This window comes from Loxodonta africana, chromosome 26 (genome assembly GCF_030014295.1).
Source record: "Loxodonta africana isolate mLoxAfr1 chromosome 26, mLoxAfr1.hap2, whole genome shotgun sequence".
In the NCBI taxonomy this organism is placed as follows: Eukaryota; Metazoa; Chordata; class Mammalia; order Proboscidea; family Elephantidae; genus Loxodonta; species Loxodonta africana.
In genome coordinates, this window is record NC_087367.1 from 15,604,482 (window position 1) to 16,551,646 (window position 947,165).

General features: G+C 44.4%; 3 protein-coding genes, 1 long non-coding RNA gene and 2 other non-coding genes across 8 annotated transcripts; 1 reads left to right on the top strand and 5 right to left on the bottom strand.

Annotated features, from left to right (window-relative positions):
* Positions 1-35,416: 35,416 nt before the first annotated feature.
* Positions 35,417-142,878, bottom strand: EPAS1 (endothelial PAS domain protein 1). 2 transcript variants are annotated; one of them, XM_010597282.3, is made up of 16 exons: positions 142,321-142,878; positions 85,522-85,712; positions 75,187-75,338; positions 74,690-74,774; positions 71,769-71,887; positions 71,453-71,658; positions 57,947-58,053; positions 49,783-49,930; positions 48,911-49,125; positions 45,700-45,890; positions 45,008-45,118; positions 42,730-43,220; positions 41,350-41,476; positions 40,946-41,060; positions 40,404-40,577; positions 35,417-37,391 (listed from the first exon to the last, which is right to left on the bottom strand). In XM_010597282.3, exons 1-16 carry the CDS (start codon positions 142,344-142,346, stop codon positions 37,240-37,242), a joined length of 2,610 nt encoding a protein of 869 aa, XP_010595584.1. In that variant the 5' UTR covers positions 142,347-142,878; the 3' UTR covers positions 35,417-37,239. The 2 variants fall into 2 exon arrangements, with proteins under 2 accessions (XP_010595584.1, XP_010595583.1); XM_010597281.3 differs by having other exon boundaries at positions 41,323-41,476.
* Positions 142,879-260,699: 117,821 nt separating this feature from the next.
* Positions 260,700-889,134, bottom strand: PRKCE (protein kinase C epsilon). 2 transcript variants are annotated; one of them, XM_064277139.1, is made up of 15 exons: positions 888,054-889,134; positions 651,139-651,202; positions 489,605-489,764; positions 487,247-487,281; positions 485,931-486,016; positions 483,520-483,649; positions 472,377-472,519; positions 467,897-467,993; positions 465,331-465,530; positions 461,895-462,068; positions 368,399-368,553; positions 305,186-305,324; positions 298,133-298,321; positions 292,353-292,499; positions 260,700-263,679 (listed from the first exon to the last, which is right to left on the bottom strand). In XM_064277139.1, exons 1-15 carry the CDS (start codon positions 888,399-888,401, stop codon positions 263,533-263,535), a joined length of 2,214 nt encoding a protein of 737 aa, XP_064133209.1. In that variant the 5' UTR covers positions 888,402-889,134; the 3' UTR covers positions 260,700-263,532. The 2 variants fall into 2 exon arrangements, with proteins under 2 accessions (XP_064133209.1, XP_064133210.1); XM_064277140.1 differs by lacking the exon at positions 888,054-889,134 and adding an exon at positions 656,307-656,393.
* LOC111752695 (small nucleolar RNA SNORA13) lies at positions 309,712-309,843 on the bottom strand. Its single transcript, XR_002787573.1, has one exon. It is a non-coding gene; the product is annotated as a small nucleolar RNA SNORA13 (small nucleolar RNA).
* Positions 531,663-601,272, bottom strand: LOC135228697 (uncharacterized). The gene is made up of 2 exons (XM_064277141.1): positions 589,611-601,272; positions 531,663-581,087 (listed from the first exon to the last, which is right to left on the bottom strand). Exon 2 carries the CDS (start codon positions 543,461-543,463, stop codon positions 542,585-542,587), a length of 879 nt encoding a protein of 292 aa, XP_064133211.1. The 5' UTR covers positions 543,464-581,087; positions 589,611-601,272; the 3' UTR covers positions 531,663-542,584.
* Positions 714,413-714,483, bottom strand: TRNAG-CCC (transfer RNA glycine (anticodon CCC)). The gene has a single exon. It is a non-coding gene; the product is annotated as a tRNA-Gly (tRNA).
* A 215-nt stretch (positions 889,135-889,349) lies between the features above and the next one.
* Positions 889,350-890,090, top strand: LOC135228698 (uncharacterized). Its single transcript, XR_010319477.1, has 2 exons — positions 889,350-889,894; positions 890,009-890,090. It is a non-coding gene; the product is annotated as an uncharacterized LOC135228698 (long non-coding RNA).
* The last annotated feature ends 57,075 nt before the right edge of the window (positions 890,091-947,165 follow it).

Consider the following 947,165-nt stretch of genomic DNA (forward strand, 5'->3'; position numbering starts at 1 on the left):
TCCAGTCCAATTGAGCTGACCTTCCATGTATTGAGTGTTGTCTTTCCCTTCACCTAAAGCAGTTCTTGTCTACTGATTAATCAATAAAAAAACCCTCTCCCACCCTCCCTCCCTCCCCCCCTCGTAACCACAAAAGTATGTGTTCTTCTCAGGTTTACTATTACTCAAGATCTTATAATAGTGGTCTTATACAATATTTGTCCTTTTGCCTCTGACTCATTTCGCTCAGCATAATGCCTTCCAGGTTCCTCCATGTTATGAAATGTTTCAGAGATTCGTCACTGTTCTTTATCGATGCGTAGTATTCCATTGTGTGAATATACCACAATTTATTTAACCATTCATCCGTTGATGGACACCTTGGTTGCTTCCAACTTTTTGCTATTGTAAACAGAGCTGCAATAAACATGGGTGTGCATATATCTGTTTGTATGAAGGCTCTTGTATCTCTAGGGTATATTCCTAGGAGTGGGATTTCTGGGTTGTATGGTAGTTCTATTTCTAACTGTTTAAGATAATGCCAGATAGATTTCCAAAGTGGTTGTACCATTTTACATTCCCACCAGCAGTGTATGAGAGTTCCAATCTCTCTGCAGCCTCTCCAACATTTATTATTTTGTGTTTTTTGGATTAATGCCAGCCTTGCTGGTGTGAGATGGAATCTCATCGTAGTTTTAATTTGCATTTCTCTAATGGCTAATGATCGAGAGCATTTTCTCATGTATCTGTTGGCTGCTTGAATATCTTCTTTAGAGAAATGTGTGTTCATATCCTTTGCCCACTTCTTGATTGGGTTGTTTGTCTTTTTGTGGTTGAGTTTTGACAGAATCATGTAGATTTTAGAGATCAGGCGCTGGTCGGAGATGTCATAGCTGAAAATTCTTTCCCAGTCTGTAGGTGGTCTTTTTACTCTTTTGGAGAAGTCTTTAGATGAGCATAGGTGTTTGATTTTTAGGAGCTCCCAGTTATCGGGTTTCTCTTCATCATTTTTGGTAATGTTTTGTATTCTGTTTATACCTTGTATTAGGGCTCCTAGGGTTGTCCCAATTTTTTCTTCCATGATCTTTATCGTTTTAGTCTTTATGTTTAGGTCTTTGATCCACTTGGAGTTAGTTTTTGTGCATGGTGTGAGGTATGGGTCCTGTTTCATTTTTTTGCAAATGGATATCCAGTTATGTCAGCACCATTTGTTAAAAAGGCTATCTTTTCCCCAGTTAATTGACACTGGTCCTTTGTCAAATATCAGCTGCTCATACGTGGATGGATCTACGTCTGGGTTCTCAATTCTGTTCCATTGGTCTATGTGTCTGTTGTTGTACCAATACCAGGCTGTTTTGACTACTGTGGCTGTATAATAGGTTCTGAAGTCGGGTAAGGTGAGGCCTCCCACTTTCTTCTTCTTTTTCAGTAGTGCTTTGCTTATCTGGGGCTTCTTTCCCTTCCATATGAAATTGGTGATTTGTTTCTCTATCCCCTTAAAATATGACATTGGAATTTGGATCGGAAGTGCGTTAAATGTATAGATGGCTTTTGGTAGAATAGACATTTTTACTATGTTAAGTCTTCCTATCCATGAGCAGGGTATGTTTTTCCACTTAAGTATGTCCTTTTGAATTTCTTGTAGTAGAGCTTTGTAGTTTTCTTTGTATAGGTCTTTTACATCCTTGGTAAGATTTATTCCTAAATATCTTATCTTCTTGGGGGCTACTGTGAATGGTATTGATTTGGTGATTTCCTCTTCAGTGTTCTTTTTGTTGATGTAGAGGAGTCCAAGTGATTTTTGTATGTTTATTTTATAACCTGAGACTCTGCCAAACTCTTCTATTAGTTTCAGTAGTTTTCTGGAGGATTCCTTAGGGTTTTCTGTGTATATAATCATGTCATCTGCAAATAGTGATAACTTTACTTCTTCCTTGCCAATCCGGATACCTTTTATTTCTTTGTCTAGCCTAATTGCCCTGGCTAAGACTTCCAACATGATGTTGAATAAGAGCGGTGATAAAGGGCATCCTTGTCTGGTTCCTGTTCTCAAGGGAAATGCTTTCAGGTTCTCTCCATTTAGAGTGATATTGGCTGTTGGCTTTGCATAGATGCCCTTTATTATGTTGAGGAATTTTCCTTCAATTCCTATTTTGGTAGGAGTTTTTATCATAAATGGGTGTTGGACTTTGTCAAATGCCTTTTCTGCATCAATTGATAAGATCATGTGGTTTTTGTCTTTTGTTTTATTTATGTGATGGATTACATTAATGGTTTTTCTGATATTAAACCAGCCTTGCATACCTGGTATAAATCCCACTTGATCAGGGTGAATTATTTTTTTGAAGTGTTGTTGGATTCTATTGGCTAGAATTTTGTTGAGGATTTTTGCATCAATGTTCATGAGGGATATAGGTCTATAATTTTCTTTTTTTGTAATGTCTTTACCTGGTTTTGGGATCAGGGAGATGGTGGCTTCATAGAATGAGTTGGGTAGTATTCCGTCATTTTCTATGCTTTGGAATACCTTTAGTAGTAGTGGTGTTAACTCTTCTCTGAAAGTTTGGTAGAACTCTGCAGTGAAGCCGTCTGGGCCAGGGCTTTTTTTTGTTGGGAGTTTTTTGATTACCGTTTCAATCTCTTTTTTTGTTATGGGTCTATTTAGTTGTTCTACTTCTGAATGTGTTAGTTTAGGTAGGTAGTGTTTTTCCAGGAATTCATCCATTTCTTCTAGGTTTTCAAATTTGTTAGAGTACAATTTTTCATAATAATCTGAAATGATTCTTTTAATTTCATTTGGTTCTGTTGTGATGTGGTCCTTCTCATTTCTTATTCGGGTTATTTGTTTCCTTTCCTGTATTTCTTTAGTCAGTCTAGCCAATGGTTTATCAATTTTGTTAATTTTTTCAAAGAACCAGCTTTTGGCTTTGTTAATTCTTTCACTTGTTTTTCTGTTCTCTAATTCATTTAGTTCAGCTCTAATTTTTATTATTTGTTTTCTTCTGGTGCCTGATGGATTCTTTTGTTGCTCAGTTTCTATTTGTTCAAGTTGTAGGGACAGTTCTCTGCTTTTGGCTCTTTCTTCTTTTTGTATGTGTGCATTTATTGATATAAATTGGCCTCTGAGCACTGCTTTTGCTGTGTCCCAGAGGTTTTGATAGGAAGTATTTTCATTCTCATTGCTTTCTATGAATTTCCTTATTCCCTCCTTAATGTCTTCTATAACCCAGTCTTTTTTCAGAAGGGTGTTGTTCATTTTCCAAGTATTTGATTTCTTTTCCCTAGTTTTTCTGTTATTGATCTCTAGTTTTATTGCCTTGTGGTCTGAGAAGATGCTTTGTAATATTTCGATGTTTTGGACTCTGCAAAGGTTTGTTTTATGACCTAATATGTGGTCTCTTCTAGAGAATGTTCCATGTGCGCTAGAAAAAAAAGTATATTTTGCAGCAGTTGGGTGGAGAGCTCTGAATAAGTCAATGAGGTCAAGTTGGTTGATTGTTGTAATTAGATCTTCCGTGTCTCTGTTGAGCTTCTTACTGGATGTCCTGTCCTTCTCCGAAAGTGGTGTGTTGAAGTCTCCTACTATAATTGTGGAGGTATCTATCTCGCTTTTCAATTCTGTTAAAATTTGATTTATGTATCTTGCAGCCCTGTCATTGGGTGCATAAATATTTAATATGGTTATGTCTTCCTGTTCAATTGTCCCTTTTATCATTATATAGTGTCCTTCTTTATCCTTTGTGGTGGATTTAAGTCTAAAGTCTATTTTGTCAGAAATTAATATTGCTACTCCTCTTCTTTTTTGCTTATTGTTTGCTTGATATACTTTTTTCCATCCTTTGAGTTTTAGTTTGTTTGTGTCTCTAAGTCTAAGGTGTGTCTCTTGTAGGCAGCATATAGATGGATCGTGTTTCTTTATCCAGTCCGTGACTCTCTGTCTCTTTATTGGTGCATTTAGTCCATTTACATTCAGGGTAATTATAGATAAATAAGTTTTTAGTGCTGTCATTTTGATGCCTTTTTATGTGTGTTGTTGACAATTTCATTTTTCCACCTACTTTTTTGTGCTGAGGCGTTTTTCTTAGTAAATTGTGAGATCCTCATTTTCATAGTGCTTGACTTTATGTTAGTTGAGTCGTTACGTTTTTCTTGGTTTTTATCTTGAGTTATACAGTTGTTATACCTTTTTGTGGTTACCTTATTGTTTACCCCTATTTTTCTACGTAAAAACCTAACTTGTATTGTTCTATATCGCCTTGTATCACTCTCCATATGGCAGTTCTATGCCTCCTGTATTTAGTCCCTCTTTTTGATTATTGTGATCTTTTACCTATTGACTTCCATGATTCCCTGTTACGTGTATTTTTTTTTTTAATTAATCTTAATTTGTTTTTGTGATTTCCCTATTTGAGTTGATATCAGGGCGTTCTGTTTTGTGACCTTGTGTTGTGCTGATATCTGATATTATTGGTTCTCTGACCAAACAATATCCTTTAGTATTTCTTGTAGCTTTGGTTTGGTTTTTGCAAATTCTCTAAACTTGTGTTTGTCTGTAAATATCTTAATTTCGCCTTCATATTTCAGAGAGAGTTTTGCTGGATATATGATCCGTGGCTGGCAGTTTTTCTCCTTCAGTGTTCTGTATATGTCATCCCATTCCCTTCTTGCCTGCATGGTTTCTGCTGAGTAGTCTGAACTTATTCTTATTGATTCTCCCTTGAAGGAAACCTTTCTTTTCTCCCTGGCTGCTTTTAAAATTTTCTGTTTATCTTTGGTTTTGGTGAGTTTGATGATAATATGTCTTGGTGTTTTTCTTTTTGGATCAATCTTAAATGGGGTTCGATGAGCATCTTGGATAGATATCCTTTCGTCTTTCATGATGTCAGGGAAGTTTTCTGTCAGGAGTTCTTCAACTATTTTCTCTGTGTTTTCTGTCCCCCCTCCCTGTTCTGGGACTCCAATCACCCGCAGGTTATCCTTCTTGATAGAGTTCCGCATAATTCTTAGGGTTTCTTCATTTTTTTTAATTCTTTTATCCGATTTTTTTTCAGCTATGTTGGTGTCGATTCCCTGGTCCTCCAGATGTCCCAGTCTGCATTCTAATTGCTCGAGTCTGCTCCTCTGACTTCCTAGTGCGTTGTCTAATTCTGTTATTTTATTGTTAATCTTTTGGATTTCTACATGTTGTCTCTCTATGGATTCTTGCAACTTATTAATTTTTCCAGTATGTTCTTGAATAATCTTTTTGAGTTCTTCAACAGTTTTATCAGTGTGTCCCTTGGCTTTTTCTGCAGTTATCCTAATTTCATTTGTGATATCATTAAGCATTCTGTAAATTAGTTTTTTATATTCTGTATCTGATAATTCCAAGATTGTATCTTCATTTGGGAAAGATTTTGATTCTTTTGTTTGGGGGGTTGGAGAAGCTGTCATGGTCTGCTTCTTTAAGTGGTTTGATATGGATTGTTGTCTCCGAGCCATCACTGGGAAACTAGTTTTTCCAGAAAATCCGATAAAAAAAAAATGCAGTCAGATCCCTATCAGAGTTCTCCCTCTGGCTCAGGCTATTCAGATGTTAATGAAGCCGCCTGGGGAGGGTGGGGGAGGGAACAGAGAGATAGGAGAGTAGCACCTCAGAATATAGCCAGAGTTGCTTGTCCTGCTTGGAATGACTATTATATCTGAGACTCCCGCGGGGCGCGTCGCCTATGTGTGCTGGCTGTGTGGAGATTGCCCCCGGGGGGTCTGGCCCGCTGGAGTCACGCTCAGATCCTCTGCTTCCAGCCCCACGCCCAGCGTCGAGGCTCCCCTACTGGGACGGTGCACTCTCGACTCCAAAATCAGTCGCTGCCTCCCGGGGACTTCTCGTTCCTCCAGCCACGTGGCCCTGCCGCCCCCGAGAACCAGTTGGGCCTCCTCCCGGGGTTAGTTCAGATGGGTGGAGCAGGTCCCCGTGCTTGTGCCGTGACCGAGTGTCCCGGCTGGGACGCTGTTCTCCCCGCTCCAATACCAGCCGCTGCCTCCCAGGGACTTCTCCTACCGGCTGCGTCCCACGCCGCCCACGCGACCCGGCTGGTCCCCTTCCCGGGGTTAGTTCAGGGGGGTGGAGCAACTCTCCATGTTTATGCCCTACCTGCGTCCAGTCCAAATCCCTGCGGGACGGTTCCCTGGCTCGGACGCTGCTCTTTCTGCTCCAAGACCAGTCACTGCCTCCCAGGGACTTCTCCTACCGGCTGCGTCCCACGCCGCCAGTGGAACCGGCTGGTCCCCCTCCCGGGGTTAGTTCAGGGGGGTGGAGCCGCTCTCTGTGCTTGTGCCGTACCTGACTGGTACGCTGGCTCCAGGCTCTGGAAACAATCGCTGCTTCCCCGTATTAGTTCGTTCTCCGTCTTTAAATCTGTGTTTGTTGTTCAGGGTTCGTAGATTGTTATGTATGTGATCGATTCACTTGTTTTTCTGTGTCTTTGTTGTAAGAGGGATCCGAGGTAGCGCCTGCCTAGTCCGCCATCTTGGCTGCGCCCCCAGCACTGTGTCCTTTTGTCGAAACATCTCAATTGGTATTATGTCAATTCCTGGAGTCTTGTTTTTTGCCAATGCCTTCAGTGAAGCTTGGACGTCTTCTTTCAGTACCATCAGTTTTTGATCATATGCTACCTCCTGAAATGGTTGGATGTTGACCAATTCTTTTGGGTAGAATGACTGTGTGTATTCCTTCCATCTTTTTTTGGATGCTTCTTGCATTGTTCAATATTTTCCCTGTAGAATTCTTCAATATTGCAACTGGAGGCTTGAACTTTTTCTTTAGTTCTTTCAGCTTGAGAAAGGCCAAGCATGTTCTTCCCTTTTGGTTTTCTATCTCGAGGTCTTTGCATATTTAATTATAATTCTTTACTTTGTCTTCTAGAGCCACCCTTTTACTCATAGTTAGGAGGAGGCTAGAAGTCTGAATATAGGGTGCTGGCTCTAGAGGAAGGCTTTCTCTCTCTGCTCTGGAGTAAGGTCCTTGTCTCTATGAACTTCTGCTCATAAGTGATTTTCATGTGGCTTGGAATCTCTCTTCCCCCATCTCTGATTCTCCTACTCACTTGCATTGAAAATTGATGTAAGAAGCCCAATGTTAATCCTATCTCATTAACATAACAAAGAAAATCCATTCCCAAATGAAATTATAACTACAAACGTAGGAGTTAGGATTTACGACACATATTTTTGGGGGGCGCTATTCAATCCAAAACACTACTTTAGAAAATCTGAATGCGTGGTCACTCTGGCCATCTGGGAATTAATTTATGGGCAGAAGGGCAGTTAAACAGCGCTATAATCTCTTCTGGAAAGCAGCAGCCATCTTTGATTCCTCCAGGTGTCATGCCTAGTCCCTATTTAACAAAGCCCAGGTTACCATCTCTGACCTAAGGCCAGCCAATCTGGGCAGTGACCTGGGTGGTGACTCCAACTCTAGGATGAGGTCAGCACAGTTTGTTGGTGTGATATTGGCCAATGGGGGAAGGGCCCCATCTTGTATCTTGGCAGTATTACTGTTTGGGAGTAAAGGAGGCTCTGGCTGTTGGGGAGGTTAACAGCCCTGCTTTTTTTTTTTTTTTTTTTGCCCCTCACTTAAAGCCTGTGCTGGGCCTCCTTTGGGTCATATTCCATTGTATTTCAGTTACCCTTTACCTGCTGGCCTTTCCTGAAGAATGTGCTCTCCTTGAAAACAGAAACTGTATCTCTGTATCTCCAGTACCTTCATCGGTGGCTGGTTGAATAAACATATTTGAACGCACCAATGAATGCATCACTTTTTCTGTATCTCTACCATGTTTGAACAGCCCTTGTAACAGGGACTCCTGAGTCAGCATATTCCACGTGTTTGAAAATTCTTCTTTAAGTTGCCTAGTCACCAACCTCATCCTCTTCAATGGTGACCTTCATCTTTTGGGAAAAGCAGGTTCTCTCATGCACTGTTTCTTTTTTTTTACTTTTTTTCTTTTATTTATTTAACTTGTGAATCAGATTCACTAATTTTCTTTAAAAAATTTTTTTAAAATCATGCTTTAGGTGAAACTTTACAGAGCAAACCAGTGTCCCATTAGATAGTTTGTACATAAAGTGTTCCAGACATTGGCTGCATTCCCCACAATGTGTCAGCAGTCTCCCCATTTCCGCCCTGGGTTCCCCATTTCCTTTCATCAGAATTTTCTACCACTTCCTGCCTTCTCATCTTTGCTTTTGGGCAAATGTTGCCCTTTTGATCTAATATATCTGATTGTTCTAAGGAACATGTTCTTCTTGGGCGTTATTGTTTAATTTATGGGTTTGTCTATTTTTTGGCTGAAAAATGATCCCCAGGAATGGCTTCAGTTCCAGTTCAGAAGGGTGTCTTAGGGCCGTAGTCTTGGAGATTCGTCCAGTCTCTATCAGACCAATAAATCTGTTCTTTTTTGTGAATTTGATTTTTTGTTCTACGTTTTTCTCCTGCTCTGTCCAGAACCCTCTGTTGTGATCCCAGTCAGAGCGGTAGGTAGAGATACCCAGGTACCATCTAGTTCTTTTGGGCTCAGGCTTGTGGAAGCTGTGGTTCATGTGGTCTAATAGTCCTTTGGACTAATCGCTCCCTTGAGTCTTTAGTTTTCTTAACTCTCCTTTGCTCTGGATGGGAAGACACTAACAGTTGTATCTTGGATGGCCACACGCAAGCTTTTAAGACCCCAGATGCTAGTCACCAAAATAGGATGAAGAACGTTGTCTTTATGAACTGTGTTGTGCCAATTGATGTAGATGTCCCCCAACTCTACGGTCTTTTGCCTTCCAGCCTAGGAACTTCATCCTGTGAGGTGTCTGGTTATATCTAAGAGGTTTCCATGACTGTGTCTCTGCGTGCTCTATTGTCTTTACTAATATACATGTGGAAACCCTGGTGGCATGGCGGTTAAGTGCTACAGCTGCTAACCAAAGGGTGGGCAGTTCGGATCCATCAGGCGCTCCTTGGAAATTCTATGGGGGCAGTTCTATTCTGTCCTGTAGGGTTGCTATGAGTTGGAATTGACTCGACGGAACTGGGTTTTTTTTTTTTGTAATATACATGTAACACCTACAATTATGTATGTAGAAATATCCACAACCAAACCTATATCTGCAGTAAGTATGCTCTCTTACACCCTTCTACATCTCTTTAGCATGTCTATCTACCTACGTATCTGTCGTGGATTGAATTGTGTCCCCCCAAAAATATGTGTATCAACTTGGTTAGGCCATGATTCCCAGTATTGTGTGGTTGTCCTCCATTTTTTAATTGTAATTTTATGTTGGGAGGATTTGGGTGGCATTGTAACACCACCCTTACTCAGGTCATCTCCCTGATCCAAGTTAAGGGGAGTTTCCCTGAGGTGTGGCCGGTACCACCCTTTAGCTCGTAAGAGATAAAAGGAAAGGGAAGGGGGGCAAGATGGCTGACTAGGTAGAAGCTACCTTGGATCCCTTTTGCAACAAAGACTTGGAAAAACAAGTGAATCGATCACATACATGACAATCTACAAACCCTGACCATCAAACACAGATCTAAAGAGTTGACCTGAGTGACAGAGACTGAGAACGAACAACCACGGGGAAGCAGTGACTGTTTTCGGAGCCTGGAGCCAGTGTCCCAGTCAGGAAACCTTGGCGCCGGGCTTTGGACTGGGCGCAGGGTGAGCATGGCATCCTGTGACGGCACAAACACGGGACACAGCCCTAGCCCCCAGAAGTGACTTTGGGGGAAGCCCAGCCAGTGCACGAAGGCAGCACAGCAACATGGCTGACAGGAGGGGAAATCACCGGGAGACAGCGACTGGCTTTGGAGCTGGGAGTGCGGCAACCCAGCCGGGGAACCTTGGCGCTGGGCTTTGGACTGGGAGTGGAGGAACTAACCACGGCTTCTGTGACAGTGCAAGCACGGGACACTGGCCTGACCCTCAGGGGCAATCTCTACCCAGCCAGCACACACAGTCAACGTGCCCCTCGGGAATCTCAGATAAAACAGTCATCCCAAGCAAGATAAGTAACTTTGTCTATATTCTGGGGTGCTACTCTCTCCTATTTATCTGAACCCTCCCCTCCCCTTCTCAGCCGGCTTCATTAACATTGGAATTTCCTGAGCCAGAGAGTGAAGTGCTCTGTGGTTTTTCCTTCTTTTTTGGTCTTTTCCTAACCCATTCTCCTGGCCTGAGAGAAGCAGCTACAAAAAACCCAGGGACCAAAAATCCTTCCCTAATTGGACTAAAAATACAGAACCAGCTCCAGCCAAACATATGTGATCCACAGTCTTGGGCTTTCATCCCTACAGGGAACAAGGTGGCTATTATAATGCACAGGCAATTCTGATAGGGATCTGACTGTAATTGTTTTAGCAGATTACTGGAAAGACAAGTTTCCCAGGTCTGATATCTCTGCATATTCAACAGAGCCCTCACTGACCCACAACAGGGAACTGAGGGCTGAAGCTCCCCCCAGACCACCTAGCCTCCTGCCTAGGAATCTAAGGAGGGTGACACCTACCAGTCTGTAGAGGTACTTGCATTGGGGGCCTAAGGTACAGCTGCAGAGCCCACCCACCAAAGTGCTTTAGGAATAGAGACACACCTAGCTCATTGGCACTTGGGGGAAATATTGACCCCCCTGGAGAGTGAACCCCTGTTGCTACTAGAATCTGGTGCACACAACTATCACCACTACCTCTCTAGGTGGATAGGTGACAGTCTGCACCACACACTTGATGACCCAAAATCAGATTCTACTCAAGAATAGTGAATGGACTCTTAGGCTTATATATCCGGTAACAGCTCAAATCAGCTGGTAATAGGACAAAAGTGATTCAAGGGCTACAACGATCAAGACAGTGCAATCTAGTAGCCCATTTACATATATTGAAAGAAAACAAAACAAGATAAGACTCAGTGAGCAAATATAGAATAAATCACTACAATATCTTAGTGATGGCTCAGAGACAGCACAAACCACATAAAGAAGCAGACCATGATTGCTTCTGCAACTCCCCAAACTAAAGAATCAAAATCTTTCCCAAATGAAGATACAATCCTGGAATTGCCAGATGCAGAATATAAAAAACTAATTTACAGAATGCTTCAAGACATCAGGGATGACTTCAGAAATGAAATAAGGCAATCTACAGAAAAAGCCAAGGAACACACTGATAAAACAGTTGAAGAACTCAAAAAGTTTATTCAAGAACATAGTGGAAAAATTAATAAGCTGCAAGAATCCATAGAGAGACAGCATTCAGAAATCCAAAAGATTAACAGTAAAATTACAGAATTAGACAACTCAATAGGAAGTCAGAGGAGCAGACTCGAGAAATTGGAATGCAGGGTAGGGGATCTGGAGGACCAGGGAATTGACACCAATATAGCTGGAAAAAAATCAGATAAAAGAATTAAAAAAAAATGAAGAAACCCTGAGAATCATGTGGGACTCTATCAAGAAGAATAACTTGTGTGTGATTGGAGTCCCAGAACAGGGAGGGATAACAGAGAATACAGAGAGAGTAGTTGAAGATCTGTGGGCAGAAAATTTCCCTGACATCATGAAAGACGAAAGGATATCTATCCAAGATGCTCATCGAACCCCATATAAGATTGATCCAAAAAGAAAATCACCAAGACATATTATCATCAAATTTGCCAAAACCAAAGATAAAGAGAAAATTTTAAAAGCAGCCAGGGATAAAAGAAAGGTCTCCTACAAAGGAGAATCAATAAGTTCAGACTACTCAGCAGAAACCATGCAGTCAAGAAGGCAATGGTATGACACACACAGAGCACTGAAGGAGAAAAACTGCCAGCCAAGGATCATTTATCCAGCAAAACTCTCTCTCAAATATGAAGGCGAAATTAAAACATTTACAGATAAACACAAGCTTAGAGAATTTGCAAAAACCAAACCAAAGCTACAAGAAATACTAAAGGAAATTGGTCAGAAAACCAATAATATCAGATACCAGCACAACACAAGGTCACAGAACAGAACATCCTGATATCAACTCAAATAGGGAAATCACAAAAACAAATTAAGATTAATTTTAAAAAGAAAAAAACACTCAAAACAGAGAATCATTGAAGTCAATATGTAAAAGATCATAATAATCAAAAAGAGGGACTAAATACAGGAGGCATAGAACTGCCATATGGAGAGGGAAACAAGGCGATATAGGACAATACAAGTTAGGTTTTTACTTAGAAAAATAGGGGTAAATATTAAGGTAACCACAAAGAGGTATAACAACTCCATAACTCAAAATAAAAACCAAGAAAAAAGACTTATACAGAACACTCCACCCAACAGCTGCAAAGTATACTTTTTTTTTCTAGCGCACATGGAATATTCTCTAGAATAGACCACATATTAGGTCATAAAACAAACCTTTGCAGAATCCAAAACATCGAAATATTACAAAGCATATTCTCAGACCACAAGGCCATAAAAGTGGAAATCAATAACAGAAAAATTAGGGAAAAGAAATCAAATACTTGGAAACTGAACAATACCCTGCTGAAAAAAGACTGGGTTATAGAAGACATTAAGGAGGGAATAAAGAAATTCATAGAATGCAACAAGAATGAAAACACTTCCTATCAAAACCTCTGGGACACAGCAAAAGCAGTGCTCAGAGGTCAATATATATCGATAAATGCACACAAACATAAAGAAGAAAGAGCCAAAATCAGAGAACTGTCCCTACAACTTAAACAAATAGAAAGTGAGCGACAAAAGAATCCATCAGGTACCAGAAGAAAACAAATAATAAAAATTAGAGCTGAACTAAATGAATTAGAGAACAGAAAAACAATTGAAAGAATTAACAAAACCAAAAGCTGGTTCTTGGAAAAAATTAACAAAATTGATAAACCATTGGCCAGACTGACTAAAGAAATACAGGAAAGGAAACAAATAACCCAAATAAGAAACGAGAAGGGCCACATCACAACAGACCCAACTGAAATTAAAAGAATCATATCAGATTATTACAAAAAATTGTACTCTAACAAATTTGCAAACCTAGAAGAAATGGATGAATTCCTAGAAAAACACTACCTACCTCAACTAACACAATCAGAAGTAGAACAACTAAATAGACCCATAACAAAAAAACGGATTGAAAAGGTAATCAAAAAACTCCCAACAAAAAAAAGCCCTGGCCCGGACGGCTTTACTGCAGAGTTCCACCAAAGTTTCAGAGAAGAGTTAATACCACTACTACTAAAGGTATTTCAAAGCATAGAAAACGACGGAATACTACCTAACTTGTTCTATGAAGCCACCATATCCCTGATACCAAAACCAGGTAAAGACATCACAAAAAAAGAAAATTACAGACCTATATCCCTCATGAACGCAGATGCAAAAATCCTCAACAAAATTCTAGCCAATAGAATTCAACAACATATCAAAAAAATAATCCACCACGACCAAGTGGGATTTATACGAGGTATGCAAGGCTGGTTTAATATTAGAAAAACCATTCATGTAATCCACCATATAAATAAAACAAAAGACAAAAACCACATGATCTTATCAATTGATGCAGAAAAGGCATTTGACAAAGTCCAACACCCATTTATGATAAAAACTCCTACCAAAATAGGAATTGAAGGAAAATTCCTCAACATAATAAAGGGCATCTATGCAAAGCCAACAGCCAATATCACTCTAAATGGAGAGAACCTGAAAGCATTTCCCTTGAGAACAGGAACCAGACAAGGATGCCCTTTATCACCGCTCTTATTCAACATCATGTTGGAAGTCTTAGCCAGGGCAATTAGGCTAGACAAAGAAATAAAAGGTATCCGGATTGGCAAGGAAGAAGTAAAGTTATCACTATTTGCAGATGACATGATTATATACACAGAAAACCCTACGGAATCCTCCAGAAAACTACTGAAACTAATAGAAGAGTTTGGCAGAGTCTCAGGTTATAAACATACAAAAATCACTTGGGTTCCTCTACATCAACAAAAAGAACACCGAAGAGGAAATCACCAAATCAATACCATTCACAGTAGCCCCCAAGAAGATAAAATACTTAGGAATAAACCTTACCAAAGATGTAAAAGACCTATACAAAGTACTAGTGCAAGAAAGTAAAAAGGACCTACATAAGTGGAAAAACATACCTTGCTCATGGATAGGAAGACTTAAGTGTAGTGTGAGACTTAACATAGTAAAAATGTCTATTCTACCAAAAGCCATCTACACATACAATGCACTTCTGATCCAAATTCCAATGACATTTTTTAATGTGATGGAGAAACAAATCACCAACTTCATATGGAAGGGATAGAAGCCCTGGATAAGTAAAGCATTACTGAAAAAGAAGAAGAAAGTGGGAGGCCTCACTCTACCTGATTTTAGAACCTATTATACAGCCACAGTAATCAAAACAGCCTGGTACTGGTACAACAACAGGCACATAGACCAATGGAACAGAATTGAGAACCCAGATATAAATCCATTCACGTATAAGCAGCTGATATTTGACAAAGGACCAGTGTCAGTTAATTGGGGAAAAGATAGTCTTTTTAACAAATGGTGCTGGTATAACTGGATATCCATTTGAAAAAAATGAAACAGGACCCATACCTCACACCATGCACAAAAACTAACTCCAAGTAGATCAAAGACCTAAACATAAAGACTAAAATGATAAAGATCATGGAAGAAAAAATAGGGACAACGTTAGGAGCCCTAATACAAGGCATAAATAGAATACAAAACATTACCAAATATGATGAAGAGAAACTAGATAACTGGGAGCTCCTAAAAATCAAACACCTATGCTCATCTAAAGACTTCACCAAAAGAGTAAAAAGACCACCTACAGATTGGGAAAGAATTTTCAGCTCTGAGATCTCTGACCGGCGCCTGATCTCTAAAATCTATATGATTCTGTTAATACTCAACCACAAAAAGACAAACAACCCAATCAAAAAGTGGGAAAGGATATGAACACGCGCTTCACTAAAGAAGATATTCAGGCAGCTGACAGATACGTGAGAAAATGCTCTCAATCATTAGCTATTAGAGAAATGCAAATTAAAACTGCAATGAGATTCTATCTCACTCCAACAAGGCTGGCAGTAATCCAAAAAACACAAAATAATAAATGCTGGAGAGGCTGCGGAGAGATTGGAACTCTTATACACTGCTGGTGGGAATGTAAAATGGTACAGCCACTTTGGAAATCTATCTGGCGTTTTCTGAAAAAGTTAGAAATAGAACTACCATACAACCAGTAATCCCACTCCTCAGAATATACCCTAGAGAAATAAGAGCCTTTACATGAACAGATACATGCACACCCATGTTTATTGAAGCTCTGTTTACAATAGCAAAAAGCTGGAAGCAACCAAGGTGTCCATCAACGGATGAATGGTTAAATAAATTGTGGTATATTCACACAATGGAATACTACTCATCGATAAAGAACAGTGACGAATCTGTGAAACATTTCATAACATGGAGGAACCTGGAAGGCATTATGCTGAGTGAAATTAGTCAGAGGCAAAAGGACAAATATTGTATAAGACCACTATTATAAGATCTTGAGAAATAGTATAAACTGAGAAGAACACATACTTTTGTGGTTACGAGGCGGGGGAGGGAGGGAGGGAAAGGGTTTTTTACTGATTAATTAGTAGATAAGAACTGCCTTAGGTGAAGGGAAGGACAACACTCAATACATGGAAGGTCAGCTCAATTGGAGTGGACCAAAAGCAAAGAAGTTTCCGGGATAAAATGAATGCTTCAAAGGTCAGCGGAGCAAGGGCGGGGGTTTGGGGACCATGGTTTAAGGGGACTTCTAAGTCAATTGGCAAAATAATTCTATTATGAAAACATTCTGCATCCCACTTTGAAATGTGGCATCGGAGGTCTTAAATGCTAACAAGCGGCCATCTAAGATGCGTCAATTGGTCTCAACCCACCTGGATCAAAGGAGAATGAAGAACACCAAGGTCACAGGATAACTATGAGCCCAAGAGACAGAAAGGGCCACATGAACCAGAGACTTACATCATCCTGAGACCAGAAGAACTAGATGGTGCCCGGCCACAACTGATGACTGCCCTGACAGGGAGCACAACAGAGAACCCCTGAGGGAGCAGGAGATCAGTGGGATGCAGACCCCAAATTCTCATAAAAAGACCAGACTTAATGGTCTGACTGAGACTAGAGGAATCCTGGCGGTCATGGTCCCCAAACCTTCTGTTGGCCCAGGACAGGAACCATTCCCGAAGACAACTCATCAGACATGGAAGGGACTGGACAATGGGTTGGTGAGAGATGCTGATGAGGAGTGAGCTACTTGTATCAGGTGGACACTTGAGACAGAGTTGGCATCTCCTATCTGGAGATGCTTAGAAACTGGCAAAATCATCACGAAAGGATAGACTGGAAGGAGGGAGCGGGCTGACTCATTAGGGGGAGAATAAGTGGGAGTATGGAGTAAGGTGTATATAAGCTTATATGTGACAGACTGACTTGATTTGTAAACTTTCACTTAAAGTGCAATAAAAATTATTAAAAAAAAAAAGGAAAGGGAAGCAAGCAGAGAGTTGGGAACCTCATGCCACCAAGAAAGCAGCACCAGGAGCACAGCACATCCTTTGGACCCAGGGTCCCTGTTCCTGAGAAGCTTCTTGACCATGGGAAGATTGAAGATAAGGACATTCGTCCAGACCCGACAGACAGAGAAAGCTTTTCTTTGGAGCTGACGCCTTGAATCTGGACTTGTAGCCTGTTTTACTGTGGGGAAATAAATTTCTCTTTGTTAAAGCCATCCACTTGTAGTATTTCTGTTATGGCAGCACTAGATGACTAAGACAGTATCCATTCATAAATTATTGTTCATTAATAATATTGTTGTAGGATTGTCTATGTTGTAGTAATTACCGTAAAAGTTATCCTTTAGTGTTGTGTTCCTCTCAGTGTCTTCCTTTGCCTTGGTCATGTCGTCATTCACTGCTTCTTGATATCCCACATTCCTCCCTCTTGCTCAAAATACCCGCTGGCTCATCCTTGTGCTGGTCCCAGCCAGGAGCTTCAGGGCTTACGTTCTTCCAGAAGCTGCTACAGTTGACCTGGCCTCAACAGAAGGGTGATATCAGCAAGGTAACCCCACTCTTCACTGGTCTGCCCCTAGTTCACCACTTTCCCACCAATCCAGGGTGTAAAGGACTGTACTGAAGGGCTAAGGAAGGCTAGAGGGGAAAAAATGTAGGAGAAAACTCAAAACTGAGTGATAAGTATGATTGTTTCCAGAATCTAAGGGAAGGAACGAACAGACGAGTTGTTCACAAGGTAGGGACCCCTTGTTCTGGGGCTATTTCCATCTCATCATCCCCCTGCATCTCTCTGAGGGAGAACTTGTTCAGTCCTGTCCGGAGCAAATCTCCACTCCTCCATAGGAAAACGTAAGTCCCTGGCCTCAAGAGTTGGTTTCACCTAAGTATCCAACCCTTTCTCAATCAGGAAAGTTATTGGATCCGACTAGCCCAGAACAGTACCTTTTCAGGTTAGAGTATGCATAGCAGTTTAGAAGATGCCGTGGAGAGCTTCACAGAAGAACCCTGGATGGGCCTGGCCTTTGTGTAGCCTTTTGTATAGGTGTAAGGTATAGATATAGATGGAGTCCCTGCGTGGTGCAAACAGTTAACATACTCAGTTGCTAACCAAAAGGTTGTAGATTCAACTCCACCCAGAGGCGTCTCCCAAAAATCAACCGTTGAAAACTCCATGGAGCACAGTTCTACTCTGACACACTTGGGTTCACCGTGAGTTGGAGTCAAGTCAATGGCAACTGGTTTGGTTTTTTTTTTTAAAGGTATAGCTGTCCCTCCCCATTTTCCTGCCTACACACAAAGAGTGGAGTCAAATTGTAAATGAATTTAACTCACACAAATTCTGCTGTTCCTGCTGAGGGACAGACAGCCAGGCAGATAGACATACAGAGATAGAGGCAGAAAAACACAGCAGAGACAGAGCAGAGAGCAAGTGAGAACTATTTTAATTATAAGGGGATGACACACCTGTACAGGCCCTGTCCAAAGCACTGTGCCTAATTTTGTATTAGGAATTTGTGTTCTTTGTTGTAAAGAAACCATTTGCCATCGAATCGATTACAACTCACAGCGATCCTATAGGACAGAATAGAACTGCCCCACAGGGTCTCCAAGGCTGTCAATCTTTACAGGGGGAGACTGCCACGTCTTTCTCCCATAGAGCGGCTGGTGCATTCAAACTTCCGACCTTTTGCTTAGCCATCGAGCACTTTAACCACGCTCAGTTGTTCACCTCAAAATCTGGGTCCACCCCTGAATGTGAATGCTCATAGACTGACGAAATGACCACCTATCCCTGAGAAGGTTGAGAAATGCGCTGTGGGTCAGATGCGTCCTCGGGAAGTCTCAGCCACCACACGCAAAGTCTAAGCATCTTGGTGGGCTGAGCCCAGTTGTGTTTAAAGACCTGCATTTTCTTCACAGCATGGTCCCTAGATGTAGGCCAACTATTTTATCTGGTGTTCATTCAAAGGAATTACAATCATTCTGACGCTGGAGGACGAGCGGACGTGCTGGACTGACTGAGAGGTGGGGGCGGGTTTCCACCATGTTCCCTCCTTCCTGAGACGTTTCCAAGAGTAACTTGACTCGAGTAATTTTTGCTCTAATCACTGGCTTTGGATGTGAGTCCCCAGTGTTTCCCAAGGAGAAACAGTAATTCCTAGAGACCATCTGGTCTAAGTTCATATAAAAGAAGAGAAACATTTTAAATCTAAATTCAACATAAACTGCATTTTCTTCTGTTCACACAGAAGATAAACACATCAGGGCCAGGCCAAATCTCCTTTGTTCACCCCGGTTTCCAGACCTCGCTGTTTTCTCTGGCTTTTCAAACAATGGGGCCAGCTCTCTCTGATGGCCAAGCTTTATCTGCAAAGAAAGCTATCTACACAAAGATGTGAGTGAAGCTTTGAAATGATAGTTTTTCTTTACCTTTGCCAGATACTCAAGCTATCCTCTAAACAGCTTTCTTTAGTGATCAGAATAAAGATTCAATCTCCTTGTCGTACTAAGCAAGACCTAAACTTCGGGGTGGGGGGTTGGGTTTTGCTCTTCTGAGTACACTTACATTGAGTTGTACTCTCTTTCCTTCCACCTATGGGCCTAGTTCTGTTCCGGGGGTGGGGAAGGGACACAAAAAAATTCCTCACACTACAGTTTCTCCGCATACTTGAAGGTGGGCTTTCGTGCTCCCCCAAATCTTATGTTCTCTAGGACAAGATGGCTCCACTTCTCCAGACAGCTGTTGTGACATGGTTGAGAGTCCGATCACCATTTTAGTCATTGTTCTTTGTATAAATTCCTGTTAACTATAGTCCGTTAAAGTATGGTGCCCAGAGAGGGACATACTGTATCTAGGCGGCTTCCCAAACCATAGTATTGTAGGCCTATCAATTCCTTTTTCCTGGGTATTGGTCTTCTGTTAATGCAGTTTAGGGTCACATTGTTATTATTTTATTACATGTGTGAGTACCAGCCTGTAAGATATTTTTCTCTGACTTACAACCTATTTGAGTTATAATGAGCTGCATTTAGGACCTTTTTTTTGTACCTGTTATCGTTTGTAATACGTACAGAGTTGCAGTTCGTAATTTGCTGATGTTATCATTCTCAGATGTTCACTTGCAAATGTTCAGTTTTATGATTTACTGTTCAAAACACTGTCATATAGATTTAGCTTTCTAAACCTATTGCTCAAAAACATGGACTCAAATGCTGATGGCTTCACTAAAGCTGATAGGCAGATTTGGGAAGCAGTGATGTGTTACAGCAAAATATGTGAAGAAAAAAAGAAAAGGACCATACAGACAACTTTCACTAAATTTTCTGTCTAGAAATGCCATCCCTATTCCCAGGGATAATCCAGAGGATGTAGAACCTTCCACAAATTACCACAACTCACAAAATGCCAGTGTCGTCCAACTCTTCTTCATCCTCGAAGGAAATTTTTATGATTTGTGTACTTTTTATGTATGTAAGTTTATGTGTAATGTTTCCAACCCCCAAAGACAAATAAAGATTGGATTTATAAAAAGTCAATAATAATGAAAACTAAAAAATAAATAAATAAGATATTTGACTTATGTCAGAACTGACTTCCAGCAGAGTTGTCAGAATGGAACCCTGTCAAAAGTTGGGGACTACCTGTATTCAGAAACTCCAAAACTCTTTACAAAGATACTTCCTTTGTGGAGTGACTGTATTGCTCCATGCCTCAATTTCTTCATCTCTAAATGGGAATCATTATAATCCTGAGTTCACAGGATTATTGTGAGGAATACACGAGGTAACTGGTAAAGCTCAGCATAGTAACTACTCAATAAAGTTAGCTGCTATGGCCTACTGCTGCTAGTATTTCTACTTTCACCTCCACCGAGTAGACCCCTACTACTACTTGGTGGTACACCCCTATGTTTGCAGTGATGCAAGGCACAGATTTTTGTGAGAGGGGTGAGTCTACCTGGAAAAGTTTCAGGAACACCAAGAAGATCCCTCTACCCATCTCCTGCTTGGAAATATGCTCTCTACTAGCTTGATAGGGAGTCCCTGAGTGGCATAAACGGCTAAGTGTTAGTGAAAGATTGGTGGCTTGAGTCCACCCAGAGCTGCCTTGAAAGAAAGGCCTAGCAATCTACTTCTGAAAAAACCAGCCACTGGAAATGCTATGGAGCACAGTTCTAGTCCGACACCTTGCGGATCACCATGAGTCGGAGTAGCCTGGACGGCAACTGGATTTTTGTTGTTGCTGTTTTTAGCCTGATAGGATGCCTAGAGTTCTACCCTTCATCCATGATGAGTTCATTATGGGACCACAGGAATTCAAAGATCAATCTATCCCACAGCCCCATGAGGCCTGGAGAGCTGCCCATGCTGACCCACAGCTGGTTAAAGGAGCCTCGAACTGAGACCAGGTCTTCTATAGCTTTTGTTACCATTGGGTTAATGGTATACCAGCCACTTTTTAATACCTGTGGACCTCAGAGGTGAGGCATTATTCTGGTCCTAATGCATTTAGCATCCAGATGGATCTCTTTTGAAATGCATGAAGCTCAGCAGACAAGAGCCAGAGCCTCACTGTCCTGTAGGCTGAGCACTCTATTAGGTGATGTTTCCTGGACGTGTTAGTTTTGTAAACTTTTGCCTTTTCCCCCCTTTATTTCTGTAAGATAAGGCTTGCAAGCATAATTATGGCTTTCCTGTGTGAGAGTTAGGAAGCCCTGGTGGATTCGTTTTGGTTTTTCTGTGTCATATTTGGAAAACCAGAGGTTCCCTGTGTAACATAATGGGAAAATGCAAGAAATAAATGGCTTAGCTCTCATTGGTTCATTGTCATCCATAGATCAGTAGTGCCACAGTGCCACTGGCCTCATTGGTGGCTTGTATTACCAGATCGTGTTTCTCAAAATCCGTATTACCAACTAAAAATTTAAATACACTCAATTAGTAAGCATGCACTCCAATACTGAAAACACATGGCATTAAAAACAAAAATTAAGGAGAAAAAATGTAGCGATAAAAGGGCTAGCCTCTTTGAGAAGTTCTCTCCCACGAGGGTGTGAGTGACTGGGGGAACGGGATTGGGGGGTTGCTGCGAGGAGCTCAGAGGGCAATTTCCCACCAGCTTTGCAGTTTTCTCCTGGTAGCAAGTGGGCCATCCCACAGCTGGTCTCGGGGCCTGAGCACAATCCAGCAAGGCTCAGCTTTGGGACCTAGCCTGCTGGGCCTGGATATGTGGGGTGGTGGGCATAACCCACCCTCCCAGCAGAACCCAACTTGGCTGGTGGAGCTGTGTCTCTACATTTTAAGCAGTAGCAGGGGCAAACATATACATCCTGAATTTCCTAAACCGGCCAAGGTCAGCCTACCTCCGTCTGAGTCACCTCTCTCGTCTAGACTCTAGTTGGAGCCCTGCCTTGGCCTTTTAGTGAGGCCCCAAAACGGTCTTAGTGTTCATGCTCAGCTGCCCTGGCCTCACTCAGGCTAATGAGGATGGGGAAATGTCCTCAAACTGCAGGTGCTTCCCTTCGTTCTTGCAACATTGGGCCTGCCCTTGGAGCAGGCTGGGCCAGGACGTAAAGCCAAACACAGTGTTATACACTGAATTCTGTCCCCACAAAATGTGTTGGAATCCTAACTCCTATACCTGTGGATATAAGGGTAGAGTTTTCTTTGTTATGTTAATAAGACCATACCAGTGTAGGGTGGGTCCTAAACCTCACCACTTGAGTTATAAGGAGCAAAGTAGACAGAGACAAGCAAGCACAAATGGCAGGAAGATAGATACCACGTGATGATCCCCAAGGAACCAAACAATGCCAAGAGACAAGGATATTCTCCCAGAGCCCGCAGAGAGAGAGCCTTTCCCTATAGCTTGTGCTCTGAATTCAGACTTCTAGCCTCCTAAACTATAAGAAAATAAATTTGTTTTGTAATGCCATCCACTCATCCACTTGTGGTATTTCTGTTTCAGCAACACTAGGGAATGAAGACGTTGAGATGGCCTGGCCACCCTCACACCTGCTTTTAAAAAGCAACACACACGTACAAAGCCACTTGGACAACAGGTGCACGTGTGCGCTGGTCCCTAGGTGCTGCAGGTAGAAGGAGGGCCTAGGAAGCTCCACTGACATGCCAGAGTAGCACACGTGCCTCCCTGATAGGCCATGACCCTGCACGCTGTGGGCAGGGTCAGCAGCCTTGAACCAGCCTCTCACCTGCCTACCTCTAAGAGACCCTCAAGATAATACAGCATCTCTCCTAGCTCTGCCTCAGTCACCAGCAGTAGACTGAGCCTTCCAGGTCATCTGGCCCCACCTGGCCCTTGTTCCTGGACAGTTCTGCCTATCCACTCATCTTCTCCCACATCCACCCCTCCCCACCTTGCAGATCCTTCCACTGCACTCTCTGGAATGCTCTTTGACATCAGTAAGCCTCTTAGAGCCTCCCCTCTTTCTGAGCGTCCTTCACCTTCTTCTTTAGCTGAACCTGGCTCTCTCCTGGGGGTCCTGCTCCTGGCAGCCCTCTCAGGGAGAGGCTAGTTTCTCTCTCCTATCAGGCAGTGATCAGGCAGGGCCTGGAGGTGGAGTGGAGTCCTCCTTGCTTTCCATTGCTGCTTCCAAATCACCTCTGTTCCCTTCTCCCTTCCAGGCATGTCATCAGTTTCCTTATGGCTATCAACTATGGCCTCGGTTACTCCTCCTCCTTTGGTGGAGATTCAGAACCCAGCTCCTACCTTCTCTTCCAACTCCGAGCCTGTTGACTTTAACACCCACCTGGTCAACCCTGACAACATACTCCCCTTGGTTCCTCAAACCCCTTCTCTTGCTCAGACTTCTCCTTCATTTCACTTCAGCCACCATTCCAGAGCCATCACCAATATCCCCACCACCTCTGAAATCTCCATGTTTGCTTTTATTTAGATGTTAAAAAAAATTTATATACACTAAAATTCTCTTTTTTCCTGTGCACAGTTCTAGGAGTTTTACCCGTGCATAGATTCCTGTAACCAACACCACAGATAAGACACAGAACAATCCCAACACCCCAAAGAGCTCCCCTATGCTGTCCCTTTATGTTCAGACCGTCTTCCCACCCCCAGCCCCTGCCAATCGATGATCTGTTGTCCCTATATTTTTGCCATTCCCAGAATGTCATATAAATGAAATTATACAGAACGTACTTTTTGCTACTGTCTTCTTCTATCCAACATAATGCAATTGAGATCCAGCCATGTTGTTTTGATGTACCTCCCTGCCCCCTCCCTTTTTTTAATTCATACCCCTTTTGAAGGACATTTGGGTTATTTCCAGTTTGGGGCAATTACGGATAATGCTGCTATGACATTTCTATGCAGATTTTGTGTGAATTTAAACTTCACTTCTTTAAGATAAATACTCAGAAGTGGTATTGCTGGATCATATGGTAAGTATATGTGAAATCTCAAAGTTAACTTTCTTCTCCTCTGACAACGATTCCTTATCCTCATGGTTCCTGTCCTCTTATACCTCACTCTGATATTCATTAACCCCACTGAGACCTGAAGTTCACTGAGCCCAGCATTTTTTCATTGCACATCAACCTCTTCATTTTTTTTTCTTTCCTTCTCACACAGCTTAGTTTGTAGGTTCATAATAATAATCACTGTCTTGAAAACGTTCCTAATTCCCTCTAACAGACCCTCTGGGCTGAACCCTAATCTGGTAAACTCAACTGTCCACCCATTCAAATAGAAAAATGTGGTTGGAGAAAAGCACACAACTGTGCCAATGGCCAGTTTATGACCATAAATCTCATTTGAGCATCCAACACTGTCCATCAATCAACCTTCTAAAATGACAATGTACTTCAAACTTCTCTCTCCTCAAGCATCTGGCAGCCCCTCCCTTTCTCTCAGCTGATGGTCTTGTCTTATATATTACTGAACAAATAGAAGCAATCAGATTGAAAGTAGCTAATGGTTTTCCCATCACCCATTTAACCATCCTGACTGCATCTGTACTGCACTCTCTGGCTTCCCTCCTTTAAAACAATGGCCTGTCTATGCTCCTATCCATGGCCAACCCATCTATTGTGCACTGGATTCCGTCCTTGCCCATCCCAAATATTCATCGACTTTACTGCGCAATTATCCCTTCCCTTTCTTGCCTTCATCAGTTTTTTTTCCTTGTGCTTTATATGAAGGTCTACAGAGCAAATTAGTTTCTTATTAAACAATTAATATACATACTGTTTGGTGACATTGATTGCCAACCCCTCAACATGTCAACACTCTTGCCTTCTTAACCTTGAGTTCCTTATTTCCATTTGTCCAGCTTTCCTGTCCCCTCCTGTCTTCTCATCCTTGGCCCTTGACTGGTGTGCCCAGTTAGTCTCCTATACGGGGTTGTGCCACTTGTATTATTATTTGTTTTATGGGCCTGTCTAATCTTTGGCTGAAAGGTGAACCTCAGGAGTGACTTCAGTACTGAGTTACAAAGGTGTCCGGGGGCCGTACTCTCAGAGTTTCCCCAGTCTCTGTCAGACCAGCAAGTCCGGTCTTTTTTTGTGAGTTAGAATTTTGTTCTACATTTTTCTCCAGTTCTGTCTGGGACCCTCTATTGTCATCCCTGTCAGAGCAGTTGGTGGTGGTAGCCAGGCACCACCTAGTCATGTTGGACTCAGTCAAGTGGAGGCTGTGGTAGTTGTGGTCCATTATTCCTTTGGACTAATCTTTCCCTTGTGTCTTTGGTTTTCTTCATTCTCCCTTGCTCCAGAGAGGATGGTACCAGTGGAGTATCTTAGATGGCTGCTCAGAAGCTTTTAAGACCCCAGATGCTACTCCCCAAAGTAGGATGTAGAACATTTTCTTTATAAACTATGGTATGCCAGTTGAGCTAATTGTCCCCAAGACCATGATCCCCACAGCCCTCAGCCCAGTAATTCAATCCCTTAGGGAGTCTGGATGCATCTATGAAGCGTCCATGACTTTGCCTTGGTCAAGTTGTGCTGACTTCCCCAGTATTGTATACTGTCTTACCCTTCACCAAAGTTAACACTTTGTTGTTGTTAGGTGCCATCGAGTCAGTTCCGACTCATAGCAAGCCCTATGCACAACAGAACAAAACACTGTCTGGTCCTGAGCCATCCGTACAATCGTCGTTTGCTTGAGCTCATTGTTACAGCCACTGTGTCAATCCACCTTGTTGAGGGTGTTCCTCTTTTCCACTGACCCTGTACTCTGCCAAGCATGATGTCCTTCTCCAGGGACTGATCCCTCCTGACAACATATCCAAAGTATGTAAGATGCAGTCTCACCATCCTTGCTTCTAAGGAGCCTTCTGGTTGTGCTTCCTCTAAGACAGATTGTTCTTTCTTTTGGCAGTCCATGGTATATTCAATATTCTTTGCCAACACCACAATTCAAAGGCTTCAGTTCTTCTTCGGTCTTCCTTATTCATTGTCCAGCTTTCACATGCATGTGATGCAATTGAAAATACCATGGCTTGGGTCAGGCGCACCTTAGTCTTCAAGGTGACATCTTTGCTCTTCAACACTTTAAAGAGGTCCTTTGCAGCACATTTACCCAATGCAATGCGTCTTTTGATTTCTTGACTGCTGCTTCCATGGCTGTTGATTGTGGTTCCAAGTAAAATGAAATCCTTGACAACTTCAATCTTTTCTCCGTTTATCATGATGTTGCTCGTTGGTCCAGTTGTAAGGATTTTTGTTTTCTTCATGTTGAAGTGCAATCCATACTGAAGGCTGTGGCCTTTGATCTTCATTAGTAAGTGCTTCAAGTCCTCTTCACTTTCAGCAAGCAAGGTTGTGTCATCTGCATAACACAGGTTGTTAACGAGTCTTCCTCCAATCCTGATGCCCCGTTCTTCATGTAGTCCAGCTTCTCATATTATTTGCTCAGCATACAGATTGAATAAGCATGGTGAAAGAATATAACCCTGATGCACAGCTTTCCTGACTTTAAACCAATCAGTATCCCCTTGTTCTGTCCGAACAACCGCCTCTTGATCTATGTAAAGGTTCTTCATGAGCACAATTAAGTGTTCTGGAATTCCCATTCTTCCCAACGTTATCCATAATTTGTTATGATCCACACAGTTGAATGCCTTCGAGTAGTAAATAAAACACATGTAAACATCCTTCCGGTATTCTCTGCTTTCAGCCAGGATCCATCTGACATCAGCAATGACATCCCTGGTTCCACGTCCTCTTCTGAAACCGGCCTGAATTTCTGGCAGTTCCCTGTCGATACACTGCTGCAGCCGTTTTTGAATGATCTTCAGCAAAATTTTGCTTGCTTGTGATATTAATGATATTGTTCTATAATTTCCACATTCGGTTGGATCACCTTTCTTGGGAATAGGCAAAAATATGGATGTCTTCCAGTCAGTTGGCCAGGAAGCTGTTTTCCTTATCTATTGTTTAGTTAATGTTTTTCCCTTCCCACCCATCAAAGATTGTTTCTTTCTGTGTGTAAACATTTTCATGAGTTTTTATAGTAGTGATCTCACGCAGTATTTGCCCTTTTGTGATTGACTTATTTCACTCAGCATAATGCCCTCTAGCTTCATGTTGTTTTTCAGATTCATCATCATTGTTCTTTATTGTTGCATAGTATTACACTGTGTGTATGTACCATGGTTTGTTTATTCATTCATCTGTTGGTAGGCACTTAGGTTGTTTCCATCTTCTTGCTATTGTGAAAATGCTGCAGTGAACATTGGCGTGCATATGTCTATTCATGCGATGGCTCTTATTTCTCTAGGATATATTCCTAGGAGTGAGATTGCTGGATTGTATGGTATTTCTATTTCTAGTTTTTTAAGGAAATGCCATATCATTTTCCAAAACGGCTGTACCAGTTTACATTCTCACCAGCAGTGCATAAGAGTTCTAAGCTCCCCGCAACATCTCCAGCATAACGTTTGTTATTTTGTTTCTTTTTTTTTTTTTTTCGATTTGTGCCAGTGATGTCAGGGTGAGATGGTATCTCATTGTAGTTTTGATTTGCATTTCTCTAATGGCTAGTGATCTTGAACATTTCCTCACGTGTCTGTTAGCTGCCTGAATGTCTTCTTTGGTGAAGTGTCTGTTCATATCCTTTGCCCATTTTTTAATGGGATTATTTGTCTTTTTGTTGTAGAGGTGTTGTATTTTCCTATAGATTTTCAGGATTAGAACTCTGTTGGATTTGTCCTAGCCAAAATTTTTTTTCCCAGTCTGTGAATTCTTTTTACTCTTTCAATGAAGTCTTTTGATGAGCCTAAGTGTTCAGTTTTTAGAAGATTCCATTTATGTAGCTTATCTTCTGGTGTTTGAATATTATTGGTTATGGTTTGTATCCTATTTATGCCATGTATTAGGGCCTCTAGTGTAGACCCTATTTTTTCTTCTATGATCTTTATAGTTTTTGGTTTTATATTTTGGTCTTTGATACATTTTGAATTAGTTTTTGTGTATGGTGTGAAGTATGGGTCCTGTTTCAATTTTTACAAATGGACATCCAGTTTTGCCAGCAGCATTTGTTAAAAAGACTGTCTTCTCCCCTTTTAATGGATTTTGGGACTTTGTCAAAAATAAGGTGACCATAGGGCTGGATTTACATCTGAATTCTCGATCCTGTTCCATCGGTCAGTGTGTCTGTCGTTGTACCAATAGCATGGCCTTCGTCAATTTCTCCTTCTGCTGAATCCTTGCCATCATCATATAAACATTTTTTAATATAGCCCATCTTCAAAAATAACTTTTCCTAAAAGAGCTCTAAGTTCATAGCGGAGAAACTCAGCCAGGTGGTCAAGGTCAATCTGAACAGTGATAAATTATGTTGGTAGCATGAACCCTTGATATGATGTGATAAGAATGACACTTCATCTCTGAGGTCTTCCTCCAAAAATCCTGTAACCTCTATCTAACCATGAGAAAAACATCAGACAAATCCAAATTGAAGGATGTTGTACAAAACACCTGACCAGTATTCCTCAAAACTGTCAAGGTCATCGAAAACATGGAAAACCTGAGAAACTGTCACAGTCTAGAGAAGTCTAAAAGACATGAATATTAAATGTCATGTGGTATCCTGGATGGCATCCAGAATAGAATAAAAGGACATTAGGTAAAAATTATGGCTGCCAGCATGGGTGGTACAAATGGAACATAGTTCTACTCTGACACACCTGGGGTCACTATGAGTTGGGGTCAACTCAAAGGCAACTGGTTTTTGTTTTGATTTTTTAGGTAAAAACTAAGAAAATCTGAATAAAGTATGGACTTTAATAATAATGTACCATATTGGTTCATTAGTTGTGATATATGTACCATAGTTACATTAACAGTTCGGGAAAGTAGGCACAGGGTACAAAGGGACTCTATAATCTTGCAATTTTCTGTACATGTGAAATGATTCCAAAATTTAAAGTTTATTCAAATTGTAAATAATAATAATTTCCCCTGATTCATGTCCCCCTCCATCTTCCCGGCATCTTCTAGCTTCTCTTTAGGGAGAAACTTCTGCAAGAGTTGTGTATTGCTGTGGTCTCCATCCCCCAGCTCTTCCAGCTCTTCCAGCTCATTCCCCAATTCACTCCACTCAAGCTACTGTCCTTACCTCTCAACCCAAATAGATTTTGTTAAGATCAATGATGCCCTCTATGTTGCCAGGACTCATAGTCAATTTTTTGCCCTCACCTTACTTGACCTTTCAGTTCAGTATTTGACCCAGGTTAACTGTTCCCTCTTTTCTAAAACACCCTTCTCTTGGCTTTGGGGATAATAACCTCTCCTGTTTTTTTTGCCTGCTTGTTAGTGGCTCCATTGCAGTCTTGTGGCTGGCTCTTTCTCCTCTGTCTAAAAGTACTGAAGTGGCCTCGGGCTCTGTCTTAGGCCTTCTACTCTTCTTTTCTATGCTCTTATCTCATCAATATGTTGCACCAAATCTCATGACTAAACACAACTTACCTGCTGTTGACTCCCAAATTTATACCACCAGCATTACCCCTATGCTGTATGGGCTATTACTGTGCCTGTTTTACAAATAAGCAAACACAGGCTTTCAGACATTAGGGGCCTACCCAAGGTTTGAACCCAGGTCTGTCTGATTCTAAGCCTATGCTGTGAGTTGCCAGGCTGCCTGCCACCCTTTCCCTCCATCCCAGACCCTGTCCTGCCTACTCCCAGGGTCTCCTACGTATGCTGCTCATTCTGGTCTCATGCTTTTGTCCACCTGGTCCACTTCTCCTGGAGTGGCCTCATTTCATCTCCCTATTCCATCCCAGCTACGGTGGGGAGATTCTTCTTCCTGAGGTGCAGGTCACTCTCTTCCAGACGACCCTGAACAAGAGCTGGAGTCCAACCCTAAATCAACTTAGAGCTCATTTATATCTCATTATCATACTTTCTGAATCCACGGTGGGTGCCCTTGGCCCACAAGTATAACTGCACACTTGGGGATGCTGAAACAGATTATCTGATGCTGAGACTGTTGGGGACATGTGGGCCTTGTGCCTCCATCATTATGCACCATCTCCCACGGTGGTCTGTGTTACCCAGGGTGGCTTTGATTTCTCTACTGAGAGAGGGACTTAATAAATGTATTTTAAAAATCTGTGTATTAGGTGAGGTTAAGGGAATACTTCAAAACTCTTTTCTCCTGGGTCTTGGGAGGCCAAGGGAAGTTCAATCTGGAAGTCAAGGAATTATTTAGAATTCACTGTAGTCACAGAGAGGTCAAGCAGTTCCCATAGGGGCCACCGAGTTCAAAGGAATGTACTGAAGGAAGGGGGTAAGGCTGCAATCATGATCATTCTGGAAGAACTGAAAGTTCCCAGAGGGAAGTAACAAGGAAGAGGCTGGAGACCTGTTAGGTGGCGGTGGGGGAAAGGCCCATCTGTGGCAAGGCTTGTATATTGGTTGAGAAAGAGAGAACTGATACCATGGCCCCAGGAAAAACATTTGGGACTGGGACGTCGGGTCTTTTTCACTTACAGTGAGTTCATCGTTAGTCCCCATGATGCTGGTCTGGCTCTGCCCCCATCCCTGCTAACTTGTGTGACTACGGTCAAGTCAATTTGTTTTCCTGGCCTCAGTTTTCTCATCTCTAACTTGAGGAGGTTGACACATAAATGGTGGGGTTGGGCTAAATGGTTCTAAGTGCCTTTCAGCATCCTGAGTCAATCTGAGGCCATACATCCATTATTTTCTTACTGAGCCTGGGCCACCCCTGCCTCAGGAAAGAGCCAGAGTGATCTGAGCACTCTTATACAGGCCTCTCAACAAAAGCTCTTTTCCACAGAAAGCAGAGGATGGGCAGGGGCCCAGGAAAGGAGGGCTGTAGATGGTTGTGTCTTGCTTGCTGTGGAGGAAATGAGGCTGCATTGTATCTTCAGAACAGTCTATCCCCAACCTCCAAGTTGAAATTAGCATCAGTTTCAGAGTTGGCAGAAGCCATGTCTCTGGTTGTCTGCTCAGCTCATGCCTTGGGAGGAAGTAAAAGTTTGTGTGGGTTTTGTGTGTGTGTGTGTGTGTGTGTGGTAAAAACACATATACCAAAGCATTTGCCATTTCACCCTTTTTTTGTATGTAGTTTGGTGACATTAATTATGTTCACCATGTTGTATAACCACTACCACTATCCGTTTCCAATTTTTTTCATCTCTAATAGAAACTCAGTGCCCCTTAATTACTCCCCTTTTCCCCTTCCACCAGTCTCTGCCCCTAAAAGACTTTGATCTCTATGCATTTGCTTGTTCTAGATACTTCATAAAAGTGGGATCATACAATATTTTGTCCTTATGTCTGCTTATTTCATTCAGCATAATGTTTTCAAGGTTTACCCATGTCATAGCATATATCAGAATTCCATTTCTCTTTATGGCTGAATATTATTCCATTGTATGTATAGATCACCTTTTGTTTATCCATTCATCTGTTGATGAACACTTAGGTTGTTTCCACCTTTCGACTATTGTGAATCACGCTGCAATGAACACTGGTGTACAAGTCTCTGTTTGAGTCCTTGCTTTCAAGTCCTTTGAGTATATACCTAGGAGTGGAATTGCTGGGTCATATGGTAATTCTAGGAGCCCTGGCGGCATAGTGGTTAAGAGTTTGGCTGCTAACCAAAAGGCCAGCAGGTCGAATCTACCAGCTGCTCCTTGGAAACCTTGTGGGGGCAGTTCTACTTTGTCCTGTGGGGTCACTATGAGTCGGAATCAACTTGATGGCAATGGTTTTTTTTTTTTTTGTAATGGCAATTCTATGTTCAACTTTTTTGAGGAACCATCAAGATGTTTTCCACAGTGACTACACCATTTTAAAATCCCACTAACAATAAAGATTCCAATTTCTCCGCATCCTCACCACCACTTATTTTCTTTCTTTTTTTTTTTTGATAATAGCCATCTTTGTGGGTGTGAAGTGGTATCTCATTATGGTTTTGATTTATATTTCCAGGAGGGGGTAGAGGGTGCCAAGCCTGGCCCTTCTCTACCAGGTGGGGCCACCTCCTGCTCTAGCATTTGCTTTGAGTTCCTCTCCTCGAGAGACTTATCGGGAAGTTGCTAACCAAGGCGAGCGCTGAGAGACATTAGACCCCACCAGGGTTTGCATGCCTGAAGAACATATCTAGAGTCAGAGGAACCCCAGTGGCTGAGTGATTGCTAATTTTGTGCCCTTCCTCTGCCCCACACACCTCACCATGCAGGTACATACCTACTCATAAGTTCTTTGCATTTTGAGAAAGAAAATATAAAGTCAGGAGCATTTAAGTCAGAGTCTTCACTGGGTTGCTTGAGATAAACCATGAAACAGTGCTGGCTTGTGTGGGTCCTGTGTCTGGTGCTTGAGTGCCCTAGAGAAACTGAGCTCCTCTAATCCATGAGAACAATGGCCTTCTTGTGCTCCCCCATTGCTTGCTTGCTGGACTTGGAAGCAAGAGGAGATTGGAACTTCCCTCTACTCCAGGGACTGGAGGACACAATCATGGCCTTTGGAATGGTACAACCAAAGACTTTAGCCAAGGAAAGCATTGTAGACCACATGGTGCCATGGAATTTGTTGGGGTGTTGGGATTGCACCCATCCAAGTCCGAGTCCTGAACTTGCCAAGGATCTGAGGCAACTCTGTCCCTGAAGGATGGGCTGAGCTGTGTCATCCCGAGAAGAGCCTCAGAAAAAGGCAGATGATGTTTTCATGAAGTCAAAGACAGTAGGTAAAGGTGGGTGGGGCTTGGCTTAGTCCAGAAAATCCAGTCTGAAGGCTGTCATGGATTGAATTATGTCCCCCACAAAACTATGTGTATCGGTTTGGCTGGGCCATGATTCCCAGTATTGTGTGATATTCTTCTATGTTGTAAATCCCGTCTCTTATTTTTTGGTGGGTTTATGATGTTAATAAGGGAGGATGGGTGGCAGTTGTGTTAGCGAGGCAGAACTCAATCTAGAAGACTGGATTGTGTCTTGAGGCAATCTCTTGAGATATAAAAGAAAGAAGTGAACAGAGAGACAGGGGGACCTCATACCACCAAGAAAGGAGCACCAGGAGCAGAGCCCATTCTTTGGACCTGAGGTTCCTGCGCAGAGAAGCTTCTAATCCAGGGGAAGATTGACGAGAAGGACCTTCCCCAAGAGCTGACAGGGAAAGAAAGCCTTCCCCTAGAGGCGATGCCCTAAATTTGGACTTCTAGGCTACTAGACTGTGAGAAAATAAATTTCTCTTTGTTAAACCCACCCAATTGTAGTATTTCTGTTATAGCAGCACTAGATAACTAAGACAAAGTTCCAGGCACCAAGTTTGGGAAGAAAACAGATGAGAATGGAAAGCAAAGAACCAGAAAGAAGTGTAAAGGTTAAAAGTAATAAAGACAGGAATTTTAGATTTGAAAATGGAAACAGGGACTTATAAAATATACCTCCCAGCCAGCACAGAGGGTTTGGAAGGAGAGAAGCATTGGCCAAGAAGGCTTTGTTTTTTCCATAAACAACCTGTGACTTGCATTAAAAAACAAAACAAAACAAAAACCATTGCCATCGATTCCTACTCACAGTGACTCTATAGGACAGAGTAGAAGTGTCCCATACAGTTTTCAAGGGGTGGCTGGTGGATTCGAACTGTCAACCTTTCAGTTAGCAGCCATAGCTCTTAACCACTGTCACTTAAAATAGTTCTCAGTTTCATCTGCAAAATGGGTATAATACCTGCTCACAGGTGTGCTCAAAGGAAATCACAAGGTAACATGTGAGATCACAGTATGTGGACTGAACTTTCAGACAGAGTGCATGATGTTGGAACCACCAGTGCTAGGACTGACAACTGGAGCAGAAGCTGCTGCTAGCCTCTCCCCTTCTCCCCCACCCAAATCCCACCATGGAGAGAGCTGCCTGTTCATAACCAGGGCCCAATTTGGAAAAGTGAGATTTGAATGAGGGAACCCATCACGCCCGTGACCCATTCTGCTCTGCCTCCGGCCTAGGTCATTCTCGTTCTTCCCAGCCACATTCTACCCAGGATGATCCCTGCTCAAGCAGTGCCACCTCAAAACTAAAGTTGTGTCTGACTGCTAGAGCCAGGCTGCCCCTCACACCTCCATCTCCATGTGCAGAGTGTGACACACCTAGGCGGTCACGGCTGCTGCATATTTTTCCAAAGGCGGGAACCATGATTTCTTTCCTTGGTGTTACAGACTGAATTGTGTCCCCCTGGAATGTGTCAACTTGGCTAGGCCACGATTCCCAGTATTATGTGGTTGTCCACCATTTTGTGATCTGATGTGATTATCCTATGTGTTGTAAATCCTGATCTCTGTGTGTGGTTAATGGAGCAAGATTAGGTTATGTTAAAAAGGATTAGGGCAAGATATAACACCCTTACTCAGGTCACAGCCCTGATCTGATGAAAGTGGAATTTCCTGGGGTATGGCCTGATCACCTTTTATTTTATAAGAGATAAAAGGGGAGAGAAGCAAGCAGAGAGACAGGAACCTCATGCCCCCAAGAAAGAAGTGCCAGGAGCAGAGTATGTCCTTTGGCCCTAGGGTCCCTGTGCTGAGAAGCTCCTAGACCAAGGGATGATTGATAACAAGTACCTTTCCCTGGAACTGAGAAAGGCCTTCCCGAGACCTGGTGCCCTGAATTCGGACTTCTAGCCTCCTAGACTGTGAGAGAATAAATTTGTTTGTTAAAGCCATCCACTTGTGGTATTTCTGTTACAGTAGCACTAGACAGCTAAGACACTGGGATCCCCCATATGACACACACACACACACACACACAAAGGTCTTGTGACATATATAAAATGCCTACAGAAATACAGAAGACCCAAAATGGCTTCTTGGTAGAAGGCAACTCCCAAATATTAGTAATAGTTCACTGGTCTTCACATTGGCTGGCCTCAGTTGTCTCTTAGAGATCAGTACCAAAGTATCTTCTGTAAATTATTTAATAAAGATTTCACTTTACATAAGTATAGCCCATGATACATCCACAGGAAACAAGAGCCACCAGCAGAGGTAGGATCAGAATACTTTAATAAGATATCAGTGTCAAAATACATTTCCTTATAAAGTTAAGCTCCCATATAGTTATAATGTCAGTAGGAATTCAACAATATAATAATATTCATGAAGTCATTACATTGACAGGTAAGGTTAATACGAAGCTTGGAATATTTTTCAGAGTGTTTTAGTAAAACTGCAAGGGTAAAATGCCCTTAATGCTGAAGCCACACACACAGGAAATCAAACCCCAGCGTCTACACGTCAGTAACCCTTCAAGTTCTGCCGCCGTGTGTCCGGCAAAGCTGCGGTGCTGAAGTATGATCTAGACAACACAGTGACTAGGTACTTTTTCTTCATTTAACTTAGATTACTTTTAAAAGTTTTTTTTTTTTTTTGGCAATACATTCCTCTGGGCTTACGAAATTCTTGTCCTGCTGTGTTTTGTGTGTGTGCTTTTAGAAACGTCTTCATTGTACCCATGACAAAGAAAGTTCCATTTGATTGGTATTTAAAAACCAAAAGGCATCATCCCTCTTACCCAGTGAGTTGCAAAGTGCTCTGGGAACACCCTATTTTCAGTGCTTCCTACCTAAACACGTCACTTCAAGTGACGGAGACCTAAAAAGAGGGCCTGAGGGGCCCCATCTCTGGAGGACCGCCTGCTGCTCGCCAGCAGGGGGCGCTGCCCCTTGGACTCACAGGGCAATCCGATTGCAGGCAGAGGAAGGGGCTGGGATTGGGGCTGGTCAGGACCAGCTGCCGTCCCTATCTGCACCCTCTCTCATTTCAGCTCCACTTGCTCCAAGGTGGTGAGCCAGGAAGATGTGGACTTGATAACTACAACGTTTCTGAAGCCTCACTTTCTTTCCTGAATTCCCATCTAAACCATTTTATGGTAGTTCTGGAAATATCCAAATGTGCCACGTGAAAGTTGACCGTTAGAGTCACATAGCTCAGTGCACTTGAAGGGCTAGCAACAAAACCTTAAGAAAAGTTAAAGCACTTCCCTCCCCTTAGCATTCTTCCCCGGCCCACCCCCTACCCCGTGACGTGCCGTCAGACCCTCTTGGCAGCAATAATAATAATACATACAAACATAATACACAGAGACACGAGGAGAAGACAGTGCGCAATGCTCCCACGTAATGATTCCACTTCTCGGATTGTTTTTCACGCTTATGGCATATCACAGAAGCAAAAAAAGAAAAAGCCAACAGAAGAAAAGTCTTGAGCAGGGTTAGTACAGGCCCATGGGATACTGTACAATTCTGCAGGAACAATGAAATTAACAGCTTACAAATGGTCTTAAAGTGATTTTGTGAGCAAGATTCCATTTCTAAGTTTTTAGATATTACAAAGTACCCATATATGTGATAAACACTTAACCCAGATATAAATTTTCTTAAAAAAAAAAAAAAAAACAACAAAAACTCCGTTGTATTTTTTAGTTAAAAAAAAAAAAAATCTACCGAATGAGAGGTTAAACACCAAACAGTTTAGGAAAAGCCACAAGGTGCAGCTTTCACGGACAACTGCAAACACTGGAGTTCACCCGTGTAATTTCTCCTTTTTCTCCCCTCAAAAGTCGGTATCAAAATTAGAGCAAAGAGTTGGCTTTAAAACAGAAAAGACTGAAATTTACACTATGACGATTAGTTTTTAAAAAAGAAAAGTGAAGGGATTTGGGAGGGAAAGGCCACACAAATCAAGCTTGGAAGGCAGAATCATTGTTTGTTTCTCTTTGGCAACAACAAACAACAACGACGACGACAACATCTTTTGAGTTAAATGAAGCCAAAGCTTTCCTGACGGAAGAGTAAACATACACCAAACCTGTTAGTACGGATACTGCGGGAGTCGGGGAGACCTACAGATAATATAAATTAGAAGTCATTGAAGGTAGGGAAAGAAAATTCTTACAAAATTTAAGAACATATTCACCGAAAGAGCAAAACGTAGCGGGTCAAACGATTGTGTATTTTTAAAACACGGATAATAAAGTGAGCATCTTCAGAAAAAGGCCGCTATTCGGTGACCTGGGCGAGTCTGCCAGGTAAGTACATCTTGTAAAAAGTGTGTTGGTGTTAGAAATACCTAGTTGCAAAAACAGACTTAGAGAGTGAAGCTGGCGGGCGGCGTGGCGGGGGCCTGCCCGGGGGAGGCCCTGGCTCAGGTGGCCTGGTCCAAGGCTCTGAGGAGCTCCCCTCCTTGCAGAAGCGTGGAGCTTCCGGGCACAGGAACGTTCACCTCACAGTCGTATCTGGTCAGTTCGGGCAGCAGATAGGGCTCAAACGAAGGCCCGAGCAGACGGCTGGCCATGCCTGAAAAAAGGAAGTTGGCGCCATGTTTTAAAAGCTCCAACTGGAACATTCGGGGAGGTGTCTATTCCACAAGAGGCTAACAGGGAAGAGGTGGCACAGGGGAGGGAAAGAGGCACTTCCTGTCTCGGTGATAGGGGAGTATGGGTGCGACAGCCCTAATTTCACTGTGTTCCCGAGTGACCTACTCCGTGCCCAGAGGTGGGTGCTGAGACCCAAGTGGGGGAGGAAGTGTGTGGTGTGGATAGCAGTAGAGGCAGAATTCACAAGAGGGAGGCTGGTGGGGAACGAAGCCCTCATGACAGCTTCCTGGCCTGGGAGGGTGGGGCATCCCAAGAGTCGGGGCGAGGCTGGGGTGGCTGACCCCGTGCACACCCATGTACTGGCAGCGGGGAGACATGCTGAGTAGAGACAGTGAAATCTCAACTATCACACACACACACACGCACATGTGTGCACACAAACACACACACATGTGCTCACACACAGACACGTGCAGATACATGCGCCTGTGTCCTTCTCCATGATTCATGGCCGTGATAATCCAGTTTCAGCACTGCTATCCTTGGCAGCTCCTCCTCCTCACCCCTGGACCATTCTAGCCCCTGGACCATTCTAGCCACTGAGGAGGAGGCACCAAACCAAACCAGACCTGTTGCCTTTGAGACAATTCCGACTCATAGCGACCCTATAGCGACCCCACAGGACAGAGCAGAACTGCCCCACAGAGTTTCCAAGGAGTGCCAACTGCAGACCTTTTGGTTAGCTGCCGTAGCTCTTAACCATTTTGCCACCAGCGTTTCCCTAAGGAGGCACAGGGAGGGGCAAAAGGGAAACTCACACCCCTCAAACCTGCCACTTCCCAGGAGGCCTCAGCCTGTAGACACCTGCCCCACCAGACCTTCTCCTGGAGGAAAACGGACGGCCTGGAGGCTCGTCATCTTTGCTCCTCTAACTTGAGGGGCTGTTCTCCTTTCCTTTCGTATGCAGAGCCTCATCCCCCAGTGTCCTCTCCCTCCCAGCCCTCCTGACCCGTGCCCTTGCCTAGGCCTACTCCTGCCTGCTTCCCTTAGCCACACTCCCTGAGGGCCCAGAGTGGTCTCATGCCTCTGAAGTCCCCATGGTATCACAGATACCACCCCTTTCTCCTTGTCCCCCTTTTACTGTGGGTCAGAAATGGGTTGAATTGAAAGGATTCGATTTTCCCTTGATTTCAATGGCTCAAGGAAATCATGGGGCTCATGACAGGAATACGTCACCAAACTCAACGTTTCACACGCAAATCTCTCAGTTAAGCTGACTGACTTGCTCAGGCTTCTAGTTAGTAAGTAGCAGAGCTACAGTTTAAACTCAGGGCTGCCTGCTGGCTCTAAACCTGGACTCTTAACCACCGGACTGTCACTTGCCCCAAACAACATTGCTGAGGAAATCATTGTATCCTCAGCAATGTTGTTTGGGGCAAGTGACGAATTACGTTCATGCCAAACAGAAACCTTTCCGTGAAGACATCTGTGTGCGGCAAGATGGTGAGAGAGGAAGGATAGGGGCGGGGAGCCAGGGATCAGGTGGCTGCAGCTCAATCCTCCATAAAAGAGGCTCATGGGGTAGCCCACCAGCCAAGAGCTCATCAGGCCACCCTCATAGCCCTGTGTTCTCTGTGAATGTCCTGAGCTCAGAGTGATGTCCCAAGTATGTTCATGGGACCCTGGCATATGGCAAGATGAAGAACTGAGTCAAAGACACAGGCTCCTGGACCTGAGGGTGGAGGGAGCCCTGGACGTCACCTGATCAGCGGAGAGCTTCGGCAGACGGCATGCCAGCCTCTGCTGCAGTACTTCCAGGGGAGGCGAGCTTGCCCAGCCCAAGGTGGGCCCCTTTCCCTGGCAGCAAGCTCTTCCTTGTACTGAGTCTGGTGGTGTCCCTCTCCTGGCCCTTGCCCCCTCCCGCCTCACACCCTCCTTAACCCTCTCTTCTCCTTCAAGCATCCCCACACTCCAGCCTTCAGTCAACAGCCTTCAGTCAATGGTTTCCAGAAGAGGACAGCGTTCTCAACGTGGCCGAGCCAGTCCCCAGTTCTCTACTTCTCTAGTCTGAGTTTGTGTTGTGTTTTTTTATAGCTATGTCCTGACCTCCCCCCCAAGGGGGTCCTGATCACTGAGGGGTCATCAGGACCTTGTAGGGCTACTGGATGATTTGATGATGAAGAAACCGAAGGTGAAAAGCAGTTGCCATCGAATCGATCCTGACTCATGGCGACCCCATGTATCAGAGAAGAACTGTGCTCCATAGGCTTTTCAGTGGCCGATTTTTCAGAAGTAGATTGCCAGGCCTTTCTTTCTGAGGCACCTCTGGGTGGGCTTAACCTTTCCGTTGGCAGCCAAGTGTGTTAGTTGTTCGCAGTACCCAAGGACTCCAAAAAACCAAACCAAATCAAATCAAAACTAAAAACAATTAGGTCTACTGAATTTTCATTTTAGTAGTGGGCCTGAGCCCTGGGAAATCGGCTTTTTTCCCAAGTCATTGCCCAGTGCTTCCCTGTACCAGGCTCTGTACAGGAGGGGCGAGAAGGGGCTGGGCCACCAAGCAGCCTAGAACCACTGCAGCAGTGGGCCCTAGTGCAGCGCCTGAGCGCAGCCGGGGCTCAATGAAGGCAATTTTTAAAGTCTCTGATGGTTTTCTTAGTGCTTAGTGGGGAGCCCTGGTGGCGTGGTGGTTAAGAGCTCAGCTGCTAACCAAAAGGCCGGCAGTTTGAATCCCAAACAGCCGCTCCTTGGAAACCCTATGGAGCAGTTCTACTCTCTCTTACAGGGTTGCTATGAGTTGGAATGGACTTGATGGCAATGGGTTTGGTTTGGTTTTGTGGGCAGTTTTTCTTTCAAGCCAAATCAGGCAATGTTACCAAACTCCCTCTAGGTGAGGGTGTGAGGGAGGCTGGCCTCTCCCGTGTCCCCACCCCTCAGGGCTCCCACACTCATCAGACCCTGGGGTAGGGCTCCAGTTCCCGAGCACACCCACCTGACACCTTGTGAGCCGACGGCAGGCTGTAGTCCTGGTACTGTGAGGTGTAACACTGTGAGGGGAACCCACTTTTGGCGTTTTCCCCAGAGCTCAAGGCTGATGGTGGCTGTGGTGGCGGCAGGTGTCTCAGAGGCTGGTTCAGGCCCCTCATGGGGTTTTGGGCAAATTCATCTGAAAAACCAAAGCCAGAAAGTGAGGGTGGTCCCGGCACTGCCCAGTCTGAGGGAGGGGAGAAACTGGGAAGCACCCAGTACCCTCTTCCTTCTCAAATGGCCTTCAGAGCCATCAGAACTAGGGCCAGGCCCCGGGACCTCAGAGCCCAGAGATTTCTGACAGCATCATCCAAACCAGAAAGGGGGCAGCTGGGGTGTGGAAGGTGAGGCAGAGAACACCATCCCTTTGTGATAAGGGAGAAACCAAGGCTCAGAGAGGTGGGAAGGCAGTAGTGAGGGAAGAGAATGACTAGCATGCACCCCTGCACCCCCATCCCTTCACCTGCACCCCCAGGAGGGAGGCCCAGGCCCACTCCTGCTGCTCACCATTGGGAACATTCGCGCTCAGTGGCTTGTTTGACATCAAGGGGCAGTTCCCTCCCCTGAGGCTCTTCATCCGTTTCCACATCAAATGTGAGGCGCTGCTGTCTGGTGGGTCCCCCTGGTGTGGAAAAGGGAGATGTAGAGGGGAGAGGGCCAGAGAACCAGGTCCTCATGCTGAGCGGGGCTGGGGGACACAGAGCACCCCTGCCTGGAGTGAGGCTGGCTGCTCGCTCCTCTCAAAGGGCTACACTCTGCCCTCCCTGCTGCCCTAGGCGGCCATGCTCAGGTCCTCACGCCAGTATTAGCGTATCCCATGGGCCTGGATCTCTGGTCTCAGCTGACTCCGCCCAGCCTGCCCCAAGGGCTGTGAGGGAACTCACTGCGGTGTCAGTCAGGAGGTGGCTCACCCTGCTCATGTCTTGAAAGGCTTGCTCCTCATACTCCAGCTGTCGCTTCAGCTTCAGCTTGTTGGAGAGGGCTACCATGGCCGGGCTCATCACGTCTGGGCCCCGAGGCCCAAACCCCTTTGCAGACCTGCCGAGCCCAAGAGAGCGGGCTGTGAGGGAGTCTGGAGACCATACCACCCCATGCCTTCCTCAGATCTCAGGGGGCCCTTCCTGATACTGACGGCTCTGGTGCCTCTGAGACCACAGGGCAGGATCTCAGAGGAGGGGTGCTGGTCCTGTGGGCTTGAGCTGTACCTGTGCCCCCTTGCTCAGTTTCTTCCACTCGATGAGATGCTGAACAATTCGTCACCTGCACGGCCCACCCTGCCCACACAGGCTTCGGTTTTGGCCATACCCGTGGCTGCCCAACCCAAAAAACCAAACCCATTACTGTTGAGTTGATTCCGACTCACAGCGACCCCATAGGACAGAGTAGAACTGCCCGGTAGGGTTTCCAAGGAGTGGCTGGCGGATTCGAATTATCAACCTTTTGGTTAGCAGCCAAGCTCTTAACCACTGTGCCACAAGGCTCCACGTGAGGTGATTTCAGTCTTTAGGAGGGTTTCTCCTGCCCCCACTCTCTCCTCTGCCCTGAACCATTCCCCTTTCCTTTCCTCCTCTGTTGATAATTGTACTTGAAGACCAGTTACTGTTCTCTTTAAGGGCAAGTGCCCCAGAGAAAAATAACCAATGACCCTGGGAGCTAGAATTCATATGCCATTATGGCTGCCCAGCAACTCCAAGCTAACACCAACTCTTGGCTGATCAAAATGGATCTTTTTGGGGGGACTTGAAGGAGTCAAGGGAAGGCAGTAAGGGGAAGGCAGTTTGGGAGCCTGGGTGCTTTGTGTTGGGGATCCTGGGCAGTCAAAGGGCAAGGAGACGGGTGTGCGTGTTTTCACTTTTCTCATCCAAGGCTCCATGAGAGAACTGGGGAAACAGTCACACAAATACTTTTCTGTGTTCTGTGGTTCAGTTGATGAACCCTGGACAAGAAAGGCACTCAAAGGGGTTGCCTGAGTGGAGATGTTAGTGCTCAAGGCCCTCGACAAGACACTTCCCCACTTCTCCCCTACTCAGTCTCCCCTTGATCTCCTCTGGCCCTGAAGCACACTGGTTCTGCTCTAGGCCTCGTATACTTTGAGGTGATGTCCCTAAGCCCCAGCTCTCAGCATGGAGAGAAGGACAAAACGGAGACTCTGACAGCTATGGAGTGGGGAGGAGGAAATGGGTACAGGGGGCCTTTCTTGGGCCCCAGAAACCCCACCCTGGGTGTCTGTCTGTCCCCTCCCTGTTCAGTACAGCTCCCTACGGAGGCAACCAAGTATCTGCATCACTCACCTTTTCTTGAACATGGAGAGATGGGGCGAGGTGACAGGGGGCCCCAGTGGCGACGTCCCCAAAGACTCAGTGTGCTGATCCCCAACAGGCCACTTTGTGGGCCCAAAGTGTAATGGCGGGTCAGGGGGCCACTGTATATTGGATCTGCCCCCCATGGAGGAGAGAGGGGTGCTGGCCTGGCCACAGCACGGTGGCAGGGACGCCTTGCTTCCGCCATTAAAGAAGATGGAGGACATGGGCCGGTGCTCGGGCTCTGTCTTCTTGCTTTCCAGCTGCTGCTGATACTTGTCCAGGAGGAAGGGGCTTTGAGAGGCCACTGGGGCCAGGGGCTGGAAGATGTTTGTCATGGTGCTGAAGCAGTGCTGGGGGTTGGACTGGGGGTTCTCCGGCAGGAGCCGCTCCTCTGGACAGATGGGGCTTAGCTGGAAGTCTTCCCCATCCATGGGGATGTAGGGGGCCAGAGTCTCCAAGTCCAGCTCGTTGAAATCAGTCTGAGCAAGGAGAGACAAAGCAAAGGGGTGGTGGTTGGTGCCTCCTCACGAACCGTATTCCACCTCAGCCCCTCGGCCCTTCAGCCCAGTGCCAGAGTCATGCATCCCAATCACCGCTTCAACAGTGTCACTCCCTAGCTCAAAGACCTTCACTGGCTCCCTAAACCAAACCAAAACCAAACTGTCTAGGTGACTCTGGCTCATGGCAAACTCCTGTGTTACAGAGTAGAGCTGCTTCATAGAGTCGTCTTGGCTATACAATCTTCACCGAAACGGATCACCAGGGACTTCTTCTGCAGCCCAATGGGTGGGTCTGAACTGCGAACCCTGAGGTTAGTAGTCAAGTGCAAATTCACCAAGGTACCAGTCCATGGCTCCTTACAGCCTGCCAAAAAGCTCAGGCTTGTCCACCTAGTGTGCAAAGTTTTCCATCATGTGACACTATCCTTCCCACGCACTTTCCACCGTGTGCTACGGATCTCCACGCTCCCCTCAATCATCCCCTCCACTCACCACACTGGGGTACCCACCCCCCGGTGAGCCTGAAAGGCTCTCCTCCCTCCTAACTGCCCAAACCCCGTCATCTCTCACAGCCCGGCAAGCCGCGCTCTCCAGAAGCCAGCCAGGCCTACTTCCACTCCTTCCCCTGTCTGTCCCAGCACTCTGGCCTGCGGTCCACACTCTGGCTCTGTGGGAGCAAAGTCCCTTTCCTCCTCTCCTTCATCTCCCCTGGCACAGACCTAAGCACACAGCAAGTGCCCAGGGTGTGTCTGTGGACTGTGTGGGGGACAGCAGCCCAGCCACCACGGTAGAGGGACTTTTGGCGGGTTGCCTGCTAGGTTCCCGGTACCTGCTGGGCCCTACGGGGAATATTTACATGCAGAAGCAGAAAAAACAGTTTCTACCTTCAGAGAACTACAGCCTCACTGGGGGTAGGAGGGGAGTGGTACAGCTTATTAAAGATGAGAAGCACAGGAAAAGCTTACAGGGCAGCAGCAGATGGTTACGATAAAGTACTTTTTATTTTTTAATATAGCCAGTAAGAGTTCCGATATGGAAGGAGATGTGAAGGGCTGAAATAGGGAAAGTTGTGCAGAATTAGCTAGAAACTCCTGCCAGGCAGGAGAAAGGCACAGGCTGAGGAGCCAGGGGGGAAATGTGGGGGAATAACCAGACTAAAAGGAATGGAGGATTTATGACGTCTCCCTGGGCTTTGTGAGACACACACCCAATCACCACCGCATCCCTGTTACATAGCTCTTGCAAGAACACTTGGCCTATGCAATACGCTTCTGAAAATCTGTACATACGTGAGAATTTGTCAATGAGATGTCATTTTAAAAAACTTTTACACTAAAATGATTGTTTCAAAGAATCTTCAGATAAATGTTTGTGAGAGGAGTAATTGCCCTGTCTTTTATATCTAGACGTTTTTCTTTCCTTAATGTAGGGCTTCCTTAAAGAAAGGTTCTGCCATGGTTTGGGTTTTCAAGCGCACTAAGAAAGCTGTGCAAGTAAGCAGCAGATAAATAAGCGGAGGGGTGAGAATGGACGTACTGGATGTGACCTGGGTAAAGCAGACAGTGGAGGGCGGAGGTGGGAGAAGGGCGTGCCCACAGGCTCCATGTCCCTGCATCCTCTCCCAGCTGAGAAACCAGGGCCTTGGCCAAGCATCCCCACCGGTTTCTATAACAAAGAGATGAGGCTGCAAGAATGGATGTGAGCCTTCATCACCCGCCAGGTGGCAGGCACCCCACACCACCCCGCGCTTCTCCACGGCCACCCACCTGGGTGTTGCACTGGTCCTTCGCCTCCGTGTCCATGGCGAAGAGCTTCTCAATCACGCCAACCTTCAGATCATCATTCAGGGACGTGTAATAGTCTCCAGGGCTGCTGGGCTGGGGCCGGGAAGGAGGGGGACCAAGTCAAGGATATGGCACTGGTCTCCCCAGAAGGCCAACGTGGAAGGATCCCATAGATTAGATTCCATCCCCCTGAACAAGTATTTGTAGAGGGGCCACTGTGCATAAGCTGTGTGATTTAGGCCAATTCCTCAACCTCTCTGAACCTCCATTTCCTCATAAAATGAGGCCAATGCTACCTTCACAGGTTGTCTCAAGGAGCAAATGAGCTAAAGGCTGGAAACCATATAGCTCTGTGCCCTGTGCGGGTGGGGTGCTGCTGCGCACAATGACTGAGCTAGGGGCTCAAAGCTGTGGGGGACTTAGCCCCTGTGTCTCCAAGGAACTTACCATTTAGATGGGGATGGGGGATGGAAAATAAAAGCAAGCAAACAGCTCTAACACCAGGCAAGGGTCACCGTCAGCCTAGGTGTGGCCTGTGATGGCTTGATGTGGCCAAAGAGGGCAGGATTTCTGTCTGGGCTGTCCCCTCAGCCACCCAACAGAAGCCAGGAGAAGGCTGCCCTCTCCTGGTCCCCACCCAGGGCACTGGCCTGCCTGACGGGGCAGAGGCTCACCGTGGAGCAGCCGCTGCTGCTGGCGGCACTGGGGGTGGTGCTGCCCGGGGCAGCCGCCTGGGGCACAGTGAAGGCAGGCAGGCTCCCAGCCTCGCTCTGGGCACAGCGGCTCCTCAACTCCTCAGCCCACGGCTGGCTCGGGGGCACAATGGCCTTGCTGTAGGCTGAGGACTCCTCAAAGTTCTGGTTCCCTGTGGAGAAAAGGGCCTGACTTGGTTAACACCTACAACCACTGGGCTTACCCCATGGCAGAGGGAGCCCAAAGGGTGCACAGAAGGCCCTAGAAGGGCTAGACCCTCACACTCTGAGGCTTAGCTGGGACTAGAGTCCATTAACCGGGGCTAAAATTCCATTTGAAGTACCTGGTAGTACAGACAGTTAATACACTCGGCTGCTAACTGAAAGGTTGGAGGTTCGAGTCTACCCAGAGGTACCTCAGAAGAAAAGCCTAGTGATCTATGTCCAAAAAATCAGCCACCAAAACCCCTATGGAGCACAGTTCTACTCTGACCCTCATGGGGCTGCCCTAAGTAGAAGTCAGCGTGACAGCAACCGGTTACTGGTGGCATAAGTATACTTACAGGCTCCCTTTGAAGGGAGCACCTTCCTGGAGCATTTAACTTGCAGAGACTAAGCGCACCAGGAGCTGCTCTTCCTTGACAGGCAATCCAAAACGTGGAGGAGAAGGTTATGAGAGGAGAACTGGGCAAGTGACCTCAGTGCTACTGCAAAACAGGCAAGTTGTAAGATGTCTTACCTAAGGGCCCTTTGCCCTTTAGGCACCCTGGTGGCGCAGTGGTTAAGAGCTATGGCTGCTGACCATAGCAGTTGGCAGTTCGAATCCACCAGCTGCTCCTTTGGGATTCCTATGGGGCAGTTCTACTCTGCCCTACAGGGTTGCTATGAGTCGGAATCGACTCAACGGCAATGGGTAAAGTTGTGATGGAGGAGCCCTGGTGGTGCAGTAGTTAAAGCGCTTGGCTGCTAACCAAAAGCTCGGTGGTTCGAACCCACTAGCTGCTCCACTGGAGAAAGATGTAGCAGTCTGCTCCCATGAAGGTTTACAGCCTTGGAAACCCTATGGGGCAGTTCTACTCTGTCCTTTGGGTTGCTATGAGTCAGAATTGACTGGAGAGCAGTGGGTTTGGGTTTAGTTTAAAGTTGTGATTCTCACATGGCCTCCGCAAGGACACAAGTAAAAGGGCTGAGACGCAGTTCTGTGGGTCAGCCCTAGGGGACGTAGTTCTTGCTCCAGCAACCCCTGCAAGGCTGGTGGAGGGGCGGTGTGGAGGGGGCTTCCCCAAGCACACACCAGGATGGGAGAAGAGCTGACAAACTCTGCCTCGGGCCCCAGTGACCAGCTTCTCCAGAGGGGTTGGCACATGTCTTACGGGAGCAGTGTACTGAGAGGGCATTCGGGAGCCTGAATCTCTTCTCTATTCACACTATTGGAACGATTCCTCCTGGCATTATTTCAGCTTACCCCTCTGCCTAAAAAAAACCCATTTCTCCTTCAGGACCCAGATGGAGCTCTGCCCTCTCTCTGTGAAAGCATCCCAGTGGCTTCGGACCAGGTCTTGACCCCCTCCCCGCCTGGCATCTCAGCTCTCACTGCCTGTGGTAGAGAATTAGCTCCTCAGGACACTTTTCTCTCACAACCCACGTGGGTCAGCACATTGGGGGTCAGACAGAACAGTCTTATTCAGTGACACTGGGGGTCAGACAGAGAACTGTCTTACTCAGTGACACTGGGAGTCAGACAGAGAACTGTCTTACTCAGTGACACTGGGGGTCAGACAGAGAACAGTCTTACTCAGTGACACTGGGGGTCAGACAGAGAACAGTCTTACTCAGTGACACTGGGGGTCAGACAGAGAACAGTCTTACTCAGTGACACTGGGGGTCAGACAGAGAACAGTCTTACTCAGTGACACTGGGGGTCAGACAGAGAACAGTCTTACTCAGTGACACTGGGGGTCAGACAGAGAACTGTCTTACTCAGTGACACTGGGAGTCAGACAGAGAACTGTCTTACTCAGTGACACTGGGGGTCAGACAGAGAACAGTCTTACTCAGTGACACTGGGGGTCAGACAGAGAACAGTCTTAGTGACACTGGGGGTCAGACAGAGAACTGTCTTACTCAGTGACACTGGGAGTCAGACAGAGAACTGTCTTACTCAGTGACACTGGGGGTCAGACAGAGAACAGTCTTACTCAGTGACACTGGGGGTCAGACTGAGAACTGTCTTACTCAGTGACACTGGGGGTCAGACAGAGAACAGTCTTACTCAGTGACACCGGGGGTCAGACAGAGAACTGTCTTACTCAGTGACACTGGGGGTCAGACAGAGAACAGTCTTACTCAGTGACACTGGGGGTCAGACTGAGAACTGTCTTACTCAGTGACACTGGGGGTCAGACAGAGAACAGTCTTACTCAGTGACACTGGGGGTCAGACAGAGAACAGTCTTACTCAGTGACACTGGGGGTCAGACAGAGAACAGTCTTACTCAGTGACACCGGGGGTCAGACAGAGAACTGTCTTACTCAGTGACACTGGGGGTCAGACAGAGAACAGTCTTACTCAGTGACACCGGGGGTCAGACAGAGAACAGTCTTACTCAGTGACACTGGGGGTCAGACTGAGAACTGTCTTACTCAGTGACACTGGGGGTCAGACAGAGAACAGTCTTACTCAGTGACACCGGGGGTCAGACAGAGAACAGTCTTACTCAGTGACACTGGGGGTCAGACTGAGAACTGTCTTACTCAGTGACACTGGGGGTCAGACAGAGAACAGTCTTACTCAGTGACACCGGGGGTCAGACAGAGAACTGTCTTACTCAGTGGCAGTTACCTGTGATGCTCTTTTTTGCCCAGCCCAGTCTGGCCACTAACAGATGATTAACAAGGCTTGGGGAAGGAGTAGCTCTGGTTAAGGAAAAGCTGTAGCAAGAGGCCTGTTAGAATAAGAACCTCCTCTACCCCAACAGGAGCCCTGGTGGCACAGTGGTTTAGAGCTCAGCCGCTAACCAAAAGATCAGCAGTTCGAATCTACTGGTGGCTCCTTGGAAAGTATACAGGGCAGTTCTTCTCTGTCGTATAGGGTCGCTATGAGCTGGAGACGACCTGACAGCAATGAGTTTAGTTTTTTGGTTTTCCACCCCAAGAGGGTGACATGGGCCCCAGCTCAGGTAAGAGTCACCTACCGAAATCCAGAGAAATGATGGCATCTCCCGCGGTGGGGGCCAGCTGGGCCAGCTCCTCGGGTTCCTCCTTCAGCTTTGTGAACAGGAAGTTACTCTTCTCAGACACAGGCACCTCACCGCTGTTGTCAAAGATGCTGCTCATGGCCATCAGGTGGGGCTTGAACAAGGATTCAGTCTGGTCCATGGAGAACACCACGTCGTTCTTCTCGATGTCACTGATGGGACAAGAGGACACTTGAGACCTTCCACATTTCCCAAAAAATCCTGTCGCTCCCCTAGACTCAGGGAAAACCTGACGGATAAGCCTCTCAGCTGAAAAGATGGGTAGGGACGCCATGTGTCTGTGTTTTGTAAAGAGTTATACAGTAAGTTGGTCAGTCGTGTAGGTAGCGATGACTTGAGTACCCCCTGAATGCGAATCTGCTTGGATGGGGTTTTATTACTGTATTTGAGACCGGGGTGTACAAGAAGCAGGAATGCTTTGGTCTCACCGTAGCAAAGACTTTCCCTCACTTTCTTCCCAGGTGCTTTCTAGTAAAGATGTCTCATCTTCTTTTGCCAGGAAGCATGAGCAATTCCCTCCCTTTTTCTTCCCAGTTCAGAAAGTATTTATGGACTGCTGTGTGCTGTCTTCCCATCTGGGGCAGAGGCATGACATAAACGACAGGCAATGGGAAGGACAGGGAAAACACCGTGAAGGGAAATTCCAAGTATCGCACTGTTCCCAAGACAACCATGAAAGGTCCTCTGAGTCAGGCCGATCAGCAGTGGAGAGCTCCGAGATGGGGAGGTACCCGGAGCTTGGAGAGGCTGCTTCCCTTCACCTTCACCTGGGAAGCTGGGGCCCCTCACTGCCCCCTCCCTGTGCTTACCTCAGGACGTAGTTGACGCAGGTGATGCACTGAGGTTGCAGGTTGCGGGGGTTATAGATGACTGTCCCCTGGGTCTCCAGCCACACATAGCCCCCGTGCTTGGCAAGCATCCGGTACTGGCCGCTTACCACTTGACCCTTGGTGCACACTATGGGGGGAGAAATGGAGCCAGAGGTCAGGAAGGTGGGTGAGCAGGGCAGGGAGACCCTGTGGGGAGGGCAGTCTTGGGGAAGACTGCCAGGACTGGGCACCAGGACCCTGAGGATCTGGGAAAGTGAGCTGGAAGGGAGCTGAGAGATCACTCACCTAATCCTTCACTTCAAATACAGGAAAAGGGGGTCCAGAGAGGGGAAATGGCTTTGCCCAAGGCTGCCCGGTGAGGGAGGGACCCGCTACACTATGCAGCTTTGCTGCTGACCCATCACCAATCCCCTGGCAAGTCTTCGCCACCAGCTTAGCTGTAAGCAGGACTAAGAGCAGGCCCTGCCCTGCACCCCCCGCCCCCAGGGTTCAGTGACAGAAAGCCCCTCTGCAGTGTGCCATCTGGACCCAGAGGAGCATGCTGGACGAGGGAGCACCTCCTCTGGCAAATGCTCCAGGGGGTGGACACTTGCAAGCAGCTTGGGGAAGGCCTGCCCTCAGGGCAGCTACCGTCCTTTGCAGAAGACCCACCACAAATACCCTCCTTGTCAATAAAACCTTTTTTTTTTCCTCTTTTAAATTGATATTCCTGATTTTTCCAGGTCATCTGTCAGGCCTGACACCTTCGGGGCCACAGAAGGTTTGTGACTCACAGCAAAGACAGAGGCAACCCCCATCTCCCAGCTGGGGTTGGGAAAGGGCTGGGGCCCCAGCACCTTACACACTGCCTCTTCATAAGCTTGACAGGCCCTTCACACTCCTTCTCTCAGCTTCCAACTAGGCTACCAGCTTACGACTTCTTTTCCCTTCCAGATTGTTCCAAATGTTCACCCATCGGGGAAGGGGGTCTCCCATTCTAGACTGCCCTCTTCCTCAGCCCAGAATACTCCATCTGCTCCCACTCAACACAAATCAGTAAGCTCCCCTAAAGCCTACTCATGTTAGAATTTCTGGTTGTTTTCTGATCTGACCATTTACTTTCATTCCATGACCACTTCTTTCCTCAGAAGTCTGGCTCAGAAGCCCTGTAATCACAGAGAACTGGGAAGTGGTGTGGTGGAAAGATAGGGACTCTTGCTAGCTTGGGGACTTTGGGAAAGGAACAATCCCTCTTGGTTTTGGTCTTCTCATTGCAAAATGGGATGGTGATAGTAACCCCAGTAGTGATAACAATTATTATTAGCTATCCAACATACTGGAAACCCTGGTGGTGTAGTGGTTAAGAGCTACAGCTGCTAACCAAAGGCTCGGCAGTTTGAATCCACCAGGCGCTCCTTGGAAACTCTATGGGGCAGCTCTACTCTGTCCTATAGGGTCGCTATGAGTCAGAATCGACTCGATGGCACTGGGTTTCATTTCTGGTTTTTATCCAATATACTACGTAGTGTGTAGTGAGGATTCAATGTGCCTGCTTGGCTCGTCAGGCACACAGACATTGACTAAATGTCACTGATGAATGGTGCTGAGGAAAAGCCTTTTTTTTTCTTCAAAGCTTCTAATACAGTATACTGCCCAGGCCTTCCCATGGACAGTATTTACGTGGCTGTAGTTAATGGTGTGAGGGGCCTTTGGGATAACGTCCATGTTCTCTGTAAATCCAGAGGGTCTTCCCAGTTCCCCTGGTAGGCTCTAGGGCCACAACCCCTCCGCCACCTGTGTGTGGCCAAGGAATGCAGCTTGGTTCACACTCATGTGGTTTGTAATCCTTTACTTGTTTGCGTGGTACATTTAGCCTCTCCCCAGATTTAACAAGCACCTCCAAGGTGTGGGAACTACTGTAACGTACATTTATATAATGCTCTGAAGTGTTCACAACCGTCTCATTGAAGTCATTTCCATAAAGCAATTAGAACTGGCTGGCACATAAAAACACTCAGTAACAATTAGTATTATCATACCTCATTTAACATGTAACTATCCATTATTAACCTCATTTTATATTTGAAGAAACTGAGGCTTAAAACTATTAGTGATTTGCTGCGAGACCCCTTCAGTGAAAATAATAGATAAGATTATAGTCCAAATTAAAGACTCTGGTCTAAGGTTTTTTTTGTTGGCTTGGTTGTTTTTCATTATTAAAAAAAAAACTTTACATAATGAAGATATTAGTCCAAAGGACTAACGGACCATATGAACCACAGTTTCCAGCAGCCGGAGCCCAGAAGAACTAGATGGTACCCGGCTACTACCACTGACCGCTCTGACAGGGATCACAATAGAGGATTCCACACAGAGTGGGAGAAAAATGTAGAACAAAATTCAAATTCACACACACACAAAAAGACCAGACTAACCAGTCTGACAGAGACTGGAGGAACCCCTGAGACTATGGCCCCCGGACACCCTGCTAACTCACAACTGAAGCCACTCCTGAAGTCCACCTTTCAGACAATGATTACCCTACCTACTTCTTGCTGTCTAGTCGATTCTGACTCAGTGATCCTACGGGACAGAGTAGAACTGCCCCATAGGGTTTCTAAGGAGCAGCTGGTGGATTCGAACTGTCGATCTTTTGGCTAGCAGCCTGAGCTCTTAACTACTGTGCCAAAGATTAGACAGGCCTATATAGGGTTGCTATGAGTCAGAATCAACCTGATGGCAACAGGTTTTGGTTTTTTATAAAACAAATAACACACGTTAAGAATGTACTTCTTAGTTCAATCAAGTATGTAAGACCAAATGGGCAACACCTTCCCAAAAGCAAGTTGAGAAGGCAGGAAGGGACAGGAAAACTGTATTAATGGACATGGCGAGTCCAGATGGAAAGGGGCGGAGTGCTGACACATTGCAGGGATTGCAACCCATGTCACTAAGCAACCTGTGCGTGAATTTTTGAATGAGAAATTTGCTCTGTAAACTTTCACCTAAAGAGCACTGCATATGCACATACACACACAAAAAAAACCCAACTTAATTGAGGTCTCATTTATATTCAGAGCCCTGGTGGCACAGTGGTTAAAGCAAATGGCTGCTAACTGAAAGGATGGCAGTTCGAAACCACCAGCAGCTCCAGGGGAGAAAGATGTGGCAGTTTGCTTCCATAGAGATTTATAGCCTTGGAAACCCTAAAGGGTTGCTATGAGTTGGAATTGACTCAATGGCAGCAGGTTTGGTTTGGTTACGTTCAATAAAAATGCAATCATTTTAAGAATACAGGTCAATGAGCTTTGACAAATGTATGTACCCATGTCACTATCACCACAGTCAAGATACAGAACTTCTCCATCACCCCCAAAATTCCTTATGCCTCTTCCTAGTCCATCGCCATCCCCACCCCTGGCCCCAGCTCATCTGTTTTCTGTCACCATATCTTGAAAGTGTCTTTTCTAGGTTTTTGTTAAGTTGAATCATACACCACGTACCCTTTTGTGCTTGCCTTCTTTTCACTCAGCATCATGTTTTTGATGTGTTTGTATCTGTTTAACACTGAAATGACTGGGAAAGCTCAGTCCTCAAACCAGACTTGGTTAATTGAAAGCCATCATTCCCAGATGGATTAGTTATTTATGCAGTGTTACTTTCATGGGGTGGGGGTCGTATCTGTGTGCAGTTTGTTCCTCTTTATTTTACCGAGCAGTATTTCATTATATGAATATACTAGGATTAGTTTATCCGTTCACCTGTTGATGGATACTTGAGTTGTTACCATTTTGGGTTACTATGAATCAAGCTGCTATGAACATTTGAGCATAAGTCTTTGTATGGACACACTTTTCCATTTCTCTTGGATACACTTAGGAGTGTAACTGCTTGGTTGTAGGCTAAGTACATGTTTATAAGAAGTTGCCAAATTATCTTCCAAAGTGGTTGTACAATATAAGGCCGTTGCTGTTGTTAGGTGCCGTCAAATCGGTTCCAACTCCTAGCCACCCCAGTCTAATCTTTTTAGCAAAATCCTACACCACAGGGAGCAGAAGATATTATCTTCTTTTACCATGAGGAAACTAAGGTCAGAGGGGTTGCAACTTGCTTAACACCTCACAGGACAACAGTGACAGAGTCTGGGCCAGACGACAGGTCTGGTCCCTCCCAGGATGGTGCTCGCTTACTACACTCACCTGAGCCACAAGTCACTGGGAAGACTCAACTTGCTGTTGCCACTGTCCTAGACAATGATGCACACCTCGGCCAAGAGAAATACCTCTTGTCCTCTCTGCTCTCCCTTTATCGGGCCTGTCGAGGTGCCCTTGCCGCAGTGAAACGATTCTTGCACAATTTCAAGTGCCTGGAGTTAACTTATCTAGACGGTTCTAATGCAGACCAAATTCAGGGCTCTAATCCTCAGTGATTAAACAGGGAGTGAGCAAAGGTTTTAACTGTATTTCTCGCACTCACAGGCGAGGGTCTGCTCTGCCAGTGGAATATAATTACGCCAGCTTTCTAATCATCTGCTCATTAACGCCAGCCTTGGTGAGGGGCCTGCTATTTCGTAGATAGGCTTTTTATGGCCTTTAATCTTGTTTTCCTAAAAGCACATAATGTCCTCATACAACAAAGAGAAACTGAGCACGCCCACCCCAGGAGAGCAACAATGCATAAATAACTAATCCATTTGGGAATGATGGCTTTCAATTAACCAAGTCTGGTTTGAGGACTGAGCTTCCCCAGTCATTTCAATGTTAAACCTCTAGAGGCTGAGACACACACGTGCGTGTGTGAATTCAGGACACCCCCACGTAGATCTGGACCAGCCCTAAGCCTGGGCCTCCAGTGATTCTCCAGCATGAGTGTTAGTCTGTGTGCAACTTTATGTGCACAAATCCAAGACAGAGAAAGAAATAGAGATAAGTGTTTCTGTTTCCACTGACATTAACCCAATTTCCAACTCATGCGGGCTTATCCAACCTCTGCTGCACTTTTCTGACTAGGGGCTGGGCTCTGAGTTCAAGACCAGCTTTACCTGGCTCCATCACGAAGCCCTGGTGACGTAGGCCTAACCAAAATGTCGGGAGTACGAATCCACCAGCCGCTCCTTGGAAACCTTATGGGGCAGTTCTACTCTGTCCTATAGGGTCGCTATGAGTTGGAATCAACTCGATGTCAATGGGTTTTGGTTATCAGGGGAGGAAGAGAGCCTGTGATTTCTATTTGTGTTGTGAGTCACCTTTAAGTGTGTCTAATGATTAAATAGGAGCTCTGGTGGCACCGTGGTTACATACTCAACTGCTAACTGATAGGTTTGAATAGTTAGTGGGAGAAAAGACCTGTTGATCTGCTCCCGGAAAGATTACAACCTTGGAAACCCTATGGAGCAGTTCTACTCTGTCATGTAGGACGCTATGAGTCAAAATTGACTTAATAGCACACAGTAACAACGACAATGATTAAACAGTCCCTGGGTGGCATAAACAGTTGACACACTTGGCTGCTAACCTAAAGGCTGGAGGTTTGAGTCTGCCCAGAGGTGCCATGGAAGAAAGGCTTGGCGATCTACTTCCAAAAAATCAGCCACTGAAAATCCTACGGAGCACAGCTCTACTCTGACACACATGGGGTCACCGTGAGTCAAAACTGCCTCAACAGCAATTGGTTTGGGTTTTAATGCTGTATTTTTCTGCAAATAACATGCACCTTCTGTGTTTCTTTGCCGATTGTGTCCTTCCCCCGCAAGGTAATTTCACAAGCGTCACTAAGTTTTTTTTTTTTTTTAACATGGAGGTGTAAAAAAAAATTAGCACAGTGCACTTAGGAAAACACCTTGTGGGGGGAGGGATGGCTGGCATACAAAGGTAGAAGGTGCGTATTCTGTAAAAATACGGTACATGGATTTGGTAGAAAACACCATATTTTCCCTGGAGTCAGAACACATTTTTATTCCAGTTGTTTTTATGCATCAAAGATTTTCTAAGAAGAACGAAAAAAATTCTTTTTCCATGCCTAATAAGAAGTCATAAGTTTTGTTTCCTTGATGAGTTTCCCTTCCTCCCCATGAAAAAAAAAAGGCAGACTATAATACTGTCCTTTAGGAATTCCCAGGAAGCTTTCCATTTATTTGTCCCCTGCTTCAGCTTCACCCTTGGCTTGGAAGGAAAGTTGGTTTTTCCTTAGTTTTATGGCTAAAGGAAGACCCAGAAAGCCAGGCCCTGGGGAACCAGTGGGTCAGCTGGGCCAGGGGCCGAGGCCCCTGAGTGCCATGCCTGGGTGACTCTGTCAACCCACCTCTGGGAGCAGGAGACCCTCAGGACCAGGAAAGCATGGAGACCTCAGAGTGAAGGCTGGAACCAGACCCTACAACTTCAAAGCTGGGGCAGGCCAGGGCTAGGTCACGTTCATGGGCTCACGAGAGTGCCTCCACCCTCCTCCTGCCCTATCCCTGGATCCCTAAATGGGGTGGAATTGAGATTTTTTGTTTGTTTACTAGTTTTTTTGCCCCAGAGAGAACAGTGAGAAACTTCTCTGTGATGCCGCAAAGGGCCCTGTTGCACTGTCAGATCAAACTCAAAAGCCATGGGGAAGAAGCAGAGGAACCGATAAGATGATCTTGCTCCTTATAAGAGTGGTAATTGTGCTCCCATACACACAGCTTATGGGGTTGTTAATGTTATCTATTCTGAACTTCAGCTGTCCTTGACCTCGGGACAGATGGATGGATGTAGGAACACTGCACAAATAGATGCCCTTCCATTTTCTTCGTTGCCACTCTAGGATACAACTAATCCTGGAGGACGAAGGCCAGCAGGGCCTCTGGGGATCTTCTCAGACTTAACTTACCCATTTTCAATCCTTCTATAATCTTCTCAGCACCTCCATCTGTGCCCCTGTGGGCACCTGTTTTGAAGCATGCTTTTTCTAATACTTTTTTGACACATAGTTTTTCATTCATTTAACATCTGTTCTGTACCAGATACCACGCTGTATATTGAGGCTAATGGTGTGAGCCAGTCTGCACCCAAGAGCCCACAGTCTTCCTTTTTCTACTTAGAAGTAAGATCCCTAAGGACAGAGATTAATCCTACCAATTTCTATTTCCCTCAGTGGGCCAAGTACAGGGTTGTAGGTCTGGAGTCTTTGCATGTCAATGGGCTATAGAGATTAAATGACATTGTCCTGGGTCACCTGCAAAGGGGAAGCCTGAAATGGGAACACGCCCAAGTGAATACTGTAGAACAACCACCCTCCCCAATATGGCAGCCACCAGCCACATGTGGCTATTTAAATTCAATTAAAGTTAAAAAAAATTCAGTTCCTCTGTTGTACTAGTCACATTTCAAGTACTTGATGGCCACAAGCAGATAACAAAGATACAGAACATTTCCATCATTGCTGAAAGTTCTATGAGACAGCACTGTTCTAGAACTCTTTTATATCTTGGTTTCTTTCAAGCTGAAAAGCACAGCTTCCATGTGCTATCACTGGTTGCCTGGAAAGCCTCCTTCAACTCAGTTCTCTTGACCCAGCAAATAAGCTCTTAGAGAACCATGGCCCACCTCTAACACAGAGCACTAAATATCAACATATCTATTCCTCCCATCAACTTGAATACTAAATTGGTGACATACTACCTTCTCCTTTGCCTAGCTCAGTCCTACCCCATCCTTTAAGGTTCAAATCAAGTGTCCTGTTCTCTCCTTTCCTTAACTCTTCCAGTCCTCATCTTCTCTGAGCGGATGCACTTACATCTATAGCACATAACCCAAGCCCACTAGAGGCTGGCTGGCTTGCATTGCTCTCTCCCGCGCTGTTCCACACAGTTGAGTGCAGGCTGTTAACTACACGAAAGTGGTCAGTGGAGGTGCTACATGGAAATTGAGATTCAGCCCAACTATTCTCCAAGCCGTGTGCTTTGATGTGGGTGTCTGTGTAGAGGAATGGGTTCTTGTTCTAATTTGCATGAAGGTGTCAGAAGAGCTGGTGGCGGCCCTAGTTCTCTAGCCATCTTGAGGGTATGAGTCTTGTCTGCCATGCAAGATGGGGTCTCTGTAAAGGAAATGACCAGGTCTTCTCCTGTTTCACCAATAACACCTCACTAAGGCCCAGATTCCACGTACGCGAGGAAGCCACATGGAACACCCCTAGAACTTACAGTTCTGGTGACTTTTGGTCATGTTCTCTGAATCCAGTGCATGGTAGAACTCATAGGCTGAGCGGCCGAGCAGCTCCTCGGGGTGGTAACCAATCAGCTCTGTGATTCTGAATTAAAAAAGTTATTTAAATCACAAGCGGAGAAGAGAGATCATATTAACTTGGACAGGGATGTGGGCAGGGACTCAAGGAGCTAACCCCAGAGGGTAAATCAAATGCACACATTCAGATGAACACACTCCAGAGTTCTGATTGGGCCATTCATGCAAACAAAATCAACTTCATGGTCAACCTGCAGCTGTGTGCTCCACCCAAGCCCCCACTGTTCCTGACCTTCCTGAAGTCATACATGGGGAGGAAGGAAAAGCACTTATTCAGGGGACTTCCTTTTCCCCCGTTGATATATGCCTATTCTCCAACAGCCATTGGAAAGGGCCTTAAAAATCACCTCTCTGCTTTTTGCAGACAAAGGAGTAGAGATCTAGGGAGCGCAAACAATTTGCTTGATGTTCACACAAGTGGCCAAGGGCAGGGCAAGAATGAAGACTGGGTCTTCCTGCTTATTGTATCAAGTAGAAGGCGATATAAATGAAAAGCGAAAATTATGTGGCCCCAAATGGGGAAAACACGTGGAGGTGGCCCTTTGTCTCTATGTTAACCACAGACTGAGCAGAAGCCCTGGGCAGGGAGGACTCCATCTGTGCTTACTAATTTGCTCACCTGAATGCTTCCCTCAGATCCTGCCTGTGACCTCAGATACCTCCAGGGCTTCTCTTACCTGTCTCTCCCTATCTCCAGGAAAGGGGGAACGGCAGGGGGTGCTGAGAATCGGAACTATAAAATCATAGTCACATAAATGTGTCTCCGCATTACAAGTAAAAAACCAGCTTGTCATCAAGTCGATTCTGACTCATGGTGATCCTATGTATGTCAGGGTAGAACTGTGCTCTAATAGAGTTTTCGACGACTGATTTTCTGGAAGTAGATTTCCAGGTCTTTCTTCCCAAGTGCCTCTGGGTAGGCTTGAAACCCCAACCTTATGGTTAGTAGTTGAGTTCATTAACCATTTACACCACCTAGGGACTCCTCATTACACCCTCTGATAAACAGGCAGCTCTGGAATAAGTGACTTGGCTGTCCCCAATGCAGGCAATCATGAAAAATCACTTAATACTCTCAGGACCATGTGCTTTATGCTAGAATCATTAAAATAAACAAAGCCCTGCCCATGAACCACTACGTCATACCTAAGGATTATTTCTCCAAATCTTTGTTATCTGACACATTTTTTTCTAATGGGTTCATTGTTTTGTTAACTTTGCCTATCACAAGTTAGAAGTAATACTCTCTTCTCGTTATTACCAGCTCTATTTGAGAATGCATGACTTTTGGGCATGGACCTGTCATTTAACACATTTGGGGATTATCTAATAAACAGTAGGGGGAGGAAAGCAGAAGCAGAAAGCACCAGTAAGGGCTCGTGGTTTCCTGTCTCCACTCCTTCTCCCTCCTAACTGGTTAACTTGTAGCTGTCTGCCAGGTTATCTCATTCTAATATATCACTTCCATCCTGCTCCTCCTCTATGGAAGAATCTACAGCTTCTCTTATCGCCAATCACATCAAGAGTGAAGTCTGCCTAACTTCTAAATCCCCCCAGGATCTAGCCTCTATCTTCCAAGAAATCTGATTTTCCTCTAATCTGCAGGCAGACACCTCTCCTCCCAGTTCCCCAAACCTGGCAAACCCATTATCGCTGCAGAGCCTTTGTGCCTTCTCGCTTCCCCTCTTCTCCCAGCCCTGATACTGTAGGGCTAGCTCCAGCCCTCACCTTCTCCCCAGAGCCTTCTCCGATTCCTCCAGGTCGTGCCACTGTCTCCTTCTCGTGAAGTTCTAATGAGTGTCACAACGTCACAGAGTTATGCATTTGTTTCTTCACTTCCTAGGCTGTGAACCCCTGAACCCAGGGGCTACTTTCTCCCTTTGTCTCCCCTACACTAGGTGCTCTGCAAATACTTGAATAGCTGAGAGGTGGGCTGATTTTCTCTTTGGATCCAAGGCACAGAGTCCTGTCTATCCCAGCGCTGCCAAAGGATAAGTTTGGGGCCCTGATGAGCTACTTTTCTTCCTAGGACATGAAGCTATCTCAGTGCACGCTCACTCACACACACACACAGCCTTCAGCAGAAACCTTTCACCATATTCAATTTGTCCTGTCTTCATTCTGTAAGATGTCTGGTTTTGATGGGAAGTGGACAGAGGAAAGGTAAGTTCTTGGCCTGGGTGAGACTCAGGGTTAAAGCCTTTGTCACACAATGGGCAGCGCACCAGGGCTGAGCAACTGAAGCCTCAGCTGATTTAGCCCCGCAGAGATGTCTCCAGCAAGATTCCAGCAGGATCCCAGCCCAGCTCTCACCCCACCAGCCAGCCCAACTCTGACTGGGAGAATGTGTCTCCTTACCCAGTCCTGAGAAGTGATGTCTCTGAACTCATCATCAGCAGACATGCCCCAGCAACCTGGCCTGGAGCAGACCCTCAATGGTGTCTTAGTTAAGGTGGAGATTGGGGGAGAACGAAGAGAGAAGGACAGTGCTGGCCCTTCCTTCCCTACAGCTCTATTTCTTCTCTGCTGAGTCAATGCCTTTCAAACTTGGGCTGGGCATCAGAAGCGTACTGGTGGGGCCTGCTGACTATCAGCCAGCCATTTACAGGCTCACCGATTTGCTAGACAAGCAGCTTCTGTTTCTGGGCTGGTCTAGAATTTTGTAGAGACCCTCAAAATGAAGCTATGGGGATTCTAGGAAAGAGTTGATTCTACCCTCTGAAGAAATGAACTTTTCTTTCAAGATGAGTATGCGTAAGTAAAAATGTTCCAAGTAAATATTTATTACAATCGGCCTGATAATACGATATTCTTTATCTAATTAAGGGACCATTCATTCAAAGACACACAATAGGCATGTTTTGGCAGTGGACAAACAAATCTAGTTTTCAGATTATCTTCCTAGTAGCAACTTTCATTTATCTTGTCAACTAAAATAAACACTTAATGTCTCTTTCTTCATTTCGTTAAACAGACTACTATAAAAACTGGAAAATACACATACCCCGAACACAATTGAAGAACATGTGAGTTGTCAGACTTCACAAAGCCAGGAAACCCCAACTTAAAGCTAATGGTCATTCGCCTCTATCTCCAGGCACGCAGACGCCAGTGAGGAGGTTAATGAACCCAGCTTGTTTATAGGGTCAGGTACTACAGTGCAGAAGGGCCTTCCCAGCTGATTTCCCTCCAGAGCTGGGTTGTGATAACGCAATTTCATATGCTCTCTCCATTAGGGGTAGGGGAACTTTTTTTTCTTTTCTTTCTTTCTAATTAAGGGCCGCTGACATACTGGGAAAAAAAAAATCAGTTTGGGGTAACCCATAAATTTAAAAATCAATCAGTAGGACTGTTTAGTGTTTAGGGAAGAGTAAAGAGTAAAAAGGATTTAATTCATCAGATTTCAAAAATGAGAACAGAAGATGCTCTTTAATAATGAAATGGAAAGACGCAGACCAAGGATGAAGTTAGGAGAGAGATGCAGACAAAGAAAGGAGAAGAAGGAAGAAAGAAGAAAGAAGAAAAGAAAGAGAATACAGAGGAAAAAGCGTTAAATCCTGAAGTCAGCGTTCATACAAGTAAGTATGTGAGTCAGACAGCTGGGCTTTGAACTTCAGAGCCAGATAAGCTTTCAACATGTAAAACGACAGCTATTCATTGCTCTTCAGTTGCTCTTTATCCATGAAAATGTTCAGAGGCTCTGTTCAAATGGACTACCTATAGCAGAGCACTAGAAACAAACTGAGTCTTTTGGCTACTGTGTCAGGGCCATCATTTCAAGAGGCAGAAGAAGTCCAGCCTCAGACCTAAGATAGCCCACTCCTGTTCCCAGTGTGTACCCATGAAGGCCACCTGGGACACGGCCATCAAACCCCATGACTTCAGAGGCCCCTGCCTGGAGTCAAACGAGGTCTGGCTGTAGTTAACTATGTCAGTAAAGGATTTGTTTAGTAAATTAATCATGTAAACAATATGGTGAGAGAGTAAATTCTCTCAAACTAAGAGGATAAAAGTTTTAAGTACTTTGTACCCACCTATTTGTTTTTCAAAGACTGTGTTTGTTAATAAAGCAGACTCAGAATAAAGTCTGCTCTCTTCCCCTCCACCCTTTTGGCAATGGATTCTCCTAGGCAACGCTTGATTCACCTCATTTTGGTTTCTACATGTGCTTATAAGCACTGCAATTGTTTCCTTAATAATATTCAGGCTACTCACTAACTCAGATTCCAATGCCTCCTATTAGTTTTAATATATTTTAATCCAGATTTTGCTTGCTTTAAACAATGTTACTTAAGCCTTGTGTTTTCTTCAAATACTACATGGTTATATAAAACCTATACAACCATCTCTGCAGTTAATACAAAGTCAATTTCCATCCTGAAAGTGTGGTATGTTGCGAGGCTGCCTATGGGGTGAATTTATACATAGGAAGGTAGCCCTGGCTCAGTCCTGGCATGACCATCCTTGGATGGCCACCAAATACCACAGCTGCCTTTCATTACCCTGAAATTCACAAGCAGTAGGAGAAAATCTGCCTTGAGTTGTAGCAAGACAGAAGCAGATTGTATAGAAGGAATAATTTTTGAATAGTGAAGTCTATTATGGATTGAATTGTGTCACCCCAAAATGTGTATCAACTTGGCTAGGCCATGATTCCCAGTATCATGTGGTTGTCTGCCATTTTGAGATCTGATAATCCTGTGTGTTATAAACTTAACCTCTATTATGTTAATAGGGTAGGATTAGAGGCACTTGTGTTAATGAGGTAGGACACAGTCTACAGGATTAGGTTGTATCTTGAGTCAATCTCCTTGAGAAATAAAAGAGAGAATGAGTAGAGAAGAGAGGGACCTTATCAGCACCACGCAAGAAGAACTAGGAGTGGAGCGTGTCCTTTGGACCCAGGGTTCCTGTGCTGAGAAGCTCCTAGACCCGGGCAAGATTGATGACAACAACCTTCCCCCAGAGCCGACAGAGAAAGAAAGCCTTCCCCTGGAGCTGGCACCCTGAATTTGGACTTCCAGCCTCCTGAACTAAGCAGAATAAACTTCTGTTGGTTAGAGCCATCCACTTGTGGTATTTCTGTTATAGCAGCACTAGATAACTAAGACAAGGTCTACTGAACTTCGAAGGAGCTCTGGTGACGTAGCAGTTAAGTGCTTGGCTGCTGACTGAAAGGTCGGCAGTTCAAACCTACCAGCGGCTCTGTAGGAGAAAGACATGGAGATCTGCTGTCATAAAGATTACAGCCTAGGAAACCCTATGGGACAGTTCTACTCTGTCTGTAGGGTTGCTATGAGTTGGAACTGACTCGACAGCATAGAACAACAATATTGAACTTTGAAACAAATTCCAAAGAGAATTTGTAGAGCTACCACTTATGGGGGTATTTCAGGCAGACAGGATAAAATATGAGCATTTCTTACATTCTTAAACTGTTAGAATGATTTGAAAACACTTACTTGGAGCGGGCACAGATGCACAAGGAAAGCATTTAACGTTTCTTAGAGATTTAAAGAAACACTACACTCGCTTACATAAAATGTGTAAAGGTGAATGTGTATGTCTGCAAAAATATTTAGAATACATTATATATGAAATTAAAATACAACATGAAATGAACTAATCTGAAAGACTGCCTTGAATTTAAAATACCTATCCTCTAAAAAAGTAATTATATTACATGTTTCTCAATATGCAAAGAATGTACATAAATTTTTATTATTAGTTTTACTGAAGTCAGCCTATTTTTTCTCAGACTTCAATACTATTGCCTTCCAAGTGGATTGGTGTGTGCGTGTGTGTGTTTTACAACTCATGGCTCTTTATGATTTCTTTCCTGACATTCTCTTTATGACCTTCAACTTGCCCCTCACGTTTCTTATCTTTATTATTCCTGACTTCTTTGAACATAAAGAATTCAGCATCAATTTAGTCCACCAAATTTGAAATGCAGCCATCTTAATTTATTAAGTAGTACCTCCTACTATTATGATGTCCTATGTTTTTTAATGCAATAGCAAAACGGGGTTGCCCTCAAATCCTTACGTTCTCTGTAAAGAGTCCCTGACACCCTCTTTGTTAGTGTGGATTTTTTTGATATCTTTATCCCCAGTGATATCGCTCTTCTCCACATAATTTGCTTTTACAATTTATTTATAAGATACAGGAAGACTCATAAAACTGACAAAATCATAGTGGGAGTATATATGCGTTAGAAGAACTTTGCCCCACCCTCCTTGATGGCGTGGCTTCTTTCACAGATATTTTCTTCTGCCACTAGATGGCATCTCCCCATGAATTTCAGAAACCCATTTTAAAGTTAAACTACTTGGGAATCAGTATTGTCTTCCTTTTGGGTAAATGGGATGCTCTATTTTCTACCATTCACCGCTGTACAAATTGCTCGTGTCTCAAACTATAAACTCTTGGAGAGCAGGAATCACCTCATCTACTTCTTCGATTTTATAGTCTCTGGCAATTGGTTAGATAAATAAATAGAAGATGTTCAATAAATAACAGTTCATTAATTACAGGCATACCTCATTTTACTACGCTTTATTACACTTTGCAGATATTGCGTTTTTTACAAATGGAAGGTTTGTGGCAACCCCGCATCGGGCTAGGCTATTGGCACCATTTTCCAACAGCACGTGCTCACTTAGTGTCTGTGTCACATTTTGGTAATTCTCTCAATATTTCAAATTTTTTCATTACTATTATATCTGTTATGATGATCTGAGATCAGCGATCTTCGACGTTACGATTTTAATTGTTTTGCAGTGCCATGAACTATGCCCATGTAAGATGCCAAACTTAATCGATAAAGGTTGTGTGTGTCCTGACTGCTCCACCGACCAGCTGTTTCCCCATCTCTCCCTTTCCTTGGGCCTCCCTGTTCCCTGAGACACAACAATATTGAAATTAGGCCAATTAATATCCCTAAGATGGCTTCTAAGTGTTTAAGTGAAAGGAAGAGGTGCTCGTCTCTCACTTAAAATCAAAAGCTAGAAATGATTAAGTTTAGTGAGGAAGGCATCTCAAAATCCAAGACAGACTGAAAGCTAGGCCTCTTGTGCCAAATAGTTAGCTAGGTTGTGAATGCAAAGGAAAAGTTCTTGAAGGAAATTAAAAGTGCTATTCCAGTGAACACATGAATGATAAGAAACCAAAACCCTTATTACTGATATGGAGAAAGTTCTAGTGGTATGGAGAGAAGACCAACCCAGCCACAACATTCGCTTAAGACAAAGCCTAATCCAGAGCAAGGCCCTAACTCTCTTCAATTCTATGAAGGCTGAGAGAGGTGAGGAAGCTGCAGAAGAAAAGTTTGAAGCTAGCAGAGGTCGGTTCATGAGAAGGAAAGGAAAGAAGCCACTTCCATAACGAAGTGCAAGGTGAAGCAGCAGCTGATGAGAGAGAAGCGGCAGGAAGTGATCCGGAAGATCCAGCTAAGGTAACGGATGAAGGTGGCCACCCTCAACAACAGGTTTGCTCTGTAGACAGAAGAGCCTTACGTTGGAAGAAGATGCCATGTAGGACTTTCATAGCTAGAGAGGGGAAGTCAATGCCTGGCTTCAAAGGACAGGCTGACTCCCTTTTTAGGGGTTAATGCAGCTGGTGACTTTAAGTTGAAGCCAGTGCTCATTTATCATTCTGAAAACCCTAGGGCCCTAAAGAATTAGCTACATCTACTCTGTCCTGTCCTCTATAAACGCAACAACAAAGACGGGATGCCCTGGTGGTATAGTGGTTAAGAATTTGGCTCCTAATCAAAAGGTTGGGAGTTCGAATCTACCAGCCGCTCCTTGGAAACCCTGTGGGGGCAGTTCTGCTCTGTCCTATAGGGTCACTATGAGTCAGAATTGACTCAATGGCAACAGGTTTGGTTTTGGTTTGGTTGAGACCTACTGCTCAGAAAAAAAAGATTCCTTTCAAAACAGTACTGCTCATTGACAACGCACCTGGTTACCCAAGAGCTCTGATGGAGATGTACAAGGAGGTTAATGTTTTCGTGACTGCTAACACGACATCCATTCTGCAGGCCGTGGATCAAGGAGTAATTTCAACTTTTAAGTCTTACTTAAGAAATATATTTCATAAGGCTAGAGCTGCTCTGATGGATCTGGGAAAAGTAAATTGAAAACCTTCTGGAAAGGAGTCACCATTCTAGATGCCATCAAGAACATTTGTGATTCATGGGAGGAGGTCAAAATCTCAACATTAACAGGGGAGTTTGGAAGCAGTTGATTTGAAACCCTTATGGGTGACTCTGAGAGTTTCAAGACTGCAGCGGAGGAAGTAACTGCAGGTGTGGTGGAAAGAGCAAGAGAACTAGAATTAGAAGTGGGAGCCTGAAGATGTGACTGAATGGCTGAAATCTCAGGATAAAGCTTTAACAGATGAGGAGTTGCTCCTTACGGATGAGTGAAGAAAGTGGTTTCTTGAGATGGAATTTACTCCTGGTGAAGATGCTATGAACACTGATGAAATGAAAACAAAAGATTGAGAATATTCCATAAACTTAGTTGGCAAAGCAGTGGCTTGAGAGGATTGATTCCAATTTTGAAAGAAGTTCTACTGAGGGTAAAATGCTATTAAATGACATCACAGGCTACAGAGAAATCTTTAGCAACCAGCACCCTGACCAGTATGCAGCCATCAACATGGAGGAAAGACCCTTCAGCAGCAAAAAGATTTCAACTCGCTGAAGGCTCAGATGATGGCTAGCATTTTTTAGCAATAAAGTATTTTTTAGTAAAGGTATGTACATTGTTTTTCTAGACATAATGCTATTGCATACTGAATAGACTACAGTATAGTGTAAACATAACTTTTATATGCACTGGGAAGCCAAAAAAATTCACGTGACTCGTTTTATTGCAATGGTCTGGACCTGAACCTCCAATATCTCCGAGGCATGCCTGTAATTGCTCTGTATTTTAGGACACAAAATATAAGGTCTATGTATCAGCATAAATGGACAAGAGATAAGCAATTACACTAATAACCAAGATTTCTTTTTTAACCTTGCCACTCTCCTTTACTCCCATCTAAATATGTTAATAAGACCGATACATAAATTATTATAGAATTCACTTTTCAAAATGTTTACTGCTTCAAATTATTAGTACAGGACTTAGTACAGTCCTCGGACCCTTTACTAAAAGGAAAAGGACAAACGCACTCCCTTAGCTCAGGTGCCTCAGAACACATTGTTTTGGGCATCAGTTGAACAAAAGACTGGGGTCCCCTTTTTACCTCTTCTTTATATTTTATTTCTCTTCCCTCTTTCCTCTGTTCTTGCTTCTCTGTTTCTCCATGAGCCTTTTATTCTTTTTCGTTTGCTTGTGTCTGTGGTGTCAACACATCTCACGAAAAGTTCCCATCTACCTCAAAAAGTGATTTTGTGGATTCTAATTGCCTTGCGTTCTCTTCAGATTCTTTCTAATCTTCCTTATGGGAAAACAATCCCCTTTGTGGGAAACCACAGCCTCTCATGTGTGTCTGACATGAATTACACCTGGTGTATTTCCTGATTAAAATGGAGAGGTCCCCTCCCCCATTGGCTATCATATGTAGGTTGGTGGTTTTGAAACATTTATCTCAGAGGGTATTAAGGAGAAGACTATGTCAGTGTGTGAGTGTGAGTGTGAACGTCAGTGTGTCTGCCATTCCCCATCCCAACACAAAGAGTGAAAACAAAACCAGCTACCAAAATGAAATCCCAGCTCTCATCAAAGCAATTTAGAAATAATAATTAGGGATTTAGGACTTAAATAGTCACTTCTATAAACGGTGCAAGCCATGTATGTGCCCTTGATAATTAATCTGCTAATCAGTTAGATGCAACTTTTGTGTGACACAGCACAGCGCGTCTTTAAATGTCCCTACATTCATCTCTCCGGCATCACTGAGTTCAGAGTTTGGATAACATAATTCAGTTTCCTGAAAGGCAAGACTTTGATGAAAATGCGGTACGTCCAGCAGAATTTATAAGCAATATCACCCCCTACATTATGAATCACAAAGCCCTAAAACAGCCCACTATCTGCTCTGCCTACCAGCCCTGACCCAAACTAAGAAGTCAGCACAGGGCCTTTCCCCTTTCTGTGTACGTTTCCTCTTCAAGCACTTTCGAGGGCCCCTAGCTCATGCCTTTCCCCTTCTTCTTTTCTGTAAGGGTTAGTTGCCTTTAGGCTATGACCTGAAAGTCATTAAAAACAAGATAATGAATGAATGATAACTTAGAATGACCCTTTACGTAGCATTTTTTTTTTCCACTTTAACAAAGACCAAAGTCTTAAGTTAAAAAAAAAATCCCTCTTGTCAGATATTATCCAGAAATGGCAGGTCATTTTCTAGGAGAGCGGGATTTCCCAATGGTCATGGAGTCAAATTATGGACATGCTTCACCCACAGGGCTACACATAGCTTCCATGGTTCACAGCACTAAGGCTGCTCCCAGGCTTTGGGTTACAGTGTTCTGACATCAACCCCCTTAAGCCTGAGACATGTGGGCCATACCTTGGGAATATGGCTCAGACAATGAGAAGCCCTGAGTGGCAGCCAAACTAACCATCACGGTCACTTCAAGGGAATTCCCCTGTTATCTCAGAATGCCCAGAATGTTCACTTGAATACTAAGACTGCATTTGATAAATAACCTTGCTCATAACATGCATTCCGCTGGTGCCTGCCTTTGGAGCACGCTCTCTAATCATCATCATTACCATCACAACAATACTAATAACTATAATAAAGGCCTGACTGTGTCAAGGTTCTGGGACAAAAGGCTTCATATGTGACATTTTCTCCTTCTGAGGCTGGGGCACTTCTTTCTACGTATATACCTACCCACCACTTCCAACAGCCTTGAGTCCTGGTACTGTGTGGTCAAAACTGGGGGGCAGGAATGACTCAAGGATACTTTTCCAAAAGTGCTTAATTGTGCTGGTAGTCAGTTCTAAGAAGGGGTCACCAACCAATACCAGGTGTGATGGTTAAGGTTGTGTGTCAATTTGCTGGGCCATGAGTCTCAGTGGTTTGGCAACTATGAAATGATACAGTTTGGTGGTTATGTAATGATGCAATTTGGCAGTTAGGTAATGATGTAGTCATCTTCCATGATGTGATCAGATGTGATCAGTCAATCAGTTGTAAGGGGAGTTTCCTCGGTGGTGTGGCCTGCATCCAATATATATATGGACATTCTGGCAAAGTTTGCTTCCTTGCTCTAGATTCTGCATCTGGTTCGTCATCATCTGACCGCCAGTTCTGAGGACTTGAGCCAATGGCCTGCCATCTTGCCTGCTGATCTTGGGATTCATCGGCCTCCTCAACCTGTGAGCCAGTAGCCTGCTATCTAACCTGCTGATCTTGGGTTTGTCAGCCCCTGCAGCTACATGAGTCAGGAGAAGCCTTCGGCCTGACGCCTAACCTGTGGACTTGGGACTTTCCAGCTTCTGCAACAGTGTGAGCCATTTCCTGGAAATAAATCTTTCTCTCTATATATCTTCACTGGTTTTGCTTCTCTCAAGAACCCAGTCTGAGATACCAGGTCAGTCTAGAATCAGGGGAGAGAAAACTCAGCCTTAACCTTGGAAGTAGGGCCCCACACCCATGAAAAAACTCCAAATACCCCTGAGCTGTCCAGCTGAGAAAAGTAGGTGGGCCTGGGAGAGGTGTGCAGGAGCTCTCCTCCTGGAGCTTGGTGTTTCCTGCTGGTGGGGAAGGCAAGGCAGTTTCTTGTTAGCGGTTAATTCTTCCTCTTCTACAGCGCCAGTTGCTAAATGCCTTTGAAAGTGATCTTGGCTTCTTGAGTTTAGTGGGGAGATTTGCTTTGGGGAAGAGCAAGGGCAGGGAGTAAGATATAAGCAATAACAAGAAGCCTCACATGTGTTAGTGTTTGGATTTCTGAAAGTGCTTTTGTAGCCATTATCTCATCTTACGGTGACCCTGTGAAAAAGGTTGAGAAAGTAGTATCATTCCCATTTTAGAGATGGGAAAACTGAGATCTTAGGGTTTCCTGAGGAGAAACTGTAGAAGATGAGAGGGGAATGACTGGAGTGGCAAAGACCTGCACCAGAACTGTGATTCTGGGGAAAAATGGTGACTCTGGATACTGCAGAAAGCTGAGATCAGGTTGGGGGGTCCCTGCCCAGAAGGGCATAGCCAGGGATGCCTAGCCATCAAGCTGGGGTGGCATTTACTTGGCCAGGCCAACCTGGGCCCTGTCCTCCTCAGCCAGCACCTTCTCCTGGCTTTTCCTTCACTCCCTAGTGGTGGTCATTACTCACCCCATCTGTTCTCCCCTACCTGCCCCCTTCTACTTCCCGATCAGGCCACAGGTCAGGCAAGTGAGAGAGTTAGGAGCCATGGCGAGGCTTTAATGCTGCATCCCACTACAACCTAAGCCACTTGCCCACCTGTTTCAACTCTCAAGTTGATCTGAAAAACTTGAGGTGACATGGCTTACCTCTGCAGTCTTAGATGCTCTTTCAACAACTTTAATAAAGATACAATGTGGGTGAAAATAATAGCTAATACTGAACATTTATTATTGGATTTGAACCCACGTCATCTAGCCCCAGAGTCCCATGCTCTTAACCACTACACTATACCACAACGGGATTTCCATTTGGGCCTGGCTTTGGGGGTTAGGAGGTCCCTGGGTGGCAGAAATGGTTAAACACTTGACTACTAATTGAAAGGTTGGTGGTTCTAACCCACTCAAAGGTGCCTTGGAAGAAAAGCCTGGAGATCTGTTTCTGAAAGGTTACAGCCATTGAAAACCCTATGGAGCACAGTTCTACTCTGAAACGGATGGGGTCACCATGAGTCGGTGTCAACTTCATGGTAAATGGCTTATCGGCCCTCATGTAAAATCCTTCCAAACTTGGCTAGGCGATAGTTGGGATGGAGTTGTACCCAGGAGGTGCAAAAGCGGAGGGGAAAGCACAGTGATGGAAGAGAATAAGGGGAAGCCATCTATCTGTGGGTCAGTTTCTAGGCCACAAGCCGAAGCTGGCCTCTAAATTGGGAGTACCAATGGAAATCTCTAGACCCTCATCTCTGGGGGGAGGGAGACTGTCCTGGAAATTCCCTCAGTTGCCTGATACATACGTGGACAGATATGTTTACACCACAAAGAAACAAGAAGGTCACACACCAGAACCGCTCTGCAGACAGACTCTGATGATGCTTCAATGGAGAGACCACCAAATATGCTATTAGGAACCTCTTAGCTGCACTGATGGAATTAAACAGTGAGACAGGCTCATGAACTTACACCTAGCGATACCACGTTTATGCCCCAGGCCCAGACCTAATTTACCTCAGGCACAACCATACGCACAAGCGGGTAAGGCCCATCCCGACATGGCACACGCACCCTGGGCCCCCACCTGTCGTCGCAGTAGGTGAACTTCATGTCCATGCTGTGGCGGCTCAGGAAGGTCTTGCTGTCCAGGGGGATGTCCATGTGTGACGGGTGCTGGATGGGTTCGCACATGATGATGAGGCAGGAGAGCAGGGGCTCCTTGTAGCCACAGAGACTACTGTGAGGGGGGCAGTTGTTGTAGACCTTCATCTGGCCAGTGCAGTGCAAGACCTGGAAACCAGCAATGGAGGGTCAGACGCTGGCTGAGGCCCTGGGGGCAGGGCTCCTGGGGGCCCACTGTCCCACATCCGGACTCCAACCCAGGCCTGAGGCTATCCTACCTTCCAGGTAGCTGACTTGAGGTTGACGGTTCGGCCTCTGTTGGTGACTGTGCACTTCATTCTCATGAAGAAGTCCCGCTCTGTGGACATGTCTTTGCTCTTCTTCCCAAAACCAGAGCCTGGATAAAGATGGTGGGGAGGACAGTTGAATTCAGTTTTTATCATTTATATTCAGAATAGGGGCTCCGTTTCAGTTGTCCTGGGAAACTTACTGTTTGTATTTCCCAATCAAAATGCCCCCTCCCCATTCACCCGCAACCACCACCTTCTTGCTCTCTGAGCACCTGTAGGCTACCATACACACGCAGCAGAATCCTGGTCTGTGGGCTAATGTTTCTCATCTACAGCGTGTCTCTTCAACCGGGATATACGCTCCTGAAGGTAGGGGCTGGGCCATCGTTTTATTCCCCATTGTACATAGCACATGGGCAGCCCTCAATCCGGTGACTATTACACATGATCTCAGCAAATCTTCCCTGAGGCAGGCCTGGGCTTTCTAATGGGAATTCCAAGCGACCACAGTTACTCCAGGGGAATAAGCCTCTCAGGTTGGAGACGTCCTTCAGACACACTATCCTTTTATTCATAACCTGTCCTTCAGGAATGTGAACCTGACCATACCCTGGTGGCATAGAGGTTAAGAGCTATGGCTGCTAAGCAAAAGGTCGGCAGTTTGAATCCACCAGGTGCTCCTTGGAAACTCTCTGGGGCAGTTCTACTCTGTCCTATAGGGTCGCTATGAGTCAGAACCGACTCGACAGCAACGACTTTGGTTTGGTTTTTTTGGTACTCTATTTGCAATCTGCATGGCTGCTTTTAAGACAATGTGCCATCCATTTCCTGTGTAAAATGACATGCGTCAAGACTCAAGACAGCCCTCTGGTCCGAGTCTCCTGGGATTTGGTGATCAAGTCCACTTTGAGAAATAACTCAACATGGATCATGTCTTCTCTCAGCCAGAATTAAATAAATCACCATGACCAACAACATAGCTTGCTGCCTTCTTATAGTCTCCAGATAGCCTGTCCATTCAGAACTTCTTCTACCTTTCATGATATAAAGCAGTGGCTGCAGCAAGTGCCAGCTGAGTCTGTCTTGTCCATGTCTAAATTCTGGCTCCACCACCATCCCTATCCTGAGCCTTCCAAGCTACCTCCCTGTCCTCTGCCCCCATCACAGAACAATCCAGAGCCACACTCCTCCCTCCAGGCACAGCCACCAGTTTCTGCTCCTAAAGGTGCAGAAGACCTTGATTCACTCGACACTCACGTCCCTGAAGAGCCATGTCAAATGAAGTGCAGCAGCCTTGAATCTATCTCAGACATTCTTAGGAGAACTCACCAAGGAAGAGATTGAATGGTGACTCTTTTTATACTTTTAAGGGAGAATAGTCCTCCATCATGATTATAATACTACCTCTCCTCTCTCTCCTATCCTTAATCATGTTTATTATAATTGTAATTTTCATGGGGTGGGGGGGTTGTATATAATGAGCTACACCAGTAAGCTGTGGTCTGGACCCAGTAGAACCAGCCTTGGTGTGGAGAGAGGGTAGCTGGAGGGACTCACTTGTGGCTATTTTCTTGGGTTATTAATGTGGCTTCCTAATAGCTTAACCTCTAGATTCTCCCCCATTCTGTCATTTGATTAATCTTTCTAAACATAGCTCCAATCAGATCACAGGCTCCTGCTCGAAAACCTTCAACAGCTTCCCATTCTCCACAGGATAAAGTTTGAAGTCTTCTGCCTGACCTTCAAGGGCTTCTAAGGGCTGCCTCTCGGCCTTATCTTCCTCTAGGAGCTCACACTGGCTCTGCTTCCAGATTGTGAACCCACTACAGGCCCACACCGTCAATAAGGATTTGCTGGCACCCTGATTTTTGACTGACTCCCAAATCCAGTACACGGATCAAGGGATCTAAAGTTCTACTCAGATAAACAGGGCTCACTTGGGTGTGAATCATGGCATTTGAGAGCTGGAAGGTCCTAGGCTTTGCCTGGTCCAATACCATCATTGGAAAAGAAAGACCCCAAGGAACAGAGAGGTGAAGTGACTTGGCTCAGGTTGCACAGTTGAGCTGAGATTAGGGTCAGTGGTCAAACTGCGACCGAGAACCCAGGGGCCAAGGGATTTCAAGGACAAAGAAGAAATGAGAGACTTTTTGCTTTTCTCAGGCTTTGAGCATCTGCTTTAGAAATGGATTCAGGACTTAGCCATGGGAAGGACTGGAAGATTCTACTTTTATGCTTTTGAGAACCCTGTCATGTAAGAAGTCTGGCTACCCTGCAGACACCACGTGGAGAGGAAGAGCCTCTGAGACTCCAAAGAGTGAGAGATAGGCCCAGCCACCCCAGCACCCCTGATGAACGCAGACCTTTAGCCATCCGCCACAAATGCACCAGATACTTGAGTGAGCCATCTTGGTCAGCCCAGTTAAGCCCCCAGATGAATGCTGTCCAGATGACATTCATGGAGCAAAGGAACTGCCCACAGAACATGCGAGATAATAAAATGGTTGTTGTTTAAGCTACTACACGTTGAGGCGGTTTGTTACATAGCATCAGGCGACTGCAACTGCTCCCATGAAGTGTGTTGGTTTGGGGGAGATGCTAAACTCTTGCACTTAGCAGAGATGCTGGACTCTCAGGTGATAAAACCTCCTGGCTTAACAGTGTGGTATTAGGCACCATATGAGTCCAGTAGCAGATAACTCTGAGTGTTGGGTTCTACTGGTGCCTCAGTCACATCTCACAGCCCACAGAGAGGGCCGGCCCTGCTGGATTTTTTATGGATGTCAGTTTTTTCTGGATCATGATGGCCATGGGCTGTCTCTCCTATACTTGTGGACAAAAGGAATGCAGATCTCCTCCCGGGGCGGGAGGAGGGGTGGAGAAAGAAGGAAACACACAATGTACTTTACCATTTTTGAGACTCAGGTTCTCACGGATCTCCTCATGGTCACAGGGATGAGTGAAGTCAAAGATACTGTGTCCTGTTAGCTCCACCTGTTTCAAAAACAAGTTTGGGCTTTATTCTCCCTAATATTGAAGTAGAAGGCTTCAATAGGAAGTGAAGTCACTCTGCAGGTTTGGGGAAAGGGAGGACATTGAACCAGGTCTCCTCATGTTCCCAATCTAGTATTTGGGCCCACTGAGGATGTGACAGAGAGCTGCCTCACAAAGATTGGCCAGTTAATCTAGTCAGCAGAGAGCTGTCCACCAGGACGGTCATCAGCGATGCTAAACACAGTGCCAGGGAGTGTGACCCTGTCTGAGGCTGGCGGCCTGAGATCACTGAGGGTCAGAGTGGGTATAGCCAGGGAAGGGTCGGGAGGGATTGTGACCAGCACCTTTCACTAATTTCTATCCACAGAGGGAAACTTTTTCCCTTTTTGAAAGAGACAGAGGAAGCTGTCACCTGTGTGAGTCCCATGAACTTGCTGATGTTTTCCGACAGAAAGATCATGTCGCCATCTTGGGTCACCACGGCAATGAAACCCTCCAAGGCTTTCAGGTACAAGTTGTCCATCTGCTGGTCAGCCTCAGCTTCAGACTCATTTTCAGAGCAAACTGGAAAGAGAGAGGTGGTTGAATGGCTTGCATGAATGTGATATTAAGAATGTGACATGACTGGCATGGATGGATGGCCTCCAGAGATGGGTCAAAGGCATCAGTGGCCTTTTCTGGAAATGCACACTGCCAACCATCCAAGTATCTGCCACATGGCAGAGCGGTGGGCATTTGGTGAGCACCACTGTATAGAGGATACCATGGGGTGGCTTTTCAGGCAGTCTGGTGCCAATGGCCGCAGTACTTACAGTGCTATTGCAGTAACAGTGACAGTCATAGATATAACAGTAGTCATAGTAGTGGCAGGAACAGTAATTTTAACTGCTAATGTATCCTGACCAATTACTACACTCCAGGCACTGTACTAAGCACATCACATAGTCTTCACAACAACCTCTGAGGTGGGTACTACTCTTAGTCTCATTTTACAGACAAGGTTTAGGAGGTTAAGTCACTGGCACAAGACAGTAAAGCTTGTGAGCTGCCTTTTTTTTTTTTTTTAAATTGTACTTTAGATGAAGGTCTACAGAGCAAATGAGTTTCTCATTAAACACTTAATACACAAATTGTTTTGTGACACTGGTTGCCAATCCCATGACATGTCAACACTATCTCCCTCTCGACCTCAGGTTCCCTGTTACCAGCTTTCCTGTCCCCTCCTGCCTTTTCATCCTTGCCGTTGGGGGTGGTGTGCCCCTTCAGTCTTATTTTGTTTTACCGGCCTGTCCAATCTTTGGCTGAAGGGTGAACGTCAGCAGTGACTTCAGTATTGAGTTAGAACGGTGTTCGCGGGCCATACTCTTGGGGTTTCTTCAGTCTCTGTCAGGCCAGTAAGTCTGGTTTCTCCTTTTTTTTGTGTGTGTGTGTGAGCTAGAATTTTGTTCTACATTTTTCTCATGAGCCACATTTTGAACCCAGGCAGCTGAACCCAGAAGCCATACCTTTAACTGTGTATATATAGGCTTTGGAGTCAAACAGCTTCTACTCCTAGCTCTGCCTCTTATTAGGCTATGACTTCAGACTCAGGGTTCAGAGGAAGGGGGTTTGCTTTTGGGGTGGTCAGAGACAACTGTTCCAAGGAAAGGGATTTGAGGAAACTCATGAAAGACGGGATTTCACCCTGCAGAAAGAAAGGAGGAGGGCGTTCCTGGCCAGATGGGGTTGGGTAGTAGAAAATACACAGACAAGGTAGAGTCTGGAGCAAACTCCCTCCTGGACACTGAGAAGAGACCTATCTGGCTGCTGTCCTGGGGGCATCACGCATTCCAGACAAAGGAGTCTAGGAGGCTTCTGAGTAGAGGAGTGGCATCTCAAAGCATCATTTTGGGGAGATTAATCCGGCAGTAGCACACAGAATGGTTTGGAGGGGTGAAAGCCAAAGGTGCAGGACAGAGAGAAAAGAGGCAACTGCGTTGGTTGGCAGCATGGAGAGGTGGTTGCTAGGGGCAACCTGGGAAAACTCCACCCCGCAACCAAGCACTTTGAGCAGCCCCGGCCAGTCAAGTCTACCTCTAAATCAAAAACCCAAACCTGCTGCCGTCGAGTCGATTCCGACTCATAGCGACCCTATACTATCTGCAAAATGTGAAGACTCAGCTATTGTCCCAGACAAACAAACCTTTCAGGCTCAGGCCCTGGGCCCTTACCTCAGATCACAGACTTTGTTTCAGTGACCCATGGCGCCGGCTCATTATTTAACCACAAGCATGCATTTAGTTATATAAAAATTGTATTCATCCAGTACAAACATCAATCCAGGTATGCCTCCTTCAATTTACAGAACAAAGAAATTACAGAGTAATTTTTCACTTATAAAAGTTACTACTCACTTAACTGAAGTGAGTCTTTTGAATTGAGACTATTCTAGGGCATGTAACGTGCAATTAGCTTTATGGGCCGCTTGGCAAGGAACACATCAATACTGTGAAATGGGGGTCAAGGGCCTTTCTGGAACAGCCCTGGATTTACTGAATTCTTTTTTGCCTTGAGCCCCCAAACTGAAGCTCTGGGCTCTATGCCATTATTATCCCCCAAGAAGAACAAATCCAAATTAGGAGATCTTCCTCCCACCAAAGGGCTTCAATGGTGCCACCAGGGGCCACCCATCTTTCAGGACACAGGATCAGCAAATGTGCTGGAGTCCCAGATGGGGCTATTTCTGCAGAGGAACAGAGTGGGGCCTCTCCAGGGCCAGGCCAGCCTTCGGAGCCAAAAACTGGGTTGTAGAGAGTCATATCCTGGTGGCTTCCCCTCTGTTTATTATATTTTATGGGAATGGCCTTATAACACACACATTCCCACACTTGACTCCTGCTTAGGGACTCTGTGGATGTACCTGTTCTTTGCCAACTGACTAGTCAGCTGAACTGATGATAATGAACCAATGTTCCAGGTGTGGGTGGTGTTGCTGCTCATGTCAGCTCTCCAGGTCAACATCTGCATTTAAACAGGGGCTGCAGGTGAGACAGTGACTTAACTCAGTGACTTCAAACTTGAGCGCACATCAGAATCACCTGGAGGGCTAGCTAAACAGAGGTGTCTGGCTCCAGGACCGGCTACACAATTTGTGGGGCCCAGTGCAAAGTAAAAAAGCAGGAACCTCACTCAAAAATGAAACCTCACTCAAAAATGAAACCACTCACTGGGTCGTCCTGAGTGGGGAGCCCTGTGTGACTGAACAGGTCACACCCCTGGAAGCTGGCCCTGGAACAGTTCTGCCCCGAGAAGCCTGTTTCAGTAGTTCTGGGGTAAACCAAAAGTCAAACCCATTGCCATCGAGTCGATTCTGACTCATAGTGACCCTACCGGCAAGAGCAGAACTTCCCCATAGGTCTAGGGTGGGGACCAAGAATTTGCTTTTCTAACAAGTTCCCAGATGATGATGTTGCTGCTGGTCCTAGGACCACACCTGAGAACCACTGTCTTAACTCAAGGTCTAACGAGTGACCCTAATGCTGGAAGAATCAGCCCTTTTGGCAGCCCTTTTGTCATGTTAAATGACACCTTATTTAAATGACACCAGACAGGTGAGCACTTTCTCCTGACAAGCAGAAGGCGGGCCCTGTGGTTTCTGGTCTACTGAGAAGATATTTTCTCTCCAGTTTCTTTGATCTCAGCAGCAAGACTGACTTCAGAATCTGGAGTCATCCCAAGACATCGCTGTTTGGGTTAACTAGGTCCAGAGGAAATGCTTCTGCTTAAAATTTCCTGTTTTTAACAATTCCAACACAGCCAAACTGGTTTCCATCCATGCCCAGTGCACTTGCTTCCAGGAGGTGGCGAAATTTTCTGCTGCAGCAGGGCCTCTGGGAGGGACGGAGAGGGGTACTCTGGGGCCGCAGTGGAAACAGAATGTCTTGGAACTGAAGTCACAATGGCTGGAGGACCAGGAAGCCAGCAGGCTTCTCACAGGAGCCCTGGGACAGCAGGGCTTGGGTGGGGCCTCTTCCTTCTGTGGGACCCCTTGCTCCTGCAGCACCTGCTTTTCCTTCTAGAAGCTTCTGAGAACACCTTGCCAGGTCAGTCTCATCCTGCTTGGAGGGGATGGTGAAAGCTGCCAAGCTGGCGGGGTGGGCCCTCATTCAAGGGCCCAGAGGCTCAGCTCCCATTATCTCCCCCTAAACACTACCCTGCCTTTCCCCTGCTCTTCGTATGGACATCATGTCTTCCCTGATGTATCATCAATGTCCAGCCCAGTGTTAGGCATAAGGAAAACCCATTCACTGGGCAATTCTTACGGAGGCATTGGTGCTTTGGGGTAGAATTCTCGCCTTCCGTGCGAGAGACCCAGGATCGATTTCTGGCCAATGCACCTCATGCACGGCCACCATCCATTTGTCAGTGGAGGCCTGCCTGTTGCTATGATAATGAACGTATTTCAGTGGAGCTTCCAGACTAAGACTAGGAAGAAAGGCCTGGCAACTTACTTCTGAAAATCAGCCTGTGAAAACCCTAGGGATCCCTTCTGATCACAACAGTCTGATCCCCCCATGAGTTGGGGGCCAACTTGACGGCAGCTAACAACAACAGCAAAGCACTTATTAAGCTCCTACTATGTGCCTGCACTGGATAAGGCACAAAGAGAGAAATCAGTCAGGCCCTCAGCCAACAAATGTCACTTGTGACGTGATCACCCCCGTACTAGGGAGCCTCAGGAATATGGAGAAGTATAAGGGCAATCTCTTCCCTCAAAGAATCTACAGGCAGGTCGTGAAGACAAAGATAAACTGCTGTGAGATCCCACAACAATTGAGAATAAACCTTGCTGCAGATTAAAGTGAGGGACCCACATTGGGTGCTCAGTAGACTGTCACCTGGGTCTTTCAATCCTTGGGCCCTAATCCTTAGTAACTTGCTACCCAGGACTCTTAGGCTCCGACCCCAAAGAAGTGAGATGGGGCATTAGAATCAGAGGCACTCTGCTGCGATGGTGCATGCGCGGCCTGGGGAGCACAACAAGAGTCTTTAATGCTAAAAATAGCCCAGTAAACAGGCTTTGATGACTCCCCACAGCCAGGATATGCACTGGCTGAGGTTTCGGAGCACTTTTTCCGGAGCACCGTTCATTTCCTTCAGGCAGCACCACCCGTGTGGGGCGGGATCCCATGGCAGCAGGGAGCTGGACATCTGGGGTGAGCAGCCAGTGGGGCAGAGCAGACCCCTCCTGACAGGGTCTATGAGACCAGGCTGTCACAGGGTCCTGCTGGTCAGGAGGCTGGCTACCATTGTATTCCAGCAGGGCCCTTTTCCTCCTCGTTTCCTACTCTGAGAAGTCTCACGGCTGCTTGGACTGTTCTTAAAACCAAGCTGATGTGGTCTTGCTGGTTCAGATGTGCCTTGCAGACAGTCACCTCTTAGTTGCCACACAGGGGCTTTTCCTTAAGGGCTTTGCCTAAATTGCTTCCTCCTTCCTAGCCTTCCCTCCACTAACCCCAGTCTCAGGTGTGCTGATCAAAGAGCAGCCCCAGTCAAGCCAAGAAGAAACGATTTTTGGACACTTACTGCATCATTATCTATACCTTTAAATGCCACCATTAGCAGATAGTAGGCAATGGGCTATTCTCACACCTTTGGCAGAAGGCACTGTGTCCATCCTGGTCTTATTTGCTTCCTAGGGAGTCGTGAAAGTCCACCATTAGAGATTCATTCCTTTGTTCTTTACATATCTCATTGTCTTATCCCACCTCTCTGTACTACTCTTCACATGATGGTAGCACAGGGTTGGGATCAGCAGGTATCTGCCAACTGGCTCGACTTTTTTTGTTACAAGTTAAGAGAATAATCTTCTGGACAAGATCAGCGTCTCTGAATAGACTGTACATTAGCTGCTCTCAGCCATTAACATCCTCGTATGAATCAGATAAAAGGAGCCCTGGTAACAGAGTGGTTAAGTGCTTAGCTGTTAACTTAAACGTCAGTGGTTCAAACCCACCAGCCTCTCCACACAGGAGAAAGATGTAGCAGTCTGCTTCCATAAAGATTACAGCCTTGGAAACCCTGTAGGGCAGTTCTACTCTGTCCTATAGGGTCTCCTATGAGCCAGAATCAACTCAATGGCAATGGGTATAAATTAGTTTATTGACTCCTTTCCTAACAGGACAGAAAACGGCCTTGGTTTGGAGTGTGGGTAGGGTGAGGGAGTAAGACAGTAAAAAAAAAAAAAAAAAAAGTAGGGGCAGGGGAGGAGAGACAGGCCTAGGAAAAGAAGTCTGAATATGGGGCATGAGAGGGCACCAGAAACCATGCCTGTCTCCCCAGTTTTGCTCTCTTTGGTCCCATCTTTCCACGGTAGAAACTTTAAAATTACTAGTCTCACATTTCTGTGTCCTTCCCCGAGTGAGCTAGGGAAATCAGGAAATCATAATCTCTATAAAGACTAAGGAAATCCTGGTGTAGCGGTTAAGTGCTATGGCTGCTAATCACAAGGTCAGCAGTTCGAATCCACCAGGCGCTCCCTGGAAATTCTATGGGGCAGTTCTAGTCTGTTCTGTGGGATCGCTATGAATCGAAATCAACTCAATGGCAATGGGTATAAAGACCAATGTCTTCACTAAGCGAATGCCAGTGAATCAAAAATAAACCTGACATTCCTGTTCAGAGACCTTGCTTCATGTGAGTGCATAGCTCTTGTGTAAAATAAATCTGATTTTATCATGTAAGAGTTTGGGGAAGCCCCAAATCAATTTGATACTGAAAGCAAATATTGCATAGTTACTGCTGTTTCATGCCCCGAGAACACAGAAGTGACTCTTGTTCAGCTACAGTTCGTGGGGCTCATCTTGAAAGCGGCTTCTAGACAATCAAGCTGTATTTCCACTGATGTTCCCGTCAGAGTGTGTTCTGTTCTCGGCCCAGCGTGGAAGCTAATATCATAAAGCCATTGTTTCAGTTTGCTTCCTGTGATACGAATCTCAATTGGCGGCCCAGACCCACAGCCTGAATTTCTCAACATTGAGGTTTCCTCTCCAACATTCCCACACAGAACAGCCTACTGTGAAAATCAAAGGGAAGCGTGTTACTAAGTAAAGCAGCAACTTTTCTAAAGCAAAGCCTGGCAGTTTTTAGCCTTTTGAACTCTGAGGTATGCAACCAGCTATTTCCTCCCATAAAGTGAGCCAACGCTGGTGGCTCACCTTTGTTAGAAATGCTTAGATAATGAATTTGTGGTTTGTTTTGACTTGGAAAAGCTGGGCAACTCTGCATTTGGATAGAAATTGCTGAGAGGTGGGTAATGAGGATAGTAAGGGTTTCCATTGGGTTTTCCTTTATATGGTTCCTCCAGGAGCCTAAAGCCAAGAAAGCAAACCCGTTGCCATCGAGTCAATTCTGACTCACAGCAACCCTATAGGACAGAGTAGAACTGCCCCATATGGCTTCCAAGGAGCATATGGTGGACTCGAAAGCTGACCTTTTGGTTAGCAGCCGTGACTCGTAACCACTACACCACCAGGGTACTTGTTAAATCATTTTTTATCTTTAAGCTACAACTTACTGAGAGCTTAATACATGGCGGGCAATGAGATAAGTCCTCTTATATCCCATTATCTCAGTCCTCAAACTCCAATGCATAAGTATTTATTATCTCCTTTGTGCAGATGAGGAAACTAAGGCTCAAAGACAGTAAAGAGAGTTTCCTAAGTTGCACGGAAAAAGGTCAGCCAGACTGAGATCCCCACGCAAGTCTACCTGACCACACATCCTGTATGTATTCCTCCCACTGCATTACGCTACGTGTTCTGCCAAAGCAAAACGCAATTCGAAAAGAAAAAGCTTCTGTCTCACATACAATTCCTGAAAACCATTTCCAAGCAATGTCTGTTCCAGAGACTGCGCGACACAGCCTGGAAGAGCAGTTAGAGGAAGGGGAGGCTGAAGAGCTGCCTTCTCCTCCCCCGCGCTATGCTCCTTCAAGGACATCAGAGCAGATGGCCAAATGTAGCAACTTTTGATACGTTTTCATCATTTCTTTCCTCAGGACAGAAAGAACCAGAGCTGGCATGCTCCAGAGGGCAGGCAGTGTGTGCCCACAACTTGGAACAGCTCCTGAGCTGGGACACGTGATGTCCTCCTGTGATACACTCTGGTCCTATCTCCATGGGTGCATCTAGCACACAGGCTCAAGCCAGCACACACACAGGCAGACGTGCTCAGGTGGCTCAGCCGTCAGCTCGTGGTCCTCTCCAAGCCAACCTCTGAACCACTGAGAAGGATGACCAGACTACTGTGTGCAGACCATGGACAATAAAGACATGCACCGAGAGAAAGGACAGGAACGACACAGCGAACGCCCGAGGACCCCCTCCCTACCCTACCGCCCAGGGCTCGTGCCTCAGGTTAACTCTGGCATCCTTGCCTTTTCTTTCCCCTTTCCCCATCAAATCCTGGACAACATCTTCACCGAACCAAGTTTGCAGAAAGCACCTGCCATCTTACGTCTGTCTTTTCCAGGGATCGAGATTCAGGGGAACGTGCATTCCAGGTGCAGATCCACCACATGCTGAATGTGTGGCTTTGAACAACCTTAACCTTTCTGTGCCTCACTTCTCATCATCTATGAAACGAGGAGGTCCACCTGACAGGCTCTGGGGTCTCAGACATTCTGCAGGTCCAAATCCAGTCAGAGAGGTGCCCCAGGACGAATGTATTACAGTAAAACCTGCAAAAGCCGGAACCTGTGTAAGGCGGAAACCTGTCAAAGAAGGAAAACTCAAATATTTTCCACTAAAACGAGTGATGGAAAAGTGGTAACACTGCATCTGTCAAAGTTGGAAAACTTGCAAGACCCGAAAAAACAAGGCAGTCCCATCAAGCCCTGGCTCTCACAGGTTTCAGTAGCCCTCCTGGGGCTACTGTTGGGGGTAAAAGGGGCCTGAAGGTGGGAAGAAGCAATGGTCACTCCAAAGGAACTACTTTCTAATAGTAAAATTTCAAATACCATAACAGAGAAGTAGAAGAGATATTTCTGGGGGCGGAGAAGGGGTTCTCCCTGTAGTCACCCTAAATAGGCAACTGTCCTGGGTGTATGTAAAGATGATGTCAACACTGCCAACCTTTACTTTCATCTGTGCAGGAAGGCAAGCCAAGGTGATTAAAGGAAGAGGTACACACGTGCCAGGCCTTTCTTATAGGCAGTGGTCGCAGGCTTTATAGGATGTCAGTCCATTGCTCCCGTCTTTCTGTACCATCTACGACTATGCATCTGCCAATGCTTTGGGTTGTTTCTTTGAAAATATTTATAGACCTTGACTTTGCCCTTGGTCCCCCACTCCTGCCTGCTCTTTTCCGAGCCTCTGCACGATTGGCTCCTTTAGATTTGAAAATTCCTCAGTCCTCCAACTCTTGGCCCACTGAGCTGTCGTCCTATTTTCTGAGTCTTTCCCCCATATCCTTCCTGAGCTGCATGGCCCAGAATAGCACAAGCTGGCCTGGCCTCCCAGCCTCACACTAGATTCCTTCTGCTCAGGGTCCCTTCCCAGAATAGCCAGTTCATAACAGGATGGTGGAATCAACTCGTCTCCAAGGCACCATGCTCACTCAGGAAAACTGAAAACCAACCACAAAGAACTTTGCCCTTTCTGGCCACCTCCCTCACACTCACCACCTCGGATGCCGCCCACCTGTAGTGGCCAGACTGGGTGGGAGGGGCATTACATGCAGCCCCGTTTCCTTACAAAACTGACAGTCTAGATGGGATTTTCATAGCATTTGAAGCAGGAAAATTCCTCAGGCCATCTCTTTCTGGTCAGGACTAACAGGAAATGGTTTTTGAAGAATAGGAACTCTGAGGAAAAAAAAAAAAGTTTTGTGAACTTGAGAGCTGCAGAGCCAAAAGGGAGGGTGAGAACTAGCAGGTTCCTCTGGGAGGGGCCATGCTTTGGGTTGTTACCCTCAAGGACTCCCCTGCGTAACTGACTATGAATGACTGTGGCTGCTTTACCGGCATCTCAGTTAATTCACACACACACCCTACGATCTAGGTATTTTTAACCCCGTTTTACAGACAAGGAAACCAATATTCAGTGAGACCAAACCATTTGTTTGGCATAACTGGCTAGTAAGAGGGAATAAGTCGTATGGGCATACATTGTCTGGCATTCTGGAGAAGCTTAAGTGGGAAGATAAGAACCAATGACTGGAGCCAGTGTGGAGTATGGGTCTCAGAGCCAGATGGTAACTCAACTGGGGAGTCAGCAAGGGCTTTTGGTTCTCTCAGCCCCCTTTGTCCTCCTTAGTTTCCAGGTCCCCATGCTCTCCCTGGTCCTGTAGTGGTTCCTCATTCCAGGCTTGCATTCAGCATAAGGGAAACCCTGGTGGTGTAGTGGTTATGAGCTATGGCTGCTAACCAAAAGGCCAGCAGTTCAAATCCACTAGGCGCTCCTTGGAAACCCTATAGGGCAGTTCTACTCTGTACTATAGGGTTGCTATGCATCGGAATTGACTCGATAGCAATGGGTTTGATTTTTTTTTAATTCAGTGTAAAGGTCATTGCTAGAAAGATGTTTAACCTGAAGGAATTATTCAAAGTGCTCATGATGGCATAGGTGAAAGTTTTGTAGAGTGGGGGTTCCTGAGGAAGGCAACCTTCCTGGTGGGCTTCAAACTCTGGCACAACAGGGCCCCCCTGCATGTAGGGACATGCTGGTAGGCCTGTGTGTGCCCGTCTGGGGGAGTGTGCCAGCCTCACCTGAGGATAGGAGCTTGTGTGTCCGCAGGAAGCTGATGGCCAGCCGCATGATGGAGGCCTTGTCCAGGTGGGAGCTCACACTGTGAGGCAGCGGCAGCTCGTGCGCAAGCTCGTAGAAGACCTCCGTCTCCTTGCTTCGCCTGCACCTCGCAGCATCTCGGGACTTCTCCTTCCTCCTCTCTGAGCTGCTCCTAAAATTGAGAAAGAAGGGGTTAGTCACCGTCAACCTATTACAGTGAAACCCGTGAGAGCTGAAACTCAACATGGCTGCCTTGTTTTTCCAGGTCTCGCAAGTTTTTCGCCTTTGAGAGGGTGCAGTCTTACCACTTTCCTATCACCCGTTTTAGTGGGAAGTATTTGAATTCTCCTTCTCTGACAGGTTTCCACCTTACAAAGGTTCTGGCTTTTGCAGGTTTTACTGTAATACGTCAGTCCTGGAACACCTCTCTGACTGGATTTGGACCTGACACAGGTTCTGGCTTTCACAGGTTTTACAGTGCATCCCTGAACAAGACATCCTCACGGTCCCCCAAACCATGATGCAGCCAACTCTTCCACTAACTGGGTTCACACCAGTGGTCCAAGCCACACGCAGGCTGCTTTATAGTTATGTTTTCAAATGGGCTGATGTCTTCTCCACTGTTTTCCTCCTGTTTTATTCCCATGGTGTCTCCAGATCAGGGCTTCCCATGAATGGGGTTTCAGCTAAGACTTGGTGATTAACTGGTGATGTCTCAGACCTCGTCCCGGACTGTCTGGGGACTGGGGTGAACACCCAGGGAGGGGAAGGGTTAGGAAGCTATGGCCAGCAGCCCAGATGGCTGGGCCAAAAAGGCTCTGGAGAACAAGACGAAACACTGCTTCAAGATTGTCTTTTTCTGGGTGAAATGTGCCAGTGGCAGAACTAGGGAGGTGCAGGAGGTGCGGATTGTACCCCTGACATTGTCAGAGGGGGGTGACACCAAAATGACCCCAGGGTCTTAGGAGGTGGCAGGCAGGCTGGCACTGCTGGGGGAGGGGCTGCTAAGGCAGAGGCGTCACTAGCTTTGGTGGTGTCTCCACCCCCACCCCCCCCACCCATCAGCTACCAATCAGGGAGCAGGTGGACTCCTCCTTGGCCGGAAGGGGTGGGGCTGCACTGGGCTCTGGGCCCTGTGCAGGGGTGGCATCGGCCAGGATGCTCTGCCCATGGGGCGTGTCCTGGTGGCCCTGTCCACCGCTGGCTAGGTCAAGGAGTTGGGGAGTGATACCATGAGTTATGGCACTGGGTGACACCAACTCTAGAGATGCCACTGGGACGCATTCAGAAAAAATTAAGTCTAGCTCTGGACCTTAGATCACATTTGATATCAGAGTTAGTTCTACTATGGAAATTAAAAGTGCCATTGAAGTCTGACAAAAACAGTCAGCCTGGTGCCCTAAAGATATGCTGACAACAGGCACAAACAGGTTCTCTCTCCAAACTCGGTCGTCGTATGTTACCAGCCTCTCTCAAGCTCATTTGCCTCTTCTTTGCAAGCCAGAAGAAAAGACAATGCGCCCCTAAAGAAATCCTGGATCTCTTTTAAAGCCCATGTCAGAAATAAAGACCTCGTGATGGCATTTCTGTAGGTGAAGGTGGGCTTCAAACTCTGGCACAACAGGGGTAAACCTAGAAGTCAGATTGCCTGGGGTGCAATTCTAACTTCTCTGCTTGCTAGTTCTGTAAACTTAAATTATTTACCTAAACCTCTTAGCCTCAGTTTCCTCATCTGTAAAATGGTGATAATAGTACTTACCCCACAGTTATTGTGAGGATTAAATGAGATAACTTATGTAAAATCCTTAGCACTGGGCCTATCCTAACTGTAAGCAATTAATCGGAGTCGACTCGACGGCACCAGGGTTTTTTTTTTTTTTTAATAATCACAAAAAAATCCGCCCATGAAAAGATCATGAGAGTTAAAAAATTACAAAACAGGACCATACAATCCTATTGTCATAAAAATGTATATTTCATACATAATACTTCCTATACAGTATATGAGTACAAGTCTAGAAATATATTAGTATTATAATACATAATCAATAATAATGCTAATTAAAGCCCACTGCCATGAATTCAGTTTTGACTCACAGCGACCTTACAAAACATTGTAGACTGCCCCATAGGGTTTCCAAGGCTGTGATCTTCAAGGAAGCAGGCTCCCACATCTTTCTCCTTGGGAGCAAGCAACCGGTGGGTTTGACCCACTGACCTCTCTCTCGGTAGCAGCCATGTGCTTAACCACTGTGCCACCAGGGCACCTAAAAATGATAATTATCACATAGTATATTCCGTACTGTTTTAAGCACTATAGATACATCTACTTCTTTAATTTCCATAGCTACCTTTGGAAGTAGGTATTGTGATTATCCCCAATTTGCAGATGAGGAAATGGGCCCATTGAGGCCAAATCCTTCACTTAAGGTCTCTCAGCAGGGAAGTGGGGAAGCTGGGACTTGTGGCCAAGCTGCTGGGCTCCAGGATGCAGGCTCTTAACCAACCATTTCTCTCCTGTCTCTCTATCCCCCAAAATGTAAACAGTCTCAGGGTGGTGAGGTTAGGGGTGATTTTTTTTTTCTTAGTGCTTATCTGTATATCTTTACGTTTCTACAAATAACCTATATGAATTGATTAATAAAGAAACAAGTTTGTTTTTAATTTAAAAAAAAATGTGTCCAACGCAGCTCCTGGTACTCAAGGTGTCAGTCCGACCAGTTCCTTCCCACTCACTGTCTACTCCTGAGGTTTCCAGGATCAGGGGCTCCATCTCCTTTGGTTTGGCCTTTACAGCCTGTTATCTGGACAGAAAATCCGGTATTTTGGAATCCACGGAATGTTGACACAACTCTCAAACCTTTCAAGACTTGGAGCAAAAGCACTGTTTTGACTTTTTGTAGGCATCAGCATTCAATATTCTCCCGTGTCCCAATAAAAGCCATTGCTCATTGAGTTGATTCCGACTCATAGCGACCCTATAGGACAGAGTAGAACTGCCCCGTAGGGTTTTCACGGAATGGCCAGTGGATTTGAACTGCTGACCTTTTGGTTGGCAGCCGAGCTCTTAACCACTGTATCACCAGGGCTTCAACATCCCAATAAGTTTAATTTTAAAAACAGAACATACAGTTTCCCGGATGGATTAAGTATCCTGCACTCAGACTACAGAGCTCTGGGGGCAAAGTGGTTAAGAGTTTGCTATTAATGAAAAGGTGGGTAGTTTGAATCTGCCAGCTGCTCCTTGGAAACCCGATGGGGCAGTTCTACGCTGTCCTACAGGGTTGCTATGACTTGGAATCGACTTGACGTCAACGGGACTTGGACTACAGGAAGAGCTCTCCAACAGCTGTTGACGGTCAGCCAAAACCTTGAGAACGACTGTGAAATGGGTGAAATTGTTTTTCTTGCCTCATCTCTCTTCTCTGTTTCCTCTGCTTCCTCCTCTCCCCTGACTTCCAACTCCCAGGACTCTCAGCCCTTGTACCCCCAACCCTACCCTCTCAGAACCTGCCCTTAGGACGATTTTGCTACCAACCAGACCTTTATCCTTTAATCACAGTTTGTATGTTAATCCTGACCTCTGATGGGATAACAAAAAAAGTTGGTTCAAGTTTGTAGGCATGCTGGTAGAGGTAGGAGGGGTGAGGAGGGAACAGGACGTCCAGACTGTACACATTGTGCCTCTGGATTGCATGAGCCAAGTAAGGGAGCCAGGTAAAGGGCAACCAGCACCTGTAAGATGCTGGGCTCCACTCTCCAGCACCAACCCTTACACTCCCTGACAAAAGCATCCTCAACACATAAGCCATCCATTAGGAGCATCAAGAGAAGCCATCACAGGAGCAGGAGAGATGCTCAACACAGGCTGAAAGGTTAATGCTGACATCTGCACAAAGCTTCCTTTCAGCGTTGCCTCTTCCCGAGAGCAGAAGAGCCGACAAGGCAGAGAGAAAGAGCCTGGTAGGGAAAAGGCAATCTGGAGGTGGTGCTCTCTCTGCCTGGCAATGGCATTTGAGATTTGAGTCTGGCCATGATCCCTCAACCACTCGATCACTTATGGATACCTACTTTAGTGCCAATCACTGCATGGAGAACTCTACTTTTGTTACCTCATTATGAAGCTCATAACAACACAATAGGGTAGGTTCTGTTTGCACAATTCACAGATGTGGAAACTGAAACTCAGACATAACTTGTCTTTTGCCTAAGGTCACACAGCAAATGCCTATGTAAGCCCTTGAAGGGTTTACAGTATCTAGAGGAACAGATACATGGGTACCCCAGGTCTAATTTCATCCTCACCACCTACCTGTGAGGTAGGCAAGACAGGCATTGTTGTCCCTATTTCACAGATCTGTAAACCAAGGTCCAACCAGGTTACTTTACTTGTCTAGTGCATCTCAATTAATTAGCGGCAGAGCTAGGTCTAAGTACTAGGCCAATACTCTCTTCACCACATTAACTATAGGAGGGTGGCTTAGCAAGAAATAAAGAGCAACATTTTAACACCTAGAAAAAGAAACACTGAGAATCTCACACAGAGTCTTGGTTAAAAAGCCATCCTCTCCATTTTAGCTGCCTTGTTTTTACAACTACACTCTAGGGCTAGTATGACTTGAATTAGATTATCCACTTAACCTTGACAGAGTCCAGAGATGCCTGTCTAATGTTGACTTTTGGAAGAACAGACAAAAATTGGCAACACTGCCATCATTTAATTAGCAACACCGAAGAGTAAAAATAATTCACATCAAGTGTGAAGGTACCAAAAAACCAAAATCGAACCGACTGCCACTGTGTCGATTCTGATTCATAGCAACCCTACAGGACAGAGTGGAACTGCCCCATAGGGTTCCCAAGAGTGGCTGGTGGATTCCAACTGTCTACCTTTTGGTTGGTGGCCGAACTCTTAAACACTGCACGACCAGTGTGAGGGTGAGACCTCCCTAAACTCAGCTGGGGCTTATACAGTCTTGTTCCTCACACGATTTATCACAGGTTGTACCTCTTAGCCAGGGCTTTGAACTGGTTCGTACTCCTACTGAGAATTAGCATTTCCACCCCAGATACACTGAATCAGAATCTACAGTTTACCAAGATTCCCAGGCGATTCTTATGTATAATAAATTTTGAGAACAACAGCTCTACTAGTGGTTCTCGGAATTGGTTCCTAGCCAGCATAACAGCATCACCTGGGAACTTGTTGGGGCCCTGGTGGCACAGTGGTCGAATGTTAAGGCTGCTAACCAAAAGGTCAGCAGTTAGAAATGCAAATTCTTAGCAGGGGTTCGAACAGGAAGGACCTGTTTGAAGCCCTGCTCTTGGCAAATAGAACACGACTGGATGTTAACAGAGCCGGTGCTTTAATATACCGGCCATGATACTGCCCAGATGTGTGATCCTAGACAAGAAAATACATTGGCTGTGCCTTGATACCCTCCTCTGTAAAACAGAGAAATCTCATGCCTTATTTTGTCAGAATCAAATGAGAGAACAGCGAAAGGTTTGGAAGTACTAGAAAGCTGTCTTCAAAGGAAAGCTATGATGATGGATAATAATGGCCCCATTATCTGGCTAATCTCGGCATTAGTCACATTCAGACTTTGGCCCTGACAGCTGTACTTCATCACCAAATGAACGCAGTCTTGGGGCTGGAGGTGAATTCCTCAGTCAGGCTGACCAGTTCTTTGTGCCCATGTTGCTGAGCCTTCTTAGGTCAATAAAGTTCAATTTCCTAAATACTTGGACTTTATTTTCTCTTTTAAGATGTCCCTCCAATTAACTGCAATAAATCCAAAACCCATTCCCGTTGAGTCGATTCCAACTCATAAGTGACCCTATGGGACAGAGCAGAACTGCCCCATAGGGTTTCCAAGGAGCGGCTGGTGGATTCAAGAATGGCTGACCTTTTAGTTAGCAGCTGAGCTCTCAATCACTGCGCCATCAGGGCTCCAATTAACTGCAATAGATGTATTAAATGACAATTCCAGAATTTGCATGTTAAATTCAATGCGTCCTCATTTAGTACAATTCCCTGGTTTTCCTGAAAAGGAGATTTCATCCTAAATTTCCTAACTCTTCAGAAAGCCTCCAAAATTGATTTCTTACTCCAGTTTTCTTTTTCACGAAGTTCCTGCTTCTGTCTCTCCTGGCAGCATCCCTGCTTCCATGGGGTGCCCCACACAACACTTGGCATTGGGGCACACACCACGAACACGGACCTGGAGTACCATGTCCTCATGCACACCCAAAAGTGCCTGTGGGGCTCTGGGCTGGATAGTGTAGCACTTGTTCTCAAGGAATGTGCCATCTCGGTATGGAGCCAACAATCTGAGACATCCCGATGAACCACACAAATAAGCAGTACAGGTAATAAACACTGTGGGGATTAAGATAAGAAACAAGATAGTGTGAACAAACAACAGCAGGGAAGGCTATTCAGGAAGGCAGGATTTCGGCTAAACCTAACCATCCAACCCATTGCTGAGTTGTCGATTCTGACTCATAGAGACCCTATAGACTAGCAGGACAACCAACCATACCCTTGCAGGGTTTCAGGGATCCAGAAAGTGATATTATCTCATTCAATTCTCACAACAACCCTAAGAAATAGAAACTATCATCTCTATTTAATAGATGAGGATGTGGAAATTCTGAACAATTAAGTAACTTGCTGAAATAAAAGCCACTGGCTCAGATCCAGCTTTCCTGGGTCCAAAGTCAATGGTTTTTCCATTGGCAGCCAGGAAACTAATATTTATCACACACCTTTGAAGTGCCCAGTGCTGTGTTACTTTCCCAAAGACTGGGTGTTCGTATGCACTGTGGGAAGAAAAGGAGGGCTAAGATTTGGAAAAAAAACAGTGACATCAAGATTCCATGGGGGATGGGGGGCTGTCCTTAAGTGACCACCCACCTTAGGGACAAGACCTGGTAACTTAGGAGCAGGATTGAGAACCGATGTTGTTGTTAGCTGCCGTCAAGCCACCCTCAATGCGTCCTGACTCCATGTATAACAGGACTGAACTGTTGTGATCCACAGGGTTTTCTCAAGCAGCTCGCCAGGCCTTTTCTTCTAGTCTTAGTCTGGAAGCTCCGCTGAAACCTGTCCAGCATCATAGCAACACACAGACCTCCCCTAACAGAGGAATGGTGCCTGTGTTTGAGGTACACTGGCCAGGAATCAAACCCAGGTCTTCTGCATAGAAGGTGAGAATTCTACCACTGAACCACCACTGCCCTCTAAAAACAAAGAGCTGAGCTCAAATAAGGGCTGAGGCGGAAGAAGGGGAACCAATGCGGTTGGACTTAGCAGGAGGCAGCTTGGTGGATTTAGGGCTGGGCATGTGGTATGGTTTTATCAGAGGTGGCTTCGTAGTGCTTACATAAAAGCTGCAGGTCCAACCCTGCCGCAGTATCTCTCCACATTGCTATGGAGAACGAGCAGTTTCTGAAATTTTATTTTTTGACATTGTAATATATACAAATTTACATTGACTCTCCCCATGCTAGAAACCCCAATTCTGAGACATTTGATCCTGGGTAAGGAAAATGAGCACTTAAGGACCAGGCAGCCAGCCAAAGGATACAAACAAAATGGACTGTCCTAACGCTTCAGCAGATATATGCCACAACTAGGAAAAGCCTCTTTCTCCAGAACTTTATTTTCATAAAAATGCCTCCTTCATTTAGGACCTTAAATGCTAGTAAGTGGCCATCTAAGATGCGTCAATTGGTCTCAACCCACCTGGAGCAAAGGAGAATGAAGAACACCAAGGACACAAGGTAATTAATTATGAACCCAAGAGACAGAAAGGGCCACATAAACCAGAGACTACATCAGCCTGAGACCAGAAGAACTAGACGGTGCCCAGCTACAACAGATGACTACCCTGATGGTGAACACAACAGAGGACCCCTGATGGAGCAGGAGAGCAGTGGGATGCAGACCCCAAATTCTCATAAAAAGATCAGACTTAATGGTCTGACTGAGACTAGAATGACCCTGGTGATCATGGCCCCCAGACCTTCTGTTAGCCCAGGACAGGAACCATGCCCAAAGCCAATTCTTTAGACAGAGATTGGACTGGACAATGGGATAGAAAAAGATGCTGGTGAAGAATGAGCTTCTTGGATCAAGGAGACACTTGAGACTATGTTGGCATCTCCTGTCTAGAGAGGAGACGAGAGGGCAGAGGGGGTTAGAAGCTTGTGGACACGAAAAGAGAGTGGAGGGAAGGAATGGGCTGTCTCATTAGGGGGGGAGCGATTAGGAGTATATAGCAAGGTGTACATAAACTTTTGTATGAAAGACTGACTAGACTTGTAAACTTTCACTTAAAAAAAAAAAATTAAAAAAAAAGCCTCCTTAACTTTTAGGTCCCAGCCTAGCTGAGGGATCCCTATTTAAGTCGATAATCAAACCGCTGTCTGCTCTCAGTCAAGAGATAATTCTGGTTTCTTCCAGGTGAACATAAGCCCAGAGTGGGGCCTCAAGACGTCACCAGCTGTACCAATGGAGTTGGTCACTACTCTGTCCTGTAGAGTCACTACGTATTGGAATCGACTTGACGGGCAGGTTTGGTTTGGTGTTTAGTCCTGAGCTTTCGAGTGATTAGGACTCACTTGCCTATAAGGCTAAATGGCTGAGATGCAGAATGGATTTCAGCAAATTACAGAGAAAGAGTCTGAAGCTGATTAAGCCAGCTTGGATCAGTCTGTTCGTTGGTGGTGAAATTCTGAGCTGGTGCCAATTCACAGGAGCTTGTGTATGGAGGAAATGAAGGTCAAATGCAATTGGAAGGGATCTAGTGGCCCTTCAATGAGGCTGTGTGGTTGCTGCTAAGGGCTCCTGATGGGTGAAACACGCCCAGCTTCAGGTCCCAGAGATTAGAATAAACCCCTCCAGCTCCCACATTTAAGAATTGCCTGCTTCACAAATTAAATCAGAGAAGAACCAAAACCCGAGATTAAATCAGAGAAGAACCAAAACCCGAGGTTCTCAACCTTGGCTGCTCACTGGCAGCATCAAAGGAGCCCTAAAAAGCTAATCTTCCCCTTAAGCTTGATGTAATTGGTCTGAGGTGCAGCCTGGGCATGGGGAGTTTTAAAGCCAGGGCTGAGAACCACTGTTCCAATGCAGTCATTCAAAAGGTGTTATTTTGGTGAAATTTGGAGTTAAATGCCTTTGGAGATTCCAACAGCTGTGCTACCTTCTTTCTCTAAGATATAGGAGGAAAAGAACACTGACGTTTATTGAGCACTGGGGCTAGATGAGTTTCATAAACAATCTCATTTGATCTTCACGTAAATTAAGCAGTGCTTTAAGTAGAAATCGGCTCTACGGCAACGGGTTTAATTAGCCTCCTTTTTGTAGAGCAGTACCAGAACCATAGGCTTGATTCCAACTCATGGTGACCCCAAGTGTGTCAGAATAGAACTGCACCCCACAGGGTTATAGGGGCTGATTTTTTCAGAAGTAGGTCACAGGCCTTTCTTCCCAGGCATCTCTGGGTGGACTCGAACTTCTGCCTTTTTGTTTAGCAGCCAATCACATTAACAGTTTGCACCACAAACTTTTGCCTGTGTCCGAATCACCTCATTGTTATTGCTTGTTGTCGTCAGGTCAATTCCAATTCATAGCGACTTCATGGCATACAGAGTAGAACTGCCCCATAGGGTTTTCAAGGCTGTGATCTTTTGGTAGTAGATCACCAACCCTGTCTTCGGAGGTACCTCTGGGTGAATCTGGACTGCCAACCTTTTGGCTAGCAGCTGAGTGTTTAATCGTTTGTGCCATACCTGTAGGGACCATTATAGGGCAGGTGGGGTGGGCTCTAGTCATTGCTGTCAGGTCCAAATGCAGGCCAGGCCCCCTGCTCCAGGAAACCCACCATCACAGGGGGTCAGGGGGCTAGAAGGTTAGCCCCAGATGAAGGGTGGCTGAGAGGCTGAGGCTAAGGAAACACAGATTTCTGGGCTCAAAGTCACAGGTCTAATGGGGACTCAACCCTAAGTCTACTTCTAAAACTCTACCGTGCTCTTTCCCTCTACCACGCGTTGTGTCCACACTGATTATGTCCAGCAAATGTGGAGTTAAACCAGACAGTTATTTATCTAGGAGCTGGTGTGACCATCACTGTACCAGGCGATGACAGAAAGGGGGAGGTGAAAATAATGAGGCAGAGACTTGAAATAGATACCACATTTAAATAACAACAACAAAACTACTCTTCAGAGTAGCTACCTCAGGAGAAGGTGGCCACTGCTCTACGTATTTTGGGGGATGGGGTGTCATGGATTGAACTGTGTCCTCCGAATATATGTGTCAACTTGATTAGGCCATGATTCCCAGTATTGTGTGGTTGTCCTCTATTTTGAATTGTAATTTTACGTTGAAGAGGATTAGGGTGGGATTGTAACACTCTTACTGAGGTCACATCCCTGATCCAATATAAAGGGAGCTTCCATGGGGTGTGGTCTGCACCCCTTTATCTTACAAGAGAAAAAAGTAAGGAAGCAAGAGAGTTGGGGACCTCATATCACCAAGAAAGCAGCTCCAAGAGCAGAGAGGATCCTTTGGACCTGGGGTCCCTGCACGGGGAAGCCCCTAGTCTGGGGGAAGACTGATGAGAAGGCTGACAGAGAAAGAAAGCCTTCCCCTGGAGCTGATGCCCTGAATTTGAACTGTCTGATTCACCTCGTTTCTCCTGAATTCGCTAATTTAATATCTTCTAGGTTAAGGCTGATCCCTTTTCCTTCCCCATGTAATAGATTCCCCTGCTAATCAATGCTGCCTCCAGACAAACACCAGAACACACGCAGAAAGGTGGCCACTGGAACACTGCCCTCATCTCAAAAACTTTTGGCCACTCTTTTGGAATTGCCTTCAGAGGCAAAGACCATTCTTTTGAATACCTTCAATTGTAGCAAAGCCTTATCTTTTGAGAGCACATTGTATTCTTTCAAACAACCAAGATCCATCCACAGCCAAATCCGGTGACTAAAGTGGGTGGGTAAACTGGATAATATTGTTTGAGACTTAACATGAAGTATGTTCTCAGAAAAAGACCAGGCTTACTGGTCTGACAGAGACTGGAGGAACCCCCAAGACTGTGGCCACTGGACACGCTACAAACTCAGAAATGAAGCCACTCCTGAAGTCCACCTTTCAGCCAAAGATTAGACAGGCCTGTAAAAGAAACAACACTCATGAGGAACGTGCTTCCATCACATATACAGGACCAAATGGGCAACACCTGCCCAAAAGCAAAGACAAGAGGGCAAGAAAGGACAGGAAAACTGGACAAATGGACACAGGGAACTCGGGGTGGAAAGGGGGAGAGTGCTGATATATTGCAACCAATGTCACAACACCAGTTATGTATAAATTTTTGAATGAGAAACCAATTTGCCGCTATAAACTTTCACCTAAAGCACAGTAAAAAAAAAAAAAAAAGTACTATGAACATTTACATGCAAAAAAAAAAAAAAAAAGAAGTGTGTTCTATAGGTGTTATGACTCATTTTCTTGTGTGGCTCTGAAATTAATCTAAACTCCCCATCTTAGTCATCTAGTGCTGCTATTACAGAAGTACCCCAAGCAGATGGCTTTAATAAAGAGAAATTTCTTTTCTCACAGTCTAGTAGGCTAGTCGATTCCAAATGAAGAAGTATGTAAAAACACTTTAATATACTTACTTCATGAGGCGGGCATGGAGCCCTGGTCGTACAGTGGTTAAGAGCTCAGCTGCTAACCACAAGGTCAGCAGTTCAAATCCACCAGCTGCTCCCTGGAAACCCTATGGGGCAGTTCTACTTTGTCCTATAGGGTTGCTGTGAGTCAGAATCGACTCGATGGCAATGGATTTGGTTTGGTTTATTTTTATGTTTTTTTTTGGGGGGGGGGGTGATGGTCTCTGACCAGAAAACGACCACAGCCCAAATGGGAGATAGGGCTAACAATACAGACTAGCAAATAAGAAAGTCCCAAAGTGGACAGTACAAAGAAGCGAGAATGTGAGTGATGGCTGGAGAGGCTAGAACTGATGGGTTCACCTCTTCCCTCCCTGAAGGAGAAATCCTGGAAAGTGGCTCATACCTCAGCCTCCCAGCCCCCAGCCTCTCCTCCTCTGGGGCTGAACCCCCAGCCCCCTGACCCACTCTGACATGGTGGGTGCCCTGGAGCAGAGGGTCTGGCCTGCATTCAGAGCTGACAGTGATGTCTGGAGCCCACCCAACCTGGCCTCTAATGGTCCATTCAGCTTGGGGCCGACTGGAGATGCTTATCTGATAGCTTTCTCTGCTCTGGGCAGCCTTAGGGAAGAGCGTGGCTAATTCAATTATTGAGCAGCCCCGTAGGCACAGCCCATCTGGGGCTCCAGATAACCCAGCTCCTTACGTCATCAGAGGACATGTGGAGTCCTCAGCCAGCTGGGAAAAGTTCTCCATCTTCAGGAGTAACAGTGACGAACCGTCCCTATGCTTAGCTTCACCAAGCTCAAGCCTTGGCTAAGCACTCTTTAGACAACATATTAGCTGATACATTTGTATCACCCGTTAGTTTACAAAGCACTTTCACATGATGCAAGATGCATTTAGTCTACACAGAGGCCATGCGGGACTGACAGAGCAGGTATCATTATTCCCATTTTATAGATGAGGAAAACTGAGACTCAGAAAGCTAATGGCTACATGTGGAACTGGAACAACTCCCCTCCCCCAAACTCTAACTCCTAATCCAGTGCTCTTTCCAGGACACCACTCTGGCTCTATGTAGGTAACTGTACTTTAAGGAGAGCCCTGGAAGGAAGCTACTGCACTGTTTCCTCCAGGATGAGGGATGCTCTCTCCTGGCCCATTTCTGTCTGCATCAGGCATGCAGACACAGCCCAGGTGTGGAAGGAAGGCTGAGGGTTGGCAGTGCACGTGGCAGCTGGTGGCAGCCTCCTGGAAGCTTGCGGGCACTTCTTTTGGGCTCCCCACTCAGGCCAGCAGCGTCTTACCTCACAGCAGATGCCACCCAACAATGTCTACTCCTCACTCAGGACAGAAAAAGACCCTGAGACTGGCACATGGTACAGACTCCTAGGAGCTAGAATAAGAAATCCCTCTAGAAGCCTCTGGGGTAGGCATTGCCAGTGCTCACCAACACTTGCGCTTCTCCCTTCCTCTGGGGACACTTCCACATCCCCTGGAGTTAGGGACGATCATGTGCAACCTGAGCCAAGGCAGCATGTGCACATGCAGCAGAAGCATGTAGGAAACCGCGCCCGACCCTCCACACTCCTGCCTCTGCTGTGGTTTCAGCCTGAAAGCCCAGGCTGAGATGACGGCATCTAAAATGATGGCCCCTCCACATAAGCCAGAGACTCCATCAGCCTGAGACCGGAAGAACTAGATGGTGCCCCGCTACTACCAATGACCACCCTGACAGGGAACACAACAGAGAATCCCTGATGGAGCAGGAGAAAAGTGGGATGCAGACCTAAAATTCTCGTAAAAAGACCGGACTTAATGGTCTGACTGAGACTGGAGGAACCCCAGAGGTCATGGCCCCCAGACTCTCTGTCAGCCCAAAACTAAAACCATTCCCGAAGCCAACTCTTCAGACAGAGATTAGATGGGACTATAAGACATAAAATGATTCTGGTGAGGAGTGTGCTTCTTAGCTCAAGTAAACACATGAGGCTATGTGGGCAGCTCCTGTCTGGAGGTGAGATGAGAGGGCAGAGGGGGACAGGAGCTGGCTGAATGGACACAGGAAAGACAGGGTGGACAGAAGGAGCATGCTGTCACATTGTACCTAGGGCCACATAACAATGTGTGAGAAACGGACTTGAATTGTAAACTTTCACTTAGAGCACAATAAAAAATAAAATGTGAATTAGTATACCCCCCGCCAAAAAAAAAGATGGCCCCTGAAGCAACTATGAGGAATAGAGCCCGCTGTCAACCAGTACTGCACAGGTCCCAGGACTGGAAATAAACCTTGTTGATATGTTGCCACTGCATAACCTAGCTTGCCTAACAGACCATTTCTTTGTAAAAAAAATGCTTTGGTGGAGATAAGGGTTGTTGTTGTTAGGTGCTGTTGAATTGATTTTTGACTCATAGTAACCCCATGTGACAGAATAGAACTCTCCCAGAGTGGTCTTCTAGGCTGTCATCTTTATGGGAACGGGTCACCAGGTTTTTCTCCCACAGACCCACTAAACTCACTCATGCTGTTGAGTTGATTCCGACTCACAGTGACCCTATAGGGCAGAGCAGAACTGCCACATAGGGTTTCCAAAGAGTGGCTGGTGGGGTCGAACTGCAGCTGTAGCTCTTAACCACTGTGCCACCAGGGATCCACAGAGCCACTGAGTGAATTCAAACTGCCAATCCTTCAGTTAGCAGCTGAGCTCTTAACTCTTACGCCACCAGGGATCCTCAGAGATAAGGGTAATAACGCATACTTATTGTAGGCAACCTTGGAAATACAGAAAGGGATGGAACCCGTTGCCGTCAAGTTGATTGCGACTCATGATGTCCCCGTGTGGGTCCGAGTAGGGCTGTACTCCATAGGGTTTTCAATGGCTGATTTTTTTGGAAGTAGATCCCCAGGCCTTTCTTCCGAGGCATCTCTGGGTAGACTGGAAGCACAAACCTTTCAGTTAGCAGCCAAGTGTGTTAACCATTTGTACCAACCAGGGGTCCCACAGGAAGGTATAAAGAAAGCAAACTGAGATCTCATTGGACTTTTGGCTTTGTAACCTTGCTCTTAACATTATGTCACAATAAAAATTAAAAAAAAAAAAATTTCTTAACAGCCAACAGTGTAATATTGTGTGGCTGGATCACAGGGCTCTTCACCATTCTCCTATGGTTGTTGAGTTACGGTTTCTAAATTTTAGCTGTGGTAAGTAACACTATGATGACTGTCTTCATACCAGGTGCCGCTTTTTAATTTATTTTTCATAATAAAAGAGGACACGTATCCAGCTGGCTGCCAGCTCCCCACATCACAACCCCCTGTCAAAGCTGAGCAGGTGGATTTGGCAACATCAGCATCTTCAGGACGAAGGCCACCATCTCTGAATGCAGAGCCCTGGGAGATGTGCCAGAGGAAGATTCCAGAGAGAAGGAAAACAGCATGTACACCAGGCTCAGCCTTGGACTGGGCTCACCCTGCCCGGACACCCACCGTCTTAGCGTCCTCTCTCCCTGGTACCATATCCAGGTTAAGCTAGCTCAGGAGAGATAGCAAATGATACTGCAAGTGAGGTGTTTTTTTTTTTTCCAGCTTTAACCTATTTCCGGGAGCCCTTGCGGTGCAGTGGTTAAGGGCTCAGCTGCTAACGAAAAAAGGTCAGCAGTTCAAATCCACTAGCTGCTCCTTGAAAACCCTATGGTACAGTTCTGCTCTGTCCTATAGGGTCTACAGAGGGTCACTGAATTGGAATTGACTCCATGGCAATGGGTTTAGTTCTTTTTTTTAAGCCTATTTCTGATCAGGAGGTCCCCCTTGTTGGTCAGCAGAAGCTCTCTGCCAACAGTGTAAAAATGCAGTGTTCTACCCACCTATACCCACTCCTGTCTGTATCCAGTGTGCTAACACTTAGAGAATACTTGGTGGCGTCTGCAGCTGTGGGAAGGAGAGGAAGCAGGCAGCATCAGGGGTATGTGCCTGGCCTCCAGTTGCTCCATAGGGCCTGATGCCTGCTACTGCCCTAAGCCTGATACCTTGCAGACTCCAGCTGAGAAACTAGTTCCCTCAGCAAGCTGAGACGCTGCGCTGCTGCTACAACTAGGAATCAACCTGTATACGATGCTTTCAGTTTACCAATGAACTCTGATCAGATGGCCTCTGACTGAGCTCTGATTTTTTTTCCCTCCTCCATGGTGCTACCTGCCTGCATTACTCATTGGCCCTTATTATAGGCCTCCCTGTCTGGTGGACTTTTCTCTGCAAATGTCCTGCTATAACTGAACTTGTAAGTACCTCGGGTGGGGAGGGCAGAGACGCAACATCTGTGTATCCCTCCCAGGGGAAACAAACGGGGTAAATATTTGCTAATTGATTGTAAAGACAATTCAACTGTGCCCCTCTCTCTCTCAGGGAGAGAAGGAGAAGCATCGCAGCTGCCTTGGCCTCTATCCTCAGCCTTGCTCCTCTCTCAGGAGCTGCAGCTGGGCCAGCTTAGCTTTGACTCAGCTCTCTGCAGCTCCTGTCTCCTTCAGTGAAGAGTTAAAGAGTTGAGAAGGCTGCTTCCCACTTGGAAATCTCCATTTCCTCATGCAGTGTGAACAAGAGAACATCTATGGACAGAGGCTGAGCGAGCCAACCATGCAGGGAGTCAGCTGGCTCTGAAAGAGGCTGTTCTAACTCCCGCCAAGTCAAGTCATTAAGATGCCATCCCTGAGGTGCAGCCCCCAGCGTCACCTCTAGATACCCCCTCGAGCCCTTCCAGCAAAAAGGATGAATGGGGAGCACAGAGCTTAGTGAAAGCAAACCCTTTCATAAGCAGGGTGGTGAGAGGACGGTCTTCATTTGCAGGAAAGTGGGCTGGGATGCTGCAGAGGGGGCAACAGAAGTCATTCGTCCTTGTCTCTGATTCCCTCCTCACCACATAGGACTAGAATTAATCCTCTAATCTACACGGAGATGCCAAAACAATTGCTCCTCAAAAGGTCACCAAGAGGGGAAGAAAAGGTAATAACATTAGAGAAAACATGTGCAGTGCCAAAAATAATCACTGTATCACGAGAAAACAGAGCTGGGCTGCCTCAGGGGCCAGCGCTGGACACTTTCAGGAAGGTTGTTGTTAGGTGCTGTGGAGTAGTTTCTGAACTCATAGCGACCCGAGGTACACAACAGAGGGAAGCCCTGCCGGGTCCTGGGCCATCCTCACCATCGTTGCTGTGTTTGAGCCCATTGTTGCTGCCACTGTGTCAATCCATCTCACTGAGGATGGTCCTCTTTTTCAGTGACCCTTTACTTCATCAAGCATAATGTCCGTCTCCAGGGACTGGTCCCTCCATATAACAGGTCTAAAGTAGGTGTGACGAAGTCTCATCATTCTTGCTTCTAAGCAGCATTCTGGCTGTACTTCTTCCAAGGCAGATTTATTCGTTCTTCTGGCAGTCCATGGTATATTCAATATTTTTCGCCAACACCATAATTCAAAGGCATCAATTCTTCGATCTTCCTTCCTCATTGTCCAGCTTTCACATGCGTATGTGGTGATTGAAAATACCATGGCTTGAGTCAGGTGCACGTTAGTCCTCAAAGTGACATCTTTGCTTTTTAACACTTCCGAGAGGTCTTTTGCGGCGGATTTCCCCCAAAGCAGTGTTGTCATTTGATTTCTTAACTGCTGCTTCCATGGGCGTCGACTGTGTATCCAAGTAAAATGAAATCCTTTACAACTTGAATATTTCCTCCATCTATCATAATGTTACTTACTGGTCCAGTTGTAAGGACTTTTGTTTTCTTTACGTGGAGGTGCAATCCATCCTGAAGGCTGTGGTCTTTGATCTTCATCAGTAAGTGTTTCAAGTCTTCACTTTCAGCAAACAAGGTTGTGTCATCTGCATAATGCAGGTTGTTAATGAGTCTTCCTTCAATCCTGATGCCCCGTTCTTCATACAGTCCAGCGTCTTGGATTATTTGCTCAGCATACAGATCAAACTAATACAGTGAAAGGATACAACACTGACGCACACCTTTCCTGGCTTTAAATCACACAGTATCCCCTTGTTCTGTTTGAATGACTGTCTCTTGGCAGGTTCCTCATGAGCACAATCAAGTGTTCTGGAATTCCCATTCTTCACAATGTTATCCATAATTTGTTATGATTCACACAGTCAAATGCCTTCGTAGAGTCAATAAAACACAGGTAAACATCTTTCTGGTATTCTCAGCTTTCAGCCAAGATCCATCTAACATCAGCAATGATGTCTCTCGTTTCCTGTCCTCTTTCAAATTTGGGTTGAATTTCTGGCAGTGCCCTGTAGGTGTACTGCTGCAATCGTTTTTTTAATTATCTTCAGCAAAATTTTACTTGCGTGTGATATTAATGATATTGTTGGATAATTTCTGCATTCTGTTAGATCGCCTTTCTTTGGAATGGGCACAAATATGGATCTTTTCTGGTCGGTTGGCCAGTTAACAGTCTTCCAAATGTCTAGGCATAGACGAGTGAGCTCTTCAAGCGTTGCATCAGTTTGTTGAAACATCTCAATTGGTATTCCATCAATTCCTGAAGCCTTGTTTTTCGCCAATGCCTGCAGTGCACCTTGGACTTCTTCCTTCAATACCATTGGTTCTGGATCACATGCTACCTCCTGAAATGGTTTAACATCAACCAATTCTTTTCAGTACAGGGACTCTGTGTATTCTTTCCATCTTCTTCTGATGTTTCCTGCATGGTTCAATATTTTGCCCATAGAATCCTTCAATAATTGCAACTGGAGGCTAGAAGTTTTTCCTTAGTTCTTTCAGCTTCAGAAATGCCAAGGCTGTTCTTCCCTTTCGGTTTTCTACCTCCAGGTCTTTACAAATTTCATTATAATTCTTCTTCTCGAGCTGCCCTTTGAAATCTTCTATTTAGCTCTTTTACTTCAACATTTCTTCCATATACTTTAGCTACTCTATGTTCGAGAGCAAGATTCACAGTCTCCTCTGATATCCATTTTGGCCTTTTCTTTCTTTCTTTCTTGTCTTTTTAATGACCTTTGGCTTTCTTCATGTATGATGTCCTTGCTGTCATCCCACCACTTGTCTGGTCTTTGGGCACTAGTATTCATTGTGTCAAATCTATTCTTGAGATGGTCTCTAAATTCAGGAGGGATATACTCAAGGTTGTACTTTGGCTCTCATGGACTTGTTTTAATTTTCTTCAGCTTCAACTTGAAGTTGCATATGAACAGTTGATGGTCTGTTCCATAGTCAGCCCCTGGTCTTGTTACGACTGATGATATTCAGTTTCTCCATCATCTCTTTCTATAGATATAGTCGATTTGATTCCTGTGTATTCCCTCCGGTGAGGTCCACGTGTATAGTTGCCATTTATGTTGTTGAAAAAAGGTATTTCCATTGAATACGTCATTGGTCTTGCAAAATTCTAACATGCAATCTCCCTCATAGTTTCTATCACCATGGCCATAATTTATTCAGGAAGGAGGGGGCAGAAATTACCCTGGCAATGTCATCAGACATTCTGAGTGAAAACAAACAACAATAACAAAAAGGCCATAGCTAGAATAGACAGTGGTCAGAAAGAACTTTTTTTTTCATGTACAACATATGATTTTAAGGGTCTGTTCTCTCTTCTTTATTTTAGAAACTTAATTTCAAGAAAAATATCATTTGTTTAGTCTTGTAATCGGGACTGAAGCTGGATCACACGCTAATAGGAAAATACCTTGGGATCTGCCTTACTAATCCCAATCTGACGCTAGAACTTCTGGTGCCTGGTACTTAAAGTATTTTGAAACAGGAAGAAAAAAAACGGGGGGGAGGGGCCCAGGAACTCCGATCTCTTGTCACCTCATTCCATAGCCCCTTCTCGCTTCCCTAAAAAAAGGAAAGACCTGGTAAGAACCTCAGAGATCCCTTCTCTCCTGGGCTTCCTTTAGAACCCCATTTCTGTTTGTTTACATGGTCACAAGTCTAGTGTTTGGGATCTGAGTCACGGTCACAGTGCAAGCTCTAGCTGTCTCCTGGCTCTGTCCTCTCCTCCCCCACTGTGATGAGAAATGAGATGCTCACGCACACCCAGGGAGCTATTCTCCAACCCTTTGTGAGACGCCACCAAAAGCCACAGGGGAAATGCCAGAAGTCTTCCAGAGGTTCTTATCAGACTCTCAAATGACAATGTTGAGCAATGTGGGAAAGAAGGTGGTTTTTCCCCAGCAGTAGCTTATTCTCTCCACTCATTCATTCACAGAGACTCATTAATCCTTCTTCCCATGCTGGGGCTAGGAGCAACAGAGTGAGACGTGGAACACTATTCCTGACCTCAGGGAGCTTCCAGAGGCTGGGAGTCCAGTGGCCTATAGTCAGTCAAGGTTACAGGAAGGGGTCTGACAGGAGAAAGTATGCAAGGCTTGATGAGACAAGGAGAGCTCCCATTGGAGGTGGAGTTTGAAGGAGGAGCAGGATATGGGAGGCACTCTGGAGGGCGGAAGGGATGATATGGACAAGGCAATGCCTCAGGCATGAGCAGGGCAGCCAGTGGTCAAGAGACAGGCTAGAGAGCAGTTGGGAGCCAGAAAGTCAGAGTGCCAAGCACAGAGGAGTCCTCGAGACAATAGAAGGACAGGTAAGTAAAGTCAGGTGATCAGATAACTCTCTAACCCACTGATTAACTAGGGGCTGGGGTTATGGGTATTGCAAGAACCCAGCCTCAACCCCTCTTTTGCTGGCCATGCTTTTGTCACTTTGGCCAGCAAGTATGCGAACTCCTCTTTCTTGGCACCAAAGCCAGGGAAAACTAATCCCTTTGGTAGGAGCTCTCAGTATGGCTGCAGTCATTGGGCTACCCCAAGCTAGAGCCTGGGCTCAGTCCACCGACTTCCGCAAGGCATTCTTGCTGCACAGTAATCAATGCTACCCGTGGGATGAAAAACAAACTCCACCAAGTATGCCTGCCTCCTCTGGCTCTGTGGTATTTCCTTTCAAAGATTCTAACTCCCATCTCCTAGCTGTTGCCCTGTGTCCCTGATCCAGAAGAATATAATTCCAAGGGCCAATCAGTCCTCAGGGAGAAGAGCCCATCAGTCCCCATCCTTTCCCCACACCCTCTCAGCACGTCACTCCCCTATTTAAGAGTTGAAGTGGCTCCCACTGCCCTCATGATGAAGTCCACACCCTGGGTGCCTCCTGAGGTCTACCAGTTGTAACTCTGCTTTCCAGACTTAGCTCCCTCAAGTCTGCTACACCACCTCTGCTCCAGCCAGAGCACATTCTGAGTGGCCACCCTCCAGCCCACCATTCTGCCTAGCCATGACTTCAGCTATTTTTCTACCTGAAATACTCTCCTTCATTCTGACCTCCCAAGCCCTATACTTACAGAACCATCATAGGCCTGCCTCCTCCACAGAGATTTTTCTGACCTGTCTACCCAGCCCATACTAATCTCTGTTTTCCAACCTCCCACCCTGAATACCGATTGGGTGTCGTTGAGTTGATTCTGACTCATTGAGACCCTACAGGATGGAATAGAACTGCCCTATAGGGTTTATGGAAGCAAATCACCAAGTTTCTTCTCCCGTAGAGCGGCTGGTGGGTTCAAACTGCCGACCTTTCGGTTAGCAGCCTAGCACTTAACCATGGTGCCACCAGGGCTCCCTTACCTAGAGGATTAGTCTGCACCATTTAACTGCAAAAGTCTCTGGGCACAAACAGACTGAACTTGGCTGGTAAATGAATGGTTGGCATGGCAGTTCGAGTCCACCTAGCGGTACCACAGAAGAAAAGACCTGGCAATCTGCCTCTGTAAAGATTACAGCCAAGCAGAAAACCCTACGGAGCAGCTCTACCCTGTAGCACATGGGATCTCCATGAGTTGGAATGGACTGGAGGGTATAAAACGACAACAGCAATTAACTCCAGTGTATCATCCACTTATTGTAACTTATCTTGAAGGCTTTCTCTGAGGGCAGAGGCAAAACCTTAAACACTCAGAGGGCCTGGCGTTGTATCTTCCCTTCCCAGGAGTAGCTTCCTCTGACTTTTTCAGGTGGGGTCCGGTTCCAGCCACAGCGACCACGAAGCATCACCGCCATAGGGTTAGTACAGCACTCGTGGTGTTTTTGTGCTTTCCCAGTAGGAAGGGCCAATGGTGGCTGCGTTCATCACTAGTCTACTGAACATGGCACGCTGATTCCCCATTGCCTACAGGAAGCAGACCCCGTACCCTGAGGATGTTTTCACACGGAAGTCGCTGGCTGCGCCTACTATCGACATCACAGGTGGCATTCCGTGAGCTAGGTGCTAGTCAGCTTCCATTGGCAGGGAGCAAGCCCCGACAGGGCTGCCCCCTCCCCTGCCTTCCCCTCAGGATGAGGCTAGGGAGGCTTCTGCCTCTGATCTCACAAGACACAAGAGAACAATCTGTTGCCCAACACCACCCATCGCAAAGCCCTCACGTCACATGTAGGCACCTCCTTGGAGGCAGATTTCTGGCAGGGCAGATGCCAAGGCTTGGCCAGGGCTGCACGCCTTTGGTGAGGTAACATGGTGATATAAAAATGGGCCAAGCCAAGCCCCCAAAGCAGATCTACTAAACACAAAAATCCTAAGAAACAAAACGAAACAAAAGCAAATAAATAAAAAAATGAGTGACAACCAGCCCGTGTGTGGGGAGACCCGAGCCAAGGGCAGCTGGGTAACCCCAGTGGCTCTCCTGTCTCCTGGCTGTGTCTGCTACTGGTGGGCAGCAGGAAAAGGTTCATTTCTCTAGAATCAACTCAGAAATGCTCTTTTCTACTTTCCCGCTTAGCTGGTTCCCTGGATTATTTTTAAAATGCCAGGTGAAATGAAGATGAACAAGTGCTGCTAGAGAACGTCACAGACTTTGGAATAAATACTCCCCAATCGGCTCAAACGTCAGTCCTTAAAGCCTCTCCTCCCCACCCCCTTCAGCCCACACCCCACACACACACCAGACCAGCAGCAGGTTAGCAGAACCCAGCTGCTCTCTTATCTGGCTAACCTGCTAATGGCAAATCTCTGCTACTGAGGTTCTATCAATGATTTCCATAAATCTCTTTTATTAAAGCTAATGTCATTTTTACTTCATTATCCAGCCCAGCAATCAAAGAGAAAGCAAGTTGATATTTTTTTCTGTGACACATCCTTTCTGTCCATTAATGCTGACAGATGACAGGGAACTAAAACTTGGGCCCCGCTTTTCAAGAGATTTTGGTCAAGAGATTCGGTACTTAACCCTCAGTTTCCTGGCTAAGCAGACCACATCTGGCAGCCCATCACTGAGGACTCTAAACTGATGGGTGGCTTCTATGATGCCTGCTGCCCTCACTGCTTAAAAGGGGCCCGTGGCCACGCAGCACAGTCCTGCCCGCTGGGTTCTACCAGGCAGATGAAGCAGTTGTATAACGTCCAGGCGGGCGAGCACAGTAGCACTGTTAATTCTTCCTTGTGGAAAGCAATAATTAACATGTGAGTCAGCGGGAGTAAAAGACTTTAAGCCCAGAGAAAAAAAAACAGCCCCAAAGTCCCGAAGCTTCAGAGGCAGCGCTGTGTTCGATTAAACAATTTAGAAGATTAGCCCGTGTGTGGGGACACCCGAGCCGAGGGCAGCTGGGTAACCCCAGTGGCTGTCCTATCTCCTGGCTGTTTCTGCCGCCTGTGGGCAGCAGGAAAAGGTTCATTTCTCTGGAATCAACTCAGAAATGCTCTTTTCTACTTTCCCGCTTAGCTGGTTCCCTGGATTATTTTTAAAATGCCAGATGTAGCTTTGGCTTCCTTGGAGTGACTTCTGATTGGCTTAGAGATTCTGACAAGCCCACTCATCCCTTGTCCACCACATCTGCCAAACCCCACAACTGTCCACTGCAGTCATCCACCACCTGGAAGAAAGTTCCAAGGCCGCCTGAGTTCTAAAAAGCCGTCCTGGCTGAGCTAAAAAAGCAAGGCCCTCTTCGCGTTTTCACAAGAAGTGTGGCTCTTTGGCCTTTGAATCCCAGCTGATGTTTACGTTTGGTGAGCTTGGATTTCATGAATTGAAATTTACGGAGTGCTTACTATGAACCAGACGCTGAGGATACAGAATGGAAGACGTGTCCCTGTCTTCAACCAGCTCACACCTAGTAAAGCAGACAGACAGGCAGCGCCACAGCACGGGGCGAGTGCCAGGCGGCCAGCAGCCGGGCTGCCTGCGCTCGATGGCTCGGACACGTACTCCATGACCTTGGACGAGTGACTTAAAGTTTTCTAAACCTCAGGGTCTTTTTCTATAAAACAGTTACTCTAAAAGTACCTGCCTTATACAGCTCTTGCGGTGAACAAATGATATGTACGTGGAGCCTGTTTAAAACAGTGCCTTTTTTAACAGATACCATGCACCCAGTAAACGTTGAAGCTGTCTCTGCTGTGACAGCAGGAATCAGAAGTGAGCGGTCTGGGAGACCCCAACCCAACCCAAATCAACCCGTTGTTGTCGAGTCCATTCAGACTCATAGTGACCATATAGGACAGAGCAGAACTGCCCCATAGGGTTTTCAAGGATTGGCTGGTGGATTCCAACTGCCAACCTTTTTGGTTAGCAGCCGAGCTCTTAGTCGCTGCACCACCAGGGCTGCCTGGGAGCATCAGGGGTGCCATAACCCAAAGCAGACCCCCTAGAAGGCTTCCTCATTTGGGATTTTAAGGACAAAGGGGAGTTAGACAAGATGAGGAGGTGGGGAAGAAGTCCTGAGAAGATGGAGCCAGAATCAGGCAGTGTGAGGGCTGAGGAAGAGGCACTTGGCTCAGGTTTTATGGGCATGGACCTCAGGTTTTATGGGCATGGACACATCCTCCCAAGGTGTCCCAAGGTGCCCTCAGCCGGAAGCAGAATCCTAGGTTAGCTGAAGCATGGGGCAACCCCACATGTGGCATTTCTTCTATTTTTGCATTCCTTGTGCTTTGACAATGAAATGATTGTGTGGATATTACAAGAGGTGATTATCTCCATGGGCACTGAGCCTGTTTTAGTGCAAAGACCACGCTTTGGCAGAGCCAAGACTTCTGAGGTCACAGCTGAGTTGCCAATTCTAGAGAACCTCCAACAAACGCCAAGGCCACCAGAACCTACTCTTTTTAGGTTGGCTTATTTCTAAAGATAAGCTGCACTAAATAGGTCCTGGGCAGCTTCACTTCTGGGGCTGTGTACTCAACAGCTGTGTGTACCTAATTTTGTGTGCAGGGATTCGAGGCAAGAGGAACAGCAGACTCCTATGAAGAGGTAACAGCTCAGAAGGATCGACCATATTTCTGGATTCCTCCAGAGGTTTCTGTTTTCTTTTATCCCAGCTTTCTGCCAGAATGGGAGTGCCTGGTGAAGCTCATGCCATCTGCAGAAGCAGGCAGGGGCCAGGGATAGGGACAGAGCTTGCCGGATTCTGTGACGATTAAAAGCAATACGATGAAAACCCGAAGGAAAAGCTTCAAGAAAGGGGAAATAATTAAAATCCTGCTAATTGGTCTGTGTGTTACAACAGACACAGGGCCTCAGGAATGTTCTGGAACCCCAATCAGAATGCGTTCACCAGTTAGTTACACATTCTTAGTTGGATAGGTCATCCCGCAAGTGATTCATCTCAGTGGCTATAGGCAAACTTCCTGGATGTGAGGGGACAGCTAAGGAAATTAAAACGTGTAATATTCCATACGAAGCAGGCAAAGCCTATAGAGGCAGCCAGTGGTGTGTTTGTCTTTAAGAAAGTCTTTTTTTTTTTCTAAATAGAAACCTTACAGAGATTAGCACAGGCCAATGAATGAATGGGCAAGACAGGAGAAGGTACACGGGAAGCTTGGCCTGAAGGTAGGACTCCTCGGTCCTCATACCTTTTAGCTATCAGCTTCCCTTGAGCATCTCCCTGTTCCTTTCTGGGTCTCCTTTTACCTCACACTAAGAGAGCCTACATCACCTCCTTCCCCACAAGGACCATCAGGGTGGCGGCTGAATCCTAGGAAAGTAAGGGCATTGTAGAAATGGCACCTGCTGCCCTGTTGTTAGGAGTCCTTGGGTGGCACAAATGTTAAGGGCTCGGCTACTAACCTAAAAGTTGGCGGTTCAAATCCACCTGGAGGTGCCTCGGAAGAAAGGCCTGACAATCTATTTCTGAAAAATCAGCCATTGAAAACCCTCTGCATTTCTATTCTGAAACACATGGGGTCGCCATGAATTGGAACTGACTCATCAGCAACTGGTTTGGTTTTTGGTTTTGGCCCTGTTGTTGCCTAGCACCCAGATGACCATCCCCGAACCAGAGTTAGTAACCAATCATAGGGCTCCAGTTTTGGACATCCAGAAAAGATTTCTGGACCTGCCCTTATTAACCCAACGCCCCTCCCCCCCCAAAATGTACTATGTAAGCCAACTTAAAACAAACATAAAAAAACAAAACAAAAAAAAAACACTCCAGGAAGCACTAACATTCTATCAAGTTCTTAAGACTTTTTTCTTTCCTCCATAATCTTTGCCCAAGTTCAAAGGTGTGCACTTTCCCAGAGGCTCATTAGGGATGATGTTTATTTCATATATTTGGAGGTTGCAAAGTTTGATTCCATCTTGTTTATTGGGAATTTTTCTTTTTTAATGAAAGGAAAGGCAGAGAATGGTGGAATGAAACAAGGGTAAAATTTGGAGAAACAAACGGTGCTCAGAATACTGTCCTGAACGTCTGTGACCCCGTCAGTCCTCCCTGGGGTGGTGCACGCTGTGTGAAGGTGTATTTTCATGGCAAATAGGATATGTACTTACGCTTTCACACAAGAGCGCTACAGAACTAAAATACATGGATCTGTATGGCCAGAGTTTCTGGGTTTTTTGCTGGGAAGGAAATTGAGCAGAAAGCTCTGTGACCGTCTGTGTTCTGCTCATCTGAAGCCAGACATCACGAACTGGCCCATCAAGCCAGGTCGTCGCAACTGCTTGGGTGAGGAGCAGGAATTCCTGGTGACTGGTTGGGGCCCAGGAGTTCACACTTGCTCCTCATCAGTCATTTCCACCTCATTTCCTCCCTCCAGAATAGAGCATCAGGTCTAAATGGACCTGCTATCTCCCATGTTTGGTTAGTGAAGAGTGGTGTGGGGGACACTGGGAGGCTGGAAGGAAGATGGGGGAGTACTTAATGGCTCCCCCGTCTTGTCTGCCCATGTGATCTTGAGTCATTCTTCAAGGCTCACTCAGGACCCTAGCTCACCCCCTCTACTGACTTGTCCCCAATTCCCTGGCCATGTGACCTCACTTCCTGTCTACACCACTCTTCTGTCGCTTAGCAGTCTCTGCCAGGCATTGTCAAATCTCTTCTCACCTATGTAACCCAGGGTCACTAATGGCCCAATTTGTATATCTACCTTGACAAGCTTAGGTGGGAAGGCAGGCTGCAGGAGGAAATGTGAGGCTGTTGCCAAGTGTTCTTAAAACCTAAGTTCTAAGCCTGCTGGGGAAGAAGGGCCTATAGCCCCTAAAGTGGAAAACCTTAGGGAGTAAGGGAAATCATCCCGGACAAAGGGGGCTCAAGGGATGTGAGGCAATACAAAGTTCTGACAAAGCCGGGCTCTGCTGGGCCTCCTCTGTGACTGCCCTTTAGAGGTGGGCCTGAAAACGCCACTTGGATGCACACAGCTATTTAAAGCAGGGGTCCAGAGTACTGGGTTTTTCCACAAGCCATTCAAGAGATTGATTTTCGTGTGCCTACTGTGTGCCAGGCACTATGCTCTAAGGGAACGATCATCCGAGAATTTACGGAAAATCCATTTGAGACTCTTTATAGTTTCAGTCCATACTACTGCTTTGGGAAGGAGTTTTATAAACCTTGTCCCACCTAAATCCTGAATAGGTAACTGTAGTTTTTCTCCAGTGCAACTTTAACTTAAGCATTAACGCCAATGTTCCAAGCTTTTCAGAATTCTGGGATCTGGTAAACAAGTCTGATCTCCTGTCTATAGTCTTTGTGGTTTTATATATTGGATTTAAAAGTTGAGAAGCCCTGGTGGTGCAATGGTCAAGCACTCGGCTGCCAACTGAAAGGTCCAAGATTCCAACCCACCAGTGGCTCCAAGGGAGACATGACCTGATGGTCTGCTTCCATATAAAGATTACGGCCTAGAAAACTCTATGGAGCAGTTCTACTGTCATATAGGGTCTCTATGAGTCAGAACTGACTTGACAGCACCTAACAACAACAATTACAATTTCCTCCCAGCTCTCTACACTCTTTATCTCTATTTTCTTATCACCCACGCCACCAAGTTGAGCATTTAATTTCTAACACATTCCTGTATATTAATGTTCTCTCCTCAGTTAGAGTCCCTTGAGGGCAAGGACCACATAGTCTACTTTTTCTCTTGTCTTTCAGGCCCAGTACAGTACTGGGCACACAGTAGGCATTTAACATACACTCAATCACAGAATCATAGCGTTTTAGAAAAAACAAAATGTTAGTATCTATCCAGTCCAATCTCTTTAATACCCAGATGAAGAAACTGAGGCCTGGAAACAGAAAGGCACTAACTCAAGGTCAGCACAGCTCTCCTTACTGGCCTTGGATCTAAGACCAAACTTTATGAACATGATCGCTATTACCCTCTGACATCGGTACTATGACGGCCTCCATTTTGCAGTCGAGGAAACAGAGGTAGAGTGTTTAAGTGACTTATCCAAGATGCCACGGATGATAAGTGGTCAAGCCAGAGCTTGAACTCAGGCCATCTGGCTCCAGAGCCTGCACTCTGACCACCACGCTACCCTGTTTCTCCTCTCCAGAGTCTGTCCATCCATTTCCCCCATTTCCTTCTTATGCATTTACCATCTCCTGCCTTGATTCTCTCCCCATCTTCCCCATCCCAGTAGAATGTAGCTCCTGTGGGAAGAAACAAAGGTGTCTTCATCTCCTTTAATCTTCTGGAAATCTCCAGCCCAGCACCTTCCCTACAGTGGGTGCTGGTTGAATAAAACAAGAAGGCACCAATGGAGTGTGTTAGGCTAGGGAAGGCAATAGGGTTCTTCCTCCTAAAACACTGTGCAGAGCTTTTAATATTTGTTTGTCCCCATTGGAGACACAGGAATCTATTAGGAGGGCAAATGACTTTGCCAAGGTCTCTCCGCCCTGGCCAAATGTTGCCCAATTCTTGCACAACCCTGAAGTCACATGGGACACTCATCCCCCAGGTAGGAGATCCAGCCACTCCTTTCCACACCCCATTCACAGTCTGTACCCCCTTATTTTTTCACTCTGTATGGAAGACTTCATCCTGTCCCCATACTTAAACCACTCTAAGAAGTCTTATTGCCTTTGATAACAGGGAGCCGGGGCTGGAAGTTTAAAACCAAAAGCAGATTCCTCTTCCTTTCCTAGCTTCTCCCAGGAGCAGAAGTTGATACCTGCTGGTAGGAGAGTCAGGGATGACTGCAGGACTGAAGAGTTTCTCAAACCCACACAGAAGAGGAAGCTGGGTTCTCCTATTCCCCCAGGGGCAACCAATGCCTGACGGGGACTGCCCCAATCCTGGCACCACAGAGTCATTTCCATTTTGTGTTGAATGTCACTCTTTTCTCAAATATTCAAAATAGCACCCATGCTATTCCAAGGCTGCCCCTATGAAGACTAACTGGGCCCCATAATTATAGTTTCCTTTGCAGGAAGCAATCTCTATGGTTCAGCTATTTTCTCTCTTCAAAATTTCAATGGGGTGGAGGTGGGGGGGGGCTTTTACTCACTTTGTTTATAGCTGTTTTCTGCTGCTTCTCTATTTAGTGTCTTTGTTCTAAAAGCAAAAAGCCATCACGCAAACTCTGAAAATGATCATGGTCACAGGATTTCAAGTTTCTCGCCAAATTTTTCCATCCATGCAGCCACTAGGGAGGGATGTAAAATATCCAGGAAATGGGGGTACATACCCTGATGCAGTTTTTCTAGAACAGCTGGCAGGAACAGAGAAAATGGTTTTAGAGCTCACTCCTCCAACACCTGCCTGGCTCCATGACCGCATAGCTCAGAGTCCACCTGCCGAGCCGTGGAAAGGTTGACTAGCTACAGCACAGGACCCTCTACTGATCTGAGGCACCTGGGTTCTCAGCTGAACGACAAGGAGGTCACCACCAATCCTAGGTTTCCTGAGTGAATCATGCTGGCCTTCACTTGCCCACAGGACAAGCAGACAGTGACACTATTAGGGCTTTTACCTTGAATGAAGCACACCTTTGGTGCCTCTCCCGGGAAACACCCACCCTCATGGGTAGAATTTGTCTTTATGCTCTCTTTCATATGCTTCTTTCTCATCTCCAAATGGATAGGGAAAAACAGAAACTGTCTAAAAAGTAACAATGTGAAATGTTTCATGGGACAGTAATATTCTAATGTAAAAATGATTTGTAAAACCCTTTATCATCCAAGCCTATGACCTAGAACATCCAGAACCATGGTGTACTGGAGGGCAGTGGGTCAAACAGGCCCCCAGGGAGCCTCCCTCTCTGTGCTTTTATGGAGGGGGGTGGGCTCTTCCCAGAGCCTGTCCATAAGGGATTTCCCTGTTCCACTTGGAACCCTGGACCACCCTAAAGATAAAATGGATTTTTTTCTTCTCTTTTGATGTTAAAACAGCTATAAAACATACCTAAATATTAAACAACCTCTCTGACAATGGGGAAATGCTCAATCCAACAGGAGGGCAAAAGCCTGTACCTGAGCTACGTGGAAGGGGAAGCCTGGGGCCGGCTGTGAGTCTCTGGCTCCAGCCGAATCCGTTTTTCAGTTTGAGGCAGTGACAGTAACTAGCTCTGGCTTTCCCTCCCCTTGACATTTAACAAACCAGGCTCCAAATGGAGGACTCTGTCTCTCCTGTTAGGCCTTTTATAAGGTGTAGTTGGTTTCCCACTTACGTAACTGCTTTTAATACATGGCTGTAAAACTTATATTGTGGAAAGAACTTGGCCTCTGGGAGCTGCCTAAGGATGACCAATTTTCATTCTAACCATTCACTGCGGTCTTGCCCACTGTGGGGCACCATTACAGCCACAGTGGGCAGAAACGATGCCATGTCTTTTCTTGGCCTCCCAGACACACAACACCTCCGTGCTATTCCCAGACCAAGTTGGATTTCTCAAAGCCTGTTTGCTATTAAGCCAGGACAGGAGACGTCATGAAGGGACCTTTTTTTTTTTTTTCTCTAGAGGCCCAATGTACAAGTTTTTCACCATAGAATAACTGTGGTTATTGAGCTCCTTCATGTGGCCTGCATGGCCATGGTGGCTTTCAATGGTCAATTGGGTGGGTCTCCACAAGGCTGACTTCCAAGCCTATAAATGGTTTCACCAAAGACCCATGCAGCACCTTGGGGCACTTTCTTGTCTCCAGACTATGTTGGGTGAGGATTTTCCTCCTTTTGCCAGTTAGGCTATGCAGAGGTTTGGTAAAAATAAAAATAAAGATACATGACTACAAACACTCACACAGGAGCCCGGGCATTGGGAATGGGAAAGAAAGTTGAGCTTTTTACACACAGGGAGTCCCTGAAGTGCCTGTGGTCAATACCACACAGTCTTTCCTCCCGAAACAATCAAGGAAGCAAAACTCAACGTGGTGATATCAATCCTCCCTGAGACAGCCCTGGGCCAGCTTGCTCTCAGGGGCTACCTTTCCCTACCTCCAACATACTCCATCGCTATTGATGCTATTTGCAACTCCAGCACAGACGACCTCAGCTCCAATCTTCCCTCCCAACCCCATTACATGCCCAAAGCAGATCTGAAATGCAAAGTCACCTACCACTTAAAAATTACACACAAACACACCCCACACATATGCTCAGTCTCATACCAGATATATAGGGTAATGTATACACACAAACATGTCTTACATGTATGTTTATGACCATTGTTTATTCTTCCCAAAGTTTTTTTTTTTTTAACGTTCATATTTTTAGTTAATGGATATTTATTGAGCATCTGCTATACATCCTGTGGTGCTGGCAAAGAATATTGAATAGACCATGGACTGCCAAAAGAATGAACAAATCTATCTTGGAAGAAGTACCAGAATGCTCCTTAGAAGCAAGGATGGCGAGACTTCATCTTATATACTTTGGACATGTTATCGGGAGGGATCAGTCCCTAGAGAAGGACATTACGCTTGGTAAAGTACAGAGTCAGCGAAAAAGAGGAAGACCCTTGATGAGATGGATGGACACAGTCGCTGCAACAATGGGCTCAAGCATAATAACGATTGTAAGGATGGCACAGGACCGGACAGTGTTTCGTTCTGTGGTACATAGATAGGGTTGCTATGAGTTGGAACCAACTCAGTGGCACCTAACACCAACAACAACTATACATCCAAATCCATTGCTGTCGAGTTGATTCCAACTTATAGTGACCCTATAGGACAGGGTAGAGCTACCCGGCAGGGTTTCTAAAGAGCGGCTGGTGGATTCGAACTCCTGACCTTTTGGTTAGCAGTCATAGCTCTTAACCACTGAGTCACCAGGGCTTCTCGGTCTTGCTAAGCACTTTGGGGAAACTGAGACATATGAGGACATGTCTCGTCCTGTCCTTGCTGTTAAGCTGCTTACAAACATCCAATGAGATGAGTAATTTTCCTATATACACAGTAGCCATAGACTAAATATTTGCTGTTGGTCGTGATGAGGGCCAGATATTGTGTGAGCTGACAGAAACACTGAAAGGTACTGGTGGGTTAATTCAGAAGACAGGAGAATCACACCTGATACGGTTTCCTTTGATCACTCACATATAGTCATGAGAAGAGTCTTGATTTTTGTAAAACTCTGCTTTGGCTTCCATTAGCTCCTTTTTGGAAAATATATAAGCAAAACAGTGGCCATATCTGATACAATTCACAGTTTTTTCAGAGGAAAATAATATGAGTTATTCCCTTGGTAAGTTTTCTACCAGCCTCTCATTTTATAAGAACAGGGAGAAAACATAAATTTGTGCACGGCTTTGGGACTCTGAGGTGCTATGTAAATTCAAGATGTTGCCCTTCAGTCAATCTTGTTTATTCTTCCTGTTCATTTGTTAAAAGACTTCATTCAAGTGTGGACAGGACACAGGTGCCACCAGTGTCTGTGATATGTTTACCTTTCTTAACACATTTATTAAGCACTAATTATCTATCCATCCCGAGTTTAGAGCTAAATAATGGAATAAACAATTTTTAGAATAAACTGTAACAGACAGAAATTAGACAAAATATGGCCACTTTAGAAAAAAACCCATATTTTTAAACTTTTAAAACTTTTTAAGGCTAAGGGCCCCAAAACCAAGGCCCTCCGTTGCCTGGGTGCTGAATGAAGGTTTTAGTTGATTATCCACGAGGTCTCGGCACAATGTGGGGATGCTGCGTTCCGCCACTTTCACTCCCCCAATTCACCAACCACTTCCTTCCTATGCAGAGAAGACTGAAGCTCAGGCTAGGGGCTTCTTTTAGATGTTGACAGCTTTCTTGGTAATGTCGGTATTTTTGAGGGGCTGTATAAGTTGGTCTGCTAGCTACTCCTTGGAAGCCCTGTGGGGCAGTTCTACCCTGTCCTATAGGGTCTCTATGAGTTGGAATCAACTCAATATCAGCAGATTTAGGGTTTTTTGTTGTTATTGTTGTTTTGGTTCTGTATAGGTTGGTACAAGGATAACAAATTTCGACTTGGGTGCCAACTCCCACCAATTGGTATGGCTGGAGAGCAGCTTGTGGAGGCCTCCAAGGTTACCACTGGGCTCAGAGAGAAAGTATGCTATGATCGATTAGTAATGTCTGTCCTGGGGGTGGACTAGATGATGGAAGCTCAAATCCTGTATACCTGCTATTCCTGGTATAAGGGAAACAGCAGAGGCTCTGGAGTAAGGACCTTCAGTTTCAAATCTGGGCTTGGCACTCGAGGTCTGTGTGATCTGGGGCAAGTCATTTGGCTCTCTGTGTCTCGGTTCATCTACAAATGGGAATAATGCCTATTTCACAGGGCTGATGTAAAGCAATGGTTCTCAGAGTGTGATCCCTGGATCACCGACATCAGCATCACTTGGGAATTTGTTAGAAAAGAAACGCAAACTCGTAGGCCTTAGGCCAGACCTGTGACTCTAAAATTCTAAGGATGATGGCAGCAATCTGAGTTTTAATAAGCCCGGGAGGTGACTCTGATGCATGCCAAAGTTTAAGAAGCACTGTTGTCTAGAGTCACACATTAAATGTTAAGTCTTTATGTCCTTATTTTAACGGTGTAACTCATGTTTTTTCATCTGGTATTCAGTGACTAGTGCCAGGCTTATAACAGGTGCTCAATAAATTCTAACTTCTTTTCTTGTCAAAAAGCAAGTTGCCAACACAAGAACCTAGAAAGCAAAGAAGAGGAGGGTTTTATATTGTTTCGGGTGAAGAAATGAGATAGCTGAGTAGCTGAAAGATCTAGGAAAACCCTTAGTAAGACATCTGGGGGAAAAACAGACCTACTAGACTGGTTGCAACTGGAGGACTCCCAGAGACTATTGCCTCGAGATGCTATTCAAACCTTGAACCGAAACTAACCCTTGAGGTCGCCTTGTAGGTAAATAACAAACTGGTTCAAAAAAACAATGAATATCACCCGTAAGTACTGTGCTCCTTTTCAAAATCACCTGTATGAGACCAGATGGTAAAAAATTCCATTAAAACAAAGATAAGAATGTGAGGGGGCAGGGAAACTAGATTAACGGAAACAAAACAACCAGAATAGAAACAATGAGACTATTCTTGCATTGTGAAGAATGCAACCAATGTCACTGAACAACCTGTGCAGAAACTGTCGCTGGGAACCTAAACTGCTGTGTAAACCTTCTCCGAAAACACAATAAAATATTATTTAAAAAAAAGACATCTAGGGTATTTCCTCCCCAGGGAGAAGAAAGAGAATGGGTTCAAACTTCTGTAGCTGATAAAAACAATGATTCTTCTCAGGGAAGAGGGATACTGATGCCTACCGAACTCGTCAGCATGAAGTCGAGTCCAAGTCATAGCGACCCAAAATCCCCCTAAATCAGGAAAGATCACATAGGATAGATCCAGCCCTCAGTAGGCCTGCCTTAATTAAATCTCCTCCAAAGAGGTTCAGTTACTTAAATCCCAAAGTCCTCTATTTTAAAATAGTTCCACTTGGTCCAAAACCAGACCTTTAAGCTTTGAAGGCAGGTACACCGAAGTGCCCGTATGTGGTGCCTTCTTCCCTTCCACCTTTCATGCCTGCACCGGACCCACTGCTGTCGAATCGATCCCAACTCACTGGGACCCTATAGGACAGAGTACAGCTGTCCCATAAGGTTTCCAAAGCTGTAATCTTTATGGAAGCAGACTGCCACATCTACCTCCTGTGGAGTGCCTGGTGGGTTCAAACCACCGACCTTTTGGTTAGCAGTCGAGTGCTTAACCACTGTGCCACCAGGGCTCCCTTCATTGCCAACAAATATCACTATACTGATATTCTAACTTACCTCACAGGTATAAACAAGAGGCACTGACTTCCGTTCCCACATCAGTTATAAGTACAGATACATGTTTAAAAAAAGACAAATAAGACTAGCTGACCACCTCCCCCCTCCAAAGGAAAAAGACAACACAAACCACCTATACTTTTCCTAAACTGAACTCCGACACAAAGTAAATGCCTTGAATAAAAAGGACTCTAAAACATTTCCATGCTTGGAATCTAAAATGACAATGGCAGGTACGCTCTTTGAAGGCAAGCAGTATCCCTAATTCACTTCTGCTTGCTACCCCATAAGCGTGGCTGAGGTTAAAAAAAGACACTCGGCTGAACATGGAGATTTGGCTTGGCTCTTGAGCGTGTTCACCCGGTGGTTTCAAAATCCCCATCCTTCTTTCCGTTAACCAAGGTTTGCTTCGACCTTTCCATTAGCCCACAAACTACTATTAAAAAAGCCATTTATCAGATTAACACTGAGTACTGCAAAAGTCATCTGCAGGCGGCGTGCACTTTTCCACGTAGGGGTTGCCATGCCAACGGCTGCTCCATGTTCATTGTACAGAAGTATCAATTTCCACAAAGTCCTGTTTCATAATTCTGAGGACGATTTAGCTGTTTTCCCTCCCGGCTCCCCAAATGTGCACGCACGGCAAAGACTTGACCCAAATCAGGTAATGACCAAGAAAAAGAGCTACTGCAGACTCGGCTTGCTACATTTCTAGCCGCGGAAAACTGAAAAGCAGGCAAGGGTTATCATTTCCTCTCTTTAGCTCCTGTCTTCATCCCCATTCCTCTGGAGCACAGAGTTAAGGCATTTGATGGAATAACGGTCTGGCCAGTAATTCTAGAAAGAGGGGTCCGAGATGAATAAATTGAAGGAGAGACTGTAATTATGCAAATTGCTGTCATAGATCATTGGCCCGGGGAGCAGACGGCTACACACGAAATGAGGTAAAATACTTGGATTCGGCTGCTGCCAAATTTTCTTGCAAATTTTCCTTCTGAGAAGATGGCTGGGGGCTTGCAAATAATTGTGTTTAAACTGAACTTGCATTATCATCCTTTTCAATCATAAAGAAAAAGCTGGAACAGGCAGCTCTAGCGAATAATTTGTCTGGACTCAAAAATAAACTGAACAAGCCATTCCCAACCACAAGCAAATTATCCCCAACCACATATTAAAACTTCTGATTAAGTCAAAGAAACACTCAGTCCAGCTTAAAACGCACCAAGGAGAACAAGCAGACACTGTAGATACCTGACTCACAGGTGAGCAGCCATCTTCATGGTGAAATTGACTGTAAATCTACGTCACGCGTCAACCACAACCGGTGATGGGAGAGAAAAAAGCTCATGACAACCCTTCAAAAATACACAGCTTTCCAAATGATGAGGTAGAAACATGGTATCGATATCTTTTTCAGTTAAAAAAAAAATTTTTTTTTTTTAAATCTAACTGTATTTTTTTTTTTTTGTAAGCAAATATGAACCACACCATCTATGCTTTCAAAGTTTTCATCATCATGAAAACACTTCGGTGTTAAAAAGAAAGGGTGTCTGTTTAAAGATAAAGACTGTGTCACCAAATTTCAGGCAGGCAATGACCAATTAAAACTTAAAATGGAGCTTATTAGAAATCTTGGGCACAGGAACGTCACTGAAGAAAAACTCGTTTGACGAGCTCACGGCTTCTGGCTCCAAGCTCACACACAGGCCACATCGCGAGCTCAGGGACCCAGCCTGAAGCCTGGCCCTCGCAGCTCTTCGCTGGAGCTCTTCCTATGTAATCATGCGAATTATTCTAGGCCTAGAGAAAGGCCTCCATGCACCCAGAACCTTTTATTTTGTGGTTATTTCTGGGACACCAGGGCGAACACATTGGCCAGGGATCTAGGAGAGATGCTGCTTTTCAGGCTTGAGATTAACCTCTGGGCTGGTTATGGCTTGTTTTCGGAGCCTGGGCACGTCAATGAACAGGTTTCATTACGATAAGCAGCTAGAGATGGAACACCATACAGCTATTTATTAAATCTCTGCATCTCGATAGAGAGAAAGAGCTCTGATACAGGGCTGTGTGGAAATCGCACTTTTATAACAGTGTACGCAGGATAATATTTCTGTAATCATATGTCAGTATTTATTATAACGGAGAAGTACGCTCACCCAGGTGTTAACAGTAGCTATCTCTGGGAAGAGGAATTTGGGTGATTTTTATTTTTATCTTGATACCTTCCTGGACTATACATTTTTATAAGGAACATGCACATTTTTTGTAATCAGAAGAAAATAACTCACTTTGAAAATTTAAAAGGAGAGACAGCTCATAGAGATAGGGATGCATGTGAGCGCACCCGCTCTCCCTAACTCCCCTCATGCTAAATCTTCCACCCAACACTTCGTGGAGCCCTGCCCCTCCTGCCCTTGACCCCCAGGGCCCAGTGAACCCCTGGGTGACGTTCGCACGTCCCTGTCCTCCTTCCACATCCTGCTGTCCATCCAGCAGCATCGGCGAGCTGCCCCCGCACTGGGGCAGCCATTCAAGAGGCAAGGAAATATTATGCAAGAGCACAGGAAGCCAGAGGAGACAGGATTCTGGGCAGGCCTGGCAAGGAGTCTGTGTGAACTCCAGAGGACTCTGCTCGGCAGGGCAGAAGCCAGCAGAAAGCCTTCCCAGGGAGGCAAAGGAGAGCCTTCCACCCCATGTCTCCGGCCAGTGGGCGGCCATCCAGACCTAGACGTATCTGATGTAAGGCAGATGAACCCAAGTCCCAATATTTTTACTTTTTTGGCCCAGGTTCAAGGTGACTCCCCAACACTTACGTCCTGTGACTCAACTCTGTCCCCACCATCGCGCATGACTTCATTCAGTAATTTTCAAGTCTGGTCCTTTCGTGGCCATTGGTTTTCTAGCTCAGTCCTCTCTCTCATTGCTTCAAAGGATATAGTACTTTCAGGTTGCTTGTGTAAATCATCTCACCTCAGTACCAACCCTGAGCACCCCAGATATGTGTGTGTGTATTCACTCAGGTAAGAGTTATAGTGGTAATCACCCCTTCTTTGTAATAGTGTTTATATTTCCCAAGCTCCAATCTGATTGGCCGAGCAGAGATCCTAACACCCATCTGGCAGATGTAGAAACTGAGGCTCAGAGGGAATCAGTGACTTGTGAGATTGCAGTGTGATGGCATCAGAGTTGGTCCCCAGGTGTCCTAGTTAAGGGACAGACTGCCTAATTCTTCCCTGGCATCAGGAAATGGGAGACACTGCCCACCACCCCGTTAGCTGTCCCTTTGTGTAGAAACCCCCAGGCAGTCACACCTTGGCCCACTTCCTTTCCAGGGTGACTGCACTGCTGTCGTGGAAGTGAATTGGCCCCTTCTCTCTGAGCTTGGCACCATGGCCATGCCTAACAGTGACCCCCAAGTCTCTGTCCCCCTCCACTTTAACAGGTCCTCCTCTTGGAGAGATGGGAGATACAGAGGAGATGCTTCCTCCAAACCCCCACTGATCATCTTTGACTTCCTGTCTCCCTTCCCTAAGGGAACACTGCTGTGGATTGAATGGTACCCCCCAAAATGTGTACCAACTTGGCTAGGCATGAGTCCCAGTATTGTGTGGTTGTCCACCATTCTGTGATCTGATGTAATTTTCCTATGCGTTGTAAATCCTAACCTCTTTGATGTGAATGAAGCAGGATTAGAGGCAGTTATGCTAATGAGGCAGGACTCAATCTACAGGATTAGGTTCTATCTTGAATCACTCTCTTTTGGGATTTGAAAGAGAGAATCAAGCAGAGGGAAAGGGACCTCATACCGCCAAGAAAGAAACACCAGGAGTGTAGTGCATCCTTTGGACCCAGGGTCCCTGAGCTGAGAAGCTCCCAGACCAGGAGAAGACTGATGACAAGGACTTTCCTCTAGAGCCGACAGAGAGAGAGAAGGGTTTCCCCTGTAGCCAGTGTGTTGAATTTGGACTTATACCTTCCTGAACTGTGAGAGAATAAAATTCTGTTTGTTAAAGCCACCCGCTTGTGGCACTTCTGTTACAATGGTACTAGATGACTAAGATAAGCACCTACAAACAGGAATCAGGGCCAGACACCACCGAGCACCTGAAATCTACTTCACAGAGTTGGAACCCTACAAGAGATCTTTGAGCCCATCCTGTCTGGTTCCCACCTGTTAATCCATTTTACAGATGGAGAAACTAAGGCCCAGAAAGATTGCCCAGCTGATTAGACCTCTTCTTTCCTTCCCATCAAGCCACTGGCTCCCACCTCACATTCCAAAACCAAGGAATGCCACTAGACACAGAACAGTATACTTCCAGAGTAGAAAAGGCCTAGATGTGAGCGGAGGGATAGAAAGGGCCAGGCAGATGTGGGGCCGTGGTCCCAGGATCCCCGCTTTGCCCCTGGGGAGACAGGCAGCAGTCAGTCAGAAGCAGACAATGGTGTTTCAACATGCAGAGCCAGCCACGTAGGGAACAGCACCCACCCATCACTGCCTGGCCTGACGACTGGTAATTATGGCAAGACCTGCAGTGGCACTCTCCTGGGACTCTGTTGTGTATTTCCAGACGTCACCATACACAATGGCCCCTACTCGTCCGGTGTAAACACTGCCAAGTAAGACAAACAGTAACAGCGCCACAACAGAAAAATAAGGTGCCAAGAGAGACAGTGTGGGTCAGTGGATAAAGTCTGGGGATGGGAGTCTCTTAGCCTTGGCTCTGATGTACTCTGGCTTTGGGATCACAGTTTTGTGCCTCAGTTGTTTCATTTATAGGATGAAAATGACAACTGCTTTAATCCACTTCAAGAACGCTGGGAAGAAAATGAAGTACTGAACTTATATTCTTATATTAATATTCTCACAAGAATATTAATATAAGAAATGATGACTTTGAGGACAAAGACCTAGGAAACCTGAATATATTATACAATATAATACTATATTCTTACATTAATAAGAAATGACAACTTTGAGGACAAAGACCTAGCAACCCTGGATTAATTACTTCACTTAAATATTTAAGAAGCACCTAACATGTGCCAAGGAGCCCTGGTGTCACAGTGGTTAAAGCGATCAACTGCTAACCAAGTCAGCAATTTGAAACCACCAGCGGCTCCGTGGGAGAAAGACATGGCAGTCCGCTTCCATAAAGATTTACAGCCTTGGAAACCCTATGGAGTCACTATGATTTGGAATCGACTCATCAACAGTGGGTTTGGTTTTTGGTTTCTAATATGTGCCAGGCACAAAACACTGGGGATATGGTGGAGAACAAGTCATACAAGGTCTCTGCCCTCTTGGAGTACACTCACTAGAGGGAGAGGCAGAAAATAAGCAAAAAATAAATCACAACATGTGGGAAGTGTTGTTGAAAAAAAAAAAAAGGGAGACCAGGGATGGAGGTTAACTGAGGGAAGCCAGAAAAGGCTTCCCTGAGGTGACATTTAAGCTGAGACAATAAGGACAAGTCAGCTGGCCAGCCGTGGGGGTGTGGCTGAGGGAAGAGCAAGCTTAGGCACAAGAGGCATTAGGTGCCCCAGTGTCACAGATGATGATCTCAGGCCCACAGAAGTCCCGCAACCTGCCAAGGTCTTGCCATCAGCACATGGCAGAGCCAGGCTCTGAGCACCCAAAGCACCTTCCCATTGGTAGTAACACCAGGAGACCAGGCTATCTTCTAGGCGTCAGTATGCCCTCCTGTTTCCAGAGCCCCCAATATGCTGTCTGGTCCTTTAAAGGGTAAGTGATTTGCTCTGTGACCTTGGGCAGGTCACTTAGGCTTTTTGGGAGCCCACTATTAGATCTCGTTCTCACGAGGCAGCGAGCAGGACCTGAGCAGACGGAGTATAGAAACAGCCCTTTAGTTCCAGGGATTTGGGAGTCCTCAGTCCAAGGGTGAATTTCCATTCTTAACAGCACTGCAGCTGGCCTGAACCCTCTCCATCCCCATGGGTGAAGGACAAGCAGACCAGACATGAAAAGGGGCATATTAGAGGTCAGACCATTTATCAGGAGTCCTAGAAACCCTGGTGGTGTACTGGTTAAGGGCTACGGCTGCTAACCAAAAGGTCGGCAGTTCGAATCCACCAGGCACTCTACGGGGCCATTCTACTCTGTCCTATAGGGTCACTATGAGCTGGAATTGACTTGACAGCAGTGGGTTTTATTTTTTATTTTTTTGGTTTTGGAGGCTTCTTGGTTTATTGGTGTGACCAGATTTCCTCACATCTCAGGGTATGGCAAAACATAAGTCATACCCTAAAATCCTCGTTAGCAACAGCCCATAATCCTGAAGAGCCCAGGCAGGAGGAAATTTAAAGGCCTGAAAGCAAGTGTCTCCTTTTAGAGTCTTCTAAGGCTCCCTTCCAATTGTAGTCGAATCAGCTCGAGAGGTAATAATGGGCCTAATGGTTATATTACTAAGCTTGTTAACAGTGCCTTGAACATCTGTACTTTATACTTTTCAAAGGTCTCTCTTTTGAGATAATGGTTGCAAAAATAATTTTTAAAGTGTAATATGCTTTAAAAATGCATGGTTGCTGTCATGGATTGAAGTGTATTCCCCAAAAATATCTGTCACCTTTGGCTAGGCCATGATTCCCGGTATTGTGTGATTGTCCACCATTTTGTCATCTGATGTGATTTTCCTATCTCTATGATGTTAATGAAATGGGATTAGCAGCAGTTATGTTAATGAGGCAGGGCTCGATCTACAAGATTAGGTTGTGTTTTAAGCCAATCTCCTTGGAGATATAAAAGAGAGAAGTGAGCAGAGGGACATGGGGACCTCATACCACCAAGAAAGCAGCACCAGGAGCAGAGCACGTCCTTTGGACCCAGGGTTCCTGCACTGAGAAGCTCCTAGACCAGGGGAAGATTGATGACAAGGACCTTCCTCCAGGTCCAACAAAGAGAGAAAGGCTTCCCTGGAGCTGACTTCCCGAATTCGGACTTCTAGCCTCCTAGACTGTGAGAGAATAAACTTCTGTTTGTTGTAGCCACTTACTTGAGGTATTTCTGTTATAGCAGCACTAGATAACATAGACAGTTGTATTGAAACCCTGGCTCATTTCAACCTTATAGCAGTTAGTGTTTAGCCCCCTTTTAGCGATTGGAAGCATACAGAGAGGTGACATTACTTGCCCTAGGTCAGAGAAGAACCTGTAACAGTTTTTCAGACTCCTAGAAATCTTTGAGGGCTCCTCTGAGCCTCATGTGGAGGCAGGCTTTGCCAGGGACACAGAAGAATCTGGAAGCATTTACAATCTGCTTGGCAAGTCAAAGGCTAAAAACCATAGAACCCTTATGGTTATCCCCAACACTAATTTTGGAGGCAAAGGAATTCAAGTGGGTGAAAGTCCATCCCTCGCCAGAATAAACATGTGCTCTGCCTTGGCCTTTAGGACCTAACTCCAGGAGAATTAAGTTGCAGTTGTCACCCTTGTAATATTCTGGACCCATACAAGGAGCTATAGGTGGCCCAGAATCACAGGCTTATGAGGACCTGGTTATGGAAAATTGCTCCAAACATGCTCAGAAGGGAACGGCTCAGGAAAGAAGCAATCAACACTCACTGTCATCTCAGGCTCTTTCCACTTGGGTTCTCTGGTCACTGTGATTTCCCCAGGTCCTGAGCTGACCAGTAGTGACCACACGACTGCCAGTGTGCACAGGTCCCATCACCTCACTGACCAAGATGGGGAAAACAGTTTGTCCTAGGAGTTCAGCAGAGGCAACGCTAGAATTTTTCAAAAGGGCCTTTGACTTTGGAAAGGAAGAGAAAAGAAAATAACTACAAAGGAATGGGCATGGCTAAGTTCACAGGTCTAGTCAATGCCCAATGGCTGTCTAGTCACATACTAGCTTGGTTAGGACACCTTCCTGCTCCTCAATGAGCTCACCTGGTGTCATGAGGAGGTAGATGCTAGACTGAAATTTCTGGTCTCAGCTAGATTTGGGTAAACACCACTCTGTGGTGGAGAGAGTTTCTTAGGATGTCTCTGAGGTAGCTTCTCAGGGTTTGCCCAAGGCTGCAGACAATCCCTAGGTTTGAGCTGGGCTGCACTGGCTCTGTAGCTCTCTGGAGCCTGCAGTCCACATGAGGAAGGCTACCCTCCACTTGGCTCTGGAAAGCCCTTCCAGGCCTCAGGCCCTATGCTCAGAGTCGGCATTTAAATGATCGCTAGTCCCTGGGTCCCTGGGTCCCTGGGTGGTGCAAACGGTTAAATGCTTGACTACTAGCAGTTAGATCCCACCCAGAGGTGCCTTGGAAAACAGGCCTGGCAATCTGCTTTTGAAAAGGCACAGTCTTGAAAGCCTAAAGAGGCAGCTCCTGATAGTGCCCTTGTAAGCGACTGCTGAGTGAACCACTGAATAAACCAATCGCGTCTGGGCTGGGCAGCAGTTTCTCATTCCTGCAGCCATTTACTAATTACTGAAGGGATGCAAAAGGAGTAAGAGACAAGGCATGCAGCTGTCATCACGAGGTTAAGTTTCAAGCCAAGCACTTCCAGAATATGCAGGCTCCATTGAGGTGCCCCTGGACAGGAGAAGCTGAAACGACTTGGACGAGACTAGCTTGGCCCTTGCAGGTCCCTCATAAGGGATCTTCTCCAGTGATTCAGGATCTGTGGCCAATGCCCTGCCCACAAGTATTCAGCCATGACCTTCAGTGTTTCTAAATACCTCCAAGGGAAAGGTTAGACCTGCTGGGGAGGAAAAAACCATGAGATTCCTCCTGCCCCAGCTTCTGTACCTGGGTGACTCCAGAAATACAGCTCCTTTCTTTTCTCTTCTGGCAGCATCCACCCAAGAACATCAGAACTAGGGTGAGGGATGTCGTGGCAGCATCACAGGAAGGGGCAGAGTCAAGGAACAGCTCAGCTACAGCGCTCTCTGCAGGGCATGCATCGACAGCTATTGGTAGAGACTGACAACAGGGATGGACTTACTGGATTTCAGTGCCTCCTTCCCTACCGATAGTGAGGTATTGATGTGATTGTCCTGTCTTTCTACAATGATCAGGCTCAAAAATCTAGAATCTGGAATGAGAATGGGCAAGGAGGAATAGAATTAAAGACCTTATCAAACCATCAAGGGGGACAAACACTTTGCCACCAAAAGCAGAGCATGGGGATGAAGGTCACTGAAGAACCTGAAGGAAGCAATTTTAGGATATACAGGCTGCCCCCTAACAGCTCCCACTCTGCAAACAGGGAGGTTCTTATACGGTATTGATTACCCTGACAGGTGGTACAGGCCAAAAACAAATGCATTCCAGAGCGATCTGTACACATACACTGATGGCTGATCTCCTACAGGATATGTGGGGACATTTCAGCCTTTGAGACCATTATGGAAGACAATCATGGCCTCCCCTAACCATCCGTCAGTGCTCACACTCAAGATAAACTCATGGTTGGAGGGATGATGAAGATGGCCTGAGCCGACCCTTCATGCCACACGAATTCCCAAGAGAGGCATGCTCTGTCGATGTGGCCCCAAGGCAGCTGAAGATTACATCATAACATGACTCAGGGAGGACTGTCTCTAAACTTCCCAATGCCAGCCCAGACCTGGTCCTCATCTCCCATCTGCTATCAGAGCTCTGGTTCAGCTCTGGAAGGAGCCAGCTCACTAGCCCTGGCCTGCATATCCTAGTGTTTCCTGATTCATGTTTTACTCATGTGTTACCCTCACCTGGAATGCCCCAGACCTACCTGCCTAGCCAAGTTCTACCTAATCTTCAAGACCTAGATTTTTATGCTCCTCCGTAGTATCTCCCTCTAATCTATGCTTATTGCTTTCCTTTCTAACTATCCACAACGTGCAGGATCTATTTACCCTTATTCACTCTCACACTTCATTACTAATAATTTTCTACTGTTTTCTCAATGTTTGATGTGAGCTAATTTTAACTTCCTAACAAGATGACAACATCTTAAAGACAGGGCTAGGACATCCACTAACATAAACATCTTACACTGCATAAACAAAATCATTTTTGGAATGCCTTGACTCTCTGATTAGACTTTAAGCCCCCTGAGAACGGGATCTATCCAACGCCTCTTTGTAACCTCACTGCCTAGCAATGGTGCCTGAATTTAGTAGGTAACTGAGAAATGTTCACACATAGTGATGATGCCGGCATACCTGCAAGCCTCACTAGATGCCTGGTGGAACTCCAATGAAGATAGGTTACGTTGATCTGAGCAAAAGGTTTCTGCCTTTGTCTTCAACCCTTCGACACTAAGCTCCCAGTTCCTAGTGCTGACAGAATTACTCAATCTATAAGCTTGAGCGCCTCAGTGTGGACCTCTGTTCTGGGTGCCGTGGGAAAAGAGAAGATGACTTGGTCTCTGTTCTTAAAGGGCTTGCCACCTAAGTGGTGATCAGGGACAAGCACACACACACACACTCAAAATCTAACTGTAGAATCACCATACAAATAATATAGCACAGACTGAAGACCGGGGCTGATCAGTGTGCAAATAATCAGAGAAGTCTACCCAGGGAAGAGGGCTTCTGAGCTGAGAGCTGGTACCCCTGGCACTCAACTTTCCCACCTGGATTTTTAAATTTTGGATTAAGCTGGGGTATTCTGTTATGTAGCTGGGATTGCTTCATGCAGGGCTGACTTAGTATTACTCTGCTGTTTTACATTTGACACAAAATCATACATCAACAAGACCTACCTGTGGTACCCCTAATTTTTTCCTTTTTTTTTTTTTTTTTTAAAGAAAGTGATTAACAGGCTCCAATCTACTTGAATGTGAAAAGTGGAACCAAAGAGGCAGATTTTCCACGTGATCCAAACGACATCTTCAAAGCTGTATGATTTTTTTTTTCAAACTACATAAGCATGATTTCAGAGCCCAAAACAATAGAAGGTATTACACGCATATCATAAAATTAGATATCCCTGCCCCTGAGCAACATGTAATCGTGTTGAGAAGACAAGAAGACATAAAAAGTCATTAGATAACAAGGAAATATAATCAGGCTCTTTGGCAAACATACCCAAGAGTTAGAAATGACTGGAGGGGGAGGTGCCAGCATGGGAATTACTACGGAGGCCTTGTACAAGCTGGGGAGCGTAGGCTCATGCTAGGGAAGTGGGAGATATTTGAGCCGGAAAAAGGGGAAAGAACATTCAAGGTGGAGGGAGTAGCCTGAGCACGCCTGTTTTTGATAGTTGCCGTTGAGTTGGCTCTGACTCATGGCGACTTTATGTGTAACAGAATAAAACATTGCCTGGTCTTGTGACTATGAACATGGAAATGGATCCTGGGACACTGGGTAAGCAACGCTTTGTAGCAGAGGAGTGGGTTTGCATATTTGGAGCTCATGGGGTATGTTGGATGACAGCAAATGGGGTGGAGTCCCTTGTGATCGGTGAAGTTTACCCCTACTGCCACGCTGGCTACCCTCAAATGCTGCAAAGCCCTGGCTTGGGAAGAGAATTGGGCCAAGAATCCATGTCTTCATTCAGGTTCTGAGAGTGCGTAGCCGATCCTTAAGCGAAATACCCAAATTCACACACAAGCAAAAACATTCCCCCCTCTGAAGACTTTCCTGCCCCACAGACAAGGCAACCCTGCCAAGGATGTCTAAACTAGGGGCAGTATCAGCACCACGCAAAGCCTCTTCTGAGACTGTAGGAAGGCTATTTTAGCAACCAAGGCTGCTTCCCAGTGAGGCAGACAGCAGGGAACTGGGCCCGTGCACTGATTTCTTAGAACGCCAGAAGACTCAGGACAGTGGGGGGCTCCCACAGTGGACTAGGTTTTCCCCCTGACTTCTTCACCACGCCAAAGGACCTCCCCAAATGAAAGGGGCATATCAGCTGGGCCAGCACATGCAGGGTGACAGAAAAGAAGCCAAAAAAACCAGGGAGGGCCTCAGCTCCCATGCCCCAGCCCCCAAGAGCACCCCCAAGTTCCTGGTTTAGAAGAAAAGAGGCTCCAACTAGCAGGGCGATATGGTTACATTTATAGAAGCTCCCTTGTCCCCAGCAAAATGTGACCTTCATACTTTCCTTATCTTCATATCTGGGTAAACATTTGTTATGCAAGCACACAAATAAAGTTCTAAAGGTGAAATGTGGTGTGTCCGGTAACACCATGCTGCTCCCAGCCCAGGCACCAGAAGGCCCTCTTGGCTCTGCCGTTGACTCTTCGCTCCCTTTACCCTGGGCACCAAAATTAGCTTCATCGACCTCAGCCAGTGCTGGGGGGGACGCTGCCATTCTAAAATAGCATCTGAGAGCTCTTGGAAACACAGGAGAGAAATACAAGGGTACAGTGATTTTCAGAAACTCACAACAAAAGCAATTTATGTTACTATAAATCACATATACATGAAATGAGCATTATCAAGATTCCCTGTGGAGTCTTTAGATATTCTTCTAGCTCCCTGAATTCCCCCACAGGGCATATTTTACATATTCAAGTTTATTCTATAAAGCACAACTGCTTTTATTCAGAAGAAGGCGTGTACAGGTCATACGTTCTTCATAAGAAGAGTAGGTACTGAACGGCCTGTGCCTTAAACCCAAATGTCACCTTATAACTTGCACAGCGCTGCTGTTTCTAGAATACTCTCTAAAAACGCCATTTGTCCCATGTCCCCATATACTCGACCATCCAGATTTGACTTTTTTTTTAATTCACTTTGAAATTCAGAAACAAAGATTTTCAAACAGCCTCTTACGAGCATACTTTTCTGTCTTTTCCACATGGAATTCATAAACAACGCCAAGCAGCAACTGATTTGTGTGTGTGTGTGTGTGCATGCGTACACGTGTGCTTAAAAAGCCACTCTTTCTTGCAATTGTGCGGGATGTGTTTTTCCAGAACAATCTTTCTCAATATTCCAAAGTGCCCCAGCAGCAGGAAGTGGTAAAGGTAGGAAAGAGGCCTGTAATATTTGCAGTAATTACTCATTAGTGATGCGAACAGCTAACACTGACGTTTGAGTCACTGTCTTTGTATTCTTGGCTCATTACCTTGTCCCAGAAGCCTAGGTGGTACATAGGGTCTGGGTCCACTTCTCTGGTTTCACTTTGGACACTGTGGTTTGCTCCTTTCAGCAAATCAATTTCCCAAACGTAAAATTAGGATCATGTGTTGCCCTCTTCCCCCACCACCACCTGAGCAGTCAGGATAAAGCTTACACAACAGGGTGACAGCATGAAAACTTTCTATCAAGTGTAAAATACACATAGCTGTTAACACAAATACAACTTCGAGAGACAGGAGTGGGAGGACCAGGGAGCATCGTCTGGCTAGACACCTAGTGCAATGCTTCAAACGATTATTGCCAGAAACAAATCATACACTTTAACTGCTATGTTTTAAACGCTTTCTAAAATGCTTCTCAACTTGCTCCGATTGAGCTCACGTGCCCTCTTAGCAAACTACCGAATCCCCGCAGCCATATGTCAACATTTGAGACCTTGGACTAGAAATTAGAGCAAAAGAACCGACTAAAGTTGTTAGAAAGTTGATTAACTTCTAAGGAGAATGATATGGCCTGTACCCCAGTATTTGCGGGCAGCCAACATTTTTTTTTTTTTTTAGTGGGGGGTTACCTCTAACACCGAAATCATGAGCGCGAATAATACTTCCATTTTCCCACCCATGTGTTTTATCACTCATCTGTTCTGATTCCCAGCACCTAACCCTAGGTTTGACTTTTCTTAATTGGAGGGAGTTCTGGGGATGGGACGCAGGAAGTTGCTGGGCCAGATGAGAGTCCTATCGGTCCACCTGAATAATAGGTAAGGCTTTCCAGAACCCGGAAAATGTCTGGCAGGTGCAGGGCAACTGAATATTTTTAAAATGGAGTCATTTTCTTTACTGACAATCTGAGTGTTTCTTTCTGACATATCACGCCGCAAAAGAAAAGGGTCTGCTTTCCAGCACCACTCTCTTGCACAGAAATGACTTGTAACTTTAAAACTGAAGAATCTTTCCAAGGGGTGGATAGCAACAGGTGAAGCTCTGGGTGGTGATGTTATATAATAAGCGTTTTGCGTATGAGTAGCCTCTAGAAACAGCCTAGGGCAGTCAAGCAAACCAGTATTTCTTGAGAAATTAGAAAAAAACAAGGCCACTTAGGAGCAGATAACATTCTGGTCCGTTCCTCACCTGATGCCTCAGCTCCAGTGATCTCAAAGGGCCCTACCCTCTTCTTGACTTCATGCTTTCAGATCAGTTCTGTGGATTTCAACAGCAGGACCAGACAACTGGCGCCAAATTACACCCAACCTCTGCTTGAAAACTGCAAATGCTGTAAGTGGCAAGTACCCATGGATGGCCACCACAGGTACAGGGACATGCAACTGCCAACATGGCTGGCTTTCCTCTGTGCTATGCGTTGGTACAATTACGCCTTGCAGCACTGGGGACACTCAAGCAGCCCCTTGAGGTGCCCAGTGCAGAGGCCAATGGTACGGTGGTCGTGAAAGCCCAGGACTCATCAGGGAAAGGGTTCTATAAAAATGCAACATATTTTTATTGCAACGATCATGGCTGTTCTTCATCCCCCCATTCATTCTTTCCTTCCTGTGCTCGCAATTTCAAAAGATCAAAAGAGCCAAAGGAAGTCCTGTGCATCTTGATTTGGGGACGGTCCTTCAGGAGCCACAGAGGAAGAGCTTATAAGAGCTTCTTCTGTACAATGGAATATGAAGGCTAATGTAACTATTGAAGTTTTCCCAGTAGTTAAGGGTGGGAGGTGGAGCACCTTGAACTTCTGGGGCCGGTAAAGCACTGCCTCCTGTCAGTTGAGGAAAATCCGTGAAAAATAAATTCCAGGACCTCCAAATCCACCCTTCAGATCTTGAATCCCTGTCTGCTGGTGAGGTTTAATACAAGTGATGAGTCACACAAGAGAAAAGTAATCACAATCAGTATAAATACAACAAGAACAAAAGCAATTATCATTTATATGGTGCTTACCACGAGTCAGGCATGGCATTAAATGCTTTACAGACATCCTAGATCAGGTAGGTGGTATATGGAACAATGGATACGAAGATTTACGCTAGAGACACTTGGCCCAGTTTGAATCCCAGCTCTGCCCACGCCACCTACTCTATGACCTTGGACAGTTAACCTTTCTGTATTTCACCTTTCCCATGAGTGAAATGGGGATGATAGCAGGGCTTATCTCACAGGATTGCAGAGGACTAAAAGACCAGAAGAACTAGATGGTGCCCAGCTACCACTACCAACCGCTCTGATTGAGATCACAGTAGCAGGTCCCGGACACGGTGAGAGAAAATTGTAGAACAAAATTCAAATTCATAAAAAGGACCACACTTACTGGTCTGATAGAAACTGGCGGAATTCCTGAGACCATGGTCCTTAGACACCCTTCAAACCTGGAACTGAACCCACTCCCAGAGATCACTTTTCAACCAAACAATAGGCAGGCCTATGAACTGAACAATAACTCTCGTAAGGAATGTGCTCCTTGGAACGATCAACCATACGTGACCAAAAGGGGAGCTTTTGCCCCAAAACAAGATTTAGAAGGCAGGAGTGTCAGGAAAGACGGGCAAATGGAAACAGGGAACCCAGGGAGGAAGTGGGTAGAGTGCTGTCACATTGAGGGGATTGCGCACTAACGTCCCAAAACAAACCGTGTATAAACTGTTGAATGGAAAACTAATTTGCTCTGCAAACCTGCACCCAAACCACAATACAATGTTCGAAAAAAGAACAAAAAAGAACGAGGTACTCCATGTAAAATTCTGAGAACAGTGCTGGCACGTGATGAGATGAAGTGTTCAGTTTTTTGGTTTTTGCCCCACTTTGTATACGATTTCTATTAAGGACACACACATTCCCAGTGCATAAAAGGACCTCCAAAGAACTGTTGGAAGATGAGGGAAAATGTGAAAACATTTTCACAGCTGCTTTAAGACATTAACAAATACGAATCATACCAGAACTAATCCTGGGCAGGTCTCTCGGTCCCCATTCCTTCCACCGCTGAGGGCAGACAGGTGGACAGACAGGCCTGCCAGGTACAGGTTAAGGCTAAGCTGCACCAAAGAATCTTTGCTGGATGTTCATACCAACCTCCTCCCACCATTTTAAGACAGCCAAGTGCTGACCCTTGACAGCAAAATGCAGGAACTGCCTGGGACCTGAACGGACACAAGAATCCTGAGACGTAAGGCAGTCACAGAATCAAACAAAGAGCAAGGGCTCACCTTTTCCAGATTCCAGGACCTCTGAAAGCCTATTGAGAGCTGAATAGACTTTCGTCAGAAAAAACGCCTCTGGACACAACACCTTGCACCCAGCTTCAGAGGCTCACAGACCATGCCCTGGCTCCCGCCTTCATCAGCCCCAGGTTGAGAAGTCCAATCTCCACTCTTGGCCTTCCTGGAGTCAGAGCCCTCTCCACTGTCCTCAGTGGGACCAGAAACCCCTTTATATCCATCACTCATGGAGGCCTATTAGACTCCTTCCTTCATGGCCCTCCCCTAAAGTGAGTGTGCAGAGAAAACATTCAACCTTTCTGCCTATGGGGCCAAAGTTCCCAACAGGGAATATTCCTGAACTCTCCACTTTTTCTTTACTCTCATTGCCCACCCAAATACTGACGACCCCATTTGACCTGCCCCTGGAGCCCGTCTTTAGGCTGGTGGTCAGTGCCTACCCTCTGATTCCAGGGACATGAACCGATTCTCCACCTGCAAACACACACAGGCTCTTAAATACTTGTGTGTATGCCTTTATGGCCTGAAATGTCACTCCAATCTTCAGCTTCAGAGGATCTGGTCCCTACAGAAGAGTCACATGTGAGCTGCCAGCTATCTACAACTTTAATAAGCTTCCATATGTGTCCATTTTTTCCCAGTCTCACTAAACAATTAAAAACAAGAACCACACTTTCCATCTTAGTCTCCACATCAGCATTTATCCAAAGCAGGTAGTAGGAGCTCAACACACATTTGTTGGCGAGTCGATTTACATCCTGGTGTGACTATCTGAGAGGTGGTTTTCATCATGAGAATAAGCCCCATGGCATGGAGGGGGAGGGGCATAAAGAGTATCAATCAGGAGGCCTGGGAGCAAACATTGCTAATGTTACATTGGCCGACAACTGATGTGTTACAACCTACTAGTGATGGCCAGTCCTAAAAGCCACCTGGCAGATTCAGTAGGCTATAATGAAGAGAAACAGAACTGGGGAAGATACAAAAAAAAAATGCAAATATTACAAGATGGAATAGATTTTTCTGGCAAGTGGGAAAGCCTAAATCTTGAGATAATTAGTGACACCAAGTATTTTCAAATGTATTGGGATAAAATCCTGGAGTAGTACGAATTACCAAATGGGTTCCTTCCATTTCTAAGCACTTTACACAATAGATTGATTCCTACAAGGCTGGGAATCACTCCCCACATTCTCAAGTAGATAAACTGCTTTGGTCTCACAGTTTTCCCTCCTAGTGAAAATGCCCATTCACCCCAGTACAGGAGGAATCCGTCTGGTAGCTGCTTGAATGACTCTGCTGACGGGGAGTTCTCTACTTCACAAAGCAATCTGCTCCACTGGGGAACAGTCCTTGTATTGGTTTTGCTTAATGACGTCCACCTATATATGTAATTTTTTTTTTCTAAATGAAATCACACTTCCCAAAATTTACAGGCATTGGGGCCAGCACCAACTTGGCTTCCTTTTTGCCAGAACAAGCAGAATCACTCCTACTGCTACCTGGAGTCTTTTATAATTATCGAAAAACCAAATCCTTTTCTACAAGGTTCAATGGTTTGGGGGCAGCTTTAACCCTCTAAAAATCATCCTCCCTGTGTAGAGGCATTTTAGGACTGGGGGTACTATTTTGTGAATGATAGGAAAAGGCATACCTAATGGAAAGTAATGAAGGAGCGAGGTTTGGATTCTAACCAGCCACTAGCTTCCCTTGTGACTGGAGAAGTCACTTAACCTCTTATCCGCAAAGAGAGGCGTTGGGAGAGACTACTTCTACCGTTCCTTATAAACTAATTCTAAGCTCTCCATCAGCAATGTGGGGCGGCGGGGGCAGGGGAGGGTGTGGGGAACAAAACAAAAAACTGAAGCCACAGTGTTTTTCTGAACTTCATGGAAGCTGGATGGATTGAATTTTAAATACTGGAGCCTATATTACATCAATTCCGTATCATCCCGTATAGTAATGCAATGCAAACAGGTTGCACTGAAGAAATATTTATAGAAAATACGTTTACACTGAGAAAACACTGTGCAGTAATGTCCTCCCCTTCAGAACTGGAAAAGAGACGGACCTTGGTTTTATTTTCGCAGAGGAATCACGAAGCCCAGCAGGCAGGGGGAAAGAGAGACAGTTTCAAAACGTCAGATCCAGATGTCCCCAACTCCCCTTCCACAGTTGGCCCAGCACTAAGCAGTATAGGCCTTCCTGAAAGTGCTCCGAGCTGTCTGGCTTTGGGATGGACTTTGATCCCTGATTACGGAAGACCTCATTTACATTTACAGGAATATTCCGGAGCACCTGAGAACTTCCAGACTCTTTCATGCCCTTGGGAAGGACTGAGAAATTGTTTTATCAGGTGAGTCACCAGACACTTTCTAGCTGTTTGCAGAATCAGAACCCTGCCTGATTAGATGCTTCCACTTCACTCCTGATAGATCCATGCAGAAGGCGAGTGAAAGTCCTTCAAATTCTAACCACTGCGGATGTGATAAAGAACGCCCACGATCACCAAAACAGCATGTTGTGGTACCCTCCATCCAGGAAAGCCTGGCGGGGTAGTGATTAAGAACTACGGATGCTAACCTGGTGGTAGGGTGGTTAAGAGCTACCAGTTGCTCCTTGGAAACCCTATGGAGCATTTTTACTCTGTCCTATGGGGTCAGCTATGAGTCGGAGTTGACTCGATTGCAACGGGTTTGGTTTGGTTTGGATCAAGGCCAGCCAGCGTTTAGAAAGCAAGCTCTGTATTATTAAACATTAACATAGTTGGAATCGACCCTGCAGCAATGGGCTAGGGCTATCAGCACATGAACACTTTAGAACAAAATAATCCTGCCTGCTCTTATGGGCAATTAGAAGAAGTACTGCAAATGTTACTTGTATTTTAAATTTTGGGGAGAAATGGCCCTGTGGCCCAGAGGCAGAACCAGAATATAAATCTTTAAGAATGGGAGCATGTAATCAACAGGGAAGTGACACGGCACTTGTGAGACACTCCAGGAGAGCTAAGGACAACCACTTACACCACCCAGGAACCAAGGTATTAGTTCTCAGATTTTAATTACATCTCGGTCCCTCAAGGAGCCTGCAGCCAGTAAACAGAGCCAGACGCCAACAGTAAATCTCAAAACAATGAGCCCAACAGGAGCTGGACAACCCCACATGGGACTCTGGATGGTGAAGGGCACGCTGTTTGCCCTGCCATTCTGTGGCACCAAAATCTAGGCAAGTTGCTGAGACCATACTGTGTTGCCACCACCAGCTGGGCAGCACATACAGCTGCCTCATAGGCAACTTCGTGCAGTTCTTCCAGTGGTTCTTAAAGTGGCCACTGTCGAATAATTGGGAGTCAAATTACACAACCTTCTTCCTGCCCCCATTCCAGGTACCCCTACCTCTCTGCCTGTCTTCTAAATGAGGAGGCACTGCAGCTGGGTGTGTTGAAGTCAGCCCCCCACCCCCAGTTTTTTGCAACCATGCATATACAAAATAGCACAGAGCCCAGCTCTGAGCCTTGGGGGAGAAGCTGACATTTCACACATTTGTCAAGATTACCATCAGGCCCCGCTCTGAGATTGCGACATTAACCGATAGGCATCCCTGTTGTAAAATGTACAGTAAGTTCCCTCGCTGGCCCGGAGCCGAGAGTGCTGGCAGATGAGCTGACTATAACTTTTCTTTTTTGATTGTTCCTGTCATTATTACCGGCATTATTATGCTGGTGATATTGGTTTTACAAAATGCGTTGGAATCTTAAAGTCTCCTCCTTGCTTTGCTGCTCTCAAAAAGCACAGGACGCAGGGCTGCTCCGAGCACCTTGGGGTCACATCAACTGCCGCTTCAGGGCCCAGGGCGGCCGAGCCAGGAATCCCTCGACCGGCTCTGGTCTGGGGGCGCGGGAGTGACGCGAGAGAAGAAGGGAAGGGGATCAGCAGCCAGGAAGTGCGAGCTGGACTCAGATCCTTCCCTCTGGCGACCCAGGGGTGAAGGGCCCAGGCGCCCGGCCAGGAAGGGAGCGATTCGCTCCCGTTTGTCAAGTCCTTATCGGTGCCCCGAGGTGGGAACCACGGCTTTCGACCAGAGGATACACGGTTTCTGGCTCCGGTCCCGAAGTGGAAGTCGGAACAAGAGCAAATCAACTCAGGGACCGAGCACTCCGGGCCCCGTCTCAGGGTCAGCCACCCCGTCCCTTGGCGACTCAGCCCTTCCCATCTCTGCTCAACCTCGTGGGCGCCCTGGCCTCTGGTCCCCCGCGGCTCAGTCGGTTCTGCTCGCCGCGCGTTCGATTCCAGTCCACTGCAACCAAAGCCTAACAAGCGGCCGCCTAGTGTGCGTCTGGAAGCTTCAGCCCACCGGGGGTAGCACCAACGGAGACAGAAGTGGGAGACCAGGCGGCAACTCCGAGCTGCGCCCAAAGGCGCGCACGCATGCAGGCGAGGCCGTACCCAGTTGCGCGGCCCCGCCGAGCGCTCCTACCCTCGTCCGCAGAGGGCCGGACCGGGCCGGAAGCGGCCGGGAGGGGCGGGAGGGCAGCGATAGTTGGCCTGAGTTGCCTCTCACCCAGTGCCGAGAGTCTCCCGAGTCAGGCGGACGGATTGTAGCTGCCCTTCTCTGCCCTCTTGGGAAAGGGACAGCGGGACCTGCCGGGGGCGCCCAGGGTCGCCATCCCTTCCCTGTACACCAAGATACCTGCCCCCCGCGGGACAACACTGGCCACTACCCACTCTGGCGGAGTCAAGGTGTGGGGTGGGGGAAGGGGCTTCGCCAAGCTTCTGCGAGGTCTGAAGCCCCGGTGCGGGGGTCTTTGCTGCGTCCCTGCCTCTCCGAGGGGGCGCGTCCAGCGCCGCGCTCCGCCTCCGGCCCCTTGCCAATTTAGGGCGCAGCGTGGGCATAGGAGCTCATTTAGAGGGACCCAAAGGGTCCCGAGAAACAGAAAGGAGTGGATGCTGCCCGCGACTGCGAGATGTGGGCAAGTCGAGGGCACCAACTCATAAAAACCTTTCTACATGCCGGCCGCGGTGGTTTAGTGCGGGGGACCAGGAGACTTTGGAGGGCACCGCAGGAGTGCCTCTGTCCTTCAGGGCCTCCTCCCTCGGCTTCCTGGCCTTTTTGCATGCCTGGACCCCCGGTTCCTCCGGGCCCCAGAACTCTCCACGGCGAAGCCTCAGCTCCGCATACCCAGACAGGGCACCTGCTCTCCCCCTCCAAACCCTCCAAACTAATCCCTGGGCCGCGAAGACCTCGCCACACTCCTCTCCCAACCTCGCTCGGTCGCGCCGGCCTCGCGCAGCCCGGCCGTCCCCACGAACCAGCTCCCTCGGTGGCTTGGACGTCCGTTTACCTTTTCTTTTCCTTGTCAGCTGTCATTGTCGCTGTGGCCCCTTGAGACGCCGAGCACCTGGGTCACTCCGCTGCTGGCGGCTGCAGCCGCTGCCTGCGCTGTGGCTCTCGCTCGCTTCCTGAGGCCCGGGCGGGGGGAAAAAGTCCTAAGTGCTCGCAGGTCCCGAGCGCCCCGCACAGTCAGGTGGCAGTTTGCGGCCGGCTGGCTAGGTGCGGGGGTGGGGGGTGGAGAAAGGTGACGCGGAGGAACCTGCAAGGGGAGGCGGGGTCGGGGAAAGGAGTAGGAGGAGGTTGTCAAAGGCGAAAGGAGAGCCGCGAGAGGGGAACCAAAGTTCCTTTTTCCCTTGAAGAGGAGTCACTTTTCTAGGTTTTCAAAAAAAAGAAGTCGCTCGAACGACGAGAGTCCGAAGGAGTCCGGGTCGGGCGGGCGCGGCTGCTGAGATGACCATACAGTCTCAGGACACTGCCGAGGATTGTACGGCCGCCTCAGAGAGCTGGGCGGGAGCGCGGCGGGCGCCGGAGCTGTGCAGCGGGCCGCTCCCGAATGTCCGGCTCCGCGGGCTGCCCGCCCACTTTAAAAACTCCGGCGGCCGGCGCGGGGGAGGGCGCCGGGGCGCGGGCGCGGGGCCGGGGGCGGTGCGCGCCACCAGGCCCCGCCCCGCCGGCCGCCCGCGCCGCGCACCGGGCAGCCCACTGCGTCCGGGCCAATGGGGACGCGCGGCCGCAGCCTCTGCCCTGACCTCGGCCCGCCCCCTGCCCCGGCGCTGCGCTCCGCTCCGGCCCGCGGGGCCGCCCCGGCTTCCCGGTGGCCCTCGGCGTTCCCAGGGCTTGTTCATGGGGTCGGCGGCTAGCGCGCGGCGGTAGCGGGGCGGCACTCTGCGCCCCTGGAGGCGCGGGTCGTGCGGGGCTTAGCGGAGGCCAGGAGCGGTCTCCGGGGGTGCTGCGGGGCGCGAGAGCGCCCACTGCCCCGGTGTCCTCCCACCCCTGCCATGCCCTTGGAGCGAGGACAGGGCCGCGTGCGCCGAGGGCCCCGCTCCCGGCCGCTCCACGACGCAGCGCTCCCGCAACCCTCGGCCGGCTCTGAGTGGCCCCTCGGGCCTGGTGGGGACAGTTCCTAGAGCCCCAGCGGCCGCGCTCCGGGCCTGGGAGATGCGCTCTTGCTGGCAGATGCAGCTGATTTTGCAGTCTGGGAGGAGAGGCAGGGAGACGGATCACCTGCTGCCGGCCTGAGAGAAACCGTGCAGTCTAAATGGAGCTAAGGCAGTGCCTGGTCTCCCCTCGTCTCGTCAGTCTGTGGCGGGCTTAGGCTGGGCGGTTTGGTTTTGGCGGGGATGCGGGAGTAGAGGACCATCGAGCAGTCCGACCTGCTGCCGCCGACTCCCTAGAGCCCGCCACCACCGCACCGGTCGGGGCAAGTTCAGGGAACAGTCAGTGTGGCTCCCCAGTGTGATTTTGGGGTAACGGAATTAGCAGCCTGGCCCCAAATCGCAGGATCAAGGGCCTGCTCTCTGTGTTTCCAGGGTCCCATTGAAGTCCAAGGAACACGAAGCTGCGGGTGTTAGGTGTGCGGAGATCGGGACCTACGGCTCAGGCCGTTAGAGCTCAAGGATTTTCCCAGCTGCGCTTTAAATGCTGTGGCGAACCTCGTAGGCCCCTGTGCACCTCTCTCCCGCGCTGCTCGACTTTCCCGGGAATCTCACCTCATTCCCTATCCAAGTCGTGAACCGGCAGGGACATCTCGGGAAGGGACTGGGAAGGCCAGAGAATCCTACAGGTGTGAGCTGAAGAGAGGAGAACGCAAGAGCCCCAGAACTGGACTGTCTTGGGAGGGTTCACCTCTTTAGCCTCGCCACATTTTGTATTAAAATAACCTACATAAGCCAAAATTTTGTAAATTTGTAATCATTGCCATAGTAGGAAATCAAACGTATTTTTTCTCTTGTACACCGTCAAAGGGACGGGGGTATTTTTCAGGAGCCTTTGGAAAGAAAGCACAGAAGGTAGGGTGGGGGACGACAGGGAAAAACCTAGGAGAAGATTTTCTCATTTCCCATTTTCCTAGAGACACTGAGCCCTGTGTATTTTCTGAAATTAAACATCACAGTCCAAGAGCCATGGGATTCAAACAAAGATTGCGAATGTCTCCTGGGAGCCATTTCATGGGGCTAGGACAGTAGTTCTGTCCTTTCAGGGGATTTTATACTGCGCTTGTCCAGCCAGCCAATTGTAGACATTTACTTATCTTAGCGGGGCCTGCTGATCGGTAGAAACAGTTGTTCCTTATTCAACCATAAATTTACTTATGTCTCTGAGAAGGAGGTGGGGAGAAAACAGGTCCCTTGGTGGTTTCCAAGGCCTCAGAGCCCTCCACCACCAGAGCAGGACAGGCCTCTGCCTCCTGGGCTGTGCTCAGCAAGTCACGAAGCAATGCCCACAACCCATAAAGGATATTCCAGTAGGGTTGAGGCTGTGAAATGAGCTTTTTAGATGTTTAAAAATAGAGGAAAGGTGAAGGGTTACTCAAGAGCATACCCACTCAGATAGGAAACGTGGGGGCAGTGAGTTCCTATTAAATGTGGAGGAACAAGTTCGAAAAGGAGGGTGAGAACGATGTACAACTTGAAGACATGTAATCAACACCACTGAACTGAACATGCAGAAACTGTTGAATTGCTTCATGTTCTATGTATATTCTCCACAACAAGAATAAGGTAAATTAAAAATTTTAAAAAGAGAGAACACATCAGCCATATATTTAAAAAAAAGCTGCTTCCCCATGGCCAGCCAGCCCATCTTTCTAATTGAGATTTCATCCTATAAGTGAAAGGTCCCCTAGCTAAGATAAACAACTGGATAGATTTTGAGGAAATCCCAGCGAGTAACTTTGAAGAGTCTGGGATTTTGCCAGTGTCTGAGAGATTCACCAAAGCCTTATATAATTCCCAGAAGGACTGGGCCCAGTCTTGCTTAGAGCATAGACAGGGGCCCACTGACCTTTGAAGAATTTTCTTCCCGGATTCAGTTCAACAACCTTAGCAGAAAGTAGCTGAGTGTGGAAGTAAACCAGATGCAGACTTCTGGCTGGAATGTCTCCTGTTTTAGTTTTTAGAGCGCATGAAGAACTAAAAGAGAAAAACTTTGAAATACGGTGTTGGAGGTGGGCTGGAGAGGGGAGTTGGGTCTCAGGATTTAAAGTGTCTCTAGAGACAGTGATGTTTAGGACTCAGACGGCAATAGAGCCACCACTAAGCAAAGCTCCCAAATGGAGCAAACTCCCCATCTCCCAGTAAATCTCCCCACTGATCTTCCCAACTTTGGACTGAGCTGCTTGAGAACAGGCTGTGGCACCAGGGGAATACCCACTTGTTTTAATAAGGATGGAACTGTGTCTCTAGATTCCTCTTCGTACGGCATACCCTTGGGATATGGCAGAGAGAAGGGGTTAACTTACAAACTTAGAAAGCAGGCACCTGGAATGCAAAGGGCAGGTAGAAGAAAGAGGCCTCAGTAATTCTATCACTGCAACAGACAGTATGGTCTAGGATGTGGTTAGAAGTTAGGTTGGAATGGGTGAGATCTATCAGGGAAGAGATCTGGTAAGGCTGGGCTACTTCATTAGTACTGGTTACAACTTTCGATGTATTGTCACATATGAGGGCTAGGACTAGGGTGAGGCAAGAGAGGCACCCAGGGTGCAGAATTGAAGGAGGCATTCACTCTGAGGGTGGTGCAAGTGTCCCGGCCCTACACACGTGTCGTCTCATTTAATATCCATCTGGCCCTCATCTGGCCATTGAGTTGATTTTGGAGTGAGGAGAGCGCGCAGCCTAGGGAGTGGAGAGGGCCTCTGGCAGAGAACACGCTCTTCTACTGAAAAACCTTTACTGGGTCACTTCTTCCCTCACACTTGCACGTTACTTCATCCCCCCCAAAATCATCCCCTAAATTGGACTTGGCAACATCTCTTCTCACACTCCCTATTACTGTGCTCCAGAAGCCTTGCCTACTGTGTTTGGAGTCAGAAGGCCAAAGCCCTGAAATGTTGCATGCAGACGCATGAAGCAACAATGGTTAAACACTGTGACTTTTGACCTCACAAATCAAGAGCTCGTCATCTTACATGAAGAGTTCTGTAATTTTTAAGGAGGAACAGGGTCAAACTTTTTTTTTTTTCTCTACTCGAATTTTAAGTGCTTACTGATAAGAAGAATCCAGTTTTAAAGAACAGTTTCCCCCACCCCTCACACCTAGGGTCAATGACTTAAAGACAAATGTCTTCCATTTCTAGGTCTACTGATGGGGTTTTTGTCCACGAAGGAGCTTTTATGTTTCTCATTTGGCCTTTCAACAGATAGCGAAGGAGCAGTTGGTCCGTGGCCACTGTGCTGTATTGCTTCTGGGAAAACACCAGGCACCCGTTTGGTGGGAGCGTGAACTGGTAGCATCTTTCCCTCCAGGATAAGACAGAGCTGTTGTACAGATGCTGTGTTTCCCAGACTATGAGATACACAATGACTCACATTTTACATTTTCTGAAATTAATAAGCACCGTTTAAGGTAGTTAACGTTTCCTTTTTTCTTCTCGAAACTGTTTTTAAATTGATAAGCTAAAGCCAAAACTGTTGCTGTCAAGTCGATTCCGACTCATAGCGTTCCTATAGGGACAGAGTAGAACTGCCTCATAGGGTCTCCAAGGAGCAGCTAGTAGGCTTGAACTGCTGACCTTTTAGTTAGCAGCCATAGCTCAGTGTAGTTCTTAAACGCTGTGTCACCAAGTCTCCAATATATATGTAAGTAAGTGATACGCTTTTAAAATTTTTAATATAAAAATCAAGAGCTAAATCATGTAGTCTAAACTATAGGTTTTATCCACCACCTGTCTGTCAGTTTGTTGTATTGTGGTGGCTTGCTTGTTGCTACGATACTAGAAGCTATGCAACCAGTATTTCAAATACCAGCAGCGTCACCCATGGCTTCAGCAGAGCTTTCAGGTATTAGTGGAACTTTCAGACTAAGACAAAGAAAAATGCTCTGAAGATTTACTTCCAGAAATTAGTCAGTGAAAACCCTATGGATTCCAGCAGAATATTGTCCAATAGAAGATGAGCCGCCTAGGTTGGAAGGTACTCAAAATACACAGTGGTTATAACAAATGGACTCCAGCATACCAATGATCCTGAAGATGGCACAGGACCAGGCAACGTTTCATTCTGTTGTACATGAGGTTGCCATGAGTTAGAGGCGACTCGAAGGCATAGGTGGTATAAGAATTTGGTGGTGATGGGCAGAAGGTGGAAAGAGTGAATGAACAAGCAGAAACAACCTGGGGTCCCAGCTCTGCTAGGACCCAGAGAAGTCTAGCTTGGACCAGCCCTTCTTCCAGGCTGGTGGGTGGGACCACCCCCCCCCCCCCGGCCAGGGTGGTAAACAAACGCAGATGTAGGAGGAATGGGCGATTGGAAGGACATGCCAGCCACAACTTAGAAAGCACCACAAGTAGAAATGAAGGTGCTACTGTCACTAAAAATGATGATATTGGGTCCCAAACAATGCTGACCTTGAGCCTGGATTACTAAAGGTGACACTTCAGTGGTGTGGCTTCTGCCTTTAATAGGATGTTGAAACGTGACTCTTTCTATCTCAATTTCAACGGAAGCACCGAGACAATAGGTACCAACTACTTCTACTTCCAAAACGCAGAACACAAGAGAGAGCTTTTTGAAAATGATCTCCCGTCTTTTAGTCAATGCCCAGAGTCCCTGGGTGGTGCAAACAATTAATGTGCCCAGCTGCTAACTGAAATATTGGGGGGTTGAGTCTACCAGAGGCACCTTGGAAGAAAGGCCTGGTGATCTATTTCTGAAAAATCAGCCACTAAAAACCCGCTGCAGACCAGTTCTACTCTGAAACACATAGGGTTGCCATGAGCTGGTGTGGACTTCACGGTAACTGGTTAGCTAATGGCCCCCTTAAGGACATACATGGATTGATATAGGAGAGACCTGGAAGTCAGAAATTAGAGGATTTTTCTAATTCAGTGTGGTGTGCATTCCCCTCCCCACACCATGGAGGAAGGGAAGACACTCCTTTTCCCTCTCTCCAAGTCCAGTGACTGGGGCTTACAAGAGACCTCATGGAGAGCTTGATACCTATCCCTTGGAGCTTCAGGGACACAGGAGATTGCGCACTGGTGAAAAGCTAGGTGAAGAGGTCCCTTGCAGCCAAGTAGAGGGCTGACTTTGGAAGTTACTCGCTCTAACCGACATCATGGCATGGTGCATGTTGGATTCCCTATATGCAGATTCTAGGGTGGAGATTTGCATGTAGACTCATTAGGGAGTCTCTTGGGAGCAACGTCTGTGGGAGAGGGGGACAGAAGCAGGAATAGGCAGAGGAAGAAGCTGAATTTTGAGGCAGTCTCAACAAAAGACTTATCCAACCTCCCAGGGAGATCTGAAACTGGAATGGCCCTCTAGAGTTGCCCTGAGATGAGGTGAAGGGCCCAGACCTCCATATCCAAGGCTGCTCTCTTCAGCAGAGGCAATTCCCTGAGAACACTGAGACAGCGCCTGGGAACGTGTGTCCTCATTCCTGAAGGGGGACCTGGGCAGTGCATCAGAGTGTCCAGTGTGGTACATGATGTCCAGGGACCAGATGAGCAACCCAGAAGAGGAATACTGACCTAGGATTTTTGAGGGTGTCCTGCCAAAGTGAGCTTCTGTGAAGGGACCTCACTAGAAAAAGGTGGAGATGCTACTGGAGGCAAGAGCTGAGGAAACATCAAAAGCTAAAGGAGAGACTCTTTTGGAGCTGTGAGGGCTGCTTTTGGACTGGACCAGCAAGGGTGTAGCCAACAAGTCCAACAGTGTGTTCAAGAGGGAAACAGTTACCACGATCAGAGGAAACCAAGCAGAAATTATAGCCAAGCTAGCAGGGGAAAAAAAAAAAAGACCTTTCTTGCTCCTTACTTTTTGTCCCTCCTACTTTAGAAGGAGGAGCCCTAACGGTGCAGTGGTTAAGCACTCGACTGCTAATCGAAAGGTTGGTGGTTCAAACCCACCAGTTGCTCCATGGGAGAAAGATGTGGCAGTCTGTTTCTGCATAGATTAGAGCGTTGCAAACCCTATGGAGCAGTTCTACTTTGTCCTGTAGGGTCCGTATAAGTTAGAACAAGCTCAATGGCAATGGGTACTAATGGGTATTTTAGCGGGGCTAAGGCAGCCTGGTAGGGGGATAACGGTAGAGATGTGTTATATCAAGGTCTCTCTAGTGAATATCAACCTCATCATCAATTATGCAAACCAGTTCAGGAAGTCTAAGATCACCCACTTCTGATGCCAAATTGTGGGGTAGTTTACAAATCTCACTCTACACACCAGCTACACCCTAAGAAAGTCTTAGGTCTCTGTTTAGTTCAGATCCCAGCTGCCCACACAGCCCTTTGCTCTCACTTGAGGCTGGTTCAGTGGGTACCTACCTCAAGCATGGGAGCCCACCTGACCCCCTCCACTTCAGAAGAGCCAGCACCAAATTGGGGATTTTCCTCTACTCCCTCAGGGTACTATCTATAAGCCTAGGAGTCCATATGACTCCCTCCACTTCAGACCAGCCAGCTACCTTTGCTTCTTTGGGTCCAATGATTCTCTGGAATAACTCGCAGAGTTCACAGGAGACACCATACCTGCGATAACAGTTCTATGTATGTATATATATGTATAGGATACAAATGAAGAGATGCATATAGTGAGGCCTAGGAGGTGTCACAGTGAGGAGTTTCTATGTACCAAAGAGGGACACACTACCCTCTTCATTGCATGGTCACCAACCAGGAAGCTCCATCTGAGCCTTAGGGCCCAGGGTTCTTGTTAGCCTTACCACTTGGCCATGGTAAATAAGTTTATGCCTCTTGAGGCTTAGTAGGCATTGAGCCCCCAAGTGGTCCCTCTTGGTCTGGTCAGCCCCCATTCATTAACTTCAGGTGTGGGTCTGATTAGAAAGAACAAAGGCCAAATGGCTTTCTGCAAGGTGATTCCACACCTTTCAAGGTATTGCGTGTGAAAATATCTTGGTATCCTCAATGCCTTGCAGAGTGCCTGGCATTAAACATGGCATAAATGGTGATCAAGTGAATATATGAATCACTGAATAGATGAACATATCAGTTAAGGTTGTTGGTTGTAAGCAGCAGACACCATCTCCCCTATTGTCTACCTAGGCTTCCAGTCTGAAGGAGGCCTAAGTTGGGGAGGGCAAACCTTTAACCTGGGATGAAGCTTGGAGTTTTTGTTATTATACTAGACTGGGGCTTTTATTTAGTAGGAACAAAGGAAATTTGTTTTTGCTATTTAAGAGTAATTAGAAAAGTCTCAGAACCTAAGTGAGGTTTACTCAAAGTGGGAAAAAATAATCCACCAAATGTATTTAAAAGTTTAATAGAAGAAAAGAATAATGTTGCTTTCTAATTGTACCCTACAAATCCCACATGTTCAACACAGCTAGTTTAGGAGACTTTAGGCCTTTCAGGAACCCTGGTGTTGCAGTGGTTACGAGCTTGGCTGCTAAAGAAAATGTTGGCAGTTTGAATCCACCAACCACTCCTTGGAAATCCTATGGGGCAGTTCTACTCTGCCCTATGGGGTCGCTATGAGTCAGAATTGACTTGATGGCAGCAGGTTTGTTTTTTTTAGTTTTGGGGTCCCTTCTAGACTGGGCATGGGGATGATGTCAGAAGTCACAACAATGTACTGCACATTGGAATAGACTTAAGAGTGGGTTCAGGAAGCAGTGACAAGGGGACTGATCCCGTTTTGAAAAAAGCCTCAGTTGTGGTCATGAAGGGAAGTGCTGGAGAAGGCCAGGAAGAAACAGGCAGCTACAGACTGAACCTGTGAAAAACGCTCCAGTGACTCCCAGAAATAAGTGATGGGGAGTTTGCAAGTGGCAGGGAGAGGGCATCCTGCAATAGCCTTTAGGGGCGAGAGACAGCCAAATGCACAATGCCTTTGCATCCTGAACCATCCATTTATTAACTCCATGATAATGGATATTTTTCTTTCTTCTTAGCCTCTTCACCGAGGGCCCAGACCCCCAGCCAGGACAGGCGTGATTTGCTTCCATTTATCAAATCCTTATTGGTCCCCCATCTATGTTTGGGGAGTTTCCCACCCTATGAAGTAAGCCTATTCTCTCTCAAGAAGCTAAAAATGCCAGATATTCTTTGCATCCCTGGGGCCCAGGGCATGGACATGTGAGGCTCTGTAAATCAGACTTTAAATCAGAAGATAGCCACGGGGGAAGTAGGCGCCTTGCAGAGAGAGCACTGTCTTGGTGAAAATGGGAGGCTATGGCTGCGGTTTGGGCATCAGTATCCAGAACCCCGAGTTGGCAGCTTGAGCATGCACCTTGCAGTCATCTGTCTTCACACTGGCAGCTGTGGTGTTCTTATGGTTCTAGTTTTGGTCTCATTCTTGGTTGCCGACCATCTAAGCCTGGCTCCCCAGACCCCAGAGATTCTATGAAGTGCTCAGAATCTTTTAAATGAACCCATTTTTTCTTTGAAATAGGTAGAGATAACTTTTATTATGTAAGCTAAGAATCTGGACTGATACATTCATTAGTTCACATGCATTTGGTCAGCATCTATTGAATGCCCATCCTAGGCCAGCCACCTTGCTAGGCATCAGTGATACCAAGATCAACGAGGCATGTTCCATTGCTCAGATAACTCAGAGTCAGGTATGAGTTCCTTGAACAACTCATATTCTATCTCCAGGTCTGTTTCTTTTTATTTAAATGGAGACAGCTGCATCTTCAGTATTCCTTTAAGCTCTGACATTCGAAAGGTCTATGCATCTTTGAATTAAATGTGTGGCCTCTGCCCCGTTAGCCTAGGCTGACAGAGATATGAGGCCATCTGTGGACTGCTTAGGGTCAGGTCATGTACTGTGTCTCTAGGGCTTCCATTTCCTTCATGGGAAACTAACCACACTAGGCATCTTGTCTCGGTAGGTGGTCTGCTAAAATGTGACTCCAAAGGAGTTGGTCTCCGGCATCTTCTTGCCTTGGTTTCTCTTGAGCTCCCATTCATTTAGACTGGTTCTCATGCCAGCCTCAGACCACTCCTGTGGAAGGCAGGAGGGTCCCTAGGAATGTCTTGTTAGGGAGCTTAAGTACTGAGAGAAAATCATTGTAGTCATGTCTGGCCTACTCTTCAGGTTTAAATCTTAGATGCTCCGATAGAAGTGAAGAGAAAAGGAAAATGGGAGGAAAGGCTTATGACCTCAACAAACATTCTTCCCCCAAGTCATCAAGTCTTCTTGGCAAACCCCCCGAAGGTACAAAGAAGTGGTCAGAGGTGGCCAGCTGCAAGTGTGAGGCTTTGGACATGTTAACAGAGAAGGATAGTTCTATGGCATTGAAGAGATCTGGAGGCTACAGAAGTCTGGTTATAAAACTAAATTACTATACCAAGAATAAGGAAAGTGTTGGCCCTTTTGTCTGTGATTTCCAATGGGGACGTAAGGGTTTTTGTTTGTTTGTTTTTTTAATATCTTCATCGTTCCAAGGACTGAAGTTGAGTTCCCCTAAAGTGTTGGTTTAGCTGCGAGGGGTATAGGGGAAGAGAACCTTCTAAACCACACATTAACATACCTGAAAATAACAACTTCTAAAACCACATTAACATATCCCAAGGTGCACTTACCTATACACACGTACACATACACATGTACCCCCCCAGGTGCTAAGCCAAGAGGCAAGTTCCCAGGCAAGCTTCATTTAAACTCTTCACTCCTCTCAAGTACATACCTCTGTCTTTGCCCTTTGAAGAAAACCAGGGATGCAATGAATGTGACTGTAAATACTTAAGATTTTAAATTCCAAGGATATTCTCTTGGTCTCCCTCCGTGTGTTGTAGTCTGTGCTGCATGAATCCCAGGGTTCAAAGCTCAGAGTTGTCTAGCTCTCCGTGTTCTATCTCAATGGGAGGAGATGAGGCACAGATATTTTGATTCCTTTAGGCATGGGCCTTGGCACGCCCTATCCTAATGTTATATCACAGCAGATTAGCCCTCCTAATTACTTCTATTTAGGCTACATTAAAATGCAAAATAATTTATGGTGGAGAGAGGCCTTCTGGACTAAAAACACACTGGTGGTAAATCTCTGAGTCGTCTCCTAGGCAGACGGCCCAGTGTTCATTGTGTATCAGAGTATTACAAAGTGAAGCTCATATGCCCAAGGTTTTAACCAAAAATTATCACAAGAATACTAGAAAGACCCCAGAAAATTCTAAGCTAACTTTACAGAAAGCTCATCTTAAAAGTAATCGAATGATAGTTTCCAGAATGAACTTTCAGATTCCCTCTTCAAACTCCATTGAGCTAGAGGCGTTCCTTTTAGGCATGAATTCTGAACTTGATTTACTTAATGAATCTCATCCATTCATTCTTCTATTTTTCAGCATTTATTGAGTGTTCAGCACATACTCATTAAACTGGTTGGAACTCAACTTAGAAAGATGAATAAAACGCAGCCCTATTCTCTACGTCTGAGTCAACTGTTGGAGACAGACTCGTACACAGATAAAACACTGCACCTCAGAGGTTAAAACCATTTTCCTGGGTGTTCAGAATGGGGAATGATTCCATCTGGTTGGGGACAGGGGGAGCTAGGGGTGGCTTCCAGAAAAGGTGATATTTTAGCTGGATCTTGAAAGATGACCAGGAGTTTGTTAGTCAAAGAAGGGGAAGAAAAGCTTTCTGGGCCAAGGGTAGGAACTGAGCCTTCTCTTAGAGCTTTCAAAGCAAAGGAAAGGTCATAGGGATGTTATTCAATGCTAATACTTTGTGGAGGTTTAGTTATCATTGTCCACCTTAGATCATCAGCTGTTATTGGCTTTGTACAGTAGTTAGAATACAAGAATTAGTGCTTGTTATGGATTGAATTTAAAAAAAACCAAACCTGTTGCTGTTGAGTCGATTCTTACTCATAGTGACCCCATAAGACAGAGTAGAATTGCCCCATAGGCTTTCCAAGGATCCCCTGGTAGATATGAACTACGGATTGAATTGTGTCCCCTCAAAATGTGTGTCAGTTTGGCTAGGCCATGATTCCCAGTATTGTGTGGTTGTCCACCATTTTGATGACTGGACTTTGCACAACCACGATCACCACACAGATAAGGCAGCCATTTCCATTGCTGCCTCTGCAGAAGAGACAGCAGAATTGATGAGGCTCCTCTCCACAGGCCTGGCTGGACTGTTTGTGAGGAACAGGGGGGAAAGACAGGTAGGAGGTTGTGCTCCAGTTGGCTTCTGTGGCTTTAAATCACTCAGGCCTGTAAGGAAGAACCCAGCACTGTGGTGAGAGCTGGAGGCACTGGGCCTCTGATGCTATGCTAGCCAGGTGTGGTGGGGAGCGCTCCAGGGAAGGGTCAGGAATGAATGGATCTCATTTCCCACTTGTCCTAAGTTAATATTTCTGTCAGACAGAACCAGTCCTATCTTCCTCACAAGATGGAGGAGTAAAGGAGATATCACATGGGAAAAGCCTAAACCAACCGACCAGCCAACCAACCAAACCCATTGCTGTTGAGTTGATTCCAATTCATACCGACTCTATAGGACAGAGTCGAACTGCCCCACGGGTTTTCCAAGGAGTGACTGTTGGTTTTGAACTGTCGACCTTCGGGTTAACAGCTGAGCTCTCCTGTATAAATACAAGGGGTTGAACCCAACTGAGCTGGGTCTGTGTGGGCTAAAGTGTTCTGGGTTGGGTTGGAGCTGGGAGACAGTTTAAATGTTGTCCTTTCCTCCTTTGGGCTTAGAAGTTAGTGTCTAAGAGTCCTGCTGAGCCCACTGGGTGCGGCAGAGTGTGGCTTAGAGTCAGAAGCCTGGAGCCCGGGTCCGCATCTTTGCTTCTAAGTCAGGTACCATCGGCTACTTCAACATCTCTGAGTCCCAGCTTTCTTACTTGCAAGATGGGAAGAACACAGCACTGTGGTCAAAAACATTTATACAGTTTATAAAGTTATAAACTATAATATAAAAGCTGGCTACTCTAATATTATATCATTAATATCATAGTGCTGCTTATACCATAATAGACTTCCATAGGGAGCTTTAGCAAAACCAAATAGTCCTTGCAGGAACTAAACAAACAAACAAAAAACCCACCTTGGGCACTTAAGATAATACAAATTCAGTACATTTTATTTTATTCTAATAGTTCATTGTGTTTTAGGTGAAAGTTTACATAGCGAACTAGGTTCCCATTTAAAACAGTACACAAACTGTTCCAGGTCATTTGTTACATTTTTCACAATGCGTCAACATTTTCGTTATTTCCGTTCTGTTTGCTCTGTTTCCATTAATCTAGCTTCCCTGCCTCTCCTTAACTTCTTCATTTTAGGGCAAATGTTGACCGTTTGGTCTCTTATAGTTGATTGTTTAATACAGCGCAGTACTCATGGTGGTGTTTATTTTATAAGCCAACCTATCCTTTGGATGAAAGGTGACCACAAGCAGTGGCTTTAAATTCATTACATTTTTAAAACTTAGTTTTTATTTAGAAGGATTTTAAATAGATCAGTTTATATTAAAATTAAGAATCACCTTTTAAGTGTCAGGGAAGACCCCTCTTCCTTAGTCTTTGCCATGGATGTTAGCATCTTCTGGAGGGGGTCCCACTTTTCACCCTCCCACCCACTAGGAGGTAGACTCCCTCCCCTTCTCCCTGAGTAGATGGGTGGGGGTACATGAAGCCTCTGGTTACATTTTTAAAATAGTGTTGCCAGAGAGGAAGGTGGGGAGGAAGGCAGGGAGGCCCACCTGACAGGAAGGGCAGGTTTTTCCACCCTCCCTCCCTCCCTGCCTGTGGTCTTAGGGGCACGTCCAATGGCTAAGCCCCACACCCTGTCACCTGTCACCCCAGAGCACCTGTGGGCCCAGGCCCCACACACCACAGGGTGCTGACTACCTGGCCCCACACGGCCTTTCCACAAGGATCTGGGCTTCCCATTGCGTGTCCCTTTTCCCCAGGAGCCTCCCCTTCTCCTAGCTCAGCTCCTGCAGCCTCGGCCACTTACCCAGTCATCAGCTAGGAGCTGGCAATGCGGAAAGGAGGGGGTCTATAGAGGAAACAGACATCGGAACCAGGGCAGAGTCTGTGCCTGGGTCATCTTGGCAAGCCCGAGACGTGGGTACGGGCTGTGCTTGGCACTCCCATCAATCCTCCCATGCTCCAGAAGGGCTCTGAGTCCCACGTCCCAGGAAGGGAAGCAGTCAGGCCCTCTGGCTTTCTCACGGTGGAGCCTGAACCTTCCAGCCTATCAGCACTGTCCTCTTCCCCTTCCCTGGATCCCTTGACTCCGGCTTATCCTTATCCCCTAGCTGGCTTCCCCAGAGGCTGGCACTACCCCTCCACGGTGTGCAGACACAGCTACATCTTGTTTCTGAATTAGTCTTGAGTACGCATGCCTTCTGCCTGCCAGACCTCAGCTAGGCCCTCAATGAATATTTGTTGGCTGATTGTCTTTTGATGGACTGGATGACAAGCTAGGCCCAAGAGATCTGAGCTTGTCCTCAATCATCTTTGGCCTGAGGGGTTTCCAGGATGTTTAGAGCACTGGGCTTCATGGAAAGAGAAATGGAGAGGTCTGTCAACTGATGAATGGATAAACAAAACATGCTACACTTATACAATGGAATATTAAATCAAAACCAAACCAGTTGCCATGGAGTCAATTCTAACTCGTGGTGACCCTATGTGTGTCAGAGTAGAACTGCGTTCCATAGGGTTTCCAGTGGCTGATTTTTGGAAGCAGATCAGGTCTTTCTTCCAAGGCACCAAGTGTGTTAAGTGTTTGTACCACTCAGGAACTCCGAAGAAATATTACTTAGCCATTAAAAGGAAAGTGGTACTGATACACGCTGCCACATGAATGAACTTTGAAAACGTTACGCTGAGTGAAAGAAGCCAGACACTAAAGGCCACATACTGTATGGTTCCATTCACAGGAACTGTACAGAATAGGCAAATTCAGAGACAGAAGGTAGATGTGTGGTGGCCAGAGCTGGAGGGAGCGGGTGATGGGGAGTGAATGCTAATGGATACCAGGTTGCCATTTAGGGTGATGAAGACGTCCTGGAAGTACATAGTGGTTAACTGGTGTCTGACATTGTGAATGTACCTAATGTCACTGAGTCGTACACTTTAAAATGGTCAAAACGGTAATATTTATGTTATGTGGAATTTATCATCTTTTTTTTTTTTAAAGCGAAATACTTTGATGGTTATGAGCGGGGTGGGGGTGGAAAAACACTTAATAGGAGACTGATAAGTGAAAACTTTGGTGAAGGAAAAGACAATACACGATACGGGGGAAGCCAGCATAACCTGTGCAAAGCAAGATCATGGCAGCTCCATAAAAAAAAAAATTTTATTTTTTTAATTTTTTTTTTAGCTCCATAGACACATCCAAATCCCCTAAGGGTCCGAATTGCTGGGATGAGGGCTGTTAGGACCATGATCTCGTGGAATATCTAGCTCAACTGGCATAACATAGTTTGTAAAGAATATGTTCTACATTCTACTTTGATGAGTAGTGTCTGGGGTCTTAAAAGCCTGTGAGCAGCCATCTAGGATACTCCACTGGTCTCTTTGGGAGCAAGGAAGAGTGAAGAAAACTAAAAACATAAGGGTAAGATTCGTCCAAAGGACTAATGGACCACATCTACCACGGCTTCCACCAGACTGAGTCCAGTACAACTAGATGGTGCCTGGTTACCACCACTGACTGCTCTGACAGGGATCACAATAGAGGGTCCCAGAAAGAGCTGGAGAAAAATGTAGAGCAAAATTCTAACTCAGAAAGACCAGACTTAATGGCCTGACAGAGCCTGAAGAAACCCTGAGAGTATGGTCTCTGGACACCCTTTTGGCTCAGTAATGAGGTCACTCCTGAGGTTCTCCCTTCAGCCAAAGACTGAACAGACCCACGGAATAAAACAAGACTAAAGGGGAGCACCAGCCCTAGGGCAGAGACTGGAAGGCAGGAGGGAACACGAAAGCTGGTAATAGGGAACCCAGGGTTGAGGAGGGAGAGTGTTGACATGTCGTGGGGCTGTTAACCAATGTCATAGAACAATGTGTGTACTGTTTGAGGAGAAACTAGTTTATTCTATAAACCTTCATCTAAAGTACAATAATAAAAATAACAATAGTAAAAAGAGAGAAATAGAGTGGTCATACGAGTGCATCAGGACCGTGAGCATGAGGACTGGAGAGCACCCAGGCTTTGGAATCAGATGGACCTGGGCTGATTCCAGCTCTGTGATTCATCTTCTAGCCTTGGACACATCCCTGAACCTCTGTGAGCACAGGTTCCTTATCTGTAGAATGGGGATGACAATAACTTCAGAGGGATGCTGTGAGGGTTGAGTTTTAAAAGAACATACAGTGCTTAGGCACTGCTATGGAGTGAATTGTGTCCCTCCAAAATGCGTGTCAACTTGGCTAGGCCATGATTCTCAGTATTGTGTGATTGTCCACCATTTTGTCATCTGTTGTGATTTTCCTATGTGTTGTAAATCCTACCTCTACGATGTTAACGAGAAAGGATTAGAGGCAGTTATGTTGATGAGGCAGGACCCAGTCTACAAGATTAGACTGTATCTTGAGTTAGTCTTTGAGACATAAAAAAGAGAAGCAAGCAGAGAGACAGGGACCTCATACCACCAAGAGTGAAGAACAAGGAAGGGAGTGTATCATTTGGACCCAGGGTCCCTATTCTGAGAAGCTCCTAGACCACAGGAAGATTGATGACAAGGACCTTCCCCCAGAACGGACACAGAAAGAAAGACTTCCCCTGGAACTGGCACCCTGAATTAGGACTTCTAGCCTCCTAGACTGTGAGAGAATAAATTTATCTTTGTTAAAGCCATCCACTTGTGGTATTTCTGTTATAGCAGCACTAGATAACTAACACAGGCACCAAAGTCATCTATAATGCCACCCAAAGTGTACGTGGAGATGGTGTCTGGCTTCTTGCATTGTATGTTTAAACACAATGTCCTTCCATTGAAACTGGGCTTGTAGGGCTGGGGCTGGAGGAGCACTAAACCCTTTTTTAAAGTATCACAGGCTTTACTTCCCAATCCACTGACAGCGAGAACAGTTTCCTCAGCAAAAACAAAGACTCAACCAACAATTGAACACCTCCCCAGGGCTTTCTGTGGAGCCCACATTCCCCTATGAGGAAGCCGGGACAAAGTTCTTATCCCTATTTACTTAAGAGGAAATTGCCTCTGAGAAGTGAGGCAACTCAGTAGTGAGGCCTAGCGATCGCAGATGTTGTTCTCCCACCCCTGCACAGGGGCTGCCTCGGCAGTGGGGAAGGGCCACAGGGAAAGCGCCCCACTCTCTCAATGGTGGTCAGTGACATCCAATTACACGCTGTCTGACCAGAGCCTTAATCATAGCCTGGGAATGGAGTGAAAGAATCTGGTTGGCACTGGGCTTTCTTGGTTGAGTTTGGTCTCAACCAAATTAGCTAGCCAGCCACTGTGCAAGTTATGTCTCAGAAGCTACAAAGTTCATGGAGGACGTTAACTCAAATGATTATTATACAGGCCCAACTTAATCGACTGAATTTGGCAAGTGTCCAGTATACTGGAAAAAAAAGTATACTGAGGAGGTGGGAAAACAACCACAGGCTTTCCTTTTGTATAGCCCTTTGTTCTTTAAAAGTAACTTTTTTTTAACCATCTGTTACTGATTTCCACCATGTCTCTATGACATAAAGCATAGATGTTCCTCTTGGCATTTTTCAGACAGATAACACACAAGAGAGGCTCAGGGTCTTACCCTAGATCACACAGCACATTGAGGTGGGTCAGGGACTAGAATCCAGAGACTAAAATCCTATCTCTTGGTCCGGTTTTTAATTTTGATTGGTTTTCTCTCATCATGACTACACCTTGTTCACACAGCAGCCAGGGTCACCTTTTAAACCTCAGATGAGACCATGTCACTCCGTTGCTTACACTCTCAATAGTTTCCCATTAGAAGTAGACAATAATCCAGGTGCGTTACCTGGCCCAGCAGGTCCCACCTGACCCAACCGCTGCTCCTTCTCCCAGCTCATCCCCTACCCATCTCTCACGCTGCTGCCTTCATGCTGCCCCATCTCCAGGCCACGCTTCTCCTTCTCGCCAATCTCAGCAGCCTCCCAGATCTCCAGGGTCCCTCCGTCCCGCTGGTCTATTCTTTGCCCTTTGAAATGATTTTGTTTGTGTGTTTTCTGTCTCCCACCACCAGAACATCAGCGCCATGGGGTCCCGGATTTTGTCTTGTTCACACAGCATCCCTAGCACTGAGGGTGGTGCTTGACACATACATAGCAGGTGATCAGTAAAGGTTTTTTGAATGAATGAATGAATGAAAAAGTCCTAGGAGAGTGAAGAAGAAGAGGTTGTTTATGATGCCTTAATGATTAACAACCTCTTGTTTAATTAACTTAAACAATATGCCTAACGTATGGGAACAGCTGCTGTGACAGAGTGCACGGATTTAGCCCATTCCCACCCAGTCTAACCCTCCTGAGCCCCAGGCCCACTCTCAGCCTGCAGATCTACCCAACAAACTAAAGCTAGCTTTAACCCCAAAGCGGACTCTGACCCTAAATCAGGCCTTAACCCTAGACCTATTGGTAGAACTAACATCTTCCTAACCTTTACCCTGCTCATCATTATCACCTTAACTTGTTATTCTATTTGTAATGGAAAACCCAAATGCATAACCACAGTCCCTTTCAATTGTTGGGCCAACAACAGACCCACGCACCAGCAGACTCCACTGTCATTCCAATTCTGCCATAATCTGCCAAGTAGCTCGGGCAGTTTCCTTACTTGGAAACTGAGAATGGGGGCTGTGGACTAAAGTAAAAGACACTGCAAGCAAGAAAAGACCTTAGAGACATGTAACCTAATCTCTTCCTTTTTACGGAAAAACTGTAATAATGAATATTATCATTTACTTCCCATTTGTCCCATCAGTTCTTCGTTCCTTTTCTTGCCTTTTTTTGGATCAATCAGGCATTACCTAGTATTCCATATTACCTTCTCTGGTTGGCAGTTTGAATCCACCAGCTGCTCCTTGGAAGCCCTATAGGGCAGTTTTACTCTGTCCTGTAGGGTTGCTGTGAGTCAGAATCTACTAGACGGCAATGGGTTTCATCTTTGGTTTATTGGCCTTTAAGCTGAACTTCTTTAATTTTTAAGTGTTTGTTCTAAGGATTACAATGACCCGTAACCCATTTCCATCGAGTTGATTCTAACTCATAGCAACCTCATAGGGATTACGCTATGTATTCTTAATTTATCACAGTCTACCTTGAATTCACATATAAGAACTTAAACCAATATAATTCTTTTTACTCCCCCCTTCCTTTGTTCTACTGTTGTTATATATTTTATTTCTGAGTATGTTATAACCCCCAAGTTACATTATTACTATTGCTTCAGGCAATTCTTTCAAACAAATTAAGAACTGAAAAATTTATGCTTTTAACACCACCAATATAATTACAATTTCTTGTGCCCTTCATTCTTTTCTGTGGATCAAAATTCCATTGGAAATTATTTCCCTTCAACCTGCAGGACTTTGCAATTCTCCTCCTGCCCCCATGGACACTGTGGCCTCTTTATCCTTCTCTCCCTGCTTCCACAAAGACTCCAAAATCTGCAAGTTTACATCCATTTCCCACAGTGCAGTCAACTGCCAAGATAAATTTATAGGCGTTTCCAAACTCCCTAAGGACACGTCCAGATGGAGCCATGAGAGAAAGGAGAGGGCAAGTGACCTGGAGCCTGCTCCTCTTCCTCCTTCTTATGACACCTCCCCCTTCCCTGCCTCTAAAAAAGCCAGATTCTGACACATGGTGACCCCATGCGTGCCAGAGTAGAACTGTGCTCCATAGGGTTCTCTTTTTTTCCTAAATTTTATTTATTTTGTTGTTGTCGTTGAGAATATACACAGCAAAACATACACCGATTCAACTGTCCCCACATGTACAATCTAGTGACATTGATTACATTCTTCCAGTTGTGCAACCATTCTCACCCTCCTTTTCTGAGTTGTTTCTCCCCCATTAACATAAACTCACTGCCCCCTATGGTTCCAATCTAATCTTTCCAGTTGCTATAGTCAATTTGACCCCGTATAGATAGATCCTAAAAGAGTGTAATGCTCAAGACAGACCTTTTTGTTACTAGTTAAGCTAAACAATCAGTCAGTTTTAAGATGACTTCAGGGAATATTTTTGGCTTAAAGTTTAAAGATTATCTCAGGGCAATAGTTTCAGGGGTTCATCCAACTTTCATGGCTCCAGGAATTCTGGAGTCTATGGGAATTTAAATTGTCTTCTGCATTTTCCCCCTATTGATCAGGATTCTTCTACAAAATCTTTGATCAAATGTTCAGTAACGGCAGCCGGGCACCGTCCAGTTCTTCTGGTCTCATGGCCAAGGAGGCAGTTGTTCATGGAGGCAGTTAGCCACACATTCCATATCCTCCTCCTATTCCTGACTCTCCTTCTCCCTCTCTTGCTCCAGGATACTGGAGGCCAAATGTTGTGCCTTGGATGGCTGCTTGCAAGCTTTGAAGACCCCGGGTACTATGCAATGAACTAGGAGGTAGGACAGAAGCACTAAACACAGTATCTCCACAGGGTTTTCTATGGCTGATTTTTTAAAAAGTAGATTGCCAGGCCTTTCTTCAGAGGCTCTTCTACTCTCCCTTTAAAAATTCTGATTCCCAGACTGCAAGATTAAACTACTTTTTTTTTTTTTAATACATCTTTTTCTTCCAGATGGGAGGGGAGTACAAAGCCCTTTTCAACAGCAGCCTGGCCCCTTCAGTCATCTGCAAATCTTTATTGAGCCCTCACATGGTACGGACCCGGCGCCAGGCGAAGAGAAAGGTGGAGTTGGAAAAGCCAAGGAGCTTATAGACTAGTTGGGAGGCCACATGCAGCCATCGTAAGGAAATCAGCAATCCAGTCCCCTCCCCTTCTCTTCTCCTTCCTCCTCATCCCCCCCTCCTTTCCTGCCAACTAGCAAGAATCCACAGAACTAGTGGAACATTTTGCTTATCGAAAGCTACTATAGTTTTTATCTATAATAATCAGTATTGGCAAGAGGGTGGTGGAATGGACAGTCTCTATTTGGTTATCAGTACTTTTTGGAACATAATTTGGCAATATGTACCAAGAGCTTTAACAATGTTCGTACGCTTTGACCTAGCAATTTCACTTCTAGGAATCCGTTGGAAGGGCATAATCAGAAATGAGGTCAAAGATTAATACTCACAGATGTTCACCACAGAGTTATTCATAGAAAAAAATGTGAAATTAAATGGCCATGAGTAACAGAATGCTTAAATTAGTTACAGTACACCCTTAAAGTGGAATGACACAGCTATTCAAAACCGTATTTTCAAAGATAATTAACAATATGATTATGCATGGTATAATGCATATTTAATGCTTTCTGATGAGTGGGATACATAAACCCAATTTTGTGCAGCTACATTTATTTACATATATATGTATGCCACTGGAAACCCTGGTGGTGTAGTGGTTAAGTGCTACGGCTGCTAACCAAAGGGTTGGCAGTTTGAATCCGCCAGGCACTCCTTGGAAACTCTATGGGGCAGTTCTACTCTGTCCTATAGGGTTGCTATGAGTCGGAATCAACTCGACGGCACTGGGTACATATGCCATTAGAACAAAGGCTGTGAAATAAACACCCCTCAATGTTAATAATAGTCATTTGAAGAATTGTGAATAACTTTATTTCCTTTTATTTATTTTCTAAATATTTCACAAGAAAATAAAACTTGTATTTAAAAATCACATTGACACTGTTTGACCCAATCATTCCTCTTCTTCAAATCTATCTTAAGAAAATAACCAGAAATTCAGAAGATGTTTGTCCAAATATGTTATTGCATCATTATTTATGATTTCAAAAGACAGAGAAACAGAGTCCAGCAGTTGGGGAATGGGGAGTTGGAATCAACTCAATGGCAATGGGTTTGGTTTTCATTTTTTTTAATATACTTTTATATTATTTTCATACACCATGTCTCTACTGAACACCAATTGCTTTATGATTGGGGTTGGGGGGAACAGGAAGAAGAACAACGGAGAAAGGGTGTGAGAGGAAATAAACTTCTGTGCTGGGGAATTGAGCTAACAACAATTATTTCACAAGATCATTGGGAAGGTTAGAGGTGGTAACACACGCAACTGTGACTAGCACAGAGCCTGGCACACAATATGTGCTCAGTAAGTGCAGGTTCACCCCACCCTCCCACTCCCTCTAGCCCCACATCCATCTTTCCCATTCTGGACCCTACACCACTGGCAATCTGTCCCACTCTCCTTCACTCAAGAAGCGTTGGTCTCTCCAGTGGGTCTGTTGGCCCAAAGGACTGAACAAGCTCTTCCTTTATGACAAAGTGGCAGGAGTTTGGGGCAGTATCACTGACCAGGGACAGAGGAATCGGGTTGACTTTGCCCCAATAACCCACGCACAGGTTTCTTCTTAGATGACATCTAAGGGGTGGTTGCAGGGAGTGACGGCATGAGAGATGTGTCTCCTTGTAAATGGGGTAAATGGGTGATCCCTTTCTCCTCTTTCTATCCTTCAGTCTAGAGCTGGAAGAACACCCCAGCAAGGAAGGCAGGGAAAACAGGGTATGATTTGAATGATTCCAAGAAAGCCTCCCATTCTAACCATTCCTCCCTCACTGATGACGGGCATTCCACCACGAAAAAGCTTCATGATGGTTAAGTAATGCTCTTTCTAGGCATCTCTTAACAATGCGGACTCCTTTTGGAAGACAAACATATTAAGTCTCTGATCCCTTAATATGCATGTATTTCTGAGCTCTCCTTCTGAAGGCATGTGGCTGCCCCAGCCATATGGGCGCTGAACGGGGATGCACATACTTGGGGATGGAGGCCAGAATCTTACCATCAGCAAATCTGCACTGAGTCTCCACCATATGCCAGCCACTAGGATATTATACAGTGAAACCTGTGAGAGCTGGAACTTGACAGGCCTGCCTTGTTCTTCTGGGTCTTGAAAGTTTTCCGCCTTTGACAGGATGCAGTCTTACCACTTTTCTATTGCTTGTCTTAGTGGAAAATATTTGAGTTTTCCTTCTTGGACAGGTTTCTGCCTTACACAGGTTCTGACTTTCGCAGTTTTGCTGTAGAAGATGCAGACTGATTCAAGGCAAGGGCCGGTGCTTAAGTCTCTTATACTATCAATAGAGAATTAAGACGAACTTGTGAAAAAAAAATGACAGCAAAAACACATGGTCAGGATAGAACTTCAGGATTGAAGGGACCTTAATATCTTTCAATTGTCTAATTAGTTATTAAATGACTGTTATAGGTAACAAGGAGTCCCTGGGTGGTACAAGGAGCCCTGGTGGTGCAGTGGTTAAGAGCTTGACTGCTAACCAAAAGGTCAGCAGTTTGAATCTACCACCCACTTCTTAGAAACCCTATGGGGCAGTTCTACTCTGTCCTATAGTGTCATTATGAGTCAGAATCGACTCGAGGGCAATGGGTTTTTTTTCGGGGGTGGGGCTGGGGTGGTGCAAATGGTTAAGCATTCATCTATGAGCTAGAAGGTTGGCAGTTCGAATCCACCCAGAGACACCTTAGAAGACAGACCTGGAGATCTGCTTTGAAAAGGTCACAGCCTTGAAAACCCTGTGGAGCAGTTCTACTCTGCACACATGGGGTCGCCATGAGTGGGAATTGACTCAATGGCAACTAACAACAACAACAACAACAATAACACAGGTAATAAACATGACCACTGGCAACAAAAACATAGGTAATAAACAGGGCTCAGAGCCAGGGTGAACCAGCGATGTCTGGGAAGGCTTCATAGGTAGAAGGATTTGGCAGATTTGGCTAAGCAGATAGGAGTGGGAATGGCCTTCAGGACAGGTACAGAACAGAGCTGGGACAATATGTGAGGAAGAGAGGGTAGACTGTTGGAAGGAAGTTGGTGATGAGGAGGAGTAAAAAAAAAAAAAATGCACACAAGGGAGTTCGGGTCAATTTTCAGAGGATCCAAGACACCAGGTTTATATGTCTGGACTTTGGACAATGAGAGGCCCTCACAGATTCTCAAGCAAAGAGGTGACTTAGAAAAAAAAAGTTTCTGAAGATTATTCTAACAATGGCAGGAGACGTGGGAGCCGATATGGGATGGAAACAAGGAGGTGTCAGAAGACATTCAGCCCCATCCCAGGTGAGACGGCAGGGACATGGAGCAGGGGATTTTCAAGGGAAGACGGGGCAGGTCTCAGGGGCTGAGGGAGGCTCAGGACTGCTGGGCCCCGCTGCCCCAGGAGTGTTCAGAGTCCCCTGGGGGAAGAAAAGGAAGTATACTTCTGACCAGGGTTTCCAGGAGTTGTACAGCTGGCCACAGACTGGCACCCAAGGCAGGGGTGGGGTCAGGGAGTGGGGCGGTCTCTCCTATTCTCTAGAACAACAATGTCCCTTGAGCCAGCCATTTTCTGTGGTTAAAATGAGGACTTTTCTCCCCATCAGTCCCTCAGCCACAGGAAATCCGCGTCCCTGGAGTTCACAGCTGTGAACACAGCCTGTTAAAATGGCTAAGGGCAGTCCAGGGCTGCCTGGCTCAGGCCCCTCTCGGGAAACTGAAGCAGCCAAGCACTGCTTCCTCAGTCATTCAGTGTGGCTTTACTGAGCACCTACTCTCTGCCAGGCAGGTGCTGGGCACACAGAGGTGAGGGAGACAGAACCACAGCCCGGCAGGGTCATGGACAAGCCGACACCAAAGCCTGTGCAAGGTGTCATGTAAGCAGAGGATGGAGCCAGAACATTCAGGGGGAAGCAAAAAAAAAAAAAAAAAAAACCTTCATGGAGAAGGTGATGAATCTTGATAGTAGAGAAAGGGCTTGACAGGTAGACACAGGTAGGAGGAAAGGGAACTAACTGCATTCCAGGAGACACCAGTACCAAAGCCGGAAGCAGCAGAGTGCACCTGGTGAACCCAGTCATGGTGTCAGGCTGGAGAAGACGGTACAAGCAGAAAACGGTAGACTGGAGAGAGACCCAAGCTCCAGATAACGGGGATACCTGTGGGCATCCAAAAGAGTATTCGTTTTATCCTGCAAATAACGGGGAGCCATTGGCACAGAGACATGGCTACTCACGGTGGGGTCTGCCTCAGACATATTTCTTTCCTCTCAGCTGAGCTCTGGGAATCCAAGTGAGGCCCTCGAGGCTGCAGTAGAAAACCATCTCTTCACAAACCCACTCTGCCAGGTTCACTCCCACTTCTGAACTTTGCACTGTCTATCCCCTCCACCTAGAATATCCTCTTCTCTACATATCTGTTTGGTAACTCCCTCAGCACTCCGCCTCCTCTATTATTTCCCTGCCCCACCCTTTACCTTGTTCTACCTTCTTCTTTCATAGCACTTAGCGTCTACTGCATAATGTTGTTGTTGGCTGCCCTGGATTGACTGGGCCTCATAGTGACCCCAGGTGACAGAGGAGAATTGCCCCATAGGATTTCCTTGGCTGGAGTCTTTATGGGAGCAGATCGCCAGGTCTTTTTCCTGCTGAGCTGCTGAGTAGGCTCCAACCATCAACCTTTCAGTTAGCAGGCAAGTGCTTAACCAGTGCGCCACCAAGGCTCCTTTCTGTGTAATATACTTACATGTCTATGAGCCCTGGTGGCTCAGTGGTTAAAGGGCTCAGCTGCTAATCGAAAGCTTGATGGTTTGAAACCACCTGCCACTCTGCGGAAGAAAGATGTGGCACTGGGCTTCTGTGAAGATTTACAGCCTTGAAAACTCCATGGGGGAGTTCTACTCTGTCCTATAGGGTCGCTATGAGTCACCACCGGCAATGGGTTTAGTCGTTAAGTCTGTTATTCATTGTCTGTCTCCACCTGCTAGAATGGTAGCTCCACGGGACAAGGATCTTTATTTTGTTCTCCCGCTGTAACCCCAGCACCTAGTACAGTGCCTGGCACCCATCGACTCAATAACTATGTGTGGAATGAATGATGGCAGGAACTCTCCGTAACTCCAGTGCCCAACACAGAGCCTGGCTCCCGGGAAGCGCTAACGTCGTTAGGGGAACGAAGGAAGCCCAGTGGATGCGCCGGCAAAAGCGAGTCCCACCGCAACCCCGAAGGCCTGCTTTTGCCCCCCACTTGGCGCAGGTACCCCTCGGCTCACTGCCGCCCAGCGGGGCAGTTGGCAGCGCCCGAGGCGAACGTGCCACTCGGGGAATAAAGCGCTTCCTCCGAGGGACCGCCCTGCCAGGCTGCCTGGGCCGCGCGTCCCGGAAACGCCTGGGCTACAAGGCCGGGCCCAGCGCGATCCTCCCAGCCCGGCACAATGGTTCTCAGGAAAGGCCGCGCAGTCGCGGAAGCCTGGGCGGGGTTTTCAAGGAAGCCGGCCTTGCCTTGCCTTCCCCCGCTGGAGAAGCAGAAGGCAAAGTGGGGTCGTCCACCCCAACTGGCCCCTGGGCGCGAGCCGGAGCGGGCAGGCACCCCTCCCCAGCGCGATATGTACCTCCCGGGCCCCGAAGACCCCTAAACCGTGCCCCCTTTAAGCCTTTGGGACTCTAAGCACGGAAAATGCCAAAACATTACAAATCGCATTTGTAATTTTAAGTGAAAAGAACAAACAAACAGAAGTGTAAGAATAGGATTGGGACATGAATACAAGGGCACTTAGCTCTACCCAAAATGTTTATTTCTTTAAAAATAAAAATGACTGGAAGCAAATATGAGAACCATCATCAGAGCTTAAATTTTAGTTGGTGAAAATGTGGGTGCTGGTCATATTATTCTTTTCACTTTACTGTAACTTTAAACTATCTCAAGGTTAAAAATAAACTAAAATAAACATAAGGGATATGGACAAGATTCGTTTATTTTTTCAGTGATGACTACTTGAAGGTTTGCTGAATTATTGAATGCCCTGGATTCCAGCCTTGGCATTGTTGTTTAACCAGTGGGGAGACCAGGCACCATGACAGTTTGCTGGGGCGGAGGATATTCGCAGTGTTAAGAGGTCAGGGGAGGGCGTAAAGTAGGGATGGAGGGTGGGAGGCAAAGCAACTTTCTGAGGGTCTGTCAAGTCTGCCATGCAGAGCCACCTTCTCTTCCCATACAAAGGGCTGGCCCCACGCCCTTGGCTTCTTACATGCTTTTTTTCTCTGAGTTAGACCTCAATTGTTTCCACATGAATTATAGGGTGGTGGCACTGGATAAACAGAAAAAAACCTGAGAGGTGGTCTCTGGCAGGTAGGAGCCCAGCCACTGTCTTCCCCTGGTAACTCTGGACCCTATCCATCAGTGTAATCTCCAAGTGACTGGGGGATTTATGAGGATGCTCATGGGCTTGTAGGAACAATGAAATCCAGCTCCTGGAGACTCAGCGCAGCCCTAAGTAGCTGCCCCCGATCCCGGGAAAACACATAAAAAATGAGCAGATTCCTTTTTATCATGGTTGAAACCAGAGGAATTTTTTTTCCTGTATTTTGTGAGGAGGTAAAGGAGAAATATTCTTTCTTTCTTTCTCTCTCTCTCTCCCTTCCTTACTTTTTTCTTCCTTCCTTCTTTCCTCCCTTCCTCTCTCTTTCTTTTGGTATTACATCACGTAAGGTTGCTGTAGACTCAGTTTCAGCTTTTGGACCTCCATGAAATCAATGACTCTTAGGTGGGAAGTGTCTTGGGAGCCAACCCTCATGGGATGACATAAACATTCCCCTCTGAACATCCTGATTGACGCATGTGCAGTCCCTCTTTGAACTTCCTAGTGGCAGGAAGCTCACTCCTTCCATCCACTGGGTTGTACTAAATCTGTCTGGCCCATATCTGTAGATCCTCCCTCCCCACGTTTGTAGACTGAGGCTTCCTTTCTCCCGACTCCTTCCATAGATCTCCTATTCTCTGACTGAACAGGTCTACACAGTGGGAATGATGTTCCCAAGAGTACTTTAAAATCCTGAGTGATCCTGAAATATCTCTGACATATCAGAGAAAGATTGGTTAGGTTTGCTTGAAGAACTGTTCTTCAAACATTGGGAAATGATCAACGCATTAGCCATGGAAATGGCAACTTGAGGTCAGCCAAGCTACAGAACCACCCAGAGCTATCTACTTCCAGGTCAGCTGGGTCATAGAAATGGTTGAAGATCAAGTGACCTCCTAACATTGTTTAATTTGGGACCCACATTGGGCTTAGAAATTTCAGGACGATCTTACAAGAATATTAATCCAGTTAGTGTGCCATTAAAGTTTTCAAATCTCATCTCCTCAGGAAAATATAATGCTAAAGAATCATCAACAATTGATTCAGAAAATAAACAAATTCAACATTTAGCCTGACCCCAAATTCTTAAAATACATGTTTTGCTTAGGCCTCATGGGCCAGCCTATGTACTCATTTCCTCATTTCATGGGTTGGGCACAGAACTCAGCTACAGCAAATGTTTTCTCTGATCAGGGGGTGTTGGCCAATACTCCTGATCTCTAGGGAACCAGACCAGGGAAGACAGCTGGATACAGTAGGGGATCTAACTGAAATGGTAGAATGGGGGTTGGGGTGGTTTCTGACTTTCTTCCTGAGATAAGTCATCATCCTTTCTGCCTTACCCAGAATCCAGCTCCCTGCTGGCTCCTTACAACTCCTGGAGATTTCCTTTAGGAGTCTGTGGGCATGGTGAGTGAGGGCCTGAGTCAGGAGCCACAGTTTTTAATCTGGTGCCTGCTGACTCATTTGACCTTGGGTAATCGCACTGGGCTGGGCACAGTGTTTAAGTCAACACTCTGCAGCTCCCAGGACCCAGCCAGACGCCCATACATGTCAGAAGGCCCTAGGGGGAGAGAGCAACAAGGAGCAGATTTAGAGAGCCAGACTTGGGGCAGCAGGCCCTGGGCACCTGACTTCCCATGTGCCTCTTAGGCACAAGACAGTCTTGTAAATGCCTCTGTGTTTTCTGCTTGGGGCTATCAGGGCTTGAGGAGATCAATATATAACACCGTGATTTCCCCACCCAAGTTCTGACATACATGGACCAGCAAGTGGAGGTACAAATATCATCTTCATTAAGGGCAGATCTGATGAAGAACACAGGGCTTCCAAGTGGAACCATTAATAAGCTCAATTTAGGCAGACCCCTGCCCAGCTAGGCCTCCCTGTGGGGGCGGGGCTCTTACTGCTCAACTGGCCAGAGCAGCTTGGAGTAGAAGCTTTCTGCGGTCAGGCTGTCCTGATCAGGCCCTGTCCCCTCCCAAAGCCATCATTTAGTTAGCTCACCTCGGTAACGAAAACCCAAACCAAATCTGTTGCCATCGAGTCCAGTTGATTCCAGCTCATCTCGACCCCGATCCAGAAGCAGACCACGAGGGCTTTCTTCCATGGTGCTGCTGGGTGGGTTGGAACTGCCAACTTTTAGGTTAGTGAAAACCAAACCTGTTGCCATCGAGTTGATTCTGATTCATAGCAACCCTATAGGACGGAGTAGAACCGCCCTATAGGGTTTCCAAAGAGCAGCTGGTGGATTTGAACTGCTGACCTTTTGGTTAGCAGCCGAGCTCTTACCCACTGCGTCACCAGGGCTCCTTTAGGTTAATAGTGGAGCGTAAACTGTCTAGGACACCCAGGGGCTTCAGTTAACTGAGTTCACCTCTTTGCAGAGAGGTAGTGGGTGGAATTAGCAGCCAGGAAGCTACAGAGGATTCCTTCCTCATGGAAACCAGGAGAGTGGGAAGAAGCCTTCCCCATCTAGTAATTTATTTCTGAGGAAAAAAACGTTGAGGTTCGGGATGAAGGATTTGGGTTAGGAACTGGCTGGGGAAAGTGGTGATGTAGGTTGGAAAGGAGTCACCAAAGAAGACCATGGAAATCTCAGGAATGGGAGGGAGACAGTCTGTATTAGTTCAACCCCACAACCCTTTTTGGACACCCACTTGGTGACGGGCACTGAGCTAGGGTCTGGAAATACAAAGAGACATGCAAGACCCCAGCCTTGTACACTGCCAGCTCTCATGGGGCCATATTGTGCTGGGTCTGGAATTGAGGTTTGAATAAAATGCAGAAAGAGAGGAGGGAGCAAGCCTTCTGCAGGGGGACTTTGTAAAGAAGGTAAGCAGATCTAGGGCAGCCCTGATGGAGGGGAAAAACACAGAGGCCTAAAAAGTCACATGGCTTAGATGACAGAGTCCCAGGGTGGTGCAAAAAGCTAATGCATATGGCTGCTAAACAAAAGATTGGAGGTTCAAATCCACCCAGAGGCTCTTGGAAGAAAGACCTGGCTACTTCCGAAAAATCAGCCGTTGGAAACCCTATGGAGCACGGTTCTATGCTGACCCACATGGGCTCTCCATGAGTTGGAATTGACTCCATGGTAACGGGTTTTTACTGGTTTTTACCTTAAATGGCATTCTTCCAGAGACAGGGGGCTGTGTTTGTGAGATCACCTTTTAAATCCCAAAATGCAGCTGCAGGGGTGCTTATGCTTAGAGCAATAATCCCTTCAAGAGAAGAACAGCAGCAGTGCCCACAAATAAATAAATCCCAACTCAGCCAGCTTGCCTGACCTAGCACCTCTGCTCTGACCGTGGCTGTTTCTGCCAAGCTGTGGGGGCCTATTGGCACCCCACTCGAGTGTGTATGCACCCTCAACTAGCTTTCTAAGACGGCCTTCTCCCCAAGTGTTTTTGCAGACACTTGGGGGGACCTCAGATCAGCTTCCAAGGAGCCATGGTGTCTTCTAGCCCCTTTTTAAAGCTGCTCCAGAGAAAAGGCCTTACCAGCAAGTGGCAGGTCAGGGTTGGAGGAATTTCTCAATGTATCGGCTTTGGTGTTCGCCCCACGAATATTAGCATGGTCTGTCCTTTGGGGAAGCATTTGTTTTAGCCGTGAGGAAGCGACCACCATTTTCCAATAGCCTTTCTTAGTCACGACAGCCAGTTCCACCTGCTGACAGTGTGACTGACCAGCTCTTGCAGGTCCAGACAAATTGCTCCAGGCTACCGGTGCTGCCACCATGCCCAAGCAAACAAAGGTGCTGGCTTCTGGGTCCAAAACACAGTTATGCTCAGCCCTGCACTACCTTACCAGCCCATGCCAATTAAGGTCCACCCTGATTTAGTAAGATATTAATTCTGAGCAACAACAAAGGATTAATTTAAACAGAGAAACCTGAGCTTAGGTGCTTCATACACTGAACTGATTTGCCTCATTTGGGGTCACAGTCTGTTCCTTTGGCAGGGCAGGGTCCTGGGAGTACATTGGGTTGGCGGAGAGTGGGGTCTGCCAATGTGGTCTGCCAATGGTGACTTCCAAGGGGAGAGCACCGGGGAGAGAAGGGTTGGAGATGTTTGCGGGGCAAGGGCGGCCTCAGCAGCTTTTTTCGGCTGGAGGGATTTGTCCAGTGGAATAAGTCTGGAGTGGGACACCAGGGGGCTTCGGCCAGGGACTGGCTATGTGGGTTAGGACAAGAGGATCAATGTTTCTAAGCCTACTTTCTGAGCTGGTCTGTGGGCGGGAAAACATCTCTCAAGGATGCCATGTCAATGAAATATGATCATTCAGCTACACTGTAAACGCCTAGCAGAGAAGGTATTGTTGTTGTTGGGTGCCATCCAGTCAATTCCGACTCACAGCGACCCTATTATAGGACAGAGTAGCACTGCCCCACAGGGTTTCCTAGGCTGTAAATTCTGCAGGATTAGATCAGCAGATCTTTTCTCCTGCAGAGCAGCTGGTGGGTTCCAACTGCCAACATTTTGGTTAACAGCCGAGTGTTTATCCACTGCGCCACCAGGGCTCCTCAGCAGGGTAAAGGGTTCTAATCTTTCCTTGCCTCTTCCGCAGTTCTTAGCAGAGGGTTCAGCACTTAGGAGCCACTCGGCAAAACAAGTATTTATTGAACAAGTGAATGAACCTGTTTCCGCCCTGCCAGGAATCCCCTATCTGAAAAGGGAAGCAAGTTTGGAGTGAGTCACAAATATCCCAATTGTTGTATCCAATATCCTCCGTTTTCACATTGTCTACAGTTCTAGAAATGGGCTGAGAAACATCAACCCAGTAAGGCTTTGCTTTTTTGAAGGAACAATGCTCCTGACAAGTAGGGTATGAATCAGATTTTTGTAAAACAATTTCGTATTTAAATGCACAATGGGAACTGCCTATTTTAAGAACGCTGTGAATGTCTACTGAAAGCACATAATCCAGTAAAACAGCGTAAGGTGAAATCCACCTGAATCACAGAAAATATGCACACGCACCGATATGTAGCCCCGACATCCGCCCTCACCTGTCTTTATCTGTTGCTAAGGGACCAATCTTACATAGAGATTACACGGCCTATTTAAAAGGAAAAAAGAAAACTTGTGCTGTGGCCCCTAAAAATGCAAGTAGCTGATAGCAATTCTCCTAATCTCCCAGGATTGCAGCTACTGATTCTGGAAAGGGCCAGAGGGAAAAATAGGCTGGCCCATCACTAATCCCCAGCTGTTGATTAGCTTCTGGGAAGCCCGGTGAGTCACATGGCGGCCCCTGTGGGCAGCCCCTGTTCAGTGCTGGTCAACGACCACGGGTCGGCTCCCAGAAGGAGCTGGGCAGACCCCACCAGCAGTGTGTGAATGGGATAGGGAATGAGCAAACACTGAGGGAAGTGACAGAACTCTCTAAACCCAAAACAAATTCTCCTCACTGGGCTTTGAGGCCACACTCCCAGGAGGCAGAGACGTCAAGGGCTTTTGCAGTGGAGAGCGTAGGTGGAGTGTGGGGACGTGGGGGTAGCATTCTCTTCAGCTCCCAAATTTATTTCCCCAGGGGCGAGGGAAGTATTTGGGTCTGGGCCAGTGTGATGTACTGTTGACCCATAGCCGGTGTTCTCCCAGCAAGAGATTATAATTTCCCCCCTATTTAGTCATACCTGACCAATGAAATGTAAGCCAAGTGAGCTGGGTCACTTCCAGGCAGAGGCTGCAAACATCAGCACCCAAGGTCACATTTTCCGGATGGTGGCTGCAGCATCAGCCTGGATCCTAGAGTGATCACATGGAGCAGAACCCCCAGACTACCGGTAGAAGACACGTAGAATAACCAAGAAATAAGCCTCTGATGTTTTAAAACACTGAGAATTTGGGATGGCCTGTTACCACAACATAATCTTGCCTGTACAGATTGTTGATGTTTGGGGCATAAGCATGAATCCTGTAGGATGATCTCATAGTATCAAGGAGCACGCAGAACCTAGGCCGAGTCCCCTCTGGAAGGAAGGTGGAGTGTGCTCGGACAGCCCAGGGTAGGCCTGAGCCTCGTGTCACCAGGCCTCAAAGATCTGAGAGAAGGCATGCCTTGTCTTTGGGAGATTAAGATAACCTTCAATGAAACCTTGGTATTTGTTTCCCCTGAATGACCAGAGTTTTCCTTTCCAACTCTGAACTTTCCCATCTCCCATCTGATTACTAAGCAAGAGCTTATACCCTGCCCTGTGGCTCAGCCTTCACAGAGCAAAATTTGCTCTGGACCCCAGATCACATAAAGTCTTGTTGGGAAGAAAAATCTAACCCAACACAGAAGCGAGAGAGGGCAGAACTGAGTGATCGACTCTGCAGTGCTTTTCTCTTGTGCTGAGGGACGTTCTTGTTGGTTGCTGTCAAGGCGATTCTGACTCACGGTACCCCATATCTGTACAGTAGAACTGCTCTATAGGGTTTTCAGGACTGTGACTTTTGGAAAGCAGATCGCCAGGCCTGTCTTCTGAGGTGCCTCTGGGCATGTTCAAAACGCCAGCCTTTCGGCTAGAAGTCAAGCGTTTAACCGTTGGTTTTTTTACCGCTAAAGGTTTCTGTGCTGAAGAATAGTGCCCTCTGCATATCTTTTAAATCGGGAAGTCCCATCAGTTAAATATATTTGCATACACACCACAAATGTATCTACAATTATTAATTTATAAACTGATATGTTTATACCACCATGCTAATATACTCTTTATATTTGAAAGCATACAGAGAGTAATAAAGCTTTTATTCCTTCTTATTACCTTTTTTAACTTTCGTTTTGAAATAATTTTGTTGTTCTTATTGTTGTTAGGTGCCATTGAGTTGGTTCTGACTCGTAGTGACCCTATGTACAACAGAACAAAACACTGCCTGGTCCTGTGCCATCCTCATGATCTTTGTTATACTTGAACCCATTGTTGCAGCCACTGTGTCAATCGATCTCGTTGAGCGTCTTCGACTTTTTTGCTGACCCTCACTTTGTCAAGCATGGTGTCCTTCTCCAGGGACTGATCCCTACTGATAACATGTCCAAAGTACATGAGACAAAGTCTTGCCGTCCTCGCTTCTAAGGAACATTCTGGCTGTACTTTTTCAAGACAGATTTGTTCATTCTTCTGGCAGTCCATGATATACTCAATATTCTTCTCCAATACTGTAACTCAAAGCCATCAATTCTTCTTCAGTCTTCCTTATTCATTGTCCGGCTTTCACACACATATGAGCAATTGAAAACATCACGGCTTGGGTCAGGGGCACCTTAATCCTTAAAGTGGTATCTTTGCTCTTTAACACTTTACGTAAGTCTTTTGCAGCAGATTTGCCAAATGCAATTATGCATTGCCATTGAGTCAATTCCGGCTCATAGCAACCCTATAGGACAGAGTAGAACTGCCCCATAGGGTTTCCAAGGAGCAGCTGGTGGATTTGAACTGCTGACCTTTTGGTTAGCAGTTGAATACTTAACCACTGTGCAACCAGGGCTCATTGCTTGATTTCTTGACTGCTGCTCCCACGGTTGTCGATTGTGGATCCAAGTAAAATGAAATCCTTGACAATTTCAATCTTTTTTCCATTTACCATGATATTGCTTATTTGCCCAGTTGTCAAGATTTTTGTTTTCTTTATGTTGAGGTGTAATCCATACTGATGGCTATAGTCTTTGATCTTCATCAGTAAGTGCTTCAAGTCCTCTTCACTTTCAGCAAGCAAGGTTGTGTCATCTGCATAACATGGGTTGTTAATGAGTCTTCCTCCAATCCTGATGCCAGGCTCTTCTTCATATAGTCCAGCTTCTCAGATTATTTACTCAGCATACAGATTGAATAAGCATGGTGAAAGGATACAACCCTGACGCACACCTTTCCTGTGCCTCTTTGTGTACAGGTTCATCATGAGCACAATTAAGTGTTGTGGAGTTCCCATTTCTTACAATGTTATCCATAATTTGTTATGATCCACACAGTCGAATGCCTTTATAATTTTAGATTTACAGAAAAGTTGTAAAAATAGTACATAGTTCCCACATACCCTTCTCTGAGTTTCTCCTGATGGGAATATCTTATATAACTAAAAAGTAACATTGCTATAATACTATTACCCAAACTACAGATTTTATTTGGGTTTCCGCCGGGTTTTCCACTCACATACCTTTTTTCTGCTCTGGCTTACAATCTAGAATTCCACGTTTCATTTAGCCTCCTTCAGTGTGTTACAGTTTCTCAGTCTTTTCTTGTCTTTCATGACTGTGACATTGTATAGACTGTCCCTCAGTTTGGTTTATATGATGTTTTCTGATATTTAGATTGTAGTTATGCATTTTGGGCAATAATGTGTATGATACCAACATATGCATCATATCAGGGGTTCCTGGTGTTGATATGTTTTTTCGTGGATTGAATTGTGTCCCTCCCAAAATACCTGCCAACTTGGCTAGGTCGTGATTCCCTTGTATGATTGTCTACCAATTTATCATCTTATGTGATTTCCCTGTGTGTTGAAATCCCATCACTATGATGTGATAAGATGGATTAGCGGCAGTTATATTGATGAGGTCTACAAGAGTAGATAGTGTCTTGAGCCAATCTCTTTTGAGGTGTAAAAGAAGTGAGCGGAAAGACATGGGGACCTCATAACACCAAGAAAGCCACACCGGAAGCAGAGCTCATCCTTTGGACCTGAGGTTCCTGCACTGAGATGCTCCCAGACCAAGGGAAGACTGATAACAAGGACCTTCCTCCAGAGCTGACACAGAGAGAAAGCCTTCTCCTGGAGCCAGTGCCCTGAATTTGGACTCTAGCCTACGGAGGAAAAAAAAAATCACTTCTCTTTGTTAAAGCCATTCACTTGTGGTGTTTCTGTTCCAGAAGAACTAGATGACTAAGACAGTCTTATTACTGGTGCTGTTAACTTTGATCATTGGTTAACGTAGTGCTTACCGGGTTTCTGCCCTGTAAAGCTACCACTTTTTCCTTTGCAGTTGACAAATATTTGGGGGGAGATATTTTGAGACTATGCAAATATCCTCTTTCTCCTCAAACTTTTGTCCACTAATTTTAGCATCCATTGTGGATCTTGCCTTAACGATTACTACTGTCAAGTCCCAGCGGTGATTTTTCTATTTCCCTCCTTCCTTCTGTTTCTTAATTGACGTTCTTCTGAAAGGAAGAGCTGTTCTTTCTCCTCAATCATTCATTCATGTTTATAAGCATGAATTAATTTATTCTATGAGTTATCATCTAAAAAAAATATTTTATTTCTCAAATTTTCTAGCTGTGACTATTGGGAGCTCCTTTAGGTTGGCTCCTGTGCCCTTTCAAGATATGTTCATCTTTTTATGAGCACTCTCTTACTTTCTAGCATCTCAAGGTGCTTCAGTCTCACCTTGCATTTTCCCTGCCCCAGCACTGAAATCAACCACTTCTCCAAAGAGCCCTAGTTCCTTTTATTGCAGAAAGGTATTTAAAAACCAAGATCTGGGTGCTACTTTGTGCTCATTGCTTCTAGGCTTTTTCAGTAGACAGAGTTAGGAAATATATGTATGTAGTAACACATGAATACACATGCATCTATATTGCTGCATCTATATATATTGTAAAAAATAATGAGCTCATAATGGCACCTTTGAATCCAACGTAACGTCACAGAATCCATTTTTAGCCTTTTACCTTTCCTTACTTGTAATTCCTTTCTCTGAGAGTGAAGTAACCCAACTTTGCTCACCTGTGATATACCTACTTGTTTCTTCAACTCAAGCATATCCATTTTCAGAATTGCTAATGCAGATCTCTGCGAGACACATACTTGTTAATATGGCATTTGTGTGCACTTCTTTTTTTTTCTTTAATCTTAAAATACCCAGTCAAGATCATGCCTTCCAAAGTTACGCAGGTTAGTTCTTTTCTTCCCCACCGCCTCCAGTGTGGTTTTGTTATTAATTTGTAATGCAGTTGTGTTCATTTGCTATAGTTTGTATTTTATTTTGGGTTCCCCCCAGATCCTGGTTTTTATTTAATTTACATCCTGAGTTTTTAAAAATTTACACACTGTAACATTTGTTCTTTGTGATGTATAAAAAACCAAAAACTCGTTGCTGTCGAGTTGATCCCAACTCATAGCGACTCTATAGGACAGAGCAGAACTGCCCCATAGGGTTTCCAAGGAGTGGATGGTGGATTTGAACTGCTGACCTTCTGGTTAGCAGCCAAACTCTTAACCACTACGCCACCAAGGTTTCCTTGTGATGTATAGTTTATGGGTTTTGACAAATGCGTGGAATAATGTATTCACCATCGCAGACATCATATAGATGAGTTCCATTATCCCCCAAGTTCCCTCATGCTGCGTCTTTGTAGTCAATGCCTTCCAACCCCTGGTAGCCACTAGTTTGTTCTTTGCCTCTTTAGTTTTGCCTTTTCCAGAATGTGACATAAATGGAATCATACAATATGGAGCCTCTTGGCCTCTGGCTTCTTTCACTTACAAAATACATTTAAGATTGATTCATGTTGTTGTTTGAATCAATACTTTTAACTGCTAAGAAGTATTCCCTCCATTGTGTGCATGTACCACTGGTTGAAGGATATCTGGCTGTTTCCAGTTTGGGGCCATAATGAATAAACCTGTTGCCATCGAGTCAGTCGATTCTGACTCATAACGACCCTGTAAAGCTGCTATAAATATCTACACACAGATTTTTGTGTTGACATAGTTTCCATTTCTCTTGATAAATACCTAAGAGTAGGATTGCTGTATCACATGGTAAGTGTATATTTAACTTTATATGATATTGCCAAACTGTTTTCCAATGTGGCCTTGCCATTTGCATTCCCACCAGAAATCTGAGCATTCTAGTTTCTCCAAATCCTTGTCAGCACTTGATATTGTCAGGCATTTTGCTTGGTTTTTGTTCTTTTTAAGCCATCCTCATGGGTGTGTAGGAGTCCCTGGGTGGTCCAAATTGTTAAGCACTTTGCTACTACCTGAAAGCTTGGCAGTTCAAATCTACCTAGAAGTGCCTCAGAAGAAAGGCCAGGTGATCTGCTTCCAAAAGCTCACAGCCTTGAAAATCCTATAGAGCAGTTCTACTCTAACACATGGCATCACCATGAGTTGGAATTGATTCGATAGCAACTAGTTTGTCTTAGTAGTTTCCTACTGTGGTTTTAATTTACATGCTCCTCATGACTGATGATGTGAAGTATTTTTCTTTCTTTATTTTTTAAGATAAAAACAAATATGAGGAAATGCTGTAGTATTTTCTAGAGTTACCTCAATAGTATATAAACTATTGGCACTTTGGAGGTCATTGCTATAGGAAGAAGAGGAAGGAGAGCTCAACCTGGGCTAAAATGGTCTAGAAAAGTGCTTGGGCAGTAGGGTGTTAAACTGCATTTTGGCAGTGGGAAGGGTCTGACCAGCCACTGCGTCCTGAATCCCAATCTCCAGGTGCCTATGGGATTCAAAGCCCAGGAGAAGAATGTGTGTCTTTACCAATTCCTGCCTGATTCTCACAATTAATCGCTCCCATTTATAAGTTTGTATAGTGAGCACACTCATGATCCCCTTGAATCATCATAAGTACCCATTCAGGTAGTTGCTGAGCTAACTCCCATTTTAAAGATGAGAAAATAAGCTTAGAGAGGCTAAGTAACTTGGCCAAGATTACCCAGTTATAACCAGCAGAACCAGGGCTCATGTCTAGGCCAGCTCAATCTAGATCTTGTGTTTTGCCATTTTCCATGCGTATGAGGGTGGGGGGTTGCCATTGTTTTCACAACTTAACTAATCCTGACTTTATTTTCACAGACAGATATACTTGTGTGTATTTGAGAGTTTCATGGAGGAGGTAGAATTACAACGATTTGAGGAGGAAAGAACTTATTTTGTAAAACACTTACTTTTTTTTTTGCTACATCTTCCCAACCCTTTGCTTGTTTTGAAGTACTTAAGGTTAGGATTTAGAAACAATAATTTTAAACTGCAGCTTCTCTCAACAGAAGTGTGTGCCTACACATTAAAAAAAAAACAATTAGTCTCAACAACGACAAAAAAAAATTAGTAAAGCACGTCTGCTTTGAACATTGCGCTCTTTTGAAGAATTATCTATATGGGATCAAATTGACAACAGCAACTCGAAAGGTTAGATGAGAAGCTTAGGGGGCAGTGAGTGTATGTTAATGGTGTAATCAATTGTACATGTAGACATTGCTGAAATGGCGTATCTTTCGCTGTTTACAGTCTCACTAAAAAAAAAGGAAAAATTAGATTAAAAAACGGTTCTTAAAAAAAGGTGGCTGATTTCAAACAATGCCCTTTTCCCCTTTTTCACTGCCTCAGGAAGCCTCCCCTCTTGTACCCTCCTAGCAGGGTGGGCTAGTTGAGGAATACATTCCCTCTGTTCCCTCAGCACTGGTGCTTCCCCAGCCCCACACTGACCACTGGCTTTCTAGTTTATTTCTTGCCTGTTTTCTTCTCATTGGTAGTGCTTTGGGGATTCGAGAGTCTTTATTTTATAGCTGTCTCTAGAGCCTAGGACAGTTCCTGGCATTTTCCAAATGTTAACCACACCTGATTTCACGTGGTTGAGAAAGTGAAGCGGCAGTTGGCTACTGCACCTTCTTTAACCTATTGTTTTCAAACCTGAACCCAGTCGGTTGGAATTTTGTACCTAAATGGAACACCAAGGCCTTCTTGCTTCCTTCTTTCCCACACCAAAGAAATTTAAAACAAACCTAAAGAGTAAGGTTGGGCAGCTCTATGGGGAAACTTTTTCCATTTCACTGGTGAATCCAAGAGCATTGGCTTTGGAGACCCTTACTACCAGGTGGCAGGTGAGGTGTGGGTTTTTCAGCCGTACCCGGTTGATGCACGTCATGTGCAGCCACCACCATCTGTCAGTGGAGAGTTGCATGTTGCATTGATACTGAACAAGTTTCAGTGGAGCTTCCAGACTAGGAAAGGCTAGGAAGAAAGACCTGGCGACCTCCTTCTGAGAATCGGCCAATGAAAACCACATGGATCATAAAGGTCTGATCCCATTGTGTGTGGAGTAGCCATGAGTTGGCGACTGACTCAACAGCAGCTAACAACAACGCCTGGCTATAGACTGCTATTAACACATTCTACATTGTACATCTGGCTCCCACACCACTGGATGTAAGAGAGAAGGCTGCCCATACCAGAAGTTCTTCCACACAACAGAGTCAAAGGCCTCTCTCCTTCAGCCCCAAGCCCAGGCCCTTCCCCTCTGTACCCTGCTCCATCCTGCTGCAGAGAGCTGAGCTGCTGGCACCCATCCTGACTCCCTGGCTTCCCAACAGAGCCTTCCTCAGACCAGGCTCCACCCACATCCCTGAGTCACTCACTCATTCATTCAACAAACTTGTGCATGCTCCTACTTGGTGCCAGGCCCTGGGCAGAGCCCGGTGCTGCAGAGTCAGATAAGGCCCATGCTTGCTTTTGTGGGAGTCCTTTGGCTTGAGAGTCCAGACCTCACCTGTACATGGTTGGGGCCCAAGGCTTCAAACAAAGCCTTTCCCTGGAAGTTCCAGGAACTCTATGATGAAGTGAAGGAAATTTTGGAGCAAGGAGGGATAAAGGCAGAAAAAAAAAAGACTAGATGACCTTGAAGAAAGGAAGAGAGCTCTAGGAGGAAAACCTATGCTACATTCCCCAAATAGTAAATCAATAGCATTTCAATAAGTCTTACTGTTTTTCAAAACCTTCCCACATATCACCTTATTGTCTCATCACGATATTCCTGTGAAGCAGGCCAGGCAGGGACAATTATCTCCACTTAATCAATGAGGCATTTGAAGGCTCAGATGGATTAGTGCCTCACCCAACCTCACAGAGTGAGTCAGTGGTGAACCTGCGACCAGGACTGGAATATTCTTGCCCCACCACCAAGTGTTAAGGACATTATCCTATTGCGATGATGTCATGTGAGGCATATGTACATGTCTCCTAATTAGATTCATCTGAGCCAATTAAGTGTCATCATTTGCTGTGAGAATGTGAGGCGTCCCTCTTGCCCCAGCCATCTTTGACTTGTGATTGGCTGACCCAGACGTTGGGCATTATGGCGATGGGTGGGCCACCAAAAGCCCATGGGCTCCAGAGCTAAATATTTGTTAGGAGTAGTCATCATGGATATTGGTGTGATTGAGAGTCCTAAAATGTTAATTGGGTGTGTGTCGCCAATGCCGTGTGCCCTAGCAAACACCTTTTTCTGGAAATAACACGAGAGCAGAAACCAACAGTCTCTGCTCTGAGGAAGCCCCTCGTCTGGTGAGGTCAGGGCTCTGAGGGTGCTGCAGTCCTCAGTGACCTGCCTGGCTGGGACAGTGGTGTGGTCATGCTCTTCTGACCCTCCTGGTGTGGTTAATTGTGTTGGCAACTCAACCTGCTCTGTAAGTGTCTGGGGGCTTTTGGTCCAGGGCACTTTCCTCCCTGATGTGGGGATTGATGTTCAAATTTTCCATCATTGAGGTTTTCCTGGCCAAAGGGGCTGACGCCAGTGGGTATAAGAGCATAATCTTGCATCCTAGGAGAGGTGTGGACCCTCCAATCTGAAGGAGACCGCTCGGCAGCACCAGCTGTTGGCCTGCCGGAAATGTCCGCTTAAAGTGGCCAGATACGCTAGTTTCTTTAAAGAAACTGGAAGCGAGCTTTTCAACAGAAATTCCTCAGTGTTTTAATATTGGCTCAAAAAAGTTTTAAACACTGTAAAGTTCGACTAGTACATTTCCATAAACTAGGTTCAATTTTTTTTTCCTCACAACTCTTTTTAAGTTGAAAAACTTTCAAACCCAGGAAAGTTGAAGAAGAGCAAAATGAACACTTGTATTCCCTTCACCTAGATTCACCTATTGTTAGCATTCTGCCACACGGGCTTTATTTATCTCTCTTTTTACACACACACACACAAATTTTTTTTTTGCTAGATGATCTGAGAATAGATTACAGACATCATGCCATTTCACCCCTAAGTACTTCAGCATGTAGTTCCCTAAGAGCAAGGACATATTCCTGCATGACCACAATACAATAATTAATTCAAGAAATTAAACATAACATAATATTATCTACTATATAGTCCACTGTATATTGGCCATTTTGACTGGTATTGGTCACTTTGACTCAAACAATTACATCGTCTATTATGCCAGGAACGACAACTTGAAGAGGAATGGCGTTGCATTCATCGTCAAAAAGAACATTTCAGGATCTATCCTGAAGTACAACGCTGTCAGTGATAGGATAATATCCAAAAGGAAGATGAGTTAATACAACTATTATTCAAATTTATGTACTAACCAAAGATAAAGAAATTGAAGATTTTTATCATCTTCTCCAGTCCGAAATTGATCAAACATGCAATCGGGATGCACTGATAATTACTGGTGATTGGAATGTGGAAGTTGGAAACAAAGCAGGATCAGTAGTTGGAAAATATGGCCTTGGTCATAGAAACGATGCTAGAGATTGCGTGACTGAATTTTGCAAGACCAATGACTTCTCATTGCAAATACCTTTTGTTTACCAACTTAAGTGGTGGCTATACATGGACCTTGCCAGAGGGAATACACAGGAATTGAATTGACTGTATCTGTGGAAAGAGACGATGGAAAAGCTCAATATCATCAGTCAGAACAAGGCCAGAGGCCAACTGGGAATCAGACCATCAGTTACTCATATGCAAATTCAAGGTGAAGCAGAAGAAAATCTGAACAAGTCCACGAGATCCAAAGTAGGACCTTGAGTATATCCCACCTGAGTTTAGAGACCATCTCAAGAATAGATTTGACACATTGAACACTAATGACCTAAGGCCAGACGAGTTGTGGAATGACATCAAGGACATTATACATGAAGAAAGCAAGAGGTCATTAAAAAGGCAGGAGAGAAAGAAAAGACCTGAACGGATGTCAGAAGAGACTCTGAAACTTGCTTTTGAATTTTGAGTAGCTAATTTTTTTTTTTTTTTAATTTTAAAGCAAAAGGAAAAAATGACGAAGTAAAAGAGCTGAAGATTGGACAATGGGTTGGAGAAGGATGCTGGTGAGGAGTGAGCTTCTTGGATCAGGTGGACACTTGAGTCTAGGTTGGCATCGCCTGCCTGTAGGGGAAATGAGAGGGTGGAGGGGGTTAGAAGCTGGTGAAAAGGACATGAAAAGAGAGAGTGGAGGGAGAGAGCGGGCTGTTTCATTAGGGGGAGAATAATTGGGAGTGTGTAGCAAGGTGTATATGGGTTTTTGTGTGAGAGACTGACTTGATTTGTAAACTTTTGCTTAAAGCACAATAAAAATTATTTTAAAAAAAAAGATCTATATGGGATCAAACCGACAACAGCAACTCAAAAGTTTAGATAGGAACTTTAGGGGGCAGTGAATTTATGTCAATGGGGAAGAACAACTCAGAAAAGGAGGGTAAGAATGGTTGTACACCTCACAGGATGTAATCAATGTCACTAAATTGTGTATGTAAAAACTCTTGGAAAAAAAAAAAGAGCTGAAGAAAAGATTCCAAAGGGTGGCTCAAGAAGACAAAGTAAAGTATTACAATGACATGTACAAAGACCTGGAGATAGAAAACCAAAAGGGAAGAACACGCTCGGCATTTCTCAAGCTGAAATAACTGAAGAAAAGATTCAAGCCTCGAGTTGCGATTCTGAAGGATTCTAGGGGGAAAATATTTAAATGACACAGAAAACATCAAAAGAAGGTGGAAGAAATACACAGAGTCACTATACCAAAAAAGATTGGTTGACGTTCAACCATTTCAGGAGGTAACATATGATCAAGAACCTGTCTTACTGAAGGAAGAAGTCCAAGCTGCACTGAAGGCCTTGGTAAAAAACAAGGCTCTGGGAACTGATGGAATACCAACTGAGACGTTTCAACAAATGGATGCGGCGTTGGAAGTGCTCACTCATCTATGCCAAAAAATTTGGAAGACAGCTACCTGGCCAACTGACTGGAAGAGATCCGTATTTATGCCTATTCTCAAGAAAGGTGATCCAACTGAACGTGGAAATTCTCAAACAATATCATTAATATTACATGCAAGCAAAATTTTGCTGAAGATCATTCAAAAGTGGCTGCAGCAGTATGTTGACAGGGAACAGCCAGAAATTCAAGGTGGATTTGGAAGAGGACGTGGAACCAGGGATATCACTGCTGATGTCAGATGGATCCTGGCTGAAAGCAGAGAATACCAAAAAGATGTTTACCTGTGAATTATTGACTATGCTAAGGTATTCAACTGTGTGGATCATAACAAATTATGGATAACATTGTGGAGAATGGGACTTCTGGAACACTTAACTGCGTCATGAAGAATCCGTACATGGATCAGGAGGCAGTTGTACGAACAGAACAAGGGGACACTGCATGGTTTAAAGTCAGGAAAGGTGTGCGTCAGGGTTGTATTCTTTCACCACACCTATTCAATCTGTATGCTTAGCAAATAATCCCAGAAGCTGGACTATATGAAGAAGAATGGGGCATCAGGATTGGAGGAAGACTCATGAACAACCTGGGTTATGCAGATGACACAACTTTGCTTGGTGAAAGTGAAGAGGACTTGAAGCACATACTGATGAAGGTCAAAGACCACAGCCTTCAGTATGGATTACACTTCAACATAAAGAAAACAAAAATCCTCACAACTGGACCAATAAGCAACAACATGATAAACAGAGAAAAGATTGAGATTGTCAAGAATTTTATTTTACTTGGATCCATGATCAACACCCATGGAAGCAGCAGCCAAGAAATCAAAAGATGCATTGCATTGGGCAAAGCAGCTGCAAAAGACGGCTTTAAAGTGTTAAAAAAACAAAGATGTCACCCTGAAGACTAAGGTGTACCTGACCCAAGCCATGGTTTTTTCAATTGCCTCATATGCATGTGAAAGCTGGGCAATGAATAAGGAAGACGGAAGAAGAGTTGACGCCTTTGAATTGTGGTGTTGGTGAAGATTATTGAATATACTGTGGACTGCCAAAAGAACAAAGAAATCTGTCTTGAAAGAAGTACAACCAGAATGCTCCTTAGAGGCAAGGTTGGCAAGACTTCGTCTCATGTACTTTGGACACTTTATCAGGAGGAATCAGTCCCTGGAGAAGGAGATCATGCTTGGTAAAGCAGAGAGTTAGTGAAAAAGAGGAAGACTCTCAAGGAGATGGATTGACACAGTGGCTGCAACAATGGGCTCAAGCGTAGCAACAATTGTGAGGATGGTTCAGGACTGGGCAGTGTTTCATTCTGTTGTGCATAGGGTTGCTATGAGTCAGAGCCTAACAACAACAACAACAACAACAACAACAAATAGTCCATTATCTACTACACAGTAGTATTGGAGCCCAGGTGACACAGTGGTTAAGCGTTTGCTAACCAACTGGTTGGCTGTTTGAACCCACCAGCCACTCCTTGGAAACCCCCTATGGGGCAGTTCTGCTCTGTCCTATAGGATCCCTATGAGTCAGAATTGACTTGATGGCCAACAGGTTTGGTTTTTATTTATTTATTTTAATACAGTCTATATTCTAATTTCACTCATTTTTTTTTTTTTAAATGCCGTCTGTATTCTAATTTATATTCACTTTCCTTTGTGCCTGGCTCCAACCTGGGATCACACATTGTGCCCTTTTAACCTGTTGAATTTCCCCTGCCTCCTATGTCTTTCATGACACTGACAATTTAGGAGAGCCCAGGCTAGTTGTTTGGAAACGGTCCGACATTCTGGATTTGTCTGATTAAGCATCCCTATGAGAATAAAGTCAAACATTTTTGGCAAGAATACTATATAGGTGATGTTGTATCCATCAGGAGGCACCATTACCAGTAATGCCAAGATCGACCACTTAGTTACAGTGGTTGCCACCAGCTTTCTCCATTGTAACTTTGGTCTTTTTCCTTTGCAATTAATAAGTAATCTGTGGAGTAGTATTTTGAACTGTGTCACCTCTGGTTTATTTAGCACCCTTGCAGGGGTTTTGGGGACACAAAAAGAAACAAATGTTAGAACAGTAACCAGGTGCCTGGGTTCCCAAACACTAATCTGAGGCCAGCTACATTAGAAACCCAACCCAACATTGGAAACCCAGTGCTGCCGAACGCTGCTTGTCTCTGGGCCCAAAGACTGTCTGTAATCACAGAAAGTGAGAACTGTATCTTTCACAAAAAAGTGGAGAATTGTCAGTCCAAAACACCCATGCAAACTAGTGTAGACATAAGCCTGAGTGCGGCTACATTGCAGTGTACCTGCACACATTGATTATAACTGTATACTTTGGACTTGCATGCAAACCAAAAAACCAAACCCATTGCCACTGAGTCAACTCCAACTCATGAACTGAGTGCAGCTACACTGGGAGGAGCCCAGTGACTTTCTCCCTCTGGGTCTCAAGTTTCCTCATTGGTAATATGAGTGGGTTATATTACGTATTTCCTGAAGCCATTCCAGCTGTAATATTTCTATTTTTAAAATTATCGAGCATCTACCTTGTGCTGTACATTTTCCCATACTGTATCTCGTTTAAGTTGTGAAGAACTCAGTTTTCACACGTGAGAATTCTGAGGCTGAAGGAGGTAAAGTAACTTACCTGCAGTCACAAGCCTAGTCAGTAGGCGAATCAGGATTTGAGTCATGGTATTTCTGAATACATAGGTGCTCTGGTGGTACAGTGGTTAGAGCCTTTGGCTGCTTACTGAAGGGTCAGCAGTTTGAATCCACCAGCCTCTCCGTGGGAGAAGGATGTGGCAGTCTGCGTCCGAAAAGATTAAGCCTTGGAAACTCTACGGGGCAGTTCTATGCTGTTCTGTAGGGTTGCTATGAGTTGGAATTGACTCAACAGCAGTGGGTTTTTTTTGTTTTTTTAATTTCTGAGTACAAGAATAGTGTGCTTTTTTCCGCTATCATATTGACTTTCTGGTCAAAGATTAAAGTAAAAATTACCAAGAAATGTATGCAGATTTGTGGACAAACACTAGTTCCATTACCTTCCATAAAAACGAAAACTTGGAAATAACCTGAATATCCAACAATAGGAAATTCGTTGAATAAATTTTGAGAGAGCCAATGAGGAAATATTATGGAGCCATTCCAAATTATGTTTTAAAAGGACTTTTTAATGACATAGGAATGCATTCATGATAGAATGTCACAGGAAAAAGAACAGGATGCAAGACTATATAATTATGTACAGAGCATGTGTGTGTACTTAGAATAGAGACCTCTATGGACATATGCCAAACTCTTAATACTGGATATCTCTGAGTTATGGAATTACGGATGATTCGTTTTCTTCTCTATTTTTTTTTTTTTTGCATATTTCAAGTTTTCTTTAGTAAGCATCTGTTACTTTTACAATAACAAAGAAGTAAAGTAAAAGTTATTAAAATAAATTTAGCCAAGTGTTCCCCGTGCTCTCTCTGGCTCTGGGCAGAGTTCTCAGGACCTCTCCTCTCCCCGCACACTCTGCCCAGATAAATAACAACTAGAGAAATATTTCAAAAGGTCTTGATCTCAGATGCTGTTTGATCCCAGCAGCAAATTAAAGGGACATGGCCCTGTCACAGCCCAGAGCTGGCAATGGCCCTGGAATACTCTAAAGTTCCCCTCAGGATTCTGGGCAGGTCTTACAGGAGGCAGAAGGGCTGGTCACCTCTGGGATAGGTGGGAGGGGTATGGATGCAGAAGGCCCCCACTGGTCCTCTGTTCAGGGAGAGGAATGTCCTGTGAAAAGGCCAGCCGCCCTATCTGAGGTGCTAACGTATTAAGTCTTATCATCATCAACACCTCAGTGTGGCTGCGTTTGTCAGTTTCCTGAGAATGGGTTGATAAAAAGAGGGGGGAGTCACACCTCCAGAAATAATGCAATCCAACTTGAATGTCTTTGGCTCCTTGGACACTGACTCTGAGAAGTGACTTTCATAAGTTTACAAAATTAGCAAGGACGGAGGTCTTTTCAGGCAAACCCTGGTGGCGTAGTGGCGGCGTAGTGCTACGACTGCTAACCAAGAGGTCAGCAGTTTGAATCTGCCAAGCGCTCCGTGGAAGCTCTATGGGGCAGTTGTACTCTGTTCTATAGGGTCGCTATGAGTCAGAATCGACTCTGTGGCAGTGGGTTTGTTGGGTGAGAGGTCTTTCAGAGGCAGGGACTCTCAGCCCCTGCTGCACACTGGGAACAACTGGGAAGCTTTTAAAAAATGCCAGCACCTAGCACCACCTCCATAGATTCTGAGATGTTTGGACTCAGGTGGGGCCTGATCACCAGTACTTTTTAAACTCCCCCTAGGGGTTCCTGGGTGGAGCAAAGTAGTTGACGAAAGGTTGGGGCTTCAAACCCACTGAGAGAAGCCTTAAAATAAAGTCCTGGCAATCTGCTTCTAAATGGTCAGCTGATCTTCTTCTAAAAGGCCGTGAAAACCCGAGGGAGCACAGATCTCTTCAGTACACATGGGGTCGCCATGAATTGGAATCTAAAAAATGGTTTGGTTTGGCTTTGGTTTAAGAGATTCTAATGCCCTGCCAGGGCTGAGAACCAGTGGATATATGTGTCTTCTTCCAACAGCTCTTTGCTGTTAAAAATAATTTAAAGAGTGTTAGTAATAAAAAGCATTCTTAAGCACTTGGTAATAAGTGAGCCCCTCTTTTCTGAGGGATAATTTAGAATCGAAAAAAGAAAACCTTATTTTACATTTGGGTATAATCAGGATTCGTAGCCTTAGGACCCAATCCTTCTACAGCTAGAAAGAGATTCAAAGGAAACGATCAGAGATACAAAGGAAGATTTATTTGAAATGATGTTATCTATAACATGAAAAATTTTGAGACGTTGTTGTCCAACAATAGAGAACTGGTTAAATAATTATTTATGGTGGGCTACAATGGAGCAATTAAAAATAATATTTACGAGTGATGTTCTGAAATGTTGAAGATGTATACCCTTTTAAAATTTTAAATTGTAGGAACAGTAAGTAGAGCCTCAATTATGTAATATATCTTCATTCCTTAATCCGTTATAACAATATTTATTGTGTGACTATCATGCATCAGGCCATCCATGTGTCTGTATCTAGCATTGCTCGCCTCGAACCTGGTAATCATCTGTTGTTTTTGATTCCCTCAAATTTGGAACAAGTTGAGATTGGTCAAGAAAAGCCAGGAAAACAAGGAGGTAAATAATGTCAAACATAAAATTAAATTTTAAATTTAGACATGAGGACAGCTCTATACCGTCCTCGTGAGTCAGGTCCTTCCGTCTGCAAGCAGAAGAGACACGTTCAGGGTAACTCGATCAATGAGATCCTTCTGAAAAGGTAAAGAGAAGAGAAGGCAACCACCTTGCATGCACTGAACAACCAGGTCTCAGGGAGTCTGGACCAACAGGTGGAAAATATTTGTTTTGTTTAGGATACAACACAGCTGTAGTGACATGATTATTTTGTCCTCCCCCTAAAAACAGATGCTGAAGTTCCTTCTGTCAAACTCTACCGACATGGTGATCAGGCCACTCTCTGTCTGCTGGCTCTACCACAACTGACTTTCTGAGACTGTCTAGAGCAGACTTTCAGGAAGAAAGCTCATTGGTTCTAAGAATGTCTTAATTACTAATTCTACAAATATTTATTGAATTTCTACTACTCATCTGGCTCTTTTCTAAGAGCTAGAGATATGGCATTAGGCAAAACACACAAGCCCCTGCTTTCAGGGTGCTTACATTTCTCTGGAGGAAGAAAACAAAATTACACACAGACACATATGTATGTGTGTGATCATTGTCAGGTGGTGCTACATGCTAAGGAGAATAAAGTATCATAAAGGGAGAGAAAGAGGAAGTGCTTGCTTCATAGGGCAGTAAGAGAGGGCTTCTCTGACAAGATGACCTTCAGAGTGAGATCTGAAGACAGCAAGGGTACAAGGAAGCAGCCATGGAGACATCTGAAGAGCTTTCCAGGTAGTGGGAATGGTACAGTACCTGGGCTGGGAAGGCAGAGCAAAGGGGTCAGAGTAGCTGGAGTGTGGTGAGGATGAGGAAGACACTGACGGATGAAGCCCTAGACTCCAGAGGTGATAGGAGGCCACACCGCCGGCAGCCTCGTAGGGCTTTGGTTTTTTTCTTCTAGCTGGAATGGAAGATCCTGGAAGATTTGAGTAGAGGAATGGTATCTTCTGCTTTTTTTTAATATCATGAAAGAATCACTCTGGTGCTGTAAGTTGGGGTCCGAGACAAGGAAAGAAGTGGGGAGGCTGTTGTAGTTCGCCAGGTAGATGTGATGTGGGTCAGGGTGGTGGCCATAGAAGGGATGGTGCAAAGTGGTCAGGTAAAGCTGACAGGATTTGCTGATGGATTATACGTGGAGAATGAGAGAGAGAAGAATCAAGGAGGACTCAAGGTTTTGGTCTCAAGTAATTGGAAAATTTGCCATCTGCTAAGGGAAATATTGGAGAAGAGGAGGTAGGACATGTCAGAAGTTTGGCTTTGAACAGATTTAGTTTGAGATAATCATCCAAGTGGACATTTTGAATGGGAATACAATATATGAGTCTGGACTGCAGTATAAATTTGGGATTATCAGCACATTCATGGTTAAATATGGGACTGGAGGAGTTCAGCTAGAGAGGGGGTATAAATGGTGAAGAGAAAGAGTTGAGGACTAAACCCCTGGATCCTCCAACATTCAAAGATCAGGAAGATGAAGTGGATGCTACAAAGGAGACTGAGAAGGAGCAACCAGTGAAGTTGGGGAGGAGCCAAGAAAGAGCAGTCTTGGGCATCAGAAGAAGCAAGTGCCTCTTGGAAAAGAGAGTGATCAACTATGTCAAATGCTGCTAGTTGAGGAAAACAAAGACTGAGAAATGACCACCGATTTTGCAACATGGTGGTCATTGGTGGCTCTGGAGAGAGTTGTTTTGGTGGAGGAGCGGGGACAGAAGCCTAACTGGAATGAGTTCAAGAAACAAGGAGAGGAGAGAGAGAGCTCCTCCCTGCTGGAGACAGCGAGTGTAGACAAGTCTTTCAGGAGTTTTGAAATAGAGTGGAGCAAAGGAATGAGGCCGTGGCTGTAAGGGGCTCTGGTAGGGGGGGTGGTGGGGTGGTGGGAAGGACTTTAGGATGGGAGCTGGTACTAGGATGGAGGATGGTTCACCAGGTGTCGTGAATCACTCAGTCAGCATCCAGCAGAGCCCACGCCTGGGGACAGAGGTCTCGTATCTGCCACCTTGCCAGCCTAGGGTTGCTCACACTCATCCTTTCCCGTCAGCTGCGGTCAGAGAGCAGAAGTCATGTGGCACAAAGCCTAGTGACACCCATCTCCCAGAGTGTGGGCATGGCATCATGGAGGCTGCCCAACAGGGGGCAGTGTTTCTGATGCACCTTGTATGGCCAGTCTGGGGTTATCCCTTTCTTTAACAACCAAAGACAAGCCCACTGCCATCAAGTCCAATTCTCCTCACTCTTATACTCTGAAGTTTCTCAAAGTCTTGCTAGCAGTGGTGACAAGATCTTGGCCATTTTTTGATTCTTTAGGCTCTGCCATTATCTCAGGCCTAGAATCCCACTCTGGGGAGGCTTCCCCCTAACATGGCTCCAGGCCTCCTTGGCACTCTATGGTAGGCGAAGCTGACTCCTGGCATTACAGCTAACCTCCCTCTCCTTCCTGGGCCCTTTCAACTCACTTCTCAGGCCTGGAAAAGAGCAGCTTTTAAGACAGTGAGGCCTAACAGCTTTTCCTCCTGGGAAAAATCAGGACTTAAAAAGAAGAAAACTCCGAACATCCCCTTTAATTTCAATGAGGGCATTTTGGGTAGCTTCCCAGGGGACTCTTGGGGGCTGTGGGGCTTCACAGTTTCCAGTGGGCCTCAGACTCTGCCTGGGCCCATCTCATGTGCACTGAACTCTCCTCTTCAGCTGCCCACTCGGCCTTCATCAGCTTGGTGTCTCTCTCTTTCTTCTCCTGGCACACCACCATCGCACAGGCTGAGTCAGTTGGAAAATCTGAGAAATCATTTAATAAAGAACTGCCCTGGGGAAATGGACAGGTAGAAGGCTTCAAATAAATGATTTCATCTCATGCTTAATTTAATAAGAACTATGCCCACAGTATCTCCACCTTAGGAAGATAGACAGCAGATAAGTGGACGAGATGAACACACTGTCAGTGCTGGAGCATGTAATCTCTGTGAGTTTCCTTCTCCGGATGCAGATGGGGCTGAGCCAAGGAAAGCAGCTCTCTGCCTTGTCCTGTGGAGAGGAGCAGGGCCTGGGAATTAGGCCAACCTGCTGTCAATCCCAGATCCAGCCCTGACTAGCTGTGCGATTTTGGTGGGAGTGATGATACCTACTCAACTTTACCCACTCCGTATATATTTACTAAGTGCCATGCTACGTATTAAAACCCATTGCTGTTGAGTTGATTCCGACTCATAACAACTCTACAGGACAGAGTATAACTGCCCCATAGGGTTTCCAAGGAGCTGCCGGGGGATTCGAACTGCCAACATTTTGGTTAGCAGCCAAGCTCTTAACCACTGCCACCAGGGCTCCGTGCTAAGTATTTGGACGTAAAACAAGAACCAGTATGTCAGGATGATCACAGGCTGAGGAAAAATGGCATGGAGACTGGAATGTTCAGGCAGGAGTCAGTGCCCAGCGCCTGGTAAACCTTTGAATACCATTGAGTACCAAGAGGTGTTATTGACATTTGATGGGATTGTGGTCACAAATCTTGGAAAGTCAGACTCCTGCCCTGCTTATCACTGCTTCTCTCCTCCCCTCAGCCCAAGAAAGTTCTCAGGGGAAGGACTGAGAGTGAATGAGGAATCAAATTTACACTTATTTGCGTGAGCATTTGAAGCTCCAGGGCAGGCCTTGCGCAAAAAGCTGGGTTGAAGCATGAGGCTTAAACTCTAGGAGGAATAAAACTTCTCATTTCCCCCCAGGCCCAAATCCAAAATTTGTGAATTCACCAACTTCTGGCTGTGGCTTCATGAAAGAAGTCAAGGATGAAGAGGAGTAACAGAACCAGGACTGTAGAGCAGGATATGGTCCAATGTAACCACCCAACCCTGTGATTGAAGGAGCCATCAAGCCCCAAGTCGACTTCCCAGCCAGCTGGATGGAGAAAGATGTGTGGATGCACGTGACCAATTACCGCATAGCGCCTCTACCACTACTCCGTGGGGCCACATCAGCAGTCCTCCATTTTGAGAATTCAGATTAGTAACATTCTTTGGGGGAGAGCTAGGAAGAAGTAGCAAATATGAACCTGGGATAGGGTAGCAGCCAGTGTTATAATGAATTCTCCTTTCCCCTAAATGAGTCAGGTTAAGATTTCAGAAGCCCAAAGGGAAGCCACTGAAGGCTATTTAGCTAAGCGAGTGACAAAAGAGATTTGCACTTTTAAAATAGTTTATTTTACTTTGCCATTGTTGAGAATATACAGCAGAACATATACTAATTCAACTATTTCTACATGTACAATTCAGTGACATTGATCCCGTTTTTCAAGTTGTACGACAATCCTTACTCTCCTTTTCCAAATTGTTCCTCTCCAATTTACATAAGGTCATTATTCCCTAAGGTTCCTATCTAATTCCTTGAGTTGCTGTGGATCCCATATGGAGAGATCTTAAAAGAGTGCAATGCTCAAGGCAGACATTCTTTACTAGTTAAGCTAAACTATTGTTTGATTTTAAGAAGACTTCAGAGGATATTTTTGGTTTAAAGCTTAAAGATTACCTCAGGGCAATTGTTTCAGGGGTTCATTTAGTTTCCATTGCTCCAGAAAGACTAGATCATATGAGAACTTGAAATTCTGTTCTTCATTTTCTCCCTTTTGATCAGGATTCTTCTATAGGATCTTGGATCAAAACATTCAATAATGGTAGCCAGGCACCATGCTGTTCTTTTGTCTCATGGCAAAGAAGGCAGTTGTCCATGGAGGCAATTAGCCACACATTTCATTTCTTCCTCTCCTTCCTTCTCTGTTGCTCCAGGCAAACAGAGACCAATTGCTCTACCTTGGATGGCCACTTGCAAGCTTTTATGACCCCAGGCCCCCAGGCAATATGCACCTGAGTAGGAGGTAAAACAGAAGCATCGAACACAATATTAGGCCAATTAACTGGGATGTCCCATGAAACCTTGATGCTAAACTTCCAAACCAAGAAACCAAATCCCATGAGGTGTTTGGTTGTATGTAAGCAGCCTCACAGCTGCTTCTTTTTTTTTTTTTTTTGTAAATATATCTATCATAAGATTTTAATTTTAATGAACACAGCTGCCTGCTTTCTTTTCCTAAGGTCAACTCTGGTGGAAATAGCGAAAGCTATGAGAACCCCCTGGGATGAACAGGTGCTGTTTTGATTTGGCTGGGGGTGTGGAGGCTGGTTTTGGTCTGAGACTAGAAGCACTCTAGCACTGAGGATAAAACAGGAAGGGTACTCTTGACATTCTGCTCTTGTTTTCCCCCTACCATTACCTCGGATCACAGAGCCTGTTCCCATACCTACTGGTGCCTCAGAAGTGATATCAGGACAGTGCAGTAGTCTTGTACTCATGAAAAGTTGACAAAAACAGGTGGGGACCACCTGACTTTGCACATGCCAACTCCTTCCAAACTCCAAGGGTGGGAAATGATATTCTGAAAGATGTCTCCTCCTTACGGCTTCTCCTGGGGGATGAGAGAGGGGGTAAGGCCTGAAGACCTGAGATGAGAACAGTTTTGTAGAGCGAGCAGTGACTGACTATTGTTATGGGATAGAGACAGAGCTGCGTCATGACTTTAGCGGGCTCTGGGGATCCTTCCTCTACAAAAGATGTTAAAAACTATATTTTACGATTGTGTTGATATAAAGATTAACGTAATCCAGGCTGGATTAATTAGTACATATTCATTATTATTATTTCCTGAGGCATGAGTGATTCAGTGGTAGGATTCTCACCTTCCATGCTAGAGATCTGGGTTCGATTCCTGTCCAGTGCACCTCGTGTGCAGCCACCACCTATCTGTCAGTGGACGTTTGTGTGTTGCTAGGAGGCTGATGGAAACCCGGATGGCGTAGTGGTTAAGTGCTACGGCTGCTAACCAAGAGTTGGCAGTTCAAATCCACTAGGTGCTCCTTGGAGACTCTATGGGGGCAGTTCTACTCTGTTCTATAGGGTGGCTATGAGTTGGAATCGACTCGATGGCAATGGGGAATGAGGCTGAAGCAGGTTTCAACGGAGCATGCAGACTAGGAAGAAAGGCCTGGCTATTTACTTGTGAAAATCAGCCAATGAAAACTGTACGGATTACTTTACCACAGGACTGGGTAGCATTTTGTTCCACTGAGTGTGGGGTCATCCTAAGTCAGGGCTGTTGTGATGGCAGCTAACAACAACTGTTATTACTGTATTCATTTTTTTCTTCTGATGTTAAAATAAATCAGAAATGAAACATTTCCTTGGTACCCTAAAAGTATCATGGTCCCAGGCATTGTGTCTGAGGCTAATAGATTAGCTCTGCCTGGGGACTATGATTTTCTGATGCCTAAGACTCTTTCCATCTTAAGGTTTATTCATTCCCCATCCCTTAAGCCTTCTGGAATTTTCATGAACTAGGGTCTGTTCCCCTACACGTTGTTATTGTCTGAGAGAATAGCCAACACTTCTAGGAGAAAATGAGCGTCCAGTCAAAGTAACAGGTCATTTGAAGAGCTCATGAAAAAGAACCAAGCAGAGGTCTTAGGTGTGAACGTACAATGTTTGAAATAAGAAACTCAGTAGACAGATAAATAGCAGAATGGTTACAGCTGAGAAAATGAATTCACAAACCAGAATATGAAATTGAGAAAAAAAACCAGAAGGAAAAAAGGAAAGAAATAGAAAATATAAAAGAAGTTAGGAGATATGGGCTTTAAAGGTAGAAATGCTAATATCTGGATAATAGGAAATACCTGTAAGAGAGAGAGGAATAAAAGGGAAAAGAGAAAACATTTTATGAAATAATACCGACATATTTTTTGGGATTTAAAAACAACACGAGTGACTTTAGATTGAGTGCCAGATTTCCAGGAATAATGATAACTAAAAAAAAATAATAATGCTGAACAACTTCAGACTGAATGCTGAGGAAGATTAAAAAGGAAAAACACAGACCTGTCCACAGCGCAGCGAAACCTAAGACCATCAAAGACAAAACTTCTAAAAGCTTAGAAAGTTCAGCGAAGTGCCTGGTTATGAAGTTAGTATTCCAAAGTCAGTTAAGTTTCTACATACCATCATTTGCAACAACATTAAAGAATGTCGAGTACACAGGAATAGATAACAGATGTTGAAGACCAGGGAAAGTTTTATTAAGAGATATCCAAAAGGTATAAATAAATGAAAAAAAATTATATTTATGAACAGGAAAGCTGATTATTGGCATAAAGATACCAATTCTTCCCAATCTGATCTATAGATTAAATGCAATTTCACTGAAAACCCATTAGATTTTTATGGACCTTTAGAAAATGATTCTAAAATTTATTTGGAAAAATACAGAACCAAGAATAGCCAAGGTACTTCTGAAGAAATTGAGCAGCGAGGGAAATTGCCCTAGTAGATTTCAGGACTTATTTTAAAGCTATTGCAGTTAAAACAGTGTGTTTCCCCTGTGCAGTGCAGGGACAGCCATTGGCCAGTACGATTGAGGCGACCTGACCTCAGAAACAGATTCACACATGCTTGGGGCTCTGGTGTATGGCAGATGTCACAAATCCAACCAATGGGGGGAGAGGGATTATTCAGTAAATACAACTGGGGAAAAAAAACATTACTGTGGTGAAATGAGTTCCTTTATGTGGCCTTTTGCCTTGGTTCTGTGAAAAATAAAACAAAACAAAAAAACAGCTTGGGATATTTTTTGTCCCTAAGACCTGAGTTGTTACAGTTGCCCTAGTTCTTTGGAGAAGCTTGTTACTTTTGCCCAGGGAAGAAGCCAGTCCCTGCTGGCAGAAAATGTCAGTTATTATGCAAATAGATGGAGCCACTTGTGGTCCAGTGAGGGGATTGGACAGTCTAGACCAGCATGTGGATTGGTCAATGATTATGTAAATAATAGTGCCTTGAAAATCTGCCCAACAGGGTTGAGCCATTTGCCTGTATAAGGAGCCAACCCCGCAGAAATGGTCAAAGGCAAGGAGAGAAGAGAAAAGAGAAGAAGCAGAGAGAGAGAGAGCTGAGTGTCTTCAGGCAGAAGGCTTGCCAACGGAGCTAAAAGTGCAGTAATACGGCTTGAAGATGGCTACAGGCCTAAGAGAGAAAGCCCAGTGGCATGCACAGCTGAGAGGAGACAAGGACGGTCATCGAGAGGAGGCTTGTCCTGAGAGGACCGGAAGGGAAGCCTGTCCTGATCTCTTCTTCATAACTACATGTGGATTAAGGACTTAAGTGTCAAAAAGAAAATGCTAATATTCTTAGCAGAAAATATGTGCAAATATCTTTCATATCTGGAGATAGGGAAAGATTTCTTAAACTAAACACACACACACACACACACAAACCCCAAACCCATTGCTGTAGAGTTGATTCTGCCTCATAGCGACCCTATAGACAGAGTAGAACTGCCCCATAGGGTTTCCAAGGAGCACCTGGTGGATTCAAACTGTGAACATTGTGATTAGCAGCCGTAGCTCTTAACAACTATGCCACCTGGGTTTCCAAACACGGAAAGTGTTGATTAAAATAGAAAAGACAAATACACTTGACTACATTAAAGTTAAGAATTTGTTTCAAGAGACAACTGGAGTCTAAAAATTCAAGCTGTACATTGGGAGAAGATATTTGCAATATATACAACTGACAACGATTATGAAACATGAAGAATAGATTCATCTATATAACAACAATCATTTCAAATCAGAAGATGGTTATAAGAAACTCAACAGAAAGGTGGGCGAGAGTCATGACCAGGAGTTTCACAGGACAGGCGGCACATGTGGCCAATAGATGTATGGAAAAGTTCAACTTCATTGTTGACCACAAAACACAAATCAAGATTTTAACGAGACACCATTTTACGTCCATTCAGTTGGCAGCATTTTTAAAAGCCTGGAGTATGTGGACCCATATCCACTGGATTTCTTATACTTTGCTGGTTGGAATATAAACTGGTGGAACCATTTTGAAAAAACAGTTTTGTGTTCTTTCCTAAGGGAGAGGGAGAGTGGTTCTTAACATAACCTGTACCCCAGCTTTTCATTCACTCGTGTGTACTCAGGAAACACGTGCCAGAGTATTTATAGTAGCACTGCTCACAATAGCAAAAACCTGGAAACAAGCCAAATGTCCGTTACAAACAGTGGACAAATATACTGTGGTATAGTCTCACAGAGGAGTTAAAATAAATAAACTGTAGTAATAAATAGTAATATGAAAAACCTCCACAATGTAATATTAAGTGAAAAAATTAAAATAAAACCCAAAAAACCCCAAAGTCAATGATTCCATTCCGACTCATAGCGACCCTATACGATGGAGTAGAATTGCCCCATTGGGTTTCCAAGACTGTAAATCTTTATGGGAGCAGACTGCCGTATCTTTCTCCTGCTGAGCAGCCCATGGCTTCGAACCGCCAACCTTTTGGTTAGCAGCCAAGTGCTTTAACTACTGAGCTATCAGTGCATTCTTATAAAGTTACAAATAGGTGAAGTGTTTAAAATAACATTTTAGGAATACATGTAGTTGCAATAAAGGTATATAAAAGGAATACAAGGGAATAACAAACACAGGATTCAGGACTATTATTACCTAAAGTGGGGAGTGGGGAGCCCTGGTGACGCAGTGGTTAAGATTTCTGCTGCTAACCAAAAGGTTGGTAGTTCGAATCCACCAGCTGCTCCTTGGGACAGTTCTACTTTGTCCTCTAGCATCGCTATGAGTCAGAATCGAATCAACTGAATAACAATGGGTTTAGTTTTCTTTTTAAGGTATGGTGAGGGGTGCCCTGGTGGCACTAACAGTTAAGGTCTAACAGAAAGGTCAGTAGTTCAAACCCATCTAGCCACTTCATGGGCGAAAGATCTGGTGATCTGCTTCAGAAAAGATTACAGCCAAGGAAACCCTATGAAGTAGCTCTACTCTGTCACATGGAGTCACTATAAGTTGGAATCAATGCGACGGTACACAACAACAACAAAGTTGGGGGAAGCAGGGGAAGGTTAGTTGTAAGCGGAACGATATCATTGGATGTCATTGATTGTCAATATCCTAGCTTTTTTTTTTTAGGTAGTGAGTTTATGGGTAGTTATTTTATAATTTAAAGCAATGGACTAAATAACCAAATAATTAAAGGAAGGCCATCAGTGGACCAAAGATGAGAGTGTTCATGAGCAAGAATTATGATTAATCCAATTCTGTGCATATAAGGTCTAAAAAACTTTTGTAGGGAAAAATAATTTAGTGGAACAAAAAGTAAGGAAAGAAAGGAAAAAGAAAGAGCCTTATGGTTGCCATGGAGAGAATGGATTGGGAAGGAGCAAGACCAGATAAAGGAAGATCAGAAACGAGGCTTACTATGCAGCAGAGAAAATCGTCACCCTGAGAGGTCAACTTCAAAAAGTTGAAGTCGCCAAAGATAAGATGACATGGGAAGACTTTCAGTCCAATGTCCAGCATATAGTCTGTGATCAGTAAATGTGTTTGTTTCTCTGTTCATTAAGGGAAACGCTCAGTGTTTATGTTTTCTGTAAGCCATGTATTACTCAAGATAGGCCAGGCTATGCTGTAATAACAAACTCTGAAGTCTTAGTGGCTTAATTTCCTGCTCCTACAAAATCTGGGTGTCTCCTCCATCTTGTAGCTAAGACGCCTGGAAAACGCAACCCCTAAGATCTTCACAACAAGGGAAGAGAGGGCTGAAGGATTGTGCAGGTGGTTTTAACGGTCAGACCTGGAAGAGGTTTCTGATCTGTTTGCTTCCAGTGATTTCCACGTGCCAGGAAACACACCCACTGTTCTTAGACATAGTTCTTGGTAGCTGCCATTGCAGCTGACTCTTTACTGGCACTATTTTTTTTGCTTACTAACCCCACTGCCTGTCTTCCTTATTCAGTGATGGCTGCTCTGTGGTTATCAGGCTCGTATGGGAAGGCCACACTCTACATTTTATCTCTCGGGCCTGAACCACTTTGTCCAACTGAGAAGATTTACTAAGCCTTTGTCTATCACAGCTTTTAAAAATCCCAGTTATCTGCCTTCCCAAACCTTCAAGGACACACAAATTCTGCAGGCTCTGTTCCTTTTCGTTTCTGCTTGCAAATTCTTCCATGAGCTCATCTCTGTCTAGTGTTGTTGTTGTTGTTAGGTGCCGTCGAGTCAGTTCTGACTCATAGAGACCCTATAAAACAAAAAAAACCAAACCCGGTGCCGTCAAGTCGATTCCAACTCATAGCGACCCTATAGGACAGAATAGAACTGCCCCATAGAGTTTTCAAGGAGTGCCTGGCGGATTTGAACTGCCGACCCTTTGGTTAGCAGCTGTAGCACTTAACCACTACGCCACCAGGGTTTCCAGAGACCCTATAGGTTAGGGTATAACTGCCCCATAGGGTTTCCAAGGAGTGGCTGGTGGGTTTGAACTGCTGACCTGGTTAGCAGCCGAGCTCTTTACTATGCCACCAGGGCTCCCTCTTTCTAGCAGTGCCATCTAAACCAGCAACTGAGTAGCTGAAACATGCTACTAACGTTCTGTTTTCCAACCTTTTTCTCTAGGAAGACTAGCTTAGTAAGTCTATGGTCTGCCTCCCAAGTTACCTCAGGCATTTATTTTATAAAACGTTTTAGAGCTGCACAGCATGGATCTCTACCTTTCCAACCTCTGGTGTCAGTTTCCTCACCTAGTACCTAACTACTGTATCAGTGCTGAATATTTCAGGGTCCTTATTGCGGTAGCACCCCACTTCAGGTACCATATTGGGTAGGATAGGCTGTGCTGGGGTAAAAATTATACATCGAGATGTTAATGGCTCAACACAGTCAAGGTTTATTTCTCTTTCATACAAATCCCAGTGCAGGTCAGTCAACCCTCCTCTGTCCTGTAGGTACGCCATCTTGAAAACATGACTTCCAAGGCTTCTATAGCAAGAAAAGAGAAGGCCAAAGCATTATGCAGATTGATTTTAAGGGAAAACTTGGATGTGGCTTTGATCACCTCTGCCCGCAGAACCCAGTCACATGGCCTTAACCTAAGTACAAGGAGGGCTGGGAAATATGAGGAACATTTGGATATTTGGTAGAACCAACGTCTCTTTCATAAGTAGTAAACTGTGTAATTGCTGAGGGCTACAGAAGGAAGGGAGCCAATAAAACACAGAATTTTAGTCTGCCCTGTTTGAAGGAGGTAAAAACGGGCCTCAGAATTAGCTCGTATAGAAAAATCTCATAGAAGATATTCCCCCCTTCCTTCCAAAGTCATCAGTGTCAGCTCTTGCTGTATCTCTGCCATTCTTTGACTATTCATGTTAGTTATGACACTATCAGGTCTTTCTAAATGTTTATACCTAAGTAATTTGGTCTTTCCTCTCAGTTTTCATATTTTTTCCAACAACAGATTAACCAAGTCTCCATGACTGGTGAAAAAAAGTGCCAAGGGTTAATAATGTCCCAGTTTATTATTCAATGCCAACATCCCATAGATTCTCAATTAAGGCTTTGGAGGAAATTCCATCTCTCTCTCCATCCATCAATCCACCCATTCGTCATAAGTATTTACATTATGTGAACATGTTTATCTGCCTAGCATCCTTCTGGGTGGGGTACTTGTTGTGTGAGTGGGAATACAGATGAAATAAAATTGGGCTGAACTGACAAAGCTAACCAATGGTGATCAGGGTTAGCAGGATGGTTACTTCGGGGTGGAGCAGAGGTATTAACTGGGAAAAGGCACAAGGAAACCTTGAGTGGTGCTAGAAATGTTCTATATCATAACCCAGGTAGTGATTATGTGGTTGTGGACATATGAAAGATTTCATCAAACTGTACACTTAAGAAAGCTGAGAGTAGGGGGAGCCCAAAGCAGTTAGTGTCCACAGGGCGGAGTACTGGAAAGGAGGGAACTAAAAAAGTACAGACCTCCAGAAATCTGCAGATGGCCTCCTTGGGTCTTCAGGTAAGGAATGATCGATACGCATGCGTGAGGAAATTTTCTGAGACCAGGGCAAGAACCACGGGAAAAGATTAGTCATAACAGCATCCAGCACTCTCACAGAATGAGAATAGTGCCTGTTCCTACCAGCCACGCTGTATAACCTCTTACTTGATGAGGTGTTGTGTAAAGTACCCAGGTGGGTGTTGCTAATTTAGTAGTGGAGCAAAACCAATGCTAGACTAAATGGTGTTTTCCTCCTGCCTAAAAAAGCTTTTTTTTTTTAAAAAAGTAAGACCTGAGAAGATCAAAGTCTTTCAAATTAATTTAACCACATCCCAGAACAGAGCTCAAGAATATTTATAAAAATACAAAGATATCTAGCACCTAACAAGGTAAAACTCACAGTCTGGCACCTAATAAAAAATAACTGGGTGTACAAAGACCTAGGAATATATGACCTATAATGAGAACAAAAATAAATCAATTGAAACTGAGCCAGAAATGACACAGATGATAGAATTACTAAACAAGGACATTACAACAATTATTATAATTGCATTCCAGGTGTTGAAAAACTAGAGGGAAAATTGAACATGTTAAGTAGAGACGTAAAAGATAAAAAGAATCAAATCAAACTTCTACAATATCTGAGATTAGAAATACACTTGATGACATAGATCAAACAAAACAGAATAGAGAAACTAGAAATAGATTCACAGAATTACGCCTAATTAGTTTTTGACAAAGAAGCAAAAACAACTCAATGGAGGAAGAATAGAGTTTCCAATAAATGGTGCTAGACCAATTGGACACCCACTGGCAAAAAAAAAAAAAAAAAAAGGAATAAATCTCATCCTAAACCTCATGTCTTATACAAAAATTAACTCAAAATGGAGCATGGACTTAAATGTAAAACATAAAACTATAAAACTTCCAAAAAATATATAGGAAAAAATATTCAGAACACTCGACTCAATAAAGAGTTCTTAAATTTGGCACCAGAAGCATAATCCATAAGAGGAAAAATTTCAAAATCAGACCTCATCAACATGAAATACTTTTACTCTGTAAAAGACTGTGTAAAGGATAAAGAAAACAAATGATAGACCGGGAGAAAGTATTTGCAAACCACATATCCAAAAAAACAAAAAACTATTGTATCTAGAATATATAAAGAACTCTCAAAATTCATCATTAAAAAAAAAAATCCAATTAGAAAACGGTATTTTAGTTTCCTAAGGCTGCTGTGACAAAGTACCATAAACTGGGTGGCTTATAAGAACAGAAATTTATTGTCTCGCTGTTCTTGAGTTATGAGTCTGAAATTAGGGTACAGGCCGTGTTGACTCTAAAGGGAACTCTGTCCCATGCCTCTCTCGCAGCCTCTAGTGACCGCTGGCAGTCCGTGAAGTTCCCTGGCTTGCAGATGCATCACTCCAAATCTCTGTCTTCATCTTTACATGGATGTCTTCCCTCTGTGTCTCTTTTCCTCTTTTATAAGAATATTGGATTACAGCTCACTCTACTCCAGTATGACCTTGTGTTAATTTAACTGATCACGCCTTCAAAGAACTTATTTCCAAACAAGGTCATGTTTACGGGCACCAAGGGTTAGGACTTTGACATATCTTCTGGGGGACACAAATTAATCCATAACAATGGGCAACAGGCATACAAGACATTTCACTGAAGAAGATATACAGGTGACAAATACATAAAGATACGTTCAACATCATTGGCCATTAGAGAAATTCAAATTAAAACTACAATGAGAAACAAGAGAAGAATGCTCACTCTTACCACTTCTACTCAGTGTTGTGCTGGAGATTCTAGCCAGAGAAATTAGGCATGAAAAGGAAGCAAAAACATCCAGATTGGAAAACTATCTCTACTTGCAGATAACATGATCTTGTATGTAGAAAACTCTAAGGAATACACACACACACACACACACACACACATACACACACATACACACACAAAATATTAGAGCTAAAAAATAAGTTCAATAAAATTTCAGGATAAGCACCCAATATTTTATATGTATTTTATATGCTTGCAATGAACAATCAAAAATGAAATTAAGTAAACAATTCCATTTATGACAACACCAAAAAGAACAAAATACTGAGGAATAAATTTAACAAAAGAAGTGCAAAACTTATTCTTTGAAAACTACAATATATTGTTGAAAGAAAATAAAGGAGTCCTAAATAAATGATAAAACATCACATGTTCATGAACTGGAAGACATATTATTGTTAAGATAGCAATACTTCCCAAAGTGATCTACAGAGTCAAGGTAATCCCTATGAAAATTCCAGCTGGCCCCCTCCCTTTTTGCAGAAATTGGCAAACTGATCCTGAAATTCACGTGGAAATGAAAGGGATCCGAAATAGCCAAAACAACCTTGAAAAAGAAGAACAAAGGTGGAAGACTTACATTTTCTGATTTCAAAACTTACTACAAAGCTATAGTAATCAAAACAGTATGCTGTTGGCATAAAGATAAACATATAGATCAGTGGATAGAATTGAGAATCTAGAAATAAACCTTTACATACATGGGAAATTGATATTCTACAGGAGTGCCAAGATCATTCAACAGGGAAAGAATAGTCTTTTCAACAAATCATGCTGGGTCAAGCAGATATCTACATGCAAAAGAATGAATTTGGACTTCTATCTCACACCATATATAAAAATTGACCCAAAGACCTGAATATAAGAGCTAAAACTATAAAACACTTAGATGTAAATCTACACAACCTTGGATCAGGCAGTGTTTTCTTACCTATGACACCAAAAGCCAAAGCAATCAAAGAAAAAATAAGTAAATTGGACTTCATCAAATTGTGCTTCAAAGGATATATCAAGAAGTGAAAAAGACAACTCACAAAATTAGAGAAAATATTTGCAAATCATATATCTGATTAAGATCTAGTATCCAGAATATATGTTTAGAAAAAAAAAAAAAAAACTCTTAGCTCAACAATTAAAAGACAGCTCAATGTCAAAAGGGGCAAGGGATTTGAATAAACATTTTTCCAAAAAAAATCTACAAACAACCAGAAAGGATATCAAAAGATACTTTTTAATATCATCAGTCATTAGGGAAATACAAATCAAAACCACAAACAAATTCCCCAGTTGCCACAGTGTGAAGGTGGGTTGGGGTGAGAAGTAGGAAAGGAAGGGGGTTCAAATGAGGACAAGGAAACTTTTGGTGGTGAGAAATATGCTCATTATCTTGATCGTTCCATGGGCGTAAACACAGTAAAAACATAAAGAATTGTGTACTTTAAATATGCATAATTTATTGTACATCAGTTATACCTCAGTAAAACTAATAAAGACATCAGTCTGTGTTCATAATTGTGGAAGATGGGTGATGAGTATATGGGAGTTCATATTCTCTCTACTTTTACGTATGCTTAAAATTTTCTCTGATAAAAGTTCAAAAAAAAGGAACCTGGGTGGTACAATGGTTAAGCACTTGGCTACTAACAAAAAGGTTGGCGGTTTGAACCCATTCGTGGCTCTGCAGGAGAAAGACCTGGCAATCTGCTCCCATAAAAATTCTGCTCCTTCACATGGGGTCACTAAGAGTCAGAAATGACTTAACGGCACCTAAAAACAACAAAAAGTAAAAACAAAACAAAAAGCATAACTGTGATGGTTTTAAGATATATCCACAAATTCTTTGATATTCCTCTCTTCCAGAGGTTGAGTCTAATCCTCTACCCTTGTGCGTGGGTACTTAGTGACTGACTTCTAAAGAATAGAACTTAGTGGAATGATGGTGTGTGACTTCAGAGTCTAGGTCATAAATGGCAATGTAGCTTTCTCCTTGCTCTCTCCTTTGATCGGTCACTATGGGGAAGCCAACTACCATGGCATGATGACAGTCAAACAGGGGCCCACGTGGCAAGGAATTGAGGACTTAGGCTGACAGCCAATGCCGAACTGAGTCTTTATGGGAATGAGCTTAGAAGGAAGCGAATCCTCCAACCCAGTGAAGACTTCAGAAGATTGCATCTTGACTGCAACCTCATGAGAGACCCTAAGCCAAAACCACCCATCTAAGCGACTCCACAATTCCTGACTCACAGAAACTGTGAAATGATAAATGTTGTTTTAAGTGATTACATTTTGGCATTATTTGTTGGGCTTCAAATAGATAACAAATATACTAACATTAAAACAATCAAAAGGATTGGACATCTTAACAAAATAAAAAATTCCCATTCAAGTACCAGACTCTATAGCAAGTGTGACCCGGCACCTCCTTTTATAAGTCACTCCAGACCCTGCTGTCTGGTCCATGCAGTTGGTCCACATTGCTTTATTTCATGCCAAGTCACAAGCTTTTCTCCCCAGGGCCAATCTTGTAACCAAGGCCAACCTTATCTGTCCAGGAAGGCCTGAAGCTCCCCAAGGCCTTCCCCAGCTTCCCCCATGACACACAACACAAGGCAAAGCTCATGGAAATAAATGTTTTTTGATGAATACAAGTCAGGGAATCCAAATAGTTTCATTCTTAAGACATCTCATCCATATTAGGAAAAGAGGAGAAGGTTCTCTCGAGAGCATTCTCTCTCTCCAAAGAACGATGATACCAAAAGTAAACCACCTTCAGAGTTAAGTATTATTATCTCCATTTTACAGATGAGGAAACTGAGCCACAGAAAGGTTAAGTAACTGTCCCAGGTGTGCACATCTAGAAAGTGGTAGTGTCAATAGTAGAAGTCAAGTCTGGCTTGATGGGATAGCAGTGTGCTCAAGAGCTCATACCAGGGCCCATCCTCTCTCCACTATCAAAGAAGGTCAGTATCAACAGGTCGTGAAATCGTGTGTGCATTACCATCACCTTCCTCACGCTGGTCCTCCCTCCAAGGATCACCTTCGAGATCCTCTGAGACTTCTCCTTGGTGGACTACCAACTCTACTTCTTTTGTTGGTACTCAGTGTGATTTTCTGAATAGATCACCCATTTCTTTGTGTGAGCAGATTGGGATTATCTAGCTTATCTATCTCTGGGGCAGGACATGCATCTCACTGTGAGTTTCCCCCTCACAGTCCCTGGCGCTTTGTATATCCTTGATTATTTGACGATGTTTTCGAAACACTAGTCCCTGTTCTGGAGCAGAGGTCATTCAATGGTAGAATTCTTGCCTTTCATGTGGGATACGCCAGCTCAATTCCCAGTACCACCCATCTGTCAGTGGAGGCTTTCATATTGCTATGATGCTAAACACGGTTCAGTGGAGGGAGCTTCCAGGCAAAGACAGACAAGGAGGAAGGGCCTGGTGATCTACTGCCGAAAATCAGCCAATGAAAACCCTGTGGATCACAATAGCCCAATCCTACTGTGCATGGGGTTGCCATGAGTTGGAGGCCAACCCAAGCACAGCTAACACGGGCGATAACAGATGCACAGTTCCCACCCCTGAGCCTCCGAGATGCTAGGACTCCAGCCAGCTATGATTTCAGGTGAGCTGAGGCTTGACTGCCTAGACCCTGAGGCTGCTGTCAGGCACCTCTAAGGTGGCTGCCAGGCCCAGACCATTTGGCTAAGCTGCCCTCAGGGGGTCACCTCCACCTGGTCCAGGCCTCTGTGGGAATGGGATTTCTGAACATACTGGAGAGACCACATAGTTTTGTGCTACAGCCGCAGAGGCGGCAGTGGAGAGGCCCTCCTTCCCACGTCCGCCACACTGACAGGCCCACACAGCCCAGTGCCTTGGGGGTCAGAGGCTGGCAGAATGCAGGCTGGGAGTGGGGGAGGGTAGATTCAGAGGCCTCTTGGGGAAAGCCAGGTCAGAGGGCCACCACTGCCCAGCACTCCTCCTCCCAACCAGAAAACTCCCAGAGACAAGACACCACTCCTCCCAGTCACTGTGTGTCTGAGACCACATAAAGCCACCACCATGGCCTCACGGCCCAGGAGACAGTCGGGGAGGCAGCCGAGAACAGGGAAATCCACCTTCATCATCATCAAACATTCACAGAACACCTTTTCGGCAGGAGGATCTGAGAAACAAAGGGCTAAAAGATGCAGTTCTACTCCCCAAAATGTACGAGCTGGTCAGGGAGATAAGCACAACATTAAAATGTGTATGTTCTTAAGACAAGGGCTGGGGGCACTGGGTTCAGCTAGCTGTGGCCCACACCAGGACAACAGGCATTCAAAGCAGGGAAAGCTCACTGCAGGCTGCCCAGGCCAGCGGCTGAGCTGAGATTATGAGCCTGGGAGCCAGGCCCAGCAGAGTCTCATCTCGCCTTACTGCCGGTAAGACAATGTGACCTTACCCAAGTTCTCGAATATCTCTGCACCTTGGTTTCCTCCTCTCTAAAACTGGGATGACAATAACACCTCTCTCATAACGTTGTCCTGAGGATTGAATGAGATTGTGCATAAAATGCACATTTGTACACATCTGTGTGATGAAGAACACATTTCATGGACCCCTGGGGCACAGTAGAGGTAGCTGCCACTGATTATAGAGGAGGTGGCCCTTAGTTCTGAAGGATTGCAGGACATGCCACAAGGGTAACAACCTGAGCAAAGGTGCAGAGATAAGACTGGGAAGAATGTATTTAGCAAAAAACAAACAAGAAAGAAACTGAAGAAAAAATTCTAGCCTAGAGTTGCAATATCGAAGGTTTCTATGGACAAAATATTGAATGACTCAGGAAGGAGCCAAAGAAGATGGAAGGAATACACAGAGTTACTGCACCAAAAAGAATAGTCGATGTTCAACGATTTCAGGAGGCAGGATATGATCAAGAGCCGATCGTACTGAAGGAAGAAGTCCAAGCTGCACTGAAGGCATTGGTGAAAAACAAGGCTCCAGGAATTGATGGAATACCAACTGAGATGTTTCAGCTGATGACCGTAACTCTAGAAGCACTCACTCATTTATGCCAAAACATTTGGAAGACAGCTACTTGGCCAACCGACTGGAAGAGATCCATATTCGTGCCCATTCCAAAGAACAGTGATCCAACAGATTGCAGACCTTATCAAACAGTATCATTAATATCACACCCAAGTAAAATTTTTCCGAAGATCATTCAAAATCAGTTGCAGCAGTACATCAACAGGGAATTGCCAGAAATTCAAGCCAGATTCAAAAGAGGATGTGGAACAAGGGATATCTTTGCTGATGTTTGATGGTTGAAAGCAGAGAACACCAGAAAGATGTTTACCTGTGTTTTCTTGACAATGCAAAGGCATTTGGCTGTGTGGATCATAACAAATTATGGAAAACATGGTGAAGACTGGGAATTCCAGAACATTAATTGTGCTCAGAACAAGAGGCAGTCATTCGAATGGAACAAGGGGATACTCCCTAGATTAAAATCAGGAAAGGTGTGTGTCAAGGTTGTATCCTTTCATCACACTTACTCAATTTGTGGAGCTCTTGTGGTGCAGAGGTTAAGGGCTCAGCTGCTAACCAAAAGGTCAGCAGTTCGAATCCACCAGCTGCTCCTTGGAATCCTATGGGACAGTTCTACCCTGTTTCATATGGTAGCTATGAGTCAGAATTGACTTGACAGCAACAAGTTTGGTTTATTTAATCTGTATGCTGAGCAAATAATCCGAGAAGCCAGACTATATGAAGAAGAACTCGACATCAGGATTGAAAGAAGACACATCAACAGCCTTCAGTATGCAGATGACACAACCTTGTTTACTGATGAAGATCAAAGACCACAGCCTTCAGTATGGATTACACCTCAACACAAAGAAAACAAAAATCCTCACAACTGGGCCAATGAGCAACATCATGACAAACGGAGAAAAGACTGAAGTCAAGGATTTCATTTTACTTGGATCCACGATCAACAGCCATGGAAGCAGCAGTGGAGAAATCAAACGACACATTGCATTGGGTAAATCTGCTGCAAAAAACCTCTTTAAAGCATTCAAAAGCAAAAACGTCCCTTTGAGGACTAAGGTGCCTCTGACCCAAGCCATGGTATTTTCAATAGTCTCATACGCTGGACAATGAATAAGGAAGATGGAAGAAGAATTCTGTGTTGGTGAAGAATATTGAAATACTATGGACTGCCAAAAGAAAGAACGCGTCTGTCTTGGAAGAAGTACAACCAGAATGCTCTCATATACTTTGGACGTGTTATAAGGAGGAACCAGTCCCTGGAGAAGGACATCATGCTTGGTAAAGTACAGGGTCAGCAATAAAGAAGACAACCCTCAAGGAGAGGGATTGACACAGTGGCTGCAACAATGGGCTTAAGCATAGCAACGATTGTGAGGATGGCACAGGACTCGGCAGTATTTCATTTTGTTGAACACAGGGTCGCTACAAGAGTTGGAACCAACTTGATGGCACCTAGCAACAACACAAACAAATTCAGAGTGCTCCACATGGGTAAGAGGTTAAGAGGGGTTAGGGAACTGGCGGGGGCTCCCAGAGACCCCAAGGCAGCAAAGACCTCGACCCTCCTTGCAATGGCTGTGCATTTTCCCCTGGCAAGTGCTGCTGCCAAAGATGACTCAGGCCTTCCTTGCAGAGAAGGAAGCAGAAGCAGCAGAATGGGGCAGAAGGCTATAAGGAGGGGTGAGCCCAGGGTTGGTCCCGCTCACCCCTGCAGTGCAGCTCTGCTCACTGTGCTGAGCCCAGGGCTGTGGGGTGTGGTAGGAGGCATGGCAGGAAAGGCATCGCGGAGCACGGGGTTCAGCTGGGGAAGCTGGGAATGGCTCCCCAGAAGAGACACACAGGGCAATGAGGAAATGGCGGTCAGTGCTGCGTGTGCACACATAGGTACCCCCCCACCCCACTCGCACACAGACATGAGCATGTGGAGGTGCACCAGAGGCAGGGAGGTGTGCAGAGGGCCACAGACATCACACCCACAGGCAGTGCAGAGGTGCCCAGACACACCAGAGCTGGAGTGCCACTGCCAAGGGCAGAAGACTTCCTGAACTGCTGTCTCAAGATATGTGTTTTGTTCATTGCAAGAAGGCGCCTGGCTTAAGCAAGGGGGTGAGTGGGGCTGAAGTGCAGCCTCCGCCTCCAATTCCCAAGCTGTGTGTCTTGATTTAGGGCTTTGCCAGGAGGAAGAGGCTTCTTTTCCTGTGTACAAAAACATCATTTGTTCACCAAGACGTAGACACACGGGACTGCATCCAACCATAAACTGGTTGTTTTCGAGTCGATTTCAACTTATGACGAAACCATGTGCTTCAGAGTAGAACTGTGCTCCACAAAGTTTTCAAGGCTGTGACCTTCCAGAAATAGATCATCAGGGCTCTCTTCCAAGGAGCCTCTGGGTAGATTTGAACCACCAAATTTATGGTAGTCTAGCTCTTAACTGTTTGCACCAGGGATTCCTGCATCTAGCCATAACCCACCCAAACCCACTGCCTTCGAGTTGATGCATCCAGCCATAACCAACCCAAAACCAACCTGTTGCCATCCAGTTGATTCCAATTCATAGTGACCCTACAGGACGGAATAGAACTGCTTTACAGGGTTTCCAAGGGGCAGCTGGTGGATTCAAACTGCTGACCTTTCGGTTAGCAACCATAGCTCTTAACCACTACACCAACACGGTTTCATTTTTCTGATTAGCACAAAGATGCCCGGTGGGCTAGTGATGGCCCTGCCTCTGCTTTGTTCACAGCTGAATCCCCAGTACCCGGCACTATGCTGATATACAGTAGGTGTTCAATTAATATTTGTCGAATGAATTAAAGTACATTTAGAGGGCAGCCCCAGGTGCATACACAGACGCGGACAGCATGAGAATCCATGCAGACAGGGATTCTCAGGGAAGCAGAGACAGAGAAGGAGAGTTGGCAGGTGGTGTGAGACAAAGAGGAGCACAGGTGGAGGGGGACTGAATTGAAAAGCATGGGCAGTGGTTGAATATTCAGAGGAGTGGAGGGGGGCATGCCGACAGTAGCGGGAGGAAAGGCACAGAGGGGGTATGAAGCCCAAATCCTGGAGGCAGGAAGAAAGATCCATCCTGGGTGTGTCATGCTTTCCAGATGGCAAGCTACTTTCATAGCTCATGTTGCTTTTGAGAGAATGGAGCTCAGAGGTGAAGCGACAAGCCCAAAGTCACCTAGCTAGGAAGTGGCAGGCTCTTCTGCCTATGCTAAGAGTAGAAACTTGTGCTGGGAGGCATATCTGTGCCAGGCTGTGGAGGATGCTGACTGCCAGGCTAAGATGTCTGTGTTGAGGAACAGGGAGCCATTGATGTTTGGAAGCCCTTGTGAACACACCACCCACACTCCATAACACAGTCATCATGTTTCAGATGCCTGGAGAGACCTACTGCTGTTGAGTTGATTTTGACTCATGGCGGCCCTATGTGTTACAGAGTAGAGCTGCTCCATAGGGTTTTCTTGGTTCTAATCTTTAAGGAAGCAGATCGCCAGGCTTTTCTTTCATGGCACTCCTCGTGGGTTTGAACCACCAACCTTTCAGTTAGTAGCTGAGTGCAGAGCATTTGTGATACCCAGGGACCTCCACCTAGAGACAAAGGTATCCTATTTCCTTTTAACATACAAAATTCCCTAACTGTTTTGTAAAAAAACATGAGTTCCAAGCCATGGACCCACAGACAGCAGAGAGATCCATACAAGCCCACACAGCATAACACCCACCTGCTCACACACAGTAGGCGCAGAGAAAACAAAAACCAAACCCATTGCCATCGAGTTGATGCCAACTCATAGCGACCCTATAGGACAGAGTAGAACTGCTCCACAGTTTCCAAGGAGCGCCTGGTGGATTCAAACCGCTGAGCTTTTGGTTAGCAGCGATAGCACTTAGCCACTACGCCAAAAGAGTTTCCATAGAGAGCCATCTGCAATCACAGAGAGTCCTTCGCTGGCACACAGACAGACCCACATGCAGCAGAGGCTTATGCTGTCTGGTTTGGGGTTGAGTGTGGCGGTTTTCTATCTGTCCTTCATAAAAGTCTTGGTCAATGCAGGGGTCCAAGGGAAGCCTTGACACGCAGTCAGCATGCTTAGCCGTTGACCCTGGGCCCCCTTAGGTGAATCAGGGCCCTTCTCTGCACCATGGTGTTCACCAAAAAATCTCTTGGGCTGAATTTCAGGGCTTGCCTTGCCAAGTCCTTTCCCTACTTGGTATCATCTGAGCCTCTGAGCACGCCCTGGGAGCAGCAAACCTTATCTTCATTGGCAGGGGCGGAAGAAGAGCACTCACCCACCAAAGTCAAGCTTGAGCTGACAGGTTTCTCTCCTGGCACTAAACTCCTCAGGGAAGGCTTCTGTTGCTGGCTGGCTCCACTAGACCCCCTGCCTTCCTTCCTCCCCAAACCCTCCCTCTCCAAGCCTTGTAGTCATGCCACAGAATGTGGGGCTAAGTCTGTAGTGGGTGGAGGAGTCCCAGGAGAAAGGAGCCAGACACAGGGGTCAGTGTGGGAGCTGAGAAGAGCAGATGAGGCAACGCAGACACTCTCTCTCAGCCCGCTCTCCCCAGGCCCCAGGGAATGACCCCAGAGAAGCCCTAGGATGTATGTGCTTAGGGCTGGGAGGGCTGCCATGATGGCCAGGGCCCCTCAAGTCTCTTTCCGCATTTGGAGTGCTCTGGTGTGCAGTGGTTAGGAGCTATGGCTGCTAACCAAAAGGTCAGCCGTTCAAACCCACTAGCCACTCTGAGGCAGAGAGATGTGGCGGTCTGTTTCTGTAAAAATTCCAGCCTTGGGAACCCTGTGGGGTGGTTCTACGCTGCCCTATAGGGTCACTATGAGTTGGACTTGACTTGATGGCGATGGGTTTACAGGTAGGGCAGAAAACAGATTAGAGCCCTTGTTAATCATCGTCTGCATAAAGTCAATGGAGAACAGGGTGCTGACTATACCACAGCAAGCAACAACGGCGGTTACGTATTGTCTTGGTCATCTAGTGCTGCTGTAACAGAAATACAAGGGGATGGTTTTAACGAAGAGAAGTTTATTCTCTCACAGTCCAGTGGGCTAGACGTCTGAATTCAGGGTGCCGGCTCCAGGGTAAGACTTTCTCTCTCTGTCTGCTCAGGAGGAAAGCCCTTGTCATCAGTCTTCCCTTGGCCTGGGAGCAACTCAGCACAGAGACCCCAAGTCCAAAGGACGTGCTCTGCCCCTGGTGCTGCTTTCTTGGTGGTATGAGGTCCCCAACTCTCTGCTTTCTTCCCTTTCGTTTTATCTCTTGTAAGATGAAAGGTGGTGCAGGTCACACCTCAGGGAAACTCCCTTTATGTTGGATCAGGGAGGTGACCTGGTTAAGGGTGTTACGATGACACCCTAATCCTCTTTAACATAAAATTACAATCACAAATTAGTGGACAACCACACAATGCTGGGAACCATGGCCCAGGCAATTTGATACACACATTTTGGGGGGGACATAATTCAGTCCATGACAGATATGAAGAACTTTTGGCCTCTGAAGCTGAAATTCATTCCTCTGTGGGTCCAAGGAGAGAGGTTGCAGTTATGATTCTGAAATTTATTAGGACCAGCCGGTCCGGGTGGGGAGGGCTGCTGTGTCATCCGGATCTTCTCTACCTCTCAAAACCTATTGATAGAAATAATGACAAGTAGCATTTGCGTCCTAGATATTTGTTTACAAGCTGTGGTCAGCTATAGTTGATTTTCACTAATCCAGGTGTTCATTTGGGGGCAGAATGTCATTGTGATCAAGAGCGCGAGCCTTGGAGTCTGGCCGCCTCGATTTCAGCACTAACTCCCTCACATACTAACTGTCTGATTTGGGGCGAGTCTTTTAAATTTGCTGAGCTCCAGTTTCCTCATATGTAGAATGGGGATAAGTAATAGTACCTGCCCCCTTACTGAGGATTTAAGGAAGCTGTTAACATAGTGCCTGGCTCCTGGGGAGAACTCGGTAAATGTTAGCTGTTTGTTTTCATTAGTTGATTGATGTCTAGCCTCCAACCACAAAGGACTAAAAACCCATTGCCCTCGAGTCGATTCCAACTCACAGCGACCCTATAGGACAGGCTAGAACTGTCCCATAGGGTTTCCAAGGAGCGGCTGGCAGATTCAAATTGTTGACCTTCTGGTTAGCAGCCGAGCTCTTAACCACTGTGCCACCAGGGCTTCACCAAGGACTAAAGTCACTGCAATGTCAGCCTTAATTTCCCCAGCTGCCCTAGGGGTGACTGTCATTGTCCTCAGTGTACAGCTAAGAACACAAAGCCTTGGAAATATCCAGGGCCTTGGCCCTGTGTAAACCCAGGATCCTCAACAAGTCCCCTGGCTCCCAATCTCCTGTTCTTTCATGGACTGTTGATTGATGCTGCTGTCATATCCTGCAGAACCTGGAGTGGGGACGGTGAGAGGTGGAGAAGCAGTGCCTCTCGGCTTGAGAACAGGGTGCTCCTTGGCAGTCTCTGTGATCCCATGGCAAAGTCTGGGGATATCTACTCTGATGAAGCTCTTAAAGGCTTTTAAACAAAACTATTTGTGGTTTGGAGCCCCTGTTGCTGTTAGGTGCCGTCGAGTCAGTTCTGACCTATAGTGACCCTATGTACCATAGAATGGAACACTGCCCAGTCCTGTGCCATCCTTACAATCGTTGTCATGCTTGAGCCCATTGTTGCAGCCACTGTGTCAATCCATCTCGTTGAGGCCCCAGATAGTGCAAATGATTAATATACTCAGCTGCTAAGTGAAAGGTTGGAGGTTCGAGTCCACCCAAAGACACCTAGAAAGAAAGGCCTGGCAATCTACTTCTGAAAAACCAGCCATTGAAAACATTATGGAGCAGAGTTCTACCCTGACACACATGGGGTTGCCATGAATTTGAGTTGACTTGATGGCAACTCGTTTGATCTCTGGTGACATAAATTAGATGGAGTTGACTGGAAAGGAGCCTGAGGGACCTTTCTGGGGAGATGAAAATATTCTATTTCTTGGTTGGGTGTTGCACCCAAATTTTCAAAAATTATCTAACTGATATGCTCATCGTATTGTATGGTGTTGTTGTTAGGTGCCATCGAGTCGGTTCCAACTCATAGAGACCCTGTAGGACAGAGTAGAACTGCCCCATTGGGTTTCCAAGGACCAGCTGGTGGATTTGAACTGCAAACTTTTAGGTTAGCAGCCAAGCTCTTAACTACTAGGCCACCAGGGCTCCCCTTATTGTATGGTAGTTATGCTAAATGATATCAAATTGTTATAGGATTATGTCAATTATGTGTCAGAATAAGTTCAATCTTACATTTGGGGGCTCTTTGAGCTCAACAAGGTCTCAACTCCCTCTGTAGCTCTGTTTGTAGCAGCCCTAGATGGAGGGTGCAGGGACCCCAAGCGGAGGTTTCGCCTGTGTCCACTATCAGGAGTGCGTGCCCTCACATACACCCTCACACACACGCTTAAACCTGGATGTGGGGAAAGAGATAGGGAGGGGTGAGGCCGGGGAGCACAGGCCACTAGCAGCTGAGTTCCCAAGGAGTGTTCAAGTCCCTGTGGGCTCAGTAGAGCTGGGCGCTGTTAAGGACAGCAGAAGGTGGGGTGGGGGATGGAGAAGAACATGCCCTGGGGTGCAGCTGGAGTCATCACAGCTTCTCTGGCCCCTGGCCATTTTCCAGGCTTCCCCCTCCTGGAAGCCCTCCAGAAACCCCGCTGGGCTGAATCAGCTCTCTGTCCTAGGACCAGGGCATTCATCCACAAATTGAGATGCTGGAGCTGAGTCAGAGGACAGGGGAAGTTTCAAGGACGTGAGGGAGAGCACGCTGGAGCTCTCCCACCCCCAGACCCCAGCAGCAGTCTGGTGGAAACCCAGCTCCACACAGGGTCCCACGCTGTTCCCTCAGCAGGCGACCCCCCAGGACCAAGGAAAGGACCCTGGACCTGGCTGAGGAGGAGCTGGTGCAGGGTGAGATGGAGAGGAGGGGATTTTGAGCTCTCAGGGTATTAAAGAAAAATTGTAAGATGCACCTAAGAGAAAAGAAGAAATAATTTTGGGATTGTCTCCTGTGCTGATTGATCCAGACCATTTATTCATTTATTAATCCAACAAAATATTTAATAGAAGTTCATTACAGGAAGTGCTGTGTGTTGGGTACTTGGACCACATAGCCTCCGTCTTCACGGCGTTTACTACTCAGTTAGGGATACGGACGAGTAACAACTCACAATAATCAAAGTGTATTCATTTCCCAGGGTTGCCATAAGAAAATACCGCAGAGTGGATGACTTTAAGTGATATATGTTTATTGTGTCACAATTCTGGAGGCTAGAAATGCAGGCAGCGCTATGCTCTCTCTGCTCTAAGGGAAGATCCTCCCTTGTCTTTTCCAGCTCTGGCAGCCCCAGGCATCCTTGGCATGTAGATGTATCTTCCCACGACCATCTCTTGTCTGTCTGTGTGTGTCTCTTCTACTCTTCATAGGACACCATTAGATGGGATTAGGACTCATCCTACTCTGGTATGACCTCCTGTTATCCTGATGGATAATATCTTCGAAGACCAATTTCCAAACAAGGTCATGTTCATAGGTTCAAGACTTTAACATATATTTTTAAGGACACAATTCGATTTGTAACAAAGAGAAAGAAGGAAATCTGTGCTTTCAAAAGTTTTAAGCAGCTAGCCATTGGAGCCCAGAATGGTGGGTTCATTCCAGCAGGAGCGGTCTAGGAAAGGCTTCCTGAAAGGGAAGGGGAATGCATAGCATTTATCTGAGCCTTGAAAGCTGAGTGTGCCTAGTGAAGGAAAAGCATAAGCACAGGTGAGGAGGTTGGAATAGCATGGCGCCTTGTGAAGTAGTGGCCCTTTGGAGATAGTGGTTTGGGGGCCTAGCGAATGACTGGGAAAGAGGAGATCAGCTCCAGAAACCCAAAGGTCTCACCTCCCTGGTCTCAGTTGATTGGGTCAGTCTGGGCACCTCCTCCAAGTCCCATCACAAGGAGGCCTGGCAAGAATGCTCCACCCAAAGAAATATGGGAAAAAAATTGGTCAACAGATCTCCCCTCAGGGGATTTTTTTTTCCTTTTTTTTTTTTTTATTGTGCTTTAGATGAAGGTTTACAGAGCAAATTATTTTCTCAGTAAACAATTAATACACATATTGTTTTGTGACATTGGCTGTCAACCCCGCGACATGTCAACACTTCCCTTCTTGAGCTTGGGTTCCCCATTTCTATTCGTCCAGCGTTCCTGTCCCCTCCTGCCTTCTCGTCCTTGACCCTGGGTTGGTGTGCCCATTTATTCTCACATACGTGTTTGAACTATGTGTATTATTATTTGTCTTATGGGCCTGTCTAATCTTTGGCTGAAGGGTGCCTCAGGAGTGACTTCAGTACTGAGTTAAAAAGGTGTCCAGGGGCCATACTCTCAGGATTTCTCCAGTCTCTGTCAGACCAGTAGTCTGGTCTTTTGTGTGTGTGTGTGTGTGAGTTAGAATTTTGTTCTACATTTCCCTTGGGGGATTTTGAAGTAGAAATAGAAAAAGAAAAGCAGTTGGCTGGTGGTGAGAGAAGGAAAAAGATATAGAGAGAAGCAGAAAAAGAAGGCATAGCCCTCTGTGATTAAAAAAAAAAAAAAAAAAAATTACTGTCCAGTCAGTTCTGACTCATGGCACCCTATGTGTGTCAAAGTAGAAATGTGCTCTATAGGGTTTTCAATGCTGGTTTTTCAGAAGTAGATAGCTAGGTGCCTCTGGCTGGACTCGAACCACCAACTTTTTCATTAGTAGCCAAGCCCATTAACTGTTTTCACCACCCAGGGACTCCTTTCTGTGAGTAGCAGAGCACAAAGGCCGAGGAGTTAATGAGGTGGCCGAGGCTCTGAGTCCCTGAACTGCACACCTGTCTCCAGGAGCACCGACTATGCTGTTCACCTTGATTTTCTTGGTTTTTGCCAGAAGGTCTAGCCACACAGTTGAGTTCCCCTGTGCATCCTTACCTGACCTCCTCACCCTGTCTATAGGAGGCAACCTGATCTTTACAATGAACATCGTAATGAAACCAGTGCCTGGAAGGGCAGGCTGAGAAGCTGGAGTTACAGTTCATGGGCAGTGGAGCCTTGGGAGAGGCAGACAGCTGTTTGGGAAGATGTTCTGGCAGCTGTATGGAGAACAGGAAAGAGCGGAGCAAGCCTGGGGGGCAGGGACAGCTGGCAGGAGGCTCTCCTAGACCCCAGCAGAACAGAGGTGGAACTGGGGCAGCAGTTGTGGGCTGGAAAGAAAGGGGTGATCTCAGAGAAGGAAGTAGAATGCGGGCAGTCGTGGCTCAGTGGTAGAACTCTCACCTTCCATTCGGGAGACCCAGGCTCCATTCCCAGCCAAGGTACCTCATGTGCAGCCTCCACCCATCCGTCAGCGGAGGCTTGCATGTTGCTATAATGCTGAACAGGTTTCAGAGGAGCTTCCAGACTAAGACTGACTGGGAAGAAGGGCCTGGTAATCTACTTCCAAAAGTCAGCCAGTGAAAACACTATGGATCACAACAATCAGATCCCCAACCGATCATGGGGATGGCACAGAACCAAGCAGCATTTTGTTCCACTGTGCATGGGATCCCCATGAGTGGGGGGCTGACTTGACAGCAGTTAACAGTAAAAACGAGGAGGTAGGATAAACCAGAATCAGCGATAGGTGGATGAAGAACCACTTACCTTTAGGTTAGTGGTCAAGCACAAAGCATTTATACCATCCATAGGACTTGTTCTATCACACAGTTGTCTTTTTAAAAGGGAGATTATCCAGGTGGTGGTGGTTAAGGGTTTAAGTGCTTGACTGCTAACCGAAAGGTTGGTGGTTCGAACTCACCAGATACTCCTCCAGAGAAAGATATGGCAGTCTGCTTCTGTAAAGGTTTACAGCCTTGGAAACCCTATGGGGCAGTTCTACTCTGTCCTATAGGGTCGCTATGAGTTGGAATTGACTTGAAGGCCATGGGTTTGTTTGGGTTTATCCAGGTGTGCCTGACTCAATCACACGAGCAGAGAGCTTTCTTTGGCTGGGAGCAGAAGAGGGAGTCAGAGAGATTCAAGGCGTGAGAGGGATTAAATGCAAGAAAGGTCTCCACTGCTAAGATGGAGGGGACCTCAGGGCAAGGATTTAAGAGAGGCCCCTAGGAGCTGACAGCTGGCCAACAATCAGCAAGAAAACAAAGACTTTAGGTGGGCAACTGCAAGGAACTGAAATCTCCCAGCAACAGGCACGAACTTAAAAGAGGACCTGAGCTTCAGGGGAGAATGCAGCCGGCTGACTCCTTAATTTCAGCTTGAGCAGAGAGCCTAGCCATGCCACGTTGGTTGTCTGCCCTACAGGTCTATGAGACAGTAAATGGCTGTTGTTATGTTTGTGGTAATTTGTTACACAGCAATAGAGAGTGAATACACATAATAAATTGTCAACGGGTGGCCATTATTGTGTTTTCTCAATCCTAAATTGTACTTAAAAAAAGATAACACGTTAATGTTCTTGAAGCACATTAATGTTCTTGAAGCATCTTACAAAAGATGTACACTTTTAATGTATTTTACCTTCAAAACTGTTATTAAATCCTACAATTAGTGGTCCAAAAAAAAAAACTCAACCCACTGCCATTGAGTCGATTTCGACTCATGGTGACGCTATAGAACAGAGAAGAACTGCCCCATTGGGTTTCCAAGGAGCAGCTGGTGGATTTGAACTGCTGACCTTTTGGTTAGCAGCTGAATGCTTAACCACTGAACCACCAGGGCTCCGTAATTAGTGGTAAACCCGAAACCAAACCCGTTGTCATCGGGTCAATTCTCACTCATAACAACCCTATAGGACAGAGTAGAACTGACCCATAGAGTTTCCAAGGAGCACCTGGTGGATTTGAACTGCCAACCTTTTGGTTAGCAGCTTAGGCTCTTAACCGCTATGCCACCAGGGTTTCCATAATTAGTGGTAGGTTAGAAGAAAGAAAATATTATGTAATAGTAGTAAGTTATTATGAGCATTGTTATTGTCATTATGAGTTGGAGTTGACTCGATGGCAACGAGTTTTGTTTTTTTATTGTTGTTGTACGAGCCTTTGGGTCCTGCATTCCTGACTAACTGCGTAACTTCACCTCTCAGAACCTCAGTTTGCTCACCTATAAAGACTCAATGGAACCTCCTCTACTAGGTTGCTCTGAGGTGAAAACATTATGTAACTTGAAATGCCCATTCAAATGTTAGCCTGATAAATTTAACAGTGTGGGCTGGGCACTAGCCTGACAACTTGGCCTGGGCTGTGGGGTGGGGATGACAAAGGTGACAAGCTGAGAAGGGGTCCCACCTCAGGAAGGGAGGGGACAGCCATCCAGTACCAGTCATGGCCCCCAGGGCCAGGTGGGCAGAGCTCTTTCTGTGTTACCCTCAGCTCCCTCAGGCCTCAGGGCTAGCCACGGCCTTGGCTAGAAGGCCTGGCTAGGCACTTGGCACCGGCTCTGCGGTTCTGCACTGGGTAACAGGATTCTGGCCCCCGCAGCCATGCCTGCCAACTGCTGGCTTGCCACTCGGGAAGGGCAGTGTGTGGGCCAGAGACAGGGAGACTTATTTTTGCTCCAGTCACAGGCCTACAGCCAAAAAAAAGGTTAAATTAAGATGATTTTGTTTTTGCTTAGTATGTAATGAGTTCAACGCATCTGCTTTTTAACAGAAGAAGTTTAGTCAGAACAATGAATCCTAAATGACTGCAGGTCTGCAATGAGGCTGCAAAGTAGGGGCTGCAGTAGTGGTTTGAAGACTGAAAAAGAAGAGGGGGGAAAGGGAAGGGAGAAGGAAAGGGGAAGAAAGAGCTGGAGGGAGAAAGACAGAAGGAGCAAGATGGAAAGGAAAAAGGGCGGGAGGAAGCGAAAGCCAGTATAGATTCATGTAGATATGCCTAAGGGCATATGAGAGAAAGAGCCAGAGAAAGAGAGAGAGATACCAAGAGAGCTGGATGGACAGAGAAAGAGAAGAGACTCAGTGGGTTCTGAGGGGTGCATGGAACGAGGTCATGAGGTGATGTGTATTTGGTCGTGGCACCCTCCTGGTTACCCGGTTATTCAAGCTCTTCAATTATTCCACTCCTGGAACCCACAGAGGGCCCATTCTCAATAGACAAAGCCACGTTCTTAGTAAAAGAGAAAATTATTCTCTATCACTTTTTTTTTTCTATCACACTATCTTAAGCCAAGGGGGCATATCTCCTTATGTGTCTCTGTCCTCTCCTTGAACAAGGGCAGAACAGGGTTAACCTGGAGCAGACCCTGGTATGCAGCATCCATCCAGCTCCTGGTCAGGATACCTTTCCGGAACAGCACAGTCCTAGGCCCAGCCAGGGCAGGCCTAAGACTGGGGCTCAGTGGGCAGCTGCTTCACAAAATGAGATTTGAGAAGCACCAGGGAGACAGCCCTGGCCCAAAATCTCTCCCCCTACTGCCTGTCAGGGCTTTGACCTCCACCTCAAAGGTAACAGTCTCAACTGAGGCCGGAGTGAGGAAGCCTTGCTGGGGGTACTCGCCAAAACTCTTCAAGCCCCAGACTTCCTATCTATAAATGGAGATAATGTTCCTTGCCTGCCCCATTTCACAGGGTTGATGTGAAGACCAACAAGACCATAGATATGTCAGATCATGGCCCAGGTTAGAATCCTGGCTCTGCCACTTACTGTCTGGTTGATTTGGGCCCTGTGTTCCATCCACTGGGAAACCCTGGTGGTGTAATGGTTAAGTGCTATGGCTGCTAATCAAAAGATCGGGAGTTTGAATCTACCAGGCGCTCCTTGGAAACTATGGGGTAGTTCTGCTCTGTCCTATAGGGTTGCTATGAGTTGGAATCAACTCAACGGCAACAGGTTTTTGGTTTTTTGTTTCTATCCACTACCACATGAGAATGAAGAAATGTAATGTTTGTAATGATCTCATACCTACCTGGTGGTCAATACAAAGTACTTACGTACTTTCCTAATATAAGCTGTAAAACAAACAAAAAATGATTGCTACACCTTTGAGTGTAGGGTCCGCCCTCTGGCCCCAAATGCGCATTCCTGGGAAGGAGACACACCTAAAGTTGTTCACATCTTTTGCAAGTATTTTCCGATAGGACAGGGAGCTGCGAGCATGTTTCTGGTGGTCCACTACAACACAGAACAGGCAAGGCTGGATAAAGAAAGATAGGTGAGAAATTAGTCCAAAGTTGGGGCAATCAGTTGATTCTCCATTTGGCAAATCTGACATGTTCCTTTAGGCTCAACCCAGATGTCCCTTTCTCAGTAATACCTTCCCTAAACAGAGAGAGTTGCTCCTTTGGGTCCCACCACTCTTTGTCCGTAATCTTTCTATTGCATTTCTCACATTTTATTGAAATTATTGGATGCTCTCTACCAGATTGAATTCTTTGAGAGAAGAGACTACATCGAATTCAACTCTGGATCACCAACAGCAGCCTAGTGCCTGGCCTGGAAAGGCAATCAACATTTATTGAATAAATGTCCAGTCTTGTCCTAGGCTCTGGGGAGATCAGAAAACAGAAATATTTAACCCCCAAAAGAATTATCTTCATCATCAAATTATGAAAATTAACAGTCCACCATACCCTGTACCAATTCTTGCTCCCCAGAGGCAATCAGTGTCAACATCTTTAGTTGATTCTCTTGGTTATTGACTTCTATATCTCTAAATATCATACTTACATTGCTATTTATCAGTTTTTTAGTTCTAGATATTGTCTATTGATTTCTCATTATGGAAGATGAGGATTTAGCTCTCTTTTAACACTCTTTTAACCAATCACATACATGGCCACTTTTCATTCCTCCATCCTCCCAATATAGTTACATGATAATTTAGTTAGATCAGTATTTTGTGTTTACATTTTTACAACTTCGTAAATGCCAATTCTATCTGGGAGTCCCTGGGTGCTGCAAATGGTTAACACGTTCAGCTGCTAAACAAAAGGTTAGAGGTTTGAGTCCACATAGAGGCACCTCGGATGAAAGTCCTGGTAATTTACTTTGGAAAAATCAGCTGTTGAAAACCCCTGTGGAGCACAGTTCTACTCTGACACACATGGGTTTGCCATGAGTCAGAATTAACTTGATGGCAACTAGTAATTCCAGCTGAGCCATATATTAAACTAGGATTGCCTTTCTTTTCTTTTCCTGCACAGTATTTTGTTTTCTCTATAATTAATACCTGTTTTGTTTTTCAACTTATTTTTTAAAAGAACTCATCACTAATTCAACTTCAAACTCTCTCCCAGTTGTGTAAATCTCCTCTCAATATGTTCAAACGCATTAGGTGTTTTATCAATTTAATCTTCTTGTGGAATAATCTTGAAAATCTTCTGACCTGCTCAAATCTGTTGTTTGCTGTCTGTACTTGGCACACAGCTGTTGTCTTAGGAAATCTTTCTCTGTCATTCTGGGGATTTCCTTCTCTTCTTCCTTGTACTGAATCCCTTGTTTCCTGGATTCACTATTTTCCCGAGGTTTCTAAGAAAGGGTGAGTAGGCCACTGACTGCTCTGACAGGGATCATAATAGAGGGTCCCAGACAGAGCTGGAGAAAAATGTAGAACAAAATTCTAACTCAAAAAGAAAGACCAGACTTACTGGCCTGACAGAGACTGGAGAGATCCTGAGAGTATGGCACAGACTCCCTTTCAGCTCAGTAATGAAGTCACTCCCAAGGTTCACCCTTCAGCCAAAGATTAGACAGGCCCATAAAGCAAAATGAGGCTAAAGTGGCACACGAGTCCAGGGGCAAAGACTAGAAGGCATGAGAGAACAGGAAAGCTGGCAACAGGGAACCCAAGGTTAAGAAGGAAGACTGTTGACATGTTGTGGGGCTGTTAAGCAAAGTTATAAAACATTGTGTGTACTGTTTAATGAGAAACTCGTAGGTTCTGTAAACCTTCATCTAAAGTACAATAAAAACAAACAAAAAAAGGAAACAGTGTGTAGGAAATAAGTTTTGAAGCTTGCATGTCTAAACATGTCTTTATTCCACACCAAAACTTTACTGACGATTTACCTTGGATATAAAATTATAGTTTAAAATTTTTTTCCCTCAGAATGTTAAAGATATTGCTTCATTATGGTCTGTCTTACAATGTTGCTGTCAGGAAATCTGAAACCTTTCTGATTCTAAACATGTGTATGTGAATTTTTTTTTCTTCCTCCTTGAAATTTTGTGAGATTTTCTTTTTGACTCCAGTGTTCTGAAATTTCACAACAATATGAATTGTATGGGATCTATTTTAATCCATTGTGCTTGAAACTCAAAAGGCCTTTTTTCTGGAAACTTATAACCTTCTCATCTAGGAAAATTTCTCTTATTATATCCTTGATTATTTTTTGCCCCTCTCCAGTGGTCCTTAGTATTCCTAGTATCTCCTAGTATTCATGCTCTGTTGTAGTCCTATCTGACATTGAAAGAAAGGACCTGTGTGATCATTAGCATGACACTTAAGACTAATCATAAAAGACATTGCAGGTTTTTCCTTTGTCCCTTAGACACTTGCTCTGGAGGAATCTAGCTGACATATTATAAAGATGTCCAAGCTGCCCTATGGAGGGGAACTGAGATCTCCCACCAAAAAACAATGCCTACTTGCTAACCATGTGAGTGTGCCACCTTAAAAGCAGATCCTCCAGCTCTAGCCAAGCCTTAAGAAAACTGCAGCCCTGGCCAACATCCAGTTGAATCTCATGAGAAACCCTGAGTCAAAACCACTTAGCTAAGTCACTCCTGAATTCCTGGCCACAGAAACTGTGAGAGATATGAATGTTTATTATTGGCTTAAGCCACTAAGTTTTATGGTAATTGTAAGCATCAATAGGCAATTAATACATATGCTCGCATTCTGGAACCTTCTATTTTTGGGACGTTGTATCTTCTGAAATTGTTCTCTAATTTTCTAATCTTTGCACTCTTGTTTTTCATCTCAATGTCTCTTCAATCTACTTTCCTGGAGATTTCCTCAACTTTACCCTTCAATATTTTTATTTAAGGCCACGATGGAGTAATTGGCATCAGATTAACCTGCATGCCACAAAAGCAAAAACAGAACAAACAAAAAATCAAACCCTAAAAGTTATAAAATATGAGAACCAATGTTTGTTAGTACGAACACTGAGAAAAAAAGGCAAGCTTGCAAAACAAGCCCCACACTTACTCTGCCTTTTTCCCTGGGTACATTTTCCAAACCGTGGAGCAAAGAAGTAGAACACAAGCAGAGATGAAGTCTTGTTGGTTGAGTAAATAGATGTCAAAGTTTGGGGTTGCTAGCATGACTAGGATTTGGAGGGACATGATGCTGGAGACAAGGAAACCACAGAGAAGGAGCCTCAAAAACCTGTGTAGGGGTTTCCTTGAATCCTTAGGCTAATCCCAATATGCACGTGTACAAGCTGAGACTCCAAGAAGTCTAAAAGAGAACAGGTGAGAGATGGAGCCTAGCAGCTGAACACAGATTTTAGATTGTTCAGAATTGGGAAGACATTGGAGTTTCCACCTAGATAGAGTGGAGGAGCTTTGATAAACATCTTGGGCATTCAATAAAGAACATGGAAAAGCCATGTCCTGGGAGTAAGATCTATACACTAAAAAGCAAAACTGAAGTAAATATGCCCTTAACAAAGCCTAGAACCAAGTCTCAGCAGGATCAAGGTGATCTACAGTAATTTAACTGCCTTTCAGAATAAAACTCAATACTCTTTACACCAAAAGTTGGTAAATATTTTCTGTAAAAAGCCAGAGAATAAATATTTTGGGCTTCTGGGTCTCTGTTACAACTACTCAACTCTGCCATTTAACATGAAAGCAGTCACAGAATATATATGAGTGACCATAGCTGTATTCTAATATAACTCTGTTTATAAAATCAGGCAGCAGTCTGGTTTTGGCCTGTGGGCTGTTGTTTGATGACCCCAATTTTAGGGAAAGATTGCGTAATCCAGGGCTCCCAAAATGCATCACACACAACATCCAACTTGCAATGAAAACTTACTAATCATGCAAAAAAGGAATGGAAAAAAGAGATCAATGATCAAGAAATAAAAGATTCATTATAAGTCTATACAATAGACCCAGAGATGATACAGTTACTGGAATTAGTAGATAAGAATTTCAAAATACCCGTGATTCACATAGTAAAGAATCTAGAAATAATATGGATATAATGGATGAATGGAGTGTTTTAGCAGAGAATTAGACTCCCTAAAAAAAAGAATCAATAGACTGTTTAAAAACTGCACAATATTGAAATTAATCCTGAAATTAAGACCTCATTGAACTGGATTATCAAAGGAAGATGCCCTCACTCACGATCTGAAACAAAATGCTGGCATTTTGCTTTTCAGGTAAGGAATAGTTATGCTTATAAGACACAGTATCTCTGAGTAAAGCATAAAGATCTTCTGGAATAGGAATTTGAGAAGAGTGAGTTCAAGGACTGGCAGATTTTCAGAAGTAGACATATTTAGGAAATGGTTGATCTTTATTTTTAGAATAACGAATTTTCAAGTGAGGCTGCTGATAATTGACTGACTTTCAAAAACATGGGGCCATTACTGATTGGTTGATATCAGAGGCATGGTTACTGAAGCAAGTTGTAATTGATCAATTAGAATGTATGAAACTAGTTCTGGTGGTTTCTTGCGGCTGGGGTTGTAGTCTTTTTCAATTCCTCAAGTTGAACAGCAGACTGGACATAGCACAAGACAGGATTATGAAACAGACAGGTCAAGAAAAAATATCCAAACTGAAGAAAAAAAAAGTATGGTAAAAAAACAGAACAGAGCTTAAAAGAAATGTGGATACAGTAAGAAATATCCAACATGCATGTAATTGGAGTCCCAGAAAGAGAAGGGAGATAGAATGGCTGAAAAAAAGCAATATTTGAAGAAATAATGGTCAAGAATTTTCACATCATTTGATTGAGCTTTTCCTCTCTGCTAGGGTTTTTAAAAATTTCTCAGAGCCTCTTTTTGCTGTTTTCTGAATAGCCCTTGTTCCCTTTAAGAAAGAAAATCATCATTCTTTTTTGTTTTATAATTGCAGAAAAAGATAGTATTTTGTTGCTTTTGTGGCATTTTCTTCTCCCTCCAAATGCTTTTTTTTTCCTATTAGTTTTCTAAAACAATCCGATAAGCACTTTATAATAAGTACTTCTGGGGGCTCAAAGAGCTAAATAAAGAAATTACTTCTACTAACATAGAAGAGCTATAAGCAAAAATAAAACGGTTACAGGCTTATATATAAAAGGCAACAAAAGTCCACAATCCCTTATTCACAACTCTGAAACCCCAAAACTCTGAACATCAAAACTCTCTTCATAACTCATTTAGTAGTAAAATGTGACCTGAACTGAACTGAAAAATAAAAAAAAAAATTTTTTTTTTTTTTTATCTGGCATAAAATTCTTCTTTATTTTTATTATTGTACTTTAGATGAAGGTTTACAAAACAGGCTAGTTTCTCATTAAACAGCACACATATTGTTTTGTGACAAAGATTACCAACCCCACAACATGTCAACACTCTCCCTTCTTGACCTTGGGTTCTCTATTACCAGCTTTCCTGTCCACTCCTGCCATCCAGTCCTTGCTTCTGGGCTGCTGTGCCCCTTTAGTCTCATTTATAGTCTTTTTTTCCCTTACCTGGTATGAATATTTATATGTTTTGCTATAAATGTGTTAATATGATTAATTAAGAAGTGCCACCAGACCCTGCTGAAGGTGTTATATAATATATGGTATATGCACTATTATAATTTTAGAAAGTACTTTCTAAAATGTGAAAGTTTCTCAAACTTATCTGGCAACACAAGTTTCAAATAAGCTATCGTGGACCCACATTAGGAATATTGAAAATGAAGAAAATGGACAATCAAATAAAAAATTAATAAAGAAAACAAATTTTAGAGTGGACATAGCCAAGGAGAGAATTCGTGGATTGGAAGAAAGTAGTGAGAAATCAATTGAGATTGCAGTGCAAAAAGACAAAGAGATAAAAAGTATTAAAGAGCAATTAAGAGATATGAGGAAATAGATTAAGAAGCCTCCAAAATAATCCTAAAATAATTTAGGAAAGATGAAATAGAGAGGACACAATATTGGAGGGATAGCAGTGGAGAGTTTTTCAGAAATGAAGAAAGACAAAAGTCCTCAGTTCAAAAATGCATTCTAAACATAGAGCAGGTTAAAACAAAAACAAAAGCATGTGCCTAGACATGTTGTAAATTTGCAGAATGTAAACAATAAAGAGACGTATTACAAGATGTAAGATAGATAAAACAAATTAGCACAAAGGAATGATGATGAGACTAACAGAGTTGGTAAGCAAAAATGGACATCAAGAAACAATGGAGAAAAAACATAAAAAATAAATTAAAATCAACAAGAATGTGGTAGGAATCCAAACTGCAATGTAAACAATAAAAAATGAACCCAACCATATTACAAATCGATAACATAATCATGCTAAATGGAATGGAGAAGAAAAGAACTACTTGAATGACTTTGGAAAACCGTATTTTAATTGGATACTGTAAGACTAAAGAAAAAAAAAAAAAGAACTGTATATAAATAGTAAATCTGTTTCCCACAGGGTATGGATTAGCAATTCTGAAACTACTTTTTGCCTGTGCTTGAGATGAACAAATACGTGAATATATTCTTGTGGTTTGCAGAATAATTTCTCCCCAAGGATGTCCACATTCTATTCACAAGAACCAGGGAATTTGTTATGTTACATGGCGAAGAGGAATTAAGGATGACGATGGAGTGATGGAGTGATACGATGTGAGAAGGACTCAACCCACTATTGCTGGATTTGAAGATGGATGAGGCCATGACGGAATGCAGGAGCCTCTAGAAGCTGGAAAAGGCAATGCTATTTCAGAGATATTTTGAAATCCTATCCCTGTACATGTGAATGTGACCCTGTTTGGAAATACAGCCTTTGAAGATGTTATCAGTTAGAGTTACATGAGGTCATACCAGAGTAGCATGGGTCCTAATAAAAGAGAAGACACAAAACAGAGAGACAAAAGACAGAGAAAGGACACCATTGCTACAAGACAAGGAATTCCTGAAGCTGTCAGAAGCAAGAGAGAGGCATGAAACAGATTTTCGCTCAAGTCTCAGAAAGAATCAACTTGGTTAAAATAAAATGCATCATGAAAAAAAAAAAAATTCCAACCAAAGGAAGTTGATAAAACTATATCAATATAAGATAAGGTAGAATTTGAGGAAAATTATTAACAAGGATGAGGAAAAAAAGTATATAATAATAAATTAGCAATCTACTAATAATGTAACAGTTAAAATTTTTGAATATAAAAAATACGAAATGCAAGAACTAACAGAATTATAAGGAGTCTTGACAAATCTATAATCATAGTGAGAGATTTCAATGTATCTGTTTTGGAAACTGGTAGTTCAGCTAGGCAAAAAATTAGGAAGTACATAGAGGTTTTAAACAAGAAAATAGATATATGTATACATGCACAGAACAAAAAAATATACAGACTAGGTCACAAATAAAGTTCTAAAAATTTTCAAAGAATTGATATCTCTATATCTCCATATCTATCTGTCTTAGTCATCTAGTGCTGCCGTAACAGAAATACCACAAGTGGATAACTTTAACAAAGAGAAATTTATTTCCTCATGGTAAAGTAGGCTAAAAGTCCAAATTCAAGGCATCAGCTCCAAGGGAAGGCTTTCTCTCTCTGTGGGCTCTGGAGGAAGGTCCTTATCCTCAATCTTCCCATGGTCAAGGAGTTTCTCAGGCGCAGGGACCCCGGGTCCAAGGACGTGCTCTGCTCCTGGTGCTGCTTTCTTGGTGGTATGAGGTTCCCCAACTCTCTGCTTACTTCCCTTTCCTTTTCTCTTAAGAGATAAAAGGTGGTGCAGGCCACACCCCAGGGAAACTCCCTTTACTTTGGATCAGGGATGTGACACGGGGAAGGGTATTACAACCTCACCCTAATCCTCTTTAACATAAAATTACAATCACAAAATGGAGGATAACCACACAATACTGGGCATCATGGCCCAGCCAAATTGATACACACATTTTGGGGGGGGAACATAATTCAATTCATGACACTTATGTGGGTATTTAGTAGAAGAAAAAGGAAATTGTTGTCTCATGCTACCATGCTCCTACCAGAAGTCCCTCTTTAATTTAAAAACAAAACAAAACAATTCTAAGAACTATAGATTTTTTAACCTAACATTTGATTTTACTTTTTTTTCTTGTTTCTGCATTACTCTGGCTAGAGACATTTCTGTTTTATTAATTTTTTGTAAAACAGTTTTTGGTTTTGCTGACCCTCTTTAGCAATTCTTTCTTTCTTGTTTCATTAATTGCTATTATTATCTGCATTTTTTCTATAATCCTAGTTTCATGCATTTTATTCTGTTGTTTTCATTTTAGTTTCTTGGGTTGAATGTTAATTACTTTCAATGTTTGTTTCATAATAAATGCATTTACAGATAAACTGTACCCCTAAATAATGTTTTAGCTAAGTCTTACAAGTTTTGGAATGTGTATTTCTTTGCCATTCATTTCTAAATATTTTGAAATTTCCTGTGAGATTCATGTGTTATTTAAAAGTTCGTATTTAAATTTACTTTTAAAAAAAATATCTTTTTATTATTGGTTTTAATTTATTTTGTCATAGTTAGAGAATGTGTAGATAGATAGTGTGGTGGATTGAATTATGTCTCCCCCAAAATGTGTGTATCAACTTGGTTATGCCACGATTTCCAGTATCCTGTGGTTGTCCTCCATTTTGTAATTGTAATTTTATGTTAAAAAGGATTAGGGTGGGATTGTAACACCACTCTTACTCAGGTCACCTCCCTGATCCAAGGTAAAGGGAGTTTCCCTGGGACGTGGCCTGTACCATCTTTATCTCCCAAGAGATAAAAAGAAAGGGAAGCAGAGAGTTGGGGACCACATACCACCAAGAAAGCAGCACCAAGAGCAGAGCACATCTTTTGGACCCAGGGTCCCTGAGTCTGAGAATCTCCTTGACCATGAAAAGATTGAGGATAAGGACCTTCTTCCAAAGCCAACAGAAAGAAAAAGGGAAACAAGCAGAGAGTTGGGGGGACATCATACCACCAAGAAATCAGTGCAGGGAGAAGAACACATCCTTTGGACCCAGCGTCCCTGCACGGAGAAGCTCCTAGTCTGGGGGAAGATTAATGAGAAGGCTGCCAGAGAGAAAGATTTCCCTGGAACTGACACCCTGAATTTGGACTTCTAGCCTACTAAACTGTGAGAAAATAAACTTCTCTTTGTTGAAGCCATCCACTTGTGGTATTTCTGTTATAGTAACCCTAGATAACCAAGACAATAAGCAACAGGTGAATGGGAAAAAAATCCTTCAAACTCTATTTTCCACAAAATTAGGAAAAAGATGTATGACCATGTATGTGATGTCAAATGCAGGTAATATCCGTGTAGAAGTTATGACAGTGAATGTCACGGTAGATCTGGAGGAGGAAAGTTGGCTAAACAATCTCAGATATAGAAAATGCCAACAAAAACAGGAGAAGGTCTCACCCAAAGTAAGAAACCTTTACTCCTTGTGTAGAGAAAGATCTATAGGATTGGAAGTGAGGAGATCAATAGAAATCCTGTGATGGAAAGTGTAAAATTGGCTTCCAGAAAATACCCAGACAACTCAGAGGCAGCAGGTCTCCAAGAATTCTGGCAAAAAACATACTCTTGGTAATAAGGGTCCCACCCTGGAGTGATAAACACGAATCCCTTACATACATCAGGAATTTCGAGATCTGAGATGGAGAGGGCAGAAATGAAACAGAAGTCATGGGGGAAGAGGTGTGAGGCATGAGAGAAGTGCAACAAAGATTGCAAAGGATATAAACAGACTCGGGGCAGCAGATCTAGAAAATAGCAAAAATAACTCTGTGGAACTACCTCCTTCAAATGGCTGGGCCAGGAAAAGACCACTCATTTGGGGAAGAGAAGCAGCAGTTACTAGATGCAGAACACTCAGAAAAATGTTGCCAATGGGAGAAATGAAAATTCTGTCAAAACATTTCACTATGATCTAAAAAATTAAAACCTAACAAAGTAATAGTTTCTATAAAAAAAGACCACAAAGAAGAAACATAAAAACTCAGAGAAGAGACAATAAAAAATTGAGAGTTGCTATGGTGCCACAGTGGTTAAGAGTTCAGCTGCTAACAAAAAGGTTGGCAGTTTGAATTCACCGGCTGCTCCCTGAGAACCCTATGGGGCAGTTCTACTCTGTCAGAATGGACTCATTGGCAATGGGTTTGGTTTGCTTTTTGAAATAATAGAGAAAATCAAACAGGAGCAAGTAATGCTCAAGAAAACCATCATAGAAACAAAGGTGAAATGAAAAGGAAGATAAGGAAAAAATGCATGTGGCAGAAAATCAGTAAGCAATATGGTTGTCAGAAATTTTAAAAATGTGACCAAAGTGAAACATAAAAAAAGTTTTCAAGGGATTAGAGGAAAAAGTATACAGAAAGCAAAGGAGACCAACATATGTATAACTGGAGTCATTGACAATAAAAAGGGAAAAAAAAAAAAAACAGGGCAGAACAGATATTTAAACAGTCTAAAGATAAAGCAGAATTCAGGAAAATTTCTTGAAATAAAAGATGGCTTTTTAAAAAATAATAATTTTTATTGTGCTTTAAGTGAAAGTTTATAAATCAAGTCAGTCTCTCACACAAAAACCCATATACATCTTGCTACACACTCCCAATTACTCTCCACCTAATGAGACAGTCTGCTCTCTCCCTCCACTCTCTCTTTTCGTGTCCTTTTCGCCAGCTTCTAACCCCCTCCACCTTCTCATCTCCTCTCCAGGCAGGAGATGCCAACATAGTCTCAAGTGTCCACCTGATCCAAGAAGCTCACTCCTCACCAGCATCCCTCTCCAACCCATTGTCCAGTACAATCCATGTCTGAAGAGTTGGCTTTGGGAATGGTTCCTGTCCTGGGGCAACAGATCTGGAGGCCATGACCACCAGGGTCCTTCTAGTCTCAGTCAGACCATTAAGTCTGGTCTTATTTTTTTTTATGAGAATCTGGGGTCTGCATCCCACTGCTCTCCTGTACCCTCAGGGGTTCTCTGTTGTGTTCCCTGTCAGGGCAGTCATCGGTTGTAGCCGGGCACCATCTAGTTCTTCTGGTCTCAGGATGATGTAGTTGCTGGTTCATGTGGCCCTTTCTGTCTCTTGGGCTTTTTTAACTGAGAGTAGATAAACTCTTTCTGGATGTTGTACTTCAAGAGTACAGAGTGAAGCCATTCCTATATTGTTTACCAGAGAAAATCAGGTGAGGAGGGCTGCTTTCCTTCCATGTCTTGGATTTTGGCTTTGAAATTCTTCATAGCGCTTCTGGTCTATAGTAAGGGAGAGTGGTGGTGGTGGTGATGGTCTTGTCCATCAAGCTGTTCTAGAAAATCTGTCTTTGCAATGCCGCATCTGGCTCTTGCCTGCCTCTCTTGTTGAATGCTTTTTTATCATAACTGGTTGTTTTTCAACAAACTTCTTTTTTTCCTGCATCTATTGAAATTATCATATGATTTTTGGCTTGCAAGTATTAATACAGTAAATCACATTGTTTGATTTTCTAATGTTAAGTGGTGGTTGTCAACCAGGAGCAATTTTGCCCCCACAGGGACATGTCAAAACATATGGAGACATTTTTGGTTGTTGCAACTGGTGGGGGGTGGGGGGTGGAGGGTGCTACTGTTATCTAGTGGGTAGAGGCCAAAAATGCTGCAAAACACTATACTGGATAGTCCCCCACAACAAAGATTATTCAGCCCCACATGTCAGTAGCGCCCAGACTGAGGAACACTATTTTAAGCCAACTTTGCATTATTAGTATAAATCCAACTTGATTATGATATTTTTATTTATCGTCTACATGCCTGGATTCAGTTTGCTACTATTTTCTTCAGGACTTTTGCACCTGTACCTCTTGACTGAGATAGGCTTCTAATTGCCCTTCTCCTACAATCTTTGTCTTATTTTGATGTCAAGATTTTGTTTGCCTTATAAACTGAGGTGTACACTTCCTTTTCCTAAAATTATTCATTCATTACATGTTTCAGGGGGTGTCTTATTTATCCCATGGTATTGAATCAATAAGCAACATGACGTTAAATGGAGAAAAGATCGAAGTCAAGGATTTCATCTTACTTGGATCCACAATCAACACCCATGGAAGCAGCAGTCAAGAATTCAAAAGACTCATTGCATAGGGCAAATCTGCTACAAAAGACTTTTTTTTTTTAAATTGAACTTTAGATGAAGGTTTACAGAACAAACTAGTTTCTCATCAAACAGTTAGTACACACTTTTAAATGGTATTGTTTTCTTGATTTCCTTTTCATCGTTCTCTTTATTGGTGTATAGGAATCCAACTGATTTCTGTATGCTGATCTTGTATCCTGCTACTTTGCTGAATCTTTCTATTAGTTCCAGTAGTTTTCTGGTGGAGTCTTTTGGATTTTCTTAGTATCATATCGTCCGCAAATAGGGACAGTTTAACTTCTTCATTACCAATTTGGATGCCTTTTATTTCTGTTTCTTGCCTTATTGCTCCAGCTAAGACTTCCATCACAATGTTAAATAGGAATGATGATAAAGGGCAACGTTGTCTTGTTACTGTTCTCAGGGAGAATGTTCTCATCCTCTCTCCATTGAGAACGATGTTGGCCATTGGTTTTGCATAGATGCCCCTTTATTATGTTGAGAAATTTCCCTTCTATACCTATTTTATTGAGAGTTTTTATCAGGAATGGGTGTTGGACTTTGTCGAATGCCTTTTCTGCATCGATTGAGATGACCGTGTGATTCTTTTCTTTCCTATTTATGTGGTGGATTATGTTGATTGATTTTCTAGTGTTGAATCCTCCTCGCAATAACTGGTATGAATCCTACTTGGTCATGGTGTATTTTTTTTTTTTCGATATGATGCTAGATTCTATTGGTTAGAATTTTGTTGAGAATTTTTGCATCTATATTCATGAGAGATATTGGTCCATTCTTTTTTTTTTTTTCGGTGATGTTTTTGCCTGGTTTTCATATCAGGGTTGTGCTGGCTTTGCAGAATGAATTCAGAAGTATCACCTCCTTTTCTATGTTCTGAAATAGTTTGAGTAGTACTGGTGTAAGCTCTTTTCTGAATGTTTGGTAGAATTCTCCAGTGAAGCCATCTGGGCCAGGGCTTTTTTTGGTTGGGAGTTTTTTTGTTTTGTTTTACCTTTTCAATCTCTTCTCTTGTTATGGGTCTGTTTAGATTTTCAACTTCATTTTGTGTTAGTTTGAGAAGGTAGTGTGTCTCTAGAAATTTGTCCATTTCCTCTAGGTTTTCAAATTTGTAGGAGTATAGTTTTTCATAATACTCTGTTATGATCCTTTTTATTTCAGTTGGGTCTTTTTTAATGTCCCCCATTTCATTTCTTATTTGGGTTATTTGCGTTCTCTCCAGTTTTTCTTTTGTCAATTTGGCCAATGGTTTGTTGATTTTGCTGATCCTTTCAAAGAACCAACTTTTGGATTTGTTGATCCTTTGTATTGTTTTTCTATTCTCTATTTCATTGCTTTTTGCTCTGATCTTAATTATTTCCTTTATTGTGGTGGCTGTGGGCTTCTTTTGCTGTCTCTATTTGTTTAAGTTGCATAACTAATGTTTTGATTTTGCCCCTTTCTTCTTTTTTGGTGTGTGTATCTAGTGCTATAAACTGACCTCTGAGGACTGCCTTTGCTGTGTCCCAAAGGTTTTGGTATGATGTGTTTTCATTCTTGTTTAATTCTAGGAACTTTTTTATTCCGTCTTTGATTTCTTCTATTACCCAGTGGTTTTTAAGCAGGGTGTTATTCAGATTCTGTGTAATCGATTTTTTTCATCGCTCTTTCTGTTGTTAATTTCTACTTTGATGGCATTGTGGTCAGAGAAGGTACTTTGTATCATCACAATGTTTTGGATTTTGTTGAGGGTTGCTCTGTGGCCTAAGATGTGGTCTGTTTGGAGAACGTCCCGTGTGCATTGGAAAGGAATGTGTACTTTGCAGCTGTTGGATGGAGTGTTCTGTATATGTCTATGAGGTCAAGTTGACTGATTGTGCTCTTTAGCTCCTCTGTACCTCTGTTGAGTTTCTTTCTAGATGTTCTGTCCTTTCCTGAGAGCAGCACATTGAAGTTTCCTACTATTATTGTGGAACTGTCAATTCTGTCTTCAGTGCCGTTAGAGTTTGTTTTGTGTATTTTTGAGCCTTGTCATTGGGTGTGTAGATGTTTATTATGGTTGAGTCTTCATGATGGATCATCCCTTTAATCATTATATAGTGCCCTTCTTTGTCTTTTATGATGGATTTTGTCTCAAAGTCTATTTTATCTGAGATTAGTATTGCCACTCCTGCTCTTTTTTGGTAGTTATTTGCTTGGGGATATACTTTTTTCCATCCTTTGATTTTTAATAAATTTACACCTTTGTTTCTAAGGTGTATCTCTTGTAGACAGCATATTGATGGATCCTGTTTTTTTTTTTTTTTAACCCATTCTGTCACTCTTTGTCTCTTTACGGGTGCATTTAGGCCTTTTACGTTCAGCGTGAGTATTGATAGATGTGAGTTTATTGCTGTCATTTCGTAGTGCTCTTACTCTCCTGTGCTGACTTCCTTTTGTTTGTGGAAGTTTCTTTTTCAATTCTTTTGTTTTTGTAGATTTTGTTTTTATTGAGACTTTATGTTTTTCTTCTTTATTTTGATGAGTAGATTTGTTAACTTTCTTTGTGGTTACCTTGAAATTTACCCTTATCTTCCTACGTTTGAACCAGCCTATTATTACTTGGTATCGTCTTGCCTTCTTCTCCATTAGAAAGTTCTATACCATACAGTTTAGTACCTCTTTTATTGTTCTGACATTGTTGTCGTTTACAGATTAACCTCTCTGGTTCCCTGTTGTAATTGTTTTGGTTTTGGATAGTCCCTGGGAGTTCATTTCCTCGGTTGGTATCTGCCTGGTACAATCTTGCCTCCTAGATTCAGACCGTGGTCTGATGTTGTTTGCTCTCAGACCAAAGGACTCCCTTTAATAATTCTTGTTATTTTGGTTTTTACACATTCCATTAATTTCTGTTTTTCTGGAAATGTCCTAATTTAACCATCATATTTGAAAGAAAGTTTTGCAGGATATATTATTCTTGGTTGACAATTTTTTTCTTTCAAGGTTTTATATATGTCATCCCATTGCCTTCTTGCCTGCTAAGATTGGGGAAGTAGCTGCCAGGCTGCTCAGTATAGCCTGGCTCGGAGGGGAGGGGTATAGATGTCACATAGCACCAGGTATTCAGGAGACAGGAAAAAAAGATAAATGTAGAGAGATGAGAAGTGAGAAATGAGGAAAGAAAGAAAAGGAAAAAGAGAGAGAAAAGAAAAACAGGAAAGAAAGAAAGAATGCCCCATGAGGTTCTCCCTTTTCCAACTATGTACCTGTGTGATGCTGGATTTTCGCTGTATACTTCAAACAAAACATTTCCATAAGAGATTGAATACAGAAGCAGTTATAAGAATCCTGCTGTCTTCTTTTAAGCTGCATATCAAAGAGATTGGTTGAAATGCAAAAGAGCCACTATGTCAATAGACAAAACCACAGAAACGGAAGCTCTTTGGAGTCCTCATAATTTTTAAGAGCAGAAAGGGGCCCTGAGACCAAAAAGTTTGAGAGCTGCATGTCCGGAGAGAAAGAGCTCAGGAGACTTCCAATGAGGGCTGCCCTGGCAGGCCTTCCTGGGAGAAGTCTTACACCATGGAGGCTTTCTGAGAGCCTTGGGTCCCTGAGAAAGAGGTCATCAAATACAGCAAGTGAAAAGTAGGGCCTAGATTCCAAATTTCCCTTTTTTTTTAAGGATGCATTTTTTTTTCCTAAATTTTATTTAGCTTGTTGTTGAGAATGTACACAGCAAAATATGCACCGTTTCAACAGTTTCTACATGTACAATTTAATGACATTGATTACAGTTGAGTCGGGCAACCATTCTCACCCCCCTTTTCTGAGTTGTTCCTCCCTCATTAACATAAACTCAGTGCCCCCAAGGGTCCTATCTAATCTTTCGAGTTGCTGTTGTCAGTTTGACCCCATAAAGAACATTCTTAAAAGAGCATAATGCTCAAGGCACACCTTTTTTACTAGTTCAGCTGAACAATTGTTTGGTTTTAAGATGACTTCAGGGGCCAACTTTCGATTTCTTTACAGTTTTGTACACATTGCGTCTCTGAGTGTTTGCCTTTCCTGCATTTGTGCGCATATAGGTTCACTATGCACACACGTTTATCGCCATTAACGTGTGTGCATATGCAGGCAAGTGTGTATCTGTGCAAATGTGTGCAAAAGTTGTCGTGTGTGTGCATTGATGTGTGTGCATGTGCCTGTTTGAGTACATGTATTCCTGGAGCCCTGGGAACGGGCAGGGCTGGCCCTGGGGTGCCCTGCTAAGAGAAAGGGGTGGTTGAGGATTGGTGGCATGGACCGTCGCCATGGCTGCATATCCCTGAAATCCCCTCTGCCCTCAGCCCTCTGCTCTCAGCAGGACTCTCAAATATTTTCATCTCCTATGGGAACTTCCTGTTCAGCTTCCTGTTGTTCTTGGACTTTTCATTCTTAGTTTCTTTTTTTAAAAAGTTTGAAATTCTTTAATCTGCCTTTTTATTTTGCCCAGAGAGGCACTGTGGTCCCCAGTCACCACTGGGAGAGGAAGAAAAAAAATCTTGCCAGAGCAGGCCAGGTCCCTCCTTGCCCAGCTGGAGTTGGACTCTCGGGATTTGAGCACAGACCAAAAACTCCTCTTTCCATCAAGAGGAACTAAGTCTGTATTTTGTAGATATCCAAGCACTTCTGCCTGCTGTGTGCCAGTGCAGAGGGGACTGGGAGTGAAACAGAGGCCAGGCCAGGGGGCTCAGGCAGTGGAGGAGCAGACAAGGCAGCCCTCTAGGACCTGGCTAAGGGCAGGACCCAGGGGTTAGCAGGCATGGTGATGACGCCTCCGTTCTGCCCTTCCTCCCTCCTTTCCTCCGAGAGCAGCCAAGAAAGGGTTCCAATACCTTCATCTGCCTGTGCCCACTCAACTTGGCCCAGCAAACCCCCTAGCCGCCCCCACCCCCGCCACCATGTAATTCCTCCTTGAGGACTGTGCTTGTGCCCTTGCTGTGCCCTGTACTTGCCACGTCCTTCATTTTCCACCCACCCCTTCTCCATGTGGGTATTCCTACTGCCCCCTTAAACACCTCAAGGAAGACTTCCCTGGTGCTTCCATGCCTCAGGGAATGCTTTGTCTATGGTGTTCTCTCCTCAGTGCTCCCTCCCCAATGCTCCCTCTCTGGTACTCCCTCTCCAGTGCCCTCTCCCCAATACTTCTTCTCTGGTGTTCCCTCCCTAGTGCTCCCTATCTTGTGTTCCCTCCCTGGTACTCCCTCTCTGGAGCTCTCTCTTATGCTCCCTCTCTGGTGCTCCCTCCCCCATGCTCCTTCTCAGATGCTCCCTCCCCAGTGCTCCCTCTCTGGTTTTTCCTTCCTAGTGCTCCCACCACCTGCCCCTCTATCTGGTCCTGTGGGTTAACTGTCCTTATTCTGTAACCTCTGTCTCCCACCTTTTTTTTTTAGTGCCCCCAACACCTGCCCCTCTATCTGGTCCTGTGGGTGAACTGTCCTTATTCTGTAACCTCTGTCTCCCACCAGGCTGTGAGTTTTGGGTTTCCTGGCATCCTCCAGCAGGTCCCAGATGCCTGTAGACCCACCCTAGGCCTACCCTCTGCAGTGGTATCCTGGGCTCTGAACTTGTTCTCGCCTTTTCCCTCTAGATGCTCCCAGAGGGCAGGCCCCTGTCTGTTTTTCTCACTGTTAATTGCCTGGGTCTGTCGGTCCTGAATAAATATGTGTTATTTCTCTTTTTTAATCTCCCAGTGCATTGCCAGGACAAACTCATCTGTGTTTAACCATTAATGATTGACCCCTATTTTGCTCTTAGAGGGGTTTTCGTTTTAGCAGGACACAAACTCTTTTTTGTGTATTCCTTTTTAACCCAAAGGACGGGTGGAATTTGGCAGCATCCTGGAGGAGATGCGGAACAGCGGTATGCAAAGGAGCTTCAAATGCATCCCCAGTTTCTAGCTGAGTGACTGGCCACGGTCACTACTGTTGTTGTTAAAAGGTATCGTCAAATTGGTTCTGACTCATAGCAACTCTATAGGACAGAGTAGAACTGCTCCATAGAGTTTCCAAGGAGTGCCTGGTGGATTCGAACTGCCGATCTTTTGGTTAGCAACCATAGTTCTTAACAACTACGCCACCAGAGTTTCCCCATAAATGTTTGAACAGTGGGGTGAATGAGAGACAGGGAGATATAGTGCAAGGACCACGGCTCTGGGGTCTAAGAGAGCTGTAACTTTCTGTGGGACACTGGACAATTTTCTTGCATTGGCCAAGTAGACACTCAGCCCTGCCTTGCAGGGTTGTTGGGAGGAGGGCAATACCAAACGCTCAGAGCTAGCCCCTCGCAGGACGCAGGACAGTGCCCAGTAAGGATGTGAGTGAGAAACCTCTCAGCCAGTTCTCCGGAACTAAGGGAGGGCCAGCACCAGCCGTTCCCTGGGGCCTTTCCTCTTCCTCCCTGGCCTGAGGGGGCTCCTTGGACTCAGTGTTTATATGACTGGATTGTTCCTCTGGGCCCAGCCCATGCAAACAGCATTCCTGGAATCTGTTGTTTATTAGCAGGGATGAGAGGCGGGACACCACTTGCTGGGTAAATCATCCCTCTAAACCTTATCTCTGCCCAGCACCTTTAACAACAGCCTTTGCCCACAGCTGCCCCCTGGAGCTGCTGCAGCCTAATGGGGTGAGTTTGGGCTGTGAGCCTGTCATCCACACCCACCTCCAAGGAATGCTCCTTCCTCTCCTTCTAGTGCCCCCTTTATAAACCTTCCCTCAGGACCAAGGAGGGAGCCTGACAAAACCAGTTCGACCTTGCCATCCAACTCCGTTTGTATTGAGAAAGCCCACATCACTCCAGACTCCCAACCTCCCAAGCAGGGATTTAAGATGGACCCTTTAAAACGTTTCCTCCTCCTCTGACACCGGACTAACTAATCCCTGTTACTTCAGCCCTCACCAGACTTCCAGTGTCCTCACAGTCTCATGCCCATACGGTTTGATCATTCCTGGGCTGAGTTTTATCAATCTTCTGCCTTTTCCCTCCTCCTCAAAGCCTCGCATTGGGTCTCTGTCACCTCATACCTACCATCAGCAGCCTCCATGAGATGCCCTCAACCTCCTTTTTCCTTTAGGTCTTCACTGACACCTGCCTGTTCCCTGCAACCCTCTCATGTGCAGGCAGCTTTCTTCTGGGTCTGGAAGTAGGGTAGAGGTTTTCCTTGTCCTCCACTGATACTCTGAAGCCATTTTTACTCATTCCTTCAAAAATGCAAAACAAACCACTTCCTTCAAGTTGACTCCGACTCATAGCAACATTGTAGGTCAGGGTAGAGCTGCCCCACAGTGTTTCCAAGGCCGTAATCTTTATGGAAACAGACTGCCACATTTTTCTGCAGCAGAGTGGCTGATGTGTTCGAACCACTGACTTTTTGATTAGCAGCCTATCCCTTAACCACTGTACCACCAGAGCTCCTTGAATTTCTATTGATTTCCAAGAAGAGTTACATGTCCACTGCATTTTGTGGTCATGAAACCTATGAACTAGACCTGTGGTTTTTTCAATTAATGTTCAGCAACTTAGGGGTTACCCCATTGCCATTGAGTCAGTTCCGACTCATAGCTCCCTATAGGACGAAGTAGAACTGCCCTGTAAGGTTTTCAAGGAGTGGCTAGTGGATTTGAACTGATGACCTTTTGGTTAGCGGCTGAATTCTTCACCACTGGGCCATCAGGGCTCCAGTATAGAGGTTGTTGTTGCTGTTTTTAGATGTCATCAAGTCAGTTCCGACTCACGGTGACTTTATGTACCACAGAACGAAACACTTCCCAGTCCTGCGCCATCCTTACAATCATTATGCTTGAGCCCATTATTGCAGCCACTGTGTCAATCCATCTCGTTGAGGGGCTTTCTCTTTTCCACTGACCCTGTACTTTACCAAGCATGATATCCTTCTCCAGGGACTGATTCCTCCTGAAAACACGTTCAAAGTATGTAAGATGCAGTCTCACCATCCTTGCTTCTAAGAAGCATTCTGGTTGTACTTCTTCCAAGACAGATTTGTTCACTCTTTTGGCAGTCCATGGTATGTTCAATATTCTTTGCCAACACCACAATTCAAAGGTGTCAATTCTTCTTCAGTCTTCCTTATTCGCCGTCCAGCTTTCGCATGCATATGAGGTGATTAAAAAACACTGTGGCTTGGGTCGGGCACACCTTAGTCTTTAAGGTGACATCTTTGCTTTTCAACACTTTAAGGAGGTCCTATGCAGCAGATTTGCCCCATGCAATGTGTCTTTTGATGTCTTGACTGCTGCTTCCATGGATGTTGATCATGGATCCAAGTAAAATGAATTTCTTGACAACCTCAGTCTTCTCTCTGTTTATCATGATGTGGTTTATTGGTCCAGTTGTGAGGATTTTTTTTTTTTTTTTTTTATGTTGAGGTGTAATCCATACTGAAGGCTGTGGTCTTTGAGCTTCATCAGCAAGTGCTTCAAGTCCTCTTCACTTTCAGCAAGCAAGGTTGTGTCATCTGCATAATGCAGGTTGTTAATGAGCCTTCCTCCAATCCTGTTCTTCATCATATAGTCCAGCTTCTCAGATTATTTGTTCACCCTACAGATTGAATAGATATAGTGAAAGGGTACAACCCTGATGCACACTTGTCCTGACATTAAACCATGTAGTATCCACTTGTTCTGTCTGAACAACAGCCTCTTGATCTATGTACAGGTTCCTCATGAGCACAATTAAGTGTCCTGGAATTCCATTCTAGCTTAGAGGTAGGCACAGTGAAAACTGTTGGATTTAGCCAAGTTTGAGATTTTGTCAGGCAAGTAATGCCAAGTTCCAAGGAAGCTGAACATGTTTGAAACATAGTAATTATAGTGAAGATGGAATCTAAGCTGGGTAAAAAGGATCGTGAAGACAAAAGCAGGATAGTCGGAGAAAAGGTGATGTGATCGATGGATTGGAACTTTGTCAGTGGATGATCTTCAGGTGGACACAAAAGTAAGTGCACCTGGAGGCTAGAAGGTTGTGGTGGGAGAGCGAGAAGCTGGTGGCTGAGTCTCGGGGTGGTACAGTTATTGATGTTATTTAGGAATGGGGAGTCTGTAGGGGAGAGGCTGAGTTGGGGTAGGAAAAAGTTGGAGGCCAGGAAACTGGGAGATCAGGGTATGAGAAGGGGCAGCCACATGGATGTTAAAGCCTTAAGAATGAAGTCAGGGGACAGAAACATGACTCAGGAACGACAGTCTTCAATAAACAAGGGGAAGAGCTGGGAGGTCAATAAAGTTATAGCAATCACAGATGATATGGTTAGATTGATTGTGAATCAAAGAGCTCTGGTGGTGCGGTGGTTTAGTGATAGGCTGCTAACTGGCCTCCTGAATGGCTCTTGGGATCCCAGAAATCCTCAGTCCTCACTTTGAAAACTCCTACTCCATCCCTGTCTTCAACAGCTTTAGCAGATTTTACGGTGGTATCTGCTTCTTCTGTCAGTGCCTCAGTTGATACAGGAGAAGAGGGTTGGGAAAGAAATGAGCCGTATGCAGGTAAAGTCGTGTTTTACACTCCCAGCAACAGGGTATGCCTGCACCCCAAGTTGCTGCTCCCTGATGGTGGACTTCTGGGCAGTTGTTAGGTGCCGGGACGGCACCGACTCATAGTGACCCTATGCACAACAGAACGAAGCACTGCCTGGTCCTATGCCATCCTCACAACTGTTGCTATGCTTGGGCCTATTGTTGCAGCCACTGAGTCAATCCATCTTATTGAGGGTCTTCTTCTTATTCCCTGACCCTCTACTTTACCAAGCATGATGTCCTTCTTCAGGGACTGATCCCTCCTGATGACATGTCCAAAGTATGTGAGACATAGTCTTGCTATCATTCCTTCCAAGGAGCATTCTCGTTGTACTTTTTCCAAGACAGATAAGTTCGTTCTTTTGGCAGTCCATGGTATATTCAATATTCTTCGCCAACGCCACAATTCAAAGGCGTCAATTCTTCTTCGGTCTTCCTTATTCATTGTCCAGCTTTCGCATGCACATGAGGCAATTGAAAACACCGTGCCTTGGGTCAGGCGCACCTTAGTCTTCAAGGTGACATGTTTGCTTTTCAACACTTTAAAATGGTCTTTTGCAGCAGATTTGCCCAATACAATGCATGTTTTGCTTTCTTGACTGCTGTTTCCATGGGTGTCGATTGTGGATCCAAGTGAAATGAAATCCTTGATAACGTCGGTCTTTTCTCCGTTTATCATGATATTGCTTATTGGTCCAGTTGTGAGGATTTTTGTTTTCTCTATGTTGAGCAGAAATCCATACTAAAGACTGTAGTCTTTGATCTTCATCAGTAAGTGCTTCAAGTCCTCTTCACTTTCAGTAAGCAAGGTTTTGTCATCTGCATAACCCAGGTTGTTAATGAATCTTCCTCCAATCCTGATGCCCCATTCTTCTTCACATAGTTGAGTTTCTGGGATTATTTGCTCAGCATACAGACTGAATAAGTATGATGAAAGGATACAACTCTGACACACACCTTTCCTGACTTCAACCCATGCAGTGCCCCCTTGTTCTGTCTGAACAACTGCCTCTTGATGCACGTATAGATCTCTCATGAGCACAATTCTTTCGGAATTCCCTTTCCTCGCAATGTTATCCATAATTTGTTATGATCTGCACAGTCGAATATCTTAGCGTTAGTCTAATATCTCAGGCAGAGTGGTAGTTAATAAGGGATATGATGGCAGGGCAGGGACAGGTTTCCAGGTAGTAGTCCGTTCTCTTCACAACCTATCCACGCTCTGCCCTGGTGCTCTTTGGGGACTCAAATTGTAACCTCATACCTCACAGCGCCTGCTCTGGGCATCAAGTGGTCTAAACTGCAAATCATTCTATTTCCACTACCTTTTGGGTAAACCAAGGCTTCAAACCAGTTTGTATGGATTCAAATCCCAGCTGAGAATTTTTAACATTTCTGACAAGCTCGCAGGCGATGTTAACGCTGCTGGTTAGGGACCAATCCTGACAACCACTAGTAAAGCGGTGGCTCTCAAAATTTGTTAAACATAAGAATCACCTGGGGATCTTGTTCAACTGTGGAGTCCAATTCAGTATATTTGAGCTTGAAGCTCTGGGGTAAACACACAGACAGGCAGAATCTAACATTGTCTTTTAGTCAATGAGAAGTCTTCCAATGGAATTGTCACACGTTCATACAGGCCCATCGTCTGCCCTCCAAAGCCCCTGAACTGCGTGTGTCACAGGCTTTTGGCAGAGAGAGAAGCTGAGGTGGAAGGAGGAATGGGTGGTAACCAGTCTTGGCCACCAGCCTGTTGCGGAGCCAGGAAAACAACTTTCAAAAGAGGGTTTCTTTTCACCTCATCTACCACTCTGAAGCTGCAGTGCTTTCTACTCCCAAGAGTAGCACAAATACCCATCATCATCACATCTCTCATCCGGGACCACTTCAGGCTTCCCCCACAGGCATATGCCACTGTGGATAGGGATCTTGGAGGCCACCTGGGAACATTGTCGCAGTGCAAAGCAACACACTGAGACCTGGGCCCAGGAGGTAATGTGACCAACCCAAGGTCACCCAGCCAGTTGGAGACCGTGTTGGGCCTGGAGCCCAGTGATCAGGGTCTCAGGTAACACTCCTAACCGCTCCCCCCCACCCCACACTCACAATCTGCCTAGATTATAGCTTCATGTGTTGGACTTGCCTCCGCTCCCAAATTGCAGGTCCAAGAAGGCTGTGCTGGCTCACAGGACCTGGTGCTCAGAAGAAGTTCAATAAATAACTGTGAATGGGCTGGGGAGGCTGGCAAGGGTTCCAGTTCAGTGAGTGGCCAGGGTTAGGGAGCTACGGAACTGTGGTTAGTATTAAAGATTAATTTCTGATAAGGTCAAGGTCAGAAGGCCAGTCTATAGCCTGGATGGGGAAGTCAACCTTTGGAAGGCACAAGGAAATCAGTCCTTGATCAGGGCTAGGGATGAGTGTCTCGCTGAGGTTGAAGGTCAGCCAGTCTCTGGCTGGGGTGAGAGGCCAGTCTGGCTGAGGTCAGCCCTTGGCCTGGGTGAGGTCTGGGTGCCTGGTCAGTATCTTCTCCTTGCAAAGCAAATTGGCCTCTCTGGTGCTCCACCCAGCACCCCTGGCATCCTGAGCGCTCTTGCCCTGGTCCAGAATGTCCAGTGTTCCCAGTAGAGATGAAGGAGTAGGCTCCAGCTCTAAGAGTAAGGTACTCATGAGAGGCACTGAAGGTCACTGAGTTGGGTGCCCTTGCTTCTAGGGCTATCCTCAGCAGCTGGTTTGGAACGCAGACCCTGTATGAAGGACGCAGAGACTAAAAAGCCTTCAGACCGTTGTAGGCATTTCCTGTTTTCCTGTGAACTAAAAACTCAGCTTCCTGCTTGGAAGAGTCCATAGGGACGGTTTCTTTTTTTGGTGGTGGGGAGGAGTGTCTGGGGTGGAGGATGCAGGCTTTGTTGGATTTCAGGACTAGCTCTCAGGGTCCCATTAGGAGGTGGCAGGGGAAGAAGGGTGGGAAAGGAGAGAAAGAGCCCCCAGACATCTCTGCCTCATTTCCTGGCTGGGCTTTTGTGTTCGTATCCACAGCTTTTAGAGAGAGCAACATGTCTAGTTCTGTCAAACAATTACAAGTGTTTCAAACAAAGGTGAGATTTCCCTGGAAAGAAAGCAAAAAAGACGCAGGACTGTGTTGGAACAGTACCCAGGAGCAGTGTAGAGAGAACTGGGTCTGTTCAGATGTGAATCCAGATCGAGGTTCAAATCACAGGCACGAGCCTTGGATCTTCCTTCCTGCTGGCAGTGTTGCTTGAACAATTTACTGAGCCTCTCTGAGCCCCAGGGCACTCATTTCTGAAACGGGGTCTTAATTGCCACCTCGCAGGTAGCTGCCAATGGACGGGAAGGAGAAAATAGTGCCCGCCTGTTATTGAAACCAGTCTCCTTGCCTTTAGCTGGGCACCAAGGGGAAAGGGGTACATGGGCAAGAGAATAGAAGCACATCTGATCCAGAAACAAACTAGTCAGCTCCACTTCTGCCAAAGTTACACTTCTAGTCCCAGGCCCCCTTCCCTCCCAGCCTCCTTTGCAGCCCCTACAGGCTCCTTCTCCTTCTCTACCCTCCTCCCCCCATCCCCTCCAGCTCCGGCTGCTTTTATTGTCTCATTGGGTGGTAGCTTAGGAAGGGCACATGGGGCAGTCAGTCAGAGAGCAGAATTTCCTGCTTGGCCCCACCCACCTCCCCTTTGGTTGCATTTCTCCTCACCAGGCTAGACTCTGTCTGCTTCTCTTCCCCTGCCAGGGGTCTCCCAGGGAATTCCACCCCGTCAATGTCCCTGAAGAACACAGATTTATACATCCTCATACAGGCTCCCAGATGGTGCAATTTGCATTGGGCTGCTCACCAAAAGATTGAGGGTTCAAACCCACCCAGTGGCACTAAGAAAGAAAGACCTGGTGATCTGCTTTTGTAAAGACTACAGCCAAGAAAATCCTACGGAGCTGTTCTACTCTAGCACATGGGGTCACCATGAGTCGGAATTGACTCAACAGAAACGGGTTATGGTCTGAGGCATGTTGCTTAATTGCACTGAGCCTCTATGTGCATCACTAGCTATAAAATATGACAAAATACACGCCCCCATGCTCAGCTGGGATGGATGGAACAGAAAGCAGGGCCATTTAAGGAAGGCCAAGATCTGTGAGAAGATGTTGGCCAGGACTGGCCCACTGGTCCCATTCCCACGGCAGGACCAGGACCGAGCTCCAGAGAGGCTGACCTTGGCTAAGTGGGTGGGCTGAGAGTGAAGGGGGGCAGGCATCCAATCCAGCGATGCTCTGATTTCATCTGGCCCTTGGCGTGCTGTCTTTGCTGTAACTACCCTTGGCCTCCATGGACAGTGCTTGGTGGATGGGTCCTCACCTTTCCCCTTCCTGGTGGAGCCTCCTGAGAGCAGCTGAACAGCTGGAGGCACAGCATCAGTTACTACCATTTCACAGCCAGTGGCCATGCTGACACCTACAGCTCTCCTGAGCAGTAAAGGTCCTCCTCGTCTTTCTCCTCCTTTATCCCAGCCTGAGCATCTCTCTTAATCTCTCCTCCTCCTTCTCCTCCTTATTCTCCCACCTTGTTTCTCAGGACAATAATGTGAAAGTGAGGTTGTGGTTGTTAGTTGCCCTCAAGTCGGCTTCAACTCAAGACAACCCAATGTACAACAATATGAAACATGGCCCAGTCCTGCACCATCCTCCCCACGTTTGGTGTGCTTGAGTCCTTCGTTGTGGCCACCTAGGGGGCTCATCTATTGTACAACATTCTGTTATGATCCATAGGATCTTCACTGGCTGATTTTCAGAAGTAGATCACCAGTCCTTTCTTCCTAGTCTTTCTTAGTCTGGGAGCTCTGCTGAAACCTGTCCACCATGGGTGACCCTACTGGTGTTTAAAATATCAGTAGCATAGCTTCAGGTATCACAGTAACATGTAAGCCACCACAGTATGACAAACGGACAGTGAGGTTGGTTTAGTATATCTGGTGATAACACAAAGGACTTCTATGTGCACATTTTGTAACCCAAGAAGCAGACGATTGGATCTTCTCTCTCTCACTCTATAGCTAAATCTATCTATTCTTGGGTTGAGGCAGAGCCCAGCCCTGATGGCCCTGGATTAATACATTCTCCCAGAGAGGAGCCCTTAAAAAGCCTAGTTCCCCAGGACTGGTACAACCTCATAGCTGGGGGCTGCAATCATTGCATAATCACAACATTGTTCTTCTCCCAGGAAAAACACCAACCCAACCAGCTGCTGTGTTTCGGGATCAAAATCCCAAAAGAAGGCCTCCAGTACCTTGATTTGGCCTCTCCAATGGGAAAGTGAAGGCTTAGTGAACTCTCAGCACACTTTTGTTTCTTCTGAGGGAGCCCCCCACCTCCTACACCTCATCCTGCCAGTCCGCCCTCTGGGATGCTTCTGAGACCGGGAATGAGTGCTCACTGGTTCCTTCATTCATTCTCTGAAATACATATGAATACAGTTCAGTTTCACTGAAGATCACAGCTGCTTCATCCCACACTCGAGTCTCCCTTGGCCTGGCTTTATTTCTTCTCGTCATGGCACGTGTCGCTTTAGTGTGGTCCTAGATCCAGGCAGATAGGACTCTCGCCCTGGCCCTGTGATTTAGGTGGCTTGCCCTCGCCCTTGTCCAGCTGCTCCCTTTCCAAAGGTCAAGGAGTCAGCTGGCCCTCTTCTAGACCACCCTCTGTGTGTTCAGGGTGCTAGAAGCCCTGCCCTGGTGGCCCAGAGCCCACGTCGCACCACCTAGTCCGTGGGTCCATCCTCCCAGGGTGAAACCCCTCTCCTAGCATGGACATCTCAGACGGAGGGCATGGATGGAACCTGGACAAGAGGGCTTGGTGTTCACACAGGAAAAGCCAAGACACTAGGGATGTGAGACACAGCTTAGAGAGGAAAGAGAAGTCTGTTGGTTGGGGCCAGCTCTCCCCAGGCGACTGAGTCCCAGGGAGAAGCTTCAAGGAGTCTGAGAATTCTAAAGTCAAAGCAGGTTGTTGTGAAGGTATGTTCGTCAAGGGATGAGGATAGAACATACTTTATTTAACAATAGTTTGATTTATAGCTTAAAAGATATCAAGCCATGTGGTATGTGGGTCTCCACTGCACTCTTGCTTCAAATGTCAGGGCAGTCTGGATCTTCGAAAGCATTACGTAATCCATTTAATGGTGATGCTGACTGCTTGCTGTGGAAGTTCTGCAAGGGCAGGGATTTGGGTTGGTTTTGTTCACTGATGTCTCTCTAGTGTCTAGAGGAGCAGCTGTCACATAGCGGAAACTCCATAAAAATTGTGAAACAAGTGAGTGTGCTCTGTTGTCCTCTGTCCTGTCTGTAAGTACTTTCTGTACGGCTTCTGGGGTCAGCCAGACCTAACCTGTCACTGCCTTCACAGCCTGGGCAACCTTCGGTTCTTTTATTTGTAGAATGGGCATAAGAATACAACATTTCATGGAGTCCTAAGGACTAAAGCTATCTTAGCCGCAATTTCCTCATCTATAAAATGGAGATAATTAGAGTGTCTATAAGGATTCTGGAAACTCTAGTAGTGTGGTGGTTAAGAGCTATAGCTGCTAACCAAAAGGTCGATGGTTCAAATCTACCAGGCACTCCTTGGAAACCATATGGGGCAGTTCTACTTTGTCCTATAGGTCACTGTGAGTTGGGATCGACTCAATGGCAACAGGTTTGGTTTTATAAGGATCCCTGGAGCCCTCGTGGCATGGTGGTTAAGAGCTCTCCTACTAACCCAAATGTCAGCAGTTCAGATCCAACAGCCACTTCCTGGAAACCCTACAGGACAGTTCTACTCTGTCCTATAGGGTCACTATGAGTTGGAATCCACTTGAGAGCAATGGTTATTTTTAATTTTTTTTGGTATAAGGAACCCTGGTGGCACAACAGTTAAGTACTTGGCTACTAATGGAAACATTGGCTGTCAAACCCAACCAGAGGCTCCATAGGGAGAAAACCCTATGGGGCAGCTCTACTCTGTCACATGAGGTTGCTATGAGTCAAAATTGACTCAATGGCACCTAACAATAACAACAACAGTATTTTTGTCATACAATTTCTGTGAGGATTTAAAGATGAACTGCTGAGCACAATGTCTGGCACAAAGGGAACAACAAAATAAATTATTAATAAGCTAAAGAATAAAACATGTATGGTGGATTGCAGGTATTAGTGTTCAGGAAGGGGTCCTTTCAGAGGCCCCCACTGCAGCCAGTGGGTGACTGCCTGCTCCAATGTGCACAAGGACTGAAAAGAAGTGATGTGTCTATCTGTTCCCTGCATCTGGGTCCCAGGACTGAGGCTGAGCTGATCTCAGCTCTCAGACAGCATTTACACGATCCCATGGGGGAGATGAGACAGTGATACATGAAACCTCCCATCACACACAACTCCCAGGTACCTGTATTGAAGGGTAGGTGGGCTGGGCTCTGGCAGAGATTTGTCCCAACCGCAAAGACTGTTGTATTGGTTTCTGTCTTAGTCTGGGTTCTCTAGAGAAGCAAAACCAGTAAAGTGTATAAATATACATATGTAGAGATTTATATCAAAGAAACAGTTCGCACGATTGTAGAGGCTGGAGTGTCCGAAGTCCGTGGATAAGGATAGAGGTTTTTCTCGATTCACACAGCCACAGGGACTGGTGAATCCAAGATCAGCAGGTTGGAGAGCAGGGCTCCTGTTCTCAGGCTGTAAAGATTGATAAATCCCCAAATCTGCAGATGAGGTGATAGCTCAAGTCCCAAGAGCCAGAGGTCAGACAAACAGGAGGCAGCTGCAGGATCCTTGAGCAAAAAAGCCAGAACATCTAATTATATTTGGATGCAGGCCACACCCTCAAGGAAACTCCCTGTCAACTGATTGGCTACTCACAACAAATTCGATCATGGGAGTGATCACATATAAACACTGAGAATCAGGGCCCAGCCAAGCTGACACACAATCTTAACCATCACAGTTTCTTAGGGCTACCGTGACAAAATACCATAAATTGAAAGGTTTATAAGAACAGAAATGTCTTTTGTTTACAGTTCTGGAGGTTAGGAGTCCTAAATCAGAGCGTTAGCCATGTTGATTCCTTCTAAAGGCCCTGAGGGAAAATCTGTTTCTTGCTTCTTTCTTAGCTTCTGGTGATGGCCAGCAAGCCTTGGCATTCCTTGGCTTGCTGATGCATCTTCACTTGGCCTTTGTTTCTCTCTGTCTCCTGGTGTCTCGTCTCTTTTATAAGAGCATCGCTCAGATTGGATTAGAACCCACACTGCTCTGGTATGATCTCCTGGTATTTTAACTAATAATGTCTTCAGTGATTCTGTTTCTAAACAAGCTCATTTTCACAGGTGCCAGGACATCCTTTTGGGGGACCGCAATTCAATCCATAACAATCATGAAAACATTTTAAATAAATTGAAATGATTCCTGTGATTTTGCTAATCGCATGTTGAGAAATGAAAGAGGAAGCTGCCCCAGCTCCCCAAACCTTTTCTGCGCTGCTTAAAGACAAATGGCCACCTGGAAGCCCTTCCCTGCCCTTTGCCTGTCTATACCCTCTTCACCTTTCAGGGCCCTCACCGCTGCCTCCTCCCGGAAGACTGCCTTGATAACACACACCTAACTCCTTTGTTTGGACTTTCCTGGTGTTATCTGCAGGCCTCCTGTGTTTCTCCTGTCTGCTTTACACTGACCATCTGTCTTGTCTCCTGTTATTTGTATGTTCACTGAGTGCCAGGACCTTGTCTTTGCTGCTTGTGCTCCCTTCCTGCCCCAGAGAGGGTCCTTCAGTGGTGGGTGAGGTCTGTCAGGTGCCCTTGGGAGTGCTGATGGGCAAGGCATCTGGAGGATGAGGGAGAACAAACCAGAGAGGGAAGAGAGAGTGACCTCCTTAGGCCAAGTCCCTCTTCCCATGATGTAGGCTGAATGCTGATAAAGAAGGAAGTCCCTTACAGAGGAGAAAAAACAGACACTGTGCATTGTGCTTTACAAGCTTTTATCACACTGATATTTCACAACAGGCATTTGAGAGAGGAGGTCTGATGATGACCATTTAAAAAATGAGGAAACAGGCTTAGAAAGGTACAGTTACTTGCCCAAAGCGCAAGAGCTAAAGCCAAACCTTAGTTGCTGTGGACTTACTAAGCCCATTTTGTGATGCACACCCTTGCCTTCTTTTTGGTAGATCTCGGTAGCTGTGAGGGTGGAGGGCTAGCTACTCCCCAGTGGTCCCTCAGACGACATTCTGAGACACATCACCACACACACACACCCATTGCCCTAGAGTCAATTTTGACTCATGGTGACCCTGTGTGTTACAGAGTAGAACTGCTCCATAGGCTTTTCTTGGCTTTAAGCTTTATGGAAACAGATTACCAGGTCTTTCTTCCATGGCATTGCTGGCTGGGCTCAAACTGCCAGTCTTTTAGTTTGGTAGCTGAGTACAAACTGCTTTGGACACCCAGGTCCCCTTTGAGACACATGCAGACATTTTATTAACACGAAGGTGCAGAAAGAGTCTTGTGGCCATCCTGGAAGCTCCATGAATAATACAGCTCTCTGTCCTGTTGGGTGTTTCCAACAGTGCCTTGCAGGAAGGGTCCTCCTGAGGCAAACACAACCCTTTTCCAGTGGTAAGACCAGGCTATCTAAGGGAGTTAGGGAACCAAGACCCCATCAAGACAGTAGGGAGACACAGGGCAGTTTAGGGATCCAGCCTAGGGTGCCATCCCACAGGGTGAAAGACAAAGGTCATCCTAGATTTTTTTATTTTTTTGTAATTTTTTATTGGCATACATAGAGGGATGTGCACAGGTCATAAGGTACAACTCAATGAATTATCACAAAATGTGCATACCTGTTGGCTGCTCCCAGCTCAGGAAACAAACCTTAACCAGCACCCCAGAAGTTTTCTCATCCCCCTCCCATCCTTCACCCGTTATTGTGTGTAGTTGGAAATCATTCATTCTCATTGCTACAGAGCGTGCCATTGCGTGAATGTACTACAGTTAATTTACCCGTTAAAAGTGGATAGGCTTCTCTGTTGAGACAAGGGCGTACAGTTATAGATCTGGCTTTACTAGATCCTGCCAAAGTCTTCCAAAGTGCTTGTACCATTTTATACATCACTAGGGCTCCTTCAAGCAAGATGCACTTGTAGGCACTTTGAATACACACCATTTAGTCAACCAGCTATCCATTTCAAGAGGGTGTATTCCCGATAGCGCCAAGCTAACTAAAAATGTAAAATGTAAAAATGTACAGCATAAAATGAACTACCACACTGGTAATATCACTGTCTATGCAACCATGTTTTAAAGTAAAAAACAGACTTTATTATGTGGGTTTGGTGCCTTCTTTGCACCACCTTTCTCTACCACTCCAAGCACTATGACAACACATGCCTGGTGGTTCAGCCATGTTATTACCTGTGGATTCTGGGTGCTGGTGACAGTGCAGGACTATACAAAGGTACAAGAAAATAAAGAAAAGACAATCTTTCCATAGATTGCCTCTGCAAGGGATCTATTAGACTGGCTGCTTCTCAGTTCAGGAGCATGGCCACACAGACAGGTTGTCCTGAGCAGCTCTGGAGCCATCCAATCCTCGTCAGGGACCAGTGGCCACAGCTTCCCTGGAACAGGCCTGCCAGTGCCTGGCTTTCTCACCTGGTTGGTAGTGGTGGTGGGGGGGATAGGGTGGTGAGTTTCCAGACCAGGGACACTGATTCATAATTGACCTTTCTCATAGCTTCAATGTGGTTTGTCTCTGGAGCACACAGATTTGAGAAGATGAGTTTCCTAACATTTCTCTTCTGGGCCACAAGCTTAGGGAAGTGTAGAGACTGGTCGTATTTCACTTGGTGAGATGCTTGGAGATGTATTCTGAGCTTCCTAGAACCCGTTAAAAAATCCATTGCTGTTGAGTTGATTCTGAGTTATGACGACCCCATGTGTTGCAGAGTAGAACTGCTTCATAGGGTTTGCTTTGGCTGTAAACTTTATGGATTCAAATTGCCAGGCCTTTCTTCCACGGTGCTGATGGGTGGGTTCGAACTGCCAACCTTTAGGTTCCAGATGAGCACAAACCACTTGCTTTACTCAAGGATCTCATTCATTTTTCATGGTTTTTATTTAAAGTCATGGCAAGACAGACCAGCTGGTGGGAAGCTTGGTTCTCCTTGGGTTACTTACCTAGCGACAGCTGCCTGCATCAGAGAGGGAAATATGTGATAAACATACCCTTATTCTTGGGGTAAGGTGCCCTGGTGGTACAATGGTTAAGCACTCAGATGCTAAGTGAAAGTTGGCGGTTCGAACCCACCCAATGGTTCCAGAAGAGACGAACCTGGCAATCTGTGCCAATAAAGACCACAGCCTAGAAAACCGTATGGGGCAGTTTTACTCTGTCACATGGGGGCACTATGAGTCAGAATTTATTTGACAGCACCTGCAACAATATGAATCCCTGGTGGCACAGTAGTTAAGAGCTTGGCAGCTAGTCAAAAGGTCAGCAGTTTGAATCCTCCAGCCGCACATTGGAAACCCTTTGGGGCAGTTCTACTCTGTCCTATAGGGCTGCTATGAGTCAGAATCGACCAGAAGGCAATAGGTTAACAACAGCATGGATCTGGAGAGCTATCTTCTACCTTCAGGCAGATGGGCTGCGTGGCTGAGAGAAAATAGTGAGTACTTTCAAGACAACACATCAAAGTCATTATGAAGAAATGATTTGGGGGATTGAAAAAGTGACAAGTTAAGCCATCTTTTCACCTAAGGATGACAAATTAAGCAAGACTTCAGCCAGTTCCATAACCTTTAAGGGATAGGGAGTTTCGGCTAACTGAAATTTCTGATGTGCTCAAGAGTGTGCTCTTGGAATTTCACACATTCTTGAAAAATCAGTATTGGAGAAAGAAGATGAGGAGGCTCACATAACCCGGGCAATATGAGGGGAGTGGCGGGAAGGAGACCAGGCTGAAGAAGGAACCTGGAGAACCCAGAGTCCCCTCGATGGCCACAAACGATGGCTGGGCAAAGGAGGTGGTGCCAGCTGAACATGGCCTCACTGGCCAGTCTAGGCTCTAGGCCAGCCTGCAAGGGGCTTCCAGTCTAGCAGGAACTTCTTGAACTCCAAAGGCCTGATGTTCTGAGCAGCACGTCAGAAATCAAGTCCTGAGAGGGTTTGCTTGGCTGAGAGGTTCGAATGGGTCCTGGTTGCAAGGAGGCCCAGCAATTGCTTCTCTAGAGAGACAAAAGTGAGAACACAGTGGTGCCTGTTCTGCTCGCTCACCAAGGCAGAGAAGACAGCTCCTGAAAAAGGCAGCTGAGAGCCACATCCAGTCTGCACCAAATCAAAACCAAACCCATGGCTGTCGAGTAGATTCTGATTCATGGCGGCCCCATGTGTTACAGAGTACAACTGCTCTATAGGGTTTTCTTGGCTGTAATCTTTGTGGAAGTAGATTGCCAGGCCTTTCTTCCATGGCGCTGCTGGGTGGGTTCAAACTGCCAACCTTTCAGTTAGAAGTCGAGTGAAAACTGCTATGGCCACTCAGTCTCTTTCTCCAGTCTGCACAGGCCCCCTGTATCCCTTTGGCTGGCAGCCCCAGGAGCACAGAGGCAGAGAGTATGCGTTTGCATCCTTTCTGGATCTTCCAAAGAGAACAGGAAAGCAGAAACTTATGTCTAGGAATTTGGTAATTTCGAATTGTATGAAAGGCAAGAATCTTCATTAGCACCACTTTGCCACTCACAAAGGAGATAAAAATGCTCACTGGGGTTGAAAAATAAGATTTAACATCATTGTATTTATTAGGTTCTGAAACAATACACATTCACATCCTTCTGAATACAGTACATTTGGCACAATAATGTTTACAATGAAATAACACTAATGAATGGCAAGAGATTAAAATTACATCCTGAAAGAAAAAAAAATACAAATAAAGCATCACAATACCAAAAAAAAAAAAAATCCCTAAAGTTGAATATATTTTATATTTAGCCAGAATTATTTTGCACATAATTTAAAAAGAGTTTTTTTTTGTTGTTGTTTTTTTTAAGCAAGAATGCATTTCTTTTTTTTCCACCTTTGGAGAAAGTAATTGTTTCCACTTCACAAAGTCCATAATGAGAAAACACAGGAGAACAGCTATCCTTCATATATTTTTTGGCATATTTTTGCAGTCCACTTTTTTTTTTTCTTTGAGAGCGAGCCAGGGAGAGAGAGGGAAAGCTGGAAAGATTAGAAAGAATCCGCAGAAATGTAACAGTGTGCCCGTTTCCAAGCTCTTGTGAAAACTAAAATGGAACAATGGATACTCAAGGAACAGGCAAGCCTTTTTTCTGCAGACCTGCGCTGGATTTAAACCTCCTTACGTGAGAACTTCATCAGCTCCAGCCCCACGCTGGAGACATCCCAGCCAGCCCTGCTGTGGGTGCTGAAGGGAGCCTTGCTGGGGCAGGCTAGCCACTGACAGACTGCCTGGAGCTGCTGGGTGGAATGTATTATTTGACTTCCCAGCAAAAATGCCAGTTGTCCAGTAGAAAGGGCCCAAGCCCCGCTGGCACGCGACTCCACCAAGCCCTGTGGACAAGGCCATTTTGCATTGCAGTTAGGTCTTGCCTGGTCGTCCAAAGTTCATAACGGCGAGGGAAGCAGGAGAGAAGCAGACAGCAGTAGTGACATATGGATATGATGGGCAGCATTGTCATGTCTTCCTAAAAAATGAGATGATGCCACCGTGAAGACCGTTTCTGTGCTTGTACTCATCTCCAGAAGATAGCCTCTCCCCAGTAGGTCAAGTTACCGAAGATAAATTAAATTAATCTACTGTTCTTCATGACTTCACTGGTATACCAAACACATGAATCGCTCTAGCATAATATTTCATATTTGAAAATTATCCAAAGAAGAGATAATAATTACACCTGAGTTTTTAAAAAATAAAAACAAAAAGACAACTGAATGTCATCATTGGTAACAAAGGCTATGACCAGCCAGCTGTAAATATGGACACAAACTCTCTATGGGCTCAAGATAGTCACTGTCCAAGCTTTGAAACCATCATCAAAAACATTGTTTTCTCTTTCCCCTCTCTATCAGGGCAAAATAGAGCACAGGAGAACTATACACGAGATTTAATATAGCTTAATATATGTTTACATCTTTTAAAATAAACCAAAATGAAATAAACAATACAAAGGACCCCCCCCCCAAAAAAAAAAAACAACGCATCTTATCTCTCGGTAACTTAAACCAATACACTTACAGAGTATTGCACCTGGACACTGTTATAATTATTCTTTCATAGACTAAAGTTTTAGAATAGGTCTGATCATGCAGCAGTTGACACCTCTATATTCAATGAATTAATTCCACAGGCCTTGCAGCAAACACTATATACAAAAAAGTCTCAAATGTACAAAAGGCAAAAAAGCTTCATTAGTGCGACTTTGCCACTCACAAGTATATATATTTAGGGGCAGCTGGGAAATCCACGTGCAACGGTTGGAATGGATCCCATTCTCTGCTAAATCAGTTCATTAAAATAGGTTATCCATGACCTCCGGGGAACATCTCCACAAAGCCACGGAGAACCCTTGGAAATCAAAGAACATAACACTGTTAGCCTATCTACAGGAGGTAACATCGCATCCGTTAAATAGTGTCCACATGAGTTACTGCTTCATGTCATACACCAGCAAAACTCCCAGGACATCTTGCCACATTGTCAGTTTTCCTACAAGTTGCTCTTCAGTCTCCTGATACCATCAGCCTAACTCATGTTTAGCCACATTCTGCTTGTCCCCAAAGCAGATATTTCATATTTAACTTCACATGTTTAATTGTTAAAAACCACGACACAGTAGTACTACCATTTTGCAGAAGTGTGTGAAAATAACACATGGCGGCAGAAAATAAATAAGAGTTTATGCTGGGAACTTAGGGCAAAAGTGGAAAGAGAAATTGGGGGCCGAGTTTTTCTAGAATCCTAGTGTCTTGGCCACCACTGCAGTGGTCTTTGTGTCCAGGGAGAACTTTAATAACAAGGAGCACTACTGGCTTCCTTCTCTCTGAACTCGGATAGCCCTCATTGCCACTGAGGCATTCATAACATAAACCTTGGACAACTGGTTACTCACTGTACATTAGCCCTTTAATATCTACCTGTATTAGCTGGAATTTATATCTTTTGGCCAATTAGGAAGTGCATTTTACATGTTCCAAGGGTTAACAGAGTTCAAGATCCTTTTTTTTTCCCCATTAAAAGAGTGATTTCTTCCACGAGATAACAGACTTACAAGACTTTGGCATGCCCAACAGCTAACACCAAAGCAAGCAAGAATTAGCCATTCCAGAGCAAACTGACACAACTAGCCACCTGCGTCCCTCCCAGCCTCCCTCCCCTCTTAGGGCACACCCTGAAGGCACCCAGCCCTATGCTGAAGGAGCATCTGTCTCTTCTCCTGGACAGAAGGGCAGGGAGTGGCAGGCCGGACACAGGAGGGATGAGAAGCGAGGGTGGTCAGGCCCTCTATGTCCAATAGCAGAGCCAGAGCGTTCTTGCTTGCTTTTTTTTTTTTTTTTGCAGTTAAAGGACTAGAAGTTGCTTCATTGCCAGGTGACCCTGAGGAGTGAAACCAGGCTTGCCAACAGTCCAAGCATGGCAGTGTGTACAGCTGACTTCTGACCCAACATGGTTCTGCATTACTGGCAAGGCAGGAACCAAGAGTGCCTTTTGGTCACCAGGTAGAAGGAGAGGGGAGCTGGCCTGGGTATGGGGGTGCAATAAATAGATAGCGTAAATGGGATTGGGGCTCCGGGGAGAAATAATTCATAACCTTCTGAGCCTTTAGAAAGCAGGAATTTTCTCGGCACCCCTTCTTGCAGCATCGAGAACCTCCACCTGGAGCGGCCTCTCACGGCATCAGGTCTTCACCAAAGTAGGAAAAGCCTTTGAATTCCTCCTGGTTGATCTGCTTCACAATCGCTTCATCCACGAGCGTGAGTACCGGCTCTTCCCGGGTAAAGTCTTGGTCAAAGTTATTGACGTCTCTTTTGGTTTTCTGTGGGAAAAAAAGAGAAAGCACTGACTCAAGGCTGACCTTCTCCTCCAGAGCCCCCCAGAGGGAGTATCGAACTGACCATCCTCATGGCAAAGCAGGCCACTAGCTACTGAGAGCAGACCGGGCTGTTCCAATGACGTAAGGATGGATGGCCCCAGGACCAGGAGGTGACAGAGGAGAAGAAGAATGAGTCAAGGTGAGAAGGAAGAGGGGTGAGAGGGTGTGATGGAAAAGCAGGGAAGTGGGATGCCCACAGACACTGTGTGTGTGTGTTTGTGTGTGTGTTTAATGAGAGTGGGATGCAAAGCTCCTCTTTCATACTTCCTCTTCCGGAATCTGCCATAATCCTTTGGCTCCACTGAGGAGCCGGAGACCCAGGGAACAAACGTGAATTCTCCCTCCATATAGTCTCCATAGGTCTTTCTTCCTTCTAGGTAAACCAGCTGCCTTTAAAAAGATTCTGGCCCATGGCCATTCCATGTGTGTCAGAGCAGAACTGTGCTCCATAGGATTTTCAATGGCTGATTTTTTGGAAGTCGATGAGTAGGACTTTCTTTTGAGATGCCTCTGGTGGACCGCCAAATTTTAAATTAGCAACCCAGTGTATCAACCATTTGCGCGACCCAAGGACTCCTTCCGTGTAGGTAGATCCCCATAAACTGGCCATGTCTGCTCCAAATGACGTCCTCTTTGTAAGCAGGAGGGTGGGTGGGAGCAGAACCTTCATCTGAGAAGCCTTCCTTGATCCCCACATGCTCTCGCCATAAACCCTATTCTAAGTTCCCACGTTATTTCTAGTATTATACTCAACACACTGACTTGCAATGACGTGTTTATGTTTTTTTGTCTAGACCAAGAGGTCCTTAAAGGTAGGACCTTGTCTTACTCAATCTGCATCTTTTGAATGCATAAAACTCCCAGCAAACTGATACTGACTATCCAGCTCAGAAGGACTCATACCCAGCTGGAGGTTCAAGTTGCCTAAAAAAGGGCTGCATGGCTTGCGGTCCTTAGGGGCTGGAGATAAAGGGCAGCAATTAATCAATACACAAACAAATCCTAGGTTTTGGAAGAAACTGGGAAGTGTAAATAATGCTGTCTGCCTTTAGAAGGTTTACAATCTAGCTGGGTAGCCAGGAGTCCTGTCTTGAACACATTGTACTGGCTAGAAAAACCTGCGTTGAAAAGTCAGGGCTTGGGCTCAGGCTTGAGAAATGGGTTACAATTGTGTTGGTAGAGCCAGGGGAGGAAGGCACCTTGGCAGGGAGAAAGATGGGAACGGGGTTGGGGGTGGGCAAGAACACAGAAGGTGTGCACATAGGACAGTCATTATGCCCAGTTACCTGGGGCAGAGTCCAGTGTGGAGATGGTGGGAGGGAAGGGTGGACTGCAGAGGCCTTCAATGCCAAGTCCCCTTTTCCCTCAGTACATTGTACAATGTTGAGCAGATTGAAGGAGCTCAGGCAATCCTTTTTTGGACACATTAATTAGCATTACCCAGCATTGGGGACGAAATAAGTCTTGTGGACAGATTAGCATTATTATTTATGAAGAATAATATTAATATACGCTAAATTCTGTGGAAGCCAGTCACCTAGAAGATGTTAATATGCAGTCCATGAAACAATTGGTTCTCAGACAAAAGTTATATTTTGTACCCTACTTATGGAGATTTGCAATGTCCATTGGCAAATGAAAGGCTAGGGGAAGTCCTATAGTAAAGAAGTTTGGTTCATTTTGTTTAGGCCAGCCTTTCCCAATCTTGACCCCAAACTTTATTTTTCTTCCTTTTAAGACCCTATTAGCATCTTTTGGGAAGTGCTGCTTTATAATTTCTAAAGCACCTTCACACTTGCTCATTTGATTCTTGGTAGTATTATCCTGATTTTACAGGTCAGAAACTGTGGCTCAGAAAGGTTTGCTGACTTGCCCAGAACCACCCAACTAGTCAACAGCAGAAAAAAAAAAGTCAACAGCAGAGCCAGTCTCAAATCCCCGTCTCATCATAGTGCCTCCCATGGCATGAAGGTCTGGAAATATGGACACAGGAGGAATGGGAAGACATAGGGAGAGTCCAGCTCAACCAGGAGGCATTTAGGTAAAGACGCCAGGCTAAAAACAAAGCTGGAAAGGCTTGCTAGTAGGCAGGCATGGAGGAAGGAGGGCTGTAGGTCAGGGGCAGGGGAGCCCATTTTCTGACTGCCCCAGATTCCCAGCAGAATCAGGGAAACAGCATGGAGCAGGATGAATCCATGTTTCTAATTGTTCAGCATCCCTCTATCCTGCTTGGGCTCTTCTCTCTGAGTTAGAGCTGCATAGTTCAGTCGGTATCAGGGTGCTTGGAGGGGAGGCAGAGGCACAGAAAACCCAAGCAATAGAAACTAGGACCTGTAGGAGAGGATGTCCTTTGTTGCCCCTTAAAATGAGAAAGCCAAGGAGTGGTTTAGTCATGTCAGCCAGGAGGACCCGGCCCAGAGCAAGAGGACCATCTGTTCTCCTTCTCCAGTGTGTACAGAGAAATTAAAGGGTGGTGGGGTGGGGTGGTGGGGGGCGGGAAGGGGGGAGCCTGTGCAGAGAGGGCCGACAGCAAAAGCCATCAGAAAGGAAGAACAAAAACCATCCCCCCAGTGACACGTGCTGGACTTGGCTGGGTGAATGCCTGGGGAAAGGGTGTGGTGACTCCTCTTCTAAAGATCTCTATCGAAAGAGGGATGGGTTATCCATCCTTGTGGAGCAGGGGTCAGCAAGGAAGGGCCCTATATCTGCAGAGTATGGGCCTGGGGTGCTGTGCAAAACCGAGTGCACAGATGGAAGAGTGGGGCAATGACTTGGGAAGTACTGTCATCTCTGAAAGCAACAAAGGGTCAGCCTTACTGGGGGCCGGAGGGAAAGGGCAGTAGGAAGAAGTAGGCATGGAAGACGATGAAGAGAGGCAAGGAATGGGGCAGATTATTGTTGTTAGGTGCTGTCCAGTCTGTTCCAACTCATAGTGACCCTACGTAAAACAACAAGAACAAAAACTGCCGGGTCCTGTGTCGTCCTCATAATGGTTGCTATGTTTGAGCCCATTGTTGCAGCCACTGTGTCAGTTCATCTCATTGAAGGTCTTCCTCTTTTTTGCTGATCCTCTACTTTACCAGGCATAATGTCCTTCTCCAGGGACTGATCCCTCCTGATAGCACGTTCAAAGTAGGTGAGATGAAATCTCGATATCCTTGCTTCTAAAGAGATTCCGGCTGTACTTCTTCCAAGACAGATGTGTCCATTTTTCTGGCAATCCACAGTATATTCAATGTTTTTCGCCAAAACCATAATTCAAAATCATCAGTTCTTCTTTGGTCTTCCTTATTCATTGTCCATGTCATGCATAATCCCAAACCAAAAAACCAAACCCAGTGACGTCATGTCGATTCCGAGTCATAGGGACCCTATAAGACAGAGTAGAACTGCCCCCACAGAGTTTCCAAGGAGCACCTGGCAGATTCGAACTGCCGACCCTTTGGTTAGCAGCCGTAGCACTTAACCACTATGGCATAATAAAAAAAAAAAAAAATTAATAGGCGACTGAAAATACCATGGCTTGGATTAGGTGCACCTTTGTCTTCAAAGTAACATCTTACTTTTTAAAGAGGCCTTTTACAGCAGATTTGCCGAGCGCAATGCGTCATTTGATTTTGGGTCTGTTGCCTCCATGGGTGTTGATTGTGGACCCAAGTAAAATGAAATTCTTGACAACCTCAATATTTTCTCTGTTTATCACGATGTTGCTTATTGGTCCAGTTGTGAGAATTTTTGTTTTCCTTATGTTGAGGTGTAATCCATACTGAAGGCTGTGGCCTTTGATCTTTATCAGAAAGTGCTTCAAGTCCTCTCAGCAAGAAAGCTTGTGTCATCTGCATATTGCAGGTTGTTAACTGATGTTGCTTTCTTCTTCATATAGCCTGGCTTCTCAGGTTATTTGCTCAGCATACAGATTGAGTAAGTATGGTGAAGGGATACAACCCTGACACACACCTTTCTTAATTTTAAACCACACAGTATCCCCTTGTTCTGTTTGAATAACTGTGTATGTACAGGTTCCTCATGAGCACAATTAACTGTTCTGGAATTCCCATTCTTCACAATGTTATCTATAATTTGGTATGATCCACATAGTCAAATGCCTTCTCAGAGTCAATAAAACACAGGTAAACATCTTTCTGGTATTCTCTGCTTTCAACCAAGATCCGTCTGACATCAGCAATGATATCCCTTGTTTCACGTCCTCCTCTGAATCTGGCTTGAATTTCTGGCACTTCCATGTTGATGTACTTCTGCAACCATTTTTGAATTATCTTTTCAGCAAAATTTTACTTGCATGTGTTATCAATGATATTGTTCGATAATGTCCTCATTCTGTTGGATCATCTTTCTTGGGAATAGGCACAAATATGGATCTCTTCCAGTTCGTTGGCCAGAAGGTGTCTTTCAAATTTCTTGGCATAGACAAGTGAGCTCTTCCAGCATCACATCTGTTTGTTGAAACATCTCAGTTGGTATTCCATCAGTTCCTGGAGCCTTGTTTTTCGTCAATACCTTCAGTGCAGCTTGGAGTTCTTCCTTCAGTGCCATCAGTTCTTGATGATATGCTACCTCCTGAAATAGTTGAATGTCGACCAATTTTTTAAAACTGCACTTTAAATGAAGGTTTACAGAACAAACTAGTTTCTCATTAAATAGTACACATATTGTTTTATGACATTGGTTAACAACTCCTCGACATCTCAACACTCTCCCTTCTTGATCTTGGGTTCCCCATTACCAGCTTTCCTGTCCCCTTCTGCCTTCTGCCTTCTAGTCCTTGCCCTGGGCTGGTGTGCACCTTTAGACTCGTTTTGTTTTATGGACCTGTACAATCTTTTAGACCAATTCTTTTTGGTACAGTGACTCTCTGTATTCCTTCCACCTTATTTTGATGCTTCCTGTGTTGTTTTTGCCCACAGAATCCTTCAATATTGCAATTTGAGGGTTGACTTTTTCTTCAGTTCTTTCACCTTGAGAAATGTCAAACGTGTTCTTCCTTTTTGTTTTTCTAACTCTAGATCTTTGCACATTTCATTATAATACTTTACTTTATCTTCTCAAACCACCCTTTGAAATCTTCTGTTCAGCTCTTTTACTTTATCATATCTTTTGTTTGCTTTAGCTACTCTATGTTGAAAAGCAAGTTTCAGAGTCTCTCCTGACATCCATTTTGGTCTTTTCTTTCTTTCTTGTCTTTTTAATGACCTCTTGCTTTCTTCATGTAAGATGTCCTTGATATCTTCCTACAGTTTGTCTGGTTTTCAGTCATTAATGTTCAGTGCGTCAAATTTGTTCTTGGGATGGTCTCTAAATTCAGATGGGATATAGTTAAGGTCATACTTTGGCTCTCATGGAAGTGTTTTAATTTTCCTTAGCTCCAACTTGAACTTGCACATGAGCAATTGATGGTCTGTTCCTCAGTCAGCTCCTGGCCTTGTCCTGACTGATGATATTGAGCTTCTCCATCTTCCCTTTCCACAAATATAGTGTATTTGATTCCTGTGTATTCCATAGGGTGAGGTTCATGTGTACAGTCACCACTTACGTTGTTGAAAAAAGGTATTTGCAATGAAGATGTCATTTGTCTTGAAAAATTACGTCATGTGATCCTTAGCGTTGTTTCTATCACGAAGGCCATATTTTTGAAATACTAATCCTTCTTGTTTCCAACTTTTGCATTACAATCACTAGTAATTATCAATGCATCCTGATTGCATGTTTGATAAATTTCAGACCGCAGAAATTCATAAAAATATTTAATTTCTTCATCTTTGGCATTAGTGGTTGATGTGTGTTTAAGTAATAATTATATAACTAGTCTTCCTTGTAGACATGTAGATATTATCCTATCACTCACAGTGTTGTACTTCAGGATAGATCTTGAAATGTTCTTTTTGATGGTGAATATGATGCCATTCCTCTTCAATTTGTCATTCCTGGCATAGTAGGCCGTATGATTATCCTATTTAAAATGGCCAATACCAGTCCATTTCAGCTCACTAAGGCCTAGTATACTCATCTTTAGGTGTTCCATTTCATTTTTGATGACTTCCAATTTTCCTAGGTTCATATTTTGTACATTTCACATTTTGATTATTAATGGATGTTTGTAGCTGTTTCTTCTCATTTTGAGTCAAACCACATCAGCAAAGGAAGGTCCCAAAAGCTTTACTCCACCCACATTATTACGGTCAACTCTACTTTGAGGAAGCAACTCTTCCCCAACTGTATTTTGAGTGCCTGCCACATGAGAAGCTCATCTTCTGACACTATATCAGACAATGTTCTGCAGTTATTCATAAGGTTTTCACTGGCCAATTTTTTTAGAAGTAGATTACGAGGTCCTTCTTCCTAGTCTGTGCTAGTCTGTAAGCTCTGCTGAAACCTGTCCACCATGGGTGGCCCTGCTGGTATTTGAAATACCAATGGCATAGTTCCCAGCATCACAGCAATATGCAAGCCACCACAGTATGATAAATAGACAGATGGGCAGGAGGAAAACCCAGTTTGGAACATTGCCAAGAATGGGCTGTGCCCAGGTCTCCTGTATCCCCAGGGTCAGGCCCGCCTCTTCCTAGGTTCCCTCTTATCTGTATGTTAGTAAAGGGGGATATGTATACGAAGGACCTGGGCCAACCTGTGAATTCTCTGGCTTTGGCTTTCCCAGTTTACCTAATCATGTGTCCTTTATCTATCACTCATTAGTGTCCGTTAGTCACAGAACTGATTTCATTTCCTAAGGACAACTGAGTGTATTAATGGGACTAGATTCCACAGAATGTCCAAATTCCACAAGTCTCTGACCATATACCAGGGAGCCAGGGTAAATCAATACAGCTAGGGGCGTTATTACAGGGGACCTCTAGCTCCATGGTGGGCGAGCTTGGAGAACCACCTGGCTCAGCTCTAGGCTTCTCAGTGTTCCAGAATCATCTGTGGCTCTCGAGTAAATGTATCATTCTTCATGACCTCTGTAGAAAAACATACTTGGCTCACTCGCCTCCTTAAGCAACCTGACCCAGGCCCTATTTTCCTTGGAGACATTTTAGGTGTGGGTCAGTTACCCATTTCCAGTTCAAATAACCAACTATGTGTAAATCCTGGCTTTTAACCTTAGAGACTCACAAAGTTTCCCAAAGCAAATATTTCTGGGAAACTCCACCCCCTGTTTATGGCATGTAGGTAGCACAGCACACTCAAATTTGGAGAGGACCAGGTGTTGTATTCTTTACTCACTGATCTCAGTCTTTGAAAAGCTGTTGCCTTCCTAGCAGAGCAGGCACCAGACTCCAAGATTCTCAGCGGGCAAACTCCCAGCGACACTCCCTGTCTAGCCTGAGCCTCAGTTATTACACATGCCTCCCCTGAAGCCTAAATGCCAGGCTCAACCCACACTGCACCACCTGAGAGGTTACACCGGGACACAAGGAACAACATTCTAAGTCTTCAGACCCTACCTCCTCTGGGAAGCCTTTCCCCATCCTGTGCCCACACTTAGGGGAGGCTGTATGGAGTGGGAGAAAGAGCACTGGCTGAATTCTCATCCTGGTACTGCCCCTTCCTGGTTATGCGGCACTGTGTGAAGTTAATTTCTCTGAGCCTTGGTCTTTTTGTCTATAAAGTAAGGTAGTAAAAAGCTCCCCACAGGTTGCTTTGAAGAGCCCTGGTGGTGCAATGATTAAGTGCTTGGTTGCTAACTGAAAGGTCAGCATTTTGAGCCCACCAGCTGCTCCATGGAAGAAAGATGTGGCAGTCCGCTCCGGTAAAGATTACAGCCTTGGAAACCCTATGGGGCAGTTCTGCTCTGTTCGACAGGGTTGCTATGATTTGTAATTGACTTGACGGCAGTGGGTTTGGTTTTAGTTTTGAGGCTGCTTTGAGAACAAAATGAGATGCCGGATGTTAGGTGCTCTGGTGCAGATCCTGAGACACCCTGCTGCCACCGAGTTGCTTCACTCACTACAACCCCATAGGATGGAACAGAACTGCCCTGTAGGGTTTCCATCTTTACGGGAGCAGATTGCCACATCTTTCTCCCATGGAGCAGCTGGTGGGTTCGAAACACTGACCTTTCTGTTGGCCTTGAGTACTTAGCCACGACGCCACTAGGGTTCCTCTGACACGTACTTCTTGTTGTTGTTAGGTGCCATCGAGTCAGTTCCGACTCACAGTGATCCTATGTACATCAGAATGACACACTGCCTAGTCCTATGCCACCCTCACAATCATTGTTATGCTTGAGCCCAATGTTGTAGCCACTGTGTCAATCCATCTCATTGAGTGGGCACCTAATAATGTGAGTTCCTGTCCTGCCTCTGAATCCTAGCACGTGTGTGTGTAGACAGGCATTGTGCACAGTCTGGCTGTGTGACTGACTGGCTTTTCAGTCATCTGCCTGTCAACGCTATGAGCTTCTTAAAAGTAGAGACTGAGCCTTACATTTTTCTATATGTCTCAGATCCTGAACTAGCATGAGTCGGGCCTGCCTGAACCTTTTGGTACTTCCTAGTACTGGGAGTCTTCAGGAGTGCCCCATTGCCACGCTCTTACTCTCCCCTCCCTCTAAGGCATCTTGCCCCTACTAACTTCTTCAGCTTCATCTCTCTGGCCTTGCGAACCAGGAAGCTCCCGGACTCATGGCTTCCTCCTGCCCCCAAGCCTTTGCACATACTTGGAACACTGTCCCCTCCTTACCTTCTGTCCCCATGTCCTTGTCACCTAGCTGACCTCCACTCACCTTTCTGATCTCAGCTTAGATGTCTCCTCCTTTAGGAAGCCTTCCTTTTCCCTCCAAGACTGGCTCCAACGAATCCTCTTTTGGGCACCTCCATCAGCTTTCCTTTTCTTATCTCAGCACTTCTCACCCTGCATGGCCTCCTCTTGATACTTTTCAACTCATCTGTGAGCTCCTTGTGGGTGGGGACTGGGTTGAAGTCACCGTGTCATCCCCAGCCTAGTGCAATGCCTGCCATGTAGTGAGGGCTCAGTAAACACCTGCTGAACGAACAATGAAGGAATGCACCTCTTTTGTTGCTATTTACTGAGAGCCAGGAAAGTGATCTGGGGCCAGGATCAGTGGCAGCTTTCCTGTCAAAGGAGCTTTTCATTTTGGGAAGTGGAGGCTGAGAGGGGAGAAGGTCAAGGCTTTACTAACGAAGGAAATGGAAAGACGCAGCCCAGACCTTCATCAAGCCCTGAGGGCACAGGAAATCAGGCGCCTTGGTTAAGAGCTCAGGCTGCCAACTAAAAAGCTGACGGTTTGAATTCACCAGCTGCTTCTTGGAAACCCTCTGGGGCAGTTCTCTGTCCTCTAGGATCACTGTAAGTCGGAATCGACTCAATGGCAATGGGCTTGGCTTTTTGGTAGGTGTAACTAGGTTCCTGGGTAGCACAAGTGGTTTGTGATCAGCTGCTAAGTGAAAGGTTGGCAGTTTGAACCCACCCAACAGTGCTGCAGAAGAAATACCTTACTTCTGTAAAGGTTACAGCCAAGACGGAGCTCAGTTCTACTCCATAAAGCATGGGATTGCCATGAGTCGGAACTGACTTGATGGCAGTGGATTTGGTTTTTGGCTTAGGTGTAATCGATGGGGTTTCCTCACTCAGAACCATAAGCTTGGGGTGCTAGGGCTCCCTATTTCTGGTTCAGGATAGGAACAGAAAGAGGTTCAACCAGGGTTTGGGAGAATTTCATCAGGACAGATGGGCTAAGGGGAGTTTCGGGACTTGGTAGGTATGGCCCTAACTTTTGTGTTGGTGTTGGGGGTAAACAATGTTCCTATTCTCTTTGGAATGCCTTAGAGATAGAAGGTCTTAGATTTGAGAGATCTGGCACAGACGTTGGGGAAAGGATACATTTTTTGCGTCTGCAGTTGGGGTGGGAGCGCAGACCTTAGGGAAGTAGAGTTATGAGCACACCAGATCCCCCTGAGAAACTGCGTCTCAGACACAAAGGCACGGGGCTTGCTTTAAAGGTCACCCCCAGGCAACCAAGGTTAGGGTGCTCAGCCACCTGGGGTGGTGTTTGGGTCCCAGCAGTGAGATGGGCAGGTGGCCTGAATGCTTGCTTCCTGTCTGGCTAGTGCAATTCTCACATGGCCCGCACTGTGCTGAAATCACAAACACAGCTTTCGGAAGAGTCAGCCATTTCTGCTTCTGTCTTCCTCTGATTACCAGGAAGGAGGTCAGCAGATGAAACTCCCCAATCTTACAGACTGGGGCATGGGGCTGCTTCCACGTGGCTGCCTTGCAGTCCTCTGCCCTCCTCTTAACCTTGGCTTGGCATCGCAGCAAGAGCAGAAGTAGCAGAGTGACCCTAAACCACAGGCTCCCTAGCCCATGGGTGCAGCCAAAACCTGTGCTGGGGAGACATGCCGTCTCCACATCACCTCCAGGCGCCAGTCTTCCTCTAGGTCCCATGTCAGGTTCCAACTCCCTCGTAAGTTCTCCCTGCTGCCACCCTCTCCCCCACCTCGTCCCCCTCCCAGCTCCCACGGCACTGTCTGAATCACTCATTTGGGGGCTGGGGAGTACTTCGGGTATTCTGTTTTACTCTTGCATCCCTCAAGGTGCCTATCCAGAGCAAGGTACACAGCCATTCGCTGTTGAGTCAACTCCAGCTCATGTAACAACCCCATGTGTGCAGGGCAGAACTGTGCTCCGTAGGGTTTTCAATGGCTGATTTTTTGGAATTTGATTGCTAGGCTTTTCTTCTCGGGCACCTCTGGGTGGACTTAAACCTCCAACCTTTTGGTTAGCAGCCAAGCACGTTAACTGTTTGCACCACCCAGGGGCTCCAGAGTATACAGCAGACACAATATTCACCTGCTAGAAATAATTTCATTCACTTTGACAGTCAAACCCCCCAATTCCTCCTAACTTTGAAATGTCAATATTCTCGTCTAAGCTCCATTTTCCTCTTTTAAATAATATTTTCTAAAAGAAAAAGCAAGACCCAAAAAGAATTAGGTCTCAACATCAATTAACTGGATCTTTACTCATGATACCCATACATTCTAATTAATGGAGCATATGTATTTACACACACAGCCACGTGCATGAAGTTAATGAAATAGGGAGGGCAGAACTTAATAGTGCCTTGCCTGGCCAAAAAAGAAAAAAAAATGAGAGAGAGCTGGAATGGAAATTCAAGTTAACTCTCACTTACCTAGAAATTTCTCTAAACTTAATCTCCCCTGTTTTAATTTTATTAAGAATTGGGTCCTACTTTTGGATTTTCTTTTTAGAAAACAGGGTGACATGTTCATTGCGGTATTGTTCACAATAGTGAAAAGATAGAAACAACCTAGATGCCCGTCAACAGATGAATGGATAAACAAACTGGTACATGCACACAATGGAGTATTACTCAACTATAAAGAACAATGAAGAATCTGCGAAGCATCTCATAACATGGATGAATCTGGGGGGCATTATGCTGAGTGAGATCGGTCAATCACGAAAGGACAAATATTGTATGGGACCACTACTGTGAAAACTCACGAAAAGGTTCACACACAAAAAGAAACAATCTTTGATGGTTATGAGGGAGGGGAGGGATGGGAACAGAAAAACACTAAATAGACAAGAGATAAGTGGTAACTTTGATAAAGGGTAAGAGAGTACACATAACACTGGAGAAGCCAGCACAGCCTGTACAAGGCAAGGTCATGGTAGCTCCGAAGACACATCCAAGCTCCCTGAGGGACCAAACTGCTGGGCTGAGGGCTGTGGGGACCATGGTCTCAGGGAAGATCTAGCTCAATTGGCATAACAGAGTTTATAAAAAAAATGTTCTACGTTCTACTTTGGCGAGTAGCACCTCGGGTCTTAAAAGCCTATGGGCAGCCATCTAGAATACTCCACTGGTCTAATCCCTTCAGGAGCAAGGAAGAATGAAGAACACTAAAGACACAGGGAAAAATTAGTCCAAAGGACTAATGGACTACATCTACCATGACCTCCACCAGACTAAGTCCAGTACAACTAGATGGTGCCTGGTTACCACTACTAACTGCTCTGACAGGGATACAATAGAGGGTCCTAGACAGAGCTGGAGAAAAATGTAGAACAAAATTCTAACTCAAAAAGAAAGACCAGACTTACTGGCCTGACAGAGACTGGAGAAACCCTGAGAGTATGGCCCTGGACACCCTTTCAGCTCAGTAACGAGGTCACTCCTGAGGTTCACCCTTCAGCCAAAGTCTGAACAGGCCAATGGAACAAAACAAGACTAAAGGGACGCACCAGCTCTGGGGCAGGGACTGGAAAGCAGGCAGAAACAGAAAAGCTGGTAATAGGGAACCCAGGATTGAGAAGGGAGAGTGTTGACACGTCATGGGGTTGTTAGCCAATGTCATACAACAATGTGTGCACTAATTGTTTGATGAGAAACTAGTTTGTTCTGTAAACCTTCATCTAAAGTTCAATTAAAAAAAAAAAGAAAACAGGTTGAAAAGAGCCAAGAGTTGGTCTGGTACTGGGCTACCTATGAAATCTTTGAAAGTACCCATCTTCTCACTGGCCCTTGGTGGTTCCCTGCTGTTTTTTGTTTTCAATCCATCACCTTCCAAAGGGGTGGCCAGGGTTGACTGCTCAATTCCAGACCTCATGGTCTGAGCAATGCCAAGTGCAGTGTGTTACCTGTACTTGGTTGTTGTTGTTGTTGTTAGGTGCCGTCGAGTCAGTTCCGACTCATAGCAACCCTATGCACAACAGAACCAAACACTGCCCGGTCCTGAGCCATCCTTACAATCGTTGTTATGCTTGAGCTCATTGTTGCAGCCACTGTGTCAATCCGCCTCGTTGAGGGTCTTCCACTTTTCCGCTGACCCTGTACTCTGCCAAGCATGATGTCCTTCTCCAGGGGCTGATCCCTCCTGACAACATGTCCAAAGTATATAAGATGCAGGCTTGCCATGCTCGCCTCTAAGGAATATTCTGGCTGCACTTCTTCCGAGACAGATTTGTTTGTTCTTTTGGCAGTCCATGGTATATTCGGTAGAGACTCTCACACTGATGTTGTCAAAGACAGCGTCAATGTTTTATCAACTCTTAAGTAACTGTGATAAAGCACTGATACTATCTTAGTTAATCAATCCAATGAACCCAAACCTTGTTTTCTTGAGACTGATTTTTTTTTTAACTCAAATGTAATCCTTTATATTTAATCTTGATTTCTTGTTTATTCTGGTACGTTTTTCTAGCCTTTCAAGATTACCATAAATATTGATTCTGTAACTTGCCTCTCTGAGTCTTAGTTTATTTACCTAGAAAGTGAGGATGATAAAGTATTCCTAGCTTGTTGAGTGCTATATGAGAAAATATCAGGGAAGCCCAGGTAAGCTCTAAAATTTTATGCAAATGTCATTTTAATGCTGTCATCCATCATAACTGCTATACCCTTTAGCTTTTTTTATCATGAAATTTAATTGGCATGCCTTCAGTCTATCAAGAAAGAGGCAGGGTCACAGCCCTTTGACGTCGCCTCTATAAATGTCGTTGTTAGTTGCTGTTGAGTTGATTCTAACTCAGGGCGACCCCATGTGTGCAGAGTAGAACTGGGCTCCATAGGGTTTTCAAGGCTGTGACCTTTCGGAAGCATATTGCCAGGCCTGTCTTCTGAGGCATCTCTGGGCAGGTGTGAACCGCCAACCTTTTGGTTAGTAGTCTAGCATTTAACCATTTGTACCACCCAGGGACTCAGCCCTCTCCTGTCACAAAGTTGACATCAAATTCCATCAGCACTCTTTGAGGGTATGGTTGATAAATCAATTGTGAATAACCAGCCATAGTCACTTTTTTCATCTTGTTCATAAGATAATGAGAGCTCTTTCAATTGCTTTTCCGGAATAAAGATACATAATGCCTGCAGGATTACCCTGGTTTATTAGTCTAGAAATAAAGTTAATTGGCTCCATTGATTATCATTTTCTTCCCTAAGTGTCCACAAACTATCTTCTCATGAAAACATCTAAAAGCTTCTGGTAACATCTGCCTTAAACCTGTTGTCATTGAGTCAATTCCAATTCATAGCCACCTTATAGGACAGGGTAGAACTGCCCCATGGGGCTTCCAAGGCTGTAATCTTTGTGGAAGCAGACTGCTACATCTTTCTCCTGTGGAGCGGCTGGTGGATTTGAACAGCTGACCTTACCGTTAGCAGTGGAATGCTTAACCACTGTACCACCAGGGCTCCTTGGGCCTGACCTTGACCTACAGAATTGGAACTGGAATCTCCAGGTGTGGGCCCAAGCCTCTGTAGTTTTTAAAGCTCCCTGAGTGATTCTGGTATGCAGCCTGGTTGAGTCCCTCTGTGTGAAGGAGCAGGAGGTCTCTTTCTTCTTCTTCTTCTCAATGGTTTCAAAAGGTCTTTATGTGGTCTAAAAGTCTCCTTAGGACCCTAAGGTTACTCCGGCTTTAGCCTCCTCTCAAGTTCATGCCGTATATGGGCATTCCTTCTCATTTTCATGCCCCTCCTTACATATTTTATATTGGTCTTTTTAAAAAAAAATTTAATTTTGTGGAAAATATACACAGCAGGACATATACCCATTCATCAGTTTCTATAGGTACAATTCAATAACATTGTTTACATTCTCCACGTTGTGTCACCATTCTTGCTATCTCTACCCATAGTGTTCCACCACCATTGACGTAGACTCACTACCCCCTAAACTTCTCATCTCTGCTTTAGAGTTACTGTTGACAATTTGATCTCAGATAAACAATTCTTTAAAAGAGCACACTGCTCGTGGTGAACATTCTTTACTAATCTAGCTGAATATATATTGGTCTTTATAAAACTGGGCCAGTTGAAGAATTCATGGAGAATCATACTGGTGAATTGCACTGGCTTCTTTAGATGTCCCCCTACCATACTTCCTGAGAGGCAGGGTAGCTCAGTAGAACAGTGTGCTCTGTAGATGGCCTGGGCTCCATTCGTGGTTCTGCCACTTACTAAACTTTGTGGCCTTGAGGAAATTATGTAGTTTCTCTATGCCTCAGCTTCCTCACCCATAAAATGGGGCAAATAGTAGTCCTCCCCATATATCTGCTGTAAGGATTAAATGAAATAATACATTTAAGTGGTGAGAACAGTGCGTGGCATAGAGTAAGTGTAAATTATCAGTATGGCACCTTCATCAATATTTATCACAGTTGTACAGTTAGAACAAATAGCTTTGTCTTTGGGATGATCCTTGGGAGACATTTCTATTTGGTCCTTGTCCATGGCGTAATCATTGTTTCACCCAGGCAACTGGTATACCTTTACCTCCCTTGCACTCTAAATCTAGAACTAAGCTTTCATCTTCACGCAAAAGCTAAGAGCCAAATGTTTTGGCCCACCCCAAAGAATGGTCCACATATTCATTCTGGATTCTTTTTGCTTTCCTACCCTTGTTTTTTTTTCTATTTCCACTGACATTAAATTTATATTTTGTAATTTGTATATTCTGGTAGGCCTCTTTAAACTTTCTGGAACAGGCAGGTAGGAAAAAAAAAAAAAAGAAGGAAGAAAGAAAGATGGATTTTACTGTTATCAGTGCTGGCTGTACCTCCGATCTCCTTTTCTCTGTAGTGGGTGGCGTGTGTGTGCCTGTGCGTGCATGTGTGTGCATGTGCGTGCATGTACGTGTATGCATGCACAAACTCCAATGCCTGTCGGGCAGACAAGGTCAAAAAGTGAAGGAGACAGTGTGGGAGGCAACAGGAGATTGTGGAGATTGGGCAGACTGGGGACGGCATGCCCCCACCCCAGCTGACACTGCCTTTCAGAAACACAGGCGTCCCAGGTCTTCTGAATTTCTAAGAAATGCCTCAATCTGCACTTTCATGTTAAATCTCCTAATTTTTAAATATTGCCGACTAGTTCAATTTTTAAATAAATGGTATGTTGGCTGGACGTGTCACACAATCCTTCGGTTTGTTGGTTAGTAAAGTCGCTTCCACCTTTTGGGGGCTGGTGGGGGTGGTGGGATGGGACAACACACATTTGCCTTTTTTTAAGGACCATGATTAGCTTCATGGCATTTAAAAATGGAAATTCACTTGGTTCCTGGCCATTCCCTTGCCAAAGAGAGGGTCAGGTCAGCCCCCCAGGCTCTCTTGCTGGTAGGCAGAGATGGAGAGCCACCCAAGCCTTAGGCTGCGACCTGGAGCACCCCCCTCCACACAGCCATGATCTGCTCCATCTACTCCTCTCTGAGCCCCTTCTGAGGAAAAGTGGCTTCAGTCCTTCTGGGGCGGTGTCTGTATACACGGACACATTTTTAAAAAATGGACCAAGTTCCCTCCGACAACCAGGGATGCTTAACAACCACGTTAGAATTCTGTCAAGCCAGGTGTTTGATGGAATTCAACCATTTCCTTTCCCTCCCTCCCTTGACTTGTTACTGTTTGTGAGACTATAATATATATTTAATATATATAAAAATATATATATAAATTCTATTTGAAGAGTTACTTTGGGAAAAGAAAAAAACTCGGCTTCTAGTTATTAGCTAACACCAACCTCTTCCCTCGCATCCAGCAGACATTTCGGTGCTCAAAGGAGTCTGACCAGTTAAAATTTGTCTGTGTATTAGCTGGTGTCTACCTGGGGTTACCATGATTGGAATTGACTCAACGGCGACAGGTTTACAGACACAGCCCTCAGGGGTCTCCATTATTGGGTGCGGTGGTCATCCCTGTCATGAAGAAGTTGTTACCAAGCTTCCCAACACTTGTTATAGGTGCTTTTGAAACAAAACTTCAGGGCAACAATCGAAAGTTCTTTTGGAAGGCAGTGATGATTTAGAAGCTACGGAAAGAAAGGAGCGCTCAAGACGCAACTCCCCAAAGTCTCCTGTTCCCACAGAAGCGAGAAGCATACCCCTTTTCTGCCCTTGGTGAAGTGAGGAGCTTTTCAAGGTGACTATCAAAGCCATTTCTACCTCTAAATTCTATAGCCCAATCATTTTAAGCAATAGTAAGTAATTTAAAACAAGCATTCTTAACCTGGATTCCCAACTGTAGAGCAGGGGTCAGCAAACTTTTTCTGTAAAGGACCAGGCAGTAAATATTTCAGGCTTTGTGGGCCACACCATCTTGGTTGTAACTACTGCACTCCACTGTGTTGCTGTGCCGTAAAGGCAACATGGATGATACGTAGATGAATGAGCATGGTGTGTTTCAATAAAACTTTATTTATAGGCACTCACATTCAAATTTCATATACTTTTCATATGTTATGCAATATTATTCTTCAACCATTTAAAAATGTAAAAACCATTCTTAGCTCGTGGGCTGTACAAAATCTGGTGGCGGGCTGAGTTTGGCCCGTGGACCGTAGTTTTCTGACCCCTGCCCTAGAGGGTCCATGGAGGGCTTCCATGAGCCTTGCGAACTATGGTATGGGTTGTGTGTACGGGCACATCTGAACTTTCCTGGAGAAAGAGTTCATTGTATCAGGTGTCCAAAGGAGGTGGTGACCCCACTGCTAAGTTAAGAACACTGAGGTAAAAATTTCTCCTTATAAAAAATTTGAATTTCTCAGTGGTCTGATAATTCTCTCTGAGGAATCCACATAGAAGAGAAAACCCTGGGTATTCTCAGGGCCTAGAATGTCCCCTTTTGCTTAAACCCCTGAAAGCACAGAGGACCCAGCATGGATATTACTTCTGGACTCAGTGACCACACAGTGCTCTGTGGGAAGGCTGATGCATCTCCTGTGAGAGTGGTTGGGAAGGCCCCCCAGACACACACTCTGTGTCTAAGAGTCTAACCAGAGGGGCCTTCTATGACCAGGCGAAGTCATTTGTATCAAAGTATTAGCTCTACCTGTACCAACTGCTGTGGAGTTGACTCTGACGCACGGCAACCCCATGTGTGCCAGAGTAGGTCTGTGCTCCACGGTTTTCAAGGGCAGATTGTTGGGAAGTAGATGACCAGGCCTTTCTTCTGAGGTGTCTCTGGGTGGACTCAAACCTCCAACCTTTCATTTAGCAGCTGAGTGTGTCAACCATGTACACCTCCCAGAGACTACATTAGCACCGCAGATACATTCATTTCTTCATCCCGTTTAGGGCAGGAGGCATTTCTAGGCAATTCTGAAGGGTGTATCTGCCTTGTATCTGCCTCCTCAAACCCTCCCAGGCCTGTCAGGTCCTCATAAATGCACACCTATGGCTCTGACCATTTGGCTCTAAAATTTAATAACAAAAGTATAAACAAAAATTCCAGTAGGGGCCATTTTGGGCCACATGATTAGGGACGAGTCTTTGCCTTTTGCATAGTGCACGCTGGCCCTTGGTGATACTCAGTTTGAATTCATGAATCGCCTAGTGGTGTCTCTAAGTGACCGTGACTCGGCTCCCTGGCCAGGCAGTGTCTCCAGGTGAGGCGGGCCTGCTGCGTCTTCTTCTGGGACTGGCAGCCCCAGGTTACAGCTGGCGCCTTGCAAGCTCCTGGCTGATGAAATCAATCCTGCAGAGCCCACAGTGAACAATAGAGAGCAACGGCCTTCCTTATGCAGTTGAACCCACCACTGTTCCAAGGACAAAAATGAGAGTCATGTCCCTGGTGGTGCAAATAATTAACACACTCAGCTGCTAACGGGAAGGTTGGAGGTTCAAGTCCACCCAGAGGTACCTCACAAGAAAGGCCTGGCATCTATATCCCGAAAAATCACCCATTGAAAACCTTTTGGAGCACAGTTCTACTCTGACACACATGGGGTTGCTGTGAGTGGGAATCGTACTTGATGGCAGCTGTTTGTTTTTGTCACTCCCCTCACAAATGCTGCAAATTGGCTCTGAAACTGTTGCACGAAGCCTCCATGCTGCCACTACAGGGCAGAGTCTGGAGCTTCCATGTGGGGAAGGACTCGCCCCTTCCTGGAGGAACCATTCCCCGTGCGGGTTAGGGCTCCATCGTGTGCTCTGCTCTGTGTTTTTCCTTCCCCGTGCTGTGGTTACAACATGGCCTATTCAGTAAGACTACTCATTTACCAGACCGGAAGCTCCACGCGGGTGTATTTCTTGCACCAGCACAGCACCTGCCACAGCCTCCCTTTCTTCACATGAAAAAGAAAAAAATAAAGGCTAATGGTTGAGAATTTTCAAGGTGCCAGCCTTGCACTGAGTACATTACGTCCCTGGCTCATTAATCGCTCACACCCACCCTGTGAGGTAAGTACTGCCACAAGCCCTATTTTAAAGACGAGGAAACCAAGGACCAGAGGCCTTGAACAGCTTGCTCCAGGAGCACAGCTGGCTGGGCTGGAGCCAGGGCTATTCAGCTTGTTCTGACCCCGAGGCCTATGTCCCTGGCGTGTGCCATCCTGCCTTCCACTGTGAACTGCTGTGAGGTGTAAATGAGGTAATCTGCTCAAAGTGCTGAGTGCTATGCCCAGCACAAGGTACCAGTCCAATGGTTTCTGCCAGCAGTGTTGTTGCTGTGCTAAAAAAAACCACACACACACACAAAGAAACTGCATTTTCCCATTGCCCTCACAGTGCTGAGGCCACCACCCCGCTAAGCCTTCTGGGGTTGTTTCTTAGATATCAGGGGTGAAGAGGGGCATAGCCCTTCAAAAGTTTATATTATGATTCACAGTAAGAAATGCATTTTAGATATGACCTAGTGCACACCACCCATCTCATCACCCCCAGAAAAGATACAGCAAGCTATTTTTTATTCATTTCTATTCTATTCGATTTTACAACCCACTACTGGGTAGACCTGAAGTAGGGTAAAGGAGCTCCAGGGGCTGCCTGGGATGAATGTGATATAGAAAGCCCTGCATGGATATCCAGGAATAAAAAGCCCCCAGAGGGGCCTGGACCCTGCCTGCTGTGGCGTGCCTGGGCCCCAGTGCTCCCTGAGCCCAGCTTGGCAGTGGATGAGGCTGGACCTGCAGCGGCTGGTCCTGGGGAGGTGGGAGGAGCCACTCTCCAGCTGGAAGCAGCAGGTACGTGGCAGCAGCAAGGCTGGCCTCGCTCTGCTTCTAACCGGGGGGCCCTCTTTCATTTGTCATTTACTTTTCCAAGCAATGTCACCAGCGAGAGCTATTGGGGTGAGCTATTCCAGAGATATTTTGGGTGCCCAAGGAAGAAACCTTCCAGTCTGGTTCTGGTTGCTGCACTCACCAGTTCCCCCCATCATGAAAACGTTCTAGACAAGGATCACCTCTCTTGGCCCAGGATGGATTATTCCTCTGCCTGCCGGCTTTGGAACGGGAGCTGTAAACCTTCTAGCAGATGCCACTCAAGTCAAGATGAGGTCGCCTGCCTTCTCCTGCCACCCAACAGCCACTTCAGGCTTCCTAATGCACGATCTTATCACCCCGAATCCCCGGGAGAATACTTGAATAGATCTTGGGCCATAAAAGGTGAGAAGAGAATTTAGAAATGGAACGTTCTGTGGGAAAACACCATGGACCTACAGAATCCTCTCATTCCACACATATAGACTGAGAGCCTACAATGTGCCAGGAATTGTTCTCATTGCTCAGCATATAGCCGTGCACAAAACCGGTAACAATCCCTCCTTCAACAGATGAGCCAGAGGTTGCCAATTGCTGACATCGCATACAGCGGGATTCGTAATATGATTCTATGTTGGTACCTGTTTGAAATTTCTCATAGTGAAAAGTTCACGGTATAAATTCCGAATCTTAAAAACATGAAGCTGAGTGAAAGAAGCCAGGACTCGAGAGAGTACATATTGCATGACTCCATTTATATGAAACTCGAGAAAAGATGAATCTCATCTCTTGTGACAGAAAGCAGATCAGGGCACCAGGGAGCTTTCGGGGAGGGTGAGGATGCTCTCTGTATTGTCCTTGAGGTGGTGGCTCCACAGGTGTCCGCATTTGTTAAAACTCATCAAAACGCACACTTTACAGGGATGCATTTTTTCTACATAAATTTCACTGCAATAAAATTGAGTTTAAAAAAATACATAAATCCCTGCCCTCAGGGAGCTTCCTTTCAGTGGCTGGAGCTTGAAGAAAACAGGAAAACAAACAAAAAAAAAACAGTTGCCACCCGCTGACTCTGACCCAGGGTACCCCCACGTGTGTCCGAGTAGAACTGTGCTTCACAGGGTTTTCAGTGGCTGATAGTTTTTGGATGTAGATCACCAACCCTTTCTTCTGAGGCACCTCTGGGTGGAAATGAACTTCTAATCTGTCAATTAGCACCCGATTATCTTAACCGTTTGCACCACCCAGGGACTCTGAGCGAAAGCTTAGGCATTGCTTAAGTCCCTCATTTTACTGGAAGGCAGGAGAGATTTGGCGGCTTGTTTAGGGCTCAGGGGTGGTAACAGAAGGGACTGGCAGCCAGCTGTTTTTGGTGATTTCCCCTTAGCTCATGGCCTGTGATAGTGTGGGTGCTGACTTCAGAGTCCCTGTATTCTGAATGATTTGGTGGAACACCCCAGTCCAGCTACCTGGGTACCTGTGCCTGAGTCTGCCATCCCTCCCCAGGGAGACCCCAGATTCTACTGCTGCCAAATACTAGGTGACAGGCAGCTGCTGTGGGGAGGAGGGAGGAATCTGGCTGAGACCCAAGTCAAGGTCTGGTTTATTTTTCTAAGTCATCTCAATTGAGAAGCTTCACTCTGGAGGGCTTATCATCCCATCTTCCTACTTAAGGCAAGTATTGTATTTCACCTTTCCTGCCATTCCCCACCCTCCTCCACATCTGTCTGGGTTAATACACCTGAAATGCTCTGTACTGCTGAGAAAACCCTGCCAATAACATAGAGTGTTGATGGGCTGCAGGTACCTGGGCCAGGCCTTCTCAGTTTGAAGAGATCGAGGCTGATACGGAAGCTTACAGAACCATCACAAAACTAACATGTATTTGCCAAATGGCAGAATTCTGGAATGAAGGCCCTGTTTGAGGGTTAAGTTTAGCCCAGATAAAATTCTGTTACCACCGCCCTCCTCAGCACAAACCACGGAGAGTACACAGGGAACCAATCCTGCCGGATGTAGACCTGGGTGACCGATGTGCCTGTGAGGATTCAGGGCCCTGGACTCGGAGGCTGACATGGGCGGGGGCGGGGGGAATCCTGTCAACTTGCAAATGTCCCTTAGTGCCTGCATCCTTCAAAGAGCAAATGCTGGCTTGAGGGCTGAAGAACCGGGCGCCTCTCTGGGAAAGGTTTGGGGCTCTTTCCGCTTTTACTTCGATGCAGGTTATATGGAGGGCACGTTAACCAGCCTCTGACCACTGCCCTCTGCCCCTGGCTGCTGGACCACCCTTTAGACCTGTCCTCAGAGACGGGCAGGAGGGCACTGCTCGCCCAGTACACAGCCCCACCTGGACAGGCGCTTCTACAAGACCAAGGGTGGATACAGCCAACCCAGGCTCCCGTGATCCATGGAGGCTCTGCCTCCCAGCCTGTATGGGGAGGAAGGCATTCTTCATTCCATCTCTTGCCCTCTGGTCCTCTAGCTTCGACAGGCAAAGCTCAAAACTTCTCTCCCAAACACACATCGGGTTATGAGCCCAGAGCTGGATTGCACCTGGATTGCAGCTGGTTTCCTGACCAGATGGAGTCCATTCCCTCCTCTGAACTCCTGACCCCTCAGCCCCTTTGGGACAGGAGTCTCTGGCTTTTGATGTCTCTCTGACTTCAAAGCCAGCACCCTGTCTACCACAGCACACCATCACTTAGACCAACTACCAAAAACAGGCTCCTGGACTGTTCCCATGCCCTCCAACCCTGAGCCAGAGTCCCAGCTCCTCGGAGCAACCTTCTAGCCTTGTGAGTGCTATGGGTCTTCCTACACCATGCACAAGTCCAGGGGAATTGTCCTCACTGGTGGCCGCAGAACCAGCTAGCTCGCACATCTACTCAGCCAGGACTGGGGGGAGGACGGCATCTAAAGAGTCCTCCGGCCTCTATCTTCATGGTCCCAGTTCCCAGTGGCCTCTGGGCAGGTGGGCTGGCTTAGGGAAAGGGGCTGCCTGCTGGGCGGGGCGCCTCCTCAGGCGGCTGAGTTGGTGAGGTGCGAGGGTCTCAAGCCCACTTCCCAGGTTTCCTGTCAGCACAGCCCAGTCATGCAGGAGCATGCAGAGGGGCTGCCCTTGGGGTCCCGCCATGCACCGCGGATGGCTGGATGGAAACGGATCATGAGGTTGGAAGGGGCCTCCATGTTGTCAGGCCTGAGGGGTCACCTACCTGGAGAGACTCCCCACTCTGGAGGCCTTACCTTAAAGAGGGACATTCACACTGAAGCAAACTTGAAAAGAGAGAACATGTATACAAAGAGAAGTTTACTTGGCCGGTATTTCCCTCTTGGCCGTTGGCTTTCACTGAGGAGAGCTAGGCTTCTGGGGAGGCAATCACACCCTTCTGTGTTGGCTTCCCCCATTCCAGTGCTGAAGCCCTGGCAACTGTAACTTCAGAGCCTAACGCTATTTTTGAGGAAGGGAGAGATACATAGGAGGGAAGCCAGGAGTGAGCAAAACACCCCCAAGATCTGCATGGTCAGGTGATGCCCTTCAACCATACGAAGCACATTGCTCTACATTTTACGGTCCTGACAGAAGGAAGGCCCACCAGTGACACAAAAGCTAAAGGAGCTACTTTTACTAATGATTAGACAATACCAGCATCTTGGAACTGAGGGGTCAGACCAGTGAATTCTGTGTGGAGATTCTCTCCACTCTCAAAGGTTTTGGCTCTGGGTTTGCTGGCTTTTTTATTCCCCCAGGTACTTCTGGGGAAACTGCCACCAAACAAGCCCCATGGATTGCCCTTGCTCTGACATAAGCAACCCCCAGAAAACTGATTTGAGTATGATGGCCGAGTCTGGTTTGGCGTTGATACATTGTCTGTGTGAAATCCATCCAGCATGTGGGAGGGCAGAGGGTGGACGTGAAGGAAGGAGGATACACATAAGATAGCTGGGAGAGGAAACAAGAGAAAAGGAGAGGAAAATCTCTGCCTTGAAGCAGAGGCCACTGAGAAATGGACTGGGGTGGGGGTAGGTGCAAAGGGGCCTAACTGAAGGCTGGAAGCCCCATTGGACTAATGGCAGCTGGTGAGTTAGGGGAGGGTTAGACAGGGAGGCTCAGGCGCCAAGGAAGCAGCAACTTCAGCTTAGAAAACATCTCAAGAAGGCAAAGAAAGGCCTGGAGGGGACAGCAGCCCATTGAGGTATGCGATGGAACGGGACCAGAGGCCAAATTCCAGCTATGAAATCTGAACCATCTCCTTGGTGATATCTTCAGAGGGGCAAAGCTTCCTGTGGAGGGTATGGACGTTCAGGCCTGGGAGCTATTCTCCTGACACATCCTCAGACCTTGTGGGGGTGACCTAGAGACTGCCAGCCCCCAGCTGAGACAGCTTGGGCAGAGTGTAGGCTTCCTGGGCCTGGCAGGTTCTGCCGAAGAGGGGCTGTGTCTGCATAGTGGGAGTGGGGTGATCAGGAGCCATGGAAAACATGCAGCTCAGTCTTGGGTCTTCTTAGTCCCGGATTCCGTGACAGGACCTTCAGCACCTACCAGCCAACAAAACCAATTCCTTCCTGAATAAAACAGGTAGGACATCTCCCAGCATGCTCAGATTCAGTATGGACAGCTGAGGAATGGGGCGATGGTGGTCCAGCAGGTTTCTGGGATTGGTGGCGTTCTGGTGTGATGTCAATGAGGCATGGCTAGGGAGCAGGTGGAGCTAGCCCAGGCACAGAAAACTGGGACTCTCACACAGCCTCCAGGCCCTTGCCCCAGCCCTCCCTGGGGTTCTTTGGCCTTGGGAGATTAGGGAAGTTTGTGCAACTGGTTTCCTTGCTTGTTTCAACACCTGCCCAGTGTCTTCTGGAGGCCACCAGGGCGATGTTTGCTCACAAAATTGTCCCCTTCCCTTCTCTCAGTGTCTTTCGTTTGACTCGGAATCTGTCCCCCAGTGCCAGGGTCTGAGAGCCTCACTCTGTCCCTGGCTGCCTGTGATCCACTGTCCTGGCCACTTCTTCCCAATGTAAGGCTCTAAGCCAGTGCTCTTCACAGAGGGCTTCTGTGAGGACATACCTCAGCTTTCCTGTGTTTCTGCAGTTGCCTCTTGTGGGTGGGCATCTATTTTGCCTATGGGCAATGGTGACCCTGCTGACTGTACACAGAGCTACCTCCTTGCTGGTATTTGGGCCAGGCAGGCACCCACACCAACCCTGACTTGGTTAGAGATGGGTAATGGCTAATAAATGCCTTGTGCGAGTTTTCATTGTTTCTGCAAGGCCTTCAGAGATGGGAAATACAGTACAATCATCACGGCAGTGGGTTTTAACTCAACTCAACATTTGTTTTTGCTGCAAACAAACCTACAGATGACTTGGGGTAGTGCCACAGTCAGTTTTTAGGGAAGAGCTCCAATTTAGGGATAGATTTGGGATACCTTTCTAACCTGGTAAACAGACTTTGACTGTTCTTTTCTTCTCCTAATTTTGATATTTCTCCCGAGAGAAATCTCTAGCCTCAAGGACGCAAATGGGATCAGATGTTTAAATACAGGTCTTTAAAGACCTGTAGCTAAGAATCCTCCAAGGGTTGATATTACTTGGCTCAAAATGTGACCAGAAACACCTCTTGTACAACTTAAGTTTTCAGTTTTCTTCTTCTTTCCTCCAGATGTTCTAATGTCCTCCTCCAAGCCAATTCAAACCAGCCTAATAAACGCCCTGACCCTTGGCCCCCAGCAACTTCAAGGATGACTCTGGAGGTCCATGGGAGCAGAGCAGGATATGCTCAGAGAGGATGAAGTCAGGTTTTAGGAAGTCCAACTAAGACTAAGTTTTGAAATTTGTGGGAGCTCCTGGAAGGCACCTCCCCTTTCTCTTTGCCATCCCCCCAGTGGGTGGTGAGACCATTGGAAGCCTACTTGAGCCCCAGCAAAGGAAGCAGTGTCCTGCCCTCTGGTCCTCACTGGGAGCTCTCAAGAGCTCAAGGGAAGAGAAACACTGGCTCCAGGCGGAGATGCTGTCCCTCTGCCCCAACATGGTCTGACTCTTTCCCTTCTCATAGTGTCTTTCGCTTGTCTTGGAGTATGTCGCCCAAAGTAGATCCTTCTCCTCTGCCGGGGATGCACCCTTACTGTAATGTCTGGAGCCCCACTCATACCCCTGACCCCAGGAACACCTTCACTCCTGGCCAGATAACTCTTTACAGGGGATCCCTGCTTGTCTGAGCCAAGGTGGAGCCTGCACATTAGTGTGAAGCCTCCCCCTTGGTTCTTGACTCCCTTTCCCTTCCCTGTTCGTCTAGGTTCCTCCCCACTTCCCGAGAACCCACAGTAACCTCACACCTGTTCTTCTTACCCCTTCCCTCACTCTACAGGAAAGCCAGGTACAGCTCAAAGTGCGACTCCCCCCAGAAAGTCTGCACTCTGGTTTAGCTCAAAGTCTCAAGTTACAGGTTGGAGGTCCCAGTGAGGAATTCCTGGTACCCCTAGAGTATGGAGAAGGGCTTGTAGAGACTGGAGCTTCTCCATCCCATTGCCAGGGATCCATAAATCTCAGAGCAATCTCCTCCCTGGCTGTGAATAAAACTCCTGTGAAAGGCCTCTGGCAATCAATGTTACGTCATCCGTCAAACCCAAGCCAGAGACTATCCCCACTAAAGCATAGTTTAAACCTTCCATTGTGCCTTCTATGATCAAAGATCTTCCCTAACTTCTCCCTTCTATGTAGTCTCTCAATAAAGGCCTTCTCCTTGGCTCCCTCTGGCAGATACTAGGCCCTCTCCACCCTTCACACCCTGCTGATGGTTCCCCAGGGCTTACCCAGTCCCCTCCACACCCACTGAGTAGGAGGGCAGCTGTTCCTCCAGCCCGGTTCAGCCCAGCTGGGCCCAGTGCTCCCTGAGCCTAACTATAAGTCTCTTTGTTGACCTAGAGTCCAGATTTAAGTTTAAGTCATTTTGTAGAGCTATACTGAAGTCTGACCAGCCCCTGATCTTGTCCAGGGTTCCTGTTTGCTGGGTCTGGATTCTTTACTTGGCTCTATGTCCCATTTTCCTTTGGGCTTACTACCTTAGATTAAATCTAAATTAAAATCTAACTCTCAGACTGGAGCTTTTCATTTTTCCTTCTTCTCTGCCAGCCCTCTGGTCTCCTTCCAGTTTGTCAGAGGCACAGTTAACTTTGCCCTTAGGCCACTTGCAGAGATGCCCAGACTCCAGCCATTGGGCAGGCTGGCATGTGAGTGAGGCCCAGGAGTTCGTACTCCAAACCCTCCCTCTGCTCTACCACATCTACAGCCCAGCTCAGCACAGTGGGCCCAAGAGCTGTGGAGGTGACAGGCAGGAGTGGACATGATGTCAACAAAGAAAGGAAGGGAACTTAAATCCCGCCTGTGTGCTACCTAACAGAAACCAGAAAACCACAGGAGGAAGCAAACGAGGACTGCTGACAGGGATGGCCAAGGTCCTGTGCTCTGGTGTGGCTGAGGCCTGCTGTGCTGTCCACAAGAGTTACCCACACACCGTTCGTGCTCAGGAACTCAGTGCTATCAGTAAGGCTCACCTAAAACCTGCCTGGACACAATGGGATTGTTCCCTGATCCTTCACAAAGCATAGGAGGGTCTTTTCCTTACTTGGAGGGAGAGAAGGGAGGGCTCATCTGACAGAATGCGGGGTGGCAGAGGGTCCTCCTTCCCTGGGATCCGAGCCTCACCACTCTGGGGCCCCGGCCCAATAACCTCTGATCTTACAGCCACCTAGCCAGTCAGCCAGCCAGCCAGCCAGCCAACTCACCACCCAAATTCTCAGTCTGAACGAGCATCTCACTGCGCTAAAAACAACAGAATTAAAATATTCTCCGTCCCTCCTTTTCTGACACGCACTCTCCCAATCCCCTTCCAGTGGAAGGCACTGTCAGGACGTGGTCTCTGCTGTCCCAGTCGGGCCCAGCTCCTAGTTCTGTTCCTGTCCAGCCTCTGAGCTCCAAGTACCCTCTGACTGGCCCCACCCAGCAGGCCTGAGAATCTGGATGGAAACACGTGCTAAGGCTGGAGAGAAGGCAGCGGGGAGTGGGGCAGGGCAGTGAGGGGAGCTCTGAGATGGGAAAGGTCTGTGATTTTCTAAAGAATTGGCCTCTTACAGATTAGGCCTCTCCATTGGCTCCCACCAGGACGGTCTTTCTCAAATGTCCAGACTTCAGGTTCTGTGTCATTGCCATGTAAGGGCTAGGACTATTATTTTGTTAATATGTTTCTTTCAATGGACTCACTTAAAAAACTTAAACCCATTTATAGATAAAGAAACCTTATGTCACTACCATACACGGAAAGTTAGGATCCTTTGTCATTTTTGAGGAAATAAACAAACCTCCATTAAAATAAAGTGCCCTGCTGTGTTCCGTATATATTACCATCTTGGTTACAGCCAGAGGTGACATCTTTCTGGCAGTAAACACTTAGGGCCTGAGAGACACCCTCTTGGGGAGAGTCTCGGCTACCTCCTGCCCCTGTCATTTTGGCTCTGAAGCGTGTCCCCCAACCATCCTTTTTGGGGATGCCTTCCCTCCCTCCCTCTGCGTCTGGGCACCCACTGCCCACCGTGCAGGTTCCTGGCCCCACCTAGTGTCTGCTCCGGATCCTGCCACTCCCAGCCCAACTTACGATTCGAGGCTTGAAGGGCGGCTTGATCTTCTTCTGCTCCAGAAGCACCCAGTCGATCTCCTTGAAGAAAGGGTGCTGCTTGATGGCGTCCTCCCCATTCTGTGCTGCCACACAGCCCAGGCGCTTGTGTGGGTTCTTGGTCATAAACTGCAGGCATGGGGAGAGATGGAATTAGTGCCAGAGCCTGGCAGGCACAGGCTGGGAGGGACAGATGCTAAGTCAGCCAAGGCAGCACCTTCAGTATCACCTTCCAAGTCTGCTCTCCGTACTTCCAGAGGTTTTGCCCTGAGGGTCTCCTTTACCTCTCATCTCGGACTTACTTAAGAGCTACTGCTGCTAACCAAAAGGTTGGCAGTTGGAATCCACCAGTCACTCACTGGCAACTGTATGAGGCAGTTCTACTTTGTCCTATAAAGTCAGAATCCACTCAACAGCAATGGGGTCAAATGATTTAATCACCGTTCTAAGCACTTTATATATATTAACTTATTTCATCCTCACATAACCCTATGGGGTAGTCCCTATTATTATCCCTATTCTATGAGTGAGGTACTTGAGGCACAGAGAGTTAATTGACTTGCCCAGGGTCACACAGCTAGGAAAGTACAAATGTGGGATCGGGAACTCAAGCTCTTACTAACTCACCGAAAACCTTCAGTTTCTCAAATCTTCTTGAGAGAGAAGGACACTAGGGTTTGATAAACTCATTCACACTGATGGGTCGAAAGCCCTTTTTGTGGCAAGGGAAGAGGATCAGGTGTTCATGTGGAGTGAATTACCAAATGCACCCCCTACCCTACCTTTATTCCTGGACCTGTATTTGCAATCTCTGGCACAAAATGTACATGTAGGTCAAAGGGTAAAAACAAAACGAACCAAAACAAAAAGAAAAGTTGATTGTCTTTCAATGCTTATATTTAAAAAATCACACTGATGTGCTTTATATTTTTTGAGTGGTGTCTCGTGGCCCTGCCCACCCAAGCAAACTTACTGTTCTAAATTAAACGAGTCAATCCTGATGGTAAACATTAATTTAATTGAGCAGATACATTTCCATATAATCTTGAAAAAAAAGAAGTGCCATAGGTAGAAATATTTCTGACAGCCACTCAAAATAAAGGGGTGTGTGTGTGTGTATTAGAGACGACATGTTCTATGTCATGGGGTAAAAACTGAGTGTCTGCATTTTATCAAAGGAACTTGACAGTAGAAAATCTAATCCAAAGGAATAAATCCATAATGGTGGAATTTCAGACTTCATCAGCAAGGGAGAATTTTTTGTCTCTTGCCTGGTGCCCGTGAAACTGAAGCACATAGACACGAGCTAAATGCCATTACAGGGGTGAGAGCCACAGATGAGAGAGCAAGGGTGGTGGGTAAACACGAGCCAGAAGCAGTACCAACGTACTCCATCTTTCCACTCTACAAGTTGGTGTCGGTCAACCCTGCTCAAACACCTCAGATGGCTTCTTCATGCCCACAGGATAGAGTTCACACTCCTAACATGGCACGTGGGAACTTCTTAGTCTAACCCCAATCTACCTCACTGGACTTTCGCATCCTTTATTGTCTCTGGCTGGAATGCCACTCTCCAGTTCCTGCGTATCCTCCAAGAACCAGTTAAAATGCTCCTTCTGTAAAAAGCATCTCCAGGTTTCTCCCCTGCTGATACCTGGGAGCCCAGGTTCCTTGTTTATTTAAATTATAACTTGTCTTAACATCTCTTTCCCTAAGTGGATGGTGAGCTCTATGACACAGGAAGCAGTCCTATCATCCCAGCCTCCTTGGTGCCCAGCTCCTTTTGGGAACTCAGTAAATTTTAATGACTGAGTAGCGTGCTGAAGGCTGGGTTTCCAGGCACAGTGCTGAGGGAGGAAGGCATCAGGACTGCCATTTACTGTTGCACAGGTTGTGCATTGCACAACTCTGGGATGCAAATGGCCCCCTCTAGGGTTCTGCATCACCTACACATAGGCAGCAGCCTGAGAGACCAGCTCAGGGGCCAGAGCCCTGGAAAACCCAGCCTGGCCCTAGCATCAACTGCATGACAATGTGAGGAAGTGAAGTGTTCCAAAGCCCAGGGAGTGGAAGACTCCTCCTTACTTCCTCAGCTCTTCCTGCCCTCCCTCTTCTGGCGGGGGGTGGGGGTGGGAATTACCAGAGCTAGGATATACACAGACAGGTTTTAATATCTCAGGAAGCCGCCCCCACCCCAGCCAGATGCTCTTCTCACAGGGTGCCTTCATCCCCCTCAACCCCATCCTCTAAATTTTTGAATCTCTGCAGGTCAGAGGGTCTCAGCCTCGGTGCTACTGACATTTTAGACAGGATAATTCTTTGTCGTGGGGAGTTGCCCTGTGCGTTATAGGATATAGAACAGCATCCAGGGCTCTGATCACTAGATGCCAGTAACAGCTCCCTCCCTGCCACACCCCCCCCAGAGTTGTAACAACCAAAAATGTCTCCAGAAATTGCCAAATGTCTCTTGCGGTGGGAGCAAACTGGCCTGTATTTAACAATCAGTGATCTACGTCATCGTCCAAACACAAAACGGCTCAGCTGGCATGCTGACAGGGGGACTCGCAGGAAGGTGTTCAGGGCCAGGAACAAGTGAGCGGCTCTGCCATTCCCATTGTTCTGACTGCCTCAACAGGTTTTTCCTCAGCTGTTCAACTAGGCAGTTCGAACACCTGACTTGGGAAAAGATGGGGCTCAGGAAATAAAGGAGGCAAAGGCCCCCATCCCCAGCCCAATTCAATTATCAGTGAGGGTCCTCTGCTGTCTTTTCAGAGATGCCCCCACAATGCAGCTCCGAAGTGTAAGAAGAGATAGAACAAATGAACACAAGTCCTATCTGACCCTCTGGGCTATCTAGCTGTCAGCCAGAATCGAACCCATCTTCTTGGAATTCACATGACTGAAACCTCCCCTCAGTCAGGTTTCTGCTTCAATGTCACCTTATTGGAGAGGGCTTCCTTGAAACAATCACACTCCTCTCCCTCCCCTGCATGGGGAGGGTGTGGAGTGAGAGGTATCATTGCCCTTGTCAGATGGATCTTGGTTGAAAGCAGAGAAGACCAGAAGGAAGCTTATCTGTGTTTTATTGACTATGCAAAGGCATTCAACTCTGTGGATCATAACCAATTATGAATAACATTGCGAAGAATGAGAATTCCAGAATAAATTATTCACAGCGGAACCCATAAGAGGATCAAGAGGCAGTTGTTCAAACAGAACAAGGGGATATTGTGTGGCTCCAAATTAGAAAAGGTGTGTGACAGGGTCATATTCTTTCACCTTATTCTATCCGTATGCAGAAAAAATAATACAGGAAGCCGGACTAGATGAAGAACAATGCAGTATCAGTTTTGGAGGGAGACTCATTAATAACCTGTGATACGAAGATGATACAACCTTGTTTGCTGAAAATGAGACAACTGGAAGCACTTACTGATGAAGGTCAAAGACTACAGCCTTCAGTATGGCTTACACCTGAATGTGAAGAAAACGAAAATCCTTGCAACTGAATTGATAAACAACATTATGGTGAATAGAGAAGAAACGGAAGTTGTCAATGATTTCGTTTTGCTTGGATCAATAATCAACACTCATGGAAGCAGCAGTCAAGAAATCAAAAGACCTACTGCATTGGCCAAATTTGCTACAAAAGGCCTCCTTAAAATTTCAGAAAGCAAAGATGTCGCTTTGATGACTAAAGTGCACCTGATTTGAGCCATGGTCTTTTCAATCACTTCACATGTATGAGAAAGTTGGATAATGACAAATGAAGACAGAAGATTACTTTTGAACTGTGATGTTGGTAAAGAATACTGAATAGACCATGGACTGCCAAAAGAACGAATAAATCTGTCTTAGAAGAAATACAACCAGAATGCTCCTTAGAAGCAAGGATAGTGGTTACTTTGGACATGTCATCAGGAAAGACCAATCTCTAGAAGAAGACATTATGTTTAGTAAAGGAAAGGGTCAGCAAAAACAAGGGGAATCCTCAATGAGAGGGACTGACACAATTCTGCAACAATGGGCTCGTACATACCAACTACCATGAAGATAGTGCAGACCCGGACAACATTTCGTTCCAATATACACAAGGTTGCTATGAGTTGGATCTGACTTGATGGCAGTTAACAAAAACAACTTCCCCCCATCCACCGCCCTGTCACTCTTTGTCCCGTTATCCCACCTCATGTTTCTTTTTAGCACTCATTATCACTTAGTACAATATACAGTTTTTTTTGTCTATTCATTTATTCACTAGGCTGTAGGCATCACAAAAGCTTGGACTTTGTGTACTACATTGCCAATACCTGGCTTAGTACCTGGCACATACTAGATGCTCAGTAAATATTTGTTGAATAAATGAATGAGTGAATAAACACAGTCTATTTGCTTCCTTCACTGCACTATGTATGGATGTATTATTTATTTATTGGCCTTCTCTCACCGGATTATCGCTCCACACGTTAAGGGACCACGGCTGTTATATTTACCAATACTTAGCATCTAGCACAACACGGGTCCATCGGAAACGATAAATAGTAGTTCACAGAACTAATGAAAGGGAGAAAGAGAAAGGGAGAGAGAGAGAAAGAGAAGTAGATGAGAAAGAAAAAGAGGGAATGAGGTAATGGACAGACGAAAGGAAGGAGAAAAAAAAAAGAACCACAGAAAAGAGTAAGATGTTCTCATATGTCATTTTCTAAAATGTGGTATGTGTGCCACCAGGTATCTACAAAAGGAGTTTAGGTCATTAAAACATCTTCATATGATGGGTGATGTTAATTAGTTATGGCAAGTGATACAGATTTTCTAGCTTCAATAGTGACAAAAAGTTCCTTGTAAAGTACATATTATTAGGTAAATATCGAGAGTCGATTCAAAAATAAGAAAAGTAAATAATGATGCAAAGGGTACTTGAAAATGACAAATTTTGTGAATGTGGCATGCAAACTACTGAAGCCTAGGGAATTCTGGTGGGTGAAAGAAGCCAGGACTGGAAGTCAAGGTTTCTGGTTGTCACCTGGTCCCGCCTCAACCTAGTGGGGAGGCCTTGGACAAACTAGTCTATTTCCTTCTTTGTCCCTTGCCTTCCACATCTTTCAAAAGGGGAGAGATAACATCATTTACTTGACACAGTTGGTGCCAGCACATTGTAGAAACAGCTGTGTTTGGAAAGATTAAGCATTTTCACATGTGGGGGATTATTAGTAAGGGCAGTGTCTATCAAATGTCTGAGTAAAGCATGGCTGCTTGTATTTTGAGTGGACACCTCCTTTCTGATCAGCTGTTCAGCCACAGCGATGCTATTGTGGACACAGAGCCCTCCCCTCCCATCACCGGTGCTAGAGTAAAGACAGGCCACTGGGTGACAAGGAAAGAGGCCTAGCCCCAGAGCATCAGTGGCAGGGTGATGACAACGCCATTTGGGTGGGTTCTGCTTCTTCTAGACACAGGAAGACACAGACCTACACGTGCCCTGTTCCAGGAACCACAAACATGCCATCCCTCTCCCACAAGAAGAGCAGTTGATCCCAGGCCCCATTCTCTTGGAAGCAGCCTTCTGAACTACATCTGGATGCCCAGGGTGACTGCCCTTGACTCCTCACATTCAGCAGTCAGGAGAGCACAACAGTGAGAACAGGGAAAAAGAGCACTGGAGAGAGAAAGGAGAAAGGATGAGTGTGGAAGGAGAGAGAGGGAAGAGGGAGGGACAGTAGATCAAGAAAGAGACACACATACTGGAGGGCTAGGGGACTCACCGCTTTCAAGATGCTGACAGCCTCCTTGCTGAGCCAGACCGGGTACAGCACGTCATCATGAAGGATGGACTCAAAGAGGTCGTCCTCATTGTCAGCCTCAAACGGGGGCTGCCCAGCCATCATCTCATACATCAGTACCCCCAGGGCCCACCAGTCCACCGAAGGGCCATACTCCAACTCCTGTAGGATCTGTTCAGGAAACAGCACAGTCAGAGGAGGCAAAGCCTGGGGAAAGGCCAGCAGTGTGTGTGAGGGCCCACCAAAGACTCCACCATAGGCCCTACCATAGACCCCACCACAGACCCTCTACCATAGATCCTCCACCACAGACCCCAAAAAGGCCCCACTATAGACCCCACCAGAGAACCCACCAAAGATCCCACCACAGACCCTCCACCATAGAACCTCTACCACAGACCCCCAAAAGACCCCACCAAAGACCCCAAAAAGACCCCACCAAAGACCCCGCATAGACCCCACCAAAGATCCACAAAAGATACCACATAGACACCACCATGTTGTTGTTGTGCACCGTCGAGACAATTCCAACTCACAGTGACCCTATAGGACAAGTAGAACTGCCCCATAGGGTTTTCAAGGATCAACTGGTAGATTCGAACCACCGACTTTTTGGTTAGCAGCCTGAGCTCTTAACTACTTTACCACAAGGGCTCCACAGACCCCACCATAGACCCTCCACCACAGACCCTGATAAAGATCCCACTATAGACCCCCATCAAAGACACCACCATAGACCCCCCACCATAGACTCCACCATAGACCCCAACACCAGCAATGCCTGAGCCAAGTAGCCATGGAAGGAGCTGCAACTGCCCAATTCTCCGCCCCTCCAAGTTGCTGTTATAGAACAGGTTCTATATCAGCAAACCCAGTGAAAATTAACTTGAGGAGGCACTACATTGGTGTCAAATCCAGTAAGTCAACCACCTGTCCTACAGCGGGAAGAAATAGCCGTTTCTTTATATAAGCATCAGATGAAGTTCCTGACTTGCATTTAGGGCCAAGTTAAACAATGCATTTTTTTTTTTTTTTAACACTAAAATCAGAGTCAGGGAAGCAAGACACAGAAGGGAGACACAAGCAGGCAGAAAGTGAAGGAGGGTGAAGCAGGTTCTGCTCTTCCGTCTCCCGTTCAGGCCGGGGCATGCTTGCTGAGTGGAAAGAAGGGCAGAATTGCAGCCTTATTTAAACGATGACCATAGTGAACTTTACTTAAGCCCTCGCTCCTGGAAAAAAATGTTGGTTACGAACCCCCCGCTTCCTTTTCTGTTCTCACCACAAGAGACCACTATGCTCTTGCCCGTGGGATACGACCCAGGTCTACTCTTCCTCAATGTCTCAGAGAGAAGACCCATCCCCATTGTTCATCATGACTCTGCTACAGCTCCCTGTTTACCTCCTCTACAAAACCCCTGACCCCCTTCCTTCCTTTGAGACGTTCCTCATTAATGAACATTCTCCCTACTGCAATAGTCCTGCATAAAACCATCTCCTTAATTGTTCTGCGCATTTTGTCTTTGACAATGGTCACTTCTCTTATCCATGCTCTTTTTCTCTCTCTCTCTTTTCTCCCTCTGGTTGAATACATAGAGTTGAATTTACTTAAATACGTGTATGACATCTTGGTACTGATAATGTATGCCATGAGCTTCCTGCAGAATGGACAGAAGTTTTACAAACTGAATCATAGTTTTAATGGATGAGAGGAATTCTATGTGAAGTGATGATGCTGCGGAACCTTCTGAAAAGGAAGGAACTGCCCCCCATTCTAACTTTTCTGGAGCACGCACTGGTCATAGGTTAGAGCAGAAGGAGGTAGAAGATCAGCCAAGGTATTTACATTCCATCCCACATCTGATGCTTAATTTTCTGAGTGAGCTTAAGCTAGTCATTGACTTACTCATTTATCACATGGGACTCAGATTCTCAATTTAACCTCACAAGATTCATCAGGGTGGAAGGTTTTAAAAAATACTGCAAAATGCAAAGCTCCATATTATTGGAAGGTGGTATTAAATCTAAGCTTTCTTCTGTTAGGTCTAGTGTCCATGTATATACAATATGCAGCAGGCCAATGATGTATGTTTGGCTCAGAAGAGAAATAAATGCTGAGCTGTCTCCATGGCTAAGAAAGGTATAATGAAGTTCCCATCCCATGATCTCTTCTTATCGGTCAGAGCGGGTTTAGGCATGGTCCTGCCCAGAAACAGGGGGGTATCTGAGATGACCTCTCTAGGTTGCTCCCAGCTCCGTACACCTATAAAGAGTTCCATAAAGTGAGAGTGTAATGGAGAAGCAAGGCTGCAGGGCATGTCCTAAAAGTGGGTACACTCCAAGGACCACCCCCCCCAACAAAAAAGGGAAAAGGCTACGTCTGACCATTCTAGCTCCCATAGAACACCTCAGTCAGGATAACTTCTCAGGGCCAAGAGAAGGATCCAGTTCAGTTCTCAAATTTCAATACGGTCAGAGAAGAGGACGTTGGCCTTGAGGATCTGGTCTTTCTGTTGTTTACTCAAAACATCTTTCTAGAGATTAAAAATTGCTTGGGGTAAATAAAAAGACTTCGGTAGAAGCATCTTGAAAACAGTGAAAACAATACATGTTTTGGGAATCTTCCAAATTCGGAATGAAAAGGAATGTGAGAAAATACAGCAAAAGACCTCTTTAAAGTGTTAAAAAGCAAAGATGTCACCCTGAGGACTAAGGTGTGCCTGACCTAATCCATGGTATTTTCAATCGCCTCATATGCATGCGGAAGCGGGTCAATGAATAAGGAAGACTGAAGAAGTATTGATACCTTTGAATTATGGATGTTGGTGAAGAATATTGAATATACCATGGGCTTCTAGAGGAATGAACACATCTGTCTTGGAAGAAGTACAGCCACAATGCTCCTTAGAAGCAGGGATGGGAAGAATTCGGCTCACTTACTTTGGACATGTTATCAGGAGGGACCAGTCCCTGGAGAAGGACATCATGCTTAGTAAAGTAGCAGGTCAGCAAAAAACAGGAAGGCCCTCAACGAAATGGATTGACACGGTAACAGCAACAATGGGCTCAAACATAACAACAATTGTGAGAATGGCACGGGTTTGCAGCAGTTTGCTCTATTGTTCATGGGGTAGCTATGTGTCGGAATGGACTTGACAATAGCTAACAATAACAATCTGTTTGGTTAGTACCAATGTTCTCAGCCCAGTGGTGAGCACATAATGTCTGAAAGGTCAAGGCTATAGGCTGCATTATCCCAAGACATCAGTAATTCTTCTCTATTCCAAAGTTAAAGCCAGTTCCTCCTTCAAACTTGAAAGATCTAGCGCTCCAACCTGTATGAGCATGGTTACCATTAGTTTCCATCCTTCAAGGTCCTGGTTATGACCCATCTCTTCCAGAAAGTTTCATAGATTTCATCAGCCATGGTACTTTTTCTCCTATCCTCTGAAATCTTAGGACCTTGCCTGTTCCTAAGATTTGTGGGTGCTTTCCACATACTACCATGTTTTTAGTTGTCTTTTCATGTTCACCTGACTCCTCAGACTATCTATAAACCACCAGAGGGTAGGGGCTATAGCATTCTTCTGAACCTACCAGTGAGCCAAACCCAATTGCAAACATTCAGGAGGCAGCTAACCTTTTGTGACTGGCTGGCATGTGCACATATGTCTCACTGAGCATGTTCCCTTCCCTCTTGGGCTCAGGAGGTGCTGGGCACTAAGGTGGCCACCCTCCATCTTGGGCAGGTGGGACATCCTGGGTTCTGTGTCTCCATGCAGTGGGAGTAGAGTGGCCTCCAGGTGGCCTTGTGTGTGCTGGATAGCGCTATGTAAACCGCAGAGCGGCCCTGCCCACCTTCCCCCAGTCTCCCTCTTAAGCCTTCTGGTTTTGGGCGGCATCTTTTGTCAACTTCCTTTTAGGCTTGGCCCTAATTATCTGCTTCCTAATCACCTCTCCAGTGATGGAGCAGCTGAGAAGGGCAAGGCTTTGCACACCATGGGAGGGCACCTGCTGTGGCAGCCAACACCTCGAGAGGGTCAGAGCCAGGCTAAGAGAGAAGCAGCAGACATTGGGCCTGATGACACAGGGCCAGGTCACATCCTGGGAACAGGGTATGGGTGTGGAGGAAGGAGAGGGGTGCTATGGGGGCTGGCCAGAGGGCATACGGTGGGAAGAGAAGCACTGGGGCAGAGTTAATGCCTCAGAAGTTGTCTCTGGTTTCAGGGTTAATCGTTGCCTTACCACCCCTTGTATTTGAAAAGAAGGTTATGCTTTTTGAAGCATTTCCATGCTATAATCTCATTAGATTCTCAAAACAGCTTGATGTGTGGATAGGGCAAGAAGTTATTATTCCTATTCAAAAGAAGCTCAAAAATGTTCCATGACTTGATCAAGGTCCCATGGAGACATTTGGGGCCAAGTGTGACCTTATCTCAACTCTCAGGACTGTGCTTCTCCCCACTGCACAGCCTAACATCTATGATGGGGATGACGAGAGCCACAGTTACCCAGCACTTGATGTAGGCCCGGTGCTGTGTTCAGTGCGTTAGGTGCAGAATTTCATTTGATCTTCCCAGTGGCCCTTGACAAAGGTAACAACACCTTTGTCAGCTGTGATTTGCCTACAGTATGACCAGAAATGGTTTGCCATTTCAAGTGTAGTGGTCATTCCACGCAGTGGACATGGAGGATAAGGTGGCAACGGGAGAGCGACTGCATCTAGGCGTAAACAGAAATCACAGTTGTTCATCATGAGTCTCACCAGTGGGTTGCCATTCATCAAAGTTGTATGGGTGGGGTTTTGTTCGTCATAAAGCGAATGTTTGCCTTGGGCTGGGTCTTTAACAACTACACTGGACTGTCAACCTCGTGACAGCTCACGTAGGGGCCAGAGCCGAGAGTTCTGGTAATAAAAATGAATGAGGGGGATAGTGAGCAAAACAGGTCCCAATGGAGAGGCCTAGCTTTCATTTTGTTTTCCTTGAATTCCCAGCATTCTTGCTAAAGGAATACACTAGTAGAGATGGATTCAAGTCACTACAGACTTCTTTGAAGATAAAGTTTCTAAAGGGAAGTTGCCTATTACTCAGGATGTCCACTGCTACCATCCTCCTAGCACCTTCCCATGCCTCATCTGCTCTGTGAACCGACTCAACTAGCCTCCCTCCCCTAATTCTCTGCCTTCCCTGCCACAGTGCGTTGCTGTTGCCTGTCTTATTCCTGGGGCAGGTCCGACTATGTCTCTCTTCCACTGAGACACCCTTAGTGGGTCCACAGTTCCCACAGGATGAAGGTGTCATTCTTTGGGGGAGGCTCTCCTTGATCCTAATCTCATTCATTCTTTGAGCACAGTCGTTGCCACTGAGTCAGCTCTGATTCCTGGTGACGCATGTACCACAGAAGGAAACATTGCCCTGTCCTGTGCCATTCCCATAATCTTGGTATGTTGGAATTCATTGTTGTAGATATTGTATAGTACCTTCCAAACTAGAAGTCTCATCTTCCAACACTGTATCAGACAATATTCTGCCATGATCCATAGGGTTTTCATTGACTAATTTTAGGAAGCAGATCACCAGGCCTTTTTTCCAGTCTGTCTTAGTCTGGAAGCTCCACTGAAACCTTTCCACCATGGGTGACTCAGTAGTTGAAATACCCAGCAGCAGAGCTTCCAGTATCATAGCAACACGCAAGCCACCACAGTACAACAAACCCCTATATTCTAACTACACTATTTACCTTCCCTGAAAAGGGTCCCAAATTCTTCTCTCCTTGGTCTTTGCTCATGTTGGAGTCTCACAGAGTTCTCATTCATTCATTCAGCAAGTTATTACGAAGAGCCTGACTCCTGTGCTGGACCTTGGCAGTGCCCAGATTAGAAGCACAGGCCCTGCCCACAAAGGATTCAGAGCCCAGGGATTCTGGACCTCCTTCCCCCTCCCATACCCACTCCAATCCTCCCTGTGTTGTTTCAAAAATGTCTTCTCCACTTCTCTCACCAATGGAAATCCTGCTTATTTACAACTCAGTTCACCCACCAGGCACTCCAAGAAGTCTTCCCTGATCCCTGGGAGTACCATCTTGTTTTGTACACTTAGTTATTCTGCTTAATTAGTTGTTTGTTCATCTGTCACTCCCTCTAAACCAAAAGTTCCTTTAAAAGTTCCTGGAACCGGTGTCTTAGTCAAGTCTTTACCTACCACATTGCTTTGTGTCTAGCAGGTGCTCGAACAATGCCCAATGAAAGAAAATTAAATGTGATTGTGCTAACACCCATCCACCATGGGCAGTATCTAACAGAGATTGTTACTTCTGTTCCAGTTTACTACGTGTCAGAACCCTCAAGACCATTTTTACTAGGTATCTATCATAGACCATGCCTTAAATCTGAATCATATCATATTAGGTATTGCTCAGTTTGGGCAAGATTGGCCTGGAGAAGCCCAAGGCAAACAAACAATTTATAATGAGCAAAAGGTCCACACAACTTTGATGAAAGGTAAGCCACTGGCAAGATTCACAATGAACATCTCTGGTCTTTGTTTATGATGAGACACAGTCACTCTCCTATTCCTACCCCATCCTTTATGCCCACTGTGTGGAATTGCCATGACATTCAAAATGACAGATCATCCGAGGTCTTATTGTAGGCAAATTACAGTTGATAAAACTAAGTTCTGCCTTTACAGTGGCACTCGTTTATTCTGCTTATTGAGAAGCGAAAACAATACAAGTCAACAAATGTCTCTTGGTCCCAGTTTCATTGTTGGTTCTGGACTAGTACAGGAGAGCAATGTTCAGTGACGACCTGGCCAGATTTGGCTTGTTACTCCCAGTTCACCCATCACCACCACTACCACTTCCTTATGGAGAAATCAGCAGCCCTCTTGCCTTTCCTCTTCTCTCTCCTCCCCAGAATCCACCCTGGTTTTCCAGAGCCTTCTGCAAGTACCACTAGACACTCCAATGCAGGTAGATGGACCCATACATCAGCCCTGGCACCAGTAGGAGGTGGCCCTTGGCTCCAGGTCTTACCTCGGGGGCTATGTAGTCAGGAGTCCCACAGAACGTGGTGGTTGTCACACCGTTCAGAATCCCTTCCTTGCACATTCCAAAGTCAGCCAGCTTGCAGTGACCTTCCGCATCTAGTAGGATGTTGTCCAGTTTCAAATCCCTGCAAGACAGGCCAGAAGCGTATGGTTAATGCCCCACTCACCCCAATACGGTTTCCTTGAGTTGGAGAAATATGCACGTTCCAGGCAATCTGCTCCAGAGAAGGAAGTCCTTGAGGAGACTCTAAACCTCCAGCAACCAACCTAAGTCCAGGAGATTTCTCCCATGCTGGCCAACCCCCAAGAATGGCTCCATTCTCCCCAGCATGAGGGAGGAGCTTCAGTAATCCCAGGAATCTATCCAGACTGCTGTTGTTTAATAAAGTCAGTAGCTATTTATTGAGACCTTGCTTTTCTATACATTAATGTACTGGAATTCATATTAATTAGACCCTGATGTGAGAGAAGGAAGCAACCTATCCCCTCCCTACTTTCATGAGTTAAGAGTGGCGATCATCTGAGGGGACAAGACTGACACATTTAACATCAATGAATCAGATAAAGCCACATAAGGGTCAGGCGCTAGTTTGTTGGACACCAAGGATGAGAGCCGTTGCATTTCAGTAAGGGAGACCACTGATGTCTGGTGCAAGCAGTGTGGGCTCCCAGGAAACATTGACTCTCAAGGGAAGCTTGGCGAGAGGGTGAAGATTAGATAGGCTAAAAAGTAAGAGGGTGGAAGGCAAGACAGTAGATGCAAAAGAGACCAGTGAATCAGATCCCACTGAACAAGGAGGCAAGAGAGGTGCTGAAACAATAAAGAGCCCAAAATGCTAAGGTGAAACCCCAAAACCAAGCCTGTTGCTGCTGAGTCGATTCTGACTCAATAGTGACCCTATAGGACAGGGTAGAACTGCCCCACGGGGTTTCCAAGGAACAGCTGGTAGATTCAAACTGTTAACTTTTTGGTTAGCAGCCAAGCACTTAACCACTACGCCACCAGAGCTACCAGAATGCCAAAGTGAGGTGTTAGGAATTCATGCTGAGGGAAGTGGGAGCCCTGCTTGCCTGAGCACAATTAGTTTGGAACCTAAGTCTACAAGGGGCCAGCAGGCTGGGTGCAGAAAAGGTCTTGTGGCAGGAAGGAAGATACTTTGGTTACAATAACCTGGACCTGCAGAGCCCTGATAGCTCTGTGTAGTACCCGAGGGTTGTGGGACTCCCTGGCCTCAACCAATACAGCTCCGCTGTGGCCTGTTTTGCAGTTTGGGGGCCTGCATAAGATCTTGTGTAAAATCTGGGGTTCTGGATAAGAATTCCCCTACCAACCGAGTCTGGACACCCCAGATCTGGCCCTGCAGAAGGACCCAGACTGTGTGGCTGGAGGTCCCCTGTCTGGGCCTGCTTCTCCCTCAGCAGCCACTCCAGGCTGGAGGGCCTTGCAAAGAAGGCCTCATTCCCCTGCGCTCAGAAGAATGAGCCTTTCTCACAAGCCTGCTGGCGTCTGGACTTGAAATCCAGCTACCATTAGGACTCCAGGCCCAAGTGCAAAGGTGGGGCAGGAAGCACTTTAGGACCTGACCGCCTTGCACCTGTGACCTCGCTTCTGCTTACAGCTGGGACTTCTTGAGAAAAAGAACAGTGCACCCAACCAAGCCCAGGGCCCTGGGACCAGGGCTCCCCAATTCCCAGCTCTGGCCACTGTGTGTGGTCAAGGCTCAGCTCTGGCTAGGGTGGGACAGCCAGGAGATGACACAGGAGGCTGGGTGTCAATAACTAGTTGTGGCCCTGGTGAAGTCACGGTGCTGGTCTCAGTTACCGAATCTGTCAAACCAGGATCATGATACATTCCTGCTCATAGCTTTTTTTTTTTTTTTTTTTGTGCTTTAGGTGAAGCTTTACAGAGCAAAATAGATTCGCATTCACTAGTTTATACACAAGTTGTTCTGTGACATTAGTTGCAATCCCTGCAATGTGTCAGCAGTCTCCCCGTTACCCCAAGTTGCCCATTTCCATTCATCTGGTTTTCCTGCCCCTTCCTGCCTTCTCATCCTTGTTTTTGGGTAGGTGTTATCTTTTTGGTTTCATATAGTTGATAGTTTTAAGAAGCACATTCCTCACAGGTGTTGTTTATTTTGTAGGCCTATTATTTGGCAGAAATGTGATCTCCGGGAGTGGTTTCAGTTCCAAGTTAGAACGGTGTCTAAGTCTCGGGGGTTCCTCCAGTCTCTCCCAGACCTGAAAATCTGGTCTTTTTTATGAATTTGAGTTTTGTTCTACCTTTTTTTCCCCACTCTAACAGGGACCTTCTATTGTGATCCTGGTCAGAGTAGTTGGCAGTGATAGCCGGGCACCATTTAGTTCTTCTGGTCTCAGGCTAATGAAGGCTATGGTTTCTGTGGTCCGTTAGTCCTTTGGACTAATTGTATCCTTGAGTCTTTGATCTTCTTCACTTTCCTTTGCTCTGGATGGAAAGAGGCCAATACTTGTATCTAAGATGGCCACTAGGCTTCTTTTAAGGGTTAATGAGACAGCATGTGTATAAAAGTGGGAGGTCTTTAATATTGTTATGCCCACTTTCTTCATGCGGAAACTGACTTAGGGGGAACTGGGTGGCCTGTCTGCCTACTTACAAATGCTCTGGTCAGTGGGAAGCTGACCATGTGGGCCCTGCTGAGTCATGCTCCCCTTCACGCTCTAGCATTTGGACTTGCCTTTCCATGGCCCAGACAGCGTGCACAATAACTGGCAATAATATTTGCAACCCCACAGTTTACAATGCACATTCATGTTCTGAAGGACACTGTTAGTTCAGAAGAGCAGGCTCTCATGTGACCAGTGCAGAAATAAGGAAATGAAGGCCTGAAGAAGGTAAGTCATTTCTTTAAGGCAACAAAGGGAGTTGGTGGAACCAGGACCAGAACTCAGGTCTCTTGGTCTGAAAGCTGGTGTTCTTGCCTCTATATGCCACATTGTCTCTGCCTTCCTGGCTTAATGTTGGGTGACGTCTTTCAATGACAGCCACCAACCCCAACTTTACAAAGACCCCAAATATCGCCCCTCAAACCATGCCTTTTTAAAGCCCTTGTTATGTCATGGGAAGAATTGTTTTACTTATCTTTTGCAAAAATCTTCTAGTTTTTGTGAATGGAGTCGATTCAGAAGATTCCGAGGCCAGCCTGAACCTTGCCCCTGTCTGAAAACTACAAGTCTTGGCGTTTCTGGGCACATCGGTGCAGCCTTTCCCTCAGCTCAGGGCTCCTACTCTTTCCAGGATGGGATCAGAAAAGGTGGGATGTCTTATTCCCCCCACCCCCTGCCTCTATACCTGTCCTGGCACTGGCCCCAGGTGCACACCAACCCTTTGCCTCCTGCCCTCTTTTCCCTTCCTGTGGGCAGAAGCCACCCTACACTGCAGGTAGCATACAGGCAGCCGATGGACCATCATCTGTTGCTTCCTCAGGTACCCCTCTGCTGTCTGTGTTTAAAACTCTAACTCTCCTCATGAAACCAACTCACAACACCACCAGTTGGTGACTGATGTTCCTTCCCTTCGTGACAGGGAAGACTGGACAGCTTGAAAGATCCCTGGGGTCCAGAAAGGTCAGTTTTTGTTGTCAGCTCCGACTCAGAAAATAAACGTTGCGGTCCTGCGCCATATTCACTATCGTTGGTAGACTAGAGTCCATTGTTGCAGCCAACCTAGGGGCTCTTCTTCCAGCGCTGTATCGATAATGTTCTGCTGTGACTTAGACTTTTCATTGGCTGCTTTTCAGAAGTAGATCACCAGGCCCTTCTTCCCAGACTGTCTTAGTCTGAAAGCTCCACTGAAGCCTGTCCATCATGGATGATCCTGGTGGCATTTGAAATACCGGTGGGATAGCTTCCAGCATCATGGTAACATGCAACAAACATAGTACAACAGACTGATAGATGGGTGGTGGAGAAAGGCCATTACTAGAACTTTGTTCTTCTGGAGGTCTTTAGACTTACTAAAAAGAAAAATACTCATATCCCTGGCACCAAACTTGGCTGGTCCTAGGCCCCTCTGTGTGAAACAGTTCATGAATGGGTTTCAGTGAATGGGAGGGCCCAGGGGAGCCCAGGGCCATGTATGCTGGAGCAAAGACAGAGAGAGACAGAGGGGAAGAAGAAGAAACTGGGAGAGGGAGACTGTGCGTGTGCGTGTGTGTGTGTACGCTTGTGTGTGTATCTGATGGAGGCTGCTGAAAGAGAAAGGTGGTACCACGGACACTCTGCGTGCTCCCTAGCTGGCTGAGAACTCTGCAATGCTGTTCCCTTGCCTTCCCTCCCTTCCTTCTAGCACTGTCATCCAGGGCCCTGGCTTTCCACTTCCTATTCCTGCCCCAGGATCCTTCCACCTGTTGGCTTCTATTATCCTTTTTTTTAACAAAAATTAGTTAAAACTGGTTAAGAGAAGTCAGACTTTTAATTTTGGTAGACTGAAATTCAGCCGTGTAAACAAACGACTGTAAGGTAACTATGGTGAACTGTAACTCATGCAGTTCCTACATCAAAGATATCAAGTTCAAGGGCCGGAAATGGCTGCAAAGAATTTAATTGATGCCTTTTGACACCACATTCACTGGTTTCTGCAAGCGAATGGGCAACCCACAGGTCTACACTTGTTGGCTTTCAGTGTTGCTTTTTCAGCAGTGATGGCCAGGCCTCCCCAGGGAAGGGGTAAGGAGTAATTGTTTCCAGTCTCCCCTGCTCCACGGCAGGGCTTGGAGGGCATGGTCGGCGGTCTTTTCCCCTAAGAAAATATTGGAAGAAGCCTAAATGTCCCTCAATAAATATGGTAGAGTGTTATGCATCCTTAAAAAAGAAACAGGAGGCTCTTTGTGTGCTAAGACAGAAGGAACTCCATATGTATTAAGTGAAAAAGGTAAAAATTTACTCCTTCTTTTAAGTTCCCGTGGTGCCCAAAGCATGGCTGAGGACATAGTAGGTATTCATCACACTTGTTGACTGACAGCATTGCCAAGAGGGACTTCTGTTGAGAAATATTAGTCCCTATATATTCAGTCCCGAAATACAAGGCCAGGCACTTTTGAGGATGGGAACATTTTTAAGGAGTGGGGTAATTTTTTTTAAAAGAAGGAAAAAAAAAATCCAGCAAAATACCTATTCCTGTATGTAAGTCAACGCGACTAGCCTTTACTTACTCAATCTATCTATTGATAGTTATATTAAAAATTTTTTAAAATAGGTAATATATTCATGTGTCCAAGAAACCCAAAAGTATGAAAAGGCATGCCATAAAAAGTCTCGCTCCTGTACCTGTCTCCCAGACACCCTGTTTTTCTCCCTACATACAATTGCTTTTGATTCATTCCTTGTGTATCCTCCGGGATCCCTAACACAGTGGTTAAGACCTCGGCTGCTAACCAAAAGGTCAGCAGTCTGAAACCACCAGCCACTCCTTGGAAACCCTATGGGGCAGCTCAACTCTGTCCTATAGGCTTGCTATGAGTCTGGAATCCCTAGGCAGTAGAAATTGTTAATATTTTCAGCTGCTAACTGAAACATTGGAGGTTTGAGTCCACCCAGAGGCACCTCGGAGAAAAGGCTTGGTGATCTACTTCTGAAAAATCAACCACTGAAAACCCAGTGGAGCACAGCTCTATTCTGACACACATGGGGTTCGCCATGAATCAGAGTTAGCTCCACAGGAAGTGGTGTATCTTCTTGGTTCTACTTCACATGTAAACAAGAAAATGTGAAAATATATTCATTTTTCCCCTTTTAACTAAGTGGGAGCACACTACATGTGTACTCTTCTGCACTTTGTCTTTTCCACTTAATATATATTGGAGATCTTTCTGCCCTGGCACATAAAAAAAAAAAAAAAAAATAGCCCCTTAATTCTAAGGATGCATAATACTCCACCATATTTATTAGGGAATATTCAGGCTCCTCCCAATATTTGCTATTTCAAACAGTGCTGCTGTGAATAACCTTGAAAATGACATTTTGCACATATGAGACATTAACTGTGCATTTCCTAGAAATGAGATTTCTAACTCAGACTTCAAGAATGTAAATTTTGATGGAATGTCACCAAATTGCCTCCTTCAGAGGTTGAACAATTTACACTTCCAATCAGCAACATATGCTAGTGCTGGCTTTCTCCCACTATTGCCAACATGGTATGTTATCAAGTTTTCGATAGTCTGATAGGTAAAAACAGCATTGCAGTATATTCTCAAGTTTGTAAGTTGGAATATCTTTTCATAAGTTTAAAAACAATCTTTTTTTTGTGTGTGTGTGTGTTTCTGTGACCTTTTTTCTGTTGTCCATTTTTCTTTTGTGGTATTTGGTTTTTTTTATTGATTTTTAGCAGCTCTTTATATATGAGGAAAATAAACTTTGTGTGGACAAATTTTGCAAATACTTTTCCCAATCTGTTGTTTGGCTTCTTACTTTGTTTATGGTGGTTTGCCATGTTGAAATTATTTGTTTTTAGATAAAACAAAGATGTTTTATTTTATGGTTTTGGGGTTTCATGTAATAATTTGAAAGGCTGTATCCATTCCAAGGAAACCCTGGTGGCGTAGTGGGTAAGTGCTACGGCTGCTAACCAAAAGGTTGGCGGTTCAAATCCACCAGGCGCTCCTTGGAAACTCTATAGCGCAGTTCTACTCTGTCCTATAGGGTCGCTATAAGTTGGAATTGACTCGATGGCAACAGGTTTTATATCCATTCCAAAGTTATAAAATCATTTGCCCAAGGTTTCTCCTAGTACTTTTATGATTTCATCTTATAAACTTAAATCTTTGACATTCATCCTGATGTGAGGTACGGATCCAACTTTGTTTCCAGACGTCTCTTCAGTTGTCCCAATATTATATGTTGAATAGCTCATCTTTTCTTCACTGACTGGAAATGCCACCTTTATCAAATACTGGTATTATATTTTCATATATATTTGGATTTATTTCTGTACTCTTTATTTCATAACACTGAATGATATCACACTCTTAATTATTGAAGGGTTATAATATATTTTAACATCTAGTATGGCGGGTCCCTTATTATTCTTCTTTTTCAATTTCCTGGCTAATCTTGCCAGTTAATTTTTCTATATGAAATTTAGACTCATGTGTGAAGTTAAAAAAATTCTCATTTTTATTGGGAACATATTTAAAGTTATAAATTAACTCAGTGAGAATTCATATCTTCATGATGTTGTGTTTTCCTACCCAGTAATACTGCTTTTCTTTCTGTTTGTTCAAGTCTCTTCTGTGTCTACCAGGAGCATCTTAAAGTTCTCTCATACAAATCTTGTACATTTCTTGTTACATTTTATGGCAGACTGCTGGTCGTCTCCCCACATCCCAATATTCATTCTCCCTTTCTTCCTTAGTAAGAACACTGCTTTTTTTTTTTTTTTTAAGCCATGCAGCTAAAAAACTACAATTCACAGCCTCCATTAGAGCTAGGTGTGGTTATGTGTGGTTATGTGTGGTTATAAGTTCTAGCCAATAAGACATGTGGAAGTCTCCTTAGAAGGAAAAGCCTTACCCCCTTTCTTCTTTCTTTTCTCTATGCTGCTACCTGGACATGGATTTAATGCCTGGAGTTCTATCAGCCATCTCAGACCATATAGACAAGGAGTAAGCCCCAGGAAAGCAGCCTTGGTGGCACAACAGTTAAGCACTCAGCTGCAACTGAAAGATGGGCAGTTCAAACCCACCCATCAGCTCTGCAGGAGAAAGACCTTGTGTTCTGCTAAACCCCATGGGGTGATACTACTCCGTAGCACGGAGTAGCTATGAGTCGGAATCCACTCAACGGAACCTAACAGCAATGACAAGCCCTACGATGGTTGCTGGGCTGTCCACTTCCAATCAACTTTTACATAAAAAAGAAAGAAACTTGTGTCTTATTTGAATCTACCAAACTGTAACTGAATCTACTTCTAAATAATCCAAGCTCTTATTTTATATTTTTAGGTCCTATTTTAAAGGGGGTCTTTTCTTCCATTGTATCTTCTATCTGATTAAATTTGTATATGTTAGCTCTTGATTTCTGCTTATCATTTCCTACCCTGTCATGATACCGAATTCTATTTATTTTTGTAAAGGTGTTTTCTAGTTAATTCTCTTGGGTTTTTTTAAATCATCTGAAATTAAGTGATAATTTTACCTCCTCCTTTGCTATATTTAGTTTGGCTGCTAACCAAAAGGTCGGCAGTTGGAATCCACCAGCCGTTCTTTGGAAACCCGGTGGGGTAATTCTACTCTGCCCTAGAGGATTGCTATGAGTCAGAATTGACTCGATGGCAATGGATTTTTTTATTGTTCGCAATATTTATATTTCTAATTTATTTCTCTTGTCTAATTGTGTTGACCAGAACCTCAGGAACCATGCTAAATAGTAATGGTGATAAGAACCTTCTTTGGTAATTTCTGGTTTTAGGCAGGGCCACTCCCAGCATCTCCCCATCAGGCAGAATGCCTTTATTAAAGCCCCGTCACTTGGCACCAGGGTTGATGGCTACCTTATTGTGTTCTGTGCTAGATGAGAACTCATGAGTACTTCCATGGAACCTTACTTCCTGTCCTGGCTGCTGGAGGGCCACATGAGATATGAGTTATGGGGAAGAGGACAAAGAGGAGGACATTCAATGTTCCTCTAGTCCCGTGTTTCTCAAGCGCAGCACTATTGACATTTGGGTCCAGATAATTCTTTGTTGTGGGAGTTGTCCTGTGCATTATAGGATGTTTAGCAGCGCCCCTGGTCTCTGCCCACTAGATGCCAGTAGCACCCCCTCCCCGAGTTGTGATAACCGAAAATATTTCCAGACATTGCCAAATGTCCCTAAGGGCCTCCACTGGGCAACCACTGCTCTAATCTAATCTTAAGCAGCCATCGGGCTCCAGGAAGATCTGGGCCAGATCATTAAGCCAAACAGGGATTTGGGGCAATGCTCTGGCTACAAGGAAGGGTGTATTCATCTGGACTGTCCTCTGTTATTTATCTGTTGGAGACAGGAATCCTGCCCACACCGACCCCTTTAATACTTGGCATCATCAATGGATCTGTTTAAATGTATGAGGAAACTGAAGCTCAGAAAAGGTAACTAACTTGCCCGACGTCACCCGGCTGATAAAAGGCTGTGGTGCCTGTGACCACCTTTCAGATAAAATGTAAGACATGGAATTTGAAAATCTCTGATGACTGAACCCTAATTTCCTTTGCACTGGCTCCTGGGAAAAGAAGACTTTGTGGTGAGAAGGGAATACAGAGGCCAAGAGGTCCCAGGCACTGACAGAGAAGGACTGATTTACAGCTGAGATGGTACAACCAATGCTCCCTGGGGTAGAGCAGAGCTCTTCCAGAAAATCAAAAGACGTCAAGAAAGAACATTCCCTAAACGAGTTTTTTTTTTTTTTTTTAATTCTATAAAATCTATTTGAGGAAAAAAATGTAAGACCTAGTAGTTAATTTTAGGGGAAAAAAGAAAACGCTAGCCTTCTAACGCCAACTGTGCTAATTACTGGGGTGGAAAGAGGGGAAAGGATCTCTGCAGAGAAATGGCCTAATATTAGGGAAGAACTAAAAAAAAAAAAAAAAAAAAAAATTTTTTTTTTTTTTTTTTTTATGTGTAAAGAAGGTCTTACCATCAGGGTCATCTCTTATAGATGAGGTGTGATCAGTGGCAGGTCAGGTTATATTTTTGCTTTTAATAAACTATAATAAATCACACTTTTAATATGACAAGGAACCAACTGTTGATATCTCTAGCAATGTGTTCAGAACAATTGAGATACATATTTTGGCTTCTAAGAATCTTCTCCACTGCCCCCCCCCCCACCCTGCCACCAGGATGGCTACCTATGCGTCTAATTCTGTGTATAAATATTTTTGTATAAGAAGTTGTCAGTGCCCACATGTTGTGATATGAGATGCTAGGTGAGTCCCCCAACTTCTCTCTTCTTTCTGTCCAGATAGAAAGAGAGGCAGTTCTGAATCTGAATCCTTACTCTGCTACGTACTAGCTGGGTGATATTGGGCTGGTCTAAAATCTCTTTCAGACTCAGCTTCCTTATCTTAAAATGGGGATATTACTGTGATTGAATGATGTAACCTATGTGAAAGTTACCCCAGAAATGCTGCTCTCACCTTCAGGGAGCTAAAACACTCATCTTATAAAATACACACCCTCCTTGAGGGCTAGGTGCTAAATTCCTGACAATGTTTCTGCGGTTGATAGATACTCATTGTCATAAAAAAAAAAAAAAAACCATAGGGGCAGATTAATCAGTAAACACGGTATGCATTGGTTTACAGTAAGCAAGGTATGCACGGGCTTAATTGTGCTTACTTACTAATCTGTAGTGCACAATTTCACCATTGTGCACTTCAGGTTCATAAGTAAGCACAATGAAGCCTGTGTGTACCTTGCTTACTGGGTAATCCATTCTTGCATATTGACCTTCTATTGTGTATAAACCATCAGGACAGACATGGTGGAATGAAAAGTATAAAGCATAGGCAACTGTACCATGTGTGAGAAAGTGACACCAAACCAAACCAAACCCAGCTGGCTGCCACAGAGTCCATTCTGACTCATAGCGACCCTACAGAACAGAACAGAACTGCCCCATACGGTTTCCAAGGCTGTAACCATTATAGAAGCAGACTGCCACATCTTTCTCCCGCCAAGCATGGTGGGTTCGAACCCCTGACCTTTCAGTTAGCAGCCAAGTGCTTAACTACTATGCTACCAGGGCTCCTTGAGGAAGTGACAAGTGATATTTAAATGGGACAGAAAAGAGGAGAGGAGATCAGAGCCAGGGCAGGGGAGGAGAGGGAGAGGAGAAGAGGGGAAAAAAAAGAGAGGAACTTCCAGCTTGGGACTGGAGGAATGACTCCGTGCAGGGGAATATAAAGTGCCCCAGGTAAGAAAGCAATGAGGGGCATGGGTGGGGCCACACAGGATTCAGGTGTGGGATTCTAGCCTTTTCACAAACTTCTCAGGACCTGGGATCTCCACCCTGGGAGAGTGCCCATCTGCAGACTCCTGAGTCCTGCTGTTGCTTGCAGCATTCATCTGTAGGCAGCTCTGTGGTGCTCTACTGCCCCTCACCACAACTGCCTGGGCTGTAGGATCATCATCTCCACCTTATAAAGAACTTGGGGATGGGGATAAGCAAAGGCTAGTGAGGTACTGGGACCTGAACTTCAGATGTTCAGAGTCCTGTGTTTCTTACCCTGCCCCTCAGCTGCCTCACCTGAAAAAAATTTTTTCCCATACGTAAAATTGTATTTTCCCAACTTGAAGGTAGACACCCCAAAAATAAGGGCCAGAAAAGTCCCCCTCCATAAACTATACGGCATTTAGCAAAGAGTTGGCATACAAGGTCCTTATCACATCAGAAAAAAATTTGAAAACAATTTTTTTTTTTGCTTGATTAGAAACTCATCATGGAGGAAGGACCCAAATGCCCCTGTATCCTCACCCAAGACTCATTTCGTATTGCCACAGGGGTGACTTTCAGTCCCTCTCGATCTCCTGGCTTGCCAATCCCACAGAGCCCAGGCCTGAGTGCCACACCAATCACAGCAAACTCCTCCAGTAATGTGGAGATGAGAGATTAGAAACATTACTTCACCAATGCCAAGTATTTGGATCATCAGAGAGCAGGCCCTCGAGGGAGGTTATGAAGAAACTCTGCTTGTTTTTTGGACAAAAAGCAGAGACTCGTGAATGACCGGTTTATCAGACTGGAATACAGCTTCTGACAGATGTTACCATATGCCTTCGTAAATTTAACAATACACTCAAAATCCCCTCTCAACACTGTGGCAAACGTCAGTCCCTGGCTGGCGTCTTCCTTCCCAGCATCCTCTGGGGCAGCCAACTCCTATCCCTCGCGGGAACGCCACGCCTCCAAAGTACACCCAAGGCCAAACAGAAAGAAGCCTAGGAAAGTAAATCTATGGCTTCTCCATCAAAAAGAAAAGCATAAATTTCTTCAAAGCCCAAGATAAATGACTTTTTAATTATCCACAGCAGTGCCAATAACTGAGGGTCAATGGCACTATTTCATTCGGAGTCAATCTGCAGGGAAAATCTTTTTCTACACCCTTTGATAGGAAAAGCTCAATCATTTAGCAACAAAAATGATAACTATCATTTTTTCAAGGGCTTTTATATGCCCGGCTCAGTGGTAAGTGTTTTACATGTACTATCTCACTCAATCCCACAAATACCCTACAAGTCTGGTAGGACTTTCATTCCCTTGATTTTAAAGATGAGAAAAAGGGATCTGAGGGGTTATTTAATTTACCCAGGACACAGGTGCTGAAAATGACAGATGCCGAATTTCATGCTCTTAACCACTTTGCTGTATTGCTTGAGGGGAAAATAAATATCGTATCCACACTCGCATCATGTTGTTTGCTGTCATGGTGGTGGTTGTTTTAGACCCATGGCAACATGGTTATAAGGTATAACTGATGAGCTAGATGACGCTGTTTTGGCCAAACAGACGACCCCTTGTGTGAAGAGGTCAGACTTGTAGTCACTACCCTGCCAGCTGGAAATCTGAGGTGGGAAAGTACATTCCCGTTTACAGCCAAAATAAATCACCTAGGATGGTCCCTGGGCATTAAGACTCAGAATCACTGCAAAGTAACGTAACTCATCGCATGATTATTCAATTATTTTTTATCAAAAGTAACGAAAGCATATTCTTATCCTTAATGTTCATATACCCTGACCCCACTGATGGGAACCAGGCACGGAGCTGTGTCCCCAGCAGGCGGAATGGGCTGCTCTGACCGCTGTGGCACTCAGACCTGGTCCCTACTTCCCCTTCAGACCATCAATCAATGCACACTTCGAAATGGCTATTTGGGGTTCAGCGTAGAGACTGGGGCCAAGGACAGAGGGGGCCTCAAGCAAGTCACTTCTTTGGGCTTTACTGTTCTCAATCACTTAGGAACAAAAATAATACAAGGAAAGACAGCTGGAGGGGTTAATCCCCAAGGGCCCTCCAGTCTAAGATCCTGGGAGGCAGAGGCAGGTGGAGCCCATGAAGTGTGAGCTTGCAATCCTGGCTGTCACATACAACATGTTTCCCTTTAAACTTTACAGCAAGCCTTTGCCAGCAGGCATTTGTATACAAAACATAAATTATACCATGCTCAAAAAAAAAAAAAAAATTTTTTTTTTTCCTCCTCCTGCCTGCCTCTTTCAGTGGCACCCCATGAACCTGTCCCCCTAGTGGGGTGGGAGGCCCTTTGTGATCAGCACCATCCTGGCCACCTAACTAACCTCATACCTCACCATCACCTCACAATGCAAACCTAGGGTCTGTGGGCCTTCCCGTGGTTTCCACATGTGTGTGGCAGTCCCCTACCTCAGTGTCCCAGCACTGGCCCCACTATGCGTGTCTGTCTTCCACATGGACCGTTCCATGAGGGCAGGACCTTGGAATTCCCACAGTGCCTGCTGCATCCTAGCCTCTCAATTAAAAACAAAAAACAGTTGTGGTTGGGTCTATTTGGACTCATGGTGACCCTATGTGTCTCCAAGTAGAACTGCACTCTGGAGGGTTCTCAATGGCTGATTTTTGGAATTAGATTGCCATACCTTTCTTCTGAGGTGCCTCATGGTTTGGGTGGACTCAAACCTCTAACCTTTTGGTTGGTGGGTGAGCGCATTAACAGTCTCACCACCCAGGGACTCCACACCTGTTATTAGGTGGATGAAGGAATGCATGAGTAAAGAACTGAATTTGTGGATCGTGGCTCCAGGCAGTCAGATGACCCAAACAAAGACTTCCAGATAACATTATTAAAAATGGAAGCCAAACACCATCAGAGGAAGCTGAATCTGACATTCTCTTGTGCCCTCCAATCCATTCACACCATTATACTCAAAGAGCCTCTAAACAATCAGGAATCCTCTGCTTAAAGCCCAGTAGCTTCCATGGCAGTCAGAGTGGAACCCAAGCTTCTTACTGTGGTTCCAGAGGCCTGCCTTCCTCTTCCCTTGGTTTGGTGCCGTTTTCTCCCTCCATCTGGCCACACAGGTTCTGATAGTTCCTCAAGCTCCTTCCTGCCTTGGGGCTTTGCCACACTGCTGTTCCCTGTCCCCGGAGAGCAGAGGCCTTCTTGTCACTCATTCTCTGCCTCTTTCCTGCATTCTCAAAGAGAACCTTCTTGGCCATCCTGTAAAGAACAACTCACCCTGCCCTCCCCTGGCCCTCACTTCAATCCTAGTCACAGCAGCTTGGTCATTTCTTTCCCAGTAATGGCCACAATTGACAATTATTTTGCTTGTTTGTTTTCTTATGTATTATTGGTTTCCCTCACCAAAAGCTCCATGAGAATGGAATGTGTCTTTGTGTTCCCAGCTGGGTGCCCAGAGCCCTGAAAACTGCCTAGTACTTAAGGCCTGTTGGCTGTCTGGATGGGTTAACGGGCAGGGCCTGTATTACTGAGTCTGTTTTAACAACTGTCTAGTGAATGGCAGGATTACAACAACTAATACATGCCTTGTCTACTTAGCGCTAAACAAACAACAGACTAGCTGCTGTCTAGTCAACCAACTCATAGTAACCCTACTGTGCTCCATAGGGTTTTTAACAGCTGATTTTTTGGAAGTAGATCACCAGGTCTTTCTCTCAAAGCACCTCTGGGTGGACTCCGATCCACCAACGATTTAGCAGTCGAGCACGTTAACTGGTTTTACCACCCGGGGATTCCGCTATGTAATAATTCCATAATATTGACTCAGTTTCTACTCAGAGTCAGGTTTTTGCTAGGCCTGAAGACACCGAAGAACGTTCAAGGAGAGGCCTGGAGGGAGAGAGAAACATAAGGCCAGGACATTCCGCCACTAAGCGCTATGCAGAGGGACACATGGGCTGTTATCCCGCCTTTTTTGGGGCCTGGCGACTTGTGGCTCCAAGTCTAACCAGCATTCCATCAGCACAGCTGAAGGACCAAGAGTAACCTTTATGGGGGTGCGGCTGCAGGCTGGCGGCCGTGGAGTCTAGAACCCTCCGCTGGGCCCATCATTGCAGGACAGAAAGCCAGATCACTGCTCTTCAAGCGCTTTTTTCTGGATGAGAAGCTGCCAGAACTAGTAAGTGTAGGTCTTCCATGTCCAGCCACACCAGGAGCCACGTGCTAGGAGAGTGGTCAGCCCCACTCAGGTCAGCCCAGCCAGATAAAGTGCTGAGGGAACACAAATGTAGCTCTCCACAAGTTGAGGGGGGATGTAGGGGAAGCACGTCTTCCTGCAAAGTGGGGGTCACCCAAGTTACTTGGCTCTCAGAGGCCTCGTGCAAGGCCAGGCGACTAAAAATGGAGTGACCTCTGAAGGGAAAGAAAACAGATTTTATTATTCTGAAAAACGAAGTCTTACATTTGGATTTGTTTAATTTGGCCATGGAAGGTATTTGCTTTAAGAACGTGTGGTGCTTTTCAGCTGATCAGAAATGTTGTGTGTGTGCGCGCAGGCGTGTGCGTGCGTGTATATGCCGATAAGCAACTGCAATGCGTTGATGCCCACATGTGTTGATGGGCTTAGGCCTATATGCTGATGGGCCGGTAGGCACGTTTAAGTTCACGGGGACGAGGCAGGAGGGTGCCATCTCGTTGGGCTTACAAAACAAAGACAATGAGAGCTAAAGACAGCCTCCATGGCTCCAATGATGAGCGTTCATTGAGCACCTACTATGTACCAGGGAGGTCCGGGTTTTGAGTCTGAGGTGCCTCAGAGACATCTGGACATGCTGTGTAGGCAGACAGATACGGAGTCTGAGCTGGAGAAATAATGATGGGTAAGATTTTCTGAAAAGAGGGTACGGTGTGAGTTGAGAACAGCTCTGTGAGGAAGCCCAAGGTTTAATGGCCAGGTAAAGAGAGAGGCCCCAGTCAAGGAGACTTGAGATGGAGCACCCAGAGAGGCAACTCAGGAGACTATAGGGTTCCAGAAGCCCAAGGAAGAGGAAGAATCTTAACCACAGGGCCTGACCAAACCCGTTGCCCTCGAGTCGATTCTGACTCATAGCAACCCTCGCGTCAAATGCCGCTAAGGAATCAAGTTTGGTGACTCGGCAGCTCCACAAATCTTTTTATTTCTGTTAAAAACTGAGGTGCCGGGAGATCAAGTAACTTGCCCTTATTTATTTACATTTTCTCTTTATGCTTTGAGACTCTAATTTAGGAATAATAATGACTAATAGTAGTAGTTGTTGTTATACTTTTTGAGAAAAGGCCTTCCAGACTAATATAGGCACCACGTACCACAGTCGGCTCAGTGAAAACTTTAGTAAAGAAAAGAACTGTCAACCTCAAAGCTGCCAGTGGGAAAGAGGGAGGAGGCTTCCGGAATTCCACTCAGGCAACAACTTTGCAAGTGACAGCGGGAGACTGTTCATTCCCTGACTTTGCTAGCAATTGCCGCAGAATTTATCCTCACTCACTCTAGTGCAGGCTGTTTGACCACACATGTGGATGTTGTTGTTATTAGGTGCCACTGAGTCTATTCCAACTTGTAGCGACCCTATAGTACAGAGTAGAACTGCCCCATAGGGTTTTCTAGGCTGTAATCTTCACAGGAGCAGATCTCCAGGTCTTTCTCCTGTGACCGCTGGGTGGGTCTGAACCTCCAAGCATTAGGTTAGCAGCAAAGCACTTAACTGTTGCACCACCAAACTAAAAAAACCAAACCCATTGCCATCGAGTCGATTCTGACTCATAGCGACCCTATAGGACAGAGTAGAACTGCCCGATAGAGTTTCCAAGGAGTGGCTGGTAAATTCGAAGTGCTGACCTTTTGGTTAAAAGCCATAGCACTTAACCGCTGTGCCACCAGGGCTCCATGGCACCACCAGGCCTCCTTAAATATGGATATTAGGAAATTTATTTTCAATGGAGAGAGGTACTTCTAAAAGGGTAAACCATCTCTGCCTTGGGGGGAGAGAGAGACACAGCTTTTTAGAACACTCCTTCAATGATAATCCAAGTCGTGGACGCGTGCTGAGAGCAGTGTGGGCACACGGAGCTTTGAGGGCTGTGAGGGCTGTGTGTGCGTGCATAGCACAGCAGCCCCTGGGACTTAGTGTGTATGGTTTCAGCCATTCTTTAGCTACCTGACGGTCCATGACAAGCAGCAATTTCCAGCTGTGTGGAGCATATATTTTAATTTGATGGTTAATAAGGCCAGTGTGTGGCGCACGTCACCTGCCAGCGAATGAGCCTGACCAGTGACAAGGTGACGAGGTCTATGAAAGGGAGAGTTCTCCGAAAGAAAGCAAATGCTTCGACCAGATTAAACACAGGATGTTGAATTTGTTGGTGATTCTGATCTATGACAAATAAATCTTCCAAATATTCTATTTTGAAATAAAGAAATCATAATTTGTGAATTTATTTTAGCAAGGGCTATGGCAGAAACGGAAACTTTCGTGAAAACTGGAAAGGTGGTTAACGTGGGCTGTGAGGATGTACCAGGCCATTCGTAACTCTCAACTCTCTCTATACTATATATTAATCATGTTATACCAAAACCCAAACCCACTGCTGCTGAGTTGATTCCGACTCATAGCAACCCTGTAGGACAGAGTAGAACTGCCCCGTAGAGTTTCCAAGGAGCGCCTGGCGGATTCGAACTGTGGACCTTTTGGTTAGCTGCTGTAGCACCTAACCACTACACCACCAGGGTTTCCAATCATACTATACCCTTATTAAGTGTATATAATAAGGTATATATAATGCATAATTAAAAAAACCTGTAAGAAATTATATAGCACCACTAATATGTAGACAAAGACTAGGAAGAGAGGCCTGGTGATCTACTTCTAAAAAAGCGGCCAGCGAAAACCTTTTGGATCACAATGGTCCAGTCCCACTGTGCATGAGGACAGCTAACAACAACAACAATCTCTATGTCCTAGATCTTTTAACCGATTCTCCAGAGCCCCCAAATCCAAGTCTCTGGTTGATCTTTAATTAAAAATGAGATTGATAAGCTAACAAAAATGTCCTTATTGAGAAGAAGTCAGGGCTAAATAACCACATACCTGAAGACTTTCTGGACTGGAAAATTGGGTGATCCCAAAGTGAGACCACCAGAGAACGACCAAGCAGTCAGTATTTATAGAGTGTTTTCTGGCACATGGCACTGGAGCAGGGACTGTGGGCCTGGGGAGAATATAGGTGGTGTACCAGTTCTCAGGAGCTCCTTCAGTACAGCACACCTTTCCCATCCAGTCTAGACACAGTGGAACGTGTGATCACGAGCTTGCTCTGTGGGGTTCATATCTTAGCTCCTCATCCCAGCCCTTGCTGCATGTTTCTGGGCAAGGTATTCACGCTCTTTAAGTCTCAGTTTTGTCATCTCTGAAATGGGAATGAAAATAGTACCCACTTCGGAGAGTGGTTGGGAGGCTTTAATGACATCATCCCACGAGGCCCACCAGTAAATGTTCACCAAATGCTATCATTTAGCATGGTGTCGCTGTGGTTTTCTCCTTGTTCACATGTAGAGGGCAGAAGCCAAGGCTTAGAATTCTGTCTCCTGCAAGTCATCTCACTAAGGCCAAGGCACATGGAAGGTGCTCAACAAATATTTGTCCATAGTCAAATTCCAGTGGAACCCAGACTTTCTGGAGCCATGGAGGCTGGATGAACCCTTGAAACTATTGCCCTGAGATAATTTTTAAACCTTAAACCAAAAATATCCCCTGAAGTCTTCTTAAAACCAAACAGCAGTTTAGCTTACCTAGTGAAGAATGTCTACTTGGAGCACTGTGCTCTTTTAAGAACTATCTATACAGGATCAGACTGACAACAGCAACTCGAAAGATTAGATATGAATCTTAGGGTGGTTTTATGTTAAGGCAGGAGGAACACCTTGGAAAAGGAGGGTGAGAATGGTTGCACAACTTGAAGAGTGTAATCAATGTCAGTGAATTGTACATGTAGAAACTGTTGAAACGGTGTATGTCCTGCTGTGTATATTCTTGACAACAACAAAAATAAAATAAATTACTTAAATTTGTTGATAGATGGAAAAGGAACAAGGGAACAGACCAGAGTTAATCCTCTCCTAAATATTTATAGCCAAGAGGTTGGTGGTTCGAACTCATCCAGAGGTGACTTGGAAGACAGGCCTGGCGATCTGCTTGCAAAAGGTCACAGCTTGAAAACCCTACTCTGCACACAAAGGGTTGCCATGAGCCGGAATAGACTTGATGGCAACTAGCAACAATAACAACAAATATTCAGAGCATTTTCATTCCTCAACACTATACTGTTTATTTATTGTTACATCAGTTGATTGTCTCTCTTGCCCCCTCTGAAATGTAAGCTCCATGAAGGTAGGAAATTTGTTTCCTTGGTGCCAGGAACGGTGTACACAATAGTGGCTCAATATTTGAATGCATGCCTTAATGATTTTTCTATGAAAAGGAAAGAACAATGAGACAAGAATTTTTCAGAAGTAGATAGCCAGGCTTTTCTTCCTAGGTGCCTCTGGGTGAACTCCGCCAACCTTGTGGTTAGCAGCTGAGCTTGTTAACCTCTTCCCTGGGAGCTCCTGAGCTGCCCTCTTGGCTGTCCCACCAGGATTCCTGCCAGCCTCTGCTTCTCACTGAGGCCACCCAGGAAGCGCCCCTGCCTGTCGCTCACCCAGCTCCAGCCAACTCACCTGCAGGGCCCAGGGCAGAGCTTCTCAGATTGGCAGTTGCTCAGTAGATGTTGCAAGACTCTCTGGAATTGCTGCCATTCGGATTTATGATTTTAATTGTTTTATAGTTTATACTTGTGCCCTGCAGTGATTTTCCATGAAGATGGAAAACATATGTTTCAGAAAAGAGCAGGTACGGTTGTGGGTATATATCTTAACAGCTCATCTCTGGCAGTAAAAACTGTTTGACAGTCATCAACAGATGAGGAAATTAGCATTTGCTTAATTAACCTCCATTTTTTTAGGGACTGTTAGCATGTGAAATCAGTGATTTTTTTTTAGCCGAGTGGGATGATAAACTTTGGTTTTATATACGGTTATGGCTTCAAGAGTAAGTGTCGCTGTTTGCGTATTAGCATAAATCATTAGGTCGGTAAAAATAAATTTCAAAATTGGGATGAAGACAGGAACACCAAGCATAATATAATAAATCACTTACAATTTTACTTCTATTGATTTCAGGTACTGCGTATTCTATATATATATATACATATTAATTACATAAATATAAATACATGTATATAAATAATTTTACTAAGTGTTATATATATTAGTCAGTCTATATACTTTAATACATATATGCTTTATTGTGTGCATACCTATGTGCATGTATATACACGTACATATAGACATACATACGCATGTATATATGTATGTATATATACACATATATATACGTGTGTGTGTGTGCGTACATATCAAACCGGTTGCTGTTGAGTCGATTCTGATATATATCAGAGTAGAACTGTGCTTCACAGGGTTTCCAAATTTCTTTTTCAGAAGATCACCAGGCTTTTCTTCTGAGGTGTCTCTGGATGGATTTGAACCTGTAAACTTTCAGTTAGCAGCTGAGCGTGTTAACTCTTTATACCACCTAGGGATTCCTCTATCTATCTATATGTATGTATATAAATGTGGGGCCCTGGTGGTGCAGTGGTTAAGCTCTTGGCTGCTAATTGAAAGCTCAGCAGTTCAAACTCACTAGTCACTCTGCGGAAGAAAGATGTGGCATTCTGCTTCCATAAAGATTACAGCCTTGGAAACCCTATCAGGCAGTTCTGCTGTGTCCTATAAGGTCGCTGAGCCAGAATCTGACTTGACAGTAATGGGTTGCAACACCTAACTCCCAACTGCTCTCTCTCTCTCTATAGTATATATTAATCATATAATATACTTCATTGCGTATGTGTACTTTATTACATCGTGTGTAATGTGTGTACTTTATTACTTATATGTACTTTATGACACATAATAAAGTACATAGTATAACATATGTGAGAGAGAGACTGAGAGTTATATGTTGCCTGGCACCTTCTCACACCACATGTTAAATACCATGAGCTGACCAGGCTGTGGTTTCCCATGGTCATGTCTAAGAGTCCTGGCTGTGTCCAGCTTCCCTGGTCCCCAACTGTTCATCCATTGATTTTCTAGCTTGCCTGTCATATCTGTGAGATATCCCATCTCCTTCTAGTGAATTCCCTTCCTGTGTTACCCAGAGCTGTGCTTACTATTAAGAACCTGACCACACTACCCAGTCCCAGACCAGTCTAAAAATGCCTTGTTCCCCAGTGGTTGCAGGTTCTCCGTGATGAGAGCCACTCCCTCTCAAAGGCTGACTGACTTGGAACCTTCTCAGTGCCAGGTCAGCGTATTTGGAGAGTGGAAAGGCTCTGCAGGCTGTCATATGCTCACCACAAGCACCTGTTGACCACCTACTATGTGCACCGCACTAGTTGGGTACAGATGCCAGTACTATGTAAGTCTTTGGCACGACCAGTGTTGCTAAATGCTTCAGGCTTCCATGCTCTAGGAGACAGCTGGGGCACATATTAGCCACCCAGTGTATGTTTTCACGACCCACAAATACCCGGAAGCTGAGACATTAGCATCAGATGCTGGTCAAGGGCTCTTTTTATTTATTTATTTTTTTAAATAGTCTCTACAGCTGTTTCTGCTCCAAGTTCAAAATAAGAGAAAACATTAAGCACGTTATTAAAACCTGGAGGAATCATTCTGGGGCACTCTATTAAAAGGATTCTAAGAATCCAGGGTTTTAGTGATAGGCGAAGGAAATAGCCATGATGAATTGTTTGAGGGCAAGGGTCAACGATTTGGAACTGAACAAACCCGGAAGCTAAATGAATCGAAACTCAAGCAGCAGAGCTAACGGGGAAGGCCCAGTTTTGGAGGCTTTCTGGACCCTCAAGCCTTTCTCTTTCTGCACCATGGCCCTCAGCTCCTAGGGCTAAGGATCTGACATCAAGGAGGCTTAGATAGCACACGTGGAATGATTTTCGGAGCTCAACAACAGCCCTCATATTACAAAGGAGCTCATCTAAGCTAAGTCTGCTCATGCTGGCCCTTAAGAAAGCTGCCAGTCAGTGGATTGCATCCTCAGTATCCTTGGCCATTCCTCATCACACCCTGCCTTTCCTCAATGGTGTCCACTTTCCCTGTCCCAGGTGCCTGCTTTCCTGCTCTCACCCCACCCACTCACAGCAAAGATTGTGATTCCAGTATTTCTCCTCTGGTGGGAATGTTGGGGCCCTGGTGGCACAGTACATAAGAAACTTGGCTGCTAACCAAAAGGTCAGAGGTTTAAATCTACCAGCCTTTCCTTGGAAACCCTATGGGGCAGTTCTATTCTGTCTTGTAGGGTTGCTATGCGTCAGAACCAACTCGTGGCACACAACAATAACTGACTGAAGGAGTACCTGGGTGGTGGGAAGAGTTAAGTGCTCAGCTGCTGACCAAAAGATTGGTTTTTTGAATTCACCAAGAGGCACGTTGGAAGATGGGCTTGGCAATCTACTTTTGAAAATCAGCCACTAAACACCCTGTGGAGCACAGTTGTATTCTGACATACATGGGGTTTGCCATGAATCAGAATTGACTTCATGGCAACTGGTTTAACTGACTAAAAGGTTGAATAAACAAATGAGGGCTGAAGAGGAGACCCAGAGAGATCTTTGTGGGTTTGAAGGGGTCGGCTTCCAAGAGAGTAGGTACCTTGGGGTACTTATTAAAGGAAGATTCATTAAGTAATTTTTTTTTTTTTCTGGAAACTTACTGTTGCCTGTGCCACAGCTTGGATGCCAAGGTCATAAAACAACACTGCCTAAACCCACTTTACAAGAACCAACCTGTTGGGTTATTAGTAGTACCCTGGCTTGGCAGTGCCAACCCTGCTGCTTATATCTGGCGAGATGTTTGCACAGATTAACTTGCTTTAAATCATTTTATGCAGGTACTTCACTTCGACGCAATGAAGACATGTACAGCTTGATTTTGATTCACACTCCATTTTGTTATGGTTGCAATCATGTATAGAAAGGACTTTGATTTTCATGCTTATTTAGAATGAATTAAAATCCTAGTGTGAATTAAGAACAACTCACTGTCATATCCTGAAAATTTGTTTTCCTCAGAGGGTCCTCACTTATGTGTCTACCAAATGTCTCTTTTCTGTTCATGTTTTTTATGTTCATATTTTATTGGCATGTGAAAATTTAAGAGAAGGGAATTATTCAAAGACATGGAAAAGTGGAAAAATTCCATCAGTCAGTTGTGCTTAGACAGATAAAGCCAATGGGTAATTCATTTCCCTCGTGATAATATATAACCATATCCATATCTCTGCCCCCTTTTTTAAGCCTTGCGTGGTAACAGTCAAACTCTGATACAGTATATGATTTCAGAAAAGAGTTCTCTTTTCCAGATAAATTCATTTCCATAAATATAAATTTTATTTTAAACCTAAAATGTCTAAAAAAATTCACTGATATGTTCACTTATCATCTGGTCCCAAAGAACTTTCTAGAAGAGCAGAGCACATCAGAAACCAAACAATCTTCTTTATCAACGACATGAGCACCATGCCTATTTTTCCTTTCTGTCAGAATATAAACTTGCTCAGATGCAAATTCAACTTGAAGCTAAAAAAAATGAGAATAAGTCCAGGAGAGCCAAAATACAACCTTGAGTCTATCCCACCTGAATTTGGAGACCATCTCAAGAATAGATTTGATGCATTGAACACTAATGACTGAAGATGAGATGAGTTGTGGAATGACATCAGGACATGATACATAAAGAGAGCAAAAGATCATTAAAAAGACAGAAAAGAAAGAAAAGACCAAAATGGATGTCAGAAGAGACTCTAAAACTTGCTCTTGAACACAAAGTAGCTAATGGGAGAAATGATAAATTAAAAGAGCTGAACAGAAGATTTTAAATGGTGACTGCACAAGACAAAGTATTGTAATGAAATATACAAAGACCTGGAGTTATAAAAACAAAAGGGAAGAACACACTCAGCATTTCTCAAGCTGAAAGAACTGAAGAAAAAAGTCAAGCCTTGAGTTGCAATATTGAAGGATTCTATGGGGAAAATATTGAATGACGCAGGAAGCATAGAAAGAAGATGGAAAGAATACAAAGAGTCACTATACCCAAAGGAATTGGTCAAAATTCAACCATTTCAGGAGGTAGCATATGATCAAGAACCAATGGTACTGAAGGAAGAAGCCCAAGCTGCACTGAAGGCATTGGCGAAAAACAAGGGCCCAGGAATTAATGGAATGCCAATTGATGGTCACTATGAGTCAGAATTGACTTGATGGCAACGGGTTTGGTTTGGACATTACATAAATATATACCACCATCCTCTTCATTCTCCACACCGACTGCATAAAGATCTTTGCTAGGTGTAATGGAAGATCAGAGAGATATAAAACTTGTTCCCTGCCCTCAAAGAATTTGTAGTTTGTCAAACGTTAGATCAATGATGAAGTGTTGGGTATAATAAATATGTTCTCTTTGCTTTACCCGGAAGCCCTAACATAAATGCAGAGCCGTGGATTGGCATGGTCCGTTTTAACATAAATAAGTATCTCCCACTGGAAAGTGAACATAAAGTTATAGCGCAGTGCCAAGGGTACTAGTCAAATAAGGTTTCATAGAGAAGGAAAGACTTGACTAAATTAATGTGAGTTAATAGTAAACTATTTTTTAAAAGGAGATTCTCTTTAGGTAGTTGTTTATTCATATTCCTTATTATGTCTCAGGAGGCAACAAACAACATTAAAATTAGGAATAAGAATAGTGTCCATCTGTCAAAACTAACACCACTTCATTTAACAAGCAAATATTTAAAAACAACTACTCAAACTAGCATAAAGAATTTTTTTTTTTTTTTTTATAGTTTGCTTGGTAAAAGTGCATGACAACTAACTAGCAGGTATGCCCTAGCTTTGCCTTGAGTTTTTTTTTCTCTATTCGTCAGCCATGTGATCTGTTATGTACCTAATAAACATTATTTTCTTCATTCATCTTTGGCAACGTGATTTCTTTGTGCTTGGAAAGGCATTACTCCCAGCAACACATAGGAGGGCCAAAGAAAGAATAAGGTGCAATATAACACTAAAAACATCACATTTGGATTTGGCCTATGTAATATAAGACAGTTTTCTTAAGGATTCTAAGAGTGACGAGGCCAAATAATTTATTCTCCCAACAATTGGTCTCCATTCACCTAAGTCAACAGAGAAAGAAGGTAAGTCAGGAATTGGAGGAGAAAATCAAACGTGTGTCTGATTGCCTCCATGAACAACTGCCTCCTTTGCCATGGGAACAGTAGAACTAGATGGTGCCTGGCTACCATTACTGAATGTTTTGATTTTACAATTTTATAGAAGAATACTAATCAAAAGGGGGAAAATGTGAAACAGAGTTTGAAATTAAAATTAGGATCCAGACTTTATGTAGCCATTGAGGCTGGATGAACCCCCAGAAATATTATTGTGAGATAATCTTTAAACTTTAAAGCCATCCCCTGAAGTCTTCTTTGAACCAAAGAATAAAAAAAAAAAAAATTACATCTACTTTGTGCATTGTGCTCTCTTAAAGAATTATCTATGTGGAATCAAATTGACAGTGGCAACTCGAAAGGTTGGATGAGAAGCTTAGGTTGCATTGAGTTTAGTAAAATTGTGGAGGAATAATTTGAAAAAGAATAGTGACGATGGTAGCACAACTTGAAGAATATGATCAATGCCTCTGAATTGTACATGTAGAGATTGCTGGAATGGTCTATCTTTGCTGTGTATACTTTCACCAAAATAATAATTCTTTCCTTTTGTGTAGTGCTCTTGACTTCTCTCAAGTTCTTTTATCCTCATTATCTCACTGAACCTCATTTCAGCCTCACTACTTCTCAGTTTCTGCCTCACAATTGGAGGTGATAATTTAAGACATGAAAGTGTGTGATTTGCTTATCTTTTTACTCTGAGTTTTCTTTAAGCAGGGTATAGACCAAAAAAAAAAAAGGGCTCACAGTGTTTTCCTTTGTAAAGCTTTTCCTTTCCTTGTATTTGCACATTTTTATTTATTTATTTTTTTGCTAGTGAACTTTGAGTAAACTGTCTTCTTAAAAGTTTAAACATACATTACAGAGACAGGTTTCAAAAACCATTGCCACTGGGCAGTAATACTGCCACAATGACCAATGGCAAGGTGGTGTGGTAAAGTTTTCTACAGTCTCTTCTCAAGCTTTACTACTGAGGACTGAACTCAATTTTATTTGAAAAATAATTTGGCTTTGCTAAGACTCTTCTAATGATAGTGGAGTCAAACAGTTGTTGGCACAGTGTTAAAGCAAACCGACTTGTGTCAGCTAGAGCTAGGTTTCAACACTGCTCCACTACTGGGACCTTTTTGCTTCATGTTATATTCATAGCGGAAGCCCTGGTGGCATAGTGTTTAAGTGCTATGGCTACTAACCAAAAGGTCGGCAGTTGGAATCCAGCAGGTGCTCCTTGGAAACCCTATGGTGCTGTTCTACTCTATAAGGGTCACTATAAGTTGGAATTCACTCAACGGTAATGGGTTTGGTATATTCATAGTGACCCTATAGGACAGGGTTGAACTGCCCCATACGATTTCCAAGGAGCGCCTGGTGGATTTGAACTGCCGACCTTTTGGTTAGCAGCTGTAGCTCTTAACCACTACGCCACCAGGGTTTCCATATCTTTAAGCCCCAGTTTATCTGTAAAATGGGAATAATCCTATCTACTTCACAAAACGTGTTCCTGAGGGTTAAATGACAGAAAGTGTGAACACTTATCGCCAGGCACAATTTATTATTAATTACATTATTTTTACTATCATTATCAATAATTGTTAAAAACCATTATTAGTAATTTTCAAAGTGAGGAGCTTCACATAGCAACCCAGACCTGAGCAAGGTCAGAGGGATGGGATTAGAGCTATTTGGGGCATCTTGCCACTAAGGTCAGTTTTAAAGAGGTCTAAATTTAAAACTTACTTACGGCCAGAATGGTGGTTACTTCTCCTGGGGGCAAGAATGGTGGTATTGATTGGAAGGGGCATGGGATGGCCTGCTGAAGCTGGAAATATTCTATAGCTTGAGCTGGGTGACATAGGTGTACACTCGTAAAAATTGTGTAACACTTAAGAACAGGGTACTTTTCTGTAGACCTATTATACCTCAATAAGTGGGGGGGAGAACGAATGAAAAAGAGGGAGAGAGGGAGGGAGGAAAGAAAAGTAAAAGAAAAAGGGGTGGCATAAATGATTTTCCCCTTGGCCTAATTTGCTGCTTCTTCTAAGTTACCCATAAACCCAGTTCAGGAGAGGCCCACTCAGTGAGTGAGCTGATTGGCCAGAAAGAACAGTGCTGTATGATTCTTGTACCCAGCTTGACCATCAACCCAGAATTTCCCATCAATCAGTTGGTCAACATTTTCTAGCTATCTCCTACAAGCCAGCACCATGATAAACCCATTGCCGTCGAGTCGATTCTGAGTCTCAGGATAAAAAAAAAGGTGCTGTAAATTCCTGTGGTACCTCCAACACCTATAATCCTAAGGTGTTGTGCTGTAGAGCCTGGGCAGGTACTTGTACATACTCACCTGTGGGTGTCAAGGATGGGAAGTGAACACACTGGGAACCCTGGTTCAGAGAGAACAGAATCAGGAGACTTCTCTCATTGGGCAGGGTGGAGCCTGTCTAAGGGCATGGAGACGGTGCCTCCACAGACTAATCTCATGCCATAAAACGTTTAAGGCAGTCTGACCCTAAGAGGCCATAAACAACGCAATGTTTACTTTATAATGGGTGCACCGAGGTGGAAAACAAAAGTGTCTACCCATGTAGTCTTAATCCTTTTAACCCCGCAAACACCAAACCATTACTGGCATAAACCTCACCATAAAAGATGCTGAAAAGGTGGGGTGATGTTAGATCTAGTTGTGATGGTAAAATGACTTTGGGAAAAACCGTATTGTTTGAAACAAAATGTATCTGGCGAGAAATGGTATGCGTTTGGGAAGGGATCCAAGCAGTTCAAAAGGACCATGCGTTCTTAGACAAGGAATTCTAGAACTCTGACTGAGCTGGTTATTTTTTAATCGTCTTTCTGATCATGTAGCATGTCACATATTCATGTTAGACATACTCAAGGGCCATAATGTTAACTGACCTTAACACAATAAGAAGAGAGGATTGGATTTGGACCATCCCAGTTTTTACAGTATGAAAAGATTAAGTATCTTTCTTGACTTCATATTTACATTAAAAACAAAACCTTTGGTTTTGCAAACATGAGTGCTATCCTTTGAAAAAGACTTCAGTACAATCTGAGAAGTCAAACTGTAGAAACTTGTTGAGTAGAGAAAGGAAAGAAAATGACAAATGGAAGTCTCTCCTTCATGCCCCCCGCCATCTTCAAAAGGATTAAAAAAGCCTCCACCATCTTGACCTGATTTCTTCAGGGTCTGAAAAATCTGCAAATCTGGCTGGACTGCACACAAAGACCATGGGCAAATTTGCATAAACCTTCTAGCAAAAGCAAGGAACTTTTTAACTCACAGTCTCCCTAAATCCAATTGCTATCAAGTCTCCTCTGATTCATGGCAGCGCCACGTGTGTTGGACTAGAACTGTGCTCCACAGGGTTTTCAATGGCTGGTTTTTCAGACGTAGATCACCAGGCCTTTTTTTCTGAGGCACCTCTGGGTGAACTCAAACCTCCAACCTTTGGGTTAGCCATTTGCATCACCCAGGAACTTCCCCCAGTCTTTACAGTTACATACTTTGATACCTTTAGATCTAGAGCAGGGTTTTTCAACCTTGGCACTACTGATATTTTGGGCTGGATAATTCTTTGCTGTGGGGGCTGCCCTGTGCAGTGTAGGGTATTTAGCTGCATCCCTGGTCTGTATCTAAATGTAACACTGCCTAGTTTTGACAACCAAACACGTCTCCAGACATTGCCAAATGTCCCTTGGGGGCAAAATTGCCACCAGTTGAGAACCACTGTGCTAGAGGAAAATCAAGAACCACCTGGTCCCATCTCACTGAAGAGGTGAAGAAACTACCCCCAATGAGGCTGTTCTGAAGCCCAGATTGGTGTTCTCCCCACTGCACAGTGCTGCCGCTGAAGAACTGAATTGCATTTTCTACCTGATCTCCGTGCTGGGAAATTGAGTTTCCCAAGTCTATCGTCCAGAAAGACAACCCCTCCTGGAGCGTCATGAACAAAGGAGACTTGTGGCTTAAAAGGCAGAGCACAGCATTTCCTGAGTGGGGTCCATGTGGCCTCCCATCTGCAACTTCCCAGGGTACTCACGACCGAAAGCAGGAGGATCGAACAAATGCCCAGGGGACACTTTTAAAGACATATTGCAACTACAGACTTCAAAGGTTCTATCCAAATTCCAGCAACAGGAATTGAGAATCAAAAGGCCCAAATTGAGATATGGTAAATGAAAACCATTAACAGACTGTCTGGGTGGGTTGTTCCTGGCTAGCTCTGGTTTGGTGAGAATCTAGCTCTCTTTTGGAAAGTGTATGTCTGTCAAGCCATTGGCTTTGCAGGAGGATCTTCACTCACTGAGCGGTGATGGTTTCTGGGAAAAGAAATCCCTGGAAACAGTCTGTTACTTCCTCTGGCATGAATGTAAGCCACACTGCGAAATGAGGCATCATACTAAAAACTCAATTCATCCTGGTTCCGTCTAGAGAGATTAGAAGTTGGAGGAATTCAGAAAACATGAGTCCCCAGGGCCAATAAACCATACTTAGAACTATCTGAATGTATTTTATACTCATGGGAATTTTATTTCTTATAAGAATTTGAATGACTTTTCCCCTGCCCCCTTACTTATAAAGATTAAGTGACATCATTCAGCAAAAGAATGCCCTAAAAAGAACTAACAGGCCAAGTGGTTTCTACCATTTAAGAAAGAAAGAAAAAAAAAAAAAACTTACAGACCCATTTTTTTTTTTCTTTCACAAAAATAACAGAAGGAAAGCTGCTACTGTAATCAGCAGTGATTGCAGGCATTTCCTGTATTTTTATATCAAGCTGGTTGTTGTTTTTCCATTACATACCCAGTGAACTCCAGTTAGGTCAAGACTAGAGAAAAACAGGACCAATTATGCCTCCAAACCCACAAATCTGCCTACTTAGCTCTGCTAATTTTATCATATTAACTTCATGGTTTCTCAGGGGCCAGAGAGAGGAAAACCTCCATGCGCCATTTTCTCTCCTCCCGGAGGAGCTGCACGCCCCCCACTATCCCTGCCACATGTAGTCTTGAGCACCCCAAGGTGGAGGTTTTGGTCCGCCTGTGTCACGTTGAGATCCCATAGTCAGGTTGTTTGAATGAGAAGGGTGTAAAACTTACCTACTGTTTGGTGGTTTGGGGTCAAGTATTTGCTTTCTCAGAAGTTCCCCGGCCCCCTGGGGTCAAAACTCCAGCCCTGCCTTTGCAAAGGTCACTGCCTAAACCTCCTGGACCCATAGTTCCTCTTGTCCCTCACTGTTGTTGTTGTTAGCTGCCACGGAGTTGGCTGTTCATATCATAGCAATGCTCTGACAGATGGGTGGCGGCTTCCTATGGGGAGCATTGGCCAGGAATCGAACCCTTGTCTCCTGCATAGGAGGCCAAGAATTCTACCACTGAAACACCACCATTGCCCTCTATCCATCACTAGAGATCTTCATTCTTACGTTTTTACTCCCAAGAAAAGAAAGAAGGTCTTCTTCCTTATGCCTCACCTTCCATCTCTTTGGCTTTAAGTCAATTTCTTCTTGCTTTATCTTCTGTGGTTACAAAGGGCATTAGGGACCTCCTTATTTAAGTCACTTACTATGCAGTGATAACCAAATAGCCTCCTCTCCATTTTTATTTTTTGTTACTTCAACGCTTTCCATGAAAGGTGTACTCGACTGTGTCTCTGCATTTTTTTCCTAATTTTTAATATCTTCCTTATAATATCATGCCACAGTGATTTTTCCAGTCAACTCAGTGTTTTCACAGCCGCCAGTATCGATTCTCTCTTTCAAGCTTTCCGTAAAACTTTGGAAACCTTCTTTACAAATTTGAGATCATTACAAAGACATGTAAGATGACAAGATCTTTGGCCAACCCTGGGCAGTTTCTTTTTTCCACCCTGTCCCACAGCCACCAAAGAGCCCTCTTTTGTTTGAGGAATCTCAGGTAGGGTTTCTCCTTGGTGATGCCTCTCATAGCCAAGTTAAACAAATGACCTCATTGCTTTCAACCACGAGACCACGGAAGAGTCTTTCCAGTTGACAATTCCACAATCCTGTCCTAAGGTGATTGCTCAGGATGTCGTCCCCTAAGCTGCACCTATTGAGTTACTTGAGTCTCTGACAACTTATTCTTCAATTATCCATGCTACTTAACATTTTTTCTCATTTGTTCATTTTGATTCCATTGTTTTATATAACACGGCATCACAATTTCATAGCCTATTAGAGTCGAGGTAGACCTTAAAGGTACATAAATGCCATCCTGGAATAGTCTTACATGACTGGGGATTAGAAATGTTTTCCCAGTCCTTCTGCAGTTACCTCAGATAACCCTACTCTTCAAATACAGGTGTATGGTCAAGTCAAAACCTGACAGCTTCAGTATCAACCTCATACTCAGTCAACTATTATAGTAAAATCTGCGAAAGTCAGAAACCAGGGTTTTGAACCAGCTCTTCTCAGTTAAGTCATGGTCGACGAGGCGAAACCAGAAAGGACCCAGATTTGTAAAATGTGGGTGGACCAGGATGATAATCAGAATGGGAAAAATTACAGGTCAACACCCTGTTAGAAACGTAAATCTTTCTCTTAGAAAACAAGGGCAGCACGTGCAATGCATAGCAACCAAATCTCTTGGCCGCCTGAGTTGGAAACAGTGGTGCCAGGCTCAAAGATGGTGGGCAACAGCCTGCTTTGACTGTGTGTTCCTCTCCACAGTCCTGGCAATAATACACATCGGGCTCTTGAAAGGACTCACTACGTCTCTTCTGAGTCTCCCATTCCAGGGCTTCGACACGTAATTTTTCCCATTCTGGTTACTGTTCCAGTTCACTTAAATTTTAAAAATTCAGGTCTGTTCTGATTTTGCTTCATCGCCTATGACTAAACCAGTTCGAAATGGTTCGAAGCCCTCGCAGAAACCTGTCAGAGAAGGAAAACTCAAATATTTTCCTCTAAAATGGAGCTCTGGTGGCGCCAGGGGTTATGCATTCGGCTGCTAACAAAAAGGTCATCAGTTCAAATCCACCAGCTACTCCTTGGAAACCCTATGGGGCAGTTCTACTCTGTCCTATAGGGTTGCTATGAGTTAGCACCTTTTTTTTTTTTTTTTAATAGAGAGCAATAGAAAAATGGTAAGACTGCACCCTGTCAAAGGCAGAAAACTTGTGAGATCTGGAAAAACAAGGCAGTCCCTTTGACTTTGGGGTCTCACAGGTTTTACTGTACTTAGTATTACCTATCACATACCTGGCTTCACTAAGGTAGTGTAGGGGAATAATAATAATCAATCACTGAGCCCTTCCTATGCATTTCTTACGTTTTTCAAGCATTACTTTTTGGTTAGCGTAATATTCACAATAATCACAGGTGGTAGGTACCATTACTCTCCTGGTTTTCCAATGAGAAAAATGAGAGTCGGAAGGGAGAAATAACCACCCTCAGGAGAAATAACTGACCTAAGATCCCCCAGCTAACGTGGGTGAAGCCAGGATTCCATCCCAGGTGTGTTAGCCTCACATGACAGGTATGTAACCTCTGAGCCAGACTGACACATGCAGGCTCAGAAGTTACTGTGGAAAGCGTTGAGGCCAGTGCTTGTGCCCACGTTGTGTCTGAACCTCATGGAGAGTTTCTTTCAGCTTCTATCACTTAAAAGCCACTCAGAAAAATCACCGTCCTTCCTTTACATGCACTTATTTAAAAAAATATATTTTTATACATCCTGTTATTATAAGAAGGCTTTTACATCAGTAGGTCACAATGTAATATTAGCCGTGTCGAGAAATGCTGGAATATATCTATGAGAGACTAATCCATTGGCAGAAAGGAACACAAATTGCACAATGAAATGCAATCAGATTTACCCTCCAAGGAGGACTGTTAGTTACAAAAGAGACTGTTAAAATAAAACCTATAGACCAAGGCAAACCCATTGCCATCGACTCGATGCTGATTCATTGCAACCCTTTAGGACAGAGCAGAATTGCCCCATAGGGTTTCCAAGGCTGTAATCGGTACGGAAGCAGACTACCACATCTTTCTCCTGTGAAACAGCTGGTGCGTTTGAACTGCTGACCTTTCAGTTAGCAGCCAAGTGCTTTAACCACCGCGCCACCAGGGCTCCCTTAAGGCAAAACCTACAGGGGAGTGTAAAAGTATTCAAAGTAAGAGCAGTATTTTTGCCTAGAGAGCAAAGTCTTCCAAAAAGATTCTTTTTTTAAAGGAGATGACAATACTCTTTTGGTGTTGTAAACTCTGGTATGTTTGCTTAAAAAAAAAAAAAAAAAAAATCAGCCTATTTCCTTATGGCAAAATTTAGAAACTTTCAGCCCCCTGGTGCCCTCACATGCTTTCTGGAAGAGCTAATTTGGCAAGATCTCTACAGTACGTTTGCTCGTCAATTGTTTTCTTCACTTTCCTTCAAACATTAAATTGGGGCACTGGGTTTTTTTTAGCTCTTAAAGATAAAATCTTTTGTTTCACGTTCCTTCTTACATGAAACCTGACCTATAATATTCTTTACTGCTGGCTTCCTTTTAAACAATAGCAAGAAACCTGACAGTCTTAGTTGTGTTTTCCCCGTTTTCAAACCTAACCACAGAAGGGCATTCTCATTTGCTACTCTTTCTCCTTCCCCTAGTGCCAGTCTAGGATGTTTTTACTTCTCATTAGCCGGGCTTTCAAGGCACTTTTTTCCTTTTATAGACATCCTTCTCAGAAACAGGAATATTTGTGATTATTCAATTATTGGCTCTGGCCAGCCACAGTGGAGGGTGGGGACAATCCTATGGAGCATAAACTTGGCTAAGGAGCAAATGAAGACTGTGGGGTTAGTATTGTTGGCAGCACAGACCAACTCTATCAATTAAATGCCTCACTTGGTTGCAGTCAAGGGCAGTTGGTAGGGGTCGAGGGAGAAGGAACATATGCTCAGGGTAACCTATCTTTCTTATTTTATAGTTGTTCCAAGGTGTCAACATACCAGGTTCCCCTCAGCAGCTCTCCAGCTCCTTCCACATTTTTCTTAATCATCTTAATCTGAAACTAAGATGAAAGCAAACAGGTCTTAGTTGCTTATTAGTCATGGAGATGTTTTAGATTAGACTCCTGAAGCTTATCACCTGTGGGTTATAGCTGTCAGGTAGCTCGTGCCCTCCTGTGCACATTGCTTTCTGAAAAGTTCTAAAAAGCACCTCTCATGTGACATTCCCCATCACAGAGGAATGAGTCTGTCTGTTGATCAGGGATGTCCTCCCTGAAGTAGGTTTTCCTCGTACATAGCCTTACACTGGGCACCTTGAAGGACCCGAGAGAAGGAGAGGTCACGGTTCCTGCCCTCCGAGGGCTTACAATCTAGTTGGGACGACAAGACAAACAAAAGCTAAACCTTTAGAGACTAGACAGGCACAACACCCTGACCCACACTCCAAAATCCATCAGCCACTGGGCAAAAGCTCATTCACCTTTTGGGGAAATCTTACCCCAATGCACCTATCCCTCTAACATCATGAAGCAGGCTTTTCCTCTCTGTAATGGTATTAGGACCTGAGGTGAGTAGGAACCACAGGTTCCTAATAGTAAGGAATTTTGTTTGCTTGTTTTATACTGAAAAGAAAAACAAAGACTAAGAGCCATATACAAAGATAAAAGAAAAGAAGGCAAATTATGGGAACGCTCTTTGAGCTGAACTCCCCAGGGTGCTCTCTGTGATGGGGTGATGATTACAGAGGGGGAAAGAAGCCTGTGTCTGGTTCCAAGCAGGTTCTAATTATAGCTTGCTTCCATCTAAAACACTGATTTATAATTCAGACAAACACACACAGAAGGACTTGGTGGCTTGGAAGTGAGCCGTGATATACATACAGATATTTCCACAATCTCGCCTGAGGCACACAAAGACATGTCTCTCACTGGTGACCAGATACTGTGCTGTACACACACCAGGGTGTCCTTAGACAATAAAGGAGTCGCTACGGGACAGCCTGTAGAGCCTGCAGAGAATGGGGGCTTCTGACTGGGTTCCTTACAGCCCTCGGCTTGTTTTTCTAGCCTTGTGCTCAGTGGCTCCAATCCCTGCACAGGACAGATTGGGTGGAATATTTTCCACTGGGGCTTTAGGTTTTATGAGACGTTCATTTCTTTGGGCAAAAAATGAGTTGGGTTTTCAGATTCTTACCAATAGCAATCACCTCCATTACCTCACACAAACCCAGAAAGGATGGTCAGGCATCCAGAGTCCAAGGTAACAGGCTGAATTTAGAGCTTACGGCCTTCGTTCTCCTGGACACAGTTGATAACTTGTGAAATTATACTTCTTTACTTTATCTAAATATAACCTTCCAGCACCCACGAATGAGGCTCGAGCCACGTTGTGGTCAGGGGGAAACAACAGATGGAGAAATTCTCCGGGAAGGTGATTCACTGGGAGGGCCACTCGGGACTGGCTGGAAGCCTCGAGGCACTGTCCTGGCATTTCTTCCGTGACCCAGGCCAACGCAATAGGATTTCCCGGGATCTTGTCAAACACATTATCTCGAGAATGAGGCATTCCTAATTATACGTTATGAAGGTCCCAAATCACTTTTCTCCAACTCCTGGCTTTTTCTTGGCTTAAGTAGTCCAGATAATTGCTCGAATTCATTTTTTTTTTTTAAAAGAAAAAAAAAAAACAATGTCAGAGGATCACTGAATCATAAGGCATGGCAAAGGGACTCTTGAAAGAAAAGGCTTTAGTTTCTCCCAGGAGTCTTGTAAATGGTTAAGTGATCGACTACTAGCCAAAAGGTTGGTGGTTCGAACTCACTAGAGGTGGCTTGGAAGACAGGCCTGGTGATCTGCTTCTGAAAAGTCACAGGCTTGAAAACCCTATGGAGCCCAGTTCTACTCCGCACACATGGGGTCACCATGAGCTGGAATTGACGTGTTGGCAACTAACAATAACAACAACAGGAAGCCTTGGCCTCTAGGAGGGCAGTATTATTTCCAATCATTAGCCAGGCAATGCCTAGTCTCTGAAAAGGCTACAACCTTGACTCAGAAAAATCATGAACAAAGCCCCCTGACCATAGGAAACAAAGACGCAGGAATTTCTCCTTAGGGTAGCCTCAGCTCTGCTCCTGTTTAGTTATATGCCATTTGACATCCCCGCCACCACTGTGAAATGGAGCCAAGCATGACAGAATTCTTCTGTGAAGGTACTTCTTCCTGCTCATCTGGGTCCCATGGCCCAGTATGGTATTTGCTCAGTGTGAAGAGAGAGGCAGTGAACCAGTCTCATTAAGCCAAAACTACAGATTCAGGAAACAAAAATGTATGAGAAAAATAGAGAAGTAAAGGAAAATTAATAATTAGTTTCCAGAATGCTCTTCAGGAGAAAACTGAAGCCCTGGGGTCCCCACAGCAGCCAGGTCTGAGACTTATACTTGACTACTAGCCTAAAGGGTGGTGCTTTGAACCCGTCTAGTGGCACTGCAGAAGAAAGGCCTGGCGATCTGCTTTCATAAAGATTACAGCCAAGAAAGCCCTATGGAGCAGTTCTACTCTATGACCATGGGGTTGCCATGAAGCAGAATCGACTTGACGGCAACAGGTTTGGTTTTGGTAGCCTTCCTTCAGGATTCACTGCTTCAAGATGGGTGTGAAGGGGTGGTTACTGTGACGCTGTCCCTCTTTCCTTCATCACCCAGGAGTCTCTTTCTGCCTAGAGCTGACCCCATCCAGGGTGGAGGGAGCACCCTACTCGAGGCATGCTGGGAAATAGCCCTACCTCTCTCCCCACTGCCAAATCAGTGATTGAAACTACCTGTAGAGATTTATCTCTTTGGTTCCAGGCATTTCCCTGCTAATGTTTAAATCCTTGTAAACAGCCTCTGGCTCCAGCAGGCCCACACTAGTATCCAGCTTCTCGTTTAAAAAGGGAGAACCAGTCATAGATAGCACCTTACTCAGAGGAAGAGATAAGATGACAATGGAGAACAGTAACAATCATAGTACCTCTGACTGGGCAACTGCCATGTCCTGACTGCACTCTCAGATGGGTATTAATAGACATTTATTACAGGTAATAAAGCTGAAACTCAGAGAGGTTAAGAAACCTCTCCAAGGACATATACCTTAAGTGACAAGTCTGGGATTCAAACACAGGACTGTCTGACTTCAGAGTTCTGCCTTTACATGTGCACTATGGAACAAACGTGCAAAGAGAACATACAGTGAATGACCACAAGAAATGAAAAGAAAGCCCAGCACTATTCCCGTGTATTTACGGTAATGGTTCTCAGCCTTGGGGCAGGGATGGCAGTGGACTAAATCAGCTGTGAGGTCTGTACTAATGCAGTAATTATAGTACAGTTACTGTTTAGTACACGTTGCCAAACCAGAAACGGTGCTAAATCCCCTGCACTCACTGTCCTATTTAATCTTTAACTACCTTCCTGTGAGGAAGATACCATGCCCTTATTTTATCCATTCTAGAGTACAAATTTTTCTCCGTATGTTAACAATTTTGAAATTAAGATGTATCTTACAATTAAAATTGGTAGTTTTCTCTCTCTCTTTTTTTTTATTAGAGAGAATAACAAAAAAGAGGAGGAGTGAGGGGGGGAGGAAACAAAGAACAAATGACACGAATAAAAAACGTTACAAACGTGGTAGCTATTAAGCTAATTAGATCAATAACCCCATTGCCGTTGAGTCGATTCCGACTCATAGCGACCCTATAGGACAGAGTAGAACTGCCCCATAGAGTTTCCAAGGAATGCCTAGTGGATTCAAACTGCCAACCTTTTGGTTAACAGCCTTAGCTGTTAACCACTATGCCACCAAGGTTTTCAACTATATCAGTAGTCATTTTAAATGTGGATAGTCTAAAGAGACCAATTAAAAGGCAGAGCTTATTAGAGTGCATTAAAAAAAAAATCCAACTATATGTTGTGAACAAGAAAAAAAAAATATAGAGACTGAGAAAGGTTGAAAGTAAAGGAATAGAGAAAGAAATACCATGCTAACACTAATCATAAGAAAGCTGGAGTAGCTATATTAATTTCAGATGACACTGACTTAGAACAAGGATAATTATCAGAGGTAAACACAGGCATTATATAATGATAAAGGGGTCAATTCTTCAAGAAGACTTAACAATCCTAAATGAATATGCACCTAAACTGATAGAACTGAAAACCACGATGAGATACCACTTTACACTCACTTGGATGGCTGTGATAAAAAAGAGAGACAATAACAAGTGGTGGCAAGAATGTGGAGAAAATGGAATCCTCATAGTTTGCTAGTGGAAATGTAAATGAGGCAGCCACTTTAGAAAACAGTCTGGCAGTTTCTCAAACAGTTAAACATAGCATTACTGTTTGACACAGCAATTCTACTTCTTGGTAAAAACCCAAGAGAAATGAAAACATGTATCCGAGCAAAAATATGTGCATGAATGTTTATAGCAGCAGGATGAACCAACCCGCCCTCAACTAATGAATGAATAAACAAAATGTGATGTATTGATATAATGGAATATCCATCCATCAAAAGGAATGAAGTACTGATGCATGCTAGGACACGGATGACCCTTGAAAACACTCTAAGTAAAAGAAGTCAGGCAAAAAAAGCCACATATTGTACGATTCCATTTACTTGAAATATCCAGAATTGGCAAATCCAGAGAGATAGAAAATAGATTAGTGGTTGCCTACAGCTGAGTGTGGGGGTGGGGGTAGAAGGGATGGACTTTTTTTGGAGGAGTAATAAAAATGTCTAAAATTAATTGTTGTGATGGTTGTACAGCTCTGTGAATATACTAAAAACTATTGATTTGTACATTTGTACTTTTTAAATGGATGAATTGTATGGTATATGAATTATATCTCAATAAACCCAGTGCTGTTGAGTTGATGCCAACTCATAGCGACCCTACAGGATGGAGTAGAACTGCCCCATAGAGTTTCCAAGGAGCGCCTGGATAAAGCGGTTATGAAATACTGATAGCTGTTATAAAAAACTGATAGAATGAAAATGGACAAATCCATTATTTTAGATGAAGACTTCAACACCCGTTTTTCAGTATTTGATAGATCAAGTGGGTAGAAAATCAATAAGGATATAGTTGACCTGACCAGTACTATCAATCCACTTGATCTAATTGACATAGAATACTCTATCTAACAACAGTAGAATATATATTTCCCTCAAGGTCACATGGAACATTCACCAGGACAGACCACACCCTTGGCCATAAAACACACCTTAAATATTTTAAAAGAATAGGAATCATACAAGATTTTCTCAGACCATAATGGAAGTAAACTTGAAATCAATAGCAGAAAAATAGCTAGAATATCCACAAATATTTGGAGATTAAACAACACACTTTTAAATAACACATGGTCAAAGAAGTCTCAAGAAAAAATTTAAAAATATTTTGAACTAAAGAGAATAAAAATAAAATCATTAAAATTTGTGGGATGCAGTATAAGTAGTGCTTAGAAATTTATAGCATTAAATATACACGTTAGAAAAATTATCTAAAATTACTAATTTAAGCTTCCATCTTAGGAAACTAGAGAAAGAAGAGCAACTTAAGTCTGCCAGCCCCCCTCCCCTCCCTGCAGTCACTATATACAGATAAAAGATCTGTTTGGGTCACTCTCAAAGCCACCTGGAAGAGGCCATTGGGCCGTTTGTGGCCTGAGCTCCAGAGGCAGTGCTGGGCCCATCACCCCTTGGCATCAGGTCCTCTGGGAACAAGGGCTTCAGTGTGGATGCTGAGGAAGCTGGCCTGACAGGAGACACCAGGCCCAGAGAGTTTTACTGGTGAATTCTACCAGACATTTAACAAAGAAATGATCTAAGATCCCCATAATCTGTTCCAGAAAATAGAAGCAGAGGGAACATTTCCTTGAGGCCAACATTATCTGGCTAAAGACACCAAATTTAGATTAATAGCAAAACTATATTAAGACATACAAGAAAGGAAAAATACAGACTAATATCTCTTATGAACATAGATGCAAAAATTTTCAACAAATATTAGCATATCCAACAATGTATAAAAGGATTTATATACCATGACCAAGTGTGATTTATTCCAGGTATGCAAAGCTGGTTCAACATTCGAAAATCACCGAACCAATAGGCTAAAGAAGAAAAATCATATAATTGTATCAATTGAAGCAGAAAAAGCATTTGATAAAATTCAACACCCATTCATGATAAAAAGTTCTCAGCAAACTAAGAATAGGGAGGAACTTCCTTAACTTGATAAAAAACATCTACAAAAACCCTATAGCTAATATCATACTTAATTGTGGGAAACAAATGTTTTTGTTCCTAAGATTGGGAAAAAGGCAAGGATGTCCTCTCTCACCACTCTTACTCAGTATTGTATTGGAAGGCCTAGCTAGTGTGGTAAGACAAGAAAAGATCTATAGACTGGGAAGGAAGAAATATAACCATCTTTGCTCACAGATGACATAACTGTCTATACAGAAAATTCCAGAGATGAAATTTACAAAATCAACTACTTTCCTACATACCAACAATGAACAATTGGAATTTGAAACTGAAAACATAACACCATTTGCATTAGCACACAAAAAATGAATAGGTATAAATCCTACAAAATATGGACAAGTTCTATATGAGGAAAACAACAAAACTCTGATGAAAGAGATTAAAAAATAGATATAAATAAATGCAGAAATATTCCATGTTCATGGATATTGTCAGCTGCCGTTGAGTCAGCTCTCAACTCATGGCGGCCCCATATGTGCAGAGTAGAACTGCTCCGTAGGGTTTTCAAAGCTGTGACCTTTTGGAAGCAGATGGACTTTCTTCTTGGGCATCTCTGTGTAGATTTGAACTGCCAACTCAGCTAGTAGTTGAGTGTTTAACTGTCTGAGTCACCCAGGAACTAATAGGCTTACCATATAATGCAGCAATTGTTTTCCTAGGCAATTTTCCCAATAGATTTGAAAACAGCCACATAAAAACCTGCATGTGAGTATGTAGGTGAATGGATAAACAAAAATGGATAACTAAAAGGTTGGTAGTTCGAATCCAATAGTTACTCCTTGGAAATCCTATGGGGCAGCTCTGCTCTGTCCTATAGGGTCACTATGAGTAGAATCAACTTCTATATAGTGGGATATTATTCATTGGTAAAAAGAAATGAGCCATCAAACTACAAGAAGACATGATGAGTCTTAAATGCATATTGCTAAGCGAAAGAAGCCAGTCTGAAAAGGTTGCATATTGTATGACTTCAACCATATGACATCCTGGAAAAAAGGCAAAGCTATAGTGATGATAAAAAGATCAGTGGTTATCAACGGCTTGGTAAGGAGGAGGGGAGAACTGGTGTAGCACAGGGCATTTTTAGGGTGCTGAAACTATTTTGTATGATACTGTAATGGTGGACACATGACATCATGCATTTGTCCATATTCATAGAACTTTACCACTCAAAGAATTGAACCTTAACATATGCAAGTTTAAAAAAATTATTTAGGAGGTTGGAAGATCCTAGAAAAGAATGTAACATAACTGTATCTGGGGGATACAACATCATGGGGGAGGTATGTGATGACCTAAGTAACTTTGGAAATGAGTGGAACTTCTAAAATTACAAAAGAAACTGTACATAAGCACTGTATTCCATTTGATAAAGTTGTTTCCCATGGGAGTATGGATTAACACTTCTAATATCACTATGCATGTATACTGGGATTGAACAATTAAGTAAATGGATGGCAGAAGGTGTGTCTTACCTGTTGGAGTGGTAGTTCACAGATAAGCAAAGAGAGGAGGCTAGAAATGAACCATGTGGTAATGCATTAGAGTTGGAGACATCAGTATGAACTCATGTTTAGCTTGATATAGACACAGTTCTACTCTGTCCTATAGGGTCACTATGAGTTGAATCAACTTAAAGGCAAACGTATGTATATACACATGGGTTAGTGCACACGTATTTCCTTGCTCTGCCAGCTGAGAGGGCCTAAAGGAAATGACACACCAAAGCAATGGGCACGAAGTAGCACCAGATCTTGGTTTCTAATAATACTCTCCAATAAAAGGAATCAAGGTTCCCAGGAAAAATGGCGATTCTAGGACTGGGGCAGGAAATACTCAAGATGAGCCTGAAACGTCTTGTAGTGCTAGAAAGTAAGGAAGTGTTGAAAATAATAAACCTATTGCTGTCAAGTTGATTCCAATTCATAGCAACCCTACAGGACAGAGTAGAACTGCCCCACAGGGTTTCCAAGGCTGTAAATCTTTATGGAAGCAGACTGCCACATCTTTCTCCTGTGGAGTAGCTGGTGGGTTTGAACCACTTACCTTTTGGTAAGCAGCCAAGTGCTTAACTACCGTGCAACCTACAATGATGGGGATATGTTAAAACGACAGAGAATCAACTTAAAGAGCTGCCAATGACCAAAGCTAGAACAATTTGAGCAATAAAACAAATAAATTAGGGATAAACTTTGGGATCATAACCCAAAGTATAAAATAAATATCCATGAGCCCATAGTATAAGTAAATTATTGAATAGATAGATAGATAAATAGGGGTAGAACTGCCTCCAGGGAGCAGCTTGTGGATTCAAACTGCCAACCTTTTGGTTAGCTGCCAAATGCTTAACCCCTGCATCACCAGGGCCCCAATAAATACGGGACAAAAGTCAAATCTCCCATGCATATGAATTCCAGATAATTTATGTAGGCATTCTGCACTCAAGGAGGTTGAGTATAATTCCCCACTCCTCAAGTGTGGGCTTCACATAGTGACTTCCTTCCCAAGAATATAGTATGGAAAAGGGGGAGGGGCAAGGGTAACTTTATAGTGGAGAAACCTGTCAAACACTGCCTCAGCTAGGCGATCAAGGTAAATATCAACAGTGATAAGTCATGTTGAGAGTATGTAGCTCTGATATGATAGGATGAAAATGGTACTTTGCCTCTGTGGTCTTCCTCTCTAAAACCTGTAACTCCAGTCTAAGCATGAGAAAAACATCAGACAAATTTCAAGTGAGGAACATTCTATGAAATGCCTCTTCCTCTGGCCAACTCCAACTTATCCATTGGGTCTCCCTGGGAGAGGTCGCTTCCTACAGAAAGCCTTCCTTGACTTTCCCCAGACTAGCTGAGATTTCCCTGCTAGGTGTTTCCCCAGAACCGTATGCTTTCCCTATCATCACCGTAATCAGTTTTTATGGTTATTGCTGTTTTATTGCCTGCTGTCTCCACCTTTGGTTCCAACAGAGCAGACACTGTGTCTCTTTTCCTGATCACATGTCTCCAAGGCCTCCACATGACACACCAAGGGGGCTCACTAACAGTTATTGACTGACTAAATGAATGTCTCCTTAAACACAGTGCTTTCCAAACAAAAGAAACTTTCTCTTGGCCACTCCTCAAGACAATGATATAATCCCAAACAGAAGACTCCTTCAGATGAATGGCTTTTTATTAGCAGATTTCCAACAGGTGAAAGCACGTTGTGCTGGTGGTGACTGTTGATGTACAGACTCTAGGTAATAAATTCACATTGTGCATGTAGTGTTAAAGAGGTCTGTCAATGAGTACACCTGTGAGGCTCAAGAAGTGACTCAAGGGGGAGTATGGCAAGAGAAGCACTTGGGAAGTTAGGAAGGGGCCATATTGTGGAGTAGGAAGAGATCTGTGTGCAAATTTTAGAGATAAAGCTAGTGAGGGGTGAGCTTGTGGAGGGCTCTGAGAGATGGAGAGTAACAGAATGGATAAAAAACAAGGCCTATCAATGTGCTGTCTGCAAGAGATACACCTTAGACACAAAGATATAATAAACTAAAGCTTAAAGGATGAAAAAGGATATATCAAGCAAACAATAGCCAAAAAAGAGCAGGAGTGGCAATATTAATCTCTGATAAAATAGATTTTAAAGCAAAATCCACTATAAAAGACAAAGAAGGGCATTATATAATGATTAAAGGGTCAATCCACCAAGAGGACATACCATAAGAAATATACACGCACCCAACAACAGAGCTCCAAAATACATAAAACAACTCTAACAGCACTGAAAAGAGAAATACACTTCTACAGTAATACTAGAAGACCTTAACACATCACTCTTGGTGAAGGATAGAACAACTAGAAAGAAACTCAGCAAAGACACAGAAGATCCAAATACCACAATCAACCAACTTAACCTCACAGACATATACAGAGCATCCAACAGTGGCAAAATACATATTCCTCTCTAATGCTCACGGATCATTCTCCAGAATACACCACATTTTGGGCCACAAAGCAAGCCTCAACAAATTCAAAAACATCAAAATATGCAAAGCATCTTCTCTGATCACAATGGTATAAAAGTAGAAATCAACAACAGGAAGAGCAAGGAAAAAAATCTAATAACACCCTGCTTAAAAACTAGTGGGTAATAGAAGAAGTCAAAGATGGAATTTGAAATTCCTAGAATCAAAATCTTTGGGACACAGCAAAAGTAGTGCTCAAAGGTCAATTTATAGCAATAAACACACACATCAAAAAAGATGGACAAAAATGAAAACATTAACCCTACAACTAAAACAATTAGAGAGCAGCAAAAGAAGCCTACAGTCACCAGAAGAAACAAAATAATAAAAATTAGAGCAGAAATAAATGAAACAGAAAAACAATAGAAAGAATCAACAAGACTAGAAGCTGTTTGTTTTTAATGGATTAATAAAATTGACAAACTACTGGCCAAATTGACAAAAGAAAAACAGGAAAAGATGCAAATAATCTGAATAAGAAATGAGATAGATGACATTACTATAGAACCCACTGAAATAAGAAGTATCATAACAGAGTAGTATAAAAAATTGTACTCCAACAAATTTGAAAACCTAGAGAAAATGGACAAATTTCTAGAACCACACCATCTACCTAAACTAACACAAACCGAGAAGGGATTGAAAAGGTTAAAAAAAAAAAAAAAAAACTCCCAACAAGGAAAAGCCCTGGTCCAGACAGCGCCACTGGATAATTCTACCAAACATTCAGAGACGAGTTGACACCAATTATAGTCAAACTATTCCAGAATATAGAAAAGGAAGGAATATTCCCTAATTCATTCTGTGAAACCAGTATAACCCTAATACCAAAGCCAAACAAAGATATCACTAAAAAAGAAAACTACAGACCAATATCCATCATGAATAAAAAGCGGATATAGGTGCAAAAATTCTCACCAAAATCCTACCCATTGTTGTTGAGTCATCAGCATATCAAAAAAATAAAACATCACAACCAAGTGGGACTCAATCCGGGCATGCAAGGTTGACTCAACATTAGAAAATCATTCAATGTAATCCACCGCATAAATAAAAGAAAGGAAAAGAATCACACGATCATATCAATTGATGCAGAGAAGGCATTTTATAAAGTCCAACACTCATTCCTGATAAAATCCCTCAGAAAAATAGGAATAGAAAGGAAATTCCTCAACATAATAAAGGGAATTTATACAAAACCAACAGCCAACATTATCCTCAATGGAGAGAGGCTAAAAGCATTTCCCTTGAGAATGGGAATGAGACAAGGATGCCCTTTATCATCACTCTTATTTAACATTGTATTGCAAGTCCTAGCAAAAGCAATAAGGCAAGGAAAAGAAATAAAGGGCACCCATATTGGTAGGGAAGAAGTAAAACTATCCCTATTCGCAGATAATATGATTCAATACATAGAAAATCATAAGGACTCCACAAGAAAGCTATTGGAACTAATAGAAGCATTCAGCAAAATGGCAGAATACAAGATCAACTTAAAAAAATCAGTTGGATTCCTCTATATCGACAAAGAGAACTGTGAAAAGGAAATTAGGAAAAGAAATACCATTTACAATAGCCCCCCAAAAGATAAAATTCTTAGGAATATATATAACCAGGGATGTAAAAGCCTTATACAAAGAAAACTACAAAACACTACTGCAAAAAACAAAAAGAGACCTACATAAATAGAAAAACATACCATGCTCATGCATAGGAAAACTTGACACTGTGAAAATATCAATACTGCCCAAACTGATACTTAGATATAATGCAATCCCGATCCAAATCCCAACTGCATTCTTCGAGGAGTTGGAAAAACTAATCACTAACTTTATATGAGAGGGAAATAGTCCCAGGATAGGTAAAGCTGTATTAAAAAGAACAAATTAGGAAATCTTACACTACCTGAGCTTAGAACCTACCTACTTTCCAGCCACGGTAGTCAAAACAGCCTGGTACTGGTACAACAACAGACACATAGACCGATAGAACAGAATTCAGAACCCAGACATAAATTTATAGAAAACATCAACACCTCAACAACAACAAAAATAAGTAATCCAATTAAAAAATGGGCAAAGGATATGAACAGGCACTTCACCAAAGAAGACATTCAAGCTGCTAACATGAAGAAATGCTCATGATCATTAGCCATTAGAGAGATGCACATCAAAACTGCAATGAAATACCATCTCACTCTGGCACTACGAGCACTAATTAAAAAAAAAAAAAGAAAAGAACAAATGTTGGCAAGGTTTTGGGGAGATTGGAGCTTTTATACACTGCTGGTGGGAATGTAGTGAAATGGTACAACCGCTATGGAAAACGGTACGGTGCTTCCTCAAAAAGCTAGAAATAGAAATACCATACGATGCAGGAATCCCACTTCTAGGTATACACCCTAAAGAAATTCAGCATGCTAGTCCGTTTTCCCATTACTGTCTATTCTGTAATATTCTTTAGACTCAGGCAGACACAGCTGTGGCAGCATGCTTGTCTGTTTTCTCACTTTTGTCTAATCTGTAATTTCCATGGACTCGGGCAGACATTAGCTCTGACAGCATGCTTGTCTGCTTCCCATTTTTGACTTTTTGAATATAGGTCGAATACGACTTTCTTTTTGCATTAAAACAAAAAGAGCCATAATATGACTAAACCCAACCCAGTGCCGTCAAGCCAATTCCAACTCATAGCGACCCTACAGGACAGAATAGAACTGCCCCATAGAGTTTCCAAGGAGCGCCTGGCGGATTTGAACTGCTGACCCATTAGTTAGCAGCGGTATCACTTAACCACTACACCACCAGGGTTTCCATAATATGAATAGACATGTGTATATCCACGTTCATCGTAGCATTATTCACAACAGCAAAAAAAAGGTGGAAGCAACCTAAGTTCCCATCAGCAGATGAATGGATTGACAAACTGTGGTACATACACACAATGGAATATTATGCAACAATAAAGAATAATGACGAGACCGGAAAACATCTCACAACACAGATAAATCTGAAGGGCATTATGCTGAGTGAGGTAAGTCAATTGCAAAAGGACAAATATTGAATGAGACTGCTATCATAAAGTCGCAATGAAAGGTTTACACACTGAGAAATAAAAAAACAACAACAACTCTTTGATGGTTACCAGAGATGGGAGGAAGGTGGAGGGCAAATTACCAAAGTGATAGTAGACACTGTTAATACTGGTGAAACGAAAGGCAATACACAATATAGGAGAAGTCAGCACTAACATGACCAAACAAGAGATGACAATGAGAGGAATGCAGGAATAAAGGACAACTATGGTAACTACTATTGTACAGACAATGCAGTGACAACAGAATTAACAAACAATAATCTACAAAAGGATACACAGAAGATATGCCAAGAGGTGAGGGAGGACACTTACCGGCAGATACAGGTCTGGTGGTAGGAATTTCTAAATAATGACTGCACTAATGTAGACAATAGAGCACACAAGTGGCACAGTCAGGGAAACCTCTTAGACATAGTAAAACACCTCGTGAAATTAAGTTCCCAGGCTCGAAGGCAAAGGACCATAGACCCTGGGGACATCTGTGGCAGTTGGTACAACATAGGTCTTAAAGACAATGTTTTACATCCTGCTTTGGTGAGTGGCATTTGGGGTCTTAAAAGCTTGCAAGCAGCCATCTAAGATACAACTATGGATCTCTTCTAGCCCAGAGCAAAGGAGATTGAAACAACCTAAAGACTCAAGGAAGCAATTAGTCCAAAGGACTAATGGACCACATGACCCACAGTCTACACAACACCAAGACCAGAAGAGCTAGATGGTGCCCAGCTACCACTACTGACCACTCTGACTGGGATTACAATAGAGGGTCCTGGGCAGAGCTGGAGAAAATCATCGAACAAAAGATCAAATTCGCAAAAAAAGACCAGACTTACTGGCCTGACAGAGACTGGAGGAAACTCTGAGACTATGGCCCCCGACACCCTTCTAACTCCGAACTGAAGCCACTCCCAAAGTCCACCTTTCAGCCAAAGATTAGGTAGGCCTATGAAACAAACAATAACACATCTGAGGAATGTGCTTCTTAGATCAGTCAAGTATATGAGAACAAAGGGGCAAAACCTGGTCAAAAGCAAAGATGAGAAGGCGGGGAGGGACAGGAAAACTGGATGAGTGGAACCAGGGAATCCAGCGTGGAAAGGGAAAGGGGGAGAGTGCTGACACATTGCAGGGACTGTACCACCACTGTCACGAAACAATTTGTGTATAAAGTTTTGAATGAGGAACTAATTTGCTCTGCAAACTTTCACCTAAAGCACAATTGGAAAAAAAAAATAGTGCCCCCAATTCTTTGTTTTATGAGAATTAATCTGCTAGGAATGGTGGGAGAAGAGACCCAGAAACAGGGAGAGAGAAGGTGATGACAACAACCAGTATGACTTCTTTAGCCTATTACCAGGACCAGAGAGGGAAACAGAGACAATAAAGTGTGGCCTCTACTCCTCCAAGTCCTGTGGTCCCCCTACCTGTCCCATCCCACCCAGCCTGAGTCACCTCAGAACAAAGCCAACCGAGAGGCGTGCAGGCCTCTACGGGAAGAGCCGACAGAGACCATAGGGAACCAACCCCAGAAGTTCACAAAGGACTCTGTTTACCACACAGCAAAGCCACCAACTGTTTGCTAAAGCAATTCTCATTTTTAGTAGTTCAATCATTAGCCAAGAGCACTGAAGAAACGAAATCATATGACTAAACCTAGGAGCTGTTGAATACACAGCAGGAATACATGTTACAAGATTTTACTTTCAGTAGAACACTGCGTGGTCACAAAAGAAAAATGAAGCTAATATATAGATATAACATTCCCTTCATATGACAGTTTCCGACTCCTACAGCATCCTTTGTTTGGAAGACTATAAGCTGAAAAGGAGTTTTTATCAATTTACCAACTGGCAGGATACATTCATGGTGAAATTTTTCAAGGTGGACAAAGTGAATCCTTTTGACTGCCAACTCAGCCACTTGTGAGATAAAATAATGACAGTAATGACAGCAGCCACCACTGAGTGCTTACTCTGTACCAAACACGACTATAACTGCTTTACTTGTATTAACTCATTTGATGCACGCATCTCTGTGAGGTGAGTAATATCCCCGTTTTACAGATGAGGAAACTGAGGTTTACAGAAGAGTTAAGTTCCTTGCCCATAATCTAATGAGCATAGAGGCAGAGTTTGAACTGACGTGTCCCAGGGCTGTGTCCTCATCCGCTATACGGGGTTCTTAGTTCCATGGTAAGTACCAGTGGAGACATAAAAATAGGAGATGACAGGGTCCCTGATAATTTTTTCTTTGAACATACACCATTAGCTGAAACACTCAAACAAATTTAATCAGGAATTTCCCTCTGGTTTTAAACTTCCTGTTTGCTCTGAAGCTCCCATGTCAATGAAAGTCAAAATTTGACTTCCAATCTGGTCAGCAATAGCGTGGCTTCCTCAGAGGAATGTAAACTTGGCTTGCTTCCCAACCAGTTCAGTCTCTGTCTGTTCCCTCCTTCCTGCGCCCCTCATTGGGTCACAGTGACTGCACCCCCGCACTGCTGCCAGCAGGTAACACTGCCCTCATCAGTTTGGGGAGTAAAGAGGGTCTCACTCTCAAGTAAATCTGGACCCACAAAAAAGTGATTACTCCTGAAAAATCCATGCCAATACTTAGCATTCCTTTATCAGAGTTTGGACAAAGCCTTCAATTATACAACATGGAGGACGGATAGAATGACGGTCATCAAACTAAAAATGCACATTTCTAAAGGCAGGCTCTCTTCCGAGGTAAGTTACATAGGGACTGGATGGCAGGGGTGGGTTGGGGTGGGGTAGGAGCTCATGAAGATGGTTGGGAGCAAAGCGAACCCAACAGGGAGGTCAAGGCACCAAACTCAGACTTTATAGCTTTCAACCCAAGTACATCTATGACCAGTGTCAGCCCATTGGTGACTGTCATGTGCATTTATCAGCACTCACTGATCCTGTCCCAGAGTCCCAAAATGTCCTCAGAAATGGAACATCACCAAAGGGAACATTCTCTGTTTGCTAGAATATCGCCTGGTTCTAAGATCAGGGCTCTGCCCTTCATGGGCCCTTAACCTCCACTAAGGACAAAGACTCACATATTCACCAACCTGCTTCCCCCAAACAGGGACATTGCTGCACTGTCACCATCTCTGTTGCGTCTGCACCTCCTCAGACACTGGCTGCAACTCAAACCCACCTTGAGATAAATTCTTAATCCTCACTACCTTATTTAAGTCTTACACTGTATGCCAACCAAGTCTGCAGGTCAGAACCCATTCTTATTATTAGTGTCAAACTAACAGATGAGACAACTGTGGCTCAGAGAGAGAATTTGCCCAGGGCTGTATGATTAGTGGAAACCCTGGTGGCGCAGTGGTTAAGTGCTACAGCTGCTAACCAAAGGGTCAGCAGTCCAAATCCACCAGGCACTCCCTGGAAACTCTGTGGGGCAGTTCTACTCTGTCCTATAGGGCCGCTATGAGTCGAAATCGACTCGACAGCAGTGGGTTTGGTTTGGTTTTGGTTTATATGATTAGTGGAGCCCTGGTGGCACAGTGATTAAGAGTTCGGCTGCTAACCAAAAGGTTGGCAGTTCGAATCCACCAACTACTCCTCGGAAACCCTATGGGTCAGTTCTACTCTGTCCTGTAGGGTCGCTATGACTAGGAAACGACTCAACGGCAACGGGTTTTGATATAATTAGTTGCCCTGGTGGAGCAGTGGTTAAAGCAACCAACTGCTAACCGAAAGGTCAGGGGTTTGAAACCACCAGTGGCTCCAGGGGAGAAGAAAGATGTGGCAGTCTGCTTCCATAGAGATTTACAGTCTTAGAAACCCTATAGGGTCGCTATGAGTTGGAATCGACTCGACAGCAGTAGTTTTATTTTATTTTTTAAAATATAATTAGTAAGTGGCAATGCTAGGACTTGAACCTAGATCCTCTGACTCTGTAACCATATGCTGCCCGTTCATCCAACAAGTATTTACTGAGCCTACTAGGTGCCAAACATTGCGCTTGGTACTTCTGCAAATGAGTTCTCATTTACATTTCAAAACAGTCCAGGGAAGTTTGTGTTATGATTCTCGTGGTAAAATGAGGAAACTACAAGTCAAACAGTTTAAGTATTTTGTCCAGGAAAACCCAGTTAAGACAAGACAGACCCAGCATTCAACTGTAGTCCTCTGACTCCAAACTCTGTCTTCAACACACAACATTTAGCATGCAACTTGGCTTCTCTCACAAAATTGCAGCAGCAACAGGGACAGTCTGATCTGACGGTGACAGTGATATGGTGGTATCTGACAGGATCTTCTTTGGACAGGTCATAGGTCCTGTGAGTAATTACTGTATCTAACTCCTAGGGTTCCCGTGAGGATTAAATGAGCGAGTATGTGTAAAGTGCTTATTGTTGTTAGGTGTCGTCGAGTCGCTTCTGACTCATAGTGACCTTACGCAAACAGAAGGAAACACTGCCCGGTCCTGCACCATCTTTACAATCATTGTTATGCTTGAGCTCACTGTTGCAGCCACTATGTCAGCCCACCTCATTGAGAGTCTTCCTCTTTTCCACCGACCCTGTAGTTTACCAAGCATGATGTCCTTCTCCAGGGACTGATCCCTCCTGACAACATGTCCAAAGTATGTAAGATGCAGTCTCGCCATCCTTGCTTCTGGCTGTACTTCTTCCAAGACAGATTTGTTCGAACAAATCTATCTTGGAAGAAAGTACTCATAATAGGCTAAATAAATATTTTTGTTACGGTTGTTGCTGTTGTTATCCTTACTATTGAATCCTGGATAAAAAATGTAGTTTAAAGACCCACGACTATTTTTCTCACCTTCCCAAAATTATATATAAAGGTCAAAACACACTAAGATGGGGAGAACAAGAGAAGAAACAACACAACACAATTTTGGAAGCTTGAGAACAAATGGATAAGTGCTTACTGACTTAGTAGACCTGAGAAAGCTGAATCCTGAACCAACAAGGAGGAAAGTCAAGAACAATCAAATTTATGCTGCAGAATTTCCCTGCTGTCTATCCCCTGCAAAGCTCAGCAACTAATAGTAATGGTGACCTCTGGAGATGAGGCTGATGTGAAGAAAGATAAAATAAAGAGATTTGGTTGAAAAGCAGCTAGAAACCCAGATATTCTTCTTCACACTGCACAGCCTCTTCCCCACCCACAGAGGGTTATTCTCTGGAGAAGGGAATCAGGGGGTCTCTAGACTTGGAAGCACCAGGATAAGTACTGCAAAAAGGAGAATTAATATGTGTGTTCTGCAAGTTGGGCCCTCCAATTCTCTTCCCTCACTTGGCTCCTATGGGGTGCCGGTCCCTATTCCTTTAGGAAGGATTTTGGGAGAATCTTCCCAGGGTAATCTGAGAACTCCAAAAAGAAAGATCTAAAAATACTGACAATCAAGGGTTCCCTAAGTGGCCAAGACAGACTAGTCTACAATAAACTCCCAGTTGACCAATCTGAAATCCAACTGACCATTCCAGAAAGAGAGAACAGAGGAAAAGGAATCATTAAGGAAATAAACATGACATTTTCTAGAACTGAAGGACATAATTTTCTAAATTGTTAAGGTCCACTCAGGGCCTAGTGGAATGGATGAAAATAAACCTACACCACATCATTCAGTAATTTTAGAATAATGAGGACAGAAAGATTTAACATGCTTCCATACAAAGGATCAAATATCAAAATGGCTTCAGACTTCTTAATAGCAACACTAAAAGCTAGAAAACGATGGAACAATATTTCACATGTTGAGTAAAAATCATGTTCAAGCTAGAATAATATACCCAGCCAAACTATCCATCAGTTTGCATGTAAAAGAAAGCCGATTTGGGATCTTTTTAAAATGTCTCAAAAATTTACATCCCATACCATTTCTCAGAAAACAGTTGGAGGATGTTTACCAAATTGATGGTGTATTTCAAGAAAGAAGACGACATGGGTTAAAAAGAAAAAAGCACAAGCTTCAACATAGGAGAAAGGCAAAAGGAATCTTCAGGATAATAGTGAAGAGGGCTCCCAATGACAGCTGTGCAGTAGGCATAAAGGACAACTATCCAGACCAGAGCAGTTTAGAAGGTTCTGGGAGAAATTTATCTAAGAATACATAATCAATGTAATACCTAATGTATCTGGACGTTTTGAAAGGAGATGTGAACAATTTGTAGAGGTTTGTGGTTGAATTATTAAGTGTAGAGAAAACAAAGAAATAATTATCAACTGCAGAAAAGACAAACAAGTGAACAAACGTATAGGAAAGGAAATGTAATTATAGCTTACAGTATGGTTTGGCTCCAAACAGTATTTCGCAGTAATAATAACGTAAACAATATATATTCATTTAACCAAAATTATAATAAACTATTCTGAGAGGATATATGTATGTGAGGAAGCAATGGGGGTGGGTGGTAGGTGGAGAAGAGAACTAAATCCCCATCTTCCATAGAGAAAAGTCAATAGATGATGACTAAAATTAAAAAAAAAAACAAAAAACTGGAAGTAACAGTAAAAGAGCGTTATTTAGAAATAAAGATGTCCATACCAAAAGAGTCAGAGAAAGGAGTTGAAACAGGTTGTGTCTGTGAAAGGGGAATGGGTGGGGAGGGCAGAAAACTGCTTTTTATTTCTTTAAACACCCTGTGGAATTATTGGTCTCTTAATAACATCTGAGGTTTATACTACCTCGTGTAAACTTGAGTGAGTCACCGCCCGATGTTGTTTGCAAGTTCCTCATCGATAAAAAGAAAGCGTTGGATTAGATAGTCTCTGAGGCCCTCCTCAAGCTAACATTCACTCATTATTCCTGCCATAGTAGCTGATATCCTTCCACTAGAGATTCAGCCCTTAGATGTTTAGGAACTTTCTATTAAATTGCCATTTTCTGTGATGGTAATGTCGTGGTTAAGTGCTATAGCTGCTAACCAAAAGGTTGGCAGTTTGAATGCACCAACTGCTCCTTGGAAACCTTTTGGAGCAGTTCCACTCTGTCCGATAGGGTCTCTATGAGTCTCAATGGACTCAACAAAAATGATTTTTTTTTTTTTTTGGTATGATGGGTGGGGGAATGCTGAAAACTGACAACAATATTCTGTGGGGAAAAAGGATCTCCAAGTACCCTCAGTGGCCTTCTAAGGGCCAAGTCCTAGAAGAATGAGAAGGCAAAAGAAAGGGACTGTCCCGCCTCATCCTCCTCCCCTGCTTCATATTAGCATTAAATATATTGAAAATGTATTACAAAGAGAGGAGACCTTTTCAATTATTAGCACCGGCTTTAACGAAAAAGGCCTTCATTAAGTTAGGAAATCCCTAACTGTGCCAATGATAGGAGAAGGCACAGGTCAGCCTACCATGCCCCAAACCAAGTGCACTTCCCCCCCTGTGACTAGCAGGAAAGGAAGACTAAAGTTCTATCACAATTCTGCATGCTTTTCGGGAGAGGCCTGGCTTAGACAGCACAGCTAGCAACCTCAAGATATACTCTGCTCCTTCTGGGGACACCCCTCCTGAGCCCCTTCTTTTGAATTTGCCCATCCGCCAACCCTGGAGAGGAAAAGACATTTTAGGATTTAAGGGTCAGGTTTATCAGTGTTCTATGGTTTTGATGAAATCTTTGTTCCCCTGAACTTAATTCTTATTTGGCTTTTTATAAACATCATCACTGTCAACATGAAAAGCCTTTTCTAAGCACCTCCTGAGTACAGAGCAATCTAGACTGGGCCAAGGCAGGGGACCCTTCTCCCTCTGCTTGCCTCTGCATTGCCCAGTTCTGGCACCAGGGAGATGATAGACACCTAAGGAAGGCTGGCTGTGGGGGAGTGATGACAACAGCTTGTGAAAGACTGAAGTCTTGGAGAATTTGAGGAGCAGGAGAGCTTTCTAACTTACAAACCTCTTCCTCTAGTGGATAAAGGCCAAATTTCAGTGCTAGAAATGACAAATGTTCTTCATGAATGATAACTTTATGTAAACAAAATGCCTTGTCATTTCCCACCTGCTTTCATACCCTCTACCAGAGTCTGCCTTTCAGTAACCTCTCCCAACCACCTTATGAAGTAGACAAGGCAGGCATTGTCTGAATTTCACAAATGGAAACCAGTCACAAAGAGGTTCCATAACACATTCAAGGAGATTTCTGGAAGGATTCTCTAGAAATGGTTAAACTGTTCTACTCTTGGGTAAAACACAGGTCAGAGAAGGGGGAACTGATTTCTTACCTTTCTTTACTACTTATATTTTTATTTTTATTATGATTACTATTTTTATAATTAAGAAAAATGAGTTCAATTTTATAAAAAGGAAGCAAGGAGAGAAGAAAGGAAGGAAGGCGGGAGGGAGGAAAGAAAGAAGCAAAGAGTTCATTCTTCTAATGCAATTCAAAGAATCCTTTTGGAGCCTGGGCTAAATAAAAGATCACCGAGAATCTTAATAAAAATAAATTTGAGATATAATAATACTGTTGTTGTTAGGTGTTGTTGCATCAGTTCTGACTCAGAGGAACCCTATGTACACTTCCCAGTCCTGCCCCATCCTCACAATCGTCGTTATGCTTGAGCGCATTGTTGCAGCCACTGTGTCCATCTATCTTGTCTGAGGGTCTTCCTCTTTTTCGCTGACCCTCTAGTCTACCAAACATGATTTCCTTCTCCAGGGCATGGTTCCTCCTGATAACATGTCCAGAGTATGTGAGACAAAGTCTTGCCATCTTCGCTTCTAATGAACATTCTGGCTGTACTTCTTCCAAGACAGATGTGCTCTTTCTTCTGGTAGTCCATGGCATATTGAATAATAATATTAGCTAACATTTATTGGTGGCCTACTGTATGGTAGGCACAATTAAAAATTCTTTAGATCTATTAGCTCACTTAATCCCCATAACCTCGTGCGATAGGCACAACTATTATCCCCACTTTATAGAGGGGAACACTGAAGCATAAAGCATTAGGACACTTGGCCAAGGCTGCAGAGGCTTCATTTTTCACCATCCTCTGCTGGGGACAGTGCTCCTGGCCTGTACTAGGTCATTCTGGACTGTAGAAGAGTAAGAAGAAGTATTCCTGTCCACCAAGTCTTAGGTTCTAATCCCAGGGTCCCCAGTCCCCTTTTCCGAGGCAGATCACAAAAGCCCTCACGTTCATGCGTCCCGGACAGAGAAGCACTCCCTGAGAGTCAGCTGCTGTGCTTGAGCAGCTCGGAGAATAACTGGTGTGAGTACTGCACACAACGTACAGAAGGAGAAAGTTACCTGAATAAACTTGGGCAGAAGGCTCACCCTGTCAAAACCTCCACCTCTCACTGTGTATGAGTGTAAGAGGGAAAAGAGAGACTTTTGAAAGACACTGTTGGGAAGAGTGGAGCCAAAGCGATCCAGCGTATTCTTCCACCATAGTACAGAAAGGAGGCACAGCAATGCTAGACAGGGGCTCACAGAGCCAGTGCCTTGTACTGCCTGGGATGGGAGTCTGACCTGGAGAAGGGCCAGAGGAAAATGGGCTGTGCATGCCTATCAGCTTGGACTCTCAAGTGTGAGCCACCGTCCAGAGAAATGTCTTCTTCCCTTAGTTCTTGAACACTGGCCAGTTAGCCACTAATTAGTTCGTGTACAAATTCCAGCGGGTAGGGCTAGAAAATGCAATCTGAGCGTCAGCACTGAAGTTTATCCTCCAGAGTCTGGTCCTGTCAATCTTCCAAACAGATCCTTGGTGGATACCTGCATCATACAAATATGGTCTCCATCTGACTTTGAAACAGCCAGAAGCAAATAGTCAGGGACAAACGCTCATAGCCGCTCTAGCTAGCCTCAGACTGACTACCCTGCACAGCCCTACAGCCACCAGCTTGAAACAAAGGCAATGTGGGACAAAGAGATGAGACGGTTCTCATTAGCCCATAAAATAAGATATATGAAGGAATGGGGGCGGGGGTGCCTTTTGGGGTCAAGAGAAAATTGTGTGTTGTGTGTTAGGGTGCTTCAAACACAGAGGGCCACATCTATGGGGTAGCAACCTGCTGGGCTGGAGGACTCCAGACCATTACACATCAGAAGAACAAATACTTATTGAGCACCTTCTGTAAGCAGGGGCCATAGAGAGTGAAAGGTAAGCACCCTTATGTGGAACTCTGAGTCACAGAATAGGTATCACAAGAATATTGATATCATAGAATAGAGGTACCAATAGGTATCATAAGTAAAAACAAATACAAGGTTGGCAAAGGGACCTGCCCAATGTATGGTACAGATAAGCGCTAGGTCTGGGAGGGATGATCACCAATACGGGCTGGATGGAGAGGTGGATTACCCAATAAGCAACGTAAGCACAGGCTTACTTGTGCTTACTTTCTAATCTGTAGTGAACAATTTCACATGGTTTTCACCACATGGTTTTCACCACATATTTAGTAGGTCCCTTTAACAGGCTTGTATTTGTTTTTACTTATGATACCTATTGATACCTCTATTCTGTGGTATCAATATTCTTGTGATACCTATTCTGTGACTCATAGTTCCACACAAGAGTGCTTACTTTTCACTCTCTATGGCCTGGGATAGCCCCTGCTTGTAGTAGGTGCTCAATAAGTATTTTCACCACAGGATGTGGTGAAAAACGTGAAATTGTTCACTACAGATTAGGAAGTAAGCACAAGTAAGCCCGTGCTTACCTTGCTCACTGGATAATCTGTCCCCGTCAGGGACTGTAAATTTGGAAAGAGGCTTTGATTCTGTGGGAAGGTGCTGTGCAGTTGGGAGAGAGAACAGACGCCAGCCATACCTTGACGCAGAATCTTAAATGTGGTGAAAAAATGTGAAATTGTTCACTACAGATGATCTGGTAAGCAAGGTAAGCACTGTGCTTACCTTGCCTATTGTGTAATCTGCCCCTGGCTGGGTGGTCAGGGAAGGTTTCATGGAGGAGGTTCACTTGACATAGTCCTGAGGGCAGAATGGTATATTTCTCTAGACCTGTGGTCCCCAAATTGCCTGGGAAGCTTTGAAAAAAAAATATACAAATTCTAGAACTTCATACCAGGTCTACTGAATCAAAAGTTCCAAGAGTGTTACCTTACAATCTGTATTCTTTTTTAAAATTACTATTACTATTACTATTATGACAAATTTAAAACAAACACAAGAGTAGACAGAATAGTGAATTCCCAAGTCCCCATCACCCTACTTCAACAAGGATCAGCTCCTGGCCAATTGGTTTTCATCTATGTACCTGTCTACTTCCCCTCCTCCCGTATTATGCAATCTTATTGTTTATTAAATGACGGACTCTGAGGCAGTCAGACAACAACTGTGAATGGGGAACCACTGACCCAGACACAGACCGAGAGCAAGGGAATCCCAGGAACAGCAGGGACAAAAGGCACAGAGAAAGGAGAGAGAATGGTATTTGGGGGAGAAAGGCAAGTAATGTGGAGTACCTAAAAAAACAAACCAAACCCATTGCTGTTGAGTCGATCCCAACTCATAGCGATCCTAACGTGACCAGGAGTAGTGGTGATAAGGGTCGCAAGTTCATTGGAGGCTGCCAGGGCCCTGTTAGCACACATGGTGCCTTTGTAAGATACACATAAAGGCATCATCTCCTCTGGGTAGACAAACTTTCAGAGCACTCCTTTTTGGAGCTGAAGCCACCCACACAGGGCCCTAGGCCTGGTAAGTGGATCCTTGGCTGGGTGTCAACCCCTACTCTCTGCCTCTGCCCTTTGCTTCATACTGGGCCTACCACACAGCTGCCTACAGCAGCCCTGGGCCAGGTGGTGAGGGAATCTGGAGGCCTGTAATGGCATTGGAACTTTATTGTGTAAAGGTTGAAGGGTGCTAAGAAGAGGACTGTGTGACAATCAGGCTGTCCCTTAGAGAGAGTGTTGGGCAGCAATGGAGGGAGATGAGGGCAGACTGCAGGGCAGAAACCTGAGGGGCCATGAGTAGAATCAGTAAGAAATTGCAAACCAGCCAGGGGAGAAGGGAAGAGTCCTTGAGGATCAAGTCCTGAGAGAGAGAGGTTCAGAAGATGGACTTGATGGAATCTAACCAAATGAAGGTTGGAAGAAGGAGTAGTCCAGGCCAACACCTAAACTCCTTGCTTGGGGCACTGAGTGAGTGGAGCCTTCAATAACCAAGAGAAGGATAAGGGAGAGAGTTTGCTTTGTTTTGTTTTGAGGTGGGAGAATAGTAATGCGAATAAGTTTTGAGTAAACACGCTTAATTTGAGATTGGAGGAAAGTCCAGAAGGTGTTGGAAGTTTCGTTTGGGGTTTTGGAGATGGTGGGGCTCTGGATATAGCTATATGGGAGTCACTGGCATATAGGAGTCATTCAGAGACATGGGAAGGTCGAAATTGCCCAGGTAGAGCATAGGCTCAAAGAGTAGAAACAAAGAGGGGTGAAGGTCCTGGGAAAAACCAGCATTTAGAGAATGGGGGAGTGGGCAGGGAGGGAAAAGAGCCGTTGTTGTCGTTGTTAGGTGCCATGGAGTTGGTTCCGACTCATTACGTACTACAGAACGAAACACTGCCCAGTCCTGCACCATGCTCACAATCATTGTTATGCTTGAGCCCATTGTTGTAGCCACTGTGTCAGTCCATCTCATTGAAGGTCTCCTTTTCTGCTGACCCTCTACTTTACTAAGCATGATGTCCTTCTCCAGGGACTGATCCCTCCTGGTAACATGTTCAAAGTACATAAGACATCTCACCATCCTTGCTTCTAAGGAGCATTCTGGAGATGGAGAAGAAATGGTCAGGGAGGTGGGACTGAGAGAGAGAGAGAGAGAGAGAGCAGGGCTCATAGAAACCAACAGAGCAAAAGTGGTCACAGGTGTGGTGAGAGGGAAGCATTCATTTAGGAAAGCAAAGAAGAAAATCAGAAATGTAAGGGAGGACCAAGTGTTGCAGTACCTGGAATGACAAGCTAAAGAGTCTGAACTTTGGACTTGAAAAGGCAGGGTACCAAGTGTCAAGATTGAACTTGTTGGTCAGTCAAACCCAAGACTGCAAACTTACTAAGTTACATTACCTAAATCCTGTCACTTACCTTGGGCAAATTACCTAAGGCAAGTCTCAGAATCCCTGCTAATTAAATGTGGGTCATAATGTGGCTTTCATAGAGATGTTATCTGGATGATATCCCAAGGGGCAGCAGCTCTTATCACTGGAATATAACAATGCACTGCCTTGTAACATGGATTATCTTTTCACGTATCTGTCCCCTGCGGCTCTAACTAGCTTGTTAACTGCTTTGAGTGCAGGGATTAGGGGTTGTGAACTAATTGAAATCAAATGGCTATTTATTATGTGTAAATTGAGAAGAATATACAGAAAACTAAGAAAACTACTGAAGAATTAAATAAAAAGGTCCACATAGATGCTTGCCCCTAACACAAGGTAAACAGTGGTAGGTGCAGCAATGAAGGTCTAAAGAACGTATGTGGGGGATAGAAAGACTTGCTCCAGCCGGTGGGACCAGGTGGGTGCAGGCAGGCAGTGTCTCAGTAAGGTTTCTAGGCTGCTCAGTGTGGTACAGAGGATGGCGCAAGCACAGCAAAGTGGGAAATTGACAGGTGAGTTTGAGGAATGCTAAGAACTTTGGTGGGTTCAAAATGAGGTGCTGTGGGAAGTAGGGAGAGAGAGTGTGTTTGGCTATGTGAATGGAATTAGTCACATCCTCGTATAATCCTATAATCCCCTTCTCTTCAGTATCACGAAATCTGTGACTTGCCTGTAGCCAATAGAATATGGCAAAGGTGATGTGTTATCACTCCCAAGATTATTCTGCATTATAGGGCAAAGGTGAAGGGATTTTGCAGATTTATTTTAGGTCCCTAATCATTTGACTTTGAGTTAATCAAAAGGGTAGGCTTTTAACCTGGGTGGGCCTGATCTTATAACGTAAATCCTTTAAAAGTGGGTCCAGAGCCTTCAAGCAGGAAAGGCTTTCTCTCCCGCTGGTCTTGAAGAAGCAGGCTGTGTGAGTTCTAAAGCTTCAAGAAAATGGATTCTGCCAATAACCACGTGAGCTTGGAAGAGGACCCCGAAATCTAGATGAGAATGCAGCCTGGTTGACACCTTGATTGTAGGCTTGTGAGACCCTGAGCCGAGGATCCAGCTAAGCCATGCCTAAAATGAGCTGCTAAGTTTGTGGTAATGTGTTCCCCAGCAATGGGAAACTAATCCAGGGACTCACATTGTGAAGATCCACGAGTACCAAAACCTGTCGCCGTCAAGTCTGACTCATAGTGACCCTATAGGACAGAGTAGAACTTCCCCATAGGGTTTCCAAGGAGCGCTTGGTGGATTCGAACTCCCGACCTTTTGGTTAGCAGCGGTAGCACTTAACCTCTACACCACCAGGGTTTCCAAGCCATGGGTACCAAAAACCAAAACCAAACCCAGTGCCGTTGAGTCGACCCGGCCACGAGGGTTTCCAATCCATGAGGAGCAGGCTAAAATGTATGGGCTTCCTTAAGTGGGTCATAAGGAGCTATTGACTATTTTTGAGCAGAGACAGGCATGCTTCAGGGAGCTAAGAGATGGCAGGGGGAAAGAAAGCCTGGAATGGTGATGGTCAGAGCCACTGAAGGGCATTTAGTTAGGGCTTTGTTCCCAGAAATGGGCCAGTGACTAAGTTCTGGGTTAAACCAAGATTATAGCCAGCCTCTCTTCTACCAATTAAAAAAAAAAAAAAGAGGAGGAAGCAAAGACCAAGTAAAAAATTGACAGTCATTGAAAAAAAACTTAAGGAACCTTAGTGTCCCTGTTGCTAATTATAAATATTTACTCCTCCCAGAATTCCTGACCTCACAGAAGAGCCTGCGTAAATAGTCCTGCTCTCTTACTGGAAAATTTGTATCTGTGTGTCTGTGTGTGCGCATGCGTACATGGGCGCAAAGCTCTACGTTTTCTTGGAAGAGAGACAGGGCAGTAAGAAGGGACTGGATGATCTGCAAAGAGTCACTTCCTGTTGGATATTGGCAACTTCCCTTCTCCCTGCCCCAGATCATAAACCCTGAGACCCCCGAGCAAATCCTCCTTCCCTGATTCTATCTGCAGGGGACAACAGAACCAAACAAACTCAGGAAGTGGCAAGAGGTTGGGAAGGGGAGGAAGTTCATGGCACAGAAGGAAAAAGGAAAGAGAATACCCTCTTGTTCAAGGAAGAGGGTGGGGGAGAGACAGAAATGAAGGTCGCCACAAGGCCACTTGGCGCCACATCTTTAAAATGTCAGGCTTGAGCATTAAATCAAAACTGGCACAAACAGTGGGGCAGATCTCCTGGGGCCATTCAAATATTAACATTCACAATGATAAACAGCCCCCAAAAAAGTTCTCTGTAAGCAAATTGGAACAAACAAGTAATCTAAAGCTGGTTGCTAAGAGACCAGTTGGGTGGGAGCCAAAGTCAGTTCAAGTGTCCAGAGAAGTCTTTATTTTTTTTTACTTTAAAACCAGAGAGGAGGCAATAAGAGGCTACCTGTAGATGACTCCATGTTGGTGGAGGAACATGAGGGCCGAGGTGACCTCTGCAGCATAGAACCGTGAGCGGGGCTCATCAAATTTTCGGGAGCGCTGAATCTGAAACATGAGGTCTCCACCATTGACATATTCCATGACGAAAAAGAGGCGGTCCTGAAAGGAGGGAGAAAAATGTCATTTAGCTCCTGTCACCTCAGCTGTCCATGCAGGCAAGAGTATTTCAAGAACTAGTACCTGAGGGAGGAAAAGGAGCAAAAGTGGATGGACACTGTTAGCACACAAGCCAAAAAAAAAAAAACACAAGCGAATGAAGGACATGACTCTCTTTCCCTGTCTTACTTTTTGAGGAGAAACATGGGCATCAGCTCGGCCTAGTGGCTGAAGCCCACCATTGACTGGAAAGAGACCTGGGTCCTTGTCTGATTTCTGTCACTAACTTGAGGTATGGCCCTGGACAAGCCTCTGTCCCTGTGGAGGCTCCAAAACCGAAACCAGATTCAACCTGTTGCCATTAAGATGATTCCAACTCATAGGACAGAGTCGAACTAACCCCACAGAATTTCCAAGGAGTGGCTGGTGGATTTGAACTGCCGACCTTTTGGTTAGCAGCCTGAGCTCTTAACCATTGTGCCACCAGGGCTCCATGGAGGCTCCAGTTACGTTTATATGTGTGGTAGGTTGAAGAATGCCCCCTCCCACTCTCAACCAACAGATATCCAAATCCTGATCTCTGGAATCTGAGAATGTTACCTTATATGGCAAAAAGAAAAAAGGAAAAAAAGACTGCAGTATAAATAAAAAATTTCGAGGTAAAGAGATTATGCAGGATTATCAGGGTGGTCCTTAAATAATCACAAGTATCCATATAAGAGGGAGGCAGAGGGAGATCTGACCATGCACAGAAGAGAAGAAGGCAATGTGACCATGGAGACAGAGTGGACTGAGGAGTCCACAAGCCAAGGAATGCCAGCACCATCAAAAGGTGGAAGAGACAAAGAGCGGATTCTCCCCTGGAGCCTCCAAGAGGAGTGTAGTCCTGCTGACCCTTTGATGTGGCCTGTGAAACTGAATTTGGACTTCTGGCTTCCAGAACTGCAGGAGAATAAACACCTATTTTAAGCCACCACATTCGTGGTAATTTGTTATAGCGGCCACAGGAAACTAATACCGTATGTAACATGCAGCTAACGAGGCTGCAAGAGCCCTTCTCTGTGAGTGCCACTCTTCACTTTGGAAAGCCTGCCTTCTGGGATTCTCAGCTCGGCAGGCTTCCTTTGAGCTCTTCCTTCCACACAGCCTTCAGGATGACTAAACCACAGTCAAACCTCATGGGGGTGGGGATGGGGCGCGCCTTTTTTATCTGTAATCCATGGTAGAGGATAGACTTTTGCAGAGTTTCTTCATTAATATTTTCTAAGCCTAGATTGGGAGCACTGTGCTAGGTGGGAGGCAAAGAATTATAAGCCATCAATGCCCTTGGGTGCTTACAATCCCGGATGGAGTTGAGAACTGGGCAGGATGACAGAAACCAAATGGGAGCAGAACACATTAAAGGCATTGAGTGCTGAAGGAGGCTCTCTGGAGGCCATGGAAGGTTCCAGAGGGAGCTGGGGCTTGAAAGAAAGAATAGAGGGTAAACTGACCAGATCAGTTTGGTAGAAAGCCTCACCAAGCAAACAGTGAGTGGGGAGGTTTGAGAGGCCAGAGGGGCAGAGTAAATTCTCAACACGTAGACACAGCATAGGTGAAGTTTCCAGATACATATTAGCATGCTGGTAGATATCATTTCCATTAAGATGAAATATAAATAACTCAGTAAAAAATTACTTTATTATTGGCATCTCTTTGAAAATAGTTTCATAATTAAGAATAGTTACTAATTTAGACTAGCTTCCCCCCACCCCCACCACAGTATCCAGAATTATTCAAGCTTTACTGGTACTCGCAAAGGGCCCTAAAGGTCTAGCTTCTCTTTCGTTTGTCTTGCTCTTCCCCTTCAAGGCCTGCCTCCTTTTCTCTCAGAGGTACAATTTTGCACTCAAAAATTCATGGGCTGCTTCGCTGTCCGTCCGTCTGTCCATCCATCCATGCATTCATTCAATCATCCATTTCTCATTCATATCCTCATTTCAAAAACTCAATGTTCAGGCCAAGCCCAGCCCAATTAAACCAGAGTCTCTGAGAGTGACAATCAGGCACCTTAATGTTCTCCAGTTGATTCCAATGTGCAGCTGGGCTGAGAACTGCTGACTTTATCCCATCTAGTTTCTGCCAAGGTGTTTTGCATCTGTGAGATGGATTGATTTTAAGTCCATCCAGTGCAAGGACCCCCATTTTTTCCTTTCAAGGACACCCCTAGACCAGCATTCTCAAACTTTGCTGTGCATCAGAACTACCTGGAGACTTGCTGGAACATGGATTCCTGGGCCCCACCAGAGTGCCTGCTTCAGAGTTCCAAGGACCCTGAGCATTTGTGTCTCTAAAAATTCCCGGATGATGCTGATGCTGCCGGTCAAGGGACCACACTTTGAGAATGTCTGCCCTGAAGCACTTGGGGCAAGCCTATGGCAAGTATAGCCATGTCATTTATTTAACACTGTGCTACTCTAGTGAGTGAGAGTGCTGCTGGTTCAGTGGTAGAATTTCTGCTTTCCATGCGGGAGACCCTAGTTCAATTCCTGGCCAGTGTACCTCAAGCGCAGCCATCACCTGTCTGTCAGTTGAGGCTTGCACGTTGACACGACACTGAACACCTTTCAACAAGCTTCAGTGGAGCTTCCAGACTAAGACAGACTAGGAAGAAAGGCCTGGCAATCAATTTCTGAAATTCAGCCAATGAAAACCCTACGGATCACAAGGATCCTATCTGCAGCAGATTATGGGGATGGTGCAGGACTGGGCAGCGTTTTGTTCTGTAGCCCGTGGGGTCCCCACAAGTCAGGGCTGACTTGACGGCAGCCAACAACAAGCAACAACATTCTAGCTGAACTCTACAATTAGAAACGGTGCTGCCGCCTTCACGTTGAAGACTCCCACCTGGGACTTGGGTTTTAGTAAAAACGGGTGACTTCCTTGGCTGCGTTTTAAAGAATCCAAATCTCTGAAGAGGAAAAACCTTCACTCCTGTGGCTGATTCTTCTTCTGTGAGTGTTGGATGGGACTTTGGAGTGAGGAAGAAAGCCTCCCTCCTGACTCCATCACTCACTGGCCATGTGACCTCAGGGAAATGGCGTCATCTCTGTGCTCAGTTTTCTCATCTGTAACAATGAGGATGGTAATAGGACCTGGTTTACAGACTTTGTATGAGGATTAAATTATACGTTAAAGTGCCCAGGTCATAACTCGTGTTCTGTGAAGATTAGGTATTAATACAGTTAGTGACAGTGTTATAACTGTTTATTATCATTATCAAGTCTTTGTTTTTCCTGCCCTCTCAGCACCATTCTTTGCTGACCACTTCCTCCTCATACAAAAACTTGTTTTCCTTGGCTTTCAAGCTACCTGCTTCTCCTCGTTATCTCCTTATGTTCCTGGCAGAGTTTTTTCTGCCTCCTCTTTAGGCTTCTCCTCTCCCAGGCCATTCAGTGTTGGAATCCCACAAGGCTGGGTTCTAGGCCCTCCCCTTTCCCTACTCTGAGTGATCTTATCCACACCCAGTGTCTAACACACCTCTCTACTCACAACATCTCCCTTCATCCAGATGTCTCCTCCAAGCTCCAGCCCCATTTACCCAACTGCCCCTCTCACATCTCTTCCTAGACGCCTCAAAGGCACTTGAACCCAACAAGTTCAAAACCGAATTCATTATCTTTCCCTGACAAATTGGTCCTTATCCAGGGTTGCCTGTCTCAGTGAAGGGCTTCATTATTCAGCCAGTTTTACACGTCAGAAGCCTCGAAGTCATTCCTCACCCCTCCCTCTCCCTCGTCTCTCGCATCCTTCACCAAGCCCTGCTGCTTGGTACCTATTGGACCTATTCCATTTCTCTACTTCTCTCCATCTCTGCTACCAGCATGACCACTACTCTGGCCCAACCCACTACCATCTCTTGTCTAGATTCTTGCAAGCATCTTCTTAACAGGCCTCCCCACATTTACTCAGCCCCACTCTAATGCTGATCCCACCATAGGCAGAGTGATCTTACCGAAATGTAAATTTGATTGTAACCCACTGCCCTTCTTCCCCTCATTCTGCTACTTAATTCTTCTAAAGGACTCTTGATGCTCTTGGAATAAATGGAAAACTCCTTGACATACCTCAAGTCCTATACCATCTGGCCCTACTTAGCTCTCCTGAGTGATCATCTTTCAAGCTGTCCCTTGTTCCCTCTGCCCCAGGAGCAAACTTCCTTTTGTCCCAGGGCTTTTCTTGGCTCATGCTGTTCCCTCTGCTTAAAATATTTTACCCACCCCCATTGCCTGGTTAATCCCTCCTCACCCTTCAGATTTCAATGCAAAGACAGACTAGGAAGAAAGACATGGCAATCTCCTTCTGAAAAATTAGCCAATGAAAACCCTATGTATCTGCAGCTGATCATGGGGATGGCACACGCCTGGATGGCATTTTGTTACATTGCGCGTGGGGTCGCCATGAGTCTATGGCAGCTAACCACAACATCTTGTCTTCAAGGAAGCTGATCCTGATCTCTGACGAGGTCAAATCCCCAGTATTGTGTGCTATACTCTGTTGTAGCATTCAGCACAATGGAGGCTTTATTTGTGTAAGTAATTTATGTCTTTCTCTCCCAGTAGTCTGTATGCTTCCTGAGGGAAGGAACTGTTGGCAGTTCTGGCTTGCTGATTTTTAAGGGAATTAGACTAACCTGAAATAGAAGCTTCTATAATTTTTTTTTATAATTACCTTTTAAAACAAGCATTGTATGGATTAAAAAACCCCAAGCCCATTGTCATTGATTCCGACACTCATGGCGACCCTATGTGTTATAGAGCAGAATTACTCCACGGGGTTTCCTTGGGTGTAATCTTTGTGGGAACAGATCGTGTGGTCTTTCTTCTGTGGTCCCACTGGGTGGGTTCAAACCACCAACATTTAGGTTGGCTATCAAGCACAAACCATTTGCACCACAAGGGACAGAAAAAAAGGTCAGAGGCCTGTAAGAGCAACATAGAACCAAAGGGTGCTCCAACATTTGCATCTGTAACTTCTTATGGCTTAGGGAGTTAAAGATAAAAGCTTACAAAAGTGGGCCTCTTGCCTGCAGAATTGGGAGATGGTGCCTGCTCTGACCATCTCAGCCCACAAGAGGCCTGTCTGCATCAACTACCCAGTATTGGGTTACAACTTTGAAGAGTTCTTTTGCCCCATGGACAAATGTCTTCTCTTCCCAGAGAGATTATCTGTCCTTTGAGGAACACACCCGATCAACACTAGCTGAGAACTGCAACTAAGGAGGTGCTCAGTAAACATGCACTCATCCAGCATTCACTCTGTGTGAGGGCAGGAGGGGAAGGGTTTTTATTGGTTTAGTTCCTTACTAAACCCAAGAACCAAACCCACTGCCGTTGAGTCGATTCCGACTCATAGCGACCCTATAGGACAGAGTAGAACTGCCTGATAGAGTTTCCAAGGAGCACTTGGCATATTCGAACAGCCGATCTCTTGGTTAGCAGCCGTAGCACTTAACCACTACACCACCAGGGTTTCCCAATTAGAACTGAACCTGGTACGTAACCTGTACCCGTTGCTGTCGAGTTGATTCCAACATGGCGACCCCATGTGTGTCAGAGTGGAACTGTGCTCCATAGGTTTTCGGTGGCTGATTTTTCAGAAGTAGGTCATGAGGCCTTTCTCCTGAGAAGCCTCTGGGTGGACTTGAGCCTCCGAACTTTTAGTTAGCAGCCGAGTGTGTTAACTGCTTGCACCACCCAGAGACTCGAACCTGGCACATAATGGGTTGATAGTACGTCTTTGTTGAATTCATGAATCTTGAACATCCATCATGGACAAGGCTCTAAAAAAGGCTCTAGTTGATGGAAATTCTATTGTTAACCTCATTTGAAATTCTTTTACCTTTAGTCCATTTTGAACTTTAGTTTTAACCTACTTTCTAGCCAGTCTTCAATGTGCATGGCCCCAAAGCATGCTCAACCCTTTTTATACAGGGATATTTAAAAGCAAGATACCTTTTTCATTTCCCTTCCCCCTGTTTAATGAGTTTGCATGGTTTCTGGCCTCCACATCTAACACCTTTGAGAAGCATGTTTTGAAGCAGAGTGAGAACATCAAGTCATTCTGGGAACCACTTCATTACATAAACTGAAATCAAAAGAAAGCTGGCAAACCCAGCAGCTACTCGTTAATCCCCTCTTGGCATAGGTAGAAAACAAAGCAAAACAAAACCCCAACTTCCTGGTAAAAGTAAGCAAATATGTTTTCCGAGGTAATCAAAGATTTTAAAAGCCTTATTCCACCACCTCCTCCCTTAATCTCACCTGAATGTCTAAAAAGTTACCGTCTTGTGATAGCAAGTAAAATAATAAAATTAGGAAAGAGAGATTATGTGTCATGGGCATTTAGTGTAAGAATAGTTAATAGTAATGACCTTCAAGCCGGAAGGGCCTCATCTTGTGTTTGAAATTCCCATTGGGTTCCGTTTCCCAGAGCGCTAACCTTTCCTGCCTTTGAAGGGAACACTTGGCCCGCCCTGTTCATCTTTCAAGGTGTGATAGATAGCCAGAGGCTTCCTTCCAGCAGCACTGCGTGTCTTTCCACTTGGGTTTGTTTGGACACACATTCTCCATCATTTGTTAGCTGTTTATACGTGCAAAGATTCTATCGCTTTTGAATCAAATTCAAAAGTGTCCAACAAAAGACTGGACGTGGACCAGTTCGCCTTTGATGTGCTGGTGGCAGCTTGAGTGATTCCTCCAGCGTACCACCAAAGGGGATCATGAGTCCTCGTTTCACACCCTGTACCATCTCCTTTCCCCCCCGTATCTATGTTATTTAACCTATTAATGCAACAGGTCTTTTCTAGGTGTTTTTTTTTTCAGTCCTGAGCTGGGTACTTGGGGGACAAGGAAGATGACAGGAGCCATGGCTTCAGTTTCCAAGACCTTGGAGTTGAACACAAGAAGCCATACAGGGCGACACAGATTGTTACAGCACTATGGGTTAACCCCTTCTGTATCAAGTCAGATTGTGAAACCTATGTATCTAGATCATATCTTTTTAGCCCCAGTGGCGAAGTGGTTAACCGAAAGGTAGGCAGTTCAAATCCACCAGCCGCTCCTTGAGAACCCTATGGGACAGTTCTGCTCTGTGCTATAGTGTTGCTATGAGTCAGACTCGACTCCACAGCAATGGAGCAATGGGTTTGTTTTGGTTTGGTTTTTAGAGAATAATCAGGAGTCCTTTGGTGGTGCAAACAATTAATGCACTCAGCTGCTAACTGAAAGGTTCCATCTCAGGGTTGTCCACCCAGAGGCTCCTCAGAAGAATGGCCAAGAGGTCTACTTCTGATAAACCAGCCATCGAAAACACTACGGAGCACAATTCTACTCTGATATACATGGGGTCTCCATGAGCTGGCATCGACTCGACGGCAACTGGTTAGAGAATAATCATCTATGATCCATCCAGGCCTTACCACTTACAGAGATCCTGATAAGAAACAGCTGTAGGAAAACCCATTCTATGCTTTCCGTAACACTACCGGTACTGAACCCCCATGGGGCAACTCTACTCTGTCCTATAGAGTTGCTGTGAGTCAGAATGCCTCAATGGCAGTGGGTATGACTGGTCCTGATGGAACTGGCCATTGCTATAGGAATTTGGCTGAGATAAATCTGAGTTCGGGGAAAGACTTTACAAGGTCATTACACTTAAGTAAGGTCTTGTACCATGTGAAGTGGGAGGAGAAGAAGGTCTGGCAAGTTAGGAGCACAGCCCTGAAGGAACTGAAAATGAACACTGCATGTGGACATGAGAAGGGTTGAGTGAGCCAGTGAAAAAAACTCACTATCTAGGAAGCAGTGCATAAAGCCTGGATGTAGGTAGACGCATATAGGAAGAAAGGAGCTAGATGGGAAGATGCAGTTCTGAAAATATAAGTGGGCAGTAAAAAACCCTGGAAATTGTTTGAGTTGTAAAATGGCACAAATAAGGCTGATTTTAAGAAAAACTATTCTGGAAGCAGAGTTCAGGATGGATTGGAAGAAGGTAGCTTGAAGTTATTCCATCTCTTTCTTATTTCCACCATTCTAAATGTTTTATTATCTTTAAAAAATAAGCCACCCTCCCTCCTTTCCATTACCCTCCCTTGGTAGAACCAAAGGAAAGATCCAACCACTCTGGGCAGCTTAACTGAATCAATTTAATTTGCCCATTTCTGAAGGTTAAGCCACAAAGAAAGCACAGACATCATTACAGTAAACAAAAAATAATAAATAATGAATGGGACTTTCCGACTCTTAGACATGCCGTGGACTATCCCTAGAGCCTGGTTTAATCGGCATTTACAGATGGGCATATCCTTTGAGAACAATCTCAGGCATACACCTGGCAGCCTAAAGGCTGGATAGGGTTGTTCACCTGAACCTTTCTACCTTTATTTTATGCCTCTCTTGATTTACAAGACTATTTTCAGAGCCCTTCCTTTTCTACTGCAAACTCTTTGCCATATTGTATGCATCTCAAGGGCAGAGAGCTTGAGTGAACCACCTCATAACTCCACAGTTTAAGTTGTTGTTGTGTGCCGTCAAGTTGCTTCCAACTCAGCAGCCTTACTGGATAGAGTAGTACTGCCCTGTAGGGTTTTCTAGGCTGTAATCAGATCACCAGTTCTTTCCTCCCAAGAGCGGCTGCTGGCTTTGAACCACCGACTTTTCAACTAGCAGTCAAGCGCTTTAACCACTGCGCCACCAGAGCTCCTTCCACAGTTCATACGGGTCCCTAATGCATGCTGTTTAACTGAATTTTCTGGTGTGATTAGAATGTTTACAGAAGACTAGGAAATGGGTACAGACCTTACTACATCTGGGAATAAACACGAAAGACACACATCACTCAGTGAAGCACTGAGGCTTTAAGCTGTGATAGTCTCATGGGTAGTTTCTAATAACTGGGCCATTAGTTGGACTCTTGAGTTATGAGGAACTTCCAAGCCTCCCTCAGTCATGCCTTTCCAAATGGCACCATTTAGACCAAATCATTCAAAGGGTGGCACCCATTTGTGGATGACTGGGCTTTAGCCTGCAGAGAACTCTTGCCCCAGGGGCCTAAGTTTGCATATGAAAGTCAGCCAGGGTCTGACCACCACGCTTTTTTTCTCTTAGGCATAATTGTTACCCCAGCTGACTATGTGTTGTTAGAAAGGAGGAATGGATAATAGAGAAAGGATCTTTTTCCTTACTGGATATTTACCTATCAGTTAACAGAGAATAAAAGGGTCTGTTTGAATAATAATTATTAGTGACGTAAATTTTTCTATGCAAAATAACAATACCTATTATTATGACTTTGGAGCCCTGGTGGTACAGTGGTTAAGAGCTACAGCTGCTAACCAAAAGCTCGGCAGTTCGAAACCACCAGCCACTCCTTGGAAACCCTGTGGGTAGTTCTACTTTGTCCTGTAGGGTTGCTCTGAGTCGGAATCACTTGATGGCACACGACCACCACATTATTATGACCTTAGTAATACTGTTTTAACTGTGCTCCAAAAGGTTTTTAATGGCAGATTTTTTGGAAGTGGATCACCAGACCTTTGTTCTGAGATGCCTTTGGATGGAACCAGGCATGTCAATCATTTGCACCACTCAGGGACACATATGGGGTCTTCATGAGTTAGAATCAACTCCATGACAACTGGTTACTGATTAATGTTATTTTAAAAAAAGGACAACAAAACAATCATTTTCTCACCTTCTTGGGAATCACAAAGAGGCTGGAAATGCCAAAGCCATAGAAGGTAGAGTCTACCCCGCTTTTGGTACAAAGGGAGATACCTGTTGTTCTGTGGCCAAATAAAAATTTCCACACATGGTCTGCTGGTTGAGAAGTATAAACTTCATTCCACGTACATCGGATTTTTGTTTCTAACCACTTAAAACTAGGATGATTTAATTTGACTTCAACAGCATGCCCCAGGTTTAAAGTGACCCAACGCTGCATCAGACTGACTCAGCCATTAAAGCTCAAATAAACACTTCCCTGCCCCTGATCAGAGCCGCACTTAGCTCAGGCAACCACCTTCAAATGACTGCCAAACTGCCCCTCACACTTCCATCTGTGTGTGAAAGCCAGGGGGAAGGGGAGGAGTTTTGATTCAGTCAACTAGAGAACACTTTCCTGTTATAGGGTCATCGGCACCTTAGGAAAAAAATACGTTTACTTCACATGATATGACAGAACGAATGGAACAGCTCCAAAACAGGCGACGTATCTCGGCACTGCTGACCACAAGAGCGACGTTCCATGAATGTCAGCAGCAGGCAAAGTGATGCAGGAATGGCTTGTCATTGGTTTCCTCTTTGGAAATGACAGAATCAAGAGGGTTTGGATGGGGACATGACCAGTGAAAAGTACAGCAGTGCTGTAGGCCTCTTTCTTTTCCTCTACTGCTTTACTGCCATCATGTCTAGGCTGAGCTGTCCCTTCCCAGTTTCCTGGCTTTCTCCTGGCTTCACTCCAGTGGCTGCTTTCCCCATCAAGGGCCACTGGGACATGGCATCTGGCTGTTTTCCTCTGTCCCTGGCTGATCACCTGGACTCTGGAAAAGTTAGCAAGGCTTCCGGAACCTTGCGCCTTGGTCATCTGCCCAACGCAGTGTCCTAGCCGTCCAACAGAGGTTTCCTGCCCTGTGGTGAGGCTGTGGCCCTCCCAGAACCTGGTTGGCCAGTTCCAGGCAAGATGACAGAGGCTGAATCTGTCTTTGGTGCTACCAAGAGATTACCGAAACAGAAAAACTGGTTGCTCATTGAGACCCAGTGGCAGCAATAGTCAGGCTATTTGAAGCCTAAGTTAAGGACTTACAGAATGCTTCCTGTAAGTGTGTTTAAGCATGGGAATAAGAGTATTCCATGAAGATGGTTACAATTTACAAAAAAAAAAAAAAAAGAAAGGAACAGCCTCTGTGGAACACAGTTTGGGGGTTTCTCAAAGAGTTAAACATAGAATTACCACAGGATCTAGTATTTCCCCTCTTAAGTGTACACTCAAAAGAATTGAGGGACACAGACAGAAGCCAGTGCTCATTGCAGCACTGTTCACAACAGCCAAAAGGCAAAAACAGCCTAAATGTCCATCAACAGATGAACAGCTGAACAAAATGTGGTACAAACACACAACACTGCTGTTGTCACTTGCCGTCAAATGGATTTTGACTCATGATACTCACCCATAAAGAGAAATGAAGTCTCGATACATGCTACGACATGAATAAACCTTGAAAACATGCTGAGTGAAATAAGTCAGTCACAAAAGGACACAATAGTGTATGATCCCACTTATATGAAATATCTAGAATAGGCAAATATATAGATACTGTCACGGACTGAATTGTGTCCCCCCAAAATATCTGTCAACCTGGCTGGGCCATGATTCCCAGTATTGTGTGATTGTCCACCATTTTGTCATCTGATGTGATTTTTATACGTGTTGTAAATCCTATCTCTATGATGTTGAGGAGATGGGATTAGTGGCAGTTATGTTAATGAGGCAGGACTCAATCTACAAGATTGGGTTTTGTCTTGAGCCAATCTCTTTTGAAATATAAAAGAGAGACGCGAGCAGAGGGATAGGGGGACCTCATATCACCAAGAAACAAGAGCCAGGAGAATAGTTCATTCCAGGGTCCCTGTGCTGAGAAGCTCCTCAACCAGAGCAAGACTGATTACAACAACCTTCCTCCAGAGCCGACAGAGAGAGAAAGGCTTCCCCTGAAGCTGACACTCTGAATTTGGAACTGTAGCTTACTAGACTGTGAGAGAAAAAATATCTCCTTATTAAAGGTAACCACTTGTGGCATTTCTGTTGTAGCGGCACTAGATGACTAAGACAGAGACCAAAGTAGATTAGTGGGACAGAGTAGAACTGTCCTGTAGAGTTTCCAAGGAGCACCTGGTAGATTCGAACTGCCGGCCTTTTGGTTAGCAGCTGCAGTGCTTAATCACTACACCACCAGGGATTCCCAGGGCTGGGAGGAGGGGGAAAGAGGGACTTGCTTAGGGGACACTGAGTTTCTGTTAAGGGTGACGGAAAAATCTGTAAACTGATAGAGGTAATGATAGAACAGCATGATGTACTTATTAATGATACTGAATTGTACACATAAGGATGTTGAAATGACGAATATTTTGTTGACGTGCGTTTACCAGAAAAAAAAAAAAAAGAATGTTCTGTGTTCTAGATCTAATCCCACTTCTCCAGATGAGCAAGGAACCACATGACAGTCTTGTCCTTTACCGATGCTCTTCCCCTGAACTCAGACTGTTCCTCATAACACGGTGTGCAGACAGCACCAAACTCTGATTGTTTTTCATGTGTACACCTTCCTGTGTCCCCAGCAGGAAGTAAACAAACACAGAGAAGAACAAAACAGCAGGAACTGCAGCAGCAGCAGTGATAGGACTGGCTTAACACAGGACTGCAGGCTTTACGTACAACAGTGTTAGGCATGTGATGGTCCTGGAAGTCAGAGCTCAAGCATGACCGCAAGGTGCTTCTTTTTCTGTGGGGCACATGAAATGACAAGGTGACATCTGAGTTTCTGGGAATCAGAGTAGCAGACAGGATAGAGAAGAGATGCTGCCTATGAGGAGCAGCTGATGGAGTTGGCAATGGTCAGCATCACTGAGTCCCATCTTAGAGGAGAGTGATAGCCCTAACTGAATGAATGGGCCATCAAACAAAGGGATGAACTGAACAGGAACTCTCCTTTTCTTTTTTTCCGTTTCTTCACTAGGTTTTTTTTAAGTTGTACTTTAGATGAAGGTTTACAGAACAAACTAGCTTCTCATTAAACAGTACACATATTGTTTTGTGACATTGGTTAACTAGCCCACGACATGTCAACACTCTCCCTTCTCGACTTTGGCTTCCCCATTACCAGCTTTCCTGTCCCTTCTTGCTTTCTTGTTCTTGCACCTGGGGTGGTGTGCCCCTCTAGACTCATTTTGTTTTATGGGCCTGTCTAATCTTGGAATGAAGGGTGAACCTCAGGAGTGACTTCAAGTACTGAGCTAAATGGGGGTCCAGGGGCCACACTCTTGGAGTTTCTCCAGTCTCTGTCAGGTCAGTAATTCTGGTCATTTTTATGAGTTAGAACATCGTTCTACATTTTTCTCCAGCTCTGTCTGGGACCCTCTGTTGTGATCCCTGTCAGAGCAGTCAGTGGTAGCAGGGCACCATCTAGTTGCGCTGGACTCAGTCTGATGGAGGCTGTGGTCCATTAATCCTTTGGACTAATCTTTCCTTTGTATTTTTAGTTTTCTTCATTCTCCCTTGCCCCCAAAGGGATGAGACCAGTGGAGTATCTTAGATGGCCACTCATAGGCTTTTAGGACTCCAGATGCTACTCACCAAAGTAGAATGTAGAAGATTGTCTTTATAAACTATGTTATGCCAATTGAGCTAGCTGTTCCCTGAGACCATGGTCGCCACAGCCTGAAGAGAAGCTCTCTTAAAAGATCTGAAGGATTGCCTCATGGAAGGAGTTTTGACCTATAGAGGGTCCAACTAAGACCAATGGGTAGAAGATATAATGAGGGCATTTTTTTACAATCTTGGAAAGACTTCCAACAGCTCCAACCCTTTGTCCAACACTGGTTCCTGCTGCCTTGTTCTGTTGTGAGTTCTCTCCAACCTGAGGGGTGCCAGCATTGGTTGGGTGAACAATTTGCAGAATTGTGAATAGAAAGTCACTTTGTTTGTTGAGAGAGGCTGGTCCCCAAAGTTGGCAGAGCATCAGAAACCCCTGGGAATATATTAAAGCATACAGATTCCTGGGCCCCTCTGTCAGAGCTTCTGACTCCCAGCACCCACACTGGGAATGTGTAGTTTTCAATTCCCCAGGTGGCTCCTGACGATCAGTGAAGTCTGAAAGCCACTAGACGAGGTAAGTGCTGAGGTGCTTTGTAACATCAAGATTTGGTGATTCTGTAGCATTTTCTTTGGCTTCTTGCCTGATAATTTCATGTGTGTAAATTCGACTAGAGTGTAAATTCTTGAACCAGTGGTTTCTACCCTCTTCCAGCACAGCACATTGACAGAAAAGGTGCATCACCACCCAAATCATAGCTCTCCACAACCAGGATTCTCTCGTGGAGTTACTAGGCCCTGTCTTCTGCCTCTGGCTTTGTTTCCTGCAATGTTAACACCATGCTGAGCTAATCCAAGCCATTCCAGTAATGCAACAATAAAGCACTTAACTGTGTAGTTGATACTATGCCTTATTGTGTTTTTGCAACTGTAGGGCCAGATGAAATCACGTCAAGGGCCTGAAGTTCTCACCTGTGGGTACATAGCTGTGTTTTCACTACATAATTGTGTTTCTTGTCTTTCTCTTTCTATCAACCCCATTTGGTTGGCTTTTAGTCCTACTGACGTGTTGTTAGCTTCACATGGTTGACTGCCTCAAACCAAATAAGCGCTTCAGGATGGAAAGAAAGCATGATTGACATCTGTGCTGTGCTAAATTCCATTTCATGCTCTGACTCCTTTAATAAAGCTGAAATGAGAATGTGCTAATCTGGGGGAAACTGGCAACTTGGCAATAATACACTAAAGTAGACATACAACTTGATCCTGTGGATTCTGAAGACTTGATCACATTGTTTTCAATCTTAAGTGGCATGGCTGGTGGTGGCAGGATACGCTGAAAAGGATTTCCCTATCACTTCACTAATACTTTCATCTGATGACAGATGGAGCGTGAAATGGGGTTTTGGACGATTAAATTCTTTGATCTCCATCTTTCCACTCAGTATTACTCTACACATTGAGCAGTGTGGTGAGATAAGCTTACAAATATTTGCAATAAAAGCACAGGGTCCTCTGCAAGGAATTGTGAAACCACTCTTGTACTGTTGTAAGAAGGTGCTAGATTCCGGCATGTGATCTTTTTTTAAACATAGGAGCACAGACTCCAAACAACACCATCAATCCATACTAACCAGACATGTAGAAACAGAACAAAACCAGTCTGTGTTTAATCTGTTCACAAACCTATTGTTCTGAACTACCTGGAAAGGTGGTGATGTAGACATAGCAAATGAAAGTTTCACGACAGAGTCAGAGCTCTGGAACTGACTCAGGGCCAACAGTTCACAGAGGACACTGTTTCCCTAAATGCAGAAGCCCATTATGTAAATGGAATTTTTAATGCCATGAGTGAAAAAAAAAAAAAAAAAAGACTTGGCAGTGCAGGAACCTGAATTGAAATAGTTTGTGACTTCATTGTACTCAATTCTTGTTGATAGGTCTCTTTTAGTGGGGTGTTTTTAAGTGTTGTGGTAGCTTTTCCCATCCTCATCCTCACCTGCATTGTGGGGCAGTCTAAAGCTCAGCTTCTGGACCCAGATTCTAGCTCAGCTGCTTACTGGCTGTGTAACCTTGGACGGACTGATGGATTGTTTCCCCATCTGTAAAATCAAGATTCAGTAGTAGCTACTTCATGGGTCTGTATGAATGTTAAAACAGATGATCCTCATTGAGGTGCCTGGCCCATTATAACTGCTCAGGAAAATATTAGTTCTAATGTTTCATTCATGAGCCTCTATTTGGTAGTTGCATATGGCTCTGTGGTGGACAAATTTTAAACCAGTCTATCAGTTTGCATTTATAGAGAACATTCAAGGAGGCTACAATCTAGTTGGAAAAAAACTCCAATGAAATAATTATTAACACCATAAGATGGCATTTTGTTATTCATGGACTTGTTATGAAGAAATAATGAAAGAGGTCTTCATAGAAAAGCTAATATTTGTGGTGGTGGTGGGGGGTGGGCATCAAAATAAGTAGGGTTTGGGCATTCTAGGTGCAGGAAAACCATGAAGGCATAAATAGAGGAACACATTTAACAATAACTTAAGGAACAGTGAGGAGACCCAGTTGTTTGAAGAAAATCATCTCCATCTTGCCTTTTTCTCCCCTAGAAAATTACAATCTAAAGCAAATGTGAGAACACAATTAACAAGTAAAGATTAATAATGGCTGCCATATATCAAATACCTACTCTATGTCAAATATTAGCTACTTTGACACTGATGTATGTGCCAATTTTTAGAGGTGGAAACAGAGGTTCAGGGGGTCCAGTTGACTTTTCCAAGGCAACAGACCTAGTCAGTAGTTCAGCCAGAATCTGAACCCAAGTCCATTTGTCCCAAAGCCAAACCTCTTTCCATTATACCAAGGGTCACCCTCAGCTCATACAATGAAGCTAACAATCAGGCTCACTTTTTTTTTTGATTGTACTTTAGATGAAGGTTTACAGAACAAACTAGATTCTCATTAAACAGTTAGTACACATATTGTTCTATGGCATTGATTAACAACCCAATGACATGTCAACACTCTCCGTTCTTGATCTCGGGCTCCTTATTATCAGCTTTCCTGTCCCCTCCTGCCTTCTAGTCCTTGCCCCTGGGGTGGTGTGTACCTTTAGTCTCATTTTGTTTTATGGGCCTGTCTAATCTTTGATTGAAGGGTGAACCTCAGGACTGAATTCATTACTGAACTAAAAGGGTGTCCGGAGGCCATATTCTTAGGGTTTCTCTAGTCTCTGTCAGACCAGTAAGTCTGATCTTTTTTTGTGAGTTAGAATTTTGTTCTAAATTTTTCTCCAGCTCTGTCTGGGACCCTCTATTGTGATCCCTGTTGGAGCAGTCAGTGGTGGTAGCCGGGCACGATCTAGTTTATTGAACTCAGACAGATGGAGGCCGTGGTAGTTGTGGTCCATTAGTCCTTTGGACTAATTTTTCCCTTATGTCTTTAGTTTTCTTCATTCTCCCTTGCTCCTGAAGGGGTGAGACCAGCGGAGTATCTTAAATCGTTGCTCACAGGCTTTTAAGACCCCAGACACTACTCACTGAAGTAGTACATTTTCTTTATAAACTTTATAAACTATGTTATGCCACCTGAGCTAGCTGTTCCCCTGAGACCATGGTCCCCACATTGACATTTAGCCTCTGCTTAGGTTGTATTTGTAAAGGTGGTCTCGACTGTCTAGGAAACAAACTTTGCTGCTTTTTGAACGGATGTGACAGGGATTTTTTCTTCTCTGTGTGACCACAGGACCCTTGCCTTCTCTAGAGTGTAAATATAATGTCATGTCTTTCATACAGTGGTCTGCTTTCTAGCAAAATCCATCATCTGGACCACCACTATGAATCTGTACAAGAGAAAAGATCCTCTGAGTGAGGAGGGAAACAGCGCCAAGACCCATGTAATATGTCATAATAGAAGCAAACACCACTCCCAAGTCCATTGGCCAAGAAGTGCTTTGTGGTATTGTACGGAAAACTGAAGTCAGAATTTTAACCTTAGGGAAACTCCATTCTTCCTAGCTTATTAGGGCAGCAAGGTGACAAATAAGAATAGAAGTGATTATCAGAACTGAAAAAAAAAAAAAATTGCCAATCTGGGGCCATTGAAAATAGGAACTACATTTCTAACTTTTTATACCTCTGAAGGCATTTATTATTATGCCAAAGCCACCAAATAAAACTAAAATAATATTCAAAATTCTGTTTAGCAAGACTTAAACATATGAGCTAAGTTTACTATTACAATTGTAATGCTATTGGTATTAATGGTTATGCAATGATATAATTTGGAACATGTTTCCCATCAAAATGGTTTACTAGTTTACAAGAATCCCTGTCAACTCTTGTAATGTGGAAATCTGAATTTCCTGATAAATGCCAGATAAATGAACCAATTCAAAATTGTGAGAACAGATTTTTCAAACAGTCAGAAAATATACGTATGAAATTTATGTTTTAAACTATAAAGTGCCTACTGGTATTCATTCTTGTTGATTTAAATTTTTTTTTTTTTTTGCAAAGCACACACTTAAAAAAATCCCCAGTTAGAAATATACTAGAGATGCCTGCCCCCACCATTAGATAGGACCTATCCTCAGCCTTCAGAAAGTACTTCAGAGAACAGTTTTAAGGCTTTGACTTCAACAGTTATGTGCCTGGCAATTTCATCATGCAGATGGGTGGGGGGGCAGCTGGCAAGTGAGAATATTGCAGAAGCTACCATGTAAAAGACAACCTCCAAAGTGCCCTGGCTTGACTGTTCACTAAAGAACATGCCACTTCTCTGCTCAGAATGCTTCTAAGGGCCTCCATTGGCATTTGGAACAAAGCACAAATTATCAGCACCAGAGCTTTTCATACTTTAGCGTTCATACAATCAACTGGGCATCTTTTAAAAACACAGATTTCTGGACCCCACACCCCATAATTCTGAATTCCTGCATCTGGGTGGGGCCTGAGATTCTGCATTTCTAACAAGCATCCAGGTGATGCAATGCTGCTGGTCTGGGAATTACACTTTGAAGAACATGGGTTAGACCTTTTGCTGTCTGGTGGTGATCTAGATAGCAACCTGATATCTTACTTCTCCCTTCTTAAGCTAATTTCATATCATAACCACTTATTGCCCTTGGTTACTTCTGAAACTATCCAGGTAACTCTGCTCAAGGTCGCTCCTCTCTACATAACAAACACTTTCTATTCTCTTCCTCTTTCCTGGTGTCACATTTTCAAATAAAGACAACCCTTCAAGAACTCTTCTGAATTTCTGGCAGTACTTATACCACCCATCTGATGATTACTATATCCTACACATTAAAATCTTATATCATTACCTTATATTGGTAAACTAGAGAGGATTATTTAACCTGGCCTTATTTTTCTACCCTGCTTCTACAAATGGGCTTTCTCAGTCCTTGAGAGCAGGAATCATGCCTTGAATTTCTTTGTTTTGCACTTAAGAGTCAATCAACAAATAATTACTGCTTAATTAGACTTATCAATCAATATAAAACCAAACCCATGGCCACTGAATTGATTCCAACTCATAGCGACCCTATAGGACAGAGTAGAACTGCCTGATAGGGTTTCCAAGGAGCAAATGGTGAATTTGAACTGTAGCTCTTAACCACTGTGCTACCAGGGCTCCATCAATCAATACAGTTTAATATAATTTCCATTTTGCTCAGCTAAGATTTTTCTGAATTACCAAGATAAGGGGAGCACCATTACTCAAAAAAAAAAAAAAAAAGTGGATTCCAACTGATAGCGACCCTATATCACAGAGTAGTAGAACTGCCCTACAGGATTTCCAAGGAGCAGCTGGTGGATTCATACTGCTGACCTTTTGACCATTACTCTAGGCCACCCAGTTCAACACTGTCTCATGGTCTTCATTTCCAGCCATCCCCTGAGGTCTATGAGTCGTATACCAGACCCAGCAGAGTATATAAGTTAGATGACTGATTACTTAAGCAGCTCACCCAAATAGATTGCTTCTCTTCATCCTGGAAACAGAACAGTTAAAGTTTAGACTCATTCATGACCCTCATTTTCAGAATTCCAAAGGGAAATTTTACCCACCAATGAGGTAAAAGAGCAGGCGAACCACCAGCATCTGTCTTTAACAATGAAAACAAAAGATTCTTCACTTGTCTTCTGAGTAATGCCTCAGTTAGTGAGATAATAAGTAAACCAGTGAGGAAACCCTGCTTTTAACCACAGTATTATGTAAAAAATGTTCATTCTCTTGCAATACTGACCTACAAACAATCCAATGCCAGGAAACTCAACAAATGCCAGGAAAACTGGTATATTTCCGGATTCACATGACTTCTACCGTACCCCGACCTTGCGTCAGATTCTTGGTTTGCCAAGTTAGATGGAGAGCTAAGTCATTATTATCCAGTGAATTTGCTTCATAAAGATGGGCAATCCCTCAAATATGGGCCTCCAGGCTCTGCTTTAAAGTAACTGGAACTTTTCAGCATTCATTTCAAGAATGCAAATGAACCTTTAACAGATATTTTTAGAGCACCAACTATATGCAAAATATTGTGCCTCCAACACATACAGTACTCATTCTTTATCCCTTTCTGAGAACTTCAAGACATGTCTACCCTGAACATTGTACTTGATGCTTCATTTTGTACCAGGTAGGCTGAATATGCACTGGACATACTGAAGAGACAAGCAAGATTGCAAGGGCACAAAGGGGGGGCCACAGCACAAAGCTCTGCCTCCAATAAGGGCAATTTTAATGAGCACATTTGCTAAGTAGACACTGTTGTTGATGTGCTTAAAAATTTATGCTCTTAGATAAGGTGCAGTACTCACCTCAGCCTCCCATGCAGGACTCTGCCTTTCAGATGCATCTCAGGCTTTCAATCATTGCCTTAAGTGCCTACCATTCTCTTTCCACCAAACTAAACTGTTTGAACCAAATTATTTTGATGGACAACTCAATATACAGAGTACTTCATTTTTTTGCCACCTGTGCAAATAGGATATTGTGATATCTTGAATAGGACCAGGCTCAAAACTTATACTTGCTCTATTAAAAAATGCATTGCTAGGTCAATTAATAGCCAATTCAAATGCAAGAAGAGCTTTTTACCTTATCTAGGAGTATAAATTTTTAAGCACATCAACAACAGTGTCTACTCAGCAAATGTGCTTCTTAAAATTGCCCTTATAGGGAGGCAGAGCCAACATGGCGCTATAGACAGAAGCACCATGCCGTACCTCTGCAGAAAAAACCTGAAAAACTAAGTGAAACAGATACAAATGTCAATCTTGGAACCCTAAGCGTCAAATGAAGGGATTCAGAACTTGATCAAACACTGAATGGAATAAGAAATTGACAGAGAACAGAGAACAAGGAGAGCTACGGAGTGGAGGTCCCCTACCAGCTAATGCTGCATGGATTCTCCATCCTGGACCTCAGCCACCAAGGACCCAGGACAGGGAGTACAGGAAGGCAACTTCATGGATCTCCCAACAGGAGACAGAGCACCTGGGAACGAGTGATACACACTTTACCACCTCCACCCTTCTTCCCTGTATGCAGCCTGAGCCACTTTCCAGTGAACTACAGTAGCTCAGCTGGAGAGACATCAACTCACTGCCACCCAGGTCTACTCTGCCCTCAATGGCTGGTTTTCCCAGCACCATTTTTAAATTTTTTTGTTATTCTTTTTTTGTTTGTTCTTTCTCTCTCGCCTTTCCTTCCTTTCTTTTCTCCCACCCAGCTAGCCCCATGTGCTGTTCCTGCCCCTTTTCGATGGCCTGTGCCACACTGCTTGGCTAGAAAGCCAACAGCATGGCCTCCCCAGTTCCGTGCCGCCCCCACTGGCAGGTTCCCTCGGTGCTATTGTTTTTCCGTTTCTTTTCCCTCTCTCCTTTCCTTCCTTTCCTTTCTCCTGCCCAGCTAGCACCACCCCACACACTGTCCCCACCCCTTCTTGATGGACTGTGCTGCACTGCTCAGCTAGAGAACCACCAGCATGACCTCCCTGGTTCCATGTTGTCCCCACTGGTAGGCTCCCTCGGTGCCATTTTTTTCTCTCTTTTTTTCTTCTCTATGTTTCCTTTCCCTTCTTTCTTTTCTCCCACATACTTTTCAATGATCTGTGCCACACCACTTAGCTAGACAGCCACTGAAACATGGCCTTCCTCGGCCTGTGCCACCCCCATTGGTCAGCTCCTTCAGTGCCATATTTTTTGTTTTTGTTTGTTTCTTCTCTCTCTATCCCTTCCTTTCCTTTCTCCAAACCAACCTAGCCCTGTGTGCTGCCCCTGCCCCTTCTTGACAGACTGTTGCTGCACTGCTCAGCTAGAGAGCCACTAGCACACGACCTCCCCAGGTCCGTGCAGCCCCCACTGGCCAGCTTCTTTAGTGCCACATTATTATTTGTTTCTCCTCTCATTATCCCTTCCTTTCTCCCAACCACCTAGCCCCATGTGCCATCATCACCCTTTCTTGACAGGCTGTGCTGCGCTGCTTGGCTAGAGAGGCACCAGCACATGGCCTCCCCAAGTTTGGCTGCCCCCACTGGCTGGCTCCCTCAGTGCCATGTTTTTTTAGTTTGTTTGCTTTGTTCTTTTCTTTTTTCTGTTTCTTCTCTCTCTCTCTTCCATCTTTTCCTTTCTCCCACCCACCTAGCCCTGCATGCCCCCCCCTGCCCATTTTGAAGGGCCACGATGCACCGCTCACCTAGAGAACCACTGGCACACAGCACCCCCAGATCTGCACTGCCCAAATAGGCCAGCTCCCTCAGCACCATATGTTTTAATTTTCTTTATCTTTCATCATCTCCCTCTTTCTTCTCGCTCCCACCTAGGCCTTGCACTGCCTTTGCCCCATCCTGAGGGGTCATGCTGCACTGCTCAGCAAGAGAGTTGGCAGCTTGCTGTCACCCCAATTGTGCCCCTTCCCCAATGGTTGGCTCCCTCAGGAACATATTTATTTATTTTTGTTGTTGCTTTTTTTGTTTGTTTGTTTCTTCTCTCTCTTTCCCTTCTTTCCTTTCCTTTTTTCCCACCCACCAAGGCCCACACAGTGCACTCCCCACACCACTTCTTAACAGGCTGAGCTGCACTGCTTGGTTAGACAGCCACCAGCACATAGCCTCCTTGGGTCTGCCCTTCATCCACCTGCCCAATCCCATGGCATCACCATTTTATTTACTTTTTCTCTTCTTTCACTTTTTTCTTTTTTTTTAATGCTTTTTTTGCTTCTGTTTCTCTCTCTTCTTTCTCTCACCCACTTATCTCTGCACATGATATCCTCTTTCTTCCCTCCTGCCTATCTGCATTGCATGCCAAGTGCCACACCACCAAGTGGCATTGGTGCAGACCCCCAGACCCTGCCCCACATTGCCCCCCAGCCATTCCCTGCTGGCCCCAGTTCATGTCACAAGTGCCCCATCCTCACCCACCCTGCAATGGGACTGCCCTGCTGCACCATAGCTGAGCAATAGCCCTGTTTACCTCGACAAGGTGGTAAGAAGTATCATGTCACAAACGAGCAAGCAACAAAACATGCCCAGCCCACCTGCCCAGACATAACCAAATAAAGCAAAAAAGCAGGATGAAATAAACAAAGCTATAATCAATAAATGAAGAAAATAACTCCTGAATGTCCCAGAGACAGCAGACAATATCAAAACATATTAAAAAAAAAAGGACAATAGGCTCCAGTAAGTGACCAAAATAAAATACCAGATGACCTTCTGGCAGAAGAAAAGGCAATGGAACTACCGGATAGGTAATACAAAAGTCTAATATTCAGGGCTTTCCAAGAGATTAGGAAAGGGATGAAGGAAAACACAGACAAAGACAATGAAAAAAATAGACAAAATCCTAGAAAATAAAGATAAAAGAAGAGAAAACACAGACAAAGCAATGGAAGAATTCAGGAAAATAATACAGGAAAAAATGTCAAAATAGATAAACAGCTAGAAATCATACAAAAACAGTAATTAGAAATCCAAAAGGTAAACAACAAAATTTCAGAAATGGACAGTGTCATAGAAGGTTTTAGGAGCAAATCCGAAACAATGGAAGACAGGATCAGCAAAATTGAAGACAAATCCTTGGATATCACTTTGAGGAAAAATCAGAGAAAAGAATGGAGAAACATGAAGAAAACCTGAGAACGATGTGGGGTACAATCAAGAGCAAAAATTTGTGCATGACCACAGTTCCAGAACAGCAGGAGAAAATAGAAACACAGAGAGAATCATTGAAGATTTGCTGACAGAAAACTTCCCTAATACCACGGAAGATGAAAAGCTGACCATCCAAGAAGTTCAGTGAACCCCACAGAGGACAGACCACAAAAGAAAGTCACCAAGACATCATAATCACACTTGCCAAAACCAAAGTCAAAGAATCCTGAGAGCAGCTCAAGAAAAATGAGCACATACAAAGGGGAAACAATAAGCCTAAGCTCTGAGGATTTGGCAGAAAACATGCAGGCAAGAAGGCAATGGAATGACATATATAAAACCTTGAAAGAAAAAAACTGCCAACCAAGAATAACATACTAAAACTCTTGCTCAGATATGATGTTGAAGTTAGGAAATTTCCAGATAAACAGAAATTAAGAGATTATGTAAAAACAAAACCAAACTTACAAGACTTATTAAAGGGAGTCCTTCAGTTAGACAACAAACAACATCAGATAACAACTTGGATCTAGGACACAGGACAGCATCAGCCAGAAACCAGCCTAGGTCATGAACTCTCAAGGATAAAACCAAACTAAAAGATTTACAACAGGGAACCAGTGACCTCAATCTTTAAATGACAACAATGTCAGAACAATAAAAGATGGAATAAATGGTATAAGTATAGATCTTTCAAATGGAGAGGAAGTCAAGGCAATATCAAGTAATAAAATATTGGATTAAACTTAGGAAGATATGCGTAAATTTCAAGGTAGCTACAGAGAAAGTTAACAAACCTTCTCATCAAAATAAAGGAGAAAGATATAAAGTCTCAGTAAACACAAAATCTACAAAATGAAAGAAAGAAACAAAAAATCCACAAACAAAAGGAATTCAGCACAGGAGAGTAAGATGAAAAAAGAAAACATCAGCACCACAAAACCAATACAAAATGACAGCAATAAACACACCTATCGATAGTCACACAGAACGGAAATGGCTTATGTTCCCTGATAAAGAGATATAGACTGACAGAACGGATAAAAAAAAAAAAAAGTACCCATCAATATGCTCTACAAGAGACTTGTCTGAGAGACAAAGACATAAATATATTAAGAATCAAAGGATGGAAAAAAATATATCAAGCAAACAGCAACCAAAAAGAGCAGAAGTGGTAATAATAATCACAGATAAAATAGACTTTAAGACGAAATCCACCATAAAAGACAAGGAAGGACATTATATAATGATTAAAGGGACAATCCACCACAACCGTAATAAATATCTATGCACCCAGTGACAGGGCTCCAACATACATAAAACAAACTGTAACAGCACTGAAAAGAGCAATTGACAGTTCCACAATAATAGTAGGAGCCTTCAACACACCACTCTCTGTAAAGGACAGAACATCTTAAAAAAAACTCCACAAAGGTACAAAAGACCTAAAGGCCACAATCAACCAACTTGACCTCACAGACATATATAGAACACTCCACCCAACAGCAGCAAAGTATACATTCTTTTCCAATGCACGTGGAATGTTCTCCAGAATAAACCACATCTTAGGCCACAAAGCAACCCAGAAAATAAACCCAAAACATTGAGATAATATAAAGCATCTTTTCTGGTCACAATGCCATAAAAGTAGAAATTAAAAGCAGGAAGATCAAGGAAAAAAAATTAAATATATGGAAACTTAATAACACCTTGCTTAAAACCCACTGGGCAATAGAAGAAATCAAAGATGGAATAAAAAAAAAATTCCTAGAATCAAACGAGAATGAAAACACATCATATCAAAACCTTTGAGACACAGCAAAGGCAGTGCACAGAGGTCAATTTATAGCAATAGATGCACACATCAAAAAAGAAGAAAGGGACGAAATCAAAACATTAGCTACACAACTTGAACAAATAGAAACAGAACAGAAAAGCCCACAGCCAGCAGAAGAAAGGAAATAATAAAAATCAAAGCAGAAGTAAATGAAGTAGAGAATAGAAAAACAACACAGAGCATCAACAAAACCAAAAGTTGGTTCTTTGAAAGGATCAACAAAATTGGCAAACCATTGGCCAAAATGACAAACAAAAAACAGGAGAGGAAGCAAATAACCCAAATAAGAAATGAAATGAGGGAAATTACAACAGATCCAACTAAAATAAAAAGGATCATAACAGAGTAGAACTATCTTCCAACAAATTTGAAAACCTAAAGGAAATGGACAAATTTCTAGAAACATACTACCTACCTAAACTAACACAAACTGAGGTAGAAAATCTGAACAGACTCATAACAAAAGAGACTGAAAAGGTGATTAAAAACAACAACAACAACAAAAAACCTCTCAACAAAAAAAAGTCCTAACCCAGATGTCTTCACTGTAGAATTCTACCAAACATTCAGAGAAGAGCTCACACCAGTACTGCTCAAACAATTTCAGAACATAGAAAAGGAAAGGATACTTCCAAATTCATTCTATGAAGCCAGCATAACCCTGATACCAAAACTATGCAAAGACACCACAAAAGAAGAAAATTACAGACCAGTATCTCTCATGAATATAGATGCAAAAATTCTCAAGAAATTCTAGCCAGTGGAATTCAGCAACATATTAAAAAAAAAAAAATACACCCAACCAAATGGGATATATTAGGTATGCAAGGATGGTTCAACATTAGAAAATCAATCAATGTAATTGACCACATAAATAGAATAAAAGAATCACATGGTAATCCCAGTCTATGCAGAAAAGCATTCGATAAAGTCCAACACCCATTCCTGATAAAAACTCTCAATAAAATAGGAATAGAAGGGAAATTCCTCAACATAATAAAGGGCATTTATACAAAACCAACAGCCAACATCATTTTCAACAGAGAGGCTGAAAACATTCCCCCTGAGAACAGGAACAAGACAACCAAAACCCAACAAGACAAGGACGCCCTCTATCACCACTGCTATTTAACATTGTGCTCCATCTGGAGCAAGGGAGAATGAAGAAAACCAAAGACACAAGGGAAAGACTAGTCCAAAGGACAAATGGGCCACAACTACTACAGCTTCCACCAGACTGGGTTCAGCACAACTAGATGGTTCCCAGCTGCCACCACCAACTGCCCTGACAGGGATCACTATAGAGGGTCCCAGACAGAGCTGGAGAAAAATGTAGAACAAAATTCTAACTCACAAAAAAAGACCAGACTTACTGGCCTGACAGAGACTGGAGAAACCCCAAGAGTATGGCCCCTGGACACCCTTTTAGCTCAGTACTGAAGTCACTCCTGAGGTTCATCTTTCCACCAAAGATTAGACAGGCCCATAAAACAAACAACAATACATGTAGCTCAACCATGTATAGAAGAGAAGGAGAAGGCAGGAGGGGACAGGAAAGCTGGACGAATGGAAATGGGAAACCCAAGGTTGAGAAGGGGAGAGAGGTGACACATCGTGGGGTTGGCAATCAGTGCCACAAAACAATATGTGTATCGTTTAATTAGAAACTAATTTGCTCTGTAAACCTTCATCTAAAGCACAAGAAAGTAAATAAAATTGCCCTTTTTTTTAAAAAGTTTATTTTAACATTAGAGTTTTTAAATTTTATTTATTTTGTTGTTGAGAATATACACAGCAAAATATATACCAATTGAACAGTTTCTACATGTACCATTCAGTGACATTGATTACAGTCCTCGCGCTGGGTAAACATTCCCACCCTCCTTAGTTGTTCCTCCCCCATTAACATAAACTCACTGCCCCCTAAGGTTCCCATCTACTCTTTCCAGTTGCTGTTGTCAATTTGATGCCCTTATCTTTTTATTACAGTAGGTTCAGCAGAACCTCTCTGCCTGGCAACAATGGGTTAGCAGTTCAAATTCCTGTCCTTGCACACACAAGTTATATAACGTCATCTCTTTGAAAATAGTCCATATAGTTCAGATTTGACACCAACCCTAACTGTCCAAATTAGTTGTCTTTTTTTTGTGTACCTCTGTTTGAATAAGATAAAATTCTGTCAACTTGGTTAACACAGAAGCACTGAAAAAAAGAATACTTAGCAAGAGCTCTGCACCAGCCCAAAGACAGGGCTCACTCTTCACCTCCTCCTCCTCTGTGCACCGCCCTGGACAAAGTTCCCACGTACTTACAACCAAGGGTCAGCCAGTGACAACAGTTGCCTCTAGCCTGACAGCACAGCGAGAAACTTCTCCTCCTCTCTGATCATCCAAATGGAAACTTTACGAGATACAGACAGATCCGTTCACAGACTATGCTCCAAGCACTAGAAGTAACTTTTTTTTTTCACATTTTACTTGAACAAAATGTACTGGGTAATGTAAAATTACCAAGTAAATTTAAGTGTAGGGTTTCCAACTGCAGCAGTTGGTTCTCCACTTGGAGATCAAAAAAAAAAAAATCAAGATGCAATGTATATCTTTAGCCAATTCAATCTCTATTCCATTCCATTCATAGATTTGGGGGAAACGAAAGGAAGAGAAGGAAAGTGAGGTCTAAATAAAGGTAAGTTGTTCCTATTACTTTAATCCTTTCTTTGAAGTGGCTTTAGCTGATCCAGCACAAGAATGGAAGCAGAGGGGAAAACAGATACAACAAAACAGAAAGTTTAGAAATGCTTCCTCTTCACCGATATTGTCTGGAGCTCTCTCCCTGCCCTGCAGCCCCCTGAAGCTCCTCACCACTTCCATGCCCTCCCTTAGGGCACAGCCTGCCGTTCCCAGACTCTCTCAAGGGAAGCACCAAGTTTAAAATGGCGGCTGGGCTCTCACTGTGCAGCTCTTTGGAATGTCTGCGAAACAGCGACCTCTAGAGGGATGCTGGATCTTTGCAAACTGGCTGTCTGGAGCCAGTTCAGTCTCAGAAGAGATAGTTAAGACAAATTAAGCAGCAGCATTCCACCAGCCCCACATGCATAAGGCAAGGATGCCTCAGCTTCCTTCTCAGGAGACAAGGCTATCAGCTAAAGCATGAATCAACTGATCCATTTTATTTTTCTAAACTTGCACAAACACTTTTCTGGAATCAGTAATATGACTCAAAGCACCTGTGATCATTTATGATTTTGGAAATGTAATAAAGATATTTTAGGATAATTTTCTAATTGGAAATATTTTTTAAATTGTCCTTTTTTACACACATTTCTAGCCTCTGGGAACATCAGATCTTGATCATGAAAGTAAACACAAAGACATGTCAGGGTATCTAATACAAGGACAGGAGATTTTTGTAAAGAGGATTCTGCTGACATGTGAAAAGTCAGTTCTCCAGATTTAGTTACAACAGATCTCATCTGCACTGTGGTCCTCACACAGACCTCCTATCTGGCTATTCAGATGAGAAGAACAACCAATCATTTATCAAAATGGCTCTTTTTGTTTGTTGTTGTTTTAATTCTAAATTTTAACCAGAAAGACGAGAAGATGGAAGTACTATTGGTGGAGTCAGAAAAAGCCTTTGCATGAGATAAGGTTTTCTTTTACCTCTTGGGAAGTAGACCATTTCAAGAGGCTCCTAGAAACTGTGACAAACCCAAAACCAGGCCTCTCACTGGAATTCTTGGAGGAGCTGCCTAGTTCACCCACAGACACTTTCTCTGTCCCTTGGATACCAGATAAACAGCATTCTTTCAAGGTGCAATTCCTAAACAGTCATTTCCCCCTTTTTCTCTTTTTTCAATAGGAGGCTTTTAGGTTTAAATAACCCGGGAACTTTATCAACTCCTGACTCCTTTACCTTTTCGAATAAAAGAAGCTTGGAGAATTATTTTCATACAACCTACAATCCCTCTGAATTCCAGTCTATAGCTCTGCAGTGTGAAAGAATTTAAATAAAATATTTTGAAAGGGTCAAGAATGTACAAGGGCCAAATAACTTAAGAGCATGATCTTGTAAGCTAGAAAGTCAACATTTTCGCCTTCATACTCCAGTCAAAACTGAAGAGCAACATCTGCGGAAATCTTAAGCTCACTGTTAAGCAACAATGCTACCCCCAAAGGGAGACAGATTCCACAGGCTATGGACGTAGACAATCAGAGAGAGACCAGTGAGTGTAAAGTAACAAAATTCTACAATACTAGGAACCCAAAAACCAAAAAAAAAAAAAAAACCCAAACCCATTGCCGTTGAGTCAATTCTGACTCATGGCGACCCTATGGGACAGAGTAGAACTGCCCCATAGAGTTTCCAAGGAGTGTCTGGCAGATTTGAATGGCTGACCCTTTGGTCAGCACCCATAGCACTTAGCCACTACACCACCAGTGTCTCCAAGGAGAGGCTACAAATTCTATAAACGTAACTCGGCAACCACAGTGCTTTGCCATAACCTTACCAGTTTTAGGCCCTTGAGGCTATTTCCAATCACCATAGCTTTCACTCTCGCCCAAGTCAGGGTATCTCCATCTTTAGACAATGTACCCTTGTATACCCCTAATTCTTCTATCTAATCTAGAAAAGAGATAGCATTCAATAAGAATTTGCTTCTGGTGCAAGCTGTGATGGTAATCTAAATCTCCTAGGCTGTAGTTCAAGCGTTTGTGGCTAACACTCCTTTTCCATTATAATCTAATACCACTTATTAAAGAAACCACTAGTATAAGGAAATTTGATTAGTTTGGGTCATTTATTAGTCAGTATTGAGAAACGCCTCAGTAATCGAAATTCATGTGACGTTCCTTTGTAAATATATTTAGATTAATTCAGGGTGTCAAAGGAATAAGACTGTATTTAAAGGGCAGTTAACCATTTTTTACATGGGGCAAAACATTAGCCAATGAAACTTAAAGACTGCAAAGTCATTATAGTCAACAACGCTTGGGGTACAGAGAGGAACTGGGCTCTGTAAAGTCATTAGAAATGAATACTCCACCCACTTGCCAGGTTATTTGATAATTTAGATCTTAAATGAGTTTGATAGGGAAATGCTACTCTGGTGTATACAGAAGTCACTAATAAGGATTTTTATCGCAGAAGGAAATGGGAATGTGGCTTTGTCTAGGAAAATACTATGTAAATCCTTTCAAGATGGTCACAGTTGCAGAATTCTCTGTCCTGAGAGCAGGCATGGCTTTCATTTTCCAATGCAGAGAAAAACAAACGAACTTGAGTTGCTTCACAAAGCCTCAAATAGCTTTTTCCAAAGACGGGTCCCCTCCCTCATCAGGTGGGTTTTTGAGGGCCCAGACCACAGAGGCACATCTGGGAGTCTGTGCTCAAGAGTCCAGAACAATCCAGAAATTATTTCAGCTGTTCTCATTTTAGAAGTAAAACAAAAACACCAAATAGGAACAAACAAACACATGCTTCCATGTGTCTATTTTTAAAAGAAAAGCACAGCTCTGCCCCTGAATTTTTGCCTTTTTCTCTATTAAACCTCAGGATCTTGCCCATAAAAGAATGTTTACTGCAATCCTGGAAACAATGGCAGTTCCAGAATTTCTCCTCTTAGAAAATCACAAATTTCCTCATCTGGCTGAGCCTAAAACATTATAGGCCTTCAGTCACCTCTTCCAGGTCCTGGACTAACCGGCTGTCCTTTTATTTCGATCCCCTGGTTCAATATTGATCCACTCAGCTCTGTCTTTCCAAATATGATCGCCCTCTGGTGGCGAAAGCCGTTAACTGCAAACTTCAGGAATGACTGGAGAGGAAAATGGGATCAACTTTTCCTGGTTACGCTTTCTGATGTGATTCCAAGAATGCATTTTGTAAAATGAGAGAACTCTTTGAGGATCTGTGTGCTATTGTTGTACATGTAGGAAAAGTAGATATTAATAATCTGAGCTTTCGTCTGTCCACTCCTAATTAAAGAATATTGGTGGTAAAGGGTTGAGGGAGGTGTGGTCATCCAAAAATAAAGAAATCAGAATGTTATGCAGAGAAACTCAGACAGCATTCTGTCCGCCTTCCCTATATACCTCTTGGTCCCCGAAGTTTGTGTCTAATTCCCAGGGATGGCTTTAGAATCACAGTGGGGCTTTCTTGGCACACTCAGGAGGCTTCTCTTGGCCTCCTATGGGCAATGCTATGCATAAAGAGGCCGACTGGGTCAGGTGAGATCCATCTGCCCAGGGAGCACCTACAGGGGTGACCTGTCAGCAGAGGACACAGACTAGCCCACACACCAGGCCAGGCTTTGGTCCTGAAAGTCTAAAACCCTGAATCCTCAGCAAGAGGATAGGGGCCATGTCTGTCTTATCTACTGCCATGTCGCCAGGGTCTTACAGAGTGTGTTACGTCCAGCAGGAAAGCAATACGTATTTAGCTTAAGCTTGAATGAGAGCAGGATGCTAAAAGATGCTCAGGAAAGGAAGCACAATGCTAGTCTCCAGGACACTCTGATTTCCAATCTGGATTTCTGTCCAGCAACTGAAAGACGGAATTTAAAACTCTACTCCAAGAGTCCTTATGGATATCAAGGAGCGGCCTCAGGAGCCACCAGGCAGCTGAGTCCCCCACCTCACTTCAATGAAAAGGGGATTCCTCTTTTATAATTGTATACAGTGAGCTTCTTTAAGGAAGGATAGGATTCTATGACCGTAAACAGCCTGAAAAACCACTGCACTAGGACATTAGATAGAGATAGACAGCTGCTGTCAGTCGACTGCAACTTGACTCCAACTCGTGGCAACCTTACGTACAACAGAGTGAAATGTTGCCTGGTCCTGCATCATCCTCACGGCTGCTGGTGTGTTTGAGTCTGCTGTGGTCTCTGTGCCAATCCATTTCACCAAGACGGCCCTCTCCTTCACCAGACGCGCTGTCTCCCTCCAGAGATTGATCCCTCCTGATGATGCGGATCATCTTCTATTGTGATCCGTGACTCAATGCTTATTTTTAATTAAGTCCTTTAAAACTTTTTCTTTTGTTTGGTTTTTATCTTTATGTGGTAATAATGAAAACACATGACCTTGAGGATAAAGCAATTTAAAAAATGACAAAAGAACAATAAGAAACATCCATGGTTATAACCTCTAAAATGTTCGACATCTCTTGAATTTTAGTTCAGTAGAAAAATGACTCAAATATTTTCTTAAAAGAGTAAATTCCAGCAGCAAGCAGATGGCTCAAACCAAGCCCTGGGTTTTGAGAATGTTGAGATCGACAGACATTGTAGGGAATAACCAAAGTGACAGACTGCCTCTCAAGTCTGCTTGAAAAGATGAGCAAAACCATTTATCTCTGCACAAGCAAGACAAATCCCAATGGCCGTGAAGGTGAATTTTTCAGAATCAAATTCTGGGAAGGGAGTGGAGAAGATCTCCCACTAAGTGGTGACCAATCGCTCATGGTCATGCTTGTTACTCAAAGGAGTTGAGAGACAAGAATCATCCCTGGTTGGATGCAATGTGGCTGAGGCCACTCCGTATTCAAGCAGTTCCAGCAAAGAACTTTTCCAGCCAAAGGAGAACGATGCAAGGGCAGGTAAGTAGGCATTAATGTGATTTTATTTCATTTCAAAGTGTCATCTTAAGTAAGAGAATAAACGATGATTCAGCGTGGCCGAACCTACAGCATTTGGTGAACCTGGAACATCTCGAAAACTGGAAGTATCTGGGTCTGTCCTGCTTTGGCCCGTGATCCCACCCTCCCGCCACCAGGCCAGATGCAGAAAGTATCTTGCATGAACAGCTTTACCACAATTTTCTGATTGGAAACAACTCTCATCTTCCTTTCCCTACTGCCTATTCCCTCCAAGCCGGGGTTTTGTGGGATTGAAAATTCAGGTTTCTTGGCTTTGTTTAGTTGGAGTTTGGTTGAATCAAATAAATATTTAACATAGTGAACAATGAGCCAGTTCCTCTGGAAACATTTCATTCCATCCCCACACAATGAACATCTGGACCTCAGCCAGTTCCGTTCCAGACTTCCAGAGACGGGATAAATCCCATGGCCAGCTGACCTCCTCCTGTCCTGACCTGCCCTGGCCACTAAACCCAGGACATTTGGGTCCTGCCAGGACAGGAGAGAAGGTTAAGGTCGGCTGTCTCTCCTGCAGCCCTATCTACCATCTGTGTGAGCGTGAGCAGCCACTTCACCTGGTGGGACTGAACGAGATCTTCTCTAAGGCCCTTTCCAGCTCCATCTACAAAGGGCTGACAGAGGCATGAATTAGTCTGTTACTTGACTGTTGCAGATTGAAAAGTGAGGGCAAAGACAGGGCAGAGGAAAGGGAAATGGCTTAGAACATAGCCACTGAGGCCTGAATCTAAATCTTGCATTTCATTTGTCACAGGCTCAGGAGTGGACTTTTGTCTCTTCTATGTTTTGGCTTCTGTAAGAAGCAGCTACCATGCTGTGAGGAAGTCCCCAAATTAGCCCATGAAAAGAGACCTCATGGAGAGGCCCCGGGACCAGTGAAGGGAGACAGATGCCCAGCCAGCCCCCAGCTGCTTCAGCTGCCCAAGCTTCAATGCTCCAGTTCCAACCGCCATTTGACTGTGACGGCCTGAGAGACCCTGAGCCAGAACCAGCTAGCTGAGCCGTTCCAGGATCCCTGACTCATAGAAACCACGAGCGAAAACGGCGTGGTAGCTGATGTTTCAAACGTCTAACTTTTGGACTGATTTCTTGTGCTGCAGTAACGGCTCCAAGTCTCACCTTTCACTCAGAGCAGGGGTGCTTTCCTCCGTTTTATGTACTGGGATTTTCTCATTATATATTATTAGAACCATAAATTCTGCCATTTTAAGAAAAAAAAAGTTTGAAAGCTACCTTTAAAAACTAGAGACAGTAATTTCAGCCTCAGTCACTACTCCTTGGAAGGGTGGTGTGGTGAAGACAGAAACAGAACTCCAGGCTTGACTGGTATCCATTATTTAGGTTTAGATCAAGAAATAGTTACCCAGAATGCATAGTAAAGCTTTTAGTGAATAGCAATCCATTAGGAAAAGATCTAAAATCTGGAAATGCCAAGATTCACAACTTGCTGCCAATTTTGTCTTGATCAACACAACACCTTTTGGGAAAGCATTTGGGGAAAGCATCATGAAATCCTCTGAGGACATATATGAAATGAATAGTCTTATCAGAAGGCAGCTAACTCTGAAAGCCTCTATTTGGAAAAATGAAGCCTATGCATAAGTTAAGGAGCCCTGGTGGGGAAGTGGTTTAAGTGTTCTGCTGCTCCACGGGAGAAAGATGTGGCAGTCTGCTTCTATAAAGATTTACAGACTTGGAAACGCTACGGGGCAGTTCTACTCTGTCCTAGAGGGTTGCTACGGACGGCAGTGGGTTTGGTTTTGGTTTACGCTTGTGACTACATCCTCAGCTCGCCAGGGGGCCTGGTCAAATGGATCGGCAGGTACTGCACTCGTTTCTGGCTTCTGCCTTTGGGGACAGATTTGAGGACAAAGAGCATCCAGAGGGGAGAAATCTAAAGGTGCCGGGCCTGGAAATTCTGAGACATAAGGAAGAGGTGAAAACCCTAGGGATATAAATAGTGAAGAAGTAAGATCAAGATGGAATGTACTAATTATTTTCAAATATGGTAACAGCAAAACCCAAAACCGAACCTGTTGCCTTTAAGTCAATCCTGGCTCCTAGCAACCGCATAGGACAGAGTAGAACGGCCCCATAGAGTTTTTAAGGAGTGCCCGGTGGATTCGAACTGCTGACCTTTTGGTTAGCAGCTGAACTCTTAACCACTACGCCACCAGGGCTTCCGTGGTAACACTAACAGCTACTTTGTGGCAAACCAAAACCAAAACCCATTGCCATCAAGTCGATTCCAACTCATAGCGACCCAGTAGGTCAGAGTAGAACTACCCCATACAGTTTCCAAGGAATGGCTGGTGGATTCGAACTGCCAACTTCTTGGGGAGGGGGCTGGGAGAGCATAAGAAACACTAGATAAGGTGTCAGGTGACTCCAGCTCTGACACTAACCTGCAGTGTTTGCCTGAAGGAAGCCCTCACTGTCCTTACTTCATTTTCCTCGAGGGTCAAATGCAGATAAGAGGCAGTGCGGTAAGCGGTGGAGAGGGGTGTCCTCTTGCCAGACTGCCTGGAGCTGTGTCCCAGCTCTGCTTCTTACTAGTCTCGTGACCTTGGGCAAGTCCCCAAACCACCTCTCCCCTCAATTTCCTCATCTGTAAGATAGGAATAATAACAGTGGCCACCTCATAGGGCTGTTGTGAGGATTCAATGGGTGGGTAAAGAGCTTGAAACAGAGGCTGGCACTTCACAAGTGCAAAATAAGTGTTGGTTAGAACGAGAGACCGTGGTGACTCTCTTCCTGTCTCACCTGGGGGCTGTGAAAGCTGGGTAAAAAGCTCCATGTACGAGTAGGTTACTTTGAAATAAGAAACAGCTGTTTATATTGAACAGTAAGCTCTTATTATATAGGAAGGTCCCCGGTTAGGTCCAGATTTCTTAGGCTATAAATTACTAGTGGAATCCAAACAGTAAAAGAATAACGTCTGATAGAAAAATTGGGGAACAGATGAGAGTAATGGTTGAACAACATGATGAACAGAAATTAACGTTACTGAACTTACATACGAAGCATGTCGAAATGGCAAACGTTTAACATATATATTTACCACAATTAAAAAAAAAAAAAGGAATGATGCTTCTTCCTCAGGGCAGGCATTTTCACCAAGTTTAGACAGATCTTTCTCTCACATCTAGTTATTTCTTTGAAATCACTGAAGTCCTCGACAAAATGATAAGCTGACACCTGTTTGTACCTCTTCTGCCAGTGCTCTCAGCCTTTGACATTCTTGTCTTTGTAATTTCACAGGAAGTTGTATGATCAGCTCTTACATTTAGGTTTATAATCTACTTTAAGTTAATTTTCGTTTGTGTTGTGAAAAAACAAAAACAAAAAACCAAACCCGTTGCTGTTGAGTCGATTCCAATTCATAGCAACCTTATAGGACAGAGTAGAACTGCCCCATACGGGGTTTCCAAGGAGCAGCTTGTGGATTCAAACTGCCGACCTTCTGGTTAGCTCCGAACCACCTGCTGTGCCACCAGGGTGTGAAGGAAGGGTTTAAGATCTAATCATTCCAGCACCATATGTTGAAAAGACTGTCCTTTCCACTCTGGCATACTTGTCAAAAAATCAATTGACCATAAACAGAAGAGCTTATTTCTGGATTCTCTGTTCTACTCCACTGGCCTATGTGTCTATCACTATGCCAATGCCATACTGTTTTGATGATTGTAGCTTTATAGTAAGTTTTGAAATTGAGAGCTGTTTATCAGTTTTGTTCTTATAGTTTCATTCTTTTTCAAGATTATTTTGATTATTCTGGGTCTTTGGCATTTCCATATCAATTTTATGATCAGCTTGTGGATTTTTGTAAAGAAGCCTGCTGGGGTCTTGATAAGGGCTGCAGTAAATCTATAGATCAATTTGGGAAGAATAGCCATCTTAATAATATTGAGTCTTCTAATCCATAAACATGGAATATCTCTCCATTTATTTAGATTGTCTTTAATTTCTCTCAGCAATGCTTTGTATTTTTCAGCATTTTGATAAACAAGTTCATTTCTTTTATTAAATTTATTCCTGACCACTTATTCTTTTTGGTGCTTTTGTGAATGGAGCTATTTTCTCCCATTGGATGCTTCATTGCTAGCATATAGAAATGCAGTTGGTTTTTGTATATTGATCTTATAGCCTGTGGCCTTCCTCTATTCATTTATTAGTTCTAGTAGGTTATGTGTTTCTGTGCTGTGATATTCTACACATAGGATCCTGTCATCTGCACACAGTGCCTTTTGAAAGAGGCTCTAACCTCAGATACACTTAACTACCAGAGAGAAGAGGGATGGTGTTGAAAGTGACATAGCTTTAGCTTATGTGGCTTTTCCTTTCCCTTCCCATGCACCGAAGAGTACCACTGTTTATTTCTTACTCTATTCACATGGAAACCCTGGTGGTGCAGTGCTTAAGAGCTATGGCTGCTAACCAAAATATCAGCAGTTCAAATCCACCAGGTGCTCCTTGGAAACTCTGTGGGGGCAGTTCTACTCTGTCCTACAGGGTTGCTAGGAGTCGGTAATTGACTTGACAGCATGGGGTTTGGTTTTTTTTTTTTGGTCTTGTTTTATTTCAGTGAAAACTTAAAACAAACAAATACATAAAAACAAAAAGGGAAGCAATGCCTACAGGGGAAAATGTCTGGGGTGAGGGGGAACCGTAACAAACAGATATAAAACAAGCCTTCAAAGCACGTGCTAGATCCTGGAAATATCTCTCAGCTCCTCCAAAAGGATCAAAGCCACCTTGAAATCAGCAGTGGGTGAGCAGAGGGGCAAGGGGACTGACTGCCTCGCATTCAGGGGATTGGGCTGTGCCACGGGCCACGTAACTTCTCTGAACCTCAGTCTCTTCATCTGTAAAAGTAAGATAATGACATCCACCCTGCTCATGGCTTCCCAGCCTTTACAGGTCATGGCTTAGACAGAAAATGCCAATGACAGCACAGGTATGGCACACTGAGGCAGGTGCACAGAGCTCCTTGCCACCAGAAACCACCAGCTCAACCTTAGGCTACCTAAGGGCTGCCTTCACCGCTGAGAGGAAGGTAGCTATCTCAGCCCATCCACAAGCCACTCATAGCACTCTGCTTGGGAAAGTCAGATTTGAGCATCAAATGAAATGAGCTGAGAGTGTTTTGAGAGCTATAATAGAAACAGAGTTCATCCTTAGCCTAGTTCCTGAAGTCATCTCAGTGCTTATGAGTGAGCTTGCCTAAGATAGCAGTGTCCGGGCTGAGGTTTTTCTCAACCAGAGATGATGGTCATATTGCCCTCCCCTTCGCTGCCCTGTCCCATTGGGCCTGGATGGATGTGAGGTGAGGTGAGGTGAGGTGAGGTGAGGTGAGACACGAGTGCGGCCACTGAGCACCTGGGCCTTCATGTGTCTTCTTAGATGATGGTAGAGGAGAAGTCTCTCCCCGTGGCGGCACTGAGAAAAATCACTGGAATTTTTCTCCTGGAAATCACGGGGCTTTGACCAAAAGGAAGAGACATAGGAGATGACTCATCCAAAATATGCCAGTCTGCTCCCAAATTACTCCCAGGCCATAGCTGGAAAAATCAAAGGTCTACCAAGCCGTGTTCCTCCCAGGCCAAGGGGGGCAGTGTCCTGAAATTGTCCCCAGTTGCCTTTGGAACCTCGTCAAGGGCCAGTGCTGGGGGGAGAGGGAGAGAGGAGGAAAACAAAAGCCTTTCTTCCTTCCCAACCCACAAGGTCACACCTAATATTTGATAATCCATTCAGCTCACAAGGGAGGGGCCAGGAGAAAGAAGAGGTGGGAAAAGGAGGAAAGAAAACCAAACGACTAGAAATAATGTTTTCTCGTCACTGCAACCCACATGGTTTAAACCCATTAAGCTCTGAAGTGATTACAGAAATTAGACACCTTTTAAGGAGTGAGCAGAACATCAGAGCCTAGGTGTGCCACAGGACAGGCATGCCAGGACGGCTCGGCAAATAAACCCTCAGACAGCTTCTCACGGCTCGGGGATTAGAAGGAATACTGTTTACTTAAATTTCATAAACTTGTCGATCACATAGGGCTCAGAAGAAATTACCCATGCTTGAGTCTTGGTGGCAGCACTTCTGGTAAGCTTTTCTGTTTTGGCTCCTTTTCTTGTGAAAGGTAAACATGATTTAAAGGAAATGACTTCGTAGAGCTGGAGATATGAGCTCACCTAAGCTGCCCTGTGAACTGGGCAGCTGAATGAGCAGTGGGAAGCCAATGGAGGAAAGGCTTCAAGACTACAGAGCCCTCAGTTTCCCCACCAACCAATGGGGCAGCTCTTACACTCCAGCCTTGGGCACTGGCTGTGAGTCTAGCTCCTCTTAGAGTGGCCAGCACTGGGTTGGATTCGGTAGACAGAAGGACCTGGTCTTTGCATTGAAAGATCTTATAGTCACGATGTGAATAGAAGCAAAAAGACAGAAGGACCTGGTCTTTGCATTGAAAGATCTTATAGTCACGATGTGAATACAAGCATAGCATGAGAATTAACCTCAGAACATCAAATGGTCTTCAATCAAGAGTTAAGTTGGTGCAAAGCACGAAGAGTTGGGCACAGGGAAACCAGTGGGGGAGAAGATGAAGGTGGGGTTCTTGGAGAAGGTGGGTCTTAAGAGAGTTCATAGCAGAAAAGCAGAGGTGAAGTCCCTCAACCCTTGGCAACCTGTATGGAATTAAGTGAGGATCCTTTCCCCCAGCTACAGGGAAACCAGAAGATAATTCCTGCAAAAGGTAAACACTTGTGAATGCTTCCCCCGACCAGAGTATTTCTCAGAAACAATTCAGGTATAAACCAGCTTGGCTGTCCAAGGGCTGGACTCTGGTCTGGGCTCAGAGTTAATTGCAAAATATGTGTGTAAAGAGCTTTGCCCAAATCTGGTGAAGGCTGGCCCATCTCCAGCTGCTCTATCTCAGGCCACTTTAAGTCAACAGAGGCTTAAAGGATCTATAGGCCTGAGGGAGGACGGCACTGTGTGCATTGTCAGGACTGGAGAGAAACCAGTGCAGAATCAATCCTGTGAGGTGGGGGTCTCCCATCATGCTCCAAGTCCATTGCTTCCGGGGTCTGGTTGGGAAGCTTCCAAACAGAAATCTTGAGGTCTCTGAAGACCACCAAATAAGGTAAGGGGTGGGGTAAGTAAAAGTTCAGAAAGGGTGAGTATGGACAGACAATCCTGCCCCAAGCTCACTAGAAGAGGAAAGAAGGCCTTGTCTCTTCCTCCTCCCCTTCCAATTCTGACTATTAAGGCCAGAGTCCTCCATCGTGGGGCTCCAAGGAAGGACCCAGGACTCTAGACCTCAGGAAAGGGCCCACCTAAATTGTCTATAGGACCTTTATTGAGTTCCTTCTATTATATGTCAGACCACAGCCTTCAGTATGGATCATACCTCAACATAAAGAAAACAAAAGTCCTCACAACTGGACCAATAAGCAACATCATGATAAATAAAGACTGAAGATGTCAAGGATATCATTTTACTTTGATCCACAATCAACACCCATGGAAGCAGCAATCAAGAAATCAAATGACGTATTACATTGGGCAAATCTGCTGCAAAACCCCTCTTTCAAGTGTTAAAAAGCAAACAAACGTGTGCCTGACCCAAGCCATGGTATTTTCAATTGCTTCATACATATATGTGAAAGCTGGACAATGAATAAGGAAGACCAGAGAAGAATCAATGCCTTTGGAATTACAGTGTTGGTGAAGAATGTTGAATATACCATGGACTGCTAGAAGAATGAACAAATCCATCTTGGAAGAAGTACAGCCAGAATGCTCCTTAGAAGTGAAAATGGCGAGACTTCATCTCAAATACTTTGGACCCGTTATTAGGAGGGACCAGACCCTGGAGAAGGACATCATGCTTGGTAAAGAAAAGGGTCAGTGAAAAAGACGAAGACCCACAACAAGATGGATTGACACAGTGGCTGCAACAATGGGCTCAAACATAGCACCGGTTGTGAGGATGGCACAGGACCAGACAGTGTTTCCTTCTGCTGTACAAAGAGGTGCTATGAGTCAGAACTGACTGAATGGCATCTAACAATAGAGTTTTGCAGGTGACAAGTCCCTTTCTTGTTAGAATGTGGAATTGTGGCCGGAAAGAGAGGACGAGACCCAGCCTTGACTTGAATTTAATCGTAATCCCAACTGGTCCCGGTGAAACCAAAAGAGAGAACTGCATTTGAAAAACAAGTTCAATTTTCCAGAATTTGGTCCATACTTGACAGAAAACTTCCTGTTGGTAGGTCAAAGATTGGGATCAAAATGGAAATGTTCTGGTGGGATTTTTTTAGGTCAAGGTATCCTCTCTCTTAAATAAAATATATTTATTTTACAAGATTTTGGTTTTGAATCATTTTGCATTCTCACTAAAAAAAAAAGAAAAGAATAAGTAAATAAATTAAATAAAGATGTAAATGAGGGGAAAAGAAAGGGGACTGCTTTGATTTGATGCTTTGAGCAAGTGAAAGAATTGCCATTGTCCATAATCTGTCCTTATTGACTTCAGCGGTTTGAAAAGAGGAGGAGGCCCTACTCCAAACACATGCAAGTACACAGTCTCTCAAACATATAATATCTGAAATGTGATTAAGAGGCCTGAGCTATGACTACCACATCCCTGGCAGCATAGTGATCTCTAGCTCTACAAGTTAGCGAGGATGTGCCAACTAAAGCCCCCTTCTGTTAACCACACAGCACTGTGGGAGCTCAGAGATCTACCACATGGGATTTTTCTTTCTCTTGTTGCAGCCCCATGTCTTCATTTCTCTACACAAGATTACCTGCATCATCTAGGTATCAGTTGTACTTCTCCAACCCAAGTGAGGAGTCCCTTGGTGGTACAAAACAGTTAAGCACTTGACTACTAACTCTAAGGCTGGTGGTTTGAACCCATGCAGAAGTCCCTTGGAAGAAAGGCCTGGTGATTTACTTCCAAAAGGTCACAGTCATTGAAAACCTTATGGAGCAATTCTACTATGCACACACGGGGTTGCCATGAGTTGGAGTTGAGTCAGTGGCAACTGATTGGGTTTTTTGGTTTTCTGGGAGTGAAGTCTTGTCAAGTTCAAATACCTGGGGTTCCCTTGACCAACTGGGGATGAGATTTCTGTACTTTTTTTACCCGATGAGTTTTTAGAAAATAGCCAGGAGTTAGCAGTCAAGTGACAGCTCTGTAAGAGTCCTTAGCCACTGGCTGGCCAAGCCTGGAAACTTCTCTAGCTAGGGATAAACACAGTCAGGCCGGCTAGGTCTTTAGGAACAAAATACCATAGGATTTCTCCCTCCAGTAACTCTTGGATATCAGACACATCTTTCCTAACCTAAAAGGAATTCACTTCAAGGGAAGGCACAGAGAACAAGGGTGAGGACAGCCTTTCCATCCTGAGTTGAGGAAAGTGGGGGAAGCAGGGTGTCAGGCATGTGGAGAGCTGCTTAAGTGGTAGATGAATGGAAACAGAGCTATTCTAACAATGTTTACTCAATTACTGGATTAGAAATAAACAGACAATGTGGAGCCCCTCTTGGATCTCATCCAAGAGGACCTTGGCTATTAAAATGCTCCGAGTCCTTGTTTATAAGATGGCTTTATCAAGAGGGTTCCTGAAGGGGAACATGCACATGATATTGACCCCAAGAGAGACGCTATAGTGTTGCCGCTTCAGCTAAACTATCTACTTCTCTCCCTTTTACCTTTTCAACCAGTTATGTAAACTTTGATCAAGAAAAGGAAAAATCCAAAATTAAGACATTTAAAAAATGGTTTTACTTACAAAATTTTACAAACCTACTTGCCTATGTTTTCCCATCCTTCACTGTGATAAAAACCACCAAACCCAGTGCTGTCGAGTCGATTCCGACTCATAGTGGCCCTACAGGACAGAGTAGAACTGCCCCATAGAGCTTCCGAGAACCGTCTCGTGGATTTGAACTGCTGACCCTTTGGTTAGCAGCCATAGCACTTAACCACTACGCCACCAGGGTTTCCTTCACTGTGGTATGTATATTAAAAAAAAAAAAAAATCCTATTTAAGCTGAGACTGTCAAACTTTAAGGTGCAGAGGAATCCCCTGGAGGGTTTGTTAAAAATCACCTGGGCCTCACCTCAGAGTTTCCGCTTCAGCAGACAATTTTGATGTGAGGCGAGTGGTCTGTGGGCCACTCTCTAAGGAACACTGCAGTGTGGAGATAAGTGTCATCACATATTTCTGGGAAGTCACCTCTAGCCCCAGAGGTGAGGCAAGCCCCAGGGCCACACCCGAGTGCTGGGGAATGCCAAGCCAGGCTGGAGACAGGAGGCTGGCTGGGTGACCAGGATTTGAACAGCTGGTTTGCTCTGAGCAAGGTACAGTGGTCTATCCTTTTGGAATTGAGTCTGCCCTGTGGTTTTCACCCCAGAACTTCCATCAGGAAGGGACCCCAGAAATACCATGGTGGAAGAGTAGGCACACTGATCTCTCTAGAAGAAGGGGAGGCATCTCATTTACCATCAGACACCATCTCCCCATGACAGCTCAGGATGTCCTCTGTGATTCAGGCCTCCTTCTGGGTGTCATCTTTGCCCTCGAGGGACACTATTCTTTTCTCTCACCTGCTGACTGAGTTCTGTCTGTCAGGACCCAACGCAGCCATAGGTTAAGGTCTACAGTCTAATATGCTCCATTTTCTGCAGTTGAGTGAAGGAAGCAGGAATAAAACAACATGCAGACCCTACTCATCAGTGGTTGAAAAGCCCCCTCCTTTATTACTAGTGTAAACATTTCTACGAACTAGTGAACACGGTGACAGCCTATCTTAGCGGGAGTGAAGCATAAGTCAGCACATAAGGCAAGATCATGTATGTCAAACAGCATGGTCAAAATTGCTTTGACTATCCCTTAAATCAATGTTTTCGGGGTTTTAAGCCACAACGCAGTACTAGTGACTCACTAAATACATATGTGTAGAAGCACACTTGGCCAACCAATTCACACGTAGACAATGTGTGTGCGTATCTGTGTGCATACACGTATACATACACACATGTGCAAATAACTGAAATAAAAAGTTTCCTGATAATAATTCTTATCTTTACTATATGCAGACATATGGGTGCACTCTCATATTTTCTATTCTGTTACATTTCATTAAAAAGAAAATGCTCATCAACACACACAGAATTAATTTTATGACTTGCTAATCAGACACAACCTGGAGTTTGAGAAACACTATTTTAACTCATCTGAAGAGCACAGGATATGTGCTTTTGTGTATACGGCTCTGTAAAATAAAATGTAGGTACAAATATATATAACACCCACAATAAGGTACAATATATAATGATAAGGTATAAACATGATACCATATACACTAGAGCATGTTCAGTGTGGAGTGAGGCCCTTCCTCTGAGGATATTCTCCTGTTTGGAGAGGCTCTGGAGGAGCTGAGAGACCCTCAGAGCTGAGTAGATTCAGCTCCAATATTGTGCTCACTCCAGGGCAGAGTGGAAAGTACCACACTTCCCCTGCTTTATTTATTCATTTGCCAACCACCTATTTAACTTAGCATTCATTAAAGGTTCATGTGTGGTGAGCCCAGAGCATCCCTATTGCTGTCAGGAGCTGTTCGGCATTCCACGTTTCTAGAGACTTTGCATTGAAAATGTTAAATGAGACACAGCATAACATGGACAGCAGCAGACTAAATTGGCAACCTCCTAACCTCAAGCACAATGGAGAGAGAATTCTGAGAATTGGCACAAAAAATGGGACCATGTAACAGCTAAATACAACCATATTTATCATACAAATCTCTCCAGCCCAAAATGAAGCTATTACACTTCAATCAAAGCCCCCAGAGAGCCCAGTGAGCTCAGTGAAGGCCACCTGTGGTCTTGTCTGGAAGCATAAGAGTGGTTTTCGGATACAATGAATGCCAGGTGGAGACCCGACTAAGTCAGTGACCTGAGTGTAGTTTCAGTAAAAGTACTTGAACCAAGAGACACACCTTAGACTTAGAGACACACACAAAAAAACTAAAACTCAAAGGATGGAAAAAAATATATCAAGCAAACAACAATCAAAAAAGAGCAGGAGAGGTAATATTAATTTCTGACAAAATAGACTTTAAAGTTAAATCCACCACAAAGGATAAAGAAGGACACTACATAATGATTAAAGGGACAATTTACCAGGAAGGTATAACCATATTAAATATTTATGCACCCAATGACAGGCCTGCAAGATACATAAAACAAACTTTAACAGAATTGAAAAGTGAGATAGACACCTCCACAGTTATAGTAGGAGACTTCAACACACCACTTTCGGAGAAAGATAGGACTTCCAGTAAGAAGCTCAATAGAGACATGGAAGATCTAATTGCAACAATCAACCAACTTGACCTCATAGACTTATGCAGAATACGCCACCCAACTTTTTTTTCTAGTGCACATGGAACATTCTCTAGAATGGATCACATATTAGGTCATAAAACACACCTTTGCAGAATTCATAACATCAGAATATTACAAAGCATCTTCTTAGACCATAAGGCCATAAAAGTAGAAATCAATAACAGAAAAATCAGGGAAAAGAAATCAGATACTTGGAAACTGAACAATACCCTGCTCAAAAAAGACTGGGTTATAGAAGACATTAAGGAGGGAATAAAGAAATTCATAGAATGCAACGAGACTGAAAACACTTCATATCAAAACCTCTGGGACACAGCGAAAGCAGTGCTCAGAGGTCAATTTATATTGATAAATGCACACATATACAAAGAAGAAAGAGCCAAAATCAGAGAACTGTCCCTACAACTTGAACAAATAGAAAGCGAGCAACAAGAGAATCCATCAGGCACCAGAAGAAAACAAAGAATAAAAATTAGAGCTGAACTAAATGAATTAGAGAACAGAAAAACAATTGAAAGAATTAACAAAGCCAAAAGCTGGTTCTTTGAAAAAACTAACAAAATTGATAAACCATTGGCCAGACTGACTCAAGAAATATAGAAAAGGAAACAAATGATGCAAATAAGAAATGAGATGGGAGATATTACAACAGACCCAAATGAAATTAAAAGAATCATATCAGATTACTATGAAAAATTGTACTCTAACAAATTTGCAAACCTAGAAGAAATGGATGAATTCCTAGAAACACACTACCTACCTCAACTAACACAGTCAGAAGTAGAACAACTAAATAGACCCATAACAAAAAAAGAGATTTTTGATTGAGGTAATCAAAAAACTCCCAACAAAAAAAAGCCCTGGCCCGGACGGCTTCACTGCAGAGTTCTACCAAACTTTCAGAGAAGAGTTAACACGACTACTACTAAAGGCATTTCGAAGTATACAAAAGGGTGGAATACTCCCAAACTCGTTCTATGAAGCCAGCATATCCCTGATACCAAAACCAGGTAAAGACACCACAAAAAAAGAAAATTCCAGACCTATATCCCTCATGAACATAGATCAAAAATCCTCAACAAAATTCTAGCCAATAGAATTCAACAACATATCAAAAAAATCATCCACCATGACCAAGTGGGATTTACACCAGGTATGCAAGGTTGCTTCAATATCAGAAAAGCAATTAATGTAATCCACCATATAAATAAAACAAAAGACAAAAACTACATGATCTTATCAATTCATGCAGAAAAGGCATTTGACAAAGTCCAACACCCATTCATGATAAAAACTCTCAGCAAAATAGGAACTGAAGGAAAATTCCTCAACATAATAAAGGGCATTTATACAAAGCTAACAGCCAACATCACCCTAAATGGAGAGAGCCTGAAAGCATTTCCCTTGAGAATGGGAACCAGACAAGGATGCCCTTTATCGCCGCTCTTATTCAACATTGTACTGGAGGTCCTAGCCAGAGCAATTAGGCTAGACAAAGAAAAAAAGGGCATCCAGATTGGCAAGGAAGAAGTCAAAGTATCTCTATTTGCAGATGACATGATCTTATACACAGAAAACCCTAAGGAATCCTCCAGAAAACTACTGAAACTAATAGAAGAGTTCGGCAGAGTTTCAGGTTACAAGATAAACATACAAAAATCAGTTGGATTCCTCTACATCAACAAAAAGAACATCGAAGAGGAAATCACCAAATCAATACCATTCACAGTAGCCCCCAAGAAGATAAAATACTTAGGAAAAAATCTTACCAAAGATGCAAAAGACCTGTACAAAGAAAACTACAAGGTACTACTGCACGAAACTGAAAGGAACCTACATAAGTGGAAAAACATACCTTGCTCATGGATAGGAAGACTTAACATAGCAAAAATGTCTATTCTACCAAAAGCCATCTATATATATAATGCACTTCCGATCCAAATTCCAACAACATTTTTCAATGTGATGGAGAAACAAATCGCCAACTTCATATGGAAGGGAAAGAAGCCCCGGATAAGTAAAGCATTATTGAAAAAGAAGAACAAAGTGGGAGGCCTCACTCTACCTGATTTTAGAACCTATTATACAGCCACAGTAGTCAAAACAGCCTGGTACTGGTACAACAACAGGCACATAGACCAATGGAACAGAATTGAGAACCCAGATATAAATCCATCCACATATGAGCAGCTGATATTTGACAAAGGCCTAGTGTCAGTTAATCGGGGAAAAGATAGTCTTTTTAACAAATGGTGCTGGCATAACTGGATATCCATCTGCAAAAAAAATGAAACAGGACCCATACCTCACACCATGCACAAAAACTAACTACAAATGGATCAAAGACCTAAACATAAAGTCTAAAACAATAAAGATCATGGAAGAAAAAATAGGGACAATGTTAGGAGCCCTACTACAAGGCATAAACAGAATACAAAACATTATTAAAAATGACGAAGAGAAACCAGATAAGTGGGAGCTCCTAAAAATCAAACACCTATCCTCCTCTAAAGACTTCACCAAAAGAGTAAAAAGACCACCTACAGACTGGGAAAAAATTTTCAGCTATGACATCTCCGACCAGCGCCTGATCTCTAAAATCTACATGATTCTGCTAAAACTCAACCACAAAAAGACAAACAACCCAATTAAAAATTGGGCAAAGGATATGAACACGCACTTCACTAAAGAAGATATTGAGGCAGCTAACAGATACATGATGAAATGCTCTTGATCATTAGCCATTAGAGAAATGCAAATTAAAACTATGATGAGATTCCATCTCACTCCAACAAGGCTGGCTTTAATCCAAAAAACACAAAATAGTAAATGTTGGAGAGGCTGTGAAGAAATTGGAACACTTGTACACTGCTGGTGGGAATGTCAAATGGTACAACCACTTTGGAAATCGATGTGGCATTTCCTTAAAAAGCTAGAAATAGAACTACCATACGATCCAGAAATCCCACTCCTCGGAATATATCCTAGAGAAATAAGAGCCTTTACACGAACAGATATATGCACGCAGCACTGTTTACAATAGCAAAAAGATGGAAGCAACCAAGGTGTCCATCAAGGGATGAATGGATAAATAAATTATGGTATATTCACACAATGGAATACTACACATCGATAAAGAACAGTGAGGCATCTGTGAAACATTTCATAACATGGAGGAACCTGGAAGGCATCATCCTGAGTGAAATTAGATCCAAAAGGACAAATATTGTATAAGACCACTATTATAAGATCTTGAGAAATAGTTTAAACTGAGGGGAACACATTCTTTTGTGGTCATGAATGGGGGCGGGGGGAGGGAGGGAGGGTGGGAGAGGGTTATTTACTGATTAGATAGTAGATAAGAACTACTTTAGGTGAAGGGAAGGACAACAGTCAATACAGGGGAGGTCAGCACAACTGGACTGGACCAAAAGCAAAGAAGTTTCCTGAATAAACTGAATGCTTCGAAGGTCAGCGGAGCAGGGGCGGGGGTTTGGGGACTATGGCTTCAGGGGACATCTAAGTCAATTGGCAAAATAAATTCTATTAAGAAAACACTCTTTATCCCACTTTGAAGTGTGGCGTCTGGGGTCTTAAACGCTAGCAAGCGGCCATCTCAGATGCATGAGTCTCAACCCACCTGGATCAAAGGAGAATGAAAAACACTAAGATCACAAGGTAATTATGAGCCCAAGAGACTGAAAGGGCTACATGAACTAGAGACTACATCATCCTGAGACCAGAAGAACTAGATGGTGCCTGGCTACAACCGATGACTGCCCGGACAGGGAGCACAACAGAGAACCCCTGAGGGAGCAGGAGATCAGTGGGATGCAGACCCCAAATTCTCACAAAAAGACCGTACTTAATGGTCTGACTGAGACTAGAGGAATCCCGGCAGTAATGGTCCCCAAACCTTCTGTTGGCTCAGGGCAGGAATCATTCCCGAAGCGAATTCATCAGACATGAATTGGACTGGACAATGGGTTGGAGAGAGATGCTGATGAGGAGCGAGCTACTTGCATCAGGTGGACACTTGAGACTATGTTGGCATCTCCTCTCTGGAGGGGAGATGGGAGGGCAGAGGGGATTAGAAACTGGCAAAACAGTCACGAAAGGAGAGACTGGAAGGAGGGAGCGGGCTGACTCATTAGGGCGAGAGTAAGTGGGAGTATGTAGTAAGGTGTATATAAGTTTATATGTGAGAGACTGACTTGATTTGTAAACTTTCACTTAAAGCACAATAAAAAGTATTTTAAAAAAATAAAAAAGAAACTGGAAAAAAAAAAGTATTTGAACCACTCTTCCGAGAATGACAAAGCCTGAAGTGTTGCCATATGCCCGTCAGTATACACAGCTGTGGTGCCATGCCTCACATCAGAGATGGGGTTCTGGATCTGCTGACTGAGTTGACTGGGTGACGCTTGCTCTTCCAGCCACAGGAGTCAGGTTAGCCTATAATATTCCTGCTCTCTCACATGCCATCCAAGGATGGGGCAGCCTTTCCTCACAGTGGGATCCACAGCCTTCCATTAACTTTATCATTGGGCCTCAACCTACCTACCCAAACCTTTCTTCTTTGCTCCCCTCTTCTGGTCACATGAATGTCCCATCCCCACTGTCTTACCTAATCCCAAATATACCCCATCAAATATGAATTCCCTCATTGTCTCCCTTTCCGTCGCTCCTTCTCTTTCTGTCTCTCTCTGCTTATACCTGCCTTCAAGACTTTATTTATGCTGTTCCCTGCTCTGTGATGTTCCCCCATGGCTCACCTCTGAGAATGAAATTTTTAGTCATTCCTTCAGCCAAGTCAAATCCACCTCCTTCATAAATGCCTTTTCTGACTGTCCAAAGCTATATTCCATTGGTGTCTCCTTTCTCTAACAAATCATATTATGAAATTGGGACTTAAAACTATCCTTTAATTATTCCATGTGGCTAAATCTTCCTTACTAAATAAGAATGTAAGTACTTTATGGGCCAGGCCCAGACTTTATTCATTTATTCATTCATTTAACCAGTACTTACAGAGCACACTCTAAGCATCAGAGTGCTCTCTCTACATTCTTCTTAATCTCTACATCAGAGGTTCGCACAAACAGTTTCTAGTTTATACTTATTGAACCTAATTGAATTTAATTCTCACAATTGATAATGAGGGATTAGAAGCATACTTTGGCCTCAGATCCAAAGTGGCTGGTGTGAAATCTCAGAAAGAACATAGTTCATGAAGTGACCCATCACTGCTACACCCAGGACACTCAAGTCAATGAGCCTAGACACTCTTGACCCTTGCTATACAGGAAAGTCTTCCCCTTCAGAATTCTGTGTCTGCTTTGAGATGGTTGCCCCAAGAATAAATGAGAGGCTCCTACTTAACAACCCACATTTTCAGAACAAATTGATAAGGGTTGTAATAACTCATGGGCCTAGAGAGGCAAATTTCTTTCTGAGGTTTCCATCTGGAGTTCCAGAATGGAGATTTAGGGGAACAATCAGAAGTAACAGCACCCTAAGCCCCTCTCTCATTTAACTTTCTCTGATATGTCATCTCAGTTGTCAAAAGCCATAGCCATGCTTCCCGCCTCTACCACATCCCCGCCACCCGTGCACACAACCAAGGACTCTACATTTTTGCCTCTAATGAGCAAGGTTGGTAGAAGTTTCCATTATTTACCCTAGTAGCTTACACGCAACAATGGTATCTAGGGCTATGTTATGTAACTGCTCTTTGAGTTAAAATTTGTCAATGTAATTTATTAAAAAGATGTCAACTGGATATTTCTCATGTTTACTTCCAGAAAAAAAAAAAAAACGAAACTAGAATCGTTATTGCATGTATGACTCTTACCCTCCACTGTTGGACTGAAAGTTGTTTTTCTTGCTATATAAGCATGTCTATAAGATGTTCAAACAAGCTCTGAGTTATATAACATATTGCACATTGTTGGGGGCTGTAATTAGAGTGATAAGATTATGGCAGTGATCCTAGAACAGATTAAGGACATAATTGTGATGAAAGCGGGCTTTGGGTTAGTAGAAGTACAAATGTGAAACTGTTTTATTTAACATGATTTGGCACAAGGAGCCGTCATAATCCCCTAGTTACTGAACACCTTTAAAAAACGATTTTTTTCCGAAGGCCCCACAAAGTTTTCCCACTTCAAATGTTTAGTTTGGAAGGAAGTTGCCTTGTAAGTTTAGATTGAAGTTATAAAATGAAGAAGGCCTTTGAGGAAACCACCACCATTTGAAAAGGGCTTGAAAAGACAGGCGTTACAGACAGGCCAATAGAGTTGCTGAAACTTGACTGTGTTCTTCTTGTATTAGAAATGCTACACAAAACAGCAGAGTGTTGGTACAGGGGATGTCTGAAAGTCAAGATGCTGACTTGGGCAGTGCCTGGGAAGAAGACATCCATGAGGAAGCCCACCAGCAGATGACAGTCACCATGACTGGCTAATCTGGTAGAAGGAGAGGGTCTCCATAGCTAGTCCCTTATCCCTTTTGGAAAAATGATCCCTGGTACTTCATAGGATGGTTAGAAAACTTCCATGGAGAAGGCCTGGGCAAGATATCTTCTCTCATAAGTTACTGTCGTGGGTTGAATTGTGTGCCCCCAAATATATGTGTCAACTTGGTTAGGCCATGATTCCCAGTATTGCGTGGTTGTCCTCCATTTTGTGATTGTAATTTTATGTTGAGAGGATTAGGGTGGGATTGTAACACCACCCTTACTCAGGTCACCTCCCTGATCCAAGGTAAACGGAGTTTCCCCGGGGTGTGGCCTGCACCACCCTTTATCTCTCAAGAGATGAAAGAGAAGCAAGCAGAGAGTTGGGGACCTCGTACCACCAAGAAAGCGGCACCAGGAGCAGAGTGTGTCCTTTGGACATGGGGCTCCTGTGCCTGAGAAGCTCCTCAACCAGGGGAAGCCTTCCTTCAGAGCCGACAGAGAGAAAGCCTTTTCCTGGAGCTGACGCCCTGAATTTGGACTTGTAGACTACTAGACTGTAAGAAAATAAATTTCTCTTTGTTAAAGCCGTCAACCTGTGGTATTTCTGTTAGGCAGCACTAGATGACTAAGACACCATCCTTTCTAAAGGTATACTGTTGAAGTAAAAAGAAGGACCAAGAGAGGGATATGCCGTAGGTTGAGAGGTGGGCTTTAGCTATGGTTCTCTAGAGGCAAGGGGGAAAGAACTTCCAGCTGACATGTCTCGTAAGCCAGGCTGGCCCATCCACCCTGTGGCTAGATCTTACTTAAATTTGGAACAGAATGTTGGACTCTAACCTCTCCTGTTTACTTTTGTTTGTTTTCCTTTCTTTCCAATGTTCCCTTTGAAAACCTCCAACGGATCTAGGCAGTAAGAAAACAGGGAAAACTTTTCCTCACTTCGTCAAGAATAAAAAGCGGCAACAGTCTTTGGGGTCTGGGGACATCGGGAGAACGGGTGATTGGGAAGGCGGAACTCACGAGAGACAGAATTTGCGTCAGCCATGGAAGCTACTGCCCTTCTTGGCTGAGGGAATTGATAAAACTCACACACTACAAATACCAGCAAGCTTTGGTCCTTAGCAAACTGCTAATTGAACAATTTTGCCTATTCCTTTTCACATTAGCTTACTCTTTTCAATAATGCTAATAGTAACTGGATGGTATTCCCAGTAGTCAACATTTGGAGTTCAGCTATAACTCACATATTAAAAAATATGTGAGTTATAGCTGGGAACTGCCATATCAAATTACAGCCTGTGATATAAAAGTCATACATTCTGATAATTTAAAATAAACCACTAAAAATGAAAAACTTATACTATTTTTTCAAGTTGAAATGTTAAAATGGAGCCTGAATTTTTTAACATCAAATTGCTGGCAGTGCAGGGCCGTTTTAGGACAAAGTCCTTCAGGTCAAAGAATTTTAAATTTAACCAAACGATGTGACATAAACTGATCTAGAATTTGTCACGATGCATACGGAAAGGTATTCGCAAGGAAACATTCAGTACTACGCTGTTCCTTCTGTATTAAGTGAAAAAGCTATTATTGTGACTTGGCATTTAACTGGGTAGACAAACCCAAAGTCGCTGCCTTCACGGTTACTTGGCTGATACTTGTGAAATCTAAGATGAGGAGCTGAGATTCCCACAGTTTCTCCAAATGTTGCAACTTGCTGCACTGTTAATTTTCCTGTCTTTCTTCTAGAAGCCAGTATAGATGTGACCTGCACTGGTCTGAGTGAGGGAAGGTGTTGGGAGAAATAAGCCTATGTGTTTTTCTCTCTTAAACCCAATGTATTCTCAAGGGGGAACAAGTATATAGGACTCTGTAAGTATCGCTGACTTGTTGCTGTTGTTGTTAGGTGCCATTGAGTCGATTCGGACTCACAGCAACCCCATGTGAAAGAGTAGAACTGTCCCATAGGGTGTTTTTGGCTGTAGTCTTTATAGAAACACATTGCCAGGTCTTTCTCCCGCAGAGCTGCTGGGTAGGTTTGAACCGTCAGCTTTTTGGTTAGCGGTCGAGTGCTTAACAGTTTGTACCACCAGGGCATCAGGTAATGACTTAGAGAAGGAAAGAATAATGAGCCAATCTGTACATGAATAGCATTTTGTTTCGATTTAATACTCCTTTAGAATTGTTACATCAGACATCAAACCAAAAAAAACGAAACCCGTTACTGTCAAGTTGATTCCAGCTCATAGTAACACTATAGGACAAAGTGGAACTGCCCTTGAGGGTTTCCAAGGCTGAGTTCTTCATGAAGCAGACGGCCACGTCTTTCTCCCATGGAGCAGCTGGTGGGTTTGAACCACTGGCCTTTCGGTTAGCAGCAGAGTGCTTTAACCACTATGCCACCAGGGCTCCACATCAGAAGTGGATGTCCTCGAAAGTCTATGATCAGGGGTAATTAGTTGTTAGTTTAAGTCCTATGGCTTATAAAAACCAGTTACTGTTGATTCGATTCCAATTCATGGTGACCCCATGTGTGCCAGAGTAGAACTGTGCTCCGTAGGTTTTCAATGACTGAATTTCAGAAGTAAATCATCAGGTCTTTCTTCCCAGGTGCCTCTGGGTGGACTCGAATGGCCAACCTTTCAGTCAGCAGATGGGCACATTTTTTTTTTTTACTGCCCGGGGACTCCATGGCTTAATTACTGGCACCAATATAAGAAAATGCTTGAGACTGTGTCCCTTCCGAGAACTTTATGATATGTGAAACAGAAATCTACTTATGAAATGAATACCTGCTGTCATTTACTCTTGGACAGAAGCCAACTTTGAAAAGTCGCGAATATGATGGTTAAACTGAGTGACTTAGTTTGAATACTGGAAATGTAAACAGTACCCTAGTTAATTTGCTAACTTTTCAATCGAGGTATATACATGGCGGCTTTAGCTGTGACCTAGATACTGGGTAGAGTGTGAACTACATCTGAAATTGAGATTAGTCAGTTTCAGGAAATCAGCAATTTTCAGAGTGCGAGGGTTAAAATTAAGGGTAAGGATGGGGGTAATGAAGTCTTAGTATATCTTTAGTATGCTCACTCCCATTGTTATTAGCCCTTGTTATTGATTCTGTGTTATAACTAGATCTACTGTGATTTTACCCAACTCTTTCTAGGTTCACACTAAAACTCTAAACTCTAATTTGGAAGACAGGTTATACTATCTCCTCAAGGTCATTAGCAATTTACAATAAAAAAGACTTCTTGAACAATAGATAAGTGGTAAGACAGTACACAATATTGGGGATGCCAGCATACTTTGTACAAGGCAAGGTCACGGAAGCTCCATAGACACATCCAAACTCCCTGAGGGACCGAATTGCTGGGCTGAGGGGCTGTGGGAACTGTGGTCTCCAGGAACATCTAGCTCAATTGGCATAACATAGCTTATAAGGAAAATGTTCTACCTCCTATTTTGGTGAGTAGCATCTCACCTCTTAAAAGCCTGCGAGCGGCCATCTAGAATACTCCACCAATCTTACCCTTCTGGGAGCAAGGAAGGATAAAGGAAACTAAAGACACAAGGGAAAGACTGGCCCAAAGGACTAATGGACCACATCTACCATGGCCTTCACCAGACCGAGTCCAGTACAACTAGATGGTGCCTGGTTACCACTACTGATTGCTCTGACAGGGATCACAACAGAGGGTCCCGGACAGAACTGGAGAAAAATGTAGAACAAAATTCTAACTCGAAAAGAAAGACGAGGCCTGCTGGCTTGACAGAGACTGGAGAAAACTGAGAATATGCCCCCCGGACACTCTTTCAGCTCAGTAATGAAGTCACTCCTGAGGTTCACCCTTCAGCCAAAGATTAGACAGGCCATAAAACAAAATGAGACTAAAGGGGCACACCAGCTCTGGGACAAGGACTAGAAGGCAGGAGTGGACAGGAAAACTGGTAATAGGGAATCCAAGGTTGAGAAGGAAGAGTGTTGACATGCTGTGGGGTTGTTAACCAATGTCATAAAACAATATGTGTACTAACTGCTTAATGAGAAACTAGTTTGTTCTGTAAACTTTCATCTAAAGTACAATAAAAAAAGGCTTCTTGGTGTGGGACTCTATCCACACCCCACATATTATCCCTAGGAGTCATCCGCACTGCCCCTAAGTCGCTAGTTTTCAACCCTCACTGAGGCCCCACCTGCAAGGACACGGTTCCAACTGAACTAGGGTGGCGCCAGAAGGAGGTATATTTTTTAAGTTGCTCAAGCGATTCTCACCCGAAGGCAGGGTAGAGACACTGTCCTGGGGCATTCAAGGCTCTCCAGCCTCTGTCCTCCAGTTACTCTTGCACGTGGTGAAATTTCAGCCTAGGTGATGTTCATGCTTGACAATCCCTGCTTCCCTTCTGTCTCCTTCTTGTGGATCCTCTCCCTGAGTTCCACCAGTTCTGCCAGCTGAAATCCTAGTCATTCCAGAAGGCCCAGTTGAGCTCACCTTAGTTAACATTCCCTAGGGACCTACTGTGACACCATGCTCAGCTCTGGGAATGCAAAGACGAACAAGACATAGGAACCTGCTTTCAGAAAACTTCCAGCCATGGTTAACAAACATGTTGACCAGGCTGAGAAGTCAAAATTTTCTAAGGTATTAGCCCAAATCAAAAGTTCTCCCTCAGAAGGTAAAAATAGTAATTCCGGAAAGAGCAGAGGCCTGCAAGCATAGAGGCCCACAAGTACAACCACAATCAATTCAAGGAGAGAATGAGTAAGTCTAGGATGCTGCGGTGACCCACAAAGAGCCCCAACGAGAGCAGACTGTGGTGTGACCCCAGACATCCTTTTCTCCTTGATCTGAGGTCCACGTGAGCTGTAGATAGAACTAGCAAGCTGTAGAAGGAACTAGCAAGCTGTAGAAGGAACTAGCAAGCTGAGACTTTGATCTAACTGATGAGCTTCTTAGGGGCCTCAGCCTCCTATGGACCAAATGCCAAATTTGTCATCCTTAAGCATTTCTTGAATAAACAACAAATAAGACTAAAAATGCTTTAAAAGGATATTAGCAGGCCTGTAGAAGAGGAAGGCTCAGCCTATCCAGAGATCTAACTCAGAGCTGGGGAGCAAAGATACATTTTTATAACATGAGCCAATAATGCAACCACAAAAACATGGCCGGTGGAGAAGGAAGGGACAGGTCTGGGTCGAGGTTTATTTAACAACAATTTTTTTGGAACATTAGTGTGGGGACCCAAAGCTCTGATGGGTCAACTGCAACCGTGAAAAGAAAATGGCGGCTAAACAGCAGGAAGGTGTGAGGTAGTGAAACTGAGCAGGAGGCAGGTAAGCAAGAGATGGCAAGTTTGAAGAGAATAATAATAAAAATTCTTGCAAATTATGTGCGTGGGTACTTTTCTAAACACATTCTATTCACTCATTTAATTTTTGAAATTAGCCTATGAATGCATCACTGCTATTATCTTCAATTTACAGGCTAAGAAACTGAAGTGCAGAGAAGATAAGTAGCTTGACCAAAAGCACACAAGCTGGGATTAAACTCAGGCCATTAAGCTAAAGTACTTTCAATCAGTGGATTTGATGCCTAAGGAACTAGGTCCCAAACCCAAAACCAAAGCAGTTGTCATCGAGTTGATTCTGACTCATGGCAACCCCATGTATTTCAGAGTAGAACTGTGTTCCACAGGGCCCTCATGGCTGTGACCATTTGGAAGCGGATTGCCAGGCCTTTCTTCCAAGGTGCTTCTGGGAAGGTTCGAATGGCCAACCTTTCGGTTAGTAGCCAAGCGCTCTGTTATGCTTAAAAAAACATTTTCTGAATGTGGGCACTTCAGATGTCAATTAGTAAGACTGGGTCCCTAATTTGAAGATGTTCTTATCTGCTATAGAAAAAAAAAAGTAGGAAAACTCAAAGTAAATCAGCATTTTTAAAAAAAATCAAAAGAAATCTCGTATTTCTGTCATGCCACTGTTTGGAGTTGGTAGAGGTGCTCTGTTTTAATGTTACAAATGGCTAAGTCCAGAAGCTGGATGTAGTGGGACAAGACCGTTTCACACAAGGAAATGTCTGGAAAAAGTACATCTGTGTGTTAGAACGTATATTTGGGAGGGAGGTTGTCATCTCCACGCCTTCATTTGGTGTTTCCAGATGATGAATACCTTATTGCCAAGAACTACGGTAAGTATTGGGGAACATTCCGGAGGCAGGCAAGAGCATTTGTGGGTCAAAGTCTTTCTCGAGCCTCTTCTGAAACCAGTTCATTTTCAGTTCACACATCACTTGGAAGCTAACGGTAGCTTGAACTTTTAGCCTGTGAGATATCCTGCCCATTAGTAAGTAAACATGCGGTGGGGACAAACAGTTTTTATACAACTCTTCATTGTAGGCTGATAAGATCTGGGGAAACTTTTTTTTTCTCTAGTTTAAATGTCTTTCTTCAAAAATCACACTGAGAAAATTCCCCAGCCTGCTTTGCCAAGACGCAATCCGACATTCGCTCCCTTGTCTGGGAACTTCAGTAATTTGGCGTTTACTGCCAGTGTGTTATTTAAAAGAATTTTAGATGCTATGTAGCCTCTTGACTTTTTTTTTTCCGCAATATTATACCAAGAGTATAAATGGATTATGAAGAATTCGAATACAGAGGAAGCGCCTCCAGCCAGCGCAGTACCACGCTCAAATGCTCTCCTTTTTTCTCCAGCTGGTGCTAGATAGCAAACAGCTGGTGCTAGATAGCAAAGAAGGAACCTATTTCTATAAAGTCACTGCGTTAGGCACTTTCACATACCCAATCTCATCCAAACCTTTAAACAATCCTATTAAAAAAAACAAAACAAAAAAACAAAACACAGTTGCTGTCAATTCCGACTCGTGGCAATCTCACGTGTCAGAGAACTGTGCTCCATAGAATTTTCAATGGCTGTGAACTTCAGGAAGTAGATGGCCAGGCCTTTCTTCTGAGGTGCTTCTGGATGGACTTGACCCTCCAACCTTTTGGTTTTCAGCCGAGCACATAACCGTTTACACCATCCAGGGACTCCATCACCCCACTCCCACTTAGGTTTTTAAGATGAGGAAACTAAGATTAGGAAAGTGTCAGTAATTTGCTCAAAGTCAACCAGCCCCCCAAACAGAGGACACCCAGTGTGTCTGGCTTTGAAGCCAGTGATCTTTTTATCCTCACCGGAGCCAGGCTGCCATCTTTAAGACTTTCTCCCCGAAGACTCCCAAATGCCTCCTAAGATCCCCTGGAATCTGTCTATAACCCAGGCCAGTTTCTGTAGGCTGAAGGTGGCCTGAAAGGGAACAATGGTCCCACAACATCCTTCCCTCAGAAGATAAGCCTTGGGACTTGTGGCTGTTTCCTCCAGAAGTCTTACTATTATGCTGAATAATGGTTTGGGGTTTTTCTTCCCCGTCTTTTGAAAAATGGCAAGTAAAACAATACTCCGCTATAGTGTTACCAACCCAGAGACGTAAGCATTAGCCTGGGGGATATTTGAACTCCTCCGGAGTGTTTTATGTAACAATGCGTCACTAAACCAAATGGCCTTAGCCAGGTAATCTCTTTTTGCATTGTCAAATAGCAACAATGCCTGCCTGCGTTTCTCACACAGGGATAATTACTGAGGGGAGGGAAGAGAGACGCCAAGTCCTAGTGTTTGCTTGCAGAGAAGCCTGGCTTTGAGCTGGGGATCCTTATTTCCAGCTCTTAAATACCTTATTAGTCTGGAAACTGAGGAATACTTTTCGTAAGAATAGCTCCCCCCATCCCCCACCTGGGGGATTCCCGTCATTCCAGAGAGGTGGAAAGAACAGTGATTGGTGGCCAGGGAGGGTGCTTGTGGCTGGGGGGAAGGCGGGCCTGGTCTGTGCCTCTGGCAGAGAGATACTCCTTCTGGAAGGGGTACAGGAAAGTCTGAATCAGCAAGTGGAGGAGTTGAACCCCCCGTGCCCTGGGCCACAGCTGCGAGGAGGCAGGCGGGGCAAAGGGGCCAGGACAGGGCAGGGTTTGGGAAGCTTCAAGAGCTGGCCTCTCAACCAGCCTGGGCCAAGTCGCCTGCTTGGAGGCACACGGGACAGTTAGTTTCCAGTGGTTTTTTATAACTTCTGCTGTCTGCCACTGAGGCCTCTAAACACAGCCCTGATCTCCTGGCTCAGCTTCACCTTTCACTAGAAGTCTCTGAGTGGTACAAATGGTTAGTGCATATGGCTGCTAGCCTAAAGGTAGATGGTTCAAGTCCACCAGAGCTGTCTCAGAAGAACGTCCTGTGATCTACTTCCGAAAAATTGGCCATTGAAAACCTAACAGAGCACAGTTCTACTCTGACACTCGTGGAGTCGCTGTGAGGTGGTATTGACTTGACGGCCACTGGTTTAGACCCCGAAGCTAACTCTCCTCAGAGCTTCCCTGGCATTTCTCCTGCCATGAGCACCCTCAAGCCTCCATCTGGCTAAACCATCCTTTCTTCTGGTCAATTCAAGTGTTATCTCATGCAGGAGGCCTTCCTTGACTGGCCTCAGCCCTGAGAGGACACTCCCTCCTCTGATTTTAACACTGACCGTGTCCCTTTGCAAGTGCTCCCCATGTCCTACTGTCTAGTTACTTCAGTTTTAATGCGATTATGTCCTTTCCTCATAGGATGGTCAGGTGAGTACCTCCTTTCCCTCCGACCCCATTTCCTCCCACCCTCCCCTTAGTTCACTCTGCTCCAGCCACGCCAACCTCCTCATGTTCCTCAGACCTGCCAGACACACTCTCGCCTCAGGGCTTTGCTCTTCTGCTCCCTCTTCCCCCAGGTATCTGAATGGTTCCTTCCCTCACTTCCTCATACCAAAATGCAAACTGTTTCTGTCAGGCAATTCCAACTCATAGCGACCCTATATGACAGAGTAGAACTGTCCCATAGAACTTCCAAGGAGCAGCTGGTGGATTCGAACTACCGACCTTTTGGTTAGCAGCCGAGCTCTTAACCACTGCACCACCAGGGCTTCTCATTTCCTCATGGCAGTGCTCAAATGTTACCCTAATTTATCACGGAGGTTTCTCTGACTACCCTGGGCCCTAGATTAAAGCAGACAAACAAACAAAGAAAACAAAGACCCTTTCTCGGCACAGCCTTCCACCTTTTCCTGCTTGGTTGCTCTCATTTCTTATCACCATCTGATGTGATGGAGTTTTTTTTTTTTTTAAATCTGTTTATTGTCTCTCTCCCCCTCATGAATGTAAGCTCTCTGAGGGCAGGGAGTTCATCCGTTTTGTTCAATGCTGGATCCCAGCATTTAGGACAGTGCCTTGCATGTAGTTGACACAGACTGGACAAAGGATGAATGAATATCTCTATTATTCTAGCCCCTTTGCCCAGTCCACATATATGGTAAATGTCCAATAGCTGTTCATTATGCATGACAATATTATTCTCTCCTTGAGCTTAGACCCCTATTGGTCTATGCATGTCCTACGCTCCTCCCCAAGGCTGGGAGGGCACTCGTGGGTTAAGAGGGAGGTATGGGATAGCCTTGGCCAACTGACTGGAAGAGATCCATATTTATGCCAATTCCCAAGAAAGGTGATCCAACCAATGTGGAAATTTTAGAACAATATCATTAATATCACACACAACCAAATTTTGCTGAAGATCATTTAAAAATGGCTGCAGCAGTATATCAACAGGGAACTGACAGAAATTCAGGCTGGTTTCAGAAGAGGACATGGAACCAGGGATGTCATTGCTGATGTCAGATGGATCCTGGCTGAAAGCAGAGAATACCAGAAGGATGTTTACCTGTGTTTTATTGACTATGCAAAGGCATTTGACTGTGTGGATCATAACAAATTACGGAGAACATTGCGAAGAATGGGAATTCCAGAACACTTAATTGTGCTCATGAAGAGCCTTTACATAGATCAAGAGGCAGTTGTTCAGACAGAACAAGGGGATACTGATTGGTTTAAAGTCAGGAAAGGTGCGTGTCAGGGTTGTATTCTTTCACCATACCTATTCAATCTGTGCGTTGAGCAAATAATCTGAGAAGCTGGACTATACGAAGAAGAACGGGGCATCAAGATTGGAGGACGACTCATTAACAACCTGCGTTAAGCAGGTGACACAACCTTGCTTGCTGAAAGTGAAGAGGACTTGAAGCACTTACTAATGAAGATCAAAGACCACAGCCTTCACTATGGATTGCACCTCAACATAAAGAAAACAAAAATCCTCACAACTGGACCAATGAGCAACATCATGATAAACAGAGAAAAGATTGAAGTTGTCAAGGATTTCATTTTACTTGGATCCACAATCAACAGCCATGGAAGCAGCAGTCAAGAAATCCAAAGACGTGTTGCATTGGGTAAATCTGCTGCAAAGGACCTCTTTAAAGTGTTGAAGAGCAAAGATGTCACCTTGAAGACTAAGGTGCGCCTGACCCAAGCCATGGTATTTTCAATCACATCATATGCATGTGAAAGCTGGACAATGAATAAGGAAGACCGAAGAAGAGTTGACGCCTTTGAATTGTGATGTTGGTGAAGAATATTGAATATACCAAGGACTGCTGGAGGAACAAACAAATCTGTCTTGGAAGAAGACAGCCAGGATGCTCCTTAGAAGCAAGGATGGCGAGACTGTATCTTATATACTTTGGACATGTTGTCAGGAAGGATCAGTCCCTGGAGAAGGACATCATGCTTGACAAAGTACAGGGTCAGCGGAAAAGAGGAAGACCCTCAACGAGGTGGACTGACACAGTGGCTGCAACAATGAACTCGAGCATAACAACGATTGTAAGGATGGCGCAGGACCAGGCAGTGTTTCGTTCTGTTGTGCACAGGGTCGCTATGAGTTAGAACTGACTCGACGACACCTAACAGCAACATGGGACAGAGGGTGCAGCAGTCAGGGGCTGGAGAGGACAAAGGGTCCTGTTGTCACATTAACTCTTATATTACAACCTCACAGCCAGGCTGGGCCTGTGCTCACAAGAGAACTCTTAGAGCCCGAGCTTTTATCGTATCGCCCACTTGACATCTGCTTCAAGGATAAATTTCTGGCTGGTAGCCCTAAGAAGCCCAGGGAACCTGCCTGAGGCCTCGAGGCTGGGCATGGTTGGGTGTATAGAGCCCTAGTCCTCTGTGTTTCCCACCCATACAGGAGCTGAGGTCATTAGGCCCTCAGGGAAGGTTCTGAGCCTTCAGCCTAGTTTCATCATGACATTCTCACAGAAGTACCAAATACACCCCAAGTGTAACCTCATGAGCCTGCTGAGCACAGGCCTTCTGGTGGGTAGGGGACCTAGTGTGGCTGGCTACTGAAGGCTGTGAAAATTCTCTGTCAAAAAGCCTTAAGATTCTGATTTTGTTGAGCCAGGGTAAAAGAGACTGTTTGTAGACAAGAGGATAGGTGATGCCTTCAGCTACTGTCCTCCAGGCTCAGCTGTGTCCCACCTCCCAGGCTAGGTCCACCTGCCTCTCCCGCCCTCTTGGAACTCCTCTGACAGGCCAGAGACTTCTGTGAAAACCACACTGTGGAAGTGGGGATGAATATTTAAATGGACTTTCCTTAAATGGAAACCCTGGTGGCGAAGAGTCTTTGAGAGCTAGGGCTGCTAACCAAAAGGTCGGCAGTTCGAATCCACTAGGCGCTCTTTGGAAACTCTATGCGGGCAGCTCTACTTTGTCCTATAGGGTCGCTATGAGTCAGTACCAACTCAATGGCAACGGGTTTGATCATCTATTTCTCCTGTTATGATCCAAAATAGCATTTAAGGAAAACCAAAATCCAAATCCGTTGCTGTCAAGTCGATTCCGACTCATAGTGATCCTAAATTTTGATTTTTATTTGAGATGAATGAATCACTCATGAAAGGAGTTTTGCAAATAGACCAAAACAGCTTTCCCAATTCTGCCATCCTATTCTGAGACCTTGGGATTGGTGTGAAACTCCATTTCACACGCAGAACTCTTGGGGATAAGGCTGATTGCATACGGATCTTTTTCCGAATCCCAGCTGGCCTAGGATGGTTACTTGCTGACTGACTTTAAAGCCAACTGTCATGAGTAGTAGATGGCTATGCCATTCTCAGGCAGTGTTTCTCAAAAGTGTGGTCAATGACCACCTTGCATTAAAAAATATATAAATTCTTTAGGCGGCAGTGAGTTTCTGTTAACGGGGGAGGAGTTTGGAAAAGGAGAGTGAGAATGATGGCACCACTTGAAGAATGTGACCAGTGTCACTGAATTGTATGTGGAGAAATTGTTGAATTGGCGCATGTTCTTCTGTGTATATTCTCAGCAAGGACAAAAAATAAAATCAATAATAATAATAAATAAATAAAGCCAGTTCTAGAACCCTCGTGGAACTCTAGGCATGGGACTGAAGTTTGCCGCTTAACCAGCTCCTTGGTGAGTCCATGCACACAAATGTTTGAGCACCCTGACATAAATAAGGGACGATGCAAAACTCAGCTCAGACAGCAAGATCCAGGTCCAAGGGTGGTTAGAGGACAGGGTCTCGCCTGTGCCGTGGACACCAAGGAGACCTCCCACTTCGGTGGGACTTCCCACCACCATGTCTGGTGAAGAAGATGAGGGAGCAATTGCTACCTGGCCCCTCTCTTGCCTCCCAACGATGAAGTGTTGTCACTGCTGTAAATGACAATGATACCACGAAGTCCATAGCCAATGTCTGCTTCACCTTTTCTCCCCTCTAATCCTCCCAGAACTAACTGACCTTTGTAAATACTATGAGTTGATTCCTGGCCATTACATCATGTGTGGAGGCCACTCGATCCATATTTCTACACCTTTTCACACTGATTACAGAGGACAGCAGACCTTTCTCCTCCAACCGGATGGCTCCAGTTCTATAAATGCAACACTGACCTTTTGAGGCGGCACTGATGATAGCTACTTCATTTTCCATACTTTCCTGTCTCTAGGACATGCTGAATTCTTGGCAAGGAGCTCTTTTCTCACAGCTGAAAATGCTGGCAGGCCGCAGATGTGAAAGTCGAGGCTGGGAAACATGAAATTTTACTGATATCCAAAACACACACACCTTGGAAGACCAACTTTACCCATGACTAATTAGAGTCATGATTAACGAGGAAATTATGCAAAGGATTAAAATCCTCCGTCCCTGTTCTCTTGGCCACCCTATTAGGAGCTTCTAGGGTTACAAGACTTTTCATAAATCACAGCCAATTTGATTCCCAGCATCAACACACATTGCCGCCGGGGCATTTTTCAGACCAGCCAATAAAAACTCCCAGTCATCCTGGAACTTTCTGGGATAACTGAGATGCAAGAAAAATACATGGTAACCTTTAACAAATCCTACAACTGGAGGCGGGCAAGGGGAAGGCTCCAGAAAGCTGGGGGTGAGGAGGCGGCTGACCATAATTGAAGGCAAGTCCTGCCAGAACATTCATGCCCATTTTCAGAGAAGGCTGGAGGATTCCTCGGGCAGAAGCCAGGCTCTGGGGCTAACTCCACTGGTGAAGGGGCCTTCCCATCTGAAATGGATGTAGCCGGGAAGTAGAGGAGTCTGGAAAAGATCTTCATTCCAATCTCGGCTCTACATGAATCATGGGCCCTTGAGCAAGTCCGCTCACTGATTTGTGTCTGGTTCATCTTCTGTCAAAGAAAAATACCCCACCACCCTGCCTATCTCATAGGGGCTGTGAAGATAAGGCCAGGTGATAATGTACAAGGAACTCTAAAAAGTAGTTTACAGCTTGCACGTGTGCTATGTGTCAGGCACTGTACTAAAGGCCATATATGTTATCCCTGAATTCTCATGGCGGCCCTTCCAGGCAAGTATTATCATCTCCACTTTATGGAGAAGGAAACCAAGGTCTTACAGGCATTCTTAACATTGCTGGGAATTAAAAAAAAAAAAAAAGACAAAACAATAGGCCTCTAAAGCTAAGCACCTGTTCACAATGAGATAGCCTATTTCTAAGGAGATGGGAGGTGAATTTGTCTAAGTTGGGGAGGGAAGGTGAAAAAGTTTGGCTTCTCTCCCGCACTAATGGCAATCCATTAGTATCCGCTGTGCAGAGCAATGTGCTCTATCCAGGATTCTACAGCCACAGGGGATAGAGCGAGAATGATGGAGTAGCAGCAAGGCCAAAACAAAACAAAACAAAATCAACCCCCTGCCGTCCAGTCCATTCCGACTCATGGCAACCCTATGTGTTAAAGAGTAGAACTACTCCATAGAATTTTCTTGGCTGTAAACTTTACGGAAGTAGATCACCAGGTCTTCCTTCCAAGGCCACTGGATGGGTTCAAAACACCAACTTTTAGGTTAGTAGCTGCTTGCAAACTGCTTGTGGCACTCGTGGACCAGGAGCAACGCAGTAGCTGTTAAGTCAGCTGACTTTATTTCCAGAAATGATGCTGCTGGAAATAGCCTTCACTGCCATCATCACCACAGGATATGACTGAGCACTAACTCTGGGTACGTGGGCTTTTCCTACACAGAGACACACACACACACAAGGGTACAAAGAAGTGGATAAGTTATGTCTGCCTTTGGAGGCTTATCATTGGTTTGGGAGATCAAACGTTTCTAAATACAAATCTAAACAGCTAGTCATGCTGGTATAAAGGAGCTCAGATAAGCAGAGGATCCCTGAAGAGGCAGGAGTGAGCAGAGCAATGGAAGTTCTGGCTAACCAGAGCTGCGTGGCTGGGTCATCCCAGGCGATGGGGACAGGCAGGAAGGCAGGAATTCACATGGCAGAGTGTCCATAAAGCAGGCAATAAGACTGAAGAGGGCAGGCTGAGCTCCGCACGAAGGAAGGAGGACAGACTGACATTTTATTTTATAGGTCATGGGCGATGCCCAAGGTCTCAGAATAGGATGGCAAAATTGGGCAACTTCTTTGGGTCTATTTGTAAAACTCCTTTCATGAGTGATTCAGTCCTTTCAAGTACAAATCAAAAAGGCTCTCCCACTATAATCTGTTTCTCCTGTTATTACCCAAAATAGTATTTACGGAAAGTCCGTTTAAATATTCACCCTATTTTCACTGAGTTCACTGCCTTATCCCCAAGGAAGTTTTTAAAATAGGATGCCCTATAGGTAACAAGGAGCTCTGGCAGGGCAGAGGTTAAGACCTATGGTTGCTAACAAAAAGGTCAGCAGTTCAAATCCACCAGTCACTCCTTGGAAACCCTATGGGGCAGTTCTACCCTGTCCTATAGGGTTGTTATGAGTTGGAATCAACTCAAGGGCAACTTTTCTGTTTTTTTGGCTGGGGGGGGGGCGGGGGGGTACAGGTAACAAATGATCCAAACAGGGCTTATGCAAGACATACACCCCAGAGAAGTTCTTGCCAAATGTCATAGATTGAATTATACCCCCCCAAAATGTATTTATCAACTTGGTTAGGCCATGATTCCTAGTATTCTGTGGTTGTCTTTCATTTTGAGATTGTAATTTTATGTTAAAGAGGGCTAGAGTAGGATTGTAACACCCTCACCAGCTCACATCCCTGATCCAATGTAAAGGGAGTTGCCCTGGGGTATGGCCTGCACCACCTTTTACCTCTCAAGACATAAAAGGAAAGGGAAGCAAGCAGAAAGTTGGGGACCTCACACCACCAAGAAAGCAGTGCTGGGATCAGAGCATGTCCTTTGGACCCGGGAGCCCTGTGCAGAGAAGCTCCTAGTCTAGGGGAAGATTGATGAGAAGGCCGACAGAGAGAGAAAGCCTTCTCGTGGAGCTGATGCCTTGAGTTTGGACTTTTAGCCTACTTTGCTGTGAGAGAATAAACTTCTCTTTGTTAAAGCCACCCACTTGTGACATTTCTGTTACAGCAGCACTAGATGACTAAGACACCAACCAAAAAATGAAGCACGAAATGAAAGCTACTATTGTCAGGGAGAAGAAATTTACTTGTTCTATGGTTGACAAAAATGACAAGGATCCTGGAGTTTGCGGGGCAGTAAGACAGGGACTATCCCCCATCGTGCGGGGCCAGGAGACAAATGGTGGATTGGGGGGAAAAGGGGACAAAATTGTTCAAAGAGATAATTCCTTTTTGCCAGGACAGAGTTACAATTTACTGTAGGAAAGTCTTGAGAGTCCCTGAGAGGTAGAAATGGTTAACACGCTTGGCTGTTAGCCGAAAGGTTGGAGGTTCAAGTTCACCCAAAGGTGCCTTTGAAGGAAGGCCTGGCAATCTACTTCTGAAAAATCAGTCACTAAAAACCTTATTACGCACAGTTCTTTTACTCTAACACACATGGAGTCACCATGAATCAGAGTCTACGGCAGCTGTTTTTTTTTTTTTTAAACAGGAAAATGTTCCCATAACAGTAACCCTAAACCACCCCACCTCCAAAAAAAAAAAAAAAAAAAACAAGCCCATTGCCCTCAAGTCGATTCCAACTCACAGTGACCCTTTAGGACAGAGTAGAGCTGCCCCATACGGTTTTCAGGGAGCGCCTCGTGGATTTGAACCGCTGAACTTTTGGTTAGCAGCCATAGCTCTTTTTTTTAATTTTTATTGTGCTTTAAGCGAAAGTTTATAAATCAAGTCAGTCTCTCACACAAAAACTTATATACACCTTGCTACATGCTCCCATTGCTCTCCTCTTAATGAGACAGCCCGCTCCCTGCCTCTACTCCCTCTTTTCGTGTCCATTCCGCCAGCTTCTAACCCCCTCCACCCTCTCATCTCCCCTCCAGGCAAGAGATGCCAACATAGTCTCAAGTGTCCACCTGATCCAAGAAGCTCACTCCTCACCAGCATCCCTCTCTATCCCACTGTCCAGTCCAATCCCTGTCTGAAGAGTTGGCTTTGGGAATGGTTCCTGTCCTGGGCCAAAAGAAGGTCTGGGGGCCATGACCACCAGGGTCCTTCTAGTCTCAGTCAGACCATTAAGTTCGGTCTTTTTACGAGAATTTGGGGTCTGCATCCCACTGTTCTCCTGCTCTCTCAGGGGTTCTCTGTTGTGTTCCCTGTCAGGGCAGTCATCAGTTGTAGGTGGGCACCATCTAGTTCTTCTGGTCTCAGGCTGATGTAGTCTCTGGTTTAAGTGGCCCTTTCTGTCTCTTGGGGTCGTAATTGCCTTGTGTCCTTGGTGTTCTTCATTCTCCTTTGATCCAGGTGGGTTGAGACCAATTGATTCATCTTAGATGGCTGCTTGTTAGCATTTAAGACCCGAGAAGCCACTCTTCAAAGTGGGACGCAGAATGTTTTCTTAATAGATTTTATTGTGCCAATTGACTTAGATGTTCCCTGAAACCATGGTCCCCAAACCCCTGCCCCTGGTTTGCTGGCCTTTGAAGTATTCAGTTTATTCAGGAAACTTCTTTGCTTTTGGTTTAGTCCAATTGTGCTGACCTCGCCTGTATTGTGTGTTGTCTTTCCCTTCACCTAAAGTAGTTCTTATCTACTATCTAATTAGTGAATACCCCTCTCCCACCCTCCCTCCCCCTTCTCATAACCACAAAAGAATGTGTTCTTCTCAGTTTAAACTATTTCTCAAGATCTTATAATAGTGGTCTTATACAATATTTGTCCTTTTGGATCTAATTTCACTCAGCATAATGCCTTCCAGGTTCCTTCATGTTATGAAATGCTTCACAGATTCATCACTGTTCCTTACTGATGCGTAGTATCCCACTGTGTGAATATACCATAATTTATTTATCCATTCATCCGTTGATGGACACCTTGGTTGCTTCCATCTTTTTGCTGTTCTAAACAGTGCTGCAATGAACATGGGTGTGCATATACCTGTTCGTGTAAAGGCTCTTATTTCTCCAGGATATATTCCAAGGTGTGGGATTGCTGGATCGTATGGTAGTTCTAGCTTTTTAAGGAAGCGCCAAATCGATTTCCAAAGTGGTTGTACCATTTGACATTCCTACCAGCAGTGTATAAGTGTTCCAGTCTCTCCACAACCTCTCCAACACTTATTATTTTGTGTTTTTTGGATTAATGCCAGCCTTGTTGGAGTGAGATGGAATCTCACCGTTATTTTGATTGCATTTCTCTCATAGCTAATGATCATTAGCATTTCCTCATGTATCTGTTAGCTACCTGAATGTCTTCTTTAGTGAAGTGTCTGTTCATATCTTTTGCCCATTTTTTAATTGGGTTGTCTTTTTGCAGTATCACGTAGATGCAGCCATAGCTCTTAACCACTGCGCCACCAGGGTTTCCAGCAACCATAAGGAGGAACTAATTTCAGAGACCCTAAAGACAGCAGCTCCCGCTCTTATGCATCCTCCAATCACACCTGAAAGATGTAATCGTTTTTCAGAAGTAGATAGTGATGTTGGACAAGAGGTGGTACTTCAGAATCGCCAGGGTAGCATTCATGGCTGGAAAAAGCCCACAGGTGATTCTGAAAATTGTGTCTTCCACGCCCCCTAGTCACCTCTACCACCTCCCACCCCATACTGCCAGATACCTCTGTCCTGAGGTATTCTGGGATGGTGGGAAAAGCTTAAACCTGGTGACCAGGAAAAATTTCCAGGACCTCTCTAGCTTTAAGCCCCATTGTGGGCTTAAGGACACAGACATTAGTCAAGGAGGTTTATGTCTGGTGTGCTAGTGGGAAAATAAGCTTGTTTTCCTGCAGGTCGGCTGTAAGTCCGAGTGTATCCTTATCCGGAAGGTTCTCCAGTGCTGTCTTCTCCATGTGCAAGGCAGATGACTAGAACGTTGCCCACATTCTTAGACAACAGAGACAGAAATGGACATGCTGCATCCCCAGATTGTGAAGGCCACGGGGAGCTGTCTCCCCAGTTGCTCCATTCACGCCACCCAATCATTTTTCAAGCGAAGACTTTTCATCCCTCCCTAATGGTAAGTAACTTGACTTCCTAATGAATTCACAAAACTTCTAGCCATGTTTTGTGGGTGGATGTTCCTCCTTACGTCATAGCGAGGGCATTTGCAAGAAAGTACAGTATGGGAAACATTTACTCAACTATGAAGCTTAGGGACGGAATCATAATTCCTGGAGCCTTCTATTACAAGGACCCCGACAAATCCCCTCTAAACATCATTTCCTCCACTTACATTAAAAAAAAAAAAAGAGCGAGAAGTTTGATATTTTCTTACAGTTTCCTTTTTCCTGACTCTCCCTGTACAGGATGATGTAGTTGTTTACTTTAAGGCCCAGAAGTCAGCCAGCATTGTACGACAAGCTTTCCCACATAAACCATAATAAGACGAACTCGTTTCCATGATGCTTAAGCAATTAGCAACACAGGATCAGGCTTGCCCTGCGCTCACTTTAAGATGTGATCCTTCCTCCTATCTGGGGAGCCAATTACCCTGGGTTTGGAGGGCACAAGCAGCCTTTTCGTTTCATGGGTGGGCGGAGTGGAGGGCAATGAATGGAGTCTCCATTGTTCCTAGCTTTAAACCACTTTTACGGCTCCCTGTGCTGTTAAACCCTGCGTGAAATGAAATTCTGCACCTCAACATCCTTCCTTATCCATAAAATGGGGTTAACAGGACTGCCAGAGATGTGGTAAAGGTTAAGTCATGCATATTACCTGAGACAGCACAGTGGAACGGTGAGCCTGAGAACAACAAAGACTGCCTCATTTCAAATTCCAGTTCTACTATTTGATTAGCTGTGTGATGTTTGGGAAGTTGTTTAACCTCTCTGTGTCTCAGCATACCTACCTCATAGGGCTGTTGTGGAGGATTAAATTGATTCACATTATGTAAAGAGCTTTAAAAAGACTATAAAAATGTTAGCTGCTATTAGTTTTGGCTTGTAGAGAACGTTTCTATAAATGTTAGTTGCTAGCAGTGCCACCAAGGAAAGCAGTTATTTTCAGTTGGTGGCAGGAGTGGTGGTGGGGGAGCAGCACAGTAAGGGGCATGTCCCCACCGAGGAGAAGCCAGAATGTGGAAAGAACAAGTACGTATTCAGCTGAAAAGCATATTAGATTTATAATTTTATAGATGGAAAATGGAAAGATGCCTGTGGTTTTCGTCATACAAATTGCCAAAACAAATGTTTTCTTTTGGCTATAAAAAAACATCTTCCTGGCTAAAAGCGTGGTTAAAAAAAAAAAAAATGCTGAGAAACACCAAAGTTGTGGAAATTTAGAAAGATTTCTTCCCTAATCAGAGCTGCAGACTGAAAGAGCGAGGCTAGGCTTGTAAGGTTATTTCTTACAAGTTCTCATGCTATAAGAGGGAGGCCCTGGGTAGGTCAGACTGGGCTGGTGTTTCTGTGAGTAACTCCTAGTCTTCAGCTCATCTTGGTCTGTTGTTGTGTGCCATCGAATTAATTTTGACTCACAGTGACCCAACGTGACAGAGTAGAATTGCCCCATAGGGTTTCCTAGGCTGTGATCTTTCTGAGAGCAGATCACCAGGTCTTTTCTTCTGCAGAGCTGCTGGGTGGGTTTGAACCACCTACCTTTTGGTTAACAGCCAAACACCCATTCCTCCACCAGTGCTCATGGCCTTGGTCTAGGGGAGGACATAGGGATTATGCCTGATCCTTCCAGCTTAAGAGGCCATGTGACCAGTCACCACATTCCTGTCCCTCAGAAAGACCTCACTGCCAAAGACAACAGGAAAATCAAGACTTTGGAGGCAAAATAATGATATGTAGAAATTGTCCTCAGGCTCAGTTTTTACTAAAGTTAGAATTAGTTTGGAGAGCATGTCATCATTTAAAATATTAATGACTAAGATAGCCTGGATACATCCATGTTGAATACTTCTTCTCCTCCTTTTTTATTGAAAAATATACCTACAGGAGAATATGTGAAATATACTCAGATACTTTAAAGAACAATCAAATAAAACAAACTCCCTTTAAGCCCTGACCCATTTTGACAGATAGAATATTGTTGCTGTCCTCAGGAGACCCTTTCAGCCTGATGGTACCCCATTCTCTATACCCTCTCAGGAGTAATCACCATTTGGATTTTCCTGGTAATCATTGCCTTGTTATTCTTTATAGTTTCATCAGCTACGTATTTATCTCTAAACAATATATTGTTTAGTGTTGCCTATTTGAGGACTTACAATACATGGAATCATGCTGTAACTATCTTTCTGGGATTTGTTCTTTTGTTCAACCATTCACCTGTGTATCTGCCTTTTTAAGTACCAGCTCTTAGGTCTCAGGTCTCTGTTGTTCAGGGTCCTCGCTCTTTCTTTTTTAAAATCATCATTTAAAAACTTCCCTCAACAAGCAGCCAACGAACACATGAAAAGATGCTCTCAACTATGAGCCCTTAAAAAAACTCGTTGCCGTTGAGTCAATTCTGACTCATAGCCATTTGAGAAATGCAAATCAAAACTACAAAGAGATATCATCTTACCCCTCCAAAAATGGTACTGATCAAACAAACAGAAAACAAATGCTGGCAAGGTTGTGGGGAGGTTGGAACCCTTATCTGCTACTGGTGGGATTGTAAAATAGTATAACCACTATGGAAAGCGGTATGGCGCTTCCTCAAAAAACTAGAAATGGAAATACCTTATGATCTAAGAGCCCCACTCCCAGGTATGTACACTAGAGATCTAAGAGCAGTGACATGAATAGACATAGGTACACCTCTGTTCATTGAAGCATTATTCACAATAGACAAAAGATGGAAATAACTTAAGTGTCCATCAATGGATGTGGTACATACATACAATGGAATACTACACAGCTATAAAGAATAATGATGAATTCTCAAAGCGTCTTATAACATGGATGAATCTGGAGGACATTACGCTGACTGAAATAAGTCAATCACAAAAAGACAAATATAATCTCACTTTTATAAAAAGATAAGAAATACACACAGAAAGCAAAGTTCTTTGGTGGTTACCAGGGCTGGGAGGGGGAATCATTTTCTAGATAGTAGACACTTGTTATTTCCGATGATGGGAAAGGCCATATGGAATGCGGGTAAAGTCTGTACAAGTTAACCAAGGTAAATGATGACACTGAGAAGTACACACGAATAAGAGACATCTTCGGTAAATGCTGTAACATACAATTTCGCAACAGCAGCAGTAACAACCAAAAAATAAGTGTGTGGTTACATAGATAGATATGTATGCATATACGTGTCTAGGAAGTCTCATGAGTATATGTGTGCTCATGCATAGATGTATCTGTAGGCATGTGTATATACACGTTTGTGTGTGCTGCATATATATTCATATATGTAACCAAGCCCATAGAGGGCACCATTATGGATACTTCTTAGGCATAACCAAATACCTCACAGGATTGGTTTACTGGGTTTGAAGTCTTGTGGGACAATCAGTCAACTGGCATAACAAAGCTCATGAAGTTTATGCTCTACATCCTGGTTTGCTGAGTAGCAGTCTGGGGTCTTAAAATCTTACAAGCAATCATCTAAGATACAATCATTGGTTTCTACTCACCTAGAGCAAAAGAGAAAGAAGAAAACTAAAGACTTGAAGAAGAAACAATCCCATAGGACTAACACCCAACACTAACCATGACCTCATCTCTCCTGAGACCAGAAGAACTAGATGGTGCCCCGCTACCTCTACCAACAGTTTAGACCAGGGGCATAATTGATGATCCCAGATTGAATGGGAGAAAAATGTAGAGCAAAACTCAAATTCTTAAAGAAGTCCAGACTTACTGGACCAGTAGTGACTAGAGGAACTGCCAAGACTGTCGCCCTGAGATACCCTTTAAACTTTGAATTAAAACCACTCCTGAAGATCACCTTTCGGCTAAATAACAGATTGGCTCATAAAATAAACAATATCATCAGTGAGTACTGGCCTCTTTTAAAATATTGTCTATACGAGACCAAACAGTCAGTATTTACCCTAAAGTAAAGATGAGAAAGTTGGGGGCGGGGGTGGGCAGGCAAGCTAGATGAATGGAAATGGAGCAACAAGAAAGGAAATAATGAGAATGTTGACACATTGCGAAAATGTAACCAATGTCACTGAACAATATGTATTGTAATTGTTAAATGGGTACTTAATTTGCTGTGTAAACTTTCACCCAAAACACAATAAAGTATCCCCCCCAAAAAAACTTGTCTCAAACATTCTCCTGAAAATATTGCGTAAATTGTAAGCTATGGCCAGTTACTCACCTTTTCAATCTAAATATGGTTTTTTTTACATCAAAGTGATGTTTTAGGCAGATTTAGTGATCAAAGGGCGTCCCTGGGTGGCACGAACGGTTAACGAGCTCAGCCGCTAACTGAAAGGTCAGAGGTTTACGTCCACCCAGAGGCACCTCAGAAGAAAGGCCTGGCAAGCTACTTTCAAAAAGTCAGCCGTCGAAAACCCTATGGAGCACAGTTCTACCCTGACAAGCGTAGGGTTGCCATAAGTCAGAATCAACTCAACGGCAGCTGGTTTTAAAGACAAAAGAAATGCATTCATTCACACCTTCCAAATGCTAACATCTTCCAAAAGGTGACATTTTTTTCCAAGTACCATTTTGTTCTTGGTTTTGCAGTCTTCTATGCTTCTTTCTAGTTTTTTCCAACTGCTCACACTGTTGGCTGTTCTTGTCCTTCCTTACCAATGAAGTCTAAATATCCCTTTTAATGGAGTTGAGATTTTAAGTTTCACAACTTGATCTTAACTTTGCCTGGTCAGTTTGGTCATAGCTTTTCACATAACCCTCTAACTTTGTATTCCCCACCCCCCCACCGCGCACATAAATATCACTTTGTTTGGATCAAGTGGGCTTTTTACTCCCATAATCATGTAAGCAGGAGGTCTGGTGGTACAATGGTTAGGCACTTGGCTGCTAGTGAGAAAGCTGGCGGTTCAGACCTACTTAGCAGCTCCGTGGTAGAAAGATGTGACAATCTGATTCTATACAGATTACAGCCTAGAATACCCTACTGTCACACGGGTCCCTATGAGTCAGAATTGACTCCATGGTACCTAACAACAACAAAAATTCTGCAAACTGTTAGAACCATGTAGCACTGGTGAACAAGGAGCATCTAAATGTCTGCATGTTATGTTAACTTAGTGTCTTCAAAATTCGGGAATTAACAATTAATTCCTCAAAGAGCCAAACAGAATCCACCCTTTTTAGGATACAGATGCATAGAACTCACACAATTTTTGAGCTGGAAGTATCTATCCGTCACTTGCCTATGGTGTCTACAACTGACTTCCTGTGTTTACCCAGGGTCGCTATGAATCAGAATCAACTTGATGGCAATAAGTTTAGTTTGGGGGTAGGATGGTAGACTCTCTGAGGTTTCCATGGCAATGGGCTGTTTTTCCAGGTTAATGTGGTTTAAAGCTCTCAGGAGGGACTGGTCCCTGAAGAAGGACATCATGCTTGGTAAAGTAGAGGGTCAGCGAAAAAGAGGAAGACTCTTAACGAAGTGAATCGACACAGTGGCTACAACAATGGGTTCAAGCATAACAACGATTGTGAGGATGGTGTAGGACCGGGCAGTGTTTCGTTCTGTTGTACATAGGGCGGCTATGAGTCAGAACCGACTCAATGGCACCTAACAACAACTACAAAGCTGCAGAGATCACCACTGGACCAGACTGCCAGATGGAAGAGTCTGTAATCACATAAACATCCAGCTCTGTCTCGGACATGGTTTGTTTTTTCCCTTGCAGTGATGTGACCTCACGGGCCAATCTCATTGACCCAGAGGGGCTGTCACCACTGTGCTCCTGAAAGGTTGTTGGGACCCAAGGTTATTATGCTGTGACGAAGTCCTTCATTTATGAGAAAAGAACGTCCCTGGGGAAGCGTCACAAAGCTTACGCCTGGCTTTCTCTGAGTGGTAGGTGTCTGCTCACCACTCCGGCTCACTCATCTGTTCCCTCTCTGACCTTCTACGATACTTAATTTCTCCACCATTTGTTTTTGCACAGAATCACAGTCAATTCTGTGGTTCACCTTTGTTAGTTTTACCTCCCTAGATAGGCTAGACTAGAAGTTCTTTGGAAAAGAATTGTGTCTTTTTCTGTCTCTAGAATACCTGGTACTGAAAAACAACGTAATAATAATAATACTGGTTGTCTATGGCCCATTGCTGGAGAAGAACATGTTTGGTGAACACAGAGAGGGTCAGTGAAAAAGAGGAAAGCCCTCAATGAGACGGAGACACAACAATGGACTCAAACACACCAACGATCATGAAGATGGCACGAGGCCAGGCAACGTTTCATTCTGTTGTACATAAGGTCGCTGTAACTCTGAGCCAACCCAACGGCACCTAACAGCAGCAACAACAATGCGTACTAGACCAGAACACTTTCTCTCTGACTGTGTTCCGGATGTCCCCAGGACTGCTCCTCCACTGCTGTTGTTTTTAACTCTTCAGGTGTCATTTCCTCTGCCTAACACCTCTATACCTCGGCCACTCCGTCTGCTAATCCAAATGGATCCTGCCAAGCCAGGGACTGTTCTAGTGAATTCTCTGGTAAGCATTTTAGAAAAGAAGTCGACTTTTGTGAGCCGAATAGTCATACCTAAATCTATTTGTTTTCTTAAGGTCAGATTTTATTTTCCAGTTTGCTTCCGGGGGAGCCCACTTACACGTCTTTCTGAAGTTCCCCTCCAAGTTATGTATATGAAAAAATCCTTCCCATATCACTAACCAACTCCCCCTTCAAAATACAACTCCTGGTGGATTAAACTGTGGAAAGTGTTTCAACATTATTGGCACTCTGTTTCACTTGGCTGTGTTTGTGTATTTTTAGTGTTAACACCGGCGAATCTAGAAAGTCTTCATAAATGAGGGCTTGAGAAAGGAGGTTGGACGAAAAAAAGGCAGTGGGGTTGCATAGGCTGTATAAGTGGTAGAAGAAACACCGAGAACAAAGACATCATTTTCGGCAACAACTCCAGTCCTCTGGCTCTTTCTGGACTGTTCTTCCCACGCTCCTTTTGGAGGACAAGAGAGGGATTCAAGCCTTGTCTCCATCGTTAGTCACCGTTAGTCTGTCAAGGCCCAATTCCAGCCTTAGAGCGGTGGGCTCAGCTCTAAGATCTACAGCTGGGTAATGAGCTTAGCTGCCTAGCAACCTGTGCACGAGTATTCCTGATAAAAAGGATTACAAGCTGCTGCTGAATCCCAAGTGAGTATCATATTGACCCAACAAAGCAGTTAAACTGTCCCTCCTGCCATGCCACAAGGGCAGGCTGAGAGAGTGCTTTTTCCCTGCAATCCCTCCTGGCATTTTCCCGGGAACTTCATGGTAAAAACAAATTGCTCCGATGGGGCTATCTGTGGATGTCTCAACGCCCTATTGCCTCTGCAATAAATGTTCTCATGACAGGAAGCAGAGGGTCTGTTTTTCCTTTGATTACTTTCCCAATACAACTGACTGCTTAAGATGCCACCCCAATGAGTTATTCCAGGGTGCCTTGGCCAACAGACGTAAGTAGTCTGGTCACTCTCACTACCGAGGAATGACTTGCCGTTTTATTTACACCTTTGTCTCTTGCGAGTTTGGTTTGTGTTGCATCAGACCTCAGGAGCCAAACCTCCCTGGGCGTTCAGACTAAATGCAGTTTCTGGAAGTAGACAAACTGAGTTTGAATCCAGGCTCTGACACTTCCAGGTGAGTGACCTCTCTTTGGGATACTAGTCCTACCTCATAGGGTTGATGTGAAGACTAAATAAGTTAATACATGTAAAATGTCTGAAATTCAGCCTGGCATATAACAAGTACTACCTAAGTTTTTGGGATCCCTAGGTGGTACAGACAGTTAAGTTCTTGTCTGTTAACTGAAAGGTTGTCAGTTTGAACCCAGCCAGAAGCACCTCAGAAGAAAGACCTGTTGATCTGCTTCTCAAGAGTTACAGCCTCGAAAACTCATGGGGTAGTTCTACTCCGCACACTTGGGGTCACCATGAGTTGGAATCAACCTGATGGCAACTGAATTCTGGTTTATATAAGGTTTTGCTACTGTTGTTATTTTTGACCCAAGGATGACCCTGGAATAGAAGGTGGTGACTAGCCCATGTAGATGACCCCCCTTTCTCCTTTCTCAAACCACAACGATACCCCCATACCCACTGCCGCCAAGTTGATTCCAACTCATAGCGACCATATAGGATGGAATAGAACTGCCCAATAGGGTTTCCAAGGCTGTAAATCTTTACAGAAGCAGGCTGCCACATCTTTCTCCCACAGAGAGGCTGGTGGGTTCGAACCACCCACCTTTCGGTTAGCAGTTGAGTACCTAACCAGTGCACCACCAGAGCCCCTCAAATCACAACTCGCTACAAACCTCAGTGCCGTCGACACAACAGTGGCCTCTAAAGACACACCACCAGGGGAAGCAGTTTTGTCCACTGTGTTCTTCATTGGAACCAGTAACCGCCTCCTCCCACCTTGGGTAGCCAGCGCCAACGTGTGACCCCTCAGCAGTAGGAAGGAGACGAAAGGTCCAGCAGGAGTTCACTGTCACCTTGTGGGTGAATACAAGCATTCAGAGCAGCCATGCAGACGCCACTGTTACGGCGACCTACTTGTGCTAGATGTGGTTCAAGGTATGGGCCAGGCAGTCAGAAGGACATGCAGCCTGACTCCTAGGGACATGCAGCCTGACTCCTAGGGACACACAACCAAAGTGTGTCTCTAGATGTGTCCCTCACGTTAACCAGGCACAGTTTTAAATGCATGGATAGATTTCATACTTAAGAAACAGAAACAATATACCAAGGTGGTTGTCTTCCCACTGGGCATGGGCTTTTTCTAGAAGGGATGCCTCTCCACTCATCTCTTGCTTGATGCCCTCCTGATCAAGCACTTGTGAGATGACAGGTTAAGGGTTGGTCCATAGGTATACTCAAGGACAATCTGGGGTCAGGTTAGGGGACAGGTAATATAATTTTTTTTTTTTTTTTTAATGAAGTTAGTGTGAAGATTTGACCATGTGTCATTGTCAAATTTACTAATGATGGCTTCCCAATTATGTTTCATGAACAGTTGGCCAACTATTAAGAATAGCCCATCATTAAAGACAAACAGAAAAATGGCAAACCTCTCAGTCCAGCTTCGGGTCCATCTACATACAGGATATTGAAACTGTTAACTGGCTAAGACAGAAGCTAAAATTTATTGTGCCTGCCACGTTCTAGAAACTGTGCTGGGCTTTAATGCGACAACTAATTTTAATACCTCCTGTGAGATCTTGTGATGTAGGACCATGAGTCGTTGAAAGTGTGTTTGAATTTGGAACCCTGATGTAGAATGAAAGCCTTGTGAGCATGAAGGCTTTCTTTGATCAAGGTAGGAGAATTTCCTGAATTGAGCTTTGAAAAGGCAACATTAAATAGGAGCACTGTTCCATTGACTGTACGATTGCTCACCTCTCACTCACACTTAGCAGTGTGAGATAAGCCTGTAGGGTCCCATGCGCAGTTCTCAATGTGTTGCATTTTCATAGATCTTTAGAATTAGATCTTGAGGGGGCCTTATAGGCCATGTATATTTTATTATGGGTGAGGAAATAAATGTCTGTAGAAATATCTCAGAGCAAGCCTCGGTGGCTGAAGCCAGGGCTAGAACTTGAATTTCTTGAGACTTGAAGCCCTGCCTCTTTCCTGTATCCTGTGCACCCTACAAATCAATAGGGAACACATGAACGCAAACAGCCAATTGGATGTACTGACCACCTGGCAAGATCTTCAAAGTCAAAGCATGAAGGGGCAGCTGGGTTATCTGAATTATCTGAGAATACCGGTACAAAAAGTTCAGGTTATACAAGGAAAGTCCATTGCTTTGTGCTGAGTAATCTCAATAGGCTGGCCGGAAGTTTCTACAAAATGCCCCATGTGACTTTCTTTTCCTGTGGAAAACAACATCAGTCCACTATCAAAATTCAACTTGAATCTAAATAAAGACACACTAAAAAAGGGTAAATCCTAAAATCTAATAGATGGCATTCGGGCACACAACGTGATGAAAAACGTGAAATTGTTCACGAAAGATTAGAGAGTAAGCACAAGTCAACCTGTGCTTACCCTGCTCACTGGGTAATGCATCCCTGTCAGGGACTGTAAACGTGAAAAGAGGCTTTGATTCTGTAGGACGGTGATGTGGGTTTGGGAGAGAGACAGATGCTACCCATACCTAGAAGCAGAATCTGTGATGTGGGGAAGAAATGTGAAATTGGGCTTACCTTGCCCATTGGACAATCTGCCCTGAGCTGGAGGAAGATGGGAGGTCTTCCACCAACCAATGAGGAAACTGGTTTTGTTTGGTGAAAGGGTTACATAACTTGAAGCTCTAGTTTTAGATTTCAAGATGAATCTTTTTCTTTAATTTGGATCATTACACCCATTGAACTGTGGGCAAACTAATACCTTACAAGTGTGTAGGTAACTTAACACAATTGGCAGTAGTCCAAGCTCTTATTTCTAATCAGTCCAGGCTATACAATTGAAATTTTCTAGAGTATTAACGGGAATACTGTGCTTTCATCACAAGTAGGCCGGCCTTTCCAGAAGCTGAGGGGAATTGCCTAGGTCATTTCTTCCTTCAGTTCTCCCTCACTGCCTTTGGGCTCCTGGATTACTAAATAGCTTCCTCGCTGGTACCTCTGCTTTTTGCTTTCTGCTTTAATCCACATCACACAGAGCTGCTGAGCTGTGCTTCCTAAGTCATCGCTCCCTGTAATATCTTCAAGAAGTCTTTCTTTACTTCCAGAATGAGTCCAAACTCCTTGCCTGGCATTGTAAGAACGCCACAAGTTGGCCAGAATCTCCTTAGAACTTTGTCTTTCTTACAACTTCCAACGTAAGTCCACTGCTTCAGCATGTCATGCCACCCTCCCTACCTTTTGGGTCCATTGTTGCAAATCTACTCCCTCCGTGAAACTTGTCTTACCCTGCTCCTCACCTTCCACCTAACAACTCCCCTGCAGAGCACACCCCACATCCAACCTGGTCCACAGTAGCCCCTTCTACCCCATGGGAGACAAGGGTTGGGGACTGTAGGTCTGAACCCGAGCTCTGTCACTTAACTGTCGATGTAACCCTAAGCAAGTTGCTAGGCCTCCCTGAGTCTCAGTGTCCTCGTCTGTCTAAATAAGTGACAATAATACCTACACCCCATGGGACTTGTATAAGATTTATGAAATTAGCCTTGCACAAGACTTGTCACATAACAACCACCTAAAAACCAGTTGCCCTCAAGTCAGCTCTGACTCATGGTGACCCCACGCACGTCAGAGTAGAACTGGGATCCATAGGATTTTCAGGGGCTGATTTTTCTGCAATAGATCACCAGGCCTTTCTTCTGAGGCATCACTGGGCGGACTCGAACCTCCAGTCTTTCAGTTAGCAGCAGAGTGCATTAATCATTTGCACTATCCATGGATCTGCTTCCAAAAACTCAGCCATTGAAAACCCTATGGTGCATAGTTCTACTCTGCCGCACATGGGGTCGCCATGATTGGAACCGGCTCGACAGCCATATAATCTAATAGGCGCTCAATAAATATAAATTCCTCCTTCCTCTTTATCATATGTTCCCTTTATTCTTAGTTACTGCTTGATGTATATTATGTCATCTCTACATAAGGAAAGAGTCCCAGTCCATGGTGTCTCCCAATGGCACCTAATAAGGTTCTAGCACAGAGCAGGTGCTCATGATCAACTTGCTCATCAGTGGGGTAGTGTCATATCCCAGTCACATTCTCTCCATCATAGGCCTCTACACCTGTCAGCAGCTGGTGGGAAACCTTCCCCCCTATGACCCAAGGTAGTTTCAACTCAGGCTTGTGGGTATTGCTTTCTAGAGGCGCTTCTACCAGCGATCCAACAGAAATAAGGCAGCACTCTCATGGAATACGACAAATTTAAGTCTTGAATCTGCTTCCAAAATTCAATCTCAGTCCAAATCTCAGGGATGTTCCCGTTTTAATCAGGGAAGGAACCCCTGTAACTGAAATCTTCAAGAAATGGCACCTGCATATACATATCAAGTTATATACGGATAAGAAGCAACACACAACAAGACTCACTCCAAATGCTACGGTAGAATTTGCAGTGGTTTAAAACTTTTTTTTGGAAGTGAAATCCATTCCTCACGTGGGATCTTACTTGGAATACTAATACATGAAGGAGTTGAAAGTGGGGTTGCTCTGTGGAGCAGGACAAAGAGTTGGAGGCTCTCTCAAGACAGCACACATGGGGTCTGTGTGTCCACACATGTGCCACCCCCCCACCCCCCCCCCCACATACACACTATAGCTCCCGAGGCACCTCCATGAAACCTAACTTGAAGCCACCGCTTTAGAAGAAGCAGCAAATAGTTTAGGAGAATGAATAAATATATCTCTTAGGGGTGAAAAAAAAATATCCATTAGACAAATACATATGCATGTATTTGTAACATTAAACCAGGGATATGATTGCTGATGTCAGATGGATCCTGGCTGAAAGCAGAGAATACCAGGAAGATGTTTACTAGTGTTTTGTCGACTATGCAAAGGCATTCAATTGTGTGGATCACAACAAATTAAGGATAACATTGTCAAGGATGAGAATTTTGGAACACTTAATTGTGCTCATGGGGAACCTGAAAATAGATCACGAGGCAGTCATTTGAACAGAACAAGGGAATACCGTGTGGTGTAAAGTCAGAAAAGTGTGCATCGGGGTTATATCCTTTCACCATACTTATTCCGTCTGTATGCTGAGCAAATAATCCAAGAAGGTGGACTATATGAAGAAGAACGGGGCATCAGGATTGAGGAAGACTCATTAACAACCTGTGTTACACAGTTGACACAACCTTGCTTGCTGAAAGTGAAGAGGACTTGGAGCACTTACTGATGAAGACCAAAGACCACAGCCTTCAGTATGGATTACATCTCAACATAAAGAAAACAAAAATCCTCACGACTGGACAATAAGCAACATCATGATAAACGGAGAAAAGACTGAAGTTGTCAAGGATTTCATTTTACTTGGATCCACAATCAACACCCATGGAAGCGGCATCAAGAAATCAAACGATGCATTGTGTTGGGCAAATCTGCTGCAAAAGACCCCTTTAAAGTGTTAAAATGCAAAGATGTCACCTGACCCAACCCATGGTGTTTTCAATTGCCTCCTATGCACGTGAAAGCTGGATGATGAATATGGAAGACTGAAGAAGAATTGATGCCCTTGAATTGTGGTGTTGGAAAGAATATTGAATATACCGTGGACTGCCAGAAGAATGAAGAAACCTGTCACGGAAGAAGTACAGCCAGAATGCTCCTTAGAAGCCAGGGTAGTGAAACTACGTCTCACATACTTTGGACATGTTATCAGGAAGGATCAGTCCCTGGAGGAGGACATCATGTTTAGTAAAGTAGAGGGTCATCGAAAAAGAGGAAGACCGTCAACAAAACAGACTGACATAGTGAAGGCAACAATGGGCTCAAGCATAACAACAATTGTGAGAATGTCGCAGGACCGGGCAATGTTTCATTTTGTTGTACGTAGGGTTGCTATGAGTCGGAATCGACTTGATGGCACCTAACAACAATAACAACACCATGATATCAGAGAAATTTCAATCTTGTTCTTCAATATATCAAAGTCAAACAGATTACTTACAAATTGTACTCAAGTTTATGTTAGGGAAAGAGAGAAATATAAATAGGAGGAGCCGGTTCTGCTGCAGAGAGGCACCATGGGGCCACGCTAGTGCACTCTGAGCCATTCTCTGCTGACATCAGTGCGACAGGAAGCGAAGCCTTTATCAGCCGCCTGCAACCCCCAAATGCTGAGTCCCTCTACAATAGGTCATGAAATATTGTATAACCTTAGAAACCATTTGGTTGAATAATACTTAATGGCAATGGAAACAGTCACACTATCATTAGGTGAACAAATTTACCATGGAGTCTATGAACAAATATATACTTTTTAAAAGCCGGAAATATACACATCAGAATGGCAGTAGTGGTCATTTGAATCCTTTTTTGTTTGTCCTTTTCTGAACTTTCCACAATTTTCTACAGTTAAAAACTATTCTTTGTAGTAAGAAATTAAATATTTATTTTTCAAAAAGACTAGGCCAGCAGTTTCTGAAGGAGAACAAGGCAATGCATTCTGGGTACCAAGTACATGCCAGCACTTTTCACATCGTGGCGCAATGAGCACGTTCCCCTGAGGCAATCTCCAGGGGACAAGAAACAACTCTCTTGTTTACGGCTATATCCCTAGCAGCCATCGTGGTGAACGGCACAGGAAAGCTGCCCCGTAAACAGTGGCAGAGTGGACAGATGTGAGGGCCTCCTCCTGCACCCATCCACTCTGAATATAATCCCTCTGCCCATGTCCCCTTCTTTGTTTCCTTCCCTCCTCTTCCATTCTTGCTCTTTCAGAAAACAGAAACAGTTCCAGAAACACCTTGACAGAGTCCATTACTCTCACTTACTTAAGGGGCATTCTTTTTTTTTTTTTTAATCCCACTATCATAGAGCCCAAGTAAAATAGAGCTGTCAGCCTCAGATCCTTTTTCATGGGCGTGACCTCAAACCGGGGCTGGGGAGAGGAGCCTTGGTGAGGATATTCAAGGCAGAGGATCTGGATGGAAGGGAGGAGCAGAAGGCAGAATGACCTTGGAAAACCGTGATTCCAATTGGGGATGTTATTATGAACAAGTGGTGAGACCACGCTGGGCCTCAGTTGTCACATCTGTATTTTAAAAAGGAGTGACTGCATTTACCTCACAGAAGGGTCATTGGGAACATGTGGGATGACTGATAGAAGTGAAGCATGTTTAAAAGCAACTGTCCTATTCACTGCAAGGTGTCCTTCTAGCAAAGAAGTTTCACGAGGCAGCAATGTCACAGGTTAAGAGCCAGCCCCCAAACCTCTCTGCCCCAGGCCACACGAGCGTAACTAAACTCTACAGCCTATCTTTTTATCACACAGACTGAATCCTATTATTTTGCAAGACCTGGGTCACGTCTTCCTTCTCCGTGAAGCTTTGCTTGACTGTGATGTGAACATGGTGATCTCCTTTTTCTCACTGGCTAGTGCACTCGCAGTCTGTCTACCCACAGATACACTGCCTCCACACGCACACTCTCGCCACCCCTCCAAAGGCCTCAGACCACTCCTCTTCAGGAGAATAGAGTTTATCCCCCGACTAGTTTGACAAAAGGCCCTAGGGTAAAAGTCTTGTTAGGCCCCCAGGGATGTGCACTCAGTTGTCGCTGCTGAGTCGATGCTGACTCATGGCACGCCCATAGGTGCGGAGTAGAACTGCTCCATAGGGTTTCCAAGGATGTGACCTTTCAGAAGCAGGTCTCCAGGTCTGTCTTCCAAGGCGCCTCTGATTAGGTTTGAATCACCAACCTTCTGGCTAGTAGTCGAGCACTTAACCATTAGTGCTATCCAGGGACTTTTGCACCCAATCCAAAAACCAAACCAACAGTTGCTGAGTTGATCCCGACTCATAGCAACCCTACAGGACAGAGTAGAATTGCCCCATAGGGTTTCCAAGGCTGTAAATGGCTACAGAAGTAGGCTGCCACATCTTTCTCCCATGGAGCAGCTGGTGGGTTCAAACTACTGACCTCTTGGTTAGCAGCCGAGTGCTTTAACCAGTGTGCCACCAGGGCTCCTTTTGCACTCAATACCAAAAAAAAAAAAAAAACCCAAACCCACTGCCATGGAGTTGATTCCGACTCATAGTGACCCTGTAAGACAGAGTGGAACTGTCCCATAGTTTCCGAGGAGCACCTGGTAGATTTGAACTGCCAATCTTTTGGGCTGGCAGCCATAGCACTTAACCACTATGCCACTATTTGTACTCAATAGGCCCTCACTAAATACGTGTTGATTGACTGATTAAAAGAATGGCATTACTCTCCAGCTCACTATCAGGCAAGGATGGTCTTCAGAACTAAGGAGATAGAGTTTGCCGAGTCTGATCTACCTTGACAATTGATTCTGTCAACACTAAGCCTGTAACCTCCACGGTAGACCTCATTTCCTTGAAACTTACTAGTAATTACTGAGGCTATCTCTACTTAAAATCTTTTACTGGCAAGTCCGTTGATATCCAGGTGGCTGCCTGACCTACAAACCAACTCATGGTGAACGCCTCAATTCCCTCTTGTGAGGCACACACCAAATTTGGTCAAAACCCCTCCACCTCCTTTGAAGTCATGGTACCTCCGACAGACAATGTGTTCCAGTAGGAAAGAGAACCCAGACGTCACTCGGTTGCTTTCTCAGCACTTTTAGATTTAGTCTGACAGTTATCTCAAAACAAAACAAAACAAAACAAAAATCTACCAATGGCCTAATTTTTCACTTTGTTTTCGCTTCAGTGTTTGCTGTTCTTTAGAGTGAACAGTCAAAATAAACATCAGAGTTCATTGAAACTACAATTTTTCCCCTACATCGTCAACACTCCTTCTCAATAGTTCTCCTCCCCACCCCCCCTCCATAACACACTCACACAGATTATTAAAACTCTATTGCAAAATGTCCCCAGTTGCTTTTTAAGGATTTTTCCGTTCTGTGTTTTCCCCAGGGTAGCGAGGAAAGTCGTCTGAGGAGATCCTCTGGGAGCTCACCCTCCTTTTCCTGCAGAGCAATGGGAGCACCAGCAAAGCCCTCTCGGATTTGGCTTCCCAGGCCTGGCAGGAAATGCCAAAGGGTCGGGGGCGGGTAAGATGATACAGAGATGAAAATATTTAAAGAAGAAAAGTCATGGATGAAATTATTCATGACAGGTTTTGTGGGATTCACTTGGACGGCATGGTTTCCCAACGGGGATCATAAATACTAGGACACAGAATTTTAAAATGCCTGAGAATTTTATTTCCTGTAACTATAAGACAACAATAACAACCTAGGACCCAATAGCTCTCCTAAACCTAACAGTCAGTGGATGAATGGGAACCTAGGAGAGGCAATTCCTGAGGCCACTCCTCCCCTAAGCCCTGACCCTAGCCAAGTCCACCACTTTTAGAGCCTGGGCAGGGGGTGCTCCAGCCTCCTTATGCTGGCTCACAGCCTTTGTATTACCTTCCCGTCTCTGCCAATCAGCATCCGATCTTACAGAAGCAGGGATTTGTCTTTATTTTCCAAATACCCTCCTTTTCCTCTTCTTCCTTTGCGATAGTTCAGCCATTATCATTTCCTTGGAAGAGGCTGGGCACAGAATGAGCTGGGAATTCCAGCAGTTTGAAAAATAATGAAAATGAGATTTGAGGAGAAGTTCTAGGTTTTCCCAACTCCATCTTTGCCCTTATCCTCTTCCAAACGGTACCCATGCTTCAAGATCCAGCTCAGATTCCTCCCCTTCCAGGTAATCTTCCTGACTGCCTTCTGCAGAGCTTCAAACATATCCCCTCTCTAACTCCAGTAGAAGAGCTGCCACGTCGTAGAATACCATTCTCTGCATGTCTATCTCCCCACGACACAGTCATCCCCGTGAGTTCAGACATGGTATGCCTGTAGCTTGGCAGCCCCGGAATCTAGCACAGTACGTGGCATACAGTAGAAGTTAGTCAATTGAAAATAACTATAACAACAACAACAAAAAACCAAACCTGTTGCCATCAAGTCAATTTCAACCCATAGTGACCCTACAGAACAGAGTAGAACTGCCTCATAGGGTTTCCAAGGAGCGGCTGGTGGATTTGAACTGTGGACCTTTTGGCTAGCAGCTGAACACTTAACTACTGTGCCCTGAGGGCTCTAAAAATAACTATAAGCCATACCTTATTATAATTACCTTATTATTATTATTTTTACCAAGAAATAGTTGTATATATACCTGAGAAAAGATTAAACACTGCTGACAGGAATTTAATGTTATCCATTTAAAAGTCATCTGGCAGTGGAAATACAGAAATTCTAGTTTCTCATCCATATCAACTGATAGTACAATTTCTGTAATGTCTTATGGCTATGTCAGTCTTTTTTCAGAATAATGCCTTTTAAAAATAATTTTTATGTCTAGGGGGTATAGTTGTAAAAGAGAGGTCCTGGGAGGAATAAGGCTATTGGCAGGAACTGGAAGTCACTGATTCCCTTTTTCTGTACCTTAGGTTTTAACAGTTAATTAAATGCAGTTTTGTATCTTTTGCTAATTGGTTCAAGTTACCCTAGCTTCCCAAAGAGCATACAGGAAAGTGGAAACTCAAGTCAAACACACTGGTTTGAATTTCATTGAAATTAATGTTATTGGCCTAATTTATTGGCCTCTTTGCTCCTTCTCACTAGCACCTGAAAGTTGAAACTATTTTATTTACTTTTTTTTTCTTCCAGACCCCAAGGAGAATGACCCGAGCCATGAGCTATAGGTAGGTAGCATACCCTATAAGGAAACAGAAAAGCTCACATCACTCTTTGACATCAATGGGTTTACAGGATCATCTCCATTGGTCACTGTATCTGACCCAGTTCCTGCATCTTACTCCCTTCTAAGCCCTGCCAGGCAGCCACTATGCAGTGTGCGGCCTGCAGCCTTGTGCAATCTATCAGGGAGTTCACAAAAGAATGTCTCCAAGGGGGCATTTCTTCCTACCCTCCGAAAAATAAAGGCTCACCTAAAAATAATTAAACCCTACTTAACGTCATTGCTGATCTGTGTGTCATAATCAAACAAGAATGAAAGAAATCTTAATAAGATTGCAATCAGGTCTTTGTGTTCCTTAATCAAGTATTAGTCTTAGTCGAAACCATGTTCATGGTGGCTAAGACGAACATTCCTTTCTCTTCAGGGGAAGTGAAACTACTCCAAGGCTGAACTATGGCTAATGAGCCCAGCTCCTATTCCCACCTAAATCCTTCCCAAATCATCCCCACCCTTCAAAGTCTGACATGAGCCCTCTCCCTCCTCCAGGCCCCAAAGTGCACCCCCTCCTCTGCATCTTCTTGGTTTGGATACCTCCACCCAGAACTTAATTACGCAATGCTCTTTGCTCCTTTTTGGTTGCTCATGGAACTTAGTATAATCTCCCAACCCCTTAGTTTGTAAGTGCCCCCATTTGGGAATCACTTTATTTTTTGCTGATGACCCCACACCCAGCCAGCACCTACCTCAAAGTCACGTAATAATTACGATTATTTACAACCATGACTGTTTGTTGTCATAGGAAAAGTCATATTTTTTTAGATGATAAACTGGAGATTTATAAAATGATTCTTCATAAGATTCCATTAATTAGTAAGGTTAAAATATGATTCACTTTAGAAAAATGAGATGACTATACATCGCTATGAGTCAGAATAGACTCAATGGCAATGGGTTTGGTTTTTTTTTTATACATCTGTTATGCAAAATGAGGTGTAACATGTTCTCCTGACTAGTGGTGGCATGAGAAAGGTAACACAAAGTTGTTCCTGTTAACTGTGACTACCTGACATTGGCTTAAGAAGAGTCAGTAAGTCTCTGAACTGCAGAGAACAGGCCCTTCTCTCCCATCATCAACCTCCAGTCACTCAGACCCCAATCTCCACGTCAGCTTGGTGACTGTCTTGGCTTAAAGGAAATCCATGGTGTCATTCAACACCATTTTGTGCACCAAAAGTGGTCACTCATTGAGGAACCTTAGCTTCAATATTCTACAACCCATAGAGGAGAACATGGCTGACATTGAAAACATCCATTCCCACACCCCCACTCCTTCACCAAGAGGTGTGGGAAAGCTGACCCTCAACCGCTGCTTCCAAGATCTACCACACCCAGGGGCTCCACAGAGGCGTCCACAACAAGACTGGACCCCTCTTTTGATGTTGGGCCTCTTGGCAATGTGTCCTAAGAAAGAATGTCAGTACGCTTCCCTGCCCAGGACAGCACCTCAGACAGTGAGGGAGATAGCTATCTGCTGGGTGTACAGGAAGTAGGAGGGCTCCCCCAGACAAGGGACACTATGCTGGGCTAGGCACAAGAGAGTAGCAATATCAGAGCAAGTCCACTGGGTTGGGGAGTCCTGGAGGCCAGATGCCAGGTCTGACTCTGACAATATGGAGTGTCTATGGGCAAAAGACTTCACTTCCCTGAGACTCAGTTTTCTCAACTGTGAAAAGAGAGAAGTAAAAGAGATGATTTAAAAAAAAAAAATCTTCCAACCCTCAGATTGTGAGTTGACAGTGAGCACCTACCACGTATGAGGCCCTGTGATAGGCACTGTGGACAATAAAGACATGTAAGATACAATTTCTCATTAATCTAGAGTTATGCTCTAGTGGAGAAAAGAAGAAAATTGACCTTGTCTTTGGGCCTCTATTGTCATGCTGGACTCTGCCTATGAACATGCACAAACCCATAAATACTAGACATGGCATAAAAAAAAAAAATACAACAAAAATGAGTACAGCTTGAAGTCCTGATCCATGCTACAACATGGATGAATCCTGAAAACATTATGCTGACTGAAATCACTCAGTCACTAAAGGACAAATATTGTAATATCCAGGATAGGCAAGTGTATAGAGACCAAAGTTTATTTAGTGGTTAACAGAGGTGGGTGAGAGGGAAGGAAAAGGAAGACAAAATATTTAGGGGACATTGAGCTTCTGTTAAGGGTAATGGAAAAGTCTGGGAACGGTTAATGGTGATGGTAGAAAGACATGGAGAACATAGTTAATATCACTGAACGATTCAAGTGAAGATTGTAGAAATGACCAACGTTCTGTTACCTATATACCTATCACAATAAAATAAAATGATATAGGTAAGAAGGCCTGTACTAGTTCGGGAAAGGAATAGGTTCTTGTTAAATAAGGGGGCATGGGGGCCTCTGAGGAAGGTTACATAGACAAAGGATTAAAATTGTGCCTTGTAGGATAAGCCCAGTGATTATTAGCAGAGATTTCTGTATTCTCCCGAGAGGTCAGAAGGCTAGGAAAAATTCCACTAGACCAGTGTTTCTCAATGTGGAATAGGTGGTGTGTTTGTGCGTGTGTGTGTGAACCTGGGATCAAATAAATTGGGAAATAGTAGACTAAACAAAGCTAATCTTTTTTTTTTTTTTTTCTTTCATTGCAGATCTCCTTGGGGACTTTAGTAAGCAAATGTGTGTTAAGAATCTCTAAGTCAGGTCAAAAGTGCAAACTTACGACCCACGGAGTCCTTTATACTCACAGCTTTGTGAATGATTAGGGTTCTGAGAAATGTTGCTGTTGTTAGGTGCTGTCGAATCTGTTCCAACTCAGTGACCCTACAGACAACAAAACAGAACGCTACCCAACCCCCTGCCATCCTCACAGTCATTGCTGTGTTTGAGCCCACTGTTGCAGCCACTGTGTCAATCCATCTCATGGAGGGTCTTCCTCTTTTTTGCTGACCCTCTACTTTACCAAGCATAATGTCCTCCAGGGACTGATTCTTCCTGATAACATGTCCAAAGTATGTGAGAGAAAGTCTCACTGTCCTTGCTTCTAAGGTGCATTTTGACTGTACTTCTGAGAAATACCCTTTGGGAAATCCTGCGCCAGAGAGACTGGAAACTCTCTGACGTCAGGGGTTGTGTCTTGCTCACACAGGTATCCTCTGCACTTGGCACAGGGCCGGGTACATGGGAAGGATTCAATAAACGTCTGCCAAGTGACCAAATCAGTAATTGTTGAACTCTAATGGAGAGACTGGCATCGCAACACGATATGGGTGAGAGTGTGCCAGAGAGCAAGGGTTCACCTCTTCAAGGGGCCATCCCTTCATCTTTATGGGCTCAGATGAGGTTGTGATCACCTTTCAAGAAGCCCAGGGCCACAAATTAGTAAGGTGTCCTAACCCAGTGCCGTTGAGTCTGCAAGGCTTTAATTTTTTCCCCCCAAAAGTTTTAATCGGTGCTTTTTTTTTCCACCAAAATAAATCAAGAGCTTCGTTAAGAATTTTGGCATTTTTCTCTTTACTAAGAATAGGTAACAGTTATGACACTCGTCGGCCAGACTCTGTAACGTTGTTAGAGATTATCTTTGTCTCTTTACTGCCACCTTCTGGCTCCAAGGCACCTACATGGCAAATTAAAATGCCACCTTATTTCTGTATTTCCCTGAGGAATTTTAACCAATCTTTCTTTCATATTGTTTACCTCAAATGATGCTATAGAAGTTAGAAGCAGGTAGGGTGGCCTTTACTCTTTTTCATTTGACCTGAAGGCAGTAGAGAAGTTAAGTGATTTGCCAATGATAGAAAATCGGGAGCAGAGCAAAGACTAACCCACACCTGTTGGTTTTTCCAACGAGCAAACACTAGGTTTAGCCATTTGGCTTTGTCCAGCCATATTTGCAAAGAGTTCTATGGCTCTCTCATCCCTTCACAAGCACAGCCTTGAGTGGAAAATTCCCTGCCCTTAAAAAAGAGGATGCTATTCGAACATATCCTGAACTTCTCAGGGGTAAAATCTTTGAGAGAAGAATGTAGAAGGTCTATTATGGATTTTTTATCTGATTGTCAAGCTACCACAGTGTCCTGTAGAGCAACCCCAAGAGAGTGGTCAGCTAGCTTCTTCCTAAACATACCTTGGTCTGGAAGCAGCAATAGAGTTGGGTTAGGTACGGGTGTTTCCGTGCCAGAGCCAAAATTCTCTTCTCTGTCATCGTGCAGTCCACGTCATCATCCTGAAGGATGACGTCCTTCTTTAAGACCTTCACAGCATAGACTTCATCTTTGCCCTTGAGTTCCGCCAACATGACCTGTAACCAATCAACATTCCCGCATCAATCTATGCACGTGTGGGACCAATACAAGAAGCACAAGCTAAAAGAAAATGCTTTAAAAACGAATTCCTTTATGACTGCTTTTTAAATTTCGTATAGTATATCCAACATTAAAAAAAAAAAATCAGGAAAATTGCCATCCTAATACAGCCACTAGTTTAATTTACTTATTTACTTTTAATCTCCAGCACAGCACCCAGGCAAAGAAAAGAGAAGCCCACTGCACATCTGTTAAATGACGACACATGTGTTCACATATGTTAGCTATGCTGCAGTTACAGTATATAGAAAAATCTGTTTTCTTTCTTTTTAACTGATCATTATTACATCATACGCAGTTTTTTTTTTTCGTGATTTTTATTGTTGTCATGGTTGGTGATACTCAAGTCAGGTAAATATATAATAATTCATCTAACCACTTCCCTCATAAAAGACCCAAGTTATATCTGATTATTAAGCATTACATAAATAAATAACATTGGGCAGTTTTGTAGCTGGCATTTTTTTTCTTTCTTTTGGATCACATCCTTAGGACACAAATTCTCAGAAATCAATGACAGAGTTAAAATTTTTGAACTTTGTTTTTTTTTTTTTTTTAACAGTTCTTCATAAGCATCTCTTAATTGCTTTTCAAAAGTATGTGTGTGTGTGTGTATATATATACACATATCTACACCCTGCCACCAGCAACATAGAAGTATTTCAGTTTCATGGCAATTTACCAACACTGGGTATTTTTACATACAAACTTTTTTTCCTCAATAGGTGAAGTGTTACCTAAATGTTGCTTTAATTTGAAATGGAACTTTTTTAAATATTTGATTTCTAATTGTTATTTCTTCTTGTGTGAATTCTATGTCTGTCTCTAACCTTTTATTTGCTGCAAAGATTTTTCTAAGCCTGTTTTATATTTTTTTTTTTGAATAGAAGCATTTACCTATGTGTAGTTGAATCTATCCTTGTTTCCCTTTATGATTTCTTCTATAGCTTTAAAGCTGGGAAAGTGATTCCTTCTCCAGAGAGCTGATTAACAATTCTATTTTCTTCAAGTTTTCCAATCATTTGATATTTTTGGACTCATTTCTCTATAAATGTCACCATTCTCTCCTTCTTTTTTAACAGCTATCTCCTAAGCACAGTACTCCAATGTCTGTTGTCAAAGCTTAAGAGCAGTAATTCAGAAACTTAACGAGAAAATTCATGATGTTAACCTAAAGATCTTTCCTCGTCCACATATAATACAAACTCTAAAACTGACTCAAACTTTGGCTGTGATTTTTCTTAAGAAACAACCTCAGGGCCCCCGAGTCATCAGAATTCCCATCCTGCCAACACCATATGGAAACTTGGAAACTCTGAGTCTGCTCGTTTCCCTTGAATCTTGCTCAAAATTAGACCAACTCCTGCTCAGGGCAGAGTTCTCATCCCAGAGTTATGCCTAGACAGGAGGCTGGGGTCTGTTTCTTATTTAGCCTGTTTCTAAAGACTGTGATTGTTTCAGCTTTTGTCATTTAAGTAAACTCCAGTTATCTTCCTGCCATGAGATCTCAGGGTGAGATGGGGCAGGTGAGATGGCTGGGAACCAGGCCTGTACCCTGCAGGGGTTCCCAGAGCTGTTCCCTTTGGAGAGAAGTGGAATGAGACTGACCAGCAGATTGCTGCTTTCAAGAGCCTGAGACATGTGTGGGCAAGTGACCCCTGGGAGCTGCCAGAGCCAGGCGTCTGGTCTCCAGAGTAGGGCCTCTCTGCTCTGGGAGGCCTCGGAAAGGCCATCATGTCAACTGTGACTCACGGAGACCCCATGTGTGTCAGAGTGGAACTGTGCTCCATGGGGGTTTTCAGTGGCTGACTTTTCAGAAATAGGTCACCAGGGTTTTCTTCCAAGGCGCCTCTGGGTGGACCTGAACCTTCAACCTTTTGGGCAGCAGCCAGATGTGTTAATCATTTGCACCACCCAGGGACTCCCTCAGAAAGATAATTCCCATCCCCTTCCAGGCACGGCTTTGAGAAGAGCAAGGGGGATAATCAGAGGTCTCAGCTGAAGTGCTAACCAGCTTCCTAGGCTCTCTGCCCCTCCAACTTCTTCTAAAATGAACAGGGATTATTTTTCCATCTCATGTGGTGATCAAGAAGGAGACCTGGTGGCGCAGTGGTTAAAGTGCTTAGCTGCTAACCAAAAGGTTGGCAGTTCAAACCCACCAGCTGCTCCAAGGGAGAAAGATGTGACAGTCTGCTTCTGTGAGCATTACAGCCTTGGAAACTAATAGGGCTGCTATAAGTTGGAATTGACTCAGTGGCAGTGGGTTTCTTTTGTTTTTGTTTTTAAACCGTCAAAAGGGCTGGCTGAGCACCATTAGCACTTATTGGGGCCACCCGGCACCCACATCCACATCACTGTGTTCAGCTCAGTGGGAAGCTGAATATGGCAAATGGTACCCAGGTAGGAGGACGCTGATCCAAGACATGAAATGATTACTCTCATTTTTTTCCCGTAAGCAGAAGATAAAACATTAGCAAGTGTCCGAAAAGGCAAGTAAATAACATCTAACTTTCAAAGCAACAAATGCTAAGGTTTGCTTTGGACCCTACATTCACTGACGGCAGAGATTCTAGCATTCATTCTCAAAATCTTCATAATGAATTAAAAAGAGAATTGAGATGGAAGAACTTCTTGTTAATACTATTGATAATGGAACACCACACACATGTAAAGCATTTTAAGACTGAGATGTGCTTTCTCACCCACGATCTCACTTGAAGGAGTCCCTGGGTGGTGTAAACAGTTAACACGCTTGGTTGCTAAATAAAAGGGTGGAGATTTGAGTCGACTATGAGGTAGCTCGGAAGAAAGGCCTGGCAATCTACTTCTGAAAAATCACCCCCCGTTAAAAACCCTATCGAGAACAGTTTTACTCTGACACACACGAGATTGCCATGAGTCGGAATTGACTTGATGACACCTGTTTTTTGTTTTTAATCTCACTTGAGTCCTGTCCCCATTCAATAAATGAGGAAAACTGAGTCCTAAAGAGGTTAAATGACTACAGTAAAGTCTCTCACCTACTGAGCAGCAGAGCCAGGACACTTACCTGCTTGGCCTCAAGCCATTTCCACTCAACAAGGAAGGGAAATTTAACAAGACCAGATAGAAATGCTCAATGCTTAATCCTAGATCAAACAAACAAGGCAATGCCACAGGGTAGAGAAAATCCCAATTCTCCCCAAGCTTGCCACAGACCTTGCCAAAGCTGCCTTTGCCCAACACCTTGATGAAGTTGAACTCATCCAGGCCCAAGCGCTTGGCCTGGCCCTGCCGGACTTCCCCGTTCTCTCCAGGGCTCGCCAGCTGGCCGTCGGTGGACGCGGCCGCCCGGTGATCCTCCCCACGATTGTCAAATGACAAAGCCTTCCGAATGTTGTTTTCAAGTTCTTTTATTTCTAGGACCAAGGGCGACAAAATACTCCATTAGCACACACCTTGTGACCTCTTGCCTTAGCATTCCACATGCAGGATCTCCCCGGAACCTGCAGCTGTCTGACCTCTTTCCTGTTCTTCATTGCAATAGAACCAATGTGGGATCTCTTCATTTGTTGCTCATTTGCTCAACACGCTTTCACTGGCACTAAGGTACAGCAGGATCTGGGTATACAGAGAAGAAGAGGGGAGAGTCCCTGTCCTTGAGAAGTTCACTTGTCCACAAACTCCTTCAGATGACACAGGGATCCTGGATCCTCTGAAAACCCCTGGCGAGTAGCTTATTGTGTTATTCTAGATGGAGAGCAAGGATCCAGGCCCTCTGGAGAACCTTGCAGAGTCACAAAGCCTACAGGGGCTCTTCCAGTTTCCTCTGATGATTAAGAAAACAACTAACCTAGAAGAGTTATCACAGCACTCACCAGTGATAAAATTGTTTCGACAACTGGGACTAGGAAGCCTCCTTCTAAAGGAGTTCACTTAGCCTTGTTGCTGGGTTCACTCTAAATACCCGACTCACCCAAGGCTGTCTAATGAAATGGGCAATGGGCTTATCAACAACAAAAGAACTGCATGTTGCAAATCTATCTCGAAGAGGGTAGGAACTCCTCAGTACAATTTCTCAACTGTGAGATGGTCTTGCGCCCCTCCAGGGTATGTGACCTGAATTACCTAGGGTGATAGCACTGGGTGATCCTTTGACCTCTTCTGTTTGAGGAGGCTCTATCGTTAGCTATTCATTCACTAAGGCACAGCCTCCTCTCTCTGTGTAGAGATGCGTCTCTTGATTTTACAATATGCTGGTGAAGAACTGGGATTTACTGGAAGGGGACCATGGACTGTTAACCCTTCAGAGTCAGAATCAGGCCTGGGTGACCAGGTGCTGCTGGGCATGAAGAGACCTTCACCTTCTTTGTAGGAGGGCTGAGGTTCATCAGAAGAGAGATTGGCTTAGGTCTGGAGTTTGGGATAGGGGGCAATGGAGGGCAGGGCAACACCTGAGTCCACAGACAACCCCCAAACACCATGAATTCAGCAGCTATCTACCACTTCCTCTTCCCTAAGTATAACTTTAAGTCGCAGCATAAAGCTAAAAGTCTCAGTGTTCAAGACTGCTTACTAAACGGACTTTGGAAGGAGAACTTAGGTGTTCTGGATACCAAAGCTCGAAGAAACGCCATTCTGCCTTTTCTTACAATGGACGAAAGAGAAACTATACCACACACCTGCTCTGTAATAACACTGTGTCTTGCAAGAGGGCTTTTGCATCCATTTGTGCCACCTCACTGCTGGCCAATACGCTACCTTCAGGGACGGGATGGATGGAGGCCCTGAGAGGCTGGATAGTATACTGGGTGGGGGCCAGGTCTAGAAATCATGATCGCTTTCCTCTTACCTGGGGACTTTTTATCACATGACCCCAACTCCCTGAAGCTCAACATTGAAAAAGGAAGTGTGAAAACGCTCACACAGGTCTGGGATAATCCCTGCTAATCTGGAGACCCCAGTGTACTGCCTCATTACTTATGAATGGGTCAGATCTCTTTCGGAATGAAGCAGGGTATAAAGATGCAGAAGTCAACTGGAGCAGTGCAGTGAGAGACTCAGGTCATTGATTTTATGGCCTCAGGTTTGGCACATGTCGCCTACAGCTATTTCGCTTACACTTGGGTAAGAAGGGCTGGTCTTCAAGGAGGGTTTGATGGTCCTGAAATCAGGATTCCTAGGCCAGAGGGACACAGTGTTGTCCCTACCACTGACACAGCTCCTAACCTGGGGATAAGCCTCTTCAACTCTCCAGCCTTTCACACCTCATCTTGTGTCGTGGGAATAACACCAACACCAATACAGCACCACCACGGAGTTGGTGTGAGCATAAAATTAGGATAGCAAACACAAAACTGCTTTTAAAAAGTCAAAAGGGGCTACAGAAAGTCCAGGCTCTATTATTACGCAATTATGACTACCCCTAAGGAGCCCTGGTGGCGCAGAGGTTAAGAGTTCAGTAGCTAAACCGAAAGGTCAGCGGTTCTAACCCACCAGCGGCTCTGTGGGAGAAAGATGTGGCAGCCTGCTTCTGCAAAGATTCACAGCCTTGGAAACCCTGTGGGCAGTTCTACTCTGCCCTACAGGGTAGCTATGAGTTGGAATTGACTCAACAGCAGTGGTCTTGGTTTCTAGGTTTATGATTCCAAACCAAAACCAAATCCACTGCCGGGCTCCCAGCTGTTTGAGCTAAGAAGCTCATTCTTGGGTAGAAAGGCCTTGAGTGCCTTAGTCCTTCCGATAACAGAGCTCAGAGGTACGGAGGCAAAGCTGAGGGTCTCACCCTGGTCACAAGGGGAGGTGGGTGCTGACTTGGATCGATCTTCCTCAGTTGGTGAGCTTCCAGAAGCAGGCTGTGGGGACTCGGCACCAGCAATGAGCTAGAGAGGAGAGGGACAAAAAGAAAGGAGAAGCCCATCAGAAGGAAAGTGGAAAACATCAAGGTTCCTTTCTGAGAGCTGTAAGAGTGCCTGGTGCCCAGAAACACTTGTTGAATTGATATTCTGAAAGCTTGGACTCAAGGTCTCACTTGACAATGAAAGGGAAGAAAGCAAGAGAATTCAGTGTGTTTGATTCTTATTCTCTCTACATACAATTGACCTGTCTAAGCAAAGCTCAACCACATCTTCTGCGTAAAGCCTCCCTCTCCAATCCAAGTTACTTTGCCCAAGGTACTAAGACACTTGTCTCCAATACCTGTTTGGCATTTCTTCATTATTTTACTTAGCTTTATATGATTAATAATACCTGTTTGTATACATTGTGTGGAACGCTCTATTCAGGTAGACTATAGGTTCTTTGAAGGCAAGACTTTATGAGTGTCTTGTACTGATTTGTACAAAATGATATAATAAAATTAAAAAAAACCCGAACCTGTTGCTGTCAAGTCGATTCTGACTCATAGCAACCCTACAGGACAGAGTAGAACTGCCCCACAGGGTTTTAGGGTTTCCAAGGAGTGGCTGGTTGATTTGAACTGCCAATCTTTTGTTTACCAGCCGAGCTCTTAACCACTATGCCACCAGGGCACTCCATAAATATTTCCAGATATACTGGTATTTGTTGACAAATTTTCATAAGATACTCCTCCTACCCGCCCCTCCCCCCATGAAGTCTATTTCCTGGCATCAATGTTGGCATGTTCACCTTTTTTTTTTTTTTTTAATGGTTTTATATCCTGTTATTTTCTTTTACTTCATTTTAATTTTTTTATGTAGTCCATAGATTACTTGAGGGTTCTCTCTTTGCATTGTATAGTTGGCACATCCATTTGAAGTTCAGTGGTTTGGCCTAAGAGATTGCAAGCGCTCTGGCCCACTTTTACTCTCAGTTGATCAGCAGTGCTCACCTGTTCTTTCTGGATGCTGGGCTACTTGCAGGGGTAACATGGGGAACCAAGGCTCCAGCAAGCCTGACGCTCCTGCAAAGAAGCCCTTTTAATTTCTAACCAAGGCTGTTTCTCTTCCATCCTCTCAGCCACCATGGTTTCTCACTTGGTTTTTTCTAACTTTTGCATCAGAAGCATCACAGCAATAAAAATATTGGGGATGAGTCCCCTAGTCTAATACTCTGTCCCTTCCTGAATTTCTCCATGTTGGCTTACTAGCACCAGGTCCCCCGCAAATTCAAGATAGATGGCATTATAACCAGTAAACGAGCCGCCATCAAGTTGTCTCTGACTCATGGCAACCCCATGTGTGTCAGAGTAGAACTGCATTCCATAGGATCTTCAATGGCTGACTTTTTGGAAGTAGATTCCCAGGACTTTTTTCCAAGACATCTATCGGTGGACTTGAACCTCCAACCTTTCAGTTAGCAGCCGAATACGTTAACCATTGATAACACTCAGGAACTCTGTTATAGCACATGCAAATATGGGGGAGAGGGCAGGTATGGGTTTTCTTTAAAGTATTTCATAACAACCAATACAGATTCCCTTTACTTCTAACAAGGGAAAAACAATGACATCTCCTGGAAAGGGCTCTACAATTCATAAATGTGACTGACCAAGGTGCTTGCTGAGCCCGCCTCGTGAATGGAGCCTTATATTCTTGGGGATTGAATTGTGACCCCCAAAAATTCATCTCAACTTGGATAGATCATGATTCCCAGTATTGTGTGTTTGGTCTCCGTTTTGTGACCTAATGTAATTATGTGTTGTGAATCCTAGCCGCCATGGTTGTGGTCACGGTCCCACTGGGAATGAGCTGTCTGTTATGCTAATGAGGCATGATTAGGTTAGGCGCTACCCTTGCTTGAACCACACCTTTTATCTTACAAGAGATAAAAGGAGAGGGAAACAAGCAGAGAGGGGGACCTCCTACCACCAAGAAAGAAGAGCCACGAGCAGAGCACATCCTTTGGACCTGGGGTCCCTGCACTGAGAGATGCGTACACCTGGGGGAAGATTGATTAAAAGGACCTTCCCCCAGAGCCGACAGAGAGAGAAAGCCTTTTCCTGCAGCTGGTGCCCTGAATTAGGACGTCTAGCCTCCTAATCCGTGAGGCAATAAATTTCTGCTTCCTAAAGTCATCCACTTGTGGTATTTCTGCTAGAGCAGCACTAAATAACTAAGACAGGTGCTGGCATTTTGCTTACAATTCCAACTCCTCGGGTCAACAATGGAAGTCCTGTTTCCGCTAGAGGGATTCACGCCACCAGAGGCACGAAGTCCCACAGTGAACTCAAGCAGGGAGAAGAGAACTTTTCTCCAACCCTTGGAAAAGAACTTTGTTTATTGAGATTGTAGAGAAGAAGCAGACATTAATCAGATGAAAACAATCCAACTTTTCTCATTCAAGGAGCAAAGTCCTTCTGAGAGGCACAGGGAAAAGGTGTAGCAGCTTCTAAAAGGTAAAGATGTCTGGGGAACGAGCGTCCTCTAGAAGGTATTTGTCTTGGTCATCTAGTGCTGCTATGACAGAAATACCACAAGTGGATGGCTTTAACATAGATAAATTTATTCTCTCACAGTCTAGGAGGCTAGAAGTCCCAATTCAGGGTGCCAGCTCCAGGGGAAGGCTTTCTCTCTCTGTCAGCTCTGGGGGAAGGTCCCTGATATCAATCTTCCCATCTAGGAGCTTCTTAGCACAAGGACCTAGGGTCCGAAAGACATGCTGTTCTCCTGGCTCTTGTTTCTTGGTGGTATGAAGTCCCCCTGTCCCTCTGCTTGCTTCTCTTTCATATCTTGTAAGAGATTTACTTAAGACACAACCTAATCTTGTAGATTGAGTTCTGCCTCATTAACATAACTGCCTCTAATCCTGCCTCATTAACATCATAGAGGCAGGAATTACAACACACAGCAAAATCATATTAGATCACAAAATGGCGGACAACCACAGACTACTGGGATACAAACACAGAATATACTTGGCATAACCAAGTTGACACACATTTTGGGGGGGACACAATTCAATCCATAACAGTACTTCAGGGCAAAATTTAGGGAGTGCATTTAGGAGTCAAGATTGTAGAGGCACCCTTAGTCAGACTCACTTTTTTAATAAAGAGCTTGAGAATGACGTGTGGGCGGGAGGGCTATCCCCACTCCACCTCCACCAGGATTTCTTGCCCAGTTAACATGGTTCTGAGTTTCTCATAACTTACTTAAACAACAACAAAAAATTAGTTTTTAGAGCAGTTTTTAGTTTACAGAAAAATGGGAAGAGAGTAGAGTTTCCATATATCCCTATTCCCTGCACACAATTCCTTATTATTCACATCCTGCATTAGTGTGATACATTTGTTGCAATTGAACCAATTTTGATACATTATTAATTAAAGTCCATAGTTATCATTAGGACTCTGTGTTGTACTGTCCTATGGGTTTTGACAAATGCATAATGACATGTGTCCACTATTACAGTCTTATACAGAATAGTCTCATTGCCCTAAAAATGCCCTGTGTGCCACTCCATCTATTCATCCCTCCCACCTCTCTGAATCCCTGACAACCACTGATTCTTTTTACTGTCTTTATAGTTTTGCCTTTTCCAGACCTTCATACAGTTGGATTCATAAGGCATGATTCTTTTTCAGACTAGCTTCTTTCACTTAGGAATCTCCATGTTTTTTCATAACTTAATTTAGGCTAGAAAGCAAGGCTAAAGAGAACCCACAGACAAAATTCTATGGGTGCCTTTAGGTCTGTTTGTATCTGTGGGTCCTGACTTACCAAAACAACATTTTAGCAAATGGATCTCTTCCTACTGACATTCAGAATGTTACAAAGACAGGACTTTGGTCTCCAAAGAAAGGCCCAGATGTTTCATGTCTCAGGACGTTAACATTAGTCCTCGGGTAGCTAAGTGCTGGTACTATCAGAAATCTTCTTGGCTTCCTCCCTAGAAAAGAATGTGGGTCCAGCTCTTCATCCATTTATCCTCATTACAATAATACCACAGGCCAAGATCAGACACCGACATTGCTTTCATGCCAGTTCAGGAGGCAGATAAGTATATTTCCTTGGCCAAAGTAGCTATGTTTTCCCTAGAGGGAATTTCGAAGTCTGCATCTCAAAGCTTATGTTTCTCTGGCAAACATTACCCTTGACACTTGCTTTGTTTCCCCCCATGTTTGCAACTGAAGGCAACTTTAATGTTACCTGCCTGGTCTCTCTTTCTCTCTCTCTTTTTTCCCCCCATTAAACACATGCTGTTTTGAGTAAATGTTGCAAACTTAAACCTTAAAACCTAACTCCAAGGCACTCTTACAGTGTTGGCCCACAAATGGCTCCAGAAACACCAAGTAGCCGGCCTACCTTTTTCCTCCTCTGGCCACTGTTGGTGATCTTGTCTGGAGTGACACCGAGGTCGGCCAGCACCTTGGCAATTCCTCTGGCATCTACTCCACAGTTGGGGGCAACATTGGTCTCACAGCGACGGTGAACGTTCATCTTGCAGACTGTAGGGGGCACAGAGGAAAGACTTTCAAATAGTCGTGGCCTCAAACATGACTTTTTTTTCTGATTATAAAAGTAAAACACACTTGTTTGATAGAATTTGGAAAATACAGAAAAACATAAAGAGAAAAACAAAAATTACCCATCATCTCACCACACAGAAATAAAATTCGCCAGACCACCATGCAGAGGTAACCACTGCTAACTTTCTAGTTACTCCCTTCCAGTCATTCTTTCTATATATATATTAAATTTGGATAAATAAACAAATATCACATTTAAATTTTCTTTTGGGGATCTATGAGGTGTGGAATCACCTGCAGAAGGCAATTTGGCCTTTGTTCTTGCTTTTTGTGAGCTGTACCAACACCTGGGGCTAATGAGTAGGTGCTTACCAGACCAGGAGGGACTATCTGGGGGCCCAAGGCTGATTAAGCCTCAGGAGGCTGATGTAATCTATCATGGCCACTTGGTGAGGCCAATAAGAACCCCGAGCCCTGAGGCTCAGAGGAGCTTCCTGGTTGGTGATCATACATGGGGAAGGGTAGTGCATCCCTCTTTGGGACATGGAACCTCTGTGCTGTGACCCCTCCCAGACTTCACCCTATGTACCTCTTTGATTCCTTTTCAGTTGTAATGAAGTCGTAGTCATAAGTTTGGTATATTCTCTGTGAGATTCTGTGAGTTGTTCCAGCAAATTAACAAACCCACAGGGCCAGTGTGAGCCAGCAGGAGCTGTTTGGCAGTCTGAAGGAAGGTATCCTTCTAATGTGTGAGCTTTGACCTAACTCTGGTTGGCTGGGGCCCAGGAAATATTGCATGGATAGTTGGTCTGAAAGATGGTGTCTGTCTAATTTGTGAGTTCTGACCCAGCCCTGGTTGGCAAGGGTTGGAGACAGAGAGTGTGCCATGTGAGTGGCTGGTGACGAGCGTGGGGAAGTGGGAGGGTGAGGACTGAATCTATTTCTATACTTTGGGGATTAGATTCATACTGATCCTTACCACGAAGTTAGCAATGAAAGTGGGATTTACCCACGATGCCCCTGACTTAGTACAGGAGCAGAACATGGACCATAAAAGAACTTGATTGGTTTATTTAAAGAAAGTTCATTTGGATTCTGGACCCAAGCAAGTCACATGTACACATTTCACTCTATGACTCTCGTAAAGTGTTGGGTTATCATCGAGAAGGGTATGTCCAGGATAGAGCCTGGCAAGATGTTTATCTGAAAATGAGCCTATTGAATGAGGTGACCTCCAAGGCTCCTTTCAGATCTAAAATCCCACTTCAAAGGAACAGAGCCATGCTTGAGTGTCTTCGTTCACCCATGTCACTCAGTTGTCTTGGCATAGCACTGTTCTTGGAAAGAAACCAGGCAGGATAGGCCAGACCTCCCACCTGCCCTGGACGATCTGGTCACTGGTCTAGGCGAAGGGACAGCACAGATGCCCACCCCAGGTTTGAAGGGAGTTCAACTGAGCTACTGAGCCCAAGAGGCTCAAGGGGCCAAAGGCTGGGGAATGGGAGAGGGAGAGTTAGGAGGGAGTACTGTCTTAGACTACACAAACAAGAAAGATCCACCACAGCCTGGCCATGGTGCTGACTTGAGCACTGAATTATTACTAACAACTTCCTGAAAAGCCTCAATCTGAAGATAAAACTGGTAGACCACGCACATCAGGCAACAGCGTTTTGCTCTGAAGTCTCGCTCCCTCTCCCCTTAGCTACAGATACCATTTGACACCACGTTCACCTCACCTGCTCCTGCCCACCGACTCCACAAAAGCCCTCGCTTTGCCTCTTCAAGAGGTGACAGAAAAATCAAGAATAAAGGAGGCCAAATGAAGGGAATTTCTCAGCTAGGGCAACTTGTCTACATAATTTAACCACTGGCGCCCTCTGGTGTTGAAATGCCAGACCTGTCCATCTAACAAAACAGAGTGACCAGTCAGCAAAGTAGAAATGGTCTTTAAGGTCTTCCCTTATTATTTATTTATTTTTTTAAAACTCGGCGATTTCCTGGGGAAAGCTAAGTAGTTGTCTTAATATGTAATTAAAAAAAATCCCAATCACATATCAATTAAAATGGATGACACGAGACAATGACTTTGCAGTGCTTTGAAAAATCCTGAGATGTGAGGGCAAAGCTCTCCACGGAAGGAGAGCTCAGAGATAACACAGGCAGCTGCCAGGGGACCATGGGCTCCGGGATGCTGGCGGATGACACACGGAGGCTGTAGGCAAGTAAAAGAAAGTGGACACTCCATTAAAACAACCTTGAGGTTCATTCGCATTAAAGCCAACGATTGTGGAGTTGACTCCAACTCGTGGTGGCCCCATGTGTGTCAAAGTAGAACTGTGCTCCATAGGGTTCTCAATGCCTAATCTTTCAGAAGCAGATCACCAGGCCCTTCTGAGGTGCCTCTGAGTAGACTTGAACCTCCACCCTTTCAGTTAGCAGCTGAGCACCTAGCTGTTTGCACCACCCAGTGACTCCTCGTTCATATAACATGAGCCAAACGAACCATTCCAAATCCCTGCCACTTCTCACTCTGGGGCAAGGGGTATTTGCATCAGGCTGCCAAACTACTCAGTGCCCTGGGCCACCCTTTTATGGCTTCTCTTTTAAGGTTGCCTCTTCTTTTTTTTTTTTTTGCCACGATCACCACTATTTATTTCCAAAACTTTTCCATCGCCCCAAATAGAAACTCTGTACCCCTTACACCATAACTCCTCATTCTCCCTTCTCCCCCAGCCACCAGCCACTAGTAACCACTAATTGACTTTCTGTCTCTATGGGGTTGCCTCTTCTAGATATTCCATACAAGTGGGATCACACGACGTTTGTCCTTTTGTGACAGACTTGTTTCACTCAGCATATTGTTCCAAGTTCATCCATGTGGTGGCATACATCAGGACTTCATTTCTCTTTATGGCTGACTAATTCTCCATTGCAGTCATACCAGTAAGCACGGTACTCATCAACTTGTATTGAGCAAGGCACCAAAAAAAGAAATAAAAGACCCATCCGACTCACAGCTACCCTACAGGACAGAGTAGAACTGCCCCATAGAGTTTTCAAGAAGTGCCTGGTGGATTCGAACTGCCAACCTTTTGGTTAGCAGCTGTAGCTCTTAACCACTATGCCACCAGGCATAGTGCTGTAATTGGTGTACAAGTATCTGTTTGAGTCTCTGCTTTCAAGTCTTCTGGGTACCTACCCGAGGCAAGGCTACCTCTTAATGTTCGTTATCAGCTGGTTTCACCTGGATGAAGTTCCGCTTGGGATGAAACAGAGCAGCTTTGCTAGGGATTCTTCTAAAAGGAGACCATTAGTCTACTATTTTCACCCAGTTACTCATCATACGTTTGTTGAGCACCTACTATGTGCCAGGTGGGGCAGCAGTAGCAGGTTCATGCTCAAGACAGATCAGGGTTCGGGCACACTGACCTTCACTTTCTATAGCACATTCTATGTTTTTTCTGGAAAACATTGTTTCCAGTTGCCACCTTTTTATAAATGCGATTAAAGCTCAGATTGCAACGAGGGGAGTCAGGCTATTGGAAATCCTTCCAACATAATCAGATGACCTTCTGAGAACAATGACAAAGCCATGCCTGCGGGAAGTCAGGCCTACGTGTCTTCCAGAAATTTCTTTAAATTGGGATAATTTTGGCCTTGGGGGTGAGCCAGGGCTAGGTTCAATTTCATAATATTAACGTAATTCCCAGCCATGCTCAGAAATGTAGAGAACCAACAACTGTGAAGAGGAAGTTGTATAGTAGTGTGATGAAGTTGTCAGTGGCAGGGGAATGACTATGAAGAGAGAGAGGTTAGAGGGGTGGCATTATGTGGTCCCTTGGGCTCATGCTGGGGCACCAAAAGGTGACCAGAAAGACATCTGGAATCCTGGTACCACTGGAACCATCACTCAGAGTTTTCCACGGGACATGATTGGCCAGTTGTCTTCTACCCCTCAGTCCTCAAACCAAAACTCTGCCTGGATCTTCCATGCATGCTGGGGGGCGTCCACGATGGTCCCTAGGCATTGTCAGATGCTATTGCAAGGGATTCAGGATAAATTGAGAACACTCCTGCGGCCTTTCAGCACTGAACACTGAGATGCTTCCTCCCTCCCTGTCCTCTACTCATTGCTGGGTGCTTGCCTAGAACGTCCTCCCCCCTGCCCTGCTCTTCCCGTCCTTCTCCTCCCTCATTCCTCAAGCCTAATGCTCCAGCAGTCTTTCCTGACCACCTGACCTCTCCTTATCTAAGAATTTTTCACTCTTATGTCTGACTCACAGCTTGAATTACTGCTTATTATTTAGCTTTCCAAGGAGTCCTGGTGGCACAGTGGTTAAGCACTTGGCTGCTAACCGAAAGGTCAGCAGTGTGAACCCACCAGCCTCTTCATGGGAGAAAGACGTGGCAGTCTGCTCCCATAAAGATTTACAGCCTTGGAAACCCTATGGGGCAGTTCTACTCTGTCCTACAGGGTCGCTATGAGTCAGAATCAACTCGACAGCAATGGGTTTGGTTGTTTTTTTTTTTTTTTTTTTTGGTTTATTCAGCCTTTCATGTTTTATGCCCAAATAAAGTGCAAGTTTCTAGAAGACTAAAGTAAGCTGTTTCCAAGTTCTCTGGGATGCCTTGTACAAGATGGCATGTTTTCCAGTGTATTCTAGCTCTAAGGAAATTAGTAATATTTAGGCAGCAAAGAATATCAGATATACCATTGACTGCCAGAAGAATGAATAAATCTGTCTTGAAAGAAGTACAGCCAGAATGCTAATTAACAGCAAGGATGGCGAGACTTCATCGCACACACTTCGGAATGTTATCAGGAGGGACAAGTTCCTGGAGAAAGACATCATGCTTGGTAAGGTAGAGGGTCAGCGAAAAAGAAGAAGATCCTCACTGAGATAGACTGACAGTGGCTGCAACATGGACTCAAACATAGCAAGAATGGTGAGGATGGCGCAGGACTGGGCAGTGTTTCGTTCTGTTGTTCATAGGGTTGCTATGAGTCAGAATCCACTCAATGGCACCTAACAACAACAGGCAGCATAAATGACAACTCTCAGACCAGTCTCCAATAGATCACTTGGCTGCTAGTCTTAAACTCACTAAACAGGCTTTCCCGGACCATGCAGGCAATGTAGTCAGTTACCATGGCTTGATTTCAAACAAACAAGCAACATCAACAACAAAAAGACAAAGGTTGAAAGTTACTGTAGGACTTTTGGAAACCCTTGTGGTGTAGTGGTTAAGAGCTACAGCTGCTAACCAAAAGGTCAGCAGTTTGAACCCACCAGCCGCTCCTTGGAAGGCCTGTGGGGCAGTTCTACTCTGTCTTATGGGGTCACTCACTATGAGTTGGAATCGACGCTACGGCATGAGTTTTTTTAAACGGGTAGGGCTTTTATGGGTCTTTCCTCCATAAACAGTCATACCTGTGCACGAAGATGCAATGTACAGGGATTTTTGCTGCAGTATCACTTAAAACAGACAGAACACAAAAACAAGTAAACATCATCAACGGGGCAAGATTTAAATAAGGTGTGGGACACCCAGGCTGTGTAATATTAGGCAACCATTAAAATGAATGATGTAGATTTATTTGTACTGACTTGGAAATACTCCAAGATACACTGTGAAGTGTGAAAAGCAAATCACAGAACAAGGTATATAGGGTTCAATTAACCAATATTTATTGCGTGCCTACCATGTGCCAGGCACTGCTCTAAATGCTGAGGAAACAGCAGAGAAAAACAGACACAGACAAATCCCTGCCCTCGTGGAGCTTATATTCTGAAGGGTTGAGATCAAAATAAACATAATATGTAAGTAATTTAGAATATAGAAGGCAGTAAGCGCCATAGAGAGAAACAAAGCAGAGGAAGGGTGATAGAAAATAAGAAATGAGAGTTTCAGTTTATAAAGGGTAATCAGTGTGGACTGCACAGAGACGGTGACTGTGTGTGCGTGTGTCTGCACGTGTGTGTTTGTTTGTGTGTCTGTGTGTAGTGGGCAGCTGCTAAGATGGCCCCTGGTGATCCTGGCCTCCAGGTGGACATGCCCTTTTATAACTTCCTTTCATTGACTGTGGGCTGGGCTCTCTTCTAATGATTAGAAAATTTCAAAAGGGAGGGATGCCATTTTTTAGATTAGGTTACAAAAAGGCTTGGCTTCTTTTTTTGGCATCCTCGCTAATTCTCTCGCTTTCTCACTCAGAAGGAAGCCAGCTGCCCTGTGGAGAGGCCCAAGGTACTGATGTCTCCAGCCAACAGCCGGCAAGGACTTGCGGCCTGGCCACTACCACGTGGGTGAGCTTGGGAGTGGCTCTTCTCCCTGTCCAGCCTTCAGGGGAGACCACAGCCCAGATGTCAGCGTTATCTGTGACCTTATGGGCGACCCGAGTCACAGGCACCCAGCTAAGCTGCATCCAGATTCCTGACCCACAGAAATGCTGAAATAAGCAGTGTTTGTTATTTTAAGCCACTGAGTTTGAGATAATTTGTTATGTAGCAATAGATAAATAATATTCTGTGTGTGAGTGTATGTGTGCGTTGTGTGTGTGTTAAGTATTCACGCAATAAAAGGGCATAAAAAGGCCTGAGAGGATTCATACCAAATTGTTACTAGCAGTTAACTCTCTGGGGATGGAAGTGGGAAGACAATAGGAAGAAGGACCTTAATACTATATATGTGTGTGTGTGTGTGTGTGTGTGTGTGTGTGTGTGTAACCCCCCACACACGCACATACATAAAAAAAATACCCACACTTAAATCCTGCTTGAATCTTTAAGAGTGAGAATGTATTCACATAGTACTTGTTTGTTTTTGTTTTAATTCTAAAACATACAAATTAATTCTAAACATACAAATTAAAGTTGTGGCACGGGGCATCAAACAAAAAACCCATTGCCACTAGGTTGATTCTGACTCATAGGCAAGGGGCATAGCTGGTCAAAATAAAAAAAGAAAAGGTGGTAAAGGACTGACATTTTCAGAGGTTGATTAGAATAAAGATCTGTTTTCAAGTATTGTTGTTTTTAAGTATCCTAAATACTTTACATAGAGAGAGAGAGAGAGAAGGGGGGAAAAAAGTTTCTTTCTCTTGCCCTCTGGTCTTTATGGCACCTCACAGCTGCCCCAGGAGGTACAAAGCTGAGATCATCCTGTTTTCATTATGCTCACAGTGTTCGTGGAAGGCAGGAGGGCAGTTGGAGATTTAAAAAAAAAAAAGAAAGGAAGCAATCCCAGGGGCACCAGGCCAAGGTGCCTGGCGTACGATTGCCCAGTCAGGCAGGAGCAGACCAGGCGGCTCTTCCAACTCCCAACCTGTGAGCTCTAGAGCCCTTAGCTCTCTAAGGAGTTTGCCCTCAAACCCAAGGACCAGCTCTCCATTAGTTTCTGGAGAGGAAGTAATAGCATAGCTGGTGGCTCTTGGCCACTTAGCCTACGGAAGTGGCCTCAGGTCCCAGCACCATTAAGAAGGGCTTTTCCCTATGCTCCTCAGTGAGGCTTGGAGCCAGGGAGGAGATTGGGGAGAATCTCCAGGCCAGGCCTCCCCCAGTGCACCCACATGGCTGTCTCTGCCTCAGGGAAGGTGTACCGAGCTATGATCAGAGCAGGGTGGACAGGCGGGGCAGGGCCCACCTCAGACGGGGATGAGGAAAACCAGGCTGCAGCAGGCCCCTGCAGGGCAGACAGTCAGCTGGGGAAGAGGCCTGGCTTTGCTGCTAAATTGACCCTCAGTGCTAATGACTCCAAGACTGCTGTGCCCAGGACGTGAGTATGAGAGCGTTGGCAGAAGAGAAACAGGGGTAGAGAGCCTGCCACAGGGTGAGAACCCCATATCTTGTTTCAGAGATGGGAACGTAAAATCTTAGGATACTGATGCCTTTCCTGCCAAAGGGTGGCGTGGGGGAGGGACTGACAAATAAAACAAAGGCAGGGAAGGGCCCTAGGAGGCTCCCTGTGAGGGTGACAGTCAGCACAGTTAAAACAAAGTGAACGATGAGAGCATTCAAATGCTGAGACTTAGGGAAGCTAGTATTCGAAACTCTGAAGCTAATTTCTGGACCGGCTGACGATGGTTGAAGTGATCAGACAGACCACAAGGAGTCTGGAGAGAGACCTGGAGACGCTGCAGGCACTTGAATCGTAAGACAAAAGAACGGAATGAAATATTTGCCTGCTCACTTAGTGTCAGTGTTTTTCTGCCCCAGAATAAGGAGCTTGGTTTCCCAAGAACTGTCTGTGAGCAACTCCAAGGGTCTGACCCTCCGTGGGCAAGCCCAAGGGCAGAGTGGGCCCTCTGTAGGCCGAGGTCCGGGCCCTGGTTTTATGACCTTGTGGGCTTGCCCAGTCTTTCCAGTTCTCAGTTTCCCCAGAAGTAAAATGGAGGCAATTATGCCTCCTGCACCTGGCTGACAAAGGGACAGTTCTCAGAAATGGGACAAATACAACACTTGGACCTAGGTGGCTGAGGGCAAAGTGACTGGGACAATCTTATGGATCTTTCCTTGTAGACCCAAGCTCTGGTGAAACCTGCTTCTCTGAAGATAGCTGACCCTAGTCCCAGGAGTCAGGAAGAAAAGCCTGATGATCTACTTCCAAAAACTCAGTCAAAGAGAACCCTATATAGATCACAATGGTCTGATCTGCAGTCTCTCATGGGGATGGTGCAGGACTGGGCAGTTTTTCATTCTGTTGTGCGTGAGGTCGCCATGAGTTGAGGGTCAAATATGACAGCTAACAACAACAACATGTCCCAGGAGTGAGACCAGCACAAAGCTGAAACCACAGACCAGCAGGTCAAATGGATGATCTCACAACAAGACCAGGGAACCAGGAGGACAGCCCAGGATGAGGCAGCAAAGTGGAACACCTGCTGAGTCCTTCCTACTAGGAGGGTGAGGAAGAGTGTGGATCCCAGAGGGGTGTGGAGCGAGGCTCCCCAGGTTTAAACTCCAGCTTCACAGACCTAGCTACGTAACCCTGGACACGTGACTAAGTCCTGATTTCTTTACCTAAGTCATCATACAGGCAGAACCTCACTGAGGCCCAGGTAAGAGGGGCCCCCTGGGCCCATGCTGGCCTCTTCTGGCCATCCTCTGTCCACAGGGTAAGGAACCTACAGGGACAAAAAGTCTTAAGATTCAGAAAGGATCAAGAGAAATGATGGAATGGAAACCAATTACTAGCAATAGGAAGAGGGGCAAGGGGAAAATGGCCAAGTCTCACTAACAGAGGTAGAGGAGAGAAAAGACAGATGAACCTTTGTGGGGGCCCTAAACTCTGAATAGCTTTTCCCATTCAGGGCCCATGTGGCTGACTCCCTCATGACTCCTTGGGCTTCCGGGAACATATACCCTTCGCCTAGTATCCTCATTCTTTCTGCCCTTCACTTGAGTACTTGTGAGAGCATTTCCTGTCCCAAACTCAACTCACTACCTTTGCCCCCAAGCATGTTCTTTCTGTCCTGTATTTCCTATCACAGAGAATGGCAACACTATCCTTCTGTGAGCAGGTTCCCACCTTCTCACATTATGTGCCTTTACCTGTGTCATAGCACACCCATCTGAGCAGACAAAGTCACAAGTGAGACAGCAGGGAACACAGGAAGGAAGCCTAGACTCAAGAGTCAAAGCTTTTGATGGGTATGGAGTTTCGGTTTGGGGTGACGAAAAAGTTTTGGAAATGGTAGTGATGATGATCGTACAACATTGTGAATGTAATTAATGCCACTGAAATATACACTTAAAATGGTTAAGATACCAGTTTTTACGTTATACGTATTTTACCACAATTTAAAAAAAAAAAAGAAAAAGAAAAGACAAGATTCAAATCCTACTTCCTCTGTTAACAAGCTGTGTGACATGAATAAGTTATTTAGTCTCTGAGTCTCAGGTCCCTCACCTGGGACAGAAGGATAAGATCACCTGTGCTTGTGAAGGATCAGTAAGATAGCTTATGGGATAGAGTTCTGGCTCCTTCTTAAGAGTAAGCTCTGAGTCCTAGAACATGATAGAAAAACCTCAGTTCATTAAAAAAAAAAAAAAAATATATTTTTTTTTTATACTCTTTACTTATTTTAGGGCCTAACTCCAAAAATATTTCTTCCTTTGCACTCCTTAAATTATTTCTATACTTAGTATACTCATTGTCTCCCGCTAGTTACCTATCTTAATGGGTGGAGTTAAACCTTCCTCATGCTCAGTGTTTTCGTCCACAAAGTCTGGGACAGGTAGGTCCCTGCACAGGGACTGCTTAACCCGTATGCAGGGATGCTAAGGCGGGATTAACCAGAGCGTGTGCTCAATCCATTGACCAAATCTTTAACTTACCCTCTGGGCTCCGAGAACAATGATGTTTTAAAATGAGGAGTAAACCATCAGCCTGAGACCAGAAGAACTAGATGGTGCCCAGCTACCACCAATGACCACCTTGACAAGGAACACAACAGAGAGTCCCTGACAGAACAGAAGAAATGTGGGGTGCAGAGCTCTAATTCTAGTAAAAAGACCAGACTTAATGGTCTGACTGAGACTGGAGGAACCGCAGAAGACATGGCCCCCGGACTCTCTGTTAACCCAGAACTAAAACCATTCCTGAAGCCAACTCTTCAGACAAAGATTATACCGGACTATAAGCCATAAAATGATACTTGTGAAGAGTGTGCTTCTTAGTTCAAGTAGATATATGAGACTAATGGGGCAGCTCCTGTCCAGAGGCAAGCTAAGAAGGCAGAAAGGGACAGGAGGTCGTTGAATGGACACGGGAAATCTGGGGTGGAAAGGAGGAGTGTGCTGTCACGTTGCAGGGAGAGCAACTCAGGTCACATAACAATGTGTGTATGAATTTCTGTATGAGAAACTAACTTGAGCTGTAAACTTTCACTTAAAGGGCAATAAAAAAAATTGTACATGTAAAATGAAGAGTAAAAAGCATCACGCAGGCTGGGGCCTGAGGGTCAGGCAGAAACACCTTACCTTTACATTGCAAGCCCTGCCGCAAGAGGCCCCAGAGCAGGGACCCACAGTGGTCACAGAAGGTGGGGACCTTGTAGTTGTGGATACCAAACTTGTGGGGCATGTTGACGCTGAACCGCTGGGAGCCCACCTGTGGGGACAACAAAGCACGGAGTCAACCCAGAGCTCCATAGCACCCTACAGTGCATATAGTAGGAAGGCCGACAGAACTTCTTCCCCAAGAAGCCAACATTATTGTAGGTGCAGGCCCGGGCTTGGCTGATAGCGGCCCTGAGAATAAGATGAAGAGTGGATGCCCTGAACTCATTCTCTGCCACTCTGACTTCTCGAGGCCAGGCCTGATCCTCCATACATCCCGCTCCAGGACTTCAGCCACTAACCTTGCATTGCATGTCGCATACAGCAGTCAAGTTGCACCTCTTGATTGAGCCATTCACGAGATACAGGTCTTCAATTAGGGCAAATACTTATGATAAAGATTACTAACACAAAGTGGTGACTAAAGGGTGTATCGGTGCTGATCACACACCAGGCATCATTATCTCAATTGAACGTCACCATTCAGTTATGGAGTGGGCACTACTGTTATTCCTACAGATGGGCAAATTAAGGCACAGTGAGATTAAGAAACTTGCCCATTAGCTAATGATCAGTAGAGCCAGGATTTGATGTGAATTCAGAGCCAGGTTTTTCTACCACTCAGTGGCCACTTACTGCTTGTTCAAAAGAAGTGAAGAGAAGGGGGCGTGATGGAAGGAGAAGGAACTGGGAACTGGAGTCCAGGGATCTGATCTGTGGGCCTGGATCTGCCACGAACCATCTGTGAGGTCTCAGGTAAGTGCCCTGACTCCATCAGACCTCAGATTTCTCACCTAGCAGATGACCGTACCCCATCCCACCTAACCTCACAGAATTGTGGGAGTCAGTGAGAGAACAGTGGAAGAGAGCGGAACAATGTGTGCTGCCTGGAAACCTGCAGGGGTTCGCATCAACTCGCAGTTGGTGACGTCCTTGAGGACAGGTGTGTTATTCCTCTTGGTTTCCATAGTAAAGGTACAGTAAAGGCCTAACACACAGGAGGTGCTCAATAAATGTTCAGTGGATGAAGGAGGAAAGAAGGGAAGTCAGACAGCAAGCAAGCCATCTCTTTCTTTCATCTATTCACAAAAGTAATAACGGTAACAATGGATTTGGGTTTTAATGCAAAACCAGGAGTCAGAAGGTCCAGGTAGTGGCCTGCAATTTCAACCATGCCAGTAGAACCCCTGTTCTTTGCTGCTTTCCAGGAAGGGTAAGAGAGCAAAAGGAGACAAAAAATGGGGAATCCTGTGGATGCTACGATGCCATTTGGTCGAATTATTTTAGAAGCATGTAAAAGGTCCTATAAGTCCCGGCTTTGGGAAGCCAAATTATAAACCCACTCTCTCTTTGGGGTAATACAACTCTGACCCCGTGATTCTAATGGCTTATTATTATATGCTATTATTTCACCCAGAATTAAAAACACACCTTGGAAATCAACTGTTCTGAACGCAGATGTACCTGTACTTACATGCGTACTTGCCATCTTCCTCCAAAAGGCTTCTTAATCTATAAGCAGTCTCACATTCTCCCAATGTCTCAAGGAGGAACATCCTAGCTTCACTGTTGAGTTTTCTTGCTTTCTTAGCCCTAGCAACTTCCCTAATGGTCAAGCTGGCCACTGATTTCTAAGATGAAGAGGCAACACAGTATAGCGGTCAAGGGCACAGCTCCGGAACAGACTCCCTCGGACTGAATATGGCTCGATCACATACCAGTCTTGTGATTTGGGGCAAGTTAACTTGACCTCTCTGTGCTGTTATTCTCTCTGTTGTAAAGTGAAGATGTTAGTAACATCTGCTTCATTAAGGTTGTTACGGGCTGAAGTATATTAAAGCACTGAAATGCACGACATTGTAAATGTTCGCTATTATGACTATTGTTATTGCGGTGATTTCCACCTCCTAGATATTTCTTGGATTTGTTAACTCCATTCCACTCCCCCATCACCTCATAAAGATAAGGCTCTTGATTTTGTGTTGTGTCTCTGTCACTGTTTATGAGCCTCATGGAGCCATTCACTCATCCATTAGCCCCATCCAGTGTTCCAATGAGATAACGCAACAAAAGAACACACACTTTTCTGTGGGCTTTAGCTCTGGGACCACACTGCTCTGGGCATAATATCCACAAACATGAAACTGAGTTGGAGCCGTGCTCATTCTGGAGACGATGCCACATACCAGAAGATTTCTTTCATTTTTTTTGATCAACGTAATAAAGGAGAAGGGATCTCAGGGAATAAGGTTTTTCTTGGGGACCACGGGGGTGGCAGTGGAGGGAGAGAATGGCAGAGAAGAGCATCCGGACACAGTGTTACCAAGAGTTACCTCATCGGGTGTTTCCTGTTTCTTTAATCCAGCACACTTCGTGATTATAAGCTCATGACACCGCTTGTGGACCACGCATGTGCAAACTGCGAAAGGCAAAAAACGGGAAGGCTGAGTAACAGGTGGCCGGGGGTACCGACCAGTTTTCTTGCTTCTGATGTCCCAGGGTCAATTGCCCTCCCAGCTTTCCCTGGTGTTCGACTCAGCACCACACCAGGTGGCTGCTGGGACCAGGAGGACAGCAGCAGGTGAAGGGATGCTTTATGGCACAGAAGTTCTAATGCCTTCTCTTCTGCTCCTGCCCTTGTTGTTGTTGCTAGGTGCCACTGAGTCGGTTCCAACTCATAGCGACCCTACAGACAACAAAACAAAACACCGCCCAGTCCTGTGCCATCCTTACAATCGTTCTATGCTTGAGCCCACTGTTGTAGCCACCGTGTCAATCCACCTCATTGCGGGTCTTCCTCTCCTTCGCTGACCCTCTACTTCACTCCGCCCATGCCCTTACATGCCAAATTTTAAAATTTCATTTAATTTAATATCCCCTGAGAAGTGGTCTGGAGCTTTGTCTTTCGTGTCCTGGGGCAGGATGGGTGGGAGGTGGCTGAAGAGGTAAGTACCTTGCTGTCTGCGTGGAGACACAGCAACCCCCCACAGAATTCCCAACTTCCCCTGAGTTAAACAGAGCTGGGCTGGGAGTTGGGGCAGCCTTCCAGCTCCGACCACAGGGAAGCCTCGACATGACCACATTGTATCTCCACCCTCTGGTTTGGTACAACTTAACCTTGCATTTGTAGCCAACTAACTGAAAAAAAAAAAAAAGAACCTTCAGTCCTTCCAAGTGGCTTTAAATTTTTAAGAGCTAATGATTCCACAATAGGGACCAAAAAAGAGAATCAGTAAGGACCGTCCAGTGATACTGAGGAAACCAACCAGGTGAAGGAGCCAGAGAATAAGTGGGCAGACAGAATACACAGAACCCAGCTGGGAACACAGTGGGCTTGCAAACAGCCTCTGATTGAGGCTTTGTGTTTCACCAGGAAAAGTCAAATTGCTATGCTTGCTACAACTGGCACAAAAATGGCTGGGTGGGCTGGGGGCTTCCGGAGGCCAGAGGGCCACCTAGACACAGGTAGCATGCACAAAGTGGACACATATGTCTGTGGGAGTAACAGCCAGGGAGGGGCAAAAAAAAAAAAAAAGCAAGGCCCTGCTTCTTGGGAGGGAGAATTGCAGGCAAACCCTACAGAACCTCCATATGTGATCAGTCCTAGCACTTAGGACCCCAACCATTTAGTTCATACAATACCTCTTACCTTGACATTGGTATCCCTGCTTCCCTATGACACCCCTGAAAAGAAGAATACAATTCTTTATGAAAATGAAATTTTACCAGGTAAAAAACAGACCACCAAGTCCCCCAGCTCTGACCACCAGCCACAGTGTACCAAATTCCCTCCCACCTGCAGGGTACCTGAGACTGCCTCTCTCTGAAGACCACAGAAGGTTGCTCAGAGTGGGGCAAGCTGTGGTCAGCGTGAGTGCTTGGTTGCCTATCCAAACAGCCTTTTGAGGGGGGGCAGTATTGTTCTGGAAAGCCACAAACTACCGTGGTGGCTCTCGCCAGGCCTCAATCAGTAGAGCATACCCTTTCTCACGGGTAAAATGGTCCTTCCTCACCACCCAGCACGAGGCACGCTCTGTGGTTCTCTAATGGTGGAGGAGGGTTGCAGCTGGCAGCACAAGCCCTGGGCGTTCCTGAGGCAGCCTGTGGCCAGGATTGGGGTTCATGCTACAGTTTGGGTTGAGGCCAGTGTGAAAGATTTCTTCTTTGGCTGCAGTAAGGGTACCCCTGGAGCAGGGTTGAGGGTCAGCATGTACACAGAACAATCAACACATTTGGCCTTCGCTCTGTGTACTCAGAGCACTGAAAATAGCTGATCAGGGAGCGCCCTGCAATTCTGGCCCGGCTGGAGAAACCATAGTCACTCAGGTATGCCTTAGGAAGCTAAAGCTTAGGGGGGTTCACCAAGGGCTCAGAAGACACCTGAATCCATAGACTAAGCTTTCAGTATCCCTTCCCAAACCCCACTCTCCAACAACTCAATTCCTGACCCAAATATAGAAAATGGAAGACAGGGTTGAGTCATCCCTGGGAATGAGAGACGTCTGCTGGTGGAAGTGGACATTGTTTCCACTTCAGTTGGGTTCAGTCTGCTCTGAGCCATGCCGTCTCATCTCAGGCGTACATGCCAATCTCAGTGACTGAGGGTAAGACAAGCCATTGCTGGACACCACAGGACTGCAGGGGTCCTCAGGGCCCAATTTGCACACCTGCTGCCTGAGTTCATATTGTAACTTGCCCTCACTCACTTTCCCCCACCTGATCCAATAATGTTGTCAGCCTCAAGGCCAGTGCCAAAGAGTGCACAGAGCTTGCCAGAAAGCCTGCTGGGGGTCGGGAAGAGGACAAGCTTTAAGTCAGGCTAACCAGGGCTGGAGTCAGGCCTCTGGCACTTCCTAGGGAGGGCCTCAGGCAAGTCTCTTTTCATTTCTGAACCTCGGTTTTGTTGATGGTGGAATGGAGTTAATAACACATAGTTCACAGAATAGTGGGGAGACTTCATTAGCTATTTCCAGTGCCTAACAGAGAACCTAGCACCCGGTGAGTATTCAATTCAAGTCCCCTCTAGCCCCCAAAACCAATGCTTCTTACTCTTCTCCACCTCCCCAAAGACCTACTACCTACTTGTCTCTGCCTATCAAAATCCTAGTCTTCATGAAAGGAGAAATGCCACCTCCTCCAGGAAACCTTCCCTGTCCACTCCAGTCAACACTGCTCTCTTACTCCTTGGAAACCTCACCATCTTTGCAGAACCATTTCTAGGACGCTTATTAAAAACTGCTTTGTAGTAAAAATATAGGCAATCAAGCATCTTTTTATAACTTTATTATAGAAAAATTCAAATTTATACAAAAGTAGTGAGATTAACATAACGGATCCTCGAGTACCCATTACCAAGCTTCAACAATTATCAATATACCGCCAGTCTTCATCTCTGTCCTGCCCTCTTCCCCTCTCCAACTAGATTATGGTTTTTTTGTTTGTTTTTAACAAATCCCAGACATCATAACATTTCATTTGTACATAATTCAGCATGTCTTTTTAAAAGATAAGGATTCTTTTTTAAAAAACACAATCGCAATACAATGAAACCTGGGAGAGCCGGAACTTGACCGGACTGCCTTGTTTTTCCGGGTCTCGCGAGTTTTCTGCCTTTGACAGGGTGCAGTCTTACCACTTTTCTAGCACCCGTTTTAGTAGAAAATATTTGAGTGTTCCTTCTCTGACAGGTTCCCGCCTTACACAGTTTCTGAGTTTCACTGTAATGTTATTGGTCATAAAATCTTAAGACCTTCAATAAATACAACACAATACAAAAATATACAATATAATCCTAAATATGAAGTCACCAGGAACCATGGTTTCTTCTTCCCTTGTATTCTCCTAGGCTCCTAACACATACTTAGCCTTTCAGAAAAGCCTTCTGAGATAAAATAAGTAAAGTACAACAGCACTTTCCAAATGAAGTCTATAATCTCCCGCCCCTCTCGCGCCCCTGCTTCTCCTCACAGAGGAGGGTGACTAGAGGTTCCACAAGAGAGGCACTTACCAGATGAAATCTCTGCAGTGGGAGCAGTAGGTGGGCTGCCGAAGGTAGGTGGCCATGAACTTGTGGCCGTTGACCTGGTGGACCCTGCGCCTGACGGCGCCCTGCCGCTTCCTCGGCCGCAAGCGTTCCCTGAATACACGTTCTTCATTGTCCTTAGGGGCTGGGGAAGAACAAGAGCAGAGAAGAGAGAACTGAGGCTTGGTTAGACCCAAAACCAAACCAGTTGACGTTGAGTGGACTTTGACTCATGGCGGCCCCTTGTGTGTCGGTAGAACTGGGCTCCCTAGGGTTTTCAATGGCTGATTCCTCAGAAGTAGACTGCCAGGCCTTTTTTCGGAGGTGCATCTGGGTGGACTTTTGTTTAACAGCTAAATGCTCTTTTGCACCACCCACGGACTCTTAAGTCTTGGTTACCGCCCCTTAAAACTGACCTTCTATGGGAGGACTACTCCATCCTCCAGAGATTGGAGGTGGGGACGGGTGGGGGTAGCCTTTACTGGCAGGGGGTCGGGGGTGTGTGGAGGAGCCTCACTGCTCAGCTCCAGAGAGAGGGCACCACACTGTGTGGGAAGACCCAGCACTTTGCACGTGCCCCACATGAGCTGTGTCCTTGGAGTCCGTCCATACCCAAACTCTGCTATAAGTTTGGCCACTCCTTTTCTGTCTGTACCTCCCGCATGTTTCAAGGGTGGAGGGCTCAAAGGCTCTGGGTTCAAAGCTCAGCAAAGTGACCTTGGACAGATGATCTTTACCCTCCCTGAACTGAGGGCATCTTCCTCAGTAAAACAGGGCTTACGGTGCTACCCCCACTACACATCTGTCAGTTTGTCGTACTGTGGTGGCTTGCATGTTGCTGCAATACTAGAAGCCTTGCCATTGGTATCTCAAATACCAGCAAGGTCACCCTTGGTGGACAAGTTTCAGACACCCTCAAGCAATGGGGGTCTTTATTAGGAAGTTGCCCCCAGTGCTCCCAGGCTGCACCATCAACATGGACCTTTAGGATCTACAGAGGGGTCTGCTTGCTGGGCCCTGATCCTTTGTAACTGGTGCTTAGTATTTCCAGAGGCCTCTGACACTGACTATCTTCTGGGCACAGTAAGCCCGTCAACCCCTGCCGCAATCCAGGGGTCTAGACCCAGCTGAGCAAATTCTCATGGAAGATGGCAGCTCTGTTTTTATATAGAGACACGTACACGATATACACACACGCCACGGAAGCATGGTGATCACCACTCCATTGTGCAATGCCAGGTGATTTTATTTCCGCTTCATATTTTTCACTACATTTAGAATGTTCTACCGCTTTTACCAACAGGAAAAAAAGAAATGTTGCAATTAAAAAAAATCTATTCAGTAGCCCTACTTGCTACAAACCTGATCTAGAAAAATCCAACCTCAGAACCTCAGAGCAGAGCACTTACACCAGGGGACGAGAATTCTCTTTATAAAAGGTCTCCTTCACTTCCTCCATAGAAGGCTTCACCATGGAACACGCTGAAACAGTAAGCCAGCCCCCCGATGCACCTAAGATGCAGCTTGACGAACAAATCCTTCAAATGTACTGGTTGTTTTGATGCTAGAAAACTGTATTTTCAGTTATAATGGTGATGAGTCCCATCCTAATTTTCTGAAGGAACACTGCTGTATTGGGGCTAGAGGGGCCACTGAGGACCTCGTTTCTAAACTTTGTACAGAAACTACCACCAACACCAAATCAAACGCTCTAAACTGTATTCACATTGATTTAACAGGGCCATAGGGCAACCAACTAATTCAACTCCATCTATTTTCAAAGACCACTTGTGGGGTGTGGTGGGGGACCTGAGAGATGCTATCCAAAGCTTGTGGAGGCAGGGTGGAGGGGAGCACCAAAAGTAAATCCTATAAGCCAAGTTTGTCTGAACTGAACTTCCTAAAATGTTACTACTACTCGGGTCACGGAGCACGTCGGCACTGCCTTTTCACTAGGTTTTATGTCAGAACCACAATATCAGAGTCAGGGAATTTAACATGGACATGATATTATCTAATACATACTTTGTATTCAGATTTCCCTGATTGAACCCAAACTGTCCTTTATAGATTCTTATTTAATCCAAGAGCTAATCAGAGCTCACACAGTGCCTTTGGTTACCACGTCTCCTTAGCCTTCTTTATCCAGAATGACTTCCGTGTCTTTTTTCTTTTTCAGGGTACAGTTATAAAGAGTCCAGGAAGCTGTGGTACAGAATGCTCTACAAGCTAGATATGTCTGATTGTTTGCTCCTGGTTAGTTTCAGATTAAATGGCAAGAATCTCACATAGGTCAATGCATCAACGAATCCAAATCTATCCATCAAGGTCCCTGTAAATAACGGTATGAATGACATGAACATAAGATTTATAGGAGAAATAGAAAATATTCAGTCCTACTAGGAAATTTAAAAATGCAAAGCAGAGCAATCTTGACATCCCACTGACACACCATTTAAGACCTAATAAAGCAACAAATTTATTTTAAAATGGTGTTATCCACTGTTGGCAAGGTGGCTAAGAAACTGATTTATTCACTGCTAGAGGCAACATACATTGGCATAGCATTTTCAGAAAGCAATATTATAATACATAACAAACACCACAAAGAGATTCACATCCTTTGACTTGGCAATTTTTTGGGAATTAAAGCTAAGTCAATAATCAAACAAAAACATAGAAAATGAAAGCTATATACCTAGAGCTTATAGATGTTCCCTACTGCATGTCTACATTAGCCAACAAACAGAAGTAACTTAATTGTCTCACACTAGGAGAATGGTCCAACGAACTGCATTATATAAATCATATTCTAAAATGGTGAAGAAAGACTATGTAGAAACAGGGAGAAATTTGATAAGATACTACGAAAACAAAATGCATAATAACACAACTCTATGTAAAATATGGAAACTCTGGTGGCGTAGTGTTTAAGTGCTATGGCTGTCAACCAAGAGGTCAGCAGTTCGAATCCACCAGGTGCTCCTTGGAAACTCTATGAAGCAGTTTCACTCTGTCCTATAGGGTCGTTATGAGTCGGAATCGACTCGATTGCAATGGGTTTTTTTCTTTTTTATGTAAAATATATTTGCAGGTTAAAGGTAACATAAAAGTAAGAATTTTTATGCTACCCAAAGACAATGGATTATATATTTTAATATTTGAAAAAGTAATGTCCTCTAATACTATCTAATTGACTTTTTAAAGCACTTGTATCTGCCTGAAGCACTAGGAAATGGAAGGAACCTCATTTTGTGGGAGTGGGGGTCACTTGGCATGATTTGATAGAATCAGGGGGACACTAGGGAGTGATGAGCAAGAAGGAGAGGGTTGCCGAGGGATCAAGGACAACAACACAAACTTCATCAGCTTCCCAACTGCCCATGGTTCTGAACTGAGTGAATAGCTGGGCCCACTGCCAAGCACAGACACCCCACCTGCCCCCCACACCTCTGACACACTCTGAAGGATGGTCACTGATGTCACTGGACAGCACTTAGCCAAGCACACCTGCCATGACTGCTCTTCTGCCTGGCCTTTGAGGCAAAAATCTAGGCTGCAGACCTCCCAGAGGGACCCCCCCTCAAAGAAAAACCAAACCCATTGCCGTTGAGTCAATTCTGACTCGTAGCGACCCTATAGGACAGAGCAGAACTGCCCCATAGAGTTCCCTAGGAGCACCTGGTGGATTTGAGCTGCCAACCCTTTGGTTAGCAGCCATAGCAGCGACCACTACACCACCAGCCCACCACCACAGGGTTTCCACATTTTTCCAGAGGGCCCAGGCTGCCCGTATTCAGATGTCTATTTTATGACTGTTTCTGCCACACTGTGGAAGGAAAGACTGAGTCAAGGCAAGGCCAACACAAAGCTGCATAAAGTTTGTGGAGGTTTCTGTGGATGAAGGTCTTGGCTGGTCATCTCTAATGACGAGAATTCACAAGGCATGAAGCTCAGCAGAGATGTCTTCTGAAGCAGGTACGAGATCCTCCATAACTGAACTTGTCTTAGTTACCTAGTGCTGCTATAACAGAAATACCATAAGTGGATGGTTTTAACAAAGAGAAATTTATTTTCTCACAGTCTAGTAGAATAGAAGCCCAAGTTCAGGGTGTCAACTCCCGGGGAAGGCTTTCTCTCTGTTGGCACTGGAGGGCAATCCTTCTTCTCATCAGTCTCCCCTGGACTAGGAGCTTCTCTGTGACACGCCCTGCTCCCGGCACTGCTTTCTTGGTGGTATGAGGTCCTCTGCTCCTCTGCTCTCTGCTCGCTTCCCTTTCATCTCTTGAGACATAAAAGGTGGTGCAGACCACACCCCAGGAAAACTCCTTTTACATTGGATCAGGGATGTGCCCTGGGTAAGTGTGTTACCTGCCATCCTAATCCTTCTTAACATAATCTAATCTTGCCTCATTAACCACAGGGGAGATTAGGATTTATAACACAGGAAAATTACAATCACAAAATGGAGGACAACCACACAATACTGGGAATCATGGCCTGACTAAGTTGACGCATATTTTGGGGGGACACAATTCAATCCATGACACGAACCTTCAACAATATTCCAGGCATATTTTTTAATTGATTCAATTAGTCTATCCACTTCAGAGGGGATATTGGTGGTTCAGTGGTAGAATTTTTGTCTTCCAAGCAGGAGACCTGGGTTCGATTCCCAACTAATACTTCTCATACGCAGCCACCACCCATCTGTCAGTGATGCACGCATGTTGCTACGATGCTGGACAGATTTCAGAGGAGTATTCAGACTAAGACAGACTAGGAAGAAAGGTCTAGTGATCTACTTCTGAAAATCAGCCAGTGAAAACCCTACAGACCACAATAGTCCCATCCTGCTCTTGGAATCACCATGAGTCGGGGCCAACTTAGTGGCAGCTAACAACAACAACATACACTTCAAAACCCTAGAAGTTTTTACACCAATGAAATAATTTATAGCCTCAAGGCTCAGAAGAATTTGACAGGTTGCAGGCAGGTGGCGGGAAAAGCAAAAAGGAGCCCACACCTTGCAGTTATTATTCTGCAAGTTATTATTCTATCTAATCCCCTCACCCCCACCTGCACCCCACAGCCCCTTTCTTTGGGAGTGAGACTTTGCGGTCTAGACTAGAGGACCACTCACAGACTAAGAAGGAGGCTGCCCCATTAAGAAAACCCACGTCACCTTTTCTGGCCAGTCTGGTCATTGAAGGTTCCGCCATCATGCCTCTCACCCATCCTCATCTCTTCCTACACGAAAAGAGAGTTGAGAACTGGATCCCATCTCCCACAGAAGGTCATGGGCACCTGTAAACTCAGTGCTTTTGGGATGCCCTTCAGTTTAAGAAAATCCAGCAGGGAAGTTCTAAAAGGCTCAGCTCTTGGGCTCCTGGATGCCAGCACTTCCTTCCAGGGTACATGTAGCAAGAGTCAGCTATGCCAGAGATAGTTGATCAGGAGCCTGGGCCAGACTGACTGATCTGCATGGCCTCTGGGCACCACCGCCATTCCTCACAACAGGGTGCCCACCCATCCTCAGGGTGCACGAGGTCTTTCCCACAAGCAAAAAAAAAAAAAAAAATTTTTTTTTTTTTTTACAAGCAGCTGTGGTTTTTTTCTGTGCTCCCTCTTCTGACTCTGTTTTCTACCAGTGTGATTCAACTCTGGGAAACCCTGGTTGTGTACTGGTTAAGTGCTATGGCTGCTAACCAAAGGGTTGGCAGTTTGAATCCACCAGGCGCTCCTTGGAAACTCTAAGGGGCAGTTCTACTCTGTCCTATAGGGTTGCTATGAGTCAGAATCAACTCAATGGCACTGGGTTTGGTTTTTTTTTTTTTTTGGTGATTGATCTAGGTGTTAGGAGACCAGACATATTTTGCCTTTGCCCCCAACTTGCTTTATGTCCTTGAACAAGCTGTTTAATTTCCTTGGGACTCTGCTCCTTTATCTATCAAACGGGACTATACAGGGGCTCAGCTTACACCCCAAGCTGCCATGAGCAATGCTGAGCTGTACTGGCGTCTGAGGCAAAAGGAAAAATCAGCAATGCTGAACACGTCTTTACTTAAAACTTTCATATTCTGTGTGTTAATTTGTGTTTTTAAACTATTGCATTGAAATATTACTTATCTTGATTCCTAAGCCTTTTGGCACCCCCATGTTTAACGCCCACCCTCCTGCTGACCCTGGGTATGAAGATGAATAAAGTCATTTTTCCCCCTCGCCACCATCCATTGGGGGCTTTATTAGAAAAGGAGATTTGACTTTTCATACTTGGGAAGCTGTCAGGATAAGCGGGCTGAGTGCGGACCACTGACTTAGATCTAGAATAAAAGCAGTAAGAAAGGTGACTAGTATGAGAAAAAGCGCGAAGCCTCCTCAGAAGGCGAGTCTTGGAACCGAAGCAGAGAATGTATCTAGCCCTCAAGACAGGTAACTTCCCAAAAGAAAGGCCAAAGAAAACAATTCAGCCACCCCGGTGTTTTGTGTAAACAACTTTCAAACGTTCTGGATATTCAGAAGCAGGAAAATATCAGCTACCCAGGTGCTGAGCACTGTGCTAAACATCTAACACACGTGATGTCCTCTAATCCCACGAAGGATTATGATTCTCAGTTTATAGACGAAGAAACTGAGGCTGCTCCAAGAGGTTAGCTAATTTGATGAAAGTCATGCAGCAAATATAAACATCATTTCAGGAATCCCCAACCTGGCCAAGCCATCTGAGCAGAATAACCTAGTTCCCACTTGGACCTGGAGTCTCTGATGTGCTCGGCTGTAAACCCAAAAGTTGGCCATTTGAGTCCACCCTGAGGCACCTCAGAAGAAAGAGCTGGCAACCTACTCCTGAAAAGTCAGCCACTGAAAACTGTATGGAGCATAATTCCACTATGACACACATGGGGTCACCAGGAGTCTGAGCAACTCAATGGCCACTGGTCAGGTCAGGTCACTAGGACCCAACTGTGTGTATGGACGTCACCTCCCTGCTGCTGCCTGTCTACCTCCATGCATCTGCCTCTGTTCCCCTCTCTCGACTTAGAAAGGAAAGCTAAGGGCACTGATTAACTCATGGTACGCTCATATAACGGAATTTAATGCAGCTGCTTTGAAAAACTGATATGCTAAGTCCAAAAATAAATAAATAAAACCACCCATTGCTGTCTAGTCGACTCTGACTCATAGCAACCCTATAGGACAGAGTAGAGCTGTCCCATAGGATTTCCAACGAGCACCTAGTAGATTCGAACTGCTGATCTTCTGGTTAGCAGCCAAGCTTGTAACCACGGCACCACCACCCAAGCTAAGTCCACCAAGAAGCAAATAGAAAAAGAAACTAAGAAACATGTTTATAAGTGTGCATCTGTTTGTATAAAATGAGAGAGAGAAAAGGATAAATATATTCAAACACACCTAAGCAAAAATACACATTGGAAGGGTACATAATAAATAAAATATCCATATGAAAAAAGTTTATGATGTGGAGAGTAGATGCCGGGCACTGTGGGGTACAGCCTGAACTACTCCTGACCACAAAGAAATGGATTGTGACCACTCCCTCAATGACTGGTCTCAGAAATTCTCAATTTGGCCTTTAATGGACAAGCTTCCCTAAGAAAGCAAGGAATTGCCCAGGTGTGCCAGGCGCCAGTGGCCGTGAGCTGCTGGGTGCTCCTAACAGAAGGCAACCCCAGGGAAGTTCTCTCAATTCTCCCTGGCAATAACTCTCTGGTTTGACTTTATGGGCTTATTGGTGAAAAAACACAAAATCAATGGAATGGAAACAAAACAAAAGCGGGTACTAAAAATTAAGGAGGAGTATTTTTTTTTTTATCTTTTATATTGCAGGAAAGGGGGGAAAAAGGACGATAATATTTCCAAGTTAAATAAACTCACGACAGTGGGTTTTAAATATTCAGTAAATATTTATGTGACCCCAAGGAATACGTTCTACATGTTGTGCTCACATGATACGTTAAAGAAAATTTCTGTTCAAAACAGGAAAGAAGAGGAAACAGCCACAAATTCCCTTGGAGGGACTATTCTATGCTCTCTGCACCATCCAGGAGATTCGCACAATGAGAATCAGAAAAGCCTGAGAGGCGAGGCTCAGGATTGTCCCTATTCTCTGTGTATTCTAATCAGAAAAGCACGGGAGGAGACATTTCAAGATTAGCATCTCAAATGTCATATAAACCTGTTTTCTTCCTCCTCTTCTTCACTTTCTCAGTGATCTTTTCTATGTTCATGGCAGCGCGTTATGTGCTGTCCAGCGATTAAAACACTTAAGCTGGCTTGTGCTTTATAGAAATAAAAGCGAAAAAGATTAGACACTGATAGGGTGGAGATGGCAGCACTAGGGAAAACCGGAGTAAAACCCAGTGATTATTGGACAACGAGATGATCTCTGAGGCAGAGATCTCCAGTGAAAAAAAGGGAGGGCAGCTCCCACTTCCACCATTCCATGCTTTCTGGCTCAAGGCATACCGGCAGGGTCTGGAGAATAGTGATTTCACTTAAGCAGGAAGTCGGCCTGCTCCCTGCCTGTCTGCATTCACTCACTCATTCATTCATTCATTTCCTCCTCCATCCAGTCGATGTTACATACTGGGAGTCCCCAACGTGGGTACTTTACTGCATGTTTGTGGTCCTCAGGAAAAGCCATTGCTTGCCAGGAGGAAACCACAGAGTGAAAGCCCTGCTAAAAGCTCAAAGAGCACTCCCATTTGGGGAAATCCCAGAGTGGGGCACTAGCCAAAGGTGGGGCCGAGTCCCTGTTGGTGCCAGTGATGGTCCAGGATGAATCACAGGAAACTGAGTGATTGCTGAATCCCGGGGCACCTGGGCACTATGGGAGCTCTCGTTCTGTCCATTGCTCATGTTTTTGAAACGCTGTATTAAAAAATGCCTGGGGAGGGCAGCGGCAGAAGTCTCAGCAGGGCATCTGTCTGTTCTCAGGAGCTAGTTGGTGGTTGTGGGGACAGAGGAAAGGGGTCAAGGCCAAGTGTAGTTTGATATCCCACCCCCTTGCAAAAAAAACCAATAAATTACGCGTCTTTTTATGCCACAGGCATCCCTGCCAAAAAGGTTATGAATCACTTATTGGAAAACCCAAACTCATCCAGCCCTGTTTCTGTCAGCTATTCTGCATTCATCTAGTCGGCAGCAGTGCAGTGCTCATGAAGGCTAAGAGTGAGCTGAAATTTATACCCTCTAATTTTTTTTTTTTTTTTTTAATGCCCAAGTCACCGGAGAAAGCAGAGCTTTCAGACTAAGACAGACTAGGATAAAAGCCCTGGCGGCATATTTCTAAAAATCAGCCAGTGAAAACCTGTGGATCACTACCATCTGATCTGCAACCAATCATGGAGATGGTGCACAGCTGGGCAGTATTTTGTTCCATCGTGCTTGGGGTCGCGTGAATCAGGGGACAATGGTAGCTAACAGCAACAACGAATGCCTAAGTCATGGGGACCCCACGTGTCTCAGAGTAGAGCTCCGCTCCAAAAAGTTTTTGAGTTAGAACTGACTCAACGGCAACTGATTACTAGTTAATGCCAAGTGGCCCCTAGTTACCTCATCTCAGGCTCCATAAAAACTTCTCAAAATTAAACGTCTGGACGATTTCCCAAAACACCACAATGAACTAACTTTTTGTTTCCCCAAGATTCTTCTTTGCTATGGCAGTTTTGAGTTCTTGCTTTTTGAAGTAAAAATGAGATAGCAAAACCATAGCCTCTCCCAAGGAGATCCAGAGTCCTGGGCTAGGAATATTCTGAAGCTAACCACGTAAGCACTTCTTATTGGACTACCAAAACCCAAAACCAAACCCGTTGCCATTGAGTCAATTCCGACTCATAGCGACCCTATAGGACAGAGTAGAACTGCCCCATAGAGTTTCCAAGGAGCGCCTGGCGGATTTGAACAGCCGACCTTTAGGTTAGCAGTCCTAGCACTTAACCACGGCACCACCAGGGTTTCCCTTATTGGACTACCTGGGAAAAAAGGAGAGTTTCAGGGAGTCAGAAGATTAAAAAAAAAAAAAAAAAGCAATGAAAAAAATTTGAATCAAAAGAGGTGGAAAAGAGAAGTCAAGATGATTGCTAAGTTACAAAGTCAAGGATGATAATTGACTAAATGAACCCCACACCTTCCCAGATGGCAAATAAATTTGTCTCAAGTAACACAAACTCCTCTTGCTGGTTCTTTAGCAGAATGGCCTATGTTGACCAAGAAGGCAGCTCGCCCTCCTTCCGCCTCCCTCCCAGTAACCCAGGCTCATCCTGTTTTCGGGACAGCACTGGGGAGATGCACCAGCCTTTAGGAAGCAACAGGTGAGCAAGCGCCATGTCTTTCTACAGAAACAGCTACAATGGCCATTGCTCCCGTAAAGCTTATGCTTTTTGCCTTGGCTTCAAAAACTTGCTTAAAGTAAACTTTTTCTTAAAAGTCTTGTGGTCCCCTGAGACTGTGACACATACTCTGTACTTGGAGAGAGGGACGAGAAGGTCGAAAGTAAAAATGCTTTTAATAACTGAAAGCAACCCATGATCCAACCCATACCTCTTCAAGGCTTCCGGTTCTCACTTCACACACACACACAAATACACACACCAGAGAACCTCCCCCCCCCCCGCCCCCACCACTGCTGCTGGCACTTCTCCCCAGCCAGGGACACTGCAGTGCCATAAATCCTCTGAATTCCCAGTTTTTGCTTCTTCAGCCCTCAGCAGCTGTTATGTCCCTCAGAACTGTCTTCCACAGTGATAGAAGAATGTTGGAGAAAGAGGTCACTGTGTAAGAAGAAGGATCTATTTCAAACAACCCTACAAATCAACAGTGACATCAGTAGCTACATTTGGGGAGACATATTTTTTTTTTATCTATACACTTCCATGCAGAGAAAATGAAAACTGTCAAGAGGAAAAGGGAGGGAAACCCCCCCGTCACTCCCCCCTACTCCCCAACTTAATGACCCTGAGAAAATATTCTGAGGCCACAGATGCTTATGAGAGATCCAGTTAACTTAGTTCTTGGTGCTAATGAAGTAAAAAATGGAGATCAAATTCCCCAAATGAATAAGCTTTCTTTGTCCAGAAGGAAAACATTACAGGCATTGGGCCATGCCTTGAATCTCAGCCAGACTCCTTGTAAACATATGCTCATGGTCACCAGAAGCAGGAACGGCTCAGCATTACCCAGCATCTCTCCTAAAAGCATGGCTCCCATCCTATACCTTAATGATCTCTGGGCAGCCCAAGAGCGGTGTTTTTACTTGTAGGAGCTGGTACTTTCTCCACCCAGAAATCTGGGCCCTGCCTTTACAGTAGATCTTGACTTAAGCAGTCACTGGGATTGGGAAGCGTGGGCTAGGCTGGGGTTTAAGTCTACCATACAGTGTAAGAGTCTCAAGAATCCTTAGCAGTGGACCAACACTGCTCCTGGCCAAAGCAAACTACCCCATCTCTGAGGGGCTAAGGAGTCAACCAAAGAGGAGAGAATTGAAATCCCACTAGAGGGGAGATAGAAGGTCAAAAGAAACTTCATAGCTTCTGGGAGAAAAAAGAGAGTCGAATGAAAGGTAATGGTAGCCAGCCTCCAAGATAACCCCTACGGATCCTGGTGTTTACACTCTTGTGCAATTCCCTGCTACACTGAATAGGACTGACCTGCTGACTTGTGTAACCAGTAAGATATGGCAGAAATGGCAGAGTGTGACTTCCGAGGCTAGGTCATAAAAGACATTGAAGCTTCCACCTTGCTCTCTCTTGGATCACTCACTCTGGGGAAAGCCAACTGCCATGTCCTGGGGGCACACAAGCAGTCTTATGGAGAGATCCATGTGGTGAGAAACTGAGGCCCCCTGCTGATAGCCAACACTGACTTGGCAGCCAAGTGTGTCAGACATCTTGGAAGTGGATCCTCCAGTCCCAGTCAAGACTTCGGATGACAGTGCAGCCCCCGCTAACATCTTGACTACAACCTCAGGAGAGACCCTGAGCTAGAACCATCCAGCTAAAGCTGCCCCTGAATTCCTGTGATCCACAGAAGCTATGTGAAATAATAAATGTTTATTGTGGTTTTAGGCTCCTAAATGCGGGGTAATTTGCTATGCAGCAACGGATACCTAATTCAAGAGGTAATATGACATAGGAGACACAGTTACAGGTACTTCCTAGACATAACCAAACACCTCGCAGGACTGGATTACTGGGATTGAAGCCTTGGGACCATTGTCTCCCAGCACAATTCGGTCAACTGGTCTAACACAGTTCATAAAGATAATGTTCTACATCTCATTTTGGTGAGTACCATCTGGGGTCTTAAAATCTCGTGAGTGGCCATCTAAGATACAACTATTGGTCTCTACTCATCTGGAACAAAAGAGAATGAAGGAAACCAAAGACTCAAAGAAGAAACTGGTCCACAAGACTAATAGCCCATATGAACCATGGCTCCAACTAGTCTGACAACAGAAGTATTAAATGGTGTCCTGTTACCACTCCTGACTGTTCTGACCAGGAACACAACAGAAGGTCCCAGGCAGAAAGGGAGAAAAATGTAGAACAAAACTCAAATTCCTAAAAAAGGCCAGACTTACTTGGCTGAAAGAGACTAGAGGAAACCCCAAAACTATAGCCCTAAGACAGTCTTTGAACTCGTGGTCACCTTTTGTCCAAACAATAGATAGGCTTATAAAATAAATATCACCCGTGAGTACTGCGCTCCCTTAGACAATCAATTATAAGAGACTAAACGGTCAACGTTTACCCTGAAACAAAGATAAGAAGCTAAGGTGGGGCAGGGAGGCTAGATTAACTGAAACAGAACAAACAGAACTGAAATAATGAGAATATTGACTTTGTGAAAAATATAACCAATATCGTGGAACAAGTTGTATAAAAATTATTTAATGGGAACCAAACTTGCTATGTAAACTTTCGCATAAACGACACATAAAAAGTAAATAAAAATTTTTTTAAAAGAGAAAATCTAGCAGGAAGGACTTAGGGTGAACATTACAAGGAATGCTTATGAGAATTTTCATTCTCTCAACCAGTGTTTACTGAGCGCCTCCCAGATCCTACGTACAGTGCTTACGCTTTGTGTTACATATTCTGCTCATGGAGAGAGCCCCTGTGGTAGTATTTATTACTAGTAGTAATTATTACTAGAATCTCTACCACAGGGATTCCAGTGCCTATGTGCAAGTGAGTTAGGCTGACTTGGCTCCTGTGAGTTGGGAATTCAGAGACGCTGGCCAAGTACTGGTGCCATAAAATAAAATTAAAATTAAATAAGATAAAATAACAATCCCTGATGCCTCCAGCTCCTCTGTGTAAACTTTATCCCTTAGGTTGGATGTTTTAAACTTTCCATTGCAGATCCTTCAGGAGGGCTACAGTGTTAGGAAGCATTATCAGTTTGGCATGAATGAAATTCAGATTCTTTTTGGAGAGGTCGTGCTGTGAAGGTGGGAGAACTGTGGGGCAGAAAGGGTTGTAGGGCCTGCAGGAGAGCGGTGGTAGGAGATGCAATTTGAAAATTTTACAGTCAGAAGCTGATGGGCGCTTAGTATATATAAAGCAAAAGATAAAACCCTTTTAAAGATATCTAATAATACAAATAAAAAAGCAGTTGCCTTCAAATCAATTGCAACTCATGGCGACCCCAGGCGTGTCAGAGTAGAGCTGCACTCCATAGGGCTTTCAATGGCTGATTTTTTGCAGTAGATTGCCAGGACTTTCTTCCAAAGTGTCTCTGAGTGGACTCAAACCTCCAACCTTCCTGTTACCAGCCAAGCACTTAACTATTTGCGCCATCCAGGTACTCCAGTAATACAAATAATAGGTACCATTTACTATACAGCGTATGATTAAAACATACTATCTCTATTTCTCAAAATGACCCTATAAGATCGGTAATATTAATAGACAATAGATAAGTGGGAGCTTTGGTGAAGGGTAGGACAGTATACAATACCGGGGAAGCCAGCACAACCTGTACAAGGCAAGGTCATGGTAGCTTCATAGACACATCCAAACTCCCTGAAGGACTGAATTGCTGGGCTGAAGATTGTGGGGACCATGGTCTCGGGGAACATCCAGCTCAATTGGCATAACATAGTTTATTAAGAAAAAGTTCTACATTCTACTTTGGTGAGTGGCATCTCGCATCTTAAAAGCCTGTGAGTGGCCATCTAGGATTCCCCACTGGTCTCACCCCTTTGGGAGTAAGAAAGAATGACAAAAACTAAATACACAAGGGAAAGATTAGTCCAAAGGGCTAATGGACCACATCTACCACAGCATCCACCAGACTGGGTCCAGAACGAGATGGTGCCCGGCTACCACCACTGACTGCTCTAACAGGGATCATGATAGAGGATCCTGGACAGAGCTGGAGAAAATTGTAGAACAAAATTCTAACTCGGAAAGACCAGATTTGCTGACCTGACAGAGACTGGAGAAGCCCTGAAAGTATGGCTCCCAGACACTGTTTCAGCTCAGTAATAAGGTCACTCCTGAGGCTCGCCCTTCAGCCAAAGATTGAACAGGCCTATGGGACAAAACAAGACTAGAGGGGCACACCAGCCCTGGGGCAGGGACTTGAAGGCAGGAGGGAACAGGAAAGCTTGTAATAGGGAACCCAGAAGGGAGAGTGTTGACATGTATAGAGTTGTTAACCAATGTTACAGAACAATGTGTGTACTAACTGTTTAATGAGAAACTAGTTTGTTCTGTAAACTGTCATCTAAAGTACAATTAAAAAAAAAGATCAGTATTATTATTATTATCATCTTCATTGTATAGATGAGAAAATCTAAGTGACTCACACAAGGGCAAATAATTTTCAGTAGTAGAGCCTGATTTTGTACCAAGGTCTGTCCAACTCCAGAATTTGGGTTCTCTCCCCCATATCACACATTTTAAAGAATACAAAATGGGCTTCCGTCACCCTCTACCACCTTTGCATCTCAAATAGAAACTGGGAAAAAACATCCAAGAAAACTCAAGTTCCTATTTCTCTAACAGGTGGTTTACAGAATTTTGAAAATGAACTTTTCTTCTCAAATGCTGTAAATGAAAACTATGTGAAAAAATGATTAGCAGATTGGGAGAGGCCAATTTCTTTCAAGTGAATATGGGGCTTGATGAAGAAGTGCTGTTTTGGAAACCAGACCGCTGGCAAAGCAACAGAAAATGAAAACTCATACAGACAACCCCGCTCTCCCACCTCGACACACAAGCCAGGGAGTAACAGAAAGACCACAGCCTCCACTTTTCACTACTTAGTACTGACTCCAGTCACTAGGAGCAGGACTTTGAGAGGCAGAAGGATATGTGAGATGTGATGTGGGAGCAAATATAATCACCACATAGGCAACCAACTTCTGGAACAAAAAATGTATATCTGCTTCAGCCAGGCAAGGAAGAAAGTTTTCAGAACAACTGTTCCCTCAACCCAATCCAAGTAGTCTTATGTCTGTCAGGAAGACGTAGCCATGAAGAAAACGTCTCTTCTCTAGGTTTGTCCCCTCCTCAACCTTGATGCCACAAAGATGGACGCGAATGCCTCTGTTCCCTTAATGAACAATTATTCTCTTTCTTAAAACAGTGCAGTTAAGTCAGCACAGTCCCAGATCAAGTCTATTACTGAAAAGTTAGAAGTGAGAGAGGCTAAAATGATTTTTTTTTTTAAAGCAGGAGAACTAAAATGAAGATACGATAGTATGTCTTTTGTTCTTTCAAACCACCTTCTTGAGAAAAAAGATTGCAGTGTCAAGCAGGTGCCCACCCTCCTTTCTGGTACTTCCTGGTCGTTGGCTCGAAGCCCTGTCCAAACGATCCATCGAAAGAACAGCTCTTGATCAAGGGCAGAGCAGGGGAACGCTTTCCTCTTGCACTGAGGGAGCTTGAGGCTTTCTTACAAGCTCACATAATATTCTTCCCCCTTATTTCAGCTCAAGACAACTCCAGGTGGCTTCTGGGTCAGGAAGACCGGAAATTTGACACATCACTAACCGGAAGAACCTCAGGTTGATTCTCAACATATCAAACTTGAATTCTACACCTGTTACACCCCTGTCTGAAGTTGATATCCTGCTTGAAAGGCTTTCTAGATATCAGATGGCCTCTCACTCCTTAAGGGGAAATCTCAGTTCCTATCGGAATGATAGGGAAAGGAGGTCAGGCCAAAATGAGGTGGGGAAAGGTTCTCTTCTCTCTCAAACAGGTAATGGCTCCAGTCTCTTGTCAAGTCTGAATCAGAACACAGAAGAACCTAGTTTAAGCCCATTAGTATAATTTTATCACTATCTTCTCCTAACTGGATGAACTACCTTCTGAGTCCTCTCCTTAAAATAACAGGATTCTCAAACTTCAGCATGCATGAGAATTAATTGGAGGGCTTGTTGAAACACAAATTGCTGGATCCCATGGCCTGAGCTTCTGATTCAGCAGGTCTGGGGAGGGGCTGAGAATCTGCATTGCTAACAAGTTCTCAGGTGATGTCACTGTTGCTAGTCAGGGAAACCAGATTTTGAGAACTTTCTAGGCCCCATTGTGCACCTTATCTTAAGCACTTTATCCTGCTTAGGATGTAGAAAGCTGGAAAGACCATCACTCCCACCATTACAACAAAAATAGACATATGAATGAACCTTGAAAACAGTATGCTGAACGAATTACCAAAGTCTATCACAAAAGGACAAATATTATATGATCTCATTCTTATGAAATATCTAGAATAGGCCAATGTATAGAGACCTATGTTTATTAATGGCTACCAGGGTCAGGAGAAGGAAAAAAGAGGAGTCATTGTTTAGGAAGCAGTAAGTTTCTGTTTATGGGGATGGGAAATTTGGCAAAGAATATCGGTGATGGCTATACGACATGATTAGCATAATAAAAAATAAATTAGCATAATAGATATCACTAAATATACAATCCAGCAATTCCACAGCCAGTTATTTACTCAAGTGAAATGAAAACTTGGGTTCACACAGAAACCTATATGCAAATATTTATAGCAGCTTTATTTGTAATTGCCAAAAACTGGAAATAATCCAAAGATCCCTGAACTGAGAAATTGATAGACACACAACTTGGTGTACATCTATACAGTAGAATACTACTCAACAACAAAAGAAAACAAATTACTGACACAGACTACAACATGGATGAATCTGGAATACACCTGCTAAGTTAAAGAAGGCAGACTCAACAGGCTACATACTGTATGATTCCATCCAGATGACATTCTGGAAAAGGTAAAACGATAGGCATTGAAAATAAATGAGTACTTGCCAGGGGCTGGGGGTGGAAGAAATGTCCAACTAATGGGAGGATTTTAGGGGGTGATGGAACTACTCTATATTTTGAGTGTGGTGGGGGTACATGATTGTATTTGTCAAAACTCTCATAACTGTACATTAAAAAGGGAGGATTTCACTGTATGTAAGTTATACATACAGTGTATGTATTTAACAAGGGGGGAAGGGGTTGTCATTAGTGAGGATCTACTCTAGCCAAAGCCTTGTACCAGGAGTTACTTAAGTTACAGAGGACCACCCTGTGGACAGTTTAGGATGAACAGCTGCCTAAAGCATTGAAATAGCTTATAATTGACAGCTCAATTGAGAGCTCAACTGGGCAGAAGAGGCTATAAACCTAAGAGTTCAGAGAAGGCTGGAGTAGCTGGTACGTACGGGTCCCCTCCTCTGTCAGGTCCTACTTCAGCCGATCTGTGCTTTTCATTCTTCCACTCACTCTCACCATCCTCATCAGGTCAGTCTCCTGCCTGGCCCTCACAAAAGTCAAGCTTCTAATCACCATCCTCCCAAACATTGCTATGTTCGAGCCCATTGTTGCAGCCACCGTGTCGATCCATCTCGTTGAGGGTCTTCCTCTTTTTTGCCGACCCCCTACTTTACCAAGCACGATTTCCTTCTCCAGGGTCTGGTCCCTCCTGATAACATGTCCAAAGTAGGTCTTGAGACGAAGTCTCGCCATCCTTGCTTCTAATCGTATCAGTCCTCCTTTCTAGGACACTCTTTTTCTTCTCTCTTTGCATCCAAATCCTTCCCGGGCTGGAAGATCTAACTCTGCTGTGAAAACTTTCCTTATCAGAGCAGTCCACAGGGATTTCCTCTTCTTTAAACCGTTATAGTACTTGGAGTCTTTACTACTCAATTTGATATTCATTCATTAAACATTTAATTATACGCTTTCTCTGAGTGATTGCTGTGAGTTTCTCCAACTAGAATGCTAATTACTTTAGGAAAAGAAGAACCTCTTAAGGTTTCTTTTTCATCCTTCCCTCTAAGGCCTCCCTAACTTCTTCCCCTATACCTATCACTATTATTAGTTAAATGAAATATTGACAATGTAGGTAAGAGAAGCAATATGGTATTAAACATACTGTAATCCATTGACTTCTAGCTCAAAGCCTCTGTGTATTTTTTCCTCCCATACAATATGACAAAAATGTCTTTTTACAAAATAAAACCCACCCCAGTTTCAAAATAATTTAACAATCCCTAAAGGAGCTCTGGTGGTGCAGTGGTTAAACATTCGGCTGCTAACCAAAGGGCTGGCAGTTCGAATCTACCAGGCGCTCCTTGGAAACTCTATGGGCAGTTCTGCTCTGCCCTGTAGGGTCGCTATGAGTCAGAATCAATTTGACTGCAATGGGTTTGGTTGTTCTTTTTTTTTTTTTTTGAAGGAACCACAATACTGCAGAAAGTACATGCATTTTTTGGAATGTGATTGTTTCCATGTATACGATGCCTTTCATGATAAAAAAGAAAAAAAAAATTTTTTTTGTACTTTTTTTTTTAATAATTTTTATTGTGCTTTAAGTGAAAGTTTACAAATCAAGTCAGTCTCTCACACAAAAACCCATATACACCTTGCTACACACTCCCAATTACTCTCCCCCTGAGACAGCCCACTCTCTCCCTCCACTCTCTCTTTTTGTGTCCTTTTCACCAGCTTCTAACCCCTTCCACCTTCTCATCTCCCTTCCAGGCAGGAGATGCCAACATAGTCTCAAGTGTTCACATGATACAACAAGCTCACTCCTCACCACCATCCCTCTCCAACCCATTGTCCAGTCCAATCCATGTCTGAAGAGTTGGCTTCGGGAATGGCTCCTGTCCTGGGGCAACAGAAGGTCTAGGGGCCATGACCACCGGGGTCCTTCCAGTCTCAGTCAGACCATTAAGTCTGGTTTTATGAGAATTTGGGGTCTGCATCCCACTGCTCTCCTGATCCCTCAGGGGTTCTCTGTTGTGTTCTCTGTCAGGGCAGTCATCGGTTGTGGCCAGGCACCATCTAGTTCTTCTGGTCTCAGGATGATGTAGTCGCTGGTTCATGTGGCCCTTTCTGTCTCTTGGGCTCCTAATCACCTTGTGTCCTTGGTGTTCTTCATTTTCCTTTGATCCAGGTGGGCTGAGACCAATTGATGCATCTTACATGGCTGCTTGCTAGCGTTTAAGACCCCAGACGCCACTCTTCAAAGTGGGATGCAGAATGTTTTCTTAATAGATTTTATTATGCCAATTGACTTAGATGTCCCCTGAAACCATGGTCCCCAGACCCCTGCCCCTGCTTCGCTGGCCTTGGAAGCATTCAGTTTATTCAGGAAACTTCTTTGCTTTTGGTTTAGTCCAATTGTGCTGACCTCGCCTGTACTGTGTGCTGTCTTTCCCTTCACCTAAAGTAGTTCTTAATTAGTGAATACCTCTCTCCCACCCTCCCTCCCTCCCCACCTCGTAACCACAAAAGAATGTTTTCTTCTCAGTTTAAACTATTTCTCAAGTTCTTATACTAGTGGTCTTATACAATATTTGTCCTTTGCAACTGGCTAATTTCACTCAGCATAATGCCTTCCAGGTTCCTCCATGTTATGAAATGTTTCACAGATTCCTCACTGTTCTTTATCGATGTGTAGTATCCCATTGTGTGAATATACCATAATTTATTTATCCATTTATCCATTGATGGGCACCTTGGTTGCTTCCATCTTTTTACTATTGTAAACGGTGCTGCAATAAACATGGGTGTGCATATATCTGTTCGTGTAAAGGCTCTTATTTCTCTAGGATGTATTCTGAGGAATGGGATTCCTAGATTGTATGGTAGTTCTATTTCTAGCTTTTAAAGGAAGCGCCAAATTGATTTCCAAAGTGGTTGTACCATTTGACATTCCCACCAGCAGTGTAGAAGTGTTCCAATCTCTCCACAGCCTCTCCAGCATTTATTATTTTGTGTTTTTTGGATTAATGCCAGCCCCGTTGGAGTGAGATGAAATCTCGTTGTAGTTTTGATCTGCATTTCTCTAATGGCTAATGATCGTGAACATTTCCTCATATATCTGTTAGCCACCTGAATGTCTTCTTTAGTGAAGTGTCTGTTCATATCTTTTGCCCATTTTATAATTGGGTTATTTGTCTTTTTGCAGTTGAGTTTTTGCAGTATTATGTAGATTTTAGAGATGAGGCGCTGATCAGAAATGTCATAGCTAAAAACTTTTTCCCAGTCTGTAGGTAATCTTTTTATTCTTTTGGTGAAGTCTTTGGATGAGCATAAGTGTTTGATTTTTAGAAGCTCCCAGTTATCTAGTTTTTCTTCTATGTTCTTTATAATGTTTTCTATACTGTTTATGCCATGTATTAGGGATCCTAACGTTGTCTCTATTTTTTCTTCCATCATCTTTACCGTTTTAGATTTTATATTTAGGTCTTTGATCCATTTTGAGTTAGTTTTTGTGCATGGAGTGAGGTATGGGTCTTGTTTCATTTTTTTGCAGATGGATATCCAGTTATGCCAGCACCATTTGTTAAAAAGACTGTCTTTTCCCTATTTAACTGTTTTGGGGCCTTTGTCAAATATCACCTGCTCATATGTGCATGGTTTTATGTCTGGATTCTCAATTCCGTTCCATTGGTCCATGTATCTGTTGTTGTACCAGTACCAGGCTGTTTTGACTACTATGACAGTATAATAGGTTCTAAAATCAGGTAGAGTAAGGCCTCCTACTTTGTTCTTCTTTTTCAGTAATGCCTTATTTATCTGGGGCCTCTTTCCCTTCCATATGAAATTGGTGATTTGTTTCTCCATCTCCTTAAAGAATGTCGTTGGGATTTGGATCGGAACTGCATTAAATGTATAGATCACTTTTGGTAGAATAGATATTTTTACAATGTTAAGTCTTCCTATCCATGAGCAAGGTATGTTCTTCCACTTACGTAAGTCTCTTTTGGTTTCTTGCAGAAGTGTACTGTAGTTTTCTTTGTATAAGTCTTTTACATCTCTGGTAAGATTTATTCCTAAGTATTTTATCTTCTTGGGGGCTACTCTAAATGGTATTGATTCGGTGATTTCCTCTTCGATGTTCTTTTTGTTGGTGTAGAGGAATCCAACTGATTTTTGTATGTTTATCTTGTATCCCGATACTCTGCTGAACTCTTCTATTAGTTTCAGTAGTTCTCTGGAGGACTCCTTAGGGTTTTCTGTGTATAAGATCATGTCATCTACAAATAGAGATACTTTTACTTCTTCCTTGCCAATCTGGATGCCCTTTATTTCTTTATCTAGCCTAATTGCTCTGGCTAGGACTTCCAGCACAATGTTGAATAAGAGTGGTGATAAAGGGCATCCTTGTCTGGTTCCTGATCTCATTGGGAATGTTTTCAGGCTCTCCCCATTTAGGGTGATGTTAGCAGTTGGCTTTGTATAAATGCCCTTTATTATGTTGAGAAATTTTCCTTCTATTCCTATTTTGGTGAGAGTTTTTATCATGAATGGGTGTTGAACTTTGTCAAATGCCTTTTCTGCATCAATTGATAAAATCATGTGATTCTTGTCTTTTGTTTTATTTATGTGGTGGATTACATTAATTGTTTTTCTATTGTTGAACCATCCCTGAATACCTGGTATGAATCCCACTTGGTCATGGTGAATTTTTTTTTTGATATGTTGTTGAATTCTATTGGCTAGAATTTCATTGAGGATTTTTGCATCTACATTCACGAGGGATCCACTGCCATTGAGTCGATTCCGACTCATAGCCACCTTATAGGACAGAGTAGAACTGCCCCATAGAGTTTCTATAATTTTCTTTTCTTGTGGTGTCTTTACCTGGTTTTGGTATCAGGGATATGGTGGCTTCATAGAATGAGTTTGGTAGTATTCCATCCTTTTCTGTGCTCTGAAATACCTTTAGTAGTAGTGGTGTTAACTCTTCTCTGAAAGTTTGGTAGAACTCTGCAGTGAAGCCGTCCGGACCAGGGCTTTTTTTTGTTGGGAGTTTTTTGATTACCTTTTCAATCTCTTCTTTTGCTATGGGTCTATTTATTTGTTCTACTTGGGTTGTTGTTTTTTAACAAACAAATTCTATAATTTCTTTTCTGTAAGTCTGTGGCCAAGCATCTTGAATTAATATGCACCCTGTACCAATGCATTTCATGCATGCTTATGTTTCAATTAGACAGGCCAAGTCAATTAGTCTCTTAAGACTTCACGAAAGCCATGCAAGAAGAATAGCATGTGTTATTGTGTCATACTTGTGGTCCACATTGCATTTCATTAGGTGTTCTTTAGATGTTTTACAGTAAAGAACAAATGGACAATGGAGTACTTATAAGGAATTATTGGATCACAAAGAGATTGTTTTTCTTCAGAAATTTTCTAACTAGCATTTAGACTCTTTTGACTTTTTATTGAATGTTTAGTGATGAGGAACCATCAGGCCTCATTTGGTTTGGATCTACAGACCTATTTCAATAATATCATAGAGACATCGGTGTGACTGATGAGTTTAAGAACTGTTTTCTTCCCTGCTCTGAACCACTGGGGCCACACAAAGACCCTATGCACCTTAAGGTCCCCTTCAAAGTTATTGTTATTGTTAGGTGCTGTCAAGTCAGCCCCAGCTCATGGCGACCTAATGTACAACGGAATGAAACACTGCCCAGTCTTGCGCCATTCTCACAATCCTTGTTATGCTTGAGCCCACTGTTGCAGCCACTGTGTCAATCTATCTCATTGAGGGTCTTCCTCTTTTTCACTGATCCTCTATTTTGTCAAGCATGATGTCCTTCTGCAGGGACTCATCCCTCCTGACAACATGTCCAAAGAACATGAGATGAAGTATTGCCATCCTTGCTCCTAAGGAGCATTCTGGCTGTACTTCCTCCAAGACAGATTGTTCGTTCTTCTGGTAGTCCATGGTATATTCAATATTCTTTGCCAACATCATAATTCAAAGGCATCAATTTTTCTTTGGTCTTCCTTATTCATTATCCATCTTTCACATGAATACGAGATGACTGAAAACACCAAAGTTGGTTCAGACACATCTTAGTCCTTAAAGTGACGTGTTTGCTTTGTAACACTTTAAAGAGGTCTTTTGCTGCTGATTTGCCCAGTGCAATGCATGGTTTGATTTCTTGATTGCTGCTTCCATGGGCGTTGATTGTAGACCCAAGTAAAATGAAATCCTTGACGATGTCAATCTTTTTTCCATTTATCATGATGTTGCTTATTGGTCCAGTTGTGAGGGTTTTTTGTATTCTTTATGCTAAGGTGTGATCCATACTGAAGCTGTAGTCTTTGATCTTCATCAGTAAGTGCTTCAAGTCCTCTTCAAAGTGGGGGTCTTCAGAACAGGAGGCGAGCATTGAAAAAACTTGGAAAATTGAAGAGATCATTGTCCAAACTGACAATGTTGTCAAAGGCCAGTCCCTTCTACTTATAGACTAAAGATGCGAGTTTAGGTATGACCCCTGGTAGACAACATAAAATAGACATGCCAATGCTACCCATACTAGTGAGAATAAAACAAACCCCTATGCCAATGGTTCTCAAACTTGAGTGTGCAATAGAATCAACCGGAGGACAGGGTAAAGCACAGGTTGCCGGCCCTACCCCAGAATTTTGGATTCAGGAAGCTGGGGGTGGGGGGTATGGCCTGAGAATTTGCAATTCTAAGGAGCCCTGGTGGTTCAATGGTTAAGCAGTTGGCTGCTAACCTAAAAGTTGGCAGTTTGAACCCACTCAGCAGCCCCACAGAAGAAAGATCCGGTAATTTGCTTCTAAAAAGACTAACCAAAACCAAAAACCCATTGCCATCGAGTAAATCCTGACTCATAGCGACCCTACCGGGCAAAGGAGAATGGCCCCATAGGATTTCCAAGGAGTGGCTGATGGAGTCAAACTGCCGACTTTTTGGTTAGCAGCCGTAGCTCTTAACCACTGTGCAACCCACAGCCTAGAAAACCCTACAGGGCAGTTCTACTCTGTTACACAGGGTCACTGTGAGTCGGAATTAACTCAATGGCACACAACAATAACAACAAGCTCAAAGGTGATGCTGATGCTGCTGGTCCAAGGACTGAGTGCATTTTAAGAGCCAATGTTTCAGGCTATCCTCCTTTGGATCCTAAGGATTGGTGCAGAATTCTATACAGAGAGATGGGAAAGAGCCCCAGAGAAAACAAGAGCAACAGGGAGTTCTTTTCCCACTCAGCACCCTAGGCCACCCGTCCAGTCAAGGCAGCCCCAAGCGGCCCCAGTTAGGGACACCTGAGCATTTCCCATAAGCTGTCTCCTGGTGGGTTCACTGGGAGTTTGTATTGCAGTCCCTGCAGTCGTGTATTTCAGAAACAGCAAAAGGGAAAGCTTCTGGCATCCTGCTGTGGAGCAGAACTCTGGGTCAGCCGGGGAAGCATCTCATGCAAGCAGTTGCCTCAGCTCGTTTTCACGATCAAGCAGCACCACTCATCTGGGGATCCCCAGATTCTACACCCACAGTGCCTGGTACTGCGAGGGCTGCAGGCGGGAGTCCAGACCACACTGTACTCCAAGACAAAGCGAGTGAAGGCTCATCCCCCTAGTGGTCAGCGTGTTTCTTTACCACTCAAACACCCAGGAACAGCCCTTGTTTGTGATTAGCTTCTTCCTGTGTTCTCCCAGTCAGAGACTCTTGAGCTTTTGTCCCTGTGAAACAGTTGTTGTTCACCCACCATGGAGTTGGCTGCACAACCCATGCACAACTGAGTTGGACAATGGTGATCCATAGAGTTCAGTGGCTGACTTTCAGAAGTAGATTGCCAGGCCTTCCTTCCTAGTCTCAATGCTTTGTTGAAACCTGTTCAGCATCATAGCAACACACAAGCTTCCACTGATGGATGGGTAGTGGCTGTGCATGAAGTACCCTGGCTGGGAATCGAACCCGGGCCTCCCTCATGGAAGGAGAGAATTCTACCACTGAATGACTGTCCTCTTGTAAAACAGTGGGGAGCTTTCAAATACATGGATGACTTGGTCCTACCCTCAGAGATTCTGACTGAACTGATTTGGGGGGTAGGCATGGGGATTTTTAAAAGCTTCCCATGTGATTTTAACCAGTTGTCAAGACTGAGAACTGCTGGTGGTCCAGAACTGGGCTTCTTGGCCCAAAAGAAGCCTAGATTTTCCTAAAGTCCCCTGCCCTTTACCTGACAGCGAGGGCATTTTTCACAGTGAGGAGATTTATTTTATCCCAAGAACCAAAAGAATTATAGAAAGTAGCATTTAAATGTGTCTTTTTAAAAAAAAAAAAAATTAAGTCATTAGGGAAGATTGAAGGGGGTGCAGCTTCTGCGCATTGGAAAAAGAGACCAGTTTTGCGAATCCACTCACCTCCTGGAAAACTCAACCCCCTCAGTTTCACCCACACCCTCTGGTAAATTAGATTCAGCAGGTACAAAAAAATAACTAGAACTAATACAGCATGATGCTGGTCCTCAGCCCTGGCTGCCCATCAGGCTCACCAGGGGAGCTACTGAAGTATGCCATTGCCCAAGCTCCACCCCAGACAACTGAATCCCAGTGGGGTCAGGGGAGGGCCACATTGGTGTTCGCTCTAGAGCTCATCGGGGGATTCTAACGTACAGCCAGTGTGGAGAAGCACCGACAGAAGGGGTGGGTGATGGTGTAATGAAAAGTCCAACAAGGGATCAAGGGACAGCAGCCTTCACCAAGCTACTGATACCTGACTCGCAGCTGCCAGCAACATTTAGCAAGTGCTTTGGTTCAATGTCGTTTCTTGGACATGACACCAGAGTTGGGTATTCCAGAAGACAGTTAAAATCCTCGGGACCAAAAAGATGAGAGAAAGAGGGAAGTGGAGGAGACAGAAATGGAGAGTATGTTCTATCCAAGTTAAGAAGCCCATTAAAAGTGCCCTGGACTGGTAATCTAAAGTCATGCCTGACGCTAAACAGATACGGGACCCCTGGGCGAGTGATTTCTCTTGCCACGGCCTCAGCTTCCCCAAGAGTAAAATGAAATGTGTTTTCAAGTCCTTTCTGGTTCTGAGATTCTCCAGTGTGTTCCATCAGAACCACCCAAGGCCTTAAATGTGCACTTGCCTAGATCCCATCGCAACGCGGAGCAGGAAGGGGCTTCAGACCTGAGTATCTCCCAGGTGTTGTTGAGTGCCGTTGAATTGATTCCAACTCATAGCAACCCTATAGGACAGAGTAGAACTGCCCCGTAAGATCTCCCAGGTAATTTAATGCAAATGATAAAATTTGACAACAATTGGCCTAGCGTTGTTTTGGAGCTACCATTATTTGAGAATTTCATTATCTCAAACACCACTCAGTAAAGTCAAAAAAGGCCTTGCTGCCCGTGAAATTAGCTTTCAAGGTGAACTCGGCCTACCATGTAAAGCAAATGCCCGTACTGTAATCTCTAGTTATTTGGCTACTGTGTTTTGTCCTGTTAGTTTATAAGCTCCTTGAAAACAGGAACTGGTTGTCTGATCATACCTTAGAGTTATAGGGCACCTTACGGCTTTTTAACAAAGCCCTTTCAGTGTCCTTGCTTGTTCTATAAAAGTCGTGTTCCTGGAAAGGTGACTATCAATGGACTTCCCATCGATCAAACCCAATTTAAAACGTTCACTAAATGCTGTATGAGAGCGCGCTGTGGTGAGTACTTTTGAAGAGCGACTACGTTTTTTGGTCAGGTTAATACTTACATCTTAATTCAACTGTTTGGTAAATCTAAATTTTAGCATAGCAATTTCAATGTAAAATAGGGGTTGCTTTATGCTCCTTTAATTTGAACTGGCTTAACAAGGGGGTCCGAGGTATTTTGTAATAAATTCTGCTTGTATCTCGTGATCCTTTTGGGTGTCTACTTTCAGCAAAAGGTGGGATGTTTTGTTGGTTGAAACTTCAGGGTGCTGAGTCCCTTCTATACACACAGAGCAGAACAGAGATGACTTGTGTACGCTTAGGAGGCCTGGGAGCAGCGTGATGTCATCAAATGAACATAACGGTCCTGAGCTGGGGGCCTGGGTTCTTCTGCTGACCACCACCTAGCTGTGTGCCATTGGGTGAGTCACTTCCCTTCGTTGGGCCTCAGTTTATCTGTGCAGTGGACATAATGGACTGGATGATTTCTAAGGTCCCTTTCAGCTCTGATATCCTAGGATTTTAGGGCCCTTTAGAGAGACTGGAAATCCTGGCGGCTTAGTGGTTAAGGGCTGCAGCTATTAACCAAAAGGTATGCAGTTTGAATCTACCAGGAGCTCCTTGGAAACTCTATGGAGGCAGTTCTACTCTGTCCTATAGGGTCACTATGAGTTGGAATCAACTTGATGGCAATGGGTTTGATTTTTCCTTTGGTTAGAGAGACTAGATCACCTGGGGTTGCCAGTTTTACAGTCCTAGTACCACTATACCAGTGCTTTGATCCAGCTTGGCAAAAACTAGGGTGAGGTGTGGGAGAACCAAGCTTACTGTGTATGGTTGTGCAGGTTGTGCACTGCACAAAAGCTCTCAGCCTGTGTTATATTACACTTGCCCCAGCACAGGGCTGCATCGGCTTAGTTAGGGCTGCATGGCTTCAACTGGTGCTGCACAAACTAGCCTAGATCTCATGAGAGCAGGCCCTTTAAATCTAAGGGCAGCAGAGCACAAATCTTGTGGTTAACACCTAAGTGTGGTCCCATGACAACATGGCCATCCTTCTGGGCCCAGAGGAGCACTGGGTTCAGGTGTGGAGACCACACACACATAAATATCATCTTGTCACTTGGGGTTGGGGTTAAGGGGAGCTGTGGCAGCTGAAGACTTGCAAGGCAGAGGGACATATCTGAGGAGATAACTGTGGCTTGAAACACTCCTTATGGAACAGTCTAGATGAAGCTGTTCTTGTCACTAGACCCTTAAAGTTAGGTAGAGCAGTGGTCCCCAAACTCAGCTGCTTATCAGAGTCTCTTGTGGCAAAGCTGGGGCAAACAGAGACTCCTGGGCCATTGCCAAACACCACTGAGTAAAGCTTCAATACCTGTATTTTTAACCAATTCCCCAGGAAATCTGTGGCAGCCAGCACAGCACTAGACAACATTACAGTGGCTTCGAGCAATCATCCAAGTCCTGGGTATTAAGCTGTGGGGAGAAATGGAGAGTAATTCACAGTCATGACCAGGGATAAGCAATGCCAGGGGGGAGTGGAAGGATGCCACTTGGGGATTTCTGTCATGGTGGCCATGTCAGCGTGGTCCCAGGCAGAAAATCTGGGGCCCCCAAATGAGCAAAGATAAGACGAAGAACTGAAATTGGTGGCTAAGAGGTATTTAATTAGAGGGGGGAGCCTTGGTGGTGCAATACTTAAGTGCTCGGCTGCTAACCAAAAGGTTGGCAGTTTGAATCCACTCAGCAGCTCTGCAGGAGGAAGACCTGGAAATCTCCTTCCATAAAGATTACAGCCTAGAAAGCTCTATGGGGCACTTCTGCTCCATCACATGGGGCCACTATGAGTCGGAATTGGCACTTAACAACAACAGCAATTGGAGGAGACAAGTCCTCTGAGGCACAGCTTAAGGAACTCCAAGCTTCCCACTGGTCCTCCGGCTGCTCCTCCTGGTTCCAGACCGTTTCTCACGTTGAGCCAAGAGAAGTGTGAACGACAGAGACCGACCAGACCCGATGCTGAGCTGCATGCCACCCCCTAGACCTGCACCTCTGGCTATCTGCCCTCCATGTGCCTGGAGTAATCTTCTTCACACTATTTATTATTAGACGTTTGGCTGGGGGCATCGTAAACCCAGGCATCTGGTAGTCTCCAGGGGAAACTGGGGCAGAGTCAAGAATAAACCCCCGTGTTGACCTTGAAAGCTATTTTCTCCTCAACCTGCCAGAGTTTCTCATGCAAATGCATGGTGACATCTTTATCAGCTAGCTCAGAATTAGAAAGTGAGAAGCAGAAATTAAATTAACTCTCAGAAAGTGTAGCTGAAACTCTGCCAGCAAATTTGAAGATAAAGCTTTTCATAAAGAAACATGAAGCTCCAAGGCAATTATCTAAAAACTGGAGACTGGGTGATGTCCATTACAGGGTAATAAGTTACCCCATCTGCAAACAGCAATCTATGTTTATTCTTAGTGGTAAAACTAAGCATTCGGTTTTGGTAAATAAATAAATTGACTTTATTAAAGGCAAAAAAACAAAGACAAACAAAAAAACCAGCAATGACTTAGCTGAAGATAGCTTCAGCTTTTGGTCAAATATTCGTCTTGCCAAAAACCATCTTTGTGACCTTCCACAGGATACACTTTAGGCAAATGTTGTGTTTCATGAAAAATTTAATTCATGAAGTAATTAAAAACATGAATTGATCTTATTATAACCATTTTAAAAAAGTAATTACAAAAAATCAATGCATTTCTAATTAAAATCCCAAAGGTTTTTTCTTGGAATTTCAGAAGCTAATCCTAAAATCACAGAAGAAGAATGGCTGAAATTAGCAAAGAAATTTTAACAAGTAAGAGTAAAGACTGAGAGCTTGCTCTATCAGGTACCTGAGTTTGTCTTATAGCTAAAGGAATGAAAAGAGTGTGGTCTTGGCTCAGGGATAGATAGACAAACCAAAGGAATAGAACAGAGATCAGAAACAAGAGGGTCTATGGGGATAAGACCTGGACTGATCACAACATGGCGCTAGGTCCACAGGCTGTCAAATTGGGGGGGGGGGGGGAAACCTGAGAAAGACAGAAACCAGTCAGAGACAAAAAAAAATAAAATATCTTCCACTAAAACGAGTGATAGAAAAGTGGTAAGACTGCACCCTGTCAGAGGCAGAAAACTTGAGAGACCCAGAAAATCAAGGCAATTATATAGAGCTCTGGCTCTCTCAGGTTTCATTGTACGTACGTATATAGATAGGTAGGTAGGAAGGCAGATGGATAGACAGACAGAAAGACAAGCAGATAGAAAGAGAGACAGAGAGAGAGGGATGGATGGATGGATGGATGGGTGGGTGGGTGGGTGGATGGATGGACGGATGGACGGACGGACAGATGGGTGGGAGGGTGGGTGGATGGGTAGGTAGGTGTGTAGGTGGGTGGGTGGGTAGACAGACAGATAAAATTATACCGAAGCATAAAAAGCAAAACACTAAAACATTTATTTAAAAAAAAAAATAGGGAAATAGCTATGTGTCATTTAGATAGGGGCGGATTTATTAAACAGGCTGCAAAGTGTACAAACCGCATATAATCATATTAAAATGTAAAACTTCTGCACAGCAGAAGACACCACACATAAATTATAATGACAAGCCACAGATACTGGGAGAAGAGATCTGCCACATATAAAAGACTGAGATTTAGTACTTCAGAATACATCCAAAACACCTATCATAAATAAGCCTTAAAAACACAACGTGCCCTTAAGCCAAAAAAAAAAAAAAAAAAAAACCCATTGCCATCATGTTCATTCCGACTCATAGCAATCCTACAGGACAGAGTAGAACTGCCCCATAGGGTTTCCAAGGAGTAGCTGGTGGATTCGAACTGCCAGCCTTTTGGTTAGCAGCTGAGCTCTTAACCACTGAGCCACCAGGGCTCCTTAAGCAAGTTACTAACGGATCTGTACAGTGTGAGACCATTTATATCAACTGAAATTCACAAAGCATTTATGGACACATAAACATTAAAAAAAAAAGCATACACACATAAACGGGATAAACATCAGCTTCAACCCAGTGGTACCTCTGGGGAGAAAGAGACAGAGCAGAGGAACAGGGAAGGGTCTCAAGAAGACATCAACTCTCTCTCATGTTTTATTGAACAAAGCAAAGCAAAAAGATTCGAAGCAAATATTAAAGATTTTTATTTGTTAACTGCGGTGAGTGGCTAATTAGACTGCCATTAAATGATTCTTGCTTTTTCATCTGTGTTTGAAATATTTAGAACATTTTTAAAGGCTTTGTGTGTTCATGTGCCAATGAGCATTTGTTTTCTGTGTGTCAACTCTATTATTGCACAGCAAGGAGTCTACCTCAGTCCCCTGAATTCAAAGATGCTGACACCTGCACAATACAACTTTAAAACCGATGCAATTTATGGATTTAGTAATTCTTCCACACAGCTGCAGTCCTCAGCCAGCACCTACCCTTTAGACAGAAGACATCATGTATGTGAGCAATGCTTGAACACGGTCTAGGCTGTGGGCCGGGGAGGGAGTTTTATTAGTATTCAAGGAGAACTCTGCTGACTTCACAGGTCCATTGTTCTCTAACTTCCTCCTGTTTCTCAACCATTTATTACACTGCCAAATTTTATTGGGCAAAACAGGTTGGAAAAGGAGTATACATTTCATAGCAAGAAATTTTGACTGCTAGTCCACCTCCAGAGACATACTCCCAAAGAAATTTTTAGTTCTGTAGAAATGTCGTCTATAATAATTATCATCACCGCAACCAAGCTGGAAAGCTGAGGTCTACCAGTTGGAAAGTAATTAAGGAAACTATCCAGACTGATAGACTCCAAATGATAATTATAAAGACTATGTAACAACATGAACAAAATTTGCTAGAAAACACTGTGAGTAAGAGTAGAACTACATAAAAGGACGTTTCCACAAAGATCAGAAAAGATGTGCAGAAATTCAAACAGCTGTGTTGGAATTACGTTGTTATAAACATTATTCTAACATTGTAGCACTGTTTTTTCTTTTGAGTTTGCATCATTTATTTCTTAAGTAATTTTTGTAAGAAGTTTATTGAGATATAATTCACATACCATGCAATTCACCCTTTTAAAGTGCACCGTTCAGTAGTTTACTATTTACTGTACAACCAACCCACAGTCAATTTTATTTAGGACATATTTAATCACACCAAAAGGAAACCCGTACCCATTAGCAGTCACTCCCTAGTCTCCCCTCCACCAGACCTACACAACTACTAATCTTTCTATCTCTATGCATTTTGCCTATTCTGGATATTTCACATAAATGGCACCCTACAATATGTAGTCTTTGGCATCTGGCTTCTTTCATTTTACATAATGCTTTCAAAGTTCATCCATGTTATAGCATATATCAGCACTTCATTCCTTTTTATTGCCAAATAATATTCCGTTGTATGGTTATACCACATTTTACTTATGTGATAGTTAATTTACAATAAAAATAAATATACTATGTGATAAAGAGAGGTTCAGAGAGTTTTCCACCTATTCCTTCTGACATGAAATATTTCTGGTGGCTGTAAGACAGTCTCACGAGAGCAAAACATTTCAGAGAGTCTAGGTCTACTGGGTCATAACTGGGACTCTGCTGGTGGGTAAGGCAGGCCAGACTGGAGTGACTGGGGTCCAGGAACCGGAAGTGGCTAGGGGCAGGGCTGACAACTGGTGCAGTCTGGGAGAGGCGGAAGGGAAGTGAGAGAGGGTTTCTAGCAAAGTAGCAGGAGGCTCAGCAGGTCAGGAGTTGGGAAGGAAAGTCCACAGCAGCAGAGGTCTCTACTGGCGACCAGCTGCTCAGAGAGATCCAGCCTCACTAGGAGAGGTCCAAGCATGGGACTGGACCCAAGAGCAGACCCTAGGCGCAAGGAAGGCCTGGGACACTAGGCAGGAGACCAAGACATGGACCTGGATGTGGGGTGATATCTGTTCCCCAATACAGGAAGCCTGGCCAAAGCAGAGAGGGCTAGTAAAGAAGTGGTTTGAGAGTAGGACTAGAAGATGCTGCCCCTACCCCGCCCCTGGATCCTGAGGGTTGATCTCCAGACTGGGGTTAAGGACACAGAAGCCTTGCAACTTAGAGGGCTAGGAGGGAGGGAACAATTCAAAAATAAGCATAACAACAGGCACCATTTACTAAGTCTTTGCTACGTACCAAGTGATGCTGATGATAGGTGGTTTAACGTATCTCGCGAATCCTCATAACTTCCTATAAGGAAGGTCCCGCTAATTTTACAGATGAAAAAATTAAGATTTAAAAATGTGAAGCAATGATAAAATGGAAAATGACCAAACAGATTTGAACTGATGTCCCCTTGACTCCAAAGCCTACGTGGCAATTCTGAAGGTGGCGGTAACACTGAATCTGCTCCTTTTTTTTTTTTTTGGCTTATCATCATCACCATCCAGTGTCGGCTTTATACAGAAGTATAAGTGGCCGTTTCTTTGGCATAATTTTGAAGGAGAAGGAGAAGGCCCTTCACCAAATGGCCTTCCCCCACTGATGCCTGGCGTTCCACCATTAGTGAATCATCCTTTCCTCTCCAGAGGTAAAGACCATTAGCTCTGGGATCAGATGCCTGGATTGCAGTTCTGGCTAAGGCCCCTTCTAGTGGTGCAGTTACGCAGCTCTCTCTAAGAGATCTATAAGAAAGGAGCAATAATAGTATCTAGCTCACAGTAACTGTTAGGGTTGCATGAGATAACTCACAAAAATCCCTTGGCAGAGTGCCCAGCACACAGTAAGTGCAAAATAAATGGTAGCGGTGTCTGTAGCTGTACAGAGTGTCCCTCCCTTGGCCCTCCCCTAAGACAGAACCCCTCCTGAACCATGTCGGAATCTTGGTACACCGGTGTGCCAGTCATTTCCTTCTGCAATGGATTGAATTGTGTCCCCTCCCAAAAGATATGTTGAAGTCCTAACCCCTATACCTGTGAGCGTGACCTTGTTTGGAAATAGGGTCTTTGAAGATGTGATCAGTTAACATGAGGTCATACCAGGGTCAGGCGGGCCCTAATCCTATATGGCTTGTGTCCTTATGAAAGAGAAGAGGGACAGAGACAGACACACAGATGGACACGGCTCTATGATGACAGAGTTATGGTGCAGCTGCCAAGCCAAGAACACCTGGGGCTATCAGAAGCAGGGGGAGACAAGAAAGCATCTTCCCTTAGAGCCTTCAGAGAGAATATGGCCCTGCTGACACCCTGAATTTGGACTTCTGGCCTCTAGAACTATGAGACAATAAATTTCTGTTCTTATAAGCCACCCAACTTGTAGTATTTTGTTACAGTAGAGCCAGGAAATGAATAGACTTCCTAATGGGAGGAACCTGGGCAGCTGAAGGCTCAGGGGAGGGGGAGGTTGGAAGAGGCGCAGGACGAGAAGAACCTTAGTGGAGAGGGAAGGGGCACTGGGGGCATGAAGACAACTGCCCACTTTACTGAGGGCCACTGCTGTATCCATTGCAACACGTTTTCGGGGGTGGGGGGATTCACCCAACCCAATGACCAGGGATGTTCTGATTTACAAATGAGGTCACTGAGAGGACTTTAAAATGCAAACCAAACAAACAGAGGAGAATTAATTTACATGGAGTGAATACATAACACAAAGATCTGAAGTGTGTCAGTGGATGAGTTCAGACAAATGTATACACCAGCACAGCCACCCCCCGACCTGAGCTGGCTTTTATGTACTGACTCAAAGGCAGTCCACGCAGAGCTCATGAGTCAGGAACCCCTGCCAAGGAGACACAACCTACAGCCCTGGCACCCTGAGGCAATCCACAACGTGCAGAACAAGAGTGGTATCAGGAATGGAGTAAATGGAACTTAAGCACTCAAGCAGAACTGAGTCACCAACAAAGTGGTCCATTCTTCTACAGCTATGGTGTCAGTGAACCCAGGCAACGAGAGACAGGGAATGGGTCCAAGGTGGTGGCATGGGGCATGGTGGGTGAGCTCTGCAATGAAGTCTTAATTCTTGAATTCTTTCCACACCTAACTCGGCCACTATTTTTCTACATTATCTGTCTTTGAGCAAATCATGTCACTGTTCAGTGCCTCAATTTTCAAATCTGTAAAACAATAAGGGTGGATGAAAAAAAAGGGTGGGCCCAATGCTTCTCAGTGTCTTTTCTGGCTCAAGCAACTTATCCTGCGCCTACTCTCCAGATGGGGCAGTTTCGCTCCGTGGTGACTCCAGATTCTCCTTTGTTTATTTAACACAGACACAGCCCCCTTTGCAGCTGTCTGGTGTGCTCTGCAGACTGGGGACTCTCATCATAAGGAGGACACTTGAAAGCTGGAGAGAAGGCTCGTTGACTCCAAGAAAGAGTAACTTAACTGATACATGTTCTACGTCTGAGGTCTGGTGAGAATTTTTATCCCTGTGTCCTCTTCAAAGATATCTGGGACAATGGAGTTGGAAAACATCTAAGGAAAAAGGCTCTGGAAAAGAGAAAATTTGGCCTGTGTAATCTCGAAGATTTTAAGCTTTTGTAGGAAAACTTGTTTTCATTTTGTAAGTCTCAATTCTAAACAACTTGCAAGACCCAGTTCAAACGTTACCTCCCTCAACGCCCCCCTACCAAGCCTTTCTAAGCCCCTGGCTTGCGGGGGTCCATAGAAGATTCCCGGGGCCCTCTACCAGCACCCCTCTTTGGCAGATAGACTCCGTATCATAGTTATCTGAGTGCAATCCTTATCTCCCAGCTGAGACCCGGTGGTCCTTTCGAATCTTCCACAGGCTGGCTAAGTGCTTTGTACGTGGTGTAAGTGCAAATCCATTATTTAATGGAAGAATAAATGAATGCACCTTAGTCTGATTTAGGGTAAACTTAATCATGTCCTTTAACAATATTCAAAAGTAGAAAATCACGCTAAGACGAGCCCTTAAATTCTCCTGAACAGTCATTGCTGGGGTGGGGGTAGAAGGTTAACTGATTTGTCAATTTACAAAATACCATACAAGCTGAAAGTTAATCTCAAATGAACAATATTGTAATAAGTACACGTATTTGTGCAGCACTTTGAAGTATATAAAGAACGGTGGAAGCAGATAACTTCTGGGGAATAAGGGGTTAGGTTAGGGAGCTCAGGTAACTTTTCATTTTACCCTTTCAAGCACTCTTTTGGACTGTTTAAGTGTTTTTATTGTAAGCTTGTGTGGTTTTTTTAATTCAAAAGTTTAATTAAAAATTAAGTTTTCAGAGTTTGACACATATACACTCATTTAATTACATACGTACTACAAAAAAAAACCAAACCCGTTGCCATCCAGTTGGTTCTGACTCATAGCAACCCTATAGGGCAGAGTAGAACTGCCCCAAAGGGTTTCCAAGGAGTGGCTGGTAGATTCAAACTGCTGACATTTTGGTTTGCAGCCGAGCTCTTAACCACTGCGCCACCAGGGATCCATGTGTATTATTATAGATATTAAAAAAAAAAAAAGTTGCCACTCCGTCGACTCTGGCTCATGGTGACCCTGTGTGTGTCAGAGTACAACTATGCTCCACAGAGTTTTCAATGCCTCATCTTTAGGAAGTAGATTGCCAGGCCTTTCTTCTAAGGCACATTTAGGTAGACTTGAACCTCCGACGTTTCAGTAAGCAACTTAATGTGTTAACCATTTGCACCACCCAGAGACTCCATTTTTTCTCAGCAATAAAATGCATTATATGTATATTATGAAGAATTTTATTGCTCAAAAGTATGAATCTCAAAGAGATTAAATGACTTGCCCAAGAGTTAACTGCAGAATCAGAAAATAGAGTACATTTATGTAACAAAGCACGGGGAAACAGTTGAATCCATATTCCATCCGTGATCCAGCCCTTCCCACAAGGAACTTCTCATTCTCCCCACAGCAAGTCAGTAATGCACACCTCAGCCAGCCCTCGCGGGACCCTCCTGAGAGCCTTGGGAACCTTGCACACCACAATGGCTGTATATCCCTGCACACAACAACCAACATCATGGATTATAATGAAATCTACAAGAGACTTCTCATTCATCTCACCTGCATGGATTCTAGGAGGAAACACCTTGCCTATGTTATTATTTTCTCACCTGCACAATTTAGAAGTTATCAGCTAAATGATGCTATGTTATTATTTCACCCCACATCTAAGTTTTTTTCCAGGCATCTCAGGGTACAGCCAATCAGGCATTTTCATTGGTCAGGTATGGTTCTTTCATTGGTGTTTTGGGAACTTAACTAGCAGGAGGATTCATTCTGTCAGCATTTAGCAGGTAGCACTGGTATTAGTGTTCCATAGAAGATGCCTCAGGTGAACATGAGAAATAAAAAAGATTTGTTTTTAACACCTGGTCCCTACACACCTCCCTCTAAGTAAGAGCTCTACGTCCCATGGACCCTGCCAGGGTGTCATGGCTCAAGAAGAAGTAACAAATTCAGAACAGCAATTAGGCTTGACTTCCAAGGATTCGCTTTGACAGCTTTTTGGAAAGACAAAGGCAACTCCTACAGAATTCCCAGCAGCCTCTCGCCTGGCTCTCCAGTTTTCTTTGGTATAAAAGAAGCGAACCTTTCCAGCAACAAGTGGTTTTATTCCCAGTGAACAAACTCCCCAGAATCAGTGAATCGATCACCTTCAAGTTATGACCAGGGAGTGAAGGCCTTCATGTAATCATAAAAGCCCAGGGTTCAAGTGAGCCTTAAAGGTTACCGAGGTCAATAACTTTCCATCACTTGGGATCCCTCCTAGGGTCCTCCAGAGCTTGGTTGAACTGCCCAGTGGCCAAGGCACTACATGCTTCTGAACAAGTTACTTCAGCTCCGCACGTCCTCAGACCCTCAACAGATGCAACTGTGCCCACTAAATCTTCCCTTCTCTCTCCCTTTGTAATCCAACTACCTACCCTTTGGGGTCGACGGGTAGCATAGATGATTAAGCGCATGGCTACTAACCAAAAGTTTGGTGGTTCAACCCTGCCCAGAGGAACGTCAGAAGGAAGGCCTGGCAATCTACGTTCAACAAACCAGCCTTTAAAAACCCTATGAAGCTGCTCTACTTTGACATACATAGGGTCACCATGAGTTGGAGCTGACTTGGCAACAACTGGTGAATTGATGCTGGAGTCACTTGAAGTAAGTTTTTTTTTAAAAAAAATTCATTACATTTTCTGTTAATGACATGGAATTGAAAATGTCTCTTTGAAAGCCTTGATAATCTACTGGAAGAGAGGGGTCCAGATTCTACTGTATAAGAGAGGACAGGATGAAATGATCAAAGAGCAGCGAGCAGAGGGAAGGTCAGCTCCGAGGCCCCAACACCTGACAGAAGCCTCGCTAGCGAACAAATCGGCAGACCAACGAAGGTGGTGGTGAGGGTTTGAAACAAGCCTGTCTCTTGTCTACTACTAGGAGTTCCTACGTGGTGCAAATGGGTACACGCTTGACTCCTAATCGAAAGGTTGGGGGTTTGAGTCCACCCATTGGCACCTGAGAGGAAGGTCTGGTGAGGTACTTTCGAAAGGTCACAGCCACTGAAACCCCTACGGACCACAGTTCTACTCTGTCTCCCATTGGGTCGCCATGAGTCACACTCAAGGGCAACGTGTTTTTGGTTGTTGTCATCACTACTAGTTGTTGTTGGGTACTTACAGCGAGTCCATGTGACAGAACAGCACTGCCCAGGTCTTGCTCTCACTGGGACATGCGAACCACTGACCTTTTGGTTAGCAGCTGAGCACTTAACTGTTGTGCTACCAGGGCTCCTGTATTAGGGTGCTACCAAAATAAACTCTTAGGATTCGCACTGAAGCCTCACAGCGAGCCTAGAAACAAGGCTTTGAAGGATATACTATATAGGGAGAGTTTTGTTGTGTTTTTTTGGTGCCTGTTCTGGGACAAGGAACAACAGCAGAGGCTGCAGCCCAGCACCCCCTCCGTCCTGGCAGAGCGCTCTGGGCTGGCTTTCCCGGGACTTCAGGGTTGCATGAGGTCGGAGCCAGCGGGGAATTAGCCTACCGCGCTGGATTCCTGAGTGTTGACTCAACCACGCAACTCCATGAGGGCAGAGAGCGAAATCTGCTACAGTGAGTTGTGAATTCAGTGCCCACCAAACATCACTGGGTGCAAAGACCTGGCCTCTGCCCTCAGAGATTTCCCATCTAATACATCAGAAAAAAGGGCCAGTGTTTTGGAGCTTCATAAATGAATAAGAAAGAAAGCTGGGACAATTTTTAAGTACACGCTTTCTCCATTTAAGCAAATTTGTACATTTGTCCACTTCCTTCTTAAGGGAGCGGAATAAGAAATGACACAATGAGATCATGATCAAATAATTAGTCAGGAAAAGGCAACATTTAGGGCAAAAGACAAGGGGTCCATGAGATAGGAAAGAATACAAAGTGGAGTCCAGAGAAAGTCTGCTATCTGAATAAATAGCTGCTGCAAGGATTTGTGGGGGTGAGAGGGACCCCAAAAGATCAATCATGGACACCAAGTGGGAATTCAGAGATATTTACAGAGTAGTAGGTGGGAATGAGGAGCTCTGCTGGTACAGTGGTTTAAGCGCTCAGCTGCTAACTGAAAGGTTGTTGATTTGAACCCCCCAGCCGCCCCGTGGGAGAAAGATATGGTGGTCAGCTTCCATGAAGATTTACAGCCTTGGAAACCCTGCTGGGCACTTCTACTCTGTCTTTAGGGTCACTATGAGTTAGAATTGATTTGACGCCAACGGGTTTGGTTTTTCGGTTTAGGAAGAACATAATGAACCTTGGTAGCACAGCAGTTAAGTGCTCGCTGCTAATTAAAAGGTTTGTGGTTGGAACCTACCCAGTGGCTCCATGAGAGAACGGTCTGGCGATCTGCTCCTGTAAAGATTACAGCTTAGAGAACCCTATGGGGCAGTTCTACTCTGTCACATGGGGTTGCTATGAGTCGAAAATTGACCTGACCACACCTAACAACAATAAAAATTCTATTTTATTTTACTTTAATTTTATTTTACTCTCCTTTCTTGCCTTTTTTTGGAATATTCATATAGGTCCTGAGCTGCCCAGGATAGTCCTTGTTTTTGCCTTTTGTTCCAGAATAGTTAATTAATAATCCCCACTTTCCTGGCACAGTGGTTAAGAGCTCAGCCTCTAACCAAAAGCTCAGCAGTTCAAATCCACCAGCCGCTCCTTGGAAACCCTATGGGGCAGTTCTACTCTGTCCTATAGGGTTGCTGTGAGTTGGAATCAGCTGGATGGCAATGGGTTTGGTTTCTGGTTTTTTCACTCTCAGCCCAGCCCTTTCTTGGACGATAAACTATGTAGTCACTATTCTTATCAAAAACTCACAGGATTCATCCTCTGAATTGCTATCTAGCACCCTTTTCAGCCAAGCTGTCTACACTGGCTTCTACCCTTACACAACCTCTCCAAGGGGCTAAATCACCCAAACAGCCCTGCCCAAAGTGAGGAGAGTGCCTGGTTTCTCCTGGGGAGGTGGTTACAGCGCAGATGCGGATAGTCTTCTATTCTCCACTTCTGGGGCCACAAAGTGGATTCTACGGGCTCCTGGGGAAGCAAAAGAGCCGGGAGGAGAGAGAGGAGAGGCGGACAGGGAGCCAGAAGACTGTGATTTGAAGGTTGGGCGGCGAGGAGAATGAGTGGACTTTGGTGCCAGTGAGACCTGCATTCTGCTCCCTGATCCCAGTAACCATTTGCTGAGCCTCAATTTTTTTCATCTCTATAAAAGGGATAGTAATATCTACCTTTCAAGGTTCATATGAGGGGTCCCTGGGTGGCCCAAAAAGTTAAGTGCTGGGCTGCTAACTGAATAGTTGGTGGTTTGAACCCACCCAGAAGCACCTCGGAAGACAGGCCTGGTAATCTGTTTCTGAAAGGTCACGGCCTTGAAAACCCTAGGGAGCAGCTCTACTCTGCACACACGGGGTTGCCGTAAGAATCGACTCGACAGCAACTGTTCTTTTGGGAAGGCTGATGTGACACTCAGAAAGTAATCATTACACAGTACTTGGTACGCAGGACACACTTGGTAATGACAGCTGTTATTAGAAGGATGATGTATTGCTAAGAGGAATTTTCCTAAAACCAAACCACCTAACACCTGGGGCTTCTCAAGCTTTAGCCTCTTCCCCTTACCATGGTGGCTTAAGTCGCCCTCAAGTAGAGAGCCACAGGAAGCCACAGATGTATATGGGAGCTGTCTGTGGGTGACCTCTAGGGTGGGCACCAACAAGGTCTATACTTTTATTGACGTACAATTACAAAACTACACCCAAAGGGAGCATTTTCAAAGGAGCAGATAAAGAAAGAAACATGGATGAAAGTTTAATCTTTTCTTCCCAACCAAAGGGACCATTTTACTTGTCCCCTGGGGAATGCATACTCCTGTTTCCTGGTCACTGCCTGATGGACCGTGAAAAAATGTCCAAGCTCCTGGGGAGTTGAAAATGCAACCACCGAACCTGTGTCTGTACCCGGCCCGCTCTCGAGGCGGCAGCCCTAGCAGGTGTCTGACAAACGTGTGCCGATTCGTTCTGGCTCCAAAGTGCAAGCGCACAGGCAAAGTTGGAGCTTTTGTCCCTGGCCCTTTGAATAAGGTCACCACCTCCGGCGGGGTGGGTGCAGGGCTGCAGGCTCGCTGGGTGCATTCTCTGGCCTTGGTGTCAGGTCGGAAAACCTGGCTGCATTTGCTGCAGCAGCCCTCCACGGCCACACGGGGGCGCGCGAGTCAACGCCTTGGACCCGGGCCTCCCGCTTGCGTCCTCCCATAAAGTGAGAAGCACATGGGCCGCGCGGAGGAGGAGGACAGAGTGGGGGAGAGCGCTACTGGATGATTCGCCGCTTGGCCCGCGGCCACCAAGGCAGTGACTCAGGCTGATCGGCCTTGGGTGTTTCGACACTGTGTGGGTGCCGGCCCCAAAGGTTTCCCCTTCACTTTCTAAGCACTTTCCCAGCGCCTCGGCCACGGGCACCGGTTACTTAGTTATTGCCCGGTGGGTGGCTGGGGGGTGGGGGGGGGGGACGAGGAGGGTAAGGGGAGAAGTGAATAAATAAGCCCAATTTACAAATGAAATAGCCTCCACCCTGTCACCAGGGGGCAAATGGATAACCTAAAAGGAGGGTCTTGAAAGACAGCAGGTGGGGGGGGGGCTGAAGCAACAGCCTGTCCCCCCAGGTGGGTCACCATGGGTCCTTGGCCTGAAAGGCAAGCTGGTCTTCAGGGGCAGCCTCTGCGCCCCAGATGCAGGGCAACAGGCTGGCTCCCAAACAGGCAGTGCTAACTCCCAGACCCACAGGCCGCCTCCTCCTTCTCACCACATATGGGAGCCCCAGGGGACAGACAGAAGGCTGCCTCAGAGCCCCAAACACCCAGCATCACCAGTGTCCGGGGCTCCAGCACACAGGCCGGCAGCCTTAAAGTGCACGATGGATCCAAAAGTCAGCCCTGCGCATCAGATAGATGGAGATGATTCAAACGACCAGACTCCTGACAGGAGCTGGCTGAATGGGCACGGGAATACAGGGTGGAGAGAAGGAGTGGACTGTCTCATTAGGGGGAGAGCCACGAGGAGTACACAGCAAGGTCTGTATAAATTTATGTATGAGAGGCTGACTTGATTTGTAAACTTTCACTTAAAGCACAATAAAAAAATAAATGAAATTAAAAATAAATAAATCAATGACCAAACTCCTATCTCAGAAGAATTAAGCTAAGCCATAATTTTATTGGAAGATTTTCAAAAAGAAAACCATGATTTTATTTTATTTTTTTTAAATACACAGTAGAATGCAAATTTTGAAGGACTTAAATTGTTAGTATTTAAGATAAAACGGTATTTCCAAGAACTTCCTAGCTTAAGGCTAGCTCCCAGGGATAGGGTCTCAGTTCTCTCTGCCCCTCTTATCTGTGGTGAGTGGAACAGTGCTGGGTTAATAAAAAGTCAATTAAAGCAGACAATCATGAAAAACTAAGATATACTTTAAATATTTTAAATGACAACATACATTCCAACTTAAACCCTATTTATCTGAAAACAAATATATACACACTCATTTGCCAGTAATGTAAGGCCAAGGTCTTTTCTTTAACCCTTTCAAGGCCCAGGTACTTCCTGAATGTATGCTGAGTCATTGAGTGTGTGTAAGGTATGGTTGCCGTTTTGAGTCCTGGGATAGAAAGGTCGGTGGTTCGAACCCACCCAGTGGCTTTGAGGGAGAAAGACATAGCAATCTGCTCCATAAAGATTACAGCCTAGAAAACTCTATGGGGCCGTTCTACTCTGTCATATGGAGTCACCGTGAGTCGGAATTGACTATACAGAAACTAACAACAACATGATTTCCAGTTTCTTTATTGTGGAGCAAAACCTTAAAGATATTGATGAAGCAGTCTGAATTCAGAATCTTTTTAGAGCTTTATTGTTCCATCCCCTCCCCCCAGGATTTTATTCTTTTCTCTCTTACACATAATTCAATAATAATTTTATTAGCAACTCATCTTTATTGACTCCTTCCAAAATGTTCAACTTAGCTTTCACAGAAACTTGCTTTTCACACTCATATTTCATTAGTGTCAATAATATTTAATCAAAATTATGTAATTACAACGATAAGAACAACAAACACAAGTGAGCTGATGAATAGACAACAAGAATGATGGAAACAAGTACACAGCGTTCTAGAACGTAGGCTGCTATACTGTCTGCTGAGCTGTCGTGCGTGCTGTGAGCAGCAGTCAGGGGGAATGGATGACATTGTTTTTAGCTGCTGTCGGGTCAGCCCCAACTCATGACGGCCCCATGGACAGTGGTGCAAAAACACTGCCTGGTCTTGCACCACCCCATGATCAGTTGCAGACTGGACCATTGTGATCCATAGGGTTTACATTGGCTGATTTTTGGAAGTAGGTCACCAGGCTTTTCTTCCTAGTCTGTGTTAGTCTAGCGAAGCCTCGCTGTGCTGAAACCTTTTCAGCATCATAGCAACACCAAGCCTCCACTGACAGACAGAGGTGCACCAGCTGGGATTCGAACCAAGGTCTCCTGCATGGAAGGCGGGAATTCTACCACCGAACCACCAGGTAGAGTTAATTTAGCAAGTCAGAGTACAGTCAGTTAAGGAACACCTCCTGAATTTTGGGTGGAAATGTCTGAAAAGTCACAGACTCAGTATTTACAGCGTAGATGAATTCATTGGCTATAATTTACATGCAATTCTCCAGAAAACAAATATGGTACTGGAAGCAGGGAGAGTCTACAGTCATTGACGGTCCTGCGGAACCGTGTTACCACTGCCCAAAGTAAACATGATTTCACTGGGTTAGTGCTACAGTGAGGCCGGTTCCGCTGGGTCAAAAACCACCCCAATTTAAAAAGGCAGTTACATTAGCTGAAAGGTAAAGAAACACAGCTTTTGGAAGAAAACGTAGGTGAAAATCTTCATGACTTCTGAGTAAGCAAAGCTTTATTAAACACAAAAAGTGCTAACCAAAAACAACGAACAAGAAAGATTAACTGGACATTAAAACAGGAACTTTTATTCTTCAAAAGGTACCCTTAAGGAGTGAAAAGGCAAGCCACAGACTGGAAGATGATAACTGAATTTCATATATCCAACAAAGACTTGTATCCAGAATATATAAAGGCCTTCTACAAATCAATAAGACAAAGGTGGACAGTGTAATAGAAAACATGGTTAAACAACTTGAGCAGGCACTTCACAAAAGAAGATATCCAAATAGCCAATACACATATTAAAAAATAAAGAAATAAATAAAGTCAGCAGGGAAATGCAAATTGAAATCAGAATGACACTTTCTCACACACTCACCAGAATAGCAAAATACGGAAAAAAAGAGGAACAATATGGAGTTTCGTCAAGGTTGTGGAGCACCTAGAACTCTTAGATGCTGCTGGTGTATATACTGCAGTATCTACGGAAGCTGAACGCCTGCAGCTTTAGGACCCAGAAATCCCACTGGTACATATGCATCTAACACCAGTGTGTAGGTTGGTTCACCAAAGGACACAAACTAGAATGTTCACAGCAACATGGTTCCTACAGCCTAAAAATGGAAACAACCTCATGCCCGTCAGTAATAGATTGGGTAGGTAAATTGTGGTATAGTCCCACCATGGAAGGCTACAGAACAATGAGAATCAGCAAATTATGAACTACATACAGAAGCACAGATGAAGCTCATAAACATGATGTTGCATGAAAGAAACCAGACACAAAAGCATATACACCGTATGAGTCCATTTATTTAAAATTCAAAACCAAGCAAAACTAATCTGTGCCCTTAGCAGTCAAGAGGCGGGCAGTAGTGGCTAGGAATATGAGGGGCTTCTGCGAGGCTGGCCACGCTCTATTTCTTCATCTGATGCTGGTCACATGGTGTATTTGCTTCGTGGAAATTTGGTGAGCTGTACATTTATACAAGGGGCCCTGGTGGCACAATGGTTAAGTGCTCAGCTGTTAACAGAAAGGTCAGTGGTTCAAACCCACCAGTGGCTCCAAGGAGGAATGACCTGGCGACCTGCTCCCATAAAAATTACAACCTAGGAAACCCTATGAGGCAGTTCTGCTTTGTCCTATAGGGTCTCTTTGAGTCGGAATCGACTCGATGGCACACAGCAACACACTTATGCATACTGGAGTCCCTGGGTAGTGCAATATGTTAGAGCACTCGACTGCTAACCAAAAGGTTGGAGGTTTGTGTCCACCCAGAGGTGCCTTAGAAGAAAGGCCTGGCAATCTACTTTGGAAAAACCAGTCATTGAAAACCCTACGGAGCACAGTTCTACTCTGGCACACACGGGGTCATCATGGGTTGGAATCAGCTAGAGGGGTAACTGGTTTATGCTTATATTGATACGCGCATTTTTGTGTGTGTGTATATGCTACTTTAAAAAGTTTACATACAATAATAAAATCCTTATATGCGGAATTGTATGTACTGAAGGATCCAGTTACAGAATATTTAGGACACGAGAGTGTGGGGAAGCTAATCCCTAATGGAACAATGATGAAGCCAAATAATGCCCGCGGCTTCCGCTAGAGTGTAATTTACCATCGGGGAGTCATTGAGGAGAGAGGAAATTTTAGGTCAATAGGCTGATGGCACCAGCAGGTGCTGTTAGAGCATCTGCCATTTGTCTTGGCACCTAATCACATGGCACCTTGTTCTGATGCTGAGATGTCCGGCGGGCGCTCACCTCTACTATAGGCTTCCTGAAGGCAGGAACCCTGGTGTAATATCGCCGCTGGAAATCACAGCACCTCGCACAGGGCCGGGCACATCCTGAGTACCCAAACCAGTGGTTTAATAAGAATACACCATCATACTTAAATCATATTACAGTGATATTATCAATGAAATGTGTTATAATCTAATGTAGGGACTTACGACAAATATTAGAACATCTGTCAAGGGGCAACTTTATCATGGAAGCTCCATAGACACATCCAAACTCTCTGAGGGACTGAATTACTGAGCTGAGGGCTGGGAACCATGGTCTCAGGGAACATCTAGCTCAACTGGAATAACACAGTTTATAAAGAAAATGTTCTACATTCGACTATGGTGAGTAGCGTCTGGGGTCTTAAAAGCTTGTGAGTGGCCATCTAAGATACTCCACTGGACCCACCCCATTTGGAGCAAAGGAGAATGAAGAAAACCTGAGACACAAGGGAAAGATCAGTCCAAAGGACTAATGGACCACAACTACCACAGCCTCCACCAGATTGAATCCAGCACAACTAGATGGTGCCCGGCTACCACCACTGACTGCTCTGACAGGGATCACAATAGAGGGTCACAGGCAGAGCTGGAGAAAAATGTAGAACAATATTCTAACTCACAAAAAAAGACCACACTCACTAGTCTGACAGAGACTGGAAAAACCCCAAAAGTATGGCCCTGGACACCCTTTTAACTCAGTACTGAATTCAGTCCTGAGGTTCACACTTCAGGCAAAGATTAGACAGGCCCATAAAAACAAAACAAGACTAAAGGGGCACAGCAGCCCAGAGGCAAGGGGGAGAAGGCAGGAGAGGACAGGAAAGCTGGTAACGGGGAACCCAAGGTTGAGAAGGGGAGAGTGTTGACATGTCATGGGGTTGGCAACCAGTGTCACAAAACAATATGTGTATTAATTGTTTAATGAAAAACTAATTTGTTCTGTAAACCTTAATCTAAAGTACAATAAAAAAATAACTAAAAAAAAAAAGGCCCAGTGTAGGGGTCAACTTTATAGCCAACAAACAGCTTGAGCTTTGAAGCAAGGCAGATCTTGGGCAAGTTATGCAATGTCCCTGGCCTCAACTTTGCATCTGTGAAGTGGGGAAGTAGCGACCTCCTGGGATGGTGTAAGGATGAAATAAATTACGTAAGATATAGCTGAGGAAATGGGGGTATGACACAATTGTGTGCCCAACAGCACACAGGAAAGTCAGATCGTTGCCTTGTCCTAAATCCCATATGGCACGAACACATAAGTGCTCAGTTGCTAACTGAAAGGTTGGCAGTTTGAACTTACCCAGTGGCTCCACGGAAGAAAGACCAGGCAATTTGCTTGTGTAAAGATTATGTCAAGAAAACCCTATGGGGCAGTTCTACTCTGTCTCATGGGGTCTCTATGAGTTGGAATCAGCTCTATTGCACCGAACAACAACGAACCCGTGTACAGTTCTGATCCTCAGCAGAGAAGGCAGCAGGAAGCATCACGGCACCGCCCCATGCCACATCCCCTCAAACCTCTGAAGCCTGCTCTGGGGGCCTGCTCAGCATGTCTTTCTGGCCTGTCACCTGGACTCCCTTTTTGTTTGTTCTGTATGCTTGTTATTTATTGTGGTAAACGTATATAATGTAAAATTTGTCATTTTAACCATTTTTAAGTGCACGATTTAGTGGTATTAATTACATTTGCAATGTTCTGCAACCATTGCCATTACCTATTTGTAAAAGTTTTCATCACCCCAAACAGAAGCTCAGTATCCAACACAATAACCCCTCACCTACTCTCTGTCTCTATGCATTTGTCTGTTCTAGATATTTCATATAAATGGAATCATACGGTCCTTTTATGTCTGACTCATTTCACTCAGCATAATGCTTTCAAGGTTTATCCACGTGACAGCATGTATCAGGACTTCATTTCTCTTCATGGCAGAGTAATATTCCACTGGGTGCACGTGGCACATTTTGTTCATCCATTGATGGACACTTGGGTTCCCACCTTTCGGCTATCGTACATAGAGCTACAGTGAACATTGGTATACAAGTATCTGTTTGAATCCCTGCTTTCAAGTCTTACGGGTACATCCCTAGGGCTGGCATTGCTGGCTCATATAATACTTCTATGTTTAACTTTTTGAGGGACTGTCTAGCTGTTTTCCCTAGCAGCTGCACCAATGTACATTATCAGAACTCCCTTTTGCAGCCACAGATAGACGCATTAAGTGGATTCTAGATGGAATAAGCCGTGAGCGTGGTGGTGATTTGTTCCCCAGCCATGAGGCAGCAAAGTTCGTTACGGAGTAACTGCAAGTGCCTTGCTGTCCACACAGTCTAAACGCAGGCGTTCAAGCCGGAAGGTGGGCAGAGGGAGCCTCCTTGGAGCTCCGTGTGTGGGAAGGCTGCCTTGTGTCATGGATCCATGGCTGCTGCCATCCTCAGCAGCGAGGACAGGGGGTGTCTGGCAAGGGCTCTGAACTAGGATTTGGGAGACGTTCTGTGTGTAGGTTTGTAGGATTTACTGAGCGTCTCCGTGAGGCACCAGGCAGAGTCCTGGATCTGACGCTAACTAACCTTGTAATTGAGGTCAAACTTTCTCGATACCCTAGGCTCCCTGTTTCTTCATCTTTTTTTAACTGTGAAGTAGTTCCAGGTCGTCTCCAAGCATCTTCTCGACCTATGATTCTCTAACACTGATGTTCACCTCCCTCTACTTCTAATTCACTCCATGACAATCTGGTGCAGCTATCTTTAGACCCTTTGTGCCTTCATCATGGAGTATCACACAGAACAACAATCAGGTGACCGATGAGTTGCGTGGAAGTGTCTTCTGAGTGCCATAGGAGACCAACGTCAGACTTGAATGATGAGAGCCAGGTTCATCTCTCAACTGTATTTCTCAGAAACCCTAGCACGTCACCTCTGGGTTGCGCATTTGTTGCTTCAATGAGCAAGGACCTGGTGCTCATCTTGGCCCAAGCACTATGCTGGGCATTGGGGAAACACAATGGCGGGTGAGAGCAGGACCTGCCCTCATGTTGCACATTGTCTATGGCACATCCAGACACCAGACTCTCATCACACACAACACTGTGCTATTAGGGAGGTCTGAGCAGCCTGTAGGCAGAGGGCAGGAAGCCAAGAGAAAAAGAGAGCTGGAAGGCGCAAGAGGAGGAGAGGGGGGACTTGATGGAGTGGGGAAGATGGGGATGAAGCTGGAAGACAACAGCATTCTCTACGGTCTTTAATAAAGCCCTAATGTTAACCAATTTCCAGGGCAGAAAGAACAATATTTTGATAACTTGAGTCTTCTAAGTGTTTGGCTTTTGGAGAAGTTAGAAATGAGAGCTTTATTTACCATCTCAACATCTGGCCACCCAACTAGACACTGTCCTTCTGCCCTCAAGGGGCAGCAGTTCTCTGCACCTTGTCTTCGATGCTCATTTTGTCCTGGCTTCTGCTGCCTAAATTCAGTCCTGTGGGGGGATGAGCGGGAATGGAACAGACATATACGTTGTTGTAAAAGGCCACAAAAATGGAGCGTGCAAACAAGAGTAAGTGACTTATCTACCGACATCTTCAGCTGGGAGAAATGGCTCCCCTGTTACTCTCTGGTACCTCAGACTCAGGCTGAAGCATGGCTCGTTTTTCACGTTTCCATCCCAATTGGCTGCGTATTTTTAGCACGTGTTATGTAAGGCTCATCTGCCCGAGCTCGCTGGCTTGGGGCCTTTCCTCACTTTCATTCACTGGCGGACGACCCCGCGTGGTGAAATGACGAGGAGATCACACCGAGTCTGTAAATAGCCTGCCTGAGGAGGGTGGACGGAAAGAGCTCTCAGATGAAGTGAGGGTTTGTATTTGGCATACCAGGGCTAAATCCATCCCTTCTAAAAGGGGAAAGCAACAGAACACACAATCCCAAATTGATCTGCAAGGCATATGGAAAGGGCTGCTCCGCCTACAACAAGCACACAAGAATCACAGCTCAAAGGCAGGTGGAGCTAAGCAGTCCCAGAGAAGCCCCTGATACCCCCCTGCGGCTGAGCCACTGAGGTGTGGGCCTCACCTCCATAATGCTCCAGGGCCTCCATCATCTGCAGAAGAGTCTAATCCCTGTGCTTATAGTACTTTCTCAAGTTGCAGGCCTTTCCAGGAAAAATGCTTATCAGGACCATTGGTGGGAGGCAGGAAAAAGCCTGAAGTGGACTGAGGAAACCTGCCCTCACCCCATCTCCGCACTCACCCTTTGCAGCTCTAGAGAAGGTGCTTCACCTCTCTCAGCAGCAGCATCTTCCTGTTAAAAATATACCTGCCCTCTCACCACAACTACCACAGCCTCCACCAGACTGAGCCTGGAACAACTGGATGGTGCCCGGCTACCACCACCAACTGCCCTGCCAGGGATCACAATAGAGGGTCCTGGACAGAGCTGGAGAAAAATTTAGAACAAAATTCAGATTCACAAAAAAAGACCAGACTTAGTGGTCTCACAGAGACTGGAGAAACCCTGAGAATATGGCCCTCAGATGCCCTTTTAACCCAGTACTGAAATCACTCCTGACATTCAGCTTTCAGCCAAAGATTAGACAGGTCCATAAAACAAGAGACTAAATGGGCACACCAGCCCAGGGGCAAGGGATAGAAGGCAGGAGGGGACAGGAAAGCTGGTAACAGGGAACTCAAGGTCGAGAAGGGAGAGTGTTGACATGTCATAGGGTTGGCAACCAATGTCACAAAACAATATGTGTGTTAGTTGTTTAATGAGAAACTAATTTGCTCTGTAACCCTTCATCTAAGGTACAATAAAAAAAAATATACCTGCCCTCTCTTCTATACACAGTTCCCTGGGTGGCACAAACAGTTTGTGCTCCACTACTGGCTGGAAGAATGGTGGTTTGAATCCACCCAGTGGCGCCACGGGAGACAGGCCTGGTGGTCTATTTCCGTAAGATTACAGCCATTGAAAACTCTATGGAGCACATTCTACTATAAAACACACAGGGTCGCCATGAATCAGAATCGACTTGATGAAGGCAATGGGTTCTTCTACACACAGGAGTACTGAGGGACTGAAGTGGACTATGGCCAGGGAATGATAAAGTTATATTCAAATGCAAAGCTTTTTTGTTATGCATCTGAACCATAATCCATGATCACCTACCTCAGGCAAAATTTGCAGAGGTCACTGGAGCTAAACCACCTCCTTCGAGAGGTCCCAATATAGGCTAAGTCCTTCTAGAACCAGTTACTTACACCACCAGAGACTACAGCAACCTAGAAGAAGGTGAGAGGGGACATACAAAAAAAGCCAGGCAGCCTTCCCAAGGGCCTTGGCTCATGAACAGGTAAGCCTACCTACACTAGGATTCTTCACCATTACCTGGTCCTCCCAACTCTCCTGCGTCCAAGATAGTAAGGGTTATACAATAAGCAACAGTTACCTCAGAAGGCACACATCTGAATGAAGCATTGGATATCTCAAAGACTATCTGAAGTCACTATGAAAAAGTCTTTCTCAAGCTAAAGAAAAGCTGTATTGTCAGCAAACGTTGCCAATGAGTAGGTACATGCTTACCTATTTAATGGGAAGACAAATACCCAAATCCACTGCAGGAGATGGTACAGTACCAGCCTTTATGAGGCAAGTCTGACCTCCTGATTTACAATTCTGGAGATGGCGCCCCTCCCTCTGACCTTCAGAACTGGGTAACATGGGCCAGGCTGCACAGCTTTGGGCCGGCATTAATGACTGGTGTTCCATATGCCAGGGGCCCGACTGAGCACTGGGCTACTATAGGACATTATGGCGTCTGGGGTTTAGACAAACCTGGATTCACATGGCTTTACTATGTGACCTTGAGGGAAGGGTTCATTCCCGCTCTGCATCAGTTTTTAACTCTGTGAAGTGGAGATAATGATACCTGCTTCACAAGGAGGCTGTGAGGATAAAGTGAAATGATGTATGTGCAAGCGCCCAGCACGGGGCCTGGCACGTCCAAAGAGTGGATGACTACTAGTTTCCTTCCTTTACTATGTTCCAATACCAGGAAAATCCACCTACATTTGGTAGTTTGTAACCTATGTCTTTACTTTTTAATCCCCCTTTTCTCTGACAACACTCCCCAATACATACACTTAGAGACACTCAAATGCACATTAATACCCTCCCTTGACTGTCCTACTTGGCAGTCTATCCTTCTAAGCCCAAATTCTGCTCACAGCAACCCTTCCTGGGTTCTCTGGCCCACGGCAGCCCTGCTCTCCTCTGAACACCTTTAGTCACGGCTGTCTGTGCCACTCATTTGACACTCACTGACAAGAGGCATAGCAGTGTGATCAAAGAACGCACGGCTTACAAGTCCTTCTGAATCTCAGCCTCCATCTTTCAACTGAACATAACAATATCCGCCCTGTCTGCCTCATAATTTTGTTCAGGCGCAAATAAGATGAACTGACTGTATGAAGGAATTTTGCAATCTGTCAGTACCGTGCAAGTACAAACTCCCCTCCATCATCATCTTCGTAACCACCATCATCACCTCCACTACCCCCACCACTGTCACCACTCCCATCATCACCACCATCACCATGGCCGTAACTATCACCTCTGCCTCGACTAGCGCCACCACCACCATCAATACCACCACCACTGTCACCACCACCACCGTCATCACCACCACTGCCATCATTATAACCACCACCGCTACCATCACCACATATCACCACCTCCATCAGCATCGCTACCACCACCGTCACCACCATCTCCACCACTGCCCCCGCCACTACTGCCACCATCATCACTGCCACCATCACCACCACCTCCACCACTGCCACCATGACCATCGTCATCATTGTGACCACCACCACCACTCCCATCATCACAACCACCATCACCACCACCTTCACCATTGCCATAACTATGACTTCTGTCTCTACTAGCACCACCACCACCACCAACATTGTTACCACCACTATTGCCACCACTACCATCATCACTACCATCATTACAACCATCGCTGTAACCACCACCATCGCCACATATCACCACCTCCATCAGCATCACTGCCACCATCGCCGTCACCACCTCCACTACCATCATCATCACCATCATTACCATCATCATCACAATCACCACTACCATCACCACCACCATTGCCGCCATCATCGTCATGCCACCACCACCATCATCACCACTCCCACCAATTGTCATTACCATAATTACCACCACCAGCATCATCACCATCATTGGCATCACCACCAGTATCATTGCCACCGCCACCATCATCACCACTACCATTATCATTACCATCATTACCACCACCATCACCATCACCCCCACCACTGCCACTACTGTCACCACCACCGTTGCCACCACCACCATCACTGCCACCATCATCACCGCTTCCATCATCATCACCATCATTACCACCACCAGCATCACCACCACCATCATTACTACCATCATTACCATCACCATCACCTCCACCACTGCCACTACCACTACTGTCACCACCTTAATTGCCACCACCACCATCACTGCCACCAACATCACCACTACCATCATCATTACCACCACCATCATGATCATCACCCGTTACCATCATCACCACTACTATCTCTATCGCCACCACCACTACCACCACAACCACCATCACCACAAAGGGTTGTTAGGACGTAGGCTCTCACATAACTCATTGGTTTCAATAGTTCCTTTCTGACTTGCTGATTAATGGAAATTTATTTGTCACAGGCTTTACTTTGAAGAATGTGGTTATGTATGGTGGTTGCCCTGAAACGAGGAGGAGATTCCAGGCCCCTCCACCACACACAGCCCCGGCGAGGGCCCTGGAGAAAAGATTCAAAATTAGCCAGACAAGTTTCCATGCATATCATTGCAGCGAACTCCGTGGCTGCTGAGCAGCAGGCTGAAAATTTATGCCTGCCAACCTTGTCATCTCTCAAAATTTCTTAGTTATTTATACTGCAGAAGTCTGGGAGATGCAAGTGCCCAGTTTCCTGAGATGTTAAGAGAAAGTGGCACGATATTCTTCTAGAAACTCCCAACCACAAGGGGATGGCACCGGGGCTTCTAGTATTCTGTCCCACTGAATTCTCCCAATATGATTCCACCCACCTAAATTATAAATAGCCTTGCCTCCCCACTGAACCCTACCCAGGGTATCCCTGCGTCTTGACCAGGATGTTTGCTCCATCACTGCTGATGTAAAACCTTTAAGTCCTAGCTGAAGGCCCACCTGTGGCTGGAAGTCTGCCCAGGTTTTCCCAGCCCACAATGACTGACCGCAGCCTTCTGTCATGGATATCACAGATCTTAGCATTTACCAGAGGAACCTCGGGCCAAGGGATCCTGTACCAGCCTGGGAGTTCCCTGAGCTTATATGCTTCAGAATTCTCCCTTGGGCCCTTTGCTCTAGCTGGCTGTGTGTTAGGTACACGGGAAATACTTGCTGATAATAATTAATAATATAAATGCAAGGTGCTTAGAGAAGGCAGGTGAAATACGTATCAGGACAAACTGCTCATAGGGAAAGGGAAGGGAAAAAATCCTCACCTTTCAGTATAAGCCACAAGTCTCAGAAAAGAGTAACTGGACTTCCTAAAGAATAGTCCTCAAGTCCTGGTTGCTGGATGTCAGGCTCCAAGGTCTCTCTCCCTACTTTAAGAACTTAGCAAGCTGACCCTTGAGGCAGGGCTGGATACTTTCAAATACCTTACCCATATATCTGATAAGGATCTGGTATCCAGAATATATAAAGAACTCTTTAAACGAAAAGAAGACAACCATCCCAATTAAAACATGGACACAGGGCTTGACTAAACATTTTTTCAAAGAAGATATGCAAATGGCGAAGACATACACATGAAGAGATGCTCAATATCATTAGTCATGGGGGAAATGCAAATCAAAACCACAGTGAGATTCCACTTTGTACTCACTAGGGTGGCTCCAAAAACAAAATAAACAAACATCCCAAACAGAAAACAACAAGTGTTGGTGAGGCCGTGGAGAAGTTAGAACCCTTATATATTGCTAGTGGAAATATAAAATGGTGCTGCCACTGTGGAGAACAGTTTGGTACTTCCTCAATAAGTTAAACACAGGACTATCGTAACTACCATATGAACCAGCAATTCTCCTCCTACATATATACCCAAGAGAATTGAAAACAGGTGTTCAAACAAATACTTGTACACAAATGTTCATGGCAGCATTATTCACAAATAGCCAACAGGTTGAAACAACTTAAATACCCAGCAACAGATGAATGGATAAACAAAATGTGGTATATATCCATACACTGGAATATTACTCAGCCATAAACAGGAATGAAGTACTGACACATGCTACGACATGGATGAACCTTGAAAATATTATGTTAAGTAAAAGAAGCTAGTCAAAAAAGACAACATAGTATAAAATTCCATTTAGGGAATCTATTTTTTTTTTTTATTAGGGAAATTACAGACAGAAAGCAGATTAGTGGTTGCTTGGGGTGGGGTGGATATAGGAACTGATAGCTAATGGGTACAGAGTTTCTTGTAGAGGTGATAAAAATGTTCTAAAATTGATTATGGTGTTGGTTGCCCATATCTGTGAATATGCTAAAACATTGAATTATTACACTTTAAATGAGTGAATTATATAGTATGTAAGTTACTTTTTAAGTTATATCCCCCTCCCCATGTCTCTGTCAGTTTGTCCTACTTTGGGAGCTTGGGTGTTGCTATGATTATGGAAGCTATGCGGCCAGTATTCAAACACCAGCAGGGTCACCCATGGCAGGCAGGTTTCAGCAGAATTTCCAGATTAAGACAGACAAAAGAAGGACCTGGCTGTCTATGTCAGAAAAGATTTAGTCAGTGAAAACTTTATGAACAGCAGGAGAACACTGTTTGATATAGTACCAGAAGATGAGCCCCTCAGGTTGGAAGGCACTCAAAATATGACTGGTGTCTTAGTCATCTAGTGCTGCTATAACAGAAATACCACAAGTGGATGGTTTTAACAAACAGAAATTTATTTTCTCACAGTGCCGTAGGCTAGAAGTCTGAATTCAGGGCGCCAGCTCCAGGGGAGGGCTTTCTCTCTCTGTTGGCTCTGAATGAAGGTCCTTGTGATGCATCAGTCTTCCCTTGGTCTGGGAGCATCTCAGCACAAGAACCTTGGGTCCAAAGGAGGGGCTCTGCTCCTGGCGTTGCCTTCTTGGTGGTACGAGGCTCCCTCCCACCCCCTATTGCTCTCTTCCCCTTCCTTTTTATCTCTTGAGAGATAAAAGGTGGTGCAGGCCACACCCCAGGGAAACTCCCTTTACATTGGATCAGGGAAGTGACCTGAGCAAGAGTTTTATATCCCACCCTAATTCTTTTAACCACAGGCAGAGATTATGATTTACAACGCATAGGAAAATCACAAAATGGAGGACAACCACACACGGCCTAACCAAGTTGACACAAATTTTGGGGGGGCACAATTCAATCCATTACAACTGGGGAAGAGTTGCCTCCTCAAAGTAGAGTTGACGATCTTAATGATGTGAATGGAGTCAAGCTTTCAGGACCTTCATTTGCTGATGTGGCACAACTCAAAATGAGATGAAACAGTTGCAAATATCCATTTATAACCAGAACATGGAATGTACGAAGTATGAATCCAGGAAAATTGGAAGTCATCAAAAATGAAATGGAATGCATAAACGTTGATATCCTAGGCATTAGTGAGCCGAAAAGGACTAGTACTGGTCATTTCAAATCGGACAATCATATGGTCTACTATGCCAGGAACAAAAAACGACTTGAAAAGGAAATGCATTGCATTCATCATTGAAAAGAACATTTCAAGATCTACCCTGAATTTTCACGCTGTCAGTGATGATAATATCCATACGACTACAAGGAAGACCAGTTAATACAATTATTATTCAAATTTACTCACCAACTACTAAGGCCAAAGATGAAGAAATCGAAAATTTTTACCAATTTCTGCAGTCTAAAATTGATTGAACATGCAATCAGGATGCATTAATAATTACTGCAGATTGGAATGCGGAAGTTGGAAACAAGGATTGGTAGTTGGAAAACATGGTCTTGGTGATAGAAACAATGCCAGAAATTGCATGATAGAATTTTGCAAGACCAGCGACTTCGTCATTGCAAACACCCTTTTTCACCAACATAAATGGCCACTATACACATGGGCTTTGCCAGACTGAATACACAGGAACCGAATAGACTACATCTGTGGGACGAGATGATGGAAGAGCTCAATATCATCAGTCAGAACAAGGCGAGGGGCTGACTGCAGAACAGACCATCAATCGCTCATATGCAAGTTCAAGTTAAAACTGAAGGAAATGAGAATAAGTTGATGAGAGCCAAAGTATGACCTTGAGGATATTCCACCTGAATTTAGAGGTCATCTCAAGAATAGATTTGACGCGTTGAACACCAACGACCGAAGACCAGATGGGTTGTGGAATGACATCAAGGACATCATACATGAAGAAAGCAAAAGGTCATTAAAAAAGGCAGGAAAGAAAGAAAAGACCAACATGGATGTCAGAAGAGCCACTGAAACTTGCTCTTGAACTTCAAGTAGCTAAAGCGAAAGGAAAAATGATGAAGTAAGCAATGAACAGAAGATTTCAAACGGCAGCTCAAGAAGGCAAAGTACAGTGTTATGATGACTTGTGCCAAGACCTGGAGATGGAAAACCAGAAGGGAAGAACACGTTCTGCATTTCTCAAGCAGGAAGAACTGAAGAAAAAACTAAGGCCTCCAGTTGCGATACTGAAGGATTCTATGGGGAAAATATTAAACCACTCAAGAAGCATCAAAAGAAGATGGAAGGAATACGCACAGTCACTATACCAAAAAGAACTGGTCGACATTCAATTATTTCAGGAGGTACCGTATGAGTAGGAACCAATGGTACTGAAGGAAGAAGTCCAAGATGCACTGAAGGCATTGGTGAAAAACAAGGCCCCAGGAATTGACGGAATACCAACTGAGATGTTTCAAAAACAGATGCAGCGCTGAAAGGACTCACTCGTCTATGCCAAGAAATTTGGAAGGCAGCTACTGGCCATTCTACTGGACGAAATCCATATTTATGCCTATTTCCAGGAAAGGTGATCCCGCCAAATGTGGAAATTATTGAACAATATCATTAATATCACACGCAAGCAAAATTTTGCTGAAGATCATTCAAAATCTGCTGCAGCAGTATATCGACAGGGAACTGCCAAAAATTCAAGCCAGCTTCAGAAGAGGATGTGGAATCAGGAATTTCATTGTTGATGTCAAATGGATCCTGGCTGAAAGCAGAAAACATCAGGAAGGTGTTCACCTCTGTTTTATTGACTATGCAAAGGCATTCAACTGTGTGAATCATAACAAATTATGGATAACATTGTGAAGAACGGGCATTCCAGAACACTTAATTGAGCTCATGAGGAGCCTGGACATAGATCAAGAGGCAGTCGTTCGAACAGAACAAGGGAATACCGCATGGTTTAAAGTCAGGAAAGGTATCCTTTCACCATACCTATTCAGTCTGTATGTTGAGCAGCTAATCCAGGAAGCTAGACTATATGAAGAACGGGGCATCAGGATTGAAGGAAGACTTATTAACAATCTTCATTATGCAGATGACACAACTTTGCTTGTTGAAAGTGAAGAAGACTTGAAGCACTTACTGATGAAGATCAAAGACCACAGCCTTTTGTATGGATTATACCTCAACATAAAGAAAACAAAAATCCTCACAACTGGACCAATAAGCAACATCATGATAAACAGGGAAAAGATTGAAGATGTCAAGGATTTCATTTTACTTGGATCCACAATCAATACCTATGGAAGCAGCAGTCAAGAAATCAAAAGACTCATTGCATTGGGCAAATCTGCTGCAAAAGACCTCTCTAAAGTGTTGGAAAGCAAAGATGACACCTTGAAGACTAAGGTGCGCCTGACCCAAGCCATGGTATTTTCAATCACCTCCTATGCATGTGAAAGCTGGATGATGAATAAGGAAGATTGAAGAAGAATTGACACCTTTGAACTGTGGTGTTGGAGTACAATATTGAATATACCATGGACTGCCAAAAGAACAAACATATCAGTCTTGGAAGAAGTAGAGCCAGAGTGCTCCTTAGAAACAAGGATGGTGAGACTACCTCTCACATACTTTGGACATGTTGTCAGGAGGGATCAGTCCCTGGAGAAGGACATCATGCTTGGTAAAGTAGAGGGTCAGCGAAAAAGAGGAAGACCATCAATAAGATGGATTGACACAGTGGCTGCAACAATGGGCTTAAGCATAACAATGATTATGAGAATGGTACAGGACTGGGCAGTGTTTCATTCTGTGGTACATATAGTCACTACGAGTCAGAACTGACTTGATGGCACCTAACAGCAACAAGTTATATTTCAATAGAGCTTTTTACCTTGCCCAGCATCACCTGCCCTGACCCTCTCTGGTGTTCCTTGGTTTTCCCTCACTGAGCCCTGGCTGCCATGGGCCCTCAGGCTGGTCTCTTGGTCTTCTGGATTCAGAGCTGGCCACACCCCAGCTGGCTGGCGAGCCTGAGACACCCAGAGCTTTGCTGCTTGCTCTCTGCCCATGCCCTTCACCATAACCAGCAACTGGTGGCCATCAAGTTGATTCCATCCAACTCACAGCAACCCCAGGTGTTTTCAGTGTAGAGCTGTACTCCATAGTGTCTTTGTGGCTGTGACTTTTCTGAAGCAGATTGCCAAGACTTTCTTCTGAGGTACCCACTGGGTGGGTTAGAACCTCCAACATTTCAGTTAATAGCCAAGTGCTTAACTGTTTGCATCACCCAGGGACTCCCCACCATACCTGCCCTCAGTCCAAATTCGGCATTCAGTCTCACTTCTCCAAAAAGTTCATTTCTGTGGAACTTGTTGCTGTAACCAGTATATGCTAAAGTGCTCATTTGTCTCAACATTGTGTCTGAGGCCAGTAATATGACAGCAGCACCTCAAACATTTGCGGAGTACATAACTCTTTTCCAAGCACTGTTCCAAACACTATGTGTGGTAGTCCCTTTAAGCACCACAACAGCCCAATGAAGTGGGGAGGTGGGCACCTTCAATTCCCTGATGAGTTAAATAACAATTCCAAGGCCCCCTGCTAGGAAGTGGCAGAGCCTGGATTCCATCTGGCTCAGAAGCCTGCATTCCCAGCCTCTCTGCTCTCCTACTTCCATAGAACACCCACGTACAGTGGAGAATGCTTCCTTTCAACAGACCCCAAGGATCATTGTTTTCTTAAGGTCTCCCCTGCCTTCAGCTCTTCATCTTCCTATTTAAAAACCACTGGCCTGGTCAAGAAAGCCTCCAGTTTGGCCTGAGGATTTCTTCCTTCTGGCAATGCATGTGTTTGTCTTACCTCTCCTCAAACAAAAATATGTTTGCTTCCCTTTGTTACAAAGATCAAGAAATGAATTACTTAGCAACTAAGTGGCCAGGCCAGGGATGAACGGTGGCTTCTACTGCCCTCTCCTCGCCCACAAGGAGAGGTTTCTGTGGAAGTTCTGGACAGTCTTAATCCACAGGAGGAGAAGGGAAAGCGTGGCCCTGTGCGTTGGGTCCGCTGGTGTTCTGGGAGTCAAGGCTTGCGGAGGGAGAACTCTTGCTCTCTCCTCTTCTCCCTGAATATCTCCAAGGAGCCTAAAACGAAAACCAAACCAGTTGCTGATAAGTCGATTCTGACTCATGGTGACCCCATATGGTACAGAGTAGAACTGCACTCCATAGGGTTTTCAAAGCTATGATATTTTGGAAGCAGATTCCCAGGCCCTTCTTTCGAGGCACCTCTGGGGTGGGTTCAAAACCATCAACGTTTTGGTTAGTAGTTGAGCACTTAACTGTCGGCAGCACCCAGAGAGCCTAGGACAAAGCAAACTCCTGTTTCAATGTTGATTTATTCTGGCCACTCCTCTCAAAACTTATAATAACCCCTCCTTCCCTATTTAAAAAAAAAAAAAAAAAAAAATTTTTTTTTTTTTTTTTCCTACTACCCATTGCACCAAAGAACATTCAGCTCAGGTCAGCATGGTTTTTGCTCGCTCCTATTACATGCCAAACTCACTCCAACCACTTCACCTTTGCTTATAAGGCTCTCCCTGACTGGAATTTCCTCTAAGTCTACTCAATGGCAACGGGTCTTCCCTCTGCTATAGAAAACAGCCCCAGCCCACCTCCACGGAGCCTTCCCCTTCCCCTTGAAGCCTGAGACATGACTCCCTGCTCTGAACCCCTCCAGCACAAAGTCTGTGATACAGAAGTCAGCACTTAATTACTCACTAGCCTACATGGCTTTACAGGGATCTTCTCAACTAGTTTGGGGGCTGAAATTATCCGTTTTATACCTCTCTGGGAGCCCCTGGGTGGTGCAAACAGTTAGTGTGCTTGGCTGCTAACTGGAGGTTGGAGGTTCAAGTCTGCCCAGAGGTACCTTGGAAGAAAGGCCGGTGATCTACTTCCAAAAGGTCACAGCCACTGAAAACCCTATGCAGCATAGTTCTATTTGTAAACACATAGGGTCACCAGGAGTTGGAGTCAACTTGACAGTACAGTAACTGCTTTTTAATATTCTTTTATCTACAGCAGCACCTACAACAGGGCTGAGAACATAGTAAAAGCAACCAAAACCAACCTAGGCTGTTTGGTAGAAACTGAAAGTATTCCTGGGCTCCATTGTACCTCCATTGCTGCTGTTGCTGTTAGGTGCTATCAAGTCGGTTCCGATTCACGGTGACCCTATAGGCCAGATTAGAACGGCCCCATAGGGTTTCCAAGGAGTGCCTGGTGGATTCGAACTGTCGATCTTTTGGTTAGCAGCTGAGTTCTTAACCACCGTGCCACCCAGGCTCCTGTACCTCCATGGTTGGTCTGAAAATGACGATTTACAGACCAGAGTCACATATGGACCCCTCTGGGGTCAGATCCCCAGATACCACCCTGTGAGCCTCAGAGAGTTGGGTGGATGGCTTTCTCCACCAGGTACTATTCTGGGCACCCACACACACCTGTCTCCAAAATGACTTGTTAAATCCTCCCAAATTATCCAGCCCTCCTATCTCCAGCTCTGAAAGCTATCAGAACTTCAAAAAGAGGTAAATATGTTAAAATATCAGCCCAGGGGTTCTGGGACCTATAATTTCTGCATTTTCTAAAAGATTTTTAGTGCCACAGCCTCTCGCACTGGAACTTTCTGGAATGTTCTCCACTGAATGAGTACTACTCCTTTAATTATCCCTCCCCTCTGCCCCACAGAAATAAATAGTCATTCTGAGGAAAATTCAAAACACAATTTTCCTCCCCTCTATTATGAACACAAAGGCTCAATTTCCGTTTCTCTCCTTTGTCCTGCTTTAACAGAAGGTGTGTGGTATTTTCTCCCTCCTTACATCCTGAAGAAAGAATGGAGCCCTGTAAACCCGGGGATATCAGAACATGATCTTCTGTGCATTTATTCTTTCCTTTTTTTTTTTTAATACGTGAAGGGTATACCCTCAAGTTACAGGGATTTGACATAAAATCAGAGCTGCAATAGAAGGGTTTTGTGGCTCTTAAGCGTTCAAGCACATCCCGGACCTGGATAAGATACACACATTTGCACTGTGCAGTCTCCACTCCATGATAATCTCCAGGCAACCAGAAGCCAGCTGCTTAGCAACACAAGCTGGGGGATCAGCTCGCACATCTCTATTAAAGAGCGGCTCTTGCCTCTTGGTAAGCACAGACCTGAGCTGGAGGTGCTCTGGGCAGCCAGCTGCCAGGTAGAGAATGGGCCACACAGTGGGGGACTGGGGCAGGACTGGAGGAAGGGTTTAATGAAGACAGTCAGTGGGAAGGTGTATGTCATAGGTGGTCCAGAAGTTAAAGGAGAAGTTCAGAAATGGTTACATTCTAGGGAGGGCAGTTAACTTTCTCTGTGGTGGTTAGGGAGCACCTAAGACACTTTCTTGTCCTCATGCATTGCTCCTCTGTCTCCTTCCCTAGAGGCCATGCCCCCTGAGGGTAGTAAGGGGGCTTGGCTTTGGAAAGGTCACACAGTTGGTTAGCAGCTCAGCTGTTACAGTTCAGTACAAAGAACTTCTGGACCTCTAGTCCAGTCATTTTCCATGGAACCCTATTAGCACAATACCAAAAACCTAAACCTGCTGCCATCGAGTCGATTCTGACTCATGGCGACCCTATAGGACAGAGTAGAACTGCCCCATAGGGTTTCCAAGGAGTGGCTGGTGGATTTGAACAGCCGATCTTCTGATTGGCAGCCGTGCTCTTAATCATTGCGCGACCAGGGCTCCACTAACACAATAAAGGAAAGCTAAAAGCAGGTTTTGAAAGCATTATTTAAGCAGATTTTTACTGAGTTTAAGCATTCTCTGACACTGTGAGGGATATAGAAAAGAACACAGGATCAGACAGCATGAGGTGATTTGGGACCTAAGATACCTGGGCTGGGGACCAGACTCTACTACTACCCAGCTCCGGGGCCTCCTTAGTAAAATTGGGGTAGTAGTACCGACGAAGCTCACCCCCAGGGCTGCTGTGAACACTACATGAGAAAACGTGTGTCTAGAGTAAGCGTTGCCTTTCTAAACCCATTGCCGTTGAGTCAATTCCGACTGATAGTGGTCCTATAGGAGAGCAGAACTGCGCCATAGGGTTCCCAAGGAGTGCCTGGTGGATTTGAACTGCCGACCTTTTGGTTAGCAGTCTTAGCACTTAACCACTACACCACCAGGGTTTTTCCCTTGCCTTTTTTAGGGAACAGTATTCATATTACAATAAGTCAAAGTACCTGCCCTAAGAAGGTGCTAAACTGAGTGTAGAGAGACAGGCAAAGTATAAAACAATGTGAAAAAGCATACAAATCAAAAGAATGGTTACCCTGCAGTGCTGTTCACAATGGCCAGAAGGTGGAGACAACCCAGGTGTCCAGGAACACATGAATGGATCCACAAAATGTGGTACAAAGATAGAACGGAGTTCTACTCAGCCATAATGAGAAACAAAGTCCCGATGCATGGATGAACCTTGAAAACAGTAAGCTGAAATAAGTCAGCTACAAAAGGACAAATACTGTATGATCACACTTGCAGGAAATATCTAGAAGATGCAAAGGAGTAGAGACAAAGGATTAGTGGCTAACAGGGGCTGGGCGTAGGGGAGAGGAGAACGCGTAGCATTATAAGAGAGAATGGAGTCTCTTTTCTATTGCTCAGCTTATTAACCTCTTGCCTGAAAGCAAGGGAAGGACAAGCATAAGACAAGCAATCCACAACTAGTCCACAGGGATCCCCTGGGGTGGGTGCTCCTTTGTAGCAGGTCTTAACTGGTAGGTGTCCTGAACCAGTGTTACGGATTTTAATTATCCCAGCTGCAGCAATCCCCCAGAGTCAAAGACAACCTCAAATTGATGTCAACGGAGAGACATTTATCCCACCTCAGTCTTTCCACTTGACCTCCCAGAGCAATGTGGGCTCACTGGCAACCATATTCACACCACCAGGCGCCCTTAAGGAAATACAGCCCCACTGAGGAAGACCCCCACCCCCGACCCCAGGCCCAGAAGGTTCATTTTTGTGACTTCAGAGTACCTGCCCATGTATATTCTCATTTGAACCTTAATTCATTTTCCCTGTATTAGAGGGTATGGTGATATGTATTATTTATAATTATAATTCAATCCTTACCATTAAAGCAAATATCAAAAACAATCTAGAAATCAGTTAATCGCCTTCATTCATTATACATCCAAATTAAATCAGCCCAAATCAATAAATATGCATTGTGCCCTTTCTGTAAGTAGCAGGCATCACACCAGGAGGAGATATCAAAATGAAGACAATGCTAGTGCCCCCTCAGAGGTCTCACAGTAGGGCTCCAGCCCAGAACTCCTCTGCCTTTGTTATGGAGCAGCCCATGTGGAAAAAGACAATGTCTGAGCAGCACTCAGGGGAACTGGGTGAGGCCTCTCATAGCCAGCTATACTGGCCCCAGGACTCTGGACTCTAGGGCCACCCTGTCAGTTTACCAGCTACCGCTTACCAGCTGGATGACCTTGGACTCTGTGACTTTGTTTCCTAATCTAGAAAATGGGGAGAATACAGTGAAACCTGTGAGAGCCAGAACTCGATGGGACTGCCTTGTTTTTCCGGGTCTCACAAGGTTCCTGCCTTTGACAGAGTGCACACTGAAACTCTGTGACAGGTTTCTGTCTTACCCAGGTTCTGGCTTTCGCAGGTTTCACATTGCTTTCCACCAGTATCTCACTGGGTGGTTGGGAGGAATAAACAAGCTAATACATGTAATGCTCATAAAACAGGGCCTGGACATAATAATTGCTCAATTAAAGCCAATTATTATAACCCTGGCGGCATAGCGGTTAAGAGCTATGGCTGCTAACCAGAAGGTTGGCAGTTCAAATCCACCAGGTGCTCCTTGGAAACCCTATGGGGCAGATCTACTCTGTCCTTTAGGGTCGCTATGTGTTGGAATCGACTTGAAGGCAACGGGTTTGGGTTTTTTTTAATTATAATTTTTCCCCTCTTTTCTTTTAAGAGGAAGCCCTGGGTGATGCAAATGGTTAGGTACTCAGTGACTAACCAAAAGGTTGGTGGTTTGAACCCCTGCAGCAGTGCTCGGGAAGAAAGGTCTAGAGATTTACTTGTGAAAAAGAAGCCATTGAAAACCCTGTGGAGCACAGTTCTCCTCTGACATACATGAGATCTCCATGGGTTGGAACTGAACTCCACGGTAACTGGCTTTTCTTTTAAAAGTAGTGGTAAAAAAGAGGGCCCCATTAATTCTGTTTACACAACCGTATCTTATCCATTCTCTCTTTCCTATCATCCTTGGCCACAATCTCTCTCAGAGGCTGTAGAAATGTGAGCAGCTCCAACTTTACACACCATTTTTCCTGGGCAGCAAATCTCTTCTCAGAACTCAGGAAGTTTTACCATGGACTTCATTATATAAAATACCACTTCCTGTCACCTCCCCTGCACCACACATGCACTTTTGTCATATGGATCCTAGTCTTGAATCTCCTTCAGTTCACTGAAGACCTCTGCCTAATCAATGCGTATTCATATTGTGAAAGTGTTTTCTAGGTAAATTGTTGAGGGCCGGGGCCTTGCACCCATGGTAGGGTGGACTGCCCTCTCATCTCATCTCCTCAGCCTGTCTCAGGTGGTGGAGCAGCTGAGGGCCTGGTGGTTGATTGAAAGCCTGCATTATTGGGTTGATTATTGGGTGAACACTTAGAAAGCCTAAAGCTGGGCCTCTGTGTATACTGCTCCATCTTCCAACTTCATTCCATCGTGCTGATGTCACATTGCTTTCCACTATGACACCTGAAGGAATGTTTTTCTCTTGTCAAACAGAAGCTTGATTGTGAAGCTGTTCAGATCCTGCCCGAACATTGAAGACTGATGCTGTCTCCCTACCTGCCAGTGGGGCCACTAGTCCTTGCACCACCAGCCTTGGGGCTGCCAGGAGGTGAAGGAGGCAGGGATGTATTTGAACTGGTTTGGCACGCCATGTATATGGGAACAGGGATCCACAGATCCACAGACCATCCCAATCGTCCCAAGGTCTGTCAGCCACTGGCAGGGCCAGGATGAGAGACGCCAGTGTTTGTGTTCCAAGTTCCTGCCTCTTCCACTCTTCCATGTGTCTACCCCCTCGCCCGCCAGCCCCTTTCCGTGTCTAATGAACACGGGCACCAGCGCTGGCCTGAGCACTGACAACAGAGCGCACTATTTATTCACCTCTTTCAGAGCTGTTCCTACGTTTACTTCCTTCTGCTTTCATCTACCAGAATGGGCGCCAGACAGGCCATGGTTAAGTGCCCATGGTTGGTTTATCGTGTTTTTCTCCAGCCCCCATCCTAGAGCCCTAGAGGGCCTGGATGTCAAAAAAAAAAAAAAAGCCAGTTAGTGACAACGGTCTGTTTGCTTGGGCTGCTTTCCTCTGCTTTTCCGTGGCCTTGTCTCTTGGTAGCCTTCCCCAACCCAGGTTTTCTCGGAGTTCTCCAAAGTCTGAGCCAAACAGCACTGACTGCCCTGCAGGATGCTGGCTCACCACAGAGAGAGGTGTGCAGGAGATGGATCCCAAAACGCAGGCCAAAAGCTGGGCAGGAAGACCACGTCAGGGGAGAGGAGGCAAATCAGGAGACACTGGAGGGTAAGGGGCAAACACCCTTGTCAAGTAATTTGGAGAGCACATGACTTAAAGCCAGCATTGAAGGCTCCAGCTCAGCTAGCCCGAACCTGGTTTTCCAAGCTCGTTGCTAAGCTGATGCTGACCACTGTCTGCCCAGGTTCACTTCACTGAGGGGTGCCTGTACTCCATCACCCCAGGAGTGCAAGCCTTGTCTCTTTTCCCCTTTGGCCACCCAACCTCCCTCCTGGTCTCCCCCTCTCCTGTAGGTCTCTCGTTTTCAATTAAACTAAAGTGAAACCAGCTGTTTCCGTATAACAACCTTGATTTACATAAACTTGGTTATCAAGCCCAAACGGGCTGGCCTCTGGCCTCTCCTAGGGAAGTCTAGTTGTGCTGACACCCTCTCTGGGTGGTGCTCCATCCCAACTGCGACACCCGGGCCATAGCCATCGCCTGCGAGCTCAGCCAGGGTGAGAGCCTCGTGGCCCCTACAGCAACTATGTCCCTTCCCTCCGCACCTCTCCACACCCCCTCCAAACCAGCCCACATTTCCAACCCACAGAAGCCTTCCTGGTGTCTTTAGCCCACAGTGACCCAGGGGCCTAGCTCCAGAAAATAGCGCCTGTGGCAATTAGTTTTAAATTGCTGAATGGTCTCTCAAGCTGGTGATGGAGACTTCGTCGGCCAATAGAAACTGCTCGTTAGCGCCACCTCCTCAAGTGCGCCCTACCTGCCATACTTTAGTTACGCCTCTGCGGTGGCCCCATCCCACTGACTGTCGGTATCACCATTCTGGCATTTGTTTTAATCTGCCTGATGGGCCGTGGCGTCTTTTGAATAGCTGCCTTTTTATATTATTTTCACCATACACATAATGTGAGATCGTTCAAGAAAATCTGGCAAATGAAACAAATGTGGAAGAACAATAATTCAAAACTCCGCCATCCAAAGGCAAGCAGTTAGTAGTTTGAGGTATTTCCTTTCAATGCGTGTGTGTGTTCCTACCACAGGTGTCACGTGGCTGTTTAGTTTTTCATTTCGGCCCTTCTTCTATTCCTATTTAGCAAGCAAGTTCCCTGAAGGTAGGGCTGTTTAACAAAGGGCACCAAAAGAACGGTGAGAGCTTCCAGTCTCTGTGACATTCTGCCCAACACAGTCTGTCATCTGAGCTTCTGCAAAACACGAACAAGCTAGCGGGCCAGGCTCTGAACACTTCACCTCTCCCTCCCAGTCCACTCCCGCTCGCCACCTTCAGCCCCTAGCAGGCGCACGTGGTGCCTCAGCCCCAACCCTTGCCAGGACCACCACGAAGGAGTCAAGCTTGCAGTACACCAGGCTGGTGAGAAGTAATTTCTCTATGCGCCTGTGGCTTCCAGCTGGTGGACAGATTGATTTACTACACACAACCATGAAAGCCTCAGGGATTTGGGTTGAATTTGAATCATCTGGTTTTAAAGAAACTATAGAAACCTACAAATGATTTAATGTGGTGACTTTCTCTCCTCCAATTGCATTTATTGTCTGAACCCTTTTCTGATCCTTAATCCTATCCATTCTTTTAAAGCCATTATCTAAGTGTGAGTGCCTGCACACAGGGTCCTTTTGTCAAAAGGAGGAGACAATGCAGGAAATAAGTGCACACAGCAGTGTGGGTGTCTCTTTAGCAAGTCTGGATGCTTCCTGACTCTGATCCTACTCTTCCTTACTGTCCTTGCAAAGTGCTAGTTCAATACCCAAACCAAACAAGTTACTGTGGAGTTAACTGACTCGTGGCGACCCCATGTGTGTCAGAGTAGAACTGTGCCACATAGGGTTTTCAAGGCTGTTGTAGATCGACAGATATTTCTTTGGAGGTGCCCCTCGGTGGACTCGAACTGCCAACCTTTCAGTTAGCAGCCCGTCACTTAACCGTCTGTCCCACCCAGGGACCCCTGTTAGTTGAACCACACCAAAACCAAACCCGTTGCCGTCAAGTCGATTCTGACTCATAGCGACCCTCAGCAAGGGCTTAATTTCAACCTACATGTATTTTTGATAACAATATTTTGTACAATGAGAAGAGCTTAATTAAAAATAAATGAGTTCCAATTTTGAAAATAAGTTAGTGTACAGCCCTATTAAAGACTAAAAAAACCCTTGCTGTTGAGTCAATTCCAACTCATAGTAACACTATAGGACAGAATAGAATTGCCTGATAGGGTTTTCTACGCTGTAAATCTTTATGGAAGCAGACTGCAACATCTTTCTCCCGGAGAGTGGCTGGTGGGTTCAAACTGCTGACCTTTTGGTTAGCAGCTAAACGCTTAACCACTTCACCACCAGAACCCGTAAACCAAACTCATTGCTTTTGAGTCAATTCTGACTCAAGTGATCCTATAGGACAGAGTAGAACTGCCCATAAGGTTTCCAAGGAGTGGCTGGTGGATTTGAACTGCCAACTTTTTGGTTAGCAGCCAAGCTCTTAGCCAGTATGCCACCAGGCTCCTTTATTATAGGCTAGACATTAAAAAATAAAGCTCTTACCCACCTTACTCACTCTCCAGTCTGTGGAGGGGAAGAAAATGCACCGTCCACACCTCCTTCAGCTGCCAACAAGATTTTACTTGCATTATGAAATAAATTTAGAATAGCAAGAGGCTTGGTAATGGGCCTTTACTGTGTTTGGATAGTATGCTCTTTTAAAAGTGTAGCCTAGGGAGATCACAGCATCTTAGACTCTCAATTTGGCTAAAGAAAAACTCAATTTGAGAGAATGGGAAAATTGCCCAAATAATACATTATTACTGCAGACTTTGTCAAGTAAGAATTGTCCCTGATGCAAATAGAACTATTTCTGTCTCCTGTCGTAAGAACACCACAAACTGGATGAGTTCAAAGTAGTGATAGAAAAGACCAACACAGAACCCACCAGAGACCAGATCTGTCCTTCTGCGTCTACAGAGATCCTTCTCAACACAGCCATCTTCCACATGAGCCCCAGAACCATCCTAAGCTCTCCACACCCTCCCATCTCTTCAGAGGAAGTTGTAGGCTCCCTCAGACAAATTCTGAAAATTGTCCTCATTTGTCTTCCTGATGACAATTCTGTTCTGAGGGGGCATCGCTTCTGCAAAATTCATCACCATGGCAGGAAGTAACCTTCTGAGCTCTCTCTCAGGTTCTCATGTCCCTTGCCATATCCCCCTTGAGACCAAAGACACATGAGTGTGTCAGAACATGCCTACACCCTCGGCCTCACCAGCGCCGCTCTCGGCTGACGTAACCAGCAAATGTGGAAAACACTGTGGTGGGCTGGGAAAACGTTGGGGAGACGTGACCATCCACATTGCCTGAGGAGACGTCAATGTCTTTCACTGGTCCTTTGTTCACTCTTCAGGTAGAAAGTGCTCACTCCAGGAAAGGCCCCTGAGGGAACGTAAATCTGTAATGAGGGTCTGAGTTCTTTAGGGTTCACTGGAGCTTTAGTGAGTTCCTGAATACTTGCACAAAACAGCCAATGCCCAATCTTATTAATATTTAAAACCCTTCTGCAATTTCATGCCATGGATCTTAAAGAGGTACTTCGAGGCTAAAAACAGATGTGTTGGCTGAACATTTTTTTTTTAAATCTATTTATTTCTTGAAAAACAAAAGAAGTAAAGACTCTCATTGGGCTGAAAGAACAGCATGCCCTTCTCCTCTGTTATCTGGAATTATTTTGCACAAAGCTTCAGGTGTAGGGATAGAACAAACATCTCTTCAGTCTAAAATGTTGTTGTTATTTTTCGGTGCCGTCAAGTCGATTTCTGACTCATAGTGACCCCAGGTGACAGGGTAGAACTGCATCATAGAGATTTCTTGGCTGTAATCTTTATAAAAGCAGATTGCCAGGTCATTCTCCCATGGAGCCTTGGAGTGGGTTTGAAATGCCAATCTTTGGTTAGTAGCCGAGTGCTTAAATATCACGCCATCAGGGCTCCTACTCTATTTGTGGTAAATCCTGGCAAAAAGGTGCTTTTTCAGTGGCTGATAGTAAAGTAAAATAGAAATGTGAGGAGAAAAGACCAAGGAAGAGTCCCTTATTCGGTGTGTAAGTGCACTCCCCAGGAAGTAGGCATTCTTAGATGCTATGCGTAGCGTTCATTACTTTCCATGGTTGCCAAGCAGTCCCTGCGAGATGGAAATGATTAGCAGGTTTGGCTGCTAACTGAGAGGCTGGAAGCTCAAGTCCGCCAGAGGTTCTTCCTGAGAAGAAGGCTCTGATGATCTACTTCCAAAAAACCAGTCATTGAAAACCCTATGGAGCACAGTTTTACTCTGAGACACTTGGGGATCACCATGAGCCGGAGTCAACGCGACAGCAACTGGTTTTTTATGTATCCCAAAGCCAGTAAAAGCAACACTTGATTATTTGGCATTAGTGAAAGACCCAGTGGACTCTTAAAATTCCTAATCTGATTATGGCCCATCGACTTCAACATAACCATGAGAATAATATTCGTTGTTGAGGGTCATCTAATCCCTGCCACTTAATAGTAAAACCAGAAATTTGTAAAGCGGGTCACCTAGTGAAGCACCCCCCCTTTACAGATGAGGAAGCTGAGGCCCAGAGAGACGAGCTAGCTTACCCAGAGCACATCCCTAGTAGTGGCAGAAGCAGAATGGCTCACCCATGCTGCTGTTTACACTGTATTTACTGTATTGCGTCCTCTTTCTGACAAACAGAAAAGTACTATGTCTGCAGGTCCACCCTGAGGGTCAAAAGGACAAGGACAATCATAGAACCTCTTCTCCAAAAGTTGGCCTTTAATGTTCCCATTTACCATGAGGAGAGGGTGTCAAGAAGGGTATCCAGAGAAAGGAGGAGAATAGGAAGAAGAAAGAGATCCAGCACTCTACCACAGCCAATCCATTCCTCAGTGTGTTTCAAGAAGCCATAATGGCAAGACTATTAAACAAGCAATTGGCACATGGCTGAGAAGCTGGGCTGAGGAAGAATTGAAGAGGCTGAAGAAGATGGGTCAAAACAATCGAGGTGAATTGGACAGGCAGAAATTGGACAGGATGGCTTGCATGCATGTATCTTTAAAAAAAACGGGTTCACAGATATCAGAGAACTGATTGAATAGCAACAAAGGGTTTGCTACGAAGTCAGCGAGAGTCAACAGGGAAACAAGGCACTCAAAAGAGCTGCCGGGCTGCACAGGTGGGAACGCTAGCCCCCCATGCTACGCAGCCCTGCCGGTCAATGGGGGATGCATGTTCGCAAAGGGACGTTGATGAGCAGGAGAAGTTTAGAGATGTTAAGGTAGGGTGAGCAAGAGTGTTGCTGCCATGACTGATGAAGGACAGTTTAGGACCTGGGAATTATTTAGCTTGAGAAAAGGAGATCTTCAGGAGAAAATAAAAGCTGCTTTTTATTATCTGAAGGACTGTCCATGTGGAAGACTTGGTAGACTTACTCTGTAGACTTGCAGGGAGCTAACCAAAGCCTGCAACGGTGCAAGCTATGGGCAAGCAGGGTTTGGATCAGCCCCCAGGAGAAGTTTCTAACAAGAAGATGCAACCAACGAAGGCACGGACTTTGTGCTGCTCTTTGGGGAAGGGGACTCACGCTCTTCATGCAGAAGTCTGGTGTGAACAGGAGAAAACACAGGCACTCAGAGGCTTCATTATCACTTCTAGATTGCTAATCTAGAAGGGATTCTCTTTTGGGTGGGAGTTTGAACTGGATCAGAAGATCTGAAAAATGGTTCATGGTCAGAATGTCTTGGAGTGCTTTCAACTATTGATTCTTGACTCTGCTGGGTGAAAACTGGCCTGGAATTTTTTTTTTTTTAACACATTCTCTGTATGATTGTGATGACTCGAACCACTGAAATGGATCAGTGGTTTTCACACTTTTTGACCACGGCCCATCGTATGAAAATCATTTTTACTGGGATACACACATATTTACATAACTAAACAAGAAGGTTCACAATACCTGCCCCTACCTTCTGCTTATGATGCACTCTGACATTCTCCATTTTATGGTCTTTTTTTTTTTTTTAAGTTGGTTGTTGTTGTTAGGTGCCATCAAGTCAGTTCTGACACATAGCAACCCTATGTGCAACAGAATGAAACATTGCCAAGTCCTGTGCCATCCTCACAATTGTTGTTATCTTTGAGCCCATTGTTGCAGCCATCTCATTGAGGGTTTTCTTCTTTTTTGCTGACCCTCTACTTTACTAAGCATGAAGTCCTTCTCCAGGGACTGGTCCCTCTTGCTAACATGTCCAAAGCACATACGACAAAGTCTCTCCATCCTTCTTTCTAAGGAGCACCCATGGTATATTCAATACTCCTCACCAACACCATAATCCAAAGGCATCAATTCTTTGGTCTTCCTTATTTATTGTCCAGCTTTTGCATGCATATGAGATAACTAAAAATACCATGGCTTGGGTCAAGGGCACCATAGTCCTCAAAATGACATCTTTAAGTTGGTTGAGACTCACTATTCATTTCACAACCCACTAATGGGTCAGTTTGGAAAAGACTGAACTATATAGCCACCTATGACCCAACAAACAGAAAGCAAGAAAGTGAAAAAAGAGTGTAGCCATGGAAAAAAGCACCTCAGATTTTGTTTCTCTTGGTGTTTTGCATGTGGTTTAGTTTTTTTTAGGTGCAGATGAGACGGGACCATCAGAACCTTGAAGGGAGTGTTTGTTCAAACAACAAGTATTCAAGGCAGCTGTTGCTGTAATTAAAAAACACCATGGGTAGGCAGTTATTGAATCCTTTAGAAGCAAAATATCTGAGAAAATCTCCATGTACATGAGTTATCTTCCCTTTGGGAGCTTTGGAAAGGCAGCAAAGATCAGACTAATTATGCAGTTTAATTACACTAGTGATTAAAAGGGTGTTTTCTTGCACTATGTCTGCATTATTATTTGAAGAAAACTGATGTTAATTGAAAATGTAGCAAAAGTGGCCCAGAACTCATTGTGTCCCATCACCCTATGGTGAAGCAGGACTCTGGGCCTGGCCATGGTATACAGAGAACGCCTTCCCTATTGAAGGTGAGCTCCCCCAGGGACAGCTGGGGACACATAGAGGTCACATATCACTCAGAGAAAGAAGCAACCTTCACGTCTCTCCCACCCACTTCTCTGGTTTTATGTCAATCTGGTAATTCAGGACCTTCTTCCCTCATACCTGGATTACAAGAAAATAACATAGGGAAAAGCACAGGCCAGTGCTTCTCAGGTGTTAGTGTGCATGAGAATCACCTGGGAGGCCTTGTTAAAATGCAGATTGTGATCCAGTAGGTCTGGGGTGGGCCTGAGATGCTGCCTTTCTAACTACCTCCCAGGCGATGGCCACAATACTGGTCCCAGAACCATACTTTCAGTAGCAAGGACACAGGCTTTGGAGCCAGTTATGTTGGAACTTGAATCCCTATTCTGCAACTTTCTATTTGTAATACCTTGGGAAAACAATTATAATAACCTCTATTTGGGGGGGAGGGCCTCAGGCTGGGTTCTCTAAAGAAGCAAAACCTGTGAAGTATATATATATGTGTGTGTGTGTGTGTGTGTGTGTGTGTGGAGAGAGAGATTTATTTCAAAGAAACAGCCTACGAAGTTGTAGAAACTGGCAAGTCCCAAGTCTGTGGGTCAGGTATCAGGCTGGAGGCTTCTCCTGGCTCACGTAGCTGCAGGGGCTGAGGAACCCAAGATCAGCAGGTCGGATGGTAGGCTGCTGGCTCACAGGCTGTGGAGGCCGACAAATCCCAAGACTGGCAGGCAGTACGGCAGGCTGCCGGCTCAAGTCCCAAGAACTGGAGGTCAGGTGATGACGAGCCAGGTGCAGGATCCAGAGCCCACAAGTGAGCTTTGCCAGAACATCCATATATATCGGATGCAGGCCACAGCCCCGAGGACACTCCCCTTACAACTGATTGGCTGGTCACATCAGATCACATCATAGAGGTGATTATATCACAAAATGGAGGATAGCTACATCATTACACAGCTGCTGAATTACATCATTACATAACTGCCAAACTACATCATTACATAACTGCCAAAATACTGAGAATCATGGCCCAGCCAAGCTGACACCCAACCTTAACCATCACAGGGGGGTTCTGTTTATACCAGCAATGTAAAAAAAGGGCAAATTATTTCCCCTCTCTGACTCGGTATCCTCTATCAGCAAAAGATAATAATCCTTCATTCTGGGGGTTGTTGAAAGCTCTCACCATGCTCTCTCTTCCCCTTACAGTTCTGAAATCTACATCTCCAAGCCCCTGTCCCACTCCTTCACCACCCTGTCTTTCTAGCCAATTCACTGCAATCTAGCCTCTGCCCTTAAACTTCACTTGGCATTGTTCTCCCCAAGGGCACCAGGATCCAACAGGTCCTCCTTGGTTCTCATCTTGACCATTCTTGAATCCCTGACAATTGATCACTCCTTTGTTCTTAAAATGTTCATTGGCTTGAGGACCTCTCCCACCCCAGGTTTTCTTCTTTTTACTCTGATCAGTCTTCTTTGGTCTGCTTTGCGAGTTCTTCTCCCCTGCCCAGCTCATGCATTTGGGGCTTCTTCAGGCTCTGTCCTTGCCTTGGCTTTCTGTCAGATTCTTTCTACACACACCTTGCAGACCCCCATTGCTTCAGCATGATCTACAGGCTAAAGGCTTCCAATTCTGTAGCACAAAGCATCCTTTCCAGCTCCAGACTTAGAGCTCCGGCAGCCCTGTGGGGATTATGACCCCAAGGCATATCCACCTCTACACGTCTAAAGAAATTCTTCACTTCCTCTTGTATTCTCATATTCTATCACTGGCCCTACCACCCACCATCTTATTAGTTATTCTGGGTTCTCTGGCATCTACTCTCAACCTAGCTTGCCCAGTTATTGTTTAAATTCATGCATGGATTTATTATCTGTTTGATTATACAGTAAACTCCTTAATGCCCTCCTGGCACCTAGCATGATACCATACACATATCTGTAATTTAGATCATCAATAAGGACGGCAACAGGGTTTTTTATAAGGTATTTTAGGTGCAGTGGTTAATAGCTATGGCTGCTAACCAAAAAGTTGGCAGTTCAAATTCACCAGCCGCTCCTTGGGAACTCTATGGGGCAGTTCTACTCTGCCCTGTGGGGAGCTATGAGTCCGAATCAACTCGACGGCAGTGGGTCTGGGTTTTTAGTTTTTACACATGTAAGGGAAACTATTCACTAACAATTCTTGGTGTTGTTAATGGCTTCTACCTAGGAAGAAAACTACTAGGCTCCGTTAAGATTGTAGGCAACAAATAAAATCTCAGTAAATTTTGCTTCGAAAGGGCAAGGGGAGAGCCTTGTTTTTCTAGGCCTTTGGAGAAGTGTCTAGTCCTCCTAGACACTCAAGGGTTGGTTGGCCAGCATTAGCAGGAAAGTTCTGGAACTATCATGGATGAGAGGTACATACTGCATTGTATTATAATGTGTCTGTTTACGTTATATATCTGTTTTCTCTCCCCGAGTAGACATTAAACACAGGGACAGCTGGGACAATGTCTTATTCATGATTGTATCTCCAGTGGCCTAGGACTGCACTCAATATGGCAGTTGTTCAATTGAGCGAGTATGTGAGAGACTGAGTGAGTAAAAGAGTGATTGGATGGACAGGAAGACAGAAAAACTGGTCTACTGGTGCTGCAGTGGGTCTCTCAGCCTGAAATCCTAAAAACTTTGACCAGAGAGGACTTTAAGAAGCTCTCAAATAAGAACCATCCAATCCAAAGGAATGCCAGAACCCAGAGCTCCACTAAGCAGAGATGTTTGGGAGGGACTCTGTACCAGGAGCCAAGAATTCTTGCCTTGCTGAATAAAAGGAAATGTACTTCTCAAGAGCATGTCTTTGGTGTCTGATAGCACTTCTTACAGAGAGTGTTCACAGACACTATCTCACGTCATCTCCATAAATCTCGGGAAGACATAAATCTTAGAGAAGACATAGATGATTATGGTACGTGACAAGCCCTCTCATTAAGTAAAGAGGAAGAGGGTTCCATACAATTCAACGACACTGCCACGTCACTGTTGTGTTCCCACAGAGTGGTCCAGTGAGGGGTAGGGTTGAATTTCATCAGGACACTCCTTTTGGGCTTGAGTGTGGGTCAGGTAGTAGGCCCACAGGAGATGTCCAGGTAGCCGATTCCAAATGGAATGGAGCGTGGCCCCTTTCCAGATATCTGAGAGAAGCTATTTTATCATTTCCAGACATTCCATTCCTCAGGCTCTTTTTGCTCCAAAGCTTTTTTGTTGAAAATCTACTCTGTGCTAGATGCCTTCAGGTGCCACCTGACTGAAGCCAGAGACCAAGAATGGGTCCCGGGCACTCCAATGGTAGTTTATAGCAAGATACCCTTCTTTTTTTTTCCTTTTTATTGTACTTTAGATGAAGGTTTACAGAACAAACTAGCTTCTCTTTGAACAGTTAGTACACCTATTGTTTTATGACATTGGTTACCAACCCCACGACATGTCAACACTCTCCCTTCTCGAACTTGGGTTCCCTATTACTAGCTTTCCTGTCTCCTCCTGCCTTCTAGTCCTTGCCCAGGGCTGGTGTGCCCCTTTAGTCTTGTTTTGTTTTATGGGCCTGTCTAATCCCTGGCTGAAGGGCAAACTTCAGGGGTGACTTCATTACTGAGCTAAAAGGGTGTCCAGGGGCCATACTCTTGGAGTTTCTCCAGTCTCTGTCAACCCAGTAGGTTTGCTCCTTTTTTGTGAGTTAGAACTTTGTTCTACATTTGGCGAGATACCCTTCTAAGGTGCACTTCTGAGGCTATTTCATGCCACCCGCCAAGCCCCTCCCTCACTGTCCCCAGGGAGTCTCCTTCCAGCCTCCTAAATTATCTCCACTGCCAAGAGCTGTCAGACTCCTTCTCCTCTGACGAAAGCCTGGGCTGTGAACTTCAACTCTGCAGTCAGGGCCCACAGGCCGTGGCAGAATCCCGGAACCACCCACTCACTCAACAGGAAGCAACACTCCACACCCTGGGAAAGCACTTGTGTGTGTACACGTGTGTGTGCGCACACACACACAACTGAAGGCGAAGCAGGCCCAGGGTGATGGCCATGTATGCTTTCCTTCCTATTATTATTACTGTTTGAATTGATCAAATGAAATCTTAGAGAAATTGAGGTAACAGAGCTACCAAGTGGCAGCTTGGTCCTATCCAATCCCCACTGATATGATCCCAGTCCAAGTCATAACCACTGTACCACGCTGCATCTTCCTCAAAGCCAATGACATTAGCGTTCCAGTTTTTTCTTTTTTTTTTGGCCTGGAGGATTCCTGAAAGCTCAGAAAACAGACTGACAGTGACTCTGAGTGGCCGTCTAATCAACCCATCTTTCTGCCTCTGGGCAGGGCTTACAAAGAATATGATTTAAAAGCAGTTTCTCATCTGGTCTCCAGGGTTTAGGAGAAATGGGACCATGTGCAGCTCAGGGGCATGGCCTCTCTGGAAATGGAGACTCACAGCTGCTTGGAGCCACATTTGGGATTTGTTGACCATTATCCCAAGAGACTCTGCAGTGCTCTGCACGCAGAATGCAGCGCTTCTCGGCAGGCAAACTACTCATCATCTAGCATTGTGCAGCGTTAGCCACTCCACAGAGAATTTTCTCAGTGATTTGTCTATTAGGAGGAATGGTGGGGCGGGGCGGGGAGGGTGTGTAGCGACAGGGCTGGGAAAGGTGTTTACTGGAAAAGGACAGTTTTTTGTTTTTGTTTTCTTTAAAGCAAACCATAGCTTCCAAATGTTGATTGATACATACCTTGCCTGGGTTTCAGATAGAGGGAATTTTAAAGAGAACACCTTTAGATTGAAAATGCTAACAGTCAGCATCTCTTGGTGAAGGCAGACTACTCAAGTCTTTGCAGAAGTGTAAACAAAGGCGCACAGACGTGAGCTGCTCACAGCAATTTGCCCAGCTCTTCAATATTGAAAAAGCCCCTGAGTAGTGGTCTCATTTTCATTTTGTGATCAGCATCACTTCTTGCCCTATTTGCCTTTCTGCAGACTGCTCACTGTCCCCTGTCCAGGCCTGCAACTCAACCTCCAAGTCTCTGCTATATCCTTTACCACCCTTGGAGCCTTCTTTCCTCCTCCTTTGCCCACTGCCCCACTCACCGCTAATAATAGGTGGGAAGAAGAGGAAGAAAGGAGCCTTCATTGAGCCCCTGCTGTGTGCAAGACACTGCGCTAGCTCTTCAGCAGACATCATTCCACTGAGTGCTCCCAACAACCCTACTGAGAAAGTATAAAGAAGCCAAGGCTCTGGATACTAAGAAACCCAACCGAAGACTCTGAGCTCTAAGTGGAAGAGTTAGGACTTGAACCCAGGCCAGCCATTGTGTAAGGTGCTCCCAGCCACTGCACAGACTGTACCCCAATGTAGCCTGAGGCCAGAGAAAGCATTCTTTGTGTACAGGAATGCCTCCCCACTGGGCAAATCCTCCCGTGGCAGATTTCCTGTCTGCCAGTCTCTGATTCCTCACCCCCCACTGTCCAATCACTCCCAGCCCAGAACTCTGCACACAGCATTGGCTCAGAAATGTCCTGCTCGACCGGTCCACAGTGACAACAGCCTTCAGGGACAGGTTTATGGTGAGTCTCCAGCTTTGTATGTTGACGTGTGTTTTGCTTTGCTTTTTAAGCACCTTGAAGCATGAGTTTAGGTACCTTGCTCACACGTTCCTGGGCACTCAGCTGAGGTGAGTGTACTGGAGAGGGCTCTTGACAGAAATGTCACTCCGTCACTTCTACCTGGCACATAAGCAGAAGTGTGATTCTGGCTCTATTTGAAGGAGAATGCAGTAGACCGTCTCCATGGCAACCCCAAGCAGCATGTGGAATTAGAGCCTAAATAAGGGTTGGGAAAAATTAAGTTGTGGTTGGCCACGTGTCTGTCCCACCTGGTCACGGGCAGTGGCTTGGAATGCCTGTTCGAAGGAAAGAGACAGATGCCCTAGAGGGAACATTCCAGGAACAAATTCAATAAGCACTGTCCCACTGTCTCCTACCTGGCTGGGTTTTCTAAATGCCTCCCCGTGGAATATAAATCTCACCAGGAAGACTCCCCACAGCGCACATGCATGTGTGTGTGTGTGTGTGTGTCTGTCTGTCTGTGTGTATGTGCGAGATCGATTTTTTTTTTGAGATTATTTTAAAACATACTTTCTAACTCATTTATCCCTGCATTCTTTTTTTTTTTTTTGCTTATTTTGTTTTCTTTGCTGATTTGCTATTTTAACCCCTTGTACACTTTTTTTTTTTCACCACACATTTAGAGCATTCTCAGCTACGTACTTTAGGAGCAATATGGCCCATATTATTTCAGGAATAGTACTAACACCCATCTATAGCTGGCAACACCTTGAGACTCTTAAATGGTATGAACACGCTGTGCCTGGGATGGGCCAAATTATGACCCGTACTATTGGTAAGTCCACCGCACTGGTTATTCAATATCAACTCTAGCGCAAAAATGAGTGTCAATCCTAGTTCTGTTACCACGGCCTTGTGGTCTCATGAACCTCTCTGGGCTTCAGTTTCCTGGGAATGGTAATCTTCTTTCATCTCATAATGGTGTTTTCAATATCAAATAAGATAATGACTGTCAAAGTGCTTGTACAACATAATATAATCCGCAGACGGAAGAGAGGGCACTCTTATTGCCATAGTGTTAGTTAGTGCAGGATCTAATGCAAAGAAGTTGCATCAATAATGGCAACACATTTTAGCAAAACAGTCTGGTGCTTTATCCCCTCCACCTTTTTCTAAGTTCAAAGAGACAGTGAAAGACAGAAGCCTGTGTGGCTGGATGGCTTCAAGGTCAAGGCTCCGTCACGCATTTTTACGTGACACAAAGAGTGGCTGATTGATTGGACACAGAAATCAGAGAGCTAAGCAAAAGGCTGCCGGAACAGATCACTGTAGGGCTTTGAGAAAGAAGGAGGGGCTAAGAAGGTGCCATTGCACAGCCAGCCTGCTCCTCCCCCTCCAAGGTTTTTGCTGACCCTGGAGGATAATCCTTCCTCCCAGGGAAACTGCATCGATGCTCTCTCAGAGGGGTCCCCCATGTTACCCCAGTCTTGTTCCATCTGACTGGTGTTGAGAAATCTGTGGATGTGAGAAGGAAAACAGAACCAGCACACAGGGCCGATGGCTTCTGATGGGAAGGAGGTCCAGGCCATGGCGAGCTGTGCTCCAGACCCTTACTACTTGTCGACATCCATGGACGGCAGCATCGGTATGGCTGGGGACTGGTCAGAAACGAAGACTTTATGGCCCACTGAATCATACTGCAACCCAGTCCCTAGGCAATCCATGTGCACATTAATATTTGAGAAGCGCTGCTCTGGTACCCAAGAGTCAGAGGCTGGCAGGGGTGAGGAGCCCTTGGGTGGGGTGTTTGGTGAACTTTTGCCACCTGCCTTGATCCTGATGGGTTAGGAAGCCCCTGTGTCCTGATCACCTGCTGAGGAGCAGGAGTACCTCCCAGAGCCACACTAGTTTTCAGCCAGAGGCAGATAGACTCCATCAGCCCCTGCAGACTACAGCTTTCTCCTCCTCCCCACCCAGGACACCCTGAAGCCTTGGCCCCTTTGGTGCTGTCAGAAACGTGTCTTTCCAGCTCCCTAGGCCTTCATCCAGATCCCTGGGTGGCACAGTTTGCACTTGACTACTAACCTAAAGGTTGGTGATTCAAGCCCACTCCATGGCTCTGCAGAAGACAGGCCTGGCAATCTGCTTCCATAAAGATCACAGCTATGAAAACCCTATGGAGCAGTTCTACTCTGTAACACATGGAGTCGCTGTGAGTCAGAATCGACAGCAACAGGTTCAGCCTTTGTCCAAGAGCCACAAGAGACTGGAGTGTTCACTTCCTGTTACGCTTCCTCAGCCCTTGGCAGCAGGCTGCAAATGGGGCCTTGTCTTCCTCCTGTTCCCTTTCAGCTGTGAGAGGCCTGCCCTGTGACCCCATCCTCTCCGTACTGCCAGCCGGCCGCCTCTTCAGCACTTGTTTCTTCCACAGTCCCAAGGAGTTAGTTTATCATCTGTTCATGTCGCTTCATCCCTGAGAAGTGGACCCAGAAACAGAAATTGAGGGAGTTGGAGGGAAAAGGAAGAGGCAGTGAGGGCCATGGAATTCTAATGCAACTCCCCCCACTCTGAGAGTGGCATAACCAAGCGTTAAGGGTTCTGGTTTCCTTCTCTGACCATCCATTTGCCAGCCACCTGGCCTATGGAAAATATCCCTGAGGTGGCCTACAGATTTCCTTATCTCAATATAGGGGCAGGGTGTGTGTGGGGGGGGTCACCCCTCCTTCCTAAGAAGTTTGTAGAGGATGAAATGAATCAGAATCACAGCAAGTGCAAACTGGGAAGGACAGGAGAGATCATTTCGGGGAAGTTGTTTTATTTTTCAGACATTAATACAGATACCGACACTGCTGTCAGCACTTTACAAATACTACCTCATCTAATCAGCTCCCTGGGTGATGCAAATGGCTAAGGCACTTGGCTGCTAACCAAAAAGCTGGCAGTTCAATTCCACCCAGAAGCATCTGGGAAGGAAGGCCTGGTTATCTCTTTCCAAAAAATCACCCACTGAAGACCCTATGGAGCACAGCTCTACTGTGACACACATAGGGTCACCGTGAGTCAGCTGGTGTTTTTTTTTTAATCAGCACAATAGGCTCTAAAAGAGTTACTAATATTATCCTCACTTTAGGGTGAGTCAACAGAGACCCAGAGAGTCAAGGAATTTTCTGGAAGTCATCAGTGGGAGACTGGCAACAGGGCACTGTGACCCAGGCAGCACTCAGCGTCTGTGCTCTGTGTGGCCTTAGAGAGGAGGCGCGAGGCAGTGAGGTGGCCCAAAGGAACCCATGGCAGATCTGGCCTCACAGCCAAGCCTCTCGACATCCTCTAGCCCAATGGCCTTTTCCCCTGGAGTGAACAGCCCTTAGGATAACAGCCACAATGACACTCTGTCAGCACTCAGTCTCCCGGGTGCCACCCTCCCCACACAGAAAGCCTAGCAGGACATCTGACGAAGCTCTCAGAGAAATGTGGGCAGTAACTGCTGCCTCCTGTCAGGGACAAAGCTTATCTAGTCCAACTTGCTCCTAACCCCACACGACAGTGACCCCCAGCCCGCTCTTCAGAGAAGACAGCTGACAGCCCAGGGCCGTTCTTGGCCTCCAAACCCAAACACAATCCCTTAGATTCAAATATTTCCTCAATATCCAATTTGACTGCCTCTAATTCCTGAAAGTTGCTCAGCAGGGGGCTGATTTATTTCTCCTTTTGCCAACTTCCAGTCCACATAAAAATCTTTTATTCTCAGTCAGATGCTCTGTGTTCATCTTTTCTCTCCAGCTCTCTCCTCCAGCGCTGACCTAATCGCTGCTCCCATCCCTGACTTTTTACTGTGCTCTTCAGCAATTTAGCACTCCCAGCGTCACCTCTGACCACCTTCCTTCTTTTTCACCATACTTATTCCTCCATTGCCTTATTTTGGAGCCAACCAGGGACACCACCCAGAGCAATCCCCACAGGGTATGTGGGAGAGGCCCTGTCTGTGCCTCTTTGGATCCACACAGTCCTGCCCACCAGGTTCTCTGGGCCTGGCCTGGCAAGCTGAGGCTTGAGGCAGTCCCTGTCGGGAAGAAGGACAGGCAGAGACCCTTCAAATGCTGGCCCAGCAGGCAGAGGGTGTGATGCATCACCAGGGCTGTTTCAAGGGTCAAACAGCAGTTTCTGTCAGTGCCGGCCAGGGGCATCTGTGGGGTTTGCACCCTCAGCCAGGCATCTCCTAGTGGCTGGAATCCTATTGCCAGAGCTGTGCCTGACAGAGTGGAGGCAGAGGAAACACCTGCCAACTTGGCCTAGCAGAGGGTAAGATCAAGGGATGACCTGGAACCACGAGAGCCAAGTCCCTGTTCAGAATCAGACTACAGGTACTCAGAGAACAATGGAAACTCTTTGCCCTCTTTCCTGCCCCTGAGTTAAACCGAACCACACACAGCACCGTGGGTAGAAAGGGCTCACCTTGGCTTAATTGTGGGCATTTTGGTTTTGTTTTACTAAATGCACGACTTTAAACCTTCCGAGTGCCTTGAAGCAATTCTGCAGCTGGAGATCTGTAGGGGTTTAATTAACCCAATTACCCTCAACTTCCTGCCCCAGAAACCTGTTCTGGGAAACTGCCACGTCCTGCCCCTGCGGTCCTGCCTCAGGCTGAGCTGACTAAGCTGGAGCAGGCCAGATCCCCTGACCAAATGACCAGGGACTGTCTGTCAGTCCAGGAGGACTCAGCCTCATCAATCACCTAGTGGATTCCCACCCCCACTTGCTGAATGTGTCACTTGGGAGACAGAGGGGCAGGGGACCAACTGGCCTTGGGCCCAGGACAATTCATATTAAATTCCAGATTCCACACTACCAGAATACCACAAAACCATATCACGCTCTGTACCTGGGACAGGTACAAAATGTGTCGTCACTGCAAGCCAACTGACCAGCCCCTCACTGCCCTCTCCTCAACACACACACATAGACATACACACACCCGCCCACACACACTTTGTGCTGAGTACATGCCCATCCCTCCTCTCGCCCAGCCTCTGGGACTGAAAAACCTTAAAGGAAAGTCTTTCCCGCTGTGAGAACCCCGTCTCAGCCAATTGTAAGTCTCCAAGTCCTGAGAGCAGAGCTGGATAAGCAGGCCAGGTGAAGATGTGTGTTCATGGACTGCAAAGGGCAAGAGCCAGAGGGAGGAAGATTAACGAGCAAACCCAAAGCCTTTTCCCTACGTGGGGAGTTATTGGTAAGAATGAAGGATAAACCAAGGCTGTGGGGATGGGGTGAAAAGAACATGACCTTTGAGCGCATCTGCAGAGCTGGTGGTACCACTTCCTTCCTGTGCAACCTCAGGCCATTTGTTTAAATTCTGTGTACTTCACAGTGTTGTTTAGAGTGTGAAGACTAGCCAAACTGTGGCACAGAGTACATGTGTGGGAATGTCTGTAAGAGAGAAGAAGGAGATATAAATGCTAGATTTTAAATAGCTAAATTGCCGGCTTTAGCAGTGGCCACTAAGAATTGAAAATAGATGCCAAATTGATTTTCAGGATGTAGACAAGCCTTTGCTGTACTTCTCATTCTGGACCAGTCTTCATCCACGGTTCCCTAAACAGCCCATCTTAATCTCATAGTTGCAGAGTCTTAGGCACCCCCCGCCACCTCCACCCTCCCTACCTGCCTTCCTCTGCTCGCTCATGTCACACCAGCAGAAGCTTCACTTGGAGCTCCAGCCAGCCCTTCTGTGTCTGGCAGGCCCACAGTGCAGGACCCAGCAAAAACCATCCTCTGCCCGGCTTTCAGGAAAGCACAGCAGGGCTCCAATGTGCTCAAGTTGTGTTTTATTCGAGTCCAGGATGTTTTTAGCTGATGATTAAAGCCACAGTCTACTATGACCCATCAACAACCAATTTGGCCCCAGCGAAATGGATTCCAATTCCCTCAGTACTAGTCTCCTAGCAATCAGCCCATCAATATACATAATGTTTAGAAGCTGGATATTGATTGTGGAATCTAATGGACTCATTTTCAGAGTTCAACTTGACCTCTAGAGCAACATTTTATTGGCACTTCCCCCTCCTCCTACTACCAGATTCCCAAACTAGGGGGTGGGAGAATGACAGTGGAGAACAAGCAAAGATGTTCCTGGAGCTTGGACACAAATCAAGGATGCTCATGACCCGGGGTTTTTCCCAGGCAATGTGCAGTGGCCTGTGATACTGCCTGCCCCCAGGATTACTCTGAATTAACAAGGAGCTGCTGTTGCCATAGGATACAGCAAGCACTCATGGTGTCATTAACGCTGGCAGCGGCCAGTGAGTACTGGGTGTCACAGTGCCCTCTGAAGTGACTTGGAGTCCCTGCTAGTGTCTGTACAATGGTCGAGAGAAGTTATCCAAACCCAAGACCAAACCTGTTGCCATCAAGTCAATTCCAAATCCACGAGTCCCTCCTTGGAAATCCTTTGGGGCAGTTCTACTTTGTCCTACAGGGTCACTATGAGTCTGTGAGATCAATAGAAGCTATAGGCCTTCCAAACTCCACATCCAAGCCCTCCTACACAGTGCACACACAGACCAGCTCTCCAGCATCCTACTGACTCCTTGCTCAGGCCTACCAACACACATTCACAGCGCACTGGCTGCCCACCACCGCCAGCCTACTCATAAGTCAGGAGCATGCCCCATGCCACTCGGGGAAAGGCAGGTCCCAGAGCACAGAAGAAAGGGGGTGAGTCACAGGCAGGAGCAGAGAGGAGTGCAGCTGGAGGGGCGGCCACCCCACAGGTCATGGGGAGGCCTTTCCAGGAGATTTGCTTGATTCTTGTTCCTCTTGATGAGATCCCTGCGTAGAGCCACTGGAAAGCCCCAGCTGTTTAGTGACCATCACTAAATGTGGAGCTAAGACACTGAGCTTCTTAGCAGTGAAAGGCATTCCCAGAGCCTCCAGTACTCCAGACAAGCAAACTCTCCCCTCTCAGAACTCTCATTTCACCTAGAGTCAGTACAAAGAGGCAGTTTAAAACCTTTGTTCTACTTTCACATGTGAGATAATTTGGCATCCTCAATTACACTTCAAATTCCAAAAAGGGGAGGGGGCTGAGAAACGTTATCTCCTTGTCTTCTGCCCCCGTTGTGGTTTGACCCGGATGGGCATACGCCCACCCCCACTGCATTCACTGCAGGCAGGGAACTCATGGACTTTTTGGCTTAAAGATTTCTGGGTTTATTCACAACTGGCCTCTTTCTATGAAACTCTAAGCTTTTTTGCATTTTCAAGAGAAGCTACAAATCTGATAAAGTTTTAGATGTTACACTTGTGTGTTTGTTCTAAAAACCATGTGGGCCAAATAAAGACAGATTCCCCCAAACTGAGTGGGGTGTAACAAAAGAGAAAGATGGGAGTGGGGAGGCTTGCAATGGCCTAACCCATTTCCAAGAACAGAAGGCCTGGGCTTTCTACAACATGGAATCTATCCATGCTACCTTGCCTTGTAGGTTTTTCAGTCATTTTCTGGTCTGCACATCTAGGCACCCCCAACATCCTGCGTAGGGCTGCCAGATTTGGAAAACAAACACAGGACGTCCAGTTAAATCTGAATTTCAGATCAATGATGAATGATTTTCTTTGCATAAGTATGTCCCATGTAGTATTTGGGACACAGTCATACTGGAAAATTATTCACAGTGGGTCACTTCAACTATGTAACTCTACATTTAAAGAATTCTGATTTACCTAGGCATGCTATATTTTATCTGGCAACGCTAATCCTGCCAGCTCTCTGAGCCTTGCCCTCAATCACGGCCCCAGTGGCTGCAACCCATCGGAATGATGGGGCCGCACAAAATCCTTCCCCACATATCCACAGAAGAACAGGAATGATTTTAACAATACTATTTTTTTCAAGCCCATATTACGTGTCTATGGATATCCTGAGAAATAACTTTGAACCAGATGACCCTAGGGTATTTTATTCCAGGCTGGGCTCCCTTGGAAGGCCACTCGTTCACTGACTTCTGAAAATGCAGTTCCCTCTAACTTCCTTCCAATCAATTCCCTTGGGCTTTCAGCCCATGGAGAACACAACTTTACTGATAGTGACTTGCATTACAAATGCATTGAAATAAGCTATTTAGGCTACCATTGCCCCAACTCAATTATGTTCTTCGGAACACTAGTCCTTGCAGGGTCCTCCTGGACAAAAACATGGTTCTGTGGTTGAATAAGCAGAAGACAGCTAGCTGTATATGCCCATCTTGGGGAAGCCACTGGGAACATCAGCACAGTAAAGGCCTGAGGATTCCTGCAGTAAGAAAACCATTAGTTGCTGATCCCAGTCTTATTTAGACTTATTTGACCACAGGGCCTAGTGGCCTCCACTTCCTCCATCTCATACCTACTAACCCTCCAGAGAAAACTCAGAATATTAGAATCCTAAAAAAAAAAAAAAAAAAAAGGTTTTTTTTGTTTTTTTTTTTTATGAATGCGTCCCTGGAGTCAATATTTCTTTCTACCACCTAGTTAGGTCTAGGGCTCTGGGTTCTTTAGAAGACGTCCTCTTAGCCCCATTCCCTGACCTGTCTTCCATCAAGGCTCCATCTCTTCCAACAAACCTCTATGACCTCTCGACCTCTCCAGCCCACACTGACAACTTCCTTCCTTTCTCTGGCTTTGCATTCAGTGACAATTCCCAGCCTGCTGGTTCACTCATCCCATGCCCTGAGGATATTAATCCAAATATCCTGATTTAATTCTTTTGCTATTCTGTTCTGATTATTTCCTTTCTCTATATTGTGGCTCCTCAACCAGACTTAAAGCAAGAATCTTTTCCTGCTTATCCATAGTCTCTTAGTGCAAGAGGGGTATCTAGCTGGCAGAATTACATTTATTCACTCGCCCATGTTCCAATTGTTACAGATTGCAGGAACAAGGTATGGTTTTTCTAATTGAGCCATGACCTGGCTTCTCTCATGCACCACAGAAGACGAAAGATGAATCCTAGGGTTGTCTTCTGACCTACGCACTGTCCACACCTCACATCATTCACGACACTCCCGGCAGATACCTCAACACCAAGCCACATCAGTCGAACGACCTGAGAGGGTCAGAAATTATCACGAGCATGGAATATTTCCCCAGTTAGTTTGTAACTCCAAATTCCCAAGGATCATGGGGTCTGCAACCTAGAAATTCAAATGATTCAATTCTGTCCTGGGAAATACCATTGCACTATCCTCAGGCAAAGACAGCCAGGCACTCTTAAAAAAAAGAACAGATTGTAAAATGACCTACTCTCAAAATCTGAGGTCACCGTAGTCTTTTATTTAATGTCCCTGGCTGGGCTTCAGGGTTTTACAGACATTGCACTGTGGGTGCCATCATCAACCAAGGCCTGCAGACTCCTAAAGATTCCATTGTATTTCCATATCCTTTAGAGAGCTCTCATCTTTCACCCTGAGATTTTGATTTAAAAAGAAAAATCTGAGCAACGACAGGGGAATCTCTAAAATATGGAAAAGGAAATCTAAACACATTATACAAACCAGCTGTGCACACACTTCATTGTCCCTGAAGCATATTTCTTTCTATCTCAAGTCAATTATAAAAAAAAAAAAACCTTCAAACTCCACATTCAGAGCTCTAAATAAATAGCCTCAGTTTCCAAGGTGACATAGACTGATCTTATTCTGAATGGTAACAGCAATAAAAATATCAGTAATGAATGGATTCTTGTAAACCAATAATTTTCTAAAAGGCGTAACAGTCTTTCCAAGAAACTTCATTGGATCTACCTCCTAAAAAATTTAAATGAAAAATACGTGAAATGGTTAGCACATTTCCTGGGTGAGAATGTTGCCAGGTCTAAGCATTCAGGATTCAGTAAGAAACACTTCCACCTCCTACATCACTAACGCCTTGTTTGTCCCCATCTCAACCCTCAAGCTACCAACTAGGAATACTCAACACAGGCCGTTTATTTTGCAAGCACAATTCTTCATAAGTTTTGAATTTTGTAGTAATTTTTCTGTATCTCAGAAATCATAGTGGGATTTCAAATAGAACAGAGACTGCATACAGGTGTATAGTCAAGTTTGGTAAACTGAATCATTTCTCATCATTCAAGACTAGCTCAAATGTCAACTTCAGACCCCTTCCAACTATGGTCCTCTATTGCACTGATTATTTAATTTTATCATCTTCAAAGTCCTTATGGTACCTGTATTGCCTTAATCATTTGTTGTATCTTTATTGCCCATCTTTCCTCAGTAGAAAAAAATGTAAATAGTCTCCTTTTGGTCCTCTATCTAATACAATGTTGCATCCCCAGTGCCTACATCAGGCCTTGGCACCATAAATATTTGTGAACCAGTTGCCTTTTATCTGAAGCAATGTTGTTGTTAGTTGCCATTAAGTTGATTCCAACTCATGGTGACTCGAGGTGTGCAGAGTAGAACTGTGCCTGATAGGGTTTTCAAGGCTGTGACGTTTCCGAAGCAGATCACCAGGGCTGTCTTCCAAGGTGCCTTGGGGTGGGTTTGAACTGCCAGCCTTTTGGCTAACAGTTGAGCACTTAACCGTTTGTGCCACCAATAGTTCCCAGTTAAGTCTGTTGTAGATTCGTGGTCCAACGAAAAGAAACCCTGAACATGACGCGGTTTACCGCCTCACACGTGGATAGAGATCATGGACTACTAAATGAAAAAAACATTTACCTTTCACAGTTGAGCCTGGCTAATAGCACAAAGATCACTTCTAAATATTTAGAGTCATCTCACACCAGAAATATAAGCAAGTAAAAGAAAGGAGAACCAACTGCCATGTAGCTTTCTCCCCAGACTGGCTTCAACCTTCTCCGCGAAGAGCCCCTGCCAATGGCAAGTGGAATCCCCGGCAGGAGTTGCTCTGCGCTGTCCTATCTATAGACCCTGCCCCTCCTGCAAGAGCATGAAAGGGCTTCTGGAACCTGTATAGTGTTGGCCATTAGGACTTGGAAGGAGAATGAGCGGAAATCGCAGTCATCTGAATGCAACTGCCTGACTTTGTATCTGCCCAAGACTAGAAGGGACTATAAATACTGGGAGTGGGCCTGTTAAGTTCGAAAGACATAAAATTTTCAGAACTATATGACCTCTGAAAGAACAAGGCCATCTGACAAAGCTATTACCTGAAGCCCAAATCCAGGTACAGGGAGTGAGGTCACACCAGCCAAGGCCTAGTCTTTTACTCCAAATGTTTGCATACTGGCCATTCCTGCTGGACTTGGATCCCCTGAGGAGAAGGAGCTGTGTCTTCTTTAACTGTGTGTCCCCAGCCAGCACAGGGCGTAGCACAGAGCTGGGAAGCAATATACATTTACTGAAACGATAAATGAACGGATAATCAATTTAAGAAGATTGAGGCCTTTCTGGTTCCGAAGGTGAGAAAATGTTTTCTTCTTGGTACTTTTCACCCTGACTATTGCCTTCCTTGTGGACTACGCCTTAGTGTTCTGGTAAAGACCCAAGACAGTGGTCCTACACAGAAATCCCTGTAACCCTCACAGCCTCATGTGAGTTCACAGTCAAGATAGCCCTTCTCTATGTCTGCTTCAACCAGCTAAAGGAAAACTGTGACTCTAGCCACATTCAATTCCCTCTTTTTACCCCCTAATCTGGTTCTATGTCCCATTCCTCCCTGTTCCCCACACTGGTATCCCTTCCAACAATAACAACTGTACCAGTAATAATGACAGTAACAGCCAGCTTTGTTTATTGCTTTACAGTTTACATAGGGCTTTCAACTGTATTCGTTCATTTGATCCTCCACATAACCTGATAGGTAAACCAAGGGGTACCTGATTGTCCAAGGTAATGTGATTAATACATGGTAGAATCAAGAATGTGAAACCGTCTCCAGTCACCAAAGACCCAGTCCTCTTTCTACTGGTGGCTTGTTTTCCTTAAATATTACCCAAACACTTAGTAATCTCAAAGTTAAAACTCTCATTCTTTAGGACTGCTTTCAATTACCCAGTGAAAGGTGGCTCCCCACTGAATAGATCCTAACCATACTAACGTATTAATGATGGAAGATACTCTTGTATGTTTGTAGTTGTTTTAAAATATGCCCACAAATTCTTTGATATTCTTCCCTTCAAGAGGTACAGCTTAACTCCTTCTCTTTGAGTGTGGGCTGGACTTAGTAACTTGCTTCTAATGAATAAATAAGGCAGAAGTGACAATTTGTTACACTGGAGACCAAGTCATTAAAGCTGTCGCAGCTTCTTCCTTGCTCTCTCTCTTGGGTCACTCTCTGTAGAGGAAGCCAGCTGCCATGTTGTGCCAAGCAGCTTTATGGAGAGACCCACATGGCAAGGAACTGAAGCGTCCTGTCAATAGTCTTATGAGGAAGCCATTTTGGAAGTGGATCCTCCAGCCTCAGGTTAGCCTTCAGATGACCACAGTACCAGCCAGATGACTGACGGCAACCTCCTGAGACAACCTGGGCCAGAACCACTGCAGCTAAGCTTCTCCCCAATTCTCAACCCACAGACATTGTGAGGTAGTAAAATAAAGGCTGATTGTTAAAAGCAGCTAAGTTTGGGGGTAATTTTCATGCAACAATAGGTAACTAGTATTGTTTTCTATCACTTAGGGAATATTTGCACTTTAAGAAGGGTTGTCTTTAAAAGTAAGCAAACAAAAAACCTTTATTATTTATTTTTATACTATGAGCTCTTACTAGGAGCCCTCGTGGCCCAGTGGCTAAGTGCTTAGCTCCTAACCGAAAGGTCGGTGGTTCGAACCCGCCAGCCCACTCCATGGGAGAAAGATGTGGCAGTCTGCTTCTGGAAAGATTTATAACCTTGGAAACCTTATGGGGCAGTTCTATTCTGTCCTGTAGAGTCGCTATGAGTTGGGATTGACTCGACGGCAATGGGTTTGGTTTGGTTTTGAGCTCCTACTATTTGGAATCTGATTTGGTCATTCAACAATAAACAGGATATTCTTTCAAGTCATTAATATTTGGAAGAGCCACATAGCCTTTTATTGTATAAGTATACCAAAATATGTTTAACCAATCCTATTTTTTAGAAAAGAAATTTAGGCCATTCCTGGTTGTCTAAATTACCTACTATTGCCACAACAGAAATACCACAAGTGGGTGGCTGGAAAGATCAGAAATTTATTTTCTCAGAGTTCTGGAGGCTAAAAGTCCAAATCAGGGTCTCTGGCATGTCAATTCCTTCTGTGAGCCTCTCTCCTAGTTCCGGTGTCTGCCAGCAATCCCTGGCATTCCTTTGCTTGCAGATGATTCTCACAGGTCATCTGTCTTTTCCTGGGGGAATGTCTGTGTGTATTCTGGTCTCAGAAGTGATCAGGTTTAAGATATACCCTACACTGGCATGACTCATTAACATAACAAAAGAACAACCCTATTTCCAAACAGGATCACATCCACAGATACAAGGGCCAGAAATTCAACACATATTTTGGGGGAACACAATTCAATCCATACACCAGTCTCTCTCAAGATCAAGGTTGCAGCGGATAACCATACATGTTCCTCTTGTGTGCTTGCCCATATATGTCCTTAGCATAAATTGACAGATGTAAAACTGCTGTGTAAGAAAAGGTATATACTTTAAATGATTGTGATACATATTGCCAAAGTACATAAAAAAAAAAAAACCAAAACCAAACCCAGTGCCGTCGAGTTGATTCCTACTCATAGCGACCCTATAGGACAGAGTAGAACTGCCCCATGGAGTTTCCAAAAAGCGCCTAGTACATCAAAGATTGGGTAAATTTATATCCTACCCATAGTTTATCAGGCTGTCCCTCTCATCATATCCCGGCCAAAACAAACAACAAAAAAAAAACCCATAGCTGTCAAGTCAATTCCAACTCATAGTGACCCTATAGGACAGAGCAAAACTGCTCCATAGAGTTTCCAAGGAGCGCCTGGTGGAATCGAACTGCTGACCTTTTTGATTAGCAGCAGTAGCACTTAACCACTACTCCACCAGGGTTTCCTATCCTATAGGGTCACTATGAGTCAGAATTGACTCCACGGCAACAGGTATCCTGGCCAGCAGTGATTATTACTAAAAGTCAATCCTTAATTCAAAGAAGTGAATCTCTTGTGATAGCGTTTTAGGCAGAACAGAAAGGTATTTTGAAAGATCAGGCTAAGGAAGCATTTTCCTCAAGTCACACCCCATATTGCAACGTTTCCTCCATCTAAGTCCCAGCCAAACTCACCTCGACTCCTCTCACTTCAGCCAGGCAGTGATCAGAGAAGAAACAGACCTAGAAGAGCCTCAAGATGCTCCTTGCTGTGCAAGTCACTGGATGCAGTGGAAAATGTGGCCCCGTCTCTTCATGCGCCATCATACATTCGGCAGTTTTCTTGGGCAAAAGTGCCTTTTCCCTGAAGATGTTCAACTGCATTATGTTCTATAACACGAGCTATTCATTCATCCCTTCGGCCTACATAAACTTTCTCAGATTTTTTAAATAGAGTGTAAAATAAATAACTCAGTAAAGGAGGGTGAGAATGGTTGCACAGCTCAACAAACATAAACAATGCTGCTGAATGGTACATGTAGAAATGGTTGAAAAGGTGTAGGTTTTGCTGTATATATTCTCGACAATAACAATAAAATAAAATTAAAAAAAATAATAATACCAAGATCCCAGGAAATACAGATGGGGCACTGACCACATCAGCCACGGTAGAACAGTGTTGTTGTTATAGTTATTCTACTTTTGTAAAAACCAACAAACAAACCCTATGCAATCATAGAAGGGAAAAAAATGTAACCAATGTCATTGAACAATATGTGTAGAAATTATTGAATGGGAATCTGTTTTGCTGTGTACACCTTCACCAAAAATGTAATAAAATATTATTTAAAAGGGAAAAAGAAAGGTAAGACAAAAACTATCAAATGACTTATTTCTATTAGCATGGACCAAGATGGGTAGCCTGACCCAGAAGGGAAGCCTTAATTCATCAGACCCACCAATAAACTGCCTTGGACAGTGATTACCAAGCTGTGTCCTGAGGAAAACCCGTGTCCCCCAACAGGGCTAAAGATAGGTTCCGTGAGATGCCATGTGGGGAATGCTGGCCAAGATTACGTGGATGGACAGATGGATGGACAGATAGATGGACAGACGGACGGGCGGACGGACAGATGGATGGATGGATGGATAGATAAAACAGGTATCATGTCTGTACTTCTTAGAGAAATAGAGTGGACAGCTCTCTAGATTACTTGGCTGTATGTTTAATATAATTTTAGATATTTCAAAGGACATAATATATTTAATTACACCACCAATACAGTTAGCAATGGTCATTTTTTTCTCCTGCATGCTTGCTTTGAGGGCTGCACATGAAGCACTGGACCACAAGCAAGTCCCTCTGGTTACTTACAAACATGTATATATTCCTCCCAGACTTACTTATCAACTGGGTATGTTTTCTCTGTAATCCCTTCAAATGAAAGTATCTGAGTTCTTCACCATTAGGATAAGAGTATATTGACGCAGAATTGCCTACTGTCTTATATGGAGTTGGAACAGCAGCTATATGGTACTAGTAGCTTCCCATCACGCTGTGGGACTAACGCTGGTTATGCCGACTTTGGAAATGTCAAGGAAAAAAAATGGGACTTCCTCCTAAAGAATAAAAATGAAACAAAGCAAACAACAAAAAACCAAATATGTACATTTTGTTATTTACACAAAGAAAAAACAATTTCTTGATTAAAATGTGTAAATCCAATATATGAAAAGGCAGGAAAGAAGAGTACAAAAAAAAAGCAGAAGGGGGAAAAAACAGACATTTAGGCAGTCATGGCATCCTTTTGGAGCCCTGGTGGCAGAATGATAAAGAGCTCGGCTGCTAACCAAAAGGTCAGCAGTTCAAATCCACCAGCCGCTCCTTGGAAGCCCTATGCAGCAGTTCTACTCTGTCCTATAGGGTCACTATGAATCGGGATGGACTCAACGGCAATGGGTTTGGTTTTCTTTAATCATCCTTTTAGGATGACTTGAGGAATACTACTTCTAGGTGACAGGGTGGAGCAAGGAGCATCTTAAGGTTCTTCCCAGCCACAGTCATTTAAAGCCTGTGATTCTCAAATTTCATCCGTAGGAGCTTGCACAGACCACCTATAGGCAGGGTGGATGACTAGGACCACTTAACCATCCAACAAAGAGCTCTGTGCACCTGAAAAGAGGTTAAGTGACTTGGAGAAGGTAATGCAGCCAGGCTGAACCCAGGACTTCAGGTTTGCAGCCTGGTATTTTCCTTCACACATGGCAGGGGCAATATCAGGGTGAGGTCACTCATGCATGACGACACCCCCAGTTCTTCACGTCCATGACAACCATCGTGAAGTCCTGAGACTTTCCATGAAGTGCCCGTCTCCAACGAGGCCTTCCTGGTGCACACACTTGTCCAGTGAGCTGCAACCCAAACACAGCTTCCCTGGGAACCTCTTGCCAGTACCCCCCACCTTTCAATATTAGTGTCTCCTACCCCAGCGCCCCCCAGCATTTCCTCTGCATCGGCCTAGATTTCATCTTACTGAGACAACGCCTGTTTTCTCAGTAAGCTACCCTCTTTAGCTTGGTTTCCCCATTCCCTAACACAGCATGAAAGCTCAGTAAAACTTCATTCAGCTGTGATGGAAAAGCTGACATCATCTACCCTGCATGCCGTAAGAGTGACTTGTACTAAATGCTGAATAAAACATGATCATTTTGCATAAACTCAGACAAGCATTTTTTTTTTCCTCACCAAATTAAAGGAGTAAAGGATTAACTACGCTTTTCCTGGCAGCTTACGAGTATTCCTTTTTAAATCACCATGTTTCTGTCTTGATATGGCTGGCTGCATCATTTATCCCCACTGTCCAGGGACAGGCCAGATGACACCAAGGTGCAGAGACAGGGTCAGGCCTACCGTCATGGAATCGTGGTTGTGTGTGTCCTTGAGTAGATTCCAACTCACAGTGACCCTGTAGGACAGAGCAGAACTGCCCGACAGAGTTTTCTAGGCTGTAATCTTATTGGGAACAGGTCACCAGATCTTTTCTCTTGTGAAGCCACTTATGGATTCGAACTGCCACCCTTTCAGTTAGTTAGTATTATGCCACCAGGGCTCCTTCCTCACTGGTTAGCAGAGGCTTTGTTTGTTTGTTCGGAAGGGGGTTTGTTTGTTATGTTTTGTTTTTGTTCTTCAGTTGAAAGTCTCATTTTTTCATTGAAATTCCCAAAGCCAGCATAACCAGCATCAGGCCCACTGCCTGATGGGAAATTACTATTACTATATAGCCAATGTTCCAAAAGAATACATCTACCACTCGTAGTGACTGTGAGTGAAAAATAAAACAAAACAAAACAAATTTGTGAAAATGTGCCTAACCTGCTGCATTTATCCTGAAAAACATTTATTTCATTTCCCAGCAGACTCCCGTAAGCCTTTCCATTCTACTCATGGTGCTGCCCTGGACGCGCGGTTCTGTCTTTCAAGGTTCCTAAGTTTACCCATGTAGAGACAGAGGCTTTCATGACACATGTACTTACTATGTTGTTGGGTTTTGTTTTTTTTTTAGCTTCTTTTTTCAGTCTTATATTTCTCAAATTTAGGGAGTGGCACAGGACCGGGCAATGTTTCATTCTGTTGTGCATGGGGGCTGACTCAACAATAGCTACCAAGAGCCAAACCAAAACTCGTTGCCATCAAGTCAATTCCGGTTCATAGCGACCCTATAGGACAGAGTAGAACTGCCCCATAGGGTTTCCAAGGAGCAGGTGGGGGATTCGAACGTGCTGACCTTTTGGTGAGCAGCTGAGCCCTTAACCACTGCACCACCAGGGCTTCTACAACAAGAGCAGTGGTATCTAAACTCTACTGATCACTAGGTGCTCCTGGGAGTCTTTTTTTTTTTTTAATCAAGGTAAATATATATGTAATCAAATATTCGCCATTTCAACATTTCTTACATGTACAATTCAGCGACATGAATTATGTTCATCACGTTCAACCATTGCACTATTCGTTTTCAGATTTTTCTACCACTCTGAGCAGAACCTCAGCACATGGGCTCACTTTTGAAACGAACGTATGTTCTGCTTTTGGGGAAAATAATGGAAGGGAACTACCGTGTGCTGGGTGACACGAATAGTGCTTCATGTACACTGTCAAATCCCATCCTCACATTGACCCCATGAAATGACACTATCACGCCCATTCTAGAGTTAAGGGAACTACGGATCAGGCAGTTAAATAACTCACCACATTTGCCCTCCCTGGCACCCTGCTAGGCTGCCTCACCTTCAGAGATTCCTCAAAGTTAATATAACCTTCTAATTCTCAGGCCATTCAGTCTATTTTTTCCCTTATCTCAAGCTTATCCTATTAATTTTTATTCTTCCCTTTATTGGACTCTTACTTCCTCTCCTTTGAGATGTCTCTACCTAGCATTAGTCAGGTATTCACTGCTCAGCAAAGTAATTAGTTCCTTTAATCTTCCTTTATCAAACAACCTGTTCCCTTAATCACTCTGAATAAGACAAGTTCCAGGCTTCCCCCAAACAAGTCTAGAAGCGAGCACTCGCTCGCTCAGATCAGAGCTCTCAAAGTCCCTGATATCATGACAGCTCTCATCACCATTGATCAGCAGATATGCATTTATGGAACACTTATGGTGGTGCAGTGGTTAAGAGCTCAGCTGCTAACCAAAAGGTCAACACTTCAGATTCACCAGCCACTCCTTGGAAACTCTATGGGGTAGTTCTCCTCTGTCCTATAGGGTCGCTGTGAGTTGGAATCAACTCGACAGTAACAACTTATCATGTACCCAACATTGTGGAACAAAACGTATGGGCTGTAAGGGGTATTGGTAGTGATCAGGACACGGTTTTTGAAGGCTTACTATGTTACCTCTTTCAACCTGGGGCATATTTATATCCATTTTACAAATGAGCACGCTGAGACTTAGGTGAGAAGGCCCTTGTGCAAGACAGAACAGCTAGAAGCAGAGAGGCTAGGACTGTGCCCCTAATTTCCATGCCCCATTCACTGCAGGGGCCTCCCACATGCTGCCTGGCACAAACTGCCTTGGTCCTCGGGAGCTTGCTGCCTAGCTGGGAAGCCTGGCTGTTCATTAGGAAAAGAGCCTACAATTCAAGTGAGTATTTGCAGTGGGCTGAGGCGATGGCAGAAGGGGACACTTGAGGAGGCCCTGAGCAGGCAGTAGTGAGCCAGGCTATGATGAGGAAGAAGAGCAGAGAGGAGAAAGAGGATGGTTCTGATGGAAAACATCTCCCAGTAAGTTGCCACCACACCAACCTGCCTGGACAGCTGTCATTTTCATGCTATGTTATCACCACCTCTCCACAAGTTCCCTGAAGGAACAGGTCACTTCTTTCTGTTGTTTCCATGGAACCACCCAGCGGAAGGCTCTCTTTGTCCCCCTACCCTTCCCAATTCTCCCTTACTTGAACTTCACCATCGGACCTGGCCTTCAGGGTTCTGTGAGGGACGCACTCAGCCCAAATCTGAACCAGTCAACACTTGTCTGAATGGCTGAATGAGGCTGATAGGAAAATGGAAAGGAATCGCCAGAGCAGCCTGGAGATGCTGCCCTTGAGAAGTCATCAATCAACAGAACTCCCAGGGGGTACATTACCAACTGTTACCCATTTCAGATCGCTATTTCTGCAAAAAGCACAATGATACATATCAAAGTCCATACTGGTGCAAGCTGTGAGGGCAATCCATTTGCTATCAGTGTGTGCTGGTAAATCTATATCCCATTAAGCAGCCAATTTTGCCCAATCACATGTCACGTTTACCTCTATCCACACAGATACACACCTGAGTCTCGGGAAAACCATGGTACTTGACTCTGGGCTAACTATGGATCATCCTTTTAAACCATGGAGGCACTCAGGGTACTCCCAAAGAGCATACACCTGTCAACCAAAGCATCTCCATTTAGTTTAAACCACAAACAGCACAAAAAATTAACCACCCCATCTCTCTGAACTTACCACCCAATCCTTCCCAGCTCTAGCTTGCCTGATCCATTCTCTATCCTTACGCCTTGCGCATTCCAACCACTGAGTTTTACGTTTTGCTTTCCCTGTTATAACTGTCTTTCTCTGTTCTCTCCATTTATGGAAAAAAAAAAAAAAAAGTCAAATATCTAGTAAGGCCTTGGAGCCCAGCATTGTGCTAGCATGTAAGACAAATACAAAGAATTCTAGTATGCTGTCCAGTGCATTTATTGGTCTAAATGGACAGACATATGACATTAAATGTCCAGTGAGCAATGCATGCACGAGCCATAGGAGCTCAGAGAAAGCAGCCACCTCTCTCTGGGGAGGTCAGAAGAGTCTGCAGGGAACAGAAATATGAGGTGGAAAGTCTTCCAGACAACAGAACTATCAATGAACAAAGCATGGAGGTAGCAAGGCACAGGATATGTCTGGGAACCTGTTTAAGTGGAGAAGAGGGTTTCTGGAATGACAGATGAGACTGAATATGGAGGCCAGATGTCAATTGTGAAAGGTGGGACCAATGCAAGGAGTGAGACTTTCTCTTCCAGGTGACAGGAGAATATCAAAGAGTTTTGAGCCATAGGGTTGTTTTGGTTAAGATTAATGCAGCAGCACCCTTGTTTTGTAGGAAGGATTGGAGCTGGGAGCGACCAGAAGCAGGAAATCTGTACAGGAGATTCTCTGAGGAACCTGACAGGGAGAAGCACCCGGGCTTTTGCAGTTGCTATGGGAATAGAAAGACAGGAACAGCAGAGGCAAAGGCTTTTCCAAGGAAAACAGAGATCTTGTGATCGTGTGCTGGGATTACGGAGATGAAGAACCCAAGATGACAGTGTCAGTCATAGTGGACACTTATCTTTGTGGGTACTCAGCATCTAAAACCCTTTTCTCTCAGGAAGGAATCCCCCATTGCATGATGCTTCATGAAGGGCAGAGCCCCATGTCTTCTGAAGAAGCCAGACCCTTCTCCCCTCCTCCCACTGTAGCCACCATTCAGGCATGTGCCCTATCTCAGCCAATCAGATGGTTCCAACCGGAACTAGAGACAGTTTAGGATTCACGCTCAAAGGAGGCATCCAGAAGGTGTGGCTGGCAGCAGGGGTGGTGGTGATCTAACCAGGTGGCTTTGTCGTTCACCTCTGGCTGAGTTTCCTGTGGCCTGGCAGGTTCTCCAGCCACACTTCTGCCTGGTGATTCTTTACATTGTTACTCAATGTGCTTCCAATACATTTCTTCAGTCAGAATCAATTTCTGTTGCTTGCACCCCAAAACCCCGAGCGATAACAATGTCAGATCCAACCCATTCTCTATGCCCTTCCTTAAAGTCCTCGTTCTCAAATATGCAGACTGCAACGACCTCTTGCTCTGCTAAACACGCCAGCATATATAGACAGAAATGGCCACTGAGCACCTAACTTGTACTCACTTCTGTTAGCCAGTGGTTCAAGGACCAACCAGATTGTAAGCTCTGTCAGGACAAGGGTTGACATCTTCTCCTACATCCACTTCTGCTGCCCCCGTCCACCCCATCCAACAAAACCTGACCTCACCTCAATTCCACACCTAGCATAATGTCTTTGTGATCGGAACTTATTTATTCTAGGAAAACTCTGAAAAAGCCTCTCATATGAGTTAAAAGTCTTGTTGTTTCGATGTTTAGAAAATTATATAAAAATATTGAGAAGTAAAATAGAGAACAGGGATAAAATAACGTGTACAAATATTCCTCAAAAATGATCATAATTTTTGCTTCAAAATAATTCAGGAGGAGGAGAAAATAGGTAGAGGTATAAATGAAACAAGATTAGACATGAGTAGATAAACTCACTAAGCAAGGAATGGCTACAGGGGGATTTATTATGCTATTACCCGTAGTTTTGACATTGAAATTTTCCATAATAAAAATTTTTTAAGGATTAAATAATAACTATCAAAATTCAATGACTAGCTTTAAGAGCCTGAGCAGGAATGGAGAGAGGATTCAAACCTCTGGTAACTCTGTGATAAGTAATTGCTCCAGGACAGATAGTAAGCACTGAACTCCATGTCATTAGGAAAAAGCTGGGACTGAGTAATAACGTTAAGCTTCCATTTATTAAAGTGCTCTCAGGGGAGGGCACATCAATAAGGGAATCAGCACTGTAGGATTTGAGCCCAGAGAGAACAGGAAGTGGAGGGAGTAGTGATACTGTCCACAGCCCAGGTAATGTAGCTCCAACCCACATTTTGATTCTGGGGGTCAGTGGAGGGAGAGTGTAAGTGGTGGGCACCATGAAATGCCTTTGCAACTATGTGGAACTGGGGTCAATCCCATAGTTACTCTGGTTCAATGAATCAGAACGAGTAAAAAATTAAAAAAAAAAAAAAAAACTCATTGCCGTGGAGTTCATTCTGACTCATAGCAACCCTACAGGACAGAGTAGAACTGCCCCATAGAGTTTCCGAGGAGTGGCTGGTGGATTTAAACTGCTAACCTTTGGGTTAGCAGCTGTAGCTCTTAACCACTGCACTAGCAGGGCTCCTTAGAGAGTCAGAACCATGACCACGGCTCCGTGCAGGCACAGCTGCCACTTGCAGCACACCAGTGTAACTCCGTAAGTCCCATCTCCCCATTACTAGCAAGGCTGCATATAGACCCATTTAAGGATCATATGGGGTGCTTTTTCAAACAACCAGTACCCTGTTTAATTGCTTAAACTGAGACTTAAAAAAGGATTTGCTTGAGAATGACACACACATCCCACAGACAAACTCTCAGTGAGAAAGTTAAAGTAGAAAGTTGAAATCAACTTGCACCCTGGGTGGTGCAAACAGTTAATGAGCTCGGCTGCTAATGGGAAGCTTGGCAGTTTGGGCCCCTCCAGAGCACCTTGGAAGAAAGGCCTGGTGATCTACTTCTGAGAAATCAACCATTGAAAGCCCTGTAGAGGACACTTTTACTCTGACACACATGGGGTCACCATGAGTTGGGGTTGACTAGATGGCAACTGGTTTGGTTTGCTATAAAACACGAGTTCACCTTTGAAGGGGTCTTCTCTTAAGCCCCTTCTGCATCCTTCTCACCACTATCACTGGGACCCTGCCATACTGGTTGCAAATCCTTAGAAGCTGGGGTCCACTTTCTCCTGGTCTCTGTGTATTTCATGCACGGCTCAGCGGCAGTGGTCAGCCCTGCCGCACTCATCCCCACCTGCTCCATCCCTGGGACACTCTTACCCAGGACTCTGAGCCCCCTGCCCTGCAGCCCTTATTTTCTGTGAGCTAAAGCCGGTTCTTTCTCTGTAACTCCATCCGTTTCTGTAAGAGAGCAACACAAGTGAGATGTGGTCTAGAACTGATATATGCTTTATTATTGTTGTAATTTCTAAAGTGATCGCAAGGCTACCTCCTTGGAGGCCCCTAAGTATGATTCTCTGGCCATCTGGCTCCCTGTGAGAAGCCCTCGGTCCACACTGGTTGGCTTCGCTGGTCACGATCTCCTCCTTTTTGATTTCCTTGAGAGGTACAGAGCCATCCTCGCTTTGGGGAACCCCGTCATTTTGACTATAGACATTCCTGATGGAGGCTTTTAAGAAGGTTGAATCCCAGTAATAAACAGACCTTTTCTCCGAGGTGCGCCCTGGTTTCCTCCCTGAATCAGCACCGGTGATGTTGGAAAAACTACTTTGGCATTTTTTAATAGGGCTTTTCTGTGGTCGAATAAGTTTGGGGAGCCCTGATGTGCGATAGTCCCATCCTAGAAATTCATAACACATTAGTATGGTAAAGGTTTTGCAGTTAAGTCAACTTTTACACCTATTGTTTTCCCCTAGCACTCCCTTTGAGATGTTGCCATTACAGCTTGACGGTCCCAAAGAAGTGCAACAGCAAGAAGACAAACTGTGGCCTTTAGCTTTTAACTTCTCACTGCCTGTTACCTGGGGTCATCCACACACAACCCCAAAAAGATTCACGGCCATACTATGGTCTGCACATAACCTCAGTAATGTCCTCTTCAGCTGACATGGGCAACCAAGGTCCATTTCTGCTGATGGCGGACTAGAACTAGAACTCAGGCATATTGCTCCTTCCTATAAACTCTGTGCCTGGGTTTTTGCATGGTTTCATCTCTAGCAGGTCCCTACTCTGCCCTCTGGGGATAGTAGAGTCATCTACCTCATAAGAAGACAGGGGAGAAGAAAGTACACCTGAACCTAAATTAAAAAAAAAAAAATTCTATTAAAGGATGGCATTTATTACTACTAGTATTAACATTACCACTAACCAAGGAATCATAACCAAGGCAAGAAGATTCTTTTCTTCCACACTTTTAAAGACACTGCCCCATAGGGGTTCCAAGGAGCGGTGGGTAGATTCAAACCGCTGATCTTTTGGTTAGCAACCAACCTTTTAACCACTATGCCACCAGGGCTCCTATATTACTGCTAGCATCCAGAAATCACAACTAAGAAAAGAAGGCTCTTTTTTTCCACACTTTTAAAGACACTTGCTACATCTTTAATCTCTCTTATAGCTTTTTAGCACATTGGCATTTAGAGACAATGTTTTATGAGCTTCATAAAAACTCAGAGCACTCAAAGTGCAATGCTTCCTTTAGACTGTAGCCAGGCGCTGAAAAGGTCTTAAAAAAGATCACGTCAATCCCATGGTATTGTCTAGACTCAATACAGGGTATTGTTTCCATATCAGTGGTCATCTTGCGCTACCTTATAATACGTCTGAAATATTTTCTGCACCCAGGTAAAAAGGTAGTTCTGGGTTTTTGTTGTTGCTGTTGTTGTCCGCTTTTGTTTTCAAGTACACAGAATTCCTGTTCCTTCAGTTTTTTTTTTTTTTTTCAGTTTAGATGTAACAGAAATCAATATGGTGGGTTTGCGTCACTGCTAGCCTGAAAATGCATGTCTGTCTTCGCATAGTCTGTAAGTTAACAGACAGCTGCACAGCAGCGGTCCGCAGGAAGGGATGGTCAAAACAGGCAGTCAGTGCAGGCAGCAGCCAGACAACAGGTAAGGAGCCCGGAGCTCTCAGCGCACAGGGGGCCTGGGTTAGGAATTGGAACAACTGACAGGAAGGGAATGAGAGTGGCCAGCAGCCAGGGCTCCCTGGGCCGAGGAAGCTCTGCAGTGGACTCACCGCATTCCAGGGCCAAGAGCAAAAAAACATCCAGCGAGTAGGGCACCACAGTGAGTGGGGCCAGGGCAGGTAAGTGTTACATCTGCCAGCAAGCGCTGGGTTGGTGGCAAGGGGCCCAGGCAAGCCCCATGAGGAAGAGGAGGAGGAAGAGACAACCACTGACTAGAGTCTGGTAGAAAGGGAGCCTGGACCCAACATTCCTTCTACACCTAATTCTTGGATTTACTTTACCCAAAAACAAAACAAACAAAAACTCCACAGGGTTCCTTTGAGGCTTCCTACCAAACCAAAGCAGTTGCCATCAAGTAAATTACAACTCATGGTGACCCCATGTGTGTATAGTAGAACCAGGCTCCACTGGGTTTCCCAGGCTGTGACCTTTTGGAAGCAGATCAACAGGCTTTTCCTCTGAGATGCTTTAAAAAAAAAAAAGCAAAAAACCCACTGCCATCGAGTCGGTTCTGACTCATAGTGACCCTACAGGACAGAGTAGAACTGCCCCACAGAGTTTCCAAGGAGCGCCTGGCAGATTCGAACTGCCGACCTTTTGGTTAGCAGCCGTAGCACTTAACCACTACGCCACCAGGGTTTCCTAGATGCTTTTAGTTGGGTTTGAACTGCCAACCTACCAGTTAGCAGCCTTTTGTGTGCAGAAAGACATTATTTTGAAATACACACAGCCACTCTACCCAACCTGGTTAATAGCAATAGCTTCTTCCAAGGATATTGGAAAACGAGCTGCAAATATGTATATAAATGCCCCAGGCAGAAGGGCTCCAGAGAGAAAGCAGGGCCTTCCAAAGAGAGCTTTGCTGTATTCTCTAGGATCTAAAAAAGGGAAGCTTTGTCATGCCCCTTCCCTCCAGACACACACATCGTTTTACTATTTGGAAGTCACACGGTATGATTAAATGTAACGGGGTGGAGCAGTGGAAAACCACGGTATTAACAACATAATTCTTTTTGAGGAGAGATTCTTTCTGCCAAATGCAGAAAGAGATAATTCCGAAAGCTTTGAGCCCCTGGGCTCTGCTTTCAATGTTTGTTTTAAATCCAGGATAGCAATCTATAAGTCTACCTCTCCTCACTGTAGCATTGTTCTAAGAGCCCCAATCCTGGGAACTACCTGGATCTTCATCAGCTGAACTCTGGGTAAAAAATTATGACCCACATACAACAGATTATATGCAGCTCATACACGTGTGTGTGTGTGTGTGTGTGTGTGTGTGTGTGTGTGTGTGTTTGCGAGCACACCCGGGCACGTAGACAATTTCTGGGAGGATACCCAAGGGGAGTCCCTGGGTAGCACAAACTGTTAATGTGTCTGGCTGCTAACCGAAAGGTTGGAGGTTTGAGTCCACCCAGAGGCACCTCAGGAGGTAGGCCTGGTGACCTATTTCCAAAAAATTATCCATTGGAAATCCTATGGAGCACAGTTCTACTCTGACACACATGGAGTCGCCATGAGTTGGCATCGACTCAATGGTGACTGGAAAATTGGAACAAAAAAGTAAACTGAGGTTACCTGTGGGGAGTAGACCTATGGGGAGGAGAGGGTGGATTTTTCTCTTCACGCTACATCCTTCTGTACTATTGGATGTATGCCATGAGTGAGTTTTACTTTTATAATAGAAAAATTTGCTGTGAAGACATTAAAAATCACTTCAAGAGCCCTTAGGTCAGGAGTTGTGAAGAGCTTCGTTTCAGCCCTGCTCAGTCACCAACAAGCTGGAAAGCTGTAAAATTTCTTAGAGTTTACAAGGCATATACTACCTCCCTTTATTCCTATAACATTGTCATAGACATCAAGACAAGACACTTCCCTGAGACACATTCTGCTCTCACTTAACCTATACAGAAATGGAAGTTCTGGAAGCTAAATAACCTGCCTGGACTTGAACCCGGGCCTCCTTCCTCAGTGCCATTCTGTATTCATACCGTGAAGTCACTTCTGGGTCTCGGTTTACCCAACAATAACATGGAGACATTATCATAAGAATCCTTTCAATGAGTGAGTAAATAGTATCGACTCTATTTTACCAAAGAGGAGACTGAACTCAGAGAAGTTAGTAACCTGTCCCATGACAGAGTCAGAATTTGAACTCAGAACCCTCTCCCTCCACTTGCCCGCTGCTCTTCCAGCTGCCTCTCTGGTCTTACCCCTCCACATAAACCAGTGCTGGCTTCAGACCCTAGATGTTCACAACAATCCTAGTTTGTGAAAATTGGCAAAAACAGGTGCCCTCGACACTGTGTTTGGCAAGGACAAGGACTCTATGGCAGTCCACAAAGCCACATGCTCTCGAGTCATTTGCCAAAAAACAGCTCCATGCCCCACAAGGTCTCGGCAGCCTCATAGAGTCCAAGCTGCTCCAATGGAAGAAAAAAAGAAGCTCTGCGGAGCACTGACGACTCAGGAAGCAACCTCCAAGCAAAGGTTCCCAGGACCTTTCCTCAAAGCCTGAGCCTGAGCATGTCCCCAGGCTGAGGGGTAGGGACCGTCTCCCGCCCACTCCCCTGCCTCTGCCTTGACCCCGCACCCTGTTGCCACAGGGGCTGTGCAGAAATGGACATGCCAGGTCGGCCCGCCCTGCCTTCCAGGATGACAGGGGGAGGAAGGACGCAGCCCCTTCCTAAGGAGCTGTCAGCCATTCTCCGTGCAGGGAGGCTAGAGTGGCTCTGTTGTCGTGTGGGCTCACTTTCAGTACAGGCACATGAATAACTCTGACTGCGTAAAACATGAAATATAAATTTAACTCCTCCCACTCAAAGAAAAGAGAAACGCCATACAGATGAGCAAGGAGAGGAGCTGATGAGGAGAGCAAATACAGAGGTAGCTTTGCTCAGCCGGCACCCCTAGCCTCCCATGCTCTTGGCCTGGCTCCTACAGGCATTAGCCACTGGCCAGGGCTGAGTCAGCAGCAGGGGTCTCCTAAGCCCCTGGCCCTCCACCCACACACCACGGGCAGAGCCCAAGAGTCATCCCTGCAGGGCACTTCAGAGTCCTCTCCAGCTAGCACTTGCAACGCTGCAGTGTGCGATCAATGCAAACTCAATGACCAGTTAATCTCTACAAAATCAAAATCCATACTTGGCTCTATTTGCAAGCAATCTGTTCAGGTTAGCCCCCAGACGGCAGCGTTGAAATATACTGGACACAGAGAATGAACACGCTGGATGGCAGGCTTGAGGCATGATAGTCAATACCCAAAAAAGTACTAAAGCACGAATTCGTATACATGAGGACTTTATTTTTTGTTTTTTTAACATCTCCCTAAGATTTAAAGCCCAGAGAGCCAAATAGTTCAGCGGTGACTGGTCCTCACCACACATCACTGTGAAGTGTGGTTTTAGTCCGGCTTTGCCAGATGAACAGATGTCAAGCCTTCACATTTCTGAAGTAGCACCCAGCTTGATGAACAACTTCTAAATCCTTCTGAATGGAGCCAGCTTGCCTCCACACAGGTCTGTCCTGTCAGAGGTGATGACAGAAGCCAGAGAAGGCCTGGAATCAGCAGGCCCAGAGGTGCCACGTGAACATTTAAAAAACAACAAGTTCTGTGTAGGCCCAAAGGGGCAGAAGGAATCATGAGTCCCAGCTCTTCAGGCAGACTCTTTCCATTCACTTTCTTCTTTAGCCCTCACATCCACGTGCGGACAGGTTCCCAGGGCCAAGGACTCATTGGGAATTAGGCCAATTTTCTGGGTAATTCAGCAAAGAAAAATGCCCACCAAATATCAAGGTCAGGAAAAGTATCTGGGAGAAAGCCAACCAACAATGACCACTGACTGTGCAGCAATCATTTTTCCAAGCATCTTTTTTCTCCCGAGTAGTTGAATACAAGTCCCTAAGACATCTTTGTATTCTTCGGTCCCAGCGGTTGTAGGCAGACCAATACCACAGTTAACCCATCCAATAAACAACCTCCAAGGTCACTGCCTCAGACCAGCATGTGACTGAGACCATCAGAGAGGGATTCGTATTAGCCTATGTGTGCTCCTCACAGCTTCCACATGGAGGTGTATCAACAGGACACCCTCACCGCTACACTCGGGGCTTGGGCTCCTTATGCTATTAACTATGTCGTCGTGAAATAGGAAGGGAAAAAATTAGGTGAGACAAGTCACCAATCTGGAAGAAATAGCTAGGATACACGTTAATTTCATCTCTAAAAAAAAAAAAAGTTTAAAAACACCCAACCAAGCCCACTGCTGTTGAGTTGAATCGATTCTGACTCACAGATGTTTTATCTTCTACATCGTTCCACAGAAATGCCTTTTCCCCTTAGCCAATGAGACCTGACACATAAGCTTTTAGAAAAAAAACAAAACAAAAAAAAACCTAATAGCCCCATGGAAGGCAGGAAAATGTCTCTTCCATGAGAAGAGTTATGACGGTACACCAGAAGTTCACACACAGCAGAGGTCCTCAGGCCATCATGGATCTTCTTGTCTCTCCTCAACCCGCACAATTGTATATGGTGCTGGGTAGCCTTGGAAAAGGTACTTACAAGACAATCTTGCTCCTTTCAACAATGTAGTTTAAGATTAAGGACACAGACGTCTGAGCCAGAAAGGCTGAGTTTAAATCTTGGCTCTGCCGCTTATTGTGTGACTTCAGGCAAGTTACTCCATCACCACGGGCCTCAGTCGCCTCTTCTACGAAAACCGGGATGATAACAGCACCTACCACCCAGTATTGCTAGGATAATTAAATTCATTGCTATACATGACTTGGTTAAAACAGTTCCTGAGGTGTAGTAAGCATTATATAAGTTTGTTATTATTATTAATTATAATAAATTCACATTTACTGAGGCCCTACTAAAATGGCAACAATAACTATATTAATAGACTTCTGACTTGAGTGCTTAAAGATTAACTGTGTTATATATTATGGAAATTGAGTAATGATGCCTGGAAATTCTATCACTACTGTCTTTAAATACGTGTACTCCTAGATTGCAACATTTGCCTCATCCTTTGCTGCAGTAACCATAGTATGTACAGGACAAAATTAAAACACTATATATAGATTGCCTATATATGTTCTGTACATGGATTTATATACATAGAAATATTCTGTGTTCTATATATGAATTGCCTTAACTCTGGCTCTGCTTCTCCCAATAGAAGTACAGACAGAGCAAGAGGAGGTAGGCACAACAAGGATGCCAGCCACAGTCCCTGAAGGCAAATGCAACCGTAATCTTGAAAGAGCTGTTCTGGGTCCTTAATACCTAGTTCTTACTTAGTGATATTTGTCACATGGGTGACAAATAGCCAATATTTCACTGAAATTGGCTTCTTTATGGAACCGCAGCAGTCTTTTGCATCTAGGCAGCACCCATGCATCTACAAATAACTCCACTGCATTCATTTTTCTAGAGACCAGATATGTATTGAGTGTCTACGATAGGCCAGCCACACTGTTCTAGGCACTGATATACGTGCACTCTGGCCCTCACATAGTCATCTGTGGAGTGGAAGGATTTTGTAAGTCATAAAAATAAATATAAAGTTACAAGTGGAAAGAAATGTCACAAAGAAAAGAACAGGGCTGTGAACGTGTATAACCAGGAAGCCTAATTAAGACTGGATGTCAGTAGTATCTAAAGCCATATATAAATTCAACTCAAAAGCTATCAAAATTCCAAAAGTCTTCTTTGCAGATATGGAAAAGCCAATTCTCTAATTTACATGAAATGACAAGGGGCCCTGAATAACCACAGTAATCTCTGAAAAAGAAAAATAGAGTAGAAGGACTAACACTTCCGGATCTCAAAACACATTATAGACTTCCGGCCAACATGGCACCATAGACGGAAGTAGCACACCTTCCTTGCACAGCAAAGACCCGTAAAACAGAGACAAATGTTGCTCCTGGAACCCGAAGGGTCAAAGGAAGAGATAAAGAACTCGGCCAAGCACCAAATCGAATAAGAAACCTGCAGAGACAGAGAGCAACGAGAGATACGCTCAGAGGTTCCCAATCAGCTAACGCAGCACGGATCCGCCATCTTGGACTCCTGTCAAAGGCAGGGAGCAAGGAAAGCAGCTTCACGGAGCTCCCAACGGGGGACAGAGCACCTGGTAACCATCGATACACGCTTTTCCACCACTCATCCTTTCCCCACTGCTCTACCTCTGAGCTTCCTGGCTGGCTGCAATGGCTCGGCTCGCCAAAAAGTGCAGCATCAGTGCTGCTTAGATTCCCCCCACTCACATCAGAGAACAGTGGACAGGGAGTACAGTAAAGCAGCTTCACAAAGTTTCCAGCAGGAGACAGAGCACCCGGTAACCAGCAATATGTGCTTTCCTAACCCCCACCCTTCTTCCCCCTCCCCTCAGCCTCCTCTGCTTCCACCCCCTGTCCCCCGCCCAGTTGCAGTCTCTTGGCCCGGAGGCAACTGCTTCCACCCCAGGCCACTTGGATTCACCCCACTCACACAGACCGGATACCTGAGTGCCATGTGTCTGTTGCTGTTTTGGTTACTTCCGTGCCTCCTGCCACCTCCTCCCCTTCTCTCGAACACCTGGCTCCATGTGCCATCTTTGCTTCTTCTTGAAAGGTTGTGAAGTGCTGCTTGGCTGAGGAACAACTCCCCTGGCCCGAGACATCACACTGGTGGGACCCCTGGGGCTTTTATTTATTTATATTATTGTGTTGTTTTGTTTTGCTTTTTTCCATTTTGTTTGTTTTCTTTTTCTTTTCGGGGCTTTGGAGCCCCTTCTAGTGGGGCTGCACTGCATGGCTTAGGAGCCACTTCCGCAGTGGGTGGGATCCCTGGGGGCATTTGTTTTTTCTTTCTTTCCCGTTTCTATTCTTTCCTTTCTGTCTTTCTTCATTTCTTAGTTCTCATCTCTCTATATTTACCTTCTTTTCCTGTCTCCTGAATACCCAGCACTGTGTGACATTTATACCCCCTCTAGTCAGGCTATATTGTGTAGCCTGGGAGCCACTCGCTGGTCTTTGCAGCTGAACCAGTGGGACCCCGGAGGCTTTTCTTTTTTTTTTCTTTCCAAATTTTTCTCTAGTTACGTTTTCTTCCCCATTTTACTTTCTTTTTCCTTTTTGTTTCTCTCCATTTCTTGGTTTCTCATCTCTCCATTCCAGTGGCAAGCTCCCTTAGCACTCTTTTTTTGTTTGTTTTTGGCTCCTGTTTCTCTCTCTGCACTCTCCTCTTTCCCATACCCATACTAGCTCCACACATCAAAACTTCCCCCTCCTTCCTGCCTACCTGCACCATGCAGTGAACATCACACCCCCGCACAGCACAGGCACGACCTACCAGAACTTGCCCAAGCACTGCTTCCTGGCCCGCCCTGTCAGCCCTAGTATGTGCCACAAACAACCCATTTCCAGCCCCTCCCCTTCAGCTGAACCTGCCCTGCTGCACCACAGCTGAGTGACTGGCGCTGCCCATTGGACAAGGTGGTGGAAAGTATTGTGGCCACAGATGAGCAAACAACAAAGAAGGCACAGCCTGTCTGCTCACACATAACCAAATAAAACAAAAAAAAGCAGGACAAAACATCTGTAACCAATAAATGAAGAAAATAACTACTGAATGTCCCAAAAACAGCAGACAATATCAAAACATATAAAAAACAGAACAGGATGGTTTCAGTAGCCATTCAAAATAAAACACCAGATGACTTTCCAGTAGAAGAAAAGGCACTAAAACTACCTGACAGGGAATTCAAATCTGTAATATTAAGAGCTATCCAAGAGCTGAAGCAAAAAGCAGGAAAAAATAGACAAATTCATGTAAAAGGCAGACAAATTCTTGGAAAATACAGACCAAAAAAAAAAAAAAAATGGAAGAATTCAGGAAAATAATACAGGAACAAAATGCCAAAATAAATTCACAACTAGAAATCATACAAAAACAACAACTAGACATCCAAAAGATAAACAACAAGATTTCAGAAATGGACAGTGTCATAGAAAGGCTGAGGAGTAGGTTTGAAATGATGGAAGACAGGATCAGTGAAATTGAAGACAAATACTTGGATAAAGCTCTGTTTGAGGAAAAATCAGATAAAAGAACAAAGAAAACTGAAGAAACCCTAAGAATTACATGGGATACAATCAAAAGCAAAAACTTGCAAGTGATCGGAGTTCCAGAACAGGGGAAGAAAATGGAAAACACAGAGGGTATCATTGAAGAATAGCTGACAGGAAACTTCCCTAATATCATGAAAGATGAAAAGCTGACCATCCAAGATGTTCAATGAACAATGTATAAAATAGGCCCCAAGAGAAAATCAACAAGGCATATCATAATCACACTCACTAAAACCAAAGATAAAGACAAAGTCCTGAGAGCAGCTCGAGAAAAACAAAAAGTGACGTACAGAGGAGAAACAATAAGACTAGATTCTGATTATTCAGCAGAAACCATGCAGGCAAGAAGGCAATGGGATGACATATATAAAACCTTGAAAGAAAAAAATTGCCAACCAAATAATATATCCTGCAAAATTCCTGTTCAAATATGATGCTGAAATTAGGACATTTCCAGATAAACAGAAATTAAGGGGATATGTAAAAACCAAGCCAAACTTACAAGAATTATTAAAGGGAAACCTTCCGCCTGAGAATAAACAACATCAGACCACAGCCTGAATCTAGGATGCAAGATTGTACCAGCCAGATACCAACCTAGGAAATTAACTCTCAAGGACTATCCAAAACCAAAAGAAATACAACAGGGAACCAGAGAGGTTAATCTGTAAATGACAACAAAATCAGAACAATGGAAGAGGGAATAAATGGTGTAGATACAGAACTTTCTAACCGAGAGGAAGGCAAGGCAATACCAAGTAAAAATAGACTGCGTCAAACCTAGGAAGATAAGGGTAAATTTCAAGGTAACCAACCACTAAGAAAGTTAACAAACCTACTCATCAAAATAAAGAAGAAAAACATAGTCTCACAAAAAACAAAATCTACAAAAACAGAAGAAATGAAAAAGATATCCACAAAAAAAGGAATTCAGCACAGGAGAGTAACAGGAACAAAGAAAACATCAGCATGACAAAAAGCATTACAAAATGACAGCAATAAACTCACACCTATCAATGATTATACTGAATGTACATGGCCTAAATGGGCCCATAAAGAGACAGAGAGTGGCAGAATAGATGAAAAAACAGGATCCATCGATATGCTGTCTACAAGAGACACACCTTAGAAAAAAGATGTAAATTTATTAAAAATCAAAGGATGGGAAAAAATATATCAAGCAAACAACTACCAAAAAAGAGCAGGAGTGGCAATACTAATCTCAGATAAAGTAGACTTTAAGACAAAATCCACCAGAAAAGACAAAGGGGGCACTATATAATGATTAAAGGCATGATCCATCACGAAGACTTAACCATAACAAACATCTGCGCACCCAATCGCAGGGCTCCAAAATACATAAAACGAACACTAACAGCACTGAAAAGAGAAATTGGCAGTTCCACAATAATAGTTGGAGACTTCGACATACCACTCTCGGTAAAGGACAGAACATCTAGAAAGAAACTCAGCAAAGATACAGAAGAGCTGAAGGGCACAGTCAACCAACTTGACCTCATAGGCATATATGGAACACTCCACCCAACAGCTGCAAACTACACACTCTTTTCCAATGCACATGGAACATTCTCTAGAATAGGCCACATCTAAGAGCAACCCTCAACAAAATCTAAAACACTGAAATAATACAAAGTATCTTTTTTTTTTTTTATCTTCTCTGACCACAACACCATAAAAGTAGAAATTAACAACAGGAAGAGCAAGGAAAAAAAAAAAAAAAAAAACATCAATTACATGGAAACCGAATAACACCCTGCTTAAAAACCACTTAGTAATAGAAGAAATCAGAGATAGAATTAAAAAATTCCTGGAGTCAAATGAGAATGAAAACACATCATACCCAAACCTTTGGGACACAACAAAGGCAGTGCTCAGAGGTCAATTTACAGCAATAGACGCACACATCAAAAAAGAAGAAAGGGACAAAATCAAAACTTCAGCTACACAACTTGACCAAATAGAAGCAGAATAGCAAAAGAAGCCCACAGCCACCGGAAGAAAGGGAATAATAAAGATCGAGCAGAAATCAATGAAATAGAGAATAGAAAAACAATAGAAAGAATCAACAAAACTAAAACTTGGTTCTTTGAAAGGATCGACAAAATTGACAAACCCCTGGCTAAACTGACAAAAGAAAACCAGGAAAGGATACAAATAATGCAAATAAGAAATTAAATGGGGGATAGTACAACAGACCTAGCTGAAATAAAAAGGATCATAACCAAGTATTATGAAAAACTATACTCCAGCAAATTTGAAAACCTACAGGAAATGGACAAATTTCTAGAAACACACTACCTACCCAAACTAACATATAATGATGTTGAAAATCTGAACAGACCCTCAACAAAAGAAGTGATTGAAAAGGTTAAAAAAAAAAAAAAAAAACTCCCAACAAGCAAAAAAGCCCTGGCCCAGATGGGTTCACTGGAGAATCCCTCCAAACATTCAGAGAAGAGCTTACGCCAGTACTACTCAAACTATTTCAGAACACAGAAAAGGAGGCAATACTTCCAAACTCATTCTATGAAGCCACCATAACCCTGATACCAAAACCAGGGAAAGACACCACAAAAAAAGAAAATTACAGACAAATATCTCTCATAAATATAGACGCAAAAATTCTCAACAAAACTCTAGCCAATAGAATTCAGCATCATATCAAAAAAAAAAAAAATACACCACGACCAAGTAGGATTCATCCCAGGTATGCAAGGTGGTTCAACATTAGAAAATCAATCAACATAATCCAAGACATAAATAAAAGGAAAGAAAGGAATCACATGATCATCTCAATTGACACAGAAAAGGCATTCGGCAAAGTCCAACACCCATTCCTGATAAAAACTCTCAATAAAATAGGCATAGGAGGGAAATTTCTCAACATAATAAAGGGCATCTATGTAAAACCAATGGCCAACATCACTAATGGAGTGAGGCTGAAAACATTCGCCTTGAGAACTGGAACAAGACAAGGATGCCCTTTATCACCACTCCTACACTCCTATTTTAACACTGTGCTAGAAGTCCTAGGTAGAGCAATAAGGCAAGAATAAGAAACAAAGGGCATCCAAATTGGTAAAGAAGAAGTTAAACTGTCCCTATATGTGGATGATATGACACTATACATAGAAAACTCAGAAGACTCCACGAGAAAACTACTGGAACTAATAGAAAGATTGAGTAGAGTAGCAGGACACAAAAATCAGTTGGATTCCTATACACCAATAGAAAGAACGATGAAAAGGAAATCCGGAAAACAATACCATTTATAATAGCCCCTGAAAAAAATAAAATACTTCAGAATAAATCTAACCAAGGGTGTAAAAGTCCTATACAAAGAAAACTACAAAACACTACTGCAAGAAACCAAAAGAGATCTACATAAATGGAAGAACATACCATGCTCCTGGATAGGTAGACTCAACATTGTGAAAATGACGATTCTCCCCAAAGCGATTTACAAATACAATGCAATCCTGATCCAAATACCAACAACATTCTTTAAAGAGATAGAAAAACTTATCATTAACTTTGTATGGAAAGGGAAGAAGCCCTGGATAATTAAAGCACTACTAAAAATAAAGTAGTAGGACTCACGCTACCAGATCTCAGAACCTACTATACAGCTATGGTAGTCAAAACAGCCTGGTACTGGTACAATGACAGACACATTGACCAATGGGACCGAATTGAGAATCCAGATGTAAATCTATCTATTTATGGTCACCTGATCTTTGACAAGGGTCCAAAGCCCATCAAATGGCAGAAAAGACAGTCTTTTTAACAAATGGTGCCGGCAAAACTGGATGTCCATCTGCAAAAAAAATGAAACAGGACCCATACCTCACACCATATACAAAAACTAATTCAAAAAGGATCAAAGACCTAAATATAAAGTCAGAAACTATGAAGTTCATAGAAGAAAAAATAGGATCAACAGTAGAGGTCCTAATACATGGCATTAACAGGATACAAACCACAACCAACAACATATAAACTCTAGAAGATAAGCTAGATAACTGGGATCTTGTAAAAATTAAACACGCTCATCAAAAGACTTCACCAAAAGACTGAAAAGAGAACCTACAGACTGGGAAAAAAAATTTGGCTATTACAAATCAGACAAAGGTCTAATCTCTAAAATCTACAAGAAAATCCAACACCTCTACAACAAAAAGAGAAATAATCCAATTAAAAAACGGGCAAAGGAACAGACGCTTTACCAAAGAAGACATTCAAATGGCCAACAGACACATGAGGAAATGCTCATGATCACTAGCCATTAGAGAAATGCAAATCAAAACCACAACGAGATACCATCTCACCCTGTCATTACTGGCACGAATCAAAAAAACAGGAAATAACAAATGTTGGAGAGGCTGCGGGGAGATCAGAACTCTTACGCACTGCTGATCGGAATGTAAAATGATACAACCATTTTGGAAAATGATATGGCATTTCCTTAGAAAGCTAGAAATAGAAATACCATATGATCCAACATTCTCACTCTTAGGAATACATCGTAGAGAAGTAATAGTAACACAAATAGACATACGCACACCCATGTTCATTGCAGCATTGTTCATAATAGCAAAAAGGTGGAAACAACCTAGATGCCCATCAACAGATGAACGGATAATCAAACTGTGGTACATACACACAATGGAGTATTATGCAAAGATAAAGAACAACAATGGACCTGTGAAGCATATCACAACATGGATGAATCTGGAAGACATTATGCTGAGTGAAATAAGTCAGTCACACAAAGAGAATTATTGTATGAGACAATTACTGTAAAAACTCATGAGAAGGTTTACACACAAAAAGAAACAATCGTTGATGGTTACGAGGGAAGGGAGGGGTGGGAATGGAAAAACACTAAATAGACAATAGGTAAGTGGTAACTTTGGTGAAGGGTAAGACAGTACACAATACAGGAGAAGCCAGCACAGCTTGCACAAGGCAAGGTCATGGATGCTCCATAGACACATCCAAACTCCCTCAGGGACCGAATTGCTGGGCAGAGGGCTGTGGGGACCACGGTCTCGGGGAACATCTAGCTCAATTGGCACAACATATTATATAAAGAAAATGTTCTACCTTCTACTTTGGTGAGTAGCGTCTGGGGTTTAAAAGCCTGTGAGCCGCCATCTAGGATGCTCCACTGGTCTCACCCTTTGGGAGCAAGGAAGAATGAAGAAAACTAAAGACACAAGGGAATGATTAGTCCAAAGGACTAATGGACCACACCTACCATGGCCTCCACCAGACTGAGTCCAGTAAAACTAGATGGTGCCCAGCTACCACCACTGACTGCTGTGACAGGGATCACAATAGAGGGTCCTGGACAGAGCTGGAGAAAAATGTAGAGAAAAATTCTAACTCAAAGAGAAAGACCAGACTTGCTGACCTGACAGAGACTGGAGAAACCCTGAGAGTATGGCCCCTGGATACCCTTTCAGCTCAGTAATGAAGTCACTCCTGAGATTCACCCTTCAGCCAAAGATTGGACAGGCCCGTAAAACAAAATGAGACTAAAGGGGCACACCAGCACAGAAAATAAAAAAAATTTATTTTATTTTATTAAAAAAATTTTTTTTTTTTAGAGGCAGGGTGGAAACAGGAACAGGAAAGCTAGTAACAGGGAACCCAAGGTTGACATGTCTTGGGGTTGTTAACCAATGTCATAGAACAATGTGTGTACTGGCTGTTTAATAAGAAACTAGTTTGTTCTGTAAAGCTTAAAAAAATTTTTTTTTAAACTCAACTGAGAAAAAAAAATTACAAAGCTACAGTAATTAAAACTGTCTAGTACCGGTTTTTTTTTTTTTTTTTTAGTACCGGTTAGTTAGGTTAGGTGCTGTCGAGTCAGTTCCAACTCATAGTGACCCTACGCACAACAGAACGAAACACTGCCCGGTCCTGCGCCTTGCTTACAATTGTTGTTATGCTTGAGCTCATTGCTGCAGCCACTGTGTCAATCCACCTCGTTGAGGGTCTTCCTCTTTTCCGCTGACCCTGTATTCTTCTGCCAAGCATGATGTCCTTCTCCAGGTACTGATCCCTCCTGACAACATGTCCAAAGTATGTAAGATGCAGTCTCACCATCCTTGCCTCTAAGGAGCATTCTAGCCACACTGTTGAGAGTCCAGAAATAAACCTATGCATCTATGGTCAATTGATTTTTCGACAATTCTGGCCACACTGTTGACGCCTTTGAATTGTGGTGTTGGTGAAGAATATTGAATATACCATGGACTGCCAAAAGAATGAACAAATCTGTCTTGGAAGAAGCGCAGCCTAGTGCTGGTATAATGACAGAAATAGAGACCAATGGAATAGAACTGAGAGTCCAGAAATAAACCTATGCATCTATGGTCAATTGATTTTTCGACAGGGATGCTAGTCCATCCAATGGGGAAAGAATAGCCTCTCATTAACAATGCTACATAAGTTGTGAGAATAAATATAATTAAATTATTCTAAGGTCTTTGTATTAATCCAGGAAGAGGGTGAATGTGTCAATCAGCTTTAAAATTTGATACATAGGCATCAATTTATTTAAGTGGCAAGGTAATCACTTTAAAAAAAAAACAAAACAAAGAGAATGCACATTTTCCAAACTAGGAAGTGGGGAAAACAAAATAATTTTTAAAAAGAAAACAATTCAAAAAGGAAGAGAAAAGGAAACTTAGATCAGGAAGACACATAGGATAAAATAAAATGTTAGATCTAAACACAAACATACCAATAATTGCATTAAGTATAAATAGACTAAATGTTCTAGTTAAAAGGCAAAGATTGTCAAACTGGATTTTTTAAAACTCAATGATAGGCAATCTATAAGAGGTAAGGTAATAGATAAAGAATGAGAACGCATTGATCTGGCCAAGAATAGCTTTCCAGGTAGAAGGAACAGCATGTGCAAGATTCAGTGGTAGGAAAATTGAACTGATAGAAAATCAGTTGTTGTATGATACAGAAATTAAAGGGAAGTGTGCCCTAAATAAAGCCTATATGGATAGGCTACGCCAGTCCACGCAGGGGCAGGCCAAAAAAGAATTTATCCCAAGTGGTTTCGAAGCACTGGAAGAGACATTATTTATAACCTCAAACTGTAATACAATAGACTTAAGCACAAATAACAAAGAGATAATGCAGCAACTGAGTCCATCCGGGAAATGATGTGACTGGAGTATAAGTTCTGAGGTGAGGATAAGCTGCAGATGACCTAAAAACAACCACGGAGTCTGATGATGGAGGATTTGTGTTCTGGTAAAGGAATTTAGATTTATATTTTGCGGATAATACGGAACCACTGAAAGACTTTAAACTGAGGAGTAATTTGATGAGAAGTGCATTTTAATTTACTCAGGGTAAACCTTGAAAGATGAAGTAAACGGGAATTGGAAGCAGAGAGACCGCCTAGACCACTGTGGATCTCAGAGCCACTGTGTTATTTGATTACCCCACATAGAAGTATTCAGTGACGTACAGAGAAACAAGGATCCCTATTCCTCAGATGGAAAAGATCAAAATCTAGGAAGCAGAGGTGGGTTTTCAGTACCATAAAATGTTATTCCCACCACTGTTACCAAACTCCTTGAAAATCAGCTTAATTTTGGAATTCTAAAGGCTGCCCACTCCACTATTACTCAACAAATAGTTATTTATTTAACATTTCTGAGTACTAGGCATCCGCCTAGCAGTGTGGGAGATACGAAAGACTGAAAGCCTTAAACTAGGCAGCGCTATTATGTCCTTCATTTCCTAAAAGTTCTGTGATGAGTTTACAAACTCACTTAGTCCAACCTCCCACGCATTCCTGGAACTCTTTTTTGGCAGAAAGTCAGCTGACATCCTTAAAAAAAAACTAGGGATGGGGAGCTCACTACCCCTACAAAACAGTTAGTTTAATTGTTGGAAAAGTCTTTATCTCAAGCTTAAATTTCACCCTACTGGCCTTTACTCTTTTCCTGGCTGACACAACAAAATTAACCCTTCTTCTACAGAACTGCCCTTCCCATCTACAGAGATGACTTCCTTGAGGATTTGATTCATACTTGGCGTCCTTTCTAACCATCCTCCTCCATCGGAACCTTCAGGCCCGTCTCCCGGTCTATCCAGAGTTGGGATCTGATGTTCCAACATCTTTAGGATGTGACATAAGAATTGGTTCCCAATTTGAAGAGTTTTCAGTACAGTTGTGAACACTGAATTAAGAGGTTTTAAATCATAACATGGGGTAATATATGAAAATGCTAAATAAGGCAGCTAAGATGCGCTGTGGGACTTTTACCATTAATATTGGTGGTTGAACCTTGGGCTCCAACGTATGAATCTCTCTATTAACCTATAAGGAAATCTGCGTGTGGTTGTTCTTTCTTTCCAGACTCTCCTGCACCATCTTGGCTCTGGGCCTCACCTGGGGAGCTGCTTGAAGGACCTGTGCGTACCAGGCTCTATTGCTCACAATGTGTCCTGTTCCTGCAGCATTTAAAAGAACAGCAACTCATGGAGACCAGGTGCATCTGTTTGGAGTTCTTTATAAACAAACAAATGAATGAATATATATATATATATATATATATATGTATTTGTTGTGGTTGTTGTTGTTAGGTGCCGTTGAGTGAGTTCCGACTCATAGCAACCCTATGTACAACAAGAACAAAACACTGCCCAGTCCCACGCCATGCTCACTATCGTTGCTATGCTTGAACCCACTGCTGCAGTCACTATGTGAATCCATCTCATCAAGGGTCTTCCTCTTTTTCACTGACCCTCTACTTTACCAAGCATGATGTTCTCCAGGCACTGCTCCCTCCTGATAACATGTCCAAAGTATGTGAGACCAAGTCTGGCCATGCTCACTTCTAAGTAGCATTCTGGCTGTACTTCTTCCAGGACAGATTTTTTGGTTCTTCCGGCAGTCCACAGTATATTCGATATTCTTCACCAACACCGTAATTCAAAGACATAAATTCTTCTTCTGCCTTCCTTATCTATTGTCCAGCTTTGACATGCATATGAGGTGATTGAAAATGTCATAGCTTGAGTTGGGTGCACCTTAGTCCTTAAAGTGACATCTTTGCTTTTTAACACTTTAAAGAGGTCTTTTGCAGCAGATCTGCCCAATGCAATGTGTCATTTGATATATATTTCCCCCTACTGAAATGAGACAAGGGAAACAGGACACTCCTACCTGCTTGAACCATAGGCCAAAAATAGATGCAAGCTATGCCCCCAAATTAGAATAGGCTAGAACCACGCAGATAGAATGAGGCACTTAATTCCCAAATATCCCTAGTTGCCATCTGTTCAGTAGCACATTCTGAAATCTCTGAGATCCAGTGCCAGCAGCGAGCAGAAAGCAGGAACCCTCTCTCAGTGAGCAGTGGGATGCAGCTTGTTGGAACGATAAACCACCAGCTGCAAATTAATCGCAAGGAATTTAGAACCTGAGGCAAAGATTGCTTAAGATGGCACTTTTATAAAACAAAACAGGTGGTGCACCTGAGCTAGATATTCGAGCTGTCCCATGGCCATGCTTTCCCCATGTGACACTTCCAAAGACACACACTAGAGAGTTAGAGAGCAAGGAGACAGGGAGCCTGGAAAGAGTGGCATCTGGCACCAGACTCAGAGGAGAGTGGAAAAACAGCCCTGGGAGGCATTGCCCAACTAGAGGGAGGACCTACTTGGCCACTGGCAGCTCGCTCCAGGCTGGGCAGCTTCCTCCCTTGGGGTGGGAGGCGGAGGACAGGCACCAGGCGCTTAGTGGGCCAGGCAAGCCAATGCAAAGACAGGAGCCTCTGCAGCTCCTTCTTTAATCACCAGCAGGAAGGGGGCCTTCTGGAGCTGTCAGTGAAACACCTACAGGGCAGCCCACCCAGCAGCATGGGATCCAGCACTGTGACCGTAAAATCCAGCCAGCCGACCAGGCAGAGAAGGCGGAACCGGGAAGAAAAGTGACTGCCCCAAGATCTCCAGAATGAGGAGTCTGAGATTTGGAAGACCGGGGCAACTGTGGATTCATAAGTAGGAAGTTACGTACATGGTATGATTTGATAGAACTTTTGTTGAAAACTTCTTCAGCCCAAGTTCTTCTAGACACCAGGCCAGTTGCTGTCAAGTCAGTTCCAACTCATGGTGACCCCATATGTGTCAGAGTAGAACTGTGCTCCGTAAGGTTTTTGATGGCTGATTTTTTGGAAGTAGATAGCCAGGTCTTTCTTCCAAGGTGCCTCTGGGTGGACTTGAACCCTCAACCTTTCAGTTAGCCGTTGAGCACATTAACCGTTTGTACCACCCAGGAACTCCCTACCAGGCAGAGGACACCACTATTTCATCTAAACTTTCTAGATTGCTATGAGGTGAGAATTATTGCCCCACTTTATAGAGAAGAAAAAGGAATTCTGGTGGTGCAATGGTTAAACACTTGGCTGCTGACTGAAAGGTTGGTGGTTCGAATCCACTCAGAAGCTCTGCAGGAGAAAAGACCTGGTGATCCGCTCCCATAAAGGCTAAACCAACCAAACAAACAAAAAACCCGTTGTCATTGAGTCGATTCTGACTCACAGTGACCCTACAGGACAGAGTACAACTACCTCATAGGCTTCCCAAGGAATGGCAGGTAGATTCAAACTGCCGACCTTTTGTTTAGCAGCCAAGCTCTAAACCACTGAACCACCAGGGCTCCATAAAGATTACAGCCTAGGAAACCCTATGGGTAAGTTCTACTCTGTCACATTGGGTCACTATGAATTGAAAGCTCAGAATGGTTAACAACGTCATTTGTTCAGGCCTGTCTCCTTCCAAAACTCCTGTTCTTTCTACAGTAATTCAGTGCCTCCCTATAGACCAAAACCAAAAGATATCTCCTCCCTGATCTGACTGAAATACCATGAGGAAAGACTCAGTTCTTACAGGTTTTAGGCGTCCTTTGGTAAACGCTCACAGCATCACATGTTAAGATTGCAAACGGCTCTCAGGGAGGACTGACTGACACTAAGCTGAGAGACATGAAGTTTCCTGGGAGATGAGACAGCAGAGCCACAAGGTCACCAGGAGGAGGGAGAAAGAGGCTGAGGTGCCAAGGGGACAAAGTTAAACTGCTGACCTGCCCATTTGGCAAAGGGCAGACGCTGGCTCTTAAACAGCTGGAAGAGAAAAGGAACACAGATTCTGCCTTTACATCTAAAAAGTGTTTACTAGGGTTTACCTCAGAAGGCACCAAGCTAAGGCCGTGGAAGTTAAGGGTGCTCTGGCCAGTGCTTCTCAAACTCTATGTGGTGAAGGACCTGTATTTCTGTTCATTTTATTTTCAATCTAATACATGGTCCTACTACGCATGACTAACATGAAACTCATATCACAAATGAGTCACCAGCAAGGTTACCACCACCCACACTTGTCCATACCCTGTTCAACAAGACAAGCCCACGGAAGGAGCCCACCAATGCGGCACTTAGATGTTTTACCAACGTCAAATTGTCATGAGTTTCTATATGCTTCCCCCCAATTTCTGGTCTTATCTCTTCTATCTGTTTAAGAACAGATAGTTCATGGACTGGCACCTAGAAGGATTAAGGACAAGAGATTAATTTGTTGGACTGGGGAGTGGCTGTCCCCTATTAAGATGGTGGCATGTGCATGTATGAGGGAAGCATCCTCTGGTCCACACAGATTCCCAGCAAACTGTGTCAGTTCTATAGCTCCAGTCAAAATACTGTAAGGGTGCTCACGAGAACTACAACCTCTTTTAGGCTGAGACCAGAAGAACTAGACAGTGCCCAGCTATCACTACCAATGGTTATGACCAGATAGAATGGGAGAAAAATGTAGAACAAAACTCAAATTCCTAAAAAAGGCAAGACTTACTGGACCAATACTTAAGATACCCTTAGAACTTAGAACTGAAGCCACTCCTGGTGGTCCTTAGAACTTGGAACTAAAGCTACTCCCAGTGGTCACCTTTCATCAAAATAATAGATTGGCTTATAAAATAAACAATATCACCCATGAATACTGGCCTCCCTTAAATTAATCAACCATATGAGAACAAATGGTCAACAATTACCCTAAAGCAAAGATGAGAAGTTAGATAAATGGAAGCATATAAAAAGAATGGAAATAACTAGAATGCTGATACATTGTGAAAAATGTAACCAATCTCACGAAACAAGTTGCATAAAAATTGTTAAATGGGAGCCTAAAGTGAAGTATTATAATGGCCCGTGCAAAGACCTGGAGATGGAAAACCAAAAGGGAAGAACGGGCTTGGTATTTCTCAAGCTGAAAAAACTGAAGAAAAAATTCAAGCCTCGAGGTACAATACTGAAGGATGCTAATGGGGAAACATTAAGTGACGCAGGAAGCATCAACGGAAAATGGAAGGAATACAAAAAGTCACTAAATTGGTCGATGTTCAACCATTTCAGGAGATAGCATATGAGCAGGAGCCAATGGTACTGAAGGAAGAAGTCCAAGCTGCACTGAAGGCTTTGGTGAAAAACAAGGCTTCAGGAACTGACAGAATACCAATTGAGATGTTTCAACAAACAGATACAGAACTGGAAGTGCTCACTCGTCTATGCCAGGAAATTTGGAAGACAGCTACCTGGCCAACCAACTGGAAGAGATCCATATTCCCAAGAAAACTGATACAACTGAATGTGGAAATTCTCAAACAATATCATTAATATTACATGAAAGTAAAATTTTGCTGAAGGTCGTTCAAAAGCAGCTGCAGCAGTATATCGACAGGGAACTGCCAGAAATTTAAGCTGGATTCAGAAGAGTACGTGGGACCAGGAATATCATTGCTGGTGTCAGATGAATCCTGGCTGAAAGCAGAGAATACCAGAAAGATGTTTACCTGTGCGTTATTGACTATGCGAAGGCATTCAACTGTGTGGAGCATACCAAATTACGGATTACACTGCAAAGACTGGGAATTCCAGAGCACTTAATTGTGCTCATGAGGAACCTGTACATAGATCAAAAGACAGTTATTCAAACAGATTGAATAGGTATGGTGAAAGGATACAACCCTGACGCACACATTTCCTACTGCATGGTTCAAAGTCAGGAAATGTGTGTGCCAGGGTTGTATCCTTTCACCATACCTATTCAGTCTGTATGCTGAGCAAATAATCTGAGAAGCTGGACTGTATAAAGAAGAATAGGGCATCAGGATTGGAGGAAGACTCATTAACAACCTGCGATATGCAGGTGACACAACCTTGCTTGCTGTAAGTGAAGAGGACTTGAAGCACTTACTGATGAAAATCAAAGATACAGCCTTCAGTATGGACTACATTTCAAGGTGAAAAAACAAAAGTCCTCACAACTGGACCAATAACTAACACTATGACAAACAAAGAAAAGACTGAGGTTGTCAAGAATTTCATTTTACTTGGATCCACAATCAACACCCATGGAAGCAGCAGTCAAGAAATCAAAAGATGCATTGCATTGGGCAGACTGGCTGCAAAAGACCTCTTTAAAGTGTTGAAAAGCAAAAATGTCCTCTTGAAGACTAAGGTACGCCTGACCCAGGCCACTGTGTTTTCAATTGCCTCATATGTGCGTGAAAGCTGGATGATGAATAACGACAACTGAATGGTGGTGTTGGAGAATATTGAGTATACCATGGACCGTCAAAAGAACAAACAAATCTGTCTAGGAAGAACTACAACCAGAATGCTCCTTAGAAACAAGGATGGTGAGACTACATCTCACATACTTTGGACCTGTCGTCAGGAGAGATCAATCCCTGGAGAAGGACATCATGCTTGGTAAAGTAGAGGGTCGGCGAAAAAGAGGAAGACCCTCAACGAGATGGATTGACACAGTGGCTGCAACAATGGGTTTAATTAAGCACAACAAGGATTGTGAGGATGGCGCAGGACCCGGCAGTGTTTCATTCTGTTGTACATAGGGCTGCAATGAGTCAGAACTAACTCGACAGCACCTAACAACAACAACAACAATCTGCAATGTAAACGTTCACCTAAAACACAATTAAAAAAAAAAAAAAAAGAGGAAGAAGTTGTACCAATGTTCCCAGAAGGAAAAAAAAGAAAGAAAGAAAAACACTGTAAAGATGTGTACCTGGATAAGAGTCAGCAGACCTGGGTTCTAATCCAGATTTTCCCACTGACTCAAGGTATTACTCTGGGTATAACATTTCACTTCTTCATGATTGAGTTTCCCGTTTAGAAGATGACAGGTTGGAACCAGACAGCCACTAGGGACCCTGCCAGCTCCCTGGAGCCATGCTCAGGATGCCTCAATCTCTCTCTAGCCTGGACCTCTCCCCGGAACACCAGAACTATATATCCAGCTGCCTACTCCACATCTACCCTCCATATCTCCCAAACATCTCAATTTAACATGGCCAAAATGGAGCTCCAAAATAGCCAACCACCTCTACTACCTCAATCCTGTGGTCTCTCCCATATCAGTTAATGGCAACTATCCTTCCAGTTGCTCAGACCAAAATCTTGGAGCCATCCTTGATTTCTCTCATTATCTCATAATCCACTTCCAGCATGTCAATGAAATTCTCAACTTTACCTGCTCAGTATATATCCAAAACCCAACCACTTATCATCCCTTACTACATCCTGCTTCAGGCGACTACCATCATTGGCCTGGATCATGGCAGTGGCTCTTAACTGGCCTCTGATCCTGCCTTTGTTACTCTGCAGCCAGAATGACCCTGTGAAAACCCAATCAGGCCACACCTCTGGCCACCATTGGCCCCCCATCCTACTTACAGCAAAGGCTGAGGGCCTAACTACGGTCTGTAACACCCTGCATGACCTGGCTCACTGCTGCCTCTCTGACCTCAATTTCTACTCCTCGCCCCCTCCTGTCTCTCCTCCAGTCACATCCATCTCCTTGCATGCAGGGCCTCTGCACTTGCTGTTTTCGCAGCCCATAATGTTCTTTCATTCCTGCAGGGTTAGCTCCCTCACTTCCTTCAGGACTGTACCCAAAGGTGTTCCTGTTCCCCCATATACCATCTCAATTCACATCCTCCTTTCTTACTTTATTTTTTTCCCTTGGCTGTTATCATCACATAACAAACTATTACTTGTCTTGTCTAGGGTCTGCCTCCTTCATCAGAACATAAGTTCCGTGAGTGCTGAGGTTATTGTCTGTTTTGCTCATATCTACATCCCTAACATCTGCCGTAGTGCCTGGCACAAGGTACCGGTTGCCATGGAGTCAACTCTTGTTCACGGTGCCCCCATGTGTGTCAGAACAGAACTGTGCTCCATAAGGTTTTCAGTGGGTGATTTTTCAGAAGTAGACCATCAGACCTTTCTTCCAAGGTACCTCCATGTGGACTCGAACCTCCAATTTTTCACTTAGAAGCCAAGCACATAACCATTTGTGCCACCCGGGGATGCCTGGCACAAGATAGGTGCTCAATAAATTTGTGGAATGAGCTAATGAGTTCTATGGGTAACCGGTCAGGGCCAGCCGAAGACCCTCTGGTTTCCCCTTCTCTACTTGGTCTCCAGACAGAGACAGCAAACACCTCAGCGTCTAAGGAGAAAATTCTGGCAGGTGTGAAAGAGCCTTGTCTCCTCGTCCCCTAGAAATGCGGGCCCTTAAATCCTCCCCACCAGCCTGGTTTCCAAAGCTGTAGCTTTGCAACCTCATCTGTGCAACTGAAAATACCCCCTAGGATGGCTTTTTAAAAACTTAATCCCATGTAAACCCTCCAGCTGTTTACCTGAATTCCATTTAATCTCCTATAGAGATGCTTCTAAATCATCAGCTCTCGAGGAGTCAGAAAAAAAACAACTTCTCGGAAGATGTTTTTATTGCTCTTGCTGCTGAGAAAACAGGCTGTAATTTCTTTCAAGAGAAGAAGCATGAAGCAATGGAGCAATTCATTGTTTATTTATTTCTCAGGGTTAGATCACCTAAACACAGGTCTCACAGAGCATTAGTCTCCAACAGGTAAAGCGTTTTATCCATTAAATGTACCTTTGGACAAAGATCCTGGGCCCCAGCTACACTCATATGTGTGAACCTGCTTGACCTTCCATCTGGCCCAGCAGGGAGGGCATAAGATGCTCTCAAAGCCAGAGCCATGACACAAAACAGATTTTCCTGTCCAAGGGACGGGGACAATAGGCCAGGCCAGGTCAGCAGGGAGAAGGAGGGAAAGGGAGGGTTCTATCTCTGTGGTTAACTGAGGTTCCTGTTTTATGGCTCCACATTTGACCACAGTTCCTCTGAAGGAACAGGACACCCTGGACTCTTGGACTCTTGGAAGATAAGAAGCATTTGGAGGCACCGGGAGCAACCACGAGTCTCTGAGAAATGTTTTTAACAACATCCTGACAACCAGGCACCAGGGCACTCACTCATCATCTTCTGGGAAGCCCGTTCCACCTCAGTGCTGTTGGTCCCACTGGGGCGTATCCTCTTCAGAGACCTAGGGTCTTTGTAATCATTGAGTGCTCACTACATGCCCGACACTTTATTTGCCCTACTTCATCGAATCACCACAACCCTAGGAGGGAGAGAACTGTCGTTCCCATTTGTTCTCTTTGTTTGCTGCTGGGGAGTCAGTCTCCCACTCATGGCCATTCCACGCACAATGGAACGAAACCCTTCCTGGTCCTGGGCCATACCCATGATCAGTTGTGGATTGGACTGTGGTGAACCACAGGGTTTTCACTGCCTGATTTTCTAGTCCGTCTTAGTCTAGAAGCTCTGCTGAAACCAGTCAGCATCATAACAACACCGAGCCTCCACGGGCAGACCAGTGGTGGCCGCACATGAGGTGCATTGGCTGGGGATGAAACCCAGGTCTCCTGCATGGAAAGCGACAAATCTGCCACGGAACCACCACAGCCTCACCGTTCCCACTGACAGATGAGGGGATCGCGGATCAGAACAGTTATACCTGCCCATGGTTAAGTGGTTTAAGGTGAACAACAGAAACTGGATTTTTTCTTTTTTTTTTTTTTTAACTTATTTATTGTGCTTTAGGTGAAAGTTTACACATCAAGTCAGTCTTTCACACAAAAAGCCATACACACCCCACTGTGCACTCCCAGCTGCTCTCCCCTTAATGAGACAGCACATTCCTCCTCTCCACCCTGTATTTCCTGTGTCCATTCAGCCAGCTCCTGTGCCCCTCTTTCTTCTCACCTCACCACCAGACAGGAGTCGCCCACATAGTTCACTCCTCAAAAGCATCATTGTCTATCTTATAGTCCAGGCCAATTCCTCTCTGAAGAGTTGGTTTTGGGAATAGTTCCAATTTTGGGCTATCAAAGGGTCTGGAGACCATGACTGTCAGGGTCCCTCTGGTCTCAGTCAGACCAATAAGCCTAGACTTTTTATAGGAATTGAAGATCTGCATCCCACTGTTCTCCTGCTCCATCAGGGATTCTCTGTTGTGTTCCCTGTCAGGGCAGTGATTGGTGGTAGCTGGGCACCATCTAGTTCTTCCAGTCTCAGGCTGATGGAGTCTCTGGTTTATGTGGCCCCTTCTGTCTCTTGGGCTCATATTTATCTTGTGTCTTTGGTGTAGAAATTGGATCTGAATAAAGTGTGTCTGGCTCCAGAATTTACACACTTGACCACAGGTTGTTCCCCCTTACCTCCCAGCCCTCCATACCTCCATTATTTTCAAAATTGCTTTCACAATGCAAAAGAGAGGCAAGTTGGAATTTTGCTCCACATGTCTGATAAGAGATAAAAACAAAAACCCTGGCAATTGTCATCTATTGGTCCCATCCTGTCCAGAGCAAAGGAGAATGAAAAAACAAAACAAAAACAGACACAAGGAAAATATTAGTCCGAAGGGCTAATGAATCACAGGAACCATAGCCTCCAACAGCCTGAACCCAGAAGAACTAGATGGTGCCCAGCTACCACCACCAACCACTCTGACAGGGATCACAATAGAGGGTCCCAGACAGAGCAGGGGAAAAATGTAGAACAAAACTCAAATTCACACACATACACACACACACAAAACAGACTTACTGGTCTGACAAAGACTATGGCGCCCTGACACCCAGCTAACTCAGAACTAAAGCCACTCCTGAAGTCCACCTTTTAGCCAAAGATTAGACAGGCCTATAAAACAAACAATAACACATGCGAGGAATGTGCTTCTTAGTTCAATCAAGTATACAATATCAAATGGGCAACACCTGCTCAAAAGAAAAGACAAGAAGGCAGGAAGGGACAGGAACACTGGACGAATGGATACAGGAAACCCGAGGTGGAAACGGGGACAGTGCTGACACATTGCGGGGATTGCAACCAGTGTCACAAAATAATTTGTGTATAAATTTTTGAATGAGAAACTAATTTGCACTGTAGACTTTGACCTAAAGCACAATAAAAATAAATAAATAAACCCGATAGTGAAATGCCTTAATGTGAACTTTCTGTTATTAAAAAGTCTAATCGAATGCCCACATCAAATAAGTGATATTAAAATATGCGAATAATACCTGGATCAAAGGAGAATGAAGAACACCAAGGACACAAGGCGATTATGAGGCCAAGAGACAGAAAGGGTCACATGAACCAGAGACTACATCATCCTGAGACCAGAAGAACTAGATGGTGCCTGGCTACAACCGATGACTGCCCTGACAGGAAACACAACAGAGAACCCCTGAGGGAGCAGGAGAGCAGTGGGACGCAGACCCCCAAATTCTTATAAGACCAGACTTAATGGCTTGACTGAGACTAGAAGGACCCCAGTGTTCGTGGCCCCCAGACCTTCTGTTGCCCCAGACAGGAACCATTCCCAAAGCCAACTCTTCAGACATGGACTGGACTTGACAATGGGTTGGAGAGGGATGCTGGTGAGGAGTGAGTTTCTTGCATCAGGTGGACGCTTGAGACTATGTTGGCATCTCCTGCCTGGAGGGGAGATGATAGGGTAGAGGGGGTTAGAAGCTGGCGAAATGGACACAAAAAGAGAGTAGAGGGAGAGAATAATTTTTTAGCAAGGTGTATATGGGTTTTTGTGTGAGAGACTGACTTGGTTTGTAAACTTTCACTTAAAGCACAATAAAAATTATAAAAAAAAAATGTGAATAATGACTAAGGATGAACAGGTTTTTTTCTTTTTTTTTCAGTCATACTTTCAAAACAGGTCAGCATCTCAAGAGCATCCAAACAGAAATATTGGAGCATGATGCTAACAGCACAACTTTGCATAGGTCGGCAGTTCAAATCCACCATACAGGCACTCCTTGGAAACGGTATGGGGCAGTTCTACTGTGCCCTATAGGGTGGCTATGAGTCGGAAGAGACTCGATGGCAGCGGGTTTGGTTTGGTTTTGGTATTCTTCTTAAAAGAGAAGTTCAGGACCTGTCTTAGGAGAACCTTACCCCCAGGTACTTGGCAAATTACACTCTCATCCTTGTGACATGGATTAAAATGTCATATTTTATGAATAGCAACCCTGGTGGCACAGTGATTAAGGCACTCAGCTGCTAACTGAAAGGTTGGTGGTTCAAACCCACCAGCTGCTCCATGGGAGAAAGGCATGGCAGTCTGCTTCCATAACAAATCCTATGAGGTAGTTCTACTCTGTCCTATGGGATTGTTATGAGTTGGAATCGACTCGGTGGCAACAGGGTTGGTGTCTTATTTTATTTCATGAATATTATAACCATTACCTGTCTTAGTCATCTAGTGCTGCTGTAACAGAAATACCACAAGTGGATGGCTTTAACAAAGAGAAATTTATTTTCTCACAGTCTAGTAGGTTACAAGTCCAAATTCAGGGTGTCAGCTCCAGGGGAAGGCTTTCTCTCTTTGTCGGCTCTGGAGGAAGGTCCTTGTCCTCAATCTTGCCCTGGTTGAGGAGCTTCTCAGGGACAGGGACCCCGTGTTCAAAGGATGTGCTCTACTCCTGATGCTGCTTTCTTGGTGGTATGAGGTCCCCAACTCCCTGCTTGCTTTCCTTTCCTTTTATCTCTTGAGAGATAAAAGGTGGTGCAGGCCACATCCCAGGGAAACACCCTTCACATTGGGTCAAGGAGGTGATCTGAGTAAGGGTGGTGTTACAATCCCACCCTAATCCTCTTAACATAAAATTATAACCACAAAATGGAGGACAACCACACAATACTGGGAATCATGGCCTAACCAAGTTGATACACATATTTTTGGGGGGACATAATTTTTTTTTTTAATTCAATCCATGACATTACCTAAATCTCTTTCATTCCTATCCTAGAAACACAGGTTAGCACCTTATGGAAGGTCAAATCCATTCAAGGCCCCAAAGACAGGGTAGGGGGAAATGCCATGCTTAGCCTAAAAACCAAGACAGAAACCGGAAACATCCACGTTTGTTACATGATCAACTAGTAAGGTCATTCTCTCAGCTGAGGAAAGACTAAAAATGTACCAGCCAGTCCTAGTTATTTTCATTTCACCAAGGCCCTCCATCGAATTTTAAAAGCAAACTCCAAGTCTCTCTGTTGTCTTGATCTCAAATCTGATGTCACAATGACAGTTAATGGAAAAAAAATCCCCCAAAGGTAGCCATTTTTATAGCTACACAGGAACAGCAAAGAAAGAGGCTCCAAGGTAGGGCTGCTGAATAAAAAACAAGTAATTTTTTAGTACATATATGTCCCAATATTGCATGAGACATCCTTATACATAAAAATTATTTGTTATTTATTGAAAATTCTAACTTAACTAGGTGTCATGGATTGAACTGTGTCCCCCAAAAATGTGTGCCAATTTGGCTGGGCCATGATTCCCAGTATTGTATTAGTTGTCTACTAATTCGTGATCTGATGTGACTATCCTGTGTATTTTAAATCCTAACCTCTATGATGTTAATGAGGCAGATCAGAGACAGTTATGTTAAGGTGGTAGAACAGAGTCTATAGGAGTAGGTTGGATTTTGAGTCAATCTCTTTTGAGATATAAAAGAGCAAATTGAGCAGAGAGCATAGGGATCTCATACCACCAAGCACAAAGTGCTGGGAGCTTGGTTCCTGTGCTTAAAGCTCCTAGACCAGGGGAAGATTGATGACAAGTACCTTCCTCCAGAGCCAACAGAGACAGAAAGCCTTTCCCTGGAGCTGGCACCCTGAATTTGAACTTCTAGCCTCCTAGGCTGTGAGAGAATAAATTTTTCTTTGTTAAAGCCATCCACTGGTGGTATTTCTGTTACAGCAATGCTAAATAACAAAGACAGAGGGCCTCCTGTATTTTTAATTGCTAAATCTGGCAACTCTGCTCCAAGGCCTCACTATAGTGAGACTCAGCACAAAGAAAAGCAACACACTTCTTAGATGTATATGGTGCTTGGCATTTGTTGAAGCCACCCTTCGAATTTTACAACATGTCCGAGGGAAAGCAGGACAGTGTCATTGTCCTCATGAGCCAGATGAGAAAAACTGGGGCACCAAGCAATGAAATGATTGGCTCCAGGTCCCAGCGGTCAGGAAGACACCTATTCAATTAGCCCAGTGGGTCCCAACCGTGGCCGAACCTGGAATCATCTGAGGGGTGTTCAGAGACTACTGATGTCCCAGCCCCACCCCCAGAGGTTCTGATTTAATTGGTGGGGACCTGGATATCTTTTTTTTTTTTTTATAAAAAATTTTAAAGATATATGAAAGCAGACAGGAAAGACTAATGAACCCCTAAGGACCCATCAGAAACCGTGGTGGTATAGTGGTTAAGAGCTACAACTGCTAACCAAAAGGTCAGCAGTTTGAATCCACCAGGTGCCCCTTGGAAACACTATGGGGCAGTTCTACTCTGTCCTAAAGGGTTACTATGAGTTGGAATCAACCTGATGGCAACGGGTTTTTTTAGGGACCCATCAACAGCTTCAACAATTATCAACTCACGGCCGATGCCATTTCACATGCTAGTGCTGTCCAACATAATTTCCTGTCATGATGGACGTGTGGCATTTCTGCACTGTTCCATACAGTAGCCACGAGGCACACGGGACTATTGATCACTTGAAATGTAGCTAGTGTTGCTAAGGAAATGCCTTTAAAAAAATTTTTTTTTAATTTTATTTATTTTAACTTAAATAGCCACACACGGCTAGTGTCTACATACCGGACAACACAAATCAATACCCTTACCCACCTCATCCCCCTCCCCAGCTTGTGTTATTTTGAAGCAAATTCCAGCCATCATATTACTTTATTCACATATCAGTATCTTTTAAAGTTTTCTAGATGATTCAGACATGAAACCACAGTTGGAAACCAATGACTAGTCAACCCAATATTCGATACTGTAACATTCCATTTAATCAGAGGACAGACTTTCAGCAACTTCACCTCCTTGAGAACAAAGATTCTCAACCTTGACTGCACAGACAAGGTATAACTTCTAGGGAGCTATGCCTATGGCCAGGACCTACCACAGATTCTGATTTAATTGTTCTGTTTGGGGGATACAGCTCTTTCTTTCTTTCTTCTTTTTCTTTTTACGAGCCCTTCGTGTGATTTGAACATGAAGCCAGGGTTGAGAATCACTGCATTAGAGCCTTCCTATCTCCTCAGTGTGTGTTCTACAGACCAGCAGCATCATCTGGAAGCTGGTAGGAAAAGCAAACTCTAAGGACCCCACCTCAGACCTTCTGGATCAGAATTTGCATTTTAGCAAGGCTCCTCCCCTAGGTGACGTGTATACACATTAAATCCAAGAAACCAAAAAAACAAACACTTTGAGTCAATTCCAACTCACAGCAACCCTATAGGACAGAGTAGAACTGCCCCAAAGAGTTTCCAAGGAGCAGCTGGCAGATTTGAACTGTCAACCTTTTGGTTAGCAGCCGAGCTCTTAACCACTGTGCCACCGGGGCTCCAAATTTGAGAGGGACCGCCTCAGAGTGTGGTCCCCTGACTAGCAGCCTCAGCTCACCTGGGAACTTGTTAGAAAGGTAAATTCTCGGGCCCACCCCAGCCCTAAAAGAATCAGAAGGTCTGGGGATGGGCCCAGCAAGCTGTGTTTGAACCAGCCCTCCAGGTGAGGCTGATACATGCTCATACTCTATACTCTGGGGTCTAGAACAGAGCTCAATATTGCCCAAGTAACAAGTAACTATTACAAAACCAAGTACTTCAGAGGAGCGGCTGAAGCTATTCTCAGGCACCTACGCAAATAATTATACATAAAATAAGATAGCTTTTTATAATCTGCGACACAAAAAAAGTAAGTAGGAGTTGTGGGGAGGAATTAAAGAACAAATAAAGCAACCTGGAGTCCTTTGGTAGAGGGGTAAACCCTACACCCCTCACACTCCTTAGAAATAATTGACGTTCATAAAAATGTCAAAGACATGAAACACTTCAATTATGTTCAGTACTTTCTCCTTAAGAAGGCAACTAAGTTTCTATTTCAGAATTATTCCTGTTAAGATATTTTACATTTCTTTCAAGGAAAAAATAATAGTCTGGGAAAAAAAAATATTGCTTGAGACAGTCTTGTATCAAGTATTTCATTCCTAAAGATTTGAGGGGAGGCTGGGGGGAAAGAACAAGAAGAAAGGTTACACTAGGGTGGCAGGATAGGACCCAAGGCCATTCTTCAGAGTAGCTATTCTTAACTTTTTCAGGTCTGCAATTCTTTTGAGAATTTGAGCAAGGTTATAGACCTTCTGGCTTGAAAACCCATGTCCTGAATATACAGAAAATGTGGCATGCGATGTCAGGCGACTCAGAGGCCTGAAGCCAAAGGGTCTGAGGTTGAGGATGCCTATTCTGGACAGAGTTGGAGAAAGCAGACAGGGAGAATAAAAGATGGCTCCTTCAGGGGTAGAACCATGTAGACCCAGGCTGAATCTTGGCTTGCTTTCTAAGTTCCAGGGCTTCAAACTGATTCAAAATAGTTCCATAATTGCTGACATAAACTAGGGCAGCTTACATGTTGCCTAGCAACCAAATCTGTTGCCTGTCATATTTTGACCCAAATAGGAAACAAATAAGAGGTGCCTGCTCAGAGATGGCAGCCAACATGTCACTTTGAATATGTTTCAATCTCCACTGTCCTGCCAATAATCCAGTCCCCTGCATCAGGTTCCTGAAACTTTCGGGATCCATACCGGAGACTGGATTATTGGCAGGACTGTGGAGAGTGACACTTATTCAAAGCGGTATGGTCAGCCGTCATCTTTGAGTGGGACACCTCTGTTTGTTTCCTCCAAACACCAAACCAAACTCGTTGCTGTCAAGTCACTTGGGTCAAAACCCGATAGGCAACAGATTTAGTTGCTGTGCAACACATATGCTGCCCTAGTTTAGGTCAGCAGTTACTGAACCATTCCAAACCAGTTCAAAGCCCTGTTTCTAAACAGATGAATGACAGAGCTGAAGATTCCTTCTCTACACAGATGTGGCTGTGGGAAGGGCAGTTTTAGTGTAGCCATTCTACAGGTGAGTAAGCAAAAAATCTGGAAAGGTGACAGTTCGTCTAGATGAGCCAGGGACAGGGTCATTCTTTACACTTAGATGCCTTTTCCACTGCCCCATCCATTGTCCAGCATATGACTCCAGATTGTGTGGTCTGTGAGGGGCTGTGAGAGAAGGCAGTTGGGCCCACAGTTTGTCATGTTAATGTCAGTTTCAGGATCCTGAAAGTTGGGCCTGCAGAATTTGGCTTCCACTTCCTGGCATCTCATTAGCATTCAGCCTAGTGCCCATTGGCTGCTTTGTTTGGAAAAACTTGTCTCTACTGGAAAATGGACTTCCATGTGACTCCAGTGCGGCCATGCCCACTGTACCCAACTCAACGATTTAGCTAAACCTTGCTTACCCTTTAAAGCTCATCTCATACATGTCCAGATGAAGGCTGCCATCCAGGATTGCCTGGCCCCTCCCCACTATTTCAGCCCATCTTTTATAAGCCTCAGTGAATCCAGACAGAATGAGAGCCTAGGCTGATGAGGCTATATTGCACTTCCTCTGTTTAAATGCCTCTTCCTACTACTAAAACATGAACTCCTTGAGCTGTAGGGGCTATGTGTGACTCAACTTTGCCTGTCCAGAGTTAGCCAGTGAGCACTCAACAAATGGAGAATGGGTAGGAGGAGGAGAGGGAGGGAAGACAGGAACTGCTCCAGGCACCAGAGATCCTCCCCAGAGATCCTGGGTTCTTGAATCATACAATCTGCAGCAGCTTTTGGGCCTTTCCGAGCACTATTTTACCCTGATATTACTGTGTTCACAGGCAAGCCCGTCTCCAGAATTAAAATTTGCAGGCTTTGTGGGTGCAGATGAGTTTCTGACTTTTGTATAGGAAGCATCAACAGCCACATTACTTAACAACACGGTGAGTGGCTTTGAGACCCTCCATTTTCCGGAAGAGTCCAATTCTTCCAAACAAAGCAGCCAGTAGGCACTAGGCTGAGTGCTAATGAGATGCCAGGAAACAGGAGCCAAATTCTGCAGGTCCAACTTCCAGGAACCCCAAACTCACATTAATAGGACAAACTGTGGTCCAGCTACCCTCTCCAACAACCCCTCACCTCCTTCAGACCACATACTGTTCACAACAGCTTCCTGTCCCTCCGGTGGAGCAAATAGCAAGAGGAGGGCTGCAGGCACCAGGGAGACAGTACTTTAACCTGGAGTAGAATCCAGAGCCAGTAAGGATGTGTGTTTCAAAATGGCTCTCAGCCAGATGCTGAGACACAGCGCCTGCCGAGCTCTGGGCCCAACAGTGCCTTGCACAGGTAATTATGAGCCACCTGCACACACGGCCTTGGGAGCAGAGCAGAGCTGGCTCGTAGTAACGAGCAGCTTTCTCAGTTGGCCTCAAACTGGAACCAGCAGCTATGGCTGCCTGCCCTGAGTACTAGCAGTAGCCAAGTCCCTGGACACTGCAAACTTGTTCTACAGGGTGACATGGAAATAGGTTTCCCAGCCCTGGAGCCTTTAGGACTGGGTCATAGAGGTCAGTGACCCCGAAGTCCAGCTCCAGGGACACAGGAATCCTGGAAGAGCCTGCCCAAGAGAAGTTTATCCCTCAGTCTGCATAGGTAACTGATGCTTACCTGTCACTTCTGACAGGCTGGTTGGGGAGGAGCTGACACCACAAAACACGGCAGGAGGACAAGAAAGGCCTAACGTACCGCTAAGGAGTTTGGTGGATCTCCAGAGAGGGAGGCCAAGCTTCACTGGGGAGGGGGCCAGGGCAATAGGGAAGTGGGAAGACCTGGAAGGGTGAGGGAGGAGGCAGAGTGTTGGGGGGAAGAGGCAGTCATGGTATATTAGGGGGCAACACAACAAAAATTTCAGATCAACATATTTTAAGCACACACATACACACATATAAAATTCATTAGTTAAAAGGATATGGGGGGAGGCAAAAGCCCCCTTGGTCCCTCTTTCTACTTCTCAAAGTAGATTTGTTGTGTGTATGTGTGTATATACGTGTATGTGTTTTCAAAAATATATATTACATCATATTATGCATACTTTTCTTACTTAACCATATATTTAAACATCTTTCCCACTAATATACAAAGATAAACCTAAAAATTTGTAATGTTCGCTTATTATTCCATCATAGAGTGATTGTAAAATGCCCCTTAGCGACAGACATTTGGCCTCTTTCCACTATTTTGCTGTTTCAAACCTGGCAATTTGTCTTCACCTCACCCATGCAGGTTGACCAGTGGGATAAATCTGCAGCAGAATTTCTAGGTCGAGGGAAACACTGGTTACACTCCCGCTAACAGTCCGCATGGCATTTACTGAGAACCTACAGTGTGCAAGAAAGAGGTGAGAAGAGCTCCGATTTTAGAGACACTGAAAGGAAGCTAGTCTTGGCCACCTGACCCCAAGTAGGAAGATGCCATTTACTAACAGATGGGTTCAGGGTACTTCTACCTATATATTTTTCGATTACATGCATATATATCTTTTATGATAAATATTTAATGTACAACCTAACATGTGGGTTATAAAACATTACTGCAGAGCTGGTAATCACATGGCAGTTTTACCCCAATCTATATAAGAAGCCCTGGTGCACAGTGCTTAAGCACTTGGCTGCTAACCGAAAGGTCTGTGGTTCAAACTTACCAGGAGCTCCATGAGAGAAAGATATGGCAGTCTGCTTGCATAAAGAGTACAGCCTTAGAAACCCTATGAAGCAGTTCTATTCTGTCCTATAGAGTCGCAATGAGTTGGAATCAACTTGACAGCAGTGGGTCTGGTTTTGGTTTTTATTATCCTTATAAATTATTTTCACTGTCTTGGGCACAGCCTCGTATGTTATAAATTATGTGCATAAAAAAAATTCACCCTGTACTTTTTACAGAATTATCTCCCAGGGGCTACAAGGATTGCCCGCGGGGTTCAGAACCAAATGAGTCTCTCACCTTAAGTCCACCCCACCGTTACCATCAGCCCCAGCATGAGGGAGCACCAACATCAGGCAGTAACTTGGCCTGCGGTTTTCCCAGCCAGGAAACCCAGTGAATAGGATGCAAGGCTCCCCACTTGGGTCCTGGTTTCCTCAAAAGCCAAATCCTCATGGCTCTCCCTACCCAGGACCTTTCTCTGGACCTACTCTTCTATCAAAAGTCCTAGTGTCACTGCCCCAGCACAAGATCTTCGACATCAAAGACCCACGTTACTCGCTGGTTCCCAGAAAACCACTTGCCTGCGATGCAGGTTAAGGAGCAGCCAAGAAGGGGTCATTGATCTCTGTCTCTAGGCCTCAGCGGCTTTGGCACCAGGCGGGGCCAAGGCTTTCCAGATGGTCCACTGAAGGACTGGACCAGCGCCAGGGGAGCCCTGCAGATCTACAAAGAGATGCCTGTTCCTCAAGTGTGCACCAGGCGAAATCAAAAGCTCTCTCAAGAGCCTGCCCTCCAAATAGGGCAGGGCCTTCACAGAAACCTCTGTGGTGGCATCGACAGTTCCCAGCAGGAGTGGCTGGCATCTCACTCACTATGCGTCCATGGCCGTCACCCAGCTTGGCTCTCCACCACCTCTGCAGCACCCCTCCCCCAGCACACACACACATTTTCCCCAAACTATCAGCTCTGGTTTCTATAGCAACAAAGCAAAAGCCAACGGGGCTGAAAAAGCAGCGAACTTGACAGCAACCATGCAGAAGGGCAAAGAAATAGCCTGGGAAATTTAGTCTCGTCCTGGAATTCTGCCCTCAGGGGAGTGCCTGCCCACCAGGGGGCCCCGGCTACAAGTCTCAGATCTGAGCTCTCCTGGCTTCCAAGGGCACAATGCCCCTCCTCTCTCTCCACCCATCCTCTCGGGAAAGGAAAAGGCCAGGGGCACGCTGAACAATATACTGCACACATTGGAAAGTTAACCTAGAATGGAGCAAATCCTACATACGGCATTTGGATGGCTACGCAGCAATGATAGCATGACAACTACAATGACAGTTGATTCATTCCCTCATTGAACAAATATTTACTGAGCACCTACTCTGTGTCAGGCACTATTCCAGGTTGACAGGGATGAAATGATAAGTAACAAAGTCTTTGTCCTCCTGGAGCTTACATTCTAGAGAGATAAACAGATAATAAGCAAATAAATGATAATTCCACAAGGCACTAAGTTCTATACATACATATATACACACACACACACATATAAATGGAAGCCCAAGCACGCAAGTGACTTGTTCAAGCTTCATCCTTTGGTTATCTGTTTATCAGAGGTCACCATAGGATGAAAAAACTACCACACATTACCCATGCCCATTGCCGTTGAGTCGATTCCAACTAGGGGAAGATGTTTGCGATTTGTAGACGTAGACAAAAGCAAAATAGAAAAATGCATGTAACACATTTTTGAGGAAAGCTCAAAAACCTGTAGACACATGAGAAGATTCTCGATGAAATGAATAATCAGGGAAATACGATTTTATACTATAATGGTATATCACCCACCATACTGGTAGAAATGAAAAAGTCTGACAATACTGCGTGTTAATGAAGATATAAAGCAACAGAAGTGTGAATACATGCCTACTGGTGGCATCAGCTGGTACAATCGCTTTGGAAAGCAACTTAGTTTCAATTAGTAAAGTTGAACATGCACATGCCTATTGAACCATCAGTTCCACTCCTAGGTGCAAAACCTAAAGAAACTATAGATGCATGTGTGCACCAGTATACATATTGTTCCTAGGAGCAAGAACTTGAAAGCAACACAGACATCCATGATAAGAGGATGGATAAATCAACTTTAATAGGGTGGTATAATGGAATAATATAGAGCAATAAAAACCACACACTGGATGGATCTCAAAAGTATAATAACCCATGGCCATTGAGTCAATTCGGACTCATAGGGACCCTGTAGGACAGAGCAGAACTGCCCCATAGCGTTTCCAAGGAGTGCTTGGTGGATTCCAACTGCCAACCTTTTGGTTAGCAGCTGTAGCTCTTAACCGCTATGCCACCAGGGTTTCCAGGCAAATCATAAAGAATTCATATAGGATGATACTATTTAAATGAAGTTCAAAAACAGGTAAAACAAGACAATATATTGTTTGGAAAAAATATAACTAGGTGGTAAAATTATAAAGAAATGCAAGGAAAAAATTGACACAAAATGTAGGATAGTAGCTAACTTGGCGGAGGGGGGAGGTTGGTGAAAAGGTAAAGACAAGACCAGGTTAGGGTCCCCAGGGGACTGCAAAGACACTGGTAATGTTCTTTTCCTTGAGCTGGATCATGGGTACATATGACCCATGATACACAGTGTAATTCCAGAATAAAATAGTGGAAGGGAAGGAGGCTAAGGCTGATTTATATTAAACCTCAAACACAGATCGACTGAAGCAAAACGAATTATCAAAAGTATTTTTTCCCTGGAATCAGACAAAGAAATCATCATTTGTTCACTGTCTCAGGAAAAGAAACCTAGTGAAAGCCTTACACTGTATAGGAAATGAATGTTAATCTAAAGGCCCTTGGTTGTTCTATATTAAAAAAAAAATTAAAAATAAAAGCAGAATAGGCTGCTATTCAGTCGAGCAAGGTGTTGCTGATTGGGGTCCCAATATAGTGGTGACAAGGGCCATAATTACAGCCAGGGAGGCGTCGGGCGGCTAGATGGACACGTGTAATTAAACAGGTGAAGTCTGTTGTCCAGGCTCCAGTCACGCTGTCAACGGCCCTGGTGACTCCAACCTGGTGACTCCACGGGTGGTTCTTGACTCATACATTTCTCCTTCAAACACCACACCGGCCAAATGTGGGCTTTCAGCCATTGGCTGGTAGGCTAACATTTCCCGGGAGTGCTCTCTGGCTGCCAAACAACATTTTCACTTCCACAGCTTCGCCATTTTTACCTTGACAACAGTCATTTGTTAATTCACTTAACAAATATTTCCTGCTGTATTCTAATCTTGTCTTAGGGCATGAAGATGCCACAGAGATCAAAACATATATAGTCCCTGTCCTTGTGGAACTTAGGGTCTAAGGAAAGTGTACAATTATTTGAATCTTTTTTTTTTTTCTGACTTCCCATTTTGGAGCCCTTCTGACACAGTGGTTAAGAGCTCAGCTGCTAACCTAAAGATCAGCAGTTCGATCACCAGCTGCTCCTTGGAAACCCTATGGGCCAGTTCTACTCTGTCCTTTAGGGTCACTATGAGTTGGAACTGACCCAACAGCAATGGGTTTGGTTTTTGGTTTACTGCCCTATTTAAAATAAAAATGATAGGTAAGTAAAAAATGAAAATGTCAGTCTTTGTCATTGAGCCTTTGAGAAGGCTCAATCTTTTCAACTTCATAAAATAGAGTCTGATAGAGCAAACTGTCAAATCCTTAGCCTCAACTAGACCATCCTAGCCCGTACACATGATAAACAGGCTGCCCAGATAAGCAAGTGAAAAACGAAAACTAAACACTGGAAATATTATCAAAGATTAGGTCTAAACAGTGAGACTTACTGGAAGGATTTTGTAATATATTTTCGTTCTCTGGTAATGCTTGTAATGCTGAACTCAATTACTCAACTTCCACTCCTCTGACTTTCAAACACATTATTAGAATGCGTCATGTGCAAAATTAGGGAGGTGGTTACAAACCTGGCTGTTGGCCCTACCTGCACAAGGAGGTTCAAGAAAGGCTTAGGATTCCACCTTTCTGGAAGAGTTAGTCCTTTTTTTTTTTTTAATTTTTCCAGAGGGAGAGGTAGGTATAACCCTTTTAATGGACAAAGAGCTAAGCTCATCATCACCAGATTGAAAACTCTGAAGGTAAATTTTCAAGCATTAGGCCAAAGGTAGGTCAACGTTTGGTGAGGGAAGAGTCAACTGCCTTCTGGTGCCCCATGAAATCACCTCATAAAAAAAAAAACAGGCAATAAATTGTTCAACCTATTTATGGCAATACATCGCCTACAATAGTGAGAAGTCTTCTATTCAAGAGAAAACCCCTTCTTAGGGAAAGAGGCCAACTAAACTCTTCTCAAAGAAGCATCAGCCTCAACTCACTTCTGTAACTTCCACACAACACTTTCCTAGGACTTTCAGGAAAAAACCCTTACTTCACAGCATATATGAACAAGCATGACAAAATGGTTTTTCCCCTAAAATCAGGGGCTTTTGTTGCAATTTTCTTTTCCCTTGATGGACCTGGTCATATATACACCAGTGGACCACACTTTAAGCAAACTCCACGAGCAGGTCTATGTGAGAGAGAAATTAAGGAGCAAATATTGATGTTACAAAAGATTGTTTCACTTAAAAAAGGCTTCACAGAAGGGAGTTCATACAATTTAGGATACAATCAAATAGAGAGCTTCCCTAGTTCTTTGGAAACAAGAGTTAATTTCTAACATTTCCATTTTTGCCCAGATTTTCAAGGAATATAACCATTCTGTAAATAGATGCTGGAAACCCTGTCGGCGTAGTAGTTAAGAGCTACGGCTGCTAACCAAAAGGTCAGCAGTTCGAATCTACCAGGCACTCCTTGGAAACCCTATGGAGCAGTTCTACTCTGTCCTATAGGGTCGCTATGAGTTGGAATCAACTCGATGGCAATGGGTTTGGTTTTTTTTTATTTTTAAATAGATGCTAAGATCCAACTTATTCCCTTTTTTTTTTTTAATTTTTGATACACTCTTATTCTCTTTACAGTGTAGTCCTTGTTTGTTTTTTTTTTTTTTCCCTAATAAAATGATCAGTTGCCTTTTTATCCTCCACTTGTATATATTTGGGAACCCTGGTGGTGTAGTGGTTAAGTGCTATGGCTGTGAACCAAAGGGTAGGCAGTTAAAATCTGCCAGGTGCTCCTTGGAAACTCTATGGGGCGGTTCTACTCTGTCCTATAGGGTCACTATGAGTTGGAATCGACTTGACGGCACTGGGTTTGATTTGTTTTGGCTTTTTGTATATATTTGTGGAAGTTACATGTTGCAAATACACAGGCCTTACAAAAGACCATTAGCACTCATCTATCTATGGCTAATTGATTTTCAACAACAGTGCCAAGTCCATTCAGTGGGGAGAGAACAGTCACTTCAACAAATGGTGCTGGGACAACTGAATATCCACATGCAAAAGAATGAAGTTGGACCCCTTACCTCATACCATATATGAAAATTAACTCAAAATGAATCAACGACCTACATGTGAGAACTAAAACCATAGAACTCTTAGAAGTAAACATAGGGGTAATGCATCAGGGTCCAGTTCTTAAACAATAGATTCTTAGATATGACACCAAAAACACAAGCAGCAAAAGACAAAACAGATAAGTTGGACTTCATCGAATTTAAACATTTTATGCGTCAAAGGATTTCACCAACAAAGCAAAGAGACAATCTACAAATTGGGAGAAAATGTTTGGGAACTATATATCTTATAAGGATTTAATATTAAGAATATATAAAGAACTCCCACAACTTAACAACAAAAAGTCAAAAATTCAATCAAAAAATGGAAAAGGAAATAAATAGATACTTCACCAAAGAATATATACAAATGACCAAGAAGCACATGAAAAGATGCCCAATGTTATTCATTTTAAAGGAAAAGACAAAAACAAAAAACAGCTGCCATCAGATCAGTCTGACTCATGGCAACCCCACGAATATCAGAGTAGAACTGTGCTCCATAGGGTTTTCAATGACTGACTTTTCTGAAGTAGATTGTCAGGCCTTTCTTCAGAAGCAATTCTAGGTGGAATCGAAACACCAACCTTTCAGTTAGTAACCAAGCGCTTAACCATTTGCACCATCCAGGGACTCCCATTAGTTATTAACCCGTTGCCTTTAAGTCAATTCCAACTCATGATGACCCCATGTGTATAGAGTAGACTTGTACTCCATTAGTCTTTGCCGTTATTGTGTGCCATGGAGTCGATTCTGACTCACAGCAACCCTACGGGACAGGGTAGAACTGGACCATAGTGTTTTCTAGGCTATAATCTTTATGGGAGCAGATTGAGTCTTTTCTCCCCTGGAGTCACAAAGTGGGCTCAAACCACTGACCTTTCAGTTAGCAACCTAGCAGTTCAACCATTTTGCCACCAGAGCTCCTTCATTAAAAAAAAAGATGCATATCAAAACCACTATGAGAGGTCACTTCACCACCACAAGGTGGAAACAATCTACATGCCCATGAACAGATGAACAGATAAGCAAAATGTGGTATTTTCCCTTATACCAGTGGAATATTACTCGGCTGTAACGAGATACGTGCTACGACATGGATGAACCGTGAAAACATGCTGAGTGAAATAAGTCAGTCACAAAAGGTCAAATATTATATGATCCCACTTATCTGAAATATCTAGAATAGGCAAATGAATAGAAACTAAAGTTAATTAGTGGTTACCAGGGTGGGAAGGGGGGCAAGAAGGAGGCATTGCTTAGGGGGCACTGAGTTTCCATTAATGGTGATAGAATCATTGGAAAAGGACGGTAGTGCTGGTCTACAACCTGATGACAGTGTCACTGAACTGGCCCATTAAAAATATTGAAGTGGAAAATGTTTTATGTATTTTTTCCACTATAAAAAAATGAAGAGAAGACCATCAGGAGAATGGAAATATTTATTCACTAAAACCAGAAAAAGGATTGCAATTACACAATCCAGCTCTCCAGCTAATACACGAATCTTTTCTGCAGTATTTTTAAATGCTCATCCAGCCTCTGCTTGAATACCCCCAGAGATGGAGAGCTCCCCACTTGCTGTTAAAGTGTATTTAACTGCTGACAAGCTCTGCTTGTTACAGGCTTTTTCCTTACATAAACTGAGCTGAAATCTACCTCCCTTTCACATCTACCCCTTTGGTCCTACATTAGTAGCCCTGGTGTCATAGCGGTTAAAATCTATGGCTGCAAACCAAAAGGTCAGCAGTTCGAATCCACCAGGCGCTCCTTGGAAACTCTATGGGGCAGTTCTACTCCGTCCTATAGGGCCACTATGAGTTGGAATCGACTTGACAACAATGGGTTTTGTTTGGGTTTTGGTCCTAGATCTGCTGTCAAAATCAAAAACCACACCCATTGCCATCAAGTTGATTTCAACTCATGGCAACCCTATAGGACAAGACAAACTGCCCCATAAGGTTTCCAAGGAGCAGCTGGTGGATTTGAACTGGCCAACTTTAAGTTCTCGTGCTCTTCCACTTGGCAGCACTTTAAGTTCTTGACGATACCTATCATGCCACATCCCAGACCAAGGATCCTGCCCTCCAGCCAGGAATAATTGGGTCTGGCTCCCTAAAGATAAGTATAAAGAGAATTGGCTCACACCTGTATTCAGAAAGTCTTCAATCTGAGAATCTCAAGTCCTGAGTATACCCTGAATCATAACATAGTAATGATGTCACTGCAATCCAACTGAGGGCCAGAAACACAGAGATTTTTTCACCTTCGATTGGCTGGTTAACAGCAAGGCCAGGAATAGAACCCAAGTGTCTGATTTCTATAACAGGATTACTCCCACTACCAGTGCCTTGGACGTGATTCCGACTCATGGGGACTCCATGTGTATCAGAGTAGAACTGTGCTTCATTGGGTTTTCAACCGCTGACTTTTTTTCAGAAGTAGATTGCCAGAACTTTCTTAAGGAAGCACCCTTGGGTGGATCTGAACTGCACACTTTCCGGTTGGTAGTCAAGTGCTTAACGGTTTTCACCACCCAGGGACCCCTTAACTCCCACTACACCACCTCATAAAGCTGCTGAATGCTGGATTCAATGTAACTAGCAGGCCCTGCAATAATTGAGGCTCCTGTAGACTTCATCAGGGGTAACCTGTATCACACTGGGTTTGGGTGGTCTGCTTCCATGTCTGGTTCACCACTGGACAGAGAGGCTCCAAGTACTGAGATGGCTCCTCTTCACTAACTGGCTTTGTGTAGTCAGAATGGTTGGCCAGGGCTCTAGGCCCAGCGTTGCTACATCATGAGGTCAGACAGGAGCCTGGCCGTGTGCTGGGCCAGTGCTCAGGTCTGGGCCCTTGTTACAGAAACCTCTGCCCTTGCATGGCTTGTGGCTTAACGGGGTAGGCAGGGCACAAACAGGACTCTAGTTGTGGAGGCAATTAGCATATGAGTACGAGGTTGTATCACAAAGACAAAGAGGAGTGTGGGAGCAAACACAATGTCACCAACCAGGGGGTGCGGGTGGCATGGGCCAGCGTGGGAAGGCTCCCAGGAGGAGGCAAACTTGAAATTGAATTTTGAAAGAATAGCAAAGAAGTTAAATCAACAGGGAGGGGATCTGGTTATTTTAATTGGGGACCTGGAAAGTGTGGAGGCTCGGAGGTGGGCTCAGAGAACCCCTAATAAGTACCCAGCACAGAAAACTTAAACATTCAGGCTCACACCTACCCATGCAGTTGATTATACACTGGCGTATGAAACAACTGATCATCCTAAGCAAAGTCAGACCCAACACCCTGTTTATCTCAATAGTTCCCTTCTAAAGTGACATTTTTTCCAATTATTTTCACTTAGTCACACTTTTATTTATTCAACAAGGAAAAATTATGCCCCTACTGTGTACCCACGGAGCCCCAGTGGTGGGGTGGTTAAGAGCTCAGCTGCTAACCAAAAGGTCGGCAGTTCGAATCCACCAGCTACTCCTTGGAAGCCCTACGGGGCAGCTCTACTCTGTCCTGTAGGGTTGCTATGAACCGGAATCGCCTCAACAGCAACAGGTTTGGGTTTTTTGGTGACTGTGTACCCAGCACCAAAACCAGAACTTCCTCTTCATTTCCCCATCCATCCATAAAAGGCAGGTGCAACTTGCCTACCTCAGATGAGGGTCGCGGAGAGGTAAGTCCTAGTAAGATCTCTGGGTGAGTTATTTTAATTAAAGCCCCAGGAACCAAGAGAAAATTAGCACAGTTGGATCAGATTCAAGCACCACTCAATACTTCGGGGTATTTATAGAAAAACAAACACAAAAACAAAACATCCAATATCCTGTCTGGTTGCTTTTTGAAGAGTTACTTAGTGCGTTGTTTTCCTGGTACGAATTGGTATATGTTCTCATCTAAAGACTAAGGATGCTGTCCACTTTGGTCTCCTGAGCACCACCAGAGTGAGGACTGGTAAAAACCACTGCCTGCTCCCTAAGAACATAGAGTGCCTTCCTAGTCCTTGCCCCAAAAGAAAGGAGAATGGGGGAGGGAGGAGAAAAAAAGGTATTGACTTGGAGAGGGACTAAGGACTGGAGGCTGGGGAAGAGAGTAATCAGTAGATTTCTCTTTTAATTTTCAAGTAGAAATTGGTACTCACTCAGTATGCTTCAAAGGGAAAATCCCAGGTCTTGTAGTCCCTTGCTACTGAAAGTGGGATCCCAGGACCAGCAGCATGAGTATCACCTGGTGTTATGGATTGAATTGTATCCCCCAAAATGGATGTCAACTTGGCTAAGCCATGATTCCCAGGATCGTGTGATTATCCACCAGGGTGTCATCTGATGTGATTTTCCTCTGTGTTGTAAATCCTGCCTCTAAGATGTTAACGAGGTGGAATTAGAGGCAGTTATGTTAATGAGGCAGGACTCAATCTACAAGACTAGGTTGTGTCTTAAAGTCAATCTCTTTTGAGATATAAAAGAGAGAAATGAACAAAGAGACATGGGGACCTCATACTACCAAGAAACAAAAGCCAGGAAGACAGCGCGTACTTTGGACCTGGGGTCCCTGCGCTGAGAAGCTCCTCAACCAAGGAAGATCGATGACAAGGACCTTCCCCCAGAGCTGACGGAGAGAGAAATCCTTCCCCTGGATCTGGCACCCTGAATTTGGACTTCTAGCCTCCTAGACTGTGAAAGAATAAATTTCTCTTTATTAAAGCCATCCACTGGTGGTATTTCTGTTATAGCAGCACTAAATGGCTAAGACACATGGAAACTGGTTAGAAATGCAGAACCTCAGACCCACCTCAGCCCACTGAATCAGAATCTGCGTTTTCACAGGATGCCCATGTGAGTCACAGGCATCACTTACACTCTTTGGAGTCCCTGGGTGATTCAAAAGGTTAATGTGCTCGCAGCTGTTGATAGAAAGGTTGAAAGTTCAAGTTCACCTAGAGATGGCTTAGAAGCAAGGCCTGGCATTCTACTTCTAAAAATCAGCCACTGACATCTGGGGTCTTAAAACCTATCGAGCAGGCATCTAAGATACATCAATTGGTCCCAACCCACCTGGAGAAAAAGGATAATGAAGGACATCAAAGACACAAGGAAAATATTAGCCCAAAAGACAAAAAGGGCCACGTAAACCAGAGACTTCTTCAGCCTGAGACCAGAAGAACTAGATGGTGCCCGGCTACCACCAATGGCCGCCCTGACAGGGGACACAACAGAGAGTCCCTGATGGAGCAGGAGAAAAGTAGGATGCAGGACTCAAATTCTAGTAAAAATACCAGACTTAATGGTCTGACTGAGACTGGAGGAACCCTGGAAGACATGGTTCCCAGACTCTCTGTTAACCCAGAACTAAAACCATTCCTGAAGCCAACTCTTCAAACAAAGATTAGACTGGATTATAAGGTATAAAATGATACTCACAAACAGTGTGCTTCAGGTGAGACTAAATGGGCAGCTCCTGTCCAGAGGCGAGATGAGAAGGCACAAAGGGACGGGAGCTGGTTGAGTGCTGTCACATTATAAAGAGAAGCAACTAGGGTCACATAACGATGTGTGTATAAATTTTTTAAGAGAAACTAACTTGCTATAAACTTTCACTTAAAGCACAATTAAAAAAACCAAAAAATCAGCCATTGAAAACCCTATGGAGCAAAGTTCTGCTCCTACATTCACGGGGTCAACTTGAATCAGGGTCAACTCTACAGCAACAGGTTTGGCTTGGTTTTACCATATGTAAAATATGATGACAAAACCCACCTGGAAAGTACATTTAGGCTTCAGTAAAGTGATCTCTGCGCAGAGATTTGGCTTCAAAAAAGGATTGTTCTCTCCCACTTCCCCTTCCAGGTTCCCAGCTGTGTGCAAACCTCTCTTGGTTCTCAAAATTCTCTTGCCAGACATCCCTTCCTTGGGAGCTCCTAGAGGGCAGGGCCTATGTCTTTTTCACCTTTGTTTCTCCAGCTCTTATCATAGGGTGCCTGGCACGTAATAGATTCTCAGTACACGTCTAATGAATGAATTGGTAAGCCCTGTGGAGCAGGAGCTAAAATGCAGGTGTCTATAAAACCCTAGTCCTAATAACATGTAGACATAGCTGGAAGTGAACTTAACCTCCCCGAGTTCATTCTTTCTGGCAGCTTCAAAACAATTCAAACTTGGCTCAATAGTAGAGGCCATGAGTTCCTATTGCAGAGAACATCTCTCCATTTGAAATAAGCATCAGCATGATTTGCAATGTCAAGAAACAGGCAAACTTGAGTACCTAGAGAGTAGGTATAATCTATGGCAGCCTGCTTGCCCTGTTCAGCTGGGCAGAAGCTACCAAGCCCAGTGAAGCCAGTCTGTTGGGATGACCAAGCTTGGTATAAGTAGCTATTGTTGTTTGTGGCCATCCAGTTGATTCCGACTCATGGCAACCCCTTGTGTTACAGAGTAGAACTGCTCCACAGGGTTTTCTTGGCTGTAATCTTAACAGGCAAGGAGCCCCGGTGCTGTGGTGGTTGAAGTGCTTGGCTGCTAACTGAAAGGTCGACAGTTCAAACCCACCAGCCGCTCTGCTGGAGAGAGATGTGGAAGTCTGCTTCATAAAGATTATAGCCTTGGAAATCCTATGGGGCAGTTCTATTCTGTCCTCTAGGGACCCTATAAGTCAGAATTCACTGGGCAGCAATGGGTTTGGTTCATCTTAAGAAAAGCAGATCGCCAAGCCTTCAGCAGATCCTAAATGCTTCAGAGTGCTACCTGGTGCCACTCAAAATGCCCCAGTGGAATTGGTAACCCAGAGAAATGAGAGATTCTGGACAGCAGCAGGCCAGCGTGGGCTGAGCAAGTGGCTCTCTGGAGTTAATGCTCTTGGGTATTATTCCCTCCCACACTCTTTGGGAGCCCAGACTTCCTGGGCCACCTGCCTCTCCATATCGAGAACACTCAGTCCTTGGTGACAGATACCAACTGAGGGAAATCCCTAATTTCAACATATCCCATTACATATTAAAATATTAGAGGTGTCCATTTGCCAATAAATGAGTGTAGAGTGTTACTCCTGGGGCTCCCTGTCCTTAGCTGTGCTGTTCTGTGGACGCTGTGGGTCATTCCTCTCTGATAGGGCCTCCTGGGCCTGTCACAGCCTCTGGTCATGAGCAAGTCACTGATTGTGCGTATGAGAAATGCTGCATTTCCACCTGATTGTTTTTCAAAATTCCTATTAGCTCATTGTCATGGATTGAATTATGTGCCCCCTAAAATGTGTGTATTAACTTGGGTAGGCCATGATTCCCAGTATTCTGTGGTTGTCCTCCATTTTGTGATTATAATTTTAAGTTAAAAATGATTAGGGTGGGACTGTAACACCCTCACCAGGTCACATCCCTGATCCAATATAACAGGAGTTTACTTGGGGTGTGGCCTGCTCTACCTTTTATCTCTCAAGAGATAAAAGGAAAGGGAAGACTGATGCATCACAAGGACCTTCCTTCACTGCGGACAGAGAGAGAAAGCCTTGGCCTGAAGCTGGCGCCTTGAACTTGGACTTTAGCCTACTGGACCATGTTCATTAGCTCTGCACCTCCAAAGCCTAGTATATGTTAAACCAAAAACTGAACTCATTGTGATTGAATTGATTCCAACTCATAGCGACCCTGTAGGGCAGACTAGAACTGCCCCCATAGGGTTTCCAAGGCTGTAAATCTTTACAGAAGCAGACTGACACATCTTTCTCCTGGAGGCGCAGCTGGTGGGTTCAAACCGCTGACCTTTCGTTAGCAGCCAAGTGCCTAAACACGGGACCACCAGGGCTCTTTCAGTATATATTAAGTAAGCAAATAAATGGCGCTCCCAATGAAGGAAACTGAGGACAATGGGAGGCAGAATAGACAATTCCAAGATACTTGTTCTCACCTGTGTGCAGATGCGTCCACCTTCCCGGACCCCCACAAACTCACACCAAAGGTTTATAATAAAGGAAGAAGATAAAAGCCGAAGAGTTAGCAGGTCAATTAAAGACGGTGAATGTACTTTAAATGGGAAAATGTGAATGTTTCAACAAAGCTACGTAATAAGGAAAATCAATAAAACTGTCAGCACTGGCCAGTTTCAACGGGATTAAAGAAGAAAGTAATTGGTCTTGAAAGACAACTCTCTAAATTCGGTTAGATGAATGGAAATACCCTTTTCTTTCAAGCTAAATCATGAAGACATCAACAACAGTAAATAATTACATTACAGGCCACGTTGACCCAGTATGAGCTGAGTCGCAAACATGAATTTCCCAAAACAATCTTCCTCATAAGACACAGAAATGATACATAGCAAGACGACAAAGAATTAGGGCCATGCCAGGGAACGTGGGCTCACATCTTGACTAAATATCTATTATAAACCCACCCTTTCTATAAGCTTATTTCTTCAACATGGCCATTCGCTCCTCAATTACTTATTAGTAAAACAGTTACACAAGTCAACAGAACATACACATTTATGCTCCCGTAATGGCAGGGGGATGGGGTTTGGTAGTGATCATTAAAAGCTCTGCTCAGCAAACACCCAGGATTCAATTCTGTTTTTCATGTGCTAATGGCTGGCATTTAGTATTGTTAACCACAGATGATTCATTTCAGAGGAACTGCTGTGTATCTAGAGGCTACATGGAAGGAAATGAGGGCTTCTTGGCTTATTTCTCCTTAAGCATTTTCGCAATGTCTCTTTGTGACATTATAAACTCCTTGACAGGAGCTTGGTGCTCATTGTGTTCAAGCTGACTCCTCTGTCTCATCTGATACATATGCTCACTTCTAGAAAAAACCATTTATTCCATTAGGACAAAGGATGGAGCCAAAAATTTGAAGACTCAGTGGCCAGCTCCCTGGGTCTGAGCACTGGCCATAGCAAGAGGCTGTGTTGAGGGCAGGAGGGGGCATGGGATACACCTTGTAAGATCCACGTTCTTGAACAACTGGATTTTTGTTATTCTCTCTCTTATCAAGCTCTGAGGCAGTTTCTGTACTCCGCGTTCCACTGGAGAAGCCAACATGTCCAGGCATGTCTGAGCAGCCTGTGGCATGAGCAGGACCAAGATCTCTTTGCCTAAAGCATCTCATAGAAGGGACACTGATAGGCACCTTGAAGTCCCCTGTTTGGGAAACATGGACTCTCCTTACTCTCTCAAGCAGTGTTTCTTATTACAGACTAAACAGAACTTGAAAAGAGAAAGAGTGGGAGTGTCTGAACTTGCTGCCAGAAGATGAGTTAGAAAGGCTGGAGAGGGTGGTAGAGGGCTTACCATCGGACTCCGTGAGACTACTAAGGAAGAAAAGAGAGAGCAGAAAAGATCCCAAAGGGACAGCTATACCCGGACTTGACCTTCTAAACACTAGAAGAGTGCCACACTGGGAAAATGTGTTCCACTCCGTGTCCCTGACTTGACCAAAGTAGAGCTAGATCACTCCTTCTCCTTGGGGGGCAGGGTGGGAGAAAGACCTTGGCCATGAAGACACATCCAGAAAGAACTGCTTTCAACCTTCAAAAGCTTATTTAAGGCGTTTCATTTTCTTGTTTGCATAGCATGAAAATTTCTGCCTTCAACACTGATGACTGTCTTTCTTTGGAAACTTCTAGAAAGCATGACTGCATCTATTTAATTTATGGTGTCCAGCCTTATCTAAAAATAAGAGCTTCAAAGCTGTCTTTGATAAAGATGACACAATTCCCCATGCTAAGAATGGCCTTCCACCTCTTCCCTGTCAATCCAGCCTATTTATCTTTTCCTTTCCAGCCCAAGCCCTACCTCTTCCTTGAAGCTTTCCTGGGTTATTTCAGCCCCCTCTTATTTCCATTTGGGGAACTTTTGGTACCACTCAATTAAGCACTCAATGTTATATTGCTTGGCATTGTTCTCTAATGTTTTCATCCTGCAAGTCTTGGATCCCTAATTGAACTGCAGGTTTCTTGAAGGCAAGGGACATGTTTTATACTTCTATGAATGCCTTCACTCATTTTCCACTTCCCTCCCCACTTTCCATTTCTGAAACTCAGCACGGCCACAAAGCTGGGCAAATTTGCTGAAGTATACTGGTGACTACTTACTGTTCATTTGAATGCATGGTTCTTTTTGACTATCTGGTAACCAGAAGACATTAGATTAAATAATGTAGAATTTAGAAGGAAAAAAGGCAGACTCCTTATGCACTGAAGCTTTCATAGGGCTCTGGAATCTAGGAGATGTTATCTAGATATACTGCCCACTGTCTTTAGCAGAGCTTCAAGAGGAAGTCTGTGCCCTGATTTCAAGCCCGAAGGCAGTGCTCTGATGCTTGCCAAAGACACAGGACTCTTCAAAGATGTAACGAATGTCTTTAGCAAGGAGGGCAGGGCAGGAGGAAAAATTACCTACCTGCTGGGAGGTCAGCCTGGTCTAGTTGCAGAGCAGGACTCGGCTGTGGGTCCACATTACAGAGAGTCTAGGAAGGCTCCAGTCTACCTGTACTGTACTGAGGTCAAGAAAGCTTTCCTTTATATGAGAGTAGAAAAGAGATCTGCTTATTTACGAAAGGGACTCTCTGGGTCACCTTTAGACTCAAAGCTAAGAATTTAAGCTTTATATTTCTGTTAAAAAGCCTTCTGAAGAAAAGAACTCAAGTAAGAAGAACAAGTGGGGAAGTCATTGCCATGTTGGCAAACTCATTATTGAGGCCATGATTTGGAACACAGGACTGGACCGTAGCCTGGAGTCTAGACCCAATGGGGTCTCTTAATCAACATTTAAGCACATCACTTAACCCCTCCACCGCACCATCTCCCACATGAAGGTAATACCCTCAAGCATTTGGTAAAGATAAACCTCTACGCACATACTACTGATACCATCACATCTGTCTGTCTGTGGGACTTGGAAATCCAAGTCCAAAAGACAGCTGCTTAGATGAGTTAAGATTTCTAAAGTATCCCTTCGGAAAGGTTAAGGAATTAGATGCATTGAACCTGAAGAAGAGAGATTTAATAACTGTCTTCAAACAAATGAAGGGCTTTTGCCCAGGGGTAGGTGAGCCTATGGAGACCACATGTTCTGGGCCTGTGCTGAGCAGAGATGAGGCAAGCTGAGACTCTGACAAGGAGAATTTTCTAGCTTTAAGGGCCACAGGATACAAAGGAGCAACTCAGGGAGGCTAGGGAATGTCATCCTGGGACTGACTTCATGGGGGGAAGAAAGAGAGAGAGGACGGGGGATGGGGCAGAACTGTGGCAGGAAGCCATCTCATAGCTCCTGCCAGTTTATTATTCTATAAATTGCCTCTTTGTTACTCGGCTGTGTTCTTGGCTCTTTTAAACATGGCACTTCCCAGAGTCAGAAATCTGGCCTCAATCTGTTCCTGCTGCTTTTTCCTGGGCACTGGGTACAGCCAGGCCCACTTCCCTGCTCTCAGGTCTCCAGGGCCTTAGAGTATTTGTTGAGCATCTCCTGTGTGCAAAGGCACTGTACCAAGGCACCATCTTTATCTCATAGCTTCTCACAGGCCCTGTTACACCACTTTATGAGTGAGAAATCTAAAGCTCTGAGACACTAAGCACTAGAGCCAGGATTTAAACCCAGGTCTGATGAACTCCCAAGGCCATGCTCTTTCAACTCTGACTGCTGCCAGTCCCAGGGAAGCAGGTAACTGCAGAAAGAACACGGCTTTTTTCCCTAGAGAGTGGGGATCCTACTCCCTGCCCCTCATGTTCTGCTCCCATGACACACAATGACTCCAGAAAGTGATATAAGCCACATTATGTGTAATTGCGTGTTGCAAATGCATTGAAATTGTTTTGTATTTTTTACTATTTTATTGCAGAGATAGTGATCCAGACATATCAATGTGGTCCAATTCTTGTCATTTCTACTGTTGGTTGAAACAATGAAGAATCCACCCAGGTGAACACTTACGCTTGGTTGGAAGGCAGGTGAAGAAGAGCCTAGAAATCCTCATCTGAGAACCTGGGAATACTGGTACATTGCCATATTATCATAAAGAGCAAGAAAGAAGAGATACATGGCGTCATAACCAAGAAATACTAACAAATGCGCACAGCAGGAAACAAGAGCTAGTACATTTGTGAGTTATATTCCTATTATGGGAAATCCTGGTGGTGTGGTGGTTAAGTGGTATGGCTGCTAACCAAAAGGTCGGCAGTTTGAATCCACCAGGTGCTCCTTGGAAGCTCTATGGGGTAGCTCTACTCCGTCCTGTAAGGTTGCTATCAGTCGGAATCGACTCAACAGTAATGGGTTTAGTTTGGTTTGGTTTTATTTCTATTACGCTTCTGTTACCATATACTGATTTAAGCATATGCTGAGACCCTGCAGCCCTGCTTACCAGGAAGCCATGTGGTCATCACTCAGGATAAAAGAGTAAGACTAAGATGCACCTGAGACCGGAAGCTCACGCGCTAGTATTCTAAATGGGTTTGCTACTTGGGATAATGTAGGTAAAGTACCTACCACAGTACCTGTCAAACAGGAGTACCTTCCTTCCAACCCCTACTACCTGCTGTAGATATTAGCCAGCCCTCAGCCTTGAGCTCTGGCAGGTGTCTATTTAAATTATACCAACAGATAAAGTCATATGACCGGAAATGACCTTAGCTGACATCCAGCCTGGCCTCTTTCACTTGGGGTTAGGTGCTGGTTTAGCTAAAGCACACTCTGGTCAAATCCCATTATGGGGAAGTGCACAGGACATGCAAGCAGTGGGATTTTATTAGACAGTTAGAAATCACATTAGCTCAAGCTTAAGTAGACGGAAACAACCAGGCTTCCTACAGTGCGTCAGCAAGAAAACAATTTGTTTTTGGCACACCCTAGAAGAAGGAGGAGGTGTCATTCACACGGTCTCACCCCCACACCTTTTTCTGAAATCTTTGAGATTTGCATCTGTGGTCAAGTTTGTGAGATTTCTATAAAACCTGTTTATCCATTGATGGGATTAGAGCATTTGAAATTGGAGAGTTGAAGGGATGCTGGATAGCAGAATAATATTGAGTGGTAAAAACTTCACTTGTGCCTCATTTGAATTCTCTTCTCACCATTTCACAGACTCCAGAGTTAGTTATTTTCACCAGAGACAAGGGCTTAGACAAGAATCTGTGAATGTCCAGTCTATACATCCAACGGGATGTCTGTGACGGCCATGTTTCTCACCAGGCCCTCTTCACGTGGCCTAAGAGGCAAATGTTTCAGCTATTCATTCTAAGCCTCCTCTTCTGGCCCCGCCAGCTCCTCCACCCTTCCAAAAGCAAAGCCACCTCTAGACCAGGAGCACTCCCAGTCCCAGGAGCAGGACGGAGAGAACAGATGTGGAGAACACAAACAGAACACAAGATCAGCTTCTGAGGAGGGATGGCTGAAAGTCCTTCCCAGCATCCAAAGAAAGGATCCCAAGTCCAAGAACAGCGAGAAAAAAAGAGGAGAATTTTCTCTTTGCTTCAGAGCAACACATGCTAGCACTTTACAGATTCTGGCATGTGTCAGCATTTCTGAAGTAAACTCTGTTTTCTTTAGATGAAAGAGATTTAAAGAAAAGCAAACAGACTAAGAACTCAATGAAAATGGCTTTGACCATTCACATGTAAGCTGGAGAAGCAAGAAAGAACAAAAATCAATTGCTTCTGATTTATGTATTCATTCATTTGTCCATCTCCTTTCCCTCTACTGTGAAAGGAGGCTGTCTTCCACAATTTTGCAAGTCATTAATCTTTACAAAGAAAAAAGTAATAATAATCCAAATCTCCCATTGGTGGCCCAGCTTCCTGGCGCAGGAAATACATGTTTAATTGGTTATCCTATTGCACATAGATTATGTAAGAAAAAAAGAGGACTGATTTTGCCCATTCAATGTTTTGCCAGTGTGTACAATCAAGGGGCCACTGTAACATGTCGTCTGGTGTATTTGGGATCAGATGTCACGTTAAAAGCAACTGCAAGGCTTTGTCTTATTGATAGCATTATTTCTTAATCCAAGTTGCAGCTACACTGGTTGCCATTTTATTATTCTTAAGACCTTTTCGTAGGTTTTACATATTTCGTATGGTTAAATCCTCAAATCTTTTAGAACAGATTCTATTCTAGGCTGTTTAGTGCTCAGGGCAGAGGAGGAAAGTTAGAAAAGCCAAAGAGTAAATTGCAATAAAGAGCATAAATTGCAATAAAGAGCAGAAAATGTAGAAGGCCAATTTTGGAAGGGGTATTAAAAGTTTTGAGCCTATTCCAAATAACTGAGATCTAGTAAAAGAGGACTGATGTCATTATCATCCCCATACCCACAGACACACAATTATTGAATTCACCTGTTGGAACGGGGTGATGAGTTAGCCAAATGAAACTCATTAGACACCACCACCACATGGCATCATTTGACCACCTCCAAAGAGTGTACTTACAAACCCTCTCCTCCCACCATTCATCCTTACATAGAGAGCCTCACCCCTAAAATACGGGAGACCATGAGGAGTTGTGACTTTGTGCCCTGTGTCCCCAGTATTTGGGGGGACATGTTGTGAAAGGCTCAAGTCTTCCAGCCCAAAGAGCTGAGGGAGCCAAGTGCTTTCCCTTCGGGGCATAGCCCCCAAGTCCCCTTATTGACACTGCCAAGAATCCATGAATGTCCCCCATCTGCAAAGTCAACCGGCCATCTGTGTCAGATGTGCTTCACACTGGACCCTTCTCACGAGGACTAGGTAACAAATATGGCGGCTACTCATTCTCCATGCTTCTCCCCGCCCTGCCAAGATTCTCTCTGCGGTGGCACTAAACCAACTCTTCCACCCCCTGCTCAGAGACAGAGGAGGAAAAGGGGAAAGATGGCCTTAATATAAATGTCAGTCTTAATTCCAAGCCTCCTAGAGCCCAAGTCTGCCACCATCTCCTTGTTCCTATCTGGACAAGTTTTATTTTCTGTCCTTCCCTTCTACCCTGACTTCTCAGTCCTCACCATCGTTAAAAGGCATTAAGTGAGCCAAGGACGGAGAGAAGAGGGTGTAAAAAGACAAGAAAAGGAAAATCCAACTATAAGAAAATCTATACCTCGTCTAATCAGCCACTGGGGAGCCGAAGTTCCCTCTCCCCACGATTTTTTGCCTGGGTAAGGAGCTGGAGAAAGAAGTAGCAGTTCTGTAAAAACTCTAGACAGATAAGATTCTGAAATTTGGCAACTTATTCGTTTCATTTCTGAATACCGTTAGACCAACTGGCTTTACTTCCTTCCCAACACACATGCAACCCCCCACGGGGGCCTCCGCAGAGAAGCTGCCACGTCACCAAAGCCCACTCTGCACACTAGCCTGCGAGAAACCCTTGTTTAGTTGGCCTTGCCTGGTATGTCAAAACCTTCCCTCTGCTCCACCAAAGTTAACCCATGGCTGTTCCCTTTTGCTGATTAAAGGTTACTGTAATATGTCCCAGCCAAGGCGGGGAGAGAGTGACCCAAAAGACAAAGAAAATCAACACAAGAGAAGAAGGATGAGAGGTCACACTTTCCTACCTTCACCCGACGACCCCGAGAGATCAATGATCACATATACTCTTCCTTCTGGCTCCAGGTCAATCTGCAATTAAGAAAACAACAGTGATTCTGTTAGTGCATTGTGTGGGCAGCCCAAGATTTTCACATTTCCACCCCAACCTGCTGAAACCCAGAGTCACAGCCCCACTGCATTTGTCAGCCTACAATGCGGCAAGTGTTGGGGGAACTGGAAAGGAAGGAGAACCAGGGTTTACAAACGCCCGCTTCAGGCCAGCGCTGTACCAGGAGGTCTCTGCATACCCAGCCAGGGGGTGATTTTGCTCCCTAGGGAACAAACACTTGGCAATGTCTAGTGACAGTTTTGATTGTCAAGAATGGGGGTGGGGGTTGCTATAGGCATCTAATGGGGAGAGCCAGGGATGCTGCTAAATATCCTACAATGCATAGGACGGTTCCCACCACCACCCCACCCCCAGACAAAGAATTATCCAGCCCAAAATGTTGACAGTGCTGAGGTTGAGAAACCCTGTGTTCTCCCATTTTATAGATAAGGAAATAGTATTCAAAGTTGCATGGTGAGTGGCCAAGCTGAGATTTTTATGCCAAGACTGTCTAAAGAAACCCAGAAACTGTCTCTCAGGGGAAAGAAGAGAGGCCTAAGACACTACCCTTACATTCAAGGTGCTTACAGTCTAATTGGGGAGTTAAAAAATGGGGAACAAATTAATGATGAAGCCAAATGCTGAGCCCAAATTAAGGACGAGGTACAGAATTTTTTTTTTTTTTTTATAGAGAATAACTTTATTAGTTAATCTCTGATGAGACTGAGAACATTGCAGAAGAGCCGTAGACTTCATGGAGACAAGAAAGGGAAGGCATTCCCGGTGTAAGAAACACCATAAGGAAAGGTTAGTGTGTGTGTGTGGTGCTTGCGTGAGATCGAGGGACTCCCGGCTCAGGTTGCGTGTTGGGAACACACCTGTTTTGCAAACCCCAGATTCCACGAGAGCTGTAAAGAGAATCAATACAGCTATTTCCATCAATATGCTCCACCCACTCTAACCTGCTCCCTTCCCACCTCCAGCCCTACCTAATGACTTCGACTCTACAGAATCAGCCTTGTGAGATCACAGGACTGGAGAAAAGTCAGACAGACTGGGCCTCTTCTAGTGAAGACGTCTTTGCAAGGTCAGAATGATCCTTATAGAAGCTGTGTTCTCCGTGAGAAAGACATAGTAATTCAGAAAACCCTGGATCACAAAGCACCCCCTGTGGCCTATCCCCACCTCTACAGCCTATCTGTCTGCAGAAATGTAACTGGATCAGAAGTGCCAGGCCTGTCTTCTCCCAAAAATCAAACCCAGTGCCGTTGATTCGATCCTGACTCATAGCAACCCTATAAGACAGAGTAGAACTGCCCCGTAGAGTTTCCAAGGAGCACCTGGTGGATTTGAACTGCCAACCCTTTGGTTAGCAGCCATAGCACTTAACCACTACACCACCAGTCTTTTCCCAACAAGCTGCAAATTCCTTGAGGGCAGGAGCCACTCCTTTTCTTTTTTCAATGGTCCCCAACGAAGAGCAGGCACACATTTGGCAATTAATACTTAGGAAGGGTCAGCCTGATGACAGCTCCTTCCCCTCCAAGGTTGAGGTCAATTGTCACCTCCTCTCTGAAGCCTTGCCAGATATGTCCAATCAAGAGTCATTGCTCCCTCATCTGTGGTACCAGTTTACCGTATATATCTTAATCATGGCTCCTATTAAATTGTCAGACCTTGTCCATGTATCTAGCTCCCCTGCTAGGCAGAGAGTATGATAATCGTATTTGCACCCCTAGTGCTTAGCTGGGGCCCTGGTGGCACAGTGGTTAAGTGTTCAGCTGCTAACCAAAAAGGTCAGCAGTTCAAATCCACCAGCCGCTCCTTGTAAACCCTATGGGGCAGTTCTACTCTGTCCTATAGGGTCACTATGAGTTGGAACCTACTCAATGGCAACGGGTTTAGTGCTTGGCTGGAGTCCCTGAGTGGTGTAAAAGATTAATGTACTCAGCATCAAACTGAAAGGTTGGTAGTCTGAGTCCACCCAGAGGCAACTCAGAAGAAAGGCCTGATGATCAATTTCTGAAAAAATCAGCCACTGAAAACCCCATGGAATTAAGTAGAAAATGCAGGTCTACTCTGAGTAGAGGTCTATCACATGGAACTGAGTAGAAAACCCAGCTCTACTCCAACACGCACAGGGTCGCCATGAGTTGGCGTTCACCCCACGGCAACTGGATAGTGCTTAGCTCATCGTTACTCAATAAACACTCAGCATCCCCGGAGGTGGAAAGAGCCTTTATGTTCAGAACTTCTAGAACCCGTTCTAGGATCCTTCACCTCTCCAAGTCACAGAAGAGAAGGCAGGCACACACCTACATCTGAGACAGAGGGGAACGCTAGAGGGGAAGCAGAGGCAGCTACACCACGTGCATCATAGACTCCCTGTTAGGCAAATAAACTCAACGGAAACTGACCTTCTCCAGTTCCCTCCCTCAACAGTTCAATCTACACACAGTCCAGGTTCCCAGAGCCATTCCTGAGCCCCACTTTATTTCCAGACTCAGTCCTTTGTGGTTGAGAAGCACTTAAGAATTCCCTCAAAATGTAGTTTTCATCAGCCGGGGTCTTCAGTGCCTCAAAGGCTTGGCCACTGACATTATTTTGGGCTCTGCATAAGGGCAGGAGTGAGATAAGGCAGTCAGTGGGGCCTGTAATGTTCCTCCGTCGTCCCAGACCACTACACACCAGAGCAGGTCCTATATTCATTGCCATTGAGTCGATGCTGACTCTTAGTGACCCTACAGAGCAGACCCCAGGGCTTCTTTTACTACTTCTTAAGTTCGAAATGAGTCCTTGGGTGATGCCAACATTTAACACAATAGGCAGCCAACCAAAAAGTCAGTGGTTCAAGTCCACCCAGAAGTGCCTCAGAATAAAGGCCTCGTGATCTACTTCTGAAAAATCAGCCATCGAAAATCCTATGGAGCCCAGTGCTACTCTGACACACATGGGGTCACCATGAGTTGGAGCTGACTCGATGGCAACTAGTTTGGGTTTTTTTGGCGCTTGAGATCTGAATGGGAATCAAAGAACAAACTGGTGCTTCCACTGGATAAAAACTGGTCCCTTCTGCCCCCGAGAGTCTATGACTTTAGGTTTCGGGGTACAGAAAATGTTTTCAGAATCCTCACCATTAATACTGACCCCACCACAAATATAACCTGGACCCTGTGCTGAATTAACAAACAGGAAAACCAGCCACTGGTTCCAGTGAATGGAGCCAAACCAGAATGCTGTCCCTGCCAAAGTTCAAAAATATCAGGGGCCCTCTTATCCAAAAGTATGGAATTTAAATAATGTATGCCTTTCAGAGCTTAGACCATCCCTATTAAACCCTGCAGGCAAAATGAAACACTTTCTCATATCCTCCAAGTCAAAGATTTCCCATGGCTGTGGTCTTTATTGGCGAAGTACAATGCTATCTGTGAAAAGCGGGGAGGAAAACAGCAAAGGAATGAGATGAGCTTTGAGGGCTATCCAAAGGCAGGCAGTGTGCCTATCTCTCCCGCGGGGGACCGGGTGCTGGTGGCAGGGAGGGGCAGGTCACGGACGATAAAACGGATTAGGATATTAACATTCAAGATAGCAATCAGAACCCATTTTAGCACCCACTGCTGCCTCGATGCTGGCGAGCTGCATTTCCAAACAGAAAAATAGAAATTAAGTTATTAAACATGCCAAAAGCAACAAAAGAGCTGTGCAGCCTGGGCAGATGGCTGCAGAGTGCTGGCCCAGCCCCAGCCGAGTGAGGAGGCTCTGAGCATCCATTGAGAGTGGTGGGACTTCAACGCTGCTAATTGGAGCGGTGGTGGAGAGTGTGGGGGTAACTGCACGGTCAAATTCGTTTAATCACAAATTCTGCTCACGGTTTCAGGCCTGGATAATGAAGCAATGTAGTGTCCAGCCCTGTCCAACCCCTATAAGCTGCCAATCACAGCCACCACCAGGCAGCTGGCAGGACATAAAAGCAGGCCTCCTACCTCCTCCCATCCCAGGGTTAGTTCTGAACCTCTCCTTCTGTGCTCCAGGTTCTTTCCAGTTCTCCCAGATACAGCCATATTTATCAAATCTTCTGGAACCTATTGGACTTGTCTTCCCAGCTGCTATCTGTTTTCTTTGACTGCAAATTCTCTTTCCAACTCCAATGCCTTTGGCTATCCCTCCAGCTAGAGTCAAAAACAAAGCTGGAGTAGATGGTGAGAGGAAAGGGAGACTCGCACAGACTTTGGAGTCAGACAGACCAGGGCTGAATCCTAGTTCCCTCACTTAACCAGGTGAGTAACCTCAGAAAATGATTTAACCCCTCTGAGCCTCAGCCTTAGTTTTGCCATCCATGAAATGGGTTGTTGGGAACATTACATGAAGCATACATGTGAAGCACCTGGAACTGAGGAGAGGCTCGGTATGTGGTAGTGAACAGTGAGGTTAAACAAATCTGAGTTGCTCTCAGCTCTGAGACTTACTGGCCATGTGGCCTGATGCAAGGACTACCTTCTCTAAGTCTCAGACTGCTGGGCAGTGAAATGGAGCTAATAACAGGTCCTATGTCATTTGGGGAAACCCTGGTGGTGTAGTGGTTGAGACTTATGGCTACTAACCAAAAAGTCAGCAGTTTCAATCCACCAGGTCCTTGGAAACTCTATGGGGCAGTTCTACTCTGTCCCATAGGGTCGCTATGAGTCATATGAACTCAACGGCAGTAGCTTGGGTTTGGTTTGGGTTTTATGTCATTTGGGCTGTTGTGAGGTTAAATAAAATAATCCGTGTAAAGTGCTCAGCATGGTGCCCGGCACAAAATACTCAGTCATTTTTGGTGCTGTTTTACTAAAAAGCCAAGTCTTCTGCTTCTCAGCCCAATTTTTTCCCACACTATATCAATCTTCCCTTAACAAAAAAAAGACATTCTTCGGTGCAAAGTTGACGATATTTTATGATATTCCAGGACATTTGACGCCCTTACAGTGTTGTCGCGAATATCAAATAAAGAACTACAGCGAAACCCGTGACAGCCGGAACTCAACAGGGCTGCCCTGTTTTTCCAGGTCTCGAAAGTTTTCTGCCTTTGACAGGGTGCAGGCTTACCACTTTTCTCTTGTTCATTTTAGTGGAAAATATTTGAGTTTTCCTTCTTTGACAGGTTTCCGCCTTACATGGGTTCCGGCCTTTTCAGGTTTTACTACAGGTATCATAAGACAAGAAAAAAAAAAAATTTTTTTTTTTTTTTATCATAAGACAAGAGTGCTATATCCAGCCTGAGAGAAACCCAGTGCAAGAAAGGGTCCATCACAGGCCATCAGAAGACCGTCTGGTCTCCTGAGAGAAGGGAAAGGGGAAGGGAAGGGCCCACGCATATTCTGAGCACCTCCTATGCCTAGACACCATGTTAGTGATTTACCTATATTAGCTCATTTAATCTCTTGTGAGGCTGACAATACTATCCTTACTTTTCAGATGAAAAAACTGAGCTCAGAGACCCTTGCAGTCTATCAAGATTGCAAAGTCAATAAGCCGAGAGTCCCACTCAGGTCTGCCTGGAGCACAAGAGAGGTGACCAGTGGAGCTCACAAGTCCCTGCCCAGCCCATGAGGTCTTCTCCAACAACCCAGTCCAAAGCAAGGTCTCCTTCCTCTAACCCTCTGGCTCTTTAATTGACTGGCATCCCCAGCCAGATCCTTTTAAGGCAGGGCCATGTCTCAAACACCTTGACCTCCCACAGAGCACCTGGTGAAGACATGGGCACAAGCAGGAGATCAATTCTTTTGCGTTAACAGTGAAGAGCGAGCCCACACCGTAGACACCCATGAAAAAGTAATCTCTGAAAACTAAGAAGACTCTCAGATGCTTTTTTCCTGGGTGTTGCTCAACCATTTGCAAAGTGCTTTACACATATGATTTCACGTCTTCCTCAAAATGAAACCATTAGGTAACAAGTATTATTTGTTGCTAGTTGCCATTGAGTCAATTCCAAGGAATCTCAAAACAGTTAAGCGCTCAGCTACTGTTGAAAGGTTGGCAGTTCGAACCCACCTGGAGGCACCTCAGAAGACAGGCCTGGAAATCTGTTCCTGAAAGGTCACAGCCTTAAAAACCCTGTGGAGCAGTTCTACTCTGCACACATGGGGTCACCATAACAAGGTTTATGTCGTTAGGTGCTGCTGAGTCAGCTCCAGCTCATAGCGACACTATGCACAACAGAGCTAAACACTGACCGGTCCTGCGCCATCCTCACAATTGTTGCTATGCTTGAGCTCACTGTTGCAACCTCTGAGTCAATCCATCTTGTTGAGGGTCTTCCTCTTTTTCACTGACCCTCTACTTTACCAAGCATGATGTCCTTCTCCAGGGACTGATCCCTCCTGACAACATGTCCAAAGTATGTGAGAAGCAGTCTCACCGCCCTTGCTTCCAAGGAGCATTCTGGTTGTACTTCTTCCAAGACAGATTTGTTCGTTCTTTTGGCAGTCCATGGTATATTCAATATTCTTCGCCAACACTACAATTCGAAGGCGTCAATTTTTCTTCGGTCTTCCTTATTCACTGTCTGGCTTTCATATGCATATGATGCGATTGAAAATACCACGGCTTGGGTCAGGCGCACCTTAGTCCTCAAGGTGACATATTTGCTTTTTAACACCATAAAGAGATCTCTTGCAGCCGATTTGCCCAACGCAAGGAGTCTTTTGATTTCTTGACTGCTGCTTCCATGAGCATTGATTGTGGAGCCTTGTAAAATGAAATCCTTGACAACCTCAATCTTTTCTCTATTTGTCATGATGTTACTAATTGATCCAGTTGTGAGAATTTTTCTTATACGTGCCATTTTATATATGAGAAAACTGGTGTCAAGGAAGGTAAGGGCCCAATACGTCTCATGGCTAGTAAGAGCACACTGTGCTGCACGGCTCCAGGGGGCACTATTCCCATGGTAGTCTTTGTCACGGAGGCCCTAGAGTTGTGCAGCAGAGGGGTAAGTACACAGATGGAGCTCACACCCTCAACTCCTTCCACCACACCACACCTACTGAGCAGGAGCACAGACAACTGGGACAGCAAAATCTGAAGGACTCCATGATGAGTCACTGAGCAACCTACTTACATACTACTGCTTTGTGGTGCTGTCACCCCCCAGTGAACACCACATGCCTGTGTTTTGAGGGTGATTGGGTTCAAGGGAAGGGAGGTCAGAAATTCAAGGTCAAGCTTCTTCCTAACCATAGGCTCAACTTTCATCAGAGACCACTAAGCAAACCTTTCCTCAGAACAGTCTGCAAGGGTCACACATGCCCAATTTGAGTTTCACTTCCCTTTCCATCTGTTGTGAGACACTAGGACTTGGGGAGAAGCAAAAGTAGGAAGAGGGTCTGCAGTGTGATGTATCACTTTTATATGGCCTTTCCTGTCATGGTCTTGTAACTCCCACCCCTATGCAAATATGGTAATTGTGGCCCACCAATGGGACTAGCCAGTTTTGCCATTCTACTAGGTAGAATGAGCCATCCCAGAGGTGAAAAGAAAAGACCTCACCACCACCAAGGAAGAAGAGCCAAGAGTGGAGTGTGTCCTTTGGACCCAGGATACCTGCACTGAGAAGCTCCTGGAACCAGAAGGCCGAGAGAGAGAGAGAGAGAGCTCTAACACTGAAGATGGCAAGAAACAGTGGTAGAGGCACAGTAGCAGGAAAGACCAGCAGGAAACAGTGCAGTGGGCTTCCCGGCTCACTGGTTCAGAAAGCTGAGTACCTTTGGGCAGAAGGGTTGCTGGCAGATTGGGGTGCCTCTGGACACTTGGTGGAGCTAGGCTTGCTGACCCACAGAGCTAGAGCTGAGCGCCTTCGGGCCGAGGCTTACTGGCAGAATGGGGTGCCTCAGGGTTCTTATTAGAAGAGCTAAAAGAGCTTTGTAACACTCGCCTGAGGAGGGCAGAGGCCCAGGGCCAGGGAGAGACCTGCCTACTTGCATGGCTGAGAAGAGGCTGTCCTGATGGAAGAACTGTATCCTGAGCATTCCTGAGCCTGAATTGTAACCTGTTGCTTGCCAATAAACCCCATAACTGTGAGTATTGTCTGTATGCTCTGTGTGGCCATTGCAATCAATTATCAAATTCAGCAGAGAAGTAGAGAGTGCCATGGGAGGGACAGATGGTGTCAGAATTGATGAAGATGGTGGAGAGGGGAGGCATGTTTGACCTCCTCCTCGTAGGAATCAGCCTTGGGCTGTTGTTCTTGATTCTCCTTCCCTCTTGTGAAGTTAGAGGAGGTCAGACGTCTCTGTCACGCCATTCTTATGGGGTCAGAAAACGGTGATAAACTAAGCAGAGAAGGAAGAAGAGAGGCTGGTGTTGCAAGTCCTAGCCTGTTACTCTTTTTCTTTTTTCTTGGAGTACTGGGGTGCATGGGGAGGGGAGGAGAAGGGAGGAAACCATTAAGAAAGAAGACTCAGGGGTTCTTTCCCAAAGCAGAGGCCCCACTTCCCAAGTCCCACACCCCCTTGAGCACAGACCATCTCCATGAATACAAAAAGGGTGTCCTACAGCATCCCCAGAAGCACCCAGGAAGGAAGGGGTGAACTGGGCAGGGCAGGGCGCGTCTGTGCAGCAGACACCCTCCCAGTTTCTGCTTTTAGAAAGCACAAAACATTGAGAGACTAAGATGGGCAACTCTTATGTTGGTTTATAAGTTCACAACTGATTACATTAAAGACTTCATTTGGGGAAGACTTTGCTATTAGCCCTACTGGTAGAGTTCACTGGCAGGTTGAAAACCAGAGGATGCCCATGGAATCAAATATTTTAAGGGTCCCACCCTGCTAACAGATTTACAACAGGGCTTACTTTCATAAAATAAGGGGAGGAGGATTAGTTCTCCCCTTACATCACAGTGCAAAGACACAACTAGGGCTTTAGTGCCAACCCCTGTGGGGAGGGACCCTGTCTGTCATCTCTTCTGTCTCCACCACAAGCATTTCATCTATGTTTGCACGTGTTGGTTAATGAATGGATAACGTTACTTTAAACTACTTCAATATATGAAAAAACTAGATCTGCACAAATGAATTATGGAGATGACTGACTTCATATGATCTTATACTTTATATAAAAGAAGAATTGACCAGCATACAAATGTTTATGGTGGTTTTATCTATAGCATCCCCAAATTGGAAACAATCCAAATGTCCAACATAGGTATAAACAGAGAAAGGATAAACAGCCATGCTGCACCCCTATAAACCAAACCAAACGTGTTGCCGTCAAGTTGATTCTGACTCATAGCGACCCTATAGGACAGAGTAGAACTGTCCCATAGGGCTTCCAAGGAGCAGCTATTGGATTTGAACTGCTGACCTTTTGGTTAGCAGCCAAGCTCTTAACCAGCACACCACCAGGGCTCCTGCATCCACATAGTGGAATTTAACCACTATGGAGAGGAATGGACTACTGAGACATGACATATACATTTTGTATAACATACAGATGTTATACAAAAGAAGCCAAATGCAAAAGAGTATATATTGTCTGCTTTCACCTGTATGATGTTCTAGAAAAGGCAAAAGTAACCCAAGGTGACATAAAGCACGTCAGTGGTCCCCAGAGGGGTGGGGGTGCGGACTGGTCATAAAGGGGGACAAGAGAACATTTGGGATGATGAAAAATTTTCTCTATCTGAATCATGGTGGTGGTCATGTGAATATGTACATTTGTCAAAATCCATCGAGGCGTGCGGACACTTTGAATGGTTGCACTTTACGTCAATTACACTTCATAAAGTAGCTTTTAAAGGGAAAAAAGAAGTCATCATAAAGATTCCCCCACAAGCTTCCCTTAAATAACAAATCGTCTTCCCACCCTCAGAGCATTTAAAATTTCATACTCCACTTTTAAAAATAAAAGCATTCCTTGGGTGCATTTCCAGCACGCTCCTGTCACACAACATAACGTACACCTACCTGTGTAGGCACAGGTAGTCACATACACCCCCATGTGTGCAAAACACACGCTCAGGCACACAGCTGAGCCACCTTCATCTGTCTTCTGTGATCAAAATACAATAATCGTAGGAAAAGCACACCGAAAATGTACTCCCAGTGCCTGTTCAATTATTTAAATCTACCTCTGCATGTGAGTCTCAGTTTCCTTGGATACAAAACAAAATAATTAGACCAAATGCTCTAAAGGTCTTGTTCTTTTGTGTGTGTGTGTGTGCTTTAAGTGAAAGTTTACAAATCAAGTCAGTCTCGCATACAAAAATTTCTACACACCTTGCTATATACTCCTAGTTGCTCTCCCCGTAATGAGACAGCACACTCCTTCCTTCCACCCTGTATTCCCCGTGTCCATTCAGCCAGCTTCTGTCCCCCTTGGCCTTCCCCTCTCCCCTCTAGACAGGAGCTGCCCACATAGTCTCATGTCTACTTAAGCCAAGAAGCTCACTCCTCACCAGTATCATTTTCTATCTTATAGTCCAGTCCAATCCCTGTCTGAAGAGTTGGCTTTGGGAATGGTTCCGGTCTCGGGCTAACAGAAGGCCTGGGGACCATGACCTCCGGGGTCCTTCTAGTCTCAGTCAGACCATTAAGTCTGGTCTTTTTATGAGAATTTGAGGTCTGCATCCCACTGCTCTCTTGATCCATCAGGGATTCTCCACTGTGTTCCCTGTCAGGGCAGTCATTGATTATAGCTGGGCACCATCTAGTTCTTCTGGTCTCAGGCTGATGTAGTCTATGATTTATGTGGCCCTTTCTGTCTCTTGGGCTCATAATTACCTTGTGTGTTTGATGTTCTTCATTCTCCTTTGCTCCAAGTAGGCTGAGACCAATTGATGCATCTTAGGTTGCCGCTTGCTAGCATTCTAAAAGGTCTCGTAACGACCTAAATACCCATGAATAGAGGATTGCTTAAATAAATTATATGAGTCAGAATCGACTCGACAGCACTGGGTTTCTGGGTAAATAAATTACAGTACATCCTTCCAGTAAATGACTATGAAACCCCTAAAAAAAAATGAGAGAGATCTAAGTGTGCCCACGATATGGAACTGTGTCCAAGATGTATAAAAGAGGGCAAAAACAGCAAGGTGTAATGTGTTTCTTATGCTACCATGTGTATAAAATGGGTGCGATCTTGTTCGGCATCCATTAGCCTGGAAGGAGTCTTATGCAACAAGAAACAGGAGTTGCCTCAAGAGACGGGAAACCGTAAGATTAGAGACTAGAACTAGGAAACGGGGGAGGGGGCTTCCTCTTCTCCATTTCATTGTGTGCCCTTTTAAACCATTTGATTTAAATCATGCTCCTAAGTTAACTTGTTACAAAATTTAAATCGACTCCTTTTAAAAAAGCTAAAACGTCCCTTTTGGATCATTAGCTATTTCTAACCTCCAACCCCGTAGAGGGCAGCTTGTTTCAGTTCCCAGACACACCTTAAACACCCCTCCAAACTGGCTGACACCTTGCTTTCCCACCACCCAGGGACAGCTCACGAGAACCAACTGGGCAGCAGCCATCATCTCATTGCACGGCTCCTGTGGGCCAGAGTGGTCCTGGGTTACAGATCCTAGCTCTCAGCCTGCCGCGAACAGAGTAAACTCGAGTTAGCACCTGCTTCCTCTTTTCAACAGGCTCAGAACTGGACCCGAAAGCCAGCTCCCTCACGATGACAGAGGTGGCTAAAAACAAATAACTCTACGTGTACGCAAATGCTTTCCTGAGCTGAGAAAACAACCAAAGGTGCCAAAACAAATACTGGGAGTATGTAAGGGTTTATAAACCATCGCCCCATCACAGTCTAGTTTTTCTGTCATCTTTGAGGGAAATGGCAATGGATGATGGTGCATCCTAAGAGGAAAACATAAGAGCAAAAAGTAGATAGTATAGCCACTTAGCCCAGACACCTGGATCGGAGGTAAAAAATACCTCACTACCAATGTGCACTTTCAGTATTTTGTCTTGCACTGCTCTCTCGTTAGGTGTATTTGGATGTGTGTTTCATTTTACATTTACTGGGTAAGTGCCCAGTGTATCACAGTGATTGAGGAAAAAAGACTCTGAAGCTAGACTGCCTGGGTTCAAATCCCAGCTCTACCTGATAGAAGCTGTGTGGCTTGCCTCGATTTCCTCATGGACGAATTGATCAGCAGCACCTGCTTCCTAGTGCTGGGGGGATTGAGCTTGCAAATGACAGCACAGCTGTCAGGTCACTATTGGCCACATCCTTCCTTCTCTGTGGCTCCACAGCACTTGACCCAGGGCTGGGCACAAGGCCGGTAATCAATAAACACTCCAGGTGGAACCGAATGAATCCATGCAAAACAGAGGCAAGCTTAGTCAGGAACTCAAGATGTTCCAAACAGAAAAACGATCTTCATACCAACAACTTCTCTATCTCTGTAATATCACAACCTAGCAGAGCCTTTCCCCAACATCTGCTTACAAAAGAGGTTTAGTTCCCGACTCCCTTCAAAATCCAAGATGTTATAATTGTTATTCATCACTTTGAGCTCCTCAAGGAAGCAAATGGTGTTTTATTCATAATAATAATCACAACTCTGATAAACCAGCAGTTGCTGGCCAGTCAGTTCCAACCCCTGGTGACCTCGTGTGTGTCCGAGTCGAACTGAGTTCCAGAGGGTTTTCAGCCATTGATTTTTCAGAAGTAAGTCTTCAGGTCTTTCTTCCAAAGTGCCTTTGGGTAGACTTGAACCATCATCTTTTGGTGGACAGCAAGCCAAGTAATATACTCGGCACTTATCCACCTTAACCCCAGTTCCCTCCTATATAAAATGGCTGTAATGATACTTTTTAGTATTTACGCCAACAAGGGACTCTGCAATTCTTTAATGAGTATTTCACATGCTTGGTGAAGGAGGCAATATCCTCATCCTTAACCACTTCATGGATGAGAAAATTGAAGCTTAGGAGTTAAACAACTTGCCCACATTCTCACAATGTGAGGAAGAGGACCTAGATTAAAATGCAGGGTTCTCCAACTGGAGAACGAGTGTTCCTAACTGTTACCTTGGAGCAGGTTGCTGCCCCACTAAGGAAGGTGCTCAGAGATTCTGTGGACAGAACGAGTTGTGAGCTGGTTACCCAGCCCACACTGTACGCCCAATAACTGTGCTGCTTCTTGGGCCAGAGCAATGAAAGTAAAGCTTCTTTCCTTGTCCTCTGGAGCTCACAGTTTAAGGCACGCCATCCACAAACCGGAGCCCTGGTGGCACAGTGGTTAAGAGCTCGGCTGCTAACTAAAAGGTCAGCAGTTTGAATCCACCAGCTGTTCTTTGGAAGCCTATGGGGCAGTTCTGCTCTGTCCTATAGGGTTGCTATGAGTCTAAACTGACTCGACGGCAACGGGTTTTATCCATGAACCAGGCTCACTGCAGAAGAGCTGGGAGGCTCAGACAACAAAGCACAAATACAATGCAAGGATGCCTGACCTCAGGGAATAAATGCCCTCCTGGAAGTATGCCTGTATTCAGATTTTCTGTATATCACATCCTATTTACCATTGCTTCTCATCATATAGTTAGAACCATGCCCTGTGAGGAAAGTAACAGCTTTATAAAAACCATAGAAGCATGAAATTTAAAAGTCATAAGCAACTTAAAAATCACTTAGTTCAAATAAGCAAAGAAATATAAATGAAAACAAATGTAAGGTCTCCTTTTTTTTTTTTTTTTTTCTTTTGTCTATTAAATCAACCAAAGTTTCTTTGGGGTTACATAGTTCTGTGCTGATTGTTCATTGAAATCAAACCCAAATCTAAGCATCATGATATGTTCAGTTTAAAAAAAATCAAACATTACAGGCAAGTTTAAAATGAAACACAGCAGTTCCCTGCCCCGTGACTCCCCAGAGGGAACCAATTTTAATAATTTCTATTTGGGTTTTTCTGGTGGTCATTGCCATGTCCCTAAATAAAATGTTTATACCTCAATTTCCTGACTTCTCATTTTAGACACTATCTCAGTTATCTAGTGCTGCTATAACAGAAATACCAAGAGTGTATGGCTTAACAAAGAGAAGTTTATTTTCTCACAGTAAAGGAGGCTAAAGGCCCAAATTAAGGGTGTCAGCTCCAGGGGAAGGCTTTCTCTCTGTGTGGGCCTTCTCGTCAATCTTCCCCCAGACTAGGAGCTTCCCTGTGCAGGGACCTTGGGTCCAAAGGACACACTCTGCTCCCGGCACTGCTTTCTGAGTGGTATGAGGTCCTCCCTCCCTGCTCGTTTCCCTTTACTTTTTATCTCTTGATAGATAAAAGGTGGTGCAGGCCACACTTCAGGGAAACTCCCTTTACATTGGATCTTGGATCGGGGATGTGACCTGGTAAGGGTGTTACAATCCCACCCTAATCCTTTTTAACATAAAGTTACATCACAAAACGGAGGGCAACCACAGAATACTGGAAATCATGGCTTAACCAAGCTGATACACACATTTTTTGGGGAGACACAATTCAACCCATGACAGGTATGTTCTCTTGCCTCACAGACCTAGCTCTCAGCATGTGGCATTTTCTCGTGTACTGATCTCTACCTGGGTATGTTTGTGACAGATGAAGACTTGGTTCATTCACCAGCTCAAGCCTCTTCCTCCCTCCACAAAATAATTATACATCACAACTTTCAGTTCCTCCTTTGTTCTTCTCTACAACTGCAAAAAGCAATCTAAAATGTCCATTTCTTGTTCCACTGACTATAGACAATATCCCTTGACCTTCTACTTGGTAACAAGAGGACAGTTATACCTCCCCCTCCATCCTCTGCCCACTCCTTTCACCTCCTCATGTCGGTCATTTTTGTCTTTACTGTTAGACTATCAAGGTTGTTAACACTGGCCTTCTGTTCTCTAACTATAGTTAAGTTCCATGTTTTGTCTACGCATTGATTCCAAAATCTGAAAATTAATAGTGTTTAGTTATTATGACTTTATAATTATTACTAGACTCGCCTATAAACATGCTAATATTGTATTTTCTTTCCCACGAGATAACACATGTGCCACTCAATGGTGACTATACCTAGCATCAAATTCAAATGGATCTTTCTTTCTTCACTCTACCAATTGCCTTTCTCCCCCACGTGTCTGTCAGTTTGTCGTACTGTGGGGGTTTGCGTGTTGCTGTGATGCTGGAAGCTACTCAAATACCAGCAGGATCACCCATGGTAGACAGGTTTCAGCTGAGCTTCCAGACTAAGACGGACTAGGAAGAAGGACCTGGAGGTCTACTTTTGAAAAAAATTAGCCAGGGAAAACCTTATGAATAAAAGCAGAACATTGTCTGATATAATGCCGGAAGATGAGCCCCTCAGGTTGGAAGGCACTCAAAATGTGACTAGGGAAGAGGTGCCTCCTCAAAGTAGAGTCAACCTTAATGACGTGGACGGAGTCAAGCTTCTGGGACCTTCATTTCCTGATGTGGCACAACTCAAAATGAGAAGAAACAGCTGCAAACATTCACTAATAACCAGAATGTGGAATGTAGTAAGTAGGGGTCCAAGAAAATTGGAAATCATCAAAAATAAAATGGAATGCATAAAGATTGACATCCTAGGCATTAGTGAGCTGAAATGGACTGATATTGGCAATTATGAATCAGACAATCATACAGTCTACTACGCTGAGAATGACAACCTGAAGAGGAATGGTGTCGCATTCATCATTAAAAACATTTCAAGATCTACCCTGAAGTACGACGCTGTCAGTGACAGGATAACATCCATACACCTACAAGGAAGACCAATTAATAGGACTACTACTCAAATTTACACACCAAACACTGAGGCCAAAGATGAAGAAATTGAAGATTTTTACCAACTTCTGCAGTGTGAAATTGACTGAACATGCAATCAAAATGCATTGATAATTACTGCAGATTGGAATGCGAAAGCTAGAAACAAAGAAGAAGGATCTGTAGTTGGAAAATACGGCTTTGGTGATGGAAATGATGCCAGAGAACACATGATAGAATTGTGCAAGACCAATGACTTCTTCGTTGCAAATACATTTTTTTCAACAACATGAACGGCGACTTTTTTTTTTTTTATACATGTGGACCTCGCCAGATGGAATACACAGGAATCAAATTAACTACATCTGTGGAGACAACGGAAGAGCTCATTATCATCAGTCAGAACAAGGCCAGGGGTCAACTGCAGACCAGACCATCAATTGTTCATATGCAAGTTCAAGTTGAGGTTGAAGAACATTAGAACAAGTCCATTAAAGCCAAATACAACCTTCAGTATATCCCACCTGAATTTAGCAACCATCTCAAGAATAGATTAGATGTGTTGAACACCAGTGATCAAAGACCAGACGAGTCTCTTCTGATATCCATTTTGGTTTTTTCTTTCTTTCCTGTCTTTGTAATGGCCTCTTTCTTTCTTGTATGATGTCCTTAATGTCACTCTACAGCTCATCTGGTCTTCAGTTATCAGTGTTCTGAAACTTCACACTGATGTGTCTCAGGGTTTTTTTTGGATTCCTTGTGCTGAATGAAACAGAACTTATGAAAGGTAGTCTTGTTCTTTGATATTGGCCTCTTCTCCATTTTCCCTATTTTCTTTCTTAAACTCCTGTTAATCAAATGTTGGACCAACAGCATTAATCTCTCTGTCTCTTACCACTTGTTATATATTTTCCATTTCGTTTGTCTTTTTACTCCATGTCCTAGGAGATTTACTTGACTTCACCTTACAACCCTCCCACTGGACTTTTTTTCTGACAATAAGTTGTTGAATTTTCAGACGTGCTTCCCTATTTTCTGATGGTTTCTTTTTCAAAGCAACCTTTTTTTGTTCTGTTCCGTTTTTCGTTTTAGGGGTGCAATATTTCCTCGAATGTTTCTGAGGATACTGGCCTAATCTGCCTTAGAGCTAGAGTGTGGGAGCCTGCCATTGTAGCAGCAGACTGATGAGTAAGAAATGGTTTCCTCAAAGAGCTAATACCCACACTAGCTTTACTAGTTCTCTCTGCACTATTGCACCATGTCTTTTGGAAAAGAACCCTCCACTGTTTTACCCTGGAAGTCAGAGGCTGGTTCTAAGTCCTTCTGCAGGGAGGGCAGGGAGTATACAGACCCTCAAATGGTCACCTTCTTTTCAAGCTGCACATCTCACTCCTGCCCTCTGGAGCCTCCAAGACTAGAGATCCTTTAGGATTCTACAGAGCAGCTGTAGGACCTTCTGCACATGTTCCGGGCCATGGCTCCCGTAGCACCTCTGTTCTGCTCTGTTGGTTGCTACTCTCCCATCTACCATCATCTCCCAGAAATACAATGAAATAGTTTGATGATGGCCTCTTCCTTCTTACTTGATTGCTTCATATTTTTACTCCATTTCTTCCTTTTCTGTTATTGAGATGGTGTGTTGAATGGGCAAAGAAACAAATACATTTGCTCCAAACACCACCTTGAATGGAAATTCCAAAGACATGTCTTAAATGGTATTATCCAGTGCTGGATATAGGCACTCTTACACACTGCTGATAAGAGTGTAAATCGGCACAAAATTTGTAGAGAGCCTTTTGGAATCATAGAATAGAAATCCTTTGACCTAGCAATTCCACTTCTGGGAATTTATCCCACATCACACATGTGGAAAAAGATTTAGATACAAGGATAATCACTACAGCATTTTCAAGAGTATAAAATTAGAAACTAATGTTTGATAATTGCAAATTACTTAAATTAATTATTCAAACTATTAGATACCATGCTGCCATCAAAAATAATGTTGTAGAATATTGATGACATGGAAAGATAGTCACAACATGGTATTGAGCGGGAAAACACATATTATAAAGGAAAATGTACTCTGTGGTCCAATTTCGTAAAAATAAAATGCATAGAGGTAGGTATGTACACAAAGGAGAAAAAAGTTATCTATGGGGGAACGGAATAATGTGTGATTTATTTTTCCACCTTTATATTTTTTATTTTCTATTTTTTAGCTTTCTACATATCTTATGCTTTCTACTATAATATTTTTAATAAGAAAATAAGGCAAGAAATTTGTTGTTGCTTTAACGACATTACATTGCTCAATCCCCTCATTTATGGGTAAGGAAACTGAGGCACCGTCTGGTTTAGCAATCCATTCAGGCACCTCAGCAAATTACCCACAGTAGGAAAAAAGTAGGATTCAATTATCCTGATTTTCAGTCCAAGGTACAATGTAAAAATAAGACAAATTAATTTGAATTTATATATTTCTTTAAAAGTGTAATTTTCTGGTTAATGGTAACAGCACGACTCAATCCTAGTTATCAGCTACAAATGAGAAATAGCCAGGATTATTCCTTAGTTTGACACAACTTAAACACATTAAGAAAAAGCTTCACTAGGCCAACCAAGGGGAATATTTTCTGAGGTGCCGTCGAGTCAACTCCAGCTTGAACTCATGGCAACCTCATGTGTGTCAGAGTAGAACTGTACTCCATAGGGTTTTCAATGGCTGATTTTTTGGAGGTAGATTGCCAGGTCTTTCTTCAGAGGCTCTTCTGGGTGGACTGGAACTACCAACCTTTCCATTAACAGCCAAGCAGATTAACCATTTGTACCACCCAGGGACTCCTAAATACAATACACTACATTTAAAATTGTTTGCTTTGATCCAATTTCCTCATACTCTGTTACCTCCCAACTATCTTTCATGCAATAAGCTGGCATAACAACATACACTGTATTGACCAGGGGATGAGCAAACTTTTCTGCTACAGCATAACCACAGACTGCCTATCACCTAGCCATTCAGAGTTGCCATCTTTAATTCTACAGGAATTCTTTTGAATATATTCTCCCATTTATCTTGAATGTTCTATAAAACAGGGGGAAAATGAAAATGCTGAAACTAGGAAAACCAAGCAGAGATCTCAAACGTAGGCAATATAGAGAAAAATGGAATTTATTAGGCACTCAAAATCAGTGAAACTTTACCTTCCATTGTTTGATCGTGAAGGGCCGCCCCAGTCTAGGGGTCTTACATAATATACAGAATATATGCCATGTTAACCTAAAATCCAAACAATTCTGAATTTCTAAACAAATCTAGCCCTAAGGGTTTTGGATAAGAGATGTGGGTCTGTATTTTGATCCAGGAGACTGGAGGAGTGAGGGCTGAGCCCTGAGCAGCCTATGTATCTAGACCTAAAAGATGAGGAACCTATCAAAATTCAGTCACAAGTTGAATTTCGCAGGAAAAGATCAAATTTTTTTAAATTTCTTAGATTTTGTATCAGAAAGGTGAAGAAGATATAAATAAGAAGTTTGGCATAGCTTTTAGTTTTCTGGGATAGAGCCTTTCTTAATAGGTAATCTCAAATGATCCCTCCTGAATGCTCAACTGGTTCCCTCCCCCATAAATGAATAGGTTAAGTTTGCAGGTAAGAATTATAAATGAAAATAGGGACTATTTTCTGAAAATCTGTTCCCCTTACATGTTCAGTGCTCATTTGCTACAACTTTATGAGGCCCCAGGTCTTTTAAATTGAACAGGCTAATGCAGCTGGACACACAAACTAGAGGGACATGTGTCAGAGCCCATGCCAACATCTGAAGTAGAAGGGAAGATATTTCCTGAAGCATACAGCAAAGGGGATCTGCAAATGGCCTGTTCAAGCTCCGAACATCACAATAATTCCTTAATTTGCAACTATCTATCCTGGATATTAGATTTCCATGTGATATTTTGAACCAGCAGAAAAAGAGTTATTATCACACCTATGTCACGTTGTAGACCATATAAGAGCAATTCTATGAACCCACACCCAGTTTGTGAAGACATTTTAAAGCCATTTACAATAATTAATTAATTAAGGAGGGGGAGGGATGTGAAATAAACAGAAAGAATAAACAACTGCCCAAGCACAAAGAAAGTTATCGGCCTTTCAATGACATCAAAGGAAAATAAATTTTATTCGTTTCAAGTCTACCCATATAATAGTTAACTGTTTGCTTGTTGCCCAGATAACTGTCTCTTAGTTTTAGTTAATAATCTCTTCTACTGTGTTGACCCTTTTGTTGGTTTTCATCTAGAGTATTCCATGCCTTATTTGCAAACAGACAGCTTTCAAAGTTTGAGTTTTGTGAGTATGTGCTAATTTATAGAAGGTAAATTCCTGATACAAGAAGGAGCCAGCCCTGCAGGTATCCGGGGGAAGAGTGTAGCAGGTAGAGGAGACAGCAAGCATGAAGGGTTGGAGGTGGGAGAGGACTTGGCCTTTGGCAGGAGTGGAAGGAGATCAATGGGATCAGGACAGAGTGAGGGGTAGGGCAGTAGAAGACAAGGTGGGAGAGGTTGCAGGCAGCCAGGCAATACAGGACCCTTAACGTCATGGGAAGGACTCTGGCTCTGAGGCAGATGGGGGGCCAGGAGGGTTCAAGCTGAGCAGTGACATGCTCTGATGTACACTCTGAAAGAATCCCTCTGGCTGGTGGCTGGAGATTAACTGGTAGTCACAGTAGGGAAACAAGGAGGCCACTTGGGAGGCTATCACAATAATCCAAGCAAGAAATGATGGCTAACAAGGGCTGAAAGCAATGGAAGTGATGAGGAGTGGTCAGATTCTGTGTATATTTGGAAGGTAAAGCCAGAGCATTTGCTGATGGATTGGATGTGGCGTGTGGGATGCGGAGAACACTCAGGGAGGGCACGAAGATTTGGGGCCTGAGCAGAACATGGAGCAGTCCTTAGCTGAGCCGGAGAAGGCTGTGAGCAGAGGAGGGCAGCAGGGAGCATCAGGAGCTGGGTTTGGACAGGCAACATTGAAAATGCCTATGAGACAGCCAAGGGCAATTGGATGTACGAATCTGAAGTTCAGAGGAAAGGTTTAAGCTTAAGGTCTGAATTTGTTAGTCACCAGACAGGTGGTACAGATCCACAATCCCTGACAAGCAATCATGATATCCAGAAAGCTCTAAAAACTAGAAGTTGTTTGGAGGTTGGGGTCGAAATCATTTGGCAGCCAAACCTGACCCAACACAAGGCTACTTAATGTTTATCTTTCTTCCACTCAGTGTGAACATCATTTGTTTGATCATGAAGAGCTGCACCAGACCCTGCTGGGGGTGTTACATAATATACAGAATATATGCTATGTTAACCTTCTCAACTCCAAACAATTCTGAATTTCTAGACAAATCTGGCCTTAAGGATTTTGGATAAAAGATATGGATTGTGAGCCATGAGCCTGAAGTAGTGAAGACTGAGCCCAGGGACCTCCAACACACCGAGATCTCCAAGATGAAGAACCTTCCCAGATGCCTGAAAAGACTTAATACCGAAGCCCAACCTCTGCCACCCTGGAGGGAGTCCACCTTGACTTTCCTCCTTCCTCGCTCCAAACCACTATCATACATACACACTTGCCAAGACGCATGGCTTGCAAACACTCTCAGAAGGAATGGCGAAAACCAACTCTACAACCTCCCACTCTCTAAAACCTATATACACTGCAGGTTTTATGAAGCCTGTTGTAACACTGACTTCAGGCACCGCTGAGCTAACTCTCTGTACTTGTTTCAAGGTGGGGTATGTGTGGTAAGGGCGGGAAAATGTAGAAAACTGAAATAATGCTTGAAGTTAACATAAAGACATTCCCTGTTGCTGGGAGGCCTGTCTGCCTGCTGCTGTGGCTCTAAAACACTTTTGGGCATCCCTTTCCCCAGCCCCCAAACGCTGTCAGGATGCGTGGGGGCGAGCTGCAGTGAGGCTTCCCAAGCCCTGGGCCCGTTGCAGGAAAATACTGGAGCAAGCGCCTAGAGATGGCACTCCCCTCACCAAGGCGCCTTCTTAAGCTGCAAAGCCACAAGGGCCCCTCAGATGCGTGTTTAAAGGAGAGACACAAAGAAGTGAGAGGATTTAGAGCTGAGACAAGGTGAAGATGGCACTGACAGAATTGTTATAATGAAAGACTTGACTCCCACGTTTACTCCGGTGGAATCAAAGAGCTCCCAAGTTAGCAGGTTTGCTCAAGATAAGTATCCTTGTAAACAGTTAAAAACGAAAAATAATCCCACTTACAAATCCATCTACCCACTGAATGGACACAGGTTCTGCTGCCACTTCCCAGGTCCCACTGCCCATTCACCCCCATCCACTTCTACTGCCCTGGTTGCTGCTCCCTTCCAGGCTCAGCAAACCTCCATATTGGCCTAAATAGTTGGCCCATTTCGCTTCTAAGGCAGAAGAAATTCTCTATCAGAATTTCCAGGAGCCCCCTCACTCATAAACAAATGAGTAACACACGAGAAATAAGAAAACCCACATAGGGGGTGGTGATAACTAAATCTCAACTGGAAGATTAGTCATGGATTGGTCATGGGCTGGTAACTGTCAAGATGGGTGGTAGATACATGGGGTCCACTAATCTGTGGTCTGCTTCCGTAAAAAAAAAAAAAAAAACCCAGTGCCGTCGAGTCGATTCCAACTCATAGCACCCTATAGGACAGAGTAGAACTGCCCCATAGAGTTTCCAAGGAGTACCTGGCGGAATCGAACTGCCAACCCTTTGATTAGTAGCCCTAGCACTTAACCACTATGCCACCAGGGTTTCCTGCTTCTGTATATGCTTAAAATTTCTCATAATAAAATATTAAAAAAAAAAAAGAGAAGGCGGCAAAGGGGGAAGGAGATGAGGAGGAAGGACAGGAGGGAGGGAAGAAGGGAGAAAATGGTTAACTTAAATATCCCAGTTGCACTGATGTCCTGAAGGTTAATCCTAGCTTTTCTCAATTTGGGGGTGAGTGCCTCATTTAACCCAAGCCCTTCCACCACCATCCCATCCAATCCCACCCATTGCCCCCTAGGAACATGGAGATGAACAAACCCAAGCCACAGCTGTCCTTCTTGGCCCCCATGGCCCCTTGGAAGAGACTTCACAAGTACTTTCTAGGCTCCTATAATCAGAGGATAAAAGGAGCCCTGGTGGCACAGTGGTTAAGTGCCCAGCTGCTAACCGAAAGGTCAGCTGTTCGAACCGACAAGTCCCTCTGTGGGAAAAAGATGTGGCAGTCTGGTTCCGTAAAGATTTACAGCCATGGAAACTTTATGGGGCATTTCTACTCTGTCCTGTAAAGTTGCTACGAGGCAGAATAGACTCAGCAGCAATGGTTTGGTTTGGTTTTCTCAGACGATACAGTAGGCAGTGGTTGTCTTAATGTCCTGTTCAGAATTCAGAATGACAAGTGCTTTGAAGAAAGAGGAGTTGCTCACTTCATCCTTTCCTTTCTTCATAAAGATGTGTTCCTTGACTTCAAAGCTGGTCTGTTTACCTTAGATGATTAGCAAGGATCAATGCAACTAACTGTTAACAAAATGACTGTCCTGCTGAAGCCTGCAAATTACCCCTGTTTCCCTTTGATTGCCTCAAGATTACCTCACCACCAGCAAACTGGCTAAACCTCCACACAGTCATACTTGGCTGTCTCCCTGTAAAAAGCCAGGTGTGCGAGGTCATCACCATGAGAGGACAGAAGCTGTGGAGGCCTCCACGGAGTGAAATAAGTCTGCTACCCTCCCATAAGTGCCCAGGAAAAGGCAGGGAGCCAATGAGCAAGGCCTGTAAGAACACAGCTCGGTCCATCCCACCTAGCCAGATGCCACACCCTGGAGCTGTGACCCCTGGGCTGGAGTCTATGAGCAAAACCTCCAACAGGGGAGTAGGCTCAGCCCCCAGAGCACACACATCTCAGGTGGCTGTCAGCAGCAGAGCTGGGAATGCCCTCAGAGGTGGAACTGGGTCCCAGCAACACCCTAGGGAATAGACCAAATGCAGCCAAAGGAACAGGTATGGAAAACCAACCCAAAGCTCTCCCGCTGACAGGTGGAAACTGCCTTCCTTGGAAGCTGCAGCTGGTATAAAAAACAATCAGTTGGGGGTGGCTGTCACTGACCTCTTCACAGCTTCCTTTCTGCCCCCAATCCCCTCTCAAGTTTATCCCTGTGGGGCCATTCTCCTGGGGTTTAACACATATTCTGGTACTTAATTAGTCAAATATGAGAAATCCACCATTTCTCCTCACAGGTCAAGTTACTCTCTGATTCTCTAATTCATTAATTTATTGCTGAATGGCAGATTTCTGCTTAAAGGGGCTCCAAAGTTTCCAATAAGCCTGTCTGAGACAGTGAATCCAACAGCTCAACCACTTGGTTGAAATCTCCAACCAATCCCAACTGCTTTTCCTTCTGAAAGAGCAGAGGATCAAAGTCACTGCTGACAAATCTCATGGCTTCAAGTGTGCTGTTCGAGGCAGTGAGGAGGGTGAATCACAGCTCTGGGAATTTGCCTCAATTTCACTCCTTGCCAAATCACCTGTACACAGAACAACCTCAGGAGAAGCCTGAGCACTTCAGGGACAGTGTCTTTGTCTTTCTAGGGCTCAGAGCTCCGAACTGGTTCTTCCTGGTTCAGTCATGGCTAAGGAAGCAAAACCAGAACTGAACCATATTTTTAAAATTTGGGAACCAGAACAATAATTGGAATGGAAAAATTATAAGTTGAAGCCCTACTAGAAACCCAATCACCCTCTTAGAAAACAAGGGCAGCATACATGTTACACAGCAACCAAATCTCTTGCCCATAGGATTTTGAGCAGAGTCAGAAACAGCAGTGCCCTGCTCAAAGATGGCAGCCAACTGTGCAGCTTTGAATGTATGTCACTCTCCACAGTCCTGCCAATAATCTCATCTCACCAATCAGGCTTCTGAAAGGGCTCACTATGCCTCTTCCCAGTCTCTCATTCCAGACCTTTGACCCATGAATTTTCCCATCTTGGCTCTTGTTCCAGTTCACCTAAGTTGTAATAATTCGAGTCTGTTCTGGTATCACTTCATAGGCCATGACTGAACTCGTCTGAACCAGTTTGAAGCCCTGCTACGGCCTAGCAGGTTTCTGGTCAATTGGGGAGGGAAGGGCAGTTAACAGAAGAGACTAACAGAACCCAATCAAAAGACTAAATAATAACTTCACTTATCTGGTGTTACATTTTGATTTGGTCATTACATATTGTCATGGATTGAATTGTGTCCCCCCAAAATATCTGTCCACTTGGCTAGGTCATGATTCCCTTGTATGATTGTCTACTATTTTATCATCTGATGTGATTTCCCTATGTGTTGTAAACCTGTCATTATAATGTAATAAGATGGATTAGCGGCAGTTATATTGGTGAGGTCTGTAAGATTAGATAGCGTCTTAAGCCAATCTCTTTTGAGATATAAAAGAGAGAAATGAGCAGAGAGACATGGGAACCTCATCCCACCAAGAAAGCAGTGCCAGAAGTAGAGTGCGTCTTTTGAGCCTAAGTTTCCTGGGCTGAGAAGCTCCCAGACCAAGGGAAGACTGATGACAAGGACCTTCCTCCAGAGCAGACAGAGAGAGAAAGCCTTCCCCTGGAGCTGACACCCTGAGTTCAGACTTCTAGCCTACTAGACTGTGAATCTAGGAAAATTGGAAATTGTCAAAAATGAAATGGAACACATAAATATTAATATCCTAGGCATTAGTGAGCTAAAATGGACTGGTATTGGCCATTTTGAATCAGACAGTCATATAGTCTACTATGCTTGGAATGACAACTTGAAGAGGAACAGTGTTGCATTCAACCTCAAAAAGAATGTTGCAAGATCTATCCTGAACTACAACGCTGTCAGTGATAGGATAATATCCATACGACTACAAGGAAGAACAGTTAATATGACTATTATTCAAATTTATGCACCAACCACTAGGGCCAAATATGAAGAAATAGATTTTTATCAGCTGCTGCAGTCTGAAATTGAAGGAACATGCAATCAACATGCATTGATACTTACTGGCAATTGGAATGCAAAAGTTGGAAACAAAGAAGAAGGATCAGTAGTTGGAAAATATGGCCTTGGTGACAGAAACAATGCCGGAGATCGAGTGATAGAATTTTGCAAGACCAACAACTTCTTCATTGCAAATACCTTCTTTCACCAATATAAACGGTGACTAAAAAAAAAAAAAATTTTTTTTTTTTATACACATGGACCTCACCAGATGGAACACACAGAAATCAAATTGACTACATCTGTGGAAGAGACTATGGAAAAGTTCAATATCATCAGTCAGAACAAGGCCAGGGGCCAACTGTGGAACAGACCATCAATTGCTCATATGCAAGCTCAAGCTGAAACTGCAGAAAATCAGAGCAAGTCCTTGAGAGCCAAAATATGACCTTGAGTATATCTTACCTGAATTTAGAGACCATCTGAAGAATAGATTTGATGCATTGAACACTAGTGACCAAAGACCAGGTGAGTTGTGGAATGACATCAAGGATGTCATCCATGAAGAAAGCAAGAGGTCATTGAGAAGACAGGAAAGAAAGAAAAGACTAAGACGGATGTCAGAGGAGACCCTGAAACTTGCTCTCGAACGTCGAGCAGCTAAAGCAAAAGGAAGAATTGATGAAGTAAAAGAACTGAACAGAAGATTTCAAAGGGTGTCTTGAGAAGACAAAGTAAAGTATTATAATGACACGTGCAAAGAGCTGGAGATGGAAAACCAAAAGAGACGAATACGTTCGGCGTTTCTCAAGCTGAAAGAACTGAAGAAAGAATTCAGGCCTCGAGTTGCAATAATGAAGGATTCCATGGGGAAAATATTAAATGATGTAGGAAGCGTCAAAAGAAGATGGAAGGAATACACAGAGTCATTATACCAAAAAGAATGAGTCGATATTCAACCATTTCAAGAGGTGGCATATGATCAGGAACCGATGGTACTGAAGGAAGAAGTCCAAGCTGCTCTGACGGCATTGGCGAAAAACAAGGCTCCAGGAATTGATGGAATATCAATTGAGATGTTTCAACAAACAGATGCAGCACTGGAGGTGCTTACTCATCTATGCCAAGAAATAGGGAAGAGAGCTTCCTGGCCCACTGACTCGAAGAGATCTATATTTATGCCTATTCCCAAGAAAGGTGATCCAACCAAATGTGGAAATTATAGAACAATATCATTAATATCACACGCTAGCAAAATTCTGCCAAAGATCATTCAAAAACGGCTGCAGCAGTATATCGACAGGGAACTGCCAGAAATTCAGGCCAGTTTCAGAAGAGGACATGGAACCAGGGATATCATTACTGATGTCAGATGGAGCCTGGTTGAAAGCAGAGAATACCAGAAGGATGTTTACCTGTGTTTTATTGACTACGCAAAGGCATTCGACTGTGTGGATCATAATAAACTATGGATAACACTGCGAAGAATGGGAATTCCAGAACACTTAATTGTGCTCATGAGGAACCTTTACATAGATCAAGAGGCAGTTGTTCGGACAGAACAAGGGCATACTGATTGGCTTAAAGTCAGGAAGGGTATGGGTCAAGGTTGTACTCTTTCACCATACCTATTCAATCTGTATGCTGAGCAAATAATCCGAGAAGCTGGACTATATGTAGAACGGGGCATCAGGATTGGAGGAAGACTCATTAACAAACTGCATTATGCAGATGACACAACCTTGCTTGCTGAAAGTGAAGAGGATTTGAAGCACTTACTGATGAAGATCAAAGACCACAGCCTTCAGTATGGATTGCACCTCAACATAAAGAAAACAAAAATCCTCACAACTGGACCAATGAGCAACAGCATGATAAACGGAGAAAAGATTGAAGTTGTCAAGGGTTTCATTTTACTTGGATCCACAATCAACAGCCATGGAAGCAGCAGTCAAGAAATCAAAATCTGCTGCAGAGGACCTCTTCAAAGTGTTGAAGAGCAAAGATGTCACCTTGAAGACCAAGGTGTGCCTGACCCAAGCCACGGTATTTTCAATCGTATCATATGCATGTGAAAGCTGGACAATGAATAAGGAAGACCGAAGAAGAGTTGACACCTTTGAATTGTGGTGTTGGCGAAGAATATTGAATATACCGTGGACTGCCAAAAGAACGAACAAATCTGTTTTAGAAGAAGTGCAACTAGAATGCTCCTTAGAAGTAAAGATGGCGAGGCTGTGTCTTACATACTTTGGACATGTTGTCAGGAGGGATCAGTCCCTGGAGAAAGACATCATCCTGGGCAAAGTACAGGGTCAGCGGAAAAGAGGAAGACCCTCAACGAGGTGGACTGACACAGTGGCTGCAACAATGAGCTCAAGCATAACAACGATTGTAAGGATGGCGCAGGACCGGGTAGTGTTGCGTTCTGTTGTGCGTAGGGTCGCTATGAGTCGGAACCGATTGTCAGTACCTAACAACAACAACAACAGACTGTGAGAGAATAAACTTCTCTTCGTGAAAGCCATCCACTTGTGGTATCTGTTATAGCAGCACTAGATGACTAAGACACATTTCAGTCATAGTTCCTTTAGTGGAGAATAATGGCATTACTAATAGAAGTTTGTTTTGCATAAAGAAATCATTACCCAAAAAAGTTAAAAAGCAACTCTCCTTACATAAAGAGAAGGTTAAAAAGCAAACACTCCTAACTAAGGCAGAAAAGAGAAGTCAGTCTTATGAGAAAGATTTAGCGCTTGATTATGCAACTCATTCAGTGAGAAACACAGATTCCTAGCTCTTGCTCCACAGCATCCCCACTTGCACCCCACCCCCATCTAAATTGCCAAGTCTTCTTAGTAACCAAGTTCAAGGTGCAAAGCCCAGTGAAGCACAAAGCTTCTGCTGCCCAGAGTCATGGCAGAGTGTCCAAACTCTGGCAAAAAGAAGAAAATGACCCTGCTGAGGTGAGGGTTCCTAGCAGTTACCCCTCATTTCCACATCCAACTACAGACTCATCCTCAGATAGCCCAAACCCTGAAGGTAGGATGTGAGGCACCACAGGGCTTCCACCACCCTCAGGCCCTGATGTTATTGACTTAGGTCGCTTCTGGGTACACAATTTTGGCTGCTTCCTAATTTTTCCCGAGAGTTCACGGTATTTGTCTCCATGGTTGGCTCAGGATTCATTCTCCGTACACCAGCTGCTTTTAAAATGCCACGGGCCTTCCCCAAACTACATCTCCCTCTGGAGATGGCAGGAACGTTTAGCTTCACTGTCTCCAACTGACTTTCTACACACACACACACACACACACACACACACACACATTGGATATACACAATAACTGATATATGCTGACTTGACACCATAATTTTTGAAAAGATATACATATACAAAGAACTCGGAGCCCTGAACAAGTGCCAAAACGTTTTGCAGGCTGTTCTCCCAGGACCTTCATCTGGAGCCACCTGTTGATCCTCCCACGCCCTGCCCCTCCTACCTAATCAGTCACTAAGCCCCTCCAGCCATTTTCCTTAAGCCATTCTGCCAACCCTTCAGCTCCACTCCTGCCCCTGGTGCCAGCCCTCACGGTCTCCAGCCTGGCATCCTAGACCTTCCTTTGCTCTCTTCGGTGCCAACCCATTCTACATGTGCTGATCCAACTGATCAAGCAATAACGCGGCCATTGTCATGACACCTCTTGCCCCCCACATTTCCCTCTGTACCCAGAGCGGCTTTCAGTTCTTCAACATGGCAGCCCACATCCTCTGCTCCTTGACTGGTGTTCCTCACGGGCCTTATTTGCTGCCGCAAACCCAGTGCTCAGCTGGGCTCCTAGGCGCCATCCTGCCCAGGCATTCCCAAGCACGGCAGGCTCCAAACCAGCCCTATACTGGACTCCAAATGCACTCCTTCTCCAGGACTCTTCCAGCAACCTCCATGTGGATCACTCCTTGAGCATTCAGCATCCATTTAGGTTGTCAGGAACTCTCTTCCCATCTGCATTACCGGGGCCCAGGTAGGCTCCACAGGTAGCATGGCATCACCTGACCCCCAGGACCTAGAAAAGGGTCCCACACATAGCAGTTGCTCGGTAAACACTTGTGGCTTGCTTCCACTCCAGGCTGTGATGCCCTCTGTCTTCCTTTAGCATCTATCATGTAGGGCAGATAATTTGTCACACTTCTAAGTGTTCAGTGTTGAGTAAAGTGCTTCTAGACATAAAAAGAATTTTTTAAACGCTGAAACTCCTCTCAACTTTTCAAAATACAAAGAGATAGTGTGCCGACAGCCTATGAAGTTACCATAGGGCATTTGTTGTTGTTAGTCCAGTCAACTCAGATTCATGGTGACCTTGTGTACAACAGAATAAAATGTTGCCCAGTCCTGTGCCATCTTCATGATCGTTGGTATATTCGAGCCCATTGTTGTGGCTATTGTGTTAATCCATCTTACTGAGGGTTTCTTTCATTTTCATTGGCCCTCTACTTTACCAAACACGATGTCCTTTTGTAGTGATTGGTCTTTCTTGATGATGTAGCCAAAATAAGTGAGAAGAAGTTGTAGGGCATAGGGAGGTTTTAAAGGTGAATCACCCCAGACTAATCTCGCAAGTTCTGAACACAGAGCCTCCCCTCCCTACTCACCGTTGGCTTGAAACTCAGAGACACAGGCTCTGTGATCAATTGTGTAAGATGGCCTGTCACCAGACCTAACTAAGCCTTGTAGAGATGAGGTAACTAGGGCTAGGGCCTCATAGAATTTCAAATTATTGTCATGGGGAGAAAGAGCCAGAAGGCCAGGCTTCTTCCCTATCTCTGCCACTAAGGTCCACGTGACCCAGGACAATTTTTCAGAACATCAGTTGTAAACTCTTCCTCACAGGAACAGTGTAGAGATCTCCAACAACCATACATAAAACAGAAGGTTTAGAGTGATCGAGAACGCAACAAACGAAGCTTTGGTTTGAAAACCTCAAAGGCATTTGTGTCTTGGCTCCAGGCTTAAGGACAAAAAGCCTTCTTAGGGACCTCACTTCCAAATAACAAAGTTAAAATCTTCAACTTGAATTCCTGCTGCCACAAGCCTCAATGTCTCCTGCTGGCATTTAACATTCTTCCAAGCCCAGGCCCGATAGATGGTTCCAACTCACTCTCCTACCCCCTTCTGCTTCAGCCATATTGTCCTCCTCCTACAACCAGGTCTTTCTCATTCCACCCTCCCTTCCTTAGCACAGTTTGTTCCTCTCTAAGTGCCCCTTTACAAAGTCCCAGTAACAGAGGCCTGAACTTTCAGGCTTACCACCACCCAGAGTTCTTTGTTTCCCTCTCAACACTGGAGTCCCTCAAAGGTAGGTCTGCACCTATATCCTTCCTGCTTATCCCTGGTGACCCCCTCACACCACCAGGAACACAAGGAACTTTGCCGGGTGCTTAAAAAGTGCTTAATAAATTCTTGTTTGTTAAATGATGTAATACCATGATGTTTCCATTACATTCAGCTGGAAAATCCCATTTAAAGTTCACTCCTTCAGTTCAACCCACTTAAAACATCCTCCTTTATTTTGCTTTGGAGCTCATCTCAACCCTTTCAAAGTACAGCATCCAGGTCCCATCTGCATTCCCCAGTCCAGTGATCACTTCCAACCCCCATTAAACTCACTATTACTTTTCAAAGAAACTGCCATTCCAGACCCATACATTATGAAGGCAGCGAGCCGTGCAATGACACAACCCAAACCCATCTTGAGGCAATTATTTCCTTGTGTTGTTGCTTTCCTGCAGTCTTACCCTTGCTCTTCATTCACCAAGAGAGCTAGGTCTGAGGCTTTCTGGGGAAAATGAATTGTGACTTGTTTTACATTCCACACTTCCCAGGACACCACCATGCATTTCAAAGCTTCAGTCAGCTCTCGAGGCTCTGAGGTGAACAATTTCACAAACCAACTAGCCATCCAGTATCACCCAGACCTCACCTCGGTCCTCCAACCTCCCAAATCCCATCTGTACTATATGTGTGCTTCCATTCCATCACCTGGACTCTTGCCCCAGCCTCAGAGACATGAAACAAAAACACACGATAACAACTAGCCAGCTTGGAGGAGAGCAAGCTGGAAGAGAGAACCATCCCTGAAACCGAAGGCTCGAAGAAACAGAAAGGCCACTCAGCTTCCTGGTTAAAATGGATGAGGACAAAGTATCCTCCTGGATCCTGACTAAAGACCTTGACTTGTAAGTGTGGGGTTCTCCTTGGCTGTCCCAAGGAAAGACAGCATTCTGAACCATGTGAACTTTGAAGACTTGAGGAAACACACAGTGCGGAGAGTGTGGACCAGGAGCCAGAATGCCTGGGCTCAAGCCCCACTTGGTAGCCACATAACATTGGGCAACTCAGTTACTCCCACCATGACTCATTCTAAATGTACAAAATGTGATTAACAACAGTACTACCTCATAGGGTTGTCGTGAGGATCTGATGAATTAATTTAGGTACATAGAAACTATGCCTGACAGAAAGAAAATATTTATTATTATTATGTTGTTGTTAGGTGCCATCAAGTCAACAAAGCAGAACTTCCTCATAGGATTTTCTAGGGTGTATTCTTTACAAGAACAGATTGTCAAGTCTTTCTCCTCCTATGGAGCCACTGGGCAGCTGGGTGGGTTCAAACTGCCAAGCTTTCAGTTAGCAACTGAGTGCTTAACCATGGCACCACCAGGGCTCCTTTTTATTATTATTATACTCATCATAAGTACCATTATGATTGTTAGTATTAGCTACTCTCCCTTGCCTTGTTTAGGGATGGGAGCAAGCTCCTCACCCTCAATACTGATTTTCCTGTCACAGGAGACTACACTCCAATTATATTTCCTCCCTTCCCCCGTTTACACCCAACATTTCAAACGTTAAATATCCAGTCATCCCAGCCACCATACTCAACTGTTCTTACTTGCTTTCTCTCCTCAGCAAACACTCAAGGTTCTTGCAAGCTACTGGATATGCTTGGTGGCAAATTCACTGATGTTTATACAGGTTGTTATCATCAGACATGTTTTGGAAACATGTACAGTGAGTGCTGAAGCAGGGTAAAGAAGAAAACAACACCTTAAAGAGATCAAAACCAAGTAGTCCCCACCTCCTTGTATTAAAACTGCCATAGTCATTCCCCGCTAAAGCCAGGGGCTCACTTGTGACTTCTGTTCTCGTGAATTCAAACCACCAGCTCAAAGAGCTAGCCTTCAAGGAAGATAAGGCAGATGAGAAAAACTGAAGATAAAAGCAGGGTAAAAGGGTTGAATCTCAAACAGTAACATGAACCCTTTCCCACGCGAGATGTTCTCGTTTAACGGCACAGTTTCTGATAGACTTCCCCACCAAAGCCCTGCCCTTCCTAAGCAAATATCTGTTATGATGACTGAGACTCAGGGTAGTTTATTCTTTCTTTGCTAAAACTTCCGGTGGGGTATTGATCTCATAAATGTTATCCTCATGGCTCAGATGAAAGTCAAATTTCAAATCCAGAAGAGGGTATGGGGCAGCCAGTTCATCCATCTTCTGAAGCCAAAGAGATAGAAATCTACAAGTTGCAGGATTTATTTTGTTTATACCATCAGTCCCAAATATTTGGAACGGACACTTTGATGTAACAAAAACACGTCCTATGAATGCCAAAAAGTAAAAACAGAACTTAAATTTCTATGTGACAGATAATAAATTTTACCTTATGGGCCAATGGATTATGCAAAATGATTGCAAAATACACCAGCAGAGCTCCTTATGATCTCATTACCCAAAGATAAGTTCAATATATTCCTTCCAGTCTTTCATTTATTTGTGTGTGTGTGTGTACAGATATACATAAATGAATCATTTTTTTAACAATTTTTTTTAATAGTAGCTAGCATTCAATACTATGTGCCAGGTATTATTCTAAGCACTTTACATATTTTTAATCATTTAATTCTCACAACAACATCTGAGTAGGCTCTGTTTGCCCTTAATTTTACAGATGAGGAAACTGAAACACAGAGAAATTAAGAAACTTTCCCAAGGTCACACAGCATATAAGTGGCAGAGCCTGGATTCAAATCTACACAGTCTACTCAGTCAATACCAAATATTAGTTACAATATTAAACCATAGATAACACTATGACCTATGAATCTTGTCACTTGATATATCTTGAAAATCTTTGCATTTAATGACTGTTTTTCTAATATCATTATTGCATAGTCTTCCGTAGTATTGATGAAGCAAGATCAATTGGCGGTTTTTGAGTACCTACACCATACTATTATTCTGGCTATTTACTTTTTCAGTTTTTCAATATTTTAAACAACACTGAAAAGAACATCCTTTATACACTTCTATTATCATTCTTAAGGAGCTCTGGTGGCACAGTGATTAAGTGCTTGGCTGCTAATGGAAAGGTTGTCAGTTTGAACCCACCAGCCACTCCACTGGCAGCTGCTTCTGTAAAGATTTACAGCCTTGGAAACCCAACAGGGCAGTTCTACTCTGTCCTCTAGGGTCACTATGAGTCAGAATCAACTCAATGGGTTTTTTGTTTTATGATCATTCTTACCTAGGAGTGAAATTTCTGGGTCAAGGGAAACGTATATTTTTAAGGCCCTTAATATTTGTTGCCATGTTGCCCTCCAGAAAGAGTTCATCAACTTATAACCACACTTGCAAATATGAAAGGGCTTGTTTTCATACATCTTCATCAACACTAGGTACTATTATTTAATGCCTAAAATCATTCTCTTTAAAAGTGTAAACACCTCTGAACGGAATTAAACTTACCCTGTCGTTCATACCTTGGGCCAATGCACTCTAACAATTAGGTAAAGTGAGAAAGAAATGGAGGGTTCAGAGGAATATTGAGGCATAAGAGTCGGCAACTGGAAGGCAGGGAAAAGGCAGTCTGATGTATGGGGGTGGGAAGAGGGCCTGGTGGTGCTATGGGTGGGGGAAGAGAGCACAGGAGTAGGGTGTGGAGAAATACAGCAGAAAGACAAGCAAAAGCGTCCCAGAGATAAAGTCCTGGCACTTGAAAAATTCTGACAATAATAATTTGGCAGGAGTCTAAGGATAAGGAAAGAAAGAATAATTAAAAACAAAACAAGACAAACACAAGCCAGGAATTTCACAAGAAGTTTGAAGTCCAGCCAGGATTGGATTGCTTCTGTCTCCCTAGCTGACACAGAAAGGCAAGTACATCTCTGGGTGTTAGAAACAGTGAGCTGCCAAGTTATGCACCCACCTGCACAATCTGAAAAAAGTCCACACCATTTCATGCCCAAGAAAAAATCACCAATTGGCTTCCTAGCTCCAGAGTGGCAGGACACCCAGAGAACTTTAAATCTCACTGCAGTTCAGGAGAATGTCAACAGATACCATTCATATCTACATCATTTAGGACAAATTCTCCTTTCACACTCAGAGTTGGTCTGGGGCACAAGGAAGTGGTAGACAGGGCACTAAAGCAGAACTCCAAAATGATGTGCTCATTGGGAAAGGGCATACATCAAACCTTCATATTTTGCTGTGCCAGACAACGATAATAGTAGGAATTTTAGTAGTTGTAACGATACAGATAGTTGCCGACCTACGACATATTTGAGTTACGATGAGCCATACTTAGGGCTGTCTATTTTTTTTTTTTTTTGTACATCTTATTGTTAGTAATATGTATAACAAACAATGTTGTAGTGCATAATTTGCATAATTGTTCTTAGATGTTCACTCCTCGATGTTCAAAGGTAGGATTTATAAAGATACCGATAAAAAAAAGGCCATAATAGTGGAAGCTAAAAAAAAAAAGGAAAGAGGTGTTCATCTTATATTAGAACCGACTTACAAATGAAGTTGTCAGAACGGAACCCCGTTGTAATTCGGGGGGTGTCTGTAAAGAACAGATGAATAAATGCAACATAAATAAAGATGTACCTGTCCAGTGCTCCTCACAGACCAAGAATGATTAAACGCCAGCCGTATTTTTATTTGAGATGTGTCTTGCTTTAATTACCAGACTCACAAAGGCACCTTTAACACTCTTAGGCTCTCATTTGTACTTCATGCCATTCTCATCCATCTGATTAGCGCTGGTATTGAATTAGAGGGGCAGATACTGTAACCCCCATTTTCCAGATAAGAAATGGAGACCTAGAGGTTGATTTACCTAAGGTCACGTGGGCTGAATGTTGTTGTGGTTAGCTGCTGTGGAGTTGGCTCCTGACTCATGATGACCCTAGGCACAACAGAACAAAACTCTGCTCAGTCCTGTACTGTCCCTACGATCAGCGGCAGATCAGACCATTGTGACCACAGGGTTTCAATTTACTACTTTGTGGAAGTAGATTGGCAGGTCTTTTTTACCTAGTCCATCTCAGTCTGGAAGCCTGCTGAAACTTGTTCAACATCACAGCAAAATACAAGCCTCCACTTATAGACAGGTGGTGGCCCCGCATGAAATACATTAAACCTGGGTCTCCTGTACAGAAGGCAAGAATTATACCGCTGAACCACTACTGCCCCACTGGGTTGAACTACCCAAAACCAAACCCATTGCCGTCAAGTCAATTCCAACTCAGAGTGACCCAATAGGACAGAGTAGAACTGTCCCATAGGGTTTCCAGGGATGAGCTGGTGGATTCAAACTGCCAACTTTTTAGTTAGCAGCTGAATACTTAACCACTGTACCATCAGGGCTCCACTGGGTTGAAAAGTCTCCCCCAATAATTCATGTCCACCCAAAACCTGGAACATGAGCTTATTTGGAAAAAGGGTCTTTGGGGATATAATTAAGGTGGGGTCCTCAAGATGAGATCACACTGTACTAGAATTTGCCCTAAATCCAATGACTGGCATCTTTATAAGAGTCAGAAAAGAACACAGAGAGACACAGGGGGAGAATATGACGTGAGGACAGAAGCGGAGACCATAGCGACACGTCTGTTAACCAAGCAACGCTAAGGATCGCCAGGAGGCACCAGAAGCTAGGAGACAGGCATGCAACAGATTCTTCCTCAGAGCCCTCAGAAGGAACCAATCCTGCTGACACCTTAATTTCAGGCTTGATTCCAGAGCTCGAGAGAATGAATTTCTGTGGTAAGCCACCAAGTTTGTGGTAACGTGTTACTGCAGTCCTAAAAACTAATACAGTCTCCTAACTAGAAAGCAGCAGAGCCAGAACTAGAACCTACTAGTTCTAGCAGTGGTAGCTTCTACCAATAGTGATTTTCTACTCTAACTCCATGTCATCATTAACAACAACCCATAGTTCTTTCAACGAGCCCTGGTGGCACGATGGTTAAGCTCTCTCTCAGCTGTTAACCAAAATTCAGTAGTTCAAACCCAACAGCCTCTTTGAAGGAGAAAAGATTTGGCAATCTGCTGCTGTAAAGATTAAACCCATTGCCGTCAAGTTGATTCCAACTCATAGTGACCCTATAGGACAGAGTAGAACTGCCCGTTAGAGTTTCCAAGGAGCACCTGGTGGATCTGAACTGCAGGCTTTTTGGTTAGCAGTCATAGTACTTAACCACTAAGCCACCAGGTTTAGGAAACCCTATGAGGCAATTCTACTCCGTCCTGTAGGGTTGCTGTGAGTCAGAATCAACTCGACGACAGAAAACAATAGTGATAGTTCTTTCATACAAATAAGCTATAGAAAGCAGTATATTTGCCGGAACGTTTTGTTTTGTAAATAGAACACTCTTTGGTTATTAACAATTATCTGAAGGATTTCTGGTTAGGCTGTCTCCCCTCTGACTGACCTGGAAGTATTTCTTGGGCACTTCCGGTGGGCAAAGCCTTTATTGAGGTCTAATGGAGGAAAGGAGCCCCGATGGCACACTGGTTGAGAGCTCGGCTCCTAACCAAAAGGTCAGCAGTTTGAATTATCAGCTGCTCCCTGGAAAACCTATGGGGCAGTTCCACTCTGTTCTATAGGGTCGCTTTGAGTTGGAATCGACTCAAAGGCAACAGGTTTGGTTTAATGGGGGAAAGAAGTGCCTGGGTGGTACAAACGGGTTAATACGCTTGGCTGCTAATGGAAAGGTTGGAGCTTCAAGTTCACATGCAGAGGTACCTCAGAATAAAGGCCTGGTGATCTACTTCCAAAAAAAAAAATCAGCCACGGAAAACCCTATGGAGCACCTTTCAACTCTGACACAAATGGAGTAGCCATAAATCAAAGCTGACTTGACAAGAACCAGTTTTACTGGTTTAATGGAGGAAGCCCAGGAAGAAAAAAGACGAAGTACCTGTGGCTGGAGAGCTGAAAAGAGTCAACAAAATGCAAAGAACAGGAGCATGTGGGACATGCTGAAGGCAAAGAATGCCATGGTCTGGGGCAGCCTGGGGAGGCGCCAAAGAGAAGCTGGCACAGAGCCCACCCTTCGAGCTCCAAAGGACAGCAGAGGATTCAGAATACCCTGGAATCGTGACCCGGCATAGCTCAAAGAACATACTGGCGCCTTTTGGCTCTAGAACTCACACTTTACCAAACTTATTTCTTCCTGAACACTGTAAGAAAAAAGTCATATTCTCGACCCTGAACAACCAAAGAGATCCCAAAGAAGAGAGAGGAGACCACTGTATCAATTTTTTTTAATAAGCTGCTTATAAGATTAGTGCCTTCTTAAGTAGTAATGAGGTTCTGGCTTGGAACTAAATTACACCATGGGGTAATTATTCTATGGGGGGGGGGCCCTTGATGATACACCACAGGAAGGTGAGCCTGCTCTAAAGAGTGCAGCCGGAGCCATTTCATACCAGGAGCATGGAGTTTTAGAGTCGAAAGGAACCAAACACCCAAATCTTCCTTTATTCTTGGAGAAGTCACACTGCTATGGCCTCCAGGCCTGAGATGTGGGAGGGTGACCCAAGACCCCATCTTGAATCTTTTCTCTTCCTAAGAGTCCATCAGGACAACCTCGGCCAGTGGTGGTTATTATATTGGGGGCCATCAAGTCTATTTCGACTCATAGCGACCCAACGTGACAGAGTAGAATTGCCCCATTGGATTTTCTTGGCTGTAATCTTTATGGGAGCAGACAGCCAGGTCTTTCTCCCACGGAGCAGCTAGTGGGTTAGCAACCAAGCGCTTAACCATTGCACCACCAGGGCTTCTAGCCAGTGGTCAAAGTACTGTGAAAGCCCCCCCTCCCTTCTGGCTCCAGAGAGTACAAAGTGCTGTGTGAGACACTGTCCAGGACTGGGACATTTCAGCAACTCTGCTGCTCCAAATATTCTTGGCGCCTGAATGTGCCTGAGGTCTGCAAGAAAGAATCAAGATGCCTGGCTCGCACCTTCAAGTAACGCTGACCCCAGGAGACTCGGGCTCCTCATTTCCTTCCAAGCCAATGGTGCTATGTGATCATCCATCCCTTCATTTTCACGTACAACTACATATTTTGTCCATGAGTTTATCTGCCTTCCTGGTTTTCAGCATAAAGGATTCCTATAATCCCACTGGAGGAGGAGTGAACTTGGACCCTAGCAGTGGGCCAGGCATGAAAGCATAGACGTGGACAGACAGGCTCTGACATGGAGCTGCCGTCAGGAGCATGGCCGCTGCCTCACAGGGAGTGCTTTTTCAGGGTCGCCCTCAAAGGCACGGCGAGGGCACAAGGCCCCTCAGATCACTCAGGGCTGTGGTCCTATAGGAAAACAGCCCATTTCATTCTGATTCTTATCGAATTCATCAAGTCTGCCATCTCCAGCCTCCAGCTCTGGCTTCAAGGTTCTCCTGCACCTGGCACCAAAGTGAAACTTGAATGCCAGGCCACAGCAAGCCTCATCCTGGGGGCTCTATGGCCCTGCGCCACCTAAATCCCACCTTTTCTCAAAGGCAACCCCCTCTGGAGGCCTTCTCTGATTATCCCACCCACCCCGAGGACTCTGTTTCCTGATAAGGGTCATTATCTATGACTCATGGGGACATGCCAGATTGTACGCGTTAAACCTGTTTCTGTCTAGTCCATTCTCATAGCAACCATATAGGACAGAGTAGAACTGCCCCACAGGGTTTCCAAGGCTGTAAATCTTTACAGGGTAAACTGCCACATCTTTCTCCTGCAGAGCGGCTGGTGGGTTCGAACTGAAGACCTTTCATTTAGCAGCCAAGTGCTTAACCACTATGCCACCAGGGCTCCTGGCACAGGCTATAGTCAGTTCAAGTTTATTGTCCAAGTCCTTGGAGGTTTCACTAATATTCAACTAGTCACAGCCATATTTATGCTCTGATAGGGAAAACCACACAGACATTTGGGAACACGTGCTCCATGGGCTGAGTTAGGCATTTTACATGATCTCAATGCTTCCTGACAAACACCCTCAGGGTTATTTCCCTGTTGCAGAGGAGAATTGGTGCCGGGCCAGGATTTTTTTCTGCTTATGTTCTTTCCCCCTCACCCCACCGCGTGGCCTCCCAGGACCAGGGCTCTGAAGGCCTGGGGCTGAGTCAGCCTTGGCCCCTGAATCTATGGGTACCTCCTCCCACCTCCCTAGACCTCAATTTTCCCTTCTGTGAGATGGGAGGGTTGGACTCCTTAGGTTCTTCCAGCTCTAAACTCTCTTGTCCCATGTGATGTTCAGCAGGTGGCCAGGCCAGGGCTGGAATGAAAGGGAAGACAATATGGCCACTCCAGTCTTTGCTCAGCACAAAACAGCCCTTCATTAGCACTTGCATCAGCTTCACACCACAGTCCCATCAGGAGCCACTGTCATCCATTAACCCCACGGGCCCTTTCCTGCCAATGCAGTCAGGGAGCCGCTTTCAGGTCCTTGCTTAAAAGAACCCATGGCTGCCAGCAAGGCCACCCCCCCCCGCCCCCCGCCCCGGCCCAAGAGAAGCAGGGAGCCCATCCCGGGCCCTCCAGCGCAGCTGTGCCTCCGAATCGCCTTAGAAAAGTGCCTCGGGAAGGTGTAATGGCTTCCTGGCTGGTGACTAGCACACTGGATGAGATAATGCAAAATTCCCTGAAGTTCTGCAGCCTGAAGGAGACACCAAAAGCCTGTTAACTCCAGCCTAAACAAGGCTCATTCCTGGATGGCTGGCAGGGCCAGGAAAACCTCAGAAACTGAATTTTTAATAGCCATTTTCTTACAATACTTGCCCTTTGTGGTTTTCACAACCAGCTAAAAACTCTCGTCCTTGTTAGCTGTCGTTGAGTCAGCCCCCAACTTATAGTGACCCAACATACGATGGAAGGAAGCACGGCCCAGTCCCACACTATCCCCAAGATCAGTTGCACATCGGAACACTGTGATCCATAGAGGTTTCATTGGCTGACTTTTGGAAGATCACCAGTCCTTTCTTCCTTGTCATCTTTGTCTGGAAGCCCCCCTGAGTTTTTAGCATTATAGCAACAGGCAAGCCTCCATGACACTAGGCAGGAATTGAACCTGGATCTTCTGCATGGAAGGCGAGAATTCTTCCACTGAGCTACCAATGCTTCACATAAAAAAAAAAAAAAAACCTCTTCTTAAGATACTTGTTGGGATCTTAAATGAAAAATATCCCCTGAAGCCTTCTTAAAACCAAACAACAGCTTAGCTTAACTGGTAAAAAGTGTCTGCCTTGACCATTATGCTATTTAAGAACTACCTGCACGGGATCAAATTGACAGCAACAATTCAAAAGATTAGATAGGAACCTTAGGGGGCAGTAAGTTTATGTAAATGGGGGAGGAACAACCCAGAAAAGGAGGGTGAGAACGGTTGCACAACTAGAAGAATGTAATCAACGTCGCTGAATTGTACACAAAGAAACTGTTGAACTGGTATATGTTTGCTGTGTAGATTCTCACCAACAACAAAATAAATAAAATTTTGAAAAAAGAAGTCACTTAACAAGTCTGAAAAAAAAAAAAAAAAGATACTTGTTGGAGTCCTTGCGTGGTGCAACCAGTTACTGCACTAGGTTCAAGTGCCCCCAGAGACACCTCGGAAGAAAGGCCGGGTGACCTAAAAAAATCAGCCACTGAAAGACCTATGGAGCACAGTTCTACTGTGGTACACATGAGGTCAATCCTGAGTCGGAACCTGCTCCACGGCCCCTGGGTTTGGGAAGATACTTGGTAACCTGCCCAGGCGAAAATCTCTAACATGTCCCCTCAATATTTAACTATTCACCTGGTACACTATGATTTTTGCTCGTGTAGGGTGCTTTTTTTTAGGTTGCTTTACATGGGTCTTTCCACAAATATATTGTAAATTCTCCGAGAGCAGAGAACAATGCTATTAACCATTATAATTCTCCTACTCCCACTACCGTCACTCTGACCCCATGGATTGGGCTCCTGCAACTGGGTGCTTAACAGATCAACCTTGCATTTAATTATCATAACCTACAAGATTTTTTTTTTTTTACAAGATAGGTGCTATTATCATTACCATGTATTTACTATGTGTCAGTAACTGTGATAAGGGTTTAACATCTATTAACTCATTTAATCCTAACAAAGCCTGTGAGGTGGGTGCTAATACTACCCCCATTTTACAGAAGAGGACACTGAGGCACAGAGACACTAAGTCACCCAGCTGCTACAAGGGTGAGCCGAGCAGTCATGGAGTTTGTGCCTTACCCACTGCACCTGCTGCCTCCTGTGCGATCTCTGGCATCGGGCTTGACACACACAGGGACTCCACAAAATACTGGTTTTACTAGCTGACAGTTCAACATTTCAATCTGTCAGCTTCACGTTTCAGCCTTCCTGCTGCCTAGGATAGGATTTCCTGTACAAGATCGGTGCCTTCTTCTCTCTCAGTGGGTAATAATAAATCTGTTCATTTGCATAATGCTCTACAGTCTTCATATTTGCTGACAGATTCCTCCACTCCCCACAGATCCTGAAAATGTTCCTGTAAGGTGAGCAGAAGATAGGTCTCCAAGCCCATTTTATAGAATCGTTACCAGAGAGGTGGAGTGATGCCCCCACAGTCACACAGCTTGTCAGGGATGAGGCTGAGGCTAAAAACCCAGGCTTAGTACTGCTTCAATCTTCTTTCCATTTGGAGAATAGATGACTACACATAGTTCCAGGAGATTTCCCCTGCAGTGGAATCCCCGAGACAGGAATAAGTAAGAAGTGGGAAGTAGCATGGTGGGGAGGGAGTGTGTGGAACATATCTGTAATATATCTATAGTAAACCAAAAAAAAAAAAAAAAAAACCAAACTCACTGCCGGTGAGTCGATTCCAACTCACAGTGACTCTGGTGGTGTAGTGGTTAAGTGCTATGACTGCTAACCGAGAGGCTGGCAGTTCAAATCCACCAGGCACTCCTTGGAAACTCTATGGGGCAGTTCTACTCTGTCCTGTAAGGTTGCTATGAGTTGATGAGTATATTATAAAAAAAAAAAATTTTTTTTTAATAGTATATTATATATACTGTATTTTTTATATATATAATATACTATATATTATAATATAATATACCCCCAAAATATGTGTCTTAATCCTAGCTTCTATGCCTGTGATTATAATCTTATTTGAGAATGGGTTATCTTTGTTATGTTAATGAGACAGGATTAGCGTAAGGTGTATTCTTGAGTCAACTTCTTTTGAAGTATAAAGGAGGATAAACAAGCAAGCTAGCATGCAAAGGTAGGGGCAGATTGATGCCAAGCCACATGGAGCTCTCTGAGGAACCAGCAAACTAACTGGAGAGACAAGGACCTTTTCCCAGAGCCAACGGAGAAAGAAAGCCTGCCCCCAGAGCCAGCATCCTGAATTCAGACTTCTGGCCTCCTAAACTATGAGAAAATTTGTTTTTGCTTGTTAAAGCCACCCACTTGTGGTATTTGTTACAGCAGCACTGGATAACTAAGACAAGTCACAGTTTTATATATTTTTTAAATTTATTCTTTTACAATCCTCTGCCCCATCCTGCTGCCTGGAATACAGATGCCGCCATCTTGGACAATAAGATTGAGCCCACCCCCAGATAGAAGGAGCCTGGGTCTCTGAGGCTGTGAAGCAACAAAACCACCTTGCAATTCTACCCAGATTTTCATGTGAGAAAAATACACGTCTATCTTGTTCAAGTTACTGTTATTTGTGGTTTTCTATTACAGTCAAACCTAACAATAAAATGATTTCCAAGAGAAACTTTTACTAATAGAACATGTAGGGATTTCATCTTCCCAGAGCCGCAAATTCTCCTTTATACTCTTCTTGGCAGACATCATTAATCAATCCTGATGCCTTTTTTTCCCCCAGAGCCCTTACTCAAAATGCTTCTCAAGGTCACATTCTAAGCAGCCATTAGTATCAAAAAAAAGTTATGAATGACACTTAATACCCACTCTTACCGTAAGATAACAAATCAGCACAAGTTTCTCCATTCAGGTTCTCACACAAGCTTGCTTGCCCCATCTTATGCCCGAAAGGATTTAGGACAGCAAACCGCAGGAAGGTCTGTAGAGTGTCAGGACTAGGAAGGGTTTCAGGCCATCCCACAGCCCAGGAACACGCCCAGCCTCAGACCCTTCCATCAACCAGTTCACTCACTGTCACACACCCAGGTAACTCAAAGCAGGAACAAGCCACGAGGATACACGAGTATTACCAGGAGCTAGGCAGACTGGGCATTTTAGGAACATTGGCCTGGCAGTGGGAAGGAGGCAGGATATATGAAGAGACCCCCAAACTATAGCTGTACCCACGCAATCCCAGGTAGAGTTGGAGAATGAGCACTGAACTAGGAATCTGGGGAGCCAGGGTCCCCTCTTGTCCTGCTCTTAATTAGCTATATGACTGAGCAAGCCCATTTCTCTCTCTGGGCTTCAGATTCCCCACCTGACATTGGACTAGATGATTCTCAGCCCTAAAAGTATATACTTGTCATGGATTGAATTCTGTCCCCCCCAAAATGTGTGCATCAACTTGGTTAGGCCATGATTCCCAGTATTCTGTGGTTGTCCTCTATTTTATGATTGCCATTTTATGTTAAAGAGGATTAGGGTGGGATTGTAATGCCCTTACCAGGTCACATCCCTGATCCAATGCAAAGGGAGTTTTCCTGTGGTATGGCCTGCACCACCTTTTACCTTACAAGGGATGAAAGGAAAGGCAAGCAAGCAGAGAGTTGGGGACCTCATGCCACCAAGAAAGCAGCAGCAGGAGAGGATTCCCACCCCTAAAAGCATACACTTCTTTCTACCTTGAACGACACCATCTCAGCAGCCTTGAGAGCATCCTCAGCTCAGCAGGGCCGGGTGAAGAAAGAACCCCCCACGCCGGTGCTGCAGGAGCCTCCAATTCTGGCAGCTCCTGGCAGCTAGCTCAGAGGCAGAGGGAAGGGCCAGCCGCATTGGCGGCTTTGGTGTTCTCCAGGCTGCACACAAACAGGAAGCCAAGGAGGGGTGATAATTGTCTAAGCAGCTCTCCAGCAACACCTGTGGAGTTTCTTCTAATGATGTGAAAAGTCGGGTGCACAGGGAATAACCGCTTCTTGTGGCAGTTAGCTTTGATTGTGATGTACCATCCGAGCTGACAAGAACAATATTCCCCTGGCAATTTCCGGCAGTTCTCTTTCTCTCCCTTCCAAGCCTACAAACGTCAATTGATCGGTGAGGTATATTTTGCGTCTCTACCCTGTGCCGTTCACTGGAGCTCAGGATGATAAAATATACATTAAGTGTTGACAGGAAAGCAAAGAAGTCAAAGGCTTACTCCTTGCCTTGGAGGAAGGAGCTTACAATTCTGGCTTAGGGGACATGACCAACCTCCAGAGGCAATAAAAATGACAGTGAGCGGGTCTGATTGACTGTAGGGTTACAGGTGATCAGAGAGGGAGCAACCACTATGGGCTGGCATGACCGGGGACACCTTGGAGAATGAGCCAATGGGTGTAGAGGGGATGGCACAGTAAGGCAGTGACAGTAGAAATGTCCCTGTTATTTTCAAAGGATGGTGAGTTTGGCTGGAGTGGAGAGGAGAGAAAGCAGAAATAGTGGGAAGGGCAGGGTGGTGAGAAAGTGGGGCCAGTGGTTCTCAAATTTCACTGTGCGTCAGAATCACCTGTGGTCCCTGGACCAGCAGCATCAGAATCGCCTGGGAGACTTTTTCAAAGCAGACATTGCTGCCTGCCTCTCCACCCGAGTTTCTGGACCAGTAGGTCTGGGGCTGGGCCCCCAGAATTTGCATTTCTTATTGGTTCTCAGGTGATGCTGATGCTCCTGGTCCAGAGACCACACTTGGGAACATCTGGGCTGGGCTGTAGAGGGCCAGGAAAGCTGGGCAGCTGGGAGAGACAGAACTGGAGCGCGAGTGGTTTAATCTGCACCTGGAGCTCTTCCCATTTCCACAAATAGCTTTTCTGTTCCCGTTGCTGTTTTCTGTTTTTGTGTAGATGGGATTAACAAACACCAAGCACTACCTACCACCTCTATTCATACTCCCACTTCCCATTTCTGTGTGAAACACGTGGTTTTTAAGGGAAAATAGCAGCCATGATTCTGGGCCAGCAGCACAGACCCACAAAACACCACCGGATTGGAGATTTCATCCTCTTTAAAATGCCAAGTGAGTGTACGAGGATCATCTTTGATCATTGAATTGTTAGGATTTGAGAACGCCAGCTAGGTGCCAGGCACTCCGCTTAGCACTTTTTGTACGTTATATCTTTACAGCAACACTGCAAGTTAGGGATTTAAAAAAAACACTTGCTATTGAGTCGATTCCGACTCATGGCAATCCCATGTGTGCAGAGTAGAACTGCTCCATAGGGTTTTCTTGGCTGTAATCTTTATGGTAGCAGACTGCCAGGTCTTTCTTCAACAGTACCACTGGGAGGGTTCAAACCACCAAACTTTAGGTTAGTATTATTATTATTTTTTTTTTTACTAACCTAAAGTTTGGTGGTTTGAACTTAGTTGGGCACAATTTGCACCACCCAGGGAACTTAAGGTGGGAATTATCATCCCCATTTTACAGATGAAAAGACTGAGGCTGAGACCACTTAAGTAAGTGTCTTGCTCAAGGTTACCAAAACCAAAACCAAACCCACTGCCGTCAAGTCGATTCTGACCCATAGCGAACCTACAGGACAGAGTAGAACTGTCCCATAGGGCTTCTGAGGAGCGGCTGGCCGATTCAAATGGCCAACCTCTTGATTAGCAGACGTAGCTCTCAAACACTGCGCTACCAAGGCGCCACTCAAGGTTACAGCTCTAGTAAATGATAGGGCCAGGATTCAAAACCAAGATCCACCTGCCCCCCAGCCCTTGCCCAGCCCTGCATCCCGTGGCTTGTCCTGCTCTATCTATGTCAACCTGCAGAAAGCTCTCGGAAGCTCCTTGGACAGTTTTGTCAGCCTCTCTGAGGACTATCTGCAGTGTATCTCCAGGCGAAATATCCTCAGGGACTTGAGTTCTAAACAAGCCTCCCAGAAGTTCTGAGAGGTGAGACCCAGCCCACCTCCATGGCCCCAGGAGCCATGGACTTTCCTGGCCCTCCCCTCCCTGGCACATTCACCCCCTCACCCATCCCCGGGTCCTGCCTCATCTGTGCACAGTCTGAAAATAATTCAGGTGGAAGCATCGAGGGAAAGGAGAGAAGTGGATCTCTCGAGTCCTATTCTAGCCAGACTATGCCTCCTGCAGCCACTGCTCACAGAGGTGCAACAGAAAGTGAACGTGAGCCGAGGATCATGGAGTAAGTATGCCGCTCGTTTGTGCAGGGCTCCTGGCTTACAGGCTTCCCCACGCACGGGGCAGCCAGGATTCCAGAGCAAAGCCCAGTGCCTATATTCCACTTTCTCAAAGATCCACGTGCACTTTCCCCTTGAAGCCTGGGGTGAGGGCCCCAGTCTGGCCTCCTCCAATCTCCTGGGCAACTAAAAGCCTGCATCCATCGCCACACCTCCTGGCCCTAGACCTCAATTCAGCAAATGTTTACTCAGTAGGGAGCTCAAGAGCATGGATAGACACACACTGAGTGGCTGTGACCCTAGGCAAGTTCCTTGACCTCTCTTAAGGCTATTTCCTTCTGTGTAAAAAAAGAGAAGTGGGTTAGGATAAATGAAATAATTCATGTAAATGCTGAGTGTAAGCTCCCAATAAGTGAAAGTTTTCTGAGCTGTTTCATGGCCAGGGTCTGTGCTGTAGGACCCACTGCTATCCTCCAGGAGTCATGGTCCAGGGTGCCTGACAAGTAAAGAGCAGACACAAGTAAATAACAACACGGTGTGCTGTGTGAGCTGGCATGAGCACCAAGAAGGAACACCTAGCCCGCCAAGAAGGGGGGCTCATCTCTAGCTGTGCAACCATTCCTCATTAGGCCCTACACTTCTAAAGAGAACTTACATGTAGGAGTAAAAGTACAGAGCCATGCAACCAGCTGTGTGATCTTGGGCAAGTTACTTACCCTCTCTCTCTGTGCTTTCATTTTTCTTGTCTATAAAATTAAAAAAAAAAAAAATTTAAACTGCCGCCAAGTCACTTTCGACTCATGGAGATCCAATGTGTGTCAGAGCAGAACTGTGCTTCACAGGATTCTCCATGGCTGATTTTTTTGGAAGGAGGTCACCAGGTCTTTCTTCTAAGGTGCCTCTGGGGTAACACGAACCTCCATCCTTTCAGTTTGCAGCTGAGTGGGTTAACTGTTTGTACCACCCAGGGACTCCTGTCTATATAACAGGGAATGTCAAATTAGTGTCTAACTCGTGGGGTTCCTGTAAGCATTAGGGTAGTCAGTGCTCATAACACTATCTGCAAAAGCGAAAGAGGTATATAGGGCTTAGTTATTCTAATTATAGGGTCAAGTTTTTAGACTTGTCTTTTGTGTTTTCTTCTCCTTTGCTTCTACATATTCAGCCTCATTCCAGAAAGGATGTAAGTAGCAGGGCTGGGAACACAGAGTAAGTGCTCAAAAATTAGTAGACAAATTTAACTGAACAGAGGTTTAAAACAAAATCCTGCCCCCTGCCCCAAAAAGCCTTTCAAAACAGTCAGATTTGATTCCCGCTTGGCCTTCCTGTAGTAATTTGTCCTAATCTCTAATTTCCAGCATCGAGACAGCAACACAGCCCTGCCTATTGCCATAGATTTAATTCTGTCAGTCTCCTTAGGCACTAGGTGGTTGGGGAAGGAAGAAGAGCAATCTCCCTCTCTCTCTCAATACAGAGCTTAATTGCTCTTCGAATGGAACCATGTTCCTTTCCCATGAAGTCGCCTCCATGAGGAGCCCTCAGCCAATTCAAAAGCTCAGGCTGTGTAATGCTTTCTGGATCAGCCTGCAGAGGTTTTCCCAGGGCTTGGTCCCTCCCCTCCCCACAGCAACCCAGCGTAGTTGGAGTTATTTCTGATCAGTACAAGGTCTTTCCTGGTTTGCCTCGACCAACTCACATCAGGCACTCTGGACCCTGGAAGATCTCAAAAGGCATGGCCAAGTCCTCTCCCCAGGATTTGGGTCAGGAGGTCTAGGGTGGGACCTGGGCATCTGTATTTTTTAAAGCTATTCCAGGTAATACTGATGCAGGTAATAGTCTGGGTTGAGACCCACTGTCTTAGTTATTATCCAGTGCTGCTATAACAGAAATGCCACAAGTGGATGGCTTTAACAAAGAGAAATTTACTCTCTCACAGTCTAGGAGGCTAGAAGTCTGAATTCACAGCACCAGCTCCAGGGGAAGGCTTTCTCTCACTGTCAGCTCTGGGGGAAAGTCTTTGCCATCAATCCTCCCTGGATGAGGAGCTTCTCAGCACAGGGTCCCCAGTCCAAAGGACTCGCTATTCTCCTGGCTCTTGTTCCTTGGTGGTATGAGGTCCCCATGTCTCTCTGCTCACTTCTCTCTTTTATATCACAAAACAGATTGGCTTAAAACACCACCTAATCTTGTAGATTGAGTCCTGCCTCATTAACATAACTGCCGCTAACCCTACCTTGTTAACAGTTTTAGAGACAGGATTTACAAGACATAGGGAAATCATATTAGATGGCAAAACGGTGCACAATCACACAATATTGGGAATCATGGCCTAGCCCAGTTGACAGATATTTTTGGGGGACACAATTTAATCCATGACACTGACTTCATTATTTCTGGAACCCTAACAGCTCTCCGGAGCCCTGGTGGCACAGCAGTTAAGAGTTTGGCTGCTAACCAAAAGGTCAGCAGTTCAAATCCACCAGTCGCTCCTTGGAAACCCTATGGGCCAGTTCTACTTTGTTCTGTAGGGTCTCTATGAGTTGGAATCAACTTGACAGTAACAGGTTTGGTTTTTTTTTTGTTTTGGAACAGCTCTTCAGAGTCCCTGGGTGGTGCGAACAGTTAATGTAATTGGCTGCTAACCAAAAGGTGAGGGATTCCAGTCCACCCAGAGGTGCCTTGGATAAAAAGCCTGGTGATCCACTTCCGAAAAATCAGCCACTGAAAACTCTATGGAGCACAGTTCTACTCTGACACACACAGGGTCACCATGAGCTGGAGTCAACTCCATAGCAGCTAGCTTTTCGCCACCACCTGTCAGTTTGTTCTACTGTGGTGGCTTGCATGTTACCGTGATATTGGAAATTATGCCACTAGTATTTCAAATATCAGCAGGGTTAGACATGGTGGACAGGTTTCAGCAGAGCTTCCAGACTAAGATAGACTAGGAAGAAAGGCCTGGAGATCTACGTCTGAAAATTAGCCAGTGAAAACCCTATGGATCACAACAGAACATTTTTTGACTCACTTGCTTTGGACACACCTTCAGGAGGGATCGATTGCTGGAGGAGGACCTCATGTTGGTGAAGAAGAGAGCCAGCAAGGGTGAGGGAAACACTTGGTGAGATGGATTTGCACAAGAGCTACAACAACGGACTCGATCATGAGGATGATGCAGGACCTGGCAACACTTCATTCTGTTGTACGTGTGGTTGCCATGAGTTGAAGCTGACTTGAAAACAGCTATCTATCTATCTGTCTGTCTGTCTATCTATCATTCTATCTAACAGCTCTTGCTTTGGGTTACACTGCATTATGTTTGTTCCACTGGGTACAGCATTTTAATATAGCTGTCACTAGAGTCACGCATTGAGCACCCATGGCAGTCAAGACAAACTAGGGGCTGAGGAGGGGCCGCTGGCTCAGATGAATCTGCACAGACAGCCTGGGCACGCCAAGACCCCTGTTCAGTAAGGGACAAACATGGCTGGGCAAGGCAGTGAATCTGCAGTACGGCTCAAGGGTGTGGGCAAAGGCCCCTCTCCGGGGGTACAGTAAAGATATGGACCCAGGAATCCTGACTTCTAGCTTTGCTCATCACACAACATTCTCTCAACAGTATCTCTGCAAGTTTAGAAAGACTAGTGCAAACGGTTAATGCACTCAGCTGCTAACTGAAAAGTTGGTGGTTTGAGTTCACCCGGAGATGCCTCAGAAGAAAAGCCTGGCAATCTACTTCGGAAAAATCAGATATTGAAAACCCTATGGAATGCAGTTCTACTCTGACACTGACTTGACAGCAGCTGCCTACTGGTTATTTTATGGGACCATTCCCCAAGAAAGCATAATGCAAGTAGTCCCTGACTCACGACATATTGGAGTTACAAAGGACCACACTTGAGCCACCTCGTGTTTGCGTGCCTGTGTGTACATCTTATTGTCAGTGATATGTACTGCATACAGTGTTACAGCATGGAATTTGCTGATGTTATCATCCTCAGACGTGCGATTTCATGATTTACCATTCAAAACACTGCCTTAGAGATATAGTTTTCTAAGCTAAATTAGGAGCCTTCGGTTGCTTGAAAACATGAACACAAATGATGATCACTTTGCTGAAGTTGACAGGCCGATAAGGGAAGCAGTGAGATGTTCTTGTGAAGAGTATGAAGAAAAAAAAGAAAAGGACCAAACAGCCAACTCTCATTGATTTTCTGGCTAGAAACACCTTCCCCATTCCCAGGGATAACCCAGGTGATCCAGAACCTTCCACAAGTGGAGTTATTACTGCAACTGACAAAACACCAATGTTGCCTGACTCCTCTTCAGCACCACAGTAAATTTTTACGATTTGTGTATTTTTTTATGAATGTATTGAAATGTATCTGTAAGTTGATATTCAATGTTTCCAACACTCAAAGACAAATAAAGATTGGATTTATAAAGATACTGATAATAAGAGGCAATAATAACGAAAACTAAAACAAAAAATAAAGCATTCGACTTACCATCAGAACCGACTTATGACAGAGTTGTTGGAATGGAACCCCATTTTAAGTTGGGGACTACCTGCACGTTGTTTAAAACTAAATTTACGGTGTATACAATATTTTCAGGGGAAGCACTCTGTTACTAAAACATTTCAGAGACAATTTACTAAATGTTTATTCCATTAACCTAAACAGAGTATAACCCACAGCAACAGAGCCAGCACTCAATACTGCTGAGGATGGTAACAAGCCCAGCACCGTCCAGATCCAAGCCACCAACAAGTATTAAATCCCACTTACAGCTGGGGAAATGTGACAAGCTGGACCAAAAGGATTCTACCGACTCCCATCCCCATTCTGACTTGCCAGTGGGGAGAGGGCAGCCACAGGCTACCTTCTAAAGGCAAACCATGCCCAAAGGGAAGTGAACCTGCCCCTGCGACAAAATCCCAGCAGAAAACAAACCCGGGACACTTGACTGTATTCATGGTTAATACTCCATTATCCCAAACAAACCCCAACACACTTGTCCAACATTCCTGTCCTGGGATTTAATTTCAATTTATTATTTCGTGGTGCAAAATGGTCAAAGCTAAATGACCAGATCATCTTGTACAATTCAGACAGCTGGACATGGACCAGATCTTGTTCTCTTGTATCTAAACATTCTCCTTGTGCTTTAGGGTTGGTGGTGTTTGTTAATATTATTTCTCTGAGACCCAACTCTGTCTGTGAAATTTTTTAATTCAAATTTTTCTTTAAAATTGCTTTAACATATTGTTTAGAAGTCAAGTTCCAATTTTCAATCTGTATTTTAATAAAATCAGCCAAAGCGTTCCCATGTAGCTTAGTTACAGTGCACATATGACTTGTCTTCCAGTGAACAGGTGATAACAGTGACATGGCTTCGTATACACATGTTAGTTGTGTTCTCAAGCCAGTAACTAAAAAAGTTGAATAATCATCAAAATTATTTCAGAAAAATTTTAACCCACACAGTATGGTATATAGTGTGTGTGTGTGTTTATACTTTTACACCCAATGGTCCAAATTGATGCTGAAGTTTGACAACCACTAAACTGGACTCCTATAACCAGAAACCAAACCCTTTGCTGTTGAGTCGAGCCCTGGTAGTGCAGTTGTTAAAGCGATCAACTGCTAACCAAAAGGCTGGCAGTTCGAATCCACCAGCTGCTCATTGGAAACACGATGGGGTAGTCCTACTCTGTCCTATAAGGTTGCGATGAGTCAGACTCCTGTAGAAAGGACTAAAACGGAAGCATGGGTGCATTTAAACCTTTCTGCTTTTAGAGATCTATCAAATCCCTGGTGGTGAATGGGGCCGAGTGAAGATTTCTAGTGTTCCTGATTGCCTGTAGGGCTTATTCCATTTGCTTTCAGAATTGTGCCTTAATGTATTTTAATTTGTTTGTTGTTGTGAAAATAAAGCCAGAAGACAGAGCTTCATCTTCAGTGGAAGGTAGGCTGTCTGCTCTGTTGGGGTTTTCAAAGCACACTCACATTAATTATGGTAGTTCATCTAATCTAAGGGCACCATCCTTTTAAAGTAAACCATTATTCTATGTATCATTAAGAAATAAAAAGAAATGCTGCCAGTTAAAACAGATGGATCTGGAATTCATAGATGTTGAAAAGTTAAACAAAAAAAAAGCATGTCTTAGATTCAATGAAATACAGTGTTTCTTCTAAGCCTCAACTTTGTTGTTGGATGACGTCGAGTCAATTCCAACTCATAGCGACTCCATATGACAGAGTAGAACTGTCCCACAGGATGTTCTTGGCTATAATCTTTTTGGAAGCAGATCACCAGGTCATTCTCCTGTGGAGCCATTGAGTGGGTTCAAACCGCCAACCTTTCGGTTAGCAGCCTGGCGCCTAACCGTTTATGCCACCAGGGCTCCTGTGTTGTGCATATATCCGTTGCCGTCCAGTTGATTCTGACTCATAGCGACCCTATAGGACAGAGTAGAACTGCCCCATAGGGTTACCAAAGCTGTAATATTTCCAGAAGCATACTGCCACATCTTCCCCCATGGAGCATCTGGTGGATTCAAACTGTCAATCTTTGGTCAGCTGAGCACTTCACCACTGCACCATCAGGGCTTCTGTGTCATACATAAAACCAAAGAAACCAAACCCGTTGCTGTAGAGTCGATTCCAACTCAAAGTGACCCTATAGGACAGGGTAGAACTGCCCCATAGAGTTTCCAAGGAGCTCTTGGTGGGTCTGAACTGCTGACCTCTTGGTTAGCAGACATAGCTCTTAACCACTATGCCCTAACTTTAATATCAGGAGCTTTATTTCATTCTTCTGCCTTGAACCTTATACATTGAAATTCCTCATGGGGCTTAAGGCACGAACAATCTTGATTCCTTGCCCAGCGGCCCAGTTCTGCAAAGATTGTGGCTCTCCCTGTCCGTCTCTCCAGCCCTTAGTCCTCCAAAAAATGGAGGCTGCCCTTGAACTCTGATGGGGTTCTCATTTCCTGTTGCCAAAGCCTGTATTAAAACACCCTATTACCTATTAGGAAACCCTGGTGGCGTAGTGGTTAAGTGCTACAGCTGCTAACCAAGAGGTCAGTAGTTTAAATTCGCCAGGCGCCCCTGGAAACTCTATGGGGCAGTTCCACTCTGTCCTGTAGGGTCACTGTGAGTCGGAATCAACTCAACAGCAGTGGATTTTTGGGTTTTTTATTACCTGTTAAGGAATCCTGGTGGCAAAGCGGTTAATAGCTCAGCTGCTAGCCTAAAGGTTAGCAATTTGAATCTACCAGCCGCTCCCTGGAAACCCTATGGGGCAGTTCTACTCTGTCCTGTAGAGTTGCTATGGGTCGGAATCAGCTCGATGGCAACAGGTTTGGTTTTATTACCTATTAAAACCTCCCTCCACACCTGCCAGGTGCTGCAGATCTGCCTGGGCTCCAGCCACCAGGCCTGGCCTGGAACCACGGCCAGTGACGCAGGTGACCTGATTCCTCTCTTGAGTGGCCAGCCTAGTGTGGGACATCAAGGAAGCACTCCTGTGACTTGGGCCAGGGAAGTCCCATGTTCTCAAAGCTTACTTCCCATACTGCTCATCCTTGCCCGTCCACTTCCAGTCTCTTGAAAACATCCTGGCCCCACCTTAACTACCAACCTCGTGGCCTGGCTCAGAGTTGAAGCACTGCTTCGCGCCTTTGCTTGAACGCACCAACCCGTCTTAGGCAGCACAACCCTCCCTGCCTCCGCCTCAGGAGACATTATACATCCTGGAGAACCAGGAGGAGAAAAACTCTTGAGTTGGCCAGCCCAGAGAACACTATCCCACATAAAGGTCTTCCCCTCTCCAGGGCACGCGTAGGCCATCCCAGCCTTGCAGACAAGCAATGTAGACACTAAGAGCCTACCTCACTTCCCCCGTCTCCTCTCCCTGAGACTCTGACCTGAGTGTCTCAGCTGCAGCCTGGTAACATGAGTCCAACTCCTCATTCCTGCCTGGGCTGGACAGCCGTGGTCTGGACTAGACCCCAAGTCTGATAACTACTCCTCACACCATCTCCGCAAAAAGAAACTGAGTCTGTCCCCTAGACAAACTCAATGTGTGGGCAGTAGCGTCCACAGACCTGGGCAAGAGGGATCCCACCCTGGGCCCCATGTTTTAGAGAGCCAGCATATCCTGGCTGAAAAAAAGTTAAATTTATTAAAAAACACGTAGGGCTTCTGTGGAAACCCTGGTGGCATAGTGGTTAAGAGCTACGGCTGCTAACCAAAAGGTCGGCAGTTGGAATCTACCAGGCTCTCCTTGGAAACTCTATGGGACAGTTCTACTCTGTACTATAGGGTCACCATGAGTCGGAATCGACTCGACTCAGTGGCAATGGGTAGTGCTTCTGTTGCTGAGGATCCAGGGCTCAGGGCATTTGCAGCACAACCTATGACCCCCCACATCCACTCTCCTCACTAACATAGTGTAGACCCCAGGGGAACGTTTCTCCACATCTTGTGCCCTGCATCCTCCAAACAAAAGCTGACCATGTCCAAACACAAGAAAGGTTGGTGGGTTGAATTGCTTCTGACAGTGGAGACAGACCCTGCTTCTGAGCATGGGAGGATCTGAGTGATGGAAACGCTTAGGTAAGAGAAGAAACAAATTAATAAACTTGAAAACGTTTTCCTTTCAGATAGCATGAATGGAATAGAGTCTTACATAACCAAGCATCTCTCTCGGTGGTACCAAGCGTCCCTTTCTTGCCTGTCTTTGCATTCCAATTCGTGGCTCCAGATACACTTATGAATTAGCGTGGTATTCGTGGTTGCACACAGCAGCTGAGGCGCTCTGGTGGCGTAGTGGTTAAGAACGTGGCTGTTAACCAATAGGTCAGCAGTTCGAATCTACCAGACACTCCTTGGAAACTCTATGGGCAGTTCTACTCTGTCCTATGGGGTGGATATGAGACAGAACTGACTCAATGGCAACAGGTTTTTTTTTTTATGGCAGCTGAGCAACATTTTGCCACATTAAATCACATTACTCTTAAATTTGTACACATTTAAGTTTAGGCATAACAAGAGAAAGGCAATATTGATTCTGTATACAGGCAACTAGACAGATACTGAATCCTAAAATTGTGAATAGCTTTACTTTCATAAACTCATTTCACAAGACTTAATTATATTTTTAAATATTAAACAAAAATCCTTAGCTTTACTCAAATAATTTTAATTTAAATGCTAATATTCATTAACTATATTGGGATTTGACATCTTAATTTCACAGGATAATTTTGAATATTTTGGAAGAAAAATACTTTTTTGAACTAGTTTTTATTTACTCTGAATTACATTTTTGATAAAAATATATTTAATTTTTATATTCCTTGAGTATAATAACATTTCATTGTTTAATTATTTTGATCACAGAGAATGAGTACAAGTTTAGATCATGAAAGAAATGGAAAATAATGAAGTAGAGCTCAGAAACGAAAAAAAAAGAAAGAATGAAAAAGAAATAGACAATCTGAAAGAGGCTAAAATGCTTACATTTTTAAAAACTGAAAACAATGAAAGGGAAGACTTTTTTTTTTTTTTAATTGTGCTTTAGGTGAAAGGAACGGGACATGCATCTGTTGAATAGGGCCTACATACAAATTGAAACACGATATTTCAAATTATTTAATGAAGACTCAAGACGTAATTATTGATCAAAACAATGAAAACTAGGAAGAAAATTATTCCCATCAAATGCTCAACTTGAATTTGATATTGTGTTGACTTTCAATCATATAAAACTCTAGCTTTATACATTTTTTTTTTTTTTTTTTTGTCCTTCTGAAGGTTTATTTGTCAAACTAGAAGGCTAGAAAACTAAACCAAACTTGTTGCCATCGAGTCAATTCCGACTCATAGTGATCCTATAGGACAAAGTAGAACTGCCCCACAGGGTTTCCAAGGAGTGGCTGGTGAATTCGAACTGCCGACCTTTTGGTTAACAGCTGAACACTTAACCACTGGTCGCCTGGGCTTCACATGTTTTTTTGAGGACTTTGTTTATTTGACTTACAACATTTCAGTATTCAGACCATGCGATGCGGCTCTCCACTGAAACCCACACCAGGCCCCACAAATGTTAGGTGCAGGGTTGTGCATGAGTCCAAGTGAGTTGCAGCACATTTCACTGGTGAGAGCTCACTTTCAGGTTCAAATTGCAGCTCTCCTACTTATTAGCTGAATGACTTAACTTTTGGGAGCCTCTGTTTGCATATCTGTAACATGGACGTGGTAAAACCTGGCTCATCTAATTGTTAAGAGAAATAACATATGATAAGTTCTAAAGGAGCCCAGGTAACACAGTGGTTAAGTGCTTGCTGCTAACCGAAAGGTTAGTGGTTTGAATCCAACAGCCACTCCATGGGAGGAAGATGTAGCAGTCTGTTCCCAAAAAGGTTTATAGTCTTGGAAAACCTATGAGGCAGTTCTACTCTGTCCTATAGGGTCGTTATGAGTTGGAATCAACTTGACAGCAATGGGTTTTTATAAGTTCTTAGCACAGTACCAAGCACACATACGCCCCATAAATGTAAGCTCCTCTCTTTTATTCGATGATAACTCTGTGTTTTACTTCCAAGGGAACAGTGAGTGGTTTTAGCTGTGCACTTCATTCCCACAATGACTTACTTTGCTGCATTCCTTGAGATCAAACCGGGAGAAAGTACACTAAAGACGTAGTCCAGGAAACAGCTCCTGGGTTTATCACTTTGTGCATCCCTGAGAATTCTTCACAGGAATATAAAACGAGGAAAAGGGAGCGAGCCTACGTTCCTGTGCTTTGGCAAATCAAGGGCCTCAGTACACCCAGTGCTAGTTTTGCTGTGTTGGCAATTTGCATTCTGCTTCCGGCTAAGATCCAGCTAAATACCTGGGTCCCCTGAGGAGGCCTGGCTCACCTTTCGCCAAACCAAGGTAGAGCATGCATGGAAACAGGGACACTTATGCTGAAAGCATAACATGAACGCTGTCAAGGTGGTCCTAATTCCAAAAGGAAGCCAGTGTGTATGGGTGTGAAGTAGCTGACTACGATCTCTGGGTCGGACGGGGATCAGTGTAGGCAGCCAGCAGTTACACACTAGACTGGGCAAACAGACAACACTCAAGCATTTAAGGTTTGAGGAAGGTCATAGTTCAAAGGTGAGAAGGCTGAGGTCTGAAGGAGCATGTACCAAGATATCTCAACAGTTGAAGCTCCAAGTGCAAGCTCTGGCCCACTAGAACAGACAACCCGGTGCTAAGGAGGGCCAGAAACTATGAGGCCAAGGGGGCCTGGCTGGCTCACGAGCAGGGATGCTGTAGAGCCTGGAAATGCCAGTGGGGGACCTGGAGGAGAGGGAGAGGTGCTGGTGTCCCCTCCTCAGGAACGTGGAAATGGGTCCCTCTACCCAGGCAGCAGAATCTCAAGATGGGTGGGGGGTGGGTGGCATAGAGAATAATGAAAAGAGCTTGGCAAACAACAACTACTACCAGTGCCAAAACTGGGTCTGAATCCCTCTGCTCTCATGAGCTCTACGATCTTCGTCTTAGTTATCTAGCGCTGCTATAACAGAAGTACCACAAGTGAATGACTTTAACAAACAGAAATTTTTTCTCTCACTGTCTAAGAGGCTAGAAGTCTAAATTCAGGGTGCCAGCTCCAGGAGAAGGCTTTCTCACTCTGTTTGTTCTGGGGGAAGGTCCTTGCCATCAATCTTCCCCGGGGCTAGGAGCTTCTCAGTGCAGGGACCCAGAATCCGAAGGACACACACTGCTCCCGGCACTCCTTTCTTGGTGGTGTGAAGCTTCCCTCCTTTCTGCTTGCTTCTCTCTTTTATATCTCAAAAGAGATTGATTGACTGAAGATACAACCTAAGCCTGTAGATTGAGTCCTGCCTCATTAACATAACTGCTTCTAACCCTGCCTCATTAACATCATGGAGGTTAAGATTTACAATACATAGGATAATCACATCAGATCACAAAATGGTAGACAACCACACAATACTGGGAATCATGGCCTAGCCAAGTTGACACACATTTTGCAGGGACAAAATTCAATCCATAACAATCTCAAATTTGCTATGTTTCTAAGGTTCGGTTCCCGTCTCTGAAATGGGGCAGTAACAGCCATTCCCTCATAAGGTCACATGAGAATTAGATAAGGTGAGGCATGACCCAGCACAATGGCCAAGCACATAAAAAAATAGTACATAGTAGGTGATCAATAACTAGTAGCTATATCTAGTTATGATTAATATTTCATATAATTAGAAGTAGACAAGGGTAGCATTTTAACAATCCAAAATTGGCACTGGAAAGCGTCTTCGTGAGGAAGACAGGAAGTCAGAGATCCTCAGAAGGAAAAGGAAAGAGTAGTGGTGATCAGAGACCAGTCACAAGTCTCCTTCCAGGGATGGGGTTGTCAGGTATTATTCACTCTCTTTCTGAGACTTCTATAATAACAATGCCCAATTTCTCACCGCGGCACTTCCAACCACAGGGTTGCCCCAGGGTCTGGGCTCAACTAAGGGATGAGTGGGAAAAAGTCAGCTTCTATCTTCATTCAGGCTGATTAGCCCCTCCCCAAAAGGCAAGAAGAGAAGCACCCAACCCAGAGTGTAATTCCTTCCTGCCTGTCCTGGCAACGCATCTGCCATTTTCAAAAACAAGATTCTCTCCCTGAATAATTCATTATTCAAAGGAAATGTCAGCTCAGAGTGCTCTGCTCCATTTCTTCTGCGGTAAGAGTGAATCTCGGGCCGTGCGTATGTGTTTCTGAAAAGGATCCACATGAAAAATCGCTTTTTAAAACGTCAATATCTAAGAAGGCAAGCAGGAAGTTTAAAAGGGCCATTAATTCACAAATCAATGCAAGACAAATAAAACCAGCAATTTGAACACTCACTACTCAGAGTCCTTTTTGCCTGGCTAAAACCATCCACGAGTTAGTCGTGAACCTGTCCCTGACAGGTACCAGCATAAGTTTTGACTGAGCCCAGATCCTGGTTCCAAAGATATCTGCAGGGAAATTTAAACACTTCTGCTGCTGCTGCTGCTGCTGGTTCCTGACGGTCTCAGTCACAGCATAGCAGCTGGCCTTGATCATGGCTGGGGAAACGGAACCCCACTCCTCCAACTGGCTAACTGCCTGACATATGCCTATGCACAGCTAAAAGAGATAGCAACAGAAAGACAGTCAGTAAGTGGAGGCCACCACCGACAGCTGCTTTTGGACACACACCTCACGACCGGTAAAGGAAAACAACCTGAAGCTTGGATTGATCTGTAATTCTCACCACAGAGAAGCCAAAGATTGAACACCTGTCAGCTCCCAGGGTTTCCAAAGAGTGGTGTTTGGGGAAGTCTAGGCAGAATTACTTCTTCCTTCTTCCTCTCTCAGCTTGCTTCCCTCCCCCTGAACTGTTTAACCAAACACAGAACACAACTTGGCTGGACAAGAAAGAGAACAAGAGAGAAAGAAGACAGCAGCCCAGGAAACAGACTGAAAAGGACAGAGATTTGGAACGGTGTAATTCCACCATTTGCCTGAGTTCAGAGGACGGGAAGGGTCCCCTCCAGCACTACGGTTATCAAGCAGCTTCCCAGTACATTTTGTTTACTGAACCTCTGCTCTGCTTAAATCTATTCTGGAGCAAAAAAGAGCAAATAAATTTGTAACGCCACCTACCATTTTATCAACGCTTACAACGGGATGGTATATTTATAAGTTTTGTGCCATTTGATCCTAAAAACAATCCTAGGAGGCAGAAACTATTCTTAACCCCATTTTACAAGTGAGAAAACCTAGGCACGGAGAGGTTAAGTGACTTGCCCAAGGTCATACTGCTAGGGAGTGGTAGAAGTGGGACATGAACTCGGGCAATCTAGCGCCAGAAGCCACACTCAAGCCTCAGACTCTCCTTCTTCTTAGAGCTGGCAGAATACACTGAACAGAGGTAAAGAAATAGGGGAGGTGTCTTCTCCAGCTTTGTCTTTGGGATAGTGATGGGAAGTGGCCTGTGACAATAACACTTAACATTTACTGAGCACTTACTATGTGTCCACTAAGAACCCACGGGCATGTACTCATTTAACCGTCATGGCAACCCAATGGGATAGGTACCGCTATCCCAGTTTTACAGATGAGAAAATTGAGACCCAGAGAGTTCCAGTGGTTAGAATGTTCTACAGCCAGGATTCCCATCCACACGATCAGGGCCACAGCCTTTGCTCTCAACCTTTATTCTCTAAAGAGTTCCAGGGGGCAGTGAGTACCTAAGCTTCAGGACTCTGAATATCGGTAAGGGTGGGCAGGTATGTAAGTACCCCAGCTGTCCCCTTAAAGGACAGACTACCATTAAGGAAAGTAGAACCACTTTGCAAGACTGCCCATAAAGACTCTGAGGTCAAATAGGCCATGAAGATTTAATTCAGCAGGTATTTAGTCAGGTTCCTATTTGGAGACTTAAGATCAAACAATTGACTCCATTCTTCACCAATTAAATAAAAGAGAAAGAAAGGATACAGAGGAAAGAAAATGGGGAATTACAGAAATATAGTGTAATGCTGATCCCTGTGGGCCAGAAGGGTGCCTGAAACTAGAAGGAAGCGAGGCATAGGGCTGGGCTAAGGGCCTATTATATGGCCTCCAGTGGGGGAGAAAGCACTGGACCACCACCTACTCAGCTGTGGCTTTTGCTTATCAAAAGTCAGGACCTGACAACTTCTGGGGCCTTTTCCATCTCTAGTGTTTTCTCCACCACCCATCTGTCATCTTATTGCACCGGGGTGGCTTGCATGTTGCTGTGATGCTGGAAGCTATGCCACCAGCAGGGTCACCCGTGGTGGACAGGTTTCAGTGGAGCTTCCAGACTAAGACAAGCTAGGAAGAAAGGCCTGGCAATTTACTTCAGAAAATTAGTCACTGAAAACCCTATGGCTCATAGAATATTGTCCGAGGCTTTGACTTGCTTACTTTGAATGCGTCATCAGGAGGGGCTAGTCGCTGAAGAAGGACATCACATTTGGTCAAGTAGAAGGCCACTGAAGGCGAGGGAGACCCACAATGAGATGGACTGACACAATGGTGCAGCAATGGACTCAAACACACCAACGATCCTGAAGATGGCGGAGGGCCAAGCAACGTTTCATTCTGTTATGCATGGGGGCGCCAACAGTCAGAGCCAACTCAATAGCAATTAACGACAACAATGTTATTCTAAGCAGTGGACTTCAGTCTTGCCACAGAAACCTCTTTATCAGAACACCAACATCTAAAATGGACATAAGGGAACTGACCAGGTGGGAATGACTGGGGGGTCAGCAGGGTGTAGGTCACCATGACCTACTCCCTGGCCCCCTTGACAAGTCAGAGGCACCCCTACAAGCCAATTTGGAGACCTCATACTAAAACCTGTTTGTCAGCAAAGTAGGCTAGATATAAATTACAAAAGTGTGTGCATAGGCTCGAGAGGCTGGGATACGTGCTTGCTCTGTCTCCTTTTCAAAAGGTCTGGAGACACTGGCCTGGCCTCTTTGGGAGGCCTAGTTGCCTCATTGTTGTTGTTAGCTGCCACCAAGTTGGCTCCGACTCATGGCGACCCATGCACAATGGGATCAGACTTTTGTCATCCATAGGGTTTTCACTGGCTGATTTTCAGAAGTAGATTGTCAGGCCTTTCTTCCCAGTCTGGAACTTTGCTAAAAATTGTTCAGCATCATAGCAACACACAAACCAGCAGGTGATGGCTCTGCTTGAGGAACACTGGCTGGGAATTGAACCCAGGTCTCCCACATGGGAGGTGAGAATTCTACCACTGAACCACCACTGTCCTCGGGTACCTTTCTAGAGGTCTTGAAACAAGTACAGGTCTGGGGTCTCCCAGAGCAGTTGCCCCCTCGCCATCACCTCCCTCTCCCCATCCCACCACCACTTCATGACAAAGTTATACTGTCAGCTGCTTGGTTAGAGACTCAACAACTTTGAAAACTTCCAAGGAAAGCACAGAAAAAGACCCAAAGCATATCCACAAACCAATGTCCCCCATGCCCAGAGCTTACTGCATCCCTCCACAAACCTGGTGGCCCTCAAAGTCTGCAGGCAATTAATTCAAAAGGAGCAGAAAAACGTGGGAGGTTACCCAAGGTTGCGAGCACAATGGCCAGAATGTGTACACGCACTGGAGTGGCCCTGGGCTGCTTTGGATCCACTGATACGATGGCCATTTCCTGTAGCCGTGCTTCCTCTCATTGTATTCCAGTGGAACAAAAATGTTATAGTGAGCAGCGACTCAGGCACATAGGTTATTTTAATAGATACATCCTACAAGCCTTGAAAACCTGCTCCACGCTCTGATAACGAGGCTAAAAATACCACAGGCCCTTAATGGCAAATTTGAGACTCGAAAGAGGCCAGGGCACACGTGTGTATTTTTCTCGGTGCATCCTGCCAGTTTTCCCACATTCTGCATCCCGCCCCCACCCCTGCCTCCCTCCCAACACACACTCACATCGTCCCTCCCCCGAATCTCAGTTTAAACACTGCTTTTAGCAACACTGGAGAGTTTCCTTGCCCTGATATATCTCTTTAGCATCTCTCACTCAGCCGTGCATTTAATCTGAAAGCTGAAGAATGTTGTCATCTAGGCGCTTGTGCATTTTTGCAAATACAAATGTGCACAACAATACTGAAGACCAAGACACCATGGAGCGGTCCATCCCAGCGGCCATCACGAGAGCCGCTCCTTCCAGGAGCCTGAGCCCTGGGGCAGCTCCTGCCCCATCTGCAATGCGGGGCTGCGCTCTGCACTGCTGCTCTGCAGGATCAGAGACCAATGTGGTGTCGCAGGTGGTTGTTCAAAGTTCTCCTTCCCTGCACATCACACCCATATGAACGAATGTGGCCACTTGGGTGTTAGATTTGAAAACCGAATCTAAAGACAAAGGTTGTCATTATCGCATTTAAGACACAGATTCAGTAAAAAGATTTCCAAGCCTCTTAGAAGATGCAGCTGTATACACATTAACATTGCAGGCAAGGTATCTCAAAGGAGTGGTTCTCGGCCCCGGCTGCTCATTAGAAATGGCTGGCACGGGGATTTTTCAAACAGTGCCTCGCTCCTCCAGGTGGTCCCGTGGGCGCCAGGGGTGAGAGCCTTGGTTTACAGGAACCCAGGTTTTTGGTGTGATTTTTTTTTGTGTGGGGAGGGGAGAGAAGGGCCTAAATCAGTGGTTCTCAACCCTGGTGGCATATTAGAATCCCAAAGAGACTTTTTTAAAAATATGAATGCTTGGAATGCATTCTGTTATATTCTGATTTAATTGGCCTAGGGTGGGGCTGGGGTCCTGATATCTGAATATTCAGTCAGGGTTAAGCACCCCTGGTCTGAATGCTTCTCTGCACCTGACTGACGAAGCCTTAGACATTAGAAGATAGAAAATTCAGGAACCTTATCTGCATATATTTCTTCAGATCTAAAAATTCCAAGTACAGCACTATTTTACCCACCTTGAATAGGAAACAAGGAATAAAGGCACTGGAATGAATGACTGAATTTGACGCCATGACGTCTGAGCGTCCCTCAGGTCCTCACACACAGCCTGTTTCATTTCGTTCCACACTCGGTTGCAACAAGATCATTTATTTGGTTTCTAAACCAACAGCAGATTAGAATCAAGCAAATTAGAAATGATGGAGGGGACAGGTAGAAAAGGAGAGAGAGACTGCTAGAAGCAGGTCCCTTGACTGATTAGCAGGTGATCTGCTAAGAGGGAATAGGGAAGAGACAGAAAAACTAAAAATCAGTAGACATTGCATAAAAAACACTGAAGTCGGGGGTTCTTTAATGAAGGGACAAATACCTTCATGTACCCCAAATGGTGCTACTGCAGGACAACATCACCAGCCCCCTTAGAATAGCCCAGAGTTGACTCCAACTCATGGCAACCTATAGGACAACGTAGAACTGCCCCATAGGGTTTCCAAGGAGTGGCTGGTGGATTCCAACTGCCGACCTTTTGGTTAGCTCTTAACCACTGCGCCACCAGGGCGAGTTAAATCGCATTCATTACAACTGGCTGATGGACGCTGAGATACGTGTAATGACTTCCACCAAAAACACTAATAATAAAAAGCAAGTGCAATTAAAGAGACAAACCTTTACTAGCTATTTGGAAATGCAGCTACCCATAATGACTCATTCCCTGAGGATCCCAGGTGGCCAAGGACATCCGTAGGCAACATTTTAGCAGGAAAAGCTTCGACATAACCAAGAAGCAACCGCCCTGCCTGTCAGAGTCAGAACAGTGAGGCCTGAAAGAGGGAAAGGTCCTGAAGGATCCAATCCTCAGGCCCCAGGGCACATACAGAGTACTTTGAGCACTCACTAAGAACCTAGGATCAGGCACAGCCAAGGCACAGGGAACACAGTAAGAAGGTTCTTGGCTGGTAGGCTCTGAATGCTCTGGGGTGGGCTTCCCATTAAACATAGCTCCACTGGACACAGTCTCTAAGTCCTAAATCCCTGCTGAGAACGTCATCCCTTGAGGCCACACATCTACATATCCCACTATCCAGATACTTCTTTTAAATGCAAAATCTCCTGGGATGGGCAATTATCAAGATACTGAGCCAAATTGTCAGGCCTCCCTCGTTTACACTATAGGGTCATTGTTTTCAATATTTTTTCCCTCTCTGGGTAAAATCTTACATGGATCCCAAATACATTAGAAAGATAAAACGAGACATCCGTGGTTGAAGAGCTTTCAGCAACTGGAGTCTTGGCACCCCAGCACCCCAACAATGGCCCATGAAACACCTGGCCCCTTTTCACAACTGGATGGCAACTGGCTAACTGATTAAACTCCCAGGAAGGGAAGGGCTCAGTGGTGTCGCTGAGGGGATAGGGGGTAGGGGGGGGAGGTGTGGACTGTACCAGGTGACACTGTTAGAGGAGGTGACATCAAAATGACTGTCTATTAAAATATCCCTATAGTTAGCTATAAGAACGAAAATATTTTTCATAAGCCCAGCTGACATGTATCAATACACCTACAGGGCTAAAACTCTACGCTAATTTACTTTTTGAACTTTCTCACATCAGAGCTGTCATTATTACCCAATTACAATGATGCTTCAAATCCCTGCAAGTACTTGCTGTTCTTTTTGTTGCTGCCAGGGTTTTTATAGTCACCAATTTTGTTAAATTTTCTGGCGTTTTAGTTACAATGCTGTGGTCATTAGTATTTGTGAACGTATATATATCAATAACTTTTTGAGAATGAAGTAGTAGTTAAAGGAAAAGAAGAAGCGATATACAAGAATTATGATTTACAAGTAACATTAGTACAAAAAATCATTACTATATGGTCTGGTACATGGCGGGGGGGAGCGGTGACACCATGCATTACCGCACTGAGCGACACCAACCGTAGTGACATCATTGGGTTTGCTGCTGTTTTTTGATAATGAACTTAGCCACCCCACCTCCACCTCCAACTTCCCGTACAAACTACTCTGCCTTCAGATTGATCCTGCAGTGGCCCAGACCAAGCCTGACCCATCCCTGTGAGTGAGGCCTGGCCAATTCCAGCCTGCTGCATCTTATCGCAGTGAGTTAGGTCATATACAGATGGAATCTAAAGATAAATAGCTGGAAGGGGCTACTAGGAGCAGCCAGACAGAGTGGGGGACACGGGGTGGGCAGAAACATATGGTGGGGCAGGGCAGACAAACTTCACTGATATCACGGCTGTCTTGGAACCCTGTGGATGAAGTGGGTGAACAGCAACTGTAATTGAACTGTCTCTCCACTGCAACTCCTCCTGGAGACTTGGGGTGACTCCTACTGTGTGGTCAAGGCTGGGGATAGGTGGAAACGCTGGTCAGGCAACCCAGAAAGCCTACAGCTCCCTAGAAACCACAGGGCAAGGAGCAGCACAGGGCATAAATAAGTCACTGGATGATTGCAATTGATGTTCCTTGCTACATTATTTATTTCGAACAAAGATCGTCAGCGTCTGTCTGTAGAAGAGAAAAGGATGGTTTTTCGCCCTCAAGTGACCCAGCAGGGCTGGGACACTCTGGGACTCCTGCAGAGCAGGGCAGCCTGGCTGTGACCTGTTACTGGGGCAGAGCCCTAGAAGGTGCTGGGTCCCAGCAACAGGTGAGTAAGAGAGAAAGAGGGCAACTTCATAACCCTGTCTCCATCTTACTCTAACAGAAGCACAGTTGGGTCTCCCAGTCACCCCTGATGCATGTGGGGAGACCGAGGTCAGAGTTTTGCTTCCGGGTTGAACCACTCACTTTTGCTCTATAGCCTCAGCCTAGATTGATTAGACTCCAACCCTCCACAGATGCCCTAACCCAGAGAGCCACCTCTCAACATCACTGCCTGCAAGGGGAATCGTCCTCACGAGTTCAGAAAACAAAGTCAAACACTACAAGTAATGTCTTCATAATGATGAAGAAGAACAGACCATTTGTCACCAAGGTCCTTCTCATCTATCCACGAGGCACATTGAAGTAGTAACTCTCCACTCTACATGCTTACCACTTATTATCTCTTTTTTCCTTAAATCATTTTGTTTAAAAAATATAGATAGAATAAAAGGAAAACTAGTATCTTTGACCACAAACAGAGGCAATTATTTTAACACAATGAAGACAAAATAATATTATTCTGAGGCCTCCCTGCCTTTGTTAAAAAGGGAGATAAACAAGTATTAGGTGTTAATGATATGCCAGTCCCAAACTGAGACTTTGTCCTTGATATGAACAGAAGGATTGAAAGAAAATGGGGAGAAACAGATGACGGATAACTTCGTTTTTTGAGGTATAATTACGCCTACTCCTCATTTATCAACTATCTCGTTATCCAATATTTCACACTTATGACAATAGTAAAAAATCTACTAATTGACTATTTTGTGCATTAGCAGTGTAAATCTGGCAGTCACAAATGCTGAGGTGTGAGGCGAGAGTAACACTGGCTGTGATGGTCAAGGTTATGTGTCAGCTTGTCTGGACCATGATTCTCATTGGCTTGGCACTTATGTAACGATATAACTCAGTTATGTAATGATTTAATTTGGCCGTTTTGTAATGATGTAGGCATCCTCCATTTTTGCACAACGCCAATTTTCACATAACCTGGTCTTTGGAACCTAAGCACGTTGATAAGTGAGGAGTGGGTATATGCAGTAAAATGCACAGATGTTCAGGACGCAGTTGGCTGAGTTTGCCAAATGTATACACCTATATAACTAACACCCCAATAATGACATAGAACATTCTTATCATCCCAGAAAGTTCTCTAGAGCCTCTTCCCACCCAATTCCCCCTCACCCAGAGGCAACTGCCATTATGGTTTCTATCCCCATAGATTAGTCATGTCTGTTCTTGAACTTCATATTACTGGACTCAGGGGGGATGGCTTTTTCACTGTTAAATAAAAGTTATGATGATATACTTTTCTATGATTTGAGATTTTCATTATTAAAAAGCTGTTTGTTTGCTTGTTTTTAAGTTATGGAATGCTCTGCCTACATTACCTAAAATCTTCTCCAGACCCTCCAATGGAATGAGCCCTACAATTTGGGCACCTTGAACTAACGTAAAATGGGAAGGCACCAACATAGGAAATCTGATCCCGACTTTGCAAATCCAAACATGACCCTGATTATAGCACTAATTTGGCAAATTTTCTCTCCTAAATCCCAATTAATCTGATTATTTTTTAAGCTACTCAGGAAGGAAGTCTTTTCCTAGACTTATTGCCCACTACGCCTAGTCAAATTCTTCCCTCGTCTTTGTTCTGGTTTGGCTCCATACCCCACTGGCACGTGTCCCCCATCCCCACTGCAGTGGCTGCCCATGCTGCTCCCGCTGTAGGTACTGCCTTCCTGCCTACCTGCGACCCTACCGCCTTCCTTCCTCAGGACCCCACCCAAGGCCAACACCTCTTCCCTCCTTTAAAACTGAGTTATACTACGTGTTTGCATTTAGCCTTCTCTGTCTTATATGTTACTTCTCTATCAAAACGAGCACATTTTATCTCTTCAACTAGGTCCTATGCTCCTTTAGGGCAAACACAGAACCCTTCTGGCATCAAAGATAAGATAGTGGAGATACAGAGGTACCTCTGGGTGAACGTGTGAGTGATGACAAGTTGGAGTTCTACAAGGTTCAAACTCATCTCCTTGAAGAGAAAGAAAGAGATGAACAGAGGCGGCAGCAGCTCTCCAGCGACGGTGTCCTATATACAGCTCCACGCTTTTCCTGGAAGTCTCCTATCACAGATTCCTGGGCCCCATCGCTAGAAATTCAGATCCGACAAGTCTGAAGCAGGACTCAAGAAAGAGTACGCACACTCCCTAGCTCCAGGAAGATTCTAACGCTGGTGGTGCGTGGACACACCAAGAGAAACACTACCTGTGAACGGAGAACAGGGTGGAACAGTGAGCATCCCCACATCCAGAAGACAGAGGAAAATGGTGTTCCTGGCTGGCATGAGGAACCCAGTCCGTGTTCTAGTTAACTCCACCTCTGTCACTGGGGGTGAGATTAAAAGATAAGAAAACCACCCCCACGCAACCAAAGGTGAACGTGAAGTATAAAAATGCAGATAGACGAAGGTTCCCAATGAGGAAGAAGCTGAAACTCAGCAAAGAAAACCACAGTTCCTGACCTGGGACCTTGTCCTATTTTTCATATAGCATCCATGGTGATATTTTTCCATTCCTAGAAGGAAAAGCAACTGCAAGGTGAACTTCAGGGTATAGCATTGGGTAAGCGGGGGGTGTAAAGTCTAACCCTAGGACAGCAACCAGCAGGGTGAAGCCGAGAGAACTGGCATTCTTGCCACTAACCTGTAAACCCATTGCCATCGAGTTGATTTTGACTCATAGCGAGTCTATTGAACAGAGTAGAACTGCTCCATAGGGTTTCCAAGGAGCGGCTGGTGGATTTGAACTGCCAACCTTTTGGTTAGCAGCCTGAGGTCTTAACCACCTTGCCAGCAGGGCTCTCATTCTTGCCACTACTGCTAGTGACAAACCTAAGGATTTGTCCTCTGCGAGCAAGGAACAAAGGGAGGTTTGAGATGGCAGTGTGTAAAGGACACAGATGTCATTCCAGCACTTAGGCCTTCCGTTGAAAATAAACAAACAGCCCAGCCCTGCCCAGGGATCCAGGCTGCCAAGCACCAGCCTGGAAGCGTACGCCGGCCGCTGGGGCCAGCACACAGCTATTTATACTTATAATCCAATTTGAATGGGGAAGGCACACGAAAATAAATTGATTATCTTGAAACTGTAAGAGCAAAATTCGCTGGGACAAAAGGTAATGAAATAATAAAGAGGAAGTACCTGAGGAAGTCATCTCAGGGTATATTTCTCACGAACTGCCTCCCACCCAGTTTGCTTTCTGGGTTCAGACAGGAGGAAACCATGACTGACAGCTTGCCACCAATCATATGCCACCCTGTGCGTAGAGGTTTGAGTCCTGCCCCGTCCCCCTTTGCCGTGTATGTGTCTGTGTGTGTATGTGTGTGTCTGTGTGTGTGCTGTGTATGTGTGTTTATATACATATATCATACATATATATATATATATATATATTTATATAATCAATCAACCAAAAAAACACTGAAGAGAGCATATGACAAAGACTTGATTATCTTAACTCAGTTTACAGCTTGTGAGGAAGAAAAGTAAGTAGTTCATAAAAAGCAACCATCTTGTCCAAATCTAGGGGTCACACAAAAGCGTGCATTTTCCTGAGAACACTGGCCTTCTATCTCGGGCTTTTCTCATCTCCCTTTCCTTTAGAGGCTGGAGTCAACTCTGCCTTTGCACAGTAACAATGGCAACCATTGATGAAGCGTGTGGTACATGCCAAGGGCTGGAGATGTACAGTTTGGAAAGCCCATGCCACCCCCGGGATAGAGGCAACTGGCCGATGTTAAAGATAAAGAAACAGAGTCGTCTAAGTGACTTGCCCAAGGCCACATTGCTACCAAGTGGGGACTCAGGATTTGAACCTAAGTCTGTTGGGGGTTTGTTCCATTATATCACACTGCCTCCATGATTCTTCAAGAGTGGGCAGCTAAGCCCATGAGCATTTGCTAGGCCAAAATCAAAAAGAAGAGTTGGGCAAGAGGACAATAAGAGGCCTGGTGATGGATCAGTAACTTAGTCAAGAAACCTTACACAGCGATTTAAGGATTTCACAGACTGCATATAGGAAGGATGCCCTTACCATGAGCTTTACTTTATGGGTAAATCACGATGCATACAAGGATTTCATAAAGCTCAAACATTTATCACCAAAGACTAGACTCAAATTTTACCTCCATTTTCTACTTATTGATTCTGAGAAGGCATATAACTTGTCTAAGATTTAGATAATAAGTTTTTTAAAGGGAGGGAGGGGGTGTACCAGGCAGCACCCTGGACCATGATGTCCTCTGTGGAGCCCTCCAACAATGAAATCGATGATTCCAATAAAAACTAGGGGAAGGAACCCTACCCTACAGCTCCCCCAGGATCCTAGGAGCTCAGGAAAGTGATGATGGGAAACTATTTTTAACATGCCTGAAAGTGTAAAGGAAGGCATACATTTTTACTAAGATAAAACCATACAGCAAATTAAATTACCAAGTTTAGTTGCTTTAATATTGAGTCCATGTATTAGCTCCTGGTGATAAGCAACTCTGGTTCCAAGTCTTTGATTAATAGAAAATACCAAACAAGTTATCATTAAGAAATATAATTTATTCCCTTGATGGGGGTTGGGGGATGGCTCGTCAAAGGTATTGAAAAACCAGCTAACACTTTTTAAGAAAAATGTGCCTGAAGATGGGCTCCCAGGGGTGAAGTGGAAAGGAGAAGAGCAGTCAATGGGGCTGGAGATTAGTGGTGGTGGGTGAAATGGGTGATACAGAGATCTGGGATAGTCATTTCATTTCTACATTAAATGATTATTATGCAGGAATGTGTGATATGACAAAGTGTTTCAAGGGCACAGGGAATCTGCAATCACCGTCCAGATTTTTCCCTAGATTGTGAGATAATCTGTGCTGAGAGAGTTTAGAAGAGCCAACTGGATGAAGGGGCTGAGAAGAGGAAAGAACTTGAAGCATTTGTATGATATATGTTTTAAATGGTGACATATTGCTTAGGGAAAAAAGGAAGAAAGCAAGAGCAAAACCACAAAGAGGGGAGGAAGCTATAGACTTCCGCTTGCTGTGAGAGCGAGTTGCTGGTCAATCCCAGCCAATGGTGGGATCAGACGGGCCCAGAGGTTCAGCCAGGGAAGATTCTGGTGAGATGGGACCCTCTGGCACCTGAGCATCCTTGTAGCCAACGAGGAGAGGTTTGGAGGTGCCCATCCATTGTCTTCCACACGTGCCTAGGGAGAGCAAATCAAAGGGATTGCTTAGGGAGGCCCTTGAGGTATCTCCTTCTTTCCTAAAGCTCACCACTCTTGCTCTCGGTCACCATACAGCCCTGCCTAACAAGCTCTAGCCTTTTGGCCAAGAAATCAAATCTGAATCTGCCCAAGCCCCTAGAACTAACTACCAGTTTACAAGAAACACAGAAACAGAGCAATAAGTTAAAAGACACCATGGAGATACGGTCAGCAAAATCCAGAAAGTGGGAAACGTTACAGGACAAATGACGCGTTTCTTCAACACCTAAACGGCAAAAAAAAAAAAAAAAACAGAAGAAGAAAAAGGAGGGAGTGGGAACCTGTGAATAAAGACAGTCTTACAAGGCATTAACCAAATGTGATATACAGACATTACCCGAAACCCCAATTCAAACACATAAGCTCCTTAAAAAAGAAGTTTATAAGACAGTTGGAAAAATCTGAACACTGATTGGATATTTGATGATATTAAGGAATTAACTTTTTTTTTTAATGTGATAATGGCATTGTGGTTATATAAAAGAGTTCTTATCTTTTGAGATAGATGAAATGATATGATATCTGAAACCTTCTTTAAAATAACCTAGTTGAGGGGAAACCCAAAGAAAAGGGTGGAAGGCAGGTAAGAATAAAACAAGATCGGCCACGTGTCGATCATTGTGGAAGTTGTAGACTTGGGTTTGTTATGCCGTCCTCTCTATTTTGGTATAGGTTTAAAAGTTGCCATAGTAAAGTGTTTTTTTTTTTTTTAAAGCTAAAAGATGACTGTGATTTTTAAAAAGTTTTTTTTTTTCACAGAAACGACAAAATAGTATTTAAAATGCAATCCGATTTCAAAGAGCTTATACTATATTTATATGCATGCGTTTATTTATGTATATATGAATGGATGTAACTATCTATATAGTCCTACAGGCACAGGAAATTTTCTGGAAGCGTGTATACCAAGCTTTTAACTATTCATACTGTTTTCTGGGGGAGGATGGGACTGGATAGAGATTTTCATTTTTTAACTTATGTCCTTCTATGTTGTTTAGATTCCATCAAGCACGTCTTACATCAAGCATGTCTTGCTCCTCAATTCATATGTGGCATGGAAGCAGACACTGATTCCCCAAAGCCCCCAACCTGTCTTTGAAGGCCACTGTCTCCTGGACCCCGACTCATGACACCTACCACAGCTCTGGACCAGCAGGCCCTGCCTGATCCACAGACACCCCCATCACTAGTGCCTCTTCTGTGGCTTCATCCACCAAACATTCTCCTCCCATGTAACCTTCCAAATCCCAGCTCCAGACCCACCTTTTCCATCCAGGTGGTTCTGCTGGACTAGCTTAAGGGCCTTGCCTCCTCTGCAAATTAGCCAGGACCTGACAATACTTCACTATTGTGTCTGGACAGTGCTTAAAACCCGTTGCCATCTAGCCGATTCCGACTCATAGCGATCCTACAGGACAGCGTAGAACTGCTCCATAGGGTTTCTAAGGAGCACCTGGTGGAATTGAACTGAGGACATTTTGGTTAGCAGCCCTAGCTCTCAACCACTACACCACCAGGGTTTCCCAAACACACCATAATCCCCATACTAACCAGGGAACCTAATGCATGTTGGGTACTTATAAAGTCCAAAGTTACTTAACCTTTCTGAACTTCAGTTTCCTCATTTGCATCATGGGGATACCAAAACCTGCCTCGCTGGATTGCTGCGAGGATGAATCAAGGTAAACAGGTAAAGCTCCTTTTTCAAAGGTTCTGTATGGTGTGCACAAAGCAGTCCCTCTGAGACTTGCAAAAAACTGCAAGTTTTAAGAGCATTGGAAGAGGGGCCTGGAAACCCCTTTGGATCCATACACTGGGAAGAACACTGTACTTGGAACCACCCATGCCTTTAAATATTAATGATAGAAATAATGTCCTGGGGTCAGGAGGAGGAGCACTGAAGGTCAGACTTTGAACAACCACTAGGTGGCAGTATTGTTTTCTTGCCATTATGCAAATAGAGGGGAGGGCCATCAGAAGGGGGAAATAAACATCTTTCAGAAACTGATTCAAAGGAGGAAATTTCTGTATTGATTTCCTCTTAACACCGCCATAGAGGTTAGGTTGAGAAAAGGCACTGACACAGAAGAACATCCAGCAGCACCAATAATGAAATCCCACTGGGGATCGATCCCTGGGTGTCTCTGGTGGGGTGGGTGGGAATGGTGGGAATATATGGGTGAAGGGGTGTTGAGTGGAAGTGGAACCGCCCTCTAGAGAGGGAACTCCAGCCAGGAGTGAGAACTTTCAAGAAATCCAAACAATGACTCAACCTTCCTCATCCGTAAAGCAGTATTACTGTGACCAGTTGAAATGAGGATCTCTTCCTCTCAGGACTCCTAGAATACAAACTCCATGAACCTAAAAGGCTACATACACATGCCCTCTTAAAAGGTCAATCGCCAGAGAAATAGAGCTGAAAGATAAAAAGCCTCTCAGTTTCTGCCTTCCTAAGCAATACTTCCCTCTTCGTATCCCCGCTGCTCAAAGCCTCTCCCTGGCCCCTCACTGCCACAGAATGAAGTCTGAGCTTCTCTGTCCACTGGTAAAAGTCATCAGCAACTGGTCTGAACTCCACCTGACCAGCCCATGGACTTCAAAGCACATGATATAATCCACCCTCCCCACTCTTGCCCTTCCTCAATTTTGCTAATAAAGAAAATGAAGCCCAAGAGATAAACTAATTTGCTCCCTCCCCAAGCCCACTGCCTACACTCAGTTGGGTTTTCTCTGCTGACTCCCAGGTATTGGGCATGCCGCTTCCCTGCTGAAAAATGCCCATGCACCCGCCCACTTGGAGCTCCTGGGGCTTATACTCTGTCCCACCCCAAGCACCCTCGATTTGGTGTCTGCCTTGTAGCCTATTGCTATCTTTTCTCTCCAGAGAGACCATAGCAGAAACACCACAAACCAATGTCTGGTAGGAGGAAGTACATGGTAGTGATTAAGAGTGTGGGTTCTAGAGGCCAAGTGGCTTCAGATCCTGGCTCTATTCTGAACTTTGTGACCTTGAAGAGGTTATTTAATCTCTCTGAGCCTCAGTTTCCTAATCTCTAGATCAAACCAAACCCACTGATGTCGAGTCAATTCTGACTCATAGTGACACTGTATCTCTAACCTCTAAACAAGGAAGAAAAATAGCATGTACTGCATAGAGTTGTTGGTGAAGATTAAATAATATCAAGGACGTAAACTGCTATGGAATCCATGAGTGGTGCAAATGGTTATTACGCTCAGTTGCGAACCAAAAAGTTGAAGGTTGAGTCCACCCAGAGGCACCTCAGAAAAGCGGCTGGCGATCTACTTCCAAAAAATCAGCAATTGAAAACCCTTTGGAGCACAGCTCTACTCTGACACACACGGGGTTGTCATGAGTCAGAATCAACTTGAGGGAAACTGATTTTGTTTTGCTTATTTATTTATTTTTAATATCATAAGCTAAGCATTCAGCTGCTAACCAAAAATGTTGGCGGTATGATCCCACCCAGGGGCTCTGTGGGACAAAAATCTGGCGATTTGCTCCAGTAAAGATTTCAGCCTAGAAAACCCTATGGAGCTGTTATACTCTGTCACATGGGGTTGCTAAGAGTCGAAATTGACTCAACAGCACCTAACAACAACAACACAAGTATAAGATCCCTGGGTGCGCAAACTATTTGCAATCAATGTGACGGCAATGGATTTTGTTTTTTTTACTAACCTAAGCGTTGGCAGTTCAAACCCACCCAGCAAAACCCTGGAAGAAAGGTCCGGGGATCTGCTTCCATAAGGATTACAGCCAAGAAAACCCTACGGAGCAGTTCTACTCTGTAATGCACAGGGTTGCCATGAGTCAGAATCAACACGACAGCAAAGGGGTAAGTGTGTCTGGCACATGATGGGAAAAAAGGCAGCCAAGTGTTCTAGTCCCAGTTCTGTTGCTAATCACCTGAGGGGCCTGAGCAAGCTGTTTTCTCTCTTGAGCTTCATTTTCTTCACAGGCAAAACCGAGAAGAGTGAGGGTGTGAGAAGGTGGGTTATATAATGTTCTCTGAAGTCCACTGCGGCTCTTAAAATTCCATACTTCTCCAAAGGGGAATGAAGAACACCAAAGACACAGGGAAAATATTAGCCCAAGAGACAGAAAGGGCCACATTAACCAGAGACCCCATCAGCCTGAGACCAGAAGAACTAGATGGTGCCCGGCTACCACCAGTGACCGCCCTGACAGGGAACACAGCAGAGAGTCCCTGACGGAGCAGGAGAAAAGTGGAGTGCAGACCTCAAATTCTAGTAAAAAGACCAGACTTAATGGTCTGACTGAGACTGAAGGAACCCCGGAAGACAAGGCTGCTGGACTGTCTGTTAACCCAGAACTAAAACCATTCCCAAAGCCAACTCTTCAGACAAAGATTAGGCTGGACTATGAGGCATAAAGGAAGCCCTGGTGGTGCAGTGGTTAAGAGCTACAGCTGTTAACCAAAAGGTGGGCAGTTTGAATCCACCAGGCACTCCTCGGAAGCTCTATGGGGCAGTTCTACTCTGTCCTATAGGGTCACTATGAGTCAGAATTGACTAGGCATTGGGTTTGGTTTTGGTTATATGGCATAAAACGATACTCATGAAGAGCGTGATTCTTAGTTCAAGTAGATAAAAAAAATTATGAGACTAAATGGGCAGCTCCTGTCCAGAGGCAAGAAGAGATGGCAAAAGGGGACAGCAGCTGGCTGAATGGACATGGGAAATCTGGGGTGGAAAGGAGGAGTGTGTTGTAACATTATAGAGAGAGCAACTAGGGTCACTTAACAATGTGTGTATAAATTTTTGTATCAGAAACTAACTTGAGCTATAAACTTTCACTTAAAGCATAAAAGTAAAAAAAAAAAAACGGTAACCCCATTGGGCAAAGGGTGGAATTCCATGCTTCTCTAGGAATCTTCTCTGACATTCCCCACAGGACCAGCACTAGCTTGGGCACATCCTAACTCATCATACAAGGCTGAGGGGACTAGAATCCAGGTACCGACTCCGCCTACTTAGAACTATCAACACACAGTTCAAACGTCACCCTCTCAAGGATGCTTTCCTGACAACACCCGCTCCCACCCCGTCCGTCATCAACTAGGTTAGGTCCTACTGCTTTCTGCTCTCACAACACATCATACTTTGCTTTGTAACATGTCATTCGAATTATTAACTGTATATTGTAATTCTCATTTTGTAGATGAGCAAACTGAGGTTCTGGGAGTTCATTATTCACCCAAGATCCAAAGCCCAGTCTATTTGGCCATAAGCCAAAACCCAAACCCACCACCATCGAGTGGATTCTGACTCATAGTGACCCTATAGGACAGAGTAGAACTGCCCCACAGGGTTTCCAAGGCTGTAATCCTTATGGAAGCACGCACACATCTTTCTCTCTTGACTGTGGGTTTGAATTGTTGACCTTTCGGTTAGCAGCTGAGCGCTTAACCACTGTGCCATCAGGGCTCCTGTGAGCATAGATCCTGTGAAATATTTTTTACACCCGTATTTAGCTTATCATTTAATATTTGATATATACAAAGGATATTCACGGTATATGTGTGAATTATCAAGCAGAGCAAGAAAAGAATTTCGGAGAACCTAACATCTAACCTAAAAACTAGAACAAGGCAGAGGAATTCCTTGCAGGCTTCTCTCTGATGCCATCCTTCTGCTTTCCTCCACCCAGAGGTGAGCACTACCCTGAACTTGTGTTTATTATTCTCTTCCTTTTTTTCTCTTCTTCATCCCTTTTGACTGAAGCGTATTTACAGAAAAGTACACAAAGTAACCAGCACCCAGATTAAGAAAGAGAGCCATACAATGATGACATTTTATTTGCTACTCTTGATCGTGAGAATGACCAGACTTGTTACCACGATTATCCTAACTGAAAGGAGCCATGGTGGCACAAACAGGTGAGTGCTCGGCTGCTAACCAAAAGATTGTCGGTTCGAACCCAGCCAGCGGTTCCACAGGAGAAAAACCTGGTGATCTGCTCCCATAAAAATTACAGACAAGAAAACCCTACGGGGCATTTCTACTCACTGATATGAGGTTGCCATAAGTCAGAACTGACTCGACCGCACCTAACAATAACAACGATATCCTAACCGAGGCGCCCAAGATGGTGTTCTGCGGATACAGAGATTACACCTAATTTCACATGAAGGATCAGCCTTGTAGCACCAAGAAGCCCCTGGTGCCCCTTCCAGTCACAAGACCCTACATTCTTCCCACAAGGCCATGCTGCCTCGAAAGGCTCCTTAGTTCTGTCTAACAACATGAGAATTTTCATATGAAAGCGGGGCTCTGTCTCTTAGACAGGATATTGAGATCAGAAGAAAGGGTTGGCATCCTGGGCTTTTGGGAGGGGGAGTTCATTTGGAGAGTTCTGATCCAGAACAGAACCAGAGTCACGGATAGAAAAAAGGCCAGCGGTGTCCTCCAGACACGTGAGATTGGCCTCCTTCAGCGGTTGTCTCCAGGCCGTGGAACTGTACTTGGCCTTCATTAAGTAGAATCATCCTGTAACGGATGAGGGCGGGGAACTGGCAGGTTAGCATCATTAAGGCCTCCTGTGTGGTTTTGATTATATCATCTGAATTAATATTTCTCACAGGCAGGTCTTGATTAAAAGTAAATAAGTTTACAGGCAGACCACCTACTAGAAAATACTAAGCTTGGTGCTGAAGTTAAGATTCAAGTCCCTTGAGGAAAAGCCAGCAAGATTATGTGGATGAGATTCTGGGCTTGGAACCATAAAATGTGGTCAGTTTACTAGGACACCCTAAGAAAAATTACCCATCACCCTTGAGTGTGCAGCTTCCTGGTTATTTATTCTCTTCAGTGGGTAGCGGTAGTTTCAGTTCCTTTCAAGTCAGCCCGCATTTATTGAGCGCGTACCAGCACAAGTGCCAAAACACGTAGGGGATATAAATTAGGATGTCTGATCCCTGACCCCAAAGAAAATACCAAACAAATGGCTTAGAAAATCAAGAGAGGTTAAGTACGGCGGGTGTGGGTGGTCAGCGAGGAGCATCTTCCAGGAGAGGGGAGGGGCATTTGGAGCAGGGCTTTTAGGAGGAGGACGGTTCCCATTAAAGGAGCCTGGTGGCACAAAGGGTTAAGTGCTCAGCTGCTAACCAAAAGGTTGGCCATTCAAACCTACCCAGAGGCTCCTCGAGAGAAAGACCTGGTGACCTGCTCCTGTAAAGATTGTTGTTGTTACCTGGTGTCAAGTTGTTTCAGATTCATAGTGACCCCATGCAAAACAAAATGAAACACCGCCTGGTCCTGCGCCATCCTCACAATTGTTGCTGTGCTTGAGCCCATCGTTGCAGCCACTGTGTCAATCCATCTCCTTGAGGGTCTTCCTCTCTTCCTCTGGTCCTCTACCAAGCATGATGTCTGTCTTAGTTATCTAGTGCTGCAACAACAGCAACATCACAACTGGATGGCTTTAACAAAGAGAAATGTATTCTCCTACAGTCTAGGAAGCTGCTAGAAGTCCGAATTCAGGGTGCCAGCTTCAGGGGAAGGCTTTCTCTCTCTGTCAGCTCTGGGAAAGGTCCTTGTCATCAATCTTTCCCAGTCAAGGAGCTTCTCAGTGCAGGGACCCCAGGTCCAAAGGACATGCTATCCTTCTGGCTAGTATTTCTTGGTGGTATGAGATCCCCATGTCTCTCTGCTTGATTCTCTCTTTTGTATCTCAAAAGAGATTGACTTAAGACACAACCTAATCTTCTAGATTGAGTCCTCCCTCGTTAACATCATAGAGGCAGGATTTAAAACACATAGGAAAATCACATCAGATGACAAAATGATGGACAATCACACAATACTGGGAATCATGGCCTAGCCAAGTTGACATATATTTTGGGGGGACACAATTCAATCCGTAACAATGTCCTTCTCCATGAACTGGGCTTTCTCGATAACATGACAAAAGTACATGAGACAAAGTCTCACCATTCTCGCTTCTAAGGAGCCTTCTGGATGTACTTCTTCCAAGATTACAGCCTAGAAAACCCTATGGGGTAGTTCTACTCTACCACATGGATTCACCATGAATTGAGAACAACTCAACAGCACTCAACAACAGTGTGTCCATTGGTCTGTCTCTGTTTGGAAGCTTTACTGTTCAGGGTATAAACCAAAACCAAGCCCGTTGCTGTCGAGTCGATACCGGCTCATAGGACAAAGTACAGCTGCCCCATAGGGTTTCCAAGGAGCGTCTGGTGGATTCATACTGACGGCCTTTTGGTTAGCAGCTGAGCGCTTAACCACTGCACCACCAGGGCTCCAGATTCAGGCTGTACTATTCATATTATGGGCTAAATTCATTGTCGAATTAATTATATCAGAAGGCAGACTTACAAACCTGTAAAACTCCAACAGTAGATGAAATCTAAGGACCTTCCAGGCACTGTCCCAATTCCTATATGCATATCAACTCTTTTCACCTTCTCCACAGCCCACAAGGAACCCGAGGCTAGAGGAAGTCAGTAGCTCTGTGTCCCTTGGTACTTGAGAGCAGGTAGAAGTGCCAAATGCCCTTAAATCTTTCCAGAGGAGGAATTACCACACAAAGCCATAGTGACCTACCAATCCCTCACCTCAGTGGAACCCAGTGTTCAGAAAGGTACACTCACTGCCCCCAATTATTCCCCTCTTACTAGTCAACAGGAGGGTTTTTCCTGACCTCCTTGAGCAAAATGGGTGTCTATTTCCAATGAGTGTGAGCTAATACAAGCCAGGGCCTAGCTGTATCCTGGTCCTACATATTCAAAGACGATGCCACTCACGAAAACTTCTGGTCATGTAAGCGTACCTCCCAACATGGAGAAGGACCTTCGGTTTGCCTTCCTGTCCACACCTCTCTCTCTTAATTTTTAAGAATGCCCTACACTGGTGGTATAAACAGTGAATGTGCTCAGCTGCTAACTGTAAAGTTGGAGGTTTGAGTCCACCCAGAGGCACAGCAGAAGAAAGGCCTAGCCATCTACATCCAAAAAATCAGCCGCTGAAAACCCTACGGAGCACTCTGAGACACGTGAAGCCACCACGGGGCAGAGTCAACTCAATGGCAACCGTTTTTGTTTTGTTTTGTATAGTTCTTTCCACTTTCCAAACTGCCAGTTGAGGAAAGAGCCATAGCACACAGCTCGTGGGGTGCGTTTCTGTCCCTGATTTCTGTCTTCGCAGTATGAACAACTTCAGATGGCACATCTTATCTCCATGAGGACGGTGAGAACTCCCTGAGTGAAAAGAATGATTTCACCTTTCACTCTCTCTTCCTTGCCCCCCCAGAATGACCTGGATGCTGTTTGATGTCAGTTCTCAAAATCTCAGAACCCCACCTTGGATGGCCCAGTGGAAGGAGCTGGAAGGAAGAGAAGAACAGCAAGTCTGCCCTGACCACACCCCCACGCAGGACCCCTTCATGGAACAACAAAAGCTGGCTGGACAGGAGGGCCACAGTGGTACCCAGGTCCTAGAACTTAGCAGCAAATGTGCCCCCTCAGCAGTTACCCAAACTCTACAGTTGCTTTTTTGACAACCTCCGGGCTTGCTTTAGCTCGGGCTTGGGTGGACACCATGGCCTGAATAATGAGTGCCCGTGTGGAGGCAGTTGTGGCTGAACAAGACTTCAGAGAAAAGGAGGAGCAAGACAGGTGACCAGCCCCCATGGTGCCGGTCCCAGACGAAGTGGGCTCAGCATCAAGTCTTCTTTTCCACATAGCTGTCAGGAGCGTGAGGGGAAAACAGCCAGGTTATCAGTGCTGGTTTCTCCAGCAAGGCATAGTAAAGAGGCTTTGAGGCCAGGCAGGCCCGGAGTTCAACCTAGCTCTGTCCTGAGTAGCTATGGCCTCGGGCACATCATTCATTTATCTTCTTTCAGTCTCAGTTTCCTCATGGGAAAGATGTGCAGACTATATGCAACAATATATACACAGCACCTAGGAGGTACTTCATGCACAGTACACGTTAGTGCTCTTCTTCTGCTGCGTATGTCCATCTATGCCGTCTATGTCCACCTGTGCCGTCTATGTCTGCCTATGCCGTCTATGCTCACCTATACTATGCTCACCTATGCCGTCTATGCTCACCTATGCCGTCTATGTCCACCTGTGCCGTCTATGTCCACCTGGTGCCGTCTATGTCCACCTGTGCCGTCTATGTCCACCTGTGCTGTCTATGCTCACCTATGCTGTCTATGTCCACGTATGGCATCTATGTCCATCTATGCCATCTATGCCATCTATGTCCTTCTATACCATCTATACCATCTATGTCCATCTATGTCATCTATGCCATCTATGTCCATCTATGCCGTCTATGTCCATCTATGCCGTCTATGTCCATCTATGCCATCTATGTCCATCTATGCCATCTATGTCCATCTATGTCCATCTATGCATCTATGTCCATTTATGTCCATCTATGTCCGTCTATGCCATCTATGTCCATCTATGCCGTCTATGTCCATCTACGCCGTCTATGTCCACCTATGCCGTCTATGTCCATCAAGGCCATCTATGTCCATCTATACCATCTATGTCCATCTACACCGTCTATGTCCATCTAGGCCATCTATGTCCATCTACGCCATCTACGTCCACCTATGCTGTCTATGTCCACCTATGCCGTCTATGTCCATCTATACCGTCTATGTCCATCTACACCGTCTATGTCCATCTACACCATCTATGTCCATCTACACCGTCTATGTCCACCTACACCGTCTATGTCCACCTACGCCATCTATGTCCATCTATACCATCTATATCTATCTACGCCGTCTATGTCCATCTACGCCATCTATGTCCATCTACGCCATCTATGTCCATCTATGCCATCTATGTCCATCTACACCATCTACGTCCACCTATGCTGGCTGTCTATGTCCACCTATGCCATTTTTGTCCATCTATGCCATCTATTTCCATCTATGTCCATCTATGCCATCTATATCCATCTATGTCTATCTATGCCATCTATGTCCATCTACGCCATCTATGTCCATCTACGCCATCTATGTCCATCTACACCATCTATGTCCATCTATGCCATCTACGTCCATCTAAGCCATCTATGCCCACCTATGCCGTCTATGTCCATCTATGCCATCTATGTCCATCTATGCCGTCTATGTCCATCTATGCCTTTTATTTTTTCAGGTCATGCCTCCTTGGGGGACACCTGAGCAAAGACTTGATGGGGGTTTCTGATATCAGAGCAAAGGGTGTTCCAGGCAGTGGGAATGGCCAAGGCCAAGGCAGCGGTGTGCCTGGTCTGTTTCTGGAACAGCAAGAAGGCAGCAGGGCTAGAGTCGAGAGAGTTGGGAGAGAAAAGCAGAGATGAGATCAGAGAGGTAGGGGCGAGATGCAGGTCATGCACAGCTTATTAGACTGTTATGTAAACAAACAAAAAAAAACGTTGCTCTTGAGTTGATGCGTACTTATGGCGTTACATGTTACACAATGTTACAGAGTAGAACTGCTCCATAGGGTTTTCTTGTCTGTAATCTTTATGGAAGCAGATCACCAGGGCCTTTTTGTGTGGCACTCCTGGGTGGGTTCGAACTGCCTCCTGTTACGTCAGTACTATTGCTGTCGAGTCGATTCTGACTCATAGTGACCCTATAGGACAGAGTAGAAGTGCCCTGTAGAGTTTCCAAGGAGCACCTGGTGCATTCCAACTGCCGACCTTTTGGTTAGCAGCCATACCTCTTAATCACTGTGCCACCAGGGTTTCCGTTAGGTTAGTATCTGAGCACAAACTGCTTGGGCCACCCAGGGACCTAGGCCATTTGTTATAAGGACTGTGGTTTTCACTCTGAGGTGAAATGCGGACCCATCACGGAATCTGCATACAGGATTAACATAATCTGAAGGTCATATCAGCTGCGGCAGTGGGGAGAGGGCAAGGGTAGAGGCGGAGAGCCCATTTAAAAGGCTCCTGCAATTATCCAGGCAAGAGATGGCAGAGGCTCAGAGCAGGACAATGAAGGTGGAGAGAAGAGGTTAGATTCTGGATGCATTTCCTTCTATGACCCTCAGTTTCCAAATTTGTAGTAGCTTCCGCACCCCCTTTCCGTCTTCCAGGCAGATATGAAAAAAAGTGGAAAACGACAAGCATATGGGAATTTGGGACCGCTCAATTTAAAACGCCTCTAAGAACTCACAGCAGTGTGAATAAATTCTTGTTGGTGGGGGTTTCGTGAGCCTCAAATGCCCTGAGCACCGCCTGAAGTATGAAGAGGGACCGTCCCCACGGGTCCTTCTCCATCTTTCCACGCTCTCCCTTTCCCCAACACACACAGTGCCCTCTCTCAGCTTGGGCCCAGAGAGCAGGAAGACAGCAGCCCCTGGGTCCAGAGAGACCTGCCAGGAGCCTGACTAGGACACTATTTAACCATGTGACACAAGCAACTTATTTCAATTCCATGAGCCTTAGCTCCTCATGGGCAAACGGGGGATAAAAACATGGACAAAGGGGGCTTGGAGACAATTGCATGAACTAACGTGCCAGGCTAAAAGTGCCGGTCACGATGCCTGGCACATAGTAACGTCTCAATAAATCTCAGCTCCTTCCTCTGTGCTGACACACCTTGGGAACCGACTCTGCGTTGAGGAGAAGAAAGCCGTGCATCATCCCAGACACAGACGAATCCACTTGTAAATAACTGAGACGTGTCTACGCGGCTATTGTTGTTTTACTATCCTGTTTACCTTTAACAAAAACTACTTCCTTTACCACACCCTTCTGGGACGCTGTCACTGCTTCCTGGGGTCAGCAGGGTACCCTGGTTTGGAGAAGCCTCAGGAACAGGAGGACCAGTGTCAAGCTCAGAGGCACATGGGAAAGGGTGTGCTGGTTTCCGGGGTCCATGGCCTGGGTGGGCCCCCTACATGAGGGACTCAGAGACAGGGTGGCCAGGCTCCCGGCTGGATTCCTCTCTCAGGAGACAGGGACGGACCACCAGGTGGTCCCAGAGGCCCATGGCCTTCAGTCACACTGGGCCTGTGGCTTCAGACCACCTTCTTGTTGCCCTGCCCTGTGTGGTCGGTCACACAGAAAACCACGCCTGATTCCTAACGTTCAGCTCTCCCCAAGGCAGATAAACATGGTGGAGGAAGGCAGGGGGAGGGAGTGCTTTGACACAATAGAAAGAAGGAATGGGGAGGGAAAGGAATTCAGTGAAAAGGAGCCAGCAGTCACTTGACCACTGAAGCTGCACCGAGTTTTGATGCACAGACCCCTGACCTGATTCTGCTCCTTCCTGTGTTCACAGTGCAACTCAGCACGTCTTTATACAGCCCCTTCCCAGGGGAAGGCTGGAAGCTACTAATGATATTATGAGGTTACCCTGCCAGGCCAGCGTCAAATCACCTTCCGTGAGCTTGTGAAGAGGCTCCTGGCAGAGAACGGAGGCCTTGAAGCCTATGAGCCAGCCACAGGGGTGGTCACCCCAATGCATCCCAGCCAAGGAGAGTCCTGGAACTCCCAGGCCGACAGTTCCTGGCTTCCCCCAGCCCCCAGCCCCCAGCCCCCTCCCCCGAGTTGAGCAGCAGCAGCAGCTTGCCTGAAGAGAGGACTCTGGGGCCTGGCAGAAGAATTCTATTTCTAACCTGACGTGCCAGTCAGCAGCAGCTGTGGGGTGCCAGCAGCAGACAGCTCTGACTCGTGAGCGTCAATAGCGTGAACGCGTGCTAACTTAAGCACCCACCCACAAGAGGGGTGAGCCTCAAACACCCCACTCCAGAATTCACCTTCTCCCAGGGAGGACCAGCTCTGAGTACAACAGCCCAGGTTTTACCTGGAGTTTTCCCAGCAAAGTGGGCTTGCTCTGGGTGGCCAGGGGAGAGAGGGATTGATCAATAGGCCCTAGGATGCTGTGGGTAAGTGGGGACTCAGCAACGTAGGTCTCCTCCAATCATTTCTGAAGTGCCATCATTCCTAAGGCCAAAGCCTTTGCCCCCTTCAGACAACCCTCTCTAGAATTCTAGAATAATGGAGTCAAGAGGGACCTGACTCCAGGTCCTGCTCTGCTTGGCCTTCCAAAGAGGACTCAACCCCTTGTCCCAGTACAATCCTGAGCCTTTGGAAAATCTAGTGGATCCAGACTTGCAACTAAGAAGGCAAGTGGTACCTGAGGAGTTAATTGAAATAAATAAAGGAAAAGATGCTGTTAAAAAAAAAAAAAAAAAAGAAGGGCCTGAGCCTTCAGTTAACCAAGTCCTAATTTCACAGGTGAGGAGAGGCCCTGAGGTGATGGCTGGAGAGGCAGATCTTGGAAGTCAGGAAGAACTGGGTTTGAATTCCAACTCTCCCTCTTCACGGCCATGAGTTCCGTGAGCCACAATTCACTCTCTCTGATAGCGCCTCCTTCACAGGCTGCTGTGAAGACTGGAGGAGTTGATATTTGTAAAGCACTGAGCACAGGGCCTGGCACAATGAGTAGTACCTACCGCTACCTTCACGCTCACCTTCACCCAAGGTCACTCAGCTGACAGGGTCAAAGCCAGACTCCAGCAGGCTTGCTGGTCTGAGACTGGAGAAACCCGAAGAATATGGCCCCAGACACATTTTAACTCAGTACTGAAGTCACTCCTGAAGTTCCCCCTGCAGCCAAAGACTAAACAGGTCTATAGGGCCAACAGTAACACACGTGAGGGATGTGCTTCATAGTCAATTATTTGTATGAGACTGATGGGCACACCAGCCCAAAAGCAAAGACGAGAAGGCAGGAAGGGACCTGAAAACTGGACGAATGGAAACAGGGAAGCCGGGATGGAGAAGGTGAGAGTGTTGACACACCGTGGGGTTGGCAACCAATGTCACAAAATTGTGCATTAACTGTTAAACGAAAAACTAATTTGCTCTGTAAACTTTCACCTAAATCACAATTAAAAAAAACAAAAATTGCCAGGCTCCAAGTCTCCTTTGCCCACTACGCCCACACAGCATCACCCTCCTGCATCCTGGACAACTCTTCTCCTGGGGCTGGTGACACAGCCTCTCTGGCTGCCTTGTCCTCCAAGAGCAGAGGTGAAGAAGAGCACTCGCAGGAGCCAAGGCAGATCTTGTTGGGCTTCTGGCCTTGAAAGACACACCCTGACAGGGTTCTCACTCAGAAAATCCTCCTCACAGGCTAGGCGGCCAGTGCTTAAGGAACCCTAAAGGTGAAGGGAGAGAGAAGGTTTGTCCCAAGATAAAAGGAAGACTACTGGGCAGGGCTGTTGCCTTCCAAGGCAAGACAGTGGTCCTCTTCTAGAAAGCCTGCCTGGTTCACATCTAGTCCAGGTATCTCACCTGGCTACCTGCCACCACCATTTCATTCAAGCATGCTAGATTCTAAACACTGAACAAATAGAGCCCTCAGTAGAGGTCCCAGACACAGAACGCATGCTTGGGGACTCTGGCATCTGCCACTACTAACTTGACATTTCTCCAGTTCCTTTCCAAACTAAGGATAGGGAAAGACACCTTGTTGTCTTCAGAGCTGCCTCCTCACAGGGCCCTCCCTGACTACCTTCTCTACTCAGTGTGTTCTCAGAAGAAACCCACTACTTAATCCTTAATGGTGCCCAGCACACAAAAGACACTCAACTCATGTTTCTTCTATCAACAATCTTCACTATGTTATTTATTCTTCCAAACATACTTGTCTGGCATAGGCTGCAAGCTTGCTGAGGGAAGAGCCCATGTCTCCTCAGTCTCAAGTGTCCCTGAAAAGCCCAGGATCAGGCAGAGTGCCCAGAAGATGATCAATAAGCTTTAAAATCCACCAGCCGTTCCTTGCAAACTCTATGGGGGCAGTCCTACTCTGTCCTGTAGGGTCACTATGTGTCGGAATCAACTCCATAGCAACAGGTTTGGTTTTGGTTTCGGGTTTAGTGAAAGTGATGGAGAAAAAATAGGGAAGTTAACCAAATCTGCACTTATCTAGGAGACAGCTTCAGGTCTCCTAAATCCCTCCCAATTCTACCACCTCCCTTCTCTCTTTCTCATAACTTTCTCTGTTTCTCTTCTTCCTCATCTGTCCTTTTATACCCTTCCCATCGCTTCCTTTGCTCTCCAAATTTATGAAGAAGCAGCACTGAATGAGGCACCAGTTTGTCTGGGTGCTCGTTTTGACTCTGCTAAACAAACTCCCTGCTTAGCCCAGCTGCAAGAGCCATTCACTCTCTAGGTCTCAGTTACCCCTTCTGTTGAATGGGAACAATCATGCCTCCAAGAGCTTTTGGGAGAATGAAATGATATGAGGAAGGACTGCCCTTCCCAACCAGCCCCAAAGCACTCTGGTCCACAGTGTGCTTCCGGAGGGTAGGGGCTGTGGTTTGCCCCTCCTGCCAGCAGTTGAGCATTCTACCTGGGAAGCTAGATCACACGCGTGGCTCTAGCTCCCCTCTGCAGCCTCTTCTCCAAACAGGCTGTGCAAGACTTGGGGTCCAAGGGAAAACTTTATACTGGGAACAGAAATGGGCTGAGGGCCTCTGGAGAGGAAAGGGCCAGCAAGTGCACAGCTCTGATGGCCACTGCCAGTGGGCAGTCCTCCCCCCAACACACACACACACACACACATACACACAGAATCACTCCCAAAGAGCTCCTCCAGGCCCTTTGTGTCTTAAGCAAGTGCGAAACGGGAACAAAAGTTCTGAGAAAAGACAGAGGAAGCGGAAGGGGAAGATGGCCAGGATTGAGCACACGGCACAATGGGCAGTACCCAGGAGGAGGAAAAACCTGGACTGCAGACACATGTTGCATTGTCTCCCAGGGCAGGGGCCTGCTGCAGGGCCGCTGTAGGAGGAGAGGTCAATCTGAGGCCGACAGGTTCCCCATCTCCGCCCGCTGGGGACTGGAGGTGGCCGCGCCAGGGAGAAGTAACCTCTCATTAGCCGTCTGAGAGGCTCTTCCCTAGCCGACTGCTCGCAGCGTCTGCCAGAAAAAGAATCTGCTTAATGCAACCCTCTCAGAGCCCTACGTAAACAGACCCTGCTTGTTTCTTTTCGCTTTTCCTCCTTCCTGAGCCTTTCTTTCCTTTTGTTTTCCCTTCAGCTTCCAAATCCTCTAGGTCATCACCATCTTTGCCAGCACAGGGTAAGTAAGCATCCCAGCCTGGGAGGGGAAGTTGGAATTAGCCAACCTCTTCCCACCCCCAAGCCCCCTACTAGCCAGTAGGGTCCCCCCCAAAACTGTGAGCCCTCACCGCCACTGAAACCAGGGGGTCACCTGCTCCAGCTGCGGAGCCCCCCCATTGCTAGGAGGATGCTTAGCGAGAACAGCACCAGGATTTCTGAAAGCCAATTCCTAATGCAATCAAACTGTCCAGCCTAAACAATGACCAAACTTAAATATTTTCCACCCACATTAATCAGCTCAATAATTCTTTAATGACTTCCTAAGAAACGTGTCAAAAAAAAAAAAAAAGCCCTTGTTTGTTTTGATTCGGTTAGTCTTTTTCACACTTGGGTAAAGGTTTCATTGTCTCAGCAGGGCAAGAAGCAGCCTGGAGTCGGAGGAAGGAAGAAATAACGGGCTGCGGATGAGGCCCGTCCACGTGACCTGCAAGTCAAGCGAGAGAGTGAGGCAAAGCAGGCATCTCGGGCCCTGACGGTCTGTCAAACTCTGGGGAAGAGAGGCTGCTTGGCTTCTCCCAGTCTCAATTTCATCATCCACCTATGAAGTAAAGATAACCATAACTACCACTTGCTAAATCATAGGGTGTTTTTGTGGGCTTGGGGGCAGTGCCATGGCTGTGCCCTCCCAGTTCTTTTACAAAGGTAAGAAGTGAAAGAAATATCCAGACTCTGTGAAAACTGTAAATAATACTTGTGCAAGCCCCACTAGCAATGCAGAGGGGGCACCTGACATCTGAGAAGGCCAAGGTGTCATCTCAAAGACTGCCATCTACCTGAATGTGAAAAGCCTGGGCAACGCTCAGACTTCTGGAACAGACCAGCGACATCATGCCCCTAAAATAAAAAAGCCGCAGCCGGTGCTGTGTTTTGCAAACAGAGGAAGCAGGATTTCCACCTTCCTGAGGCATCTGTGCTGTGACTCCAGATGGTCCCTGACTGCTCAGAGCTTGATCCCAGGGAAGAGCGGCAACTCCACAGAGGACAAGGGGCAGCGGCACGTTGCCCGGGCCAGTGTCTGGCACCCGCTACTATAAGAGCATCCTAGGAGAGGGGACAAGAGATGTAAGTGTCTCCCTGCAGGCACAGGGGAACGGGTGCACACCTGGGAGACTGTATGTGAGGAACCACATGGCTGAGTACAAGGATGCACGTGCTAGGACCACGGAGATGGGGCTGTGTACATATTTCTGTGTGTCCACTGTAGGGTCCCCTCCCTGCTCCTCCTGCCGCTTTGCCCCCAGCCCTGAAATTTGAGGATTTGGAGACAAGTATGCACCTAGCAAAAGCTAAACACCCACAGGTTCATCTCTATCCGACTGATCCTGAACCCTAGGTATCACCCAAAATACATGAGCACAGAATATGACTTTTATGCTACAGGAAGCTGGCTGAACCCTTTCAAAAGAAAATGATTTACAAACCCATGAGACAGAGCCCCTCTACAAATCTTTATCAAGGGTTAAGCAATTTAATGTCAGCGAGAAACAAACTACAGCCTCTAAATAAAAAGGGTTATTTTTTCACTTTGTCAGGGCGCTAGAGCCTAGTCAGAGGACATGTCACTTAGTCAGAGTCTACTCACAGCAACTGTGTGTGAACGTAGCATGCATGACAACACAAACTCACACCTGCATGTACACATGTATGTGTGTGTGTATACATACATGCATGCATATTTTATATATATATAAAATCATATATGTATATATAATATACATGTATATATAATACACATACATGTATATATATACAATACACATACGTGTGTGTGTAAATATATATATATAAAAAACCAGGCACCATGATTTCAACTCATGCTGAACTCCTGTGCATAAGAGTAAAATTGTGCTCCATAGTGTTTTTTTAATATATACATGCACGTATATAAATATGCACACACATGCACACTCTCCTCTCAGCTCCACCAAAGGGGAGGCAGTATGACTGCAGAAGCCATAAAACCTTTAAAAAGGGGTGGAAAGAAAAGGGCATACTAAAAGTGCCCACAGGGAGGAAGCAGGAAAAAAAAGCTCCTGGAAATGCAGCTTGACTCACAGTCTTTAAGGTGTGAGGTGGGCGAGGATGAAAGGGCCTTCACTCAGAGTGCACAAAGGAAGTCAGCGCAACAGTTGGGCCTCGCTGGCTCCCACACAGAACAAGCCCAGCCAGACTCCAAATGATTAAAAATAAGCTAATCTGATTAGAGTATTTTAAATTTGGATTGATTGCCCAGTTCACCAATAAATGGGAACAAACAACTTAAATCATGCCCCACAGCTCTGCTGCCAAAATCGCCCAGAGTCTGTCAAGCACTGAGACCAGGTTTTGGTGCAATGACTGTGTCCGCAGCAGCACAATCAGACAATCAATAAAATATCGTGTGCTAAACCCTGTCTTGGCACCGGAGAGATATCAGGATGTCCAGTCAGGGTCCTGGCCACTGGTAGCCTACTGCTGGTTAGAGATGCAACTCTTGGCTATAAGAAACAGTAGCCAATTGTTATGGTTTGAATTGTGTGTCCCCCAAAATACGCACTGGAATCCTAACCCCTATATTTGTGGATGTACTGTAATAGAATGCAATGTAATGTAATCAGGTTCCATATCGTAACCGTATGCTATATTAATGAGGCCATACCCGTATAGGGTGTATCCTAAACCTAATCACTTCTCAGCTATAAAAAGAGCATATTAGACACAGAGAGAAGTACATATCCGGGAAGACAGATCCCATATGAAAATTGTTTATAAACCAAAGAACCAAAGAAGGCCCAGGGCTACTGACAAGGAAAGAATCAACATGGCCAAGACCCTAATTTGGACTTTTAGCCTCCAGAACTGTGAGGAAACAAATTTCAGTTCTTTAAAGTCACCACATGTGGTGTTTATGTTACAGCAGCACTAGGTAACTAACACACCAATAAAGGTGTAAAATGAGTGTTAAATTGTGTGCTAAACATCCAAACTCCCAGAGGGACCAAGTTACTGGGCTGAGGGCTGGGGACCATGGTCTTGGGGAACATCTAGCTCAACTAGCATAACATAGTTTAGAAAGAAAATGTTCTACTTCCTACTTTGGTGTGTAGTGTCTAGGGTCTCAAAAGCCTGTGAGTGGCCATTTAAGGTACATCTACTGGTCCTGCCCCATCCGGGCAAGGAAGAATGCAGAAAACCACAGACACAAGGGAAAGATTAGTCCAAAGGACTAATGGATCACAACTACCACAGCCTCCACCAGACTGAGTCCGGCACAACAAGAAGGTGCCCAGCTACCACCACTGACTGCTGTGACAAGGATCACAACAGAGGGTGCCAGACAGGGTTGGAGAAAAACATAGAACAAAATTCAAATTCACACACAAAAAAAGACCAGACTTACTGGTCTGATAGAGACTGGAGAAATCCCAATAATACAGCCCCGGACACTTTTTAACTCAGTACTGAAGTCACTCCTAAAGTTCACCCTTTAGCCCAGAATGAGACAGGCCTATGAAACAATCAATAACACATGTAGTTCAAGCATGTATAGCAGACAAACTGGGCACACCAGCCTAGGGGCAAGGACGAGAAGGCAGGAGGGAACAGAAAAGCTGGATGAATGGAAATGGGGAACCCACGGTCAAGAAGGGGAGAGTGTGGACACGTCACGGTGTTGGCAACCAATGTCACAAAACAATATGTGTACTAAATTGTTTAATGAGAAACTAATTCGCTCTGCATAGTTTCACCTAAAGCACAACAAAAAAAATAATAATTTTTTTAATTGCATGCTGAAGACTGTAATTGGCTATAGATATTCAGCAAAGGAACAAATAACTAGAGATATGGGAGATTTTCTTAGCATGTGAAGGACACAAAGGATTTGGATAAACAAAAAGGGAAATAGCATCATTCTTCAACATCCAATCTCCTACCCACCTGTCCGCTCCATTATTCAGGTAAGGCACCAGATGAGAAGAAAAAGAATTGCCAGCATCATTTCCCAGTCCTGACCGCCCATCTGCTAACTCTCCCCTACCCCTCCAAGCCTCTAGCCAACTATCTCTTGCTTATGCTTTTGTGGAAGGAAATGAGGGAGAGGAACACTAAAATGTCTTTCATTCCTCAACCAAATTGAATAGCGCCATGAAAGAAGAGCCCTAGCTAATGAAATTTGATACGGTTCTGAAGAGTTCCTTCCAAAACACATCCCCATGGGACTCACACATAGACCATGTCATTTGGAGTTAATCGGACGTTTCTGTACATAATTAGAGCCAGGGCAGGATAGGGCCAAGGAAAAAAGCACTCCCACAATGTACATTTAAGCAATGTACAGCTTTTTGAGGCCCTTTCATTATTTTTACTTCTCCACACTACCAAAATTTTTTATAATTTCTTCAGAGGTAGTGACTACCCATCAGAAAACGTCTGGGTGAGAAAGGTATAAACGCTCAACCATCTCAGTGTTCCGTCCCCATAATCTCTGACATCTGGCTCTGGGTAACCATTCCCAATGTCTGGCTAATGACTTGGCTTCTCACCAGGGCACGGGCCCTGCTGCCAAGGAATAGCCCCTCTCCAGAAGCTTCTGGAGCCCAGGCTCTATGGAGTTTTTAACTCCTCTGCTTGGTATCCAGCCAACTTTTACTCTTTGGGGTATCTTCGCATAAACCCACTATTCCCACAAATGTTTTCTATCCTTTGGTGTTTATAATTCATCATGTTCCAGGAGGGAAACGCCCGTGGAGTCTCCGTGACACCTCTGAGGGAAGGAGAAGAGATGTCCTAAATTCCTAAAATACAGAAGCCCTGGTGGTTCAATGGTTAATCACTCGACTGCTAACCAAAAGGTCTGTGGTTGGAACCCACCGGCCACTCCACGGGAGAAAGATATGGCAGTCTGCTTCTGTAAAGATCACAGCCTGGGAAACCCTGCAAGGCAGTTCTCCTACATCCTATAAGGTCTCACAGAGTTGGAATTGACTCAATCAATGGCAGTGAGTTTTCGGTTTTCCTCCAGGAAAACCATCCAGTAAGATCCGACACATACACCCTTCCCAGAGGACACCAGTGCCACAGAGAACAACACGTCAAGAGATGTTCTGCTGAGAGAGAAGGCACGTTCTTTGTAAAGCTGTTTCTTTGACCCTTGATAAAAAACCAAGGGCAACGATTAGAGAAAAATTAGTAGTTGGAGTGTACTGGATTACAAAATTCTTCTGTAGCCGTAGCCTTCAGGATTACAAAGGCTTTATTAGAGTCCTCCTGTATGAACGCACTCTGCAGTAGCAACTTGGTTGATTACTGTCTACGTAAATGCCCTTAGAATGAAAGGAGGTAGGAATATAAAGACTTCCAAATAAGCACAAGGATGCTGAGACAGAACATACTCCTGACACCAACATCTTGCAAATTCTGAAAGGGCCTGGAATTGCCCGTTATTACAAGGTTGGTTAAAAGCGAACATGGCTATGCAGACATTTTACTGTCTTGTTCTTCTTTTTAACAGTTACAAAGAACCTAAATGTCTTAAGTTGGGGGATTGGATTCATTCCTTTCCACCCTCCTTCCAGAAAAAAAGTATTTGAGAAAACTACTACCACCATCTTATTTTTGTCCTAGTTATTTGCCCAGATTCCTTCAAAGTAAAAAGTACATTTCCATGAGAAGCAAACACAAAGACCAAAGTAAGGAAGAGCCCTGCCGTTTCCCCAAATGCACCCACAAGAAGTCACCTTTACTCTTTCTTTTGTCTCACCATTAGGAACGTGAATGAATGGAAGGGGAACGGGCATCTATGAAGTATGATTCAGGAGGCCCAAGAAACGTTATTCTTTCTAACAACAACAAAAAAAAAAATCTCCTCCATTCCAGCTCTAGGGTCTGAAATTCCCCCATCAGAGATTTATTATTGTGGGTTCAGCAGTGACACCTCAAGCTCTTCCTTTGCCTTACTGCAACTTGTTATTACAACTTGTTATCACACTTCTCTCACTACCCTTTCTCTGCCCATCCCTGTGTTTCTGATAATTCTCTACAAGTGTCTCTGATCTCACCCAAGGAAAGATAAAAGGTCTGCAGGCTGGAGAAAGAGAGAGCAGAATCTGCAAGTGACCACCTGAAAGGGTTCTCTCTCTCCCTCTTACTCAAGTGAGAAGGTGCTAGGCTGGCCTCTCACACAAGTCTTCCCACAGAATTGAAAGTGGCCCACACTCAGGACATTTGTGCCAGTCCTCCAGATTAATAAACAACCTCCTCTTTTCCTTCCCCTAGCTGATGATCTTGGCCTGAAGCTTTTGGATGAGCAGAAACTCAATTGGCTCTGGAGTCTGCAGACCTGCACGCTTCTATCCACCGCAGCTCAACGCCGCAAATCCCCATAAACACGGACCGACTTGGGTAAGTGCCAGGAAAGCAAGGGAACTGCTGGGCTTGCCTTGTCCTGTATAATCTCTCCCATCTCCAGAATCTCTTTTAACTTTCCTAGTTGCCGCCTGGAGGTAAGGGGTCAGGTTGGAACCCACTTCTGGACTTGAAAGTTTAGTGCAATAAGGTTCTTTAGTTCTCTCTGCTACCCACCGTTACCAAATGTAATCTCCTTTTTCCTAAACTTGGTCAGGACAGGCCCTTCTGGCTGGAAGTGGGAGGAGGGAGAGTGGCAGGAAGAAAGGGAAATCTCCTTCCTCGCTGTAACACTCTGTGTTCTGAAAGGCAAACTCTGCCAAAAGTCCATTTCTAGGAAGCTGCTCTGGGGGCGGCCCAGGATCCTGCTGGGTGGTCTCATCTTTGGGCCTGGGGTGTGGGGTCAACAGTCCAGAGTTCTATTTCCAGCACCATCAAAACTCCAGCCAAGATACTTGACCTCTTTCCATAAGCGCTTTCCCCCCAATGATAGGCAGAAGAACAAGGAAAAAGTGGAAGGGGATAAGAGTACCTTGGAGAGAGTTGCTTCGTATTGAGTGAAGACCTCTGAAAGCAAGCCACAAAAGGTACAAGTGCACAGCATAAAAGGCCTGTCGTTGTTGTTAGTTGCCATTGGATTGATTCATGGCGATACCTTTGTCACAAGGTAGAACTTCTCCATAGGGTTTTCTTGACTGTAATCTTACTGGAAGCCTATCGCCAAACCTTTCTCCGTGAAGCTGCTGGGTAAGGAGGGAGTCCAATTACTGAATGAGGCTAGTTTGGAGCAGAAATCACCTGGAGGCTTGGAGGCAACAAGCAATCCAAATGAAGCATCTACTCAGAACTCCACGCATAGGTCACACCTTAGAACCCGGCTTGGACACTCAATAGGCCTTGGCCATTAGCTGCACCTTTCAATAAACATATTCTTTTCTTCAAGAAAGCCTGCTTCAGAAAGCTTAATCTCCAGGCTTACTCATCACATGGATTCCTCTTAAAAAAGGGAAAAAATGAAGAAAGAAAACATTGGGGAATTAAGTAAAAATTAATTAGAAGCACATGGTTACATTTCTCTTTAGGAAGTGGGTTAAGAACATGTTAAGGGCAAAGTGTTTCCTCCATCCGGGCTTGGAGCTTTGCTGAGAAGAAGGCTTATGTCAGCAGTTGTGTTTTGAGGGTCTGGAACTAGGGCTGCCCCAAGCCAAGGCTGCAGAGAGAAGCCTTGAGGGGCCGGTGAGGAGCAGGCTCTTCAGCATGCCTGTTACAGACAGCAAAGCAGACCAGAGAGATACCAGAGATTAGCTTGTCTCTAAGGCATTCAAGTCGGCCATTTTGAAAGACACAGGAGCAAGATCACAGAGGACAAAGGAAGGAATTAGAAGTACTTTTAATATGCATTTAATAATGTTCTTTTTTTTTTTAATTGTAGTCTAATTCATCTCCAACAGAACAGATGGCAATTTCTTCCAACTCTAAAGATAACAATAGTCCCTGAGCTTGAGCTTCTGGTGTGGAAGTAAGCATTTGGATTTCATTCTAGGTGAGCTTACTAAATGAACACCTGATTTTTTTTTTCCAACTTTTTATCATATACGAGACATGGATGAAGAGGAATTTGGAGAAGTTGGAAACTGCTATCACCTACCTCTTTCTCTCAGCCTGAGATCTGAATTTCCCTGCTGGGTTTCCGGGCCATGCCTGTCACTGTACACACACTGGAGCCGTGGATACTCACTTCCATGTGTACATGTGTGTGTTCCCCTGTGCATACACGTGGGTCATCCCTAAGACTGAACCTTGGCCCCAGTGCAGACCTGTTAGTTAATTATTTAATCAATGAATCCATCATGAAAGCCCTATTTTGGCATCAATTATCAACCATAGTCATTTCTTTCTTTGGACAAAAATCTGCTTCACTTACAGGCTCCTAGTAAAACATGTGTTTGAATTTTGTCAATTAGACTCAAATTCTACCCATATTGTTTTGCCCAACTGTGACTTAAGTAGGTTAATAGTTTCACTTAGTGACATTCATTCAGGTGAGCTCTGCTTTAAGAAACTCAAAATACGAAAATCAACATTGAAAAATAACAGATAAATTAAAGATGACTATTCTTATCATGGAAGGATTCTTTAGCTCTTCCAAAGATTCACCAATTATAAAAACTCCTGGGTTGCTCAATCCAAGAGTGGGTGCTCATAAGCTTTTTTTGATAATGATGAAAATGGCTTAAATAGTAATACAAAGCACTTGCTCTGTAAAGATCACACTTCATGATCTCAAAGGTTCCTTCTAGTTCAGGGATTTGATACCAAAAAGTAGAACCAGCTTAAAACATAAGCAAGATCAGGAACTAGTTAAGTTAAAGGATTTCAGCTCTTAGCAGAGAAATACCAGGTGTGTAGAAAGAGTCTAGAGAAACAAACAATAAACACAACGCCCCAAGGTGTTCACTTCAGTGGGGAATTCTTTTTTTTTTTTTTTGATTGTTGTTGAAAATATACGCAGCAAAACATACATCAATTCAACAATATCTACATGTACAGTACAGTGACATTGATTACATTGTTCAAGTTGTACAACCATTCCTCCCTCCTTTTCCAAATTTTTCCTCCCCATTAACATAAACTCATTGCCCCCTAAGCTTACTATGTGACCTTTTGAGTTGCTGTTGTCAATTTGGAAACCCTGGTGGTGTAGTGGTTAAGTGCTATGGTTGCCAGCCAAAGGGTCGGCAGTTCAAAACCACCAGATGCTCCTTAGAAACTCTATGGGGCAGTTCTACTCTGTCCTACAGGGTGCTATGAATCGGAATCAACTCGACGGCACTGGGTTTTTGGCTTGTCAATTTGGTCCCATTTAGACTGTTCTTTAAAAGAACACAATGCTCAAGGCAAACATTTTTACCAATTACACTAAACTATTCTTTGGTTTAAAGTAGACTTCAGGGATTATTTTTGGTTTAAGGTTTAAAGATTTTCCCAGGACAATAGTGTTGGGGTTTATCCAGTCTCAATGTCTCTGGAAAGTCTGTATTCCATCAGAATTTGATATTCTGTTCCATATTTTCCTCCTTTTGATCAAGATTCTCCTATAGGTTCTTTGATCAAAACGTTCAGTAATGATAGTTGGGCACCAGCTTGGAATTCTTTTATGTGGGTACAACCTTTTCCTCTATGGTGAAAGAGATGCAGAGCTGGCCTTTTTTCTCCTTCCTGAGAAAATGAGTGGATTAAACTACATGACTCCTTGGTCCTCCATGACTCTAGTGTTCAAAGAGTCTGGGCAAAAGGGCAGGGGTGTCCTCATACCTGAACCAACGTGAGGGGGTGCTACCAACAGGGTCAGAAGGGCTGAGAGTAGAGTCTCAAGCCCTAGATTGCATATTACAGAATCTATGTGAAAAAATTCCTACAAGAAAGGAAATCAATGCTGGCTGAGATCCTCTGGAGACAATTTCAGGGGAGAGACAGGGGCCGAGTTATGGATTGAATTATGTCTCAAAAATATGTGTTGTAATCCCACTTGGGAATAGGTTATCTTTGTTATGTTAAGAGGTGGGATCAGTGTAGGGTGTATCTTGAGTCAATACCTTTTGATATGTAAAAGCGATTAAACTAGCAGGCAGAGCAGAGATGGGGGAAGAAAGATATCAAGCCACATGGAGATTGCCCGGGAGTAGAAGCTCAAAGAGAAAAGGACCTTCCTCCAGAGCCAACAGAGACAGAAAGCCTTCCCCTAGAGCCGGCGCCCTGAATTCGGACTTCTGGCCACCTAAACTGTGAGAAAATAAATTTCTGTTTGTTAAAGCCACCTATTAGTTGCGTTTCTGTTACAGCAGCACTAGATAACTAAGACAGGCCGTGACCTGGGCCTTGACATTCCCTGACTTGGCTGAAGAGCATTACGTCTGGAACTGGATGGTAGGGATGAAGAACGTTATGAAATAATCTTAGCGTCTGCCCTTTAACATAAGTTTGGGCTCAACTGTACACCAGATAGGTCCCTGCTGTTTTTTTTTTTTTTATATACTGAAAGTTTCCTTGTCTAAGGAGACTATCCACAGACCCAGGCCAAAGCACACCTAAGGTCTACAGGGACCAAAAAGGTAGCCACCTAAAGGGGGGCAGGACTTTTGCCAGCACAGGCAGCTTGCTCTTTGACCACTGTGGGCTTCCCACGGCAACAGTTGCTATGGAGTTGACTCCAACTCACGGTGACCCCATGTGTGTCAGAATAGAGCTGTGCTCCACAGGGTTTTCAATGGCTGATTTTCAAAACTTTATAGCTAGGACTTTCCTCCAAGGCTCCCTTAGGTGGACACAAACCACCAACCTTTCAATTACCAGCTGAGCATGTTAACCGTTGGTACCACCCAGGGACTCCACAGAGGATGACAGTCTAGGTTCTGCCACTTTCTCCTCTGTAAAATGGGCTAATAAGTGCCCCTTAGGCTGTTGTAACGATTAAGTAAGCAATGCATTTAAAGCACTTAGCACTGTGCCTGGCGTGAAATGAGCACTCAATAAATGGAAGCTAATATGGTGATGGAAGAAATAAAGCTATCAGTGCAATTTCAGGTCTGCTGGCCCTAGGCAGAGCCAATTACAATGTATCTTCTAGACAATCACCATTTTTGCCTCTCTAAGCCAGCCCTTCCAGATAAATCTTGGCAGAAGAGGCCGAGTCGATTCCATTAAAAATATTGTCCTTCAAAAGCTTCAAAGAATAAAAAAAAAAAAAGGCCTGCTGTACCACAAAGGGCCTCCATCTGAGCCTTTGAGAAAGACTGTCTGAGGCCACCCAGCTCATCTATCCCGTTCCCAGAGACGAAATTCAGCTGGGAGCATAAGAGAAGACTCAATAGGGATGCAAGCAAAGACTACAGCATAAACCTGATCACAGAAACCTGGTCACCAGCTTTCCCAACACAGTGGGCCCAATATGGCAACATCCCCAGGAGAATGTCTTCCAGTAGAAATAAATGCAGACTGATCCTGGTGGCCACAGGTAGCGAGAGTCCCAAATCCTTCAGAAATAAGAAAGCTTGGGAAATGCCCTGCCTCCTCCCTTCCTGGGGGTAAAAACCTTAATGTGTTTTAAAAATATTTTTGTGAAACCACAATGGCGTATGGAAGGTACCTCCCTTGTGAGTGGCTGAGTGGAGTGTGAACCAAGGAAACTTAGGTGAGAGGGTCACATGGACACCCAAGCTGGGCTTGACACACTCGTCCAACCCTGATCTGCAATATCTCTGGGTGGGAAGCAGGAACTTGCTGGGTGGTCCTGAAGGGCTTGAAAAACAAGGAGACCTGGACTCTGCTGTTATGATCCTTGGAAAGAACTGGGGGGTGTAGACAACACTGACTCAAGCAGGAAGGGCCAGAAAGGGTATGACTCTGGGGACAAAGCATGGCAGTGGGAGGCCCAGAAGAGCCTCTGATATCAGACAGAGAGGTACTTATCTCACGGAAGAGGCCAGAGAATTTCAGGAGGTCCAGGGCAAGCTTGGAACAGAAGACCTGGACAGACAGACAGGATGTGAGAGTGGCAAGGGAGAGATCTATGGCCAGGGAGCCAATACTGGGGAAGACATGAGGAGTCCATCAGACCCAAAAGTAAGGCCAGCTGGAATCTTCCTCAGACTGGAGGCTTGAGAGTGTGTCTAATCTCCACAACCTCAATCTTTCCAATGAGGGATAGGGATGTAATAGCACATACTACAGGAAGTTGTTGTAAGGATGACATAAATATAATGTATGTCAAGTGCTTGGTACCAAGTAAATACTCAGCAAATGATAGCTATTGATAGTACAAATAGTTGTAAATGCAACCTAAAACTAAACCAGTTACCATCAAGTTGATTCTAACTCATGACAACCCTATGTGTGTCACGGTAGAACTATGCGCCATAGGGTTTTCAGTGGCTGGTCTTTCATAAGTGGATTGCTTCTTCCAAGACACCTCTGGATGGACTCAAACCTCCAACCTTTTAGGTAGCTGCCTAGCGCTTAACTGTTTGAGCTACCCAGAACTCAAAGACAACCGACTACCATCTAAAATACAACTATTGGTCTTTATTTGCCTGGAACAAAAGAGAAAGAAATTCAAGAATCAGAGAAGGAACTAGACTATAGGATTAACCGTCTGCACGAACCACTGCCTCCTCCACCTTGAGACCAGAAGAACTAGATGGTGCCCGACTACCACTACTGAAAGTTCTGATCAGGAACACAGTACGTGAATCCTAATAAAAAGGGAGAAAAATATGGAAAGAGCTTCAAATTCTTAAAGAATCCAGACTTACTGGTCCTGTTGAGGCTGAAGGAGTCCCCAAGACTATGGCCCTGCATTACTCTTCAAACTTTGAATTGAAATTATCCCCTGAAGTCACCTGTAATCTAAATAACATTTTAGCCCAAAGAGTAAAGATCGTCATCCTTGAGTATTGTGTTTCTTTAAAATATATATAAGTGGATATAAGACCAAAGGGTCAATAGTTATTTAAAAGCATAGATGAGAAGGTTGAAGGGCAGGGAGTTTAAGTAAATGGAAGTGAAACAACTAGAACAGGAATAAGGAGAATGTTGACGCAATGTGAAGAATGTAAACAACGTCACTGACCATTAAGTCTAGAAACTGTGGAATGGGGGCAGGTTTTGCTGTGTGTATTTTCACCAAAAATAAAATTAAGGAGAAAAAAAAAAAAAAAAGACACCCTACTAGCATGTAATCATTTCTATACTTGTGCCCATCTTGGATTTTTCTAGACTTTAAACTGCATAAGAACCTGTCAGGGACAAGCACTAGGTGCTCTAATGCCTGAATTAACAAAGACCAACAAACAGCGTATTAGAGGCTGCAGGTGACAGAGACAAAGCCAGCTCTGGAGTCTGGAATCAGACATCTGTTTTCTTGTATGCCCCTGGCCACTGGGACACTCAGTAGCAAATCTGATAGAGAGTGAGAACCCAGGAGGGCATGGTCCATATCCTTTTCCCTGGGTATAATCTCACCAGGGCCAAGGAGGCTTCCCTCTGAATTTCCACTACAAGGGCTCCACCAGGATCTGCCCTCCATCTGCTCTTCCAGGGAATGATTCTAAGTCCATTTTGTATCAAGTCGGCCCTTCCGAAAGGCACATAACTAAATCCTGCCAGCTTAGCTGCTGGCAGGTTTACCTTAACTGTTTTCACACCTTGGTATTCAACCTTCCACATTTATAAAGGTTTCTGTTGTCAATGGACCAACCTCCATTATGTCACTGTGTCCTTTATGTAAATTCCCACACGAGAAAATGATTTTAGAAAAATGGGCTGAGATGAATTTTGCCTCCCCCTACAGGGTCGCTATGAGTCAGGTTTGCTTTTTGTTTTTTTGGAAGGAGCTGGTGGAGTTCCTGGGTGGGGCCAATGGTTAATGCATTCAGCTGCTAACGGAAAGGTTGGAAGTTCAAATCCACCCAGAGTTATCTTGGAAGAAAGGCCTGGCAATCTACTTTGGAAAAGCCAGCCATCATGAAACCCTTGCAGAGCACAATTCTACTCTGACACAGAAGAGGTCGCCGTGGGTCTGGATCAACCTGACAGCAACTAGAACCGGAAGGAGCTGGCAGACTTCCTCCTTTCTGATCAAGAGAGTTGTCTGATTGACTGGTTTTCATGCCCTGGCTGCCAAGAGGCTCCAAACCAAATCCAGCATTCAATCAGAGTAGTTATATTAGCCAATTTCTTCCTTATGTTGCTTCAATTTTCTACTTACGTTTATTAACCTTATGGTATAAAGTGCTTTGTAATAAAATGTCTCCATCCTTAGTAGACAGAGGGAGTTCAAGAAGAAAGTAAAAGCAAAACATTCTATCCCAAATAGCTTCGCCTTTTCATATCCTACCTCCTCCAGGAAACTTTCCCTGACCACCCCAGCCCACTGCCACCTCTCTCCTCTAAACCCAACAGCTCTTACAGCCCATTCACACAGCACTTCCAAACACATCCTCAGCTGCCGCTCCCTCAAATGCACACCCAAGCTAAGCCTCAAGGGCTGTGTCCCGCACCTCTTGGGCGGTGCGAATGGTTAAGCACTGGACGTACTAACCGAAAGGTTGGAGATTCAAATCCACCCAGAGGCACCTTGGAAGTAAGGCCTGATGGTTTGCTTCTGAGGGTCACAGCCTTGAAAACTATGGAATACACGGAGTTGCCATGAGTCAGAACTGACTTGACGGCAACTAAACAACAACATAAAATCTCACCACAGTCACACAGTAGGAACTAAGAGAATGTCAAGTGCTTGGCAGATCACCTAATACAACCACTGTGAGGAAAACAAGCCCAGGATTTCTATATCCCACCGGCCCTCCCCACAATTCTAACTGCTAGACTTCTGAGTGTGTACTCACACTTTAACCAGAACGTCATGCCGTGGTGAGGACGGGCCCTGTGAATGCTTTTCAGGAGATTACTCACGAGCACTTACTAGCTATTTCTGTCTTACTCCTGAAATCATAAACGAGGCGCTTCCACACTTAAATCAAAATAGTGTAATAACTGACATTTCAGATTAGAGGTAAGAGTAGGTCAGCCCCTGCAGGGAGGTGCTAATTGCTGAATTTGAAGAACTACAGGCATCTCTCAGCCGCTGCCTGCCACCCTTGCATCCCCCAGGAGTTCAGGTGTGAGGGCAGAGGCCAGTCTCCAGAGGGGGAGCAGCACAGGAAACCTCCGGGCAGTGTCCTGGCTGGCCTGGGCCTGGCTCCCAGCTCTGCACTGACACGGATAAATCAGAGCCATCTGGCTGGCAACTCTTCTGACACTTGTGTCAGCTCGTGGCCCAGCCTCCACGCCCTCAGCCTAATGCACTCCTTATGCACAGAACCTGGAGTTGGCTCCCATTCAGAAGGGAACGGCTCATGACATATTAAAACGATGACCCCACATACCACTCACTTGGCACTTACCGACCCTGCCTTGTTCTGGCATATTCTTTTCCCGTAAGTGTCCAGAGCAGGGGTCAGGAGCAGGAGAGAACGCAGAGCCCCACAGGGGAGAGAAGGGGTTTGGAAAAGCATATTCAAAAATTATCATTAAATAGCTGAACTCCCTTTGTCATTTCAAACAGCATGGGAGAGAAAGAGAGGCTTAAGTCTCAAAAAGTATGAGTGTTAAAAAAAAAAAAAGTGAAAGGGGACAAAAACTTGTCTATGAATGTTTACGGCAGCATTATTCGGAATAGCCAAAAGAACCATGTTCATCAACCCATGCAGAGATAAACAGAAGGTCACATATCCATACAGTGAAATATAATTTGGCCATAAAAAGGAATAAAGTACTGACAGGTGCCACAACATGGATGAACCTCAAAAACCATTATACTACGTGAAAGAAGCCAGACTAGGAAATGTCCAGAAGAGGCAAATCCTCAGAGACAACAAGTAGATGAGTAGTTGCCAGGGGCTGAGGAGGACGGGAGGAATGGGGGGTGACTGCTAATGGGGGTAAGGCTTCTTTTGGGGGTGATGGAAACATTCTATAACTGATTGAGGTGATTGTTGTGCAACTCTGTGAAGACACTGAAATCCATGAGTGGTCCCTTTAAATGGGTGCATTGTATCTCAATAAAGCTGTTACACAAAGGTGGGGGGACTAGGAGGTTGGGCAACATTGGCGTAGACCAGAAGCAGCTGGTGGGCAGGAACGAGCTTCTCCTGTTAGAATCTCATAACACCCAGCATAGGTCTGGGCACATGAAGGTGTTCAAATCCTTGCCCATCACGGGACTGAGTAACTCATGGAACACGGCAAGTTACGTTTTCTCCCACACATCAGCACAGTCCCATTAGCCGTGGCCACTGTCCTTCTCTCCCCTCTTCTCCCTGAAGCCTTTGCTCCCTTCCCCTCCTTATCTTGTGAGGTCTAATATTCTCCCCCAGTCCCTTCATCACACTCCCTTCTTCAAGAAATCACACCTGATTCCCTACAGAATCACAACGCCTTAACGCTAGAAGGAGCCATCAGGTACACAATCTCCTAAAGCACAATTAAAAAAAAAATTAATATAATGCCTGGTTGTGCAGTGGTTAAGAGCTTGGCTGCTAACCAAAAGGTCAGCAGTTCGAATCCACCAGCCGCTCCTTAGAAACCCTATGGGGCAGTTTTACTCTGTCCTATAGGGTCGCTATGAATTGGAACCAATTCGATGGCAAGGCACTTGGCTTTCTGGTTTAACTATTAAATAAAGGAGAGAACAAAATAATTGATAACAAGATAACACGCCTTTCAAAAGGTAACTGCTTGGACGAGATTATACCAGAAACCCATAACAAAAACAGCGAAATGTTTTCCCCTACTTGTAGGTTTGGATTCAAGACACATAAGACAAGATTCATCTGAACTTGGTGAATTCTGATGGTCAGCTTGGAGGCACTATACACAAGGGGTTCATTCAATCCCATAATAATGACGACCCTCCAACTTTTGTGTAACAATAACAACAACAACACTTCTATAGATAACTTTACGTTCACAAGGAGTCCCTTGTGATACAAATGGTTAACACCTTCAGCTGGTTAGAGGTTGATGGTTCAAGTCCACCCAGGGGCACCACAGAAGAAAAGCCTGGTGACCTACTTTTGAAAAATCAGCCACTGCAAATCCTATGGAGCACAGTTCTACTCCGATCCACATGGGGTAACCATGACTTGGAATCGACTTGACAGCACCTGCTTTTTCCTTTTTTGTATCGGCAAAGTATGTTCACATGTGTCAACTCATTTGAACTTCCAAATACCCATAATGAACTCCACTGCAAAGATGAGGAAAGGAGGCTCAGAAGAGTGAGGGAGCTAAGGATCAGAAACAACGAAGCAACTTGCCAGGTCACCCAGCTAACAAGTAATAATAAAAGAAAACGTAGGCTTCTTAAAATAAAAAATATTACAGATAAGAAAATTCAGGCTTAAAGAGGCTAAAGGATCCACCCCCTGGACACTGCTTGGTAAGTCTTTTAGTCAACACATATTTATTGAGCGCCTACTACATGCCTGGCAGTGTTCTAGGCTCAGGAGATATAGCAGTAGACAAAACAAGTCCCTACTATCATGAGTTTACAGAGCTTACATTCTAACGGGGGAGTGGAAAATAAGCAAATAAATACATATCTATGTGAGGTGAGGGGACTGCTACTTTCAATACAGTGGTCCCTGAAGACCTCGCTGATGGGGTGGTGTTTGAGCAGAGATCTTATAAGATGTGAGGCAGTGAGCCACGTGGACATCTGGAGGAAGAGTGATCCAGGCAGAACTGTTCCAACAAGTGCAAAGGTCCAGAGGCAGGGACAAGCTAGGATCAGTTCCTCAAACCCTTGGACAGGGACTCTCACATTGTACCTATTGCTTCCTTCCTGATGAACTTGGCATTCTTGGCCCTGCCCAGTACAGTACAGTAGCAGATAATAAATAGCAGTAATAATAAGTAGAGGATCACTGAAAAAAGGAAGACCCTCAATGAGATGATTGACACAGTGGCTACAACAATGGGCTCAGGCATAACAAGAATTATAAAGATGGTACAGGACCGGGCTGTGTTTCATTCTGCTGTACACAGGGTCACTATGAGTCAGACCTGGCTCGATGGCACCTAATAACAACAGTAATGACAGCAGCTAGTGTTTCTCAAGCACTTGCTATATGCCAGGCATGGTTCCAAATACTTCTCATATATTAATTCATTTACTCTTCACTGTAACCTTGTAAAGTATGGATTATTGCTATGTCATTTTGCAGATGAGAAAACTGAGGCACAGAGACATTCGGTAACTTGTCCAAAGACTGCCCAGTTTGTAAGTGGTGCAGCCAGGCAGCGTGGCTGCAGTTCCATGCCCTTGACGAACAGGCCATTCAGACTTAGTTGTTGACATTGACACTTCTCATCCTGCACCCTCTGCTTTCAGGGCACTGGCCTTCTCCTTGTTCTCCAACACAGCTTGTTGGACTGTTATGAATTGAATTGTGTCCCCTAAAAATGTGTGTCAACTTGGCTAGGCCATGGTTCCCAGTATTGTGTGACTGTGTGATTTGCCTATGTGTTGTAAATTCTACCTCTATGGTGTTAATGAGGCAGGATCAGAGGCAGTTATGTTAATGATGCAGGACTCAATCTATAAGATTAGGTTTTGGGTTGAGTCAATCTCTTTTGAGATATAAAAGAGAGAAGCAAGCAGAGAGATATGGAAGACCTCATTACCATCAAGCAAGAGAAGCCAGGAGCAAGCATCCTTTAGACCCAGGGTCTCTGCACTGAGAAACTCCTAGAGCAGGGGAAGATTGATGATAAGGGCCTTCCCCGACAGCCAACAGAGAGAGAGAGGCTTCCCCTGGAGCTGGCACCTGGAATTCAGAATTCCTTTTTTTTTTCTAGACTGTGAGAGGATAAACTTCTCTTTGTTAAAGGCATCCATTTGTGGTATTTCTGTTATAGCAATACTAGTAGATGACTAAGACATGGATACACACACACACACACACACACACACACGTGAAACAATCACCACAATCAAGACGGTGAACATATCCTTCGGCCCCCAAAGTTCCCTCAAACCCTTCTGTAATCTGTCACTCCTTCCCCTTCCAACCAACTCCCATCCCTAGGCAACCACTGTTTCACTTTCCGACACAATAGATAAGTTTACATTTTCTAGAATTCTACACAAATAAAATTGTCTAGTATGTACTCCTTTTTTGTCTGGCCTTTTTCATTCAGAATTATTTTCAGATGCCTTCACTCATTTCTTTTTATTCCCAAATTGTATTTCATTGTATGGATATACCATACTTCGTTTATCCATTCATCTGTTGCTGGACATTGGGGTTGTGTCTAGCTTTGGGCTGATACAAATAAATCCGCTATGAACACCCATGTACAAGACTTGACATGGACATACGCTTTCGTTTATCCTGGGTAAATAACTAGGAGGCGAATGGCTGGATCACACGGTAGGTTTATGTTCAACTTTTTAAGAAACTGCCAAATTGTTTTCCAAAGTGATAGTCAGTTGCTGCTTTCTAAGACTGAAATGTTGAGCCCTTCCATCTTCTCCAACCCACTCCAGTATCACCTCACCAGCTAAACTGTCAGAGTCTGGGGTCCTCAACCTCATTGCCAACAACTCGATTTTGACTCACAGTGACCCTATAGGACAGAGTAGAACTGCCCCATAGAGTTTCCAAGGAGCACCTGGTGGATTCGAACTGCTGACCTTTTGGTTAGTAGCCGTAGCTCTTAAACACTACACCACCAGGGTTTCTGAGCCTGGGGGCAGGAGCCCCTTAATCCTCTTCTTCCTCTCTGCTCCATCATATGGTATTTGGGACATTCTTTTTCAAAGTCCAAGAACCTAGAATATAGGACGATCTTCATCTGACAGGCAAATGTTTATCTCTGTCTTAACCTGACTCATCCCCATCGGTCTCACCAGGAGCTGGAGTCAGCATCATGTTTTAAGAATTCTGTAGCCACCCTTCCCTGCGGTCAGTCTGTATAGTTCTTGGCAGTTCATTGTGTGTCTAGAAAACACCCAGAAGCCAGTGGTTCCAAACTAATTAGCTGTACCTCCTCATTATGCCCAGTCGTGGGGATTCAGAGTCTCCTCTGATCTGCCCAGCATGAGACCTCCTCCCCATCCTTCTCCACCCAGCCCCCTACCTTCCCCAGGTCTCCACATGCTTCAAGGTCCAGGCCACCCAGCTCCGACCTCCTTTAGGAAGGTTCTCCTGATGATCCAGGGCCCAGGAAGCTCTCCTTCCTTTGAGCTCAGAGATCCCACTGTCTGGGCCATTTTTTTTTAGCACTTCCTAAACACAACAGCCTTGAATTTCATTGGGCAACTAGTCTGGAGTCCCCATTAGTAGATGTAAACCACAGTCCCAGGGCTAAGGATGATGGAAAGAGAAATCACGTGTAAATCCTGCCCTCATACAGCTTAATGTCTAGATCAGAGAGAAGATGTGGTCACAGCTGAAATATTTTTAAATGACCTGGCAAATGCCATAATTAGAGCAATACATAGTACGGGTTTGGCATTGCCAGGCAGGAAAAGGTGAGGAACCAGAAGTCAATAAGGGTTTCTCAGCACAGTGGCATAAGCAGTCTTTAGAATGAAGCTCACATCTTAGGCAGATTAGGTGTAATGTAACACTCGCAAACAGAAGCAGCTCTGATTCATTTTTGTACAACGCACTTAACTCACCGCAAATAGACCTCTCCTCCATCTCCTGGGCTGTCATGATGTATTTGGTACACATTTATTGCATGCCTACTGTGTGCCAAACAGCAAGGCAGTCAACATCACTGCCCTGAGGATCTTTCAGTCCAGAAGAGGATTAGAACAAGGCAATAGCTTGTGTTAATACAATGTGGTTATGTCTTAATGGTGCACTTTGGGGATCTCAAAGAGGGCTGCCAAGAGGGCTACAAAAAGGGCTGCCAGCCCCATCCCTGGGGCCAGTGGGGGCTGCACAGGGGACTGCACTGAGCAGAAATGAGGCAGCCAGCCCCACACTGTCTTCTCCCCTCCAGACCATCCTTGCTGAGACCTGGGTCACTCACAGCTTCTACACACACCATTGCTGCTCCCCCACCTTGAGCCTATTCCTTGTTCTGGCCAGCAGTAGAGAAGCCCCCAACAACCAGGTCCCTCTCCAGAAAAATCCTCCCAACCTGGTGGCCTCGTGCCTCCATCCTCAGCCCAGCTTGAATTTGGCAGCCCCTCTGAGCGCCGCATGGTGGGCCATATGGCGGTACAGCTGATGCTGTGTGACGCAGGACAGCTCTGCATTCCCATCCACGTCAGCCCCAGCCTCGGGTACACTGTGGCATTTAAATTGCAGTGAAGGACCTTTGATTTGGCTGGGAAAGCTAAATCAGAAGCCTGTAACATGTTAGAAACACCTACAAGAGGGATGAGTATGGGGGTAGGGTGGTGAAGAGGTTGGGCACAGCACAATATTTATTTATCATACTTCTGGCAAGAAACCAGGCCACCCAAGAGGAATAGGTGTGTGTGCGAGCTCTCCAAGCCTGGAGCTTGGAGAAATATTTAGCCTCGGGAGAGCCTCAATGGAGGCTGGATTGTTAACAGAGGAAGCAAAGGAAGCCCGTGGAGACCAAAACATACACCCTAAGTGACTCTAGAACGGCCACAGCCAAGAGTCCTCAGGGTCAAGAACTCCTTCACCTAACCTCAGCAACTTGGTTGCTTTATAAATGTATTCTAACACACACACACAAAAGTGACTAGCTGACCTAGAAGTCATGTGCCTGGCCTCCTTGCCTCTCTAGAACAAAGGGAATAGAAGACAGTAAAAGAGCTTTGGAGCAAGCAGTAGAGACGTCTCCAGGCCCGTGCACCACGAGTACACTCCACTTATAGACTCTAACTCAAAACCTGCTTTCCCCTAGCTTAGATGCCTTTATCAGCTTCAGATAACTAACAGCACCTACCATCCGCAACTCATTGTAGATCTTTCTCCCCAAAAAAGAAGCAAAACTCATTGCTGTCCAGTCAATTCTGACTCATAACGACCCTATAGGACAGAGTAGAGTTGCTAAGAAGCACCTGGTGGATTCCAACTGCCGACCTTTTGGTTAGCAGCTGTATCACTTAACCACTGCGCCACCAGGGTTTCCAAAAGAAGCAAAGTAGAAAGGAAACCGTTACTGTTAGGCATTGGCCAGTTGTTTCCGGACTCATAGCGACCCTGTGTACAACAGAACAAAACACTGCCTGGTCCTGCGCCAGCCTCACAATCGTTGTTATGTTTGAGCCCATCATTGCAGCCCTTGGGTCTTCTTCTTTTTTGCTGACCCTCTAGTTTACCAAGCATGATATCCTTCTCCAGGGACTGGTCCCTCCTGATAACATATCCAAAGTATGTGAGATAAAGTCTTGCCAACCTCACTTCTAAGGAACTTTCTGGCTGTACTTCTTCCAGGACAGGTTTGTTCATTCTTCCAGCAGTCCATGGTATGTTTAATATTCTTTGCCAGCACCATAATTCAAAGGTATCAATTCTTCTTTAGTCTTCTTTATTCATTGTCCAGCTTGTGCACATATATAAGGCGATTGAAAATACCATGGTTTGGGTCAGGTGCACCTTAGTCCTCAAAGTGACACCTTTGCTTTTTAACACCTGAAAGAGGTCTTTTGCAGCAGATTTGCCCAATGCGTTGTTTGATTTCTTGACCATTGTTTCCATGAGCATTGACCGTGGATCCAAGGAAAATGAAATCCTTGACAACTTCAATGTTTTCTTCTACGAGGTAAATAATCATTAAAGGCAATGTGAATGTAGATCTTTTTTTGCATCCCAACTCAACTGGAAAGACTTTTTTGAACAACTAGAGGAATTTGATATGGTTTGAGTATTAGATGATATTCAGGAATGATTGCTGCATTTGTTAGTTGTGATAACAGTCTGTGGTTACACAAGAATATGTATTTTTTCGAGACGCATTGGAAAATATTTGGGAAGGGAATGTCATGATATCAGGGGTTCACTTTAAAACAGCTTTGCAAGAAACAAAGCAAAAATGTTCAATCTAGATAGTGGGTATATGAGAATTCATTGTTCTAATCTCCCTATTTTTTAGGTTTGAAAATTAAAAAAAAAAAAAACCTTTTTAAAAAGTTCCAGGGACCCCCAGACCTTCTGCTGGCCCAGGACAGGAACCATGCCCAAAGCCAACTCTTCAGACATGGATTGGACTGGACAATGGGTTGGAGAGGGATGCTGGTGAGGAGTGAGCTTCTTGGATCAAGTGGACACTTGACACTATGTTGGCATCTCCTGCCTGGAGGGGAGATGAGAGGGTAGAGGCGGATAGAAGCTGGCGAAATGGACATGAAAAGAGAAAGTGGAGGGAGACAGCAGGCTGTCTCATTAGGGGGAGAGCAACTGGGAGTATGTAGCTAGGTGTATATAAATTTTTGTGTGAGAGACTGACTTGGTTTGTAAACTTTCACTTAAAAAACCCAGTAAAAAAAATTAAAAAAAAAAGTTCCACGGAGGGAAGAACACTAGGGGCATGCAAGTCAGTGTGAGGTCCTGACATCCTGGCAGCGAGGAAATGGTCTGAAAACATAAAATGCAAACTGATAACTCAAACAACCTCAATGGGCAGGTCTTAGGACATCCTGAATGACAGCCAACCATAATAATGGGTAGCCATAATTATGACTATGGATCAAGAAGAATTCAATTTTTTTGGAGAGGTCTCGGCTGCAGAAGCAAGGTGACAAAGGGAATGTCATCATTTGGCAAGCATCACAGTAAGTCATACACATTGTGCCACCACAGTGGTTCTATGTCCTACCACCTTCAGAAGTTGACCTGTGGCAAATGTGGCTCCCCTGTCAAGCATGAGAGAAGGGCTAAAAGATGAAATACCACCGCTACTGATGGAATAAAATGGAACTGTATACCACAGATTCAGGCATGAATTCCATGAAGGAAGAAATAACAGCTAAACCCAGTTTAGGGCAGTTGTTGCAGCATCCAGTTCACCTTAAGGATTTAAATGCTTAGTTGTGCAATAATGTCCTGGTTTAAATACATATCTATATGTGTATATATATATAGTCTTAGTTATCTGGTGCTGCTATAACAGAAATAACACAAGTGAATGGCTTTAACAAGCAGAAATCTATTCTCTCACAGTTTAGGAAGCTAGACGTCCAAATTCAGGGCACCAGCTCCAGGGGAAGGCTTTCTCTCTATATTGGCTCTGGGGGAAAGTCTTTGTTATCAATCTTCCCCTGGACTAGCAGTTTCTCAGCACAGGGAACCCAGATCCAAAGAACGAGATCTGCTCCCAGCAATTCTTTCTTAGTGGTAGGAGGTCCCTCTCCTCTCTGCTGGATTTTCTTTTGTATTTCAAAAGAGATTGACTCAAGGTACAACCTAATCATGTAGATTGAGACCTGCCTCAAAAACATAATTGCCTGTAATTCTGCCTCATTAACATCATAGAGGTTCGGATTTACAACACATAGGATTACCACATCAGATCACAAAATGGTGGACAACCACACAATCCCGGGAATCATGGCCTAGCTAAATTGACACACATTCTTGGGGGACACAATTCAATCTATTATATACATATGTAAAACTATACACACACATATATATGTGGTATGTTGGACCACAGTGAAGAATTTCTATTTTATTTGAAAAGGTAGCCAGAAATGTTTGGTACATGAAGATATACAATTTCAATTCTCCGGTGCAGTGGCTGTCCCTGGACCAGCAGCACCAGCATCACCTGTGGAGCCTGTTAGACATGCAAATGCCAGACACTACCCCAGACCTACTCAATCAGAAACCCTGGGATGGGGTCCAGCCATGTGTTTCAACAAGCCTTCAGGTGATTCTGCTGCAGGCTAAAGACGGAGAACCACTACTCTGGGAAAACCATTTCTGGCTCATTGTCCTGGGTGCTCCATATACAGCCCTGAGCCTATTGTTTACACAGCAGAGGTATATACATGCACACACCATGCTCACACAAACTGTGCCCTACACCCACGGCCCTGACTAGGGAAGCTGATGGGAGGTGGAGGCTTGGAGCAAAGTGACACAGCCCCTTTTAAACGTGTGTGCTGCTGTGGGGAAGCCCTCATAAACCCTGAGGACCCTGCTCTAAGCCTAGGTTCCAGGAAGCCCCATAAACAGCCGCACTCCATCTGCACTTCAAAGGCTGCACACTCTATTAAAACCAGTTCATAAAACCGCTTACATAACCCACGACGTCACAACCACTCTGCAAGCCCCACTGACTGCTCCAAGCTGCCTCTGGCTGGTGCTTCCCCTGGGGGTGGGTGGTGGGTGGTGTTATCTGTATAAGGGTGACCACACTGCCTGACTGAGTGGTACAAAAGATAATAGCCCACAGGTGCAGGAGTTGAGGACAGACAGAAAAGCTAGTCCCTGATTTGGTATTTACTTCACGGTACGTTTTCTGAAACATTCTAGCTGAAAAACAGAGATGGCTGAGACCAGCTCCCAACTTTGAGGAAACACGCTCAGAGAGGTGAAGTGGCCTATCCTAACTTCACACAGCCTACGAGTGCAAAGGGGAAAGAACCCAGCTTCCCTCGCTCGCAGTGCTAAGTTTGTTCCATTTAACACTGGACGCAGGAGAGGGGGATACCTCAGTGGGTGTGGAAGGAAGGAGGGAGGGAGGGAGGCAGTTTAGTATTGAGTTAAGAATGCAGACCCTGAAGTCGGATTGCTTGGGTTTAAAACTCAGCTACTCTGCTTACAGGCCTTATGGCCTTGGGTAAATTAACTTCCCAGATAAATTAACTGCGCCTCAGTTTCCTAATCTGTAAATTGGGACAATAACAACACCTGCCTCACAGTGGGACGAAATGAGTTAAATCAGATGAGTACTTAGCAAGGGGCTTAGTACATAGCAAAAAAAAAAAAAAAACTACAAGCACTCAGTAAATGTCAGCTGTTACAAAAACAAAAAACCGTGGCCGTGGAGTCAATTCTGACTAGATAACGACCCTGTAGGACAGAGCAGAACTGCCCCATAGGGTTTCCAAGGCTGTAAATCTTTCTGGAAACAGACTGTCACATCTTTCTCCTGCAGAGTGGCTGGTGGGTTTGAATCGCTGACCTTTCTGTTAGCAGCCGAGTGCTTAACCACTGTGCCACCAGGGCTCCTTTGTCAGTTATTGCATATAATATTAATTTGTTTAAATGTTAACAACGGTTAGCTTCAGAGGATAGGGTTAGAGTGGCATTAGAGATGGGATTACAAGCAATTTTTATTTTCTTTTTTGAGCTTTTGTATATTCTCACAAATTTCTAACATATGCATATGCCGCTTTGGTAAATTTTTTTCAATCAAATAAATTTGTCGGGTATCTTTTAACCATATTCTATCTGCACAACCTGGTACTAAATGCTGTAGAGGATCACAGAAAAGGAGAAGCTACCAGCTCTTCTTCACAGACCTGACTTCCACCTGATTAGAGAAATGAGAGTTGCACACATGGACTGTTTAGAAACCAAATCAGTACATGATGTCAAGTGAAGATTTTATATATATATGTGTGTATAAGGATGGTGCGGGACCAGGCAGTGTTTCGTTCTGTTGTACACAGGGTCACTATGAGTCTGAACCGACTTGGCGGCACCTAACAATAGCATATATATATACACACACACATATACATACATGTATATATGTGTGTATACAAGTGTGTGTGTATGTGTGTGTGTGTACACGTTGTTAGGTTCTGTTGATTCAGGTTCCAACTCATACTGACCCTATAGGACAGAGTAGAACTGCCCCATGGGGTTTCCAAGGAGTGGCTGGTGGATTCAAAGTGCTGACCTTTTGTTTAGCGGCCAAGCTCTTAACCATTGCACCACCAGGGCTCTATATATGTAAAGAGAGAGAGAGAGACACACACATATAGAGATATATATATATTGCATACACACAGAGAGAGAGAATCAATGATGGTGACAGCAGACAGGAAATCTTCACAGAGGAGCTGTTCCAGGCAGGGAAAAGAGTGAACAAAAGCACAAAGTTGGGCCACAGCAGGACAGTACGAGAGACAATGAGGGGGCCTGGGAAGGGACAAGCAATCTCCAGGTTCTGAAAGCAGTTTAGGGTTAGAATGATAAAGTAATTTGCTCAAGGTCACACAGCTAGTTTGTGGCCCTGTCTGCCCTTCTTCGGTAAGTTGGCACTAATCAGTGTCTGGCTAATTAACCATTTACCTACCACAGACCTAAGCCAATGATGGGTCTGTTTTGGGGTATGGAAGGAAGGAGGAAAAATCCTGAAGCAGAAAAGTGGGCCTGGCTAGGGCTGCCCAGAGAGAAGGTTTTGGGGAGGTAGATGGCATCCTGGAGGCACTGGGCAAACTAACTCAGCCCCTTTCGTCAGCTGACTCTGACTTCATTAACAAATGGCTTCTCTCCCTAACGGAAACAGGAGGTTGGGAACAACCACAGAGATCTCTCAGCACTTTGGGTCAACGGTGCATGGCCGCTTAATTCAATTTTATAAATGATTACGGAAACTTGCTATACGCAAGTCCTGTGTTAGGCCCAAGTGGAGATACAGAGATTTATAAGACATGACCTTGTTCTCAAGGAATTTGCAGTCTACTTGGGAAAGGTGTATACACATAGTATTAATATTATGATACAATGATAACACTGAGGAATTATCAGATGCCAGGCTCACGTAAGTACTTTAACATCTCCATTAATATTATTTATTGTTTGCACTCAACTACTGACCTAAAGGTTGGTGGTTCAAACCCACTCAGTGGCCCTGTGGAAGAAGGCCTGGTGATTTGCTTCTGTAAAGATTACAGCCCAGAAAAACCGGTGGGGCACAGTTCTACTCTGTGAAGCATGGGGTCACCATGAGTCAGAATGGACTCTACAACAATGGGTTTGGGATTTTTTTGTTTACTCATCAATTCAGGAGTCCCTGGTGGTGCAAAAGGTTAAGTGTTCAGCTACTAAACAAAAGATTGGTGATTCTAATCTACCCAGAGATGGCTGGGAAGAAAGACCTGATCTACTTCCAAAAAGTCACAGCCACTGAAAACCCTGTGGAGCACAGTTCTACTCTGAAACACATGCGGTCGCCATGAATCAGAATCAACTCGACGGCAACTGGTGATACATATCAGCTCGGCCTATGTATTACGTTAGTCAATCATCAGAACAATCCTCTGACATGCTGACACCATGATAGATGAGAAAACTGAGTATAGCTTTGCCGGGTGATGATGAGTGGAAGGTCATTCCCAATAGTGGGAACAGTATGAGCAAAGGCTCAGAGGCTGGAAAGGCCAGATTTTCATGCTTTAGGCCTTTCCCTTCTTTTTCCCACACTTTAAAATGTACCCACCCTGTGTCCTTGGGGACTGAGGGTAGTTCAAAGGGGTGGGAGGGGATGGGTTCATGGGGAATAGGATGGGAAGTGTAACCAGAGAGGAAAGCAGGTGAGATGCCCCCCACAAAAAAATCCATTGCCTTTGAGTCAATTCTGACTCATAGAGACCCTAGAAGACAGAGTAGAATTGCCCCATAGGGTTTCCAAGGAGCAGCTAGTGGACTCAAACTGCTGACCTTTTGGTTAGCAGCCAAATGCCAAAAAACAAATCTGTTGCCATTGAGTCGATTCCGACTCATAGCAACCCTATAGGTCAGAGCAGAACTGCCCCACAGAGTTTCCAAGGAGCACCTGGCAGACTTGAACTGTCGACTTTTTGTTTAGCAGCTGTAGCACTTAACCACTATCCCACCAGGATTTCCCAGCCAAATGCAGAGGGTCTTAAATGCAAAGTTAAGGAATCCAAACTGTCTACTCCAGGCAGTGAAGACCCACCAATATTCCTAAGATGAAGAGCGAGTGATCAGGCTGGCTCCAAGGACTGACAGGAGGGAGAAAGGCCACTGAGGGGCCTCCATGCCTGTTACAGTGAATGAGGGGGTCTAAATCATAGCACCATTTACCAAGCCCATGATATGCCTGCTGAGCCACTATCAAACGCAGGCACTGTTTTGCTTGTTCACATGCCTGACCTCATTAATTCCTCGCAACAACCCTGTGAGGTAGATAGCATGAGGATCCCCATTCTACAGGTGAAGAAAACCAAGGCAGAGAAGTGCGAAATAACTTGCCCAAGGTCAAGAACAAAGACCTTGACATGGTTTCCTTAATTCTCCCAACAACCTTGACAGGCTCAAAGAAGTCACATGACTTGCCCAGATGCTTGTCCGGCTCAGTCTCTCTGATCCCAAAGCTATACCCATCAGGTGTCACGGCTCCACACTGAGGCAAGGGCAGTGGGACTTCAAGTGTTGGTATGGAAAGGAGGGACTGCAGGCGGCAAAACAGGACAAAATGACCCTTTGGGTGTGAGGACAAGGGAATGGTTGATGACGATACATTATCTACCACTTACCAGGCCGGTACCAGTTGCCGTCGAGTTGACTCCGATTCGTAGCAACCTCATGTGTACCGGAGTAGAACTGTGCTCCACAGTGTTTTCAACGGCTGATTTTTCAGAAATAGATCCCCATATCTTTCTTCTGAAGTACCTCTGGGTGAACTTGAACCTCCAGCCTTTCAGTTAGCATCCAAGGGCTTTAACCATTCTCACCACGCAGGGACTCCACTTTTCCTGAAAAGCCTGAAGAAACCAGCCGTGCTGATAGAAGTTGGGCTGCAAAGAAGCCTTCCTTTAATACAGCATATATGTTCTCCCCAGGAAAAAGCCTGATCCTTTCACATGGTTCTCGGCCCCTAAAAAAATCTCTGGAATAATGCTAAGTGTAAGCCAAGGTACGAGGCATTTATATTGACTATCTTTTTTAAATCTATGTTCTATCTTCCTATAGCACATGTGATGGTGTGGCAATTCAGTGCCATGTTTGAGAGCAAAGACTTCAGAAACAGAGCAAAGTCACGTCAAATCTGGGTTCCACCACCTACCCTTTGAAAGACTGTAGAATTCACCCAGCCTCACTCATAATAATACCTACACTTCATAGCATTTTTACAACAATTAAACGAGATAGTGTTCATTAAGTACGAGTCATTTATTAAGTGCTCATTATGTATGCTACAATTTTATAAATATGCAAGCCACACCATATGAATACCATTCCATATCTAGTACTGCAGAGTCCCTCTTTGAGGCTGGCAAAGCCCTCTGGTAACCATTTCCCTTAGTTTATGCTGGGCGTTTCTCCAAGTGGTTGATCTGTGTCGCTGCAAGCCACATGCCAAGGGCGCTCAGCGGTAGATGCTCCCAGCTAAACTGTGGCTGAGTGGGCTAGAACAGTACATATTCCAAAGATTGCATCTCTTAGCTCTGGGCCACACAGTACACATCTGTTTGTAGAATATTTCTTTCCTAAATATGCTTTGCTCAGCCTGATACTGAACAGGTTGGCTATTCTGAGCACATACCCACGCTGGGTCAGGAAAGATGGTTCAAGAACACATTAAAATCCCATTCCTGCTCTGTTTTCAGCAGGGCCTCTGACCGCTTCCTTCCAGTTCACACCCCTGCGAAAAATTTGCATTTCCACTCCCAGATAGACTGAATCGGAATCTACGCTTTAACAAAATCCCCAGGTGATTCTTCTATATACACAAGAATCTTGTTAAAATGTAACAAGAGCTCTTGTTAAATGTAGATTCTGATTCAGTCTATCTGGAGTAGAAATGCAAATTCTCAGCAGGGGTTCTGAACCAGAATGAACCGGTTCGAAGCCCTGGCTCTCGGAGCCTTGACAGTCTTCACTACATCCTTCACTTGGCATCGCAAAGGCACGGAATCTCTTGTTGATCTCCAGTTGTGTTTGCCAGCCAGCCCAGTGCTCACAGAAGTGTCCTTCAGGGTGGGACTGAGTCTCCCATTCCCCTGTATCCCACCACAAAGTCTTGCCTGCTCGGCACAAACTTCCTGTTGAATCAAATTGATTAATGTCGGTGAACAGCTGCAAGAAGGCCCAGGCTGGAAAAACAGGACAACGGAGATAACAGGTTCAGAAAGCCAGAGTATCTGCCCTCCTGATGAAAGCTGGGCAAAGGAACACCAGGTATTTGAGTCATGCTGAGATCCGAACTGGAGAAGGATCACATTTTGCAGAGTCAGGGATGTTGGCAGCAGCCAGGCCAGGCTAAGGGGTTGCATTAATGAAACCCAGAGGACAAAGTGATGAACAACACATGTGAGGAGCTTGCTCGCGCCCTCTCAGAACTGCACGAAGGCACAGGAGGCGTTGTGGAGTCAGATGGGCTTGGCTTCAGATCCTGGTTCTGCCACTAACCAGGCCGGGAGACCTTGAGCAAACTAGCTGACTTCTCTGAGCCTGCGTTTCCTCCTCTACAAAATGCAATGATACCGCTTACCCACGGGGTTGTTGTGAGTTCTGCAAGAGACTGGGGGTGTAAAAAGGGCCTCGCATATATGCATAGGTCAAAAATATCCTTTCCAATTAGATAGGAAACTTAGGAGGCAGTGAGTTTATGTTCACAGGGAAGGAACAATTCAGAAAAGGAGGGTGAGAATGTCTGCACAACTTGAAGAATGTAAACGACGTCACCAAACTGTGCATGTTGAATTGGTAAATGTTCTGCTGAGTATATTCTCAATAACAACAACAAAAAATAAAATAAATTTATTTTTGAAAAAATCCTTTCAAATGACCTGCTAGCTGGTTTACAGGACTTTCAGGTGCAGTCTCCTATGATGGTTGGTCAATGGTTAGCCATGAGTTCCCTGTCAAAGGTACCCAGTTGTTTCAAGCTGTGTACTATGAGGATGCACGAAATGAGAAACAAATGTCTCAGCCTCAAAGGGTGTGACACTCTCTGAGGAAATGAGATGCTCACATACAAAATGAGGCAGGGTAAAACCAAATGTGTGTGAGTGCTGGAGAAATCAGAGAAGCGTGTAATCAGTACAGCTGCGTGGTCGGGGAGGCTCTGTGGGAGGCGGTGGGAACTTAGGCCTGGAAAGGTAGGAAGAGTCTGGAAGGACTTGGGGGATAGAGGAGGGCATTCCAGGTCTGGGAGCAGAAGAGGAGACTGGAGGGCAGGAAGGTGCTGACATGTTCCTGAGACGTGAGGAGTCGGTCTTGTTGGAGAGGAGGAGCATGTTGAAAAATTTGGGTAGACAGGATTTGTTGTTGTTGCCTGCCAACTAGGCGGCCCCTGACTCATGGTGACTGCATGCACAATGGAGCAAAACATTGCCTGGTCCTGTGCCATCCCCATGATCGGCTGTGGATTGGATCGTTGCAATCCATAGGAAGTGGATCGTCAGGCCTTTCTTCCTGGTCTTAGTCGGGAAGCTCTGTCAAAACCCATTCAGCATCATAACAACATGAAAGCCTCCACTGACAGACGAGTGGTGGCTGTGCCTGAGGTACTTTGGCCAGGACTCGAACCCAGGTCTCCCGCATGGAAGGCGAGAATTCTACCACTGAACCAGAGACAGACAAGTAAAGTGGTCTTGAATAAAAACTAGGTAAGATGCCCATGTAATGCTGGACGTTTTTGAAAAGGTATATGATATAATGCCTTGCATTTATATAGCACAATTCTCTCAGTATGTTCTGGTATAATCCATGAAAAGATTAAAGAATATTATCCACATTTACTAAGGTGAAAACTGAAGTAGGTGGGTAAATAACTCACTGGTAACATACATCTCACTAGCTGCAGAGCCAGATGGATCCACTCCTGGCTCCAAGCATAAAGGTACTTATTTTTCTTCCTTATTCTTTACCTTACAAATGTTTGCTGAACACTGACTATGTGCCAGGCACTCTTTGAGACTCTGAGGATGGGAGAAAATGCAGCAGGAACAGAATTGAGAGGAAAGCCAGGAGCTCAGCTTCGGACATCTGAAGAGTGCTGCGCCTATTATATCCAGGCAGTTGGATATACAAGTCTGGAATTTAGGTTTGGACTGAAGGTAAAAACTGGGGGTACAGGTGGTACCGAAAGCCACGGGAGTAGATACAGCTGGTCATTTTCCTTACAAATACAAATAAAAGCTGAAAGAAAAAGAGAGGGAAGGGAAGGGAAAGAAGAGACAATAAAGAGGAGAAGAAAGGAGGGGAAGGGAGCGGAGGAGAAGGGAGGTTAAGGAAACCTCTCAGAATGAATAGACAAACATACTTAGGACTGCTGCTTCGTTTTCTTTAGTCCCACTGCCTGATTTCTTCAAGCTATCACATGTGGGCACACGATAATTGATATATTGATTTATGAAAGAAGAAAAGTATCTTCATACGTTAGAAGTTCACAGGCTTGTGGCTCAGTCATTTAAATGAGCACAGTGACCCCGGGTGAGAGAGAATTCAGACATGGTGAAAAATAAATGAGACACTGAGCAAACCGAAATACTGAAATTGGAACTTGGATTCTTAGCAAGAACCCTGATACTGTTCTGGTTTCCACATCGCACCACCAGCCAGATAGTCAGAGCACTCAAAAGGGCTGGCCCACATGCCCAGGGTCCCTGGGAGACAAAGTTAGAGAGCTGGTCAGGTCCAACTGTCCACCCCCGGAAACAAAATGGACTGCGGCTACAAGTGAAATGAGAATTTTCTTCTCTTTTTTTTTTTAATGCTTTACCCAGCTCCATTTGGGGACAGTTATCTGTGCAAACCATAAACATGGAAAAGCAAAACCTCCAGTCCTCTCAGTTTAAGTGAAAAAAGCTTCCTCAAATTACAGCAAGGTCCTGAGGTCAGATACACGCAAGGTAGAGTGAGTGATGTGAACAGGGCAGGGGAACAGGTGTTGTTTAGAACAGGGATGAGAAAGGTACACACGTCAGAACAGATGGGAGAGGAACGCTCCCCAAGGCACTTGTTCGGGATCTGATGCAGGGAAAGGTGGGGAGAGCTCAGGGGTGGATTAACCAGTAAGCCAGGTACGCACAGGCTTACAGAAAGCCAGGTATACACAGGCTCACAGAAAGCCAAGTACGCACGGGCTCACAGAAAGCAATGTATGCACAGGTTTATAGCAAGCCAGGTATGCACAGGATTAATTGTGTTTACTTACTAATCTGTAGTGAGCAATTTCACATGGGTTTCAAAGACGTGATGAAAAACAAGTGGAATCCTGCACTAGATTAGTAAGTAAGCACAAATAAGCCCTGCGTACCTTGCTTATCGGGTATCTGTCCCTGGGTAAGCTGTCAGCACGGTGACACCCAGTGTGGCATCTGGTACTAGGCCTCCCCTTCCCCTGGACCCACTCACTCCCCACCGCCATCTGCCTCAGTCGTTGCAGGAAAGAGGGGAATGCGCAGAGGAGCTGTTCCCAGGATCCCCAATAGCAGCCGGGGACAGTTATAAGGTGTGATGGATTTCAGCATCTCCAGAAAGTGCCCCTCCTCCCCTACATCCCACCTTGCATCTATGTCTAAAATCCTACCCAGGGCAATTCATTCCTTTGGGTTAAACCAGTGGGCTGCAGGGCGGCTGCACAGCAGAACCACCTGGAGAACTTTTAGAAACACAGATTCTAGGGTGCCACGTGAGACGCACTAGATCCAAAATGCCAGGATTGAAAAACCACGCACATGCATTTCTGAAACCACTCCTAGTGGTTCTAATGTGTGGTCAGGGTTGAGAGAAAAACACGGCCTTCTTTGTGACATTTTTTGGAAAGCAAGATCGCAGTCTCTGACAGGCAGTACCAATAACAATCACTACTGCTGACCAGGAGCCTACTATGTTCGGACCCTGAGCCCCAAGCTTTACATATGTTGTTTCTTAGAAGTCTTTCTCATAACAAATGACAACACAGTTGGCACCACTATTCCCATTTTACAGACGAGGAAACTAAGCTCAGAGACATGAAGGAAGTTCTCCAAGGTTAGCCAGCTTGCCAATGGTTCAGGATTTGAACCCAGGGCTTTGTGCCTGTTTTCCATGCGCCCGTTACTGGATGCACTATCTAAAAAACAACAGCCAAAGCCACAACCAAGTTAGCTCCCAGGAGTCAGGCTCTTTCCTGTACGTTCAGGTCTCCACGCCCTTCACCGTGGCTCTGCGATGAGGTCATTCTGGCACTGCAGCCGTCTCTGACCAGCCAGCTTCCTATTTCTGTGGCCCAAGCACTGACAGAACATCTGTAGAGCCCAGAGCCGGAACCCAGCTCTCTGTGGAGGCTGCTAACGTGGATTTGTTGGCTCAAATTATTTGGACTAAACTGGGTCTGAAAAACTTCATGCTTGGGGCAAAGTTTTGCAAAGAAGCGGTTGGGGGAGGGGAGGGGGAAATACCCACACCCACGACACGGATGTGAGGAATAAATAAATGTACACAGATGTGGCCAGGCAGGGTGGGATCTAACAGATAAACCAGAGCTGGCTCAGTGGGAAGGGATGAGCTAACTTCCGACGTCAGCTTCTCCTGGTTCCTTTTTTCAGAGAAACTTCAAAGGCTAAAGGGCATCAGCCCAGCCTCGAAAGCTCCAGGTCCTCTGTCTGTGAGAGGTAGGAAATAGCAAGAAAGGAGGCTAGCCTCCATCCAGTTGTCCCTGATTCATTCTTTACTCCAGATCTTGATATTTAACCTGGCAGGCGTGGATGCTGTTGTTGTTGTTGAAAAATCTGCTGCCGTCCAGTCAATTCCGACTCATATCGACCCTATAGGACAGAGTAGAACTGCCCTGTAGGGTTTGCAAGGAGCGTTTGGTGGATTCGAACTGCCGACCTTTTGGTTAGCAGCTAAGCTCTTAACCACTATGCCACCAGGGCTTCCAATTGTTGTTAGGTGACTTCAAGTTGATTCCAACTCATAATGACCCCATGTGACAGAGCAGAGCTGCTCCATAGGGTTTTCTAGGCTGTAATCTTTATGGGAGGAAACAGGTTGCCATGCTTTCTTCCACAGAGCCGTTGGGTGGGTTCGAATCACCAACCTTTCAGTTAGCAGTTGAGTGCTTAACCACTGCACCACCAGGGCTCCTTGGCCAGTGTGGACGGGAGGAAAAAAAAAAAAAGTTTATGTTCAGGCCCTTGTCCTCTGCTCCCTTTCAGGAGTAATTCTAAGGCTGCCTCTGCCAAACCAGGAGAGCCTTGGCTGTGCACCCAGGAGCCAGCAGGCATGCCATCTCCCTCTCTCAGGCCCCTCCAGCACTGAGTCTAAACCTCTCATCCAGGAGGTAGGTCCAGGCTGGCCCAAGTCTATCAGGTGGCATAGCTCAGAAAGGTATCCGGGGACAACCCTGATCAAGAATAAGGAGGATTGTTTCCACCCTGAGAAGAACACGGAGAGCACTCTGAAGCAGGAACATACAACGGCCTCCCCAGTCTGACCACAACCTGTTTTTCTAACACCCCTTACAGCACAGGGCACAAATTCAAGTCCATCGAGGCTGAGCAGGTAACGACTTATAGGGCACATGAGTCTCTTTTTAATGTGCGACCCTCAGCATCCATGGCCGTCCAGTGGCTCTGCACAAGGCCCACTAAGAAGACCATGCTGAAGAAGCACAGCCCTGTTGAGCTTCCCCAGTCACGGTGGTGGCTGTGCTGGCAGCCTTCCCGGGTAATCCAGCACAGACAGTATTAGCATTGGGCCACCCCCTGAACCTGCCTTCCGAGACCACAACCCGCAGCCTGTCAGCAATGCCACCCAGCCCGGGCTCAGGCCCAAAAAGTACACATGCCCATCTGCCGGGCTGGGCTGGCCAGGTCTCCGCCCTGATTGGTAGACTCTGGCTGGGGAACCATGTTGGAACTAGAAAACCTCATTTAACCAGGGCAGAGCTGTCTTACCCCATAGGAGCCCTGGCTGTCTCTCTGCCATAGCCAGGCCCCATTCTTCTAGAGCTATCTGCCCCAGTAAGACCCTGATTTCCATCTCAGTGGACTCAAGACCCTGTCTCTCAAGCCCCTACAACTGATAGGGTGCTTTTGTCCAACTTGAAAGCTGAAAAGTATCAAGCCCGTGCCTCCTAGCTATAAACTGCAAACAACCATAGAGAAATGTGTCTCTGAAGCTATATTACAACTAGTTTCAGCTCTAACCTTACTTTCAGGATATGTTGTTTAATCTGATTTTCCAACTCATCAAAAACATTCTCAAATTGCCAAACAGTACCACAAAGGTCTACTCTGGTCCCAGGTCTTACCCGCAGCTTGCATATATATAATCCTGCTTCCATAATCCACAACTCCCCTCTCAGGCACAGATCAAAGCAATCACATTTAAGATCGCTAAGACCAGCTTCCCAAAGCCTCAATTCCACCCTCAGAACTTTACCCATTTAGTTTTAGGCATTGGTGAACATTTTTTGCAAGAGAGCAATTTCAGAAAAAAATTTTAAAAGCTTTGCAGCATACACACACACATACAATCAGATATTTTAAATCATAAAACATAATTTTTACAACTGAAAGCAAATGTCATTTTATTATTTCCCTGTCAGTGAAGATTTCCATCGAGCAGGAGGCTACTTAAACTCCAGAAACCACTACATAATGTATATATTATCTAGTGGTTCCTTGTAGCGCTGCATCTGTGAAAAATGTGATCTGGGATGAGATCAGGTAAAGTTAGGGTGCAGCGGGTCGAGATCAAGACTTTGGGGGTGCAGAAGTGAATGTCAGACATGAACAACAACAAAAAACAACAGATTGTAATGAGAAGAGCTAAAACTGATTGGAGATGAGTTTAAGAGAATGGAAAATGCAGAAACTGGTAGAAAAAGGACAGGAAAGACAATTCCCTAAGGAGACACCTGCAATAGGGAGGGGAAAGTGAGTGTCCAAGTGGGGCCTAAAAAGTGTGTGAGTGGCAGGTGTGGAGGAGAAAGGGGGTGGAGTAAGGAGATGGGCACTAAACATTTAATGACTTTCCTGCTGTCTTGCAATCTTTCAACCCACCAGGAGTCTTGATGTGTGGAGGTGATGATCCTTCCTCATCAATCAATCAGTCAATATCTCCATCTCTAAGGAGCCCTGGTGGTGCAATGGTTAAACACTCAGCTGCTAACTGAAAGGTTGGCAGTTTGAACCCACCTATCATCTCCATGGGAGAAAAGACCTGGTGATCTGCTTCCAGAAAGATTAAGCCAAAACCCACTGCCATCAAGTTGATTCTGACTCATAGTGACCCTACAGGACAGAGTAGAACTGCAAGATGACAGCCTAGGAAACTCTATGCAGTTTTACTCTGTCGCATGGGGTCTCCAAGAGTCAAAATTGTCTCAACAGCACCTAACAATATCTCTCTTGCTCTCTCCCTGACCCCATAGTGGGCTATAAGCCTTCTGCACCAATCCTAGATCCCACATTCCCTAGGCAGCCTCCACTCCTGAATCAGCCTTAGGGGAGAGGTGGGAGTTGGGCAAAGCTTCCCTGCTCCAGTCAGGTGGCAGCAGCAAAAGCAGCAGAAACCTGCTGATTTACTGGACTCAGTAAGGAGTTGTTCACTTTCCAGTGAATCAGAGTAATTATTCTTGAATGACTCTGATACTCTGGTTTCTTGTTCTTCATATCAGATTATGGTGGTATCTCCAAGCTACTTAAAGTCATCACAGCCTAAAGTTTTGATGCTCATTAAGATGTAAATCCCACTGTCGCTAGGGTCTAACCTGGATCTAAGACCAGGGTATTGTCTTTATTAAGACATAATTTGATTGTTGTTAGGTGCCATCACTACGGTTCGGACTCATAGCAACCCTATGCACAACAGAATGAAACACTGCCCAGTCCTGTGCCATTCTCACAATCATTGCTATGTTTCATACCATTGGTGCAATGACTGTGTCATTCCATCTTGTTGACGGTCTTCCTCTTTTTTTTGTTGCCCCTCTACCTTACCAAGCATAATGTCCTTCTCCAGGGACTGGTCCTTCCTGATAACATGTCCAGAGTACGTGAGATGAAGTCTTGTCATCGTCGCTTCTAAGAAGCATTCTGGCTGTATTTCTTCCGAGACAGATTTGTTCTTTTGGTAGTCCATGGTATATTAAATATTCTTTACCAACACTGTAATTCAAAGGCATCAGTTCTTCTTTGGTCTTCCTCATTCATTATCCAGATTTCACATGCATACGAGGCAACTGAAAATACCGTGGCTTGAGTCAGACACACCTTAGTCCTCCAGGTGACATCTTTGCTTCTGAACACTGTGAAGAGGTCTTTTGCGGAAGATTTACCCGATACAATAGGTCGTTTGATTTCTTGACTGCTGCTTCCATGGGCATTGATTGTGGATTCAAGTAAAATGAAATCCTTGACAACCTCAGTATTTTCTCCATGTATCATGATGTTGTTTATTGGTCCAGCTGTGACCAATTTTGCATACTGTAAAGGTTTTTTATGTGCTGTAAAATTTACCCTTTTTTAAATACAGCTCTGCAGGTTTTGACCAATGCATACAGTCTTGTAATCACCAACAAAATCAAGATATCAAAGAACTCTGTTATGCCCCCCAAACTCCCCCAAAAAGCATGGTAAGTACAGGCTTATTTGTACTTACTTTACTAATCTGCAGTGAACAATTTTCATATGGGTTTCACCACATCTTTAATGTGGCAAAACCCACAAAGATGTGGTGAAGCCCATGTGAAATTGTTCACTACAGATCAGTAAGTAAGCACAATTAAGCCCATGCTTACCTCACATACTGGGTCACCTGTCCCTCTCAGGGATTGTAAATTTGAAAAGAGCCTTTGATTCTGTAGGAAGCTGCTGTTGGGTTGGGAGAGAGACAGAAGCCAGCCATACCTAGAAGCAGAATCTTTGACGTGGTGAAAAAAGGTGAAATTGTTCACTACAAATTAGTAAGTAAGCACAAGTAAACCCACACGCTTACCTTGCTTATTGGATAATCCGCCCAACCCCCAGCACCCACACCACTCTTGGTAGCCCCTGGTCTGTTTTCCAACTCTAAAGTTTTGCCTTTTCCAGAATGTCATGCACATGGAATAAAGCAGCATGTAGCCTTTTGAGTCTGGGTTCTTCCACTGAAAATAATGTTTCTGAGATCAATATTAGGTGCTTGTAAAGAGGATGGGAAGAAAAAGAACTTGAGGGTACAGGAAAAGGAAGGTAGAAGCCTGAAGATACAATCTGCCACCTTTGCAACTGGGCTAAGGGCTGCCTCTAAACTCCAACAGGGGCTCATCCATAGACACAAAAAGACATTGGCTGTCCACGAGAAGCTTGTTGTTAGTCGCTGCTGAGTTGATTCTGACTCATGGTGAACCCATGGGTGCAGAGTAGGACTGCTTCATAGGGTTTTCAAGGCTGTGACCTTTTGGAAGCAGACTGCCAGGCCTGTCTTCCAAGGCGCTTCTGGGTGGGTTCGAACCACCAACCTTTTGGCTAGCAGTCACGTGCTTAGCCGTTTGCTCCACCCAGGGACTCCTAAGAAACTTAGGGTAATTCAAAGAACGTGAACTTTGGCCAGAAAACATGCACTTCAGTCTGCCTGTTACTAACTGTATGATCTTGGTTAAGTCATTTAGCCCTTCTGATGCTCATAATTCTATCTCTGTAAATGGGAAGAGCAATACCAATCCTAAACGCTGCAGACCCAGCTGATCAGAGTACCATGTCTCCCTGGCCACAGAGATGAACTCAAGCATGGACCCTCCCTGTGACTTCTGCTGACGCTATCAGGAAAGAGACCCTCTCTTGTCTTGCTGGGGTTCCTAAAATATTAATAGCTGCATTTGAGCCATTTCTGCCACCACCAGGGAAGAACTCGTCTGAGAATATTGCCAACCAGAAGAAAGCAGCCTAGAGGGACAAAGACAGCACCCCGATGATATCATGTGAGCATCCTGGTCCAACTCCGCCTCCATCAATCCCCGGACTGGTACAGGAGCCAACACATTCCTTTTATTTGCTTAATAATAATTTTTTAAAACACACATGGACAACCTATTGCTCAGAGAGGTTCAAGGATCATAAGGCAATGCCTGTGACAGGGCCATGTAAACTGGGCAAATGCATCATGCTAAAATTCATCTATTTTGGTCTCTAGAACCATGATACCCAATCCTGCAGCTTTAAGAGCTATCTTAATTTCCTATAATTCTAAGGCCAGAAGCAAGGCATTTAACCATCCAAGACTTCTCAGCATCAGTCTGTCAGTCCTTCTTAGGTGCTTTCAGGGCTGGCTTATCCCAAGATGCTCAAATTCAGTACAATACAGCCAAGGCTTACTGAGAACAAGGTACGAAGCTAGAATCTGTGATTACATAAAGGCCAATAAGATACGGCCTCTTTCACAAGAAACTCAAAGGAAAGAGCAAACACTTCTAGTTGGGAAAAGCAGAAAAAGATCCTTAAAGATGTGTATTTGAGAATGGATGGGGCTTCAAACAGTTGAGAAGAGAAGGAAGGGCATTTTAAGGGAAAGCAAGGCATAACCAAAGCAGAGAGGAAGGAAACACACAGCTTATTCAGAAAATAGCAGATAAACTCTTTGGGGCAAGGTGTAAATTATCTATAGGTGTAGAGAAAATTAAGTCAAAAAGGCTGAGCAAATAGAAGGCTCTAGTTGTTAGGCAAGAAATCCTTATTTAATTCTAAGGGCATAGAGAAACCCTGAAAGATTTCAAAGGTAATTAAAACCATGCTGATTAATTATTTTAATTAACACAATTAAAACTAAAATTCTGGTAATCGGGTGTAGGATGAACCTGGAGGCTGGAGAGACTCGCAGCAGGAAGACCAGTTAGGAGGAAACTGCAGAAGTCCAGGCAAGAGGGTATAAAGGCCTGCAGCAAGGCAAGGAGGATAGTAGCTCCAGAGGTTGTCAGGGAACAACGGATAGGATTTGCCAAGGGGTTATCAAGGCAAGGGGATAAGGAACAATGCGGAGGTTTCAAGCCAGATGATCAAAAGAGTAGATGTCTTCTTAGAATCAGAAAGAGAAGGTAAGTTTAAGGCAGACATAAAAGTTCATTTATGAATTTAGGGTGTTAGGATGTTGTCCAGGTTGAGATGTCCAAGAAGCATTTAGAAATGCAAAGAACTTAGCAGATGGGTAAGTCTGGGGACCCGGGCTTGAGGAGAGGAAGAATCTTGGGGCAGAGGGCTCCAGGGAGCGCAGGGTGGCGGGAGAAATCATGAGAGGCCAAGCGGCTGGATTGACCCTTTCAACCCTGGCATTCTTTATCTCAAAGAGCTCTGGTGGTGCAATGGTTAAGTGCTCTGCTGCTAAACAAAAGGTCCACACTTCCAACCCAACAGGGACTCCGCAGGAGAAAAGACCTGGAAGTCTGCTCCTGTAAAGATTACAGCCTAGGAAACCCTATAGGGCAGTCCCACTCTGTCCATAGGGTCGCTATGAATTGAATCAACTGGACGGCACACAACAATAATCTTTATCTTATGGCTCCAAAGGAGAAGAGGACCCAGTAATGACAGACACATGAGGGACATCCATCTACGTTTCAGAGGCAAGAGGAGAGAGGCCACTGAAAGAACAGGAGCAGAGAGGGACAAGGGGACTCAGTATGGTTCTGCAGGCAGACAGGGGAAGCACGAGCCCTGCTCTGGACCTCATTCTCCCCAGTGTGAACAGGACACCGCTTCCTGCTGCGTCTTCCTGCCCACCTGCGTGAAGTTCAAATAGGCAGCACACGTCTGAGTGTTCTGAGGAAGGACACCGAATGTTCCAGCACTGGCAGCCTGGATTCTGCCAGGCTCACCACAAGGAGCAGAGAGATGATTCTATGAGGGGTGTTTGCGAGCTCCTAATTTCTCTGAAAGACGAGAGAAAGTGCAAGCAACCAGGCAGCCTGTGAGCAAGCCAAGACGTGGGCCAGGGGTAATTCATGCTCGCTCGCTTGCTCACCCACCTCCCAATCAGGGTTTCATTTTGCAGACAGCTGCGTAGGAGGAACATTTGGCCTCAAGTTGGCAAGGCTGGCAGAGCCACACTCCCCTGGGGGGAACTGTCCAGGCATCCGGTGCTGGGGGCAGACACTCATCGTCAGGTTTGGGCTCTGACAGTCACCCCTCCCGTGACCTGATGACCGTCCGTCTACTGGGAGGTGGACACTCCCTTTCAGGGTGACCATGCCCCTCTTCCCTCTCTCTGCCCCCACCCCCATTGTTCCCACTTTCCCATTCTCCGGCTTCCTGTCCTCAGTGAAGTCTTCCCACACCACCCTTCGCCAGAATAATCCTTGTCTCCAAGGGACGTCTAAAGCTCTTGAGGCTGTAGGATCTATAGCCACTTATCACAGTGGTCAAGGAGTCCCACATGTCTATTCTTTCCATAAAGCTCCCTGTGTACCTACTGGAGGAAAGGCAACGTGCAGGGCAATGAAAGGAAAAAGGGTTGACATTCCCCATTCTCTAGGAACTTGGCTGTATAACAGGAGCAAGTATGGCCCTATAGGTAACTGCCATACCTAGTACAAAGTGAGATGTACCATAAAGGAGATGGAGATGCAGGCAGTATCAGAGAAGTCAGAGTAAGGGGCAGGACTTGCCCTTGGGGCAATTCAGGGAAGGCTTCCTGGAGGAGGTGGCTTCTCTGTGTCTAATTTGCCTAATAGACTGATTTATCTACAAGTGATGGATTTCTTCTCATGCCCCCTGACCCTGGCACATGACAACACTGAAGAAAAATGCTCGGAGCATGTGATCTAGCCATAGGAACACGGGCCCTCTAGTCATACAGATCTGCCCTCCAACACCAGCCTACCATATAACGGCTGTCTGACTTTGGGAAAGCTACTCAATCTCTCACAGCCTCAGTGTCCCATCTATGAAACAGGAATGAAACTGCCTACATCAAATGGATATGGTGAGGAATAAATGAGACAACATATGGAAGGAGTTGGTATGGTGCCTGGCACACAGTAGGTGCCCAAGTAGTAGTAGTTCCCTTCCACACACCATGGCTGGAATCAAAGCTGTGGCCTTTACGAGTAGCATCTCTTGTCCTCACCTCCCACCTGGTACTACACTCCCAAGGATAAGGGTCCAACCAGCCAGCTGGCTTCATTCCTGTGTGCATCTCCAGACAAAAGGCACACCATGTTCATGTTCTAAGAGATCTCTTCCCTTTGGAGCCCTCAATAGTTTACTTTTCTGCCCTGCTCCATCTCCCCTGAGCTCCTTTTCTTCCCGTTCATCTGATAAGAGCCAGCACGTACACAGGTATGTACCAGACACCCCTGTAATTGCTTTAAAGGTACTTCTTCGCTTAATCGGCAAACAACCCTATAAGTTTGTGTCCTCATATTATTGCCCTTATTTTACAGATGAAGACACCAGAGCACAAGAGAGCTTAAATAGCTTGCCTGTGGTCATGGGGGGAGCTAAAATTTCAACTCAAGTGGTTGGGATCCAAAGTCTATGCCCTTGACCCCAGGCTGTCTTATAGCTTCTTTAGATGGCTCCTTTTCGGGGATTAAATCACTTAGATATCTGTTCATATTGAGGTGACAGTCCGTGAGGAATGTACAGGAAAGCCTGTATCAAAGAACAATGTTTAACTCAAAGGCCTGAACCTCTAGTGATGCGAGATGTGAGGAGATGTCCCGCCACAAACTATCAAACTACAGACTATCCCACAGGGCTGTGGACTACATACACTACTGTAATCACGTGGTGTCCCTATGGCTCCATGTCATACGCTGTTTCCGCCAGATGTGGTCCTGGCTTAGTGCTGCAGGTTGGGTTCCCTGGGAAGCAGGCTCTGAGGCAGAGATTTGCATGCCAATGGTTTACGGGGGACTGCTCTTAGGATCAACCCCTGTGGAAGGGAACAATGGAAGCAGGATTGGCCAGGGGGAGAAGCTGGCTGTCAGGCAATCTCAGTGAAGGTCTCAGTCAAGCCTAAGGGGACCTCTGGAGCTAGGACAGGCCTGCAAAGCTGTCCCAAATTAGGGCAAGGAAGAAAGCTAGGCCTTTTTATGCCACTTCAACTAGTCTTTGGATATCAGCTGTCCCCAGGGAGAGCCATAACCTTGGGTAAGAAGGCTTTCTTCAGATCAGGACAATAGTCTGGGGATGGGCAGGAGCTCTCAGCTGCAAGCTCTCAGCTTTAGTCAACCCTCCCAGCAGGTGGGGGAATGGGTGCTTCCTGTTGGGGGGAATCTGTGCACCACAAAGTCTACCACTACACTCAGGCTCAGTAATTATCTTGACAAATGCTAGAGGCCCAGGCTAAAAGCCCTGCTGCTCCCAAGAAGGTGGATTGTGTGCAGGCCCGGGTACACCATCCCCTTAAGCTTTTCTGACTCCCAAGTTGCACCATAAAGCCACCTCACCTCCCACAGGCATTTGCTGACTTCCAACACTCAAGCCACTCAACACAAGGCAACCCCACACTTACATGAAGGACCACATTGCTTTTCTGGGTCACAATCATTACATACAAGGAGATTCAGCTATAGACATGCAACTGAATTTTAGAGTTGAATGGTTTTCACTGAGTTGGGCTTCCTAGCCATCCAACCTGAGCTACCTAAACTGTGCAACCTTTAATCCATACCCAACTACCCAGCCTCAAGAGTATGCCCCTCGTTGGCCATCTGCTATGCGCTATACATACAAGGTGTGTGAGGGCGTCTGCCTTCAAGGAGATTTTCTTGAGAAGGTAAGACCATCACACGAAACTGTTACCCACTAGATGCCATGTGGGACAAGCTGGAAGTGATATCAGAGTTCCAAGAAGGCTGAGATCAGTGGGGACTGTAGTGGCCTCATGACTCATCAGAGTGGAAAGAGACCCAGAAGCAACTGACAGAGTCATGCCTGGAATCGAGATCTCCCTAAGCTCCAAGCTATTTCTACCACTCTACTTTGGGCAAGAGAGACTCTTATGTGGGTAGTAGAAGAAGGAGACATGGAGACGTGAGAGGAAAGAGGGAGGGCATTTCAGGCAAGCTACTTGGCTGACCCCATGACCTCCTTCAAGTCTTTGCTCAAACTTTACCTTCTCAATGAGGCCAAACTCAAGCAGCTTATTTAGTAATGCACCCTGCCCACCCACACATCTCGGGGCATTCCAGTCCTCCTTACCTTGCTCTCATTTTTTTTCTTTATTCCATAGCTTTTATCCTCTTATCACATACTACATCAGTTATTGTTTACTATGTTTTTTGATTATTATCTTACCCTGCTAAAATATAAACCTTATGAGGGCAAGGACTTTGTTTTCTGTACGGGTAGAAATATATTCCAAGCTCCTATAATGGTGCCTGGCACACAGTAGGCACTAAGTACAAAACTAATGTTGAATAAATGAATGAATAGGAGCTAACATTTGTTAATCTCTTACTATTTGCCAAGGCCAGGCCAGGCACCATGGAAATAGTAATCAACAGGCCAGAATCTGCCCTCACAGAGCTCATAGTCAGTTGAATACTTAACTCAACCCGGCTTAGTTAGAGAAAAAAAGCCCTAATAGGGTCAGCAAACTACAGCTCTCGGTCCAAATCCCAGTCACTGGTTTTGTAAAAAACAGTTTTATTAGAACACAGCCATGCTCACTTGCTTATTTGTGTGATCTCTGGCTGCTTTGGAGCCCTGGTGGCACCGTGGTTAAGAACTCAGCTGCAGTCAAAAAGTGGGCAGTTTGAATCCACCAGCCGCTCCTTGGAAACCCTACGGGGCAGTTCTACTCTGTCCTATAGGGTTGCTACTGGCCGGAATCGACTCGACAGCAACAAGTTGTTTTTGTTTTGTTTTGTTTTGGGTTTATGGCTGCCCTTATGCTATAATGACAGAGACCACAGAGCCCACAAAGCCAAAAATATTTACTATCTGGCCTTTTATGGAAAAAATTTTGCCAACCCCTGGTCTAGGGCATCCATTAATTGGGATGAATTAACTTCTTTCCTGATCATCCACAGTGTACTAGTGCTAGTCATGTGCCTGCCATTCTTGGGAGAATTGGGAAAATAGTCAGTCACAGCATTTTCGGTGTTCTGCGATCCAGATGACGAGTCCTCCTTAAGAAAGATACTGAGAGAGACAGATAAGCCAACAAACAGACAAATACCAAGTAGTGGGTTAGGTGCTGACTGAGGGAAGTGCAGGCAAGATACTATGGAAGCTGTGCCTACCCTGATTTGGAGCACCCAGGAGGGCTTCCTGGAGGAAACAATATCAAAAGTCACTTTATTATTGCTACCACTAATGTTCCGCCCCCAAATAAGCTGTTCTTAAAGCATATAACGATATGGACTGATCCACAACTTTGTTCTCAGAAAGGTGGCTATCAATAAACGCAATAAACCTAAATGAGGAGGGGCAATGGCCAATAATATTGCATTTGATTATTCTGATTATATGGCAGGTATTTGGAATTATAATGCCACCTCGGGAGTTGATACTAGCACATAATGAAATTCAAAATATTCAAATATTTCAATACTACCAGTCTGGGTAGAATGTACTTTACAACGGCATTCATGCCTGACCTATAGGAAATCCCCAAGCCCCTGGGACATATCTGTTCTCTGCCTCCCCCACAGGGGCCCTCTGCCCACCCTGGGATGTCCAGGGCCCCTAGACTCTCTCCTTCTCTCCAATGACCATTTTTTCCAGATAAAGCTTTCATAAATTTCATTTACACCAATGTTCAAATAACTAATAATACACTGTGGTCCTTCTCTAGGACATCTGTATTTTAACCAAGTCACAATGAAGTTTAAGTTACAAGAAAGACTTTCTAAAGGTGGGCATTCAAGGACTGTGGCAGAAAGCAGGAAAGGTGTTCTGTGGAGTGGGAGCTCATCCCCAAAGCCCAATTTCCGTCAAAAATGGCAGCCTACAATACTAGAAAGATCCAGAAGTTCAGAAGACCCTTAATTTTTAGGCTCAGGTCTCCTACTGACTTGCCACATGATCACAGCCAAGATACTTAATGCCTCTGAGTCTCTTCCATCCATAAAATGAATGTGAGGACTAAATGCAGAAAGGGAAGGGGCCTAGACAACGATGCACCTCCAGAGAAATGTTACTACGCTTACAACACTCTGTCTCCCCACTTTTTTTTAACGTCTCTTCCCGGCTGTATATTTATGTATCAGATCTGCATGGGCCATAGAATTGGTGGCATTAAAATACAGACCAGAGGGCCACAAAGAATGGCGCTGCTCTTTCTAAGTGAAGGCTCTGAGCCCAAGAGGCTGAACTGCAAACGGCAGGCAGGCTCTTCAGCCAGCAGCATCCATCATTAAACTACGAGACAAATGCCACATGTCAACCGTAGGCAAAGACACTGGGTCCTCCCTCAGTTAAGCTCCACAAGGCTCTCCCGACACTATCGGTAAGAACCATCCTCTCTGGGAAAACAAAGGCAGGTGCTAACTAATCATGGTTCACAGCTGTGCCTACAATGCACCTTCTTAGCAGTCCCTAAGCTGTCCCCAGTGGCTGCCTCCTGCCTGAGGCACCATTTTCCCACGGGTTGGAAAGCACCACACTTCCACTGTTTTTCCGCATTCCCACTTCCTTCACCTCAAAATTTTCTTTAATGGCCTCCACATATTATTTCACACCAATGAGATTTTGGGGTTTTGTTATTATTGTTGGTGATAGCAACTTTACAAAAAATTTTCACATTTATTTATTTCATTGTAGTTTAGATGAAGGTTTACAGAAGAACTAGCTTCTCATTAAACAGTACACGTTTTGTTTTATGAGATTGGTTAACAACCCCACGACATGCCAACACTCTCCCTTCTTGACCTTGGGTTCCCTACTACCAGCTTTCCTGTCCCCTCCATGTCCCTTCCAGCCTTCCAGTCCTTGCCCCTGGGCTGGTGTGCCCCTTTAGTCTCATTCCATTTTGTGGGCCTGTCTAATCTTTGGCTGGAGGGTGAACTTCAGGAGTGACTTCATCACTAAGCTACAATGGTGTTCGGGGGCCATTACTCTCAGGGTTTTTCCAGTCTTTGTCAGACCAGTACGTCTGGCTCTGTGGTTTCTTTCTTTCTTCTTTTTTTTTAGATAAGCAAGAATATCATTTTCATGTTCCATGAATATAAAAATTTTTTTTTTTTTTTTTAGTATTTGGTCAGCTGCTTTTTAAAAAAATTTTTATTGTGCTTGAAGTGAAAGTTTACACATCAAGTCAGTCTCTCATATAAAAATCTTATATACACCTTGCTATATACTCCTAGCTGCTCTCCCCCTAATGAGACAGCACAATCCTTCTCTCCACTCTGCGCTTCCGGGTCCATTCAGTCAGCTTCTGTCCCCCTTGGCCTTTACATCTCCCTCCAGACAGGAGCTACCCACATAGTCTCATGTGTCTACTTGATCCAGGAAGCCAACTCCTCACCAGTATCATTTTCTGTCTTGCAGTCCAGTCCAATCCTTGTCTGAAGAGTTGGCTTCGAGAATGGTTCCTGTCTCGGGCTAACAGAAGGTCTGGGGACCATAACCTCCGGGATACCTCTGGTCTCAGTCAGACCATTAAGTCTGGGTCTTTTTACTAGAATTTGGGGTCTGCATCCCACTGCTCTCCTGTTCCCTCAGGGATTCTCTGTTGTGTTCCCTGTCAGGGCAGTCATCGGTTGTAGCCAGGCACCATCTAGTTCTTCAGGTCTCAGGCTAATGTAGTCTCTGCTTTATGTGGCCCTTTCTGTCTCTTGGGCGCATAATTACCTTGTGTCTTTGGTGTTCTTCCTTCTCCTTTGCTCCAGGTGGGTTGAGACCAATTGTGGCATCTTAAATGGCTGCTTGCTAGCATTTGAGACCCAGATGCCACTCACCAAAGTGGGATGCAAAGCAGAGTATAAAAATTAATTTTGAGAAGTTTTACCAATAACAGCTCTTTATCTCCTATGATCTGTTGAACAGACACACAAAGTTTTTTTTTTTTTTTTTTTTAAGGAAACTGTTTCTTGGGGGAAGTGTCTCTTAAGACACAGAAAAGAAACTAGTAGCTACTGAAGCTCTTGGCAGTTAAAAATGTTGTGCTCTGTTAAGCCCCAACGGCTCTTCAAGCTTGGTGTCCTCAGCTCCGTGGCTATACCCTCGGCTCGGCCCTTGTGATGTGTGGTTTCCATTTTTCTTCCTCTTTTCTAACCCTGTGTTAACCAAGGGACTCAAAAGCATCCATTCTTGTCAGTGTTGTTGAACTATAAAATTATATATAACCCTGTCCCCTTAAAACAAAAATGTGGAGTATGCCCATGACCCAAAGATCTCCTCCATATTAATACGGTTCCTCTTAGGTGACCCCAGATGGGTGCAAGACCCTGCCTCCAGGTATGGGAGTTCCTAAACCAAGGCTATACCCCTTGGGGTGAGATGAAGGTGCCAGTTCTTCCCCACTTCGTCCTCCTGTAAAGGTCAGCCAGAGCATCCCCAGGCCCGTCTGGCCTGCACCCAAATCAGGACACACACTGATCACTTACACTACCCATGTCCCTTGCAATATTTTCTGCTCAAACTTGAAAAATGCACCTCCATGGAGGATAAAGCAGCATTTCCCAGCCGTTCTAGTACAGATTCAAAGACAAGTACATTCCTGAGCGTGCAGATCCCCTCAATACAACGTAAAGCTTCACATAAGCCAAGGGTCAGCGAACGTCTCATAGCCTCACAGGGTCTGAGTAATAGCCTTCAGGCCACTGTGGTAGGAAGGAGGGATGTAAAACAGGGGAGAGAATGAAAAGGTGAGATACAGGTGCACATGGTAGAGACTGTAGCCTCAGCTGGCTTGGTACCACTTCTGCTCTGCCATACCCTAGGCTGTCCATGTTGGGTACATGCTCTGAGGATAGATGATGCAACTGATCCTGCTAAGAGGAATGTGCTTGAGTTGGGAATGGGTTTCATCGAACCATCCACCCACTTTCTCTCTACACTATCTTGCTTATTCTCCCATCAGCCAATACAAGAACAGACAGCATTGTGCCCTCCACTACCCTCGTTTCCTGGTGTAAGTTATGTGGTGTTAACTTCTTTAAGTCCCCAGGATAAGGATTCTGAATCACTGAACAAGACTCCAAAGAAAGGAGCCCACCTCCTGAGTCACCACGATGGCCATGGGCAGTATCTTGACCTTCGCTGCCTAGTGTAGTGAGATCCCTGGTTGCACAGGGGAAAGAAGAGAAGAATGGGATCAGGGGAGAAAGTGGGAACAGAGAGGAAATCTCACTTGGAAAACATGGTGCAACACAGCACAGTGGTTAAGATTTAGTGCTCTCAAGTCGCCATGTACTGGGTTCAAATCTTGACACCCCTACTTATTAACATCTGATCTAAACACATTGCTCAACCTCTCTAATTTTAAAAGAGGGTTTATAATAATACCTCCCTCATAGAGTTGTTACAAAGGATGAATGAGACAATGGGTGAAAAGCACTTAGCATGAGGCCTCCATAAGCGGTAGCTGCTATTATTATTTGCTCAGATACTGGGGTTGGGGGCGGGGGGAACAAGAATTGGTGAAGAGAGACCTGGGTTTTCAGTTCCCCATTTTTAAAACAAGAGGTTTGTATTAAGGTTCCTTCCAGCTGGAACATTCTAGAAGTCTGTAACGAAGATGTAAAGATCAAAATGTCACATGGGCATTACAACTGTATATAAAGCGAACCCAGTAGCACATTTGCCACCCTGAAAGGAAGTTAACATGCACAACAGGATAACACAAAGAATGTGTGAGCGTATTTGTTTGGGTGTGGGAGTGTGGGGAAGGAAGGGTGCTCTTGGGGAAGGGGGTGGTTAACCACAACTGCCTTTTGCTCATATTGTTATTCTTTGGTTTTCTAGACCAGCCTCCAGGAGTTTCTGGCCATCCAGGTACCATGCAGGCGATTAGGGTCTTATAAAAAGTTTCCTCTAAAATCAGGAGGGAAAGATTTCTCCTTGCCCTACCCTTAATTCTTTGCCCTTTGAAGCCAAAGCCCATAGTACTTTTAATTTATAGCTTCTCACTCATCATCTTTACTTGATGGGATACAAAAGGTTTTCTAAAAGGATGTGAAGTTCCACTTTTAAAAAAGGCATTTAAACGGAGAAAGGCATGCTGTTTACACAATATACTGCCTCGCTTAGCCTAGTTTAAACCAGGGGGGCTTTCGCTTCAATGGCGTCCTCCTTGGTTTTCCAGAGTTCTGGTACAGCGTGAAAATGTATGTCCAAAAAGGAGCCAAGAACCATAAACCACTGCAACGGCAAGAAACCCATGTCATCAAGAGTTTAAATGACACCGGCACATCTGGGTGGGATGACCGATGTTGGCTAAAGCTTGGTTGAAACCACAAGCAACCTGGAAGGCCCTATCCAATCCTGTTATCCTTTAAGGCAGAGCTCAGATCTGCCCTCCTCCTAGAAACCTCTGCTGATAATACTGGACTCCACTGACCAGTCCCTTTGGAAATATCCATCTCTTCTACTGTCTGTGCACTCTTTGGACATATAGAACATGCCACCGTTGCTTGTTTTCTATGCCTCAGTACTCAGCTCGTGCCCATGAAAGGGCTTTCAGAGGGTTTTAATGTGTCTCCCACATCACCTTGAACATGACTTGTGCTGGATTAATAACTGTGGCCTAAGCAGGTAAATAAACTGCTCTTGGTACACACATAATTTCCTTCTCAGGGGAAGACCGCACCATTTGCCTGATAAAGATGAACTATGCCTAATCATATAAAATTAATTTCACCTCGGGCAGACAAGGGGTGTACTATGATGTGTATCCAGGCGTACATCTTTGCCCAGGAAATTTGCTCAGCGAATGGCAGGTCTATTAATAAGAACTCTAAGGCTAAAGAGACACATTCTTATTCCTGTTTCCCGTACAAGGAAAGTGAGGCTCAGAAAGGTTAAGTGCCTTGCCCAAGGTCACTCAGCTAACAAGCAGCAGAGTCAGCACTTGAATTCAGTTCCAACCCCCTTTCCACTACTCTACAGCCACTAAGGAGCCCTGGTGGCGCAACGGTTAACGGCTTGGCTACTAACTGAAAGGTCAGCAGTTTGAACTTACCACTGGCTTCATGGGAGAAAAAAACGTGGTGATCAGCTCCTGTAAAAATTACAGCCCAGGAAACCCTATGGGGCAGTTCTACTCTGTCTTCACAAGGTCGCTATCAGTTGGAATCAACTCTACAGTACACAGAGACAACAACATAGCCACCGTAGGACATTCTCCATATCACCAGGGAACACAGAAGGGCCAAAGCACAACGCAATAATGCCAGAAGCCAAAGCCTCCCAGGATATATCAGATTCCTTAAATCAACATTATAATTTATAAGAAAAAATATACCCTGATCAAAACTACACAGCGGAGACCTCAGCAGACTGTACAGAGTCTGAAGCCAGGCAGGGGTAATGGGAGATTCCAGACTTTTTAAGCTGCTGGAAAATAAGACTGAAAGCGGGGTCTCTTAAAAGAATATAACAGGCCATGTCATCAAAGCATGAAGAAATTAAAAGAAAATGTGTAGAAACGTTAAACTCAAAACCAGTGATCTGTCCCGAGTAGCAGAAAATCCACGGTGGGGAGGGTGAATGGTCACCATCAACAGAACAAAGTGGTTAGGAAAAAGGACAGCATCTCCTCAACCCACGGCACCAAACAGACAAGCTTAACCTACAGCCTGGTGGCCAAGAAGCACATCTCGGTTGAAAATTTACACTTAGACGTCAGGCCCTGGAAGACTCCCGAAGCTCCTTATAGGCACCCTCTCATTACTACCTTGGAAACACATCTGAACCGGATTCTGGCGCTCACAGGGGCCTCTCTTCCCCCACTGCATATTCTCAGAGGGAGGACTCACGGTGTTTTCCACCAAGAATCTCTATAGGTGGAATCACCACACGTGTAAACCCCAGGGACTGAAAGCCCCCCGAGGGCAGAAGTTGCCTCTCACACTCTACATGTTTCTCACCCTCAGGAAATGGAGAATAAATGCTGCTCACTTCTGACCTGCTACAGTGCAGTCCCGGGTCTCTATGCAGAGCACCATGAGGTGCCTTCGTTACACACACACACAGTGTGATCAGAACTCAAATGAAAATAGGCGGAAACTGTCCCCACCACTGAATCACGCCTGGGTTAGACCCTCAGACTCAGAGTGAGACAGACCACATGCTCGTTCTAGGAAGCAAAAAGATGACATCCCATCTACCTTCCTTGTTCTTCTCTTCCCCCAAGGAAGACCCACAAGGACCAATATTCCAAGTTCAGCACCTTTTGCTGCCTAAGTCTGAATTCTAACAGTTCACAGCAGAAGTTCTTAAAGTATGGCCTGGGGACCCCTGGGAATCCATGAGACCTTTTCTGCTGGTCTGTAAGATCAAAAGGACTTTCATTATAATAAAACCCATTGCCGTGGAGTCAATTCCAACTCATAACGACCCTATAGCACAGAGTAGAACTGCCCCCACAGGGTTCCGAGGATGTAAATCTTTCTGGAAGCAGGCTGCCACATCTCTCGCCTGAGAGGTGTAGCTGGTGGGTTAGCTGCCAAGCGCTCTAACCATTGCACCACCGGCAATTCCTCTTCCTAATAATATTGACATATTTTTTTGCCTTTTTCACTCATACCCTCAGGAGTGTACAGTGGAGTTTCCGGAGGCTATCTGCCATGTGATATCATAACAGATTGAATACATAAAGCAGATATGAGAATTCGGCTGTGTTCTATCAAGCCAGACATTAAAGAGATTTGCAAAAGTATAAAACAATGCCATGCTTCTCACTAAATTTTTTGCCTTAGAAAATACAGTTCTATTCATAAAAATAGTCTCTTTATGTTCTCATGTAATGGCTTTTAAATTTTAATTAATATGTAAAATATTATAAATGTATCCATTTCATGTACATGTACAAAAATGCCTGCATATTCATGTATTCATAATATTCTCAAACTCAAAATAACTCGAAATGTTCATCATCAGTAGAATAGATATTATGGTATATTCACACAATGGAATACTATACAGCAATGAAAAAAGAAGGAACTGCTACACAAACAACAGGTGGAATCTTTTTTTATATACTTTTTATTGTGCTTTAAGTGAAAGTTTACAAATCAAGTCAGTCTCTCACACAAAAACCCATATACACCTTGCTACACACTCCCAATTACTCTCCCCCTAATGAGACAGCCCGCTCTCTCCCTCCACTCTCTCTTTTCGTGTCCATTTCGCCAGTTTCTAACTCCCTCCACCCTCTCATCTCCCCTCCAGGCAGGAGATGCCAACATAGTCTCAAGTGTCCACCTGATCCAAAAAGCTCACTCCTCACCAGCATCCCTCTCCAACCCACTATCCAGTCCAATCCATGTCTGAAGAGTTGTCTTCGGGAATGGTTCCTGTCCTGGGCCAACAGAAGGTCTGGGGGCCATGACCACCAGGGTCCTTCTAGTCTCAGTCAGACCATTAACTCTGGTCTTTTTATGAGAATTTGGGAACTGCATCCCACTGCTCTCCTGATCCCTCAGGGGTTCTCTGTTGTCTTCCCTGTCAGGGCAGTCATCACTAGTAGCCAGGCACCATCTAGTTCTTCGGGTCTCAGGATGATGTAGTCTCTGGTTCATGTGGCCTCTTCTGTCTCTTGGGCTCATAATCACCTTGTGTCCTTGTTCTTCATTCTCCTTTCATCCAGGTGGGTTGAGACCAATTGATGCATCTTAGATGGCTACTTGCTAACGTTTACGACCCCAGACACCACTCTGCAAAGTGGGATGCAAAATGTTTTCTTAATAGATGTTATTATGCCAATTGACTTAGATGTCCCCTGAAACCATGGTCCCCAGACCCCTGCCCCTGCTACGCTGGTCTTGGAAGCATTCAGTTTATTCAGGAAACTTCTTTGCTTTTGGTTTGGTCCAATTGTGCTGACCTCCCCTGTATTGTGTGCTGTCTTTCCCTTCACCTAAAGTAGTTCTTATCTACTATCTAATTAGTGAACACCCCCTCCCATCCCCCTCCCTCCCTCCTCTCGTAACCACAAAAGAATGTTTTCTTCTCGGTTTAAACTATGTCTCCAGTTCTTGTAATAGTCGTCTTATACAATATTTGTCCTTTAGCAACTGACTAATTTCACTCAGCATAATGCCTTCCAGGTTCCTCCATGTTATGAAATGTTTCACAGATTCCTCACTGTTCTTTATCAATGCATAGCATTCCATTGTGTAAATATACCATAATTTATTTATCCATCATCTGTTGATGGGCACCTTGGTTGCTTCAATCTTTTTGCTATTGTAAACAGTGCTGCAATAAACATGGGTGTGCATATATCTGTTCGTGTAAAGGCTCTTATTTCTCTAGGATATATTCCAAGGAGTGGGATTGCTTGATCATACAGTAGTTCTATTTCTAGCTTTTTAAGGAAGCGCCGAATCGATTTCCAAAGTGGTTGTACAATTTCACATTCCCACCAGCAGTGTATAAGTGTTCCAATCTCTCCACAGCCTCTCCAACATTTATTATTTTGTGTTTTTTGGATTAATGCCAGCCTTGTTGGAGTGAGATGAAATCTCATTGTAGTTTTGATCTGCATTTCTCTAATGGCTAATGATCATCAACATTTCCTCATGTATCTGTTAGCTACCTGAATGTCTTCTTCAGTGAAGTGTCTATTCATATCTTTTGCCCATTTTATAATTGGGTTATGTGTCTTTTTGCAGTTGAGTTTTTGCAGTATCATGTAGATTTTAGAGATCAGGCGCTGATCAGAAATGTCATAGCTAAAAACTTTTTCCCAGTCTGTAGGTAATCTTTTTACTCTTTTGGTGAAGTCTTTGTATGAGCATAAGTGTTTGATTTTTAGGAGCTCCCAGTTATCTAGTTCTTCTTCAACATTGTTTAGAATGTTTTGTAAACTGTTTATGCCATGTATTAGGGATCCTAACGTTGTCCCTATTTTTTCTTCCATGATCTTTATCGTTTTAGATTTTATATTTAGGTCTTTGATCTATTTTGAGTTAGTTTTTGTGCATGGAGTGAGGTATGGGTCTTGATTCATTTTTTTGCAGATGGATATCCAGTTATGCCAGCACCATTTGTTAAAAAGACTGTCTTTTCCCCATTTAACTGTTTTGGGGACTTTGTCAAGTATCAACTGCTTATTTTTCATATGTGGATGGATTTATATCTGGATTCTCAATTCTGTTCCAATGGTCCATGTATCTGTTGTACCAGTACCAGGTTGTTTTGACTACTGTGGCGGTATAATAGGTTCTAAAATCAGGTATGGTAAGGCCTCCCAATTTGTTCTTTTTTTTCAGTAATGCTTTATTTATCCGGGGCCTCTTTCCCTTCCATATGAAGTTGGTGATTTGTTTCTCCATCTCCTTAAAGAATGTCGTTGGGATTTGGATCGGAATTGCATTAAACGTATAGATCACTTTTGGTAGAATAGACATGTTTATAATGTTAAGTCTTTCTATCCACGAGCAAGGTATGGTCTTCCACTTACATAAGTCTCTTTTGGTTTCTTGCAGAAGTGTACTGTAGTTTTCTTTGTATAAGTCTTTTACATCTCTGGTAAGATTTATTCCTAAGTATTTTATCTTCTCGGGGGCTACTGTAAATGGCATTGATTTGGCGATTTACTCTTCAATGTTCTTTTTGTTGGTGTAGAGGAATCCAACTGATTTTTGTATGTTTATCTTGTATCCTGACACTCTGCTGAACTCTTCTATTAGTTTCAGTGGTTTTCTGGAGGATTCCTTAGGGTTTTCTGTGTATAAGATCAAGTCATCTGCAAATAGAGACACTTTGATTTCTTCCTTGCCAATCTGGATGCCCTTTATTTCTTTATCCAGCCTAATTGCTCTGGCTAGGACTTCCAGCACAATGTTGCATAAGAGTAGTGATAAAGGGCATCCTTGTCTGGTTCCCGATCTCAATGGGAATGTTTTCAGGCTCTCCCCATTTAGAGTGATGTTGGCTGTTGGCTTTGTATAAATGCCCTTTATTATGTTGAGGAATTTTCCTTCTATTCCTATTTTGCTGAGAGTTTTTATCATGAATGAGTGTTGAACTTTGTCAAATACCTTTTCTGCATCAATTGATAAAATCATGTGATTCTTGTCTTTTATTTATGTGGTGGATTACATTAATCGTTTTTCTAACGTTGAACCATCCCTGCATACCTGGTATAAATCCCACTTGGTCACGGTGAATTATTTTTTTGATATGTTGTTGAATTCTATTGGCTAGAATTTTGTTGAGGATTTTTGCACCTACATTCATGAGGGATATATAGGTCTATAATTTTCTTTTCCCGTGGTGTCTTTACCTGGTTTTGGTATCAGGGATATGGTGGATTCATAGAACGAGTTTGGTAGTATTCCGTCCTTTTCTATGCTCTGAAATACCTTTAGTAGTATTGGTGTTAACTCTTCTCTGAAAGTTTGGTAGAACTCTGCAGTGAAGCCTTCCGGACCAGGGCTTTTTTTTTGTTGGGAGTTTTTCGATTACCTTTTCGATCTCTTCTTTTGTTATGGGTCTATTTACTTGTTCTACCTCTGTTTGTGTTAGTTTAGGTAGGTAGTGTGTTTCTAGGAATTCATCCATTTCTTCTAAGTTTTCAAATTTGTTTGAGTATAGTTTTTCATAGTAATCTGATATGATTCTTTTAATTTCAGTTGGGTCTGTTGTAATATTGCCCATCTCATTTCTTATTAGCGTTATTTTCTTCCTCTCCTCTTTTTCTTTTGTCAGTTTGGCCAATGGTTGATCAATTTTGTTGACTTTTTCAAAAAACCAGCTTTTGGTCTTGTTAATTCTTTCAATGTTTTTGTTTTCTGTTTTCATTTAGTTCAGCTCTAATTTTTATTATTTGTTTTCTTCTGGTGCCTGTGGGTTTCTTTTATTGCTCTCTTTCTATTTGTTCAAGTTGTAGGGATAATTCTTTGATTTTGGTCCTTTCTTCTTTTTGGATGTGTGCATTTACTGACATGAATTGGCCTCTGAGCACTGCTTTTGCTGTGTCCCAAAGGTGCTGATAGGAAGCGTTTTCATTCTCATTGGATTCTGTGGATTTCTTTATTCCATCCTTAATGTCTTCTATAACTTTTATTGTTCGGTTTCCAAGTGTTTGATTTCTTTTCCCTGCTTTTCCTGTTATTGATTTCCACTTTTATGGCCTTATGGTCAGAGAAGATGCTTTGTAATATTTCAATGTTTTGGATACTGCTAAGGCTTGCTTTATGACCTAATATATGGAATCGACTCGAGGACACTGGGGTTTTTTCATATGATCAATTCTAGAGAATATTCCATGTGCACTAGAAAAGAAAGAATACTTGGTTGCTGTTGGGTGGAGTTTTCTGTACACGTCTATGAGGTCAAATTGGTTGATTGTGGCATTTAGATCTTCCGTGTCTTTATTGAGCTTCTTTCTGGATGTCCTGTCCTTCACCGAAAACGGTGTGTTGAAGTCTCCTACTATTATTGTGAAGCTGTCTGTCTCACTTTTCAATGCTTTTTTATGTATCTTGCAGCCGTGTCATATTACTATGGTTATATTTTCTTGGTGTATTGTTCCTTTAATCATTATATAGTGTCCTTCCTTATCCTTTCTGATGGATTTAACTTTAAAGTCTATTTTGTCAGAAATTAATATTGCCACTCCTGCTCTTTTTTCATTGTTGTTTGCTTGGTATATATTTTTCCATCCTTTGAGTTTTAGTTTGTTTGTGTCTCTAAGTCTAAGGTGTGTCTCTTGTAGGCAGCATATAGACGGATCTTGTTTTTTCTGCCACTCTCTGTCTCTTTTTTGGTGCATTTAGTCCTTTTACATTCAGAGTAATTATGGATAGGTATGAATTTTTTTTTTTTAATGAATTTAGTGCTATCATTTTGATGTCTTTTTTTGTGTGCTGACAGTTTCTTTTTCCCACTTGATTTTATGTGCTGAGTAGATTTTCTTTATATATTGTCCTTTCCTCATATTTATTGTGGTTGATTTTGTTTCTGCTGAGTCTGTATTTCTCCCTTGTATTTTATTTTGATGAGTAGGATAGTTTGTCTCCTTTGTGGTTACCTTATTATTTACCCCTATTTTTCTAAATTTAAAACTAACTTTTATTTCTTTGTATCACCGTATCTTCCTCTCCATATGGAAGGTGTATGATTACATTTTAGTCCCTCTTTATTATTTTAATGTTGTTTTCTTTTATACAAGAACATCGCTGCTACCCTGTTTTGGGCTTTTTTTTTAAATATATAATCTTGCTTTTTTTTTTTTTTTTTTGATTTCCCTGTCTGGGTTGACTTCTGGTTGCTCTGCCCAGTGTTCTAGTCTTGGGTCGATACCTAATATTATTGATTTTCTAACCAAAGAGCTCCCTTTAGTATTTCTTGTAGTTTTGGTTTGGTTTTTACGAATTCCCTAAACTTCTGTTTATCTGGAAATGTCTTAATTTCACCTTCATATTTAAGAGATAGTTTTGCTGGATATATGGTTCTTGGCAGGTAATTTTTTTCCTTCTTTTTTTTAAATATGTCATCCCATTGACTTCTTGCTTGCATGGTTTCTGCCGAGTAGTCCGAGCTTATTCTTATTGGCTCTCCTTTGTAGGTGACTTTTCATTTATCCCTCGCTGCTCTTATAATTCTCTCTTTATCTTTGGTTTTAGCAAGTTTGATTATAATACGTCTTGGTGACTTTCTTTTCAGACCTGCCTTAGGTGGAGTTCGATGAGCATCTTGCATAGATATCTTCTCATCTTTCACGATATCAGGGAAGTTTTCTGCCAGCAAATCTTCAACAATTCTCTCTGTATGTTCTCCTTCCCTGTTCTGCTACTCCAATTGCTCGTAGGTTATTTCTCTTGATCGAGTCCCACATGATTCTTAAGATTTCCTCATTTTTTAAATTCTTTTATCTGATTTTTCTTCAAATATATTAGTGCCAAGTGATTTATCTTCACGTTCATAAATTCTGGCTTCTACTTGCTCAATTCTGCTCTTCTGACTTTTTATTGAGCTGTCTACTTCTGTAATTTTATTGTTAATCTTCTGAATTTCTGATTGTTGCCTGTCTATGGGTTTTTCCAGCTTATTAAACTTTTCATTATGTTCCTGAATAATCTTTCTAATTTCTTCAATTGCTTTATCTGTGTGTTCCTTGGCTTGTTCTGCATATTGCCTCATTTCCTTCCTGATGTCTTGAAGGTTCTGTATACCAAACTTTTGTATTCTGCATCTGGTAATTCCAGGAATGCACTTTCATCTAGAAGATCCCTGGATTCTTTGTTTTGAGAGCCTGTTGAGGTGATCATGGCCTGTTTCTTTATGTGACTTGATATTGACTGTTGTCTCTTGAGCCATCTATAAGTTATTGTATTAGTTTATGCTTGTTTACTGTGTCGTAGCTGCTTGCTTTGTTTTGTTTTGGTATACCCCTATAGGTTGCTTAAGTGAGCTAGCTTGGTTATTTTTGCCTTTGGAGCTCTGGTGTCCTGTTCCCAGATGGCTAGAGCTGTTATCAGGTATATCAGTCTAGGAGTCCATTCAGTTTTCTTGTATGAATTCAGCTCAGGTTTCCAGGTAGCTGATATCAAGTGTGTGGTACAGGCTCTGCCCTACAGTCTTAGAAGGGCAGAGGTGATTGGTGTATATACCAATATCTGATTGCAGCAGAGGGTCACACTCTGAACAAGGCAGGGGGCTGAGAACAGACCCCCAAGTGTCTCTGAGGCAAATGCATTTCTGTTCCCTAGAGCGTGCTGGTGGGTGGGTTCTGTAAAGGGACCATGGGCACCCAAAGTTTTTGGTTGTAAGGCCTGGGAGGTACCAGTTATCTTTGGACCCCTGTCATGGTGGCTGTGTGACCTGAGTGGAGCTGCCAGTCCTTAGGTCCCTGATGTGGGTAGGTGAGGACCTTGTTTAATAGGCAAAGCAATGTCAAACGTCAAACACCCACCTCTCTACCGTACAGCTGAAATGGTTGGTGTTTGCCAACAAGGGCCTATTCTCCCAAAATAGGCCCACACAGGTCCACGCAGAAGGGAAAGGTGCTCAAGGATGGTTTATGCCTGGACAGGAGCCGCTCCTGTCCTGATCTCCCCCAGTTAATGGAGCTAGTAAATCACCTTTTCCCCCCAGTTGCAAATTTTTTCCTTTCCCAAGGCCAGGAGGATGGCTCTAGGTGCTCACCAGGGTCTATCTCAGGCCCAGGGATTCAGCTGCTGAAGCCGGCTTGGGGGTGGAGAGGCGTGGTAAAATATACGCAAGTACTTAGCTTTTGCCGAGAGCGCCCTTCTCCTCAGGTTCCGGACGTGTGAGTGGGCTGTGAGGCTGGCTGCTTCTCCCTGAGGAAACTGTGGCCAAACGCTAGGACCAGTCCGCCACCGCTGCCGCTGCTGTAGCTCCTGCCTGAGGGCTACTCGCGATTCAGATCCGGTAACGCCGTTCCACTTCTTAATGGTCTCTTCCTCCTCCTGCCTCTCAGTTCGTTGTCCAAGCTTGCCTTTGGTGCTCAGGGCTCCCAGCTTGTCACAAATATACTCATTTCCCTTGTTTTGGGGGGTTTTTGTTGTAAAGAGGGCTCGAGGGAAGCATGTGTCTATTCCGCCATCTTGGCTCTGCCTCCCAAGAGGAATCTTATAGGTGAAACAAGCCAGATACAAAAGAGGTTATACTGTATGATTTCCTTCATAACCCTTTAAGCCAAACTCATTGCCATCGAGTTGATTCTGACTCACAGTGACCCTATGGGGCAAAGAACTGCCCCATAGGGTTTCTAAGGAGCAGTTGGCGGACTCAAACTGCCAACCTTTGGGTTAGCAGCTGAGCTCTTAACCACTGTGCCACCAGGGCTCCATGATTTCATTCACATGAAAGGCCAGACTAGTGGTACTTGGGGGTGATGCTAACTGTGAAGAGGCATGGAGGAGTCCTCGGGAGTTCTAGAAACATTCCAGATCTTGATCCAAACGGTGAAACACAGATGTATTCTTCTGTAAAATTCATCAAGTCGTACATTTAAGATTTGTGCACTTACTTTTATGCAAGTGATATCTTGACTAAAATATTACAATATAAAAAGGAAAAAGAAATACCTGTTTCTACTTTTAATATTACAAAAAAAGACAAAGCTGTTGCAGTGGAGTTGATTCTGACTCATGGAGCCCTGGTGGCATAGTGGGTAAGAGCTCAGCTGCCAACCAAAAGGTCGGCAGTTGGAATCCACCAGGCGCTCCTTGGAAACCCTATGGGGCAGTTCTACTCTGCTCTATACGGTCGCTATGAGTCAGAATTGGCTCAATAGCAATGGGTTTGGGTTTTGGTTTTATTTCTAATATGATAAATGTCAATAGATATAGCCCAAATAAACAAACCAAACCTGTTGCCACTGAGTCGATTCCAACTCACAGGGACCCTATAGGACAGAGTAGAACTGCCCCAGATGGTTTCCAAGGAGCGTCTGGTAGATTTGATCTGCCGACCTTTTGGTTGGCAACTGTGCTCTTAACCACTATCTCACCAGTGTTTCTAAAATAAGCTCCCTGAAATCAATTTGAAATTTCTTGAAAAGCTCCCTGAAATCATTTAAAATTACTTTAATGTAAATAATTAAAATTTTGGCCGTAAGAACAGAAAGTCTGAGAACCACAAGTTCATAAAAAAGAAAGACCCTCCCACCCATCTGTGTCTCTTAAGAAACTAAATCTGAGCCACTCTGCTGGCTTTCTGCTCATCAGACCCTACCTACCCATCCTTCACAGGCTGGTTCAAGTCCTACCTCCTGCACCAAAGATTGCCTGGTGACCTGGCCCTCTGAGAATTCCACCCTCTGAGCTCCTTTGACAACTAGTTTTCCTCTTCCACCTGGCATTTCATCACATACTGCCCTGTGACATCCACTGCACTACTGTCCTGGGTTATGTAACTTCTGTTATTTAATTCCCTCCGTGGGTGTGTCTTGTTTCCCCAAGGCAATGTGGAACCGTGAAAACGGGTCTGGATCTCAGCTCTGACCCTGGCAAGTTACAGAGCCTCAGCTTCCTTGTTTCTAAAACGCGGAGTAGGCAGACTTCCTCTGAAAAGCTGGCATCATGTCCTCTTCCAACACCGCCTACCTTAGGATTTTTCTGAGGACTAATGGCTCAGACAGTCTTGCTGACCCAGTGCAGTGCTGGCATGTAGGCCACAGATTGAAAAGTTAGCTCCCCTCCCAACTACACAGGCCTGAGAAATGAAGGTGATAGTAAATATTGCCAGTATTTATTAGGTGAATGAATGAATGAGGCATGAATGAACAAATAAAGTTTAGGTCTCACCAGGGGACAGTGCTGCCCCCTAGGGTGGGCATTTGGAAACGAGTAAGGAACCCTGGGGGCACGACAGGTTAAGCCCTTGGCTGCTAACCAAAAGGCTGGTGGTTCCAACCCGCTTGGTGGTTCCACAGGAGAAAGACCTGGCCATCTGCTTCCATCAAGATTACAGCCTCGAAAACCCTTCAGGGCAGTTCTACTCTGTCACATGGGGTCACTCAGAGCCAAAAATGGACTTCATGGCACCTAACAACAACAACAGCAACAACATGGGTGAAGAGGACTACTGGCTTTTAGTGAGCAGGAACGATTAGCATTTAGTGGGCTGGCACATACCTAAGACTCCATCCACTGAATGCCAAAGATTTCTATCTCAGGCATATGCTTTATGATCTCAGTCACCGAATGCCTCACATCCTGCCTCTCAGGATCATAAGGCTGTCACCCACTCATAGAAGAGGGTCCCCAGCGTTTCACCCCAAACTATCCCAGGGGATATCTGGCTGGGGTGGATCTCCAATCCCTGGGAGGAATGCCAGCTTCTCCAACCTCCCAGGCAGTTCTCTCACCAACCAATAGGTTGAAAAGATGGCAGGTGGACTTCCATTTCCTCAGCTCCTCAGAGGGGTGGGAAAGCTGCGGCTCACAGCTTCTAGGGCTTGCTTCCAACACCTAGACCACCTTGTGACTGTTCTTCTCGCCCCTCCAGCCCCTCTCCCTCTCTCCCTCTGGCAGGCAGCCCACAGCTCCCCCAGAGAGAGCCAGAAAGCAGTCAAGGAATGCTGTTGCTGTGTGAATTCAGGTTCCACTGCTCTGGACTGTCATCTCTGGGAAGGAACTCCAGCAAACATGCCCTGTGTAAACTCAGGGCGGGCAGCCCGTGTGTTTTAGTAGTTTTCGGGGAATGGGGGGGTCATGGTTTTGTTTGATCTGGATTGCAAAGGAGGGAAAAAACATGTCTTCCAAGCCATAGCCACATGCTGTGTTTCTACAACAGCTACATATTATGTATCACACACGTGGTCTTATATGTACCACATCCTGAAGTATCTTCTTAGATAAGACCCTGCGGCCCATCTTTCAAATGATTCCCACCCTTGATTCCTCACCCATTCACTCAATACACACCTCCTGTGTGCCCGCTGCCCACCATCGCTTCTCCAAGGGTGGGAATGAGCTAGGTGAAAGGAAGACAGGCAGATGCCCACAAGATACCCAGGGGATATGGGCTCAAATGATGCCAGCTCTTGGAGGTTCTAATGATGCTCCCTTATGCAAAAACTTGAAAATGAGACACATAAATTTCTCCTCTGAGAATAAAACTAGAAGATTAAGACAAACGAATCAGCACAGAGGTAAGCGGTCAATCACTTAGACTAGACCTCAGTCAGATTAAACAGGTCAACATCATCTCAAAAAACCCTGGGGCTGGAGTGACCAGCTGAGAGAGCCAAGGAAGAGGAAGACCCTAAGGCACACGCTGACAGAGCCCGTGCCAGCACTGCCCACTGGTGAGGGCATCCTATGTGAGCATAGATGCCTCCTCAGTCTCTCTCAGCCTTTTGCTAATAAGCCATTGTTTCAGACTTTAGACTGTGAAGTATAGTCCCAAGAGGTGTCAACAAATTATAACATCCCTGGGCAATACAGAATATCAACTCTCTAGGAGAGTTCCAACCCATATTTGCATATTAAAAGTTCTGGTAAGTGTTGAAATGAAGAAAATCGTTAAGATTTTAACTCAGTGCTCCAAACTCATTTGACCATAGAACCCTTTCTATGGAACAACCATTAACACCCCTGGAGGCCTGGTGGCACAGCGGTTAAGAGCTATGACTGCCAACCAAAAGACTGGTGGTTCAAATCCACCAGCTGTTCCTTGGAAACCCTATGGGGCAGTTCTACTCTGTCCTCTAGGTTCGCTATGGGTCGGACTACTGTTCTTTGGGACTCCAGATTAAACCGTGGAATCACTGAACTCATTTTCCAATTTCTGATTCTGCAGAGCCTGCCTCCTAAGCTACAATGGGATGACGTACTGGCCCGAGAATCCCAGTCGGCATAACACACCATTTTCATTATAAACGGGTGAACTGGGGCCCTGGCTTTATGTATCAATTGCCAGCACTTTGTTACCATTTAGCTCTGTCCACATGGCTGGAGCCGCTCTCAAGTGCTAATCCAGTAATTCTCAGCTGGGGGTGATTTTGGTAACGCCAAGACATTTCTGGTCTCCGTTTACTCTCCATGTGACATTTGGTCACAACTGAGGGTGGAGGGGATTGTCTTAGTTATCTAGTGCTACTATACCAGAAATACCACAAGTGGGTGGCTTTAACAAACAGAAATTTATTTTCTCAGTTTAGGAGGCTATAAGTCTGAATTCAGAGTGCTGGCTCTAAGGGAAGGCTTTCTCTGTCAGCTCTGGAGGAAGGTCCTGTCTCTTCTGAGCTTCTGCTCCTGGGCAATCTTCATGTGGTTTGGCATCTCCCTTTTACCATCTCTGCTTGCTCACTTGCTTGTTTAATCTGTTTTAAAACTCCAAAGATGTTGACTCAAGACACACCTTACACTAATCCTGTCTCATTAACATAACAAAAAACTCATTGCCAAATGGGATTACAGCCACTAGCACAGAGATTAGGAATTAGGACACAAATTTGGGGGGGGGGGAGGAGCAAAATTCAATCTATTACAGGGACTTAGCATCTAATGGGTGGAGGCCAGGGATGCCACTACACATCCTATAATGCACAAGACAGCCTCCCACAACAAATAGTTACCTGGCCCAAAACATCAATAGTGCTAAGGTTGAGAACCCTATAAGACCGTGGTCTTGGTCTGCAAGGCTGACTCTGGGTCTTGGTAAATTCACCAAAAACAATGAATGCCACTGTCTTAGTTATCTAGTGCTGCTATAACAGAAATACCACAAGTGGGTGGCTTTAACAAACAGAAATTTATTTTCTCATAATTTAGGAGGCTAGAAGTCTGAAATCAGGGTGCTGGCTCTAGGGGAAGGCTTTTTCTCTCTGTCAGCTCTAGAGAAAGGTCCTTGTCTCTTTGAGCTTCTGCTCCTGGGTGATCTTCTTGTGGCTTGGTATCTCTCTTCTATCGCTGCTACTCTCGCTTGCTTGTTTAGTCTTTCTTATATCGCAAAAAAAAAATTGACTTAAGACACGCAACCTGTTGCCATCGAGTTGATTCCAATTCATAGCAACCCTATAGGACAGAGTAGAACTGCCCCATAAGGTTTCCAAGGAGCAGCTAGTGAATTTGAACTGCTGACCTTTTGGTTAGCAGCCAGAATTCTTAACCACTGTGCCACCAGGATTTAAAACACACTCTACACTAATCCTATCTCATTAACATAACAAAGACAACCCATTCCCAAATGAGATTATAACCACAGAGAGGTTAGTGTTTACAACACATACTTTGGGGGACACAATTCAATCCATAACAGCTACCCTGAAAGTACTCTCGGCAACCAGCCAACAGCCTCTGGGTCGGGGGGTGGGGGTGCTCTCTGGTCCCATATACAAAAGAAGGCTTCCCTTTAATATCGACAGGAGATATCCCTGGGGCTGAGGCACAAGGGCCTGCCACCAGAGAGTGACTTGTGACATTGGGGTGTTTTGTGCCCTGAACTCTAGCCACTTAGTTGACATCCGCATGAGGCCATTGGTACAGCCTGACCTTCATTTGCTCGAAACCTAATGACCAACTTATGTAAGCCGCAGGCCAGTAGGGACTGAGCCCCTCAGGAGCCCCCATCACAAGAGCTTGAATGTCCGTCTCCAAGCACTCCAGTGGGCTGTATGTTACCATCATTGTTAACACAGGCCATTAGGAGAGTAGCCTCAGGATCCTTTTCCTGAAGTAAAGACGGATGACAGAACCCAGACAGAAGGGATACCCGGTGTCGTGTAAACTGTGCTTTTGGGGGGGGCCCAACGTAGGTTTCCTCTCCCAAACATGAGTCTATCTGTGATTATGTATACCTGCCCATGTGTCCATAAACAGAAAAGGTGAATAGGTAGATCAATGATGGAGGGAGATTACAAAGAGGTTGGTATCCAAGTGCTGCTGCTTTACTCACAGGTCCGGCTCTCCCTCCTATTTAATGAGTTGTTGTTGTCGTTGTTAGCTGCCTTTGAGTCGATTATGACTCACAGTGACTCCATGTGACAGAGGAGAACTGCCCCATACAGTTTTCTAGGCTGTAATCTTTACGGAAGCAGACCGTTGGATTCGAATCACCAAACCTTCATCTAGCAGCCAAGTGTTTAACCATGTGCCGTGAGGGCCCAGAAGCAGGAGAAGCTCCTATCTGGGTGGTATAAAAGAGATTAAACTCCTCCTCCCTGGAAACAGTTTCATCTCCTCAGTCTGGGTCCAGCCTACCCTGGGAGGTAGACACAGAGCTCCCGATCCTTCACTCAAGGACCTGGCACAGGTTCGAGATGGCAGGCTATCACATGGCACCAGCCTTGACCTTTAAAAGATGTAGAAATGGCCCTTCCCCAGGATTCTAGCTCTGAAGGTGAACATGGGACAAGCACAGAAAGAGAAGGGAGAGAAAACGATAGCTTGCAGGTGTGAACGGCATTTTGGAGGTGAAAACGGAACAGGATTTTGACAGGTAGGACTTTGCTGAGAAGGTAGGAGGAGAAAGCTTTGGGCTTCTACCCAGGAGGAAGGGGTTCAGGGATACTTTCAGGTGAGAGGCACTGTGGTGGGGTACAGGAAATAGAGGAGGCACAAAGGCAAGCTTTGCAGAATTGAGTTTACTGCCAGCTAACACTGCTCAAACGGTCCCAAACCAGGAGAGAGAAGAAATAACTGAGTCACCAAGAAAAGGCAGTTTATGTGGTGAGGAGAGGTGGCAAGACGCAAGAAAAACAAAACTAGCAGCCAAGAGAAAGAAAGGGAGGAAAACAAAGATGACACCAGCCACATGGAGAAAAAGGGCAAACCCTCTTCAACACCATTATCCACCAGGCACCAGTGAGTGCACCTAGCACAGCACAGGACACGAGGTGTCACAGCGTGGAGATACACGCACAGGCATCCGAGTCCTACAGGCTCAGGTTCAAGCCCTGGTTCCACCACTGAGAAGCTGAGTGGACTTGGGCAGATTGGTTTACCTCCACAAGGCTGGGTGTCCTGCTTTGCAAGATGGCAACAACAAAGCCTTCCTCCCAGGGCTGTGTAGCCTAACGGTGCACACAAAACACAGGGCCCTCGAAATCCATCCATATATGGTCCCCCCCCTTGCCCTGCTCACCCCTTCCTTCATTCCTTCACCATTAAGATTTTATTTCTGAAAGAGATTTGACTCCTTAGAATACACTGGTCTGTTTCTATGGAGGCAGTAGAATGGCACTCAGAAAAATCCAGAAGAAGCCAAGTCTTTGGGAGAGATGGGCTCCCTTGCTCCTCAGAAGCCCATGACAATGAGGGACATGGATGAATAAAAGCAGGAGTGAAGGGGCCTCCTCCAAGAGGAAAAGCCAAAACTGGTCAAAGAAAAAAATTAACCATGTTTTTAAGGACTCCAAGTTCCCTAAGGCTCCGAAAATCAGTGACAAAATTTAGAATCCGCTAGCACCTACTGGGTTCAGTGGTACAATTCTCACCTTCCACGTGGGAGGCCCGGGTTCAATTCCTGGCCCAGGCACCTCAGGCAGAGCCACCGCCCGTCCGTCAGTGGTGGCTTGCATGTTGCTAAGGTGCTGAACAGATGCTCAAAGGAGCTTCCAGGCTAAGACGGACTAGGAAGAAAGGCCTCGTGATCTACTTCTGAAAATCAGCCAGAGTGAAAACCAAATGGATCACAACGGTCCGTTTCATTCTGTTGTGTGTGGGGTTGCCATGAGTCAGGGGCAAACTTGACAGCAACGAACAACAGCACCTACTGGGGGCGTCATGGGGCACTGGGTGCTGAAAGGGTTAGAAAAGAAGGAAACAGGATCTTCCTCCTACCAGGGTCTTACACCTGGCAGAGGTGACAATACCCATGGGGGCATCTGGTGGTGGGCACTCCACTACCCCCTCCACCCCAGGACCCTCACGACACCTTCACAGCACCATGTACACAGTCGGGACTCAAGAGATGTTTAAGTAAGCAAATGAGTTAGTCACTCAATTCGCAGCTTTGAGTGACTTGCCTATAGAAAAGCTCCAGGAGGCCCAGTCTCAGTTTCTGCCTGTCTCAGGGAAAACAGCAAAGCTAGAGGAGGAAACTGCAAACATCAGAAACCCTGAGGCCAAGAGGTGAGACACCTTGTGGTGTACACTCAACCCAAACACCCAAACCGCGAAGCTGTGACTTGCTTACTCATAGAAGTAAAAGTTACTAATGCTCTCCAGCCAACAGCCAACGCCTTCGGTCTACTTTGGTTTAGACGCCAAGAATGCAAACAAGATTCCAGGACAGGCTCAACAGGCTCAAGCCCCATCAACCCCTGAGTCGGGAAAGACTTCCAGGAAGGCTAAGCACCATCCCTCCTATGTTCCTTCCCACCTCATCTGACTCCCTATAAATAAAGGGCATCATCTCTTTAAGCAGGATTGTCGGTGCGGGACCAGAAAAAACTTTTTACTAGTCCAGAGCAAAATGAGGAAGGGAGAGAGGGAGGAAGGCGGGTAGGCATTGTGAATTTTTCATAAAGTCGAATGTATTTAATTTAAGGAGCCATTCTACATTGTGAGATGGTGTCCATACTCCTTGTTCTGCTTATTGATCTCAAGCACGTTGCGTTCTTTCCCACCTCAGTGCCTTTGCACGTGCAGTTGCCTCTGCCTGGAACACTCAGCTTCCTTTCCATGACCAGCTCCTTCTCTCCGTCTGTGTGTCCAAGGCTTGATTGTCCCTTCCATGAGAGGCCTTCCCTGACCATGGTACCATAAGGCAGTCTCCTCTCTTCACCTGGAGTTTATCCCCTTGTTTTTCTTCAGCATGCACGTATCTGTTTGCTTGTTTCATGTCAGTCTCCCTACTGAACGCTAAGACCAGTTAGAGCAGGGGGTATGCCTGTCTTGTTTGCCATTAAACAGTCACCACTAAGTACTATGTTTGGAGTGGACTGGCCCTCAATAAATGCTCATTCAATTATGGAATTAAAGTGCTCTGTTTTTCCATGAAATAATTATGACAGTAGATCTTTCTACCCCGCAATTTTTCTTCTCAGTGATCCTTACTTGGCAAAAATAATCCTTTCTGGGAGGAGGAGGAAGAGACATTTTAGCGTGAGAAGAAATGCAAAAGTTTACAAACCAATGCTTTCTCAAAGAAAAGCCTTTTTTGTGCAAACGAAGATTGTTATGGGGAATCCCTCCATGAAAACCACAGACCTACTCCTGAAACAGCTGCCTAGAAATGGAATATCTGAGAATCTGGATCTGTTTCCAGAGAAACTCACTGTTTGGGGGGTGTTTTATCCTTATTCCTCACTCACTATCAGTGGACACTATAGCCATGGTTTTAGGTTGTTCTGTCTTCCTCTTTCCTTGCCTGCCAAGTTCTTTATTGTAGAGGACCATTTTGATGGTATTAATGAGCTTCCACTGGTTTGTTGATTTGGGAGTTCATATGCTAAGTTTTTCTAAAGCAGAGCTCACCTTTGTGCCCTGGGTGGCTCGCTGTGCACCTGGCCTCCCCACCAGTAATGCAGGAGAAAAAAAAAAAAAAAAAAACCACTGCCATTAAATCGATTCCGACTCATTGTCTCAAACCACTGACCTCTTGGTTAGCAGCCACAGCACTTAACCACTACACCACCAGAGGAGGAGGATGTATACCCCTGCAGCTACACTGGATATAATGAGTCTTTACAGCGATCCATTACGCCGGGAGTTGCACAGCTAAGTAGGGCACAGAAAAAGGCACATGATTAGCCTGCCTCAGGCTTGCGCTCTCCCGTGGCTCTTCCCATCTGGCAAGGTGATTGGCCACAGAGTCCAAGGGTAAGACAACGATGACCTCTATATGTCTGTAGATTGATTCCAAACACATTCTGAAATAAGCATCCACTTTATCATTACGAGATCTTGAGATAAAGGCGACTGAGTATCATTTACAGGTGGAAAAACTGAAGCCCAGAGAGACCAGCTCGCTCTCTGAAGACAGGGAGCAAGTCAGCACCAGACCAGGACTAGGATGAAAAACACAAAGGTGGCTTGCACTGCAGGTACAAGGCGATGATGCAGTTACCATCATTAGTAGGCATCCATCAAAAACCTTTGAGCATTTACCACGTGCCAGATGTACGTCCAGACTCAACGAGGCAGGAGCATGGGGTGAATACACAGATAAATGACACATGGCCCCTGCCCATCAAGGAAGAGGAAGTGAGCTGGAGGAGTTGACTGTCTCCTAAACAAACAAATGCCACACAATTGAATATTTGAGCCAAGTGGATGGGAGCCCAGAGGAGGACAGCCTGACTCTGTGTATGCTAGAAAGAGTTGGCATTTGACCTGGAACTTGATGGAGGACTTTGCCGGATGAAGAAGCAGCAAAAGGCCATTCCATACAGAGGGAATAGTGTGTCCAGGTCATGGGGGAGTGACAGAGCATGAAGGGAGTGCAAATGTCTGGTGGGGTCAGCCAGGGCCACTTGACCAAGGGCCTTGTAGGCCCAGCCAAGGAGGGGAGACTTCCCTGCAGGCCACACACAGCATGCTCCTCCATCGGGGACATTAAACAGGGGAAAGGCGAGATTATATTTGGGTGTTGGGAGGACAGGACAGGCCATAGGATGGGAGGAGGCCGACAGCAGCACCTGGAAGTCCAGAGACCAGTGAAGAGAAGGCTGTAATAAATTTTTTTTTTTTTTTTTAGTGCAGGCTAAATGGGGCTCTGCACAAGGTCAACTGAGGAAACCCAAGTCATGTAGCCTTTCATCCGCAGAGTAAAATAATAGCATTTGGTAGGTGCTGGGCATTGTTCTAAGTGCTTTACAAACACTAATCCATTTACTTCTTGCAACAGCCCTATGAAATAAGGACTTTTATTATCCCCATGTACAGATGAGGAAACTGAAGTACAGAGAGGTTAAGTAACTTATGCCAGGTCACACAGCTAATAAGTAGTGGAGCTGTGATTTGCATCCAGGCAGTCCTGCTCCATAGTCCCTCCTCTTGGTCATGACATCCCCGGCCTCTTGGGGGTTAGGTCCCCAGCACTGCAGTAAGTGCTTTGCAGGCATGGTTTACTACTTTGATCCTCACAATAGTTCTATGAGGTAGGCACTCTTTTTATTTCTGTTTTATCGATGAAGAAACTGAGACTTAGGGAGGATTGGCATATTGTCCACGGTTTACCCGTCTAGTAAATGGCTGAGGTACAAATTGACCTTTCCCATACACACATACACACAGACATCTGTATAACTGCAAAGTTTGTATTCTCAACTGCGCTCCCCATTCCCTTTATTCTAGAAGTATAAAAAGCAGGAGGAGGGCAACAGGGAGGGAGCAGAAACCTGGAATGGCAGCTGAACGGGAGCCTAGCGGGTAATCACGTAGAGTGTTTTGTCTGTTGGGTTTCCTCACCCAGTAGTAAGCAGAGAGCGGAGGGGAAATGCTTCTCTTCTGTCCCAGCACCAATGGGCTCAGCCCTGCACACCAGCCAGGCCATGTCAGCCAGCACTAAAACACCTGAACCCTTGGCGTGAGGGTCCGTGGGCCTCAATGCTGGGAACTGGGGGTGGCAAACTATTGTATCTCAGTTGGCTCCTTGCTTAACTGATTGGTCCTGGCAAAAACAAGATGTCAGTGAGTAACAGCTGTAAATTCCTTTGACAGCAGCTCCCCAGGCCTGGGGCCCACTCAGGCCACGCTGGAGCCACACTGTCCAGAGCCTTCTTTTGTCACTTCTTGGGCCTTGGAGTCCTGGCCTGGGGCCTGGAGATGGAATTGTTAATCTATGGACAGGATTCATAAGGAGGAAAACATGCAGAAAACTATACAGAAGACAACAGAGCTAAAAACGAATTTCACCAGAGTTCAGCTGAAACCAGACCATCTTTGACAGTAATTCTGAAGCAGGAGGGCGAACCCCCAGGAGGGAGTATGACAGTCTTCAGGGGATGTGTGGACTTTGAAAGATCAGTTATGAGAGGCTGCGTGTCACAGTGGTCAAGGCCATGAACTTAGAAATCAGACTTGCTGTTGTTGGAGGCCGATGAGTTGGCCCCCAACTTATGGCAACCCCATGGACAACGAAACGAAACGCTACCCAATCCTGCACCATCTCCATGATCAGCTGGGGATCTGACCGTTGTGATCGATAGGGTTTTCAATGACTGATGGCCCGAAGTGGATTGCCAGGCCTTTCTTCCTAGTCTATCTTTCTGGAAGCTCCACTAAAACCCGTCCAGCATCATAGCAACATGCAAACCTCCCACTGATATGTGGGTAGGTGGCTGTGCTTGAAGTGCGTTGGCCAGAAATTGAACCTGGGTCTCATGCATGGAAGGCAAGAATTTTACCACTGAACCACCACTGGGTTTAAATACCAGCTCAATCACTTACTGAGAGATTTGGCGCAAGTTCCTTACTGTCTCTGGGCCTCAGTTTTTTCACCTGCCATGTGAGGATAATGGCTGTACCTACCTCATTAGGTTGTTATAAGGATTAAGTGTGTTAATATTCTAAAAGCACGGAGAATAGTGCCCGGCACCTCGTCAGTACTGTGTATGTCCTCATGAGCCCTCTCTTCCTAAAGGAGGCTACCATAATATCGGGTTAATGGAAGCAGGGGCTGAGGAGGAGATGTTTCTATTTCTTTCAAACAGTTCAGATTTCTAAAAAGTTGAAAACCACTGATTTAGGGTTACTGGGAGAATAGATGGAGCCCTGGTGGTGTGGTGGTTAAGAGCTCAGCTGTGCTGGCAGTTTGAATCCACCAGCCGCTCCTTGTAAACCCTATGGAATAGTTCTACTCTGTTCTATAGGGTCACTGTGAGTCAGAATCAACTTGACAGCAACGGGTTTGGTTTTTTGGTTTGGGAGAGTTGAAGTGCTGTTCAACATACTATCTGAAAGCAGAAGCCACAGTCTGGAAATTGTGATGGGATGCGGTGGCCCAGGAACTGCAGAAACTCCTAGAATATATTCTACACCGAAGCTCTCAAATATCCGAGATCATGTAGCCCACACCTGCCCCCTGCATAGGAAAGGAATCATGCTGAAGGCCACGTTCAAGGTCACAGAGCTGGCCGGCATGGAGGATGGAGCAGGAGCCAAGACCTGTTGGATCTGGGGCACCTTCCACCACATTAGGCTTCTGGCCTCAACCCAGGAAGGCTAAGAGCCCAGCATCCAGGTCTCGGCCGGCTGGAGAGCTGCCACCCTGGCCCAGCGGGACCTTCTGGGTATGCTGGCCCCAGCCCAGGGTACTCCTGACCAACATGTGCCACCAGGCTCTGGCGGTCCCCAGAGGCCTCAGGCACAACTTCATCTTTTGAAAGTGGGGACTAGGGATTCTCATCTCCTACACTTTCACACTCAGAAGTGGCTCCAGGCCTGGGTACTTGTTCAGAAGAAGCAGCCCAATAAGCGCCACAGTTCCCACTTGTCTTGTCCAGACCATTTCATGTTCTCGACTTAAGCCAGCATTTCCGTCCCTGGAATTAGGGTAGCAGGTGAAGCCCCAAATCACAGAGGCTCAATGCAATAGAATTTTAAGCTGTGTGCTCCTGTCCACGAGTCGCTGTCCTCCACGCAGGGATTTGGAGACCCAGACTCCTTCCATCTTCAACTCATGGCTCCCAAGATCACCACAACTAGCTGCATCAAGCCAAGAGGGGGAAAAGGACATGGGCCATTGTCCCAGGAGGTTTCTATGGGCTGGCCTAAAAGAGGCACTTATCATTCCACACCACATTCCACCGGCCAGAAATCAGTCACCTGGCCACACCTGGCTACAAGGAGAACTGAGAAATGTAGTCAAACTTTTTGCCCAGGAAATAGAGGACACAGGCTCTAGTGAGCACATAGTTGTCTCTGCTACAATCAACCTCATGGTTTTGGGCTGTGGCCTGGTCTGGAACCCCAACTTAAGCCAGTGACTTGCTCTGCCCAGGTGGATTTTGAAGGAGTTGATGGCTCTCAGTGTCCAGTCTCTGGCATGCAGGGAGGAGTGACGGGGACAGATTTTGGCACTAGACTGGAACTCCCTGATGACAAGAACTATGAGGCTGCTCCCTGAGGCATCCCCGGCATTCCTTATATGTTGCTTGTCACATAGTAGGCCCTCAGTACACGTTTGCTGAGCAGATAAGAGGGGGTGAATGTGAACTCTAGACGTGCCAGGCATGAGGAATGTTTCCGGAATACTGTGGGGACTCCCCACTCCCCCTCAAGCTTTGCAGCTGGGAGCCAAGGAGAAGGGGCGGCCAGAGCCATCTCCACACTCCACGTCAGAGGCAGACTCTCAGCTCTTCTGTGTGGGAAGGAAGCAAGGGCTGTTTCCATTTTATTTCATATTCGTCACGAACTGTGTCCCACAGACATGGGAAGCTACAGTAGAAACGTTTTTTCCACCACCACCCTCCATGTAGCCCCTCAAAAGCAGGGACTGGAGAAAAATGTTTGAAGGAAATACCCTTGACTTGAGTCAACAGACGGAGCTTCCCCCAGAAGAGACAGGCACGGGGGAAAGAACAAGAAGCAAGAACAGCTATTAGTGTGCTTTGTGACCTTAAGCAAGTGACACGTTCTCTGTGCTTCCATTTTCCCCCATCTGTCAAATGAAGATAATAAAAGCTGTTCTGAAGTTAGAATGAGATAATCAATGTTTAAAAGGCTCTGGAAAGTATAGAGCTTTATATGGGAATATAAGATGTTATTATCCACTCACCCTTCCTGCCTCCCCAGTGAATTCAGATGTTTGATAACAGTTATGATCTTGGCTAGGGCTCAGTCTGGATGAGTGGAAGAAATACAGCAGCCCCCACGTGTCAGAGATGGGTACTGAGACATAACCTATGCTGTGCACAGACCTGGTGCATTCTGGGACACACGCGCTCACTGAGGAGTATTTGCCTGAGGAATAATGGACCGTGATCTGTGAGGTGGTATCTGCTGGACTGTGAGGAAAACACAGAATTCTAGAGTTGGCCAGGACCCTAGTCCTTGGGGAAAGGAGTTAGTTCCTAAATGAAAGTAGAAAACCAACTCGATTTCTCACTGACCTGTGAAAGACAAACTTACTTGGTTTGGGATCTTGAGTAAATCACTTAAAGGCACTGTGCCCCAGTTTTCAGGAACACAGACCGGGAAGGCAATTTATTCCCAAGGCTACCATTCATGTGAAAGGTATTTCTTGCTATTGATTATGAAATCTTACCTATGAGTCACCAACTAATCCAAACGGCTCAGATTCTCTCGCACTCAGAGAACAGGGGTTCCCGTTTTCCTTCTGCAGGAATTTCATTCAGTGTGGCAGGGCCAGCCTGTCCTACAGCCAACACAAAATTCTACCTCGGGATGAACAGGAAAAAAGATACTGCTGGAAGGACACACCAGAGATGGTGGCCTGTGCCAACTATTAATTCATTTAAAGCCGAAACAAGAGCAAAGACCCTTCTGGAGTGCAGCCTGACTCCTACAAGAGCTGAGCCCATGCTTCCCAGATCCCGCTCAGCCAAGACCAGCCCACAGACCTACCAGAACCACAGAATGAGGCCCGAAACAAGGCAGGAGGGAATTCGGGAAGAAAAAGGGAAAGATGAGAAGAAAGAAAAACAGTGCCCTTTCAGAGCCTTATTTTCTCATCACCATTACTGTGCACTTCCTCTGGTGGAAGAAAAAACAAATTTCCAGCTAGTGTCGAGGGCAATCCTGTATAATGTTTCGCTCCACGGCCCCTTCTCTTGCCAACTACGACAGCAGCTGGTAAGCATGATTCTCTCTGCCAGGCCTGTGGCATTTCTACTCTAGCACCAACCCAGAATCCTTTTACTCCAGAGCCTCAACTCCTGGCCATCTCTCTCCCACCCCCAGCTTTCACCTGGACATGCTTTTCTGTTCAGGTGAAACCCCAGGTAGAAACGGTTTCTAGGCCTCACACAATGGAAAATTCAAGGGCAAACTGTAGAGGACCAGAGATCCTTTATCTTTTAGGATGACCTGTGGGACGGAATGAACAGAGGCTAGAAAGCCAGACACAAAGCTCCAAAGCATACATCTAACTTGAAGTGTCTGACGGCTATTAAAAACCCCCGCTCAGCACTCGGGCTCAGAACCATCTTCAAAAAGCCCCCAGGTCCTACCAGCCACTGTGCTGGCCAATCTTATTATCCTCAGCTCCAAGGCAAGACAGAAGGCTTAATCAGGTCAGCAGTATTTGATCTGAAAATAAGCACCTTCTTGACACTCCATGGATTATAGGAATTATGCCTGGTAAAGCTACCTATACCACCGTCATGTCAAAGGATATTCAGCTGAGAGGAATAATTACACAGTCAAATACTATCAAAACCACAAAAGGAAAGCAAGCCCACCTCATCACTCCAGAAGCCAAAGCCTTGAGGTTGATCTGACAGTGGAAAAAACAGACACTCCCTACGATTTTTCATGCTCCTCTCCTTCCATGGAGCCTGTAACTTTGACTTGGGGAGGGCTGGCTTATGCGCCGGGCAGGGATGGTATGGCTGGGCTTGAACCCAGCCTCCTCTGATGGATGCATAAGGCTCCAGTCTGCACTCACTCCTACGTTTTCTGACAAGCCATCGTTTTCAGCTAAAATTTTCCACTCCTGGCCTCAGCCCAAAGGTGAGTTTATTTTGGAAAGTCTGAGCCAAATTTTTCTGCAACTAGAGTCTTAAGCAGGTGAAATAAAGGTTGCTGCTTCTTCCCACATAAAATTATGTTCTGAGAGTGCAGCAATAAATCAGGCCCCTAGAGCTACACAGATCCAGGGACAACGTATGCATTAAACACGGTGTTAAAAGGCACGCTTCCAAAAAATGATACTGAATGAGGAACTGAAATTTAATTTTGACCTGTCCAAATACTGATGATAGTAAGTGGCTGGCGTTGGTAATGTAAGCTCTAGACTTCTCAAAAGGAGCCCTGGTGGTGCAACGGTTAAGCACTGGGCTGCTAACCTAAAGGTTGGGGGTTCAAACCCACCCAGCAGCTCTGCAGGAGAAAGATCTGGCCATCTGCTCACATGAAGGTGACAGCAAAGAAAACCCTATGGGGCACGTCTACTCTGTCACATTGGGTTGCTATGAGTCAGAATCGACTAAACAACGACACGAGACTTCTTAAAATACTTTACCTTCATTATCTCACTCATGTCTCATGGCTGCCTTATGGAAAAAAGTGACTATCCAGGCTCCTATCCGACAGATGGTAAGATGGGAGCAAAAATGGGGCCGAGAGTACTTAAGGTCACACTATAAGTTAGTTGACAAAGTCAAGATGACTCTCTGGACCTCTGGTCTTCCTAGGCTAGATTTTACATATCCCTTTAATGATAAATACAGGATCTACAACAGAAATCTTAAAATATGGCATGAACAATGTTATAAAAGCTGTTTAGGCTAACATTTAGGTAAAGCCAGCTGCACGTTATCTGCCAACGTAGCGGGAGGAGGCTGACACCAACTGAGCATCCATCCAGACATGCCAGACACGTAGCGGGTATTTCATCCTCACAGTAACTCCACAAGACTGGAATTGCAGTGCCCGTTTTTCAGTGAGGTAGCTAAGATATTTGCCAAGACAGAATCAGACAGCAATTGGCAGAGATAGTATTAGGAATCCAGTGAGTCTGATGGCAAAGGCCATGTTACCATACCCTAATGCCTGGCCAAGGAAAACTCAGATTCTACTAAGTCACATTTTATACCAGGAAGTCACCTTAGTCTTTAGCCAGAGTAGCTAACAAAAAGCAAAACCAAAGACTTAGCCCTCCTCTCCTGTCACCCAATCCCTGATGAGGGAGGCACCTTACTAGAACGTATGGAGTATTCAGAGAACAGGGGAATGAATGAAAGACAACAATCTACAAACCAGAAAACCATACTACTTATTAAGCCAGCAGTTTCCTTGAGATATCATGCATTGAAGAGCAAACATAATACTTTTTTTCTTTAAAAAAAAAAAATTGCCACTGAGTTAATTCCAACTCATAGTAACCCTCTAGGACAGAGTAGAGCTGCCCCATTGGGTTTCCACGAAGCAGCTGGTGGATTCAAACTGCGACCTCTAGGTTAGCAGTTGTAGCTCTTGACCACTATGCCACCAGGGCTCCTACAGTTAATCCTAAAAACAATGGAAGAAATTAAATGGAGGTAAAACAGTAATAATACCAAGTACCATAAACTGCACTCTGCCATGACTTCTTTGACATCAAAGAACCTTTTTTTATGCAGTTACATCACCCATAAGTTCCTTGTCCAGGGCCTTGCGCCAAGTAAGCGGTCAATGAAAGTTAGGTTAAAAGGTAAATGGATGGGCAGGTTGATGGATGGATGGGAGGGAGGGAGAGAGGGAATACTAATATTGTTGAAAATAATTTTTTTTTTAATCCAGATGTAATTTAAATTTGTGTTATTCTACCTGTATGATATTTGGAGACATATTTGTCATTTTAATGCTTGTAATATAAAGCAAACTGTGAGCGTATGGATGAAAGAATATGAATTTTGTTGCAGGAGAACAGGTTGCAGAGCTGAAGATGGTTTTCTAAAGAATGTCACAGAAGCCCAATTATTGACGTTTTAAAAACAAAACAAAATAAATGTTCTAGGAAAGAATCTTGACAAGGAGGACTGGAGCTTTCTATTCAGGACAATAAAAGAAAATCCAGAGAAGAGTTAGTCCCACAAAAGGAGGGATCTATTCGTGCCTTCCAGTGGGAAGTGCTGTTGGGATTCCAACCAAATGAGGTGCTTCAGCTCTTAAGGACTATCTAATGGAGCTGCTTATGTCTTGGTTAGAGATTAAGATTTGAGAGAAAAGCACATGGCATTGTGGCCTAGAACTCAAGTGGGAGAACATAATAGTCACCAGGAATACAAAAAAAATTACACAGAACCCGAGGCCCAACATGTTCCACCTCTACGACCAGTTACCATCCAGTTGACTTTGACTCACAGCCCCCACATGTATCAGGGTAGAACTGTGCTCCAAAGGGTTTTCAATGGCTGGTTTTTCAGAAATAGATTGCCAGGCCTTTCCTTCCAAGGCATCTCTGGGTAGACTCAAGTCACCAATCTTTCTTTCTTTTTTAAAAATATTTTATTGTGTTCTAGGTGAAAGTTTGCACAGCAAATTCAGTTCCCATTTAACCATTTTTATACAATTTGTTCCAAAGTATTGGTTACAATGTTCACAGTGTGTCTGCAATCTCATTATTTCCATTCTGTTTTTTCTGTTTCCATTGATCGAGCTTCCCTGCCTCTCTTTATCATCTCATCTTTGCTTCTGGGTAAATGTTGGCCATTTGGTCTCATACAGTTGATTGTTTAAGGGAGCACATTACTCAGGGGTGATATAGTTTATTTTATAAGCCTGTCTATTATTTGTCTGAAAGGTGACCTCCGGGAGTGGCTTAAGTTCCAAGTTCAAATGTATCTTAGGGTAATAGTCTCGGGGGTTCCTCTAGTCTCTATTGGTCCAGTAGGTCTGGCCTTTTTTAGGAATCTGCATTTTGTTCTACATTTTTTTTCCCCATTCTATCTTGGACCTTTCATTGTGTCCCTGGTCAGAACAGTGGGGTAGTGGTAGCCAGGCACCATCTAGTTCTTATGGTCTCAGGTTAGAAGAGGGTTCGTGTGGGCTATTAGTCTGAGGACTAACTTCTTCTTTGAGTCTTTGGTTTCCTTCATTCTCTTTTGCTCCAGATGAGTAAGACCAGTGGTTGTACCTTAGATGGCTGATCGCAAGCTTTTAAGACCCTAGATGCTACTCTAGGGTGTGGAACATTATCTTTATGTACTATGTTATACCAATTGACTAAGTTGTCCCACAACAATCTCATGAGTTGTTTGGACATACCTAGAAAGTCTTCATACCTGTGCCCCCTATGTGCTTTATTATATATATGGATTTATATGCAGCACACACAAACATGTATATACATATGGCTACAGATATACCCATGCATGCGTGTGCATGTACTAGACTCATATATGCCTTCCTATCCACATGTATGCATACACATCTACCTATGTAACCACACACATAGTTTTTGGTTATTACTGTTGTTGCAAAATTGTGTATGTTATAACATTTACGGAAGTTGTCCCTTTTTCTTCTGTACTTCTCGTTGTTGTTGTTAGGTGCTGCCAAGTCATTTCTGACCCATAGCGACCCTATGTAAAACAGAACAAAACACTGCCCAGCCCTGCACCACCCTCACAATCATTGCTATGTTTGAGCCCACTGTTGCAGCCACTGTGTCAATCCATCTCATTGAGGGTCTTCTTCTCTTTCACTGACCCCCTACTTTACTAAGCATGATACCAGTCCTTCCTGATAACATGTCCAAAGTATGTGAGACGAAGTCTCACCATCTTTGCTTCTAAGGAGCATTCTGGCTGTACTTCTTCCAAGACAGATTTGTTCATTCTTCTGGCAGTTTATGGTATATTCAATATTCCTCGCCAACACCGTAATTCAAATGAATCCATTCTTCTTTGGTCTTCCTTACTCATTGTCCAGCTTTCGCATGCATATGAGGTGATAGAAATACTGTGACTTAGGTCAGGCACATCTTAGTCCTCAAAATGATATCTTTGCTTTCGAAGAGTATAAAGAAGTCTTTTGCAGCAGATTTGCCTGATGAAATATGTCATTTGATTTCCTGACTGCTGCTTCTATGGGCGTTGATTGTTGATTCAAGTAAAATGAAATCCATGACAACTTCGATATTTTCTCCGTTTATCATGATATTGCTTATTGGTCCAGTTGTGAGGATTTTTGTTTTATGTTGAGGTGCAATCCATACTGAAAGCCGTGGTCTTTGATCTTCATCAGTAAGTGCTTCAAGTCCTCCTCACTTTCAGCAAGCAAGGTTGTGTCATCTGCCTATCAGAGGTTATTAACGCGTCTTCCACCAATCCTGATGCCGCATTCTTCTTCGTAGAGTTCAGCTTCTCAGATGATTTTCTCAGCCTACAGATTTAATAATTACGGTGAAAGGACACAACCCTGACGAACACCTTTGCTGATTTTAAACCACACAGCATCCTTTGTTCTGTTTGAACAACTGCCTTCTTAGTGTCTTCATTTACCTTGGACAAGCTGTGCAGAATTCACTCATATTTGGTATTGCCTTTCCCATCACCGAAAACAACAAATGTCTACTATCCACAAAGTGACTTCCCCTCCTTCCCCTTCCATCGCTGGTAACCATCAAAGAATGTTGCTTTCTGTGTCTGTATATCTATTCTTGACTTTTTATAGTAGTAGGACCATATACTATTTGTTCTTTTGTAATTTACTTATTTCACTCAGCACATCGTCCTCCAGATCCATCCATGTTATGTTTTTGCAGATTCTTCATTATTCTTTTTAATTATGTAGTATTCCATTGTATGTATGTACCACAATTTAGTCCATTCATCTGTTGATGGCCACTCAGGCTGTTTCCATCTTTTTGCTATTGTGAGCAATGCTGCAATGAACACAGGTGTGCATATGTCTATTCATGCTGCTGCTCTTATATCTCTAGGGTATATACCTAGGCTTGGGATTGCTGGATCACAAGGTATTTCTATTTTTAGCTTTTTGAGGAAGTGCTATACTGTTTTCCATAATATCGTACCATTTTACAATTCCACCAGCAGTGTATAAGATTTCCAGTCTCCCCACAACCTTGCCAGCATTTGTTGTTTTCTGGTTTTTTTTTTTTTTTTTGGTCAATGCCGTTTTTGCAGGGGTGAGATGGTGTCTCATTGTAGCTTTGACGTCCATCTCTCTTATGGCTAATAATCATGAGCATCTTTTCATGCATTTGTTGGCCACCTAACTGTCCTCTTTGGCAAATTGTCTGTTCATGTCTTTTGCCCATTTTTTGATTGGATTGTCTTTTTGTTGTTGAGCTGTTGAAGTCTTCTATATATTTTAGAGATTAGACCCTTGCCAGATATGTCATTGCCAAAGATTTTTTCCCAGTCTATAGGTTCTCTTTTTACTCTTTTGGTAAAATCTTTTGATTTTTATTTTTTTACTTATTTTGCATAAATTATTAAAATTTTAGGAGGTCCCAATTATCTAATTTATCTTCTGTTGCTTGTGCGTTTTAGTTGTGTTTGATAGGCTATTTATGCCAAAAATTAGGTCTCCCAGTTTTGTCCTATATTATCTTCCAGGAACTTTATAGTTTTAGCTTTAACTTTTAGGTCTTTGAGCCATTTTGAGTTAGTTTTTGTGCACGGTGTAAGGTATGGATCCTGTTTCATTTTTCTACTAATGGATCACTAGTTTTGCCAACACCATTTGTTCAAGAGACTGTTTCTCCCTCATTGAATGGACTTCAACCCTTTGACAAAGATCAGCTGCCACAGTGACCCCATGTAACAGAGTAGAACTTCCACATAGGATGTTCTAGGCTGTAATCTTTATGGGAGCAGATTGCCAGGTTTTTCTCCCATGGAGCTGCTAGGTGGGTTCCAACCACCAACCTTTAGGTTAGCAGCCGAGCACTTAACCACTGTGCCACCAGAGCTCCCTAGGCCTACTACTAAAAAAAAAAGGATAGCTAAATTACAAGGCTTTTAGTTAAGAATAGGGATCGACTCGACAGCACTGGGTTTTTTTCTTGCAAAAAGACGTTTGCTCCAGAGATCTATGAACTATCCTAAGACCCAGAAGTGCGTCTGTGGAACAACCGTCCCCCTCAACTTCCAATTCCAATAGCATTACGTAAGGCTTTAAAAAGGCTTCTTCTATAGCTGTGCCCAAGGGATAGTGAAGGAAAGGTAGAGAGATGATCCTCGCCCTGCTTTTAACAAGAGCAGCTCCCTTAGGTCTCCTTGTATGTGCTGGCATTTCCTTAGAGCTTTATTTTGACCAAAAAAAAAAAAAAAAAAAACAGGGAGGGAAAGGGGTATCTACTACTAAAAAATATAATCTGGACACCACTGCTAGCTAAATCTCACTCGATAGTCATTCACAAATATTTATGGAACCAGGCACAGAACGAGGTGCTTCAATCCAGAGATCAGCCACAGTTCCTGATAAAAAACACCCGCCTAAAACTGCTGACACAGACGGAGCCCTTCCAGTCAGCCGGGCAACTGATTCAGCAGTTTACAGATGCCACTTCCTTTGATCTTCGCTACACGCACTGGGAGGTAAGTATTGTCATCCCCATTTTATAGATGAAGAAACTGACACAGAGCAAAGGCAAATAACTTGCTGAAGCTGCTGGGATTAGCATTCCAGGCTGCCTAACACAAAAGCCTCCTCACGGGGCTACTAAAACCAGGTTGTTCTCCTGGTCTGCACTTCAGCAGGTGACTCCCTTCCCCATTTCAAGTTTACAACTCATCTTCATATGTGCTTTGTCATGGCTGAGCCCTAAATTTCAGATATGCAGGGAGGAAGGAAGGAAATAATCTAGACTCGCCCATGTCTCTAAGAATCCGGGTGTTTTCTAAAGCCCTGATGTAAAAGGCGGGGCTTCACCAGCTTGGACTTTCAGTGAGCATGGGAAGCAGTCCGGACCAATAGGAAAAGCTCTGACTTCATCTGGGGTCATGCCTGGGTCAACCTAGGCGGTGGGCAAAACTTGCTTCCTTTACTCTCCTTATCCCTTCTGGGGTGCGCTTCTCTTCACTTCAGGCCTTTATCGCCCTGTTAGGCTCAGTGCTTTCCCCTCTCTGTATCAAAACAGCCCTAAAAATGGACCTGGAGATCAGTCATTTACCCTTTCATGTGATCCCAAGGCACCTGCACTTTAAGGCTCTGTCCTCTGTTAGAGGGGAAGGAGACCTCATCAGAGGTGGACTGATGGGGGCATTTTCTGAGCAGGGGAAGATAAAGGATTTTCTAGGGTAGCTATGTACATACCCGTTGCCATCAAGTCAATTCCAACTCATAGCGACCCTACAGCACAGAGTAGAACTGCCCCATAGAGTTTCTAAGGAGCAAATGGTAGATTTCAACTGCTAACCTTTTGGTTAGCAGCCAAGCTCTTAACCACTGTGCCACCAGGGCTTCATACACATATAAAAACCAAACCCGTTGCCATCGAGCTGATTCTGACTCATAACAACCTTATAGGACAGAGTAGAGCTGCCCCGTAGAGTTTCCATGGAGCACCTGGTAGATCTGAACTCCTGACCTTCTGGTCAGCAGCCATCGTAGCTCTTAACCACTACACCACTAGAGTTTCCATACACATATAACCAAACCAAAACCAAACCCACTGCCATCGAGTCGATTCCAACTCATAGCAACCCTAATGGACAGAGTAGAGCTCCCCCATACTGTTTCCAAGGAGCAACTGGTGGATTCGAGCTGCCAACCTTTTGTTTAGCAAAGGCAACCCAGTTTAAGAGGAAAGCACATAGCATTTCACATACTTCCAGTTTTCAAAAAAAACACCCACAAAAACAAAAAACAATGGGATCTACTCCCTATTCTCTACCCAATAACAATAGTTACTGTTCATTGAGCTCCTATTGTGTTCCAGGCCTTGTTCAAGGTGTCAATACCTTATCTTTACTCCTCATCGCAAGCCTTCATTTTCCTTGCTTCCGCACCTATGAGTGAGTGATGACTTCGAGGTCCTACAAGGCCCTGATCAAAGCAAAATTGAATTTTATTCCCCAGATGATCCCCATTCAGGCAGAAGCACCAAAGAAGGACAGTATGCTACTTCCTGCTGCTACCTCTGCTTTGGACATCTTCTCGCCCTTCTTCACCATCTGCTCCTGCTCCTCCTTTACATCTCAGCTCAAGCATCCCAACCGCCAGGAGCCTTCCTTGACCTCCTAGGTCAGGTCAAAATTCTGCATGAATCTCACTTTGGAGAGTGGCATCTGGGGTCTTAAACACTAGCAAGTGGCCATCTAAGATGCATCAACTGGTCTCAACCCACCTGGAGCAAAGGAGAATGAAGAACACCATAGACACAAGGTAATTATAAGCCCAAGAGGCAGAAAGGGCCACATAAACCAGAGACTACATTAGCCTGAGACCAGAAGAACTAGATGGTGCTTGGCTGTAATCGACGACTGCCCTGACAGGGATCACAACAGAGAACCCCTGAGGAAGCAGGAGAGCAGCGGGATGCAGACCCCAAATTCTTGTAAAAAGACCAGACTTAACGGTCAGACTGAGACTAGAAGGACCCCAGAGGTCATGGTCCCCAGACCTTCTGTTAGCCCAAAACAGTAATCATTCCCAAAGCCAACTCTTCCAACAGGGATTGGACTGGACTATGGCATAGAAGATGATACTGGGGAAGAATGAGCTTCTTGGATCAAGTAGACACTTGAGACTATGTTGGCATCTCCTGTCTGAAGGGGAGATGAGAGGGTAGAGGGGGTCAGAAGCTGGCTGAATGGACACGATAAGAGAGAGTGGAGGGAAAGAGTATGCTATCTCATTACGGGGAGAGCAATTAGGAATATATAGCAAGGTGTTTATAAATTTTTGTATGAGAGTCCAACTTGATTCATAAACTTTCACTTAAAGCACAATAAAAATTAAAAAAAAATTCTGCATGATAGGAGCTCTGCACCCCACATATCTCTCCTTCACTGCTTCATCACTTTGTTCTGAGGTTGCTGATAGACATCTCTCTTCCCCATCACACTGGGAGCCCCACAGGGCAAGGTCCTCTCTGTGCTGTTCGTGGTTGGATTCCCATCTCTTAGCAGAGTCCCTGCCTCTCAGTAGGAGCTCAGAGGTTGGTCCTCCATTACTTGGAAGGAAAACTTGACTAAGCATCCTCACCCCTAGCAGCCTGGTTAGTTAACTGCCCTCCAACTTCTACCAGGCTGGGTACAGCCTTGTCCCTCTTCACAGCCCAGCATATGCCCAGCAGTCACTGGAGAACCAGGCAGCCGTCACTCAGCGCTACCCCCTTGATTCCACAACTCCCCAAGCTGCTCCTATCCCACACCAGTGGAGGACACTAGAATCTTGACTTCTACCAGACACAATGGGTGGCATCCACTCTAGTCCCTGCCAGGATGCTAAGGATCCATTTCCCCATCACACCTTCACTCTAGCCAGCAGTGACAGCACTCCTCTAGTAAGCCACTACCTTCTGAGGACTCAGGTTCATACCTTCAACATCCTATTCCATACGTACCTCAACCCCCTCCCCACCAATTTGTTTCTGATATCTTCCAGGACCATAAATAATATGACAGGCTTCCCTGAGATCAGCTTAAATGGCTACCTCAGCTAAAACAAGCTTAGCCTGTGTCAAGAAAAGGGCAGCAGAGTGTGTCTACAGGGACACATTCAGCATGGGGACTGGTCAGTCAACCCACTGACCCCATGATCTGGCTACTCCCTCACTCCTTCACTTTTTTTTTTTTATTTTATTGTGGTAAAATACATAAAGGGAGACTCGACAGGGGTGAGGTGAGGTGGTAAAATACATAAAGGGAGCCCTGGTGGCTCAATGGTTAAGTGCTCAGTTGCTAACTAAAAGGCTGGCAGCTCTGACCCACCCTGCAGCTCCATGACAGAAAGACCTAGTGAGTGATCTGCCTGTAAAAATTACAGCCTGGCGTGGGGACCATGGTCTCGGGGAACATCTAGCTTAATTGGCATAACATAGTTTATAAAGACAATCTTCTACATTCTACTTTGGTGAGTAGCATCTGGGGTCTAAAAAGCTTATGAGTAGCCATCTATGATAGTCCACTGGTCCCACCTCATCTGGAGCAATGGAGAATGAAGACAACCAAAGACACAAGGGAAAGATTAATCCAAAGGACTAATGGACCACAACTATCATAGCCTCCACCAGACTGAGTCCAGCACAACTAGATGGTGCCCAGCTACAACCATGGACTGCTCTGACAGGGATCACAATAGAGGGTCCTGGACAGAGCTAGAGAAAAATGTAGAACAAAATTCTAACTCACAAAAAAGACAAGACTTACTGTACCGACAGAGACTGGAGAAACCCCAAGAGTATGGCTTCCAGACACACTTATAGCTCAGTAATGAAGTCACTCCTGAGACTCACCCTTCGGCCAGATATTAGACAGGCCCATAAAACAAAACAAGACTGAAGGGGCACACCAGTCCAGGAGCAAGGATGAGAAGGCAGGAGGGGACAGGAAAGCTGGTAATAGGGAACCCAAGGTTGAGAAGGGAGAGTGTTCACAGGTCATGGGGTTGTTAACCAATGTCATAAACAATATGTGTACTAACTGTTCTGTAAACCTTCATCGAAAGTACAATTGAAAAAAAAAGACCAGACTTACTGGCCTGACAGAGAACGGAGAAAAGTATGGCCTCTAGACATCTTTTTACCTCAGTAACGAAGTCACTCCTGAGGTTCACTCTTCTGCCAAAGATTAGACAGACCCATAAAAACAAAACGAGACTAAAGGGGCCCACCAGCCCAGGGGAAAAGACTAGAAGCCAGGAAGGGACAGGAAAGTTGGCAATAGGAAACTCAAGGCCGAGAAGGGGAGAGTGTTGACATGTTGTGGGGTTGTTAACCAATGTCACAAAACAACATGTGTGCTAATTGTTTAATGAGAAGCTGATTTGTTCTGTAAACTTTCATCTAAAGTATAAAAATAAATGTATATATAACCAGTGAATCAAAAGGAAACACTTTGTAATTTCATTTTTTATTTCTTCTTCAATTTATGAGCTATTCAAAATGTGTTATTTATTTTCCAAGTATTTGGAGATTTTCCAGATATTTTTTGCAATCGGTTTCTAATTTAATTACACTGTGGTCAGAGAACACACTCTGTATAGTCTAAATTCTTTTAAATGTATCAAGATTTGTTATACACCCCAGAATTCACTCATTTATCATGGCTTTTAACGCTCCATGCTGACATGAGAGACCAAAATCTCTTATCTGTAAAATAAAAAATGGTACAAAAAAAAAATTACAGCCTAGAAAACCCTACAGGACAGTTCTACTCTGTAACACATGGTGTGTCTATGAGTCAAAAATCAACTTGATGGCACCTAACAACAACACAAACACATAATAAAAGTTGCCATTTTAACCATTTTGAAGTGTACAATTCAGTTCAGTGGCATTAATTATATTCACAATATTATGCACCCATCACCACTCCTTGTTTCCAAAAACTTGTCATCACTCCCAACAGAAACTCAGTGCCCCTTAAGCAATAACCCCTCATCCCCCCAGCCCCAGCCCCTAGGGGCCACTCTTCTACTCTTGTCTCTATGCATTTGCCTGTTCTTTTTTTTTTTTTAGACATTTCAGATTAGTGGGATCATGCAATACTTGTTCTTTTGCACCTGGTTTATTTCAGTCAGGAGCCCTGGTGGTACAGTGGTTAAGAGCTCAGGCTGCTAATCCAAAGGCCAGCAGTTTGAATCCACTAGCCGCTCCTTGGAAACCCTATGGGGCAGTTCTACCCTGTCCTATAGGGTGGCTATAAGTCAGAATTGACTCAATGGCAACGAGTTTGGTTTGGTTTGGTTTATTCCAATTAGCGTAATGTCTTCAGGGTTCACTCATGTCGTAACGTGTATCAGAGCTTCATTTCTCTTTATGGCTAAATAATATTATAGTATATATATACCATATTTTCTTTATTCATTCGTCTCTTGGTGGACACGTGGGTTGTTTCCACCTTTTGGCTATGGTGAATAATGCTGCAATGAACACTGGTATACAAGTATCTGTCTGAGGCCCCGCTTTCAAGGCTTTTGGGTCTATACCTAGGAGTGGAATTGCTGGGTCACATGGTAACTCTGAAGCCCTAGTGGCGAAGTAGTTAAGAGCTCAGCTAACCAAAAGGTCGCCAGTTGCAATCCACCAGCCACTCCTTGAAAACCCTATGGAGCAGTTCTACTCTGTCCTATAGGGTTGCTATGAGTCGGAATCAACTGGACGGCAATGGATACAGCAATTCTATGTTTAACTTTTTGAGGAACCACCAAACTGTTTTCCACAGCAGCTGCACCATTTCACATTCCCACCAGCAGTGTCCCAGATCCTTGCCAACACTTATTTTGTTTCTTTGATAATAGCCATCCTAGCGGGTGTGAGGTAGTCTCTTGTGGTTTTGATTTGCATTTCCTTAACTCCTTCATTTTTTAACTCATGATTAGCTCATTCACCCTCTCACTCAGCCAACTTTTACTGAGTTTTTATAGTGTCACTGGAACTATTTGAAGCAGTGTGGTTTATAGAGAATAAAGCAGGCCCATCTGCTTCTATATTCTAGCGTCTAAAACTCTGTGGAGGTGCAAACAAGGAAGCAAATAATAGGAAGGCAGTAAGGTAAATGCCACAACAGAAGTGCAAAGGGCTGCTGGGGACTAAAGGGGGAGGGGGTGACACTGCTGAGGATTAGGGGAAGCCCTTCCTCTGCCTAGCAAGTATGGCCAATAAGACAAGGAGGAGGACGGGAAGGTGGCAGGCGGCGTGATGCAGAGCAGAGGGGAAGAATCATATAGGAACAGCAAACCACATGACTTGCCTAAGGTATAGGGTGCCCAATAGAAATAGAAATAGGGAAAGTGAAAAAAGATAATCCGGGGCCACTTTATAAAGGATCTTGTAATTAGCTGACAAGGGATAATTTGTTACCTGTCTTTTGACAACACATACATCTTAACCCATTGACAACACATATATCTTAACCCAACACTAATGATGAGTAAAGGAGCCTTGGTGGCACAGTGGTTAAGTGCTGGGCTGCTAACCAAAAGATTGGCAGTTCAAACCTACCAGCCACTCCTTGGGAGAAAGACGTGGCAGTCTGCTTCCATTAAGGTTATAATCTTGGAAACCCTATGGGGCAGTTCTACTCTGTCCCATAGGGTCGCTACGAGTCAGAATTTCTCAGCAGCAACGGGAACGATGAATTTTTAAGTTCATGGATGCTAATTCTCTCAAAAATTGTATACTTTCTGTGTGTAATGGCCGTTCTGTTCACCTCGACACACACTACAATATTGTAAGAAAGCCAGACACTCGGATCCACAGGCCGCCTTGGTCACCCTCAGGGCTTTCTCAGATTTGCTGTCTTTTCCAGATGGCCTCCTAGGGTACATGCATTAGCCGTCACACCAAAATACAAGAATTTGGGTCTGAAAAACTCTCATCCTTGTTGCTTCCTGCTTACATTGCCGGACTCCCTCCCCCCCTTCCTCTCTTTCCTCTTCCTTTCTCTCTTCCTTTCTAATTTTTTTTTTTTCCTGTCCTCACTGCTGTTTGCAACAGCTGCTAAGTTTCACGTGTCTGGGAAGTCCATTAACTTGCTGTTTACTTGAGTGCTACATCGTTAGCAGATGCTGGGCAAACCAAGCCTCTCCCCCTACTACGACCCACTTACCAGGACATCCTTCCAAACAGCCCCTGCCCCTCACCAAAGATGAAAAACTGATATCAAGCCAGACTACACGAATCTTCCAAAAAAAAAAAAAAAAAGTCTAAATTTTAAATATGATTTGGAATCCTGATTAAAAAAAGCTACAAATTCACTAGCCAGTAATCTGAGTAAGCCAAAAAAAAACCCATTGTTGTCAAGTCGATTCCAACTCCTTGCAACCCTATAGGACAGAGTAGAAGTACCCCGTAGGGTTCCCAAGAGCGGCTGGTGGATTTGAACTGCTGACCTTTTGGTTAGCGGCCTGGGCTCTTAACCACTGCGCTACCAGGGTTCCAGTAATCCGGGTACTTGAATGTAAATCTACATAAAGCAGATAATCACACACAAAGCCTGGTCTGAACCACTTCTCTGGAAATGTACCCACAAAGTGAGTGTGGCCTGCCTGGTGTGCAGGCAGATGGTGCATTTGCACGCGGCACCCCAAGGAGCGTTTGTGGAACACACAACTGACACACATTGACGTCTGCTCTAGCTGTAAAAAAAAAAAAAAAAAATTAAATTGAAAAAAAAATCTACAGGGAGATGTTACACGCTCGACAACTAGCTGGAAACTGGTATCTCTCTTTTTTCTGTCACAACGCTGTGTTCCATTTGCTCTGGCTGGGAATGAGGTGCTAAAGTTTTAATGTTCTCAATTTCTTTCCATGTAAAACATACACACACAATTAAAGAACCTGGGAAGAAGTCCACCCTTCAGCAGGAATACCTGGGCACTGATTTGTCAAAGAGCTTCCTAAAAGTTGGGGTGACCATTCAGTGTGGAAATGGGAACCTCAAGAGAAGGGTGGGGACTCTGAGTCAGGAAAAAGGGGTGGGCCAGCTCCTGGGGAAGGAGGGCAGGTATGGCTGAGGGCCTCCAGGTAAAGATGACACCTACCCGGAGGCCACCCAGGCACCAGGTAACCAGGGCTGAAGGGAGGAAAAGGGGCTGGAAAGGCCTCCTACATGCTGCCAACCAATCTACGCTGAGCCAAGAACAGAAGCCTGTTCTCCGTCTGCCCCTCTATGTCTTCACTTGTGTTGAGGTGGGGGGAGGAGGGGGTTGGGTTGCCATGTCCACTCTAGTTTTGTTTTGCTCATTTGTTTTTGGCATTTTGTTTTGTTTTTGATAGTGAAAGTCCCTTATCTATCCTAGTTAAATGAACACCACAATGGATTTTCACCTCGCATTTTGGCCAAGACCAACAGAGGGTTAGAGCACCATTAAGGAAGCTGAGAGGCCGGTGGTGGCAGCCAGACCAGAGCTCTCAGGACAGCCCCAAGAAAACCTCAAAACCAGCACCAGGAGAAGGTGGCGGCCAGCGGCAGGGCAAGGCCACCTCTCCTTGCCTGCACCAGCCCTCGCAGGCAGAGCACTGGCTTTGAAAGGAGAATGCAGTCACTTGCCAGCTACACCTGAGCTTTCATTTTATTTGTAGGCATCTTTCTGATCTACCTTTGATCTCAGGAGATGAGTTCCATCAACATCACCATGACATTAATGGAGAGCAGTCATAAAATGGCTTGCTTCCAGCTCTACACCATACGTGGGCCTTGTTCCACTAAAATCCAGTTGCTGCTGAGTCAATTCCAACTCATGGTGACCCTGTGTGTGTCAGAGTAGAACTGTGCTCCACAGGGGTTTCAATGTCTGATTCTTCAGGACTAGATCACCAGGCCTCTCTTCCTAGGCACCTCTGGGTGGACTCGAACCTCCAACACTGAGTGTGTTAATCATTTATGCCACCGGGGACACCTGTGGGCCTTGTTAGCAGGTACAAAAGCCGAACAGGGAAGGAGGCCCGGAATAAAAGGGAAAAAGGGCTCAGGGTTCCAGGGAAAGAACTGGAGATGCCGGACAAGGAACTGTGGTCAAGTGATGGAAACGGGCTTCTGAGCAATCACTTCCTGATCCTCACCTGCACGGTCAAGGGTTATCAGAACAGGTCTGGACAGCTTCATGAAGCTCTGTGGTGGGTCTAAAAGTCTAATGAAAGGCCCAACGCTAACGAAAGAACCAACACTAGAGCTAGGGGCCACACGGTTACCAGACCAGAGACTTCTATGTGACACAATCTAACGACCAGCATTCTCAGTCTTCCGTGAGAAGACTCTCCAGTGACCCTCGAGTTGATTCTGACTCATGGGGACCCCGTGTGTGTCAGAGTGGAACTGTGCTCCATAGGGTTTTCAATGGCCAATTTTTTGGAAGTAGGTCACCATGTCTTGGGTGGGCTTGAACCTCCAACCTTTCAGTTAGCAGCCAACCACGTTAACCACTCACACAACCCAGGGACTCCTAAGAAGGCTCTGAGATTCGGGTTGTCAGATCTCTGCTCACCCCACCATCTTGGAAGGTCCCTGTTATGCCTTTTGCTTATTTCAGAAAGGCCTAAATTTTTAAAAACAAGTGTAAAGATGAAGTCTCCACTTCATCTCCCAGGTGGCCCTGTGGGGTCTCTCCTCAGAGCTATGAAAAGATGGGGTGTGGTGGGGAGGACAACAGCAAACCCAAGATGTGAAATGGAGAAGCTGGAGAAAGTACAGGACAGCAAAGGCACCCAAAACACCCCCACGGAAATTGAGGGCAAGGAAGGATGGGTGCACGCTCATGCCTCCCGCCACGATTCCCCCCAAAACAAACAAAGAAACCATTGCCATCGAGTCCACTCCAAGAAGCGACTAGTAGATTCCAACTGCCAACATTTTGGTTAGCACCTGAGCTCTTAACCAATGTGCCACTAGGGCTCCACAATTCCCTTCCCCCACTCCAAAAAACCAAACCTGTTGCTGTCAATTCCGACTCATAGCGACCCTATAGGTCAGAGTAGAACTGCCACATAGGGTTTCCAAAGAGTGGCTGGTGGATTCGAACTGCTGACCTTTTGGTTAGCAGCTGAAAGCTTAACCAGTGCGTCAACAGGGAGCCAGAAAAATAAGATGTCTTCTTTGTGGCCCCAGAAAACCAGCTGCAAGGAATTGCAGCTAGTATTTAACAGGGCCTCAGAAAGCCTTTCTCATAATTTAAAAAAGTAATTATTTTAACCACTGAGGTGTATAAAAACTCATGTCAGCCTGACATTAAAATCTGTTTCTTTTCTGTGCTCCCCACCCCTCTCCCCCTTGTGTCCCACAAGCACGGCACGTGTTCTATTACTGTCATTTTAGGGCTTCTTCAAGGAGCCCTGTGATGGGCAGTTGTTTTGTTAAGTGGCCACGCAGTTATCTAACGCGAACAGCATCTCTCCGCAGGAAAGGTAAGAAAGACAGTGCTGTGGTCAGCCTCTCAACCTCCCTCCTGGGACCAGGTTCTTTTCCGTGGGTGGTGATGATTTCATTAAAGCTTCATGTGGGAACAGGGCAAATACAAAGAGGAGTGTTATTACGATCCCTAGAGGCAAAGGGCAAGAGACCAAAGCTGGAGGAAAAAGAAAGAGGAAAACTGAAAAACAGGTTTTTCTCCTCAAGCTTTACAATGACTTGCATTCTACACGGTTTGGAGAAATAAACCCAAGCTTCTGGGGAAAGTTTCCTGACAGACACAGGAAACACAGGAAGGAAGAACTATCCTTCTAGTACGTTCCACAGGGGCAAGGAACACGGCCATTGCATCTTGCATGAGGCGCTCAGCTCTGCGCAGCCGAAGTGAAGCAGACAGGAGAAGTAATTCTCTTTCTAAAACACCAGCTCCCTAAAGTGACTTCTTCTCTATAACTTCCAGTGGCTTCCCGTCACTCACAGGATAAAGGTCACGCTATTCAGCCTGATGGTGCCATGGTTAAGAACTCAGGGTACTAACCAAAAGGTCAGCAGTTCGAATCCACCAGCCACTCCTTGGAAACCCTTTAAGGCGGCTCTATTCTGTCCTGTAGGGTTGATATGAGTTGTAATCAACTCGACGGCAATGGGTTTCTTTTATTCAGCTGATATTCAAAGTCCTCCACAATTCAGGATCGTCCTAACCAAGCAGTTGCTGTCAAGTCGACTCCAAGTCATGGCGACCCCATGTGTGTCAGAGCAGAACAGTGCTCCATAGGGTTTTCAGTGGCTGATTTTTCAGAAGTAGGTCACCACGCCTTTCTTCAGAGGTGCCTCCGGGTGGTCAGCAGCCAAGTGCGTTAATCACTTGCACCATCTGAGTTCACCCTGCCTGATCACAATTCACTCTCAGACGTACCTGCTTCTAGTCTGGCCAATCTTCTCATTGTCTCATGGACAAGTACATTGTTTCTGGCATGTTGGCCACCTCGCCCAAAATACTATTCCATTTCTTCCCATCTATCCAAGCTACCCATCATTCACAGGCCCACACGTGTCTTCCAGGAAACTGTTCTCAACCACTCTAGCCCACATTGACCTTGCATCTCCTTTCTGAACCACAAAGCTAGCACATACACATTTCACAGGTAACGCTTGCGTCCCCACTATTGTAGCACAGGCTATAAGTTTCACATAAGTCCTATGAAGGCAGGATTCCTATCCTTCTTGTACCAGTTTAACATTTAGCGTGGGGATGGACTGACTTGATGCCTTTGGCACCCAATAAGCAAAGCAAGGGATTGAGGTCATATACTCCAGGCTTCCTGATCCCATCTTCACTCTTTTGCTCCATCCTAAAAACCCCAGATCCAGAAATTCAGATCTAGAGATAGGCAGCGGGGAGAAGAAAGCATGGTTGTCCCCCTGGCTGGTGATGGAGATAAAATAGTAATTTCCAGGTCAGGTAGTTTCTGTTTCTCAGACGAGACATTTTACTTGACATTAGTTCTTGGGCCAGAGAAAATAACGGAATTTCAGAGTTGTCCCTTAGTTTTGGAAAAAAATCATTAGATGAAAAAGCTGAAGAATCTATGGGGAAGCCCTTGGAACTTGGGTTTGAGACTTCGGTTCCCACGTAAGTTGTTGTTGTTAGGTGCCATCGAGTCGGCTCTGACCCATAGCAACCCTACGTACAACAGAACGAAACACTGCCCGGTCCTGCGCCATCCTCACAATTGTTGTTACGCCTGAGCCCGTTGTTGCAGCCTGTGTCATTTCACCTCAATGAGAGCCTTCCTCTTTTTCACTGACCCTCTACTCCACCAAGCATGATGTCCTTCTCCAGGGGCTGGTCCCTCCTGATAACATGTCCAACGTACCTGAGACAAAATCTCAGCATCCTCGTTTCTAAGGAGCATTCTGGCTGTACTTCCTCCAAGATAGAATGTAAGCAGGGAACCAAAAGCCAAAAAACCAAACCCATGGCCGTCAAGTTGATTCTGATCTATAGTGACCCTGTAGGACAGAGTAGAACTGCCCCCACAGGGTTTCCAAGGCTATAATCTTTACAGAAGCAGACTGCTACATCCTTCTCCCTCAGAGTGGCTGGTAGGTTCGAACCACTAACCTTTCAGTTAGTATCCAAGCACTTAACCACTGTGCCACCAGGGCTCCTCAGCAGGGGACAGCAGAAATCAATCATCACAAAATGCTGTGTCCACAGTTCCACAAGTCCATTCTCCAGTCTTGAAGCAGAGCTGCGGGGTCCACCTGCATGGATTAAAAATCTCCACAGGACTCAGACTTCTTTTATGCAATGATTCTCTTCCTTTGCTCCCAGGATTACCGTGGGACTCTCTGTTACATTCCATCTCTTCTCCTTTGTCCCTGCTATCGATCCCACAGCCTCCCATCTCTTCTAGAACTCACCTCATCAAAAAATTGCCCTCTCTTTTCTACTTCTCTTCATTCTGCCTGCTCAGGTTGCTATTTCTTCTCTCTTTTCCCCTGACGAACTTTTCCAGAGTGACAGTCTTTCTGTCCTACTTCCATTTTTCCTGCTCATCTCCTTAGCCTTGTGCCATCTGGGTTCTGTCCCAGTCACCTCACTGGTAGAGTTTTCTTGCGATCAAACTCTCACACAGGACATCAACTGTCAAATTTGACAGTTTCTTCATGCGTCATTGCCCTCAGCCAACTCAAGGCAGGACCCAGCCCTGCTGGGCGTACCATCAACTCTCTGCTCCCTGACTCCCGGGCATGCACTATCTCTTGCCCCCACCCAGCCCTTGGGCATTCCCCAAGATTTGGGCCTTGCCCTGCTTTCTTCAACCTCCATCCACTTTCTTTCTAAATCGCCTCCTTCACTCCCATGGCTTCAATTACTACCTTGGCATTCTTGCCTCCAGCCCTGACCTCTCCTCCAGAGCTCAGTCTCAAGTTTCTAACTTGGTGCTGGCACCTGTACTGGGCTACAAGCATCTCAAACTCAACATACTTACAAGCAGATTTATTATCTTCTCTTTCAAATTTGCTCTTCTCCTGAGCTCCCCATCTGTCATGGATTGAATTGGGTCCCCCCAAAAATATGTGTCAACTTGGTTAGGCCATAATTCCCAGTATTGTGTGGCTGTCCTCCAGTTTGTGATTATAATTTTATGTTGAGAGGATTAGGGTGGGATTATAACACCACTCTTACTCAGGTCACCTCCCTGATCCAAGGTAAGGGAAGTTCCCCTGGGGTGTGGCCTGCCACCACCTATTATCTCTCAAGAGATAAAAGGAAAGGGAAGCAAGCAGAGAGTTGGGGACCTCATACCACCAAGAAAGCAGCACAGGAGTAGAGTGCATCCTTTGGACACAGGATCCCTGTGCCAGAGACGCTCTTTAACCAGGGAAAGCCTTCCTCCGGAGCCCTCAGAGAAAGAAAGCCTTTCCCTGGAGCCAAGGCCCTGAATTTAGACTTCTAACCTACTAGACTGTGAGGAAATAAATTTATCTTTGTTAAAGCCATCCACTTGTGGTATTTCTGTTATGGCAGCACTAGATGACTAAGACACCATCCTTTCTAAAGGCATTGCCATCCTTCCCAGGTTTACTCCACCAGAAATCTCCATGTCAGCTCTCTCCTGACCACCTCCTCCTACCCATTCATTGCCATCTTCTGCCCCCACTCTTCGTGATCTTTCCCTGACTGCTCACCACACTGCCATCTCCAAGTTCAAGTCCTCCTGAGCCACCCTGGCCTTCTGTTGAATCTCTCAACTGCCTCCCTGCTTCCAGCTCTAGCTCCTCAAATCCTCTCCTCACATTCCTGCCAGAAGCATCTTCCTTCCCAGATCTGACCAAATGTGCTTTCATGGTTCTGCTTATATGCAGCTTGAAATGTCCTTCACTGCCCACTTCCCTATGGCTAAAATCCCACCAATCCTTCAAGGCCAACTGCCAGCGCCAACTCCTCCACGGAGCCTTGATACTCTTATCAATTCGGCATCACACCACAAATGCGTGTTTGGTGTTGGGGTGTGTGTATGTGTAGCCCCTGCATCAGAATCCCTCATTCCTTCCTTGGGGGCTCCCACAGCACAGCGCTTAGGCCTCTTTCTGGCACAAATTCTATCATCCTTTTCCCTAAGTTTCTCCCATTGAATGGGAAACTCCCTGAAGACAGGTGGGAACTGTATCTTAATTCCTCTTCGTGGACTCCTCAGTGCGTGCTGAGTCCTTGGTACCAGTTACCTTCCTGGTCAATTCATGAACAAAAAATTAAGCACACACACCATGCAATTTCTGCCATGAGCGACTACTGTATACAGAAATAATGCATGCCTCCTGCATTTGTTTGCGGGCCAAGCCCTCTCCCCTCGAGGCACGCTCACAAGCCTGCCATGGCGATCCTCTTCCACAAGTAGCTGTAACAAAGAGTTAGCATAGTGCACTGAGGGAGGGCGCAGCCAGCAAACAAATGCAGAAGGGGTGAAAAATTTGTGTAAAAACCTGTGTGTGTGCACGCGAGTGTGGAGAGAGAGCATTGGTGGCACAATCATTAAGCACTTGACTGCTAACCGAAAGGTAGGCAGTTCAAACCTACCAGCAGCTCCGAAGGAGAAAAAACCCAGCAATCTGCTCCTATAAAGACTATAGCCTAGGAAGCCCTATGGGGGCAGTTATACTCTGTCCTATAGGGTTGCATTAGTCTGAACCAACTAGATGGTACACAACGTATATATATACACATACATACATACATATATATGGGGGAAACTCTGCTGGCATAGTGGTTAAGTGCTACGGCTGCTAACCAAACGGTTGGCAGTTCATATCCACCAGGCGCTCCTTGGAAACGCTATGGGGCAGTTCTACTCTGTCCTATAGGGTCGCTATAAGTTGGAATCAACTCCACCACAATGGGTTTTTTAATATATATATGTATATTCCACTGCCGTCAAGTCAATTCCGACTCATAGCGACCCTACAGGACAGAGTAGATGCCCCGTAGAGTTTCCAAGGAGCGCCTGGTGGATTCGAACTGCCGACCTTTTGCTTAGCAGCCGTAGCACTTAACCACTACGCCACCAGGGTTTCCTATGTATGTATATACATATACACATATATATATACATATATGTATGGTAATCTCTTAGACTTGAATGCTGTATTTATACTTAAATCATTTCCTGAGACAAAACTACTGACACACAACCAGTAAAATCTCAGATCTGTGTTTTGTCTCCAGAGAGAGAGAGAGACAGGCGAGTTGTAAGCCATCTGTACTCTCGTCACCTGGCCTCCCGGTATCTCATGGAAATGTTGGCAAGACAGCTGGCGGGGACTGCAGGTGTCCCGTGCAGGAAAGGGAGCCTTCCCTCTGTGCAAAGCTGTGACCCGCACTCATTAGCACAGTGCCCTGTTCCACCGAGGCGATGACCGCAAATACCAGCAAGCAGAAATTAGACTCACTACAAGGGGCGCAGGAGAGACAGCTGATAACGGCCGTATCTCTCTGCACTCATAAAGTGAAGTAGAGCACAATTATCAAGATGTCAGTGCAGAAACCGAAACGTTTTCCATCCAATGAAGTGGACACTTGAACCAAAAGCCTTTTAGGAATGAATGGGGTGGGGTGGAGGGTGCTGAATTATCCAGATAGTGAGTTTCTTTCGCTTTCCTGAGCAGACGCTGGAAATCAACATGTTGGGGGCACTCCAGGAAAACCTTTTATGGAAAAAGGAGAAACCATCTCCGAGCTTGTGCCACTCACTCAGTCTGTCTGTCTCCATCAGCTTGGTGGTCATAAATAACACAGATGATTCACAAAGGAGGTTCACAGTTTCCCTGGAGACACAGCATCCAGCAACAGGTGCACTCAGTCTTCTTCCCGTGAGGAAATCAAATCCAGGGAGTGGAAACACTACTGTTCCTGCCAAGTCAGTGTAAATGGTTCATTCTTCCGTGCAAAGGCTAGAAAGGAGAACTGCTCAGCCTGGCCGCTGACGGACACAGCTTGCTGGTTTCCAAAGGCCCCCGCTCATGTCTGGGCTGGCCCTCAGGTCCTCAAGTCTGCAAATCTTGATGTGCCCCATGTACGTAATTTTAAGTAGCACTGATGCTAAGCCATAAAGATAAGGAAGTCCACGAAAGTTCAGATTTTTCTCATGATGACTACTTTGAAGCTGTTGGCAAATATGAAACATAAAATTCTTCCCAAAATAAAATTATACTGCTTCTACTTTGCTGGCACCCTCAGGTATGTGCTTCATCTGACGTGCTATCCCGAGTTGTTCCTAAACTCTGAGGGGTGCCTGGGGAGTCTATGACTGCCTTTCCACTCTCCTCCACTCCAAACTCCCCAAAAGTGTGCTCAAAATCTGAAACCCACTGCCGTCGATTCCTACTCATAGCAACCCAATAGGACAGAGTAGAACCACCCCATAGGGTTTCCAAGGAGTGGCCGGTAGATTCGAACTGCTGACCTTTTGGTTAGCAGCCTGAGCTCTTAACCATTGAGGTGCCAGGACTCCATAAAAGTATATTGTTTTTGTTGTTGTTAGGTGCCATCGCATTGATTTTGGCTCATAGCAACGCTAAGCACAACACAACGAAACACTGTCCTGTCCTGTGCCATCCTTACAATCATTGTTATGCTTGAGCCCATTGTTGCCAATCCATTTTGTTGAGGGTCTTCCTCTTTTCGCTGACCCTCTATTTTGCCAAGCATGATAGCCTTCTTTAGAGACTATTATATTAAAAGTACATTAGCTTCTTCATTTATATCCTTACACACAGAAAGAAAATCACTATGCCTGCTACCTCCCTAATTCTATTCTATGACTTGTACCCTCACCTGCCTAATTCGATTCATTCCCTCACTTCTAGTTCCCGAACTACGTGCTCAGCCCTCTCTTTGAGGTAGTTACCTGTATCTCAAAATTATTTTTTTAATGTTTTAAAAATAAAGAGCCTCTAAAATGTTTATACTCTTTTAAAAGACAGTGAAGTGTTGTCTCAAATAGGATTTAACCTTTCACCAATGATCGAGTCATCAACAGAAATGGCAGTTCTCGTATCAGTAAAATCCAGCCATGCAAGAGGCTTGTCCCTGTCCTGGGTAAACGTGCTTCTTGCATCTCCTGCCTTGGCTAACTGCGTGGACTAGAGTTTCACCCCTTGCCTGATTCCAGCCATGACTATGGGCAAGGACTGACCACGGGTGGGCCTACTGACCCAGAGCAACGGCACATGTGATTTGTAACAACTATTTTTCCTTACTCAGACATTTTTAAACTTAGATGTTGAAGTTATAGAAATTTGGAGCTATAGAGAACTGTAGAGACTATCTATGGAAATAGGCTAAACTTTCAATTTTTTTTTTTTCATCAGTAAGACAGTAGTTAAACTAATCACTGAACTACAGTTTACTATGCTATGCTGTTGTTAGCCGCTATCAAGTTGGCCCCTGACTCATGGTGACCTCACGCACAATGGAATTAAACACTGCCTGGTCCTGCACCATCCCGGTGATGAGTTAAGGATCAGAGTGTTGTGATCCACAGGGTTTTCACTGATTTTCAGAAGCAGATCACCAGGCCTTTCTTCCTAGTTCATCTTAATCTGGAAGCTCCACTGGAGCCTGTTCAGCATCATAGCAACATGCAAGCCTCCACTAACGGACAGGAGGTGACTGCATACGAGATGCACTGTCTGGGAATTGAACCCAGATCTACCACGTGGAAGACGAGAATCCTACATAGGGGCCTTCAAAAAAAGAAAGTAGATTAATATGAGCCTGTAATAACAATTTCCAAAATTGTTAAGTTAAAAAAAAGCAAGAGGCAGGAAAATGTGTAGGGCAATTATCCTGTTTGTTTTAGAAAGACACATATATAATATGATTATAGAATGCATAGAACATTCCTGGAAGGATATACAAGGGACTAGTAAAGTGGTTAAAAGGAGCCCTGGTGGCGCAATGGTTAAGTGCTCGGCTGCTAACCGAAAGGTTGGTGGTTCGAACCCACCAGCAGCTCTACAGGAGAAAAGCCCTGGCAATCTACTTCCGTAAAGATTACAGCCTAGGAAACTCTCGGGGGGCCGGTCTACTGTGCCACATGGGGCCACTAAGAGGAGGAACCTACTTTGACTGGCACCTAACAACAAGAGCATCGTGGTTGCCTCAGGGGAGGGAGCCAACAGTCTTGGTAAGAAGGCGGCTAACTTTTCACCATCTCTGCCTTTTGTACTATTTGAATTCTTCACTGTGTATATTTATTAAAATTGTTTAAATATTATAAAATATAAACATATAAAAGACATATAAAGCAGTAAAAAAAAAAAAAAATGAGAGAAACTCTGAAACCATCTAGTACTTTAATTTTACCAGAGGAAGCCAAGAGCCTGAGAGAGGCCTCAGGGTCCAGAGAGGTCAAAAGTCTCCCTCTTCCAATTCTGTCCTTTCTATTCTTTCACAGCATTTATTTCCATATTCATGGTCATGTTCTGGTTGCCCAAGGTTACACAGAATCTGCTCCCCCAGCATCAACATTCCTTATTTTTTTTACATTACCTGCCTTAAACAAGGAATCCGTGATCTCAGTATTTTGTAAATCAAATTCTATTCAGGATGTGTTACGAGAGTTCTGCTTAAATCGTTACTGTCCCGTAAAGCAAAGAAATGCCCCCAATTTGAGGTTCCTTTAATCCTGCTTTTCTTTTTTGAAGTTCGCTTTAAACAAAGCACATCTATCGCTCATTGTGCCTGCAGTATTTTTTTTTTTTTTCATTTTTCCTTGTGTTCTGGAGACACCAATGCTATCTGCTTTGAAACATGAGCTCCCAAAAGGCAGGCGGCAAGTCTCTCCTGCTGTTTACGCACAACCTAAATACAACCGATGAATCGTGGCACCTACAGGCGTTTCAGAAGCCTTCCGATGTAACAACCTCTTTAACTAATGAGGAGCCCTGGTGGTGCAGTGGTTAAGAGCTCAACTGCTAACCACAAGGTGGGCGGTTCAAATCCACCAGCCACTCCTTGGAAACTGTATGGGGCAGTTCTACTGTGTCCTAGAGGGTTGTTACAAGTTAGAATTGACTCCACGGCAATGAGTTTGGTTTGGGTTTTTTTTTTGACTAAGTACTTCAACCCAACGCCCAAGGTGCCTTCACCACAGGTGCAATTTATAAAATTATCATGACAAATAACTAGAAAGTGTATTTGCCCGTTCTAGATTTAAAAAAAAAAAGGTGCCATGAGTCAACTCCGACTCATGGTGATCCTATGCGTGTCAAAGGAGAACTGTGCTCCATAGGGTTTCATTAGCTGATTTTCCGGAAGAAGGCTGCCAGGCCTTTCTTCCCAGGCACCCTTTGTGTGGACGCCAACCTTTTGTTAACAGCATGCATGTTAATCATCTGCACCCCCCAGGGACTCCAGAGAGGAAGCTGTATTTGAAATCCCACCCCCGTGCTGTATTTTTTGTGATGTATCGCTGCAATAGCTGTTACACAGGAAAACCAAAAAACCAAACCCACTGCAGTCAAGTCACTTCCAACTCACAGCGAGCCTACGGGACAGAGTAGAACTGCCCTATAGGGTTTCCAAGGCTGTAAATCTTTAGGAAAGCAAACTGCCACATCTTTCTCCCACAGAGCGGCTGGTGGGTTTGAACTGCCAGTCTTCTGGTTAGCAGCTGAGCACTTTAACCACTGTGCCACAGGGCTCCTATTACACAGTCAGGGAAATTCTAAATGCTTGGTCTCTTCTAAGAAACCAGAAAAAATCAACACAATCATTTGGTGGTTTAGCCATTAGCCATTAAAAAAGCCCAGATGGAGGCTCTATTTCTGATATATAATATATTCATCTGATTCTTTCCGTTTTGCTAAATTGTAGCTTCTGCTATGTAGAAACTCCCAGAATAGTTATCTCATTAGGACTTATTTTGGGGTGAAAAAAAAAAAAAAAGGAAACCTCACACGGTATCTTTTAAATAATATCTTAGAGAACCAAAGGGTTTAAGACCAAAGTTGAAACTTCCATGAATTTCAGCTTTTACCTTTTTCTAATACATGCTATTTTTCTGGACAGACAGCACCTATGACATCTTACTCGAGGGTTTTTTTTTTTTTAATATGTTGCAAAATTTTTTACCTGCCCCACCTATTAATTAATTGAAAATATTTGCTTCTGGCCTCCAACTGCTCAGGGACCTTCTTTAGCAATTCCCTCACCTATAATTATGCTGGTTGGCTGCGAACAGGTTGCATCATTCTCTGAGTCAAATTACTGTGGATATGAATGTAACATTGTCCATTCTAAGGACTCCCCACTTGCTACCCAAGGAGATGGTCCTAGTGGAGCATCCCCCTTGAGACACTGCAGAAGGCCAAAGCTGGAGCTCTTCTAGTGGTGAGGGGCACATCATCCCTGAAGGCCCAATAACCGGAATGGCATCACCCCACAACACAGCCCCCCGAGCATCCAAACCCAGGGCACGAAGCAGGCAGAAACCTAGTGCAGGGTTGCCTGTGCACTGGTATCTCCAAGCACAGGGCAAGTACCTTATAATTAGGACTCCTCCTTTTTCTCAATTACCAGAATAATATCCTAAATTTAGAGAATATCTCTCTTCTTTCAGGCAGCCTAGTTGGTTTCTGGGACCCTCTTAGACCAGCCATTTCAAATGTCAGGCAACTAGAGTCCTTATTCCCACCTCACGGATGAACAAAACAAGCATGGAACAATGAAAGACGTTTAAATGCTACACCAAATATTCTTCTCCATGTCTTTACACATAAATATTTCGGTAGGGTAACATTTCTAGGAGTGGAATTACTGAGTATAGGCATTTTTTGTTTTGATAAAGATTATCAAAACACCCAACCTGGACATCATTCCAGTTTACGCTCTCACCAACAAAGCAAGAATGTCTGGCTCAATCCACCCGCAAGGATCATATTTTCTTTTTATAGTTACCATTCTGATAATTTAAAAAAAAAAAATAGTGTTTGATAGGTTGAATATTTTTCCATGTATTTAAGAGTTGTTCGTATTTCTTTTTTCTGTCAATTATCTGTTCATGTCCTTCCTCCATTTTTCTAAAAAAAATTCTAGCACGTTGCTAATTAATTTGTTAGCATTCTTTACAAATTAAGGATATTAGTACTTTGGCTTTTTTATGTCATTCTCAGTTCCTGATCTGCCTTTTGATATTGCTTACACTGGGGTTTTTTACCACCACCACTCAGCTGCCAATGTAGAGATTTTTTAATTTTTGAAATTTAATACACCAATATTTTTCTTTACCGTTTCCAGGGTTTGCATTATACCTAGGAAAACCGCCCTACCGCAAGATTTTAAAAACTTCTCTCTTTTCTTCTACTGCTTTTAATATTTAAATTTCTGATCCATCTGGCATTTATCTTGGCATAAGAAGTGAGGTATGGATCCAATTTTTTTTTTCCAGATGCCTACCCAGTCGTCCCAAACTCTTTATTGAATTAGCTATTTCCTCACTGACACAAAATACCACCTTCTCAAAAGACAAATCTCTGTGTACACTGGTATCTGGCTCTGGATTCTGCTCCGTGTTACTGATCTTTCTGTCTGTCAAGTGCCAATGCAATAGTATTTAAATATATATAATATGGCTTAAAATATACCATGTCTGGCAGAACTAGTTCACCTTTACTACTCTCACTTATCCTTCCTATGAATAGGACCTTAACTTCCATTCTATCTTCTGTTTGGTTGTTTTCTATAAGGCTACTTAACGTATATCAATTCCATGCCCAGCCACCCCAGTGAATTCTTATTGTTTGTAATATACAACATGAAACCCTGGTGGCGTGGCGGTTAAGAGATACGGCTGCTAGCCAAAAAGGTCAGTAGTTCAAATCCACCAGGTGCTCCTTGGAAACCCTATGGGGCAATTCTCCTCTGTCCTATAGGGTTGCTATGAGTTGGAATCAACTCGACAGTAATGGGTTTAGTTTGGTTTGGGGTTCATATAGTATTCAGGCATATCATATGCACACAGTGACATTCCATCTCTTGCTTTCCATGTGCATGCTTTATTTATTCCTTTTGTCTGAGTGCATCATCTGGTATCTCCAGAAGAATGTTTTGTTTTGTTTTTAATAAAGGTAAAGATAGTAGACCTCCTTATATTGCTGGCAGCATTACCCCTAAGAGCCCATATAATCTTGCTGGCTCTGTGTTCTGCAAACCTTTAGGGGAAGCAAGAAAGGGAGCAAACCAAATTGTCAATTTCTGCTCTGGAATCTAGATGAAAAAGAAGCGGAAAAATTACGAAGAAGGAGAAGTTTTGATCTAAGTCCTCTACCTGTATGCCACCTGCCAGGGCCCTCGGGATTTCCGTTTGCCTTCTCCTTCCCTTTAAAACGTGCCATGCTCTATAAGAGCACATGTATGTTTCGCCAAACCAAAACCAAACCCATTACTGTCGAGCCCATTCCGACTCACAGCAGCCCAATAGGACAGGGTAGAACTGCCCCATAGTTTTCCAAGGGGTGCCTGGTGGATTCAAACTGCCGACCTTTTGGTTTGCAGGCATAGCTCTTAACCGCTACGCCACCAGGGCTTCCAGCAGAGGAGGATAAATACAAGACAATGGACTAAGGTCCCATCCTAAGAATTTGCATGCGTGATTCTTTACATTACTCCTTCAAAACCTCCTATACTTATATAGCAATGATAACCAAAACTTGTTAGGCTGTAAATTAACTCTTTGGGCTCCTGAGTGACTAGGTTTCTACCAGGGCAGGCAGAGACTAAGCTGACCAGAGAAGAACCTTCCCAATCTCTATTATAGGCATATGTACAGCAGCAGAGGTGTCTAGTCTTCAGTGGGCAGGTGCTCAGCTGGCCTCATGCCAATACTACACAGTCCATGGCAGTCTGAGTCACCCCACCCCCTTAAAAGCTTTCCCACACCACTGCACCCCACACCTGGGGAAAGACTGATAGTTACCTACTTCAATATCCATTCTCCCCTTCTCTCTTAGTAATAGACCTCCAGATCTAGGTGGGCACATGACTGCCTGGAAGAAAGACTACATTTTTCAACCTTTCTTAAAAAAGAAAGTATACCCTCCTTCTCCTTTTTCTCTTGGGATGAATATGTGATAGCTGGAGCTCTGGCAGCCATATTGGACCATGAGAATGAGGGCCACACTCTAGGGATAGGAGAGTAGAAAGTTGGATGGAGTCTCGGTACCTGACAGCTTCGTGAATCCCTATAACAGCCCTGATCAAGACTTCTTACTCTTGAGAAAATAAAACCTGTGTCTTTAAAAAAAAAAAAAAAGCCACTGTTATTTTGGGTTTTCTGTCACATACAGACACACCTAATCCTAAATGGTACATACTCAGTGGGACCATTACTGATGAACGTGGAAGCAGGTCTTAGGGCCCTTTCTGGTGCTTGCAGGTGGGTAAACCTTGCCCTCCCCTCAACTCTGCTCCCCGAGGGAGACACTTATCAATCCTGCTTCATCTCCAGTGCCTACTTAGTGTCAGGGGACACCGTGGACATTCAATAAATATTTGCTGAATAAAGAACTCTGAGCAACACAAAAGAAATGCCAGTTAGTCTTCTGTGCTTTGCTTGGCTTTATCAAAAACATGCGGGGAAAAGAAAACTATTTTTCTTACCCTAGGAAACCTGGCAATTGTTTTGTTAACTTTAATTAACTCCCTGGCACTCCCTCCTGGCACCATGGTCATTATTTGAATAACAGCAATTGAATTCTCTTCTACTTTTAGGAAATATATGCTTAGCGACTAGGCAGAAGTGAGGAAAATCATTGAATTCAAAGAGTATTCATGTAGAGATGCAAATCTCATCTTTTTTAAAGAAACCATTGGAATTCATGCTGACTGTATGGAGCTGTTTAAGCAATACAGTACCTGACCCAGTACCAAGTATGAAGAATGTTTTCAACAAACATTAGTTGGTCAACTTAATAACAATATTTTCCATTTTCAACAAAGCGCTGATTTTTTTTTATTTTCCACACAGACAGAAACCCAGCTCTTCGTTTTAGTCAACTCTTGGTTATCTGAGAGTCACTGGCCTGGTTTGGGCTACCTGTGTCCTTTTCTCCTCATCTTTCAGCATCTTTCTGTTCTTTTTGGTCACTTTTCAGACCACAGAGTAAAAAGAGGCCTGAGGGAAAGCCAGAGACAGACACTCAAAGTAGTGCCGAAGCCACTGGGGGCGTCCTCTCTCACTCTGGGCCTAGCCTCTCCTCACCTATGGCTTTCTGCCTTCTATTCCTTCCACATGGGATCTATTCCACAGGGCACCGCCAGCCCACACAGATCCTATTTATAAATCTCAAATGGCAGCATGTGGGGGCACACAAGTGCCATGCATACATGCCTTGAGCACATGACAAAAGCTATCCTTCCTCTGGCAGACCCAGCCTGAGCCTGGGTGCCCAGTTTGGCAAAAGGAACAAGAGCCAAAGTTCAGCCCTTGCTCGCCCCTGACTAGGTGCCCTGGTGCGGTAAACCCAAAAGAGCAGCTTAGTCTGGCCTGTGGGCACATGCCACTAGTGGGTGGTGAATTCAATTTAGTAGGTCCAGCCAGGGTTTTTTTTTTTTTTAATTAGAATAGATAAGGTGCCTCTCGTGTAGTCATGGTAGGTATTGTTCCATTACTTTTCATGTGTGTACACTGTGTTGCCAGGGAGAATGTATTTCCTATTGTGGGTCTAGGTCAGACATGGGAAAACCCGGCCCAACTGAGCAGTGAAAATGGTTAAGCACCCAGCTACTCCCTGAAAGGCTGGCATTTCGAACCCACTCAGAGGTGCCTCAGACGTAAAGCCTGATGATCTGCTTCCAAAAGGCCACAGCTTTGAAAACCTTATGGAGCAATTCTGCACACAGGGGATCGCCATGAGTCGGAATCAACTGGAGGGCAACTAACGACCACAAGAAGCTTGCCTGTGGCGCTCCTGGAGAGCATAAGCAAGGCAGGTCTTATCCTTCCCAGTGTCATCTCAGCATCATGCCTGCCTGTTCCCTCATCTCCTGTGATTCCTACCCCAGGAGCCAAGGTCTTTCAGTTCACCACAGGCACCCAGATTTAAAAGGTAAATTTCCTGGGAATTGGGAACACACTCACATAATCACACAGGGGTCTAAATGGCTGATAGCAGGGGTTTCTGAGCAAGTTTTGAGGAGATGGAGGCAGAGCATTACGTCTGAAAGGACAGGAGGAGAATGAAGAAAATCTCCCTTTCACGTCACGATTTTGTCCAGCTTTGGCATCATACCTCACTCCTTCCCACCTCAGGTCCCCCCAGCACCAAGCCAGTTACACTCTGAAGCTGCTTACGGTGTTCAGTGGCAAGGGAGGTAGAAACTTCTGACTGATTAGACTTTGGGGTGGGCTTACGGATTTAGCTTCTCACATTATTTCTGGTCCCTAAGGCCTCGAATGATTAAGAATTGACTGGAAATTTGGCTGCCGTCAAGGGAATGGGGAAACTGGAGCACCCGGTTCTAAAGGCAGACACTGCACCCCAGCTGAGTGGGGCTGAGTGAGGAGAGAGCACTATTTTAGACTCTATTCTTTTGGCATCAGGATCCTATTCCAGGTCCGATAGCTCATTCAAGGTAAGAAGACACCTTCTGAATTGGCAAAAAGAACAAGAACTGAGGTTCAGCCCTCACTCGCTCCCTAGTAGGTGCCCTGGTGCAGTAAACCCAAAAGAGCCGCTCAGCCTGGCCTGTGGGCCACATGCCACCAGTAGGTTGTGAAATCAATTTAGTAGGTCCGACCAATATTTTTAAAAAAAAAAAACAGAATAGATGATTTTGTTTGTTTATTACTACGTTGTTGTTGACAGGTGCCATCGAGTAGGTTCTGACTCATAGCGACCTTACGTACAACAGAATGAAACACTGCCCGGTGTAATGCTTGTTAATATAATGCTCCCATAAAGCATTTGCCCAGCTCCCATACAACGCAAAGATTTGATTACTCCCCATTCTCTTGTTCTCTCCAACTAGAGCAGTTAACTAGAGCAGAAGATACTTAAAGTAAAAGACCCTTAAGCAGGGAGCTGCCATTCCAGGGACACAGTTGGATCTAGAATGGGTACTTCCCAGCACCCTGCTCCTCTTTCCTTTTCCTCATCTCACTTCCTTCCTACTTCTGAGAAAGACCCGACTTACAGAGACTGAGCCTGAAAATAGTTTTGCCTTTTTGATGATTCCAAAGAAAGACGTCTCACCTTCCCTAATGCCACCTGGCTGACTGTTTAGGGAAGAAGAAAAAAAAAAAAAGGTTACAGTCTGTGGGGGTGCTAATTAGAATCAATTAAAACTCAGCTGGTCTGCCCTGGCACTGAGCTGCCTTACAGGACTTGCTCAGCCCTTGTGAACATCAAAGGGGAATCCAGAGAGAAAGAGATTCTGCAGAGATAGGAATATCAACTTAACTCTCCCCGCTGAACCTTCCAACCAAGTCTAGGCTGGCCAGCCTTCACCAAGGAAGTAAAATCTTTGCTAGGTTTGTCAAGATGATAAAATGCCCTAAGTTAATGAGGCCACTGTAAACTACCTCCATTAAAATGAACAAATAAAAGACATAAAACATTCTTTTCTGTAAAGGCACAGAGATGAAAACTTTACAACTATGTACACATAACTCTCAATGACCAGGATTTATTGCAGGCCTACTATGCGCCTGGAGTCCCCGGATGGTGCGAGTGGTTAACACACTTGGCTGTTCACTATAAGGTTGGGGGTTCAAGTTCACTCAGAGGCACAGTGGAGTAATCCACTTCCAAAAATCATTCCTTGAAAACCCTGGGGAGCACAGTTCTACTCTAACAAATATAGGGTTGCCATGAATTGGAGTGACTCAACCACAACATACCATGTGCCTGGAGCACCTCGGCTCAGCATGGTGGAAAAGTACAACACGGAAGTCCTCTGGGAGCCAAATTACCCCCTTCTCAGCACACAGGTGTCATTTAGAAAGTTCTTCCTTCATACTCGCAGATAGGTAGCTTATACAAAGTCAGTGCTCACCGAGTGTGTCTTTGACAAAATGAATAACAAATACAGTTATGAAATAGAATTGGACACTTAAAATATGTGCAGGTCATTGTCAGTGGTATCACTAGGGTTAGTGTCACCCAGTGTGGTAGCTCATGATGTCACCTCCCCATGGACCTCCTCCCAAGCCAGACCATACGGAATCTTTAGTCATGTTTTTGTACTAATATTACTCATAACTCAGAATTCCCACATATCACTCCTTCTTTTCCTTTAATTACTACTTCCTTCTCAAAAAAGTTATTGATACCGGTTCACAAATACCAATTACCACAATATTGTAGCTAAAACACCAGAAAATTTGACAAAATTGCCAGCTATGAAAACAGTGGCATCAGAAACACCACCACATACCTGTAGCGCGCACAGACGAAACCACGTGATTCAAGTAGCACTGTAATTGGGTAGTAACGATAGCTCTGACCAGAGCTCACGAGAAGGCTCAAAAAGTAAATCAGCATAGAATTTTTACCTTGTAGGTATATCGATACATGTAATCTGGGCTTAAGAAAAATGTTTTTATTGTATAACTAACTACAAAAAAAAAAAAAAAAAAAAAAACCCATTGCCGTCAAGTCAATTCCAACTCATACTGACCCTATAAGGCAGAGTAGAACTGCCATATAGGGTTTCCAAGGAGTGCCGGGTGGATTTGAACTGCCAACCTTGTGCCCAACACTTAACCATTACGCCACCAGGGTTTCCATAAACTAACTACAGGGACATTTTTACAGACAGTCATTTTGGTGTCACCACCCCCCAGACAGTGGCACCCAGTGCAGTCCACACCCCCACACCACCATAATGATGCCACTGGTTATTGTGTATCAAAGAGGCCTTGATAAAGCTGTTTAGAAAATAAGTTCTACTAGCCAATTTATATAATATTGTCTGAATAAACAATAACCAAAAAAATCAAACCTGTTGCCATCAAGTCAATTTCGACCCACAGTGACCCGACAGGACAGAGTAGAGCTTCCCCATAAGGTTTCCAAGAAGTGGCTGGTAGGTTTGAACTGCCGACCTTCTTCTGGTTAGCAGTTGAGCTCTTAACCACTGTGCCACCAGGGCTCCAGAATAAACAACAGTTATAGTTTAATAAATTGAACACCCCACTTTGTAATTAAAACGCCAGTCAAGTTTGCTCCCCCTAAAAAGTACAGGTGGAGAGTGTGAATGGGGAGGAAAACTCTGCCTCCACCCCGGTGGGGTAGTGCAGTTGGGGAAGAGAAGTAAATGTATGCAAAAGTTACTAATAACCAAAGGCAGGATGTAATAAGTGCCAAATGAGTGACTCAGACAATACTTGCCACATGGGCAGTGACTGCTGACGGCATGGACTCAGGGAGAACCAGATCACTTTGCTGTTTTAAATCAAGGTGTGCATTCCTTTCACCCTTCTCGGTGTTTGGATTCCCACAGGCATTGTCCATGTGTGTCCCCTCATGTGGGTGTGGCAATTGTGTCACCATGAAATAGCCCTGGTCTTTCTGGTCTCATTCACAGAGTAAGGACAGGATAACCAACAGAGCTAGGTACATTTTGAAAGGTAATAACACAGATAAAACTGCTCAAGGAGCCAGACGGGGCATTAATCACAGGTATAAAAACAAAAAAGATCGGAGGGCCTGTATTTAGGCTCATCATAAATTACTACCTGGGCACTCAGGAAACTTCATGACCTGGTTTATAGAGAGATATAATAGAAGCAATTGCCAAACAGCAATTTATAAACCACCTGGTTAAAGTTTAGGATAACTGCATTGCCCTAGACGTTCAGTCACAAACACTTCCTATCACGAGACAAGTGACAAGAGGCTAGAGTAAGTATATGAAGTATATGCTATGTCTCCCAATGACATTTATAGATTGTAATACCTAAGTTACTAGAGTTTTGAAATCTCTAACCTCGGACGCAGTGTCTGGAACACAGTAGGTAATCAATAAATGTCTTCTGAAGGAAGAACAAATGTGCTGTACAAGAATTTTAGAGGGTCTAAAACAAGGGTCTAATTGTATGTGTGTCAGTCTTGTTTTTGTCACAGGCACCTTGAGACGAACCATATCTTCTTATTTATCTTGACAAGTTGAAAGCTATAAGGCTGTTGGAAAGTCTCTATAATATCCACATTTGTTAAAAGGTAAAAGTCTTTTTAAAAAAGTAAGAAGTCTTTTCTACTCTCATAAAAATCATTCAACAGCTAGATGTCTTGGGAATGCATTTAGGGACATGTCTGAAAGTGTGTGAGTGCTGACCGAGTGGCAGAGTGGACTGTGCTTTATCGCCCTGTCTTTATCTCACTTTCCCAGTTTGGTTCTCCATGTCCTGAGCACGTAAACAGTTCAACTTTAATGTTTAACCCTGGGCGCCATAAAACTATCAGTCAAAGAAACAGATTTGAGCCTAAAGGGCCGGGGTAAGCATCCCTACCACACATTGGCTCATATTTGGGATATCAGAAGCATGAGCCTCTTTTTCCATTCCCCCTCCTCGTGGGGGAAAAAGAAGCATGCAGAACTGAAGGGTGCTCATTCCATTCTGTCAACCCTGGCAAACTGAGATCTCCCAACTCAGAGATCAGGCCTCCTTGATGCTAGGCCTCTTAAGATTGCTAGTGCTCACCATTCAAATCCAAAAGAGCAACCTCTGGAGGTTTGCAGCACCTATACCTAACCCCATCATGATCTGTCTAGTTACTTTTACTGTTTCTAGAACAGTCAGCGCTGATGCAGGCTAACCTCAACCTGTACACCCATCCTTCATCCCAACATGCATTTCTGTTTATCTCTGATTCTTTCTCTTTGTCTCTCTCTCAATAATTGTTACAATCTCTCTTAATGTGCTCTGTTAATACAGAGAGATACTAAACCTCTCCCCAGGTCTAAGAGCGTAAAATGAAAGTGTGGGAATGGACAGCACCTAGATTTGGAAAATCAGCTTCTCACGCCCTCTGCTCTAGCAGGACTTCTTCACCTCCATGTTACATAATCCTTTGGTGAGACCCAGAAGGGCTGGAGCTGAGCCAAGGCTCTCAGTCCTAGCTGGAGGGAGCCCAGGTGGAGGAAGGTGGAAGTGCTGCAGAGGTCGAACCACGTGCACTCGCAGACTGTGGGCTCCCCGCTTTTGGCGGTCACCAGCTCCCCACGGCTCTCTCTTGTCCAGGGAGAGCTCCCCTGACTACTGCAGCCTGCACCCACGAGCGCCACCTCCTCAGGTCTATCGTGCTTCCTGTCTCATGACAAACAGACTTAGATTTTAATAAATGTGCACTTTATTTTCTCAACTGGACTACAAACTCTAAAGACAGAATTTTCTCTAACAACACCACCTTTTGTACAGCAGGCGCTCTGTCAGTTTGCACTCTGCTACTAACCGAAAGGTTTGTGGTTTGAATCCACTAAGCAGCACCAAGGCAGAACAGCCTGCAGGTCTGCTTCTGTGTGATCACAGCCATTGAAAACCCTGTAGAGGACAGTTCTACTCTGACACACGTGGGGTTGCCATGAGTCAGAATTAACTCCACTGCAAGGGGTTGGTTGGTTTGTTTTTGTTTATAAAGATGTCACTCTTTTATAAAGTTGTAGATCTGTTTATAAAGTGTAGCTCTTAGAGGAGAAAACCTCAAACCCAGAAAAATGCACAATTAGGCTCCCAATGTCGTGTTTTTCTTTTGAACCTAATATATGTGGCATATAGTGCAGTGTTTACACCCAGGGGTTGTCTATGGAAGTCCATGGCAGAGTCTCTTGTAGCCACATTGTCATTCACTGCTTGCAGATTTATGAAAAATTATCCTTTCAGAATGAAATTTTCCATGCCTGGCTTCAGATCTGAAATAAGGGTGTTTCTCTCTCTCTCTCTCTCTTTTTTTTCCTTTTGGAAAATTTGAACAATATCCAGTCAGCCATGTAGAAGTTGGGCATTGGTGAAAAAAAAACAATGCCATGTTTTGTCTTTCAAAATCAATGTAAGCCTTTCTTTTGCGTGACCAATTAAAACCCAACTAAACTTCAAAATGAGAAACTTTCCACTTGTCTAGGCCTCATCAAGGATGAGCCTTTTTGATAAAATGAGATAATGGAATGGCCTCAAGAACAGAAACAAATGGAATATGTTATCATTTTACTTGCACTAAGGTTTACAAACGCAAAGTTACATCCCTCTTCCCATAACTCCTGAAATTTAAAAACACATTGTCCTTGTGAAATTGGAACCCAGTGAAGCTGAGATTAAGCTCAGAGAAATTACAAAAAAAAAAAGCTTCCAGATAATTCCGGGATAAACTTCTGGACAAAATATAATTCGGTCACCTTAAAAGAAGGGTCCCGTCCAAATTTCCCTTAGCATAGACTCTTTTGCCTTCTAACCACTCACCTATAAAATCTTCCCATCGAATACTTGTTTTAACATTCCGGATCACCCATTCTGTACCCTTCCAACTAAAAACCAGTTGGGAAATGACTGGTCACCTTAACTAGAAGACACAGTTTTTCATTTGGCAAAAACAGCTGCAAAATATTTACAAACTGTAGAATGAAACAACATTAGAGAAATTTTAAAAACCTAATCCCTCACTAATGTGGTCAAAACTTGGTATCATACTAATAACCAAATGCCAAATGGTTATTATGCCAAAATCAAATTAAGAATCTTAACTTTGGTTTCTTTTATATTTTTAATTTTGAAAAAGGCATTTAAGAATATGTTGCATTATCTAGTTTGAAACAACTATATTGTATATTCTGAATACCTTTGAACATACATAAACCTGTTGCCACTGAGTCGACTCCAACTCATAGCGACCCTATAGGACACAGTAGAACTGTCCCATAGTGTTTCCAAGGAGCACCTGGTGGATTCAAATTGCTGCCTTTTGGTTAGCAGCCGTAGCTCTTAACCACTCTGCCACCAGGGTTGAATATAAAAAGTTAAGAAAAAAAAAAAAAAAGCCCAAAGTTTTAATGTGCAGTATTCGTACACACATAGAGCCAGCTCCCAAGAAAGCCAAAAATAAATAGGTGACAAAGACAGAGAAGCCAGGTGGGTACAAATTACCTTGTTACAACAAGAAACAAAGCTTTTAACCTGGACCAGCAGATGAACCACTGAGTTGGTTGATTAGGTTCTTTACATCGTAGGGGCAGAGAGAAAAGGGCAGGAAAAGTTGCTCATGGCTCATACCAGCTCCCACTACCTCTTTAGACCTTCCACCAAATAATTCACCTTTTGATTGTCCTCATAGATGCCCACCTTAATCAGCCCTGTCTTCAAAACAGAATTCCCACAGCAGATCTAAAGCAGCCAAGCAAAGAAGCCAGCGCCCACGAAGACACCTGCTCCTCTGAACTGCCGGTCTCAATAAACAGCACCTAGAGCTGCCCCTGTTCCCCAAGCCAGAAACCTGAGATTCAGCCTAGATTCTGGCCATCCTCACCCCTCACATTTAACCCACTGCCAAATCCACTATCCTCAGAACAGCTTTACCAATTCCCGAGTCCAGGTCACCAGCATCTCTAACCAGCTAACTAACTACAGCCACCACCACCGGTTGCCATCAAGTCGACGCCAACCCATGGCCACCCCATGTGTGTTGGAGGAGAACTTCATAGGGTTTTCAATGGCTGAAAATAGATCGCCAGGCCTTTCTTCTGAGGCACCTCTAGGTGGACTTGAACTTCCGACCTTTCAGTTAGCAGTTAAGTGCATTAACTGTTTCTACTTCTAACCACTCACCTATAAAATAGACCAAGTAACTACCATAGCCCCTAATTTTTATCTATCCCTAGTCCAGTCTTCACACAGCATGACAAAATGTGTATCCGATTAGGCTATTCCCCTGTGTAAAAATCCTCCGCTGATGCCCTGCTACCCTCAAAATACAGCCCTACCTGCGTCTAAAGCAGTCCCTCACGTTTCCGAGGTTAAATCAGAAAGAAAAGGAGAGGGGAACAGAGGAAGGGCAGGAGAAAGAGAAGGAGGATGTGATAAAAGGAGGGAGAGGAAGGAAGGAAGGAAGGAAGGGAGAAAGGGAGGGAGGAAGAGAAGAAAGAAGGACGGAAGAAGGGAGGGAAGAAGGGAGCAAACGAGGGAAGGAGGAAGGGAGGGAGGGAGGGAAAGAGGAGGGAGGGAGGGCGGGCGGGAGGGCGGGCGGGCAGGCTTACTCTTCCCTACCCCTCCATCTGTCTCCCACCCACACCACACTTCACAATACGGTCACACTAAATCATTTTCAATATTTTCCTTGAGATCTCTGCTTAAAAGTCACATTCTCACAAAAGCCTTCCCCAACACCACAAGTCTGGGGGGGGCGGGCAGGGGGTTTCAGTGCTTCCATGGCATATACCACAGCACTTTCCACGCTGCATAATAATTGGCCATTTACTTATCTATCCCCGAAATTGAGTATAAGCCATGTGATGTCAGGGCCCATGTCTACCATGTTCCTAGTTACATCTCCAGGGCCTAGCTTGGTGCCTGGCACACAGCAGGGGCTCCCTAGCGATATGTTAAATCTGGAAGAAAAAAAAAAGGATGGAGAAGCTTGACACCTTCGTCCTTCCCCAAGTAGGAGTAACTGTTCACAGAAGGATGGGCACGTGCTGCTTTTATGTGCCACCTCCTTGAGACCTGGGGCCCTGGTGGTGCAGTGGTTAAGGGCTCGGCTGCTAACCAAAAGGCTGGCAGTTCAAATCCAGCAGCCGCTCCTTGGAAACCATATAGGGCAGTTCTACTCTGTCCTCTAGGGTTGCTATGAGTCGGAATCGACTCAACAGCAACGGGTTTGGTTTTTGGTTCCTTGGAACCTGGCCTGAGCTTTTTACTGCTCTGTTCATTGTCACCAACTTTCATGCAATTGAACCATGTGTGTGTCCGGTAGAAAACACCCCAAAGGCGACAATTCTTGCAGCTACTGGATCTGCTTCCTGGGTTTTCTCTGGTCTGTGGATCAGAACGTATTTCACAGCAGAACCATCCTCCTCTATCCAGACTCAGTCTTGAACACAGTCTCCCTCTCAATGTAAAAATATAATCTTTATTAATGTTCTTCTGAGCTGTGTGTGTGAAGGGAGAAAAAGACTCGGTATCCTTTAAGAAATTATTAAAATATTTCCAATTGTTTTGTTTAAACCAATTGGTTTGGTTTAAAAACAAACACAAAAAACTCTTTCACAGAGCAACACTTCAGGCACTGTCATACTTGCCTTGTGAGGCGAACACCTACGAGAAGCAGGCTGCCAGGGGAGCCTGAGCAGGTGAGCTACGCAACATAACGAAGACAACGTCCCAACAGAGAGGCAACAGGGGCTCCATCCTGAGGCTGGGCACTCACCAGTGATTCCGGTAGTGATCGCCTTCACTGATGCCACCTTGAGACTCCCTGAACTTCCCAAGAAGGTCTCCCCACTCCAACCGTAAGCAAAGTCTCCCCTCCCCAACCCCACCCGCCAAAACACGACTGGTGTCTATAAACCACCACAATTGTAGAACCAAAGCAGAAAGTCGATGTCAAGTTGCTGCCAGAGGCTGAAGCTTCTCCTGTCAGAGCCTGGAGCAGAGGCAGCAACTTTGAGAAGAAAAGCAAAATGCTGAGGTACTTGCATTTCCAAGGCCAGGCCTCACCCTACCCCCACTCACCCCATCCTGCCAGCTAGAGGCTTCCTGGGGGATGGTTACCCCCACCCAGGCCTGGGCTCATCTGTGAGCTTAAGATCTACTCCCCAAGGCACCCTGGGTATTCTGAGTGGGGCCAGCAGACAAGCAGAGGCCTGAACTCTTTTGCAGCCCTCAGCGCAGCCCCTCCCCATTCCACCCTCCTCCCCACCTAAGATGATTAATGATAACCATGCCAGGCAGACCAGCATGCTGAAAAGGAGCAAGGTTGGAGGGAAAGGAAAGGGCAACCAAACCAGGAAATGCACCAGTAAATTTCCCCAAAGCACGTGGACCTTAAAACTTGTCAGACCGGTTTCAAATTAGCCAGTGCCCAGGAGAATCTATTAAATGCAACAGTTATGATTCACTCAGATGCACTCCAACTCCGGAATGATAAATGACAGTAAAACTACTGTATTTATTTCCCCAAAATCGGTCACAAGTGCCCTCACTGCTCCTGAGGAAAAGATGAGATAAAAACATAAAAGCAAAGACTTCAAAACAGCTTCCTTTTTGTTCACTGCTGGGTCTTCCTGATCAGGAGAAATATTTTCTGGAAAGCAGACCGCTTAATGTATACCTACAAATGTTTTCTCATGTTGGTCCTATTTTGTTTTTCAACTTAAACAGTGTTCTAGATGGTTCCATTTGCTTGTAATTTATGATGAAGCCCTATCCCAAGATTTGTCTGCTTTCTCCTGGGTCAACCAGCCTCAGAAACTCCTACCCGTCACTCTTCCTTTCCTCCTCCACCATTCAACCCCAGCATCAAATCAGAACTAGGCATATCGATGTCCCAAGGAATTACCTGCCTCACTGGCGCAAATGAAAGTTTAATATATTGAATTTATAACAGGCGTTGTCCAAACACAAAATCTTGCCACCAAGAATAATCACTTTGTTATCCACCTTCTCTCAGCCACTTCCCAGGAAAACGGCTTAGCCATCCTCTTCACTTTGCCTTGACAGTTCATCAAGACAAGGCCCGGAATTCTCACAAATGCCTCAGAGGTACCAGAAGAGGAGCTTCTATAGATTAACTTAAAGTTAATTAACTCTCTTTCCACTCCCTCCAACAGTGCCCCGCCTCCCGTTTCAGGAAACAATCTCTTTTCCATTTGACTTTCCATAAAGAAACTGGAATTTTATTTTTCCTTGGCTTCTAATCTGTGCTTTGTACTGTGTCATAAAATTCCTCAGTAATTTATGGCCCTTTTTCCTTTAAAGTGGAAAAGCACTAATCCCTCACAGAGGGAAGAGAAAAGCCTCTCAAACGTGAGGTAATTGAGAAAGATGTCCATTCGGCATAGATGAGCTGGGTCCTGACCCACCACAGAAGGTTTCTATAATGACCCCAAGCCTCGTCACAGAGTATGGCCCCAGTAATGGCCCTGAGCATAAGTGAGTACATGGCTTGAAAGATTCCTCCTAACTAAAAAATCCATCTTCACCTGTCATGGACATCTGAAAATTCCAGAGGTAGGGATGTCACCCTCTGGGTGAAGGGCAGCCTCCTTTAAATCACTCTTCTAAAATGCCAGTCCTGTTTAACTCCTTATGACCGTACAATTCAGCTTGAATGAGGTTATCAGCCAAGAGGAACCCAGGAATCCTGAGTGGGTCCCATGCTAGGTGGGGCTCTGAAGCAGAAGGGCCCAGTACCCAAAAACCCAGTGCCGTCGATAGAGCATGAAAATCTGAAATCAGTCTTTTCTTCCTTCACATCTTTGCTGCCAGTCAGCCCCAGTGATAACACTCAAATCTTTGCCAGCAGATTTTCCACAATCTTTTTTAATAAACACAGGGAAACGAAATATTGAAATTTGCCTTCACAATAGAGTTGGCTAGTAGTAAATAATCGGGGTCATGTCAAGTAACAAATGATTTCCGTAGAGAAAGAACAAGAGTTAGATTGTGCTTGGGTAATATTCGCCCTGGCCTGATTGAGGAAGGAGAAGGAACTGTGGGCCTCTGGCCTCACCCCCATGTAATTCTACATGAACGATCTTTGGAACCAAAACATTGACTTTGCTACTGCTTTATAAATGTCACTGACTGAAGACAGAATGAGGATGATCTCCTAGAATACCGTTTAGAAAACTCTGCTAACGAGGGCCCTATTTGCGCTCCTATTTTCAAATAAAAGCATGTGTTCAACCGAAGTTTCTCTCCCTTATTTAGAGTAAGATGCCTTTAAACGATGTTTGGGATCCTACATTAAAAAAAAAAAAAAAATAGCTTTTACAACAAAAGTATTAAAAAGACAAAATTAACAATGTTCCTTCTCTGCTCACCACATTAGTTTCCCTTGGTCGATAAGCCCAAAGTTATAGCATTTGCCATAAATAGTAGGAGCTAGATTACCAACTGAGTTTAAGGAATATAAGTACTGTCCCTAAAACAGTGTTGCATGGTCAAATGAGCTTGGGAACACTGTGTACTTAACTGTCATCTTGGAAAGTGATGGAAATTAGCACATTGAAGGCTCTGAGAAGTCCCGCAATTATCGCTTAGCTTTAATTAATCCAGTTTCCCGGATTTACTTGATTATGGCAATCCTTTTTTTTTTTTTTTTTATGATCTATTAACATCTTTTATTATTCTGTGTAATACATTTTGGGAAACTCTACTCCATGAGAAGAGTTATAACTCAAAACGATCTTGCCACTGCAGTAGCCTGATTGAATTACCAAGTAAATGTATTCTGACACTTTAGAGAGTTCTGGAAATGAGGGGAAGAAGAGAACATAACCCAAACAAAAGGAGAAACTTTCTTAAAAAAAGCCACCCCTCATCAAGGTATTTATCATCTTCTTGACTATAAAGACCAATCCCAAGGGACAAGCAAACGGTTATTTCAACCAAATAGAAAGTTTTAACTTTTGTCAGCCAACAGGATACTCTAATCAATTGCCCAACCTCAGTCAATACCTGAAGAGAAACAGAAAAAAGCAAATAAATCAATCTCCCTTACTAAAACTTCAAGGCACGTGGTATTGTATTAACTCTGTTGTTGTTGTATGCTGCTGAGTTAATTCCAACTGATAGCAACCCTATATGACAGAGAAACTGCCCAATAGGGTTTCTCAGGCTGTAATTTTTTGGGGAGCAGATCACCAGGTCTTTTCTCCTGTGGTGGGTTTGAAACACTGACCTTTCTGTTAGCAGTCGAGTGCTATATGATCAATAAACTACCTGGATGGATGGACGGACGGACGGACGGATGGATGGATGCATGGATGGATGGATGGATGATGCATGGATGGAGGGAGGGAGGGAGGGAGGGAGGGATGATGGAAGAATGATGGATTGATGACCATTTGACACAGTGTTGTACAACAATACAAGCGCCTTTCTTGCAATCAGAAAACCAGTTTTCTCATATTCTGTCTACTGAATTTTTTACTTTGATAAAAACACTTAAGTTCTGAGGGAGGTCTTATATATTTTTTCATCTATAAATGAGGATTTAGTGAATATCTGTTATTAGATAGCAGCCTTTACATTCTTTTGGTTGGAGGGAAATGTTCCACGGACCTTTCCCCAGCCTGATCTTCCATAAGAGAGAGAGAGAGAAAAGGAAGGAAAGAAAGATGTTTGATTCATTCAAATGTCTTTTTAATACAGCTTAAGTGTATAATGGAAAATGCAGTTAGAAGTTTCTCTGTATTTAGGCCAGAGACCCTGAGCCTTCTGGCCCTAGCCTTCTGTTTGGACCAGGCCCTGAGCCTTCTGGCCCTAGTGTGTTCGGGAGACCACACACCTGTGAGTGTGCAGTAAATAGACCTGGCCTGGAAACCAAAGGAGTCAGGTGCTCATTCATCTGCCTCCGCCACCAATTCATGATTTAACTTCCCCGGGTCCTGTCATCCTCAAAGGTCACTCTAAGAGGGAGAATATTATGCTCTACCATACAAGTTTGATGTGAGAATCAAGAGTAAAAGTACAACTTGTTGAATAAATGTATTAACAATTATGCAGTCCCATGAGAGACAAGGCCAAATTGTATTCTCTTCCAAAGACCCCACATTCCTGTTTGGAAGGGGCAAAACTTCTCCAGTGCTGGGTAAGGTATAGCTAGTGCTGGGATTCCCCCCATGTATCACAGGACATGAAATGAGTTCTCTAACCTTGAATTCCTGACGCTTCAACCCAGGAACCCTGATGCACCACTTATCTGATACTGAATGCCATTTGCAGAGGTTTCAAGGGATGGGGGCTCTGAGAACATAAGGTATTCCAGTTCATCAGGTCATTTCTGCATCCTGCATTGCTATGGACTTGTTTACCCAGGACTAGTTTAGGAGAGGAAACCCTGGTGGTGTAGTGGTTAAGAGCTATGGCTGCTAACCAAAAGGTCAGCAGTTCAAACCCACCAGGCGTTCCTTGGAAACCCTATGGGGCAGTTCTAGTCTGTCCTACAGGGTCACTATGAGTCAGAATCAACTCGACAGTAATAGGTTAGTCGTCAGGTTTTTCAGAAGCAGTAATATATCCTACCTACCCTTCAAGGCCCAGGTCAAAAGTCACCTCCTCCACAAAGCATTTTTCTTCCAGTGGGCAATCCTAACACATCTGCCTTGATGGAATTGTTGGTATTGTTGGTATTAGCAGATTGTAAACTTACAGAGTGCCCGGAATCCTGCCTTCTTTACTTTCTTATTTCCATCTGATTGGTGCTCACTAAAAGTCTGTTGAATGAGACACTGTGTTTTAGGCCAACGTTTCTCAAACTTATCTTTTATTAGTATCCACAGTGAGACTCAAGATCATACATATTTGTATAAATAAAACTGAAACCGAAGTTTTAGAAGGCAAGAGTTACCCTCCTGCAAGCAATGCATTCTGAGAATGTCTATATTGTTCTATTCTATTCCCATTCTTCAAATTGCTGTTTGAATCCACTTAATGGATTTCATGACTAATAGATCGTGACCCCCAGTTTGAAAAACAAGGCTCTAGTCAAAACATGCCCTTATTCCCTTTTTCTTATGTCTTTCCCTGTCAAAATGAAAAATAGATCTTCTACAAAAAGCAGATAAAAACCTTAAAAGTTCTTAACTGATTTAAATTTGGAAAAGGTCAATCCAAGCTCACTTGCCTAAAACCCAGGCCCCATCAAAGAAGGCACATGGTGGCCTTACTGGGTATGGGTGGGTCCGTCCACAAGGCCACTACTTCAGCCAACAGTGACAGGCTACTGTCTGTATCGTGTGTTATTGGTGTATTATACAGATATGGAGTCCCTGGTAGTGTACATAGTTAACACGCTTAACCACTAGCCAAAAGGCTGGAGGTTGGAGTCCATTCAGAGGTACCTCAGAAGAAGACCTGATGATCTACTTCCGAAAAACCAGTCACTGAAAACCCTGAGGAGCTCAGTTCTACTCTGACACATACGGGATCACCATGAGTTGAAACTGACTTAAGGGCAACTGGTTGTACATATATAGGACTGATAACTAAAAATGAAACTCATCATCTTGATTATACGCATTGTGGGTTTACAGATACTGCCAGGTTGCTATACCAAAAAGGTTTCACTAATATTGACATAAAGGAGCCCTGGTGGTGCAGTGGTTAAGTGCTTGGATGTAATCAAAAGGTCGGCAGTTCAAATCCATCAGCCGCTCCCGGGAGAAAGATGTGGCAGTCTGTTTCCATAACGATTCACAACTTGGAAACCCTACGGGGCAGTTCTACTGTGTCCTATAGGATTGCTATGAGTCGGAATCGACTCAATGGCGATGGGTTTGGTTTTTTGGTTTTAATATTGACATCCACCAACAGAGTAGGACAGGACCCAGTTTCCTCTCACACTCCCTGAAAATGATGTGATTGGTCTTTTCAAGTGAGCATGTCTCCCTTTTATACTCCTTGGGGACAGACACCAAGCCCCCACTGCACCCAGCACAGTCCCAAGCACAGAACAGGGCCTCAGCCACTCTGGGACAGAACAGTAGGTACAGCGCTAAGGAGGACCCACACATAGGACACTAGTGAAAGGGTGCTCCAACTGGGTGTTGAGTACAGAGCTTCCGTATGCTCTCCTAACACCCAAAAACCTGTTGCCATCAAGTCGATTCCGACTCATAGCGACCCTATAGGGCCGAGGAGAACTGCCCCATAGTGTCTCCATGGACCAGCTGGTGGACTCGAACTGCCAACCTTTCAGTTAGCAGCCAAGCTCTTAGGGCTTTAAAATGTATCCCTGTTGGGCTTAATTTACCTCAGGCTCTGAGGAGGCTTTCACAGTCTAAAAAACTGCTGCAAACCCCACCCACGAGGGGACAGCCACGTGACTCCATTTTCCTGCTTGTTTCTGAATCACTGTCTTATCTGTCTTCCTCTCCTTTTCCCTTAAAATAGTTGGCTTTACGGTTGTCTGTGCGCAGTCATATGATAAGCAGTGATAAAGAAAAATTTTTAAAGAGCCAAAAAGGGATAAGCAAGCAAGCAAAAAAAAAAAAAAAGACGTGTTCTCTTGTGGGAGGGGGTAGGCTTCTAAGACACCAGTTTCCTAGAAACAAAACCCACAGATCAATTTAAAATTTGCAGCCCCAACAATGAAAGAGTAAAACAGACTGTTGGCTAGGAAAACCCAAATGCTACCCAGTGTTATCAGGAATTTAGGCAGATAAGGTCTGGTGGGTTCTCGCTATTCCTTACTGCAAGATAACCTTTATACTCAATTTTCCCATTTGTATGGGAGTAAATGCCATTCCCCTCCCCAAATCCCAAAGCGGTTCATTATTATTACTTACATACATGCCACATGTCTCATTTCTCAGAGATACATGAAATGAATCTGAGAACCCAATGACGTAGGTAGAGCCAATAGGACTATTTCCATTTTACGGCGGAGGCAACCGAAGCTCAGAGAGGTGCAGTTCCTTCCCTAAGGTCACACAGCTCATGAGCAGTGAAGCTGAGTTGGTGAAGAATAAATAAGCCAACTGTGATGCAGCACTTTGTCAATATGGACTGGCCCATAAATGCTTAAAAGCTGGCAGCAAACACAAACTTGGCAAACCACAGCCATTTCCTATGTAACTCATTATAATGAGAACTACCATCTGTCCAAGGCCTGCCCCCAAGATGAAAAGCAAGCCCCAAGCCTCAGCGACCCCCTGGGTAGGTAGAATTAAGGCAAACAGACTCTTCAGCAACATAATCAGCTGCAACCCACATGATCCACGATTTATTTTTTACAACAGAATTCTGATAGTAATAATAATAATGCCAAGATTGTCTGCGTGCTTATCATGTGACAGTGCTTTGCTAAGCATTTCACATGCATTATATTGTTTATACCAAGTGAAACAGTTAGACAGATATCACTGACCTGCTTTTACGGATGAAGAAATGAAGGCTCAGAGGGGCTACACCATTTGTCACACAGCTGGCTCCGCAGTGGACCCAGGATGAGAACCCAGCCCCATCTAACCCCAAGTCCTTGCACTTAACTATGGTGCCACCTAGCAAAATGCGGTGGGTGGGCAGCATTCGTTTGTCACTTTTTACATTAAAAAAAAAAAAAGCCAATAATGCTGAAGTAGAAGATGAAACTCCTCCCTACGTGACCCTCTTGGGCAGCGAACACCTCAACAGGGGTAACCACTAACAGTTGAGAGCATCTTCCCTGGCTCTTTCCAGGCGTGTGTGCATGTGTGTGTGTGCACACGTATGTGTGTGTGTTTATAATTTTTTTAATACTACATACTACTCTTTCAGGTCTCTGGATGGTGCAAACAATTTATGCTCAACTACTAGCCTAAAGGTTGGCAGTTCGAACCCACCCAGGGGCACCATGGAAAAAAATCCTGGCCATCTGTTTCTGTAAAGATTACATCCAAGAAAACCCTACAGGGCGGTTCTACTCTGTAACACATGGGGAGGTTATGAGTGGCAGTCAACTCAACGGCAAGGGGTTTGGTTTAGATTACTGCGTCATGGAAGGAAGAACACACCATACATATCGAAAGCATATTATTGCTTCAGTAAATATTATTACAATGTAATATTAAGATTTATTCAGCCTACCAAACATTTCTTACACACCACAGAATATGTCAAGTGTTAAAACAAAAAAACCAAACCAGTCACCACCAAGTCAATTCTGACTCATAGCAATTGTACAGGACAGAGTACTGTCCTGTAATCTTTACAGAAGCAGACAGCCACATCTTTCTCCTACAGAGGGCGCTGCAGGGTTTGAACCGCTGACCTTTTGGTTAGCAGCCAAGCGCTTTAACCACTGTACCACCACAGATCTCTAGCACAAAAAAGCAAGAGATTTTACTCTCAAGGACCTTTTTTGTCTTTGCTAGAGAACAGGGAAAGTATCTGATCATCACCACAAGACATCAATAATTTTAAGTGGAGAGCACAAAGAGTCAATGTTAGAAGGGATTCCAAGGGCCAAAGAGCTGAAGCCTGAGAGTTCTGGGAATGAGCACCCAAGAAGGAAGGAGATTTGGAATGAGAGGTTAGAGTACTCCAGGAATGGGGACACGGGAGGTCAAGAGCACAAAGAAGGGAAAGAAAGAAGTTGTGTGTGGAGGACAGAAACAACACCCCATGGAGGAGGTTCCCAGCATGGAGGATGTGGGGGCCGCTTAGCAGAAAATGAGGTGGGGATGGATTTGGCCTGCAAACCACGCAGGGCCCTGAATGTCTGGCTGGAAAAATGAGGCTAGACTCCGTGGTGGTGACAACTGGTAGAAGGGAGGGGGGAAGGACAAATCTGAAATTCAAATTTAACCGAGCGTCTTGTATGGTATCCAATAAACAAGCTCTGGACACCTGAAAGAGGATGGGATGGTGTCATGCAGGAGTGAAGGAGACAGAGGGAGCCTGGGTGCTGAAGACAAACCTTTTTTAATCTACTTCAAGACAGGACGAGGGCGCTTCTGCAGAAGCTCACGGAGGCGATGCTTAAATGGACAAGGACTTTGGCCTATATCCTTCTCGCTTAATCCACAGGGCAACCCCACGACCTAGGAAGCCTGACTCTGACTCACCCCGTAAATGAGGAAACAAAAGCTTGAGGAGGTTAAGTGAATTTTTCTCAAAGTCACAAGGCTACAAGATAGAAGAACCCGACCTCCTGGGTGACTTCTAAAGAAGGCTGTGAAGGAAGAAAAGAACTTACTTGTTCAAATGGGAGAAGAAAAGACAAATCTCTCAGAACTGCTCTTAAAGAACGTCAGATGAGGTATCTGCTACATTTATTTTTGTTACTTAAAGGTAAATTATGTAAACTGAAATATGAACTCACAGACCAAGGGTCTTAACAAAAAATTAATAAGTAAGTGAATAGTTATTTATGAGTGTACAGTAATCTTTTCAAAAGGCTGGCTATTCTTTAACTCTTATTACCATTAACAAGTTGTCAAGTTGACTCCGACTCATGGTGACCTCATGTGTGTCAAAGTGGAACTGTGTTCCACGGAGTTTTCAATGGCTGATTTTTGGGGAAGGAGATAACCAGCCCTTTCTTCCAAGGCACCTCTGGGTGGACTCGAACCTCCGATATATCAGTTAACAGCTGTGCGCTTTAACTGTTTGCATGACCCAATGACTTCTAACTCTTGTTAAAACACCCGCTGTCATCGAGTCTATTCTAACTCATAGCGATCCTATAGGACAGAGTAGAACTCTGCCACAGGGTTTCTAAGGAGCTGCGGGTGGATTCAAACTGCAAACCTTTTAGTTAGCCGCTGAGCTCCTAACTACTATGCCACCGTCCTGGTCAAAAGCAAAGCCCTACTTTCTAAGTGGGGCACCTTTGTGCACTGCCCAAATTTGGGCTACGACAAGAGAGCAGCCGGTGTGACTGCATCAGAGGTTGGGTTTATATAAGAGACACATGGTAGGAAAATGAAGTCAGCTGCTTTGGCCCAGAGAAATGGGATGAGCACCTGGGCCACAGCAAGGCAGGCTGCAAAAAAAAAGCCTCAAACCTCAGTGACCACACTAGGACCACAAACTAATACAGGTAATGTTCAGGTCAAAAAGCAATGCTGTCTCTGCTCTCTAAAATACAAGAGGGAGCCATGTGTCAAGGATGCCTATTCACTGAGACCAAAGCCAGTCCAAGGGTAGGTAATCCATGCTCCCCTAAGTGCCCACCCCAGGTTCCCCTGAAGAAGGGCCAGGGGAATTCAACTCCTGTACCCTTGGAATTGGAATTCAGAAAACTCAATTCCTGTTGCCAGCTCATTTCAGAGACGGAAGGAAGTTGAAGCGGGAAAACGTTCTGCTTTGCAACTCCCGAGTTGGCATCAGTAGTAAAATTAGTAATTGTTGAACAAAATCTGCAGGCACAAGCACAATTTTGCCAGTATCTAATAATAAATATTAGTTGCAGATAGTATGTTGTTGTTGTTGTCAGGTGCCATCAAATCGGTTCTGACTCATAGCGACCCTACACACAACAGAATGAAACACTGCACGATCCTGCGCCATCCTTACAATCGTTGTTATGCTTGAGCTCATTGTTGCAGCCACTGTGTCAACCCACCTCGGTGAGGGTCTTCCTCTTTCCTGCTGACCCTGTACTCTGCCAGGCATGATGTCCTTCTCCAGGGACTGATCCCTCCTGACAACATGTCCAAAGTATGGAAGACGCAGTCTTGCCATCCTTGCTTCTAAGGAGCATTCTGGTTGGACTTCTTCTAAGACAGGTTTGTTCGTTCTTTCGGCAGTTCATGGTATATTCAGTATGCTTCACCAACACCACAATTCAAAGGCATCAACTCTTCTTCGGTCTTCCTTAATCATTGTCGAGCTTTCACATGCATATGATGCGATTGAAAATACCATGGCTTGGACAGGCGTACCTTAGTCTTCAGGGTCACATCTTTGCTCTTCAACACTTTGAAGAGGTCCTTTGCAGCAGATTTACCCAATGCAATGCGTCTTTTGATTTCTTGACTGCTGCTTCCATGGCTGTTGATTGTGGATCCAAGTAAAATGAAATCCTTGACTTCAATCTTTTCTCTGTTTCTCATGATGTTGTTCATTGGTCCAGTTGTGAGGATTTTTGTTTTCTTTATGTTGAGGTGTAATCCGTACTGAAGGCTGTGGTCTTTGATCCTCATTAGTAAGTGCGTCAAGTCCTCTTCACTTTCAGCAAGCAACGTTGTGTCATCTGCATAACGCAGGTTGTTAACGAGTCTTCCACCAATCCTGATGCCCCATTCTTCTTCATGTAGTCAGTCCAGCTTCTCGGATTATTTGTTCAGCATAAAGACTAAACAGGTATGGTGAAAGAACACAACCCTGACACACACCTTTCCTGACTTTAAACCAATCAGTACCCCCTTGTTCTGTCTGAACAACTGCCTCTTGATCTATGTAAAGGTTCCTCATGAGCACAATTAAGTGGTCTGGAATTCTCGTTCTTTGCGACGTTACCCATAGTTTGTTATGATCCACACAGTCGAACGCCTTTGCATAATCAATAAAACACAAGTAAACATCCTTCTGTTATTCTCTGCTTTCAGCCAGTATCCATCTGACATCAGCAAATGATATCCCTGGTTCCACGTCCTCTTCTGAAACCGGCCTGAATTTCTGGCAGTTCCCTGTCAATATACTGCTGTAGCCGTTTTTGAATGATCTTCAGCAAAATTTTGCTTGCGTCTGATATTAATGATATTGTTCTATAATTTCCACGTTCGGTTGGATCACCTTTCTTGGGAATAGGCATAAATATGGATCTCTTCCAATCAGTTGGCCAGGAAGCTGTCTTCCATATTTCTTGGCATAGAGGAGTGAGCACCTCCAGCGCTGCATCTGTTTGTTGAAACATCTCAATTGATATTCCATCAGTTCCTGGAGCCTTGTTTTTCGCCAGTGCCTTCAGAGCAGCTTGGACTTCTTCCTTCAGTACCATCGGTTCCTGATCATATGCCACCTTTTGAAATGGTTGAATATCGACTAATTCTTTTTGGTATAATGACTCTGTATGTTCCTTCCATCTTCTTTTGATGCTTCTTGCATCATTTAATATTCTCCCAATGGAATTCTTCACTATTGTAACTCGAGGCTTCAATTTTTTCTTCAGTTCTTTCAGCTTGAGAAATGCCGAGCGTGTTCTTCCCTTTTGGTTTTCCATCTCCAGCTTTTTGCACATGTCATTATAATACTTTGTCTTCTCGAGAGGCCCTTTGAAATCTTCTGTTCAGTTCTTCATCAATTCTTCCTTTTGCTTTAGCTGCTTGATGCTCAAGAGCAAGTTTCAGAGTCTCCTCTGACATTCACCTTGGTCTTTTCTTTCTTTCCTGTCTTTTCAGTGACCTCTTGCTTTCTTTATGGATGATGTCCTTGATGTCATTCCACAACTCGTCTGGTCTTCGGACACTAGTGTTCAATGTGTCAAATCTATTCTTGAGACAGTCTCTAAATTCAGGTGAGATATAACTCAAGGTCATATTTTGGCTCTCGTGGACTTGCTCTGATTTTCTTCAGTTTCAGCTTGAACTTGCATATGAGCAATTGATGGTCTGTTCCACAGTCGGCCCCTGGCCCTGTTCTGACCAATGATATTGAGCTTTTCCATCGTCTCTTTCCACAGATGTAGTCAATTTGATTTCTGTGTGTTCCATCTGGCGAGGTCCATGTGTATAAAAAAAAAAAAATAGTCGCCGTTTATGTTGGTGAAACAAGGTATTTGCAATGAAGAAGTTGTTTAAAAAAAAAAAAGAAGGTATTTGCAATGAAGAAGTCCTTAGTCTTGCAAAATTCTATCATTCAATCTCCGGCACTGTTTCTATCACCAAGGCCATAGTTTCCAACTACTGATCCTTCTTCTTTGTTTCCAACTTTAGCATTCCAATCACCAGTAATTATCAATGCATCTTGATTGCATGTTTGATCAATTTCAGACTGCAGCAGCTGATAAAAATCTTCTATTTCTTCATCTTTGGCCCTAGTGGTTGGTGAGTAAATTTGATTAATAGTCGTATTAACTGTATGGATATTATCCTATCACTGACAGCGTTGTACTTCAGAATAGATCTTGAAACATTCTTTTTGACAATGAATGCAACACCATTCCTCTTCGAGTTGTCATTCTCAGCATAGGAGACTACATGATTGTCTGATTCAAAATGGCCAATACCAGTCCATTTTAGCTCACTAATGCCTAGGATATCGATGTTTATGCATTCCATTTCATTTTTGACGATTTCCAATTTTCCTAGATTCATACTTCGTACATTCCAGGTTTTGATTAATAGATGTTTGCAGCTGTTTCTTCTCATTTTGAGTCGCGCCACATCAGCAAATGAAGGTCCCGAAAGCTCGACTCCATCCACGTCATTAAGGTCGACTCTACTTTGAGGAGGCAGCTCTTCCCCAGTCATCTTTTGAGTGCCTTCCAACCTGGGGGGCTCATCTTCCAGCACTATATCAGACAATGTTCCACTGCTATTCATAAGGTTTTCACCGGCTAATGCTTTTCAGAAGTAGACTGCCAGGTCCTTCTTCCTAGTCTGTCTTAGTCTGGAAGCTCAGCTGAAACCTGTCCTCCATGGGTGACCCTGCTGATATTTGAATACCAGTGGCATAGCTTCCAGCATCACAGCAACACACAAGCCCCCACAGTATGACAAACTGACAGACACGTGGGGGCAGGTAGTATAAGTGGTTAAGTGCTATGGCTGCTAACCAAAAGGCCAACAGTTCAAATCCACCAGGCACTCCTTGGAAACTCTATGGGGCAGTTCTACTCTGTCCTATAGGGTCGCTATGGGTCAGAATCGACTCGACGGCAGTGGGCTGACCACTTACTGGGGACTTTGACATGTTTCATCTACAAGATAGGTATTACCCCCATTTTACAGATGAGAAAACTGATCCAGATTGGTTAAATCCCCAATACTGTGCAGCCAGAAACTAATTAAACTAGAATTTAAACCCAAGATTGACTGATTCCAAAGCCCATACTATTTTTATTAGATCCATGTACTTGAAAAAGCCACCACCCAATTCCATGAAGGAGGATACAAAGCTATTCTCCATCTCTATCAGGCCTATTAAGAAACAAACAAAAGACAATTAATTGGGAATACAGCATGGAAGGTTGTGGTTAGCCCCAGGATAGATTTCCTTGATAAGCAAGAGTCCAATATATCATGACTGATTTTTTTCAACATTGTGTAAACCCAGCTCCAAGTAAAGCAATACATATTTGTTGAATCACTGGCTGGCTAGATGGCTGGCTAGCTGGATAGATTAATGAATGAATATCCATTCTATCCACTGTTCCCTTCTCCGGATAACTTTTTTTTTCTTTAATGAAGCAAGTACTTTTGGATCACATAACTAATCTGATTGGTCTGACTGCCTTCTGAACCCAAAATGCTAAAAACTGCTTGTCCAACATTTTACATGCTCTTTGCCCAATTTAGAAGGGTCCTCTTCCCTAGTCTATCCAGATCCCATAATCTTCAAGGCCTCAAATATTCCCATGAAGCCTTTGCCAACTACTAGAACCCCCATTATTCCCCTCCTCTGCTTTGAATTCCCACAGTTCTTTGAATTCGTTTAGTGTTTCATAAAAGGTGTTAATCTTGACTCCCCAAATGGCCCTCTTGGGGAAGGGCTATTTCTTCTTTTATCTAATTATATTGTGTTCTGCCAAATGTGTCCACAAAACACTAGTTGTATGTGATGTAATAATTTTTCACAGATAAGAGCATTCTATGATAAAATAAGTTTGGGAAATATCTGGTTAAACAGAGGTAGACGAGTCCCTTTACTATAGGACTTCTCAGAGTCTTTAATATATTAACGTGCGTTCGACCTCTTAACATCTCTCAACTACTAGATCCCAGAGACCTGAAAACAGCCAAAGCTCCTATTCTTGACAAGACACTCTGGCAAAAACTGGTCGATAACACGCTCCATCATTGCTGGTTGACTGGTGATTCTCTCTGCTGCCTAAAATGGCTTAGATAATCATTAGTCCGGAAGGTAGGGAGATGGATTCACAGACCCTGCATTCTAGAAATTCTGTTTGTTTGTTTTTTAGAATATCCTCTGAGTGACTCGATGGTACAGAGAGAGGGCTCCATTTAAGAAATAAGCTTATTTTTTGCAGGTCAGCCATAAATACCAAGTAAAGAAGCAAGCTATCGAAATAGCTTTGTGATTTCGATGGCAATAATGAAAGGATGAGGAAAGAAAAAAGGAGAAGCTGGCAGTTTTGCAGGGGAGACAAGATAGCTTCATGGAGAACAGTCAAGATATTAGGATGTGCTAGGCTGAGCACAGTCAAGGCCCCAAATGTAGAGTAAGGAGAGCTATGTCAGGACTGTTATTAACAAGCACCTTACTGAGCATCCAAACTCTGCTAACTCCTGTTTTCACAAATGTGGCATCTAAGGTCCAACACCATTGATTAACAGGAGCCACTTGACCCCTTGTCCAATAAATATCCCAGGGAAAGGAAAAAGGATGAGCCAATCCAAGCCTGAAGTGGTGAGGCCTAGGTGTCCGGAGGCTCTGAAGGGGTTGTGACGAGCTCTCCTTCTTAGTTGTTACTTTATCTACCATTATATTGATGTTAGAAACCCTGGGTGGTGCAAACTGTTAACACGCCCAGCTGTTAACCAAAAGAAGAGCACAATCTAAGTCAGTCTGATTAAAGAATGCTGTCTCTTTGAGGTTCTACGAGACAGACCACCCAAAGGCAGCCTTTCATTCAACCAATGAGTGAGTAGGTTCCAAGGACTTCCTGAGTGGCTGTGATGGAGAGCAGAGTGGGAGAGGGGAGAAGAGATACTTCTTGACCACAGGACATTTTCTTCGGGTTGGGAAAAAAGACTGACTCCCAACCAAACCAAACCCGTTGCCATCAAGTAGATTCTGACTCATAGCAACAGACACTTGGACTTGAACTGCCAGCCCTCTGGTTAGCAACCGTATCCCTAACCACTGTACCACAGGGCTCTGTAAACTAAAAAATAAGTACAGAGATAACATTTCAGGAGAACAAAAGCAATATCAAAGACTTTTTTTTCCTCAGTCATTAATTACAGATTTTGTCCACCATGATTTTTCTAAACTCTTCATGAACCTGATTACACTTTTACTCTGATCTACTTCTTGGGGTCAACATGTTTGTTTTACTTCTTGGGGTCAGGAGCTCAAAGAGTTTACTCCTTGCTGACAAATAAAGGTGTCTTTTCATTAGCTTAAAACTACTTTTCTCTGAGACTTCAAGGTGAGGTAGAGGCGCTGGGAGGGGTCAGGGAGGGGAGGCTCATTCCAGCACTTGGATTTGGTGACAGGCTCCTGTTTCCATTCTTCCCGTCTCAGGCACGATTCTTAAAGAGCTCAATCACATTGCCCCTGGAGTTTTAATTCTGTTTAGATGTTGGTGAGCTACAATGGCAACAGTATGTTCCTGTTCTCTCGGTTCCCCCAGCACAGTACAGACTTTTGGCCACTTCGTGTGGTTTCTCCCAGAAAACTAAATTTCAAGCAGGTGCAGCCCTGCTGATTAGCATTATAATAGACCGTAATTACTTAACAAGCCCATATATGCCCAGTGGAACTTGCAGAGAAATATAATGTTTTGCCAAGTGTAGCTTTTATTTATGTAAAATACTGCAGGCCTGCTCTGGAGTTCTTTTAGCCTCAGTGAAACTCCTGGAAGCTTTGTCTCGTAAGCTTCAATGAGCCCCCTGAGCTCAGGCCCCAGGATTGCAAATTTCATTTCTCGTTGCTGCCAACTACATAGGGTTTTGTATCTAAAATAAGGGGGGCGGGGGCAGGTCTTGTGATTACCTTAGGAGAATTTCAACTCGATTATAAACTCTGCAAACTGGCCACGGCACCTTGCACAGGCACCCTGCACCCGTGGGGGGCCAAAATTCCTACTTCTAGAAACTTCAGACTTGATTGCATCTAGTGCATCAAACAGAAGTAATAGAGCATTTTTTTTCTAAAAAGCGTCTTCAGGGATCTCATAGAGTTTTATAAAATAAAACATTGTTTTCTTCTCCTCCCTTCTTTCAGCTGCATAGCAGGATTCTTTCAGGAATTCATTCAATTGTTTACCACCCGGGCCTTCCCAACTGGATTTCATACTCCCTGGAGGCAAAAGCTACACCATACACAACTTTTGTTTTCTCAAACGCCCAATACCTACACGGTGCTAGATCACAGTAGGTGCTAGGGGAAGACATACTTGCTTAATTCACTTCATGCATTCATTCAACAATGTGGCAGGCATTGTGTGGGAAGCCAAGAATAGAGCGGGTGAGCAGACAAAAATTCCTGCATTCACAGAGCTTCTGTCTGGTGTTAGATAATAAACAAGATAAAGAAGAATATAAAGTACACGAGATAGAGATAAGAGCTAAGGAGCAAAAATAAACCAGGAAAGGAGCATAATAAGTGTCAAGGAAGAAGGTGAAATTTTAGACAGAATAGCCAGAAAAGGCCTTACTGAGAATGTAACGTTTGAGTCAAGACTTGAGCCCTGAGGCTCTCTGGGGAGGAAACTGTTTCAGTCATCTAGTGCTGCTATAACAGAAATACCACAAGTGGACGGCTTTACCAAACAGAAATTCATTTTCTCACAGTTTAAAAAATCCATTGCTGTGGAGTCAATTCCAATTCATGACAACCCCATAGGACAGAGTAGAATGGCCCCATAGGGTTTCCAGTCAGTGGCTGGTGGATTTGAACTGCTGACCTTTTGGTTATCAGCCAAGCTCTTAACCACTGCACCACCACGGCTCCTTTCATAGTTTAGGAGGCAAACTCAGGGTGCTGGCTCAAGGGGAAGGCTTTCTCTCTCTGTCATTGTGGAAAAAGTACCTTGTCTCTTCTGAGTATCTGCTCCTGGGTGATCTGCATGTCTTGGCATCTCTCTTCCCCCATCTCTGCTCTGCTTGCTTGTTTAATCTCTTTTATATCTCAAAAGAGATTGACTCAAAATACACCCTACACTAATCCTACCTCATTAACATAACAAAAACAACCCATTCCCAAATGGGATTATAGCCACAGGCATACCCACTGCTGTCCAGTGGATTCCAATTTATAGGCACAGGCGCAGAGGTTAGGAATTACAATACATATTTTTGGGAGGAGGTTAGGGGGAACACAATTCAATCCATAACGAGAATATTCTAGAAAGATGGACTAGCAAGTTCAAAAAGACTGAGGCAGAAGCATGGTGAGTATGTGTAAGACATGTCGGGTGTGCCAATATGGCTGAAGAGGCATGAACAAGGTGAAAAACAGGTGACAGGGTGATGCGTTTGAAGGGTCACAACAGCAGGCCTGACCATGTTAGGCCTTGTACGTTATGGCAGAGACTTAACTGTTTTACCTTTGAGGGGTTCGTAAGCAAAACGACATGATCTTATTTACGATATGCCTCTGGCTGCTGTGATAAGAACAGAATGAAGTTGGGGCAAGGTGGAACCAGTCAGGAGGTTGTTGAAACAATCCAGGTGTGAAACAACGGTGACTGGGGCCAGTCTGGTGTCAGCAGAGGTACTGAAAAGTATTCGGTTTGGAATCTATTTTGAAGGCAGACAACAGAGTCTGCTGCTGGATTAGATATGGGGGCTGTGAGAATGAGACGTGTCAACAGTGGTTTCTCAAGATTTTTGGCCTGAGCAATCAGAAGGATGAAGGTGCCATTTCTTGAGACAGTGAGAATTATGGGTGGCATATTGGGTAGGGGAGAAAATCAGGTGTACAATTCTGGACATATTGAGTTTGAATGTCCTGCGAGTGGACATGACAAGGACGCAGGAGCATGTACGAGTTCTGGGGTTCAAGGGCAAGTATGGGCTGGCATTAGGAATTCAGAGTCACCAGCATCGAAATGCACTGAAAGTCATGAAACTGGATGGAACTGGTTTAGTAATATCAAAATACCAGCTTTCAAATATCCCCTTTTCCAATTACTATCAGCTTTAATAAGTAATTAACCTTTGGCTCCAGTGGCCACAATTCCTAGACTTTCTGAAACAATGTTTCAAGTAATTGTATAATTTTCAAAAAGGCCATTTGTTAAAAGCATAACTAAATTTATTTTTAGGCTGTAAGACTTTCGTAAAAATACATTCACAAATCAGGGAGAAAAATATCTTTCACTGAACCATATGTTCGGATTTAGGGTTCTAAAACTATGAGCATGCACACATAACTCTTCAAATATTAATAAAATTGCTAATATGTACACATTGTGGCTAGGGTCTATGCTAGGAGATTTACGTAAATTCCCTTATGTTATCCTCACAACATCCTGAAATGGTAAAACTATTATAGTCCCATTGTCAAAAAAAACAGGTGCCATCAAGTCGATTCCGACTCATAACAACAAGAAGAGGATCCCTGGTGATACAGTGGTTAAAACACTTGGCTGCTAACCTTAACATCAGTGGGTCAAACCCAACAGCTGCTCTGTGGAAGAAAGATGTGGCAGTCTGCTTCCGTAAAGACTGCAGCTTTGGAAACTCTATGGGACAGTTGTCCTCTGTCCTACAGGGTTACTATGCGTCAGAGTGGCTTTAAGTCAACAGGTTTGGGTTTTCGGCATAGGACAGAATAGAATTGCCCCATAGGGTTTCCAACGCTATAATAGAGTCGCTATGAGTCAGAATCAACTGGACAGCAATGGGTTTGGTTTGGTTTGGTTTTCTATTTATAGGGGCAGACTCCCACATCTTTCTCCCGGGTTCCCAATTTACAGGTGAATAGGCTTACAGAGCTTAAGTCACAGGCCCAAAGTTACAGAGCTAGAAAAGTGGCAGAGGTGTCCTGTACTTAGAGTTCACTGATTCCAGGGCGAGGGGCCCACTGAGGCACTAGGGAACTGGGCATCTCAGGTATTTGCTAAGTCTGCCACTGGTCAAAGATACCAAGAAGACGCAACATGGCAGGCAAGGCTTGACTGCTCATGAGGGCCCCAGAGACTATGTCAGGCCCTCTGGGGCAAGAGCTAACCCTGAGGGTAGTGATCAAATAGCCAGGTACGTACCATGGGCGGCAATGTTTAATTAGATAGTAAGTATTACAGGAGTAGAAAAAAGGGAGAGATCTGTGTGAACCTCAGCTGTGGGGCCACAAAGTCTGGGTGTAGGCGCTGGCCTCGTTAGCTATTCCCAGTCCTGATCCTTTGCAGACCCTCTCACCTCACTCCATTTAAATGATGGTGCAGGTTCTCAGAGCTCTCTAAGGTTTACCTGCAAGTGTCTGGAAGACAGAGAAATGCCCTTGAGCAGCGTATACCAACCCCTGGTCAGCCCGCTGTCAGAATTAGGCTCAGCAGGGGTGGTGTTTAGCCCCTACAAATGTTCCCAGGTTCTACCTAGGGTGTCAGAATCCAAACCGCCAGCCCCCACTCACCTCCGTATATGCATTGTAAGAATCACCCCAAATGATTCTGGTAGGCCCAGAGCCTACCTTCTGAAGAGGGGAATGGGGTAGGAGGGAGTTATCTGCAAATGCTCTCCTTAAAAAAAAAAAAAAGGAAATAGGAAACACAAACACACCTAGCGTCCCATTCCTTGCCAAAGAGGACCTCCAGACTGAAGAAAAATATTTTGGAGACTCTGAAAAACTGGTCTTGCGTAACATTCAATCAACTGGGTAAAAACCCTCTCTAGCACCAGCCTCAGGCTATGTTTAGAGGATATAAGACGATAACTGTAGTAGTTAAACATTCCTTCAATGTTAGACCAGTTGAAGATGAGTCCTTTCCAACTCAGGCGGACCCCATGTGTGTCAATGCTGAACTGTGCTCCATAGAGTTTTCAATGGCTGATTTTTTGGAAGTAGATTTCCAGGCCTTTCTTCCATGGTGCCTCTAGGTAGGTTTGAACAGCCAACCTTTACGTCAGTAGTGGAGCCCTTAACTATTTCTGCTACCCAGGAACTTCAGTGTCCCCTCCCCCAATAAGCCCATTATTATTATAGGAAGGTACTTTTGCTATCATCCACTTTGGAAAGACGATGAAACAAAAACACAGAAAGGTTAAGAAGCTTACTTGGGGTCACAAAACTGGTAGGGGCAGAGACAGGATTCAAACTCCAAGCAACTGGGCCCCAAAGCTATGTCCTTAACGGCTCTGCTGAGACCCATTGCCATCGAGTCAATTCCGACTCATAGAAATCCTATAAACCAAAACCCAAACCTATTGTCTTGGAGTCAATTCCAACAGTAGAACTGCCCCATAGAGTTTCCAAGGAGCGCCTAGTAGATTTGAACTGTCAACCTTTTGGTTAGCAGCTATAGCACTTAACCACTACGCCACCAGCGTTTCCAAAAATCCTATAGGACAAAGCAAAACTCCCCCGTAGGGTTTCCAAGCCTGTAAATCTTCACAGAAGCAGACTGCCACTTCTTTCCCCCGCAGAGCTGTTGGTGGGTTCAAACCACCAACCTTTCGGTTAGTAGCCGAGGACTCAACTACTGTGCCACCAGGGCTCCTTGGCCCTGCTGAATCACCTTTCAAAAGACGACATTCTGCTATTACCACTGTGTTACAAGCTTCTTCTACAGGATGAAGCAAGGGAGTGATACAAACCAAAGATCTCTTTAGAAGTAGTGGAGGAGGAGCAAGAAGGGGCTGAGTTCAGTATATAGACTACTGAGGAAGCGCAGTTAAGAATTTGGCCACTAATCAAAAAGCCTGCAGTTTGAATCCACCAGGTGTTCCCTGGAAACCCTATGAGGCGGTTCTACTTTGTCCTATAGGGTTGCTATGAGTCGGAACCAAGTGGATGGCAATGGGTTTGGTTGTTTGTTTGTTTTACAGGGCAAAATCGAGCTGTAACCTGCATGCCAGCCCTCCGCCTGCTCTGTTCTCCCCATGTGACCTAAATGCCAACGCAACTCCATCCAATATTTTCAGCCTCTGGTTCTAACATAAATCCCAATATTTCTACTTTATGCAATTAGCCTTATAAATCTCGCTTTAAGGATTTTAAAGGACCACAGTCATTACTATAAAATTTCAGGATATTCTATATCCTAAAGCTTGATACATTAATTATCTGGCCTCCCCCCCACACCCCGAGTTTCTATTCTATCCCAGTGTTCCGCAAAGCACGGTCTGATCAGAATCATGCGGACAGCTTGTGAAAATGTGGATTTCTAACACTAACCCCGAACCCCAGAATTAAAAGCTCTGAAGGACCTAAGGGTCTGTATTTTTAACACCTTCCCCTAGGGATTCTTGGAAAACCCAGCTATCGCGATGTTATCTAATGGGATTCGCTTCAAGCCCAAGCGAAATCTCTGCGCTCTGTAACGAGCTTTCTCGAAAGCAACTCCCTTGTCATCACAACTGAGACGTCTCTCATCTGGAGAATGACTATCTCAGGAAGGCTTTTAAACATTCTATAATCTAGCTCAGCTTTCTAAACTTTCTCCTCCTCCAGAGTTTCCAAAGTGTGGCCCCCATATCACTCATGATTTTAAGAGGTACCTGGGACAAACTTCTTTTCTGTTTCAGAGGCTGTATGCTTATTTTAATGCCAATGAAGGCCGATTATAACTACGAGATCTGAACCCATGGTTTCATGAATACTGGGGCTCAAGAGGAGAGTAAGTGGAAACATAAAAAGAGTAATTTTTAAAAAAAAATATTAAATAAATGATAGCACAGTGGTACACAGATAAAAGTCCACACAGATACAGCAGAGGCTTAAATTGGGGAAACCTTGTCCTGGTCCTTCCTAAGGGGTACCTTCAGTTTCAGCTCTGCTTGTCCATTCTCTAACCCCAACCACAGGCTTTCTCTACCTTTATTCTGGCTCTGTTCATGCCTAGAATGTTGCTTCCTCTTCTCAATAACTGGAGCCTTGGTGGCGCAATGGTTAAGAGCTTGGCTGCTAACCAAAAACATCAGCAGTTCGAATCCACCAGCCGCTCCGTGCTCACTATGAGTCGGAATCAACTGGATGGCAACATTTTTTTTTCCTTTTTCCAGATAACTATTTAAATATTACCCAACATTTCAAGCCCAGTTGAGGTCTTGCCTCCTCGCTGGTACTCTTCTGGATTCCTCCTAGTCTCCCAGCATACTCCCTTTCTGAATACTTTTAACATACTGATGGTACCACTTATTTGGAATCGATTTGCTACTTAAATGTTTATATGCGTCTGCTGAGTGTCATTTCCTAGTGAAATGGAAGCGCCCTGGGATCAGTGCAGGGCCTCTTTTCCTCTGATTACCTACAGCCCTAAGCCTCTCTGGTTGGATCTGAGCACTCAGTGAAGACCTGTGGATTCAACATGGAGTTGGGTTACAGATCCCGTAGCCACGAGAGGAGCGGCTGTTTCATGCCTTTCCCAGCTCGGAGCTTCAGGCCAGAGCTCTTAACCACACCTGAGAAAGGATGGATCTTCACCACTACCAAGTAAGGAGCACAGAGGCGTGAGCTCCGGAAATTCTACCCATAGGTGTGATTTTGGGGTGAACCCCGGCTGGTGAAAAGGGGAAAAGTGACCTTAGTCAGTCCAGTTGCAACTTCTGGGCCACTCACTTCTGCTGATGCATCCCTTTCTTCAGTCTTGAGATGCCAGAGTGGCTACAACATCCTCTAGTGAAAAGAATGTTGGATGAGCGGTCAGGACCAGCTCCACTACTTGCCTTTGGGCTTCTCTGTATCTCAAATTTTTCAATCCGTCTGATACCTGTCATACCTAAGTCACACTTATTATAAGGCAGTTCGGCTGCTAACCAAAAAAGGTCGGCAGTTAGAATCCACTGGCTGCTCCTTGGAAACCCTGTGGGGCAGTTCTACTCTGTCCTAGAGGGTCACTATGAGTCAGAATCAACTCAACAGCAGTGGGTTTGGTATTTTTGTTTTTTAAATAAGGCAAAAGAGATAATGATTTTGAAAGACAATAAAAACATCACAAAAACGGCCCATAAATCTACAGGAGGAGCAGAGTGGGAGGCCAAAGAGGCTCTGTTCTCCACTGGGCAGGTGGTGGACAATAGGAGGTACAGGCCTTCCTTCCAACCCCCCTTTGCTTGTCATGTGGCTATGGGTACCCACCTAGCTTCTCTGGGACCCAATTTCCTTATCTCTTAAACTTGCCTCTGGACTACTGGTCTAGGACCAAGTCCAACAGGAAATTTCGGAACCTTAAATGATGGTAGCCAAGCACGCAGTACCCACTGCAAACTTCAATAAAAGTGCTGAAGAGTGGGCATAGTGCCCTGGTCCACCCGGGGTTTGGGTGGGCCACAGTGAATCATCACCAGACACTGGGACACTCTCCCGCCAACCAAGATCTACTGTAGGAATAAAAGCAGACCTGCGCTCATCCTCTCTGCTCCCAGCCTGCTGCCCAAGCCCCTGCGTCTGCAAGTACAGCAGAAGGCCCCGTGTCCTTACTCCCAGAGTTACAGGTTTTCCTTCTTGCACTTATTCTATGAAAAACAAAATAAAACAAACAAAAAGGAATAAAAGTTCAAAATCACAGGTTTTTAGTATTAAGGTCTGGCTCTGAAATTAGTTATCCCTTCTGCTCCCCATCAGATAGGTACAGCTTATAAGAATAAAGGACTTTAAAGGCCATGTGTTTAAAAAAAAAAAAAAAAACGGGGAATGTGTGCAAACCCTGGTGGGAGGAAGGAGGGGAGGTGAGGGCCACTGTGAAATGGAGTGCAATGCCACTGTGTTCTTTGGGATTCCATAAAGGTCTGCCTGCTTCCCGAAGTGGAAGGCACAATTCTTTTAGGGATGTACCCATGTGGCTTGTTGGGGCTTCCTGGTTAAGCACTGTAACCATGGTTTCAGGCAAGTACATACATTACATCCCTGATATAGAGAGACTAGCCTTTTCCTATTTTCTCCTAAATCTCTATCTCCTTGAAAAAAAATGTTAAGGTCTTATGCCAAAGGTGATTCGTGTGCAGCCTCTGGCACCTGGGACATTGATGGGAGGATGAAAGTTTTGGGGTTTTTTTGTTTTGTTTTGTTTCCTTAATTAGAAGCGGATTCCTCTACATCTCCCCTTTAGGATCCTTTATCTCTCTGTAGAAGCCAAAGGACCCTGGAAACATGCACACCCATAGCCACATCTGCTCGTCACAGAAACAAGCAAGAAACCTGCAAGTAACAGCAAATCCATTTCTGAATTTAACACCTTCCCTCCAAGAAAAGCTAAAACTAGCTTGCTTCTCCCTGCTTCTCCAGGGTGCCAAGGCTGACGGCATTTGGCTGATAGTACGTTGACAGAGGCCTGTTTCCAATTCCTAATATTTTGACAAGGTAATCAATTAACTCAGTCTCAGGCTTAGGATAATATCTCATTGCACGTGATCTTGAAAATCAATACAGGGCAATAGTATAACTCTAAATAAGATTCATCCTACTGACTTCCAATGACCCACAAGCAAAACCATTTTTAAAATACATCATTCATTCTGGATGGATGGGAAACGAACTCGGCTGATGTTTCAGGGACCCTCGAGGGGACATCCCGGAGAACACATTTTTCTTCCTGTATGTCAGAAGATGAGCCAACTGCTATGCAGTAGAATAGAAACAAGCAAGCTTCCTCCCCGGAGAAAAAAATAAAGCAGCTCCTTACTCGGCTACGCAGGACAAAGCCAGGACGTGCAAGAAGCCTTCAGCCTAAGGCTCCACGTGCCTCTCCAAGGACGCAGGGACCCACCCACACACAATCACACCCCGCCAGCCCACCGCGCGCCTACGTAAAGCGCGGGGTCCTGGACCAGCCGATCCTTCAGCACCAACGAGCCCGGGCTCTCCCAGCTCGTGAGACCCCTGCAGCATCCAACGGGAGGGGGCGGAGGGGGCAAAGGGCAGTATCCTCTTTGCAAGTCTCAGTTTCCTTGCCCCAATACCTACTTCTTCCCAACTACGAGGTGGAGTGTGCCTCACCAGGGAAACAGACTTACATACATACACACTCATACCCCAGGCGGCATTAAATCCCCGTGCCCCACGACCAAAGGCAAGGCCAGCGCTTCTTCTACCGGGATCCCACAGCCGGGATCTCACACCCTGGGCTCCTGGCCAGGAGGCACTCCGACTCACCCAGTCCTCGAAGTGGCGGCTCCCGTTCTGCAGCAGCTCCTCGAACTGGATGGTGCAGTTGGCCACGAAGTCGTCGTAGCCAATGGGGGCATCGTGGAAGACGGCCAGCTCGATTTTGCGCCCATTGCACACGTCGGTGACAAACTCGTCGTGCCAGGCCGGGCTGTTGGTCTTCTGCTTGGTGGCCGTTTGGCCGATGCGCGAGTCGTCCACGTTGAGGGCGATGTAGGGGTCCAGAAGGAAAGTCTGCGGCCGGGGTCCCACCGCATGGCGCAGCGACCAAGCTGTGGGCTTCAAGCTCACAGCCTCGCAGATTTTAATTTTAAGAAGGCCATTGAACACTACCATGGTCGGGGCGGGGAGTGGGGCCGGGGTCACTCCGTCTGCCCCGAGGGCAGGAATGAAGAACCGCCCGCCCGGCTCTCCAAGGCAGCGGGACCCCTGGGTCCCCTCTTGCCCCACCCCACGCACTCCCTACACCTTGTAGTGTTGCGCCCTGGCGCGGGCGATTCTCAGTGAGTGCATGTATTTATTTCCTCGCCCGGCTCCTAACGGAAAACAGGGAGGGGGGGAGAGCTGTGGGACGTCCGTGTTTGGTGCAAGTCTCTCCCCCCCTACCACCAGCAGCACCTCCAGAAGAGAAGGAGACTAGCTGTCCGCGCCGCTGCAAGCCGCCGGGGCTGCCTCCGCCTGGCTGGCTCTCTGGGTCCGCGCTGCGGGAAGCGGGCGCCGCGCCCGGCGCTTACCTACCTTTCCGAAACATAATCCCCGGGAAATTTCGACTCCCGGAAGGGGGGTGCACGGTGGGATGGGGCGGAGATGAGAACCGGGGGCGCAGAATTCAACCCGGATCCTCTTCGCACACCCAGAGCCTGCCTCTGACCGCGCGGGGCGGGGGATGGACCAAGGGATGTTCAGTCTATCCGGAGGGATGCATGTCGAGAGGAAACGGTCCTCCACGGAGACAAATTTTTAAAAATCCACAAGCCGCACGCCTGGCCCCGCCGCCGCCTCCACGGCGAGGCAGCGCCGCGCCGCAGTCGGCGATCGGGAGGCGCCAAGAGCTCGGAATCTCACATCCGCGCGGGCTGGGGAGCCGGGGTGGCCGCCGCTCGGGCTCCGGGCGCAGGCCGGCACCGGGCGGTGCGCAGCGCGGCGGCGGGGCCGGGACTGCGACTCGGCGCGGCCCCACCTCCGCGGCGCCGGCGCCCGCCCGCTGCGCTGCCCGCGTCCCGGCTCTCCGCTCCCGCTCGCTTGCCGCCCGCTGCCCGCCCGCCGCTCTCCCCCTCAGGCTTCTCCCTCGGTCGGTGTGTGAGCGAGTCTCCCTCCCTCCCTCTAATGCAGGAAATGCGCAAAAGACGTCAGTGTGTGTGTGTGTGTGCGTGTGTGTGTGTATGTGTGTGTATGTGTGTGTGTATGTGTGTGAGTGCGCGCGCGCGCGCGCGCGGGTGCGCGCGGCAGTGTTTAGGGAAATAGAAAGTTTTGCCGGTTGGGGGAGCAATACGGGAAAAGTGAGCCAAGGAGAGAACTGCAAAGAGCGGACGAGCCTGCCCGGGTCGCGGCGGCTGAAGCGGGGAGCAGGGCCGAGACTCAGCGCGGGACCCCGGGAGTGGTGGGCTTGGGGACGGGAGCGAGCGCGGCGGATGTCAGATGCGATCTTGGAGGCGAGCGGGCCGCGCATCTCACGCGGTCTCCAGGGCCAAGCCTGCCTTCTGGAGTTTGGGGCGGGGGAGCCGGGCCGAGGGAAGCGAGGGTCTTGTTTGCCGATAAGACTCGGGCACCTCCCCCAGCTCCACCCCCCAGCCGGGCAGTGGCCTGCGACAGCAGCCCAAGGAGTATCGGTCTGTCTGTCACTCTGTACGCGGACGCTCTGCTCCGCGGTGCTGGGGGAGAGAGGGGCGCGCTAGGTTTGGTGTGTTTCTAAAAATGAATTATTTCTTTTCTTTTTTTTGGAGGGGGAAGCGTTCTCCACTGTGGGATTGTCCTGGTCTCGGATTGCAAGAACTTGTTGACAAATGAAAACTCGGTGGAACCCGGGTTTGGTTTGTGTGTTTGCGTGTGTTCTTTACGAAGTGACTCTTCATATTGACACAGGACCTTGTCTGTGGCCTTTGGGGGGCATCGGCTTTGACCAGCGCGCTGACCGCGGCCGTCCTGGCGGCGGAAAACGGGGCGCGCCCTCCGGGAGGAGAGAGGCTGTGTCCATGCTAATTTCCTCCGTAACCTTTAAACTCTCGCTGGGAGCCGCGGCGGCGGCTGGTCACGTGAGGCGAGCCCTGGGCCGCGGGAGAAGAATGTCCTCCGCGGGGATCCAGGACAGCGAAGGCGGCCGGGAGAGGGACGGCCCCGCTCGGAGGACGGGAACCTGGGAGGGCGGAGGCCAAGAGGCGTGGCCCTGGCTGGAGCCCTGGTCAGGACTGCCCCGAGGAGAGGTCGTATCCACAACCTGAGTGCAGGGTGTTGTGCAAATGGAGAAAGAAAACCTCCGCCCTCTCGCGTCTGCCGGGTCTAGTCAGGGGGTTTGTATCCTGGTAATTGTGGTAAACCGAGTGTTTATCTGCCGGGTCTGGTGAGACTAGATCAAAAGTTAAAACCCACCCCCCAATCACTTTTTCTGGGTGGAAAAGCTTACCATTGCCTGTTTAAAGGCTTAAAAGAGAGGCAGGAGGCATTCTAGAACAACAGGATATCACACTCACCACACAAATCAGAGAAGTCCCAAGGCGATTGTGGGAGATCCTCTTGGGTGGTGCAAGGCTGGTGGAGTCGCGGCCCTCGGGGAGCTTACGAGTTATTTCCAGCAGCCCGCCATTGGGCAGCTGGGTAGAGGTGGTGCTGAAACGCAGCGTTAGAAACAATTGAGATTGTTCACATGTCAAAAGTCAGAATGTAGAAGTTACGCCTTACAGGGGCACCCCCACAGCCGTGGTTACTATATTTTAAAAATTTGTCAGTTTGGCTAAGTACAAGTGGGCTATCTCGTTGCTGTTTAATTTTTATTTATTTGACCACTGGGACGTTTTCCTCCTAAGGTTACTTAATTCCACAATTCAATTATTTTTATTAAACTTTTTTCCCCTCGTGGCGCATGACTCCAAGGAGGAGCTGAAAGGCAATGGCAAATGGGGCTTGAGATTCTGAAAATAAATTTAGAAGTCGGACCAGAACTAGAGACTGAGGTAAGGCACTTAACCTGGGCAAAAACTGAGGGGTGCCAATAAACCCAGTAATCAAGATAAATAATATTTCAGTGCAAGATCTAAAAAAGAAATACAGTTAATGTAAAAATTCAGAATGAACAAAATCCACATTTTAAATATTGCGTTAAAATATTCTTTACTTGATTACTGAGTTATTATTTTTTTTTTTTGCCACCCCTTAAATTTTCTACCTGAAGCCAGTCCTTTGCTTGCTTCACCCCGGCCCCAGCCCTGTTGGGAAGTCTAGAAAGACAATGATTTCATAAAGTTAGGGATCCTTAACAAATGTTTCACACCTCTCTACACTTGTTCCGAATGGGCCCTATCTTCTCATGCAAGCAGAAGTACACAGGATTGGAAACCACTGACCAGAATCCCTTGTCTTTGGTGTGTCAAACAGGAAATAAGGTTAGAATTAAGAGCGTGCTGACAAATCCCCCCAGGCGAGACCCCCAAATATATTAAATATGGTCTGTTGCCTTCTCAGTGACTAAGCATTCTTAAAACAGATAACCTACAAATTTCCAACACCATTTCCTTGTGTCCTGGGTAAGACAACATCAGACGCAAAGAATACCCTTTCGATTACAGTTCTTTCTGTTTTCACGGGGAGGTTAGCGGATTAAAACACTTCACCAAACAAAATGTCTGTGTTGTATTGGATGAACGTTTGAATAAAACACTTCTGCCCTTATAACATCTTTATTTCTAAACAAATCTCTCACCTTCCTACTTTCAAACTTTGCCAACTGGAAATAGGTATTCTCAAGGGGTACCATAAAATGCCAGACATTTACCTGAAGACGGAGGGGGTCTAAAGTAATCCCCTGCTCCAAAATTCATATGAAAAGAAAAAGAAGCTCTTGGAGGAGGGTTTAGAATATAAAATCCCAATGGATAATTATTGCCTACTTCATTCTTCTCTTGGCCCCTGTATACAATCCTGAAAGACAGGACAGTGACTGGCATACTCATTGAGTAAAATGCCCTTTGGATTCCAAAGGCCTAGATATTTTGCACTATCTAGGAGAGGGAAGAGAAAAGAAGAAAAATCATTTAAGAATTCAACCCAGAATTCAAGATGGCGCCCCACTGCTTTTAAAAGTAAGGCTCAGACAGAGTAGCAACTGTGTCCAGTGTAATGAGAGCTGCAATCAAGCTATGTGGAGCCCACCTATAAAAGCACAGAGGAAGGAGGAACCCTTTGCCTGGGGGAGCCTGGGAAGGCATCACCAAGGAGGGGCACCTGAGCTGGGACTAAGCTCTTCCAGCAGCAAATAGGAGAAAGAAGGGCACTGGAGACAAAGGGAACAGAGCGTGCAGAGCACAGGTAGCAAAGAGCACAGCTTTTTGGGACAAGTGAGCTGCCAGGTGTGTCTGGTATGTGACAGGCAGTAACAGGAGACAAGGTAGGTTGGAACTCTATATTGAAGGCCTTGTGTTGTAGTGTGCCGTCGAGTTGATTCCAATTCATAGCAACCCCATGTGACAGAGTAGAACTGCCCCATAGGGTCCCTGGGCTGTAATCTTTATGGGAGCAGATGGCCAGGTCTTTCCTACCATGGAGCCACTGGGTGAGTTCAAACTGCCAACCTTTCGGTCAGCAGCCGAGTGCCTAACCATTGTGCAACCAGATCTCCTTTAAGGCCTTGTAGGGCCTGCAAATTGGTTTGAACTTTTTCCTGGAGACCCTGACCATTCTAAAGTAGGCAAGCAGCACAGCTGGAGTTAATGCTTCCCAAAAGTAACTCGCGGGGAGAGGGGGGTGTTTTTCTCTTCTGTAATTTGCCCCCAAAAGGCTCACCAAGGGGGTGTTAAATAATCCAAGTATGAAGATGATTTGCACTCTGATCAAAAAGGAAACAGTCTGTGGATATAATTTATGTGAGCTAGAGGAGGAGGAGGGAGGAGGCAGCCAGAACCTTAGGCTACCATGTTAATAGGCATGTCCTTGTTGCTGCCATTTATAGAACGTTAATGGGCTTCTGCAAAGGTCTGCTCGGCCAGGGCTTATCATACATTCCACACACGCTCCACTGAGCAGAATTCAGCCACCTGGGCCACAGAATGGAACGTGGGGCAGCACCGTGACACAAAAACCTTCCAGAGCTTTGCCTGCCCCACCCCAGTCTAGCCCCCAGCTGACCCCCAGCCCCACTTCTAACCCCACTCCTGGCTCACCCTCCTGTTGCTGGCTCAACACTTGTGCCAGCAACAGGAGGGCTGACCCTCTTACTTTGACCCTGTCTGTGCTCTGTACTCTGCTGTGGTGACTCAGCACCCAGGCTTCATTTACACCTGCAAGGAGGTAAGGGAGTGAGTTGAAGATGGGTGTGGGTAGTAGTTGGCTTGTTGCCCTCTCTTTCCTCAATTCCCTTGATCCTGAGCCCCATTCTCCAGGGCACCACATGGAAAATAACATCACCTACGTCATCTTCTTTGGCACAGATGTTGGGCTGAGTCTTTGAACTTGTAATTACGTAAATCCATGGAACTATATATACTAAGTACTGACTATGGACAGTACACTGGGGCAGGTACTCTAGGGAGGACCAATAAGCATACGAATGATCCCTGCCTCAATCAGGGAAGATCAGTGTATCAGTTCAGTCCGTCATTTATTTAGGAGTTGGTATTAAGCATTTAGGAGCCCTGGTGACACAATGGTTAAGAGCTGCTGTTGACTGAAGGGTCGGTGGTTCGAACCCATCAGTGGCTCCACAGGAGGAAAGACTTGGTGATCTGCTTCCATAAAGATTAAAACCCAGTGCCTAGGAAATTCTATGGGGCAGTTCTACTCTGTCCTATAGATTCACCATGAGTTGGAATCAACTCCACGGCACACGACAACAACCACATTGAGTGTTTGGAGTCCCCAGGTGCTGCAAATAGTTAAGCGCTCGACTACTAACCAAAGGTTGAAGGTTCAAATCCACCCAGAGGCATCTCAGAAGAAAGACCTGGCAATCTACTTGTGAAAGATCACAGGCATCGAAAGCCCCGTGGAGCACAGTTCTACTCTAAAACACATGGGGTTGCCAGGAGTTGGAATCAATTTAACAGCAACTGGCTTGTTTTTTGTTTTTGTTTTGTTTTGATATTGAGAGTTTAATGTCGGATGTCATTTGGAGTGCTGGGGAAACATTTTTGATGACATTCACTGAGCCTGTATTAGTCAGGATTGGCTAGGTCATTGCTGCTGTAACAAACAATCCCCAATCTCAATGTCTTAAGATAATAAACGTTTCTTCTCACACGTGCTATAAGTTCATAGCAGGCTACTGCACATCAGCATCCTTCTCACTCCCGGATCCAGGCTGACAGAAAAGGCACCATCTGGAACATTCGCTGATCATAGGCAGAGAGCAAAGTACCTATGGACAGTCTTCCAGAGACAATGAAATAGTCCACCTGAAGTACTAAACATCACTTCCGCTCACTGCTCCTTAGCTAGAACCAATCACCTGGCCTCACCCAGCCACAAAGGGGCTGGGAAATTCTACCTGCAGAGCGAGAAGCCTGGACTATTTGGTCAATAGCGCTGACGACAGCAATGGACCCTCTCCTCCAATAACTCGTGCAGAAAGATAACTCAAGATAGCACATAGCAAATGACATAAGTGGCCCCATCAGAAAGCACTGTAGAAATTTAGAGCTCTCAGTGACCAGTCAGAATGGGACAATTTGAGCCCTACTGGCCCTGGGCCATGGATACAGGGACTTCATCTGACGTGGAGAATCCTGCCTCACACCAGAAGTAGCAGTGACCTAAAGTCCCATCACCTCTCCCTTCAATATGTCCAACTTCACAGGGCCTGCAGATCCTTAAAGCTATTTCAGAACCAAGGCATTTGGCACCACAGAACTGAGAAGACTTGCTTGTCACGCTGTACAGGAGTATTTAAGAGGTCACCTGGTCCTTATCCTTTTTTATTATTATTAATTTCCTTTATTAAATGAGAAAATTGAGATCTAGAGAAGTTAACTGACCCCCCCTCCCCAAAAAATTCACTAATTACAGGCTAAATTATATCTAGGAGTGAGCCTATACCTCTCAGGTCACTGCTTTTTTTTATGTTGTCACATGGGCACCCAGTACAATGATAATACCTTCAATTACATCTTAATTCCTTGGAAACAAAATTTCTGTGCACACAAGGTCCAGGTTTGTTTTAATCCATTATTTCCGAATCATGCTGGCCTTAGCACATTACAATGTTATCGACTCATAATAATTCCCTGGGGACTATGATACTGAAAGAATTCTTCCTTAAGTTGTTTTGGTAAGTGCTTTTAAAGCAGAAGGACTTCAATGGTCTTCCTCGTTTATATACCAGGGAGATGTATTTTCAGTATATGGTTTTTTGATGGCTGTACCAAGTGTGACAGCTGATTTGCCAGGCTCCCCTGTGGATATTTTATCAATTAGCAGAATGACTGATCTGACTATTTAGACTGGGTTATGTATCTCTATCACACGCTGGACGTCTGGGTAATCCATTTCTACTCCTAATTTATCTTTCAGGATCAACCACCTGAGGCTCAAAGTCAGGTAATATTACCTTTTGTCACTGATAGCGATCATTTAGGTATAACAAAACTCAGAACCGGAACTGGTTAAATTCATAGGTTCTGTTGCCAAAAAAAGAAAGAAAGCCCAGTGATGCAGAGTGGCAAATCCTTCCCTTCTTTAAGGCCCAAATCCTCCATTGACAGGTTCCCATTTTTTCTAGATTGCCAGGCCTTTCTTCCTAGGTGCTTCCAGCCTTTCAGTTAGCAGCCAAGCACACCAACCTTCTGCACCACCCAGGGACTCCATTCCTCTGGGTGATGGTACAGAACCTCGTCCTCCGAAGTCTCATACTACTTTATCCTCATGCCTTCACCCCTCTGGAACTGTAGTATGGTCTTGCGTGTAGTTATTTGGTACTGGTCTTAATTCAGCCACTTCCCTGAAAGGTCATTAAGGTTGAAGACCCAGTATGTCCCATCTTTATACTCTTCAGTATCTTGGACATAGTAGGTGCAATTTTGTGTGCTACAAATATTTGTAACGTTGATGGCTGTTGGAAATAAGAACACTGTTACAAATAATCCTCTTTGTCAAGGTCTCCTTTCCTTGCCCAAATGGGTGCCTTTGGGAAGGGTCCCTCCATTGCACTGCAACCCCAGCTGGTAGTCATGAAGTTACTGGGTGGTGTCTGCGCTGGGCGGCACCTCAGCTGGCCAAGCCCGCCGGCGCCAGGCTCGGTGAGCCAACAGTGCCCTCTGGCGGACGCGAGCGCGCCAAGTCCAGGCCTTCCTGCCTCTGGGGTCGCCCCTGGCTTTCCCCACTCCACCGAGCCCCGGGTTCCAGCCCGGCTGGAGCCCTCCAAGGAAACGGCCGCTCCTCCTCTTACTCCAGCTTGTTTCTCTGAGGTTGACTCCCCGGGCCCCCGAATCCTCCCAACCCTGACCCGGCATGCGGCGGAGAGAGGAAGAGATGCTTGGGTCTAAAGAGGGGTCCGGTGAGTCTGTCATCCTGGCGTTTTGCAGCGAGAAGGGTCGCGGAGTAGGAGGCAGGCGACAACCCCGGGGCTCCTCTCCTCCAGGCAGTCGCTAGAGCCAGGAGCAAGGAGACAGAAGGCAACTGGGAAAGAGGAGAGTGGAAGGGAGACAGAAGGCAACTGGGAAAGAGGAGAGCCCCAGAAGTATCCGAAGGCTCCCAGGAGTAGAAGAATGCAGCAGACACGGGAGAAATTGAGGACCTTGGTATAGCGTGACCAAGGGGTGAGAGCGTAGCAGCGTGGTGGAAAGGAGGCCCATTTGTGCAGACTCATTCAAGCTGTGTGACTCAGGCTGCTTACCCTTTTCATGCTTCAGTTTTCTCTTAAATGGAAATAACATGCCATTTTATTACACAAAATACATATACACAAGGACATCATGCTTGGTAAAGTGGAGCTTCAGCCAAAAAGAGGAAGACCCTCAAGGAGATGAATTGACACAGTGGCTGCAACAATGGGCTCAAGTGTAACAACGATTGTGACCATGGTGCAGGACCAGGCAGTGTTTCGTTCTGTTGTACGTAGGGTCACTATGGGTCGGAACCCACTCAACATCACCTAACAACAATATACAAATTTTATTCTGTTATCCATAAGGTTGCTATGATTTGGAGCCAACTCAACGGCACCTCACAATAAATAACGCCATATAGGACTAATACATGTTAACAGTCTATTAAAATCCGCTGCATAGTAAATGGCCACTAGCATTACCTAACGAGCTAAGGGGTTAGGTCAGGGGGCAGACCACATGACACAGGACTGTTGGCTTTACCCACATGCCGTATGAGCCGGTGCACGAATGCACTCCACAAGCACCTACCATGTGCAAAAGTTTTGCTGAGTTTTGTTTTATTTTGACAATTAGGCTTCTCAGGGTGTAGATGCCTCTTACCACTGTATTAGGGCAACAGACCATCTCTATTTGGCAGTTGAATCCATGCCGGAAAAATAGCAATGAAAGAATGTGGTCCAGGTTTTCAAGAAGCTAGAACTTTAGGCAGATAAAGAAATTCTAACGGTATCTGGACAGGCCGTGGAGACCTACCCTGCCTTTTTTTTTTTTTTTTTCCAGGTTGAGACTACAGGTCAGTTCCTGAAGCTTAAGTGAAGATTGTGAACCCCGCTAGAAAAGTCATCCCTAGAATAGGAAATATCAGGAATGGGAGATAACTGGGGCCCGTTCAGATGTTGTTCCTCTTGTTCCAGCAACTAACATGCCTTCCTTTTCTGAAAACACAGAAGCCATCATCTGGGAACTCACTCATCTTTTTGCCATCAAACCCGACAACCACTTGGGAAGGAAGAAAGGGTGACTTTCATTCCTCCATCCCACCAGTTCTCATAGAAGAGGGTCCCTCCCCTCAGACCTCCACCTGTGTCCAGGATCCTCTCCACCCCTTCTGGCCAGGTATTCCACTCTGTTGATCACCTCCTTGCTCCTTTCCTTCACCCTCTCCCTCTACACCAGTTCGTTCCCAAAAGTCAATCTTACTCATCTTAAAAAATATATTCTTGGTTTTTAACCCTTTCTCACCTTATATTCCTCTCCAGCTACCACTCAACCCTTTCTCCCTCTCACAGCCAAACCTCTTAAGAGAGATGTCTTAGTTATATAGTGCTGCTATAACAGAAATACCACAAGTGGATGGTTTGAACAAAGAGAAATTTATTCTCTCACAATCTAGAAGGCTAGAAGTCTGAATTCAGGGTTCCACCTCCAGGGGAAAGCTTTCTGTCTCTGTCAGCTCTGGGACAAGGTCTTTGTCGTCAGTCTTCCCTAGTCAAAGAGCCTCTTAGCACAGGGACCCTGGGTCCAAAGGGCACGCTATTCTCTTAGCTCTTATTTCTTGGTGGTATGAGGTCCCCATGTCTCTCTGCTCACTTCTCTCTTTTATACCTCAAAAGAAATTGACTTAAAATACAATCTAATCTTGTAGATTGATTCCTGACTCATCGATATAACTGCCTCTAATCCTGCCTTATTAACATCATAGAGGTAGAATTTACAGCACATAGAAAAACCACATCAGATGACAAAATGGTGGACAATCACACAATACTGGGAATCATGGTCTAGCAAAGTTGACACACATTTTTGGGCACACAATTCAATCCATAACAAGTGATATGTTTTCACTGTCTCCATTTTCTCTCCACCTACTCCCTCCTCTGCCCACGCCATCTGACTTTAGCACTCCACCGAAACGTCTCTCATCAAGATCACCAATCATCTTCCCTCTGCTGAACCCAGTGTTTTAGTCTCTACCTTACTTGACTACTCTCTCTGCAGTATATGGTGCTGTTTCCCCTCCCTCCTTCTGAAAATGCTTCTTCCTTTGATTTCCATGACATCTGAGCTCCCCAAGGTTCCTTTTCCCTCTTTGGCTTTGCTCTTCAGTCTCTCTTCTTCGATTCCCCTCGTGGGTCAGGGTCTAGTGAAGGAAGGAGGCAATGATGCTTGGTCAGTACTCATTTACCTCTCCACCCTCTCTCTCACCATGTCCATTCTCATTCCCTGTCAACCATGCCAGCTCCTGCCCCTTACCTGGGTCCTGCACCCCCATCCCCTCTCTCAGTGCCCTCTTACCCATCCCATGAGTGTCAGCTTAGATGGCACCTCTCCACAAAGGCTCTGCTGATCCCTCATCAGCCCTGAACACGTTTTACTGTCATCACTGGTCTACTTGTGTGTTTTCCCCAAGGCAGAATTACAGTGAAACTAATAAGGTTTAAGCTTTAGGGCCCCTCACTTGCTAGAGCTCCCTCCAAGACTTGTCCCAAATTTTGTATTCCTAATTTTGTATTGCTTTTCTAAAGAGAGCCCCTCAAATTGTTTAAGCTTCAGGCACCGGGAAATCTAAAGTCCACCCATAGCTTCCCTTACCACTCTGTAGACTCTCTGATTCAGGGACTGTGTGTTGTATTCATCCCCAGTGTCCAGAGCACTGCTGGGTACATGCAAGGCTCTCAATGACCAAAAAAAATAAATAAAAATTGCCGTTGAGTTGATTCCAACTCATAGTGACCCTGTAAGATAGTAGAATTGCCCCCACAGGATTTCAAAGGCTGTAATCTTTATGGAGGCAGATCACCAAGAGTGGTTGGTGGATTCAAACTATTGACCTTTCCATCAGCAGCTGAGCACTTAACCACTGCACCATCAGGGTTCCTTGGCATTCAGTGAACATGTGTTAAATGAAAGAATGAGAAGGAAGAAAGGATCCTCAGCCCACCAGTGGCTCACATTAAGAGGTCCTGGTATGGCCACCTGACAACCCCCCAGGCTGGTGTTCTCTGCGTGTTCCTTCAGCACAGGGTGGTATCAGGGGAGGAATTCAGCTTGGAAGCTTGAGGACTTGGCTCTGCGACGTGAGCAAATTACCGGCAAAAAAAAAAAAATTTTTTTTTTTTTTTCCTTGGGCCTCAGATTATTCAAATGTAACAAGGCGGTACTATTAAGCTTATACCATGGCAATAGGTATTGGGTTACGGTAGGTAAAGGGTCCAGTACAGGGTAGCTTCTCAGGAAATGTTAGTTTCCTTTCCTTTATATGCACAGCTCCCAGGGAACAGTTCACTTTTCATCCTTTTTCTCTCTAGCACTGACAGCTCTCCCTGTTCCCCTAAAGCCACCCTTGTAGCCACTTCACCATATGACTCCTGGATAATGGCATTGTGGTGTGGAAGGGAGGGCTCACAAAGTGATTTGCCCAGGGCTCAGCACCCACCAAGAATGGCCCTGAGACCATACAGTGAGATAAAGGGCAGCACAGAAAAATTCAGGAAACTTGAATTAAAATATAAGGATGGGTGGGAGGGAGGAGGAAAGGAGACCTCAATGCTTAGAGTACGCTGAGCCTCTGTTGTGGGCAACAGTTGGACAACATCAGAGAACTGTACATGTGAAGAGGGTTGAAATGTCAAATATTTTGTTGCATACATATCTATCACAATAAAAATTGATTAAAAAATGTACAGGTAAGAAAACAAATAATGAAGCTAAGCACCCTCCCCCTCCCACCCCCCCATTCTGCTGGAAGGAGCTGGCACAGTGGTCAAATAAGGCTAAGGGAAATGGTGCAAGAGAGATGCTGTTCAGTTTTTCAGCCATTTAACCCAAATGGAAGCCTAATCTATGTGTATTCCTCTCAGGATTGTAAAGTAGGAATTATCCGTCTCTCACAGACAGGAAACCCTGGTGGTGTAGTGGTTAAGTGCTACGCCTGCTAACTAAAAGGTCAGCAGTTTGAATCCACCAGGTGTTCTTTGGAAACTCATGGGGCGGTTCTACTCTGCCTCTAGGGTTGCTGTGAGTCAGAATCAACCTGAAGGCAGTGGGTTTGGTTTCTGTTTTTTTTTATCTCACAGAGAAAACAGTGAGATTGACATGAAGTTGAGCCACATGTCTAAAGTTACACGGTTGGCAAGCAGCAAACTCAGACCTGCAGGCCAATCCCACGCTCTTGCCACCCAGGCACACAGACACCTGTGCCCTGTCCTTCAGCGCAGGATCCACAGACATCACTCAGTTAGTTCAAGTTCCCAGCCTGACTCGCTAGTTTCATGGGAACCAGTCTACCTGCCATAGCAAGAACTGACCTGACCACCACAACGTTTAGTGTGTCATTGTGGTTTTTCTCTAGCAAGAATTGAGAAGTGGTCAACGTTTCTCTTGCTCTCCTCTGGTGACAACCACATGTTCTGTGTTCAAATGTGTTAGAGCTTAAGAAGTCAACAGAAAAGTGGGTAGGGCACGCAGGAGGCAAGGTGGAGTGGAAGAGGCATTTTACAATTTATTACAATACAAGTTCCGCTATTCATTTACTTGAAATAATCATAGTGGAAATAGTTGTCATAATAATAATAGCAATAATAATAATAATTACAGCAACAACTAATGGTTGAGAACTATGTGCCACACATTGTTCCAGGCACTTGACATTTTACAACTCAATTAACTCAACTCAAATAACTCAGTGAAGTAGGTATTACCATATTCCTTCGATTTTAAGACACATCTTTATCACATTTTAACATCTTATTACCAACAATAAAAAAGTCTTATGTAATACTGTAATTACTGGTGAGTTTTTTCTTTTTTTATCCCTTAAAAAAATAACCGTTGCCATTGAGTCGATGCCGATTCATGGCAACCCTATAGGACAGAGTAGAGCTGCCCCATAGTTTTTCCAGGGAGCACCTGGTGGATTCGAACTGCCAACCTTTTGGTAAGCAGCCATAACGCTTAACCAGTACACCACCAAGGTTTCCTTTTATCCCTTAGTAGTATGTAAAATTAGGGTACATTTTAGAGATAAAGCAATTGGGATGGAGAAAGTCTAAGTATTTGGCCCAGGGTACACAGCTAGTAGGTAGCAGAGCCCAAATTCAAAGACAAGTGGTCTGACTCCAAAGCCCCCCACTTGTTTGTTTGTTTGTTTATTTGGGCATCCTGCAAACATCTCCCTTTGTAGTCAACTGTAGGTCTTTCTGTCAAGGGCCTGGCTCATGCTCACTGCACACTCTATATTATATATATGTACATATATTCATGGGTCACTTAACGTCCATGATATGTTCTGTGAAATAAGATGTTATGCGATTTGGACATTGTGCAAACACCATATCAAACACAGGCAGTCCCCAGGCTATGTGCCCAGCCCCACCTGCTATTCTGCCTGCCTGAGGAGCAGGAACAGCCCAGCACAGCAGCCCCCCATGGCCTGCCCGCTGGACTGAACAAAGCCTGAGAGCCGTATTCACTGCATACAGCAGGCTGGCCGTGCCAGGTATGCGGCATGTGTTATCAACGCATCTTCGTTGCATGTTTGATCAATTTCAGACTGCAGAAGTTGGTAAAAATCTTCAATTTCTTTATCTTTGGCCTTAGTGGTTGGTGAGTAAACTTAAAAAATAGTCATACTAACTGGTCTTTCTTGTAGGTGTATAGATATTATCCTATCACTAACAGAGTTGTACTTCAGGATAGATCTTGAAATGTTCTTTTTGATGTTGAATGTGACACCATTCTTCTTCAATTTGTCATTCCTGGCATAGCAGGCCATATGATTGATTCAGAACGGCCAATACCAGTCCATTTCAGCTCACTAATGCCTAGGATTGCTATGAGTTGTTATCGGCTCCACGGCAATGCGTTTTTTTTGAGGGTGGGGGGGCGGTATTTAATGCCTAGGCTATTGATCTTTATGCATTTCATTTCATTTGTGATGACTTCCAATTTCTTAGATTCACACTTCATACATTCCATGATATGATTATTAATGGGTGTTTACAGCTGTTTCTTCTCATTTGGGGTCATGCCACATCAACAAATGAAGGTCCCGAAAGCTTTACTCCATCCACATCATTAAGGTTGACTCTACTTTGAAGAGGCAGCTCTTCCCCAGTTGTGTTTTAGTGCCTTCCAACCTGAGGGGCTCGTCTTCTGGCACTATATCAGACAACGTTCTACTCCTATTTGTAAGGTTTACACTGGCCAATTTTTTCAGAAGTAGTCTCCTGGGTCCTTTTTCCCAGTCTGTCTTTGAAAGGACCACTGAAATTTGTCCACCATGAGTGACTGCTGGTATTTGTAAAACTGGTGGCATAGCTTCCAGCATCACAGCAATGTGCAAGCCACCACAGTATGACAAACTGACAGACGAGTGGTGGATATATGTGTGTGTGTACGTGTGAATAAAATCCAAAACCAAACCCACTGCCGTTAGTCGATTCCGACTCATAGCCACCCCACAGAGTCTCCAAGGCTGTAAATCTCTGGAAGCAGACTGCCACATCTTCTCCTGCTGAGCCACTGGTACCTCCAACCTTTCAGTTAGCAGTTGAGCGCCTTAACCTCTGCTTCACCACGGCTCCTGTATAATATATAGCTGGCTCTCTCTCTAGATATGTATTTATATATCCATTTATACTGATCCTGCTTTAACTTGTAGCCACAATTTTATTCTTTCACAGGAAACTCCCTAAAGAACAACAGAGGCCAAATTAAACCTGGCTGAATGCAATAGGCATCAGAGATACTTCTGAAGAGAAAATTTACTCCTGCAATTGTTCTTACTTCCTTTGGCATTGATTCCATTACTTCCACTCTCTGTCCACAGTTTCTCCGACTGTAAAATGAGAAGCCTGCACTTCAGCATGTCTTTAAATTTACTTCTGAATCTTGGAGAGCTTGACTCGTCAGGTGAAAATGCTGCAATATATTATTCCACATAACCAACATAAATACATACTCTAGTGTTTGCATTTTGTTGGCGATGTTTCCAGCTTCTCTTTTGGTATTTCCTTTTTGTGTCAGGTCTTCAGCAATATTTCCTAAGGCTTCTAGAACCTGAGTGTATGATTCCAGGATTGCACTCATTGCCACAGCATGTGCTTACTTCCCAACATGTGTTAGAAAGACATTTTAATACTCAATCATGGCCTAATATATTTTAAGTACTGTCCATGGGTGGGTAGAGGTGGCAAACAAAATGTGTAGAGTAACTGAACAGTAGGAAAAAAATCAACGCTTCCAGAAAACAAGCTACTGCAAGGTTAAGTGGATGCACAGCACATGGTATAAAATGGCAAATTCATTACATTCTAAAATTTTCTGTTGCATACCTTTTTAACACCCTGACACATTGGCAGCATTGTCACAGAACTGGCCTCTGCACTTAGAAAAATCTATTTTGCAAGCTTCACATGAATAGCGAAGTACTTGATCTGTAATTTCTTCACCAGATGACTTTTTAAGCTAGTAAATGTGATAAATCCATCGACAGGTTTTCCATCTGTTGGAGGTACGTATCTTAAGACGATACTTAGCTGATCTGTATGAGAAAGACCAGAAGTGGAGTCTACAGACAAACTGAAATATCGAGCTATACTTATTTCACTGAAAATTGGTCAAACTTTATCACTTATTAAATTTACTAATTTTTCACACTTTGTTTTAAGACATTACATATGATGGGTTGCTCTTTCCTGTGTTACCGTATTTTGAGATGTGACTTGCTAAAAATACATCAAACTGAGCAACAAGTTTAATTAACCCCCAAAACTTCCATTTTGTAGGGACTCAAACATTTCATTTCTTCCTCAAAAAGGTAGTACACGTTCAGCGATTGTTATAATGACATCAACAACGTGTTGCAAAACGGCTTTCCAATACTGACATTCTTCATTAATTTGTGTTTTGGGTTTTCTTTCAGTTCGTGAGTTAAGCCAAAACCATGTTTTCAGTTTAAATATTACCATATACAATCTGTGTGAATTGAACTGTTTTCATGTTTATCAATCATATTCGAGTTGTGCCAATCGCTAAATCCATCTGTAGGAAATCAAGAATTATATGATTTAGGACTAAATATTTTGCAAACAAAACAATATACAGAGCCAACTGGTGGAGAATACTGTGGCCACTCCCTCTTATAATTTTCACCGTTAGCTTTGAGCCCTAGAAATTTCTGGCTACAGAACCTTGTTTGTTTACCATACAGAAATTTCCAGCATGAATTTTCAAATGGTCCACTGTGATGTTGGCAATCACTTGACCCTCTTTCGATCTAATAATTTACTTCATTAGAAGAAAAATTACTTTACCCTAAGCCAGCTCTGTACTTCTGTTATTTTAGGGGAGTGCAGATACAATTTTTTTTTTTTTCCTGGGCAGATACAACAATTTCAGATTCTAAAATTGTTTCACTTTCTACACAATTATTAATTTTTTTTTTTTTTTACTACAGCGAGGAATAGATGAAGAATTTGGAGCAAATTCTGTTACATTCACACACTGGTTAGTAATTTGAGAATTAGCGGTACTATTACCATGATTTGCACCCATTAAACTCAAGCATTTAACAGAAAAAGTCTTTTCTGACTCATTACATTTCAAAAAGGAAGTTAATTTTGGAATTATCTTTAGGGATTGACAAATGTTTTTCTTTTCATCTTCCATGAACTTGCATTTTTGTGCTCCAGTTAGTTGTTGCCATTTTTCCTGGATATAAAGTTATGCCATTTTTTATATTTGGTTCTACCATGGCAAATAAATTTGAATAATTGAAAATAAATAAAATTTATAGAACAAGAAAAATTTATTTTAAAAAATTTACATTCAAATTTGAATGTTAATACAAAAATTTATACCTGAAAATCGGTAAGTAAAAATATTGATTTGGAACACGTAATTTTGTTCTTCCGGTCTGAGAGTCAAAAGAAATAGTATTTACAACACAGTCAGAAATAATTTCATTCGTTTGTCCTACAATGCTTGTTGGCGGGCGCTTTGCAGAGCTCCACAAGTGTTTTATATCTTGAAATAATGCTTAAAAACTTGCACACTCACTTGCCCCCTTTGATGCTGCTACTTCACAACTCATTGGACTACTGCTGATACCCGACCGGGGCGTGAGCCACTGCAAAAAGCATGATACAAATACGAGGGTGTGCTCAATCTGAAGTCACATTTTGGTTCCCTTTGCAAAGGACCAGATATGTTATGAATCACATGATTTTAGTGCCACTGGCACATTCTTATATGGTCGATGAGAACTGAATATGAGGTTATAACCTGATCAGTCTGAAATGAAGAGGAAAAAATAATTGTTATCGAATACAAAATTTATAAAATGGTACCAGTTTCAGTTAGTGCTCTGTCAGTTCCCTTCCACCACAGCACTTGCTCTCCTTGTGTCCTGTCTGCTTGGCATCTTTGAGTCTTTGCTGTGGACAACTGGTGTTCCTGTTTTGTCGATGCCCAGAGCACTTGCTTACCTTGCTAATTGGGTAATCCATCCCTGCTTCCCCTAGAGCTGGTGCCCTGAATTTGGACTTCTGGCTTTCTAAAATATTAGAAAATAGATTTCTGTTTGTTAAAGCCACCCACTTGTAGTATTTCTGTTATAGCAGCAACAGATAACTAAGATGGCATCTTTCTGTCTATTCTAGACTTTTTATAACTCAGAAGTGATCAGGTTTAGGGTCCACCCTAAACTTGTATAACACGGTTAACATAACAAAAGAAAATCCCTATATCCAAACAGGGTCATATTTACAGGTATAGGACTTAGAATTTCAACACATATTTGGGGGGGGACACAACACAATCCATAACACATTCAGTCTGTAATCTTTTCAGACAGGCTTCTTCCACTCAGTCAAATGTCTTTGAGTTTCTTCAATGTTGTTAAGAACGTACATAATTTATTACTTTCTGTTGCTGAGTAGAGCTCCATTTTGAACGGGTGTACCATGGTTTAGTCAGCTATTCAATCATTGAAAGGCACTTCCAAGCTGTTTTCAGAGCGTGTGTACCATTTTGAATTCCTGCTAGGAATGTATGAGAGTTTCATTTTCTCCAAATCTTTGCTGGCACTTGGTGCTTTCAGCTGTTGTTTTAATTTTAGTCATTCTAATAGATGTGAAGTGGTGTCTCTTTGTGGATTTAATTTGTATTTTCCTGGTGACTGATGGTGTTAAGGATCTTTTTATGTGTTCATTTGTCATTGGTATATCTTCTTTGGTGAAGTGTTATTAGTCTTTTGCCTATTTTTTTTTTGTTTGTTTGAGTTGTTGTTTGTGCCTCCGTATGTTTTATTGTATATATGAATATATATGGATGCATATATTTACATATAAATATACACCTGCATGTTGTTGTTGTTGTTAAGTGCCATCGAGTCAGTTCTGACTCATAGTGACCCTATGTACAACAGAACAAAACACTGCCCAGTCCTGGGCCATCCTCACAATCATTGATATGTTTTAGCCCATTGCTGCAGCCATTGTGTCAATCCATCTCGTCAAGGGTCTTCCTCTTTTTTGCTGACCCTCTAATTTACCAACCATGATGTTCTTTTCCAGAGACCGGTCCCTCTTGATAACATGTCCAAAGTATATGAGATGAAGTCTCACCATCCTCACTTCCAAGGAGCACTCTGGCTGTATTTCTTCAAAGACAAACTTGTTCATTCTGGCCCAAAACCAAAACAAACCCACTGCTGTTGAGTCGATTCCGACTCATAGCGACCCTATAGGACAGAGCAGAATTGCCCGATAGAGTTTCCAAGGAGCACCTGGCGGATTCGAACTGCTGACCTCTTGGTTAGCAGCCGTAGCACTTAACCACTATACTACCAGGGTTTCCAATCAGTCCATGGTATATTCAATATTCTTTACCAACACCATAATTCAAAGTCATCAATTCTTCTTCGGTCTTCCTTATTCATTGTTCAACTTTCACATTCATATGAGGTGATTGAACATATCACGGCTTGGGTCAAGTATACCTTAGTCCTCAAAGTGACTTCTTTGCTTTTTAATATTTTAAAGAGGTCTTTTGCAGCAGATTTGCTCAATTCAATATGCCCTTTGATTTCTTGACTGCTGCTTCCATGGGCATTGATTGTGGATCCAAGTAAAATTAAATTCTTGAAAACGTCAATCTTTTTTCCATTTATCATGTTGTTGCTTATTGGTCCAGTTGTGAGGATTTGTTTTCTTTATGTTAAGGCATAATCTATACTGAAGGCTGTAGTCTTTAATCTTCATCAATAAGTGTTTCAAGCCTTCTTTGCTTTCAGCAAGAAAAGTTGTGTTATCTGCATATCCCAGTTGTTAATGAGTCTTTCACCAATCCTGATGCCTCATTCTTTTTCATATATTCTGGCTTCTTAGATTATTTGCTCAGCATACAGATTGAATTAGTATGGTGAAAAGATGCAACCTTGATGCACAGCTTTCCGGATTTTAAATCACGCAGTTTCAATAATACAGTGGATTGCATTGACAGATTTTTAAGTGTTGAACCAGCTTGATCTTCCTAGATGTATTACTATTTTTATGTATTGCTGTGTTTGATTTGCTAATATTTTGTTGAGGATTTTTGCATCTATATTCAGGAGAGATATTGGCTCCAGTTTTCTTTCCTAATACTGTCTATGTCTGGTTTTGGTATCAGGGTAATACTGGCCTCATAAGTAGTTGAGAAGTGATCACTCTTCTATTCTCTGGAAGAGGTTGGTAGAATTGGCGTTTTTATTCTTTAAAAGTTTGATAGAATTTACAGTGAAACTCTCTGGGCCTGGAGTTTTCTTCTGTTGGGAAATTTTAAACTACAAATTCAATTTCTTTAAAAGATATAGGAAAATTCAGGCTACCGATTTCTTTTTGGGTGAGCTTCGGTAGTTTGTGGCTGTCAAGAAATTGGTCTATTTCATCTCAATTGTCAATTTTATGAGCATAGAGTTGTTTTAAGTATTACTTTATTATTCTTTTAATGTCTCTGGGGTCTATAGTGAAAGTATCTCTTTCATTTCTGATATTTGGTAATTTGTGTTTACTGTTTTTCTTCAACAGTCTGATTAGAGTTCTGTCAATTTTATTGATTTTTTTCAATGAACCAATTTTCATTTTCATTTATTTTTTCCTGTTTTCCTGTTGTTTGGCATTTCCTTCCTTCACCTACCTTAGGGCTTATTTTGTTCTTCTTTTTCTAGTGTCTTAAGGTGGAAACATAGACTGTTGATTTGGGGTCTTTCTTCTTGTTTACTATAAGCATTTAGTGCTAGAAATGTCCCTCCAGCACTGCTTTAGCTGCATCTCATAAATTTTGATACATTGTATTTTCATTTTCATTTAGTTCAAAATATTTTCTAATTTCCCTTGAGATTTCCTCTTTGGTTCATGGACTATTTGAAAGTATTTAAATAGCCAAGTTTGAGGCGGGGGGGGACATTAAATATATCTTTCTGTTATTGAGTTCTAGTTTGTTTGATTCCATTATGGCCATAGCATATACTCTGTATTATTTCAATTATTTTAAATTTGTTCAGGTTTGTTTTATGACCTAAGATACAGTCTATCTTGGTGAATGATCCACTTGAAAAGACTTTTGTTGGATGGATGGAATATTCTATAAATGTCAGTTAGATCTAGTTGGTTGGTAATGTTCAGTTCTTCTATATGCTTGCTGATTTTCTGTCTACTAGTGCTGTCAATTACTGGAGGAGGAATTTTGAAGTATTCAACCACAATCGTAACGTTTAGTAATTTACTTTATTTCTGATGATTCTGAATATATCTTTCCATACAGGATTTTTTAGTAGTTCCAAAGATTATAATATACAGATGAGATTTTTGCAGTCTAAGTATAGTTAATATTTTATGACTTCAAGTGGAATGTAGAAACTATAAAACCATATAGGTCCCTTTCATCTCTTCCTTTTATTTTTAGTTGTTATATTACGTCTACATATCTTGAAAACCACACAAGACAAATGCTATAATTTTTGCTTTTACCCATCATACATATTTTAAAGAACTTAAAAGGAGAAAAATAGTCTATTATATTTGTTCATATTTTTACCATTTATGTTGCTCTTTCTTCATTCTTGAAGTTCTAAGTCTCTCCCTGGTATGGTTTCCCTTTTGCCTGAAGAAACTCCTTTAACGTTTCTTTAGAGCAGGACCGTTGGTGACAAATTCTCAAACCTAGCTCCATCAAGTGCCCAGAGGCACCCTGCTCCTCCAGCAAGCCTCCTGCCCAAAGGCATTCAGCTCTTTTGCTCTGTGGGCTGGGAGGGCCACTGTGTCATCTCCTTCCAGTCTCTCCTGCCACTGTTTCTCTGCCACCACTTCTCATCGTCTTCAGGGTTGCAGCTCCCTCTCTCCGCCTGCGGGGATCCCAGGTCCAAAGAATGCACTCTACTCTTGGTTCTTCTTTCTTGGTGGTAGTGAGATTCTCTCTTCCCACCTCTGAGATGGCTCATCACAAGCCTAACAGGATGACAAAACTGACCAATCCCTTCGTTAGGGTTCCATAGACCTTATTTGCATAGTCCCACTCAGTCATTGTGGCTAGAAGAGCCATATTAAGCAATTCGGTGCACCACAGGAGCCCTGGTGGCACAGTGGTTAAGTGGTCAGCTGCTAACTGAAAGGCCGGCAGTTCAAACCCACCAGCCACTCCACAGAGAACGATGTGGCACTCTGCTCCCATAAATATTACAGCCTTTGAAACCGTATGGGGCAGTTCTACTCTGTCTTATAGAGGCACTATGAATTGTAATCGACTCGACAGCAACAGGTTTTCTTGGTTAGGTTTATCTTCAAGTTAACTGTTTCTTCTGTCATTTCCATCCTGATAGTGATCCCTTCAAGTGATCTTTAAATTTTGGTTATTGTACTTTCCAGTTCTAAAAATGTCATTTTGCAGTAATAAAAAAAAAAAATTCTGTCAGTGTCTCATCAAACCAAAACCAAACCTCTTGCCTTCGAGTTGATTTTGATTCATATCGACCGTATAGGACAGAGTAGAACTGCCCTATGGGGTTTCCAAGGAATAACTGGCTGATTCGAACTGCCAAGCTTTTGGTTACCAGCCAAGCTCCAAATGTCCCATAGGAAAAAGTGGAAAAAAAAAAACCTGAAATAAAATAAACAAAAATTCTATTTTGTTCTTTTTCACACCTTTAATTTCTTTGCTGAATTTTTTTTTTTTTATCTTTCCCTTTGCTTCAAGAGTCTTTACACTTACTTATTAGAAACCAGTTGCCTTCGAAGTAATTCCAACTCATAGCAATTCCACGTGTGTCAGAGGAGAACTGTGCTGTATAGAGTAGCTCTCCAGGGCTTTCGTCTAAGGTGCCTCTGTGTGGACTCAAACTTCTAACCTTTCAGTTTGCAGCCAAATGCATTAACCAGGGAATCCTATTTATTAAAACATGGTTATAATAGCTCCTTTAAAGTCTTTGATAATTTCAACATACACATCATCTGGAGATTGCTGTCTGTGATTGTCTTTTCCTTTGTTATTGAAATATTGGTGGTTCATATGTTGAATAAATTTGGATTGCGTCTTGGACATTTTTAATGTCATACTATGAGATTCTTGGCCTCGTTTTAAATCCTACAAAGAATATTGATTTGCGGGGGGGATCGTTGTTTTGGAGCCCTGGTGACGAAGTGGTTAAGAGCTTGGCTGCTAACCAAAAGTTTTCAGTTTGAATTCACCAGCTACTCCTTGGAAATGCTACTGGGCAGTTCTATTCTGTCCTATAGGATCACTGTGAGTCAGAATTGACTCGAAGGCAGTGGGTTTGGTTTTGGTCGGTTGTTGTTTTAACAGCCTTGGCTAAGCTCAGGCCACAAGTCCTAACTTGTGTATTGTGGGCTATGACTCCAACGTCTGTTCAAGTTTCAAAGACTTTGCTCTGCTATTCAGCTCTGTCCTGCATGAGCGCCACCCAGTGGTCACTTTACTCTGTAGTTCAATTCTGAACTTTGGTATGAGTTTAGGATCAGATGTATGTCTACTTAATTTGTAGTCAGGTGTAAACATGCACTACTCTGTGATGCGAAATATAAGACAAGTTAAATATCGATTTAAAAAGCATGAGAAAAACATCAACATCTAAGATTTATCCTCTCATTTGAAACAATCATAAGAAGGACAGAAAATATGCAGCAAAGATTTATTAAGGACTGAACATCAGGCAACAATGAAGAGTCATCTCTGAGAGATGGAAAGCAAACAAGGGGACCCAATGATTGACCCAGCTTGATGCCTGTGATAGTTTCCAGGCCACAGTGAAGGGGAAGAATCCAAACAGAGCCCAGGAACTCACTGAGCTGAGGAGAGGAGCTGTCTGAGGAGATTAAATTGTCTCAAGTTTGCATGGCAGAGTACTGGAGAAGCAAGAATTACACATTTGCTCTGGAGGGAGACGATTTAGTCTTTTACCTGCCAGTTACTGGTTTAGAATCAGGCTGAGTCAGATGGGGCTAATTGCTCTGCAGTATCCAGGCTGGTTTAAATGCAGATATCTTGGTCTTCCTTCCTTTCAAATTCTGGCCATCCCATGTTCACACCATCTCTGAATAGGCAATCGTTTTTCTATGGAGACATTCTGAGTTCTGAAAAGAGGTCTTTTCAAAACTTCAGTATTTTTAAAATACAGAGTGGACACGCTTGACTGTTTACCAGATGACTAGGAATATGGCTTTCAAAGGAATATTGGGGAAAAAAAATCCAGTTGCAATTCATTCAAATGCCTTCTTCCCTAGACCCTTGCATTTCTAAAGTATCAGGATAGTAGGTGCAGAGATGCCACAGGCCTTATTGTGTCCCCCAGCTAACTACTCTCACCTAGGTATTGTTCCATGTGCTGAGTGTGACAGTGAGTATGGCAAGGGTCAGCCCTACTGTTGGGGGCAAAGAGGGTAGATCATGCTGAGTGCAGCACTGGTAGTTGGCTTCCAACAGCCATTCACCTCCACCTACTTCCTTGTTTGGGATTGTTTTTTTCTGGTATTGATGGAAAGTTAATGTGCTCCTCAGAGGCTGGGCTTCTCCCCACTTGCCAGCCCCAGGAGTGAATTCTTGTGAGTCTAAGCCTCTAAGTCAGTTATGGGGACTATAATGCATCCCCCTTTCCTGTGATGAGTTAAGGAATAAGCATGGGACACAATACCATACACTGAAAGATGAGAATGGCCGAGTCTTCTGAGGCTTTCTGGGGAATGATTTCTCACTGATGAAAAGACAGCAATGAGAAGAAACAGTTCCTTGCCAGTTCTTGAAATACCACTATTAGTGATTAATTTTCCCTTAGAAATAAGTACTGCCCCCTTCTTTCAGGTTAATATGATATTTACAATGCAAATACCTCTAAAAGGAATAATTCATGGACTCATATTGCCATGAATTAGTTGGCCAGCTCCTTAAGTGTTTAAGTGGTATAGTGGTTTGAATGACGATCCCTAAAAAGTATACATCCATGCCCTAATCCCCAGAAGCAGTGGAAGTTGCCTTATTTGGAAAAAGGGTCTTTGCAGATATAATTAAGTTAAGGAACTTGAGATGAGATCATCCTGGATTATCTAGGTGGGTCATAAATCCAGTGACAAGTATAAGAGTGAGGCATAAGGAGGCTTGACCCAGACACAAAGGAGATGACTACGTGAAGTGGCTACAAGACAAGGAATGCCGACAGTCACGAGAAGCTGGAAAGGCAGGAAAGCATTCTCTCTCAAAACCTCTAAAGGGAGTGTGGTATAGCTGACAGCTTGATTTCAAGCTTCTGGCTTCCAGAACTCCCAGAGAATAAATTTCGGTTATTTTGTTGTTGTTAGGTGCTACTGAGTCAGCTCCGACTCATAGTGACCCTATGTACAACGGAATGAAACTCTGCCTGGTCCTGTGCAATCCCTCACAATCGTTGCTGTGCTTGAGCCCATAATTGTAGTTGCTGTGTCAATCCATCTCATTGAGGGTCTTCCTCTTTTTTGCTGACCCTCTACTTTACCAAGCATTATGTCCTTCTCCAAGGACTGGTCCCTCCTGATAACATGTCCAAGTACATGAGATGAAGTCTTGCCATCATTGCCTCTAAGGAATATTCTGGTGTTACTTCTTCCCAGACAGAGTTGTTCATTCTTCTGGCAATCCATGGTATATTCAATATTTTTCAAACAAGACCATAATTTAAAGGCACAAATTCTTCTTCAGTCTTCTTTATTCATTGTTCATTTCATGTGAATATGAGAAGTTTAAAATACCATGGCTTTGATCAGGTACACCTTAGTCCTCACGGTGACATCTTTGCTTTTTAACACTTTAAAAGGGGTATTTTACAGCCAATTTGCTTGTTGCACTATATCCTTTTGTTTCTTAACTGCTGCTGCCATGAGAGTTGATTGTGGATCCAAGTAAAAAGAAGCCCTTGACAACATCAGTGTTTTCTCCGTTTATTGTGATGCTGCTTACTGGTCCAGTCATGAGGATTTTTGTTTTCTTTTTTTAATTTTTATTGTGCTTTAAGTGCAAGTTTACAAATCAAGTCAATCTCTCACACAAAAACCCATATACACCTTGCTACACACTCCCAATTACTCTCCCCCTAATGAGACAGTCCGCTCCCTCCCTCCACTCTCTCTTTTCGTGTCCTTTTAGCCAGTTTCTAACTCCCTCCACCCTCTCATCTCCCCTCCAGGGAGGAGATGCCAACATAGTCTCAAGCGTCCACCTGATCCAAGAAGCTCACTACTCACCAGCATCCCTCTCCAACCCATTGTCCAGTCCAATCCGTGTCTGAAGAGTTGGCTTTGGGAATGGTTCCTGTCCTGGGCCAATAGAAGGTCTAGGGGCCATGACCACCAGGGTCCTTCTAGTCTCAGTCAGACCATTAAGTCTGGTCTTATGAGAATTTGGGGTCTGCATCCCACTGCTCTCCTGCTCCCTCAGGGGTTCTCTGTTGTGTTCCCTGTCAGGGCAGTCATCGGTTGTAGCCAGGCACCATCTAGTTCCTCTGGCCTCAGGCTAATGTAGTCTGGTTCATGTGGCCCTTGGATTTTTGTTTTCTTTATGTGGAAGTGTAATCCACACTGAAGGCTGTGGTCTTTGATGTTCATCAGTAAGTGCTTCAAATAGTCTTTACTTTCAGCAAGCAAGGTCGTGTCATCTCCATATCACAGGTTGTTAATGAGTCTTCTACCAATCCTGATGCTGTGTTCTTCACATAGTCCAACTTCTCAGATTATTTGCACAGCATACAGATTGAATAAGTATGGTGAAAGGGTACAACCCTGATGCACACCTTTCCTGACTTTAGACCACACAGTATCCCTTGGTTCTCTTTGAACAACTGCCTCTTGATCTATGTACAAGTTCTTCATGAGCACAATTAAGTGTTCTGGAATTCCCATTCTTCACAACGTTATCATAATTTGTTATGATCCACACAGTTGAATGCCTTTGTATAGTCAGTAAAACACAGGTAAACATCTTTCTGGTATTCTCTACTTCCAACCAAGATCCATCTGACATCAGCAATGATACTCCTGGTTCCACATCCTCTTCTGAATTCGACTTGAATTTCTGGCAGTTTTCTGTCATGTACCACCGCAAACACTTCTGAATGATCTTCAGCAAAGCTTTACTGTGCGGGTGATATTAATGACGTTGTTCAATAATTTCGCATTCTGTTGGATCACCTTTCTTTGGAATGGGAACAAATAAGGATCTCTTCCAGTCAGTTGGCCAGGTAGCTGTCTTCCAAATTTCTTGATATAGGTGAGTGAGCATTGCAGAAACATCTCAATTGGTACTCTGCCCATTCCTCGAGTCTTGTTTTTCACCAATGCCTTCAGTGCAGCTTGGACTTCTTTCTTCACTTCCATTGTTCTTGATCATATGCTACTTCCTGAAATGGCTGAATGTCAAACAATTCTTTTTGGTATAGTGACTGTGTATTCCTTCCATCTTCTTTTGATGCTTCCTGTGTCGTTCACTCTTTCGCCCACAGGATCGTTAATACTGCAACTCGAGGCTTGAATTTTTTCTTCAGTTCTTTCAGCTTGAGAAATGCTGAGCATGTTCTTTTTTGGTTTTCTAACTCCAAGCATTTGCATATTTCATTATAATAATTTACTTTGTCTTCTCAAATCACCCTTTGAAATCTTCTGTTCAGATTTTTACTTCATCATATCTTCCATTCACTTTAGCTACTTTATGTTCAAGAGCAAGTTTCAGAGTCTCTGACATCCATTTTGGTCTTTTCTTTCTTTCGTGTATTTTTAATGACCTTTTGCTTTCCTCTTATGATATCCTTGATGTCATTCCACAACTCATCTGATCTTTGGTCATCAGTGTTTAGCGCATCAAATCTATTCTTGAGACGGTCTTTAAATTAAGGTGGAATATACTCAAGGTCTTATTTTGGCTCTCACTGACTTGTTTTAATTTTCTTCAGTGGCAAATTGTACTTAAACCAAACCAAACCAAAACCATTGCCGTTGAGTCAATTCCAACTCATAGCAACCCTACAGGACAGAGCAGAACTGCCCCTGGGGTTTCCAAGGCTATAATCTTTACAGGAGCAGACTGCCATGTCTTTCTCCAGTGGAGCAGTTGGGGGTTCGAACCACTGACCTTTCAGTTAGCAGCTGAGCTCTTAACCACTGTGCCACCAGGGCTCCTTCAACTTGAACTTGTATGAGCAATTGATCTGTTCCATAGTTGACCCCTGGACTTGTTCTGACTGATGATATTGAGCTTCTCCATTGTCTCTTTCCACAGATGTGGTTGATTTGATTCCTGTGTACCTGTGTAGTCCATCTGGCAAGGTCCAGGCGTATAGTCGATGTTTATGTTGTTGAAAAAAGGTATTTGCTATGAAGAAGTCATTGGTCTTGCAACATTTTATCGTGCGATCTCTGGAGTCATTTCTATCACCAAGGCCAAATTTTCCAACTGCAGGTCCTTTTACTTTGTTTTCAACTTTTGCATTCCAATCACCAATAATTATCAATATATGTTGATTGCATGTTTGATCAATTTCAGACTGCAGAAGTTGGTAAAATTCTTCAATTTCTTCTTTAGTGGTTGATATGTAAATTTGAATCACAGTCATTCGTATTAACTGGTCTTCCTAATATGTATATTGTGCTATCATTGACAGTGTTGTACTTCAGGATAGATCTTGAAATGTTCTTTTTGACAATGAATGTGACACGCTTCCTCTTCGATTTGTCATTCCCAGCATTGTAGACCGTATGATTGTGTGATTCCAAATGGCCAATACAAGTCCATTTCAGCTCACTAATGCCTAGGATATCAATCTTTAAGCATTCCGTTTCATTTTTGACAACTCGTAATTTTCCTAGATTCGTATTTTGTACATTCCGTGTTCCAATTATTAAAAGATGTTTGCAGCTGTTTCTTCTCATTTTGAGCCACGCTACATCAGCAAACAAAGTTCCCAAAAGCTTTACTCCAACCACATCATTAAGGTGAACTCTATTTTGAAGAGGCAGCTCTTCCCCAGTTGTCTTTTGAGTGCCTTCCAACCTGAGGGGCTCATCTTCAGGCACTATATCAGACAATTTTCCACTGTTATTCAGAAGGTTTTCACTGGCCAATTTTTTTTTCAGCAATAGACTGCCAAATCCTTCTTCCTAGTTGTGTTAGTCTGGAAGCTCTACTGAAACCCGTCCACCATGGGTGACTATGATGGTATTTGAAATACCATTGGCATAGCTTCCAGCATCACAGTAACATGCAAGCCATCACAATACAAAAAAATGACTAACAAGTGGTGGTGTGTTATTTTAAGCCACTCAATTCCTGAAAATTTGTTGTGGCAGCCACAGGAAGCTAATACAGGTGGCATGGACTATTTGAGTGCTTAAAAAAAACCAAGACCCAGAAAGGAAGCATGGGATTCAGGAATATTTGTTCCCTGACTCTATAATCTTGCTAGGGTGAGCCTGTCTTCAGAATCCTAGACTTGACACTAAGTGGGCCAGTTAGCCCTTGTTTTGCTCCATAGTCAAAGACAAATTCATAACTGTTAGTCACCAATCTCATTCTGATCCTAGCGAAGATGTTGCTCCTCACTTTGGGCAAATCTGCAGCAAAAGACCTCTTTATATTGCTAAAAAGCAAAGATGTTACTTTGAGGACTAAGGTGCACCTGATCCAAGCCATGGTATTTTTGATTACCTCATATGCATGTGAAAACTGGACAATGAATAAGGAAGACGGAAGAATTGATGCCTTGAATTACAGTGTTAGTAAAAAAATATTGAATATGCCATGGACAGTCAGAAGAATGGACAACTCTGTCTTGGAAGAAGTACAGCCAGAATGTTCCGTAGAAGCGAAGATGGTGAGACTTCATCTCACATACTTTGGTCATGTTATCAGGAGGGACCAGTCCCTGGAGAAGGACTTCATGCTTGGTAAAGGGTCAGCAAAAAAGAGGAAGATCCTCAAGGAGATGGATTGACACAGTGGCTGCAACAATGGGCTCAAATATAGCAATGATTGTGAGGATGGTGAAGGACCAGGCAGTGTTTCCTTCTGTTGTACAAAGGGTCACTATGAATTGGAACTGATTTGATGGCACCTAACAACAACGACAACCACTTTACCTTGGCCATTTGTCTTTCAGTTGTATCCTCTTAGACACAGGAAGTCAGATAAACAATAGTAGACTGCTGAGCATAAAACATTTCTCATTTCTGGGACACATCTCATGGGGCCCTGTATCTCCAAGAGCCTTCAGGTTGCCGTAGGAAGAAGTCATGTTTGATAGATTCACTCCCCCAGGTGAGTCTACCCAGGTAACTGACATAGTAGGAAACTCTGGCAGAGCTAGGAATAGAAGTTGGGAGCAGAAGAGCTCGTGCTTTCGTGCCAGTACCCTGAGCCTGTCCTCATAAGCATCTCCTGAGAGAAGTAGTGTTATTATCCCAGTTTTATATGTGAGGAGACTGATGTTCAGAGGTGATATAATGTGCCCATAATTACATAACTTGTCAGTGATAGAAACAGGATTCATCGTGGTCTGTTTGATGCCAAAGTCCATGTTTTTTACATCCCTGTAGAAGTTAGAAGCTTTGGATTCATGCTTCCCTGTTGTTCTTTCCCAAAAGCAGTAGAATGTCTTCAGAGTCTCTGGAAAGGAACAATTAGCCCTCTGCTACAATGGGTTTGGGCTGATTAAGGAAGAACCACCACTCTGTATATGAAATGACCCAGCTTTAATGTGGCTGACCAGAGGCCTGAGCTGCTCGGTTACCCTGGGATCAGTGATCACTCAAGAATTAAAAGACAGTAAGAGTATTTGTGGAAACCCAGGTAGTATAGTGGTTAAGCGCTACAGCTACTAACCAAAGGGTCGGCAGTTCAAATCTGCCTAGGCGCTCCTTGGAAACTCTACGGGGCAGTTCTACTCTGTCCTATAGGGTCCCTATGAGTTGGAATCGACTCAACAGCACTGGGTTTGGTTTGGGTTTTGGAAGAGCATTTGCCTACCTCTAGCTTTGGGGTTTGTGTCAGCCCAGGCCTGTGACCAGTACAGGTGTGAGCCAGAAGTCTACTTGAAAAAGGGGGCAGTGCTGTTGACTTTTCCTACCACACTTCCCTCTTGCCCTCAACCCATCGCCCATAGCCTGAAGAACACACAGCCCCGGAAAGGCTGTATCACCCCATTTGAACCAGCCATTAATTTTCAGATGTGGTATAACCAGGAACAGAGCCAGAGCATCTCTTCTCTCCAACACTTATAAGAAATTCCCCAAAGAGCCCCAACTAAGATTTTAAGAGAGAAAGGTTAAGCTTGCCACAAGAAATACTAGTTCTTAAACCTCAATTTCCTTGTTATTATCACCAATTTCTCCCTCTCACAGTTTGGGAAAATCATGCTTCCTTCTCATTGCCTCCTATCTCCCTTGAGAGATAAGTGGCCTTTTCCAGAAAAAGAAACTATCCAACTGTCCAATTTCCAAACCAAGCAACCACACACTTGTTCCTTCAGCGAACACGCTTGGCCCAGAAGAGGCCAGTGGAAGACTCTCTCTGGGAATACATTCTGGGAATACTGCATTAAAACCATGCTCTTCTTCAGTGGCTTGTTTGCTCTAATGAGCTTTGAAGTTTACCAAAGACTCCTCTGGTCACCCCCCAGCAGGATCCATTTACCTGCAGTTCAGTTTTCATTATGGCGTTTCTTTTCGAACATGGACCGGATCCAGGTGCTAAGTCCCTGCCTGACCAGTTACCAGCTGTGTGATTCGGCATGAATCACTCAATGACCCTGTGTGTCAGTGTCCCTGTCTGTGCAAAAGAGGTGAGTCACACCTGCTGCCGTCAAAGCAGTGGATGTGAAAGCACATGGAAAGTTCTGGAAGCCTATACAGATGTAAATAACATCATTGTGAAAATCCTTGTCCACTTCTTTTATCCAGTGTCTTAGTTATCTAGTGCGGCTATAACAGAAATACCACAAGTAGGTGGCTTTAACAAAGAGAAATATATTTTCTCACAGTGAGGAGGAGGCTAGAAGTCCAAATTCAGGGTGCTGGCTCTAGTGGAAGGCTTTCTCTCTCTGTCTGCTCTGGAGAAAGGTCCTTGTCTCTTCTCAGTTTCTTCCTAGGCAATCTTCATGTGGCCTGGCATCTCTCTTCCACCCCTGTCTCTGCTCAATTCTCTGTCCTAACCTGTTCTTTTTATATCTCAAAGGTAATTGACTTAAAACACTCCCTACAGGGACACGGCCTCTTAGCATAACAAAGAAAACCCATTCCCAAGTGGGATTATAACCACAGGTGTAAAACTGGTTACCATCAAGTCGATTCCAACACATAGCGACCCTATAGGACAGAGTAGAACTGCCCCACAGAGTTTCCAAGGAGTGCCTGGTGGATTTGAACTGCCAACCTTTTGGTTAGCAGCCATGGCACTTAACCACTACTCCACCAGGGTTTCCTTCCACAGGTATAGCGGTTAAGATTTATAACACATATTTTTGGGAGACGCAATTCAATTCGTAACACCCAGTCAAAGATCTTGAGCTCCTGTTATTTGTAGTTTGACGTAGAGAGAACATTTCTTTATACCTAGCGAAGCTAAGAGCTCAGCTGTGCTTCATTCTGAGTTGCAGACTGAAGATCCTAAAACAGGATCCTAAGCCAAGGAGGGAAAATGTCTTCAGGGAGCCATAAAAAGACATTTTCTCTTCCCATGTAGGAACCCCCACAGCAACATCTCTGACAGCACCATCAAGCCTCAGCTGGGATCCTTCTGTTAACTCTCTTCAAGGATGCCATTCTCATGTGGATTAGTTATGACTGTTAGAAAATGCCTCCTAAATGGGAACCCAAACCTACCTCCACTGTTCTTTTACCCATTGGAGTCACATAGAGAAGGCCTGCCCACCCCTTCATAGGCTGGAAGATACTTGGACATAGCTGCCAGGTCCTTATAACACTTCCCTACTCCTGACAAAAATATGTCAAGTGCATTTCACCCTTCCACATGTAGTAGGCTTTCAAGCCCTCACGCCCTCCTGGTCTTCCTTCTTGGGACACACTTAGGTTTGTCAGTGTGCCCCTTAAAGTATGTGTATTAGTCATCCATAGCTGTGAAACAAAGTACTCCAAAACTTAGTTGGCTTAGAACTTTATGTATGTCTTATCTGACCAAGTATCTGAAGGTCAGGAATCCAGGAATAGCTAGCTTAGCAATGTGGCTCTGATTCAGGGCCTCTCAGCAGGTTCCAGTCAGGATGTCAAACAGGGCTGCAGTCATTTGAAGGCTTGGCTAGATCTAAGGAGCTGCCTCCAAGAAGACTCACTCATAAGCCTGGCAAGTTTTTGTTGGTTTTTAGCAGGAGGCCTCAGTTCCTGGAGGCCATAGTTTCTCACTACATGGACCTCTTCAGAGGGCTGCTTGCATATCCTTCAAATTGGCGGCTGGCCTCCCCCCTGAGTCAGTGATCCAGAAAAGAGAGCAAGAAGGAAGTCACAGTACTTTTTAACGTCCTATTATCAGGATCGCACACCATTGCTTCATCCTTGTTCTATTTTATAGGAGCCAATTATAAAATACAGCAGCTCACAATCAAGAGGAGGGGGATTTGGCTCCACCATTTGAAGGGAACAGTATCAAAGGGCTTGTGGACATATTTTCCAAATCACCACAGTGTGGTTTTCAAAACTGGTCACGATGGCCAAGATGAGGTACAATCAGTGCAGGTTACAATCGGACTATCCCCTCCCCTGATCTGGACGTTTTCCCTTTTTTAATGCAGCTGTGGTCAGATGCATAGGTCCTGGAGACAGATAAACTGGGTTCAACACCCCTTGGCACCCAGGTAACCTTCGGCAAGTTACTTAAACTTGCGTTCCTCTTTTATATAATGGAGATAATTATAGCCACTTACAGGTTGTTGTGAGGGGCCTGAAAATGCTTAGCATGATTCTCAGTTAGTTCTCAATAAGCATTAATAAGTATTAATGAAACTAAAGATGGCATAGTTTTTTAAGCAGCCAGTTCAGTCTGTCGATTAATTTTATAGCTCGTAGCCAACTCAAAAATCAGTTTTCTTCTTTTCATTTTGTTAAACTGTGAAGTCTCTTCTGCCATACTAAATTTATGTATATTTGTTTTATTTTATTTTTTATTGAGATACAGTTTACATACCATAAAATTCACCATTTTAAAGTGTACGACTCAGTGGTTTTTGTATATTCATGAAGCCATGCAAACAGGAGCACTGTCTAATTCCAGAACATTCTCAGCATCCCCAAAAGAAACCCTGTGCCTGTTAGCAGTCACTTCCCATTCTTCCTCATGCCATCCTCTGCCAACTGCTACTCTACCTTCTATCTCTATGGATTTGCCTATTCTGGACATTTCATATAAATTCAATCATATAATACTTGGCCTTACGTGTCTGGTGTTTTTCACTAAGCATATTTTCAAGGTTCCTTCCTTTTTTATGGCTGGATAATATTCCATTGTAAGGAAATACCACATTTTGTTTATCTACTCATAAATTAATGGACATTTGTGTTGTTTCTGCTTTTGGCTGTTATGAATAACACTGTGAACATTCATGTATACATTTTTGTATAAACATGTGTTTTCGTTTCTCCTGGGTCTGTATCTAGGAATAGAAGTGCTAGTAATGGAATATGGCAACTCTATGTTTAACTTTTTGAGAAACTGCCAAATGGTTTTTCACAGTAGCGGCATCATTTTATGATTCCATCAGCAACGCACAAGGATTCCAATTTTTCCACATCAAAAATGCTTTTTTACTATCAAAATAGAGTGGTTCACGGTCGACTTTACTAAATTTCCTTTTATTGATTTCACCCAGCTTTCCAATAGTTTGAGGTAATTTTAAGACCTGATTATTCCAATCTTATGTTCTTAGTTGGTTTATTGATCAATAATGTTGTATGGAAGTGTCAGTTTGATCGGAGTTAAATATAGGTTACTATCTTTTGTATAAAAATGGAAAAAAAGAGATCCTATTTTTTATTCTAAAATGCACTTTTTTTTGTATTTTTGATGTCTCTGTAATCAGAATCCACTGTACAATAAATGGCATATCATAGTTTAATTGACAGGGTTTTTTTCCTCTTTCTTTTGTACTGGCGTATGTAAAAATGGTACATCTTGTGTTCAGTGGCATTTTAGAGTTGATAGAATATGTTACTTACCTTCCTTTGTATATAGATGGAATTTTCTCTGCAAGGATGGTAAGAAACCAGTAAAATAAGTTGGTCATAGGGAAGGTAACTGGGCATCTGGGAAACAAAGATGACAGAGAATTTTTAATGCATTCTCTTTTGTATTGTTTGAACACTGAACCACATAGCATTGTTAACAAATAAAAATTTGAACAATAAATACAAATAATATTAACACAACTGGACATCAGTCTTTCAGACACCACTAGTTCATACAGATTTGTCACAGCTTTTGTGTTTGTTCCAAGTCATGGACCTTTTGAACCGTGAAGGCAGGGCGATGCCACATGTGTACCATTCCTTATTCAGAGCCCAGAGAGATGCTTGGGCAGCTACTAACCCCGACTGACGTCATCACTTTCTCCCAAGGTTTCTATCACTTTTAAATCATCGACCCAATCTTGAGTTGGTTAAAATTAAGTTCAACATAGCTGTTTCCCTCATTGCTTCTTCTACTTTCTTACAGATGAAATTACTCCATAAGGCAAGACATAAATTTATCAGATGTTCTGCTTTTATTAGATTTTGACTGCCAGCAGAACCATCTAGCACCATTTAGGGAGGTAAGGAGAGAAACATCTCCAGAATAATAATAATAATAAGCAGTTTAATTAGAGCCAATGCACTTGATAACATTTAAACGAACATGATAGTTTATACATAGTGTTTTATCATGTAGTTCATGCTAAACACACCAGGACGCAACCACAATGAAGGACTATAAGATGGTAACAGTAATGCATGTCACTAAAATACCATCACTTCCTTCCTGTTAATGATGACTTTTAGAAATGCAAATAGCCATTTCACACCACTCCGAACGTTATATACACCAAAAAAAGTACTAGTAAATCTCAAAAGCAATGTCCAATATGGGTGAAGTCTGCACAACTTGGCCGAGGTAAATGAAGACATTAAGAAATATTCAAGAATAAGGGACAATTTCGGTAAGTGCTGTAACATAACAATTTTGCAATAATAGTAGTAACGACCAAAAAATACATGTGTGGTTACGTAGGTAAATATATATGCATACATGTGTACAGGATGGCACATGTGAGTATACGGATGTGCTTATGTAAGTGTATCTGTTCATTCCTGTTCCTGTTGAGTCAGTTCTGACTCATAGTGACCCTATAGGACAGAGTAGAACTGCCCCATAAGATTTCCCAAGAGTGGATGGTGGATTTGAACTGCCGGCCTTTGAGTTAGCAGTCTGAGCTCTTAACCACTGTGCCACCAGGGCTCCAAGTGTATCTGTAGGCATGTGTATATACATGGGTTGTGTGTGCTGCATATACATTCATATATATAATAGAGCACATAGGGAGCACGGATACAGATACTTCCTACACATAATCAAACACCTCACAGGATTGGTCTACTGGGTTTGAAAGCGTAGAGCCGTAGCTTCATGGGATAATTTGGTCAATTGGCATAACTTAGTTCATAAAGATAACATTCTATATGCCAGTTTTGTGAGTATCATCTGGGGTCTTAAAAGCTTGGGAGTGACTATCTAAGATATAACTAACGGCCTCTAGGGAAGAGCACGCTTGACATTTCTCAAGCTGAAAGAACCAAAGAAAAAATTTAAGCCTAGAGTTGCATTATCGAAGGATTCTATGGGCAAAATATTGAACGATGCAGGAAACATCAAAAGAAGATGGAAGGACTACACAGAGTCACTGTACCAAAAAGAATTGGTCAACGCACAAGCATTTCAGGAAGTAGCGTATGATCAAGAACTGATGGTACTGAAGGAAGGAGTCCAAGCTGCACTGAAGACATTGGCAAAAACAAGGCTCCAGGAATTGGCAGAATACCAACTAAGATGTTTCAGTAATGAACACAGTCCTGGAAGTGCTCACTTGTCTATGCTAAGAAATTTGGAAGACAGCTACCTGACCAACCAACTGGAAGAGATCCATATTTTTGCCCATTCCAAAGAAAGGTGGTCCAACAGAATGTGAGAATTATTGAACAATATCATTAACATCACACACAAGTAAAATTTTGCTGAAGATCATTCAAAAGCGTTTGCAGCAATACATCTACAGGGAACTGCCAGAGATTCAAGCTGGGTTCAAAGGAGGACATGGAACGAGAGATATTATTACTGATGTCAGATGGATCTTGGCTGAAAGCAGAGAATACCAGAAAGATGTTCACCTGTGTTTTATTCACTATGCAAAGGCATTCGACTGTATGGATCATGACAAATTATAGATTAACATTGCAAAGAACGGGAATTCCAGAACACTTAATTGTGCTCATGAGGAATCTGGCCATAGACCAAGAGGCAGAGGATACTGCATGGTTTAAAATTAGGAAAGATGTGTGTGAGGATTCTATCCTTTCACCATACTTATTCAATCCATATGCTGAGCAAATAATCCCAGAAGCTGGACTACATGAAGAAGAATGTGGAATCAGGGTTGGTGGAAGAATCCATTAATAATCGACAATATGCAGATGACACAACCTTGCTTGCTGAAAATGAAGACTTGAAATACTTAACTGATGAAGATCAAAGACTACAGCCTTCAGTGTGGATTGTACCTCAACATAAAGAAAACAAAAATCCTCACAACTGGATCAATAAGCAACACCATGATAAATGGAAAAAAAAAAAATCGAAGTCAAGAATTTCACTTTACTTGGATCCACAATAAGTGCACTTGGTAGCAGCATCAAGAAATCAAACGACATATTGCATTGGCCGTATCTGCTCCAAAGGACCTCTTTAAAATGTTAAAAAGCAAAGATGTCACTTTGAGGACTCAAGTAAGCCTGACCCAAGCCATGATATTTTCAATTTCCTCATATACATGTGAAAACTGGACAATGAATAAGGAAGACTGAAGAAAGATTGATGTCTTTGAATTACAGTGTTGGCAAAGAATATTGAATATACCATGGACTGCCAGAAGAAAATAGGGGCCTGGTGGCTTAGCGGTTAAAGTAATCGACTGCTAACTGAAAGATTGGCAGTTTGAAACCATCAGCAGCTCCATGGGAGAAAGATGTGGCAGTCTGCTTCTGTAGAGATTTACACCCTTGAAAGTCCTACAGAGTCGCTATGAGATGGAATCAACGCTATGACACTGGGGTTTTTTTGTTTACTTGTTTTGCCAGAAAAAAGAACAAGTCTGTATTGGAAGAAGTGCAGTGAGAGTGCTCCTTGGAATCGAAGATGGTGAGACTTCTCATGAAGTTTGGACCCGTTATCAGGAGCAGCCAGTCCTTAGAGAAGGACATCATACTTGGTTAGGTAGAGCGTCAGCGAAAAAAGAGGAAGACCTTCAACAAGATGGGTTGACGCAGTAGCTGCCACAGTGGGCTCAAACATTGCAAAAATTATGAGAACCGTGCAGGACTGGGCAGTGTTTCATTCTGTTGTACATAAGGTCACTATGAGTCGGAACTGACCGAAGGGAACCTAACAACAAGAACAACAATGATCTCTACTTGTCTGGAGCAAAAGAGAGTGAAGAAAACCAAAGACTCAATGTAGAAACTAGTCTATAGGACTAACACTCCACAGGAACCACAGCCTCATCTAGGCTGAGACCAGAAGTAGCTACACTACTGACTGTTCTGACCAGAGTCACAATATATGCTCCTAGATAGAAAGGGAGAAAAAAGTGGAACAAAACTCAGATTCCTGAAAAAGGCCTGTTTATTATCATTAGACATATTGGGCCAATAGAGACTAAGGGAATGCCCAATACTATTGCCCTAAGATACCCTTTTTTTTTTTTTTTTCACTGAGTTTTTGGTGAAAGTTTACACAGTAAGCTTGGTTCCCACTTAACTATTTCTGCACAAATTGTTCAGTGAAGTTAGTAACATTTATCACAATGTGTCAACATTCTCTTTAATTGTGTTGCTCGTTCCATTTCCACTACTCCAGCTTTCACGTCCCCTTATCGTCTCACCTTTGCTTTTGAGTAACTTTTCGCCTTTTGGTCTCATACTCATGGCTTTTAAGAAGAGCACTGATCTTACCGGTAAGATCCTTTATTTTGTGTGCCACTCTACTATTTCACTAAAGGGTGACCTCAGAGGATAGGCTAGGTTTAAAGAGCGTCTCGGAGGGAACATGTAAGTGAGTCTTCTCTTCTCTACTGTTCCATTGTGTCTGGATTTTTTTTTTTTTAATGAGAATTTGAGTTCTGCTCTGCATTCTTCTCCCATCCTATCCAGGACTATCTATTGTGACCCCGGTCAGAACAGTCAGTGGTGGTAGCTGGACACCATCTAGTTCTGCTCTCAGGGTAGAGGAGGTTGTGGCTTTTGTAGACTCGTTTCTTCTCTGAGTTTTTGGCTTCCTTCTTACTGTTTCACTGCTGGCAAGTAAAAAAAAAAAAAAAAATTTTTTTTTTTAGACCCGTAATTGTGTCTTAGATGGCCACTTTCAAGCATTTAAGACCCCAGACGCTACTCACTTCACTAGGAGGCGGATCATGATTTTTGTGAGCTATGTTATGTCAATTGACTGAGTTGTGCCATGAGACTATGGTCCTAAGATTTCAAGCCCAGAAAACCAATCTTTGAAGGTGTTTGGTTACGTCTGTGGAGTATCCGTATTCGTGTCTTCAATGAATATATGTGCCTGCACCACATATTTGTATTTACATGTACCTAAAAAAAAAAAAAATTTTTTTTTATAGGTACTTTCGGAAACCCTGGTGGCGTAGTGGTTAAGTGCTACGGCTGCTAACCAAAGGGTCGGCAGTTTGAATCTGCCAGGCGCTCCTTGGAAACTCTATGGGGCAGTTCTGCTCTGTCCTATAGGGTCGCTATGAGTCAGAATCGACTCGACGGTGCTGGGTTTGGTTTGGTTTTTGGTTTATAGAGGCTTTCATCTGTTCTCACCTATGTACATATCTGTACCTACCCTTATACCAATATGCCTATACCTATCCATATGTGCTCAAACACTCGTTTTTAAGTTGATTGTGCTGTGCTCACTACATCCACATTTGGTGCCACTTTTCCAATCGCCAATAAAATAAAATAACAAGTCTCTATGATCTAAAGCATACTTTTCCCTCCCCCTCCCTCTCCCTGGTAAACACTAATGAATGTTGGTCTCTCTGTATATATCTATTTTTGTTTTCTTATTAAAAAAAGGGATCATAGAATATCTGTCCTTATTTGCTTGACTTATTTCACTTAGCATTTTACCCTCCAAGTCCATTGTTCTTTATGGATGTGCAGCATTGTGTTGATGCATGTACTACGATTTGCTTATCCATTCATTCACTGATGAGCACTTAGGTTGTTTCCATTATTTTGCTATTGTGAATAAAGCAGCAAAGAACACAGGTGTGCATATGCCTGTTCCCATCATTATTTTTAGGTCTCTATTTTTTATATACCTAAAGAGCCTTGATGGCCCCATGGTTAAAGAGATCACTGCTACCTGAAAGGTCAGAGGTTTGAACCCACCAGCAGTTTGCTTCTGTAGAGGTTTATAGCCTTGGGAACCCTATGAGGTCACTGTGAATAGGAATCAACTCGATGGCAGTGGGTTTGGTTTTTGGTTATGGTATATACCTAGAATGGGACTGCTGGATCATAGGGTGGTTCTATTTCTAGTTTTCTGAGGAAACACCATACTGTTTTCCACAGTGATTGTATCATTTCACAGTTTCACTAGCAATGGATAAAAGTTCTAGTCTCTCCACATCCTCTCCAACGTTTGTTGTTTTCTTCTGTTTTTAGCAGCGCCATTTTAGCTGGAGTAAGATGGTATCCAACTGTAGTTTTGATTTGCATCTCTCTAATGGGTAGTGATTGTAAACATCTTTTCATACTTTTATTGGCTTCCTCAATGTCCTGTTTGGTGAAGGTTCTGTTCATGTCCTTTGCCTATTTTGTGATCGGGTTGTTTAGACATTAGACCCTTATGGGATAAGTTGTTTCCAAAGATTTTTTCCCATTTTGTAGAGTTGCCATTCCAGTGGGCCTGGAAGGCAGAGCTGAAATCCAGGGCCAAAGGGACCTCCTACCACCAAGAACAAAGAACCAGGAGGGGAGAGCATCCTTTGGACCCGGGGTCCCTGTGCTAAGGAGCTCCTAGACCAGGGGAAGACTGATGACAAGGACCTTCCTCCAGAGCCTTCCTCTGGTGCTGGCAACCTGAATTCGGACTTGTAGCTTCCTAAACTGTGAGAGAATAAACTTCTGTTTTTTAAACCCACCCACTTGTGGTATTTCTATTATAGCAGCACTAGATAACTAAGACAGTTGTCCATTTACTCTTTTAATAAAGTCTTTTGATGAACGTAAGTTTCAAATTTTTATGAGGTTCCATTTATCTATTTTTTCTTTTATTTGTGCATTTTTTGTTATGTTTGTTATCCTGTTTTTACAAAAGATTAGGTCCCATAGCTTTCTCCCTGGAATTTGATAAATTTAGGATTAACATTTAGGTCTTTGATCCATTTTGAGATAGTTTTGTGTATGCTGTAAGGTATGGGTCCTACTTCATTTTTCTCCAAGTGGATATCCAATTTTGCCAGGGTCATTTATTAAAAAGACTGTTTCTGCCCCGCTGAATGGATTTTGGCCCCTTGTCAAAAATCAGTTCCCCATATACGGCTGGGTTTAATTCTGAGTTCTCAGTTCTGTTCCACTGGTGTATGTGTCTAGCATTGAACCAATACCAGGCTATTTGATTACAGTGTCCATACAGCATGTTTTGATATTGGGGCGTGTGAGGCCTCCTGCTTTGTTCTTCTTCTTCAATATTGCTTTGGCTATTTCAGGTTTCTTCCCTTTTCATATGACGTTGGTCATTAGTTTTTCCATTTCAGTAAAGAACGTTGTTGGGATTTGTGTCGGTATTGTATCTGTAGATTGTTCTATGTAAAATTGACATTTTCACTATATTAAATCTTCCAATCCATGAGCACAGGATGTCTTTCTGTTTTCGTAGGTCTCTTTTAGTCTCTTGTAGTAGTGTTTTATAACTTTCATTGTTTAAGTCTTTTATGCCCCTGGTTAGCTTAATTCCCCAGGTATTTTATTGGTTTGGGGCTATTGTAAATGGTATTGCTTTCTTGATTTCTTTTTCAGAGTGGTCTTTGGTAGAGTAGAGGAACCCAACTGATTTTTGCTTGTTGACTCCGAAATGTTGCTAAATTCCTCTATTACTTCAAGTAGTTTTCTACATATAGGGCGCTTCATGGCTTAAAATCAGGAAAGGTGTGGGTTAGGGTTGTGTCCTTTCATCGTGACCCTATGAGTCTAGTACAATGTTGAATAAGAGTGGTGATAATGGCCATCCTTGTGTGGATCCCATTCTTCAGGGGAAGGCTGTCAACATTTTTCTGTTGAGTATAATGTTGGCTGTTGGTTTTGAATATATGCCCTTAATTATGCTGAGAAATTTCCCTTAAATTCCTATTTTGCTGAGAGCTTTTATCAAGAAAGTGTGCTGAATTTTATTGACTGCATTTTCTGCATCAATTGATATGATTAATGGTTCTCATCCTTTATTTTGTTTATGTAGTTGGTTACGTTAATTGACTTTCTAATGTTGAACCTCCTTTGTTTTCCTGGCATGAATCCCACTTGACCTTGATGCATGACTTTTTTGATATGTTGCTGAAGTATGTTGGCTAGAATTTTGTTGAAAATTTTTGCATCTGTTTTCATAATGATACTGATCTGTAATTTTCTTGTGTGTGTGTGTGTTGTCTTTGCATGGTTTAGGTATCAGGGTTATGCTGGCTTCATAGGAAGAGTTTGGTAGTGTTCCTTTCTCTCCTACGTTTTTCAAGAGGTTGAGTAGAATTGGTGTCAACTGTTCTCTGAATGTTTGGTAGAATTCCCCAGTGTAGCCATCTGGTCCTGGGCTTTTGTTGTTGTTGTTGGTAGTGATTTGATGCCTTCTTCAATATATTCTTTTGTAATGAGTCTGTTTAAATTTTCTACCTATGTTCGCATTAGTTTGGGTAGGCATTGTGTTTCTAGGCATTAGTCCATTTCATCTAGATTTTCAAATTTGTTCGAGTACAATTTTTCACAGTAATCAGTTAAGATCTTCTTCATCTCTATTGGATGGGTTGTAATGTCACCAATTTCATTTCTTAATTGGTTATTTTCCTCTTCAGTTTTTTTTTTTTTCTTTTGTCAATCTAGCCAGTGGTTTGTCTGTTTTATTGAGCCTTTTGAAGAACCAACTTCTGGTTTTGTTGATTCTTTTCTATTGTTTTTCTATTTTCTATTTCATTTGTTTCTGCCCTGATCTTTAATATATTTCCTTTTTTCTGGTACCTTTTGGTTTCTTTTGCTCTTCCTTTTCTATTTGTTCAAGTAGTCAGTTTAAGTTAATGATTTGGGGTCTTTCTTCTTTTTTAATGTAGGCATATACTGCTATGAATTTCCCTCTGAGTAAAGCTTTTACTGTGTCCCAAAAGTTTTGAATGTTGTGTTTTCATTTTTGTTTGATTCTAGGAATTTCTTTTAATTTCAATTTCTGTTTCTTCTGTGACCCAATAGCTTTTTTAGCAATGTATTATTTAGTTTCTGTAGGCTTTTTTTTCCGCCCCTTATTTTTTCTGTTGTCAATTTCTAGCTTCATACTGTTATGGTCAGAGAAGATGCTTTGTATGATTTCAAGCTTTTTAAATTTGTTGAGGCTTGTTTTCTGTCCTAGCACATAGTCTATTCTGGGAAATTATCCACGTGCACTAGAGAACAATGTGTGTTGTTCTGATGCTGGGTGAAGTGCTCTGTATATGTTCATTAGGTCCAATTGGCTTATGGTTTTATTTAAGTTCTCAATGTTCTTTGTCATCTTCTTTTTAGATATTCTATCTATAATCGCAAGTGGTGTATTGAAATCCCCTACTATTATTGTGGAGTTGTCTCTTTCTCCTCGCATATTAGTCAGTATTTTCTTCATATATTTTTGTGCATTGCTGTTAGGAACTTATATATGTGTAATTGTCATGTCTTCTTGCTGGATTGACTCTTTTATTATTATCCAAAATCCTTCTTTGTCTCTTGTAATAGATAAGAGCCATTACATTGATTTAAAGTCTATTTCATCTGATGTCAAAATGACCACCCCTGCTCTTTTTTGTTTACTGTTTGCATGGAATATTTTTCTCCTTCTTTTCATTTTCAGTCTGCTTTTGTCCTTATGCCTAAAGTGTTTCTTGTAGACAGCAAAGGATAGGTCATGTCTTTTTTAATCCATCCTGCCACTCTCTGCCTCTTGCATAGAGTGTTTAGACCATTTACATTTAAGGTTACTACTGAAAATGAAGTGTCTACCTCAGTTTTACTTTTTCTTACCTCACTTATTTTGCTCTATGTTTTTTTGAGTGTTTCATGTTTTCTTTGGGTCTTTTTTTTAATCTGATTTTTCTGTTTTTGTTCGTATTTGGCTATTTTCTTGTGATGACCCTTTTTGCTTTCTTCTTTTCTTCTGAATGTTTTTTCTTAGCAGTTTCTTAGTAACATATGTTACATTATACTACTTACAATAGCAACAATGTTTAACATATGATCAACAGTTAACATACAATCTTAACATAATAAATCTATTCCTAATATGCTCCTCTCTCCTTATTTCTGTTGGTGTGCCTCTGTTAACATCAGTACACAACCTATATTCGACAGGTTTACTTTACGCTTATTTCTTACCAGCTTGATGTTGTATCATTTGCAGGATTTAATTATTGAGTTTATTCTTGGAAAAAGCACATACCTAGTCCTTACGATTGCACATGTTGTTGTGTTTTTTGGAGATCTCTCTTCCTGTTGCCTTCGAGTTGATTCTGACTTATAGCGACCCTGTAGGACGGAGTAGAACTGCCCCACAGAGTTTCCAAGGAGTGCCTGGTGGATTTGAACTGCCGACCTTTTGGCTAACAGCCGTAGCACTTAACCACTACACACCAGGGTTTCCCATGTATAGATACAAGTATTTATTTAATGCTCTTGCCTTTCCATTTGGAGTACTCCCTTGAGTAATTCTTGTGAAGCTGATCTGGTAGTGGCAATTCCCAGAGCTCCTGTTTTTTTGGGAATGTTTTGATTTCCCCCTCATTTTTGAATGACAACTTTGCAGGGTAAAGAATTCTTGGTTGGGGCTGGCATTAATCCAAAAAACGCAAAATAATAAATGTTGGAGAGGGTGTGGAGAGATTGGAACACTTATACACTGCTGGTGGGAATGTCATATGGTACAACCACTTTGGAAATTGATTTGGCATTGCCTTAAAAAACTAGAAATAGAACTACCATACAATCCAGCAATCCCACCCCTTGTTATGTATCCTAGAGAAATAAGAGCCTTTACACGAACAGATATATGCACACCCATGTTCATTGCAGCACTGTTTACAATAGCAAAAACGTGGAAGCAACCAAGGTGCCCATCAATGGATGAATGGATAAATAAATTAAGGTCTATTCACACAATGGAATACTACACATCAGTAAAGAGCAGTGATGAATCTGTGAAACATTTCATAACGTGGAGGAATCTGGAAGGCATTATGCTGAGTGAAATTAGTCAGTTGCAAAAGGCCAAATATTGTATAAGACCACTATTATAAGAATGCAAGAAATAGTTTAAACAGAAAAGAAAATATTCTTTGATGGTTATGAGGGGGGGTGGGGGGAGGGAAGAAGAAGGGTTTTCAATAATTAGCAGATAAGAACTATTTTAAGTGAAGGGAAAGACAACACACAATACAGGAGAGGTCAGCACAACTGACTAAACCAAAAGTAAGGAAGTTTCCTGAATAAACTGAACGCTTCGAAGGCCAACATAGCAGGGGCAGGGGTTTGGGGACCATGGTTTCAGGAATGTCTAAGTCATTTGGCATAATAAAATCTATTAAGAAAACATTCTGCATCCCACTTTGGAGAGTGGCATCTGGGATCTTAAATGCTAGCAAGTAGCCATCTAAGATGCATAAATTGGTCTCAACACACCTGGAGCAAAGCAGAATGAAGAACAACAAAGACACAAGGTAATTAGAACCCCAAGGGACAGAAAGGGCCACATAAACCAGAGACTACCTCAGCCTGAGACCAGAAGAACAAGATAGTACCTGGCTACAACCGATGACTGCCCTGACAGGGAACACAACAGAGAACCCCTAAGGATGCAGACCTCAAATTCTTTAAAAAAAAAAACCAGACTTAATGGTCTGACTGAGACTAGAACGACCCCGGAGGTTTTGGTCCCCAGACCTTCTGTTACCCCAAGACAGGAACCATTCCCAAAGCCAACTCTTCAGACAGAGATTGGACTGGACTGTGGGATAGAAAATGATACTGGTGAAGAATGAGCTTCTTGGATTGAGTAGACACAAGAGATTATATGGGCATCTCCTGTCTGGAGGTTAGATGAGAAGGCAGAGGGGGCCAGAAGGTGGCTGAATGGACACGAAAAGAGAATGCAGGGAAGGAGTGTGCTGTCTTCTTAGTGGGAGAGCAACTAGGAGCACATAGCAAGGTGTATATAAATTTTTGTTTGAGAGGCTGACTTGATTTGTAAACTTTCACTTAAAGCACAATAAAAAAAAAAGAATTCTTGGTTGGGAATTTTATGTATCTTTCTCCATTGTCTTCTGGCCTCTAGAGTTTCTGGGGAGAAATCTGCAGTGATTTTTATGAAATACCCTTGGTATGTTTTATTAAGTTTTTCTCTTACTGCTTTCGGTATTCTCTCCTTGTTTCGGTTTTCAAGGATTTTATTAGGGTGTGGCCCGGAGTTGATCTTTTTGTCTCTTCTGATTGCAATTCATGTAGCTTCCTGTATTTGTAGGTGTGGTTCTCTGTTCAGGTCTGGGGAATTCTCTTTGATTATCTCTTAGAAAATTGTTTCTGTGGCTTTATTGTTGTCATCATGTTCTGGGATTCCAATAATCCTAATGTTAGCTTTTTTAGTTGAATCCCATATTTCCTTTCAGATTTGTTTACTTTTTGTTCTTTTTCTCTTGTTTCCCTTGAGATTTGATAAGTTAACTTGTTTTGTAATCTTCTTCACTTATTTTATCTTCTGACTGTTAAACTCTAGCGTTGAGTAATTCTCTTGCTTTTTTCTAATTTGGTTGCTTTATTCTTCAGTTCCAGTAGTTCTCCTTGTTTTTTTGTTTGTTCGTTTTGATGTTTTCAATTTCCTTGTTGAGTCTTTCATTTTGTTCCTCTATTTGTTTCCCGATCTCTGCTAGTTTGTTTTCTGTGTAGCTTTTTGCTTTCTTTAAGCATATTTAGCACCATAGTCTGAAAATTATTAATTCTTTGCATTAGTTTGACCTCCATAGGAGAAATTTCCTCTTCTTCTTGTTTTGCTTTTGATCGGCTCCTTTTCTCTTGTGATTTTTGTGTTTTACTATTTTTTGTTGAACATGGACCATTTTGTTACCTTTTTTTATACTTTAAATTTTGTATATTGTTTTTTGTGAGAAGATTTTCTGACTGGTCGTTTTGGTGGTGCAGCTGTCAAGTGCCCAGATGCCAATTGAAAGGCTGGGGCCCACACCCCCAAGCCACTCTGTGGGAGAAAGATGCATCAGCCTGCCTCTCCAAAGACTCATAGCCCTGAGAATCCCATGGTGCAACTCCACTCTGCCCCATAGAGTCATTGTGAATCAGATTTGACCCAGCAGCAGTGGGCTTGTTATCATCTCCGAAGAACTAGTAGAGGGCTCTCTTATCCTTAGGTTTTTTCAGTGCTGAATCAGGAGTTCTGGATGCTTGATCTCTGAAATTCAATACACATACATGGGGGGATGGGTTTAGCTGGTTGCAGACACTGATGTAAGCAGTGGGTCTTGACTTCCCTGTGGTGAAGGTGGGGGGCTCTCTATACCTTTTCCTTAAGGATGCCCCTGCGCGGACTCTCCCACAGTGTCCCACTGTGGACAGGGAGTCAGCCATTTCCCTCTGTGTAGCCCATCAGTCTGAAGTAGTCCCCTTGCCCTGCTGCCCTTGCAGTTCCTGCCAGTGATAGCACCCAACCAGCTTGCTTCTCAGTGAGATTTAGAAGCACTCTCTCACAGTGCACAGTTTCCCTTACCCCATCCCCCAATTGCATGACCCATAAACTCCCATGGCCAATTTACATCACCTAAAAAAAAAAAAAAAAAAAATCAGGCTACAGCTTGCTCAGATTACCTCCTTTTCTGTGTTCCCTGTTTGGGGTGTTACCTAGCCCTGTCCCAAAATGTCTGCGAAGAGTGACTACTCCTGATCTTAGCGGGCAGGTTCTCTCAGTTTCTGTACCATCTCTGCTCCTCCTCTCCCCTGCTTCTGGACTCACCTCAACTCTCCAACACCTCAGCTGCCACCCGGAGTTCTGCGATCTCAGTCTGTGCTTGTTTTTATTCGCTGTCAAGTGGGTTAGTTGCTGAGGGAGTAAATGGGAGCATCCACTCACTTTACCATCTTGCTCTGCCCTCCTAAGATACCCTTTGAACTTGGAACTGAAGCCACTCCTGGTGGTCACTTTTCAACCATATAATATACTGGCTTATAAAATAGACAATATCACCTGTGAGTACTGTGCGCCATTAAATAATTGACTATATGAGACCAAATGATCAACATTTACCCTAAAATAAAGATGAGAAAGTAAGGAGGGGCGGGGAAGCTAGAATAATGGAAACTGAAACAATGGAACGGAAATAGTGAGAATGCTGACACATTATGCAAAATGTAGCCAATGTCATGAAACAATTTGTATAAAAATTTTTTAATGGGAATCTAATATGCTGTGTAAGTCTCCCCTAGAACACAATAAAATATTATTTAAAAAACACATAATAGTAAATCTCAAATAAGCAAAATCCTAGCAATCCTGAGTGGCAAAGAATAACTGATAACCAACACAGAGCTAAATACAAGACCTATCAACACGCACACACACACAAAACAAAACGAAACACAAAAAGTTTAATATAGAATAAAACCACCCACTGCCATCGAGTCAATTCTGACTCATAGCGACCCTGCCGGACAAAGTAAAACTGCCCCACAGGGTTTCCAAGGAGCAGAATAGAGGTAGAATTTTCAGGCCCAGAGCTTTGAAACTTGACAAAAATGGGATCCAACCCAGTGATGGTTTATTCCAGGGTGACTACCATCAATTCCTGTCAGCATTTGTGATCCATTCTTTTTTTTTAAGTTTATTTACTGTGCTTTAGGGGAAAGTTTACAAATCAAGTCAGTCTCTCACACAAAAAGCCATACACACCCCGCCATGCACTCCCAGCTGCTCTCCCCTTAATGAGACAACACATTCCTCCTGTCCACCTTGTATTCCCCATGTCCATTCAACCACCTCCTGTCCCCCTCTTCCTTCTCATCTCACCACCAGACAGGAGTCACCCTCATAGTCTCATGCATCTACTTGAGCCATGAAGTTCACTCCTCACCAGCATCATTGTCTATCTTATTGTCCAGGCCAATCCCTGTCTGTAGAGTTGGTTTTGGGAATGGTTCCAATCCTGAGCTGTCAAAGGGTCTGGGGACTGTGAGCATCAGGACCCCTCTGGTCTCAGTCAGGCCATTAAGCCTGGTCTCTTTATGAGGATTTAAGATCTGCATCCCACTCTTCTCCTGCTCCATCAGGGATTCTCTGTTGTGTTCCCTGTCAGAGCAGTGATCGGCGGTAGCCAGGCACCATCTAGTTCTTCAGGTCTCAGGCTGATGGAGTCTCTGATTTATGTGGCCTTTTCTGTCTTTTGGGGTCATATTTACGTTGTGTCTTTGGTGTTCTTCATTCTTCTTTACTCCAAGTGGGTTGAGACCAACTGATGCATATCAGATGGCCGCCTGCTAGCATTTAAGACCCCAGACGCCTCTCACCAAGGTGGAATGCAGAACATTTTCTTAATACATTTTGTTATGCCAGTTGACCTAGATGTTCCCCGAAACCATGGTCCCCAGAACCCTATCCCTGCTATCCTGGCCTTCAAAGCTTTGGGTTGTATTGAGGAAATTGCTTTGCTTTTGGTTTAGTCAAGTTGTACTGACTATCCCTGTGTTGTGTTGCCCCTCCCTTCACTGAAAAAAATTTTTGTCTACGTTCTAGTTAGTGAATATCCCACTCCCTCCCTCCCCACCCTCGTAGTCATCAAAGAATATTTTCTTCTGTGTTTAAACTTTATCTGGAGTTCTTATAATAGTGATCTCATACAATAATTATCTTTTGCAATTGACTAATTTCACTCAGCATAATGCCTTCCAGATTCTTCCATGTTATGAAATGTTTCACAGATTCATCACTGTCCTTTATCGATGCGTAATATTCCATTGTGTGAATATATCATAATTTATTTATCCATTCATCTGTTGATGGACACCTTGGTTGCTTCCATCTTTTTGCTATTGTAAACAGTGCTGCAATGAACATGGGTGTGCATGTATCTGTTCGTGTAAAGGCTCTTATTTCTCTAGGATATATTCCAAGGAGTGGAATTGCTGGGTCATAGGGTAGTTCTATTTCTAGCTTTTTAAGGAAGCACCAAATTGATTTCACTATAGCATTTTACATTCCCACCAGCAGTGTATAAGTGTTCCAATCTCTCCACAGCCTCTCCAACATTTATTATTTTGTGTCTTTTGGATTAATACCAGCCTTGTTGGGGTGAGATGGAATCTCATTGTAGTTTTGATTTGCATTTCTCTAGTAGCTAATGATCATGATGATTTCCTCATGTATGTGTTAGCAGCCTGAATGTCTTCTTTGGTAAAGTGCCTATTTGTATCCTTTGCCCATTTTTTAACTGGATTATTTGTCTTTTTGTAGTTGAGTTTTTGCAGTGTCATGTAGATCTTATAGACGAGACGCTGATTGGAAATCTTGTAGCTAAGAAATTTTCCCCAATCTGTAGGTAATCTTTTTGCTCTTCTGGTGAAGTCTTTGGATGAGCATAGGTGCTTGATTTTTAGGAGCTCCCAGTTATCTAATTTCTCTTCTGGTATTTGTACAATGTTAGTAATGTTTTGTATACTGTTTATGCCATGTATTAGGGCTCCTAGCATTGTCCTTATTTGTTATTCCATGATCTTTATTCCATGGTCTTTGATCCATTTTGAGTTGGTTTTTGTGCATGGTGTGAGGTATGGGTCTTGTTTCATTTTTTTGCAGGTGGATATCCAGTTATGCCAGCACCATTTGTTAAAGAGATTGTCTTTTCCATATTTAACAGGCTTTGGGCTTTTGTCAAACATCAGTTGCTCATATGTGGATGGATTTCTGTCTGGATTTGTGATTCACTTTTATCGCCAGGCTGGTGCAAGCTTGAAGGCCCAGCTGTAAAATGGGCAATTTTTGACAGTTTGTGTTTTGGGTTACAGATACTACAACAATATTTCCTTGAATTTCTGGGACAGATCAAATTTTACATAAATCTATTTTTCGATAAGATTGATTAATGTGCAACAAAATGTAATTTAACATAAAATATTTCGTGTAAATATGTTCCCAAATTAAAAACAAATAAACAATTTGTTCCAAACTTTGATACAGAAAATACTGTTCTCTTTTTTAAATATCAGATTATAAGTATTACTCCTAGTCATCTTGCCTGTAATTTACCTTCAAGAATCACTGGGTTCCCTGCTTCATATCGACTTTTCTTCCTGTCACATATTTTGTGCTCCATGATGCTGTTCTTCGACGCTCCTTGCGCCAAATATCCTCTGTTGGCTCCACCAACTCCACTCTCCACCCTTCGCTGTGCTGCTTTTTGCCCTAGGAGGCTGACCCCCTGTATGGCAATCTTGAAGATATCTTATGCTCACTAGTTTCCAGTTGAGACTGGCCAGTGGGTAGCCCTGGTAGGAAATCAAGGGAGGGAAATGAGGTCAGGTACTTATTCTCCACTTCCATCAACTTGATTTGGCTGTGTCCCTTGGCTGAAGGTCACTGCTACTCTCAAGATTGCCAACTACCCAGGACTCCATCCAGCTACGGTACCTATTCCTTCCCCTCACCCCTTCTGACCCAAGGGTTGTGACAGTGTCTTCTCACTGTTCCTTGTGGTTTCCCCATACATGCCCACGTCCAGGTAAATAATCGCTTTGTAAATAAATTCTCCTCTGTTTATCTTAATTTGGATGTAACATTTGTCTCCTACTAGGACCCTGACTGATTCGCTCCCCAACAGGAAACTTAACTTGACTTTTTGACCAAATGGGAAAAAAATGGCCTCCAAACCAGGGTTTCTAAATGTGTGGCTGGTAGACAACCCACATCACCATCATCTGGGAACTTGATTAAATAGGCAGATTCCCAGTCCCCATACACTTCTACCTCTGCAAATGAGAATAGGGAATCACTATTTTAAGCGAACTTCCCATGTGATATGTGGGCATATCAAAATTGAAATTTTCACAGGCATAGATGATTTTGAAATATGCTCCTAATGAAACTTTTTTTTTGTTTTTCCAAATATTTTCAAGGAACTAGAACATTATCCAACTCTGCACTAGATCGTCTTCCAAATCTCATCAAGAAACCAAAAATAAAACTAATAAAACATAACGACTTGGGTGAACTGCTCTTTCAGTGACTATAAGCCCTTATCGCAGGACAAAGATATCCTTTCCAAGTATGACACAAGCCCAAGAAACCAATAAAAATATATGGGTAAATTCAACCACATAAAAAAAAAACAACCCGGTGCCGTCGAGTCGATTCCGACATGAAAATTTCCTGATGGGAAAACCATTTAAACCGAGAAAAAAATATTTGCAATAAATATGAAAGGAATTTAAACTAATTGTTTTTTATAGTTTTTTCCAGTTTTATAATTGAGGGGTTTTTGGGGTCTGGGGGGGAGGAGGATCCCCTAGCCTTTTCATTCCACCTTAGCCAGAAGTCCCATCCAATACTTAAAAAAAAAAAAAAAAAAAACACCTCAATTGTCTTCCCACAAAGTACTTAACAAGTAGCACAGATAATATGCTTGTATTTCCCTGTCTATCCCATGGTAAGACATAAAAAAAAAAAAAAGACATAAGCAATGAAATATTCCCCCATGACTAGAAAAGTGGAAGGGGTGACAGGAAATGAGTGGGAGAAAAGAGTTCAAAATGAAGAGCAGGTGGGTAATTCATTTCTTTGAATAAATCCTCTTTACAGCATTTCACAGTGAGTTGTATTTTTAAAATATAATTCTAGTGATATTAGCCTTACTATTCCGGACACTTGAAAAAGTGACAGGATATTTCCTTGGTGACCTAAATTACGTCAAAATCGCTTTCACTTTTCAGACATTTATTCCATGGCCCCACCTGTGTGGACAACTGCTAAATCTACACAGGGATTCCTTTGAATTGACCCTCTGTGGTCATTTGCGTGGAGGCAAGTTTGATAGAATTAGATCGACAGCTTTACGTCCAGAACTATACTCCTCATCGTGCCCATAGCCAGTCATTGTAAACTTTACGAGGACTTCTGTTTTCTGTCAGAAATGTTTGTGACATGCGGTCATAGAAAACAATTGGATTTGGCCTAGATCCTAAATCCTGTGTGACTTCTTAAAAACAGCCAAAGAGGAATAATTTAGTTACTTCTTTCTCCTCCCCATCCCCCACTTTTCTTCCTCTTCCTCCTCCAAAAAAAAAAAAAAAACCAAACCCAGTGCCCTCGAGTTGATTCTGACTCACAGCGACCCCGTAGGACAGAGTAGAACTGCCCCATAGAGTTTCCAAGGAGCACCTGGCGGATTTGAACTGCCAACCCTTTGGTTAGCAGCCGTAGCACTTAACCACACGCCACCAGAGTTTCCCTTCCTCCTCCGTCTTCAGTTAAATTAGGACTTGTTCTAGTGTTCATTTGAAATGTGCGCGATCTGGGTGTTGCATTCTTTCCATTCATCAATCCAGTTGACACTGTCTCGAAAATGTAGTTTCATTTTCTTGTATGTTATTACTAATGAAACTTTTAATAACATCATTCTTCTACTGAATGATGTCTTTTTTAAATTAAAAAATAAAACCCACAAAATGCCTCTTACTATATTATGAAATTGTCTGAAGACATAACTTGAATTTATCTTTGAAGATGCAGTCTTACTTATCCAAACCCTGTCCTGCTGGACTCTGGCTCAGCTAGCTCATTTGCTGAGAGAGCCAGAGACATTTGTCACTGCAGCTCCTACAAATATCATCAATTACTTCCCATAATTGCTTTATAACTTCAAAATATTTAAGAATATTTTGGGGTAAGTTATTACACAGCAATAAATAACTAATACATAAGGGTCGAGTTGAAGTAAGTATTGCATATAACTGTTTTATTCTCCCAAGTTCTTGAAGTTTTCGATGCATTTATTTAATTATGCTATGTAATAATTTTGGGTGAATTGCTCTAACTGTCTAAACTTCAGCTTTCTCCTTTTAAAATGAGGTTAAATATATGGGCCTCAAAAGGTTGTTTTTAAAACTTGAAAAAAAGTGTATAAAGCACTTATCACAGTCTGAAGCACTCTTTAAATGTTAGCCATTTTCATTATTTTCAATTACTAAACTATGCCATTTTAGTGTGGCAAGCAGGAACTATGAATATCTGGTCTACCTTTTGGAAGGGCATGTTTAGGGTTAAGCCTCATAAAAACACTGTATTTAGAAACCACATTGCTACTGCTCAGTTCTTTAAGCCTCCTAAATCAAATGGACATTTTAAGAATTAGGCCAGTCTTTCTGGGGTGCACCCAACACCTCATCAGAATCACCTGGTATCCTCAGACCCGTGTAGACACCACCATAAAAAAAAAAATAGGTTCATGAAATCAGGTCCTTAGCAGGCTGAGTGCTAGGAAACATCATTTAAAAACTCTACTGGTGATTCTTACATGCATTAAAATTTGACAAACACTAGCTAATGGTTTCTAAAAAAAGGACTGAAAAGTTACAGGGATTACAGACTTGGAGTTTCCTAAGTCATAAAAGCTCATGGCAGAAAGTTATAAAAGGCCTTCGTATATGCAATACTTAACTTCTGTTAAACTCACTAACTTGCGGGACCCAACAGGAGTTTCTTGCTAACCTGCTTGGATTTTCTTATATTCAGATCATGGTCTAGTCTAAACAGTCAAAATACCCTGTTAGAATGCATGAACATTAACACTGAGCTAAAATTCTACAATATTTGCTGAAGGTTGTGGTTGCCACTTCCTCGGTTTTACAGCCTTACTTTAGCATGATAACTTTATGTATTTTAAGCTCATATGTTTGTCATCCTTCACTGTGAAATTAGATAATTTTTCTATAAAGAATGTTCTTTCTCTTTGCCTATGTTGGTTTTAGAAAGCTTCATGTATGTATAAAAATGTCGATGATTTTCATACTACCTGCCAGCTAGCCACCTGAAGGATATTTTGTTATAGAGTTTTCATTTTGGTTAGTGAAGGAATCATTTTTCTGTGTGTTAACTAGGTTGGCAGCTGCCTGTGAAAACTTTCAGCTCTTCAAAACCAAGTGTAACGTATAATAAAGGACATAATACATAAAGAACTCTTATAATTCAATAATCAAAAAAATTAAAAATTAACAAAAGATTTGAACAGTTACTTCAACAAAGAAGATATATGGATGGAAAATAAACATCATTAGTCTTTAACCAAAGAAATCAAACGCATTGCTGTCGAGAGAATTCCAATTCATAGCAACTCCCATAGGGTTTCCAAGCAGTGGCTGGTAGATTTGAACTTCTGACCTTTTGGTTAGCAGCTGTAACATGCTATAGCTCTTAACCACTGTACTACCAGGGCTCCTCATTAGTTGTTAGAGAAGTGCACCTATTAGAATGGTAAAAAGACTCCAACCAAAAATCTGACAATATCAAGTCCTAGCAAGGATGTAAGGAGCCCCAGTGGCCTAGTGGTTAAGTGCTCAGCTGTTAACTGGAAGGTTGGCAGTTTGAACCCACCAGCCGCTCTGTAGGAGAAAGATGTGGGAGTCTGCTTCAGTAAAAATTACCACTGCTGTGGAGTAGGTTCTGGTTAATAGCAACCCTACAGGGCAGAGTAGAACTGCTCCATAGGGTTTCTTAGGCTGTAATCTTTATGGGAGCAGATTGCCAGTTCCTTTCTCTTGTGGAGCCACTGAGTGAGTTTGAACTGCCAACCTTTCTGTTAGCAGCCAGGCACTTAACCACTGCATCACCAGGGCTCCTGACTATAGACCTTACTGGGTGAGTATTTCAACGCAAGCACTTTGCAGCTAGTTCTAGCTTATTAATCTGGAAGATGTACCAAAGGTACTAGAAATGAAATCTATTGCTGATGCATAGTCTCCAGACGTGACTCACTGCAGTGATGAACAAAATAAATCTGGTCTCACTATGCTGCCTTTCATTTTTTCCTTGCAACCCAACCATTAGGATCTTAATGAGCCCTCTGTGGTTTCCTTACTTGCATCTCAGGCTGTACAATGGGTATTACAGGCTTTGAGGTGGTCCCTGGACACTGTTCAAGGATGAGAAACTCACCAGAAGAAAATTTTTCAGTATATCTGCTCATGAATACAATAGGTCAAGTGCCTTTCAGCCAGTGAACCAACATTGAGGTGCTAAGCAGAACAGTGGGCCATGGAATAGAGTATTTCATCTAGTATTCAGAATTTTTTAATTTTTTTATTGCATTCATTACAAAATACTTAGGTCAAAAACAAATCTGTTGCCATCAAGTCAATTCCAACTCATAGCAACCCTATAGGACAGAGTAAAACTGCCCCCATAGAGTTTCCAAGGAGCACCTGGTGGATTTGAACAGCCGACCTTTTGATTAGCAGCCATAGCACTTAACCATTCTGCCACTAGGGTTTCCTAAAATACTTAGGGGCTTAGTAAAAAATAAGTGGGACAAAACATTCCAAATTTCAGTTTTCAGCTAAAGATAGAAATTATAGTCTAGTTCAATATATAGGTCCTGTCTTCAGTGGCACAGTGTTTAAGCACCTGGTTGCTAACTGAAAGATTGGTGGGCAGTTCGAACCCACCAGCCGCTCTACAGGAGAAAGATGTGACACCCTGCTTCTGTAAAGATTACAGCCTAGAAAACCCTAGAGGGAAGTTCTACCCCGTCCTGTAGGGTCACTATGAGTTGGAATCAACTCGATGGCAAGTAACAACAACTTAGTTTTCTAGTACTATTGTAACAAAAGTATCACAAGTGGGTGGCTTTAAAGAACAGAAATTAATTTTCTCACAATTCTCAAGGCTAAAAGTCCAAATCAGGGTCTTAGCTGTGTGAATTTCTCCTTGTCAGTAACTCCAGGCATTCTGGCAACCCTTACATGGCACCTGTCTTCCCCAGTATGTGCTCGTCTCTGTGTCTAATCTGCTTTCTGCAATTTTTATAACTCAGGAGTGATTAAGTTTAGGATTTACTGAAATGGCCTCATTAATCTAACATCCGTGGGCATAGGAGTTAGGTTTCTAATACATATTTAGTTTTTGGGGGGAGGGGCAGACACAATTTAATTCATAATAGGTCGCAAAAGTTTACTTCCTGTGAGATAAATTTAAACATACGTTGGCTCTTTGAATGACTCTTTTTTTTCCTTCGAAAGATTCTTCAATACCTACCTCTTTGAAAAATTAATGCAATTAATTACCTCATGTTTAACTGATGTTTCCTCAAGATCTATTAAATATTTAATCAAGACTCAGCATTTTTCATTCCCCCTGAGAACAGGAGACAAGGATGCCCTTTGTCACCATTCCTATTTAACATTGTACTGAAAGTCCTAGCTAGAGTAATAAGGCAAGAAAAAGAAATAAAACTCATCCAAATAGGTAAGTAAAACTATCCCTATTTGTGGATGATATGATACTATACATACAGAACCCAACAGACTCCACAAGAAAACTACTGAAACTAATAGAAAGATTCAGCAGAGTAGGACAGTACAAGATAAACATACAAAAATCAGTTGGATTCCTAATCACCAATAAAGACAACTACAAAAAGGAAATCAGGAAAGCAATACCATTTATAGTAGTCCCCCCTAAAAGAAATAAAATATTTAGGAATAAATCTAACCAGGACATAAAAGACCTATACAAAGAAAATTATAAAACACTACTGCAAGAAACCAAAAGAGACCTAATAAATGGAGAAACATACCACGCTCATGGATAGGTAGACTCAACATTGTGAAATGTCAATTCTACCCAAAGCAATCTACAAATACAATGCAATCCCGATCCAAATACCAACAACATTCTTCAAAGAGATTGAAAAACTAACCATTAACTTTATATGGAAAAGAAAGAGGCCCTGGGTAAGTAAAGCACTATTAAAGAAGAAGAATAA

Coding starts and splice junctions, on each gene's coding strand:
- EPAS1 (XM_010597281.3), bottom strand. CDS start 142,346: ATGACAGCTGACAAGGAAAAGAAAAG. Junction 58,054..71,452: donor TTCACCTACTGCGACGACAG/GTGGGGGCCCAG, acceptor TTTTTAATTCAG/AATCACAGAGCTGATTGGTT. Junction 40,578..40,945: donor GAGCGCGAATGTTCCCAATG/GTGAGCAGCAGG, acceptor TTGGTTTTTCAG/ATGAATTTGCCCAAAACCCC.
- LOC135228697 (XM_064277141.1), bottom strand. CDS start 543,463: ATGATCATGATGGTGGTGGTAATGATGATGGTAGTGGTGATGTTGGTG.
- PRKCE (XM_064277139.1), bottom strand. CDS start 888,401: ATGGTAGTGTTCAATGGCCTTCTTAAAATTAAAATCTGCGAGGCTGTG. Junction 487,282..489,604: donor CACTGCAGAGATTTCATCTG/GTAAGTGCCTCT, acceptor TCTTCTTTTCAG/GGGTGTCATAGGGAAGCAGG. Junction 368,554..461,894: donor ATTGCTGCTTCCAGACCAAG/GTATGTTTAGGA, acceptor CCCTCCTTTCAG/GACCGCCTCTTTTTCGTCAT.